Source organism: Nyctereutes procyonoides, unplaced genomic scaffold (genome assembly GCF_905146905.1).
Source record: "Nyctereutes procyonoides isolate TBG_1078 unplaced genomic scaffold, NYPRO_anot_genome, whole genome shotgun sequence".
In the NCBI taxonomy this organism is placed as follows: Eukaryota; Metazoa; Chordata; class Mammalia; order Carnivora; family Canidae; genus Nyctereutes; species Nyctereutes procyonoides.
In genome coordinates, this window is record NW_026575052.1 from 62,552,374 (window position 1) to 63,682,831 (window position 1,130,458).

Genomic DNA, 1,130,458 nt, shown 5'->3' on the forward strand with positions numbered 1-1,130,458 from the left:
CCACCTTTGTCCTCACTCCACAATGCCCTTCATTAAACGCGTGTGTAGAGGACAGTGTTCTAGATCTGAGAAGACTCTCATGCCATGAAATCAGTGGGTGGTGATTTCCAGAAGAGGGATGCAAAAAAGTCAGCAGACCCTGAGTTTAGAGCATTCCTTCTTGCTTGGGCAAAGAGCTAACTGAATGAAAGTAACTGAACACACTTAAATTAGACATCGGTGACCTTTATTAGGTGCAAAGTAGTATTCCTGACGACAGTAATAGGCCAGTGTTACATCTGTTCATCCATTAAAGCAACAGCCCCTCACCCAGAGCTAACCAGATACCATAAAGTTCCCTGTAAGTGCGTTGTGATCTTCATAACAAGTGACAGGAAACATTAGGACAGCTCATTAATAAAACATGTTCCATAGGCGTCTTGATTCCTTTTGGTTTCCTCTCAAAGAGCTCCAGCAGGCGGCTACTTCAAAGGTTGATCCTTCTTCCTTTCACCAGCCGGGCTCGATATCTAGACACCTCCTGGAAATAAAGCCAAATACAGTGAGTCCATGGAACACTGGGAATGTGTTCAGCATAAGACAAGGTAGATTTCTAGCATCTACCAATAGTTAAATAGAAAAATTCTCCACAATGATCCAATCAGTAAATAAACCATATTCTAAGACTCCCAATAATTTACTTGCCAGTACGATCTAATTTAGATTTTACTATCTAAAATTGTGTTGAACAGGGGTGCCAAGGTGCCCAGTGGTTGAGCATCTGCCTTTGTCTCAGGTAATAAACCTGGGATCTTGGGATGAAGTCCCTCATTAGGTTCCCCAAAGGGACCCTGCCTCTCTCTCTATGTCTCTGCCTCTCTGTCATGAATAAATAACAAAAATCTTTAAAATAAAATAAAGCAAAATAAAATAAAATCGCATTGAACAAACTGAGAGAGCCAGACGCCAGTCAGCCTGTGCCGATTGGTGCTCCTGTTGACTACGGGTGTCCTCAACAGGCTTAGCATGCTGTTTGGTCAAGAAGACCTGTATTCCTTGTCTGGCTCTCCTTTAGCCACTCGCTGCCTCATCTAGAGTGATCTGCTCCTCAGTGAAAATCAGGTCATGATTTGGTATTGGGTTGATTTGGTATTATTGCTTTGTTCTTAATCAAACAACTGAGACTTTTGATTCAACAAACTTTCTGGTTTCTTGTTTATTTTTGAGCAGACAGCAAGGTCTGGTGGAACGCTTAATTTCAGAATTCAACCTGACTCTGAAATGTAGCTCTGTCACCTGCATCACTTCTGGTAGCCTCTTGGACTTTTCATTTTCTCCTTAAGAGCGTGGAGGGCGGGGCACCTGGGTTGCTCAGTCAGTTAAGAGCCCAACTCATCTCAGGGTGGTGGGATGGACTCCGGGTTGGGGTCCTGGCTCAGTGGGGAATCTGCTGGAGATTCCCTCCCTCTCCTTCTGCCCGGACCCCCACCTCCTGCTCACGTTCTCTCTCTCTCTCTCTCTCTCTCTCTGTCTCAAATAATTGAAAGAAATACTGGAGGCAGTTCATTCATTTACAACCCTGACAAACTGCTAACACAACATATGCTTTTTTTTCTGCTGCAAGAATCAGTGTGTTGCCCGGAAGCCCCACTTGACAAAAGAGGATGCCTTCATAAAAGCGTTTTAAAAACTGGGCAAAGAGAGAAGGACAAGACTTCCCACCATCGGCAAATGTGAAATGAGAGCCTCTTCTGATATGGGGTAGATTCATAGGTTCTAAAGGGAGAAGGGGCCAAGGGGGAAGTAAGATTCTTCAGCTGGGAATGAGTTTCACAAGTTGATTCCCAGTGGCCCAGTAGCGTAGTGCTGGTGTGCGGTACTCTTCACAGTACTAGAGGGGCCGAGTTATCATTACATTCAGTCTACGTGGAGGTCCTGTCACCCCCTAGGAAACACATATATTGGTGATTCCTGCAAATTGGAACATAGGATCAGCTTCTTGGTTCGGAGGCTAAAATGTCTTTGTCTACCAGGCAAATATGTTTATTTCTTTGGCTTGACTGTAATTTGTCTGGGGATCAGCAGCAGCACTGAAGGCCCACTAGCTACATGCAACTACTTTACAAGTGTTGTGTATTAAGTAGCAAAGCATATGAAATAATGTCTCATGTCCCCTCTTGATAAGCATCAGTGGTTTCTGCCATCAGCTCCATGGAACCCCAGATGCTAACTGACCCACACAGAAACCTGCTTGAGAATTGCTTCTGGGACAGTTATTGGATCTGCATATATGTAAATACTCTGTTGTAGAGAAATTAAGGGAGGCCTATGGGTAACACCCCAAACCTTTAACTTTCCTTATGTGCATTCAGAAGGTGGCTTTTGTCGTTCACTTGCTCTCCTCCAGATCTGCTGTTTCCTTTCCTACCTGCCTGTTCTGGAACAGGATAGCCTACACAGCACAGGGCGGCCAAAAGACATAAAGAAGTCTGGGATGCTCAGGTGGCCCACGTGGGGGAAGCAAGTATTAGCTGAAATTCCAAGGTGATTATCAGCGGATCTCAGCAAGGCTTCTGCAAGGTGCTCTAAACAATGCACATTATACTTCCAAATTAAACCAGGTAGCTAGAGTGCCTTGGTGACTCAATTAAGGCTCTACCCCTTGTTCTCAAGGTCCTGGAATTATGTTTTGTTTTTTTTTTGGAATTATGTTTATCATCAGGCTCCCTGCTCAGAGTAGACTCTGCTTCACCCACCCCCCACATTCATACTCTCTCTCTCCCTCAAGTGAATAAATAATATCCTTTAAAAGTAAACCAGATATGAGAATTATCAAGTATCTGAAGGAGAAAAGAAGTTTAACGTGTCATCTCACCCAAACATACCTTCAGGCTGGTGTCTTTCGGAATTCCATATAATTTATGTCCAATCCCTACAATATCCCTCTCAGTGACATCTTGACTGGTGCCTTTCACATCGATGTAGTGGCAGTCAGCACTGGCGAAATGGCAGGAAATTGCCTGTACAGGGTGAAATGATTAATATTGGGGGAGAAAAAAATCTGTTAACAGCAACAACCAAACAGAAAGACTTCTTTTAGAACATCAGCTAGTTCACTAGCATTTGATTTCCAGAATGTTCCATCGTGTCTTGGATTAGTCTCTTTGGGGTTCAGTATCTTATCTCCCCCCAGGTACAGCTAAAGGCTGACTGAGAAATTCCAAGAGGTTTTAAGCTCCCTGGGATACCTGTTTTCAAAATGGGCAGACAACATAATGACAACAGTAAGAGGACTTTAAACTTTTTAACATGTGATTTATCTAGCAAGTGCATGTCCTCGAGTCCTAAACAGGAATGGGTTCCAGGGTTCTTCATCCTCTTCTTAGTCACAGAAGTTAGTTACTCAGCTGAGTTTGTGGTGCTTTGTTATTTTAATGTCTAAAGATCAAGAAAAAAAAAACCACACAAAATACCTTGCGAAGGAAAATAATATACACACCCACCCCTGTCAAATCAAAAGAACATTTGAAGTCCAATAGCATTCATATACGGCACTCATCTTGTTTCCTTCTGAAGGTAAGAGGAGGTTACTTGGTTCTCCCCATTCTTAAAAAGGTTATCAGCAGATAAACTTAAAAACTCACTTTCCTAGTCGCATGTTAGTTCTCTTGAGGTCACCTCACTTCTCAGAAGAGCTGCCTGCTTTGCTCACAACATGAAATTTCTAGACAGTGGAGTTATAAACTCCATTTCCCATGGAAGTCCCCACACACACCAAGGAGTAGTGACACCTGAGGCCAGAGGGGATGAGTACATTATATGTGTTTTTAAGTCTCTTTTGTAAGGGTCCATCTTTTCTCAAATAAAGTAGTTGAAAATTGCAAAGTTAGGATATTATCATTCACATTACTTGGTTTTCTTATTATTTACCTTTTAGTTTCATACAGGAATCACTTTACTATACTATATTTTCAGGTTTTGACATGAGATCTTTTGGTATGTAGTTATCCTACTCAGTTTATAATCCTGATCATATAGATAGTAATATAAGGGGATCCCTGGGTGGCTCAGCAGTTCCGCGCCCCCGCCTTCAGCCCAGGGCGTGATCCTGGAGACCTGGGATCAAGTCCCACATCAGGCTCCCTGCATGGAGCCTGCTTGTCCCTCTGCCTGTGTCTAAGCTTCTCTCTCTCTCTCTCTGTGTCTCTCATGAATAAATAAATAAAATCTTTCAAAAAAAAAGTAATATAATTTTCTAACTCATACAGACTTTCAGACTATTTGTCTTAGCATCCCGTTTTTACACACACATACACATAAAATTCCATTTTCATGTCAAGTTGAATTTTGACACCAAGAATACATGATAAAAGGCCCAAATTCATGAATCCCAAAGACATTCACATTATTTATGTCCTTGTGGCTGTACCCCTGATTGTAGAGTTCTGAGGGTCATGCTGGTGGGGAGTCTGATCTAAGAAACTAATTTTAAATATAAGTATTTAAAATTTTGGCATTAAAAAAATTTGGCATTGTGTTCATAACAGATATTTTTTGCACTGATTTTGATTTTCTAAATACTGCCTTAAACTATCATTTAACTTGATTGTTGAGGTTTTTTAGCACCATCCCCCGACCTCTGTTACATTTTCCCTGGAGGAGAGGGCTTTCTTGCCTCACCCTCATCCTGGCCCTGTTGATCTGGTGGAAATATGAATGAATAGAAGATGAAACCTGGTAGCTAACCCTGCACCTAGGGAGACAATGAGTGTGTTGATATGACAAACTGGCACGCTTCACTCAACCCCAAAAAACCCCAATATATCGTAATAAGAGCCATGTAGTGTGGGTAATGTCAGTCAACAGTACTGTCAGATCTGCTGAATATTTGAGAAGAGAGAAATCTGGGAATATGGGAAATTTTGTCAAATTTTAATATAAAATGAAATCAATAGATTTTTAATACATTCTGGGGATAAGGGGTAAAAATAAGGCTGGCTGCTAAATCTGATTTCTGGGCAGCCAAATCAATATCAAAGCTATTATAAACTGCCGTCATAAATGGTTCCTATATCCATTTCCCATTTTAAGATTTTAGTACATCAGCCATTGTTTCTGTCTCCAGAAGCACAAGCTGTGGGCTACCAAGTATGTTCTTTCTCTGAAGCAATTCTATGACTGTTCCTAATTCAGGATCAGTAGGATTGGGAACCTGAGGTCTCATGGCCTCCTACTGATAACTTAGCAAAAAAAGCATGAGGTATCAAATATATTTCCTGGTAAATAAACCAGAGCAAGAGCAGTTTATTTTTATTTTTTTTAAAGATTTATTTATTTATTTATTTATTTATTTATTTATTTATTTATTTATTTTTTGAGAGAGAAAGAGAGAGAGAGAGGTAGAGACACAGGCAGAGGGAGAAGCAGGCTCCATGCAGGGAGCCTGACGTGGGACTCGATCCCGGGACTCCAGGATCACACCCCGGGCTGCAGGCGGCGCTAAACCGCTGTGCCACCGGGGCTGCCCCCAGAGCAAGAGCAGTTTAGTTAAACATCACAAATCTCATAAAGTTTCACATATCTTGACATTTTTGCTTCTAACCTATTCGTCTTTGGAAAGCACAGTGATGTAATGCATACCTTGCGGTATCCTTGAGTTTTGTTCCAGCCAGATCCGTGGATGAGCAAAGGATGAAAGAAAACGGTGTCTCCCTTCTCCATCACAAGGTGCACGCGGGGGCTGTTTTCATCATAGTCCTGGATCCCATAGAACATTAAGTTCACGCCCCCCTAGAACACACAAGAGAACCCAACTCTGTATTTGAGGAACCCAATGACTAAAAATTTTATCAATGACTCATTAGGAAAAGCAAAGGTTTCCTAAGTTCTTCCAAGAGAAAAAGATAGATTCTTAAAAGGTACTGCAAATATACAAAAGCTTCTCAGATGTGTGGCTGTGAAAGTCACATTATGATATTAAAATCATGGATTTAGGGAGGCAAAGGAAGATGCTGAAATTTCTTCTTACCCTTCATAACTGAATTATAAATGAGGTCTAGATCAACGTTGCATTTTGTAGTTAACATGGAAGATCGCCTTTCAAGCCTGAATGTATAATCATCGTTTCCCAGGATGATATATTTTTGTAAAGATTTTACTTATTTATTCATGAGAGACACACAGAGAGAGGCAGAGACCCAGGCAGAGGGAGAAGCAGGCTCCATGCAGGGAGCCCGATGTGGGTCTCGATCCCGGGACCCCAGTGTCAGGCCCTCCCTAGTCCAAAGGCAGGCACTAAATCGCTGAGCCACCCAGGGATCCTCTCTTTCCCAGTATGATATTCTCCTCACCTAGAACTTTGCCTGAACCATTCTTCTATAACTCAAGAGTACCTCTAAGAAGCAAACTGTTCTCCCAAACCAGCAGAGAGTAAATCTCTATTTTTCTCAGCTCAGAAAGCACTGATGTCACATCCATAATTAAGAAGAAAAACTTTGGGGATCCCTCCATAGCCCAGCGGTTTAGCGACTGCCTTTGGCCCAAGGCGTGGTCCTGGAGTTCCAGGATCGAGTCCCACGTTGGGCTCCCTGCATGGAGCCTGCTTCTTCCTCTGCCTGTGTCTCTGCCTCTCTCTCTCTGTGCGTCTCTCATGAATAAATAAATTCTTTAAAGAAAAAAAAGGAAAACATTGTGTTTTTTAAAATAACTATTTCAAAATCAGTTATTGCATTGCATTAAGTAATGGTTATGGGGGGAGGACGGCATCACATTCCCCTTCCTGAGGCTATGCCACATTCTCCTGGGGAAAGGACTGCTTTCCTGCTGGACTTCATTGGGGCTTTGATCCAGTGTACTTCTCTCCTGGCCAGGGTGGATACATGATCTAAGCTAAGTCAATCTGACCTTCCTCTGTGGTCACTTTGGATCTGAGCAGAGGATGGAAGGCACTGGTTATAGTCAAAGTTCAGTTGCTCCCACCAGGTTCAGTTCCCACCTCCACTTTCCTGCTCATCAGAGCTAGCCAGCCTTTCCATGGACTCAGCAGGTACCTGCTACCCTCCAAAACACTCCCCTTGGCTTAAGTCAGCCACAGCCCACTTCTGTTGTCCGCACCAAACTTTCCCTAAACCTCAATTCAGTTGATGAATCTTATAGTTTCAGATTTTATATCAGAATCCAGACCCAAATATTTTCTTTGGCACTAATCTTCAGTGCAAGAATCTAACTAATTAAGACAGAAGGCCTGAAAGCCATATACTTCCTACAGATAACATCCATTGTTCCTGCCTTAACAACCCATGCTCTTCCCATTCTGACCATCATTGTGGGGTTTCAAGACCTTATTGTCTCATACCTAAAACACTTACCACCTCCTCTCTGGTTTCTCTGCCTCTGGACTCTCACCTCCAGTATATTTTTCTCTAGGCCTCTAGATTATCATTCTTGAAGAACGAATTTGATCTCACCATTCATGGGCTCAAAAGCTTTCTGTACTCTTCCAACATCACTAGCTCTATCCATACACCATGCAACAGTCATGCAATGGAATACTACTCATTCTTCCCCAGAGTCAAGTACTAACTTCATGTTATATAATGCATTCATGAAGGGTGCGTGACAAGTACTTGGCACTTGACATTGGATTGTGGTATTGCAAGTGTTTGTCTTACTTCTTCAATTAGGCTTGATAATCTCAGATCCTATACAGCACCTACCAAAGCTCCCTACACTGATCAGCTTTCTAACACTTCATGAAGGAAAAATGGTTATTTTACCTGACATCCTTGAATCGTCCCTGATTCTAATTCCAAATCCTATAACGATGTTTTATTAAGAAGGAAATGCCAAAAAAAAAAAAAAAAAAGAGAGAAGGAAATGCCATCTCAATGTTAAAGCTCTTTATGGACACTGATTGAAATCAAAACAAAAAGTATTCTGGCTCTCAGTCCCGTGCCCAAGATGGCTAAGAAAAGAACGAATAATGGTCGTGCCAAAAAAGACCGTGGCCACATGCAGCCTATCCGCTGCACCAACTGCGCCCGTTGTGTGCCCAAGGACAAGGTCATTAAGAAGTTCATTCTTCTGAACATAGTGGAGGCCGCTGCTGTCAGGGACATTTCTGAAGCAAGTGTCTTCAATGCCTGTGTGCTTCCCAAGCTGTATGTGAAATTACATTATTGCATGAGTTGTGCCATTCACTGCAGGTAGTCAGGAATCGCTCTTGTGAAGCATGGAAGGACCGAACACCCCCACCCCAATTTAGACCTGCAGGTGCTGTCCTACAACCTTCACCGAAGCCCACGTAAGGAGCTAAGTCCTTTTTTTTTTCAACATGTTAATTTTAGTGTGTGTGTGTGTGTTTAATATTTTATTTATTCATGAGAGAGGCAGAGACACAGGCAAAGGGAGAAGCAGACTCCCTGTGGGGGGTCCGATGTGGAACTCGATTCCAGGACCCCAGGGTCACGCCCTGATCCAAAGGGAGATGCTCAACCACTGAGCCACCAGGTGCCCCTGTGTGGCTCTGTTTTGAGTCCAAATCTGCTTCATTGTAATTTTCTGTATCCTTCTTGCCTCATTAAACCTCCATCCAAGCCTCTCTGTCCCCCAGCCTTACTCTCAAGGAGCTAGGTCCTTAACAACTGAAAAAAAAAAAGTGTTCTCCAGAAAAAAAATAAATGGCGATAATACTTTAAAATATATATATATATATTCTGGTTAAGATTTCTCCTCTAGGGGCGCCTGGATGGCTCAGTCAGTTGGGGGTCCAAGTCTTGATGCCAACTCCAGTCATGATCTCAGGGAGCGAAGTTCAAGCCACTTATCTGACTCAGCAGAGTCTGCTTGCCCCTTCCCCTTCCCCTCTATCTCTCCCCCACTCCTCTCCCACGTGCTTGTGCTCTTTCTCTCTCTCTCAAACAAATAAATAAAATCTTAAAAGAAAACAACGACATAAAAAGGTAAGCTTCCTCCTCTAACGAGACATACCTCCCAGTTTGGATAATCGTGTGGCTTCAGAGAGCCTTTGTGTGTGCCTGGAAGCACACACAGGCAGCCATTGTTCCTGTCGATGTGCTCCATGGCTGTCCAAGCACAGACAATTTTATTGCTGGGCCTGAAGGGGAAGTAGTGCAGATCCTGGTGCAAGGGATGGCGGGATGTCTTCTTGCCTGAAACAGAACCTGCTGTTAACACACACTTGCATCTCAGATTTCATCTCTTTTGCCTGCAAAACCTACAAAACCCAAAGAAGTGAAACAACATTACAGAAAATCAGTCCAGAGAGGTAAGCATCAAATTTGAATATCAAATCCACAGGGCGACTCCAGATCCTCTACTTTTTTTCTGGGTTCCTGGGAGCCGAGGACATACTGACACACAGCATTCACTAGCAATTCATACATGTCATGAATCCTTTTCTTTTTTCATGTCATGAATTCTATTGTGTTTTATTCCTTTGTAATTGTGGTTTGGGCATAGAACCTAGTATTCAAAAAAAAAAAAGTTTGAGTAATTGAAGAGAGTAACCAAATTGTTGGTTCGCAGTCAGCCTTCTAAGTGGCTGATACAAAAAATATCAGTTAACTAAATTAATAAAAGGTCTCCAAAAAGTACATCACAGAATGAGATGCACTTGGCGTACAATCACTATGGAGAGTCAGAGATCTCTCAGCCATTTTTATGTTTCTCCCTATTTTCCACTCTGAATCTGGTGCTCCCCCATCCCCAACCCGACGTCTCTAAACAAGACATCCAGAGTAGGAAAGATTTGGTGATGTTAATTAAGCTACAGGCCTGTCAAATAAAGTTCTCCTGGCTCTTTTTCTCCAGAAAAAGTGGGAAAGGATAAAGAATTTTGAAGGATCAGTTTATTACAGGTAGAGCAGAATTTCTCAGCCTGGCCCAAGAGCTGGGGATGGCTTCAAAAGTGCAGATTCCGGGGATCCCTGGGTGGATCAGTGGTTTGGCGCCTGCCCTCGTGCCCAGGGCGTGATCCTGGAGTCCCACTATCGAGTCCCACATCAGGCTCCCTGCATCTCCCTCTGCCTGTGTCTCTGTTTCTGTCTTTCTCTCTCTCTCTCTCTCTCTCTCTCTCTCTCTGTGTGTGTGTGTGTGTGTGTCTCTCATGAATAAATAAGTAAAATCTTTTTTAAAAAATGCAGATTCCTTGGTGCACCTGGTTGGCTCAGTCAGTTAGGCATCTGACTCTTGATTTCAGGTCAAGGCTTGATCTCAGGGTCGTGAGTTCAAGTCCTGCATTGGGCTTCACAAAATCTTTTTAAAGTACACATTCCTGGGTTTTAACTCGCAAATCACTTTCTTTGGTAATGAGATCTTAGGAGCTACATTTGAGCAAGCACAAGGAATTTTTAAAAGCAACCGTAGTTTGTGATTTATAAATATAGTTTTAATTTTGTTAGTAATAATAATGTCTTCAATCAGGAAAGCAGAATTCATGCTATCATAAGTGAGAATGGTTAACAAAGCTTAGAGGTAATGGTTATAATAATAGCAACTGATGGTATATGAACAGTCATGTTTATGAAATCACTTTTGAGAAGCAAGCCAGTCTTCTGAAAATCCAAGTAATAATTCTACAGTTAATATCTGAAATAACTGGGCAGCCCCAGTGGCTTAGCAGTTCAGTGCCGCCTTCAGCCCAGGGCCTGATCCTGGAGACCCGGGATCGAATATCACGTTGGGTTCCCTGCATAGAGCCTGCTTCTCTCTCTGCCTTTCTTAAAAAAAAAAAAAAAAAAAAAAAGATTTATTTATTTATTCATGATAGACACACACACACACAGACACACACAGAGAGAGAGAGAGAGAGGCAGAGACACAGGCAAAGGGAGAAGCAGGCTCCATGCAGGGAGCCCAACGTGGGACTCGATCCCGGGACTCCAGGATCACGCCCTGGGCCAAAGGCAGGCACCAAACCGCTGAGCCATCCAGGGATCCCTCTCTCTGCCTTTCTCTCTCTCTCATAAATAAATAAATAAAATCTTTAAAAAATATATCTGAAATAACTATTCTACTTCACTATTATGTGTGCTGTTTTGAGACATGAATAAAAGTATATAAATATTTATTTATCAAAGTTTAACAGTTGGGGATCCCTGGGTGGCTCAGCGGTTTAGCGCCTGCCTTTGGCCCAGGGCAGGGTCCTGGAGTCCCGGGATCGGGTCCCGCATCAGGTTCCCGGCATGGAGCCTGCTTCTCCCTCCTCCTGTGTCTCTGCCTCTCTCTCTATCTGTGTGTCTATCATGAATAAATAAATAAATCTTAAAAAAAAACAAAAACAAAACAAAGTTTAGCAGTTATACACATAGCTATAGTTGGAACGCTTGAAACTTCCTGGGTTTTTTTTTTCCTCTTTGAAATAAGAGCCCTTTACCGGAATCTGGTGGTTTGTTTATCAGCATTGTATGCATGGCCATAATATTGGGTCCAGTGAAGCACTCCACATATTTCAGAATCTAAGAGAAAAGAAGAAAAAAAGTTTCACAAGAAATCAAATAAATAGGCCCATGGTACAAAGTACAGTATTCTGTACAAGAGCCAGGATGTCAATAGTTATACAAAACACTTGGTAGAAGTTCCTGGGTGACTCAGCTGGTTAAGCATCCGACTCCTGATTTCAGCTCAGGTCATGATCCCAGGGTCATAGGATCATGGGCTAGGTTGGGCTAATTCAGTGGTGAGTCTACTTGTGTTTTTCTCCATCTGCCCCTCCCTACCAAGAATACATATTTTTAAAAAACTGTTGGTATGTCACAACATTGCAAACAAAGAATGAAAAAGTCAGCACTGGAAATTTGCAACACTCAATTAAACAGGCTCTTTCAAGCCAGTTGGAAACTGGATCACTTTTTCTTTTTTTTTTTCTTTTTTTTTTTTTTTTTTTTTTATAAATTAATTTTTATTGGTGTTCAATTTACCAACATACAGAATAACACCCAGTGCTCATCCCGTCAAGTGTCCCCCTCCGTGCCCGTCACCCATTCACCCCCACCCCCCGCCCTCCTCCCCTTCCACCACCCCTAGTTCATTTCCCAGAGTTAGAAGTCTTTATGTTCTGTGTCCCTTTCTGATATCTCCCACACATTTCTTCTCCCTTCCCTTATATTCCCCTTCACTATTATTCATATTCCCCAAATAATGAATCACTTTTTCTATGAGAATGGGATGAGTTTCTCTCAGCTTTCGACTGAGAAGGACAGGAATACCCTTCTTTCAACTGAAACTGTCCATAGATGCCCAGGGAGAGGACACCTTTCTCTTTCCCTCACGGAGATTCTTCATAAAATGGGACCGTCAGGGGCACCCGGCTGGCTCACAGATTGAGCGTCTACCTTCAGCTCAGGGTGTGATGATGGGGTCCTGGGATCAAATCCCCCATTGGGCTCCCTGCAAAGAATCTGCTTCTCCCTCAGCCTATGTCTCTGCCTCTGTGTGTGTGTGTGTGTGTGTGTGTGTGCGCATCATGAATAAATAAATAAAATCTTTAAAAAAAAAAAGAAAGAGAAAAAAATGAAGGGATGAGAGGCCCCAACACACGTGTAACTGCCATGCAGAGCCCAGGAGACAAAAGAACAGCAACAGGGGGATACTTCACACTCAGGCCACCTCCCTTTCCACAGCTCTTCACTGAGAGCTACAAACCAGACAGTGATAGAAAAGGACACGCAGCAGGGAGTGAGATGAGCAGGTCCCTCCTCCCATGGCGTCTATATTCTGTTGGAAGGATGTTAAATAATGACATGGGCACTGGTGCTTGACACCAAGGTGCAGTTACAGAGTATGAGGGAGCGGAGGCGAGGTGGGGAGGCTGAATTTGACCAAAGGTCTGGCAGCGGGTGTGCTCCCTCCTACATCTGAGTGCTTTCCTCCCTAGTGTAGGAAAGCACTCAGCTTTGCATGCCTACCACCTGCCAGGGGCTTTATGTGTCAGCCACTTAAGTCTCACAACAATCCCTGAAAAGTAATGCCCCCTGGAATTTTTTTTTTTAAAGATGTCATTCATTTATTCATGAGAGACACACACACACTCACACACAGAGGCAGAGACACAGGCAGAGGGAGAAGCAGGCTCCATGGAGCCCGATGCGGGACTCAATCCCTGGACCCTGGGACCACACCCTGGGCCGAAGGCGGTGCCAAACTGCCAAGCCACCTGGGCTGCTCTGCCCCCTGGAATTAATGATGCTTTAAAGAATCATTAGCTTGCAGAATTGCCCAAGTTGGCAGAGCCAATTGGAATGGATGATATTCCATCTCCAATTCTGTCTGACTCTAAAAATAAGGCCTCTTCTACTGCTTTCTCACTATTTTATCTTATGTATAAGGAATATTGGCAACTTGAGCATGAAACACTCAAAATGGTACCAAAATCCTAGGAGTTAGGCCTCATACTTGTTTTTTTTTATAAAGGGTATAACCTTTTAGGATTCCCTTAGGCAAGTATTTTCTTTTCCTGTTTTTTTGTTTGTTTGTTTTGTTTTTTTAAGATTTTATTTACAGAGAGAGGCAGAGACATAGGAAGAGGGAGGAGGAGCAGGCTCCATGCGGGGAGCCCAAAGCAGGTCTGATCCCGGGACTCCGGGACCGTGCCCTGAGCCAAAGGCAGACACTCAACTGCTGAGTCACCCAGGCATCACTTTTTTTAATATAATCTCTATCCCAACGTGGGGCTTGAGCTCACGACTCACATGCTCCACCCAGCCAGGCCAGCCCAGCATCTCCTACCAGTATTTTCTAAACTTCAGTGACTCAAGAGCCATTTTACCATTTCTAGCATTAGTGACAGAACTACCCAATATTAGCCAATAATTTCCCTAAATTAAATCATGTCTTATCCTGATTAATAATATTCCTGAAGTCATAGGTAAGATGCGCTGGTTACTTTTTCCAATACACATTGAAATAAATACCCAACTACTATATCATCCCCACCTCCTAAAAATCATTGCATGAACCAGCAGGTGCATGGTGCACATTTGAGAACAGTGGGAACCCTGGAGGCCTCATTGTGATTCATCTAACGCAAGTTGCCTCTAACTTCAAGCTTTTCTTCCCTGATCGATGCTCACAAGTTCCATTTCCATTGCAAGACTTGAGGTTGGGAAGAATAGATGATTCAGGGGCCATGTGCCCCTTTGTCCCCAACGCAAGAGGCTGGACATGATAAGTGGCCTGCCTGTACAGTCTTCTCTCATGAGGAAAATATTCTTTCTTTTTTTTTTATCATTTGTTTAAAGAATTTTTTAAATTTTAAGTAATCTCCACACACAACCGGGACACTAGGGTGACTCAGTGGTTGAGCCTCTGCCTTTGGCTCAGGGTGTGATCACAGTCCAGGTATCAGATCCGGCATCGGGCTCTGTGTGAGGAGTCTGCTTCTCCCTCTGCCTATGTCTCTGCCTCTCTCTCTATGTCTCTCATGAATAAATAAATAAAATCTTTAAAAAATAATAAAAATAAAACTAAAAGCATTTGAAATAAATGGTTCATAAACTGTGGTACATTGATACAATGGGATGCTATGCAGAAGTTTGCAAGTATGATATAGATATAGATAGACAAGTGATAATATGTAAGTCACATGGGAAGATGTCAGATCTATTATAAGTGGACAACACACAGTGACAACCAGTTTGTTCCCGTGTTACACAAAGGTGGGAACCCTGGAGGCTCATCATGATTAGGCTGTTAACCTAAAAACAAAGAAAACACAGAAAGGTTCTCCAACCTCAGGGAGAGTGCAGTATCTGAAGAGTTCCTTGTCTTCTTGGAAGTCTTGGACCTTTGAAATCATCCTTTCACTTGGAATATATTCTGATTTTGCAATGGACACATCTCTCATTATCATCATTTGTTCTGGTTTCACCTCCCCTCTGCAGATCCTTTCAAACTGGTCCCTAGGAAATGAAATCAGCAGATGATGTCATTACTGCAGGCTCCAGGCACCTGCCTGGCCAGTTCTGTGGAAAGATCCACAAAGACTGAGGAGATGGTGTCTTTGCACCAAGTTGACCTCCAGGCCAGGCTGAGCAGCTCTGAGCATAGGGAGGAGGAAATGGCCAGCTCACAAGCCCCTGCCTCCTCACTGTGAGGCCAGAATTCGCTGTGAGAACTCACATCTTCCTTAACCTAAGAAAACAGTGGGGAAAATCTGTGATTTGGTTGCATCTGAGTAACAATGGCAAATACTTCTCTCCTCCATTCCATGGACCAGGCCCGGTTGGAAGCACTCTGCGTCTTTTACCTTATTCAGTCCTCACAACAACACTAGGGCTCAGTACTATTATCCCCATTTTACAGATGAGAAATGAGAGGCGTGGAAAGTAAGTTGCACCAGGGCACACAACATTTAGTAGAAGGGCTAAGATTAAAGCCAGCCCTTTTTGTTCCCAACCACTTCCCAAGGAACCAGTCCCTGAAAACTATCTGAACATGCACACGCTACCCTTACCCATGTTCCCATTGCAAACATACAACATATTTCTGTAAAATAATGAAAGGTTACTGTACCTAAAGCGTTGAATGTCAGCATCAGACACCAAATTTTTAATGACAAGAAACCCATTTTCTTCATAAAATTTTCTCTGTTCTAGGCTTAGAACAGCATTATGCTGAGTATACCTAAAGAAAAGATAAATTTCAAAGAAGTCCAACCGAAAAATCACAACCCAACACTATGTATCAAGATCTTGTGAAATGTTTCTACTACTCATCCACCCAGCATTTGTATTTTTTATTTACTTTAAGAAAATAATTTGAGCATTAAAAAAAAAAAAAGTCAGGGATCCCTGTGTGGCTCAGCGGTTTGGCGCCTGCCTTTGGCCCAAGGCATGATCCTGGAGTCCTGGGATCCAGTCCCGCGTCAGGCTCCCAGCATGGAGCCTGCTTCTCCCTCTGCTTCTCCCTCTGCCTATGTCTCTGCTTCCCTCTGTGTGTCTATCATAAATAAATAAATAAATCTTAAAAAAAAAAAGTCGTGGGTTTTTTTTTTTTTAAGTTTGTTTATTTTTTTTAGTATTCTCTATACTCATCGTGGACTTCTAACTCATGACCCCGAGATCAGGAGTCACATGCTCTTCAAACTGAGCCAGCCAGTCACCCCAATCTGAACATTTATTTAAAAAACGTTTAGGGGCACCTGGGTGGCTCAGTGGTTGAGTATCTGTCTTTGTTTGGCTCAGGTCGTGATCCTGGGGTCCTGGGATCAAGTCCTGCATCAGGCGCCCTACAGAGAGTCTGCTTCTCCCTCTGCCTATGTCTCTGCTTCTCTCTCTGTGTCTCTCAAGAATAAATAAATACAACCTTTAAAAAAAAAAGGTTTAAATCCAAAACATTAACTACCGTCACAAAAAAAACAGAAGAATACTTAATTACTTATATCTATTCAATGGGATAGGTAGTACTCAGGCATTAAAGTGAAGAGCATATACCCTGGGGTGGCTTAGCCGGTTAAGTGCCAACTGGTAATTTCCCGTCAGGTCATGATCTCACGGGTCCTGAGATTGAGCCCCACGAGGTGCTACGGGCTCAGGGGGGAGTCTACTTGAGATTCTCTCCCTCTGTCCCTCCTCTCAGTCGCTATCCCTTGTGCTTTCTCTCTCTTAATTAAATAAATCTTTAAAAAAAAATGAAGAACTTAATAGCATGGACAGTGCTTATAATAGTATAGTTATATTTATGCAAAACCAAGACACACACTACTTGAAAAAAATGAAAAGAAATCATAAAAAACACATTATTTAAGTGATTGCCTTTATGTAGTGGAATTGTGGATGATTTTTTAAAATTCCTTTTATTTCTCTGATTTTCTAATTTGTTCTGTAAGGAATATGTATGGCTTTTTGGTGGGAAACAAATCCAATAGATTTTATATTTCAATTTTTATTTTATGGGATGCCTGGGTGGCTTAGTAGCTGAGCATCTGCCTTTGGCTTGGGGCGTGATCCTGGAGACGCTGGATTGAGTCCCGCATCGGGCTCCCTGCATGGAGCCAGCTTCTCCCTCTGCCTGTGTCTCTACCTCTGTCTCTCTCTCTGTGTCTCATGAATAAATAAATAAAAAATCTTTTTAAAAAATTAAAGTCAAGGTCTTCAACATTTTCCCTGGGTTTAATTAGAACAAGTCCTGGCAACAGAAGATTTCTATAATGAATATTTTTTTAATTTTATTTATTCTCTTTAGGGAGGGAGGAAGGGAGGACAGGTGGGACAGGGTGAGGAGCAGATGGAAAGGGGCAAGCAGACTCCCTGCTGAGCACAGAGCCCTCCATGGGGCTCCATCCCACCATCCTGAGACCATGACCTGAGCAGAAATCAAGAGTCAGACACTTAACCCACTGAGCCACCCAGGCGCCGCACCCCCTGTGTAATAAATTCACCAGGCAACATGATATGTTGTATTTTATATCCTAATTCCCACTAGAAAAAGCTGAATATATGTATATCATATGGTTTTTAATGACCATTAGATCTACTTACTGGAATTGTGGAGGATGGGAGCTGTTTGGAGACACAGCCCCCGAAGTGGGGTAAGCTACCTACGATATGAATTAAGGCAAATAAAATTAAATTTCAGAGTCAGCATTTTCTGGAACCCACAGTTGGCCCTGGATTAGCCCTCATCCGGGAAGACACGCAGAGCTGATGACAGGTATGCACCCTTGCTTCCATCATTTCATTTCACAAAATCCTGAGGAGGGGCTGGAAGCCCCAAGACCTTTATCAGCATTCCTGCTGCCCAGAGCAGGTGGCCTAGACCCCTGGGCTCAGTAACTGGTCCAAGGTCACCCAGCAGAGAATGGCTGAGCCCACACTTGAGCCATCACTGTCTCCTTCATAGATTTCCCTAGTTTATTCTATGTGACTATTCCTTCCACTAAACTGCTGAACAAATAAACATTGTAAGGTTCATGTCTAACAGTGAAGAGCAATGTACTCTTCAAAAGAGGTATTGAAGTTAGTGGCAGTCCAGACCAAAATAGGAGAAGGAGTATGGCTCGTTAAAAAATTAAACAAATAAAGAGTCTATTAGATCAACAGGCTCCACTCCAGAGCTGAGCTAGAAACAGGAATCAGATGCCTCATGGACTGAGCCACCCAGGGGCCCATGATATCAAATGTTAACAGTCGTACCAGATTGGACCCAGTTATCCCTAGTCCCAGTATGTTGGTGCTTCTCACTGTTGGGCATGTATCCGAAACAAGTGAAAACAGATGGCTGGGCCCCACTCCCAGGTGTTTGGAGTCCAGGGTCAGAGATGAGCCTGGAATCTGCCTTTCTAGCAAGTTTCCAGCTGCTGTTGACGGTGCCCGTCCCGGGAACACACTGCTTTAGTTGAATGGCTTCGGTCAAGGCTGTGCCTCTCCCCTGGCCTGGGTTTCTGCTTTCTGGCCCGTCGGATGAGATCTCATCATCAGCCTTGTGGGAGGGCGGCTGGACTCTCGTTTACCGCCGCATCGAGGCTTGGAACTCAGAGCAATCCTACAACAGCCAGTCTCATTTGTAGGAAAGATTTCAGGACCCTGCCCTCAGCAGGACAGAGACTAGTCCCGCGGCTGAAGGGAAAGTCGCGCGCAGCGTTTCCCGGGCTCCCCGAAGTGGCCCCCAGAGGGATCAGGAGACCCGGTTCTATCCGGCAGTTTGGTGTCCCTGTCCTGCAGCGACGTGTCCTGGATGCCACAGCAGTGGCGCCCACGGCGCCTGCGAGCTGCCCTTGCCCTCGTGAAGGCCGAGGCCGAGGCCGCGGAGAGCGCGGGCCCCTGGGCTTGGCGGGCGGCGGGGCGGCGGGCGGCGCACGCAGGTCCCGGGCGGGAGGGGAGCGCCGGGGCCGCGGCCAGAGCGGGCTCCCCCGCGGAGGGGGCCGGCCCGGCCCGAGGGTCCCGCTGCCGCCCGCCCGGCCGCCCCGGGCAGCTCCGCGCTTCGCCTTTCCCGGGCTCCGGGCGGCCGCGGCCAGAGGCCCGGGGAGCTGCGCGCACGCCGCCTGCTCTCCGCCCGCAGCGCAGGGCCCCGGGCCCGGGACGGCGCGGAGGCCGGGGGCTGGGGGCGCGCATCAGCCCCGGGGCCCGCACTGCCCGCGCCCTCCGGGCGGCCGGACGCCCCCTGCTGCCTGCCCCCCTGCCCCCCTGCCCCCCTGCCCCCCGCCCCGGGCGCCCGGAACAGGCGGGACCATCACGGGGACGCGGGCGCCGACCCAGGGGACCCTGGAGGCCACCGCCCCTGCAGCCCGAGCTCCCGCAGCCCAAAGGATACGCCGGCCCCGGCCGAGGGCTGGCCGAGGTGTCCCAGCACGACGCGCAGGCGGGCGGCTGCCTGGCACTGGTTCATGGCCCGGCAGGAGGCGGCTCAGCAGGGCCTCGGGCCTCGGCCTCGGTCCGGGCGGCGGGCGGAGCGACGAGCAGATGTAGGTCGGAGGAGGGCGTGGAGCTCCCGGAGTCTGCGTCGTGCGGAGATGCCCCGGGCCTCCTGGGTCCCGGCACTGGGCGCCCCGGGCGGAGAGGATGGATGCCCGCACACCCTGCTCCTCCGAGATCGCAGAGATCCTCACTGCCTCCCAGAGCAGGGCAAGTGCTTTCAAGGGCTTCTAACCCGGTGAAGGTCGCCCAGGGAGAAATGAGCCAACACATGACCCACGCTCCCAACTGGGACTTTCAGTCGGCTTAATCCCACGTGACGGTGCCCGTCCCTGTGCAGATGCTCTGACAATTCACATGGTCGTTCACCTGGACAAGTAACGTGCTGATCCAAAGAGGAATTTGGGGATCCAGTCTGAGGTAGCCGAAACATATTGGCTTCTCATTCAAGAAAAAGAAAATCCCTGAAGGAATGATTCTGTGAAGCTAGTGTGATCCACAGTCTAGTATTATTTTAAATTTTCTTTAAAAAATAGAAATGAAAGAAAATAGAAATGATTTTTCTTTTTTTTTTTTTTATTTTTATTTATTTATTTATTTATGATGGTCATCACAGAGAGAGAGAGAGGCAGAGACAAAGGCAGAGGGAGAAGCAGGCTCCATGCAGGGAGCCCGACGTGGGACTCGATCCCGGGTCTCCAGGATCGCGCCCTGGGCCAAAGGCGGGCGCCAAACCGCTGTGCCACCCAGGGATCCCTCTTTTTCTTTTTTTTTTAAGTTTGTTTTTTAAGTAACCTCTTCCCCCAACCTGGGAATCCAACTCAACACCACAACATCAATCTATGATCCACCATGTGCCCCTTTCTTCCTTTCCCTTCCCCCTTCCCCTTCCCCTTCCCTTTCTCTTCCCCTTCCATACTATTTTCCATAATGACTATAAGAACTAGAAATTGTTTCTGTAATATCTTTTCCATCCAGTCTCTGCAGATGATCGACATAGCATCTCATTGGTTCTTTTCTTCCTTATTTTTATCATTGTTTCGTTGTCTTAAAGAGGTACACCAGGAATGTCTCACTTTAGAAGCATGTTATCATTTGTTTAAAAAGATTTTACTTATTAATTTGAGAGAGAGAGAGAGAGAAAGCAGGGGGGAGGAGCAGAGGAGGAGGACAGGCGGCCTCTAAGCTGTGTGCAGAGCCTGAGATCATGACCTGCGCTGAAATCAAGATTCCGATGCTTTAAAATTAATTGATTGATTGATTAGCTTAAAAAGAAAAGATTCAGGGCAGCCTGGGTGGCTTAGTGCCACCTTGGGCCCCAGGTGTGATCCTGGAGGCCTGGGATCAAGTCCCACATCGGGCTCCCTGCATGGAGCCTGCTTCTCCCTCTGCCTGTGTCTCTGCCTCTCTGTGTGTGTGTCTCTCATGAATAAATAAATAAAATATTTAAAAAAAAAGATTCAGACACTTAACCAACTGAGCCACTCAGGCACCCCTAAACATGTTATGACTTCTTAACTGATGTCTTTTTAAAAAATTATTATTATTATTATTTTATTTTTACATGAGAGAGGTAGAGACCTAGGCAGAGGGAGATGCAGGCTCCTCACAGGGAGCCCAAGGTGGGACTCAAACCCTGGACCTCGGATCACACCCGGAGCTGAAGGCAGATGCTCAACCGCTGAGCCAGCCCGGTATCCCTCAAGTGCTGTCCCTATATAACGTGGTGAACTGCCATCCTCACGGAGAAAAGCAAGCCAGGACTCAGAATTGTTAGCTGCTGCCTATTTCATCTGAGGCAGGGTGGAGAATCGTCAGCATCCAGAGCAAGGCTTGCCTTCACCTCACCTTCGGGTTCTCTATTATTTTTACATGATTCCTCCTTACCCAGACTCTCAAATCTGATTGACAGCAATGTCCTGATCCTTCCCTCAGTAGCTCTTAACCTCATCTCTCGCAGATTGATCATCACAGGCGGGCCCCCAATCCTGAACTCGTTGATTGGATTGCCAAGGGTTTTCAGGAGAGGCACTTCTGTGTATCATAGTTAAAAATGAAGTATCTGGCCCTTGGCAGGTATAGGAAAGAGAATCTCCATCTTTCGGATTCCTAAAAGGTGCTGCTCCTGGACTGGGCCTGGGTGACTAGGTGAGTCCTTATTGCCGTCGTGTGGTGGAAAGTGGGTACTACTAGGAAGGAGAAAATGTAACGAGTTCAGGCCAAAGCAAATTATATGGGGGTCAAGACCCTTATCCACACAGGCCCTGAACCGTTACTGGCCTTCCAGACCATTGGGAAAGACAGTGAGATGAAACTACCTACACCTGTAGTTTTAATGTTCCCCCAAAATACCCCCGTTTTACAAGTGTGTGAAAATCCCTGCCCTCTCTACCCTAAGGTGTTTTACAATGGATCTGTTTAAGTTTATAGTTGTTATAAAAGATGAAGGAAATCTTTGAATGCTTCCAAGTATTATCTAACTTTTTAAAATCAGAGGATGCTGGGTTTAAAATTTTTCATTTAAGATCCCATGGGGAATTAGAACTATAATTTCTCCTTAGGTAACTTGATGAACGTTCCTAGTTTTTAAAAATAGCAATTTGGATTATTTGGAAATTCCCTAAGTAGGCATCTTTAATAACTGTGCTATTAAAATAAAAATGTTTTAGAACAATTGAAATAGAACACCATGAAACATAAGCATGATCGCAAGAATGATCATTTCTTTCTCCTTCAGCATTTGGTAATTATTCATTTCTTAGTAATGTTGGAGCAATGTGCTTGAGATTGAGTCCCACATCGGGCTTCCTGAGACGAGCCTGCTTCTCCCTCTGCCTGTGTCTCTGCTTCTCTCTCAGTGTCTCTCATGAATAAATAAATAAAATCTTGAAAAAAAAAGATTTATTAATAATGACCATATTTGACCAGCTAAGAAAAAAAATAGCATGATCTAAGAACCTTGAATTTAATTGCTCAAGAGTTGTGCACCCTTAAGACAATTTTTTTAAAGATTTTATTTTTAAGTAGTCTCCACACACACAGCTCAAAGTCACAACCCGGAGACCAAGCATTGCATGCTCCATCAACTGAGCCAACCAGGCACCCCAAATCAATTTCATGATATGAATGAGAAATTGCAATCAGTCCCAGATTCAAAAATGCCAATCCTTCTTGAGAAGAATAGATGATCATAGCCAGGTAATTTAGTACCAAGTTTTATTTTTTCTTTAATTTTTATTTATTTATGATAGTCACACAGAGAGAGAGAGAGAGAGGCAGAGACACAGGCAGAGGGAGAAGCAGGCTCGATGCACCGGGAGCCCGACGTGGGACTCGATCCCGGGTCTCCAGGATCTCGCCCTGGGCCAAAGGCAGGCGCCAAACCGCTGCGCCACCCAGGGATCCCTGAATAAAGTATTTTAAAAAAATCTTCAAATCTTGGGGCACCTGACTGGCTCAGTCAGAGGAGCATGCCACTCCTGATCTCAGGCTCATGAGCTGGAGCCCCACATGGGGCGGGGAGATTACTTAAATAATAGAACTTAGAAAACTCCTCAAATTTTATTAGCTAGGGTATGGACATACAATATCTAGGTTTTCAACATTCCGAGGATTAGCATTCAACAAAACTTAAGGTGAATGGACTGGACACAGGAGTATCTTCAAAAATTGTCTGTATTTCAGTGACTGAGTATACCAACGAAAACTATATTCGGGTTAACATGAATGGGGATATTTCTGATCTATGATTGGAAATTATGATAGGAAATTATGTCCAGGATCTATTAACTGAGAATAAACATGTTGCACAACCATATATATGACTATATATGAGAACACGCCAATTTTTTTTAAAGATCTATTTATTTTAGATTGAGAAAGACCGAGAGCACAAGCAGGGGGAGGGGCAGGGGGAGAAGGAGGAGAGAAGCCGACTTCCCACTGACTGGGGGAAGACTGACTCTAAAATCATGAGCTGAACCAAAATCAAGAGTCAGATGCCCAACCAGGCACCAGGGTGGCGTCCCTATGCCAGTTTTTTTTTTTTAAGTTCCACCTCTCATTTGGTATTTCTCTTAGTTTTGCTCCCTTCAATTATTTTATACTGTTAGTTCTTTCATCCTATAAAAAGTGCCACGAAAATACTATGGCTAGATTCAAGGCACTCTGATCACCTGAAATCATCTGATCACCTGTGGAGGTCCTGCTCCTGCTGTTTCAGTGTCACAATGTCTGCAATTCATTTATGAGAGTGGCTCTACCAAAACAACAAAGGAATGGCCGTGTGCATACATTATAGACGAGAGAAGGCAGGCGTTGTGGAATATCAACAACTTAACATTTCTAGAAGTATCCATTGTACTACTTTGTTAATTTTAAAATTTTTTCGAAGTAAAAGGTTGGGCATCAGAAATAAATGTCACCCGCATTTTAAGCACCCCACAAACGTAATGGAAGTGGAGTTACTAGATCGATTTGACTGGCTAAGGTGGATGATGGCTATTTAATTTTATGACTTTTAATTTTTTAAGATTTATTCATCTGTTTGAGAGAGACAGAGCTCTCGTGTACCCACACACAGGAGCAGGGAGGGGCAAAGGGAGAGAATCTTCAAAGAGACTCCCCACCTGATATATAGAGCCCAATGTGGGGCTCAACCCCATGACCCTGAGATCATGACCCAAACGGAAACCAAGAGCTGGATGCCCACCTGGCGGAGTGACCCAGGCACCCCTTTATAACTTTAAAAAATGTCCATGTTGGGCAGCCCCAGTGGCCCAGTGGTTTAGTGCCACCCTCAGGGGTGTGATCCTGGAGACCCGGGATCGAGTCCCATGTCGGGCTCCCTGCATGGAGCCTGCTTCTCCCTCTGCCTGTGCCTCTGCCTGTCTGTCTCTCTCATGAACAAATAAATAAAATCTTAAAAAAATGTCCATGTTAACGGTATTATTCTAATATTTGAGAAATCTTTATAGATGTATATCTGATTCCTTTGTTTCTTAACGTGCTAGAAATAGAATCTAGCGTTTTATTTAAAACTTAAACACGAGGGATCCCTGGGTGGCGCAGCGGTTTGGCGCCTGCCTTTGGCCCAGGGCGCGATCCTGGAGACCCTGGATCGAATCCCACGTCGGGCTCCTGGTGCTTGGAGCCTGCTTCTCTCTCTGCCGATCTCTCTCTCTCTCTCTCTCTGTCTCTCTCTCTCTGTGACTATCATAAATAAATAAAAAATTAAAAAAAAACTTAAACACGGTTCATGGATGGACCTAGAAGGTATTCTAAATCAGAGAAAGACATACCATATGATATCACTTGTATGTAGAATCTCTAACACAAAGAAAAAGCAGAAACAGACTCATAAATACAGAGGACTGACAGTTGCCAGAGGGGAGAGTGGAGAGGCGAGGGGCAAAGTGGGTGAAAGGGAGTGGGGGTAAGGCTTCTAGGGATGGACAAGGTAAGATACGGGGAGTACAGGGACAGGGTTTGACTGCTACAATTTTCTTAATTATCCAAAATGGACCAAAGCGGGGCCATGTTCTAGAAACCAACTGTATACAATTCTCTTTTAAGAACTAGGCAAAATACAAGACTTGATCATTAACTTACCGTTTCATAGATCTCCATGAACTTGTAGGTGCATATGCTTATGTTCTTGAAATACAGAATGAAAAATACATTGGCTGTTCTGCAACCACATCATTAGTAGAGTGAATTTTCTATTTCCTTCCACCAAGTGTTGGCAGGCTTCATTATATGCAGTCCTCCCAACCATGAAACTCCCTCCACAGGCAACAGGACTTGGAAGGGCAATCAGATACCATCTGAAACCAATCTGAAAACATCCCGTGTGTATGGAGTCAGAGATCAAATATTTAAGAACTTAAAAATAGGAAATACAGGGCAGCCCGGATGGCTCAGTGGTTTAGCGCCACCTTCGGCCCAGGGCGTGATCCTGGAGTCCCGGGATTGAGTCCCATGTCGGGCTCCCTGCATGGAGTCAGCTTCTCCCCCTGCCTGTGTCTCTGCCTCTGTCTCTCATGAATAAATAAAATCTAAAAAAAAAAAAAAAAAAAAGGAAATACAGGAGACCCTACAGAGAATAGTCCAAGACCTATTCACCCAATGTTCACTCACCTATCCAAAGCAACTGGCAGGTGTGGATTCCAGCACCTCTTGAACCTGTCTAGATATCCAGGAGTACCCTGTCCCACTGATGGCTTCACTTGATGAAGGCCAAGTAAAACCATGGGTCACTGGGTTGAGCCATGTTTAGGTTTAAGACATGGAGACTCAACCAAAGGCAAAAATGGTATTTCCATGCTCCACATTCAAGAATTGGCTTTTGAAACTGTTGGTTTACCTTGTGGACACTGGCATGTTCAACAGTTGCATTGTTCATATGAAGACTTCTAATAAGGAAGGTACAAATTACTGTTGAAAAGTATATTATCTATGCAACCAATACCTCATCTAGGGCAAAAGGGTGCTCTGAGTGTAGGGAATGAGAAGCTCAAGGAGGTAGGTTGGGGGAAATCTAGACCTCACTCTACGTACGCACATACATGTACACACAACACAGGTACGTATCTGAAGCGTCATTATCTATGCTTGCTTTATTACTTCTGAAAATAAAGAAAAGCATCGCAGTGGTAGTAGAGTATAGCTCTTCTGGTCTCTCTTTACAGAATAAAACTGTAAAACTTAGATATCGGTTATAACTCTTTGAAAGGCAACGCTAAATTCAGACCGAAACTGCTGGCTCAAACATCTCAGATCAGAACTTAAAACACTCGCATTTATTCATCATAAGGCATGCAGAACTTGGAGACTACAACGTACTAAGTTATTTCAAAAATATTTAGCCAAAAAGTACATATTGCTTACACAATATTTCAGTTTCTCTTCCTAGACAGAATTACAGTAAAAGCTTCAACACAGCCTGTGCAAATATAACAAGCTGAGCCTTGATATTCCTTGATAGGTAATTCCTGTTGCCCAAAGGAAGAACCTACCTCACCAGGGCCCTGCCCTTTCAGGGTGCAGTAAAAATGCCGTGCATTTTAACAAGCTGTATTTTTGGATGCACTACATCATAGGATTTAAGGAAAACAACTCAACTCACTATACCAAGGTCAATGTGAAGTTTTAAAATGCTATCAGGAAGCCAAATAATTGTCTATTTATTAACTATTCACCAAATTGGAAGATCTCCTACACAGATTTTGCTAAGAGGTCAAATATTCAATCACTTGATTCTTCAAGGAACTCTCCAAATTCTTGGGTGTGGGTGCGTGTTTGCTGGGCCCAGAGGTCACTGAACAGAGTGGTCCTGCCAGAGCAACTCCGCTTTCCTTCCCTCCTTTGCCTCTCCTGGCCCTCTGGGACACTCCTCAGATCTGTGGTCCCAACTTCAGTGCACGGAGCCACCTGGGATGCTGGTGGAAGACAGACTCCCTGGGCCACCCAGAACTCGGACCCTGCGGGTCTGTGGCAAGACCTGAGACCGTGCCCGTAACAAGCACCCCCAGGTGATCTGGAATGCTCTCTGGGAAACCCTGCTTTAAAGACCAGTTCTTCCTCCTCGGGATTACATGAATCACACAGAACTGCATGTACCCAACATTTTACAAAAACCAATCTTCACGAAGATGATTTCCTCAGGGACATCATCTGCTTAGCTCCCTGCCTCTCAGGAGACCTGCCATCGAAGAAGCCACCAGCATTCAAGACATGATGGACATTCAAAAGAATTCAGATTTAGTCATCACCAGTATACCAAAAAAAAAAAAAAAAAAAAAAAAAGCCCAACAGTATGTTCACCTTACTCAGAGGTTTCCAACACATTTTATTTTGTAGAGCACTGGTTTGTCGCTTTTGAGGACCAACATGTGTATAAATCCCTATAAAATGTCCAATTACTGTCAGTTCCGTAGCAGCCTGTCGGGTCCCGCACAGCGTACTTATGGCTTGAGTTCCAATCCCACTTGCAGAAAGGCTGCCCTCTGGCTCCTCGTGGAGGGTGCATCCAAGCCGAGCCTCTTCTGGGGCTTCATCTCCAAGGGGCGCTTCCTTTGGGGAGGACAGGCAGGCTCTGATGTCCAGGCTTTGGTGCCTGGAGGCAGGAGGCGTTGGGAGGCTCGTGGGCCGGGTACTGTTTCTCTCAGGCGGACACTCGAGGAGTAGCGCTTGTGCTTAATGACCACAGTCCCTCTCGCTTTTGTGGGTTACAACAGAAGGAAGCCTCTGTTCTTAAGTAACATGGATAAACACCTTTTTAGATCGCCTATTTGTTCTAGAACTACAAAATTTAATTCAAGAAAATATAGGTCCCATGAAAGACTTAAAAGTTTTATAAAACTAAAATCTAGTTTTCCCCAATAAATTGTACTTTTAGCCAAAACCCTCCCAACGCTTCTAAAATAATACTAAAGGGGGCATCTGATTATACAAGAGCAATAAAAAAAATTAAATATTTATTTGAATAACAAGTTTAAGTTCGAACTGTGATGTTGGCAATGCGGATTTTTAACACAGATCACAAAAAGCGTGCACAAAGTACTGGCGCCAAGGACAAAATAATGCTAAAAATTCGGCTAAATAACTGCTGATTTTAAGAAAACAAAAGGCCTGAAATCACTATACAAAATATAAAATGTATTAAACACTACCATCCACAGAACAGTCTTTATTATTGATTATATTTAAAAATTATTTGTGTAGTTAATTATATATTGAATTGTAAATGAGTATCATACATGAACCCCCTTCCGGAAGGCCAATTCCTTGTCTTACTATAGAACATCTAATTACATGGCAAAAAGTATCCTTTCTTGCTGTCGATAAAGGAAACAGTTAAATGGTATTATTGTAAATATTAGGAAGCCTACCAAAAAAGAAATTAAATTTCTTTTTTGTCTTCCAAGTGCTTTCCATGCAGAGTTAAGCACTTGCCTTGTTTAACTGAATGCTCTCCTGGGAAAGTGTCCTGGGTCAGAAGAGATGCTCTCGAATTGAGAAGACTGGGCTTTACAAAGCAAAGGCTGGAAGGAACCATATGACCCTCTCACTATGGGGATATCACTGTGTCACTTACCACTTCCATCTTTCCAGAATATCATCCAAGACACTTAAAAAAAGACCAGACTGATAATGATAAATACGCACGAAATGAACAGACACCAACTGCTCTCTGACACCACAACCGGTAATGTCTGTGCCACGGGGGAGCACCTTTAGAAAGAGCCTACGCGGCAAGAGATAAGTGTCTAAAGATTCAAAATGAATCAACAGTATTGGATAACAATATAATTCTCAACTCAGAAGCTGCCTCAAGATTAGGTGCATCTTCAGTTAATGTAACAGGAAAAAAAGGCAATGGATTTTATTTTATTAATTGCATCCACTCACAAATCGACCTAAGGTCACCAGATGTGTAGACACAATGAGATTTTTGTTGTCGTGTATCGTCTTTAATTGAAATGATGAAAAAAGAAATAGCTCTATTTGAAAACAAAACCAGATAGCTACTTGGGTCTAGATTAAGAGGTGGCACCCGGGGTGGGGTTCACGTTCTGAGTGGCCACCTGCGGTGCAACTTCGATGATCCGGGGCTTGTCTATGATTCTGGCAGTGCGGTTGCCTTTCTCCACGATCCCAATAATCCATGCCTGGTGGCCCTCCCCATATTTGGGAGACTTGATCTCTGCACAGAACCGGGCGGCTTGCTCTCGTGGTAAACAGATGAGGAGGCCTCCTGACAAAGGGAAAAACAGAGAGAAAGGATCACGGTCGGCAGTGATGCCATGCCAGCAGTTCCCTTTGCCACCAGTTTTTCAGGGCATGTCCGCCCAGGCAGTCGATTGGCCCACTGGCCCACAACCCATTTCTGTCTCTACACAGGGACTGCCCTCTCCCATCCACTAACATCCCACAGATGTTATGTCTGGCAATTATTGACTTTGGTTGAACTACTACATTAAAGAACACATACAACCAACTTTCAAGTGTGGGAATGACCAGGCTGCGAAACACTGAAAACTGTGCAGGAGTGAGGTGTCCTAATAATATATGTGCTAGTTGGGCAGCCCCAGTGGCGCAGCGGTGTAGGCCACCTGCAGTCCGGGGTGTGATCCTGGAGACCCGGGATCGGCCTTCCTACATGGAGCCTGCTTCTCCCTCTGCCTGTGTCTCTGCCTCTCTCTCGCTCTCTCTGAATGAATAAATAAATCTTTTAATATATATATATATATATATATATATATATATATACGTTCTGAGTGGCCTAGTTTCCCATATTCTCCCTCCGTCCTGTCCTATCGCCAAACAAATGCTGAGTTGGAGGTCACTGGATCACACACAGACTGGCGGGAGTCAGGTGACCCACAGCACCCAGGGGAGCTATGGACATTGGTGTTAAGAAGGCCAAGGTTTCTGGGAGCACTGACCTCACGCACAGTGTGTGTATGTATGTGTGTGTGTGTGTGTGTGTGTGTGTGTGTGTGTGTGTATATATGCTAGCTACTATCTTCTTGCTACACTGAAAGAAAAACAATTTTTTTAAAAGATTTCACTATTTGAGAGAGAGAGAGAGAGAGAGAAAGGAGAGCCACAGGGAGAAGCAGCACCCCCTCTTGTGCAAGGAGCTCAATGCGGGGCTTGATCCCAGGACCCTGGGATCATGACCTGAGCCTAAGGTAGATGCTTAACCGAATGAGCCACTCAGGCGCAGCTTCAATGAAAGAAATATTTAAACCGTAAGAGAATTTTTCCTGACTTGATTTTCTACATAGAATCCTCTTACACAAAAGACTTTTTGTATTCTTATTTTTTAACTTAAAAATTAAGATCATGAAGGAGTGTATGCCTCAATGGCTCTGTAATCTTCAAAACAGAAAAAGCTGAAACATGTTGGAAAAGCCTTCATCAAAAAAAAAAAAAAAAAAAAAAAAAGGAAAAGCCTTCATCATAACATCAGTAGCAAAGACAGAAAAGTGTATGGATTTCTAAGTAGAAATAACGCATCAGGAAAAAATACGTATTCATACTTTTTTTTTTTGTATTTATACTTTTACCAAAAAGTAAAAACTTCTCAATTTTGAATAAAGGAAACAAACAGGATTTGTTGTTAATACCTGTTAGTTCATTCAACCTGGATTCTAGGCCCACCACCTGGCAGGCACTGTTCTAGCCCTACACTGAACCAACACAGGAGTTGTCCTCTTGGAACCCTCTTTCTAAAAAATGGATTTGGTTTGTTGTTGTTACAGAGACAGGACACTGAAGAGTCCTCTACAGAGGCCCTGGGAGGCCTATTAGAGAACAGCGGCCCTTCTAGAGAGCTGGAGTGTGGGCAGGGCTCTGTGCTCCTCGCCTCTGGCTGCCTCCCAGAACCCCCTGGGGCACCGCTACAATTGCTGCTGACCAGACCCATCCCAGACTGGCTCAATCAGGATTCCTGGAGGTCAGGTCTTGGCACAGATATTTAAATCTCCAGATGATTTCACTCTGTGATCGGGGTTGGGAAATAAAGATGTTAGAAAAGAGAAATACAAAAGATCGAAAAAAGGGAGGCTATCCAGAGTGGAAGCCAAGAGTCCAGGTAAGGGGAACTCTGGAGACATAATATTCTATCTCATTCTTACAATGGCAATTTTGGACATTTTCTGCAAGGCAAATATATAGCATGATCAATGTACCCTAGAGGGATCACAGTTAATTCAAATGCTAAGTGTCCCATGAGTAAGGACTCATTTTTCCCATATTCTCCCTCCATCCTGTCGTATCGCCAAACAAATGCTGAGTTGGAGGTCGCTGGATCACACACAGACTGACAGGAGTCAGGTGACCCACAGCACCCAGGGGAGCTAAGGGCATTGGTGTTAAGAAGGCCAAGGTTTCTGGCAGCACTGACCTCACGCACAGTGGGGTCGTGCTCGTGTACTTGGCTTCTTCCTTGTCAGGTTAGCCTGGCTACTTTACTCCTCAGACCTGGGCCCAGGGTCCTCGTACCTGATGTCTCTGGGCAGGTCCCATGCATGAGGCCAAACATGTTTCCACAGGCCTTGCTCACAGCAGCCATCTTGGCCAGGACAGGGAGGTTGTGAATCACGAAGGACACCTCGTTCCTCTGCTGCTTGGCTAGGTTCTGCGCGTGCCCCAAAATCCCAAAGCCCGTGATGTCTGTGGCGGCGTGGGCATTGAACGTGTGCATGAGTCCCGCAGCTAAGAGAACACAGAGGAGCCATTTATTACCTAGTGACATAAGTGAAGATGGAGGAAAGAAACACCTTTCCTCAACTCAAAATTTTAAAATACACATTGTTCTCAGAATTCCCAATCTATCAAGGAGATGGCACACTGGAATAATGAAAATGTAATTTCTAAAAAAAAAAAACAAAAAAAAAACAAAAAAAAAAAAACAAAAACAAAAACCAGAATAACATTCTGAAAATTGATTTTTTTTTTTAAGATTTTATTTATTTATTCATGAGAGACAGAGACAGAGGCAGAGACACAGGCAGAGGGAGAAGCAGGCTCCCCATAGGGAGCCAGATGCAGAACTTGATCCCAAGACCCCAGGATCACACCTTGAGCCAAAGGGAGACGCTCAACTGCTGAGCCACCCAGGTGTCCCTGAAAGTTGATTTCTTACTCTACTGGAACCATTTAGAACGATCAGTAGCTTCAATCAATAGTACTTTTCCAGTAAAGTAGAAAAAAGTCTGTCCAGACGAATCACTATCTCAACACAAAGTAAACCGGTCTAAGTCATCCTAAAATCAAAGAACAAGGCTTTTTAATATGGACCTGAATTCAAGGCACTCTCAGTACAAGTGAACTGACTTGTTCTGCACAGGTTAAATTTTAACAACTACAAAAAAGTTCTCAGTGTAGTTTCAGGTTTGAAGAGAATTGAATGGGAAGAACAGGAGGTTCCTAATAACTCCGCCGCCCCTTCTCCTGCTATTAATATCCAGCATTAGGTGGTACATTTGTTACAAGTGATGAGCCATTACGGATACATTATAGGTAAGTGAAGTTCTTACTTTACATACACACTCAGTCTTGTTGTACAGTCTGTAGGCGGTTGAGGAGTGACAGGTATCCATCCCTAGAGTATCCTACACCCTGTTCGCTGCGCTAAAAGTCCTGTGCTCCCCCTTTCATCCCACCCCTCTCCCCAACTCCTGGCAACCACTGATCTTTTTACTGTCTCCACGGTATTGCCTCTTCTGGATTATCAGAATTGGAATCGTAGAGCATTTAATCTTGTCAGATTGGCTTCTTTCCCTCAAATATGCTTTTAAGTGTCCTCCGGGTCATTTATGGCTCAATAGCTCGTTTCTTTGTAGGACTGACTAATATTCCTTTGCCTGGGTGGACCTGTTTACTTATCCATTCACCTACTGAGAGACTTCTTGGTTGCTTCCAAGTCTTGGCAGATACAGATAAAGCTGTGAAGAGATCCGGGTACAAGTTTTTGGGTGGACAGAAGTTGTCACATTCAGTTTAGTAAATACCAAGGAGCATGACTGCTGGATCGTATTAGTATGTGTTTTATAAGGACTTTGTCCCAGTCTATGGCCTATCTCTTCATTCTTAGTGTCTTTCACAGAGCATTTTTTTTTTTAAATAAAGTCCAACTTGTCTAGTTTTCCTTTAATAGGTCATTGCTTTCCATATTGTATCTAAACAGTCATCAACAAACCCAAGGTCACCTAGTTCTCTCCAACATTACCTTCTAGGAATTGAACATTTAGGATCGCGATCCATTCTGAATTTTTGCCTGTGAATGTCCAGTTGTTCCAGCAACACTTACTGAAAGGACGATCCGTTCTCCACTGCATTGTTCTTGCTCTTTTGTCAAAGATCAAAGTGTATGTATGTGGGTACACTTTTGGACTATGTTGTGGTCCCACGGATACACGTATTATTCCTGTGGCAAGGACTGTAGCTTACACTGTTCTGAAGCTGGTAGTCAGTCCTCCAACGGCTCTCCTTCAACACAGTTGGCTGTTCTGGGTCTTTTGCCTCTACACTTAAACTCAAAACCTGCTTGTCAATATCCACAAAATCATGGGTTAGGATCCTGAACGGGACTGCCCTGAATCCATACATCAAGTTGGGAAGTACCAACATCTTGACAATATTGAGTCTTTCGACCTCTGTACCTGGAACTCTTCTCCATTTATTTACATTTTGACTTCTGTCATCGTGTTACAGTTTTCCTCATGTGGAGCATGGACATGCTTTGTTAGATTCATCCTGATGTATTTCATTTTGGGGAGGAGTGAAAGTCTAATTTTTAAAAAATTAAACACCTTGGGCAGCCTGGGTGGCTCAGCGGTTTAGTCAGACTACGTCATCTGTAAATATTTCAATATGGAACTCTAAAAGATAAAAATAACTTGTTAACCACAATACTACTATCATTCCAATGCAATTAATACTGTAACAGAGGTCTCTTAAACCTCTGAATTTTTAAGAGTTTCTCCTCCTTCTCCACTATGGGGCGTGCATTCGTTATAGAAACAGTCATCTTTTCTGTAAAAGTTCCTGTGTTCTGGATTTTGCCATCTTCCTTCATGGTGACAGGTCCATAGCTTGATGAGATAGATTCAAGTTGTTTTTCTGGCAAGAGTACTTCATTGGTGGGGACCAGGGCCACTTATCACTTCCACATGAACCTTTCACCTAATGGTTTTAGAAACCATGGATGCTTGTTGTTGAGGCTTGTTAAATCAAGCGGGCAGCAAAATGTCAAGCGTGTGATTCCATTATTCTTCGTGCATTTATTAGAAGGGACTATTCTAAGGAATTTTAAAAACAACTTATTTAGATTTCCTGAAATACAGTCTGTACAAGAGAGGTGAAATGTGTGATTGATTCCTAATTAATTTATTTTCAGAATACATTAGTGCTCTAGCAACCTCCAAAGGTAGCCAAAAAGTTTTAATTATCTTTATGGTCTCACTGATGGATACTTGGTATGCTTCATCTGGCTTCACTCTTCTTGATGTTCAAAACGTTCCTGCCCCATTTGGTGGGAGCCTCCTCAAGTTCTGGTGCTGTGACATTACCCATTCGTGGATACCTCTATTACCCTCTGGCATAGGAGGTCCCAGGCTTATCTTCTGTACTTCCTTTCACAGAGTTGGAATCACCCATTTCCCAAAGGAGACCTGGCACTTTTTCATGGGAAATGTTAATTTTCAGATCAGAATCTGGGCACCAGGAGTTCATTACTAGTGGGTTATTGCTGCTTCTACTATGCCTTTTTTTTTTTTTTAAAGATTTATTTATTCATGAAAGACACAGAGGAGAAAGAGAGAGGCAGAGACACAGGCAGAGGGAGAAGCAGGCTCCATGCAGGGAGCCCAATGTGGGACTCAAACCCGGGTCTCCAGGATCCACCCTGGGCTGAAGGCGGTGCTAAACCGCTGAGCCACCCAGGGATTCCCTACTATTTTCAACAGGCTTGGAAAAAAACATTTTTTTGGGGGGGGGGGAATCTTGAGTTCATACTAATAATTCCAAAGTAAAGACCGCAGTTATTAACTTGGCTTTTTTGGGCTTACTTTTTTTTTATTATTATTTTCTATTTATTTTTTACTTCTTTTTATTCTTAAAATCTTTGTTCCAAACTATATTAACTCACTTGCTTTATCATACTATCCCGATAATCTCACAAACACAAGCCCACTGAATACAATGAGATATCTTTGTGGGTTTTTGTCCTGAGGATACACATTGAAAATATCAGGTTTGGGATGCCTGGGTGGCTCAGCAGTTGAGCGTCTGCCTTCGGCACAAGGTGTGATCCTGGAGTCCCGGGATCGAGTCCCATATCAGGCTCCTCGCATGGAGCCTGCTTCTCCGGTCTCTGCTTCTCATTGTGTCTCTGATGAGTAAGTAAATAAATTCAAGAAAGAAGAAAGAAAGAAGGAAAGAAAGGAAAGAAAGGAAAGAAAGGAAAGAAAGGAAAGAAAGGAAAGAAAGAAAGAAAGAAAGAAAGAAAGAAAGAAAGAAAGAAAGAAAGAAAGAAAGAAAGAAAGAAAGAAAGAATCAGGTTCAAAGTAATTTGAAATAATTCTTCCCCATGTGGTTTTGGCAGCTTTTTAAAATATTTGGTTTAGATTTGTGAGCTATACGATTTTCAATATAATTTTTTAACTACAGAAAACATTCATTTTGAAGGCAAACTTCAAAGAGAGGTCTACTTCCTCCCTAATTTCCTCTTACATGTAATTATTTTTATTAATGATTTTCCATGGTTTCTTTCTTTTTTTTTTAAGATTTTATTTATTTATTCATGATAGACACACAGAGAGAGAGAGCACCAGAGGCACAGGCAGAGGGAGAAGCAGGCTCCATGCAAGAAGCCTGATGTGGGACTTGATCCCCGGACTCCAGGATCAGGCCCTGGGCTGAAGGCAGGCACTAAACCACTGAGCCACCCATGGTTTCTTTTTAAAAGTATACAATACGTATTATTCACACATAAACACACAAAATGCAGCACATCGTATACGCGTTTCTGTCCCTTTTTTATTTGATCCTATCTTAGAGCATCTGGGAATAAAGACCTTGCATTCCTTTTTAGTGGCTATATAGCATTCCACAGTGTGCACGTACACTAGACACCTACTGACGGACATTTGGATTGTCTCCTTTTGCAGTTATAACCAGGGCTTTAATGCAGAATCTTGTATACATGCCATTTCCTATTTTGACAAGTGGAGCTTTAAGGCAGAGTCACAGAAGCGGGACTGTGAGGTCAAAATAAATGCACACGTAATTTTGCTAGATATGATCAAATACTCCTCCATAAGCTGCCACATTGTCATGACCAGCAGTATACAAAAGGACGCAGAATCTTACATGCTCAAACACAAGCAAACTGAAAATTCATACAAATAAAATTAAATCATTACAAGTCCCTTTCTTACTATGAAACGATTTTATTTGAAGAACCAAAAAAGGGGAAAGGACTCCTTAAACAGTGTGAGTGGCACAGGAGTAGAGAAACGCAAAGAAAAAGCCCTGGAGCTAAGTGATGAAGCATCTAAGGACAAAGTGTGACTTGGGATACAGCCAACGAAATATTCCTGGAATGCAAAAAACAAACCATGGAAAAATGTGAAATGTGATCACCCAAAAAACTATTCAGGAGTGGGCAAAAGACGAATTCTTATGTTACAGCTCTCTAGTGGACCATCCAGGCATTAAAAATTAAGTATACTAGGGCTATATAATGTGTAAAAAAGAATTCAGTCATATTAAGTGAATATAAGCAGATTCCAAATACAAATAAATGTATGATAATCACTAGTTGAAAACATGAATAATAAAACAACAGTAAACCACTAACCAATAACAGGAAAAAAATTCTGAAACAAAACAAATATACTCTAAAAGAAGCTGTTTTGGGTGGTAAAACTGGATAAAGTTTCTTCTCTTTTTTCATTTCATTTCATTTTATATTTTTTTATCTGAGAGAGAGCACAAGCAGGAGGAATAGCAAAGGGAGAGGGAGAAGCAGACTCCCCGCTGAGCAGGGAGCCCTACAACAAAGGGCACCATCCCATCATCCTGGGATGGACCCTGGGATTCTGACCTGAGCCAAAGGCAGATGCTTAACTGGCTGAGTCACCTGGGTGCCCCAAGCTTCCTTCAAGCTTCCTTCTTAATTATTTAATAGGACTGATAATTTCTACATACATAAGAACGCCAAAAAAAAAAAAGGAGGGAGTAGAAGATGTTTGAACTATATCAAGTAATTACCTTGGCATGCAATGCTGCTTTCTAGAAGATGAACTATGGTTCTTGAACTTCCCGGCTTCATTTTAACCTGCCTTTGAAACTTCGTGTCATACTAAAGTATTTGCTCAATTATCATATAGACTGTGGAACAGCCTCAATTTCTTACTTAGCTGTTCAGAAAGAACAGACTGTGATACTTCAAAGCGTTGTAAACAGCAGTTTTCAAATCCCAGGTTCCCACTGACATGCTGTGTGACCCTGAGCAAGTTACTTCTCTGTGAACTGAGGATAGCAGGTACCTTCAAGGCTGTCCTAAGAATTAAACAGGAAAGCAGGTTGAGTTCCTATCAAGGTAATTACCAGATAATTGGTAGCCACTATTTTATTATTAGTATTTTTTATCCGTATTAAGAAGCTAGACAAGGGGATGCCTGGGTGGCTCAGTGGTTGAGCAACTGCCTTTAGCTTGGGTTGTGATCCCAGGGTCCTGGGATCGAGTCCTGCATCGGGCTTCCCACAGGGAGCGTGCTTCTCTCTGCCTGTGTCTCTGCCTCTCTCTGTGTCTGTCATGAATAAACAAAATCTTTAAAAAACAAATAAAGCAAGACAAGAAATGAAATGTAAAGAAAAAATGATGATATAATGCCATTACTCATTTATGCACACAAACGTGGGAATTATAAATAAACAATGCACACACCTTGAATTGATATGTTAAAGACTTTTGAAAACACATTATACAAATTTCTTTCCCATTTTTATTGGGGCACAAAGGAATTCAATACTGCCTATTATCCCAGAAATGTAGGACTGGAAGGAACAGAAAGAAAATATAACCTCAACTCTGTGAGTTGAAACTGAATTCATGTATCTGTCCATATTCTCTGCTGCTTCTCTATGCCTGGCACCGTTGTCACTGTGAGGGAATCTACACCACAGGGAGAGCCACAGTGCCCTGGGACCCCAGGGACATAGCTGAAAGCGTGCTGTAGGAAGAGCGGTCATGACCTCACGACCTCATCTAACATGTTTCCCCTAATCCATAGTCTTCATTTTCTTTTTTGCAAGTCACATTTAAGACACAATTCTGACAGGAACACACAGTGTACCTGGACTCCCACTAGTGACTGAGGGCCCCAAGCCAGGCACCAATAGAAGAGGGTCTCCCGCACTGGCCGAATCTGGCCCCTGGCCTGTTTCTCCAGCCAAGAGTGTGGGTTTTTTTGGTTTGTTTTTAACATGTTTAACAAATTGGTGCCAGGGGACGGGGGGCAAGGCAGCCAAGACTGTATGTGGCCCGCAAAGCCTAAAATGTTTCCCATCTAGCCGATCCCTGCCAGAGATGAGCCCTCCTGCCCCGATACCTGTTCTGTTGAGCCTGGCCATGTTCATCATCGCCTCCTGGTACGCCAACTCTACATCTTCTTGGGTGACCACTAGCTTGATCTTATTCCATTTTTCAGGCTAGTAAGAGGAACAGAGATTAGGAGGAAAAGAGGGGGAAAAATGTGATTCATCTTCTAACCACTCAAAGAAAAAGAGCGTATTTTGGGGGGAGGGGTCATCTTCTGGGGGTTTCATTTATCTAATTTTGTACACAAAGTGAAGTTTTCTAACTTTCTCTTCCTGTGACTAATGTTTCAGGTGCCTCGTTAGACGCTGAACCATGCAATTTTTTCTATTTTCAACCCCCCCTCTTCTGCGGTCCTGGCCACATACTAGTTTCCTGGCCATGTAAACCCAGCAGGACGCAGGGCTGCAGCGTGCATGCAGTGAGGCTTCTCCCCACCTCCCCACCGCGGGGCACAGATCACACTGTCCTATGCTCTCATCTCCTCTCACAAGCTGAGGCTTGCATTTTCACACAATTATACTTTTACTTTTCTGCACTGAGCCATCTTGATGGATGTAAACAATTTGATTGCATGCACCCCGACAGCCCTGGGTGACTAGAGGAGGTCACAAAGGTCAGGAGAAAAGAGGTTTCCCTTTGTCCTCAGTCTGATTTTCAAAGACTCTAGCATCACGATATGGTCATCCAGGCATTTTTTTTTTAAATAATACCCAGGAACCTACCACCCAACGCAGTAACTCAAGTCCATCCACGTGCTTCCCCCTTAACCCACACCTCTCTGTATCTCCCCCAGAGCTAACAACTATTCTGAATTTTATACTCGTCCAACTCCTGCCATACAAGAGAGAATATTCTCATACACACAGATGCCAAAACAATATGCTCTTTGGTTGCTTCTGACCTTTATGAAAGGGTCTTATGCTGTTAGGTAATCTTTGTGCCTTGCTTTTTTCAATTCTGAGCATTAAAAAAAAAAAAAAAGAAAAGAAAAAGTAAAGGTGGTGTCAGGTTGGGGGTAGGGAGAAGGATCCCAAACTTCTCATCTTGGAGGCTCCTTTGTCAACCTGGCTAGGTTACTCAGACCCTGGCAGTTGCTTGGAGAGCCACTGTGGATTACTGGCCTGAAGGCCTTGCAATCTGATTTATCGGTGAGTCTACCTGTTGGGAAATCTCCCCTCATCACCAGATAGAAGGGAAAAATAACTCAAGGATGTGGCTTAGGGATTTTCTCTGCTCTGTTGTAACTTTTTTTTTTTAAGAGTTTATTTATTCATGAGAGACACAGGCAGAGGAAGAAGCAGGCTGCATGTGGGGAGCTCTATGTGGGACTCGATCCCGGGACCCCAGGATCACACCCTGGGCGGAAGGCAGGTGCTCAACTGCTGGGCCACCTAGGCGTCCCATCTACTCTCTGTATCAAGTAAGATGTATCTGGTTGATAAATAACAAAGTTGTTACTCCTTTTCGACTGTTTCTTAGTAATGGTGGTTCAGATGACAGTGGCAGAAATTAAAAGCACCAAGATATGTGAGACTAGGCCACAACTGTATTAATTATTGTATTGTTATGACAAGGAGAAAAACCCTAAATGAAGTGTGATCACAGCTCAGTGATAAAGTGACTCAGTATAAATATCCTTCATATTCTAGATGCTTTCTCCATGGGATAGTTATCAAAATGTTGCAGTTACTAAGTAGTTTAAAAAGACAACCAAAGAAAACCGCCAAAAACCTAGTGAATAAAAGAATTTAAAGTGTCAACAACCCTGCCCATATTTATACCCCCAAACACTACACTTTCCATATATTCTATGATTTTTTTTTTTTTAGTCATACTTAAGATATGAGCGCTAGAGCACTCAATATGTGGAACCTTGATTTAATAAAAGACGGGGACGCCTGAGTGGCTCAGCGGTTGAGCGCCTCCCTTCAGCCCAGGGAAGGATTCTGGGGTCCTGGGATCGAGTCCCAGGTCGGGCTCCCCACATGGAGCCTGCTTCTCCCTCTGCCTATGTCTCTGCCTCTCTCTGTGTGTGTCTCTCATGAATAAATAATTTTTTTTTTTTTTTTTTAAAGAAGAAGACAGACAATCTCTCTACAATTTCTGAAGGACATAGCTGATACGACCCTCCCTGGAAGCGGAACTAAAGGGGCTCATTTGTGAAAGACAGAGTGCAGATGTGTAGATGATCTAGATCTGGAATGTGTGCAAACAGGTGCAAGGGGAAGGGCTGACTTCTGGATGAGAAGCAGTGCTCGCTCTGGAGCAGACACATCTTCTCGAGCACGTGTACTCTGGCAGGAGCAGATGGAGATACTCAGCTGACCTGATGTGCAGAGCAAATGCCCTGCTCCCCAAACCCACCAACAAAAAAACTACCAGGGCTCGGAAAACATGCTGCCCCCCTGTCCACACCCAGTCCCCGGCAGGCAGCGCTTCACTCACAATGTCCAGCCACTGGTGCACAGCCACAGCCACCTGCGTCCCCAGGGGCTTCGTCAGCACTAGCACATCCCCCGGGACTGCGTTATCTGGCCTGAAGGAGAGAACAAGGCAGTAGACTCTAGTCAGTGTAATCAGGGATATAAACTCACTCTCAGAACCAGAAAGGCTGGTAAAAATGTACACATGTCTGCAAAACACATTTAGGCAAACCACCGCCAGGACAGCAGCAATGCTCAAAGAACTGAAGAGTCTGCCAATTACCTGCCGCCGCCCCCCCCCCCCCCCCCCCCAGTCCCCAAGAATGGAGGAAGAAGCAAATCACTTTGCCTTCAAAGGCAAAAGCCTTCTCGGGCCCTGGCTCAGCCCTGCTCCTGTGTAATTCTCAGTACCCACCCCCCTCTCCATGGCTCTGGGGCAACTGAGGTGGTTCCACCATCCTAGAGGAGGGAGAGACGCGGGGGGACGAGGCTCCAATCTGTGGGTCTAACGTTGTGGTGATTTCAGCAAAGTTCTCAAACTCAAACTGACCAACATTACGTTTCCTACCTGCCACCCAGACAGACTCCCTGGTTGCTATCTGTCTTAAAGACAAAAGGCCAACACTAAAACCACAAAGACCGATCCCCCTCCCCCCACCCATGCCAAATGCTCATACCACATCCTACTAGTTGCTCGTGGGGGTCTTCCCCGCCTGGGGTCAAACTGTCCACCTTGCCACTCCATCCTCCAACACTGACCCACATCGATTACAAAGCCAGGGGACCAGACTTACAATCAGTAACTAGCTCCTCAGCTCATCCTGTGACATCTGTATTCACTACCTTTGAAAAACGTTAATTTGGTTAACAGTATGTAGAAAACTGATTTTCCAAAAACTAGACCTGAAAACATATCTTTTTTTATTTATTTTATTTTATTTATTTATTTATTTTTTTAGATTTATTTATTTATTCATAGAGATGCAGAGGGAGAGAGAGAGAGGCAGAGACACAGGCAGAGGGAGAAGCAGGCTCCATGCAGGGAGCCCGACGTGGGACTGGATCCCGGGACTCCAGGATCACACCCTGGGCTGCAGGCGGTGCTAAACCGCAGCGCCACCGGGGCTGCCCTCTTTTTTTTTTTTTTTTAAAGATTTTATTTATTCATTTCATTTGAGAGAGAGAGCACGAGCAGGGGGGAGAGGGGAGCAGCAGGGAGCTCGATGTGGGGCTCTACCCCAGGATCCACCATTGCCTCCCCCTACCATCAAGTAAGATTTTATGTATGTATTTGAGAGAGAGAGGAGCACACAGAAGGAGAGACAGAAGCAGACTCTCTCCTGAGCAGGGAGCCTGACACGGAGCTCAATCCCAGGACCCTGGAATCATGACCTGAACTGCAGGTAGAGGCTTAACCTATTGAGCCACCCAAGCGCCCCCATAAATGTCTTTAATTCTGACTCAGCCACAACTTAACACCGGTATGTTCTTGCACCATCACAGGTCATGTGCCACCCACAAAAATTATCATCAAGTTACGTGCAATAAAACTACTACATTATTTTTAAGTTTATAGGCACTATTTAATGAAATATAACCACCTGTGGAGGCTCATTCATGTTTTACAAACTAAATATACATGCTGTTGTCCAAAAAAAAAAAAAATCTATTGAAGCTTGTTTTATTATTTTCTCCTCTCAAATTTTTGCAACTGCTAAGTTCTTTTTCTATTGAAAAGCTGAAATCTGTGAGGGAGATGGACTCCAGGATCTCTTGTCCTCTGTGTGGAGGTTTGAGAACTACCAACATAAAACATAGGAAAACAAAACTCTGATTTAAGTAAAATGCAAGACGTTTAACATGAAAGCTATCAGATAGCACCTCTAAAAGGAGTTCTCTCATCAATTAAAAAATGGGCAAAAGACATATATGAATATATGAAAAATAGGTTCAACTTTACTCACGAAGGAGTAAGGTTTAAAGCCAGCAGACAGACTGGCAAAGAACAAGAGGTCTGTTACCATGCTGTGTTGGTTAGGATGTCCCATTCACTATTGGCAGAGCCTCCATGAAGGGCAGTCTGGAGAGATCTATCATAATTACTCTACATATAGATTTGACTTAGCAATTCTATTTTGAAGAATTTCTTACCAAGAGTTACACATACCCACAATGATCTATGTATGTAGTTACACATTAAAGCACTATTTGTAATGTCAAAACTATTGAGTAATCTAAATATCAATAATAAATGGACTAAAAATTGGTAAAAGTAGTTGCCTCATCCAGGAAGGAAAACTGGTTATGAGGAATGAGGAAGGGACTCTGCATTGTAGATCTTTCTGTATTTTTTTAATACTGAATCATATGAACACTTTCTGTTAGTACTTATCCACAAAAACAAATAAACAAACAAACAAACAAAAAACCAGGGGCACCTGGGTGGCTCAGTCAGTTAAGCATCTCCCTTTGGCTTAGGTCATTATCCCAGGGTTCTGGGGTTCTGGGATTGGGTCCCGCATCAGGCACCCTGCTCAGCGGGGAGTCTACTTCTCCCTCTTCCTATACTCACGCTCTCTAAAAAATAAAATCTTAAAAAAAAAAAATAAAGGAAAACAAATGGAGTTTCTAGTTCCTTCAGAAAACAGAACATCTGGGATCCCTGGGTGGCGCAGCGGTTTGGCGCCTGCCTTTGGCCCAGGGCGCGATCCTGGAGACCCGGGATCGAATCCCACATCGGGCTCCCGGTGCATGGAGCCTGCTTCTCCCTCTGCCTGTGTCTCTGCCTCTCTCTCTCTCTCTCTCTCTCTCTGTGTGTGTGACTATCATAAATAAATAAAAATTAAAAAAAAAAAAAAAAGAAAACAGAACATCTTCTTAAGAAGACATCAAACATGTAAAGTTAATAACTTGTATTAAGAGAATCTTTCAAAAAAAAAAAAAAAAAGAGACTCCCAAAGATCTGGGAACTTAGAAAGTAAAGACATTCATGTTATTATCTACCAGGGAAATGCCAATTTCACACCTTATACCTACTAGGATGGCTATTACCAAACATGAAGAAACAGAACAAGTACTAGCAAGGATGTGGACGCTGCCATTCTACTATGTTGCTGTTTTTTTTTTTTTTTAAGATTATTTATTTATTCATGAGAGACTGGGGGGGGGTTTGGGGGGGTAAGCAGAGACACAGGCAGAGGGAGAAAGGGAGAAGCAGGCTCCACGCAGGGAGCCTGACATGGGACTTGATCCTGGGTCTCCAGGATCACAGCCTGGGCTGAAGGCAGCCCAAAACCACTGAGCCACTCAGGTTGCCCATGTTTTTTTTTTTTTTTTTTAAAGATTTTATTTATCAGAGACACAAAGAGAGAGGCAGAGACATAGAGGGCAGAGGGAGAAGCAGGCTCCTCACAGGACTTGATCCCAGGACCCCAGGATCACGCCCTGAGCCAAAGGCAGATGTTCAACCACTGAGCCACCTAGGTGTCCCAATGCTGCTGTTTCAAATGTAAAAATGGTGCCACTGCTTTGGGAACCAGTGTGATGGTTGCTCAAGATAAAGTTACCACACAACTCAATAATTCGTAGGTATATAACCATGGGAAATGGAATTTAGGTCCACAAAAACTTGCACACGTAAGTTCATAGCCGCACCATTTTAATAGGTGGAAACAACCCAAAGGTCCATCAACTGTGAACACACAGTGGTCTATCAATCATTTAGCCATAAAATGGCATGAAACACCAACATACACTCTAACATGGGGTCTGAAAACAGCATGCTAACTGAATGCCAGACACAAAATACTGATATATCATATGATTGATTCCATGCTCTCTCTCTCTAAAAAAAAAAACAAAATACAATAAAATGGGCAAATTCACAAGACAAAAAAGTAGGTTAGTGGTTTCCAGGGCATAAGGCAGTGGGTGGGGGAGGGAATTGGGAGTGACTGCTTATAAGTACAGGGTTTCTTTTTGAGGCGATCAAAATGTTCTGGAATTGGACAAGGATGATGGAGTGACAGTTGCACAACCTTGTGACTATCAACAGCCAGTGGAGTGTATATTTTAACAAGCTGAATTTCATGGGGGTCCTGGCATAGTCCGTTAAGTATCTGACTCTGGTTTTGGCTCAGGTCCTACATCAGGCTCTGTGTTCTCTGTGTGTCTGCTTGTCCCTCTCCTTCCCCCCGCAGTCTCCCCGCCTCAAATAAATAAATATTTTATTTTTTAAAGATTTATTTATTTGAGAGAGAGAGGAGCACACAGAGGGAGGGGGAGAAGCAGACTCCCTGCTGAGCAGGGCGCCTGATGCAGGGATCAATCCCAGGACCCTGGGGGATCATGACTTGAGCTGAAGGCAGACACTTAACCCACTGAGCCACCCAGGTGCCCCTCAAATAAATAAACATTTTTTTTAAAAAGTTGTATTTTATGATGATGTGAAATTGTGTTATATGAATTATACTTCGGGGGGGGAAATAACCTCACCTCAAAATTAAAAAACAAACAGGCATAAAGTACTACAAAACGGACCTTAAATATATTATGTATGCTAGTATCATGTGACATGGAAGAAGGCAGAATGGAGCACAGGTAACGTGGAGTGACAGTGAGGGGGATGGGTCTTCAGCTGGGGTGACTGTTCTAAAATCAACTCTGGTGATGGGCATGTAACTCTGTAAAAATACCAAAGACCATTGACAGGATGCGAATTTATATGTCAATAATTCTCTACCAAAAAATTAAAAAGAAAGGGAGAATCAGGCCAGGTGATGTGAAACAAAATCAACTTACATGATGAATTCATTGGGCTGGCAGACAGTAGTAGCCACTCCTCCTAGAACAATCCAGGGGTTTAACACCGTTTGGCCACCAGTCACAGACGTTCCTGCCTCCTCTGCTGCATCTTTAAAACCCTGTATAATTAGGGGCATCACTTTATCCCTCTCCTAGGGTTTAAAAGAACACAAATTAAAAGTCAACATAATTCAGTTCCACAACCTAGAGAAAAGGATCTACACTTATAATAAAATAATAAAAAATCTACACTTATAAGTGTATATAATAAAGCATTATATACACTTATAATCTACAACCCTTAAAGGGAGTCTTGAGGTTGACAGCCAGGGCAGAGAAAGAAGGAGGAACAGTTTACATTGTTGCCATTTTATCAGAAGCTGGAAGTCGCTCTAGGTTACAATGTGAATGAAGCCCAGACAACACAGAACTAAAAACTGGAATATGGCTGGACACCCAAGTGGGCCCTGAATCTGAAAGCCAGCTCTTGAAGTGGTCCTTAAGAATTCTAAGACTAGCTTTACATGCATCCACATGCCTCCTGCAGAGGCTGTAAGGGACCCAAGACCCAAGCACACTCTGTGGGAGCACAAAAGGGCCGGCGGAAAACTCATTTCTATGAGGCACAGTGAAACTCTTTCTGAGGCATGAGAACAGATACCTTTCAAAAACAATCTAAGGGGAAATCATCTCTGTCAAACGGCAGGTACCGGCAGCGAGGCCACGGACACTGCTGTGTGAGCACGTGAACACACTGACCTCCCTCCCCACCGCTGCACCGCCTCCAGCAGTGACCGAAGCAGCAGGCAGAGGCAGGCGCCCGCCCTGAATGCCCTAAGTGCCCTGGGCCTGCATCTGTAAGGCTGGGCCTGGACCACGGTGGGCCTGGGGGATGTGCTAGTACTGCGGCCTCGACTTTATTAAAGCAAACCAACGTACGTGTCTTGGCTTCAGTCTACCTGGAAGAGAGGAAGGGAAGCAGGTGGTAGAAACGAAAACAAGAGGCCAGACTCTCTATTTTAATTTATGGACAGCTGCCAAGAAATAAACGGGGAGCCCGACAGAGCAGGAGAGCCACGCAGCCCGGGTGCCTCACGTTACAGATAGGGGACAAAGGGCTACCCAGGCAAGTGATGCCATCAAGACAACAGACTACTTACCCTGTCAGTCATTTTATTACTGATCCCAAGGAGCATCAGCATATTGTCACATTCCGTGACCCCCATGGCGTAGAGGTCACTGAGGACGTTGGCACATGCTATCCTGCCCTGGAAGAGAGGGGAGGGGTGAGAAATGACAACTGGGGGACTTTCCGTGAGGGCCTACAGAGCACCTCCCAGGAGAACTCGGGGACTTTCCAGGGACATGGTCCCCGTTTTGTGTCCTTTTCTTAATCACTAGGCTACTCCTTCCCACTTTCTGACATTCCTGTGACCGCCTCTTCTTTTTTGTGCAGAACAAATAATTTCCGTGTTGCTTCCCATTTTAAATACCAGGAGAAGCCTGCAATTCATTTAGATGGGAAATGGGGATTGGGGGCAGATGCTGGGGCGGCAGGCTGGAGCAGATGGGTCTGCAATGGAAAGGTTGGAAAACAAGTGTCCTAAAGCAAACTTGGAAACAGTGACGTATCCTAAACAGACTCTAAAAATACGTTCACCTTGTTGGTTAGAGAGAAGACGTTTTTTATAACACAGGGACGGAGAAATTTTGGTAGTTTCTTTTCAAGGCTATAGAAGATAAACAGGAAAAACATCTTGCTTGAGAAACTAAAAAATAGAAGAGAAAAAACATCTAGGCCTGAAGTCAGACTGTTTTCTAAAGCACATAAAAAGCATGTCCAGTAAACTATTATTTAGTAAAGAACTTTAATTCAATAGAAATATGGTAACAGGGACGCCTGGGTGGCTTAGTAGTTGAGCGTCTGCCTTCAGCTCAGGGTGTGATCCTGGGTCGGGGAATTGAGTCCCACATCAGGCTCCCTTCGAGGAGCCTGCTTATCCTTCTGTCTCTGCCTCTCTCTTTCTGTCTCTCATAAACTTAAAAAAAAAAAAAAGGTAATAAAGATTTTTTTTTTTGAATCTCCTCTGGAGATATACAAGTTGTCGGGGGCACATGGCTGGCTCAGTGGATGGAGCAAGTGACTCTTGATCTTGAGGTTCTAAGTCGAGCCCCAGGTTGGGTATCGAGATTATTCAAAAATAAAATCTTAAAACAGGGACACCTGGGTAGCTGAGTCTGTTGAGCATCAGACTCTTGATTTCAAGAGTCATCATCATCATCATCATCAGGTGATGATCTCAGGGTCAAAAGATGGAGTTCCGTGTTGGGCTCTGTTTGTGCTGGACACAGAGCCTGCTTGAGATTCTCTCTCTCCCTCCCTCTGCCCTCCCCCAACCCTGATCCAATAAATAAATAAATAATAAATGTAAGTTGTCATTTCTAGACTGCAAAGGAGAAGATAACAAATTGTTCTTCTGACATAAGGATAATCAAGCTCCCAAGTGTGATCATTTCAGCAGCTGGCTCACTGTTCAAGGTTTTTTTTACGACTTCCTAGCAGACTGGCGGTGAGCTCAGAAGCATCAACAGCAGGGGTGACTGGGGTTTGGCAACTTGGAGGTGCCCACCACTGCTTGGGGCTGCAGCGATGTTCTATCCTCTCTGATGCTTTGAAGAGATGCTGGCTAAAGACTGAGCTCTGGAATTTGCCCCCTCTGCCCCCTGGGTGTAGCATGCCTCAGCCTCTCAGGAGTGCTGCTCCTGGGGATGGAACACAGGGACGTGCAGAGGCCAGATGGGTTTCTAGTCAAGTGTATGCCTGTCACTGGTGCCTGAGAAGAGACCTTCCTCCTCCCCGCACATAGCTGTCCCCATGCGTGTAGCTCAAGTCCAGTGCCCTGGCACACACGTCAGCCCATCTCCTAAGAGCAGGATGTCCCCGGTCACTTCGTCGGCTCTTCGTCTGGTAGGGCAGGGAGTTAAAGTCGGGTAGACGATGGGGTTGCTGGCATAACCATGCACTGAGCAAGTGGGAAATAGATTTGGCAGGCCACGATCAGTAGCTAGGAACTAAAATGCAGCAGTTCAAGTACATATTCCACACGGTGGCACCTAACACACTGAGGTGGGTAGTGACCAGAATTGGAATAAACCATCCAGAAGTTTTAACTGTGGTAAGAGGCTGAACTGTGTATTTCTGGAAGGAAACCTCTAGCATCAGTCCTGCTGCCTGAGATGTAGGCATGTGGAGCTTACCAGTGTCAGAGAACAAATGAAAGAAGACTATAAGCAAAAAAAATAAAAAATAAAAAAAATAAAAAAAAAAGAAGACTATAAGCATGTCACAAAAGACATGCTGAGGACACAACAGGTGTTCTCACAGACACACGCTCAGATACTAGGGCAGCAGGGGGCTTCCCACGCCTGCCTCAACTGCCTTCCACACACACGGAACCATACCAAGTGTAAGCGGGGCCAGACCCAAAGGCTGCAAGGGCAGTAGTGGGATGGGAACCACTGGCATGTAACAAAAGCCCCAACCCACGAGCAATTCCAGACGTACAAAACCCACCAGCGTCAAACTCACCATCATGTAAGGGTCATCAACGATGGGGTAAATGTAATCCGTGGTTTGAACCAAAGAAAGACCGCCATGCCTCAAAGGAATGACGCAAGTATCCATTCCAATGCCTGCAAAGATGAAAGTCATCAGCATCCAAAAATCAAAGGAAAAGCCCTTCATTTCATACCATCCGTGCTCCGGATAGGAACAGTCTTATGCACGACACGTATGGAACACTGCACCCTGCCAATAAAGCAATGTGTTTCCTATCAAGAAGCGTAACTGAAAATAAACGTGAAACATAACTAGCTTAAGATGGAAAGTGAGAATAAAATTTGTTAGTCATGAAGATTCAACTTCAATATGGTACAGTTTTTAAGCTTTACTGATGCCTCCAATGGAAATTGTTCCTTTGTATTAACATATCACGTGGCTGACACCACAGAAAATTTCTTTAAAGCTAAGAAAGCAACAACAGAACTTGAGTTGTCATATCTACAGTTACTTTTCGAGTAGATCTTTAGGCATTATTTTCCCCAACAGAAAATCTTTTTTTTTTTTTTAAAGATTTATTTATTTATTTATGATAGACATAGAGAGAGAGAGAGGCAGAGACACAGGAGAAGGGAGAAACAGGCTCCATGCCGGGAGCCCGACGTGGGACGCGATCCCGGGACTCCAGGATTGCGCCCTGGGCCAAACGCAGGCGCCAAACCACTGAGCCACCCAGGGATCCCTCCCAACAGAAAAATCTATAAAATCTTTTACACATATAAAAAATGTTATAATTACTTCTCTATTTTAGTCAAAAATGAAAACGACAAAGAGAGAGAAGTGGAGGAGGGGGGCCTGGCTGGCTCACTCAGAGGAGTGTGTGACTCTTGATCTCAGGGTTGGGAGTTCGAGCCCCATGTTAGGTATACCTTAAAACAGAAAGAAAGAAAAGAGAAAGACAAAATTGAAACAGGTATTCACCATTTCCAATCAAGCATGTACATACACCGTGGTGCCTACATGATCTGTTATATAGGTTCCCAAATGTGTTTAAGAGGAAACTTTAAAATTCCATTTTATTCCTCTTGTGGAAAACTTGTAAATGTCACCTTTATTAACTTACACTATAAAGAGGGAAAATATTTTGCTAAATAAGCCTGTAGGAAATATTTCAATTTACCTTTATTATTATTTTTTAAAGATTTTATTTATTCATGAGAGACACAGAGAGAAAGAGGCAGAGACACAGGCAGAGGGAGAAGCAGGCTCCATGCAGGGAGCCCAATGTGGGGACTCGAGTCCCGGGTCCTCAGGATCACACCCTGGGCCAAAGGCAGGTGCTAAACCACTGGGCCACCCAGGGATCCCGGAAATATTTCAATTTATTAAAAATTATTTCTAAATGCTTAGAAATATGGACAACAGATGATCTAATTAGAAATAATTCCCTTTTACTGAGTCCAGTTTAAAAGTAGCCCAAACTAAAAAAAAAAAAAAAAAAAAAAAAAAAGTAGCCCAAACTAAGCTACTAGAGGCAACATTTCTTTGGGAATCACCTGTAATGTAGTTATTTTCAAATTTAGACTGGCCTAAGTAAGTTGAATACTGAGCACTTTCCCTACACTTCTCTCGAAAGGATGCCCTCCAGTCCCCTTATGAGGATTTCAACTTCGCAGCCCAAGAGCTAAAGGCAGAGGAAAAAATCAAGATAAAATACCAAAGGAAGCAAGTCAATGGGACCTTCTTAATTCAGAATTCCAAATGCAACAAACAAATCAGTCATCCCTGAGTCACAGTGAAATGAATACTTGAGTACCTTTCATAGTCTGCTTGAGTAAAACTGCTATGGTACAACTAGCCTCAGCACCATAACGGCAAAATACCCACTAGAGGCCGAGTCATAAGGGCACCTTATTTTCCCAGCTTTTGATCCATTATTAGTATCACAAAACTAAAAATCGAGTTTAATAAAAAAAAAATAATAAGGGTGGCCCCGGTGGTGCAGCGGTTTAGCGCTGCCTGCAGCCTGGGATGTGATCCTGGAGTCCCGGGATCTAGTCCCATGTCGGGCTCCCTGCATGGAGCCTGCTTCTCCCTCTGCCTATGTCTCTGCGCCTCTCTCTGAATGAATGAATGAATGAATGAATGAATAAATCACAGACTTTGCAAAGGTGGGCTTATTTTCTGCTACTAGAGATGGCAAGGGAGGGTCCGGATGGCAGGTTTCACAGATTTGTGACAATGGAGCACACTGCCCAGGTCATGAGTGTTCATGTGCATTAAGTGGAAACACCTGTGATAAGTCATCTCAATGACTATGTGCACACCTCCCAGAAACTTCACCTGAAGGCTGTTTGAGCACTTAAGGGGAAAGAGGGCAAGAACCACAACTTTACTCATACTGAGTCTCTCTAAATTGATAATCCCAACAGGTCATTCTGAGAATGTTACTGTTTGCTTTAGGAAAGAGTGAAATGTAGTTTTCTTTGGGGTTTTCATGTGTAAACTACAGCACCATGGAAAGAGAGACTGAACATAGTTGCTGAATGTTAGCTTTAAATGTTTCTAATCGGGGCCCCTGGATGGCTCAGGTCATGATCTCAGGATCCTGGGATGGAGCCCCACCGTCTATCGCCATCACCCTTGCTCAGCAGGAAGTCTGCTTCTCCCTCTGCCCCTCCTCCCACTCAAGTTCTTACCCTCTTCTCCCCTCTCTCAAACAAATAAAATCTTAAAAAAAAAAAAAAGTTTTTAATCTGGTTACTCCTAAATTTGAATTAAATAAATTTGATTTGTGAAGGATTTAGTTTCTATTTATATGTATCAACAGAGCTTTTTAACTGATGACTCGAGCGTGTATACCAAAAAACCAACATTTCATCAGGAATATTTTAAGCAATTATGTGTTTAAGTGGGTTAAATATATTAGAATTAATTTCACCTGATGCTTTAAAAAAAAAAAAGATTAGGACATTTGAAAATACACGTATGGCTCACATGGTATTTCTTTGTGCTGCACCAGTCCACAGTGACTGGGGGAGAGAGGGCAGGGCATATCTGAGATGGGCCACTGGCCTTGAAAAACCAAAAGATCAAGTTGGGAGAGGGACTGTCCAGGGAGAGGGCAGGTGGTAACAGATGAAAATACCACAGGGTGGAAGAAGCCTCAAATACCAGACAGAGCAGTGTATTTAATTACGAGTGGGTGGTGGGAAATTTTCAGCAAGCCTGAAACCATCAAGAAAAAGAATCCACTAACATACCCCCACCGCCGGCAGTGATCAATACTTGATAGCTCTTTAGTCCCAGGCAAGAAATACTTAATTCTTTAGTAAGAATACATCTAATAAATCAGTACATTTAACAACTGTCATCATCTTACAATCCAGGAAAGCGGACACTCTTTTAGAAAAATAACTTAAAAACAGACACACTGGCATCCATCTATTATTACGTGTCTGTTTGGGTAAAGATACACGTGGTACATATACATACACAGATCATTTCTGGTACTTCCAAAACTTCCAAACAGTAAGTATTATCATTTCATTTTATAGACTGGGAAATTGGCTCAGATTAACACTTGGTGACTGTGCCAGAACATGAATCTAGATCTGATTCCCAAGCAAAGCTTTGGCTATCCAGATGTTACCACTTCTGGACAAGGTTTTCCTATTGTGCTTCCTTTTGCTGGTTAGCTGGGATCCAACCACCCTGGAGAATGCCATGAATGCTCAATTTTGTGAGTGCGCATTTTTCTGGCAAAGGGTCATGGCTTCCAATTACTTCTCAAAAGCCCTAGGAGACTAGGCTTCTTTGCTACAGTGTTCTCATAGCAAGCAACTTTCTCCTGCCTCTGCCCTTGCTGTGGACATCTGTCTCCTCCACCACTGCTAGGCTGTAGCTTACAGCCGCCCTGCTTCTCACTTCAAACATGTCGGACTTAGAAATCAGATGACAGACAGTCTGGTGGGCAGAGGAGTCAGCAAGCGTGGATTCCAGGTCCTGCTCACCAAATGACATGGGTTGCTCGGCCTTCCTGAGCATCACGGGGTGGAGGGAAGGAGTGACTGACCTGACTCATTCTCAAAGTGCTTAACAGTGCCTGGCATGCTCAGTGAGGTTGACAGGAAGTTCTAAAAAGAAATTACTACTGTATCCATAAGTTTTTTTTTTAAATTTATGATCTTTTTTTTTTTTTAAGATTTTATTTATTTATTTGAGAGAGTGACAGAACAAGCATGAACAAGGTGGTGAGGGGATGGGCAGAGGGAGAGGGAGAAGCAGACTCCCCTCTGAGCAGGGAGCTGATGCAGGGCTTGATCCCAGGATTCTGGGATCATGACCTGAGCCAAAGGCAGATGCTTAACCACCTGAGCCACCCAAGCGCCTGATCCATTTTTTTTTAAAAGATGTTTTTTTTTAATTTATTTGTTCATAGACACACACATGGTGGGGGGAGGGCAGAGACACAGGCAGAGGGAGAAGCAAGCTCCAAGCAGAGAGCCTGACGGGGGACTCGATCCAGGGTCTCCAGGATCACGCCCTAGGCTGCAGGCGGCGCTAAACCGCTGCACCACCGGGGCTGCCCTATCCATAAGTTTTTATTGCCATTTGTTTTTGCCCATTTGGCAGCTTCTTTCTCTTGACAAAGTTCTCTGACAGCTTTCTCATTAGTTCTTATTTCTTGACAAGCCAGTATCTAATCCAACTCATTCAGCTGGTATTTCTCCATGCTCCGGCATCAGCTAGATGAGGCTGGTTTCCAAACTGAACTCCTGGGAGTCAGCCCTGCAGACCCTTGGAGTGCATGCAGCTTCCTCTCTCCCAACCAAAGCAGCTCTGCTTTCGTTATTTTTATTTTTTAAAGATTTTATTTGACAGAGAGAGGGAGCAGCAGGCCCCCCACTGAGCAGAGAGCTGCTGTGGGACTCCAGCCCAGGACCCTGAGATAATGACCTGAGCTGAAGACAGACGCCTAACGGACTTAGCCACCCAGGTGCCCCATCAGCTCTGCTTTTATATTTGCTTTAAATATCAGAGAAGGAGTGTCCTGGGTTGTAAGACAGAACTGCACAATAAAATGGTGAAAAATGAAATGAAAACCTTATTTAAGAAAGCTGATCAGGTCACACAGCAGGACTACCAAACATTCAAACTCCTAGACTACACGCCAAACATTCAAAAGGCAAAGTGATCACCATCTCATGCCATGTCCTTAATGCACCAAACAAGGAGAGCTAATAAACAGTATCCTGGTAGCCCAGAATTTCTGAGCTCTGTGTTTGGGAAGAGGCAAACCATGGAAGCATCAGGTATTTAGTAAAGAAAAAAAATAAAATAAAATACACTCTCAATTCCAGATGATGTTCGGGGTCAGGCAGACTTAGTCCAGGCTTCTCCTTCCTCCCCACCGGAGCTCATCAAACAACGCATATTGCAGAAGAACCTCTGAGCTCCCCCGCAACCCAGTCACTGCCCTCACAGCACCACACAGTGACAGGGAAGCACCACCTCTCCTAAGGCGAAGGAAGAGAATGCAAGCACTTTAAGGAAAATTTTAAGACAGAGGCATCAAGGAGTTTCTGCTTAATCCTCAGCTAACTACAAAATTCAATTTAGCGAAAAACACTCTTACTGTAATAGAATTGTCTCAGTTGCACACTTACACTTTAAAAATGGCTAGAGCCCATTTCTTGATGCTTTCCAAGTACTTCCTCCAAATAAGTTACAATAATCAGATAGTTACTGTGGCTGTGCTCTTTGAATCCTCGTAGAAATGAGCCTTTTTAAAAAAGGCACCATGGGAGGATGGAAATTTGGCTTTTGACTCCTTGACTACAACTGCAGCCAAGATGCTCTTCCTTGGGGAAGTATAAAAGAAATAATGGTTCACATACCAAGCCTTGGCATAACTGCTCCCAGAAACTGCTCATCTTCTTGGAAGTGATTCTCTTGTAAGGATTCCAGCAATTTCTGCAGGACATCTTGGGGCACTTTGCAGCCGGTGCCCTTCAGTTCAGTGAATCTGGTTAGCCGGAAGCTCTTGTCCAATTCATAACTTTCCGGGTTAAAGGACTCCCGCGTAGACATGGTTCTTGGGAACACACACTTCACAGCTGGGCTCCTCCCCTCCCTCTCCTAGCCGGCTGGTTTCTTTACGGATCCACCTAGGTATCACCCAAACACAAAGACATCATTAAAAGAATCCTCACCAGTACTTGCTAAGCCTCAGGTGGATATACAGGACAGTGACAAGTAAGTGTGAAAAGAGCTGAAATCAACCGGACCCCAGGGATATGGCAGGGATCAGAGGCCACACAAGTTCCTCACGGTGATGCAAAAGCCGGAACGATCATTTTAAACATGGACTGTACCACCACAGACATCTTCTTCTACAGAAGATCTGACGTCTGTGTTGCTGTCACTGTGGCTCTGAGGGGACAGGACACCTCCCCTGAAGAAGGCACCATGGGCCAGCTGGCACAAGACACAAGGCCATTTTCAGCAGCAAGTCCCAAAGGTTCTTCTGGCGGCCAGCATTGTGAAAAAACTTCCAGTCACTTCATCTGTCAGCCTAGAAACACTATGGCTTTGAAATTAGAAGTCCCAGCTGAAGGGACTTTTCTGGAAAACCTTTTAATATCTTCTGCTGTCTCAAACAGAAAAATAAAATGCCCACCAGACACTCTGCAGGAAAAGGATGTTGATGGAAATGCATCTGATGGAATTCTTCATGATGCTCAATTCAACTTGAGAAAAGCAGGTTCTCACTTTGAGCCAAAAGCACAACATGATCCAAAACTAAGGAAGCCTCACTGAACAACACAAGTTGAAAAGTGGAAAGGCTGTTTAACGCAGCAAGATTAATCCTCTCCAAGAGAGCAGTGGAAAGTTCTCTTAATGTTTTAATGCAGTGCTCTTTCCTAGAAAGCAAACATCCCGCCCAACAAACCAGTACACACACATCACTGACAAAATATGCTTGCTCCTGCTCATTACGGTTTCACTGCAGAACTAAAATGAGAAATTAAACTGCACTTAAATCACTAGCAGTCATGGTACTTGATACTGTGGAAGTTTCTAGGGCGAACTCTTCTAAATCTGAAGCCTGGGAGGTTACACCAGAATCTTACATGTGCTCCCAGGGTTTACAAACCTCCAGAATGATATTTTATTGGGCATAGAATTACAAACACCCCAAGTTTTAGAGTCAGTTTCCCCTATAAAATTTATGATCAAGAACATAATTCCCATTTATATAGAGTTTCTGATCTCCTGGGAAAGACATCACTCATTTAAAATAAACCACACACACACACACACACACACACACACGCACATGCACAATAAACAAATAAAATAAATCTCACAAAGCCAGACTTTGGGCAGTAATCCAAATCGTCTTTACAAAAAAGCATGTTTGGGGTGAGCAATCATTTTGGCTTGAAACCTACAACCGTGCAGGAGTAAAGCTTCCAAGATTTCAAGAAAACAACCTGTCGGAAAGAAGGGTGTCAGGAGAGCAAAGCAAATTACCCAGAGGGGAATTCTGAAGCCATTTTAGAGTTAAGGAAGAGTCCAACAGCACTTTGACTTGGAAGAGTTTGGAACAAAACAGTCCTTTGCTCACAAAACGCCTCGCATTTAACACGCCTCACTCCTACGGGGTGGGGGGGGATCCAACTCACGAGGCATCCAGTTATTTTCCTACTTCCAACCCTAAACCACCGCCACCCTCCTCCAGAAAGAGGCGGGGAACTTGGGGAAGCTAACTTCCTTTTCAACCTAATTTCTACTTTCCCAGATTTTTAAGAGGGGGAGGAAAAAAAAAAAAGTCTAAGGACACCTTAAGTAAAAAAAAAAATAATAATAATGAATTAAAAATAAAAAAGCACTTAGGAGTTTTAAAATACTAAACGGAACGAGGGACACCCATCTCACACACACACACACACACACACACACACGAAATCTTGCAAAAGTTAGTTTTTGGAGGGTGAATGTGAGAAACCTGGGGGTCCGGGGGGAGATGCTTGGGGAAAGTCGTCATGAATGGAGAGGGGGGAGTCAGTCTGCCTAAGAGGGAGTGCACCGCCAGCCAGAGCCGCCTGTTGACACCTTTAAAACAAAGATATGAATATTTAAAGGCGGTTAACCCTTTCCTTCTCGGCCACCTGATTCTTTCCCCCCCCTGCAAAGGCGGGCGGAGCTCGGGAGCCCGGCGCGCGGGCCCGGTACCTACCTCCCTGGCCCCGGGCCCCCGGGCCCCCGGGCCCCCGGGCGCGCGGGCCCCGCACGCGAACAAAGGGCTGGGCTGCAGGCGGGCGCGCGGGGGCCGAGCGCGGTCCATGCGGCGGGCGCGCGGGGCCGCTCAGGGCGCGGGGGCCGCCCCGGAAGGCGCGCGGGGCCGCGGCTCTTTGTGCGGCGCCGCCGGCCCGGCCATGCCCGCCCTCCCGCTCTCCCGGCGGCGGGATCCCGGCCCGGGGCGCCCAGGGCCAGGCGGCGCCCGCGGGCCGGGGAGGGGGGGGGGGCGGGGAGGGCCCCGAGGTGCCGCGCGCCGCGCCCCGGGCACCGGCCTGGGCTCTCCCGCCGCGCGCGCGGGCCGCCGCGCAAAAATGTCGGCGGGCGAAAAAATTAACCCCTGCGTCGCCGCCGCCGCCCTCCCCCTCCACTCCTCCCCCGCCCTCTGCTCCCTCCCTCCTTCCCCGGCTCCGCGCGCGCGGCGGCGGCGGCGGCGGCGGCGGCGGCGGCGGCGCGGGCGGTGCTTCTTTTTTAAAGCGGCCCCACCAAGCCCTGGCTCGGCCCCTCTGCAGGCAGCGCTGGGGAGCGCCGGCCGTGCGCGGCTCCCGGCGGGCCCGGGCGGCCCGGAGGGGGATCCGCACGGCCGCCGCGGGCCCGCGGACGAATGTGCCCCTTTAAGCCTGGCGTCGCGCCCCCCCCTCCCCGAGCCGGGCGCTTACCGGTTCGCTTGGCGCCCTCCTCCTCCTCCCGAAAACGGGACTCCGGCGCTCCCACAATGCACCGGGCGCGGCCGGGCTCCCTTAAGCGTCGCCTGAATAAAAATGCCGCTCCCGGCGGCGGCGGCGGCGGCGGGGGGCGGCGGGGGGCGGCGGGGGGCGGGAGGGCCCGGGAGGGCCCGGGCCGCGCCTGGGCGCCGCGGGGGCTCGGCCTGCCTCGCCGGGCCCCTGCCGGGTACCGGGCCGCCGTGCGCCGCGCGCGCGAGGGGCCTTTAAGGGCCGCCTACCGCCCTTTAAGAGGCGGCGGGCCGCGGCCGGAGCGGCTCGGTGGCTGCGTGCGGCCCGGGAAGGGGGCGGGGGCGCTGTGCAGGCCCGAGCGCGGCAATGATTGGTCTCGGGGGAGGGGTGGGGGGTTGCAAACCCGAGCGGCGGTGGCATCCGTTGCAAGATGCAAAAAAAAAAAAAAAAAAAAAAAAGGATTGATTTCAAAAGTTGCGACTTGCATTGGCAGCAGCCTTTGGCGCCCGGGCCACCTACTTTCCCTGGACCCGCCGGAAGGGGCCGGGAATGCTTTTCCCCCAAAAGCTGGCCGGGCTCCACCGCGCTTGCACCCTGCGGGACGTTGTACCTGCTCCCCGGGCGCCGCCGTCGTGTCGCACTGGGAGACAATGACCGTGCAGACGGTTAGAGGAGGGGCAGGAGCAGAGCCAGAGCCGCCTCTGCTACGAGGAGAGATTTAAAAAAAAAAAAAAAAAAAAAAAAAAAGCACACAACCTACACGGCGCGCGGGGCTAATAGGGACTCCGGTCGGCTCTCTATTGTCTGGGCGGGCCCGGGAGCTAACGTGAGCCCCGGTGGGCCCGCAGACGTCCTCCTCCTGCAAAGTTTGCTGAACGCTCAGCGAGCCTGGCGGGGAGGGCGAGCTCAGGGGTCCTCGGTTACAAGTCCCAGAGAGCAGGGCAGCCCAAGAGTGCGCGGTTTGAATGAACGCTGCTCCGGGAGCTTCCGCCGGCCCAAGTGCTTTCTCCGGGTTTTCCACTCCCCGATGCGTCGCTGATGGAGGTACAGGCAGATGCTTCCCAACACCGAGTCCTGGAGGGCTTCCCTCAAAAGCAAGGGGCGTGCGGGAATGCCGACCAAACTTTTCTGGGGTGGTTGGGCATTTTCTCAATGGATCGGGGTGGGGGGCAGGAGCGACTTTGGTGTCCCCCCCACCCCCCAAAGGTGCTTCTGCTGCGCATCAGCGTGGCAGGCTGGGCAGATGCCCGCTCCTCGCTCTTACAAATTCCTGCTCCACGATTCCTCAGGGTTTTAATCTCGGTGAGGCTGCAGAAGTGATGTCACCTCGCAGGCTGGCTGATGCGGGCTTTTCCGCCCTTGTGTTTGCGTGTGTGTGTGTGTGTGTGTGTGTGTGTGTTTCTTTTCTAGCTACCTCTACAGTGCATTAGGAAAGAACATAGTAGCCTGGATTCTGTAACGTGAGTTGTTGGACTTTTGTAAGGATGGCACAAACGTGGGGTTTGGCAAACCTGGATCTGCCCCTGAATCACCTGGGAAGATGCCTCTACACACGGTCCCCAGGCAACCCTCCAGACCTCCCGAATCTGGGAAAGAGGACGCAGCGTCTTTATTCCTCGTGCCCTCTCTCTTTTGAGATTCGTTTTGTAAGTTGTTGTGGGGTTTTGGTTTTGTTTGCGAGGGTTTTTTTGGTTTGGTTTGGTTTAGCAAAAAAAAAAAAAAAAGAGTTTGGGGTTTCCAGGCTAGGTAAGTAGGGCCCTCCTGAAGATGATGTGTCATGCTGGGGAGTTTGGTATTGCTGCCGTCGTCTGCAGAGTTTTGTCAGATTTGTTTTTCACAAGGTGAGCTTGTAAGAAAGGCTGTACCACATCTGGGAGGATGCCCTCTCCCGGAGGGGAAAAAGAGGCCGAATCTCTAATTAGGAGGTCAAGCACGCAGTTGAGGGCATTTAGTGTGTGGTTGGAGGAAGAAGCATGAAGACGACCCCCAGATTTCTAGTTTTGGGGGGCTGGGTGGGTAGTAATGCTAACTGAATTAGAAACAATGGGAGGTCGGGGATCCCTGGGTGGCGCAGCGGTTTAGCGCCTGCCTTTGGCCCAGGGCGCGATCCTGGAGACCCGGGATCGAATCCCACGTCGGGCTCCGGGTGCTCCCGGTGCATGGAGCCTGCTTCTCCCTCTGCCTGTGTCTCTGCCTCTCTCTCTCTCTCTCTCTCTCTCTCTCTCTCTCTCTCTCTCTCTGTGACTATCATAAATAAATAAATAAATAATTAAAAAAAAAAAAGAAACTATGGGAGGTCAAACAAGTTTAGGGGTGAGTTCAGCTTTGGAGATGTTAAATTTCAGGCACCTGCCTGATCTTCTAGCCAGATTGCAATTGGTCAAACAGGAGCTGGCACCGAGGAGGGGGGGTCTGAGTTTGAGATGCAAATGTGGGGCCATCAGCATGTAAATAGCCTCGGAAAGTGGTGGGATTTACCGGGAAGGAGAGTTCTGGTTGAAAGTGAAGGAGACCTTGGACAGAGGCTGGCGAGGCTTTGCCAGTGGAATGGCAGGGCTAGCGGGAGGCTGCTCCCTGCAGAGTCTGTGGGAGGCCAGCATCCTCAAAACCTGCTCCTTCCTCCCCCAGCACCCCCCAGGCGCCCCACCCCCGGGTTGTGAGCTCTTCGCAGCTCCACAACAGCTAGAGCCAAATTCTTCTGGGCAGAGGCTGTAGACTCTTGGCTAAGCCGTGGATGCCTTCATTCATACGGACTCCGGCTCCAACCTTGGGGCCAGAGGATCCACTGGATCTCTCCACCCCCGTTCTTTGCCTTAAATGCATGCCTCTCTGTGCTTCCCCCGGTCGGCTTTTCTCCCACCAGCCTTCTTCCGAAGTCTTTGGCAATGGAGCCGTCTTCCCGGAGTTTTCAGGTCCTTACAGGCTCCAACTAAAAAATGGTTCTTCCGGCTTGCTTTACCTCGTGGACCCTTGTTTAAAATTACATATTTTCCAGCCCTGCTCCAAAGATTGTATTTAGCTGGCATAGTGGGTTGAATTGTGAGAAAGATCCGTTGCTTGACCAAACTTTAGTCAGGTTCCGGAAACTTCTAGGCCCATCTACATGCTTCCTTGTAAAATCCGGTTTTAAGCGAAATCCCACTCCCCCCACCATACCCCAGGTGATGTCTGAACACCCTGGCCTGCCTTTTTAGCAAGAATCCTGTTAGGTCAGTTTAGCCAGAATCGCCCCCACCCCTGTTATTTCCTCTTAGTAAATTCCACCCGGGGATCCCCACCCCTGCTCCTTGGCTATAAATTCCCTCTTGCCCATGCTCTAATCAGAGTTGAGCCTAAGCTCTCTCACCCCTCACTGCAAAATTCTCTTGCAATGGTCCTGAACATAGTCTGTCCTCACCTGTTCAACGCATGTCATAAACTCTTTTTTTCTAGAATAATTGTGTCCCCAGCCAGAGATATGTTCAAGTCCTAGCCCTCAGCACCTGTGAACATGGCCATATTTGGAAGAGTTTTTGCGAGTGTCATCAAGTTAAGAGGAGGTCATGGTAGATGAGGCTGAGCCCTAAATCCAATAATTTATGAGAACTGGGAGATTTCAGGGACTGAGACACAGGATTCCCAAGGATTGCTTCTGACCCCCAGAAGCAGGGAAGACCCTTCACAAGAGCCATCAGAGAGAGCATGGCCCTGCCAACACCTTGACCTGGACTTCTGGTCTCCAGAACTGGGAGAGGATACATTTCTGTATTCTGCATCACGCCGCCCAGCTTTGTGGTATTTGTCACCACAGCTGCAGGAAAGTAACAGAACCGGTTGGAGGTATATGTTGGGAGGAGTACTAAGAATCCATGCTTTTATTTATTTATTTTTTAATATTTGATTTATTTATTCATGAGAGACACCAAGAGAGAGGCAGAGACACAGGCAGTGGGAGAAGCAGGCCCCATGCAGGGAGCCCGATGTGGAACTTGATCCCAGGACCCTGGGATCATGCCCTGGGCCAAAGGCAGACACCAAACTGCTGAACCACCCAGGGAGCCCCAGAATCCATGCTTTTAATGGGCTCCTCTGGTGATGCTGATGCTGGGCGCGGGGGAGACACTGTCCTAAAGAATTCTGCTTTCTCAGACACCCAGAGGGACAGGAGGCAGCCTGTTCCACCTCCCACATTCTGCGAGCTTGAAAGCAGCCTCAGTGACATTACTTGCCTTCTGTCCTGACTCTCACTCAGGGTTTTCGCCTTCCAGCATCACCACTGGGGCAGTCACTCCCCTACGTTGCCTGAGTCCTGCCCGAGTCATGCCCGTTCAGAAGCGGTCTCTGATTTGTCATCGTGGCAGGTGGGAGGACTGTCTGGTCACGGCTAAGACCTGGTAGGTGATGGACACCTCAAGTCTAATAGATACCTCAAAGCTAAACCACTTCAGCCACCTGTTCTCATGTCTGCACTATAAACTGTCCCTTCCCTGGGAATATTAAGCACCAACATCCTACCTCTGATCCCGTAGTCCCCTCATTGCTGTACACCTGGCCACCTGCCCTTCCACTATATGGGAGTCACCGATCTCTCACAATGGCCCCTTCCCCTTCCATCTAGCCTGGAGCCTTCAGTACACCCCACAGCCTGGCCTCCCGCACTGCCCTTTGACCACATCCACCCTGAGACGGCCAGCCTTCTGTCCCTTCCCCCCACCATCTTCCCTATGCAGAGCTCAGAGATTGTGCCTTGAGGGGTATATGGTCTCCAATGCCCACTGGGCTTTCCCAACAGCTCAGAAGTCCTTAATTATGCTCTTGGGAATGTTCATTATTGTCCCCAAAAGTCTGTACCACACTGTACTGCCCTCAGAAGCAGATGCAGCTCAGAAGCAAAGGGATGCCCTCAGAGGAAACCCTCCAGCTTTCCCACCCTGCCGCCACCCTACCCCACCCCACCCCTCTGACCATCAGGGTCTCTGAGGGAGAACTATCTCTGTCCAAGGCTGGCCCCTCCCTGTGCACCAGCACCTCCCCTCCAACAGTAGCTAACTAACTGTGCACCCTGCCACATAGACCCTTTTATGAACACGGACCCCTAGAATTCCCCCAGCAGCCTTGTGAGCTAGGTACTATGATAGATTTTGCTTTCATGGGAGGAAGCTAGTGCTCAGATTGATTAACTTGCCCAAGATCACGACTTTACTTTAGATTTCTCTGAGGCATCAGATCTCGAGATGAGGATCTGGGGGAGGGGATCTTATTTGGGAGGTGCTCTCAGGAAGCACAAGGCAAGACGCGGGCAAAATGAGTCAGGGAAGGGAGAGCCCAAGAGAAGTGAGTGGGTCACCACCGTGGCCTCTGCCCTGTTGGCATCTAGCTGGGAAACTGTCAGGAACCCCTTTCTGGGAGGCAGACTAATGCCCCTGACCCCACAGCTGCCTGCGTCCCCATCCCTAGGACGGTGAACGTGTTTTGTTAAGGGTAAAGAGGAATTCGGGCAGCCCCTGTGGCTCGGGGTTTAGCGCTGCCTTCGGCCCAGGGTGTGATCCTGGGGTCCTAGGATTGAGTCCCACATCGGGCTCCCTGCATGGAGCCTGCTTCCCCCTCTGCCTGTGCCTCTGCCTCTCTTTGTCTATTACCTGAATAGATAAATAAAAAATCTTTTTAAAAAAAGGGTAAAGAGGAATTCAGGTGGTAGAGGGAACTATGTTTGACCTTAAGGAAGTTATCCTGGATTACCTGGGTGGCACAGTGTCATTACAGGGTGCTTAGATGTGGGAGAGAGAACCAAAAGAGGGACCCAGAGGCAAGGCAGTGTGACAAGGGTTCAGCCCAGTGTTGTCAGCTGTGAGGGAGGAAGAAGCCACAAAACGGGAATCAGGAGCCTCCGGCATCTAGCAAGGGCAAGGACACAGTGTGTCCTCTAGAGCCTCCAGAAAGGAATGCTCCCTGCAGGTAGATCCTTTGCCCTTTGCCCAGTGAGGTCCCTGTCAAACTCCCTCTCTTCCACACTGTTGGTGATCTGTATTTGCTGGAGGCTCATCACCTGCTGGTAGGAGCAGGGCCGTTCATGGAGTTCCTCTGAGGCCCCATCTCCCTGCTGGACTCACTGCTCCCTGTAAGGGGAGACCCTTTAAAATCTGCTTTCATTATGCCCTGGGTCCTGCCCCTCAGAAGCATGGGCCTTTGAACATACTTCTTAAACAAAATCTGTAACTTGGTGCTTGTTGATGAATTGCAAGCTGGCCTTGCAAATGGAGATATCTATCTTTCAGTTTATTTGAAAGAGGTCTGGTTTAACAAAAAAAAACAAAAACAAAAACAAAAACCCACAGAACTGTCCGATCACAAAAGTGTCTGTGCTCACAAAGTAGTAGTAGGTCCTGGGTCAGGGCAATGATAGAAAACAAATACACCCTCGAAATCACACCGCCTGCAGACTGGGAGGCTGAGACGTTTCTTCAGAGACTCTCATCCCTCACTGGCTAAGGCTTGTCCCTGGGGGCAGGGAGCCCCCAGTGCCTCCCCCACCCTGGACGGGAGGAGTCGCAGAATTTCCTCCTGGAAAAAGCAGCCCTGCTGTCAGGCGCAGGCTGGTGACCGAGGGGGCATGCTGTGCATGGCAGGATGCTGTCCTTGAAACTACAGGGGACCTCCAAGGTGGGCTGGCATCTACAGCCCCTGTCACAGCGCCCAGCAGTAAGTAGTCGAGCCAGGATTCAAAGTGGGGCTAAGTCTGGAGTCCATGTGCCTGGTCCTGAGGACCTCCCTACAGCATCTGAGGCCATGAAGCCCATATTCCTTCTCTTCTTAAAATTCTCTGGGTGGGTTCATGTTAGCTCTTCCCTCATTCTCCTCCTAACCTCTTTGGCTACTTCATCATCTTTTTTTTTTTTTTTAGTTTTTTTTTTTAATTTGTTTAAGTAATCTCTCCACCCAACGTGGGGCTCGAACTCACAACCCCGAGAGCAAGACTTGCATGCATTTTTGACTGAGCCAGCCAGTCATATTATTCTTTTTTGATGCCTCCCCTCCACCATCCTTTACTCCCATTCACACCCCATGCGATGTTCATCAGGTTTGTCCTGATGTCCTTCTCGTGCCATCTGTCCCCGCCTGCAGCCACCCGTCGTGGTGGAATTCTGAGCGCTTGGCATGTCTGGATTGAGAGGGCCTCTCGGTGTGTAAAAAAAAAAAAAAAAAAAAAAAAAAAAGAGTTCGAAGACCTAAAACGGGAAAAAGAGTGTAAAATATCTCAATGGTTTTTATATCAGTCTATTTTGAAATCTAATAATTCAGATATGCTGGATTATATAAAATATTAATTTCATATGTTACTTTCTACTTTTAACGTGGCCACTTGGCCACTGAAAGTGGTGTGGGGGGCTGACCAGGTGTTTCTTCTTTTTTTTAAAGATTTTATTTATTTATTTGTGTGAGAGAGAGGTAGAGACAGAGGCAGAGGCAGAGGCAGAGGAAGAAGTAGGCTCCCCACAAGGAGCCCAGTGTGGGACTCGATCCCAGGACCCCAGGATCATGCCCTGAGCTGAAGGCAGATGCTCAACCACTGAGCCACCCAGGCGTCCCTGACCAGGTGTTTCTCCTGGACAGAGCAGGTCTGGACTGAAGTAATCATTTCCTTCCGACCCCGACCCCCACCCCCACTCCCTTCACTATGTTATCGACTCTCCTCCTTATTTACAATCTTGGTGAATGGACAGCTATCCATGGCCGTTACCCCAGTGGCTCTCCTCAATCCCCCCTTCCTTTTCCAGCCTTCACTGTCTTCACTATCATCCAGCATTTTCACCTCCTTGGTGCTATATGCACCCAGCCCTCCCCTCCCTTCTGCTCCCATGGTCCTGTCTTGATTCATTTTCTTATCTCTCACTTTGACTATTACAGAAGTGTGCTAACTTATGGCCTCTTTGTTACAATTTTCACTTGTTTCCATTCAGTAAGTATGTAGTAGTAGTATTTAATGTTTTTAAATGTCATGAATACGTCACACAATGCATTTCATGGTGCACTTACTGTTCATTATGGGGGGTTTTATTGTGGTAAGATATATGTATAATATAAAATTTACTACTTAAACCATTTTTAAGTGTACAGTTCAACGACATTAACTACAGTCCTTCATGTTTTTCCAGTCAGAATTGTTTTCAGCATTTTAACTGCTATATAATATTCCACGATCCAATATGCAACATTTATTTTCTACCACTGGAGTGGTATTTATCAAAGGCAATCCTGACCATGTTCTTTCCCTGCCTAAAACCTCTAGGTGGTTTACACTACTTCTGGCTCTGTTTCTCCAAGGATGGTGCCCATTCAGGGGTGTGTGTGCATGATTTTAGGTGGTACATGCAAGAAACATTTTATTTTCATAATTATGTGTTTGTTTTAAGACACATTGGAAAGATATAACTAATATAAAACCTGTCATTTCGTGGGCATGATTCTTTAGAACAAAAAAAATGAGTCAAGGAGATTTTAGTTTTTATATTTGTATTTGTTACTTTAAATTTTATTTATTTATTTGAGAGGGAGAGAGAGAGAGAGACTCTCAAGCAGTCTCCATGGTGATTGTGGAATTCAACATGGGCTCGATCTCATGACCCTGAGATCATGACCTAAGCTGTAACCAAGAGTTGGATGCTCAACTGACTGAGCCACCCAGGCCCCCCTTTATTTATTTGAGAGAGAGAGAGAGAGAGAGAGCACAGGAAGGAAGGGGGGAGAGAGAATCTGACTCTGCTCTGAGCACAAAGCCCAACACGGGGCTCCATCCCATGGCCCTGAGATCCTGACCCCAGCCAAATTCTGACTCAGCCAACTGTGCGACTGAGGTACCTGAATCAAGAAAATTTTAAAGCCAACAGTGGCCCCTTTAAAGTGATAGCATTGTTCAAGGAAATGTCAGATACTTTTCAGACTCTTTTTTTTTAAGATTTTGTTTATTTATTAGAGACACAGAGAGAGAGAGACAGACAGACAGACAGACACAGGCAGAGGGAGAAGCAGGGAGCCCGACATGGGACTCATTCCGGGTCTCCAGGGTCAGGCCCTGGGCTGAAGGCAGCGCTAAACCGCTAAACTGCTGGGCCACCGGGTCTCGGTGCTCAGCGGGGAATCCGCATGTCCCTCTCCCTCTGCTCCTCCCCCTACTCATGCTTGTGCTCTCCCTCTTTCTCGAATGAATGAATGAATGAATGAATGAATAATAAATAAATAAAATCTTTAAAACAACCTGGGTCAGATAAGCGTCTTCTTAGGTCATGATCCTGAGGGCCTGGGATCCAGCCCTGCATGGGGATCCCTGCTCAACAGGGAGTCTGCCTCTCTCTCTCCCTCTTTCCTTCAGCCCCTCTCCGCTGCATATTCTCTCTCTCAAATAAATATATAAAATCTTTAATCAATCAAACAGAAGCTGTGTGCCGCCGGCCTTCTTCTTAGGGCTCTGCATGTATTTATTCATTCAGTCCTGTAACAACCCAATGAAGTAGGTACCATTATTTTTTTTAAGACTTTATTTATTTATTCATGAGAGACACACACACAGAGAGGCAGTTTTCAAAATTCTGCCTCTACACCCCCCAAAATGTAGCCACATTCCCTAAGATCCCACTAGGCCATGGTCGTTTCCCTGGCAAATACTGTTTCTCTCAAGCACAGAGGACTAATTCGGTGCTGTAAAGTGAAGATTTCATTGCACCCTGAGATTATCTAAGGCTACAAAATTATTGAGTTCTCCCTTTTTCTTATGCATGAAAGACAACACTTTGGGGTGGGGTGGGGTGGGGAATGGCTTATTTTTTTTTTATTGCATGGTCCACCCTTCTCTTTTCCTGTCTCCACTGCTTAAAATGAGTGAAGTTTTGCATCTAATTTCAAAAAATGCGTACACCACCCCCCTCCTAAATCTTGAGTCCCGGATGTACCCTCTTGATTGTTTATCCAGTTCTTCCCTCAAACATTCAATTCTCTCTTTTCAAAAATTTTATAAAGATTTCATTTATTTATTTGACAGAGAGAGAGCAAGCCACAGAGCACAAGTAGGAGGAGCAGCAGAGGGAGAAGCAGGCTTCCCCACTGAGCAGGGAGCCCCATGTGAGGTTCGATCCCCGGACCCTGAGATCATGACCCGAGCCAAAGGCAGACGCTTAACCCACTGAGCCACCCAGGCTCCCTCAATTCTCTCTTTTAAGAAAAGCTGCCCTGGGGACGCCTGGCTGGCTCAGTTGAAGCATGCCACTCTTGTTCTTGGGGTCATGAGTTCAAGCCCCGTGTTGGGTATAGAGATCTTTTAAGGAAAAAAAAAAAAAAAAGACCCTGCTCCTGCTTTCTTATCAGGTAACCTATCCCAACCACTTCTATCACATCCAGCCTCCTGTCCGGCAGGGATTCTGCAACATAAGGAAAGAAGAGTCTTGATTACCTGGGTTTGGGCACATCTCTTCCCATTTTTCTGCATCACATGTCACTGGCTCTCTTCTCTCCTCCGCTCAGGATCGTATTGTAATGAGTGATGGTTGTCAGAAGCCAGATTCTCCTGTGTATGTGCTGGGCGCAGGAGAGGAAGGGAGAGAGAGGAAGAGCGAGGTGGAGAAGGCCCGAGTGTGTGGATACACGTCCCAGGCTTCCTGTCTGTCTCCTATTCTCGGAATTGGTTCAATTCAAGTGGGGCCCAGAGCTAACTCCTAAATTAACCAGAAGTCACTGTTCCTCAAGCAGGAGAGCAGGCTATTCATTCACAGTCTTTGTTCACAATGCTCCATCCAAGGTAGACTTTTACCCTTTACCCCCAAATGCACCATCTTCCCTAATTATCTCCTCTGGCCAAAGGTCACTTGGGAAAATACTTACAAACTGAGTTCCTCCTACCCCGACCGTGACTGTCCTTACTGGACACTCTGTGTTTGCGACGTGCTGGGCATGTGCTCAGGAATGGACGTGGCCTTGGGGCCTCCAGACTTGAACTTAGGATCCAAGATGAGAAATAGCAAACAAATTGGACAGCCCGGGTGGCTCAGTGGCTTAGTGCCGCCTTCAGCCCAGAGCGTGATCCTGGGGTCCCGGGATCGAGTCCCGCGTCGGGCTCCCTGCATGGAGCCTGCTTCTCCCTCTGCCTGTGTCTCTGCCTCTCTGTGTCTCTCATAAATAAATAAATAAATAAAGTCTTTTAAAAAAATAGTAAAGAAATAATGGCAGAGGCAACTGTTGTTTTTATTTTAACTCCCTTCAGAGCAGCCACATCTGGAATATAGGGAGCGTGTCTGGTTTTGGATGGTGTTCAGGTTTGGCCCTCCTCCGCTCAAATTTCCTTCGTGGTATCCTGCTCTTTCACCAGAGGGAGTGGGAATGTTTCCGTTTTGATGCTTGGCAAGCGTCTGCCACACGTGGGTGGTTGTACTAGAAAAGCACTGAGGACCTTTTTGGCTTGGAGATTCTGTGATTCATTTGATGGGGAGGTGCACCCATGAGGTTTTGTTGGTGGTGATTTCCTCTGCTCAGTCTGGCTTCCCCTGGATCTGTACTTCTCGGAATATTGGTCGAATCCATTCACTTTTGTCCTTCTCCACTGATTCTTCGTAAATTCATGTTTCATTTGCCTAAATGACTTGCGGTGGTCTCTGGACTGGATCTTTGTTACCTTTCAAGATGCTCCCTCCTGTGGTGGTAGGAAGTGGGGCCTTTGGGAGGGCTTCAGTTTGGTTGAGATGAGGTCATGAAGGTGGGGCCCCATGATGTGATCAGTGCCCTTAGAAGAAGCAGAAGAGACCAGGGCCCTGGGAGGCTCAGCTGATTAGGCGTCTGGTCATGATCCCTGGGTCCTGGGATCGAGCCCCACATCGGACTCCCTACTGAGCCTGCTCCCTCTGTCTCTGCTGCTCCTCCTACTTGTGCTTTCGGGCTCTATCTCTGTTAAATAAATAAATAAACAAATAAATAAATTCTTAAAAAAACAACTAAACTAACTAAAAATAAAAGAAGGGAAAGAGACCAGAGCCCTCTTACTCTTTCTGCCTCGGAAAGACACAGCAAATGTCTACACCTGACAAGGGCGGCTTCTATCTGCTGGCATCTTGATGTTGCACTTCCCAGCCTCTAGAACTGGGAGAAAATGTTTGCTGTTTAAGCCCACAGTCTATGGTATTTTGTGAGAGCCGCTAAGTCTCTAGTCGCTTCCATTCTCTTGTCCCAACCCTGTAACACATCTCCCCAGTTCCATCCTATGGCACAGGTAATGCCACCCCCCAGCCTGAAAACCTAGAGGGCCCCCCCCCCCAACGCCTGGGGAAGCAGGCCTACATCTTTTAATGCAAGTAGCCCTGCTTGGCCAGTGGTGACGTCCTCATCAGCCCCACTGTTACCCTCAGTGTCAAGATGCTGAGACCCTGCTCAGCTAAGGAAGCCCTGCCTTTTGCAGCGCCTCGCTCTCCGAACTTCCTGGACATGTCCAAGGTGCTTATATGTCCCACAAAGCAAGCCCAGTTATTATGACTCATTGCTCAGTGCCAGATACTTATCCTCACTCTTTTTTTTTTTTAAAGATTTTATTTATTTATTCATGAGAGACACACAGAGAGAGAAGCAGAGACACAGGCAAAGGGAGAAGCAGGCTCCACCCAAGGAGCCCGATGTAGGACTCGATCTTGGGACTCCAGGATCACACCCTGGGCCAAAGGCAGGCGCCAAACCGCTGAGCCACCCAGGGATCCCCTCATCCTCACTCTTGAAATGGGGCAGGTGAATACCAGAGGCCTGCAGAAGTTGAGAGCATAGAGGCCAGGGTGTCTTCCGTTGCTTGAGCTTTAACTTGAAAGCTTAAAAATGCCAAAAATTCTAAATAGGAGTGGTATAATGGAAATGTATATATTTATCAAATTAATGCTTTTCACATACACAAAACCAATGCAATATAATGGTGCAAGTTGCAAGGTAATTACAAGATTTATTGAGGAAAAGTGAATCTTTTTAAAAAAAAAAAACATTTTATTTATTCATGAGAGACACAGAGAGAGAGGTAGAGACATAGGCAGAGGGAAAAGCAGGCTCCATGCATGAAGCCTGATGTGGGACTCGATCCCGGGACCCTGGGATCATGACCTGAGCCAAAGGCAGACGCTTGACTGCTGAGCCACCCAGGCATCCCAGAAAAGTAAATCTTTTCACTTATAAAAGGAAATATCAGAGTTTATGTTTTCTGAGCAAGAAGGATTTCTGTCTTTTTTTATTTTATTTTATTTTTAAGTAATCTCTATGCCCAGTGTGGATCTTGAACTCACAACCCAGAGATCAAGAGTTTCATGCTCTACCGACTGAGCCAGCCCAGGTACCCCAAGAAGGAGTTTTTTAAAATGAGACAAAAAAGCACATATTATAAAGAAAAATATCAGTAAGTTTGGCTATATTAATATTTAAAACATCTGTATAATAAAGAAAAAATACTTAAACCAAGTGAAAGACTAGTCACAGACTGGAAATAAATATTTGTAACTCGTAATCAACGAAGGAACACCTTCCAGAATATGTGAAGAACTCACACAAATCAATAAGGAAAAAAAATCTGACAGAAAAGAAATGATAAAGATCTGAATGCGGAATTCACAAAAGAGGACATCTAAGTTGCTAATACACAAGAAGATGTGCAACTTCACCAAGGAATCAGCAGAATGCAAATTAAAACAAGATACCCTTGTATAGCTACTAGATTGGCAAAAATTAGCAAGATCACGTGAGGTCAGGAATGTGGGGGACTTGGTGCTGTCTGATGCTGATGGCAGGAACAGAAATTAGTGAAGCCATTTTGGAGAGAATTGGATGCTCCGTAGTAAAGTGGGAAGGTGCATGTATCTTCTGACTCATTAAATCCTCTAGCGAGTGGGTATATGCACAAAGAGACCTATACAAGGGTATTTATAAGAACCAAAAATTGGGAATAATTTAAATTTCTATCTAAAGGGGGGTTCCTGACGGCCCAGTCGGTGGTTGAGCTGCTGACTCTTGGTTTCGACTTCAATCGTGATCTCAGGTCGTGAGATCAAGCCCCGCCTCGGGCTCCTCACTCAGCACAGTCTGCCTGAGTTTCTCGGTCCTTCTCCCTCTGCCCCTCCCCTCGTGCACTCTCTCTGTCTCTCTAAAATAAAAAATATAAAATATAAATATTTTTAAAAACTTCTGTCAAAATGGGGGTGGAAAAATAGATGTTGCATATTAGATCATGGAATATTATATAGCAGTTTAAATTATTAAAACAAAAAAACCAAAAAAATAAATTATTAAAACAATTCTAATGGGATCAACATAAATGAGTAGTTAATGCCATTGAACTGTATGCTTAAAAATAGTTTAAGAAGTAAATTTTAGGGATCCCTGGGTGGCGCAGCGGTTTGGCGCCTGCCTTTGGCCCAGGGCGCGATCCTGGAGACCCAGGATCGAATCCCACGTCGGGCTCCCGGTGCATGGAGCCTGCTTCTCCCTCTGCCTATGTCTCTGCCTCTCTCTCTCATTCTGTGTGACTATCATAAATAAAAAAAATTTAAAAAAAAGAAGTAAATTTTATGTTATGTATATTTTACCACAATAAAAAAAAACATAATGAACAGAACAAGTGCACCATGAAATGCATTGTGTGATGCATTCGTGACATTTAAAAACATCAACCACTACTACTACTACATGCTTACCGAGTATGTGTATGCATCATAAACACTTGAAGAAAGGATCATATCAGATCTAAGACAGGCTGGCTTCTGGGAGGGAGAGAGGAGGAGAAAGCCTGAGTTGGTGGCTACGCTTGGACTCTATACGCGACATTTTATTTCATTAAACAAATCTAAGGAAAGTCATGAAAATGTGTATACAAAATGAAGGTCTATTGCACTAGTCTCTGTATTGTTCTGTCTGAAGATAGAAGCAAATCCTCCCTCCCATGAACGCACATAAAATGGGGCTCTATCTATCCTGCTATCTGGCGGGGCAGTTGTTTATTAACAGATCTTATCTCTATATTTCTGAAAGGCCTTTTATGTCTCAGGCACTTTGCTGCGAGCTGGGTACTTCGTTTTGAACGGGCATTGGGTTCTACACTTAGCATTTTCCTCCGAGAGATGTTCTTGGACAATGGCTTTCAAAGGCTGGTCTCACCTGGAAAGTTATTGGAAATGCAAATTTGGGGGCTGCCCCCCAACTCAGGTGCTTCGGAGGTGGGGCCCAATAGTCTGTGCTTCAGTGAGCCCTCCAGGTGATTGTGGCGCTTGGGCACACTTGGAGAACCCTTGTTCTTCTAGAATGAAGAGGTTGCTGCCTGCTTTCACCCTCTCTGAGGCGAGGAGAACACCCAGGAGTTTCCCAGAAGTGCTACAGCTCCCATGGAAAAGTAGAATGCTGCTGGACACCTGGGTCCAGGGGCTTCTGTGCTCCACCAGCCCACAGACCCTCCCCGAACACCACCCCCAGCACCAGTCCCTGCCTGGCCAAAATATCCTACTAGCCTCCTTAGCTTGGCTTTTAAGACCCTCAGGAACCTGGCCCCATCTGCCCTTCTGTCTCCCCCAAAATCTCCTTTGTCTCTGGAAAGACAGCAGTCCTTCCTCATAGAAGATACTCGTGCTTTCCTGTCCCAGAGGCTTGTATTTTATTTTATTTGTATTTCTTCTTTCTGGAAGAGTTTCCACATGTGACAACTCCATCCCCACCCCCACCCCATCCCCACAGACATAGCTTATCATTTCAGATCAGTCTCAAATGCCATTTCCTCCTTCCCTAGCTGGAGGCAATTGCTTCTTCCTTTGTGTTCGCCTAGTAGAGGGTTTGATCAGCTTCTGTAACTGTCATTTATCTTTCACATTCTATCTGGTATTCCAGTTTAGGAATATGTCTTATTAGGTCAGAAAACCTTTGATTCAAACATCTTAGTCAAGTTGAAGCCTTTAATAATGCTGAGCATATTTTTAAATTCCAGTGATATAAATAAGTGTATCATTCAGAAATACCAAAGACATGGTCTGTCCTCAAATTGCTTGAGGTCTAGAGGGTGAGAGAGGCAACCTACAAATAAGGCTACAGAGCTAAGGACAGGCGGTGGGGTCGCAGGGAGGACAGAGAGGCTGAGTCAGCTTGGGAAGAGGTGCAGGGGTGGAGGTGGGCAGAGTCTGGGTAGGAGGGGATACCGGATGCTGTCAATGAGGACACGCTGAGACCAGGCACAGACCTCCTCCCCTATCCTGGGGTTGGGGGTGCCAGAAAGGCTTAGGGCCAAAGAAGAGAAATAAGTTCCATTTCACAGAGCCAGGGCAAGAGTATGTTTCTGTAAGAACAGAGCAATAAACAGCACCAAAATTAAGTACAGAGACGCCGTGACAAAAGGTCATCATTACTTGCAAGACTTACCTTGGGAAGCATGCAAGGTGCACGATCCTGAGCTCTGCTTTGCAGAGTCTCCCACGGAAACTGAAGGCACCTTCTAGAATTTAAATCTCGGTTGCTGTTTGAGCTTCTTCATCTGCATGAGTTAGAATTGTGCTTTTCAGTCTGGGGACTGCAGATATATATAAAAGATATTTTTTCCCCCTTTAGAAGGAGTCTATTAACGAAGCACTGAATTTCAGGTTTCCTACCTGTGGGTTGTGCAATGTCCCACTGTGGCCAGCAGGAGGCAGCACAACCTCATGTTCTGTGTCAGGATGCTCCTTGCTGGAGTGAGGTCGGCCCCTGGGGGGGGAGGAGGAGCTGCCTGTGTTCCCTTCTCTGTATCCTGAAAACGATAGGAATTAAGTCGTGGCCAGACATCCTCAAACATTCAGGGATGTGGGGGGTGCCGGGCCTTAGCCCTGCAATCTGAAAATCTCAAAGCTTTTTGCAAAGGAGTCTTGTTCTCATTTCTGCAAATGGAAACCGGTCTGTACTTCACAGTAGGCCTGCAATGTAAAGTTAAGGGAAGGGGCCTGGTGGGTCCCTCGCATGCAGATGTAACCAAACTAAACTAAGCATCTCAGCAAACTTCCACCTATTAGGAATGAAAAAGTGGAAAAGCACAAAAGAGAATAAATATATAACAAGAACAAGATGTTACGTGGGGAACGGTTTTGTGCTCGCCTATGGTTTGGATACCCTGCCTGCTACGGTCTCTTACAGATTCGTAATGCTCTTCAGTGTGCTCATAGCTCATAGTAGCTGTGTCCCGCAGAAACAGAATACGAGCCACAGATGCAGTTTTAGATTTTCTAGCAAGCCACGTTATAAAAGTAAAAAGAGGGGCGCCTGGGTGGCTCAGTCGATTGAGCATCCAACTCTTGATTTCAGCTCAGGTCATGATCTCTGGGTCCTGGGATCAAGCCCCACATTGGGCTTCATGCCTAGCATGGGGCCTGCTTGAGATTCTCTTTCTCTCTCTCTCTGTCTCTGCATCTTCCCCCCATGCTCTCTTTCTCTCTCTCTAAAAATCAATCAATCTTAATAAATATAAAAGAGGAAAAAGGAACAGATTAACTTTAATAATATATTTTATCGAACCCAATATACTCAAAATAGTATCATTTCAAAGCGTCACCAATATCTTAAAAATATAAGTGTCAGGCAGCCCAGGTGGCTCAGCGGTTTAGCACTGCCTTCAGCCCAGGGCCTGATCCTGGAGACCCAGGATCGAGTCCCACGTCGGGCTCCCTGCATGGGGCCTGCTTCTCCCTCTGCCTGTGTCTCTGCCTCTCTCTCTGTTTCTCGAATAAATAAAATCTTAAAAAAAATCTATCATCTATCTATCTATCTATCTATCTATCTATCTATCTATCTATCTATCTATCATCTATCTATCATCTTCATCTTTGACACGGGGAGTGTATTTCACACCGAGAGCACACCTCCCTGCGTGCGTACTAGGACTACGTCTTAGTCCCGGAGGCTTGGTGGCTGTGCGTGGCCGGGGGCTGCCGTGCTGGACATCTGGGGCTCAGAGGACCCAGGCCTAGAGGGAACCCCACGGAAAGCGGACATACCACCAGGAGGTTACAGGGAAAGGTGATGGAAAAAGAATCGAATACACATTCAGGTTAACTGAAAAGCCAAGATCTTGGAAGAGAGCCTGGAGGGGGTGGCGGGGGAGTGCTAAATGACAATGACTTAAACTAAGATGAGAGACCCTTGCCACTGCCCTTCTCATGATGCCCCAGGTGGAGACGGGCGGAGGCGCTCCGGTTGGAGGCCAGGAGGCAGGATAGTTTCCTATGTGTTTGCTGTTTTGGCTTCTAGCTTCTTCCTTCCTTCCTTTTTTATCTCTCTCTTTCTTTCTTTGTTTCTTTCTTAGTTTCTTTCTTTGTTTCTTTCTTTTTTAGATTTTATTTATTTATTAAAGGGGGGGACACACAGAGAGGCAGAGACACAGGCAGAGGGAGAAGCAGGCTCCCTGTGGGGACTCGATCCCGGGACCGCCCTGAGCCCAGGGCAGCCTCCCAGCCGCTGAGCCACCCAGGAGCCCCTGGCTTCTAGTTTCAGCTCCTGCCTCGCTGCTTCTGGGTGTCTACAGGTTGAGGCCGTGAGGCGTTGGGCGATCTTTTTTCCTTTGAATCTGCAAATCCTGTAGAGTATCAGCAACTACTCCTCAAGCTCTTCAGCACCAGATCATCGTGGCTCCCCATCTCATCCCAATTTTCTGGTTCCCAAACTTTTCGCTGTGTCCGCGTGCAGACACTCTTCACTCCCTGCCCCGATCGACCCCCACCTTTGTCTCACCTTTGGGCCGGATTCCCAGAGACAGAAAAAGTGACAGACCTGAAGTACTCGGTGTCCCCTCCCCCTCCACGACCTGCTCTGCTACTTGCTCTCAGGAGCCTCTGGAGAAACGCTTTAGGATCCCCCATACTGATGGGTGTGGTTCTTCAGCAGGTGCCACATAATTGCACCATGAACTCAAGTCAGCAGGGCTTCTCTAGAACTTTCTGTGCTGGCTCTGGTGGCTGTCGGGAGGATGATGGCCGTGGAACGAGCAGCCCAGGCCTTTTGCAGAATGCCCACACCTACCTCGGAGCCCAGCCAGAGGCTGTTTGCTTTTTCCCCTCAAGTACTTCGCTGGTTCCACGGTCTGTTAACAATCTAAGAGCCGAGTCCTCCTCTAGGGTTACTGAAGGGGCATCTTTTGTTAGGAAAGAAGGTGTGTCATTATTTTGCTCAGGTTCAGACACCTGATCCAAGCCAGCAGATCTCCCAAGGATGCTCCTTTTTTATTTTTATTATTAAAAAAAATTTTTTTTAGGATGCTCTTTTTTTAAAAAAAGAATTTTTTATTTATTTTATTTAGTATTATTATTTTTTACATTTTACTTATTTATCCATGAGAGACACACAGAGAGAGGCAGAGACACAGACAGAGGGAGAAGCAGGTGCCCTGCGGGGTCACTACCTGAGCCAAAGGCAGGTGCTCGACCAGCCACCCAGGTGACCCCCCCCAGGATGCTCCTTAAGTTACTTGCTGAGTTACTTCCTCGAGTGGGCAGCGCCCCGAAACCAAACCAGGCTCGGAGGAACCTGTTTCATGTAAACACGCACAGCTTCGCTCTGTCGTCTTGTGACTTGTGCGTAGATCCAGGGAACCGAGCGGGGACCACATGCTTTCGATAATTCTTTTGGCAAGTAAGCACTTCCTGAAGCCAGGATTTCTCATTATCCTTTCCCTTCCTTTGCTGTGGAGAAAAATACGTACATATTTTGTTGATTGCACTTTCTGAAAGTCACTTGTGTGTTTTTTGGTGTCTGAAACAACTTCCACAGCCAAGAGTGTTGCTGGGGTTACTTTCCCTCCTGTGGGTGAAGTTACTTTCTACCGTGGGAGCTGAAAAAATGACCTGCAGAGAAAAAGGGAGGGTAGGTAGGTCAGGGTGGGTGCCCCCCATGCTCCTGGGGCCGCCTGCCCGGGGCTCCCGGGGCCTGCTGTTCCAGCCTCACCCCTTCCTTCTCAGCTAGCTTTGCTCTCAGAAGCTGAAAAGGGTCATTTATGCCTTAGGTTTGGGGGTTGTTGTTTTTAGATATCATACATGTATCCTAAAAATTCAATTCTTTAAAGTGCTTTTTTTTTTATAAACAAGATTTTATTAATTTATTTGAGAGAAGGACGCCCTGGTGGCTCAGTGGTTGAGCATCTGCCTTCTGCCCAGGGCGTGATCCTGGAGACCCGGGATCGAGTCCCACATCGGGCTCCTACATGGAGCCTGCTTCTCCCTCTGCCTGTGTCTCTGCCCCGCTCTCTCTCTGTGTCTCTCATGAATAAATAAATGAAATCTTTAAAAAAAAATTTATTTGAGAGGGGGCAGGAGAGAGAGCACGAGCAGAGGGAGGGGCAGAGGGAGAAGGAGCCTGATGGGGGGCTGGATCCCAGGGCCCCCAGATCATGACCTGAGCCACCCAGGCACCCCTAAAGTGCTTTTTTAGTATATTGCAAGATTGTACCACCATCACCCCTATGTAGTTCCAGAATATTTTTGTCACCCCAGAAAGAAACCTCATACCCATTAGCTGTCACCCTCCTTGCTGCTGTGAGCATGTCTTTCTGTACATGTTGCTGCGTGGACCTACTTTTTCATCTCTCTTGGTTATACGGTTTGGGATGGAATTTCTGGGTCCTATGGTAACACCACGTTTAACTTTTTGAGGAACCTTTCTCCGAAGGGCCCGCTGCATTTTACATTTCCCCCAACAACGGAGGAGCAGGCTCCATTCTCTGCATCCTCACTCCCCACCCACACTGGTTATCATCTTTGGGCTGCGGGTGTCCTCAGCAGCAGGCAGTGGGCTCTCCGGGTTGTTATTTGCATTTCCATAGTAACTGATGCTGTTGAATGTCTTTTTATGTGTTTATTTCATTGCCTATCTTCTTGGGAGAAACATCTCTTCAAACCCCTTTGCTCAGTTCTCAGCTGGGTTATTTGCCTTCTCGGTGTTCAGAGTGATTTGTGTATTCTGAATATTAGACCCATATCAGGTATAAGATTTGCAAATACTTTTTCCCATCCCGTGAATTTTCTTTTTGCTTCCCCGATGGCTCCTTTGAAGCACACGAGTTTTAAATTTTGAGGAAGTCTGAATTATCTATTTTATTTGGTTGCCTATGTTTAGGATTATTTTTAAGCTACATCACCTCTTTCAGTGTACTTACCTTTTAGATCTTAGCTTTTTTTTTTTTTTTTTTAGATTTTGTTTATTTATCATGAGAGACATACAGAGAAAGGCAGAAACATAGGCAGAGGGATAAGCAGGCTCCCTGTGGGGGAACCAAGTCCCAGGACCCCAGGGTCACACCTTGGGCCAAAAGCAGATGCTCAACCACTGAGTCACCCAGACGTCCCATGACTCCCTCAAAACCTTAACTACTAACAGTCTATCGTTCATCGGAAGCCTTACCAATATCATACACAGTTGATCAATATGTATTTTGTATCCTATATGTGTTATATGCTATATTCTTACAATAAAGAAAGCTAGAGAACAGAAAGTGATATTAAGAAAATCGTAATCATAAGGGAGAGAAAATTTATATACTGCACTGTATGTACATATGTATGTATGTATGTATTTATTTTTAAAAGATTTTATTTATTTATTCATGAGGGACACAGAGAGAGACAGAGACACAGGCAGAGAGAGAAGCAGGCTCCATGCAGGGAGCCCCAAGTGGGACTCGATCCCGGGATTCCAGGATCACGCCCTGAGCCAAAGGCAGACGCTCAACCCCTGTGCCACCCAGGAGTCCCCATATGTATTTATTTTAAAAGATTTTATTTATTTATTTGAGAGAGAGAGAGAAAGAGCATGAGTGGGGTGGGGGGAAGGGTAGATGGAGAGGGTGAGGAAGCCGATGTAGGGCTCAATTCCAGGACCCTGAGATCATGACCTGAGCCCAAGGCAGATGTGTATCTATCTGATTGGGCCACCCAGGTGCCCCAAATATGTATTTACTCTCAGTAGTCTTCTGATTATTTTAAAAACACGCACACATAAAACACTTTTAAATGATACAGCAACACTTTCAAATTCTAAGCCACTTGGACCTATTAGAGAACTAACACAAAAATTACAGATCAAAATTAGAACCGGTTGTTAGCAGGGGACCAACGAGATAACTCTACACCGGGGAGACAAGGGCTGGTTAAGCTACCTGTGATCTCAAGTGAACTGAGTTGCAGTGTCTGGCATGTAGTAGGCGCTCAGTAAGTGGTTATTGAAGCCATGATCTCAAGGACTGAAACAATTATTCTCTCTCTCTCTTTTTTTTTTTTAAAGACTCCATTCATTTATTCACAAGAGACCTGGAGAGAGGCAGAGACACAGGTAGAGGGAGAAGCAGGCTCCATGCAGGGAGCCCGACGTGGGACCCCAGGATCGTGCCCTGGGCCGAAGGTAGGCCCTAAACCGCTGAGCCACCTAGGGATCCCCTGAAATAGTTATTCTCTTGGTAAAAATAGTGGAAAGGGAAAGCCCTGACATGGGGAAGCCAGGGTTCTAAGCTCAACTGTATGACCCTGACAGATATACACTCTCTGCTGCTCATCCCCCTCATCAGTAAGGTGTACAGGTATGGGTGTAGACCTCTAACTTAGGGCATGTGGATTGCTGGCCAAATGTGATCCATGCAACCTGGAGATTGGTTCTTGTTCCTTCTCTCTGGGCCTGTGTGTGTGTGTGTGTGTGTGTGTCTCTCTCTCTTTTTTAATATTTTATTTTTAAGTAATCTCTACACCCAATGTGGGGGTCACATTCAAGACCAAGATCCAGAGTTGCATGCTCCACCGACTGAACCAGCCAGGGACCCCTCTCTCTGTGTGTTTTAATCCAAGTAAAATTCATATAACATACAGCTAACCATTTTATTTTATTTTATTTTTATTTTTATTTTTAAAGATTTTATTTATTTACTCATGAAAGACACAGAGAGAGGGGCACAGACACAGGCAGAGGGAGAAGCAGGCTCCATGCAGGGAGCCCGACGTGGGACTCGATCCCGGGTCTCCAGGATCACGCCCTGGGGGCGCTAAACCACTGAGCCACCGGGCTGCCCCAGCTAACCATTTTAAAGTAAACAATTCAGTAGCATTCAGGACATTCTCAGTGCTGTGCATACACTACCTCTGTCTAATTCCAAAACATTTTTATCACCCCCAAAAGAAATTCCACCACCTAAATAAGCAGTCACTCCCCATTCCCCCCTCCCCCAGCCCCTGGGAACCATCCATCTGCTGACCCTCTCTATGGAGTCCCCTATTCTGAACGTTTCCTATAAGTGGAGTCATACAGTATGGGACCTTTTGTATCCGACTTCTTTTCACTTGGCATAATGTTTTGAGGGTCATCCATGTGGCGGGATGTTCTTCATTCCTTTTCATGGCTGAATAATGCTCTGCTGAGTTGCCCTGCTAATACATATATATTTTTAAGCAAAATTAAAATTCATTACTTACTTTTCCAGAAACAGAGAGACCAACTGTCTCTACTAGCCCTTCGCCATATTATGTAACCACAGCCCGTTGGGCAGAATGTTGCACTAACAGGATTGGACCTATTAGTCACTGTAGTCAAAGCCAACTCTAATTAATCAGATAATGGAAGCCGGTCCAGTTTAATTCCACTCAAATAACATCATGACATCTGGGCACTATCAGGGATTATTGGCAGAAGAGAATAGACAAATATGATTAAAGCCTCTGAATGGATTTGATTCCTGTCTGCGGCATGCCATGGACCACTGTCGTGAAGGGCCAACCTCCCTGCTGCCCTCATCAGTAGAACCCCCCCACGGCCGGCGTCACAGTGGGGAAAAATGCTCTGCTCTGGGGCCTTTCCAACTCCCAAAATACGTGATTCCGTGATTCCGTGGGTCCTTAGTTTACTTCTGCCCAGAAGTGCTCAGATTTCTGCATCTAGAGACATTTGGGGAAAACCTCCAGTGTATGTGACAAGTCAGCTGAACCGTCATCAGGAGCGCCCCCCCAGGGCAGTGAGGACGGGGTTTAGATTCAGAGGGACCCTTGAGACCTCACACAGGAAGTAGTCACAAAAGCTAGCTTGTGGTTGAACCCCCAGACATGGGCATCTGGAGAGCCAAGGTTATGGGTTCTGGATGCGGGGGTAAGAGTTGAGCTTCCTTTGGGTCTCTTATTTCATTTCATTTCTTTTTAAGATTTAATTTATTTATTTGGGGTGGCTGGGTGGCTCAATGGTTGAGTGTCTGCCTTGGGTTCAGGTTGTGATCCTGGGGTCCTGGGATCAAGTCCTGCATTGGGCTCCCCACAGGGAGTCTGTTTCTCCCTCTGCCTGTATGTCTGCCTCTCTCTGTGTGTCTCTCGTGAAAAAAATGAGAGACAGAGAGAGTGAGCATGAACAGTGAGCAGAGGGAGAGGGATAAACAGACTCCCTGCTGAGCAGGGAGCCCAACTCGGGGCTCCATCCCAGGACCCTAGGATCATGGCCTGAGGCCAAGGCAGACGCTTCACCAACTGAGCCACCCAGGTGCCCTCTTCTTCGGTTTCTTTTACTCTTTCTCAGGGGTAATGGGAGAAACCAAGGGACCCTCAGTAGGAAGGGAAGGAGCAGAGTAGATTTTTTTAAAGCAGTGGCAGCTACGTGAATGAAGTGCGAAGGGAAGAAAGTGGAGATGTAGAACTACACAAGGTAGTCGAATGGAGTCCTTTGGAGGTCAGGTCAGAGAAGCAAAGGGATGAACTCTCAAAGCCATGGTTTACTCAACTGAAAAATATGACTAATAATCAAAAAGCACTTCTCCCTTATAAGTGAAATCAAAGACTATCTGTCTTTCTTTATCTGGCTTATTTCACCTAGCATAATACCCTGTAAGTCTGTCCAAGTTGTCGCAAATGACAAGATTTTATTCTTTTCAGTGGCTGAGTGATACTCCATTATATATTTAGATATATGTATATATATGTCGCATCTTTATCCATTCATCTATCGATGAAAACTTGGGTTGATTTCATATCTGGGGTATTGTAAATAATGCTGCAGTAAACCAAAGAGAACCTATATCTTTCTGAATTAGTGTTTTCATTTTCTTGAGGTGGGCACCCAGCAGTAAAATTACTGGGTAGGATGGTACTTCTATCTCTAGGGTTTGTTTTTTTTTTAAGATTTTATTTATTTAAAAATAAATAAATAAATAAAATGTGTCTCTCATGTGACACGTGAAACACACAGAGAGAGAGGCAGAGATATAGGCTAAATAAATAAATAAATAAAATGTGTCTCTCATGTGACACATATGAGACACACACAGAGAGAGGCAGAGATAGAGGCAGAGGGAGAAACAGACTCCCTGGGGGGAGCCTGATGTGGGACTCAATCCCAGGACCCCAAGATCACGACCTGAGCCAAAGGCAGATGCTCAACCACTGAGCCACCCAGGTATCTTCAAGGTTTTGTTTTGTTTCTTTTTTTCCCCCCTTATGCTACATTTATTTATTTATTTATTTAGTAAACTCTACCCCTATTGTGGGGCTTGAACTCCCAACTCCAAGATTGAGAGTCCTACACACTACCAAGTGAGCCAGACCAGCACCTGAGCTATCTTTAGTTTTTTGAGGAAACTTCACATTGTTGATCCTGGTGGTCACGCCTATTTACATTCCCACCAAGAGTGTACGGTGGTTTCCTTTTCCCGACATCCTCTCCAACACTTGTTATTTCTTTTCTTTTTGATACTAGCTGTTGTGATGGCATGATACACTATTGTGGTGAGCATTCTATAATGTATATAATTGTTGAACCACTCTATTGTACACTTGAAACTAATTTAATATTACATGTTAATTATACTTCAATTAAAAAAAAAACAGGGGATCCCTGGGTGGCTCAGTTGTTTAGCGCCTGCCTTTGGCCCGGGGCGCGGTCCTAGAGTCCCAGGATCGAGTCCCGCATTGGGCTCCTGGCATGGGGCCTGCTTCTCCCTCTGCCTATGTCTCTGCCTCTCTCTCTCTCTGTGTCTATCATGAATGAATAAATAAAATCTTAAAAAAAAAACACTTCCCACTATAAGGTGCCAACAGAAAAATGTCAGCATTGGTTGCACATACTGGTGATGCCATTGAAGAATCAGGATGTCCCACTCCACAATATGCTACTTTGGAATAAGGACTATTTTGGACTGATGGCAATTGTGGATCAACAGATGCAGGAAGGGTTCTCTGGCCTCCCCTTATCTGCCTAAAAGCAGAGCATAAATTTCCTCTTGTACCAGGCAGAGGAGAGCAACTTAGCACTGGAGACGGAGAGCACTGAGATGAGTCTGCATAATCAGATGTTACTAAAGTAACACTTATCTTCCATCTGTTCCCCCATATATATCCTAGTCACTTCCCTATAATTTATCATCCTTTGAAGCCCAAACCCCCTTTCCTTTGTTAAAATGGTATATATGCCTCCAAGTCTAACCACCTCTTTGAGTTTTGCTTCTTTCTGTGAATTCCCATGAAAGAATATTAATAAATATTGTGTGCCTTTTCTCCTGTTAATATGTCTTTTGGTGGTTTAATTTGCAGGCCCTCATGAATGAACTTCAGAGTGTAGAAGAAGTTTTTCCTCCCTTATACCATGTACCTTACAACATGGATGGACAACCCTGAGGGGTGCTCCGCATTTTGCCACTGTGCCTCCTCACAGCTTGATTCAATGCCTCGGTATTGTAAGAATTGGCCAAAGCTATTTTTCTGATGGCTGTCCACTAGAATTGTTTAGTAAATACCTGTTGACTCATTGGCTGAGGACATGTTAACAGGAATTAGCAGGGAACAGCTTTCTTCTAAGGAGTTTTAGTCACAGACTCAGATTGCAAAAGGGAGTAGAAACAGGCAGATGGTGAGGTGGGGCTTGGAAGAACAGAAAACGTGTTTGCTGAGAAGTTTCCTGAAAATTGTCAGAAGCACAAATGGTAACTTTGTTAGTTTCTTTCATTTTCCGTAAGACGCAAGGAAGCTCACCAGTGTAAAAGAATCTTAATGCAAACTATTGACTGATTTGAAGAGTGGACTATCTGGTCCTTTAGAAAGGATGTATCTCATCAGAAAAATATTCCAAGGCAGGAATTTTGTGTAGCGAATGTAGATGACAAAGTCTCTTGACTGAAATCCCCAAAGACATGTGGGTGAAATTTTAGTTCCCAGAGTAAGTGTGTTATTAAGCCTCCAGAGAAGGACAGTACATGACACATCTTAAAAAATATTTGGGCATTGTATAGAGAAGATGAACCACTGCCTTGTTCACCTGAAACGAATGCAACACTGTGTGTCAACTCAACTAGAATAAGAAAACTTTGCTTTTTTTTTTGAAAGATTTTATTTATTTATTCATGAGAGACACACACAGAGAGAGAGGCAGAGACACAGGCAGAGGGAGAAGCAGGCTCCCTGCAGGGAGCCCAACGTGGGACTTGATCCCGGGACTCCAGGACCACGCCCTGGGCCGAAGGCAGCCGCTCAACCACGGAGGCACCCAGGTGCCCCAAGTAAGAAAAGCTTAAAGAGATATTTAGGGATCTTAGTGGGGGCCTCTGATTTAATATCTCAATTGCGCAGTACCAGGCAGGACAAGAAACAAATTGTGTTTTACGTCTTAAATGAGAAATAACATGGTTACCAAAGGTTGCTATTTTAGTGTGGCTCCGAAGCCACTGCGATGCCAGCAGGGAGATGCTGGGACCATCCTTCCCAAGGCGAGAGCAGAGCGAGGTTACCCGTCGCTGCAGAGCCTGAAGCTGACCAGGCCGGCCGTGCAGGCTGCGGAGGTCCGCGGCCCGGTGCTGAGATGCCACCTCTGACCACCTCTGACCATCTCGGAGATGGGCCCGTTTGCTCCGGGGTCAGACTAGAGGAGGAGCCCGTAGGGGGTCGTGTTCCCCCACCTCCCCGGCCTCCCCACCTCCCGAGGTGGCTCACACCACGGAGGACACAGTGCAGAAAGGAAAAAAAAAAAAAGAGCACTGGATCAGGAATACACACACACACGAATAGGAAAAGTTTGGTCAGCTGGAAAGGAAGGAGCAAAAGGGGGAGGGAAAAAAGAGAAAAATGCAGCGTGGCGCGTCCTTGTGGTCAGCGGCGAGAGTCGGGGCAAACTGGCTGTTCTTACTCGCCGTGCGCAGAAGTCGCGGCCAGGCCAAGGGCAGATAAAGGAATCCGAGGCCGGCGGCCAAAGACCGGAGGTCAGACTCCGGAGGAGTTCAGAAGTTCAGGAAAATAAAGCGGATTATCGCTGAAGGGTTCTGTGAACCAGAGAAGGTGGGACGACAGGAAGCCCTGGGCGTGGCCGGGGCGAGGGGGCGGGGCGGGGGCGGGAGAGGGGGAGATGGGCGGGGCAGAGAGGGGAGATTGGAGGGGCGGGCAGAGAGGGGAGGGGGGCGGGGCACAGGGGAAATGGGCGGGGCGGGTGGGGAGGGGCGGGGAAGAGGGATGATGGGCGGGGCAGAGAGGGGAGATAGGCGGGGCGGGTGGTGAGGGGGCGGGCAGAGAGGGGAGATGGGCGGGGCGGGGGGAGATGGGCGGGGCGGGGGGGGCGATGGGCTGGCTCACAGCCGGTCTGGGGTGCAGGGTGCTGGGAGCGAGGCAACCTCAGGTCCGCGGGTGGAGGTGGGCCGGCCTTGCTTCTCACAAAGCGCTTCATCAACCAAATTAGCTCCTTAAAAAAAAAGAAAAAAAAAGAGGTTGGAGAGGACGGTGGAGGACGATTTCCAGGCAGGCTCCATTTTCCTACTCTGGGAGAGCAAATTCTTTCTGCCATGGCCTTCCCGTGTGTGTTCCAAGTGTGTCAGTGCTCTATGTGTACGTGCATGCATGTGCACACGGTATGTATATGCAAGTGCATGTGCACATAAGTGTGTGTACACACACGCACACACACACTTCCGTTTTACATAAAACCGTGGCTGATGAGAGAAGGCGCTCAGAGCCGCATGGAACAAAGGAAGCCGCAGAGGTAGCTCTGCGCTCCTGGCAGCCCCCCACCCTGCAGGACCCCCCCCCCCCAGAGTCCAGGCGACTAGGAGATAGTGAAAAAGATGGAGAGGTAGTAAGTGGGGTGTGGGCAGGGCAAATCAGAGAGCCGAATTACTGCCCAGAACAGGAGACACAAATCAGCAGGAAAATATTGACGGCGAGGAAGAAAAAGGGAAATTTGTGTAAATGGTGAATGTGAAAGATCAAATGGAGACAAACACACAAGTTCAAGAATAAAATCTAAAGCAGAAGGCCAGGCAGGCCCTAATCAAAGCCTGAAGCAGGAAGGCCCGTGGAGGGAAGGGAAGAGAGTCACAATGCAGATAAAAATTAGGATAAATAAAAACGGATGAAAAGAATTTTGTAAAGATACAATTTTTAGTATGCTCAAGTTTCAAGGCTTTCTTAAGATGAAGCAGACGGGACACAATATTTAGACTTTTATTTTTTTAAAGATTTTATTTATTTATTCATGAGAGACACAGAGACAGAGAGGCAGAGACACAGGCAGAGGGAGAAGCAGGCTCCATGCACCAGGAGCCCAACGTGGGATTCCATCCCGGGTCTCCAGGATCGCGCCCTGGGCCAAAGGCAGCGCTAAACCGCTGAGTCGGGGATCCCTGGGTGGCGCAGCAGTTTGGCGCCTGCCTTTGGACCAGGGCGCGATCCTGGAGACCCGGAATCGAATCCCACGTCGGGCTCCCGGTGCATGGAGCCTGCTTCTCCCTCTGCCTATGTCTCTGCCTCTCTCTCTCTCTCTCTGTGACTATCATAAATCAATAAAAAAAAAAAATTTAAACCGCTGAGTCACCCGGGCTGCCCCAATATTTAGACTTTAAAGGCCGAGTTTAGAGCTTGAAAGGTAAGAAGGAAGACAAAGAATGTGTTTTTTGTTCAGCTAGACTTACTGTTGATTTAAGAAAATAATAATTTTCAATATTTGGTCATAAGGTTTTGAGGCATTCTTAGAAATTTGAAATGATAGCCAAAAGGGAATTCAGAGATAATTTTTAAAATATATATTTATTTATCCAAGAGGGAGAGAGAGCAAGCAAGACAGAGCAGGGGGGAAGAGGGAGAGGGGCACAGGGAGAGGAAGAAGCAGGCTCCCCACTGAGCAGGGAGCCGGATGTGGGGAGGGGGGGCAGGCTCCATCCCAGGACCTATTGTGCCCAAGATTGCGAATCCGAGAAACCACCAAGGAGGGGATCCCTGGGTGGCACAGCGGTTTAGCGCATGCCTTTGGCCCAGGGCGTGATCCTGGAGACCCGGGATCGAGTCCCACGTCAGGCTCCCGGTGCATGGAGCCTGCTTTTCCCTCTGCCTCTCTCTCTCTCTCTCTCTCTCTCTCTCTGACTATCATAAAAAAAAAAAAAAAACCACCAAGGAGCCGATACCGATGCAAGCGCATGAGGGTTTATTTGCAAGCTCCAGCTTGGGTCCAAGCATCCCGGACACAGCAGACCAGGGACTTGGACCCCGAAGTGGGTTACAGCTGGGTTTTTTATAGGCTGGTCTAGGGGATTTTCAGAAGGGGTGGAGGAATTTCAAGTTCTGTTTACATTATGATATGGGGCTTTCAAGGGCATTGAGCTCTGTTCTCATTCTAATATGGGACTTTCTACCACGGGGGTGGGCTCTGTTGTCTTTCTGATATAGGATTCCCTGCCAAGGACATTCTGCAGTTTTTCCTGTGAAGTTCAGCTCTTATTCACAGGGGCCAAAAATGGCTGTACTTGTGCTAATGCTAAACTTTAGGTGGAATGGCCTTAATTTTTCTCAGCCTCCACAGACCCCAGGATCATGACCTGAGCTGAAGGCAGATGCTTAACCGAGTGAGCCACCCAGGTGCCCCCAGAGATCATTTAAAAAAAAAAAAACCAGCAGTCTATATACTCTCTTTCCCTCAATCTCTCTTTCACATACACTCAGATATTCTTTCTCTGAAACATGTGCAGACATCATGATGCTTCGGTATGTTTTTCTGCCGAGTAAGGACATTCCCCTCCATGCCCACCAAACCACCATCCCCTAAGAAAACTGGTAATAATTCCATAGTAGCTAATGAGCCATCATATCAACAATGCCAAGAATAGTTTCAGTTGTTTTTCCTTTTTTTTTTGGTAAGAATCCAACCAAGGTCAGCCATCACATGTGCTTGCTTTGTCTCTTGGGAGTCTGTAGACCTTCTAGCCCAACCTTGTCATTTTGGCCATGAGAAACATTCTGTCGGGATAAGGTGATTTGGGCTCAAGGCCATTGCACAGCACGCACTCCATTTTACGTAAGCAAGATTTCGTGGTCAAGAGAGCTTTAAGTTTTAAAATCCTTTTAAAATGATGAGTATCAAAAGTGGCATCACAGCACAGGAATGACTACTCCTCCCAGCAGGACTGAGCCCTCTCACGTGTCACATAGTATAGGGACACTTGCATTCCGTAGTTCAGTGAATGCTTCTGCAAACCCCCGGGGTGACAGCATGGAGAGCTGTGGTCCCTGTCGGTCTCTGTCTGTCCCTGTCACATAGGAGAGGCTCAGCGCTCTTTGCCAGTCTGCCCGAGGCCTGGTGGCTGGTGGACAACCCGGGTGGAACCTCGCTGAGCTTCTCTCCCGCTTTTCTGCCTGGACCCTCGGAGCGCCCACCCATGCTGCTGCTTCTGAGTCTCTCAAGACCTTATCTGCGAACAACACGAGGTAAAATCTTCAGCCTTTGCCACTTAGGCCAATGCACGTTAACGGGAATCGGAGGCCACATTTTTACAATAAAGGGAGACTCTGGGACATTTTGTAACACTAAGAGGAGGGACAGATTATGCAAATGAGAAATGCTGTTTGTGTTGTCAAGTGAACCTACATTCAGAGTTGGACGAATAGAAGTGGATCTTCTTCTTCTTCTTCTTCTCTCTCTCTCTCTCTCTTTTTTTTTTTGTAAATTATATGAAGATGCCAGGAAGTTTAGGATCGATATTATGCTTTATGCTTTATTTACCTTTCCATTCCCAGGATTTAGTGCATCATTCAGAATATATGTAGATATTCAGATAATACTTTGTTTCAGCACATATTTCCTGAAGGCAGTCTGTGTGCCAGGTACTCTGCTGGCCCCCGTCCCCAGTAAGAAGCAGACACACAGGCTACTTCCGCTCTGATACACAGGTTAGATGATAGGGTAAGTACCTGGTGTCCTGGGCATGAAAGGGGATCACCTGATACAGGCTAGATAGAACAGGAAAGGCTTCCAGAAGGACATGTCATTTCGGTGGAGGTGGAAGGTTGAGTAGCAATTCAAGTGTGCTGAGCTGAATGTTTGGATTTTCTTGTAAGTAGCTTAAAACGACAGGGCAAAGTAAACCATTCACACAGACCTTTCTTGTTTGAATTGGCAAATGATATCCACAGTCCCTGAGCTGCAAGAAACTGGTGACAGCGGTAACCTGTGTGTAAGAGACTGAGTGACCAGGGCAGGCAGGTTCACCCTTTGCACCCCTTGAATTGTTTACTAATTTGTAAAAAAATATTTATTTATTTGGGAGAGAGAGAGAATGAGTAGTGGGGCTGCAGAGGGAGAGGGAGAAGCAGACTGCCCGCTGAGCAGGGAGCCCGACACAGGACTCGATCCCAGGACCCCGAGATCATGACCTGAGCCAAAGGCAGACGCTTAACTGACTGAGTTAGCCCACAGTGCCCACTAATTTTTTTGAGTAATTAAAGGTGAATGTATGTTCTCCATGTAAGGTCATGGCAGAGAAGAGCTGGGAAGGACATAAACGTATCATCCTTTAGTTTAGGAAAATTTGAGGATGCTGTGGTCTAAGGGAAGGAGCACTACTTCCCAATCTGCCACCACTCTGTGGGCTTCTTCAGAGTCCAAAGATGGAAGACTGTGCCAGGGAAGCTGTTGGAGGGAACGAATAAAAGTGAATGGATCCCCTCATAGTCTTGGCAGTGTTTAAAAGAAAACCTTTAGAAACAGAAATGGGGAGAAAGTCTGGGAACAGAAGAGGAGAAAAGAAGACTCTTGGGAGTATGATGGCAAATGCATCCTGAAGCAATTAATGAAAGTTTTTCCATCCTTAGATTTGTGGATTTTTTTAAAGATTTATTTATTCATTTAAGAGAGAGAGAGTATGCTCCTGGGTGAGGGGAGGGGCATAGTGAGAGGGGAAGAGAGAGAGAGAGAAAGAGACGCTCAAGCAGACTCCTGGCTGAGCTCCAAGCCGACACGGGGCTTGATCTAACAACTCTGAGATCATGACCTGAGCCGAAACCAAGAGTTGGACATTCAACCAACTGAGCCCCCAGGCTCCCCTCCATCCTTAGTTTTTTTTTTTTTTTTCCATCCTTAGTTTTAAATGGCAGTGGTGGTTCACAATGTGAATCAGAGAAAGAGGAGTTTTGATGAGGAAGTTTTGTAAAGGCGACATGTCTCATCTGTGTGCAAGAGGGTTTGCATTCCTGTCTCAGGGTGTCCAAATGTGAATTTTTTTTAATGGAGTTTTTTTTTAAAGATTTTATTTATTTATTCATGAGAGACAGAGAGAGAGAGGCAGAGACACAGGCAAAGGGAGAAGCAGGCTCCATGCAGGGAGCCTGACACGGGACTCGATCCCCAGTCCCCAGGATAATGCCCTGGGCTGAAGGCAGGCGTTAAACCGCTGAGCCACCCAGGGATCCCTTAATGAAGTGATTTTTTAAAAAAGAAATTTGAATAAGGGCAGTGCTTTAAAGAAAACATAAGACTTCTGTTAGTTTCAGTGCAAAATAAGAAGATGCTCTGTAGTGTCTGCAGGAAGGGCGTCCAGACCGAGTCAGAAGGGCTGGAGTTTGAATCCTGGCTCCACACTCAGTGGTGTTGGGACCTTGGGGATATTATTTAATTTCCTTACACTGCCGTGTGTTTATCAACAGCACAGGGGCGTAGCCCACATGACAGGATGGTTGTGCAGGCAACAGTGAAGTAGGAGCTCGCAGGCTGTCCCCCGTGTTACTTCCACGCGGCGGCGTGGCCAGAGTCCTAGGAGCAGGCCAGGGCAGCAGGCTGCTGCTGGTTCCAGAAAGGAGATGTGAGAAGTGCAGTCGAGGGGCACCTGGGTGGCTCAGTGGTTGAGCGTCTACCTGTAGCTCAGGGTATGATCCCCAGGTCCTGGGATTGAGTCCTGCATCAGACTCCCTGTGGGAGCTTGCTTCTCCTTCTTCCTGAGTCGCTCTCTCTCTCTCTCTTGCTGTCTCTCATAAATAAAATCTTTTTTTAATTTAAAAAAGTTTTTTAAAAAAATATTTTCTTTATTTATTCCTGAGAGACACACAGAGAGAAGCAGAGACACAGGCAGAGGGAGAAGCAGGCTCCCTGCCAGGAGCCGGATGCGGGACTCGATCCCAGGACCCTGGGATCATGACCTGAGCCGAAGGCAGACGCTCAACCTCTGAGCAGCCCCAGGCATCCCAATAAATAAAATCTTTAAAAAAAAATCCATCGGTGTACCTCTTTTTTTTTTTTTAAGATTTATTTATTCATAGTGGGGAGGGACGAGGGAGAGGGAGAAGGAAAGAGAAACCCGAGCAGACTCTGCGGTGAGCAGCGTCATTAACCGGAATATAATACTGATTTCAACTCCTACGCCATTCCCACATGCACTCCTGCTAAGCTGCAACCTTTTGCACTCTCTACTGGCTCTTGGGCCCTACACAAAACCTCAGGTTGCTTTATGATGATTAAGTTTCCTCTTATTGTTTGGGATGATTGTGAAAGGTCATGAAATTGTCAAAATGATCGCAGAGTCTCTTTCAGTGGATTGCTGGGTATCAGCTAGCAGGTTCGTCCAAGTTGCCTGATTTTACTGAGGTCTGTATCTCCCACTGTGTGTGTGTGTGTGTGTGTGTGTTTTAAAGATTTTATTTATTTCTTTGAGAGAGAAAGTGAGAATGAGAGAGAACACGAGTGGGGGGAGGGGCTGAGGAGGAGGGACAAGGGACTCCACACTGAGCAGGGAGCCCAAGACCCTGGGATCCCCACCTGAGCCAAAGGCAGATGCTTAACTGACTCAGCCAATCAGGTGCCCCAGAGCCCTGATTCTTCTTCTTCTTCTTCTTTTTTTTTTTTTAAGATCCTGAATAGCCAAAGCAATCTTTTTTTTTTTAAAGATTTTATTTATTTATTCATAAGAGACATAGAGGGAGGGGTAGACACACAGGCAGAGGGAGAAGCAGGTTCCCCACAAGGAGCCCGATGTGGGACTCCATCCTGGGACCCCAGGATCACAACCTGAGTCTAAGGCAGATGCTCAATCACTGAGCCACCCAGTGTCCCCAAAACCCCGATTCTTTTTTTAAAAATTTTTATTTATTTATGATAGTCACACAGGGAGAGAGAGAGAGGCAGAGACACAGGCAGAGGGAGAAGCAGGCTCCATGCACTGGGAACCCGACGTCGGATTTGATCCCAGGTCTCCAGGATCATGCCCTGGGCCAAAGGCAGGCGCCAAACCGCTGCGCCACCCAGGGATCCCCAAAAATCCTGATTCTTAAACACAATCTTTAACCCTGATTTTCTCATCCCTTCACAATTGGAGAGGCTCGAACAGGGTAGAAATGGAGACTAATCAAACGCTAAAGACCCTGTTTTATTTTAAATTTTATTTATGAGAGAGAGAGGCAGAGACACAGGGAGAAGCAGTCTCCATGCGGGGAGCCCGACGTGGGACTCGATCCCAGGTCTCCAGCATCAGGCCATGGGCCGAAGGCGGCGCTAAACCACTGAGCCACCCCGGCTGCCCAAGACCCTGTTTTAGATTGATGTGGGACTACCAGCCCATATCTCTAAGTAAAGTTGTTCAACCTGTTACTGATCCACTTAATCCTACCGACATGCCTCTACCTACAAACAAGCTGCCCACGAATCCGTTTGTTTGTAAGTTCAAAGTGATCAAGAGGGGTTAAAACTCCCTGTCCCCACATGCATTCCCACCAATGATGAGCAGAGGTCAGACGTTTATAACTTTCAAATCAGTCATAGATTTCTCCTTGCTCATTTACATCTTAATGAGTACCCTTTGCCAAGATAGATGAGTGTTACCTACACTGAAAATCCTTAATGATCTTGTTGGATAGGACCGAGCGGGAGAAATGTGCTGCTCTGGAGAAGGGGAACCGGGGGGTTGGTTAGTAGAAACAGAATGTGGCAGGTGAATCAAGTTAAGATCTGTAACAGGCCAGCAAGATGTAGTGGAGCGGGAAGGGGGGGCTGCAGTGACTGCATTTGTGGCCACATGACAGTGAGACACTAGGAATGCCATTGGACTGGATGGAGGAGAGGGTATGACGGACCCTGAGTGGTGTAGGTGCCCTTCTCCCTGGAAACCAGGCCCTTCCCACAAGATGTTCGATGACAAAGCAAGCACACGAATCCTGACCTACGAGACCCTATGTCTAGTGACTGCACCCCGGCAGAAGAAGAGGGGTTGGAGGGGGGCTTTGCAGCAGTCGGAGGATGAGGCGCTACATAGGAAAGATTGAGTTAGGAGAACAAGAGCCGACAAGGGAGGTCCTGGGGATTGGAGACCTTTGTGGGTCCTTGCAGATGGGTGTCTTCTCCCAGGCGCGGTTTGGGGCTGAGTATGTGATAAACCAGAAGGAAGCCCCCCCACCCATGCCTTACCATGGCCCCCGCTGCACTAGAGGCACATTGAGAACCACAGGAGAGGCGAGGCAACAAGTTTGGTAGGTGTGCAGGACATTCCTTAGCACTTGGTGTGTTCAGATCCACAGAAACTAATGACAGTGGCAGTGCGGTGGCTGCTTTACTGCAGTTCTGGAGGGTGAAGCCAGCGAGCCACCACTCTGGACCTGCTTTCTCTGCATCTGTGAAAGGTCTTCTGCTGAAAAGCTCCCACGAGATGTTTTAGCCCACGCTTCTCAACCTCCTCTCCAAGGATGAGAGACTATTTCATGTCTTGCTAAAGACTTGACCCGGTATGCTCAACACATTTTTTCTAATTTCCTGGGGTCACCGTAGAAAGGAATTAAATTAATCTTGCCTAACACAGTTGTACCTTGGAAAGACTAAGTTGTCATTGGTGTGTGGGATGTCTGGGGTGATGGGACAGAGAGGGGAGGAAGGAGCGTCAGGGAGACGGTGCTTGCGGTTATTGTACCATGGACAATGGCAGTTGACTGTGTAGGAGGTTAAGGAGATGGAGAGGTGGGGAAGGATGAGCTGAGTGAAGGCTTTCAGACAGCAACTAAAAGGTCATTGGAGACCTTGGGGTTGAGGGGGAAACTAGGTTACAGGGTTAAGGAAGGAGTGGATGGGTAGGAAATGGAGAAAACAGGTGTAAACTACTCTTTCAATCAGATCAGTGTGAAGAGAAGGCAAGAGGTAGGATGGGTAGGGGAGTGGGAAGGAGGGTCATTTTTAGGATTGGGTAGTTTTGGGACAGTCATAAAAAGAGAGGAAGCAATTAATGTATTTGGAAAGACTGAAGATATGAGCAGAGAGAAGACAAATGGTGGAGTGGAACCCTGGGGACGATGGAAAGGGTGCCATTAAGAGCATGAGCACCTCGATGAAGGTGCCCTGGGAAAACAGGAGGATGCTAGTTTCTGAGAATAAAGGTGACAGTTTGGATGGACAGTCAGGAAAATGTTGATGTAAAATGAAGGCATGTTGGAATAGGTCACTTCAGATGCTGATGCTGTCAAACAAATTTTAAACATTTATTTATTTATTCGAGAGAGGTGGGTAGTGAGAGCCCTCAAGCAGAGGGAGGAGCAGAGGGGGAGGGAGAGGGACAAGGAGACTCCACGCTGAGGATGGAGCCCAATGTGGGGCTCCATCCCAGGACTCCAAGATCATAACCTGAGTTGAAATCAAGAGTCAGACACTCAACCAACTGAGCTACCCAGTTGTCCCAATGCTGGCAAATTTTTTAGGGCAAGGCAAACTTAAGCATGAGGAATGGAGCGAGCTGGAGACTCAACCACTCACTCAGATGCCTTGATTTTGCACTTAACTCCTTAATGCCTTCATGTCCTTGACCTATTGTGTCCAGTCTGCTCAACCCTACCTCGGAGAGACAAATGCCCTGTCTTCGTGGACTCTACATTCAATTGACGTAGCTGGAGAATAAGCAGTGGTGTAGTAGTAATAATAATAATATTACAGGATGGTGAACTATACAGGGTAATAGAGTATAGAGGGTGTTAGAGAAGGGAGGGTGGCTATCTCAAAATGGCCAGATTACAGATGATTTGTGGGGTTTTTTTTTTTGTATTTTTCTCCATTTTCCAAATTATTTGCAGTAAACGCACACCCTACCCATTTAATTAGAAAAAAATAAAAGTGATGGGGAAGTGTTCTGTTAAGTTGCAATGACAGGTTTTAGACTCCTGTTCACTTTCTACCTAGTTCTTTTTTTGGCAAAAGTCTCTTTGGTTTGTTGTTTGCTGGTCCTCTGACTGCGAAGAGTGAACTTCATGGGAAAAGCAGGAGAGAAAGGGCGGGTGGATCTACGCCTTTCTCTTTCTTTACCTTAACCTGTAGGCAGACTGTGAGAAACCCAAGGCTGATCTTGGTAGTTCTTGGGATTGTGATTTGGCAGAGTGGGAAATCGTGCCTTGGGAAGCTGGGGTCCCACCTGGTTTACACTCTTCCTCGGTTATTATGTGTCTATCCTCACCATAAAGAAAGAGCACCTCTGGGATCATCCGAATCCACAGCCTCCACCACGGACCACTGTGGCCCAGCCTCAAGGCTCGGTGAGCATTGTGGTTGACAGCCCCCGCCAGCAGAGCCCTTGTACCCACCCAGTGCCACCACGGGAGGGACTTAGGCAGCCCCTGGGTCGGAGCTCAGGGAACTGAGCCCGGGGCACCTGTCTGTAACCTGCTTAGCAGTTAAGGAGTTCACAGAGCCAAGTCATGTGAAGATGGCAAGTGGATAAGAGGCCACGTTGGAATTCAGCATGGAGAATCTGAGGAATTGAAACCAGCTGTAGGCTGGTGTTTTAAGAGAAATACCATAATATGAGACGTTGGAGAGAGATGCTGGGCCAGAGAGTTGTAAAGTTCTGTGGGTTCTTGGAAGTTAATGCTATTAGATCTCAGCGTGTCACTTGTTGGGATGTAGACGTCCTCTGGGCATCCTGGTTCTTCCAATCTTTCAAGATACCCTTCAGCACATTATCTCCCCACCTGGTAGATTATCAAATAGAAAGCCTTTCATTCCCTGATTGGATAGGATATAAGGATGAAAATGTAAATTCTGTGCTGTGGATGCCGAGCTTACTGAGGCCTGGTTCTGGCCCTCTGGGGAACAGTGTGGTAGGAGGCAGGGTCCTGTGCCAGGAGAAGGGCAAGATGCGGGAGGCAGTGGATACAGGAATGTGGGCTCTAAATGCAGGTATAATTTCCACGAATTATACACTTCAAACATGAATGAATTTTTCTTTGGGATATCATTAACTGAATCCACTCCACAACCTGCCTTTTTCATACGAGGACTCACTCCACTGACTGATCCCATGCCGATCAAGCACGCAGTGGCCCCTCCTGCCGGCTATCGGTGCTAGACCCAAACTCTAGTGTTCTTTGCTGAGGAACTTTAAAAGTCATGTGGATCAGGGCTCAGTTGGTGAAGCATCTGCCTTCAGCTCAGGTCAGGATCTCAGGGTCTTGGGATCAAGCTCCTTATCAGACTCCCTGCTCAGCATGGAGTCTGCTTGTCCTTCCCTCTCTGTTCCTCCCCTGCTCATGCTCTCTCTCTCTCTTAAATAAATAAAATCTTTTAAAAAAGTCACATGGATCAACTACAAAGTGAATTAGTGTATCATGATTCGTGAACTATAATATAGGAATAAGGTCTTACGTCCCTGCATTTGTTTCCTGTTGCTGCTGTAACAAATAGCCCAAACTGCCACAAACCTGGTGGCTTCAAACAACACAGATTTGATCTCTTAGAGCCCTGGAGGTCAGAAGTCTGAAAGGAGTCTTAGGAGGCTGAAATCCAGATGTTTAGGCATGGCTGAACATGCCTTCCAGAAGCTGCGGAGGAGAATCTGTTTCTCCAGGCTGCCTGTATTCCTTGGCTTCTGGCCCCTTCCTCCACCACAGAACCTCTGTCCTCGCATCCCTTTTTTTCTGATTTTGACCCTCTTGTCTCCTCTCCTTTATCTGCATTGTCATTTAATATATGTAACATAAAATTGGTCATTTAGCCATTTTTTGAAGTGTATGATGCCATGGCATGAAGTACATTCACAGGGTAGTACGGCCACCACCATGATTTGTGAACCCTTCATCACACAAGTAGAATAACCCCCGTCCTTTCCTCCCCTCGGCAGATGGGGACTCCAAATCTACTTGCTGCCTCTATGAATTTGCCATTCTACACATTCCATGTAGATGGAGTCCTGCGGTATTTGTCTTTTGTGTTTGGTTATTTCACCTAGTGTAAGTTCTTCAAGAGTCATCCAAGTTGTAGTGTGTTCTAGAATGTCATTCCTTTTATGGCTGAATGATATTCCATTATATATGCATATATACATATGTATACATATGACATTTGTTTATCTGCTCATCTATTGATGGACCCTGGGTTATTTCCATGTTTTAGCTCTTATAATTAATGCCGCTATGAATACTGGAGTTGAAGTATCTATTTGAGTTCCTGCTTTTCATTCTTTTGGGTACATACCTAGGAGTGGAATTCTGGAATTATGTGAAAATTCTATGTTTAGATTTTTTTTTTTTTAAGTAGGCTCCACATCCAACATGGGGTTTGAATTCAGGATGCTGAGGTCAAGAGCCACGTGCTCCACAGACTGAACTAGTCGGGTGCCCCTATGCTTAGAGTTTTGAGGAGCTGCCCAACTGTTTTCCCTAGTAACTACGTCATTTAACATTCCCGCCAGCAATGTGCAGGGTTCTAATTCTTCCAATCCTTGCTTAACACTTGGTATTGTCTGCCTTTTTGATTCCAGTTACCCTAGTGGGCATGAAGTGATATCTCCTTGTGGTTGTGTATTTCCCTAATAACTAGTGATTAGATGCATCCTTTCATGTGTTTGTTGGACATCTGTATATCTTTTTTTAATAATAAATTTATTTTTTATTGGTGTTCAGTTTGCCGACACATCTGTATATCTTCTTTGGAGAAATGTCTATTCGAGTCTTTTGCCCCTGTGCTAATTGAGTTGTTCGTCTTTTTGTTGTTGAGTTGTAAGAGTTCTTTACATATTCTGGATACTAATCCCTTATCACACATTTGATTTGCAGATCATTTCTCTCATTCTTGGGTTGTCTTTTCACTCTTTTGATGGTGCCTTTGATGCACAGAAGTTTTGCCTCCCTCTTATAGGGATCCTTTTGATGGTAGATCTTGACGATAGGATGTGAACATCTTTGAGGGAGCCATTACTCTATCACAATTTCTTTCAAAAAATGTCTACAAGGTCAGAAGTTGTGAATGTATTTTTGCAAGAAGGTGAGAGCAAGCAGCTTTGAAAGAGAGCAACCTGTCTGGTGTGCAGCTTTCACTTAGGGCTTCTGCCCTGAATTCTCCACTTTGGCAGGATGCCCTGTGCTGGGTTACTTAGCTTCTCTGTTTGTCCTTAAAATGGGACTAAATGTCCTTCCTTCTTTCCTCCCAAGAGTTTTTAAGGGTAAGAGATAAATAGACTCAGTTTGGGAGTGTCTGTCCTGTGCATGAAACAGATGTCCCAAATATAAAAGGCATTTTAGGGAATATCAAAAACCAGGAGCACAGGGATGCACAAATATGCACCAACAAATACAGTTTCTGTTTGGGTCTGTATCAGAAAGAAAAATCACAGAGCTGTGAAGATTAATGAGACCATCTCTGAAAACCTTTAAGTCCTTCGTAAATGCCAGCATTTCTGTGCCTCTCCTCACCTTTTCCCTACTAACAGCTGTTTTGCCTCTTGATGCCCTGTATCTATCACAACACCCTGTAATTATGGGAAGTCCTAATTGTGCTTGGGTGGAAAGGTGGGCAGAGGATGAAGATAGCCCTGGCAAGAATGTAGGCCCAAGTGTTGGATTAGCATCAGGGGAGGGTCCAACAAATTTTACCCTGACCCACGAAGTCACAGACTTGGAAAGATGGCTGTTTCCCTGTGTTCCAAAAGCCTTAAAAGCAAATGTGTGCATGTTTGGACACAGTAAGTCCACTTATAGGAACGTAGCCAAGGGAAATGATCAGAAATGCAGGCAAGGGTGTATGCCAAAGATGAAAGGTGTTTGTCAGCGTTATTTGTAATTGTTAAAAACTGGAAACATTAAAAAAAAAAACAAAAACCCAAACTGGAAACAATCTAAATTTCCCATGACTGGAAATGTTTGAGTCAATTGTGGCATGAAACACCATGCAATATTATGCAACCATTCAGCATATCAACAGATCCTTTTTAATTATTATTAAAAAAAATTTTTTAAAGTAGACTCTACACCCATCATGCAGCCCAACAAGGGGCTTGAACTCATATCCTGAGATCAAGAGTCAGGCATCTCACTGACTGAGCCACCCAGGTGCCCCATCAATGGATCCTTTTTAATGGTGTTTGGAAAAGGGTATGATAAAACCTAACAGAAAAAAAGCAAGACTTTGATTTCAATGTAAAGGATACTCTCACCAATATGAAATATTGATGGATGGAATAATAACAGGAAGGGAACACAGCATGCTACCACGAGCCTTTTCTGCGTGGTGGGATTATGGATGACGGCCATCAACAATGCCCATGGAGGCTGGATTCCCTTGCTCACCGTCTTGCTCATTACTACAGGTGACAGTAACATGTGGGGTTGTTTTCTGATGTCTGCTTTGCTTGGGGATGGATCATAGAACCAAAGTATTTTATTTAATTTTTTTTAAAGATTTATTTATTTATGATAGACATAGAGAGAGGGGCAGAGACAGGAGGAGGGAGAAGCAGGCTCCATGCCGGGAATCTGACGTGGGACTTGATCCCGGGACTCCAGGATCGCGCCCTGGGCCAAAGGCAGGCGCTAAACCGCTGAGCCACCCAGGGATCCCTGAACCAAAGTATTTTTAAAAATCAGGAGAAAACCATAACTAACAAATACTGAGATTTGAACTACTGTAGGTGTCATTTTTGACATCTCATTTACAAGCAGTGAAAGAAGAAATGAAGATAATAAGACAATAGTTTCTCTACCTTCCTTGCTAAAAATTAAACTATTTCCAATAAGTCAAACAAAGTGTTATTTTTTTTAAAGATTTTGTTTATTTATTCATGAGAGACAGAGAGGCAGAGACACAAGCAGAGGGAGAAGCAGGCTCCATTCAGGGAGCCTGAAGCAGGACTCGATCTTGGGACCCCGGGATCATGATCTGAGCTAAAAGCAGATGCTCAACCGCTGAGCCACCCAGGTGCCCCAAACAAAGTGTTATTGATCAAACTTGTGCTAATGCTGCAGGCTGCAGAGTCTCCAAGGTCATTACCTACCGCGTCATGGGCTGGATTGTGTCCCTCACCCCAGATTCATATATTGATATTCTAACCCCCAATTCCTTAGAATATGACTGTCTTTGGAGATAGGCCTTCATAGAGTTGACTTAGGGGCACGGGTGAAGTTGAAGTCAGTTAAGCCTTCAACTCTTGATTTCAGCTCAGGTCACGAACCTGGGGGTCCCGGAATCAAGCCCTGCACCTGGCTCCACACTCAGCAGGGAGTCTGCTTGAGATTCCCTCTCTCCCGGGGCGCCTGGGTGGCTCAGTGGTTGAGCATCTGCTTTTAGCTCAGATCATGATCCCGGGGTCCTGGGATCGAGTCCACATCAGGCTCCTTGCAGGGAGCCTGCTTCTCCCTCTGCCTGTGTCTCTGCCTCTCTCACTGTGTCAGTCATGAATAAATAAAATGTTTTTTAAAAATTAAAAAAGAGAGATTCTCTTTCTCCCTCTCCTCCTGCCTGTCTGTACATGTGCTCTGCTCTCTCTCCCTCTCAAGTGAATAAGTCTTAAAAAAAATAAGGAGGTGATTTAGGTAAAATCAGGTCATTTGAGTGGATCTGGTGTCCTCATAGGAAGAAATGAGGACACAGACACTGCTATGGATCGAATGTTTGTGTCCTCTGAAAATATGTTAAATCCTAACCCCCAAGATATTGCAATTAGGAGGTGGCATCGAGAACGCCTGGGTGGCTCAGCAGTTGAGCGTCTGCCTTCAGCCTAGGGCATGATCCTGGAGTCCCGGGATTGAGTCCCACATCAGGCTCCCTGCATGGAGCCTGCTTCTCCCTCTGCCTGTGTCTCTGCCTCTCTCTCTGTGTCTCTCATGAATAAATAAATAAAATCTTAAAAAAAATAAAATAAAATCTTAAAAAAAAAAAAAAGGAGGTGGTGTTGTGCCCAAGATTGTGAATCCGAGAAACCACCAAGGAGCTGACACCGATGCAAGCACACGACGGTTTAGTAGCAAGCTCAAGCTTGGGTCCACGTATACTCAACACAGCGGAGCAGGGACTTGGACCCTGAGGTGGGTTCCAGCTTAGTTTTATGGGCTGGTCTAGGGGACCTTCAGAAGGGGTGGAGGAATTTCTCAAGTTCTGTTTACATTCTGATATGGGGCCTTCAAGGGCATTGAGCTCTGTTCTCATTCTAATATGGGACTTTCTACCATGGGCATGGGCTCTGTTGTCTTTCTGATATAGGATTCCCTGGCAAGGACATTCTGCAGTTTTTCCTGTGAAGTTCAGCTCTTATTTACAGGGGCCTAAGATGGCTGTACTTGTGCTAATGCTAAACTTGAGGTGGAATGGCCTTGATTTTTCTCGGCCTCCACAGTGACACCTTTGGGAGGTGAGTAGGTCATGGTGCCGTCACACATGGGATTGGTGCCCTTGTAGGAGAGACCCCAGAGAGCTCCGTTGCCACTGCCACCGTGTGAGGTGCCAGAGAGCCAGGAGGTGGGCCCTCACCAGTCACCAAATCTGCCGGTGTCTCGATCTGGGCCTTCCAGCCTCTCTGGAACTGTGAGAAGACCATTTCTGTGGTGTAGGCTCTCCAGTCTGTGCTACGTTGCTATGGAAGCTCTAGCAAACCATGTAATACACACATTGAAATGTGTGCATGTCCATTTTTGCAGATCCCGAACACCTCAGGGCAGAGGTTGTTATGGGGTAGTTCGAGGTAGGAAGAAGGGTGCGGCCGGGGTGCGCGGTGGGTGAAGGTATGCGCCTAAAGCCCTATGCTTAGGGACAGTGAAGCAAGAAGGTGCGGCCTGGTTTTGAAACTAGAACTTGGGCTGCCCTCCTTGGATTTCCTTCTGCGGGGCTCCGGTTCCCATTCCCCTGACCAGGGTCACCCACCTCACTCACTGAGAGAGGCCTCGCACTCACCCGCCCAGAACATCCGCCCCAGCTCCGTAACCGGGGCCACAGGCCTTCCCACCACAGAAGGGAAGGGGGCCCCAAAGGTAGGGTCAATGGTAATGTCCAAAGCAATGGTGATTGATCCTGTTGGATTCGGACTTGGGGACAAGGCGGGTGGGGTTAACCCCCACAGGGGGTCAGGAGAGAGTCTGGCTTCTTGGTGCTGGGGGTGCCTGACCCTGGCTGGGCCTACCCCCTGCTCCCAGGTCATTCACAATGAGCGGTTCTGCTGCCTTCTGCCCTCCCGACACCCCTCAGGCCTCTTGGCCCTTTCCTTGAGCAAGGGAAGGGTTTTGCATCCTTGTCGCCAGGCCGTGTTTCTCATCCACTCAGACCCAGCCTGCCCTGAGCCAGAGGTGGCCTGTGGATCCCTGACGGCTTGGGATGTGTTTCTGAGCGAGGGAATTCTGGTCTCTAAATGGGATCCACATGAGTGCTTTGCACCTTCCCATCTGCCAGCCGGGCTCTCGCTTCGCTTCGTAAATAAGAACCTCTGGCCTCCTTGGTCCCCCCACAGCATTGTCCCAGCTGCGGGCCTAGAGTTTCCATGGCTTTGGCATGACTTCGGGCTGAGAAGTTTAATTGATAACACAGCAGAGCGACCCAAAAATAGCACAGTAACCACTTCTCTTGAATACCAAGGAACGGCGAGCCTCCCCCTGCCCGCCCCCGCCCTGGTCCACCTGTTCTGGGGTTGGGGTGCTGCCCCTCCCGGCCCCGTGGGCCGGCGGTGGGCCATCCTGACTTCTCACACCCAGCAGGACACCCCCCTGGGAGTACTTCCAGGGGATGTCTCTGATCATAGAGCAATTTTTGCAAAGGTGATGAAATGATTTGTCACCCATAATTGTACCCTCCCTGCCTTCGGTGGTGGACTTCTCATGTCTCTGCAGCCCAGCCCTGTGCTGGGAGGTCACGTCCAAATACAGTGGAAGGCCAGGACCTGGCTGCTTGTGAGCTATCAATTCAGCCTTCAATTTACAATTTTTCTCTTTGTTTCTTTTTATTGTGAAATGTGTTCTTCTAGTGCATGACATAATCTCTGTTGATAGGTAGTACAGTAGGTTTATTTATTTTTTTTAATTTTTTTTAAAGATTTTATTTTATTTATTCATAGAGAGAGAGAGAGAGAGAGAGAGAGGCAGAGACACAGGTAGAGGGAGAAGCAGGAACCACACAGAGAGCCTGACGTGGGACTCGATCCCGGGTCTCCAGGATCATGCCCTGGGCTGCAGGCGGTGCTAAACCGCTGCGCCACCGGGGCTGCCCTTTTTTTTTTTTTTTTTTTTTTTAAGTAGTAGGTTTAAAAGAATGTTCGTGGCAGGAGTGGTGGTGGTGGTGGTGGTGGTGCACCTGGGTGGCTCAGTCGGTTAAGCGGCCAACTCTTGATTCCAGCACAGGTCGCGGTCTTGGGGTCCTGGGATCGAGCCTCGCATTGGGCTCCTTGCTCAGTGGGGAGTCAGCTTGAGGATTCTCTCTCTCCCTTTCCCCCGCCCCCTTCCCCAACTCACACACACACACACACACACACACACACACACACACACACACACTTGGGCTCTCTTTCTCTAAAATAAATAAAGAAGTCTTTAAAAAAAAAGAAAAGAAAAGAAATGTTTGAGCTCTGGTACCAGACTCCCTGCCTCCAAATCTGAGCCCGGCCAGTTGGCAGCTGTGTGAGCGTAGGCCTGTTACTTAATGACTCTGGTCATTGGTTTTCTTGGTTGTAAAATGAGGTTGATAATATTGTACCTACTTTCTTTTCTTTTTCTTTTTTTTTATTGTTCTCTGTATTTATGAGTGTTTATCAATCTGCCTGTTGTCGTTTTTGTTTTTAAATTCCACATAAAGGGATCCCTGGGTGGCGCAGCGGTTTGGCGCCTGCCTTTGGCCCAGGGCGCGATCCTGGAGACCAGGGATCGAATCCCACGTCGGGCTCCTGGTGCGTGGAGCCTGCTTCTCTCTCTGCCTGTGTCTCTGCCTCTCTCTCTCTCTCTCACTGTGTGCCTATCATAGATAAATAAAATTAAAAAAAATAAAAAATAAATAAAAAAAATAAATTCCACATAAAAGTGAAATCAAATAGTATTTGTTTTTCTTTGACATATTTCACTCAGCATAGTACCCTCTAGGTCCAGCCATTTTGTCACAAATGGCAAGATTGTTTTTTTGTTTTGTTTTGTTTTAAGATTTTATTTATTTATTCATGAGAGACACAGAAAGAGAGGCAGAGACACAGGCAGAGGGAGAAGCAGGCTTCATGTAGGGAGCCCGACGTGGGACTCGATCCCGGGACCCCAGGATCACGCCCTGAGCCAAAGGCAGATGCACTTAACCAGTGAGCCACCCAGGCGTCCCGGCAAGGTTCTTTCTATGGCTGAGTAATATCCCATTGTGTATACACACGTCTTTATCCATTTATCTGTCGATGGGCACTTGGGTTGCTTCCGTATCTTGGCTGCTGTAAATAATACTGCAACAATCACACGCTCACCAACAGTGCACGAGGGTTCCCTTTTCTCACCAACACTTGTTATTTCTTGTCTTTTTGGTACTACTCATTCTGACAGGTGTGAAGTGATACCTCATTGTGGTTTTGATTTGCATTTCCCTCATGATGGGTGATGTTCAGCATCTTTTCATGTGTCTGCTGGCCAGCTGGATATCTTTTTTTTCTTAAAGACTTTATTTATTTATTCAAGACAGACACACACAGAGAGAGAGGCAGAGACACAGGCAGAGACACAGGCAGAGGGAGAAGCAGGCTCCATGCAGGGAGCCCGACGTGGGACTCGATCCCAGGTCCCCAGGATCACACCCCGGGCCGAAGGCGGGGCCAAACCGCTGAGCCATCAGGGCTGCCCCCATCTGGATATCTTATTTGGAAAAATGTCTATTCAAATCCACAGCACATTTTCAATTTTGATTTTTAAATGTATTTATTTTTAAACATGTTCATTTATTTTAGAGAGAAAGAGGGGGGAAGGGTAGAGGGAGAAAATCTCAAGCAGACTCTGTGCTGAGTGTGGAGCCTGCCTGCCACAGGGCTCAATCTCATGACCTCGAGATCATGACCTGAGCTGAAACCAAGAGTAGGACGCTTAACTGACTGAGGCACCCAGGTACTCCTACTGCCCATTTTTTAATCAGTTGTTTGATTTTTGGTGTTGAATTGTATTAGTTCTTTATATTTTGAATGCTAACCCCTTACCGGCTATATCATTTGCAAATATCTTTGCCCATTCACTAGGTTGCCTTTTGGTTTTGTTAATGATTTCCTTTGCTGTGCAAAAGCTTTTTATTTCAGTGTATTCCCAGTGGTATATTTTTTGCTTTTGTTTCTCTTGCCTGAGGAGACAGATCCATAAATATGTTGCTAAGGCTGATGTCCAAGAGATGACTGCCTATATGTAGTGTCTACTTTTAAGATTATTATGGGCATTGGGGCGCCTGGGTGGCTCTGTTGGTTGAGTGTCTGACTTTGGCTCTGGTCATGATCTCAGGGTCCTGTGGTCGAGCATCTTGTTGGGCTTGGAGCTCCAGGCTCAGTGGGGAGCCTGCTTCTCCTTCCCCCTCTGTCTCCACTCCCCCCACCCTGCCAGCTCAAGCTCTCTCTCTCAAATAAATGAATAAAATCATTTTATTTTACTTATTTTTAAAAAAGAATTTATTTACTTATTAATGAGAGACAGAGAGGCAGAGACACAGGCAGAGGGAGAAGCAGGCTCCTTGCAGGGAGCCCGACGTGGGACTCGATCCAGGACCCAGGATCATGCCCCGAGCAGATGCTCAAACACTGAGCCATCCAGGCGCCCCGAATAAAATCATTTTTAAAAAGATTGTTATGAGGGTTATATGAGTTTTAAACAATGAAAGGACTTAGAATAGTGCTGGGCATATAGGAAGCACTCAATAAATAATAGTACATAAGTTCTTTTTTATTGTGATGAAATACACAGAATATAAAATTTACCATTTTAAACATTTGTAAGTGTACAGTTCAGTGGCATTACGTGCATTCACACTGTCATGCAGCCACCACAACCATCCATCTCCTGAACTTTTTCATCTTCCCAAATGGAATCTCTGTCCCATTAAATACTAACTTCCCATTCCTCCTTCTCTCCAGCCTCTGGTAACTACCATCCTATGAATTCGACTATTGTAGGTTCCTGTCCTGTTGTGACTGGCTCATTTTGCTTAGCCTAATGTCTTCTCAGTTCACCCATGTTGTAGCAAGTGCCAGAATTTCCTTCCTTTTTTTTTTTTAAAAGATTTTATTTATTCATTTGAGAGAGAGCGAGAGAGCGAGAGCGAGCTCATGAGAAACCATGTGCATGGCAAGGGGATGGACAGAGGGGAAGGAGAGGTGGGCCGATTCCCAACCCAGGGCTCAATCCCAGGACTCTGAGATCATGACCTGAGCCGAAGACAGCTGCTTAACCAACTGAGCCACCCAGGTGCCCCAATTTCTTTCCTTTTTAAGGCCAAATGAGATCCCATTGTATACATATAGACCACATTTTGTTTATCCATTCAGCTATTGATGGACACTTGGATTGTTTCCACCTTTTGGCTGCTGTGAGCGATGCTGCTGTATACACAGGTGTACAAACATCTGTTTGAGTTCCTACTCTGACTTCCCTTGGGTGTATACCCAGAATCATTGAATCATGTGGTAGTTCTGGGCTTAATTTTTATGAGGGCCCACCATGCTGTTTTTCATAGCAGTTGCACCATCATTCTCGTTTCCTATATACCACGGGCTGACAAATTCCAGCTTTATGCCTACAGCTTTATGACTTGCCTGAGCTGTAGAAAGATACACACAATCACCTACTTGATCTTGTCAGTGAGATGTCTCACAGGCATCTTGAGATTCAGCAAGTCCCAGGTGGAACCTTTGACCCCAACCCCTCCTCTTCCCTATTTTGGTAGTAATGAAGCCTCCAGGTGCTCAAGCTGGAAACCTTCAAGTAGGGCCAGCTTCATGATTTGCCAGACCCGGTGCAAAATGAAGATGTGGAGCTCCAGTGAGGCAGGAAGCCCATTCCCTCTTCCCACAGGTCTGTTGCCCCCTCCCACAGTGGGTGGGCCACCTGGCCGGGCTAGCAGCCTCCAGTCCGGGTTGTGCTCAGTATCTGGATCCAGCGTGGCAGAGAGCCCTCCACCGAGGTCACTACCAGCCCAAGGTTGGGATGGCTCTTGCACTGGTCAAGTGCCCGTGTAGCTGGCTCCTCCTTCAGTGAATCCTCGATTCCTGTTGCCCTCACCCTCCACATTCACTGTGCACCAGGACCTGTAAGTTCTACCTCTAAAATAAATCTCAGCCCTCTGCTTCTCTGTCTCTGCTGCCATGACCCACATCCAAGCCACCACTTCTTCTATCAACCCCCCCAGCTGGTCTCCTTTACTCACATTGGCCCCTGCCACCACATTCCACATAAGAGCCAGAGTAATTACTTCCACAAATAAATTGGTCCATGTTTACTGTCCAGTTTTAGAACATCCATGGGCTCCTCCGCATACTTAGAACAAGATGGCAACTCCTTGTCATGGCATACAAGGGCTCATACTGCCTGCTTCTACCTACTTCCTTGGCTTACTTCATAGCTCTGTTCTCTCTTCTGTTCTTCTCCAGGCATGGTGTCCTGCTTTCTACACCTTGAAGATGCCAAACCTGTGATGGCCTCAGGCCAGGGTTTCTCAACCTTAGCACCCTTGACAATTTGGAAAATTCTTTGCATGAGGGTTTGTCCTATGCAAACTGTAGGATGTTTACTTGCATCCCTGGCCTCTAACTACTAGAGGTAGAAGCTTTGCTCCCTACCACCGTGTTGTGACTACCCAAAAGTCTAGACATGGCCAAATGTTCCCTGGAGGTGGGGGTCGGGGGACAAACTCCATATAATTTTGAGAACACTTCCTTGTAGCCTTGGGGCCCTATTTTGTCTCTCTTTGTAGATCATTGCCCCCAGTGCTTTCTTGCCCTTCAGGTATCAATTTAATGTCACCTTCTTAAAGAGGCCTCCTTTGATCAACCAATGTAAAATGGCCACTCAGTCACTCTCTGGTTTAAGTTACTTTGTAAACACCCACCAGGCTCTGATAGCTCTTTGGGGCAGTTATTTCCATGGTTTTGTTGGGTGCTATTTCCCTAACACCTAGAATGGAACCCGCCACAGAGTGGGTGCTCTGTACATACTTGCCGAATGAATGAATGAATTCACTTCACTTTAAATCTGCTCTCTTACTTGTGCCTGTGTACTTATTAGGTCATTTTCATGTTTTTCTAGTTCTTCCTCTGCTTTCCCTTTTTAAAATTAGAATGTAGTCAACAGCCAGTGTAATATTAGGTTCAGGTGTGCAGGATAGTGATTTGACGCTTCCATGCGACACCCGGGGCTCATGATGGTAAGCATACGCTGCATCCCCATCACCTGTTTCGCCCATCCCTCCCTTCTGGTAACGCTGGTTTGTCTCCGTTGTCCTTTGTTTGTCTTGTTTCTTAAATCCCACTTGAGAGTGAAATCATATAGTATTTGTCTTTCTCTGACTTATTTTGCTTACCATAATACTCTTGCTCCATCCATGTCATTGCAAATGGCAAGATTTCCTTCCTTTTTTTTTTTTTTAAGATTTTTAAGACTTATTTCTTCATGAGAGACACAAAGAGAGAGGCAGAGACACAGGCAGAGGGAGAAGCAGGCTCCTCACGGGGGAGCCTGATGCAGGACTTGATCCCAGGATCACCACCTGAGCCCAAGGCAAATGCTCAACCACTGAGCCACCCAAGCATCCCTGGAGAAATTTTTTTTTAATGTGAATTAAATTACCTTTATTTTTTAAGAACAGTTTTAGATTTATAGAGAAATTATCAAGACAGTACAGAGAGTCCCAGATATTTCATATCCAGTTCCCCCTATAATTTACATCACCAATGACTGTGGTACATTTGTCACATGTAGTGAACCAATATTGATATATTATTATTAACTAAAGTACATACTTAATTCATATTTCCTTAGTTTGTACCTAATGTTCTTTTTCTCTCTCAGGAGCCCATCTAGGATATCACATTTATTTTTATTTACTTATTTAACTTTTTGGTAACTATTTTATTTATTTTGGAGAGAGAGAATGATTAAGGGGAGGGGCAGAGGGAGAAGGAGAAGCAGATTCCCTGCTGAGCAGGGAGCCTGATGCGGGGCTCAGTCCCAGGACCCCACGATCATGACCTGAGCCAAAGGCAGATGCTCAACTGACTGAACCATCCAGGCTTCCCTCACATCACATTTAGTTGTCATATCTCCTTTAGGCTCCTCTTGGTTGTGAATATTTATTGGATTTTTCTTGTTTTTGATAACCTTGACAGTATTGAGGACTACTGGCCAGTTATATTGTAGGATGCATCTCTACTAGAATTTTTCTCATGGTTAGACTGCAGTTTATGGTGTCTGGGAGGAAGACCGCAGGGGTAAAGGGCCACATTCACCACATCGCATCAAGGGTACATACTTTCAACATGACTTATCATCGCCAATATTGACCTTGGTTACTTGGCGGGTGTAGTTCTTGTCAGGTTTCTCTGGTGTGGTGATACTTCCTTCCTTCTTTCCCTTTCCATACTCTAGTCTTTGGAACAAAGTCACTATGTGCAGCCCACATTAAAGGGAGGGAGGGCGCTTTGCCTCCCTGACAGTGTTGTTGCATTTTTTAAATTTATTTATTTGTTGTTATTGTTGTTGCCTTTTTATTTTTTTATTTTTAATTTTTTAAATTTTTTTTTTGTTGTTGTTGCCTTTTTAAAAATAGCTTTAGTGAGGTATAATTTACATACCAGAAAATTCACCTGTTTTAAGTGAACCGTTTGATGAGTTTTAGGAAATTTAAACAATTGTGCCTGAGGGGACTGGTCTTTGAGCTGGCATCCAACAGATGAGGAGAAGCTACGTAGGCAAAAGAAGGGAGAGATGATTCCAGGCAGAAGAATGTTCAAATCCCCCAAGGGAGCATGGAGCATTCGAGAAACTTGGGTCCACCCCAAATCACCCAGAGAGGGGACAACATGTCCCCAACCTTCATTTAATATGCTTCATAAATATTTTCTTCAAAACATTTAAAAGTCAACAGCCTTTTATTGCCTAAATATATAAACTTTAGTTCTTTGAAACACTTGTCTGTCTGGAATAGCTCAGCCCCTGACGGTTTATCTAAGGTTTTACTACAACAATAAGTAAATATTAGAGTAGTAAAATGCAGAATGGTCCCTGAGGAGAAGAAACTGTCATAAAATTTCCTTCCCTTTCAGGCCTTGTTTAAACAAGAATGTAAAGTGCAGGTACTATTTCCTTTCTGATAAGGCCTTGATTTATTTCCCTTTGGAACAAACCCACCACAACAAAATGAGAATGGGGAAGGCGATTCAGAGGGAGAGGAAGGGAAAGGAGCTATACCCTGCAATATATCCCCATACACCCTTAGGATGGAAAAAAACCCAGTTAGCAAAAACACTGCAAGGTTTTTTTCAAGTGTGAAGTAGCCAAGAGGCTCTCTCAGAACTTTTTTATTTTATTTTCATTTATTCATGAGAGACACAGAGAGAGGCAGAGACACAGGCAGAGGGAGAAGCAGGCTCCATGCAGGGAGCCCGACATGGGACTCAATCCCGGGTCTCCAGGATCACGCCCTGGGCTGAAGGCAGGTGCTAAACCACTGAGCCACCCAGGGATCCCCTCTCTCAGAACTTCTGAGGGTCACTGAAAAGTCCTGGTGTGTACGGGCTGCCTAGTAGTCAGGATAGGCAGGGAGCGCTGTGGAAACAAAAGGACCGTGTTCTTAGTGGCTTGTAGCCTAGGTCCCTGTTTGTTGGAGACCCAGTGGCTCTCCTGCAATAACTGCTTCAGGAGGCTAGGCTCCGTTTGTCTTGCCATAGTGTCATCTTAATCCTGTCCTCAACGTTTGCCATGGAAGAGGAAGAGTGAGTGTGGATGATGTCACAGGAGATATTATGGTGTGGAAATGGCATATATCACTCCTGCCCACAGCCCTTCGGTGAGAACCCGGTGACATAAGCACGTTGGGAAGTGTAGTTATCTTGTGTACGCAGGAGGGGGAAAATAAACTGGGGTTTGATGAATGCATAGTATTTGCTGCAAGCTCTTAAACTTTCTTTTTTTTTTCTTTTTTTTTTTTAAGATTTTATTTATTTATTCATGAGAGACACAGAGATCCTGGACCCCAGGATCATACCCTGAGTGGAAGGCAGATGCTGAACCACTGAACCACCCAGGTGGCCTGCTCTTAAACTTTTTTTATTTGATGTTTCTCAAATGGTAAAACAATATATGCTTGTTATAACAAGTAAAACACAAGTGTATAAAAGTGAAACTAAAAAAAAAAAAAGTGAAACTAATTGTCTCCTTACCTCCTGTAAACCCTCCCTTTTTCTTGTCTGTGCATCGCTTCTTGTCTGTGCATCCTGCCCCGTTTTCCTTGTTCCTATGACTGTATCCCACCTATGTGTGGGACTCGGGAGAAAGGAACTCTGGAAGACACTTCCGAACTGGAGTTTTCATGGTAATGCTTCTAGTTGCTAAGAAACACTCGAATGAATTCTTCATCCCAGAGGTACCTCATGCTGACAGAGTAAAGATAGACTTTTGCTGGAATTCAAAAGAGTGCTTTTGTTTATGTTTGTTTTGGCTTTTCTACAGTTTGTTGGCATTCACTCCTCCTCTGGGAAGGCTTTCCGGGTTCCACCTCTGAATGATGCCAGCAGCTGTGGCATCAGAGAAATCTGGGTTCAAATCCCAGCTCTGCCTCCTATAATCTCTGTGATTCTGGACAAGTAATACACTCCTGCAAGAATTATGGAAGCATTCTTGTTCATTTGGGGGATATAAATAATAGTGAAAGGGAATATAAGGGAAGGGAGAAGAAATGTGTGGGAAATATCAGAAAGGGAGACAGAACATAAAGACTCCTAACTCTGGGAAATGAACTAGGGGTGGTGGAAGGGGAGGAGGGCGGGGGGTGGGGGTGAATGGGTAACGGGCACTGAGGGGGGCACTTGACGGGATGAACACTGGGTGTTATTCTGTATGTTGGCAAATTAAACACCAATAAAAAATAAATTAATTATAAAAAAAAGAATTATGGAAGCAAAAAAAAAAAAAGAATTATGGAAGCATAACTACCTCATATTGGAAACAAATTTAGTACCTGTCACTTGGGGGTACTTTCACTACTACAAAGTATAAAGTCTACTCGTAAATCGTCCAGGTTACTGGACATCTGTGACATCTTAAGGCCCATAACTAGAGACCAAGGCAACTGGTATTTACAATGTGTGCAGGGGCGCCTGGATGGCTCAGTGGGTTAAGCATCTGCCTTTGTCTTGGGTCATGATCTCAGGATCCTTGGATTGAGTCCCATGTTGGGCTCCCTGCTCAGCGGAGAGTCTACTTCTCCCTCTCCCTCTGCCCCTCCCCTGCTCATGCTCTCTTTCTCAAATAAATCTTTAAAAATATATTTTTAAAATGTGTACAGTGTGACTGAGAAGCTGAAGTAATCCTCTAACAAAAACAAAGTACTATAAGATGGGGAAGAAAGGGAGAGAAAATATAGACTGGAAAATGTTAGTGGGCTGAAGAGGATTTGGAGTATTCATTTAGGAAGGAAAGAAGATGTGCAGGGAAATGAAGATCGGAAGATGTAGAAGTTATTAGAAACATGTTGAGACTGATCAGGCCATTTCGCTCCCAATTTTCCTCTTCATTAGTTATGCATAGCTCCCAACAACAGGGGCAGAGTCCTGCTGGGGCAGACCTTTTTTGTTAATGACCCAGTGGAACAAAAGGTTCCCTGGAACCTGGAGATGTTCCCAGAGGAAGGGGCTGGGTCTGCTCAGTGCTTTAAACATCGTCATCATTTTGCAGTTGAATGTAACAGGGAGCTCGATTAGGGGCAAGCATCCAATTTTGCCCATGTTGAGAGGGTGGTAGGAAGAAACACTGGCAACCACAGAATTAAAAACAGGAAGATCTTGTCAAAGAACTCCAAGGACAAAGGACAGGGAGCCAAACATGAAAACCTGAGTATCAATACAAATATCCAGAAGGAAAGATGTACAAAAGAAAAAAAAAAAACCCAAAGGTTCATCAGTAGGTGCCTGGAAAACCAGAAATCACTTTAGGTATTTCAAGGAAAGAGGGATTCATTAATTTTTTTTAAAAAAAGATTTTGTTTATTTGAGAGAGAGAGAGAGAGAGAGAGAGAGAACAGGTGGGTGTAGGGGCAGAGGTGTCTGTAGAGACAGACACTTCACTGATTAGGGAGTCGTGGGGTTCCCTGGGATCATGACCTGAGCCCAAGGCAGCCGCTTTACTGACTGAGCCACTCAGGTGCCCCCAAAGAGGGATTTGATACAGAGAATTAAGTCTTAAAGTTGTTGGATGGGCTGGGAGAGCAAAAGGGAGAAGGTATTGCTTCCCAGACTTCAGAAATTCAGGCAGCTGGGACCTATCCCAAGCACTTCAATTCTGGACATTGAACACCCTTTATCACCCAGTGTTTTGAGAACAGCTCTGTAGGGCCACCTGCATGGCTCAGCAGTTGAGCATCTGCTTTCTGCCCATGGCGTGATCCTGGGGTCCCGGGATGGAGTCCCACATCGGGCTCCCTGCAGGGAGCCTGTGTCTCCCTCTGCCTGTGTCTCTGCCTCTCTCTCTGCATCTCCCATGAATAAATAAATACAATCTTAAAAAAAAAAAAAAGAAAAAGAGCTCTATAGCCTTGGTTTAATCCCAAACCTTAATTTTGTGCAGTTCCCTGTGGGTGCTCAAGGCTACGACAATGATCATGCAGTAACAGACGGGCTATGAGAACTGATCCAGGGTGTTTAAAAACTTTGGCCTGCTAGCAGCCGTTCGCACAGATGGGCCGGTAAGATTCCCTCACTTGGTTTTGCCTTAATCTGATTCGGGTCAGGGGTGTGTTCATTCTGTGATTGGCTGACATTTGTGTAAATGAAGAGATTGTGTGGACTGCCTTTTCCTCTCAGGTGCCTTTCAGAACGAGAGTTCTGACAAGTTCCAGGAGCTGAGTCTAACGTACTTCACGGCCAGGCTGACAGCTGGGTGGGCGAACATTTTCATGGACTACTTGGGTTCCTGAGTGTTCGAAGGGAAGCAATTTGTGAGGAGCACTATGGGGACTTTTTGGCAAGGTATGGTGTGGGGAAGCCTTTGGTTCTAGGTGGTTCCCACGTAGGCATCTTTGTTGCATGCGGTTTTGCTGTGTAACTAACTGACCATAAGGCAATTTTCTTGAGATAGAAAAATAGCTGTTTGACTATTTGGTTTGACAATTTGTTGTTGTTGTTTTTTAATATTTTATTTATTTATTCATGAGAGACGGAGAGAGGCGGAGACACAGGCAGAGGGAGAAGCAGGCTCCTTGATGCAGGACTTGATCTCTGGACCTCGGGATCACACCCTGACCTAAAAGCAGAGACTCAACCGCTGAGCCACCCAGGCTTCCCAATTTATTGATTTCATCAACTGGTTTTATTTCTTCATTGACACAGTACTCCCATTTTTATTGTATATAAATCTTAGCCCTCATAATGCTCGTTACAGTGCTGCAAAGTTTTGAACCCACATTTCCCAAAGAACTTTGGACCGTTTATCAATGGACATGTGACAATATGCCAAGAACAAACAACAGTGTAGAGGCTTTCAAAATGCAGAGGCTTAAAAAAAATAAAAATAAATTTAAAAAAATGCAGAGGCTTTCACAATGCAATACAAAACTCAGGTGCAAATCATGCATCGTAGTATTTGGAAACCCAGACCTCTCTTAACAGAGAAAGACATTTTAGCAAAACAAGAAAAAGTAGCTGCCAAACCAGGAAATTAATTGACAAACAGAAGAGAGAGAGAGAGAGAGAGAGAGAGAGAGAGAATAATACTATGAAGGAAAGATTTTGAAGACAAGTGCTTAATACAATCCACAAAATCAAATCACTTATTTGTGCAGGGTGGGCATGAATCTACACACATGTGAAATGTATTCAAAGATTTTTGTTTTTGCAATGTAGTCTTTTTAATTTTGTTGTATGTTGTTCATGTTTCACTATGTGCTTTTTAAATGAAGGTCCCTCTTTGATTTTTTTTTTTGCTAGTTTGTCTTTTATGGCCGAGCAGGTGGCAAAAATGCTTGTGGGGAAGATGCTGGCAGTGACACCAGGGGACACTGCAGCCACCTGGAGCGCCGCAGCCTCGTCTCGCACCCCCGGGTCGTCCTCGGGCACCAGGGGACCCTTGGGCCTGTCCTGCCAGCGCCATCCCTCCCACACAGGCTGGAAGAGAGCAGCCCCTGGGGCCCACTCTTCTGTACCTGCCCACTGTCGCGTACACTGTGGGTGCTGTTACGGGGGACCCTAAACATCCCAGCTGATCTGCCATTGGTGGTGGCTCTGTTGGCAGAGCCTCTGGTGCCCATGGGGAAGTGCTAAGTCATCTGTTTTTCTGCTCTTCAGCCCTGCTTATTGCTCTGGAGCAGGCTTATTGGGGGCATTTCGAGAGCAATGTGTGTCCCTTCTTTGGCCTTCACCCTTCACGGAAGTTGGGAGATTATGCATCAAGCAATGAATGTAGCCACTGATCCTCTCCCAAAGAGCTCTCCAGTCTCCCTAAAGTAGGTTCAGGTTCCCCAGCCTGAGAAGTGTGTTTCAGACTTGGTGTGGTACCCAGCTTGGCCTGGAATCCCCCCCCACCTGGTGCAGCGGGCTGTTGGGTCCTCCCCCCAGCCTCTTCCTCTCCCATCCCACATTTAGTTCCCTCCTTTACATGGCACTGCTGCTAAAAGCTCAAAGCTCGTTCAGCAGGGAGCATCTTAGAGCAAGCAGTCTCCCAACACCTCCCCCCAACCCCAGCCCGCCCAAGGAGGGCCGCATTCTAGGCAGCTCCTTAGGGAGGATGTTCTGGAAGCCTACAATTACCTCTCCTGAGCGTGATGGCTGGGAGCGCTGAGACCCAAGAGTTCCTGCCAGCTGACGAAAGGCACGCGGCCTCCCCCTTGCGCTGTGATCTACAGTCTGCAATGCATCTCACATCTTAACACACAGTCATTTGCTCCTCGTGTTCTTGATGTTTCACAGATGACAAAATTGGAGCTCAGGGATTAGCGAATTTAGGCCTGGTCACATAGTAGGAAGTTGGGCGAGAAATCCACTCCAGTATCTTCAGACTTTGACTTCAAGACCCTTCTCCCTATGAAGCCACCATGAGTGTGAGTCTTTCGAGTGAATTTGTCCTTCCAAGATCAAAAAGATGAATTTGGGGCATGTGGGTGGCTCAGTTGGCTGAGCGTTGGACTCTTGATTTTGGCTCAGGTGGCGATCCCGGGGTCATGAGTTCAAGCCCAGCGTTGACTTCGCACTCAGTGCACAGTCTGATTGAAATTCTCTCTCCTCTGCCCCTCCCCCCATTTGCACGCCCTTTCTAAATCAATGAAATCTTTTTTTTTAAATCAATGAAATCTTTAAAAAAAAAGTGAATTTACCTTTCAGAGCCTGATGAGGAAGGGAAGGAAAAAATGAATAGAAAATGGAAAAAAAAAGAAGTATAAATATACATCGTACTCACCATGAGCCTCGTTTTTCCTGGGCCTTCATTTCATTGGCTTCACTTCCCTGAGAATATTCAGGGAGAGCTGTCAAACAGATGAGTTTGAACCGGTGTTCTCTTCCTTTACCTAAGCATTTTGCATCATTGCAGTAAAAGAAACTTGTTTATTTTAATGTGTAATGTATTCTTACCTCTCAGTGAAGATTGGGAGAAGGAGCAGTCTGGTGGGGAAAAAAATTACTCTAAGCCTGGGCCTTGGAGTACTACTTGCAGCTTGCCTTTACTGACTTTGACTTTGTTGTAGACGGTTTCAAGCACTGACATGTGGTGACCTGTAGTAATCCTATGAGATAAGTGCTATCACTGTTTTATTGTACAGATGGGGAAATGGGGGTTTAGAGAGATTAAGTAACTTTCCTGAGGTCACACAGCACGTCATTAGGGTAGTTAAGATTTGAACCCAGGCCATGGGACTCCTGAGCCCAAATTGTCAATGACTCCCCCATAGGGTCAGGATATTGCTCAGTCTCTGAGCCTCAGGATCCTCATTTGTAAAATGGGGATAAAGGCATCTTGCGCCAAGTGGTCAAATGAAAAAAGAGACTTAAAGCATCTGGCATGCAGTAGGTACTTATTAGATATTGGTTCTTATTATTACTGTGTTTGAAGCCTGCCCAGTGGTTCTTCTGAATTAAAACTGTGCTGTGGGACCCTGACAGCTTATAGGGAAATAAGTGATATTTGGGAAGTTGTTTAATTTCCCTGAACATGTGCCTCATTTGTAAAGTAGAGAGGATAATAATAATACTTATCTATTAGGGTTGTTGTGAGGATCAAATGAGAGCGTGTGAGCATGCCTGGCACATGGAACATGTTCAGTGAATGCTAGCTCTTATTATTTATTAAGGGTACATTTTTGAGGGACACCTTGAGTGTCTGCCTTTGGCTCAGGGCATGATTCTGGGGCCTGGGACCGAATCCCACATTGGGTTCCCTACAGGGAGCCTGCTTTTCCCCCCTGCCTATGTCTCTGCTTCTTTCCTTTTCTGTGTGTGTGTGTGTGTCTCATGAATAAATAAATCTTTTCTTTAAAGAAAGAAAGGGTACATTTTTGTAAAGGTGTGGAGGCCGAGAAAAATTAAGGCCATTCCACCTAAAGTTTAGCATTAGCACAAGTACAGCCATCTTAGGCCCCTGTGAATAAGAGCTGAACTTTACAGGAAAAACTGCAGAATGTGGAGATCCCTGGGTGGCTCAACGGTTTAGTGCCTGCCTTTGGCCCAGGGCGCGATCCTGAAGTCCCGGGATCGAGTCCCGCATCAGGCTCAGGCATGGAGCCTGCTTCTCCCTCTGCATGGGTCTCTGCCTCTCTCTCTCTTTCTGTCTATCGTGAATAAATAAATAAAATCTTAAAAAAAATACAAAACTGCAGAATGTCCTCAGCAGGGAATCCCATATCAGAAAGACAACAGAGCCCACCCCCGTGGTAGAAAGTCCCATATTAGAATGAGAACAGAGCTCAATGCCCTTGAAAGCCCCATATCAGAATGTAAACAGAACTTGAGAAATTCCTCCACCCCTTCTGAAAATCCCCTAGACCAGCCTATAAAAACCCAGCTGTAACCCACTTCGGGGTCCAAGTCCCTGCTCCACTGTGTCCGGTATACTTGGACCCAGGCTCGAGCTTGCAAATAAACCCACATGTGCTTGCATCGGTGTCGGCTCCTTGGTGGTTTCTCGGATTTGCAATCTTGGGCACAACAAAGGAAGGCTCTTGTGATGGTGGTGAGAAAGTGAAAGCATGGTATGGCAATGAAGGACCTCCATGGGGGTGCTGTTTCAGAATGTTTTCCAAAGATAGTGTCTTTTGATTATTTAAAAAAAATTATATATATATATATATACATATATATATATATATATACACACACATACGCACACACCTCTCTGCAAAATATGGTTGAGAGAAGAGAGGTTTGACTCTAAAATCCCCGGTGAAGGTAATGGAACATGGTGTAGTTTTATGCTCCAGTCTCCCAAACCAGCTTCATCCCTCTGATGCTAAAACTTAGGTATTTTCTCAGAGGAACAGGAGAAGGACTTAAAACATACAGGTTTTTTCCCTGTTGTGACATCCTGGGGCCCTATACCTCTAGTAGGTCGAGAATTGCCAGCCAAACTTTAAATCTCCAGGATTCAGGCCTCATCTGGGTTTGCCTGCGGGGCTGGTGGGGCAGATCCTAGTCCCAGCCCCAACCCTGAAGGGCAGTAGGTATGTCTGTATGTATTTTGAAGATTTTCTTTATTCCTTTTTAGAGGGGGGGGGCACTGAGTGCAGAGTCTCACGATGGGACCCATCTCATGACCCTGAGTTCATGACTGAACCAGAATCAAGAGTCGGATGCAAAGGATCCCTGGGTGGCTCAGCAGTTAAGTGTTGGCCCAGGGCCTGATCCTGGAGACCCAGGATTCAGTCAGATGCTCCACACCTGAGCCCCCCAGGCACCTCTAAAGGGCAGTTGTTAGCACAGCAAGGCCACACGTCATCCTCCTGGACAATCCCCAAGGAATTTAGGGTGCCCGGACACCCACACAGCGGCCCAACATTGGAGGGAGGAGGTGCTGATGCCTCAGGGCCCTCCTTCCCTGAGGGAGAGCGGGTATAAGCAGGTGGTGGCACCGCCGTGCTGGGCATTGGCAGGCAGCCCCTGCTCGACTGTAGCCACCTGAACGGGGGCTGGGGTGGCACCTCTGCTCCCAGGGAAGCAGAGCTGGAGAAAGTCCTGCGTGCCGCCTGGCTGTAAGAGGACACACAGATACCCATGGGACGTCCCAGAAAGGACGAGAGGCCCTGTGGTGGCTGGGTCACCCTACAGTGGTAGGCAGGGTCGGAGCCAGAGAACTCTTCGTGACCTCGATGTGAAATGTCTTGTCTAAGACCTGTCCACTGCCAGGGAGCAGAGTCCTCACCCTCCTGTCGAGTGGCCGCTCGGAGGCAGGGGAGCTTAAGGCCACCACGGAGCGGGTGTTAGAAGAGATGCTCCAGGGCTTCGAAGGCTCACCTCGTTGGTGCTCATCGTGTTTGGTTTGGCTCAAAAGAAGGGCATTCTTTCCGCCCAGTAAACCCCAGATCAAGGGCTTATAATCTAAAGTATGTGTGGCAAAGGTGGCGAGCCATCTGTCTTTCATTAGGTTTCTTAGGGCAGAGCCATGCCTGGCTCAGCTTTTTCTCACCCCCCAACCTCTCATCAGCCCCTAACATATGCTGTTTGTGGACTCTGATTGGACTGGGTGACAGGGCCAGCAATCCTCCTGGATGCCCTGTGTGAGGACTGAGCTAGGCCCCACCTAGCAGCCACCCAAGCATGCCAGGGAGGGGACGGAGGGCCTGGAGAAGAAAGGGAGACAAGTTTGCAGCAAGGGGGGAAACAAGAAAGGAGAGGGGGTGTGCTCAGGAATGCCGGGCGAGGAAGTGTGGTGGGTGACTGCTCGCCTCGTCCTAGCCAGGGACGCGAGGTAGATCACTGCTCCCTCTGCTCCCCTGGCCACGTAAGTCTGCCCTGTGAACAATGGCAGGGGGCCAATGTAACATAACTTGTGGGGAGGAAAACGCCCCGGAGACACTGTCACCTCCAGGGCTGATGCCGCAAAATCTCCTGAGCTTTGACACTGGATCTTGGACTTGATCTTTAGAAGGTCAGGGGGAGCAGGGGCGGCAGTGGGAAGGTGACGGCTCCTGACTTTTGCCATCCTTGTTGAGCACGGAGTGGATTCTGGATGCTGGGTAGTATCAGCAGGTCTGCAGTGGCCCAGATGGAACACCCTTAGTCTCTAGGATGTGACATGCCACCTAAATCTGAGGGGCTCTGTCCTCTTAGGGAGGGCTGGCTTCACCTAGAACCCCAGGCACAGAAGGGCCCTGCCTTGATTAATGCTCTGTTGCTGCCGTATTGAAATTCTTAATTTTTCTTATTTAATATACATGTATATTTTATAAGATTTTATTTTCATCTCCATCCCCAGTGTGAGGCTCAAACTCATGACCCCAAAATAAGGAGTCACAGGTTCCTCCAACTGAACCAGCCAGATGCCCCAATAATTTTCTATTGTAGGGGTACAGGGGGTGCTCAGTTGGTTAAGTGTCTGCCTTCAGCTCAGGGTCCTGGGATTGAGCCCCACGTTGGACTCCCTGCTCAGCGGGGAGCCTGCTTCTCCTTCTTCCTCTGTCCCTTCCCCTGATCATGCTCTTTGTCTCTCTCAAAAAAAATTAATCTTAAAAAATGTTTTTTTTCTATTGTGGCCAAATATGTATAACATAGTATTGTACCATAATTAAAAGTAAAACATATCATAAAATTTGACATTTTAAAAAAATTCCAGTATAATTAACATCCAGTGTTATGTCAGGTTCAGGTATTCCCTATAGTGATTCAACACTTCCATACATCACCTGCTACTCATCACAAGTGCCTTTCTTCATCCCCATCATCTGTTTCTTTTTTTTCTTTTTAAGATTTTATTTATTTATTCATAAGAGACAGAGGCAGAGACACAGGCAGAGGGAGAAGCAGGCTCCCTGCAGGGAGCCCAATGTGGGGACTCGAGTCCCGGGGCTCCAGGATCATGCCCTGGGCAGAAGGTGGCGCTAAACCGTTGAGCCCCCCGGGCTGCCCATCATCTGTTTCATCCATTGTCCCCTTCCACCTCTCCTCTGGCAACTCCAATTTGTTCTCTATAGTTAAGGGTCTCGTATTTTGTTTGTCTCTTTTTTCTTTGCTCATTTATTCTGGTTTTAAAATTCCATATATGAATGAAATCATATAGTCCTTGTCTTTCTCTGACTTATTTCACTTAGCATCATACTCTCTAGTTCCATCCATGCTGTTACAAATGGCAAGATTGCATTCTTTTTCATGGCTGAGTAATAGTCCATGAGATATGATAGATCCAACTTACTTGTTTATCCATTTATCTAATCATGCACACTTGAGTAGTAAAATTTGCCATTTTATTAACTAATTATTTATTTTTAAGATTTTATTTATTCATTCATGAGAGACACAGAGAGAGAGAGGCACAGACACAGGCAGAGGGAGAAGCAGGCTCCATGCGGGGAGCCCGACGTGGGACTCGATTTAGGGTCTCCAGGATCAGGCCGTGGGCCAAAGGTGGTGCTAAATCGCTGAGCCACCCGGGCTGCCCAGCCATTTTATATTTTATTTTATTTTATTTTATTTTATTTTATTTTATTTTATTTTATTTTATTTATGAGAGACCCAGAGAGAGAGAGAGGCAGAGACACAGGCAGAGGGCGAAGCAGGCTCCACGCAGGGAGCCCGACATAGGACTTGATCCTGGGACTCCAGGATCACGACCTGGGCTGAAGGCAGGCCCTAAACTGCTGAGCCACCCGGGCGCCCCATCTCAGGGCTATTTTCAGAAGTTATCAAAATTGAATTACCCAAATTACCTCTCCTTTGGATGGCTCAGCATGTTACCAGCCCTCTCTAGCCAGAAATGAGCCACCATGACTATCCCAGAGCCTGTGGACAAACATGGTCTACTTGTCTGTTTATGTCACACTCTGGAAGGAGAATGGTTCATGTCAGGTCTTTAGCTTGAGAACTGAAGCCACCAGCTCCCGCTTCGCTTACTTACATCTGCAGCAATGTGCCTGCGACCAAGCAGTTCTCCCTAAACATGATTTAATTCCACTGTCTTTACCAATACGATTTTCCTATGACAGAAACACTTGCTGAAGATAAAAGTTGCAAATAACTATTGTTTTAAGAACTTACCAAAGCCCACTTAAAACTGCCTCACTTTGGGGCACCTGGGTAGCTCAGTGGTTGAGCATCTGCCTTTGACTCAGGTCGTGATCCCGGGGTCCTGGGATCGAGTCCCTCAGACTCCCAACAGGGAACCTGCTTCTCCCTCTGCCTATGTCTCTGCCTCTCTGTGTGTCTCTCATGAATAAATAAAATCTTAAAAAAAACCAAGTGCGTCACCTCAAAAAATAGCGGTAAATGACTATTAACCCACCTTGCTGTGCCCACAATCCTGAGCTTTTATATCATGAAACTTCATCAATCCTAACCCACTCCACACTGAAACTCTCACCATAAATGATGAATAACCTGACCTCACCAGCCCCACTTGGAGACACTGTTAAAACTGCCATCAAGAGGGCACCTGCCTGGCTCAGTTGATGGAGCATACTGCTCTTGATCTTGGGGTGGTACGTTTGAGCCCTACTTTGCGTGTAGAGATTACTTAAAAATAAAATCTTTAGGGCAGCCCGGGTGGCTCAGCGGTTTAGCACCGCCTTCAGCCCAGGGGCTAGCACCGCCTTCAGCCCAGGGGCTGATCCTGGAGACCCGGGATCGAGTCCCATGTCAGGCTCCCGGCATGGAGCCTGCTTCTCCTTCTGCCTGTGTCTCTGCCTCTCTCTCTCTCTCTCATGAATAAATAAAATCTTAAAAAAAATAAAATCTTAAAAAAACCCATCAAGGAGTGACCTCTCTTAATGTCAAGAGCTTTGCCTTATCAGCAGATTATCTTGGTATTATTTTATGAGAGACTGTTTGATAAAGTTCGGTTTTATCTTCACACTATGCATTTGCTCCAATCCTATTTTGGATATTTGATCCAATATCCATTCATCCATTGATGCGTTGAGTGCTTGCCATGTGTTAGGCACCATTGGATACTAGTTCCATGATGACTGGGACAGATACAGCTTTCATTTTTATAGAGCTCACTCTTTCCTTCACCCTCATGTCACATTCCTGCTGCTAGGGAGAGTGGAGACCAAGGACCATTTTCGACTTGAATTTATTTGAAAATGGAGCTTCTCCAGCAAAAAAGCTAGATCTCTGCTTTTTAAAATCTGGATGTCTTGATATCATTAAGGAAGAAAAGCTTTTCTTCTGTCCTCTTAGGTTCAGTGCCTGGGGGCCTGCAAATTTAACCAACAAAAAAAGACAGACAAACAGGAGAAAAGGCATACAAATTTTATTAATATCCTTCTTGCACAGGAGTTCACTGAAAAGAGGTGGTTAGATTTGACCTTGGGGCTTCTGTGTCATTTTTATCAAAGGAAAGGAGGTTTGGGTTTTAAGGAGGTGATTAAGATATGGATGGGAAAATGAAGGGTTTTTTTTTTTTAAGTAAAATCTATTAATGCAGACTCATCTTCATGATAAGAGTCCCTCTCTTCCTTTTTTTTTTTTTTTAAATTTTAGCTTTAAATTTTTTTTGAGTCCCTCTCTTTCTAGTGTGGGAGACAGGGACACCTTCACAAAGAGAAATTTATGTTCTGCTTTTAGGCAGAAAAGAGGAGGGAAGAGAACTCTTCCTGCATTTTGTTGATTCTCAGATGCCTTCAGCTTAAAATAATCCTTACGACAAGGTAGCATGTCTTGGAATGGAATATCTTGATCCCCTTCAACTTGATCTTTATTTATTATTATTTTTTTAAGATATATTTATTTGGGATGCCTGGGTGGCTCAGTGGTTGAGCATCTGCCTTCGGCTCAGGTCGTGATCCTGGGGTCCTGGGATCGAGTCCCGTATCGGGCTCCCTGGATGGAGCGTGCTTCTCCTTCTGCCTATGTTTCTGACTCTCTGTGTCTCTCTTGAATAAATAAATAAAATCTTTAAAAAAAAGAGATTTATTTATTTATTTGAGAGAGAGAGCAGGCTTGCGAGTAGGGGGAGAAATAGAAGGAGAGAATCTTCAAGCACTTCCTCCACTGAGTGCGGAACCCACTGTGGGGCTCGATTCCACGACCTGTGAGATCAGGACCTGAGCCCAAACCACGAGTCTGACACTCTACCGACTGAGCCACCCAGGCGCCCCCAACTAGATCTTTAGATGGCCAGGCAGCAAGATGTACTTAGAATGAGTTGTCACTCATAATGATTACTGATCACTGCTGTGCTTCCTCACCTCCCAGGCACTCCTTGCCCTCCGGTGCTGCCCCATGCCACTGCTGCAGGGACAGAGCCCAGGGCTTGGCAGCCACAAGGTGGCCCAAGCCTCCCTAACATATCTGCTTTGAAGCCCAGTGTCCAGTTGGTGAAATGACCCCCAGGAGGCACAGAGGAGCCCCCAGAGAGATATTTCCAGGTTATGTGATGGGTCTGGTAAGTAAGGGACCCTATCAGAGGGCTTGGCCAAGAGATATGACCTGCCAAACCGGTTTGTCAACCAGCTCCAGCCACTTTGGGGTGACCGTTGTGCTTTTGGATGAACACAAATCTGAATGCTCAATTATCTCAATGTTTGGTTTTCTTTTAACTTAAGAAGGGTTTGCACTTTTCTTCCCATTTTATCTATTTTGCAGCTGGTTCTTAGATACGCTGTAGCCCAGTCTGTTTATTTTGTGAGCTTCAGAAGCCCCCCTCCCCCATGGCTCCTTCCCCATGTGATTACATCTTTCCTTGGTTAATGGGGTTTTGACTGGCCTTTTGTATCATGCTAAGCCACAATGGGACAAGAATATTCTCCCCTTATTTTTATCAGGCGCTTTTATTTCCTGAGCTGTTTTTGTCAGTGCATGTTTCTGGTTTTGCTCCTCATCTGGAAAGGGGCCCGGGATTCAGGGATAAGATTAGATGCCCTGGTGTGTCAATGGGTCTTTAAAAGAAAGAAGCAAAAGTTGATCACATGCTGCAGCTCAGGGCCAATGCAGAGCTACCTCCCAAGAGGTCAATCAATTTCAATTAAGGAGATTAAAAGCCCTGAGCACAGAGAAGCCTGGTCATGGGTTTCTGAATGCCTTGCTCCTCCGCAGCCTAAAAGCAGGCAAGGGACCCCAGAAGCCCTGGATATTGTCCTCTGGGCCAATGTCAAGACAGCAGCGAGGGAGTGAATGCAAAAGCAGCAGCTAGCTGAGGGGGGCTCAGTGATCCTTCCCTGGGCCCTGCTGGCATCTGGGGCAGACTGACCGGTCACTGTCCTCACCCCAAGTATCCAGACCCAAATCTCTGGGCCAACCTGGCCCCGTCCAGGCTAACACCCGACACACTTCCCACGGGCAGAAGGACCCCGGGTTCTCATGGTCTGTCCCCCTCCGCGTCCACTGGGCGTCGCAGAGGCTCCGGGCCTGCTGCCTTCCTCCTCCCATTCCAGGTCCCCACTTCCCTAAGTGCCAGGGCATCCTAGAGCCCTCGCCACAGAGGGGGAAGGGCGGGGGCCAGAGCGGGGTGCCTGGCGGGAGAGAGGGGCTGCAGCACCACGTAGGAGCAGGATCGGGGCTGAGCCCGCCTCTGCCTCCAGCTCTGCACTGGCTCTGAGTTGGCCCTCGGCCGGGTCTCTTAAGACCAGCTGCCCCCAGGTTTCCACTTTGCTCCAGGTATCTAAGTGCGCCTCACTTCCCATGTTTGTTTGTTTATAGATTTTATTTATTTCTTCATGAGAGACACAGAAAGAGAGGCAGACACAGGCAGAGGGAGAAGCAGGCTCCATGTAGGGAGCCCGATCCAGGACTCGATCCCAGGACTCCAGGATCACAACCTGAGCTGAAGGCAGATGCTCAACCGCTGAGCCACCCGGGCACCCCACTTCCCATGTTTATGAAGATAAAAACTCCCATTGGCCTCGCAGGGCTTGCCAGGCTCACGGGAGGTGAAGTACACACACCATGCACCTGCACTAGCCACCCCCTGCAGGCCACTTTTCTGATGACAAGGGCCCTGGGCAGATACGGGAGGTGGGGGAAAATTATATTGAGCTCCGCAGATCTGCTGATTTTTGTTCAGAAACCGATGAATCAACAGTGCTGTGGGTGCTGGACGAACGTGCTTGCTGTGTAAGTCCGAGGCCGGGCACAGGGGTGGGGTGGAGGAATAGGAGAGCCAGGGGGGGCTGCGGGCTGTGGCCGGCCGGGTGGGAAGGGGGCTGATGGAGGAGCAGGGCTGCTGGCGGGCAGGAAAGAGAAGCCAAGTGCAGCTCCGTGCCCAGGAGTAGCTGCACAGACAAGGTCTAGCAAACTCCAGGAGGCCGAAGCCACCGCTCACCCCGTCACCCCGTCTCCCACTGCTGCTCAGTTTCTGGTTCTTTGCTGTGACCCGGCAGCCTGCAGAGGGCCCGCAGTGGAGGAGGGCGCCCTCCAGGCCGTGGGGCAGCTCCCCGCGGGGCGGCTTCTTCTCTAAAGGACGGAGGGGCCCCGTGGATGGCAACTGCACCAAGAAGTCAGGGGTCAGGGGCACCTGGGGGCTCAGCGGTTGAGCGTCTGCCTTTGGCTCAGGTTGTAATCCTGGGGTCCTGGGATTGAGTCCTGCGTCGGGCTCCCTGTGTGGAGCCTGCTTCTCCCTCTGCGTATGTCTCTGCCTCTTTCTCTGTGTCTCTCATGAATAAATAAAATCCTAAAAAAAAGAAGTATGAGGTCACAGCACCCCAAACCCTGTGGGGGGCCTGGTGCAGGGGGCTTCATGCCCAAGGTCACTTGGGTTCAGGGCAGGGCCATTTCCCGTTGTCCTTCTACTATACCTCCCAGCCTCCTGGGCCTGCTTTCATCCCTGACCTACTTCTCTCAAGATAATTGAGAAATGAATGACTGAGGCTACAGGCTTAGGCTTGTTGTGAAGGCTTGGGATGGCCATTCATCAACTGAGGCATCTGGGTCTTTTTTTCCAAAACAACAAGAAAAGTAAGTCATGTGCAGATTGATTGCATTATCTAAAAAATGGCATCTTTCTTGGTATAAATTTATTTTATTAATGTAGAAAGATGGAATTTACTATTCATATCAGAGAGGAGGAAACTCTTGCTGTATGGAGTTTTAAGGAAGCTTTATTTTTTTAAGATTTTATTTATTCATTCATGACAGAGAGAGAGACAGACAGACAGACAGAGGGAGAAGCAGGCTCCATGCAGGGAGCCCGACTCGGGACTCGATTCCAGGTCTCCAGGATGAGGCCCTGGGCCGAAGTTGGCGCTAAACCGCTGAGCCACCCGGGCTGGCCAAGGAAGCTTTAAATTGCTAAGGAAGGAGTAGGTGACCCTTGCCTCGAGGTGAAACCAGCTTTGCAGGAGGGGAGGGACTGAGAACCACCAGCTCTTCCTTCTTGAGGGAGAAACCTGTGGGGTGGCCACACACAAGGGGCATGAGGGTGTGGCGTGGCCGCCCCATCAGGCAACAGGAAAGAACTGGGGTATGATGTGTCCTGAGATTTGCCTTCATTTTTTTTTTAAGATTTTATTTATTTATTGGACAGAGAGAGAGAGAGCAGAGAGCACAAGCAGGGGGAGCAGCAGAGGGAGAGGGAGCCCAATGTGGGGCTCGATTCCAGGACCCTGGGATCCTGACCTGAGCTGAAGGCAGGTGCTTAATTGACTGAGCCACCCAGGCACCCCCGGGACCTGCCTTCTAACACAGTACAGGCAGGTCTGTGTCCCAGGGGGTTGGCTTTGTCATGCCAGAGGATGGGAACCCAGGCCAATTTTGATAAAGACCTGGGGGGAAGACAGGCCTCCAGTGGAGGGAGAGCAGACAGCAGGAGGTGGCCTGGGCCACAGCTCCTTGGGCTGTCAGGAGGGGAGCCTGGTCTCTGTCTGTTCAGGCCGTCACAACAGACACCGCAGACAGGGGTCCAACAACAGACATTGGCTGCTCAAGGTTCTGGAGGCTGCAAGCGTCAGGCGGATCAGAGTGCTGGCTGATGCGGTTCCTGGCGAGGGTCTCCCCGGCTTGCAGGCCACCTTCTTCCTGCAAGACCAAGAGCTCTCGTCTCTTCCTTTTTTAGGGACACGAATCCCATCTTGGGAACCCCCGACCTCCTGACTTCATCCAAAGCTAATTTGCTCCCAGGGGCCCTGCCTCCAAGTACCATCAAGATGAAGGTTGGGGCTTCGGGCTTTAAGGCCCAGTCTCTGCACTTCTCTATTATTATCTTTGTGTCTCCTCAGGTGGTCATGCTGAGCTGCTCAAACGGTCCATGGCAAAGCCGTGTGATGTGTGATGAGAAAGATGAAATTATTGTATAAAAAAGACATGAAGAGCATCCCTGGGTGGCGCAGCGGTTTAGCACCTGCCTTCGGCCCAGGGCGTGATCCTGGAGTCCCAGGATCGAGTCCCACAGCGGGCTCCTTGCATGGAGCCTGCTTCTCCCTCTGCCTCTCTCTCTCTCTCTGTGTGTGTGTGTGTGTCTCATGAATGAATAAATAAAATCTTTATTTTAAAATCTTTAAAAAAATAAAAAGACATGAAATACAAGCTCACATCTTTTTTTATTATGAGACTCCACTGACATAGCATTGCTGGTAAACTGGTATGGATGCTACCGAAGGCTCACTGTCACCTCTGTGTCCACCTCCTGGTGGAGAGGTCACCAAGCCACTCAGGAACCAGGCCCCCTGTGCAGGCCCCCCTGTGAGTGGTGCTGCCTAGAGCCCCATGGAAATCACTCTGTCAGCCCCACATCAGTGGGACTGTACCAATGACAGAGACAAAGACTCAAGTTGGGGTCCCAGTGAAGAAGCAGGACTCCTCCCCAGGGGACAGAGCAGCCTGCTTTGCAAGAACAGAGGGGATCCTCTTTCCCCAAAGCCCTGGATGTCAGAACAGAGGTGGCTTGGGTGGGCGAAACCTCTGGAAATCCCAACATGAGTGAGGATTTCTCAGGGGCAACTCTCCTGGCAAGAGAACTGGGGAGAGAGAGGTAGGATGTCAACTCAACCTCCGACAAGTTGACCACATTTCAAATATTTCATTAAGATTTGCTGACCAGGGGCGCCTGGCTGGTTCAGTAGGTGGAGCATGCGACTCTTGATCTGGGGGTTGTGAACTTGAGCTCTGAATTGGGTGTAGAGATTACTTAAAAATAAAATCTTAAAAAAAAAAAAATGCTAGGCACCTAGGTGGATCAGTGGTTGAGCACCTGCCTTTGGCTTAGGTAGTGATCCTGGGGTTCCGGGATCGAGTCCTGCATCGGGCTCCCCACAGGGAGCTTGCTTCTCCCTCTGCCCTCTCAATCTGTGTCTCTCATGAATAAAAAAATAAAACCTTTTTTTTTAAAAAATTGCTGACCAAAGAGGAGAGTGAAGCTGTGGGTTTAAACAGTCCCTCCCTGGTGTCTAAGCTAATCTGGGACTTGTAAGCACCCAACAGCAGGCATGTCTGTGCTTTCTGGGCTCTGGCACAGTAAACCCCACAGGCATGATCCTGGGATACTGGGCTGACTGTCAGGAGACCAGGGGTCTCTAATTCATCAACAGTAAAGTGGCAGCAACAGCCCTGGTATTAGTTGGCTCAGGATGCTCTAACCAAGCTCCGCAGGACGGGTGGTCGAAACAACAGAAATTTATTTTCTCACAGATCCTTCCCTCATGGCATCAGCAGGAACCAACCCTTGCCCATACCTTGATGTCAGATTTCTAACCACCAGAGCCATGAGAAAATAAATCCCGCCAGCTGTGAAATAAGGGCCAAGCCTGCGATCCCCCCTAGTCCAGCCTGATTGTAAGCAGATTGTGTCCCACGCCGCTGACTGTGTGACTTAGGTCATGTAATCTTTCCAGATTAAAATTTATTTATAAAGCACAGATAATAAAAATAACATCTACTTATCTCCCTAGGTGTTCCGAGGCTTTCGGTTATGGTTGCAGGGATGATGCATCACAAAACCAAACAAGGCAGTGCTTGGGACAGACGACCCAGGGGCAAATCACCCACCACAACAAAAAAAGACAAGCTCTCAAAGCAACAAGAGAAGACAAGACTCTAATGCCTTCCTAACAACGTTGCTTTATTGATGCGATGCAAGGAAAACTACATTAGATTCTATTGATTCTCTTTGAGATCTAATAATATGCTTTATTCAGATCTTATTCACATACCACTTCCTCCACAGTCTTTCTCAGGAGCTGAAATTGGCCGGTTACAAACAGAATTCGTTCTCCTGTCCTCTGAAATCACAGAAGTGGACGAGTTTCAGAACCCAAAGATAGCAAGCTTTCACTGGGAAACAAAGCAGAGCTGGGGGGGACAAATCTGCCCTCTAAACAAAATTGAAAGCACGCCTTACTTTGGATTTATTTGATTACAAAAGTCTTTCTCAAGGCTAATCAGTTTTGGAACCCGTTCCTATTGGCACCAATGAGCCAATAAAAAATCCAGGAGAGAAGACGAATCACAACAACTCAGGGAAACAAGGTTGTTCATTTTTTTTAAAAAAGCATTGAATTAATGTTTATGCCACTGAGTCAAATTATTTATACATATGCCATAGGTTTTGTAGCCCTAGAATTTGTTAGCATTCAGAGTATGATGAATTGTACTTGACTGACTTGTGAAAAATCATCTTGAGAGGTTTTTTTTTTTTTTCTTTCTTTTTTTTTCCCTCCAGTGGGAAAATATGTAGATGACACAAGGTGGCTTATTGAAACTGTTCTTCAGGTGTCTAGCCTGAAGGGAGAGGCAGGGTTTTAGATGTCACGGCGGATGGTTAAGAATTTCAGCTGTGGGGCAGCGTTAGAATGTTCATCAAGCCACTTCACTTCTGTGCCTCACGTTCTTCATCTCTCCTGTAGGTTCCAAACTCAGGGTTTTCTGTAAATATTCAAAAGGATAATACATGCAGGCGGTTCTACATGAGCCCTCCCAGGATTAGGAATCTAATAAATGCCAGCCCCTGTATCATTATTATTATAGAGAGTCTTTTCTTGTTGATATTTCATCCACAGAAAAATTACAGAAAGGATTAAATTTGTTGGGAAAAACAAAAAGAAAGTAGGTCTCGGGTCTCCCTCGCACATGTGCTCTGTCAGTTCTAAGAAGGAATGTTAGCGAGTGTTAGCAAGCCCGAGGAGACACCAGAACCCTCACGTGCTGCTGGTGGGGTGCTAAATGGTCAGAGCCTTTGGAAAACTGGGGGTTCTTTGCATTAAGCACAGAGTGGCTAAATGGCTCAGCAGCTGCACTCCTGGCTGTATATATACCCAAGGGAATCGCCAATATGGGTCTATGCAAAAAGTGTTTACAAATGTTCATTGCAGCATTATTCACGGTAGCCAAAAGGTGGAAACAGCTCAGGTATCTATCAGCTAATGAGTGGATAAAGAAAATGTGGTGGGGTATTATTTGGCAAAAAGGAGCAATGCTACACTGCAACGTGCTACAACAGGGAGATAAACCATAAGTACATTGTGCTAAGTCAAGGAAGCCAGGTGTCACAAAAGACACCCTTTGTATGATTCCATTTTTAAAAAAATGTTGACTTAGAAGTTTATTTTTACCACTTGCAAATTGTATTTTCTCTTCTGCTTTTTAAAGACAATTATGGGGGCAGCCGGGTGGCTCGGCGGTTCAGCGCTGCCTTAGGCCCAGGGCGTGATCCTGGAGACCCAGGATCGAGTCCCACGTCGGGCTCCCTGCATGGAGCCTGCTTCTCCCTCTGCCTGTGTCTCTGCCTCTTTCTGTGTGTCTGTCATGAATAAATAAATAACATCTTAAAAAAAAAAGACAATTATTTATTTTTAAAGCAATCTCTATGCCCTGTGTGGGGCTTGAATGCACAACCCCAAGATGAAGCATTGCATACTCTTTTTTTTTTTTAATTTTATGTATTTATTCATGAGAGACAGAGGCAGAGGGAGAAGCCCTCTGCCCACATTGCATGCTCTTAACGACTGAGCCTGCCAGGAGCCCCTCTTCTGATTATTTTAATATAATATTGTTAGTGTTGGGGTATAACATAGGAACTCACCCTCTGCATGCATTCTGGAATGATCACTTTGATAAGGCTAGTCCCTGTGGATGATTCCATTTCTGTGAAACACCCAGAATGGGCAAACCAGAGAGACCAGAAAGTAATCAGTGGTTGCCCAGGTTGGGTCAGGGAGCAGTAATGGGTATGACCGCTAACGGGTGCAGGGTTTCTGGAATTAGGTAGTGACGATGTTTGTTCAACTTTGTGAATATACTAAAAACTACTGAATTGTACTTGATATGGTTAGTTTTAGGGTCTATGAATTATTTCCGGGGAAAAAAATTGATGAATGTTTGATGTGCAAAGTAAGAAAAAAATTGCGGCATCCAGAGATAATCACTGCAAACGTTTTGATGTAGATCCTTCAGACTCCCGCAGATACTTAACAAATATTTAAAAAATAAAATAAAATGGGGTCATACAGCATGTACTGCCGACAGTTTTATTTTTATATTACTGTTCTATATTAGGAAATCGCCTCTGCATATCGGTGACTTCTACCCCTGGATGTCCCCGAATATCTGGCCTTTCCACATTTCTTGCTGTGTTCTTCTCTTCCCAAAGCTCTTCTTCAGGAGGACTTTTCAAACTATGCTGCACTCCTTGGGTCATCTGCTGCTTGCTGTCACAGCTTGCCCTGTGTTAGAAGGTATTTCATGAACACCTATGATTTCAACGGAATGGATTCCTAAATCCATATTTCTACCCTGACTTTTTATCCCCTATACCAGTCCTGCATCTCCAAATGCCTACTGGAAATTCCCACTCGGGTATTCATCACTGACATTATTGTAGGACAAAAATCGAACTCATTATACTTCTCAGTGCCACGGTCTGGCACGGTGCAAGATGAGCTGAATGCTGAAGCTTGAGAGTGGAGTTCATGCCCACACTTAACCTTTTTCATTCCAATCAGGCTTCTCGGAAGTTATGGAGACCTGCCCTGGCTAATTTAGACAGAATAAGGAATGCAGGGAGGGAGGGATGTGTGGTGAACCAGATGGGGAAGGGGGGCAGGATGCAGGGCATCCCAGAGTGGCCAGGCCTCTGCTGCGGCCTGGTGCAGATTTTTGCCCCTTTGCCTCAGGGGAGGTCGGACAAGGCCCCTTAGTGTTTCTCAAGAGTGAAAACAGGGGCTGGATATGGGATGGGACAGGGCAACGAAAAACACCCAAACACCTGTCCACTTTGCCTAGCCTGAAACTAGAGAGAGCCGGAGATCATCTCACCCCCTGCCCGGTGGGATTATAAGGACAACGGGGCTGGTATTTTGGAAGATGCCTCCTGCACCAGGAGCCCCTGCAGGGCTGTGAGGTTGGTCAGACCATAAAGGGAGGGTTTCCTTCCCACCCCTGTTCTGTTCCTGACCCTGTGTACCTCCGTGCCCCCTCAGTGTCCCCACATACCCATCAGCACCCCCTCCTCGCCTCGGTGACCCCTCCCCCTCAGCACCTCCGTATCCAAGCCATGGGGTTTTGTTCCTTATCCCTTCACCTTCCCCCCACCTCTCTCCCTCCATCACCACTGGCACCTTATTCAGCTGCAACAATGGAAGCCGGTCTTGCCCAAGCTTGATTGTACATTGGACTCACCTGGGGCGGTGATTCTGCATCAGAGGGCCTCCACAGGTGGCATCTGAGACCAATTCTTTTTTTTTTTAAAGATTTATTTGAGAGAGAGTGCGCCTGAGCAGCAGGTGGGGAGGGACAGAGGGAGAGAGAAACTTAAGCAGACTGTGCTGAGCGCAGAGCCTGATGCGGGGCTTAATCCCAGGACCCTGGGATCAGGACCTGAGCTGAAACCAAGAGTTGGCCTCTTTACCGACTGAGCCACTCAGGTGCCCCCGAGGCCGTATTCTTAAACAAGCTCCTAAGGAGAGCACGGCAGGAACATGCCTATGTCCAGGAATCTACAAACCGAGTTTCTCACGTGGAGCACTTGTCCCCAAAAAGGGGTTCCCTATGGAAGTAAGTCTGGGAAACGCTGCCTCCAACTCTCTCTTAAAGATTCAGAATTCAAGAGGTCCTGCAGGTAAGATACCTCCTGTGAGACTGTGCAAATGTGTAAGGCCGAGGCAATTGCAAAACCGTTCTATCCGGCGAAGCTGTGCTTTATGATAAGAGATACCTATTTGGTTTTGTTTCTGGTGCAAAATTCCCCAAACCCTTGGAATTTCTTAAACGATGAGAGCAGCGAAGGTGTTGTTTGTGACGTTAAGGAGGTGACTTGTGAACCTCACCCTAAGGTTAGGGCTGGTTGGCAGGAGAACCAGTCTTGTGCCTCCCCCACCCCCACTTTCGGTGAAGGGAGAGGAGCTGGTGATTGAGTTCAGTGGCCAGTGATTTAAGCAGTCAAACCTGTGTAATGAAGCCTCCGTGAAAACCCAAAAGGAGATAATTCAGAGAACTTTCAGGTTGAAAGTCTCAGGGAAGCTCCGCATGCCTTCCCCACACCTGGCCGTTCCTGCGATGGATCCTTTTATATAATAGATCGGTCATCTAGTAAGTAAAGTGATTCTGAGTTCTCTGAGCCACTCAAGCAAATTAATCGAATGTGAGGAGGGAGTCATGGGACCCTCTGATTTATAGCCGGGTCGTCAGAAGGACAGAGAACGAACGACCTGTGTTTGTGACTGGCATCTGAAGTGGGGGTGAGTGGGGAGGGGCAAGGAGCAGTCCATAGGGCTGAGCTCTTGCTCTGTGGAATCTGATGTTACGTCCGGATAGATGGTGTCAGGACTGATGAATTGTAGGACATGCAGCTGGTGTCCTGAGAACTGCGTGTTGAAGCACCTCATTGGAATTGGCACCAGAACCCGCTGGGTCCCCTTACATCTATTAAAATTCTACAGCGAGAATGTTCTGAGAAACACACACATTGGGAAAGCATGGCCTATACCATAAATGTTGATTCCAAGGATTTTGACCATTTGGCTCTAGGCTTCCTCCCCCATGTGTCTACATGTACTTCCAATGTTTGCCAGACTTGCGTTCTCCCACAAAACAGATTTGTGAGCTCCACGAATGCTGCCTTTTTTCACACCGAGCCTTCTGGTACTGGCCCCTTGGCTGGTGTGACTGCCACCCCTCCTCTGGCCCTGCACACATTCTCTTCCCCCTGAGACTCAGCTCGGGCCCCTCTTCCTTCACAAAGATTTCGAACAGCATCCCTACCCTTGGAATTCCTAATTTTGTGGATTGGAACCTCCTTTTGGCCAAAGACTGTGTGGTGCCTTGTGAAATCTGTTTCTACAGTTGGGAGCTTGTGGGTTTACATTTTGTCTCCTCACTGACACTTTGAAAGCGGTGACTGTATATAGGTTTTTACTTTTATTATTTCTTAAAAGATTTTATTAATTTATTTTAGAGGGAGAGAGAGAACACAAGCATGGGCAGAGGGAGAAACAGACTCCCCGCAAAGCAGGGAGCCTGATGCGGGACCCCGGGATCATGACCTGAGCCGGAGGCAGATGCTTAATTAACTGAGCCACCCAGGCACCCCATATAGGTTCTTTTCATCTCTTTTCCTGGTGGAGCTACAGTAGATGTACAGTCAACAGTTGTTGGTTTGCTTACTGTCTTTTGGGACTTGGTGGTTTTGATACCTTCTCAAGCTGGTGCTGCCGGACGTCCTGGCCCATGATGCTGGTGGCATCAGGTCATTCTGGAAGGCAGAGTGCTTGGGGGAACCAAGCACAGGGAGGGAAGGGAGGCCCATGGAGGTGAGTTTGGTGTTGGCCTCTGCTCTGTTCCCTGCCCTCTGGGGTTTTCAGTGCCAGCAGCCCAAATGCGAGTGAGCTTCACCTTCTACCCACAGCACTCTGACTCCATGGGGTGGGGGTCCCTGGAGATTATGGCATTTCCAGTTGCTTCTGTAATGCCACCCACTTCTCTCCAGGATGTAAAGGGCAGGGATGCTATCACAGGGAAAGCTTTGAATCTGCTCTATTCCATTAAGGGAGTGAATTCACACCTTGTTCTCACTGGTCACAAGTTACAGGTGATCCCCTCCACGGCTCCGGGGGGTGGGGGGCTGCTATACCTCCCAAGTGTTCTGGGCCCCTGGCTCCCAAACTTCAGTGTGTGTCAGGAGGACCTACAGGGTGTGAAAACACACCGGGCCCCACCCCAGGCTCCTGGGTCAGCTCTGGGAGATTCTTCAGCTCCACCAAGTTCCAGGTGACATTGGTGACTTCTTGGCCTGTTTCTAGCAGTATGTGGGGGATATTTCAAACAAAAATGCTTCAAGCAGAACACTTTTTTTTTTTAAAGATTTTATTAAAAAAAGATTTTATTTTTGTTCATTCATGAGAGACCCAGAGAGAGGCAGAGACACAGGCAGAGGGAGAAGCAGGCTCCTCAAGGGGAGCCGGATGCGGAACTCGATCCCGGGACCCTGGGATGGCACCCTGAGCTGAAGGCAGATGCTCAACCGCTGAGCCCCCCAGGTGCTCCTCTGGTTAGAACACTTCAGGTTTGCTCTAGAACAATCTCCAACACGGTGCCGCAGAGGTGCATCCTAAAGCGTAGGGGGTAGAAGCCCGGCCTCCAGAGAAGGCCTGCACCTGAATCCTTGCTTGGTCACGTTCCAGCTGTGTGACGACAAGGGATTTCAGCTCTTTGCAACTCCTCCTCCTCAGCTGTGGGCATGCGACTGGGGACATGATCCCAGACCCCCCACTGGAGACGAACTGCATTCCTATGGGTAAGACAGGTAAGATGTGGAGGGCAGCCCCTGGCTCACAGGAGGCCTCGTGAAGAGGGCTCTGGGCCGGCTCAGTGCTCTCCTGCAAACTGAGGTGTGCAAGGCCCGGGAAGGCACCTCCTACAAGCCCATCTGCCCGGGGTTCTTCTCTCACCAGAATGTGGGGAGTCAAGGCACACCCCTGGTTTCACATCTTGACTTAGGCCAGCCCTCTCGGTCCTGGGAGCTGAGGCAGAGTACCTTATTTGTCCCCGCCCGTTAAATGGGGACCACAGTCCCATCTCCTGCACTTGCACTACGCGCGAGCCAGACATCTGTAGGTGTGCAACGTTGCACAGACGAGTGAAGGTGTGCAGCATTGCACAGACAAGTGTAGGTGCAACATTGCACAGACGAGTAAGAGGCCAGTGAGCGAACAGACCCTCACGGCCCGAACTGTCTAGATTTTTGGCCTTGTTTGCTGCAGCAACCCCAGTCCGTGTTTTCTTTTTCTGAGGTAGTCACTCTGCAGATCCCAAAGGCCCTGACGGACGGTATTGTTTTTTGAACCGATGTGTCAAATGCACGTCTACCTCAGATGGGCTGCTGCTTGTCTTGCAGCTAATACATTTTTTATAAAGCATCATCTCCAGTTTCCCTTCAAGCTATGGAGAGGATATCCTCTTCCTGTTAGGCTGCGTAACGTGTTTTTGTTTTTTTTTTTTTTTTGCCCTTTCAAAGTAAAGCATGAACCTCCAGAGTCTTGTAAGTAGGTGCAATGTACATATTATTGGAGTAGCAAGGTGGTGTTTTCACTGGAGCTGAAATGTGACATTTCAATGTCACTGAAATGTGACATTTCAGAAGTCTGTATTACAAGAGGTTACACTGATATTTTCAGGTATTTCTAACAGTATCCAAGCGGCAGGTGTTACATAATCACAGATATGCAGACCACTGAGCCCTTTCTTCCTAGACCTATCTCTTTTACAAAATGCACTAGGTTGGCAGCAAAACATCATCTTTATCTTTTTAAAGCCGTAGGTGGCTGTTGGTATGTTTTTGGACATGCTGCAATTTGTGTATGTAGTCACAAGTACCATGAGTTCTAACTTTACGAAAAGAAATGTGTTTTGGAAATTAGAAGTACAATCAGGCCTAACATACTATCTAACAGTAAATATATCACGAATGTTTCTCCACACCATTAAATTTTCTTTATTATTATTATTTTTTAAGACTTTATTTTTTCTTTCATTCATTCATTCATTCATTCATTCATTCATTCATTCATGATAGACACACAAAGAGAGGCAGAGAGATAGACAGAGGGAGAGGGGGGAAACAGGCTCCTTGCAGGGAGCCTGATGCGGGACTCCATCTCTGGACCAGGATCATGCCCTCAGCTGAAGACAGGTGCTCAACCACTGAGCCACTCACGCGTTCTGAAATTTTCTACATTACTAGAAAAATCTTTAATTGCCTTTCTTTTTTTAAAAAAACATTTTTTATTTATTTATTTTATGAGAGACACAGGCAGAGAGAGAAGCAGGCTGCCCTGATTGCCCTTCTCATTGCAAAAGCAGCATGTCCTCTACAGAAATACTAATTTAGGGAAACAACAGGAAGAAACTTTTGAAGTACTTATAATCTCACCATCCAGAGATAACTATCATCAATGGCTTGGTGTATGTTTTCTGAGACTATTTTCTATGATTATTGTGCATTAAAAAAAAATCCTGCAGTACCTATTGTTCTGTGACCTGTTTTTTTTTCTTTTTCTTTTCAATTAATTGATTGTGGATCTCTGTGTATGCCACTAAAAATGGATGCCTAGTATCCCATTTTAAGGAGGTATTGGAATTTTTTTTTCTTTTTTCTTTTGGAATTTGAAGTGTTGTTGGATATTGTATATTGTTTTGTTTACTGGTTGGTTTTATTATTTTAACTATGTGTGATGAACACCCTGTGACTTTGTGGCTTGATCTTTGGGTAAATCTTTACTGCTTTCAGAAAAATTCCTGAATTTTTAGAATTGCTGGGTCAAAGGTTTTAAGCAAATTTGATTTACATTGCCTAACCACCCCCAGAAACACCGTACTAGTTGACATGCCTATCAGTGCTAAGTTCCTTTCTTTGCAAGAAACACTAGTGTTACTTTTCAATTTCTGCCAGTTGAAGGAATAAACAAGATATTTCATACTACTATTTTAATTTGTATTTCTTGGTTGGATTTTAGCACTTTAGTATTTGTTGGCCATTTGATTTATGATTGGGCTTGTACTAATAATTTTTTTTATTGTTTTAAATAAGTATACTCTCAAAGACCATTTATTCTGCAAACATTTTTCTCATTTCGTCATTTGCTATTAAATTTCATAAAATTTTGGGGCGCCGGACTGGCTCAATCAGTGGGGCATGAGACTCTTGATCTTGGGGTTGTAAGTTCGATCCCCATGTTGGGTGTAGAGATTACTTAAAATCTTTAAGGGGCGCCTGGGTGGTTTAGTGGGTTCCCCCCTGATGTTCACTAGGGTAGTGATCTCTGGCTCAGCACTCAGTGGGAAGTTTGCTTCTCTTTTCCTCTGACCCTCCCTGTGTTTGTGCTCTCCCTCTCTTTTTCTTTCTCTCTCAAATGGATGAATAAAATCTTAAAAAAAAAAATCTTAATTTTTTTTTGGTAAAATTTTGGAAGTAAAATTTTTTAATGAATTCATTTTTACTTGATATTTTCATGTTTGGGAAATTCTTTCCTCAAGCTTCTGTAAATATGAATTTAAAATTTCCTAGTGTTTTTGTTTTGCTTAAATCCTTGAAATACCTGGAATCAACTACCACATATAGAGTAAGGTAGGAGGGTCTAACTTTATTTGTAGTTTTCATGACTTCTCAATTGAGATAGAATTCACATCCATAAAAGTCACATACTATGTACTGAATGTTCATGGATAAGTCTTTATGTACACGTTTTTGGTTCTCTTGGGTCTATTCCTAGGAGTGTAACTGTTAGGTCTTATGGTAAGTCTACGTTTAACTTGTTCAGGAGCTGCCAATCTGTTTTCCAAAGAGCCTGCACCATTTTACATTTCCACCAGCAACGTGTAAGGTTCCAATTTCTCCACATTCCAACGCGACTCTGTTGTCATTTGATTCCAGCCTTTGTGGGTGTGAAGCGGTTTCTCGTGGTTTTGATTTGCATTTCCCTAATGACTGTGGTGTTGAGCATCTTTTCATATGCTTATCAGCTTATTGGCCATTTATATATCTTTGAAGAAAAAGTCTGTTGGAATCTCTTGCCCATTTTTAAATTGGGTTATCTTTTTATTTTTGAGTTGTAAAAGTTCTTTATATAGCCTAGATACAAATTCTTTATCAGATAGACGCTTTGCAAATCTGTTCATCCCTTCTGTGAGTTGTCTTTTGACTTTCTTTGAAGCACGAAAGTGTTTCATTTCTAGGATGTCCCGTTTATCTCTCTTTGTTCTGTCGCTTGTGCTTTTGGCGTCCTTATCTAAGAAACCATCGCCTGACCCAAGAGCGTGAAGATCTACCTCTCTGTTTCCTTCTACGAGTTTTATAGTTAACACTTTTACATTTAGGTCTGTGATCCATTTTGAGTGAATTTTGTTCTTACAAATGGCTAGCCAGTTGTCCTCAGTGCTGTTTCCCGAATCATTTTTCCTTTCCTGGCAATTAAAATGGCACTTGCCGGACTGACAACGAGTTGTCCCCAGTGTCCATTCTCCCACCCCTGGTAGTAAAAGAATACAAATTTTAGCTAGGCACATAGCCATGCAGCTGGAGATATATTTCCCAGCCCCTCCTTTGCTGTAGCAGAAGTGATATATGCAACCCCAAGATCATGTTTTCTTTTCTTTTTAATGTTTTATTTATTTATTCATGAGAATACACAGAGAGGAGAGAGAAAGAGAGAGGCAGAGACACAGGCAGAGGGAGAAGCAGGCTCCATGCAGGGAGCCCGACATGGGACTCAATCCCTGGACTCCAGGATCAGGCCCTGGGCCAAAGGTGGCACTAAACCGCTGAGCCACCCAGGCTTCCCAAGATCATGTTTTCATAAGGATATTTTTCCCTCCACTAAATTTTTCCTACCTTCCCAGAGTCTCAAATGTAGACTTAGGCTTGTGAGACAGCTTTGGCCACATGGATGTGGACATCCTCCTGGGGGTCGCAGAACAATAAGCTATGACTGAGTTTCTGGATGATCTCATGGAACAGGGCTACCTACCAACACTATATGGACCACCCATTCATATCCGGGCTATTAGGAGTTAGAAGGAAAAAAATCTGTATCCATTTGAACTACTTTATATTTAGGTCTCTTGTTATGGCAATACCTTTAGTACATGCTATATGTCTATATAGACAAGGTTTTCCTTAAATTCTCAGTCTATTTTATTGATCTATTCTTATACCCAAACCACAGCTTCGATTTCTGTAGTTTTTATAATATGTTTAAATGAGGGTATGAGGGGAGAAGAGTAAGTCTCACTCACAGTTTCTAAAGCATTTCTTGGCTCTTCTCCTGCATTCAATCTGCCCAATGAATTCAGACTAATTTTGTCAACTTACACCACCTCCTCCTCCCCACCTCCAAAGCCACTGGGTGCTTTCCAATCAGAAGTCGTTTCTTGGTCGTTGAGAGTTTGTTCAGTCTTCTAAAGTTATATGTTCTAATGCCAGCTTAGGCACGATCAAGGTGCATTTGGGCTCCCATTGCTTAATATGGGCAGGAGCCAGTGTCCAGAAGTCAGCCCAATGTTGAAATACACCCCCTCCACCATGACTGGTGAGCCAGTCTTATGAGCATTAAGTAAGGAGGTGAGCTGTGGTTATTGCTCCCAAGGAGCCCTGACATGATGGAGTGAGTAGGGCAGATGTACTTGAACAGCGCGTAGCACAAACCAGAGAAGCAAAGTCTTCACTGGGAGTCAAGGCTGCCCACAGCTGTAGGTCTGTGTCACAGGGAGAATCGGGAAGAGAAGCAGAAGGAGGTGGCATTGCTTCACACTGTGAACTATTTCCCCTGACCATGCGGTGTTATACACAAGGGGGCATGGGGTTACCACGGGGGCTGTTAACTGAGTCGCTTCATATTTCCAGTGGTTAGAAATACATCACTTTTGGAGGATCCTTAATTCCGTAATATACAGAGTAAGTGCCATCTATTATAATGTATTCTTTTTCTCCCCGTTGCTAGAGTCGAGCAGAAAGTAGTTTTTCTACCAGAATATGCAATTGGCCTACCACTTCATTGAACCAATTTAGGACGCTCAATTTCCTTTGGTAAAATTGATTTTCACTCCATATTCACATCAAGGGCCCTCCACTTTTTGAATCTGTGATGGCAGCGTGGTGGAGAGTATGAACAACTAGAAGTCAAGAGAGCCAGTCGCTGACCAGCTCCTCCATTTCACACGCTCACATCAGCTTCATTTTTGGAAAGTATTTTAAAGGAATTATCTAAAGTAGCTTAGTTTTATGACTTTAGGTTTAAAATGTCCCTCAATTTCACAGCATTAACAGATAAAAATGACAAAAAAAAAAAAACAACAAAAAACCCCACCCCAAACCCACGCAATTAAAAGGCCCTTAAGTATCAAGTCTCTTTGGACTATCTGTATGTGTAAAGCACAGCATCCTGCAGATTATCCCACCTGGGCTTCATTTCCAGACTGTTCTTTGGCTTTTTTTCAAAATGGCTCCTTCATATGCTTTTAATTTCACTGATAATAGAAATAAAAAACACATATATATTTGTATAGAGATACATATACATTTGTATATGTATATGAAACATATCTTTTATATATATGCATATACATATATATATTTTAGGAGGATGATCAGTTGCATACTGTTCAGGTTACAAAGTACAGATGGAGTTAATTTGTGTAAATTCAAAGTGTTGCTCTGAATCATCTGAGTTACCAAATTCTCATGGGCCACACCCAGCACGTCTCGTGGGGATCTACTGACACAATTTCTCCCTTGTTGATGAAGAGTGTCCATGCAGGGACAAAAGGAAGGGCACATGATCTAAGACTATGGGACAGAAGGAAGGAGAATGCAGTACCGACCCCTCATCTGTCACTGTCCACTCTGTCTCAGGGAGAGGATATTCTGAAAATGTCTTCACCAGGGCCTGGAACCCTAAAGGCTTACAGAGAAGGTCCCTGACCTCATGAGGCTTAGATGCCAGTGCAAAGTAGACAGTAAACCCACCACGTCGTTCAGCAAGACAGTGTCAGAGGGTGGTGGGTGACAAGAAGGAACTCAGCCCATGACCCGATGGGGACTGGTGGCTGCTTGTGAGCCACCGGTGAGGGCTCGCTCTCTGCTGAGTTTTTGTGGAGACTTGAATTATGCTGCATGAATGGTGCTTCAGGACTTGGTCGCCTCCAGTCTGGGGCAGAGCTCACCTCTTCTCCAGCTCAGGAACACACGGTGTCTTACGTGCTGGTGTTTCCTCACACTTTGTGACTGATGGGCTGGGTGGGCTCCATGCCACTCACGGGGACTTTGGCTCACTGCTCTACTGGCCGCTAGAGCAGCACTGGGCACGCCCAAGTGTTCACACGTGTGTTGAATGAATGGATGAATGAATGGAGTAACATCAGCACCTGAACCTGTCCATCGTTCTTCTCCCAATGGCTCCTCCCCAGGGAGCAAAATGGCAAGGAGGTTCCCCTGCCAGAGCCGGTCTCCTTCCTAGGGCTGCTCTTCCCTCTCGCCCCCAGCTAGGGAGACACGGAGTCCCGCTCCTTCTCTTTCTTATACTTGAGCACATGGGGTTGTGTGCTCATGGGAGCTCAATGTATCTCTTGCTATTCCAACAGCTTTCTTTTTTTTTTTTTTTTTTTTTAAAGATTTTATTTATTCAGGAGAGACGGAGGCAAAGACACAGGCAGAAGGAGAAGCAGGCTCCCTGTGGAGGGCCTGATACGGGCCTCGATTCCAGGACCCCAGGACCACACCCTGAGCCTAATGTAGCACTCAACCACTGAGCCACCCAGACACCCCTCCAACAGCTTAATTTTATTTTTTTTTAAAGATTTTATTTATTCACAAGAGACAGACAGAGGCAGAGAGAGAGAGGCAGGATCCCTACAGGAAGCCCAATGTGGGACTCGATCCTAGGACTCTGGGATCACGACCTGAGCCGAAGGCAGATGCTCAATCACGGAGACATCCAAGTGCCCCCCTCCAACAGCTTCTCAACAGGACTTCCTGCTTTAGGCCAGTGACACGTAAACGTGCAGGGGGGAGGGCATCCTAGGGTCTTGGGCCAAATAACATGATGTGGGCCCCCTTCCAGATAGTTCCATGGCCCAAGAGCTGCATGAAGCTCTAGGGGCATTGTGGCAGTTGGGGCAGGCTGGTGTCAGGCATCCAGGAGGTGCAGGTATGCGAGGGGCTCCAGCTGGGTGTTATTTTTGCAAGCACCTCACACTGTGCTTTCTCACCAGCAATCCAGCTGCTGGCTTCTGTGGCAGCTGCTCCCCACCCACCACCCCACGCCCACCGCTGCTGGCAGCTGCAGAGTAGCTCAGGGCCCTGTGAAGCGAGGACCCACAATCAGACCTCGAAGAGGCCAGGAGAGAACGGACAGACCGGCCTGGGGGTACTCCAGGCTTGGGGGCCTGGAGGGTTGGGAGGGTCGGGGGAGGGGGCGGGGCCCAGGGAGGAGTGGCGCCCTCCTACGTTCAGAGAGGAGAATAAAGCAATTATGTCTTACCAGCCACTTTGCATTAAAGAAGATTGATTTGTCCTTCTGATGTGTTGTTTCCATAGAAGCAGGGCTTAACCTTTTAAGTGAAGATTATAAAGCTACCTAATTCATTTAAAATTAGGCTTCAAGCCTATCAGTACTTAATGCTCAAGTGTTACAGTGGGACCGGCTCCTGCCATTCGTCTGACTGCCACGCAGAGACTGACTTTCTGTATTTGAAGACGCTCTTTCGGGTGGCAATCTAGTTTGTTTATTTTTAAAAATTAGCTTCCTGAGGAGATACGGCTTTCTGTGTAAGATCACCCGAGTATTAATAAATACCTTTTAATTAATGATTAGCACTGACTCCTCTTCATAAACACGGGAGGACTGGCACACAGGCACAGAACAGGCACGTTCAATTAAAGTAATTTATTGTGTTCTTCTGGAACGGACATAAAGAGCATCTTGGGAATTGATAGCACAACACAATGTTATACACCATTTCACAACTAGCCTTGTGTTGAAATTGTTTTAAAGAACATAGTCATTTTAAAAAATCTAAATATTTACATATTAATAAAACATATATACAGAAGATTGAGACATTATCCATAGATATGGAATACTTTTTTTTTTACTAAGAAAGCCTATAAAAAGGATTTCTGAATAAAGTCTGAACAGTAGTCACAGTAAACACAAATACAATTATAATGTACAAAATATGATTTCACTGTTGCAGTTCTGTGATATGTATTTCCAATTTGTGGATGCATTGCACGTACTCGTGAGTTGAGCAATCCCCACCCTTCCTCAAGTATTGAAAAATCCAAGCTGTCACCCAGTCTTGGAAGGAAGTGCTTTCGAAGGTTTGTGATGCATATTTAACAGATCTCGCAGTTGTAAGGTAAATATTTCTACCTTTTAGTAGCAACATACTCATCTTACTGTAATAGAGTTGAAAGGTCACTAATTAATCTTTTCCCTTCCCTTGAGAAATATTTCCTTCTCAGGGGCAGAAGACAAATTTTAAAACATACGTTGCAGAACAACAAAAGCCCTGGTTTGTAGGACTTCATCAGGCCGCCGGATGATGACCAATGGGACCAGTTTCAGGGAAGGGATTACTAACTGGCCTAAAAATGTAAAAGGCTAGTAACTATAGGATGTGATGGGAACACTTTCTCTGAACCTTCCCTGTAGCTTCAGAAATAAGACAAAAGATGCACAGATATGAGATGTAGCAGTCTAGCGGTTAGATTGATTCCACAAGCCACACCTAGAACCGGCTTTGTCACATTTCAGGGATGCCTATCTACTGTCTTCGGTTGATGAGCTGGTCTTCAGTGGAACACAGGATTGCCCCGGAGCTCCCCTCCCAGCTCAGGCTGAGACGTTCAGTGCGAGATGGCACAGGTACCTTGGACAGGGTGCCTCTACAAGAACTTTGAGCTCTAATCCTCCATGACTTGGTTAAAGTGCCAGGGAAGGGTGTGTAAAGGTCAGCACAACAGTATTTTCCCCCTCTGGTTTTGGCATTTCTACGGTCCCAATTTCTTTCCAGCCAATTTTTGGCCTTTGGGTCAAGTGCCCGAGATTTCATGGTAATTTGCTTTCTACAGTGAATAAGGGCTACGTGCAATGTTTCTAAGTAAAATGGTATTTTTAAGTTCACCATCTTTTTGGAGAAAGGAATCTGGAGGTAAATATTTCTGTAAAACAATACCCACATGGCAAGCTATCTCTTTAGTATAATCTCATATTTTCATATGTCGGTTTCATAGGAAGTGGAGGGCGAGTGTACTAGGAACCAAATAAAGTATATAATATTAAGTACGTTTGTGGCTGGTTGCCACACCATGCCAAAACCCTGGACCCCACAGTTTAAAACCATCTGTGGAAACAGTTGTTAGGTATCATATGGGTCACCGGTTACTTTGAGTTTCTCACCTTTTAATTATTTTGTCACTGGGTTGACACAATCTTTGTGAAAAGTTTTTCTTTCTCAAGAATTCGTAGATCCTTCGCACTTATTCAGTTACAAATGGCTATCTTTGGAGGAACTGATGTCACAAATGATTTTGTCTAATAGGACAGAGCTATCCTGTCTCCCACAACAACTTTTTCGTCTTCTAAGCCGCTGAAGGCCTAATTAATGCTGGCCTTCCCAACTGCTCCCTCAGTGCTGGAAAGAGCTATCCTCCTCTATACAGCATCTAAGCAGTGCACATTAAAATAAAAATGCTTCTAATCTCTGTAATGTTCACATTGAGCTTATGAAAAAAAAAAACAAAACTGCTTTTTAATGAACAATGAACGCAATGGTCATACGCTGGATTTTTAGAAGGTAATGAATGAGTCAACTCTAAAAACGATTTCTAAAGACCTCATACCAAACTGGAGGCTTGATGATCACATGTGACAAAGTCTATGAAAACTATTCAGATATGACAGGAAAGCTTCACAGAACACCCACACTTTGCAGTAACCTGAAACGCTACGTGGATCTCTGAGAGAATTCAAACAGCAGAGTTACATGTGCTAATGAACAATGTCACTACAAGGGGAGTCTAGGCAGTGAAATCTGGCTCTGTGTCTTCCGTGTTTCCTCTCCTGGTGTCAAATATATTACCTACAACAGAGACAAGACAATGAAGGGGGGCCACTTCTCTAGAAGAGAACTGCACACTTTTCTGGGACGGGGTTAGAAGCAAGTATGCTGGGTCGGTGGAGAACCTCGCTGATGAAGTATCTGTTTCGCATTTAAATCACTAATTTTTCGGCCAAGGCTTTAGTTGTGCTGAGTGAGCAATTTTGGCCACTGGAAATCTGTAATGATTATTTTTACAGGAAAGTCCATGACTGTGTGTTACTATTGGAGTTAGGTCCACATATTGTCCAGGAATAGAATATGGCTAAATAAAATACAGTTTACCTGTAAAAGAGAACATGATGCAGCTATTAAAATAATGTGTATGAAGACTTGTGGAAAGTGGAAAATGCTGGTTAGGTCAAAAAAAGAAAAAGAAAAAAAAACCCTTAGGAAACAAAATATTATGTATTTGACCTTCACTGTGTAAGTAAATAAAATAAATAGAAAAATCTGGGGGGGGGGGGAATACCCAGTAATAGTTGTCTCTGAGTGGTAACATTAATTTATAGTTTCTTCCTTTACTTTTGTTAATTGTTTAGAAGTTTGTAAAAGATTGCTGATGTATGACAAAAATGGCTAGGCCCCGGTGAGCTCTGTGCTACCTCCTTTCTAAATTTTAGAAAGCACTGTTTGATTTTACTTTCTCTGTCCTTTTTTTTTTCTACCCGGCACAGTGTTGCCCAGTCCTGGGTGGTTTCTCGGGGTTATCACAGTGCGCTGTCTGCACCCGCAGCTGCCTCACATGGGACCGGGGCTCCCCGAGGGTGGGCGTTTGTTCACAGAACCTGACAGTGCTGAATCCTGGGAGCTGCTCCAGCACGCTTACAGCTTACTGACAGGGTGGTGAGGGAAAAGAAATGAGGAAAATGTGTTCTTCCACTATAAAAGTGGCACACGTTGTGGTTAAAACCAGACAAGCAGAAGGTTGCTTCCATGTAGTGGACTGAGACACATATCCTTGGGCTGCTGCCTGCCTGTAACCCTGACTTGGTTGATTCTGGTTCATGGACACACTTAAAGGATTTACACCCTCTTCCTGCCCCTCCCCGGCACAGCAGAATTTGGAAGAAGGATAAAGACCTTCAAACGGTAATAAAGGGTGTTGCTCAATCTCTCAAAAGGAGCCACACGGTTGCCAGCTGAGATAAAAGAGATAAGGAAGGTCTGATGAGGGAGTCTCAAAGGCAGGGGTGAAGCGAGGTGTGCAGGAAAGGCACACTTCCCCTCTGGGGCGGTGTCCTGGGGCCCACTCGGGGAGGGAGGGTTGGTGTAGTGCTGTCTTCACAGATGCCGCCCCGACCCCAGATTTTACTTTAGAGGCAATTGAGACTTGCTAGTAGTCTAACCAAGACAATCTCATTTCAACACTGTGAAATTTAAGCACCAATCTGCCAACTTCTTTACCCCTTTGCTACAGGATCAACAGTATTATCTGTCGTGCTCTTTAGTGTGGGTAGTCTAGTGAAGACACCTGCAGGGTGGCCTACCACTACTGTCTCTGGCAGGACCTTGCGGCCTTGGGCAAGGTTTGAGAGAGGACTCCCAATGAGTGAGTTTCAACTGCAGAGGACTTCACGCAGACTTACAACAGGCATTCTAATTGTGAAGACACACGGTGGAATGGAATCCTAAAGGGATTAGTACATCCATCGACTCTTAGGGTCTTTTAAGAAACATGCAGAGGAAAGCTGGCTTTGGCTTAGATGTGAGAAAGCTATGCGGTATAAAGGCTGGAAGTTGAGAGGCCGGGGCTCTGGCTGGGCCACCAACCAGCTGTGAGACCTTGAGAAAGTCATTTAGTGTTTCTGGGCCTCAGGCTTTTTTACCTGTAAAATAAAAGGACTGGATAAAAAGAAGGGAAGGGACTAGATGATCTCTAACGTTCCTTCTTTTCTCAGATTCCTTGAAATTCTTTAGTTCCATGAGATGGTTCTATCAGCCTGTGTTCAACTCCCTCATCTGAAGCATCTCTCTGCCTCCATCTTCAGACAGGAAAATGCAAAGGTATCATTTCAAGGGGAATGTTTTTCAAATAAGGATAGCAGTACTGCTAATAATTATAAAGCCCAAAGCGTGTGGATGACCGTGAGGAAGGGGGCAGCTCATGGACCCCAGGGCAGCAAAGGCAGGGAGGAAAGCTGGAAGGCACAACCAAACAGCTGGGATTCTTCCAAACTGCCTCCTGAAATGCGCCATTTCATTACTGGTAGTAATATTTCATGCGTCTACTGGGAGTGGGCCAGGTGTGATAAGAACAAGGCTAATAGGAGTCGTCATGATGGACAAGGACAAGATGGGAAGGAACAGTAGAGATCATGCATTTCAATTATCTTAATTCATAAATGTGGAAACATAGACAAACAAGCATAGAACTCCCTCTCCTATAATGGCTGTACGCAGGAAGAACTTGATGTAAGCGGGCTGTTTTCGCGCTATGCGCCTCAGTTCATTTATTTGACCATCGATCTGTTGCCTAGCTACGTGGTGACCGGGAAAGCCCGTGCATCACTTACATGGGTGAGCTTTCTTGCGGTCCTGACCTGCGTCTATCCTACACCTGCAAACTCTGCTTTCCTTGCCATCCCTGGACAGGCGCTACCAGTGAATACCTGACCTGGAGGAGCTCCTACAAAGATCAGCTCCTCTTCTATTTGCCAGGGTTTTTTTTTTTTTTTAAAGATTTTATTTATTTATTCATGAGATACGAGAGAGAGAGAGAGAGAGAGAGAGAGAGAGAGAGAGAGAGAGAGAGAGAGAGAGAGGCAGAGGCAGAGACACAGGCAGAGGGAGAAGCAGGCTCCATGCAGGGAGCCCGACATGGGACTTGATCCCAGGACTCCAGGATCACGCCCTGGGCTGAAAGCGGTGCTAAACCGCTGAGCCACCCGGGCTGCCCTATTTGCGAGATTTTATGGAAAAACTTATCATCCCTACATCTGGAGTTGAGCTTTTTTCACTTAGAGGTTTTTTTTGGGGGGGGAGGTGTCTGAGGTTTGTGGGCAGAGAAGTCTCCAGGTAGTCTTTTGAGGGTGGTCATTAAAGAGTCCTGATCATCACATGGCTCAGGGATCGGACCCTGTCCCTGGGGCTCTCGGGTAGGAAACAACAGAGGCAGGAGGCCAAGGTCAGAGTCAAATACTACGAAGTCGGATGGCGGTCTGTGGCTTCGCACTGCAGCAGATGTTGCAGTGAAACGCTCTACTCGGCTGATCTGTTTCTAGGATGGGGAATGTGCACCCAGGCTAGAGGGACAGGCTTACTCTGTCACTCAGTTTTCACTGGGTGCCTGTTAAAGGAGGAGCAGTGACCTCCTGCCTCTCAAAACCCTTTCGGGAGAGACGGATGAGGACAGAATGTATGTCAATTTTTTCAAAAACCTGGTGGTCCTTTTTCTAGGAAGAAATATCATTTCATGTTAAAGTACTTTTAAGGTCTACGGGTTTTGGGAAGCATGATGTTGTGACACTAAGTTCTTAGGACTTGCTGCTCTGAGGCTCTTGAGGATATGAGACCATGTGAGAAAAATGGAGCTTTTCATACTCCATGTAAAAATATCTCTGAACACAGGGCCCTGAGAACCTCTGATTACAAGGGTCTGGGCCAGAAGCCATTTGCTCAAGCGTCTGCGTCTCTGACGTTTCAAACATTTTCAATGCAAATATTTTCATGCGCTGTATTTTCCAGCGGGTGATGAAAAGGTAAATGTGTTTTACCTGTTGGTGGTAGAGAAATGCTGTCCAGTCTTTCATCACCGTCAGCTACCTCTGCTGGTTACAAACATAAAACACAAATCTCATTAGTTTCAGGGAGCACATTCATTTCCCTGAATACAGTAATGCAATTTAAAAACTCCAGTAATGCATAATAGTTTCAACTTTCTTCCTCGTTGGTTCATGGTACAGATTTTAGTACCATTAGTTAAAGTATTTTTTTAAGATAATGATATAAAATCTTTTTTCCTGCATTAAGTTTTTTGGAGGTCTCTTATGAACCTTATTCTATCAATCGTTGATGATCTTAGTTCATTTTCCCTTGTTTGCATAGGCTTAAATATCCACCCAGAATCTGGGGGGTATTGTTTGAATATGATCATCGAAGGACAGACTTCGATGGACAGAATATGATCATCGAAGGACAGAATCCCTGTGGTAGAATTTTCCCTTGTCATCCCCAGAACCATCCCCGTGGGGGAGGCTTAGGAAATCCTGAGAACCGGCCTTTCTTTGGAGATGACTGAAATTCAGATCCTAGAGCTGCCTGTCTGAAATCGGCATCAATTCAGTCATAAAGGAAATCAGAAGGAGTAAGTGTATCTTCAAAAGATTCGTCTCTGTTTCAAAGTGCAAACCTTTGCTCACGCCTGATATGTTTTAATCTCCTTAAGGGTTTTGCAAAGGTAGGTCCTTCAGTCACAGAAAACCCTCCATTAAATACAAAAAAAGAAAGTGCTCGCATGTCTCCCGATAACTGATGGGCTTGCCACTCTCCCCAGCATGCTGGGAACAGGTCACCACGTTTCATCACGGCCACTTGGATAATTTCGCCTGTTGTTCCCTGGGCCCCGGGGCTAGTTCCCTCTCCCAGCCACCCTCCTGCTGCCTGCATCCGGGTGCGTGGGGCTGGTCCCACGGGGGCTGCCACGTGCCATCATCACGTTGTAATGCTGAGCCGGTGGGAAGCAAAAGTAATGCTGCACTCCTGTGTTTATTGCTGAGGCTTTCAACACAATCGGGGGCCGATAGGGCTAGAAACATTCAAAGACTTTCACTCTGGCTCATCCCCTAACACCTTGTCCTCAGATCGCTACACACTGGCGCTGGTGAAAGACCCATTGTCTGCTGACCTGCTGAATCCACCAGAGAGAAAATGCTGAGAGGAGACACAGTAGTTAAGACCAGTTTGGGGCAGAGAAGAATTTCTGCTCCTCTTCTCTAAAATGATGTTGTAGGTGAATATTTAATAACGAAACATTTGATTCAAGCGATAGGAAAAATGGTAAGATTAAAAATGTTAACATAGGCTTATAGACAAAATACAGGACATACTAAAATGCAAAGTGTTCCTCTCTGGATGAAAGGCTTATAGGCATTTAAACTTTTGTTCTTTGGGTTGTTTTTTTTTTTTTTTTAAAGATTTTATTTATTCGTGAGAGACACACAGAGAGAAGCAGACACATAGGCAGAGGGAGAAGCAGGCTCCCTGCAGGGAGCCTGATGTAGGACTGGATCCCAGGACCTGAGGATCATGCCCTGGGCCAAAGGTGGACGCTCAACCACTGAGCCACCCAGGTGTCCTTGTTCTTTGGGTTTTAAAAATTATTCTATATACTTAGAAAATAATGGGGGGGGGGGCGCGCATGGGTGGCTCATTTGGTGAAGTGTCTGCCTTCTGCTCAGGTCGTGATCTCAGGGTCCTGGGATCAAGTTCTACAGCAGGCGCCCTGCCCAGCAGGGAGTCTGCTTCTCTCTCACTCTCTGCTCCTCCCTCCCAGCTCGTGCTTGCTCTCTCTCAAATAAAAATCTTCAACTAATGAACAAATGTTATTTTTATGAAAGAAGACACTATTTTCTTCTAAATGGTCTGAGTGAATTTGAGGAGGGAGATGAACTATGTGGTAGTCCTTTCATTGTCTAGGATTTTAAAAAATTTTTAAAAAATTTTCAACATTATTAGCAATGAAAGCCACCACCATTTATTAACTATTTACCATTTACTGAGCACTTTACATATATCATCTAACTCTTAGAAAACCCTACAAGGTAGGGCTATTATTCTGGTCATTTTAACAAATGAAACCACCGAGACAGAGGTTAAGAGACTGAGGGAATATGGGGTGCCTGGCTGGCTCAGGAAGAGGGTATGGCTCTTGATCTTGGGGTTGTGGGTTCGAGCCCCATGCTGGGTGTAGAGATTGCTAGATAATATAACAAAACTTAAAAAAAAAGAGATTAAGGGAATGCAGCTAGTAAGTGACACTGTAAAGGCTGTGAGTCAGGTGCAAACCTGGGCTCTTAATCTCTTTGCTATGAATAGTCCAGATGTATTTCTCATGGTATCACTGTGAGCTAATTTTTAAAATCTTCTAGTTCATTGTATACTTCAGTCACTTTCCCTACATAAATACTTTCTCTTTAGTTATAACAAAACCCTTCCCTTTTTAATTTAGCCATTCTCACTTTTAAAAACCAGGCCTATACAATCCTGTGCTATAGTAAAAACAGAATGTTCACATCTGAAAAATATACAAATTATTGGATGCAAATGTGTGTGCTGGCTGCAGGAGCAGGACCAAGCGTCACGGGTGAAGAACACGGCTGTGCTCCTTAAATTTAATTATAACATCTGTCTGTAACAACGAGCTCCTAGTCCTTCTCAGGTGACAGTCAAGTTGTGAAATTTAGAAAAGATTGAGCAAGTCCAATAAAAATTTAATAGCAGTGACAGCTTTGCTCTTGGATCTCCCACAAATAAAAAACTGTGGTTTCAGCTCTGAGGAAATAGCCTAATGAAAATGATTAAAAATCCACACTAGCAAAGGAATCATTCCAGTTACAGGAGAAAATTATTACATGTGATGAGAGTCCCCAGATGAATTTCTATGTGGATTCGCATAACCACCTTTCAGATCTGTGTGGGGCACTTCTCTTTCCTAGAGGCAGGGTGGGCTTCCGTAAGCAGCGAGCTGACTGGCTTGCGCAGTGGGGTCTGTACCTAATTCCAGGAATTGCACCAAATATGATAAATAAGGTTGAAGTTGTAGAATGTCTACGAGATGCTGTTTGTATTATTGTCTGGACTGGGAATACTCAAGACGAAAAAACGTGAGTGGGAGCAACGTTATTGACCCAGGCCACTCAGTTCCCATCAGCCTCAGGAAGGAAAGGCAAGTGGCTCTAGTGTCTATCTGCTAGGGTCCCACTTTGGTGCTGCTTAAGGAGAATGCGGCGAAAAGAGCATTTGACAAAACTGGAAGATAAAACCTTTCTGGCAGGTCACCGCTGATGCGCTGTCCTTTGGTCTAGTTTGGTTTGCAGGTCAGGGCTAGTTTTGTCCTCAAGCCATCTTCCCCCTTTCAGACGCAGGAACGAACCTGCCAGGAAGGCAGAGAAGTGCCCAAGGCGCCAATCACAAATATCTAGGCGGACCATATAAGCCCAGTGGTTAGATGTGAAAACACCCTAAATCAAATATGATGATGACTCTGGAACCGGGCAGCCAACATCCTGAGCTCGTGAGAGGCTCCCACAGGAGGGGAAGGGTAAGGGAGTGGCCTACACTTTGGATCCCACACTGCAGAAATGGGCAGGTGGGTGTGAACCAGGTGCGTCAGATGAATTACTAACACAAACGCTGGGACGGTTAAGAAGGGGTTTACTGGCCAGTCTGCGGGAAATCCAACCAGTAATGTGGAGGGAAGTCCCCACTGTGTGCATGTGTATTCTTTGGGGCGGGGGGGGGGGGGGAAGCAGGGAAGGGATTGGAGACCAGAACTCATAGTAATTGGTCTCAGCATCTGGCACTAGGGAAAAAAAAAAAGAGGTGTGCTTATGTATAAAAGATATGGTATGAGAAAATAAAAATTATCTTTTATTTATCAAACATAAATTTATATGAAGATCAACTTTTCCAACCAGCTTACAAATGGATTTCCCATCTTCCTCATTAAAAAATGAATGGTATGGAAACAATACGCTGAAGATGTTTCCACACTACCTTACAACAAAGAGACACAACTTAAACCAAATTTCCTATTTTAGTCATGCATCCCGCTTTCAGTGTTGGAAACACAATTCAACTGAGTAAATGCGAAGATCTAGTTGGCTTTGAAGTGATTCAGGAACCAGGCAGCGTCCCATCCAGCAAATAGAGGGGAGCTCCAAAGGGCTCCAGCAAAGTGTTAAGGTTTTAAGAGACAGGACGGGGAAGTCATAAACAGGAAAAAGCAGAATTGTGGGAAAGGCCACCTTCCCTTGGGGACAAGAGGGTCTTATTAGGTGGATTGCCTCCTCTTGCTCTGGGAGATGGAGAGGGTCCCGGCCAGAAAACTGCTGACTGATCAGTTAAGACTACGTTCCTGGGGGAGGCTGAAAGTACCATCAGATGAGGTACTGAGCCTGCTTGGTGATGTGGCCCGAGCACGAGAGACTCCACTTTGGGCCTGTGGTTCTCCTTTTAACACCAGCAAGGCTGTTTCTGTGTCTCTGAAAATAGCCTTCCACAACACACTCGATATATACTCAATACTCTACTTTTCATGTCTTCTACCTTCAAGGGTTTCTCTTCAAACTTAAACTTTTCAAGTCCCCCTGGGACTTGTAATCATTCTCCTCAAGCCAGAGGTGCATGTTCTGTAGCATGAAGCTGTCGTCTTCCTTCCACTGAGTTGTCTCTGCAGCTCCTGGATAAGTAGCGTCGGTACTCTGGATTTATACAGCTCTTGCCCCTCAAATTCCAAAGTTGCTCGGAGTAGTTCCCATATTTTCCCTTTCTGCCCCCGCCCCTCAGGAAGCAGGCAGCTTCTGTGGATTGTAGGCAGAGGGAGTGAAGTGCTAACCAACCTCCGGCCTAGAAGCTGGGGGCATCCTCGGGACCAAAGGGAAGCCAAGTTGCCGGTTCTTGGGGTACTCTGGCCTTTCGTTCTCTTCTGGGCTTATGGAGCATTAAAGTCAGGTCGGTCTCCCCTGCGGCAGATGTCAGAGTTCTCTCAGGCCTGACTATTCTACTTAGTGTCTTTGATCTGGGGGAGCTTGAACAATTTCCCCAATAGGTAAATAGAGTCCTGACATACCCAAACAGGTCAGACCACCAAGGCAGGACCAACCTAATACTTACTAACAAAAACACCATTCAGGCTTTAATAAGTGAAATCTGCTCTGGGAAATGAAACTGAGGAGACACGGCGCCCCACGTGGCATCAGTGTTCAGTAAGGGGTTATTTGCTGTGGACTCTATTGGGCAGTTGTCTTTTGATAACACCCGTCATTCAATTGTAAAAAAAAAAAACAAAAAAACAACTTTCCCTCCTCAGCTCTTTCCTGGAGCCTGACGTCTAAGGAGGCTGAGGTAATGAAAGGCGGCCTTTGTGAGGCCAGTCAGGCTGAGGCAGGAGACCTGTAGCCTAAGGAGGGGTGAGACACCCACCAGCCAGGAGTTAATCTTCCTCAGTGTTACTCAGTTAATCTACCTGAAGAGGGTGAGGTCACTGGGACTCCAGACTCACAGCCTATGTGGGAGGAAGGGAGACGAGGGGAAACGGAGGGGACTAAGGATGTAGGGGGCTGAGAAGGAAATGAGAGCCCCTCATTCCCAGGGACAGAGCTCAGGGATGCTGCCCCCTGGGTTCTGGGGGTCATGGAATGAGTACTTGAATGCTAAGTAAGGAACTGGTGGGAGAGTCTCCGGGGTCTCACATGACCAGGATCAGCTAAACAGTAAGACCTCTTCACTGTGGGTTATTGTCTCCTTTCCACTGACTGATCTGCTGGCTCACTCAACGAATATTCTCGCATGTCCACCACGTGCCACACACTTGGGATCGAAACACACTGCAGATGCAGACTCTGCTCCTGAAGATCTCATGGTCAGTGGGGGAGACACAGGAGTGCCATTATTCTGGGGGCAGAAGACCAAAGGGCCAGGGCCACCTCTGAAGGCTCCAGGAGGAAGTAACCTTTAAGATCTGTGACGAGGGGGCAGCCCCGGTGGCGCAGCGGTTTAGCGCCGCCTGCAGCCCAGGGTGTGATCCTGGAGACCGGGGATTGAGTCCCATATCGGGCTCCTTGCATGGAGCCTGCTTCTCCCTCTGCCTGTGTCTCTGCCTCTCTTTCTCTGTGTTTCTCATGAATAAATAAATAAATATTTTAAAAAAAAAAATCTGTGACGAGGGATCTTTGGGAGGCGTAGAGGTTTAGCGCCTGCCTTTGGCCCAGCGCGCGATCCTGGAGACCCGGGATCGAATCCTACATCGGGCTCCCGGTGCATGGAGCCTGCTTCTCCCTCTGCCTGTGTCTCTGCCTCTCTCTCTTTCTCTGTGACTATCATCAATAAATAAAAATTAAAAAAAAAATCTGTGACGAGAGGAGGTGCCGCCTCCCAGGCAGAGGGAAAGCATGTGTGTGAGAGCCCAGCACGTTTCAGGACAGGAGGGTGTCTGATGAGGCTCGATGCACAGGCCTAAGACTGGAGTAGGAGTAGGTGACTAGGATGGGCCATCTGTCAAGGGCCCTGGGTCCATGCTGAAGGGGCTTGTAGAAAGGATGGTATTTGGGGAAGACAGGAAGCTGGCGAAGTCTCTCATCAGGAGTGGGACATGATCAGATCTAATTCTCAGAGAATGAAGTCTAGGGTCTCAGGTACGGCCACATCTGGAGCTGCACACTGATGGGCCATCGATGGTCGGACAGTTCAGGTCCTGGGTGAGGCTGGAGAATAACAACAGCACCAAGAATGGAAAGCCAGCCACTGAGTTTCAGAGGCGGGCCCAGGAGGCAGCGGGAGACTTGGGAGGACAAGCAGACAGGGAAGCCCCAGAGCCCAAGGGAAGAGATCCCATGGAGTCAAAATCCACAAGCAGGTCAAGTAGAGTGTTAATGTCAACAGGAATCTGATCATCCGGGGGATACAGCAGGAGCTCCTGCCCTGGCGTGGGGCCACAGGGCAAAAGGCAACGGGTTCTGAAGTGGACAGGACGGGAAGCCAACCAAGGCAACGCAACCCCTTTGGGAGGAAGTCCGACCAACACCGTCCAGGAGAAAGAGCCAGCAGTGGTTTTAAGAACCAGCACGGATGGAGAAATAGCTGTGCTTTGTTCAGGGCTGGCAGAGAGAAGGAAGATAAAGGCATGACGCATCGGTTCTGTGAGTGGCAATACTGACACCGGCTGATTCTAACTCTGAAAACAGCCCTGAGGCAGGTATTAGCCTTGCTCTATAAATGGAGAGCCCGAGGCTCCTCGAAGGTCCCAGGAATTTGTAATCGGCAGATGGGAGCCAGAAGGTGAGGCCCATTCTTCCCAGCGCACCCCACTGTGTTCACGTGCAGTCACGGTCATTGGTATATGGAGAGAATGGAGGCAGAGAGATCGGAGAGACCCAGGGGCCGGGCAAGCAAATGATCTATTTATTATCCAAGCCTGAAAACCCTTCGCAGGCGAAGAGGGTGAGAGTTGTGCTAGGACAACAGGAGCAGAGGGCCCACGGGGCACGGTGGGCTGTGTGGGCCCTGACCCAGGACACAGGCTATGCTTCCTCGGCTGCACAGACGTTTTCATAAGGCACACCAGGTTCATTTATGAAGACACCTACGTATGACACAGGTCTGGAACCTCACAACAACCAGGACACAGGCTTTATCTTCCTGACCGCTTTGTGACACAGACACTGGGGACTGACTGGCCCAAGGGCCAGGGCTGGGGAAGAGCAGAGGAGAGACCTGAAGGCCAGGCCTTCTGGGCTCCACAACGACTTACTGCCCAAAGCAACAATACGTTTCTACCAACGACAGATGGCCAGACAGCCGTGGCCCACTGCTCTTTATAAAGAGTATCAATTAGGGCAGCCCCGGTGGCACGGCGGTTTAGCGCTGCCTGCAGCCCAGGATGTGGTCCTGGAGACTGGGGATCAGGTCCCACATCGGGTTCCCTGCATGGAGCCTGCTTCTCTCTCTGCCTGTGTGTCTGCCTCTCTCGCTCTCTGTGTTTCTCATGAATAAATAAATAAATCTTAAAAAAAAAAAGTATCAATTAGTATTAAAGGAAGCAAATGGAAAAAAAAAGGAAGATTTTAATTAAAAAAAAATTATCTAGTGCTAAATATTTTAGAGTCCTGATAGCTGCTTTACAGAAGAGGACCGGAGATGCACTGGGTCCCTTGCTCCCTGGTCTCGGGTATGGAGGCACTTCCCCAGCCCGTGCGGGGAGCTCTCCTCACTGGGGGCGGGGGTCCACCAGCTGATTCAGGCTCCTCACTGTGCCCAGGACACTGAGTTCACACAAGGGATGAGTCAGAGACCCAGGCCTGCGCGTGTGCGCTGCTGTCCTCCAGGCCTCCACACCAGCCCGCTGTGCCACGGTCAAGTCAGCCTCTGGAGCCCGTCTCTGAAACCTACGCTCTGCAGCTATGGAAGCACGTAGGCTCTTGGCAGACCAGGCATCCTGAGGTTTGATTGGAATTGTTTGTTTGCTTAAAAAAATGTCTGGAGGTTTGTGGCCTCCTAGAGATGATTATTCTTACATGATGACAGAAAACGGACTTCAGAGGAATTCCTTACTGGTAAATAGACCAACTGGCGTTGAGACCCCAAATGACCAAATCTAAATAGTCATAATTCAACTGGTATTCACTTACCTTGGTAACATCATCTCCGAACCACCAGAGCCAGATTTGAATAATATCTATGTGACTTCAAATCCCTTTGTCTATTCTATGCAGTTTTTCTGGTGGGAGGATTATTACTATTTATCTTTTTTTACCTCAAGCCACTGGTACTTTTTATAAAGTCATGCTGATCCAAACACACAAAAACCATTAGCAAATAGAAGCAGATCACAAAAGAGAGGTCCAGCTTTGCAGGTAAGATGCACAAGGCCACAAATGAGATTAGCAATCTTCTTTGTTTGTACTAGTAAGAATAAATGACCTGATGTAATTTTTACTACTTAATCTTCAGGTGAATTTCAAAACTCACTTGAGTAAGACTTTAAAATGCAAAACCACCGCACATTCTATAGAGCTTTTCCTTCAAAAGACAAAACAGTGAAGTGCCGTAGAGCAGAGAACTGTACTTTGTGACGTCTAAGAACTCAGTAAAGGGCTTCTCGTGATTATTTTCCTGCAGCTTATTCATACCTGAGCCTCTTTTTAACCTTCTTCTGGCCAGTTTGATCTGATCCTGTAGAATCTGTACCCAGTCTCTTGGGCCAGGAAGTTTATCCACATGGTTAGCAGTACAGTATTTTTCTGTGAAGACTGAAAGAGAATGTGAAATATTGTTAAGTACTTTAACAAATAAAGCATGCAGATCTGAAATAGGAATCTATCCTAAGAAGAAAAAAAAAGTGTATTTCTATAAGGCCGTAAGTTCCGCAGTGGGAACTTCAATGTCTTCAGTGTCTATACTACGTTCCTTGGGTAAAGATGGAGATTGGCAGGACCCAATCTCCCAGCTTACATACAGCGTATGGTGCTTCAAAATCCAACTGGCTATACAAAATAAGTAGTTCTGATGTAACCACTCTATTTGTTCTACATGCATGTATACATGTCTTATATGGGCAGAGGAGAATATGTTACCTATGGGACCACTGGCACCATGACAAAATTCAGCAAATGGATCGTTACTGTTGTTAAATCTGATCTCAGGCAAGATCACACAAAATGTAATGCAAGATTACACAAAAGGATGGCATTCTCATGGTGTTTCCCACTAACTCAATCAGCACTCAAATAATAATGCAGCTGTATCTTAATGCAAGTCCTGGTTGTACTTTGTCAGCCTCTGGTGTGCTGGGCTAGCACCTAGGAGAGCACCCAGCGAACTGTGGGGAGCGTTGCGGCAGGACAAGAGGGAGACAAGACGGTGGCCTTCTGAAAGCCACACAGCCATCCGCACGCTGCTGCGGACATTTGGGCTTCCCTCCACTTTGGAGCACTTTCACACCCCATCTGTGCAACCTGCTCTCCGTAAGGACAAGGCGTAGCATGCGGTCACCTCACGCTGCCTTCTTGGTATTTAAAATACTGGCAGTTTTAATGTTTTAAAGGTTTCTGTTAAAAAGAAATGACAAGGGAAAATGTTGACAGATTCAGCCGTACAAAACTGTAAAATTTCTATTGAATGAAAAAGGAACATCTCATCAGAATAAGAAAAGCTGGCTGTGCTCAATATGACTGAAATGGTTCAATAACTACCACCACAAAAAAAAAAAAGTTCAAATACAAGTGAAACTTCAAAAGTCTCCATAGATAAATAGACAAAGTGTATGTAGGAAAAACGGTCAGCTAATATATAAACCAAAGAATTGCAAAACACACTCTATGGCTACTAAATTAGAAAAACAATGTTAGAAAGCTAATCCTTAATACTGATAAGCTCGTGGGGACCTGGCACATTCAAACACTACCATTGGCATAAATGGCAAAACCCTTTTGGGGAATAAGGTGGTAAAATATGATGAGAGGCTTTTAAAACCTAATACCTGTGGCCTGAGCCTCTCACTCCCCGAAACTTATCCTAGGGAAATGATCTGAAAGGAGGAGGAAGGCCACATACAGAGGCAGTGGATCCAGTTGTGCAGGAAGCGATGGCCAGCAGCAGTGGGGAGGCTGGTTGTGAAGGGAGTGGGAGCTGGGGTGTCCCTGGAGGAAGCCACTGAGATCCTCTGAGTCAGGGCAGCGTGAGTGAAGGGGGCGGGGGTGACCAGACCACCAGACCGGTATCTAGAACTGGCATTTTTGGTGAATCCTATGACCTGGTAAACATGGGAGAAAGGGAACATTTGAGGGGAAAGGTGGGCTGTACTGGGTTTGGTTGGGGACATGCTGATCTGGGGTGTTTGTAAAAGCACCCCTGTGGGGACCACTGGCAGATATTTCGGCACAGAAACCTGTAGTTCAGGGAAGGGATCCAGGGAGAAGATCTGGGCCTGAGAGGTACATACCTATACGTGGTAGTCAGAACAGCAAGAAAAAAATGTTGGGCAATGAGAACATATGGGATGAACAGAGCACTGGGCCAGGCATGGAGCCAGAGGGAGCCCCAGCCAAAAGGAAAGGTGTGCACAGGATGGATGAAATCAGGAGACCTGGGAAGTGTGGTCTCGTAAAGACCAGTGAGTGGCACTAATGAAAAGAAAGGACAACAGTCTACTACGAGCAGAAGAGAGCGTCAGGCACACAGTTTGCAAAGTGTCACCCGGAGGTCCTCAAGGGAGTGGTGGGGTGGCCACAGAGGACATTCCCCAAAAACCGCATTCAGTGGGGTAAGGAAGAAAAGAGGGGTAAGATGGCAAGCTAGAGAGACATGAGCATGGTTTACAGGCTGAGGGAAGCAGCCAGCATTCTGAGGCAGGCAGGATCCAGGAGAAGGAGGGAAACAGTTACAGGAACCTCACCAGAGGGAGGTGGTGGGGTCTGGAAATGGGGGCTGCCCTTGAACAGGACCAAGACTTCCCCCTCTGAGCCCTGACAGAATGGGAGACAGGGTGGGTTTAGAAGGGGTCTATGTTGGAGCAATTGCCCCTAAGACCTCGGTGACCCAGTGGCCAGGGGTATAGAGAACATGGAAAAGATCTGGAATTGCTTCTAAGAGGAATAGGAAAGCAGCAGACGTTGGATGTGAGGCTGCTGAGCAGAAAAGACGCCTACATGCTTGTGGTGGCAACAGTCCTGCGGCACCCTGCAGCTCTGAGCTGGGAGTGGCGCCACTGGATGGTAGGCCTGGTCCAGGTTAGGATTCTGCTGGATGGTTCTGGCAGAAGGTCAGGGACATAAAGCACTTGCAGATGCCAGCTGGACTTAATTACCTCTGCTTTCTTCACTCCCCTTCTCCCTACCCACATATGGAAGGAAAGCAAAAGGCTCCTGTACTTGAAAAAAAAATCCATGGGGATCAGGGAATGGAGTATCAGTGGGGTTGGCAAGGATGTGCCATAGAGTAAGGGCAATTGAGAATATCACCCTGGAGTATAAAGCATCAGCGGTGGAGCCGTTCCATATGAGCATGCTAAGGCATGGTCACTGCGGATGAGGTCTGGACACGATGTGGCAAGGGGGTCAGGTGGATTTTTTGTGAGGACAGTGAAGTCACTCAAGGGGCCAGCAGAGGGAGAGGAAGGTGTGTAGCTGTGATAAGAGCCTTGATGGAAAGGGTCCACCCCAGCACCAGCCGAGCAGAGGAAGGGCGAGGACTAGGAAGCATAAGTCCTTACTTATGGGGACTTATGGGGAGAACTCAACCAGGCTTCCCAGTATGTGGCCTGTGGGCTGGGCAAGTAGGTGGTCTCTATGCGGAAGGGATGCAGACAGAGTGATATTCCTGGGCGTAGGTGTGCTCTTGAGTCCCCTACGTCAGATCACAGACCTCTTCAAGGGTCTTCATTTATCTTGTCTCCCTCAAAGCACCAACCACAGTGCCCTGTACTGAACAAGAAGTCAAAAATATTTAACAGACACGGGTTTGTTTCTAATGGCAGCAGGTATAATAGCTCATGAATTTAGGAAGTTTTAATTCATGGAATATAAAGAAACAAGTCTGTATTACATCCAAATGCCTACAGTAACATTTCCTAAGCAGAGAATTGCCAAAAGGTTCTCGAAGACCCATTTTTAACAAAGAGAAGAAAATAACTGTATTTAGCGCAGTTTATATGAAAATGTGTACCACAAAAATGACGGAATGTATCATCTTACCAGGAAAACATCTCCCTCCCTGTAATATTATTTGTATAATTAATTTCCACAGCAACCCCTCTTAAGATTATGAAATGCGTGTGTCCAAATTAGCACACACTAGAAAGTAGTGGTTCCGAATTACAAAGTCGATGTGGGTTATGCTAACATCAAAAGGACTCCCGGCAACCAAGCATGTCAATGACCAAGCATAGGAGAGCCAGAGGGAAGGCTCTGGAATGTCTTCTCCCAGTCGGTGAGGGACTTCCAAGCAGATCCTTCTAATCTAACCTTGGGCTTAAATATTTTCTCACCCACTAAAAAGGTGATGGTTTCTGGTTATTTATTTTCTCCTTTCAGTTACGATTTATCCGTTTACAATTAAGAAGAAGCCGGGGAAATCTCTGTCTTCTGGGTCTGTGTCTGAGACCTTTGAAGGAACAGCATTAGGCTTCTCGAAAAATACCTGTACCACCAAATATTTCCACTGGGTGTATTACTGAAGTTCTATTTCATGGATTACATTCTAACTTAAAAGAGACTTTTAACTTGGATCTATCTACTGAAGAGGAAATCCTCTTCTCTGTGACACGCGCAGATGAGGCCTTAGAACAAGGCCAAAAGATTGTCATTGTATTGATCCGAAAATGCTCAATATGCTATGTGAATAGAGGTATTGAGTAAGCAGAATATATTTTGCCGTCTGAATCTATAGCTAAAGGTCAAGCTATTATCCTGGTAACAGTTCCATTAGGAGTAATGATGTGAAAAGAGGCACTGCATTAATGCACTGGGTTTCCTACTATGTTAATGGTGGGTCATTAAGAATCATAGAACAATTTGCATTCATCCTTTGAAAGCAATAGGTACTAGAAAGAAATTTCCCTCTTTTTTTCTATTTTCGTATATTAAGGAGAAGCAAGGACTAATTTTAAACAAGTCCAAATAATCTGAGCAAGCGGATTAAAGGCAACAATTAAGCTATATAAAAGAGTTAAGGCATCTCTTGTGCTTAATATAATTTGAGGTCCCAAGGTACAAAGAGTATGTTAAGTCACCAGGGAAATGACAAATGTTCAATTTGATCTGTACATGAATCATGACTTTTCTCATATGCTTGTGTTCATTTGAACCATGCCCTTTAATTGTATATAAATAATGAATAAGCTGGAGGTGGCTGAGCAGAGCCTTCCCTGAGAAGTGCAGCATCTAATGTAATCATCAATGAGCAGGGGGCGTATAGTGTGTCTGAATGTGACACGCTGAGAACACGGGAATGGCCGTGCTCCCCAAACGGCTGTTCACACAGTGGTTTCTAGAGGGCCCTTCATTTGGATTTTTTTCTGGCTCCCTATGCTGGGAAAGGCAAAATATGGGGTGGATTGTTAGAGGAAGTCACTGGATCACACAGACACTTTGAGAATCAGGGGGAGATCTGCAGAGCTTTGGTTTTTCCATGGCACCTGCAGAGAAGGCTACGGCTGACCAGCGGAGAGCTCCACTTCTGATCTCGTGGAGCCCCACTTCTGATCTCGTGGTGCCGTTTTAAGTTAGGGTCAAACAGACACGTAGAAATCAAGGTGGACGGCAAGCAGAACTGCAGCTGGTCCTCCTGGGACTGGCCCCTCTCCCAAAGCATGAGAGGGGCCAGGGATGCGGGTGGGAAAAAGGGCTCTCTCTGGGGTAGGTCAGTAAGTAGGTTGGTGGGGTGTTGGGGCTGTGCCAAGGAGAGGGAACCCCGGGGGCCCAAGCCTGCAGTGGGAGTAGAGGGAAGTTTCCCTGTGGGCTGCTCCTGGGAGCAACCAGAAGACCACCAGCATCCTCCCCTGGCTCCCTCCTCCCTTTACTCTTTTAGAAACTATTATGTAGAACTTCCCATGTGCTAAATCTGTATCTATCTCATTTAATGGTTGCTGTAACCTGATGGTGCGGGATCCTGCATTATAGACAAAATCAAAAGACAGGCAGGTTAAATAACCAGGCCCAGACCACATGGCTAATAGGGATTATTTTCCACATAAGTTATATAATTTTTAATTTAAGGTTATATATGAGCACGTAGACTTTATAAAAGAATAATGATTGAATTCTAAATATAAGCGAATTGATAGTTAAATTAATGTTGTGAATGTTGTGAACACTGGGCTTACTTTCATCTACACAAAAGAGAAGCACAGGCAGGGGGACGTGAGGAAGGACGAGTCAGATAAGTTGGGTGTATGAGATCACCTGCCCTTCTAGATCATGTGGGGATGGTCGGCCTGCAGGAAGGGAGGGTGAAGGAAACTAGGTGTTGGGGAGGATGGGTGGATAGGCATTTTCAACTCTGAGACTGAGGGCTCTGGTCCACATCTGACATGGCTCTAGTAAAGAATATATTTTTCTCGAGGATAATAAAACTTCATTTCCCAAGTTCATGGGGACAACTGAAATCCATAAATTGTAGGCTTGATACCCATTCCAATAGTTTCTTAAGGTCAGGAGAGATATGGAAGTTAAGGTACCAGAAGAGAAAGGGAAAGAGCTAGAAGGGCTGGTGGATGCTGCAGGGTGTTCTGGTGCTCTAGATCTTGGGGCAGGTGCTACTGTTCTATGGATTGGATCTCAGCTGTGCAGCTTCAAAACTGGTTTTATCAGATCACCCAGGGGTTCATGCCTGAGAAACCAGCTCACAATAACTAAACCTACAAGGGACTGATCAATAAATCACGATGCAATTAATTAACATGTGTGGGAAGGATTATCTTTCTAGTATCTGAAATCTTTGATGTCATAACCCAGTACTCTCACTTCTTGGGACCAAGGTGCTGGAGTGAAAACTAACCGAAGGTTTGAGTTGAAGCAAAGGCAGTTGGATGGTGTGGGCTCAACACACCTAGCCAGGCTCAACAAGGATGCCAAAGTGCCGTCAGCTTGGCCACGGCAGTGATGGGCACTTGACCTAAGGGAAGCCAAGCCCCAGATAGCACAAAAGGATGAGCTTTTCAGAATAGCAAGCAATGAGAGAATGAGGGCTTGAGCAGTAGCTGCAAAACTGAGACCTCAGGGCGCGAGTAGCCCTGACACACCTTGCAAACCAGAATTGTGGAGGGCAGGGGGCAGAAACGAAGTGGAGGAAGCCAGCTGGTGAGGAAGATGAAGGCGATGTGTGGAGAGAAGAGGGGAGCCAGAGAGTATGACAAGTGTCTGGGGACTCCGTTCCCACAACATCTATTGTGCAGCCCCACAAAACAGCTTCCTCCTAAGGGAGTGTTAGGGACACTGTGCTTTGAGACCAAAAGAGCCTTCTTGAGAACATTTTATACACACTGAAGTAAAGCTGCCTCCTCCCCCCCCCTTTTTTTAAAGTGAGCTCCATGTCTAGCGTGGAGCCCAATACAGAACTTGAACCCATGACCCTGAGATCAAGACCTGAGCTGAAATCAAGAGTCAGACGCCCAGCCAGGGGCCCCAAGTAAAGGCTGATTCTTAATCCACCATCGGTTACACACAAATGACCACCAAACCCTATGATTACAATTACAAATTAGTTCACCAAGCAAATTCATAAGAATCTATACCTAGACTTATAATAAAGGAAACAGAGAATACCAAAGGCAAAGTGATCTTAAAAGCAGCCAGACGGAAAAGACAGATTAACTACAGAACAGACTGATGGCAAACCCACAACAGCAACCAAACTGCAAAGCCAGTGGGAGGTTTTCACATCGCTCTGCAAACACAATCCCCCAGTCTAGAGCAAAGTACTCCACTGGACTCCATGCCAGTCGATTGTGAGGGTGAAGTAAATGATCAAAACAGAGACTGAAATAACTCACCCCACGAACCCTCAGTCTTTACTGAGAATTACTACAGGTCACAGCTGAGGAAGAAGAGCAATGAAAGCAGAAGGGAAGTCTGGAGGGGGGAGGGAGAAGGGGAAGGAGAGCACAAGCCGTAAGATACTAAAAACTCCGGCAAAGCCAACCTGATAAAAACTGTAGCACTGGCTCAGAGGCAGACAAAAGGCCAAGTGTAAACAGGTAAAGTGCGACCTCAGTATAGGACCAAGGGGGAATGACGATTCATGTTTAAAAAAAAAAAAAAAAGGATGGTGCGAAAATGATTGATTGCCCAGAGAGAAAAACAAATTAAATTCTTCCCTCACATTTTAGGCAAAAGTAAATTCCAAGTGGATGAAAGATCTGAATATAAAAGGTAAAACTTTAAATCTTTGTTGGGGAAAAAATCAGGAATACCGTTATATAAGGGTGCCTGGGTGGCTCAGTGGTTGAGTGTCTTACTTAGGCTCAGGTTGTATCTCAGAGTCCTGGGCTCAAGTCCCACATCAGGCTCCCATTGGGGAGCCTGCTTCTCCCTCTGCCTATGTCTCTGCCTCTCTCTCTCTGTGTCTCTCACAGAGAATAAATAAAAAAAATAAATAAAATCTTAAAGGAGGGATCCCTGGGTGGCGCAGCGGTTTAGCGCCTGCCTTTGGCCCAGGGCGCGATCCTGGAGACCTGGGATCGAATCCCATGTCGGGCTCCTGGTGCATGGAGCCTGCTTCTCCCTCTGCCTATGTCTCTGCCTCTCTCTCTCTCTCTCTGTGTGTGTGTGTGACTATCATAAATTTAAAAAAATTAAAAAAAGTCTTAAAGGAATACCATTATATAATATAGTAGGGAGAATTTCTTGAAATGGGCAACCACCCCCCCCCCCGCCCCGTCAACCTCAAAACCAACCACAAAGCATAAAAGTAGTCTGTCTGGCTGTTAAATCTAAACTTTGGTGTGATAAAAGAGATCATATGCAAGGTTTTCACAGGCTAGAAAATAAGAGAACATTTGTAGCACATGCAACTGACAAAAGAATTCATCTAAGTCAACAATAATACAATGGCCTATTGGAGAGAGAGAAAGGATAGAAATTCACAGAGGAAAAGAACCAAATAGTTGTCAATATGGACAACTGTAACAGGGAATCCACCACTGAGGTGTCACTTGAGACCAATCAGACTGGAAAAATTAAAGTCTGTTAAAACCATGTGTTGGCAAAAATGAGGAAAAATAGGATTTCTTATTTGCCGCTGGTGGATATGTAAGTGATATGTCACATCAGAGAGCCATTCGGCAAGGCTTAATGAAGCTGAAGACGCTCACACCCTGTGGCTCGGTTCCATGGTGTGTCCCCTGGAGAAACTCATATATGAGCCCCAGGAAACACAAAGGTGACTGTTGCCACCAGTAATCGTGCACAAGAACCACTCTAACTGTCCCTTAATAGCAGACTGTGGAAAAATTGCTTTATTCATATGGTGGTTAGCAGTTAAAATAAATAAACAGGATTTATAATGTAAAAATATGGATAAATCTAGGGGGGAAAATGGATGGAAAGTTGCAGAAGTACAGGATGAGGCTCTGTATGTGGATTCATAAGTTTACAAGACAGTAGGACAGGTGATTTATGGACACACGCTTAAGCAATAATGTAGGAAAACATGAGAAAGAGTCACATCAGCTTCAGGTTACTCTGGAGTGAGCGGGAGAAAGAGAAAGGAGATGGGAGAAGGACATTTCAATTTTTTTTTTTTAAGGAGGAGGAGGGGCAGAGGGAGAGGAAGAGTCTTAGGCAGGCTCTATACCCAGCGCAGAGCCCCATGCAGGGCTCATTCTCACCACCTGAGCTGAAATCATGACCTGAGCTGAGATCAAGAGCAGGTGCTTAACCGACTAAGCCCCCCCCCCCCCCCCCAGGGCACCCTGAACATTCTGATTCTTAAAAAAAAAAAAAAAAGACCATGGGCATGAAGTCAATAAAACACCTGTTTTAAACCTCCATGGTAAGGTGGGGAGAAAACGAATCCATGCCATGCTCTCATCAGCCTACGAATCAATCAGTTTCTCCTACGATGTTGCTGGGATGACATCACTTCTGACTGGACCTCAAGTCCGCTCCTTACGCCCACTCTCTCGGGGGGGTGGGGTGCAGGTGAAGACTCAGTACTCTGTCTGCTGGGAGTAGGAGCTGGAATGTGTCATCCACCCCCCCCCCAGCTGAAATGTGACCGTCTCAGGCAAGGCACCCACCGCCTCCCCGAGTTCATCATCCAGTGGTTTTCAAAATAACAACATGTAGTAATGAGATTCTGCACTTGACAAGGGCAGGGGTCGCGGCTCCCTGGTGCACAGTGGCTGGCACGTGTCAGGCAGCAGTTCATGAAAGAATAACCCGAGAAACGTTTTTTTCTCTGGTCTGTGACTTAACCTGAAAGAACTAGAGAATTTCTTCAGTAAAGAGCTACAGGTCTTGAGGTCACACTAAGCCCTGAAGATCATTTAACTGTAAGGTTTAGCAAAGTTCATTGACTAATGCACCTAAAAATGAAATCTTTAAGTTATGAGCTAAGAAAATACAGTAAAGCAAACAAGAATGCATCCATTGATGAAATGAGAATATCCTCCTGGATTATCTATGCAGGAGACTGTGGGGCAGGCCCGCTGGTCAAGTAGGGTGAAAGGTGACCATAAGGACCATCAGGGCTGGAACTTTCAGCTCGTGGCTGTAATGAAAGGGGCCCTTGGTATCTGTAAGATTGATTCACAGTCATATTTCTTTAATTCTCTAGGTTTACTTCTGAGAATCTGGACTAAAGTTACCAAACCATAGAATTTCTGAACTGGGAGAGACTTCTAAAAATTAGCCAACACCCCTCCCCCACAAGAGAAGGTCGTCTTTCAAGACCTTAGTGGCAGAGGCAGAAGTTAAGTCTATACCCACAATGCTCCTTTCACTATCCCCAAACTGGTGGGACTTTGAGGTCTCAGCAATCTTGTTTAATCACAGCAATTCTCAAAGATTTGAGGCCAGAGCAGTCTGGTAGAAAAGAACAATATCCCTTGTCTTGCTTTTGCCACAATGGCATCTCTGTCTAAAAGAAAGTGCCTTTAGTGGTTTCTCAAATTAAGCAAAGTTAATTTTAAATTTACTTCGATTTAAGAGAGCCCTCAGCAGAGCTCATTTATGATACAACTTAGTGGGAGATATGATTAACACTTTCCTTTGGCTCGCTGCTACAACACATGTTTGTTTAACATGTTTGGTATATTTCAAGGGAATAAATTATATCTGTGAAATATTAAGGTCTGGATAATAACCAGTTTTGCTGTAATGGTGTTTTGCTATTTACTCCCTTTTCTGGGCAAAGAAAAATGTTTCAGAATCACAGATTTATGGAAATTCTACTTGGAAGGCATCTTGGAAATAGTGTAACTCACTTATCTTCTAGAGCAGAGCTGAGAGAATCATCAGTTCAAGAAGTCGGGCAAGTGGCATAAAGACCGCTCGCACACCAACGCTCCCTCTACTCAAGCTCTGCTGCACGGGGTGCTTCTAGATTTGTCTGCTCTGCATATAAATGATGAGAAAGTACTGATTTTTTCTCTCCCTTTTAAAGCCCGGGTTTTGTGCAATAGGAACTTTCGAAGTCATTCCCATGAGGTCCTGGGTTCATGTCCTGGCCAGTAAATCTGGAAGCTTTGTCCACGGTAGCACAGTAAGTTAGGGCATGTTCTGGAAGTTCAGGTACTGTCCTGTCCCTCACAGCCACCTATACTCAGAGATGGCAAAGGTAGTTAGGATGAGAGTGATGAGCTAGGAGGGCAGTGGTAGCAATAGAGCCTCACCTATGAGGATCAGTACATTTGCCACCATGCCTGCCACTGCTGGCCTATGGGTGCTGTGTGGTGGTGTGACATCAGGGTGATGACACTGGGTGTCAGGACAGGCCGATACCTCAGAGTTAGGCTTTTGTTTCCCGTTCTTTTTTAATGGTGACAGCCCCCCTCTAATTGAGATTGGCTTTAGGAGAATTTGGAGGCTCACATTTTGAGGCTGACAATATATAAGTTCTCTTTGATACTGTCGAGGCGCCATGTTGCCATGATGATGAGTACAAGGATGGATAAGCAAACTGAGGTATCCAGAAGTCCTGAGATGGCAAAAACCGAAACACTGGCACACTGAGCCTGCTTGTGGGTTGCATTATGGGGTTTATTTAAATCACAGTCCTGCAACACCATTATTAACATCTTAAAGATGATTACTCTCTGGTATGAATGAAAGCACGACATGCTACTCCTTCCATGCAGCATACGAGGGACACTGCTATGACACTGAACGGAAGTCAGAGCTCTCAGGGCCTCCATCATACAGGGCAGGTTTGATATTCGGGATCACCTTGATGCTTCTCACTCACAGGATTTCTACCAGCCCCGATTGCTGTGCACCACTTGATTTGTTTGTTGGCATTGTTTCTTCTCATCTTCAGACTTACATTCTGCCTCCACTGAGTTGTCACAGGGAAGCTGTGTAGTTATCCTGTTATTCATGCCCTGTGTGCATCCAATGTAGTGGGGCTGTGTTTGCATTTTTAAGAAACCACCTTTTTCAGTGAAGATACACTGACCGCATCGTTCCTTCCATCCTTCTTTCCTCCCTTCCTGTATTTATTCATCATTGATTATGTGAGTGGCACTGTGTCACATGCTGAGGAACACGCAAAGCAAATCTAGGATGTGATCTCTGGCCCACAGGGGCTTGCGGTCTTGCTGAGAAGACAAGATGTCCAAATGTAAATAGGATGGCCACATACCCTGATTTATCCAGGACGGTTCAAAGTGCCTGTTTTCCTGGTGAAATGGTTAAGACCACTATCTTCACTCTACTAAGTGTCATGGTTTGGGAAATAACTGATATTGTCACCTTCCACATAAACCATGAGTAGCAAAGCAAAGGGTTAAGGTAAACTACACAAAGGTAATGTGTGCTACAGGAATGCAGAGAAAGGAGAAATCCGTGTAGGCTGGGACATGGAAAGGAGAAATCCGTGTAGGCTGGGACACTGGGGAGAGTCCCCTTGTAGAGGCCATGAGACATGAGCTCAGCCATGACGGGTTAGATTTGTTTAGAGAGAGAGGGAAGAGCATTGTAGCCCTGGGATATAGCGTGACTCAAAGTCCACAATGAGAATGTGATGCCCGAGGAATAGTGTCCACACTGGGCTGGTTCACCTGGAAGGAACACTGGGACAGGTAGTTGCAAGGAGAGAGATTCCAGTAAGGTAGAGTCTGGAAGAGCCAGAGTTTGGACTTGATGTAACGGGCAGAGAAAGGTAGGGGAAATGTCAGGAAGTTTTATAAGGAAGTGTTATTTGGCCACATGCTAATACAGCAGGAACTCGAGTGGGAAATGCAGGGGAGGGAGGATATTTAGAGATTTTCCAGACCAGCAAGGACAAAGTGATGCCCAGCTGGATTAGGATGCTGTCACAGAAGCTAGAGACCAGTGACGAGGGAGCAGTGACCAAAGAACTGACAAGGCTGGGTTAGCAGGCAGGATTAGGGGCAAAGGCAAAAAGGCGCTAATGAAAATTCTGAGCTTTCAAACGTAAGAAGCAGAATGTTGATGCCTCTACCAACGGTGTGGTTGTGAGGGGGTGTTATGTCCGAAGCCCCAGGCCACCATTCAGGGCGTGTACTGTGGGCGTAAGAAGGACACACTTGACTCTTTCAAAAGAGGCCAGGCCCCAGGCCCTGCAATGAAGCTGGAATGTTCTGCATATCTTAGCCCTCACTGTCAATGATCTCATTTGCTCCTGGCTTCTGTGCACATTTCTCATTACGGTTGGCCCCCACTTAGTTGCACATGGCTAAGCTGATGGTATGGGTGGTGATGAAGAAGAGGTGTGGGAGGGGTCTGCTTAAAATAACGACCACTGGATTTGTTCTATGATCAAAGGTACAGGGTGGATGAGGGGAGGCGAAGGTTCAGAGAAACACCAGGAGCTGATCATGGAGAGGCATCAAAACCTAAGAGCCAGATGTGAGAAAGAAGAACACGGAAACAGTCAGTATAACGGGAGACGTGAGCATCGGGAGCAGCCCGTGGGAAGACAGGACTAGTTTCCAGAGGCAGCCTCTCTTCTAAGAGTGCTTTTAACAGGATAGACGCATGCTTGCTTTTAGACAAAGATGTCTTGAAGGCAGCCAAAATCGATGACCGCTTTCAGTTCAATTTTAAATGAAGGTCTATGGATTTTCAAGGGGTTTCCTTAATGGAAGCTGACATATACTCTTAGTTTTTTTGTGTGGGCTTACCATCAGTCCATAGTACTACAGGGACGAGAAGTATTCCATGATCATCTGCACGCGTGCCTTAAGGGCAGAAATTCAAGCGAGCATCAATTCCTGAGTCTCTCAGATTTTTGGGGCATAGCTTGTATGAGATAGTAACTGTTGATGGAACGGAATCAGACCATTTGTCAGATTACTGGTGCCCACGATAGGCCCAGGAGAAAAGGTACAAGGAATGTAATTTGACCAACTGTTGACTTCTTTTTTTTTTTTTTTTTTTTTAATTTATGATAGTCATACAGAGAGAGAGAGAAGCAGAGACACAGGCAGAGGGAGAAGCAGGCTCCATGCACCGGGAGCCTGACGTGGGATTTGATCCCGGGTCTCCAGGATCGCGCCCTGGGCCAAAGGCAGGCGCCAAACTGCTGCGCCACCCAGGGATCCCCAACTGTTGACTTCTTATACAATTCTGCTCCCCTACAATGGGAAAGAGAACAGGGGTGGGGCATTATTGCCTTATGATGCTGGTGAGCACCTTGGATCAGCCACATTACTGGGGGAGCCACACAAGAAAGGCGATGGGTCATGCAGAAGACACCGCTGTCTATTTCCAGGGCCATGGCTGGCCTGTATGGTGCCATGGTGCAAACCAGGAAGGCACCCCTTCCTCAGGACATTTTCCTTGCGTCTGCCAGAACACTGTCATAATAAATATACAAGTTAACAACATCAACAACGGGAAGGGTGCCCGTAACATTGTGCAATGCACAGTCACGCTGGAGTGGCCTGTTTGTGCTACAGAAACTTCTCTCTTTTGACAGGAGGCTGTTTTTTTCAACTTTAGCAGCAGTGTTAAAACGCAGGCTTTGTAAGAATTCAGTGACTGGGAGTTAGAGTTGAATCCTCGAGAGTTAGCCCACAACCGGCTCCTGCCCATTATGTGAGAGGCTGAATTAAAGAGCCACGAGAAGCCAAAACCTTCTTAACAAATCTCCCCACACTTCCACTTGCTCCTTATGTAGCAGGCAGATGGATCTTTAATTTGGAGGAAGGCGAGATTCCTTTTCTGAGCTTATGGAAGACCAGTGACAAAGCAGGGACAGGCTTCTGACTTGCTGTGGCCCAAACACCCCAAATTCTGATTCATCAGGTCTGGGATGAGGCCTTCGGAGGCTCAGGGAGAAAATTCAAGCAGCATGGCTCTGGCCAAAAACCCTTCGGGTATATTTCCCGGCATCTATATTCACAGGAATTTAAATAGTTTAAAGTAAACAGGTTGGTGAGGACTCAAGGCCCATCAACTTAGAGCAGACTTAAAACAGCTCTGGGGGCAAAAGGCTTCCACCCAAAGTTTTGTTTAATGTAAGCTGCATTAAACTTATCCTGTGGTTAACCTTTTCCGCCATTTTTCTTTGATATACTTCTCATTCTTCGAAGTCTAGTTCAGAGTCAGGGCTGTACATCCTCTGTGCTTTCTCCCCCTATTCACAAGTGGGTGCTTTGACATGTGTTTTGTCCTGTCCTGGAGCATGGTTCTGTGCTATGGCTCATTGTTTCCATGTCTGAAGCTCCACTGCACTGTACGTTCCTTAAGGTCAGAGGCCATGCCTTCTTCCTCTGTAAGTCACTGGTTCCTGGCTCCCAGTGGGTGGGCACTAACATTGATGGTATTCACAGAAATGTCATGCCTGTTGATGACTTCTGTGTTTGTGAGGACAATGGTAGTGTGAAGGTTTTGGGGTTCTCATGATTTCTTCAGTACTGGAGAAGCAGCATGGACCATGTCTTTGGTGTCAAAGTTGGGGCTACAAGTGTTCCAAACCTGCAATTGAGACTGGCTGCCAGCTTGCTAAGAATGGGGACCATGCTTTCTTCAAGCCTTTAGTGAGAAGGCCATATGGAAAACTCTACAGCATTTGTTTAGTGATCCAGATGTGAGAGTCGTGCTGAGGTCTGGAAGAGCCTTTCTGCCACCTTGGTAAACTAGGCAGTTATTTCAGGGAGGTCTTGGGGAGGCATGGGAGGCATGTATAAAACCAGGAACCTTGCATAATACAACAGATACAAGTAACTTTAACTTCAAGAGGTGCAAAGGATGAGAGCCTTCAACACATGCTATCTTCTCATTTGTTGCAGGAGAGTAGGGCAGCCTTCAGAGAAAGGGCTGTTCTTAAGGAACAGAGGAATGAGAGTTTCACAGGATGGCTGTTGTATGTTGGAATCAGCCATCAGCAGCAGGAGCTTGATGGCATGCATGGTTTCTCCAAAGGTGGTGTGAAACCACCTGTGTCAGGGTCCAAAATCAGATTTCTGGGACTACCCTATGCCTACTGAATCAGCTTCTGAGGATGGGACCCGGATATCTGAATTTTGAACCAATATCCCAGGTAATCCCGACATGAAACTGAAATATGGGACTCACTATGGAAAGGGTTGAACATACCAGGTTTTACACATAGACTGGCCAAGTTTCAGTATCACTTATCTGTCACTGGGCCTCCATAAAAAGTGAGAAAATACAAACAACACAACTACATGAGAGTTCCCGAGCCGAGAGACAGCTATGTATGTGAAGTAATTATAGAGTTGTTACATATTATTTTGCTGTTATATATTATGCAGTTTATCCTGTTTTAAGCTGATCTGTTATGTAAAAATATGAACAGAAAAATTAACATGATTATGCATCTTCCAAAAGGATTCTTGAATTAAAGCATTCATCAATTGGTTTCAATTGCCAAACAGTTCAGCTAGAATTTAATTTACAGACAGTCTCGTAAAATTACTTACATGCAGTGTGACTTCCAAGCTCTGTGTACTGGAGAGTCTCAGAAGTGTCTCTTTTTCTTAGGGAAGGGATGGCACTTCAGTTCTCCTCCCTAGCATGATGGGACCAATTATCACTAGCTTTAAGGAAAGACCTGCCCTTGAAGCTGCTGAGTAAACTGAGGTATAGCTGCTGCCTTTTATCCAGAAATTCTCTTTGAATATGCTTTGCATACACAGTAACCAACTGGTCGTTTTAAGTAGTTTGTATAGCCACCTTCCTACTGGAATTTATAAAAAATCCAAAAATGCTAAATTTTAAGATTGAAATTTAAGGTTGGGATATCTCTCTTCTTTCCTTTCAGATATCCCTCTCAGAAGGAAAGAATTGTGCTAGATAGTGGCTTGGGAGCCATACAAACCTGGAATCAAATCCTGGCTCTACCAGCTACTACATATTTATCCTTAAGTTACTTAATTTCTCAGAGCTTCGGTTTTTTTCTCCTGTAAATGAAGGTATCACTGACTCGGTGAGGGTGTTCAAACCCAAGCTCCTGGTCCGTCCTTGATCTTACAGAGAGTTCTTAGGATCCACAAAAGTGGCCATCAAAAAATAAATACTAAATTGGAGGTATATCCCATCCCAACCATACTAATTTATGTCTCTGTGAGATCAAATAAAAAATAGTCTGATGTGCAATAAAAATGCAAAATAAAGGTATTCTGAAAGAACTCGTATAGACCCTACAAGTCCCCAGAGTTATTGGGATAAAACGCAAGGTTTTTGGTGGCCAGCTTGGCAGAGCCTCTGAGATGGTGATGCTGACCATAGGTGGGCTTTCTAGTCTTGTGAGAGGCATATTAAGTTTCTGGAGGACCACCAACCAAGGAGTGTTCCCTCACAGGGAGGCTGTGACCCCCTGCAGGTGGGAACTGCTCTCCAGGGGAGTCACAGTTTGGGTTTATGTGTGTGTTTGTGTGTTGCACAGAGTCTACTGAGAGCAGTTGACTGGTCTTTCATTTGACAGGTGTACGCAATTTCCTTTGAATGCAAGAAGACTCGAGAATCCAGTACAGTTTGATAGTAATAAAACTTTCTCAACTAATCATCATGAAGCTGAATTTAAAGCCATAATCCAGGTTCTAAAAATTGCTTTATAGCAAATATATTTCCTGAAGAGCATCACTGGAGATCCGAGGAGTACAACAATATTTAGACAACTCTCACTAAGGCAAACTGTACTGTCTCCTGGCATATGATATCTAGATTTAGCTGGTCTCCAGCAGGTATAGCATGAAGCGAGAAGAGTGTACCTGGGTACTGACCTCCATTCTATGTTCTGGCCATGAAATCAATTCTGAATTAAATCCAAGATACTAAACTATCCTCAGCACTGGAATCTAAGGCTCTACTTAATAAGATTATAAGTTGCTTCTTTCTAGCATTAAACTCAAAGTGCTCAGGTGACTGTTTCTAATTAAAGATCCTTTCATCATCAATACTTTGTCCTATTTATAAATGAATTTTTAATGAATTACCACTAAGTGTTAACCACCATAAAACAGAAGAAAATATGTGAAAAGTGTGATCTTTACAAAGAGACTTATGTTTTAGTTTCAAGATACTGTCATGGGGAATATTAATTATCACTACAAAGAACCTTGTTAATAATCCCCCAATAAACTCCTCTTCAGCCTACCTCTGTTCTTACTTATAAGCATTTTTTAGATTTTCGTTCATCTTTTCCCGCCACTGCTGTTTTACCCAACCTAATCACTTCACTTGAAACAGAATGCAAAAAAAAAAAGAAAAAAGAAAAAAGAAAAAAAGAAACAGAACACAGCCCTTAGTGTTATTTTTAGTTCTAATGTTTTATAAAATCGACCAGTCTTTGTATATTCCTCGGTTGTAGAACTTTTGAAATGAATACGGTACTGATGCATTAAAGGATAGAGAAGAAAGACAGTATTTAAGATTTGTGAAATCTTGTCAAAATATGTGGCAGATACCAATAGTGACATGAGTAGCTCTGCCTCCATTATGTACAAAGAAACCATTTTATTTTTTCCCAGATCACTCCAATTCAAAAGACTTGGGTTAGGGAAGCAAACTTCCCTTTCTATCTCTACCAATAAATAGCAAGAAAAACTGGGGAGAGTTATATTATAAGACCTTCAATTACGAACTACTTTCAAGAACCACTTTCTATTATAATACGTGGGTTAATGAAAGTATGGTTATATATGTAAAGGAAAAAAGTATTAGGAAATTGAGAGAGTTGTAACCAAATTTATACTGAATTTTGGTTCCCCCCCCTTTTTTTTCTCTCATTGATATTTTATTAACTGGTAAATATTTACATTTTGATGTCAATTATTTCAAACTGGTTGGGAGAAGATATAAGGGTGGGTATTTAGTTCTTGTCAACTACTAAAGGCCAAAGTCAAGATAAAAAAGAAAAACCCATGTCTGTTCACTCACCCAACATGTATTGATGGAAACTCTACTATATGTAAAGCTTTTAGTGAAGCACAAAAAGAAGTAAAAAAATATTTAACACAGAGCTTGTCTTCGGGGTGCTCATGAGAAATTATCAGAATAAATCAGGTAAAAATATTGGCTGACCATTACAAACAGCATATTCTTCTAAGAATGATAAATCTGGTATCATCGTCATACTTTGAATAAAGATTCTAGGGGGAAAATATTGTAGGAATTATGGAGGCCTTTCAGCTTTCTATATATTCCTACGGTCTGGATTTTTTATAAGCGTATACTATTTTTATAATTAGGGGAAAAAATCTAGACCAAAGTATAAACATTTATGAATAAATACTACAAGGAAATAAGTGAATATATGATATTTGTTGACTTAAGTTGGTGCTTATGGTTGGGTTTCTATCTGTTTTAAAGTGTTTTGTTGTTTTAATAGAATTTCAATGCCAGACATAATTCAACAATAAAGGAAGTGTATGGAAAATTTAAGTTCTTTGATTTGAATAATCTGTATTGTGTGTTAGGAGTGGAAGCCTCGTTAACCATTTTTATTTCTAGCTAAAGAGTAGGGCTGTGAAGAAAATAAAGGCATATTCTCTAATTCTCTGTGTTATATACTTTTTCAAACTATCGTAGGATGTCCAGTCTCAACTGAAAATGGAAGAATAAACTCCTATCACTCTACTTGTAATGATATATTTCATTATCATCTATTATTAGGGTAACTCCTCTCCTATCATTAAAATGAAACATGGTCATTTACGGTTCCCTGATTTCCAAATACTTTCATACTGTTAATACATTGTCCTGAAAAAAAAAAAAGGAAATTAAAACAATTTCTGGCTACATTTCAATGTGTCTAAGAGCCTCAGCATGAAAAGCATCATCAGCCTTGACCTTCATGTTTCTAGAAGGCTCCAGCTACATCAAATTGCAATGGGACCCTTCTTGACTTCACTTGGTCTCACTTACATCACCGACCATTTTTCAAATTCAGTAATCTTGTTTTTACTGTCACTTCAGGCTGAATCATTCTTTTCAGAAATGACACAGATTGTAGTATCTCTGCAGCTTTTCTTATTTAATACAACTCAACTGTCACCTTAAGTGAAAAAATTCTGTTGGAGAATGAAAAATCTTCTGTTAGTGAAGGCTTAGATCCTTCTGGCCATGAACAAAGGGTGTTTGGTACTTGCTAACGTCATTTAAAAATCATGTTATTTTGTAAAGTTAATCGTGGGTTTTTCCAAGTATCCTTTAAGCACTATTAAATTCATTTATGCATTTTGCAAGCTAATGGGGAGCAGGAGTGGGGAGGGAAGGCTCTCCATGTCTAGTCCCAGGCCACAACCCCAGCCAGGCAGGAACGAGGCAGTGAAGAACATTCTTATCGGCAATTTTAGTATAAATTAAGGCCTGATCTCAAATTCCATTTTCGTGGTAGTTGTGTTTACATTGGAGAATTCATTTACGTTCTTTTTGAAAATAACACTTAAGTACTTCTATTACCCGAAATTACATTTGTCAGAGTCCTATGTAGGGACATTTTAAAGTTAACAAATAGGTCTAGGATGTGGAACTGGATATAAATGAACTCATATATGCATGTGTGGCTTTTGTAATGGAGCTCAGGTATGTGTTCACAGTGCTAACTGGGAGAGACTCACGGTTTTCTTTCCAGGTGACTGGCGTGACTCCATACACAAAACCAGAGGGAGCAGAGTAGGCCCGGAATAGGTGGACATGCGCAGGGCTTGGCTTCAAGTGGGCTCACTGACAATTAAAATGTCTTTATAAGCCAGGACCTAGGTAAAGCAGCTTCCGAACTTTGGAGAGGACTGTTTTCTTTTATTTTCCAAAAAGCATCCTAGCTTTATTCTTATTTATAACTAAAAACTGAAGTCAAAGTTGTTTTGATGAAGTTCTTAGAAATTACTAAGAGAGAAGGATACTTTCATCTTAAGAGACAATTAAGAAAAAACTTTTTGGGGATCCCTGGGTGGCGCAGCGGTTTGGCGCCTGCCTTTGGCCCAGGGCGCGATCCTGGAGACCCGGGATCGAATCCCACATCGGGCTCCCGGTGCATGGAGCCTGCTTCTCCCTCTCCCTCTGTCCCTCTCTCTCTCTCTCTCTCTGTGACTATCATAAATAAATAAAAATTAAAAAAACAAAAAAACAAAAACTTTTTGGTTCTGCAGCAAGACAAACTGGCTCTGAAATCATGATTTTAACAAGTCAACATCACCTTAAAATACCAAATCCTAGTGATATTTGGGGTGCTGAGTCTCAGAGCTCATATGCCCCAAAGCCACACCAGCTGGGTAAACTGCCAGGGGCAAATTAAATTAGCCTCTGGTTAGTTGACTGCAGTTTCAGCTGTATCTTTACGAACTGAAGGCAAAGCTCAACAAAGAACCCATAAAATGAAATGATGCAGACCAACCTTTTATTGCACCCACAATATTTTGGTCTAGTCCTTTCCGGTTGTCATTGAGTCCTCTTTTCCTCTTCCCATTGGGTAAGGAGTTAGCCAAAGTCTTGTCATCAAAAAATGCACACACCAGCTTTCTAAACAGAAGGCTTCCTGAGCGAGTGTAGTTTGACAATATAGAGTCCAGCTGTGATTTAGGCATGAACACATCAAAGCCTTCAGCAAGTTGCACTTCTGGCTACCAAAAGAACATAAATATTTCATTAAAAGCAACATTTGAAGCATTTGACTTTGGGCATATGCACAACAAAAAAACCATCACTAGCTACTGAAGTGTCTATATCCTACGAACAATGTGGTTTTGGCTCTGTGTGCTAGTATATGCAATTTATAAAACCAGTGACTAGTTGTTACAAAATAAGATGCTCTAATTCTAGCATTAAGTCTCTTTGAAAGCAACAGAGAAGAGTACCCTGAAAATATATTCTTGTCTTCAGAAACAGTCAAGAGAAGACAGATCATCACAAACTCATATAACTGTAGAGCTACAGGGGACTTGAGAGATTTCTGGGTGAAATACCCTTATTTTTTTAAATGAAGGAACTAAGGTCCAAAGAGATCATAACAAAATGACAAAAATAATCTGAATGTACTCAGTGCATTATGCTTTACTTTCTCCTACATTAAATAATTTCATTTCATTTGCCTAAACACGCAAATATGGGGCTACCCAGAGGCCTATGCTCTTTTTACGCTGCCAGTGGTTTTCAGTGGTGGGACTATATTTTTCTCCAGTGAAAACTTATGTAAACAAATACATAAAGTAAACAACGATGAGCAGGTGCCCCTGGCAGTTTCATTCTGCCTCTCACCCCTACTTTTGGAAGAAGAATCTGAAGCCATGTCCCAGATCACTACTGAAAAATCTACATACCAGTCATGCTGCTTCCCTGTCACGGATTTTCTGACTAGGATGCTGGAACAGAAGACCTATTAGGTGTCTTTCAACTCAGACTCTTAGTAGTAGGATATAAACTCAGATGGTAATAATTACTCTGTCAGCACTCCATGGATGCTTACAGCTTGTCTTTTCATCTGGCAACCTAGTGAATACTTGGATTTTCAAAACTTTTGCAAACGCCTTCCTTCCCATGGAGGTGGCCACGCATCCTGTCACTGGTATTTATGTGACATCCTTATATGGCTGCATTTATTATACTGTGTAATTATGTATTAGATTTTGGCCCTTCCTGACACCCACAACTCAGACTTTGTGTCTCTTGGGCCTGGCACATAGTAAGTACTCAATAAATTCTTGAGTAGCTAAAAGTTCATTAGTCATAATCTAAACTACTAAGTCATTTACTGTTGATTATAACATGATAACTCTGCAGGAGTAACTTTATTTTTTTAAATTTTTATTTACTTTTTAAAAAAGATTTTATTTATTCATGAGAAACACACAGAATACAGAGAGAGTAAGGGACATAGGCAGAGGGAGAAGCAGACTCCCCAAAGGGAGCCTGATGCAGGACTCAATACCAGAACCCCAGGATCACAACCTGAGACATAGGCAGATGCTCAACCACTGAGCAACCCAGGTGCCCCTAAAAGAGTAACTTTAATGAAGAAATGCAATTGGTAAACTTTTTTTTTATTGGTAAAGTTTCATAAGGAAAAAAGAAGAAAATCTCACATAAGTAAGATGTATTATAATAGCTTATTCTTAGATAATCGTACTTATCACTTTGCAAACCTGGTACGACTTTAGATTTTTAGAACCCTATTAGAAACAAGAGGATGTGGGATTAGGTTTTCTTCTGGAGAAGAGGAATTACTACTTTTGTTTGTCCTGGTGTTTCTCAAAATGCCTAGCACACTATGGTCAGAGGAAAGAGGGCATAAATGATTCAGATGATGTGGGCAGTTTGGGAGCTGCCCTTCCCAAAGGCAATTCTCAACTGGATTATCCACAAAGTCATCTCATGTCTCTGTTTCACTTTTCCTTTCAGCTTTTGGTCCCTGGATACTTGGGAAGTATCACTACACTAACAGTGCTGTCAGACTCGTTGCTGAGTTTTGGGTCCTGCTGCTGGTAAAGGGTGTGTAGGGGCATTGCTGGGAGCTGGGGGCTGTACCCCTGACTCCTGGAACAGAAGCTGGCTCACAGAGTGCTCAGTGCATGTTTGCTGAATGAGTTAATGTGGAAATATTAGACTGAGTGAATTTTATCAACATCATCTAAGATGAAGTTTTATTCATAACCAGAATTTTGCTGTGCCTATCTATGGCTGCATTTAGACCTTATTCTAAATGAACTGATCCCAGATTTTAGCTTAGTGTTCCTATACCATTTTTAATTTTTATTTTATTTCACTATTTATTATTTAAATGCAATTTGCCAACACATAGTGTAGCACCCAGTACTCATCATGTTCTTATGTCATTTGAAAGCCATTAAAAAAGGATTCCCAATTTACAGAAGCAGCTGCTTGTAGGTCTATGAAGGGCTCAGATGATACAGAAGCCCTTCAATTTTCAGGAGTCAAGAGGGGAAGACACCAACTGATCTCATTCATAGATCTCTGTTGAATTCTGATACCATCAAACAGGTGCTTAAGACTCAGCCACCTGACCTGAGATTCCCAGAACTTGCCTTTGGACTTACCCTATAGGGCTTGACCCTGGTTTGAGGAATACTGACCTCCTCTAGGTACTAGGCAAAAATGAGCCACCCCTTTCTTCACATACTCAGTCTTTTCTATGAACTGTGTTTCTAGCACTTTCCATGATGCATTTATTTGGTTGGGAGTTTGTTTCTCATGAGAACATGTGCTCTTTTGTATTCAGAGTGCCAAACGCCCTGTCATTGCCCAATAGATATTTGTCAGAATAAACAAAACACTATGTAAGAATTCATTTAAAATTCATTCATTCAAAAATAATATTGATTTAGAGACCTTTTAGCCCAACATGAAGGAAGTGTGCTTGAAAGCCTGCCAGGCCATGGTTCAGCGTACCAGACTTTTTGGGGCAGCACTTGTGCTAACTCAAGGAGCAGACTGCTTGGAGAACCTGACTTGGTCAAGACATATTTATTGTGTAACTCCACGTGCAAGGAGTTTCAAGTCAGGCTCACTAGATGAGATACATACACAAATATTACATAAAGTACAAAGTGATAAATGAGATGTGCCGGACGCGGAGCAGCATCTGGTGGGTGAGGGGGTGAGCGGGGCCGGGGAGGGGCAGGATAGTATTTTAGGAGGGCTGTCTGGCAGGGCTGAGGACACAGAGGCAGTTGCTGCTTCTAGAGCTTGCTGCCACTCCTGAAACTAAATATCTGGAGTTTTCCATGGAGCAAGGAGACTCCCCCTGGGATCATCTGGTCTTTTGATTTCTGAGACACTATCCTACTGCAGAAGCTGTCAGTGTTTCCCAGTCCACTACCTGCTGATGGACAGATCTTGTTATTTTGAAGTGTTCTTACCAGATCAAGGAACATGAACTCACCCAGTTATGAGCCTGGAGTCAGTTTTATTACTTGAGGTAGTAGCGGCAGCCAGGAGAGCAAGGGTGACTCATCTTTGCCTCCTTCCTGATCTTGAGGTCCTGTTAGGCAGATTTCTTAGCTCTTGTAAAGGGGCACTAATGCTGTGTCTACAAGGGACCCCAAAGCAACAAACCAATTCCTTAAAAAATGGGGTTGCTTTATTTTCTGAGACATGAAGAAAACTAATCTCAAATTTTTATTATGAAACCTTCTGATATCCTCCATTTTAGAGAGAAAATTGCAGTGTACTGTTATGTAGTGAGCACATATATTTAAAAATAGGTTAAAACTCCAATTGTACCATTGAATCTATTCCTTCTGTTAACTGGTGCTGGTTTATTTTATTTTATTTTTTCTGGTGCTGGTTTAAATGAGATCTCTGCTTATTAAGGATGCCTATGACAGAAACAACACTATTTCAAATGAGTATCATTTTACAAACAAGACTTTCTTTGACGGCATCACTGTCTGATATTTAAGCAAAGACAGATCGCTAATATACTGACAGGTTCTATTGTTTTCTGAGGGGTTGCGATCTTTAAAGGATGACACAAAATGTGGGGCGGAATTTACAACACTTAGAGTCATCATCTTAAAAGTTAAGAGTCTGAATTAGCTTTACAAATTTGGATTTTTATGATGTCTAGCCCTTTTTTTAAAAAATATTTATTTATTTATTTATCAGAGAGAGAAAGAGAGAGAGAGAGAGAGAGAGAGAGAGAGAGAGAGAGAGAGAGAGAGAGGCAGAGACACAGGAGGAGGGAGAAGCAGGCTCCATGCCGGGAGCCTGACGTGGGACTTGATCCCGGGACTCCAGGATCGCGTCCTGGGCCAAAGGCAGGCGCTAAACCGCTGAGCCACCCAGGGATCCCTCTGTCTTGCCCATTTTTGGTACTGCAGCTACTCAGCACCAGCGTGTATCAAATGTTGAATTTTCCTTATCCAGGGGTGTCATGTCTCACACCCAGTGAAGTTCTGGAGGCAAAAATCACGTGTAGTCATAATGACCCTTGAAAGTGTTTACGGACCCAGCCCTATTGGCAGTAACTCTCCTGCTTCTCTTTGCACTTCAGCTGAGGCCTTCCTTTGCTTAAGGTCAAGATCTAGTTCGTGTGGGGGAATCCTCTAATCAGGTAAATTAAAAGATTTCCCCTTCAGTCCCTATGAGTGAGCGTATCGTTTGATTCCCCTGTATGAAGTAAAATATGTAAAGCAATTTTAAAGAGATCATATCAAACACAGAGGAAACAATTCTGATAGAGGCTATTTTCCATAAGGTGTTAATCAATGCCAAATTATAGTAAAACATGCAAATAGCTAAATGTGGTCACTGGTTAAAAGAGTAAAAAGAATTGCATGAATATTCATATTGGACATTAACCTCAGATTTTCAATCACAAATTAATAAATTACACACAATAGTTGGTATACTCCAGTGGCTAGCTAGTTAAGTTTCAGACTGGCTCAAGGAAAAAAAAAAAACAAAAACATGGATGAAGAGGCAGGATTCTGTGGCCTAAAACTCCCTGATGTGGGACTGAAAACACATAACAGAATTTTTATTTTATTTTATTTTATTTTATTTATTATTTTTAATTTTTTCTCACATAACGGAATTTATAAGACTGTTTAAAGACTGTGAATTCAGTCTTTCCACTCCTAATACTTCCATATATGATGATCCTTTATTCTCATTTTGTATTTATTTTGCAGTATGTTAGAGGTTTTTCTAGGTTAATGGGCTTTATGAAAAGAAATTTAAAAAAACCCCTCATAACTGACTTTATTTGGCTCATATATGTGATCTGAATTCACTTTATTTTGCTCACAAATGTGATCTGCTTTTGTTTGGGAAACACTGAAATCATTTCCTATAACTCAGGTCTGCTCCAGGTAGATTTAGCAGGAACTACTATTACTATTTACTAAATGCAATGCCACAATAGCGGCCAGTGAGCTGGGTGCCCATGAGAATACACCACAACTGCAAGGCAGGCTTGCTTTAGCAGGTCTAGCTGAGCACAGAGAATCTCAGCGTCGATGGGGCAGAGGCTCCACCTTGGAGTCCATTATAAGGTGGATGCTCTGTAGTAAGTAAAAATGCTCGGGCAAAAGTTCTATCACAGTCTATATACCAGCACATATTTCAGGCTGAATTGGATAAAAATGATAAGAAGTTATTAAAGGGCCAATATGGATCTTTTATTTGGCAAAATATTGGTAGAACTAAGCATTTAACTTTAGAAAATACAATACGACTTGGCCCCTTGAACTTTCTCCATGCACTTGGATAACGAGGCACTCCAAAGTCTTCTGGAGATGTTTTTAGCTTTTTCCTTCCTCAAGTGGTAAATGAATGACTCTAAGCACTATGGCTTGATTGATGCTAAAGACATTTGAGGCCAAGTGTTTAAGACGTAAAATTTTAGCCACTGCCATCTAGCTTCTTCCGACCCTAACTCCAGTGAAACTGCTCCTCTGAGGTCCTGTCATTGACCCTCCAGGCCAAGGGCAAGTCCTGTTCTTTCAGGCTCCTCTGCGTTCTTCTGACTGTCATGACCAGGACTAGAGCTTAAGTCCTATCATATTGTTACGACTGCTTACATGTTTTCCTCCTCTGCTCCTTGTGGGTTAAGGACTATTTCATTCATTTAGGTACACCCTGGAAAATGGTGATGTAATTAATAGTTATTCACTATAGACCATATTCTAGGCCCAAGGCTAACACACATGAAGCAGATTTTCTAACTTCATCCTCACCCTGCCAAGGGAATATTTTATTATCCCCAGTTTGCAGATGCAGAAACTAAGGCTTGGAGAGGTCAGGTAACTTGTTTAAGATTATCCAGCTACTTAGTGACAAAGCAAGGATTTGAACCCAAGCAGTCTGCACTGAAATCTACACTCTCAAGCATATATGCTTTAAGTTCAGTGTGTCAATGAATAAACAGTCGCTTGCTTGACTGATGTGCTTTACTGGTTCCCAGTGGATTGTGTATTTATTGGGTTAAGAAAGTGTTAAGGAAACAGGTTCTGATTTTTGAAGCTACTTCTATTGAGAGCAGCAATATATTTTAAATTATTTTTTAGAAAAATGACTTAGTATAAACATCAATGAAATTATCCAGAATCCAATGAATTACCAGTTGATGGGTAGCCATAGATTTATCTTCTGATAACTTTTAAATCTATATAATCTAGGATTACTGGAAAATGTTCACAATAATTCCAATAAAGAGAAAAAAGTTTTCTACTATTAAAAATTATACATATGTGTATGTATATATATATATATATATATATATATGTAAATATATGTATGTATTTTGTTTTGTTTTTAAAAGTAGGCTCCATGTCCAGCATGGAGCCCAATGTGGGGCTCAAACTCATGACCCTGAGAAGCAAGACCTGAGCGGAGATCAGAGTTGGACACTCAGCCAACTGAGCCACCCAGGTGGCCCTCATAAATATATTTTTAAAAATTGATCTGAGTATTTCACCAAAGGCAAAAAACAAGCCAAACAAAAAGAAACAGTGATGAAACAAGCTTGGGCCACATATATCTACCCTGGAAGACACAACTTACTATATCCAACTAAGTAGGAAAAAACAATGACTGCAAAAAATTCATGGCTGCCTTGTCTGAGTACTGGCAGAGCATGGAGTTGTAAAAGAAAGAAGGAAATACTGTATTTAAATTTGAAATTTGGTTTTGGGTTTTGGGCTCCTGCTTTGGCTTCTGTGTAAATTAGGCTTGAATCGTATTTAATGTGCTAATTTAAAATGAGTCAAATAGTCCTGCCTCAAAGTAGAAACATTTCTGGCCACTCCCTTTTTATAAACACTATTTCTTCAAGTGTATTTGTTCATGCATATGTACACTTCAGTTATTTAACAAACATTTTTATTTGTCCCTATAAGGTACTTAGGACTGCTAAAGTTTAAAAAAGAACCAACATTTATTGAGTGTTTAAAATGTACCAGGAACTGCTCTAAGGGCTTCACACAGACTACCTCATTTAACTCTTCCAGTAGGCCAGTTCTAGGAGGTCAGCATTACTACTGTTCCCAATTTAAGGAGGGAAAACTGAGGTGAGGGGTTACCCGGCCGAGCTTCTTGCCCAGGAAGCCTGATTTCAGAGTCTGTGCCTTTTACCATGCACTTTTCTTTTAGAAACTTCCAAGTAAATGGAGTAAACTACCTTAGTCCAACCTTTCAGTTTTCCTCACATATTGATCATCCTGTGACTGGTTATTGAGTGTGGGTTGTGTTCAGGAACAGAGCTAGAAGGGGCACCTGAGTGTGGCACTCAGTGGGTAAGGACAACTACGGACCTGGCTGTGTACTTAAGCCCTTTATCCCACAGTGTCCTCATCTACGAGGACAGGAATGACACCTCTAAGAGTAGGGATGAAAGAGAAAAATTATTTTAGCGCAGGGTGGCACACAGTTACTACAATTATCATATAGCCCCTGCCCTGGAAGAAACTGGCATTCCTTGCTGGAAGGAGGGGAAATCTTCTAAAAAATTATGGACTAGTATAGAAAGTTCTATGAGAGTGAATTATGTTGGGAGCACCTGGGTGGCTCAGTTGAGCACCCAACTCCTGGTCTTGGCTCAGGTCGTGATCTCGGGGTCCTGGGATCGAGCCCTACGTTAGGCTCCTTGCTCAGTGGGGAGTCTGCTCAAGATTCTTTCTCCCTTTCTCTCTGCCCCTCCCCCAGTCTTGTGCATGCACCTGTGTGCACGCACCTGTGTGCACGCACTCTCTGATAAATAAATCTTAAAAAAATTATGTCAGAGCCCGGGTGGTGGGAGTATTGAGACAGGTAACGAGGAGAGAATGAGGAAATGGAGTTAAGCTGAAGAGAGGGTTCTAATTAAAGCTGAGCCCCAGACCTAAAGTTTCAAATGTTTATTTTGTATATTTTGTCACTTGCAGACTAATTCACATTTATTGAGTACCTGTTATGTGCCAGGCACTGTAGGAGGACAGTCTCACATATTCTCTACCATTTAGCATTTACAACACTGAGGGACAGTGCAGGTGGTTTTGAGGAGATCACGGTGTTTTTCTACATCTGAGTAGGGGTAACCATTATCACTCAGATGACAGGGGTCTGGGGTCTCCCTGAAAGGCCCTGCGTGGGGCCTATCTGTATTGGGGTGACACTAAAAGTCATGGTGCAAAACAGAGGACTTCATACACTGTGAATTAGAAAAAGTTAATGGGAATTTTTACACCTACCACAGCAATGAAAGTATAGGTTTTACATGTCTTTTTCTCATTGCTTCTAGCTCTTTCTCCTCCTCTCCAAACATCTAAGGACCATTTTGCGATACTAAATGTACTTGTGCTTCCCATCTGGACCTAAGGGCCTGCTTCTGCCCTTGTGTTCCCTACCTCAGTACCTGGTTTTCTAAAAGAGAAATGTGGGGGTTGCTTTCTACTGAGCCACCAAGTCCTCTGTGTGGGTACTTCCTAAATGCCTCCTTTCTCCTGCAGGCTCACTGCTCAAGTAGACTGTGACGTTCTTCTTCCTGGTCTCTTTGTCTCTACTCTCTTCTCTCCAACTTTCATTATCCATAAGGCAGTTCCACTTTTAAGACATAGGTATGATTACTCCTCTATTTGAGACTTACAATGGCTTCCTAGTGCCCACAAGATGATGGTCAAGGGCATCAGCATGGCATATTAGGGCTCTTACTACTTGGCCCCATTCTACCTTTACATCATCGTCCACTACCAGTGCCAGCCAGATAGCTGTTCAGGCAGCAATGGACCACTAGCCCAACCCTGCAACTTTGGACCTAATCCTCCCAATGCTGGGTACTTCCCAGGGCCCATCTTCAAATACACAAATACAGAATTCTCATCCATTTATATATATCCAATTATATTACATTTTCTCAGATCCATTTTAGAGAACAATTTCTACAAGATTATTACATATTTTCTGTTTTCTCCTCTGGACTTCCACCAAATTTTAAGAGGACTGTGGCTAAGAAATAATAAAGAATAGAAGAGTACCTAAATTTGGATGCCTTTGAACTGATGGTTCCATCACGTAAGGGAGTCAATCCACACATTCTTACCCCAACCCCTGCCCTGCCAGGGACCCTGAAAGCTGGTCTCATTATTTCCAACGAACACTATCTGTGGACCAAATTGCCTCATCTAACAATGGGATTCATTGCACAGACCTCTAGGTGTAGTTACAGTTTCTGTTGAACAGATGAATCAAACGGCCTATCAGCTGGATAATGTAAAGATAATTATCTCCATATACTTTCTGCTTTTAGAAGCATGTTATTCCTCAAAGATAATCAGCACCTGAGTTTTCATGGACAATTGTGAACGTGCTGTTTTAAATTTAACAGCTCTTGTTAGCAAATGTAATCATGAATAAAAAGAAATTTATTTTTATTTGGCATATGAACAAAATTAAAATGGTGATATTGGTAAAGATAAGAAAAATTCTATTATTAATGTACATAAGGCCTTTATCAGATCTTCTTCAATTTATCTCTGAAGTATATTTGGAGCCTAAAAATAAAGGAGAAAGTTCAGTTATCAGCATTAGAGCGACGCATTTAGATGATTTACACAATGGAAATGATTGCTCCTCATATATTAATGTCCATCAGAAATGAACTCTTAGAAAATTCAAGAAAAACATAAAAGTGTTAATGAAAACTGCTTAAGATGGAATGTACTTTGTGTTGTGGAATAATTCACCTTTGTTTCCAAATAGGTGATTGACTTGGGTTTTGAAACCAGGGCCTTAGTTCCAATAAGCATATGATATAATCAAATCAGCTGATTGGCCTGGGGTAGAACATTACACCATTAATGATTTTTTTAAAGTTAAGTTTTGAGTCTAGAAGGACTGCTTAATTTTAGCATGCGTTCAAAGATAAAAAACCAAAACAATAAAACCCTTTCATGTTGAGGGTTGGATAAAAGTTCAAATGACTTTCTAGTCTAAAAAAGTCACCTAACTTTATTAAAGACCCAATGTGGATACACGCTAGCAAACTGCCTTTCTGCAATCTGAAAGGGGACACACTTTTTTTAAATAGCAATTATTTTTTATTTAAAGTTTAAAAGGTAGGGCCAAACTCCAATCCCATATAGGCCCGTGGGTGTTCTCAGCAGGATTCTCATCCTATGCAAACTGATAATAATAGATCACTCACTCTTGTTTATTTTAAGAACTCTCCCAACCAGACGGGGTTCACATTAATGTACTTAGATAAAGATATTGTAAACAGAGTATGCAGTTGCAAAAATAGCACATTCTTAAGGACTTCAGTTTATGGTCATACAGCTATAAGATGGCAAGTCGGATGGATCTCTTAGATGTCATCCAACATCCAGGACTGCAACAACTTTCTAGCTATGATATTGAAATAGAAAAACCTTTGCAGAGCATTAACCTATCATTACAAAGAGTAAATGGCATGCACTGCAACCTAATTAGCAGTGTGGCTTGCATCTATAAAATAGAATTAGCACTACTGCTCTTTTTTTATTATTAGTTTGTGTTTCTAGAAAGGTGTGACCTTATCTGTAAGGTTCTGTTCATTTATGCCCATTTACAAAGGATTTAATTATGTTCTTTTAGCTCTCTACGCTGAGGAAATTGAAAACGGCCACTTCAGAATTAAAACTGTTAAAGAAATTAGTGAGCAGATTATTTACTCCATCACCCTTCTTTGCACAGGGATAAAGAATGGAAACACGTTCAAATAAATGAGGTTGAAGATTTTTGGAAGAGAACATTCTAGGTAAGGAAATTATTAATAGTCTTCCTTTCCTCTTTCCCATGGGTCTTTTGCAGTTTTAGTTTTCTTGGGCAGAACCAGTTAAGGGGAATGTGTATTATTAATACTATAAGATTCCTGAAAATCCCATCACCTTAGTGTGAGCAGCCAGAGAACATGGACTTACATCTGAGGCAGGCGACTCTAGGACGATGCCGAATCCCAGCACACGGCTCTCCCCAGAAGAGGGGTGCTCGGCCGTTGGGGGGCCAGGCTGCTCGGAGGCCCCTGCTGTCGTCTTCTCAGTTTCGAATGCGCCAGACTTTTGCTTCACAGTTAGAGGTTCAATGGTCTTTGAGGGCACTTTTTTCTTTTTATTTCTCTTGCGTGAGACAGCAGTTCGCTGGGAGCATATAAGGGAAATCGGGGGTTGTTGTCTGTTTTGGGTTCCAACTGTGAAGAGTGAACAAAAATAGGGTACAGGCACCTAAGTCTAACTTAGGAGAAACCATCGCCCGTCTATCTACATGTTCTACTAACTGAGACCGAAGCACGGTTCAGTCAAAGAAGCAGACCAGAGTCAATCTCCTGCAGGTCATCAAATGACGTCTTTGAAGCACTTTAGAGTTCTACACACAGAAAAGCACTGTCCTCGATGCTGCTAAATAATTACACTCACTGCTGCTGCTGGGTTCTGTGGAAGGCATTCTGAGCTGTAGGAAAACATCTGAGTGTGATTTTATAAGTCGCAGGACATTTTTATATAAATGGGAACTGAGAATTTAAGTTCAGGTCCAAGCTTTCTGGTAAGCCAAACTTAGGAATATTCTAATCATCCTTGGAGGGTAAATTGATCAGCTGCTAGCAATCTACAGGCACTAACATTGACTAAGAGTGAGCAATGATGATCATTTATTAAAGAATGAGTCTGGCATGACTCGTACGTTATGTAGGCAAAGCCGGCTAGTCCTTTATCAGGGCCAGTTCCTCCTTCCTTACAAACCACGTTATCCACACACAACCATCTCCACAGAACTACACTACTGGGTTCTGACCAGGCTGCCCTCCATACCTTGGTTTTAGGTAGTGGAAAAATAGGAATGATATAGTTCTTTGCAAGTCAGGAAGACCAGTAAAATCCAGAAACAGGTGGAATTCCAAAGATGAAAAGCACTGAACAAACACCAAGTACTAGTATTAAATATATACTTAAGGAAGCCAAAGATGGTAAGTATAGTTTTCACAGATGTACTCTGGCAAGTCATGTTTGTTAACCATTTAGAAATATTCTGATGGAAAGTGTAATAGAAAAACACGGCATCATTATTTAAATCTTCATGTAGCAATATGGCTTACTAAAAATGATCATGGGATATGCCTGCTTTTTTACAGAAATAAGCCAAATGAAAACTAAAGATCTTTAAATGCACATAAATATGGATCATTTCCCATCAGTTTGCAAATAAAGGATATTTATACTTTGAGCTTGGTATTTGCATCTTTAGACTGGCGAGAAATTTACAAGTAAGTATTAGAAACCGAACTACTTGGGGTGCCTGGCTGGCTATGTTGGAGAAGGAGCATGCAACTTTTGATCTTGGCATTGCACCCATGTTGGGTGCAGAGATTACTTAAAAAAATAAAAAAGGAAACAAACCACTTGTACTGCATAGGAGCACTGAAAAGGTATTTAACCACTTGTGTAGTTATTAGTTGAGTTCACTGGTGCTTGACCTTGGCTGCATGTTAGAATCACCCGGGAGCTTAAAAAAAAAAAAAAAAAAAAAAAAAAAAAAAAGTCCATGCCTCAGCCTTACCCCAGACTAACTGAATTGGAATTTGCAGGGGTGGTGTCCGGGGAACTGAGACTTTTTTTTTCTTTTTAAAGCTCAAGTGATTCCAGTGTGCAAGCTCAAGTGGAGAACTTTCCTCTGTTCTCTGGATTTTTACCCAAGGCTAGGTCTCCATGCCCAAAGTCAAATGGACAAGGAAAGCAATTATCAATGGTCTAGGACTCATGCCTCTCCAAGCCTTGCTATTCTAAATTAAAGGGAGAATGCATTTGGTTTAAAGAACACAGGCACTTTCAGAGTTTTTCTCCTGAGTTTGCAAGTCTAGACACAGCCATAGTCTCTGGCACCCAGATCTTATCGCTTCATTGTATTCCTTGTCTTCTCCCTAAGTAGAGGCGAAACTTTCTAAATATAATTTAAATCTACAGGTGTTATAGACAATAAGCCTTAAGTAAATCTACCCACACAATACAGATTCTTAAGTTTAAGGAAATTAAAGAAGAGTAATTTCTTCAGTTTATCCTTTCTGCTATCCTACCAGCTCTGGAATCATTTACTGCCCTAATCTGCAAAAGGTTCAGAAAAGAAAACATGGTGACAAAGTGGCATTTACTTAATAGATTCCAAAAGGGCTTCAGTCAAGGATTTAAATGGTTGCAATTTGTAGTTTGCCATTTCGGTAGTAAGGAGCTTAAGTAACAAAATAAATCATTACCATTTCATATGCATATTTTCTTAAGTGCTAACAAATTCTTCCTCTGAGAAAAGAACCCGTAAGTCATGAAGTAACCTTTCTTTCTCTGCTCCTTATTTAAGAGACAGTAACTTTTTCTAGGTCAATAAGAACATGGATTGTTGTTGTAGAACAAGATGAGTTAAATGCTTACTGGCCTGACCAAAATGCTTATCCTTTCCTTGGGCTTAGACCAAATTCAGCACATACAATTGGATGTTGCTTTTCAGAGGTTCTTTGGCTCACCTCACTTTCATGTGCTCTTGGGTGACGGGGGTGTCTAAGTAGTAAGCTTTTTATATCAAGCCACATCACTAAATATTACAATTTTACTAGAATTCACTAAATGGCACCAAGTACGATTTCTGAATGATGACCTTCCCAAATCTCTCTACAGTGCAAGGGTGGGGATGCTCACCGTCTATGATGGCTGTTTCTTACTCCAGGAGGAGGCTTCTCTCACCGGAGAAGGCTTTAATGAAATGCTTTCTTATTTTCTATACCTTGGGACCAAAAAGTTGCATTTCCCCTGCACTGGTGGAGATTAGGAACCACAGTCATTATCGTGGTGACCCAGACATCTATGAACCGCTCCTGGCCTTTAGAACAACACTAATGAAGTAGTTTCTGCCTGCCTCATGCTTTACAAGTTCATTTATGTTTACTAACTCCTGCTATTTTGAAAAGCAGCCTGTGAGTTAGATATTAATGCCAGCTACAGATGAGACATCTGAGAGCAGAGAAGTCACACAACCTCGTGAGGAGAACAGGGACTCTGACCCCAACCTGCAGACTCACTGCTCGTCTCCCCCACGACTTGACTGACATGAGCAAGAACAGAAGAGGTGTCGTGCAACTAAAGAGGACAAGACACGAGGCGTCTTCAAGCTTCTAGATCCTGAATATGAGGGAGACAAGCCCCAAGCAGGGCCTCAGAGGCAACACCTCATGTACCTATGCTCTTGAATGTCTTCACCAGGCCTGTCCATGTTCCCAAGAGGGCTTCCCGGCACCTCTATGACACTGCATGGCTTCCCCACTGTCACGCTGCACCCCAGAATGGACAGGGATGGATAGGCATTAGAAATCAGGGGACTGCACCCCCCACCTGGTCTCTGTACCTGCTTGAATTTGCATTAATTTCCGCATGGTCCTGAGTTCTTGGAGGATGGCCTGCAACGTTGACTGGCAGTTGCAAGTACAACAGTTTGATCCAACTGACGAATTCACCGCGGGAAGGTCTCCTAAGCATCAAAGAAAAGAATGGCACACTCCAAACGTCAACAACAAAGTTACAAAGAGGAAAAAGAAAAAAAAGGTATCTTGACAGGCTTTTACTTTCTCTTTTTTTTTTTTTAGATTTTATTTATTAATGAGACACCCACAGAAAGAGAGAGAGAGGGAGAGACACAGGCAGAGGGAGAAGCAGGCTCCATGCAGGGAGCCCGATGTGGGACTTGATCCTGGGCCTCCAGGTTCGCTCTGGGCTGAAGGCGGCACTAAACTGCTGAGCCACCCGGGCCACCCTCTTGACAGTCTTTTGAAACATGTGCAGTTATTATGCAACAGGGCCTAAGGAAAAGGTGCCCAATAACTGTTACCACCTGAATGTCAGGAGCTGACTTGGGCTAAGCATCCAGGCTTCTGCACAGCCCGGTGCGCAGCAGCTCACCCACCATGCGCCACCACGGCAGGCCTCCCCAGTGTCACACCAGTGCATCTCAGATGACGGCGCCATACAAATCCACTAGAGACATGTGCTACGTGGCACAAAAACACGAGCTCTGAGAACAGCCTTATAGAAACACCTGGTAGCTGCACGTTATAAAGTTTCACGATGAAAATCAAATGTGTCTGGATGCCTGGGTGGTTCAGTGGTTGAGTGTCTGCCTTTGGCTCAGGTTGTGATCCCAGGGCCTGGGATCGAGTCCAGCTTTGGGCTCCCTGCAGGGAGCCTGCTTCTCCCTCTGTCTCTCCCTGCCTCTCTCTTTGTGTCTCTCATGAATAAATAAATAAACTCTTTTAAAAAAAATCAAATGTGTCTATTAAAAATTACTTTTTCTAGTATTAGGCATGTTTCTCCAAATTAAGAAGTATCAACACATTAAAACATTTAGATCACTCTCTGGGGGCGGTATGTCTGTGGGGCAGGGAAGAGCTGGGAGAGCAGGGCGTATATGGGAGGAGATACTCGAACCTGTCACTTTGTGTTGGTGTCCTGGCTTTTCTTCAACTTTGTAAAGGAGATCCTCATACAGCTTTCTTCCATTCCCACAGCTTACCTTTCCCTCACTTTAATCTCTTTAACTCTGTTTAAATTCAGTATCTTTTCCTTAATAAAACTATCCTACTAAAGTAAACACAGATTGTCCCCTTGTCCTTGGAATACTATGGAACATTTGGAAGATCGCTCTTTCTGCAGCCTTCCCTCCAGCATCTGTGTCCAGCCTGGCAACTGTGAACTGGATTGCGCTGCTGTCACTTGGCATTTCTCACAGATCCAAGGGGAAATGCAAGTTCTAAGGCATTCGCCCAATTCTGTCTATTATAGATTAAATGTAATTTTAATTTCACAGTATGCATTATTTGTGGATAGTGTAAAAAAAAATTCACCACGCAAAATCATGAATGCTTCGAGTGGTGTATTTATCTACACTCAAAGTTGTAGCAAACTGATATAATGAATTTCTACCGAAAATATGCAAATAATAAGTGCAAAAATCTGTTTTCAAACCAATATGGGAGAATTTATGTTTCTAACTTTTAACATTAATAACATTTTCCCAAGTAAATCCACCATCCTTGTTGTTACTGGAAAACAGAATGCTGTTTGCTCAAAACTTCTTGATGTGGGGTGAACTAACTTCATACACATCTAAGGGTGTCCTATTTCTCTTGCCATTTCTTCCACGGCAGGTGAATTAGGAGGGCCTATATAGAATATTCCTAGTTACTATTCTTTTTTTTTCCTAGTTACTATTCTAAGTACTGTCTTTATCATTTTTAGAGGACAAAACCAACCCTTTCAGCTTGCTATAAATCATTTTCTAATGTTAAGGAGAACTTTTTTATTTTTATGGGGAGTCTTTAAAGAGCCACCTCCCCCTAATCTGGAAGCGTGCCAGCGCGTGAATGTGATCCTGGCTTATGCAATATTGAGAGAAACGGAAGACTCCTGTACATCTCTTGGGGTCCCTCCTGTCTCATCAGCAGCATCTCAGGATGGTTTTTCATGCCTCTGAATTGGTTCCTGCAAATTGTGTTAAAAAAAATATATATCTAAACAGTTCTCTCCTTCTTGAAGGAATAATGAATGGGAAAAGAAAATCCTTAACTTTCAAGGAAACCGAAAATGCAGTCTTACTTTCTCTTGTTCTCTTCCTGAAAAATATAGATCTGCACATCCATATACAATTTATGGAGCAACATCCAATGTTACTGGATGGTAAGTTAACACATCCAGAAAAAAAATTATCAATTTTTTACTTTAAGCTTAGAAGAAAATAATTTCCATTTGATCTTTTATTTTTTTTTCTGAACTAGGAATTCAAATTAAGGAAATTTTACTCTAAAGGAATAATTTTCAGCTCTAATGAAGCAAGACCTACAACTAGGATCATCTGGTGCAGTTGCTGGAATGTGAGGTAAAAGCAAAGGTGTCACCAGGATGCTGGGATGTGTGTCCCTCCCTTTAACCACAACTTGTGTGATAACGAAGAAAAGCAAAAAAATAAGAGGATGTATTGATGATACACAGAGAACCAGAAGCTCCTTTCAGTGACAAAGGGGAATTCCTTCTGCCCTAAAGTTCAGTCTCTTGTGACAAAAATATCTGTATGTTGGCATATGATAGCTTTCACTTTTTAAAGGGTTAAAATCTCTACTAAGAAATCATTACTTCTAATACAGAGCCTCAGTTTTGCTTCCCAATTCTGTTTTTTTTTTTTTTTAATACTCTGCATTTCTCAGCCGAGGCAGGTGACTAGGGGAGAGTTTAATGTATTGAACTCAAAAACCATGCTGGACATTTAGAAATACAACACATTCGGACACTCTCCCACCTATGAGCATTTTGTCTGATAACCGTACGTACCGTTGAAGCTGCCAGCAGTGTGGGGCTGACTCTGGAAGGTTCTAGAGCGGGTGCCATACTGCCCTGAGAACTGCCCACTGGGCGGTGGTAACTCATTCCACGCACCACGTGAAGATGGTTGGAGGCTCTGTGGTGCCTCGGAAGAGGAGTTCATACGCGGGGGCCAGACTGAATCCAAATCCTGGGGTTCTTCTTTTAATTTTTCTCCCTCTTTGCCCACACGCTGGTAGATCCTGCCAGTGCTGTCATTCAGTAATCTTCTCATTCCTGTGATTTGTTTTTTAATTTCCATGCTTTCATCTCCTAATGGAAACAGGGCCAAAGAGATGTGCATGGGCAGAACAAAACATAACCCGCCACCAAAAAACACACTCCTTTGTGTGGAAAAGATCCCTGAGTCCAGAATACAAGCTTTCAGAAAGTTAAGGAATCTTTAAAAATTAAAGGAGGAAAACTGGCTATGGTCTGAAGAAACCAATCATTTCCTTGTGTATCTCATTTTAACTTTCTTTCTGGCTACATTCTCTTAGGATAAATGAAATTTCCTGAGTGGCTTTCATCAGGAACACACTTCAAATTCCCTCTTTGGAAGCATTTTCTGAGTGAGGGCATTGTAAGAAAATGAGCTGAGACAGAAGACCCAGGATGGGACTACATGAAATCCTGTGCTTGGATCTGCTGCGGAGATTCACTTGGGATAAACGTGGAGGCCAGCTGGCCAGCTCACCAACCTGGCAGTAGGTGTGAGTACCAAAGGGGATGTGTGGCATTAGTTGGGACCTAGAGCTTTCTGAGGATGGGCAGTTGGCACAGCAGCAACACCATTAGCATGGGATGCACCCCAGTATGATGCCATGGGTGTCAGAAGTGACAGTGTAGGAGCAGAGAGACAGCCAAGGCAAGGGAGGAGAGGGCTTTGTCCTTCTCTGGCCTCAACTCACTGAGGGAGATGTCCCTGCAATGTCACTTCCCTGGACCTGCACTGGGAGTACTTAATAAATATCTTAAAGGTAGTTCTACATAAAGACTTCTAACTCTGGGAAATGAACTAGGGGTGGTGGAGGGGGAGGAGGGCGGGGGGTGGGGGTGAATGGGTGACGGGCACTGAGGGGTACACTTGACGGGATGAGCACTGGGTGTTATTCTGTATGTTGGTAAATTGAACACCAATAAAAATTAATTTATAAAAAAAAGGTAGTTCTAAAATTATATAGATATAAAATATTTTCCATAAATAATAACATTAGAGGATGCTATTTGGAGCTATTTTCAACATCCTATCTTTTTACACTACATCAAGCTGGTGTCTTCCTAAAGATTGGGAGAGGTGGATATTTCCCCTCCTCTAACCAATCACTCCATTAAATGCTTAAAATATAAACAATGATAAAAAGAAAAGGCCTATAGAAAGTATCAGAAAAAAAAAAGCTCCTGCAAATAAATACAGCACATTTAATATGATGATGTTTTAATGCACTTAGCATTGTATAAGCTAAATTTCTCTGTGGAATTGGTAACTGTATAATGAATCTAGGTATTTTGTGTTACCAAACTAGGTACTTAGCAAATTAATATATGGATACATTATTGTATATAAGGAAATTTTTATATACTATTTTTTTTAAAATTTTTATTTATTTATGATAGTCACACAGAGAGAGAGAGAGAGAGAGAGAGAGAGAGAGAGAGAGAGAGAGAGGCAGAGACACAGGCAGAGGGAGAAGCAGGCTCCATGCACCGGGAGCCCGACGTGGGATTCGATCCCGGGTCTCCAGGATCGCGCCCTGGGCCAAAGGCAGGCGCCAAACCGCTGCGCCACCCAGGGATCCCTTTATATACTATTTTGAAATAAGTATCTCCAATTTTTTAAAAAGGTAAAAACATATTAATTCTGCTTTTAATATCTAATATGGGTGAAGACAGATGACACACATTTCCAAATTTACAATATTGTTGTGTGCTGGTGTCTGCTTGAGAGGAGATGTATTTTCATTTGTGATGGAACTAGTTTTGTACTAAACACTTGTGAAAATGACAGCACAGAGACAGTAAGTGATATTCCAGATTTTCTGCGAATGAATGACTAAGCACAATTTAAATAATGCAGAGCCAGCAAAATTTATGACCTCCTCAGGATGTCTCCGGAACAGGGTGTGTCTGGAAGAGCTCCAGGAGGAATTCCGAAGGAAAGCTACGGGCAGATGCTGAGTTGGCTTCTGCACCCAGACACACACTTCCCCGGCTAGTGAAAAGCAAGGCCTGGGCAAGAAGCTGCTTTCCTGTGGGGTTTTTAATCGTCCATTTTCTAGATCAGGGAAGTACATCCAGGTCTGAAGCACACTGGTCTGGGCTGGCACCGCTGGCACTGCTGGTGGCCGCCACTCCCCGCCCTCCCGGCGCCCTGGCAGGAGCCGCACCAGCCCAGCCGCTTTCTGCCTGCCTCTCGAGCCAGTGCCAGCTTGCTCCTCCACGCGGACCCTGATGCATCGAGCAGAAGGGATGCTCTCTTTTCCGAGGTTCCACCTCTGCTCTGGAGGTTCCACTGTGATACAGTGCTGTCTACGAGGGTGGGGGGGGTAGGGGGAAGAAAGCAAATCCCTCGATTCTGCTAAAAGCAAGTTTGCTTTGTGCTTTGTCACGCACGACCTTTGTTCCTTAGTTCGGAGAACTACCAGAAAGATCGTACCACTTGAATTCCCCATACTTTCTCTGTCTGCGTGGAGGACCAGAAGCCTGTGCTGCAGGTCTGAGTCCACAGGAGGAGGGGAAAGTATAAGGGGGCTTCTGGTTCCGGGCTGTCCCAACAACGCTGACAGACATTGCTTCCAAAGGCAAAACAAAACTCAATCAATGACATGATCAGGAGCCGCTGGGGCCTGAGGAGGAAGGTACTGGTGGCAAAGGAGGATGCCAGGTGCCAAGGCACGCTGACGAGCATCACTCGGGAGACAGTGCACCGTCTACCTGCCTGCGAGAGATTTCCAAGGACAGGATAGAGAGAAGCTGCAGAAGTCGGTGAGAGGAAAGTCAAGGGGAAGGCTGAGGAGGGGCTGATCTCAGAAAGCTGCTCAGAGGAGACAGGCTGGGCATCCCCTGAGGACCAGCAGATGCAGGTCCACAAATGGTTTCGGGGCAACTGAATTGTCCTTCCTTTGGCCAAAGAAGCAGGGAGGGGCCCTGAAAATACCACCCAGGGAAGAGGTCCCAGAGCTCTGCTACACCTGCAGGTGACGATGGTCTTCAGCAGGGAGAGGGGAAATGTGGCTTTCTGTGTTGGGGGCAGATGGAGGAGAGGGTCAGAAACGAGACCTGGAGACCAAAAGCCAGGATGACAAAAGCAGCTGAGTGAACTGACATATACTGGGATGGACTGGGTGCTGAATCCAGGCAAGTAGGGTGAGCCAGTGAAGGTCCGGCCAGCAGATGCTGGTGTGGTCCAGTGACAGGCCTGTGGCGGACTCCCTTCCCAAGTGTGCTAACCTACTTCTCCCAGACTTCAGCTCCCCGAAGCATAAAATAAAGATCTGAACCAGGGGCACACAGAGCAGCTGAAGAGGGATGTGGGTTTTTCATAGTTACAAGATGTTAACAGAGTACTTGATGCCTCTGAAAGTCACAGGTATCTTTCTCAGAAAAAAAGTGGCTTATTCTGTCCACACAGTGGAACCCATTGTTTTTTGTTCTTTTTCTTTTTTTTTTTTTAAGGGGGCACAAGTTCTTTGACTTAAAAAGAAATGGTGAAAAGTATGTTAAGAGATTGAAATTGGAAGTATTAGTTGACTTCCATTTGTCTTTCCACTTGGGATCAGTCAACGTCTTCGTCATGTTTAATGCCAGCAGAAGGGAGCTCTCAGGGACCATGGGCTAGCTCCAGAAGTATGATTCTATAAGGAAACGTGTGCACGTTCCTGATTTCTTTCCAAAACTGTCTATGTCTTTACTTACACTGGACTCCAAGAGGCTGACTCTTTTTTAGGAAAGACAAACAAAAAGAAATCTTACTAAAAGGTGAAACAACCTTAATGGAAATCCTCTTGAGAGTTTGGACAAGGTCTAAAAAGTTGCGAGTTAAACCATATCTTTGGCTAAATTTCCAGACTCTATCAGATCACTTTTCTTTATATAAGCAATACACATAAATATATAATAATTATACATATGATGATTATGCATAGTAATACAAAGTCTTGCATCACAGAAGTAAGTGATCTTACTGATCTCTCTTAACTTGGCCAGGAGAGAAGAAAATGCTACACATGGTCTGGGATGATAAAAGAAAAAGATGGTAATGTACAAACATACAGGGAGAGATTGTGCATAAACATCTTATGTCTATCTCTGTCTTACTATGAAGATTCATGAAGAACAGTCATCATATCTTTGCCCTACAAATGTACTAATGTAAATATATGGTAGGTATTCCATAAAACCTTAAGTGAATGAAAGAAATGGCTTATCAAACTCAGAATGAATCTAATAGAATTAAATGCAATATAAAGTTGTAAGCAAATAATACATTAACAGAGTGGAGTGAAAAAGTAGCAGAAAGAAATAGTTCAACAAACATTTATCAAGCACTTTCTGAGCCTCAGATATATAAAGATCATCTGGTACAAATAAAAAGATAGCTCCTCTCCAAATCTCTCAACATTTTTTACCCACATCACTTTATATTGATTAGTTGTTCTGAAAAATGGTCCTGATTCTTCCTGGCCTGTTGACCCCTAACTCTATGAACTGTGTGCTCCAGGAATTCAGTGAGCAAACTGCTCTATTTGCAGACCTATCCTGATGATCCTGCTTTGCCTAAAGCCCCAGCACAAAAGCTGATCACCTCCAACTGGGGCTGGGGATGGTGGCTCCCTAAGACACCATGCTTCTGGCCCCAGGAGAAAGCTCCCTGTTCTCTGAGTTGATGCCTCAGAGCTCTACCCTCTTCCCCCTTCTTCCTGAACAGCAGTTGTGTGTGCCAGGAGTTCAAGCTCTCTAAGGGGAAAGACAGGTGATGAAGTTGGAACATATAGCGAGGTCATCCCATTAAGAGCCATACATGCCAGGCGAAGGAAGAATAATTTTACACTGGAGATACTGGGTTATTACTCTGGGTAATTTTAGATTCATTATCTCTTTCAATAGAAAGATAGTAAATAATCAGGTCTATCCTTTAGAGAAATAATTTTGGCAAAACTATGGTGAATGTGGCATGGGGAGAGAAAACCAGTTACAGTGTCATTGCTGAAGGCTGGCAGAAGGGCCATGACAGTCTGTGCCAGGACTGGGAGGAGGGAGGTGCGGGGGGTGTGGCTAGAGAGAGACACTTGAGAAGCTTCATCAAACAGACCTGGTGATGGGCTGGACGTGGGGATGGTGCGGGTGGTGAAGGAGGAGAACCAGTGAAAGATAATGCCAAGGTTTCTAATACCAGTCAGGGAATTTGGAGAAAAAGGTTGCTGTGGAGTGAGGTTATAATGAGCCTAGTTCTGACAAAGAAAATTCAGATAATAAGCAGGCAACTGGGAATGTAGCCATGTGCATGGCTGGTACATGAGGCTGACTCCAGAGCCATTCTGTTAGGAGTAGCTACCACCACTACCAATAGTAGCTGGCCCTCTGGACCAAGTAAGCCCCTGGGGTTCGCTAACAGTTCAGGCGATGGAGGGCACTGTGTACGGAGATGCCAGACTTCCTATCGATCTAGAGTGCAGAGAGGGCAAAAGCCCCCATTTCAATATGAAAAGCGCCATGAGCTCATCTGTCTCAAAGCTGGGAAAGTGGGTCACCCATTCCTTCTGGGCTCCCTACCCCTGGGGCGAGCAGCAGTCACCCCAGTCAGAAATGTGTCATTTCCAACGCCTGGCTCCCCGTGCCACTGACATCAAGTCCACTGCAGGACTGCCACACTTGGCAACATGCCTCAATGGGAGGACAGACAATCTTATTAAAGGACCAAGGGACGCTTCTGCCATATTCAGTACGGGCTGTCATTATACTATCATGTCCAGTTTTGTACAATTTTAAAGAGGCTGTTGAGGGTCTATAGGAGGTCATGAAAAGTCAACAGGATAGATTAAAGGGATGAGGACAGGCCACAGGAGTTGGGTGTTTCACTGAGAAAGAAATGGTTATTGAGTGACTTGTCTTCAACTATACTGTGGGTTGTTACGGGTACGATATTCTTTTAAATTTTTTTTTAATTTACTTATGATAGTCACAGAGAGAGAGAGAGGCAGAGACACAGGCAGAGGGAGAAGCAGGCTCCATGCACCGGGAGCCCGATGTGGGATTCGATCCCGGGTCTTCAGGATCGCGCCCTGGGCCAAAGACAGGCGCCAAACCGCTGCACCACCCAGGGATCCCCGGGTACGATATTCTTAATCAGCCAAGGAGAAATGGACTGAACTGTAGCTTCCAGGCAGGAGACTGGGCAACATATGGTCTTCAAAAGCTGACCCTTGCACTTGCAACTCATAAACACCAACAACACAGCAGAGACACATCTGAGAACATGTGCAGAAGGAGGGACGAGAATGCTTTTCTGTTTGGCATGATGAAAAAGTTCTGGAACTGGATAGTGGTGGTGGTTGTCCAACATTGTATATACTTAAGAAAGAGAAAGCTTTAAAACCCTTTGCATTTTTTAGGTAATAACATGTTAAATGAGAAAACAGTTGAGTGCATCAGTATGATATACTAAGATGACCCAGATTTATACTGAACAGTCCAACTATCTCCTCTCAAATACTAGTAGCAGCAGCATGGAGCCATGCTGTAGCAAAGACCCGCAGTCAGTCAAATGACAGCAGTGAGAAAGAGAACAGGGAGAGAGGACAGGGTCCTTCATGCCAATGCTACAGCCTTTCTTCCGCACACATTGCAACGGATGGGTCTCAGAGCACAGGAATGTGAAGCAGACTCTGTGCTGGGAAAGACCTGATGTTGACACCCTCATTCCAAGCCCATACTAACATGCAGATGCTACCAAGGTCCCACCTAGCCACCCTCAGGGCTGAGAGCCATATTTACAAGAGACATGCAAGACTGGGATTCTAGACCATTCTGCAAAAATGGTCTGCAAAGCATTAGAGATCCATGGTTTCCAAGTGACCCTTTTTCTTCAATGCAGCCTTAGGCGGAACCCTAATAAATAAAGCAGAGTAAAGCCTGTTGGAGAAAGCATGCCAGAACCCGCATTCCTGAAACAGTCCCTGGGGTGCATTCAGAAACTCTGAGGGCACCACACAGCACCATCTAAATGCCACTGAGATGGGAGGAGGTAAAGAGTATCTACAGAATCACTTAATTGGTTGAATCAAATACTATGATTAGGAGCATCTAAACTGCTTGTGTGCTGGCACGTGTGAGGAATCCTGTTATACTGAAAGTTATAGATGAAAAATAATTAAGCAGCTCAGGATATACATGGCATTTTCATTGAAAGGGCAACTACATTCCTTTCAAATCTACTTAGTGAATATCAGGTTCATTCATCCATTCAATAAATATTTATTGTACTACTACTAAATATGAGATACTGTGTGACTAAAAAAAAAAAAGGAAAGGAAAAGAGATATAAGCTCTAGTGGCTCCCATTCAGGAGAGTGCGGTCCAGCAGGGGAGATGTGTGAATGTATAATTTTAAAAATATGATGCTCTTCTACTGAATGGCAGGCTTGCCCAGTATAAGCCACCTGAATGAAGCCAGAGCGGGGAGGCTGGAGTTCTTTTTTATCTAAGGCTGAGCATGTGAAGCCAGGATGGGTACCCGGAGAGAATGCCATGGATCCTAGCTGGAAAATAGGCCTTCAGAGCAAAAAGAGCTTGAGATGGCTATCAGGGGCAAAGAGCAAAGACATATCAGGAAATGAAGCAAGGGCTAGTGATTCAAAGTGGGCCATCACCATTAGTACTCAGCTGTAAAAAAGGAAGAGGTCTTGCCATTTGCAACAACATGGATGCAACCAGAGAGTATCATGTTACATGAACTAAATCAGACGGAGAACGATGGATACCGTAGGCTTTCACTTATATGTGGAATCTAAAAAACAAAACGCACAAACAAAACTGAAACACACTCTTATTAAACACAGAGGGCTGGTGGTTGCCAGAGGAGAGAAGTAGGAGGATGAGCAAAATAAAGGAGATTAAGAGGACAAATGTCCAGTTGTAAAATAAGCCAAGGGGGTGAAAAGCATAACACAGGGAATCTAGGGAATCTAGTCAATAATATTGTAATAATGTTGTATGGAGACTACACTTACCATGGGGAGCATCGTGTAATGTATAGAATTGTCTGTCTGTTATGCTGTACACCTGAAACTACCGTAATGTTGTATGTTGACTATTTCAAAAAAAATAAAATCAACTGGACAGCTATAAAAAATGGGACTGTCATGCTGTTTCTCAAATGCATCCCTCAAAAAAACACCTACAAAGAAGACTAAACACCACCAAAAGAAGTTTGGGGGTTGGGGTGCCTGGGTGGCTCAGTCGGGTAAGCGTCTGTCTGCCTTCTCAGGTCATGAGCCCAGGGTCCTGGATCCAGCCCCATGTTGGGCTCCCTGCTCAGCGGGGAATCTGTTGCTCTCTTTCCCTCTGCTGCTCCCCTTGCTCATGCTCGCTCATGCTCTCAAATAAAATCTTTAAAAAGTTTGGGGGGCAAAGTCCTAAAAGGAGAAAAAGGAACTATTTTTTTTTCATGTCTTCATATTTTACCTTAAAAAATTAATGTCAATATTATACTTTGCTCTCCACCAACTGAGATGTGTAGATTCCTGTAATCCGTGGAATAACACTGGGCGCCAGTTACAAGTCTGCAGTTTAAATTGGACTGGCCAGTGAGAGGAGGAGCTGAGCTGTTACAGAAGGCAAACAGCTTAGCTTTTTAAGTTAGGCTTTTGAATGCCCCCAGCTACTTTCTAGGAGTACATCTCTAGCGTCCACAACCGAACAAACCAAGATATTGTATAATAAATGCCTCAGGACATGGCATAAATTACAAGTGTTCAGGAACTGATAAGGAAGAGATCATTTTAAACTGGGAAGATTATGGCCAGTGTCATGAAGATGGTGAGATGTGAGTTGGTCAACATAGACGGCTACAATTTCCACAGGCCCTTCTGGGAAGAGAAAGAAGGGAACGGTATTGAATAAAGACTGAACGCAGAGAAAAACAAAATGGGTAATGGTGAATAAGCTAACTTAGCTGGAGTTGAGGTACTGAGTGGGCAAAGTGAACAAAAGGACCTTGCTGCTTTTACTTTATCCTGTGAATGACCGGAAGTCAAAGTTTTTTCCATGAGACAGCAAAAGATAAAAAGCAGCTGGAACTCCCCAACCAGTTCAAAGAGTAGGTCTGCTTATCTATCTCTCAAATGTTCTTCTATCGTAGAAAACAAAGTTTTATTTTATACTAAATATAACGTGGCTTCCCAACTGAATGCTCCTTGGATGTGTAAATACAGCCATCATTAAGTGAGTAGGTCAGAAGCCACCACTTAAAGCAATGTTCAAGAATAACTGAGCCAGAGTTAAAATCCCAAATACAAGGGAGAGGTCTTCAATGAGGAAGATAAATACGAACAATAAAAAACTGGGTAAAAGGCACAGACAAGTAATTCACAAGGGAAATAGTTTAAATCCCTTACTCTTCAAAATTATTAATGTAATGAAAAATAATGTTAAACTCTATTAATTTGACAGAGATTGTAGACTCATGAAACCCATTTTTAGTGAGGGTGTAGGGCTACAGTCACTCTCATATGCTGTTGGGAGGGAACCTTTCTGGAAGGAAATTCAGCAATTCCACTTCCAAGAATTTATCCTACAGAAACATCTCAACAAGTACCCATAACACATATACAAGGATATTCACACTATGGCATCATTGTACTGTGAAACACTGGAAACAATCCAAACATTTATCGATGGAGCATTAGATATGTTAATCATGGCATGTCGGTGTAATGAAATTACCGGTATATGTTTATATACCTGTAAAGAATGAAATAGTATTTTTATAGTCATTTGGAGGTATGCACAAGACAAACTGTAAACTCATGACAGTTGACATCACAGTGACTTCATTTGCTATTTTATTCATTTATTTATTATTAAAGATTTTATTTATTTATTTGAGAGGGCACAAGCAAGGGTGAGGGAAGAGGCAGAGGGAGAAAAGAGCTGAGCAGGGAGCCTAATGATGCAGGGCGTGATCCCAGGACCCTGGGATCATGACCTGAGCCAAAGGCAGATGTACCACCAACTGAGCCATCCAGGTGCCCCGCTCATTCACTACTTTATAACCAGGGCCGACTGCCTGCCTCAAACTAGCTACTCAATTCTTGTGGAATCAACAGAGACTTGGTTAAGGAAAAAAGTTAGAAAACATTATACAGTCCGATCCCATTTTCCTTTCGTAGTAACACACACAAAAACAACTCTATGGTTAATGGTGGATGTTACTGGAGAGTGTGACGGGGACAAGATGTTTTCCTTTTTACTTTATACATTTTTTTTCACCTTATCACTTTTAACTTTAAAAATGATTTTGAAATGAATATGTATTATTTTTTCCTAAGAAAAAAAATGACCTAGAAGAGTTATGTATGATCTCCCTGTGGTATCCTGATGCTGAGTAGAGTGGCAGCTTTGGACATGAAAACATTTCATATAACGTCACCCAGGAAAGATAAACTTGGACAGGAACAAGTAACAGGTAGCTGGGGAGAGCACTGCAAACAAGTCAAGGAAGGAGGGTGCTGGGGTGGGGTCTACCTTGTATTTCTAGGTGTAAAGGCCTGAGATTCCTTTTTAATTTTTCTTAAGGTTGTGTGTGTGTGTGTGCATGTGTGTATGTATGTAAGCAATCTCTATCTAGCCCCACCTAGCGTGGGGCTTCAACTCAAGACCCTGAGATCAAGAGTCACATGCTCCTCCAACTGACCTAGCCAGGCGCCCCAACCCATGTTTTTTTGTTTTTTGTTTTTTTTTAAGTAATTTAGCAGTATGTAGGGGGGAAAGTGTTATAGTCACCATTTATACCAGGCACTCTAGCAAACTCTCTGCCAACTTTTAATCCTGATGACAAGCTAAGAGAATGTTCATGAATACATTTTACCCAGGAGATAACAGAGACTTTGAGATTGGAGATTTAAACCAGGTGGGTCAGGCTCTAAGGTCCATGAGCTACTCTACTGAGGTGCTCAAGGAATTGGGTGACTGGCAGAAAGGAGGCCATTCACAAAATAATCCAGCTATGTGGTATCCAGGAAGCAGTCAGGACACACACTGGGTGGTGTCTGAACCAGTTAGCACCTTAACCACCCAGTTATGTTAACATATATGGTGGAAACAAATCATTGTACCAAACCATCCATGGATTCCAACTTAGTTGTACTGTTTCTAACTTAAGAGTAATAAGGCTCAGATATTTCTTTTTAAATTGGCAGCACGGTTCACATGAATCCTGTTAGTTCTACAAAAGCCAAATATTAACACTTAGAAGACGTGCAACAAGAATTTATTTATGTTCATGATTCTGTGAAACATAGCAAAAGTCTTCGAATGCTGGCAATACACATAAGTTAAATATAACAAACTGTAGACTAAAAGCTGCTTTCATCTTCCTATAGTAGCATAACCAAAATCTTGCCTGCATTCAATAAGAGATAAAATGTTCGTAATTTACTGTCTGGAAAGAGACAATCCTTTTTCATTATAATTTGAAATGCTGATCCTCTGCTATGCTGTACAGAAAACTTCCAAAAGAATGCTAATACAGAGGTGCAAATCTCCCTAACTGAGCTGTTAATTTCCACATCTACATCATGGACCAGTTAAGTATGAATGTGATTAAGCAGTGGCTATAAGTGGCTATACTGCATTTCTTGAGCCATTTAAAATTTTAAAATATTCTAAGTGGTGTTGTACAGTTTCATCTTTAAGGTAAATAGTGCTACTGATGATGAGAAATGGATCGTATTCACAGCACCTTTTTCTTCCAAGGATTTCAGGGAATTCCACTAAGTCTGAATCCAAAAGTACCTGGAGAGCTGTAATCTTTCCTGAGTGAGACTAATGACAAATCTCCAGGGGGACGGCAATCACAGCTTAGGTCAGTGGGTTCCCAGCTTTTGAGACCATACTTCACAGGAAGAAATACATTTTTCATGAAGATTTCACACACTTTCTCTCTCACACACACACAATGCTCGTAACTAAAAAAAGATTCCTGAGTTTATCCTTCCTGCTTGCAATGCACTCTGACATTTTCTATTCTACTCTATCTTTGTTGTTATTAGTACTGTTATTGTTGTTAGCTCATGTGGGTGACCATCTGCTAAGCTGATTTCATGACCCACTTACAGGTCATAACAACTGGTGTGAAAAGCATTACCTTAAATGTTGAAGTTTTTCAGGATGCTGCCTGGGCAGCCTTCTCACTCCCCACACACTTTCTGGACCCCACCAATCCTCTCTCTGGCTCCAGGGACCATCTGTATATGAGGACTCCTGCCCCGATCCCACTTCCAGGCTCCAGTCCCACATATTCCAACTGCTCACTGGACAGCCCCATTTGCATATTTCAAAAGCAACCTTAAATCCATGTCCAAAACCGTATTTAATGCTGACTCTTCCTGAGCTTTACTAAATAGCACCAACCCAGCCATCCAAGCCAGAAACCTGGGACCTCTCTCTTGCCCCACCCTCCCACAGCCAATTAATCAGAGTCTACTTGTGTAGCTTCCAAATTACTTTTGAATCCTTCCATTTCTTTCCACCCCAGGTTCCCATTATCTCTTGACGGGGCCATTGCCAAAGCCTCCAGTGTAGCGCCCCTCCCGCCAATCCCTCTTCTACCCCGTAGCCAGTGTGATCTCCCAAACATGCAAACCTCATTACATGACACACCTCAGTGGAATGCCAACCACCTCATGATGGAGCTGGCTCTGTATCTGGCCTTCCTGGCCTATTTCTCCAATCTTAGCTCTTGCCACGTTCCCTCCCCTTCCCCCAGCCCCCAGATTCTAAACTGGTGGCTCTCAGGTCTGGCTGCACTTGAGGATCACCTGGACTACTTTTTAAAAATACCATGCCCAGACTTCACTTCACAACAATTACATACCAATCCAATTAGTGGCCGTCCTGGATAGCTGGAGGGCCCTCTGCCTTCAAGAGAAGGAAGTGCTGTCATTCCCTGGCCTTCACACAGCCCCACTTCTCCTTCATGTCTCAGCTGAAATGTCACCTCTTCAATGGTCATATCCCCTAATCCCCCAGGCCTGCTGAGGCACCCCCATTCTACGCTCCCAAAGAATCCTTCATCTCCCTATTGCAATCTAGTGAACTTTGAAATCTCTTAGCCTGGCACTGGTGGCTACTCCACAAATACCTACAAAATGAATACAAGAATAAGTGAATTCTAGTATCAGGTATGCTGAGAAGCTGCAGTTGAGTAAAGCTGAGAAAGAGAATGCTACTGACCAGTCAAGACATAAACCAACATCTGTGCTGTCCTAAAAAAGAGATTCTCATCTCCACAGAGTATGTAGGGTTGGCAAGCAGAGGCCATTTGGTGCTTCGATTTAATTCAATCAAGCTTTCTTATGAAAGCTTTTCCAAAAGAAAATACTTCATCCTCATTGTGTTCCTAGTTCATCAGAGGTGATAAATAGCGACTCATTTGTCCCATTTAACAAAGGGTAAGACGAAGTTACTTGCCCAGAATGACCAAAGCGGACCAGAGGAAGGCGAGTCAGATCTGGGCTGCACATGGCGTGTGTTGCTCAAGGCAGCTGGTGCTGGCTTCCAGAGCAGAGCTAAACAGCAGAACAACGAACGTACGGACAAAGCTCAGGCTAACATTCCTGCAGCAGCTCCTTTTCAACTGTATTTCAAACAATGCTTATTAAGGTGCCTATTAAAGTCTTGCTAGTAATTGAAAAAATTATATATGTGCAATGAGCATGAGTTAATGTTAGCAAAAGAACCTTAATTTTTGCATCTCCTGACTTCACTTTTAGCTTGTTACCTTAACCTTGCATTTTTGTGGGGTTCTTTACATTTTATACGGAGGTGTAAAGTCACATTTGAGATATAATTCCATTAGCCACACAAGCAACTTCATAAGGCTATTATGTTGCATCAACTTTTTCTGTAAAAATAAATTGTTAAGGATATTATTCCTGGAACAGAATAAATTCTTGGAATTACTGAGTAACTTATGTACCGTACCACTGTTCCAAGAACACATTACTTATTTTATCATGACAAAGTAAAGTTATTAATCTTCTGGCTTCCATTTCTACAATGAGAAATGCCTGTGAGATGCACAGACACCTGCACTACATTTCAGTTCAACTTTATATCATCCATAAACATCTCTGTTTTGGACACCTCATCCAAACAAAGGCTCACAGAATACTCTATGTAGCATTCGATTTTATGAAACTATAAAAGTTCCTTGCTGTTAATTATAGAGACAAATGTCTCATCACACATTTGGTTACCAGATAGCATAATTAGTTTTCTCCATTAACCTTTCAGATATAAAATTTGATTTCTAAGTAAAAAAACATTGTAAAACCCTTGCAATTCAAATGATACAGTATATTTGTACATGTTTGGGGGAAAAGGCAATAGTAAGAAAACAATTTTATGGATTCTTATTTGCAAAGATACTGATTGTCTGGAATACTGAAAGGAAATCTGTCTAAATTTCTTAATGATTTTAAAATATATGATTGAATATGCATATAATAAGCTGTCCTTTGTACAGAAAGGAGGCTCAGTAACCTGATCATGAATGGAATGTGCCCTTTGATCTCGCTCTGGGTACGGTGATGTGGCTGAGTAGGTCCACCCCGGCCCCTCATTTCTGCCCCCTTTACACGGGCAGCTGGGAGCCAGCCAGCAAGGAAGGGTGTGTAGTCTATAGCAATGCGATAGTGTTTCTCTGCTCAAAGCTAACTGACCCCACAACCTTGGCCTGCAGAGGACCACATGCCAGCTGACATGTGTAGGGGACATTTCTGATCATCACAATGATTCGGGGAAGGGGGTGCCCCTGACGTTTATCTACACTTATGCTGCCAACATTCAGTCCTCTTATAACACACGGGACAGTCCTGCACAAGAAAATCGTTCCATAGCAACAGACTGACCCACTCAGATCAGCTGAGAACGGCAGCAAATTGCATTTTTAACATGTCTTAAATATGGTACTCATTTGTTTATTTAAAAATAGTTATTGAGAAGCTACTCTATGTCAAGTATTGTGTCCTAGGAACACAGTCAACAGAGTCTTGCCCTGCAGGATTTCAAACTGAGATTGGAGCAATGAAGGCTTAGATAGACAAGGTGGCAGAGGCTACTCTAGGTAGAGCCCAGCAGAGCAGACGCCAGGCCCACTGGACTGCAGCACCCTGAGGGCCCTGCACAGCACGGTGTATGGGCAGGGTGGTGGGGGCCAGAGCCAGTACCCACACACAGGTATGGCAGTGCGTCCTCTTCCGGGGTTAAACTCTAAGAGAGGGCACTGCCATTAACCTAATCAAAAAGAAAAAAAGAAACATGAGATGAAAAATAAAGCTTCTGGGGTCAGTGTTGACAAATTTTACTCCTGGTATGTGAGGTCCAGTTAGCTACTAAGAAGGAAGTGTAAATTTTCACCCCTTGAAGCCAGGGTGGAACTTAGAAGTAAGAGTTGACTAATAATGTTTCAAAGTGGCTGATTCCCCCACTTTATTTTGAATTTAAAAGTGGATGTCTCACTGATTCTCTGAGCCTGTACTGATGCTTATTACGTGACCTGCATGCTGGGCAATGGGGATGCAGAGACGATCCTCGGGGAGTTTATACTCCAGTGGGGAAGAGAGAGAGAGAAAAAAGAGTAAATTGGCAACACCTTTGCTGTGATAGCACCATGCCACTGTGGAAGGAGAAGTGAGGGCAATCAGAGAAGACTGCCTGGAGGAAGTTACATCAATTTGGCATCTCTAGGGAAAAGAGAGAGCCAAGGAAAGAAGAGGGAGGATGGTCCAAGTGTGAAATTCCGAGCAGAAGAGGTGGCTGGTGCAGCCACCAGGGTGAGAAAGTGCCTAGCCTCAAAGGTGAGGACAGATTCCTCTGGCAGGAACGAAAGCCCTCTGGTATGGCTGACGCCTGGGAGGTGGACAGACAGTGTCAGCAATAAGCTCCAATGAGACAGGTGGCAGTTCATGTAGTGTCTTATTGGTCAGGCTTAGGAGTCTCAATGCTAACCTGAAAGTCGAGGCAGGGAGCAACCCAAGCGGCGCAGCCCTGGATAAACCCCTGCAGGTTTGGGCATCTGCTCCTTGCTGTGTGGGCCACCCCCTGCTACTGCGCACACACACACATTTGGGTGCATGTGATTCCAGGTAAGGTAACGTTCTCTCCAGTTATCTGTGACTTATAAGAATAACAGAGTTGCTTTGTAAATGTCCTAGATCTATTTTTAACTTGAAGATGCAAAACACACTGTTCCAAAATCTTTATCTTATAGATGGCCGTGTTATTTTTTTCTTCCCAAAGTGAAAATCCATATTCCCATGGGAACCAGAGAGGCTAAATTGTTAATACATCTCTTTAAAGTCTGTCCTTCTTGGAGGTGTGTTTTTTTCTCTTTTCTTTTTTAATGATTTGGTCATGATCAGGGTAGGGAGAGCAAACAATCACAACGCAACGCACATTTTACTCCCAGGGTGGTTCCTGAACTACACCAAGTCTGGATGAGAAACAGAAAGAGGCAACTTTTTCTCAGGACACGGGAGGGCTGTGGTGAGCTGGCACAGCATGTGCGCTCCCTCGCAGTGTGACATGCACCAAGGCCTGTTGTTGAATTCCTGGCTTTCAATTTTCCTGAAATTTAGGTATGAAAACTTGCGTCATGTGGAATCTGAGAAGTAGACAATGCCAAGATCAGTTGATAAACAGGTCAATCCTCTCTTAAGCACTCCTACCAGGCTGTACCTATGTTATAGCACAATACAGAGCCAGTGGAGCAAAGACTATTTTTTCAGTTTTGGATTTTCAACATGTCGCTGGCTTTCGAATGTGAGGTCCTCCCCTTTTTGGTCTTCTCAAGATTTGAGGGCAAAAAGAAAAAAAAAAAGATTTCAAGTTGTATCTCACAAATTGACATCAGAAATCCCAAATTTCTGTGCTAGTTTATTATTTTTTTAAAGATTTTATTTATTTATTCATAGACACAGAGAGAGAGGCAGAGACACAGGCAGAGGGAGAAGCAGGCTCCATGCAGGGAGCTCAATGTGGGACTCGATCCCGGGTCTCCAGGATCACACCCCAGGCTGCAGGTGGCACCAAACCCCTGTGCCACCGGGGCTGCCCCTCTGTGCTAGTTTAATATAACAGATTCTTCCAGTTAAATGTAGCTTATTTTAGTTTGGCTCACTAAATGTCTCCAAAATCTCAACAGAGTGGTATATTTTAAAAGCAACTCTTCAGGGGCGCCTGGGTGGCTTTGGTTAAGTGTCTGCCTTTGGCTCAGGTCATGATCCTGGGGTCCTAGGATGAAGCCCCATGTCGGGCTCCCCACTCAGTGGGATGTCTGCTTCTCCCTCCCTTTCTACTCCTCCCCCACTTGTGCTCTCTCTCTTTCTTTCGAATAAATAAAATCTTTTTTTTTTCGAATAAATAAAATCTTTTAAAAATCTTAAAAAAAATACAGCAACTCTTCAGAGGTCTATATGATAGTGTCCAACATATTCACGTACTTAGATATTTGAGTACCTATCATCTGGGTACCTGTTATGAATAAAACACTGTGCTGGGTGCTTCAAAGGATACAAAAAAGAATCCAGGTCACACTCGCTCTGTGATCTTAACAATTTATATGTTATATATGATATATATATAACATATATGATATGATCTCAATATATATGAGAGATGGTGCAAATAAACAACCACAATTCAGTGTAGTAATTGTTTGGGGGCTGTGGGGGTGCCTGCAACGGTAACTTGGAGTGCAATAAGCCATGCACAAAATAAGCAGATACTAGGTAGTGCATGGTAAGTGCCATAAAAGAGTGATGTTGTTATTTAGTCTAAAATGTTCAGAAGAACATTTAAATCCTATTTCAGAAGAAGGGACACAGGGATAATAAGAAAAATATGGTATTTCTTACTTTAAAAAAGTGTTTTGTCATATAGGATTTCCTTTATGTTGTAGGGGAACCTGCTGCAGAGGTTAGGGCCAACATCACCATTATATTATGAGAGAGAGAGAAAATCCCTTAAGAATTTTGTGCAAGGTGTTATTTACTGTTAACCCGAGATTCAAACCGAGGTCTTCTGACTTTAAACTTGACTTCTCTCTACTGTGCTATACAAACTGAGGAGGCCTCCAGGCCTCGGTAATGTTTGAGTTGGGCTTTAGAAACCAATAGGAGACAGGATTGTAATAGAAGGAGTCTGGAAATGGGGTGAGACATGGCAGTGCCTGGAGAGTACAGGCTGGCGAGATACACACGCGCGCGCGTGCGCGCGTGCACACACACACACACGGGCAGGGAAAGGTGCTCCAGAAAGGAATGCTAAGAGGCCAGGCTGACACAAGCAAATGTTTTAAGTAGGAAGAGGAGAGAAATAAGACTATAAAGGTGAGCTAGAAGCAGACAAGGAACAGCAAAGGGAGGAGGAGAGGGGGCCTGGCTTTCCCAGAGGCCGCAGGCACAGCAGAAGCAACGTGGCAGCCACGTCCACGGCCAGCGTCTCATCTGCAAGCTCTCTGACCTTGGGCAAACAGACATTTCCAAAGACCCACGTTTTTCATTTAAAAATGGAAATAACAATACTTCTCCAGTACAGGAAGTGCCGAGTGTACAGCAGATGTTCAACCAACTTTACTTCCTTTCTTCCCAGGTGGGTCCTAGGCTCTGCCCAGCCAAAGCTTCTGGCCACCCACCCCTCCCTTCTACCGCCAGTAGGCCCCCCTCGCACCTGGAGCCCCGCTCTGGCTCTGCGGGGAGAGGATGCGGAGTTACACGGCCCGCTCAGTCCATGTGGGCAGATCGGCAGGGACAGGACAGCAAGGCGGCCCTGACACGGTGAAAGAGTGCACAAGTGGACATCAAAAGACCTGATTTTAAAGCATGCTCAACGACTAATTACAGTGTGACCTTGTGCAAATCACTTTCACCTCCGAGCTAAGCTTCCTTCCTGTCTGTATAACAGATATAACACCCTGCCTCACGGCGTAGTTGTGATATTAGCTAAATGATTAATCCGAGTATGTGAGTATGCGACAGGTCTAACTGCCAACAGCTCCCGAACTTTAGGCAGAGTGCGGTATCTGAGGATGTCTGAGTCTGCATCTACGGTTACAGAAGCAATTTACACATGCGCTTATGTTCAAGGAAGCCATCAGCGTTCAACAGCCTCAGGAGGCTCTCTCAACTTTGACTTTGCTTGCAATTTTTTTTGAAGCCATTTGTGGACCTACAGGATAAGCAGGTCTACTTTCAGTGCTGTAGGAAACCTCAGAAACCATTCAGACCAGAAGTTTTTACACGGCGACGAGGGCACCCTAAAAGCCATGCAGAGGTGGAGTGTGCTGCACGGTGCCCTGGGGTAACGTGCAAAGTTCTTAGCACAGTGCCTGCCATGCAGCAAGCTCTCCCCAAATGACACCTACCATTACTGGCTGTGTTTCTAACCTCAAGAAACACTGAGGACCGGCTTGGACCTTTAATTTATTCGAGGTTGCTTCTCACTCATGGAACTTCAGCCACAGGTGAGGTGGAACATCGGGGCACCTCCTCCCTCTTGGGAAGAAACAGGAGCCAGGTGGGACCCAGGCCACCTGACTCCAGGGGAAGAGGACCGCCATTTAACACACGCACCTGCCCATTTCTCCAGGAAGGAGACCTACATTGTCGTGAGAGGCTAACTCCCTAGCCTGGAAAAGTGGGTAGAGATTACTGGAGTGTGTCATCTTTGAGGAGACTCTGGGGACCACGGTGGTGGCAGCTGGCATCAATAAAGCCACTGAGAAAGATTTAGAGATTCAGACACCTCAACCTTGCTCAACTGGCATGGTTACTATACCCTGTGCTTTGCCTGTTGAAAGCTGTATAACTGAACTGAGCATGTCAGAAGGAACTAGAACAGGGCCAGGGCCTGGCATGTAATTGGAGCTCAATAAATATTTATCGAATGAATAAATGAATGAGACTGAACACCTGAAAAAGACATGTTTCAAATTTATATATTGACAATCTAAAAACCCAACTTATAAAAAGAGATTTTATCAAATGCCTGTGTTACTGCTACAAGTAATGGATTCACCATCTCACTAAAATACTTTCCAAAAGTGCCTTGCCGCCAGATAAGGTCTCTTGGTGGTCCTTGAATTATCTGGCCCGACGTGGTAGATTGGGAAAGGTCCTTGGACAGGAGCCATGGGTTTACTCAAGATTCCACTATTTATGAGCAAAGTGTTTTACTCTGAGCCTCAGTCCTGTCCTCTAGGTAATGGGAATAAGAACATCTGCCCTAGTGACCTTATGGGAATACCCCCAAAACCACAGGATGACAGACATGAAAGCACTTCTTACAAGGGCGACCCTCATTTAACATCTGATTCGCATGACAATATGTCTCTGCTGTAGCTTATGGTCCCCTTCCCACCTGGAATCTTCTCCAATTCCCCTCGGCCTATCCAGATCCTCCCTAAGCTCGAGGTCTCGCCTTTCCAGAGCCCTCCACTTGACCCTGCATTCGGCCTTCCCTTCCAATACTGCTTTTGCTCATTGCCCTAATGGTTCATATTTGTCAATGAGTTATCGTTCACACAGAGGCGTGCAGCAGGGTGTTTCCAGCACAGGCGGAGGTGCCCTGGGATCCCAGTTACGGCACTTGCTACTTGAGAGGCCTCTGGCAGGCTACCAAACATCTAAGTCCCACATACAAAATGGGGATGATAATGACTTACCAATTTGCCACGAGGGCAGCCCTAGTGGCGCAGCGGTTTAGCACCGCCTGCAGCCTGGGGTGTGATCCTGGAGACCCGGGATCAAGTCCCACGTCAGGCTTCCTGTATGGAGCCTGCTTCTCCCTCTGCCTGTGTCTCTGCCCCTCTCTCCCTCTGTCTCTATGAATAAATAAAATCTTTAAAAAAAAAAAAACAAATTTGCCACGAGAAGCAAATGAGATGATTCACGTGAGGTCCTCAAGTCAACACTGTGCACACAGTGAGTGCCCAACAACCGTAGCTGTTCTGATTATTGAATGCTGTTCAGAACTGTGTTCTGAACTTGTCCTATGTCCCCAAGTAGATTTAATCATTGAGAACAAGGTCTCTGTCCTTTCCATTTCTTTGGTTACCTCCAACCCCACTCTCATTCCAGAGAAGTGCCGAGTGCATAGTATTTTCCAAAAAAAAATTGCGTTGATTAAAACAAATTGTTTTTTTTCCAAACAGTGCTCAAATTTTTATTGTAGCCCACCACAGCCATCCTGACAATGTCAATGTCCACAGGGCAAAGTAACCTCCTCTGGCCCTATTATCACATTAAAAAATGTGTGAGTAACTCCCAAAGCACTCAGCCAAGCCATTCACACGATTGAGCTATCCTACCATGTTGGATGTGCTACATTAGTCAACAGCCTAAAAATATTCCAGAGAAATAGATTTCATGTGGGAACTCTGCCAAAACCCGGAGCACTCACTCACTTTTCCGGAGACGTGAACTTTAATCTTATAGGTGGAGATAGCATTAAAGATAATACATATGTCTGAACACAGAAAATCCTATACAACATCCGTGTTTTAGGACCACATTACAGTTGAAACAGTTCTTCTCACATTTTGCTAAGAAACTCCCTTCGATGTCATAAGCCTCACAAAATTCTTCATCCTAGCAAGTTCCATTATGGATAGATTCTAGCAATTTATGAAACAACCACGGTTTAAATCTATGTTTTGAGAAGAGTACGTATAAAGTAAAAATGCCTGTTTTTAACATCATCAACAACCAAATTCTTAACTTCACATGTAACTATTCCCCATTGCTTTAGAAATTATGTTACTGTGATCATTTGCTCCTCCAGTTTTGTTTTTTTTTTTTAATTGACCTGGAGATAAAATAAAAATGTGCTTTGGGAACCACATCCCACCGTCCCCAGAATAAGCAAGATTGACAGGCACATGTCTGCACTGTTTGATCTTTTGTCTCTTGATGTCTGAGGCCTTCTTGTCTAGTAACTTGGAAAGCTTATTCTGACCTGGTCTTTTGGTGATGTTTTCTTACCTTCCTGGACTCGAGCTGGGGAAAATGAAAGGAGCAATGTGTGCCCCCTTCAAGAGTTTGCATTTTACTGAATTCTGAGCACTAACACCCTCCTGTTCTCCACCCCTCACCCCTGTCATACCCAGAATTACTCACTGTATAGCATCCTTACTGTTTTCCAAATACACAGGGGAACTGGCTGGAGGTGGGCGGGGGGGGGGGGGCGGGAGGGAGAGCGGGGAAGCTCGCTTTGTGGAGGAATAACCCAACCAAGGACACGATGTTCCATTTTTATGATAAATGTAAATTTTCTACTAATAGGCAAATTCCTCATTTCCAGTGACTAAGTTGAGTGGGACTTAGATACAGAATTCCAACCAATCAAGTTCAGGGAAATGAAAATACAGAATTCTAAGCGATTAAGGAACTGAAGAGAGTACAATCCAAGAATATCTTCCTTCTGGGTTGTAGCATTTCACTTGCCTATTAACTTCTCGGTGTTTAGCTCTCTTAGCCATAAACAGGTGCGAGGCATAGTTGCCAGCGCTGGTGACAGTCCGTGCTTGGATGGAAAGATCTATATGCCTTCAGTGGTGGCTCATGTAAGAAATGCTGATCCTTCCCTCCTATTTTACCTCAATCAAGTATTCGTCTGATTTCTCAGACCTTTGCAACCCACCCTTTCTCTGCCTCAAAGCCAAAGGGAGAGAGACCCCAGAGACAGATTACTTCACTATCTGGCTTTCATGTTGTTTGGAGCTGCGGTACTACACGCACACTGGGTCTGAGAAGCAATCTTACTTCCTTTGGCCCTCGATTCTCCCCAGAGAGCCAGCAGATCCGGCCCTTGCTTTTTATCACTCTTGGCCTCGAATGTCTCGCACTTTCTGCTCCCTTCTCGGTGCTCAGCCTCCTACCCCAGGGTGGTGTAGGTGGTCAGGATGGGCAAGGTTGAAGCCACACGCCACCATTCACTCTCTACTCCTACTTCTCCTGCTTTATGGGTACTTCCCTCTTGGTGGCAAAATCGATAAGTTGTTTACTTTTTGGTTCATGGTCTGGGAGTAACACACTGCACGTGCACGTGCAAGGTCCTTCATGATTGGCATCTGTATCAAGAACTGTGCTTGGAAAGAATGGCAAATGCTTCTGACTACTCACTTACTCAGCATGCAGCTACCCAAGTGGGATGGTCTCACAGACACTGCTTTTAGTCAGCTCGTCCCTGAGGTGAGCTTGGAAGGAGGATGGCAAGAGCAAAGCATGGTTCATCTCTCTGACCAAAAATACCGGGGTGAAGTGCATACAAGTCGAGTGTAGATTTAATTTAATTTTGTCATGGCAGGATTAGCAACCAGGCCACAGAGGTGAAGGGACATTATAATAAGACAGCATATTAATCCTCTATCCCACCCAAGGCAGAAGCAAAACCAAACAAATAGCAGCTTCCTGGAAATTGAATTTCTGTTATCCAGATGTCAAAGATGTAATACCCCAATTACACAAACTATTGCCAGTGAAGCATGCCAGCGAATATGCAATGTAAATGGGGTGAGCACAGAGCGACAAACCTGCACAGTCAGCATCTGGCTCTGGGAGTGAGTGATAATTAGCACTGTGTGTAGACACTAATAAACATTTATGTCTGAAATTACAACTTTTAGCAATGTTAATAGGGGATATATTGGCAATCTGTAAAATAAAAGGTCTTGAAAAGAATGTCATACATTAAGCAATGGCAGACATTTCCCGTTCTGGCACAATCTTTTTTTTTTTTCCTCTTTCCCTTCCCCCTAATTGCAAACGGCCACACTGTTTTGCTGAGAAATTAATTGACATAGGAACCTACCTAAATAAATGGGTTGTGTCTCTTTGGCCTCCCCATTAACATCGTTGCTGAATTCTGAGATCTTATATACCTCATGGTGATAATCTGGGATGAGAAAACAACCAAAAATTAAAATTCTAATGAGCTGCAAGATATGAAAAAACAAGACTAGACTCTCATTACATATAAGATGTATAATCTATACTTTAAACTATAAATTTCCAAGAACTCGGTTAATCACTGAATTTGTAGTCACTAATAATCTCTAAAACTTTGCTTACTCTGAGGAAGTATACAAACTTGAAATATTACTTTGACTTTAGAAAACAGCCTTGCTGATCACATGGTTTTCACAGTAAATTTGGCCCAGAGATGCCAATTACTAGGCCTCTTTGCTTTCAAATGACAAGTATGTTTATAAGGGAAAGAAAAACCTTGCCCAATCATAGGCCAGGGGACGATTCCAAAATTATCTCCACAACCCACTTCCATGAGTACAGTCTATCAATAGCATGCTTTCGGGTAACCTGATGCTCAGTTTTCTCAGTTTACCCAGAAAAATTCCAGCCTTTAAGCAGCTTACAGGAAAGCACACATGAAAATTACTGATTGGTTATTTCAAATATAGTATAGTCTAGATAAGAAAGCAAGATTCTCATCATTCACACAGTCTTTTTGCATTCAGCTACTGCACTTTAATATGCAATAGTTTATTTGCTAAAAATGCACCTGCAGAGCAGAGAGAAGAATCAGACCCATAATTCAAAGAAAAAAAAAAAGAGGAAAATGAAAAACTTGCTATGTCAGTCAAACTTTAAAATGCAGTACTTTACAAGCGTTTTTCTTCTCTACGGAGGCTACTGGGCTTGCCAATGGTCTATTTCTAAAAGGTAGGATCGTCTAGGAAGAAAATAGAGGTTCCTTCTTAACAGCTATTCCCCTTTTTGTGGCTTGAGACCTAACAGGTCAAGGTCTACAAAACTTCTCACTTTTCAGATAAAGTAGTAAGTTGTCTGAGAGGTCATAAATAAGAAAGCAGCCTACATTCCTGAATGAATCAATAGACCCACCGGCCAGTCACATACGGAGAGATTTTTAAAAGTACAAATGACTGAGCAATCCACACACAAAGAGAAGGAAGAGCCAAATATTTTGAATTTGTAAAAACTATTTCAGGCCTCTTTCATTAAACAGTATCCAAACTAAAACAGGGGAAACAGATCTGAGCCGATCTTGGAAATAAATGTCTATACAACCACCTTCAGACCAGCCAAGAGCAGACTTTACTGAATCTACATCACAGTTAGCTCAGCTTAGCCTGAAAAGCCCTATTACTTGGAAATCACCCTCCAATTTTCATCAGCTCGCAGGGGGCTTCTCCAGGTTCCTGCTCTCCCTCTACTCTGAGGCCAGTGCTAGATAGAACCACAGATGGAAAGGGGACAAATTCTGGGGTTTGGTTCTGACCTCAAGTTGATTCAAAGAAGATATTTAAACAAGGCGGTTCCAAAACTCGGTATCAGGACTTGTGACATGAGGATGGGGGGGGGGGGGAGAAAGTCACCTGCCTGTAATTTAGGGTAACACAAAGCCATTTTAATAGCCCTATTTTAATGTCTGCTCTTATCTCAAGTTCTCATCGTCTTTGACAAAGTCCAATCAGGAAAAGAGAGACCTGACAAGTAACTGAACACAGGACAGGGCGAGATTCAGCTTTCCCCGGCCCTCCCTGTGAGAGACCCAAGCCCGAAGACGGCGGGCGGCATACACCTGTTAAGTCGTCAGGAACCGGCTGGAATCTTTCTTTCTTTCTTTTTTTTTTTTTTTTAATCGGGATACTTTTGTGACCGACAAGCGATCCCTTCCGAAACACCTTCCCACCCACCCCCCCACCCCCCACCCCCCGGAACGTATCTATAGCGAAGATGCCAGAGGTCAACCGCTCTCGTCTGGGCTCGTACACCTTCACCTAATGAGCTGCTTTCTGGTGCTTGAAAGAACCACCACCTTTTTTTTTTTTTTTTTTTTTTTTTGCTTTTGCTTCTGTTTTCGTGAGGAGGGTGTGTGTGTGTGTGTGTGTGTGTGAGGAGGACGGGGGGGAGGCCAGCCCCCAAGCCGAGGTCGGGACCGAGTGTGCACGGCCTGCGGGAGAGGCAGCGCGCGCCCCCCGCCCCCACCCGCACCCCCCACACCCCGGCCGCGGGACTGGAATACCAAAGAAGGCTCTCGGCTCCCCAAGTGTCATTGTTCGCTAATTTCCTGAGGTGCCCTCCGACTTGTTTACGCTGAATAACATCCTGCCTCCCCCCCACCCCCCTGCACAACTTTCCCCGCCGCGCGGCGTGTGCGCCCCCCCGCGCCGCCCCCGCGGGAGGGGACCCGGGGGTCCCGGAAGCGCCCCCGTCGTCCCCACACCGCGGCCCCCCCGCGGGCGCGGGGCGCGGGGCGCGGGGCGCGGGGCGCGGGCCGCGGGGGTGTTTACGCGGCGCCCAGTCCTCCCCGCGCGCCGCCCGCACGCCCCCCGCCCGGCCCGGCGGCCCGCCGCTTACCTCGGCTCACCAGTTTGAAGCTCTGCGATTTCCTGCTCCTCTTCCTCTCGGAGAACTCCATGGTGCTGGCGGGAGGCGGGAGGCGGGCGGCGGGAGGCAGGGGCTGCGGCCGGGGGGCGGTGAGGCGGCTGAGGCGGCGGCTGAGGCGGCGGCTGAGGCGGCGGCGGCGGCGGCTCTTGTCACCCGGCAGCGGGAGCGCCAGGACCAAGGTCCGTGCCCTGGATCCGCAGGGGGAGGCGAGGGCGAGGGCAGAACCACCTCGAGCGCGCCCGGGGGCTGCGGCTCGCGGCGCCGGCGGCAGAAGTTGCCCCCGCCGCGCCGCGCCGCCGCCGCCGCCGCCGCCGCCCGGTCCCGTCAGCACGCCCCCCGGCCCCTTCGCTTGCCGGGTCCCCGGGCCGCCGCCGCCCGAGCCGAACTTTCCGCGGGGGAGCGAGTTGGGGGCGGGGAGGGCGCGGCGCGGCGCGGCGGGCCGGGTGCTGCGGGCGGGCCGGCCTGGGCGCTGCTCTGGACGCGGCGGCGGCGGCGGCGGCGGCGAGCGCGGCCCCGGGGACGCGGCGGGCGGGCCGAGGGCGGCGGCGGCGGCGGCGGCGGCGGCGGCGGCGGCGGCGGCGGCGGCGGCGGCGGCGGCGGCGGGGTGCGAGCCGGGTCGGGGCGCTGACCGCCCCCGCGGGAGGAGGGGCGCCGAGGAGGAGGCGGCGCCGCCGGGACCCCGGGGCCACCTGCTGGCGGAGCGCGGCCGCCGCCATCCCCGGGGGCCCGGGCCGCCGCCACCCACCGGCCTGGCCGCGCGGCGCCCCGCGGAGGAGCCGGAGGCCGCGGCGCAGCGCCCTCGGCCGGGCCGGCCTCCGCGCGGGGACTGCGGGGGTCGGGCCGGGGCGGCGGGCGGTGGGGGTGACCCGGGCGCCTCCGCCGCCGCCGCTGCTGCTGCTGCTGCTGGGGGGAGGGGGGGCCGGCTCCCGACCCCGAGCTCGCCTGCCTCTCGCCGCCGCTCCCCGGGGCCGGGCTTAGGGAGGCGTCGTGCCGGGTGTCGGGGGACCCTCGGCCAGCGCACTCCTTGCCTGGAGATCCGGGATGTCGGAGGGGCCGCGCTCAGCGGGCTTTATGCAAGTTTTTAGGGAACACGCACATGCACACACGCACATGCACACACGCACACGCACGCACACAACTTACCCCTCTCCGCGCTCTGCCAGGGAACGGAGAGATTGGAGAATTTACTGGTGAGGAGAGTGAGCTTCGAGTCTTCTTTACCTCAATACAAAAGGGGTTGTCGACAGATCCGGAGTTCTCTTCAAGGAGACAACTTGGAATGGGGGGCGGGGGGGCGGGGGGGCGTGGAGAGGGTGGAAGGAGTGAGCGACGCGGCGTCAGTCAGTGGGTGCTCGGTGGCTCTGCTGCGGACTCTTGGGGAAGAAATGGCCCGGGCAGGTGCAAGGGGGGACTCCGCCGCTGGTGTGCGAGAGCCAAAATAATTGACAGCGACAGAATGCTTTTATTACTTTTATATGATATTCTGCTCTGGGGAGCTGGGAGCACGCCATTCCCGGCTCACAACATCTTCAGGGTGGGAAGGGAAGAGCATTTTTACAGGGCCTGGGAATGGCAGCGCAGGACTGTAATGTGATAGGTTTCAAAGTACCTCACCGAAGCCCGTCGTCCCTAGACCTAAATACAAAGAGAGTAAAAGAGATGGGACAACCCATTCCACACGGTTGGCAAACTCGGGTTGGCCCCAGAAGAGCAGCCAGGAAGAAGGGAGAGGGGTATGTTGATAAATGGGATGCGTTTCACCCCGGATCTCACTAGGAGGAGGAGACAGCCCCTCTGTCTAATGGGGGATACACAGAACAGGACAGCTCTGGGGAAGAGGGAAGTTGGAAGCAGCTAGGGTACACACACACACCCAGGAAACAAAAAGCAAGGAACAAGCAAGTAATCCAATCACTGAAGCAGGGCCTGGCATATATATATATACACATACTGAGGTCTTAGGTGGTGTGCAGCGAATGAGGAAGCTGGTCCTACCTGGCCAGGTGCAAGGACAAATGTCCATTCACTTTACTTAAGCAAATCCTTAACCAAAAGATTCTTAACTTTTTTTGGTCATTGCCTCCTTGGAGATTATGTTCAAAGCTCAGGGTCCTTTTCCCAGAAAATATGTGAAGGACAAACAAAATTTTGTATGGTTCTGTTTTTGTTTTTTGTTTTGTTTTGTTTGGAGTAACTTAGACCCTTTGGAGCTCTAAAAGGTGGCAAAAAAAAAAAAAGATTAAAGTGATAAAAAGGGATTGAATCTTCTGTTACTACTACTATTAAATCTACTACTCTATTGGCCCCTCTTTCTCTTTCTTTCTTTAAAACCAAGCAGTAAACATCTGATGATGTTTTGAAGTTTCTAAAGAAACAAGCATACTATTTCGTTCCCTAGGCTGGGACCCTTTCTTCTTTGGGATGTCTATTTAAATGTTGTTCCAAAAGCCACAGGGTTGTGTACTATACTGGTTGAGGAGCATTTAGGATCGTTCCTGCCTTGGAGCATAAAATGAGATTTTATTATGCCTAAACTATGGTGAAATCATTGAAAGTGCCACACCAATAAGCAAATCCCTAGGGGAGAGATGAACAACTTTGCATTTTCAGTTAGGGTAGAAATATGAATTCTATGTGCTGAAGAAAATATTTTATATATAATTAAGAATGAAATATTTTGAAGTAACAATGTTTTTAAATAATATTCATCTTCCTTGATCCTTTTTTTCTGGCTCAACAAAGATGATCCACGAGTGAGTTGGTCTACAGAAGCTGTAGGTCAGACCTGTCCTATTAACACATAGAGAAAGTCAACAAATACTTATGTTTAAATTCTTCACATTGTGCAAATCATCATGTCTTTATTTATTTATTTTTATCATCATGTCTTTATATAACAAAATGTACCTATTCATAAATAGCCTTAAGTGAAGATTATCATGTTTAATAAAAGAGAGATTGCTTTAAGCAGTAGATCTCTGTGTTAGTTACTTGAGCTGCCCTAACTAAATACGGTAAAGTAGACTGGGTGGTTTAAATAATCAAAATTTATTTTCTCACAGTTGTGAATTCAACAAATCCCAGATGAAGGTCTGGCAGGGTCAGTTCTCTTTCTGGCTTGTAGATGGCTGCCTTCTCACAGTGTCCTCACATCAGGGAGAGAAAGAGTTTTGATCTTTTCTTCTTATGAGGACACTAATCCCATCAATCAGCACCCCATCCTCATGACCTCATCTAAACCTAATTACCTCCCAAATCCCCCACCTCCACATATCATATTGGGGGCTAGGGCTTGAACATATGAATTTGGGAGAACAACAATTCAATTCATAGCAGTATCACTTTTGGTTAATTGAATGTAGCTTTTGTGTTGGAGCATCCTGGAAAGTCATGTTGGAGATCTATTAAGTTCATTTCTCTGCCTCAACAGTACAAAGCCCAGAAAAGTTTTAGAACTGCAGGTTTACATATTATTAAAGCTCAGGGAAAACCAGTTAAATATTCTGTGACTTCGTGGGGGCCAAACATCATATGACCACTCTAAAACTCAGTTGATTGTAAAGATTCAATGTAGATTTTAATTGTTAACAAAGACAGGTAATTTGGCCAGAAAACATTTAAGCAGTCTTCACCCCAATTCTTAAAACTCTTTTGAAAACTCTGTCTGAGAAAAATAGCATTATAAAAAGTTCTATCTTTATTTAGATCCCTGCTGTCTAGTAGAAATACAATGCAAGCCATATGTAAAATTTATTTATTTAGTTATTTAAAGATTTTATTTATTCATGGGAGAGAGAGAGAGAGAGAGAGAGAGGCAGAGACACAGGCAGAGGGAGAAGCAGGCTCCATGCAGGGAACCTGACGTGGGACTCGATCCCGGGACTCCAGGATCAGGCCCTGGGCTGGAGGCAGTGCTAAACTGCTGAGCCACCCAGCTGCCCAAAATTTAAAGTTTTCTATTAGCACATTTAGAAAACCTAAAAATAAACAGATTAAACTCATTGTAGTATACCTTATCTAGGCGTACTTAGGTATATATTAGGTATATTTAGTTATTTAACCCAGTGTATTAAAAATATTATCATTTTGACATGTAATCAATATAAAATATTGAGATATTTTGCATTCTTTTTTGTATGAAATTTTGAAAATTGTGTGTGTGTTACACTTAGAGGGCACATCAGTTCAAATTAGCCAAATTTCAAGTGTTCAGTAGCCACATGTGGCTTGTGCTACCACATTGGACAGGTCTGATTTAGAGGAACCGTATGATTTGAACCATGTTGTTATATGAGTTGTTAGAGCTGGTTGCAATCTTGTTTGTTTGTTTTTAATATTTTATTTATTTACTCATGAGAGAGAGAGAGAGAGAGAGAGAGAGAGGCAGCGACACAGGCAGAGGGAGAAGCAGGCTCCAGGCAGGTGCCAAACCACTGAGCCACCCAGGGATCCCCAATCTTGTTTGTTTTATTAATAACTCAAAAAAGGAGGTAAGCAGGATTGTATATTTGGGCTTGAAATTTAATAAATCTTTGGTGGGAGTCTCTGGAATTGAGTATCCTGTTCTAGGCAGATTCTGGAATCTTTCAGGAAGATTTAACATTAGGAGAAACAACGTTTTGATTTAATGACAATTGCCCATCAGAGGGGTCATGGAAAGAATGGGCAGCTCTGCTTTAGGACCAATTATCAATTTATCGATTTGTTGCTGGCCTAACTCAGAGTTTCTCCTTGTTTACTTTATGGGTTTTAGTTACTGTATTTTATTTTTTTTTAAATTTTTATTTATTTATGATAGTGAGAGAGAGAGAGAGAGAGAGAGAGAGAGAGGCGCAGAGACATAGAGGGAGAAGCAGGCTCCATGCGCAGGGAGCCCGATGTGGGATTCGATCCTGGGTCTCCAGGATCGCGCCCTGGGCCAAAGGCAGGCGCCAAATCGCTGCGCCACTCAGGGATCCCTAGTTACTGTATTTTAAAAGAACAGAAGAAGTATTTCTAAGAGATTACTTAAGTGAAAATGATATCTTTGGAATGCTCTACAAATAGTACCTTCTATCAACAGAGGACTTCTCTTATAAAAGTACAAAGATATTTATATTTATATATTATCTGATTCTCTTAATTGCTATATGAAGTTGATAGATACTATTACTCCTATCTGGCAAATGAGGAAAACCCTAAAACTATTTTTTAATGGAACTTGGGAATGGTATACTGTTTTTCTATCTTAAACGTGATGCATTATCCTTGCTACATTTCTGTCCTTTCTTTAAAATAAATAAATAAATATTTATTTATTTATTTAAAGATTTATTTTTATTTATTTATGATAGAGAGAGAGAGAGAGGCAGAGACACAGGCAGAGGGAGAAACAGGCTCCATGCTGGGAGCCTAACGCGGAACTCGATCCTGGGACTCCAGGATGACGCCCTGGGCCAAAGGCAGGCACGAAACCGCTGAGCCACCCAGGGATCCCCTGAAATAAATATTTAGGGGCACCTGGGTGGCTCAGTGGTTGAGCATCTGCCTTTGGCTCAGGTCGTGATCCTGGGGTCCTGGGTTGGAGTCCCACCTCTGGCTCCCTATAGGGAGCCTGTTTCTCCCTCTGGGTATGTCTCTGCCTCTCTCTGTGTGTCTCTCATGAATTAATAAATAAAATATTTAAAAAATAAAATAAATATTTAATGTTCTTTTTTATTAAGTTCCAACATATAGGGCATCCCTAGGTGGCTCAGCGGTTTGGCGCCTGCCTTTGGCCCAGGGTGCGATCCTGGAGTCCCGGGATCGAGTCCCGCGTCAGGGTCCTGGCATGGAGCCCGCTTCTCCCTCTGCCTGTGTCTCTCCCTGTCTCTCTTTCTATGTCTATCGTGACTAAATAAATAAAATCTTTAAAGAAAAAAAAAGATCCAACATATATGATAAAGACTATAAATCTTAGGTATATACTTGCAGTCGATTTCTTTTACTTAGGTATCATCCATGTATACTCCTTCCCCCTAGATTAAGATATAGAACATTTCTGGCCCACCAGCAGGCTCCCCTGTGGTCCCTCCACCCAGATAACCCCCGAGGGAAACCACAGTTCTAACTTCTATGACCTTACCTCAATATGTGCCTGCTCTTGAACTTTATATGAATGGAATCATAGTGTATGCTGTTTTGTGTCAGACTTCTTTTGGCCAGCGTTCTATACGTGAGATTCATTCATGTTGGGTATAGTGGCAGTTCACTCTTTTCCACAGTTTTTTATCCATTCTATTTATGATGGATATTCTTGTACATTTTCTTTTTCTTAATTGAAGTATATTAATGTACTGTGACATTAGTTGTAGGCATATGGTATAATGATTTAACAGTTCTATATATTACTCAGTGCTCATCCAGATAAGTGTGCCCTTCATCCTTTTTATTTGTTTCACCCATTCCACCACCCTCACCTCTCCTCTGGCAACCACCAGTTTGTTCTCTGTTTTTAAGAGTCTGTTCTTTCGTCTTTTATTTTTCTGATTGTTTGGTTTTTTTAAAGTTCACATATGAATGAAATTGTGCAATACTTTTCTGACTGACTTACTTCACTTAGCATTATATCCTCTAGATCCATGCATGCTGTTGTACATGGCAAGGTATCTCTTTTTTATAGCTGGGTAATATTCCACGGTATGTTTTTACAACGTCTTTATCGTTTCATCTATGGATAGACATTTGGGTTGCTTCCATATCTTGGCTATTGTAAGTAATGTGGCAATAAACATTGGAGTGCACATGTCTTTTCAAATTAGAATTATCATTTTCTTTGGATGAGTACTTGGTAGTGGAATTATTGAATCATATGGTAATTCTCTTTTCAATTTTTTGAGCAACCTCCGTACAGTTTTCCATACCGTACTAATTTGCATTTACATCAACAGTTCACAAGGGTTCCTTTTTTATACATCCTCACCAACACTTGTTGTTTCTCTGTTTTTTTATTTCAGCCTTCCTGACAAGTGCGCGGATATCTCATTGTGGTTTCGATTCGTATTTCCCTGATGATGAATGATGATGAACATCTATTCATGTGTCTGTTGGCCATCTGGATGTCTTCTTTGCAAAAATGTTAAGTTCCTCTGCCCATTTTTAAATTGGATTATTATTTTTTTTGGTGCTGAGTTTTATAAATTCCTTATGTATTCTGAGTATTAACCCCTTACTGGATATATCACTTGCAGATATTTTCTTCTGTTCAGTAGGTTGCCTTTTCCCTTTGTAGATGATTTCCTTTGCTTTGCTGTGCAAAAGCTTTTTATTTTGGTATAGTACCAATAGTTTAATTTTGTTTTTGTTTTCCTTGCCTGAGGAGATATATCTAGAAAAATGTTGCTAAGCCAATTCCAGAAAGATTACTGCTTATGTTTTTTTCTAGGTTTATGGTCTCGGGTCTCACATTTAGATCTTTAATCCATGTAGAGTTTAGTGTGTGTGTGTGTGTGTGGAAGTGGTCCAGTTTCATTCTTTTATATGTAGCTGTCCAGTTTTCCCAGCACAATCTGTTGAAGAAACTGTCTTTTACAGTTACAGTTTTATTGTTGCTTCCTTTGTCATAGATTAATTGACCATGTAATGGTGGATTTATTTTTGGGCTTTTTTAATCTGTTCTGTTGATCTATGTGTCTATTTTTAGGCTAGTATCATACTCTTCCTATTATTGTAGCTTTGTAATAGATCTTGAAGTCGGGGATTGTAATCTTTCCAGTTTTGCCCTTCTTAAAATTGGCTTAGGCTATTTGAAATCTTTTGTGGTTCTCTGCAAGTTTTAGTATTATCTGTTCTAGATCTGTGAAAAATGCTATTGGTATTTTGATAGGGATTGCACTGAATCTGTAGATTGCTTTGGGTAATATGGACTTTTTAACAATATTAATTCTTCCAATCCGTGAGCATGGAATATCTTTGGATTTATTTGTGTTGTCTTTAGTTTCTTTCATCACTGTTTTGTAGTTTTCAGAGTACAGGTCTTCCCCCTCCTTGGTTAAGTTTATTCCTAGGTATTTTTTTCCTTTTGATGTAATTGTAAATGGAGTTATTTTCTTAATTTATCTTTCTGCTACTGTATTATTAGTGCATAGAAACACAATGTATTTTTGTATATTGGTTTTGTATCCTGCAACTTTACAGAATTCTTAATGAATTATGTAAGTTCCGTAACTATTTCTAATAGTTTTTTGGTGGGTTGCTCAGGGTTTTATATTATCATGTCATCTGCAAACAGTGACAATTTAACTTCTTCCTTATCAATTCAGATGCCTTTTTATTTCTTTTTCCTGTCTGATTGCTGTGGTTAGGACTCCCAGGACTATGTTGAATAAAAGTGCAGGGAATGGACATTCTTGTCTTGTTCTTGATCTTAAAGGAAAAGCTTTCAGCTGTTAACGTTGCATATGATTTTAGCTGTGGATTTTCCACATATGGCCTTTATTATGTTGAGGTAGGTTCTCTTGAAACCCACCTTTTAGAGAGAGAGTTTTTATCGTAAATGGATGTTGAAATTTGTCCAATGTTTTTTCCACATCTATTATGATGATCATATGATTTTTATCCTTCATTTTCTTAATGTGGTATGTCACGTTGATTGACTTGCAGATATTGAACCATCCCCAGGATAAATTCCACTCAAACATGGTGAATGATCCTTTTATTGTACTGTTGAATGTGGCTTGCTAATACTTTTTGTGGATTTTCGCATCTATGTTCATCAGGGATATTGATCTATAGTTTTCTTTTTCTTTTTTTGTAATGTCTTTGTCTGGGTTTTGGTATCAGGGTAATACAGGCCTTGTAGAATGTATTTGGACTTTCTTCCTCCTCCTTTTTTTTTTGGAATAGTTTGAAAAGAATAGATATTAACTCTTCTTTATTTGTTTATTTTTAAAAGATTTTATTTATTAATGAGAGACACAGAGAGAGAGGCAGAGACGTAGGCAGAGGGAGAAGCAGGCTCCCTGCATGGAGCCCGATGCGGGACTCAATTCCAGGACTGTGGGCTCATGCCCTGAGCTAAAGGGAGATGCTCAATCGCTGAGCCACCCAGCAGTCTCAGAAGGTTTTATTTTCTGTAACTTGTGTTTTCATTCTCAATGTTCTTAACATCCTTCATTTTATTTACTTCTTTTTAGAGAGAGCGAGCATGCACATATACGCAGGGTGAGGGAGGGACAGAGAGAGAGAATCTCAAGCAGCCTCTATGCTCAGGACAAGTCCATCACAGGGCCTGGTCTCACGCCTTTGAGATCCTGACCTGAGCCAAAATCAAGAGTTAGATGCTTAACTGACTGAGCCACCACAGTGCCTAGCATCCTTCATTCGAAAGAAATTAATTTTATGGAACTACTTATGTCATGCTTAGAAATTATTTTCTATGTGTATAAACTTTTCTTTTAAACTTGAATTTGTCAGTGTATCAATTTACTGAGGCTGTTGTAAGACATTACCACAAACTTGACTTAATAGAAATGTGGTCTCTCAGTTCTGGAGGCCAGAAGTTGGAAATTAGTATGCTGGGCTGTTGTCAAGGTATCAGCAGGGCTGTGTTCCCTACAGAGGCTCTAGAGGAGAATCTTCCTTTTCTCTTTCTGTACCTTTTTCTCTTCCAGCTTCTGGAGGCTACTTGTATTCCTTGGCTTGTAGCCACACATTCCCATCTTTGCCTCTGTCTTCACATCTTTTCCTCTGTGTGTGAAGTCTCTCTCTGCCTCTGTCTTCTGAGGACTCTTATGATGGCATTTAGGGGTCACCCTGATTATACAGGATAACTCCCTCTCTCCCTGTAATTTAATCACATCTGTGAAGTTCCCTTTATAAGGGTTATATTCAGGCTTCAAGGATTAGGACATGGATCTTTTGGAGATCCACTATTCACAATCTCACAGTCCACTTGACTCCAGAGTAACTAAATCTCAAGGCAAGATAGTGATTTTATTGTAAATAAAATTCTGGTTGGGAGTTGGAAGACTCGAGTCTAAGTCTTTGTGTAAAATTTCAGTATCTGTGGGCCTCAGTTTATCTATGGGAATAATAACATATGCCTTATCAATTCTACAGGGTTGTTTGGTGGTGAAATTCTGCATATAAAAGGGATTTGAAATATTAAGATTTAGGGTTGTATAGTATTAAGCCATGTCATACTTGAGGAGATGCAATTCAGCACTTCACTCCCGTATTGCACTTTTCATCTCTGCAGCCTCAGAGGTTCCAGGCTGTTGGGGGAGTTATCCTGGATTCTATCCCAAACATTGGAGACAGTGTAGCATCATGGTTTGGAGTGTCCCTCTGGTATCAGACATTTTGGGTTTGAAGCCCAGCTTGATTGCTTCCTAGTGGTACAGTCTTGGACTGTTTGGGATCTGAAATTATAGAGTACCCTTCCAATACTATATCCAGGGACAATTATAAAGAATTGTTAACTAGGAGAAGGAGGTTACCTACTTACAGAGTAAAAGACGGGTGCCAACCACTACCTCCTGGCTGAGCAGACGGGATAAATAAAGGAATTAAGGGGAGTCAGTCTTCTTGATAGAAGCTGTGGGTACCTCGGGAACATGCAGCCTGCTGGTGGGAAAAAGACTTTCCGGAAGGTAGAGCCAGCGCTGTGCTGCAGAAGCACAGTGTGGCCAAGGTGGAGCTGGGACTCCTCCAAGCTGCCTTGTGGTTTCTCACACTGAAGAACAAACATTGAGGTCTAGGGCCTGTAAAGGAGGGTCTTCCTGGGGCTGCAGTCTTGCAGTGTCCCTCTGGTGCCCTCTGTTGATATAATACTTGGCCAGTCCCAGCTCACAAACCCAGGCAAAGGAGGGTGAGTTTAGAGCTGAGAAAAGAAACATTGATAACTGGCAGTTACTTATTCTCTGAGGCTTTATGTTCTTCGTCTGGAAGCTGGGGATAAAAATCGTGCCCCCAAGTAGAACGATTATAAAAAGTCAATGAATTAATGTGCATAAGTGTTTAGAGCCGTGGCCAACACAGCCTAGGTCAGCCATTCCAGCTGGATGTCATTTATGCCTCATTCCAGGTCTGTGTCCTGAACTGATACGGAGAGAAAAATACGACACTGCCTCTGCCCTCAGGGAGCCTCATCTTTAGCACCTTTAATTAGATGGTCAGATTTAAGATACTTCCTAGTTTATACTGTAAGGAATAATACTATTTTGAAGCCTACCTTCAAGAATTTAAAAAACTTCTTCTTGTAGTAGAACAATTTTTTTTCTTTTTGGATCTAGTTCTTTTTAGCAAAGACATATGCATGCTATTTTTCTGTCTGTCTCTGTAAATGGAGAAATCAATGCCAAATAAGTGATTTCCTTTAACCAACACTTGACTGCCTGCTGTGGGTCATGCCATGTTCTAGGCACCAGGCATACAGAAGTAAACAAGACAAAACACAAAATTTCTGTCCTCATGGAGCTTAGATTCTAGGTCAGGGCTGGAAGAGACAGGCAATCAGCAAAATTAAAACGTAAACGTGGTATGTATTATGGTGAAAATTGAAACTGGGAACAAGGGTAATAAACTTGATTCATCTCAAGACTCACTACTTAAAAGGAATTGTGAGCATATGTGTTTTGGTGCTAGATCCCTGTCCATTCAGCAATGCTGCATCGGTCGTGGAAACCAGAAACCCCAGGATCCCCAGAAAGCCTGTGCTGGAAAAGTGTTCCTTTTCGCACAGAGGAATTTTGGTTAAATATGAGTTAGGTTATTTTTTTTTTAATCTTCTCTTCATACTATAAACATGTGCGCTTCTTCAGTCAATTCAGATTCATTGTACCAAATTTCACATATACTTTGTGGGCAATAAAATCTCCCTTAATTCTCTCTTGGCTGCCAGATTGTTGGTGGTGATGTCTGGTGAATTGCTAAGCCTAATCTTTTTCACCTGTATGTCTGAATGGCAACATCTCCTTAAATCCGAGTAGGACCTCTGTGTTAAATTCTTTTAAAAAAAAGATTCTTTCTCTTTTAAATATTCATGGAAATGGCTGATCTCCAACCTATGAAATGAAAGTAGAAGTTTTAGACTAATCTCTTCCATTTAATTCCCCCACTGCAGAGACTTTAGAAACAGGTCTGAAAATTATAGGAACCACAAATTTAAAAAGTGTTAGTTTGATATGTCTGAAATTAATGCTTTAATTTATTCACCACAGAATGTCTTCACACATCGCTGTTTTGTGTAATTTATACCATATACTGTCTACTCAAGTTAATGTGTGAAGCATGGTTAAATTATGCCTAAAAAGGAATATGAAAACTATCTACAATATGGTGACAGGAAAAGGGTCTAAGTAGGAGTAATGGGGCAAAATTTAAATAAGACAAATTGAAATAGAAGCTTCAGAAAAACTGTCAGGTGTCTACGATGTGCCTAACTGGAACACGCTCCCCAGAAAAGACTTTAAAACATTCAGAGAGGTCTACTGGGAAAGGGGCAGACAAAGTTCTAGAAAATATTTCTATAGGGAACACGTAATTGTACATGTGGCCTAAAAAATGGACTAGATAATCTAATAGGCTTTTGTGTGTCTCATATCTTCAGCTTCCAGTCTTTGGTTAATCATGTCAAAGAAGCTTTGGGATAAAGATCAAATGAACAATTGTAGGGAAAAAGGAGACATATCCTGCCAAAATGATTTCATCCGTTCCTTTCCCCAAAGTGTATAGCATGCTGACAGGACTGTCATTCATTTTCTTATGGCTAACTTAGTGCTGGTAAAGGGTGCCAAGCCTGTAGCTTGGGAGACTGCAGTCTGCCCTCCAGTCTCCTGACCTTGTGCTCAGTCTCGTTCTCAAGGCGTCCTAGAGAGGCAGGATGCTCTCTTTGTGATCTGGTTTTGTTTTGTTTTGTTTTGTTTTTTGAGATTAATAACACTAGTTAGTGTTTTTAGATGTTAGCAGTTTGGAGATTGTATTTGTCAATTCCTTGAAACTCCTACTTATGTGCAAAGCACTTGCTTCTAGGTTTTGGGCCATGTAGAAAATAAGAGTGTCTGGGAGACTGCTCCTGCCTTCGGTGAGTGTAGAGTTTGGCAAGCTGCTAAAATGAGAAAGGACTGCTGTCTTTCCATGGGCCATCACTTTTTTTAAAAAGATTTTATTTATTTATTTGAGAGAGAGAGATAGCCAGAGACAGCAGGGGTAGCAGGGAGGAGCAGAGAGAGAGGGAGAGGCAGGCTTCCCGCTGAGCAGGGAGTCTGATGTGGGGTGGGATCCCAAGATCCTGGGATCGTGACCTGAGCCAAAGGCAGACACTGCATGGACTGAGTCACCCTGGCTCCCCTAGGCTATCACTTCTAAAACACTGAATGCACAATGGGAAATGGAATTCAGGTAGGTGAGTGATTAGGTAGGGTCTGGGGAGAGGGAATGTGCAGGAAGAGGTAGCTAGGTTGGGTGGGTATAAGTTTATTTCCCTCCACGATGTTTTATGGCCTCATTTTTACTTTTCTATTAATCAGAGTTCTCCAGAGAAACAGAATAAGTAGGAAATAAAGATATAGATAGAGGTACAGATACAGAGATTCCTTTGAGGAATTGGCTTATTTGATTACAGGAGCTAAGGAGTCCCAGGATCTGACTGCGGAGATCTGGGAGGCAGTGGTGTAGTTCAGTCTGAGTCTGAAGGCCAGAGAAGCAGAGGAGCTGACGCTGTAATGGTCAGTCCAAGGGCAGGAGAGGATGGATGTCCCAGCCCAAGCAGGCAGGAAGGAAGCAAAAGGAGTGAATTCCTCTTTCCTCTGCCTTTTCGTTTTTGTCAGACTGCCAACAGATTGGTAATGCCCACCCCCTTGGAGAAGGCGACCTACGTTACCGGGGCCCCCGAGTCAACTGCTAACCTCATTTGGAAACACCTTCAAAGGCACATGCAGAAATAACAATGGATTTGAGCACCCATGTCCCCATCAGGTTGACACATAAAGTTAACCATCACAACTCCTAAGTTGTATTTCAGCAAAATCGCGTAAGTTTTGGACCTCATTAGAGGAGACAGAGCAGGACATCTCTTACCTGTTATCATCCATGCCTTCACTTAATGGTCATCTTGTTTTCACTCATATCCTGAGTGCCTCTCCTTGTTTTCCTGCTGCGTTCTCAGGGAAGGTCTGCTTTCCTGTCTGGATCTCCTCATTGACCCCCAGCCCCTGCAAGTCCCCTGTTAACCCAGGCCACAGGGAGTAGTTGCAGGCTTGGGAAGCCGTTCTACACGCACAACCACCACCACCCTGCCCCCCCTCCCAGCCGCTTCAGCCCCCAGAACCAGCACAGCTCCAGTCCACTCCGAAGACAGGGCCAACCAGGGGCTTCTCATTGCCTCTAGAGCATCCTGGGACACTGAATCTTTTTGCTTAAGAATGCTTGAAGGAGACCTATTTCTTTTGGGAGGAATGTTTTTAAAAAAGCAAAGCAGAACAAGTAAACTGGATGTTTGCTATAAAACTTAAGTGACCTAGTACATCTCCTGGTTTCATAAATTGATTATTAGTAATTAATAATCCATGTAAACATGTACATTTCTAGTAATGTTTGCTAATTTCATTGAAGTAGTTTATTATTACGTTTTAAATAAGATGTAAATAAGATTCCGTATTTGCTTTGAAAGTAATGATTAACCACTGTGAAACTACGAGGCAATAGTTTCAATCTCTGAAGAATTAGGCTCAGACTGCTTTTTTCTTTCCCTAAAGATTTTATTTATTTATTTAACAGAGAAAGAGCACAAGCAGGGGGAGCGGCAGGCAGAGGAAGTGGGAGAAGCAGACTCCCCGCTAAGCAGGGAGCCCTACACGGGGCTCCATCCCAGGACCCTGGAATCATGACCTGAGCTGAAGGCAGATGCTTAACTGACTGAGCCACCCAGGCGCCCCCTCCTTTTTCTTTTCTTATGAGGATGAGCAGGATCAGAGATAAGCAAGTGAGAATAAACCAGATTAGATTATGTTTGAGAATCTTCACTATATTAGCATTTTTTAAAGACAAAAACATCATGAGCTGTTGAGCACTTTTGCCAGTACATCCCCTTCACACCCAAAGTTTTCTAGGTCAGCATGGTTACATTTTACTGTAGTGCCTTTGATCTAGTTGTCTTCTCTGTTGGGCGATGCAGATTTCCTCCAGATTTTTATATGTTCCTACCAACAGTTTGCTTTGCAATTCCCATCTCCGTTTCCAGAAACTGAGAAGAGACTTTGAGCTCATCTGGACAGGTTGTGCTGACAAGTAAATTATCACATGACTACCACATCATATATGCTTTAAGGACAAGCTGACTTAGTCTCTATCTCTAGTACACCAATAAAACATTTCCAGCTACTTAAGCGTCTTATTACTACAGACTATCTCAGTCTGATCCTGCTGTTTTCAGAGACTGCTTCTTTCTCTCTTTCTTTCTTTCTTTCTTTCTTTCTTTCTTTCTTTCTTTCTTATATTCTGATGTTTTGGGTACATTTTTAGTGGGCAACTCAAGTGACAGTACATACCTAAGAATTCCCATTTTTAAGCCTAACATTCATTCCCGGTTGATATTCTCACTGATTGTCCTAAATTAGGGTTACCAGGTTTCTGGGGAAAATTCTAATAGGAATATCTAGTTAAATTTGAACTTCATTCACATAAAGAATGAATGCTTTTTTTTTTAAGTATAAGTATACCTCATGCAATATTTAGGAGATACTCTTACTAAGAAGTTATTTGTTCTCTATGTGAAATTCAGACTTAATTCAGTATATTTCTATTTTATGTCACAGCCTTATCATAAATGTGAATTTCTGCATTGCAGCTTCTACACCCTCCAATCCCCAGAACTTCTGGGGTTCAGAGTCCAAAGAGAGGGAAGGGGGGATGGGAACATAGGAGTGGATACTTGGCTTTCATTATCAGGTCTTTGGCAATTTCCAGGGCTTTAAACTCTTTAGAAAAGTGGTACTGAGATGTCAGGTAAAAGGAGAGGGACCCCAGGAATATGGTAGCCCCAGGGATGAAGTAGCTCCTCATGACACTGTTTACGAATCCATTTAAATCAATATCAATTTGTCCAGACCCCAGTAGGCCTGCAGCAATATATACCAGTGAATATGTGGTCCTTGAACTGTTCATCTTAGAGTCTATAGGCAGGTCATGTTGTACTTTACAGTGTCCTGGCAGTATATCTGGTCAAGGTTACTCATCATTTTATTGCTGTTTAGTGAAATGGAATACTACTTAGAAGATGTTGGTATGACAAGGAAAAAAAATCATATTTCAGGATTCACAGCCTCTCCTTCTCACCTTGAAAAAGAGAACTTCTTTTCATCGCACTGTGTCCCTGGTTCCAGGATTGCAGGGGACCAGGTTAATGCATGAGGAAGGGAATTAATACAACCAAGGCCAGTTCGATTGATCTCAGGAACAGCTCGATGAGGAAAGAACACATTGAGAAGATGAGAGTGGTAGGCAGTAAAGGAGCAGGGTGGTATGTGCGTGGAAGTGGGCATGAGAGAGAGAGGGAGGAAGGGGGATTTTGGAGGAATACGAAGGGTAAGAAGAAGGTCTGGAGGCAGTATTCCTGCCGGACTCCATGAAACATCAGAGAGGAGAAAGGATTGGAAGTTGTGCTCTGGGTGGGAAGACTCTTCCCCTCTTGGCATTTTTTGAGAAACTGTGGTTAATATTCTTTTTATCTAAAGACTCTTACTTTCACAGAGATTTCCTCTGAATGTGAATTAGCCTGAAATACACCTACATATAACCCAGTTTATGTCATTTACATGACATGGAGAGGGAAGAAAAAGCAGGGCAATAAGGATCCATTAAATTCTGAGGAAATAGTTGTTGGGCAACAGAACTGTAAAACTAGTACCTTGTTATTACATCATTATAACATTCCTTGGGAGGAGCTAAAACCTTTATTCCCAATAGGAACATTAAAAAATAGATCAATGTTGTCTATTCATGTCTTTATGACATTATGGATTTTCTCTCTACCTTCATCCCCTTTCCTCATGTGCTTAAGTACATGTGTGACATGACATATGTGTCACATATGACCATGAGAAAAATAAACTTATATTTTTGTCATGCAAGGTAGAACTTAACTCCAAAGTAGTTTCTTTTCTTCCATAGTTGTCAGCATGGATGCTGCAATCTTTGCATCCATGCATCATTTCCACACATTGCATTGTATTTGAACACTACGTTGTTCAAAAACATTGGGCTGTCCCTGTTTTGCATAACCTGCAGAGTCTGTGTCAGATTACTTTGATTCTCTTCAGTAATGGAAAATCTTCATCCTTAAGGATGCATTTGACTTTTGGAAATAGCCAAGAATACTTTGGAACACACTTAGATGGGTAAGGTACATGTTCATAATAGATAACATTTCTGGGGTGCCTGGGTGACTCGGTTAAGCATCTGACTCTTGGTTTTGGCTCAAGTCATGATCTCAGGTCGTGGGATCAAGACTTGTGTCGGGCTCCTTGTTCAGTGGGGAGTCTGCTTGAGATTCTCTCTCTCCCTCTGCCCCTCTTCCTGGCCCCTTCTGTGTGCATGCATGCGCCCCCTCTCTCTCTCACTCCATAAACTAAATCTTTATTTTTTATTATTTTTGTAAGATTTTATTTTATTTATTCATGGGAGGCACAGAGAGAGAGAGAGAGAGAGAGAGAGAGAGAGAGGCAGAGACACAGAAAGAGGGAGAAGCAGGCTCCATGCAGGGAGCCTGACATGGGACTCGATCCTGGGTCTCCAGGATCATGCTCCGGGCTGAAGGTGGTGCTAAACCACTGGGCCACCAGGGCTGCCCTAAAATAAATCTTTAAAAAAAGAACTTAAGAAAAAAGATGACACTTCTGGATAAAAACAACACAAAAATTGATGAAACTTTTTATATAGTTCATAAAGTAAAAGTAATTATAAAAATAAGGTGTTCTAAGTTATTTTTGAGCAATGGATTGGATTGAATGAAAGTATATAGTCTACTGAAAAACTATTTCAAAAGAACCATTTGTTTGGAACCCTGCATTTATTCACTCATCTGTACATTCAACATGAATTCAATAGACATGCCTTGAGGACCTACCCAATCTTTTTTTCTAAGATTTTATTTATTCATTCCATGAGAGACAGAGAGAGAGAGAGAGAGGCAGAGACACAGGCAGAGGGAGAAGCAGCCTCCATGCAGGGAGCCCGATGTGGGCTCAGTCCTAGGACTCTAGGACCATGCCCTGAGCCAAAGGCAGATGTTCAACTGCTGGGCCACCCAGGCGTCCCAAGGACCTACCCAATCTTAAACAGTAGCTCTGAGAATACCAACATTAAAAAAAAAAAAAAAAGAAAAACTTAGTTCTTGTCTTCAAAGAACTTCTAATTCTATAGAAAAATAGATATACAAACATAATTTTAGTATGCAGATCTTATCTGAAACCTTTGATGTGTATTAAAATTAAGACTATTTCACATTTTTACAAGGTAATAGAATGAGATTCCATCACTTTGGCTGCAGGACATTACCTAAAATTTTGTGCCTTAAAACAACAAAAACATTTGTCTTTCTCATGAATCTGCATTTGGGGCAAGGCTTGGCATCACCTTGTCTTTGCTCCACTCAGCCAAACAGCTGGGGGCACTTGAGTGCTCAGGAGAGGCATCATCTGAAGTATCACTCATTCTCATGTCTGGTAGTTGATGCTGGTTGGTGGTTGTTGGTGGGTGGTGGTTGAGACCTTGGCTGGGGTTGTGGTGTAGAACAGCTACAGGTGGCCTTACTATATAGCTGAGCTTCCTCACAACATGGTGGCTGAGTTCTAAAGGCAAGCATTTTAAGAGAGAAAGGAAAAGAGACAGAAGCCATGTCACCTTTCATGACCTAGCTGGGGAAGTCAAGCAATAAGTGATAGAAGTTCTAGAACTTGTGGGATGAGACATGCTGCAGTAGCCATTTTGGGAATGGTACATATACCAGTGGTGCATATACTGTGTGTTATGTACCATTACCAGTGAGGTCTGAGGCTTCACTATGCAATGAAACCCATTAATATTTCTGCAGCAAAATTAATGAATATTAATACAAAGTGGAATAAACTGAGATTATAAATATAAGTAGTTCAATTCATTCACCAAATAAGTTACCAAAAAATATTTCAGTTTTAACAGATTTTCTGGATTTCAGACTTTCTAGTAAGTAGTTTTTGAGCTGTAATAAGATTTATGTTGATGGAGGCTATAGGTATCTATAAGATAAGAACTCTTCTGGAAGGAGACTATAGAACTGGAGGAGTAAGAAATCTTCACAGAACAGGTAGCTGAAAGTGGATTATTTAAGAAAGATGTTCCAAACCAATGAAATTCCCAAGAGAATGGATGGACGTATGAGTGTGGAGAAAAGCAAGATTTAAAAAATACCTATAATATATACATGAGAGGGCAGTCCCGGTGGCGCAGCAGTTTAGCGCCGCCTGCAGCCCAGGGCCTGATCCTGGAGACCTGGGATCGAGTCCCACGTCCCGCTCCTGCATGGAGCCTGCTTCTCCTCTGCCTGTGTCTCTGCCTCTCTCTCTCTGTGTCTATCATAAATAAATAAATAAAATATTAAATATGTATATATATATATATATATATGAAAGTATTAGGGGCCAGATCATGAAGAGTCTTGGATCCCATATTACGAAATTTGGATTTTATCCTATGGAGACAATATGAAGCCAATTAGGAATTTTAAGGAGGAGAGGGATGTGATCATATTTGCCCTTTGGAATGATAATTTTGGTGACAAAGAGTAGATTGAGGGAGATGAGGATGGGGTTCACTCAGGAAGCTGTTCAGTAGGCAGCTAGAACTGATGATTGCCTGAAGTAAGAGCAGGCAAAAATTGTTGTGTTTAGCTGCTGTTTCCTTTTGTGCTAAGATCAGAGTTTTAAAAGTAGACTCCTCTCCAATATCTACCCTTTAGTCTCTGTCAAATGTCTTCAAATAGTTGGTTTTTAATATTCCCATCCAGACTATATCATTGTTATCTGTGGAAAGATTAGCCTGACAAAGCTACGCTACGGTTACTTGAAGTCAAATTTCCCCATATTACTATTGTGCTCCATACCGGAATCCCACCTAAATCCTGATCTATGTCAGTGTTGTAATTCATTTCCTTTGCATCATTGCTATGTTTAGGAAAGGATCTCACATTTTATCCAAGTATTTCATATATCTTCTTTACAATGTACAATAGCACAAGACATAGAATAAAAGCCAATGCACACTCTACCACATCTCATTACCCCCAGTCTTACTCTTTTAAGGCTACTACTTTAAGGCTACTACTCTTTTAAGGCTACTACTACTTAAGGCTACTACTTCAAATGGTTTGTTCTGGGATTTACCTCTATAATCTAAATAAGGTGCCATATCTACTGCAAGTAACAAAATAAGCCAATTGAAAATATCTTAAATAATGACACTTACTCTAGCAATAGGAAGTCCAGACTAGACAGGCTTCAGACACCATATTTGCTTCCATCTCAGCTGGTACCTTGTCATGATCATGAGATCACTGTTTCTGTTCTAAGAATCACATGAAAAAAATCCCTTGTAAGAAGAGGGGCCATTCTTCTTGTGAATCTTTGTTTTGTTTTGTTTTGTTTTGTTTTGTTAGTTTATCAGCAAATAATTTTTTTCCGGAACATCTGTACCTCCTTTTCCCTCCTGTGCCTTTGGCTAATTTGGGACATATGCCATGTTTGGATTATCTGTCATCAACTTGGCATCACCACCACCACCCCTTCTAAGGTCTCCTTTGCTTTGAAGAGAAGCCAGGAGCTACATTCTCCAGATTCCCCTTTGTTGTGTGGTCCCAGGCTAGAGTGTATTGATGAGAGGCATCCTTGAGCCAAAGTGATGGAGAGATTATTATTCTCCAGTCAGTTGCATCCAGAATTGTGAGCAGATGTGATATTCTTAGAAACTTCAAGGTGAATTTTCAAAATCACCTGCTTGAGTGGTTCAAGTTGAGAAGGTCAGTGGTGGTTTCTCTAGTCATTGCTCCCTTAAGGCTTTTTTGGGGGGATAAGCCACCAATTCCCTATATTAAAACCCTTTATAGCTAGACTGCGAAGAGTAGCTTCTGGTTTCCAGACTGATCTATGACCTTTCCTAAACATAGCAGTGATGCAAAGGAAATGAATTACAACACTGACATAGATCAGGATTTAGGTGGGATTCCGGTATGGAGCACAATAGTAATATGGGGAAATTTGACTTCAAATAATGGTAGTATAGCTCAGTCAAGCTAATCTTTCCACAGATAACAATGATATAGTCTGGATGGGAATATTAAAAACCAACTATTTGAAGACATTTGACAGAGACTAAAAGGTAGATATTGGAGAGGAGTCTACTTTTTAAAAGATTGTAACTATACCAATGTGATTTTTGAGTTTGTGGTTTTTGCTCAAAGTTGTTCACCAATTCATTTAGGAGTCTTAGAATGAAGCATTTGCTGAACACTGGTGTCAGAGTATAGAATTTAGGCCTGGAAGGATCTAGAGGGGGCATCCTAGGCGGGAGGGGGTCATAGAGGTGGTGAACCACAAATCTGCATATAAACTGTCCTCAAATTCTTGTCCAGCTGCTCAAATGTACATCAGTAGGAGAGACCACAGAGAGTATAGAGAAAAAATGTCCACTAGAAACTGAAGGAATTAAGTGGAGATTTCAGCTATCACCCAAAGCAGAGGAGACAGACTTAGGAGTTTGAGTCCAGCCAATTTAATTCCCTGCTAGAACAAAAATCACACTCTTCTGAGCAATATAATAGAATACAGAATTTTTACAATGTATAATTCCTAATGTCTAGTATACAATGAAAACATCAAATGTGTAAAAAAACAGGAAAATATGACCTATATGCAAGAGAGAAAAACCAAACCAAACCTTAGGTGGTACTTATTAGACAGAGACTTTAAAGCAGCTATTATAGGGACACCTGGGTGGCTCAGTGATTGAGCACCTGCCTTTGACCCAGGGTGTGATGCTGGATTCCCAGGATCCAGTCCCACATCGGGCTCCCTGCATGGAGCCTGTTCTCTTTCTGCCTCTAAAATCTTAAAAATAAATAAATAAATAAAGCAGCTATTATAAATATGCTCAAGGGATTATAGGAAAATATAGTCTTAATTAATGAACAGATGGAGAAATAGCATCCAAATAGAATGAAAAGATTCTGTTTTAGTCTATTTGGGCTGCTCTAACAAAAACACCCTGAGTGGCTTAAATAACAAACATTTATTTCTCACAGTTCTGGAAGCTGGGCAGCCCAAGATCAAGGCACCAACAGATTTGGTCTCTGGTGACATTCATGGTTCATTGATGGCTATCTTCTCACTGTGTTCTTACATGGCAGAAGGAATAAGGGAGCTCTCTGGGGCTTCTTTTACAAGGGCACTAATACTATTCATGAAGTGGAGTCTTCATTACCTTCAGAGGCTCCACCTCCTAATACCATCACATTAGGGTTAGGATTTTAACATGTGAATGGTGGCGGGAGAGACACAAACATTCAGTCTATAGCAGACTCAAAATTCTGGGTGAAAAGTATAGCAACTAAAATGAAAATTTTACTAGGTATGCTTAATGGCAGACTAGAGATTGCACTAGAATCAATGAATTTGAAAGCAGATAAATGGAAATTGTCCAAATTTGGAAAAGGGAAAAAAGAAGAAATATAAATAACTTTTCAGAGAGCTATAGTTTCTGAAATACAAGCAGTTTAATACATGTGATTGGAAAACTAGAAGGAGCCAAGAGAATAGGGAAGAAAAAATATTTGCAGAAATAATGGCAGAAAATTTAGCAATTTAATAAAAACACTAACGGATCCAAGGTCAGTGAGGCACAAGGAGAATAAATACGAAGAAAACCACACCAGGCATGTGACAGACTGTTGGAATCTAAAGATAAAGGAGCTGGGAGAAAATCAAGCCTATATGTTACTTAGAGAGAAACAGTAATGTAAAGAAGGCAGACTTCTCATGAGAAATGGGGGAGACCAGAAGTCTGTGCTACACACCCAGCTCACATCAGTGGAAAAACCCATTCCCCCAGTTGGGAGGAGTGCTACCAGCAACCTTCCATTTTCAGCCCCTTTCAGGGGGATTGTTTCAGCTGTAGAGCACTGACTCACTTAAGATCAAGCCTCTTTGTGGGATACCTATAGCCAGTGGTTGATCAGTGCAGGACCTGACCATCTTGGCCCAATGCAAGACAAATCTAAAGGGCCATTCTTGCTCCAAATCTCCCCCGGGCATCGGCGGAGGTTGCTGTAGGACATGCATCACAGCTCAATTTTTCCTTCTGACTACTCTTGCTTCCTTCTCCTTTCCACAGGTTTTGATATCAAGGAGACTCCTTAGTAAACATTCTGCTGGCTAAATTCCACCTCAGAGTCTACCTCCTAGGAAACCCAACCCATGACAACGATTGAATAACATTTTTAAGTACTGAAATAATGAAAGCTGTCAACCCAGCATTCTATATGCTACAAAATTATCTTTCAAAAATGAAGAAAAATAAAGATGTTTTCATATGGATAAAAGCTAAGAATTTGTGTGTTGTGCTCTAAGAAATGCTAAAGGGAATTCTTCAAGTGGAAGAGGAATGACACCAGGTGATAACTTGGATTCAGTGGAAGGAATAAAGAACACAGGAAATGGTAAATATTTGGGTTCACATGAAAAAACATACACATTTTCTTTTTTTTTTTAAGATTTTCTTTTTAAGTGATCTCTGTACTCCAAGTGGGTCTTGAACTCATAACCCGAGATCAAGAGTTGCATGCTTCACCAACTGAGCCAGCAAGGCACCCCATGTACATATTTTCTTAATTTCTTGAAAAAGCATTTGATTGCATGATGCAGCTTATAATATAGCATTGTGGGGTTTATAGTAGTTATGACAGATATGACAAAAATCTCACCCAACTTGGGAGAGTGGTAAATAACACTATGATATTAGAAGTTGCTAGCTTTTATGTGAAGTAGTACAGTAAACTCTTAAGTAGATTGTGGTAATTTGTGCTCACTTTGGCAGCACATAAACTAAGACCGTGGTAATTTAAAGATGTATATTGAAATCCTTGGAGTGACTACTAAAAATAACGCAAGATATACAGCTAAAAAGCCAATGGAGAAATCAAAATGGAATGCTAAAAGGATTCAAATAACCCCAAAAAGAAGAAAGGAAGAGAGGAAAAAAGAATGAAATGGACAGACACAAATAGACTGTATTATTAATGTATATTAATGATAATGGGAGCTAGGTTTCTTATTGTTAGAGAAGGGGATTACAGATGTAGAAACTAGAATGAACAAGTGGTATTGGAATTTACTTATATAAGTACATAAATATGGATATATTATTGTAGGTATACAAATATATACCTGTGTTTATGTCCACGAATATGCATGTGGATGTGGATATGCATAGATACCCATAGAGACACACAACCATATCATTTCTAGCTGTGACCACAGGCAAATTTTGAAAGCATCAACTATGAGCATATGTAGAGGCCCAATCTTGATTTCTGAGAACACTTCTCAGTGTAAAAGAACCAAGGCTTTTTGTTGAGTAACGACTGATTTGAGGACTGGGGGAGAAAAAGTACAAAAATGAACCTGGAACATTTTGTGCCCAAAAGTAAGGAAGTCCCTGAGGAATGATGGGGATCTGTCCAAATCCATAGAATCCAACTTGACTGGGCTTCCCACTGGTGAAATCTGGAAGCATATGACTTCAAAACAAATAATAGTAACAAAGTGTAAGCTGTTGAATAAAACAGGAATCCATGAGTCCACATTTGCTCTGAGTAAAGATGTGAATAAATTGAAAGTTAGGTGAAGGAACAGATATCTACATAGTCTTAAATTACCCCCTCATCAAGCACTTACTGATTACAAAGGGAAAAAGTAACTTGATAGTGGGAGAGGCTTGGCAGACACTATCTTAATCAAATGAGCCAAGGCAACATCCCTAGTAATGGGACAAATTGAAATCAGAACCACCTGCTAGTACGCAATGAGAACTGCGATAACGCCTGTCGAAGATTCATAAGCTGAGTCTAATCGTGAGGAAACAGCAGAGGACCCCAAATTGAAGGACATTATACAAAATAACTGTTCTGTAATCTTCAGAATTGTCAGGGTCATGAAAATCATGAAAAGACCAAGGAACTATTCTAGATAGAAGGAAACAAAAGAAACGTGACAAGTAAATGAAGCATATTATCCTGGACTGGCTCCCTTTGCTATTAAGATTGTTACGGAACAATTGATGAAACTTAAATGGGTAGAAGAATTAAGTAGTAATAATGTATTAATGTTAATTTCCTCACTTTGAGGATGGTGTTGCGATTATGCAGGAGAATATCCTTCTTTAGGAAATATACACCCAAGTATTTGAAAGTAAGGGCCATGATATTAGCAATTTCTCTCAAATGGTTTGGAAGGAAAAGTATCACACTGTACCTGCAGCTTTTCTAGAAGTTTGAGATTGTTTCAAAAACGAATATCCACGGGGATCCCGGAGTGGCTTAGCTGTTTAGCACCTGCCTTCAGCCCAGGGCGTGATCCTGGGGTCCTGGGATCGAGTCCCACGTCAGGGTCCCTGCATGGAGCCTGCTCCTCCCTCTGCCTGTGCCTCTGCCTGTGCCTGTGCCTCTGTCTGTCTGTCTCTCTCTCTCTCTCATGAATAAATAAAAATCTTAAAAAAAGGAATATCCACTTAGGAACAAAACCCACAAGATACTGTCAGAATGGTTACATTAAAAAAGATGATGGAAGTCTTGACGGTTCAAAGCAACCAGAACTCTTGTAAATTTCTGGTGTAATGTAAAATTACAAAATCACTTTGGAATAGATTTGGTAGTTTCTTATAAAGTTATCCCTTCCTTTGAGCCAGCAATCCCACTCCTAGGTATTTACCCAAGAGCAATGAAAATGTATGCTCACACAGATACTTGGGCAGGAATACTTGTGGGAGCTCTTTTCCTAATAACCAAGGTCCGGAACAAAATACCCATCAGTAGGAAAATGGATTTTAAAATTTTGATATAATCATACAATATAATATTATTCAGTAATCAAGATGTTCTATTTATAGATGTAAGAGTATGGGTAAATTTCATAGACATGCTGAGTGAACAAAGCTAGAGTACATATTGTTTGATTCCATTTATATGAAGTTTTAGAGGAGGCAGAGTTACTTTATGATGGAAGAAACGCAGAACAGTTAATGCTTCTAGTGGTGGTGGAATTGACTGGGAAGGGACACTAGGGATATTTTAGATGTTCTACATCTTGATGGAGTGTGGGTTACGCAATGTATCAATCTAAATTGTAGATTGTTGACATAGACAATCCTAAGGCATCTACAAAAAAAAGATGAGAATTTAGCAAGGTTGCAATATACAAATTTACTATACAAAAATTTTAATTTTATATACTAGCAGCAAAGAGTTGGAAATGAAAAAAATATCTCTTTTGAGACAGTACGCACACAAACAGTAGGGGAGGGGCGAGAATCTTAAACAGATTCCAAACTGAGCAAGGAGCTGATGTAGGACTTGATCCCATGACCCTGAGATCATGACCTGAGTTGAAATCAAGAGTCAGACGCTTAACTGACTGAGCCACCCACACACCCTGGAAATGAAAATTTTAAATTCCATTTACGGTAATGTGAGAATTTACAACATTTAGGAAGAATGTAGCAAAAGATACATAAGACTCCTATCCTGGAAACTACAAAATACCTTTGAGAAAAAAATAAAAAATGTCTCAAGAAATGGAGAGAGATACCGTGATGAATTGGAAGACCCAATATTGCCAGTATGTCACTTCTCCCCATATTGATTTCAGTCCCATCAGGCTTTTTTGTAGAAATTAAGTAGCCAATTGTTTTTAGGTAGTATTGCAAAGGATCTAAAATATTCAAAGCATTCTTGAAAAAGAGCAATATTAGAGGTGTTCCTCAATTGCTTAGTGATCATGGGCAGTCCTTTAACCTATAGAAATAAGATATTAAAAAACAATAATTAGAAGTTTAATGTGTATGAATAGGGCTGGTTGTCTTGTGGGCTTCACTGTAAGGTAATTGGCAGACACATAGTTGTTTTATTGGTTTTCCAATAAAATGCAAATGTCTCTGCACATTTTCTCCAGGAGGATAGGGGTAGGTGAGGGGTGGTGATTGGTGGCATAAGGTTAGGAGATGACAGTGGGAAAGGGACCTTGGATGATATCATTCACTATGCAGACTTTTCATGGAAAAATTTAAGTTTAACCCTACACTCTGGCCATGGACACTAAACATTATAGAGGAAGGCAGTGAAGAAATGTCCCTGAAATGAGTGTAGGGTTAAACTCCAAAAAGTGTAGTAAACCTCTCACTCTTTCTGTGGGCTGGTAAAGGAGTTTATGGAGTATGGGAGAGATTTTTTTTTATAGACATTTCAATCCAATTCTCACACCGACATTCTCTTATTTGGTGCTTCTAATGTCCAGGCCTTCTCAGGGTTCTTTTAGGTGAATTGGATTGCTTCTTGTTGGCATGCTATTGCCAACAAGTCTGGTTGGGTTTTTTTGGTTTTGTTTTGTTTTTTTGTTGTTGTTGTTTTTTTAGCTTTCTCCTGTCTTGCTAAGAAAATTTCCACTCCACCATCTGTTTTCCATTTTCCAAAATTTCATTGATAATACTGTTGTTTCCTTCCTTTTCCTTTTTTTTTTGTGGTTTTGCATTTTTAAATTCTTTACTATCATTTTTGTTTGGTTTCAGGAGTGAGCAGGTGAAAGTTCTTCTCTAATTTAGTCTTTAGCTTAATCTACCATGAAAAACTGGAAATCCTTCTGAGCTTTCCTAAAAGGTAGTGTGATTTGGAGCAATAGAGAGTGAAGGGGTGGGGGTGGGGGTATCACAATTGAAGAGAGATGCCACAGATGGAGAAAGGGGGCAAATACAAAAGATATCTAGATATCATTTTTAACCCAATCCTACTACTTTATATTATTGAATATATATAGCCCCAATTAACAGGAGTATCTAATCATTCTGCAATACAAAGAATGTAAACAATATTTTTCTGCACAAACACATGTGGATTATTATAAAATAATATATGTTTTAGTGCTGCTCAAAAATCAATTCTTCCTCAACAAAATATTAGCAAATCAAATCAAACAATGCATAAAAAAATTATACACCACAACCAAGTGGGATTTATTCCAGTTACACAAGACTAGTTCAACATTTGGAATCAATTAATGTAATCCATCACATCAACAGGCTAAAGAAGAATCATCTGCATATTGATAGATGCAGAAAACTTGACACTTATTCAAGGTAAAAACTCTCAAAAACTAGGAATGTAAGGAAACTTCCTTAACTTGATAAAGAACACTAAAAAAAACCTATTTAGCGGGGCACCTGAGTAGCTCAGTTGGTTAAGTGTCTGCCTTCGGCTCAGGTCACGATCCCAGGGTCCTGGAATCGAGTCCTGCATCAGGCTCCCTGCTCAGTGAGGAGTCTGCTTCTCCCTCTCCCTCTGCCCCTCATGCTGGCTTTCTCTCCTTTTCTCCCATAAATAAAAAAAAAATCTTAAAAAAAAACCCTACTTAACATCATACTTAATGATGAGAAACTAGGTACTTTCCCACTTGATTAGGAACATGACAAGAATGTACTTTCTTGCCACTCCTTTTTTTTAAGATTATTTATTTATTTATTTATTTATTTATTTATTTATTTATTTATTCATAGAGACACACACACAGAGAGAGAGAAAGAGAGAGAGAGAGAGAGAGAGGCAGAGACACAGGCAGAGGGAGAAGCAGGCTCCATGAAGGGAGCCCGACGTGGGACTCAATCCAAGGTCTCCAGGATCCCGCCCTAGGCTGCAGGTGGCGGTAAACCGCTGCACCCCTGGGGCTGCCCCTCTTTTTTTTTTAAGGTCTTATTTACTCATGAGAGACACAGAGAGAGAGAGGCAGAGACACAGGCAGAGAAAGAAGCAGGCTTCCCACAGGGAGCCCAATGTGGGACTTGATCCTGGGACTCTGGGATCATGCCCTGAGCCAAAGGCAGGTGCTAAACCGCAGAGCCGCCCAGGTGTCCCCTCTCTTGCCACTCCTATTCAACATCATACTTGAAGTCATATATGATGGAATAAGACAAGAAAAGGGGGTAAAGATGAACAGGTTGAGAAAGAGGATATAATGCAGTCTTTGTTGCAGATGACATGACTGTCTATGTAGAAAATCCCAATGAATCAATAACAACAAAAGAGAAAACACCTGAAAGTAAGTGGTTATAGCAAGTTTGCAGCATATAAGGTTAATATATAAAAGTCAATTGTCTTTTGTGTACCAGCAACAATCAAGAGGAATTTGAAATTAAAAACAATACCATATGCATTAGCACCAAAATTGAAATAGAGATCAAAGATTCAAGTTAATTGAGAGATGTCTATGCATATGGGTAGGAATACTCATTATGTCAAGATGTCAGTTCTTTCCAACTTGATCTATAGATTTAATGCAATCTTAATCCAAGAATAGAGAGCCCAGAAATAGATCCACACAAAGGTAGTCAAGTCATCTTAGACAAAGGAGCAAAAGGCAACTTAATAGAGAAACAATAGTCTTTTCACTAAATGGTACTTGAACAATTGGATACCCACATGCAAAAAATGAATCTATACACTTTCCACAAAAAAGTAACTCAGAATGAATTATAAACCTAAATATACAGAACTCCTAGAAGATAAAATAGAAAATCTAATTGACTTTGGTTTTGGTGATGACTTTTCATATAAAGCACCAAAATCATGATCTGTGAAAGAAAAATGAGGTTAGACTTCATTAAAATTAAAATGTCTTCTGCTCTGCAGTGGACACTGTTGAGAGGATGAAGTAAACCAAAAATTGAGAGGAAAATCTTTGCAAAATATATGTCTGATAAAGGAAGGACTGGTATCCAAATATATAAAGAACCCTTAAAACTCAATGGGAAAGCAACTCAATTTTTAAAAAAATATTTATTCATGAGCAACACACAGAGAGAGGCAGAGACACAGGCAGAGGGAGAAGCAGGCTCCCCATGGAGAGCCCAATGCGGGACTCAATCCCAGGACCCCAGGATCATGCCCTGAGCCGAAGGCGGACTCTCAACCACTGAGCAACCCAGGCGTCCCCAACTCAATGCTTTTTTTTCTTAAGATTTTATTTATTCATGAGAGACAGACAGAGAGAGAGAGAGAGAGAGAGGCAGAGACACAGGCAGAGGGAGAAGCAGGCACCATGCAGGGAGCCCGATGTGGGACTCAATCCAGGGACTCCAGGATCACACCCTGGGCCAAAGGCAGGAGCTAAACCTCTGAGCCACCCAGGGATCCCCTCAATGTTTTTTAATGGACAAAAGAGCTGAACAGGCACATCACCAAAGATATACAAATAATTATATAAAGAGGTATTCAACATTATATATCAAAAAGGAATGGAAAACTAAGACAACAAGAAGATACCACTCACTATACATTGCTAAACATCTGTAGGAATGGTCAAAGTCCAAAACACTGATAACACCAAATGCTATTATGTGGGGCAATAGGAACTTGTTCATTGTTGGTGGGAATACAAAATAATACAGTGAGTTTGGAAGACCATTTAGCAGTTTTTTTGCTTTTTGTTTTTATTTGGTTTATTATTATTATTTATTTTTTATAAAACCTAAACATGCTCTTACCATATGGTCCAGGAATCATGTTCCTTGGTATTTTCTCAAATGATCTGAAAATTTAACATTCACATGAAAATCTGCACACTAATGTTTATAATAGCTTTATTCATAATTACCAAAACTTGGAAGCAAACAGGATGTCTTTCAGTAAGTGAATGGATAAATAGACTGTGGTACATCCAGACAGTGGAATGTTATTCAACGATGAAAGAGTAATGAGCTATTAAGCCACGAAAAGACATGAAGGATACTTAACTGTATATTGCGAAGTGAAAGAAGCCAATCTGAAAAAGCCACATAGTGCAGGATTCTAACTATGTGACGTTCTTAGAAAGGCAAAACTATGGAGAAAATAGCATACGTTGTTTCTGGGGATCAGAAGGTGGAAGGGAAGAATGACTTAGGTAGAGCACAGGGATTCTTAGGACAGTGAAACTATGATACTGTAATGGTGTATACATGTCATTATACATTTGTCAAAACCCATAGAATGTACAACACAAAGTGTAAACCCTACTGTAAATTTGACTATAGACAATCATATCAATATTGGCTCATCAGTTCTGACAAATGCACTATACTAATGCAAGATGTTAATAATGGGGGAAATGGGGTAGAGGGATATCTGGGAACTCTGTACTTTCTGCTCATTTTTCTATAGATCTAAAACTACTCTAAAAAGAAAGAAAACCTATTATTTTGTACACACACTTTTTTTTAAAGATTTTATTTATTCATGAAAGACACACACACACACACAGAGAGAGAGAGAGAGGCGCAAAGACACAGGCAGAGGGAGAAGCAGGCTCCATGCAGGGAGCCCGATGCGGGACTTAATCTCGGGATTCCAGGATCATGCCCTGGGCTGAAGGCAGGTGCTAAACCGCTGAGCCACCCAGGGATCACATACACACATATTTTTTTAAGTAAACTACAGTCAATATGAGGCTTGAATTCACGACCCCGATCAAGACTTGTGTGTTCTATGGACTGAGCCAGCCTGGTACCCCAGTCTATTGTTTTAAAAAAATAAAGAGAAGATAGGCTATTTAAAAAGCCATGCATGAGGAGAGAGTTGGAGTGATGGAAGTGATGTTTACACATGTGTATATGTTAATCAAAACTTACTTAATCACACTTAAGATCTGTAACATTTAACTGCATGTAAATTTTCTCTCAATAAAAATCAACTGTGTATTATCTGTGCTTAATTTTGCTGTAGTCAACTAAATATATGATGCAACACTGAAAAACTTAAAGGAAGCAGGACTCAGCTATAAATAAGTGTTCTTGACCTTGAAGAGATGCTGCGGTGTTCTTGAGCGTCATGAATAGGTAGAGAATGGCTCTCTCAAATGTATTTCCTTGCACAGCTAGTCTTTCAGGTTAGCTAATTTGTAGAGGAAAAAATTCTAGCTCCAGGTTTCATTCCTCTGTGGATTTTTTTGCTGCCTCATTATATCTTTTATTTCAGATTTAGTCAGAAGGGAAATGCCACCTCAGGTTTGAGCCCACATATGACAGAAATCTTGGTAGAGAAGCATTTTTGTGAACTTGTTCTTGAAGGTAGTAGAAGTCTGTGTAAGCAGAGAAATTGGGATTCACAGCAGCAGGAGTGGCCATGATCTATTGGTGAATGATAGAGGCAAAGCTGACCTGACTCAGCAGGAGAAGAGTTGTATTCAGGATCCATGAGAAATGAGTACTTACATGTAAGGATGAGAACCTTGTGTTTGGTCCCATAATCTTGGAATAATTGGGAAAAGATACAGTTATCTTTCTCTTTCTTCCATACTCAGGATTTGAATGATGTGGACTCATTTCAGTGGCTGCCATGGTTAATTTTATATTGGCCAGGCTATGGCACCCAGTTGTTTGGTCAAACACCATTGTAGAGGTTGTTTGTTCAATGACACTAGTGTTCAAATTAGTAGAATTTTGAGTAAAACAGTTACCCTCTATAATGTTGTGGGCCTTATCCAATCAGATGAAAGTCTTAAGAGAAAATGGCTGAGATTCCCCAAAGAGGAAGAAATCCTACCTCCAAGCTGCCTTCGCATTAAGACTGCAACATCAGGGCACCTGGGTGGCTCAGTCAGTGGAGTATCTAACTCTTGATTTTGGCTCAGATCATGATCATACAGTTGTGGGATTAGGCACTGCTTGCTGCTTACAGCAAAAAATATGTATGTAAACTACAAAAAAATATGTAGTTTACTTCTCTGCTGTCCCTTATGTGGACCTAGTTTATACGACTGAGCTTCTCCCCTGGTTCCTTATTTGCGCTCTAGTAATCTGGTAGTTCTGGAACCATGCCATAAACCAAGACCAATTTTTTTAAAAATTTTTTTTATGATAGTCACAGAGAGAGAGAGAGAGAGAGAGAGGCAGAGACATAGGCAGAGGGAGAAGCAGGCTCCATGCACCGGGAGCCCGACGTGGGACTCGATCCCTGGTCTCCAGGATCACGCCCTGGGCCAAAGGCAGGCACCAAACCGCTGCGCCACCCAGGGATCCCAACCAAGACCAATTTGACTGGGCTCTGATCCCATCTAGTTTATGTTGGCTCCTGTGCCCCTGGGTATCTGACACTGCTCACCCTACTGTAAGTCTCGTTCAACCTGGATAAATTTATCTTGAACTTTAATTTTTGGTTCTGCTTGACTGTGTGTGTTACCACCCCTCAGTGACCATCAGTGCCATGTCTTTGATGGATAAGACCTCTTGGGTGGATCCAACTTGAACCGAACCCAAGTTTTTCTTGCTCTAGTGGAACTGACATTCATTTAGGAACCCACCCTCATTCCTGGGTTGGTATATTGTGAATCTAGTTCCACTGGCTCTAGTTTATTTCCTGGTTCCTGCTGGTTAGCCTTTGGGGGCCCAACACGCTTCACATTTTGGTCTGTAAGGGTTCTAATAGAGTAGGCTAGTCATACCACATATAATACAGGCAAATAAGAATATCTTAAGTAGGAAAATGACATGATAAAAGTGGTATTTTAGGATAACAATCTCTTAGTGTTATACAGGACAGATTGGAAGAAAGGGACTGGCTAGCATGTTAACCTATTAATTTGGAGATGTGATGCTTAAGATCAAGCCTAGACTAATAGTGAATATAACAAGAAAATCTTAACATTTTATGCCAGTAAAATACATTTGCATAAAGATGTTCGCTGCAGAATAATTTATAACAGCAAAAACTTGCAATGACCTAAATATCCAACAGCATAGGAATGATTTAAGTAAATTTTAGTTGTAGCCCACTTCATGAAATGCTGTATAGCCAACTAAATAAACTGTTAAGAAGGCCATTAATCAAAATGGAAAAGTGCCTATGATGTATATTAAGGGGGAAAAAAGCAGGATAGTCAAAATGCACACCGATGCAGCTGCTGTGGGAAACAATATGGAGGTTCCTCAAAAAATTAAGAATAGAATTACCATATGATCCAGTAATTCCACTACTAGGAGTTTACTCAAAGAATACCAAAACGCCAATTTGAAAAGATATATGTACCCTGTGTTTATTGCAGCATTATTAACAATAGCGAAATTGCAGAAGCAGCCCAAGTGTCCATTGATAGATGAACAGATAAAGAACATGTGGTGTATACACAATGGAATATTACTCAGCTCTAAAAAAGAATGAGATCTTGCCATTTGCAACAACATGGATGTATCTAGAGGGCATAATGCTAAGTGAAATAAGCGAGAGACAAATACCATATAATTTCACTCATGTGTGGAATTTAAGAAACAAACCAACAAAAGAGACAAACCAAAAAACAGACTTTTAAATGTTGTAGAACAAACTGATGGTTACCAGAGGGGAGGTGGGTGGGGGCATGAGGGAAATAGGTGAAAGGGATTAAAGAATACCCTTATCTTAATGAGCATTGAGTAATGTGCAGAATTGTTGAATCACTATATTGTATACCTGAAACTAAAAAACACTGTATGTAAATTATACTGTAATTAAAATTTTTAAAGGGTATAAATTATGTACATAATTATTACAAAGTCAGTAAATATGCATATAAAATATGTATATAAATTCTATGAAATGGTAACGATGGTGGTAGAGCTGGAATTATGTATGCTTTTTCTCTATTTTCCAAATTTCTATAACATGATCATATTAGTTTTAAAGATTCTATAATCCAGATTCCTATTGAGACTAATTCTTTCTCCCATTTAAATGATCATTTTAACAAATTTATTGGTGTTGTCATGTCTCCTATATCCTGGAATGAGTTTTGAGTGAGTATAAGTATAGCTATTTTGAGAAAGTCATCATTTCATTAGCAAAAGCAGATTTGGCCATTGATGAAAAATACAAAGAAGCAACAACAATAGAAACATCTTTTTCCAGGCACTCCAAGGAAGACCTACTTACTGAAAATCTCTGCATTGGATTTATATTGATTTCTAGCATAGCTGGGCTCTGGTGCTCTTCTGTACAACCAGGTGGCCATAATTTATACTCACTTTCTGTTCCCTTTTGGCTGTGATGGGAATTAGTGTTGAAATCAATAAGCCCTAACCATTGTCTCACTGACACGGTGTTCAGCTGTGATTTTTTGTCCTCCAATACTGTTCCTCATCTCTACTTTAAGGCAGTGCTAACTTATTTGGTAAGATCATAGACTCTGAACTAAGACAAATATGGGCTCATATTCTAGGACTTTTGCTCATAGCTGTATGACTGTGGGCAAGTTACATAATCCTCCCATGTCTTGTTTGCTCTGGGGATGATATTACTTACCTTTGGGGATTGGAGGGTAGTTGAAGTAAGGCAAAGGAAGAACTATTGATAGAGCTGTCATTCAGCTTTACCAAGTTGCTGCTGAGGGAGAAGGGCCCTGGGCCCTCAGTGGACCCTATAACCTCTACTTGCCCATTAGAGGAGATCAGGGCAGAGCTGTTCGCAAAGACCTTAAGTCATTTGACTCAATGGGCTCTGAAATATCATCTACATTAATGACTCTCCTGGGACATTTGGAAGCTGCCAGAATTTAGGGTCCAGATACTTTTATGCAGCTACAGGATTTATTAAGGACAGTAATTTCCAGAGGAAGTTGGAAAGTTGACACTCTTTGTATACCTTCATGGTGGCAAAGATGAACAGATAAGTGAGTAGTCCAGAAATAACCTCTGAATTTTTATGTAATAGCTCTTTTAACTCCTCCCCCCTGAATGCCCTTTTGTGGTATTTCTTGTTTTACCACCATCTCTTCCTGCTATTATCCTGAGCCTCTGTGAGCCCAGCTCCTGGTCACATCAATGTAGGAGCTCAGGCCACTCAGAAACACCTACAGGACACCCTCTAGCATCACAGGAGATGTTATAATACAAGGCCAGAGTCAGTAAGTACCAAATAGTAAGGGAAATGAGTCAGATGGGAGATGTCCTGGCCATCCTTCTACCACTCTCTTCATCTGTCCTTGTCTGAGAATCTGGGCCTCTTTGTAATGACAAAGTCCATAACTCTGGTTGCCTCCCATATTCAATTCCTCACTTCGTATGTTTCTACCTTAAATTTTAGCACCTGTTCTCTATTACCCCAAAGACTCACCCCAGCAATCTTATATGAGGCCCCAAACAAGTGATTGGTGAGGTTGATGTACCCACAACCTCCAAGAATAGTTTTAACTCTGGCCTGATGACAGGGACCGAGATTGAAGGATGCTCAAGGGGTACTCATACACAGCCCAGAGAGCAACTCCATTTCTGTCAAGAATACCCAGATGGGAAGCTCCAGGTCTATCCTGTCTGATGGGAGGGACCTCTTGGAAGAGATTAACTTGTCTTTGTATCTTTAAACTGGTCAGCTACCCCTAGCACATGAGTCTGATTCTCAAGGTAAATGAATTTCTGCTCTGATATATTGTGCACAGTTTAGAATGCCAAATATTTATTTCAGGATTACACTCTGCTTCAGGAAGATATTTCTAATGCCTTTGGCTCTTGATCCCTTGCCTCACCTCCTGTTTATGGGCATACACTTGTCCCTCTGATCTCATGCTTGGTGCTGTCCTTTGAGCATGGACTTGTATTTCTCTTTACAATGATTTTCATTTACCCTCAGGACTACCTTTGCTTCTACCTCTTTGAGTCAACAAGTATGCCTGGTTCAGCCTTGCCCTCATAACAGCTGACATTACCTCCTTATGGCAAATATTTTCACCCTAACCCTGTTAATAAGAACCACATATAAGAAACTAACATACCAGTCTACCATCTACCATAAGGACTACATAGCTCTAGAGAAATTTTCACCTCTTTTACCCCACAAAATTCCAGTCTACTACCACCCAGGGGAAAGGTTTATAGAGAGCAGAGTCAGAAACCATTCAAGTATGAACACTTTTAAGACTGACAGGGTACAGCAGAAAGAGGTGTGGAGTGCAATTAGGAAGCTGTAAATAATATTCATCTAACAGTCTTGCTCATGGACTCTGATCTCTGAACTTTGTTACCTGTGTTTCTTCTCTATTTCTATCTCTAACCTGTTTCCTCTTGGCTGGGTCCATGAACTTGCTGGCTCTTCTTTTTGACTTACCTCTTCCACATAGCATTTTGACAACAGCCCCTATTCTGTCCCCTGTCTTGTCCTCCATCATGCCTGTTGGGTGTGGAATGACCAGGTCCCCCTCTACCAACTGCTACCCTTTTCCTTGTTTTAAGGTCTAGCTCTAATTAACACCTCATCAAAACTGACCAAAGCATCCCACTCCTGAGCACCCCAGCTCCATACCCCTGGCAACAGATACCTTTGAATGGGGCTAATGCCTCCTATGGGGAATTTAGAAAGAAAGGTGGTTAAGTGATGGGGGAAGGGATTGAGCAAGGAGATAGTAGGAAGTGGGAAAGAGTGAAGCCAGGGAAGAGCCATGGCCGGAGAGGAAGAACTGTAAGGTCATTTAGGTAATATTTGGGAGATAAAACATTTGAAAGAATGAAGACAAATAGTCAATGAAATTCTCTGAGAACAAAATTAAATTATGTGGAGGTGAGAGGTGAACATAAGAAAAGAAAATGGGCATAATCAAGGGGAGATATGTGGTTGGAGTGAGCACTGGGAAGGTGAAATACAGGTTCTAAGGTGTTCCAAGGTGAGATGATAAGAGTGGGCAACTAAAACATTAAGCAGAGAATTCCTATGAAAGGGCACTGTCACGGTTCTTGTCCTCAAGAAAGGGTATTCTAAAAATTATTTATTTTTTAGTAATCTGTATACTCAAGGTGGGGCTCAAACTCACAACCCTGAGATCAAAAGTCATATGCTCTTCCAACTGACTAGGCAGGTGCCCCCAAGAGATAGATATTCTAAAAGATGGCTTGAATAAGTACAAAAATAACTATACAACAATGCAGACTATGAACCACACTCAGAAAAGTACAAATAAAGGGGAATGGCATACAGAAAAAAAGATGCCATGGTAGTCAGCACCCAGTGCTGTGCCTTGTATGGAGTCTATACTCAACAAAACCATTTCAGGAGAAAAGCTGACATTGGAAAGGGTACGTGCATGCTTTTGAAATTGCGTAGCTGATGTTTAATTCTCCACTAGTGATTTTTGACAATGGATGCACATAAGGATCCCCTGGGAAACTTTTTGAATGACCATTATTCAGACTCCACATTCAGAGATTCTGAATGTAGGGCTAGGGCTAGGCATTAGTATTTTTCTAAAGTTCCCAGATGATTCTAAAGGCCAGCCAGGATGAGAAGTGTTGGGTCCTTGTGTATATATTTTTTTCTTTTGAAAGACTAAGGAGCTTAAAATCCAAGGAGAGAAACACAAAGTTGAGAAATAAGAGGTATAGAGTCTAGATTTAGCACTAGTGCCCATTAATACATCTTGGATAATTTCTTTTCAGGGCTGCCTGGGTGGCTCAGTCAGTTGAGCATCCGCCTCTTGATTTCAGGTCAGGTCATGATCTCAAGATCATGAAATTGAGAAAGCCCAGTAGAGCGTTTGGGCACTGCTCAGCACCAAGTCTGCTTGTCACTCTCCTTCCCCTTTGTACCCCTCTTTGGGCTCACTCCTGCACTTTCTCTCTCTGTCTCTCTAAAATAAATAAATAAGTCTTAAAAAATTCTTTTCATCAGTACAGTAAAAAATGTTACATACACTCAGGGTAATATTTCATTTCTGTCCCTTGGGTCTCTCAGGAGTTTGGAGAATTAAACTTGGGGATTTTTTCAGTAGGAAGTTACTATGTAAATACATTTAATTACTATAATCAGTCAAAGGAAAATAATTTTTTTAATTTTTAAAATTTGAGGTATAATTGACATACAACATTAGTTTCTGGCATATCATGTTTTTTTTGGTAACAAAAATCTATTATGATTAAGAGTCCATCATAATAAATTTATGCATTTTGACATCTATCATCTCATTTGTTTCTGTCAAAATCTTTGCCATTTAAGTATTATCTCTATTTTGCAAATGCCTGACCTACAATCACACCTCCTTATGTGACAAAGACACTCTCTACTCTTTATTTTTCTTTCTTCAGTCTTAGTCATCTTTCTAAATCTTTGTTGATAGGGTATATTTTACAAAGAGTCAGTAGTATCATTTTTAATGTAAAGAATAAAAGCTATGGCCCTGTATGTTCAACCAGTTGCCTAAGTAGCAGGATGATGGAACAGAAATAAAATATATTAAGAAGGATTAGTAAATCAGGAGAATTTGGCATTTGCCACTGGCCATTGCTAAGGAGATTAAAAAGACACAAAGAACAGTAACAAACTACAGTAAACTATTCAGGTTTTAGCATCATAACTGCTAAGTAAATGTTAAAAGGTTGAATAAATGAATGGATGAATTTTAAAATATTTATGGAAGTGACTATAATGATACATAAATCATTGAATACTTATATATGCCAGACAGTATTTTTAGCCCTTTACATGTATTATCACTCCCTTTTTTTAAGATTTTGAATAATCTCTATGCTCAGTGTGGGGCTCAAACTCATAACCCCAAGATCCAGAGTCACATACTCCATTGACTGAGCCAGCGAGACGCTCCAGTGTTATCTCTTTTTAATCAACATCTAATTCTTTTAGGTTGGTATTATTATTATTCCTCATTTTAGAGATGAAGAAACTGAAGTCCAGAAAGATTAATTATAGTACAGAGGCTCTGTTGTCTAGTCCACTAGTAGCACAGTGGCAAGGTCATTAGTTACCAAATTTCATAATGCAATCAGCTGACTACTCTTCCTTGAGCAAGCTAGGCCCAAGTGCCTCTATTTATCTTTTCTCTTTGTGGTGCCACCTGCTGGAGATGGGACCTGCTCATTACCACCTTTCCCTACTACTGTCTCTTCTAGCCATTCAGTAGTGACTTCCTGTTCCAAAGTCTATCTGCACCACTTGCCAAGGTACCTCTTCAGCCTTAACTGGGGACAGGAATAGGTGGCAACAGGGCTGATAATTTTATACATAACATGGAGACTCTGTCCCAGGGCATGGATTCCAGTCCTCTGGACTCTGGAATCATCTCTCATCTTTGATGTCTTACCCTTGTCAGCCACAGCAAAAACCAGTACATCCTCTGGCCGGCTGTTCTGCAGCTTATTGACTCTGTCGAAGTCATCAATTCTAAGGTGCTCCATTAGGAAAAATTTACTACTAAGAAAAATAGACACACCCAATTGTTATTTTTATTTTTATTAATTTAGGGAGGGGGGCAGATGGAGAGAGAGAATCTTAAGCAGGCGCCATACCCAGGGCAGAGCCGGTTGCAGGGCTCGATCTCACAATGCTGAGATCATGACCTAAGCCAAAATCAAGAGTCAGACACTTAACTGACTAAGCTACCTGGGCGCCCCATAAACACATTCAATTATAATGGCATGATGTCACCAATTGAAAGATGCATCCCTGTTTCAAGAAGTTAAAATGTGTTAAAAAAAAAGAATCTTAAAATTGATGAAATATGGCATATAAATGTATTTTGATAGATTTTTCTAACACTTACGGGCTGTTCATAGCCAGCTTTTTTCATGACCACTGCTTCTGTCAACTTGCAATGTTTATCCCTCCCTTTTGGGTGCTGTGAACTGTAGCAGCTTTTGTCACAAATAGGCCTTCTCAAACACTGGTGAAGTGTGTATATTTTGGGGTGTGGTGGTTCATACAGGAGAAGAGAATGATAGAGCATGCTAAGGCATGGATGCCGTCACAGTGTGGAATGTATCAGATGATAGGGAGTTTAGGGAGGTTCTAGTGTGGAATGTATCAGATGATAGGAAGTTTAGGGAGGTTCTAGAAATGTTTCTTTTACCACTTTATGATATGTAATATTTCCATCCCCCCCCCAAAATTCCTCCTGCCCCTTTATATTCAATTGCCAGCCCGAATCCCAGCTCCTGGTATCACTAATTGCTTTGTATCGCTATAGTTTTAACTTTTTAAGGATTCATGTCCGTGGAAGGGCACCTGGGTGGCTCAGTTGGTTAAGCATCTGACTCTTGATCTCAGCTTGGGTCTTGATCTCAGGGTCATGAGTTCAAGCCCCACATTGGTGTCCATGCTGGGTGTGGGGCCTACTTAAAAAAAAAAAAGAATTGGGCGGGGGGTGGGGGTGATTGGGTGACAGGCACTGAGGGGGGCACTTGACGGGATGAGCACTGGGTGTTATTCTGTATGTTGGCAAATTGATTGAACACCAATAAAAAATAAATTTATTATTAAAAAAAAGAATTCATAAATAAAAAAAAAAAAAAAAAAGGGATCCCTGGGTGGCGCAGCGGTTTGGCGCCTGCCTTTGGCCCAGGGCGCGATCCTGGAGACCCCGGATCGAATCCCACATCGGGCTCCCGGTGCATGGAGCCTGCTTCTCCCTCTGCCTGTGTCTCTGCCTCTCTCTCTCTCTGTGACTATCATAAATAAATAAAAATTAAAAAAATAAAAAATAAAAAAAAAAAAAGAATTCATGTGCATGCAATACATGGTATTTTATGTCTGAGATATTTCCCTTAGCATCATGTTTTGAAACCTTTTCATGTTGCTTCCTGTCTTAGCTGTTAATTCCCTTTTATTGTAGGGTAGAACTCCTCTGGATGGATTGTACAACAATTTATTTATCCATTTATCAGTTGGCATACATTCAGGTTGTACCTCAACCCAACGGTGACACAATTTAGTCCTTCACCATCTAATATGGTATTAGCTGTGGGGTTTTTGTAAATGCCCTTTTTCCAAGTTTGCTTTCTTTTGCTGTGGGTGTTGGATTTTGTAAAATGCTTTTTTTCTTTGTCAATTAATATAGTCACATGCTTTTTCTTCTTTAGCCTATTGATACAGTGGATGACATTGGTTTCTGGATGTTGAACCACACCCTTGCATAGCACTTCGTTAAAGGATATAATTCTTTTCATACATGGCTGGATTCAACTTGCTAATGTTTTGGTAAGGAATTTTGTGTCTAAAGTTTTTGAAAGATGTGGGTTTGTTGTTCTGTACTATCTTTGTCTGGTTTTGGTATCAGGGGAAGGCTGGCCTCGCAAAATGAGTTGAGAGGCATCCCCTGCTTTTCCATTCTCTGAAAGAAACTGCCTAAAATTTGTGTTAATTCTCTTTTATATATTTGGTAACTTCTCCAGTGAATCTATTAGGGCCTGCAGATTTCTGTTAATATCCCACAGATTTTGATACCCTGTGCTCTAATTTTCATTCAGTTTAAAATACTTTCTAAGTTCCCTTGTGATGTCTTCTTTGATTCTAGGGGTTATTTATAAGGGTGTTTATTTTGCAGGATTTGGGGATTTTTCTAGATATCTTTCTGTTATGGATTACTAATTTGGTATGTTATCAGAAAACATACTGTGTATGGTTTTAATAACTTTAAATTTTAAAAATTTAAATTTATTGAGTCTTGTTTAATGTCCCAGAATATAGTCTGTCTTACTGCATATTCCAATGAACTTTAAAAGAGCATGTGTAGGGGATTCCTGGGTGGCTCAGTGGTTTAGCGCCTGCCTTTTGCCGGGGGCGTGATCCTGGGGTCCTGGGATTGAGTCCCGCATCAGGCTTCCTGCATGGAGCCTGCTTCTCCCTCTGCCTGTGTCTCTGCCTCTTTCTCTCTCTCTGTGTGTGTCTCTTATGAATAGATAAATAAAATATTTAAAATAAAATAAAATAGCATGAGTATAGTGGCACCTGGCTGTTTCACTAGAGCATGTGACTCTAGATCTTGGGGTTATGAGTTCAAGCCCCATGTTGGGTGTTGAGCTCACTCATTTTTTATTTAAAAAAATAAAAGAGCATGTATGCATTCTGAAATTCAGGGTAGAATGTTCTGTAAATTGTAATTAGCTCATGTGAGATGGATGGTGTTCAAGACTACTGTATTCTTACTGGTTTTCTGTACACTTATTCTATCGATTACTGATAGTACTGTATCGAAATCTCTACCTTTAATTGTGGACTTGTTTACTTCTCCTTTCAATTCTAACAATTTTTTCTTCATGTATTTTGATACTATGTTATTAAGTACCTACACATTTAGGATTGCATGTCCTCTTGTTACTTCAACACCTCAACACCTTAATACCCCTCTTTCTCCTTAATAATATTACTTATTCTAAAGTTTACTTTGTCTGATATTAATATAGCCACTCTCAATTTCTTTTTACTTATGGTGGCATGCATATCTTCTTTCCCATCCTTTTACCTTTAACTTATTTGTGTTTTTTTATTTAAATTAGGATTCTTGTGGGCATCATATTGTTAGGTATTATTTGTTGTTTTTTTTTAAGTCCACCTGATAATCTCTGCTTTTCAATTATACTGTTTAGGCAATTTATATTTAATGCAATTATTGATTTAAAGAGTTTGTTACCTTTCTTTGGAAGAGATTAAACAATTAGGAAAATTCTTTTATACTTTATCCACATGTGTAGCATTTCTGTACTATTCTTAGTCCTTTTGCATAACTTTTCTTCCATTTGAAAAACTTCAACCTTTCCTTCTTTTTTAAAGATTTATTTATTTATTGTAGAGAGGGGAGGAGGAGAGGGGGAGGGAGAGGGGCAAACAGAGTTGGCACTGAGCACAGAACCTCATGAGGGGCTTGATCTCAGGACCCTGAGATTGTGACCTGAGCTGAAACCAAGAGCCAGATGGCTAACTGACTGTGCCACCCAGGTGCCCCAAGAACTACATTTCTTGTAGCACAGGCTTGTTGATGAATTCTCTCAACATTTTTTGTCTGAAAAAAAAATCTTTAGTTTATTTCCATTTTTAATAGATATTTTTGCTGAGTGTAGAATTCTAGATTGATAGTTTTTTCCTGTGACATTAAAAATATCAGTCCTATGTCTTCTAGCTTGTGTCATTTCTAATAGGAACTTTAAAGTCATTCCTTCCTTTGCTCCCCTTTACATAATGACTTTTGGGGGCAGCTTTAAACATATACCTTTATCATCGTGATATTCTTAGTCCTTTTGACTATGGATTCACAAATATGGTTATGATGTGCTTTGGTGTAGTTTTCTGCTGGGTTCATGAGCTTTTTGGATCTGTGTGTTTTCTAGTTTAATCAAATTTGGAAAAAATTTGGGCATTGTTTCTTGAAATATCCTTCTCCTACCCTTCCTCTGACTTCCTGGGACTCCAAATACAGGTACCTTAAACTGCTTGGTATTGTTTCACTGGTCACTCATGCTATATTATTATTATTTCATTTCGTTTCAGATACTATGTTTTTCATCTCTAGAAGTTTCTTTTTTTTTTCATCTCTAGAAGTTTCTTTTTTTTAATATTTTTTTTATTTATTCATAGAGACAGAGAGATAGAGAGGCGCAGAGATACAGGCAGAGGCAGAAGCAGGCTCCATGTAGGGAGCCCGATGTGGGACTCGATGCAAGGTCGCCAGGATCACGACCTGGGCTGCAGGCGGCGCTAAACCGCTGCGCCACCGGGGCTGCCCCATCTCTAGAAGTTTCATTTGGGTCTTGTTTTCTTCTCATTCTCTCTTCATTATATTTGTGTTTTCCTCTGCATTCCTGAGTAACTGGAGCATATTTATAATAGCTGGTATAGAAGCTTTCCTATTTCATCATCTCTGTCGTTTCTAGGCTTATTTATACCGATTGACTTTTCTCCTGGTTATGGGTTATATTTTCTGCATGTCTGATAATTTTGTTTGGATTTCAGGACACTGAATTTTTATGTTTTTTGGTGCTGCATTTTGTTATATTCCTTCAAAAAATATTGGCCTTTTATCCAACAGGAAGTTAAGTTAGTTGGAATCATTTGATCCTTTTGAGGCTTGCTTTTCTGCTTTGTTAGGGTGAATCAAAGCAGTCTTCAGTAGCCCCACTCCTTGGGCGATTCCCTTCTGAAGAGTTCATCCTATGTCGGGAAAATGCCCATCTCTGTGTGAGCTCTGGGCTTTGCACGTCCCACTGCTTATGGTGGTTCTTTACTCAGTCTAGGGAATTTCATCCAAATATATGCAGATTAGGATTTGACCAGTGATTTGAAAGGTCTCCTCTGTAGGTCTCTTGAGGTCTTCCCTGAACACCTTTTTTTTTTCTAGTATCCTGCTCCTATAAATGTAGCTTCCTCAATCTGCCAACACTTTTACCTCAACTCAGTGAGATTTGGTGCTGTTTAGATTTTCTATACTGATGCTGTCTCCTGGAAGCTGCCTCTGTGAGTAATCCTGGGCTAGGACTCACCTCATTGGTTTTCCTTCTCTTAGGAATCATAACCCTGTGTGGCATGTTGTCCAATGTCTGAAAAATAGTTGTTTCATATATCTTGCCTGTTTTTCTAGTTGTTTATGGTGGGACAGCAGTTCTTGGCAGTTAGACCTTCAGGCCAAAAGCAACAATCCTCTATATTTTTTCACTATTTTCATGACTATTTTTGGAAATGTATACTTCCATATGATCTTCAAAATAATTACCTCCTATTACAAAACCCTGTGCCATAAAAATTACAAGTGAAACATGAAATAGTTGACATTTGTGCTGAATGTACAAAAGCAATAGCAAGTTTGCTGATGTGTTGTCAGGAATCAAAGCAGTGTCACTGAATTGCACAAGGAGTCATATTCTTCACCCCCTTGCAGTCACAAACACAAAAGCCAGTTTCATTTTAAAAATGTTCTTAATAAAAAAGTAAAAATTAACTTTACCAAATCTTGACACGAGTAGACACCTTTTTAATAATCTGCGTGATAAAATGGGAAGTACACATAAGCACTTCTGCTGTGTACTGAAGTATGATGGTTGGCTTCAGGAAAAGCACTGTAATTGTAATTGTTTGAATTGCAAGCTGAACTAGCTCTTTTTTCATGAGGCACTACTTTTATTTAAAATAATAACCAGCGGACAAATATGATTATTCAGATTTGGGTATTTGGCAGATGTTTTCCTGCAAATAAACAAAATTAGCCTGTCTCTTAGAGAAAACAACTGACAATATTTGTTGCTAGTGATAAAATATGCGCTTTCAGTGACAATTAGCATTTTACAATTAGTAAATTGTGTTTGCCACTATGAGCTTAATAGCTTCCCAATAATTAAAAGGCTTTTCTGATGAGATTCAGGGGGTGATACTAATGGAAGTGATTTTTAAAATATTGTGTAATAAAGTGTGTCAACATTTGGAAGATTCACATGGATCAGTGAACTAATATTTTTCAAATGATCAATGCATGATGTTACAACATGATGCACAAGTAAAAGATCCATTCAAAGTTCAAGACAGGCCAATGGATTTTAATGTAATGGAGTATGAAAAGTTTATCAATATGTTGGACACTTGGGTGGCTCAGTCAGTTAAGTGTGTGACCCTTGATTTCAGCTCAGGTCATGATCTCAGGGTCATGAGACTGAGCCCCAGGTCCAGCTCCACATTGAATATGGAGCCTGCTTAAGATTCTCTCTTTCCCTCTGCCTTTGCCTCTGCCCTACACTAATGTGCTCCCACTCTCACATCCTCATTCTCTATCTTTAAAAAAATAATTAATTAATTAAAAATTTATCGATGTGGTTTCAGATTGCAGCTTTTAGGAAACGACCACTTGTCATGTTTGGGTAGAGTATCAAAGAAGAATGTCCACAGTTATCTGATAAAGATATTCTTCTCGGGAGGCCTGACTGGCTGCAACTCTTAAACTGGGGTGTCGTGAGTTCAAGCTCCATGTTGGGTGTAGAGTCTACTTAAAAATATTCTCTTCTCTTTTCCAACTGCATATCTGTATGAGGCTAGACTTTCTTCATGTAGTTCAGACAAAATAACATATTACAACAGATTAAATGCAGAAGCAGATATGAGAATCTGTATTTTTTTCTTTTCTTCTCTTCTCTTTTTTTTTTTTACTTAGGCCTGACATTAAAGAGGTTTACAATAATGTAAAGAATGCCACTCTTCTTCCTAACTTCTTTGAAAATATTTTTTGCCAAATATATTATTTATATGGATATATAATATATTGTTATTTTTAAATATATTTTTAAAGATTTTATTTATTTATTCATGAGAGAGAGAGAGAGAGAGAGAGAGAGAGAGAGAGAGGCAGATACAGGTAGAGGGAGAAGCAGGCTCCATGCAGGGAGCCTGATGTGGGACTCTGTCCTGGGACTCCAGGATCACTCCCTGGGCCGAAAGCAGGCACTAAACCGATGGGCCACCCAGAGATCCCTAATTTATTGTTATTTTAAATTGAATTAATAATATGACATTTTTTCCTGTTTTAACTTCTAGGATGGTAAGTATTGATAGTTCTAACCCATATAAACAAAGCCTTTATGAAAAATTTTAAGAATTTTTAAGAATGGAAAGAGTCTCTGAGCCAGAAAGTTTGAATTATCTGTTCTTATCAAAACATTGGGACCTGGTGCTTTTTAATCACCTTTTCTTTCTCTCTGCTGTAATTGCTTATTTCAGTTTTAAACTTTTAGTTGAACAACTTTGGTAAGTTTTTGTTAGGAAATCATATCTTTTGGATCTAAATTCTAATTTATTGCCATTGCGTTGCAGGTAGTATCTTTCACATTTCCTTTAATGCTTTTTGTGCCCAAGGTTATCTCTCCTTTCTTATTCCTAATCTTAGATTTTTTTTCTCCCACTCTTTATTTCATTCAGTGCCCACAACACATTAATAAAACAGTACAAAAGTTTTGGGATGAAGGGAATACAAGGGGAGACGACAGCAGGCAAGAACTGTCCAGGAAGAAGGAAAGGGACTGATAGAGTGTGTGGGCTGTCCCTCCCTCTAGTTTGATCACTGCAAAAGTTCAAGACAGAGAGTGAGGATTGCTAGCCGATCTCTCTGCCTGGTCATCACAGGGCTCTTGACATTTGTAGATCCGCTAGGATGCAAGCCCTTCTCAAATTTTAGTGTCCTTAAATTCAATTTGCTTGTGTTACCAGATTTGTTTTGTTTTGTTTTTTATATAATTTTATTTTATTATTTTTTTAAGATTTCATTTATTTATTCATGAGAGGCCCAGAGAGAGAGAGAGAGAGAGAGAGGCAGAGACACAGGCAGAGGGAGAAGCAGGCTCCATGCAGGGAGCCCAATGTGGGACTTGATCTGGGGTCCCCAGGATCACACCCCAGGCTGCAGGCGGCACTAAACCACTGCGCCACCGGGGCTGCCCTGTTACCAGATTTGGATCAGGCTCTGGAGTAGCTGGCTAACTCTATTCAAAGAAAGGACTGATGGAAAAGCTAGAATGCCACTTTAATAGTTTCCTAACAAATGAACCAGATTCCTATGTCTACTGATCAATGCATTGCTTTTTTTTGCATGCAAATGTTTATGGTTTCCTAGAGACTGCTTTTGGAGATGCATCTGTGAGGGAATGAGGAAGGCAGAGTTTGGCAGAGGGAGTTGCAACTGAGATCTCCTGTGACCCTATGGAGAGCTCTGTGGTGAGAATGACCCTTTGAGATGCTCTAAGTTGAAGCAATGAGCTGGGCCTCGGAATCTCCACTTCAGTCGATCATTGGTTATGGACACCCTCTGAGAGGGCCTGTAACTGTGGCTGAGGCAGGTCCCTGCTGCCTGAGGCTTTGCCTAGTGAGGGATGTGGTTGTGCACCCCCTATTCCCAGAAGATGGGGGATGGGTCTTTTGGCTCTAAAGAGAGGTTCTGGGCAGAACCCCACAGCATTCACTACAAACACATTTGTTGTAAGATACATCCTGAACTTAGAAACATTAGAAGTGAAGAAAGTGCACCTTAAGATAAGAGTAGAATAAAAAAAAGATAAGAGTAGAAATATGGTCTAAGGATTCAGTAGTGTTTTTTGGTATAGAGATGCAAGCTGAACTCCAAGGATGAATCGAAATAGAGAATTAAAAATCCAAAGGGTCTCAGGAATTTTCTCCATTGTCTATCATTTTTGACTCTTTTTTGCAAATCTGTTTTACTCTTCCTTCTTGATATTCCAACTCTCTTTGCTGAAGAGTTTAGCAAAGCCCGCATGGGTAGTGGATGATTACCAGTACTTTGCTGGTGAATATGTAAAATTGGCTCTCTGACAGAAGAGAGGTGTGCACCTATATTCATGTAATTTTTACTGATATAAAGGATATGGAGGACACAATTGTAGGTAATAATGGACTATACAATACTCTTTTTTTTTTTATGATAGTCACAGAGAGAGAGAAAGAGAGAGAGAGACACAGGCAGAGGGAGAAGCAGGCTCCATGCACCAGGAGCCCGACGTGGGACTCGATCCCGGGGCCTCCAGGATCGTGCCCTGGGCCAAAGGCAGGCGCTAAACCGCTGCACCACCCAGGGATCCCTACAATACTCTTTATTGTAATTCCATATAGCCAGTTGATTCTCACAGGATTATTTAATTGATTTTTGCAGAACTCTTATGTCCTCAGTCAACCTGTAGTTATAAAGGATGAATGAGCCCCGCTCGGACATGAATGCTGGTTGATATTTCTGCTTAAATTAATGAATAAGACAAAAGTGAAATAACAAAGGTGCATGTTAGAACTTCATTTGTTTGTCATGTAGATGACTTCTTTATTCAATCAGATAATAGTTTCTCAAATCCTGGAAGAATATCTCCTCAAGTCTTTTTCTTCTTTACTTACTGTGCAACAGTTGTTTTTGATAGGAGAGAGATTTTGCTCCTCAGGGGACCTTTGGCAATACCCAGAGACATTTTTGGTTGTCACAATAATAGAAGGGGAGGGTGTTACTGGCATCTAACAGGTAAATAGATGCCAAACATCCCTCTCCCTAAAACTAATTATCTGGTCCAAGGTTGAGAAACTCTGATCTGTATTATTAATATTGTCTCCATAACACTTTAAAGTTTAGAAAATCAACAAGATAATAAATCAAGTCCAGATTTGTAGCATTTGCCAATTTCAGTGGTGTGAACATTCCCACTGTGGCTGATCTAAGGTACCAATATCACATCTTTAAGTGTGGAGTCGTTGAAAAATATGTAGTAGCACATGTTATATGGAATTTCTACCACAAAGATACAGCAGTTGTAACTAAATCCAAGAACATAAATTATAGTAAAATGTAGTAATATAATTAGTAATACATAAAAGGTTCTGTGTATCTATTACCTGTATTTATAATGTACTTATGTAAATAAACATTTAATTTTTAACAATGGCTATGCTTAACAGCTGACTCATAAAATTCTTAAAAGATTTAGCAGTTTGCTCTTGCAGGTCAGTATAGACTGGTCTGGCTCCAGCTTGGCACCAAAATGGCTACCCACTACTCTTGAATTCACATTTTATATTACCTGCACCTTAGAAAGACTGACCCAGTTCCAATGCCAGTTTTCTAAGGAATGGACTCTGGTTGGCCCAGATTGGGTCAGGTACCTGCAGGTTTGTGAATGTAGCTGGATCCAAAGGAAGCCTATTCCCGTCCATTAGGAAACTTCTGGAAGCATCTCTGTGAGTGGGAGTGCACCCTCAGAGGAGTCTGTAACAGCACTACAGAAACTGGCACATGCTTACTCCTCCATTCCTGTTTATCAAGACTCCATGCAGACCAAGTTTCTGACTCATCCACTGTTTCCTCCCCACAGAGGTTTCAAAATAATGTATTAGATCAGTGGTTCTCAAAGTGTGGTCCTTGGATCAAAAGCAGCTGCTTCACTTGGGGTCTTGTTCAAAAAGCAAATTATTGGGCATGATTCCAAACCTCCTCACTGAGATATTCTGGGGATGGAGGCCAGAAGTCAGGTTTCAAAAGGTCTTCCAGGTTATTCTGAGGCAAACTGAAGATTGAGGCCACTGTACTAGATTATCTAATTTAAACAAAGTTACATTCTGTTCTTTAGGACAGCAACAAAACAAACCCAGATCATCCTGATTAAATTAGGTATTTCTTCCAGTCTTCAGAAATGACAAATAATCTCCCTTTGGATGAGTTACTCTGGCGAGCAATAATCTCATCAATCTTATACTGATTTTTACTATTTCTTCTCTAGAAAATGACTGGTCTTTATTTCTGTGAATACTTTATTGTAACCTCATATATGCTATTAAGTCATATTTATCCGACATAATTTAACTTTTCAGGATCTGTTTCTTGATTCTCAAGAGTAGGGACTTCAATTTGGTTTAGGTCACAGAACCTAATGTAGGACAGAGCTCACAGAAGATACTTAAATGTTGGATGAATAATCATGAAGATTTACATAAATATTTTATGTCCAATCCTTTGCTTTCTTTTATTGTCATTATTTAAGTGTTATCATACATAATTTCTAAAGTAGTTACTCTGGGAAAATGTATAAGGAATTACAGTAATTAAAACAGAAAATGACAGCTTTCTGGATATTTTCTCCAAATTATAGAATTTGTATCAAGTTATGGTGTGAAGAAGAAAAGAATCGCCAGCAGTTACTCTTGAAAAGCCAATATTTTGATATGTTTCCTTCCATTTTTTCTAAGTTTATATGCTTTTCTAACCAAAAAGAGACCATATGCTGTTGTGCCCAAGATTGTGAATCCGAGAAACCACCATGGAGCCGACACCGATGCAAGCGCACGAAGGTTTATTAGCAAGCTCGAGCTTGGGTCCAAGTATACCCCACACAGCGGGGCAGGGACTTGGACCCCGAAGTGGGTTACAGCTGGGTTTTTTATAGGCTGGTCTAGAGGATTTTCAGAAGGGGTGGAGGAATTTCTCAAGTTCTGTTTACACTCTGATATGGGGCTTTCAGGGCATTGAGCTCTGTTCTCATTCTAATATGGGACTTTCTACCATGGGCGTGGGCTCTGTTGTCTTTCTGATATAGGATTCCCTGGCAAGGACATTCTGCAGTTTTTCCTGTGAAGTTCAGCTCTTATTTACAGGGGCCTAAGATGGCTGTACTTGTACTAATGCTAAACTTGAGGTAGAATGGCCTTGATTTTTCTCGGCCTCCCCAATGCTATATTTCTAGCTTCATTAGTTTGCTTTTTTACTAAGCACTATATCATGAGCATTCTCATATAATTGAATGTTTTCTGAAATATGGTTTTTAATGTTCCAGATTATTCTATCATATGTATGAACTATAAGTTGTTTAACCATTCCCCTATTTAAGATATTTGGGTCGGTAACAATATTTCACTTTTTAAATAACTACTGTGATGGAATGGCATGCATTTTAAAAAAACACTTTATTTATTTGTTTGTTTGTTTGTTTGTTTATTTAGAATGCATGAGCCAGGGGAGGGGTGGAGGGAGAAGTAGAGAGAGAATCTGAAGCAGACTCTCCTTTGAGTCTGGAATGGGGTGGATGGTGGCACTTGATCTCATGCTCTGAGATCATGACCTGAGCTGAAATCAAGAGCAAGATGCTCAGATGACTGAGCCATCCAGGTGCTCCAGGTTGCATATTTTGAAAATGAACACATTCTCTCTTAGAGTTAGGATGAGTTGGTTCTCTCCTCGTCGTCTTTTTTCCCTTCTGTATTGAAAAACTTGCTCATTAGTTTGCTTGTTCAAGTACACATCTCTCACTGTTCCATCTCAAGCCTTTATCAGGATTTAAAGCACATGTTTACATAAACATCAAAATCACTGAGAATCTGGCCTGTTTAAGGTAGCTAGTTTTTTTGTCTGGTTTACACTTACTGTAATCTCCCATTGGCCAGCTGTTCTTTGCTGTAAACTTCCATCATCCCTTGTCAGTCCTTCATTGAGGTTTGTATGTAATAAACTCTTATCTCTAAAACAGGAAGATCCTGGGGCACCTGGTGGCTCAGTGGGTTAAGGGCCCACCTTCGGCTCAGGTCATGATCTCAGGGTCCTGGGATCGAGCCCTATGTTGGGCTTCCGGCTCAATGAGGAGTCTTCCCTTCCCTCTGTCTGTGCTCTCTTTCTCTCAATTAAAATAAATTAAGTCTTGGGACTCTTGGGTGGCTCAGCAGTTGAGCACCTGCGTTCGGCCCAGTGTGTGATCCTGGAGTCCCAGGAGCGAGTCCCACATTGGGCTCCCTGCTTCCCTCTCTGCCTGTCTCTGCCTCTCTCTCTATGGCTCTCATGAATAAATAAATAAAATCTTAAAAAAAAATCTTAAAAAAACCCAGGAAGATGCTAATTAGTTATTTGCTTAGTGAATAATAAGTAACTCAGGAGACGGATAGCCATATAAGAGTGTTGCCATGTTTATTATTAGTTCAAGGACCTTTTCTTCATAAAATATTTTAAGCTTTCAAAAGCCCTAAAAATTAGCACAGCATTTTAGGTTAGAGGGCGAGTGAACTTCCTATGTTGACTTATTTTTGGTAAAAGTCAGATATCTTTTAGATGAAATGTGACCAACACACAAGCACACAGGTGCGTACAAAACTTTGTAAATTGATCAAACAGTTCTCTGCCACCTTTTATTTTGATAAATCATCTTACCCAGTATCAATTGACTGAACTAAATGATATTTCTTCCCTTTTTGAGGGGGGAAAACTAACATGTCAAATATTGTTCAGTTATGACTTATCTGGGATTTCAAAACCAGCTAAATGGCATAGAACCCAAGATAAAAGCTTTGAAAACAGTTCTCAGAGTCTTCTTAAAATCAAAATCTTAGATCTAATTTTTCTCCACAATTTAATTTTTTTCCCATGTGCCGGACTTACACACACACAATTTTTGATTACATCTCCAATCATGTCACTAGAAATCTTGATTGCTGAATGTATGACCATAAAAATTATCTCAATTAGTGTGGGATAAGTGTTCAATCATCACCAAGACCTGTTAGCAGCAGTTTAGAACTGAGGAGGAGAGACATTTACTTCTGAAACGAATTAAGTGGATGTAGTTGCTTAGCTTTACAGGAAATTTAACGGGTAACGGGCTGGCAGTGAACACTGCCCCTTTGTTCTGTACTTGGGAGCTAATAGTACCGTTCAGGGTTTTCCCACTTTAGTGACCTCATTCTGGCAAGCAGGTAAACTTCGGGAGCTCTGATGTGAAACGGTTTAATGAGAGAGGAGCTGGCCCTAATTAACATAATTGAAGTGTTCTTATGCGGAGGCTTCTGCTCCTGAACTAGCAGGTACCAGCAGGTGTAATGACTTCTCATGAAGAAATACAGCACGTCGACCTGCAGGGGCTTCAAGAGGCGCTCCTGTTCCAGCCTCCTGCGAAGGGCGGCTCTACTAGCGTGAGGCAGGCGCGCTGCCGGAGGGTGCCGCCAGGGGGCGCGCGTCCACAGCCGCTTCGCCAGCCGCAGGGGCCCCGGGGCGCTCCCTCCGCTCCTCTCGCTCACGTCGGCTTCCGCCGGAAGCGGCTACCGTCCGGCGTCGTCGGGGGTCCGAGCTTGGCGGGGGTGGGTCGGCGGCTCCGGGGGCCCGAGGGCGAAGCTCGGCGTGAGCCGGGCCTGCGACATGGACGTTCTGAAGTCGGAGATCCTCCGGAAGCGGCAGCTGGTGGAGGACAGGAACCTGTTGGTGGTGAGGATCCTTGGGGGTCGTGAGGCCGTGTGTAGGGGCGGGGGTGGGGTGGGGTGAAGGGCTCCGCGCGGGGATGGGGCTTGGTGGGAGCGGCCCCCGGACCCGCCTAGGACGCCTCCCTTGGGAGTCTCAGGGAGGCGCGGGATTGCAGCGAGCCCCGGGATTCTGGCAGATGCCCCCCCCCCCAGCTGCCCCTTTTGCACCCGCGCCCATCTGTCCGTATTCCGCGGACGGGCCCCGGTTCTGGTGGCTCACGTCTGTCGTTTTACTGAGGGTTTGTGCCCGGCTGGAAAAAAAAAAAATATCTGTGAAATCTGGGACTGCGTCCTGCTCTCGAAACCTGTCTGAGCTTTTATTTTGTCGTCGTCTTTGCCCCCCTCCGCCTCCGCCCCATCCCGCCCCCCGCCCCCCGCCCCTTCGCTGATGGGACGGCCGGCACCGTTCTGGACAAACAGCGGAGTGAGGAGAACGAGGAGAATTGCGTGATACAGAAACTTCCGTGAACTGGGTATTGAGGACCGCGTTGCATGGCGGTCCCTGAGACCAGCGGTTCTCAGGGCCTTGGGCCCCTGCAGCCCTGGACACTCTTCCCGATTATCGGGGATCACAGAGAGCTTTTCTCGATGTGTTCACGGATACTTGCCACGGTAGACGTCAAAGCTGGGCAGTCTGTCTCACGGAAGCTTAGCCGACCTTCAGGGTTGTGTTAGCTGCGGGGGTATCGCGGAGGGATCCGACCGTTACGGCCGTCGGGAAATGCAGACCACCGTGTGGGTTAGCGTGTGTCGCCAGCCAAGGTATTGAACTCTTTACTGTGTTCCCGAGGCGGTGCTTTTCCGTGCACGGGACTTGATCTTGTAACCGGAACTTTGTACCATTTAGCCTCCTTCACCTGTTACGCCCCCCCAACACCCTGTCTCTGTATTTATTAGCTTCTGCTTTGTTTGTCTTGCCTTTTTTGGATTCCATAGAGAAGTGAGATCATATGGTATCTCTTTCTCTGACTTTTTTTTTTTTAAGATTTTATTCATTTATCACACACACACACACACACACACACACACACACACACACACACACAGGCAGAGGGAGAAGCAGGCTCCATGCAGGGAGCCCGACGTGGGACCCCAGGATCGTGCCCTGGGCCGAAGGCAGGCCCTAAACCGCTGAGCCCCCCCCGGCTGCCCTCTCTTTCTCTGACCTAATGTCACTTTGTGTGGTGCACTCTAGCGGCATCCATGTCGTCCCAAATGGCGAGATTTCATTTCTTGATACTGTGACTGTATGATTTTATGTAGAATCTGATGATTTAAAGTCTTTATCTTTCTGCATCTTAGTGTCCATCGGTGGTTTTCAAATTTCTCACCGCCCCAGTCACCATGAGAAATGTTTAGTTTGCTCTGATGGGTATAACGGAAAAAAGTTTCATGAAACTGTTCTCAGTTTAACTACATGTGATTCTATCCTATGTTTTAATCCGTTCTGTTTGATTTTTAAAAATCCTGGTTGGGGGTCACTGTGTTGTTTTCATTACCTTGTCTGTAGTTGGAAAACACCTGTCTGTGCTACAGTGTTCCTCAGAAGAGCTGCCTCAGCTTAGTCCTTTCAAGTGAGGTTGCAGCTTTTTGTTTTTCTGAGAGTTGACATAGTACTTACTGTGAGTGCCTCCTTGTTAAATTGGGGAAGCTCCTAAAATAGCCTCCTGTCACCTGTCCTAAATGATCTGCCTGCTGTAACTACTTAGAAGTAAGTGTAGTCTCTTGCTTCATAACAATGCTTTGGAGTCCTGGTGTTGGTGAATCATGAGCTAACACGGAGCGTCATTATATGGAAAACCCAGTGCTTCAGAAACAGTGGAGCACAATTAGCAGTTTTCATTTATGTTGTACTCACGAGTATGGTCTTTGTGTAGAATTTTACCTTTTGTTTTTTCCCTCAATAATATTTACTGAATGTTTTCTATATGTTTCCATGTACACTACACTGTGCTACGGAGGATTAAAAAAAAAAGTCATGCTTGATCCTTTAAGGACTATGCATCCAGTTTCACAGAAAATAGAGAAGCCAACAGGCAAGATATTCCTCACCCTTTGTCCTGTTGAAATGGGACATGAGGTATCATTTAAGCTTGGGTCAAACCTTCCACTTGCTCACTGGATCTCAGCTTATCTCTTTTAGGATCATCAGGAACCTTATGTCCCGTATCTCCTCTCTTCCCTGTGCCTTCTGTCTACTGGCTTTTCTGGCTTTTCCCCTTCAGTCCTAGAACATACTGATGTCTCCTGTCTTTAACAAGGTTTTTTAAAAAGATTTTATTTATTTATTCATGAGAGCCACAGAGAGGCAGAGACACAGGCAGAGGAAGAAGCAGGCTCCCTCTGGGGAGCCTGATGTAGGACTCGATCACAGGAACCCACAGAACCCAGGATCACGACCTGAGCCAAAGGCAGACAATCAACCACTGAGCCACCCAAGTGCCCCAGGTTTGTTTTTTTTTTTTTTGTTTTTTTTTTTATAACCAGGATTCTTAAAATAAGTCTTAATTCCTCCACACTCCTTAACATGATGCACAAAGGTTCCTGCTCCTGCAACTGTACTGAATTGATTCTGATTAGGGATATCAGTGACCTCCATAGCATTTGACAGTCTTGACGAGTCTTCTTTCTGCATGTGCCCCTCTAATCTCCTCCTTTTTATGATATTGCTAAAAGGATCTTGAACTTGAAAAGGTCAAGGGTTAGTAATTTCTGTGCTGGTGAAAAACTGTGCCCATTATACTGTAGCACCAGAGTTGTTCTGGCTCTATTAAACCTTTTTCATTTTTTCAGTTCTTTGGACTTGGCTTTCTTCACTCTTTCTCATCCTTATTTTGTTTTATTTTATTTATATTATATTATATTATATTATATTATATTATATTATATTATATTATATTATATTATATCATATCATATCATATCATATCATATCATATCATATCATATCATATCATATCATTTATTCAGGAGAGACACAGAGAAAGAGGCAGAGACACAGGCAGAGGGAGAAGCAGGCTACATCCAGGAAGCCCGATGTGGGACTCAGTCCCGGGACTCCAGGATCACGCTCTGGGCCGAAGGCAGGCGCTAAACCGCTGAGCCACCCGGGCTGCCCTCTCATCCTTTTTTTTTGTAATAGTCTGTAATTTTCTTGAGCTTCTGTATTTCATGTTCAATGGGTAGCCTCTGAAAGTTTTCCTTTAGTGCGGTCAAAAAACAGTGTGGTGGAGACTTTGCTTTCCTGTTGATAGTGTATTTTGATATCTGCAGAGTAGAATTTTTGTCCTTTGTTTTACTTGGAAATTTTTCAACTGAAGAAAACTCAAAAAATTGTAGTAAGAAACTCACATGCCTACCATGTCGATTCTACAGTTAAACCTGTGTTAACATTTAACTATTTGTTTTATCATGATTTTTCTATCTGTCCATTCATTACTTTGTCTAACAATGCAGAAACTACTTCAGAGTAGTTTGAGCAGTCAGAACTTATTTAGGATTGGGGATAGTCTGTTTCAGTAGCTTCTCTACAGTTTGGTGAAGGGGCACTCACAAGGTAAGTATTATTTCAACTCTCACAGATTAACAATAAAAAGCTGCGGGATCCCTGGGTGGCTCAGCTGTTTGGTGTCTGCCTTCGGCCCAGGGCATGATCCTGGAGTCCCGGATCGGTCTCCCTGCATGGAGCCTGCTTCTCCTTCTGCCTGTGTGTGTGTGTGATGAATAAATACATAAAATCTTTAAAAAAAAAAAAAACCAAAAACAATAAAAAGCTGGGACACCCCCTGGAAATGACCAAAGGTGAGGCAGCTCCTCCAGAACCAAACAGATAATTTCTTTTTGGCTGCAGATGGGGTAATGAGAACAATTTAACAATCTTAATATATTTCAAGTTAAGTTGCAGACATTGGTACACTTTACCCCTAAACAACTTGCTGTGCATCATTAGTCACACTTCAGTGTTTGCTTATACTTCTTTTTATGTGTAAGCACAAATTTATATAGTAAGAAATACACAGATCAGTGAATTTTGACAAATACATATACCTGTGTAGGCCCATTCGTATCAGAATACAGAATGTTCCCTCGTTCCATTTCTCAGGCATTCCCTCTGCCTCCCACCCCCAGAAGCCACTACTGCTGGTTGGTTTTGCCTGCTGTAGAACTTCCACAGAAGTAGAGTCCTACTGGGCACTCTGCTGTGTTCCACTTTGTTTAGTCATAATGTTTTGAGTTGTATTCATGTTGCATGTATCAGTTGCTCTCCCCCCCACACACATAGTATTCCATTAAATAAATAGACCCAGTTTGGGAAATCATTCTTCTGAGGTTGGACACCATGGCTCTTCCCAGGATTTGACTCTTAAGATCAGAGCTGCCAGGAACTTCTCCAGAAGTGTCATGTTTTCATTTCTCTTCGGGAAATGCTGGGGAGTAGAACTGCTAGGTCATAGAGTACATACATGCTTTTATAAAAAGCCACCAAATGCTTCTCCAAAGTGCTTGGACCCTGTTACACCTCCAGCAGCAGAGTTCGTTCAGATGTCCTCCATTCCTGAGAGCAGTTGTGTTGTCAGTCTTTTTAATTTCAGCCATTTGGAGGATGTGTAGTGATACCGTGTTGTAGCTTTATTTATTTATTTTTAAAGGTTTTATTTAATTATTTATGAGAGAGAGAGAGGCAGAGACACAGACACAGAGACACAAGCAGAGACACAGGCAGGCTCCATGCAGGGAACCCTACATGGGACTGGATCCCAGGACTCCAGGATCACACGCTGGGCTGAAGGCAGGCGCTAAAGCGCTGAGCCACCCAGCGATCCCCCGGGTTGTGGTTTTAATTCTCATCTGCCTAATGATGATGATAGTGCTTTTCATGGTTTGTTTGTTTGTTTTACCATTTGTATCTCTCTTGGGTTTTTGGGGTTTTTTTGTTGGTTTTTTTTTTTTGTATCTCCTTTGTAAAGTATTAAAATTGCATATTTTTTAATTGGGTTGGGGTTTTTTCCTTGTGTTGAAAGAATTTTTCATAATAACATGGATGCTAGGCTTTGTCAGATATGTTTTGTGAATATTTTCTCCCAGACTATAGGTCTTCTACTCATTTTCTTTCTTTTTCTCTTCTCTTTTCCCTTTCCTTTTCTTTTTTTAAGATGTATTTATTTGAGAGAGAAAGAGCTAAGGGAGCAGAGGGAGAGAAGCAAACTGCCAGTGGGGAACCTGACACGGGGCTGCAGCTCACGACCTGAGCTGAAATCAAGAGTCGGACACTTAACCGACTGAGCTACCCAGGCTCCCCTCTGTTCATTTTCTTAATAGTGTTTATTGAAGAGCAAATCTTTGAATTTTGATAAAGCCCAACTTATCAGTTTGTTATGGTTATTATTTTGTGTGTCCTGTCTGGGAATATAAGAGAGTATAACTAGCTTGAGAAAAGGTTGGCAGTTCTTAAAAGTTAAACATACTCCTATATATAATCCAGTCACTCTGTTCCTAGGTGTTAATTCAAGAGGCTAAATAAAGTATTCTTATATCCTAAAAGCTTTATGTTTTTATTTAATAGAGAGTTCTGAACAATTTTGAATCCATATTTTGGTATGATGTGAGGTAGTGATGTGGCTTATTGCATTCCATGTGGATATCCAGTTGTTCCAGCACCATTTACTGAAAATAATTTTCCCTTTGGATTGTTTTGGTGTCTTTAGAAATTAAATAATTGTGTATGGTTCCATTCTGGGTGCTTACTCGTATTCTTGTAAGCTATTTAGTGATCGTTATGCCACTGCTGGACTGTCTTGATTTCTGTAGCATTATGTTGAGTCTCAAGGTCAGGGGAGGTAAATCCTATCACCACTACTGCTAGTTTTTTCTTTCTTTTTTTGTCCTCCTCTTCCCCTTTGTCCTCTTTATCTCTTGCTGTGATATTTTATTTTTAAACAGCCTAATTTATTGAGGTATAATTGACATACAGTAAACTACACATTTAAAATGTTCAGTCGGTGCATTTAGACATACATGTACACCTGTGCAACTTTCACCACAATGAAGAGAATGAACATCTCGTCCCAAAGTTGCCTTTTACCCTTTTGTAATCCCACCTTCCTGCTGCTGCCTGCATCCCACATCCACCCTATCCATGGGCAACCACTGATTGGCTTTCATTTGCATTTTCTAGAGTTATTTGAGTTACTTAGCGTGATGCCCTCAAGGTCCATCCATTTGTTGTAAATAGCAAGATTTCATTTTTTATGGCTGAATAATACTTGGTTTTCTGTGTGTGGTCTGTGTGTGAGAGAGAGAGAGAGAGAGAGAGAGAGAGATCTTTTAATCCATTCATCGATGGACAAGTTGTTTCCATATCTTTGCTATTGAAAATAATGCTGCTATGAACACGAGGGTGCAGACATCTTTTTGGTGTTTTCATTTTCCTTAGATAAATACACAGAAGTGCAATTGCTGAACATATTAAGTTTTTGAGGAACCTCCGCATTATTTTCCAAGGTGGCTGCACCAATTTACATTCCCACCAAGAATGCACAAGGGTTCCCTTTTCTCCACATCTTTGCCAGTGCTTTTATTTGTTGTCTTTTGATAATAGTATTCGGACAGGTGTGAGATGATATCTCCTGGTTTTGGTTTGCCTTTCCCTGATGATTAGTAATGTTGATCAGCATTTTTTCATGTGTCTGTTGGCTATCTGTAATCTTCAGAAAAATATCCGTTCAGACCTTCTGCTTATTTTTAAATTGGATTATTTGTTTTTATGCTATTGAGTTGTAGGAGTTCTTTATATATTTTGGATCTTACCCCTTATCAGATATGCAATTCACAATATCTTTTATTCAGTAGGTTGCCTTTTCATTTTGTTGATGATTTTGTTTGCTTTGGAGAAACTTCCTAGTTGATGTGGTTTCACTTATTTTTTCTTTTGTTGCCTTTGCTTTTGGAGTTAGATTCAAAAACTTGTCAAGACAGATGTCAAAGAGCTTACTGCCTATGTCTTCTAGGAATTTCATGGTTTCAGGTCTTATATTCAAATCTTTAATCAATTTTGAGTTAATTTCTGTGTATGGCTTAACATGGTAGTATAGTTAGTTCTTTTGCTTGTGGTAATCCAGCTCCATTTTTTAAGAGACTACCTTTTCCTTGCCTATTCTTGACTCCTTTTTTTAAATTAATGGATTATATGTGCATGGGTTTATTTCTGGATGCCCTATTCTTTTTTTTTTTTTTAAAGATGTATTTAGAGAACAAGCAAGTGGGGGGAGAGGGAGAGAAACTTTAGCAGAGTCACTGCTGTGTGCAGTCTGAAGCAGGGCTTGCTCTCACAACCAAGAGATGATGACCTGAGCTGAAATCAAGAGTCAGACACTTAACTGAGCCACCTAGGCACCCCTCTGGGCTCTCTATTCTGTTGCATTCATCCGTTTTTATGCCATTACCTTACTGCTTGTATTACTATAGCTTTATATCATAGTATGAGATGAGGGAGAGTGATACCTCCAGCTTTGTTTTTCTTTTTCAAAATTACTTTGTTATTGGGATTTTTGGTGGTTCCACATAAAACTTTGGATTGTTTTCTATTTTTGTAAAAACTACTAGTATAATTTTGATAGGGATTGGATTAAATTTATAGATTGCTTTGAGTGGTATGGACCTTTGCACAGTACGGGCATACCTTGGAGATACTGTGGTTTTGGTTCCAGATCACTGCAATAAAGTGAATCAGATGAGTTTTTTGGTTTCCCAGTGCATATCGAAGTTAAGTTTACACTATACTGTTTATTAAGTTTGCAGTACCATTATGTCTATAAAAATATAGCTTAATTTAGAAGTACTGCTATAAAATATGCTAACCAAAAAAAATAATAAATAAAATATGCTAACCATCATCTATGCTTCTAGTGAGTTATAATCACTGATCGGATACCGTAGCAAAAATAATAAAAGTGACAAAGTTTGAAATAATTGCTAGAATTAACAAAATAGGGCACAGGCACCAAGTAGGGCACAGGCACAAATGCTGTTGGAAAAACGGCACCAACAGACTTGCTCAAGGAGGGTTGCCACAAATCTTCATATTGTAAAAGTCGTAATTTCTGTGAATAAAACAACATAAGCCTGTACTAAATCTTCCCATCCATGAGCACAGAGTATCTTTACCTACCTCCTTCCTTTCTTTCTTTCTTTCTTTCTTTCTTTCTTTCTTTCTTTCTTTCTTTCTTTCTTTCTGATTTTATTTTATTTTTTTATTTTTATATTTTTTAAATTTTTTATTTATTTACGATAGTCACAGAGAGAGAGAGAGAGAGAGAGAGAGGCAGAGACACAGGCAGAGGGAGAAGCAGGCTCCATGCAGGGAGCCCAATTTGGGACTCGATCCCTGGTCTCCAGGATCATGCCCTGAGCTGAAGACAGATGCTCAACCACTGAGCCACCCAGGTGTCCCTCCATTTCTTTGTGTCTTCAGTTTCTTTCATCACTGTCTTAGAGTTTTCAGGGTATAGGTCTTTTACCTCCTTGGTTAAATTTATTCTTAGTACTTTATTCATTTTTATGCAATTGTAAATGGAATTATTTTCTTAATTTCTGTTTCTGATACTTTATTAGTACATAGAAACAAATTGTGTATGTTGATTTTTGTATCTTGTGGTTTTATTGAATTCATTTACTCTAAGAGTTTTATATGAGAGTCTTTAGGACTTTATACATATAATTCTGCAAATAATGACAGTTTTGCCTTTTCATAAATTTGGATTTTTCTTGTGTATTTGCTGTGGCTAGGACTTCCAATACTATGTTGAATAAAAGTCATGAGAATTGAGGGATATCCCTGGGTGACTCAGCAGTTTAGCGCCTGCCTGTGGCCCAGGGTATGATCCTGGAGTCTCAGGATCAAGTCCCACATCAGGCTCCCTGCATGGAGCCTGCTTCTCCCTCTGCCTGTGTCTCTGCCTCTCTCTCTCTCTCTCTGTGTGACTATCATAAATAAATAAAAAAAATTTTAAAAAATTAAAAAAGTCATGAGAATTGATATCTTTGATTTATTCCTGATCTTAGAGGAATAGCTTTCAGCTTTTCACCATTTATATTATCTGTGGACTTTTCATATTTGGCCTTTTTTTATGTTGGTATGTCCCTCTCTACTACTTTTTTGAGAGGTTTTATCATAAATGGATGCTGAATTTTGTCAGATACTTTTTCTGCATCTATTGAGATATTTTTTCTTTCTCCATTTGGTTAATGTGGTATATGTATCCCATTTATTTGCAGGTGTTGAATGATCTTTGCATCCCTGAATAAATTCCATTTGGTCGTGGTGTATGGTTCTCTTAATATATTGTTGAATTTGGTTTGTTAATACTTTGTTGAGGATTTTTGCATCTGTATTTATCAGGAATATTGGCCAGTAATTTTTATTTCTTTGTGGGATCCTTGTGTGGTTTTGGTATTTTGGTAATGCTGGCCTAATAAGATGTGTTTGAAGGGTTCCTTTCTCTTTTTTTTTTTTTTTTTTTTTGAAACTTTTGTGAAGGATTAGTATCACTTTGAATGGTTAGTAGAATTAACTGGTGGATCCATCTGGTCCTGGACTTGTGATTTTTGGGGGAGGTCTCTGATTACTGATTCAATCTCGTTACTAGTAATCAGTCAATTCAGATTTTGTATTTTTTGATGATTCAGAAGTTTCCAAGTTTCTAGAAATTTATCCTTTTCTTCTAGGTTGTCCGGTTTGTTGGCATATGATTGTTCATAATAGTTTCTTAGGATCTTTTTGTATTTCTGTGGTATCAGTTGTAGCATCTTTCATAATTTTTTTCCAGCACTGTCTTTTATTTGATAAAACTAGCTGAAAGTTTGTTGATTTATCTTCTCAAAAAAACCAACTCTTAGTTTCTTCGGTCTCTTTTTAGTATCAGTTTCATTTATTTTTGCACTAATATTTGTTAATTCCTTCTCTCTGCAAACTTTGGGATACATTTGTTCTTTTCCTAGTTCCTTGTGGTGTAAAGTTAGGTGGTTTGAGATTTTTTTTTTTGTTTCCTGAGGTAAGCATGTATTGATGTGAGCTTTCCCCATAGAACTGCTTTTGCCACATGCCATAAATTTTAGTAAGTTGTACTTCCGTTTTCATTTGTTTGAGTGTAATTTTTTTCTCCTTTGATTTCACTGACTCACTGGTTCAGTAACATGTTGTTTAATCTCCGCATATTTGTGAAATTTCCAATTTGCTTCTTGTAATTGATGTCTGGCTTCATACCATTATGACTGGAAAAGATGATTGGTGTGATTGCATCCTTTTTAAATTTATTAAGACTTGCTTTGTGACCTAATACATGATCTCTCCTGGAGAATGTTCCATGTGTATTTGAGAAGAATGTTTTGCTTTTGGATGGAATGTTCTTTATGTATCTGTTACATCCAGCTGGTCTAACGTGTCATTTAAGGCATCATTTCTTATGTTTTTTAAAGAGAGGGCATGCTCGAGAGAGTGTGTGATCAGGGAAGGGGTGGAGGGGGAGAGAGAGAGAATCCTAAGCAGGCTCCACACTCAGTGAGTGCGGCTTGATCACAAGACACTGAGATCGTGGCCTGAGCCGAAATCGCAAGTTAGATGCTTCATCAACTGATCCACCCAGACACCTCAAAGTGTCTTGCATTGCTTATTCAGGCTGTATGTTGGCTTTCCAGCATGTTTTTGTACAGCTCTTGATGTTTGTATCCAATTTATATAAACACTAAAAACCTTAACATGATTGAGGAAGGCTGATTGTAAATTAGTGAAATACTGATAGTCACAGTTGAATTTTTTTTAAATTTATTTATGATAGTCACAGAGAGAGAGAGAGGGGGGGGGCGAGAGGCAGAGAGGCAGAGACATAAGCAGAAGGAGAAGCAGGCTCCATGCACCGGGAGCCCGACGTGGGATACCGACGTGGGATACCATCCCGGGTCTCCAGGATCGCGCCCTGGGCCAAAGGCAGGCGCCAAACCGCTGCGCCACCGAGGGATCCCTGGTTGAATGTTTTAAATTTTGATTTTCCTTTATTAGTGTGGGCAGACATTTTAGGTGACGTGGTAGATAGGTTTCTGTACTTTAGACCTATGAATCTGTTTGATAATCTACAGAGTATAATTTGGATAGAGTCTAAGAATAACATTTGTGAAGCAGCATGTAGGAATTAGGTTCTGTCTTAAAAAGGAGAAGCACTTTTATGTATACTCTTTGCACGTTTTTAAAATCTGTCAGGGTAAAAGGGCCAATAAAATGTTAGGTGCTTTAGGAGAGAATCCAAAGAGATTTAAAGCATTCGTTCATACGCTGTCTTAAAATGTATGCCAACCACTTTTAGACTTTTGTGTATGTAAGTCTTTATTATGCATTCCATAGTTAATTCAACAAACTGAAAATTTTGAATATAGTTAGAAAGGAAATTTGTAAAATAAACAAGTTGTAAAATCTAATTGTGGCTGCATTCCTAGATAGCTCTTTAAATGTGGACAAGTTATCTAACCTGAGTTATTACCTATAAAGGGGCTGCTGTATCACTGAAGTTTAAGTTTTAATATTCTACAATTTTAATTATATAATAAATGGGGACACCTGAGTGGCTCAGCGGTTGAACATCTGCCTTCGGCTCAGGGTGTGATCCAGAGTCGCAGGATCGAGTCCCACATCAGGCTCCTTGTGTGGAGCCTGCTTCTCCTTCTGCCTATGTCTCCGCCTCTCTCTCTGTCTCTCTGTCTCTCATGAATAAATAAGTAAAATCTTTTAAAAAAATTATACCATAAATGTGTCCTCAGCACTTTATATTTCAAAGTGTATTTTCAGTGTACTTTATAAAATAATGTTTTATAGTTAGAGAAGTTTTATTTGCTCTTTTAAACTGCTTTTTTTCTAAATAGGTATATAAAGAGTGAAATATGGTGGATAACCTTTTGTTTTAGGCATCCTTTATTGTCATGAAATAAATGGTCATGTAGTACAAAGCAAAATATTTCTCATTATAATTCCAAAATGAAAAACAAATTTGAAAATGTCATTGTTAATAATTCATTCAGGGGCACCTGGGTGGCTCAGTTGGTTAAATGTCTGCCTTCGGCTCAGGTCATGATCTTAGGGTTCTGGGATCAGCCCTGTTTTGGGTTCCCTGCTTAGCGAGGAGTCTCCTGTTCTCTCTCTCCCTCTGCCCCTCACTCCTGTTAGTACGTGAGCCCGAGCCCGTGCATGTGCGCTCAAATAAATAAATAAAATCTTTAAAAAATTAAATAATTCAAATGATTCAAAATTCCAAATCTACTGAAGGAGGATACAATAAAGTTTCCTTCTAACACTTGTCTCCGGACTTCTGGATTCACCTCCACAGCAGCTAACATCTATGTGAAATCGATGTGGAAAAGAAGCAAGTAGGTGGATATTCTTTCTTTTTTAAATACATATAGTAGCATATAGATCCACTCTTCTGCACTTGCCTTTTTAAATTTATCAAAATATAAAAGCAGCTTAATTTTAAAGAACTTAAACAGAACTGAACAAAATTTTGAATTGAAACAGTAAAGAGAGGAACTGTAGTTACCAATATGGAAGATACTGGAAAATAAAATCATTAGGGAAAATAATGTCTTCTGTTCTGGTAAATTGAAAAATCGAAGTGAAGTAAATGATTAAAGGATCTAAAAAAATACAAGAAATAGGAAATCTGAACAAACCAGTAAGTGAGGAAGAAAGAAGAAAAGTTGTCTGACAGCCAAGAGTGTAGCTATTGCAGGAGGGAGTTAGCCTGGGAACCAAAGACTGCCTGAGGTCTGTCAGAAAGACTCTACATTTGCACCTTAGACATTGTTGATGGCCTCAGAGGAATAATAAGGGAGGCCAAGTTGTTGAGTGGCTGCAAAGAGAATTGGAAGTGAGGAAATGGAGACAAAACAGTTTCGTTCTGCTGTAAATGGCACTCAGCTCTGTACCTGGTGCAGAGGGAAGAATAATTAAGGTTGGAGAGTCTTAAGCGTACTTAAGTGGTGATGGCCAAGAGCCATTAGAGAGGGAGAAGGTGCCCATGCAAGAGAGAAGATGTATAATTGAGAAGTTCCTGAGGAAGGCAGGGTTGGGGGAGGGGACTTGAGATCTGGAGTGCAGCTGGAAGAGATTGGCATTAGGCAGGATGAGGATTTCCTCTTCCATTCTGAAATGAAGAGAGGATTGGTACAGAGCCAGGGAAGGACTGGTGCTGGGACGACTTGGCATTCAGTGGCTTCCCTTTTCTCTGTAACAGAGTGGCTTAGTCAGTTGCTGAGAGTGAGGGAGGGGGGGAATGAAGGGATAAGAGAGTGGAGATTGTGTACTGGTCATTGTAGAGAATAGGAGAGCAAACTGAGTGGATAAATACACCGGGATCAGTAGGCAATGTTGAGGCCCAAGCGGTTTCCCAACATCATGCAGCGCATGGGGTACCGGCATGGGGAGAGCCAACAAAGGGATTCTCCTAGGACCTTGGTTCTTACTTCTTGATTTCGAAACCCCTTTACATACTTAGTTGATGGCTTCAGAGAGCTTTTGTTTCTGTATGATGTGTTTATTGATAATTACTCTATGTTAGAAATTAAAAGTGGGAAATTTAGGGGCACGTGGGTGGCTCACAGGTCAGTTAAGGTTCACAGTTAGTTGACTCTTGATTTTGGCTTAGGTCATGAGATCATGACTTGGATGTGAAGCCTGCTTGAAATTCTTTCTCTCCCTCCCCCTCCCCAACCGCCCCCCTCGCACATGTGTGTGTTCGTCCTCTCAAAAAAATAAATAATAAGGCATTTAAAAATTAAAACTGGGAAGTTTAAAAATGCTTATATTCCATGTTGACTTCTGTTTCATACCACAATAAACTCATGTGTGCTAACATAAATGATGTTCTAATGAAAACTGTATTTTCTAAAAGAAAATTGCAAGAAGAATGACGTTTTACATTTTTGCAAATCTCTTTTTAATCCCTGGCATGTCAGAAGACAGTTGGATTCTCCTGTTTCTCCTTTCAGCCTGTTGCAATATGTTGTTTTTGTTCAAGTATATGAAGAAACATCATCTTCACACAGCTAGGTAGTTGGAAACGGTAGTATTTTAATAATAGCCTTTTTGGATAATTGTGGCTATTTTTTTATTGATACTATACCAAAACACAATTGGTAAATTTCTTAAAGATGAGAATATGGATTCTTGCCGTTATCAGTGAACTTCTTTTTCCTCAGGATTTTATTTTTAAGTAATCTCTACACACAGTGTGGGCCTTGAACTCAAAACCCCTTGATCAAGTCCCATGCTTCATCACCTGAGCCAGCCACGTCTTCCCCACCCCCTCCATCACTGAACTTTTTGTATGTTACAGTCTATTGATCTATTATGCTTCAGATTATTCTGATTTATTCTGCTCATAAGTCTTTTGCCTATGCATAATTTTGGAACTTGTTGACTCTGTACTGTCATAGTTTGTTGAGTCATGTAGATCTTCTGCATGCTGCTATGTTGCATTAGATGATATAAAAAAGTGACATTCCTTAATATCACCACTGATTCATCAGAAAAGCTTTTAAGTCTTGGGAAGCCATCAAGTTCACAGTGATGACTGCAAGTTTACCCCATTCTCATTTTTACTTGAGAGATGGAATTTTATCATTGGCAACAAATCCTTTTAGTGACAGACTTGCTTTGTTCAGTTTTGAGAAAAAGTCTGCCAAACAGGAGATAACTATCCTACTTTATTATGTAGCAGAACTACTTTATATGTTTTTGTGTTTTTTTTATTTTATATGTTTGATTTCATCATACCAAATATTAAAAGATGAAGCATACAATGAACTCTGAGACCTAAATAAATACTTACCTTTCCTTATGCTGAGGTTCCAGTGGTTTTCCTCACCATTGCTTTTGTATTGTCAGTGCCAGTGTGAGCACAGTGAAAAGGGCAGCCAGCACATGATCTCTTAGTATTATTATGATAATATGTCTGACCCTGTAGAGCCTCTGAAAAGGTCTCAGGGACCCCCAAAGGTCCATGAACCACATTTTGAGAAGCCATGTTGTAGACTAAGATTTTCTTAGGTGTATTCCATAGAATTGGGGCATGGTACATGAGAAAATGCTCTGCATCACTTGCCATCAGGGAAATACAAATCAAAACCACAATGAGATCCCACCTCACACCAGTGAGAATGGGGAAAATTAACAAGGCAGGAAACAACAAATGTTGGAGAGGATGCGGAGAAAAGGGAACACTCTTACACTGTTGGTGGGAATGTGAACTGGTGCAGCCACTCTGGAAAACTGTGTGGAGGTTCCTCAAAGAGTTAAAAATAGACCTGCCCTATGACCCAGCAATTGCTCTGTTAGGGATTTACCCCAAAGATTCAGATGCAATGAAACGCCGGGACACCTGCACCCCGATGTTTCTAGCAGCCATGTCCACAATAGCCAAACTGTGGAAGGAGCCTCGGTGTCCATCGAAAGATGAATGGATAAAGAAGATGTGGTTTATGTATACAATGGAATATTACTCAGCTATTAGAAACGACAAATACCCACCATTTGCTTCAACGTGGATGGAACTGGAGGGTATTATGCTGAGTGAAATAAGTCAGTCGGAGAAAGACAAACAGTGTATGTTCTCATTCATTTGGGGAATATGAATAATAGTGAAAGGGAATATAAGGGAAGGGAGAAGAAATGTGTGGGAAATATCAGAAAGGGACACAGAACATAAAGACTCCTAACTCTGGGAAACGAACTAGGGGTGGTGGAGGGGGAGGAGGGCGGGGGGTGGGAGTGAATGGGTGACGGGCACTGAGGGGGACACTTGACGGGATGAGCACTGGGTGTTATTCTGTATGTTGGTAAATTGAACACCAATAAAAATAAATTTATTAAAAAAAAAAAAGAATTGGGGCATGGTAGTAAAAGATGCCAGCACAAAAAAAAAAAAAAAAAAAAAAAAAAGATGCCAGCACAGACTCTGGCCTGGAGAGTCCTTTACTTTCTTCATGTATATCTGCTCTTTCTGAGAGGATACCAGTATACTTGTCAGCTTATTTATATGAAATATGACTGCTACATGCTGTGTAGCCAAAAGAAACAATTGGTGATGCTGGGATAGGATTTTGGGAATGAAGATCTGTAGCTTGCAATACTGGGCAGTTTAAAGGATTTCAGGTCCAGAGTTCTAGTTGTGTGTGAGGCTCAGTAAGTTGTGAGAATGTCCCCTGCCCTTTCTAACTTGCAAGTCTCTACATCTAAACTGGGATTAATATTATTTGCTCACAACTTTCTCAGGGTAGCTTTGATGTTGGGATGGTGCTGTCAGTTCCTTACTCCAGGGAATACTTCAACTTTATATCTGTAAAGCTGTGCTGAGTGTGTGATAGAGGAGTCAGTAAATGTTCATTGAATTAATGAACTAAAACAAAATTCTTTATTATGAGAATTTTAAACATATACAAAAAGAGAATTCTATAATGAACCCTCATCTCTTTCTGTCTTAACACTTGTAACTCTAGAAAGTAAGAACATGTTCTTTTTTACCAGATGTGATCATACCTAGCAAAATTATTTATCTCTAATACCATTAAATAGTCCTCTCATGTTCGTGTCCTCAGTTGAATTAAAATATATACATGCATGTTTTTACAGTTGGTTTGTTCAAATCCAATCCACACAGTCCACTCATTGCATTTATTTACTATGATTCTTGGTTTCTTTTAATCAAGAACATCTCCCCCTCCTCCCCTTTTTTATGCCATTAACTTTTTGGAAAAACTGGCTAGTTGGTAATGTACCAGTGTTTAATTGCTTCCCAGTGATGGTGTTTAGCTTATTTCCCTATTCCTTACATTTCTTATAAACTAGAAATGAGACCTACTATCAACAGATGAATGGATAAAGAAGATGTGTATACAGGCACATACATGCACACTGGAATATTACTGAGCCATTAAAAATAAGGAAATCTTGCCATTTGCAATAAAGTGGATGGAACTAGAGGGTATTATGCTAAGCCGCGAAATAAGTCCGTCAGAGAAAGACAAATACCATACAATTTCCTCGTGGAATTTAAGAAAACATGAACAGAGGGGAAGTGAAGGAAAAATAAAAACAGGGAGGCAAACCATAAGAGACTTGGCTATAGGGAAGAAACTGAGGGTCGCTGGAGGGGGAGGTGAGTGGGGAGATGGGGTAATAACCAAGTGATGAGAATTAAGGAGGGCATTTCATGTAATGAGCACTGGGTGTTATATATGCAAATCACTAGTCACTAAATTCTCCTGAAACTAGTGATGTGCTATATGTTAAATAAATAGAATTTAAATAAAAATTTTAAAAAACGTAATGAGACCTTGCAGCTCTTTGGCAAGAATACTTTGTAGATGCGCTGTATACTTCCTGTGTGTATCATGTAGGAGACACATAATGTTTTCCTGATGCCAGACTTGACTGCTGCCTTCAAGTGTGGCAGCATGAGTTGTCCATTGTTCATCATCAACCGTTCTTGTCATGATCTTATTAGCATCCATGATTATTGTCAGAGTGAATGAGCTTGGGAACTGTGAAGTGCTAAATATGTATGGAGGTATCTTGAGGTACAATTATAATTACTAATGAAGGAGAGCAGGAGCTTTATTTGAGCTGAATCATTAGTGGAATGATATCCAAGAGGCATAGCTGTAGACAGTAATGATGTCCAAATTAGGGACTAGATTTAACAATGAGAATAATGTATATGGTACAGAAAGAACGAACATTTGTTCCTCCTACAGATTTAGAGCTTGTCTCATAACATTGAATCCTATAAAACTAATAGCTTTAAACGATTTTTTTAATAAAGATTCTCAAACCATTTTGTGTCTAGATTAGGAATTAATGTGATTTTGAGACCTCATTAATACAAATACAGTTGATACAAAAAGATTCCAAATGACAAAAGGAATTTGGATACATCTTTGGAGCTCTCTGGGTAAGTGGAAGTTAAATGTCAGATACAGTTAACTATAATTTTTGTTTAGTTGTTTCTGTTGGGAGAAAATAGTGTTCTATTTTATGTGATTCATAATGAATCCACTTGTAGAAATTATCATTGAACCCAAACATTGGGAAATAAAATCAAAACAACGTGAACATTTGGAAAATATTGTTGGTTTCTTCTTGTTATGCCTGTTAAAATGATACTGTAAGACAAATATTTAATATTTATTTAACTTATTTTATTTAAATTCAGTTAGTTAACATATAGTTTATCATTAGTTCCCGATGTAGAATTCAGTAGTTCATCCGTTGCATATAACAACCAGTGCTGATAACGTCGTGTGCCCTCCTTAATGTCCATCACCCAGTTACTGCCACCCAATACTTCATATTTAGAGCAGGCTAGAGGACAGTGCCATGTTCGTGAAATCAGTATGATCTCTACAGAATCAAACTTGATCATGATTTTGAAAAACTGGAGTGTTTTTAGGTGGACTATGGAACATATTACCTGGGGACCTACTAATGTACTTTTTTCTTCAATAGGAAAATAAAAAGTATTTCAAGCGTAGTGAACTTGCGAAAAAAGAAGAGGAAGCCTATTTTGAAAGATGTGGCTACAAGGTATGAGTGCTTGCTTTTCTGTTTCATTGTACATTTCTGAGTTTACATTTTTACTGCTGTTAAAGTGACAAAATTATTGATCTCTGTTCAATTTATCAATATTATACATTAGCCTATAAATGAGAAGCCATCTGGAGAGGTATGAGCTTTTTTTCTTTTTTCTTTTTTTTAAATCTTGAATTCAGGAAAATCCATGCATGACTTTTGGCTTGGAATGGTTTGGCTTTTGTGGTCAGCATGAAGTGGCTTGAGATTAAAGCTTGATTTTTTTTTTTAATTTTAATTCCTGGATCTGATACTGCCTCATCTTCATCACCACCACCATTCCTCTCCCTACCTCTCCCAATAAAAGTCTGTTTTAAGAGGTTTCAATTATTTTATTCATTCAGCCACAGTGGTATTACTAGTGGTATTTCCCCTCTTCCACTTGAATATTTTAAACCATTACTTTTATTTGGCATTGCTAATAAATTCCTTTTGGTCCCAAGTACCTCTCTCTGCCTGAGATAGAATGCGATACAGTATTTATATGCTTTTGAGTAATAAGGTACCACATATCAGATGCTGCTTTGTCTACTGTTAGAAAATGTATAGAAATATTTGTTAGAAACAAATGAGTTGTCTGGAAGACTGTATATTTTAGAACCATGACTAAAAGTATCCTTGAGGTTACCCTGTTATTATCTTACTCAACTATTATCATGGTTGAACAATATATGGGGTTTTTATTGGGAGGGATTAAATGTTATGAGGTGAAGTTGAAATTATTTTAAAAGAAGACTGTATCTAGTTTGATAATTTTTGAAACAAAATTCAGAGGTTCTGTTGAATACTTTTTTGCCAGATTGTAAATTTGACATCAACTTTTTGCTTGTGAAACATGTATAATATGATAATCTTGTGCATGTAATGGGAGAATTCTAGAAATTATCTGGCATAGCATTTCTAGAAGCATGAGGAATGTATGTGCATTTGGTTTGGTTTTGTAGTGTTGGCAGAGGGCAAGTATTGGAAATGGAGTTTTATGTTTCTGATTTCTAAAATACAAAAGTTTGTATTTGTATTTTGATATTTTTTCATAAATATATTGATTTCATTTGCTTCCAGTTTAGGAAATTAAAACACAATTTATGTAAATAGCCGTCGAATAGCTACTCAGAAGAATTTTCATCTTTTGCTTGCCCATCGTTGTCTAACTTACACTTGATCTGGAATGAGAATCCTTGACTATGGGCTTAGTCTGCTGACTTGTTGCTTTCCCAGATCTCTAAATTTGAACCTTTTCAACTTTATGGTAAGGTAGGAAAATAACTTAAAACAGGGGCAGCTTTGCTTTGTTTAGATTGCTTCAGTGATATGTCAGTACTTTCTTGCTTAGATAGAAGCACTGAAGCAGAATAACTACAGTTAAAGATACTGCTTGTAACATTGAGTCCTGCTGACAAAATGTCTTAGATCTTTTCCTAAAAGTGATTAACTGGCATTCTATAATTAAAAATGTTTTTCATCCTGAGGTTTTTGGGGAAATACCCGTTTTTATGCTTAAAAAGAAAGCTCAGGGTTTTCTTTCTAAAATGTGTTTAATATTTCCTTCTTGGGGATCCCTGGGTGGTGCAGCGGTTTGGCGCCTGCCTTTGGCCCAGAGCGCAATCCTGGAGACCCGGGATCGAATCCCACGTCAGGTTCCCGGTGCATGGAGCCTGCTTCTCCCTCTGCCTGTGTCTCTGCCTCTCTCTCTCCCTCTGTGACTATCATAAATAAATAAAAAAAATTTTTAAAAAAGAGAAAATTTAAAAAATTAAAAAAAAATATTTCCTTCTTGGTAATAATGAAAATACAGCATGTATTACCTTTATTCCTTAATGAAATATAGTTACCATTTATGTGGATTGATGCTGATTTGGTTTGTGAACGTACAGTTTAGTTTTTTGTTTGTTTTTAAGATTTTATTTATTTATTCATGAGAGACACAGAGAGAGAGAGGCAGAGACACAGGCAGAAGGAGAAGCAGGCCCCATTGAAGGGAGCCTGATGTGGGACTTGATCCCTGGACTCCAGGATCAGGCCCTGGGCCAAAGGCAGGCGCTAAACCACTGAGCCACCCAGGAATCCCGAGTTTTTTACTTCAATTTTCTGTCAGCACTGGTAACACTGGTTAACATAACCTTTAGCCATTAACTACAGAATCAGAAATAATAGCATTTTAACCATGTAGTCTGTCTTTCTTTCTTTCTTTCTTTCTTTCTTTCTTTCTTTCTTTCTTTCTTTCTTTCCTTTCTTTCTTTTCTTTTCTTTCTTTCTTTCTTTCTTTCTTTCTTTCTTTCTTTCTTTCTTTCTTTCTTTCTTCTTTCTTTCTTTCTTTCTTTCTTTCTTTCTTTCTTTCTTTCTTTCTTTCTTTCTTTCTTTCTAAGATTTATGTATTTATTCATGAGAGACACAGAAAGAGAGGCAAAGACATAGAGGGAGAAGCAGGCTCCCTGCGGGGAACGCAGTGCAGGACTTGATCCCAGGACCCCGGGATCAGGACCTGAGCCAAAGGCAGACACTCAACCTCTGAGCCACCCAGGTGCCCCAACCATGTCGCCTTTCTTAATGGAATGTTTTTTCCTTCATGTTGGCCTTTTTTTTTTTTTTAGATCTTTTTTTTTTTAATTTTTATTTATTTATGATAGTCACAGAGAGAGAGAGAGAGAGAGAGAGAGAGAGGCAGAGACACAGGCAGAGGGAGAAGCAGGCTCCATGCACCGGGAGCCCGACGTGGGATTCAATCCCGGGTCTCCAGGATCGTGCCCTGGGCCAAAGGCAGGCACCAAACCGATGCACCACCCAGGGATCCCTCATGTTGGCCTTTTATGTGTTTTTTTTTTTTTTATCTTTTTTTGGCATTTTAGATTAGTCTCATGATCAGATGGGAAACCATGTTTCAGTATGTTTTTCCAGACCATGCACACCTTATACATTGCTGAACTTAATTTTCCTAAACTGTGAGCTGGGCAGCAGACTCAAGAAAACACATGGAGAGATTTTAATTTTCCCCCTGCAGGTCCTTTTCTATTGAAATGTGTACTCTGTGTCGCATGAGTAGAAAGGTTGCCATTGTCAGGTTGTGGTGCTGTTATTTCCCCCCCGGGGTCCATAGCTCAGTCTGGGGGCAAATTCTCCATACCTTTGGAGCGTTTCTACATGTCCAGCAGTGATTTTGGTGCACTTGGAATCCTGCCTTTCAAAAAGGAGGGCAGGATAAAGCAGGAGCCTGAGGCTTCACAGGTTTCTTGGAGAGCAGTTTTTTGGGTTTTTTTTTGTTTTTTGTTTTTTTTGTCTTCGTTTATAACCCACGGCTTATTGGATCATTTAAAACAGGATCAGAGAAGCCTGTAAGATGATTTTTTCAAAGAGAAGCAAGTTGATTGTTTTTAAGAAAATAAAATTCTTTATACTCTAGGGAGAAAGGACTCTGAGTTTCAGCCCTTTTAAAAGTTTTTGATTTTGTAAACCATTATATTTCTGTCATTTTTTAGTAGCAAGAATGCAGTCTCCTGTGTGCATGTTTGCTCCTGTGTCCCTGAAATGGAGAAGTTTGATGAGCTTTCAAAAGCATGTACATTTATTGGGACCTTTTTCCTTGGTGGTACATTTAGAAAACCTTCAATATTTAAAACATGTTTAATTTCCAAGACCAGTTAATGCACAGAATGATAAATATTAGCTGTATTATTATGTTTTAAAAGCTGAATAATAGGATTTCTTTTGGCTATTAATACAGATACAGCCAAAAGAAGAGGACCAGAAACCATTAACTTCTTCGAATCCAGTGCTAGAACTTGAACTGGCAGAGGAAAAGTTACCCATGACTCTTTCCAGGCAAGAGGTAAGTTTGTCTATGAGCATTCTATGAAAAAACCATCTCAAGAGCATTTATCTCCAGTTCTTTCCAGTAAGTTTTATGTCATTATTGCCTCTATAATATGTCTGGTTGAACTGAAATATTGAGCAGCTAGCCAGTTTTCTTCATGAGGTTCTGAATTAATCTCTGCTTTTCTTGATACCCTTAAACTTTTAAAAGAATATATTTTTCTAAAAAAAAAATATATATATATATGTATATATGTATATATTTTTCTAGGGATGCCTGGGTAGCTCAGCAATTGAGTGTCTGCCTTTGGCCTACGCCGTGATCCCCGCGTCCGGGAATGAGTCCTGCATTAGGCTCTCCGCAGGGAGCCTGCTTCTCCCTTGGCCTGTGCTCTCTGCCTCTCTCTGTGTTGTCCCTCATGAATAAGTAAAATATTTTAGAAATGTGTGTGTGTGTGTGTGTATATATACACACACACACACACACACATTTTTAAACCTTAAAAGGTAAACACATTGTTCTAAAATATATATTTGAAGAAATCATACTTATTTTTCAAAATTATTTTAAATATACATTTTGTAACTTTTAATATCTCTTTCTAGGTCAAAACAGAGATCTGTATAATTTTTATGACTATGTAATTTCCTGTAATTTTTTTTTAAATTTTTATTTATTTATGATAGTCACACGGGGGGAGGGGGAGAGAGAGAGAGAGAGAGAGAGAGAGAGAGAGAGAGAGAGAGAGGCAGAGACACAGGCAGAGGGAGAAGCAGGCTCCATGCACCGGGAGCCCAACGTGGGATTCGATCCCGGGTCTCCAGGATCGCGCCCTGGGCCAAAGACAGGCACCAAACCGCTGCGCCACCCAGGGATCCCTCCTGTTATATTTTAAAAACATTATTTTAAAAACCAGAGAGTAGTGATCGTTTTGATTGCTTCAGCATTTCCCTAATATAAATAAATCGTAGGTAAGATAAACATCTTTATACAGATGTCATTGCATGCATACTAATGTATGATTGTTCCTTTTGGACAAGTTGCGGGAACCATGATTCTGGAGTCTGGTGACTAAAGACTGTACATTTCTGTGGCTTGGGATACATATCATCACAGAGCTCTGTAGACCTATTGTACCAGTTTGTACTACAGTGCTTGTCTATACTCTGGTCAGTATCAACTGTTACTTTTCTTAAAAAGCCAAAACAAAAATTTAAAGATACTCATGTGACATAGAGAATGCAAACTATACAGAGGGTCACAAAACAAAAATGAACTTTGAACAAAAGGAAAGGGAGGAAAGGACAGAGGACTCTTAAGTGCTGTCCTGTGAAAATTAGAGGAAGGAATCTGAAATACCTAGCTTGAAGAGAAGAATATTAGACCTAAAAAAAAAAATCCATTGACAATAGCTGTAATCTTGAACAAGAATTTCGTATTCTTGAAGTTTCATAAAGTAGAAGATAAATTGGTAGAGTTTGGAGGGACGGAGTTTTTAGTTTATTCTGAGAAGTAAAACCTATCTGCCCCAAAATGGGATGGGTTGTTGCATGAAGAGATGTGGTCCCTGTCATTTGTTAGTTGGGCACCTGGTAGAGGTGTTTTGAGGTCATTTCAACATTGATGGGCCTTAGCACTGGATGACCTCTTAAGTTGCTTTTTGAATACCAAGCTTTGGGTAACTCAGTAGGAGTTCTACCAGTGGTTTCTGTGCTACTGTTTATGTTTCCAGAAAAAGTTCTTGTACTTACAAAAAATTTTTTTGAATCAACTTGATTTTTTGCTGTTACAATTTTTTTCTTTTTATGAAATGGATTTTGTTGTTGTTATATTATTTTTATCTTTATTATTCCCTGCTGTCTTGGAACTGGTGATTTAGTTGAGCAGACTGAGGCCAGGCCACTCCCTTAGCCATCTGAGGTATTTGGCTCCTCTCAGAAGGGCTTTCTGAAGCCCAGTCCCACTTGGAGAAGCCTCTGGTTTGTCTTTTATAGTCCAGGTGGTTAGACAGAAAGTCCTCAGAACTGAGATGATTGCTGACCTGTTTCCATTGGGAAGGCTCAGTGGACAGGATGGGCTGAGGGGATGAACGGAGTAGAGGGTAGGATTTTACCCCTGTATATACCCCTGTATATACATATACATTTGTACATGTATAGGAAGAATGTACAAAACATGCATGTGCAATATAATGGATGATTATTTAAAAACACCCATATAACCAATACCCAAGTCAAGAAATGGTATTATCAGCCCCTCAAAAGCCTGACACGTGCCCTGTCCTGATCACTTCTCTTCTGAGGGATGTTTGGTTTTAATGTAGTATTGCAGTGCTGACTCTAGGCTATGGTTAGTGAGTTATCAGCTTGACTCCAGACTTTATTTTTCTTCTGTATATAAAAGTTTTCCCTCCCTTCCGTCTTAATGTTTCTCTTAGGTATTCTGTTATTCAGATGGAGCCTTTGCTGAAACAGCCAAAGAACCTGGACATGTTAGGGTTTTTTAAGGTGTGACAATAACTCACTATATCCATTTTTGGAAAATTAAAAAACAAACCCAACTGACTTTTTCTATCTACATTTCAAAATAAGTATTTGGTCACCTAAAAGAGGAATTACTATTACTAAAAACAGGAGTTACTGTTATTATTATTTCTTCTTACAGGTTATCAGAAGATTGAGAGAAAGAGGAGAACCCATCAGACTATTTGGAGAAACTGATTATGATGCTTTTCAACGTTTAAGAAAAATCGAGATCCTCACACCAGAAGTTAACAAGGTAAGAAGTCAGAACAAAACTTGAGAAATACCACTGTACCAATAAACTAGAAGAGTATGGAGTTGGAGTAATTGCATTATTATAGGCAAAGATGGAAATATAAAGTTTGCCAGATTACCACTGCTGAATGTAAGTTTTCTTTAATTTTTTTTAGAAGGCACCTATTTTGGGGCACTTGGGTGGCTCAGTCAGTTAAGGGTCTGCCTTTGGCTCAGGTCATGATCCTGGGATTGAGCCCTGCATGGGCTCCCTGCTCCACAGGGAATCTGCTTCTCCCTCCCCCTGTTCTTGTGCTCTCTGTTTCACCCTTCCCCCACCCCCTCTCTCTCCCCAACTCTCAAATAAATAAATAACGTCTTAAAAAATAATAATAAAAAGCGCCTATGTTAAGCATACATATAGTTCAGCGCATTTTGACAAATCCACTGAGTATGTAACCACCACCCTTGGGAAGATAAAGAATGTTTTCATCACACAAGAAGGTGCCCAGTGCCCCTTCTTAGCTAGTCCTTTTCCTTTTGAATGCCTGTGCAAACACATTTCAAAATTCTTATCACTGTAGATTAATTTTGCTTGTTCTGCATTTCATATAAATGGAGTCATGAGAGTCTGTCTGGCTTCTTCTGCTGAGCTTATTTTCAAAATGCATTGTTTCTGCAGAAATCAGTAGTTCCTTTTTGCTGCTGCTGATAGTTGAATATACTACCATTTGTTTTCAACTTTGGGCTGTTATGAATAACACTGCTATGAACATTTGTAAATGTGTTCTATCTCTTAGTAAAAACCTAGAAATAGAATTGCTGAATAGTAAGAGTAAATGTATGCTTTAGTTTTTAAGAAATGCTGAATATTTCCAAATGTTATCAGCATTGTTATTTGAAGTCTTTTAAATTGTAACCATTCTTTTGTATGTGTAGTAGTACTTCATTGTGGTTCTCTTTACAGCTCTCTGTTCACTAAAGGTAATGAGCATCTTTTTTTTTTTTTCAAACTGTATCCAGCTTTATTAAAGATACTTTTCATAAACAATCATGGTATTTCAGGCAGGACATGGGCGGACGATCGTTAACAGTATACAACAACTTTCAAACTCCCTTCTTCAATGGACTACCAAAATCAGAAAGCCACTATAAAACCCAATGAAGTCTTCATGTGATGCTCTGAACAGGGAAAGTTTAGAGTGAGGGTTGACAGTTCACATTTAGCATGTTGTTTAACAACTTTTCACAAGCCGACCCTGACTTTCAGGAAATGAAATGAAAATGGCAGAATTATCAATCCGAAGATCCACAAGCTAAAAAAAGGAACTCTTTTGAGGGACGCCATCTCAGTGGTGACACCGTAAAGTCCAGATTGCCTGACATACTGGGAACCATTTCATGGGATCAGGTTCCAACAGGTCTCTGGGTTTAAGGGAGTCAAGTCTATGTTGAAGGCAGAGAGGGAGAAGAGGACATAAAAAAATGAATTTTAGTTTTTCCACACCACTAAGGTGGCTCATGTGTGTCAACATCAAGGAATCCCTCCTCCTGGGAGCCAAGAGGAAGTTTCTCAAAACCAGAAGGGGAAGGTGTTTTTCCCTCTTGTTATCAATCTAGCTTCGGAGATATTCTATTAGTGACATATGCCCTTCCCCCAAAACAACAATGAAGTGTTCCGTGTGCTAACAACATAGCTTAAAAAAAAAAAGTAAAACAAAATTCTGCATTTTTATAAAACTTGATAAAAAATAGTATTTCAAACTGTACAGTCACCAGAAGTACACAGTTATCAAAAATGCACACACTTCACTTGGCATCTCCAGCACCTTCAGCTTTCTGTGCCTGGTCTGTTTTGGCATCTCCATTTTCTGCAGGGTTATTTCCATCCTTGCCAGCATCAGCTTTCCCCTTTTTCCCTTTGGGTACCTTCTCTCCCTTCTTTGCAGGGGCCTTTTTAGGCTTGGGCTCTGGCTTTGGAGGAGCAGGTTTAGCATATAACCTTGCAGATCTTCTCTGTGGCTCATCCTTCACCTTGGCTTTATCTCCTTTAGCATCCCCTTCGGCCTTTCTCTTGGGCATGATGGCGACGGCAGCGGGACGTAAGTGCTGGACGCGGGGATGCGGCGGCACGCGGGCTTTGGCTGGTCCAGGGGTCGTTCTCGCCTCTTCTTCTTCACACTGCTCCAATGAGCATCTTTTCATAGACTTTATTGCCCATATATTTTTCTGGGCAGTGTGTGTTAAAATCTTTTGTTCATGTTTTAATTGGGTTGTTTGCCCTTTTACTTTTGAACTGTAGGAGTTCTTTCTATATTCTGAATACAAGTCCTTTGTCAGATATATAGCTATATGTTTGTGACGATTTTTTGATAGTCTTTGGCTTACCTGTTCTTTTCATGTTGTCTTCTGGTTGGGCAGACATTTTAAATTTTGATGAAGTCAATTTCTTTTTTATGGTTATTGCTTTTGGTGTTTTTTGTAAGAATTATTTCCCTATCCTAAGGTTTGGAAGAGATACTCTATTTTCTCTAAAAGCTTAAGAGTTCTAGTTTTTTAGGACTCTGATCTGGTCTTAAATAGCTCAGCATATGGTCTGGCTTGGTGAATATTCCATGGGCTCCTGAAAAGAAAGTCTTTTATATGTTGGGTAAATGTCAGCTATGGTAGTGTTCAGATCTTCCGTGGGCTTAGTAAGAGGCCTGAGAGACAGGTGTGGTGATCTATGGCTATGTAACAAACCACCCCAAAACTGAGTAGCTTCACACAATTTATAAAATATTTTTTGGTCCTCAGAGTTTGTAACAAACCACCCTGATACTTAGTAACTTAAGATAATTTATTATCTGTTACGGTTCTGTAGTTTGGGGGTAAACTGGGAAGTTTTTTTGCTTGGAGTCTTGCATGTGATTGCAGTTAGATGTGGACTGTGGCCAAGGTCCACTGAAGACTCCCTTGGACTGGCCTTCCAACTGCATAGTACCTTAGAGGTTTATCAATGTGACAGTGTATGTCAGAATCTCCTCTTTATTTTTTATTTATTTATTTTTAAAATTTCCTTCCTTTTTAAAGCTGAAAAATACTCTCTTGTATATATGGATCCCATTTTGTTGATCTTTTTAGCTTCAATGGACATTTGAGTTGTTTCTGCCTTTCAGCTATTGTGAATAATGCTGCTTTGAACACAGGTTTACAAATACTTGTTGGAGTCCCTGTTTTCACTTCTTTGATGTATACCCAGATGTAGAATTGGTGGATCATATAGTCATTCTCTCTTTTAAGCATAAATGAATTTCAAAAATGTTCTTCCATTGTAATGTTTACAGCAATTTTTAAAAAATTCTTCAGTCCTGTTTAAAACCATAACTTAAATTCTTAGTGGTTTTTGTAATGCTTCATTGTATCAACATTTACTTCTTTTCTATATCATAGTTCCTTTTTTTTATCAAGAGATAGTAATAAAATACTAATGTGAACTGTTAATATGTGATTCAATGTTTCTACTAGTCATGTTTTATTCCTTGAAAAATTTTCTAGCTATTAATTTATTACAACCTGCTGCATTTTAATCTTGCTCAAGCTTGTCCCAGATACCAAAGAGTTTCTTATTTGTAAATTTTTTAAAAATTGAGGTGTAATTGACATACTGCGTTAGTGATCTGATATTTGTGTATATTGTGAAATGCTTATCACAATAAGTGAAGTTAATATCTGTCACTATACATGGTTACAATTTTTTTTCTTGTGATCTTACTTTAAGATCTATCCTTACCAACTTTTAAGTAGGCCATACAGTATTAACAGTAGTCACCATCCTGTGTATCCCTGTGACTTCCTGTGACTTAGTTTATAATTGGAACAGACTATTTTAAAATAACTTAAGTGTGAATGCATTCTAAGCTCTACATATTTACTACTTTTGCACATCTTATGTTTTTGATGTCACATTTTACATATTTTTCTTGTGTATCCTTTAATTATTGTAATCAGTTATTTTTACTACATTTATCTTCTAAGTGATTAATCTACTACCTTTACTATATATTTACCTATTCCAGTGAGATTTATACTTTCATATGTTGTTACTAATTAGCACCCTTTTCAGCTTAAAAAAGGTCCCTTAACATTCTTTGTAAGGCTGGTTTAGTGGTGATGAAGTCGCTTAGTTTTGCTTGTCTGAGAGACTCTCTTCTCTCTCCTCCAATTCTGAATGATGACTTTGTGACATAGAGTATTCTTGGCTGGAAGATTTTTCTTGCAGCACTTTGAATATACTATGCACTACCCTCTTTTATCCTGCAAGATTTCTGCTGAAAAATCTGCTGATAGTCTTATGGGAGTGCCTTTGTACACAAGTGGCTTCTATTTTGTTACTTTTAATATTCACTCCTTGTCTTTACCTTTTGATATTTTAATTAGAATGTGTCTTGATGTGGGCACATGTAACTTTTTGAGGTGATTGCCATACATTTTCACAACAACTGCACTATTTTGTATTTCTAGCACTGAAGGAGTCCATTTCTCCATATCCTGGCTATCACTGCTTATTTTGATCGTAGCCATCCTTGATGGGTTTGAAGTGGTCTCTTACTGCGTGCATGCTTTTTTTTTGGTGTGTGTGTGTGTGTGTGTGTTTTAAGATTTTCTTCATTTGAGAGGGAGGAGGAGGAGCAGGGGGGAGGGACAGAGGGAGGAGAAGCAGGACCCCTGCTGAGCAGAGAGCTCAGTGATGCAGGGCCCAATCTCAGGACCCCAGGATCATGACCTGAGCCACCCAGGTGCCCTCTTATTGTGGTTTTGATTTGCATTTCCCTAATAACTGGTGATGTTAAGCATCTTTTCATTTGCTTATTGGCCTTTTACACGTGGTCCTCTATTCAAGACCTTTGCCCATTTTTAGTGAAGTTTGTTGTTATAACAGTTCTTTATATATTCTGTATATCAGTCGTTATCATATTAGTGACTTTTAAGTATTTTTCCCATTCCACAGGTTATCTTTTCACTCTTGGGTAGTATCTTTGCAGAAAAGTTCTTAATTTTGACGAAGCCCAACTTATCTATTTTTTGTTTTGTTTTGGGTTTTTTTTTTTTTTTTGCCTGTGCCTTGGTGTTGTGTCCAAGAAATGATGGCCAGATCCAGTATCATGAAGCTTTTCCCATGTGTAGTCTTCTGAGGGTTTTATTGTTTTAGCTCTTAAATGTACATCTTTGAGCCTTTTTGAGTTAGTTTTGTATGTGGTGTAAAGTATGGGTCCAGCTTTAAGGCTGCTTCTCTTTTTATCAAATGGACACAAACTGGATTTGAATAGAAAGTGGAATTTGCTGGTTTATTAGAAATCTAGGGGATCCCTGGGTGGCGCAGCAGTTTTAGCACCTGCCTTTGGCCCAGGGCGCGATCCTGGAGACCCAGGATCGAATCCCACATCGGGCTCCCGGTGAATGGAGCCTGCTTCTCCCTCTGCCTATGTCTCTGCCTCTCTCTCTCTCTCTCTCTCTCTCTGTGACTATCATAAATAAATAAAAATTAAAAAAAAAAATCTAGTGAAAGCCTAGGATGTAGATGAGACACCCGTTTCTTACTATTGACTTTGCTGAATGTTAAAGGAATTCAGAGTAGTTGTGGTGAGGTTAGACATTTTAAGTAAACTGGGAAAATGAGTTGAGGGCTCTGGTGGATCCCTGGTCACTTGCACTAGACCGAATTAGAAAATTCCAGCATTTAGGAATATTCTCATTTGGATCACACACATGCTTTGGTTTTCTGAACATAGTAGCTATTGTGTATACATTCTTTTAAATCTATTCATTATAATTTTGACTGGACAGTGATGATAGCTGCATAATAAATTGAAATCTTACTGGAGTCTCTAGTTTTTCTAAGCACTTAATTCCTTTATAGAAGAAAAAAATGAATTGTACTTATTAGTAGTGAAAAATCTTAAGGGGAACATCAGTGAAATTTCATAGTAGTTGTATTTTTTCTCCTTTCTCAGGGGTTGAGGAATGATCTGAAAGCAGCTCTGGATAAGATTGACCAGCAGTACCTCAATGAGCTTGTGGGGGGTCAGGAACCCGGAGAGGAAGACACACAGAATGACTTGAAAGTTCATGAAGAAAACACCACAATTGAAGAGTTAGAGGTAATCTCTATACCCACCTGATCTCCTTACCCCATCACATCTTTCATTCCCTGGGGCAGATGCTTGAGTTCACCAGATGGTTCAGTTTAGAGCACACTACTGTGATCTGTGGGCATTACCAAGGCCTTTTTTTTAATTTCATGTTTTTACTTATTCACTCCCTTTTTCCTCATTCTTCACTCATACTACCTTCCATCCTTCCCTCAAAAGTAATTATTCTGGTATGTTTGTGCGTCCTTTTATTTGTTGGTGATCTTGTAAAACCAGTAGTATTTTGTATGCTTGTGTTGTTAATAGACATAAATGATATTATGAAATTCTTCTTTCTTTTGTTTTTTTAATTTTATGTTTCTTTTGTCTGCTTGGCACTGTATCTAAGATTCATCCTTGATGCTTTTTGTATATCTGAACGTGCGGTCTTAACTGGTACATAGCATTTCATACTTTGTGGCATGCACTGCCTTTTACTCTCTATTCCCTTGTAGTGAGAGCTGGGCTGCTCCCAGCTCCTTATTGCCACGCACAACTTTGTTATGAACAATCTTGTACGTAACCCCTGCGGACTCAGAAGCCGGATGGCTGATTTATATGTATGTGACTTGTCCAAGTACTGTTATGTTGCTCTCTAGACTGGCTGTACCAGTCTACATCCCTGTCAGCCGTGCATGTGTGCCTTTTATTCCCACATCACTGCCAACAGTTGGCAGTATCTTGCTTTCTCATTTTGCCAGTGTGTTGAACATGGAGTGATACATGTAATCATAATTAAAAAACAGTGTTGTACTGTCTAAATATCTACCTCAAGCACAAATTAATGGCTTAGTTGAAAGCTTCTTCTTAAGAAAACCTAAACTGTTACTGTTATTTTTCTGTTTCTTTTCATTCCTGGCTGCACTGTCCATGAGATCACAATTGTTTTAATTGTGCTCCTCCTCCCACCTCACCAGCACCTATATGTGGACCCTAAATTTGACAAAAATAGTGTGAGCAACCACTTCGGGGCTTTTATTTTTCCTTTTTTTTTTTTTTTTTTTTTTAAGGATTTTATTTACTTATTCATGAAAGATACAGAGAGAGTCAGAGACAGGAGAAGCAGACTCCATGCAAGGAGCCCGATAAGGGCCTCGATCTGTAACCCCAGGATCATGCTCTGAGTCGAAGGCAGATGCTCAACTGCTGAGCCACCCAGGCATCCCATGGGCTTTCGTTTTTCTTAAATAGCCTTATTGAGATACTCACTTATTTGACAACTTACCCATTTAAAATATACAATTCACTGGTTTTTAGTATATTTGCAGGTTGATGCTCATCATCATGACCTAATTCTAGGACAGTTTTTTTCTCTTGAAATCTATCCATTAGTTCCCTAAGCCTCTGTTTTTTGTCTTTTGATTCATAGAAGATAATTTCTCTAAATCTTGATGACCAATTGGTGTTTTCTTATTTTTTTTAACTTATCTGGAAATTCTTTAGGGTTTTTTAAAAACAGAAACTAGTATATGTAATAAATATTCGTGTTCAGAATGGTGTTGAGAGTATTCAGCTGTTGCTCTTTACTAATGAACGGAAGCATTGTTTTTCTGTAGGCATTGGGTGAGTCTTTAGGAAAAGGCGATGATCATAAAGACATGGACATCATTACGAAGTTCCTTAAGGTATGTGATCTCAGAGTGGGAAAGGAGGGAGACATTTGAGTTGGTTCAGAACTGGTCTTTAATTTTTGGATGATGTAAGGATTAAGGACAGGATAGGGAATCCCTCAATAAGCATGCTTTGTGCATATACATGGTTCATGGTATTGCTGTGGACTGGTATATAGAGGTTACTCAAAGGAAACATATATTTACTTCACTGTAGCACTTTAAAACTGACTTGTTAATGTAAACATACAGAGAAGAATCACAGCAGTGGAATAAACAAGGAATGTGGGGAGTTGAAAAAAATTTTTAAAAAACCCTCCAGGAGGGAGTGCAGTGAGAGGAGAGTGTTCCAGAAGCTTTTATGAATGGTGATGACAGCGAGGAGAGGAAGGAGGTAGGGAGACCTTGGCAGTGGAAAAATGCAGACACATCAGCAACCTTTCAGAGACTGTTCATTTGCAGTTCTACAGATAGCTGCAGGTTCCTGCTCTGGTGAGCTCAGTCCATCTTTCTCAGCATTTCTTGCTTTACTTGGTTAGGTAGAGTGTGTGCAAATGCCAGATTCATTTTAGCATTTACTCACAAACCATGTGTGTTCAGGCCAAGAGATTTAAATGTAAGAAGTGCTTTCTACTTATTAACAGTTTGAATACAGCATATTAGTCATCAGGATCCTCAGTCTCTTGAGGATATGGCATGGAATTAGATAGGCTTAGGAACTAATATGAACTAGAATTTCCTCTCGGAGTGACAGCCTGTCCTTTATAGAGGCTACTTGTAGGTAATGCCACTAGGGGGGTATATGCTCTGCCAACTTCCCTGTTTACCTACTGATAGAATCCGTGCTCTTGATGCCTTTAAACCCTAGGGGCACCAGGGTAGTTTTCCAGGGCAGGGCGGAGGGGTTTCTTTTTTTTTTTTTTTTTAAGATTTTATTTATTTATTCATGATAGAGAGAGAGAGAGAGAGGGGCAGAGACACAGGCAGAGGGAGAAGCAGGCTCCATGCACCGGGAGCCCGACGTGGGACTCGATCCCGGGTCTCCAGGATCGCGCCCTGGGCCAAAGGCAGGCGCCAAACCACTGCGCCACCCAGGGATCCCTATAGTTTCTTTATTTCTGTTCTTTGTTTTCCTTCTTTCTCCTTTAGTCTGGTGCTTTAATGGTAGTATTTAATTGAATTATCATCTCTACTACAAAAATTGAAAGTCCAAATAGAGGCATACCCCATTTTATAGTGCTTGGTTTTATTGTGCTTTGCAGATAATGAAGTTTTCTTTGGTGTTTTTTTGTTGTTTTGGGTTTTTTGTTTTGTTGTTGTTGTTTTTCAAATTGATGGTTTGTGGCCATCACCTGTTGAACAGGTGTATCAGCACTTTTTTCAATAGCATTTGTTCACTTTGTGTCTCTCTGTTAAGTTTTCGTGATTCTTGCAATATTTCAAACCTTTTCATTATTACTGTGTTTGTGATGGTGAATTGTGATCACAGATTAGGACATGAAAACTCAGATGATGATGAACATGTTTTAGCAATCAAGTATTTTTTTAAGGGGAAGAGGGAGAGGAGGAGAGAGAATCTCAAGCAGGGGTTCCATGCCCAGCGCAGAGCTTGACACAGGGGCCTTCTCTCGTGACCCTGAGGTCGTGACCTGAGCTGAAATCCAGAGTCAGATGCTTAACTGACTGAGCTACCCAGGCAGGTGTTCCAACATAAAAGTATTTTTCAATTAACGTACATATATTGGTTTGTTGTGTTTTTTTTTTTTTTTGTTTTTAGACATAAAGCTATCATATACTTAATAGACTATATTATAGTATAAACATAACTTTAAATGCATTAGTAAACTAGAAAATTCATTTGATTCACTTTATTATGATACTTCATTAACACAGTGGTCTAGAACCAATCCTGTGGTATCTATGGGGTATGCCCCATATGTATTATAACAAATATGGTATTACAGTGAATAAATCTGGGTGGGTTGAATTTTAGTAGAAATACGAGTAAAAGTTTATTTCTGTTGAAAAATTACCTTTGGAATTTGATAGTTTTTGTTACGGGGAAATTGATTATCTTTGAGCTAGGAATATGTGTATATTCTACATATCTATGTAGAATAGGGAAGTTTGTGACTTGCCAAAGGCACTAAAAAACATACATGACAAAATAAGCAGGAATTGTTCATTAGTTAAATATTGATATTTTAATTAGAAAAAGAAATTTATTCTGAAGATAATATATTGTTCAGTATGTTAGAGAACTTTTAAACTTTTTGAACCACTGGGGGGCACTGTCGTCTAAATTTACCCATTCTTTCAACAGTTCCTCCTGGGTGTTTGGGCTAAAGAGTTGAATGCCAGAGAAGATTATGTGAAGCGCAGTGTACAGGGCAAACTGAACAGTGCTACTCAAAAACAGACTGAATCCTATCTCAGACCTCTTTTCAGAAAGCTACGGAAAAGGGTAAGTTTCCTTGAAAAATGCTTTTATTTAACTGAGTTTTTGAAAAACAGAGTATAAAAAATTAGAATAAATGCAGTCTGTAACCATACACAGCTTTCAAAAATATTTTTTTTTATTTTCCAGAATCTTCCTGCTGATATTAAAGAATCCATAACAGATATTATTAAATTCATGTTGCAGAGAGAATATGTGAAGGTACATTACCATGCTGTCCATCAGTATCACGATTATGAGATTATCTAGGTTGTGGTATATAATATGTTCATTTGATGTGGAAGTATTTTACACAGGAGCTTTAAAAATAAATGTGAAATGAATTAGTAAAAAAAAACAAACAAAAAAAACAAAAAACCTCAAACCTTTTATTTTCTAAATCATTGACAGCTTCATTATTAAGGCATTGAGAATAAACTTTCCTGACCACATTGGTTTTTTTAGTCATTTTTAAGGTAGGTGTAAAGATCTTCAGAGCATGAACTGGATATTGGCAATGTTCATTTCATGAATGGGATTGGATTTCAAAGATTGTTCAAGATTATGGCTTGGAACAAATTTTCCCATAGAAACAATGTTATGTAGATTAGTTTCCCAGGCCAGTTATAAAAGCCTACTTAATCCGTAATATAGCTAAACTATTGTACTAACGATACAATGGAATTTCACCACCCTTTATGCTTGTATGAGAAAATGTTCCAAGTAAGGTTGCCAGAATTTATCTCTCCTATTTCAGAACAGCAACAACAGCAGACCCCCTTGTTAGGGAAGACTTTTCCCTTTGCCTTTGGTGTCTTTAGTCCTGAATGGGCTCTAGGAGGTTGCAGCAGTGGGACGAGCTCCCGTGTCCCAGCACTCCTGGGTAGAGTTCAGAAAGGGGAGTGGAAGGCTGTCAGTTTGGTGCAGGGGAATGTAAAGAGAATGGCCTGCTGTACCAGTAGTGGGGCTTGGAAATGTGCCTGTGCGTCTGGCCCGTAAGCAGAGTCTGAAGAGGGAAGCTTCTAGTAGTAGTGGCTCTCAAGAGTATAGGACTAAGGAGCTGCAGTGCAGCTGTTCCACTGACCCTTCCAGAACAGTATATGGGGCTCTGCCAGAAAAGCAGGAGTGCCAGTGCTTATCCCTGTGCTCCTTTGAGTATCTGTACTTAAACAGAGGGTTAGCTGGCATTCCTGGGTTGACGGGAGCCTTGTGCTAATGAGGCTCAAGTAGTGATTTTACTTCCTCTGAGATCTAGTTAGCTTTGTCAGAGGAAATGTTTTTGTTTTACGCCATAAATTTTATTCTTGGGTAGTTTCTATTAGTTGCATGGTAACTTAGGAAAGACAGTTGCCTTGGAATAGGTAGATATGGTCACCATCTCACTGCAGAAAGATCAAGTCACTTGTCTACTAGCCAGCATGCCTTCCCTTTTGTTACTCTTTGCATTTTCATATTTGAGAAGCAAGTGAGTTTATTTTGTGTAAACTGCAGAAGAACCAAGAGACTTTAATAACCTATTTGGATAGCTTTCTCGAAAGATGTTTGGGGAAACTAAATATTGGAAATTTTATCAGTTAATATCCAGTGTTAAAATTGACACAAATCAGAATCTGTTATAAAAGTGTGTAATGTGCTCTTTTAAAATTAAGCTTTATAAAACCGAAGAGAGCAAATTCAAATTTGTCTTCAGGGTAGAAAATGATCTTCCAGGTAGCCTATTTGTAGTCCCTGATTTTTAAAATCAACTCTACATATCAATCACATAGGAATTTGATTTTTGAAATTAAAATCTCAAGACCTGACTGTATGAGCCTCTCCAAAGCTCTAGGGGTCTTTCAGAATTTACTTGAGTTCTCTTTTATTCTCCTTCTTTTCCCCTCATAGGTAGCCAGGGTTGGTTTAGAAAGAGAGCCATTTGTCTTGATTGGTTTCTGTTTTTTTACGTTTTGCAGCTTTTATTTTAAGGTTCTTGGCAGGTGAGGGGGGTAGAGGGGCCAAAGTGAAACGATCTCATCCTGTAACTATTCGACTCGAGGGTTAGTATTTAATCTCTGTTTACACATCTGCTGTGGACCCGGTGTGATAGTCCCAGCTCACAGAGCCCCTACTGCTTTCAGAGGCCTGCACTGCCGTGCGGGCAGTGGGTTTAGTCGGCAGTGGGTTTAGTCGCAGGTTGGATCGTGAAAAACCAGTTGGCCTCCATCTTGTACTTGTGACCACCTGTGGAGAAGACTGGGTCTAAAGGACACTGAACTAGAGTTTTTTTGTCAGTGCATCAGATTACCTACCTGGTAATTCCAGATCTGAAATGCATTAATTTCCAGCGCACAAAGGCTGCAAAGGAATGTTTGTCTTTTTACTCACAGGATTAGCTTTGGTTTCTGGTTTTCCACGTACATTTGTGGTCTGGGGCAGGGCAGTCTATCACCTCGTTATTTTAATTTCTTTTGTTTGATTAATGGGAATGGTAATACTTTCAACATGCTCAAGAGATGGATGAAAATTATGTCACAAAGCGCTGTGAAATATTTTACAAATTGGGACCAACCCAGTATTTTTTGCTTTTCTGATCTCCTGAACTTTCTTTTTTTAGGCTAATGATGCTTATCTTCAGATGGCCATTGGAAATGCCCCTTGGCCCATAGGTGTCACCATGGTTGGTATCCATGCCAGAACTGGTAGAGAAAAGATTTTTTCTAAGCATGTTGCACATGTTTTAAATGATGAAACACAGCGGAAATATATTCAGGTAAGCAACTGGGAGGGAAAGAAATTGCTCTGGAGGTTAACATTATACAAATCCCAAAGTGTCAATTTTGAGAGCAGAAGAATTAGAGCAAATTGGATATAGTATGCTAGGACACAAGTCCACTTTTTGTAAGCATGACTTCACGGAATTAAATAGAAACCTTGTAGTTTCATACATGTCACCAGACGGGGTGAGGTATTGTGCTTTAATTACTTTAGCATTGAAATAATGCTATTTCAGTTGGCTTTGGGAGTTTAGTGAAGAAGGACAAATTTAGACCATTGAGTAGTAAGTCTCATTTTGTTACTTTCCAGATAGATTTATTTAACATCTACTGGGCTAAAAAGAAGGTATGAATAATAAAAACCTGGCTTTAATCAACTGTTAATTAAACACTGTTAATTGTTTTTCAATAACATTTAATGACCCTTAAGGAAGGTCCAAAGATTTGGTTAATAGTTTATTTTCTTACTGTCCTTAGTGCCTTGCATAAACTCATTTGCATTGTTGTTGGGTAAAACTTTTCTCCTTAGTGGGGTGAAAAAAGTCAACTGTTATCCCACTCTTGCCAAATTGTCAAAAATCCCAGACTGTGTCTGTATAATGACTTGTGCCGGATGTTAATTCTAAAGTTTGAAGATGATACTTAGGAAGTTTACTTAAAATGTAAAATTTGCTTAAAACGCATAACATGCTTTCAGATTTTGTGCCAGAGAACAATTATTACCATATTCATGAATTATCTTGTTATGCGATTTCAATTCCAAGTGCTGAAGATTAACTTGTGTGTCATGCTTTATGCCTTATTCATATATATTAACATTTTCAAATAGGAGTTCAACTTGACTCCCTAATATGAATTGTAGAACTTACAGAGTTCAAATATACTTGTTGAGATTCAAAGGCCTTTCCATTTTTTAATAACCACCAGTGACTGTATTGGAGGCAAAAAGCTTTTATTTCGGTGGGGGGAGGGGAAAGTCGTTTGGTGTTAACAATAGAAAACGGTTTCCGGTGATTAAATTTGCTTTTTTATATGTATAAATTGTTTTAAAGACAGCTTTTTGTTTTGCAACAATGGCATGATTCCCACTTCCCCACAAACTTATTTTCTTCTCAAAAATATATCTAGCATTTTTAAAGATTTCTGGTTTACTTTTGGAAGCTATAGAATGACCTGCTCTTCTTCCATTGGTCTTCCTTTTTAATTGTTACCTTCCCATTAAAAAAAATAAGTGAATCCTCCTTTTTTCCCTAAGATGATTAGGGAAAATTGGTAAATATACTGTACGTTAGAAGGATGTTTGACTTAAGCCCAATAATTTTCTTGTGGACAGATGTTCATATGATAATACAGTCAGGTGGATTCATAGCTGGTTGAGTGCGGGATGCCACAGAGTACTGAATAATGGGTCCATGTCTATCTGGGTGGATGCTAGTGAGATGTCATGGGGTTCTTAGTCACCTCAATGCTGTCCTGTTAAACATTTTAATGACTAATTTGGTTGACTGTATGGAGAGGTTTATCACATTTACAGACAACAAGGGTAGGGTGTGTGTTAAGGTAGAAAAGACACTGGCATTCTAGAAGTTCTTGGCTGAAAGAAAAAAGATTCTAAAAAAAATATTTAGCAAGGATGAAAGGAAAAATTGAATCCAGTGGCCCTGTTGCTTGAGTATATAGTCTCAGCAATGCATATATGAGGAAGGATTAGGGAATTGAGTGGGCTATATGTGCAATAAAATTAATAGTATAATATGGCCGCTACAGGGTCTAATGAAAGCTTATGCTACATTATTAGACATCATAAATTTAGTGTAGGTTCCACAAGGTATAAGAACATAGTTCAGTGTTAGATACTCAGAATCTAGAACAGTACCTTAGTTAGTGGTGGGTGCTCAATAAATATTTGCTGATTGAATATTGTATAGGACAAGAAATGTGAAAATCTTATTCTTTCTGTCATCCTTGAAAGAAAGGATACTTTTGGTGGGGATCTGAGCAAGAGAGCTCTGGATAAGGGTGGAACTTTCTGGCAGAAACCAGCCAACTTTCTGGCAGAAGAACCAACTAAGGTATAGGAAGGCAGACGCTTTTTTTTTTTCCTCTAAGATTTTATTTATCCATTCATGAGACACACACACACACACACACAGACACAGGCAGAGGGAGAAGCAGGCTCCATGCAGGGAGCCCGATGGGGGACTCGATTCCAGGTTTCCAGGATCAGGGCTTGGGCCAGAGGCGGCACTAAACCACTGAGCCACCTGTGCTGCCCAGGAAGACACATTTTTAATCAGTGCAAGGAAACAATAGTTTTCTTTTTATTAAATGTTTATTTTTGGAATACAGATAGACTTACGAGAGGTTGCAAAAATAGGACAAAGAAGCTTTTTAACAGAAGTGCCCTGAGACCGGAGTAGGGGCGCTGGGAAGATATGAGGGAGCTCCCCAGCACTTGATATTTGCAAGCATCAGCTTAACTGTTGCCCTTTTTGGTCCTTGGGTAGCTTTCATTCTGCTCTGCTGTTTTCCTTTGCAGCCATTGATTAAACTTAAGGTTGTAAACTCACATGCCCATGACTATCAGTAGTGAGTGAGCTGAGCGTTAAGGAAACCCGACCCTCTGTGTTTTATTTTCCTGATTTTCATATTGGCCAAATTGAAGCAGTATTTCATTTTGTCTCAACTCTGTCATAATGGGACAGTGCAGGCTAGTGTGAAATGTCAGCTGATGTTTACCCTCAGTGGTGCCCGAGTCACTTCAGCTTGTTGTTCCCTTGGAGGAATATCTATCAGTGTTGCTCGATTTTCACTTTTGTAATACGCCAAAAATTTTAATTTTTTCTAAAAAATTGTATGCTTTTATTTTTAAAATAAGAGACACCAAATTAAATTAGCATTGTGTAAGAACAAATAAAATGCTGATTTTTTATGTTTTAAAATAAACCTATGGCTCTCAGCAGCTCAAGGCCAAAGAACACTGCCACTTCCATGTGAGAGTTTTATGAAATTCTTGGTGGTGGTGGATGGAGTAATTTGCCTTAGCAGTTTTGTCTTTTGAGTCTCCTCCTGTTACTTTAGGTGAGGTGGATTTGGACTAATCTTTATTTTATTTACTTATTTATTTAAAAGATTTTATTTATGTGACAGTGTGCACATACACAGGTAGACAAGAGCAGTAGACAGAGAGAAAGGGAGGAGACTCCTTGCTGAGCAAGGAGCTTGATGTGGGACTTTGTCCCAGCATCCCAGGATTGTGACCTGAGCCGAAGGCAGACAGTTGACCTACTGAGCCACCCAGGCTGCCTCTGGACTACTCATTAAAAAGAAACACTTTAAATATATTATTTGAAGTTGGAGTCAGGGGTTGACAAACTTTGTCTTAAAGGATCACGTAGAAAATACTTTGCGTTTCCCGGTGTCTGTTGCACGTCCTAGGCCCTGCAGCTGTAGTGTCGGAGCAGCTGGTGGCTGCGATCCAGGCAAACTCCACTTAGGCAGGAGGCCGGTGCCCATGGACCCGTTTGCTGACCCCTGGTAACCACCTACCCCACACATCTACCTCAAGATACTTGCTGAATAGGTAATTGTGGAAGTCCTTCACTAGGGTAACTATTTCTTTTTAAATGGCGATACCATAAACCTCAACAGTGTGCAAGGTGTACTAATCTTAATTGTACAACTCCGTGATTCTCCATATGCATCAGAATTTATCAAGATGGAAAACAACATCTAGATACAGAACATTTCTGGTGGCACCTCACAAGTTTGTTTATGCCTCTTCTTGGCCCAAGTCCTCTTGCCATCAAAAGTAACCACTCTTCTGACTTGTATAACTATAGGTTAATTTTACCTATTTTTGGACATCATTTAATGGAATCTTGGATGTATGGAATAATTCTTTATTTAGAAATCCTGAAAAAAAAAAAAAAAGAAAGAAATCCTGGTGAGGGGATGCCTGGGTGGTTCAGAGGTTGAGCATTTGCCTTTGGCTCAGGGTGTGATCCCGCAGTCCTGAGATCCAGTCCCACATAGGGCTCCTTGCATGGAGCTTGCTTCTCTCTCTGCCTCTACCTCTCTCTCTGTCTCTCATGAATAAACACATAGTCTTTAAAAAAAAAATCTAAAAATTAAAAAAAAACCTAGTGAGAAATATCTGTGTTAGGAAATATGGTCAAAAACAATTCAAGGGGCTTTTTTTTTTTATTTGTACCATGATTTCATCTTGGGGTTTTATGCAAACCTCTGTAGAATTTAAACTGAGAAAGTTGTTTGAACTGTTCTCTTGCTCACAAAAATTAAAACACACCGCAGGGAGAGTTTTTGTACCATGCAGATCAAAGGAGAGTTGTATAGTTTATCAGCTAGCCTCAAATCTGGGGTCAGATTTAAATTGGTATTAGTAACTTGAAGAACTTTGTTCTGCCAAATGCAGATGTAACCTTTGGCCCACATTTGGGTAAAGCTGCTTCTATACAGATTATAGGAAGCTCTTGGTTATTGAGAGACTTTATAATTCAGTCATTTAAAGACATGTACTGAAAAGGTTCACCTCTTGGGCGTTCTTTACTTGTCCTTAAAGACGAGAAGGAAGAAAAGCTGAAATGGACATCAAGTGGCTGTTTGCTCTGCAGGTCTCCTTCTGCACCTTGTTCTCTGGCTTTTATGCACAACTTTGACAGGCTTCCTTGCTTTTTGGCTTTGGATTGGAGTAGGCAGTTTGAAGGACAGGAAGACGTTTTGTAGGTGGGAGAAAAACAGATTTGGGGTGTTTATTTCCCTGGCCTTCTCCCTATGGAGTCCCTAGGGCACCTTCTACCTGAGTCCTGTAGCTTCTCTCAGGGGGCCATCTGCATACAGTTACCTTTTCTGGGCACCTGGAACCACTCCCCCTTCCTTGCCTGCTTCAGAGCAGGCTGGTTACCACTTCCCAGTATTGCAAGCCCTGGGGTACTGTACTGTCTCTTCTTGGTCCCGAGTCTTGCCCATGCCCTTGTAAAGTTCTTGGAATTGCTACCATCAAGTTTGTGTGTGTTCTTTGTTTCCTGCTGATAACATCCCTGATACATCTAGATTAATTAATATGTGTTCTGTGTTACAATACAGGTTTCTTTGGGGATTAGATGATTAAGGAGTAATACTCATTTGTAATAATTTTTCTTAAAGTTGTAACATTCTAAAAGGCAAATGTTGTTTTCAATAATATAAGTTAGTAAATTCCCTAGTAAAGACATCATCCCAGCATTTTCTGTCAGTTATTTCAATCCGTATTTCAGGTTTTGGCATATATACTAGCATTTGCCAAACTTATTTGTTCACGGAACATTTATAAATGTATAATATACCAATGTATTGCCCCAGATGGTAAAACAGACACTTTAATCACTGCACTGAGTGGTCACAACTTGATCCATACGTTGAGTATACAATCATGGTTAGCTTGTAAACATTCTCTAAGCACCAAATTATATGTCACACATGTGGGTCATGTTGCTTCATGCTGCCTCCTGGTATTCTTGGCTATGATCGACCAGTTCTTAAAGGCAGGTTATTGCGTGGTAGCATACTGTTTGCCTATTTAATACATTCTACTGTATTAAACGTTTAGAGAAAAATACCACTAGCATTTATCTATCACATACATCACCTTTTAATACCCTAGAAATCCAGTGTTCAGTGGAAACACATTTTGGGGCATGCTGGTGTAAGCAGTGCATGCTTCTTTCTCAGCTGGCATCGTAACTGATAACAGACATTTAACTTGGGTACTCAGTCTTCTGTTTTTCAACTATATGCTTGAGAAAAACAGATCACCCTACACTGGGAAAGCCTGCTAATCAAATAAAGGGACTCTTCCCCCAAATTGGTCATTTAGTATAAATTTTTACTAACTTAGCAAGCAGGCAAGTGCTGTTTTCAAAGTGGAATTCTCACTTGTGATTGTACTTTATTTGCTGTGAAACGATGAGCCTGTGAGCTAGAAATATGTTCTCTTAAAGAAGCATTCAGACAAGTGAAAAAATGAGTGCAGCTCTGCTTCTTGCTGTAAACCATAAAGGCAGACTGAGTTAGTCCCAAGTTATCAGTTTTGTTTAAGTTTCCATTAAGTTTTGCAGATACTGAGAATTTTTATACTTTTGATACTTGCAGTGGGACTTTTCATCATCCCAAGTAGTGAGATCCAGATGAGTTATTTAAAAGGTAGAATGAGTTATTTAGATGAATGCAATTTTAATTCTTGTGTGAAAAGAATTCCTTTAGACAGTTTTTGAAGCATTGGCCTTTTTCTGCCTAACTGTGTGTTAGTTGAAATTGTAGAAATTAACTTTTCACTCTTAAATGTGTGTTTTTTGAATGTCTTGTTTCAGGTCAAATGAGTATTCCTTCAGTCCGAAGTCAGGGTTAAATTTTAACTTATGTGTCTCATGTTAATTCATTCCTTTTCTAGACCTTTGGCAGCTCATGGACAGAATTTTAAATGGCTAGGTAGAAAATGGCACTCAGCTAATCTCTTACTCTTCACACTCTTGGACTGTGTCACTAGATGGATCTGTTCCATTTTCAAGACTTTGTTCTTACAGTGTAGACTAGTGACAGGTACAGAAATAATGTGATGCAATGTCTTTATACCTCAGTACAGAGATTACTTACGCACAACAAAATCATCCTCAAGTCCTGGTAACTAATGTGAGTTTATAAAAGAAAAGGCAAGTCTAGCTAAAGAATTGTGATTGTGGTTTGGTTTGGTTTTAAAAAGTTACTGTTTTCTGCAATAATAAATAAAATGCTAATTTTTAAATAAATACTGCTTTTTAAAAAAAATTATGTATTCATGAGAGACAGAAAGAGAGAGAGGCAGAGACATAGGCAGAGGGAGAAGCAGGCTCCTCACAGGAGCCCAATGTGGACTCGATCCTGGGATCTGAGACCTGAGCTGAAGGCAGCTGCCCAACCACTGAGCCACCCAGGTGTCCTAAAAATGCTAATTTTTTAGTGGATGCAGGTTGATGTAGTGGTTCATTGATTTATCTGGGTATAAGCAACTTTCATTATGCTGAATTTGTATCCTGTATCACGTGCTATAATATACCAAACTATCTGTATTTGATATTTTGATACTCTACTAGCATATTCTGTAATGCTTTCAATTAGATTTTTGGAAAATTATGGTGAAATACACATAAAATTTACCTTGTTCATCATTTTTAAGTGTACCATTCATCAGTGAACCTTTTATTTAAGTGCAGATATTTTCCTTGAAACATACTCATTAAAAATAATCAGTTTATGGGACGCCTGGGTGGCTCAACGGTTGAGCATCTGCCTTGGCTCAGGGCGTGATCCTGGAGTTCCAGGACCGAGTCCCACATTGGGCTCCCTGCATGGAGCCTGCTTCTCCCTCTGCCTGTGTCTCTGCCTCTCTCTCTGTGTCTCTCATGAATAAATAAATAAATCTTTAAAAAAGAATCAGTTTGGTTAACTTTGTGTGGGGAGGAGTCATTAAGGAGCCATTAATGTAAACTGTGTAGAATTTGGAAGAATCTAGATGTGGGGCTCCTGGGCACTTCTAAAAGGCCAGACTGGGGCTGATAACAAGGGAGTGGTTGAGAATTAGGATAAGTAGGCCAGAAGTTCCTTCTCCCTTTCCCAAGTGGGCCCTCTTGTCCTCCTACTCTAGCAGAAAGCTGACTTCCTAAGGGATTTGTCCTGTTCAGGAAGGGTGACCTGCCCTAGTAAAACAGGATATTTAATTGAGAGTCTGTGTATTGACAAATGAGACCTGTAGTTCCTGTTCTCCCCTGGTTCCTCTGATGTTGGAAGCTGGGCTTTTACCTTTCCACTCAAGAATTCAGAGGATTCAGGGACGCCTGGGTCAGTGGTTGAGTGCCTGCATTCAGCCCAGGATCAATTCCCGCATCTGGCTGTCTGCGTGGTGCCTGCTTCTCTCTCTGCTTGTGTCTCTGCTTCTCTCTCCTCCCTCTCTCTCTCTCTCTCTCTCTCATGAATAAATAAAATCTTTAAAACAAAACAAAACAGGATTCTTCTCTGTGAACTGACTCCAGAGAAAGGATCCACAGTTACTAACATTCAGAATTCCTCTAATGAAAAAACTAGCTTGCCTGCCATATTGTCTCCAGATGAAGTTCCACTGACAAGCCCTGCCCATTTAGGGAGTTTCCCTCAGCCCTTCAGTGCCTTGCTCGTAAATATGAACCTTCACCCAGTATCATCAGACCTTTACAGAAAATTTATAATGTGAAAGAGACCAAAATAAACACATAGAGAAAAATGAATTCAGACAAAGAGTTGTAGTAAAAGGAACAGAAAAAAAAAAAAAAACCCTTCAATTAAGGGACTAATATCCTTGGGTAAGGCTGCAACCGTGAAATAAGGACAGTTTGCTAAAAAGAAAAGTCAAAATTTGCTCTTAGAAATTAAATATTATAGCAGAAATCCAAAAGTTAAAAGAGACATCGGACTCCCTACATGGAGCCTGCTTCTCCCTCGGCCTATGTCTCTGCCTATCTCTCTCTCTCTGTCTCATGAATAAATGTTATAAGAGAGGGATAAGAGAATGAGGGAATCATTCTAGAAGACTGCACTATTCAGATACTCGGAAAAAGTGAACGGAGTGATTGGCGGGTAGAAAATAAGGAATTAATGCAGAAAAACTTCCCAGAGCTGAAGGATAGGAATGTTCTAGAATGAAAAGAGCTCAGTAAATATATAGTAAATGAACAGGAAAGCTCTCACATCAAGACCTAATGTAATGAAATATTGGAAGGCCAAAGATAAAAGACTTTATTTTTTTTTATAAATTAATTTTTATTGGTGTTCAATTTACCAACATACAGAATAACACCCAGTGCTCATCCCGTCAAGTGTCCCCCTCAGTGCCCGTCACCCATTCACCCCCACCCCCCGCCCTCCTCCCCCTCCACCACCCCTAGTTCATTTCCCAGAGTTAGAAGTCTTTATGTTTTGTCTCCCTTTCTGATATTTCTCACACATTTCTTCTCCCTTCCCTTATATTCCCTTTCACTATTATTCATATTCCCCAAATGAATGAGAACATACACTGTTTGTCCTTCTCCGGTTACTGTGGCCAAGTTCAAAAAGGGTGTTGCCTGAGTTCTCCTCTGGGATTTTGATGGAATCTTGTCTCACATTTAGATCTTTCATCTATTTTGAGTTTATCTTTGTGTATGGTGCAAGAGAGTGGTCCAGTTTCATTCTTCTGCATGTGGATGTCCAATTTTCCCAGCACCATTTATTGAAGAGACTGTCTTTCTTCCAGTGGATCGTCTTTCCTCCTTTATCGTATATTAGTTGACCATAAAGTTCAGGGTCCACTTCTGGGTTCTCTGTTCTGTTCCATTGATCTATATGTCTGTTTTTGTGCCAGTACCACACTGTCTTGATGAACACAGCTTTGTAGTACAACCTGAAATCTGGCATTGTGATGCCCCCAGATATGGTTTTCTTTTTTAAAATTCCCCTGGCTGTTTGGGGTCTTTTCTGATTCCACACAAATCTTAAAATAATTTGTTCTAAGTCTCTGAAGAAAGTCCATGGTATTTTGATAGGGATTGCATTATACGTGTAAATTGCCCTGGGTAACATTGACATTTTCACAATATTAATTCTGCCAATCCATGAGCATGGAATATTTTTCCATCTCTTTGTGTCTTCCTCAATTTCTTTCAGAAGTGTTCTATAGTTTTTAGGGTATATTTTGAGAACCATTTGAATGGTAAATGGTTCTCCAACCTTTTATTTTCAGGTTGTAGGTGTCCTTCTGTCTAAAATGAGTCTCTTGTAGACAGCAAATAGATGGGTCCTGCTTTTTTATCCAGTCTGAAACCCTGCGCCTTTTGATGGGGTCATTAAGCCCATTCACGTTCAGAGTTACTATTGACAGATATGAGTTTAGTGTCATCATGATATCTATTTAGTCCTTGTTTTTGTGGATTGTTCCACTGAACTTCTTAAAGGGGAATTTTAAGAGTCCCCCTTAAAATTTCTTGCAGAGCTGGTTTGGAGGTCACATATTCTTTCAGTTCCTGCCTGTCTTGGAAGCTCTTTATCTCTCCTTCCATTTTGAATGAGAGCCTTGCTGGATAAAGTATTCTTGGTTGCATGTTCTTCTCATTTAGGACCCTGAATATATCCTGCCAGCCCTTTCTGGCCTGCCAGGTCTCTGTGGAGAGGTCTGCTGTTACCCTAATATTCCTCCCCATGAAAGTCAGGGACTTCTTGTCTCTTGCTGCTTTAAGGATCTTCTCTTTATCTTTGGAATTTGCAAGCTTCACTATTAAATGTCGAGGTGTTGAACGGTTTTTATTGATTTTAGGGGGGGATCTCTCTATTTCCTGGATCTGAATGCCTGTTTCCCTTCCCAGATTGGGAAAGTTTTCAGCTAGGATTTGTTCAAATACATATTCTGGCCCTCTGTCCCTTTCGGCGCCCTCGGGAACCCCAATTAAACGTAGGTTTTTCTTCCTTAGACTGTCATTTATTTGCCTTAATCTGTCTTCATGGTCCTTTAATTGTTTGTCTCTTTTTTCCTCAGTTTCCCTCTTTGCCATTAACTTGTCTTCTATGTCACTCACTCGTTCTTCCACCTCGTTAACCCTCGTCGTTAGGACTTCTAGTTTGGATTGCATCTCATTCAATTGATTTTTAATTTCTGCCTGATTGGATCTAAATTCTGCAGTCATGAAGTCTCGTGAGTCCTTAATGCTTTTTTCTAGAGCCACCAGTACTGTAATAGTGCTTCTGAATTGGCTTTCTGACATTGAAGTGTAATCCAGATTTTGTAACTCTGTGGGAGAGAGGGCTGTTTCTGATTCTTTCTTTTGAGGTGAGGTTTTCCTTCTAGTCATTTTGCTCAGTGCAGAGTGGCCAAAAACAAGTTGTATTGGAACACGGGGGAGTATCACTGGTCCGTCCAGCTGGTCTTCTGGGGGAGGGGCCTGTTGTGCTGATTTTCAGGTGTTAGCACTTGGGGGAGCTGCTCTGCCCCTGCCTGCTGCGGGCTCAGCGGGGGTTGTTTACCCCGTCAGGCCCCAGGAGGAACAGCCGCAGTGGCTATGGCAACTCTGGAAGCCTGGATTCAGCCTCCGCAGGAACTACGGGGCTCGGGGCTCTCGGTTCTCCGTCCGCAGGGCCTGGAGGCTCCGGGGCGGGGCCGCTGATCTGCTCAGCTCGGGGCAGGAGCGTCCTTGCTGTCCTGGGCCCTCCCGGCCTCTGCCTGTCCCGGGGGAGGCCGGATCCTGGGCTGTGTCCCGGCGCCCTGTGCTCCGGGGCCTGCGCTGTTGGATTCGCGCTCCCGCCCTGCAGCTCCCTCCCTGGAGCCGCTCCGAGCCCTCCGAGCTGCTCCGGTCCCCCGTGCGCTGCAGCCCTTAGGGAGCTCGGAGCACTCTCCTGCGCTCGCAGGTGTCTGTTAGTGTCCCAGGGAGCCCGAGGGCATCCCCGCTCTCCTGGGTCCTGCTCTAACTCCCTGCGAGCCCCTTTCCGCCCGCCCGGGAAGGTTGGTGCAGCTCCTGCTTCTCCGGACGGGACGGGGCTCTCCTGTCCTGGGGACACTCGCCCCGGCCCTAGCCCGGCTCCTCGCGGGGCCCCTCCCCCTCGGAGGCCTTTTGTTTCTTTATTTCTTTTTCCCCGTCTTCCTACCTTGATAGAAGCGCGAACTCTTCTCACTGTAGCATTCCAGCTGGTCTCTCTTTACATCTCAGGCCGAATTCGTAGATTTTCAGGATGGTTTGAAGGTTATCTAGGTAATTTGGTGGGGACAGGCGATTTGGGGACCCTGCTCTTCCGCCATCTTGCCCCTCCTTCCAGATAAAAGACTTTAAATGCTTCTGGAGAAAAGAAAAAACAGATCATTTACAGAAACTCCAGAATTCAGATGCCATCGTACTTCTCATTAACAGTTCTGGAAGCTGGGAGACAGTGGATCAGTACCTGTGTCATAGCAAGGAAAAAAAATTTCAACTCCATTACATTCTTCTCTGAACTGTGTCAGTTAAGTGTGAATATAGGCTAAAGATATTTTCAGACAAGTCTCAAAATGTCTTAAAAATGTGACCTCTCACATCTTTGGAATCATTTCAGCTAACATTTCTTTTGTGCTCTCTGTGTGCTTCCCTTTAGCACTTTAGAGGAACAATATGAGGTTGATGGTATAATTTCTTTTGTCTTATAAGTGGAGAAACTGAGCCATGGAGAAGTTAGTTCCCAAGGTTACACTGCTAGGAAGTGGTGGAATTAGGATTTGAACCCGAGTAATCCTAACTCTACTATATTGTATTGCCTATACTTGAGGATGTGCTCTGCCACAGTGAGTGAGGGAAACCAAAAAGGTCCAGCAAACAAGATCCAGCACAGGAGTGGATCAAAAGGAGGTGCCAGGTTGGAGGGGAAGGGAGGCTCTAGGATAGTAGCAGTACAGAGAGATCTGTCCTGGAATTCATTTGTTCTAGGTCAGAACATGTAGAGGGCTCCAGGAGAAAAATGGAACAGATCTATGACCTGTTATGTTCAGTCATATTGAGAGGAGTCTACTGGTGGAGAGTAAATTGGTAGTATCTACATAAGCAAAAAGATGGGGAACAATACGAAAGGAAATATCATAATGTGCGGCTCTGCTACGAGTAATTGTGTAGACAGTATACAGTAAATCCTGCGTGTTGCATTCACTAGGAATTGTGATTGGGGAGGATAAGGAAAAGTGTTTAGGTATGTGTGCGCCTGTGAGGGGCCAGCGGGTGTGGTGTAAGAGGATTAAGCCTCCGCTTTCACAGTAGGAAGTCAGTACAGACTATTTTGAGACAAAAATAATCAAGCTCTGTCAATATTTAGAAAGATGGCAGTAAATAGAAGAAACAGATTTAAAGTGGTTGCCTCTGGGGGTAGTGGAATTTAGGGATTGGAAAGGGTGAGGCAGAAGAATATTATTTAAGTAATAATATAGGTAACTTTAAAAAACATGTATACACGAAACATGGCATTATTTTTCTATCTCAGCCCATAACCTGTGTGTCGGCAATCTTTGATGGTTCTACATTCAAAGTAAATCTGTGATCTGGTCCCTTCTCACCACTATTGCTGATGCCATGTGAGCTCAGCCACCAGCCTCTCTTACCTGGATTACTGCAGGTCTCCTGCCTGGACTCTGAGCTCTTATTCTTGCTCTTTACTTAAAAATAAAATTTTGGGCAGCCCGGGTGGCTCAGTGGTTTAGCGCCACCTTCAGCCCAGAGCGTGATCCTGGAGACCCGGGATCGAGTCCCACATCCGGCTCCCTGTATGGAGCCTGCTTCTCCCTCTGCCTGTGTCTCTGCCTCTCTCTCTCTCTCATAAAAATAAATAAATAAATACATACATACATACATACATAAATACATAAATCTTTAAAAAAGTAATAAAAATAAAATCTTAAAAAAAAAATCTCTACACCCAACATGGGGCTTGAACTTACAACCCAGGATGAAGAGTTGAATGCTCTTCTGATTGGGCCAGCCAGGTGCCCCATATCCTTGCCCCTCTTCAGTATCTTCACAGCATCAGAGCAATGCAGTTAAAATATGAATCAGAGGGATCCCTGGGTGCAGCGGTTTGGCGCCTACCTTTGGCTCAGGGCGCGATCCTGGAGACCCGGGATCGAATCCCATATCGGGCTCCCGGTGCATGGAGCCTGCTTCTCCCTCTGCCTATGTCTCTGCCTCTCTCTCTTTCATTCTGTGACTATCATAAATAAATAAATTTTAAAAAAGATCTAAATCATCTTTAAAAAAAATATGAATCAGATTATGATGCTCTCTTGCTTAGAGGTCTGCAATGGTTTCCTTTTACTTGGAGTAAAAGCCAAAATGCCCTTCTGGCCACTCCCCATATCCACACACCCCTTCCCTGCTGTATTTTTCTCCATAGCATTTATCATCTAACATTAGGTATTAAAGATACTCATTTTTCTTGTCTGTGTTCCCTCAGAATATAATCTCAATGAGTGTGAGAATTTTTTCTTTGTATTTCCTGTATTTTTAGCCTAGAACAGTACTTGGCACACTGTAGCCTCTGAATAAAGACTTCTTAAATAAATGTATTGCTTTCATGGAAATAAAAATTATGTTGAAAGGTAGCACCAGTTTTTAAGAAGCTATTTGCAATAAGCTAAGCTAAGCAAGTTCATTGTTTTACTGGTTTAAGCATCCTCAAGCAGTTTAAAACTGAAATCCCGAGGGATCTAATTGAAACGATTGGTATCCATTTGGAAAATAACCATATGCTGTCCTGACATTTCACCCCTTGAAAAATTGGTGCTGTGTACTATCAATCCTTTCTGCAAAAATGTATCATATAATGTTTTATGGTAACTATTTATGACTCAGGACTTGAATTTCACAACCTTTTGGCAGCTAAGATTTCAGACAGGATACTGGTATTTATTTTTAAATCCTAGAATCTGCTTAGTGAGGTTAAGTAAGCATCACAGATATCTCCTATAAGGAGCCGATAGCCAGGATTCCATTTCTTACAGGAAAAACTACGTCCAGCAGTCTGGACACTGGCTTGCCTTGTATGTGCTCGGGATCATTCTTGCCCTGTGTCGGTGGCTAAGGCTGCCCGCGTTTCCTTGGGGTGCTCTCTCTCAGCCCTCTCCCTTCTCACCTGTTGATTTGGAAAATTTAAGGTGCCACATTCATGCTATCACGTATATTTCCAGGGCTACAGATTACAGTCCTGTGTATAGATGATTAGAATTCACACCGGGAGAAGCTGGACTGTGAGAGGGAAGGGTCTTCATTCTGAACCAAGGACCTGATCAGCACAGGGGACGCCACATGAATGAAGAGCAAGGCAGGCAAATGATCTTTCTTGGCACTGCGTGCAGAGGTCATCTGGGAAGTCAGTTGAAACGTAACCTTCCTCCACATACCTAGTTCTTAAGTAGCATGATGTGGATGCTCTTTGAATCTTTGAAAAACTTGAAGTAAAATGTTTGAAAATCATGATTCTCAAGATGTTGAATATGTTAGATTCTAGTTCAGTATATATTTGAAGGGATTTTTATTTGTGTTGTCTAGTTACTACTGTGGCACCGAAGAGATTTTGCAGGGACTTTTTGTTGTCGTCGTTCTTGTTTTAAGAGCAGATGATATTTCATTGTATCATTTTGAGGAAAGATAATGAATCCTGGGAGAATCTTAATTAAGCAGGCAGTGTGCTGTGTACATTTTCATATTCAGTATCCGATACTCTGACCATAGTCAGCCTTTGGCTTGTGATAGGATTTCATTCTTCTTGTTACTGTGATAATTAGCTGGGTGACTTCAGTTTTTCCGTACCCAAGGTGAGAAACCTTAAAATAGTTTGTGCCAAATACTGCCTTGTGGGTCATTAAAATTAAGTGCCGCTATTCTTGGTGATGGTGATTTATATATAGATTGCAGTAAAGCATTGGGTAGAGCATCATCTTGTTTTGTTTACTGGTAGAAAAAAAAAGAGTTAATAGGCACAGCTCTTCCTGGAATTGTTCTGGAGAGATCTGTAGTGACGTGTTGCAGGTTTCTAGTTATGTCCCTCTCCTGTTGGTGAATTTGGATAATGACTTAGGGGTATGTTTGCTCAGTGGTGGATGAGAAAGCGCAGAGAGATAACTAAAAACTAAATGCCAACTAAGGATGTTGGAAGCTCACAGACTCCGAAGGATGAGCTGAAAGAGACCGAGTGAATTCTAATAGTGACAGTTCTTGTCAGCAGTTTAAAAAGTCACTACAAAGTTATAGATGGGTCAAGAACCGGCCAAACTGCAGAAGAGATAAAAAGCACTTGAAATTTGTGAGACCCAAATACATGTGTGATGTAGTTGCCTGAAAAGAACCAGAGTGTGGTAACGGATGCCAGAGGTACAGGACAGAGACAGCATAGGAGTCTGTCCACTGAGCTCTGAAGGATTAGCCGGGTGAGGTTTGCGATGCTGGATTATGTCCTTATGATTATATTAGAATGTTTTTTATCATGTATTATTTTGTAATACAAAAGAATACATGTAATATGTAAGTTATGAGATAAAAAAAAATCTATCTAAAGGCCTTACTCCCAGCTTAAGAACTAGGACATGCTGAAGATCATTGACAGTTTTCCTCCTCTACCCCAGAAATTCTGAATTTGTCATTGCTTTGCTTTTTCAAAAGTAATTTTACCATGCTAGGTTATTTATAAGCCATATATTTTGTTTTAAATTGTTTTTCAGTTTTATTAAAATGACATACTTACGTAGCCCTTGCCACTTTATTTTTTTACATTCAACGTTGTTTCTGAGATTTATGCACATCATTTATTCTCGTCCAGAATCCCTCATCAACAGAATTCCCCCATAGATCAGGGTGGATGATTTGCGTGGTTAATTCTTGAGAGGATGGTACATACATAGCACTTGCTAGATACATAGCTACTGTCTGGGTACCTAGCGTGGGTGTGTTAGCTGGGCCGTTTGGGCTCAACTCTCTACTGGAACCTGCTGGAGTTCTAGTTAATTCATTTTTATTGCTGTAAAACTTTCCATTTGTGAGCATACTAAAGCTTATTCATATATTCCCTCAGAACATTTGGGTTGTTGCCAGAACTTTTGTTATTGTTGGGGACGGTTTTGCTCTGTGCTCAGTGTATCCTGGGTGCACGTGAACAGACCCTTCTCTCCATGTGCGTCTATGTGAGTGGTGTCACTGGGGCTGCTGCATTTCAGGGGGGACATGGGCAAACCAGCATACAGATGGGCACTTCAGGACAGTGCAGCCATATCATAACCAGTCTTTGCTTTTCTTGTTTTCTTAGGGATTGAAGAGGTTAATGACCATTTGCCAGAAGCACTTTCCTACAGATCCATCAAAATGTGTGGAGTACAATGCACTGTGATATCTGTGTGTGGTGTCTAAGTAACAAGAAACTGCAGTGGACGTGGTACCGACTTCAGGAATCACCAGCAAGAGCGAGGGAAGAACAGTGCAGCCTCCTGTGGTTCCGTTCTCCCCATGCTACTCTCTCAGTTATAAGAAATGGTGTTGGCTCTCCTGTCACCTCTGGCTGCAAACTGATTTTTGTGTCATTTACTATAAATAGGCAAGAAATTAAGTTCTAAAGACTTCTCCTCGAATTTAAATGTGTAGACAACTGTCACAGAAGGGGGTCTAACGTGACCTCTTCCCTCTAGACCTGAGAGTTGGCAGTTAGATGATTAAAAAGGAACATTTAAGGATGGACTTAATTTTTTCTGTAAAATATGATAATTTTCACATTGTCTTTTATGTAGCATTTATAAAAAGTATTTTTATATATTTCAACAAAAATATGGAACCATTTAATGAAACTTTATAGTCCTTAAACGTTGCTGAACTTTTGCCATCTTGCAATAGAATTGGAATGTAAATGTTATTACTGTTAACTCAAGTGTTGTTTTTCTTGCATTTCAAGGCTTGCTTTTACCTTCTAAGGAGTGTAAATTTTAGTATCTGTCACCTCTTGGGACAGAAAGAATTAACAGGAAATTGAAGTTCAAAAAAGATGGTATGTTATGTCAATAGAAGTTTAAGTTAAGGAACCCCAATGCATCGAGGTTCAAGGTGAGATAGTGGATTGTCAAGCTAGCCAAGGACAGGGACGTTGTGATGCCACTGGTTCTTCCCTGACCAGGACTGCCTGCGAGTCTCCCCGTTGCCTGGCCTGTGCTGACTGCTCCTCCAGACTCAACGCCGCTGGGCAGAGGAGCAAGGTGCCAGGACTCTGGTCACTGCCCAAGACAGTAGGTCATGGGTCTGAGTTGGCACAGACAAGGACTTCTGAATTGCACACAGTGTCCTCCCCAGATACTGGTGATGAATTGCTGCACTCTGCAAGCTGAGAGGACTCAGTTAATAGAGGAAGGTGGGTGAATGGAGTGGACCTGCCCAGGTGAAGTGGGGTGTCGGACAGCAGTAAGGGGGGACTCCTGAGTCGGCACTGCCGAGCTGGAGATTTCCACTCTCCCCCCATGAGTGCATGACCCTGGGTGTCACCTACCCCATCTCAGCCTCATTTGCCCCATCTCCAAGTGGTCTTGAGGAACTGGAGTGTATACCTCAGCGTGCTGTTGTGGTGTTCAAGTCAAATAAAATGCTTACCACACCGCCTGGCAGTTAAGAGCTCAGTGAATATTGATCCTTGTGTCCTTGTTGCTAGAGTGTTGTCACAGTAGTGTTCCTGAACCCCGTGCTGAGGGGCAGTGTGTGTTCATGTCAGGGTAACACCAACAACAGGGTGCTGGCAGCAACAGCCGTTACTAAGCAGGGACTGTTTTGTGCCGACTGCCCCACTTGCAGCCAGTTTAGAGTTGAAAAGGTGAGAGGACGTAGTAGGAGCTAGAGTCAGCTGGGTCGTAGGTGGGGGTAGCTTCACACAGATTCACCATCCCCTACTGTGGCCCCTTTGGGGAGGGCTTGAAAGCCTCTTGCAGTTGGTCACTTGTGTATGGCTGTGCCGATCGGATCATTTCTGCTGGGTGTTTGCACAGGGTGGCCGAAGCCCACCCTCCTGAACTGAATCAGGCTCACTCCCTACCCGCCTTCACACTTTGGAAACCATTTCTTTTTTTCTTTATCCTTTTTAATTTATTCACAAGACACACAGAGAGAGGCAGAGACACAGGCAGAGTGAGAAGCAGGCTCCATGCAGGGAGCCCGATGTGGGACGCGATCCTGGGACTCCGGGATCACACCCTGGGCCGAAGGCAGTCGCTCAACCATTGAGCCACCCAGGCGCCCCTGGAAACCATTTTTTATGATTAAATTAGGGCTTAGGAGAACTTACTCCAGAGCAAATGAGAGATAGACTTTCATAAGACAGGATGATAGTCTAGACTCGAGTTATGTAGTCTTGTGTTGGACTGGTTGATACATAGCGTTGAATGAATACTCCCCAAATTGCTTTGTTCACAGACCGCAGCCTGGCAGTCCATTGATTTCGTGTCATCTTCCATTTGCTGTTAAATAACGCTCCACATAAAGAAGAAACGATCATGTGACACCTGTGCCTTCCAGAATGGATCTGTATGGATAGAACGTTTGGCGGGGTGGGTGGGGTGGGACGGTAACATTCCACAGTCTGTCAATGTCAACCATTTGGGGCTTGGGTAAATGGGAGCAGGTTCTTAGAAAAGTTTTCCGTTTCCCTGAAATTAAAGGTCTTCTGGTAACTATGAATATGCATGTGGCTAAATTGAAGAGTGACCTCTCGTGTTCTCCAAATCATGAAAATTTTAGTTCAGCAGATACTGCATGCTTGTGTTTTTTAGTTTTAGTTCTATTAATGGTTTTAGCTATTTTTAAAATAATAAAAGCATCCTTTAAAAATCACTCAGAGCCCTAAAGTAAACATTCTTCCCTTTCTGCTTTACTGCCAGCCGAGACTCCTGTCCAAGGGAGTTCTGTCTTTCTGGATTCAAATATAATGCAGTGCTGGTTTTCTCTCAGAGGTGATGCTGCATTTCCTGGGAGTGCTCTTGCCAACTGCAGAGACCAAGCAGCATATTTTAGCATTACAGCACAGAGTCTGTAACAACCTGGAAGCCGTGGCTGTTCTTTCAATCTTTGGGGGAAATTAGGAAAATAAAGTTGAGGCCAAAGATAATTGAGGGAGAGAGAATGAGGATGGTTTAGGTCTCCTGAGGAGGGTGGGGATGGTCTGGAGAGGCGCGAGCTGGGAAGGCAGCTGTCCCGAGTCACAGAACTCGGGATTTGCTCTGAGCTCAGTGAGAACTGGGAGGAATAGGAAATAGGATTGATAGCACCAGGGCTTCTTGGGGGGTAATACGTTCTTCCATCTGGTGATTTCCTGACCTGCCCTTACACTTCAGATTGCCCTGGGTTTTGACCTCAGTAAATACTCGAGAACTACAACTGTCTTTTTTTATTGGAAAGAAAGCAATTTATTCTGAAAGTGAACAGTTTAGAAAAGACCACGGTACAGAGTTTCATAGTCTTTGGTAGGTTTGAATTTGGGGATTCCTATCACTGGCCCCTTTTCAGCCACACCATCTCCCCCTTTTAATGCTTTAACACAGAAGGTGGTAGAGCTTAGAGGGGCAGCTTCAGTGAAAGGGGGGCATTAAGTAGCAGTATGGCGATTTCCTTTGAGGGTCTGGGAGATGGGCCTCCCCCAGTGCACTCCCGTGGAGCCCCTCGCAGCCCAACTTTATCCAGTAGAAATGTATGGTATGGGATCATATTGGGAGTCCGGAGCTGCAAGCACTTTCTCACGGCCTAGTTGTGTAAGAGTTTCCAGCTGTCCGGAGTGTGAAGAGCCAGCGCCAGTCCCCCGAGGGGTCATTGTGGGAACACTGTTATGGCAACTGGTTTTCATCACAGACCCCGTAGCTCCATTGGCTGAATTATGACCACACGCTAGTCCTTTAATGGTTAACAGTATATTCTGAAAATCTTTTGAAATTTAAAAATATGTTCTGGTGGTGTGGAATAACTAGGGGGGAAGCAGTGTGGCTGGCGGCGGCGGCCACGGTGTGAGCTGACCCCATTCAAGATTTTGGAGCCATGATCATTTTAAAAAATGAGTTGCTTTTTTTGTTTTTAAATACTTGCCAGAACAGTGTCTTCTGAAAGCTTTGATTACCTACTTACTCTTCCCCCGTTGTAAACTCTGAGATCCTCGGTGCGACTTGCTGGAACTACTAGGCCTTGCGTTGCCCGTGGACATTGCTCTCTTGAACCAGGCGGCTCCATCCCGTCAAGTCTCCTCCCCACCTTGAAGCACCAGCTCTGAAATCGTCCTCGGCCTTGCCTTACAGCATTCAGGCCGGACACCTGCTTTCACCGTGGAGAGCAGCTAAGAAGTTTCGAGCTGCTTGTCGAGTTTCGCGTTTCCTCGGAAATGTTCACTGAGCTTCCTCCCACGACGAGCAAGAGTCCTTTGTGCAGTCTGCTCTGCATGCCTCTTGGGATTCCCGGTTTGACAGCTTGCCGAAGCCAAACTGCCTTTCCCATCAGACTGCTCTTTAAGGCTTAGGAGCAGTTGCAGACTCGGTGTCACCATCTGAGCCTGGGCTACAGGTTCTGCCCTCTGGTGAAGCAGGAGTGTTAGAGCTGTTGCTTTTGAAACTTTGGGACCACAGCTCCAAGTAAGCAGTAACAAACACGTAATACATCCATAAACCACTGCAGCAGAAGCATTCCCAGCCTCTTCTCTTGTATCCCTTTAAAACATATGCTGGCTGTGACTGCAGGCTGGTGTACAACGCATTAGTGGGCTGTGACCAGTAGTTTGAAAACCATGAATCCATGATTGAAACTATCAATGATCAGTAGAGGTAAGGATGGAAATGGCCTGGAAGATGATTTCAGGGCAAAAGGACTCTACTTTTATTTTTTAATTTTTTATTTAAAGATTTTATTTATTAATGAGAGACAGAGAGAGGGAGAGAGTGAGAGTGGCAGAGGGAGAAGCAGGCTCCATGCAGGGAGCCTGACGTGGGACTTGACCCTGGGTCTCCAGGATCAGGCCCTGGGCTGAAGGCGGCGCTAAACCCCTCAGCCACCCGGGCTGCCCAAAAGGACTCTACTTTTAAAAAAGCTCTTTAGATACAGAGGTGCAGAGAGAACACTTGAGTGTTCAGTTTAGTGTGGAGTTTAGCAGATGATACAACCTTTCAAATGCTAAATACTTCCGAAGCAGTAATTCTGTCCACCAAGAGGAGCATAACCACAACCGCAGCATGTAGTTGGCAGTGTGGATAGGTGACCGCCTTATGCCGGCTGTCCTTGTATAAAGCAAGATGAAACGCGGCATAAAATAAATGAGAGGTGAGAGGTCGGGTTGAGGCAGAGAGGGATACGTAGAGACCAGTAACATGCGTCAAATATCTATTCAGGGTTTGCTCAGACCTTTAGAGATTACTTCCCAAGACTCAGGGAGAGCTTGGATCATGGTTCTCTTCATGTAAAACTTTAAGCAATAGTGTTAATAGCAAAATGGACAAATCAGAAGATACAGGTTTTTCAAAGTAACTAGCACCCAAGTCGGGAAAGATAGTGTTATTGACACCCCAGAAATCTCATACCCCCTTCTGGTCACAACCAGGGTCCCAATGTCTAATAGCACTAAAGAACAAAAAAACAAACTTTACTGCTATGAAATGTAGTAAATGTCGTACAGTTCATCCATTTAAACTGTGTAATGGAGTTAGGGTGTTCATAGTTGTGCCACCATCACCACGATCTCAGTTCAGAACATTGCCTCAGCCCCAAAAGAAATCAGTTCCCATTAGCAGTCACTAGTAGGCTCGCTTTGGCTGGTTTGTAATCTCACTTGTAAGCGGACTCTGATAATGTGCCTGACTTTTATGTTTGGTTTCTTCTGGTTTCTGATCCTCATGACGTGTGTGTAGTTGTGGTCACTCATTCTCATCACTACATCCCACGATTTATGTTTCACCATCGATAGACCTCTGAGTTGGTTCCAGTGATTGTATGAACGTTGTCTACACGTTCTTGGGTGAATATGAATCTCCGTAGGGCACACCCCACGGAGCGAAATGTCTGGGACATTGGGCTATACACAGACTCCGCTGTATTCGATTCTGTCCAGGAACTTTCCAAAGGGCTCATATAGTTGACACTCCCACAGGCAGGATTCGAGATTTCCACGTCCTGGCCCACAGGACATACCCTCTGTCATTTTTATTTTAGCCCTTGTGGGTGTAAATTGTATTATGCTGTGGCTTTAATTTGCATTTCCCTGCTGACAAAGGGTGCTCACCTTCATGTGCTTGCTGGCCGTTTGGATGTTCTCGTGTGGCTCGCCTCTGTGCTACGTTCCTTTTTATGCAAAGGGGAGAGAAACTTATTAACTAGCTCAGATATCGACATAATCCTTGTTACCTGTGCCAGGTCGCATAAACATCAGATCATGCGTCAGTCTTAAGGTAACTCCTCGTGCTGGTGTGGCTCAAGGACGTAGGATCTGAAAGAGCGGAAGTCCTGAGAGTTTTTGCATTTTCGCTACACTTTAGTTTTAATAGATTATTCTTGTATTGAAGACTTGGCAGTTTTCTCTTTGGTGTGTGAGTCTGTATGCCGTGTATATGTGTGGTGTAGACACTGCTAGTGGCTCGCCCTGTTTTCATTCTCTTCCTCTGCTCACAGAAGCTTAATAGTTCAGAGCTGCAGCGTGCAGTTAAAACTCCCTGCTCTCCTAGGACGCTTTGAAGTTAGGGTTGGTTATGTGACATGTTCTGCCAATAACCTGTGGAGAGAAGTCTGTTGGGTGGGACTTCTGAAAGCTCCTGCTGTTCTAAGAGCAAGAAATAGACTTCGCTGACGGACGGCTTCTGCCCTTTGTTCTTTTCTGGAAAGTGATTCTGAACTTCAGATGCTTTGCAGCCATCCTGCCGCCCTGACGGTGAGAGACACATGGTAAAGGTGGCAGGGCTGTTCTTGGGTGGTCTCGTGGAGTCACTGTATAAAGCTCGAGCTGCTTTGGTAGGGTCCTCCGGAGAAAGACCAATGGGAGCTGTATGTATGTACGTGTGTCTCTATAATATGAATGATGTAAATATATCAATATATGTTGAAATGTAGCGATTACATATGATTACATGAATATATGTGTATTATAAGGAATTGGGTCCTGTGATTACAGAGGCTGAGAAGCCCCATGATATGCTTGCTGTCTCTAAGCTAGAGACCCCAGAGAACTGATGGTAGAAATTCCAGTTGGAGTCCAAATGCTCGAGACCCAGGAAAGCCAATGGTCTAAATCCTACTCTGAAGGGAAGAAGATCAATAGCCTGGTTCAGCAGTCAGAGAGCGAGGGAGCGAGAGAGAGAGTGTGCATGCACATCTGGCACCCTATGTTCCAGTCATGTCGACACAACAAAATTAAACGTTGCAGCTGCCTTCCTCTGGGCCTCCTGTTTTAGGAGAGTACTATGGGGTCATTTCCCAGGTGTTCCCATATATGCCGCTGGATTCAGTCCCTAAGCAATATGTTCGTTACTCTGATTTCTTGGCTTTCAAAGTCCTTGAGACTTGTGGCGGGTGTGGGATGGTGCTCTGTGGGTGCGGCTGCCTGAGCCCGGGTAGGATGGGACCTGGCCTCGTCCTGCTGAGGTGTAAGTGCACGTAACTGTGTCTGAGGGAGGTCAGCAGATGCTGGCAGCAGGTCACTTCAGCTGCTGCAGAAAAGCCCTCCCTCAGGCTGATGGTCGAGGTAGTCGAAGACAGCCAGGTACTGGAGACCCAGAGGAGTGCCTCTGGCCAGCCGCGAAGATTCTATCTTCCGTCTATTAGACGGAAGCGTCTAGCTCTGGGCCCTCCCTGGGGTTTTCCCCTGATCTTCGTTAGAATAAGAAACGACTTTGGGAGGAAAAACTCCTAAATACCTGTTAGGGATGTAAGATGTACTTGAGAAGAGAGACGATCGTGACTTTGTCATTTTGGGGGAGGTAGGCTCTGACTTGCTATTCCTTCTGGGCCTGTGACTCCCCTTACACCTACGTGGGCCAACAAGATCCCCATGTCTTTTTGTCCTTTATGACATTTTTTTAATCTAAAAACTTTAGATGGGCTTGCTCGATGTAGCGGTAGCTCTGCCGGGCCCCTCTGACCTTAGATCCTCGGGTGGGCCCTTCCATGGACGGCCGTCTCTGGTAAAATCACGCATGTGGCCTTGGACTCTGGATCCTAAAGGCAGCCGGATGGGTGGCGCCTACACGAAGGGGAGGGGGACCCGGGTCGTCCTGCACCCCCAGGCTCGCATGCATCCCTGTGACATGGAGGTGTTTTCCCTGATGACCAGAGTCCCCACCCCCACCCCCCCGGGGCTGACAGGTCGTGGGGAAACCTGCCTTTGACCCGCTGCCTTGTCCCTAGGGCCTGGCCCTGCTGGCTCCCTCCTCGCTGCCTGCTCTGTCTGTCCATCTCTGGAGGACCTCCCGTCTGTCCCTGCAGTGGCTGCTACATCACTGCCTCCTCTGCTTTGCTTTTCCTCGTAGATCCCATTGTCACATCGCCATCACTCTTCCCCAAGACCTCCTTCTGCGGTCGTCACTCTCCTCTCCTGCCCCACCGAGCTACAAAACCAAGCTGCACCGTCTGTCAGTGTCCTCCAGGCCTGCCAGAGGGGCCTGATGGCAGCGAGCGCCCGGCTGCCCTCAGGACGCCCTGCTGACCCGGCCCTGCTGCCTCTCTTCACCTGGCTGCAGCCGTCCATGTGGGCTGGTGCCAGTCTGTGCAGCCGATCAGCTCTCCACTGCCCTGGAGGCGAGCAAAGCACAGCCTCCCCCGGGCCGACCCTGCTCCTTAGCACCGTGTCACGTGCTCTGTGACTGGCGTCCCCTCCCTGTACCCCCGATAGAACAGAAGTCTCTTCAGGACCAGGGAACCGCATCTCTTCAGTTTGCTGCAGATAGGAGGTGAGCGAGGGGAGGACTGGGTGATCGTCCAGTGGTGTTGGCAAGATGGCTGGATGGATGATCGGGGATCTTTGGCCTGAGCCTGGCCATTGCAGTTGCCTGTAGCTGAGCTGAGGGAAGGTGGTGGGAGCAGATTCGGAAGGGAGGGAGGGAGTGTCAGACGGGGGCTCTGGCCTGTCAGCGTGTTGGCCTCCAGTGGATGGACCCGTTCAGCGATGCAGGCTGAGGACAGGCATCTGGGCCCCGAGATGACCCTTCACACCATGAGGCCAGGGGCGGGCTACCGGAGTGTGGTGGACGGTGGAGGGGAGGAGCCCAAGGGCAGAGCTGGGACACACCGAGGGGGGTGAGAACAGCCGGGGAGGCTGGAAACGGGAACCCGACGGCCATGAGCAGGAAAACCAGGCGCTCCAGTGAAGGCCGCGAGGTGATCCGCTGTGTCGCGTTGCTGGTGAGTCTCGAGCTGAGCACAGAGTTAACCATCATACCTGGGCGTCCCCTTAACCTTGACAGCAGTGGTTTTGAAAAGCGTGGGAACGAAAGGGTGGCTGGAGTTTGCTAGAAAATGCATGACTGAATGAAAAACAAAAGGAACCTACTTGTGTGTAGGGATAGTTTCTGGAGAGAAATTTTTTTAAATATTTTATTCATAAGAAACAGGCAGAGGGAGAGGCAGGCTCCCCTCAGAGCAGGGATGAGGGACTTGATCCCAGGACCCCGGGATCACAACCAGGGCAGACACTCAACCACTGAGCCACCCGGGTGTCCCCAGAAATGGGCTTCTGATAAAAATCTTGATGCAGCTGTAAACACACAGGCTCTGTCGGCCTGGCACTGTGTGGACTCCTGCTCTTCGGAGGGACTGCAGCTGTGGGGGTCGGGGGGGGGGTACTGTGCAAGGGGAAGAGGGCGTAGCAGGTTCTTTCCTTTTCACAGCCACATCTGCCACCAGCCAGCTCCTGGACGTGGGTGGCAGTGACACGTTGTCGACACGCGGTGGTCTCTTCCCCTTTGGACGCACCTGAATCTTCTCCTTGCCTTTAACGTTGGCAGCTTTGTTTCCCCTCGCGTGGTAGTTGTGTGCCTGGGTCTCCTCTGTGTGAGCATGAGCTCTCGAAGACCCAGGACTCCTCCCCAGACTCACAGTGGGTGATGCTCCTCGGCCCCGCCAGTGGTCCCCGCCGCGCCGCGGAGAGGAGTTTGCGTGCGAGCTCTGGCTCTGGCTTCCTGGGAGGACGCGGCAGGAGGCCCGGGCTATTTTTAATGCTTCGTGGAACCGCTCTGTCAGCACTGGGTAAGGGCGGTGCGCGGCGTCCAGGTGGGGACAAGGGAAAGAAAGGTCTTCGTGTGCCAGCCCTGGACAGTCAGAGCTTCAGGAGGAGACTGGATTTATTTCCGGAGCTGTGACATGTTTAGACGTAGAAGCTTACGGAAGATCTCCGCCTGACGTGAGTGCTGATTACCTTGCGGTACCAAGCCGCGGCTTGCTTTCCTGAAAGGCTTCGGAAGCGCAGTGTCCTACAGGCTCGCTCCCGGCCTGCTCTGCGCTCTCTGGGCTGTCTCATCCTTGGCAGTGGTTAGGCTCGCTCAGCATGGCCGGTGCTTTGGCTCGGGCTCTCCGTGCAGTGGGTGCTCTCGGCCTCCAGACCTCAGGGTCCCGTAGTGAAGAGTTGCCTGTTGGGTCGGGCCTGGCTGCAGGTTGAGCAGGCCGGGGGCCGGTTTGTCGTTGAGCACGGGGCTGTCTGTGCCCGCGGGCCCCGCAGGCTGTTGCGCTGGCGATGCCACGCAGATGGTGGGTGCCTGGGTCCGGGCGCAGGCCAAGGAGCGGCGCTGGTGAAGAGCATCCCCTTCCTGCCATGTCCCTGCCGGGTGCAGAGCCCACGGATGGCCTCCAAAGCCCACGATCCCTCAGGGTTTCTTCTACCACGTACTGTTCCGTGGGCACAGGACCCACGCCTGGCATGAACCGCATACGGCGAACTACTGGGAATGGACAGAGACTGACCTCTAACCTCAGATCCCTTTTTGTGGCAGGAATACATGATTGAGGATGTATTATCTTGTATCATTAGCAAGGCCATCAGAGTAAGGGAGAGGTAGCCTCGACCACAGACTGAGCTCGTCTGTATCTCGCAAGCCAAAAGGGACACCAGCTTTCGACTGAGTGGAAAGAAAAAAAAGAGTTCCACAAGGCCACAGGCACCCGAATTAGAGTCCCAGAGTATTATCACTTAGAAACAAAATCTCCAAGAGGCAGCTGAGATCTTTTCATTTTGAAAATGCTTTAATAAGTGTTGACAACACTGTTTTGCAAAATGTAAAGGTACTATACAAATTCTTAATACAAAAAGAATAAATTAAAAGCAGACTTCTTTTTAATTCTGCAACTTTGTCTACAACATACATCCTTGTCATTGATTACAGTTGAACAGAATCCAGTAAAATCATTGTACATGCTCTACAGTCAGTTTCAGGAGCAACCTAATCCTTTCTCCCCGTTATTAAACTAGAGTCCATTTTACACAACGTGTAATAAACTATTGACATTAATGTATATGTCAGACTTTACACCTAGTTAACTAAGCAGTAACTGGTCATCTGATAGCACCTGGAGGGGGTTTGCTATGTTTAGAACTAACACTGAATGAAAACAAATTGGAATTTTAACAGTTTCAACACTCACCTGCATATAATAAAATAAAAAATCCACCTGTCTCACAACAAGGTCTGATGTAGACCCCCAGTAGTCTCCCACCAGTCTTTAGACTACACAGGCAACTTCCTACATGCATCCAAAGAATCCAGTGGGGCTTTCTATCAGACCAGGGGCTTCATATTCCCTCTCATTTTGTTTTAAAGAAGTACGGATCTGTGTAGAGCTCGCAAGTGCTTGTTTGCGGCAGCCCCCGTTCCCCACCACACTGATCAGGAGTCACGTTGGCCTCCAAGGACTAACATCTGTACGTGCTGTAGAGACTGAACGCAGCTCAACAGTAAAACCTGTTGTACTTCATTTCTGTCTTTGCTACCAGACTATCGTGGTGTTGGCCTGAACTCTAATTCCCCTCCTACTCCATTTCCTTCTGCCTCCTGAATCCAAAACCCAAGTGCTGAGGAAGTGTTCTCCTCTCCCATTCCCTGTAACCTGCCTGGGCCCAAAGCGTGATCCGATGGACTGCAGACCAGATTGGGAACTAAGGTGCAGGCTGGGTCCTGCAGCCACGTGACCTTGCCGCCTCCTGTTTCTCTGGCCTTTTCCTATTGCACACAGTTCAGTCTGATGACCCGTGTGTCTTGGCCTGAAGTATAATGTTGTGAATGGGCAAGTTGGGAAAAAACCTGTTGCTGTAGCTCTACCCACCCCCTCCATCCCCAGAATCAGTTAATAACATTAGAACCAGTTGTGTTTATCCTACAGGGTTAACCCAAGTGTTCTGTGAATATCCATCCCTTCCTCAAAGTGTGTCACCAATGCAGTGCACACAGGCCTGGGGGAACCAGGCCCTGAATTGTCCAGAGCGGTCCCAGGGTGCCGTGAGCCCTCAGCATGAGCCCACAGAGCTTTCCAAGCTGCAAGAGAAGGAGCATGGTTAAACTTTAGTGTCCATCTTACCTCCTGGTCTGGTAAAGTCTCATTGTCCTTGGACTACACATACATTAAAAACAAACAAAAAAAACAAACAAAAAAAAGGTTTTTCTTTTTATGCTAAAGCTAACTGCAGTTCTGCTTTCCCACAAAACTACCCACCCCAGCTCCTGTCCCTGGCTGTCAAATGCCTTTCCAATAGGAAGTCATTACAAGTGAGAAAAAAGATCCCTCCCCCCGCCCCCCACTTGCGCCAATAAGCACAGCGTACCACCTCCGTGGAGACCGTGTTTGTGCCATTTTGAATAACCCAACTAAGAGTGTGCGCTTGTTACGATTATAAAAGTATTTTTGAGGCCTTTGAAGATTGATGGCTTTCCAGTTGTGTCCTAAGCATAGCTCAAAACACATGTAAACGTGCAGCTCCCATACACCTCTTCCTTGCTCTCTGGGTTCTGCGGACGACTGCGGTACGTCCAGGTGGCTGCCGACGCCGGCGGCAGGTGGGCCCTCTGGGAGCTGGCGTGATCTTCAGCCCCGCTCCGCCTGCTTGCTAGTAGACACATGAGTAAACTCTTTCTACCTAAGGGCATAGTTGGGTTCTTGGAATAAGTGACACATTGGTAACCGGGTGCCGAGAGAAGTCGGGTCTGAGCTCTTTGTCACACAAGTGCTAACGAATAGAAAATGAGCCACGACAGTTAAACACTCGAATGGATCGCGATGTGCTTTTTCCCTTGGTTTCCCATAAAAAATAAAATCAAACACCTTGTGCAAAACAATAGGACACGCTTTTACTGCTTATTTTAATGAGAGAGAAGCGCTTTTGGCAATCCCCACCTTCCGTTTCCTACGGATCCCACAGGGCGAGCAGCTGAGCGCGGTGGGCATGGACACGGCCCCCGCGGACCGGGTGGCCGGCTCCTCCCGCAGGCCTGTCCTCCACGTCCGCACCTGGGGCCCCACGTCAGCCACGCCCGTGGACTCCCTCGACTGGCCCATCATACTGGGTTAGTTTTCCAGGCTCTGGCCTGAGAGAGAAGGTGGACCGTTAAGGGAGAGGGAGGAGGAGGGGAAACAATTTACAAATGGTTGACTTTCACTTGTGATGAGTAGTAGCGGTTGAGACTTTAAAAGATTTCATTGCAGAACGAATGTCTTCCTCTTGGCCCCTCGTATTTTTTTGTTTATTTTTAATTTTTTTTTTAATCTTTGGCAGCATAGAACTGATTGTGATCCTCGGATGCATCTCTGACACGGTAAGCTTCCTTTCTCCTTCTCCCCCTCCCCCGACAGCCACTCCCTCAGGGAATATTTCAAGTGTCAACTGCGTGTTCCCCACGCGGCGCATGCGCGAGGCGTCCTCTTCACCAGGTGCCTGGTGGGCCTGCGGGTGGCAGGCTGACCACCGCTTCGTCATCCTTCTGGATCACCCTGTACGGAAGTCCTCTTTCCTGTTCTCATGCCACTTGTCCACAGGAATTGGACGGCAGCTCCCTTCCCTGATGGTTCCCGGCCTGGGGGCTGTCACGGCAGGGGGAGGCCACCAAGGTGCCGTTGAGGATTGGTGCCTGGCTCTCCGTGGGTGGGAGCGCCAGGGGACACACAGTGGGACCGGAACCCTCCAGAATGTCTCCTCAGTCAGGTTTTTGAGGGTGAAAGGGACGCGGAGACGGGAGAAAGAAAGTGCTGAGGGCCAAAGCTGGTGCAGGGTGACAGTGCGTCTGGGTAAGGCAAATGAGAGGCAGTGAGGTGATCTCTGAATGGCGTTGAGGCGGTCAGGTCGAGGCCGGCTGGCTCACACGAGGGTCCCGGGCTTGGCTTTCTCCTGCCCGTACCACTGGACGTCGGCTAGTTCTGGATAGAGGGAGGCATCCAGGAAACAGCTGTCAGTGCAGCTCCTGCGGGGAACCAAGGGGAGGAGCTGGTTAGTGGAGGGGAGGCCAGGCGTCGGCCGAGGGCGGGACGGGCGCCTTTGCTGCCCAGGCCCGGGGCAGGGTGGTTGTCCTGTCCAGGGGGAGGCTGGCCCGCACCCGGGAAATCTAGGCCCCGGGAGGGCCCCATACTCTGGGCCCCGGGGAGGAGGGTGGCGGCGGCCCAGGTGCTTCCACGGCTGCTCTTTACAGAGACAGTGGCCCGGTCGGCCTCCAGGAGACCCCAGGCATCGCCCCCTTCCCCTGCGTGTTCTCTCTTAGAAGCACGTTCCAAATGTCACTTGAAACAGAGATGGTACTTTGAGGGGCGTTTAAAATTTGAGTCAGTGCTATTTATTTTAAATAACATGCGTTGTTTTCTGATCATAAAAGTGGATAGCGGGGTGCCAGCCCAGTGGCTCAGTCGGTGGAGCGTCCGCCTACGGCCCAGGGCGGGATCCCGGGCCCTGGGGTCAGCCCCACATCGGGCTCCCTGCTTGGCGGGAGCCTGCCCCTCCTCGGCCTGCCGCTTGTGCGCGCGCTCTCTGGGGGCTCTCCCCAAATCTTTACATTTTTGAACTAGAATGAAAACAAGAGACTTCTGAACATCCCTCAGGCACGCCTCACCATGGAGGCTGGGGAGAGGGAAAGCGGTGAGGACACAGACGTGCCGAAGCCAATAAGCACTACTAGGAACAGCAGCCCCTTTCTGAGCCCTGCCTGGCTGTTCCAGGCTAAAAGCAAAGGTGAGACTTCACCCCCATGGCCACAGGAAGGGGGTGGCATTCACCCGGCAGGTGTCAGGAGGCGGGCTGAGGAGATGAAGGCCCCCCCGCCGCCCCCCGCGCGCGCCTGGTGGCTGCCCTGGTGCTGGCTGGCTCCTGTCTGGGCTCTGGGCCCAAGCAGCAGGTGCAGCCTGGAGCGCCTGTGTCCCTAGCATAACTCCTCGTACCCTCTGCGCGCTGATCTGGCCTGATTCCTACCGGGATGAAACCGGGATGAAACCGGGGGCCCTGAGCCTCCTGGGGTTGAAGTGACACTGCCCTGAATGACAGGGCCTGTGCCTCGGGGTTGGCAGGTCTGTGTGTCTTTAATGCCCCAGAGCCGATGCCGCCTCGGGGTAGAGACGCCAACCCACAGGGGACATATGCTGTATTTTGAGGGACAGTCCTGCCCTAACTCCCCGCGGTCCTGGTGGTGCCCTCTGCCCCCCCGGGTGAACAGGTGACCCAGAGGGCCACTTAGAATCCTCAGGTCACAGTCCCTGGTTCACCCAACAGCAGAGGCCCAAGCAGCCTTCCCCCAAGGAGGATGTGTTACTTCCCGAGACTGTAGTTAGCAGAAGCAGGAAGCAGGGACAGACGAGAGACAACTAGCAAGCTCTGGCTGCGCTTCTGCCCCAACCACGAGACAGGCTCCATGCAGCAAAACTCATTCGTTTCTAAAAGAACAGCTGGATCCAAACTGTGTTTCTGGAAGTCGGAATAAATTAGGGTTACCTGCTCAGATGGCTAGCGCAGCTGTGGAGAGGACATTTAAGATTGTCATTCACCCAAGTTCCAAATAGCCTTCCCCCTCTTTTTTTCCTCCTGGTAGGAATGACCTCCTTGACATTCACACTTTAAAGAAATGGCCCACAGGATAGTTCCTGGAGGAGACCCACGGAGCATTTCCGTCTCAGACACACGGAAAGAAGGCAAGTTTCTCCAGGAAGGATTTGGTTTCCTAAATCCAGAGTTTTAAAAAATACAAAGCCTTTTGAGGTGAATAGGGGAGGTTTGGGCATTGGAATCCTGTTAGTGTTCCGTAAAGATGGTGTTTGCAAGACAGGGTCACTAGTTTTGAGTTCCTCAAGGAATTGGGATTGCAACTGGATTGAGTAAAAAGCCAGTAAGATCTTTAAGAAACAAAATTCAGCTGAGTAAATTTTAAACAGTTTGGTGGCAGTGGTGGGGACCCTTGGGGCTCCCAAGGAGACTTCAGACAGCTTCAGGAACACAGGCAGTGGTGCCTGAGGACCCCTTGCCGTCTCGTGGTCACCCCTTCTGAGTTAAGCTTCCTGATGCAGTGTTAACAAGGCCTCAGTCCTTGCTTGTGTGCAGTCTGAGGCCAGGGCTGGTAGGGCCAGCTGCAGCCCCAGTCCCAGCCCTTGGCTGGACCCCAGCACCCATTCGTTGGGGTGTGCTGGCTGCGTCCAGAGTGCCAGGGTGGGAACTGCTGGCTGGTGCACACTTCAGGCCTTCTCTGGGCCAGTCCAAATATCGTGTCTCAGGTCACTGCAGGTGAGGTGAGGGAGTGACACATGTGTTGGTACTAGAATCTCTGGAGCCAACGCTGCACAACTGGGAGACAGAGGTCAAGCACTTAAAAAAGCCACTAGAGCCCCGGTCACCTAACCCGACCCCCGAGCTGGGGCAGGTGGCTGATGGAATGGGTCAGATGGACAGCAGGTCACCCATCAACTTCAAGGACACTTCCATGCCACGAGGTGCACATGTGAACCACCCCAAGGTCCCCTGCCCGGCGGCACGGCCCCTGAGGACCTGCGTGTGCCACCTTCCGGCTTCTTTCTCCGTAGGAGCTGCGGCCCGGGAGTGGTAGGTCCCTGCCAAGACCGCAGGATCTCGGTAAACCAAGCTGGGATCACAGCAGCCGCCGGGAAGCAAAACCCAAGCATGCGAAGTGGAGGCTGGCGCGCACGCGGCCTCGGAAGAGGAACACACCTGCCCAGGGTCCCCTCAAGCCGGGCACTGGGGCCGTGGGCATTTTGTGCTGAATAGTTCTGGTCTCTCAGGCACATGGACCAGCGCTACTGAAGACAACCTAGAATCCCAGCAGTCATTATGAGGAATGTTCCAGTTAGACAAGTTCATTCAAGTGCACGTGGATGCAAGGGCTCCCAGACGAATGGGGTGCCCATTGTAATCGGCATGCAGAAACCTCTGGAAGCCTCCAAAATTCTGAAACTGCTTCATGTAAAGACTCATTGTAAAAAAGGTAATGAAAAGTGAAAGAAGCCGTACGTAAAACAGAAGACCGTCCGCCTGCTGCTCCCCTTTAACCTCCTTTACTCGGCCGTTAATCCTCCATCTGCGCGGTCTTTCCGCTCGCAAGAGACCCTACGACCACACACAGCGTGTCCATCAGAGGAGGGTCCCCACATGGGGCCCCCGCGGGGCCGACAGGACGCTGAGGGAGTCTCTTCTGCTACCAGTTATTTCTGGAAAAAGGGGCACCTGTCGGACTCCGGCAGCGCATGGGTTATACCGTGTACTTTAAACCCGACCCGCTCCGGAGCCCATGGACGGCAATCCTGGAAAAACCGGGAGAAGCCAGCAAAGGGCGAGGATCCTTACCAGCGTCCCTCTCCCGAATCTCTGCAGCCCACCCGAGAGGAAGGTAACATCGCACATCCCTTCCTTTCCACCTCCAGATCCATGGGTTTGATCCTCTCTCTCCCGGGGACCGCCGCTGGCCTCGTCTACTGTGTCCTGAGAGCCTGGTGACCGTGACGCTGGGGGCCCCGGTGTATGGCCAGGCAGAAATGTGGCTTGAACTCCATGTGTGCCTGGGCTCCCACGGCTTATCGCCAGTCCTCAGCCTTTGCTGTTGGTCCTCCCTGGGAGTGGCTCTGGTCTTGGGAGAGTGGCATTCCTTATACCCCTTCTGAGGGCACCTCTGGAGTCCTGACGATGTTCAACACTAGCGGGAATATTTACTATTGGAGCTCAAACCTGACAAGATAGCTGAAAGGATTAAGTAGCTTTATGATCAGAAGTTGGCCACCCTGGAAACACAAGTCATCTTCAGTGCCTGACAGCAACTCTTTGGGGGGCTCTCTCCCCCAAGCTGAAATGAAACTGTGGACCCAGAGGGAAAGAAAAACATTCTGAAGCCATTTGTGGAAGGATTTACCAGAATAAGCCAGAGACTAAGCTCTAGATCTAGAACATAGGATTCTTGATTTCCATCCTAGCTGAGGATCTCTCAGATACAAAGAAACTGAAGATAATGGAGTGGGCTGCAGGGTCAGCCTGTGCGGTCACTCCGGTTGGAACCCAACTGAAGAATTAACAGTGGGGGACCCTGTCTGAGAACAAATCAAGTCTCTATCAGAACAAACGTAGCTTTAGTACCAAGTCAGAGCCACCTGTCAATCTTACCACACCCCAAACCTTCCCTAACCATCTCAGAAGGCCTGCAGGTATTTTCAAAGATCTGGATTTAAGAAACAAAGCTCTTCTATGAGATGGATGATGGAAAATTTGTACTTGCAGGAATTTCCCTTAGAAGTCATCTTCAGGGAGGTAATTCTGCCAGAAGGGGAAAAAAAAAAAAAAAAAAAAAAAGGAGGGAAGGCTATTTGGAACTTAGGTGCATGAAAAATCTTAAATGTCTTCTCCACAACTGTGTTAGCCACCTAAGCAGGTAACTTTAATTTTTTCCAGTTTCCAGAAATGTAATTTGGATCCAGCTGTTCTTTTGTAAACTAGTCAGTTTTGCACGTTCATACTGGTCTCATGACTAAAACTTAAAATGAAAGCTGTGAGATCTCTATGTCTAGGCATGCATGTTGTAAATGGTGACATTTTTCTATCTCTGGATGGTGCTGCCAAAGTTAATTTGTAAAAGTTTTAATTAATTGGCTTATTAAGTTGACTTATTAAACTGTCACAAATACAGAAGCCACATATTTGTCAAATTCATATGATCTAGGATAATCCTAAGTAAAAGCTAGTTCAAGTTTGTAGGTTTAAAGTAGGAATGCCTTTGTTATCAGCATTAAATGTAACATAGAGATACAGCTTTTAGTGATTTGAATTCATGTTATCTCTGTTACCAAACTTGTTAGCAAGGAAGGTACTTTAATGTCTTGAGAAGTTTCATGATTAGCGTAAACGTAATTAAGTGAACAAATACGTATCGGTCATGGTCTCTGTTTCTCACTGGGTAGCAGCTTTCCTTGTCAACAAACCACTGCCAGTTTTGTATCGAAAAAATTATTTGAGAACACCATCAGGGTGACCCCCCCCCCCCCAGTTTTGTGCGGTCACCTTCCTGGCCCAGTAATCCCAGAGCGCGTACAGTCCTTCCTCTGTGGCAATATGCCTTATCATCTTCACTCCCCAGGACGAGAAGAAAGGACTAATGGTGTCATTAAAATTCCATTAGGAAACTTCTGGAATTTCTCTGGACCAAGATGCTGTGACTGGTCCTTTTGCATCTAGTGTCCTATCCTTTTGAAAAGTTTGCTCCCTACAGAATGGTAACTGGCAGATCCACGCATCTGCCTCCTTCCCTGTACTCTGACTCTCCAATTGTCCAATAAGACCTATTAAAATATTGCCACTTACTCTGTTGCCAGAAATATCTGACACAAGTTCAAGAAGCTTATGCTGAACAAGAATACACCTTGGGGGGATTCTTGGGTGGCTCAGCGGTTTAGCGCCTGCCTTTAGCCCAGGGTGGGATCCTGGAGTTCCAGGATCGAGTCCCACATTGGCTCCCTGCATGGAGCCTGCTTCTCCCTCTGCCTCTCTCTCATTCCCGCTCTGTCTCTCATGAATAAATAAATAAATAAAAAACAAAACAACACACCCTGACCTCCGAGTCCCTTCATGAGCCACGTCCTGGAGAATACTCACACTGCAGGAGATATCAGGTAAAGGACTCCCTCTCCCCTAGGTTGAAAGGAGCTTGCTGCTCACCAATTCCTGCATCTGCCCCTGGATTCATCTGTCCCGATTACAGACTCACGGGACCTGAAGGGAGCTGCGAAATCACTGGTGCTCTCAAACTTAAGATCTCTGGTGCCAGCAGCCGATGCATCGGATGGAGCCTGCTCTCCCAAGATGTCGGACCAGGCCTGTATCACTGGTTCTCCTTTACCATGAAATGATGGGCAAAAATTCATCAGACTCCTCCACTTCTGTGTTTTTCTTCCTCTTGTTTGCTCTTTCCTGTTGCTCCTTGACTTGGAAAGACTGTACCCTCCCCTGTACCTCCCAGGCAATTGCCAAGGGAGATAACCTCTCAGACTGCTGGATTTGCCTTTGAAAACTGATCTGTCCATGATGATGGAGGCCCCCCACCCCCTGCCCCACGACAGTTTATATAAACTTCTTTAAAGTCAGGCTTCCCAGCACCTTGTTTTTATCTTTCTCTGATGATACCTGTATCTGGCATTAGATACAGATACGTCTGCTCACCACTGTACATTGGCATCACCATGTTCTTATGATTATCTAAATCAGATCTACCCCTGATCACAAAGAATTTTCACCAGAAGCAGCACCTGCTTTTGCAAGGAATTTAGAGCCACTCTTTATTTCAAGGTTAGGAGATTGGCTTCCTGAATGTGCCTAAAACCTAACTGACTCTGGGCTTGAACAAGCAAATGTGACAATCTATACAAACGAGTCACTGTATTAACAGTGCTGAAGAGACTGTTAGGAATGCGTGGGTGGCTAAATCAGTTAAGCATGTCCTTTGGCTCAGGTCATGATGTCCAGGTCCTGGGATGAGCCCCACGATGGGCTCCCTGCTCAGCAGGGAGTCCACTTCTCCTTCTCCCTCTGCCCCTCCTCCCTGCTCATGCACTCTCTCTCTCAAATGAATACAATCTTTAAAACCAACAGAACAATGCTGTTTTAGCAGGAGTGGTCTGTGCCCCAATAGGATTCCTCTTTGTCCGGGGTGGTCATCACTCTCCTGGACCTACGAGTGCCCAGACTGGCATACATGCAGGCAATATCTCTTCGGTTCTCTCACTGTACCCCTAACTGTCCACAGCCAAACTGAGCCACCTCACTGCTCAACTCTCCTGAATTTACACTGTCAAGTTAGAGGAAACCGGGAAGCATTCACGATCCCTATTTCCCTGGTTAGGAGTGGGTGCAAATGAGGACAGGACCCCAAACTTCGCTTTAATCCATCAAGCCACTGCCAACTCTAATGCTCAGGCCAAAGCCACCCAGCATAACTCCCTAGATTCTCTACCTAGGATTGTCTTTGATCGTCAGCCAGCCCTTCAGCCTTAGCTGAACAGGACATATGCGTCATAATCAATCAACACTCAGACTTGGATTAACACTTCTGGGGACATCGAGGTTCCCATTGGTTACAACAGTTGGACACTGGAAGTCCAATCTGACTCATCTTGACATTTTGATTCATTCAGCTGATTCCCAAAAAGATTAGGTTTATGGCTTAAATCTACGCTACAATTGGGTCTTTCTATCCTGTCATTTTGTGGTGTGATTTTTTTAATTTTGTAAAAATAACAAACTTGAGAGCATTTCAAAGCCTTGGGGAAGCAAATGTCTCACATGTATACCCTTGACAAAGTCTCCTTGCCTTGACCTGCTGCTTTGACCTAGTGTTAGAAGTTGCTCAAGTGTGGCCTTTTGCTTGCTGCTCTTCCTGAAGCAGCTCTCACCCTGAAAAAGGGGTCCATTCATGGCATGGTGAAGAAAAAGAAACAATGTGAAGAACCTTCATCAAAAGGCGAAGTCCATGCAAAAAACACTTGGCAATGTGTACTGGGTGACTGCTGGATCAAAAAGGGGAAATGTAGAACCAAACTAAGATGGAATTATGTCAAGGACAAAACGGAGACCATCAATGCAGGTTCTTATAAGGAAACATAAGCTATCCTTACACAAATGACGCTCTTCCCATAAATCAGCAAAGGAAAGCCAATTCTATCCACGCCCTTCTGAACTTCCCTGACCCCTGCCAATACGCATGGTCTGGTTTTTGACGTTGCTGCTTGTTCAAATGGGGCCAATGAGATCCACTTTCCAGTTCCCTCCTCTGGGGCACAAGACACTTGAGGATGGTCTTCCTCGGCTCCAAGGGACTTGGACTCAAGGTAAAAAAAAAGGGAAAATAATGCCTAAACAACATGGTTGATCAGCAATGCTTTCTGCAAAAGATCTTCAGCAAGGGTGGAGAATGTGAAAGGATTTCAATCTAAAATGAAACCAGAGAATAGGAAATTAAAGAATCTCATGCATGTGCCCTCAGAACTCAGAGACTGATTTTCCATAAATGCCCGACTTACAGAAGACTGAGACTTACTGCCTAACCAGCGAACATATGCTTAGGATCTCCTCCTGTCCTCCAGCCCATGAATGTGTTTACACTCTGGCTAGACTTCTCCCTCTTTGCACTCTGCAAATCCAGGTGGCCCCAAGCCCTCAGCGCCCACCTGTAGCTTGCTACAGCCTGCATTTCCCAAACTGAATTTTTCCGCCATTCCCAAATAAACTCAATTTCCGGTAATTTGAGCTTGCCTCAGTGGGCCTCCTTATTGAGGTTGTTAGACATTATTGGGAACATTCCAGTTAGACAAGTTCATTCATTTAAGTGAACCTGAAAGCAAGGTTTGCCAAATGAAACTGGATGAACTACTTTTTTTCACTGGCATGTGGAAGGCTCCAGAAGGCTTCATGATTCCAAAATAGCTTCATTAAAACAGTCACTCCAAGAGGATAATGAAAAATGAAAGAAGAGGAAGCTAAAACCAAAGATGGTAAGACTGACATGGTCTTACTACTTGCCTTTAACCTCTTTTACTCTGAGTACTTATGATCTAACTAATCCTCTGAAGTGCCTTTCCACTCTGGAGAGACCACATGGTCGTAAGCAAAAGTCTGCCCTGTTACTGGCCCCAAAGGTGGGCCTGCACAGGAGCCCTACTCATAGTTGACAGGACTCTGAGGGGTTTTCTGGTCACCTGCTACTGGTTACTCCATGAAACAGCCAACAGAAAACTACAACTGAAATTCATGGAAAGCCTTGTCCAATTCTGGAAGATACCAGGGCTATATGCTCTACTTCAAGTGCCACTTGCTTAGGAGCCTACCGGAGAGGGCCCAGGAAAAGTGGCAGAAGCTGGCAAAGGAGAGTCGGCTTCCCTGATTTCTTAGGAATTGAGTCTTTTATAAGAACAGATGTGCAGCGATTCGAGTGGAAGCAATTCAGAGCCAGCCTAGCATTTTTACCAAGCCCCAAACTCTCCCATCTATCTCAATAGGCTTAGAGTTACCGTGAAATTCTGGCCTCAGGACAATAAAACTCCGTCTTGGAGGAACTTGTGCTTCCTCTGTGCCGTCGCGATGTAAGTGTTCTGTATGGTCTTCTCTAGGAACCCAGGTTATTCTTATCAAAAGGGAAAAGGGGCAGAAAAAAAGGGAAAAGGAGCCCGGGGAGTGGGGCTGGAAAGGTTATTTTGAAACTAAGCAAATGAAAAATCTTGTCTTCACAAACATGTGAAAAGTTTAAGCCATGTCAGCCTGTCATCTTAACCTTTTGCCAAAAGCACAATTTGGATCCAACCGTTCTTTTTTAAACTGGTGGGTTTTGCATTATTTCCCGGTCTCATAGCTAAAAAATTTAAAACAAAAGCTGTAAGGTCTTTGTTTCTATGATTTTGTACGTCTGTGCATGCAAGTTACACAGGTGTGAGCTTCTCTCCTCTGGAGGTATTACCAAAATTAATTTGTCAAGAGCTCCATTTAATTGGCTTAAAGACAAACAAGGGCTATACAAATTATGTGTACTCTCAGAATAATAAAGACCCAAATTTCTTTCAAGTTCATGGGATCTAATGTAATCTTAATAAAAGCTAATTTAAGTTGGTTAGTTTAAATAAAATAGGCATGTCTTTGGAGTTAACAGCATGAAATAGAATACTTCTTTCCTTCCTAGGTTAACTAAAAGTCATATAAGCTCATGTTCTGTTACAGAATTTGTCACCACAAAGATAATCTGATATCTAATGCTCATGAGACTGAGTAATCTAAAAATTGTTAACAAGATAATTAAATAGATAAAAGTGATAAAGGTTTATAAATGAACTTTTCAATAATTGTTATGCTTATGTTAGGTCTACGTAGAAAATAGTTTCCAAAATCTTTTTGGTAAGTTGAAACCTTAAAGCTACAGTTAAAGGATGGACTTTCCAATGGTATCTAGACAATTTCCAAATAAAATAATGAATTGTTAATTACTGAACACAGATTCATCCACTTCTCACTTCCTTTTACAGAGGGCCTAAAGATATTTGGGTCTCTTAGTAAATAAGTTCTGTGCCATGAGGAAGAATATACTTCTAGAAATCATGAAGTGTCTACATAAGTTTGTCAATCCACAGAAAGTTGGTGTAAACAGTTCACAGTTGCTTTTTAGTTTTTACTAGGAATGAGGAATTCTCATCCCTATGTGTAACTAAAATTAGAAATAATAAAAGGAAACAACTGTGGATGAAGAGTAGGCAAGGGAAATAAAATGACTGGTTCTTCCAGAATGAGGGAAAATAAATAAATAAGGAACAAAATCTGAATGGATCTAAAAAAATTTAAGCGGCTTGTGGGAAAGGGATCTTGGGAAGGGAATGTGATGTGTGGTCAAGCTGGCTAAGATGGGAATGGACTTATTTAAGTTTTTAAATGAGTTTTAATATCAAAAGTACACGGGTGCAAAAACAGAATTTGGTTTTCTGTTAAAAGGACAAAGTTTTCTTGGACTTTTGGTCTGCTTTTGATAAGCAATTATGAAGGATTCTTCACCTTTTAAGTCATCTGCCTGGACAGCAAAGATTTTGTGTCTTAGCAAAATAATTTACCATGCTTCCTGTGGTCTTTATCAAGAAAACTTGATCTTCTCAATATTAATAGACCCAACTATTTGTTCACGACTATTATTCGCCTTTGTCACTCTGGTTAGGTAGATAATTCTTTCATAAGGATCCGTGATCCTGTCTTCAAACCTGTTGATGTTTTGACAACTTCCCATAACCAACAATGGTGTCTTTCTGACCTGAAAGTAACTTTGAGATTTCCCTAGACTGTCCCTGGAAAATCTCCAAGGATTTGTCTTTCACCTTATAAAAGATGTTACACTAATTAGGTTTACTTGCTATGTTAAATTACATGGGAAGCTTTGTCAAATAAGTGATAAAAACGTTCTTAGAGTATTTGTATAGATGTTATTAATATAAATGGTCTTGAAACTGTATGAAGTTTCTAGAAATCTGGTATGTCCTGGTATAATGTTATTCCTAATTCTAGTTATTATCTTTAAATATTGCGTATCATAGAAGTAACCAAATATCCTTATCAATTCCATTATAATGAATGAACTCAGACCTGAACACTTTTATGTGTTTAGTCATTTACAGCCACTTGTTTGTTTTACTCTGATGATTTTACAAAACAGACTCATGGAAAACAACCCTACCAAGAACGCTCGACCCCTGACACTACTGCCAAATCATAAGGGGTTGAGCCCTGGGTGCACATTTTATGACTGAGAAAGCTCCATCTGACTTCTGGTCCAGTGCAAAAGCAGGAGGCCTCAAAATCAAATTGCCTAGGAAGAGACACGGGGGACATCCAGGTTGACAGCTTTTTCCCAAGGTGTGGGGTTTCCATTCCTCCTTCCCTCTCTGACCATCCTTCCCTAAGTCTTACTCCGTGAAGGTCTTTGATTCTTTTGTCCACCTCTTTCCTGGCCCGAGAAGACAATGCTCCTGTAGCTCTGCCTGTCTCAGGCTTCTGCCTGACTGCCAATGCTTCAGCTTCTCTGGGCCAAACCCGGCCCCTCTGTCTCAGGTCACAGTCCCTAGTGAAGAACCCCAGTCCCAGGCAACTTTGCATCCAAGGTCTGGCCAAAGAAAGGGACGCAAGGCAAGGGTAACCATATAAAACCTCCTGTGGGATCTACAGACTGAGTTTTACTGGCCTCCAAGGCTGCCCTCCTCTGAGCCCTAAGCCCATTCAGTTGGGAATGAGAAGGAAGCATTCATAATTCAAAGTTCACCTCCCTTGCAAGATCCTACACGCCCCCCAGATAGAAGTGCAAGCGAGGCTGCACTTGGGGACCTCTCCTTCACCCTCGCAGCTGGTGCAGAATCGACTGCTAGAGCAAGAGCTGCACCTCACAAGTTCTTAGGCTCCCTGCCAAAGTCGTTCTGATGATCGGAGAGCCCTCAGTTATCTTTGAGCGGAGGCTGTGCCGCGGCCAACAGCACTTGCTGCTCTTGGACAGATGCTTCTGGGGAAGCCGAGACTCCCCTACACATGATCGGTATGCAAGCCAGCTGGCTAAGAAAGGGACTCCTTCAGTGGGGTCTTGAACATATGTCTGGGTCCTGGGGACCATGGCTCTGAAGTACTCTCTAGACAGTGGGCGTTATTCTGCTCTAATAATGACTCAGTGATGCACGTTTTCCTCTCAAAAGCTTTAAACCACCCAGCAAAGGCTCTCTCTAAGAACAGAATTTGAGAAAAGGAACAAAGAGAAAGACCAACATGAAGAATGAACCTGTGAATACCAGGCAGAGATTCAGCAAAAAAACAAAAACAAAAACAAAACCACAGGAACTGTTAAAAACCAGAAAATAGGCCTGAAATGGAGTCATTGATGCTAAGACCCATTTCACCAAACTGAGATCTGACTTAATGAGTATCAGATCTTCCAGAAATGGAGTCTTAAACCCGTCAGTCACCTGGTCAGCCCGAGTTAGGTCATGGGCCTGATAGACCCCTGTCATGCCCTAAAGAAAAGTGACTTTGTCCCTTGTTCCTGCTCCCTTCTGCCTGTAAAAGTCTCATTAGCTCCTCTGAGCTCCCTTTGACCTGCCGGATTAGATGCTGCCCAATTCATGAATTGGTGAATAAAGCCAATAGTGTCTTTCAGATTTATTTCCTCAGTTGAATTTTGTTTTTTGAACACCATCTTCCTCTGGAAGGCTAAGCCCCTGTTTTCCTAATCCTTCATCAGCCAACTCGGGTGACTTTCAACAAAAACTGTTCCAGGTCTCTCACCTAATTTGTTCAGGATCTTGGCATACCCTACTTTTTAAGGGAGAAATCTGGCTCTTTCTCTATAGCAAAATGAAGCTTTTTGCTGTTTACCGAACACCTCTGCCTGTTGCTGCATCTTTTTGCCCCTGGAATGTCCTCTCCACACCCCTACCTGCCTCCTCAACCCCACGCCAGGCCGTGGAAGCCAGTTCTAGAGGTGTCTCCCTGAAGCCAGAGTCCTCCTACTCCCCTTGGGATGCTGTAAAGTTTCAGAGTAGTTAATACAGAAGTCCTGCACTTCTTTACTCTCCTTGTATGGCTCCTGTTCAATTTTTCAAGTTGCGGATTTGAACTTGAACTCTGGTCTCAAGCATGGTTCGGGGAACATAGCCAGGGTTCCATTTTTTGGCTGAGTAAGCTTACAACTTGTTTCCACTTCTGAATGGTATCCTTATCTTTTTAGCTGACTCTTGAAATGCTATTTAAATTTCATCTGCCAGTTAGATCCTGGTCCCCAGGAGCCACAACCAGACCAGGTGTTAAGCCCACTGTAGCAGTCCTTCGCAAATTTGAAGGTGCATTTGATTCACCCAGGGATCTCATTAAAATGCAGATTCAAATTCAGGAGGCCCAGGAGTCTGGCCTTCCAACAAGCTCCCAGGCGATGATGTTTGCAAAGCTCCTGCATGGACCACACTTTGAAAAGCAGGGCATTTGGCAGAGTATACGTCTGTCCCTGCTGGATAAAATCATGGGTGATCTTCAGGGGACTAGGTCAACTCGGTGTGCTTTAGGTGCTTTGAAATGTAAACTGCAGGATGCTCTTCTTTCCATGGACTAAACCATGGTCACTAAGCCAGTGTGTACGCAGAATCTGGAAAAGGCTAAAACATACTCTGAGGTCCTTTCTGGGGAACAGCATTGGGAATATCTACCATCTGATGTAAACACATACATATAAACAGAGCTCCACAGGTATCTAGAAATAAGACATAAAAGTAACAGCTCCCACACCATTCAGAAGTTTCCTTCTGGAAATTACGAAATGGGCAGGGGGCACACATGCAGCACGTCTGAGATCACACAAACTCATGAGCAGTGAAGGGGGGAGGGCTAGGAGAACCAAACATTCCCTTACGGTACCTCTATTCATCAGTGCTTTGGTGAGTTGGAGACTCAGACCCATCCATAATGGGTGAGTTTTCTGTTGCTTCTCTGAACAAAGGAAAGCAGAAGAAGGAAGAGAAGAGAGGTCATGTTAAAGAGAGGAACTGACACAGACATGATTAGTAGCTTATTAATAACGCTGGAGAGATCAGCTGACTACACCCAGGCGTTAGTGACAGAGCGTATCAGCATGCAGAACTTTCACCCCCACGAGTGACTCAAAGGCCTCCTCAGTTCTGTGAGGCAGGCAGGCTTTGGCACTTTTTACCCATTTCTCATTTCCTAATCGCAGAGAAGAGTTACCGGTTGTTAATGATCATTCACCTCCACCTGATAAAGGTTCGCTTCGAGGACCAAAATTGTCTCCAGTTTGTTCATAAACTGTCCTGAGCCCTGACTAGCTCTGTGGTCAAACGCAGGCTTCGAGGTCAGCTCAAGGGTGTGGGCATTTGAGGCGTGTTCACCAGTTTCAGGCCTGCTGTCAGGTGGTTGGATCAGGGGAGACCGGGCACGGTCCAGAAAATGGGGACGATCCAGACAGCCTGCCACCTGAAGGTCCTTCTTTGGGTGGAATGGTTTGTCCCCTGGGGGGTGCCATCTATACAGCCGACCAGGCCTTTTCTGAGTTCTTCTCAGTGAAACTCTGGGGCCCAAGGCCTGAAGTAGCTGCCGGACCACACAATATGGAGCTGGTGTGTGGCTGCTACGTAAGGAAGGGTTAGGATGGTCTAGAATAAGGACGCGTGGGGTGGGTAGCTGCTGCCCAAAAGACAGAGCAAGGAGTGGGAGTGGACAGGAGATCCCTGCACTTGGGACTGTGGGTTCTCCTGATTCAAAGGGAGTAGGAGGCAGCTGGGGGTATTGCTCCGGCCAGTCAGACTGGGGCAGGCTGCAGAATCCCCGGAGACCTTGTTCAAACCCACCTGCCCAGCCCCACCCCCGCGTTTCTCGCGCAGTAGGTCATGGCTGGGCCCCAGAGGCTGCATTTCTAACAAGATGGTCCTGCTGGGAGCAGGGCACAGATGCTCCTGCTGCTGGTCTGGGGACAGCACTCAAAGGATCACTTGCCTGGTGGAAAAAGACAAGACTGGACGATCAGAGAACGCAGCTTCTTCCAGCTGGATTTTCTGAGCCTCCTCTACAAAACCAAAGGGTCTGTGTATTGTCCCTGCGAGGTTGCAGTGAGGAGTACGTGAACTCATCCACGTTAGAAAAAGCTCCCAGCCTCTGGGTACACAGCAAGCAGTCAATAACCATTAGCACCCCTTCACTTCCGTCAAACGCTAAGGCCCCGTTAAAGCCTGGCTTAAAATCACCACAAATGAACAAAAACCAAAAGCTCTGTCAAGCACGGGAGCCTGAAATGTGGTCAGTGGAGCCAATCCGGGTCCTGTTGTTTGGCGATGATCCCACTCACACACAGCTGTCCCATTTCCCAGACATCCCCACTGGTGCTCCAGCAAACTGGGAAGTGAGTAAAGCTGGAATAAGGGACCCCTCGCTCCTTCACCCAATGGCCACTGACGGAACGTAACATCCATTTGGAGGTGACGTCCGAGGAGCAGAGGCAGGGATCGTGAGGACAGCAGCTGTCTCTGCTGGACTCCGGGAGCCAGAACATCCTAACTGTCCACGAGATCAGAATGCTCTAGGCCTGCCGCGAAAGCTATAAAAGGACCCGAATTTTGGTTTCGTCCTTCTGCTGTGGACCACTTCCTATGGTTCTCAGAGGACCTGCACCCAATCCCCTTTGTTTGGTGAGAACAAGCAGGTGGCCAGGACAGAGACGGGCTCTGAGCCTCCTGTCCTCTTCCCTCAGAAACATCCCGACTGCAGGACGGGACACGCCGAGGCGCTTGATGCCCGGATCCTCTCTCCCCTCTCCCTTCTCGCCTGGCCCTTTGAGGCGGCCTGATGGAATCTGAATCCACTCAAATGCTGCCTAGAACTGTGACCACGGAAGTGCAGTCTGACTTCGGGCACCCAGCTGCCCCCACGTTCCTGGGACCGCCGCCAGCGCTGAGCGAGAGCCAAGAGAACGGCCCGTCTAAAGGGACAGCGATGGAAAGCAACCACGTGGGTGGGAACCGTGTGCACACAGCTTCTTCGGGAAGGAGGCAGCTTCCCGAGAACACACACTCATGATGCTTCTGCTGATAAACCCTCCTGTCACTAGGATCTTATCCTTATTACATCCTTCCTAACAAGTAATGCTAAGGATCATTCTAGAGCCGGTAAGAGGAGGATGGAAGGCCTGAAAAGGGGACTCACCCAGTCTGCCAGGTTAGGATGTGGTGGGGACTGCTCGGGGGCGTCGCTCCAATTTCACTTGACGGTGTTGAGCTTCTCTGGCTTTGAGGTAAGGCAGCTGCAGAGAGGGTGACGCAGAAAAGACAGGGGTCAGACACAGGGCAGGTGAAGGAGCTGAGCTTCCTTCCAGAAATGCCGGTAGGACGCCGCAGCAGGGCCACAGCGGGGAGATACCCGTCCCTCCCCACCGCGTTTGGCCATTTCCATTTTCTCTCCCCAAAGCATGCAGCTCCACTCTGAGTCAAGCTGACCTGGGGATCCTCGGTCCCTGCTTTGCACTAGCAGGTGGCCAGAGGGGTGGCGACAGCTGCCACTGCGGCAGAGACTCTGAAGGCCCCCGAGCTCTGCGGGAGACCTGGGCGGGGCTGAGCCAGAGAGCCCCTTTTTCTGGACACCAGGGAGAGAGGCCTCCAGGCATCTTCAGATGTAGCCCTGGTGTCAAAAATCGTGCTATGAACAGAGAACTTCCAGAAAGGTGCTCAGTACTTGGTCTCTTTGTCATTTTAGGCTTATGATCGACCACCTGGGGACACTTCCAAAGGTGCAGGGCTTTTATGGAACAGCTCATCCAAAGCCGACTACTAGGGGTTTAACGATGTGGGTAGGATTTTTCTAGCTGGGAAAATTCAGTAGCAAGTAAAGCTGCTTGAATGCGTCCTCTGCTTTCCCGGGAAGGATCAGTAAACCTGAGAAACAGCTTCTTAAAATCTGTCCTCTCACGTGTTCCCAGAGAGTTGCTGAGCCTGTCGGTGAGGCCAATCTGTAGGCAGGGCTGCAACCGCGACAGAACAGAAGCACCCCCGCGCCCGCCGGCCAGCTGCGGCTCCTGACGCCGTGAGGGAGGCTCCTGCTCTTTGGTTCGGGTGATGCGTTCATCCGTTCCTTTCAAGGTCCCCCTGGGAAGTCCAGGGCACAATTCTCTGGGCTTATGAGACCGAGGAGGGACACGGAGAAGGCTCTAGGACCTCAAGTCCACGGTTGTCTCGTCGTGGTTGCCCAAATCACTTTTATTCTCATCCCTGGAACCTGTCATTTGGCCAGTGGGCCACAGTAAGGGAGTCGACGGGGACGAAAGGCAGGGGCCCAGAGGTCTGGTGCACCCGGGCACGGGCAGCCAGCCCGTCCTGCCTCTTTGTCCCATTCATTTCAGGTCCGTCCAGTTCCTCAGAGGTGAACCCCCTTTTCTGCCCTCCCCCCAGTCTTGACCTTCACCTAACTTTCTCCCGTCTCAGGTAAGGCCCTGACTCAGAGTTCCTTCTGTTTGCTACTCATGTTACTCTTGTATTTTACTGGGGGATCCCTGGGTGGCTCAGCGGTTTAGCGCCTGCCTTCGGCCCTGGGTGTGAACCTGGAGTCCCGGGATCGAGTCCCATGTTGGGCTCCCTGCATGGAGCCTGCTTCTCCCTCTGCCTGGGTCTCTGCCTCTCTGTGTGTGTGTCTCAAAAAAGATCATCTTACTGGGGTGCCTGAGTGGCTCGGTCAGTTAAGTATCTGCCTTTGGTGCAGGTCGTGGTCTCAGGGTCCTGGGACGGAGCCCTGCATCCGGCTCCCTGCTTCTCCCTCTCCCTCTCCCTCTGGCCCCTCCTCCCACGTATGCTCTCTTTCTCCCACATAAACAAAATCTTTAAAAGTAAAAAAAAAAAAAAAAAAACCAAAAAAAAACAATAAAAGTAATTTTACTACGTCTGCACATCCTCCCCTTCCTTTCCTACGGTCACGTCTGAGCTGCTGGCCTCTGGTTCCCCCTCCGTGCGCCTGCTGAGAGCCCTGCGGGTCACCTCTGTCACCACTGCTGTTTCCCAGAGAGGCACTGGAAAGGGGAAGTGGCTCCGGAGCAAAGGGCGGTGGTGTGCATGTTCACTCTCGCATCCCGGCGCCCGCTCACTACTCTTAGCACGCGTGAGGAGGTGACCCCCTTAACTGGGTCGGCAAAGTGTGAAGAGGCGGTGTCGGGGACCTGAAAGCACCCCCAGCACCCCCAGCACCCTGCACAGATGGCTCCCGTCCCCGCCCAACGTCACTGCAATGGGACCTTGGGGCAGCTGGGACCCCGCAGCCGCGCTCAGCCGCGCACCCCCGAGGGCCCCGCCGCCGCCCCGACCTGACCTCGCGGGCCGAGAGGGGGCGCCGGGGCCCGCGCTGCCCCGCCCGGGGGCTCCTGGGGCTCACCTGACGTGGCCTTGCACATCTGGGGCATGCGGGTGACCCTGCTGTGCGCCACGAAGGTGCTCTGGGAGGAGGTGCTGTACTGGGAGCCGCTGTCCGAGGACGTGGAGCTGGTGTGCGACAGGCGGCTGTGCTCGCGGTGCGCGGCGGCCGAGCGCTGGTACCACTGGCGCAGCTCGTCCGACACGGCGGCGCGGCCCTTGTCGTGCGCGGCCTCGCGGCCCAGCGACGGAGTCCGCAGGATCTGCGAGCGCGACGGCGTCAGGCGGCCCGGGTCGCCCTCGTCGCCGCCGCGCCAGCTCTCCCTGAACAGGCCGCCCGCCGTGTAGGAGCTGGACGTCTTGAACTGCGCCTTGACGCTGTAGTGGCCCTCCTGGTCGCTCTCCAGGCTGCGCACCACCACGGGCGTGGCGCCGCCCTCCACGTACAGCGGGTACTCCTTGATGCGGTACTGCGAGCTGGGCTGGCTCTGGCTGTGCAGGTACACGCCGCCCGGCGCGCGCGCCGCCAGGTTGGGCATGCTGCCCGAGTTCGCCGCCCCCAGCGCGCCCGCCGCCCGCTGCCGCTGCCGCTGCCGCGCGCGCGCCTTGGACGGCGAGTCCTCGGCCAGCGTGGAGTAGTTGGCGTTCATCTGCGCCGGGTAGTAGTGCTCGGAGCTCGAGTGGCTGGTGCAGGACGAGCAGTCGTCCATGGGGTCCGAGCCGTTGCTGCTACGAGTCCGTGGGGTGTAGAAGTCGGGGCTCCCCGTGTCGTTCTCCGAGCCCAGGAGCTTGCCCTGGGACTCCAAGCTGGAGCTCCGGTGCCTAAAGTGCAGGGCGAGGCTGTGCAGCCGCGTGGGGCTGAGGTCCACGGACCTGCGGGGAGACGGCGCGGGCGTGGGTGGGGGGGGGCCCGGGGAGCCCGCGCGCGGCCTGCTGTCGCCACCAGAACACAGGCGGGGGGCGGGGGCGGGGGCGGGGACCGCCTGGCCCGACCGCCAGGGGCCCGACAGAACACCGCACCCACGGAAGGGTGTCCCCGAAAACGCGCGCCAGTAGGGCCCCGGGGGGCTCGGCGATGGCGCATCCGCCCTGGGCCCAGGCTGTGATCCCGGGGTCCTGGGATCCCCGCGGGGAGGCCGCTTCTCCCTCTGCCTGTGTCTCTGCCTCTCTGGGTCTCTCATGAATTGATAAAAATCTTTAAAAAAAAAAAAAAAAAGGGATCCCTGGGTGGCGCAGCGGTTTGGCGCCTGCCTTTGCCCCAGGGCGCGATCCTGGAGACCCGGGATCGAATCCCACGTCGGGCTCCCGGTGTATGGAGCCTGCTTCTCCCTCTGCCTGTGTCTCTGCCTCTCTCTCTCTCTCTCTCTCTATCATAAATAAAAAAAAAAAAAAAAAAAAAAAAAAAGAAAGAAAGAAAAAACAGACACCAGTAGCCTGGCCTGTTTTTTAATGCTGGAAAGGGATTCTGGAGAACCACGAGAATCCCTATTCTGGTATTGTCTCAAAGCAGATGAAATGCTCCCCCCCCCCTTTTTTTTGTAGGTCATAAAAAACAGTCCCGCAGAGGGCACTTCACAGCATTCACCAAATACTATTATGAAACCCACATAAAATAGATTTCCATTCCCCTGAAACTCTAAAAAGGAAGGCGGCTAGAACACGAGTACTTCACAATGACTGATGCAACTACTTAGCAGCCCCCTGCTTCCTCTATAATCCCCCCCACCAGTCCCCACTCCAAACATCCACCCAGGTCATGGGGGCTGGGGACAGTGCTTAGACACCCGTGAAAGTCAGGGCAGCCGCCCTGGCCAAGGACCGGAGGAGGGGAATTCCTGCTGTCACTCATGGTAGAACAGAGTCCACAGACAGGGGCACCCCAGGACTCGGGCCTCAGTTTCCTCCCTGGTCCTACCTCCTCCTGGCCTCCGGGGAATAGGCCAAGTGCAGGCCTGCCTCTGACGCTCTCTGATCCTCCTGTTGCCTGATAACAGCCTCCGAACTTGCCACCCCATCCATTCTGGTCTCTGCTCAAATGTCCCTGATGCTTCCACCTAACAGAGTCTGTCTTTCCACAGTGTGGCCCCTGCCCTGTTCGTTTTTTTTTTTTTTCCTCTGTACTTATTACCGCTTGACATATATTGTTTTCTCATGACTCCCTCCACCAAAACACTCCGCTGACAGCTGGAGCGTGGTCGGCTTCGTCCATTGCTCTAGCCTGGTCGGTGGTACCTGGCACCTCAGAGCACTTGATAAGTATGTGTCACATGAAAGGGTGAAGGGGACAGCCTTGCCTGCAGAGCCCAATCTTATCCTATATAAATCCATGCTTTGAGCCAGTCCTGTGCAATCACAGTTTTTGATAAAACAGAATGACAGCTTTGGTGTGGCCTCTTTTCAGAAAATGAAGGTGTGATTCACAGCCTCACTTTTGCCTGTTCCTTTTGCCCTTCAATGGTTTCACACCTTGAGGCATTAAAAAATCCAGGATAAACTGAGGCACCGGTGGGAAGATACATGAGGACGACAAAGTGAAGATCTCCTGGTTCCAGAGGCCTCCCCGCTACCTGGCTGGCCCGGCCTGCCTTCTCCTTGGTTAGGAAAGCTCCCTCTGTGGGGGGGCGCCTGGCTGGCTCTGTCAGCACAGCACGCGGCTCTTATCCGCAGGGTTGTGAGTTCAAGCCCCACATTTGGTGTAGTGATTGCTTAAATACACAAACTTCCAACAAATCTTTAAAATTTAAAAAAAAAGGGTGGCCCCAGTGGCGCAGCGGCTTAGCGCCGCCTGCAGCCTGAGGTGTGATCCTGGAGACCCGGGATCGAGTCCCACATCGGGCTCCCTGCATGGAGCCTGCTTCTCCCTCTGCCTGTGTCTCTGCCTCTCTTTCTTTCTGTGTCTCTCATGAATAAATAAATAAAATCTTAAAAAAAAAAAACCACATAGAAATTATTAAATAAATAAATAAATAAAATTCTAAAAAAAAAGGGGTGGGGAGTTCACTCCATGCCTGCTGCCTCCAGAAGCCTGGGGGTTCTCCAGGCGTTTCTTGGCGCTCACCGGACATGAACACCCGGATAAGAACAGGTCTCACCTAACGTGGGCTTCCGCTGCCGGCTGGGGTTTCCATCCTGCTTCGATTTAACGGGAACCCACCCCACTAGCTCCCCAGTCCTTTGGCCCAGTCGGGGGCCTGGACGTCCGGTCCAGGGAGGGAGGTGGCCCAACGGCCTGGTGTGGGAGGACTCACCTCGTGGAATGAACGTAGTGGGGACTCCGGACCCGCAGGTCTGGTGTGGACGGCATGCTGGACTGGGAGTTCCAGTGCGGGAGGCTGCGGATGGGGCTGTTCTGCAGGGAGCTGCTGCCCCCTCCGGCTTCGGCGCAGCTCCCCGTGCTGGGAAAGCGTTTGTGGCTGCTGCAAACCAGAGGACACCGGGCTAGTCACCGCCGGACAAAACCGTCCCTCTTCCCAGGGGACAGCCCGCCTCTCCCTCGGGTTCCTACGGGGCTACTCAGCATCACCCCCGGAGCCTGGGTGGGGGCATGCCTGACCCCAGGGTGGCGGGAGACCACAGCCTCATCAGCCTGCCCCCAGCAGGCAGTGGGACCGTCCCGTGAAGCCCCTGCCCTCGACCACGGTTGGTTTCCGTTTTGCACCAACAAATATTTACGTGCCCTGCCAGCTATGCTTGACAGAGCGTAGCGAAAGGGAAGGAGAAAAACAGAGAAACAGGCCGGAAACCCACCACCCTCTCAGGCAGCAGCAGCCAGCCCCAAACCTGCTGAGGGGCGGGTGGGGGGGGCGGGGTCCCGAGCCACGCTGGGGCTCCTATGCGGGGTCTGTCCCTTGCCACTCAGGGTGGCGCTGCCCAGGCTTCCTCCCCAACTCCCGCATCATCGCACAGCAGCTCCCGGGCCCCCACGCCCCACCTGCGGCTGGGGGGCCGCGCCCTCGGGGTGGCTGTGAGCGGGGTGCGGGCGCCCTCCCGTGGGCCACCCCGGCTTGCTTGTCCTGTGACCTCGGGGGCCCTCGCCGACCTGGCTCACCTGGAATGGCCGTGGGAGGAACGTTTCTTGACCTTCTCGTAAGGCTCATCCAAGGAGGACTCGCTCCACATTTTGGGCTTTATGGGGGACTTGTCATAGTCGTTGCGGGGATAGTGCATCTGCCGGAGCCCCTCCAGGGACTGCGGAGGGGGGGGCCTGTTGTGTGACGGTGGCCGAGGAGGGAGTCCCTTGTGAGGAGACTGTAAGGGGGACAGTGTGCTGGTGACCTGAGAGTCTTCTGCACAGAGATGGAGAGAGACGAACTGAGCAAGGGTCCCCCCCACCGACGCAGACAGCCCCGCCCCGTCCCCCCACCCCTCACCCCTGCAGTCGGGCAGGTGCCCCTCCCCACCCCGGCCTGGGCCAGAGCGACGGCTTCCCGCTTGCCACGACAGGTGGAACCAGAACCAACCAAACCCCCGCCTCAAGCGGCCCTCGCTGGGGAGAGAAGGTTCCCTTCTGAGGAGCTACAGCTGGAGCCAACAGCAGAACGTGGTCCCTGTAACACTGTCACAGTGTCTCTCCGGAGACAGCGAGCGCCTAAGGTGCTCTGGGGACCTGCAGCTCCGGAGGACTGTTTCCTTCATTTCCATAACCCGGCGCCTAGGAGGCCGCTGGCCCCCAGCAGGTGCTCAACAAACACTCGTTAGAACAGGGGAAGCCAAGTGGACGTGCTGAGCGTAAGTATCTGTGGGGGGCCCCGGGTATGGACCTCTCTTTCCTCGCGCCTGTATTGGATCGTGCTCCCGAGATTCCCCCTGGACCAGCCCTAGGTTCTGCAGGAAGGAGCCAGGCTACACATACTGAGTGAAAGGAGCTTATTCCCTGGCTTGTGGGACCCACAGTCAGCCCGCCGGGTGCCGAGGGGAGTTCAGCGGTGGGGGGCGCAGAGGGGATGAAGGGGAGAGCCCAGGGCAGCTGGGGCAGTGGCTGGGGAGGAGGAGGAACAGAGTCGGGTTGCTGGGGCTGACCTGCTGCGCCCCCCCAAGATGAGCTGGGCAGCCCAGCTGATGGGGGGCCTTCATGCTGAGGAATGGGGCTTTGGTCTGAAGGGCCTAAGAAGACTTTGAAACTTCGGAGGCCCAGACGTGTCAGGATGAAAATCCTTTCTGAGGGCCAGCCACCTGGCAGGGGCTAGGGGAGGTCCACAGTGTGGAGAACCCGGTGGTGGGGCAGGCGGGGAGTGAGGGAGCAGGAGAGGGCAGGGGGAGGGAGGGAGAAAGAATTCAGGGTTCCTTGTGAAGGCGGACGGGGGAGCGTGAAGGGAAATACCTCACAGAAGCAAACCTCAAAACCTCCAACCACCTTCCACTTGGCCCCCAATCCATTTCCCACCAGGATTCTTCTCACGGCCTAATTCTCCATTCCACCTGCCCCCACCCCCACGGTAATCAGTGAAGGAAAGAGCCCCCCCCCCAACAAGGGGCAAGCCTGCAGGGGGCGTGGGGGTCTGGGGACTCAAGGCCAAGGAGGCGTCCTCTCAGCTGCCAACAATATGCACCTCCCCCAACTCTCCTCTTGGTCTTCTCTTCTCACTAAATCATTCTAGGTCCTGCCTTTGGAGAAACTGCCATCCCCAGAGCCCCAAACTGGGGCTGGATCTCCCATAGTCAAAATTCCTGGGGATGGCTGGGTGGCTCAGTGGTTGAGCATCTGCTTTCAGCTCAGGTCGCGATCCTGGGGTCCTGGGATCGAGTCCCGCATTGGGCTCCCCACGGGGAGCCTGCTTCTCCCTCTGCCTGTGTCTCTGCCTCTCTCTGTGTCTCTCGTGAATAAATAAGATCTTAAAAAAAAAAAAAAAACACCTCTCCCTATTCTTCTGCAGCCATGCTCCCTCCCCTCCCCACCCATGTAACCAAGCTGACAATGGAAATGTTACCACCTGATTGCTAAGAGCAAGGCCAAGGCCACCGGGTAAATACCCTGCCAGCCTCTCCCCACATCAATAGCCCCTATTATTAGCTTTGCCGCGATCATCCAGACTCTGGGTTGGGTAGACTGGTTTATGTTTTCTGTCTAAACAGCCACTTACCACTGCCCACACGAGGGTTCCCCAAAGGGCAAAAAAATTAACTGCCACTTAATATATTTCCATGTGATTAATGTCCTGGCCTCCCAAGTTTTGGCTTAAACCCACAGGAATGTTCTCAGAGATGGTCCTGTGCCTGGAATCCTTTCTACCCCCGTGTGAGGTGGTGGTGGCCTGGGGGAGGGTGCAGAGGTGTGGGAGATCGGTTCTGCTTTTCTCAGAATTTCCCAAGAAAATATACCAATAACTGCTGGGTTTTCAGAGGTCAATGGAAAATAGACAATTTCAAGGCCTGACCAGCAATCTAGAAGGACTAGATTCCCTTTGGTCTTTGCTATTTCTCAGGAAGACGGGGAGGCCCGGTGTTCCTCCCGCCACCCCCAGGCTTTCCTAGGAGGCTTCAATCTCTGACTTGTGATCCAACCAGAGTCCACGACTTTCCTCCAGAAACAACGGAGACTCAAAAGGAAACGGCGCATGGTGTTTAGTCACAGACGTGGTTGTGGCAACCACACCACACACCAGTGCTCACGGACGGTCACCTCAGCCCCTCCCCGTGGGCCGCTGGAAACACTCAGGTTCCGACAGACAGAAGCTGACGCCTGGGGCAAGGGGCTGGCGGGGCACCCGGCCCCCGCCTCGGCCTGCTCTTGCCTTTCCACCAGGCCGGCCCGACTGCGCACACCTTCATCCCTGTTCGGCCTGGGCCCGAGTTCTGAGTCAGGAAACGGACAACCTACCATCCTCTAGCACGAGTGCATCTGAGAGGGAACTGTCTTCACTGGCAATGTTTCCATCTGAGGAGGCAAAACGCAAAAGCCTATGAGTTTATTAGCACATCCCCCAGACACCGTCCAGCCTGTGACGATCATGCGTTTGGGACCATCCCACATCCTCCTCTTTCTGAGCGGAAAGAACGCATGAAATACAGTCAACAAGCCGCCTGGCATTTCTCTGGGGTCCCTGGGGTGGGGCGCTGGTCATCCCCGAGGCCTGATGCTGCACTGTGGCCCAGCGTCTGTGTCGGCACCCTTGTCTCACGGGGCCCTGCAGCGCTGAGGGGCTAGAAAGCCAGGATAAAGGCCGCCTGGCCCACTTCAGCCCATCAGCGTCCTGGCCCAATCTCGGCACGTTCCCACTGAACCAAAGGAACTGAACTGCTCTTTCTCTACATGCGAAACTAGGTGAGGAACTTGGCTTTGCTCTTATGGCAATAAACGTCCCCTCCATAAACTTCAGTCATTAGTAGTGAAAACAACCTGCTAAGTACAGCCTCTCTCTGCAAAGCTGGTTTTTATAGATACTGGTGAACCATGGGGACACACCCAAGAGGGAGTCAGGGGTCAAAATGATCCTTCCCCTTTAACATCTGGGGAAACTGAGGCCCAGCTAGGGTGGCATGGTTTGTCTGCAGTTGCTCTACTCTCCCGGTAAAATGAGCAAAAGGTGCCAGGTGTAAAGTTCCAAGTTTTATCTCAAGAGATAAGACGCCAAGGAACTAAGGAACTAAGAAGAACTGGGGTTATTCCTCTAATTCAAGTGTGGCAGAGACATTTTAGGGACGCCTGGGTGGCTCAGTGGTTGAGTATCTGCCTTTGGCTCAGGTCGTCATCCTGGGGTCCTGGGATCGAGTTCTATGTTGGGCTCCCTGCAGGTAGCCTGCCTCTCTCTGTGTCTCTCATGAATAAGTAAATAAAATCTTAAAAAAAATTCTTTCAAAAAAAATAAATAATAAAAAATAAAAAAATCTTTCAAGGAGGGAGCAGAATAAAGAAGGTATATTCTTGAGTAGTTAAAAAAAAAGGCTGCAAATCTGGATGGGACCACAGACTCTGGTGGCAGGGCTCACAGGACAGCTCTCACTGGGCGGGCTGGGGAGGCGGGCTCTTCTGTGGCTGACCAGGGGCTAGGGACCGGGGACAGGTGTGGCCCTGAGGGGCCTCTCCCAAACTTGGCTCTGGTGACCCTGCTGGAATGCTCCCGCAGAGCCAGGATGCCCCAACAGCCTTCGGGGGGCCACAGGGAGGTCCCAAAGGGGCAGCATGCAGATAGGAGTTGGCTGGCTGCAGTTCTGTTAGGAAGTAGGCGACAGAGCGACAAAGTCTTGGCCAAGGACAAAAGGGCAGGATGGGGAAAGACAGTTATTCCAAATTTTCTAGAGGGAAAGGATTTTTTAATGGTCTCTCTGGTTTGGTGGACTGTGAGCATGTAGGGGATGGAGAGCCTTAACTTTGGCATCTTGGAGTTTCCAGTACAGCGTGGCTTCTAGTATAGCGTGCCCACGTTTTAAGGTGGCACAATTATATTTCATGTATTATATGTATTTTGTATTTATTATATGTATTATATATTTTACATATGTATTTATGCATTATATAATTATATAGATTATCGTGGTAATGTATACACAACATAAATTTACCGTTTTAGCCACTGTCAGCTGTACTGGGCGTACTGACAGCCGTTCAGTGGCATTAAGGATTATTTGCATTGTTGCGCAGCCATCACCACCATCTGTCTCTGCAACTTTTCCATTTTTCCAATCAGAACCTGTACCCCTCAAATACTAACTTCCCACTCCGCCTCTCCTAACCCCTGGTAACTTCTATTCCACTTTTGACCTTCTTAGAGCAAAAGCGTTTTAAACATATAAACTACGAAAGAATACTTGACATACATTCTAAGGAGTTTGCTAAACAGGAAAAAAGGATTGTAACCGTTTGGGGAACTTGATGCTGTTGGAGGATTCGGGGCTATTTCCTTTTAGAGGTGTTTACCAAATACAATCGCCCAAATTCCTAACCCCTGCTGACCTGGCTCAGGGGTCTAGACAGAGTGGGGCGACCCAGTCCTCCCTGGCTTCAGCTTTGGGACAGGCGCCCTGGGAACTGGTGTGTCTGAGGACAGAGGCTCAGCGGGAGTGCCGGCTTGCAGTGGACCCCAGCCATCCGGATGCTGGGTGATCAGGTCCCCGGGGAAGGTCAGAGCCTGGCAACTCCAGCTCGACTGAGCTGGCATCTTAGCTCAGCCAAGTGCTGCTGAGGGTGGAGAAGCAGCCTAGAGCTCAGGGCTGCAGGCTCTCCCAGGGGGCAGTAAGTAGGGATCAGGACAGTTAAACCTGTAAAACCCCCCTTTGTGGACCTGTGCACCCCTTACTGCTCTCATTTGGTATCAGGCCTTATTAGCTTCACTTTACGAACTAAAAAATAAATAAAAAGCAGGCCCAGGGTGGCTAAGCAGCTTGCTCAGGTCCGCAGGGCACCAGCTTTGGACTTGCTCCCGGGGCCGGTGCTGGCCCCCAAGGCTCCTCCTGTATGTGTGGGGGGGCGGGTGCTGTCCCTGTGGGGGGGCGGGCTTAGCACTGACCAGCAATGATCAGGGAAGCCCTCTGCGTGGGTTTCTTCCCAGACTTGATGCGGTTCTCGTTGATGGCATTTTCAATCTCCTGCAGCTTCTTCAGTGCATTCAGATAAGAGGTTTTCCTTTGTTTCTTCAGTTTTTTGCTGACGTTGGGGTCACTGGCCAGGCGGCGGGCAGCCTCTGTAATCTGGGATTGAATGGCAAACTCTCGTTCCAGGCGTTCCAACTCGGCTTCCTGTGGGAGGGGGAGATGGGACTTACATTTAGGGGGATGCTAAGGGATGCACCGTCCTCCCCATCTCTGTCCCTGTCCCCAGGCGAGCATGCCCTGCTCTTTGGGAGACACACATACTAGGAACCCAGCACTCCCAGTACCTAGCCCCGACCCTGCCTGACCCTGCAATGGCCCTTTCCCTCAAATCTCTGGCGGCCAGGCCCTGGGTGCTCCCACTTTCAAGGTCCTTGGCCCCTGTTACGTTCAGGAGACGAGTGTTGGTCACTGTATGAGCAGCATCGTGGAGAAACAGAGCTCCCTGCTGTGGGCCAGAGGCAGGGTCACTTGGCTTCATCTCCTTGGTCTCCACAGCAAGGTTCATGAAGACCAAACCCCCGTGGAAATCAAGAGCCCCTCTGGTTGGTGTCTCCTTGCCATCTTGGGCAGAAGATGCACCGTCACTTCCAGAGCGGGCTTCTGTGGGTTTGGCAGCAGGCAGCTCACACGTGCGTGACACCCCACCCTCCCACACGTGCCCTCTGTCTCTTGTATTTTGAGCCCTTTGTGGTGGGACGTATCCCACTCACCAGGATCTCTTCTGGAAGCTTCTCTGCAAGCTCCCGCCATCCTCATGCCTGCCTTTCGCAGCAGCACTGGGCTGTGAGGCATGGATGCGGGGTTTGGAGGAGCCTGGCCCCCATTCCTGGATCTGCTTTACGGCATCTCTGTCCTCCCCTCGGCACCTCCCTGCAGCCCTGACCCTTACTTCAGCCCAAAGGAGCAGATGGGTAACATGCCCTCGCACAGTTTCGGTCCCAGGAGAAATGAGGCTGTGGCTGCTGGGACGGGCAGAGAAACTGGGGTGGGCCACAGGCTGCCCCTCTCTGCAGCTCCATCAGAGGTTCCTTTCCAGCACCAGCCCGGAGGCTAGCAAGGCCCGCAGGGGAGGCCACACCTACCCTCACCCTAGGTGACCCAGAGCCATGCAAAACCTGACAGGAATGGACCTAACCACGTGGGAGCCCATCACCACGTCGGTGGGAAGGGACAGATCTTCCCAGCTCATGGCCCGAAGAAAAGGCTTGCCTGGGGCAGCACGTCCCAGGTCGGGAGCCTCCACCAAGCACAGTACTCTTGGCCGGATTCATTTCTGTTTGAGCATCTCAGGCCTGAGGGGAACAGGGGCCCAGGAGGAGGGGCGGCGTGGAGATTACACAGAACTGCTTAGGAGATGATAAACTCCTTCCAGGTCCTTCGATCGCTGGCTGCACTCGTTCTCCAGAGGGAGGAGGACACCGAGATGGATTCCCGCCCGGGGTTGGGAAACAAACAAGCCACCAAGGACAAAGACTGGTCTGTGAGGCCTAACTGCCACGAGCAGCTGTTCCCGGCGCTTAGAGAGCCCTGGCCCGCGACCTGACCTGGCGTGGGAGCCCAGGACCATGGCTCGCTCCCTAGCCAGACAGGCACCAGGCCGCCGGAGGGCCTGGCTGTCCAGATGGCCGCCTGCTGTGTGGACAGGGAAGCCAAGTGTGTTCCCAGGAGAAACAGAGGCAGTGAGGGGGCTGGGGGTGGGGAGCCTGTCTCCACCCCCAGCCCCCACCAACATTTAGTGTCAAAGAGGATAAATGAGCAAGGCTTCAGGGGCTCCTCCAAATGCAGACAGATGACCTCAGGAAGGCCCAGCAGCTTGCTCTTCCTCTGGCAGCAATTTTAGCAGCAAGGTGAAGGGAAGGCCACTGAGGGCAGGCCCTACTGTCTTTCCCCCAGCCTGTGGCATCCCTGCACCTGCTGGCATGGCCTGAGTTTTCTTTCTCCTTTGGCTGTTTTCTTCCACGTCATGCTGGGGTCTAAGTAACAGAGAGCTGGGAAGCCATTAAAAATATAGGTACACAGGAGTGTTGTTGAGATGTTCTCCCAAGCTTAACGCAGCCCCTTGTGACAGGCCAATCGTGTTAGACAAGCAACTTCCATGGAAATCCAGATGCTTACGAACTCGAGCTAATGAATCCTACCAAGAGGAGCCCCATGCTGGCTGACCAGCCAACTTAAAAGGTAGAAGGGAGGATCCTGGGGAGGAAAGGGAAATGGTGTTTGGCATCGAGTAGAATGAAGACAACTGTTACAGAAAACCCTGGAAGCCCCAACATATGGGAGAAATATGGCTAATGTGAGAGAATCCAACAACAGCACACAGAAGGACACACCTCTCCTTTGGGCAGGATTTTCTGTTCATCCAGCTTGAAGGCTGTCCCAATTCTTCTTCGAACAATGGGTGGTTCCTCCCCTGGATCCAAGGGATATTCAACGGGCAGTTTGCCTGTCAGCTCCTGCATGTGTGCAACAGCATGAGGACAGAGATCAGGTTTCTGGGACGCATGCGTGCCCATGCAGGCGCTTCAAAGCACAGATGCAATGCACAGGTTTGAAATCGTCACCTTTAGCAACACGCCTAAGTGCTCCTGAAATGCAATTTCACTTCTCTCTTTTTAAAGATTTTATTTATTTATTCATGAGAGATGGAGGGAGAGGCAGAGGCGGAGGGAGAAGCAGGCTCTCTGCAGAGCAAGGAGCCTAATGCACATTTCCCAGGACCCTGGAATCATAACCTGAGCCAAAGGCAGACACTTAACCGACTGAGCCACCCAGGCGCCCCACATTTCTCTAAAACAGTATGAGAGCAGTCCTTTCTTTATGGAACAGATATGCTTCGAAGTTTCTCCCAAAGTGAATTTCTTTTGGGTGAATAAAATTATTGGCTTTCATCATAAAACCCAAGTCTCACCCATTGGTTAACATCCCCAGTGATCCCCTGTGCCTGCTATGTGCCAGGTGGGGCCACACAGCCAGGAAGGGGCAGAGCCAACATGACATCTCTGGTCTTCACAGTTTCTGTGCTCTTTTCACTGCATCAGATAGTCCTTCGCAAATATCTTTAAAATGCCCTTCAAGTGAGTGTTCTTAGGAGGAATGGTATCTAAACAGCAAAGCCAAGAAAGGTGCAAATTATATAAATTAGAAACTGAATATAAATAATTCGTCTGCTCAGACTAGGGGCAGGCTGAGCTTAAAAAATATTACATGTATACAAATCACACAGTTTCAGTAGAAACTGAAAATATAATCCATTTTATTGACAGGGCCATTAAAAAAGATGTTGCGTATTTTCAGCTCTCCAAAATCTAATTGTGTGAATATAATGACAGTGAATTTTGTTGATGGATCACTGCAGTGACTCCGATCCTGGCAGAGACTGAAGTCTGATCAGAACGCAGCCCAGTACGAGTGTCCGGTGGGTGAGAAAGCCCAGACATAGACTCCTAATGTTCACTCCCCTTCTAATAGGAGGAAGGATCTGAGGACGCCTGGGTGGCTCAGGGGCTGAGCGCCTCCCTTTGGCCCAGGGTGTGATCCTGGAGTCCCGGGATCGAGTCCCACATTGAGCCCCCTGCATGGAGCCTGCTTCTCCCTCTGCCTGTCTCTGTCTCTCTCTCTCTGTCTCTCATGAATAAATAAATACAATCTTTAAAAAAAAAAAACAACAAAAAATGAGGAAGGATCTGGCCTTTCCCCATGCTCTGTGTGCACACTGGAGTGTGTGTGCACTAAGATGGATGCATGCATTGAGTATGTAATGTGTATGCACTGGTGTGCATGCACGTATTGGGTATGGATATATGCACATGTGTGGTGTGTGTGTGTGAGAACGCGTGTGCACAAGTGCAACTGGCACGCGCAAGCACACCCACGCCTCCCTCTCCTGGGCCTCTTTCCTTCTGTGTTCAGGCCACCAGGAAATGAACTCTTGGGCTTGTTTTCCTCCCTAGTGTACGCATTTCAGAACCTGACGGCCAATTCTGGAGGATGAAACGCTCTGCAATTTTCTTCCCGGTTTTTAATAAAACCTGGTTCAAATGTCTCCAAAGTAGTTACGTGCTTATTCTGTAAGACTTTTATCCACGCCCCTAAAAGCTGGTCTATCAGTAACACCGCACACTGAGGATTTTATATTGTCAGGCCTCTCCTGTCTACTCCAAACCTACAGGAGGGCGCCGCACGTCCGTCCACACGACCACTGACTTGTAACTCTAAAGTGTCTGTGGTTTGGAAACAAACTACATTTAAAAAAAATGAGCCTACAGATTTTTCATCATCGGCTTGAAGGTATTTGAGTCCAGCCTGGATTCCCCATATTTCATCTGATTTCACAGGTAACCAGAGCTCTCAGGTGCCTGCTGCCTTCTGCTCCCGCCTTGCTCGCACCCTGCTGCGGCTCAGCTCCCTCTGCTGCAGTCGGGCTGCCCCATTCCCCCCCATTCCCGCCCACAAACAGCACTTCTTGATACTGAGCAGACCGTGCACCGCGTGGGTGCCCCAGAGAAAGAGCAGAACAGTCACCGAGAAAGTTCTCTCGCTCCTTCACTACAGGCTAGCGATGCGCCTGGCTGAGCAAGCACAGAAGCAATCTGCAGCCCCCCTGGGCCCACTTCCCTGAGAGAGGCTACTTCTTCCACTCAAGCTCGGTTTTCTGGTGCCGACACTCCAAGAAGTGGGAGCTTTGTTTTCCTTATTTTGCTTTTATTTTGCGAGAGACGGGGAGACCTTGATAATGCATGCTAACCTTGCCCTGACATGTTTCTCCAATTTTCTGATGCTGAGTCCCTGTTTAGGGATGTTTCCTTTGTGAACAACAAAACCAGGCTTTACAAATTATTAAATGCAGACACCCAAGCCCATATTTTTTCAATGCTTTCAGCATATTCTTCACGAAAAGGCTGCTAATGGTAGGAGTACTAAAGAGCACATCCCCTGGCCAGGCCAGCTGCTTTCCCAAGCTTTGCAGCGGATTCGTGCCCATGTGGGTCTGCTTTGCACAGGCTCCGGTTTAAATCAACCGAGAGCCTAATTAAGCCGAGTTGAAATGTAATGCGATCTCATTCTATAGCCCCTTGTTTCATTCTTCCTGGGGCAAGCCCTGGGGGCATGATGGGGGGGGAGAAGGGAGGGGTGGGGGACAGGGTAATCCACTCAACTCCGCCCCAGAACCTCTTTTGCTTCCCATTCTGAACTGTTTACCAACAGAGCTCTCTGTAATGCTATGCAGGGCACAGAGGGCTCCCAGCCCACCGCATCCGTGTGTGTACACCCCCCACGCAGGTCATGTGTGTTGCGTTAAAAAAATCAACTGTTCGAACATGCTAACAGTCACCGGATGAACAGGAGAAAGTAAGAAGTGACGTTCCAGCAACTGCAGACAGTGATGGGCCACAGCATCTGAATCCCAAGGAAACATGAGACTAGCGTATACAGGGGCTTGAGGAAGACTTGCTTTACATAAAATTTAAAAGACCACTAGGCTGTGACTTCATTAAAAAAAGGGGGGGGGCAGTGGGCAGTCCCGGTGGCTCAGTGGTTTAGTGCCCCCTTCAGCCCAGGGTGTGATCCTGGAAACCCGGGATAGGGTCCCACATCGGGCTCCCTGCATGGAGCCTGCTTCTCCCTCTGCCTGTGTCTCTGCCTCTCTCTCTCTCTGTGTCTGTCATGAATAAATAAATAAAAATCTTAAAAAAAATAAAAACTAAAAAGGGGGAAGACACACCAGATTATGAGTTGTGAGTTGTGAAGGGGATTAAATATCAAGCGAAATCTTGGTTTCCTTGAAGATCCTCACTGAAGCTTCTCCATAGGATGCCCCAAGACCAACGGGAAATATCCTCAAGAGAAACAAAAGCCACCATGATAATAAAATCAGACTCCGATTTTAGGAAGATGGTGGCAAGCCAGTATATCCAAGGAGGTGATCCTACAGGGAGAGACACTTTGCCATTACTACTTGTCATTTGGTCTCCAGTGGGGTCCCTTTGAGGATTTGGGTGGAGCCACTCTAACTGCTGTCCTTATGTTTCATTATGGTTCACTGCTGTTAACGACAGGGCACGCCAGAGGGATTGGAGTCTCCCCCTCTGCGCTTCATGAGAGGTCCTGTCTCTTGCTTAATGCTCTCTGTGTGAGCCCACCTTTGCTTTTCATAAATATGTGGTGACAGAGGGCAAAGGGCACCTGTGTGGCTCAGTGATTGAGCATCTGCCTTTGGCTCAGGGCATGAACCCAGGGTCCTGGGATGGAGTCCTGCATCAGGCTCTGTGCAGGGAGTCTGCTTCTCCCTCTCCCTAGGTCTCTGCCTCTCTCTCCGTGTCTCTCATGAATAAATAAATAAAATCTTAAAAAAAAGAGACAGAGAACCACACATACACACACACACACATACACGCGCACGTAAGTGAAATGTGAACTGCTTACAGCTTCTCGAAGACAGAGTTTCTTCAGTTCTTCCAGTCGCTGGCGGAGCGTTTCCTCCAGAGCTTCCTGCCTGGATTTCAAGGCAGCCAGCATATCTTTCTTGGCCGATTGAGAGCTATCAGATTCCTGAGAACCTGTCAATAAACAGTGGGGTTACTGGAGAAACAGATGGGGGACATATATCTGGGCCTCTGACAGCTTCACTGGAGCCCACACTTGGAGGTGGGACCTACCCAGGGATCCGGGGAGGGAGACACAAAGCAGGTGCTGCAGGGGCCCAGGCGCAAGGAGCGAATTCTTGGCACCTAGTGGAATTTATAGCTACTTGGAGGACTGGCAGGAAAATTTACATGCCCAAAAAAGAAGTTTCTCTTTCTTGATTATCTTAAGTTATGTGGCATACCTGTTTTGATTTCACTAGGGCATTGAAATAGGCTTTACACAATGAAGGGGAAAGTTAAATTCAAGTCAGTCATTTGAATACATAGCTTTAACTTTCTTTTTTCCACTTAAGAATGCTCATTTTTGGCTTACTTCAAAGATGACGCAGGCTTGTCATAAAAATTCTGAAAATGGAGACATGTAGAAAAATAGTCCACACGTTAAGTCCCCTAGAGATAACCACTGCTATGTATTTTCTCTTGACCTTTTTATCTAAGCACATATATTTTAAAAATAAAATTTGATTTTCATTATATATATTTTTAACTTCATATTGTATAATGAGCAAATATCCTCCTGATGAAAGTTATACACATTTTACCAGTCAGGGTGGAAATATCTGCATGATGATTCAAGCAGCAGACTGCTAGATATGAAATCTTGGTGGAAGGCAAACTGTGAACCAAACACAAAAGGAAAATAAGCTAGAATGCCAACTGGAGAAATTTAGGTTGGACTAAAAGAACACTTTCCGGGCTGCAGTGTTTGGATCCTGAAGTGGGTTTCCAGCAGTGAAGCTATTACACATTTTTATCTTGATAGGTTCTGACAAGGCCACTGATGCCATAGGAAAGGAGAAGCTGATTATTACTTTGCTTCTCATGCCCATGGACATGGATGGGTATTACCGGGTGTGCATTCAAGGGGTTCGGATGACGATGCCACTTACAACAGCAACAACCACCACCAAATACCTAGGGATTTTTCTAGTGAAAGATGTGTAAGATCTCTACAGTGAAAACTCTAATATCCTACTGAGAAACATTAAAACCCTAAAAAAAATAGAGAGGTATACCATGGTCATGGATTGGAAGCCTGACATTGTACAGATGTCCATTCTCCAGGAATTAAACAAGAGAATTGTTGCAATCTCAGGAAAAATTCCAGTGGGAACTGTATTTCTGTATGAAACATTTTGGGACAATTCAGTGATCACATGCCAGATGAGAACAATGCAATCAGAACTGCCAGACCCAGGGTGGGTGAGTGGTTGAGCATCTGCCTCTAGTTCAGGTTGTGATTCCAGAGTCCTGGGATGGAGTCCTGCATCAGGCTCACCTCAGGGAGCCTGCTTCTCCCTCTGCCTAGGTCTCTGCCTCTCTCTATGTGTCTCTCATGAATAAATAATCTTAAAAAAAAAAAAAAAGAACAAAAAAAGAACTGCCAGCCTCAAGTATTTTGTCTCTTCTGATGATAATGAAGCCATCCCAGAATCCTAAGGCTAGAAAGTCTTCTGTGCTTTTGCATCAAAAACCTCTGTTATACTCAAACCATCCCCCTAAATACACTATTCTTCTCCTTCAGTCTTTGAACAGTCTCTTGCCATGTAATTAGGTTTCTAGAACCCTAATACTCAATAAAGTCTCAACGGGTAAGCACATTTTGACTCCAACGTGGGCTTTTTACTTTTTCTCCCCCAGCCCATCTTAGCTTGAAATAGAGAGTATGTACCACTGCAGGAACATACCATCTTCATGCCTCTGCAATAGCTAATAAATATTACCTTGAACAAACACATAAAATGTCATCACTCATACACTTGGATGCTACAATTAAGCCATAGCTCATCTTGGTAAAGAAATCTAGTACGCATGAGTACCTATGTGTTATAAAACGTGCCTCCCAAACTTTTACTAATTTTTGTAGCTCTTCCCCAGATTTTGTCAAGCTCAGTTGCAGGATTCCAAATTCAATAGCAAACTCAAATAAAAGCTTGACTCTTACTAAGGCTCCCGTGACTTCATGGTTGTCAGACGTTAAGCCCGGATGGTGTTATAGTCATGCAACATATCACTGGCTCCCCTTCCCATGTGGCTCAGATTTCCTACTTCTGTAGGTCAGTTACCCTGTTCCTATCACCCCTTAACTATCTCTAGTTTACACCCATCTGAGGTCCCACAGCTCAATCACTTTGCATCAGGTTCTCTTAGCCACAGTCATCCAACAAAATGGAAGACACAGGAACACATAATGGGGTTCTCTCTGTCCTATCATCTAAAGCATTAATAATGATGTAACATAATGCGGGGAAGAAGTCAGACTTTAGATTTAAAAAACAGGCCTGGAGAAAACTGGACCTGAGAAGGAAGATTAAAGGATTTGTAGCTCAAGTGAAAAATCTATTGCTCTCCCTTTCATCCCTGCCTAACCTCTCAATAGAAAATGATGACTTATTGAGCCTAAGGATTCACTATGTTCCAGAATGGCAGATATCACAAGAACATTCAAGTCTGGGAGGCAAAGCACAAAGGTTTAGATGATCTGGCCTCCAAGCTTTAGTGCTGAATTATAAGGTTCATTAGTGCTACTTAAATTATTATTATTTATAATAATTAGTCTAACTACCAAACCCACATAAGACAGAGTGGGATGGCTCAAGAGGCCCTTTCTGCATCTGAAACCACGAATACTGGCTGGCTCCAGTTCATACCTTTATTCTGGAAATTGCCTCATGAGGAATGCAGTGCCAGGTACCAAGTTAAATTTTTACAAAGTACCTGAGTTGGCCTGGCCATGCAGATTTTTCATTTTTGTTTTTGTTTTTAGCAGTAACTGGATGGTGAGTAGAGGCAAAACAGTCTGGTTTTGATGAACTCTACACCACCCACTAGTTAGTTGTGTGGTTTTGGGCACATGATCTGTCTTCCTTAAACTGCTGTAAAGGCTAAATGAGATACAACACTTATCACTGTGCCTGGAATAGGTAAATGGTCAAGATCCACTGTAGATATAATAGGAGTGAAACACACACACATAGCAGAATTGGAAAGAAAGAGACCATTGATACCACCTCCTCCTTGCTGCTCAAGAAAAGACCTCACTCTGCAATTCAGTGTACAAAGGCAGTATTTTCAAACTGTTTCTTGAATGCCTGAGTTTGCAATTATTCTTTTGGAGCTGCTGTGCATGAGGGTTGGGGTTGGATCAAGGTCACAGAGATTCAGGGGTTCTGGCCCCCCCCCATCCTCAAGCTTAGGGCAGCTCTGCATTCACCTGTTTATGCATTTGAAAAGAGGTTCCCTAGTGCTTTTGATTTCCTTTCCAGGGCACTGGGGGAAGGGTTCTGAGGCTGGGGGGCCATTACTTGCAACCAGGCAAACATAGTGGCCACAAGAGGTGACCGAGTGCCCAGCAGCAGTGCTCTGCTACCAGATCCACAGAGAGAAGCTCAAGGGCATCAGGAGAATGAGCCCCAGGGGTATCATGAGAATGCCAAGGCGGCTTCCTACAGCCCCTGCAGGTGTGCTTGGGATCCCTGGACCATCGTGGCAGATACATGCAAGGGAGGCCAGCAAGAGGGCCTAGAATCAGGAGACACTGTTTCACAGTTACCCTGAAGTGACAAAGAATGACTCCAGGAAGAAAATCAGGGAAGGGCCTCAAGTTAACAGGAGTCTTACAAACTAAAGATCCGTGAATAAGAAATGATTCAGGATGGAGAAATCATTTCACATCAGCACCTGGACTTGGTGAAAGGTATAGAAGTTCATCGTTGCTCTGGTTTATCCATTTCTGGTTACTTGAACACACGCATGCCTTGGCACGTGCAAGACCACTGTGGGGTTGTAAGTTTAGTCTCTTGGAAATCGAAAAAGATGTAAATCTGCTACCTCTGAGAGGAACAGTGATGGACAGGGAAGGGACCTGAGTCTCTGTGATATATGTGCTATTGATCAGTATAAGACCTTGGGTCACAACTCTTGGAGCCATGATGTCCCTATGTGGAAAAAGACCAATTAACCAACCTCCAAGGTGCTCCCAAATCTGGAGGATGTATTAATAAACAGCTTACTTAGGTAGCTCCTTCTTGCCTCTGGCAACCCTTGCTGTTAACGTTACAAGTGTTACATACAGTGTAAGTTTCCCTCCTCTGTACCATCCCCACTTCCAGAAAAGACAAGCACCCTACCAACTCTGATCCTACCCCCAGTTACTGGGATAGTTTGCCTCAAGCTGGAAGGGAATGTCTAATTATCAACCAGGGCTGAAAGGATTTAACCTCTCCACCTTATCAACAGACCAAAGCACATGTGTGTAAGTTTGGATGCTAAAAAAAAAGAGGTTCAAAAAATTTTTTAAAAAGAGGTTCATCTGGGCTGTCTTTGGGATTAATGAAGCAGGAAGATGGATGGAAACTCTCTGCTGGATCAGAGGAGCAAGACTTCAAAACTTATACTCGACAAAACAGTAGCCAAGTGCTGCTTGGAAAGGACTGTCCACACATGATGAATCCGAGCAGAAGCCAAAGGGAAAACAGGGCTGATGTGAGCATTTTGGAAAGATATAAGTAATTCATTAATACTCGGATGTCTTTCGAAGTTTTACGCAGCACCACGTTTACAGGAGGAGTGGGGTGAATGTTCTTGGGAAAACATGCTGGCTCACAGCCTCCCGAGGCAGAAGTCTACAAACCAGTGGTTTAGAGTCAGCAGGTCTGGGCTTGTGTCCCGGCTCTGGGACGCACTAGCTGCAGGGATTTGGCAACAGGACACCACCTCTCTCGGCCTCTGATCCCTCCCCTCAAGTACAGGAATGAAAACAGGACTTCCTCAGAAGCTGGGGGAACTCATGACATCACGCCTCAGAGATGCCCGAAGAGAGTCAGAACCTGGTGAATGCTACATGCATGGGAAGCCGAAGTTTTTTGTACTCAACAGTGTGCCTGGCCTTTATGGGGGGTTGGCACCCCAATTCCAGGGAACCCATAAAGTAAAAGAGGAAGACTAGTGAGTGGGCAGACAAGACACATGGAAGCAGGTGGAAGGCTCACACGGCCATAGCCCTGTGCCCTCAGGATGCTTGGGAGGAAACAGCGGAAGTGAGTTTTCCTAGACTCCTGATAGGAGCTGCCCACATCCCAGTTCACGTAGTCTTCACGAAAACATTACCCTCGTTTTCACAGAAGAGGTCACTGGGACTCAGGGAGGCAGAGCTGGGATTCCAGTGGGGCGGCTCTGTGTGGTCTGTCCTGCACCCAGAACGGAAAGGGCATGACGGGAGCAGGAACTTTGTCTTGTCTGGGTTGCCGCTGGGTTGCCAGAGTGAAAAAACACGCGGTGTGTGATCGTGTCTGCCTTTCATGCCTCGACTCTCTGTCCACAGCCTGCGTGGATTACGATGCAGGGGGAAGGAAGGAGGAGGAGGAGCCGAGGGGTCCTTCAGATGAGCCAACAGAGCCTCTGTGAGCCAGGTGGGGTGGAGCAGACAGGTGACCAGACCTGGGCCTCACCCTCAGAGAGCCTGGGGGGTTGGGGTGGGTGCAAAGCTGCCTACCAGAAAGAGGCAGGAGATGAGCAGTGTCACCTGCACAAAGAGGGAGCAGCATACAACAGGGAGCCCCCACCTGCGGGTCACCTTGATGGTCACCTCTCGTCTGATGAGTGGAGGTGCTCCGGGCGTTTCACCGCCAGGAAGCAGAGCGTGGTCAGATTCACGCTCTAGGAAACCCTCCTGCTGCTTGCTTAGGAACCATCTGTTTGCCTGATGCCAGGTTTGAAAATAAAATCTTTCCCGTCTTGGGCAATTTTATTATTATGTGTCAATCTGGAATCCGAAGGGTTTTCTAGAAATAGGTCACTGATAATTTTGCGATTAATTTAGGTGGGGGAAGAGGAGAAAAAAAACCTGACCTCAGAGCAGACCTTTCCTGATCCATCAGGCCACAAGCCAGAGTTTCTGATCAATGTGCTCAAGGTCAGTAAGTCCCTTTCAGTGCGCATCTGGACATCTTTTGAGAGAACTACGGATCCTACGGTACCGGAGCTATAGGTGTTGCTGGCAGAGATGTACTGAAAACCTGCTGGGCTGCCTCTGGGGAAAAAGCCTCTTATTTCCTGGCTGGGAAACTCCAGACTTCACCCTGTGGGCAGCCGGGTGCCTGGGGCAGGATGTGGGTGGGCGAGGTGGGGGGGGGGGACACACCAGGGCCCCTCCAGCCGGTAAACACATGGGAAGAGCTCCTCATTCAGCTGTGATGGAGAATTTGTGCCAATTTTTCCAAAGACCCTGGGCAGCACCGGATATGAGTACGCATCCTATGAAGAGAATGTTGTCAGGAACTGTGGCTCATCTGTTTTTACACAGATGGAACACTGGTGACTAGCCCACTGATCTCAGAAGACAGAAGGGGTGCTTTCCTCTTTGAAAAGAGGGGAAATTTGAAACAAACAGTATCCCCAAAGAAGAAAGAAATCTGTTGTCCTAAAAGTAAGGGAAGGAAATGACAATCTGTTTCAGCCTTCAGGGAAAAACAACAACAAAAAAAAACCCCAAAAAAGCCCACCAGCAGCAGCATATTCCCAGCAGATCTGCAAAAGCTGTAAGGAAAAGTTCTGGCAGACGCCTCAGGAGTAAACAGGAGGGAAAAGTTTGAACTCTTTGTTATGATGAAGAGACATTTATTTCCCTTACAAATCCTCAATTATAAGTTCCTTACATAAAAGATGTCCTAAGAGACCCTGCGAAATAATGTCACATTGTAGATTTTGAGATAAACGTGTGATCTCAGGAGACCGTCTCCGAGAATTAAATGCGATTCTTAACATGAAAAATGCATGCCTGGACGACTTCTCATCAGGCACAGAAATTATAAAAATTAGATGGTTCACTTGAAAGAGTGGTGAAGTGGAGGCTCTGTGGAAAAGCAGCACCCCGAAGAGTGGGGAGGGGTCTCTGCAGGAGCTCTCCAGTGTGGCTGCTTCATTGCTCAGTTGGCGCTTTTGCCAATGGATGAAGAGGACAAATATCACTGGGGGCAGAGGATGAACAGTCGGTTACAAAAATTAGCAGCAGCATCTAGTAAAAATACAAAGTACAATCTCTAGTTGAAACTACCATTTTTGAGCAACTCATATGGATTCCCTTTCATTTACTGTGGAATGAGGAGGCTTTATCCTTCTAGCTCCCAGACTCTTAATTCCATTGTAGTATCAAGAGGGTTAGCTAAGGGGTGTCTGGATGGCTCACTGGTTGAGTGTCTGCCTTTGGCTCAGGTCATGACTGCAGGGTCCTGGGATCGAGTCCTGTATTAGGCTTCCCTCAGGGAGCTGGCTTCTCTCTCTGCCTACGTCTCTGCCTCCCTCTCTGTGTCTCTCGTGAATAAAGAGGGTTAGCTGATGGGAATCCCTCGGTGGCTCAGCAGTTGAGCATCTGCCTTCCGCTCAGGTCGTGATCTTGGGATCCGGGATCGAGTCCCACATCAGGCTCCCTGCAAGGAGCCTGCTTCTCCCTCTGCCTGTGTCTCTGCCTCTCTGTGTCTCTCATGAATAAATAAATAAATCTTTAAAAAAGAAACAAAAAACAAGAGGGCTAGCCAAAATGGGAAGAGAGCGATGCCTACAAGAATTCAACAGTGGTATTTATTTTTCGATGTTTAAAATTTCATCATTGGAGAGGAGGTCACTTAGGTTGTACATGGTTACTCTGTTCTGGTTCTCTTTACTAGGTAGAGCTATTCCTTTTTTTTTTTTTTTTTAGATTTTATTTATTTATTCATTAGAGAGAGGCAGAGACATAGGCAGAGGGAGAAGCAGGCTCCATGCAGGGAGCCCGATGTGGGACTTGATCCCAAGACTCCAGGATCATGCCCTGAGCCAAAGGCAGATGCTCAACCGCTGAACCACCCAGGCGTCCCGGTAGAGCTATTCCTTTAGCAGAAACAGATCACTGTAAATGTCTTAATTGGGCTCCCCCCCCATATGAGATCAGAGAGGGGCAACTGTTCCCCCTGTTCTTAGTTTTGACTCCAGCACAACCCACTCAAGCAAGCCCAGAAATAGCCATTCCACAGAAGGAGATTTCTCAGCCCTCACTGGTTACACCGTCCAGTATGAACACAAGAGGAGGCCCTGTCCCCTGGTTGAGCCTGCAGGGCTGTGCCCCCCTGCAAAGCACTGAGCTTATGACCAAGATTAAAGCCCCTGGAATCCTGCTCATCCCTAGACCCAAAAGGGGGGGGGGGGCTGGTAACAGGGATCTCTAAGAGGCTAGAGAGAGACACACCAGGGAGGAGATGGAGTAAGAGCAAGAAAGAAAGGAGAAAGATTGAAGTCTGGGCTTACATTTTTAAAGCCCAAACAACCCCCAAAACAATGCGATCGCTCCCAGCGCGAGGCAGCGTGTTTTGAGCCAAACACAGCCACGGCCATAATACAGCTGGCTGCGGCCGATCAGATCACCCCTCCGTGGGGACAGAGGTCAGAGAGCTGGCATCCTCATTGTTATATTGGTTATTAATAAACTTCCGAACAATGGAAGGAAGTGCCAGAGCTCAGAGAATGAGAATGCGTGAAAGGGTGAGTAATGGATGCGGACAGATCCAGGCGGAGCGCGGGCCCAGGCTCAGCACATGTTTCCCCCCACAACGGAAAGTGTCAGAGCCGGGGCACGACTGCAGACCGCAGGGTTTGGGGGTTTTTTTGTGTTTTAAACCAAAGATCCCTGGCCACATTCTTCGCAATCCTGCTGATCACAGTGATGACTCAATTGCTATCTCATTAATCACCCAGCCTCACTCCTATTTATAGGCACAACATGGCCCTTTGTTTTGTAGCCAATGGGTGGCTCACGCCCTTGCACTCCTAGTCAAGAAGCCAGCCTCAGTCCCCTGGTTTTGTCTCCGTAAGAGAGGACACACAGTACATTTTTTTTTTTTTTTGGTCTTGTTGGTTCACGCGACAAGCCACAGGGGCTTCGGAAGAGTAGGTTGTTTTCTAAGTTTACACTGTTTTCTTTAAATAGGCTGAGAGCAAAAGCAGGTCTCCCTTGGGCCCTACACTTCCACTGGCATCAGAATGGTTACACGAGGGATCCCTGGGTGACTCAGCAGTTTAGAGCCTGCCTTCGGCCCAGGGCGTGGTCCTGGGGTCCTGGGATCGAGTCTCGCATTGGGCTCCCTGCATAGAGCCTGCTTCTCCCTCTGCCTGTCTCTGCTCCTCTCTCTCGCTCTGTGTCTCTCATGGATAAATAAATAAAATCTTAAAAAAAAAAAAAAAGAATGGTTACACGATGGCAAAGCCTCCAGACAATGTTCGAGACAGTCCTACACTCCCTCCCACTTTCAGAGGAGCCAAGGAAAGGCCCTGTGGGCTCAGCTACCGGGACAAGGGCACTTGTTGTTTTGGGTTTTGTTTGGCTACTGCATTTTTTTTTTCTCCTCTCCAATTTTTTTTAGATTTCAAGAAATGGAGAAAGGGAAGGGAGGAACCAACCCTGTGAAGTCCCACAGAAAAAAGATTTCAGATGCTTTTGTTTGTTTGAACTCTGAAAACATCTTGAGTGGTTTAAATTCAGAGTTGTCCTGACTCTGTGTGGGCCCCTGCAAATTTGTCACCTGAAACACAGATCAGCAAGAGCAATGGAGAGAGGTGTAGACAAATTGGGAGGAAACGTGCAGGTTCTCCCAGGGCGTAGTGAAGAGAGGACCCTGCTTCCCACCTCTGCGGTGGGCAATCAGGGTGTTGAGGGCGCACCCGGCCATGCAAAGCTCTGAGGGGGCCGAGGCAGCGGCAGGCTTGTGGAGGGCAGGGCAGGTGGCTCCGTCGGCCTGCCTTGGCACCCGAGCTGCCTTGATGTCCCTTCTCCCAGGGAACTCTGGGAAAATCGTGCCATCTCTCCGCTGATGTGTTCTGGGGACAAGGTTTCTCACGTCCTTTCAAATCTGGCCACCAGGGCTCCTCCACAAATAGATTTGGGATGCAGATAGATTTCCTGCAGTCTGAATCACATTCAGTGCTGGAGCGGGTGGATTCCTTTTAGTCCAACACAGGCCTTACATCTTGGGCTCAGACAGTTCACTGGCTCTAAGGGAGTCCACTAGGACAGGGGCCTACAGGTCTGACACAGGAGGGTCCCCGGGATCACCACTGAAGAATTTAGGGAGCCAAGCTGTAAGTCTCAATAAATCATTTCAACTATGTGGATTGTTTCTTTTTGAAACACAAGCCCCTGGCACAGGGCATTAGTAAGTATAGACTTCCGACTTCTTTCATACATAGCAATGACACTGCTTTGTTTCTCTAGCAACTCATACCTCACATGCCAAGTACTGGGTGTCAGTAGTTTTAAAGGTATTTACATGCCTTTAGTTAAATAGGAAAACTGCCTTCAGAGTTACTAAGAGCCTGGAAATATTTTCTCTGTTGACATCAGTAAACACTATGAAACACTTTGAAGAAAGAGACTCTAACTTTTTAAAATGTTGTGTATACTAAACCAAGCAAGGTTTGGGAACCAGGAAAAGTGTTCACACCATAGCAATAATCTTACGTTGTCATATGGCTCAGCTACACCAAATCTAGGTATACACCAAGGTGAAAAAGTGGATGGAAGGCAGCAAGGGTGCACATTCTTTGCAAGAGGAGCCTGATTTGACAAGATTAGCCTTTCGAGGTCTGACGCCAGCGTACAGAGTGACACAGTACAACCCAAGGGAGACTACTGGTGATGGGTATGTGTGAGTTGGGCAAGGCCCAACACAGCATATGCCTCAGGAACACAGAAGAAGGTCCTTAGGATGTGGCATATGCAGGATTCTTAGTACTCATCTTCCAATTTTGATTTCAATAATCCTATGACACTGACTTTGGTTTTGGCAGTGATTTTCTGGATTTGACACCAAAATCAAAAGCACCCAAAGCAAAAATGAACAAGTGGAACTACATTAAACTAAGAAGCTTCTGCATAGTGAAGGAAACCATCAACAAAGCAAAAAAGGCAACCTACTGAATGGGGGAAGATACTTGCAAATCATCTATCTGATTAAGGAGTTAATATCAAAAACAAAAAACAAAAAACCAAACAAAAAAAAAAAACCTCATACATCTCAATAGCAAAAAACTCAAACAATCCAATGAAAAACTGGGCATAGGACCTTATTAGACATTTTCCCAAAGACATTCAAATGGCCAACAAACATGTGAAAAGGTGTTCAGCATCACTTATCATCAGGGAAATGCCAATCAAAACTACAATGAGATACAGTACCTGTCAAGATGGCTAGAATCAAAAACAGAAGAAATAACAAATATTGGTGAGGATGTAGAAAGGAACCCTTGTGAGCTGTTGGTGGGAATGCAAACTGGTGCAGCTACTCTAGGAGGGTCCTCAAAAAAATTAAGAATAAAACTACCATATGATCTAGCAATTCCACTTCTGGATACTTCCCTGGAGAGAATGAAAACGCTAATTCACAAAGATACACGTACCCCTCCATTCACTGCAGCATTACTTAAAACAGCCAAGGTATGAAAACCACCCACCAATAAATGGATAATGAAAATGTGGCATATACATAAATGGAATATTGTTCAGCCATAAAAATGAATGAAATATTGCTGTTTGGGAAAACACAGATGGAACCTGACAGCATTATGTTAAGTGAAATAAGTCAGATAAAGAAACAAATACCATATGTATGATCTCACTTATATGTGGAACTTAATACAAACCCCAAAACTGAAGCTCATAGATGCACAGAAGAGACTGGTGGTTGCCAGAGATGGGGGTGGGGGAAATTGATGAAGAGGTTCAAAATGTACTTATTTCCAGTTAAAAATAAGTCATACAAATGTAATGTTAAACATTTTAAAAATCATGTTTGGAGTATCTACTGGGTGCCAGACACTGGGCTAGAAGTAGAAAGAAGGATTTTCTTTTTTCTTAAGTAGGCTCTATGCCCAAAGCAGGGCTCAAACTCATGACCCTGAGATCAGGACCTGAGCTCAGTCCAATAGTCCAGATGCTCAACTGACTGAGGCGCCCAGGCGACCATGGAAAAAAAGTACTTTAAAATAAAGATTCATGTCTCAAAATGTTTTTAAAGAATATATATTAGACACCTTTTTTTCTTTTCCTTTTCCTTTCTTTTTTTTTTTAAGCATGAGGCAGTCGGTGAAGGAGAGAAACGAATTGACCAAATAGGATACTAAATCAGATGCATATTTTCAAATGAAAAGTAGAACATGGGAGTCTGGCAAGTGTACTAAAAAAAAGTGTTTAAAATCAGGGCTTTCCTGGAAAAGCAATACATCTGTGGGAGTGTATGACTAAGGAACTCTCAAGAAATGGTTAGGCAAGAGGACACCAAGGTACAAAAAGAACGCAGTGGGATATCAGCCAGCTATGGAGACATGTAAGCCAGCTAGATGTCCACATCTATGGACACTAGAAATCCCCTTTGTGAACTGATGGCCTATATTCTTTCCTTTTGGGGATCTCTCCCTCCATGGTCTTCCTAAGTCACGGGACGAAGGCCTCCCCAATGACCTCAGCCTCAGCATGGCTTCAGGCTCCAGCTTGCAGGGCTAGGCAGGGTTTAAGATGCTGCTGGGTCTGGTCATGGGGTGTGGCTCCTACTTCCCAGGCTCCTCCTCTCGCACAGTGGTACAGCAGACAGCAGGCAGGGAAAGAGCCCAGGGGGCCAGGGCCCACCACTGTCGCCCCTTTAGCTGCCTCCAGCCACTCCCAAACAGCTTAGCCTGGGGCCCTTGACATGAAGTCACCACAAATTTGAAAATTACTTTAATATCTCAGTATAAAGCTGCTTCATTTGATATTATAACATTATAATACTCTGTCTGTCAGGCTGGTGGCAGTCACACAGACGAACTGTTTCCTAATCTTAAAGATGCCTGGATCTCATTTGCTGATGACTGAGTGGTGCCCGTTCAAGGTCAGGAGGTGTGAGTGCACAATCCAGTGCACAATCTGGTCTGTGACTCTGTTAGGTTACTGGCGTGGTGCTCCAGAGGCTGACAGATATGAGGGGCCAGAGGAGATGGCCCAAAACACAGGTCTGGAACTGGGGATACCTGTGTTCTGTGTCCCTGAGCAACACCATCACCTCAGGCTTCTAGCTCTTTCTTAGCAGGAAGAGTGTGGCTCAAGGTGCTGTCCCCAGACTGGCTGCATCAGCATCTCTCAGGGACTTGTATATGCCAATTCTCAGGCTCACCCTAGAACCTGCAGTCAGACCCTCTGGGGCTGCAGTTCAACTATCTGTGTTTTGAGCTGCCCTCTGAATGGCTCTGATGCACCTGTAAGTTTAAGAACCCTCAGGTTACAAGAATTCACTGTCCTTTTGGATATAACCAGGCCATACTCAGAAAGTACCCAGACTTCCAAATGGATATGAAACCACAGCAGAGATGCACATCTCACTGAGCCTGAAGGATGAGCCGGGCTCATTTGTGGCTGGATGAGGAGGACTGTCAGCAGATAAATCCAAGCTTGAATAGGAGACTATGGGTTTTAACAAGAGTTGGAAGTGTCTAGAGTATAAATACAGGGTTTGGTTCTGGCTCTGCCCTCTGCCACTCAGCAGGGGATTGAGAGTGGCTATTAATTTGAGGCAGGGGTCTGGAGCTTTGTACAACATTCTCTTCGATACACAACAGCCCCATTCTTTAGGCTTTTACCATAAACCTCAGGACCTCAGAAATGATGATCATGCGGCTCTCTGTGCTGATGAAAAAAATCTGGAGAATCGAGGTGGCAAGGGGTTTATGGTAAATGCTATGGTGATGAAGGAGAGGTAGATCCAGGTTTTGTGGGGCATGAAGCTTATATTGGCGGCTTCATTTAAGGAAAAGAATGAAATTATTGCAATAGCCATGACACAGAAGCAATTTAAGTGTCCACTGACAAATGAATGGATAAAGTTAACGTGGCATATATACACAATGGAGTATTACTCAGCCATAGAAAGGAATGAGATCTTACCATTTATGACAACATGGACTTAGCAGGTACTATGCTAAGTAAAATAAGTCAGACAGAGAAACAAATACCATATGATTTCACTCAGATGTGGAATCTAAAAAAGAAACAAATAAACAAGCAAAAAGCAGAAACAGATCCATAAATACAGAGAACTGGTAGTTGACAGAGGGAGAGGGATGGAGCGACCAGTAAAACAGGTAAAGGCGAGTGGGAAGTCCAGGCTTCCAGAGATGGAACGATTAAGTCATAGGGATGAAACGTACAGCACAGGGAATATAGTCAACGATATTTTAACAGGGAGAGATGGCAGCTACATTTGCAGTGAGCACAGGAGACCAGAGGTGATGGATCACTACCTTGTACACCTGAAACTAATGTAACACTGTGTGTCAACTGCATTTCCAGGTAAAAAAAGAAAAGAACGCAAAACGTAGAACTTCCACAAAAACACATGGCATGTGAACACGTGTAGTCACTAGATGGTTGTAGAAAGACCCCCATGCCCGGGATCCCTGGGTGGCTCAGCAGTTTAGCACCGCCTTCCGCCCAGGGTGTGATCCTGGAGACCCGGGATCGAGTCCCACATCGGGCTCCCTGCATGGAGCCTGCTTCTCCCTCTGCCTGTGTCTCTGCTTCTCTCTCTCTCTCTGTCTCTCATGAATAAATAAATAAATAATCTTAAAAAAAAAAAAGACCCCAGTAAGCAACAGGATTTTGTTCTTATGACATCACTCTTCACTGCTAATTCTTGCTTATTTGTTTCTCTTTGGTAATGTTTTCGCTTCCATTCTTTTACAACCCCGGAAGCACCAGGTGAAAAGAAAATGAGAAGCTAGAAGAGAAACACAATAGGGAAGGTGCAACAAAGAGGAAGTGCAGTGAGGAGTGGAAGAATCTAGACAAAGCTGATGGAGGCAGGAGGCAAGATCCTCTGCATGGGCAGGATGCCTCTGTGAGTGAAGGAGCTCCTGTCCCCATCACCAGGGGTGGAAGCAGGAGGAGGACAGAAGGAAAGGCTGCATATGAAGGGCGGGGCCTTATAAACCTTAGGGTGCGGGGCCTCGGTAGGCCACAGGGGGCGGGGCCTCAGGAAACCCTACGGGGCGGAGCCTTAGCAAAACACAGGAGGCAGGGCCGCCAAAGATAGAGGGATGCTCCAACCCGTGCAGAACAAAGATGATGCTAGGGATTTAATATTCAGAGACAGCTTCCAGAATGCTAGAGCAGGAAAGAATTTTTTAAAAAAAGAAGAAGAAAGAGAAGATGACGTAGGGCAAACAAAGACTTCTTGCTTCCCTTTCAGGGCTCAGAGGCAAAGGTACGCTGAGCCCAAGAACAATCAGCCTTCAAAGGTGTGGCCGGAGGAGTAATCTGCAGCAGTTATACTCTCTAGCATTTCCAAACAATGATCCTCTCCCTCCCTCTTCCTGCGCTCCTCAAACCTCCGCCTCTTCCTGTCACTGCATCCCTACTCTGGACACCAGTCAGCCCAATCAGAGCCACCAGGGCCTCTCTCCTGCATCCAGGGACAAAATGAATTGCCCAGGGCTCCTAGAAACAAACTTGGAATCAGACCCTTGGACGCTCAGGTGTAAAAGGGCTCAACTCCTACACCGCGTTCCGTGACACAAGACTCTCCTTGCCAAAGGCCAAGAGTGTCTGTACCTTCTAAAGTCCCGAGGAGATACCCTGGGAATAGGATGCAGGTCTGCCCTGCACCACGCACCTGCCTTCAGGCCCTCCTTAGTGGAATTTTCCTTTAAGGACACACGAGTGAACCAACCACACCTTGTCCTTGGACTTGACATTCCAGACAGTGGCCATTGGCCATCGGCACTCAGCAGGCTCTGGAGGGTGCCTGAGGGGACGCATGCGGCCAACAGTCCTTCCCACACTAGCGGCTCTGCTGTGGCTTCTCCGCCCCCCACCCTTTGGCACTTCTGGCAGTTTTCTCAGATTCCTATTTGGCTCAAAACCTGGGTCTCACAAGCGGAGCCAGTTCCTGGCGAGCCTGCCAAGCTGCCTCCTCAGCAGCTGCCACTCTGTGACCTTCCCCAGAGCCACTCTGGGGTGGAAGCCATGCTCGAGCGACAGCCTCCCCCACTTTCTCCACAAAAGCCCTGCTCACCTGATGACAGGAGGCTCCCGCTGCTGCCACTGATGATCTTCCCTTTGCTCCCCATGTTGGCCAGCTTTGAGGTCTTCAGCGTGCCAGTCTCGGTTAGGTCAATGGCGATCTCACTCAGGCTTCGCGCGGCATGGATCTTAGACTAGAGTGGAAAAGATGACTAGGTTATGAAGTTCACCTCTGAGAGTGAATGGTCATCACCTGTGCACTCATGGTCCTGAAATTTAGCAAATGGACTCATTTCTGGCTTGCAGCACTTTTCGGTTTGTGGTTCCTTGGCCTCGTGCCTCATCACTGAAAATCCCTGCAGGAGGTATGGCTCTAGAGCTGACACCAGTGAAGCGTTTTCAAGCGACTCTACAGGCTGAGCCGTCCAGTGCCTAGAGCAGCGGTCTGGCAGACAGACCTGGTTGGAGTCCTGGTTTGGGGAAAGTCACTTGATCTCACTGAGACTCATTCCCAACTATAAAATGGGAAAAACACTACCTACCACTGATGGGTCTGTGAGGGTGGAAGGAAGTAAGGTGAAGGGCTCCCCTCTGATGCTCCCTGGTACACAGCTCCCAATAAATAGTGGTGATTATATTTTATGTTGAAAGAAGGAGGGAAAAAAATAATTTTCAGCTCTGTGAATGACATAAGAGGTACATGAAACAGATTTATGAGGTTCCTATAGATTCTGAGGTGACTTAAACCCCTTAGGTCATTAGGCCATGGGATGTTTAGAAGACTGGCAAGTGACTGTGCTCTATACATATAAGCAGCATGTCTACATGTGTAGACACCCCTAGACAACTGCTCATTTGGACACGTGGGCCTCACCAACAAATGCCCAACACGGTGTTGCTGCTTCTATTTCGATACCTAACTATATACTCCAAAGTCTTCAGAATATGGTTAATGCTCCACTCCGTTTATTCTTCATATTAATTGGCCTGCCTTGGCTCCTAGTAACATCAGGCTAGATTAACTGGAAAAGTACTCAGTTATCACAGTTATATTCCTAAAAGTAGTTTCTTAAAAAAAAAAAAAAGATTTTATTTATCTCTTAGAGAGCATAAGCAGGGGGAACAGCAGGCAGAGGGGAGAAGCAGACTCCCTGCTGAGCAGAGAGCCCTATGTAGGGCTTGATCCAGGACCCTGGGATCCTGACCTAGCTGAAGGCAGAGGCTAAACCAATGGAGCCACCCAGGTGCCCCAAATTGTTTGTTTTTCATAAGGCTAACCTTTGTTAGTTACTGCCCTTGGTAAATGAAAATGGGTTTGCATTTCCTACACGTGTTTGAGGTTTGCTTTTTTTTTTTTTTTTTTTGCCCCCTTCAGAAAATCCATTTTTGTGATCGCACTCAAGGCAACAGGCTTTACCCACAGTGCAAACTTAATGAAACAACTATAAATGCTAGTAGGATCCATCCATTTGCTGAGGTTTCTTTCTGTGGCCATCGGCTATAGCCCGTACACCAATGGAACGGGGTGATGTCCCAAACCGAGGTTTTCAGGCACTTAAAGTGTGTTCATCAATCATCCCCCACCCCCAGCCCTCTGTGTGAGACCAGGGCTGTCTGCCACACAGGAGAAGCTGGCAGAGGGCAGATAAGGGGGCCACGGCAGGGTGGCTAGACGCTGCCCCCCCCCTTATTTGACATGCTCTGCCCGGGTGCCCTGAGCTGTCCAGCAAAGGCTCTCTGAATCCCCATGGCCTCCCTTCCTCTGACCCCTACACTGATGAAGGACCATGTCTTTCCACAGATGAGTACTTTCCCCTAGTTATAAGGGAGTCTGAGGACTGAGGAAATGCAGAGTCTTGTTGCTTGTTTTGTTCTCCGTGTACCAACATCATCCCATTGGTCCTTTCTTGACCCATGTCTCTGTTCTGACATCAACTCTGAATGTCCCTGCACTGAGATCCAGGTCACCTTCCTTGGGTCAGGGCCTCTTTGCTCAGGACATAACCCTGGCCACCCCCCCAGGCAACATCAGGCTCAGGGTGGGGATTGGGGGGTGGGCAGAAGCAAGAAGTGCCCTTCATTTCACATCCACAGCGCATATCCACGGGGCACATCTGGTTGAGCTTTACCCTCTGAGCAAGCAGAGGGAGCACACTCATTACTTTCTGCAGCACTCCTCTTCACCAACGCCCACGTCTTAATAAAAGGAGCTGTCGCTTGCAGCTACTTAATGACTCATGGACACAGAACAAGTCAGCAATGGTGGGGAGGTACCCAGGCTTTGAAGTCAGAAAGATCTGGACTGGAATCTTGGCTTTCGCCAATTCACCACTGTTTGGCCATGATCTTCAACCTGTCGGATACTCAGATCCCTGTCTACAAAATGGAGCTCTTAAAACTACCACATGGTGAGGTTGGAATAAATTAGGTAATATATGTGAGGGCCACTGGAATTAAAATAGGAACAGGATTCAAATCAGGGCCTGGAAGTCAATGAGGTGAGATTGATGGCTCAACCTGGTATCTGGGGGATCTCATTAATCACACGGAAGACCTGTCCCCACCCCACCTTCATTCCTGCCACACATCCGTCTGAGAGGGACACTAGATTCTTAGAAGCTTTAGGAAATTACTAGCTTCTCTCCAAATGGAAATATGACAATGATCAAAAAGACCCAGCAGAGTGTCCAGTGCTAAGAGGAATGAGTACAGATGGGGGGATTCTTTTCTCACAAAGTCAAGTCTTTGGAACAGCCCCAAAATGGTTCCAACATTCTGAACATTGTGCTTTGAGGGTCTTGCCCTATGAAGTTTCATTACTGTTATATCTCATGGGCAAGGCTGCATCATTCCCTACCATGCTTTCGCTTTTCATCTAGATGGAATGAAGAACAGAAGACGGATTGGGGGGGATAAAAAGACTAAGAAAAAGGAAGATATCTGGACTGGAGGTCAACTCCAGAAGTCCCCACTCTGAGTTTAGAGGACAAGTGTCTAATGTTTACTCTCATCATTTGGTGCTTTCAAGTATTTTCCTCCCAAGTCTAGAAGACATGTCTTGGCTCTGCGCTTCAGCGGTTGCTGGGATCCAGCTGACATTTCTGATCATTGGGGTCAACAGATATAAGCTACCAGCTGTAGTTGGTGCCTGAACAGCCTCTCATTCTGTAGGAGTCACAGGAAACCAACTGATATGGGCTCTTTCTGTTCTGTCTTTGGTGATGGAAGGTGTGTGTGTGTGTGTGTGTGTGTGTGTGTGTGTGTGTGTGTGTGTATGTGTGAATGAGAGAGACAGAGAGAGAGGATGAATGTTCTTATGTGATTTGCAGAAGGATCCTGAGCGCCAAGGAAGAACGTGAGACTTCTCGGCCACCCACCCCTGCTGACTCAAACCACTAGACTGCACTTGTCTCTGGGACTGATAAGCATCACTTGGGAGGCCTGGGCTTTGCCGAAGCACTTCAGAGAAAGGAATGGTTGGCATGGGCCAACGCGGTAGGATGTGAAGCAACAGCTGGTATGCCAGCCAACACTGGTTGCTCAGAAATATTTTGCAGCTCGTCCCGGGCCTGTCTGCCATCACCCACCAGAGGTCATTCTGCCCACCAGCAACGGATCACCTCACCCTTGTACAAAGAACGACATTCCAGCAATGAAAGGTGTCGTAACATAATTCCTAAGGGGAATTTTATCATCTCTGATTTAATTTGGGAAACTTTGAGAGAATTTAACCTTTACACAAGTGTTGGCCAGCGAACGGTATGTTGGATTAATGATGATAATAAAAGATAGCACATTATCTCCTGAAGCAATTTCACACACACTGTGTCACTGGGCCAATCAATACTTTCTGAATTTCCTTCCTCGTTCTCTAATCAGGGAAGCAAACCAGGAGCAACAGAAAACTTAACCAGGAGCAACAGAAAACTTGCCCAGGGTCACAGAACTAGAAAGAGAGTTCCTGGATTTCAAGGTGGGAGACTTGCTCCTTGCCTGCCTCTGTGGGATGAGGAATTGGTTCCTGCGAGAAATGGAAGGGCTCTTGAGCCTCTGTGAGCATTCAAAGTATACTGAGGGAAGGTTCTCCCGCTCCTGGGTGGATGTGTATCTCCTCCCATCCCCCAGGGCTCACTGAGAAGGACAGCTGAAATTTCCCTACCTGGTTTGGCCTTTTAAAAGACATGTCTAAATGATGAATGAATGAATGAATGAATGACATGTCCTGTTAATAAATGATCTTTGATCATTAGTTTTTGAAATTTACTTGTTGCATCAGAGGGCTGATCTGTAAGCCTGGAGAATAAGGCTTCTCCAGCTACACAGTAAGACCATTTTCAAGAACGGGGGAGAAGAGTCCCGATAACTGGCCTCTTGAGTTACCCAGGAGACCCTCAATGCAAAGAATGAGCATGGGATCTGGGGGGGAGGGGGTTTGCCAGACCTCAAACAGCTAATGTACTAATCTCAGGGTGAAAGATACTTTGTTTTTTGTCCTTTCAAAACTGTGCAGTCAGGGTGTGAGGGGTCTGCCCACAAGAGGAATTGGCAGTGGGGTTCAGGAGGGCTGCCAAGGTCTCTACCCCTTACCGTCCCTTCTCAAACAATGCAGAGGATGGAATCGATGTTTTAAGGTTTGGGCTTCCAACTCCTGCAACCGGAGGGCAAAATGCTGACACCCACCCACGGTCTCAATCTAAAGCATGAGTCAAAAGGCTTTGGCCCTGTTTCTTTTGATGTAATCGGGCTTCAAATCCCTGTGCCAATGTCCATCATCACGAGGAAAGCCGTGGAATGCTCCCATTATGCCTAACAACAACACACAAACCTCCACTCTGTGCCCACTCACCCCAGAAAATGACCAAAAAAGGGGGTCAGGAAGAAGATTTAACAGAGGAGAAAAACGTGTTACAAAGAAGAAAGTGACAGCTACACGGGCAGGGGCTCAGATTTGAAACTGAGTTATGAGTTGAGAGATTGTTTCCTCTTCTCCTGTTTTCTTACTGTCTCTCTCCTTCCTCCCACTCCCCTTCCCAAGCCAGGGAGAGAGCGACTCATCCAGGCAGAAGAAGTGGCCAGGATCCAAGAGGGCACCGATCTGACGAATCTTGGCCCAGGAAAGCCGGGGTCTGGCCACCTCCTTGCCCCCCGAGAACTCACAGGATGGGACAAAAAGTCCCTATGGGCCACGGCCAGTCTCCCTCCACAGCTCTGTATCCCCTCCTGCCCGGAGCCAGCAGGATCCTTGGGAAGGTGCCGGACCCACCCTGATGGGGCTCCTCACCGGAGAGCTAATGAATGACACAGGCTCCTGGCGGGAAGGCAGGCAGCGGCTGCAGGAAGAGGGGGCTGAGTGTTGACATAAGCCGTGTGTGAACCAAGGAGACGTCATTCTCCCACCCGCCAGAAAATGCACCTGTGTGTCTGCACTTGGGCTGGGTCAAATCTCCCTTGGAGGATGACTGTTTACTAAGGCCCGAGGCTCCAGGTCTACTTTAGGGAAACAGGGTTGGGTGCCTGTGTGTGTGGGTTTTTTTTTTTTTTTTTTTAATGTTTCCAGTTCTGACTTTTAAAAAAAAATGGAGCTGGCAGTTGGAAAAGCCTGGAGCGCTTTCACAGCAATTATCCTAAACAGTTAGATGGTGTCTATTAATTGCAAACGGTTGCTTTTTCCTTTTTTTTTTCCCCTCAAAAAGAAAACAATATGCCACTGTTTAAACCGTAAAGGGCTTGACAGCCTGTTCCCAGGAGAGGTTCCTGAGGTTTGGAAGCATGCTCCGAATTCCTCAAAAGGGCCCTACCTGGCTAGGGTAAGTGGTTTGCGAGTCTGCATCCGTGGTTGGGCTGGGGCCCCTTGACCAAGTTGCATGGAACGTGCCTTCTGGAAGGGCCTGTCTCCTTCCTCCCTCCTAGCATTCTGAAAGGCCAGTGTGTACCTGCGCACATCCCAGGGCGAGGGCCGCGGCACCCCTCCCCCCCAATTCAATCCCCAATCCCTCAGCTAGGACACATGGGCTCTGGCGTGCCCTCGGGCAAGCCTGCGGCTTGGTGAAAGGTCTGCTCATTGCACAGTCCCTCCCAGTCCCCAGAAAAGGACTTACCTTACTCTGCTTTCTGTCCAGGTAGAATTGGTGTTGGCTAATGGCCATAGCCCAAATGGACTTGATCAAAGCAGGACATGCGTACCACGTATGCACTGCGATGCCACTGTGCCCAAACGTCCTCCTTGTCACTGAAGCCCTGGGACAGCAAGAATCACAAGGTTCAACCAGGTTTATGATGCGGGACTCCAGTGACTGGGTGACAGCTTTTGCTGAAAACGTCATGGGATCTAAAAGCCCTGGCATAGGGGATCCCTGGGTGGCGCAGCGGTTTGGCGCCTGCCTTTGGCCCAGGGCGCAATCCTGGAGACCCGGGATCGAATCCCACGTCGGGCTCCCGGTGCATGGAGCCTGCTTCTCCCTCTGCCTGTGTCTCTGCCTCTCTCTCTCTCTCTCTCTGTGACTATCATAAATAAAAAAATTAATAATAAAAAAAATAAAAGCCCTGGCATAAAGGGGACAGATGAACATGCATGCACTCATACGCATGCATACACACACATACACATACACACACTCTTAAGGAAACTTGCCAACATAAGTCATCTTTTTAATTGTTTAGTAAAGATTGTATATATTTTCTTTATCCATTCATCAGTCAATGGACATTTGGGCTCTTTCCACAATCTAGCTATTGTTGATAATGCTGCTATAAACATTGGGGTACATGGGCCCCTTCCAAATAGCATTTTTGTATCCTTTGGATAAACACCTAGTAGTGCAATTGCTGGGTCTATTTCTGACTTTTTGAGGAACCTCCACACTGCTTTCCACAGTGGCTGCACCAGTTTGCATTCCCTCAACAGCCCATTAGGGTTCCCCTTTCTCTACATTCTCACCAACACCTGTTGTTTCCTGAGTTGTTAATTTTAGCCATTCTGACAGGTGTGAGGTAGTATCTCATTGTGGTTTTGATTTGCATTTTCCTGATGATGAGTGATATTGAACCTCTTTTCATGTGTCTGTTGGCCATCTGGATGTCTGCTTTGGAAAAGTGCCTATTCACGTCTTCCGCCCATTTTTAAACTGGATTATTTGTTTATATTTCTTTATATATTTTGGATACTAACCCTTTAACTGACATGTCAGTTGCAAATATCTTCTCCCATTCCTTCAGTTGCCTTTTACTTTTGGTGATTAATTCCTTCACTGGGCAGAAGCTTTTTATTTTGAAGAGGTCCCAACAGTTCATTTTTACTTTTGCTTCCCCTGCCTCCTTATACAATGGAATATTACTTGGTGACCAAAAAGAATGAAATCTTGCCATTTCGCAACAACGTGGATGGAACCAGAGTGTATTATGCTAAGTGAAGTCAGAGAAAGACAAATATATGATTTCACTCATATGTGGAATTTAAGAAACAAAACAGGAGCAGAGGGGGAGGGAAGGAAAAAGAAGATAAAAACAGAGAGGGAAGCAAAGCATACAAAACTCTTAAAATAGAGAACAAACTGAGGGTTGCTGGAGGAGAGGAGGGGGAGGAGCTAAATAGGTGATGGGCCTTAAGGAGGGCACTTGGTGGGATGAGCACTGGGTTGTATGTGGGTGATGAATCACTGGATTCTGCTCCTGAAACCATGCTGCACTCAATATTAACTAATTTGAATTTAAATTAAAAAGTTATATATATTTAAGGTGTACAAGAGGAGTTGATATATACCCAGTGAAATGATTATTACTGTCAAGCTAATGAATGTATGTCATGTCTTCACATATCTGTATCATGAGAGCACCTGAGATCTACTCTCTTAGCCCATTTCCACTATTCAGAACAGGGTCATTAACTACAGTCCCCATAGCTCTGTAGGCTTATTCTACATAACTGGAACTTTGTACCTCTGACCAACATCCCCCCACCCCATTTCCTCTCTTCCCGGGCCCATATAACCACCTTTCTACCCTCTGCTTCTATATATTTGACTTTTTAGATTCCACATATGCGTGAGATTATGCAGCTTCCTCCCCCTCCCCCGTGTCTGGCTTATTTCTCTTAACATAATGTCCTCCATGTTCATCCACATTGTTGTAAGTGGCAGGATCACCTTCTTTCTTACGGCCGAGTAATATTCCCTTGTATATATACACAGCACAATTTCTTCATCTATTCATACCTCAATGAACACTTAGATCATTCCCATAACCTGGCTATCATGAATAATGCTATTCTTTGGATTTTCTGTCTCCTTGGGGTTCAGAATTGGTCCAAGCCTCTGCCTCGTCTGGGATAAGATGGGTCATTCTAGGTCACTGGACGGTCCTTTCTGAGCTTCAGATCCTGGCGTTGGGCCAAAACAAACTTGAGAAACAGGAAAAGCCTTTGACAAAGTCCTTTATTAAGCAGGCAATGCTGCCTATGGTGAAGGATAAGTAAATTCTGTTCTAATCACCACCACAGGCTGCAGCCTGCAGGAAACCTCGAGGGAACCCAGACTTCTTAAATTGCTCTAACTCACTGTTCCTTGAAAGAGTTGGTTATCAATTTCAAATTTGGTCGAAGGGCAGGTAGGGTATAAAGAATCCAGAGAGAGGCGGCAGAAAGGAGTCCAGCCAATCTTCCGCACCAACCCCACCTCCACACACACGTTTACAGGGTAGATAGGGTGTGGATCGGCCTGGGGTGCAGAGAGGCAATCAGACTGTAAAAATGAAAACTGGAAAGTGTGGGTCCCAACATAATTTGCCATATCCATGGTGTCGGGGGGGGGGGGAAGTGACATGATCATGCTTTCAGTGACGTGCATTCCATGGGATACGCAGGTAATTTTGCAAGTGAAATCTGAGGATGAGTGTTTGCACTGCATGTATATGTGTGCGGGGCAAGGTGCTGGGGTGGGGCCTGGGGTATCTGATGTGAACATCAGGAGAAAAAAGTGTTCTCTCAGGTTAAGATACCTAATTTGGAAGAAACCTGGGGTAGGCAGGCCTCCTGAATAACTTTTTTTATGGCATTTTTCCCTGGAGGAAAATCCAGAGCTGCTCCCATCATTTTACTTGGGGGCTAAAGACTGAACAGACGGTCTTCTTCAGACCCACATTCAGGGAGAAATTCATATCTGGTGGTTCATTAATGCTACTAATTCCAGGCAAGGTAGTCCTCACTTGGGTTAAAAGTTGGGAGGAAATGCCAGCTCATGAGACAGGAGAGTGCACAGTTGAAAATATTGGGAAGGAAGCCGACAAGAGTTAGGAGGAGCACCCCTGTAGCTCTGTAGAAGTGAAAAGAAAATGATCAGAACGCCCACATTGGCTTCGATACCAATGGCTGTTCCTGGGAATAAGCGTGATCCTTTCTCCCAGAAAAGCTGAATTAGAGAGGAAAAGTCACTGGAAGCGTGTTGGAGTAAAGCCTGAGAGTGGTAGGGGCCACATGCTCATGCTTTTCAGGGAAGGCAAGGGAGGAAGGGTTCAGGATGCCAGCCAGGTCTGGAAGGTTCTGCAGGAGCAGCACATCAGACACCCATGAGAGTCTTCTCCTGTGCTGTTATTCATTTCTCTCTTCTCTGCATCTTTCCCTTTAGGCTCTTCCCAGCTCACCAACTTCTCTGTTTTGCAAAACCTTAGAAATAGAGTATTTGCCAAGCCCAGAGAATCACAGAACCAACGTGGGTATTGAGCTGGAAGTGTGTGTAGAGGAGCACAGACCCGATGTCATCTTCTCTGTCCGTGCTGTGTCCCACCCATGGCCTCTTCAGGGCATGATCCTCTTCCTCACTTGCCATCCCATCACTTCGGTTCTGACTCCATTTCCTGCTGGGACCCCCCGCAAGGGGGAGTCAACCAGACTCATCTTCCCTGCTCCAAATAAACCTGGGAGGTGGTTAGTGTAAGGAGCACCCTATGACCCTGGGGAGAGCGCACTTACCTGGGTAGGAGGGTTGGGGGCAGAGCAAAGGCACCAGGCCAAGTAGCTAACCTGCAGCCATCCCCTCTGCTTGCCTGGGTGCACGTTTGGAAAAGGTGTCTTTAAAGCTGCAGCTGACTTGGGTTTCTGCCTCTGACATCAGGGCAGACACTTCCTGGGCCTCCCTCCTCACCTCCCTGCCCACCTGCCTCTAGGCTGGCAGAGGGCTGATTTCCTCGGGGAGGTGTGATCACATTCTGCGCTTGGCCTGCCTCGGGCGCCTCCCTTCCCGCTTCTCTCTTACATACCCAGACAAAGCCTTCATCCCCCCAAGGGCCTACCTTCAGCTTTAAATCCTAGTCAGGCTTTGAAATTCAGTTCAGAATCCCTCCCTCCCAGAAACTTCTCCTGACCAGCCTGGCTTCTGGTACCTTTGGTATTTATGGCCTGTGCCATCTGGCACTCAGTTCCCTGTGTTTTGTGTGTAGCCTGGGGTAATGCCTCTGAGCTCTGGAGCCAGACTCCCTGGGTTCAAATCCTGCTTGTACTGCTTGCCAGCTTTTTGAAACCCAGAGCAGGTGACTTTGTTTCTTTCATGCCTCAGTTTCCTGCTTGTAGGACAGGAACCTAGCAGCACCTGTTTCCTGGGGTTCCAGTGAGGACCCTATGAAATAATGTATCCCAAGTGTTTACAACAGTGCCTGCCCAGAGCAAATGCTCAATAAATAGCAAGTTCTTTCTGCCTTTCTCCTCAACTGTGCTAGAAGGCCAAAGGACCCGGTCTTCTCAGGACAAAGGACCTCTTTCTGTACCCAGAACACCTAAAATGAGCTAAAAACCCATGTATTAGTCATGTGTGGAGTTTGGACTCTTTCCTCTGTCTTGGGTCTTGGGAAAGTGAAGGGAAGTTAGTATTACATCATGGATACGGTGACAGACCCAAGAACATACACGCATGCGCGCGCACACACACACACCATTCAAGGATGTATCCAAGGTGTTTCTTGGAGTTAGCACAATTCCCAACCGAGGATTGTCTGTCTGGTCCTTACGCACAGCTCCTTAGATGATCCAACTCTCCGTTTACATTGTCAGGCAGCCCCTTTCTGCATCTGACTCACTGTGGCAATATTCGTTTCACTCTTTTCAAACATAGGTTTTGCCTCCCTTCAAATTTCTAAGTCTGATTCCATTCACCTGGAAAAGCCTGGCCGGAGCATTACTCTCAGCATCTGCCTCTCCCCAACTTGGCCTGCACAAATGGATCCCTGCTCTGCAGAGGCAGAGTCTCTAGACCGAGAGACCCTTTGCAGGACCCTGAGAAATGCTGGGCAAGCCTGACTCTGCTAATGTCACCGCCTTCATCTGATTGTGCAGACTGGATCTCTACAATGTTCTCCACCTGCTGGTGGTGCGGTGACTGTGGGGTGTGGGCCGAGCACTCTTCCCCTCCGCGGGAGTGGCTGTTTCACACAGATTACATGGTGGGGCAAAGTGGCATGTCACCCCTGCTGGGTTATCGCTGGTGGCAGGAGCAGAGACATTGCACAAGCTCAACCCTCTGACTGGGGGGCCAGCCTCTTGTTCTCTCTGAGCTCTCTGGGAGGCAAAGAGGTTTGTTTCGGGTGCTTGGAAGCCATGCGTGAGTGGAGCTGGGGCCATGCCTCTTTGGCAGGCCAAGGCTGGGGTCTCAATGGTGCCTAAACATCCTGTTTGCTTCTCTACAGAGTCTGACCTTCTCACGGTCTTCCTAGGGCCACCTTCTTGTAAGTTCATTTTGGACTTCTTGAAAGCAATTTATCCTTAGGTGTCAGGCCTGTGTTCAGGGAGTTTTGGTCCTGTTTCTGGGCTGCCTCTAAGTCTAAGACTGCTAGCAGACAAAGAGAGGAAAAGCAGCCGGTATGTGCAGCCCGAGAACCTTCCACGCAGGGCTCGCTGCATTCCAAACCGGGACCCTATTGTTTGGCATGTGACTTAGAGAACACTGGTTTTCACGCTGGTGCTCCCTGGGACACAGCGTGACGTGGGCAGAAAATGAAGTCTATTTCTTTCACATCCACCCACAACACTAACTAACACCCTAAAATTACAGCTCATGGAATCAAACAGTTCAACACAACTGCTTTAGGTATAGATTCCTTTTGATGCTGACTGTCCTCCCCGAAATATTCTCAGAAGCCCTGACAGGCCATCCTTCAGACTCTTCACTGGCAAAAGCTCCACTAAAAGGACTCAGACTACCACCCAGTTTCATTTGGTGTTTGTCACCAAGTGCCATCCATCTTCCCTAGAAATGCCCCGGCATACAAAGACAACACACATGGACACTGAACACGTGTAGCCAGATGAGATGATCACGGAATTGCCAATCCCTCTCATGCGTGTGCACACACACACACACACACACTCATGCACATATACCCACAAAGCACACTTGAACCCACCACATCCATCAACATACTTCGTTACAAAACAAAGCTTTGCCATCAGATTTGAATAGACTCCCCAAGGGCAACCAGCCTCTACCCCTCCTCTCCCTGCACCCCCCCTCCCCAAAATGGACAATGACAGCCAGAAAATAGTAATATAAATAATATGCCGGGTGGGCCAGACACTCCCAGAAGAAAAGGACTTTTCCAGCTTACCTGCGGGGGTCATGAACTTCCACGGAAAACTTCTTCTCTCTGAAATACAGGTTTTCCAACTGCCTCCATTGGAATATCTGGACAGAAAACAATGCGGTTCACGTTCAAAAGTGGTTGGCTCGCGGCTCTCTAGTCCTCTCTTTGCTGCTTAACTTCTCTAGCTGGCAGCTTCCTTATCAAAACAGACACCGCACAGTTGTTTGCAAGTCCTCCGCCTCTTGCTTGAGACACACACCCACACACACCACACACACACACACATGCACAAGCGCGCGCCGCTCTCCAATTCAAAGCCGGCAACGTGGGTGTGGATTTTCCTGCAGGTTTCTTAACGGGAACAAAACAAGTTCTTCTGGAGTCGGTCCCCTCCGCTCTGCCTTTGTTGCGTGCCCCACGGGGCTCCCCAGCTCCCGGCCGCTGCCCTCGGAGGCGCGGGGCGGGCGGGGTGCAGGGCAGCTCCCGGAGGGGCGCGGGAGCCGTGGGCGCCGAGCGGCGCTCAGCTTCCTCCCTCCAGTGCTGAAATGGGAAGGCGGTCAAATTCCCAGCCTCCCATCGGGACTCCACTTCCTGCCTACTAATGTGCAAGAGCTCGGGACTCGCCCCGGTGATTGGGCTCGGGAAGCTTCCCCGAGAAGGGCGGGGGCTGCTGGAACCCTATTTCAGGGTAGGCAACTCCAGATTACAGCCGGCCGAGCCCCTGCCTCCTGCAGCACAAAGCCCAGCCGGAGTCCGGCCGCAGGCGGGAGCTGCAGCCAGGGGCCTGCTGCCCTGGTGGGGGGGGGGGAGTAGAAATGAGGCCGCTTTGCAAAGTGGGAGGGAGAGAGTTCCTGCCACTGCCCCTTGAGTGCCCTCGGGCCTGGTGGGCACTCCTCCTCCCACCGGGGAGCCGGTTACCGAAGAAGCTGACTGCAAGGTCTGGGAGTGATTAGGGCAGCAGCTCTCTGGGAGGGGGTTCCTTTCATCGGAAGGGGGAAAAAAAGTTACTTAACCTTCTGGAAAATGTCAAAAGAGGTTAAAGTTACGTGCACACACGTTCATATTTCTATTATTTATGCTTACATTTGATGCAGAGCGCAGCCCCTTCTAGCCACCTAGAATCTGGGTCGATTTTGACCCAGGTAGGGTAAAACAGGAATCCTGTGCTTCTTCGGCCTGGGAGCTGCAGATTCTTTGCTCATGTGCTTTGTAGGGTCTCATCCTGGCCCCCGGGGTTCTCCCAGCTTGGGCTCCTGGCGCTCCCTGACCTACTCACATTTTCTCCTCCTTAAAGAGGTGACAGCAACGTCCCGGTGCCCCATCAGCCCTGCCCTCCCAGACCGAGACACGCCAGCTAGTCAGGGCTTGGCCAAAAGGACTCCACCCCTTTGTCAAACTGGACTAGAAGAAAAACTGTTTCCAGAATGCCTGCATTCTTTTCTTTTCAAGACCTGCTCTGCAGAATGTTACAATTATTTTGTCTGCCTAACAGGGAGGAGGACATTTACTACTTTCTACTCTTTGGTCCACAGCTCAGAGAACATTTCGCTCTGAAGCCCAAGGGAAGCTGTGCTTCTCTTTTTGCCTTTAGCGTCGGTTCCAAGCGGGTAGAGAGACATTCCAAGGAAGGCGAGTGACCCGAAGCCCTCCCTTGGCTCCCACTGCTTTGTGTGAGGTCACGGATGAAATGCCACCGGAGCAGAGCCCATCACTCAAGTCGCAGATCTGAGTCTCACGCTCCTATTGGATGCTCTGCTAAGCCGAATCCCTCAGTGAAACACCTTCAGCTCCTCTCTGACCACTCTTCTCCCCCGTTGTTGTTAGATATTTATAGACATTCCACCTGAACTTAGCCACAAACACAAAAGCGCCACAACTAACCACCGATCTCCTAAACTGGAGGTAGTATACAGGCCACAGTGCCCAGGCACAGCTGCCCTGGAGCCTGACCGCATCTGTGGGAGTACAGGGTGCCCTACATCCAAGTCCTCTCACCTTAGGCAAGTGACAGCATTTCCTTGAGCTTTCTAACATCTCACCTGGGCTTTTTGTTTGAAGCCCCCTCCCACTGGGTGGAGAATCCCAGAGCCCATGCTCAGAAGGGTCGGTTCCCTGGCCACCTCCTCCCTCCCACTCCTTGGAAAGCAGAAGGCAAGGGAAACCTCCCTCAAGGTGCTGCGGAGAGCCTCACCTCTGCCCACTCCAGGCTCCACTGCGGTCCTTTTGTCCTCCCGCTCCTGGCATTGACCCTGGTGGCGGGTTCCTAGTGTCTCTCTAGCATGCTACATGCTCGTAGACACTTTCCAACGAGGGGCAGAGCAGGGGCTTTCCCTCAGATCTAGTATAAGCAGGGAGTTTGTTTGCAAATCAAACATTAGGAAGGGAGGGTGGGAATGAGGTCAATGAACGGATAGGCTTTTAGGACAGAATTGCATTTGGGCATTAGCGGGGTCCTGGGACCCCAAGAGGTGGTGTTCATGCAGGAACACTAGCCTGGTCTTTTTCACCTCGTATAGGGGGGAATGGGAAGGGCTGGGGTCAGGGTACGAAGGCAGTTAAACATCGCTCCACCTCCCCTGACCTCTCTGTGCATCCAGGCAGCTGTTGGCCACGAGGACCTTTACCCCTTGTGGTAACTGCACTGTCTCTTCATGGAGAGCTAGGTATTTCTGCCCCCAGGCCCTGTACCCCACAGTTTAGAGGCCCAGCCTGCCAACCCCTCTACTCTGAGGCTGACAGAGTACAAGCAGAGTACAAGCTGACATCTTCCAAACGGATGATGCTCGACCTTGTATGCTCTTTGTAAACCGGGTGCACTGGGCTCTGATGTGCTGGTTTTGGAGGCGGTCCCAGCTCACCCAGCTGTCTTAACCCAGCTCCCAGCTAGCTAAATCTGTCAATGTGCTTTGTGAATCCACATAAAGACACATCACTCACACACTCACACACACACACACACACACACACGACCATCATTATAGTTCAGCTAGTTCTCTTATGATTTTGCATGACTTCTATGGCCAATGAGGCCCATGGAGCTAATTAAAAGCTAACATACCGGTTTATCAATAATCAAAGGATTTATTAATTAATACCTAGCAAATCAAGGCCTTTCTAATGCACCTGGGCATCTTTAAAGCTCTGCAAACATCTCTTCTTTGATCTCTTACCATCTCTCAAGAAGAATGAGTGGGAAATTATCTTCTTGGGGAAAATGAGGCCCAGAGAAATTAGGGGAAACTGGCTCAGGCCACACAGCATGTTGGTGAAGGAACCAGAAACGGGAGTCAAGGGCACTTGGCCCATTACTCTGTGCTCCTTTCCACCTGGGCCCACCAATTAGTGGGAACAGCTCTCACTCACTAATGGCTGGTTAACTTTATGAGTGGAATGATTTTTACAAATGAGCAACAATGTGACTGTAAGTAGGAAGCAAAGAATCAAGTCTTTCTAGCCCCACACAGAGGCTTTTCATTCTTGTACTACTACCTCCTTCACCTCTTAGAGTCCTGGGCTTCCCTGGCTTCCTCTAGAGCAAGGTCTCTGCATGTTGCGGCTGTCAGTCAGGGACTCACAACCACCAAGAACCAGGAGTGAGGACAGCCTTAATAGTTTGGGCTTGCCCCCAAAACAAATAGAGAATCACCACTGTGGGGACCGCGCCTGGTACTTGACTCGGATTTGCAGTTTTGACCAAGATGTGGGATTCCCGAGAGATCATGGGTTCTCTACTCCACTTTCCAATGTAGAAAGCAGGAGATGGAAGAGGTTTCTCCATGGAGAGCCAACAAGAGTGGCTCATAAATACTGCCTTTGAGCCCTCAGTGCAATGGGGTTCACTATAAACAATGAGCAGACCTGGCTACTGGATCCTATTAGCGAGTCTGCTGGATTCCCACATCCTGTGTATTGCAGAGGGTCAGGGCAGAAAACAGCTAATGTCACCGCCTCCAACCCCCCAAGCCCTGCTCTTTCTGAGTGGGGGAAGGCATGGCGGGGCCAAGTGCTTAGAGTGCTGGAACAGCACACGGGCTAGTGGGCAAGCTCTCAAAATGATGCGGACATAAAGGCCTGACAGGAAGCTTGCTTTCGTGGCTCTGATTCTTGACCAGGACTTCAGGGAGCCGGTCTTCCTCCTGTCCCCGAGGCTGAGTCACCAAGCCTCTTAATGACCTCTGAGTAACTTCCTGCTTCTAGTGGGGGTGGGGGGTGCCACTATTCAGAATCCCAGCAGCCATCTGCTCCAGCATCCCCCTTCCGCAGACACAGCAAGCTCAGTGGAGAGAGGTTAGGGGGCTGGCAGAGGTTGAATAAGTAACTGATGTCAGGACTCATCCTGTGACTGGGTTGTCCTGGGCTCTTCCTAACACACCAAGGAGACCTGATGATGAGTGAGAACGAAGTCGCCGCAAGCCGATGGGTAAGGACATGATCAGAAATGATCCCTTCTTCTAAGGCAGTGTCAAGATCCTGCATGCTTTCCAAACATTAGCAACGAGTTCTCTTATAAAAGGAATCAGACTCACAGCCAGGAATAATCCCCCAGCTCAGAACGAAACACACAAACTACAAAACTCGCTTCCTTGTTTCATTTCTGCTCTGTTCACCTTCTAGAAGCAGGGCTTGACACTCACAACACTTGGTGGGCTGACACATATGACAGGTTTCCTGTCTTTTTTATTTTATTTTTTTCAACAGCAGTTGCATAAGTATTCAATAGATGTTCCTCTATGCTAAAGAAGAAAGCCGAGGCTCTGGGATTTCAGGCCATGTCGAATACCTACCCCCTTTCCAATCTTTCAAGAACTGAGTGTCTACTCTGTGCCAACCCACGCTAATAGGAAAGGGGAAGGACAGGATGCCTAACGCATGTTTATATTCGTCAGCAGCTCACAATCTAGCTAAAAAGACAAGCCAGACAAAAAATAGACTGTACAGCAATGATATAGCAACTTCGTGATGGAGCTCAAAATCCTCAGGAGGGAATAAAGGGGAAAGGAGAAAAAAGGAGTGGGAAATATCAGTAAGGGAGACAGAATATGAAAGACTCCTAACTCTGGAAACGAACTAGGGGTAGTGGAAGGGGAGGAGGGTGGGGGGTGGGGGTGAATGGGTGATGGGCACTGAGGGGGGCACTTGACGGGATGAGCACTGGGTGTTATTCTATATGTTGGCAAATTGAACACCAATAAAAAATAAATTTACAAAAAAAAATCCTCAGGAGTTTGAATGTTAGACTCTTAAAACTCTACAGAGGCACCCCGTTACCTTATTAAGGTACTCTCATGCTCCTGCCTCAGATCATCAATATTCATGACCATCACTTATTCTCTACTGTTTCAGTGTATCGTTTTTAGGAGCAAGAACTCTGGCTTGGAAGTCAAGAGGCCTCGTGACAGTCCTGACTCTATGTCCCTCTACAGCTCAGCTGCCTTTACCGTAAAAGGAAGAGTGCATGTGTGCACGCGTGTGGGCATTCCCATATGCTATGCATGGGGTAAAGGTCAGTACAGTAAATCCAGGGTGTCATACTGCTACTCCTTGGAATTTAAAAATAAAGTTGCTTGTCTTCACCACCTCCTAGTTCTGGGAGACCGTACAGAATAGCACTGAATAAAAGCATGGTTTTCACAACCATACTGTCTACCGCTTCCTGGCTGTGTTCTGGCAATGTCATTTCTTTGGGTCTTATTTTTCTCATCTTTGAAATTCTATGACTAATAACCAGTTCTTTTCTTTTCACAGAGCTGTTGTATCAATTACTGGATATAAAATGCTTAAAACAGTGCCCAGGACACAGCACTCAAAAAATATTAGTGATCATCACGTTCTCTCCATTCCATCGTGGACACACCAGGATTATTTCTCATGTCAAAATAAAGCTCTGGATACCTATTAGCCTAAAGTACAGGTTATGTATTTTTTTTTTTTTAAAGAGATGGTGAAAATGGTGCCATGGGCATTTTTTTTTTAAGGATTTTATTAGAGACAAAGAGTAAAGAGCATGAGCAGGGGGCAGATGGAGAGGGGGAAGCAAACTCCCCGCTGAGCAGGGAGCCGGACATGGGGCTCCATCCCATGACCCCAGGATCACGTTCTGAGCTGAAGGGAGATGCTTAACCCACTGAGCCACCCAGGTGCCCCTGCCATGGGTATTCTAAAAACATGTTTTGAGTTCCTTGGAGTTTTCACAATTCAAGCGTAAGCCTAAGTGGGCTCTTGTTCCCTGCCCTTCAGCTGGTGTTTGCTATATTCCCTTTGGGCTTCTTGGTTCCAATTATTTTCCAGACGATTCAGGTCCACTGCAGTTTTGACCAGAGCCCATTTTGACCATTTACCTACTAAACTTATTATCTCAAAACATTCACCCTGGGAAGAAAGCACCCTGCCATAATCCAGCTCAAAATTACATGGAACAGGGCAGCCTGGGTGGCTCAGCAGTTTAGCGCTGCCTTTGGCCCAGAGCATGATCCTGGAGACCTGGGATCGATTCCCACATCGTGCTCCCTGCAGGGAACCTACTTTCTCCCTCTGCCGTGTCTCTGCCTGCCTCTCTCTCTCTCTCTCTCTCTCTCTCTGTCACTGATGAATAAACAAAATCTTTAAAAAAAATTACATGGAATGGGCTACACTGGGGAGCAAGTCAGGCCCCCCAAAACAGGGAAGCCGTGTTCACAGACCAGGAGCTTCCGAAGTGAACAGGAGGATGGCACTGAAGGAGGGCTCCCTGACCTCTATCTTCTTCTGAGAGGGCCACATACCCAGCAAGGAAAACAATGGCTAATTTTTCTCAGCAGCCAGACGTAATGGAATCAAGATGTCCCTCCGGCTGGCTGCCTACTCCTGTCAGACTCCACAAGCTCTACACTGATTTGGTTAATTCAGTGACAGATGCCCAGAGCGCCAGGCCTTGACCCTTTAATGGATGACCTCTTTTTAACCCATCAGGAACCTCTTAGCTTCCTTTGGCTTAAAAGTCATTACTTGGGGCAGAGAAAGAAGGTCAACAAGTACTTAACAGGCCCAGAGAAACAGGCCACTTCATTTTTCCCCATCGGACTATACTGCCTTTTATTTTTCTCTTTGGGTGGGGTGGGGGGAGCTCTATTACATTCTTGTGCGTACTCTGGTCTTCCGTATAGAAAGATCTTACCATAAGCTTTGGCAAATGTAAAAAACCTTCAAGAGAAGCTGAATGGGTTTTTCCCTTATCCTTGGTCTCCTGTTGCAATTTCTTCCCCTTAGAGTGTGCCCCTGGGGGATGCATCAGGGTTAGTGTTGAATGGAGAAGCTGGCCAGTGATTCATGATAACTGGGTATAGCTTTTTAAAACTTATTTTTGAGAGAGAGAGAGAGAGAAAACAAGTGCACAGGAGGCTGAGCTCGAAAATGAGTTGGGGGAGGCGGAGGCAGAGGGAGAAGCAGATTCCTCGCTGAGCAGGGAGCTCAGATGTGGGGCTCCATCCCAGGGCCCTGTGATCATGACCTGAGCTAAAGGCAGATGCTTAACCGACTCAGCCACCCAGTCGCCCTAGCTTTGTTTTTGTTTTTAAAGCAATGAGCTCTGTGGCCCAGTTTCGTGTAGCTCAACCTCTTTGAGTGCCAGCCTTCTTCTGGAAAACCTTCAAAGCTTGGCAGGGTGGTTGGGTTAAATAGGCAGTGGAGACCGAGGGGTGCACTTGGGACAATGAGCACCAAGCGATGTATGGAAGTGTTAAATCACTGTACTGTACACCTGAAACTACTATTACACTTTATGTTAACTAAAATGAAAATAAAACTTAAAAAAAAAAAAAAAAAAGCCCTTCAAGGCTAATCACACCTGCCCTGACTTACGTCAATGGGATGCTTTCACACAGGGATTTAATGAGACATCTGGCACATCTGGAGGGAAAAGGAGGAGCATTTTCACCTGCAATGGCAAAGACCTCTTTCTGGATTGCTGTGAAGGTTTTTGTTTTGATTGCTTCAGGGAAAATCTGTATTCTATTTTGGAGGAGGAGAGGCTGGTAGTCATCAGTCCTCTTATGCCTGGTGCTCTGTCCCAAGGTATGGCATCACAGTAACCCCGGATTCCACTGGTGAAGGCCATCGGAGTCCATGGAAGATGGGGACAGGATGGAAAAGAACGGGTTGGCAAGTGGCTCTCCATGGAAAGAAAGGTATACTTCCATAACTAAACCCGTTTAAGCTAAAAAAAAAAAAAAAAAAGCCGAAATGACAGTCCTCTACCTTAAAAAAATTTAGTAAGGCAGCAAAGGCTCTTTGGGAATAATTAAGAGCAGCTTGCGTGCATTTTAAAGCACCTAGTCCCTCAAGAGTTGGTTGATCCCACTGGGAAGGGTAAGGTCTTGCAGACCAGGGTTTTTGCAGGTTCCAGGAGGGAGGCCACCCGCCTGCCGCTGGGACCTCAGGTGTGAGCTCCAGGCTTTCCTGGCTGGAAGGGTCTCAGAGTGGGGTGGCCAGGCGGGCACTGGACCAGGGGTGGGCAGGCTGCTTTTCAAGTCAGGCTGCAGCTGAGGACACTTGTGCTCTTATGGACAGGACCGCAGCCAGGGGAGGCCGGAGACTGCCCCACTTCAGCCAGACTGTCTGCTGGAGGGGCTGGGGCTGGGCGGCCATCCCCACAGCTGGGGCCCTGCTGGACTTTGGGGAGTTCTCCCTCCGGCTCTTGCTGGAGCAGTTTTGTTGCTACACCAGTGTTCCTTCCCAGAAAGGGGGAGGAGCGGATGTTTCCTAGAGGTGAGGACTTCAACTCTAGGATTTCTGTCCTTCCAAAAGGACTGGTACTATTTAAAACTTTTTTTTTTTTTTTTTTTTTTTAAATCTCCTCTTCCTTAGATTCTGAAGTGGGCAGATCAGTTTGGGGAGCTGTGAGTTTAGAAGAGGTAGGGGGAGCCAAGGAGGAAAATCACACTTGGCCTCAGCAGCCTGCTCTAATCCAAGCTTTCTTACCGGACTCTTCCCACCCCCAGCCGGGCTAGTTCTGCCAGATATTCACGCGCGTACTTCTGCCCAGTCACCATCCTGTATCACAATGGTCTTTTACACACACACACACACACACACACACACACACACACACACACACCCCCGAAGGTCTTCTCTACCTGACAAGCCTCCTGAAGGTACTTTCTTGCACCCAGCACCACACCCAAGGTATGTCAGGCACTCAACAATGGTCTGTTGAGAGAGTGAAGAGCTTTATGAGGTATTATGGCAAAGCTCAGAGAGGCTAAGTCACTTTCTAAAAGTCACACAGGTGATAAATGATGGGAACTGGGATCTGAATCCTTATCTGTCTGCTCAAAATCCAGGCAAGGCCCACACAATGTTCTTCACAATGTGAAGAACCCCAGGGCTTGGACCTAGACATGTGATTGCAAGTAGATCTCTCAACTGTAAGGGATATGGCAACAGGGAAGTGGCAGTGAGGGCCACCCTGAGAGCCACAACCTAGGAACCGCAGCCCTTCCCCCTCTGGCAGCCCTGTCTGAGCTAAACTAGTTCACAGTCAACAGGCCCAAGCTGGAATTTGCCAGACTGGAGTGATTCCCACAACTCTTTCTGCCCACAAGCTGCCTAAAATCTGCTTGAGCCTCACTGTGAGGCTCAGCATGGGACCGGTTGCCCCCTCCCACAGGCACCCACATGGAGCCCCAAGGAGCCTGAGGGCCTCATGACACTGTTCTGGCTGTGCCAGCATTTGGTGTTCAACAGGCTCACACTTTCAGGAAGGTGAGGTTAGCCTGGGTTTCCCCTTAGAATCATGCTCATTAAAAAAAAAACCCCAAATCATACAGAGCTCCTTAAGTATCGCATGGCTCAGCAAAACAAGCTGTTAAGTTCTCTCCAAGAAAAGAAGGTTACAGGAGTCAACAAACAGGGTTTCCCAGCATAATGCTTCCTGCCCATGAAAGAAAAGGCATCCAGACTTGCCATCACTGCTCCATGGCCCACAGGATTCCTGCTATGCACTCCTGATGTCCAATTACCGTTAGCTTTTTGGGTCCTTTTGGTCCAAGAGACAAAAAAATAAAATTAAGGGATGGTCCAGATGGAAGGAATTTCTTATGCTTTTCTTCTTTCCATCAACAAACACAAGCTGTGAAAAGCTCTGGTGCCTCCCCCTCCTCCCTTCCTCTTGCTTATAAAGGGCTCAGGCTCAGTGTGGAATCTTCAAACCCTTCCTTACAGGAACTACATACATATCCTGATGTCGATGAGGCCACTGCACGCACGCACATGAAGACATCCCCACAACTGGCAGTAGGCACAACAAGCTAATACTTGGCTCTGCTTTTATTTATTGAGCAGCTATTTATGAAGCATCTACCATATATCAGGTGTGGTGCTAGGCAGCACACATATGGTACTGGGAAGAAAAAAAAAGAAAGATCTCTACATTTTTCTGAGGGGGGAGGTGGACAAATCAATAAAACTATGCAGCAAGGAAGTCAGAAAAAAACAGGTTCCAAGGACAAAGGCAATAGGACAGGGGTTGCCACTGTTAAGAAGGTGGTTGGGAATGCTCACTGGAGCCACAATGGAATCTTTTCAGAAGGAAACAGAGAGCAGAGATAAACCTTATGAGAAAGTGTGACAAATGCAAAGGCCCAAGGCACCACTTGTGCGTGTGTGTTTGCTACATTAATGCAGAAGGCAGGGAAGGAAACGTTAGAAGACAATGGAATATTCTTCAGCCATCAAGAGGAATGCAGTCCTAATTCATGCTAAAACATGGATGACCCTTGAAAACACTCTTCTAAGTGGAAAAAGCTGGACTCAAAGGACACAGATTCTAGGGTTCTACTCACATGAGATGTCTAGGAGAGGTGAATCCACACAGACAGAAGGCAGGTTCGGAGTGCCTCGGGCTTAGGGATGAAAGGGGAGTGACCAAGAGCTCCCTGTGGCTTTTCTACACTTTGGGCTGGGAAATCCTATATTGAGTCAATCACGAGAATCACAAGATGCTCTTTGGTTAACACTTCCTAAAGTTAACTACCTAAAAGGAGCCAGCAGTTTAAGATAAAGGTTCGCTGATCCCTGGAGGCATCCCCTCTCCCCATAAGAGGCACCCCCAAGCCCTGTCGGAGGGTTCTCCAACCAGGGCCCTCCTCTTGGACCTGCTGGTGGCCTCTGTGGATGACACCTGACCTCCCCCTGCCTGGCAGCTCTGGGCTGTCAGGGGGAAGGCATCTCGGAGCAGTGTTCTCTTCCCCTGTTGCATCACCTGTAGCCTTCACAGATTGGCTGGTGAGAAATCTGCTCAGTGAGCTGCATTTTATGGTTTTCCAAGCTGCACAGCTGCAAGCATAAAGTCAATGATGTACTTAAACAGATACATGTGTGCAGGCACGCAGGGGCAATTCCTTCAGATGGGGCTCCTAACACCTCCCGCAGCCAGGACTCGGTTTTGGTTTCCAGTGTAACAAGAGGCCTGGAGAGATGGGCATCCAGAGTCCCTCTGGCTCTTTGCCCCTCCCGATAAAAGGCAGGAATAGAACATTCGGCACAAGGAGGCTGAATCTGTTCTGGTCAGGGGGAGTCCACGGGCCACATCTGATGTTAGCATACACTTTCTAGAATGATGATAGGGACCGCTGAGGAGACTTGTAAAGCCCCATGGAGCCATCAAGAACACCTGCTGGCAATGCTAGAAAAGCCTGGGTGGTCGGATACTCCAGGATTTCACCGGCTGGGGCTCTGTGGAGTCACCCCACTTTTTGGGTCAACACAGTTTTGTGATGAGCTGTGCTCTCTGGGGGTGACAAGACCACAGCAGAACCATGGCTCAGGATATGGAAGTAGAAGCACTGGCTGAGGCTTTGAAACGATCTTTCTCATGAGAAGGACCCAGTGGTGGAAGCTAAGAGAAGGGTCAAGAGCAGTCTCAGTAGGCTAGCCTGAGTCCCGGTCTGCTGTGATAACCCTGGTTGGTCTGATGTCACGGTGCGATTGCTCACCAGTGTCCTCATTCATCATCTGAAGTGTCCTGGTCTTGATATTAAAATCCTATGGTCACCAAAATAAAAATACTCTGTGATCCCACTTAGATGAAGTTCCCAGAGTGGTCAAACTCATGGAAATGCAAAGTAGAAGAGGGGGTCCCAGGTGTTGGGAGGGTGGGTTGTTGTCAAAGGGGACAGACTTTCAGTCTTGCACGGCATGGAAGTTCTGGAGATTGGCTGACGACGTGGATATACTTAATACAATGAACTGGACAAGTAGAAAGGTTCCATTGATAAAGTCTATGTGTATTTTTATTACAATTAACAAATTAAAAAAAAATTAAAGCCTTACAGCTTAAATGACTCTGGTATTCCTCACCTTTAATTGGGGCATAAAATATTTAGGGACGCCTGGGTGGCTCAGTGGGTTAAGCATCTGTCTTCGGCTCAGGTTGGGATCCCAGAGTCCTAGGATCAAACCCCAAGTGGGCTCCCTGCTCAGTGGGGTGTCTGCGTCTCCCTCTGCCCCTGCTGTACTTGCATGTGCGCTCTCTCTCTCTCTCTCAAATAAATAAATAAAATCTAAAAAAAAAAAAAAAAAAGTCAAAACACCAAACAGAAAGGTGGAAACTGGGGGAGATGTCAGGGGTAGAGAGACGTGCTGTGAGCTTCCCCTACCTGGAAAGGGAAGTGGAGGGTGCCTTCTGCAAACCTACTGAAAGAGAGCTCACTAGGGTCAGCAGGAGAGCTTGATGGGTGCTTCCTGAAGTTTGGGCAACCAAAACCTCCTGCCTGGCTCCTTCCTGCTCAAGAAATCAAAACAATGAGAAGCACATTGGCCAGGTGAGGGGAAGAAGGGAGGAGATGTCACTTTAAGCCAGGCTTGGAGCTTTGGTTGTTGTTAGAAATGATTAGACACTCTAATTACTTAATGAAGTTAATTTTGCTACTCAAAGTGACCATGAGACTTTGTATTTATTATTTGGAAGTGATCAGACAAGTCCCAGGCCTGCCCCTGTTTTTATCTAGAGAAGAGCACATTTTTAACAAACAGTGTGAGATAAAAGAGATTTGCCTTTTGAGAGTCCCAGGTGATCAGTGTTCTTGTTAGACTAGTGAGGCCTTGGGTTTTAAGCTGGAGAAACCAAGTCTGTTCGTAAGTCACTATTGGCTCATGGTTCCTTTTGAAGTGGCTGGGGCTACTGGACACTCCTCTGTGGAGGTCTGGGATCCAACCACAGCGTTTGGTTTTGACTTGCTTCTTCATACTGCATCCAAGGCCAGTGGGGCTCCCCGAGTAGTGGGAATCTCTTTCTGTGACTTATTTAAAGATGGTCAATCTCCAGGGGGCTGCTGGCCGGTCTGGCTGGGTGTTTATTTGTGTGTTATAAATAGCCAGGGTTGTGTTTGACTCCTACTCTCCACACCATCAATGTGGGTGTTTATATGGCCTCCCTCGTGCTGTCACATGTGCCCGTCTGCGTCAGGACAAGAAGCCTGAGACCAGGCACTGCTGTGGGAAGTGGCTGAGCCCTGGGAGACCTCATGCTTCCCAAAAGGGACAGGTCCTTTCTAGCTTTATGATGAACTTGCCCCTTGTTTCATTCTCTTTAACTGTCTCTAGTCTCTTGATTCTCTTCACCTCAAGAGTCCCGATTGTCTATATTAGCTGCTTTGCCTATGAGGAATCAGTGGCCCAGAGAAGTGACTCGTCTTGCAGCACTGGAGCTAGAACTCAGATGTCTTGACCATCAGGCCAGCTATCTTCCTGCTACAAATAATGATAGGGGGTGGGAGCAAAAACGTGGCACACCCAAAAGATTATGCCAGGCCTGGAGGTTAACCCCCCCAAAACCAATCCCCCTGGGACCATTTGGGTGGGATCTTTAGGACGGAGTGCACCCATGTCCAAGGGGAACCTCCAAGCAGATCACCCCAGGAGAGATTTGGATCTGCCTCTCCTAAAGGAATCATCACATTCTCCTCCCTCTGTAGCCCTGCAGAGAAACTGCTCTCCTGTGACAGCTTCTTTTAAAGGACGATCCACCTGGATAGGGTGATGCTTTCATTTTCTGCTTATGGACATCATCTTCAAGAGTGACAGTCTGACACCGGCATGAGTGTTGTGGGACAGTTTCCATGAGAATGCAACAAGAGACAAGCTGCTGTCCTTGAAGCTTTGGATAAGTCAGGACTAGGCTCCCACATGGCCTTCACAGGGACTTGTGGGAACAGAGGGACTATGGGTTCCCAGATCCAATAACCCCCCAAAAAAAAAATTAGTCCTCTTAACAAAGAGATATTGTTTGCTCTTCGTGGCAGTTCTGTCTCTCAAGCTCAGTGTAAAAGAAACTAACAATATTTGCTATGTCAAGGGCAACATCATTTTGAGAGCGAAAATAAAACTCAGAGATGTAAACATTCAAGATGGGGAAAATCAGACTATGTCTCGTGGTGTAGAGTCTCCATTTCACAGACATAAAAAGAGAGGCACACAGGGTAAATAGGTCATCATGACTTTTCTGAATATGTTGGAAGTTGAGTTAACAGCACCAAAATTCCTCGTTGGTTGAGATTCTGAGATTTACTTTGGGCTGCTGGCTTACAAACTTTTTTTTTTTCTTTAAAGCATAACTACCCAAGGAGGGAGTTTGACTTTAACTTAGACTAGACTATCTTCACAATAACAAAGTAGCATCACAAAGTTCCACGTTAGCCATCTGTGGAGCAGTTGTCCTCATGCTGTACGGTGTATCCGAATCCCCTTGAGGGCTTGTGGAAACAGAGTGCCCAGGCCCACCTTCTTAGTATCTGAATCTGCACGGCTCAGGTGGGGACGTGGGGTGTGCACTTCTCACGTGTTCCTGGGTGGATGCTGCAGGCCCACGGCCACACTCTGAGAACCACGGCTGTGAAAGCTACAGCACCCTACTGATGCCTCTGCCTTTGGGACTGGAGGACTCATCCCCTCTTTGGGAATCGTCCTCCACGGTAGGGAGCCACCTTGCCCACGGTCGTGACCCCCTCCCTGTGGGTCACCTGCATTAGTGGTGGGTTGCCCCGGGGGATTAGGCTCAGCCCTTGGTCTCACAGTGATGGCTCCGATGGCCCCTTGTGAGCTATAGAGCTTGGTCCAAGATTGCATCATAGCTCGGCCTCCCTCTCTGCATGTTCCTGCTTCCTTCCCCTTCCCCTTTGGCCTTAATCCCAGGGTACTTTCTGCCTGTCAATCCGGTTCTGACGCTCCTCCCAGGGAGCCCAGGGATGTGCCACTTCTTGTAGGGAGAGTCTCTTAAATGTCACCTCCTTAGACAGACCACTCCTGACCATCCACCCTCTCCTTTACTCTTCCTTACCGACTTGCTGTCTTCCTAGAATTGCATACTCTTGACACCGTATGCAGTAGGCTGACTTCATGTTATCATCTGACCGTCTTCCCCACCGGGTTGTATGCTCTGTGAGAGCAGGGTCCTCTCTTGTTCCCTAGAGCAATGCCTGGCCCACCACGGGCAGTTCTCAAGTGGGGACTCTTTTACTGGAAGGGATTTCAAAGTCAACACCCTCTGCTGAAGTTCTAAAGCCCCAGCACAGTGCCTTCTGGTGACTGGTGTTCATGTACAGGAGGAGATTGGGATTCCCAACCCAGAGAGAGTTCAGCTATGCCTAGCATTGGTGCTCTGGGAACAGGACATCTCGTATTGATGTTTTGGGAAGGGTGCCTCAACTTCCTTAGAAGACAACTGCTTTTTCTCCCCTTTCTCTTGGGGAGTTCAGATGGCAGACTCTGGTAACTCTCTATGGCTCTCACTCCCACCCCCACCCCCCATTACCCCTCCGGCAGGCCCCTCTCGGTGACCTGTGGCCAGAGTCTGTCACCTACAGTCCCCTGCCCCCTCTGGGTCTGCTCCACATGGAGGGAGATCTGTGAACCAACAGGTGGCAACCGGAGGAGGTCCTCTGATCCAACACTGTGAAGGTACAAAGGCTGCAAAATGCTAAGAATGCTAAATGCATGAAGTAGGGTGTGGTGTCCAAGAGGGGACACAGTGGAATGAGGGAGGCACCCACCCAGGGCCTGCTGAGGCACAGGGCTCAGCAACCCGAAAATGAGTCAAGTGCATCCAAACAGAAGTTGAAACATAAGATGGGCAGTGCACTTAATGGATGCTTAATGCTGAATAATTGAAGCAGGCTAGCTCCCCTGGGAGTCAGTTCACAGTTAATGGAATATTTCCTGTAAATATTATTTTCTCTTCCTGTCTCATCATCAAAAATCTTTACTAATCTGAGGAGGTGACAGTAATGCATCAATTCCCTGAGCTAATGCCCCTGCTTCTGAAATACTCTCAGGAACTGTAGGAAGCTACACTGGCTGCTCAGGGACAGGGGCAGACCATTTACTCTGGTTCTTTCTTCTAATGTCTCAGAGGGGACCCCACAGTGCTCCTAATTGTGCATCTAAGTGTACATTAAAGTGCCCCTAATTGCATATCAAATAAATAAGTAAATGCTGTCTGCTGAATGCGTAACAAGGAGCCCATTGCCATTGCTCCCCAGTGGGCGGATTTCATCAGATGCGGGCTGGCCGATGGATTGCAGCCATAAGTGATGATGAGCAGATATTGAACATCCCTTGTGGGGTGGGCTCTGGAGCCATGTGTCTCGTGCTATTTGTCCTCTAATGCTTACAGTCCCAGATACAGCCCGCAGGACGGATTACTCACACCTTCCTGGCGCCCCATTCAGAAAGACTTTTCTCTTGTAATTTATGATGGTCTCTGATGGTTCCATGGCTGGGGTGCCTGTGGGTCTGAAGAGCGCAAACTACAGCAGCATGGCAGAGAAGCAGCTCTGTGTGGCACCAGGGCAGGGTGGGGAGCAGAGTCCTGAGTGTGGGACAGCCTGGTGTCCCATCACCTCTGGTCCTCATGCTTCTAGGAAGGGACAGATTGTCCCACACATGTGGCTTTCAGACTCTCTCAGCTTTGCTCTCAGGAGTGCAAAGTCCTCCTTAAAAATAGAGAACCCTCCCTATGTGATGGATTTCACCCGGCCTATTCTTCTCTGCCCCGTGTGACCCCAGTTCTGAGAGAGATAATAACCAATGACTCCTCAAGATCTATCATTTAATTTTCATTCAGATGTTCTCAAGGAGGAAAGAGGAAAAACACTTGCTCGTAGCAGCATGACTGCCTGACACCCATGGGACAGTGGATCCGCGGCACATTACCAATAACCCCTTTACACAGGGTTTACAGGCTGGCATCTAGCCTGTTTTTGGTGGCTTAGGTCTCTTTGCTTGGCTGTAAATGCAAACTAAGACGAAGCTTGAGATTGAGTGCAAGTGCCTAAATGCCAATCTGACCATGTTTCCTTATTCCCTGAGGCCAAGAGGACAGTAACTTCTGAAATCAAGAACCTCTTCCTCAGGCAGGCCCCCTTGCTATGCGTGCACACGCACATGTGCTAAAATGGACATGGAAGAGAGGAGAAGATGGGTAAGATCATCTCTGCAGCTGCAAGACTTTCTGACCACGGTAACCCTCCTTCCCCTCCTCTCACCAGCCCCAAAGCTACAAAGTCAGATGCACGGACCCTGCTGTTCCTGTATGTGCATGCCAGGTTCTCGACTGTGCCCACAAACTGTCAAACCAACATGTGGGAAGCTGAGATGGCCAGAGGGATATTTCCAAGGGTCACACTGTAATTTAGTTTGGACATCCTGGAGTTCAGGAGTGGGGAGGCAGGCACAGGGTGGGAGGGAACACACCCCTGGGGAAAAGGGAGAAGCAGAAGGGTCTCTGGAGAGGTGGTGGTGGGATATTTAAGAGCTTGTAGCAAATTTGGATACCTAGCCTTGGATACTGTTTGGGGTGCTCCCTGATTTTTTCAGAATCGCTCATAAATATAAGCAAGGGCCCATGTTCTGGGATACATGAATGTATTGTAGATTTCTATTAAAAAAAAAGATTTTATTTATTTGAGAGAGAGTGAGCGCAAGAAGAGTACAAGTCAGGGGAGGAGCAGAAGGAAAGGGAGAAGACTCCCTGCTGAGCAGGGAGCCCAATGTGGGGCTTCATCCCAGGACCCTGGGATCATGACCTGAGCTGAAGTCAGATGCTTAACTACTGGGACACCTGGGAGCCCCTGTAGATTTCTATTTTGATTTAATTTGATGCATGGATTTTTAAGTTTTTGGTGGGCTATTCTTCTGCACATTCAGTTCTAAAATACTTCTGGGGGCACCTGGGTGGCACAGGTGGTTGAGCCTCTAACCCTTGGCTTCGACTCAGGTGGTGATTTTGGGGTCCTGGGATCAAGCCCCGAGCTGAGTCGGGGGGGGGGGGTCTGTGCTCAGCAGGGAGTCTGCTGTAGGTTCCCCCCCTCTGCTCCTCCCCGCTGCTCACGTGTGCACTCTCTCTCTCAAAATAAACATCTTAAAAACAATTTTTAAAAACACCTCTGAAGTTGGCCTTGAGCTTCTGAGCATACACAAAAGCCAAAACACCGTTCTCAGGTGTCCTCACGTGTCTCGCTGCTCCTGACACGTGTGCCCTGAGGACCTTGACACGGCTCTTCTTCTGGCAAACAGCGGCAGCTTTATTTGGGGTTGTGCTTCTGTAAGCCGGAGCCCATTTGTTTTAGAAGGTTCAGGCAGCAGAGAGAAGCATGTGAGCAGGAGGGGAGGTCAATGTTCTCTCTCCACTCCACCTGTCACGTCCTCTGTGTTTTACTCCATGTCTCCAAAGCCACCAGGCCTTCAGAGTGACGATTAAGCAATTTAGGGTAGACTCTATGACCAGAATGGCGAAGTGCACCCAACCGTGAGCTAGGGGTCCTGCCCATTTCTGGACAGCGATCAGCTATCCATACCCCCACCCCCCCTTTTGGGGGGCTCATATGGAAACACTTGAGCGGCTTCTGAGTTCCCGGGCTGTGCTGCTGGTTTGCTGCTGCATAGCAGAGGATGCCCTCAGACCCCCGGAAGGAAAGGCAGCAGGCTCACCCTGTCACTGCCTCTACTTGGAGCTGGCTCTCAGGATCGTGCGCCAGGGACGGCTGCTGTAACTGGGGCCGAGTGTCAGGCAGGGCCTCTGCTGGGGCTGGAGGTACAGCTGCTGCTGCAGAAGCGCGTCCAGGTGCGCAGAGCTGGGGCCACTCCCGGTTCCCCGCCCCGTTGGGGCCCGTGGGTGGAGCCCGAGCGAGTAGCAGCAGAGTAGCCCCCCCACCCCCGCGCCCCACGAGCTGGCCCAGCCTCGGGGCACTGCGGCTTCCCCCTCCGCAGATGCAGATGCACTTGCGGAGCCTGGCTGGCCCTGCCGGGTTCGGAAAGGGAGCACAGATGGCCCCGCTGGTCCTAACTCCAGCTGCACGTGGGAAGTGACCGGCCCGAGACGGGGGGGGGGGGGGGGGGGGGGGGGGTGGGGGGGGTGGGGGGGGTGGGGGGGGGTGGGGGGGGGTGAGCTGGAGCCGGGTGGCTGTGGCACCTACACGTTCCAACAGTTTCACGCGAGTTTCCAATATTCAACGCAAATAAGAAGCGGCAGGGCCAGGGGTTTCAGGCACTTTATGCACAGTGATCTGCGTAAGGGCATTAGCGTGCGCCTCCTTGCACACACAGTTTGGGAGCCAGGAGTGCACCCTGCATTCCCAGCGACTCACAAAACAGATGGCTCCTTCCCAAAGGTCCTGATTTTGGGGGAGGGAAGAAGGAACAGGCTCCCTGCCGTGTTCCCGCCACTGGGCCTGCACCCTGGCTTGGGTTCATGTCTGGTTTTCCTGAAGGTCCCACCCCATGACGTCTCTGCAGGCACAGACACCCCTCAGGCTAATGAAACTCAGGCACCTCTCCCTCACAGACCTTGCAAAGGCCTGTTTTTGTTTTTGTTTTTTTTTTTAAAGATTTTATTTATTTATTCATGGGAGACAGAGAGAGAGGGGAGGGGGCAGAGACACAGGCAGAGGGAGAAGCAGGCTCCATGCAGGGAGCCCACCATGGGACTCGATCCGGGACTCCAGGATCACGCCCTGGGCTGAAGGCAGGTGCTAAACTGCTGAACCACCCAGGCATCCCGCAAAGGCCTGTTCTTATTTCACCTTCAGAATGTACATTAATTTCTTTTCTTTTCTTTTTTTTTTGTACATTAATTTCTTAAAGAGGGCTCCCCAAATTACATCGGGGTCAGGGCCGTGCCACCGGGTCCCCCTCTGTCCCACAGTCAATGTCATGGTGGGGAACCCAGCTGAAGTCTGCTCACAGCTACTGGAAATTCCTCTGGTGTGCCAAGTGTCTCCCCCTCCCCACTGTCTGTTCAGCTCTGGTTCAGTTATGCTTTGGAAATTCTTCACACCCTGGAGCTCCAACTGAATGCCCAGCTGCTTACCTGTCACAGCAACCCCGGTGTCCCATTACTCCTCAAACTGCTGGTTCTAAACTTCCCTGCTTTGCCTTCTCCTGTGTCCCATGCTAGGAGCCATTCCAGATTCCCCTGCTGCTCCGACTGCCACCCTGTCACCCCACACAACCGATCAACCTCACCTACCTCCAAACACTCCTGTGTCCCCTCTCCACACCTACTACTGACACCCTGCATCCCCGCCAGTTCTGGCCTATGACACTACTGTAATTATGTCCCGGTATGCAAGTTCTGTCCTCTATTTCTCCAGCTCATCCTCCACATGCTGCCAGAGGGATGCTTCCAGAACAGTGAGGCTCTGATGCAGCCCCTCGTCTGCTTCATGGTGGCTCTTGCTGCCTCGAAGATGAAACCCCCCTTCACAGAGCCTTGAGGCCCCAGCCTCATCAGCCTCCTCTGGCAGGCCTCTCTGCCCCTGTGTGTCAGCCTGGGGGCTGTGTGCTTCTGCACCCGGCATGCTGCTCTCCTTCATAGGGTTTCCACGCATGCCCACACGCCTGCCCACCCTGTTCCTCTGGCTCCCCCTTCGCTGCCTGCAAAATTTCATTCCTCCTCAGGCCTAGTTGTGGATTCTCCCTTAATTCTCCACCGACCCTCACACAGACCTCTCTTAGAGCCCTTGGGGACACTGATGCAATTATCATACACTTCACTCCTTGAGGGCCTGGCTGGGTCTTGGGGACATGACGTAGCTTATGTACTTTCTCACCCTCCGCTCTGCTTGGCACATAACAAATATGCAATAAATATTTTCCTGAATGCGCAACTGCACGGTCATTTTGGTGGCTTGGTTGCCCCTCGATTAGTAACAGGCTCAGGAATCTCAACTACTGGGGCGCCTGGGTGGCACAGTTGGTTTAAGTGTCTGCCTTCAGCTCAGGTCATGATCTCAGGGTCCTGGGATCCAGCCCTACATCAGGCTCCTGGCTCAGCGGGGAGTCTGCTTCTCCCTCAGCTCACACTGCCCCCCCCCAACCCAGTAACTACTTCCTTAGAGGCCACAGAAACATCAGTTATTTTACATAACAACACGGTCTGAGTACAGCCAATGCCCTGAATGAATATCCTGACCTTTTAACATTTTTATTTTGCTGACCTGGATGAGCTCAACAAATGAGAGTAAATCCCCTCAGTCAATGGCCAATTATCCACACCTTTGGCTTCGTGCTGTTCTGGATTCTGATGCCTGTCAGAGTCCTGCAGGAACAGTGACAGCTTACAGAGCTCCTGCCATGGGTCGCACCCTGCAGTTTTCTGTCTATGGGGTGCTATCTCATTAATTCATTCTGCAATCTTCCTTAGTACCTCAATTAGAGAAGCGAAGCCAGCTTAAACTTATTAATAAATGAAACTGAACGCTGATGAATACTGTTAGTATGTCTTTCTGACATCCAGAGGGAAAGCAGAATTCTACTGCTGCATTTTAACAAACTGCCCAGTGGCGACTATGCACGTCTGCCTTGGTCTTCTACCAATGCGGGCAGTCAGGCACTGGAGGGATTAGAACCAGGATTTTGTGAGAGGATCTAAGAGGGTTCTTGGGTCTTGTCAGCTGGAAAAAAGGCCAGGCAGGTTGCAAAGAGAGGAGACTGGATGTCAAAAGAAGGAGAGAGGGAAGGGATCATGCAAGAAAAAAAAAAAGCACAGAAACAAAGGTCATGTGGGCACATGGCAGAGGGAAAACTGGAAGAAAGAGACAGTGCGGAAGAAGCACAGACCCTGGGACTGAGAAAAACACAGAGGAGACAACGCAGGGTCTGATGAAGGTCTTGCAGCGTGTAAGTGGAACCTGGAGAGGATATAGTCACCGAACAATGTGTCCCTGGACAGCCAGGTCCCTGCTGAATTGTTCCCAAGGGAGAATGCCCCCCTCACTTGCTCAGGATCTTTTCTTTGAACCGAACTGACTTACTGATCAATGGGAGTGCAAATCCTCCCCAGCAAAGGGCCATTTCTCCCCTTATCATTTTAATAAAGAAGCTGGCTTTAGGGCTGATGTGAAGCTAAGGAGAGCCTTAGATCAGCTCAGATCTGTAGCCTGGATTTCCATCCTGTTCGTGGACAGAGAAGCCTGGAAAGCCATCCAGAATGACATAACGGACCAATATTGCTTTCTCTCTCCTAAAGCAACTGTGGTTTTGATAGACTTTTAATATGTATTTCAGGGCTCAAACTCCATTATTCTCTGCCAGAGGATCTGAATGACAGCTCTAGCCCAGAGATATTTTTCCATTATAATTTTTCAATTTGTTCTGGTCTGAAAAATGTGTGTAAATGAAAACAGAATTCGAGCACTGTGCTCCCCTTCAAACATTCTGTTTTGTGTTTGCGATGACACTGCAGACCCTGCTCTGCTTCCCTTTCTTTTTGGCAAATGACCTTATTTTTTCCAGATTTCTGACCACTTCTAATATGCCATAAAATATTTACCTGATTTGCAGGAATGCCTTGTATTCTTCTTTATTTTTCACCCTGTTTTGACCTACAATTTCTTCTTTTAGCTCCCCACCACCAAAACCAAAACCAACCCCCCCAAAAAAACTAAAGAAGCACACCAGAATGCTCTGGGAAAGCTCAGACTGGCCTCAGAGCTGAAGAGAGACATTCTCTCCCTTTTGCAAGTGGATGGAGCCCCCACCCTCCCCAGCCAGGAAATCGAGGAACAGGACAGTCTCTCAAAGCCCTTTTGCCCATCTGCTTTGGGAGAGCTGGGCCAGTCTCCTTATCTTAAATAATTATAACAGCTCAGATCTCCCGAGTGACCAGGAGAAAAAATATTTACCTGGAAACTCAGACTGGATTACCATGGAGTAATTTGTATACATTCAAATTAGCAGGTGACGGCTGAGCCCGGAGGCTGCACAATGTAACATTTCTACTCACTTCTCTCTGACAGCCAGATGCCCACAAAGGAGAGTCTGCTTACCTTCCTCGGCTTCACTTTATCGTGGTAGTCATACTGGAAGATTCCTTTGTAGCTCAGTCCCAGCCACCATGGTATCCCCTGCTTGTCCTAGGGCATGGAAAGGAGTATGGGTAAATCAGAGCCGGAGAACACATACAGGAACCTAGGGAAGGCCTCCTGGCTCTCGTGATGACAGAGGAAAATGCAAATCCCTTGAAATGGATGGAGTCCACCTCTCTACTTTCCACTATGGATGTGCCCTATCAGCAGATGATGCTCAGTTATGTGAACAGGTGCCATGGAACATGCCCTGGGATGGGGACCCAGCTCTGCTCCCAACCAGCAGCACACTGTGGTCCTTCCCCCTCTTTGAGTAAGTAGAGAATTCTTTGTCTCCTTCTAAGATTTCAGGTTTCACCACAACAGAAAAATCTGAGAGCATTCTAATGAAATGACCTTCTGAGCAGAGAAGGTATCATCAACTATCACAGCTTAGAAGGGACCATGGAGAAGGTGACTCCTCTAAAAATCTTTTTTTTAAGTTGGTGGTTTTTTAAAGAGAAGTCTGAGTGAGGTTCACAACAAAATGGAGAAGGAAGTACAGAGATTTCCCATACACTCCTGCCCCCGTACCTGCAGAGTCTCCCCCACTATCAACATCCCCACCAGAGGGGAACATTTGTTATAACTTGATGAACCTACATTGATCCATCATGATCACCCACAGTCCAGAGGTTACATTAGGGTTCATTCTTGGTGTGGAATACTCCATGAGAATGGACAAATGTACAATGATATGTATCCACCATTATAACATCAGACAGAGTAGTTTACTGTCCTGAAAATATGGTGTTCCACCTATTTACCCCTTCTTCTCCCTGTCCTAAGTTCTGGCCCATAGTTTTACCTCTTCCAGAATGTCATATAGTTGGAATCATATAGTATGTAGACTTTTCAGCTTGGCTTCTTTCACTCAATAACATGCATCTAAGATTCCTCCGATTTCAAAGACAAAGAAATCAAAGCAAAGGGTTGGTTCTGTTTACTCAGGGCCTACCCCATCCCTCCAGCAGGTCAATGGCAGTGCAGGGTGGGCAGATGCCACCATGTGGTCCTGCTCATTTTAAGAGATCCGCTGGACTGTGTGACTCCCGCTGTCACACAAAAGTAGCAAAATCGAAGCCTAAGTACCTTCTGAGATCTGAATTAGAAACACCAAGTCCCTCTCTTTATTCCTTCAACAGAGACCTCTTGCCACCAGATTGTAAACTGTGATCCGACATTCAGGTAGGAGGACTCTGAGCTGTTCATTAAAGCTCCTGGATGCTAGGAGCCAAGTGGGCATATGAAGCAGCCATTCCCTAGATTTGTCCTAGTTGCCACACCTATGAATAACCCAGTATAACCCATCGTAGATTCTTAACAACTCAAAACAGGCTTCATGCTTTTCAAATACTCATATGAGTTATTTCAATGTAAACACAATGATAAAGAAGACTGGCAAGAAAATACACTTTGAATTTTTAGAAAAGTTTCAGGGTATGTGATTTCCTACACATTTTTTTAAAGGTATAAATCCTCTGTCTCTGGAAAGCGCCTGTGTGTCCTGCAACAGTTTCAGAGAACAGCACAGGGGATTCAATACCACCGCAGCTTCGGGTTGACCAGGTAAGGGTGGTCACCACCCCACAGAACATGGCATCTGTGAAATCACGAGGCCACTGACTGGTGAGGCTGGATCTGGTTGGTTTGGGCTGGCTTGGCTTCCTGTGCTCTTTCTCCAAATAAGTAGGAGGGCAACTGCTTAAGCCTGGAGATTCCAAGAGCCAAACTTACTTCTGACACTCTGAAAATCACAGGGTCTGCTTCTGCTCTCACAAATGGCAGAAGAGCATGTTTCTCAAGTTGCATTGGAGGGCAGAAAGCATATTCATCAGAGGCCACCCTTTTGTCAAGCTCTGGGGCTGACAAAGAGATGGGACAACACAGGTTTATACAAGTAAAAGGCTGGATGAAGTCTCCGCTCAAAGATTTCCACTTTGTCTATATAGTCTGATATCTACCTTGATCGTCTTCCAACACCTAGGAGACTTTTGTGGGGGTAGCAAATTTCGTAAGCTCTATTTTAAGTATGAGCAATGGAGGTGAGATCAAATTATGAACAAACAGTGAATGAAAGCACCTAGTCCAGGCAAGTCCTTGTTCACTTTCTAGAATGCAGACCCCTTTGCCATATGGCCCCACAGAATATTTCCACAATGGAGAGACAGACTCACTGGCTGATTTCTATGAAATGCCTCTTGTAACAATGTCAGGAATACTGTTGGATCCTTACGTTTCTTTATGGTAACAAGACGGTGAAGTGGAAATGGACTCTAGGAAATGGACTCAGCTATGTGTGGAACCCTGGCAGCCAGTGCTGTGGATGTTCAACCCCATGTCACAGACTGTCCGATTTCCTCTTGGGGGTTGACTGCCCAATGAATTCACTGGGCACATGACAGCGTGTGGCCTCTCAGGTTGGGGTTCTCCTTTATGGATTCATCTCCCTCATGGGGATGGGAGGTGGCTCAAAAGGCCAGGTGACACTCCTGATAAGACCTCCAGCTTAAGCCTGAGAACTTCTGGGCAGGAATGGTGGTGACAGTTCTGTGAGTTTCATGAATGATGGTGAAGAGGGATTATGGCCTCCCTTGGTTGGAAGAGCTTTGGTAGGACATCAGGAAGGATTTAACAGTTTCAGGCTTTATGAGAGATCCTGAGCTGAGCTGCTGGGTCAGACTGGCATCCCTGAATATGCCTCATATTTGGGCTCCATGAATAGAGTTCTGACATTTGTTCCTATCATGGAAGTATACCTCAATGACCCAGTTCAATGCTCAGTAACATTTATTTAGTAAATATCTACTGAGCATCTTCAATGTGTCAGGTGCCACACTGGGTTCCAGGAATAAGTAACAGGATGCAACACACAGGCTTGGCCATCCGAAGGTTGCAGGTTAGTGGAAGACAGAGGCAATTGAACATGTACCAAGGACATGTAAAGTGTTGTGTAAGCTGCCACGAGCGACACAAAGATAAATGAAACATGGAGCATGTTCTAGCCCAAAGGAATTAAAAATACAGCTGGATGGAACCTTGTGGAAAGAAACTGGCCAAAGAGCAAGAGAATCTCAGGTTGGCTGGTGGAACCGTCTTGCATTCAGGAGGGTTTTCTGCACTTTTTGGCTGGACTTTAGGCAATGACTTAAACTCTGCATGTTGTGGTAAACTAAGGGAGGAAAAGTACCCTTTCTCATCACAGATAAGGGCACACCAGCACATCCTTGTCTATTATTTCAAGGAAGGGATCCCAGACATGGGCATTATGGATAAAATTAAAGAGAGTTTGGAATAGAGCCTGTGTTCCATTGGACTGAACATCACAATATTTAAAAAGACAAGATCTGTCTCCTTAAACAGCCATGTACTTAATCTGTCAGCCGCTAATGCCAGTCCTTCTCCAAAACTGCCTATGTGGCATCTGACCACCAAGAAAAACACTGCTGATTCTGCTTAAAGTTTTTGTTCTCTGCAATTCATTGCATTTAGATGGAATCTGCGGTCCTGACCTCCCAAGATTCTTCTGAGTATAAAAGGAAGTAGTGATTTATTGTACCCACTTTACATGAGGGAACGTGAGTTTTGAAGAGAAACTGCATCAAGTCCTCCCACAAGGGGGAAGCTCCAGAACCCCAACTTCCCCTAGGACACAGTCATCCTGACCAAGTCCTCCACCCTGCCCACTGCCAGTCCACCCACCAGATCTTCAGTAAGACTGAAAAGGAAAAAAGTGAGAGGTGCTTGTGGGTTTTTTTGGGTTTTGTTTTTAGGGCAGGCTTGGCACTTACCTTCACCGCATAATAGTGAACTCCGTAGGTCGGAAGAGACTCCACAATGCTCATGTAGCTGGGAAGACAGCACAGGTGTACGCACACAGAGACACACACACACACACACACAAGGGTGGTTATTCGGCAGAACTGGAATCATATACATATTTGTGTGTGCATGTGCATGACAAAGCTCTTGGGGGGATTACTGACTTGAAAATGAAACGGAACCATCCCCCCGTGGAGATATGTCCATCCAGCTGTTCAGAACTGAACAGCCCTGACACATGCCACATGCACACACACACACAGCCTCACGGGAGCTGGGAGGGGACCACTTACTTTACAATTGCTTGACCTCTGGTCTGGCCATTCAGTTTCTTATAGTGCTCAATTACTCGATCCTCGCTAGAATTATAAGACAAAGATTCTGTTACATATAGTCCCTGGGTCACCAGCCAGCACCCTGCTAATGGAGATACTTCCTCTGAGCCTGAGCAATCTTAAGAGAAGCTCCAAGGAGCTGATAGCTCTCGTAGAAATGATTTGCCCTGAGTGGCACTTCTGAACTCAGCCTAAGTGATGTGTCTCGGGCTACAGATTTCCTTGGGGTCGGCCCCTTGCAGGAAATGCTAGGAGGGGAGGGGAGGAAGCAGCAGTGAGCATGTGTCTCACTGGAGAGGGACACAGAATGAGGGGGGAGGAAAACCGCTGGCTGAACATCGGGGTGATGCTTTGGCTGGAACACCCACGTCTTCCTCACCCTCCTCATCTCCTGAACCCTGTGCGCACAGGACCTCACACAGGAGGGCAGGCGTTGACCTCAACAGAATGCCCAGGGCTTCCCTAGCATGAATTAGTGGTCAGGGTTGAGGGCTTCCAGTGAGGATGGGAAAGTTCTGGAATTTGGGCCTGGCTAACTCAAACCACGAGATAATCAGAGGCCCAGAGAAGCACTGGGAAACACCATGCCAGCTACTAGAAGTGAGATGAGAATTCCTTGATGTCTTGAAATCTTACTCCTAAAACAAGAGACTAGCTTGCGCCTTGGGGGGCACTGGCCAGCCAGCCAGACCCCGCTTTGACAGAGCAGGGGGCATGAAGGGACTCTGAGAAGTGACTCTGGTGCCCAGGGAGCTATGGCTGCTACCTTTGGAAGCACAGAACTAACCAGGAGAGCCAGAGGGGAAGCACATCCCACCTGCTGAGAAGTCAAGTCCGAAAGACTTGGACTCTGTGACCTGGTCATTATGTATTTATTTGGTATCTGAGATGATCTAAAGCCTTTCCTTGCCTTTTTTTTCCAAAGGAAAAAAAGGGGGCAGCCTGGGTAGCTCAGCGGTCTATCGCCACTTTGGCCCAGGACGTGATCCTGGAGACCCAGGATCGAGTCCCATGTTGGGCTCCCTATATGGAGCCTGCTTCTCCCTCTGCCTGTGTCTCTGTCTCTCTGTTTCTCATGAATAAATAAATAAAATCTTAAAAAAAAAATAAAGGAAAAAAAGAAAGGCCATTTCTAGAGGTAATGTCTCCTGTATGTTCACTAACTACTACTTGGGGGTAATTTATTGATTTTCCCAATTATTATCTTACTATTGAATGGCTCCCTCTTCATTTTAGTATTCTGAAATCTGGGGTATGTACGATCATCTGACTCTTCCCAAGCGAGCATCTTTACGCTCAGAACGGAAACTGGCTAGCCACAAGGAGCCCTTCTCTGGTTGGAGAGTCATTTGGGTGGGGTCTGAACACTTTGTGTTCAGAAAGGGGCAGATGCAGATCTATTTCTCCTCGGCTCCCAGGCAACCTGGGACACTCTGCACAGAGTGTGAGAAAGCCCTCTCCCGAGAGCATTCTCCAGGAGCATGCTGCCTGGGGATGGCCCCACCTCACCAGACCTTTGGAGATCTGTTGGGACATTTGCAGGGTTCCTCTTCTAGCTTGCATGTCTCCCACTCACATGCTTTGGCATGTTTCCTACCACAGGATCTAGCATTTTGTGAGGTCAACTCTTGGATCCAGGGGCAAGCAGCTCAGTGTGGATGTGAGCTGATGGGAGGGAGGATCCCTGGGCTGGGCTGGAGATAAAAATCAATGTTGTGCCGTAGCTGCGAACACACTGGAGGCTCAGACCAACACCCGTGTAAATCAGAAGCACCACAGGCAGCTGTTTCTCAGTGCCCGACAGCTGCAGGGCTCTGCTACCACCACGGCTCCCAGGACCTCCTGCTGCCCGGGGTCAACGGTGAGGCCACAATATCTAGCTTCTCCTTCTTCAGCTTTTCTTTTTCTTTCTTTCTTTCTTTCTTTCTTTCTTTCTTTCTTTCTTTCTTTCTTTCTTTCTTCTTTCTTTCTTTCTAAAGATTATTTATTTATTTATTTATTTATTTATTTATTTATTTATGATAGACACAGAGAGAGAGAAAGAGAGAGAGAGAGAGAGGCAGAGACACAGGAGGAAGGAGAAACAGGCTCCATGCTGGGAGCCCGACGTGGGACTCAATCCCAGGACTCCAGGATTGCACCCTGGGCTAAAGGTAGGCGCTAAACCTTTGAGCCACCCAGGGATCCCCTCTCCTTCTTCAGCTTCTCCCAAATCTTTGGGCCCAATCGAAACACCGTGGGCCCATCCTGTGATCACCTGCCATACTCACCGAGAAGCCATTCTGCCCCCATCTCTCCCCCCCACTTCCTCTGGAATTTACAGATGGGCTCAAGTGCACTGAGCTTTGCAGAGTTTCCCAGCGACCCCAGATCTGTGGCAGGGACTCAATGGAATAACTATAAAAAATGCACCAGCCAGAGCAAATAGAACTCTAAAACACTAACTGGAGGACACTGCGTCACACGAAGGGAAAAGACCGCGATTAAGGCTGACTAGTCTTCGCTAGTCTTTCAGTGAGATCATCTCTCTGCAGGCCAGGGGCCCAGGAAATGCATGGGGGATCAAGAGGAAACATGGGGATGGTGACATGGTTTCCTGTCTTAGAGGAGCCATCGCCAGCCGGGGGCAGTGATTCTGGAGTAAAGGTAGATGCCCCTGCATAGCTGGCATGGTTGCTGTGAGGGTGGGGGGTGTCCAGCATTTGCAAGCTAGGCCCTCGGGAGAATCCAGGTCAGGGCCCTCATACGGCTCTGTTCTGTGGCCCTGAACACATAATTCTAACCTCTGCCTCAGATGCCTGCCAATTGGGAAACCCCGAGGAGTAGAAGTCCAAGCTTGTTACACGCTGAGGGAAAAGCAGCAGAAAGGATTACTGCATGATTACTCAGCAGTCCTATGCACCTTTCACTACTTGCTAATTGCATTATGTGACTTCTTACTTCCGCTCTTAATTAGAGTCTGGATTCGGTTGGTATGGTTCATTCCATTTTATAGATGGGAAATTGAGGCAGCAGAGAAGTAAGTCAAGTAAGTCAAGCTTCCTGAGCTGTCATTACCCCATGTTCAGAAAGGTGGCTGGGATTCTAAAACCCACTGCTTTGCTCTCTAGGCTGTAATGCCTTTCCTGACTAGCGTGGATGGGCTGCCTAGGGCCTTTTCTGGCCTGAAGGCCATCTGCCTCGTCTGTGAAGGCCAGCGCGAGCAGGAGAGCCTCGAAGAACTGCAAATATGTGTCCTCCATTCAGGGATAATCAGGGCTGCGGGCAGCTCAATAGAGATTGTGAGGTCAGGGCCAGTGAAGATCTCCTCCACCAACAAGGGGTGAAGGTAAATCGCAGAGATGTGTGACGATACCAAGGCCAACAGAAGTCCATGAACATGCTTGGTCTGCCAGCTTTGTCTCCAGTCTCTGAAGCATGAGCAGCATTTATCCCTTCCTGAAATCTTTGCTTTTTTTTTTTTTTTTTTTAAAGAAAACCAAATAAGTAGATTAGGAGAGGAGGGTCAACTACAGCTAGCCAAGCACAGTGGAATAAGGTGATTTTTAGCAATAAGTCAACAGGATGGTCCATGCTGCTGGCTTGTCTGGGCTGTGGAGCTGGAGGGCACCCACTTCAGAAATAGCCCTCAGTTCTGCATCCTCTCTGTGAGCACGCACAGTGGCATGGGTGTCTCTGGGTCTAAAGGAGGCCCAGGGAAAGTGGTGGCCAGGTCACAGACACAGAGGGACACTCCGGCAAGATTATAGATGCAGATGAAGATGTTCATATTGACACAAGAGAAGATACAGCATTTCTGTATTAGTAATAACATGGGAGCATGGAGCAGACTGTGGAGAAAATGAAAGAGAAATCGAGATAGAGAGACAGAGACAGAGAGAAGGAAGGAGAGAGGGAGAGTTACAGAGGAGTTGGTAAGCACGAGGTGTAGGAAGTGTCTGGAAACAACTGAATGAGGAGATCACGGAGGGATGGTTTAGGCTAAAATAGCGACTTTGACCCCAGACAACCCAGCAACATCACAGCCCCTACCTGGCAAACACACCTGCTTTGTGTAGAAACTACTGGCTTCCAGAGTTATATTCTTATATCTCTAGCTCTTTCACCACTGGTTTCCTAAGAATGAGCAGCTGGGGGGATGGTAGGAGGACAGAGAAGATGAGGCCCAGGGAGCACAGGGAATTGGGGAGAGGCCAACAGGACCCCAGGAACACATGTTGGTGTTCACACATGCAGACAGGGTAGTTAGTCCCTGCAGGCTAAACAGATTCTGTTCCTGGGGGCTAGATTATAATTACACAAAGCCACTGTGGGGCGCCATCTATGTTAGCAAAGTATGAATGGCAAAAAAAAAAAAAAAAAAAAAAAAAAACAGGAAAAAAAAAAAGAAAAAGCTCAGTGAGAAGAGATTGGGTGGGGAGAGCATGTCAGCACCCTGGAGGGAGCTCTCTGCCCCAGGGTCCAGCTTCTCATTTCTGCTCCCGCTGCCCCATCCCATGGTCTCTTGAGGAGAAACTTCTTCTGGACTAGAGTTTAATCTGGCTCATGCCCTTCCGCATCACAACATGCCTTATCCCAGCCAAAGGGGTCTCCCAGAGCCACCTGAATGGCTGAGACCTAGCGTGCTGACTGCAGACGTGTCCAGATGAGATGAAATGCTTGCCATCCATACGTTTCATAAGGCATAACAAAGATGTGCTTAGAAGAGTCACATGCTACAATTTATCAAGATTGACCTGTCCTGCGATTTTTGTTTTATTATGATGATGATGATTTATTATAAAAGTGGCTAATGCTTGCCATAAAGAAGTCAGAAGGGACGCGGCACTGTCGCTTGTCAGGGGACAGTGGCCAGGGCCTGTGTGCACAGTGTTTGCACACACCACCCGGGAATGCAGGCCGTGCTCGACTGTGACCAGAACCATACTCCGGGACCCTTTCACATGCCTGTGCTATTCAGAATCAGTAATTTAGGGCCTGACAGATGAACGAGGGTACAATGTTACATGGAAGCCAAATGAGGAGATATGGAACATTGTGGGAAAATCAAAGAATCAATCTCTCTCTTCAGTGAAGAAGAAAAAAAAAACAAAACCCTGTAGTCCTCCCACATCTCAAAACCTCACACATCCTGTCATCAAATGACAAGGATTCCAGAACGAAACTTGAGCAGCACATGAAAGGGTCTCCAAGGAGGCAAAGCATCCAAAGTGAAATTTTAGAAGGTTTTCTTTTTTCTTTTTAAAGAAAGAAAATAGAAAAAGGAGGTCTCATGCAAACCGTGGCATCTAAATACACGCGGGAAGTGGTCTGACACAGGCCCAAGCCACTCCGACACGTTGGTCTAGCCTGCCCCTCGGCAGCCCCTAGCCCCCTGCACCCCGGGAGGGCTCGCTCCTGAGGGGTGTGCAGAGGGGGTGCAGCTTACCAGTAGGCCAGGGAAGGGTGCTCCTTCAGGGCTTGAGTGGGAAGTGCTGGCAGCTTCTTCAAGTCACTCCTCACCACCTCATTGCTGGAAGAGAGTAATGGGACAGAGATAATGCCCAGGAATGGCTCACCCTCTGTCTTAGACACCTGCACTACAGGATCCAACCCGACCCAGTGGCCTCAGCTGAGACCCCACATTTGTTCCCTTTTAATGAAAAGTGGGGGGAGGAGGAAGGGGTGCTCCCTTTAAATTTATGTATTTAATACAGAGGGAAGAGAACACACAAGGTGCAGAGCCCAGGGGCCCTCTCCCCAGGGGCACAGAATAGGGCAGAGGAGAGTGCTCACAGATAGCCTGAAAGCAGAGAGAGCCAGAGACCAAGTGTCCCTGAGCAGCATGAATCTGGGAGGAAAAGAGTCACCCGTATCCCGTGGGAGAAGCTCCCAGGGATTGGTCATGGGCTCAAAGGCCTGCAAGAAGGGGCAGCCCAGGGGATGCCTGGGTGGCTCAGCAGTTGAGCATCTGCCTTTGGCCCAGGGCGTGATCCTGGGGTCCTGGGATTGAGTCCCACGTTGGGCTCCCTGTAATGGAGCCTGCTTCTCCCTCTGCCTGTGTCTCTGCCTCTCATGAATACATAAATAAAATCTTAAAAAAAAAAAAAAAAAAAAAAGAATGGGCAGCCTGACTGCTGCTCCTTGAGAGCTGTTTCCCTTGCTGACACACAAGTCTGGTTTTCTTCGCTTGGATTGACCACATGCTGGAAACTGTTGTCTAAAATATGACAAATAAATAACCTTTGCTTTTGACAAGGCCTGGAAATGACTCTGAGAGTGGGAAGTGGATTATCTGGTACTAGTAGGAGGTCCTGGCACCAGAAATCCCTTTTTCCACAGACTCCCATGTTCTCAGGTTTGAAGAATACTTAAATACTCTCCTGGTTTTAGCCAGTGTTTTTCAGAGGCTTGATTCCTCTCTGCACACTCAATAGACCTGCATCCCCACTGGGTCAGGGTATTTGGTGTTTGCACCCACTCTTTACCTCCAGAGGCAATTACTGGCCTCTACCTTGGGATGGAGATTTTGCTATTTAGAGGGTATTTCCCTCTCCTGGTCCAGCAAGTGTCTCATGGCTCCTACTGGGCTGGCAGAGGCTCACCCCATGGATCCTGCCTTGGTCCTCGGTTCTTTTTTTTTAAGGTTTTATTTATTTATTCATAAGAGACACGACTGAGAGAGAGAGACAGAGACACAGGCAGAGGGATAAGCAGGCTCCATGCAGGGAACGTGATGCGGGGCTTGATCCCAGATCCCGGGATCACGACCTGAGCCAAAGGCAAGCAACCCAGCTGCTGAGCCACCCAGGCATCCCTATTTTACTTTTTAAAAAGATTTTATTTGGGGATCCCTGGGTGGCGCAGCGGTTTGGCGCCTGCCTTTGGCCCAGGGCGTGATCCTGGAGACCCGGGATCGAATCCCACGTCGGGCTCCCGGTGCATGGAGCCTGCTTCTCCCTCTGCCTGTGTCTCTGTCTCTCTCTCTCTCTCTCTGTGTGACTATCATAAATAAATTAAAAAAAAAGATTTTATTTACTTATTCATGAGACACACAGAGAGAGAGGCAGAGACACAGGCAGAGGGAAAAGCAGGCTCCCTACAAGTTGTCCAATGTGGGACTCAGTTCCAGGACCCCGGGATCATGCCTTGAGCCAAAGGCAGATGCTCAACCACTGAGCCCTCCAGGCCCCCCTGGTCCTCAGCTCTAACCAAAGCTATGGGAGCAGCTTCTGTGCTGCTCACACAGAACAAGGCAGATACTGGTCACTGGGATGCTGGGCAGTGATGTCAAAAGAGCAATGCGGTATGAGCTCAGTAGTAGTGGGTGCAGGGGAGGTAAGAGGAAATAAGGCCAAATGAAAGGCAGATTAGGCACAGAATGTTGAGAACCTTCACCCGCAGGCTCACAGAGTTCAAACTCTTCCAGGAGGCAGTGGTCAGCCACTGGAGGTCTTCGCACAGGTAAGCCACTTGCATTCAGGACAGGTCAATTCCCAAGTAGGGTTTGAAGTTTTTACTCACATGCCATTAAGGCATAGTTTAAGCAAATACTCAGTTCACCAAACACTGGAGAGCCCACAGTGATGGATTTCTGGGTCTTGCCTCTTCCCTGTTTAACTACAAGCACCCCGAGAACAGGGATCTGATTCACTGTAAATATTGAAAGGCACTCTTAAGGGACGGGCTTTGACTGGCTGAGGCTGTGGGAGAGGCAATTAAGCTGGAGTCTAGGTTTACCCACACTCATTACGTTCAAAGTATATTTGGGGAAGGAAGGAGCTAAAGGAGGAAGGGATTGTCTTACCCATGAAACACTAGTTTGTTGGCAAACAAGATTCCCCAATGACAATCCCAGGCTTGACTTCCCTGCTAGAGCCTGTAGTGTTCCTCTCGCTCCCCCCCCAGGGCAGGGTTACATAGACAAATATAACAAGAAATCACTAAGGCGTGAAGCCCGTCCAAATCCATTACATTCTGGAAGGGATCCATGGCTCTTAATCCTTCCCAAAGGACAACTATGCAGAAATGTTCTATTTGCCTTTCTGCTGTCTGTAAACATCTGCACTAACTTATAGGTGGTCAGCCCTGTGGAATGATCCGGCCTCGCGCCGTGGTTGCGTATCACAAAGTTGCCCTGATGGGAGACCTGGTCACTCCATCTCCGGAGGTGTGAGAAGCTAAAACCTAATGAATATGGTGGAAGTTCCCAGCTTCCTCTCCTGGGGTCTTCCACTTTCTCGGACATCTCCCCCAGAGTTCAGTGCACCTGATAAAGGTCAACTTAGAAGACACGCTAAAACAGTTCGTGTTTCATTTTTAGAAAAACGGTCTCTGGGAGAGTCATTTGCTGAACTGAGACTAAAACCGAAGTTTTCTTATTTTTAACATTAACCAGATTCTATGAAAAATAGAATCTTTTAGGTACTTATTAACGTTACCAGCAAAAACGTAGACTCCCAGTGCTACCCTGGTCCTTTGATTTAGGGTTTTTTGTTTTGTTTTGTTTTTTGTTTGTTGCCATGATGTGTCTCTCATCTACTGCCCATACCACTTATCAAACCTAGGAACTTTGAATGATCCACTAAGAAAATTTTCTGAGATTTCTAGCAATACATCAAACGGGGAATTTGCCACAAATAACAGCAACAGCAAATTTAACCAAGACACCATGAGGCAAAGGAAGCAAAAATCCTATTTGATAGGAGGATTAGCAAAATCCACATGGGTTTGTCTTCCTTTAGGAAAAACGAGGAGGGCAGCCTGGGTGGCTCAGTGGTTTGGTGCTGCCTTCAGCCCAGGGCGTGATCCTGGGGTCCTGGGATCGAGTCCCACGTCAGGCTCCCTGCAGGGAGCCTGCTTCTCCCTCTGTCTGTGTTTCTGCCTCTCTGTGTGTGTGTCTCTCATGAATAAATCAATAAAATCTTTTTAAAAAAAAAGGAAAAATGAGGAAATTCTTTTTCAGAAGATTCTCCTTGGGTGAAAGGCGATGTCCATAATTTGTGGTACAAATCTGGGGCAAAAAGAACATGCTTGGTGTGGGAGAATTATTCCTGCACCAGGGGTTTTGATGCACGTAGCACTAAAACACTATGGGGCACTAAACCCGGGATGGCAAACCAGTGTAACAGAGAGCACTGCCCTGTGACATCGAGAAAAGGCACCATGATGCTAGCGTCACACCAATGCCTCCACGTTTTGTGAGCCCATCACGAGGGTCCAGTTCTCCGGGGAGAGTATTACAGGTCCTCATGATTGGCAATTCCCAAATCTGAAAAGCTCTAAAAATGGACATTTCTTAACCCTCTTGGTGGCAAACCTAGACTTTGTCACACGAGGCAATGTTCGACCTTCCTCTGCTCCACTTGGTGCCAGGAGCCACGTTCTGGTGCAGGCACAGTACGAGACTGGACTCCAGGTGCTGCCCGGACCCTGACTCGGTGTTCAGGAATTCCCTGAGTCATCCGTCTAAAACCTACAAATTTCTGGATATGGAAGAACTGGGACTAAAGTTTCAGACATGCACTGTGGGTCTGTATGACTTTATTTTGGTACAACGAATCTAGAAAAATCAGAGATAGATTAATAAGGGAAGCTGTGTATTTGTTTCTCCTTTGGTGATCTTTAAAAACCGTGCAGGAGGGGGCGCCTGGATGGCTCAGTTGGTTAAGTGTCTGCCTTCAGCTCAGGTCATGATCCTGGGGTCCTGGGATTGAGCCCCAAGTCCGGCTCCCTGCTCAGTGGAGAGTCTGCTTCTCCCTCTCCCTATGCCTGTCTCCCCATCGCCACTCATGCTATTTCTCTCTCACGTAAATAAATAAAATTTAAAAATAAAAAAACTGGGGATCCCTGGGTGGCTCAGAGTTTTAGTGCCTGCCTTCAGCCCAGGGCGTGATCCTGGATTCCTGGGATCGAGTCCCATGTCGGGCTCCCTGCATGGAGCCTGCTTCTCCCCTGCCTGTGTCTCTGCTTCTCTCTCTGTGTGTCTCTCATGAATAAATAATAATAATAAAAAAATCTTAAAAAAAATAAAAATAAAAAAAACTGTGCAGAAAACCATTTTCCTTTCCTTTTCCTTTCTTCCTCTTTGTGAACCAAATTCAAGTTCAGGTTTAACAAAGAAGTTACTATTTGAGTGTATTTCTATACACTTGCATATCTCCTCCGATCACCTATGATTTTTAGGTGTGTAGGGAGGGCTCGCTCACAAAGCTGATAGATAGGATCTTCTCTGTAAAGCTTCTCCTGGCATCGTGTGACCATCTTCAGACAAAGGGAAACATCTGGGGGACCCCCTGAGACTTCTCCAGCATGAGATTCTAGATTCTGGGCATGGATCACAGAGAAACAGGTCACACTGTACAGAGGGGCAAAATTACATTTACGAATTATGTGCCTTTATTTCTGATGTTTAGTACCAATTTATCTAAATACAATTTTTTTTCCTGATTAGTGAGTTTGGTTTCCTAGGGTAATGCAAAACCTTCTGTGAGTTTCTTTTTCTTTTCTTTTCTTTTTTATTTTGTGAGTTTCTAACAGTTGTAAACTTATAACATTCAAAACCAGTCTTGAGGAATTTTTAGAAGTCTACAATTGAAGATAGTAATTTTACTCAACTAGCACAAAGAAGCAACTGATGAGTTTGCTACATCACCCTTTACAGTGAGAATCTTAATTTTGAAAGACTGACATAGTGGTAAAGCCGTGAGCTGTTCTGCTATTCACAAGGTCAAGAAATACGATATTGACATTACTTAGAGGCGGCATAAAAGAGACAGCTGTCATAATACAAAATCTCCTCCTTACTTTATAGCTAAATGATTCCCATAGGATTTGAAGACTATCATCCTGCAAAATACCCTATCTGAATACTTTTCTAGGCCCAGAAAAATGAATTACACACTTGAAAAGCTCAGTCAAATGGATGTTTGTGCATAAAACAAAGATTTCTGTAACAATTTATAACTTTTCCACTTGAACATTTTGTTTCAAATTTTCACAGATTCGGTTCCTTTCAAAAGGTCCTGCTGGTGTGAAAGATTCCAGCTGCTTCTCACTCAAAAGTCCTTTCTTAAATCACGGGGAAAACATCATACCCCTCCCCTCTCTCCCTTTTTGTGAATATACGAGAATTATATAAATTTATAAATTCTTCCCACAGAAACTCATCTTTGGGCTGACAGATGTGTTTCAAACTTAACAGATGACTTTTCTAGTAAGTTTCCAATAGGGACATTTGCAAATTGGGGGGTATTAAAGATACTATGAGGTTCTATCAGTTATATTCCAAATGTTGACTGTTCCAAACACCACTGTTTGAGTATTTCTTACTAATTATCTAAGGGTCTCAGCAAATCTATTTCACTTACTATATGATTACTGCCAGCTGTTTTCTTTCAAGAGGCCAATTAAAAAATTGCAGGAAAACATATGCCAAATGATCAAATGCTCTAATAATGATTTAAGGCCGAGCTTGCTTTGAGTTGTAGTAGTAAAACCACTTATGTAAATGCAAAGTAATGATATCAGTGGACTCGGAATGGTGATTTATAGACTGCTGCCCGAGATTAATCAACTTTCAACACTGGGCAAGAAAATAACATTGTCATCTTTTTAAAGATAGCAATCTACAGTAATGTTTATGTTACTAAAAAAGTCTTAGAAGAAAACCAGCTCTTTGTCTTCTTTTCCTGTTGATCTTCTAAAATTCTGCCTTCAACTTAGTACTGCCTAAAAGGCCTCCTCTAGACTGACAAAAAAGGCCCACAAACCTGGAATTTTCAGGTACCAGAAAGCCGAGCTTCATTTCCATTAATTCACAAATGCTCTTTGAAAAGGCAAAGGCAGAAAAGCTTTCAAACAAAGAACCAAAAAAAAATTCAAGAGGGTAATTTTTTTTTTTTTGGTCCCAGAAATTGCATTTTGTCTTTCCAGACTAGTAAACACAGGATTCCATGGTTCATGGGAGATAAAATATTAAAAAGCGTTAATTTTTTTTTTTTTTTTTTTTGCTTCTAACTGTTCCCCCAGAGCCCTAAGAACATGCAGTCTGTGAAAGTTAAAGGGAATCTTCCAGCACAAATAAATACTCCAAGACCTCTCCTGAAAGGGAGGGAAAGATCAATATCCTCTGTGGCCAAGGACTGCTCTTTAGTAGTATGCACTGAGTAATGCACTGCTCCATTTCAGAAAACATTATTATTTCTATTATTAGTATCTTATTATTTTAAGAAGTGGAATTAGACACCTGCAGGCTGATGATGGGAACGTGGTACAATTTCTTACCTACCACTGAACTCTGCTGGACCTGCATTTCACTTTGCACAGATGTCACATAAACTGACCCTTAAGTACTCAATTACAGCTTCACTTCTTTGCCTATGGCTGCTGTGTTTATTTTGGAACAGAGAGAGCCTGCAGATGGAGGTTCCCCTTCCACGGCCTCTTATGCACACGATGGGCTCTGCCGAACAGGTAAGCCAAATGTGGCCCACGGCCCTCTACCTGAAATGTTCTTAATACCTGTCTTTTCCAGGTGCTGTTTGCTTACTGGTTCTGATAAATCTTATGCTAGTAGAACCCTGTTTTAATGATTAGCATCAGTATATCTCCAGTCCGCTATAACAAAGGTATTTCCAGGTCCCAATAGACCGCCCAGTGTAACAGAGCTTTACTGAGCTCCAATAAATCTTGTTAACAAAAAATTGTATATAACAGATGTTTTTTACTAATCAATCCCTGCTAATGTTTGGATGGTTCTTTATATCAAAGGTAGCAGTGATCTGTGCATTTATTTGTGCTGTTTGGCATAAACCATTTTTTAATTAATTCACTGATTTGCCAAAATGTTTAAAATGATTTTTCTTTTCTTGTCTCATGGCACCCTTCTGGAAGTATCAAAGGGCTGGTGGAAAGTAAAATATGAGGTGATTCTGCAAATCAAGCTAGAGAGGTCAGGGTGCCTGGATGGCTCAGTCAGTTAAGCGTCATGATCTTGGGGTCCTGGGATCGAGCCCCATGTCAGGCTCCCTGCTCAGTGAGGAGTCTGCTTCTTCCTCTGCCCTCTGTCCCTCCTCCCTGCTTGTGCTCTCACCCTCTCTCTCAAACAAATAAATTTTTTTTTTTTTTTAAAGGAGAGACTGGCCGCTAGGGTTTTCAGTGAAGTTCCCCTAAAGTCCCCCTAGAGAAAAAAAGAAAAGCAAAAAAAAAAAAAAAAAAAAAAAAAAAAAAATCAAGTTTTTGCATACAATGTAGCAAGAAGTCTTCTGTTAAATTACATTAGAATGTAACTATGCAATCTGGACCTCCTATTCAGCTGATTCCACTGACCTTTTTAAGAAAGAGAATATTATTTTCCTATCATAACCAAGATTTTTTCTTTAATTTTTTTTATACAGGAAATGTCAGTATTTAGCACTCAAATCACTACACCATTTGTGATGCATAAAATATGTATACATTATGGAAAATGTGTGCTGGCTGATGAATGTTCAGGAGCAATTATCAAATAAGAACTTTCTGTTTTTAAACTGTGTTGATCTGGGGCGCCTGGGTGGTTCAGTGGTTGAGCAGAGTCTGCCTTTGGCTCAGGTCGGGATCCCGGGATCCTGGGATCAAGTCCCATATCAGGTTCCCCAGAGGGAGCCTGCTTCTTCCTCTGTCTATGTCTCTGCCTCTCTCTGTGTATTTCTCATGAATAAATAAATCTTAAAAAACAAAACAAAACAAAACAAACTATGTTGATCCTTCTCAACCTTATATTTGCCTACAGAGCTGTCATGGTTAGCAGTTCTTAGGCTTTCAATTGTTTTTAAACAGAAATGCCAACTCTAGATTTCCTGATTGTGGATGGACACTCATTTTTGTACACACAAAGACACCAGGAAGCGAAATACGATTACCATGCTGTGCTGAGGAAAATAATACAAGTGAGAAAATATTGTTTTTAGATAAGACTAGTTCCTAAACCTTTATTTTTTTTAAAGATTTTATTTACTTATTTGACAGAAAGAGAAAAAGTGTGTGCACATAAGCAGGAGGAACAGCAGAGGGAGAAACAGGTTTCCCACTGAGCAAGGAGCCTGACATAGGGCTCGATCCTGGGACCCTGAGATAATGACCTGAGCCAAAGGTAGATGCTTAACTGACTGAGCCACCCGGGCACCCCCTTCCAAAACCTTTAACGATACCTCACAAATCTGTCCACAATATGTTAGAATATGAACATTTATGACCATGGACAATGGTCTCTTCCTACCATGGACAATGCCTTGTATCTATCTAGACCCTGATCATTTTCTTTCAGCAACACTCAGCCCGACATCTCATGGCCAAGTCCAAGGAAACAGGAAGGTGAGCATTTCCATTCATTGGAAAGAAAAGGGAGTTATGTAAGAATAAGCCCTCAGGGGTCTGCTGGGCAAAATGAGTCCAAAAGAAGAAACAGAACAGCCTGTGAGGACCCTGAGAAAGAATAGCTTTGATTCCGGGTTGTCTGCATACAGTTCTCCTTCTACTCAAGTATATCAGCACTTTTGACTTCTCCCTTTTGTAAAAATAACCTTTTTCTTTTCGTAGTTCAAGGAAACTGCTCCTATAATTTGTAGACTTTTAATCCTCATTCCCCTTAAATATAATTCACATATATTCACTGACATGTAAATATATAAAATAATAGTACCTCCAGGCAAAATAGCCTTTTAGAGAGTTAGATTCAGGACCCTTCAGCTATGAAAGTGTTACTTTGTCTTTTGTGTGTGACAGTTATTTAAAAAGGTTCTCTAAGCCTCTAGATTCTAGAACATTCTAGACTTAAGCCCTGGACCATGCCTTATTTAAAAGGCTTCTGCAGGGGTGCCTGTGTGGCTCAGTCCATTCTTGATTAGGTGTTTAACTCATGATTTTGGCTCAGGTCAGGATTTCAGGGGTCTGGGATCGAGCCCTTGTGTGGGGCTCCACGCTCAGTGGGGAGTCTGCTTGGGATTCTCTCTCTCTCTCCCTCTGCCCCCCACCCCATTGCTCATGCTCTTTCTCTCTAATAAATAAATAAATCTTAAAAAAATATATAAAAGTCTCCTGCAGGGCAGCCCAGGTTGCTCAGTGGTTTAGCTCCACCTTCGGCCCAGGGCATGATCATGGAGACCCCAGATCGAGTCCCACGTCGGGCTCCCTACATGGAGCCTGCTTCTCCCTCTGCCTCATTCTCTTTCCTCTCTGTGTATTCTCATGAATAACTAAAAAAAAAAAAAAAAAAAAAAAAAGTCTCCTGCAGTGTTTTCTGTGTTCTACACTGACATCTCATTTTATTGATGCTGTACAGAAAAGCATATTATATTTAAAGGGTATGTATACAAGTCAAGGCCTTCTAATTATTATTTTTTAAAATATTTATTTATTTATGAGAGAGAGAGGGCAAAGAAAGAAGCAGGCTCCATGCTAGGAACCCAACGTAGGACTCAATGTGGGGTCTCCAGGATCACGCCCTGGGCTGAAGGCAGCGCTAAACTGCTGAGCCACCTGGGCTGCCCTAGGCCTTCTAGTGAAATACAACACAGGTTGTACAGTCCTGCATTAATTATTAATAGAGCAAAGATAACCCTAAAATACTAGATTATGAGAGTGGGACATCTAATAGGTCTAATGATCAGCCACCAAACCAAATATACTCAGTTTCATCGTTCTGGGGATTTCCCTGGGTATAGATGGGGAGAGGCAAAAACAAGGGACTTGGAACCTCTTCTCTGATTCCCAGACTCCAGGCTGCTGCTGCATGTGAACCTTGGGCCTGCTTCAGATGGGTGTTTTTCAGGGCGCTGCACTAATAGATCACCACCAACTTCACGATGGGAGTGCTAGGCTGGCAGATACACTGACCTTCTGGATAAGGTGCCTGACCCCTCCCTCCCCTGACAGCTATTTCTCTCCCCAGACAGCTGGAGACAAACAAACCAAGAGGCAGCAATTTGACAAATGAAGCTAAACCAGGATCCTTTGTTTCTTGGAAGCCCACAAGCTGGCATTCCACAAGCTCATGAGGGGGCTGTGAATTAGTGAGGCCAGGCCTGCACTTCCTCTTCCTTGGCAATCCCTGTGGCCATACATTCCCAGGATCCGTGGGGCCAGGCAACGCTGGTCCCAGTTCACATTCCATGCTGTCAGGGTGCTCTCAAAAATATTAAAAAAAAATATTTACAACAGAGTTCAGGGCTGGTGAAAGAAAAGGAGGGAAGAGTACCTTCGGAGAAAAATAGTGATTGTTCAACTATTTTTCATGAGACCAGAAACATTTGGTAAGTATATGAACCGGAACTTATCAAAACCCCCAGATTCGAATACCAAATGAAGGGCAGAAAAAAGTAATGATTATAAAAAAACCAACAAAATGAATATGGTTTCTACATCCTGAAAATGTTTCATTCGAGAAATTCAGTGGATGGTCATTGACCACCTACAATGCTTGAGGTCTCCAGCTAAGGCTGTAAGAGAGCCTTAGTTTAAAAAAAAAAAAAAAAAAAAAAAAAACTACCTCTGTTTTATAGCAAGAACTTGGGAAGTCTAAATAAAAGGGGCCTGGAGGTCTCCTTATGCAAATATTCAAACGAAGCTGAAGGGACTAATTTTAGCATCAGGGGAAAGCATGCTGCAAGTCACCAGCTAGCTCCAGCCCTCTACTTGTTTTTGTATGGCCTGTGAGCTGAGAATGCCTTTTACATTTGTAAATGGTTCAGGAGGGGGAAAAAAATCAAAAGAATAGTATTTTGTGATACAGGAAAATGTATACAGAATTCAAATTTCTAAGTCTATAAATAAAGTTTTATTGGCACACTGCTGCCCTCATTTATTTACCTACTGTGGCTGCTTTTGCATTTACAAAGAGAGAGCTGAGTAATGACTGTATGGCTTGCAAAACCCAAGATATTTACATTACAGATCAAATCCACCAAAAGCAAGAGAAAACACACAAGTTCCTTCAAAGAGTAAAGGCAGGATTTGTGTTTCTTTCTTTCTTTTTTAGAGATTTATTTGAAAGAGAGAGAGAACGGGAGAGAGAGGGAGTGAGCATGAGGGGGAAGAGGGTCAGAGGGAGAAGCAGACTTCCTGCTGAGTGGGAAGCCCCAAGGACGTGGGGACAACAGAGGACGGAGCTCTACCCCAGGACCCTGATGGTGGGGAACAGAGAGTTAACTAAGGACAAAGTAGAAGCTGATATCTCACAAAGGACACCCCCTGCTCCCCAGGGAGGGATATGTATGACATTCCTCAGGAAGTTCCCAGCTGTCTTAATGTTAATACCTTGTTAGAGGGAAAACAGTACTTGACAAAGTCCTTGAAACAGGCAAAGCGACCTTCCTCTACGGACTCAACTGCCTCAATGTTAACACTTTGCTAAGGGCAAAAGGGGATCTTAGCCCGACACCCAGGATCCTGTAAGTCTACTTTAACATATAAAAATTCCTTTAGAAATTTTCTTTCTCTCTAAACCCCCCAAGATACATGTCAGCAATCATCCCCCTAGTGTATAGCCTACTGATGCACATCTGAAGGGTCTCTTGATGCAAGTTTTATTAGATGGTAATAAGTGACCGTTTCCCAACAATAGTTAGTGCCCTCAAGGTCCTGGAAACCTTGCTTCCAAAATTCCTTAGAGAGTATACAATCCCCAAACCCCTCCCAACTTGAAAGTATAAATAATCAGCCATTCCTCACAAACCTCCCCCTCCCGGCAACAGCTCTTCCTGCCCACAGGTAATGTCCCCCTGTTTTAATAAAACCACCATTTTGCACCAAAGATGTCTCAAGAATTCTTTCTTGGTCTTTGGCTCTGGACCTCACCTAATATTCCAAAACTTCATCACTGAGATCATGACCTGAGCCCAAGGCAAATGCTTAATCTACTGAGCCATGCAGGTGTCCCCGTGTTTCCTTTTATTTTTTTAATTTATTTTTTTTCCCGTGTTTCCTTTTAATACCAATTTTGCCAATTCCCTATTGAGGAGCCGTAATGCGATGCCCTGACACTGTTTTCTTGTACATTTAGACCTTGATTCTACAACACAGGTTATCCCACATGTTTCTTGCAATAAAACAGAACGCCAGGAGTAATATCTGTCTTTGAGCAGACAGTCCTGTTGGTGGATGGCTATACCTCCCTACTTGGTAAGGGCTCGAGGAATGATCGTGAGAAAATGAGAGGCAATCCAACCAAGCTGGCTAGTGGGCGATGCCTCAGGAAATGAATGACAAGACTGAAGCTGGCAGTTCCACAGGTTTAATAAGCAGCACGCAGTGTCCCCAGTGGTTAAACATTTACATTCTATCCAACGTAGTATCTAGAGAAGGAAGAAACGTAGAAGTGGGGGACTGTAATAGTTTGATGAAGGAAAGCTAAAATGGGATAGCATTTTGTCCTCTGGAGGGGCAGGGGGCTGAAACAGAGACAACGAAAAAGATATGCACACCCCAGGGTTATCCGAAGCCCTATTCACACCAGAGTGGTGAGTTCCGGCTCCATGGACACACCTGGACAATCTAACAAACCTCCATACAGCTGCCAAGTGTGACACTGGGTACTACTCTCAGCTTTTTAGTGACCTGTAGGCTTCCCATTTAGTACATAATATCCTCCTTGCTATTACTAGGTTTCCTCTGCCTGATGTTATCTGTTTCAATTGACAAGTTGAGAGCTGGATCTCATCATTAATATAATTAAAGCACTGCCCTCCTATAAAGGATATGAAGAATAATTTCTTTTAACAGAGATGTGATAGAGCACATTGAGCAAAAAATAACAAAAAACAAAAACAGAAAAACCACAATGGCCCCAAAACCTTTTGGAAACTCACCTAGAAAAATCTCCCTTTGCTTCCTGTAGAAGAAAAAAGTCAACATCAGTGAAAGGCTCCAGTCCAGTGTGCCAGACTTTCCAGTACATTCTACCTACGGTCACGACAACTCCTCTACTGAGTCAGCTCAGCTTACTACTACTGTTGTCCTACCTGCTACAGGAAGACAATGAGGAAAGGACCAGGCATTTGCCCCTGAATATGAGACACTAAATTTTATTTTATTTTATTTTATTTTGAGACACTAAATTTTAAATTAAACTTTGGAAAGTCGTATACAAAAAAAGTGATCCATAATAACAAAACACAAGTTTCTCCCTCTAGACCCAGGTTTGCCTTTTTCTAGTTTAAAGATTCTGAATCTGAAGGTGGGTCTGCCTCTGTGTTGCATTATTTGTTTTGTCTTGTACCGTGGGCTCTTTCCCGGTTATACTACAGAGGGACCATGAAGAGCTTTAATGACTCTAGCATGATGCCTTGAATATAGTAGTTGTTCAATAAATCTTTGATGAAGAAATAAAATGAATGACCTTCTTTCGGTTCATCTTGTCAGTGTTACTAGTATGGTCACTGTTGCTAATTTTCACTAATAAGTCTTTCACACATAAGCTAAAGGTCTCTCATTATCTTTCCATGGGCTGTGAAATGATTCTCTTGCAATTAATTCTTCTATGGACTTGGCTTTCTCCAGAGTGAGGGGGGCACCAAAATGGAAGGAAATAGGGCCACTGAATATCTTAGTTTTCTTTTTCTTTTTTTTTTGATCTTAGTTTTCCAACTCAAACGATATATACATAATTTTCCTTTGCAGAGAGACACTGTCATATAATTTGGAAATATCAGAAGCTCCTGTTTACAGCCATGGTGTACTCCTTCCTGTTAGCTCTATAAATAAGATGACCAACAGGTAGTGCATAGGGCAGCTGGCTGTGCATGGTAAGACTTACTGCTATCTCTTCTGTGTCTGGCTCTGGGATCCACAGATGAGGGCAGAACAACCTACCTGTAAAATATAGGAGGCTAATTCAAACACCACTTCGCTGTCCACATCAATCAGCTCCTGAAAGGAAAAACCCACAAGGAAGGTAAGTTTGGTACTTAACAATGACTTCTTTATGACAACTCCTAAATAAAGGCCCGGTCTTCCTTTTCTGAGGTGACCCTCAGAATCTCAAATGCTCACAGGATATCTGTGGTCTGGATTACTTGGCCCCAAGTGCTCCCTGACATCCTGTTCTGGGCTTTTAGCCAGAAGGGACCCCAGCAGTCCTGGGCCTTCTCAGTCATCTCATCTCAAAGGCCTCATCTTTAAATCTTGTGACAGTAGGCAGCAGACCAGTCTTGGGCTTTTTACAAATTTATTAATCTGATTCATCAATGGAGTCAGGTTACTTGGTAACCAATTGTGTTTTCTTCATACACTACTTTAGAACCAGGAGTAAGGCTTTATAGGGAAAAAAAAGTTATAATGGGATTGTGACCCTTTAAATTAATATTAAATTTAATAAAAAAATAGTTTTTTTAAAAAGATTTTATTTATTTATGAGAGAGAGAGAGAGAGAGAGGCGCAGAGACACAAGCAGAGGGGGAAGTAGGCTCCACGTCGGAGAGCCTGATGTGGGACTTGATCCCGGGTCTGCAGGATCACACCCTGGGCTGAAGGCAGCACTAAACCACTGGGCCACCGGGGCTACCCCAAAAATACAGTTTCTCACTGCAATGGTCTCATGGCTTTCAAGCGCTTGACAGTTTGATGTAGCTATTAGCTACCATAGGGTCAGAGCAAATACAGGGCACTTCCATCATTGCAGAAAGTTCTACAGACTAGCACTACCACAGAGCTTAAGTTTAAAAATGCTTCCCATGAATGTCCTCGTGTCCCTTTGTGTGTGTACATGTTTGGTATATGGTACAAAATACTTAACACAACCACCACCTTCTTTACATATTTTAAGTGCATGACGTTGTATTGTCATATATTGTTCAGATCTTAAAAACAGAGGGAACTCTGGAGTCCATCAGCCCAGAAAAATAATAAACAAATTAATGTTATACTTGTGTTGTGAAACTTAAGTAGAAATGTCTGTTTTATTCTTTCTTTCTCTCTCCTTCATATCACTAGATGCTATAGTGAGTGATGGGACCACAGAACATTAGAGCTAAGCCAGGCTTCAACACCGGCTAGCCCAGCCCTCTGCTTTTATTGAGATCAGAAATCCAAAAATGTCAAGGGACTCTCCCCAAACCACAAGGCCTTAGTGGCAGTGAGGAGGCTGGAAACAATTGCCTCACCTCTTGTCTGGCAAGTGACCTCCCTGAGTGCATCTACTCCCCTAAGTCAGTAAGGACTTGGGGCTATCGCTTGACACTTGTTAGAATGGCTATTATCAAAAAGACAAGAAATTGCAAGTGTTGGAGAACATGTGGAGAATAGGGAACCCTTGTGCATGTTGGGGGGGGGTGTAAATTGGGGCAGCCTCTATGGAAAACAGAATAGAGGTTCCTCAAAAAATTAAAAATAGAACTAGCCTATGACCCAGCAATTCTACTTCTGCGTATTTGCCCAAAGGAAATGAAAGTACCAGCTTGAAAAGATATCTTTACCCCCATGTTCACTGCAGCAGTATTTATGATGGCCAAATTTTTGTAAACATGGGAACAACCTAAGTGTCCATCAATTGATGAATGGATAAGGAAAATATGGTGTCTGTGTATATATATATTCCATTCCACACAATGGAATATTATCCAGTCATAAAAAAGAACAAGATCCTGCCATTGGAAAAACATGAATAGATCTGGAAGGCATCATGCTAAATGAAACAAGACAGAGAAAGTATTACATGATGTCACTTGCATGTGGAGTCTGAAAGGAAGAAAATTCAAATACATAGATACAGAGAACAGACTGATGGTTGCCAGAGGCAGGGGGTGGGGGAAATGGGTGAAGGCGGTCAAATGTAAAAACGTCAGTTTATAAAACAAGTCCTGAGGATGTAATGTACAGCACAGTGACTATAGTTGTTACTATACTGTCTATCTGAAGGCTGCTAAGAAAGCTAGATCTCCGAAGTTCTCATCCCAAGACAAAAAAATATATATGTGGGGTGATGGATACTAATGAGACCTATGGTGGGGATCATTTCACAAGATACACAACTATTGGGTCACTATGTTATATACCTGAAACTGATATAATGTTATATGTCAATTATTTTTCGATTAAAAAAAATAAGGATTTGGTTTCAGCCAACCTGTTCTCAGAGCCATAACTATCACTGAAGTTAGCTAAAACCAGAGTTACTTTTCACTTGAATTATAAACCGAACTCTGATTCACGGATTTTCTAATTAATTTTTTTTTTTTTTTTTGTGGTCCTCAACGGGACCCTGGAATTCAAAACAACACACTCTAGCAAGCCTGTATCTTTTGAAAGAGGGATATCATTTGGGCCCTTTCAGGCCCAGTAATTTCAAAGGTGGATAATAATATTTGCTACTGAACCACCTCAGGAGTGTGGGCTAAGGGAACCAGGGAGAGCATATGGAAGAATCGGGCACAATAATTCTTTATGCGTAACCAGCTGAGAGAGCTTTATGGCCGCTGTAATTGATATAGACTGTCAGGGTTGGGATACAGAGGAATGCGTGGAATTGGCCTTTTGGGATTACCAGATCCCATCAGAATGTAAATCATTTAACAGTGTACAAATGATTTAACAGAAACACTGTCCAGGGTTCCCACAATGGACCATGAGGTTCCTTTCTATTCCCAACAACACCTTCCCGAGCACTCCCCCCGTCCCGGGATGTGTGTTCTCCTGTCAAACATTTACGCCTGTGTTGAGGCTAATGGTCGATGGTGGGCTAATCTTTAACATCCATGCAGAGGCCGACGTCGCGACCAACTCAAAACCAGCCATTGGGAACAACCCTTTTAAGTGCAAACATAGCTTTTAGTTCATTATTTGACCCATCCGCTAAATGAAAATGTACCTCTTGGGGGAAGCAGGGTAGGAAAGGCAGAGGAAGGTCTTTTACAATTTCATTTTACTTTATAAAGTTCCAGGAGAGATTGTCAGAAATGAATCTGGTGGTGAATGTCAACTGCAATGTGCCATTATTCAGAGTAAAGCTACTGAAAATGCACAATTAAATGCCTGACCTGATTTACTCCAGTTCTCCCTCACGGCACTCGTCCTCGGAGTGATTGGGCGCCCTCGCCCTTGAACTGGGGTGAGTTTTCACCTTCTCTGACCTTGACTGTCTCCCAGATATTAAAAAACAAGGTGGTGTCAAAACGTGGCAGGAAAGAGGAAAAAGGCTTAAAGACTGAAGTGGCTGAGACGGCGCACGTGCTTGCACAATGTGATGGAAGACAGCTGCATTATCACCCCTTACCACCTCTGCTCAGTACTGAGTTCAAGGATCACCGTGTTGTCCGTCCACAGAGGATGCAGCACGGACATCTAAATGGTGTGTGGAGGGATCCCTGGGTGGCTCAGCGGTTTGGCGCCTGCCTTTGGCCCAGGGCGCAATCCTGGAGTCCCGGGATCGAGTCCCACATTGGGCTCCCGGCATGGAGCCTGCTTCTCCCTCCTCCTGTGTCTCTGCCTCTCTCTCTCTCTCTCTCTCTCTATGTCTATCACAAATAAATAAATAAATCTTTAAAAAAATAAATCAATAAATGGTGTGTGGAAGAACCAATGCACGAACGTGGGAAGACACGGTCCTAACTGTGAAGAAGATGCGTTCCTACCTTTTGCAGTGTCTTCCCCGTTCCCCGACGTCTCCTGTTCCTAATGTGCTCCCGCTTTCACACTTGGCCCTCCTGGGGATTTAATCTTTAAAATCCACTGCAAGAGGGATCCCTGGGTGGCTCAGCGGTTTAGCACCTGCCTTCAGCCCAGGGCATGATCCCAGAGTCCCAGGATCGAGTCCCATGTCGGGCTCCCTGCATGGAGCCTGCTTCTCCCTCTGCCTGTGTCTCTGCCTCTCTCTCTCTGTGTTTATGAATAAACAAATAAAATCTTAAAAATAAAATAAAATAAAACCTTTAAAAAAAACGCCTACTCTCCCTTAACCTTATGTGACTGCTCCGGCAATCCAGAGGCGATATCGTTCACGTGTATCTGCTCAAGCAGAGAAAATGAGCTGAGTGAGACCACAAAGGGGGCATGCAAAGATCGAGCACTTTCCTGGGTTTTCCCTAGCTGAGGCCAACAGGGGATGGGGGAGCGGGAGAGGACCTGTCAGGGAAGAGCGGTTGGAGCTGCCCAACTGGCATGTCCCAGAGGCTGGGGTATGACATGCCTCGGTGGCCCTGATGCTCTCAGAGCCACTTGAGAGTCGAGCCTTTGGGGTGTTTTCTGAGCTCCAATCAATCCTGCTTGGGAATCCAGGGTGGTCTCCTGGGCATGCAGATGCCCTGGTACGAGGAAGGTGCTGGTAGAAGGGAATGTGAGGCCTTACGGTTATTATGGCCGTTTGGTGTGTACTCTGGGGCATCTGTTTTACTTACTACTGAACAGCGTGTTCGGCTTTCTCTGATCTTTTGAAAAGTGCCAGGGAAGGACAAAAACGTGACTGCCTGCAGGTGTGTGCCGGGTGCTCAGAGCCGGGGTGGGAGGATGGCCCCACTTCCTCCCCCTCAGCACGGTTTTATCCCAGGTGATTAACTAGCTGAAGGAAGAGGCCTGAGGTCATTTATCAGCAGTGTAACCGTTAATAATGTTCTTGGAAAGATTTCCGTCTGTGGGTCTCCAAGAGTTCCAAATGGCCCCACGAGGACCCGAGGCGGCAGGTGTCATGGACATGCTCCAAAGGAACCGAGAGCTGGAGGACCTCTTCAGGATCCCCTCGCTCGAGGGACTTGGTGGTGGTCCTCACACAACCCAGGATCTTTTTTTTTTTTAAAGATTTTATTTATTTATTCATGAGAGACACTGAAAGAGAGAGGCAGAGACACAGGCAGAGAGAGAAGCAGGCTCCCTGCAGACAGCCCGATGTGGGACTTGATCCTGGGACTCCAGGATCACACCCTGGGCCAAAGGCAGGCACTAAACCACTAAGCCACCCAGGGATCCCCCACAACCCAGGATCTTAATGAAAAACATTCCACCGAGGTCGGGAATGACAGAAATTCCAGCTTTCCACGGAAGATTAATAAGATAATTATAAGAGAAAACGTGATTAACAACCACATGGTAGGTTGATAAGGTTTCGGGGAGCATGATCTATACCAAGTCTGTCCAGAACAATCTGCAGGGCCGGCCTAAAGGTTTCCTCAATCAGCCCTCGCCAACCGCCGCCACCTCTCTTCTTATCACAAAATGTCTAAAGACCATGGTTTCTTGCCCTCCTCCCTAAGATCATTTCTACTCTCACTGGAGTGTTCCAGGTTCTCGTTCCCATCCCCCAACAGCTCTGGGGCACTGAATAAATCCCTGGATCTCCTCAAGTTTCATTTTCTTCATCAGGAGAAGGGGGATAATGATTTCTTTTCCAATTATTTTACCGTTGGTGAGGACACAGAGGGGTGATCTGGAAACCCCAGGACATACTACAAGTGTCCTGTCTGTAGCATTTATTTGGGCTCATGGGTGTTTATAATCTGATCTCCCCAGTGTTGCCTGTTCTTCAGCACTGTTGAGCATTTACAGGAATCGTCAGTAAGACATTTTTTTTTAAAAGGAGGGCAGCATTGTGTGCATGTGTGTGTCTACAAGTCTGTATCACCCCAGTGGTCCTGATGCCCACAACTGGCCTCACTCTGCCTGTGTAGGAGCCCCAGCTCATTGCACAACTCCGAATGGCTACATGAAGAGGCCCCGAGGCAAACAGGGGCCACGGGGTGGGACAGGACCAACATAGTCTGGCACAACCGTCTTCCTTCGGCCTTGGCCAGTTTTTCATCAGTCTAGTTACTTCACATTTGGCTGATGATCCACTGGGGTACGTGCCACTCCTGCTGGGCCATCATGCTCCCTCTGTGGCACAGCAATTCCTCCTGCTGCCTCTTTTTTACAGCCCGTATGACCCTGGGGAGTCTCTCTTTTAGAGGTCCGGGGCACCACTAAGATGATGAGCCCAAGTGAATTTCTTTCTAGAACTGAAAACGAAAGTCCCTCTCTGTCCGTGTTTTGTTCCACCCCCTGTCATATGAGCACACATGCTAGCCCTGTAATAATCAAACTAAGAGATAAAGACTAGGATTCTGTAAGTCTGAGATTAATATTTATTTTGGTTCCTTTGTCCTGTGGGGCCTGGTTGCAGGCTTTGTTTCTCTCATCTTCAGACAGACAATATGATCTGCTCATTAACAAAGCTCTTTGAAGCTCTTGGACAAAGACCATGGACTTCAATTTCAGTAAGAACTGATGGTGTTTAGCCCTACACAGCAAATGTGGCCCAAGGATGCTTATTTACATTTCAATAATATCTGAAGCTCCCAGACCAATGAGGACATCTCAGAAAGGAAGGTGGGGCAAGACCCCCCAGCCCATATAAAGCAGGAATTTTAAGCTTTTTCTTTTCTGACATGATCTGCTCTCACTGGGTACATGTAGGCACCAGGCTTGGTAATTTCATAGGAAATATGCAAACCTTTGGTCCCTGGGATTGGAAAGCAAGCAATTAAAAACAATTTCCTGGGCAGCCCCAGTGCCTTAGTAGTTTAGCGCCGCCTGCAGCCCGGGTGTAATCCTGGAGATCCGGGATCGAGTCCCACGTCGGGCTCCCTGCATGGAGCCTGCTTCTCCCTCTGCCTGTGTCTCTGCCTCGCTCTCTCTCTCTCTCTCTGTCTCTCATGAATAAATAAATAAAATCTTTAAAAAAATTAAAAAGACATTCACATTTTATGACCTAGCACCTGTGGTTTGCAAGACTTTCAAAAATCACTGCAGTCACTAATTTTTTTTTATAGCAATTCCCTTTATCAGGGTAGAGAAGACAGGATTCAGTCCCAGAGCCTGAAGGCAGGGCAAGAGCTGGGATCAGAATCCATACCCACCCAACAGCCCCATTGGGTATGATAAGCCCACTGCCTCTGGCAGGGCTGGCATATGGGCTTCTTCTGCTTCTTCTTCTTCTTCTTTTTAGATTTTATTCATGAGAGACACAGAGAGAGGCAGAGACATAGGCAGAGGGAGAAGCAGGCTCCTTCCAGGGAGCCTGATGCTGGACTTGATCCCAGGACCCTGGGATTATAACCTGAGCCAAAGGCATGTTCAACCACTGGGCCACCCAGGTGCCCCCATATGGGCTTCTTCAGTTGGCATGGGAAGCCACATCCAAAGAGAGAAGGCTTGGCAGGAGAGCTCTGCTTTCTTGTGTGATTTTCCAGGGAACACACAACATCAAGGGTGGACTTCCCATGAGAGCTTTATACAGAACAAGACACACATTTCTGAGTTATATGCATCCCCTGGTCATATATTTTCTTTCCTTCACTTACTGATAACCTCAGTGAGTCAAAACACCTCAGAAATGCTGTTGAGGATGTGGCTATGTGGGGTGTCAGGGCCCCCCATTCTGTATGTCCTCCTGTTTCACTTAAAGTTCACGACAGAACCCTGTTCTCTCACAACCGTATTCTAATCCTCAGCAACCTGGACTGTATTTTCCTGCTCTTTTTGTGCAAAACAGGGAAAAAGTATAAAGCAAGGGGATATAAGAGAGAAACCCATTGGATTATGAGTTTTGCCTCCTTGTGAAGAAAGAGTGTGGGGGCAGGAAGGTGGTGCTCCTAGGGGAAGATGCTTCTGGGGAAGATGACAAACAGACCAAAACAACATGAAACATCTTTCCTCACTTTTCTGCCATTGAAAAGATCAGAGGTTTGTTCTCTGGAGATGAACAGGAAGCTGGAATGAGGCCTGTCAAAAGCACCAGGATTAGAAAGGGAGTTTATACCCTAAGTGTGTTGGGCGGGGGGGTTCCCTCCCTAACCCTGGAAGTGGACAGGCCCAGATGGGAAGTGGAGGACCAGACAGGAAGAGGAAGACCAGACAGAAAGCAGAGGATGAGCACCGAGACAGGAAGTGGGAAGATTCTCCTCTGGAGACAATGAGGAGTCACGAGGAAGGACACCTAAACACTGCCATCCAAGCTTCCTACTGAAAGAACCAGCTTGCCATTGGATGGTTCCACAGGGACAACCCCCAGGGGACCACCCCCACTTGGGTGCCTTTCTCTTACTTGTGGTTAGACCAAGATCAACAGACAATTGAGGGAAATCTCTTCTATGAAAGACAAAAACCAAAATAAGTAGGAAATACACGGGGGTGGGGGTGGGGGGGAGAACTGGAAAGAAACAGAAAGGACACAGAACATGCATAACTGATATTGAAAACGATAAGAGAATGTTAAATTTAAAGGCAATAATAGGATAATAGACAAGACAATGGATATATGGAAAGAAAGATCAGATAATATGACGTCTCAGAAATTAAAAACATGATAGCAAAAGTTCAAAAGCCAACAGAGATTAAACATAATATTGATGAAATCTTCCAGAAAATAGAATAAAAAGACAGAGATGGAAAACAGGATACAAGGTATCAAAGCCAGAGGCTGTACCCAGCATCTAATTAACAGGAGTTCCACAAGGAGAGCGCAGAGAAAACAGGAGACACCACTTAAGAAATAACACAGAAAAATCTCCCAGAACTAGAATACCAATCTCCAGAATGAAGGTGCCTATCAAATACACAGTCTTATGGATTTACAGAGACCCTTGTCAAGGCATACCTCCCCCAAATTTTGGAGGAAGAGGAATAAAGAGGAAATCCTAAAAGATCCCACTGGTGGTGGTGGGAGAGGGGAAGAGGGTCCACATATAATATACAGTGCTGCAAACTTCTCCAGAGCAAACTGTGAAGCAACACCTTGGATATTTTGAGAGATGTCTTCATTCTGTATTTCCATATCATTCAAACTATTGATCAGATATAGAGGTAGAAGGATGACTTTTTCAGATAGGCAAGGACCCAAACACTGTCCTTCCCATATGCCCTTTCCCTGGATTTATTGGAGGATGTTCTCCAGTGAAACAATGGCATAAAATAAAACACAGGAAGACTTGGGACCCAGGAAACAGAGGACCCACTCCAGGCCTGGGGAAGGACGGCCAGGATGGGGAAAGGGGTCCCGTGCTGAGGACTGTGGATAAGGCCAGGTCCAGGCTGGAGTAGAGGGTGAAGGGTGGCTATGGGGAGATCCCAGGACAAACCACAAAGACCAAGCTGAAGAGAGGAATGGGTGAATTACCCGATGCATATGGAAATGGATATGGATGGGCTTGCATCTGGGAATGTGTAGAAGCTCTTGGGGAAAAAATGATGGGCACATAGAAAACAAACAGGTAACAGCAAGGCGATCATTACTTTTAGGTAAAATGAGTGGTTGTCTAAAAAGGGAAGCACAACCAGAGGATGCTGCTTGGATTCATCATAATAATGCAATGCTGGTGGCTGTGGCTTTTAACCAGAATTGGGCTTACCGCCATTTCTGGAAATGGGAAAGTGTGGAGACCTTAATCTCTGCCCAACTCAGCTGAAATTCAATAAATCTAAAATGGATATATCAAGGAATAATGCCTGGTGCCAACGTATTTGGAAATAGGCAAAAAACAAAAAAAAACCCTGCTAAAACTGTTGAAGGTGGTGGGACTTGGGGGTGGGTTTTTCATAATAAGTCTCTTAGAGGGCAGCCCTGGTGGCTCAGTGGTTTAGCGCCGCCTTGAGTCTAGGGTGTGATCCTGGAGACCCAGGATCGAGTCCTACATCGGGCTCCCTGCATGGAGCCTGCTTCTCCTTCTGCCTGTGTCTCTGCCTCTCTCTCTCCCTGTGCCTCTTATGAATAAATAAATAAAAGGCTTAATGTTTAAAAAAAAATAAGTCTCTTAGAACCATCTGAAGTCTCTTAGAACCATCTGACTTTAAACTGCATCATGTATTACTTTGATAAAAGTGTTAATTAATTTAGGGGTGCCTGCACTCAGTAGGTTAAGTGACCAACTCTTGATTTCAGCTCAGGTGATGATCTCAGGGTCGTGAGATCAAGCCCCATGTTGGGCTCTGTGCTGAGTGTGGAGCCTGCTTCGGATTCTTTCTCTCCCTGTCTCTGCCCTCCAACTCCTCCCCTCACCCACCTATGTACTCTGTCTCTCTCTCTCTAAAAAAAAGTATTAATGCTTTAAAAAGTAAATAGAACAGTGCCTGGAGGAAGCATGAGTAAACAGCTCATTTATCTGAACAATTCATATTCTGGTATACCGCATGGATGGCTCCCAGGGAAACAGGGAGGGAGCTGATATGAATCCTGCACTGGGTAAACCCAAGTCCCCATCTATCAGCATCAGGTCCAGGCGGTGTGTCTGGCATGGGCCTCTGGGCTCTCCAGGCCCCCGAAGTGCTGGCAGGGGCAAAACACAGAAACTCTCAGCCAAGACGAACGACTTGGGTCTGGATCCCAGTGAGCAGTACTTCCACTATAGGCGCTCCTAAAGCGTCCAGCACAGGTGCTAACCAACCACACTCATGCTTCATCTTCCCAAGAAGGTTGCAGGTTGGGTCTTTTAAAGATTTATTTGTACATTTTAGAGAGAGAGAGAGAGCGTGCACCAGCGAGCTGGGAGAGAATCTCAAGTGGACTCAGGGCTCAATCCCCCGAACCTGAGATGGTGACCTGTGCCAAAACCAAGAGTTGGATGCTTAACCCAGCACACCCCCAGGCACCCTGGTTGGGTCCTTTAATGTCTTTGTTTAACCAAAGAGGAAAATGAAGCTTGGCGACATCACAGGAGGTGTCCACATTCATTGCATTTATCACGCAGCAGAGCTAGGACAGGAGCTCCAACCTGAAACTCCCAATCAACTGTGCTACTGGGCCTCCCACCGTGTCTGCATATTTACAACTGTGCAAACTGGGCCGCATGGTCTGTTCAACCACTTTCAGTCCTGGGTCCTTGAGGAAGTCACTTAACCTCTCTGACATCAGTGTTTTTCTCGGTGAACTAATGATTCTGGCTCAACCTCCTCATTAGGCTCAAATAAGATAATATATGTGAAAGTTTTAAAGAAGCTTGAGGTGCCAATTTAGGCAGATGAAAATATTATTTTGGATGCTAGGAGGGAGACAGGTGGTCTTGTGACCCTGGTTGGTATCCTGTGTAAATTCAGGGAAGCCAACTCTAGTAGGGATCCCGAGAAGAGACGGTTCTGGATCAAGGACGGCGGCCAGGTCAGCAGGCAGGTTGATGCTGTGGGTGCCTTGCTCCTAAACGTGGCTGGCTCTGCACGCATCACCACCTCCACCCAGAGGACCTATAATATTTTATTCTGGGGATTTCTTCTTTTTTATTTTCTGTGACTCCGAGACTCTTCTGTGTTCAGAAGCACTGCAGCCATAAGTTCCAGCTGAGCACTTGTGCCTGGACTGGACTGAACAACCCTGAGTGAGACACTGTTTCTCTCCTTTTACCCCGGTGTCTGTACAAGCACGATTTGGGGTCACTTTTTCACTTGTGGATTGAGCTGATTCCCAGTCCTGCGGCTGGAGTTTCCAGACATTTGTTGCCCCAGCGTGCCACCTGGTGGACAACTTCCCGTTTTATTTCTCAACTTTCTCAAAGTGCCTTCACACGCATTAAAACCCCTGAGACTCCTGCAATCTGCGAGCTCTGTAAGGCTGGTATTATTTCCACGCTGTAATGAGAAAACACGCTTATAGACAGGAAGGAATTTGCAAGTTCCTGGAACTGCCTTTAGGGTCTTTTTCTTCCATTCAGCAAAAACCCAAAATACCGCAGTCTGAGTGGTCTGGGTTTGAGCCCAGTTTAAGTCCTAGCTCAGCAACTGTCACCAAGTGAGGTCCTCTCACAGAATTGAACTTGATCCCTATGAGGCCCTTCATCACTGCGGACATCTGCGTGTGGAGGGACTATTCTGTGCACAGAATGTGCTGAAGTACCTCTTTTTCAGAAGAAAAACTGATGGCTGAAGTCCCAATCCAACTCTTGGGTGTGGTTTGACGTTTGGTGGGCTTCTTGCAATGCCCCCCACTGAAGAGGGTTTAGTTAAACATGAAAATATAGGCAGTGGGACCTCCTCAGACTTCTTCCTTGGCCTCTGACCACTTTTACCACAGGGGCACTCAGCTCTGAAGTCCTCTGTGGTTGTGGGGGCCTCCTCCACTCCAGGGAGAGCCTGCCCTCTGGGGCTCAGAGCCACCTGGTGGTTGAGCTCCGTGACCTAGAGTCAGGTTGCCAGCTTTGGCTCCCACAGGCGCTGCCATTCAGAAGATGTGTGACGTTGGGTGAATCTAACTTCCCTGTGCCTTATCTTCCTTCACAGGGAAACCAGGGACAAAAAGTAGTATGCACCTCAAGTGTTGGGAAGGCTGAGCCATACAACCATACAATGTACAGAAAGCACTCAGCACCCAGCACTCAGCACCGAGCACACCACAGTGGGAATATGCTGTCCTTTTCTGCAGTCAGCCAACCTGAGGTGGTGCCCTGAAGGCTGCATTCATGGCACACAAGGGGCTGTAGCATGGGCGTCTACTTCAAATACATTTTCCCAGGGGATCCCTGGGTGGCTCAGCGGTTTAGCGCCTGCCTTTGGCTCAGGGCGTGATCCTGGAGTCCCGGGATTGAGTTCCACGTCGGGCTCCCTGCATGGAGCCTGCTTCTCCCTCTGCCTGTGTCTCTGCCTCTGTGTGTGTGTGTGTCTCTCATGAGTAAATAAATAAATTTTTTGAAATAAAAAAAAAATTTTCCCAGCAGATGACCTCAGCCCTGGTGGTGTTTGCCATCTGCTCTCCTCAGGGGAGGGGGGGTGTGTGTACTGGAAATGTGTGTGAGCATTTTTGGGTTAGCCAAAGAAAGGAAACACTACTAGAATATGGGGAAATGAGAAGTAGTACAAGGGACTGCCCCACTCAATTAAGAATTGTCCCTGAACAGACATTTCTCTAAAGAAGATGTACAAATGGCCAATAAGCATATGAAAAGATGCTTGGCATCACTAATCATTAGGGAAATGCAAATCAAAATCACAGTGAGACACTGCCTAACACTTAGTAGGATGGCTGTTATAAAAAGAAAACCCTACAAAATATCAAGTGTCGGAGAGATGTTGAGAAATTGGAACCTTTATGCACTGTTGGTGGGCATATTATATGGTGCAGTCACTGTGGAAAACAGAATGGCAGCTCTTCTAAAAATTAAGCATACAATTACCATATGATCCAGCAATTGTGCTTTTGGGTATACACCTGGGAAAACTGAAAGCATGGACTTGAAGAGATATTTATAGACCCATGTTCATAGGAGCATTATTCATAATAGCCAAAAGGTATAAGAAACCCAAGTATTCATTGATAGATGAATGGATCTACAAAATGTGGTCTCTCTATGTAGACCATCTCTCCATCATTCAATACAATTCCAATTAAGGTGGGGTTTTTTTGTTTGTTTTGCGTGTGTTTTTGTTTTGCCACATCTGACAATGCATTTCTAACATTTACCTGGGAATAAACCAAACAGACTTCTATAAATAAATAAAGGAACAAATAAATAAATGAATAAAGAGTTGACTCATCCTTAGGAGACCTATCTGCATGGACCTGTGCATCTGCCCTCCTGGTCCAGGTTTCTTTTTTGTTTCAGTTGCCAGGAGAAGGGGACCCTTATAATCAGGTAAATGCCCACCTCCAAGGAGCCAAAAGTCAGTGATGGGATCAGGAGGGGTCCCATTGTTAAGTGGGTAGTATTACTTTCAGGATGCTCTCATTTATTTAAAGCAATCCATTTATAAATTACATCTACTAATCAATAAAATCACATTGGGGCAACAACTTGGGATTTTCGGCTTTAAATGATACTTTCGGATCTCAGTGGAAAACTGAATGGGAAGAAAGAGTTCTTACCTTGTAGATACAGGACTTAGCATTCAGAAAGAAGAGCTCGATGGTAGCGTTGTCTTTTAGGTATGAGATGCTTTCTATATAGAACCTGAAAGAAAAACTGCAAATGAGCCACAAAAGCAACGACTGATCTTGCCAAAAATGAGCTGTTTTCTGAGCTACAGGATTTGACATAAGGACCAGAACTCCTCATCCTAAATGAAAAAGAAAAAGGTGTGATCAGCTGCTTTTTATATAGTTCCTTTTTGAAAGAAAGCAGTTTTTCAAGCCCTTTTCTAGGCCATTCGGACTGCCACAACCTTGACCTGAGCCAAAGAGCTGGGACTCCCACCAGCTTCCAAGAGGGGGTTAAACTCGACCATCTACTTTTCTTTTTCCTGACCTACTTTCCAATTTTTTATAATATTGTTTTTCATATCTTACTTTATTTTGGTACTAATCATTGTTGAATTAGCTGGATTTTTAAAAAGATTTTATTTATTTATTTGATAGAGAGAGAAGAGCATAAGCAGAGGGAAGGACTGAGAGAGGGAGAAGCAGACTCCCCACTGAGCAGGGAGCCTGAAGCTAGGCTCTATCCCAGGATCAGGACCTGAGCCAAAGGCAGGTCACTTAACCAACTTAATCCAGGCACCCATGACCTGAATTGAAGATTTTATATCTTAAAGATAATTTCTTCTGCTCAACTGAAGAACGGGGGCCCTAATTCTCTTTGAAATGGTTATGACATATCTTCCCAAAGGTGGTGAGGTGAGATTTGATTTCTGTGTATCCAGAGAGCTGTGGCAAGTGCTCTTAATGCTGTGATATTAATGCACATTAAGCCAAATGAGAATTGGATTTTTATCCAGATGGAGCTTATAGATTTTTTTTCATGATAAAACACGCTGAAATTATTTACGTTTACATTTAATGCACCTTTACACATCGACTTTGGAGTTTATTAAATTATGTAATTAGATTAGGCACTTGTGCTTGTCTAGGGACCAGCTGTGTTCAGGGAGAGGGTGATGGAATGCAGAGCCTTGCCAGGAAACAGGCCCTGAGAGGGTGTGGTACCTCCTGTGGGGCCACTGGATACCTGCCTCCTGGAAACTGGGGATACCTTGAGGGGGCGGCAGCAGGTACAATGGGAAGACAAGTGCTATGTTCTTCTAGAACAGCATTACAATATGACGGAAAGAATCCTGGGGAGGAAGTCAATAGACCAGTGATCTGGTCCCAGCTCTGTATGATTTAGGGCAAATTGCTTCATCTCGCTGGGCTTCTGGTTTCCAGACTGCAAAAGACTGTGGGACCCAGTCAGTGTTTCTCCACCTAAGAAGTCTACTGCTGTCCAGCACTGGAAACTCATTCAGATAAGAACAACAATAACAGTAGCAAAAACAACAAGCCAACATTGCACCAGGCTAGCAAAACATACCCATAGGCACGGATGAGCCCATGGCCTACTAGTTGTCTGCAGACTATTAATATCTTGTAATTTTTCCAGTGTGTGCAGACGCTGCCGTGATTAATATCATAGAGATTCATTTAAATTTGTGAGTGAATCCAGAGTGACTTCAGATACTAGCAGATATTTTCAATCAACAGATATTAATAAAATTACCACCACATGAGAGTCTACAAAATGTCTGGAAATTACACTATGGCCTTCACTCTTGCAAAACTTGCGGATGAGTAAGGATCCTTGGTGGACCTCTGCCACTCACATTCTCCCAGCAAGGAAAAAAAAAAAAAAAAGACCACCTACGTCCTGCTTTCAGAGTAGGTATTTCAGGTCATGGAGGCCTCCATAAAGAGTCTGCAGTAGTTCCCGAAGGATCTGCAAAGTGGCACAACTTCCACTTCTCTACTAGTGGAGACTTGAAATGCAGTAGCAAACTCTAGGTCTTTTTTTTTTTTTTTTAATATTTTACTTATTTATTCATGAGAGACACAGAGAGGCAGAGGGAGAAGCAGACACCCTGCGGGGAGCCTGATGTGGGACTCGATCCCAGAACCCCAGGATCACAACCTGAGCCACAGGCAGATGCTGGACCACTGAGTCACCCAGGTGTCCTGCAAAGCCTAGGTCTTAAAGCAAAGTAAGTTACATGTGACTTAATTTTTAAAAAATCCACATTTGTTGTGAAGGAATTTTGACCGGGGATAGTCAGGATAGCAGAATCAGAAGGAAGAAGGAAGGAGTTGGGGGGCAGCCTGGGTGGCCCAGCGGTTTAGCATTGCCTTCAGCCCAGGGCCTGATCCTGGAGACCCAGAATCGAGTCCCACGTCGGGCTCCTGGCATGGAGCCTGCTTCTCCCTCTGCCTGCGTCTCTGCCTCTCTCTCTCTCTCTGTGTCTGTCATAAATAAATAAATAAAATCTTAAAAAAAAAAAAAAAAGGAAGGGGGGGAGAGTGAGCGAGCGAGGAGGGAGGGAGGCCAACTTGCAGGTGCGGCCCCATTATAGAGTCGTCTTGCTTCGTACCTTTGCTCAAGCTCTTGCCCTCGTCCCAGAAACCACCATCCTCCACACCTCAAACCACTCTTGCTCCCTTGCCCTCACCCAGAAACACCATGTTTCCTGATCTCTGCTGACGGCCCAGGGAAGAGCTCCTCTCTCTAGGCTCTTCCTCTGTGTCCCGTACTTTTCTGTTCCCTGGGGCATCTTCTTCCTAGGTGATTAATGCCCCCTCGAGGGTGAGGCCAAATCCCATTCATTTTTTCTGTCTCTCCAGCACTAACACAGCGCCTGGCACACACGTGGGCATAGTTAAGGGTCTGGGAGCAAAAGGCTCTGGTTCTCAGCTTCACTTGTCCTCACTTGCCGCTGAGTGGAGCTCTCAGGATAGGCCAGTGAGGTGGGCAGGGAAGTCACTGCAGGAGAGGGAGGAGCTAAGTGACCCCTACTGTGTCCCCATGCCCTGAAATGCCCAGTGTGTGTGTGTGTGTGTGTGTGTGTGTGTGTGCCCTGCCCCCCTGCCCCTTGCTCACTGTCAACATGACAGGTTGCACAAACAAGCTGCTGATCATCACAAATCTTAAAGCCAGAACTACAGCAGAGGTTTCTGTGTGACTAAGAGAGTGACCTTAGTTCTGCAATAATCATTCAGAGTCTAAATCATCAGAGTCTAAATCTGTTGGGTCTGCTGTCCCGTCATTCTCAAAGCGATGCCTTGTGTCTTTATGGCATTTGTTTCAATTCCTGAGAGTGAAGGAGTGAAGACACCGGCCACCCCTGCCATGCATTTCTCCTCAATAGTATAAAAAGGAAACAGCACTCCCCCTTCTCTCTAGTAACGGACACTGGAAAGGACAGGGCAAGTTTTGTCCTCTGCGGCAGCATTCGTGTCCCCTGCCCACCCCCCCACCCCCGCCCCAGTTACAAGCTGGATCAGAGGCAGGAGGGTAGAGAAGAAAATAAATCACCTCCTCTTGACAGAAACTAGAAAGCAGCTTCCTGTGAACCTTTATCACCGAGAAACAGCCTGGAAAACCGTGTGAGCAGAGATGCCCGGGTGCCTCAGTGGCTGAGTGTCTGCCTTTGGCTCAGGTCATGATCCCCAGGTCCTGGGATCAAGTCCCACATCAGGCTCTCGCAGGGAGCCTGCTTCTCCCTCTGCCTGTGTCTCTGCCTCTTTCTGTGTGTCTCTCATAAATAAATAAAATCTTAAAAAAACAACAATAACAAAAAATCTGTGTGAGCTCCAGGGTGGTCATGTTATCATTCTGTAACCCTGTATTTAACTCATCCAGAACTTTCCATCAGCACCAGGAGACTTGAGAGTCAAAATGCCTGGAGGAAAACAGACCTTCGACATCTCGATCCACACACTGAGGCCCAGAGCGCAAAGTGCGGGAGCCCCAGAGAGAAGAAACTTCTGGGAAAGTGGGAAACATTGATGGTTTGGGTATAAAGTCAGGATTTTTTTTTTTTTTTAACCAGTTGTGTTCTTTTCGATTTTCATGAGAGCTCCTCGTTTTTATCAGCAGGTGGCGATGTTGCTTTTCCTTAATTCCCAGTGCACGGGTTATTGAGGGGTGGGGAGCAGTGCTTCCTCAAAGACCTGGTTCACAAAGAAATTCCGGGTCTCTGGGTAAACCTAAGGAACTGAATGCTTTCTTGTTGATTCACAGGGTCTGCACAGACAATTCCAAGTGTGGCTCCAGATTAACCAGGGGTTTCTGGTACTTTGACATCTGGGGCCTTGGTGGCTCTGGAGGGACGGCCCCTCCCAGGGTTGACCAGTTCCTTAGAGGTGTGAGCTTGCCCTTCATGTGCAGACAGGCCTATCTAGAGAGCTCACACACCCTTCCTGCTCCTTTGTGGGGCTCTCACACTCCAGGTCATTACCCTCCTGCCCTAATCACCCCAGAGCCAGGGCCAGACAACTCTGGACAGCCTCTATGCCCCATAGCCTGCTGAAATTATTCAAAGTAGTCAATCCTAAACCTGATTACTCTGCCTCACCCGTTCCTTCCTGTAGAAACCACAAAACAAAGGCTCTTCCCCACAATTCCCTCCCCTCCCTCTGCCTCCTGACCAACCCTGGGGAGTCCCTTCTGGCCTTGCCTGGTGTGGCGAGCCCTCTCTTCTCCTTTTGGGAACTGTAAATAGCAAACTAGTCTTTTCAATGGCCACCATCCCCTCATGTTTGTTGGGAGTACCCATACCTGAGTAAGAATAAAACTTAAGCTTTAAAACGGGTTCTTCAGCAGGACTTAGCAGGACTGGATCTGATAGCTTTTTTTTTTTTTTTTTTTTTTTTTTGAGTCAAAGGGCCAACCTGTGTTCTAGGACAACGGCAAATCTGGCTAAGTCTAAATCTGTTTCTTGAATACCATAAGCAATGTCACACCCAACCTGGCCCAGATGATGTGGACCTGAGGTATTTTATCAGACGGTCTGAAGAAGGAATAAATACGTGTGTGAGCACAAAGATAATCAAGAGGCTCTGAAGCCTGAAGGCAGTCTCGCCCCCTTTAACCCGTGGACACCTCTGGCTGCAGCAGCTTGAAGTGTCCAGCCACAGGACACCAGTCAGGTTTCCTTCTCTCAACTGCCCGCTCCTCCTCTTTCCTCTCACATCCACCCCTTGGCACTTGGGAATCACCGAATATTTACAGCAAGTGTTAATTAAATGGACCACTGATTTCATTCTATAATGAACACAAGTGTCGCATTTGGAATGCTGACTTTTAGTAGCAAAAAGAAGCGATGGTAATGAAAAGGCTATCTGGTACCGCTGTGAGTTTCTGGGGCCAAATATCTCTGATCTTTAGAATTTCAGCAGCTCTAAAATCTTAACTGGGGCACCCAATTGAGATCTAGCAAGTTCTGGTTAGCAGGCACCTCATTCTGGATCCCTGCCTTCAGTGTTACTATGGTGACCGCATAGAGCAACGGCTTGTCTTTGGCCAACCAGGAGAGACACCAATTGTCAGGCCATAAACTTGGCTGTAAAATCCCCTCTCCCAGATTAAAGCTTCCTGGGATCACCTCTCCTTTTGTTGTTTTAATTTTCCTGGTGCTCGCCTCAGTTTATTGTTGGTGAAACTCCATTTGAGGAGACAAATCTAATCTCTATTTTTTCTTCTACAAGCAGCGTAGATGGTCAGAGTTGCAGGGACACGTGGCTGAAGAAGGCACAATTGAAGGAACAGCCCAGGCGTGGAGGGAACCATTCTGAGCACAAACATGCTCCTACCGAAATAAAGAGACGTCCTTGCGTGTGCAGGGATATTTTTCTTATAATTTTTCTTGATGTATTACTTAAGCTTACCACCAGAGGGGCATTGTTCTATTGGGGGCACTGGTCTCATAGTCCTAAACAGCGATCTGCAAATGAATGTGATCTTGCTCCTACACTGATGCCTGGGCTGCATGTAAGGTTGGGGTGTGAGGGGTGATGGAGCAGCAGGAGGTGAGGCTGGCAGGTACACAGAAGTCAAATCATACAGGACATGCTAAGGATAACCACCGCAGGATGACAGGAAGCCAGGAAAATTCTGAGTAGGGGATCAGATGAGACTTCTGGAAAGATACTCAGTGGTAACTGAGAGGAGACTGCAAGGAGGCATGACCAGGAGAGGTTTAGGAAGGTCCTAATTACAGCCAAGGGGGTGTTTGTGGGGAGTCAGTGGTGCATATAAGACCGATTTAAGCACAAAAGGAACAGGAATTAGCGAATGAAGGAGGGCAAACAGGCAGTGGGGAGAGAGCAAGAGAGTCAAGGTTGACTCCCTAGTTTCTGGCTGGGTGTGTGGTGGTGCCAATCACCGAGATAAGGAGATGCCATGGGTCGAGGGGTAAGTTTGGGGGTCAGTGAGATGAAGATGCCATTGATTCAGGTAGAGGAGGGCAGAGAAGCACCCATGGAATCTGGGGCCTGCAGAGACCACCAGTGACCACGGTGGTGATGGGACAGCCACAAGCTGAGGAGCCGGTGGGATGTGAAGGGAGACAGGACTTATCCTTCCAGACCTTTGCTGTGGGCAGGGGTGGAAGCTTGGGGGCAGCAGCTAAAGGAGGATGTGGGTCAGAGAGGGTATTTTCTTCAGTCAGGGTAGGAGAGTCATGGTCGTGGAGGGGAGACATCCGTGGGGAAGCAGCAGTGTAAGACAGAGAAAGAGAGACGGCAGACTGCAGGCAGGCAGCTCTTGGAACGGGCTGGAACTGGGACACAGGTGGACCTGCTGGCCTCGGACATGTGCGTGCATGAGCGCGTGTGCACGGGCACACTGAGGGGGCTCAGGAGGCCACAAAGATGGGTGGGTTCGACCGAGGAAGGGAGTAGGAAGCTGAAGCTCCCTTGGGCCAGCTTTCCTTTTCTCTGCAAAATCATGAGCAATGTCACCTCCTCGGAGCAAAGGCGTAAGCTTCTGGTTTGGTGTTTATGGCAGGAGGAAGAGCCACAGTGGGCAGTGCGGCGGACCCTGAGCCACACACCCAGCAGAACTGGCTAGACACCCGCTGAGTGTGTGACATTGGTCATAAGCAATCATGCAGCAGCCTGCAGTTGTGTGATCCCCCTCCCCCGGCTCCGACCGCTCTCAGCAGCTCGGGGGTAGAAATAAAAGAAATATGTGACTGGACGGATCCTAACCTACATGTGTGTGCATGTGTGCAAGTGAGCATGCGTGTGTGTGTGTGCGCGTACATGCACCAGCGCGTCATGCCCGAATGTGCCCAGCAGCAATGGGAGGGGCGGTCCTGGGTCAAGGGTGGAGGTTGCAACCGTGCTTAACGGGGTTTGGGCTGAACCTGCAGAGGTGATGGCAGGCGGGCTGAGAGGGCCTCGGAATTTGGGGCAATAGATGCACAGGTGCACATCTTGCCTTGCTCCACTCACCGCTCTACCTTAGCTCCTGAAACAATGCCCACGGTGTGGTGAGAGCCGGTGGAGTATTTGTGCATCAGTAACTGAATCTGCTGCCAACGGCGAGTGTGCAGCACAGCGTCCCACGGGGGAAGCTCACTCTCACAGCCGGAACGAGAGTGCGTTTTGGCTCCAGGCTCCGCAGAGATAAAGCTCGGGGTGCCTATGGGACTGCAGAGTGTTCCTTACAGGAGGGGGCACAGCGCAGGGCAGGATGCCTTCCCACCGGTGTTCACCCTGGTCAGGAAACGGCAAGAGTGTCTCAAGTGGGGCTAACGATGCATCTCTCGGCTTCTGAAAACTCCTGCTTTGCCATCAGCCATGTCCCTTTCTCTGCCAATAGGGAGGTTCCAACCTGCCTCCAAGCTCTGCGACTATGGGATGTCTCTCCACCAATAGGGTGCTCTCCGCCGAGGCAACTCGGGGTTCAGTAGTGCTAGATCTGGAATGTCAGCCCTGGGAGGGCTGCTCTCCGTGCCCTCTCACCCGATGGGGGTGCATCTGTACCCAAGGCCATCTCTACAGGTGCACCCTCGCTCTGTAGCCGCAGCCAAGTGTGGACTGAGAGATGGACCAAAGTCACTGATCCTGACTCAGTGGCCTGTGGCCCTGCCAGAGTCTCTGATAAGCAATCACAGAGTTGCTTTTCACTTGTGGAGAGAGAAGCAGTGTGGTTGGGGATGGGGGTAGGGCGTGAAGTCTGGAGCCAGATCTTTTTTTTTTTTTTATTTTTATTATTTATTTATTCATGAGACACAGAGAGAGAGGCAGAGACACAAGCAGGCTCCCTTTTGGGAGCCCGAAGTGGGACTCGATCCCAGGATCCGAGGGATCACGACCTGAGCTGAATGAAGGCAGATGCTCAACCAGTGAGCCACCCAAGCGTCCCCCATCTCCCTCTCCTTAACCAGGAGTAACAACACCTTATTTAAGGCCTGTGAAGATTTATAATCATCCTGAATAATGGACAGGTGTTTAAAAATGGATAGATCTTTCCCTTGGACCTTGCTTCTTTTTAGGTGATTATTAAGACTCTGAACCCTCTGTGCTCGCTCCTGGTGATCTGAGGAGGAGGGAGGGGTCCTTTTTAGGCTAAAAACCATGGGTCAGTGAAGATGGATACTTAGTCCTCTGCCCCTGCCATTCTGAGGATATCCAGCAGTGGATACCAGCTTCAGGTGTCCCCTTCGAGGACGTGCTCGGAGGCTAAAGCAGAAATCTCTGAATTCAAATTCATGCTATTTAATATATTTGGGTCTTATTTTTCATAATCAGTTGAATGGAGGTAAGAATTTTGCCCTCATTCTCACAGACATTTTGAACATGCATTACAGCGAGAGACTATATAATTGAAAAATAATAAGCCATGCTGGGATGGCAGCCCAAATTTAGATCCCCAGTGATACAGGGTTAATATTTCCACTGGATGAATTCCTAAATCTTGCCTTAAGGCAGCCAGTCTTTTCCACGGTCTCTTACTGGGTGCTTTTATTCTCCTTTTCCACGAAGGCTAACGGTGCAGGTGTTATGGAGATGTCATCTGTAGGTGTTTAAACAAAAGGAGAAAGGCTACACGAGTGGCTGGAGAGTCAGACCACTTGCAGTCAAGCATGGGTACCGATGGCTGGGCTGGGGCTGCTCAGGTGGCTGCTCCCTTGTTGAGGAAGGACAGGGTGTGCACACAGGGACATTGCCCAGCTGGACAGGGGCTCCTCGATGGACTCTGGCATAGCCCATGATCAGAGTCTTTTATGAAGATGATTTATCCTAGCATTCCTTTGGAGGAAATAGCCTCTGGGCACCCCTAGAAAAGTACCAAGTTATAAGCTAGGAGTTCTTCCCAGGTACCAAGGTAAAAAAAAAAAAAAAAGCCCAATTCACCTACATGAGAGAATCTGCCTCCTCTCTTGGACAAAGCACTCTTGATGTTTTGCAACTGCACTGCCCAGCTAGTTGCAAAGTGGGGACTCAGGAGAGTGAGGTCTGGGAGCCAGGATCCTCTGTGATTGGTGCCCAGGTGACACCCACCCACCCATGGGACCTGGCTGCAATAGTTCAAGTGACAGATGATGAGGGGCGGGAGGATAGGGCAGAGGGTGGAAGCAGCAGCTGACAATCAATGCATCTAAGTATCTGGGGAAGAGGAAAGACTTCAAGGTTAAAGTCTATAGGACTGAATGGATAACAACATCACAGATTCCAGGGACTGCGGAAGGCCTGGGTGGGGGGTCAAGATGATGAGTCCGGCTACGGACCTGATGAGTTAGAAGCACTCAGAAGTGGCCTAGGAGTAAGTGGACAAAGAAACCCGAGCCTCTGCAGAAAGAGCAGCTTTCGCGATGAGCTTACAGAAGGAGCTTGGCGTTGTGGCCGTATTCTGCTAGGAGTCTGTCCCCAAATGTGGGCCTGGGAGAGTTTTTCCGGGGGAGTGTCCTGCGAGGTGCCTGCTGCAGCCAACTAGGAAAATGGGGGCCGGTTGGCAGAAGCCTTCATTCCTGGTTCTCTGTACTGAGAGCATGGGATCTACCTCTGTAGCTCTCTGAGTAGCTGGCATCACAGACAGAAGTCAGGAGTGACCTGGAATGGCCTCCATATCCTGTGACCAATGTGTCAACCAGGCAATCTCATGGTGCCCCAAGCTTTCTGCCAAGGCTCAGACTCTGAAATCCACCAGTAACTCAGCTCACAACCCTTGCAAAAACCAGCTAATATACCACCAGCCCAGTATTTTCTCTTTTTGACAACGTCAGTGAAAAGCAGCAGGAAGGAGGGGAGATCCTGGTGTACAGCAAGCGCATGGCAAATCCACCTTTGATTACAGGTTAAGGAAATGCTTCAATTCAACTGAGTCTTGCTTGATGCTGCGCCCCCCACCCCCACCCCGGTGGTATTGTTAACTCTCCATTATGTGGTTACTTTTCCATTTATCTGAGAAAATGGAGCCACCATTAAAGAGACTGTGACATCAAGATCACACCCATCAGTAATGGAAATGGCTAAGATTAGCTCTGAAAGGTTTGCAGCTCTTAAACAAATCAAAAGGGCATTAAATCTAAGTTTAAATTCGCTCCTCCGGTGGAGGCGGCGATACACATTCCTGCCTGGTAAATGGACCCTTTAATTCTTGTTTAGGCTCTCGGATGCCTTCCGTGGTATCAGGATGGCTACGTCTGAAACTGCATTTCTGACCATGCTCTTTAGGAAGAATTGGCCTGTGAATTGTTTGTGTCCTGCTCTTGAAATTGTTAATATATACTTTTTAAAAATTTTATTTGAGACAGAGAACATGTGCGTGTGTGAGTGTGTGCACGCACAAACATGAGTTTGGGGAAGGGGCAGAGGGAGAGGAAGAGGGAGAAGCAGACTCGCCACCTGAGCAGGGAGCCCGACCTGGGGCTCAATCTCAGGACCCCGGGATCATGGTATGAGCCAAAAACAGAAGCTCAACCACTGAGCCACCCAGGCACCACACTGTAAAATTTTAACATATTTTAAAAGAACAAGGTGTGTATTCGGTAGGAATACACACTCGGTTGGTGTCCAATGGAAGATGGAGCCCTTCAAGCCTAAATGTCCCTGCAATGGTATGCAATGAATGTTCTGCACAGAAACTGCCTGGTGGCTCCAAGGACAAGTGCTCTGGGAGCTGCTGGATCTGGATGCTCAGATCCTGGCATTGTCCCTGAACCTATAACACAAGCCCCTCTAACTTGCCAAAACCTTCTGCAAATTAAAGTGGTAAGTCCAGCTGGCTTTGTGAGATATTTGCAAATATTAACCGTGAGAAGCAAATTATATTCTCTGCAGTCACAAAATAAAACTTCTTATAATAGATTAGTAAACAGAAAATGCCCTTTGTTTCTGGTATTTTATTATGCCATATCTTCCCTTAGTGGGGAAGGCATTGATCTACGGTTTGCTGCTGCATTTCAGCTATTCCTATTTGGAATAAGTTAAAATAGGCAAGTTTCAAGAGACCAAGTGCCACTTATGGTAAAAGGAAAGAAGACACAGGGGCACCTGGGTGGCTCTGTTGGCTGAGCATCTGCCTTTGGCTCAAGTCATGATCCCAGGGTCCTGGGTAAGAGCCCAAGTCAAGCTCCCTGCTCAGCAGGGAGTCTGTTTCTCCCTCTTCCTCTGTCCCTCCCCCCTGACTTGTGTGCTAGCTTGATCTCTCAAATAAATAAATAAAATCTTAAGAAAAAGGAAAAGATACAGGTATTTGTGATATAGCTCTAAATGACTGCCACACAAGAAAATAGTAATCCAAGAGTTTTGTGTTACTGTAAGAGACTTAGTTTAGTTTGAGATATATGCCCCTCCCCTCAAAAAAGCAAAAAAAAAAAAAAAAAAAAAAAAAAGAGCTCTTATCTTCATTCCACACAAATATCCTAGTGCAAGAGCACAAACATGTGTATTCATGCATGCAGGGCAGGCCTTGGACACTCACACCCTATGCCCACATCTACTGGGAATGCAGCATGCATACAGTCGACTGTGACCTCTGTCATTGGCCAACGGACCACAACAAACTTGATTCCCCTTTCCTTTGTTACACTGTCCTTCCAGACTTTTCTTGACAAAGAAAAATATAAGAAGTAAAAGGAGGGACACCAGCTATACATACCTGACACAAAAGTATAAAACCACCGGTCCTGACTTTTTGGGGAAGTCATGTTCCAACACTCTTCGATCTAGCTGAAGCCAGTTTAAGTGTCCCCTGAGGAGAAGAGAGACAAATAGGTTAGGACTAGAGAAGTGTCCTGTGATGAAGGCGTGTGTACAGTAGAACATGCTGGATCACAGACCAATGTGGACCTATACCTCACTACGAAGTTCTCAATTTAAGAAACCTCAAGGAATTATCTGGAGGAAGACCGAATCAATGGCAGATACTGTGTGACATGGAGGAGGGGAGTGGCAATCAGAAGGTCTGGGGTTTGCAACCTGCTATCCATTTCCTAGACTGTGCTAAAATTTAAAAATTAAAATGAAATCCTACTGTCTCCTCGTGCTGAATTCCCTTACCACCACCCTCCTGACTGCCTTTTTTTCCTGAAGCACTCAAACCCACTTTCGAAATGTTAGCAATCTTCACAACATCTTGCCGGAAGCAGACAGGGTGAAAAGTGAACCACAGACAAGTTTCTTAAAAAATTAAACACACACCCACCACATGACCCAGCCGTGCTACTCCTAGGTATTACCTGAGAGAAATGAAAGCTACATTCATGCCAGGAGTTTTACACACAGATGTGCAGAGACACTTTACCTAAAATAGCTCAAAACTTGGAACAACCCAAATGTTTATTAATAGAGGAATGAACATGATAGAGTTTTGGAACAGAGTCCTAGGCCCCAATAAAGACAGTGAGCTATTGATACATATACCACCATGGATGAATCTCAGAGTAATTACGCTGAGTCAAAGAAGCCAAACAAAAGAGTGCAGACTGTAGGGTTCCATCTATATAAAACTCCAGAAGGTGCCAAGTGATCTATAGTGACAGAGGCAAATCCGTGGTTGCCTGGGGAGAGGGTGGGAGGAAGGGCTTTTAGTGAGACAAGAGGAAACTTTTGGGAGTGATGGATATATTCATTATCTCAATGGTAGTGATGGTTTCATGGGTGTAGACACACGTCAAAACTTATCAAACTGTACTCTTTAACATGTGTGTTTACGATATGTCAATTATACCTCGTCAAAGCTATTTTAAACAGTGAAACCCCAGAGACGTTGGATGATAAACAAATGGAGGGGCTTGTGCATTTCCTCCTTCCCTCTCTCCCTCCCTCTCTTATTTCTTTTTGTAAATATTAATAACCTTCTCTGAAAAAGGATCTGGAGGTGCAACAGTGAGCAAAACAGACACAATCCCTATTCCCCTTGGGCTTATATTCTTGTCGGGAGACAGACACTCAACCACTATTCCCACAATTAATTGCATAATTACTAATCAGATTGGTATTAGGACTTAACACTTAAGGTACAAGGACCATGAGTAATGAGAATATGTAAGGCCCTGACTGAGTTTGGGGCCCAAGAAGTACTGCCTGGTGTTTGAGATTTGAAGAAGAAGAATTAACTCAGCAAAAGAGCAAGGGAACCATGTTCCCAGCAGTGCAGCCAGCATGTGCAAAGGCCCTGAGGTAGGGAGAGATCTGGCATGTTGGAGTCATGTGAGTCGAAAGAGATGAGGCTGGAGAGGGCAGGGACCAGCTGTTAGGGCCTAGGAGGCTATGCTGATGACAGCGGTCTTTGCAGAGTGAGGCAGAGCCCTGGGACAAGTATGAGCAGAGGAATCTACCTTTTCCTGTCCTCTCCTGGCCCAATCACAGTCCACCAGCCTGGACAACTAAGCCCCATAATCACTTTTACTCAGGAAGCTCATGTTGAACTGACACAACTGGTAACACAAAGTCTCCTCAGGTGCCTGATGCTGTGTAACATGGTCATAATATATCCACTCGTGGGAAAAGCTGGCACTGGCTCTGTGGATAACATGAGACAAAAGTTGTCTGGCCATTGTATTAAAATGTTTGCTCCTCCGAAAAGATGCTTGTCTCCAACAAATGCAAGACAGAGAATGCACTAGAGGCTTCTGGCTCCACTTTAAGACTTCATTCAAGCTGCACCTTTTGCACAAAACCCTCTCTTTCCTTTTTTTTTTTTTTAAGATTCTATTTATTTATTCATGAGAGACACAGAGACAGAGAGAGAGAGGGGCAGAGATACAGGCCGAGGGAGAAGCAGGCTCCCCGCAAGGAGCCTGATGTAGGACTCGATCCTGGATCCTGGGATCACACCCTGAGCCGAAGGCAGATGCTCAACTGCTGAGCCACCCAGGCATCCCACAAAACCCTCTTTCAATGACGCCCACAGCTGTGGCTCTAAAGATGGCATGGGGATCTGCTTCTGAGGGAGCATCCACCTGAGGAACTCTGGCTCTTCTTCCTCCTCCTGGGGCTCTCAATCTAGAAAATCTTTTTTTTTTTCTATTAACTTTGCCTTTCATGTTTGGTTATTCTTCCCTAAATATAGTAAGGATAAAAAGATAATAACAACAAAAAAAGTTTTCTAAATAGGACGACCAGATCAACTTCTTCCAAAATGGTGGGATGAATTCCCATCCAACTAGAACACGGGATCTGGGAACAGCAAGCCTGGGTGCCAACTTGGTCTCTAGTCGTACCTGCAATGCTGCTAATGCCCCACAGGGTCACATTGTTTCAGATCTCTGTGCCTTAGCTCAGCTGCCCTCTCTGCCTAGAATGTCCTTCCCCTCCTGCATCACTGAGTGAGGTCTGACTCATCCTTCAGGACCAAGCTCTCCCATGTCTCCTCTAGAAAGCGTTCCTTGACCCATCTCCCCACACCACACACCAGCCTGGGCTGGGCTCCTCTCTGGCCCCTCACGGCGCCCACCCCTGGCACACCTGCTCCTGGACCTCCCACACTCCATAGAAGCCCCCCTGCGTATGCGTTCTATCTCCCCAATAGGCCTTTTACATCTGAAAGCAGAGATCTGCTCCATAAGGTCAGAGTATGTGTGTGATCAAGCGGAAGGTATTAATACAAACATTAGCCCTAATTATTGAAAAATAAGTTACAGCCACTCTCTTCCTGCCTCTGAAAATGTCCAAAATTTCCTAGAGCCTTCTCTTTAGGCTCAGCCTCCTGCAAACATGCCACGTGCGTGCTCTCTGCTAGGAGTCTGATCATGCCGTTTCCCCTAATTGGAATTGGTCTCTCCATCCTCATTATCTGAGCTCTAGCCTTTGTTCAAGGCTGAGTTCCAGTCTTTCAGGGAAGCCTTCCTTCATTGATTCGCTTTGGGTTTCTTTGAAACTTCTCCAGGCTTTTGTTTATGTCATCCTCAGAACGTGTGGCATATTCTCATACAATTAGTTATTTAAAGAATACAACCAAAAAAATAAATAAACAAATAAATAAAGAATACAACCTGTCTCCTCGACTAAGTTGTAAGTTTTCAACATTTAAAAAAAAAAAAAATGTCATCCCCGAACCTCACACCGTGCTTGACAAGTATTAGGTGCTCCTAAGGGCATGCTCACTGATGGGATGACTGCCATCAAAAGCCACAGATTTACGCCTGCATCTCATGTTATGAAAGTGACCAAGTGACAGCTCAGAGGTTAACGCTATTGAAAGAAGAGTTTAATGTTATTCAGAGTCCCCCCCATCAGTAAGAGGCACACCAAGCCAGGGGGGGCTACGGGGGGAAGCACCAGTGTTGGTTATGAGACAGACAAGGAATAAGGGGAAGGCAAAGGTCAGAGCCTCTGCTGGGGTCTCCACAGGAAAGGCAAGACAGGACAGTGGAAACAGCTCAGGGTTGGCTAGCTTTAATGACTCTGGTGGGTTCTGAGGCATAAGGGCTGTCCCCAGCCGTCTGGCATCCGGCCTTGAACTGATTAAGGGCAGCGGTCACCCTGGCTCCGTGTGTGAGAGCCCGACAGAGAAGGTGCCTCAGAGGAGGGCTCTGGGTCACAGGAGAGAGGCAAACAGCTTTGGCTCTTAGTCTGGCTTTGGAATTAATGGATGCCAAATAAACAGAGAATCTGAGAACTCTCCGAACAGCAATCCATCCAATGACAATGAAGATTGAAATTTTAATCTTTCGCCTGACAATAATTTGTGATAAGTAAAGGCTCTGGCAGGAATAATCTTTTCATGATCATCACAAGACAAATCCACAGCCCAGTACAATGGCCCAACATTACTGACCACACAGACTGTTGGAGATTTGACTTGGGCTCCCCCAGGGGGCATGATTCACTTGGTGAAGAACCTCCAAGTAGGGACACTGTGCACGAAGGGACACAGATATGGGCGTCACCTGAATGCCACTCTGTTGGGGGTGCTCACTGACCTTCTTCATCCATGTTAACAGAAGACAACTAGAGGAATAGATTCCCTCTCTAGAGAATTTCATTCCCACATTGAAATTTTTTTAAAGGTGGGTCCCTGGGTGGCTCATCAGTTAAGCGTCCAACTCTTGATTTCAGCTCAGGTCATGATCTCAGGGTTGTGAGATTGAGCCCCACATCGGGCTCTGTGCTCAGCATGGAGTCTGCTTGAGTTTCTCTCTCCTTCTACCCCTGCCCTGTGTCGCCTCAAATAAATAAATTAATCTTTAAATTTTTTTTTAAAAAAATCTTTAAAAGAATGACAGTGGGGCAGCCCCAGTGGCTCGGTGGTTTAGCGCCGCCTTCAGCCTAGGGCATGATCTTGGAGACCTGGGGTCAAGTCCCACGTCAGGCTTCCTGCATGGAGCTTGTTTCTCCCTCTGCCTGTGTCTCTGCCTCTCTCTCTCTCTCTTTGTGTCTCTCATGAATAAAATAAAATTTATTTAAAAAAAAAAGAATGACAGTGTAGTAATAAACTTTAACTAGAAATTCCTTGGTTCACAGCCATATATTGGTTTAGCATTTACAATGCAATGAAACAGACCGTGAGAAAATGATCAGGAAGCAGAGAGAACCAGGAGGAGGAGGCCAGAATCACCCCAAATTGAATAGCTAGGCCTCTGAGGAGAAATGAATTTCCTCTCTCCACAACCTCTGCTTGAACGCCTCACCACCTCAACTGGGGGAGGTGGAGGATGGCATGATGCACACGCTCTACCAACCACGGACAGGTGGACTTCCCATACCGGGAATCCTGAGACCCTCATGTGGAAGGAAGGGGGTCCCCCCATTTTGCATGCTTGCAAAAGTGTCTTCACTGCAGGCTGCTGCTCACAAAGGCAAAGACTAAAGGGACAAGTGACTCATCTGAAGTCTTTTATGATAACTGTCTGATATTTGGGTAAAAGCTAAGAGATGGACAGACATGTCAACTGGAAAGTCCAGTACCCTGGAGGCCACCACTTTTGGCTCATTAAAATATTGTCTGCTTGTTGTATGTGGCTCAAAGTCATGTCTGCTGCAGCCAACAGCATCAAGGATTCCTCACAGCACAGGACGCTTCTTTGCCTACATAACACCCCACAGTCTCTACACGAAGTCCCTACCCTCAAATACCTTTTTTTTCCCTTTAAGTTCGGGTGGGATGGGCAACAAATAGGTCAAAGGACCATTTTCTCTATTCAGTTTAACTAAGCGATGGCTGATAGCTCAGTTTTCATTATTCTCATTGATTTTTCATTTGAGGATTCACCTCGGTGCGTTTACCAGTAACAAAGCAAAAAATAAAACAATGCCCCAGCAGACACTGAGTTTATTTGTGTTACTGTCTGACTGATAACTATCTTTAAAGCTGAGCAAGATAACACTCATTTGGTTTATGGTGGCAATAGGTCAAACTGTTAGGTCAGTAAAAAATATGCAATTGCTTCCAGGCAACAGAAATTGGATGCATTTATTTAACAGATTGCTTTTAGCTTCTACATATAACACAAATAGATTTTTGGTTACAGCCCAGGCACCTTCAACAGAGATGGCCCTAAGGAGAGCTTTGTTTACAGAGAGCTACCGGAGGGTGGAGGTATGTGCTAAGTCCATCTGAGCTCACTGCCTCTTGGACCCCTGAGGGGGAGCAATATGCTGTGCCTTTTAGAGGTTTTTATTGTAGACAGGTTATTTCCTATGCAATGAGTTTCCAAAGAAAGCCAAGCAAGAGCATGAAATTCTTACAGGTGTCACTGGATGGGGTGGGGTGGGAGGCAGAGTGCTCTTCAAATGGAAGAATGTTTAGCTAGTTGATGTCCTTAGTTGGAAATACGTGGGCTCATCAGGGACAGCTCCTGCTAGAAACTCTCAAGCTAGAAACTCTCAAATAATGGCTTTCAAGTGTGTGAGTGTGTGTGTGTGTGTGTGTGTGTGTGCGTGTGCGTGCGTGTGTGAAAGAGACAGAGAGGGAGACAAAGATGAGTATTGAGGCAAACAGATGGCTGTTCAGCCCCACTGACTTTATGGCTTTAATTTTTTCTTTATGGAGGAATTTGCTCTACTATGTTCTCTTAAGGCTGTTCTGAATTTTCTTTTGTAGCACCTCCTACACTGTATCTGATTATTTACCTCCTAAACTCAAAATACAAGCCCTATAGGGGGTCAAGGCTAGTCATTTCTGTATTTCCAGAGCTTAACAGTGGATGCTAAATGAATGACTACATCAGCTTCACTTATGCACCATTGATCAATATTGTCAGTGTGATGACGGCTATCCATGTATAGACGCTGCTCCTGCCCTAAACAGTCTCCGTACTCAGGGAGAATTCACTGCTCACTGACTCCAGGATCTGAGCTCCACTGTACCATTCACACTGGGAATGAAAAAGTCAGGAGAAAGCATGGATTCCTAAGGCCTCTTCAGATTGCACCATTCTATTTCATTTGTCTCAGCTGAAAACAGAGTTCTGGAGCCCTTCTCTGGTCAGTAAATAGAAGGAACTGTGGTTTGCTATACGTCTGATGTCTACACAAGCTGTCTCCGAGGTAGCACTGAGTGCTGAATACTACATTCTCAGGAGCAGCAGTTACAACCCAGGCACAGAGGCCTTGGTACTGATTTTTCTCCCCAGTCTCCTGGTACAGAGCATTTAATGAATGGAAATCCCAAACTTATTTCTAAAATTACTTTCCCACAGCTGTATCTTCCTGTTGTTTCTTTTGCAAGTGAAAAAATTGCTTTTCTACTTTATTTTTAAGTTGTAGATAAGCTTGAGACTGCGAATGCTCACTAGCTAAATCCTTCTCAGAAGCCTCCACCAATGGTGGTCCTGCTTCTACTAGAGGGGAGCAGAGATCAAGGACACTGCATAGCAGAAAGGATTCTCCCCACCGTCCCAGCACTGAACTGATGCATTTCCAGTACAAGAAGGCATTTGGGACCGAAATTATTTGGATAACCCAGACTTTACAAACAGTACCAATCAATGATGCGATCAATGGAAACATAGCATGTTGTTAAAAAAAAAAATCCTTAATTGGTTCTTACATTAGGATTCTGGCTTCATGCTGTCTGTGAATCCTCTAAAATTTGAGCATAAATTATTATGTGCGTAAATTTTGGTGGAGGCGATGGAATGTAACTTGTTAACAAATTTCAAAGGGTTCTGTGATTAAATAAGAGGTTAAGAACTAGTCATTTTCTTAATTGGTATGTGAAAACACATTCTAACTGTACCTGGCTTTTAAAATATGCAATGATCGCTAAACAAGTTTCTTTCTCCCTCAGTTTTCTAAATACTTCGTAAAGGTTTTCATTACGTGAATACTCATTTACAGCTTCTGACACACAATTCTTAACATTTTTAATAGAAGATTCAGATTAAAATTTACATACACTATGAAAATCATTACTTCAATTTGGCATGTGTTTGACTATTTCTGTTAAATAGACTACGGTTATTTTTTAAATTTATTATTATTATTCTTAAAGATTATTTATTTTAGAGAGATGGGCGAGGGAAAGGGGCAGAGGGAGAGGGAGAGTGAGAGAGAGAATATCAAGCAGACTCCACGCTGAGAGCAGAGCCGGATGTGGAGTTCAATCCTATGACTGTGAGATCACAACGTGAGCTGAAACCAAGAGTCAGATGCTCAATGAACTATGCCACCCAGGTACCCCAATTTATTATTATTATTTTTAAATTTATTTATTTATTTGAGAGAGAGAGAGAGAGAGAGAGAGTGTGTGTGTGTGCAGGGAGGAAGGGCAGAAGGAGAGGGAGAGAGAGTCTTAAGCAGACCCCACACTGGGCACAGATCAGGACACATGGCTTGATCTCAGGACCCTGAGGTCAAAACCTGAGCTGAAACCAAGAGTTGGATACCTGTGCCACCCAGGTATCCCAATTATTTTTTTTAAGTAGACTCTATGCTCATTGTAGGATTTGAATTCATGAACCTGAGATCAAGAATCACAGGCTCTATCTACTGAGCCAGCCAGGTGCCCCTAGGATAAAAATTAGTTAGAGCTTTTGATGATAGGATCCTCTGCCAACAAATAAAAACCTAAAACTTAATTAAAAACACTTGGGGGATCCCTGGGTGGCGCAGCGGTTTGGCGCTTGCCTTTGGCCCAGGGCGCGATCCTGGAGACCCGGGATCGAATCCCACGTCAGGCTCCCGGTGCATGGAACCTGCTTCTCCCTCTGCCTATGTCTCTGCCTCTCTCTCTCTCTCTCACTGTGTGACTATCATAAATAAATAAAAAAAATTTAAAAAAAAAAATTAAAAACACTTGGGTGTGAAGAGTGTTTGCATTATGTCCAAACATATAGAACTGCACACATAAAATATGCACAGTTCTTTGTATAGCAATTATACCTCAAAAAAGCATTTTCCTTTAAAAAGAAACCCAAACAGAGGAAACAAAATGATGATGGAAAATAGACTGGGTAACTACAAACTGGACTTAATTGATTTAAATTACACTACCAGAGCCACGGGCTCTGAAAACAAAAAAACCAAAACAAAACTTGGGTGTTAAAACAGCCATGTATATATTTTGAAAATAAAATGTACAAATAACTTTCTTTAAATGATGGGAGCAAATGATTGGTAAGAGAAAATTTCAGTTATCCCATATGTGCTCATGGAAACACTAAATCTGCACTTCTGAGCTGGTTCCCACACATTAGGTTTCCTGACTCTCCTGGGAATAGAGAGAGTCCATAACTGTGCAGGTCCCTGGCATGTGTCATGACATAATTGGTCATGTCTGGCTCCAAATACTCAAAGCTGAGTGAACTCAGCTTCTCTTCTTGGATCTTTGGGAGGAAGCAGAAGAAATACATTCCAACTTTCCCCTCTCTCTCTAGAACAGGGTCTTTTTGAAATTTGGCTACACATTTACAATCCATCAGGAAGCTTTGAAAGATCTTGATGTTCAGGCCACAGCCAAATCAATTAAATCAGAATTTAGGGGGCAGGTCCCAGGCACTGGTATTTTATAAAGTGTCTTGGTGACGCCAGTATGTGGTCAAGACTGAGAACCATGACTCTAGCAAAACATTAATTATTTTAAGATCAAATTTATACTGTGCTCTTACTTAGCTGCAGAATGTTTAAAAGGCTGCCAAAATGTCACTGTTTGCATGGATCACCAGCATTCAGACCATTTACAGATGACTACTGATGTCTCTTTGTATTAGTTATTAAAAATAAAAGGGTGCTAAATGCAATTGGATCTTGGAACAGAAAAAAAGGCATTCATGAAAAAACTAGTAAAACTTAAAGTCTGTAGGTTAGTACCAATAATATCAGAGCATACTAGTTCCAATGCTAATCTCTCAGTTTTGAAAAATGTAACACACTCTGTAAATGATTAACAATTGAGGAAGCTGGGTGGAAGGTATATGGGAGCTTTGCTATTTTTGCCAACTCTTGTAAGTTTAATTATTTCAAAATAAAAAGTTAAAAAGCTAAATTAAAACAGGAAAAGGCAAAGCTAGTACTAATGCTGCAAAACTGCGGATTAGCCAACAATATTGAATACCGTTGGGCACAAAGTTGTGCCCTGTGGATCTGGGCACTTTATTAAAGAATACAACATTATGGCATGAGAAAAGCTTAGAGAAACTCCCAATTTCCTGTCTTTCTTCTGCTTTTATATAGCTCTTCTCCAGCTCCGTCCAGCTCCTACAAAATGTCATCAACAGCAATTAATATAAAAGGCCTTGCTGGCAATCTATGACCTTAAAGTCATCTATTCTACTACACAGAATCATAGTACTGTGATGGGATCTTGTACAATATTTTACAGCTCCTGAGCACTTTCCAAATGTTAGTCTTGTTTGATTTGCATTAGGAAATAGGCAAATCCACAGGGTATATCTTGGGCTGTAATAAGATGGAACTTTGATTTCATTTTAATAGAGGAGACACAGTGTAGCACCTGCATAAATCTCTCTTTCTCTCTCTCTCTCACACACACACACTACATCATAGTACATACACACAATTTGGACACACGGTTATTAAAAAATTCTATGTTAGTCCAGCAGTGCCCAGAATGAGGGCTGGAGGCACATATAACAAGGCTAAGTGCTCACTGACATATGACCACCAACCTAGGCCAGGTCCCAGCCACGGGTGCTACTTCATGATGGCAGCTGCCCTGCCCCCCTTTCCTACCAGGAAAAGGAGGAAAGTTCAGATTACCAACAAGGCCATCAGCCAACATCTGTTGGCCCCAGGTGTTGTCAGACCACGACTGACTACGCCCTGAGTCATAGCCATCTCTTTGTTTCTGCCCCCTTGTCCTGGTCCCTCAGGGACCCTGGTTCTTGATTTCCGCAGGTCCCTGACCCTAGCCAGTTCCCCATGAGTTAGGCCCACCTGGCAGCTGCAGCCCTCGCCCACTGAGCTCCTGCCAGCTGCCTGCTGCTCCTACGCTTGCTGGAAGGATCTCCCACCCAGAATGGGGTGAAGGGGATGGTGGTGGCCACACTTTCCCTCGACCCTGCTAGAGGATGGCTCACATCCCCCCACCCTCCCATGACTCCTCCCCACAGAGCCTGCCTCACCTCCAATTCCACCACTCAAGGTAGTAAGACGCTTTTTGGCAGCCTGGCCTCACACTCACATACTCAGGGAGGGGCACACTCATGCTTTCCTGGCCAGCCCAGAGAACCATAGGCTGGGTTTTGTTTTGTTGTTTTTAAGTAGGCTCCACACCAGCATGGAGCCCAATGTGGGGCTTGAACTAACAATCTTGGGATCAAGACCTGAGGTGGATCAAGAGTTGGATGCCTCACTGACTGAGTCACCCAGGCGCAGCTGCAGGCCATCTGATGGCACAAGGGTGCGGCCCTGTGCTTTCCCACTTTCCTTTCTGTACCGTGTGGTTGTGTGCTGTCCTCTCTCTCGGGACAAGGGTGACTTTCTACCTTACAATCCATTCCTTCTGGCCTATGCTGCTCCGGCAGGGATTTGCAACGTTCAGCCGGCCTATTTCTTCCTCATTGGCCTGGGACCACATGCTCATTCCTTGATTCTTGTGTATTAAAAAGGAAAGTCTAACCGGGACTAACAGAGAGTTCACAGATCTTTTACAAGAGTAAACATACTCGGGCAATGTGAACAATGGGATATGATTAATTGAAACTTCTGGTTTCCTTCTAATTAGTGGAACATACGAATAGCAATTTAGGAAGTTTAACAGTGATCCTCAGGCAAAGGGGAAGAAAGTATCTGTGCTTGTGAAAGTAGTTGCTCTCGATCTGTATTTGTTTTAAAGCATTTGCTTTATTACTACTCTGGCTCCTTCCCCCCAGAGTCCTCCAGCTTGCCCACTAGCCAGTTCCCCGTGAGTCAGGCCCACCTGGCAGCTGCAGCCCTCATCCACTGAGCTCCTCCCAGCTGCCTGTTGCTCCTATGCTTGCTGGATGGATCCTCCACCCTAGATTGGGGTGAAGGGGATAGTGGTGGCCACACTTTCCCTGGACCCTGCTTACCGGCCCTACCTGCAGGCACAGTGATCATTCTAGGCCTGGGCAACACTCCTGCTTTCCGTCCTGCTCACTTCTCTACATGCTCCAGGGCCAGAGGCCAACCTGGCTCCTCCTGGCTTTCTTGAGGACAATGTAACTCTGCTCCCCATGCCTGCAACCTGATTGCACTGTCGCTTGAAACACTGCTAATTTAGAGGGCAAACATTCCAGTTCATCCAAGACAGTCCTTGTTTCCATGCCATTTTACTACTCATACTGTCCTGATTCAAATAATAAATCAGATGGCCATCCTACTCACTTGTAGCTCCTGAGGCTAACGGGACAATGTGCAGATACCTCCAACTGCCCAATGTGGGTTCCTCCTGTCCTTGCATCTGAGCTTGTCCTGCCTCGATGGCACCATCTTGACTGACAGGTCATTGCCTCCCCTGTACTGTCTTGTCCAGCCACTAACCTAACCCCCCTTCTCTGTTAATATCCTAGGAAATCACCTCTGTCATTCTAAACATTTGGAGAGCAAGTGAGAGAGAGAACACAAAGGAAAAAAAACTGTGAAGCATTTCCTTTTCGCATCTCATCTAGGAATCTGTGCAGGTATTCAATGTACTCTTGATAATAGCGTATTAAGAAGGAAATTGAAATTTTAGTAAAGATATTCCTTACCTGTTTCGCAAAATGCCACTTTATAGAGCCAAATTGAAAACCATTGAAAACAAACGTACTTTTCATCACTTGAATGATATGAATTTTTGATTTTTATATTCTATGCCAGCCGAGACAGTGAAACTGAACAGACACTTTTCATTTTGAATTTATCATCAAATTCATTTCCTGTTATTGTTATCCTAACACTGGAGAGGAATATTTAATTTCCAGAAGTTTTCATTTAACTTTAATAGGAAATAAACTCACTTTAAAAAAAAAATAAACATTTTAGTTCTGAACGTGAAGCTGCTTGATTATAAGAACTAGTTAACCTAATAATTTTAAACTAGCATCATCCTAATTATATCCTTTGGCTGTTCCAGGCATGATCACAAGGTCTTTGAAATTCGGATCATGAACTTGGACTGACCCCGTACCACAGGACCCAAGTGGCCTGCAGCGGATTTCACTGTTGACAGTTTGGACAGTGCAATGTCAGGTTCTCCCTGCAGGGTGGGAGGGCCCGTGGCAGCACTTACGTTTCATCTGTGAAGGCTATTCCAAAGTATTCCTTTTCCTTCAGATTGAAGTGAGATGCCACGAGGTCCAGCAGCTCCTTGGCCAAAAGCTTGGGCTGGAGGAAGAGTAAGATGGAAAAGAGACAAATGAGTAGGGAGGACTTGTCCTAAGACATGTGATGGCAGGTTGATACAATTTTTTAAATGGGATATCTCAAAGCTCAAGTACATTAATGCAAATGATTTTTGTAAAACCCAAAGGAGTAGACAATGAGGATGCTGCCAAGCGAAAAAGCCAAGCACAGGGCCATCAATAGGCAGAGACCTTCTGCCTTGGTTTCCTAGTAGTTTGTTCTGAAACAGATGGTACCTGTTCTTTGGCAGGACTGTCAGGCCCTCTGGCTCTTCTTCCCCATACAGGAGAACATTTTACATTGCATCAACAGGAAGATTCCTTATTGAAATATATTTTTATGTATATACATGTAACATACGTTCACATAGTATTTGCTACATGTCAGGCCCTATTCTAAGTACTTTACAAATATCACCATCTCTGCCCCCCATTACAGCTCCATGAGGTGCTCCTGTTATTAACTCTGTCATATAAAAAAAAATAAAAAACAAAACTCTGTCGTATGGGGAGGAAATACACACCAGAGATCAAGCAAGTGTTGGGACTGGGATTTGAATCCTGGCTCCAGACTGCCCTTGACCACTTGATCCGCTCCATAATTTTGAATACAAACAATAAAAGTACCTCCTTCCAGGAATGTTAAAATTAAGGCCAAAGCAGCTTGGGAACAGAATTGAAGAATGAATTACAAATTCACCCTCTGGTTGGCTTTCCAAAGGAGAAGAACAGTCTTTATGTTAAGAGTGTTTTTTATCATAAACTCCTTTTTAAACATCTCTGCTAATCTAAAGGAGTGTGCCAGAGGTGTAGGCATGAAATCGCCACGGAGGTCTGTATTGTTAATACATCGTTCACCTTAGCCAAGCACAGGCGAGGTGGCCACAGAACACCAGCCTGTGAGGTGAGGGTGGAAGGAAAGGCCATCTGAGGGAGACTCGGGGCTAATGGGAGTAGTTATTTCTCAATCAGCTTCCAAGTCAAGTATCTGCAAATGCATTGTCCCTATGACAACTACTGTACTCCAACTGTACTCACTGGGTCTCCAAGCTCAGAGCAGAAACAAAGATTCCAGAAGAGAAAAAGTTGTGTATTTTCTGTGTGTGTACGTGTGTGCATTTATGCACATCGATATACCTTCCTGAGTATGTTTCCTATTCTAGTGGTTACTCTGATAGGGGAGTGGACAAGACATCTCAATCATGTTACGTGATACGTGGTAAATTGATTTCCCCTTTTTATTTTTATTTTTTAAAAAGATTTTATTCATTTATTAATGAGAGACACACAGAGAGGCAGAGACACAGGCAGAGGGAGAAGCAGGCTCTTCACAGGAACCCAATGCGGGACTCAATCCTGGGACTCTGGGATCATGCCCTGAGCCGAAGGCAGATGCTCAACCACTGAGCCACCTAAGTGGTAAGCCACCTTTTTAAAGAGTTATCAAAAAATTACTTATTTGAGAAAGAGTGAGCAAGACAGAGAGCACAAGCCAGTGGAAGAACAGAGGGAGAGGGAGAAGCAGTTGCCCCACTGAGCAGCGAGCCTGACGTGGGGCTAGATCCCAGGATCCTGGGATCATGACCTGAGCTGAAGGCAGACGCTTAACCAACTGAGCCACCCAGGCACTCTGACGAAATAAGTTTGATTTCTTATTTCACTTTCTGAGTATTGCTATGAGCTGTGCTGTGTCCCTCTCCAAATTTATATGTTGAAGCCCTAAACCCCATGTGGTGGCATTTGGAGATGGGACCTTCGGGAGGGGGAATTAGGGTTAGATGACGTCATTAGAGTGGGGTTGTCATGAATGGGTCAGTGACTTTATGAGAAGAGACAGAGAGATGGCCCATGTTCTCCCTCTCCACCATGTAAGGACACAGGGCCAAGGTGGCCATCTGCCAGCTGGGAAGAGGGCTCTCCTAAGAACCAAACCAGGTTGGTACCCTGGTCGTGAACTTCCAGCCTCCAGGACTGTGAGAAAATAATTGTCTGTTGTTCAAGCCCCCAGTCTGTGGTATTTTGTTGTGGCAGCCCCAACTAATTCAGGTACACTTCTCTTTAATTCAACAAGTATTTACTGACTGTCTAATATGTGCAGGTTACTAGCCATTACGGCAGGACCCAGAGAAAGGGGTGTCCTGTAGCATCTGCTGATAAGGAGAGCTTATCAGGGGCGCAGAGGATGAGCTAATACTCATTTTAAGAAGCTAAAGCAGAGAGTTTCCCTTTGCTATCTCGCTCCTGGGCTCACAGGGTGGCAATCTCTGGGCTTCCCTGACCATCGGTTTACCAATAAAAGCAACTGGAAATGACAGGACTGGATTTGAAGCCCAGGCTGAGTTTCCTCTCCCTGAAAGCTATGAATCAACAGGAGAATCTATCTTATAAATTAACACCATCTAAGATTCTATACTTCTGCTCATGCTAAAATATGAAACATGAATAAGTAATCCCTGTAACCAATAGGGCAATGGGGATTTTATAGAAGACCCTCCTTGGTAAATGGTAGACAACAACGCGGTGAGGTCACCGTGGCACCTGAGGATGTCACTGATAAATTACAAAGTAGATCAGAGGGAGGGGGTTCAGGCTGTGTTTGCTACAGGCTGCTACAGGCTCAGCACCACCTCCAGCCCCCGGAGGTCCCTGGCTGCCCACATACAGAGCATTTAATGCAGAGGTCATGACTGAATGTAAGGATGGTATGGCTGGTTTTAAATTGCAATGCACCATACTTTATCTGTCCAAATGATTGCCATTCCTTTCAAAGTAGTCAGAGTATTCCTATGACTCCTGCTCACATTTTTGATACTGGGTTGCCTTTGAAGCTCACATCACACTTATAAGAACATCTTCCCTGGTGACAAATCTTTTTGTCCTCAGAATGGATTTAATTGTTTTTCTTCTTTTTTTAAAAAAAGATTTTATTTACTTATTCATGAGAGACACACAGGGAGAGAGAGAGAGGCAGAGACACAGGCAGAGGGAGAAGCAGGCTCCATGCAGGGAGCCTGATGTGGGACTCGATCCTGGGTCTCCAGGATCACTCCCTGGGCCAAAGCAGGCGCTAAACCACTGAGCCACCCAGGGATCCCCTTTACTTGTTTTTCTAAGTGGCAAAAAGTCACTTTAAGTCAAGCGTAGTGAGCAGGATGGAGGTGGAGGAGGAGGTGGTCAAGCTGGTTTTATAAAACAAGGTGTGACTATTACATAATTATTGTGGGTTCTTCAGGCTTATGGTGAGCTTTCTGGCCCAAACTTCGAGTGACAGAAATAAGATTTCCTTCCCTTTAAGAGTAAATGTTAAAGCCAACGTCTCAGTGGGATTGATCAGAGACCCATAAACTTACCAAGGAAGGGGAAGAATTACTCTCAGGGCTGGTACAGTTTTTCTGTAACGTGATTAAGTACAGTAATCACAGTATGGAAGGGGGGGTGGTGAGTGGAAGGTGTGTGGGGGGAGAGGAATGGAGGGGAAGCAAATGGGGTCTTAGCCACGAAGCCCAAGACATGGGGGCCCAGCAGCAAGGCCTCGCACATGGCAGACGTGAGGGTACGGGGCTACTGTAGCTGCCCATAGGAAATGCTCGTCTATGTAACCCTCCTTCTAATGCCATGCCTTCTGAAGAAGCCACCGAGGCCCTGCTACGTCCTAGATGTGGTGCTACACACTCTCCTAGATGGTTGCCTTACCACCTAGAATAAGATTCTATTGTTCCTTCGCCAACAGAGATTTTGAGACTTGGAGATGGCAGGCAGGCTGTTCTCGGTCTGACAGCAAAGCCAGGATTCCAAACAAAGTCAGGCCGGACTCAAGGCCCATGCACGTCATTCCCCTGCCCCCCACCCCTCTGACCTTCCTTTCCAGGTGGAGGTCAAGGATCACGTGCCGGAGGGCCCCATCTGGGTGAGGGCTGTGTCGCTCACCAGATGCCGGGACACTGCGGTACTTTGAACTTGAGTAACGTTGAGCCTCCCCCCTGCCCCGCAAAGATGAAAAATCACGTTTCGGAGTCTGCAGAGCTTAAGAACTGACTCGACACGCTCAAGGAATCACTGGAGTGATGGGTACCCCACTCTGGGAGCCTCGTGGGGACGGACTTTTGGCTTCTCGGTGGTGACAGAGCCCTGTGATTGCGCCGTAACCACAACCCTGTCTACGGTAAGAAAATGAACGTTCTAGGTGACTCGTCAACTGGAGGCAACAGAGCAACAACAGCACCACCAGAATAAAGCACCACCAAATCACCACCAGTATGATCTCAAACTAACCTTTATAGGATTGTACTTAATTGAACGTGTCGTGTCCCCTTGGTAAAAAAAAACAAAAAAAGGCCCATTACTTGACACATGACACTTAGGATGGGTCACATGCACCACCCTCAATGAAGAAAAGTCTATATTCTACACAATTTACAAAGAGGGAAACAAAGGCACTGAAGGGGAAGCTAACAGATCCCAGAAGAGGCTGAGGTCACAGCTCCCGAATCTTATGTCCCTTGAAAAGCCACATTCTTTCTTCTGCTGTCACGGTGAGTGGCAACAGCCCAGCGGGTCACTGCCGAATCGCCGGGAGGGAGGGCTCTGCTCCCACTGGCCTGATGGATGTGTAGCATGAGCGGTGAAGCCACCGTGACGTGGGGGGTTGTTTGTCATCACAGCACAACCTCGCCTATCCTGATTGATTCAGGCACCGTATCAATTACTCTTTAATTCTCTGTATGGTTGGTTTAAAAACTACTTACGGCATCGGCTCTGTGATTTCCTGATCTTGCAAACAGAGACAATATCCCACCTTGACATGATAGTGATTAATGAACTACACTGTTCCGAACATTTCTTAAACTCATTTAGAGAAAGTTGCTGGGTAGGCAGAAAGCTTTATGCCATTATGTACTTTGAAGGGATGTTTACAGAATCCTGCTGATTACAGTCTGCTGGTTACTGGTGCTATAAACATTTGTGGGGCTTTGCAGGGGCCAGGCTGGGAGCCAGGCCAGAAAGGCAGCTGGTAGCCCACGCAAGGGCTACAGGACACACTGGACAAGCTGCGTGTGTCTCAGGTCAGAAGCTGCCTGTTCTGGGTCACCGGTGCTGTCCTGGCCGCATGAGGTCACTACATTTAAGACTGACTTTCTCCCAGCCTATAATTAACTATGCTCACTCAACAGCTTCTCCCCTTTCATGTTCCCTTCTCTTCTCAGGTTCTTTTTTCATTTGTCCTCCTAAGGTTTTATTTCTCCTTATATTTGACAAATAAAATCTCTTAATAAATGCCCCGCTCGAAATGTGCTGCCTGATGGGAGCTGCTCAAGATGCTAGCAGGATGGCCTTTGTGAGGCTAACAGAGCTTAGAAACCCGGGTTTTGGTCACACTCTTCAGGGGAAAGGGCAGAGTGGCTCTTTGGCACTGCAATGTGGCCCTACCACTCATATTTGAGGTCCCCAGGGCTCTGGACTACTTCAGTGGGAAATGTGCTCATACCCAGCACACACAGGCTTCCAGAATAGGCCTGGTCTGCCTTCCAAGGAGGGACATGATCAAAAGAGCACTTTTTAAGGACAGAGGGTTATGAAGTGCTCTAGGCATGTCCCCAAGGTGATGATCCTCCAGGTGATTCCTGTGAGGCGCCCTAGTAGAGCCCAGGGAGAGAAATTAGAGGACCAGCGGCCCCTCTCCAGTCTCCCACATGGTATTTTATCATCCCTCGCATATCATACAACCACTTTAAACTTCAAACGGCTACATCCCAGACAGATGTTCCTGGACAAACGGTACAGGGTACCTTGGGCCTCAGAGTCCTCATCCCTCAAATGACCAATTAGGTTCAGGTACTGGATTCCTGCCTTAAAACATCCACATATATGTCATCATGACATGACATGTCTTCCTCCCCCCAAAGTTCCCAACCTTCTCAAGGTCTATCCACCTATTCTCAAAAGCTTCACAACCATTCCACACACACACCCCCACCCTTACACCCCTTGATCTCTTAAACCTAGTTTCTTACATAATTTGGGGCAAATATCTAACCTTTCTGTGCCTCGGTCTTCTCAGCTGCAAAATGGAGGCGATAACTATACCCCCGTCTTAAGGCTGTTTTGAAGATGAAATGAATTAATACTGATCTGCACAAGGGGCTTAGATAGTGCCTGCCCCAAAGAAAGTATCTTCTGTGTTATGATTCCAGACCCTCATCACCTCACCTACGAATTATTGTAAGAACCTTCTACATGGTGTCATCTTCTAAAAGTCAGCCTGGTATTGCAGGCCAATCTTTGAATCCAGTTTACCTATGCAACCTCACTCGGACTAGTTCCCTATGAAAATACCCATTTCTGTTTGATCTTTTTGCATGGGCATAAAGGAAACACCAATTTCATTTTTACTTCTAAACTTTTGCTCACAGCCTCCCCTCTCTTCCCTCTTCTCATTTAAATCTGCCCTGTTTAAAGCCCACTTCTTCCAGGAAACCCTCTCTGGCCATGCCACCTACAAATGGTCTCTTTTTCCTCTGAATCTCTATAACATTTGCCACATGTACTTCAATCACCCTTAGCATGCATGTTCTTGCATTGTGGTGAATTTATTGTAATTTATTTATTTTATTTTTTAAAAAAAGACTTTATTTATACATTCATGAAAGACAGAGAGAGAGAGAGAGGCAGAGACACACACAGGCAGGGGAGAAGCAGGCTCCATGCAGGGAGTCTGATGTGGGACTCGATCCCTGGTCTCCAGGATCACACCCTGGACTGAAGGTGGCGCTGAACCGCTAAGCCACCTGGGCTGCCCAATTTATTGTAATTTAAAATGTTTTATTTTTTTAAAGATTTTATTTATTTATTCATGAGAGACAGAGAGAGAGAGGCAGAGACACAGGGCAGAGGGAGAAGCAGGCTCCTGCCTGATGCGGGACTTGATCCCAGGACCCCAGGATCATGACGTGAGCTGACAGCAGATGCTCAACTGCTGAGCCACCCAGGTGTCCCAATTTAAAAAAAAATTAAACAGGGGGGCTCCTGGATGGCCCAGCTGGTTAAGTGTCGGACTCTTGGTTTCAGCTCAGGTCATGATCTCCTGGGTGGTGAGATGGAGCCCCACTTTGGGCTCTGTGCTCAGCAGGGAGTCTGCCTGAAGATTCTCTCCTTTGGCACCCCCAAGGAGATGGTCTCTCTATCTCTCAAATAAATAAATCTTTAAAAAATTTTAAGTTGTGGCAAAATGCCCATAACATAGAATCTATTATCTTAGCAACTTTTAATGACACAATTCAATATTGTTAAGCATATTCACATTGTTGTACAACCAACCTCCAGAACATTTCCCCCTACAAAACAGAAACTGTACCCATGAAACAACTCCCCATGCCCCCTCTCCTGGCCCCTGGCAACCACCATTCTGCCTTCTATCCTTATGTATCTGACTATGTACCTCATATAAGTGCAATTACATAGTATTTGTCCTTTTGTGTCTGGTTTAGTTCACTTAGCATAATATCCTCAAGGTTCAGCAAGTCGTAGCAGGTGTCAAAATATCCTTCCTTCTTAAGGCTGAATAATACTCCATTGTATGGACAGACCACATCTTGCTTATCTATTCCTCTGTTGATGGACACTTTGGTTGCCTCCAAGTTTTGGCTATTGTCAATAATGTTGTATAGACACAGTGGATTTTTGATGACATGATTTGTTGCACCCTATAATGGGCTGAATGGTGGCCCCCAAAAGTTACGTCCACATCCTAACCCCTGGAATCTGTGAGTCTTACCCTATGTTACAGAAAATGTGATTACAATTCTTTTTTTTTTTTTTGTGATTATACAATTCTTGAGAGGAAGAGTTTATCCTGGATTATCAGGTGACCCTGGATAAATGAACCACATGGATCCTTATAGGACAGAGGCAGACGGATTTCTGTGGCAAAAGGCCATGCAAAGACAGGCAAACTTGAAGTGACGAAGCCACATGTCAAGGAAAGCTGGAGACTGCCAGCCGGTTGAAGAGGCAAGGAATGGATTTTCCCCTCAAGCTTCTGGAGGAAGCATAGCCCTGCCAGCAGCTTTATTTCAGCTCTGCCTTCCAGAACTGTGTGAGAATATGTTTCTGTAATTCTAAGCCACTGAGTTTGTGGGGATTTGTTACAGCAGCCTCAGCAAACAAATATACATGCTCAGACTGCAACCCCCAAGATCTGGGACCCCCTCCAGAGTCCCTGACATGGAGTCCCTAACAGCAGGAAACTCCACACTGGTTGGCTGGTTGGTTGAGGCAGGAGTAAACTGGGACCAAAGTTCTCTCTTTCCAGTACCATGGACTTTCTGGGCAAGGAAGCCATATAGGAAAGTCCAGGTGGGGAAGCCTCTGTCTCAGAGCTGACCTGAACTGGGGGGACTCTCCCCTCACACACCCCTTCCTGTCATCTGCGGTCCCCTTGGAGCATCTCACAGATTCTAAATCAAGGGAACTGCCACTCTTGAATTAATTGCATTAAAAAGAATTAAAACATTAAAGGGCTCCCATCTGTGCTTTGGGAGGAACCGAGGCCCCCCAGGCCTGAAGACTGACCTCTCCCTTCCCCTCTGCTCCCCTCCTTCCCCTCCCCTCCTCCCTAAGGCCTTTTCGGATAATTCACTTCTCATGCAGCACACAGGGACCGCTGGGCTGCCAGGGCTGACTCCACACCCACTGGCCGGGCACCCCGATGGCAATGCCAGCCCCAGGAAATGGTGATTCCCTGCCCTGCAGGGGTGGCCATGGCCGAAGAGCGGAAAGAAACGTGGTCAGCCTGCCCTTTCTATCCAAGTCCTCTGGAAACCTAGAGGAAGAGAGGGGTGCAGAATACAGGACACCTGAGCTCGCTGCCTCGCTGAAGCCCTGCCTGTCATTGTGTTCCTGAGCAGCTGGGAGCCCAGCCCCCCCCCCGCCCCTGGGGGCTCTGTAATAAGCAGGGCGAGCGCTTGTTGGCTGCCCATTATTCCTGGGGAGGGGGCACCAGTGATGGAGAGAAAGCATGAGGTCATCCTGCACGGGGACAAGGGTCTGGCGGCACTCCCCTTCCCAGTCACCCTCTTGATGCTCTGGCTGATTAGCTGGGGCGGCTGACTTCCTTCCTGCCCTCTGAGCACGGCCCAGGGTTCTGTAGCAGAGGCATAGGGGGGGCCACCTCGTTATGCAGGCTGATGGAAGAGCAACAGGATACCTGCCCGGGAGAGGGAGCAGGGGTCCTAAAGTTAAGCTGGTCCTGCCAGGGGAGCATCTCTCTATTCAGAGGTCCCCCTCCAGCCTGAACCCCAACCCATCAGAGGACACGAGACAAACACTGCTCCTCCAGCTTAGGAGCAGCCAGTGGCAGATCCTCTCCATAAAGCTGGCAGGGGACATGGCCACGACCAAAGGCTTCTGTCTACGGCTGTGGCCTCTGTCCCATAGCTGCTCAAGGTGCTTTACACAAACTGAGGAGTCAGTCCTCACCAGAAGCTCGGGAGGGAGATGCCAGGATCACCCCCACTTGATGGAGGAGGAAGCTGAGGCAGAGACAACAGTAACTGGCCAGATACGCACCACTAGTAACTAGCAGGTCTTAACCCTACAGCTGGTGAGTGCAGGTCACCCCAGGAGGCTGGATCATATAAAGAGCCAGAGAGAATATTTACCCAACTCATTAACTTAGAGGAGAGGAGAGGAAGGCTCAGGGGGTGGAGATCTTAGTTGCCGGCACAGGTAGGGCTGAGGTCCAAGCACCCACTGCAGCCCTTGGGCCCTTCTATGATTCCATGTCAGTAGGGACTGTGTGGGTTGTTTCAGAAAGGGCTGCAAAGTTCTGAAGCAGGAAGCACCCCAAAAATGACAGGAGGTGTCCTGGCAGGCAGAGGTGGTCATTTGCTTATGAACCATAACATACACTATGTTAAGGTTCAGGCTTCCTGGCCTCTCCTTGGCTTTCCCTCCTGCTGTTACTGCCTTCCCCTCCCCGAGGACTGTCTTTTTCTGCAGCACACCGCCCCCCACCCCTGCCCCGGATTCTGGGCTGCAAGCTTCACTTTTATTGCCTAACTTAATTTTTTTAAGATTTTATTTATTTATTCATGAAAGACAGAGAGAGGCAGAGGCAGAGGCAGAGGCAGAGGGAGGAGCAGGGAGCCTGATGCAGGACTCGATCCCAGGACACCAGAATCACGACCTGAGCCAAAGGCAGACACTTAACTGACTGAGCCATCCAGGTGCCCTCGCCTAATTTAATCTTCAAAACCGTAGTCTCTGGATGAGGACACAGGGGCTTACAAGTGTTAGTGTGCCCAAGGTCACAACCCCCCAAGGGCACAGGGCATATGCAGAGCTTGAGTCTGTGAGGGACTCCAAAGCTTTGGCTTTAAAGACTGGGTACAGATCCAGCAAGTAACAGTGCAGTCTGGAGGGGACTGAGCTGCTTTTTCCAAATGCAACAGAATTTTGCCAGATAATAAGTTCCTAAAGGGCAGGGATCAGGTTTTTACTAAATACTGGAGTCCTGCACCCTAGCACAGCACCCGGCACATAGTAGGTGTCCAATACAGCTTTCTCATCCATAGACTGAGATATGCTGGGAGCACCTGGGTGGCTCAGGGTTGAGTGTGCATGGTCCTGGGGTCCCAGGATCGAGTCCCGCATCGGGCTCCCCACAGAGAGCCTGCTTCTCCCCCTGCCCATGTCTCTGCCTCTCTCTGTATGTCTCTCATGGATAAATAAAATCTTAAAGAAAAAAAAAAAGATTGAGAGAGGCTAAAGGGCTGAAGGGGGCGCAGCTGACTGTTAAGCAGCCTAGCAGGGAAGCAGATCGCAGGAGGGGATGACCCCACACTTGGTCTCAAACAGGGACCCACTAGGCAGACCCAGCTAGATGGGACCAGATGCCACATGCTCAGATGTGACAGAGCCACGTTTCAACAGGATGCTGTGATACCTACTTTGGCAACACTACCTGTAACCCCAAGGAGGGATGCTTCATGTGCGTACTCCTAACCCCCATCTCAGTGCGGCTTTTTCTCCTACCCTGATTTCTTCCTGATGCCAACTAGGTCACAACTGGCTCCTTTAATGACTCTCCTCCCCCTCCCCCTGCCCCCCCCCAATCCCCTCTCCTGCCAACTGACTGTCATCTGCCTAGAGATGGAGACTCCCGGGAATAGCCGTCTTGGCTCCCCGGTTGGCCCTCCACAACCATGCACTTCCTCATATACCACTCTTTCTACGATACTATTTTCTCCCCTTGCTCTCTTCCTCTTATTTCCACATTTCGCTGAGAGAGACAGCCTGGTCTCAGGTTTAGAGAAGCTGGGGCTGATACCGTCTGGGAGGCTGAGTCTTTCTCATCCATGCATTTGAATGATGCCCAATGGGAAGGCTTTGACAGGCGTACATAATTATTGCTCCTCCAGAAATGCAAAGTGCTTCTGCCAGCCGGCTGGGGAGCCTGCTTTATTCAGGCTCTTGCCCCCTTGGGACTCTGGGCGGGCGGGCAGGTGTTCATTAGGGAGTGCCTGCTGATTAACATAGTAACCCCCAGACTCCAGCCCGCTCACGGCAATGTCACAAGGACTGTTCTTCCAGGGTGGCTCTCCTCAGCAGCCTCTCTGCATTCATGAAATGATAACTGTTTCACTGAGGTGAAAATACAAAAGAGACAAACAGTAGTCAACTTGGCTCTACCGCAGAGGGCCGTCAAGTCTGCAGTCCCAATTCTGAGATATTTCCAGCAAATGTGGGGATGCTGAAGTTGCTGGGAATTGAAGCTTCATCTTCCACAGGTATCACGTCTACCACTTGTATTTTTTCCTCCTTTAAAAAGAAGCCTACTCCACAACTCTGTTATGACCCTGCCTTGTCCTATAGTGAGTAATAAATCACGATTTTGGATGTGAACAGCCCATACATTCACTGGGAGGTGAAGTGAGTTTTCCAGGATCAAACTGGCAGATGCGTTAACTTTTCCAGTCGGCCAAATGGTACCAGGACCCAATTCAAACTTGAGGTCTTTATGACATTGCACACTGACCTACTCTCTTTGCTTGCTGCTCAGGGAAGGGTGGAGAAGAGTGATACTCAAGAGCCCAGTAAACTGGATCTGTGAAATTGGCTCTGTGTGGCACAGAGGCCACGAAGTCTTAGGCCAGCTTCAATCATTCCAATTTATGATTGCAAATAGCTAGGAGCTCTTAGGTGTGTCATTAGCGAAGACACTATATGGCCAGAGGACAGAGAGGAATAGTAAAGGTGGAGCCATTTGCAGGGATAGCTGGTTGATCTGCTGCCTTTGCAATGTAATGTAGAGAAGGCGCAGCACCTGCTGTCCGGAGCCCAGAGTGTGGCTGGGGTTCAAACAGTGTGACCTGCCCTCTTGTATGACGGTGGTGGGAGTGGGGAGTTTGCGAAGGGGGAAAATGTTAACGTTCCTTCATGAAATCGGGGGTAGTGGACTTGTGGTCAGACCACAGGGCTTGGAAACACAATTCTAGTCTATGTGATTGCTACTCAGCCTTTTGCTTTGAAACACTGAGACAACAGCCTCTGCCTCAGAGTAGCTGAGAGCATCCGCATGATGGTTTATAAAGTACCTGGTGCATGAAAGGCACTCAAGAAAAGCAGGTTCCCCTTTTCTCCTTTGATCAGTAACTGAATCCCCATAAACACCCCTGAACCTCTCATCACTTTGCCAAGGACCCACTCTGATCAGAATCTCAGTCCTCTTGATTGAACTGCCACACCCTTTATCTCTGGAACCCTGAATAAATCATCACCACGCAGTAAGGAGAACAGGAAGCAGACGACTTCCCTTGGAATTAAATTCATCTGGGTAGGTTTGCCCTAAGTAGCACACCTTCTCCGCTCCCAGCGTCCGCTCGTAATACCCGCCTCCATTCACAGTGGTACTTTACCTCTTCCCACCTGTCCCTGCATTAAAATGACATTTATCGGTCAGAAGAAAAGGCAGCCTCTCCCCGGCTCCAGTGAGATGCCCGGACACATGGCACTGGCTTTCCAGTGTTGGTCAGCATTTTAATTTGGAAATTTCCCAAGGCTCCTCCCTGCGGACCTTCCCCCCAACCCGGATGCTCCTGCAAACTGCTGGCAGGGATACACCTTGCTCTGCATGCTCTGCTGCTGATGTCATTTTCAATATGATTAAGAAGGCACTCCCCCTGGGGTAGGAGTGATGAAAAAGTGCAGGTACGGGTGTCCCAGGAGGCCAAGATCAACTTTGCTGAAAAATATTTATTCTTGAAGAGCAGTTTCATTAAAGTCAGACAAGCAGCAATGCCAAAGGCACCGCAGCACCCCGCCCCACCCCCCGTGCTAATTAAGTGGATGAGAACAGATGATATGCCGCAGGGCCCAAAGAAAAATTGTGCGTTCGTAATATCCTTGTTCTCAGATCAAAAATATTATTTTATTATTACCCCCCACACCACCCCCACCACCACTTCTAGGTTTGGAGGAGGCTCACGACGTTTTAAATGGCATAAGAAAGGGGGGTTAAGGACATATATAAGACAGAGGCCATGGAAGAGGGTTCTGGCCACCAGCACACTGGACTCGGTTACACAACAAGCTCCCGAGCAGGCTGAGGGGGCAGGCGAAGTTCACACACACTTCCCTGGAAGCACACCAGAGAAGAATTTGTCGTACGGCCCCGCACAGAAGGGCCGGCCAGCACGCAGCACGCCTTCCACCTAGTTTCCAGGAATCAAACAGACGCAACTCACGTGAAACGTTTCCCAGTTAAGCCCCTGACGAAGCCCAGGACAAGGCGGTGTGCACCATTTTTGCTGCCTGGAGCAGCTTTTATTTTTTATTTTTTTAATTTTTTTTTAAGATTTTATTTATGAGACACACACACACACACACACACACACACACACACACACACACAGGCAGAGACACAGGCAGAGGGAGAAGCAGGCTCCATGCAGGGAGCCCGACATGGGACTTGATCCCGGGTCCCCAGGATCACGCTCTGGGCCGAAGGCGGCGCTAAACCGCTGCACCACCTGGGCTGCCCCTGGAGCAGATTTTAAAGCAATTTCTCGAGACTGGATGGTATATTCTGGGAGAGGCCTTTGATATGGTCATAAGTGACTTTGGCCAGAAATTTTGGAGGCGATATTTTATTAGGTTTTAAACACATGCTCGTGTCAGACATTAGGAGTCTGGCATGGACATTTTGTCTTGATTCGAAAGCCAAGCCGCGTAAGAAATGCGCAGTCAGTCCCAATTCAGGCAACGCAAACAGCCTCCCATAGACGGAGAAGACGAGAGGAAGGAATCATTTTCAAAAGACCACGTTCAAAAAAGTGAAAGCAGGAGAACTGAGCCAAGTGCTCTTGGATCTGAGCAGGACGGATGGAGGCCGCTGGTGGTGGGCCAGGAGGCAGGGAAAGGCCTGGGTCTCCCCTTCCAGAGGCAGCGAAGGTCTCCATGCACAGCCCTCAGAGGGGGCCGGGGAGGCCCACGCAGCAGGAGGGTGGGTGCGAGGGCGGGAGGGAGGAGGTCTCTAAGCTCCCACCTGCTTCTGCTCTTTGCCGCCGCCGGGCTCTGCTCTGCACATCTGCTCCTGTGCCCTCCAGGCCCCTTGCTCTTTGTCTGCTGCCCGAACCACCTCTCCTTCGGGACCTTGCGTGGTGACCCCCACGCAGACAGCTGTCTTCATCTCACGCCCCCGACTCCGGCGGCCCCATGGCTGGCTCTACTTAGGGAGGTGTAGTGTGTCAGGTGCCTCTGCTGACATGCTTGCCCCACGACACTCCTCATTGTTCACATCTGTTTTTTTTTGTTTGTTTTTTGTTTTCCCAAGAATGAGCACCTTCTGGGAGTAGGAACAGTGTCGCACGCTTGCTGCTGTTATGCTTGGCCCAAATGGCCAGCGGTAATGGGCTCCGTGGATGGATGAAGAATCCATGAATGGATGAACAGTGAGGCAGGGAGACAGGAAGCCTTCATGGATACACACCCAGTTTTCCCTGGGTTCCATTCCCAGGTCATGGCCTCCTCAATCCTCACATGGGCCCTGGGTGAGCTTACCTCTTCTCCTGGTTCTAACACCCACTGAATTCAAGTGCATCCCAAAGTCAGGGCATCCCCAACTGCCTGGATCTCCACCAGTTCATTGGGACTCTTACAGAGAAGGTTTCGGCATAGGGGCCCATGAGCCCCCAAGCCTCACTAAGTGTTGCTGAGCAAATTCAGGGAGGTCTGGCAGTGGGAATAAAGAGAAGTCAGGATGACAGCGCTCATCCCAGGCTGCTTTTGTCACCTGCCTGTCTCTTCATGTCAAGATCATTTCATCAGGATAAAACAGAGGCCTGGCAGGGTCACCTGCAACATCTCACTTGAAGACTCTCAGCAGGATGATGCGTGTGCAGTGTGGGGGACCCTCTGACCCCTTCTGTCTGCGTCTAGCAATGGCTCATCTGGGGAACTGCCTGCGCACTGCTCCAGCCTGTCCTCGCATTCTCCTTTCCAGAGCATAGTCAATACACTTTACATTCATAATAGCGTGTCAGGCTGGAGAGAGAGAAATCCTCACAGGTTGTGACCCTGTGGCAGTGAGTGTCACTGGTTGCTAGGCAGGGTGTCCTTTGGGCAGGGAGCTGTCACTCTTGGACCCTCTTTCCTTCACTTCTAGGAGGGAAGGGTCAGACGATGGCCCTGGGGCCCCAGCACAAAGGAGATTTTGTTGTCTATGCTGCAGCCTTTCAAAGCCTCTCTGAAAGACTCCATCAAAGAAATCAAGGATTCGACCTGGCAGTAGCGTTAGAATGAGAAGGTGAAAGAAAACAATGCAAATATAACACATTTTCCTCCCAGAGCTTCTCTCTAAAGTCATGCTGTGGTAGGATGGGTCCTGGGCCCAGATCAGAGTTCCAGGCACTTGTTCCGACTCTGCTAAACATAGATTCTGCTTCTAAAAGCAGAGGGGTTGGGATATGCAATTAATTTCCCACTGCTTGATTTCACGTATTCCTGCCCCCTGCAGAATCAGCATGAAGCTCCAAATGAACACAACTCCAGCACCACCATCTAACACTTTATAAGATGCCAAAAGGAAAGTCTACCCTGCGGGTTCATGTTCAGGGTCATACGGAGTGTGAGCATGTGCACACACATGCATGCGCCTCAGTATCATGACTTCTGGCTTTTATTTTTATTTTTGAAAATATTTATTTAGAGAGCGTATGCACATGCACGCATGGGGCGGGGGAGGGGTAGAGGGAGAGGATCTTCAAGCAGATTCCCTGCTGAGTGTGGGGCCCCACACAGGGCTCAATCCCATGATCCTCTGAGATCATGACTTGACCTGAAACCAAGAGCGGGATGCCCAACCAACTGAGCCACCCAGGCACCCCAATGACTTCTGATTTTTATTTATTTATTTACATTTTTTATGACTTCTGATATTTATTTATTTATTTATTTATGATAGCCACAGAGAGAGAAAGAGAGAGAGGCAGAGACATAGGCAGAGGGAGAAGCAGGCTCCATGCACCGGCAGCCCGATGTGGGATTCGATCCCGGGTCTCCAGGATCGCGCCCTGGGCCAAAGGCAGGCGCCAAACCGCTGCGCCACCCAGGGATCCCTGACTTCTGATTTTTAAAAATTACTCCAGACCTATGTCCTTCCACCACATGACACTTCTCAGATGAACACAAAGGCATGAGAAAGGGGGGACCCTCCCTTTCAGTCTGCCAGGTTTTTAGACCAAACATGCCTTCTCTGATCCCCTAGTAGAGCTTCCCCGGATGAAACCGACCCCATGAGCTGCGAGCTGGAGTCCTGGGCATTGATCCAAGCCTTAAGGACCCAGGATCATCCAGGTTAATAAACAGGAGGGGCTAGGGGTCAGAAACCTGCACTGGAATTGTGGCTTGTGAACTGTTGTGGGATCATGGCCAAGTAGCTTAATTTCTCATAGCTTTAGCTTCTTTTCTGTGAAATGGGTTTAATACCGCTGACCTTACAAATATTGTGAAGATGAAATAAGACAGTATGTGCAAAATGTCATTCAGTTCTTGACACATGATCATGACGGAATGTCTATTAATTACCCCTCACACTTTCTCTTTGCGCTTCCCCTGCCACACCCCCAACTTCCATGGACACCCTCCTCTCAGACTGTTGTTTGGCTAAGACCTCCCCCAGGTTGTCATGACCAGGGAACAGGCTGGCATCCACTGGGGCTGAGGTGCACTGGATGGTCCTGGCGTCCGGGTGGACGCACACCTCTCCCAGAATTCATGAGGCCTGCTACTGCAAGACCTTCTTAGTGGAGCCCAAGAAAAGGCTCCTCTTGGTGCATAGCCTTCAAGACTTTCATTTCCTCAGTCAGGGAGTGTAGGGAAGAAAATAGAGCGAAGACCAAAACAAAATCCCGCCCTGACTTACATTCTAGTGCTTGTGAGGTGACAAGCAGACAGACAGGGAGACCGGATTTTCTCACTCTACTCCCTAGAGGGTGAGCCTGGACGCCGCATTCTCTCCCTGCACACTTCTCACTACTCCTTCAGCATCTCTTTGGAGGAACATCTCAGGCTCTCTTTTCAAACATCTTGTTCAAAATCCCCTCAGGGACTATCCAATGCACTCCCCAAATCTGTTTCCCAAACAGAACCTGGTGGTTTGTTCAGAGTCAGAAGTTCCAGAATGGGAAACAGGAGGTGTGGGCAGAAAAGTCACCTGGTATGTTGTCCAAAATTCTTGATTTCCAGCCTTGGCTGCACATGGGAGTTGCCTGGGAAGTTTAAAAAGCCAGAGGCACTTGAGCCCCAGTCTGAGAGTCTGATGGAATGGGTCTTAGGGGGGCCCAGGCACTGGCTGATTCTACTGTGCAGCCAGGATTGAGATTCTAAAGGAATTAAAAATGAGTTGTGGGGACATTTATCTGTGGTATCAGAATCTGACCTCTTAGAGTATATGGACTGTCTTCACATATATGTTTCCCTCATGCAATGTGGTGTTCACGGAGCACCCACTCTGTGCTGGGTGCAGGGCTTCGTGGTTGAGTGCCCTGATTCCAGGGCTACATGGCCTTGGCAAGTTCAACGAACCTCTCGGTAATTAATAGCACTTATTCATGCTCATGTTGTAAAGGTTAAAAGCCTAATAACAGGTAAGACCTTAGTGTCTGGAAAAAAAAAAAAAAAGAACAGTGTCTGGCATCTCATGAGGTCATTAGAAGAGCTCAGTGATAGACATGTCACTGCAGTTAATCCTAACAAGCCCATGCCGTGAGACAAGTACTATTTGTCACTGTTGTTCCTACAGCAAAGGTCCCAGGACTATCACAGGGTACCCGGGGCTTCAACCCAGGCACGCAGACTCTATACCCTATTCCTCCGCTGGGGAGTCTGTAACTCCCTGCTCCTGGTGCTGCTTGTGGGGAACACAATTAAGCAAAACCCCAAAACCTACCCATTAAATGTGACAAGAGGGATGAGGCTGCCATGAAAGCAGGCCAGGGGTGATTTAATAAAGCCTGGGCAGGGTGAATGACAACACACGAAAGAGGTGAGAGGCCCCACCAGGAGGGGCCCATCAGGGAAGAGAATGGGCCTCTGAGCGCTGCCACAAGTTAGATTTTGATTCTACAGGTTTAGGGGGGATAACATGACCAGATGCGACCACTGCAATTATGAGGAACTGAAGAAAAATGGGATTGCCCCAGAGACTGAGGCACCCTTGTCACGGATCACCCCATCACAGAGCAAGCAAGGGGCACAGTCCGAGCTTAAACTGGGGCTGAAAGACTGTTGAACCTCGTCTCACCCATGGCATGATACTGCTTCCTGTCAGTGGGGAAGGTTTAAGACACCTCTGCTCCCATTCCGAAGAGAGGCTGTAATTTAATGCCCTGTCAGGTACCTTAACTACCCTAGCATTCCATCTGGGAGACCAGGAGGTGGCATGGTAGGTATCCCATGGCCAAGGTCTGAGCTTTCAGCAGGGAGCAGAACATTCCAAAAAGCCAGAGGGCACTGCCCGGAACAGGACCCACCAGGAATCTTCTGTGCTTTCTGGAGGGACAGCGAATGGAGGAAGCAGAGGAGGCAGCGGTCTTCCCTGACGTCCCCCATTCTGGAAGCTCCTCCAGGCCACTCTCCTTTCCTGGGAGTTGGTTCAACCACAGGAGAGGCTGAGTTCTCTTCCGGATTTCCCCCTGTTCTCCAGGGAGCACCTTCCAGGCAGTGAGTTCACCTGGCCACTTGCAGGGGAGGATCTGGAGGAAAGATAGTCTGAACTCCAACCACGGGGCCCCAAAGCCTTGGGGAGTCACCACCTCCTCTTCTCCTTTTGAGTATCAAGTGGTCAGAGAATGTTAAGCAGGGTTATTACTCTTTAAGCCTATTAGTGCTTATGAAAGAGCATTTTACAGGTGGTGTTTAAGCGCCTCTTTCTCTCCCCTGAGGAGATGATGTGAAGTTCTAAGAGAATTAACACAGGCATTAAGAATTCCCTCCCTAAGAAGGTTCTGACTACCCCATTGCTTTCTAAGAAGGCTGTGACTTTTTTGTGTGTGCTAAAACATACCACAAAATTTACGATCTCAACCATTTTTAAGTGTTTATCTCATGAGTGTTGAGTGCATTCACACTACAAGTTGTACAAGCAACCTCCAGCGCTCTTTCCATTCAGGGACACTGTAACTCTGTACCCATTAAACAAGGTATCAAGCATATGACAGCTGGAGGAAAATTAAATCAGCCCTGTTTTAAAAATTGAGGGCTAAGGTCTGCAATAGGCATGTCTTTTTCCATCCCGTGAGCTTCAAGTTTTATCATTTATTCCTTTCCTACTGCCTCCTCCTTCACTTCAGTGTTTCAAACACGCAACATATTAAAAATGTAAGAAATAAAGATTCTCGATAAATGTGATGGTCCAGTTGTGCAGAAAACACACCAGTTCCCCCAAGAATCTGACCTTTGTTTGTAGCCCACCAACACTCTGGGAACAAGGGATTTTCCCCCAACCTTTTTTGGAAAGATTTAATTTAATTTATATATTTGAGAGGGGGTGAGAGCAAGAGAGCGGGAATACACAGAGGGAGAAGCAGATTCCCCGCTGAGCAGGGAGCCAATGTGGGGCTTGATCCCAGGACTCTGAGATCATGAGCTGAGCTGAAAGCAGACACCCAACCAACTGAGCCATCCAGGTGCCCCCAATGAGGGATTCCCTTATTTTATGTTGTTAAAACTGAATCTGAAAACTATGGAATTTTTTAAAATTTCCTTTTTTTTTTTTTTTTTTAACAGGATCAGTCCTAAGAAGCAATTCTTAGTGCCTTGAGACACCAAGTCAACATTTCCTCCTAGCCTGAACTGGGGACCAAGCGTCATAGATGTGTCACTCGAAGCAGCACCCGTGCTTCATGCATGTAGACTCTCTTTGTCTTTCAATTTTAATTGATGCAGGACTGGGCAAGAGGCCTGACTCTCAGTTTACCTTTACTTGTTTCTTTCCAAATAAATCACAACCCTGACAATTGAACAGCAAGTCAAGGGACCAAACTTAGAATCTTCATGGAAGGAGATGCCATGATATGTAACAGGAAGGGTACATGGCATGAGGTTAATTAAAACAGGTTATGGTACGTGACGTGGATGAAATTTGTTACGAAAACAACGGAATGCAAACAGAGCTCTATGGACTGTTGGTGTGTTTGCACTTGCTCCATGAAGGAGGATATCCATGCTCTTCAACATGGACTTAACGTTTTTATGCCTGGATTTCAAATAACTGCCTTCGTGTGTCAGAAGCACAAAAAGGTGGGTATGTTTGAAAGAACAGTTGCATAACTCAATATTTTAGTTACAGAACCTTGGGTAATTTTTACTTATTTCTTTTCTCTTGTCTGTACACCAGGATGACAGGAGAGAAGAAAGGTAGAGGGATCCATGGGCTGGCCTGGGAAATACAGCAGGACTAATTCTTGCTGTGACATGTGCTCTGGTGTCCACCCCCCAACACTCACCCCCGCCCTCACCATCTGTGCCCTCCCTTCAGCATTTATTTTAGGTTTGGTTCCTGTTGAAATGCCCCAATCCTAGGACTCTTCCTGCCCGTCTTCCTGACTTGGTGCCAATAAGGAAGTGAAACACTCCCCCCCGCCATCCTGACTACACCCTAGGACCCAGGTTACAAGTGGCCAATGGTTCACTCCTCACACTCAGAATCCCCGTAAGCTTTTCCAGGCCAAGGCAATGCTCCCTGTTGCATTCACTATCCAGAACACCGCAGCACTGAGTCTGGGGGTAAAGGCGTGGTGAAGTAAAACAAAAACAAAAACAAACATGTGCCTGCCTTTCCTTCACAGAGTTGCTAAAAAATTTTAACGTGGTTTCTAGAGAGCCCATGAGCACCCTGTGACAATCTGCTGCCCCAGCCATCTATGAACTGCACTGTGGGGTCTGGGCTCATCAAGAAGGGCTACTGAGTGCCCAGGGCTGCTGGGGAGAGGGGGAGGCAGGGGAGATGTGTGTGTTGGCTGTAGCTGCAGAATGAGCTGGGTTTTTTGATGCTTCCAAGGGTGTATACATGAGTCAAAACAATCAGATTGCACACTTTACGCTCATTTTGATATGTGTCAATTATGCCTCAATTAAGCTGTTCAAGATACTTAAAAATGCTGCTTTAAAAATTCCCAGTAAAAGGTATGCACAGCGAAAAGTCAGTCCCTCCCTCACCCCAACCTCCAAGCCCCCAATTCTAGGGATTTTTTTTCAGACAGATGCTCAGACACAAAAGTGGGCCCTGGGTGCTTACACGTCAAACCCAAAGTGGACACACACCAGGAGGAAGTCCTCCTCGCTGGTTCGAAAAATACCAACTGTTGAGGCAGCAGAGCTGCTTCTCTTAAGAAACCAGTCTCTGGACACAAATTCGTTTAGTCTTCCTTAAAATATAACTCTGCCTGCAGACATGAGCTCAATCCCCTGTCCTCTTCTCCAGGAAGAAAAATGGAGAGTTATCAAACCTCTTACCCCTGAGGCTCCTTTCAGCTCCTCCAAGTATTAATTTTTGAATAGTCAAAGGGTACCAGAATTTGAAAGCTTGACATTAAAAAGAAAACTTTTGAAAAGACTGACTTCAACCCCCAGGGCATACAGAAGACTAAATTGATGTGCCTGAAATTTCTGGTCTGGAGAACAGTCTTCAGGGTTACAAAGAACATCAGTAGAGAAAGGAATGGGAGGCTAGAGGAGGTGAACAGGGAACAGAGACAGGCCCAAGCTAGCGGATGACATACTTCCAGGAAGGCTATTAAGAGGGGGTGATTTACATGAGCTCCAGGGATAGCCAAATGGCTTTTTGAGCAGACAGGGTTAACATTTCTCTTCTTGACTACACAGACCTCACGCTTACCTTCTCAAAATCTTCTCTGCTCGTTTTTTTTTCCTTGTTCCCACTTTGCCAAAGGGACTCACAGACAATCACATCATCCCCGTGATGGCCGTGTGCGCAGAGCACCGACAGCCACCACCTTCTCGGACCAGGGAGGTGGGCTGCCGAGGGGGCCTGGGATGGAGGTCACCAGAACAAACTCGAAAGCAACATATGGTCTCTTTCTGGTCAAAATGCACTCATTCAGCACAGCAGCAAATGTAATGGCTGAGAGCAGCGCTCTGGTACCAGACAAACTTGGGTTTGAGCCCTGTTCCTTCACTCCTGGAGCTGTGTGACCTCCAGCAATTTACTTAACTCTTTGTGACTCAGTTTTCTCAACACAGGAATGGACATAAGAACAGGTGTTCCCAGAGTTGTCACAAAGAATCAGTAAAACTGGGATGCCTGGGTGGCTCAGTGGTTGAGCGTCTGCCTTTGGCTCAGGGTGTGATCCTTGGTCTGGGGATCGAGTCCCCCGTCGGGCTCCCTGCATGGAGCCTGCTTCTCCCTCTGCCTGTGTCTCTGCCTTTCTCTCTGTGTCTATCATGAATAAATAAATAAAATATTGGTAAAAACACACAACTGTATTTTGGAGTGTGTCTGGCATATAAATATTCTCAATTTTAATATGTTGTTATATACTTTTATACGTAGTCCATACTCTTTATATACTGTTATTATTTTTTTAATGTTTTATTTATTTGAGAGAGAGAGAAAGACCATGAACAGGGGGGAGGGGCAGATGGAGAGGGAGAAGCAGACACCCTGCTGAGCACAGAGCCTGACGTGGGCTCAATCTTAGGACCCTGAGGATCATGACCTGAGCCAAAGGCAGATGTCTAACTGACTAAGCCACCAAGGCATCCCTATTGTTATTATTTTAATTCAATGATTCAATGAACATCTAGAGTGTGCCTATGATGAGCTGGCACTACATGGCTCAGTAGAGAATTCAGTACAGAATTTTTCTTTAAGGAATGGACATCTTTTTTTTTTTTTTAAAGGAATGTTCCTTTTTTATGACATTTATCTGACATTTTAGTGGCACCATCTTCTTAAAAAGCTGAAAACATTTTTTTGGTCATTTCCTTGATCTTGATAGTTTCTGGGGAAGGATAAAAAGGAAGTATAGAAATCAACATTCCTTGTGGAGGAAAGTGAGGCCCAGAAAGGCTAAGCAGCTTTTTCAGAGCATATCAGCACCTGGTTGTGCTGAGAGGACAGGTGTCTTGGCATGGAGCAGGCATGGAGCATTTCCCAGAGTGTTAGACACAGAGTCCTGGGAAGACTGCCTAACCAAGTACCTTCATAGGAGGCCTCCTCAATGACTTTAAGAAGCAAATGTGCCCATATGTCAGATGGGAATGCACTGTAAAGCGGTTCTCAAACTTCTTTGACACAGAACCCTCTCCTCATGGAGAACCTTCTGGGCCTTATATTCCACGGAGCACATCTTTTGGAATGCTAGTTCAGGGAATGGTTTCCTCAAGAGGTAGGGTAGGCTTTGGACAGGACCAACCAAAATTAGAAATACAAGTTTAAACCAACCAAACTGCCTCCTTTCTCTCTCCCTTAATATGGTTACTGGCTGGAAAGAAATTTCTCCTGGAGCACACTGGGCTCAGCAAGGATCAAAGGCCCTGACACTTGGATTCTGAAATCCCAACTGGGCTCTGAATCACTGCTTCCCCGTATCACACACCAAGAATCCAAGAATTCCAGCCAAGATTCTTGACCTTGTCTAATGAAACTGTTGAGAGATTTCCGTAAATCAGAATGCCCGCAGTGGGAGAACGTGAATAAACTGCAAAGGATCAGAGGGTCATGTTTTAAAAAGCCACTGTGCTTTTTCCAACAGTTGGTCAAAATGAGCAACTTCTGATTTTTTCATATTCTTGGGTAATATTATTCCTTAATCTCACCCTATGTTGGCATAATACACATGTTCACCTGGTGCTCCCCCTCTGAATGTGTAACTCCACATTCACCAGTAAGAAATGTGTGAGTGTGGTACAATCATGACCTTCTGCTTTTCCCCTTTCCGATCCCCATCCCACTCCTCTTCCACTAGGTGTTCTGACAATCGATGTGACTCCGGTCACACAGAACCACCGGCCACCTCCTGTCCACTTCCTCACTCTCCATTCTGCTTCAAGTTCTGACCACACCAGAGCAGTTGGGAATCTGTCTCTGGCCTCCATAGTTACCCACCCAGGGAGCAGCTTTAAAGAGGATGGAAGAGGAAAGTGAGCTTAATGCCACTGGAAATCATCCTTTCCATGAAAGACAGGGCATAACTACTTCTCTGCTCATCCCACTCTTCAAAACTTCATGGGAAACATCTCTGAATTCCAAGGTACCATTGTGGTCTGACTTCTAAACTCTTCTCTTGCTACTGTGCTTCTTGCTTGTGTCGTTTCTTCTCTGAACTATTTTCTATGTATCTGACTACACTGGCATTAAATTCTTCACATTGTGAGCTCCCAGAAGATGGAGACAGTGCCTAATTTCCCTATTATACCTTCCAAAATACAGTCCGTTACCATGACACTGGATAAAGCCATATAATGATGAAACAGATAAACATAATGATTAACAAAACTTCCCAACTGGAAGAACCATTTCTCAAGACAATTTGAGGAGGTCACCAACTATTTCGTTATCCTTCTGGACAGAAGACTAAGGGATTTATATTTCTGAGGAAATACTTTTTAAATGATCCTTTTCGGTGGTAATCTCAGCCAACAGGCTTTTGCCCTAAAATGTCCACTGAGATAAATCTGAGTCTGTAGATGCAGTTGTAAAGTTCTAAGGTTTTCAGTGAGGTCTAAGGTAATTTAGCTTTGTGCATAATTAACATTCTCTTTTCTTTCTCCTTTACGTTTATAGAACACAAGGGTTTAATATTAAGATACCTGTGCTTTTCCAGATTGCTATGTCAAAGACAGCTGGCTCAATGCTCATCAAACTCAAGCCATCACAGCTTATAGCGTACAGTTTCCTGGCTCACTAGGGGAAGGAGGGGCAGGGAGCCATAGAAGCAATCACCCATGTTTTATGTTGATTGAGATCAGGAAGTAGCAGACATAACCACCAGAGCAATGGCTCAGGTCCCAGATGGCACGTGCTGAGCCAGCTCTGATTCCCTCTGGGAAATACCCAGTTGGAGAGCAACTGAGGCCTTCAGAGCCAGCAAGAGAGAACCAGTCTCTGAAACATTTGCTTCCCAGGTGAGAAGCCAGGGTCTCATCCCAGGCAGCACACCAGGGCATCCCTTTATAAATCATGGCAGGAGGCCTGCTGCATTCCCTCAGGATGGCTGTGGTGGGCAGCTTTACACACTACTGTTTTAATGCCTCACAACTGCCCTTTGAAGAAAGAATCATCATCTACTTCTACTTACTTAAAAAAAAAAATCTAGATTCCAAGGCTAAAAGAGGTCAAAATCACTGTTATGAACTGAATTGTCTCCCAAATTCATATGTTGAAGCCCTCACCCTAAATGGGACTGTATTTTAAAAGGTAATTAAGATTTAATGTGGTCATAAGGGTTGGGCCTTAATGCAATAGAATTTGGGTCCTTATAAGCAGAGGAAGGGACTCCCAAGGATACACTCACACAGAAAAAAGCCACATGAGGAGACACACGATGGTCATCTGCAAGCCAAGGAGAGACACCTCAGGGGAAACCAACCCTGCCTCCAGAGCTGGGAAGAAGGAACTTCCTGTTTCAACCACCAGTCTGTGGGTATTTTGTTATGACAGCCTCAGCAACTAAGAGTCATACAGTTAAAAAAAGTTGTCTGATGTCAAAGTTCATGCTTGGAGGCAGTAGAGATGCCATACCTTGTTTCAACAATCTCAGAACAAGTCTTCAGATGCCTCCCTCATTAACTCTTATTGTATAACACAGGATCTAACCCATTTTGATCCTGATTCCTGGAATGTAGCCTCTGTGTCCTTGGAATTTCCCCAGTAAGGGAGTGTCTTTGATAGTCACAAGCCCCTGGGTCACACCTAACTTCATGCTAATGAGATGACAGTGACCAATCATGTGATTAGAGGGCTGGGGCTCTGAGCTGCATGCTAGTAGTCTAACCCACAACCTCTGGAGACTGTTCCCAATCACAGGGCCAATGATTCAGTCAACTATGTTTATGTAACTGTTGGAGGGAATGTAAAGCCACTATAGAAAACAGCATGGAGGTGCCTCAAAAAATTAAAAACTGAACTACCATCTGATCTGGCAATCCCATTCCTGAGTACATATCCAAGGGAAATGAAAACAGGGTATTAAAGAGATATGCCATGTTTATGGCAGCAGTATTCACAACAGCTAAGACATGGAAACAACTTAAGTGTTGGCCAGTGGAAAAAGGAATAAAGAAGATGTGGTATACACACACACACACACACACACACACAATGGAATATTATTCAGTTTTGAAAAAGAAAGAAGTTCTACTATTTGAGACAATGTGGGTGGATCTTGAGGGCATTAGGCTAAGTGAAATGGGCCAGACGGAGAAAGACAAATTTGCAAATTCTCACTTTCACAGAGACTCTCAAATTCAGAGTCAAATTCACTAGCCAAATTCAAAGAAACAGAGAGTAGAATAGCAGTTAACAGGAGCTGGGAGGTGGGGGAACTGAAGAGATGTTGTTAAAGGGTACTGACTTGCCACTTATAAGATGAGTAAGTTCTGAGCACCTAATATATAATTATAATAAAATAATGAAATAATAAAATATTTTAAAAATAATAAATAAATAAATAAAAATATAATAAAAAAACACATGGTAATTATGTGACATGATAGAAGTGTTCGATAATACTACACTGGTAATCGTATTACAATATATAAGTGTATCAAATCAATATCTTGTATAACCTAGACTTACACAATATTACAGTCAATTATATTTCAGTAAAAAAAATGTATATAATGAAACCCTAATAAAATCTCTGTACATTGAGGCTTGGTGGAGCTTCCTGGTTGGTGAACACATTGATGCACCAGGAGGGTGATGTATCTCTGGGGAGAGGGCACGGAAGCTCTGCATTCAGGACCCTTCCAGATCTCACCTTTGTGTCTCTTCACTGGTGGGCCTGGGTTTGTATTCTTTATAATGAAACTGTATACCATAACTATCATGCTTTCTTGCATTTTGTGAGTCATTCTAGTGAATTATCAAACCGGGGTCACGAGAACTCCCAAGGTTTCAGCCTATTGGTCAGAAGTGCAGGAGACATGGGGATCCTTGAACTTGCAGCTGGCCTCTGCAGGGAGGGTCACCTCGTTGGGAATGTGTGCAGTCTGCACTGAGTCCCCGTGCTTACTGCCAGAACTGCAATGCAGTGTAGCACCCATCCACTCTCATCCACTCCCTTGGCACGTGGCACCGTATCGTCTTGTGATTTTGCAGCCAGAGGCTCTGCCAATTACAGACTGGCTATTATTAAACAGCTAAGCATGTGAAGACAGAGGTGTTGGGAGGCCAAGGGATAGCCAAACCCAAGGCTGGATGAATTTTAGGAATTCAAATGATTATCCCAAGAATAATCACTGCTGAGTCTGTGCCCCATTCCTATGTTCCTTTCTCACTGAGTATCATTTAGGCATACACTTGGACTCACTGAAAAATAGTTTGGTTGTTCCTTCGGTCACAAATAAACGAGGATAGAGATCAGAGATTGATGGAAGGAGAAGTTTTAATTTGATAGCTATTTCATGCATTTCTTCATCTGTCCAACAATGGTCAATGTTTTGGTGATACCAGTGACCATTCACTGGGCACCCATGACTCGAGTACTTGACTCCATTATCTGGATTTCTCATCACAGCCCTACAAGGCAGTTACTATAATTCCCATTTTAGCAATGAGAAAGCTGAGGTTCATAAAGGTAAGTATTTTAAAAAGAGCCAGGATTCAAACCTGGATCTGATTTTAGCCTAAGTGTGAGCTTTATCACATCAGTGGCTCCTAAGCCCCAGTATACCTGTACACAGGTCAGTGGTACAACAACAACAACAAAAAAATAAGATCAGTATATGTAAATTTTTCATAAATTTAAATGTATCTTATCTAAAAGACATTTTTATTCTGCTTTCCTATTCTTTTTCATGTTTTTGCTTTTATTACACAAATGAAGATAAAAGCAGGCTGCAATATTTCTTATTCCCCTTACTTGGCAAAAAGCAAACCTTCCAGCCCTACTTTCCCTTTATCTTTAAATTTTCTGGTCTCTTAAATGCCAAAAAGTCTGGAAACCACTGCATCACAGGGGCCCTAGCTCCAAGCCACAGAGGGAAGCTCCAGAACGGTAAGCCTCAATACGACTGCCTGAATGTGCTGGGAAAACACAGAAGCTCCAGAGGCTGAGTCTCCTGGATCACATTCTGGCTCTGTTTGGGATGGAGCCTGAGAAGTTGCATTTCTAACATGTTCTTGACTGATGCTAATGCTGTCAATCCAGGACTGCACTGTGAGAATCACTGAGTTAATCCAATCACACGAATCCTACCCCTCTTCTTCCCCTTGTCAGTGACTGGTCCATACAGGGCAATATGAACCAACTATGGTCTGGAGTGCAACAGGGATGTGAGAGATGGGGAAGGCAATCTGAGATTTTCTTCCCCTGTAAGAAAAAGAGTTAATGAGAGGAACGACTCCCTTTGCTGCTTTCCAACCTGTTACATGCAGATACGGCAGCCAGCCCATAAGCAGTCTAGCTACGGCTGGCAAGGACACAAGTCAAGGATTTTCCCTTGAACTGACTACATTTGATTTCACTGTGCTCAAAATGAAGCTGCACACGAAAATTATTATTTCTCTTCATGCTTATGAGTACAATTTGGTGAGGACACTGCCGCTGAACTTAGGGTTCTGTGACAGAGCTACACCCTAAGATTTATGCAGTGTGTGTGTGCACGCGCACACGCGCACGTGTGTTTCAGAGAGCCAACTGAATGCTGAAGGCATTCTGATATCACAGTGTTCACTGGTATAAATATCATTTTATTTAATCTCCAAAATGCAGGTGAGAAGGCAGTGGTTTCCCTGTACCCCCCTGGCTCTTGAGGATACATGGTAAAATGATATGGAGAACTGAGGTCATCTGCAGAAATCAGTTAAGTTCACACAGACCTTTGTAGGAATGCAATGATACTTTTTGTTATTTTATAAAATCATGAACCCTATTATAGGTTAGGAAGGCTGACAAAGGAGTTTTATAATACCAACATATGGCCCACTTTAATACTGTAACATGTCCTAGGCTCTATCAATAATGTCAAATGTTGGAATCATTGTCCGGATCTACCGCTACCCTCAAAAGACTCTGCTGGGCTTTTAAAATTGTCTTCCCTTAAAGAATAAAATTTTGATGGGTTTTGAACTGGCAGTAGGGCATTTCCGGAGCCATGAGGTTCTCCCGGGTTTCATCAAAGGCTGCTAGGATCCAGCAGGCTTGGTGAAACACGTGTTCTTCTGTGCCTCGCAAAGCTGCATTGAACACACCTAAATGCCCCAAACCATCCACCCTGCTGTGCACTACACAATCTGGCTAGCAGGCCGCAGCCTCTATAAAGGACACAACCCTTAATGGGAAACAAGAGTTAATAGGTGAACTTGAGAGCAGCTGAATTCATGAGTAACAGGCTGGGAAACCAATCACTAACTTTTCTACAAGGGAAAGAATTTGCCTTTCGTCCTACCTTCCCATACATCACAGCCAATATGATCCATCTGTATATAACTGTGGTCAGCATCACATGAACAGGAAGCAGTAAGGATGGGGTCACTCAGAAGGTACTAGGCTGCAACCATCAGAAACATTTTTTTTCTATTTTGTCTTGAAGAATGGTAAGTGATTGGCATACTTTGACACACTTGGAGGTCAAAACCCAATTCACTGATCTAGATGGTTATCTGCATGCCTGTACTCAAGTGATCTTGTCATGAGTTATGTATGACATTGGAAGGATTAGCATTGCTAACCAGTGTTTGTGAAAACATTAGGGGCTGATGTGTAGGGAAGCCTGGAAGGTGAAGCAGTGAAGATCTGCTTCATCACCGTTGTGTGAACTTATACGAAATCCACAAATATACCATAAAGCCTTGCACAGAGCCCTAACAAAGACAAAATTATTAAGAATAACACAGGAAATCTGAAGCATTTCCCCCAAAAGCTGATGTAGTATATATCCTCATTTTACAGATGAGGTAGCAAAGGCGCATGGCTTGTCCAGATTACTGCAGCTACTAAGTGGTCTGGCCTGGCACGCGATGCCTGGCCAAGACAGTGCCTATGAGGTGCCAGGACATCTGCTGAGCGCTTTACATGTTCTAATCTGTGAATCCTTTCCACAACACTAGGATACCAGTAGTGTCAGTTTACAGATAAAATTACAGCAGGAAGACTGGAGGTAGTTATTCTTCCCGGGTTACAGATAAAGAAACCAAAGTTCAAACAGGTGGTGTAATTGGCTAAGGTGACAGAACTACTGAGATTTAGAGTTAGTAATCCCCGGCCTTGGCCAATTTTGAATTTTGGTCAGGTTTTGAGGCCAGCCCGTCTGGCTCCAAAGCCTGTGCTCTCAGGACACTGAAGCTGCTCTTACTCTGGAGTCACATGGCCTGACTTTGAATCAGGTCTTTACTCTTCACTACTCTTCACTGGTTGTGCCACTCCAAAAAAGTTACTTAACTTCTCTGTGCTGAAATGTCTTCATCTGAAAAATGGGAAGTGACAGTGACCCACCTCTTCCAGACTTGTGAAGTGATCATCAGCTGATGGTATAGCATATCTGAAGCACTGAGAACACAGTCTGCTACAGAAAGAAGTGCTCAATTAGCTAATGTGATGATTAATCACAAAGCTATAAAGTTTGTTATAACATTCTAAAGATGGTTTATGTAATTAAAATTTGATTTACACTTAACTGTTCAGGAAAGCATTCATTTACATACAGCAAGGAATACTTATGTTTTCTGTCATCTGCTTTCGCTCTAGAATAGTGAGTTCCAAGCGCTGAGGGGACGTCTCTACAGAGACCCCTCAGGTGAATCGCTGTAAGAGGTGGTGGACAGCAGGTGGGATTCAGACCTCCTCCACCAACATGTACTAGACAGAGGGTTCGGCAAGGAAGAGAAGTTTGAAAACTACTGGTTTCAAGGACTACTGGGGGGTCACGTGGTTACTTCCATCCGTGACCATGAATATAACTTCCCACAGTCACAAAATGCCGGGTGCCAGCTCTGCTGGGCTGAGGCTGGGCACTATGACCCCCAAGGGCACACCCAGAGCAGGGCACTGAGGGGCAACACAACACTCTTCGCATCTTAAATATACCACTTTTGTAAGAAGGATGAGTCAAATGACGGAGGGACATGAGAGTCCAACAGTGGAATTCAAACAGAATGAATAGCCGATGATTTCTGTGCAGAGACATGTCACAAAGCCGTACTTCTGTGGGAGGATAATCTGGTTGTGTTGTGCAGGACCAACTGGAATGGCCAAAATGTGGGGTGACAGGGGTCAGCGAGGAGGCTGCTATAGGATCCCGAGCAAACAGCAGTGACAATGAGCAACCTGTGTTGGTAGTATCAAAGCCAGGTGGTGAATGCTGGCCTAAGGGTAATGGCAACTGGAGAAAGAAAGACTTGGCCACACCTCAAGGATAGGGATGGAGTGGAGGAGGAAGTGAGCACAGGAGTCTGTTCCTAAGCACACAAGTTCCTAAGCTTGGTTGCCTTGGAGACTGGTGGATTCACCTTCAAAGAAGGTGCAAGAAGAACATGATGTGAGGTGGCTGTGTGGAGAACGAGCTGCCACCCGAGAGGCCACTTCACATACCCAGCAGGCAGCTGAGGTGTGTGCCTCGGCTGTGGCGAATCTGGAAATCTTCCATGTTGCTTTGACAGCAAAATTGTTAGTTCTGTGCTGGGCTAGTGAGGGAACAGGAGAGCAGACAAAATGAAGGGCTATGGGGAAGGCTCACAGGGGTGCAAGAGTCAGAGAAAAATATACAGCAGCTGAGATTTCCTCAGTCTTCTCAATTCCCGGACACCTAACAACTCTGTAATTTCTCAGGAGAGGTGTCTTCCTCCCTCCTGCCATCTGTGGGCTGGGTGGAACCGGGAGCGGCAGAGCTGTGAGAATGAACACATCTGCCCTCCTTACAAGGGAGGACGGGGTGCAGTTGGTAGAGCTGCACCCAGGAGGGGGCTGTCCCAACCACAGGAGGTAGGGAAAGAGAACATGCAGCCCACTTCAGGAAGAGGAACCCCCAGCCCTGGATGTGTAAATCGTCTGAGGGCCTGAATACTGTCTCACCTCTACACATAACCTCTTGCCCCAAAGGGAGGCACCTAGATCGGCAGGGCACACTGGCAGACAGACAATAGAGATTTACCAAATGAGCAAGTATTTAAATTGAGCAATGTGCCAAAAACCAATCTGTGAGTTATGGATAAAAGACAAAAAACACCCAGATTTGCTAACTCCCAGATTCCTGTGACGCCATCCCTTCCAGATGGCCACTTTTCTCTCCAGTGCCATACTCTTCTTAGGGGTGTGTGCACATATGTGTGATTTTATGTGTCTTTCCCCTACAAACACAACTACTCCCGTTTTGCTGAACTGTACTGTGTGTTAAATTTTTTTAAAAGATTTTATTTATTTATTCATGAGACACACACACACACAGAGGCAGAGACACAGGCAGAGGGAGAAGCAGGCTCCATACAGGGATCCCCACGTGGGACTCGATCCCGGGTCCCCAGGATCACGTAATGGGTGCTAAACTGCTGAGCCACCCAGGCTGCCCTTAAATTTGTTTTTATCCGGCCCACCCCCCACCCCTGCTCCACCTTTCTTCTCCTCCGTGAGCAGAGAGATGAAAACTAAAAGCCCCTGGTTTACAGCCATCTCCCGAGGCTCCTTATCTGCCAATACTCCTACTGGCTACTTTGGAGAATACGTGGAAATGATTTTGTAAAGGGATCAAAGAAAAAAAAGCAACTCAGCAGTGACCCCAAAGCAAAAGCATGAAATCAACTCTCTGGAGGGTCATTCCTGGGAAGGCCAGGAGCTGCCCTGTCTCCCTCTCCCTTTCCTCCTTCTCTGTCCCATTTGGTGTGAACCATATGAAACTGTCCCTTCCGTAGGACAAAGTTGGCCCCAGAGCAGCCACTTCAAATGGTTCCAGCTAATACATCTTAAAACTGGTTAAAATTAGAGTCAAGGGAGAATGGGGGTGGGGTGGGGTGGAGGGAGTTCACAGGGAGGGTCAGGTGGGAGAGGGGAGGAAGGAAGGAAGGGGTTTTGCTCAGAACCAGAGCCTGGACCCCCCTCTAGCCGCAGCTGGCCTCCTCTCCTCACCCTGTGCCGGATGAGCTGTCTGGTCCAGGAGCTGTGTGCGCTTGTGTGTTGGGGGCGGGGGCCCCTGGATGATTGCATCAATCTGCTGGATCCTGACGCTCCTCCCTCCATCACTGCCCCACAGGGAGACTGAGATTCTCTTTTGTTCTCAACCAGAGCACAGCTCACCAACTGCTCCGCCACAGCCCTCGCTGGCGAAGGGAGATGTACAGGTCCCTCCCTCCTTGCCAAGGGGGAGCCTCGTTAGCTGCTTGTGTCACCCCAGGGTATGCTCTGTGGACTATTTCTCATTCCTCCAGGCCACTAAATGAACAGTCGATGACATGTAGTGCTAGCCTTGTGTTATCTGCCTCTAATCTACACCTGAACATTGATTTGCTTCATGCGCCTTCAAAATTTTAAATATTATCAGCCACCCCCAGGGGCTGGAAAGACATCTGTCTGGCTCATTGAGTGGAGGACCCGAGTTTGCAAAGAGGAGCCTAAGAAATGATGATGGCAATCATGGTGAAGTTTGAGGTCAGCCCAAAGCAGTGCTGCCTGACACCCTTCTGGCTCTGGTTTTATGAGGTGGCCTGGTGGCCTGGGAGGTCCCGGACAGAAGGTTCCTAACCCGAGTCCCTTAGTCTGCTTCCAGCTCCTACACATGACTCCCCACTCCTGGCTGACACTGTACCTCCTGGTGAATTCAGACCAGACAGGAGCAGATGGCAGACCTGGTTTACGCTTCAGTGGACAGGCCGGCAAAGCAGACCATCCTTCTCAGTTGGGCAGATAGGGAACCAACTCCAGTTTTTTCTTTTTTCTTGGCAACATGTGCTTTGGGGGAATTCCTGGTTTATTTGGTAGAAAATAATCCCTTGTAATTTTTTTTTTTTAACAGAACATCCTTAACCACAGACACAGCTGAGGATAGAGGGTGAGGGTGAGTGTGTATGTGGGGTGTGCACATGGAGAGAACCCAAGTCTGTTCATTTATTCTAGGTAGCACCTTTAGAGTGTCAGACTTTTTATAGTTTTTTTTTTAAGCCCATAATAGGCTAGAATATTTACTTTGCCCTCCATGCTGCCTGACTGGGGGCCCATAGCAACTTCCTGAACCTCTAAGCAGGAGTATCCCAGCAGCATGGTTCTCAAAGAAAAATGATCAGAAGGTTTAATCTGCTGTGGCTTGTTTCTTCCACATCTTATACCCTGAGGTTGACACCTGATGTGGAAATCCTTCACCACGTGTGTCACGTGTTCAGATCCTCACCAGACAGATTAGGAACTTAGATCAGAGAAATGAAATGACCTGGGTAAGCCCATCTTTGGTCAAGACTTGAGATGGGGGAGGGGGTTGAAGGCTTTAATTCCAGTTGTTTCTGCTGCTGTTGCTGGGGACCAGCATAGGGACCAGCATAGGGGCCATGTCCTGCGTATATGGTGCAATGAAAGGAGGTCAGGAAATAACCCATGTTCAAGCTGTATACACTACTACTACTATGTGACCTCCAGCAAGTTATCTGACCTTCCTGAGTTTCTGTTTCCTTATCTGAATTAGTGCCGGCTTTATATAGTCAACATAAAAATTAAATAAGACATGCCCCAGCGACTGCTATGAGGAACTATAAAATGTGGTCAATCTTGTGGAGGACATCCAGTATTAAATCTGGGTAATTTGACTGTGTCCACAATCTTTTCTCTTGTTCAAATTATCTTCTCTCTATCCTTTAGAGATAACTGTCCTACAGAAATACAATGTCAACCACAAATGTGAATCCAATATGAAATAAAAAATTTTAGTAGTCTAATTAAATCAGGTGTGATTAATTTCAATTAATCACATATTTTATTTCACCTAATATACCCCAAATAGTTCATCTTCAACATGGAATCAGCAATATAAAAGAATTAACAAGGTGTTTTTGTTTTCATACCAAACCTTCAGAATCTGGTATATATTTTACACTGACACCACGTGTCGGTTTGGATTGCCAATGTTTCAAACGCTGCCACTGCCGCTAAACCGTACAGCTTCAGATCTTTCCCGATGTTTCTGTCCCCCGCCTTTCTCAGAATTAGGGACACTGTAATGTACAACAATAACCCAGCTACTATCTCTCATTCTCTTGGAAAAAATGCTGAAGTTTGCTCCACTTCTCAGAATCACAGGACACTGTTCCTCTATTTTAACAGAAGTGGATGGTTATAAAAGTGCTGCCAACGGCCACTGAGAGACTGGGTCAGACTGAGAGGCACAACAGTCCAAGAATACTGGTGACATCACGGGACAGCTTCCTGAAGAAAACAAAAAGTGGGGTTCCTTGTGGCAGTTGTGGGGGTGGAGAGGATTCTGATTTGTAAAGCTCTATCATCTGAGGGAAGAGTTCCTGCCAGCAGAGCACAACATCTACTCATCTCCAGTGCTGGGGTAAAACCCTGAAACGTGTTGAAGGCACATGTCTGTTTTTCCTGTGCTGGCCTGTCTTCCTGTAAGAAAGGATGCCACATAATGTCATAAGCCTCAGAGGAACCAGGTGTGATTCCTAATAAGGAAGGGCCACACCTCAGCCATTCCAATCTAGTGAAAAATCTATTCTATTTTTAAGAAATTCAAGAGAAAGAGTCCAGGATCTTCCTTATACTGCTTCTAGGACTCCATCTATTGACCTTCACTGTCAGGAAATTATTCTTCGTCTTATTTAAATGATTCTCACTAAGGCTAAAAAGGACATTTCCCTTTCTTGGCTTTCAAAATATGCAGGAGAAAAATGGAGAAACTAATTTTAAAGGAATAACCATATGAAGATAAGACTTGAGAATTTTAGGGATCCCTGGATGGCGCAGCGGTTTAGCGCCTGCCTTTGGCCCAGGGCGCGATCCCGGAGCCTCGGGATCGAATCCCACGTCGGGCTCCCGGTGCATGGAGCCTGCTTCTCCCTCTGCCTGTGTCTCTGCCTCTCTCTCTCTGTGACTATCATAAATAAATAAAAAATAAAAATAAAAAAAAATAGTTCTTTTAAAAAAAAAGACTTGAGAATTTTACTTTAATACAAAACATTCACAACACTCTCTTAGCTGGCTACATAAGCATCAGGAGGAGGCTGACAGGCATACATAATGGCAGCCTCTCTCATTCTTTTTTTTTTTTTAAGATTTTATTTATTTATTCATGAGAGACAGTGAGAGGCAGAGACATAGGCAGAGGGAGAAGCAGGCTCCCTGCGGGGAACACAAAGTGGGACTCGATCCCAGGGCTCTGGGATCATGACCTGAGCCAAAGGCAGACGCTCAACCACTGAGCCACCCGGGTGCCCCCTCTCTCATTCTGATGCTGGCTTTTTTTTGAGTACATTTCTAATTGGTTGAAACAGTTTTGGGCAACAGGGCAAATAACACTGTCTCCTGTTTCTAGGTTGGATGGGAGGGATCTAGCTGGACACCTGCCACATAGAGACGACCAAGGTTGGAGGCTTGGTTTTGTTACTGAAAGTTCACATCATCATTCCCCTGCTGTCCTTAAGTGGAATTTAAGGATTAAAGGAGAACCTTCCAAATATTAAATCCTAGTATGTGTACTCTTGACCTTTGCCCTTACCCCTGTAAGGGTAATGTGGGATTTACTCAGGGCAATCAGGGATTTGGAAGCACAGATTCCTCTCAGTAATCTCAAAGGGCTTTGTAAGAAGCATTAACTGTTGAGATTATGGCCATTTTGCTCCATAACTCGAAGAAGGGAAACGCTAGTCACAGGGGCCAGGTCTCTGCCACCATAGGAAATGATCTGTTTGGGTGTCTGGTTACCAGAATCCATCTGGTGGGAGGGAGGGGGGAAGAATCCTTATTAGTTGCTAATTCCAAGACATCTCACTTTTCTTTTATGCTGCTGGAGTTTTATGAGATGTTGCCTTCGATGTATCTCTTACCTAGTGGCTGAAAAACTAGACCTCCCACTCCTGCTGCTATTTCTAATGTCAACCACTCTTGTGTAAACTCACTTGCTTCTCTGGGGGAAAGAAAACACCTCTTCCAATCCTGCCTCTCCATCTTACAAACCTGGTCAGGTAAACACCCACCCACCCCAACTCCGCAAACTCAGATCAGAAGACAGAGAAGGGGGGCAGCCCGGGTGGCTTAGCAGTTTAGCGCCGCCTTCAGCCCAGGGCGTGATCCTGGAGTCCCGGGATCAAGTCCCACATCGGACTCCCTTCGTGGAGCCTGCTTCTCCCTCTGCCTGTGTCTCTACCTCCCTCTCTGTGTGTCTCTCATGAATAAATAAATAAGATCTTTAAAAAAAAAAAAAAAAGACAGAGAAGGGCGCTTCTTCATCTAAAGCTCATCACAAATAGGCTGAAATACTTCACAGTGACAACAGCAAAACCTTCCGCACTTAATGTACTTTGATGACTAAAGTATAAATGAACCTGCAAGGTTGTCACTCTCTGGACTTACAGTATCAAAAAGACAAGTATGGGACCCAAATGTTCTATGAAAAACTAGCACTGGTCCAAATGAACTCAAGAGGGATTCCCTTTAAGAAAGGATTGTCAAAAGAACATAATCCTGGACAAGGGAACTTTGTAGAGGAGAAAGAAAAGTCATATTTAACTTGGTGTCCGGCCAATAGTTTTAACCTTGCTCCTCTGTATTTTGCTGAAGTCTGCTTTGTAATAATGCCGAAAGGAGTTCAGAAGTGTTCCTTTTTCTATCTATGGTTTTTTGTGCTAAACTAAATCCCCTGCCAAGCAATTGGTTCTATGACAAAAAGTCCTTAGGGGAAATAATACCAAGGCATTTTGGGATTAGCCTGTTCTTTCATTCCACAAGGATTTGTTTAGTGACATTTGTGCCAGGCATGGGGCTGGGTGCTGGGTATACACAGTGACCACAGCGTAGACCCAGCCCTCCAACCACTGGTGGCTCTGGGCAACAAGGTAAACAGGCAAGGACAGTGAGCTGTGACACTGAGTTGTGACAGTGCTGTGAAAGGGATGTGTGGGGGTGGGGGGACTCAGCTAAGAACCAGACTTGGGAGGAGCAGCAGGTAGAGCCAAGAGCTTGGGGAAAAAGCATCTTCTAGGCTGTGAACTGGAGGCTTGGCAGAAACCAGCCAGGCAAAGAGGTGCAAGCATAGGAAGCAGAGTTCTAGAAAGAGGGAGTAACATGTGACATGTGTTCCGAAGAGGGTGGGAAGAGTATGACTTCTCTTGCTTGGCTTAATTCGACATCTTCTGGATTGTGAAGGGCTGAGGATGACCCTTCCAAGCTATGAACAGAAGCAACTAAGTATCTTTTCTGTGATTCAAGTCCACCTTCCAATGCCCTGACTCACATCTTCCCCTGACACACCATACTTCACAGCCACTTGAGGTCTCATTTCCTGTTTCAGAGACTGGCTGCTTTCTAAGCCTCTAAGAGTTGATCTAAAAAAAAAAAAAGTATCGAAAAAACACTGGGGCACTCACCTATAAATTCTTCATGCTGATTCTTAACAACTGAAAGCTCCACTTTGTGATTTCGCTAACAGGAAAGATCTTGCTCACTTCACAGCTACTATCTACTGTCTCACCTCCCCCCCCCCAAATCCAAACCACAAGTTTGACTCTTAATAAGACCATAGGTCTTGGAACCTAGCCTAATAAGGTCATAATCCAAAACATGGGAGAACTCTGTATACAGGGATAAATTAATGACATTTACTGGTAATAGCAGAAAAACGGTAAAACAAAGAAACAAAAGCCTTAAATGTACCCAAATGGGTGAACGATTAGACAATAATGGTATATCCATTTCTGGAATTTATGCTGATATTAACAAAGATGAACTTAAAGTAACTTGGAAAATGCCAATAAAACGCAATGTTAGGAGGAAAAATAAAATACAATTACACATTACAATATAACCATGTAAGAAACAGAAGTATGAAAAACGCTGGAAAGAAATTTGCTGAAATGAAGCCAGCAGGTGAGTGAGTGCTGTGATTATGAGCTTTTCCCTACTTTCTCTGTTCCCTATGTTGCGTTTATAATTTAAATCTAATTTAAAGTATTAACTTCTTTAAGTTAGCAATTCGAACATTTTCAAATCCAAGGGAACATGAGATAAGAGTAGTTCTCTGTGAAAATCTTCCCATTGCAGCAGTATCATCCCTCTCCAGTGAATGAGGATGCAGGTGTCATTTCAACCTACTGATGAACTACAACTTCTTTGGCAAAGTGTTCTGGATAATGAGGAGCACTGCCCTAAGACTGTGATAGACATTTGAGCATTTCTAGCAAATACGGATATAAAAGTTGGAGTTGAACAACAGATTTGGAATTAAGGTTCTTTAAATCATGTTGGGTAGCTTCGTGATTCTTTAGGGCTCTAAGTAAAATGATTTCTTTCGAGCGCCAGCTGAACGAGACCAGGATCTCTGATTTCAGTCAGAATCAGACTCCTCTGACTCTGATGGGTGCTCAGTTTGGAGATGGACTGAATGATTTCCTGCTGTCCATGGACACATAGATGTTCAAGGGTGACACAATGTGGACACACGGGATGAGGGTTACTCAGCCCTCGGAGGGGAGACAGAGCCAAGAGACTGCCTCTCTTTCCCCACACCCATGAAAGATGACCCTGAAAACAGCAAATGGTTTTCCACCCCTCTCCAAGTAGCAAAGATGACCAAATCAGCTCCAGTTGCAGCAAGACGGATTTACGTTATATTATAGTGAACTCCTGCAAGTAGAAATCGCTAACGGCAGTCCGGGAATTTCCTTTTCTCGAGATTTGCAACAATAGGTTAGATATACATCTGGCCTTGAATGCCTTAGGCGTGGTGTACAAGAAACAGAATGATCAAAAATAGCACTCACACACAGAAATGCCATGGTGCGCCACGCTTCTCTATCTCTACCAGATACCAATTTAAAAAACATTTTATTCTTCCCCACCCATTGGCTGAATTGGGAGTCTAAACCGCACCAGCCTCAGAAGAAACTTAGAACATTGGCCAAAAGTCATTTACCTGTACTAGGAGTTCCAGCTTCCGGTCATCGAGAAGATGTACTTGACATCGACGGCCCTCCGTCATCTACAAAGAAAGACAAATGATGGTCACTGAGTCACTGAGGGTCTGGCAGCCTGACAAAGGGTGAGCGGGGCCCGTGCTGGACTCCGCCAGGCAAAACTTGCCCTGGGAGATGGAGCCAGACAATGCCAAGGAGTGGCAGGACTGGTTCATTCCTTCCTTCCTTCAGAAATACTTATGGAGCACTTCCTACGTGCCAGGCACTATTCTGGGAGCTGGGTGCACAGCGGCACATGAGACAAGGTTCCTGTCCGCAGGGAGCTTACATTCTTAAGGGGGAGATCTAAAATAAATTAGCAAACACATTCCTAACCTAACACCAGCTGGTGATAAGTGTTTCATGCTTTAATCATTCTTCCATTCAATAATTTTATCCCCACACATTAGGGACAGATTTCAGTATCTGGGCTCTGCCACCTTGTCCCCTTTACTGAGCACCCTGGAGCAGATGAGCACCCCTCTGGGAACTGCATCTGATTTCTGGGAACTCCTTTTCCTCAGAATTTCTGTGTTAATCGTTTATTACCTAGTCCCTCCAGTGTTTTCACCTGTGATAGAGGAACCCAGGAGCCAGTCACGGCTATACCTGACCCCTAACCCTTGCTCCTTTCCCTACTCACACTGCTGGTGACATTCGAGAAAGAGCACCCCGAAAGGCCTGGGGAGACCCACGTCAGGTCTTGGCTGCAAGGCTTTGGACAAGTGTCCCTTCATCTCTGCAGCCCCGTCTCATATACAAAAGGGAGTGGGCTGAGCCCAGGGAAGTGCTGCTGAAATGTTGAATCATTGGCTTTCTGGGAGGAAAAAGCCTTAATTCGTAGCATTTGCTAGTGCCCTGGCAATGCTCTCAAAGGAAATCCTTTAAAGAATGAGGCTTCTCATTGATGTCAGCTGGCCACCACTTTAACCAAAACTTGTCCTGCCACACTCCAGATACTTTCACTGGGTCTGATTTTAAGCTACCGTCCTGACAAACATATCTTCTACACATACTGTAGACTTAAATAAGCCCAGGGGCGTAGATGATAGTATAGTCAAATAATTAGGGAATTTTCTATCCGTTAGTGATGGGTTTTGAGTACTTATTACCTTTGTTTTTAATGTACTCTAAATTCATAGAATTTGATTTTAATAATGATGATGTTTTACCACTGGCACGCAGAATTCCCCAAGATGTACCAACTGGCTCTCACAACAGGGAAGAGCTGGCTCTAACCTCACCGTCTAGACCAGAAGACCCAGAAGCTTCCTTCTGGTCCACGTATTTTTCTATGACTCCAGAGGCCCCAATGAAACCACCTTTTTTGCCCAGCTGGCAGCCACTGCACGCAGCTCAAGGGGAGGGAAGCACATGAGCAGATCCTGGCCTCATCTCATTACAGCCACCGCAGTCCCTTCTCACGAGCACTTTCTCCAGGAATGACACAATAGGTAGCATCTTCTCTTCCTGTTCAACAGGGATTGCCCGCTAACTGTCAGCATGTCCAAAGCTGGCAGGGACTCCTGTGGGAAAATTCTTATTCCTTCCTCAGAAGGAGCCAACCCTTCCAACTACCAACGAGTCAGATTTCCCTAGTTCTGGGATCTTAACCAAAATAGCACACGTGCTTGGATGGAGCCAAAATAAAGTCTCTTGAATCTGAGTTATAAGAATGACCTAGCAGTCCTCAGCTCTGGAAAATGCACCAAGAGAAGTTTCACCTACTCACTGGCATTTCAACAGAGGTTAAAATAGAGTAAAAACCAAGGAAACCTTCACTCCAAGGGTCTGCCATTTTGCACATATATGCTGAAGCTGGTGGCCATGGACAAGAGATGGGTCTATGAAAACTCCAATTCATTCTTTGAACTCTTAACTCTGTTCACTGCCTTAAAAGGAGAATGGGCTCCAATCCCATTAGAATCCACCAACTTTGCACATAGGAGGCATCCTAGCTGACAGACTTAATTTTTAAAAATCCATCAGCTTCAAAAAATAAGTGGGCAGACATCATAATAAAAAGTTCCTGCTGTATGCTGGCAAATCAAACTTAAATAAAAACAAATGGTAAAAAAAAAAAAAAAAAAACAAAAAACTCCTGCACAGCAAAGGAAACCATCAACAAAATGAAAAGACAACTTACTAAATGGAAGACAATACTTTCCAATCATATATCTGAAAAAGGGTTAATAACTATTTTTTTTTCTTTTTAGATTTTATTTATTCATGAGAGTCAGAGAGAGAGGCAGAGACACAGGCAAAGGGAGAAGCAGACTCCATTCAGGGAGCCTGACATGGGACTCGATCCCGGGACTCCAGGATCACACCCTGGGCCAAAGGCAGTCAACCGCTGAGCCACTCAGGCGTCCCATAATTATTAATAAATATATAACGAATGCAGATGACTCAATAGCAAAGCCCCAAACGATCCTATTAAACAAAATGGGCAAAGAATCTGAATAGACACTTCCCCAAAGAAGACATACAGACAGCCAACAGACATATGAAAAGATGCTCGACATCACTCATCATCAGGCAAATTCAAATTAAAACTACAATGAAATATCAACCTCGCACGTGTTAGAATGCCTATTATGAAAAAGTCAAGCAATAACAAGCATTGATGAGGATGTGGAGTAAAGGGAACCCTCATGCACTGCTGGTGGGAATGTCCCATTACTGTAGCCGCTGTGGAAACCAGTAAGGAGGGTCCTCAAAAAATTAAAAGTGGAGCCACCATATGATCCAGGAATTCCAATTCTGGGTATTTACCCGAAGAAGAGGAGAACACTGATTCAAAAAGACAAATGTTGCCCCATTTTCACTGCAGCATTCTGTATGATTGGTAAGACACAGAAACCAAAGTGTCCATTGGTGGATAAACGGATAAAGAACAGGTGGTGTAGGTACACAGTGGAATATTATTCAGCTAAAGAAAGAAGAAAATCTTGCCAATGGTGACACCATGGATAGTGTCCTGAGGGCATGATGCTAAGTGAAATTAAGTCAGAGGAAGACATATAATCTCATGTGGAATCTAAATAAACAAAACACCAAATCCGTGGATACAGAGAACAGACTGGTAGTTGCCAGAGTTGGGGTGTGAGAGGAGTGAGGGAAATTGGTGAAACGAGTCCAAAGTGTAAAAGGTACAGATTTCCAGAAGTTCAGCTCTTAATCGTAAGAACCGAAAGTTAAGACAGTGGAAGTTCAAGGAAGAAAAGTGCTACGACCATCCAGCATACTATTATGAAATTCCTTTACAGACATTTATTAAAGGTTTCAGAAAATTCTCTGAAGGGTGGGGACGGAAGAGAATTTTTTAAAAAAAATGCTGCTGGCCCTTAGCATCTTTAGAACCCACAGTTTTAAGCTTCATTTAATCCTAAAAAGCTAAAGATATAAACACGTTCTTGACTTCCTTAACCACATTCAAATAAATCTGATAAAAACAAAGGGAAGTTGGTATCGCCAAGGCATTACTGTATCAAATGAAGTTTTATTTTTATTTTATTTTATTTTTTTTATCAAATGAAGTTTTAACTGCAATCATAAAGAGGTAGCATATCATTTTCTCAAAATATTTCAAAGCACACAAAGCATGACGTGACACCGAGTGCATAGCCATACCTAGAGTTTACTGTGAGGCTCTCATTTTCATCTGAAAAAGAAAATTCTCATTCCATTAAATAATCTCACCTTATCTGCTCAGCAGTTGAAGGAATAAACTATACACCAAGATGTTAAGATCTACTCAGAGTTTTCCAAGCTCATTCTTCTCTTAAAAAAAAAAAAAAAAGCCTCAATTTTCAGTTCTGGGGAATTTTTTAAATAAGCATGCTCCCTATTTTAAACAGGAGAATTTATAAGCTGCCTCTCTTTTGGAAGGCAAAACGTCCCTGAAAAAAGGCAGTCCAGAGAAGAGCGTCCAAACGGAAACTCAACTTTGAATCATCATGTTTTTGAAAGTACGCCTGTCTTTTGACGGTGCTGCTGGGTTTTTTTGTTTTTTTTTGTTTTTTTTTTTTTCTCAAAGGGGGGATGGTTTGTTGTTTCATATTGAAGGAAGACTGGAGTATCCTGTTCTCATCAGTTGAGAAAAGGTTTACCATTCTGGGTGTGTACGGGGACAGAGTGGACATCTGTAGCTTTGTCTGGCTTTCCACACATACTGAAATTTTCTTTTGAATACTAACAATTGTAAAATAATACTGCTTTGCTTGTTTTCATTTTCAGCTGCTCATGCACAATTGCAGCATTGGCATCCCCCTCAGAGGAAATCCTTTTGGAGAACAAGGCTTCTTGTAGATGTCAGCTGGCTACCACTCCAACAGAAATCGTCTTGCTACAATACAATTCTACACCAAGCACGGGCCTGCCAAATGCACTGTGATTCCAAAGGATACACAGAAAAGTATTATTTTGGAGGTGAGGTGTCCACCCCATTGATCCAACTTTGCTGTTAAGACACACAAGGAATCAGGAAGGTTATTCATAAACAGAGAAATGCATTTACGATACTAGCTTAAGTGAGCATAGCAGAATATGAAATGCTATATGTACTGTACTATAAAGGCGGCCAATAAAATTACCATGCATTTGGACAGGAATTGGGAGACAAAAATAAAATAGCTGATGTGCTAGGGGAGTAGGCTAATGGGTAGTTCCCTCCCATCCCATCCCATCACTTTTTTTTTTTCAGTTAAAAAAAAATTTAGAAAAAAGAAACTTTATCTCGAAAAATGAACGACAGTATTTGAGGTCAGCCATAGGAAAAGGATCTTGAGAAGCTTTGTTCCCAATGAATTTGTTTTAGATTGTCTATGGTTTTAACGTATCAAATCAAATCAATTAGTTTACGAACGAGAATTACAATTGTCACACAGGTCAGAATACTGGAGGTGGAAGGTCTGACATATTCTCCCCCTGCAGGTGGAATGAATGGGAAGCCAACTGCGATCAGAAGTTGCTCAGGGCGATGCCAGGGTGGTTCAGTGGTTGAGTGTCTGCGTTTGGCTCAGGGTGTGATCCAGGGATCTTGGGATCAAGTCCCATATCAGGTTCCCCCAGGGGAGCCTGCTTCTCCCTCTGCCTATGTCTCTGCCTCTCTCTGTGTCTCTCTCATGAATAAAGAAATAAAATCTTAAAAAAAAAAAAAAAAAAAGAAGAAGAGCACAGACCCTGAAAAGAGGGGAGATGTATAAATATCTCTGTCTGAGGGCATCCTTCCTTCTACAACATCCTGGTATATTCCTGCTGGTGCAAGGGACCACTGTCCAGATGCGGCCTCCAGGGCATTAGTAAAACAGAAACAGTAATTAACTAGCAATGACAAAGTCCCCCAAACGGTAGTTTTCAGATGCCTTCTGTGGAGCAGGGCAGGCTACCAAGTTCAGCACGTGCGAACACGTTTTATTAGGAACCTTTTGTCTTCACATTCAAAACTAAGTAAACGCCCATCTTCATATGCTTTGCATTACCATTCGGTTCTCTCCCTCTCGCTCCCTCCTGCTCTCTGAGCCACTGCCTGGATGTCGCCCCTCTCTTGCTTCTTGTCCTGTGCCAATTAAGTCACACACCAGGGTACACACACCTCGTTCCACGGCTGATAACATTTTCACTGGACTCTAATGCAGTGGGACAAACGACTATACGGGGTCACTGATTCTGAGCTCACAAATGCACAAGGCTTTCAAAAAAGTAAGACTAAAAGACATCTTATCAGCACATGTTACCATTACATTTCCTTTATACGGAGCTGGTTATCCCCGAGGCACGGGGGAGTGGGGTAAGGGCCGGGTGAGCATGGGGCCGGGAGGCAAGGTACATGGCCTGCAAATACGGCTTTGAACCTACTTTCCACATGTCCTCTTGGTTCATCTCCGTACAGTAAGTCACTGTGCTGTGACTCATATTCATCTTAGAGATGGTAACTTCCTGAGACAATAAAAGAAGAAATATCAAAGCCTCACTAGGACTGTATAAAGGGAACTATTGAAACTTCCAGAATGTGCTGTGTTTAGGAAAGTTATCACTACTCCCCACCCCACCCCAAACCTGGAATCCTATCCTTTAAAATTCTACCATCAAATAGAAATTTCAGATTTCCAAAGCATCCCAGCCACAGCCCAAACACAGAGACAAGCCTCCCCTCCTAGCCTGGTCCGTTAAACCACAGAGCATCCCAAGGCAGCCAGACGGGCGGATGTGCTACGGCAGCACCTCACAATCCGCCCTTTGACCTGGGCCGTTCCGTGGCTCACAAGGAAATTCCAGAAACATGACTACAACTTCCCAGTGCGACTCACTGTTGGAGCTTCTGCTCTCGGGGTCACCTCAGCATGTTACATTCCTTTCTCCACTTCAGTTTCCTCTCAGGCTAATGAAGGCCCAACGACCCAGCGAAGGTACCAGAAAGCCACAGGCTCACAAAGTCTCAAGAATCATAAAGCTATCACATCCAGGAGATATTTGAATGAGATACATTCACAGCAGCCTCCAGAAATTCAACTCACCGTGAATACACAGAAAGGCCTTCGGGCAAATTAAAATTTACTGAAAATATGCATCCATTTGCTGCTGCTCACACTTAGCCTGTACCATGGAAATGCCAGATAGAACAAATTAAATTATTATAATGTAATTTTATAATTTCGTAACAGGCATGGGGAGTCTCTGCCCATAATCTTTAGGTGTTTTGCCCACTTTTATTACAATTTACCCCCTATTCAAGCCTACCTTTTGTTGTCTTTAAGTGACATCATATTAAAACAACATGACAGGGGATGGAGACCCACGGTGCTAGACGTCAGAAGTCTGATTTAGAGAATGACCTTGTCCCTATTTTGCCCTATGTCCTCTGGCGAATTGTTTCACCTCTGTCTTGACCATGAGTCTCCTGGATTTAAAAGAAGGAAACACAGAGGCATGTCCTTGAGGCTCCTGGCTGCTGAATACAGTTGTAACTTATCAAACCCAGACGAAAGTGATTAAGTGAGTGACTCTGCTAGAAACAAATTCACATGGCAACTCGACGGATTATAAAAGTTGAAATAGCCCTGCATTCTTCAAAGCTCAACCTTCCACAATTGCATCTGGGAAGGTCACAAGCAGGGCCTGTGATCTTTGGAAAGCAGGTTTTGGGGCTGTGGATGCTCGGATGCTGCTTCTACCTTCAGTAAAAGGACCTGGGGCTTTCTCCCATCATGTAGGAACAGAAGTCGGGATGTCATGGGCACACTCAGGGCTTGGGGGCAGTGCAGGGCCGCTGCTCTGGCATGGAACTTTCTGGCCTGGAACCTGCCACCCAGAAGACCACTGCTGTGTGTGATGGAGCCACAAGTCCTGTAGCACAGTCCATCTCAATCCCTCCAGATGGAACTGCAGGGCAGAGGTCAGGGAATACTAACAATCTCTGGGCCTAAAGCTTAGAAGATGAGGAATGGGCCCAGACATTCATCATAGGCAGTGAGAACAGCCGGGAAGCTCCAGTGCACAGGAACTCTGACTCAGTGCCAAGTTGCGGACTGTGGAGGAGGGAGGAAGGAAGGGTACTCTTCCCATCTTCCAACAAGACATTGAAATTTGAGGACAAGCTTTTGATGCAGAGGTCAGACAGGTCCGTTGCAGATATGGAAAGAAAAGGTCCAGTCAATGCAACCCAGGGCCACAGTGGGACAGGCCAACAGTCTCCTCTGAGGCCAACCCCTCTGAGTCACCGGTCAGGAGCACACGGACACCAGGAGATCCGAATGCCCGGGCTCTGCATGCTGGCTCTATACCACGGACACTGACCTGGTGAGCAGAGCAGGAAGCTCACTTCGATGAGCTTATGTGCGGTGACATATCCAAGGCTCTGGAAGGCACAGGGCTTTCCGCATTTCCCTCCAACTAGCTGGACGCCTAGAGAGCGGTAACTGGATTGTGGCACTCGGGCTCTGCTAGACCACCTTCTGCAGACAGGCTTTCGTTCGTCTCCACGTGTGAACACTTCCTCACCCCGCTCACCACGCACCTGCGGCCTTCTGCAGCCCACACACTGGTTCTGCACCCGAGCCTCTGAAGACACAGAGAGACTGAATCCTCTCCACACCGGGCTGTTATTACTGCCATTCCTCTTATTATTTGGAGAAGGGCTGGGAAGGGACTACAGCCTACTCCTTATAGAGGAAAGGGAGCTGGGGGTCTGATGCCATCTAAATAGAAACCCACAGGAGGGCAGCCCGAGTGGCTTAGCAGTTTAGCGTCGCCTTCAGCCCGGGGTGTGATCCTGGAGTCCCGGGATCGAGTCCCATGTCAGGCTCCCTGCATGGAGCCTGCTTCTCCCTCTGCCTGTGTCTCTGCCTCTCTCTCTCTGTCTCTGTCTCTCATGAATAAATACATTTTAAAAATCTTAAAAAAAAAAAAAAAAAAGAAAGAAACCCACAGGAAACAGAAGCGGGGACTGAATAGAGCGGACTCCTGTGCAGGTCTGGACAGCAGGCCTCAGGGCGTAAGGGCCCGAGCAGGTGATGCCTGACAGGGTGGTTCTCTCTCCTTCACTGTGCATTGCTGCTACCAGCTATGAAAGGGGGACATTGGAATGTTTGATGATAACAAGCCCTCTGAGATCAGGCTTGCCTTGCCAGAGCAAGTTTTTCAAATGCTCTCCTCCTTTCCTGTCCCCTCGGCCATCCGGACTTCTAAATCCTATTCCTGTGAGGGCCACCCTCTGCCTTGCCTCTGGGCTTGGCTGAGCTGTGCCTCTGCCTGGAAACACTCTCTTCACTCATGTACTCCAAGGACCCTCCCTGCCTGTCTGCTCTTGGCCATGCACTGAGCCAGGTGCCAGGGACACAGTGGTGACCCAAAGAACCACGGTCCCCCTCCTCGGAGGCTGTCTTGAGGGAGAGATGAGCATTTACCTTTGTTCATTCTTCCACACCCAGCTCTGGTGATGCTCACACTTTCCCCCCGCCCACCCCCTCTCTCTGGCCACCAACGCAGGCCTGAGGCCAGGCACCGTGTGCTCCCTGCTGCCCTGCCCTGCCCGACCCCCTGGGACGCACAGAGGATGGGAGCCTGGCTCAGAGCCTGACTGTGTGGCTTTGTGTTTTATGCTGGCTTCACCATGAGCGAGTTGGGGGTGAACCTGTGCATATCACCTCACCAGCTTGGGTCACACTTCCCTAGACTAGATAACTGAGGCCATCACAGTGCCACCCCCGAGGGGCTGCTGGGAGGTACTGCAGGTAAAGAGTGTGGAACTCTGCTTGGTGCGAAGAAGGCTCTCAATTAATATTACCTTTAGAAGTTTCCAGTCAGGGATTTCGAGGCTCATCTGAGCAGGAGTGTCAGAAACATAGCAGACAGTATACCTCCCTCCCACCCGCAACCCAGGATGGTTTTCCATCCGCTCACACAAGATATTTTGCTCTGTGGCAGGGTGGGTAGGAGGCAGGTGTGGACAGGCTTCACTCGGGCGGCTGTCCCCTGCACTGAGCAAGTGCCAGGCCTTCACAGAGCAGGGCTCTGTAGGGCCCTGGGCACACATAGAGGGGGCACTTCATCCAGACAGGGTGTCTGGACAGCCAGTCCTTCTCCCCAGCAATAGCACCTCCCAGAGTCATCCTGTGCTAGCTGGCAATCACCAACAGAGAGCTGACATAAGGAACATGGAATAAGCCTAAGAAAGGGGGTTTGGGAAAGTCAGTGCATGACTCTTGGGTCAATGCTAGCTGGATGGCAAGCACTGCCAGGCCACAGTCTGCTATGTTAGTGCAAGAGATGAAAGCTCTTGCACCTGTCTCTTTGGGCAGGTTCGGGGTATTATTCCTACTCACACGCCGTTCACAGCAGAGGTGTCCATGCAGACATTCCTTAAAGGCGGCTGAGTGAGGTATAAACCCGGATGAAACAAAACATCAAAGAAGCAGCAAGAACCTACATATCCAGCTAATGTCCCACTGTGCCCCTTGACGACAGATGCGAGAAAATGACACACGTTCTCGGATGTGTGGAGTTCTGGCTCTAGTATCTTAGTGGCAGAGTCCTGGAGTAGAATGAGGATGCTTTTTCCAAAGGAAAAGGCAGACATCTACTCTTTCTTTGGCTTTGGGGATTGTACTTGGAATTTTTATAGTAGGAAAAGAGGATGGAGTGGTCAGACAAGGACCCCAGACACAAGGGAAAGTTTTTAAAAGTCCAGAAGGGAAAAAAAAAGGCTGCCTCAATGGACCCAAAAGAATATTGTTTTTATGAGAGAGACTTTACAAGTAAAAATTTCATAACAACAAAAATAAAACTGAACGAGAGAATGAGGAGTGAGGTATCCAAAGAACATGGAGTATTTGCACAGAGAACTCCCAAAGGAGATGAGATTTTTGGCATAACCTATGCAACACGTCAAGGGTGCACAGTGAGTTATATTCTGTACAAATACGACGAATACTTTTAGAGGGTCACAGGCTGACAGGACTGGGCTGGAAAACCAAAGGTGACATCTGAAATAAGCCAAGTTTAAGAACAATCAAAGAACCTTTAAAGATAGATTCAAAGCAAGACAAGTGAGAAGAGGAATGTTTTTGTTGTCTGGAGCCAATCCATCTTTGTTAAAAGACGAAACCCTGAACTACTCAGTTCTGGGTTGGTTTCAAATTCTTGAGCAAGAAGCGATACAGTGGGGCTAGCTAGTATGATAGAAACTAACTGCACCTCCTTCCTCCAGACAAATTCCTCATAGGGTTTATAAAGTTAGTATTAAAAATAGGTAATTACTTAGTAGGGCATTCTAAGCACAAAAGGGGCTGGGCCCAAAGGGGAAAATGTATACAGTGGACTACCTTAAAAACACTTCAATTAAAAAAAGCAATTTTACTTCACAAACACCCTAAGCAAAAAGAAAAAGCAACTGCAAATTTTGGGGGAAGGGTGATTAACAACCACAACAAAGGGTTAATGTGTTAAAAATAAAACTATTTTATTAGTAGATAATTACAAATTAATTCAAAGGTTACTAATACCCTACAGGAAATAAAATTATACTGCAAATGGCTAGAAAAGTTCCTATCCTTTTGTGGGGTCATTTCTCCTCTGGAGAAGAGATATATCTCTGTCTCCAGTCATCTAGAAAGTAATCGAGTGACCGACCCACCCTAATGAAATACAGAGAAGGCAGGTTAAAGGGTGATATATGACAATGTCCACCACCGTGTATGTTCATTCAGCAAGTGTTTATGGTACAGTATTATGTGCAGGGCATCTTATTAGATATATAATGATGAACATGATTTTTTTTTTATTAATTTTTTTTTTATTTTTTTACTTATGATAGTCAGAGAGAGAGAGTGAGAGAGAGAGGCAGAGACATAGGCAGAGGGAGAAGCAGGCTCCATGCACCGGGAGCCTGACGTGGGATTCGATCCCGGGTCTCCAGAATCGCGCCCTGGGCCAAAGGCAGGCGCCAAACCGCTGCGCCACCCAGGGATCCCGATGAACATGATTTTGTTCCTATATTTAATCAGCTTCTATATCCCACAGAGGAAATACCAAAGTTAATAGGCCATTACAGTGTAAACGGTGTGATGACGGGGAGGGCGTAGGATGTTCTGGGCAGAGGGTGGGAAGGACCGTAACTCACACCTGGAGGACTGGTCAACACTCAGATGAGGAAGTAGTACGTGAACAACAGGACACCTGGCAGAAGCAGCCTGACGAAAGAAGATCTGCGATGGGAGAGAACAGGCATGTTCTGGAAACGTAGACTATGCAGAAGAGGTGAGAACAGAGAGTGGTGGGTAGACCAGGAGCAGTGAGAAAACCAGGTAGAGAACCCTATTTAAGAAGACAAGAAGGGGATCCCTGGGTGGCTCAGCAGTTTAGTGCCTGCCTTCGGCCCAGGGCGTGATCCTGGAGTCCCAGGATCGAGTCCCACATTGGGGTCCCTGCATGGAGCCTGCTTCTCCCTCTCCCTCCCTCTCTCTCTCTCTCTCTCTGTGTCTCTCTCATGAATAAATAAAAAAAAAAAGATGACAAGAGATATCCATATATTCAATGGCCTGAGGGTGGTATAAGGTGAAATAGTAAGGAGCCAAGGAACATCATTTTCTTTTTTTTTTAAAGATTTTATTTATTTGGGATCCCTGGGTGGCACAGCGGTTTGGCGCCTGCCTTTGGCCCAGGGTGCGATCCTGGAGACCCGGGATAGAATCCCACGTCAGGCTCCCGGTGCATGGAGCCTGCTTCCCCCTCTGCCTATGTCTCTGCCTCTCTCTCTCTCCCTGTGTGACTATCATAAATAAATAAAAATTAAAAATAAAAAAATCTTTAAAAAAAGATTTTATTTATTTTTTAAAAAGATTTTATTCATTTATTAATGAGAGACACAGAGAGGCAGACATAGGCAGAAGGAGAGGCATGCTCCATGTAGGGAGCCCAATGTGGGACTCGATCTTGGGACTCCAGGATCACGCCCTGGGCCAAAGGCAGACACTCAACTGCTGAGCCACCCAGGCATCCCAGATTTTATTTATTTGTTTGAGAGAGAGACATAGAGGAGGAGTAGGGGGAGGAGCAGAGGCAGAAAGGGAAGCAGACTCCCCGCAGAGCAGGGAGCCCAATGTGGGGCTTGATCCCAGGACCCTAGGATCATGACCTGAGCCAGAGTTAGATGTTTAACTGACTGAGCCACCCAGGCACCCCTGAACATCGTTTTCAAGTCAATTTAATCCTAATTGATGTGGAAACGAGGGGAGTCTGGAAAGAGGGTACTAAGTGCAAGTGTTGAGGTTCAATGTCTAAAGAAAACTGTAAGGAAATACTAAATATAAGCTGTCTTTCTCCATATCTGTATTACCCTCAATGACTTATAACCAAACAAAGAAAGTGTGCTGACCAAATGTACAGTTGATGGGGAGGTTTAGATGGTAGCTTCAAAATTTAACAGCTGGGATCATATTATTTATAGTTTGGGATCCTATTCTTAGTTCACAGGCTGGAAGCATAACTTCCTGAATAATGGAATTAAGAAGCCTCCCACACTCCACCATAGTTAAACCATTTCTGGACATCTGTGTTCATTCTGGGCACCATACTTGACACAGGAAATGGAAGAAAGTGGAGTATGGCAAACAAGAATAATCAGATTGGGTAAAGATCTGGAAACTGTGTCTTCTCAGGGCTGACAGGAAAACCGCGTACCTGCCTAACCAGCAAAGGCTGCAGTGTTAGGGTAACCCTGCACAAGCTATTGTCCCTGCCAAGACACATCAATGAGAGAAAAGGGAGACAATGGTGGATTCCACAGAGATAACATATAAATTCAACTAGACATGCCTGGAAGTGGGGACTGGCTAATTTAATAATTTTAAAATCTGATGATTAAATTTAATACTTTAATGAAGAGAGAGAAGAACTGTGCTTTGGCGGGCAGAAATGGAATCAATGAGAGACGTTCCAGAAGACACATGTGAATTCAACAGAAGGGAGAACGTTTAAACAAGCATTATTGTTCAAAATGGAAAGGGCTGCCCCATCATCACTATATGTGATCAGAAAGGGGCCAGAAGGCCTTTAGCCAGGGACACTGTAAGAAAGGATTACTGAACTCCAGAGGAAGGCAGGATAGTCACACCCTAAGGTATGTTACGGATATATGTGCACAACTACAGACAAGAATTCAAAAAAAAAAAAAGTTCATTCTAATAGCTCATGTCTTTACTTATTTTTTAAAGATTTAAAAATCTTTAAAAATTATTTTTTTAAAAATAATTTTTTATTTAATTTTAAATTTATTTAATTTTATATTTTTAAAAAAATTTTTTTTAAAGATTTTTATTTATTCATTAGAGACACAGAGAGGCAGAGACACAGGCAGAGGGAGAAGCAGGCTCCCTGCAGGGGAGCCAGATGCAGGACTCGATCCCATGACCCAGGGATCACGACCTGAGCCAAAGGCAGACTCTCAATCACTGAGCCACCCAGGCGCCCCCATGTATTTATAATGCTCCTGTTACAATATTACATTTGATGAACCAAATGTTGGCAACATCCATTTCCTGCTTCAGAAGAGTTTTTTTAAAAAATCACACTGCACAGTGCTAGGCATGAACACATTATTCTACCTTTTTTCCCTACCCATTTCCTTTGTATAGATATGCAAGCAGACGTCCTCTATTCAAAATATGTCCTCTATTCAAAATACGTCCTCTATTCAAAATACGATGTAGAGTGGTTGGTTACAAGCGTATGTCACTGGATTGGTATTCATGTATTTAATAACCAAGGACCTCAATGACATTTCCTTGGTAACATGAATTTGCCTATTTTGCTCCAATGTCTAATTCAATCTGTCATTTTAAATTAAATTTTGTTTTCAATTTTTGCTTATATTGTGATTAGTGGGATGAGATCACACTACTACAACCATGGGTCTTATGAAGCAATGGGTTATCACATTTTTACTGAAAGCATTTGGTTGATGTTAAAATGATATTATATATCTATGATTGAAACAGAATCACATGACTATCATAACAGGCACTCAATACATATTTTTATATGAATTAACAAATATATATTCAAATAACGTATATCCTTATATGCCATTTCAAGGACAACTCCAAAATATAGGTACTATACAACTTAATTTTGCATTCAGTGAGATATGTTTTGCCTATTCTGTAGGAACATACCCCAAAACCCAGACTACAGAACACCTACATTCTTCATAAATACAGGACCACATGTCAAATGAGTAGCCCTGCTGTCAACCTGCCATCACTGGTAGCTGGGGCCTCTTGCCACATAGTTTGGGAATGGGTTTTCCTTCACATAAACAATCTCCTTTGTGTATAACTACAGAAAACTCACCATTATCCCTGGGGATGTAGGGGGCAGAAAAGAGTATTCAAGACCATCTGCAAGCTACTGAAAATCTATTCTTGGGTCTTTGGAATTCCTTCTTAGGTGACTCTTGAAACACAGTGGGAGAAAGCCACCTCTTCGGCATGGCCCACCTGCTTTCACAGAACCTGCATGGGATACAGAGTAGCCACTTGTGCCTGTGACATCTGAGTCCAGGGGCCTAGGGCTCAGATGCCAAGTCCTCCGGGTTCAGAAGGAAGCATTCCAGCCCAACAGCTGATCCTTTTGTGATGCATGCTTAAATCAGACCAAACTTCCAGTGGTATCCCAGCAAAGTGCATCTGGAGACCAAGATAACTCCATCCAGAAAGCCACCGTCCAGCTTCTAGAGATAGCAGCAAGCTCTCACCCTCCCTGGCCAAATGCCCCAATAAAAGAGGTGTCTGGAGAGCTTAGGAACCTGAAGTGCTTGCATTAAGGGAAGTTTTTGCAGCTATCTTTGACATCTGTATGGGGCAGTCAATCCAGGCTGCTGCCTGGATATTTACATAACAGAGCTCTCTGGAAAGGATTCTGCTGGAGAGGCCTGGCAGGGACTCTCCACACTTGCACAAGCTGGAGCTGCGCTGGCCGCTCCCTTCCTCTGTTCATCTTGTTGGAGGTTTCAACACTGGCTGGCTGCCCCATGAGCCACCCCAGACCCTCCTGGAGACCTGCTCATGGGGCTCATTCTGCTGCCATAGCACCCGGCACACGACGAGTTTCTAGAACTGTTCCATTTCTTCCTTAATACCACTTAAAAAGGAGGGGTGGGGGTAGGGGGCAAGAGGCTGGGAAAGGAAGGGAAATGGAGGGGGTGCAGAGGAGGAAGGGAGAGGATTCCAAAACCAAAGAGGGTCCCTCACCCATCCTTTCAACCCACGGTCCACAAGCCACCCCGTAGAAAAGTTGTCACAGGAAATAACAGTGTCTTGAAATGCACTGGCCGTTCGGCAAATGGTAGATCTAAAAATATCTGGGGTACATATCACCAGTGAGCGGTTCAGAAGTAAAGATGTTATGTTGTATCTGCTAGTCAAATAAAAAATTCTGATTGGATGGGACGCCTGGTGGCTCAGTGGTTGAGCATCTGCCTTTGGCTCAGGGTGTGATCCTACCATGGAGCCTGCTTCTCCCTCTGTCTGTGTCTCTGCTTCTCTCTGTGTGTCTATCATGAATAAATAAATAAAATCTTAAAAAAAATTCTGATTAGACACAGAACAACTTCTCAAAGCTTTCGATGAGAGGTAATTATTGTGTTGCGGACACACAGAAAATAAGGATGGAGCTGAGCCTGCTGTCCGGGCTGTCTCCACAGAAGGAGGAATGGGGGGTGTGTTTTTGCCTGCATCAGAACGGACAAAAGGATAGCAGGGTTCTTGATCTCTCCTCTTTCCTGATTTAACCAGTAGCACCGCCCTCAAATGGTCATTCCAAACCCTGTGGTCACCAAACTCAAGCGTCCTTTAGAAGAGCACAGGCCTTAGAAGAGGGGACTGTGTAGGGGATGCCAGGATGTTGCATCAGAACAAATTACAGGAGGCAGGGGTAGTGGCTACAGTTTAGATCTTTCCTACACCTGCCACAGAGCTTTAGACACACAAGAGTCTCGGGAAAGATCACTGATTGAAATTTTGGAGTTCCAAGTTCTTGATGGTAGTGATGGCTTCATGGCTGTGGACACATGCAGTTTCCTTGTATGCGTATCAATGACCTATCAACAAATCTGATTAAAGCATAAGGGTTAGAGTTATTCTTTTCATATATCAGAAAAGAGAAAGACCCTCAGGAGGATACAAAGAGCTCTACCTCAGGAGTACATAGAGCTCTTCATGTTCCAGGAATTGCTTCATTTTCTTCTTTCTTCCTTTCTTTTTTCTCTTTCTTTCTTTCTTTCTTTTTTTCTTCTTTCTCTTTCTCTCCCTCCGTCCCTCCGTCCCTCCCTCCCTCCCTCTCTTTCTTTCTTTTTTTCTGATTTTACTTATTTGAGAGAGAGAGAGCGCATGCAGGGGTGAGGCAGAGGGAGAAGCAGGCTCCCACTGAGCAGGGAGCATGACCCAGGGCTCGATCCCAGGACTCCAGGATCCTGACTGAGCTGAAGGCAGATGCTTAACCGACTGAGCCACCCAGCTGCCCCAGTTCATTTCTTTGTATCTTATATTCTTTTTACTTGAAGTTTGGTGCTTACAGTTTTTTCCCCAGATGTCATATTCAGGATTGAGGCCTGGAATCGTTAACACATCATCTCTAGGTGGCTGAGCCCTACTTTGCATCTTCACCTGGACTGCCTACCTTTCTCAGGCCTGTCTGTGATTCTGTACAAACCCGCTGCTCAACATCTGCATTTAGCTATCTGTTAAGATCTGAGACTCAGCATGTGCCAAACAGAACTGCTGACCTACCTTCTTCCTCAGCCACCTCCACCCACAGCTTTCCCTGCTCATAACAGCCACTCCATCACCACATTCTGTTCTTTAGGACCCAGTTGGGGATTTCCTTCTTCATCTCACATTGCACACCCAGCACACTAGAAAATCTTGGTTCTCTCTAAATTACCCAGACCCAGAACACTTCATCAATACTTAATCACTTGCCTGATTCTTACAACAGCCACCCATCTGGCACCTCCTGGCCTCACAATCTAGCCCTACACAGTACCCAAACCATCTCTGTGCAGCCCAAGTGGGGCCACGGTGCTCCCCAAACCCATACCCCCCAGCTGGACACCTTCAAGGCCCCACACAGACCCACCTCTATGCTCCCCCTACTCAGTCTGCCCTTCCACACTCCTTTCCTTACTATTCCCTCTGGGTCACTCTTCCCTCCCAGAGCCTTTGATGAGCTCCTTCATCTGCCTGGAATGTCTCCCTAGGCATTCATGTGGTTCACCTCTTCACATCCTTCAAAGCTCTGCTCAAGATATCACCTTTCCATGGGATCCCTGGGTGGCTCAGCAGTTTGGTGCCTCCCTTTGGCCCAAAGTGTGATCCTGGAGTCCCAGGATTGAGTCCCGCACTGGGCTCCCTGCATGGAGTCTGCTTCTCTGCCTCTGCCTGTCTCTTTCTCTCTCTCATGAATAAATAAATAAAATTTAAAAACATATCACCTTTCCATAGAGTCTTTTCTGATCCTGTATTTAAGATGGTAACCTTGCCAGACTTTCTGGCCTCTGCTTTCTTTTCCCTATAGCATTGGCCACCTTCTGGTATACCCTATACTTCACTACATTTGCTGTCCGCCTCTTCCTCTTGGACTTCAAGCTCCCTGGGGACAAGAATCTTGATCAGTTTTGCTCAAAGATACATTCCTGGGACGTATGCGGCACACCATTAGGTGTGTGTTGAATGACTGACCGAACGACTAGATGATAGGACTGGGATGCTCAGGTACTTTCTGCCGTCCTGCCAGCTGCGTTTTGCAAGAGCATCCCTCGTATAAAGGATGGCAGTTGTGCTGTACCATCCTTACTCCCTGGCCCTCTGACACAGGCACATCCAGAGAGAGATATCCCAGCTGAAAAGCAGAGAGAGAAGAGCTAGCAGAGGGGTAAAACCCCAGGCTTACGCAGGGAAAAACTCATTCTAGCCATTTGCACACAAGCAACGAAACGGGACATGGCGTGACGTAACAAATAATTACTCATTTATATTTCTGAGCACCCACCAAATGTCAGACATATTGGGTGCTGCAGAACCAAAGATAAATACGACACGGTCCTTCCTTAGAAAGGTGGGCGACACACATGAACGGGCCATTCCCATTCAGGAGATCAAAGCGGAGAGAGCCATCAGGATGCTTTGGGAGAATAAAGGAGGGAGAGGCGCTCTGTCTGGGGGAACAGCAGGAGGTAGCAGCTTGGAATTCAGCTGCTGTACAGGTGTCCCAGGCCCAGGAGGGATGGCAGGGGCCACTCAAGCCCAAGAACGAGCATTAGCAGGAGGCTGACATCCAGAAAAGGCCCAACGTGCTTGGGGAAAGGCGAGGGGGGGTGTGGCTGTGTGGGTGGGCCCAAGACAGCCACCCCTGCCCCTCCCCGCCCACACCTAAGAAAGTCAGGTGTGGGTCCTAACCTGCAGGTGACGGTTTCTTGAAGCGAGGCCTCTGGGAGGTGATTAGGTCAGGGAGTGCAGCCCTCGGTGGAGAGATCAGCGTCCAGGGAGCTCACTCATGCCTTCCGCCTCGTGAGGACGTGGCGTGGAGCGAGCCATCTGTGAACCAGGGAGCCGGCCGTCACCCGCCACGGAACCTGCAGGCGCCTTGCTCGGGCACGCAGCCTCCAGAACTGAGGCAACGTCTGTCACCTCTAAGCTCCCGGGCCCTTGGTGTCTCGGGGCGGCCCAGCCAGGCCGAGATGTGGGCTGCCCGGCTGCGGTGGGTCCCTCCGGTCCACGCCGAGTCCCGGGGGCCGCGGGAAGTGAAGGCGGGGGGGGGGGCAGCGAGAGCGTGGGGAGGCGGTGCCCGTGCTAAGGCGGTGACCTTACAGTCCCCCGTGAGCCCTGAGTGGGCACCTCACCCCGAAGGAACCTGGGAAGGAAACACAGGAGCAAAGCGCTGGAGGAACGTATGGCAAAGGCTTCGAGAACTTAGCCACCAGTACTGCAGCCAAGAGGAAGGGCCAGGCTACCAGTGACTCGTTTACCACAGGACGATGGGCCCTGATGGAGCGGAGCAGGAGCAGCAGCCAAACCACCACACGGGTACACGTGGTGGTAGGAAGGGAGGCTGGGCAGCACCTTGGCTCACCCCGGAATTCTGTCGGAGGGTGAGCCAGACTGAGAGAATATGGATAAAGAGCCACATGGAGAACTGGCCACTCCAAAGCAAGTGTGACAGGCGGCCCCCCTCGGGAGGGCCTGGGGAGAAGCGCAGGAGCCAATGCTGCGTGCTGTCCCCCTGGTCACCCCCGGGCCGCTGGGGAACCTGCAGGGCCGTGGCAGGGCCGTGGGCTTCCTATAGCTCCCGCCTGTCAGACAAGCACGCGTGCTCACACAATGCCTTTTCCCCCCCATTTCCAACGGAAAACCAAAGGCAAGAGTATAAAACTGTCCAGGCAAACTATTTCCATGCGTGTGTCCCTGAGGCTGCACCTAAAATATATCCTTGTCCTGGATAAGGCTATGACATTCTATAACTACGTCCCTTGTTTTTATATTTATTTAATGTTCTTATGCTGCAGCCTGTGTGCCTTCTGAATCTGCCTCCAGAAGATGGGCCGTCTCTCATTCTGATTTATTTAACACCCAGAAGGTTATTAAGAGCTTAAATAATTTCTGATGAATATTATGCAAATTGGTATGTTGGTTTCTCATGCTACAGAGAAACTCCCAGTTATTTTCAGGTGGGAGGTACAATGAGAAAATGCCCCCACAAGCATCGACTACACACAGATTCTAGGCTTGTTTCTGCCATTCAGTCTCTGCATTAATTACTTGAGTGAAACATAAAGAAGGTAAATAGAAGGTGAAAATTCTTCCTAATAATGGCAACGAATGGGAAATAATCAAAGAATGTGACACAGTGACTGGATTTTTGCCTTTGTTGTGAAGAAAAAGATGGCATTACCATCTTTTTGCAAGATAAGTATTCTTTTGCAAGATAAAATCCCTTTCTAATCATTTTTGAAAAGTGAAGTTTCCAAAACCTCTGATTTTCAGTGCCAAAGCAGAATCACCTCTCTTCTCTTCCTTCCCCACCTCCAACCCACACACAAACCCTATCAACCTCCCAGACTCAACGGAGTCTCACGGATGTGGAGGGATGCCGACCACTCTTAGTAAGCCTTTTCCGTCCTAAGAGGTGAGGATTGCTGGGGTGATGCCTTTACCTGCAGAAGTCTTTCTGGAAGGTCAGGTGACACTTATGTAGCATCAGAGCCAATGGCTGTTCCCCTTCTGCTACTTTCTCTTTACAAAATGTGTCTCAGGATCGTAGGTGAGGAGGTACCACTTACTCGAGTCATACCTCCACTTCCAGGGCCAGTGGCCTTCTCACACCCCACTGTGTGTTCTAAAGCCCCTGCAGTTAGCACTGCTGAACCCTCCAGTGATATATAAGCAAGTCATGCTGGGGTGGGTGTGGGGGCTGAGGGACAAGGATATGAAGACAACATCACTTATTCTAAAAAAGTCTCTCGGGGATCCCTGGGTGGCTCAGCGGTTTAGCGCCTGCCATTGGCTCAGGGCATGAGCCTGGAGTCCCGGGATGGAATCCTGCACTGGGCTCCCTGCATGGAGCCTGCTTCTCCCTCTGCCTGTGTCTCTGCCTGTTTCTCTCTCTGTGTCTCTCATGAATAAATAAATAAATAAAATCTTTTTTTTTTTTTTAAGTCTCTCATATTTGTGTCCTAGGTGTTTCACAGAGTGTGTCTCACTGGTTCCTTTGAATGTAACTTCTCTTGCCAATAAAAAAATGAAGTTTGGAGAGATTCAGTGATTCAATAACTCACCCAAAGCCCCATAGCTAGCAAGAGGCAGAACCGGTAATCAAACCCACACCAGATATGGCTCGGGTTCCACTCTGCCCACCATACTTCCATGCCCCATCTAAATCCTTGTCAGATGCTGGGGACTTTAGTCTTGGTGCTGTAACTGAGGCCCTGGCAAGGTCCCTGAACACCTGTAAGGCTCTCCTCAGCTGTTAAAAGGATCTATATACCCCCTTCCCATTCCTAGAACTCCATCTTTCTGAAATCTTTGACCTGGCTGATAATCCCCAAATCGGGTTTGCATGTGGCTCACAGTCCCCACTGAACATTCAGTGTGATATCAGCCCCTGCTCCTCTGCGGGGTTCAAGGCCTCTGCCTCCAGCCAAGACCTGCAGGCTACATCTGTGCTACTGGTCACTCTGTAGTTACTCTGTTACAAAACACTCAACCCTCCCAATAAAAGAGGATTCAGAAGGCAGGACACTGCTCTCATTTGTGTTCAGCTCCAATCTGGTTCTTGTCTCCCCCCACCCCTACCCGAGCCACAGAGAAATGAGTAGCTGATGCGTATTGGGGGTAGCCAGCGAGAGCAGAGGAACGGGGAAGCCAGCCCGGCATTCCTCAGCTCAGGCTGTAGGTATAACTGCCCAGCTCCAGATGGCTCCACACTATTTGGTTTCCTAGTTTGGGTTTGTCACTTCTATACACTTGTTCGCAGGCATGTGGTGAGAGCATAATTGTGCATTTTATGGTTATGAATGGCACAGCCTGGCAACTCTCCGATCATCATTTCCATTCGCTGTCATGCATTATCAATCTAATTCCCCATTACACGCCTTTTTTTTCATGCATTCTTCATACAGCAAGGACAAAGAAGGCAAAAGCCCTGCAAAGAAGACTGAATCATGAGAAGAACAGGCTCATCATGATGGAAACTGTGGAGCTGTAGGTTTAAGTTTGGGGGGACAGCTTTTGGCTAATTTGAAGTGAAAATTATTGTTAAAAGGTTTCGTGTTCTGCGTCCGTACCAAGACTTCCTGCCCTATGCCTGGCAAGGCCTGACCAACTCTGAAAGAGGGGCCGTGCCACAGGACAGACTAGGACAAGGTAGACACAGGATGACCCAACAGGATCCATTTTACTTTAGGCCACAGGGTGTCCTGAAGATGCCTAACTATATCCACGTGGGAGCATGGCATAATAAAGTCACTCCGGGATTTACTTACTCCAGCAGGATCCACTGAGTGCCCATCATGATCAGGGAGTCCAATGCAGTGAGCATTCAGTGAACCATGGACTGGCAAATAGTTGCTCTTACTAGAAGACCCATGGGATCGGAATCAGAGTTTGGGGGGAGGGTGTGCAGGTACAGATATTCTTGACCTTAGACAACTAGTTTCTTCTTATACTGCATTCTGGAATGGCCAGGGCTCCAACTTTAAAACAAAAACCAGAAACCACCACAGATGATGGAGATCTAGCCTCACAAGCTAGAGCCTAGATGCTGCATGTCTGAATCAGTTAACCAGGCCTGTACCTACTCACTCAGTTCCCACTGCGGCTACCAGCCTTGATTTTTATTTGGCTATTTTTCTTGATTCTTCTTTGGTAATAATAAGGCCACTGAGCTAAACCAGATCCCTTCTATTTTGCACATTCCTTCCAATAACCATGGTCTTGATTCTTGGCAGTAATTTCCATCTTCAAAGAGAAAAGTACTTCTTTTTTGGGGGAAAAAAATCCCTAATTTCCACCGATACAATTGTGAGCTGAACACATATACGCATACACACACACACACACACGCACCCAAATAAGCATTAATGCAATTCGCTAACTAGGAGCAAAAGCTCTGATCATCTTCTCTGAGAGGAAGAGAGGTGTAATGATCAATATTCTTAGGGTGATGCTTCTAGCGGTGGAACTGACTGCCATAAGTGTAAGAGTGTGTCCAAATTATTCCTTATACGAGAAAGACATGCTGATCGCCTGGGACACAGGAAAGGGTGGGAGCTGATAGATTTAGGGAAGGGGAGGAAATTGCTGTGGAGAGACTTTCTGATAAGCCAGTTTTATGCTGATTCAGAAAACTTCTTGGACGGCAAAGCAGTGAAACCAGCAGGCCTGTGTGTGCATTGGTGACCCTGAAGCTCAGAGCTCCAAGAGCTACTACTGTACCAGCTTTTTCAGATTAGATGTCTTGGGAGAAAAATAAAAAGGAAAAGACCAAGGTACCACAGTTCGAAAAGGGCTTCAATGAAAACAAGGTAAAATATGCAAATCCCATCACTTCCTAACAGTGGCCTCCTCCCCTGGATTCTTTACTGTCTTTACTGTCTCCACTCTTGCTTACTGCGTTAAGTTCAAGTATCTGTGTATCCCATGCAACTGAGGGAATGATCCCCATTACTCCGTTTCTCACTTCAACTCCAGTAACGTCTTTCGTTACTTTCATTACATTTCAGAAAGAAATGGACAGCAAAGAATCAGAAGCAGGAAGGTGCCATAAACAACCAGTGTCGTGGGGAGGTCATCAGGGAATATGAGCCTGAGGTGCCTTTGCTCAAGGGATGAGGGTTTTTGGGGACTTAAGTTTGAAAAAACATTGGAAGATCTTTATCCCAAGGCTTATGTTCCTGTGAGGTCTCAGAAACCATCTCTAACTGAGATGCTGAGATTTTCACTATGAATAAGCCTAAATCAATTTCTGCCAAAATTGTATTGACCCAGCAGGTGGAATCTAGAAAACAGAAGATGTGAACTGAAGTCATCACTGAATCCAGACTTCTCCATTCTGATACTGTGTAGAGAGTGGATTAAAACGGCCTCAAGAGTTCTTTAACCATGATCCTGTCTACTTCTCATTTTGACCTATTAAACTAGAAATTCTCCAGAGGCTGTACTATTCCTTCTTTTTTCTTAAAAAAAATAAGTATTTATGTATTCAAAATTGTCTAAGATCAAAACTTTATATTTGAAATCACTTGTTCATTGTGTTAGGTTAATCGCAACCCTTACAACAGATAGTATATGGCATGTGAGTAGAACTGTGTCTTACACACACACACACACCCAATAACGTGAACACAAGCGGTACACGTAGGCAGTAAAGTCAGGAGTGATCTCCTGCAGAAGGGGTCTTACTCCATCCCACACTGATTGAAGCACACTGGTACTGGCAGGTTCCCTCATACAAGATTTCCTGGACCTTCATCTCTCACTGCCTTTCCCACTGCAAACCCATCACATTTTTTCCCCTCAACTCATCAAGGTTGATTCTAGGGCCCCATCCTGACAAACGCTGGCAAACCCAGTAGTCTACAGAGCCTTCCCCCAGTTCCAGAACTCAAGCAAGGACTCACTCTTCTTGGCTTGTTCTCTGACCTCAGCCTGTAACTTTGCTGTTATAATAAAACTGAGCACTACTGGGGATCCCTGGGTGGCCCAGCGGTTTAGTGCCGCCTCCAGCCCAGGGTGTGATCCTGGAGTCTCGGGATCAAGTCCCACATCGGGCTCCCTGCATGGAGCCTGCTTCTCCCTCTGCCTGTGTCTCTGCCTCTCTCTCTCTCTGTGTGTCTCTCATGAACGAATGAATAAAATCTTAAAAAAAAAAAAAACTAAGCACTGTACACATCTGGGGTGCACTTCTCATGGATTATGAAATCAGCGACTCACAGAACCTCAAGGGGCCTCAGTTTCCCCAACGACAAGATAATGCTAATGGCACTAGCCACCTGCCAGGCTATCAGGGGACTTGGCAACAGCATCTGCAAATCACCAAGAGGCCCTATGCCATAAATAACAAGTCTTATTAATAAAATTAGTTCAAGACAAGTGCCAAAGAGAATACAGCAATGGCAGCGGCAGATCACACTTGGTCAGAACAAAAGAGGGTGGAGGGATTTTCTGATCCTCATTTCTAAGAACAGTGCTTCCCTTTAATACCAGAACACTTTAATCTTTCTCTTTTTTTCTTCTATAAGGTTACTCCTACCCGCACAACTTTGTACATCAGGCAAAACTTCATTCCAAGTTATCAGGAGGCAACATTCTATTCATCGGCAAGACAATATAGTATTGATTTCAGAGCAAGTCCAAATATTGTTTCCAATTACATTAACTGTGGCTATTTAACCTCTCAGGACCAAATGGATTCCAATCTATTTGCTGCATGACCATCATTCCCGTTGTGCCTTAAATAAATCCAGATTTCATTTGCAGCAGACTGGTTCCCTCGGCCAAAAGAAGTGGCTCAGCCCCTGATACTCTGGGTTGCAGGAGATAAGTGACACTTTGAGAATCAAAATTAGATTTCTGCTGATCTGACAGTCTGGCCTTCTGGCCTTATCCAAGTCAGACTCCAAAGAAATGGGGTCAAACGCTATGAATGAACACAAAGCGATGTAGACACCAGAAACAAAACAGTGAAATGCGTCCTCCCTTGTCCGCTATAATGTCCACACTTTGTTGCACATTTTCAAGATGGCACACACAGCTAGGTTCCAGTAAATACAAGGTATCGATTTTTGCATCCAATGCCTGAAGTACTTCCCCAGGGTTGGCAGTGGCTTCCCTGGATGAAGTCAGAAGTTTGCTCCTGGCTCTCTGGCTGGTGCTTTCCCACACCTGGCAATCACTCTGTTGGAAAAGAATGAGACTTAGGGGATGCTGAGCCAGAGGAGGTGTCTTAGCAGCTGCTCTAAACCCTGACTTAGACCAATCGGGTAAATGCAGACCAAGTCAGCCAGACCAGGTGTGTAAGGATAGGCCAGTAGCTACTCCAATACTGCCTAGGCTGTCACCACTGAGAAGCTCAGATTTAGAAACGTGCCTGCCTTAGGTGTTCTGTGAATCCCTCTCAGGAGAAGCTGTGCGGATTCAAACTGAAAGACGCCAGACTAGCGCTAGCAGCCTCTACTGGGATGTTCCATTCATAGGGGAGAAAGCCTCATCCATTCATGGTGGGGTCAGGGAGTCCTTTACCGGCATTGGATCGCCTGGCTCAGCAAGCTGAGCTTCCGGCAGACTGGCATGGCTGCATCATTCAGAATGAGTATGTCTATTAGGAAACCACCGCCAGAGCTATTATTAGAAGGGCCATCCCTCGGAAATTTTGCAGAATTTGCTTGAATCTACTGAGCAGTTACTCTGCTCGCAGGGGCGGCCCACGCAGCTTTCAAACTGCAGGACCGGTTAATCCTTTCGAGATGCAATAGGCACGAACGTCTGGGCTTGTGTCTGCAACGCAGAAGCATCGCGTTTGGTCATTTTTAAATGACCGCGTACCTAGGAAGGTTTCCTGCTGTTCTCCTCCCCCTTTTCTCCATGCATCAAACTTGCTGCAGCCATTTGGAATGTAAAAGAGCAATCTGTTTTAGCAGGATCACCTGCCTGCCTCCTGCCCCTCGGGCACCCACAGGACAGCACTCCCCTGTCACTTTCATAAAAATGGTTTTTCTCACAAAATAAAATGAAATAAAATCCCACCCAGGTCTGCTTTCAGCGATGCCCTCTCCTTTCTCCCTGGGAAAATTCAAGACAGCGTGAGGTTGAGATGCCGGAGAAAGTGTATGGGGGAGGGGGCGGGTAGCAGAAGGGAGTGTAGTAGGTGCCGCACGTGGGGTGTGCATCGAAAAAAAAAAAAGAAAGAAAAATGTCACATCCGCGACATTAAATACTCTACGCTTGCAGTCAAGAAGTGTCATGTCCCTTTCACCGGCCCAGCATGTAAAAGCGGGCACAGAAGTGCTGCATAACCAACCGCCTGCCAGCAGTCGCGGCCGGGAAACAAAGACACATTACCTTTTATTTGTTGCGCTTCGCTAGGAGCCGAGGAACTTCGGGTTTGCAGCGGCGGATCCCCCGAAACCGGCGTCCCATTCGCCCCGGGGCGCGCAGGCCCGCGGCCTAGCAGGCGGCATCCGCGCCCGGCGCCTCCGCCTCCGCCTCCGCCTCCGCCTCCGCCGCGGCGCCCGCAGCCGCCCCGCCGGGTCCCCGCGCGCCCCGCCCCGCCGCCGCCGCCGCCGCCGCCGCCGCCGCCGCCGCCGCCCGGCCCCCGCCCCGCCCCGCCCCGCCCCGCCGCCGCCGGTCCGCCGTCAGCCCATCGCCTGCTCGCGCGGCTCACGCCGAGCCTGGCCCCGAGCCAGGGCGCCCGCCGCCCCCGCCCCGCCCCGCCCCGCCCCTCCCGGCCCGCCGCGTGCTGCGGGGCGCCCTCCCGCCGCCCTCCCGCCGCCCCGCCCCGCGCCGCGCCCCGCCCCCGCCCCGCCCCCGCCCCGCCCCCGGACCCCCGCGCGCTGCAGGCGGGCAGCGGGCGCTGCGGCAGGCGCCGGGCAGCAGTGCGCGCCGCGGGAGCAGGGGGCGACCCGGGCCGGCCCAGCCGCGGGCTCCTCGCCGCCGCGCGCGCAGTCGGGGCCAAGTTAGGTCCCGCGAGCGGCCCGAGCCCGAGAGGCCGCGCGGGGCGGCGGGCGAGCGGAGGAGGAGGAGGAGGAGGAGGAGGAGGAGAAGGAGGAGGAGGAGCGGGGTCCTGGAACGGGGCATCCCCCGCGCCCCGCCCGCCGGACCCACCCCCACCCCGCGGCCGCAGACGCAGACGCAGCCCCCGCCCCTCGGGGCCGTCCAGTTGCTTGGGGTCTTTATCTCCCTCAACTCTGGACACGGGAGTTCTGCGAGGTAACCTAGTCCTGGGGCTATTGTCAAGGATTCGCAGCAGTGACGGGGAGAAGGAGACTCGCATTTCAAGAGGCCTGGGGGAGGGAGACTGGCTGACACGTTCTCTTTCCAAAAAGGAGAAACAAACTCAGAGTATCCCTACCAAGAACAATAACTCAATTCACGTTATGTGTCTAAATGTTTATTGCTTCGGCAGCTCAATTTGCCCTAGACACGTTCTTTTTTTTTTTTTTTCCACGAATTGTCAAAACATGGTTTGATAAAATAAAGGGAGAGGCAGACAGGAGCACCCGCTTATTCTGGGTGGGAAAGCCGGCTTGTCTCAGGGGTAAAATCTTTTCCTAGAGTTTACACATCGCTTGAAATCCCAACATCTCCCCATCCATCCATCCATCCATCCATCCATCCAACCATCCTTGGAGGGAGAGATGACTTCCCCTTTCACCACAGTTGAAGGATCTGTTAGATCTAGCACCGTTATTTCCCTGACACTGGCGGGAGCAAAGACTCAAAAATTCGTAATAAAAAGAAACACTGCAGTCTCTCTCGCCCTCTGACCCAAAATTAACTCTTTCTAGGTGCAGTTTGGGTATTTTTTCTCTAAAGATCTCTGGTGGAAATTTCTGGCAGTTGCGGAGGTCTCAGAGCCAACAGAAGGGAATCTGTATACGGTTAGCATTGGGGAAAGGGGAACAGACACCTGTAATAAGGATTATCTATTTTATTTCAACCTGTTGTCATCACAGACTCATGGCTGGGGACACTTGATTATCTGAATCTGAGTCACAGAAAGCTGGGTTTAAATGGGATGTTCCTGTACTTTGGGAGTCCCTGAAGGTCACTCTAATGCAAAGCCCGATTCTCTCATGATATAGTTGAGTCCCTCAGGAAGGCTATTTCTTTGGAAGAGCATTTCCAGCGCTGATCTGTTTTGACTGCATCAGCTACTGAAGGGGTGATAGTGCTCAGACCTTTCTCTTGGGGTACTTAGTTCCCATCCTTCGAAGAGTCATTAGGTTGCTTCTCCATCTACCTGCTGCTTTTCCACCTTGGCCAGTGGAACTGTTTATTTGTCCTGACCTGAACTTGTCGCATTGGCAAATCCTCTTTCCGGGTTCCCCATCTTTCTGAGCAGGCTTCCGTCCTCCCCCCCACCCCAAATGCCAGGAACAGGGCTACAGGGGTCTTTTATCTTTTTCCTTTCTCTCATTCCTTATACTCACACTATCACCAAGCCTGTCCTCATAGATGGCTCTGGAAAATTCGTCGAGAGCAGCCCCTTGCCTGACTTGATCCAACCATGCCTGGTGACGTTAGTCTTTGCTGAGTGAATAGCCCCAGTCTCAGCCTCAATGAGTCCCCCTTACCTTTCACTATGAGGTCCCCAGCAGCCTCCTAACTGGACTGTGGACTCGTCCCTCCAACACCTTGTCACACCAGCTCTGCTCATTCTCCTAGAACTCAGATCTGAGCATGGGACTTCTTTGCTTCAACCTGTTCAGGGCTTCTCTGGTTCTTCAGAATAAAGCCCACACTTCCTTAGATGGCCAGAATGTCCTGAGCACCAGGCCCTCCTGATCCATCCAGCCTTATCTCTTGCCACCTGATACCACCAGGGTCCATGTCACCCTGTACCCTCAGCTACAAAACCCTCTTCTAAGTCCCCTATATTCTCATCCCCTTGTCACCTAGCAGCAGGTGACTTCAGAAACAACTCCAATCATGTCATAATCCCTGTGACTAAGCATGGCTTCTCCTTGCTCCTGAAAGCATCTCCTCCATACCCATCACATGTTATTCTGCTTTGTTGCATGGGCCACATTTCTGCCTTTAAGAGACTCTTTCTGCTCCTGGCTTTTTTGCATCTCTTGTTCCTTCTGCCTGGAATACTCATCTGCCATCCCAGCCCCACTCTTTGTATAGCTGGATCCTTGTCTTCCTTCAGATTTTAGCTCAAACACTGCTGCCTCCTAGATAACCTTTCCTGATCAACACATGGAAAATCCTCCCACCCCCTCCTCACCAGATAGTCTTTGTATCATTATCCTGTATATTTCCTTTTAACACTTAACCACAATCTGTGTTCATAGCCCTGTGTTAAGTGCTCAGACTGCCTGGCCTTGAATCTTGCCTTGGCCACTTGCTAGCTGTGTAGCCTTAGGCAAGTTTCTTAACCTCTCTGGGCCTCAGTTTTCTCATCTTTGAAATGAGGATAGTAAGGTTGTTATGAGGATGAAATGAATCACTGTACGTAAAACACTTAGGAGAGGGCCTACCAGTATAAGCATAAGCCCTGGGAGGGCCTTTATGTGTTTTATTCTCACTCTGTCTTCGTGGCCTGGGCTAGTCCTGGCACAAGATCTCTTTACCCCCCCTATGCCTTATGTGTTTGGGGCACAGACTAAGAAAGGCTAAAAAAAAAAAAATAAGAAGAAGAAGAAGAAAGGCTAAAAATTTAGGGAAGAAAATTGTATTCGAAGAATTTAAGTGCCTAGAGAAATAGGCCATGGTAAAACTTGATGAATGAGATAAAATTCAAACTTAAATTATCTGGAAGTTAATGGACATATGAAGGAAATTTATCCTCTGTCTCACCAGTGGTGATCCTTGGAGTTGATGGATGGCAAGCCTTGCCAGTCGGAATTCTGTAATGGTTTGTTTTCCAAAGAGCAGCTGATTCCACCACCAAGAATTCAGGCAGTTACTTGCAAAGGCATAGAGAATCAAAGGATCTTTGCAAAGTGTCCGTCCATCGGCCAGCCCTAACATGCAGTCTTGATGAAAGAATATAGTGTTTCCATTTTCAGCCTGAGTTTAATACTTTTTGAAGAGCCTAATTCCGAAGAAAAGGAAAAGAAACGTGGCAGGCTGATTTCTGGACATTTGCCTCTGTGTTTCCTTTCCCTGCCTGAGAAGATTCAGAAAGGAGAAGGAGAACTACTTTTCCTTTGCCCTTCCACAGGGTGAGCAGGATTTTGAGACTTGAATGTCTGGGGTTCCCCTTGCCTCTTGCATAGAGTTTGGGGAATTTTATTTTGAAAAGGGCTGAACTCTCAAAGAGTGGAGAGGTGTTCTGAGGCTTGGAAATAGGGGATGGAGAGAGGCAGCAGCACCGCCAGAAGGAAAGGAGTAACATCTGTAATTGGAGAGGCCCTTACTCTGTGTAGTACCCCAAGAGGGCGCCAGACATCCAACAGGACAGTATGCAGACACTGGGTGTACTGGGGTACTAAGTTCTAAGAGGTGTCTCTTAGGCACAGCAAAGGATCTTGGGGTTTGGCCCCCCCCCCCAGGGATGGAGTCTTTGACTTTAAAATGCTCCTCGAGTTCTTGGGCACTGAGCATCTAGTGGCAACTATGCTAGATTGATAAACAAGAGACCCCTTTCTTAAGGTACAATGGGAGCTGGGGGAGGGGGAAGGAGGATGTAGTCAGATTTCCCTGGGTTTAGAGAAGTAGTTAGTGTGATGTTTTATACACCCAGAGTCGCAGAGCAAAAACTATACCTGCTACACTAGTGAAAAAAGTATCCGGTTCTTAACTCTGGGATCTGAAGTCACAGCTTTCCAAAACAAATTCTGGGCGGTAAATGGGCTATTGGCAGAAGGTTCCTCAGTTCAGGTCTTGGCCAGACCACCACTAGTGGTGAAGAAAATGGCCCATACTTCTGCCTTTGTGTCACTGCCTCGCTGAGGACAGATGCCAGTGTGGGCATAGGTCTGCGTCTGGGCCACATAATCTGTTCCAGTAACATGGAATAGCCCTGGACTCCCACCCAGAAGGTCCAGTGTCACCTTCAATGAGTCTCTTAACTCTTTGGTGCCCATTTCTTCACCTTTTAAACAATGAGCCTGATGATACTATCTATCTCCAGCCATACGAAGACTATGGGTTCAACACATACCAAAGATTTTCACAACCATACTACTCATGATGATATCTAACATTATTATGAATACGTCCTCTGTACCAGGCACAGTGCTCTGAACTTTCCAAACATTGATTATTTTCATCATCCCAAGATTCCTATGGGATGGAAACTATTTTTGTTCCCTTTCTACAGATGAGGCACTTGGGGCCTTGAAAAGGTCAAGTAACTCGCTAAGGTGATTCTGTTAATTGGATTTGAACCCAAAGTCATCCTTTTATGACTCCAAGCCCTCATCTTTCATGCTTGACTCCCACATCTATATATTAACAATCATGGTGAGCAAGGCTGCAAATTTACTTCATACATGGTCTTAATAATGGACTGATCACGGTTGGCCTTGGATGGTACATGGATGTGACCGAAACTTGAACTGAAACATTAGTTCCTAACTACGGGGACACACAGTTACATTCCATTTTGCCTCTTTCCCTTCCATACTCCAACCAGATTTTAAGGATATGGCAAGACCCCTCTGGGGCAGGTTGAAGTGCTTGAGATCTTAAGTGAACCCTGTTATATTTTTATACCCAATCCTTTTTTCTCCTCACTCTGCCCAATTCAAGGCCAATTCTGAACCACTTCGATCAAAAAGAAAGAATTCTATCTCCTTTCATGGCTTGACAGCAAGTACTTAAAACCCTGTTCCCTGGGGTACACGAAGATCATTTAATAGCTGTGTTTTGTTATTTTTTTCAAATAGCAATATCGTTTTTTTTAATAGCTATGTTTTATAATCTTGTTATGTTCTCATTACATTAGATTATTGCTTATTATTTTTTCCTGGTTGGGATTCATGGTTTTGACCGCCTCAACTCAGGGCAACAAAAACCCAGGGCAAGTCTTTCTGAAACACAGACAAGAATCAATCAAAACATGACAAGCTAATTAATGTAATTTGGAGCCCCCGGGAGCAGCTGTATTACAGTGAGTACCACCGCATGAAACTGGTGTACATTAGAAACATGCTCAAATGCATAGATTATTAGCTCTCTCACCCAACCCTTTCTATTTACTCAGAAATAGGTATTAATAACCATAGTCAACACTCGGCACTTACCAAGCACCAGAACTGATTATGTGCTTTACATATTACCTCATTTAATCTTCTCACCAGCCCTATGAGGTTGGTACTATTATTAACACCATTTAGGATGAAGGAAATTAAGGCACAGAGAGGTTTTATTTATTTAAGATTTTACTAATTTGGGAGGGAGGGAGAGAAGGAATGAGCAAGGGGAGAGGCAGAAGAGAATCTCCAACAGATTCCCCATTGAGCACAGAGTCCCATGCAGGATTTGATCCCAGGACCCTGAGATCATGACCTAAGCCGAAGTCAGACACTTAACAGACTGAGCCACCCAGGCACCCTGGCACAGGGAGGTTTTACAACTCACCTCAGGTCCTATCCCTGGTAAGTACACAACAGCCAGTTAGCAAACCCTGGCCACCTAACTTCAGAGTTGGTCTTATTAACACTCATCTTACCTGCCAATTTCAAGCATGTGATGGCTTTGCATTCCTTATAGTGCCTAGCACAATGTCTATCAGCTGGAACTCGATACCTATTATTTATTTGTTGGCCCGTTGCCTCATTGTAAATGAAGTTAAGACAGAAATATTTGTGAGATTGAATGGAAAAAAAATTCAGTAAGTATTCTGTTTCTAGTTGTAACTTCTCATAGTGTGGTGGCTTTATGTGCCGGTGGCATCAATCAATCAATCAATCTTGTAGGCAAGCAATAAGAAGATATTGAAATGATGAATCTGTGTGGGAGGAAGTGCCCCAGGATTCATGAGAACATGGACACCTGTGCCCCAGGGAGAAAAAGGTGTATCAGTTTCTTGGAGTTGACATGGGGTTGGAAGCTGTCATGTTTGTGACATGACAATTTATTCAGCTACCAAAACCAAATTTGACCTACCCCCAATTATTATGGCAAAGAATTGTCATAGTTCACATTATGAATTTGGTAAGTTCAGTGTAGCAAATTTCTAGAGTTCTCATACACCAAATAGGAAGCTGGTTCAGCTACCTGTTGAGATGGTGATTGGATACATACAATCAGAACTCCAATAGAGGGGCACCTGGGTGGCACAGTCAGGCATCTGACTCTTGCTTTTGGCTCAGGTAATGATCTCAAGGTTTTGATATGGAGCCCTGCGTCAGACTCAGAGCTCAACCAGAGTCTGCTGGAGATTCTCTTCTCCTCTCCCTCTACCCCTCCTGCTCATGCTCTCTTTCTCTCTTAAATAAATAAATAAATCTTAAAAAAAAAAACAAAACCCTCAGGGGCACCTGGGTGGCTCAGTCAGTTGGAGGTCTGCCTTTGGCTCAGGTCATGGTCCAAAGGTCCTAGGATTGAGTCCCATGTTGGGCTCCCTGCTCAGCAGAGAATCTGCTTCTCCTTCCTCTGTCTCTCCCCACTGCTCGTTCTTCTCTCTCTTTCTCTTTCTCTCTCTCTCTCTTTCTCAAATAAACAAATAAAATCTTAAAAAAAAAAAAAACCTCAAAAAGAGGTATCTGGCTGGAAAATAAAAAAGGTAGGGAAAGAGGGGGGTCTCTGGACCCAGTTCTAAGATGGTGGTTCTCAGACTTAAGCCAGCATCAGGAGCAACTGGAAGGCTGTCAAAACGATGCTGGGTCTCACCCCCCACCCCCCCACACACTTGATTTCTGATTCATAGTCTGAGTAGGAGGTTGGGAGGTATAATAATTTACATTTCTAACAAGTTCCTGTGTTGTTGATTCTGCTGGTCAGCTGAGTGGATACTACTCTTCCACTTTGACCTTGACTTTGCTCCAGGCACCCTGGCCTCCCTGCTATAGTCCCTACTCTTCAGGCTTTCTAGCCCCAGGGCCTTTGCACTTCCTTCTGCCTGGAATGTACTTCCCCAGATATCAGGAGAAGCAAGGCAGCATTTTTTTTTTCAGATCTCTGCTCAAATGTTACCTTATTAGTGAGATCTTTTTTTTTTTTTTAAGATTTTATTTATGGATTCATGAGAGACAGGCAGAGACACAGGCAGAGGGAGAAGCAGGCTCCATGCAGGGAGCCTAATATGGGACTCAATCCTGGCATCCCAGGACCATGCCCTGATCCAAAGGCAGACATTCAACTGCTGAGCCACCCAGGCATCCCAGTGAGATCTTTTCTTATGAGATCTTTTCTGACCATCTTTTTTTATTTTCCTTTTTAATACAGAGGAATGGGAGGAGGTTTTCCTTTCATAACTGTATTGCTCAATTCTTTAAATGCTCTAAATCCCAGTGATCTATGACCATCTTCCTTAAAAATGGCAATTCGTCCCACTTGCCCTCCTGCTACTACCCTTCACCCTAATGTCTTCCCTGTTTTATTCTCGATTGTCCTAATCACCTTCTAACATCTGTATACAACTTATTCACTTATGTGCTCTATTACCTGTCCCTCCCAGGAGAGCAAGGATTTATGTCTGTTTTGTTTATTACTGACTCTACTCAGCTAAAACAGTCCCTAGCACATATTAAACGTTCAATAAATATTCGTTGAAGGGATGACTCGATGAATGAATGAACATTGGCAGATGTAGAATTGTGGTTTATTATTTATTTATTTATTTTTAAAGATTTTATTTATTTATTTATTCATGAGAGACACAGAGAGAGGCAGAGACACAGACAGAGGGAGAAGCAGGCTCCACGCAGGGAACCCGACATGGGATTGGATCCTGGGTCTCCAGGATTAGGCCCTGGGCCCAAGGTGGTGCTAAACCGCTGAGCCACCCAGGCTGCCCAAGAATTATGGTTTAAAGAGTCTATTTCTGCCAGGGGCACCTGGATGGCTCAATTGGTTAAGCATCCGCCTTCGGCTTAGGTCATATCCCGTGGTCCTTGGATCAAGTCTCCCATCCAGCTCCCTGCTCAGCGGGGGTCTGCTTCTCCCTCTCCCTCTGTCCCTCCCCCCACTCAGGTACTCAAGTGTGTGCACATGCACATGCACTCTCTCCAATAAGTAAATAAAATCTTTAAAAATAAAAGAATGTAATTCTGATGGACACCCTTCCTATCTGGTCACCTCCCTATCAAAAATGAAATAGGAACATGTTGCTGCATTCTGAAAACATCTGCTCTTGCACCAGGGGTAAAACACCAGGGGTAAAGTGCCTGCCTTGGTATATATTCATCAGTAGGCACTGGCTGGGGCTGGGACATGGGAGGGCACATCCCTATCTTCCTTTTGCTTACCACTCTCTCCTGCCTGTGCAGCCCCTTCCCTGCTTGCCACCTCCCAGCAGGTGAGAAGCACATGCAGGTCCCCTGTCTTGCTCACACTGCACTTCTGCTCAGGAGGCCTCCCTCTTCTCCCTTCACCTACCCCCCCTTGCTCTTCACACTTTCCGGGAAGCGCTCGGGAGGCCCCCCTCCAGCGCTCCCAGAGAGCCCATGTATATCTGTAGAGTGTAGCACTTTATCATATGCGTTTCCACATATGCCTGCATTCGTCACTCCACTGGCAATTCCTCACAGGTAGAAATCATGGCAATGCTTTGTTTGTTTTAAGAACTGCATTGCATCCCAAGTCCTCAAAATGTATTAATCTGTACATGGTGTATTTAATTTTGCTTTATCACTTTCTTTTGGCCGAGCGTTGTGATAATTACTCAATAGATTTTTATAATTAAATCCATCTTGCTAATAAAAAAAACAGGAGAAGACCCTGTGATGGTTGAGAACAGCATTTGACCAGTGTTTATAAGCAATTCCATATAATTGTCTTAATAAAGGCGGCCTAAATTATGGCCAATCTGAAACTGTAAGTAGGCTCTGTCTCTCGTAAATGGGCTCGGGCCGCTCATGATGCTAACATGCCAACATCAAAGCCCAGCTTTTTTTGGAATGCCTGCAATATGTTCTAAAGATTCCTGTGTTTGTGGAGACCTAATCAAAATACGTAAGTAATCCAGCGGGGATAATTTCTATCTTAACATGGTTGTCCTTCCATCTCTCCTTTTCGTGTCTACCTAGTGATTAAATTGTTCTGGCATTGGCTTGCAGAAGCCTAAAGAACTCCCTTTATTTATATTCTTTCACCTTCTTGGGTGTGTTCTTGAGAAGATCTCCCTGGGTCTTTTCTCCTATTCTACTTTTAGTGCCTCAAAAATCCAAAACAGGGGCATCTGGGTGGCTAGATGGTTGAGTGTCTGCCTTTGGTTCAGGTCGTGATCCCAGAGTCCTGGGATCGAGTCCCACGTCAGGCTCCCTGCAGGGAGTCTGCTTCTCTGCCTCTCTCTGTGTCTCTCAGGAATAAATAAATAAAACCTTTAAGAAAAAATCCAAAACGAAGCAAATAAACAGTATGGTCTGAACAGCTGATCCTAAGTAGAGGCCAGGATGCCCGAGGCCAGTTTTGGTCTAGAGTTCTGTTAGAAGAGGGGCCATGCAGTGGAGGGAGAAGAGAGCATCTTTAGAATCTTCAGAGAATGGCCCCCTGTGTCCCTTACAAAGAAATTCCCTTGCAAACAGTTAACAGCTAAAATGGGCCTAGCTACTCATCATCAACACTGTCCTCATTGCTCATATTTACTGAGTGGTGCTGGGCACACCATGTGCATCCTCTACAATCCTCGAGGCAACACTACAGAGTGGGTATTATTAATTCCCATTGTGTAGAACCAGAAATTGAGGCTCAGAAACATTGAGTAACTTGCCAAAAGTCCACACCCAGAAAGGGGCACATTTCAATGGGTGTCTGTCTCCAAAGCCTCCAGTGTGTTCTGTCCACTGAGGCTTAATTTGGAGCCAAAACAGAAATCGGTCAGTGAAGGACTCCTAGGAAGAAGCGTCTTGGAACTGGTTTCTGGTGGAGTGGGTGGGTGGAGGGGGAGCTGGAGGAAGGAAAAGGAAACAGGAAGCACCAAAGAGAATATTCAGCTATGTGACAGTTTTGCTGATCACTGCCCGACACTGAACCTGCCCTTTAAAATCATTACCACCCAAGCACCCAAGCAGAGCTCTGCAGACCCATGGAGGTAGTCTCCATCCAATGATGGGCATAACTTGGTCACTGCTGGCCTCCAGTTTGCTAATCTTTTTTTTTTCTTAGGATTTATTTATTTATTTGAGACAGAGTGTGTACATAGATGGAGAAAGAGAAGCAGGTTCCCCACTGAGCAGGGAGCCTGATGTGGGACTTGATCCCAGGACCCTGAGACCATGACCTGAGCTGACGGCAGATGCTTAATCAACTGAGCCACCCAGGCACCCCCAGTTTGCTAATCTGACATAATTCTGGGTATATACTATTACAACAGTTATGTAAGGATTCTATTTTTACCATGATCCTTGTGGTTAGCCCAGGGCTTTGAACAGGTCAGCTGAGTCTTGGGGCAGGGCATTCCTTATCTGTCTACCTAGAAGGCTGGAACGAGGGTTAGGATCCACTTTCTTGCCCAAAGATGCCTAGAATCAACCGTTCTTGTGGTTTGGAGTGCAGACTACGGCACTGGACTGCCTAGTTTTCAACCACAAGTCAACAACTTACTAGTTGTGTCGCCTTAGGCGAACGAGTTCTAAACTTCTCTCAGGCTCCCACTCAGTAGGTTTGCTCTGAGGATTGTACTGCATTATGTATGTGGAGCTTTGGGCACGGAGCGTGTGTTTAATAAAACATATGCTATTAATATTCTTACTTGCATTATCTGCGTCATCTAAGAGCATGAAATCTGGCAGCTTTTGTGTCTGCATAATGCCCCTTTGCTCGGTATATTAGATGTTGATTCTTGGTTGAAGCCCTATACCTAAGTGTTGGGAGCTTTAATGAGATCCCAGGTGAGCTAAACCCTGTAAATAAATCATAGGAAATATCCTTGCCCCAAATAACTGTGTCCTGGATTCCCTTCCTTTCCTCTGAGTACACCGCATGCCCTCTCCTCGTAGAGAATGTTCACTCTGCTCATCTGTGATTAACTTTAGGGTGTAACTCAATGGATTTAAGTCCATTTATGGAGCCCACCACTTCATTCACCTGTTGAGGGTATACCGTGTGCTTTAAATGGATGCCCCTAGGAATGACCATCGGTCTCAGCACTTCTCTCTAAAGGGTGGCTCCATCTCATCTGCAGATGTGGGATACAGCATACCCACACCCACGTGTGAACTTCCATTTCCTTCTGACCACGCAGACCCTGGTCACCCTGGGTCACTCAGCAAGTTAGTGACGCAGAGCCTCCAAGATCATGTTCCATCTCTTAGGAGTCTAAATTCAATTTCCCTCTGGAGAGGGAAGTAGGAAATGAGCCTGATTTTCATATCTGTTCGATCTCCGGTTCAGTGGGAAATCCAAGGGGGGTTCCAGATTAAACAAAACAAAATGCTCTGACTGCTCCATCCTAGGATCCTTACAGTGCCTGCCCAGCTGTGGTCCTGCTCATTATTCACAGTCACGCGCTGAGGGCTACAGGCTTCTGTTAGCACCTCTGTTGGATGGATAAGGAAACAGGTGCTGAGGAGTTCCTCACCAGCCTCAGGGCTCCCCGTGAATTTGCGGGACATCCAGGATTAGAACAGACAGCTTCTCACACTAGGTCACGAGCGCTGCGCACCAGTATTTGCCACCTACTGACCCATATCTGCAGAGGATTGTTGCTAGATCAAATATTTACACACTCACCAGTTACTTCCTACTGTACTGAGTTCCTCATATTACAAAGTTACCTAAAATTCTTTTTCTTTAAATTTTGCTGTCCTTCCTCAAAAAGTATTTTGAATAAAACACATAAGCATTCAGAAAAGTGCAGAACATAGAGTAGTAAATAACTACCATGAAGATGGAGCATTTGGCCTTATTGGCTTTGTACTGCCTCTCTATTTTTTTTAATTGAGATATAATCGAAGTAGAACATTATGTAGGTTTGTGGTGTACCATGGACTGGTTTGCTACATTTACACTTTGCAGTTTGATTGCCACTCTAAAACCTCTATCATGTCACATAATTGTTATTTCTTTTCTGTGGTGAAAAGAATTAAGGTCCAGTTTCTTTGCAACTTCAGAGTTTATTATACAATATTGTGGATTGTAATCACTGTGCTGTGCATGAGATCTCCAGAACTCAGTTACTTACTAGTTGCAAGTTTGTGCCTTTAAACTACATTTTTCCCATTCTCTCACCTGTCGGACTCTGGTAACCACGCATCTATCTACTCTGGCTTTTATGAGTTTGTCTTCTTTGGATCCCACATATAAGAGACATCTTACAGTGTCTGTCTTTCTCTGTCTGGCTTATCTCACTCAACATAAAGCCCTCAAGATCTATATACATTTTTCTATATGTAGATTGACTATCTTACTGTGAGAGAGGGGGAGAGAGACAGAGAGATAGAGAACCATACCTCTCACCTCTAAATTTTTCTCTTTCACTCCCCAGAGGTGAAGGCTCTCCTGAAGTTGCTGTATAGCATTTTCATGATTGCTTTGTCCTTTGATTCACATGAATTGTAGTCATGAACAATGACTACAATTTGCTGTTTTGTGTGTTTTTAAACCTTACAGAGATGCAACCAAATAGATTTATCTTTTCACTATTTTTCATTCAACATGTTTTTGAGATTTATCAATATTGACACATTTAAATTTAGTCCATCCATTTGACTCCACTGTACAAATAGTGCACAAATTATTTATCTTTCTCTTACCGAGGAGCAAGGTATTTCTAAGTTTTCACTATTACAGTTGGCCAGACCTTTGCTCCTACTGTTTCCTCGGCCTGAAGTCTTCGCCTCCCAGTTACTCACTCATTTGACAGCATTCTTATGATGTTCACTTGATTTGCTTCTTCATTCCTGCAGGGTGTAACTCAGCTATCACTAGGATTGCCAGATAAAATACAGCATGTCCAGTTAAATTTGAATTTCAGGTCAACACACAAAACTATGTGTGTAGCCCCAAATATTGTAAGGGGCTTGCTTATTCATTTTCGTTGGTTTGTTTTTGTTTTTTGAGAGGGAGAACAGGCAGTGAGAGGCAGAGACAGAATCTTAAGCAGGTTCCACACCCAGCACGGAGCCCAGTGTGGGGCTTGATTTCAGGACCCAATCAACAGTCGGATGCTTATCTGATTGCACCACTCAGGTGTGCCGGGGGCAAACTTATTCTTTTTTTTTTTTTTTTTGGCAAACTTATTCTTAAAGAAAACTCACTGATTATCTGAAATTCAAGTTTAAGATGGTGTCTTATATTTCTCTTTGCTAGATCAAGCAGCCCTGATTGTCATGTTATCAATGAGGCTCTCCTTGTCTATCCTACTAAAGTTTTTAATACCCTCCCAATACTTCTTAGTCTCTTTATTTTTCTCCGTAACATTTATTACCAATTTACCTGCCATATATTTTCCTTACTTAGTTTGTTCATTTTATGTCATCCTCCTCTGGAACGTAAGCTCCCTGAAGGTAGAATTTCTGTTTGCTCTGTCCTCTGCTATATCTATAATATGTACGTGGGAAACAGTGTATGCCCGATAAATACTTGCTGGATGAATGAATAAATGAATAAAAACATGCAAAGATCATAGATGCCACCTTAGCATGTGTCTGAGGATTTCTCTGGGATAAACACTCAGAAATGGAATTGCTTTTTGCAGGGTGTGTTTCTTCACCAAGTATTGCCAATTTGCTCTTCAAAGTGATTGAACTAATTTTCATTTCCATCAGCCAAGTATAAAAGTCTCCATTTCCCCATATTTGCTTGCTTTCTTCCTCTCTCCCTTTCTCTTTGAAAATACAGTAATTTTAATTTTATAGCAATAGTTAAAACCTGAGTGAAAATATAAAATATCCACTAGTGAACTGCAGCTTGTGAATTCATAATTTAACAGTAATCATTAATCTGAAAGGTGTCAGATGTCTTTAGGTGCTTATTTAAAAGATGGCTTTGTTATTATGGATGTGAAAACAATCCTGAGCCATGGCACCTCTCATGGAAGAAAACAAACAAAAATTGCACCAACCCATTGCAAGGACACTGTAAAGGCCATTATACACATTTTGAAGGAAAACCACCTTACTATTATTACTTTTCAGCTAAAAAGTAGGAAATCTTGGCCTATAATCAGTACTAAGCAAAGCTGTGGATGTTTTTTCCTGCGAATGGTAAGGCCACTTCTATAAAAAGGAAGTTCTACAAATGAATGCAAAGAGTTGATGGGGAGCAATAAGCTCTTTGTAACACTAAGAGCTTGATGCTATGAAAACATTATGATGAGGGTAAAAGAAAGAATACACTCAGTCATCTTCACCAAAAGCCTGAGAGTCAGGAATTTAAGAGACTGATTACTGGACCAGAGACACTCTCAGCTCCCCATGTGCAAAAAGATGCATTTTTTGACATCTCCATATGCAGAAGCCTCAAAATGCTCCATGTTTTGGTAGCATCCCAGGGAATCCTCAGGGATTATACGTCCATAGCATGTAAAGCAGGTTGAGAAATGTTGCTCTTTCTACTCACATATGTATGGGCGTCCAGGTCCTCAAAATGCTAAGGCACCAAAGCAAAGAAGGGACACTCTCTGGACATGAAACTGACTGGTTTAGTTTTCCTTGCTCTTCCTTTAACACGGCTCAGCTTTCCCACATGAAGAGGCACAATTGAAATACTTCCCATTTTTGGTTTTCCTTTATTTTTCCTGATGATAAGTAATTTAAATTCTGGAAACGAACCCTTTCTATCATGGAAATGAATGCAAAATTTAAAGCAAATGTAAGATAAGCGATGAGGCTAAAAAGAAGCCTCCTTCCATAACCAGTGTTGTTGAGAACAGGGAGAAATTGGAACCCTTACGCACTGCTGGTGGGAATGTAAAATAGTGCAGCTGCTGCAGAAAACAGTTTGATGTATCCTCAAAATGTTAAATATAGAGTGACCATATGACCCACTCCTAGGTGTACATCCAAGAGAAATGAAAATATACATCACACAAAAACTTGTACATGAATGTTCATAGCAATGTTAGTCACAATAGGCTAAAATGGAAACAACCTAAGTGTCCCTCATCTGATAAACGGGTGAACAAGTGTGGTCTATCTGTACACTGGAATATTAGTCGGTCAGCCAAAGGAATTAAGGACTGGACAGGTACATGCAAAGGAATGAAACTGGACCACCTTTTCATGCCATATACAAAATAACTCAAAGTGGATTAAATTCCTAATGTGAGACCTGAGACCATAAAACTCCTAAAAGAAAACACAAACAATCATCTCTTGGACATCAGCCTTAGCAACACATTTACAGATGTGGTCCTCAGACAAGGGAAACAAAAGCAAAAATAAACCACTGGGACTACACCAAAATAAAGTTCTTGCACAATGAGAGAAAGCTAGCAACAAAACAAAAGGGCAGCCTACTGAATGGGAGAAGATATTTTCAAATGATCTATCTGATAAGGGGTTAACATCCAAAATACATAAAGAAGTTATACAACTCAACATCACAAAAACAAACAATCTGACTGTAAGATGGGCAGAAGATCTGAACACAAATTTTTTTTTTCAAAGAGGACATACAGATGGCCAGCAGGCATAGGAAATAATCCCCAACATCACTAAATTATCAGGGAAATGGAAATCAAAACCACAATGAGATATCACCTCACACCCGCCAGAATGGCTACTATCAAAAAGACAAGAAACAACAAGTGTGGGTTATCCACGGTTGTAAATTGGTGCAGCCATTATGGAAAACAGATTCCTCAAAAACCTAAAAACAAAAACACAATACTATCCAGTAATTCCATTACTATTTACCCAAAGAAAATGAAAATACTAATTCAAAAAGATATATGCCCCTGTGTTTATTGCAGCATTATTTACAATAGCCAAGCTATGGAAGAAACTAAAGTGTCCATCCATAGATGAATGGATAAAGAAGATGTGGTGTGTATACAATGGAATATTACTCATGCATAAAAAAAGAATGAGATCTTGGCATTTGAACAACATGGATGGACCTAGAGGGTATTATGCTAAATGAAATAAGTCAGACAGGGAAAGATGAACACCATGATTCCACTCATATATGGGATCTAAAAAAAACAAATGAACAAATAAACAAACATATATACACACAAAAGCTGAGCAGACTCTTAAATACAAACTGGTGGTTGTCAGAGGGCAGGTGGGTGTGGGGGGATGGGCGAAATAGGTAAAGAGATTAAGGAGCACAAACTTTGAGTTATAGAATACCTAAGTCACGGGGATGAAAAGTACAGCATAGGGCATAGAATCAATAATATTGTAATAACATTGTATGGTGACAGATGGTGACTACACTTGTCATGGTGAGCACTGAGTCCTATATAGAACTGTCGAATCAATATGTCATACATTGAAACTGATATAAAAAAAAGAAACTGATACAACATTGTATGTTAATCATACTTCAATAAAAAATTAAAGGGAAGACAAAAGAGCAAAAAATGGAATTAAGGACTGATACATGCATGATACAACATGGATGAATCTTGAACACATAATGCTAAATGAAAGAAATTGGTAACAACAGAAGACGTAGTATGATTCCATTTATATGAAAAGTTCAAAATAGACAAACCTACCTATAAAGAAAATAAATTACTGGTTGCCTAGGGTTAAGGGGATGGGATGATTGCAGGGCAGGGTGATAGTTAACGGGTACACGGTTTCTTTGTGGGAATGACAAAGATGTTCTAAAGTGGACGATGGTAATGGTTGGATTATTCTATGAATATTCTAAATATCACTGACTTGCACAATTTCATGGGTGAATCAAAAGGCATAGGAATTACTAGTGTCCAGCTTTCATTAGGGCCTCTGTACCCAGGCTCTGGTACACATCTTTGGTCTTCTCTGCCATTGGCACTGAAGGATTCTATTATCCTAAACAAAAAGTCTGGAGACAATCTTCTCAAGTACACAATCCCCATTTATTCATCTAACAGGCATTGACTGAGATCCTACAAGTCACATACTATTTTTAATACTGTATATATAGTGAGTGAACACGATAAATCCCCCCAAATTCTCTGTCTCTATGCACATGCAGCTGAATTTTGATGACAAACTCAGTGGAAGCCTCAAGTGTCATGTGGGGGACTCAAACGCGAGGGCAGATTTAGTACACAAAATAAATCCGTGTTCTTGACAAGGGTGTTCACAGGACCAGTGTATTCAGAACATAACTGAAGTGCTGTGTTCAGTTTCACGGGCTACGTTTTAAGAAGAATGCTTGCAAATTTAACAATGTCAACAATTAGGATGAACAATTAGGATGGGAAGCCCTCAAGGCCAACTTTACTGGTTGAGGAGATGAGGAAGGAATAGCTCCAGTGGAAGGGAGGGAGGTGGGAGGCAGCTCCCTGGAGAGCTGTCCTCAGGGGGGTCAGGAGCCTTGAGTGCTGGTGCCTGAAACCAGGACCACTACGTGGGGAGGGGGCAGGCTTTACAGTGACCCTCGGGAGGACTTGGAGCTGCTCATCCAGGGGAAGGCTTCCTTGTGAGGCGGCGGGCAGGTGTCCTGCCACAGGGAGTGTCCCTGCAGAGGGTGGGCACCACCTGTGAACATGAGTGGCTGGAACCCCTGCCCCTGGAGGGGAGTTGTTGGACGCCTGACGTCCCTCTGGCTCTCCAAGTCTGGGAGCAAACCCCACTAAGCGAGAGCTCCAGCTGGCTGCTTGGCTGAGGCACTGGGGGTTCCCAGCCCTGGCGATTTGTACTCGGAGAACAAACACAGCTTTGTCCAAATTCAAGCACCACCGAGGCATGGGCTTGAAGAAGTAAACGTTATCTGGAATGGTGCTGGCTGCAGGTGAATTAGAAATGCAAATGTCTCCAAAATAGAAGCGTGCTGGCACCCTCTCTGGCTGCCTGGCCCGGCTTGACCCATCCATCCGTGAGCCCTGGAGTCCTTGGGAAGTTGTATCCCGTCCTCCTGCTCCCGTGGGCTATTTCGGGAGGCCCGTCCCAGCTCTGCCATCTGAATCGCCTACTCCCATATGCTTGCTCACCCCTGTAGACTGCTGCCTCCGCTCCCGGGGCCGTACTCACTTCCCGAGGCTGCCTTCGCGCAGCCTAGGCCTCCCTGCTCCTTCAGCTCCACTTCTGCTCCTGGGGTCCAGCCCTTGCCTACACACCTCTGGAACTTGTGCATCACTGCTCAAGTCAAGGCCTTTATGCCCCGGAGGGAAGGGGCAGCGGGTGTGCAGAGGGCACTCACCAGCCCCGCAGTAGTGTCATTTGTTGACCATCTACTACGTGCCAGACACAGAACGGTTGATAGTTCGTTTGCTCCCAATAATGACATTTCAGAGCAGGTGTTATGCCCTTTTTATAGAAGAGGAGTCTGAAGCTCGGAGGCTATGTAACTTGCTCACTTCCTCCACAAGGTCAGAGCTAGAATCTGAGCCTCAATCTGCTTCCTGCTTCCCAGATCCACATTTTTCTCTAGTTTTGAGTTAGCACCGTTCTAAAACTATACCAGATTTTCAGCAACTATTTGGTGATTATTTCTTTTTTGTCCATTTGCTTATTTTTAGGGGAATGAAGAAAAATATTCCACTCATTTTCAAAAAACAAAACAAAACCAGGCCATGATCTTATGACTTTTTGCATAAACAGTGGCTGAACACATTTAACATGAAAGCTTTCCACTTGACAGATTTGCTTTGAGGTTTTATACTTGGATAATTCTAAGTAGGAAAAAAAAAATGGGTCTCTGTGGGTTTACTGAAGTTTTGGCTCTCAAAACTTAATTTATGAATGAAACTAAAAAAGTTTTCAGGGTAGCAGGGATGACTCGTACTTCCTGACACAGACTCTCATCACCAGGAACTGGCTTTAGTTTGATGACTAACAAGTCAGGTGATGGCCCAGAAGACAAACATTTATGTAGCACCAAATGTGGCAGGGACAGCGGCTCCTGGCTAATGCCTCATTCCAGATGAATAAGTATGGGGTGGTGGAGCGGGGTTTATGCACAGATTCTTGGGAGATCCCTCAGTTTTACCCACTTCTTTTCTCTCGTATAGCAATAGTCTTTACAGATTTCATTTAATAATAAACACATACTGCACTTTCATTCCAGACACCAAACCCAAAAACCATAAATGCCAAACTCCATGAAACAGCAACTCTGAGCAAAGTACAAGGCACCATGGCAAGTTTTCCCTATTCCCCCACTGGCAGGAGTAATGCAGGTAGACACTCTCTCCACATCACCGGGCAGTGGGGACAGGACTTCATGGCCAGTGCCAGACAGCGCCACTCCTTGGGCAGATGGCTAAGTTGCATAATCCTTCAGTTTTAGCATCAATAAAATGGGGACTCTGGAGACCTCACAGGGCTGCAAAGAGGATCAAGTGAGGTCCACCTGTGGGAGTCCATAGTGAACTCTACAGCAATGCAAAAAATGGTTACTATTACTTTAGTCAACAGACTTCCTCGGGTGGGGATGGGGGATTCAATTGATAAACTCTTAAAAAAGACATCTCTCTCTCTTTTTTAAAAAAAGATTTTATTTACTTATTTATTCATGAGAGACAGAGAGAGAGAGAGGCAGAGACACAGGCAGAGGGAGAAGCAGGCTCCGTGCAGGAAGCCTGACGTGGGACTCAATCCCAGGTCTCCAGGATCAGGCCCTGGGCTGGAGGCAACGCTAAACTGCTGAACCACCTGGGCTGCCCCCCGAAAAAAGAGATCTCTTATATGAAATTGCCCACTACAGGCTCTCTTCCCAATCACTGGTTTTTTCTCCTTTGTGCTTATCACTTCCTAACATGATCTATGTTTTCTGTATTTGCCCATTATCTGTTTCCCCATATTAGGTGACATGGTTTTTCATCTGTTCTGTTCTCTATTGTGTCCCAGAGCCTGGAACAGTGCCTGCTACATACTAGGCTCAGTACATTTTTGTTGAATGAATGAAGGTCAAGCGATATTTCTAGCCTAAATAACCCCCATGCTAGCCCCTGGCTCTGGCAGCTTGAATAAGCTGTCATAAAAATCATAGTTTTAGGAACTTGAGCTTTGGAAGAAGGATTTAGTCAGTAGTGTTTTACTCATCTTTGCATACATTTTTAAAAAAGATTTTATTTATTTATTCATGAGAGAGAGAGGCAGAGACACAGGCAGAGGGAGAAGCAGGCTCCATGGAGGGAGCCCAACATGTGGGTCCCCAGGATCATGCCCTGGGCTGAAGACAGGCGCTAAACAACTGAGCCACCAGGGCTGCCCTGCCCTGCATACGTTTTTGTTTTGTTTTGTTTTGTTTTTTGTTTTTTTGTTTTTTTTTAGCATCTACTGTGTGCAAAACTCTGGGGTAGGCAATGGAGGAACCATGCCGAGTGTGGGTCATAATCGAGAATATTATAAAAATAAAGCAAAATGGGCTTTGTAAAAAAAGTGATTTCAAATACATATTGAAACGACAATATGTCCCTCTAGTTCCCAATCATTCTATTTGATGTCTTCAAAGCCCATTTACAGACACTTTTTGCTTTTTAGTGGCACTTTCTAGATTTAAGAGGATTGTTTTTAATTCGCAGAGTGACATCTGCTTGGATGCTGAGGGGAAGATACTATATCCTCTGGTCTCTTCCACACTCACTTCTAAAATAGTTGCAATCACTGGGAGCTTGTGAGTTTAAAAGATAGCCCTAGTGAATGTAGTTGATGTGCAAAAAAAGTCCCTCAGCAGAAAAGGTTAGAAAGCAAATCCCTGTTCTCATGTGATGACTTTTAAATGAGCCAGTTGTCTGTGACTTGGTTTATTCTGCATTTGGGTATCGTTTTTACTCGGGAAGCTGTTCATTCATCATTGTACTAATGAGTTAATAAGTAACAAGACGCCCGTATTTTTCCAATTACGTGCCCCACTTTATTTCTGGGCAGTGACAGAAAGAACGGTTTGAAAGGAAGGGCCCAATAGGGAAAGAAAACTTAGAAACAGCTCAGAATGTTTGGAAATATATTTGTGGTACACCTATTTTAAAGAATAACACATTATCACTGGATTGAGGGTATAGGAAATGCTTCACTGTGACATATATACACAAAAAAAAAAAGCACTGGTAAATTTAAAAAGTCACAAGTCAATGTAAGAATATCTATTTTGGAACCCAAGTAATTTTTTTAAAAACTTTGGATTCAAATGATGCTCCTATGGGAACATCTAACCTGACATATGAAATGCAATGGAGACCGTAAAGGAAGCCAATGAAAACTGAAATTTTTCCCTGACAGTCCCACATCTGTCCTATCTCTCAGAAGAGGAGCAGGATCTGGAAAGCAGGAAAGTTCATGTCAGCTGAGAAAAGCCTTTAAGAGTAAAGCAATTATAGAATCGCACAAAAATCTTTATGAAACCAGTTCGGTGAAGAAAAAGAAAATCAGGCCTGTTAGCATTTCTCGAACACTCAGGCATTTTTGTGGTGGAAGCAAAGCTATGTAGCTATTGATTGAGTGATATCCTTTCTGTCCAAATGTTTAGGCTTTCTTATGACAATACTGCAACGCGGTCCTCAAGGCTACAGCGAGGTTCTTTTTTTTTACCAAACACCTGCAATTCCTCCCTCACATCCTGCCTGTCCTCACCTATTCCTGCCCGATTATTTAGACAACATTAAATTCTTTCATCCAAGATGTAGACTTTCAAGGTGATTATAGGATTTCTTTACAGGATGTAAGAACCTACAATATAATACATCCTTTGGTTGCATCCCAATTTGAGCCCATTCTCAGAACATGAATTTTAATATTGTAGATGTGTATTGAAAAAGCACCATATCTAAGTATTTCCTTGACATTAGTAGGAAGTCAGAAATTCAACCCTGGGTTTCTCCTGTGGGAGCATTCTGTTGTAGGCAAGTGCCCTTTATTATTATTCCAAAGGGTGTTTTTTTTTTACACACATTGTCTGTCTGGGCCTGGGAGTCAACTTTTATATTCAATGCATAGCTTTCTTTTCACCTTTTTAATCCCTCTGGGGCTTTTTAGAATGGGACCAGGTATGTACAGGTGCTCCAGTAGCAAAGTCAGAAAGAACATTTGATAAATTCTTTCTGTGTGTTGGACACTGGGCCAAGCACTTTATCTACCTCAGTTCACTGAATCTTTGGAACATCTCCATTTTACAGATGAGGAATGAAGTCAAAGAGCTAGTGAAAGCCAGAAGTGAAATTCAAACTCAGACAGTGTGGCTCTATTCCATATTGTTTCTCATGGCAACCTCTGCTTTCTCATCTGTTAAGAATTTAGGAATTTTATATGGTGACTGCTATGGACTGAATTATGTCCCCGCAGCCGCCTCATTCATACATTGATGCTCTAACCCTCAGGGGGGTGGTATTAGGAGGTGGGGTCTTTGGGAGGAGATTAGGTTTGGATGAGGTCATGAAGGTAGGACTCCCATGATGGGATTCGTGTCCCTATAAGAAGAGATACCCGGGACCAGAGCTCTCTCTACCATATGAGGACATAGTAGGAAGGCAACCATCTGTAAGCTAGGAAGAGAGTTCGTACTAACAAAATCTACCAGCTCCTTGATCTCGGACTATCTGGCCTCCAGAACTGTGAGAATAAATGTCTGTTGTTTAATCCACCCAGTTATAGTAACCCCCTGCCCCAACAGCCGCCTAAGACGGTGACAATCCATCTGTCTACCTCTGATGTTGGTGATATGTAGAGAACAAATAATTAAGGTATCATAAAAGTAAGCAGGTGGGCAATGGTCTTTGAGATCAACATCAATCCATGTATTATAACAGAGCATTTTTACAGAGCCAGAGAATTTGTTTGAGATTATGTGGTCCAACCTTTTACTTAATAAAAGAAAGTAAATCCCAGAGAGCTTAAGTGACTTGCTCCATGTCACACAGACGTTAGTACAAGGAATAGATAGACAGTTGTCTATTTTGTGAGGTTAGAGAAGATCATTTTCTATCTATAAGGTAAGTGGATTCTGCTTTGAAAATAAAAGGCTCTCATTCTCCTCCTATCTACACTTGAGATAGGAAGTATGATTCTGGGATGCCTGGGTGGCCCAGTGGTTGTCTGCCTTCGGCCCAGGGAGTGATCCTGGAGACCTGGGATCGAGTCCTACATCAGGCTCCCTGCATGAAACCTGCTTCTCCCTCTACCTGTGTCTCTGCCTCTCTCTTTCTCTGTGTCTCTCATGAATTAATAAATAAAATCTTAGGGAAAAAAAGGAAGTACGATTCCTGTTTTGTTATTCTAATGACAAGATCACACCACTTCTGACGAGAAAGAGCCAAAATATGAGATGCAATTAAAATCATATGATGCCAGTTAAACATTATTTAGAAACCAACAAGTTTAGTGTTTTTAAAATTTTTTTCCCTCTTTCTAGGACATAGTTGGTAGAAATGATTCATTACAATGAGACCTGTGACAGAAATGTTGACTATTTCTGTCATGTCTGTCTATTTACGACTTCTTCAAACTACAGTAATTGTCAGCAATAAATAGACTGTATTCAAAGAGCAGGACTAATTTGTTATTCAGTATTATAAACCAACTGCGAGTAGCTCATTCTCTGGTTAAATTATGCTCGTAAAAAAGTGAGAAAACAGGAGGAAAAAAAATGCACTCCATCTATAATGATAACCTATGGTAATCGCATATTTTCTCGAGAGAAATAACAGAGAATAAACCCTTAGACACAAAGTAAGTAGCATGGTGTAAGGCTAGAGCCAGAGGTCACGTGAGTGAAGATTTCCAGGGGCAAGTTTATAAAAAATGTTCACTTTTTGAAATTTGGAAGCATCCACACATGTTTCCTTGAAGGTGATATTTATCTGAATCAGGCCTTCCCTTTCACCTCAGGGGAGAGGAGATGTACATGTAAACACATGTAAACACATGTACATGGCATAAATACAGCGTACACGTAAATGCATGGCTTCCTTCTTCAGGTATCAGCCAAGCCCAAGGCCAAGCTAAAATCTGAAGGAACACAGAGCACCAGACAGGTGTGGACCTTTCTGCTTCCAAACTACTGGTATCACAGCTTCTGATTTAGGTTCTGCAGGATGGCCAGGCCCTTACGCTGATGAAAGAGTATTCTCCTGCTTGCACATGCACGTTCGTGCACACACACAAATACAGACACATACACACAGACGCAAATCCAAACCAGGTGTGTTAATACCACATCATGTACCCCATATTATGCTTTGGATCTGATCAGCAAATGTGCCAACCTGCTTAGACCATAAGAATGTACTTTTTTTTTTTAAGAGAGAAATTACTTATTTATTTGAGAGAGAGAGAAGGAGAGAGAGTAACAGTGGGTTTGGTGGGGGGAATGGTGGGAGGAACAGAGGGAAAGGGAAAAGCAGACTCCATGCTGAGGGCAGAGCCTGATGCGGGACTCAATCTCATGACCCTGAGATCATCACCTGAGCTGAGACCAAGAATCAAATGCTTCACCAATGGAGCCATCCAGTCGCCCCAGGAACGTCCTTTTTTGGAAAGCAGCTGGATCATGTGTATGCCTCACACTGAGATCAAGGTCTGCTAAAAGTCAGACTTTTTCCTGAACTGTAGTAAAGGTAGACCTTATCTATCTTAGATTTAAGCAGCTGGTTTTGAATATATTTCATATTATTGTGCTAATTAGTCCTGAACGATTATTAAAAGATGCACTGATTTCAAAGGCATTTTATTGAATCGCTGCCATGTGCCAGCCCTGTGGAATAGGGAGGTGAATGAGCACTGTCCTGTTTGCAATGCTCAGTGTTGAAGAGAAGAGAGCGAGAAAATGAACCTCACAAGTCACAGGGGCCACAGTGGAAGCGCACCCCCACGTTTATGGAGCATCACCATGGGGCAGGGTAAGTCTGGGGCTGAGCAGGAAAGGCTTCATGGCAGATGATGCTAGTCAGTTGGGTGATAAGAGTTCAGAAGAAATGTTTTTAGATCTTGATTCTGTTATTTTCTCTGCTTTGTATTAAATTTGCAAGTCTCATGAGCTTGCTTTCTGTTTGGGCCAGTCAGGAAATGACTGGAAAGCACTTGAGCTGTAGGGCCTGGCCTCTGCTAGCATCTCCTCCAGGCAGCCATCAGAGCAACTCTAAAATCATATGAGCCAAGTCACATCATTCCACAGTTCAAATCCCTCCAAGATTTCCCAGCTCCTGAGGAGTAAGAACCAAAGTGCATATGGCAGCCTAAATGCGATAAACAGGATTTGGAATACTTTCTCCCTACTCCGATGCATCTCCTCCTTTTCCCTCCATCCCAGTCACTGGACTGGCCATGGCCCTGCCTCCAGGCCATCACCCTCCATTCTCTCTGCCTCTCTTCCCCAAATATAGTCTCTTGGGTTTGTTTTTTTTTTTTTTAAGATTTTATTTATTTATTCATGAGAGACACACAAAGAAAGAGAGGCAGAGGCACAGGCAGAAGAAGCAGGCTCCCTCTGGGGAGCCTGATGCGGGAGTTGATCCCAGGACCCCTGGATCATGACCTGAGCCAAAGGCAGACACTCAACCACTGAGCCACCCAGGTGCCCCTATAGTCTCTTAGTGAATATAAGGACTTCTCTCCAAGAGGAGATTCTTGATGACCAGGTTTAATGAACACCCTTGCCCCAGCCTTCACTCTCCCTACACTACTTTCTTTTTCTTCATGACAGGACCCATCATCTGACATAGTACTGATTTATTTGCTGTCTCCTCTAGGCCTGCACAAAATGGAACTTGATGAGAGTGGCAAGGGCATGCTCTGCTCTTCGCTTTATCCCCCGTGTTTGAGGAGCATCTGGAACATAGCAGGTTGTCAATAGCCATTTGTTGAAAGAGTGACCTCATAGAGAATGCAGCTGGAGCATTTCTTCACTGAACATAGGCTGCCTGGTGACGTAACTGGTAGAGCTCTGCAGCCACTCGGAGAGATGGCTGGGGTGGCAGCATCTGACCTCATCACCAGTTGGGATTTAGAGTCAGTTACTGCACCAATGGATTTGACCACTGGGCTGGGAGAGAGAGAGAGAAGTACAGACATCCCACGAAGAATTTCTTCTAATGGCAATTTTTACATTCAGAAGCACTTGCATGTTTATTTTTGTACAAAAATTCAATCTCACTGATCTGATCACTTCCCACTCCTATTTATTCAGTCCATTTTCCTGGGAAAGTTCATTTGAACCAGAGGAAACATATCAGTGCTTTTCAGTTTTTAGCTTCTCTCTCTTTGTGAAAACACACTTTCAGTATAACACAATGAATTGTTGTGAAATGTTATTATTTATTTATTTAGTTAGTTATTTATTTATTTATTTATATAAAGTTTTCCTCTACCTCACACTACAAAGATTAGAAAACCATAGCGGAAGGAATACATTCAATTTTGACTGGTTTCTGCTTTTGTGTCTTGGGCATTAACTGGCAATGATATGAAGACATAGAACAGAGGAGGAAAAAAAAAAAAAAGAACAGAGGAGAAAGGGAGGCTGTATGTTGGGAAACATTTCTCAACCTGCCCTGACGGATCATGAGCACAGATCCCCAGAGAGCCAGTGAAAACCTTCTTGAGGTCAAGCGCAGCCAGACTGCTCTAGATACTTGAGATTTTACTGGAGGGAATAATGCTGTCTGGACCCCTTAAGACACAGGGAGAGGGAGGGGTGAGTGTGAGCTAACAGGCTGTTCCCTTTCGCACGGGGTATCGATGAATGCCAAGACAATACCCAAGCAAGTCCAGTCTGCGGGTGGAAAAAAGGTGACACAGCAGCAGTGCCAATAAGCAGCCAGCAATTTAGCAGCCAAAGGTAAAGATAGGAAAAGCCTGAATATTTGTAGTCTTCTTCTTCTTCTTCTTTACATTTTTATTCATTTATTTGAGAGAGGGAGAAGCAGGATCCCCACAGAGAAGGGAGCCTGACATGGGGCTCGATCCCAGGACCCTGAGATCATGACCTGAGCAGAGACAGATGCTCAACTGACTGAGCCACCCAGGGGCCCTTATTTGTAGGCTTGTTGAGGTTGTCTTTTCCCAACATTATCGTAAATCACAATATTTCCTTTGTGGTCCACCAACTGCTGTTGACAGAGTTCTGACTGCAGCAGTAGGAGGGGACGTCTATTACTCAGGGCCCACTGAGCATGCCTGTCTTCATGTGTCCTCTTCTACGTAAGCCATTTCCTCACATGGACAAATCAGCAGAATGTGCTCAGTGTCCGAACGCACAAGGACACAGAATGAAGAGAATAAAGATACCCAGAGGCACCACCGAGCACCTGATGCTTTTAGAAGAGAGAAATAAATAGCTGCCATAGGCTAACTCTGAGAATCTCGCTCTTTTTTTTCTTGCTTACTGGATCTCCCATCTTTCCAAAGAAGGTAGTAGCATGGTCAAATGATCCCAAGTGCAGAGTTCCACATTAATCTCTAAGATTTCTATCTAGACGTAAGCCCATTGGCACTGTTCTCCCCCCAACTTAGAAAATCATCCACTTGGAAAAACCGATTCTATGAGAATGGAATTGTCTTCTAGAAGCTGGAGATCTCAGTGCATTTGGGTTGCTAAACAGAATTCCAGACTTGGTGGCTTCCGAACAATAGAAATTTATTCTTCACAGTTCTGGGGCTGGAAGTCCAGAATCAGGGTGCCAGGATGGTTGAATTCTGGCGAGACCCCTCTTCCCGGCTGCAGACAGCCAACATCATTCTGTGTCCTTGCACAGCATAAGGGGCGAGGGAAATTTCTGGGGTCCCTTTTATGGGGGCATTAATTCACAAGGGCTCTCCCCTTCATGACATAACATCTCCTCCCAAAGGCCCAGCCTCTTAATACCATTGCTTTGGGGACTAGGTTTCAACATGCGAATTTGGGTGGGGGCTGGAGGTGGGGGGTGCAAACATCCAGATGGTTAACCCTAGCCTTACCCTAAACTCGTGTCAGCCCATGAATTTCTGCTTGAATTTTTATAACATTGTATACTGGTATCTGATTTTTCCCACACCACTCAAAAAGTAAAAATTTTGAATGTCAGTGGGGTTCTGTTGGTTTCTTCTTTTTACCTGGACACAAGTATTACAAGGAACAGCAAAATAAAGACAGCCAAGAGATATCCTCCACAGCAGGAAAGGATCAGGAAAAGTTCTTTCCATTCGGCTGTCTTCTTTTACAAGTGAAGCTAACATGATCATGACGCAGAGACTATAAATTCTATACATGTGGACAGACTGTCAGTACAAAAAAGAAGCCTGTAATCTCATAACAACATATGGAAAGTGAACACAATTTGATCTTTAAATTTTAAAATAGTTGGCAGTGCTTGAAATTCCAGAAACTTAAGTTCTTTGGAAACATGTAAATTAAGCTGGAGATCCTAAGAAATGAAATTCATTTTTTTCCCCTAGTCTCATTTTTAGAGTTCATTTTAAGAATTCGACTGAATTTATATTCAGGATTTAAAATTATAGCTCAATGATCTATTTTAAAAAGTAGAAGTTCAGCTGGAAGAAAAAGGATGGTTATTCTTAATCTATCTTGAGCTGCTTTCACAACTGAGTTTTTCTCTTGTACTTAAAATTCCTGAACTGTGAATTATAATCAATGAAAATCAAACTATTTGCACAACTGTTTGAATTGGCATTTATACCTTGAGCTGAGGCAAATGATCTAAATGCCCATTTTTTTTAACTTGTGGAATTAAAAAAATAAACACTCTTTCTAGAAGATGAGTAGTGTTTTTGTTTTGTTTTCTATTTTATTTTAGTGGCTCTAATCCATTTCTTTTTACATTCAGTGGTAAACAGGGATTATACATTCTCCTGAATAGCCTGCTCTGAAGATGTGTAGAAGTGTCATTGCACAGGTGGGGTCCCACGGGGATGATGCCCGACCCCTGTTCAGTCCACCCAGGGCTACAGGACCAGCTGAACACTCAGCCAGCCCCCAGGGGACCCCAGTCCTGGAGGTCTCCGCTTTCCCTTTCCCTTTTCCTCTTCCTTTCACCTTTTCAGAGACGTGCAACAGAATAATGAGAGGCAGGAGGCCTACTTGGAATCATGGTACATGGAATTTTTAATTTAGCCTCCAGTTTGTTCCAAACATGATTGTGCATTTGGTGGCATGTTGGAAATTGGTCCGAAAGTAACTGGACATGCTCGGGATCCTTTTCTTCTTGTGCCAAGCCATCTAGCTGCTCTCACGTTTTATTTCCTTATTATTCGTAGACGTGTTTGGCTGCACAGCAAGCTCCAAATTATTTGTGGGATGGCAGCCTGCAGCAATTTTTTATTTTTAAATTAGGTTACCACTTGATGTACAAAATGTCAATGTTCCGTAGTCATACAGCAATAGTGGCAGCCCATGCTTCACAATTTGTTTGGTCCATTCTCTTCCAGATGGATGACCAGCAGGCAGATGGTCTTTCGGACTTCTGCATGCATTCTCCAGGACAGGCTCCTGCCGAAGACCCTCCTCAGCTCCTGGAGGCCCTCGGGGGATGCCGGGGCTGGGCCTGCAGGCACCCTGGCATCAAGCCCGCCTGTGTCTATGGTCACCTGTTCACAGGAGTGATGCCCCGTCAAGGTTTTCAATGGCCAAGTCTGTCACGGAGAAGTATTGCCACTTCCAGAGTAAAGACAGTTTGTGAACATGAGAGCTGCAGTCTTTGGAGGGGGGAGCCCAAATCAAGTGATGTAACTGGTCCTGAACAAAGAGAGGGGAGAGGAAGAGAGCTCCCCAAAGCTGGGGGACATGGGTGCCAAGGCATTCATTCCCAAGTGAGGACTTATGCAAAATTTTTATGAACTTCCATAGTTAAATTCTCTGTAGGTAAAAATGGTGGGAAGATATAGGAAAGAGGCAAGATCTGGGGTGAGCCTCTGTGGGTGTGTCTTGGCCCCATGCTGCTTACTGGCTCCAGGATGGGGCAAATTAAGTTAAATGTCCTGTGCCTCAGACTGCTCATCTATTAAATGGGGACTGTGTCTACCTTGTAAGGTTGCCATGAGGATTAAATGAGATATTCCATGAGAACCAGACAGACCAGAGAGCCTGGTACTTAATAAGCTTGCAATACACATTGGCTGTCATGACTGTAATTATTACTATTCCATGACAGGACATACAGTGAGAATTCATCCTTCATTTCTCAAAAAAATACTTTGACTATCCGGGAAGAAGAGTTTCATAGGCTAATACAGCATCTCAAAGTTCGTAAGTAGACAGAGAAGACTTCACTAGTGCACAGAGCTATGTGTTTGTGGAGTGCTTGCAGCTAAAATTCCAGGAGGCTAAGTCAGGTGTTCCAGGGGCTACCTCCGTTACTTATTACAGCTTGCTTCAATCAAACACAGTTCGCTGGATTTGGTGGCTTGTGCAGCTCTGGCTAAGAGCTGTAATAAAGAGGTGATGAGTGGACAAGAGGGTAAGTTCCTGCCACTATCTGACTGCTCAGTTAAGTGTCTGATAATGCTGGTCTGTGCTAGATAAGCCATAGGGGTTTCCTGTCCTCTGTGAGCCTTCCAAGGAATGAGAAAGGAAGCCAGGTGGTGCCTGTGGAGGCTGGCAAAATGGCCTATGGATTGTTTTTCAACAAGGGACAGGTTTGTTCCTACTGTGCACAAGACGATTCTCTCTAATCTGCTATAAAATCCAGTCACGAGCAGAGGGAGTCACTACCAGACGTTTCCAGAAGGGCTAGGGGGGAAGAGACGGATAAGGGGATTTCAGCTTTAGGGAATAATGCCGTCTGAGCGAAAGAACACTTAAATAGAAACATAACAGTGCAGAGTTAATAATAAGGTAAATGGGCCCTTTAATTGCTGCAGAATCCCAGAGCAGTAGTTCTTTGCCCAGGTAAAACACTCCTGAGGAAACCTCAAATTTTCACCTTAGACCACAGGTGTGATGGAACCTAGTAGAGGTCAGTGGAGAGAAGGGGATAGAGATAATTCAGTTCGTTGATTAGTTGGCAGGAAAGGGGCTAACTCTGGAGAGGCCGGCGAGTCGCTCAGGCTGCAGAGCTAAATCACAGCCAAGGCAGGACTAGAATCCAGAGCACTTGGCCTCTCATTCTGGGCCTTTCATACAACCCCTTGTCTCCACGTGACCCTTTGGGACCGAATAGCTCCAGCCAAATGCGAGCCTCATCCCAGGACTGACCAAATCCCTTCTTCCTCCCCGCCTTTGTGCCTCATTACACCCTCAGGATCCTTTATGATGGCCTTAGTTACTGATGAATTCCCCTGTGTTCCTCACATTTCAGAGCTCAGACATCACCACATGGTTCCCTGGGAGTGTTGGTGGGACGCTTCCCTCCCTGAGCTTCTAAAACCCCCATCATCCCTCCATCACCACATATCTTGCACTTGATATAACTGCCCATGCTTGAGGCAGAAAACAATAAAAGCAGTTGCACAGAAACATAAAGATCTGGAATTAAGAAATAGTAAGACAAACTCTTGTGCGCTGTTGGTGCGGATATAAATTGGCACAGCCACTGTGAAAAACGGTACAGAGATGCTTCAAAAAATAAAAAATAGAATTACCCTATGATCCAGCAATTCCACTTCTAGGTATTTATTCAAAGAAAAGGAAAACACTATCTGGGAGAAAGATACCTATACTGCACGTTCCCTGAAGCATTATTTACAATAGCCAAGATGGGGACATGACCTAAGTGTGCATCGAAGCATGAATGGATAAAGAAAAGGTGGTGTGTATACACATACGATGGACTATTATTCAGCCATAAAAAGAAGGAAATCATTTGTGATAACGCGGATCGACTTGGAGGGCATTGTGCTAAGCGAAATAAGTCAGACGGAGAAAGACAAATGCTGATGACCTCCCTGGTATATGGCATCTAAAGAAAAATAAATAAATAAAATACCCGACTCCCAGATCCAGAGAACAGACTGGTGGTTGTCAGAGGCAGGGGTGGTGGTGGTGAAATGAGAAGAGGTGGGCAAGTGTCCACACTTCCAGTTATAACTAAGTCCTGGGGGTAGAATGTGCAGCATGGTGACCACAATCGATAATACTGTACTGTATATTTGAAAGTTGCTGCAAGTGCAAATCTTACAAGTTCTCATCCCAACAAAAAAAAGTTGTAATTACATGTGGCGAGGATGTTAACTAGACTTGTGGTGATTATTTTGCAATACATGCAGATTAGAGTCATTACATCGTACACCTAAACCTAACATTGTTATATGTGGATTATAGCTGCTTGTGAAAAGATATTTTAAAAAATTACATCTCAATTTAAAAAGAGGAGGCAAATGGCCTCTTTCCCCCATAGAATTGTAGAGAAGTGGTTCCTACCTCAAACTGTATTACCCATCTGGGAAATGCTTTTGTCGGGTTTCCCACCCACAAACTCTAAGATCTGTAAAAGCAGCAACCTGGTCCCTCTCCTGTTGCCCTTGGTACTCTTCCTGGGCACAAAGAAGGTGTTCAACAAAGTTTGTTAAATGAAAGGTGAATGAAGATTCATTATAATATTCATTATAATATTCATTGTAACTCCTAAAAATCAATCTCATCTTCCCTAGATCTCCCTTCTTCATGCTAATCATCTCCATTTTTTTCCTGCTTCTTAAGGTTTCCAGAATCTTCATCATCTGAAAGTCTCTTCTGGGCAAACTAAGGGTTCTTCAAGCTCTGCTGAGCTGGAGGCTCAGTGAGGCTACACTGTGCTCCAGACAGAGCAGCCGGCCAGTCGGATTCTTTTCTCCCATGAGCTGGTCCCTGTGTTTCTATGAACAAGACTTAAGATTGTGTTGGCTCCTGTAACCACTGGGCACCATTTTTGGCTCATCTTTAACATATACTCATCTAAGCCCACCATATATTCTTAGAAAAAAAATGTCCTGAAGAACTTACACTCTATCTGAAGACGTCAAGCTCAGCAACACATAAAGTGACTGGAATATACATTGCAATAGACACATGTGTGAATGCTGAAAAGGTAATTGATTTTATTCACTGTAATTAAAAAACAGTTTTTGACTACATTTAGAAGAGTGAAGGGCTTCTAAATTATACACATACTAGAAGTCATATTTGAAACATAACTGGGAGGCATAGGGACCAGATGTTCCCCTATTTTTTTAAAGTCAGATTTGTCCACATTTAAATTTTTCCCTCCCAGTTTTTCAGTGTGAGAAGTTTGGTTGTTCTCTGATGTTTTCATCAATCATAGCCAATGTATGCTATCTGTCTCCTGTATCCTTTTTCCTGGTGGCATTTGGGGCACGGATAGAGAGGACCAGGCATCCCCGAAGACCTGGGCAACAGATGAGGTGGCCAGGGAGGGGGAGGCAGGTGGTGAAACAGACGGAGAGGAAAAGCTCATTTCTGTGGACCATGAGGCAAGCCCAACCCTGGGAGTAACTGAGTAAAATATAGAAACACCACCAGTGTAACTGTGTGGGGGAATGCAGCATCCTTGACAGCTCGATAACTATTATGCAGGAAATAGCAACAGCCAGAATCATCCAAGGTTGTAAAGAAACATTAAAACTGCTATGAATGAAGATCTAAAAAGACGTGATCAAAAAAATCACTTCAGGATTTGGCAAGCACCTGTATGCGAGGTTAATTAAATTTTCACACTTTGGAAAAAAATATATGAGTTCTATGCCTAAAACTATTGATGATGACAGTATTGAGGGTGGTTGGAAATGTGGAAGGGGGCCTGAGGAGGGCTGGAAGGGATGCATTTATTTTATTATTTCTAAATCAAATGACTGCTAGAACAAGGAGCAGATTCTAGTAAGGCGCAGCAATCTAGTTTCTAATCGTGAGCCAGCAGAGCAGAGAGAACGATTCATTTCAAAATCGGGACATAAGAATTTGGAGAAAAGTCTGAATTCTTTCCCTCAACAAAGATCCAGAGATGTACCTTTATTCATTTAATTGCAGGATAAACAGGCTCGATTTTATAACTGGAAAAGCAAGTTTCTAAAAGAGTCCTTGCCATCCCACTTAAAAAAAAAAAGTCTTTTTTTTTTAATTGGAGAAGTTCTTTAATGTTCATTGATCAAAGGGCAGAGGAAAACCAATTTTGCGGGCAATCCCACTTGATCTGTGTTGGTAAATACAGCTTCCTCAGAGTATGTGCTCTTTCACTATATACTTGCTGACATAAAATGGTCAGTCGCTTTGTTGTCAGTGACTTGCAGAACATTTTTTATGTTGCATTAGCTTAGGATGTTAAATGGTAGTTGTGTTTTCTTCCAGACAGACTAGAAATGGACCACCAGCCAATGACCTTGTAAAAAATTTGTTACCAGGCAATGAGGAGGAATGTGTAAATTCAAGACTAGAACAGCACCCCTCATTCCAGAAGTGATACCAAATAATTGATGATATTCAAGAAAATCCGAGGATGATCCACATGCGGTGCTTTAGGTAGAATAGTTTTATATAAAACGTGTCCTATTTTGTAGAGACTGGGTAAGAGCAAGCTTATCATCTCTGATATTTATTTCTCAAGGGTGAAGCCGAGCAAAGCCCAGTTAGTACAGGAGCTCCTAGGAGCCCTCTGGTGAGCGCCCCCTACTGCCAGGAGCTGTGCCCGGATGGATCTTTCCACCGACCTTGTTGTTGATTCTCACACCAACCAGAGCCACTTAGCTGCTCTTACACTCCTTATAGACCAGAAACTGAGACTCAGGATGGTCTACCAAGTCCCTACAGATACGCCTCTTTGTGGTGAAAAAAACATGACTCGGACCCAAGCCTGTCTGCCCCTGACATCCATGTGCTTCTCATTGTAGCTGGGTGTCCCCACAAAGATGTTTCCCTTTTCTCAGCCCCCGGGATCCACCGTGGAAGATTTGTGTAAGTTAGGGGAAATGTGTTCACCCAAGAATTAGTTCTTCACATTCTTTCTCCTTTGTTCAAGCTGCTATGTCAGATACTGTAAACAAAATATACAGAAATGGATATCATTCCTATCTGGAAGGTGCTAGTACATGAATAACCATATGCCAGGTGTGCGCATCCAGGAAAGTGTCACAGAGGGATCAGCGTATGAACTTAGTGGAAAATCCAGAGCTTCTGGACTCCTTATTTCTGGGAGGACAGTAGTCATTAAAACCACTAAAGGGTGGTAGAATGGCAAAAATGGCCCAGAGCTGGAGTCTGAGGACCCAGTGGGGCTCCTTGGCCCAGGCTCTTCCTCACTTGGTAGACTGAAAATGACTCCTCATTGTAAATGCAGAGATGAGCCAGGGATGTGTGGAGTGCTTTGAGTCTTAAAGATCTAAGAGTCTATGTCCTACTTTGATTAAGAAAAATCTTTCTCATTTGGTTATGCTTTCATCACTTCCGCAGCACACTCATGTGTCAACTAAGCTTTTCCCCTTAAATGAATTGTTTGACATTTCTTTGTGCTGCATCTGATCCATTTAATAAACACTGGGGAGGTCTCTGTCACCAATGACTAGACAGGCACCGACAGCATTTTTGGAAGGGCTAGCTGAAGGAGACTTTGGTTCTCAGCCAGATGGGAAGACTCCTGACAACAAAAAGGGAGGTTGAAAAAGTCCTCCGGGGGTGACATTTTTGCAAACCTTTTAGTGAGTAACCCTCTTTGCTCTCTGGAAAGCATCAAATGCCATCCCCAGAAGCGACGTGTCTTCAGAGAGAGGAAAGAATAACACCCATTTTGATAATAGCAAATCTCAGGTGGGTTGTAAAGGAGCTCCTCCTGTGATTACAGAGGTGATTCCAGCAAGATCTGAAATCATTGACCCCGTAGAGAATGCAGAAAGGGAAGCAGAAAGGGTAGAGTTTAAATAATAGTAGATACACTGAGAAACGACTTCAGGTTCACTCTTTGAATGATTAAAGCCAAAACTACAACCTCTCCCCAGCACCCAGTGGCAAGCCTTTCAAGGTCCTACTTATATGTAGGGTATTGTTCCTTTACTTGTGGTCATGGACAAGGAGGGGTGTCTTTTAGGTTTATTTATTTATTTATTCATTTATTATTATTTTTTTTTATCTATGATAGTCACACAGAGAGAGAGAGAGAGGCAGAGACACAGGCAGAGGGAGAAGCAGGCTCCATGCACCGGGAGCCCGACGTGGGATTCCATCCCGGGTCTCCAGGATCGCGCCCTGGGCCAAAGGCAGGCGCCAAACTGCTGCGCCACCCAGGGATCCTGTCTTTTAGGTTTAGATCTGCTTGGAATTGAACAGCAAATTGTCAGGTTCTTTTACGCTCACACTGCTTTTTTGGTTAACTGTGGTAGTGATGTTCATTATCTTCTGGAGCCATACTCCAAGGCCCTTTGGGCATCGCTGCTCATAAATTAATATTTATGATGAAGATTAATAAAACTGAAATAAAAAAAGGGACTTAAAATTAAAATTTAAAAAGCTCTTCAATCCGTAAATCCATTTCCAGTGAAAGGGATGGAAGAACGGTTAGTATCACTCGTGGTCTGAAACATTTATCAGTAGGCAAATCTCTTAATTGTAACCATTATATTATGTTATGAATGATCCACTAATCTCTCAATTTCATTCTCCACTGTTTCTCATTTAAACATATTCTTTCTTCCCTTGTATGCCTAGTTTGTCAGTTAAAGAAGGATAAAAGCCTCTCGTGAAATAACTTACTCTTCCTTCGTATTCTTGTGTACTCACATGCTTTTCTATTTATGCTTTGTGGGAAATGGGAAAGAAACCAAACAAAAAGTCTGAAAACAGACTTTAAGGAAATTTCATTCTATTTACCCACTGCTACCTAAACCACCCACTACAGACAGCCTTCTAATTTAATTTTTAAAGATTTTCAGAGTGGCCCTGAATATATGTCATTAATAACTACCCTCAATATTCAAAAGGTTCTTGTGTTCAGAAATCACTCCTATTGAGGTTTTAATTAATGAGCTGCTTTTTGCTCTGTTCTTGGAAGGTCTCAATAAACCATGATAACATATTTGGATAGCACAAATTCAGGTTGTCTTGACCAAACTTCGTACCAGCCACAAAGGAGTTAACAGTGATTCTCAGCAAGGGGTGTATGGGGTGGGGGGCAGTCTTTGCCCCCACCTCCAACCCCTGGGGCCATTTGGCAACATCTGGAGACATTTTAATCTCTACAATTTGAGAAGGGCTACTGGCATCTGGCAGGTAGGGGCCCGAGGTGCTGCTAGACATCCTACAGGGCTCGGGACAGCCCCTGCAACAAAGAATGATCCAGACTGAAATGCCACTGTCACCAGGGTTGAGAAAGCCCGGGTTAGGAGGAAGCGGTGGCCACGTGAGAAAGCAAGCCCCCTGAAACAGCTGTGGGGAATTCGACCCCAGTATCAACTGTGTGGTTCCAATTGTTCAGAGTCTCATGGGATTAATCAATGTGGACTGAGATTAGGGAGAAATGCCACCCTGGAGATCATTTGAGGTTTTGAAAATTATTAGCCACATGATTTTAGTTATATTTTGGATTAATTTCACATTTTATCATGAGATTACCAACCCAATTTGCCTTTATTTTTCATCAGGTGAAAGCTGTAATTCATTATTTGGGAATTCTAATTTTTCAGGAAACATTTTGGCTTGGCCAGCTTAACCGTCAGGCTCTCGATATGCTTCCTCGGCATAATGAATGTGATTTATTTGTAATATAAACTTCTGGCTGGTTAGTCCCTGGCCCCGACTTTAGAAACTGCCACATTCTGGAGGAGCTGTACTTTCCCAACATTAATGTGAGAACTTGAATGTTTTTTTTTTCCCCTCCAGAAAAAAATGCCTATGTGTCAAATGTCAACAATATAAAAGTATTCCTAATTTCATAGCAGGCATGACTAAATATAGAATGGAACGAACTCCGTTTGACTTCGTGGAGCCAAAAACAACAAGCATAACCTACAGGGCTGCAAAGTGACTGTCTTGCCTGACAACTTCCAAACGTGCCACATGTCTTTTCAACAGGACGGCCACAAGGGAAGTCAATCTAAAGCCTATGTAAAATCAGATTTCCCATCCTGGCAGCTAAAAGGCTTTCCCATCTCATCACCTTTGTTGGAAACCAAGGCCCAATATCCTGACAGTGAGCTGAAGTACTTTGTAAACCGTACAGGGAAACACTTGTAAGACTCGTCAGTGTGTTAATCTCCAATGTGTAAAAAGCAAACAATGCAGCTCCTTGATTGAAATTAATATGGGAAAACAACTTGATACTTGCTCAAATCCTGTCCATCACAAGCCATTTGGCCGAATGAGTTAGAAAGAGAGAAATGTTACTACCACCCTGGTTTGGTTGGTGAAACTGAAGGAGTTTGTACACTAGCCTTCCTTCCCTGGAGAGTCTGACACTGTTTCACTCAGAGCAGTGTCAACTGAGGCCAAAGTCATGGGTTGACTCCTCCCATGGGCGGCCAACTTCTTCTAGTCTTATGACCAAAGCCCGCCTTCCTAGCCTTCCCTAGATGTCCATTTAAGAATAGACAAACTGCCGTAGTTGGAAGGCACTAGAACATGGGATCATTCCTACTGGGCCACTTCCAAGAAAGGCCATCGTACAGTGTGACATTGATTTCATAGTCAAAAGATAGGATTCTTTAAATTTAATATGGTGCCATATATGTCATCATTTCTTGTTCCATTAAAAAAAATTATGTACTTTTGTTAAAATTAGATTTCTGTGAAATGTCCATTTATTACCCTGGGAACATTTCTCTTTCTCAGTCTGGGTGCTTTGAGTCTGGAGGAGGAATGGCTCCATCTCTGCTTCTTTGCACTGCATTAACTCTTTTATCTAGTGGATTTGGAGGGATTGACGGATGGGAGGTGACGGGAGCAATGATGGGCAGAGAACACTGGCAGGATAAGGGTCTGATTGCTGTTCTGGGAAAACAGCATCCCGATGGGGCCTATCCATTTTGTCTCTCCAAGAGCCTGACCCTGTTACCTTATCCATAGACTTGTGGAAGGTTATAGCTCAGGAAAACTGGGCCAGAACAGGTAAGTGTGTCAATGATGACACAGCCAGTCAGTGGCCAGTTGGTCTTCTACTCTACAATGTCACTGAATACAAAGTGAGGAGGCAGGATGGACCCACAGTGGGGATGGAAAAAGAGACCAAAGACCTGAAATTCCAGTGTCTAAAAACCATGGGATGTGAAAAAGCCCAATTTTGTTGAACACAAAAGTGAGGATGGAAAAGAAAACATAGAGCTTTGCTTTCTCAAAACAATGGCACACTAAATAATATGAAGGCTCATTAAGCAAAACAAAATTCAACTAAAGGATGAAGTGAGAATTTCAGGTGGTAGACTCCTGACAGGTTACCTAGGGGAGATTTCCTGCTACCTAGAAGCTCAGGCTGGTGGAATTATAGCAAGGATGTGTGCTTGTCCTTTGGGGAAGGTCACCACAAGCTCATAACTGGCCCTGGAACAGAATGAGCCTTCTCCTGCTATACTGATAGAATCAGTGTTTCCCTGGCCTGGAACCTCTCTGTTTCCCAGAGGTTCCCACACGAGAACAAAGCGGCCCGCAATGGATGATGCCAGAAAAGTTCTGAAGTGTTTCAGAGCCATGACTCTAGCTCGCTGCTCGATGGGGCTTCCCTGGAGACGCTAGAACTTGTTCCAGGCCCATGAGAACCCTTGCACTCAAGATGGAGACCAGAGACGACACAGGAAGGGGCCGAGAAGGGCCCAGCATGCCCAGCATGCATCCTTAGCTCTTTGTTCAGGTGAGCTGCCAGTGGAGCCTGCAGAGCCAAAGGCAGGGCCTGGGATCTCCAGGTCAGCAGTGTGACCTCCTTTCTGGCTCGTCTTAAACTTTCATCACAGTATCTCTGTGATAGAGGAAACCTGTCCTTTCTGATGTGGGTGACCCTCTCTGAAAATGGTTCTGTGACAGGGTAAATGATTCAGAAAGTTTCTGATTCAGCTGCAAATGAAAGTGGGGAAGGCTCATTAAGGGCACTGATGAGTTGTCCCTTTCATTCCCGGAACTACCTTGACTTCTCCAATACTGTCGCTGCAATGCTGGGCCCTGTGCTCTTCATGGGAGGGCACACTCACGGAGGTGGAAATCTGTGAACAAAGGTAGCATTCTAGTCTGAAAGGCAAGGCCATCCTGAAAGCATCTGAAGAAGTCATGGAGCTATGGCTACCAACGCTCCACAAGGATGGCCGAGGGCTAGCCTGGATTTCTGTTATTAGAACAGTACTCGGGACATAGAGTGCTATGGACTGCTTGCTGTGCCCACACCCCACTTCATATGCTAATACCTAATTCCCAAGGTGATGGTATTTGGGGGTAATTAGGTCATGAGGCTGGAGACCTCCAGAATGGGATTAGTGCTCTTATGAAAGAGACCCCAGGGAGCTCCCATGAGACTTCCACCCTTGTGAGGATGCAGAAAGAAGTGTTCTATGAGCCAGGAAGGGGGCTTTCATCAGACATCAAATCTGCAGACACCTTGATCTGGGACTTCCTAGCTTCCAGAATTATGAGAAGTAAATTTCTATTGTTAGTGAGCTACTGAGGCTGTGGTATTTTGTTATAGCAGCCTGAAAGGACCAACACATGTGACTTGACATTTTCTGATCAAGACGCCTAGAAAAGATGTGAGTGAATTGTTTCACAGCAGTTTTACAAAGATGTCTGAATTTTGTGCAAAAACAGAAAGTCTTCTTCCCAGATGGTAAAGAAATGGTTAAGAAAACCGTGTCTTCTGCTTTTATCTTCTTTGAGAGAAACAAGATGTGTTGCGGTTTATGTCATAAAATGTCTGATCATATGGGGGGGTGGATTTCATGAATTATAAAATGCCGTTAAGTCACTCTAAAACTATGGGTTATATGTTTCATATGGAAAATTTCTATGCCATTTGCAAATAACTGCTCTTTTTTCACATGGCGAAACATCCAGGAGGATACAAAAGCCAACCTTAACTTTAAAAAATTTTAAAAGATATATCTTAAAAATATATGTCATATTTTTAAAGATTTATTTTTTTATTTGTGAGAGAGAGATTGAAAGAACGAGCAAGTGAGGACAGGGACAGAGTCTACTCCAGACACAGAATCTGGAGTAGACTCACGCTGAGCGCAGAGCACAAGAGGTGGGACTCAATCTCAGGACTCTGAGATCACCACCTGAGCCGAAACCAAGAGTCAGACGCTCAACTGACTTGAGCCACCCAGGCGCCCCAAAGCCAACCCTAACTTTTGACCGAAACAGTTAATTTGGTGAAAAGAGACCTAAAGCAAGAGTAATGTTTTATATACAGCTGTGAAGCCAACAATTTTCATTCTTTTCAGATAATAAAAATGCCTGACGTGGAAGTAGGTTGGCATTTATGGGTTAAATTGCTGTTGAAAGTCTGATTCAGAAGAGGCTGGAGCAGGGGGTCCCGCTATGGTGGGAAGAAAAGCACACTCCATATGGCAGGGAGAGGATCTGGTCATAAATAACTCGGGCCATACGTGAGAACACTCAAATGTTTCTTCCACCCCGAGACAACAGAATTAAAGAGCCGGAAAACCCAGAAGGGGCCATCTGTCCAGGACCTCCCTTCAGGCAGGTGAACACTGAAGCCATGACGGTGGCCTGTTTATTCTTGAGGATCTTTTATGCAATGGGGACCACACACCCGTTAGGGCCCGACAGAGCATGCATGACACTGTTTGGTCTGGTTCAGGTTTAAAGGTGTGTTCCCCGGTGGTAGACAGAAAATCCCTGTTGGTATGTTGGTAGCTGTTTTTGGAGACCAGAGCTGCCTCAGTACTGACTAGTGGCTTCTTTGTAAGACGGTGAGGGTTAATAAATGCATGTGGGCGCTGTGCCTTCTCTGCCCGGGCATGCAGCAACACTATCCTTCCAATGAACAACATTGACCATCTGAGTCTTTGCGAGACCCAGTCTGATGAGGACAGCCCTGGGGTGTGGATCTCATGGTGGGGAGGTCACCATTATCAGGTGGAGCCACAATTATGTGATGTCATGTGAGTGGGGCTCAGGGCTGGTCTTACCCTGGGTCCCCCTCCATGCCTCTCCACCTGCCATGGGGCAATGAGAGTGATGGAGAAATAAATACACCTGAGCTGGAGGGAGGCTGGGAAGGCACCACGGTGCCCTAACCCCAGACCTAGAACCAACACACAAGACACAGAGTGAAGTAGATGAGGGGGCAAAAGAAAGGCATTTCCCGGGTGAGTCTGGTGAAAATTGCCAAGTCCAGGTCTTAAATACTTTCTCTTCAGTACAATTTTTATGTTACCTTGGGAAGATGAGATCTGTGTGGTTAGTCCCCTTCTAAACATGACAGGTCCAGCTGCTTGGGTTGGCCCTAAGATTTTTGTTTTGTTTTGTTTTTAAGGCAATGGTGAATTTTAATACTTTCCTTTCTTTTCTTTCCCTCCTACAGGAGACCTGGGAAAGGAACTTAAAACCAGAATGCTATCAAATCCTTTATGAAACATTTGGGGCTAATTACCCTTGCTGGAAGTCTCCGGATTTTTTTTTCTTTGCCCCCCCCCCTTTCATTTTAATGGAACACAGTTCAAGTCTCATAAATGCTTAAATATGTAGTCGTAAAGTTTGAGATGTCTCACGGGCACTGCTGTCTGCAAATCTGCCAGGCAGGGCTCTGCAAAGGTTCAAATTTGAACTGGTTTCCGCCTCTCAAACAGAGCGTTATATAAACTGAGGGGAGACTTTCCATGCTGCATATGACGAGTCGTTCCATAAGGCTTTCTCGATTCTACACCCAGGGTCAGCCCTGGAAATCTTGCCACCACCCCCCGGCCCCTCTTCCATTTAAAGAGGGAGGAGAATCGAGCATTTGGCTGTTGTTTCTCCTCCTTATCCAGTTATCACCAGCAACTAGATCTTTCATTTCCTTGCTCATTACTCCAGGTTTCGAGAAAGAAGCCAGACCAGGCCAGGGGCAGATATTCCAGTTTCCCTTTTATCTGGCTGAAACCAAAGCCATAAATCACACATCCTCTAGGACTTGCCTTCCCCTCTCCTAGAGCAACATGCCAAGGTTTAGGGAGGTAAAACAAAACAAAACAAAAAAACAAACAAAACCCAGGATCTTGGTGAAGAAAAACTTTGCGTCTCACAACTATGAGTTAGGATGGAACAGTGCAAGGGAAAGGATGCTGTGGACTCCCCTAAGTCTGTCCCTGCTGAAGCCAGCACGCCTGGCCACAGCGGGGAGAATGCAGGAAGGATGGCCTGGGACGCCAGGGGCCAGGAATCTTTCCTGAACTTCAGGGCTACAAGAGCAAACTTTCCAAGGGGGCCCTTCCCTCAACACAAAGAACCGTATCTGATGGCTGGAGGACCTAAGCCTGGGACTGAGGAGCAGAGATGTGCCAGTTACCCAGAACCCCCTGCTCTATCATGCCAAGAGGCAGGGGGTTTCTCAGGAGAAGAAAGCATTTTTCTTCTCCCAGCAAAGACTCCAGGTGCTCCTGTGTAACGGTCACTTGTTTAGGTTCCTCCTATAATTTTCCTAATCACTCAGATGTGTCTTTTTGACTCACTGAGTACATTTTCATTTCTGTTGGGTCACTCTGTAAACCCTTGTGGCCGCTGACTCACTTTTGAGTGATGCTCTACTGTGGGAATAGAATTCAGACTTTTTTTCTAGTCTTTTCTTTCTTTTTTTTTTTTTAAAGATTTATTTATTTATTTGAGAGAGAGAGAGTGTGTGTGTGTGAGTGGGAGGAGAGGCAGAGGGAGAGGGAGAGAGAGTCTTCAGCAGACTCCCTGCTGAGCGTGGAGCCTGACACGGGGCTGCATCCCAGGACCCCGAGATCATGACCTGAACCAAAATCAAGAGTCAAACACACCAGCAATTGCATTGTTAGGGATTTACCCCAAAGATTCAGATGCAATGAAACGCCGGGACACCTGCACCCCGATGTTTCTAGCAGCCATGTCCACAATAGCCAAACTGTGGAAGGAGCCTCGGTGCCCATTGAAAGATGAACGGATAAAGAAGATGTGGTTTATGTATACAATGGAATATTACTCAGCCATCAGAAATGACGAATACCCACCATTTGCTTCAACGTGGATGGAACTGGAGGGTATTATGCTGAGTGAAGTAAGTCAATCGGAGAAGGACAAACAGGGTATATTCTCATTCATTTGGGGAATATGAATAATAGTGAAAGGGAATATAAGGGAAGGGAGAAGAAATGTGTGGGAGATATCAGAAAGGGAGACAGAACATGAAGACTCCTAACTCTGGGAAATGAACTAGGGGTGGTGGAGGGGGAGGAGGGCGGGGAGTGGGGGTGAATGGGTGACGGGCACTGAGGGAGACACTTGACGGGATGAGCACTGGGTGTTGTTCTGTATGTTGGTAAATTGAACACCAATAAAAATTAATTTATTAAAAAAAAAAAAAGAGTCAAACACATAACTGACGGAGCCACGCAGGCACCCCTCATTGTTTCTTTTATACCCTCCGACTTCCACTACTTTTCTATGACACCACTCTCCTGGTCCAGCAGTAAAAGTACTCAATTGGTTAAAAATCAGCACAGACAGGCCTGTGGTGATCATACATAAAGAGATACGTAAGCAAAACTATAGAGATAATAAACAGAATGTACAATGCCAAGAGTGAATGAACCCTTAGGTAAACTGTGGGCTTTGGGTGATTGTGATGTGTCATGTGGCTTGATCTTTGGTAACAAATGAACCATCTGGTGGGGATGCTGATGGGAAATGCTATATATGTAGGGGGTGGAGGTATATGGGGTATCTCTGTACCTTCCTCTCAATTTTGTGGTAAACCTAAAAGTGCTCTTAAAAAAATGAAAAAACCGGGATCCCTGGGTGGCGCAGCGGTTTGGCGCCTGCCTTTGGCTCAGGGCGCGATCCTGCAGACCCAGGATCGAATCCCACGTCGGGCTCCCGGTGCATGGAGCCTGCTTCTCCCTCTGCCTGTGTCTCTGCCTCTCTCTCCCTCTCTGTATGACTATCATAAATAAATAAAAAAATTTTTAAAAAATGAAAAAACCAAAACCTTTCAAAAATTGCATATAAGAGAACTAGCCAAGTAGACTACTTGCCAAATGACTGGTGTGTTTAGTCAATGTGTCTATCTTGACACTTGGGGTCTGTTTAGAATTTTCATAAATGCCTCACTGGCTAGTTTATCCTTCACGCCATGAAGAGTCAACAAGACTAACTCTGTACTGGCCTTTTCAAATAAGCCTGTGCATGTGCACTGATGTACAAAGTACTTATCAAAGTGTTCCAGAGCTCTCTCTTTATTTGTGTTTGTGTGACCGAATATCCTTCCCAAAGAATGGCCTCGTCATAGACCAATGCTGTACGGTTATGCTGTTAAAGTGTCATTCTTCAAACCCGTTCTGTACATTGGGAGCTTAGCCTATGATTCCACATAAAAAAAAGTGTTCTGCTGCCGAAATGCTTGGCCCTGAGAGAAGCAGATGGGAACCACTAAAGGTATTGATACGTTAGCAGATGGGGGACGTATCTTGTGATGGGTGAGACAAACACAGGCGAGGACAGTAGGATAAGGGTTGAAGAAGGAGTTCAGGGCAGTGAGTGGGCAGCTCAGAGGTAGAAGCCAGGGTGAAAAGGTCTGGACAAGACGGCAGGTGGTAGAGACGGGGAGATGGGACCAGCAGAATTGACAAGCCTATAGAAAGAGAGGACTCTTAAAAGTTAAGACACAAATAATTTATTTGATTGTTCAAACACCTTATGACATTCGCAATAGATGCAGCCCCTGAAGTCTGGCTATTTGCTGGGACTTAGGAATGGGAATTTGCTCATTTTTAGGACTCATTTTCTCTTTCGCTGAATTAAATACCATCCCAAGCCTGGAATCGAATGATCTTCCATCACTATGTAGCCACTGTTAAACACGTCTCACTTTCCAGATCAATTAACCTAGCAAGAGCAAGTCTGCCATGGAGCCTAGGGTAAAAGCTGTTGGGCCTGGTATGGGGCAGTTGATGAGAGGAGCTACTGTATGTTCTCAATAAGAGGCTTTCTGCTTGTATTTTCTAAATTTTAATTTTTTAAATACAGCTTTGCTTACTTCCACAGCAATTTCACTATCATGGGCATCAACGTACGACTTCAAGTTTTTTCTTTGTGAGCTCATCTGCCTGATTTGGAAAATACAGCATGGGTCCTAGGATCAAAAGGAACTCTGGGAATATCTCGTTTTTGCGGCTCCACATAATGAAAACCAGAATAGATATTGCCAAGACTTCGGAAAAGCTTCAAACATACTTAAATTTTTCTAAAGATCTTTTAGGACTTACAAAGCAATTTCACAAACTTGTGATCTTCACACCAACCGGATTAGACAGATTGTATGAATCGTATTTTGTAGATAAGGACACTGAGGCCCAGGGTGGGTGACAGTAAATAAGTGCTGCCAAGCTGATAACTAAGCCTAGCAGTGATATTGTGATTTATAATAAGAAATGTATATTTGGGGATGCCTGGTTGGCTCAGTGGTTGAGCATCTGCCTTTGGCTCAGGGCGTGATCCTGGAATCCAGGGATTGAGTCCACATCGGACTCCCTGCATGGAGCCTTCTTCTCCTGCTGTGTCTCTGCCTCTCTCTCTCTGTGTCTCTCATGAATAAATAAATAAATAAATCTAAAAAAATGAAATGTATATTTGGCTTTCACCCCTGTTCCTGGCACAGAGCTCCTAAAACTCTAAGCATTTCCTAAATGGAAAGAGTGGTAAAGGTGTCTTTTGTTATTCACAAAAAACCCCTTTCAATCATATCTGAGTTTATGTTAATGGAGTGACTTTTGGAAAGCCCCAGAGGTTGAAGGCACCTGCCAGGAGAGCCAATCGTGAAATTATAAGGGTAGGAACTTTCCACCCGCATCCCCTTCCCTCCAGGGATGGAGGAGAGGCTGGAGGTTGAATCAGTCTCCAATGGCCAATGATTTCATCAATCATGCCTGTGCAATGAAATCTCCATTTAAAAAAAAAAGTGACATTTTGAGAGCTTCAGGTTGGTGAACATGTGGAGATGTGGGGAGGATGACACTCAGAGAGCACGGAAACCCATGCCCTTCCCCACATACCTCGCCCTACGCATCTCTTCCATCTGGCTGTTCCCTGAATTATCTCCTCTTATAATAGGCCAGTGATCTAGTAAGTAAAATGTTTCCCTGAGTTCTGTGAGCTGCTCTAGAAAATTCATTGAACCTGAGGAGGGGGTCGTGGGATCTTTCGAGCTACAGCTGGTGGTCAGAAGCAAGAGGACAAGCTGGACATGTAGCTGGCATCTACAGTGCGGGGTGGAGGTCTTGTAGGACTGGGTCTTTAACCTGTGGGGTCTGGTACTATCTCCGGTAGACAATTGAGAAATGAGTTCAACTGTAGCTCAGCTGGTGGTGCAGAACTGCTTGGCGTGTCACACATCTGCTGTCAGAAGTGCAGCAGTGTGGTGGTGACTTCTGAGGGTTTGGGGTGTCCAGGGGGTGGGGAGGGACCCCAAGCACTTTCTGTTTATACTAGATTTTCTGACTCCAGGTTATACCCTCAACCACCGAGATTTCTCAGTGTTCTGTTTCAGAAGCGATGGTTATGGAGAGCAGACATCCACATCTGTGTGTCTGTCTCCGTGGAATGCATGAAATAAGATGCTGGTCATCCTCCCCATCATCGAGAGTCAGCCCTCCTCGTGACAGATCACAGTCTCTCAGACAACGTTTAACGAGCAGTGGTGCTGGTTTTCCAACGTGCAGACCGTTTCCCCAGGAAAATCTTCTGGGTTAATTCAGTGTGACCTTATCCTGTGTTGGGATAAGAATTCTCCTCCACCCACGGCTGGTCCGGGGTAGATGAAAAACATGCACACGCCCTGAAATCTTGTCCCAGATGAGTGGCTCTGGGGGATGCGGAATTCCCAGGCAGGCGGAGACAAAAGAGGAAGAGACCCTTGCCATAGATGTTCTGGCTGCATTGTACTGATGGTTCAGGGTGATGTTATTTCTGGCATCATTTTGATTAGTGATTCAAAGACTGGTTTTAACTTGGGGAGAGTCATGCCTCTTAACAGATTTCATTTCTGTTTTCTCTCCTTCGCTAAAATTCAGCTAATTTTGAGACTGTGTTTACCCAGTGCTGGAGGGGATAGAGAAACAAGTAAGATCTGGTCCTTCCACTTGAGAGGCCTACAGCAGGAGATGTAAGGCTTTATGTAAATAATGCCATTATAATGCAGGATGATAACACTGATAGGATTGCCAAATGAGGTAGGAAGTTAACGTTTCTCGGAAGAATCGACCTCTCCCAACATTCCTTTTTTTTTTTTTTTTTACTTTCCCAACATTCTTTCTTCCACTCTCCCCGCTGCTCATCACACTATCTAGCCATGCTGTTTTCTTTCTCTTCCTAGAGCATGCCATATTTGCTTCTGCCTCAGGACCTTTGCACCTGCTCTTTCCTCTGCCCTCTGTTCTTCCTCTACAACTTTGCTTGCCTCATTCTTTTTCAAAATTTAGGTATTGGCTCAGATGTCATTATGTCAGGAAGCCCCTCCTGATGACCTTATCTTGCTTATTTGTTTAGTTATTGTCCCTCTTGTCCAACAGAATGTGAGCTACCCATATCTATTTGGGAGTCATGAATAAACTATGTTGGTGAACAGTCTCAAAACATACTGAGATTCAAAGGGAGTAAAGTTAGCCCTTGAGCAGCATAGAGGTTAAGGGTGCCATTCTTCCACAGAGTCAAAAACCCGTGTATAACTTTTCACTCCCCCAAAATGTAACTACTAACAGCCTACTGTTGACTGGAAGCCTTACTGATAACATAAACAGTCAATTAACACAGATTTTGGGATGCCTGGGTGGCTCAGCGGTTGAGCGTTTGCCTTCAGCTCAGGGTGTGAGCCTGAGGTCCCGGGATCGAGTCCCACATCAGGCTCCCTACAGGAAGCCTGCTTCTCCTTCTGCCTGTGTCTCTGCCTCTCTGTGTCTCTCATGAATAAATAGGTAAATATTAAAAAAAACACATAGATTTTGTGTGTTGTATGTATTATATGCTGTATTCTTATAATGAAGTAAGCTAGAGAAAGGAAATGTTAAGAAATCATAAGATGGGCACCTGGGTGGCTCAGTGGTTTAGCATCTGCTTTTGGCTCAGGTCATGATCCCAGGGTCCTGGGACCGAGTCCTGCATCAGGCTCCACATAGGGAGCCTGCTTCTCCCTCTGCCTATGTCTCTGCCTTTCTCTGTGCGTCTCTTATTAATAAATAAATAAAATCTTAAAAGAAAATCATAAGAAAGAGAAAATACATTTAAAATACTGTACCGTATTTACTGAAAAAAAATCCACATGTAAGTGGACTTGTACAGTTCAAACTTGTGTTATTCAAGGGTTAACTGTATCCAGAGAGAAGAGAACAAGCCTGGGAATTGATCTTTGGCTTTATCCAATTTAGGTGGAATGAGGAGCAAAAGACACCAGCAGTAGGAACTGAGAAGGATGAGGAGGAGGGGAGCATAGAGAGAAGCCAAGGGTACTGGGTGCCTTCAAGCCAGAAGCTGATCCAAGCTACAGAGACATTGAAGAGGGTGGGAAACTGGCATTGGATGTGACAAGTGAATGGTCACCGTTGGCTTCTGAGGGAAGCAGGGGCAGTGGGGGCAGAGGCCCAGATGATGAGGGCTTATGGAGAGGATGGTGAGGATGTGGGTCTCCAAGAACAGCACCCTCCACCTGCTTGTTGGTAGGCAAGAAGGAGCGTTAGTGTGCCATCTTGGGACTGCAGCTTGAGAGAACCTGCGTTGGGAATAGATGGGAAGGTGTGAGTTTGAGTGCAGACCAAGAGGAAACCACAGACGGGAAACACGATGAAAGAAGCAGAGGGAGTTTTTGCAGGGAAGGCTGCTGGGAGATGCGAGAGAAGGAGAGGCAGAGGCCATGGAGGAAGGCTAGGGCCAGGCAGGGGGGCCAGGGTGTCATCCTAACCTACAGACAGAATGCTGAGGATGGCCACGAATTACGACCTAAAATTTTGCAGAGAAGTGGTAGGTGAGACTATCTGTTCCCTCTGCGTTTCCAATTTTTGGAGTTCTTTTCTTAAGACGTTCCTTCAGATTTTTCATCTTAAATTAGAAGTGCCTTGTTTTAGAGCCAATTAAATCTGGTTTTACAAACATCTCTGAGATGAAGGAAACGTGACTTCCCGCCCCCCCCCCCACAACATATATGGTTTTTTACGCCTTCTTTATGCCCTCAATTCAAAAAAAAAAATTCAGGTAATATATGCTCATTGTCAGAAGCAAAATTGGAAAACACAGAAAAGTGAAAGGAGGTTAAAATGTATCTCTATTTCTACTACCCAGAAATAACTGCTCCAATACAGCATGGTGACAAAAAGCATGAATTCTAGAAGCACCTGCCATGGTTCAAAACTGCCTCCATTGCTTCCTCCAGAGGGATAGTTGCAAATGACATCAACTCTAAAGTTTCAGTGTCTTTTCACATGAGACAGAGATGGTGGTAGCAGTCAATGCCCAGCGGGGCTGTGGCGAGGATTAGATTGGGTAATGTCTCCAGAACATATACCTCAAAAGTGTCCACTTTTATGATAATGGGGCATCTTCCAACACAAGTCTTTGAACATATAGATGTTCTGCCCCTTGTGAAATGGGAATTGCTTTGTCTGAATATTATGTATCCTGTTTTTGTTCCCACATACCGGTAACTTGGGAAGACCCTCCTGTAACATCTACAACATTTCCTGTTATCCTAAGGTGAGCGAGGGCAGGAATCCCACAGATCAAAAGAACTGCTTGTCGTCATGACCTGGCAGGATCAGCTGTTTTCACCCTCTGGAAAGCTGAAGAACTCTGCCTACCATAAGCACACAAGGAGGTCGCTTTACAGAGAATCATCACAGGGCAGCAGCCAGTCCTTATTCCTTCTTTACAGAAACAAAAGAGAAGCAAAAACGAAGGATCCGGCACTGCGTCAGGATGTCAGGGAAGAAACAGACTGAAATATGCCCCGTTTTCAGTTCTCCACCTGGTTTTTGCTGCTCCCCTTTGGTCAGGCTGTGTTTGCAAAGAAAATAAAGTAAGAGGAGGGTCCCCTTTCTAATCAGAGTCTCCCTACGGTGCTCAGTGGCATTGACGGTTCAAGGAGCAGGAGACAGACCCAGCATGAGCAACTCATCCCCAGCACTACTGCAGCCCTTCCAGACGCTGGCCTCACAGGCTCAGGGCAGCATTTCCCCATCCCCACCTGCTGGCAGCCGATGTGGTTGTCGGGGTCATGGGCAACGCTCCTCCAAGGCAGGACCTGGAGGATATTACTGACCTGCAGGCCTAGGTCCAACACCTTGGCTAAGCCCTCCCCAGAGAGTCCGAGTGAAATGCAGGGTCTGCACACAACCCTGGCTCTATCATTATCCTTTTAATTGGTGATACTTTAGATCATTGGTAGGCTAGAAAGCAATCAGCAATTGTCTTTAAAAGCAATTTGAATTTTCTTCTAATAAAGGACATGGATTTTAATTCTTTGAGCCACAGACACAATTTTCTTTAGTGGATGGGCCCCATTTATCAAATGCCACAGGACCTTAACAAAGCATACATCATATTCAATTGGGTGAGGTAGTCCTCCAACCTGGTTTTAATAATTCTGCTCTTAAATGCCATTTAATGGGTCATCGATCCATCGTCCTCCTAACCCAAGGTACTAAATTGTAAAAGCACAAAGAAGGATCTGGAGGCCGGTGAGGCCAAAGAGTCAGCAGGGGTGGAGAAAGTTCTCGCTGGCTCAAGGTCTCTCCGTTCTGCAGATGTGTGGTAATACTTGCCCGTGGGCTTTTGCACAGGGCTAGGAGCTACCTTTGTAGTCTGCAGTTGCAGCTTTTTCCTTAATTCAAAACACATGGTAATATCAGAGATGATGCTTGATCTGATGGCAGGCTGATTTGCCAACTTGAAGACAGTGCCCTGCCGGGGTCTACTTTGTTTTGGAATTTCTAGTGTATTAAGACCCTACGGAGAAACTGTGTTCCATATGTGGGGATACCCAGCCGTCCAGAAAAGCAGAGGCGAAGGAAAGGAGGGGGTTTGGTTAGTAGTCAGTGCTGGGAGGGGGAGGGCATTGTTCTAACACATAAAGTGGTATATATGAAGAACATTTCTATATTTTCCAGGCTCTCCCACTCTTGGTTTGAAATTGGTAATGCATGTAAAAAATATCGGGGTGTTTTTTGTTTTAAGCCTTTTCAAATTCCTCCCCTAAAGCTGCTGCAAAGGGTCTTCCCAGCGAGGATAGATTTCCAGGAGTGCTTAAATGGTGAATGAAGAATTGATAATGAAACTACTACCACTTACTGAGCACCTTGTGTGTGCTACATAATGTGCTGAGGGCTTTAGGTAGGATATCTTTTTCCTAAAACAATCACATAAGAAATTGGTTTTCATCCCCCATTTAGTAGAAAAGGAAACTGAGGCTCAGAACAACTAAATAGCTTGACAGGTTCATGCCACGGGTACACAATGGACCTGTATTTGGTGGAGACAGGTAATGTGAACCTGTATCAGTTCGATCTCCAAATCTCTCCTCATCTTAGGCACAGCATGATGCCAACCTAAAATTATTAGCTGCACCCCATGTTCCTTGCAGCATTATTTTTAAAATATTTATTTATTTATTTTAGAGAGAGAGAATGAGCATGGGTGGGAGGAGGGGCAGAAAGCGAGGAGGAAAGAGAGAAGCAGTCTCCCTGCTGTGTGCGGAGCCCAACGCAGGGCTCCATCTCATGACCCCAAGATCATGACCTAAGTGGAAATCAAGAGTCGGATGCTCAACCAACTGAGCCACCCAGGCGCCCCTCCTTGCAGCATTATTTACAATAGCCAAGGCATGGAAATTACCTGACTGTCCATCAGTGGATAGATGAATAAAGAGGTTGTAGTATATATACACAATGGAATATTATTCAACCATAAAAAAGAAGGAAATCTTGCCTTTTTTGACAACATGGATGGATGCTGAGAGCATCACGCTGAGTAACATGTCAGACACAGAAAGACAAATACTGTACTATCTCACTTATATGCAAAATCTAAAAACAAAACAAAAAGCAAACTCATAGCAAAAGCGATCAGACTTGTGGTTATCAGAGGCAGAGGGTAGGGGGTGGGCGAATTGGAGGAAGGTGGTCAAAAGGTACACACTTCCAGTTATAAAATAAATTAAGTCCTGGGGATTTAGTGTACAACCTGATGACTGCAGCTGACATTACTCTATGGCACATAGAAAAGTCGTTATGAGAAAAAAAATCCCAAGAGTTCTCACCAAGGGCAAAAACATTTCCTTCCTTCCTTCCCTCCTTCCTTCTGTCTTTCTTTCTTTCTATATGAGATAGATGTTAACCAAACTTATTATAGGAATCATCTCATAATATATGTAAGTCAAATCATGATGCTATATACCTTAGACTTATATAGTGCTTATGTCAATTATACCTCAATGCAACTGGAAAAAAATTAATTACTAGCTAGGAAAAAGAAAATAATTGTGAGTGCATGGCTTTGAATTTTTCCCACTGGCATAGAAAATTGTGAATTGATTTGGCAGTGAGTTTTAAGATGCAGATGAATTGACATGAATTTCTGACCAGCATGAGCAATTTGGAGAACAGCACAAAGTTGGATGAGAAAACAAAGCAAATGGACTACTCCCAAGTCTTGGCCTTCAGCAAATGCCTGGGAGGGGCAGAAAGCAAGAGATTTTGAGCATTTTTGAAAACTGAGGTTCACCATGAGTTCCACATTCAGTTCTGATCCTCCCTCCTGCCTCCACACTGGACACTTCCTCCAGGCCTCAGAACTGAGTGTCTGCTTGTCCAGAACATTCTTGTTAAATCACTGGCTTGGAAAGTTGTGAAAAGAGTCAGCAGACCCTGAACCAGAGGGTAACCCAAACAGTTTATAAATGACAAGACCAGCCCTCTCTGGCGGATGGCTCTGACTCTGCCCAGATGTCTGTGTGCAAAGGCAAGTCTGTCTTGAAGCTGAAAGATTAAACAAATAGGTGGGTACCTCCAACAGGCTATATACTGCCTGACTACTGATGTTTATGGATCTTACCACTTCTTTTTGCTCTGTATTTTATCTCAGGCAGAGTCCAAGGAAAAAGGAGGTAGTGTAAATCCTCCTTTGCCGGGAATGAAGTGTCTCATATGGAGAACCCGGCTGGGAATCGGGAATCCTTGATGTTATTTCTGGCTGCAACGTTAATTCACAGAGTTGAGCAAATCACAAATCATGAGCTTTTTTCTGCCTTTGGTTCCTCATTTTATTCCTTCCTATTTGTGTCCTTGTACCTCTTTGCCCCTTCTTCTCACTCCCACCCCTACCTTAAGCCACTTAGAAGGTTGATCATATATGGTAACCGTGGATACATTGTATGTTTCTTCCCCTTTGCTTGCACTGTTCTCCTATTTGGAAACCGTGTCCCAAACTACAGCCTGGATAAATCCTGTCTACTCTTCATCTTGGGCCTTGAACCCTGCCTGCTCTGAGCACCTCTGAAATACAGCAACATTTGTTGTCTGACCTTCTCATGGTCTCTTTTGGCTCCTGCCGGGCATAGCCAGTTACTTCTTCCCCACTTGCCTAATTTACCCCATTGCCTTAAAAGTTGCGGTAAATATCTTGTCCTCTTCTTTTATGTTTCTCCCTCAATATCTATCAGCACATCGACTGGCATGGAACTCAATAAATGTTGGTTGATTGAAATGTAAAACACTGTTAACACAGAGGCTACGTTTTTGTATTGAATGGTTATTGTCTACTGAACAATGCTAAGAGCTTTGCAATGCAATATCTTACTCATTACAACAATGTTTTGGGGTCTTGTTAATGCTCATTTTACAGTGGAGGGAACTGAAGTTCATTAACAAAGTAGTGATCCCACAAGTAGCAGGTACAAAGACTGAGATTTAGCCCTAGAGCTGTAGGTTCCATTATGCTTGCACTACCATGTCTTCTTGCCCAGGTCAAAAAATACTGGATTGATTACAACAACAATGGTACAAGGCAGGGGCATTTGCATTCATGATTCCTGCGGCTGGTGGTAGGAATAGTAAGTAGGCAGCTAAAACAGGAAGAGGAAGGAGATAATGTGGGGATTCCATGCAAAGAGCTTGGCAGGCAGCAGATTCTCAAGTGGGATCCCCATGTAGGCCACACTGCTGAGTGCTTCAAAACCTGAAGTTTGAACTTAAATACTGACTGGGCTTGAATCTTGGCCCTACAACTCACTAGCTGTCTGATCTTGAGTGAGTGACTTAAACCTTCCCTGTGCATATAATTGGACAATATGGTACCTCCCTCATTTCGTTGCCTTGAGGGTTCAATACACACATGAGAAGTGCACATACAAAGTAATGTCAGCTATTACCATCAAGAACCTCTAACTTAGACCAAAGCAATAGAATCTAGGGTTACAGGCAGAAGGTGGGTATTTCACAGGGATTTTTTTTTTTGGCGGGGGGGAAGAGCTCCTTTTTTATCCTTCAATTCCTAACACAACAAAGAAACTGCAGACAAGTAGTTTCAGAAGAGGGAGAAAGGCAACCCAAAGACTGTGTCTTGAGGATTTCCAGGCAGGCTGCTGCGGTGCTGACCCGAAACTCGTGATGGAGGTGAGGGACGGAGGTGGGCACCAGGAAGGACCCCCTGCTGCTACACACTTGACACTGTAGTATGTGAATTGGTGTTTTCTACAATCACCAAACACAGTGATGAAGAGCCGGTGCAAATCAGGCCTGTGATTGTCTTGTAGGAGCTAGGTGACCTTGGGCTGAGTGACCCACCCTCCACTTCTTATCTGTAAAATATAGTAATCATAATAGCTACCTCAGGGGATCCTTGGGAGAGTTAATGTATATGCAGAAGATTTGGAACCAGAGAAACACTTTTAATTTATTTTACTTTTTATAGTTAGAACCAGTCTAGACAAGTGGTTCCCTTGAGTGGTTGAGATGTAGCCTTGACAGAACAGAAGGGCTTATGCTACCTTAACAAGATTCCCCAGCACTCCAAGTATTTTATTCTACAAAGTGGATTAAATATGGGAATTTTATTAGACAGCGTGGCTGGAACTCTCAGAATCCCCTCTCAGCAACTCCCTCCCTGCAATGGTTATCTGATAATGTCTATCAAGATTCAGAAGCTGTGAATTATTTTTTTTTCTTTTAAGATTTGATATCATCAGGTGATCTGCTCTGAATATCCTGCAGAGAGCTTTCAGAGGAAGGCCAAGTTGTGTGGCAACGGCTGAGCCAATTTTTTCCAAGGGTTTACCTAAGGCTTCATGGGTGTGGGTGGTAAACTAAATATAGAATCAGTTGCTAAAAGGAGGCCAACCAACCTCATCCGTGTCCCCGATTCCCGACCCCAGCACACAGTGAGAGCTGGCGTTTCACGCTCTGTCTGCTGCCTTGCCTGGATCTGAGCCCTCCAAAGAGGTGTCAGCTGCAATTTGCCCCCCAGGGTGGAATATCAACAAGCACTTCCTCTTGCTCAGAAAATGCTTGGGGGTGCCCTGAGCTCTTGGCCAAGAGAGAAAACAAACGGCAGGTTATTTGGCCCAGACCAGAAGGCGCTGTGGAAAAGCCACAGAGGCCTCCCCAGAACAGGGAAATCACAGACAGAATGCTCCCTTAGGGAAACACAAACAAAGCTGCATGGTGTGGGAGACGCAGCCCCCCAGCCTGGATCCAGGCTCCTCAGGGAGGAGAGAACAGAGGGCCCTTCAGATTCCTAGGAACCACTACCCTGTGACTTTCATTCAGCTCTGAGTCCCCTGTGGCATCTGCTACCTAAAATGCCAAATTGTCTGCTTCTAAGCGTGGGTCACAGCTTGTTTATTTTCCAACAGAATTGTCTGTCAAATTTCCCCAAGAAACTTAAAAGGAAGCTCACAAATAACAGTCCTACACACATCTTGGAAATCGAGGGTTTTTTTTTTTCTCTTTCTTGGAGAAATCAAGAAATACTGTTTTGTATCTCCACTCATTTCTCAGATGAGATAATACAAAATGACTGGATATCTGCAAATTTGCTTTTATTTTGTAGCAAGTGAATACACTGATAATAATGGCTTGATATTTATCTAGCCCTTACTATTTATCAGGCATGGTCTAAGTATTTTATATATAACATCTCATTCCAGAGTTTTTATTTCCATTTTACAGAGGAGATTTGGTCTGAAAATTACACCTAATTCACTAACCCCAGGGGACATGCCCTGATCCTCTGATGGGTGGGCCAGCTGTCCATGCACCTGCTCTTCCCAGTGTCCCTGTTGGGGGTAGTCATGTGACTGTTCGGGCCAATGGGATATGAATAGAAGGGAAGACTGCCATTGCTTGGTCTGACACCTAAAAAAGTCTGATGGGTGCTTCCTTTCTCTGTCTTCTTTTGGTAAATGAATAAGTCACTTGGTCCCTATTAGAAGGCAAAGTCATAAAATTACCCTGAGTGATCCCATGGAAGGCTGTCTACCAACCAGAACACTGTTGGACTTACTATGAGTGAGAAATAAATTTCTGTCATGTCAAGTCACTTAGATTTCCAAAGTACCTGCTGCAGAAGCCCAAGTTACTTTAACTGATGTGCCCTATGATAAAAATGAATTGATTCTTAGTGGGACCTTATAGCAGAATGGGCAGATAGTTCTAACGCACATATTTTCTCTCAATCTACAGGGTGTGCCACCCTATTGAGGAAATTCTCCTCACTTAGAAAGATGATACGGACCACATACCCTGTTTCCATCTTCCAAAGGGAATCAGCATGACATGAAAATAATCAGATTGCACAATCATCATTTATTGGGAACCCATCTGGTGTGTGGATGAGCTCATCCCCTTGAGAAAAAAGAAAATTTACAGCTGAGGCTGGTTGGTGGGGCCTTCCCAAATAGTCCAGCTGGTTTTCAGAAGGTCCAGCGGTGGCTTAGGATGCTGCTAAGTCAAGAGCACCCAGTGACCACACTGGTCAAGCAGTATCATTATCGTAAATGATAGGAAACACATTACACCTAGTAAGTCAGGACAGGTGATAGAAGGCTTGACACATTCCGTTTTCTTGTTCTGAACGAGAACAACCGCAGCAACTCTGAATCATGTTATTCCTGCCCGTCTCCCTCCTACCTCTTAGCCTTGCTAACTCCCACTTGTCTTTAAGATCTCTGTTCATGGGTTGCGTCCTCAGGAACACTTCCCTGAACATCTAGGAACAGGCAAGTATTGGATCCTCTTACACGACCAGGTACCTTGTCCTCAAACATTGACTCATGAATGTAATTTCATGTGAGTTTGTATAATTATTATATCAGTGCCATTGCATGAATGAATGTCAGCTCTCCACCAGTGGCATCTAACCTCTATAAGTATATGGAATCATGTCTGGTTTTGTCCACCATCCCATCTCCAGAACATAGCTCATAGTAGGTGTTTGCTCATTATTTGTTGGATAGATGGGCAAACACATGAATGAATGAGTGAATCTGCACTTTTAATTAGTGAACTAGCTGAGGCAGACATAGGCCATACCCAGATTTACTGTAAAAGCTAGAAGTGTAACTTAGAATACTTGGCTGCAGCAGCTCGTTTTCCAAATGACTCTGTTGAAGAGACTACTCAGAATCCACTCAAATTTGCATAGCTGAGCAATGCCCCCAGAGCAAATGACTAGCATTGCTCCTGAAATCTTTGTCCACAGAAGGCCAACCACAAGCTTCCCGGAGCCTGGATGTGGTTCCCTTTACTTATAACACTCCCAGTGGTGTGGAGAATCAGAAAGAAAGGAAAGTACAGGTAAACTATAACAAAGATAGGCCTGGGGCACCTGGGTGGCTCGGTGGTTGAGCATCTGCCTTTGGCTTGGGTCATGATCCGGGGGTCCTGGGATCGAATCTATGTCTATGCCTCTGTCTCTGCCTCTCTCTCTCTGTCTTTCATCAACAAATAAATCAAATCATAAAAAAAAAAAAAGATAGGCCTGTGTAGTTCTCTTGAAGTTAAGAAGTGTGAAAAATTATATCTCCTATGATAATGGGAGATGGGATTTTGAAAAGACACCAGTTTGTGAAGAATGGGACATTTTGAGGATGTCAGGTAAAAACTCTTGATTTAGTTATCATTTTTTCACACGATGGCAGAGAAATTAGGGCCCCCATGGACTCCATCAGCTCCAACCCAGAGACACCCAAATGTACAATTTAAGTGAAACACTGGCTACTCCCTTTCCAATGGGATTACTATCCACTGACCCTACCTCTGGAGAATTGAGAAGCCCCTACTGTCCAAAGGAAGTCTGATATTGGTCCAAAGATAAAATTCTGAGTTGATTCTCACAGTGCTTTGGAAGTAGATTAGCATGTGTTGGGAGGGACCCACCCAAAGTGAGAGATGGCTGAGGTAGTAACTGACTGGAGGGCGGCTTTTAAACCTCCAAGGTACTACTTTCTTACTGGAACTGAGGAAAATGCCTTCCTGGAGGATGAAAACATACCACATGTGAGACTCAAAAAATATTTGACGAACAAAGTAAAAATTGAGTTCTTACATCGGTTGCAAACTCTGTCCACATCAAAGAAGAATGAGAAAATCCAAAAATGGGAGTTTCGCTCCCGGTCTGATTGCAGAGACGTGCTGCCGTGTCAATGTGGGAACAGACTGTTGCAAAAGGTAGGGTGTGTGACGTTCAAGCGCTGGGGGAAATGCAAACACATCATCCTTTACTGACAGGCACCAACCAGTGAGTGGCAGAAAAGGGTAAAACACACAAATGCACAGACTTGACAAAACTTAGAAAGACATATGATACTAGCTAATTGTTCTGGGTGCAAACCTCCTTTTTCCCCCCCTCTTTTACTCTGAACACATGTTATACATCACTGGAGAAAACGCTAAGCCCCACGCCATCTGTAGGCATTAAATAATACAAAGGGCACAGCCCTTTGAAAACATACATTGCCATAACGCAATGATGAAAGGGGAACAGCCAAAATAGCAAATTGAGAATCAAAGCCTAACTTTCCACATGTGGAAACGTTTGCTGGAATCATGGCAAAATCCACCGGTCCCAGATTGGTTGTATTAGTTGTTTCAGAAGATACGGATGGATCGGTGAAAAACCCAATCTCATTTTGGAGGACTTGCTCATTGTTAGGGCAACGCAGCCCTGACATCACTATAACTCATCATGCAGACAGCCGACAGAGTTGCACTTTCAGAATAGTTCCATCTCTAGAACCTCTCAGTTCAGAAACAGGTTTTCTACTAGGAAGAAAACACACACACCTTTCTCTTGGACAATTCACCCCATCCCAGGAGGGTAGGGCCAAGCTCATGGATCAGCTCACTTGCCCCAGTGTGGCTAGATCATTGCAGGCCTGGCTCTGTGGCATGAAGAGCTAGGGGCAGAGCACTGCGACGGAACTGGTACAAATGATTTAAAAAGGACTCTTCCCTGATTCCTGATACTCGGGTGGTCACGAGAGCCATGGGGCCCTGTTTCCTCCCAGAAGCAGCAGTGATGGGTGAACACAGATAATTTGAAAACCATGGAACAGACCACACTTCCTGGAGGAAGATGGGAATGTGCCCTGGGACATTTTTGCAGCCCTACTTTCTCTGATACAGCTTCCATCCTGAAGTCAGGGACCAGGTATGTCGCCCCTTTTGTGCTCTGTTCAGCAGGCATTAGAAAATAAAAAGCAGAAACAAAGTTGACAACTCTCATGAAGGGTGCAGTTTCTACAAATAGACCAAAAATAAAAAAGATAAATTTTTAAAAAAACTGATGACATCCAACTTAAAAAAACTATCACAATCTAAAACAGGCTCACATATGCCAAACATATGTGATCCCCATCTTTGGGGCCAGAAGCAATTTATGGCATGGCAATAATTCAGGTTATTGGTCTTATTTATTTTATTTTTCCTATAATTCATACTGCACAACCAAGGCAGGTTGGGGGGTGGCTGGAAGGGTACAGGGGTGCATTTATCACAAAGTTTAAACTTCAGGGCTCCTTACTTCTTGGGGTCTCTCCCAAGTCTCCAGGACAATTCCTGGCAATATGTGCAAATACTCATATTTGTAGAAGTGAGCTATTTTAATTGTCATCAGTTATGACTCATGGCTCTTTCTGTACTGCCCTCCCCTCTATTAAACTTTCCCTCTTGATGAGGTAGCTGGGGGCATTTTTGGAATTCAGCTAAGTGTAAAGTTGAGTTGAGGTACATGTAGTTTGAGTCTAGTGGGATATATGTATGTATGAGGCTCACAGTCATTTCCAGCTATGAAAAGGTGGAGGTGAGCTGTACCAGTGTAGAAATGGGTTCTAGCCAGCTTCCTCACCCCTAGGTGCTACAGACACCTGTGTCATCCACAACAGACCAGAGAGAGATTTTATGCAGATATTACTACATGTTATAGCACTTGGTTGTGGAGGTATGTGACCTCCATCCACACAGGAGAAATAAGGTTTAAAATGCGAAGAGCCAAAGGGTCCTGGGTGGCTCAGTGGGTTAAGCATCTGCCTTCAGCTCAGGTTACAATCCCAGGGTCCTAGGATGGCCCCTCATCAGGCTTCCTGGTCAGCGAGGAGCCGGCTTCTCCCTCTCCCACTCCCCCACTTGTGTTCTCTCTCTCTCTCTCAAGTAAATAAATTAAATCTTTTAAAAAATTAATAAAATGAAATGCTAAGAGCCAGAATCTAGTCTGTGGAGAAACCTTCCAACTATCAGACTGGTAAAATTATAAGTAGGAGTTTGTCAAGGAGTGGAAGGTTTTCCCTCTGTCAGTAGTATATATAATATACAACATACACAATCACAAAAGCACCCTACAATTTTCTTTTTTCTTATCAAAGGGAATAGAATGTAATTGAATTTCCCCAGAATTCCTGTGTTTAGAGGGCATGTACCTGTCTGTGCTTTTACTGTAAACAAGTATGTTCGGTAACAGATCATATGGAAATGAAGCCTGGCAGAAGGCTTTCCAAATTTGACAGCAATTCTAAAAATTTGCACACTATTTGCAACAACGTGTTGGGCCTCTGAAAGAAAGCTTTCTAGCTTAACAGTAATGAAGGGACACTTTTTGATCAGCCGTGCTAGCGGAAGAGAGTGATTGCCTAGGGAAGAAGAGATCACGGAGTAAGGCAGTCAAAAGATACAGGACAAAGAAGGGTAACAGCGATGTGTCAGGCAGTTAATTAACGGACACGTCATTTCTCTGGATTTCATGATGCTTATGGTGTTTGCTTTCTTACATTGGAATGGGCTGTGATTTTCCCTTCACACCTAAGTTTGCCTAATTTTAAGTTATTTTTCTTTTAAGTTATTTTTCTTTCAAAATGTCCCTACGCTGGATTATCGAATTATAGATTCTGTATCGATTGTAGGCTCTACAGTGAGGCCTAGTCCAAGAGAGCGATGTGAGAAAGAAGTGCTGAGCGCCAGCCACTGCAGAAAGGCAGATGTCCCTGTGGGGAAGAGCTGGCGCTCTGGGCAGCGCTGCCTCCCACCTGCCTGGAGAGTGATGGGGATCTGGGAACGAGGCAAGTTGCCCCAGGGGCTGCCATCCTGTTCTAGAGGGGTCACTCTGTGCTCACTGACCACCATACCTCTGTGGGAGCTTGTGTGATCATGTTCGTTCTTGTGACACGGAAAGCTGCTAACATTTATGGAGCGCTATGTGCGTGCCGAGCAATGGGCTGAAAATGAACTGAATTCTTTCTCATGATTATCTCATCCTTAGTTATAACCCTCACTTTTTAGGGGACATATAATGCTTTTTTTTGTCTTCCGTTAGTGGTTCTTTCTGATATTGTGGATCATATACAGATTGCCAGGCCCAATACTTAGATATTCTGAATCATTAGGTATAAGGTGGGGCTCATGAAATTAATATATGTATGAGTGTATTTTAAGGTGGCCCCTTGTGGTTCTGCCAACATCTGCTTAGTGTCTGACAGTAGACTGGGCCTCCTTCTGCTCAGGGACCCGCTGGCACATTAGAATCACCTGGAAAGCTTTAAAAACAGACCAATACCCAGACTCCACTTCTGATATCAATTATATCAGAATCTCTGAGAGTTGGGCCTGGGTATGGGGAGTTTTTAAACCTTCCTAGTTGAATCTGAAGTTCAGCCAGGATTGACAGCCATCACTTTAGCCAACAGAGAGACTGTAAACCATGAAACAACTGCTATGAAATAATAGGAAGAATATATATTGGTCCCTGTGCCTCCTTCCTGGCGCAGAGCTCCTAAAACCCTTTTAATTTTCCTAAGTGATAAAAGCACAGGGAACATCTTCTGTTCTACTATTTGGTGTTTGACCCTGGTTCCTGGAACAGAACTCCTAAATCCCTTGGAATTTCCTGGGTGGTAGCTGTGTTTTTTGTTCTAATGAGGCGACTCTGGCTGGGCTCCTGGATGGGGGCTGGGCACCAGAAAGCTATAATTAGAAGCTTGGAACTTTCAGCCCTACCCCTCCAACCTCCAGGAAGGGGAGAGGGAGTGTTAATAGAGTTAATGACTGATCATGTCTTCATGAAGAATCATCCCGAAAGTACTGGGTTCAGAGAGCTTCCAGTCTGGTGAACAAAGCTACCGGCCGGGAAGGTGGCACAACCCAAACTCCAAGGGGAACAGGAGCCCAGAATCCTCCCAGTCACCCCTGTGTATCTCTTCATCGGGCTCTTCATCCCAATCCTCTGTCATAGCCTTCATCACATAATACACTGGTAAACATAAGAAGCGTGTCCCTGAGTTCTGTGAGCTGTCCTAGCAATGACAGAACCCAAGAAGGGGGTCCGGGGACCATCTGATTTGTAGCCAAGTCAGACAGAAGTCAGGTGTAATCTGGGACTTACTACTTGTTACTGGCATCTCACGTGGGGGTGCAGCTCCTAACCTGGGGAGTCTGTGCTCTTGAGAGTCTGTGCCCTAATTGCTTGGTGTGGAAACCCCCCACACCTGGTGCCAGAAGTGTCATGAGTGTGGAAGCAGGGTGTGAATAAAGGAGAGCACCTAGACTTAACAAAATATATAGTAATGGCCATTAGTCACCTCATAAGGACACTCTCGATGAATTCTTCCCAAGATAAAAAAAAGTTAAGAGTATAGTATATATTTAAAAAAACCCAGCACGTCCCATTTGTACATGCTTTGGTATGCGTAGCACACTCACAAACGTGTCCTTCTTACTCAATCCGTGCACCACTTTGAACTATCACCCCTACTCTACAAGGGAGGAAGCAAAGGCTGTGAGAGAATACAAGATTTTCTGGTAAAGTCTTCCCCTAGCAACATTAGTTTCTCTCTGCTCTTACCTTGAGGATGTTATTAGTCAAAATGCAATTATTTGGTTTCTCGATTCTTCCCCAGGAGGCTGTGAGCTTTTGAGGATGAGCCAGTATTTTATTCTAAATGTCCCTTCAAATCAACTCTGCTTGCCAGCATGAGTGGGGGCTGGGAACAGGTAAAGCTGCCAACCTGGACCCCTGGGTCAGTGATTAGACTTGCCATCCTGGCTCCCTGCTCAGTGACTGCTTTCCCCTGGCACGTGTGGGCATTACCTGCTGGCTGTGGACAAGGCTGTGCAGGTCACAGGCATTGGCCCCGGGCTGACCAGCCTGGCTCAGCCACAGGCAGGCGGTGAATGAGCCCAATGTGCAATTAGCTTCTCACAGGGCTGGTGAATTGAGGTAAGGCTGAGCAGCAGCATTTTTTTTTTCCAGGCCTGGAGGCCAATAATTCAGTGTTCTCTTCAGGACACTCACAAAGTTAAGGGAAGTCCTGGAAAAAGCCCCCTGACTGGGGGCTAGCCCACCCTGCTTACTTGATGTAGAGCCTTGGTTTTTATATAACTTGATGAGACACAAGAGAAGACAAACAAGAGATAAAGTGGGAGATCCAGGTAGGGACCCGAGACCCCCAGACTCATGCACGATCACAGCAACAGCTAAGAAGAATTAGACCATTAGAATGGTCCTGATTATGGAATTATACCAAACGCCAACCAGAAGTACAGGAATAGCTTCCGATGGGCAGACCAACCACGTGACTACTTGACTCTCCCACCTGGGAGACTTTGTCCAGGATTCTTTCAGATTCACAACTCATCGTTTGGAAATACCGTATGCATTTTCCAGCCCACTGTCAAATCTGGGAAGACTGCTTTCAAGTTTCTTTTCTGATCTATTACAGACAGATTTGCTGTTTGTAGTAACACTCAAGGTATGTGCCCTTCAAACACAAGAGTTCTGGAAAAAGAGCTCTTTCCCAGAAACCACCTGAACCGTGTGCACCCCGTCTGCTGACGAGGTGATGAAGAAGCAGGAGTGGGAGCCCTGGCGGGCTGTGTCCCTCTGTGAAATCAACGCAGGGCTCTTGGGCACGTCTTCCAAGGAGATGTCCCTTCAGTGAGTCCAGACATTCCATGAGGAGAGGTCAGGGGAGGGGAGGCCACATGGCCCCGCACTGTTTAGCCATTACAGTTCATTAAGGGATTATATGCTGCCAAATTATGCCTAAAAGCACAAAGGCCAGCTGTATGTCCTTGGTTCCAAGCAGTGGGGTGAGCCAGCTAACCAAGACAGCAAAACCACTCAAGTTGACTTAATGAGGGAAACCATCAACGGAGGAAGAGCTAGTGACAGCCCCTTTGAGAGCAGTCCAGGGAAGAGCCCCCCCTTTAATGTTCTGCCTTCACACCCCTGGTCAGGTCTGGTCCTTTCTCTCAGTCTGAGCTGGGGCAGTCCCTGTGGCAAGTGGAGCCTGGGGGAATGCCACCAGTCTGGATGGATGGCTGGGGACAGCAGACCCTCTCATTTTCCCCTGCGAAGTGCCCTGCACCCCCAGCCAGTGGACTCAAAAGAAGGGCCAACCTCCTGCAGGCAATGTTCTCTCTTGAGAAGAAGAGGCCGTGTGTGGATGTCTGACTTCAGAGGCTGCCGGGGAAGCCACAAAGGGCAGCGAGGTGAGGACAGAGACTCAGCGCTGTTTCTCAGCATTCTTCCCTCCTTGTCTCCTGTGCATGGCCACGGCTCCTAACCAGCTGGCCACCGCCCCCCCCACCCCCCACCGACACGCGGACACACACATGCACATCTTTTGAGAAAACAGCATCTCTCATGTGAGAGGAACATGAGCTCACAGAAAAGGCATCCTTGTCTTTATAGCCAGAAACCTTTGCTTTAAATCACAGGGCTCTGTCCTTCACCAGCAGCGTGACTTTGAACGAATGATAGACTTCTCTGAGTTCCAATAACCTCATCTCAAAATAGTGACAAAAGCACCTACTTTATCTGGTTGCTCAAAGACTGAATTGCGTCCTGTGTACGAAGCACCTGTCGCGGTGCCTGGTACCTAGAAGATGATGTTTGATCACCATTAGCCGCTCCCCCATTATTACAACACTCATCAAAATACTAAACATGTGACAACAGCGTACACTGCTCCCCCATCATCCCGCACTGGTTTCTGATCTACAAAGAAACATAAGAAGAGCTTCAGTCCCACCTGGTAGACAGCCCTGGAGATGCACCATGGTTTCAGCATCAGCTGCAGGACCCGAAGGTGTCCCCCTCGGCACGTCCTCAGGACCCGGGAAGTCAGGCCCCACAGCAGACGGTCCCAGCTACATAGCAGGTCTTCCGAGCCAAGCAGCCCTGCAGCCATGCCAGCTCCAGGCCCCGCCTTTACCCCTCTGGTCCCAGGCCCCACATACAGGGCTGTGTTCTTTTAGTAACTCAAAGTTCAAATGTCACCAAGATTTAATCAGGCAAGAGAAAAATGCAGTCAAAATAACTCTGTTTCCTCTGTCCCACTCTCCTCTCCTACCTTCCCTCTACCCTCAACTAATCTGCAGGGACTGTTTTCCCTCAAGGATTAGCAAATAGCTCCTAAATCAAAATGCTTTCTCTCTGTCTCTGGGAACTAACCAGGGACAAGGTAAAAACAAGTCTCTCACCCTGCAGATAATTGCACAGCCCTCCCTGTCGGGGAACCGCTTTGGACACAGAACTGACTTTTGGGGCAGGTCAACCCCAAATTTAGGGAAGAGCATAAGCCCGGAGGTTATCACTGGGTTCTCGTGGTTTCAAGATTCCATCCAGGGTGAGAAGCAAAGGGGAAGGAGCTCTGGCTTCCCCTGCCAACATTCCCAAGGCATTCCATCTATCCTCTTAACTCTTTAAGACTTAGAGAAGCAAAGAGTTTCTGTGTGGTGAAGCAAAAATCTAACTTTATACCAACACTGGAGGGGTCGCTATTTCTGGGGGTGCTTTACCAAAGCTCAGGCATTTTCTTTGGAAATTTCCCAAGTTTACATTAGGATTAAAAGGGCTGTAAGAAAACTTATCTTTCAGATTTAATATCAACATCTGTGATTTTGGGGGAAAGCAGATAAAAGAGGTAAAGGCAACATATCTCATTTCTCCCCACTATGGGGCATTTTCTGCAAAAACTCTTGTGGCTCTATCACGTGTTAGATAAGCCCTATGAAGACCTCAACCCAAGGGAAGATATCCAGTTAAATGGGGTATAGCTATTTTCCATGTCTATTAAGTTTTTTGAGTTTTGATCATTTTTAAAGATTTATTTATTTATTTATTTGAGAGCGAGAGAGAGAGAGAGAGAGAGAGAGAGAGAGAGGGAGAATGAGCACTAGCAAGCATGGGGGAGGGGCAGAGGGCAAAGGAGAAAGAGAATCTCAATCAGACTCTGTGCTGAGCACAGAGCCCACTGCCCGGCTTGATCTCTCGACCCTGAGATCATGACCTGAGCTGAAACCAGGAGTTGGATGCTCAACCAATTGAGCCAGCCACCCAGGTGCCCCAGGTTTTGATCATTTTTAACCTTGTTTCAGAAGGGCATCTGCATCTGAATTCAATAGGTTGTTATATGCCAAAGAGGAAATAATGAGGTGCTATACTTAAAGTAGATAACACAGGGTGTGGCCGTAGCTGATTTTCGTTTTTTTGTGTGTGTGCACTTACCATGATCAGGCAAGTCAAGGACATGCCTACCCCTGATAATACAAAACTCTAGTGATGGTTTCCAATGTTGTGTTTCTCTAAACCATCTTCTCTTAATTCCTTTCCCTTTTTGCTATGGGTAAAGGCATTAATTAATTAATATGTGAAGATCATTTTCATTTAAACTCCTCTTTGATGAATTTTATCACCATGAGTAAGAGCTCTAGGGTAAAACATTATACATGATTTCATTCCTACATGTTATTCCTTTATTTCCACACACTCTGTCATACAAGGCGAGGGGATACTAAAGAATCTTGCTTTTCTACAAACACTCCATCACCAGAGGTTGTTTCATTAAGACAGAAGGAAGGAAGAAGGGAAGGAAGGAAGGAAGGAAGGAAGGAAGGAAGGAAGGAAGGAAGGAAGGAAGGAAGGAAGAATGAAAAGAAAACAAAAGAAAAATTTAAAACTAATAGTATGTGGAAAATGTTTGCTCCATTAACATTAGTTAACCACCTTGGAATTCTCAAGAAAAAACAAATGCAAGCTACATCATAGTCAGCTTTTGCCTGTGTCCCTGAGCTCATGTTCTCCATCCTCTGGGGATTTTGGCTGTGAACCAAGCTCTTATCCAAAGCGTGTAATTACGGAATAGATAGGGGCAGTTTTAAAGGCACTGTTTTACTCTATGATTCAACAATGTGACTTTAAAACAATTTTTAAAGTTAAATGTATATTTAGCTTATGGTCTGGGAATCTTTTAAGTATAAAGGTGCCATAATAAGCTTTTAACAACATTCCCGAATATAAACCTATTAGTTCCTGAGAACAGCAAGACTTACTCCAACTGACCTGAAATCTTTATCACTCATGGGGACAGAGACATCCTCTGTGGAGCTTGGTAGCTTCAGCAGATGTGCTGGTGGAGGACACTGCCCAGTGTCTTCAGCGTATCTGATTCTTTTTTTTTTTTTTTTTATGATAGTCACACAGTGAGAGAGAGAGAGGCAGAGACATAGGCAGAGGGAGAAGCAGGCTCCATGCACCGGGAGCCCGACGTGGGATTCGATCCCGGGTCTCCAGGATGGCGCCCTGGGCCAAAGGCAAGCGCCAAACCGCTGCGCCACCCAGGGATCCCCTGATTCTATTTTTTTTTAATTTTTTTTAATTTTTATTTATTTATGATAGTCACAGAGAGAGAGAGGCAGAGACACAGGCAGAGGGAGAAGCAGGCTCCATGCACCGGAAGCCCGATGTGGGATTCGATCCCGAGTCTCCAGGATCGCGCCCTGGGCCAAAGGCAGGCACCAAACCGCTGCGCCACCCAGGGATCCCCGCGTATCTGATTCTGCCCGAGATTTGAGGTCCATAACTCAGACTTTGATGGGGCAGCTTGCTCGACGGCATATGGGATGTTGTGCATGCAAACAGCACCACTGCCATCGACCATGAAGCCCGTGCTTTGAAAGGGGTTTAGAGTGCGCAGAGCAACGAGACACGGATGTGTGTGTGTATGTGTGTCCATACATGCGTGTCTGAGCACGTATGTCTATCTGCGGGTCTGAGTATGCGTGCCTTCGTGTGCATCTGGGGGATCACAGTGCAGAGGGTGGAGTGACCTGCTCAGACCACATGGACATTGTAATGGAACAGGGACATGATCTCAGGGCTCAGCAGGCAAAAGAAGGATCTACATTTGCCTTGCTGACTCCTCCCTCTCTAACCACGTTCTTTATTCTTTCTTTGAAAGTAATAGAAAATCAGGATTTTCTGGGCAGCTTACCACTTACACAATTGCTCACTAGACTTTAAAGAGTGATGAATCAGTGGCCCTGTGGGTGACTAAGTGGTGATGAACAGCATCTGAGATACCAGGAAGGCGCCCGTAAGAGCGATTACAGAGTCACCTCTCCTTTCAGGAGACTTATTGCTAACATTTGGGGTGAAAAGAGTCTGAGGATTGAGTCAGTTGGCAGGATTGGCCTTGTTGCTGAGTGTTGGCCCATTGTACCCCCTGGGGAACATCACAAGTGGGAACCGAAGTCTTGGTCCTGTGGTTCCATATTTGGGAAGGGACCGGGGCTGGAAACTCTAAGTCAGGGGCTGACCTGGGGAGATGGCAGGTGTGGCCAAGCCAGGAGCTCCCGCCCAGGGTGATGGCAGGAGAGGCAGTTGGGGTTTGCACGGCACACGGAGCCACCCCTCCCCTGCCAGCTGCTCCCCGCCTTGCACAGCTGTTCATCTTCCCTGTGTCTACCTCCGCCTCTGGGTTTTCTGTCCCTGCTCCCAGACTCTCGTTCACTGTATTTGTAAAGACAGAGGAATTCTTCTCAAAGCAATAAATGCCTTTGCCCGACTCTAGGGATGTTTTCAGACATAATTACCGCCTCGAGAAGGACTTGGAAAAGCTCTAAGTTGAAAGTAATATGCAGCGCAATTAGGAACGAAATTTGCAAACACATAAAGATACAGGAAATTGCGTGCACACGGAGAAGTATATTTATAGTAGCCCAAGAAATATATGCAGAAATGCATTCTAATGTAATCCATTTTAATTATTTAGTGATTAGTTACCCACCTATTTTAGAAAATGTCAGCCCTAAGACTGATGGAGAACTGTTATGGTCTCTGTCAGGTGAAAGTCAGCTGCTGAGAGGCACAAATACCATTTTAAAAAAAATTCTCTTGGATGCATTTTGTTATCTTTGACAGAATCTGAAGATAAAGGACAGTTGCTCCTATATCAAAGCTCTGTCCAGGGACCACGCCTGGGTGGCTCAGCTGGTTAAACATCTGTCTTCGGCTCAGGTCATGATCTCAGGGTCCCGGGATCGAGCCCAGCTTTGGGCTCCCTGCTCATCGGGGAGCCTGCCTCTCCCTCTCCCTCTAAACTCTCCCCTTCCCCCAAATAAATAAAATCTTAAAAGAAAAGAAAAGAAAAATAGAAAAGAAAAAGAAAAAGCCCAGTCCAGATATTTAAACCAGAATGAAGGCCTTGCTCCAACCAGATCTGTTCTCTTAGAAGGACAGGCATCGGGGGATCCCTGCGTGGCTCAGCGGTTCGGCGCCTGCCTTTGGCTCAGGGCACGATCCTGGGGTCCCGAGATCGAGTCCCGCTTCGGGCTCCCAGCATGGAGCCTGCTTCTCCCTCTACCTATGTCTCTGCCTCTCTCTCTCTCTCTGTGTCTATCATAAATAGATAAATCTTTTTTTAAAAAAAAAGAAGGACAGGCATCAATGGGTAACTCACTCCAAAGTGAACCTGAGAAGGTGCTGGAAAATAAATGAATCAACAACAGAGAGGGGAAGCAGGGGCTGTGTTCAGAAATACCCATCAACCCTATTTCCGGGTTTCATAGAAAGCAGATTCCTTTCGGTTTTTCTGTGCAGCAAACATTTCTGTGCCACATGTGGACCTTTTCAGTTCTCAGCTACTAACTCGCTTTTTAATTCTACATTCGCCTCCTGACTTCCAACAGAGGACTCAAACTTAGGCTTAAATTTATTGCACATTTTGTTCTTTCCTTGCATTGAATGCTCTTATGATTAAATCTCTATGTGTAACCAAAATGCTGGTCTGGGGTGGAGCTGGAAGCTTTATTCTTTAAGTGAAGGAGGCCCATACTTCTTTGTTAGTAATTCTTAAAAACAAAACAAAACGAAACAAAACCCAACACTTTATTGAGGTATAATTTATGGACCATGCACTCCAGCCATTTCAAGTGTACAACTCAATGGTTTTTTAGTATATTGACGGGCTCTACAACCATCACCACAATCTAAATTTAGAACATATTCATTACCCCAAAAAGAGAGCCTATACTTATGAGCTGGCACCACCACTCCACATTTTCTCACCCCTCCCCTGCCCCCAGCAACCACACATCTACTGTCTGCCTCCACCCATGTGCCTCTTCTGCAAATGTTATATAAATGTCATCTTTGCCATTGGCTTCACTCGCTCAAGCATAATGTTTTCAAGGTTCATTCATGTTGTAGCAGGTACCATACCTCATTTCTTTCTCTTGGTGAAAACAATCCCATCGTATGGATGGATCACATTTTATTTATCCGTTCACCCACTGGTGAGCATTTCCATCATTCCCACTCTTGTGCTCCAGCAGTGATGCTGCTATGGATATTAATGTACAAGTTTTTGTGTAGATGTATGTTTCTCAGTTCTCTTGGGTAGATGCCTGGGAATGGAACTGTGAGATCATGCGGTAACTCTATGCTTAAGCTTTTGAGGAACTTGCACAGTGTTTCCAACAGCAGCCACACCATCCTACATTCCCACCAGTGGGGTGTGAGGGCTCTCCTCTCCCCACATCCTCACCAACCATCTTAGCGCCTGTCTTTTTGATTAGAGCCATCCTGGTGGGTGTGAGGTGGTAGTGTTCTTGCTTTCCTAATCAAATTCTAGGACATGGCTTTGAGTAGAGGGGGTGTGGTAGCACGTGTGAAGGGTGCCTATCAGGGGCGACCTGCTGTTTCCCCTGGCTGAGCCCTGTCCTTGCTGCTGCACATGGATTCCGGGAAGACGGGATGGAGGGTGCTGGAAAGCCCAGCATTTCCTCCTCTGTCCTTGACTGCTCCCTCTGCCATGTCTTCCTTCCCATTCTGACCCTCTCACGCCCACCATCAGGGGGGCAAAAAGTTCAAACATTTTTGGACGTTCTCATTTGTCCCTTTATCGTCCTAGCACCAGCTCTTTGGGAAGAGGATATTTAGAAATAGCACTGGTATGGTTAAGTGAGTGGGTGAGGCGCAAAACCCAAACCCAAACAATCTTTTGAAATCCAGAGGCGTTTCAGGGCTGCTCGCTAACATATTTAATCCCATATTTGGGTCTGGAAGAGGTCCCAGCTCTGACAAAGAATCATCACTGCATCATCATCATTCCTCAACCTGAGAACCCCAGGGGCCCGTTTATATAAAAGCTAGGGAGCTCACTCTGTTCATTTGGGAGAATAATTTTTAAAAAACGCTTGGCTGTGTATATAAAAATATTTTGGATCCCTGGGAAAGTAGAAGAGAGGCAGAAGCTGCCCTCTGGCTTAAGCGCTTCCAAAGCAGCATGCCAAGAGCTATGTTTAGAAATACTTCCCCCACGCTCCACAAACCATTATACAAGTGGTCCTAGGGCCTTAAAAGTGATGTCATCCTATCAATTACCGTGGTTATGAAAGTAAGTTCTCATACATATGCCAGGCCCCAACAGAAATACAATCAGGCCGTCTGAATTCAATCAGTCGGGGCCCTGAATGAGAAATTAAATGCTCTCGGCTCCTCTTTTCTCCATCTCTTATTTGGTTTCCATGGAACTTAGTGGCCAATGATGATTTTTGAGCATATATTCTGCAAGCGTGTGTTTATGAGATCAGGGCCTTCTGTGAAAAAAAAAAATACGTTCTGTTTAGTTTAGGAGTCATGAACACTCGGAAGAACCATGGTTTGGGGCCTGTTGGGAGTGAAGTTCTAAGACTGGGGGTCCTATTCACAGAAAAAGGAGGTCTGGCTGCTTGAGAGCCACTTCCACCTCCTCTCACAGAGGAAGATGTGTTAATGCTTCTAGGAGAGTTGTTGACAGATCGTCAACACTGGCCCTCCACAAGGGAGCTAAGAAGATATTAGAAAACTTGTGTCTAGATGCTGGGAAAAGGTTTGAGGATAACTCAGTGAGGAGGAACTTAAGGTTTCTCCTCCAGAAGTGAAGGAAGACAAGTAGACCTGAGTAAGACATAAACCAGAATAAGGACACTCAGTTTTTACCTAGAGCTTAAATTCCTTTTAGCTCTTTACTCAACTGTGGGTATTACACTGTTTATAATATTGTGTTATTATAATATATTAGGAGGTTTTTAAGAAAATCTGTTACTCGTTTCCACTAAAGTCTATTTCTTCTCTAAAACTCCTTCCAATTTAGCAATCTTACTTAAAAAAAAAATCCTTAGTGTTTGAACTTAATAGAAATGTAATGCCTATGGAATGAATAAAAATGTGTATTTTAGGGGCCCTTGGGTGGTTCAGTGGTTGAGTGTCTGCCTTTGGCTCAGGGAGTGATCCTGGGGTCCTGGGATCGAGTCCTGCATCGGGCTCCCTGCGGGGAGTCTGCTTCTCCCTCTGCCTATGTCTCTGCCTCTCTCTGTGTGTCTCTCATGAATGAATAAATAAAATCTTTTTAAAAATGTGTATTTTATATAAAACCATAGGCTTGGGGCTTTTCATGTTGCTCCTGGGTACTATGCCTTCATAAAATCTACCCCAGGGTAACTTCAGTTCCCTAATGGGAAGTTCTGTTGTTCTTGTTTTGGCTTCTCAAAGAGCAGGCACATTAGGGTTAGCCCTCCATCCCCTTTCTTATTCAGTAATGAAGACATGACACACGATGACAAAGACAATGCAGGAGGCTTGATGAATGGGAATGGAATGGCCCTCTTAATGTAGGTAGGGTCAATGCAGCTCTGTGGGTCAGAGGCAATTTTGGTGAGCTAATGACTTTGGGAAGCCATTTTCAAGGCCACATTTTTCTCTTGCTTCCTTAGAATGCTTTTCTCAAGGGAGAAAAGGAAAGCAGAGATGTAAAAGATGTCTGGCCATCCCATGAACCCAGCTGGGGGACTATCTGCTGACTACCACTTTGTCTGACCCCAGGGCTCTGTATCATTAGTGTCACTGAGTCCAGAGGTCAGGACGTCAAATAGCCCAGAGTTATGCCTGAGTCTAAAGACCATATTCCAGCATAACTGTGGCAGAAAATCTATTCTGTTCTAGTCCATCCCATTTTCTAAAGTTTACAAAAGTTCTCTGATGGAAAAGCACCCCTAACAAATGACAACAAATCTCCAAAATGCACAAAACAAAACAAAAAGCAACCATGAGTTCTTTACTCGAGTTGGTCAATGGGGATTGGATTAGTCCGTCAGCTGGACTTTGGTATTACAAACTCCACGTGAGCCAAAAAGCAAATCCTTTGATATATATACAAATTAGGCCTGTTTTAGGATAAGTTTATTGATGTGGTGAGTTGCCTAGACTACCATGGAAGAACTTAATACTGTATTTTTTTCATTAAGATCTCTTTTTAAAAAAGATTTATTTATTTATTTGAGAGAGATCGAGAGTGAGAGGGAAAGAGTACACACATGAGAGCAGGGGAGAGACAGAAGGAAAGAGAGAAGCTCCAGCAGGCTCCCGCTGAGCACGGGGCCCGATATGGAGTTCCATCTCACGACACTGAGATCATGACCTGAGCTGAAATCCAGAGTGGGACATGTAAACAACAAGTCACCCAGGTGCCCCTTTCTCATTAAGATCTTTTATAGGTAAAGGTATTTATTTGGAGTGGTGCTTTTTGGGACCATTTAAGCTAACCTGACCGTAGATAGCAAGATCTCTCCGCAACCATGGCTGACTGAGGATAGTAGGGGTGGGTTAGGATTTATCAACAGAGCTTGGAAAACCAAGAACCTGTTGGTGTTGAGTAGAGGTCCGGGCACATTCTGGTTAGGAAATCAGGACAGTGGTCACAGACATCCAGAGTTATCCAGGTTTAAAGGTCAAGGTGAATGAATGAATGAATGAATGAATTTATTTTTAAAGATTTATTTATTTATTCATGAGAGACACAGACCGAGAGAGAGAGGCAGAGACGTAGGCAGAGGGAGAAGGAGGCTTCTCGCAGGGAGCCCGACGTGGAACTCCATCCCAGATGCCAGGATCACGACCCAAGCCAAAGGCAGGTGCCCAACCGCTGAACCACCCAGGCATCCCTGAATCAATGAATTTAAAACAGGCAATCAGAATGTCTGTCAATAGAGAATCCAGAGTTTGGGTCGGCCAGAAGGCAAGAAACTAGATGGGTAAGAGCAAACAGACCAAAAGATACATGGCAAGCCAGGGGTGGCCATGGCTGGATGGAAGCCTGAAGGAGAGCCAAGCAGGCTGAACCCAAAGCGCAGGTATGCAGGTGAAGCCCTGCCAGGTACTTGTATCAACCACTTAAAATTCCCTCTGGATCTCTTCTTATGTCCTGCCGTCTCTGACCATCTAAGTGAAATATTGACTGACCCCAAGGCTCAGCATGTCCCTGAATTTGCGGGAGGCCTTCTTCCTCCTTTCGCAGCCCTGCAATCGGTGAACCACGGAGACAACCGATGAAAAGAAAGAGAATGTCTTTTAACGACTCAAGAGAAGAAATGTAATTACGCCCGTGCAGGCCATGAAAGCATCTGAAAATCTATAAGGAAAACTACCTTAGACTTTACGGTTGGGTTTGTCATGAAAAATAGAATATAATGAATTTTTCTCCTTTTTTTCAAAAAGAAAAAAAGTCTCTGTGTCATATAATTTGAGGTAAATCTCCAGGAGAGAAGAAGGAAATTGGATCGGGGTATTGGTTATTTCCCCCTTCATGCAGAAACAAACGTGATGATTTAAGGTTCAGCTGGGAGGGGATGCGAAGGAGCTAAGCGCCTTCTGCTAGTGTCACTTAATAAACCCAGGACAACAGCCTCCCGTACCGCAGAGGGACCAGGCTTCTCATTAATTAAGCACTGGTAATAGGCAGGTCTGAGCTCCCCTTGGTGAGTTTGACCACAATTAAGTGGCCTGGGGCACTCTCTCTAGTGAGCCCTCCATCTCCTCCACCAAAATTCAGGACAGATTTCAAAATGTGAAAACCAGAGCAGCCCACGTGGTGGAGGTTTTGCAAAGCTGAACACGTGTTCAGAGCCCAGACCCAGGTTAAGAACCCCTTCCTCACTTCCAGTGGGTTGAATGGCAGCATTCCCGTGTCCCATTGCATACCCCCCAACCCTCCAGCTTTCCAACATTTACTGTTTTTTTTTTATCATGGTAAAATATATGTAACATAAAATTTACCATTTTGACTATTTTTTAGTGTACAGTTCAGTGGTGTTAAGTACATCAGAGTGTTTGCAAACATCATCACTGTCCATCTCCACAAGTCTTTTTCATCTTTTTTTTTTAAGATTTATTTATTTATTCATGACAAAGAGAGGTAGAGACACAGTCAGTAGGAGAAGCAGGCTCCATGCAAGGAGACTGGTGTGGGACTTGATCCCGCGACTCCAGGATCATGCCCTGAGTCGAAGGCAGACGCTCAACCACTGAGCCACCCAGGCATCCCAAGTCTTTTTCATCTTGCAAAATGAAATCCTGGTAATCATTAAACACTAACTCCCCATTCCTCCCACCCCCAGCCCCTGGCACCCACCATTCTACTTCCTGTCCTCGTGAATTTGGCTGCACTAGGTACCTCGTATGAGTGGAAGCGTACAGTATCTGTCCTTTTGTGTTGGACTTATTTCACTTAGCATAGTGTTCGAGGTTCATCCATGTTGTAGCAAGTGTCAGAGTTTGCATCCTTTTTAAGGCTGAATAATACTCCTCTGTATGGATGGACCACATTTTATCTATTCATCTGTCATTGGATATTAAGGTTGTTTCTACCTTGTGGCTGTTGTGCATGGTGCTGCTATGGACACGGGCAAACAAATGACCTGACTGAGCCTCTGCTTTTATGTCTCTTGGGTATCTACCCAGAGGTGGCATTGCTGGATCATATGATGATTCTATTTAATCTTTTGGGGGACTGCAATTCTACTCCATACTAATCTTTTCTATCTACTGCTTCTGCCCTGTCCAGTTCCTAGGCCTTTCTGGAGGCAGGCCAGGACTTTGCCCACAGAGGGACATACAACTGCCAACATCTAGTTGTTTGTCCCAGTGAATCCTGTTCATGAGTGGCCCTAGGGTAAACCTATGCTTCTTTGCACGCAGGAGCCTCGGCTAGCCCTAACCTTTGCTGTGTCTGCTGGATTTGCATCCTCATTCCCAGGCTGGACCTGGGCTCCAGCTCTGAAGTCTAGCTCAGGTATTTGGTGTTGAGGCATCCTGCAGGGCTCTCGTCATTCTCTCCTCCTGGACACACAGTGCTGGTCACTCTCCTTGTCATGCTCCGTGGGGCCTTAGCGGCAAGACAGGTAGGTTCCTCAGCTGAGGGGCAGGGAAGAGGGAAGGACGTTGGGAATGGCTGGTGCCCATTGAGCAAATCACACTGGTCCAGGGTGTTTGGGGGTGAGGGGCCAGAGGCTGCTTGAGGCTGTGGGCCCATATAAACTACCCTGCACACAGGCTAGTTGGTGTGAGTTAGGGTCAGGCATCAGGACGTGGGAAGCTACCAAAGATGAGTACCCCTTTGATTTGAAGAAGGGCCCCCAACTGGGAGCAGGATTAGGAAGAGCAAAGCAGAGCCTTAGAACTACAGCCCTAGGGCAGCCTGGATGGCTCAGCGGTTTAAGCCTGCCTTCCGTCCAGGGTGTGATCCTGGAGTCCCAGGATGGAGTCCCACGTTGGACTCCCTGCATGGAGCCTGCTCCTCCCTCTGCCTGTGTCTCTGCCCCTCTCTCTCTCCCTTTCTGTGTCTATCATGAATAATAATAATAAAAAAGAACTATAACCCTAGGGGCGCATGGCTGGCTCAGTGGTTGAACATCTGCCTTCAGCTCAGGTTGTGATCCTGGGGTCCTGGGATTAAGTCCCACATTGGGCTCCCTGCAGAGAGCCTGCTTCTCCCTCTGCCTAAGTCTTCGTGTTTTTCCTAGATGGATAGATACAATCTTTAAGGAAGACCAAAAAAAAAAAAAAAAAAAAAAAACCCACAAAAAAAGAACTATAGCCTAGCCAGTTCCAGCCTCTGTGAGAAGAAAGCAGACACAAGTCAGGGAAGGACATGAAGCCATTGGTTTGTCCTGGGATTAGGAAGAAACATCTACAACATGGGTATCTATAGGTCCCTGGCACACCCTAAGCCATTGTGTGCCAGGCTTCAGGGCCAACCAGCCCTGCCTGCTAATGCAGGTCAACTTCTGGAACTCTGCCAGTCTTGCTCAGTGCCATCTGAGGAGTGGAGTGCTGACAGTTTTCACACCTGCAGCCAGGAAGGGCTAGTGAGGTGGCTCTGACAGGTGCTGCTGATGGGCTCTCCCCACCCCCCATGGTGCCCAATGATGACAGTGAAACCACCTGTGGCTTTGTGGCTTTGGACATCTCTGTTGCCTGGCAGGGCAAGTTTGCAGGGCTTGCCCAGACCCTTGAACCACAGACTGCAGGCTCCCTTTCCTGGGCATTGGCATTTCAGCTCCCTCAGCACCCTCTCCTACCTTAGTATCTCCTTTGCCACAGGCTAACGGTTGTCCACCTTGGCTGCTCGTTAGAGTCATCAGGGAAGCTTTTACAAAATGTTTTTACTTGGGCTCCACCCTTAGGGATTCCAATTTTATCCATCTGGGGGAGGGACTTGGCGGTGCTATTTTTAAAATGCATGCCAGGGGTTCTAACGTGCAGCCAACGGAAAGAACCAGCACAGAGGTCTCTGTCCCGCAGACAAGTTCCTCTGAGTCTTGTGATGACCAGTTCTCACATTGTAGCCTGTATTAGAATCACCTGGAGGGCTTCTTAAAAACAGATCTCTGGGTGGGGGTGGGTGCCTGGGTGGCTCCGTCAGTTGTGCAACCGACTCTAGGTTTCTGCTCAAGTCATGATCTTATGGGTCATGAGACTGAGCCCTGAGTTGGGCTCAGTGGGGAGTCTGCTCGCAGATTCTTTCCCTTGTTCCTCCCCACCACTCACTTGTGCACTTGTTCTGTCTCTCAAATAAATAAATAAATAAATCTTAAAAAAAAAATCCACAGATCTCTGGGCCTCACCCCAGAGTTTTGACTTAGCAGATTGGGTGTAGGGCCTGGGCATCTGCATTTCCAACACAGTCCCTGGTAAGGCTGAGTCTCTGGCCCTGAGACCACACTTTGAGAGCCACTGATCTAGGCCCGCCATGGCCCTTAATTCTTACAGTTAGGGTGATTGAGAGAAATGGAAGGGGGCTGTGCAAGTCATGTGTTTACTGTTTATGGGTTGTCTTTTTCAACAGCCTCTTCACCTTGAGACTCAGCCTTGCGTTCACCTCCGAGTATCACGGGAAGGAACATTCTAGCGGAGTAGCTGGTCTGTGGTAGCAGCTCCTAAAAGACCTTTCCCGCATACACAGGATGGCAAATCAACACTTAAGGACCCTCCACCCAATGTTTCCTCACCCCCTTCCCTGAAAGAATAATTAAATAGTTGAAAGAAATGATTTGGTAAAAGGAATAGAATTTCTCCTCCCATCACGAAGACTGCATACTGACTTGGAAAGCCTAAGTATTAGTCACACGTGTTTATTTCTAAATTAAAATGGTTTCTCCATGATGCGATATTTCAGTCCTTGGGTTCCCCAAAGGCAGGAATGAAGCAGCCACATGGAGACCCTGAATCACTTACTCCTTTGTCCTTGTGTCTGGGAGGCCAGAACGTTCAGAGGTTACAATCCGGCACCAACAAAGAGCATTTAGACTCTTGTTTTAGAAATGAGTGACTCATCTTCGGGTCATTTTCTTGTCTATCTGCCCTCTCTCTCTCTCCACTCTCCCCTAACCGTGAGGAAAATGCAGGCGACACACTTGCTCCTCTTTATCTCAATACACAAAGAATACAAATGTTGCTGCTTGCAGAACCCGACTTCCTGTGAAGGAGGATATCCTACAATTTAATGGAGCAAGATTTCTAAGCAAAGCAGAAAGTCAAATGATTTCAGAGTTTGCTTCCCACCTACAATTAACGAGGCTACAGCTGTAAAGGAAGAGGGAAAAAAATTAAATCACTCCAAGGCAGGAGCAGTTGATATCATCTGTGGCTGAAAAATGAATACTTTTTTTTTTTCTTAAGGAACAAGTTTTAAGTTTCGCAGAAACAAAACATTTAGGATATATAGAAAACGAAAAAAATATCTATTCAGACAATAGACAAAGGCTGGTGGCTCAGGCCTACTTATTTTATTTCCTACTCATACAAAACAGAGAGGGGGGTGAAATAATCTCTTTCTGGCCTGAAGGCCATGATCTGCCTTCCATCTGTGCACAGGACTTTTTTAAAGGATGATCCACAACCCATAAACGTTCCTTTTTGGTCATTCAAGGGTTACAGGTTTTTTTGTTTTTTTGTTTTTTAAAGACCCGAGACTGCTTCAGGTCTGTAGGAATTCCAAATCTGGCAAATGTAAAAGTCTCCTAACCGGCCTCTTTGACCTTGGTAGGATGTCAAGGAGGGAGAGCCTGTTCACAGGGGATTATATTTTAAGTGTCCACAACATGCAAGGAAGGAATGCTTTTCAGAAAGGGATATCTCACTGTGTCATGTTCCTTCCTTTCTCTCTTACAACCTCCTGCACCAGGAAGGACCTCATTTCTTGTCGTGCACACTGGACACTCACCCTGTTCTTGCCTATGTGTTTGTATAAAATGGTCAAGGCAAAGATAACGGGTATAGGGGTAGTCAGAGAGATGGGTGATATCTATCAGTTAAGATACCTTAGAATCTTGCTCCACTAAGTGTTCTGCGTGGACACCGGTTTCAGCATCACCTGGAAGCTGGTCAGGAATGCAGATTCTCAGGCCCCGCCCCATGCCCCAGACCTAAAGAATCAGCATCTGCTTTTGACAAGATTCCTGGGTGATCCCTTGTACCCTGACATTTGAGGAGCCCTGCTTTAGAACATAACAACTTAGAACTGATTGGGGATCCCTGGGTGACGCAGCGGTTTGGCGCCTGCCTTTGGCCCAGGGCGTGATCCTGGAGACCCGGGATCGAATCCCACGTTGGGCTTCCGGTGCATGGAGCCTGCTTCTCCCTCTGCCTGTGTCTCTGCCTCTCTCTCTCTCTCTCTCTCTCTCTATCATAAATAAATAAAAATTAAAAAAAAAAAAGAACTGAAAACAGTTGTCTTTAGTGACTTTCAAGTCAGGGAAACCTCAGCCCACATGAAATCTCAGGTAGAAACATAAATATGTTGGAACTGTTCTGGGGCAGCAGGGCTGAGCTAGGGATCTAAGTCTCCCCAGCACCTTGGTGGCATCTCCAACCCCCACACGTCTGGCCCCACTTCTTTGGGGCAGCAAGGGTTCCCAGTGAGCATCCCCGGACACCTACTGGTTTAGAAAACACAGGCCATCCCTCAGGGTCTTCGGAACAACGTTCTAAGCCCTGGTATATTATGAGTGCTCAAGCAATATCAGATAATCACCAACTGATTTTTATTTATTTTTATTATTTTTTAAAGATTTTATTTATTTATTCATGAGAAACACAGAGACACAGGCAGAGGGAGAAGCAGGCTCCATGCAGGGAGCCCGACGTGGGACTCGATCCCCGGGTTTCCAGGATCAGGCCCTGGGCTGAAGGCGGCGCTAAATGGCTGAGCCACCCGGGCTGCCCAAACAACTGATTTTTAAAGCAAGAGTATGTACAGAAGCCGAGCTCAGAAAATTCCATAGGAGGACCTAGGAGGAGAAATCACGGAAGGCAGGGGGAGAGCATAGTTAATATGAGAGGAACATCAGAAAGATAGAGAAATGGAAGGGATTCATACAGTTAGAGTTGCCAGATAAAATATAGGACACCCAGTTAAATTTGAATTTTGGGTAAACTGCACAAGGCATACTTACACTAAACAACTATTTGTTGCAATTCAAACTCAGCAGAGCGTCCTGTATTTTCATTTGCACAACCTGATTGTCCTGGTTCCTCCCTCAAGGACACTTCTCAGCACCCTGGGCCCCCAGGAGTCTCACCGTAATTTAGATCCCAGGCAGATTCCCTCCACAGAGATCCCTGGAGTCAAACTGCCTGGGTTCAAATCCCAGAGCTGCCCCTGCTGCCTCCCTGACCCTAGGCCATGATTTCATCTCCCCCCTATCTTTTTTCCTCTTTTATAAAGCAGGGATGCACATCACCACCGGCTCATGGCGTAACTGAACTTTACACAGGTGTCTATCAAGTCTTCTGAGTCTCAGCAACTTTCTGTCCAGCATTGCCCATGGTCATTTTCTTGGAGACCTGAGATCAATGTGGAGAGGTTGGGGAGGGAGAGGAAGACACAGTGCCTGAAAAGCCATAGGAGGACGTGCTCTCCCCTCCTTCCCCAGGGGCCTGGCTGGCGTGTCTATCCGGTCAGTGCATTTCCTTCCTCCTGTTCCCAGAGGGCTGTGTCTGGGGATGTGTTGGGGAAGGAGGGAGGAAAATGTGTCACTTGATATTTGCTCCTTGACCCGGGCTGACCCAGCTAATTCACTACAGGATGGAAGGAAGCACACTCGGGAGGACTTCCTTTGCCAGAGCTTCTTGGCCTTCCATCTCAGCGATCAGCAAGCCAGATCTTGCTTCCTTGACATTTAGCTGAGCAAAGGGAGAACCCATAGCCTGGCAAAGTGGACAGGCCCTAGCCCAGTGACATCTTCTACCTCAAGGTCAAAAATTCTCAGAAAGCTTCTAGATCCCAGAGCCAGCACTTGGGAATGTTATTTCTTCCTCTCGAAGTAAACCTGACCCACCAGGGAAGCCTCATTGTCTCGAAGCTTTTATTATTATCTTTCTTCCCATGAACTGCAAGATCTGAGACTAAATTCCAGGAATGGACTGTTATTAAACATTAAACAAAACAAGAGGGCCAAGGTATCTGGAAGCAGGTGGGGCTCAAAGTCCCCCCGGAGGAGATCCTGGGCCAGGTTCTGAGGTAGATTCTGACTCTGAATCCCTAGTGGAATTGAACAATTATCCCGAAACTGCTATCTGAATGCTGTGGTTTCCCTAAAACAGCGTTCTTGGCTTTCCTATTCCTCTTGGCACTGACCCATCGCCTGCAGCAGCAAATCTTTCCCAGGAACCTATTGTTATTTGTGTATCTGATAGTTTACAGCCGAGCACACTGACAGCAACATTTAGAGAGAAAAAGAAAAAAGCAGGGGAGGGTGAAAAGGACAAAACGGAGGCTTCCAGCATCCTGGTGGGAACTATAAGCCAGAAACTGCCTCTTTTTTGGCCCACTGCACGGCGAGTTAGGACGCTACAGAAAAGTCATTGTCGGGGTAGCTGCAGCTTGTTGGGGAGGTGGGCATCAGACACAGGGATTCCAAATGGGAGCAGGCACCTTCTGACCCTCCACTGGGGTACCTGTCTATAGCGTAGTCTCTGTTCTCCCCAGGAACACCCCTTCAACAGCCACCAAAGTTGAAGCTGCGCAAAGTCACCACGTACATGCAACACACAATAGGGTGAAATGGAGTAGCTCTGTTTTGTCAGGGCTGAGCATTCCGAATGAATCCATTCCCATCTGGGAAAAAGAACTGCCTTGTTCAGAGCACAGTGTTCCCATGTCTCAGCTTACCTATGAGCATTTCTGATACACCTGTTGGGATCATTAGTTCTGCCAAGAGAAGGGAAGTAGCATACTTTGTTCTATTTTTTACTCTCAATGGACTGTGTTTCCATTGTGTTGGTTTCCCTTTCAGAAAGGAACACAAACAGGAGGGAAACTTACAGGATTCCATGCTGCTTGGCAGGGGTGAAAAATATAGGCATATAAATAAATACACAGAAAATGAGAGCAAACCAGGAAATGAAGGATAATAGAAATAGAAAAAAAGAGCTACTCAGAAGGGTGGGATCAATGTGAAAAGGCCGGGATCCCTGGGTGGTGCAGCGGTTTAGCGCCTGCCTTTGGCCCAGGGCGTGATCCTGGAGACCCGGGATCGAATCCCACGTCGGGCTCCCCGTGCATGGGGCCTGCTTCTCCCTCTGCCTATGTCCCTGTCTCTGCCTCTCTCTCTGTGTGACTATCATAGATAAATAAAAATTAAAAAAAAAAATGTGAAAAGGCCTATTCCTTAGCTGGCAGCAACGGTTAAAAAAAAAAAGGTAAAAATATCATACATGTACTACTTATCATATCCTAAAAGGAATTAATAAGGTGGAATTTATATAAAGGACACTGAAAAAAATAAGGAACAATATCTTTTTTTTTTTTTTTAAAAAAAAGATTTCTTTATTTGATAGGGAGAGAAGGAGAGAAACAGTGCAAGCAGGGGTAGGGGCACAGAGAGAGAGGAAGTTCTAAGAAGACCCGGCGCTCAGTGCAAAGCCCGATGTGGGGCTCGACCTCAGGACCCAAGGTTGTGACCGGATCTGAAACCATGAATCAGACGCTTACCTGACTGCACCATCCAGGCGCCCCAAGGAACAATATCTTTCACTGTCATTTTGAAAAAGCCTTGGAAGCATTTTCGTACATGTTTCTTTTGTTGGCTTTCTGATCAAGGTGGTCCCTTACTCACCCTCTCCCTGTGCTCAGACACGCTGCAGCTGTGTAAGTGCTTCATGTGGTTCCCCCAGACTCTTCCTCCTACCTTCTGCTTTGACTCTACCTCTCTCATTTCTCTGGTCTCTGTTTCATTCCAAATGTTTCCAGCTCTAACACGTTCAGACTCATGCCCCATTAACTTGTCTATGGGGCTTGTTTCAGAGATCACGGCCACTAGCAAACTCTTTTATCTGGCCTTGGTTTTATATTCTGTAACTCCTGCCTACTCCACTCCACTCCACGTCCTGTCCAAGACCCAGGTCAGCCAGCCAGATTCATGTCTAGAATGGGCTGCTGCTTGTCTAAAAAAAGGATCCTAAACATCAAGCCTCAATATATATGAATAAAATCTTAAAATATTATCGCAGGGAGTATATTGATATGTGATTATTTAATTTTGTAAAGATGTGGCATAATGGAATTAAAGTAATGAGCAGCTAACGAATGAATAGCTAAGGTGTACATCGATCTGCTTCTCCTGGGATTGGATGTCCCTAGGAAGCCTCGGGCTAAGTGCTAGGAGGCAATCAGTTTACAGTGGCCCTACTGGGAAGAGGCAGAAATAAAGCTATTCTGAGATGAAAATGAAAGAGACACATCTCTGCTGCGAAAATGGTAAGTGAGGGCTGCTATTCAGAAGGGACAGTTAGGAAGTGTGACTTGCATTGTCATCCAGCCAGATCACCCTTCCACCTGGTAGGATCAGGAGACTAGATGGGAAGAGCCAATGCTTTCGTTAGAAAGGGAGCTGTGGATCCGTTCAAGTTCTTGCTTAGGGACTTGGCCAAGACCCCAGAATTCCCTTCCATCTAGCATGAAAGAAATGATTTAGAACTAAAAGGTTTTAGTTCAGCTGTTACCAGTCAACCACCTTGATCATAAAAGAACCTCATTTTGGTTCTCATGTGGCCTCTGGTTTTGAGTAGGACCACACACCGCTGGTCTGTAAATATGAGTTAGCAGCAAACTATATGCCCCTGGGTGGTGGAACAATTGCTTCATTGGATGAAATTGTTAGGTATGGTTTTCTTTAACACTGGGGAACATCTGCTGAAAGCAGAAGAATGTGGCTGATGCTAAGCTGGCCTATCAGGCAAAGTAATTAGACTGTAGGTTCCGTTCCTCCCAAGTTCTGTTCTCTTTGCTAAGGTGATAAAACTATGCTCTAAGCCAAGAGGATGCTGTCTTCCAATTTCCTGTAGCTATAGGACATGCATTCAATTTATTTAAATGTATTTTAAAATTTGCATTTAACCTGTCAAAGGAGTTTTTTTTCCTTTTTATAAAAAATAAATTCTGATTTAGCAGTAGGATTATGATGCCAGCTGGAAGGCCTGAGGATCTATTCCAGGATTAGTATTTTTTGTATGGAGATGTCTTCTTTTTATGAAATTCAAGACTGGGGAGAGAGAATACATAGATATTTAGGTTGAGGTGGTACTCATTTTATTGTAGAAGTTGAAAACTGACATCTTATGGACCAAACGTAGCCCACAAATGTGCCTTGTTGGCATGCAAAGTGTTTTTTTTTTTTTTTTTGAGCTTGGATCAGTTGCCAGCATATAAAAATTGAGATATTCTCTGTCTCTGTCTCTGTCTCTTTCTCTCTCTCTCTCATACACACACACATTTTCCATTACTTAGAAGAAAACTGCACAAAGAGTTTTTTGGAAAAGTCAAAGGGCGAGACCAGCAGCCCTGTCTCCCCATGGCAGAGCTGAGCCGTCCTGGCCCCAGTACTGGGGGCAAGGGTGCCTCTCCTTGTTGTGCTACATTTATTTGACTGCCTGGCTCCTATAGGGTTTGAGTTATAAGGCCTGGATGGCACCTTATTTTACAGGACACCGAATGTGAATAGAGGCGTTCCAGGACTAACATGAAGGATTAGGTCCCAAGGGGACCGTAGGAAATAGATAAAAGCTCTTGAAAAGAACCACTTTCTGATTGGTGAGTCTCAGAAGGGACCAGAAAGTCTTGGCCTGCACATTATACATGTTTCTCTCATGCCACCTTAAGGCCATTTGACTGAAGGGAAAAGGAAGTCACCAAGTCTCAAAGATACTTCAATTTGCTGTTGGGCACGTCGGTTCAGTACTGTCCAGAGGGGAATCACAGAACACACAGCTACAAATAGAGGACAACTCAGATGCTCTGAGAACGGACTCCATGACTGAACCTAAAGCCACAGGATATTAATATTATCCCCCAGAGGTGACATTGAATGGGATGGCACATGGCCTGGGGAGCCTGGCTCTTACTCTTTGGGCCTTGGTCCCTGGGAGAGACTGCAGAGCTGCCATTGGAGGCAATCGTGTGAGTATGTTGCTCTGTGCTGCTCAGTTCAGTCAGTGTTTCTGGAGGATTTTTTTTTTCTTTTGTGGTTCTTCTCCCTAAAAGCTCAGCTACTTGAAAAACCAGAGCTGTTGCCCAGAAGGATGAGGGGTGCCATCTCCTTTCCCTGTCCTTATGTAGTGGGTTGACATTTAACAATAGAGGACCTAGGACTGGCAGCTGCATTGTTGCCTATATGGATGGACCTGGCCATGCAACACAGCCCTGCAAAAGTGAGGGTGTTACACGTATGCAGAAGAGTGTGCTCCAAGCACTAGCAACTGAACTTATCCACATTCAGGCCCACCACTTCCACTCCAGAAACAAAATAGGCTTATTCACCATCATCAGCCCAGAATTGTGGGAGGGACCCACAACATGTCTGCTGTTGAAACTGTTCTCTCACTAGTTCAAATTTGATGTGCCAGAGGTACCTGCTTACCTAGAAGAGGAAGATGGTGGGGGGAAGGGAAATCTAGAGGTTGTAACTGGGTGAACACTCTGATGGGATCTACCTCAAGGACTGCGTTCAAATCGTTGATGGCCGTTACTTTCCTTTGACCCGACTGGCAGAGAAGAGCATGATTTTCTTCTACAAGAGTGCCACGAAGACCCAGTAAAACAGTACCTGATGTCAAAGACATAATTTCTTCCATTGCAATTCAAATCCATTTGCTTTTACAGACCAGTTCTAAGGCCCTAAATTCAGAGTTCAAATTAGGACTTGCTCATTTGGGTCCTTCAGTGGCTGGCTCAACCCTCAACTAAACTTTCTAAATATATTCTGGGACTTGGCTGGGTTTACGAAGCCCTGACACATGATTACATATCAATCAGTTTTTAAAAAAATTTTCAGAGGCAAAGTAAAACAAAAGAAAAGAGGTTTTCTTCAGATAGATCTTAGGAAAGCTAAGACTTTGAGGTGGATTGCTAGCTTTTGACATAGGTGACCAACAAAAGATATTGAAATTTTTCATCTTCTTTCTTGCACTGTGGTGTCTTGTTTTGTTTTGTTTTGTTTTTGGCAGGACAAGCTGTAAGGACAACTGCAGTTCTACTTTTCTGATACAGTGGTTTAAGTGGGTGGGGTGAGGGGAGGGCAATGTCAAGTAGGAATACTGTAGGGACACCTGGGTAGCTCAGTGGTTGAGCATCTGCCTTTGGCTCAGGTCATTATCCCAGGGTCCTGGGATCAAGTCCCACATCGGGCTCCCTGTAGGGAGCCTGCTTCTCCCTCTGCCTATGTCTCTACCTCTCTCTGTGTGTCTCTCATGAATTAAAAACAAACAAACAAATAGAAAGGGAACACGGTATTTCTAGGGTGCCATCAGGAGGAAGATTCACTACTGGCCTTTGTTGCCATAAGCTTCACCTCGTTCTCCGTCACAGCCTCTATTTGCTGTGTCTGGGATTGACTCTGGTTGAGTAAAAATTGTCCCGAGACTATCAGGAGTCTCAGCTTTCCTGTCTGCATTATTTCCCCCTTCCTTTTTTTTTTTTTTTTAAAGATTTTATTTATTTATCCATGAGAGACACAGAAAGAGAGAGAGGCAGAGACATAGGCAGAGGTAGAAGCAGCCTCCATGCAGGGAGCCCGACGTGGGACTCGATCCTGGGTCTCCAGGATCATGCCCTGGGCCTAAGGCAGGAGCTAAACCGACGAGCCACCCAAAGATCCCTCTATTTCCCCCTTCCTATGCTGTGCTCTCTTCTCTACTTCCTCGGTGCCGATGCTTCTGGAAAACTATACTGCCGGTACTGTTTTTCAAACTTTAGTTCATGTTCTGTGCCCCAGAGGTTCAGATTCAGTATGTCTGGGGTGGAGACTATGCATCTGTGATTTAGAGAACACCCAGAAATTTTGATGCGTGCAGTTTGCACAAAAGCTTTTTGATAACAGTGCAGTAAGATGATTTTCTAGACCCTATCTTCCATGGCTATCAGCAGCACTGGACAACCCAACATTCCCTTCCGCAAATTTCTCCTCAATTCTCTTTCTACCTCACTGGCTGCTCCTTACTAGTCTTCTTTGCTGGTTCCTCCTCATGGAACTGACCTCTAAACTTTAGAGTGGCTTTGGGTCTAGTCCTCAGACATTTCCTTGTCCCCATTCACAAAACATTCCCCAGGTGGTATCTCCTGGTCATGTGGCCTTAAACACAATCTGGTGGTGGTGCCCTACTTTAACTATCAACTCTCTAGAAGAAGAAAAAAAAAAGCCATGATTTGTAATGTTTGGTAATTGGTATGGTGCATTTCTCCCACCATGACCCATCTGAAGCCATCCGTGTGTCACCACTGAGTGGGGAGTTGGGAAGACATCCGCACACTCAGCTTTTGAGAGCCTGGACAAGCCAGCTTCGGAGCACCTTCAACAATGTCCATGTTTACCAAGAAGCCCAGAACTCTCACCTGCACACAAAACTTACATTCTTAATGTCCTCCATTTGAATTTTAATCATCTCAAGGTCATCCCATCCAAATAGAGCTCTCAGCCTCCTCTGCCTCTGCTGTCACTTCTACCAGCCTCTTGGCAGCGTCTCCAATCTTAGGCTCAACCTCAGGCTACAGCTGCCTAGGGGTCAGTCTCGGCCCTTCCTCTCTCACTCATCGCCTGACCCATCCACTAATCCTGTCAACTCTACCCTCTAGATAAATCCAGAACCCATTCTTTTCTCACTTCTCAGCATCTCCAGAGTATCCTCTGGCCTAAACCATCATAATCTCTCATCATGGCGTAATGAGTCACCTTACTTCCATACATTTTTCTATCAGCCTTGTAGCCACAATGATTCCTTCAAAACATGTCAGCTGGAATTTCTGGGTGGCTCAGCGGTTTAGTGCCTGCCTTTGGCCCAGGGTGAGATCCTGGAGTCCCAGGATCAAGTCCCACATCGGGCTCCGGCATGGAGCCTGCTTCTCCCTCTGCCTGTGTCTCCACCTCTCTCTTTCTCTCTCTCTAATGAATAAATAAAATCTTAAAACAAACAAACAAACAAACAAACAAACATGTCAGCAGATGTCATCCTTCTGTCCCCAAACCACTGGTCTTCTGTCTCATTCAGAGTAAAATGCCCAAGTCCTTATCATGGTCCCCACAGCTCTCTGTCACCTGGCCTCCTAGCACTTTCCTGACTGCTCTTCCATTCCATGTACCCCATCCCCTCACTCTGCTCCAGCTCCTGTTACCTGTCCACCACCCCCCCAACCCCCCACCACACACACACCAACTAGTTTCAAGCCCATCAAGGATGCTCTGGCATTGTACTCCTTGTGTACTGGTGGTTTCTTCTGCAGGGCACATTCCTTCCCCAGAGGGCTCTACAGCTCATCCCCTTACTCCTGCACATCTCTTCTCAAATATCTTTACCAAGAGTCACATCATATAAAAATGTAGCACCTCCCATCTCTCCTCACTTTTTATGCTGCTCTATTTTTCCTTAGAGGCCTTAACATCACTTAAAAGACTTTGCTACATCCCTGGGTCTAGAATGCGTGCCTGGCATGTAGTAGTTATTAAATAAAAATCTGCGTAATTAATAAATAGTGTATTGGGTCCTAGGTATTACATTCCCTGGGGTATTTGTATTTTGAGATTGATTTGATTGAACTCAGACCACATTTTCCAGAAATGAAGTTTCCAGAAACTTCTAAGCCTTATTGGTTTTCCTGATTAATGTTCCAACAGAGGTATTAGAGGACCATTTGAAAGCATTATCCATGTGGAAATGTGACCTTGGCATTTTTGAGAAAAGTCAGTAAGCAATAGAGGAAAATGATCAGAGGCATATTTATTGACTATTTCAAAATACTCACATACAGATTCTGACTGGGAAGGAGGAGGGCTGCCCACACACTCAAAAGTGTTGTGTAGTGGAATTTCAGTGAGTTTTTCATGAGCAAATTCTCTACCAAGAAGAGCTAGCATCCTAAAATAAGTCACCTGCTGGGACTAACAATGATACAAATATTCATCTGCATAAGAAAGGCAGGCACTTTGCAACCCTACCTTTTGGGTGACAATTCTATTTGATTAAAGGTCTGAGTTTATGACCATGAAGACATTCTTTTTGCTCATCTGTTCACATTCATTCAATAAATATTTATTCGCCCAATATACATGCCAGGCACTGTTCTAGTTTCCAGAAAAACTGGTCAAGTCCTTTGAAGCAGTTAGTTACCAGAAAGGAACAGAAAAGGGACAAAAAATCCACAGATGTGGTTTATCCACTCCCAGCTTAGAAAACAAAGATCCGTGACCATAGTTTCTTCCATATTGTTTTATACACCTAAGATAATATTGTTCTCAGAGGTGCATTGATGAATCAATACAAACAAAAGCGGACTGTTTTTAACTGTGTGTCCAAAGAAACTCTTATGTTACACAGGTGGATAGTATTCACTCTGTGAGAGCAATTTATAAGAGATCTGTTTTCAAAACACCCATAGAAAGTGTTCAGAGATTACATGATTGATTTTGTGGACATAGCTGCGATATGGCAGGCTGAAAGCTCGGAATGGGGTTTTGTTCCTGCTCCAGTGGAGAAAAACTGCAGGGCTAGCTGGATTGGGTGTTTCTGATCTCAAACTGTCTGGAGGTCCTGCATAAAACTAGTTGCTGTGACTTCAGAATCTTCTGCTTAATTACCCAGAAAGCGGCCTCTGAGTGCTGAGCACTACATAAGATGTCCTAGAAATATGAACCCAATGCTCAGGGAGTTTAAATGATTTTTTTTTTCCTATTGAGAATGACACTTTTGACTAAAAATCCAACATAATCAACTCAATTATTTCCTTTTCATGTGAAGACACCAGAAAGCACAGTAGATAATTTAAATAATTTCCTAAAGCTCCACCTTGCCCAGATGGTCCATGTTGGCCGTAATCTTACCTCAGTGTGCAGCTCACACTAGAATTTCCTGGGACTTAAATAGCAATGCCTGGGTCCCTTCTCCAGAGATTCTGATACACACTGGTCAGGGAGACAGCCTGGACATTGGGATTTTTAAAAAGCTCCTCAGGGGCTTCCCATGTGAAACCAAGGTTGAGAAGTGCTGCTTTAGGATGAGTCATGGCATTGGGCCCACGACATCAGTGAGAGTCCTAAGAAACAGTCAGGACTTGGGGCCAAGGAGTCTATAGAGAGAAACCATCACTTGGTTCCATGCTCAGCTGGATAAATGCCATTGGGTGCCAGATGGGGAAGCTGGGGTGGGGGGGGAGGGGGGCTTACCATTTACCAATGGTCCTTACCATTTGAATAAGAGGTTTCCTTCCCTGCTTTCCACCCTAGCCCAAGGAATGAAAACTCTAGAGAGGGGTAACAATAGGGACAGCCTTTCCACTGTGCAATCTCATTCCAGCCAAGATGGGAAGTCACTGGTTTAAAACTTGACAGAAGCTCCTGTAAGAAATAAAGTCAATGTCAGTTCATCAAGTTTGGGTCACTTAAAATCGCACAGGGCTACCAATATGGGGGCGGCGGGGGGAGGGCTTTCAATGAGGCCTGTGAACCAGAGATCTGGGGTCCCTGATAGTCCGTGTTCTCCAGAGAGGGGTATATTTATAGCAGGAATAAAACCCTATGCAGGATGAGGGCGTTGGATAATAATATGTGTGAATACACTGATCTGTCTGAACAGTTTCTTGGCTGTCTGCTTTCAATGGTAATAAATATCCACTAAAAGCTGTCTGCTGTATGTGTTTCTGGTAAAGTCTCACACTTCCCTGCATGAATACATTCAGAATGTAAGCACCACACACTCGACTATAGAGACTCTGTTGTATTCTGAATTCTTAAGTTATGCAGCTTAGCAGCTGTGATAATGTAATGGTTTGCAAAATAATAGACTGGCAATACGTCAACCTGAAATAACACATCAAATAATGAATAATGTGGGTGCAAAAAGGTTTAATTTATACTGTGTTAAAAATACTGCTCCAGAAATATCACACCATTTCAGTCTTTCCAAGACAAAAAAAAAAAAATCCTTTCACTTAAATATTCAAATAATTGTGGTAAAAGAGAATGTTTTCTTGTTTCTTTTTTTCCTCCCCAATAAAAATGTCAAATTTACATTACTCTGTGAAGAGATATATAAGCTGAGTCTGGTCAGTTGTTCGCACACATGCTTCATTCTGCTTTAAGACACATGGCTTGGTCTTAGAGTTGAGAGCATTTGTATCCACAGTTTGTATTAACATATAAAAGTGAACACATTTCCCATCAGTGATAATTGGGCATGGAGTAATTTAATGTTAAAAAAAAAAGAAGTTGTTTCTATTTATGTCTTAATTCTGCTCTTCTTCTCAAACTTTCTCACTGAGGGAAGTTTATAAGAACTTTCAGATTTCTTTTATTTTCTCATCTAGGGAATATTTATCACACTCTTAACCAGAGACCAAGATATGTTCCCTGTCCTCAAGGAGCTTGTCATCATGTGGAGATTTGACTTGATAGAAACAGGATGGAAATAGGGGGATTCAATGAAGTGTGATCTGTGCTGCTGTAAGGAAAATGCAGAGGGCTAAGGGAACCCAAAGGAAAAGCACTCATTCAGACTGGAAGAGCGGGTAGGGTTTCTGAAAAGCCTTCCCAAGGGTGTTACTTTTAGGCTGAAAGGATGTGACTAGGAAGTTAAGGAGATAGAGGGAGGAGGCATTGTGTGTTCAGGCAGACTAAAGCATGTGCAAAGGCCCTGAGGCAAGGGAGAACATGGCAGTTTGAAGGAATCATAGACCTGTTCAGTGTGGTTGGAGTCTAGCATTCTCAAGGTAAAGTAGGGGGAGAGCTGAGGCTGGAGAGGGTAGCAGAGTCCTAATCATGAAGGCCTCTATTTACATTTAGGCATTTATCTAAGTACTCATCTTGAAGCAGAGGACCACTTAAGGGTTTTAAGTAGACAAGTGGACATGACCATGCCTATGTTTTAGAACGATCACATTGCTGCAACACAGAGCATGGACTTGGGGGAACAAGAATGGCAACTGTTTGAAAGTGAAAGATGATGGTGGCCTGAGCCAAGGGAAGGAAGGAGGCAGGGAGGTCGCCTGGGTTCTGCTCTGGGTGTTCAGGTAGCTAGTGGCCTGAAGGAGGAGCAGGACTATGAGTGAGGTGATCAATTCCATTTTGGACATGTTGAATTTGAGGCATTGTATCATTCAGGAGAACAAAGATGTCCAGCCCTTCCTGGGGTATGTGGGTCTGGATGCCAGAGAAGATACATTCTTAATAAATGCATGTCTGAAACAGCTCAGGCTGGGCCACAGAAAGATCCTTATTCTTGGGTTTTGGATCTATAAAGAAAGGTAATCTCCAACATGACACCATTTCCTCATAATGCAGGGTTACAGTAGTTTAATAAAAACATTACCCTTGCTCCAAGGCCACCCCCAGGAAAAAGGTCCACGTTTGCTCTTTCCTTAACTCATTTATATGTTGTGCTCTTACAGTCATTAGAATTTTTCATGAAGTTCATTTTTACCTCTGAAGTAACAACACCTGGCTTTGGGAGGAAGAGATCCAATAGAAGCATAGGGGCTTGAGTAAGTGTAGTTACTTGGCATTTGTATGCAGTAAATTTGAAACATTTTGTTTTCTATGTGTCTTACATAAAATTGGAAGTCCAAGGCAAATTATCACCAGGAAATGCTGTCTGTCTTGGCTTTACTGGGTAAAGATCCCTAAAGGACCTCTCCAGATGAGTGAAGTATGATCAAGAGTGTGTGTATATGTATGTTTATACAGACTATCAATTATTAAACATACAAGCCAAGTGCTCCTCCATTCAAAGATACAAAATTTAAAAATACCCCATAATTGATTGCTTTCTATATGTGAGGTGTTGTCTTAAAAATCCTTATATAAGTGACCTCTAATCTTAAAAACCACCCTCAATAGTGGATAGTACAGATGTACAACCTAAGAACTCTGAGGGCAGCCCCAGTAGCTCAATGGTTTAGCGCCACCTTCATCCAGGGGTGTGATCCTGGAGACCCGGGATTGAGTCCCATGTCAGGCTCCCTGCATGGAGCCTCCTTTTCCCTCTGCCTGTGTCTCTGTCTCTCTCTCTCTCTGTGTCTCTCATGAATAAATAAAATTTTTTTTTAAAAAAAGAAAGAACTCTGAGAAAGTCTGGCCACTCTGCCAAGATCACACAATTAGTAAAGGGCGAGGCTCTCAGTTTTGGGAACCCTGTGACTGCAAACCCTACCCTTTCCACCCCACTTTGCTGCTTTAGGTAGCACCTAAATTGTCTTCATTTCTTGTTTTGTAGCTAAATGAGTGCCCTGTTACGTCATTACTGTTCTGTTTATGTAAACCCGTATCCCTAACTTCTCCTGTCTTACCAAGCAAAGTATTTTATATTTTGTTGTTTTCCTTACCTTGCCTAACTCTGTGATGGGCTCGTGGCAGTCTGTGAAAATATGAACAAGAACTGAGCCTGGTCTCACAGCCTGAGTGTTTCTGAAATCAGGATTTGATAAAGGTCTAGATAGCATAGTTAAAAAGGTCTGTATCTTTTCTTTTTCTTTTTCTTTTTTTTTTAAGATTCTATTTATTTATTCATGAGAGAGGCAAAGACACAGGCAGAAGGAGAAGCAGACTCCCCACCGGGAGCCCGGTATGGGACTTGATCCCTGGACCCCAGGATCACTACCTGAACCGAAGGTAGACACTCAACTGATGAGCAACCCAGGCATCCAAAAAAAAGTGCATTTCTTTTCTTTCAACTCAACTGGCAGTTAGAAAACAGGAGCCACATGCACTCCTGGATGCCTGAGGGTACACAACCAGCACTAGAAATCATTAGCTATTCCTCTTGGTCAAGAGTCTTCTATATACCCTTTCATGAGAAGTCCTGGTGACAAGCTGGTTACATCCCTTTGCTCAGGGACAGGCTGCCGTGTGGAAGCTCCCCCAGGGACCAAAGGTGATGAAGCAGGACAGAAGATACTGGGTCCTTGGACATGGGTCCTGCTCTGTGGTTGACTATATGTCCCTGAACAGAAGATTAAAGATGAACACTACCTCCCTTGCCTTGGCTTCTCTCTTCCTACATGACAAGGGTGATAACCCCCATTCTCTATGTCTCACCAGCAACTCAGGATCATAACATGAATTAACGAATAAAAAAATTCATTGGAGTAAAGACAGTATGGACATGAGACCTGAAGATCATTATATATTGTGAGACAATGGAAATCACCCTGAATGGCTGCTGATGTCACTGGAAAAGGTGCTGTTGCTTTTAATTCAGGGAGTTCCAAGAAAAGAGTGCTGGTTCTCAGTTCCTGCCCTTAAAGCAGTTGCCATATCTCACCTTTCGTGTCCTCCTTTTACACAAATGTTTGACTCTGATTCTGAAAATTGTCGTCAAGTCGGCAACAGTATAAAATGCCCAGTTGGAATTGACACTTTCATCATAGGTTCCAATTAGTGTCATCCTCCCTTACAGTGGAGGGTGAGATGGGCGGCTCATAAGGAATGCAGGGGTGCTCTTCCTGTGAGCCATGGTGTCCCGGCCATATCGCTTCACCTCGAAAAACCGAGATGAATGGGATGTCTGGTGCTTCTCCTAAGAGGCCAGCAGCTTGCAGATCTAAGACCCGTGCAACACTGGTGTGTGTGCCCACGGGCAGAAAATAAGTCTGTGTGTTTTGAATGAAAGTATATGCCAGCACATGCGACAATGTTTTATGTATGACGCTGTAGACTGTCAGTCTTTCTTAAATTGGTAAGCAATGAATAAAAGAAATGGTAACTGCATACATCTGGATTTATTAAAAGCCCACAATCTATCAAACATCCATCTGGAGATTCTAATGGTTAAATAAAGGTTACTATGGATTTTTTTTGTGCCTATGCCCAGATAACTCTCCCCTTAGTATTGCCAGGTTCCACAACCCCAATGCATATAATTCATGTTTCTAAATGACTAGTTGTGAACAGAACACATTCTATAAACTTAGTTCCCATAAAGGCCAAAATATTTTCAACAAAACCTAAAATCATATTCAACATAAGCCTTTTAACATTTGCCGTAACTGTCAGTCCCATGCTCTAAAGCTATTGGATAGGAGGGAGCATGCGATGGGCACTTACTGCAGATTAGTTGATGGCTCTGATATTGAGCACAAGAGATATGTCTCAAAGACCTACATAGGAATTGGAGCCTTTTTTTTTTTTCCCATCAGTACTCAGATGGCAGAAAGAATGTCACTCATCACCAGTCAGGAAATCATGCCCATCTGGATTCTAGACAGACCCTCATGTTTTAAACCTTCAACTGTGCTTTCCTTAAATTTAAAAATCACCGAGTAGTCAGTTTACCAACCAGAAAAAGTTATTCAAATTCAACCCCATTCCCCTTAAGAAGATGCAGCAGGTTGCTTATCTGTCGAGACAGCTTTTGGTGAAGCTATTTGCCTTTATGGCTATTGGAACACACCTTCAACTACGATGTCTAAGTAGATTCCGCAGCTCACAGAGGGGACTGTCATGATTCAAACAGGGGCTTCTGGGTTTCTGAGACCTGCAAAGCATTCCACCCCAGTGGGGGTGTAGGCATTTTGTTCCCACATGAATGAGCCCAACATCCCAGGGAGGCAGCTAGCTCTGCATCCCCAAAAGTGCGTTAGTCACTCCATGGAAAGACAAACCCTTGTTATTTTACAGGATCATCTCTGCCTAAGGTTACCGCAAAGTAAGCATGTTTCAAAAATTAACAGAGTAATTTTGAGCCAAAATCTGTAGTAGTAAAAAAAAAAAAATCCAAAATGATCACAAGGTATGTGAAACAGCAACAACACAACAGGGGGATCTTGGGGGCATCATTTAAACCCACCAGGCATCAAAGCTCCTTAACATCGTCAGCGCCTTCTTTGAAGACACAGTCACCCCACAGAGGAAATTTGCAGCTGTGCTGCACGAATGCATCTGTTTGCAGCCCCTGCTTTTCTCTCCAGGCACTCACATCTTCCATCCCGATTCCCAAACACAGTCCCTACCCCAACCTCTCCCCTCCTAGCTCATCTCTCACAGCACCCCCACATGCGCAGCTGGCAAAAATTTGTTTCAAACATCTCATCATTACCCATTAAGAAGAAAAAAATATACACATGACATAGTACTCTACTGTCCCAGGAATTCGCATTTTTCAGGAAAACAGGGCTCCCCGAAGGGATGCTGCGTACAATGCAAACAAACATCTCCTTTCCTTTGGAGCAATCGCTCCATGCCAAACAAGCAGCCCGCCACGTCGCTTACCCTCTCCACGCTGCGTCTTCTCAGAGATCCATACGGAATTTTCAGTAAAAGTCTTTGAGATCTATTCGGAGCCACTGCAGCCTGAACCACCATGGTGTAGAGCCGCGTGTGTGCGTTCCTCTGTGTCTGTGTGTGTGTGTGTGTGTGTGTGTGTGTGTGTGCGCGCGTGTGTTCCCAGCAAAGTGCGAGACAAGGCTTCCTCAAAACTAAGTTATGGTCTCCTGGAGGTTTCCCAAATATCAAATAACTGAACGAGTTTTTTCTTTGGACCATATGAGTCAAGATGTGGTTCCTGGGGGGGGGGTTAGGGGGAGGCGGGGGCAGGGGGATGGCTTTAGCCGCCCCTGGTCTGTCCCTGCCTGTCAGTCCCTCGGCTGAGACGGCATGTCCCAGAAGTTGGCAAGCGACGCCTCTGGGGAGAGTGATCCAGAAATGTCAACTTTGCTTCTCGTGGCTACAGACAGTAACCAGGTCAGTTGTCTACTCAGAGCTCTACCAGTCCTATTATTCATCACATCACATGACTCCAGAGCCCCTGGGCCGTACAGTAGGTCACATGCTCACCTTTTAAAAAAGACTATTTGGAATATCACCATCTGGTGCGGAGATTAATGTGAAACCCTGCATTCTGATTTCTCCCTCTTCCGAACACGGGAAAAATATTTGCAGACCAGTGACATCACGCACTGGGGACTGGGAGGGACCGCTGCTCACGGTCATAAATTACACGGGTGACCCTGAGCATCGGATGCACATATCTGGTTTTTCTCTCCCTCTTTCCAATGCATAGCAAATAAATGTAGGAGTGCAGCTAATTATATATGTGAATGTAGTCCACAAAGATAGAGCGTGAGAGAAGGGGAAGAAAATGTTGGTGTCACATGGTTCAGATGCACCGAATATACCGGACAGACTCGCATTTGGCATCTCTTCATTTCAATGTTTGTGTTATAGAACATTTATTTTTACGTGTGCCGGTAAACATGAAGAAGTTTTGCTTGATTTTGCAAGGCTCTGATGAGGACTAAGTTCAGATGCATCCATCACGTTTGCCTATTCTTTTCTAATAAATAGTATGTGATTCCACATCAGACAATCTTCTGAGGGATGGTACACGTGGTCTAAAATTTTAACTTTTCTATAATATCTTGTAATTGATATATTCCTCCCCTATGTGCCCTCCCCCTCTAATCTGTTTATTTCTATAGCAGAGAAAATTATATAAAGGAAAAACAAGGGGCTTCTAGAATCGGAGTTTTCTTCTTTTTCATGTTTGTAATGTATTTCTACATCCACTGCTCTGGGTTTTAGGAAGGGGATGCCATTTCCGTTGTAGTAATCGTGCTTTGGTGTTAGCCTGATATCACTTTTATGCTTTGGGATCCGGCTTTTATTTACTCTCTGCAGACCAGTTTATTGCAAACCGTGGAAAAGAAAGTTCTGTTTATTCAAAGACTCCAATAGGAAGTGGGATGGGGTGCGAGGGAAAGAAGTGGAGGTTTGCTCTGCTGGAAAATGAACCAGGAAAGCCTCTCGGAAGGGGGGTGCTGGTGGGGGCTGGGTGGGAAGGATGGAAACGTGGGCCTGGTCACTCAGTGCAGACACACATTAAGAGGCAGTTAAAGAAAGCATCAAGTTGATGTGGGAAATTCCAAATATACAACAATCGGGCTTTGTTCGTAATTGGTTCCATATGTGCATCGGGGGAGCCAGTGAGAGGGTGAGAGAGAAGGCCAGCAACAAGGAGAGACGGGAAGTTGCTCAGCCTGACTTGCGGAGCGTCTCTGGCTAGGTGGCTGAGGTTTATATACCTTTTTTCCCTCTTTCTTGCTTCCTTTCTGCACTGCCTGGTTTCAAGCTATTTTGGGGTAGAAACAAATCTGGAATGATTCCCAACTATTTGACCAAATGCATAGAACTTCCTTGATAAAATCCCACTTGACCACGTAGCAGTTTTGAACAAAGGACAGGCACATTTTCAAAATACTGATCTGTCGAGTCCTGGGGCTTCTTCCTTCCAGAGCAGTTTGAGAGGGGGCGCTGGACCAGATCAGCTGAGAAGTCACTGTCTCTCTCCTGACCTGGGCCAGGGCAAAGCCCCTGGGAACTGAATTTATTTATATTAGACTAAATGCAACTTCCTGTTTCCCAGGGGTATTAAAGAGTGTTTCACTGAAGAGCTTAAGGCCTCATGGCATAGTTCAGATCATAAAGGACACTTTGATGAACTAAGTGCAAATAAAACAAAAACATATGCATTTGATTAAGGTTAAAATACATATAGAAGAGAATGTTAATGGAAACAAAAATAACCCTGAGTCAGACTCGCACACATTTAAGCCCCATATACTCTACCCCCCGGGAGGGTGAGGAGTGGGATCATTTCTCATATCAGCACCAGTGCCTTCTCCCAGCTAATGGGGAGGAGGAGGTTGGCTCTGGAGCCTTCCCCAGCCCCCACAGAGTAGCTGGCAGCCTCCTCAGACAGATCTGAAGGCTCTCTCGAAGGTCAGCTTGTCCAAAACTGTCCTTTTGATTGTTTTGCTGTGGGTGTTTAAGATTTACACATTTAAAATTAGTTATTGAGACTAAAGCATTTAATTTCAGAAGGCCATTGTTATAATACAAATGTGTTTCCCAGGAAGGGATATGCACTCATACCTTTGCAGATATGGCCAGTTTAGGAGAGGTGAGAGAAACTAACGTTCACTGAGAACCTAGCAGTTGCCAGGCAGCGGGCTAGAAGGTGACCCAAGGCTATCTCAATGGCAGAAATGAGCTTCATGGTCCATATTTTACAGGTGGCTCAGAAAGGTTTAATAATTTGGCCAAGGTAACACAGCTAGAACTGTCAGATCTAAGATGAAACCCAGGTCAAGGTGTTTGATTTCAGGGTCTGACCTGGTCCATTATACTCTCACATGATACAGAGGACTATATCAGATTACAGCAGGTTAGAAATCCAGAAAGGACATCTATCCATGAGACCTAACAGAGAAAGGGAAAAAGTCCCTGTCTTTGCAAGAGAGAGAATTTAAGTACAGGAAATGGCATCGGAAGGAGCAGTTCTAGAGTCTCTGAACTGCTGCTCTAATGTCCCCTGCTAAGAAGCATGAGTGACAGAAGAGAAAGAAGCCCACAGGAGCGGGGCAGGCAGCACAGTCCCTGGCCTGAGGGGTAAAGGGAGGAGCCAGATTACTAAGTGACTAGGGCCAGGGTCGCTTAGGAGAGGCTGGAACCCTGTGGACCCACTGGGTGAGACCCCATCACAGCCAGAGCCACGGGCCAAGGCCGAGTGCAGGGTGGTGGGGAGGGCCTCACTCCCCCCTTGCGACTCCCCTCCAGTCTCAGCATCCTCTGTGCACTGATGCCAGCCAGCTGACATGGAGCCCTGGAAACAGCCGTAGGGGTGGGGGAGCGAGAGAGAAGGAAGGATGCTGAGGGTAAATGCCCAGGATCAGCACTGTGACCAGAGACGTGGGAAGAAAGGACAGGGAGATGGTGAATAAGGAGTAGCTAAAAGAAAACAGAAAAGCCTAAGGGGAAAACCCTCGGAACAGAGTATTACTTAGAGCAAGCACGTTTTTGCCAGGATGGTTCCCCAGGCACCCAGGGCACAGTGTAGTGGCCCATGGAACAGATGGGGTGCTTGCTGCGGGGATGCAGTGTGAGCGAGCCCCCGGGAGATGGGGTGCAGAAGACCCACCTCTGCTCTTCAGCCTTGGAAGCGGCTGCTTTTGATGGCGCTTAAAGCAGAGCATTCAAGGCTGGTGGAGCCTTTGGTTTGTTGATTTTGAACACCTCCTTCCCATCTCAGTGAACATGTACATTCAAACTCCGGAGTGAACATGCATAGGCATCTATTGAACCATATTTCAGGAAAATCAATGGTCTTGATACACCAGATGTATCAAATCAAATGGGTGTTCGTGGTCACAAATAGCAGGAGGTGGAAGAGGGGGTGGCAGGGGTAAGGACCCAGCAGAGAGAAAGCATTTGACAACAGCAGAGCTAGTGGGAGGCAGCCGCAGGACAGGGGAGAGGCTGCCCGCTGAGTGTGTGTGCAAGGGGGCCACGGCTGTGGATGAGGCCAGGGACCATGCTGACGCATGCTCAGAAGCCAGGGGGAGAGTGTGGGGTGGGCATTCCTGATAGGATCCTGAGAACTGACACAGAAACGGGGACTGGTCACTGCAACCTCTTGTCCACACTGTGCCTGGCCTACCAGCCTCAAGTGTTCACCCCAACTGCAGCCCAGTGCCCGAAATGACCACTGGTGAGGCTCATCCCTTCAGCCCCCCGAAGTTCCTCATGTATGCCTATCTCACCTCAGACCTGTAATCACTGGTATTAGGTAAACTGATCTGGATGGCTTTATTTTGTTCATTTGCCAGAGAGAAGGGACCACAGGACAGAGAGGTGTGGGCCAGGTTTTGGGGGTAACAGGTCACACAGTATAGAGGGGTGCCATAATGAAGCTCCTGGCCAAAAGGCGGCCTGGGACCACTGTGAGCCAGGGATCAAGGGCAAAGGGCAGGGAGCCAAGCAGTGCTGGGTGGGTGAGTTGAAGCACCCTTCTGGAAAATAAGGACAGAATCATTTTGAGAGATGTTACCCTTGTCTTTTCTTGTTCTTTCTTTGGTAAAAGGTGAAATATGGCTTATGTTAAGGACACAGACACAAAACTGACGTATAAATGCCTCTTCTAACATCCATCTCAAGCCATTATTTGTTGAAAATTTAGCATCATGTTAAAAGAGGACTCTTGGTTTCAGTGGAAGTCTGAAGACCACAGGCATCAATCATTCCCTCTTTTTCCACATCTGCATGAAGTGTGCAAAGGAAAGTCTGAGACCAGATTTGAGGCCCCGTGGTGACCCGGCCTTGCAGACCATCAGCAAAGGAGTCAGAAGAACAAGGACGGTGGGAGCCTGCTGCTCCTCCAAGCCCCCTTGACACCTCAGGCCCAGTGAGGAGCTCTGAGGAGCCTGTTGGGAGGGGTTCAGTGAGCTTTTTAGGGGAAATGGGCTGGCAGAAGTGTGGATGGCAGCCAAGGGAAGGGAAGAGTGGTGTATGGGAAGTAACTTCAATCCCATCATCTTGGGTCAGATGTGGGTGCCTTAGAGAGGTGGTCTTGGCCTGTCTTAGATGCTCAGGGTGTTGTACAAAGGGCCAGGGAACCCAAGGAGAAAGGGGCCCGGGCTATGGGGCCCAGAGCAACAGGGGTTCTTAAATGACTGAGTAGAAGAAAGACCTCCCTTGTGCCAGGGGACTGCAGTGGGAAGGGAGCAGGGTCTTCAAAGAACCCACGAGGCACTCAGCTCCACTTGAACCAGAGCTGGGTTTAGATGCCATCAGTCCCATGGAGAAACCAGATGTGCTGCAGGCAGCCTGGTGAGTAGGGTCCGTGAAGAAGGACGTTGGAGAAGGAACCCCTGACGCACACCTGCCTTCCCCACGTACCCCTGAGCTGAGGGATGGAAGACAGGCTTTGAATGAAGCTTGCGGTGTTTAACTGTTGTCCTGTAAATGGGAGATGGGAAGATAAATGGGATGAGATTGAACCAGAGACACACACAAAGAACTCCTCAGCAATCTGGAACATTCCTGGAGTAGGGGTGAGGGAAGTTGGGAAGGGAAGCCCTGGATTTCTTTAAAGGCCCCATCACCGTTCCCATTAGCTCCTAACTCCGCTAACCTGGGTCATTCCTGTCCTGTTTTATCTAAGTAAGCTCTGACTGAGGTTATGCAAACAGAAATGCTGCCTGCATCCATAGTTTTATATTTGAAAAGTAGCTGGAACTTAGGCCGAACATGAAACCCAATACCCCCAAGGGCAGGAGCAAGATACCAAGCAACACAGTTATCATCAGACCTCACGTGCCCAAGGTCTGCGAGATTATTTGCATTTCCCCCAGGCAGGATAGTTGAGGGTTCTCTTGGTTTTCACAGAAGTTTGCACTAACTGAGTGCGTTGTTGGCATTGTCCATCTTTGGATGGGCTTTCCCTCCTTCTATGGCATTTGGAAGAAACTGTAGGTATGACTGTAGCTAGGATGCATAGGCAGATAAAATTTTCCTTCCTTTCCCTCCTTCCCTCCCCCCTTCTTTCCTCCTTTCCTTCCTTCAGTCCCTCTTTCCTTCCTTTCTCCCTTCTTTTCTTCCTTCCTCTCTCAAGCTTCTCTTGTCTACTTGGGTGACATTCTGGGCTTTATTTAATAGTTCTCCTCCATGACCAGCCAGGCAAAGAAAATAAAAGATGTTGGAACTGAATTCTTCAACTTGGCTCCTAATTATTGTTGCTGGTAGAGGTCTGGTGGACTGAGATGAGTCTACTACTCCCGGATATTACATTGTCTGTGCTCTACTTGTATGCCATACCAAGCTCTATTCTATGGGCCTTGCCTTTGTCTAAACCGATTTTTAAAATATCCTTTAAAAAAAAGTCCTTTTATTACACTGCACGATCCATTCAATAGTTATTTAATTCAGTGTCTAATAGAATAATGGTAACCCCCTGACATGGTGCAGTGTGTTGCAGACACTATTCTAAAAAGGCTTTTTAATATATTAATTCTTTAATTCTCATAACACCTTATCAAATAGGCATATCCCTTTTTCCTCGAGGAAGAAGGAGACACTGAGGCACGGAGAAATGATGTAATCTGCCCAGGGTCACACTGCGAGAGACTTTGGTGTCCATTAACTGCTGGACTCTGCTAGATGGCTGCTATGTATCTGGTGCTGGGCCGTGAATTGAGGATGTAAGGGAATTTCTGCTTTTTGGAAGGGTTTGTTTTTGTTCCTCCAACTTATTTCATCGTGGGATAAGGTATCTGTAGTAAAGCACAAGAACCTTATACCTGATTTATACCTGGAAGGTTCCTGAACAACTACCCAACAGGATGAAATGAAATTTGTCAAAGTTCTTTGTAAATGGTACACACACACATACACACACACTCATTTCTGCACACTATTTTCCTATTGTTGCCTCAGCATAAGAGCCTTCCTGGATTTCACCATCCATCTCTCTGCCTCTTCATACATATTCTCCCATAACATCCATCTGTATTCCTTAAAGGTCATCCAACTTAGCCATACCCACCCGGTGGTAAAGAGGCTTCTTCTTGGACCTTTGAAATCACTCTGTTCAGTAGTGTCATTGGAGTAACCAGGAGTAGAGAATTAGTTAGCCCAAAATAAGACCCCCATCCCCATCAACTCAACAATACACATCCCACTACCAAGGAAACCAGACCTTACATTCTTCCAGGGTAAGGAAAAAATTGTCACAACATTTGGGGCACGGAAACCTCATGTGTTAATCGGGGATCCCAGAACCTCATTCAATCTTTATGGCAATGATCAAGCAGTAGAGAATGTCAGGTATAAAATATTAATGGCCCGTGTGGAGGATTGGTCTATATTGTCTTAGGATTCCTTACTTCATGGACATCAAAATCCAGCTCATCAGCATGCTGGCAGGATTATTCAACTCTTTACCCAGAGAAGGAGGGAATGGGTAGAGATCCTGCTTGCAAGCAGCAGACAGATTTTATTCCTCCATATGAGGGTCCTTCACATCTGCCCTGGATGTGATTTGCCCCCATCAGAGCTCCACTCGCCCTGCCCAGCGTCAGGCTAAGTCAGCCAATCAATGGCTGCACCGTAGGATAATGGCTATTCTGCATGGTGGTAATGGCTTATTGCACGTGCTATTAGAAGTGATGTCATGTCCAGGTCTTGAGGAATCGATAAGATTGCCAGGATGCCTGTGTGATTAATCAGGTAATAAGCTGACCTGTGTGGGGCTAGCTATGTAGATTGGCTTTCGAGACCATTTTGCAAAGCTCTCTTTCATGGGCTATCCATCCATGTGGATGGATTTTGATAACTAGCATTGATTTGCCATTTTTATGAAGTGCAGTTTGCACAGGGTAAACTGTGTAATTGCACCCAGAATGACAAAATAAATAAGGTTCTTATCTATGGTATTGACGACCTAGGATTAGCTGAATATATATATAGTACACCTCCAAACAGAGTCAATGGATGTTGACTTTTGATTTTTACTAGGCTCAGCTCTCAAATTTCAGGTGTCTTAGATAAGCATTGGGTGGCAAATGATCAACTTTTAAATCTGCTTCTAATTTCCATGCTTCCTTTTTCCAGGGGGAGAGGTTTAATGTAATTTCCTTCAATAGGAGAATGATTGTCTTGGTTTAAATAATCTCTCCGGTGCTGCAAAGGAGGGTGGCTTTCTTTGGGGCCATCAGATTGCTTTCTGTCCTGTGCCCAGGATCATGTCACTCCCAGGGGCAAGTGCTCATTAGCCCAGGGGTCTCTGGGATAAGTCATGTGGCCTGTATTTTCCCGAGGTGAGGAAGGAAAGCACTTGATCTGTTAAAAAGATAAGTACTGAAAAATCTCACATCATGGGAATACGGTTTATCTTGAGTGTGCCTTAGAGGACTCCCAACATCCCATAAGTCAAAATGAGAAAGGGTCACCCATCAAATTGTAATCCATGGGTTACCCAATGAGACACCAGTGAGAATGGTGAAAATTAACAAGACAGGAAATAATAAATGTTGGAGAGGATGTGGAGAAAGGGGAACCTTCTTGCACTGTTGGTGGGAAAATGAACCGGTGCAGCCACTCTGGAAAACTGTGTGGAGGTTCCTCAAAGAGTTAAAAATAGAGCTATTTTATGACCCAGCAATTGCACTGCTGGGGATTTACCCCAAAGATACAGATGCAGTGAAAAGCTTGGACACCTGCACCTCAATGTTTCTAGCAGCCATGTCCACAATAGCTAAACTATGGAAGGAGCTTCGATGTCCATCGAAAGACAAATGGATAAAGAAGATGTGGTCTATATATACAATGGAATATTACTCAGCCATTAGAAATGACGAACACCCAACATTTACTTCTACATAGATGGAACTGGAGGGTATTATGCTAAGTGAAGTAAGTCAATCAGAGAAGGACAATCATTATATTGTTTCACTCATATGGGGAATATAAGAAATAGTGAAAGAGATTAAAGGGGAAAGGAGAGAAAATGGGTGGGAAAAATTAGAGAGGGTGACAAAACATGAGAGACTCCTAATTTTGGGAAACAAACAAGGGGTAGTGGAAGGGGAGGTGGGCGGGAGGATGGGGTGATTGGGTGACAGGCATTGAGGGGGCACATGACAGGATGAGCACTGGGTATTATACTATACGTTGGCAAACTGAACTTCAACAAATTTATATATATATATATATATATATACATATATATATATATACATATATATATACTATATATATATATATATATATGAGAGAGAGAGAGAGAGAGAGAGAAACGGTCATCTAGTAGAAGATCAAGCCAGAATGGGCAAAATATGTACAATGGACACATACTGAGATGTAAATGAGGATGCTTAGGGGACTGTTACTGTCTGCATGGGGTACTCCACTCCATTTGAATTTTTTTTTAAAGATTTTATTTATTTATTCATGAGAGACAGACAGAGAGAGAGAGAGGCAGAGACATAGGCAGTGGGAGAAGCAGTCTCCTTGAGGGGAGTCCAATGTGGAACTCCATCCTGGGACTCCCAGACCACATCTTGAGCTGAATCAACCACTGAGCCACCCAAGCATCCCCACTCTGTTTGAATTTTAAACTTTAAGTATGAATGCAGATAATAGACTTGTTGAGAAAATTAAGTGAGACAGTGGAATCACATGTGTAGGAATAAAGGCAGTAAGAAATGCCATTAGAGCCAGATTCTGACATGTATACTACAGAAAAATATATTTTAGGCCTTATTCTGTGAGCAACAGGGAATCATTACTAGTCACTTTTTGCAAGGAAGTGATAGCATCTAACCTGAATTTTTTGAGCTTGAGTAATAAAGGCTGAGTGTTAGAATGGAGAACCCAGGTGTATCAGAAACCAGGAGAGCAGCTGCAAGGTTACTGCAATTGTCCAAATGAGAGGTGATTATGCCCAGAGCTGGGGCAGTGGTGAAAGGCTGGATATAAGATGTTGGGGAACAGTAAATGGTAGAGGGAGGTGTACAGTGATCCTCTATCATGAGTAGAGAAGGATGGTCCTATTAGCCAAGTACCCAGGAGGAAGGGCAGGTTCGGGGAGAGGATAATGAGTACCTCTGGACATACAGAGCTCCCAGGGCCCATTTTGACCTGGAACTTAAGAGGGGAGTCAAGTCTGGAAATGCAGCTTTGGATTTCAACCACAGACAAGTAACCACTAGTCAAGTTACTAGTTAAGTGTGAAGGCAGACATTCAAGAAAGCAAAAATTTATTTCTCATGCATTTCTTCTCCGGAGTTTACTGGAAGAGTCTCCAGTAAAAGAAAGTTAAACCTACAAAGGCAGGGAGGGGGGGTGCTGGGGGATTTGAATTCTAAGAAAAAGAGAATGAATCCTAAGAGAGCTGAAAAGAGAGTTCTCAGAATTAAGAAGAGAGGAGCCCCAAGGACACAGTCATGCAAGGGACTTGGAGAGGAGCTGGCCCAGGGGATGTAGGAGCCGGGAGGGAGCCAGGAAGGAGGGAGTCTCAGTAACTGGGGGGAAAAATGCATGGATTGAGTATCTAATGAGTGTGCCAAATTGAGAGGAGATACAAAGCTCTACTAAAGTTCTTAGAAAAAAATGATTGATAGGTACACAGAATATCAAGCCCACAATGAAACCAGGCAATTACTACCACCTGGAAAAACATAAGGTTGTAAAATCCAGGATATGCAATCATAATATACACCATTTCTCCACTATAAACAGTATATTTCTAGTCATAATAAAACTGAATTTTGATTTAAACTGTGATATAGATATACTGGTAAAGATAGAGGGAGAGAGATAAGTGAGCCCTTATAGCGATGTGGAGTAAGGCTTTAAGTAAGTCAGAGCCTCAGCTTTTAAGGGAGGTCCCTGGGGAGAGGACGCAGCTCAGGAGAAAGGGTTGGAAGCCTGGCATTTTTCTTTAGAAGCCTTGTAGTACTCTTCAGCTTTCCAGTGTTATGAACATTGCCTTGGACATGTACTATTTTGCTAAAAATGAGAACTGTAAACAGAGGAGCAACAGAGCCAGCAGATGAGGGCTGGGAGCAGTGTGTGGCGTTCAAGGGTCACTGGTGGCCTTGAGAAAGGTGCACAGCGTGCTGACAACAGAAGCCAGACCGCAGGAGGGAGAGCTGGAGCCGCTGGGCCTCATTCTGAATGGGCAGATTTGAGTCTAGATATGGGGTCATTCAATCTGACAGGTAATGTTTCAGGAGCTCTGCTTGATTTTCTGTTTTCCTTTCCTTCAGTGTATGTTTCAGGGCTCTTAGTCTATGGATCTGCTATTGAGAAGCCTCTAAGCTATACCTGGAAAGGAAGAACTTTAAATCCTTTGAAACAAGAGGAGGACAAAAGGAAGCAGGACAAATACATCAGCAAGAACATTGCCGACAATTCTGGATAGTTCTGAAGAGCCATTCATGTACTTTCGGCTGGATCTTCTGTGCTCTTCACTTTAGTGTGATATAGTGTGTGTGCTTGCATGAATACACTCATGTACACACATATGTGTGTTATTTGCTCTCATGAACCCAGTGGCATTGCAGTGGCTACAGCAGCCCCAGAGTGGTGACAACTAATTATGAAACACCAGGTCTGATACGTTCCTTTTATTGCATCTTGCAGAAGCCTTGCATTCCCGCAAAATCCCCCAGTGGCCCTTGGTAATCCTGGAAAGGAAGTGTCAATCTGGAAACAGCTGTTCTTGAGATAGTGGGTTGACATCCTAATGAGCATGCTATGAGCAACAGAGGAAACCCAAGGCTAATGGGACTGTGATGCAAATATTTTTTCTAGACAATTAGACTTATACAAGAAAGCCTATATTCTCTAGCAAGGCTGAGAGGAGTCATTGACCTATAGTTGTCAAGTCCCCTAGCCCTGTGGGATGTTGGACATTTTCCTTGGCTCTCTCCTGGGAGATGGCTCTGGCAAGGGAGTCCAAAGTCACTTTTCTCAGAAGCCCCGCCAGGGAAACCCAGCTAGAGAGCAGAAGAAGCCAAGTACAGGTGTGTCCCCAGGGCTCCATGCCCGTGTAGGCTGCAGAGCTCAGGACCAGGTAGCTCCTGCATTTTGGGAGCAGGCAGGAAGAATGGCCCCAGATTGATGAAGTGAATGCTGTGCTTTGGCAGAACCAAAACCTCTGCTAATTCCAAGAAGAAGGTTGAGTAGGAGTAGAGAGAGAATGCTTAGGGGTAGAGAAACAGAAAGTGACTTATTGCAGTTCAGGGGTTGAAACCGATGCCTTTTCCAGGGAAAGGCAAAGGGAAAACGAGGACTAACTCATGACTACCTCCTTTGCAACAGGCATGGCCCTGGGCAGTTGCTCTAAATTACCTCTTTTAGATCTTCACTATGATCCTGTAAGCTGGGTAGCATTAGCTACACTTTATTGATAAGGAAATCAAAGCTCAGAGAGATTAAATGCTTGCTGACAGTCATGTGAGTAGGACGTTGTGCTGAACTGGGATGGAGACCCAAGCCCATGTGACTTTAAAGCCCATTTTCAATATTCTTTAGGGATGTGCACATGGAAACACATCAGAGCATTCTGTCCTCAACAAAGCCTGCCCTCAGAGGAAACTATTTTATGAAAGCCTAAACAATGGGGAAGGGAAGCCTTTCGGGGAGTGTCCTTGGGGGAGGAAAATACTCAACCTCAGCTGGCTCTACCTTTCCTTGTGGGGGAAGGGAAATGCCAATTCCATCCCCTCCACCTATCCTGTCTCACCTAAGGGAGAAAAGCACCCTGGGAAACTCTGGTGTAGTTCATATCCTAAGGGCACAGATTCACCAAAAGCTCAAGAACTAGCGTATGACTATACAATGCCTTTCCTCCTCCCATACCTTACTACCACATTCCTAAAGGCCTATTTCCCATAGCTCCTTTCATACAGTACATCATGTCCACTTTGAAATTACAAGGCATAATAAGAGGCAAAAAACACAGTTTGAAGAAACTGAACAAGCATCAGAATGAGTAAGACATGGCAGGATTGTTGGAATTATTAGACCAGGAACTAAAAACTTAACTAAGAGTTATATCCTAAGAGATTTAATGGAAAACGTTGGCAATATGGAAGAACAGATAGATGAATAAGGTAAACAGAAAGATGGAAATTCTAAGGATCAAAAAGAAACTCTAGAGATCAAGAATTATAAGAGAAGAGTGCCTTGACATGTTTATTAGTAGACTGGACACAGATGAAGAAAGAATTTCTGAGCTTGATGACATGCCAATAGAAACTCCTAAAATTGAAAAGGAAAAGGAAAAAAAGACTGAAAAAAGCAAAATAGAATACCCAAGTACTGCAAGACAACTATAAAATGTATAAATATGCATAATGGGAATAGAAGGAGAAGAAAGGAACAGGAGCAATATTTGAAGAAAAAGTGACTGAAAATTTCCCCAAGTTTACTGTCAAGCACAAAACCACAGATCCAGAAAGCTCAAAGAACACCAAACCAGATAAATGCCCCTCCCAAAACAAAAACAAAAACAATCCACAAAAATCCAAAACATAAAAACCCTCCATGATGCTTCTAGGCATATCATGGCCAAACTTCAAAAGATGGAAGATAAAGAAAAAGTTTTGAAAGAAACCAGGGGAAAAAACAACACCTTACCTATTATAAAGCAAAGGTAAGAATTATATTCAGTTTTCCCTCAGAAGCAAGTAGAAGGTACAGTGAAATATTTTTTTAAAAGTACACCAACCTGGGATTCTGTATGCTGGGAAATTATCCTTCAAAGTTGAAGGAAAAATAAAGATTTTATCAGACAAAAGAAAATTAAGGAAATTTGTTGCCAGGAGACCTGCCATGTGAGAAATGTTAAAACAAGTTCTTCAGAGAAAAGGAAAATTATATAGACTGGAAATTTGGATCTATGTAAAGAAAGGAAGAACATCAGAGAATGAATAAATGATAATAAAATAAAATTTTACTCATTCCTTTTTTTTAAGATTTTATTTATTTATTCATGAGAGATCGCTTCTCGGCCTTTTGGCTAAGATCAAGTGTATTTATTCATGAGAGACACAGAGAGAAAGAGAGGCAGAGACATGGGCAGAGGGAGAAGCAGGCTCCTCAAAGGGAGCCCGATGTGGGACTCGATCCTGGGTCTCTAGGGTCACGCCCTGGGCTGAAGGCAGCGCTAAACCGCTAAGCCACCGGACCACCCAATTTTACTCATTCTTAAGTGATGTAACAGTTAATATTTTGTTCAAAATTAGTAATAGTAACAATGTATTTGATTATGTATGTTCATGTACATATACATATACATACATGTATATGTAAGTATATATTAAGTATAAGTGTAAAAAAATGACAACAATGATACAGGGAACAGAGGGGAGGAAGAATTAGGAATATTTTGTGAGATAAGGTACTTGCACTTCCTATATGAGGTGGTATAGTGTTATTTGAAAGTGGACTTGGATTAGTTGTGAATGTATATTACAAACTCTAGGGAAACCACTAAAAAAGAAAAAAAATGTATAATTAATATACTAAGAAAGGAGAGATAATGGAATTATATAAAAGTACTCAATGAAAATCACAAAAGACAGAAAAGTGTAGAAGACAAAATAAGAACAGAGAACAAAGATAGCAAATAGGACATAGTAACAACTATAGTAAATGTTAATGTAACAATATCAACGGTCACTTTAAATGTCAATGATCTAAATAAACTATTAAAAGACAGAGATTGTCAGAGTGGATGAAAACACAGGACCCAACTACAGGTTTTCTATAAGAAATCCACAGACACATATAGATAGAAAGCAAAGAGATGGAGAAAGATATACCGTGGTAACAACACTAGTCAAAAGAAAGTGGGAGTAGCTATATTAATTTCAGACTCAGAAGACTTCAAGTAAAAGTACCAGGAATAAAACAGGCATTAAATAATGATAAATGGGTCAATTCTCCAAGAAGACATAACAATTCTTAACATATATGCCCCTAATAACAGAGTGTCAAAATATGTGAAGCAAAAACTGATTGAACTGCAAGAAGAAAAAGATAAATCCACTATTATAGGTGGACATGTCAATACCCCATTATCAGAAATGGATAGATCTAGCATGTATAAATTCAGTAAGGATATAGTTGAACTCCAAAACACCATCAATCAACTGGATAAGATATATGTCTATAGACTATTTCTCCCAACAACAGCAGAATACACATTCCTCTGAAGTTCATGTGGACCGTTCACCAAGATAAGCCATTTTCTTGGACATAAAACACACTTTAACAAATGTAAAAGATTAAAAAATCATACAATGTCTTCTCTCAGACCACAATGGAATTAAACTAGAAATCAATAACAAAAAAGAGGGCAGCCCCGGTGGCTTAGGTTTAGCGCCGCCTTCAGCCCAGGGCCTGATCCTGAAGACCGAGGATTGAGTCCCATGTCGGGCTCCCTGCATGGAGTTTGCTTCTCCCTCTGCCTGTGTCTCTGCCCCCGCTCCCCCCTCTGTGTGTGTGTGTCTCTCATGAATAAATAAATAAATAAAGTCTTAAAAAAAACAAAAAAGATACATAATATTTGGATATTAAACATTATAGTTCTATATAACACACAGATCAAAGAAAAAAAATCTAAAGAGAGGGGATACCTGGGTGGCTTAGTGCCTGCCTTCAGCCCAGGGCCTGATTCTGGAGTCCCGGGATTGAGTCCCACATCGGGCTCCCTTCATGGAGCCTGCTTCTCCCTCTGCCTGTTTCTCTGCCTCTCTCTCTCTCTCTCTCTCTGTATCTCTCATGGGTAAATAAATAAAATCTTAAAAAAAAAACTTAAAAAAAAAGAAAAAATCTACAGAGAAATTAAAAATTTTTGAACTAAATGAAACTGAAAATACAACTTATCAAGATTTATGGAGCACAGTGAAAAAAGTGCTTTGTGGGAAATTTATAGCATTGAATGCATAAATTAGAAAAGAAAGCAAGAAAGATCTAAAAATCAGTAATATAATAGCTTCCCATTAAGGAAAGTAGAAAAGAGAAGAGCAAATTAAATCTAAAGGAAATAGAAAAAAAAATTAGAGCAAAAATCAATAAAATTAAAAACAGGAAATCAATAGAGAAAATCAATCAAACCAAAAGCTGGTTCTTTGAAAAGATCAATAAAAGCAATAAGCATTTAGCCAGGATAAATTAAAAAAGAGAAGACACAAATTACTAACATCAGAAGTGAAAGAGGAGACATCCATTGAACATTAAAAGGATAATAAAGGAACACTATGGACAACTCTGTGCCCACAGATTTGATAACCTAGATGAAATGGATCCATTCTTTGAAAAACAATCTTCCAAAACTCACACAATAAGAAACAGAATCAATAACTGATAACCTTGCAAAACAGAAAGCACTAAGCCCAGATAGGTACACTAATAAATTCTATCAAACATTTATGGAAGGGGATCCTGGGTGGCTCAGTGGTTGACCATCTGCCTTTGGCTCAGGGCATGATCCTGGGATGGAGTCCCACATTGGGCTCCCTGCAGGGGGCCTGCTCCTCCCTCTGCCTATGTCTCTTCTTCTCTCTCTGTATCTCTCATCAATAAATAAATAAAGTTTAAAAAAAATTATGGAAGAAATTATATAAATCTTCTACAATATTTTCCAGAAGATAGAAGCAAATACTTCTTAATTAGTTTTATGAGGCCAGCATTACTCTAATATCAAAACCAGACAAACACCTTACTAGAAAACTACAGATTGACATATGTCATGAACACAGATTCAAGAATTCTCAACAAAATATTAGCAAATTGAGTGCAACAATGTATAAAAAGTATTATATACACCATGATCAACTGGGATTTATCCCAGGTATACAAGGCTGCTTCAACATTAAAAATTAACTAATGTAACAAAAATGCAATGTATAAAATGCTAAAGAAGAAAAATTACATAATCATATCAATAGATGCAGAGAAAACATTTGACAAAATCCAACTTCTGTTCAGGACAAAATCTCTCAATGAACTAGGAATAGAGGGGGATCTTTCCCAACTTGAGAAACAATACCCTCAAAAAGCCTTCAGATAACACTGTACTTTATGGTGGGAAACTTGAAGTTTTCCCACTAAGATCAGGAACAAGGCAATGTCTTTCTCATCACTGCTTTTCAATATCATAAGTCCTACCTAGTGCAATAAGACAAGAAAAAGAAATAAAATTGCAGACTGGGAAAGAACATAAAACATACAAAACTGTCTTTGTTCACAGATGATATGATTATTCATGAAGAAAAGCTGAAAGAAAAAATATTTCTGGAACTAATAAGTGATTATAGCAAGGTTACAGAATACAAGGTTAATATACAAAAGTTAATTGCTTTCTTATATACCAGCAATGAGCAAGTGGAACTGGAAATTAAAAATACATTCCCATTTACATTAGCACTCTCCAAAGAGAAACATTTAGGTATAGTTCTAATAAAATATGTACAAAATTTATATGAGGAAAATGAGACAACTTTGATGAAAGATACCAAAGAAGAACTAAATAATCAGAGAAATATTCCACGTCCACGGATAGGAAGACTTGATATTGTCTAAATGACAGGTTTCCCCAAATTGATCTATAGATTAACACAATCTCAATCAAAATGCCAGCGAGTTATTTTGCAGATATCAACAAACTGATTCTGAAATTTATATGGAGAGGCAAAAGATCCAGATTAATTGATTCAATATTGATGGAAAAAAAGTCGGAGAGCTGACACCATCCAACTTCAAGACTTACTAAAGCTACTTTAAGTAAGAGAGTATGGTATTGGTGTGAGAGTAGACAAATAGATCACTGAAACAGAATAGAGAGCCCAGAAATAGACCTACATAAATATAGTCATCTGATCTTTGGCAAAGGATCAAAGGTAGTACAATGGAGCAAAGACAATCTTTTCAACAAATGGTGCTGGAACAACTGAACATTCACATGCAAAAAAAAAAAAAAAGAATCTAGACACAGACTTTATACCCTTTACAAATATTAACACAAAATGGGGTGCAGACTTAAGTGTAAACTACAAAACTATAAAACTCCTAGAAGATAGTATAGCTATCTTGGATAGCTTGGATATGGTGATATCTTTTAAGATATAACACCAAGGCAAGATCCATGAAAGAAATGATTGATAAGGTGAGCTTCACTGAAATGAAAAACTGCTTTGGAAAAAACTGCCAAGCGAATGAGAAGAGCCATAGACTGGGAGAAAATATTTGTAAAAGATATACCTGACAAATGGCTGATATCCCAGATATACAAAGAACTCAAAACCCAACAAGAAGTAAATAAACAACCAGATGAAGAAGTGAACAAATGACCTTAACAGACACCTCACCAAAGAAGATATATAGCTGGAGAGCAGCCTGGGTGGCTCAGCAGTTTAGAGCTGCTGCCTTCAGCCCAGGGTGTGATCCTGGAGTCCTGGGATCGAGTCCCACGTCAGGCTCCTTGCATGGAGCCTGCTTCTCCCTCTGCCTGTGTCTCTGCTTCTCTCTCTCTCTCTGTGTCTCTCATGAGTAAATAAATAAAATCTTAAAAAAAACATATATAGATGGAAAGTAAACATGTAGAGTTGTTGAACATCATGAATCGTTAAGGAATTACAATTTAAGACAATAATGTGGTATCACTACACACTTGTTAGAATAGCCCAAATCCAAAACACTGAAAACACCAAATGATGGCAAGGATGTGGAGCTGCAGGAGCAGTGGTGGGAATGCAAAATGGCAATGACCAATTTGGAAAATAGTTTGGTATCTTGCAAAACTAAACATTTACCATACAATCCAGCAATTGAGCTCCTTGGTATTTACTTAAAAAAATTGAAATCTATGTCCACACAAAAACCTGCACATAGATGTTTATGATCGTTTACTCATAATTGCTAAAAGCATGGAAGCAACCAAGATGTTTTCAGTAGGCTAATGAATAAATAAACTTTGGCACATCTGAACAATGGCCTATTATCAAGCACTAAAAAGAAATATGAGCTATGAAGCTATGAAAAGACATGGAGGAAACTTACTTATTATTAAATGAAAGAAACCAATCTGAAAGGGCTACATACTGTATAAGTCTAATTACATGGTGTTCTGGCAAAGGCAAAATAATAAAGGAGACAGTAAAAAGATCAGTGGTCGCTAGACATTAGAGAGGGGGAAGGATGAAGAGGTAGAGAACAGTGGATTTTTAGGGCAGTGAGCCCATTTTACGTGATTCTATAACACAAATAGTGAACCCTAATGTAAACTACTGACTTTGAGTGATAATGATGTGTCGATATAGGCTCACTAATTACAGTAAATATATCATTCTAGTGTGGGATGTCCTTAGTGAGAGAGGCTGTGAGTGTGTGGGAATAGAAGTATATAGGAAATCTCTGTACTTTGCTCAATTTTGCTGTGAACCTGTAACTAGCCTAAAAATATTTTTTTTTAGTAATTAATAAAATAGAGTGTAAAGAGGTTGATCTGGAGATGATAAACTAGGATGAACTAGAGGAGAAATTGTGGATCCAGGAGAATAATGAGATAGTTGGTCCAAGTAGAGGGGTAACAAGGTCCTAAACTGGGGCGATGAAATTATAGGTTGTATTTACAGAAAAGGAGGGAAGTACGAGACTGCACTGACAGTGTATCTGGAAGTTCCCAAACAAGATGATAATGGTAAAAGTATTGGAAAATAGTTGGGGGGGGGGGAGGCGGAGGAGGGCAAATAAGGAGAGAAGAGGACTACATTAATGACTTTGTAGTATTTCTGTTTTTTAATTTTTTTTGAAGATCTTATTTATTTATTCATGAGAAAGAGAGAGAGAGAGAGAGAGAGACAGGCAGAGGGAGAAGTAGGCTCCATGTAGGGAGGCCGACGTGGGACTCGATCCCAGGTCTCCAGGATCAGGCCGTGGGCTGAAGGTGGTGCTAAACCGCTGAGCCCCCCCCCACCCCCCCGGGCTGCCCAACTTTGTAGTTTTTTTTTTTAACTTTGTAGTATTTAAATAAAACAACTTCCTAATTAATTTCCCTAAGGTGACCAAGCACACACCAACCCTTTGGTATGCCACAGACTACCCCTACACAAGACCCTAAGCCACCTACCACCAGCCACCACCAAGGCAGACCATGGTGGTTGGCCAGAGGGTATCAGCTTTCAAAGAAACTTCCCATCCTGCTGCTCAAGCTCTATGCTTAAGGCTATAGTGATGCGGGCCATGAACCTTCCACCACTGGAAACATCACTCTCCCTTCTTAACACATTCCTCCTGAATGCAAAACTTCTTGACCCTCCAGTCAGAATGAATGTGAGGTACTGGGATCCTGCAAACAGCCTGGAAGGGCGATTCCCTCTGGGAATCCTGCCAGTGTAATGTTGCCTCAATTAGATGACAGATTATAAATTAATAAAGGAAAAAAAAAAAAGCCCCAGACTCTAACGTCTGCCAAAACACACGATTCCCCGTAAGGTTCCTGAAAGGGACTTAGTGATGTATAGTCAAAGAGCCAACCCCCTACAGCCTTTTCCAGATTCGACGCAGACGGGCTAGTCCTCCAAATGTACCACCACCGCCTTTCCCAGGGGGGCGCCAGTTGTTGTTCTTGGAAGGAGAACACCGTTCTTTCAGCTGTATTACCCCCTGCATGCTTCACATAGTCTGTAGTTCCCTAAGCCCCCATCAATAATACAACACAGGCAGACCAGTCACCAACAGAAAACCCCGAGAAGAGAGTAAGAATGACTGTGGTTGGCCTGGGGCAGAAACGATGCTTAGGATGCTATGGATGCCAGGGGTTTTCAAAGATTGTGTTTCTAAAATCGTTGCAGGAACAGAAGTATCCTTATCAGCTGCTGCTTCTTTAAAAACCAGTCACTCAAACAGCCTCATCCCATAAAATTCCTGAGGAGGTACTGGTGACCCAATCCCTAGGAAAGTGGCCAGGATCCAGGGGCTGGTGATGTGTGCAGAGTGATATTCTCTTTCTACCCCACCCTCAGCGTTTTCCATAGGAAAAATACAGTATGTTGACCCACCCTCCCCTTTGTCTTCTGGAATGCTCACTTCACCTCACAAACAGATCTGAGTCTTCCAGAGAATACCTACTGAAGCTGCTTTTGTCTCTTTGGGCAAATGTTTTCTAGTTCTTCATCCCATTCATTCAGAGTCCTGGATACTTCTTATTCTTTGAAGCCATTTCTCTGCTATGTCATCTGTACAGACCAATCCGCACCACTCAGGCACTTGGCAACTTTATGGTTTTCTACCCCCCCCCCCACCAAGGCACATAAGCATAAATAAAGACAGCGTGTGAGAACTGGACAGTTGTGGAATAGAATCCTATTCAGTAATGGGGGCAGAGTCGTAAAGACTTGGGGGGTGGCAGAGGAGGCTCTATTATGCAGAATAAGTGAAAGCCTTTACTTACAAACACGTCCATGAGCAGGTGTTCCAGTGTCACTTCAAAGTCTTCCAATTTGGCAGCTAAAGTCATAATGAACGCCCCAGTTTGCGATGAGGCCCCACTGACAGCCCAAACCTGCAAGCTCCTCGGCTCAGAGAACACGACTGGTGTCAGATTTAGTCACAGGTGGGACTGGCACAGCGAGAAGCAGAATAGAACATCGCAGACTGACCTGATGGAGCTCGGTAGCCAGAAATCTTAAAGTGTTAAAGGAAAGAGCTAGATTGATGGCACTAGGGGACCAGACTGGAGGCAAAGTGATGTCACCAGGTGAAGAATCCAGCCCCTGCCTGCTCTTTACAGCTCTCTGGTCTGAGGCGCTCTGCAAAAATGCAGGAAACCCCAACAGTGGGCGAAAGAAAAAGCCCCAGAGAGATGGGGAGAGGCAGCAGGGAGAGAATGGAAGAAGCCGTCTGACTCTGATATTTATAGGGCCACATGTTTTTGACTCTAGCCCATTTCTCAGTTCATTTCTGACCTTTCATAATGGCCAAGCACACTGGAGTGTATTGTAGAGCGGGGGCAGTGGGTCCCACAGAAGTTGGCTGTGACCAATGCTAGGGCAATTCACACAGACACGCCATCAATAGTTCTTTGTAAAAAGCCCATCAGACCTTGTTCTGTACACGATGACAGAAAAGCACATAGTCTTGTGAAAAACAAGGAAACGAAAGTTGTGGGGGTACTAAATTTTTCCTCGGAATATTATTAGATCCTTACACTCACCCCCATCCTCTGTCCTCCCCACCCCCTCCTCTGCAAGAGTAGATAAACATCAAGGAAAAAATTTAATCTCGTGTGTCAACTCCTCAAGCTTCTGCCAGTAAAGAATATCCACTCTCTTGCGCAAATGTCATTTTTCCTTTTTGGTCTTCAAAATTTGACATTTTTTTCTTGCCTAAAAAAATTGTAAAATTGCAGTAAAATACCCATAACATAAAATCTACCATCTTCATTGCATTTTAAGTGTCAAGTTCAGTAGTGTTAAGTACATTCACATTGTTGTAGGCCCAATCTCCAGTCTTATCTTGCAAAACTGAAACTCTGTGCCCATTAACAAATCGCCACCACTCCCCCACCCCCGCCGCTCTTCCCAGCCCCTGGTACCCACCATTCCACTTTACATCTCTATGGATTTGACTACTCTCGCACCTCGTGTAAGTGAAATTATACAGTATTTTTTTTTTTTTACCAAGTTCTTTTGTGTCTGGCTTATTTCACTTAGCTTGTCTTCAAGATTCATCTATGTTATAGCATATGTCAGAATTTCCTTCCCTTATAAGGCTGAAATTTTATATCCTAAGAAAGACCCCTGCTTTGGACAATTTTTCAGGCCTGAGAAAATCTCTCAGGAACACTTGGCTGTCAAGTCTTTAGTGGCCATTCTTGCTGTGATGGTCCTAACTAAAACAGCCTTGGTCTACAAGCGAGTTCTGTCCTGTTCCCTAAACAATTTCCAAGCTGAATGATCCATGAAAAGTCTAGTCTCTGACTCCAAATAGGGTGTGACCACTTCACAGTCAATATTGATGCCGAAGAATAAGGTGCCCCACGTGAAGTTGAGGAAATCTAAAAAGTCTCTGTTCTGTGATAAAACTTCTCCCCTTCTCATCAGAGCTCTCTAAAGTGGAAACAGCTGAAACTCTCCAATTTAGTATCTTTCCATGAATTTTCATTTTCCCAAAGGAGATACAGACCCACTTAATTCAGCATTTAACATTTAAACAAAGCAACCATAAAGTAAAGGACAAAGAAAAAAAATTGATAAAAAGCATCATATTATTCCTAAAGCGGATTTGGAGTCTGTCAGAGTAGTTTAGCATGACAGTTGGTCATAAATTGTACATAAATGTTCTTTGAGTTGTGGTTTCGGTTCTGTTTTGGGGCCTCTGGTAGGGGAATTAGAATGGTTTCATGACAAGCATCTCTGTTTAGGCAAAGGCACCAAGGAGGGGTGGTGATGCTGTGATGAATGGCTCCAATACCCAAGAATGTACAGAAAATGTATTTTCTGGCTGGGTGAACTCATATTCACAGCACTTCCTATCAGCGAATGCGTTTGCCATGTCGGCAACTGGTGCAATGACTAGAGCAAACTATGTCAGCAATAGAGACTCAGCATTAAGCCAATTTCTTGCCTTGCAGTTGCCATGTTTTGTTGAAACTATGGCTGTCCAGAAGATACTCAAAAAGCCTTCTCTCACTAGGTAAGAAGAGAGCGTTGGGTGAACAAAAACTGGCCGTATGATCAGATTAATGGGGTCGAGGGGTGTGTACACAGATGCAGCTCTGTTCTCAGCTCCCAGCAATCTCAGGAGAGTTTTCAAAAGCAGGTTTTGAAACCCCCTCTCTTTAGGAACTAAATTTGGACCAAATATTTCAAATGTCTGGAATTTTGCAAAAAGTATACTTTTTTCTTTCACTAATTTTCTTCCTGGGATGGACAAAGAATCGACCAATGGAGAACAGTTAATATTTTTCATTTAAGGCAGGGAGTCTCCCAGCCCCAACAGTGAGTTTACATGGCCTTAAGGAGCCGGCAGTGACTTCTGCAGAATACAAACAGCAAACTTCAGGTGCAAGAAATTGTGCATAATTTGAGCCCTGTGAGTGGTTAGTCTTCTTGAACTAGGGCTCTGAGGAGGATGTGTTAAGAATATCCTACTTTTAGAAACAAAACGACTTTCACAGTTTCTAAAGGGGAGAAATTGACCAGAAGGGAGTTAGCAAGAAGAGAAGGAAATTGGTAGTGGGTTGTGCATGTCACCCATAAGAGACATTTACTATGAGTTCTATGTTAGTGGATGATATGAGCCATGTGGAGTAAGTGGGTACGCTGGAGGCAGCAAGACCACACCAGTCTTAAGGCAGGGAAACTGCCGCTTCAGTAGTATCAGGCATTTAATCGAAGCTTCTGGGCCCCCTGAGAAGGATCTGACATGCCTCACCATGCTGGGGCTCCCCAGTGAGAACAATGAGTCAGCAATACACCTGATACAGGAGGTAAATGCTAGAATTTGTTCTGCAACTTGAATTGTAACACTGATGTGTACGGTTTTAAATTTTGAGTTTCTTCCCGTTTAAATCTTGGATGACCATCTTTTTCTACCTTGTCTATGAAGAATCCCTCCAGCAGACTCAACATTTTGGTGATAGAACTCAATAAAAGGAAAATCTTTGGAAAGTGGAGATTTGGCTGGATTCCCTTTATAGCCATCCAGACAGTCTCCCTCAGTCTCCCCAGGGGAGTTGTGGGCAAACCAACCTTCTAGAAAGTGCCATGTTTTCTGCAGCCCTGAAAATGAATTGGCTGCTTCAAAAGCATGAGTCTTCATTGTTGTCTCTACTTAATTTTATTATTGGTAAAAATATAAAATCACACTAAGATATTTTTCATTGAAAAGCATGAGTCTTTATGGAGGTAAGGTCTGTGGTTCAACTAGATCACAATCCAGTTCATAGCAAAGACTTTCTATTAAGTAGGATGATGAGCAAGCCCAAGGCAGTAGGCAATTGAATAGGCAAAACTGTTTTCCTGGAAAGGTCTCTCTCTCCACCCTAGAGCAGTGGCTTTCTATTCAGTAAAACCATTTATTTAAAGGTCAGGTACAAAGCAGTGGATCAGACCACCATCGGGTCAATCAGAATAGGTCATTGAGATAACCTAGCAACCATTTTAGTGTCTTGACTGGTGAATCTAAGCAGAAATTTGATCCAAAGGTGAAATAATTACTGAGATTTTTAAAAAAGCAAAATCACTGACTTTTATTTTGATCACTCAATTATGTCCCACAGACCCAGTTTATAGTACAAAAAAATCCCCTAACAATATGTTGTGAAAGCAACTAATATTAGCGTCCTATTGATGAACTTGTCTGTCAAGCTTCTGCCTCACCTTAAAACCAGAAAGGGAGGATTTTTATTAAAGGAATCCTGCTTGTTTAAGCAAACCAGGCTGATGGCCCTACAGACAGCTGCCTGTCTGGGTCTAATCATAAGGGCTCGTCTGTCTGCCCTAGCCATCTCTCAGACGACAGTCACGGTAATTTAAAGGTTCGTGTCTATAGGGCCCCTGGTAGGCTGGCACAGCAGTGGATCAGGGCCATGGTATCAACAGCCATGCTCTCCGTGTCTGCTCGTCCTTCCTGTAACACAACCAACCTTGTCTTCCCTGCTCACAGTGCCTTTTCAATTTTGCCTCTCTGACAAGTACAAAGGCTCTATTCCTCTCTAGCTGTCCCCTGCCCCACTCTGCCTGTCTCTCCCACCCGCAGCCCCTGCCCAGTCACAAGGATGAATTTGAAGACTTTCAAAACTAACAGGCAGTGAAATTCGTGTCAGGCACACGCAGCAGTGCCCTGGGCTCATGATGGAGAGAAACACATAATAACTTGCCTGATCTCTCAATCTTGCCACCTGTCACGTGCTCTTCTACTTGGAGTGAAAGAGGCTTGTGGGGGTTCTGAAGCCAGCACCAGTGGGGCACGCTGGGGATAGGCCAAGAGCAAGCACCTCAGCTCCACCACCTGTGTTTTCTAAGCCACCCCACTTTCCAGAGTTCAAATGCAGGGTTTGGAAACACAGATCCTTACCACAGTCTCCCAAATCTTCTACGGGTGTTTTTGATGACTCTTTCTCATCTGTAAAAGTTGCACGGGATTTAAAGATTTCTGTGCCTTCCAGGGTTGCTTGGTGAGTAAACGTGATAAAGGTAAAGTGCTTGGAGCTAGTCCAAAATAAGAAGCTATGCACACAGGAACTACGTGGTGGTAACCAGTGGCTGGGGACTGAATGTTTATGCACCCCCCAAAACTCACAGGTAGGAAACCTAATCCCCAATGTGATGGTATTTCTAGGTGGAACCTCTGGGAGGTGATGAGGTCATGAAAGGGGGAGCCCTCATGAATGTAGTTAGTGCCTTTATACAAAAGGTCTCAGGGAGCTCCCTCACCCCCTCCTTCTGCCATGTGAGGTCATAGCTAGAAGATGGTTGCTTATGAACCAAATGATAAGACTATGAATCAGGCAGTGAGTCGCTACTAGACACCGAATGGGCCAGCACTTGATCTTGGACTTTCCAACCTTCAGAAATAGGAGAAGCAAATTTCTGTTGCTTGTAAGCCACTAGTTTATGGTGTATTGTTATAGCAGCCTGAACAGACTAAAACACTACTGTTACCTATGTTCCTCTTTGGGGACCTTTGAGTGACAAGTTGGCTCAGTTATGTCATGGCCCAAATGAGAGAGTCTACCTGTGGTAAAAGAACACTCCAGGGAGAACCACCATCCATTTTAAGTCACTCTGACTTGGATTGGGTTACCTGTCCCCAGAACCCTTCCTCATCTTGCTTAGAATGATCAATGACTCTTAATCCTTTCAGAGTCGATGGGCGTGTGTTATAATGAATCTTTTATAATGTCCCTTACTGTCTTCAAGTGAAATCATGGATAATACAACTTGTGTACACATATTACTTTAAAAATATCAACACAACCCTCTGCTATGCAAATAAGCAATAAAGTGAAAGTAATCTATAATGAAAGAATATATATCAGTTTACATAAATGTCTTTGTATATTGCAAGTAGACCAGAAAACATGGTGAACTGGTCACTTAATCACTGTGAAATCAGCCTGCCTCCCCCACCCATCCTCTCTCATCTGTTATTGGGGGACAGCCTCCCTGGGCTTGACCAGTAGTAAAAGGAGAGCAGAGAATCTGAAATGGAAGGAAATATGGCTGTTTGTGTTTGGGCAGAATTGAATATGGTGTTTGAAACCCATGGACATTCAGACCTGTCTTAGTCACTTGGTAGCCTATTGCTCCAGACCAAATCAAGAGTGATTTGAGAGGCTGTAATAATTACCAGACAGGCCTGGAATGCACCTGAATATCTACTCATCTCCAGTATATTCTTGAGATACTATGTCCTTGAACAGCAAGAACTATCTAGTATAACTTGAACATTTTTCCATTTGGACTCTACAGTCTTCCACTAACGACAGGCCAGGAGGCTATGGCACTTGATCTTGATTTCTCATTTTGACTCTTTCCAGGTGCTCATCAAAATACCAATGTTGTATTATGCATGCACTAGCCTTACTCGTCAGGCTACAGAGGAGATAGCCAGGCACAGTCAGTCATTGGTGGCAGGCTGGCATCACATGAGTGAGGCTCTCTAAGAGTTCATGGGTGATCAAAATCCTAGCTGATGCTCCCACTCTTCCTCTGGCAGGGCCCTTCATTTTCCATACGTGACCTCCAGAACTTCGAAGAGTATTCTGGGTACAGATGGCTAAAGAATTACAGTGGGAAGATCGCTTGACTTTTAACCCTTGTGTGATTGATATGATCCCATCACAAAGAAAAATGAAGCTTCCACTAAAGAACAAGATAAATATATTTGATAGAGGTACTCTGAAGGGGTACAGATCCTGGGCTTTGGATGGCCTCTACCCCCATCTCACAGCCCTAATCAATGAGAAAAACCTAAGCTTCAGGTACAATTCACAGAGAGTTAACCCAGATGGAAGAGGGATATGAAATGTGTTGAACGTATCTCACAATGGCAGTACTGCTTTGGAGGCCAGGCCTTAACATCATTACTCAGGCTGTTCTTTGAAGGCAAGAGGGCTCATCTCATCATAGGTTCTCCGACATTTCCACAACAACTACAGTTCCTGGGGTGATTTAATAGTAAGGAGATGAGCTTGCTAAGGCAGGTGCATGGAGGAGCTCTTCATTGATCCTTCTGAGTCTTAAAATGGAGGCCAAAGCATTCAGGTGTCTTAGAGTTCTGCCTCTCTTCTGAATCCCATGTCATGCCACACTGCATGCTGATCAGAGTACAGTGTCATCTTTTCCAAAATACGGTAAGAGGAAAAACTCATTGGTCACATAAGATAACAGAGCATTAAAGTGTGAAAACTTTAGTAGCGGATGCTCTATTGAGTGTATTATTAATTACAATACATAACTATGAAAGTTTCTACTTGCTATGTGCCTTGTCCCAAGTTATTAGGGCTGTGTCCATAATTAATATTGTTTCTCTCACTTTTTACACAAGAACGTTTGGCTTAAGATAGAAAGCAAATGACCCAAAAGCTTATTCCATGGGATTACTTTACAAACAGCTAGGATATGCTATAACTTGGTCTGCATGTGGCTACTGCTGGGCTGGCTGGTTGGGCCTGGAAGTCACAGGCACTGTGAGGACAGGGCAGTGTGCACTTCTCTCCACACAGGGAGGCTGTCCCAGGGCAGCAGAGGCAGCAGCGATGCTGGGGTCCCCAGTCTGTGACTTTAGGATCTCAGCCTCTGAGATTCAGTTTCCTGAATTGGAACTTCTCAATTCAGTTTCCTTATGGGTCTAATTCCAGGCAGAGATTAGACAAAGGTTTCTAGATGTTGGGCATTACGGCACATTACAATTTGCATATCAAGTTCAATATTGGGGGGACCACACTAGGATTGCCAATATGCTAAGTTGGGGCATTAAAAAAATATAAACCAGTAACAAAAATGACTCAATTATCACCTGCCATCACCATGATTTTATTCAAGAAAAGACATCTCAACACACAGCAAAAATGGAAGAGATATCTCAAATTTTAAGGTGGAAGGAAGTCAGCTGGACGGTCAAGTCCCTCTGTTGTCTGTATATATTTTTTGCCATGTTACAAGGACTTTATTTCAGGCCTCTGTGGATCAGGGAGTGGGGCCTGGAACCAGATGATGAGAGTGTCCTCAGCCATAATTCAGCTCTGTCACTTTGTGGTTTCATCTCTAATTTTCAGTACATCCTCATTGCTACTACAACAGACTGAAGATGCAGGAGTGAGCTGATGGGCGAATCACTGGAGACAGACCCGTGTTTACCCCTCGCCAGCTCTCTTAGCACTGAGAACATCAGCAAGGCCTAGAGGAAAGCCTAAATAAACACTCTGCCTTCAGCCTGAGAGGTGAAGTTCTGGAACGGGAGTTACAGGCCTCATCATGATGAAGATTCTTCTCTAAGCAAGTGCCTGAGAGGGAGCAACCTGATTTTTGTCCACAAGACCAAAGCCTTCTCTCTTGAAATTTGTTTTGTTACTGGTTTGGAATAGGTAGTATATGCAGATTATATAAAATTAAAAATTAATAGGAGAGTACAGATAAAAAGTCTCTTTTATTCCTCTGACTTAAAGCCACCCAGTTCCTAGTAGGGACAACCTCCTTTACTACTTCTGGAGATGTTCTAATCAGATTCAGGCATAAAATATTACCATTTCTGGATGTGATATGTACATATAATATATATTACAATTGTTTACAACTGTAAATAGTACTTCATTGTCTGGAAGATTTCATTTAACCTATTCCCTATTGATGGGTAGTTGCATGGTTGCTAAGGCAACACAAAAATAGATTTTGCCCAGGTGCCAAAATATTTTTAAAGTAGGCTTCTAGAAGCGGAATTGCTGGCTCAAAAAATGTTGTACATTTTAAAAATATTGATATTGTAAATTTTGTTCTCTATAGAGTTTGTACCAATTTATACTCCCACAAAATAGAGTCCCCAATTCCCAATACCCTCTGCTATAGTGTGTGATAGCAAGCTTTTGAATGTTGGGCGATGTGATATGAAAATGGCATCATATTTTACTTCAAATTAAAATCTCCTTTAATAAGTGAAATATTGTTCACAAAAATTCCCTAATACTAATTCCATTTTTTAAAAATATATTTTTTTAAAGATTTTATTTATTTATTCATGAGAGACACAGGCAGAGGGAGGAGCAGGCCCCCTGCAGGAGCCTGATGTGGGACTCGATCCTGGGACTCTAGACCATGCCCTGGGCCGAAGGCAGCTGCCCAACCCCTGAGCCACCCAGGCGTCCCACTAATTCCCTTTTAAAGGCTACACTGATCTAAATGGGTCCAGCTGTGTCTCATAAACATTCCAATAATGGGCATATACTAATGATTAGCAACAAGATGTTAGACCCATCTACCCACTGAAGTCCACATTTAAAGGCAATTTAAGAGAATATTAATGGTTCCCTTATGCATCTCTGTATTACATAGCACAAAACACACCTGTTAGGATGAATGAAAATTAAAACCACACTAAGCAAGAACAAAGGGTAATTCATCCAAATACTCCACTTTGTAAAATTTCCCTTCGGCCTTGAGATGAGATATCAAAGCAATGAAAAGGTTGAATCTTGACAGACTTTGGACCATGACACGTGATCAAATTGGGACTGTATGAAATTGATAACACTTGTCAGCTACTCAATTTTGAATCTACCAGACTCAGAAGCTAATCTCACGGAGGATCAGCAGTGTGGGCAATAAAGGTCCTCAGCATTTCCATTGTGTGCCAAGATATATGAGCATCAACACTTCTAAGTATGGTTACAGGTTCCCTATGACTGTGCTAAGCAGACCTGTTACCCATGACTTTTATCAGCAAGGCTGATCCTACTGCCTCACGACATTTATGATGGGCCTCTACTTTATTTTGCTGCTAATCTCTGCTTAGGTTTCCACTTATTCTCAAGGTCACAGCTGTGTTTGGAAAAATGATAATAAATATTGACCTTCAGGATACTATTTCTTGGGCATTTTTGAAAGGGACAGGGTAGACACTGTGAATATCTTGGACATGTAATAAATCATTACAGAACAGCAGCCAACAAACTAAATAATTAATTTCATTCATTTAACTTAATTTAAACATATTAAATATTTACCGAGCTTGTTTTCTATCAAATTTGCATTGAGGCTGTAGTGATTTTGCCATATGCTACCAGCCCTAAGCTATTAATCCTGTGGCTGGAAATGCTTAGATTCATGAATTGTTAGGTCATTTTATAGGACATGACCTGTACTTAGACCATTTACTTCTACTGTTGTTTGGTAATATCCTTTTTGCTCACAATGGGGTAGATGTTGTATATCCTGCTGATGAAGCAGGTCCTTCACATCTAAAAAAACTTCATTCCTAATTTCTAAGTAAGATGTTATTGCTTTCTTGCTCATCTATCATCTATTACCTATCTATGTACCTACCTACCACCCATCTAATCTTCATTCTGCACCAGGCTCTATCTTAAATGCCTTATAAAATGAACTTATTTAATTCTCACAGAAGCCCAATTAGGTGGTTATCCCATTCCACCCCATTTCACGGATGGGGAAACTCAGGAACAGAAGGGTTAAGTTGCTCGGTCACAGTCACACAGCCAGTTCAATGGTGTGGTCTGAACACGAGCTCAAGTCTCCGGACTCCAGAATCTGTGATTCAACCATACATGGGGCCTGTGTGTGTAGGACATTCTAGTTTTGCAAGCAATCACTTGTCCCCTGTCACTGAGGGAAAATCCTTCTTCTGTTGGACGAAACAGAGAGAGCTCTCGTGAGGAAGCAGAGCTGGTTAAAGAGTGTGTGTGATAGTGGTGGTGGTGGGGGTTTACTGGAAAATATCTGGTATCCATTTACAAGATACTCTTTATAGCATCTCCATTGTGTCATGGAGAGATTCAATAATGGTACCAAAGGAATTCAGTTGAAGTGAATGTTGGAGCAAAGAACATAGAGTGATGTAATTCTTGAAGTTGGGGGAGGAGTAAAATGTTCGTCTGGGACTGGAGATGAGGGAACAGGCCCCTGGGGCCTTGGCCTCAGTTGCCCTGTCTGCCTAGGACCAGTGTGGATCCGGATCAAGTGGCTCAGGTCCAGACATTCTATTATCCATCTCCTGTGCTCTTGCTTCCACCCCTGGTTAAGAGGACTGTGGACTCCTCAGACGCCACAGATTAATTCAGGCATCTCTGTTTTGCTCTCTGCCAGTGCGTTCTTCACAGGCACGGAGGTCTGCAGGAGATGGCGTTCAGCCCTGTGGTGGGTACAGTGGTTCCACACTCCTCATGCAGGTGTTGGCTTTAACGAGGTGTTGATGGGAAAGTGGTTGAGACAGAAATGCGTGGAGTGTGAGAAAAGGGAATGGCAAGATATCTTACCAACACGCCTGTATAAATAGACTTCTCTGGGCTTCGGAGAAGCATGTGCCAGGCCTTCAGAGTGGAATAACTGTTTTGCTTCCTCTTAATTAAAGGAATTATATGACTCCCTTGTGAGAAAGCAAAATGACTTATTTTATCATAATTAAGCTTTTAAAACAGCAACTTGCAGTACTTTGAAAAAGTCATGGAGTATATGGAGTTACACTCGATTCCTTTTTTTTGTTTTGTTTTGTTTTGTTTTCATGCTGAAATTGGGCAATTAGAACACTTCTTCTTTCTCCAAATGGAACAGAGCTCTTTCTGTCCTTCAAATTTTTCAGAGCTGCTCCTTAAGCCTAACAGCTTCCTTAAGACGTTTTTCTAAAAGCCTTTCTTACGACGATCTTCAAAAAGCCTTGCTCTGCTGCAGCATTTCCAAAATTTCAACATTTTATTTACATATTAACTTTCCATCCTTAAAATCCAGACTAATTGAAAGTTCTTCTGTTTATCGATTAGTTTTCTGCACCTGAAGGGAAACACACCTTAAGCTTCATACCCCAGTTATTTTGTTATACAAGACTTAAAATTAGAAACATTTGCAAGTAAGTTCCATATCTAGGCAGACTCCCAAAAGAAATGTGTCCATATGAGCACTAAAAGATATGCCCAGGGATTTTCATAGTAGCATTATTCATAATTGTTCCAAAATGAAAACAATTCAAATGCCCATCATAAGTAGAAGAGAAAAATACATAGTATTTTCATACTAAATGATTGTGTAATGGAATAAAATACATCAATAAAAATGAATGAACCTCAGTTGCGTTGATGAATATGGGTATAATCTTAGGAATATATTTTTGAGTGATAGAAGCTAGATACAAAGGGTATGTATAGTGTGGTTATATTTACATAAAGCTCAAAAACACAGAAAATCTTGGGGCACCTGGGTGGCTCAGTGGTTGAGCATCTGCCTTTGGCTCAGGTCGCGGTCCCGGGGTTCTGGGATAGAGTCCTGAATCGGGGTCCCTGCAGGGAGTCTGCTTCTCTCCTGCCTATGTCTCTGCTTCCCTCTTTCTGTGTCTCTCATGAATAAATAAAATCTTAAAAAAAAAAAAAAACACACTGAAAATCTTAAAGGTGTAGAGATAGGACACGACTTAGACAACATTTTTAAAAAGGATACTTTTACTTGCAACATGTTATGATGTTATCTGTCTACTTATTGAAAAGAATGTTTTCTTAATCAAAAATCTTGAAAGTATAATACTGAAGTTACTGAGGACTGAATACAAATCTATTTCTGAGGGATTTTTCTCTTTATGGGTCATTTCCACCATATATTCTATGTTATTTTGAATGTCCTGTGTGGGTACAAAAGTAATACCCCAAGGAATTGTCCTAGAATGTATGTTTACATTTATCGGAGGGCCAAATCACAAGCTTTACCCACAAGACCATGTTTTCCTTCCCCTTTCCACCTCTGTTCTTGCCCACTGGCCTCCTGAATTCTCTCCCTGCCTTTCCCATCCCCCTCTTCCTCTCTGACATGTGACTGAGCTGTTCTCCCCAGTTCTTTTTTTTTTTTTAGATTTTATTTATTTATTCATTCATAGAGATGCAGAGAGAGAGAGAGTAGCAGAGAGCACAGGCAGAGGGAGAAGCAGGCTCCATGCAGAGAGCCTGACGTGGGACTCAATCCCAGGTCTCCAGGATCAGGCCCTGGGCTGCCGGCGGCGCTAAACCGCTGCGCCACCAGGGCTGCCCTGTTCTCCCCAGTTCTAGCTTCTGCCTTCCCCCTGCATCCTCTCACAGCAGTCTGGGATTTTATCCACTCCCTTGATAATTCCTCTGGCTCCTTGGGCTACCTCATTTCTAAATGTGCACTCCCTGCTTTGACTCCTGTCCAGCACCCTGGCCTCTGTGGCCCAGTTGCCTGGACAGCCACACACAGCTACATCTTTTGTCAAAATTACTCAATAAAACACAAAATCAAAATAATTTCTCACTATACTAGTTAAGGCTTTCTACTTGGTGATCTGGGTTGGTGGCACCACCACTCATCCAGGTGGCTAGTCTCCCCATCTCGGGTCACCTTTAACTCCCTTCCTCCCCATTTCCAACTGGTCACCCATGTAAACTTGTAAACTGACTCTGCCTTTGACATTCCCTCTCCTCTCTGTCCCCAGGGTTGTTATCATCTTGGACCTCCATCATTTTATCGGCTGCTTTGGGCTCCGCAACTGATCTCTCTGTTGCAAGGTTCTCCTCATGCTAATTCTTACTTTTGGCTACTTGACTGGGTTGAATAGTGTCCCCCCTCAAATTCATGGTCCACCAGGAACCCATGCACGTGAACTCATTTGGAAAGAGTCATTGCAGACATTAGTCAAGTTAAGATGAGATCATCCCGTCTTAGGGCGAACCTTCAATCCGATACCATTGGTGTCCTTATCAGAAGAGGCAAATTTGACAGGGAGACATTGGCACACACAGAATACCATGTGAAGACACGCACAGAGATCAGAGTAGAGTGTCTCCAAGCCAAGGAATGCCAAACACTGTCAGCAACCAGCAGAAGCTACAAGAAAGCCACACAGCGGGTTTTCCCTGAGAGCCTTCAGAGGGAGTGTGGCCCTGCTGATGCCTTGATTTCATATCTCCAGCTTCCACAACTGTGACAGAATAAATCTGTGTTGTTTTAAGTCACCCAGTTACACACTTTGTCATGGCAGTATTGGTAAAGAAATAAAGCCACCACCAAAGTCTTCACGAAACACTGCTTTTATCCTCAATCCTTCTCTGTTCCGGGACTTTCAATGTCCCCCTCTTGTCTACTAGATTAATTTCAGTGATGCCTTTACCAGCTAGGCATTATGCTCTGGTCTCTGCTCCTATGACTTCATGTGAGTTCTGCTACAGCCTAACACATCCCTATGCTTCATCTCTACCCAGCATTCACCTGCCTTTCCACTCCATGTTACACGCCTGACAAGGCTTCTCCCCTTGATGTCTTCCTGCTGAAATTGTGCCACTTTCTCAAGGTGCTCAAAGGCCAGTGTCTTCATAGAGTATTCCTCAGTTCAGCGGGGTGTGTGTATTCCTTCTTTTTAACACCCACAGTCAGCACCACTATTGTCCACTGATTGCTGTTTTTTGGCCTGTCTTATGGTGATTTCTATATTTGAAACAAATTTACTAGGATATGTGTTTGGCATAAATATAGATAAGTGCTATTTTACTAAGTTTGGATCACTGAAACATACTTCAAGTTTACTAACCAAATCCTGTAGGCCTCTAGACCTTTTGGGCCACCAGCTCTGATGTGTCCTGGCATACACACAAATTATGATTCACTTTTGTCAACACGTGTTGAAATAACTGAAATATTTGCTTAAGACACGATTGACTTTTACAATCTCTACTGCTGTATAATGACTGCAGTGGTTGGGAACTGTGACACTTTCTTCTGTATAAAACGCTGGGGTGAAAACTTAATGGAATAATAGGAACTACTTTTTCTGTTCTGCTAAAGCAGTGTTTACAACATATATTTATTTATTTAATTAATTTATTTATTGATTTATTGCACTTGAGCAGGGAGAGGGGCAGAGGGAAAAAGAGAATTTCAGGCAGACTCCCTCCTGAGCACAGAGCTCAACATGGGGCTCAATCTCTAGACCCCAAGATCATGACCTGAGCCAAGGTCAAGAGTTAGATGCTCAACTGACTGAGACAGCCAGGCACTCCTTCAACATATTATTAAAAAGACACAGGGCAACATGCAAAGCTGTTCTGTAACTCTTTTTTGAAAAATTCTTTTTCCCAGATCAACTGAGCCCAAAGGGCTTAATATTACCATATTTTAAGAAAACGAAAGGCAGAATTTTTCTAATACTTGTTAATGCCAAGGTAGAGGTCATTTTCAGCTTTACTGGTATCTCCGGTGATTTTATCCCTGGCTCCAGGCTTTCTGATTCCTGACTCAAGAGAGGAAATCATTTCTGCTTGCTCAGGGCGATGATCAAGGCCCTGGCCTTGGTGCCGTCAGCTAGAATGCTTTGATGAGCAAGGTTTCAGTATCCTGCGTGGCTTTGGTCTGAAGCAGCCTAAACACTGGGGAAAGGAATGATTTTGTGGCTGCTCTAATAAGGGAAATCCAAACTGATCCACATGTGGAGATATCAAATCCCACTGAGTGGTAACTGCCACTATGGTGCAGCATGTTCACCAGGGCTGGTTGCCAGGGATTATCCAGAGAAGGAAAAGAGCAAGGTCTTTATAAACTATGGAGCTGCATCCTGGGACCATGCTACCAATATTCCTTCTGATTTGGGCTTCCATTTCCAACATCACTCTCAGACTATTGTGGAACAATCCTCCATGAAACATAGTGATGTCTTCATCTAAACAGAATTTTGATGACTTGTGTCAAAATTTTAATTCCATTAAATAGACCCAAAGTGTGAGGAATAGATTCTTCATGGTGGAAATATGTCATTGCAAATTGCTTTGTTTCAACTTCTTTATCTTTGCAATTTAATTTTGTTCTTGTTGTTGTCCTTGCCTGGGAGAATCGATGTGAAGAACAGCTTCTGATTCTGATGTGCTTTGGTGGTACCAGACCAGTAGCTCACAGCGAAGCCCCCAAACAATACCACTGTCTTGAAGGTCCAGGTGAAAAGTTCTTCATATGCCCGCCTACCAGCATGTAGTCTATAGGGATTTTCTGTTCTCTTCTTGTTCCCTGATGGGAATGGAATGAGAATGTTTACCCTCAAGGAGCTCTGTAAGAATTGGCCTTTGTGGAGATTTCTGGAGTGGCAGCTAAGTGGGTCTAACAGGAGGCAAAAGGTCCAGGCCTGGAGCACTGCAGACCACACCGGAAGGGGGCCCAGACTTAGACCCCATCCATCCCATTCATCTAAGACAAAGCAGCAGAATGTCTTCTGAAGCCCCAGACTGAGGTGACTAATCTGGTATTGGCTTTGCAAACAGTTGGGAGTGAAAGAGCATCTTATAGTTGGAGTTGCACCATAACCATGGCCTGTGTCTAAGATTGACTGCTAGATGGTTTTGGAGAATCTCCTTTTAAAAACTTCCAATTCAAGATTGATCATCTTTACTGGGATTTTTACCTTGAGAACGCCTTGCTTCAAAGACTGTAAATAAAATGTATGTAAATATATGTGCAGGAAGGAAAAAGAAGCCACTGTGTTCATTTCAGTTTTTCAAACTGGAGCACAGTTTGAAACCAAAACTTTGGTTATTTTAGAGGCCAGTCAAAGGGGTTGATGTGAGCTCTGTACCATCTTTAACCTATGCAGTCTTAAATCAGCTGATTATCAGTGAATGGGGAAGCTAACTTCAGCATTCCTGTCTACTCTCCTGGCTGTGCTCTGAAAACCTAAAGAAGAACCCCATTGTACTAGTGCTGAATAACACAGAAAGCAAAACTGACTATAACATGAAACATGAAATGTTAGGAATGAAAAGTACTTTCCATCTTAGAAATTTCCCCTTTGAGGAATTTCCACATCTAAAAAGTATGGGAGAACATGACTCTGGGGGTTTATTTATTTTTTTTTAAGGATTTTATTTATTTGTATGAGGGAGAGAGAGAGAGAGAATGAGAGTGCACACAAACAGGGGGAGCAGCAGAGGAAGAAGCAGGTTCCCCTGCTGAGCAGGGAGCCCAATGCAGGACTCAGTCCCAGAACCCTGGGATCAGGACCTGAGCCGAAGGTGGATGCCTAACTGACTTAGCCACCCAGGTGCCCTGACTCTGGGGTTAATACCAGTGAGTGGCAAGGTAGCAGCATGGAATAGAGGCTTTGGAGTTACGCAGAGCAGAGTTAGAATCATGGCATCGCTGTTTCCCCACTGTGGACCCTGTGGTAGACCACTGAAGTCAACCCTCAGCTTTCTTCTCCAGTGGGGACAATAGTACCCACCTCACAGAGCTGTTCTGACCACTTAATGAAAAATATAAAAGGCATTTAGCACACAGCTTACCACATTGTCCCTCTGTAAACGACTGACATCATTTCTGTGTTCTTCCTCAGTGGGATCCCGAGATAATGGGGGGGGGGGGAGTAGAGATCTCATGGAAGAAGAGGAAGTTAGGGGAAATCCAGGAAGGGGGTGGGGTGGACACAAGGCTGTAGCCAGTGGCCTTGGATTAGGCTGAAGAATGAACCAGCCTACCATGATATTAAGAGGATGGCTGCCACTGTCCTCAAAGCCAGCTTCGTACTCAGGAGGGTCCCTGTGAATACTCAAGGCCCATCCAAACTGCTGGAACTGGAATGGATTTGGATGGTGAAGCACCAATTTAGGGAAGTGTGGCCAGTGAGCTGTGAGACTGCCTTATTCATTGCATTTGCTCCTTAATAGCACAGTCCCTCAATTTTGTGTGACTGATTTTTTTTTTTTTGTAAACTACCCACTTATTACATTATGGCAGAGTCTTATAGTAATAAAAACAGTAGTAATTTTTCTTAACAGAACGGGAGTCTCTCCCATTGTTACTAAAACAAAAATATTTCTTTCCTGTTGGGCCTGGGTTAATAGCCGGACCCCAACACCTGACCTTGACTGCCAACCTGCTTGGACCTACTGACTTTTGTCCCACATTTTTCCTTAGCTTCTTCCCAGCTTCTCTCTTAACTCAGGCAATGGACAGTATGGGCATAATATCCCATGATGGGAATTCAAACTACTCCTCAAGCAATAATGACTGCCAGACTCTGGTGGTCCAGACAACCCAGACCAGCTTGAGCTCAACTCCCAACTCACGCCTGCAGAGATGGGCCATGGAGTGACAACAGTTACCTTTACCTCATTAAAACACTTAAATCTCTGCCCAAGGAGGAGCACAAGCCTCATTTACATCACATACAACATATTGTATAGGTATGTTTCCTTAAGGCATGCTAGTGACTTTAGGCCTGTCCCCATATATGATGCAAGTCTTCCCTATCTAAATATTCATCCTAATCCTAAATAGAAGGAATCATGGCTTTGAAAGTCAATCCCCATGATCTCCTTATTTGCTACAAATCAAGTTTCTTTTGTGACAACTCACCTGCTATAGTTTCTATCTTTGACTCACTAAGGAGTGAACTTATATTATTTTGGTACTCACGTTACTTGGTTATTTCAGAGATTTCCATTCACTGACTATACTCCAGTTCCTACAGTTTGTTCAGAAATGTGATAGGAGCTGACCTGAACAACAAAATCACTTCCTGGTGGAATGTTGGAGAGAACTGCCTTCTTCAAAAAGCTGGGTAGTCATGACTACCAGAGTTTTCATTAAGAAACAACCTGGAGCTCACAGGATCACCTGAAAAGGTGAGAAGCAGTCTCTCTGGGAAAGAAATGTTGGTTTTGTCCAGTGCTGCATTCCTGGTTCACTGATGGACTGGTTTAATTTGTATCCGAGACCTTTCTTATACTTTCTTCAAGTAAAGAAGTTTAAAGCTAGTAAACAGAGCAATTAAGCTCATTAGAATTCCAAATGTACAGTAGGGAAGTTTGGGGTGAGGAGGTACTTGTTCGTATAAATAAGCAATTTATGGAGAAGTGTAGAGTTTCATACATGATAGAGTCTTCAAAATAAGTTGGGGACAGGAAGTTGGAGAAATGTGCTGGCAAGCATTCTAGAACTTTCAGAACCAAAGGTGCACTCTGGCCTTTTAAAACTACGATCCCCCAGTGTGGCTGTTGGTACATTAAGAAAGAGGTCAGCCAAAATCTTGTCCTTCCACTCCTCATAATTCACAATGGTCTCAATCTTTTTTCCTCTCAAATTTCCTCAGGGGCTGTTGGATTTTTTTTTTTTAAGTTGAGACTCGTTGTGTGATGGTTTTGTTAAATATGAGGAAGTACTTTGCTTTTGTGTGTTGGCTCTGTTTGCACAGTTGTCTTTCCACATGCTTGGCATACCTCCATGTAGCCCAGATTCTCATGCCAATAATTTACTGAGCACCTACTATGTGGAAACAAAAAGTCATGGTTTGAGCATAGGCTTTGTCTTCATAGCCTACAAACTGCCTTGGATCAGGCACTTCCTTAACTTTTCTCAGTTTTCTCATCTGTAAAATGGGACTCAAGGTATTCATCCCAAAGGGTTGTGAAGATTGGATGAGTTAATAAGGTAAAGCACTCGGAACCTGTATCAAAGGCACATTTGGCAGAAACTGCTTTTAGGTACTGAACTGTTCCCTGGTGCCCAGCACTGCTGTCCTGAAAGTTTTGCATGAATTAACTTATTTAATTCTCATGAAGGCCTATGGGGTAGGTTCCATTATTATCCTCTTTTGTGGATGATGAAGGCTTACAGAAGTTAAGTGATGCTTGGGTTATTAGAAAGACTACTTCTGTTAAGAAATCATCAAAGAGGGATGCCTGGGTGGCTCAGCGTTTGAGCATCTGTCTTTGGCTCAGGGCATGATCCCGAGGTCCAGGATGGAGTCCTGCAAGGCTCTCCCTCTGCCTGTGTCTCTGCCTCTCTCTGTGTCTCTCATGAATAAATAAATAAAATCTTTTAAAAAAAGGGAAATAATTAAAGAGTAATCAGAAATGCAAGAAAATATAAATTAGCATTGTTGTATAATTAAAAAATGAATATTTGGTTTTAGTCCTTTCTTCCTGGCACAGAGCTTCTAAAACCTTTAGAATTTACTCTTTCATACACTAATGAGATGATCCACTGGGGAGGCAGGGTTACATAGCTAAAGGGTGGGGCTGGTCCCTAGAAATATCAAGCCACTATTAAAGAGCTGGGACTTTAAGCCCCACCCCCTGACCTTTGGAGATGTCAGAAGGGCTGGAGATTGAGTTCAATGATGAAGGCCAATGACTTAATCAATCATGTCTACATAATGAAACCTTGCTAAACCACTAAACAACAGGGTTCAGTGAGCTTCTGGATTGGTGAACAGATCAAGGTGCTGGGGGAGGGGTGGCGCACCCAAGAGAGGAAGTAGAAGCTCTGCACTCTCCCCTCCCCAAACCTCACCCTATGCATCTCTTGCATCTGACTGTTCTTGAGTTATAGCCTTTATAATAGACCAGTAAGTATAGCAAAGTATTTTCTGACTTCTGTGAGTTATTCCAGCAAATTACTGAACTCGAGGAGGGCATCATATGACCTGTTTATTTACAGCCAGTTGGACAAAGTATGGGAAGTCTGAGACCTGTGATTGGCATCTGAAGTGAGGGCCATCTCTGGGACTTGTGGGATCTGACACTAAGTCCAGATAGTTAGTGGTAGAATTGAATTGTTGGACACATAGCTGATGTTTTAGAATCGAGAATTGACAAGTATTGGTCTGACCCAAATCTCTTGCCTCTAAATGTCTTCTCTTTTTCTCTTTTTGAACTGAATCTTCATCTCTTTCACTTTGGAAGGATTCTCCTTGCTGAACATTTCACACCCATCCTTATCTCTGCATTTCCATGACCAGGTCATGTGGTCCTGCTCAATGGCCACATTATTTCAACTGTCTTCCATGTTCGTGTGGGGATTAGACTCATCTGAGCATATTTGGGAGGATCCATGGCATAGCCACACCAGGGGTCCCTGAAGAGGTACATGTAGCCTCCTGCAAATAACTCTAGAGGAGAGCACCATGTCCTGCAAGAGAAGACACTGTGTCCTGTGTTGGGAGGGTGGGCTGAATGTGAGAATAGCAAGTCTGCTACTCAGTGTGCTCTAGTGCCTCCATCCCAAGGACTCTTGCTTGGGACCTCGAGAGGGAGGCTGGAAATCAAAGAGTCAGAACTTAAAGGGCTTCCCTCAAACCTCTCTGGTTGACACCAGCCTGGGGAACAGCCCAACAGGCTTTGTCATTGGTGAGGGGGAGGGTTGACACTGTGGGAGGGGAGTGGCATCTCAGCTTTCAGTGGATGCATGGATGGTGTGGGTTTGCACAGCGCAATGACAGCTTAATGGAGCCTCAGTGGCATTGGCAATAAAATCTCTCCAGGGAGAGGGCCCAGAGCAGGGTTGGAAGAAAATCAATGCCTGAAAGTTACTGAGAGAAACATTTCACTTGCACACTGTGCTGGTTGACTAGTATCCCTCTACCAAATTCATGTCTTCAGGGCCTCAGAACAAAAGCTTTTTTGGAAATATGATTGTTATAGATGTAAGATGAGGTCATGCTAAGTTGAAGCCATAACTCAACATGGCCGGTACCCTTGTAAAAAAGAGAAAAAGAGGCTCAGAGACAGACACACGGAGAGGAACAGCCCATGTGATGATGATGATGGTTGAGACTGGAGAGATGCATCTATAAGCCAAGGAAAACCAAGGATTGCTGGCAACCACGAGGGGCTCAGAAGGAGGCATGGCACAGACTCTCCCTATGAGCCTCCAGAAGGAAACAACCCTGCTGACAGCTTGGATTTGAACTTCCAAAGGCCCCAGAACTGTGACAGAAACAGGTGTGTTGCTTCAAGTCACCAAGTCCACGGTGATTTGTCATGACAGCATTTGGAAACTAATGCACACAGCTTAGACCTCTTCCTGAGCACTCCCAGAGTGCATGGGGAAATGTTTTGAAGGATTCCTGCAGAGATGGTGGAGCCAGAACCTCATAAACACTGTTTTTTGATTCTCTGATTTCTGTTTTCTCTCTCAAGCTAGTAACAGCTATGAGGGAAACGAGGTCATGGAACTGTGTCTCTCTCCACGGTGACGTGTTAATGGAGACTCCTGACCACTGATCCATGATGGTAGAGTATGGCTGATTAGCTGCAATGAAGGAGAACCAGATCACTGGTGAGTCATTCTGGACCTGCTAAGTAATGCCTTGTAAAATGTGAAGGTCTTGGGGTCAGAGTATGCAGGAAACATCTTGCACAGCCTGAAAATCATGTAAATCATATAGCTTTGTTATCAGCAGAGCCTAGCCCTGCACATCTACCCAGGCTGGAAATTGGAATGCTCTTCTTTTCCACCTCCCTTTTGTCCCTAGAATTCTACTTCAAATGTACCTCTCCCACGATCCTTAGCTTACTATCCTCATCCACGGCAGGCAACTTCTTTCTTCTGTGTTGCCTGAGTGCCTTAGATTCTTGTAGTTGCTGTAACAAAAATACCGTAGACTAGGTGGCTTAAAACAACAGGAAATTATTTCTTACAGTTCTGGAGATGGCAAAGTCCAAGATGAGGGTGCCAGGATGACTGAGATCTCTTCCAGAGTACAGACATAGACTTCTCCTTATTCCCTCACATGACAGAGAGCAGAGAGGCCAGTGCCCTTATGACTCTTGAGGGCACCAATCCTATTCATAAGGGCCGCACCCTCATGACCTCATTTAATCTCAATTCTCTCCCAAAGTCCCTACCTCCTAATATCATCACATTCCAGTGTAGAGTTTCAGCATATGAGTTTGGGGGGCATAGTTTTCAGTCTATGACACTGAGTACTTTTAGTTGTTGATTTTTGACTCCCACAGCCTAGGACTCACCCGCCTTTGAATTCTAAACAAGGTTACTTGCTTTTTATACCCAGATTATTATGGTATCAGTCTGCCTCCATCAAAAAGACCCCTGCTGTTTCTGAGCACTTCCTGAAGCCTTGTCTTCAGTTTGTACTGGGCAAATAGCTCTGGTTCCTTGGCTTCGGCCCTTCCATCAACTGCAATGCTCCTGCCATCGCCTCTGTTCCTGGCAGCCCTGGAGAAATTGTCTTTCCTTATGTGGACACTGCTACCCCAATTTCAATTTTGAGACAGGTGACACTGTTCTTTTTTCCCTGTATAACTCTGTCCTAAGAATGGACACTAGCCTTGCTCTAATTTCCCAAACCACACTGAGACAAAGCTGAAACTTTGATAAGGTCTTATTGAAGATTCAGCAATAACTCAAAGAAAAATTAAAAATGCTCTGTGTAAGTATAGACCCATCCTAGAGTTTGCTACACAGCCAGCGCCTGGAGAGTTTTCCATGGATGAGGAAGGCTGTCTAGGTCTCTCCAGGCTTCATTTTCAGGGAAAACTGGCTTCTTGGATCCCGTGAGAGGGACTAATTCCCTCTATCACCATCTCAAGTCCACTTGGCTGGGTCTTCACTTTCTGCCTCTTCCCAGGAAGATAGGTAGTGAGGGCACCGATTCACTCCAGGGAAAAACTCACCCCCAGCCACATAGTATCATCTGGTCTTTTGTCCCTAGCAACTCAACCATACTCACTTTGTTAATAAATTAATACGTCAATGCTTCATTTTCTTCCAAGGAAGATGCAAGAAGCTTATGTTATCAAGTTGCATTATGAATATGCATTAATGGATCTGTTCTTTCCAGATGCAATGTTAATGTTCATGTCTGTATGAGATCTGTGTTCCCATCTAGACAATAAGATTCTCAGTAATAGAGAGTAAGGGTTGTATTCCCTTTCTTTTGACTTTCCTATACTCTCCATCCCTATGCTGTTCTAGCTACACCCCCCCACACACACACACTCAAGACCTAAAATCATGGATCATGTATATACAGTAGGCCCTCAATGATCACCAGATTGTTTGCTTTGTCACAAAGCTTCTGAAACAGCAACTGAAGAATTAAAAAGACAATAAATAATGCCTGCTTTCATTCTGAAGATATTTACCCTTTTCAGTTTTTACATGCTAAATTCATTAGCCATTTCAAATGGAAAAAAAATTAAAAGTATTTTTTCTCAGTATTTCTATAGTACCAGTCTCTGTCCCAATTACCATTTCTCTGGACCCCTGCTGTGTGCATGGTGTCACTAATTCACTATTGGCTTTCTAAGCTGCTATTCACACATCTTCCACCCTATCCAAACCCACATTCCCTGGGAGACCTCCCCACCATCTGCTCCCGTTCATTCATGCACAAATACTTAGGCATTTCAAATGCAAGCTAAGCTCTTTGCTGCTTCTTTGTCTCTTCTCTAGTGAGAGAAAAGAGCTTGTATTCTTGATTTCTTGCTTTCTGCCCCTCATACAATCAAAAGAGAAAGAAAAGATATCGCTTATGGAATATTTTGAAAAACAGTCAACTGTTCCCAACATTTCCCCGGTAGCAAGTGAGGTTTTTATGGTTATATTCATCCCTGCTAGGTCTAGCAGATGATGTTTTGTCACAAAACCTTGAAGCCTTAAGTGGACTGATACATCTCTACCTCTTTGGGCTTGTCATATTTAGGAAACAGGAGACAATAAAAATGTAAGAATCTTCTTCAGTCAGCTTTAGGGGAAGAGGCTTCAAAGAGCTTTGTAATTAAGGCATTTAGGTCAGTGGAAGTTATGCAATATAATATTGTTAATACAGACCCTGGATTCTTATTTTAAAAAAATTATTTGGTAGAGAGAGAGAAAGAGAGAGCACACACACACTCAGGGAAGGCAGAGGGAGAAAGAGAGAGAGAATCCCAAGCAGACTCTCTGCACAGCACAGAGCCAGATGCAGGGCTCAAACTCCCTACCTGGAGACACCATGACCTGAGCCAAAATCAAGAGTTGGATGCTTACCCAAGACTTAACCAACTGAGTCACCTGGGTGCCCCCAAACCCTAGGCTCTTAAGTTATTTTTTTTCTCAAATAAGGCAACACAAGCAGAGAACACATTGGTGCTTTACTTTTCAAATTCCAATAAGTACAGTGAAGTTCTTAATTAAATGAAAGCAATAAAAGAGAGGGTTCCCCCCCTCCTTGGCACCATCTGAATATAGTATCTTCTTCACACATCATCTTCACTTTTCAGTGGGATTTATGAGAATATGTCATGTTGACAAATACAAGAAAATAATAAATGCCAGGTTCTGTGGCTGTTTCGTATTATGGCTTTAATTTGAGAAATTTCAAGGAAAGGGAGACATGAGTCAAAGAAGACAAATAACAATGCATGTTACAGCCAAGTTTGAAACCAAAGGACCCCTTTCCCATCCACTGTGTTTATTTATACTTTTGCTCTCATTTGATGTATCAGAGTCTCTTAGAATCAAACTCAGTTTTCTTGACTGTGTCGGTGAATGTTATTAAAAAAATAAACTCACCCAGAAATAAGAGAGTAATTTTGATCACAGAAATAATATCTAGTTACAGATAAAATAATCTGTTCACCTTCACCTAGGTCTTAAGTTAAGCTCAGCATAAATGGTATTTTCGGTTCCACTGATGGGTGATAGTAAAGACAAACAGGCTTGGTTGAGGGAGGTGGTGGGGGTAGTGTAGGCTCCTCTTTCCAAATATACTCCATCCCCAAATGCTAGCTTCTCCTTTTCTCAATCCTCAGGGATGAGAAAGAGAAAGGATTTGGCTATTTTCATACTGAATTCATAGAATTCATCAGTTTAGGCTCAATCTGAAGTTTCAATTTACCTACTTTTTGCTTTTTTTTTAAAGGACAAGTTGCAGCTGCGTAAATGCAGTTTGAAATACACACTTTTGAAATCTTCATTTCTCGTCTTAAGAATCTTTTCCCTACTTCTCTTTTAGGTACATTGTCTAATCTGGATCAATAAAACACTGGCAGAAAATAGGAGAGTCTGATAGAGAAAAAATGCAAAGAGTATCTTTTTTTAACATCTAGGTTACTCTTCATATCCAGGACTTCCCATTTTCTTTAGTATAATTGAAGCTGGAGAAAAAAAAATTGATTACATTTCACAAAAAGGATAAATACAGACATTTATTGTTGACCAAGAACCTATTGTGATCCCAGAAGGAGATGGCCTGGTTAAAATGACACGGGCCTCCCAGCATAGCAGTCTTCAAGGACAGCATGTAGCCCTTTGGTGAAGCAACATGTCACAGAGCTCCCTGAATTTGCAGTCTCCAGAGAGTGGACTGGCTGTGCATGTTTACACACACCCACCAGCTACACCACAGATCCAAATGCAATGCACAGCACTCAGAGGCCACATGTGGAGTTTTAGATAGCCATAATTATGTATAATGCCTACCCTTGGTTTAGAAGGTGGGTGGGAGCAGGGAAAAAATGCCCCGGTCAAACTAAAAATGTTTCTTGTAGTCAAGGCAGTAATAATGGATCTGGATATAATTGAGGAGAAAGCAAAAACCAAAATTCAATGCATGTGTTCTTTCTGATAATTTTGGTTAAAAAACAATGGAAAAGCAAAGAGCTTATTTCAAATCATAACAGGATTGAAAGAGAGAGCAAACCTGGTCTAAATCTTTTTTTTTTCCTAAAGATTTTATTTATTCATTTGAGAGGGAGAAAGTACAAAGGCAGACAGAGAGGGAGAAGCAGACTCCTTGCTGAGCAGAGAGCCTGACAAAGGGCTCAATACAAGGACTCCAGGATCATGACCTGAGCCAAAGGCAGATGCTTAACCGACTGAGCTACCCAGGTGCCCCAAATCTGGTTTAAATCTAATTATGTTTTATGAAAGTCATTATGGAGTCTAATGTTTGTACATAGATGAATCTATGTAGCTAACATTAGCTATTGTTTCTTCTAGAGTTCCAGTGCTGTTCCTCCAAAACAAAGAAAAATGTAGATGCGAGCGGTGAAATTTCTTGGAAACTACTGCTCTGCTTATTCAGTTAGGTGGTTCAATAATGGAAGGTCAACCTAAGCACCCCAGAATCATTTTCCATCCTCATTTAGTCCTACTGTCAGGATATGAAATTGTCTGGAATCAAGTGAAGATATTCCCTGGGTAATAAAAATAGCTTTTATGTATTTTGTGCTTACTGTGTGTCAGATGTTACTCTAAGCACTTTACACATATCAATTTATTTAATAATTACAGTAACCCCATGAAGGAGGTGTTATCATTACTATCCCTATCTCACAGATGAAAAAACTGAGGTATGGCGAGTAATTAACCCACCTGGTAAGTGTTGGGAGAAGGATTCTAACCCCATGTGCTGTGTTTCCAGAGTGTGTACTCTTAACGCTATGATGCCCTACCTCCAGGTTTAAGAAATAGCTGGCATTTATTATGCTCTTCTTCTGTGCCAGACTCTGAGTATTTTACATGAATTCACTCATTTAATAATTATATCAATTCTATGAAATAGGTACAATTATTAGTACCCTATTTTGCACAAGAGAGAACTGAAGCAGAGTGGGGCTAAGTATTGCATTCGAGGTCATATGAGGTTGCAGCTTTTTCTAAGAGGACAACTTGGGAATCAAACCAATCGCTCTTGGTCCAGTACCTGTGCTTTTTACTAACAGGCATGTGTGTGATTAAAGACAAATGTTATGTCTAATTCATCTCTGTTGCTACTTTCATCCATAAGCAAGGTGCTTTCAACATTAAAAAAAACAGTAAATATTTGTTGAATGCCTCATTTTAAAAACTGGTGTACACAAATAATTTACATATATGGGAATTAGTATCTTATAAAGATGGCATTCTCCAATTAGTGGGGAGAAGATGAATTATTTAATTAATGTTTGCTGCGACAGATGGCTAGCCACTTAAAAGAAGAAATATTTCTTTAAAAACACACAGGTGAATGTGTTTTGATCTTTGAGTTGGCATGGACTTTTAAACTTACTAATGAAGCTAGAAACCATGAAGGGAAATGTAATAAATTTGACTACCTAAAAATTAAAAATTCTGTATGGCAAAATTCAGTGTAAATAATGTTAATAGGCAGATAGCCAATTAGTGGAAAAATCAGCAGCATCTAGGGTCCTAATATACAAGACTTACTTTTCCTAATGTACCCAAAGCACTTACAAACCAATAAGAAAAAATTTTGAACAAAGGATACAATCAGGCAGTTTTATTAAAGAGCCAAAAACAGCCAATAGATATTTGAAAAGATATTCAGTAAGTAGATAAATTAATATAAAAACAAGGTATCTTTTTATGTATTATCAGATTGACAAAAGGTGGAAAAATAGGCACTGATAGTAAAAATATAGTGGATACAATTGTTCTGGAGATCTCCTCATCCCTAGACTTTTCTTAGCTAACACATTAGGTGTCCAGCCAATTCTGGCTAAGGGATACAAAAGGGAATTTGCTAGCAGATTCTGAGATTCTGTCCTTGTGATAAAAAGAGAATTGGAGGAAATGCCCCTTTTCTTCATACAGGTATTGCCATGTGATGTCCGGAATTCTGACACCATTTTGTACCCATGAGGGATAGGTTTGAGGACTGGACAATACACCGAAGATACCAGATGAATAGGATGGGAAAAATCTAGTATTTGGTGATATTACTGAGTAGCTAACTAAACTCTAGAATGTCCCAACTTCTAAACTTCTTGTTATGTAACATACTCAATTCCTTACGTTTTTTTTTTTAATTTTTAAAGCATTCTATTTATTTATTCATAGAGACACACAGAGAGAGAGAGAGATGTAGAGACACAGGCAGAGGGAGAAGCAGGCTCCACACAGGGAGCCCAATGTGGGACTTGATCCCGGGTCTCCAGGATCACGCCCTGGACTGAAGGTGGTGCTAAACCCCACTGAGCCACCACGGCTGCCCAATTCCTTACATTTTTATTTCATTAATCAGAACTCCTATTTGTAACTGAAGGAGTCCTGACAAAATGAGTCAAACATGTATATGCTTCGAATCCAAAGGAAATTTCTAGAGCTTCATCTCAAGGAGATAACTAGACAAGTTAAAAGGAGGTGTATATGACATAGTATAAGCAATGAAGAACTCAGAAGCAATTTAAATGCCTTCAAAGAGAAATTGGTTAAATACACAATTAAATCACTTTTATGCAGCAAAAAAAATTATGATGCAGATCTATATTGACAAAAAATGTTATTTGAGACATTGTTCAGAGGGGAAATCAGCTTACAAAAGAACATACATCAGTAAAATGTCATTTGTGCAAGATTATGTGTATCTAATTAAAGAGATGTGTAGAAGGATATCCACCAAAGTGATGGTAAAGGTAGTTGTTAAGCCACAGATGAGCACAGAGGACTCTTCCAGAAACATAGGGAGTGTCTGATAGACAATGCTCCTGGTAAAGTGAGTGGATTTAAAGTCTTTTTTAAACTAATGGCAAGGGTTGTCTCTAAGATGAGGATAAGAAAGAACAAGGCATTGTAGCCAGGAACTTCAAATTTCTGGTCTCACTGGCAATATTTCCTCTTGTGAGATGGTGTATCCATCTGAGCTGGTGTCCTCTGTTTCTGTTTGGATGTCTTCAGCAGCAAATCATAGAATTCTCAACTTCAACCAGCTGGAAATGATTATCTCGCCTAACTCACGTCCTGAGTTGGAGTGGATTTGTGGTATGATTGACTCATTGAATATCATGAATTCCTACTGCTGCACTTGAACTAACTGCTTAGGATAAGGATAGCATTGCCCTAGCCCAACTAGGTTTTCCAACAGAACTGAAGTTTCCCTGAGTGGTGGGTAGCTGAACAAAATGTTAAGAAAAAAGGATAGGTATATGGGTTATGGGTGGGAGCTGTACTGTGTACACTAACTCACCACACTGGTCCTTATTTTATCACCTCAACTTCCTTGTTTTTTTTTTTTAAGATTTTATTTATTTATTCATGAGAGACACATAGAGAGAGGCAGAGACACAGGCAGAGGAAGAAGCAGGCTCCATGAGGAGAGCCTGGTGCGGACTCGATCCCAGGACCCTGGGATCACAACCTCAGCTAAAAGCAGACATTCCACCACTGAGCCACCCAGGTGCCCCTCCAACTTCCTTATTTTAATCTCCAGTGGTTTTGTCTACAGGGATATAATGTGCTCCTCATTCAGACACTGCATGTTTCCTGTTTGTTTGAAAGCGCTTCTCATGATATCTTTCATTATAAAACTTACATCTTAGTTATTATTTAATGAAGCACTTACCACATGCCAGATAGTATTTTAAGAGTCCCACACATAGGAAGGAGAGAATGTACTTATTTTGCAAATGTACTTATTTTTGAACTTATTTTCCCATACCAAGAAATCAATCTAAAAGTATAAAGATGCATTAAAATTAATAGCACCTTGGGGCCCACCTCAGTCTCCTGGGTGCTATGATTACTGTGTGTCCATATCTCCAGTCTGAATTACTCTGGAAATTGACAAGAGTCAATCCTTGACTCTTCAAAGCAGAGGCAAGATCCAGATGCTTCTTCTAGCTTTAGTCCTCATTTGCCTCATCAAAATGAGCCAGACTTCGCTAAGCTATTTATACTTATTAGTTATCATTCTCTCAACAACACCATTAAGTTTATTTTATTACTTGGGAGATTTCACAGATATGGAAACAGGCTCAGAAAGTTCAAATAACATTTCTGAAATGAAAGATAAAAGCCAAAGTCCTTTCCATCATACTCCCTTTTCTCTTAAAAAAAAAAAAAACTTACATTATATGTTTTAATTGCATATCCTTAATTTAGTGAACCACTCCTCATTGTTCTTTTGAAACTCGCCAGGTTTCAACCAAATGCTGGGCATGTATTTATATCTTAATAACTATCTGGCCATTATTCAGTCAAATTAGGATAGAATGGGGATCACTGCTTTAAAGCACACACTCTTGTGTGTGAATCTAGCTGACTTCCAGCTGGTATGCATTCTCCTGATGGTGCATTCTAAACTACTTAGAATTTCCTAGCTGTCTCAGTATAAAAGACACTGTAGTCAAAACATGAGAATTAAGTCTGCTTGCTATATATGTGTCATTGAAAAAGTGCCCCACAGGTTTTTAGCTCACTAAAAAATTAAGAATCAGAAATAAAAATTTTACAGCTTCCCCAAGACTTCCCAAAGTCTTGGGGGACACGAATGGTTAAAGAACTTAAGAATAGCAGCATATCAACCAGGGATTTGAAAAATCAAGTCATGTTCTTTCTGATACTTAAGTCAATACCAAGGGTAAAGATTTTGCAATCAGAAGCTCACTAGCAATCTTGCTGGGAAGTGCTCAACAATGGAATGCCACTTAATCCCCCCAGCTGGATGGGAGCTGTGGCCCAACAGTACCAAGTGTGTCGTCCTCATAAAATATGACTCAGAAGCATTCACAGAGCTGAGATATTGAAGTCCAAAAATAGCTTTTTTTTTTTTTTACTTTGGTGTTTTCCCTAACTACGCTTCACTGAAAGAATGCATGTGGTCACAGTTCCACTTTCCCTTTCATAGTGCTTTTAAATTACATGCCGTTATGGCCACTTCCAGTCGTCTCAGAAATGCTTCTTATTGTAAAACAGTGCCCTGTGAAGGCTGCTGTCTGAGTATCTAATTCCTGCATCCAACATTGCTATGGCCACCAGAGGGGAAGGCTTTTTTTTGGCCTTCGGGAAAACAATAAATGCTTATTCTCAGGAAATTATAATTTCTTCTGCCTGAACTTTTAAAGGCATTTTGCTGGTACCTATTACTGTTGCGCTCTGATAAGCTTCAGGAAACAGAATATTATGCTTATTTTTAACGTTAGGGAATGGGTTACTCATTGACATAGCAGTAGAGGAAATTTTAGAATGCAAGACTGCAGTGATAATAACATATTATAATAAAGGCACCATATATTTACTGGATGCCATACTGGTTTTAAGCATTTTCATAGCACTACCTAATTTGAGTGGTAGAGTATGCTGCCCATGTTGTAAACCCATGTTGTTGGCTCATAGGATCCTTGTTCACACTCATCATTGATGTTTTATTCTACCAGTAACAGAGGGAAGCAGATGGAGAATAGTGGCCTTGTCTCCTTCAGCTGAATTTTGTTTTTCTAGTTCACATTTGAAGTGGCATCGGAGTAGAGGCCTCTGCTGCAGCCTCTCTAATTTCTGACTGAAATACCTAAGTCACAGAAAATAAGAACTCACTGAAGTACCTGAAACTGAAACATCAAGAAACAGAATCTAGGAGAAATTACCACTATTAGAAAGGTTGTTGGAATTAAAAGAAAATAAACCGTAATCTAGCCATGTTTAATTTTATGAAATGAAGAAAGCCTACCCCCATGAATAAAGATAGGGACATATCATTCCTCCTTCTTTGTATGTCTCCCTGGCTCAGACTCAGGGCTTGAATAAAGCATGTAAAGAGTTATAGTTCTCTCTCTCTCTCTCTCTTTTAAGATTTTATTTATTTATTCATGAAAGACACAGAGAGAAAGAGGCAGAGACACAGGCAGAGGGAGAAGCAGGCTCCATGCAGGGAGCCGGATGCGGGATTCGATCCTAGGTCTCCATGATCATGCCCTGGGCCAAAAGTGGCACTAAATCATTGAGCCCCCCGGGCCGCCCTCTCTCTCTCTTTTTAAAGATCTTTCCTTTCCTTTCTTTTTCTTTCTTTCTTTTTCTTCCTTCCGTCCTCCCCCCTTTCTTTCTTTCTTTCTTTCTTTCTTTCTTTCTTTCTTTCTTTCTTTTTTTGAAAATTTTTTTAAATTTTTATTTATTTATGATAGTCACAGAGAGAGAGAGAGAGAGGCGCAGAGACATAGGCAGAGGGAGAAGCAGGCTCCATGCACCGGGAGCCCGATGTGGGATTCAATCCTGGGTCTCCAGGATCGCGCCCTGGGCCAAAGGCAGGTGCCAAACCGCTGCGCCACACCCAGGGATCCCTCTTTCTTTCTTTCTTTCTTTCTTTCTTTCTTTCTTTCTTTCTTTCTTTCTTTCTTTCTTTCTTTCTTTCTTTCCTTCTCCCTTTCAAGCACGTGTGCACCCAAGTGGAGGGAGGAGCAGAAGGAGAGGGACAGAGAGAATCTCAAGCAGACTCCACTAAACATGGAACTCGACACAGGCCTCGATCTCATGACCCCAAGATCTTGACCTGAGCCAAAATCAAGAGTCAGCTGCTTAATCAACTGAGCTACCCAGGCACCTCTACAGTAGTCTTTTCTACATGGAATAATTTAGAGGTGACCAGAGCTCTAGCCCCTAATCGACCCTAACATAATTATCCTGGCATAAGCATTCTGTAGCTTCTGGGAAACAACAAAGGAGGAAATGTGAAGTGGGAGGAAGGCAGGACATGTGTGTATGTGTTGGGGGAAGTTGTGATGGGGATAGAGACTGGTGGTGGTGGTTCTGTGTCTTCTGGGAGGTACAGCCTTTGGATGTGAAGTATAACATGTGGAGGCTGGTAGAGATACATAACAGGGAGAGAATTTTATGAAATACTGCACTGATTCAGAGTTGCAGAAACCTGACCAGCTGAGGAAGAGACACACCTTGGTACAGGAGAGCCACACTAGGAATTGAATGGGATGTCTTGCACTTCAAACTACTTCTCTTATTGAAGATCTGAATGGGGGACTGGCCTCCCCACAAGGATGGTTGAGCCAAAGCGTCTTCTGATGAAAATGACTGGGGAGCCCACCTGTGTGCTCAAGCTATGGTAGGTGCATGTCTATTTTCTCAGTGCCTTAAGATCAGGAACCTGGCTGATTGTAGCCCAGGTAGGCACTTGATATTTGTTAAAGAAACCAGACAATGCTGAGTCTGGATAGAGAGGAGTAAGGAGGATAAAAATTACATATATGTGTGTGTGAGAAGCGGAGAGAGAACTATACAAAAAGCACACAGAAGTACAACAGGGAGCAACCACGATTTGAGGGATTCAGAGGCAGAGACTATATCTTGTGTGCTATATACACTGAATTCATGGGCAAAAAGGCTCACAGAAAACTAAGAAAGTCAAAGTATATTGGTGAAGGACACAGAATCCACAATGACAACAAAAGTTATGAAGCTTTATGTAGTAAACCACCTAACATAAAAATACATAAGGCAAAAAATACAAAGAGAAATAGGGAGAAACAGGACTGTTATTGGCACAAGAGACTTAAAGCACATCTTTCAGCCCATGACTGACCAAATAGACAAAATAAAATAATACTATGGAAGAATGTCAATGATCATAGAGCTGTACCAATAGATGTATATCTAACTCTCTGTCCTCCAAAGAATAAACCTCCTTCTCAGGAGCCCATACAAAAACCTGTGATATAGTAAGTCACATAGAAAATTTCAGTAAATCTCTCATTGAAGTTAATACGTTTTTAAACAAAACCAGTATAGGGTAAAAAAGGAAAAATTAAAACTCTATATAAAACAAATCTGAAAGAAAAAAGTTAAATTTGGGAAAATCAGCCTTATTTATGATAGCAGAAATAGGAAATAATAAAAATGTATCAATTCCCTGGCTTGCTGCCTTATTACTAACACCAGCATGAATATACACCCATACAAATATACATAAACAGAGTCATCTCATTACTAGTAATAATAGTAGCAGGGCCAAGGCCAATTCTACATATCAAAAATAATAACTAATATAACAAGATTTAACTTGTGCTGGGTAAGTGTCCTTCCATTACAAGTATGTTCTCCAACCAGGTGTTATTTAATCTGAAATTCTACCATTAGAAGTTCACTTTAGGGGATCCCTGGGTGGCTCAGTGGTTTGACCCTGTCTTCAGCCCAGGCCATGATCCTGGAGTCCCAGGATCGAGTCCCACGTCGGGCTCCCTGCATGGAGCCTGCTTCTCCCTCTGCCTGTGTCTCTGCCTCTCTCTCTCTCTCTCTCTCTCTCTGTCTCTCATGAATAAATAAATAAAATCTTTTTAAAAAAGAAGTTTTTTAATACATTAAGCAATATACTTTCTAGAATCATCTTTTGGAGACTAAAGATGCCTGAGAGGAGTACTGAATGAAGTCATTAACACATCAGCAGGAATTCCAGGTATTATAAAGTGCACCTTTTCCAGACTCAGGCCCTGGGGAGGAATGAAGATTCTGCTGGTGTCAATGGAAGGAACAGCGTGTCATTTCACTGATGGTTCCTCTAGATTGTGATTATACTAAATACCTGAGGGGAATGTTTGGGAGAGTGAATCGGCTATGATAAAAAACAAATAATATATAACATATCTCCAATATTTATTTGTTTTCTGTGATTTTATCATTCAAATGTGGTACAGAGAAATCTAGTTCAATAAAGCTTTGATTCTAGTACATTTATAATTATATATATTTATATATACGCTAGTATATTTACTATACCTTGTTTATTATACTGAAATCTGACTTTGGGCTGTGCTAAATAGCTATACTTGGACTTATTAATCTTGGGATCTAAAAAAAAAAACCTTGGGATCTAAAAAAGTTTATGGAGGGTGGTGGGAGGAGAGTTGTCTTTTCTTTACCATTGAAAATGATTACATACAAAACAATAATACCTTACATTTGATATCACTTCCATATGTGTGATATGCATTCTCACACATGCATTATCAGAGCCTGCTGGGTAGCAACTAAACTCAAGATTTTCACATATTAGGATGTTAATTTTGTTAGGATTAAATGGAATTGTTTCCTGAGCCCCTGTCTTACCCTTCCTCCCCTCCCTATATCCTCCCCCCAGGGCAAAGCGAATTGAAGGAAGCTATCTTATTTACTCAATTCTCTCTCTTAAAAAATATCCTGAATGATTTGTGAGTATATTATCCTCTCATGTCAAAGTAGTAGGCTTTTATTCTCTGTCTACTGTCACTGTTTCCAGTTACTCTCTTCCCTTCCCCCATCCCTCACTCCCAATCCCTACTCCTGCCTCCAGGGTAGTAAAGGAGTAGATTTGCTGATTTCCTTTTCTGCATCTTTGGGGAAATGTCATTTGCTCATTATGTTATATTCTCAGGGTTAGCTAGCTTGGCTAAATCAATGTTGAACTTAGGTCATATGAATTTTATTCCTTGGTCTGCCACTAATTCATATGGTAATAGACTGGAAGTTATTGAACTGCTATGCCTTAGTATGCACAGCTATAAAATTAAGATAAGATTGTAAAAACTACTGGCATGGCATGTTTAATTCAAATGACTGATCTCTATTAGTGCGATGGGTTCTCTGGGGCACAAGTACTTAGTTTAGAGATGACTCCCTGAAGTTCTCTGCAAAAGCTTGTGTGCGTATCCGTGTTTTCTTGGGAGAGGGTTCTTGAGTTCCTTCAGGATTCAGAGAAGCCTGTGTGCCCTGGAGCCTCTAGGGCAGCTGCTTATAAACACTGGTCTCATGATGAATTGACTGGGACTCATGAAGAATTTTCATTGGTCCATGATGAAATGTGAAAAAAAAATTTTTTTGTTTTGTTTGTTTCACAGTAAAGGGGTTTCCACATAGCTAAATGTATTCAACTTTAAAAACTGCATTTCATTTTTAAAGTATATATTTTCCAATTTTTTCGGTGTTTAACTTACTGTTATGATAGTGTTAATGTAGGGTAGACCCCCATCCTCCTGCCCAGTGGCTTCCCTTGGCAAAATTTAAGTTAGCTTCAAAAAACTTTTTAATATGTTCATGGCCCGTGAAACTGAGTATTTGGGAATTACAGCTTTTATGGAGGATTCTCCTGAACCTTTATTTCCCTTCTAACTTTGGTTGTCTATCTTTGGCTATTTTGAGAATAATATTAATCAAGTGTCATTGGTTTATCTCTACAGCCAGCCTATTCAATACCAATCAATAGTTGTCAGCTTTGAAGAACAAACAGATCTTCACCTTAGGTGTTATTGAAGGGATGGCTCACATACACATTGCAGTACATTTCGACTTTTCTTCCCTCAGATGTCATGTTGAGCAGAACTGCTCAGCTTCTTTCCCTGAGCCCTTGCACTGCCAGCTTCCCCCTGCCTTCTCTACCCCCTTCTGAGCATGGTGCCATGTCCCATCCCTTGCTCCTCCCTGGGGACCCTCCAACTTGGCCAGATCCCCATAGGGTATGATCCAGCAGCTACTCTACCTCCTTTTCACCGCCTCCTTCCCCATGCAGTCTTCCTTGAATTTTGGAAGATAAAGTCCTCCATCTTGTAATAGAAGTTATAGTTCAAAGAACTGAGGCTTGAAAATGACAACTATAAACTACATTCTTTGTCCTTAATCCTTCATTTTATTTGTCCCCCCCCCCAGTCTCTTTTTTCTACCATATTTTCTTAGCTGTATAGAAGGACAGCTCACTGGAGAAGAATTGGATGAAAGTAAAACATCTGGTCAAGGAGGGTAAGCCTTGAAGAGAGGCAGAGAAGTGGAGAGCTGGTCTTCAGTCCTAGTAAGAATGGACCTGATAACAGAGCGCTATCTGTTCGGGGCTTCAGAAGCCCTGGACAATTCATCTACTCTGGGTCTTTGAAGAGCTTTGAGACTGTTATCCATGTTGTAGTGCTATATCTGGGTTCATTCACTTATTCAACAAATGTCTATTGGATGGATGCTATGCACTAGACAGTATGCTAGGCATTTGGCATGCCACAATGAACAAATGCAGACATGGCTTCTGCAAACATGGGCAGCTCAGACTGACACTGAATCAGCAGGATTAGGGAGAAGGGTATGTTTCAAGATCAATGAGTTGACAGATGCATTGCCCAAGGAAGTTTCTTTAGCTTCTTAAAAGGAAATACAAGGATTTTAGACCAAGATTGATGCATCTAATCAAAGGGAATTGAAGGGTTGCAAGACAAGATCCATACCAGTGAGTCTTTTGTAATTATTCTCTAGAAAAAGGCATAAACTGAGGTCACTGATGTACCAGAGCATATACTCCTTTCTAAGAAAAGAACCCAGATCCCTGAATACTTGTGTCTTTCTCATTTTCTTGATTTGCCTTTCTGCTGTTCCATGTGGCCACCCACCTGCGACAACACTTAGGCCTCAGATTCTCAGAAACCAGTCAAGAGCAAATATAAATCCATGGCTGACTCAGTGCCCCCTAAAACACTTGCTCTCCATGCCATATGTGGATGTTTACACCTGAAATTCCACCTATCGGACACTAACAACTTCCCCCATAAAATAAAAATTCTTTTCAGAAGGTCTGAGTCAACTGACTATTCATTCTCTACAATGAATGTTTAATAAGGCTGCTTTCTTCAGGATATCTAGTGGAGATCAGCTGAGCAATGAGAGTTAGATGGGCCAAGTAGATAAGAAGAGGCAATGCAATTTGGAGTCAAGGAGACACTGGGCTGAGTGGACACAAGTGGGGTCTTGGGAAGTCAGAAGTTTTTATTTCTCCAGGATAATGTCCAGTGAGAGAGATACCAGGAAGAATGAGCCAAATATAATAACTGTGGCTATGCAATTTTTGGCATAATATAGGATTCACATAACCCTAACTCTTCCAAGTTGTAAGCATTCTTTGGAAAGAAAACCCTAACATGTTTTTAGGATTTAAATTCTGTGAGTTGAAGTCAACTGGTCTTCTAAAATCTAGTGAATTCTGTGCTTTAGTGGCATTACCCCAACCTGCAGTCATCCGCATTTGCTGTCCAAATCTGTGAAGCTCTAATTTTTAGCAAGATGTGAAGTAGGCATTTGATAGCAATAGAAGCAGCACCACAACCATCACCACAAAGGATCATTTATCAGTTATTTTGGGAAAGGGGAGGATTTTATTTTATTTTTTTTTAGAAGAGAGGAAACTATGCTAATAAGTCTTTTGTCTGCACTCATTCCTCACTGAGATCCCATATCAGTGTGTCCCAGTTTGCTACATATTTACCCTTAAAGGAAAATGAGGTGAGATGGAGATATCTGAGTCATATAAGTAATAAAACATGCTTCTGGAAAATAGCTTTTCTACCCTTCCCTAACCCTACACCTCCCAGTCATGAGACTTGTTTCTTCAATGCAGTCTTGGTAAAGTATAACTAGGGATACTGATTACTAGGAAAATATATACATATGTTTATAATTTCTATGAAGGGAAAGAGAAAAAGAGCTAAGGAAAAATGATTAAAGAAAAATAGCACAGTATTAGAAAAAGATAAAAGAAACAAAAACAAGGCTTGCTGTATGAGGATACTCTATTACCTGCATCCATACCAGCTTCCCAGACTGAAACTCATGGTGCCCCCAACTCTTAGCTCAGATGTTGGTGCTAGGCATTATCTTCTAGTCAAATGCCTTTCCTGGGGATCTTGATGATTGGTATACTTCTTATAAGTCCTTTAGTAGGCTGGGAAGGGAATGACATGAATGCTGGCTGCAAGGAGATTGAGGAGATAAAGTTTGAAAGTATCTTGGTACAAAAGGAGATGTTCTAAGTGTGGAAAACTAGATCCATTGGGTTCTCTGCAAGAAATTTAACATTCTTCAGGTTCCCAGGAGATTTACTTGACTTGCCCATCATTTTTGGATGGTTGGTTTTGTGGTTGGGTATATTCAAAGTTTGAATATTTGAATATACCCTTCAAAACAAATATGTAACTGGGACCTGAGGTCAGATATTACATGGCTGGTATGCATGATGGGAAAGATCTTGCATGAAAGCTAATGTGGCAATGTGTTGGCTTGGCCAAGGGCTGCTGTAGGGGGAGGGAGTGGAGTGAGGGGCAGTTTGGGGAAGAGTAAGCTATCTTCATGGGTTTTTCATGATGCTGTGAGGATCACCCAAATGGTCAAGTTGAAGTCCCTGAAAACTCAGGTGTTGGCAGACTAAAAGTTGCCGTGTACCAGTTGGGTCATCGGAAGTTCCTTTTACATTTTGTGTAGTTAGTACCATGGCAACAACCAAGTACTTAGATGGTTAACAGAATGTAGTCAAGGTGAGTTGTGAGGGTGCAGATTATAGAATAGGGTCTCATGGGCAGAGCAAAACAGGGAACAGTGAAAGGAGGTGGGGCAGGCATATGCCTTAAGGGTATACCTACTGCTCCTAGATCTAGGTTCTGTGCTCCAATCTTCCCTTATCAGATTCAGGCACTACAAGTGTTTAAGACCTGATCTTCAACAAAATGGATTATTAGCTGTCTCATGGCTGAAATGTTAGATATATACAGATGAGAAGAAAAAAAAAACCAGCAACCAAAACCAATAGTTGAGAAGACATCACAGCCATTGTGAAAGCTATAGAGTACTATGCAGAATAACAGCATTTCTGTGCCCCTGGAAAGTAATGCTTTCAGAGTCCATGCCCCATGAACACATAGAAGAGGAAGTGTTCATCAAGCAGTGTGTTGGATTGATCTGCACACAGATTTGGTAGAGGAGATTACCCAGAATTAGGTGATAGTCTACATATTCCATAGAATATAGTCAGAGAAAGATGCCCTTAATAATTGGTAACTGGTGCCAACTTCTAGCTACTATTTCATTGCCAGGAAAAGGTTCTTCAAGGTCATCAGCACTGACTAGATATGGCTTATTTAAAATGACACTCACATTTGCATGCAAACAATAAATGGTCTACATCTCTCATGGTTTCTCCTCTCCAGTAAGTACTTTTAGCCTCGCAAAATCTTGATCATATGGTTATTTTACTATACTGGGGGAAAGGAGAGGCAAGAAGGGGAGGAAACATTATTTCCTTTGTACCTAATCAGTCCAGGAACATATTAAATGCATTATTTCCATTATCAGGTTGAACAACACTATGCCTTACTTATTATTAATTCTATTTTCCAAATCAAGAAACCAAGCCCTAAAGAGTTTATTTTCCCAGCTGCTAAGAACAGAGATAATACTGGAACCCGTGTCTATCTGCTTCCAATGCCATTCCTTCTCCTAGTATACCGTGTTGCTTCTCTTAACCGATAGTGGAAAAGTATATTTTAGCCCAACATGGGCTGAAATATTTTATCTATGAATGAATGAAGTTTCACCTGGTATGTATGATGCAAAATTCCTAAATATTGGGTATATATACTTGTACATGTGTATGTGTGTATTAGTAGTATGTGTATTTATACACACTGTTTAATGGGATGTATAACATCTATGTATATTCTATATGATATATATTCTATTAAATAAATTATATATATATACTATGTTTCATTAATTATATGTTCCATTAAATAACAAGCCTGCATTAACGATGCTTTCATATTGTTACAAAGACAGAGAGTGGGACTTCTCCAAGTTATAGGAAAAGGCTGTGTGTGTCTGTGTCTGTTTGTTGATAAATGTATTTTGGGCAGACTTTGGCCTAAGACTTGTTTTCCTTGTCATGCACCACCTATCATTAATCACAAGAAGGTACTCACACTTAGAAGAATCTGACCTTAGCTAGATGGCTACCTGGTCTTGAGTGCATCTGCCACTCTTGGGCCCCATGACCATGAGGCCAGCCCACCCAGCATGGGTCAGGTCCAGCAGCTGTGTCATGAAGACCTGTATATGAATCCCTACCAGTCTTTACCAGGTTCCCTGCATGCTTACTAAGGACCCGGAACTTTTTGAGCATGGCCAAGGAATGAAACGTCCTTAGGTCTGCTTTGGTTTTTGCAGGGCTGAGGTAAAGCATTTTAAGAAGCTAAAAGGTAGATGGTTGTTAAAACACATCACTGAATAGCCAAACTGTGGAAGGAGCCTTGGTGTCCATTGAAAGATGAATGGATAAAGAAGATGTGGTTTATGTATACAATGGAATATTACTCAGCCATCAGAAATGACGAATACCCACCATTTGCATCAACATGGATGGAACTGGAGGGGATTATGCTGAGTAAAGTAAGTCAATCAGAGATGGATAAACATTATATGGTTTCATTCATTCAGGGAATATAAAATATAGTGAAAGGGAATAAAGGGAAATGAGAGAAAGTTAGTGAAAATATCAGTGAGGGTGACAGCACATGGGAGACTCCTATCCTGGGAAACGAACAAGGGGTAGTGGAAGGGGAGATGGGCAGGGGGTTGGGGTGACTGGGTGACAGGCACTGAGGGGGGCACTTGATGGGATGAGCACTGGGTGTTATGCTGGCAAATCGAACTCCAGTAAAAAAATATACAAAAAAAATAAAGATTATATTAAAAATAAAAATAAAACATATCACTGTTTGTTTTGTGGGGACAAAGTATCAACATGGGTAAAATCCACTAACTTGCCTTTTCCTTCACTTGTCTGTATATTCCCTCTCATAATTAATGATTTAATTACTTTCTTCATGTGTCCATTCCACACACACTCCCTGTACGTGAGAGCTTACCCTGGAATGCAAAGCTGAATGAGGTGTGGGGCTTGTCGCCTCCCTGAGCACTCAAGGAAGGGAGCTGAGGGGAGATGCAGGGGCTGGGCAAGGAGATGTGCACCACACAGCCAGTGCAGAGAGGAAGGGAGTGTCCAGGGCTTGTGGGGAGTTCCCTGCATGGAGCCTCTTACACAGAGCCTGGGTCTAGGGGCATCTCGCAGTTTCCATGAAGGCCAGCTCAGTGTCACTCAAACACTCGAGGAAGCCAGGAGATGCCAGGGACCCCAGCTTCCACCATGCACGGTACCTAGGTAGGTACTGTAATGGACTGAAAATGCTCCTGGGACTAGGGCGATCCATGAGACAAGAAATAGAGGCTGGAAGAGTTGTCCTCTGGTCCCCAAACAGTTGTTCCTCTTCAAACTCCTCTCGCTTACTGGGATGTAAGATTTGAACATGGCAAGCTGGAAGGCAAGCCTTCCTCTGCGGTGGCATGACTGCGCCACTTCTGACCTGTGACCTTTTCATTCATCACAAGGCTAAGGACAGTAATAATAGTAATAATAATAGTAAAAATGATGTCTAGTCCAGCAAACTCTCTGATTATTATGAGGCTCAGAGGGGAGAATGCATGTCAAGGTGTTTCGTAAAGTGTGCCCTAAGAATTTGCAGTGATGATGATTTGTATTGGCAAAATGTCCACTTCTGCATCCCCTTCTATCTGAATGGAAAGCCTTTTCCTCACCCTGCTATTAGGAGGTCATGCATGTCAATGCACAGAGGTCTTTTGCAACATGGAGTTTGATGTTGCACCTTGTGGGGAGTGATCCATTTGGAGCAACCTCCTCTTAAGATTTGATGAATGCATTAATTCTTAGAAGCAAACACAAGGCAAAACTGACCTGTTTGCACTAAGGTTTTATGTCTAATGTTCAGAGGATTTTAAAATTAAATATGGGATGCCCGGGTGGCTGAGAGGTTGAGTGTTTGCCTTTGTCTCTGGGAGTGATCCTGGGTCCTGGGATCCAGCTCCCCCAAGGGAGCCTGCTTCTCCCTTTGCCTGTGTCTCTGCCTCTCTCTCCATGTCTGTCATGAATTAAAAAAAAAAAACCCTGACTTAAAATAATTAAATTAAATAAAATAATAGTTTTCAGGGGTGCCTGGGTGGCTCAGTTGGTTAAATGTCTGCCTTTGGCTCTGGTCATGATCCTGGAGTCCTGGGACCAGCCTTGCCTGGGCTTCCCCGCTCAGTGGTGAGTCTGCTTCTCCCTCTGCCTCTGCTCCTTCTTTACTTGTGCTCACTCTCACTCTTGCTCACTCTCTCAAATAAATAAATAAATAAAATCTTTAAATAATAGGTTTCATCTTCTAAAATACTCAGAAATAGTCCCACTCTCATAGAGCCTCAATATCTTGCATATTCCTGTTGTTTGTTGCTAGGTATTACAAGTATCATGTGGCGTGTATGCCTGCATCTGCGTACTCACCCACATATGATCAGGGAATAGGGGAGGGAAGGGAAAAGATGGAGGGGAAGAGGTCATATAAAATGAACCCAGTTGTGCAAAATATAACACGATGGTGACAGCCCCAATCCACCTGATGATCACTCTGGCTTCAAGGATTAATGACCCTTGTCATTAGATTTCAGAGACAGACAGCATCTCATTGCAGGGGACCATTTCCTTGAATGGATAATATTAACAAGTAGCAGCCAGAGGTTCATCTTCTGTCTGCTTTGCTGGACCGTAAGGGGACAACAGCCCTGCCTATAGCATTCTTAGGTTGTTTTTTTGAATCCCAAAGGGTAGAAAGGATCCTGAGGATAACTGCTTTTTCTCATCTCCATGCAAGACTGCCTTCAAGCCAAACCAAATGGGGTGGGAACAACCTTCAAGGCTTTAATACCTGGCTCTGAGGAAGTCTCCTTACTATGTGTCAAATCTTATAGGTATCTTACATTTAGACAGGGCCAGAGGCGATGGGACTCATTCTGAGTGGCACAAGTTAGAAAGCTGCCTTTCCTTCCTCCCCAGAGGATATACAGGCTGTGCCTTGGGTGACCAAAGGCCAGAGTGGAGACTGACTCAATGTTTATTGAGCACTTATTATATGCAAGGGGCTCTTTGAGACACGCCACATTTTATAGTGTTTGACATCTATAGTGTTTTCTTATGACATTTATAGTGTTTGACATCTATAGTGTTTTCTCATGTGGTGGTGGCTGTGACCCCTATCTCATGGATGAAGAAAATGATGCTCGAAGAAGTGATGTGAGCTACCCAAAGTCCAAAGACAGTAAAAGCCAAACTCAAGTCTTCTGGCTCCAAGCCCACGTTTCCTGTTCTACAACACCAACCTCGTGCTACCCTAAGCTGTCATCCCTCTCTGCGGAGACGGGCACATCTGTGTCAGGCACTCCCAGCTGGCTGCTTGTATTCAGGTTCCATGTTCTGGATGATTCCTAAGAATTCCTCACAGGAACAAGGAAATAAGACTACTCCTTGGTCTTGAAGAATTTCCCTTAGAGACAGAAACAGTTCAGGGTTTGGTCATCTTGGAGCACTAAGGCAGGGCCCCAAGATGCCTCACCTTTCTTCTCATGGACTCCCGAGGTCAAGCACCTAATGTGGCAGAGCAGTTAAGCATAGATCCTCATGGGTGGTTCAAATCCCACCTCTGCTACTCACTACCTTTGCATGTCTACTTTCTGTGCTTCACTTGCCCTGTCTACACATTGGTGATAATCACAGCAAACACCTTGTAAGGTCAACACGAAGGTCAAGCCCACAACACTACAGAAAGCACTTATGATAGGGGCCCATAGCAGATAAGCATTCAATAAATGTTAGGCATATTTCTATCCCCAAAATGTTAGGGAAAGTAAATGAGATACAAATGAAAGTGTTTTCTAATATTACCATGAATGAAAATCATGGTTCTTGATGCCTTTCTTTTTTTTTAAACATCCAGCACTAATTTTCAGCTAATCAAGCCTGGACAGTAATGGTATTTAATGAAATGGGTGAAATACACAGTGCTTTTAGACAACAAATTTACTGGCCAGAGGGTAAACGAGCTGTGTTGACTTGATTCTGGGCATCCTTCAATGCCTCAAACACCTCTGACACTCAGCAAGACTGTGTGGTCTCAGTGTTGGGTAACTGGAGTACTCCCTCCTCCTTCCCCTGCACCTGCAGTGTCCAAACAATCTGCTTTCTCTGCTACTTTCATGCTTTTCAATTTGTTCCTTGTGTACCAGTTGAAGGCTTTTATGATGTCCTACATCCCCTTCTCTTTTCCTCCGTATTTTTGCAGCCTCTGAACACTGGAACTGGCTACTATGCATGGATTAGTCTAGAAGGGCACCCCCCCTACACATACACACCTGTAATGTCCTAAGCCCCCCAGCTCCTCACACCCTCTTTCATCCAACTGGACTTGTGGGGAACGGCGATTTGACTGGCAGGGAGTGTCCTTCCTTGGTGCCTTGCTCTTCCCTTGTGCCATGTTGGTGCCAGGGCCGAGATGAAGGGTCCCTCCTGGGCTGGCAGTTGTTGGCCAACACTGCTGGACCAGATGACCTTCCAGGTTCTGGCTTGCAGTTATTAAGAGGCACTGGAAGCCAGTTACACAAGCCCTCATTTTGCAAGGGAAGGAGACTGAAGCCTGAGCAGTGGGGGAAGGGTGGGTAGGTCCAGCTAGCAGGAGGTTGATCTGGGAAAGGACCTGGGGTGGTCAGGGGCCAGGAGGGATCCCTTTATGCCTCTTCTGCTGTCCTCCTCACCATTTGTCAGGCTTGGCTTAGTCATCAGAATTAGGGACTGACCTCAAGGAGAAAGAGGCACTTCATTTGAAGTGGGGAGAGCGCTGCTGGGCGCCTAAGCTGGCTCAGATGCAGGTGGGGATCCAGGACGGTCTTATCTCTGCCTGGGGAGATAGCAAGTGTCATCGTAACGAAATCACAGCTCTCTGCCGCTTTTATAGAATGATTACTCGTTTTACAATAATGGCCCATAAATTAATAAATGCCATTAAGTTTATGGGCTTCTCCTAGTCAGAGTTCTTTTTAGCTGTCAATTTAATTTTTAATAAACTCTCCATGACTTATAAAACCACTGTAGTCAATGTTTGGTCTGTGCTGAAGTGACATTTCTGATATTGACTTTTTTCTGCACGTGTGTGTGCGCTGAAATCTGAAGGTCCAGTAACAAAAGTGAAATGAGGCCACGAGACAGTCATCAGCTTACTGCCTCAGGCGACTGGAATCAGGTTGCTGTACCTCCCTGCTGGGGCCTGGGCACTTGCCTAGCTGGTTACCTCAGGTGAAAGAGTACACAGGAAAGCCCCCTCCATTTGAGATCCTCGGAAGCAGAACTGGGTGGGAACCACTGCTCACCAGCAAGTGATTTCTTATCTAAAAATAATACCAGCTCTGCAGATCCTCGAGGGAGTGACTGGGGACAAAATAAGCAAAAGTTCAGCAGCAAGCTCTAGGTCATGGAGAATGTAAAAGTGTAATAATATGATGATAATAATTATATACTGAGTGTCTTCTAGACATTCATTATTGTTTTTGATCCCGACAGTGCTCTCAGGAGGCTACATCATTCTCCTTGGGCTTAGAGCAGATGGGCAACCTGTTTGAGGAGACACAGCTAGCTTAGCAAGGCAGATTCAGACTTCCAATGCTGGTCATCTGGCTCCACTCATGGTATTGCCAAGCCCTGGACTACTAAACATGTAATTTTTATTAATGTGTATCTGTTTTACTTCAAACCATACATTTTTAAAAATATTTATTTATTTATTTTTACTTTTTTTTTTTAATTTATGATAGTCACACAGAGAGAGAGAGAGAGAGGCAGAGACTCAGGCAGAGGGAGAAGCAGGCTCCATGCACCGGGAGCCTGACGTGGGATTCGATCCCGGGTCTCCAGGATCACGCCCTGGGCCAAAGGCAGGCGCTAAACCGCTGCGCCACCCAGGGATCCCTAAATTTTTATTTATTTATGATAGTCACACACACTCACACACGAGAGAGAGAGAGAGAGAGAGAGAGAGAGAGAGAGGCAGAGACACAGGCAGAGGGAGAAGCAGGCTCCATGCACCGGGAGCCCGACATGGGACTCGATCCCGGGTCTCCTGGATCGCGCCCTGGGCCAAAGGCAGGCGCTAAACTGCTGCGCCACCCAGGGATCCCCCAAACCATACATTTTAAAGATTTTCTACTAACTGTTAAAAACACAGATACAACTTATCACAGTTTTATTCATATTCCAGGCATGGATTCTGCAAAAGATGTGCAATCTCTATTGACAGTCAAGGTAAGAGGCTTCCAAAGGAAGTCAACTTTTCTTTCCCAAGAGTGACTAGAAGCTTTACAGACTTGGAGGGTAGGAGATGATGAGTAGATGGTGGGGATTCTGGTAACAGCCTATTCAAGGAGGGCCTAGAATTCCTAATGGCATTTGGAATGGATTTCCCATGAGCTATTAAATTGGAAGAGATTAGAGAGTCTTCAGAATCCAACATCCTTATTTTACAGAACAAGTTTGTAGCTCAAGGAGTTTATGGTACTGTGTCCTCTGTTACCAGCTAGGTGGTAACAGAACTAGGTTAGTTACATTACCTTGGGTGCTCCTTCCTCCATGCTATGCTATCTCTTGGGCTGAATGGTACACCCAGTGGCCCACTGCTCTGGCATTTCACTGTGGCCCAAGCTGCAGAGAGGTGGGCTGAAGCCAGGTGAGGAGGATACATCTGAAACTCAAGTGTATTTGATTTAGTAACTGGTCATTACGAGCACTGTTAAAATGGAAACAGTAGCTATGTAGCCCATAAGCTAACTCTTCAAGTCATCTCTCCCAGGGCATTTTCAGACCTAGTACTGATCATGACAGGTAGTCCCTAATTTGGGTAGGTTTGATTGTAAATTTATTATAGTGACCTGCAGAGATCTGACAAAGATTAAAACGGATTTTTCAAGAATGTTCACTATTTTATCCCCAGCACCTAGCGGGGTATCTTATACATAGTATTACTGATAAATACTTGTTGAACAAGATAGATTTTAATATCTCAATTTATTGAAATGGTGGTTCTCAGAACCTAAATCCTGTAAGTTGTTCTGCAACACACAGGTCTATCTAAGAGGTAAGAGAAAAATTCGAAGTTAGCTGTGTTTGCCTGCAAAGTATCCATCCCACCCGCTGTGCAACCCGAAGCTCTAAGGTGGCTTTCACATATTCGTGGGCTGAGTATATATAAGAACCAGCTGGTGTGGGATCCCTGGGTGGCGCAGCAGTTTGGCGCCTGCCTTTGGCCCAGGGCGCGATCCTGGAGACCCAGGATCGAATCCCATGTCAGGCTCCCGGTGTATGGAGCCTGCTTCTCTCTCTGCCTATGTCTCTGCCTCTCTCTCTCTGTGACTATCATAAATAAATAAAAAAATTAAAAAAAAAAAAGAAGCAGCTGGTGTGCAGAATCCTGGAACCTTCCCTAGGAACTGTGATTCCAAGGACCCTTGTCATAGCATCGTAGGTAATTTTGCGGTAGATAGACCCTGGGCCATACATACAATGCTGTTCGAAAGATTGTTAATAGAGGCTGGTATTTTTGAACCCTTACTCTGTCCCTGGAAAAGTTATTTAACTCCTTCCTTTTAGCAACCATATGAAATAGGCTCTATTATATCACTGCATTTTAGAGATTAGGAAAAAAGAACCCTGAAGTCCAGAAAGATGAGGTGACTAGTACTGCTCACTGAGTAAGTAAGGCATGGAGCCAACCGTCATGCTGCAGAGCATTTGTTTACTTTTTAAAAAAATATTTTTATTTATTTATTTGAGAGAAAGAGAGCGAGAGCGAGAGAGTGAGCGTGAGCAGGTGGAGGGGCAGAGGGAGAAGAAGACTTCCCGCTGAGAAGGGAGCCTGATGCAGGGCTCCATCCCAGGACTCTGGGATCATGACCTGAGCCACCCAAGCACCTTGAGAGCGCTTGTTTTCAGCCATCAGGCTCTGCAAAGGGGTGGGTAAGGAGGGATAGTGGAGTGTGATGGGCTGTGACGGTCTCAATTCAATTCTGTCTTAGTCTAAAAAGAACTGGGTTCCCAGTTGCCTCTCCATGGGGGAAAGGCTGACAAAGGCAGCCCCTTTGTCAAAGGAAGCCCAGAGGTGACTTCAGTCTAGGGACATACCAGAGGGCAGAGGTAAGATGGTTAAGTGACAGAAGACACTAAGGCCAGCGTCTAAGCGTCACTAAGGTAATTAAGGACAGCGTCTTTAACTACCCACATTGCTGCTACCATTTCATGCCTACCAATGGATGAGGAGACATTTCAAGTAGATTCTTTTCTTAGCCACAATTTGTTTATGGTAGAAAAGCAGCCAGTTAATTGATAAAAAAAAAAAAAACACCAAAAACCTAGGATGAGCTCATACTATCACATCAATAACTTTATTAAGTACCTCCTATGCACCTTTGCCCAGCTGAAACCCAGCTGAAAACTTTGGCTGTTAAGAAGCAGATGATCACATTTCTAAAGAAATATTTCCATGATTCAAGCACTAGAGTTAATAAAGACTCATTTATGAGCAGTTATGTCCAGAGAAAAGTAGTACAGGGGGACATGCAAGACCTCATGGACTTGCAGACAGTGCATACGCAGTGTGCTCCAACAACATCAAAATTGTTCCATAAAATATCTGGAGCCCTGACTGCTGCTTATGTTGTCATGGGAGAAAGTAAAAAAGGCACAGGCGCAGTAAGTTTTTTAGGTGTTCCATTGCATTAATCATATTTTTTATTTTCTATATTTTATGATGTTTTGACATCTTGGTGCCCTGAGGACACGAGGACGGATTGTTTCCCCCAGGGTGAGCTAATTCTTAGACATAGCAAACGATTTGCCTGCAGGCACACCTTGGTACTCGAACCGACCAGTTCTGAGTCCATACTGGACCCACTTCTTTTTATCAGGCTCCTGCAGGCCAGGACACTATCCTCCTACCCCAAATCAGCCCAGGGCTAGGGCTAGGTAAAGGACAATTGGGGACCACCTCTATAGCCCAGAGCCCATCCAAATACTCCAAGTGTCCAATCCCAAGCCTGCTTGGCTGTTTATCCTGACTTGTCTGTTCTTTTCTGTGAAAAACCATGATAAGGGCTTTGGCCCATGCTTTCTCCTGGCCTCTTCTGCCTCCTGGCCCACCTTGGTGCTTCCCTGGGTGGCCCTGCATGGAGTGCAATTCTCCCTCCTCTTGGGAACTGTGAGTCACAAACTCTCTTTGCAATGACACAGATATCTCCTGATGTTGGCCTTACTGAAGCTGAATGAAAACAAAATGCCAAGTACATTTCGAGACATCTTATTAAAAGCAAGAATAAATTGTCGTCATGTTTACTAAGGGAATCACTCTCCCATCTGCTTGTGCAAGAAGTGTTCGCCACATGCTCTGAAAACCTTCTCATGAGGCAGGTGACCTCATGCCATGATAGGCCCGTGGTTAAGTGTATGGATGCTGGAGACAGAAAAGTGGTTGGATTTAAACTCCTATTTACTGGCTGTGTGACTCGGGGCATGTTACTATCTTTCTGTTCTCTCAACGGTAAATGCTAATGTGAACATCACCTCCTAGGGTGTGGGGGTTACCTGGGATGGGGTACACGGGGAACCCAGGAAGCTATGTGGATTCCAGTTAGTGCTAAATGAAGGGTAGTTTTTAGCAGATCTTATTTTCTCTAATCAACGCTCCTGGTACAATTTCTTGACCACCTCTGGGCGAGGCTCTGATGCTTTGCAGGGAGTACGCTCTCTTATCATAAATTCTTTCTGCAGCAGAGAGATTGCACAAGTCTCAGAAGCTCCTGTTTAGAGAGCTTGCCTTTCAACCCAGTGCGCCTGGGTATGCTGGGAAAAAAAAGACTGTCTCACACACGGGGCACCGCAACACAGCGGCGAGCGCTCATCCTGCAGAACGGGGTGGGAACTTGTGGGTGGCTATCTTCCCGTCTATTCATTTGCACTCATTGTCCTGTGAAAACCTCCTCTCAGAGAAATTGGTGCAGTCATGATTTTGGGGATGGATCACTGCCTGGTCCCAAATGTGATTTGGGAACTTGGATGGATTTGCATTAGCTGTTCATTTCAGCAAGAGGAATTATCAATTCAATCCACAGCTTTGAGAATCTGCACCTTTTTCAGACTGTGGCAGGCATGCATGGACTCTGGCATTTTGATTAGCATTGAAACCAATTTTTGTCTTTTTTGCAAAATCCTCTGCTTTCAACTCGAACGTGATTGCCAGTAATCCTTTTATATCTCAGTCTTTCAAGAGTCCTCCATCATATTTAAAGGCATGTGTTTCCATTCTAGATTTACATTTCTCTAGTAAAATACATACACTTTGTGTAAGTGCAAAATTAACAGAAGTGATATACTTTTCTATTTAACTCCTTAGATGTAAAAGTAATTAGGTAGCTTGCGGATTGGGGTATACTGATTAATTTAATTATCTGTTTAACTAAAGGCTAGACAGAAAGCTCATTTTGGTTGCTATCACTTTAACAACAACAACAAAAAAATCTTTCAAATGTACGAGGCTGCTTTTCTGCCTTAGTGGACTGAACATTTGATTAATCTTTGATATTCAGCCTGTGATGGTGCTCCAGATTCACATAATATGAACATCAAGTCTGCTAACCCAAAAATTGGAATAAATTTTTATGTATTCTAAATAAAGTTTAGAAAAACTTATTTTAAAAAAATTCTTCATAGTTTACTTCTAAATGATTTATAGCATCCCTTCTAGAAGTGGAAAACAGGGCTATTTCCCACTAATAAAATTAGGGATAATCCGTTTCTTTTAAAAGGTATTTTATCATAAATTGCCCCCTTTCAGTTGAAGGGGAAATGGCTATTTCCAACATTAACGGACTTACCATTCCTTCAGGGTCCTATTTTGGACAAGGTTTGCGGCCCTCCTTGACTCCAGACAAAGCCTAGCTTGACAATCTTTTATATGTAAATCCCCTATGAGTTTATTTATATGTGTATTTTCTTGGAATTATGAGTGGTCACCGTGGCATAAAAAACATCCTTGAGTGGACTGACTCTTGGTCTTCTGTCTGACTCCAGAAGATTCCTAGCCCTGTGTCTACCACTACCCAGCAGGAACTGGATAAGTGATTTCACTGCCCTCTACCTCAGCTTCCTGATTTCTTGGGTGTAGCTTGAGGTCTTCCCACTCCAGAATGCTGGAAGTACATGCTACATTATACTAGCGGGGTGTGTGTGTGTGTGTGTGTGTGTGTGTGTGTGTGTGTGTGATGGTCAACCATTCTGATTAGCCCAGAACTGAGAAGCATTCCCAGGACTTAGAACTTTTAGTGGGACCACTGGGGACGTCCTTGTGCCATCTGAGAGTGTGATGTGTTACTAATGGCCTTTGACTTGAGGGGCTGAGGCGAGGAAGAAAAGAGATTATATCGGTGAAGTACTAGCATATGACCTGGCAATACTGTTACTATTATTGTCTTTCTCAAGTGTTTCCACAATTTGATTCTCATATTCACAGCAATTCTGCGTGTGAGGCAGAAGCTCTGTCTTGAGAAGGCATAATGACTTCATCAGTGCCGTGGGTCTTGGTGAAATCCATGGAGAAAAGCAAACCTTCTGAGTTGAAGGGTTGGATCAAGCACCAACCCTGGTCCACCTGTCTCCTTTTACCTCTTTGGGAAAAAGGAATTAAAGGCTATTTCAGATGGGTGCCCTAGTCCTAGCTTAGAAGACGGCTGTAATTTAAACAGCCTATCTGCAGCATAGATTTCAAAGTAATTTACAATCAATAATTAATCTAAACAACAGCGCTGTGTGTGCCACATTGTTAAACAGAAGAGGAAACAGAAAGGAGTCTAAGCAAATTCCTGCAGGGGTTTCTGCTGGATAGTGAATAAATGGCTAACTGGGGATTGTCTATCATTCACATGAGGGAGAATTGGATTCTTTTGCTTTCATAAAGTTGCCTTGGTATCTGGAAGGATAATTGTAAAGTAGAACCCAAAACAAACACGTTTAAACTAAACACAGCCGGATGTTCAGGACATTACCTCCCACCTACTCACACATCTCTCTAAACCCAGAGCTCAAATCCATCTATTTTGCCATGATTAGCCCTAAACCTTATGCAAGCTGTGGCTAAGTCCCCACTCACTTGTCTCCCCAAAGCAAGGCTAATTACAACAGACCTTTTTGTATGTATTTCTGTTGGACCCCATGTCCTACATCCACCCAACTATCTTCCTGTTTATCTCTCCATCTACTCATCTCTTTATGTATCTATGACAAAATAATCACCATCATCCATCTGTCTATCTGCCTCTCTACATGTTTATTGATCCACCTATCAATCTTGACTACCTGTCATCTATATATCTACTCCTCATTGACCCTTGATAAACGTGATGGCTCTTGGATGTTGGGGGAAGGAAAGGGTCACACTTACACGTTGGAGTCCCCTCCACTGATTTTCAGCACGTGCACAAGTGTCCTGTGTAATGGGGGCAGGTCTGTCCTGACAAGCCTCCAGGAGTTGAGGTAGTCTTTGGAAAATTTTGTTGGAAGGAAAGTTCACAAAGAACTTCCACACAGGGGATCCCTGGGTGGCGCAGCGGTTTGGCGCCTGCCTTTGGCCCAGGGCGCGATCCTGGAGACCCGGGATCGAATCCCACATCGGGCTCCCGGTGCGTGGAGCCTGCTTCTCCCTCTGCCTGTGTCTCTGCCTCTCTCTCTTTCTCTCTGTGACTATCATAAATAAATAAATAAAAATTAAAAAAAAAAAGAACTTCCACACAATTTCCTCTCATCAGGCCTTCCCTTCTTAGCTTCACGTCTTCTTTCATATGACAGTTCTTTGAATATTTGAAGATATTTACCTGCCTAGACTTTTATTATCTGGTTGGCCACCCCTGGTGCTTTCATTGCCCTCTGACCTAAGTACATGTTCCTGATTGCCTGTGCTTCTCCCGGAGGGCAGCACCAGGAGCCACTCATGACTCCAGAGATGGCTGAGTGAGCTTGGACTTGGATAACACTGCTACTTGTAGAGTTTTAAAAACTTACAGTTATAGTTGTGGAGCAAGCTAAAGTCTATATTATGTTTTCGGTAGTTTCAACTGTGCATTGACTCAAGGAGAGAGTATTGTTGGCTGAGTCCCCCGTGCCTTTTCCCCAGCTTCCTGCACACTCGGGATGGTTAGTTTTTCTCTCTCTCGTGCTTACCCACTACTCTAGCTTCTGTGATGCCTTTGGATGCTCATCTGCCATCCACAGATTTCCCCATCCTACCGGCTCTGAGTCATCCACCCAATGGTAGATGTCTACCTGACTGAGGAGTGGTCCTATGAGTGAGCTAATCACCATGAAAGCTGCTGCTGAAACCAGCTCATGTAAAAGCATAGAGTGGAGCGGCGCTGTTTCCAGCATGCCCAGTAGTAGCTGGGGCATAAGAAGCATGATGCTCACTGGGCAAAAGAGAGACTCACAGAGAATTTGCTGTGTGCATAGTTCCAGGTGGGCACTCTATCCTCACGTCAACCCTGTGAAATGGGCACTATTATCCCCTCTGTGGCAGAAACCTCTGCTGGTGCCCACGCCCAGCCTCTGTGGGCTTTGCTGCTAACAGCTGTCACCTGCTGCCTGCCTCAGACTGCTGGAACTGTTCTGCCAAAGAGAGGGAGCCAGAGGTGCACGAAAATTCAAGTCTGTTCCACCACCCTTGCAATGACCTAACAGCTGAGAGGGTACAGAGCCTGGATCCCTTTCCTCAAGTGGGGGTGAACTCAGAGATGCAATTTATACTTCAGAGCTCCCCGGGAGGATTAGGCTGAAGCTAGGACTTCACCTGAAGTCCAACCCGTCATCAGCTCCTTCACCCACCTATCCTGCTTACCCTCCTCCTTTCCTGGTTTTCTGGGGAGCACTTCCTGAGTTAATCACTTTCACTGGGATCCTTGGTTCAGGGTCTGCTTCTAGGAGGACGAACAGAGACACTCGGTTTTGCACATGAGGAAATGGAGGTACGTGAAAGCTGAGGCAAGGTGCAACTCACACAGCTGGGACGCGGGGAAAGCAAGGGACCTGGGCCCAGAAGTGAGCTGGCAGTGGTGGTCTGATGAGGAGCCTCCACTGTTAACTTGTCTGGAAAGGGCAAGACGCAGGCAGCAGTGGGCCGGGAGATGTTGGGAATGGCCTGTAGGATGAGTCTCATTTATGAGGGAGCCAGTGGGGCTCTTCCAGCAACTCTGGTCACCACCACTTCAAAGCCTCTTTCTTGGAAAAACCCCAGCACTTGAAGTCCATTTACTCCCCCAGCTGGTTTTACTGTCACAAAGTTTCCCAACTCTACCTCTTTTCCCACAGGCCCCTGGCAGTGGCTCTCTGGAGGTTCTGTGTCTACGGGGAGAGAACAGTGAGCAGTGTGATGGCCTCTGGCGGACATCCCACTCGTTATTCATTCTTCCCCTGGGTCGGACCAGCCCACAGGCCCCACGCGTGCACATATCAGCCCAGTTCCCAGAGAGCATGGGCGCTCCCACTCTGAACTGTCACCTCTTACGGGGAAAACAAAGATCCTCTCCCCCAACCTTCCACCCAGGATGCTGGGAACAGGGCCAGCCCCATTTCATGTTTTTAAGAAGTTTCCAAACATGCTCATTTTGGTGGCAGCTTTTGTGGTGATTATCTCGTTAGGGACCTGGCCTCAAAACACCTTATTTATGGTGGATTGAAAAAAATTTACCCTCTCATGCTTTACAAAGAAAAAAAACAGGCTATACTTTTACTGGAAATTTTTCACATGTGGGAAAATATCTACTTGGCCTCTTGAGAGATACCATCACCAGCAGTTTGGATTTATGGGAGGGGACTGGCCCAGCTCCACAGACCAGGAGCTCACAGGTGGTACAGATGTCTAGGTAATTTCCAGACCTTGTTTTCTTTCATCCATTCTCTTCAGAGGAGTCCAGGATTAAACCTCACGAGCCAACAAGCTACTGACTGTAGTATAAATTGCACAGATTTTTCATGAAACTGAAATAAATCTTGCTCTATCTTGACAGAGTGGGGTTGGCATTCTCTAGGAGTGGGAGGAGCAGTTGAAATGGCTCTAGAATGGATGGTGGAATTGTGGTCTATAACCCCAAACAGCAAGCATGAATAGTAAAACTCGGCCATAGGCACAGACGGCTGCTCGGAGGGTATTTATAGTAGGTCCTAGAAACCACTGTAAAGGAAAAGTCTCCTGAGTAATAAGCTCTTCCAGGTAGCACTCCACCTAGAAGACATTCTAGGCTCCTGTCTGAAGCCCTGGAGGGCTCTAGGTCCACCACCACCTGGGAGAGAGTATCTGCTATGTTCACAGAGTGCACAAAATTCATATCTCAGGTGCTTTGTGCTGCACAGATGTGCCAGGAATTGGAAACAGGAAGGAAGTGGTAAGATTATCAGGAGCATAACTAGAGAATGTTGTGCTGCACACTGCAGACTTGCAGAAAGAGAGCCTGAGGACACCATGGTCAGCATGATAAAGGGCATCAGGGGCAGCCGGGGTGGCTCAGGAGTTTAGCTCCTGCCTTCAGCCCAGGGCGTGATCCTGGAGACCCGGGATCAAGTCCCACATCAGGCTCCCTGCATGGAGCCTGCTTCTCCCTCTGCCTGTGTCTCTCTGCCTCTCTCTCTCTCTCGGTGTCTCTCATGAATAAATAAATAAAATCTTTTTTTTTAAAAGGGGGCATCAGGAAGGGGCTACTTTGCAGGGACCTGAGCAAGAAGTGGGCAGGAAAGGTAAAATTGGGTCAAGGAGGGGGGTGGTCAGGGTCTGAATCAGGATACACCTGTGCAAAGGTCTTTACCAACTGCCCAGGAAGTAGGTGATTAGTTAATGGTGGAATCATACTCTGGTTAGACCTGGGTACTATTTGTTGCAGTGGGCTTTTCTTCTGCATTTCTAACTTTATGACCTGCATCAAGTGCTCTTTACAGCATGGTTCAGTATCTTTGCAATAAATCTTTTTGTCATTGTTTTAAATTCTTGTGCTTCAGGTGTTTCTAAAGAGAAGTACCCAAATTAAGTACCAATCAGCAAGGAAGTCACCACCCCAGGTTCTGACACCACAGACTAGCAAAACATGAAATGACACCAAAAGTATCAGAACTTTGAGGCATGCACAAGAGTTTCAAAAATGAGGAAAGAAGTTTAGGCTCCTAAAAGTCTTCTTAAAAGGATTCCCTTGTATGCCTAATTTCTTTTTTTTTTAAGAGGCTGTTATTTTTATTTTTTTTTAAGATTTTATTTATTTATTCATGACAGACACACACATACAGAGAGAGAGAGAGAGAGAGAGAGGCAGAGGTACAGGCAGAGGGAGAAGCAGGCCCTGTGCAGGGAGCCTGATGTGGGACTTCATCCCGGGTCTCCAGGATCATGCCCTGGGCTGAAGGCAGGTGCTAAACCGCTGAGCCACCCGGGGATCCCGTATGCCTAATTTCTTAAGTAATTTTCTTTTAAAATTGCATTACAAGCAATCATCAGTGTGTGTGTGTGTGTGTGTGTGTGTGTGTTTCTGTGTGTGTACAGGAGAAAAGGTATCTCGCATACAGTTTTTTAAAAAATAGTGCTGTAATGCAATTTTAGAGAAAACAGCTGCATGAAAATATTGCATGTGCAGGGAAAAAATTTTTTTCTAAAAAGCATATTTTCCTGAACTAATTTTTCCAATCCTACTTTCCCTAGATCTACCTCGTTCCAGTGGGAGAAACAAAGAGAGGCTTGGCATTTACTTATTTGCTTTCCAGCTGCTATCTCACTAAGACTTAAAATGTGTATCTTTAAGTCCCCTTCTGGAATTGCCACTGTTATTAACACCCCACACACTACTCATTTACAAGATAATTAACACAAGACCGGGAGCACAGCTTTTCTAGAAGGGACAACTGTCCACTACACACGGAAACTTAGCCTCAGATCACTTCATTTCAGGCAAGGGACAGCTTGTCTTCTGCTCGCCACCACCTGGAGATCTCTTGATCACCTACATGATTAAAGCTAAGGCAGGGTGATTTTACAGTCCTGACACATTCATCTCTCTTACAGCAAGTCAATCAGGCAGCACCTGAGTGGTCCTGGGTTTCACACCCCAAGCCAGCCAGTTCCCTCATGTCTGCTCGGTGTTGTACGTGCTGTTGGGGCAGTGGACTGTACAGACCCAGGAAGACAGGGACTAGCTGAATATTCGGCACTGTGATTTTTTTTTCTCATGTTCAATAAAGGTGGCTCCTGTCCATGGACACTATGGAAAAAGTTTTACCCGAGACCAAGACAGGACACTTTGAGGACCTCGGGTACAGCCAGCCACTGCCTAGGTTACTGTGACAGGACTTGGTGGCGGGGGGTAGTGTATGGCCCTGGAGAGCATCTTCCTACAAAGGTGGGCAGGGTAGGAACAGGCTCTGCTGCAGCCTTGGGAGAAGGTACTGAAGCAGAACACAAATCTGCAGGCAGGTGGTGGCTCTCTGGTGGCAGGGACCATGCCTTATGTCCACTGCATCTCTTGTCCCCAGCTTGGAGCCTCACTCACAATATGAGTCTTTGAGTGCAAGCATAGCAAAGCTAGAGTTTTTCATGATGATCCTCATTCAAGGGGCTCAGTGTGGAATTGTGTGGCTCCCAGACAGCTCAGTGGAGGATATTCTTGGGGAAGCTAACAATATTCATCGATCAGAGGCATGCAGTTGGCATGGGGGAGAGAGTCTGTCATCAGACAGTGGGGTCCTGGGACCAGGCTGGGCTAGAAAGGTAGCACTTCATCTTGAAGGGTATCTGGCAAGAGCAAGGGAGGACTAGAGGGGGTTAACTGGTTACAGGATTACCAGGACAGGGGGGTAGGTCTAGAGAATGGCAGAGACCTGGAGTGTTGGAGAAGCCCAGCCATGAGAGCCAGAGTTCGAGATCAGGGTTAGAACAGCAACATGACTGATGCAGCAATGCTGCTGTGTCCAAGGATGTGCACTGGAAATAGAGCTCCCGTCACCACTTCCGTTAAGGTCCTGGGGCCAGGGCTGGAATAGCGCTGTGGATGGGGAGCCAGTGGGGTAGGGGGCCAACCTGATGATGTGACAGCGCCTACACTCCTGATCCCTGTGAGGTCAATTCTCAGCTACACAAGACTCAGCAGTTTACAGAAAACAGTCGTTTTGGTTGATTTATGACTGTTTTCTTCCCCTCTGAACAAAGTGCATTTAGGTTAAAAACCAGGCAGCATATAAATAAACTAATTGACAGTGTATGTACTCAGATTTTAGTGTCCTTTCATAAATTTGAAGTTTTAGAGTCTTCCCAAAGCCGAGGCAGTGTAGATTCCAGGCTTCACCTACTTAGAAAACTGACCCTGAGTTTAACAGGGTGGAAGGACTGTCCTTCTTGACTGAGAAGGGAGATGACCGTTCTATGGAGAAATTAATCCAAGAACAATGACTCTTAAATCCTTGAAGTCATCATGAGGGACACACATTCACATATGCACCCACTTGTGCACACACACTCACAAACGTGCACACACACACGCAAAGCTGTGTCTGAATGAGTAGGGCCTGGTTGTAACCACTATTTTCTGCAAAGGAAATATGCTTAAGGGCAATAATAAAATGTCTCTGGTTTCGACAATATTACGAATACCACCAGGATAGAAATGATCAGCAGAGCACTCAGAAGAGGTTTGACAATATATCCTGCATTTCATCATTTAGTGAAAATGAGGTGTTCCCCTTAAGCCGCAGTCGGTCTTCTATTAGGAATATGTATCAGAGGCCACAGTTCAAGGAAGGATTTTTTTAAATTCGCCATTTGATATCCTGGAACATTCAACTGCACTTACCTCTGAAAGCCTTTCCAGAGCAGCCCTCTTTCCCTCCTGTTCACTGCCACCTAGTGAACTTACTTGGGAAAGAAACTATCCCTGCAAAGGAAATGTTTTTTACAAGGCAACGGCTTTATGGGGGTGACTTTGATTGCAGATTTGAATGTGTCTGGGAGTAGGGAGGTGGAAGCTCTTGCCAAAGGGCCGTGGCTGAGATGATGAAGTCAACCTGCTGGAGCAGAACACATAAACGAACTGTCCAGTGGAGGCTTCTGAGAAGCGCAGATTGAAGCTAGCAAGCCGTGACAACACAGGGCTTCTGATCACGACATTGTGGCTCGATAGGATCAGTCTGTTCCTTTGACTGCCCCTTGGTTGAACGCAAATGCAGGGCGACACGTCCCACCCCGTGCAGATGCTAGGTGCTTGGTATAGAGAAAGGGTGTTTGGCTGTCTGTGCAGAAGCTCCAGTGTGCATGTGAGGCATTAAAACTACGTTAACGAGGCCCCCTGGGGGGACGATCATAGAAGTGGAGGAAATGTAATTAGAATGGAAATGTAATAATGTGCAGCTTTCCTACATCCTCAACTCTGTCTTTGGCCAGGCTTCCCTCACTGTGAACACAAAGGCTGGAATCTCGTAAATCGAGACCAGGCTAGGGTAACCTTCTAATCCTCATACCCAGGGCCACTTGACACTTCCTCCATCGCTCCACACACAAAACCGCATGAGAGAGGGGGCAGGGGTGCTGAATTAGTGCCGCATGGCCCTCTCTGGCCATCCTGGAAATATGTTTTCTGATTCTGAATCTACCTTGTTCTCTATTTGATAGCTGTCAGCCCTTCCCAGTGTCTCTGCACAAGCTGTAGAAGTGGTTTGCTCAGGCCCAGGGAGTGATACCTGTGCTGGGCCCTGGAAAGAAACACTGAAGATGTGCAGTGGCTACTGCCATTGGAGCGTGTGTGTGTCTGTGTGCGTGCATGTGCATGCTTGTGTATGTGTGTGCATGCATGTTTGTGGACAGTAAGGGGCTGATGAAATTAGTCCTTTACTGTCTTACTGCACACTGTCTCTGAAGGGTGAGTTCTAATGCCTATGATAGTTGAGAAGACGGTAAGGCTGTTTGGCTCAGAAACTAGGAAAAAGACCCCAGTCTTTGTAAGAATCAAATGATACCAAAATGAAACTCCAAGATTTCTTCGCTCACTCAGATCACTGACCATTCACCTCACGAGGTTTCTTTCCTAGGCATCCTCCAGAGAAGATTTTTTTTCTCCCTAGGAACTAGTTCACATTTTAGAGATTTTTCCTATAACCAAGTGATTGCTGGGAGCCCTAACTTTCACACTCAGAAGAGATTTGTCCCACTGAAAAACTGGTGATATCATTTGGCGCGTGGCCATTCACTGATTTGAAGCTATTTGTATTGTAATTTACAGTTGTCAATTGAACCAGAATGCTTGCACTATCCGTGGGGACATAAGCTATTAATAAAACAATGTCTAAAGAGCCTAAGCATATCGCGGGAGATCACTCAGGTTGAATTATTTTACATACGCACTTCTAAACATAATTTCAACGTTAGCACTTTGCAGTCTATGGGCCCATGTTGTTCACTGGATCCATTTCTCCAAATCATTGTTCCTATCCCACATGGTGGCTCAAATCCTTACTCATTGGGAAGTAATGAAACAAAGACCACATGTGTAGGTGGTAGCCCATATATGGTATGGCATATGATTAAGCCTAGCTAACGTGCTTTCCAAACAATAACCAACTTTTCCAGAGCCTAATGATACTGGGCCTCTTTCAGAGGCTGGTGGTCTGACCATAGAGCAAGCTCAAAGTGCACTGATGTGAAATGGGATAGGAAATGGTCAGAGCACTAGCTCCCTGCAGATCAAAAAACCCCAAGAGAACAAAGATTTGGGGAGTAAAAGTTAACTCCTATAGAACACTATAGCACTGCTTTGAATTTGGATCATCTGTGCCCAATTGAGAGAGGCTGTAAAAATAACCCTCACCAGCCTGTTCTTGGGGAAAAATAGTGCCAAGCTTTAATTAGCTCTTTCCCTAGCAGCAATTACGTAGAGGGATTCTGTGATCTCCAAATCCCACTAGATGAAGGGAGTTGACTTAACAGAAATCTGGGCAACTCTGGGAAAAATTACTTTTTAACCAAACTTTGCAAATAAATAAGTGCTTAAATATTAGATATTTCCCTCCAAAGTCACAAAAGATAATTCACTTAAAGACAGTAAGTTTTAAGCAACTAATTTTGTGTGGGACTCACTCTGACCACGAGGAGAGGCAGATCTGGACTTTGCTATCTAGAAGTTGGGGACCCAGGAGGGACACACAGGTCTGAGCCAAATAGGAAATGAAACAGAAACATAATAGCAACACATGATTTACCCCTCATCCAGTGGGGTTCATTAGGAACACAGGTTGTTTAGCTGTGTTGCATCTTATTTTTTTATTTTTTGAAAGATTTTATTTATTTATTTGAGAGAAAAAGAGCAAAAGCAGGGGGAGCGGCAGGGGAGACACACACACACACACACACACACACACACACACACACACACACACACACACGCAGGCTCCCCACAGCAGGGAGCCTGATGTGGGGCTCTATCCCAGGACTCTGGGATCATAACCTGAGCCTAAGGCAGATGCTTTACCGACTGAGTCACCCAGGCATCCCAGATTTTATTTTTTCACTAAAGGACAAAAATGTGTTTATTTGTGGAAGACACCATGGTACCCTCCACAGATTCTTTACACTACTGATCCATAAGAAACGTTAGAAATTTTAGGTTGTTTTTTTTTTTTTTGACACTCAGTTTAATTTAAAACAGGCACAAGTGCAAACAATTCAAAGTTTCTAGGGAAGATGCTTTTTTAAAACTCTGACCCTTTAAAAAAGTCTTTGCAATTTTTTTTTTTTTGGCCCCAAAGCAGGCCATTCGGGAGGAATCTAAAAATATTATCTAGATAGGGTCCTGACACCTGGGGTTCTTCCTTGGATTCCCTGACTCACAACATCCCTGAAGGTGTGGAGGGAAGGGGACAAGGACACAGGGGTCTGAAGAGGCAGCTAGGGCAGATGGTTTGCACAAAGGGAGGGTCCATTTCTTGACAGGCTGGGACCCCATGAGGTGGTTCACCTCCCCCAGACCAAGATTTTGAAAAGGACAGGTCCTCGATGACCTGCCTATTGAGATTTTTGAAAATTTTTAATTTTTTTAAATGAGGTCATAATGAAATTTCAAATACTCTATTCTGATTCTCTGCAGACTTTCGTTCTCTGGTTGACAGGGAGGACTAAGGCAGTAAGGAATATTAATAATTTACTATAATAACAGTGAAGTAGCTCCTATGTATTAAGCACTAACTATGTGCTAGGTAACTAGATTATAATTCCTCTTACTATTCATCTTTTTAATCCTCCTTTTCATAATACCCTTTAAGATAATATCATTACAAAAAAAAGATAATATCATTACAATGGATTGAACGTTTGTGTACCCCCCAAATTCATAGATTTGAAATCCTAACCCCTCAGTGTGATGGTATTAGGAGGTGAGACCTTTGGGAAGTAATCAGGTCATGGGGATGGAATCCTTATGAATGTGATTAGTGACCTTATACAAGGGATCCCAAAGAGTGTTCATGCTCTCTTTCTGCCATGAAAAGATAAAACGAGAAGTTGGCATCCCGTAACGTGGATGAAGGCTCTCACCAGAACCCAACCATGCTAATACCCTGATCTTAGACCTCCAGCCCCCAGGACTATGAGAAGCGTTTGTTGTTTATATGCCATCCAGTCTAAGGTATTTTGTTACAGCAGCTCAAACTATCTAAGACAAGCATTATCTCTGTTTTACAAAGGAAGAAATTTAATGTCTGAGGTCGAGCAATTCATATATGATAGAACTGAGATTCACACTTTGAACTATCTGCTCCCAAAGTCAGTTCCCCCAACTGTTATAGTTATGGATATGTTAAACCTTAGATATTTAATATTTAGTTCCATGTATAACATTTCTTTTCTATTTCCATATTCCTAGCCCAGGAAACCCTCAGTGGACTATTGTGATAGTTGTTAAACTGGTCACCTTTGACTCCTGACTCCTGTCTCTGCTCCAGTAAATCCATCCCCCATAAGCTGCCATTAGAGTCATGTCATTCTCCCCAATATTCAAAAGTTCTCCATGGCTACCTTCACTTGACTGATAAAGTGAATACTTCTGAATATGATGCTCAAGGATCCCATGATCCAGCCTCATGTCCTATTTATCTCTCCTATCAATTTGAACACCTTTGTTCAATGTTCAAGAAGACCAGGACTTTTGTTCACACTCTGGCCTTAGTCTGGCTTGCCTTCCGCTGGGCAGTGTGGCATAGTAGGCATTAATATGAGCTCTGAGTTGATTGACTTGGGTTAGGACCCCAAGTCTGCCACCTACCAGCTGTGTGATCTTGGACTAGTTACATAACTTCTCTAAACCTTATTTCCTTTATCTGAAAACATGCCTTGTTGAGTGCATCAAATAGAATAGCAGATATGTTGTCTTCTGCATAGTGTCTTGCACACAGTATTCAGTAAATGGAAGTTATTTTTATTTTCCTTGGGAAGTTCCCTGGCCTTTCTTAGACTTGTGTGTCAGGGGATACCTAGACATACAGGGCTTGCTCTATCTCATCTGAGCTTCATACTCCGTTCATGTCAGATTTAGGCCTGACTTTTGGCTTAAGGCCCAAACCCACATCTATAGTTCAGCTTTCCCTTGGTCTTCCAAATGTACCCAGTAAAATAGTCTTTATAGTCTGAATTCACAGGCCAGAATCAAGAGAAAGATGAGAGGTATAAGAGGGTAAAAATCAGAAAGTTGCATAATAATTGTGACCAAACTGGCTAATATTTATTCAACAGTATGTGCCAGGCCCTGTGTTAGGTGATGTAGGTGTATATACCTAACAAATCTTCAAAAAATGAGTGTAATATTTATGATTCCTCTTTTGTAGATAGCAGATGTTAAAGGTCAGAGAAATTAGGTAACTTTTAGGTGACAGCCTGATTTGAACCATGGCAGCCTGGCTTTAGGGAAAGCACATTCTCCCTCCATCCACTCTCTGGCTCTCCCTTCAATTCCCTGTCCCTGTCATTCATGCAGAGTATTCTACTCTTGGATAGAGCACAGACCTCTGGTTCTCATTCCAAATGTCAGCCCTCAGTGGCTCATCCAGTCCTTGCTTTACAGTCAGCTCAACAAAGTCAGTTGCTTGGGCTGTCCTATCACTTATTGTCACCCTCATTCCCACTGTCATCTAGATTCACCTGAACTCATGAATTTAAAACCACTGAATGCATGTGGTAAGGGAAGCATTTCATTTTCTATCACTTTTTTATTTGAAGTAGCAGCCATGCTGGGGCTTCAAAAAATTCATTAGAAACATTCAGGGGTAGCCAGAGTTCCTATACCAGGACACTTGGTAGAAATACTGAGGACAATTCTCTGTTGCACACATTTTCCCATTGTTCTGTCATTATCTGCAAGGACAGGCTGGGCCTGGGTTCTGGGAAATCCAGTTAGGGAGGTTTTGGGATGAGACTTTTTTTGGGGGGTGGGGTGGGGGAATGAGGCATTTTAAGAAGACTATCCTACCATGTATTTTTACTCCTAAAAATCAGAATAAATTAAATAACTCAACCTTTCTATATGTAGTTACCATCTAAGATCTGGGACATTTGGTTTTATGTACTTAGTGGATCTCAGGATCAGCCACACACTTAAATCAACATGAGAAAATCTAAATCTCTTTAAGAACCTGAAGCTAAAATTTTTGAAGATTCTTTTCTGCTGGAAATGTGGCATATAATATTTTGGGGGTTGATAGGATTTTAAGTGGATTTAATTCCCCCTCCCCCCACATTTCCTACACTTTCCAGGTTTTCTAATAATCAGAAAAAAGATAAATGTGTAAGGGGAAATCAGTCATTTGTTTACTGTTATTGAACTCTGAACCAGAAGTGTGGCGTGTTGGATATAGTTGTGACTCTGCCCCTTGGGGCCATGTAACTTTGGGCAAGTCTTCAAGCATCTCAGAGCCTTTTGGATCTTCCTGGTGTGTGGGCTGAATGGTGCGGTGGAGTTTAGACTCTTGACCCCAAATCCCAGAGGTTCCCGCAAGAGTCTCTGGCTTTCCTTCTCCCTCCCCCAACCCCCTGATATCCAGCGAGGTTTCTACCAAAACTGCGCTGCTACATCTGCTCTATGTGTTACATGGTAAGAATTCCCATACTTCCCATTACTGTTAAAAAATATTCCACTTATAACAAAAACATCTGAAAACCTCTGGGCTAGGTGAGCTCAGGGAAGTTAGATAGCTTCTCACTTGTGATTTTATAATCCTTTTGTCCATACTAGATATCTCATGCAGGCTACAGGATTGCCCAGAATTTCCTTTATCCTTCTTGGGAGGCAACAAAACCAGTGGAACTGACCTGCTATCATTAATTTTGCTAAAACACACCCTAAGTTTTTTCTTAAAAGTTACTTCCTGTACAGTTAGTCTTGTGAGAAGGTAAAAGAGGGCCTATGCAATCTGCTACTCAAAAGATCCTCAGATACCATTGGCTGATATTCCAATGAAACCCATTTACACCTTATTACAACTTAGGTGTGAATTGGTTTTAACAGATCTTTTTGAGACGGGGGAAGGGAAGAAAAACTGACGGAGAATTGAGGGGAGAGCACATCAGGTAAAGGGCAAAGTGGTGAAGAAAGGGGATGAGAGGACACCAGCGATGAATTTTATCTACTTTGCATCCTATTCATATCTGGCCTGGTCGGTATGGCCTCCTTCCCTTTGGCTTGAGAACTTCTATCTGTAAGACTTAAGACTGACCTCTAGGGTTTGTAGAACACAACACACTGTCTCCGGGGAACGGTGCTCACAAACTACTGACAGAGAAAAGCACAGAAATATATTCTCTTCCTCTTCTCTTCTTCATCAAAGTTATCTAAGTTAAAGTGTTGTCTACGGCCATACCGCCCTGAATGCGCCCCATCTCGTCTAAGTTAAGGTTTATCTATCTCCCACCAGATATTTAATGACCATCATCTCTCAACTATTTCTAGAACCTGAAGGAGAAAATCAAGCTGCTTTTACTGGGTTTGAGTCCTGTCCATGTACTGCCATGCTTTTAGAAAATAGAAGATGTAGCTTTCCTCCCAATTAAGCATATTTGGAAAAAAAAATGCAAGATGCAAAAGAGCTCAGAAAAAGTGTTAGGAAAAGAACACAAGTGGGGCAGCCCACTGAGTGGAAGATTCTTTGATGAGTGACAGCCTAAAGGTCCAGCACTAGCAGTAAGGCTTCAGTAATAAACATTCACAGCATGTAGCTTAATCTCTTTAAGAGAAAGACTGAATCATGCCCTGCTCATTTCGTATTAACCAAGCTTTTGATTACATAGGTATGTTGGGGCACCCTGACCAGGGATTATCAAGACTCAGTTGAACCTCACATAATGCTTAAGACATTGGCCTCCCATATTATGATCCACAGTTTTAAAAGCCATGGAAATTAAGAGACTTTATACAGAACAGAATACCTCAGGGGAGATTTCTCTCAGCTACTTTGACTTTTCTAAGTTTTCTAAATTTCACGTATAATAGCAAACACCTAAACTTCAAAGGCTTATTCCACTGGATTTGGCTTCTAGTACAATATTATTGTTGAGCCTTAAAAAGAGAAAAGAAAAAAGTCTTGCAGAAATGTATTCTTGAAGAGAGCAGGGCTTGGGTGTTCCCATTTGGCATGTAGCCCTTAAATAGATCTGACAGCTCAATTTTCCAATATGATATGCAGGAAATATGAAATTAGCTCCCAATTATATCCGGTACAGTGATTATGTGCATGGGAGGTTTCACGCAGGGCAACTTGTCACAGCTACTTCCTGAAGCTTTATTTTTTATAATTCTAAACCCATAGAAAATCAAGAGCATTTTTTAAAAGTTGGGGTGGGGGGCATGATAATGATTTGCTTTTTGTTCTATTTGGGTGTCTTTTATATCTGCTTTCATAACACTCACTTCTCCCTTACACAGGTGACTTGGACAACAGCAGGTTCCACTGCAAAAGTGATGGAAAAAGCCCCAACACACTTTGTCCTCTTTCCCACGTAACAAACATGCACTTTAATCAGATTGGCAATGAACCCAATTAAATGGGTATATAAATGCACCTTCACGCAGGTACGTTCTGTGGCTATGCTTTGCCTAGTGGGATGCTAATGAAAGTCTTCTTAGATAAGTTTCTCCCTCTTCACACTTACTGCAGTTTGGAATACAGAGGTGATGCTCCAATCTCCAAGAGCCATCTGGGACCATGAGGTGATATGTATGGTAAGGATGATAGAACCCTAAAATACAAGAGGCCAGGTCCCTGATGACCATGGAGCCTCCATGCCAGTCCTGGATCACCAACACGCAGATGGATTTTTCACAAGAGAGAAAATAAAGATCTATCCTGTTTGGGCCACTACTAGTAATCCTGGTAAGCTTTAGTTTTTCTATTATATGCAGCTGAATGTCAACCTAATTGATATAATTCATGTCTTTCAAATATCAGGTTCCAATTAGTATGCAATAGCTAAATTAAGGCAGCACGTCTGGTGGGGGTGCGGGTTGCCTTACCATGTCTGCCCATTCTATGGGCCAGAATTTTTATTGGCATAGTTAGAAGACAACCAGGTGTTTATTTTCCTCCCTCCTGAGTCCCTCTCCCTTCCTTCCTTCCTTCCTTCCTTCCTTCCTTCCTTCCTTCCTTCCTTCCTTCCTTCCTCCCTCCCTTCCTTTCCTTCTTTCCTTCCTCTCTTCCTTCCCCCCTTCTTCCCTCCCTCCCTCCTTTCCTTCCTATATTCCCTCTTCTCTCTTTCTCTCTCCCTCCCATCTTTCCTTTCTTCCTTCCTCCTTTCCTCCCTGTCTCTGCCCAGGCCCCAAGTTTGTGCAGTAACCCCAGCTGGCCTGTACAGAAAAGTGAGGGGAGACGTCAAGCCAAGAGACTTTCCCTGACCACTCCTGTGCCTACAGGCCAGTCCCAATACTCAGAATGATGAGGCTGGAGGGTGTGAAACTGCCAGAAGCCAGCCACTGTTGACCTGTGAAGCTGGCAATTCCATGTAGCTCAGTATTCTGAACTCTGTACTGTCTGCTTCTCTCCTGTAAGGGGTTACAAACAAAATCATCTCACACAATACTATCAGAAGAGTGATCTTTAAAAGACTCTGAGTTGCACATGCTGCAGGAGCCGGGCTGAGAACATTGTCCTCAGATGGCATCTTGGGAGGGGACAATGAAGGGCTCTCAGGGTTCAATGGACCTGACCTCAGAGATATCAAGCCCTTCTGCGTAACATCTGGGCATGGGCTGCCCTCTCTATGGGGGGTCCTCCTCTTGCTCCAGATATTCACACAGCTGAACTCCTCTCCTTCTCACAGTCTCAGCTTGAATGTCCTGTTTACCTCAACTAAACCTGACCCATAAGAAATGGGTTATATTAAGAGCTAAGACTGTTCTTAAGAGAGTTTTTACAGTTACTTATTTTCTTTGGGCCTTCTTTTAAAACAACTTTTTCCAGCTTTACTGAGATACTATTGATATATAACATTGTGTAAATTTCAGATATACAGTGGGATGATTTGATACACGTATGTATTGCAAAATGTTTATCCCAATAAGGCTAATTAATATATCATTTACAACATATATTTCCTGTTTTGTAGTTATAGTGAGAACATAGAAGCTCTACTCTGATTGCAACTGTCAAGTGTATGTTATACACTGTTCACTATAGCCACCATGCTGTACATGAGATCACTGGAACTTATTCATCTTATAACTGAAATTTTGTGCCCTACAATATCTCCCTACCCCACCCCAAGACTCTGGGAACAACTTTCTACTCTGTTTCTATGAATTTGATGTATTTAGACTCTCTATATAAGGGAAGTCCTAGAGTATTTGTCTTTCTCTGACTTATTTCACTTACATAATTCCCTGAACTTTGGTTCATATCATCACAAATGGCAAAAATCTCCTTTTTCTCACTGCTGAATAATATTCCGTTGTATATATATCCACAACTTCTTTATCCATTCATCTATCAGTGGCCACTTAGGCTGTTTCCATGTCTTGGCTATTGTGATTAAAGTTGCAGTGAAGGCAGCCTGGGTGGCTCAGTGGTTTAGTGCCACCTTCAGCCTAGGGTGTGATCTGGAGAGCTGGGATCAAGTCCCACATCGGGCTCCCTGCATGGAGTCTGCTTCTCCCTCTGCCTGTGTCTCTGCCTCTCAATCTCTCTCTCTCTCTTTCATGAATAAATAAAATCTTAAAAAAAAATGCTACAGGGAACATGAGGGTGCAGATAACTCTTTGAGATAGTGATGTCACCTTCTTCAGAGATGTACCAAGAAGTGCAATTGCTGGGTCAAATGATACGTAGTTCTATTTTTAATTTTTTGAAGAAATTCCATACTATTTTCTGTAGTGGTGGCACTAATTTACATTCCCACCAAGTGTAGGATAACTTCAAGCTCCACAGCTTCCAGAATAGTAGGCATTCATGTACTTTTTGAATTGAATAGCAAACATGGGATAAGAAAATGCTGGTTAAGTAAAAGCATCTGATAAAAAGCCTTGGAGGCCATCGCCATGGGTGAGATATTATACCCTACACAGTCTGAAAAGGACTCTTTCATTGGTTCTCTCATATAGTCAATTCTCTAGCAGAGCATAATGTCCAGTTGGGTTCACTGTATTACTGAGGTTACAAAGAAAGTGAAAGACCTGTAAAGAGGAGGAGAACTTAACAAAAGGATGGAAAATTAGTATTATAAAGAAAGGCAAACAGAATTATACTTGTCTCTTCTAAAGTAAAAGTAGGAGGTATCCCATTAGTGTTTTCAAGTTCACTTAAATTTGAATATATTCTATTGCTGAAAAACAAAACACACAATCAGATCTGTTTCCCTTTGTGTCTAAGCTGCCAGGAAAACTTGTAGCAAAATTCTTTGACACTTGGCATAAGCTGCTCAAGATAGATGCATAAAGTCTTCTCCATTTTTAATTTTTACAAATGGTCTCTTCTCTATTCCTAAATGTTTAACCTATGAGCCACTGAAAATCTCATCAAAAGTAGATGTGGTAAGCCTTTCACAAAGATGGCACTGAGGTTTGTAGTTGTTTGGATGGTTAAAAAAAAAAAAAAAAGGATGGAACCGAGGCAAAGAAGCATAACCCCTACACCTCTCAAAGCCAAAACCAAAGCAAAGGCTTTGAAGGCCAAAGAAAGTGGTGCTAAAAGGTGTCCACAGTCACACACACACAAAATACCCACGTCACCAACATTCTGATGATCTAAGACACTACATCTCCTAAGGTAGCCCAAATACCCTTGAAAGAGTGCCCCCAGGAGAAACAAGCTGATCATTATGCCATTATCAAGCTCCCCCTGGCTGCCAAGTCAACCATGAAGAAAATAGAAGACAACAACACCCTTGTGTTCATTGTGGATGTCAAGGCCAACAAGCACCAGATCAAACAGGCTGCAAAGAAACTCTATGACATTGATGTGGCCAAGGTCAACACCCCGTTCAGGCCTGATGGAGAGAAGAAGGCATATGTTCTACTGGCTCCTGACCACAATGCTTTGGATGTTGCCAACAAAATTGGGGACCATCTAAACTGAGTCAAACTCCCTAAACCTAAATATAATTTTTTTCACTATTAAAAAAAAGTAGATGTAGTAAAAAAAAAAGATAAAAACAAAAACAACTATGTACACACAAACACTGCTTTCAAATGTTTAAGCATAAGGATTTTATGAGAAGGCTGCTAAGATCTTTCAGTCTAGTTAGAAGAACTAGATTAACTAAAGTAAGGAGAAATTGGTTTCTAAAAAGAATAGAAAGAATTCACTTGAAAGAAAGAAAATATGTCTCTTGCCCATGATCAAATATGGAAGCAAGGTGCTGAAGGTGTCAGTGACATTCTTGTCTTTGAAAACAGCAAATGTGAGAGATTTTATAAACTGTACAGTGGTCTGTAAGGTTTTCCTCTTTTTTAATACCCAAGAAGAGAGAACAGAAATACACATAAATTCTGGACAACTGAAATGTGCATCTATTTTTTAAAAGGCAAGACTGGAAGACTTTCCAAGGAGGGGCTCATCAGTTACCTGGACCATATTCAAGAAGATTTATCATTTGTTTTGAAAAATACCTGTGAATCTCTTTGTTATGCTGAAAATCAATACGTAGTAATTTTTTTTGCCATTGCTGCAGTGATTTTAATCTTCCAGACACACGTCTTAGAATTCTCATGAGCAGTTCATTTTTTCTTTTCAATGGTTAAATTTTCTGAAAACTATGGTAAAATACACATAACATAAATTTGTTATCTTAACTATTTTTAAACATACAGTTCAGTAGTGTTAAGTTCATTCACATTGTTGTGCAACCAATCTCTGGAACTACTTTTATCTTGAAAAACTGAAACTGTACACATTCAACACCAACTCCCCATTTTTCCCTCTTGCAACCTCCCTGGCAGCCACCATTCCATTTTCTGTCTCTGAGTCTGACTACTCTAGGAACTTCACATAAATGGAATCATATAGTATTTGTCTTTTTGTGACTGCCTTATTTCACTTAGCATAATGTCCTCCAGGTACAGAGGCAATATTTTAACTCTTATTTATTTCTGCTTTATAAAAATCACAGGCCTCTATCCCATGAGTTTCCTTGAGGCATGAGTCCATTGAGAATAATGAGAGAATATACCAAGCTGTGATCTGCCTCATGATTTTGTTGCTGCCACAGGGTAATTATTAAATGCACACATGTCCATCTCAGGATTACCTGTGCCTTACATAGGCTTTCCTCCAAGACAAGAGTTACTTTTAAAGCACTGCTGCATCTTCCCTGGATGGATTCCTAAGCTTGAAATGCTATGGTTAAACTTACTATGGGAAATATCAGAGTACAAAAATCATTAAGCCTGAATTTTAATAAAATCAATCCATTAATTAATTAGATCATCTGCAGAAGAAATGTTTACTGAGCATACCTACCACAGGCAAAGCATTATGTCTGGAACCCAAAAGAATAAGGCATGATCCTTGCACTGAGAAATTGGAAATCTTACTGAAATTTAAGTAAACACAATTTAAAAAATAAAGTATATGCTATAGACTGAATGTTCACTGCTGCCCAAAATTCATACACTAAATCCTAACCTTATGGTAATGGTATTTGGAGGTGGGCCTCTGGAGGTATTTGTCATGAAAGTGGAACTCTCATGAATGGGAATTGTAACCTTGTAAGAGATCCCAAAGAGATACCCTGCCCCTTCAGCTATTCGGAGACACAGCAAAAAAATGGATGTGTATGAACCAGGAAGCAGCTCATCACCAGACACCAAATCTGCTGGCTCCATGATCTTGGACTTTCAGCCTCTAGAATTGTGAGGAATAACTTTCTGTTGTTTATAAGCCACCTAGTTGATTGTATTATTTTTTAGGAGCCTGAATCGACAAAGTTTATAGTAATAGCATAAGAGATTGTCACAGGAATCTTGGCTAACTTACAAACTGATGACTAAAAATGAAGTACAATGTGCTTTAGGGAAGGAGGACATCCTGCAGGCAGGTAGAGTTGAAAGCAGGGCTCACACACAGCCCCTAATGCACTATTGGTGTTCAATGATTACTGAAGGCAAGAAGGAAGGTTAGGATTTGAAAAGGCAAAGAGAATGGCGTAAGAGATTTGTGGCCTAAGGAATGGTATAAGCAAATGGTTGGTGTGGGAAAATTCATGAAAGATTTGAGAAACACTATAAACAGACTGGTTTTTCTGAAGGAAGGGGACAGCCAGGGAGGTGCCTAAAGATGAAGGTCAGATTTGAGAATGTGGGCCTATGGGGGAGGGCTTGGAGCAGCCGAATCTGTTTTTGAATTTAATTATCTAAGTAATTAGGAGCTATGAAGATGGGTGAACAGGAATAACATGATTAATGTGGCATTTTAGCAGAATTAATCTGGCAGGTGGGTGCGATGAATTAGTGCAGAGAAGACAGTGGAAGACAGAGCAGTTAAGAACTCTTTGCTGTGGTCAAGATGTAGTCATGTCTGTTTCCTCTCAGTCCATTTCAAAAGAATGAGATGGTCTTGAAGAGATAACACTGGCTCTCCCGGGACCTCACCATCTTTACTTGGTTAGACTTACAGTAGGGAATGACTAAACTTTATTTCCTTTCAATTCAAAAGGACACCCCAGGGGCGCCTGGGTGGCTCAGCAGTTGAGCATCTGCCTCTGGCTCAGGGCAGTCCCAGGATCAAATCCCTCATCGGGCTCCCCATAGGGAGGCTGCTTCTCCCCCTCCGCCTGTATCTCTGCCTCTCTCTGTGTGTCTCTCATGAATAAATAAAACAAATCTTTAAAAAGAAACCAAAAGGACACCCCATTTTATGCTTCCATCTCCACCTTCACTCAATGGGTGTAATTATTATAATTGAGGGGACATACAAAGGGGTTGTTGAGTGTGTGCTAATTATGGAATGCACATCAAAAGGGCAGCTGTGAAGGAGGCAGAGGGCCATGGGGAGTGGAGGCAGTGGGGGAGAGAAGCTTGTGCATCCATACAGGTTTGTGCTTAAAATCCCTTTTAATGACACTTATTTTCTGCATACTTTCAGGGAAAACTAGCTCAAAGACTGCTGTAAGGTGCATTGATTTTCATTTCATTGGTCATTATTGTTATTGAATAAAATAATCCTTTAAAAATATGTTCCTTAAAAAAAATACAACTACACATAATGAACTCATTTTCAGAATCATGTGTTGCCTGTTTATTCAAATTATCCAAATCAAAGGCTAATTAGTAAGGCCCTAATTAGAAATGCACACATATTTGTATATATGTATATATATACTAGTTTTTCTTCTTTTTCAGCAGGTTTCTATTGAAGAGATCACCCTTCTTTCTTACTGGAATAGTCTGGAAATCAAATCACCTTGACTTCTGGGGTGAAGAAGATCTGTTTTTCTGTACCATATACCACCCCCAATTCATCCTACCTCCAAGGACACTGATGGCTATTGTAGGTTGGTCAGACTCCAGAGCATGGATTGGGCAATAGTCTCAGGGGATGGTACTTTCAAAGGGATGGCATGCTTGGGTATGGCTTCCTTGGGAAATGCCATCTGGTTCCCATGGCTTCTCTGAAAGTTAACCACTGCCCATTGCCTACTGTGTGCCCCAACAAAGATTTGGGGAGGATGGCTTGGGCAAGCTCTCCTCAGCCTTGGGAAGATTTGTTCTCTGTCCCCCCTTCATTCTTTTCTTCAGCTCTTCTTTCAGTAGGTGAGCTCTGGTCTGCTATAAGCCAGGTCCTACTCTCTGAGATGGAGGTCAGGCTTTGAGAGCATTATCTAGGCTGGCTTCAGTCTGACACCACTCACAGCAGCTTGCCTTGAGTATGAGAGTCCTCTGAGACATTTAACTGAGCTTATTGGAGCTCTGCAGTGAAACCACCCAAGTGGTAGTGAGATATTTCCTCTTTGAACCTTGATTCTTTGTACTTATGTTTTCCCAGAGACACTTGTTTGGAGATGTGGTTGGGTAGATCGGAGTGCCCTGGCCAAATACTATCTTGACCTTAACCCAGTTGCTTCTAACTTTTCCAAATACTATATTATCCTAGATACACCCAAACCTTACTTTTCAGAGGTCACTTCCCTGGTCACACACTTGCAGGGACTAGTGTTAAGGAGCCCTAGAAAGACCCAACAAAAGAAGGTTAAGTCTGTGCTCCAAAGCCTATATCTAAAGGGTGGCTCTTCAAGTCCTCACTCGGAATCAATTTAGTCTTATTTTTAAACACAATTCTAAAAAACTCATTTTGTTTCCTTAGTTCTTACCCATTTATAACCTGTTATTTAGGAGAAACAGACCCACAAAGAGTGAAAAGGATGACCGCTGATAATGTGGGAACAGCCAGAAGAATGTTTCCAAGCAGGAACAATAGTCATATAACTATCAAATAAAAGAAAGGATGACCACAGACATCTGTGGGTCAACCAGAATTTTTGAGAAATATAAGAGGTAAGAGAGCAGGGAGGGAAATCTGAGTATATAGAGTTAAACCTCCTTCAGAGAGTTTCTGAATCCCACAGATCCACTTGGAGGTATACTGGCTCACCAATGCCCCCTTCAAGCTGCCAAGGCTAGCACAGGATCTGTGATGGTCATCTGCACACTGGATGCTTTAGGACAAGCTCTGAGTGGACGTGTCAGAAAGTATGAAAAAACTATGGAAGAAGAATGAATAGGTGCAGAGTCACATAATAAATAATCACCTACCTATCTGGGACAGCCTTGACAAGTACTTAACTAATACACTCACCCACCCAGCAAACATCTTAGACCACCTTGTACATTCCAGGAATTGTATAGTATTCTAGGGATACAGTGTGAGAGCCTGTCTCCTGGGAGCTTATAGTCTAGAGCGGCTCCATCTGGTAATCCAGGGCGTAGTTCATACTTAAAGCACCTTACATCAGATGAAGCACTTTGAAGTGTACAGCAGCCACATGTGCAAGTGGCTACTGCACTGCACCATGCACACAGGTCCAGGCATAGTTGGCTACTTGTCCATCACTGCATATGCAAAGGTCTCAATCTGTCTTTGGTTGGGCTTTTTGTAGTTTATTTTGCAGCCCTCATAAAATCACAAACTACATAGGAAAAAATCATTAAAAATTACATAATTAGATATACTATGACAAGTCTTCTGGTTTTCTACCATAAATTAAAGTATTGCTTATATGACTGTTCTCTCCTCTACCTCATTCACAGAAATCACTATAAAATCCATTTAGCTCCCCATAACTCCATTCCATTGTCTGTCAGCATCTCTGGCTGTACCGTATTCTCTTTAAAAAAAATAAAAATAAAAATAAAAAAGGAAATACCTTGCCCATGATAGAAACTCAATAAATATCTTTGAGTGAAAGACTGAAAAAATACTTTGTGAATATTATCCACTTATCAATTTCAAAACATCAGGAAAACAGCACCAATATTCAGAAACACCTTAGATCTCAGAGCATTAGTTGTTTTTTCTCCCCAGACTAGCACCACTTTTGTGTATGGAAGGGGAGGGGTTGTTTATGAAAATTTCATGCCCTGCCTCATTGCTCTGTCCTATTAGGAACCAGAGCTGACATAGGAAAGCAGGGACATGTTTCACCCCGGAAATGTGTGCAGCATCTGCTAGGAAGACCTGAACACTGTCACGACAGCTTGTTTTTCACCTCAGATTCAAGGGAAGAATGCACACTGTGGGTGGTTTTTGCATGTTCATTCCTCTTAAGATCAAATTGGACCCACTGGAACTGATGGGCTGAACAGACCTAATCAAGTGTTAGACCTTTTCTGTTTGCTATCTCAGCTGAAAGTGGATGTTGAGAATTACCCCAACAATGGGATCTACCAAGCTCTGATGTTGCAAGCAAAGAAGCCCTAGTGGCAGAAAGAGAACCTTAGATGGCAGGACTGTAAGGCAGAAAGAAGCCGTGGGGTCCCTGAACTCAGTTTCCTCACCGTGCCAAGGCCCCAATTACTGCAGCTTTGCAAACAAGCAATAAACAAAGGCCATTTCATAAAAACATTTGCCCAGCTCACCCTCCCTCCATAAACGTTAGAGTGAACTCAGACCAGCACCTGGCACAATTTATAGCCACCCGCCATCAATTACTCCTGGTCTTTAGCAGATAGGTAATGGCTCTTGGCCAGGCAGACCTAAGGCATCTCAGGAAGATGGATGTTACTAACTTGCTCTTACATTAGATCTGACTTCATGCCAAGGTTTACTTGGGCTCCCTTTCTCATTCCGGTTTTGGTTAAGAGCACGGCTCTGTGGCCACCAGGAGAACGCACCTGGTAGATCCCCTACAGCCAAGAGCACAGTGATGGAGGGCTGTCTGCTGTGTGTTGAAATTCATTGTTGTGCTTGCCCTGGGGCCTCACAGTACACAGATTTCTCCCCACCAGTGGTTGAGTACAGCACAGGTACTAACATAGACCCCTGGCTGCATGATGCCAGACTCTCTCATTGTCAGTTGAGGCTCCAGTACTCCCGATGGCTTAAGTACTTGGCATGTCTCCACGCAGCTTAGGGATGCTTCCACCCAAACCTGTCTGTTTGGGCTGCTATAACAGATTGACAACGGCAATTTATGTCTCCCAGTTTTGGGGGCTGAAAGTCTGAGATCAGGGTGCTAGCAAGGCTGGGTGAGGAGTCTCTTCTGGTTCGCAGACTTCTTATAGTCCTACATGGTGGAAGGGGTTAGGAGGTCACTCTGGAGCCTCATTTATAAGGCACTAATCCTATATATTGAGGCTCCACCCTCACAACTCAATTACCTCCCAAAGGATCCACCTCCTACTGTCTTCACCTTAGGGGTTAGAATGTTAGCATATGAATTCTGGAGGTGGGTCAGGACACAAACATTCAGACCCTAGAGTGCCCTTTCCTTCTCTCAAGGTCAAGCTTACACTGTCTTTGAAGAAGGGTTCTCCTAGCCTCTCCCAGTTTTTTTCCAATCTCCTTTAATGTGGGCAATTCCCCTAATAAAATCCTTGCTGTGTAACCTGGTCCTGGTGCCTGCTTCTTGCAAGACCTAAGACTCACACAGGCTCCTTTCCAGTCACCTAAGAAAATTCATGAGTCCATTATAAGGCAGGGCCTGAATAGGACCTTGCACACAGAAGGCACTCAAGTCACACTGGCTAAATGAATGAGTGAATGAGAGACTCTTACACTCTTACACTCAAGTAGCCCTAGCTCTGAAGATGAATCTTTTTATGACATTGTGCAAGTTACAGTCTGCTGACTTCCCTATCATTAGGGCCACAGCCTCCACACCTAAAGAGGCAGAGGTCCCATTTTCTGAAGGTGATGGGGGACTTCCTCAAAAGTCATGGGGGCTACAGTGATTCTGGGTCTCTCAGACTCTAATTTAGAATTTTAACATCCCACTCTGTTGAGCTGCATGTTGTTAAGCATCAGGCAATGAGCACTTCCTTTCTAACCAGTGGGACCAGAAAAGGAGGCCTCAGCAAGAGGCCAACATTGCCAGGTAAAGGCTGAAGATAACTCCAAGTTAGATAGGCTGGTTACCCTGGGGAAGGGAGGATAGAAGGAGAGACTAGAAGGAGAGTTTGAGGAGGTGGCTCCTCAACATCTCAACATGAATCATGTGAGCATCTACTGAAGCAGTAGAGGCCTTGACTCACCCTTGTAAAGTATCATTGTGACGCACAGGGGCACAGTAGGATAACCAGAAAGTCTAGGGCAGCCACAGTATGTTTCCTTGGCTGTGGATGTGAGACCTGCCTAGCACCTGGGGTGAGGCACAAATGTCCTAAATTTAATTCAAGTAATTAATGGTGAGGGCAGAGCCTGAGAGATGAGGCCACAAGGAGGGATGGTGAAATTGCCTCAGCACTTCAATGCGAACACCTACTACACCATCATCTCTGGATCTAGAGCCCTGGAATCTGAATTTGAATGTGCATCCAAGAACTTACTGGCCCTAAATGTAGTCTACGTGACCACTGTTAAAGACACCACAGTTGGTGATCGCCAACTGTAGTGAGAGATAAGGCCCGTTTTGGGCGGCAAACCATAAAGGAGGAGAGATTAGAGGCAGAAATTTAACTGAAAGAACTTCCATTGTGAGTCAAATAGAATCAAAACCCCTGGGCCCTTCTCCCATTGAATGCCCAGAGTGTCAGAGGCCACCAGCCCCTGTTAGCAGGGAGGTAGGAAGGAGGACAGCAGATGTTTACAAGCAAAGACTTCGGGGAAGTGGCAAGAGGGTTGGACAATGGACTCATTGTCAGAGTCTGACAGTGTTAACTGCCTGTTATGAATCATGGTATAGACCGCCCCAGTGTTGATATATTTAAGCTTCATTTCATCCCACAGAGACATGAAAGAGAAATAGCCCAACAACTAACCTCCTTTCCATTTGGGGCATGCACACCAGATGAGTCTCGGTGGGCAGGAGGTAACTTCCCACCATAAAGGCTCAAAACATATGGCGCTCACTGGACTTCCCAATCTCCTCATTGTAGGGTGTGGGCAGGGGGCCTGGGCACACACATTGACCTTAGACCTGGAATCAGGAGCTGCTGTCAAGGAGTCCTGGGCACCAAGAGGCAACCCAGTGGCAGCAGCACTAGGAGAGTATAGGGCCCTGGGGCAGTCACCCTGGCAAGGATATCTGGTATCTGGGGTCAGCATCTCTGGAGTGTGAGCTGCAGCATCTCGGCTTGGTGTGGAGACAGTAGGATCCTCAGGGGACCCATTTGGTGCTGGGATTTGGAGCTTCTTTCCTGGCCACATAACTCTTAAAAATCAGCAGTTGTCCGGCTGGGTACTCTGGAAATTCTGTAACCTCCTGAGTGACCTCATTTTTAACTGATTTCCTTCTTGCATAATCAGCCAAATGTGCTTCTGCAAGTAAGGAACTAGGAACCCCAGCCGACTAAAGTAGCCTTTTGTTGCAAGACGCCTTGGTTTCCAGCTGAGCCTGCAGCTCAGGGAGGTGGCCGTGAGAGTGCCAAGGGATGCAGGAGTGGCCTGCCAGCAGCCAGACAAGCCAGGTGAGTGCTGTGACGGACATGGCAGAGGATGACTCATTCTCACTCCTGCTGACACCAGGGCTACAGGCTTCTGTGGGACCATCTTCCAGACAGGAAGGAAAGGTCAGAAGAGAAACAATGATCCTTTCAAACAAGACTTGGTCCTGCGGTACAAGTACCCGGTGTGTCAGCAAGGGTAGAGCTTTGTGTCCCTTGGGTGGGATTCCAACTCCAGGGAACTCCCTGACTGGTACATGCGCTGTGGGGCAATTTTCAGGGCCCACAGTGGAGAGGAGGTGGGATGTAGCCCACTTCCTGACATGCAGCTTTTACAGTCCCTTGCCCAAAATGTTCATCAGGGATAGACGCTGGGCCGGTGACAGTGATGTGTGCTGTGATATATTGGCAGCGTTTTTGAAGCAGATCCAGGAGCAGTGGTGAGGCTACTCCAACGCTAAGCTTCAAATCAACCTGTCTCTTTTACATTTGGAACATCTTGTGATTAATGGGGGGCTGCAGCCCAACAAATGAGAGGAGGTGACATCGTGTGGGCTGCTCTCTGTCCTGATTAAATTATTAGTCACTCCTTAATTATGAAGGACAGAGTTTTGTCTCCTGTCCCACAGACCTTCTAGAGGACCTATTTTGGGCTGACGGTTTGGTGGAGATATGGTTTCTGGCTTTTCAGAAAACCCAGCATCACTCAAGGCTGGAAGGAGGCGTGAAATCTGCATATCCCTCTTTAAGTAATGAGTTCCCCAGGGCAAGGCAGGTGACAGCTGTTCCAGGAATACAAAATGTGGGGTAATTTAAGGAAGCCTGCACCTCCGTTCTTGCAGAGTTTTAAAGGGCATCGTAGTGAGGAGGCTCATTGTAGGGCACGTGTCGTCTTCTGGGAGACTGTGGCCTGAGGGTGCCATGCAGGTGTGCAGGCAAAACTATCTAGTATGGGCCAGACCATGGGTCCACCCACTTCCCCCCCATCTCCCAGGAGACAGACTACGAGGCCAATGTGCATCATATTCCTTCCCATCCCCCATCATTCCCTGATACTACTGATCAGCCGAGCGACATCTCCGACTCCCCAAACAAGTCCCCCTGCCATTCCCACACGCTGTCTGTTCTGCAGTCTTGAGTCCTCAAACTTTACGCTCTGCCTTGTTTATTCGTCTCCTATGTCTAACGGCAGGTCACTGTTATTTCCTCTAGGAAGCCTTCCCTGACGTCCCTGCCTGGCGCCTGTACCTTGTCCTGTGTTCCCAGAGCTCTCCTGCTTAGTCATACCCATAGTTTCCAGTCCCTGGGCTGCTCACCTACCCTTCTGGATGTTGGGCTCTTTGTGAAGAGGAACACTTTTACTCACCTTGTTACCCCAAGTCCCCCCACACATCATCAGGCATGAACAAATGTTCGTTGAATGGAGAAAAGAATGAATGGGCGAATACAAGAACTTAATTCATTATTCAGTATTATCCAGAATGAATAAATGAATGGTTGAGCGCTAAAAGTTTTCGGAGACTGCTGGCTGTCCACTAAATGTTTTCCTGAGTGCGCAGCTCGGCCACATTTTCCAGCTTCCCTTGCAGGTGGGAATGACTGCAAGGAAGGAAGGGGTAGGGGGTGAGGGACATCACTTCAGGTTTGTTGGGGGAGCAAAATCAGACCCTCCCCACTGGTCTGATTTTGCATGACTGAGAAGAGCTGTGACATTAGGTCATGGAGACGGAATTTATTTATCACAGCGGCTATTGCCACCTTAACACACATCAGCCTCTTACCCAAGGACTAGGTCTCCTGGCTGATGTCCCTTCATGTGACACTGGGGGAAGTCACTTTCCTCTCTCCCCTGGCTTGGAAGTAGTGGGATTGGAGAGCAGTTTCGTGGGTGTTATCTTACTCTGCTAAGCCTAGGTCAGTGCTTCTCAACTTTTAATCACATGTAAATCATCTGGGGCCTTAATCAAAACACAGGTTCTGATTCAGTAGATCAGGATGGGCCTGAGATTCTGCAGCTCTAATAAGCCCGCAAAGTGGCGCCAATGTCATCTGTTCCCAGGCCACACTGTGAGGACCAAGAATTTAAGAAACAGGGTTCAGCTGCTATCACGTGGTTCCTGAAGAGAATATCACCTATAGGTATGACAGGGCAAGGCCAGCTTCTTGGGGCCTTCATTCCGGGTATTCTGGGGTGAAGAGGAGACTCTGCATTTCCAACAAGTTCTAAGGTGATGCTCATGCAGCAGTTCCAGGGACCACGTGCTGAGAGCCACTAGCTTCATGGCTAAAAGCATGCACCTGGGAGCCATCCCTGCTGGCTTTGAAACCTGGCTCTGCCACTCATTTGCTGTGCAAACCTGAGCACTACCTTAATGCATGGCAAGTGTGTTCCAGGCACAGAATGGCTCAGAGGTAGCTGCTGCTGTTACACGATTAGAGTGTGCAAGTGCGGGCTTCAGAGGGAGAGAGACTTGGGTTCTAATCCTCACACAGCTACCTACCAGCTCTGTCCCTGGCCCAATAACATCTCTAAGCTTCATGATCTCCATTTCCTGAATGGGAATAACCACACTTGCTTCACAGCGACACCAGGGGCATTAAATGAAAAAATGCACAGGAGGCATAACACGAGTCCACAGTAGCTGCTGCTGCGACGAGTGACAAGGCCCCCGACCCGAGGCGGGTTGAGGTGCACTCTGGCCCTGCCCCACCGAGCGGGTGGTCTGCCGGGGCTCCTCTGCTGCCAGGTTCTGACCTGCCCAGCAGCCGTGGGTTCGCAGGGCCTGTCGGCGGGCACCACTGTGAGCACAGGCTTGCCCCATGCCCTCGCTCTGCTCCAGCTTTCCTTCCTGCCAGCATCTTTGGGTTTCCACATGAATCTTTCAGCGGCTGTGTCCAATTCCATTTCTGCTAACAGCTGAGAGGAATAACTATGGAAAACTCAGCCCAAACCCCCAGGACCGGAGAGCTCCTGTCCTCTCCTAACATACGGAAACAAGATGTCCCTGGAAAAGCCAGCCTCCTCTGCAAGTCTCTAGGGCCACCTTCCTGGGCTCTCCCCTGTGACTCCTCTATCTTTATTTCTGGTTGTGAAGGGACCCTGGGCTGGGCCTGCTTTCTCCGTAGCATTCCTCAGTACAGCCTTTCTTCAGTGGAAAAGGCTTCTGTGTGCTAGAAATCCCGTTTACCTTCCAGAAGCTTCAAGAACAGTGATGTACTTTGGCTCCTGGCCTACGAGAGAGGTCACTGGGCTGTTTGGAGCTGAAGTTTAAGTTTAAAATATCCATTGTTGCTACCACACCTGTGTACCGTGTCCTCTCTTCCTCATGCTCAGTGTTCACTGAGGTTTGCTTGTGTTAGGCTGCCCCTCTGCCTTTCAGACTGGCCATTTTATTTGCAACTCACCATACAATCCATTTACTCTTCCAGTGTGCCTTAGGAGGACGCGGAGGGTTCTATACAATGCTACACAGAGACGGGGGTTTAGGGCAGATATTTGACCAGAAGACCACCAACCCACAGCAGTATCCCCCTGCAACCTGGACAGTACTAGTCTGGACTTTGAATCAATGGAACTGTTTCCTAAGCAGATACCACCACAGATCTCCCCACCCAAGAGACTCCAGGGCCTCTTTACTCAAGCAGAGTGGTATGGTTTAGCCAGATCCAACTCAAGAGACACAAATTTAAGTTCCAACTTCTCTGCAAATTCCTTTTGTGACTTTAGATGAGACAATGATTACATATCTAGTGCTGAACACCTGCTCTGTACCAGATACCATGGTTGTTGCTTGATCTGTGGTTCTCACAACAGCCTTGCAAGGTAGGCATTAATATCTCCATTTCACAGACTAGAAAACTGAGGGTCAGAGGGAGTGAAATTGCTAATGGGTAGTAAGCAATGAAGCCAGGATTTGAACCCAACAGGACTCTATCCAATACTGGCACGTTCTTTTCCTGGCTCCATTTTCCCCACCTGTAAAAAGAAAGGCAAGTGTGCAGAGGGTGTGAATTTTCTGTCTCCCTTTGGGTGTGTCCTTCCCTGGTGGTCAAAGCAGGAGCCATGAGCCCCTGAATACAATTATAGGCCTTATGAGGAAAAGGAGAGAGAGAAAGGGAAGAAGTGCTGTTTGTTCTGTAACATCAGTTTTTCAGTGCAGGGGAGCATGAAGCCCTATGTAGGGCTGTTTCCAGCTTTCCTTTTACAAATGAGGTTGAAGAAAGTAAAGTTAATGAAGCAACACAGCTACGATGGGGAATGCAGCAGGAAGTAATCAAGCCCAGGACTGGGGGACGGTTGCCATGACATTCCAAAGCATGCACCATGATCACCATCTAGGAATAGTCCCTCCCTTGATTGATGGCCAGTTGCCTCTCTTTTCTTGTAAGCAAATGTGATAACAATATTAAGCAATTACAAGTAATGTCCCCCAGCTGCTTCTTCACTGCCTCTGAAATACTATTTTAGATTTTCCCAAATAATTGGAAACCTACTAACAAGGATGGGGAGGGGGCGCAGCATAGGCCTCTACCTTTCAAAGACAAAAGGGTAACAAACCCCCTCCTTGTAGGACATTCAAAGGTGCCATCACCCTGCCAAATAGCCTGAGGCTTGCAAAGGTCCAACTGCGTCTTGAAGAAGCCTGCTGGATGAACTCTGTAAACCTGCCACCCCGGGGGCCATGATCAGGAGCAAGGGTTGCTGATGACAGGATCCCATAAGAAGGGCAAGGGCAGCCCTGCTATAGGGAGGAGACCCACGTGTACTATAGGAGCCTCTGGAAGTCAAGCTGATGCCAGGAGAGTGTCAGAAAGGCTTCCCTGAAGAGGTGGCACTTGAGCTAAGACCAGGAAGGTAAAGAAGCAAGGGGTGGAAACTGACCCAGGAGGGTGGCCTATGAGTGGAGAGAAGGGAAACCTTAGGGTCTTGAATTTACTGTTGAGCTGCTGCGTATACCAGTGATGGCTCTTGTCTAGCCTCTGGACTCCTTATTTTGTGAGGCTTTTTGTTTAAGCTCATTTTGAGTTGGGATCTATTGCAACCAAAAGCAAAATAAGAGACACTGAGCCCACCATCCTGCAAGGTAGAGAGGAGGCCTCACCACACTTTGGGGAAGCTAAAGACACAGAAGGGTTTTCAAGCACCCAGATAAGAGGCCCTAGAAAGGGAGTTTGAGGATGGCTTCCACAGCCAGACCTTCCAGGTTCATTTCCTTACTTTATGACTGCATAGTCTCTGTGCCTTGGTTTCTCATCTGTAAAATGGGACAATGATAGTATTTGCCTGTCTCCAAGACCCTCCACAGTTGGACCAACTGCCTACCTTTTCAGCCTTTACGCAGAACCCACTTTCCTGTGATCTCCCAGTTGGATCACTTAGGATTCCCTCAACCTGCTAATTTTTTTCTCTTCCCTGTCTTTGCTCAAGACATTTTCTCTCCCCAGAATAACGTTTTTACCTCCTACTGAAATCCAACCTATTCTCCAAAAACGGATTCAAATTCCACTTCCAAAAGCCTTCCTCAATTACCCCTAGCCATCTCTACTTCCTCTAGGCTCACTTTTCTACACAGGGCCATTTTTCCCGTTGCTTCTCATCTCTCGCTTTCTTGTGTGGTTATAGGCATGTGTGAGTCTTCCCTCTACTTAAATGTGATGTTGTTGAGGGCAAGTGCCATTACTGTATCCCCTCAAATCCTAGGCACTCACATCTGATGCAAATGTTGGTATGTTTTCCCCATGAAAATAAAATAAATTTGCTGCTTTGCACATGGCTTTGCATATTGTAGCCAAGCAAATTCAGGATCTATGGTTTTTTGCCTCCCAACTCCTTGTTGCAACCATTACTACAGATGAGTCCTCTGCTTTGTGATGAGAAAATGCAGTGGTGGCTCTGCAGATGGGAAAGCACTACATGCACATTAATTGCTACCATCATCGTCAACACTACCTCTGTGGCTGCCACCATCACCACTTCAGGCCTGACACTACCCCCTGGTGTGACCCAGTGCCTCTTTAGCCTCATTTCTCACCTGCCCTACATGCCTCATCACTGGATTGTGAGAATCAGCTAAGATCAGACGTGAAAAAGTGGTGCATGAATGAAAGCTACACTGCTCCTTTTCTAGCTGAGAAAATAAGCTTTAACAGCAAGTCTGCATAGTGACAGTGTAGGTGTTCCCACCAAATACCCAGGTTCCTCCTTCCCTTGTCTGTCCTCTGCAAACCTGCACCTTGCCTGATAGGGATGGACTTTCTACTGATAGCAGCCACATCCCACAAGCCTTCAATCCCTCTCTCTCTTTTTCCATTCCTGCTAATGGTAGTGAAGCATCTTATTATAGTATATCTAGTTAATAATTCAAAGAACCAAAGTATAGAGACATTTTTTCTTTGATCATTTGATTTAAATCAGAAAAAAAAAACCCAAATAAAAACAGTTCCTCTGAGAACGGCAGGGTTGCTTACTAATTAAAAATCACCACTGGTTTACAACATGTCATTATTATTCTTGGATGTATGTGAACTATAGATGCAATTTAGACCCAGAAATTTAAAAACTAGCTTGAGGGCACAGTGAGGGTCAATGCCAGATTGGAATTAGCACTCAGGACAGAAGGCTGACTTTAGATAGTGCCCTGCTAGGAAGGAGGTCCCCAGCGGGCCCATCTGCTGGGCAGGATGCCAGGCCCTAGAAACAGAGGCATCTGCACACTGCCAGCCTAGGAAGGAGGGTCATTTCTAACACGTCTGTCGGTGGAGCCACGTGCGGATTGCCCTAGCTAGTCAATCCTGTGTACTACTGCTGAGCTGACCTAGTCCTGTTAGCTCATCTTTCAGTGCTCCTGGGAAATATCTGAAATACAAGACAGGAAGTCTTACCCTTGGGTGATATTAACAGCTTTAATTAACATTAAACAACAGGAAGTCAGTGGTTGATATTTGAAGTTGGCAAACCTCTTTGCCCACATGCTGCCAAATCTCCCATCTTACGGCACCTGGTAGCGGGCTTTCTGTGGCTGACGCTTTGGAGAGACTTTCTGTCTGGCTCCTTCCATGTTGTAGCACGCCATCTCGGTTCTCACGGCTCTGGAGAAGTGGGGTGAGGGTTGTCCTCACTGCCAGCCTCCCTGGGCTGTGCTCCAACCACTGCACTCAGGCTGTTCAGTGCTCGTGGGCCTACCTTGTTTGCTCTCCAGCTCAAGGTTCCTTCTTCCCTGAGCCCTGGTGACAATGACAACCACACAGAGGCACATGTCCTTCTGCTGTCACAAACTTGCCTTTCTGTCCCGCCCCCCAGATGCCTCCCATTTTTGTTTTTATTATATTCAGAGACCTTCTGGCCTCCACTAAACCAGAGCCCTCTCTCTGTGACACTTGCCACAGTCACAGTTTTATTTTTCCTCTTTTGGGCTTGTTGCAATGTTTGGCCTCCGAGCAGTTCCAGGTGATACTGTCAGGTGTGGTCTAACACATGACTCGTACCATAGATTCTCATTCCCATTAGAAAAGCTGTATGATGATCACATGTCTAAATATTGTATATAAGCTGCACGGCTTAGGCAGAGGCATTGCTACCTATCTGCAGGTACACATTTGTAAGTATGTGTGTATTTATCTGAAATAGGAAATAAGGCTTTATACATTTATCTTAAAACTCCTAATTTCTGGCTCCCAGCAGGCCCTGGAGTCTATTCTGGCTTGGGATCAAGCCCCCACAATTTCTAAATTCTCCAATGGGGCATTCAACTCATTGCCAGGTCAAAGCTTGAGCTCTTGTCCAAGTGTGATGTACCAAAGTGGGATCTAGCCTCTTTGGTCTGTAGGCCTGAAAGTGCAGGACTGCCAATCCTTCAGAGAAGGTCAGCTGCACCAGAGAGTGTTAAATTCTCATGTGCCATGTCCTCCTATAATTGGCCCTGTTACACCATAAGCACCTAACTGCAGTCTCTGTAATATGGAAGTTACCCACGCAATACCCCAAATTATACTTTTGCTAGAACAAAGGAAACGATGAATTGCAGAGTCCACAAATTTCTCCTCTAATTATGCCACACCCAGAATCCCAGGGCTGGCAAAGTCACCAGAGAGAAGAGAGGCTCAGGGGCTGTGGTCACACTGACAGATCTGAAGAGTGGGTGGAAGCTGGAAGGGGGGAAGGAGAGCTGACCTCTGGCTGTTAAGCCAGTTTAAGACCCACGGTCCCACCCCCCCAGACACCCTGCTGCCTCCTCTACGGTGTCTTTCCTGGGTCATGCTGGCTCCATACTCAGCCTTGGGTTTGCAATTCAGTTAAGTGTGACTATTCGAGAGGACACAGAGCCAAAGCATAAACAAAACAGACAGCGTAACTTAGTTAAGTGTCTGTGGCTCAGCTGTGGGGCCGTTCTGGCTCCTGTAACAAATGTCTAAGGCTTTCATCCGAAGTTTCTGATCCGTTGTTGGTCCATTACAAGAAATTTGGCATAGATGAAAATATACTACAAAATCTTGGCACAGGAGATAGAAGCAAACCACATGGTGCATCACGAGATGTCTGGGATCCTTTGCTACACATTACTGACCCACGAGGGCTCACTCTTCCTCCTCTGCAAGGTCTGCAAAATGATACCAGGGCTGGGAGCAGGGCCATTGAAACCATGGACCTCTGTTGTGTCCCTTTCTCCATGGCAATGACCTCTTCACACCTGGTCAAAACACCCTGTCTCCGTTCTCCCGTCTGAAGACCCCTGCCTCGCTGGCAGCGACCCTCTGGTCTGCAGGCACACAGGCAATTTCCAATTTCTTATCCCTGACCAATGGGGCATAAAACTCAAACAAACAGTCACAGGAGTTCCCAGAGAGCCACGCATTTCAAGTCATCGACCAAACAGACCGAGAAATATTGAGGGAAAAGGAGAACAGAGCCAGTGGGCCGTGGATAGCAGAGCCGGCCAAGGGCTCACAGGAACGGACGGCAGGCAGTGTTCACGTCTTCACGACTCTGGCTGTGCTCACACTGTTGCCAGCTGCACTGGGCCCTGTCTACTCTGAGCCTCCCCACGAGCACTTGGGAAATTGGTGAGGCTCTCCTCATGGAGAGGAGGGAAGACAAAAACAGCTGGAAGATAAAGGCTGGTGCTTGGGGCTGAGTGTCTGCATCCCCCTCAAGTTCATATGGTGAAACCCTAGTTGCCAATGTGATGATATTTGGAGATGTGGTCTTTGGGAGCTGGTTAGGGTAAGATACGGTCATGGGAGGAGGACCCCTGTGATGGGATTAACGTCCTTATAAAAAGTGGAAGAGATGCAAAACTCCACCTCATCTTCCTCCCTGCCCAGCAGTTCCTTCTTTGCGTGCAGGGAAGGCCCTGTGAGGACCGAATGAGAAGGCAGCTCTCTGCAAACCATGAAGAGGACCCTCACCAGACACTCGTTCTGCCCACACCTTGATCACGGACCCCAGCCTCAGGAATGGTGAGAAGTAAATGTTATTGTTTAAACTTCTCTGTCTATGATTTTGTCTGTGTCAATTTTTTGGTACCAGCCTGAGCTAAGACAGCCTGGTTTTTGAGTCTTTCCTACCGTCCTCCATTCCTCTCTTCTAAAGCCTTCCATTAGATATGGAAATTTTGCTTGCACATGGCAGGTGAGCGGGTAGTGGCTGCCAGGTGAGCCATGAGGAGCAGGACACACCATGGCCTTTGTGGGGCCCAGTCATAGGCCCCACCATGAGAGGGCCCACGTCTGGGAAGCCACAGGTGAGGTGCCTCCCCAGCCCAGTCCTGCTCTCCGCAAATCACACTATAGTTGGAGGAAAACTGGTTCTATTCTGTGTCAGGCACAGTGTGGCCTCGCTGTCACCTACTGAACAGGAGTTGAGCTCCTATCAAGTTGCTAGTAGATTCAACAATGGCACAAGTATTTCCTTGGACCAGTAGAGGTCTAAAGACAGGGCAGGCACCCTTGTTATCTATTTTATCCTATTTTATCCTCATGTCCATGATCAGTGAGATCAGAATACATGGGGGGATAAATCAGTGAAATTTGAGTAAATTCTTTCTTAACTAACTTTAGAAGATTGGGTTCAAGATTTTGGCTGTGGAAGGAGCAAGCAGCACTGCTGACAAAAGTGATTCATTTCAACATATGGTAGAGTCAACAGATGTTGAATTAGCAGGAAAAGATGATGTCTTCCTAAAGGGTCCTTGGGACACTGCTATTTGGGGTCAATCAAATACCAGTTTCTGAAAGTCTATAGGCTTTAAGTATAAAGCCAGCATATGAAAATTAAGTAAACGATAGAACAGTTTGATTTTAGGTGACAGAACAATGTTTGAGCATATAAAAATGAGATGGGCACTTGGCCATATGTTTTCAAAGCATTCGTGGGTCTCTCATACCCGGGCAGCACAGTCTCTAGATGCTTGACTCTCTCAACAAGAAAGAGGGCCATGGCCAAACAGGGAGAGTCTCACGGCCATGGCTAAGCCACTTCATCTTGGGCTTCTTTTTACCATTTTTCCTTCGTCTTTTTTTCTTTGTTCCTTTTCTGTTGTAAGACGTGTTTTGTAAGTATCTTGAAATCTTTGGGGATGAGACTTGGAAAGCATGAATAGATGGATGGATGGACAAGAAGGCTGGACAGGAGGCTGAATGAAGTAGAGGTCATGCTAGAGACTTAGGCAGTGAGGGGAAGAATACGTACTACCCCTGCCTGGCTGTTGCAAGGGAGATACAGAAAAATTAGGAGGTTAACTGAGGTTGAGGACTCAACTGAGGGGAGGGACACATGGTCACAAACCCTAGGGTGGCAGTGCCCAGAACATGATGCCCTCATCAATTACATAAAAGGGAAATAAAAAAGATTTTGAGGACCTATTTTTCTTTTAGGACTAGAGGCTACACAGGTAATCTGCCACTCTATTTCCATGGATATTTGTTTTTACAAAATAAGAAAACAAGCATTCTGTATATCAGCAGTTTTAAAGCGAAAATTAGACTTTCAGATCCACCTTTTCAAATTCTCAGAGGTATAGGGTCAAGAGATGAATTCCAAATGCACAAGTCATTCTGAATATACCATGGGTCCTCCCCCCACCCCACTCCCTCACTCCTCAACCCTGATTCCCTAGTCATCAAGGTCAGCCCTGACCCTCTCACTGCCCCTTCTAGCCAGGCTACTCAAGGCTTTCCTATCACCTCATTGTTAATTAATCCCTAGGAAATGGTGGGTTTCTAGCCTTCATAATTAGCACCATGCATTTTTCAGGAGTGTGACAGCAGGAGAAAATCAGGCACTGCCAAGTGAAGCAATGTTGAATCTCAGCTAAATTCTTGGGGATGCACAGGTCTTGTCCACCTCCCTGCCAGGTAACAGGTCATGATTAGTGTCACTCCCCTTCCCCCTCAACTATCTGTACTTGCCCATTATTGCAGCTCAACAAGAGCTATGTCATAAGGTGAAGCCACCGAGGGTCTTGCTATTCTGATCTCCCCAAAGCCAGCATGCACGGACGAATTTTCATAAGGTGGCTCCTGCAGGGAGGGTCTCGCAACTTCAGCTTTGTTTCTCTTGCACTGGAATGGAACAAGTATAATTTGGACCTTAAGTCATTAAAAATCAATCATCTTCCTCTGTGGGAATAACTCCCCCTCCCCAGTGGAAGGACGCGTTCGGACTCTGAAATAAGATTTGCAGTCTACATGCAGGAACACTGAGCTGTTTGAGCTAGGCTTTTAATTCTGCCTGGAAACATGTGGGTTTTGAAGTGATGAAAAGTGACAAAAAGGTGTTGGATTTGACTGAACGGAAGCTTTGAGTTGGTTTGGTGCCTTTCTCTCTTTCTTCCTCTCTCGGTGAAACTCCCACCCTTTGAATTTTGCCTGGCGACTGGAGAGCTAGAAGCACATGCTGATTCTGACATCAAGAAGTTGTTTGCCTAATATGAGTGAAGTGATTGAAGTTGAGTAGAGATGAATAGAGAGGCATGATAAAAATTCATACTGCGTAGCCCAGGAAAACCTGCTTTCACTGAATATAAACACCTCTGAGATGTGGTTCCCTGTTCCTTGCCTGTCTTTGCCCCTAGCTTCCTAGCCTAGCCTTGATCATCCCTCTTCTCATTAGCTGCCAATTGCTTATGTATTTTTTCTACCTCTGAATATGCAGTGATGTTCCACTGGCCTCTCTCTCCATTCTCTAATTTAATTTTAATTCTGTCTGAACACATTTTCATACCTGTCTCTTTTCCTTCTCTTAGAAGATGGAATTATTTAAGCCCCAAGTCCTTTGTCTCTGGGAAGCACTTTGGGGCTGGGCACACCAAAATACTTTGAAGAGAGCTGCTCTGCACTCTGCACTCGTAAGCAAGCATGGGCAAGCTCTTCACAATAAGAAGCAGATGGTTCTGTACAAAGACCACCTCAGCATTCTAGCAGGTAAGCCAAGAGACTAAAAGGTGTCAAACATTCGTTTGAAGGGAATGGAAAGCGAGTCACCAAGTTTCAACTAGCTCTGCATTCTGAAGGAATCAAGAACAAGCTTGTTCATTCATTTGCAAAGTTTTATTGATCACTTTCTCCGTGCCTAGCTCAGTGTTTGGTGTTGAAAACACCAAAGTGAGCAAGATGTCTTTGTCTTTGGTCTCCAGAATTTTACAATACAGTAGGTAGGACAGAGTGGCTGAATACAACTGTATCTAGTGGAAAAGAATCTTTATAGCTTTTTAAGGGGCTCATTTGCTCTCTAACATAATTACCTATTTCTAGTAATGCAGTAAATGTTTGATGACAATAGTAGCAAAATAAATAAGTTAATTTGCTTTCCTAACTTCCTAATGGTGGCTGAGAGAATGAACCAGTAGAAAATTGGAGGCCTAGTAATTTCAACCTACCTACAAGTCCATGATATTCAGCTAGTACAACCACTAAGGCTATCCTGGTCGTTAAAATACTGACTCATTTCCCAAGTCATGACCTTGAGCTCCTTAGCCTGGACTGTCATAGTGTCTATGTGTCCTCACAGCCTGGAATGTCGAGCCACTCTGCCCCTTCTCCAGGATGTCTGAACCTCCCTATAATATAGATGGTTAGGGTCCTGGGATCTGGCTCCAACAGTATGAGCACCAATCATTCTGAGTGGCAAGTATCTATGTCTTATTGGTTGTCAGACATTCTTGTAATCATTTTATATATTATTATACACAAAGAGCAGAAACAGAAAGACATATATATGCCAAATAAAGCCAATGGCTGTTTGGAAATTGGCACCTGAAGTACAGCTGTAACAATAGTAGGAAGTCAGATATACAAAGGCCATGAAATAAGCAGCATCTTAAGAGTATAACTTGTTTCATAGTATATGTGTTTGAGTCAACTATCATTCTGTTTCTTAAATGGCACATACTAAAGGTCACTGAAGTCATGGACTAAGCAATATCCTTATCTTTACTGACCAAGAAAGTTAATAAATTCTATCAAAAACATTTTTCTTATAAGACATATTGTCATTCTTGTCTTCTTGGCCATCAGAGTTGGTTCAGCCCTTCTGGAAACCCTTCAAATACTAATTTCTATGACTCTCCTATACAAGCTTTAATTCCCTTTCTTCACTCCTTGTATATGTTCACATATGGCTAAAAAAAATCAAAGAGCCCCTATGACTGAAAGATAGGTTTTAACAAATATATTGCTTATTTTCCTTATTAGTTTATATGCTTATTATAAACTAATAAATTTTATGCTTGTATATTTTGAAGGATGCCTAAATCCAAAGTTTCAAATTAGCATAAAGAAATTTTTGACAGGGATTTCAGAATCTACCATATGTCAGTGAATGTTTTGAGCACTTTGGACATGTTACTTAATACCCACTATAACCTGTTGAGATGGGCATTAACTGCCCATTATTATTTATGAAGATCTGAGAGATTACATTTTATATTTCCTCTATACTTGACCTTTGAAGCCAGGCATCAACTCCTTCTCCTTGAAAATCTTTCTTTTCTTCTCTTCCTTGGCACCACCCCTGGTTCTTCTCCTCTTCAAGCATTCATTCTGAGTTCCTTTTTTTTTTTTTTAAAGATTTTATTAATTCATTGGAGAGAGAGACAGAGAGCACAAGAAGGGGGGAAAGGGGCAGATGGAGAGGGAGAAGCAGACTCTCTCCTGAGTAGGGAGTCCACCTCAGGGTTCAATCCCAGGACCCCGGAATCATGACCTGAGCCAAAGGCAGACCCTTAACTGACTGAGCCACACAGGTGTCCCAAATTCCTTTTCATGTGTGTTCTCCTGAAATGCTAGTGGTCCTAGAGTTTTCTCCTTAGACTTTACCTCACTGTGGGTTTATCATCCCCTTGTGTGTTGATATATGTTCCCTTGAACATTTATGGGAATGAGAAGGAATGGCCATCACTTCATCACCCTCATTATATATAAATATATAATCAGGTCATTGTCCTGCTCAACATCCTTTAATTCCTCCATTTTCCATAGTATAAGGCCTGAGCTCCTCAGGGCAGTAGGTAGTTTGTCACTATCCTCTCAGAGCAGAGGCCCAGCGCTGCTGAGGTCTAGCTTGGGGTGTGGTGTCACTGGGGACTGGATCAGACAAAATGACAGGCACTGGCCTGCACTTGCCCCAGGACAGCAGAGCCTCAGTCACAATGGGCAAGGGGAGAGGCTGTGGCAGACTGTCCCAAAGAAGCATCTGTCCCAAGGGGCTTGACTGCAGAGTACAAGCACTGACAAGAGGACACATTCTATGGAGAGAGAAAATTTCAAAGAGATGGAATATGGGCATGTTTTCTGAGCTTAAGAAGCAGTGATGATCTGACATATTCCTCTTCCAGGAATGAGTAGAGAAGGAGCCTTGAACAGTGTCCCTCAGAAGACACAAGAGAAAGTGCAGATATTTAATGAGCACTCAGTAAGTGCCAAGTGTTGCATGAACCACTTGAAGGACTGCACTGAAATATCACGCCAGCTGCAAGGCAAGCATTTTTATCATTTATCACCATTTTATAAGTAAGAAAAAGAGGACCAGAGAGCAGGGCACCCGAGCCCCTTCACTGTAGGACCCTGTACTACCTATTCAGTCTTATCTCCCATTTCTTCCCATAAAATTAACCATCCCAGTGTTCTCCCTCAGGGCATTCATCACCCAAACATTTACTCACCGCTCTGCCTTTGCCCAGTCTGTGATGGTAAATTTTATGTGTCAACTTGACTGATCCGTGCCCAGATATTTGGTCAAACATTATTTGTGTCTGTGAGAGTGTTTTTAGATAATTAACATTAAAATTGGTAGGCAGAGTAGGGCAGATTGCTCTTTCTTTCTTTTTTTTAATAAATTTATTTTTTATTGGTGTTCAATTTGCCAACATATAGAATAACACCCAATGCTCATCCCATCAAGTGCCCCACTCAGTGCCCGTCACCCAGTCACCCCCAACCCCCGCCCACCTCCCCTTCCACCACCCCTAGTTCGTTTCCCAGTTAGGAGTCTCTCATGTTCTGTCTCCCTTTCTGATATTTCCCACTCATTTTTTCTCCTTTCTCCTTTATTCCCTTTCACTATTTTTTATATTCCCCAAATGAATGAGATCATATAATGTTTGTCCTTCTCTGATTGACTTCTTTCACTCAGCACTTTCTAATGTGGATGGGCCTCATCCAAGGGCCTGAATAGAACAAAGGGCTGACCTTCCCTGGAGCCTGAAGGATTTCTTTCTGGTTGACATCCTTTAGGTTGGGACATCAGGTTTTCCCCTGCCTTTGGACTACAACTGAAGCACTGACTATTCCCAGATCTCAAGCCTTCCACCAGCCTCTGGACTAGAACTTATAGCACTGCTTCTCCTGGTTCTCAGGCACTGAGACTTGGGCTGGAAGCAAACCATTGGCTTTCCCACATCTCCAGCTTGCTGACTCACCCGGTAGATCTTGGGACTTGTCAGCCTCCAAATGAGCCAATTCCTTATAATAAATCTCTCTCTGTATATATTTACATATATGTATATATTTATTATATACACGTAGGCATGATATATATATATATATATGCATAAATGTATAGATATATATGTGGAGTACACACACACACACACACACACACATCCTATTGATTCTGTTTCCCTGGAGAACCCTAACACATGAGCTGTTCCTTTTGCTCATAACCCCTTCCTCCACACCTCTATCTTCATCCTATCTACCTAGTGAAATCCCCTTTCTCCTTTAAGGAATACTTCACAGCTTGCCTTTCTTAGGAAACCTCCCTTGTTGTCCTCCCCACCACAGGCAAAGTCAATTCCTTCCTTTCTCTACACGTCCACATCGCGTTTTCTTGCTTCTACTTTCTTGTCTCCAGTGATTTTCACTGTGTGGTCTTTCTGGTTTCGAGTTTGGTCCATGTGTGTGACCCACATTATTATCAGCTTCTTGTGTCTCTGGATTCTCTGATGCCTGGTACAGTGACTGAGTTGAATAAAGATTGGTTGACTGAAAAAATCTCACTTCCCTTGAAACATCACAAGGGAACATCACAATGCGTATTTTCGGTAATAGGCTATATTGTCATGAAGGAAGGTCCATTGCAAAAAGCAGAGCTGGAGTGACTGCTTTTACTATCGTTAATATGTGATAAAAGCTCTATTACACATGAAGACAGTACAAGAAATTAAAAAAGTATTTCTTCACAAAGGTGCTACTAAAAGATTTTTTTTTGTCAGAAAGTTCCAGCTTCCTCATCTTTTGCCCCTTGAGGAGGCATCATCTCTGTCATGCAATAATGGTTATTCAAGATGTGTGCATCATTTATATACATGTTCTGGTGACATTTTCTAAATTGTTGAGCACAGGCTTCCTAAGTAAAGTGTACTTTCTGCTATTAAAGGAAACTGTCAAGCAATTTAAGCAGAAAATGTGACCTAGTAAAATGCTGACCCTTCAGAAGCTGTAATCTCATGGTGACTGCTTCTCAGAGTACAAATACTGTCAAAAACCCATCATGTGCCCTAAGAGAATTGAAAGAAGCAGAAACACTAAGAAATGCATCCTTAACTGGAAATCTGGCTCTAGGACATGGATTTGAAGAGTTTGGATAATAAGCTCCCCCAAACCAGTCTTTGAATTATTACTAGCATCAAGGTCTTTCCAAACCTGCCAAGAGACCTTGGGAGATAATATAATCCAACAGCCACCTTTACAGATGAGGGAAACTGAGAACAGTCAGAAGTCCATAAAGCCGGAGAGTATTTCAATGGATAGAATAACGACCCAAGTATTATAGATATCTGAGTTTGAATCTTCCTGCCATATCTAACTGCCAAGGTGATGTTGTTGGTGTAATAAAAATGGTGCCCAAAGATAGAATGAATATATGTCTTTTTCAGTAAGGGAGGACAAAGAATGAGCGTTTAAAAGAACTGGAATAAAATGCCCAAACTGAAAAGAGGCTAAAATGTGGGGGAACATAAGTGAGTGGAAGAGGAGACCCCAACATGCCCTTGGGGAGGACTCAAAGTTACACCCTCCTGAAGTCCTCCTCACTTGTTAGCTGATTTTCAAAACTTCCTCCTTGGAAGTTCTTTCATTTGACTTGAGGTTGTGTGAAAATGCAAATCAGCACTGCTCCTGGGAGGTTTAGCACAATCAGCTGCCTTCTTTTGGAGAAAAGAGTTAGGGACTCCCCTGGGAACTGGCTCTGAGGCAGGAAGGTGAGGAGGGGGGAAGGAAAACAGGTGTCTAATAACTCAGAGAATTTTCTTATTTCTCTTGTTCCTGTCTTTTCTTTCTAATTTATTGTGTTCAGGTGTATCTTTTAAATAGTATGATAATTATCTTTGCATCATACACAATTTACATTTCTCAAATTGAAAAGCACGGAAACCCTGATGAGTTTCTGCTTTAAACCACCTCACTGGCAGTAAATGTGTCTGAAGAAACAGTATCTTTCTATCTGCCGGCGGCAGCATTATCGTATGTTTGGTATCGTCTCAGTGCAATTTGTGTCACTCAAAGGGTCCTATTGTGCTGCGGTGCCATGGGAGAAATTGTTCCAATGGTAGAAGGGCCATCTTTGAGCCTGAAAGAGGGGGAAAGGTGACCAAGCCATGAGTGGAACAGGTTATAGCTTCAGAAAGAAAAAAACCTAGACTTTCCTGTTCTGTTTGGCCCCAGGGCTAGGTGGTGCAGAATGAGGAATGGGTTGGTGAAATGGCAAAGGAGATGGAGTCCAAGGGGTGGGCATGGCTGGAATTAGACATAGATACGGAAACCAACACAGATGCTCTGCTTGACTACAGTGTAGTCAAGGCTCCTCTAGGCTTCCACATACAGGGTCCATCCTCATGTCCTCAATGGGCCTGCAACTCCCAGTTGTGGCATGAATCTGGTCAAGCCAGTTTACACAGAATCCCTATCCTTCAAATCTGATCAAATTCCTCATCCCTCTCCACCCCCAGGTGATGTCTGATGACCCTGGCCCCCTACGCCTTTGCCTCCTCTTAGTAATTTCCCACTCACTGACACTCACCCTGCTCTTTGGCTATCATTTTCCACTTGCCCACATGGTGTTCAGAAAGGAAGCCCTACCTCTCTTTCCCCCTATTGCCTTAGGTCCTGATAAAAATGTGTATTACTGCTCTAACTACTGTCCAGCTCTAGTTTTCTTTGGCAAGACAAACTTTTGGAACTAAAGGTTCCTTTGAAACCATCCAGTGTTGTTCATTTTACTGAGGCCTGGAGAAACTGCTGGTGGTTGGTTAGATTTTGGTGGCAGAGAAGGGAAAGGAACCCAAGGTCACTGCAAGGTTCATTTCCAGGGTGACTTGGAGAACACTGTTACCAAGAACAGATAGAAGTTTACACTGAAACAGAAAGACAGCAAATATGTGTGTATGAGGACAACTGGAAGAACTATAAAGAGCACATAGGCAAAGAGGTTGACAACCACAGAGCAGAACTGCTCAGTAGGCAAGAAAGCCACAGGAAAGTAGAATCCTAATCCTAATTCTACTGCTGATTTACTGAGTTGCTTTGGAAGAGTCACTTAATTAACCTCCCCCAGATCCAAGTCATCACTCTCTTCTTCAGATCAAGATAACGTATACAATTAACTACTGCTCATGAATTTAGAAAAATGGGTTCTATGCATAGGTCACTGAGGGACTCTGTCTTGAACCCTATGACTGGTTCTAAGTACCGCTCTGAGGGGCTGTCCCTCAGGTTCAGCAGGAGGGTCCCAGCACTAATGACATCCACTGCCCTGTACTGGACCCTCCTTTACATAGACAAATGATTAACACATTAGGACAAGGATATTCTTCAGATACAATTACTAGTTTAGTAGTTTACTAGTTTAGTAACTGTATCTGCAGGATTTGTATTTACTATCACTATGTGTGGAAAATGAGGCACAGATTGGTTAAGTAACATATCCAGGCTCACAAAGCTGATGGTTGGTAGACCTAGGACTTGAAATTATGTTGCCTGGGCCCAGAGACAGGCTCTCAGTCTCTCACTGTACTGCCTAAGAAACAGAAAACTAATCCAAAACATTGGGGATTGTGTTCACCTTCCTTACAGGCAAGGATGTAAGGTGTCTGATGCAGGATTAGCAGCATTTTCATTTTGGAAGAAGAATGGGCTTATTCTGTACTGACCTAATAAAATAGGATGAGTGGATTATGGGCACGTGAGGCAGATTTCAGAGGAATCTTAGAACATTTTCCTAAGAATATAATCTAGAAATAAGATAATCGTCTCAAATGGCTTGGTGGGGGATCCCTGGGTGGCGCAGCGGTTCGGCGCCTGCCTTTGGCCCAGGGCGCGATCCTGGAGACTCGGGATCGAATCCCACATCGGGCTCCCGGTGCATGGAGCCTGCTTCTCCCTCTGCCTATGTCTCTGCCTCTCTCTCTCTCTCTGTGACTATCATAAATAAATAAATTTAAAAAAAAAGGAAGCTCCATATGAGGAATTTCCTTTAAAAAAAAATCATCAAATGGCTTGGTGGTTAAGAGTTTTGTTATCTGTGGGCATGACCTCCAGCAAATCACTTAACATCTTTGTGTCCCCTTCTCAGGAATATGGCAAGTAGCAGGACCTGTCTGAGAGCTACTGTAAGGATTGCGTTGATATTGAGAATTTAAAGGATGGCTCCCAGAAATTCCTCCATCACTATTAGTTCTTATCTTTTTTACCATCCCTCCACTATGTTGACCTTGGCAGCTAGGCAATTACATGATAGCAATGATATAGGAGGAAAAAAATTCCTACTAAGTGTGAAAGGTAGTCGGGAGGCACATTTTTCCCTAAGATCTGTGAGTCCAGTAACATCACAATACAATGTAGTTCAATGCTACACAACACAATGCAACACATAGCAAAACCACATCTAGCATGGGATGAACACTCTGTGTGGTATAGCTGTTGACTTCTATCATGGCTATTATCAATATATGATGGGGTCACTGATACTTATGAGAATCCTGAAGATATAGGGAATAGCTAGCCCACATCGACTGGTTCTTAACCTCTCAGAATCCTTACTAATACCATTTATGACACAATAAGACACTACATTAGATGGGATCTAGTTCCTAGCTACTGGCTCACATGCCAGACTTTCCGTGATGCTAATGTCAGCATCTAGCTACGTCTTAAACATCTTTCCTGAAGCACCTAGCACTAGCTGGGCACATGGTAGGTTCCTAGTAAAAATAAGTTGATTGATGAGGTAAAAACAAATGTTGCAGTTCTGTGATCAGTTGGGGCAAAAGACAGGGTAATAATGTTAATGCGGAATCACGGTAAATACAATCATGTATTTACTTGAATTCCTTTTCAGGTTTACAATTTCCGTTTTCATTTCATAAGCAAAATACACATTGTTATTGTAAGCTGCTTCAACTTCTTTCAGGTATAAATTATAAATAAAAGAAAGTGCCAGACAGGCCAGTTCACTGAAAGATGGTCTGGATTTTGCAGATTTAGGAGGCCTAGGACTTAGTATCTTTTGGAAAAGATGTAGATTTATCTTTTCTCATGCAAATCCATGGCTGAAGAATAACTTATGAGCCAAAGTAGGTGAAAGTCTACAGTGCAGGTAAGAGGTGAGATGGTCTAGAGCCAACCCTAGGGGGCCTTCATTATGTCCCTAAGGTGAATCATTTGGCTGTAGATGTTGATGCCAAAGCCCAACTCCAGACCTGAGATGCCATTAGAGCATTGCTAAGACTGTGGGCTCTTCACTTACATTATCTGAGTTCACATTCTGGCTCCTCCACTTACTATATAATCTTAGGACTATTACTTAGTGTTTCTGTGTCTTGGTTTTTTTGTCTGTTAAGGGGTGGATGGTCTAAATAATTCCTTCCTCAAAGTATTTAAGTTCTCAGAACCCTGCCTGGGACAGTGTATGCTCTCAATAATATTGGCTGTTATCATTCCCTAAGAGGTACACCCTATATAAATGTGTATTATGCTATTAGTACAATGTTACAGAGAAGGTGTTGGAGAAACTCAGATACACCCTGCATTTGATGAGTGCACATGCCCTGTTTATCATTCTGGCGTCCACAAGATGTAGTCAGATGTTGAAAGGAAATAAAATATTTTAACTACCCCTCTTCAGTTCCAGACTAATGAGCTCCAGGAAGTTTACATGTCATGATTGTTTTTTTAAAAATATTTATTTATTTATTTATTTATTTATTTATTTATTTATAGACACACACAGAGAGAGGGAGAGGGAGAAGCAGCCTCCATGCAGGGAGCCCGATGTGGGACTTGATCCCGGGTCTCCAGGATCACACCCCAGGCTGCAGGCGGCACCAAACCGCTGCGCCACCGGGGCTGCCCTGCACGATTGTTTTATAGAAATTACCATCTTTCAACACAGTTGACCAAAGCTCATGGTCATGAGTGGACCATGGCCTCAACCAGGAGGTCTCCTTTGCAATTAGTGAATGAACAAAGATGATCTCAAAGAGATTAAAAATCAAGAGGAAACTTTTTTTTTAAAGAAATAATGAAAATAACCTTTTTCTTCCCGGTTTCTGTAAGGACTTACAGATCCAGGAAATGTTTAACTTTAAGAACTGGGTCAAGATCTTTCAGTGTTAATGTGTTTTTTACATTATTAGAGGTTTACACTAAGATTTTACTTCTCGCATACATAACCATATGCAAATACACACTTGTAATTACAAATGAGCTATAATATGGGATCACATATATATCACTGAAAATAAACCTAATTCAGACACTGAAGCACAGAAATGACAAAATATTGATAAGGATGATTCTAGGAACCAATAAACATCATGAGCAAGTCAAAAGACAAGTTCTTAAAACTTACCAAGCTGTACTTGTTTATAGTTAAAATGTGCTCTTTCTCATACCATTGCTTTCACAGAAAACTCACATCATAGAAGAATTTCAACTGAAAAATGAGTACAATGTTCAGCAGGCAACTAGATGCCTCCCATAAGATGTTTAGTATTTCAATATTAGTTATATTAGAGGTATAAAGATATCCAGTGGGTTTGATCTCAATGTCTCTTAAATATTCCCTCCTTTACCTTAAATATGGAGTGAGCTCCAGTTTCTACCCTCAGGAAGAGTGGAAGAAGGAGACATGCACAGATGGTTAACTTATATGCTTCCAGTCCCCAAGTAACATCCTAATCTACCCAGCTCTCTTTCATTTAGGTCCTAGGTGCATAGTGTTGACAATAAAAAGAAGTACATGAAGCAGCACAGACTTTTAACATGTTTAATACATGGCCTCCACTGGTAAAAAACCAATGCCCATGATTTGATGATAGAGAGTAAAGTAGTTTCAGCTTCATTGTCAGAGCATAATTAGATTGGTGTTTTCATTTGCACTGCACAGCTGAAGTAGACATGATGTTATTACTTCATTTGTACATTGCTTAATTTTTTGCATGTCAATGGGGCAAGATTCTATTCCTGTCCAGCCAATGCACCTGTTTTTATTTCTTTCACCTACTCCTGCTTTGACCTCATCAACAGCTCCAAAAGATTTCACTAAGAATATAGTATTTTCCTTATTAATTAAAGACTCGGGGGAGCTCAGCCAATGATTTATTTTTTCCTTTCCCCATGCATAGTCACCCTCATACTTCTCACTTCCCCTCTCACGATTCAGAGAATCTATGGCACTCCATCACAGGTGGTTTCCTAGGAGACACGCTCACAGCCAGGAGACCAAACTACATATCTACATTTTCCTCCCCACCTCTCCCAATAAGCTTTAGCGCATGAAACAAGGTGAAAATACATCAGCACTTTTAAAAATTACTCTACAAATTACCGATTTCATACTCATTCATGGAAAAAAATGTAATTGCAGACTATGGGATTTTCTAGACAAATCTCAATTTAGAGTCATACCCAATATCCTAAGTATTGGATGTGTCATATGTGCAGGGATTTTACATCCTGCTGAGAGGCTAAGACAGAGGTGACTGCAATGCCTTGACTTCCCAGTCCTAAACTCCATGAGGTAGCTCTGGTAGTTTATTTGCTGGTATACCCCTTGTGTCCACTGCAGAAAGAATATCTGATTGAAGGAACAGAACATTCTGCAGTGAGCACAGCCTTCCACCCCCAGGGTGGATTTCTTAGAAATGCTGTGGGTTAATTTTTGGAGGTGTTTAATTAAATTCTTCTCCCATATTTTTCTATTTTGCTTTAGAAAAGTGGCAGACCCTGTGCCCCTTACTTAAGGAGAGTTTCCAACCCAGACCAAAGGCAGAAGTTGCTCACAGGACACTTTCTACCCCAGCTCTAGTTTCCTAAAACCAAGCTCATTGAATAGATGTTGCCAGGATTCCCAGGGGAAGATGAGATGGAGTGGGACTTTGAGTAGTGTGAAGGGAAGGCTATGCAATGCATTTATGCTGTCTCTCAATACACTAGAATTTCTCAGAAAATAAATAATTATGTAGCTAAACCAAGATGTATTCATGTACTTGCATTAGGGAAGTCTAAATATAGTATCTGGCTCACATCTTGGTGGCACCCAACCAAGGGGACACCTGAGGACAAATGCCCTCCTTCTGGATCCCCTTTGTTAAGTACCTGCAGTTAAGAATGGAGAGAAGATGGACTCTCGAAGTCTGGGATGGAGATAGGTGAGGTTGTTTCATGTTCCATGAGCAGCAGATATCTTTACCTTACTCTCTGACAGAGCCCCAGGAAGGAGACGCTATCTAAGGGAAAAATGTTAGCCAGGGGCTCCTGGAAATGCTGGACCTTGGGCCCTAAGGGTCCAGGCTGTGGCAGAGTCCTGGGCCCCACACAGGAGGGAAAGCAGAGTGCTACCTAACTTCCTCCATGCAGGCTTGACAGTGAGCCATCAGTGGTGTCATGATGGACAGGAATGGAGAGGTCTTTACCCATTTTCCATGCACCATATAAAAGCAACAAGATTAAAATCCCCGCCCAACCAGACGGATAAAGACTTGGATTCAAATTAATTCCATTTAAGAAAATAGAGAAATAGACATTCTTATACACATGTGTTTGTATATAGACTAAGATTCATATGTGCTACATAGATACTAACTTTTGTATGTCTCCTGAAAGACTTCTGTGATGAAGCCAGAAAATAGGGATGGTATATACCACATATGAGTGCTGCTACTCACCTTCTGCACTCATGACAGACATTATTAATCAAGTCATCATACTTTTCATTGTAAATTAAATAAAAATATAAAAATATTACATTAAATATATATGTATGTATGTGCATATAAGGATATAGATATCTCCAATAAAATTAAAATTACCTATATACACTCAGATAGAGTCACAGGAACTTCTACATGAGGCTCCAGACAGCCATAGAAACCAATCAATCAGAACTGATATAAAATAGGAATCCTATTTGCCTTTCCTTGCATAGGGTGAGCCAATGCCAGTATGTAGAAGGTAATCATTCATAAAGATCATTCCCAGTCAGTCATCTGAAAGGAGTGGAGGGTCATTAGACAAGAAAACAGAACTTGGGAGGCATGCCTTCATGTTCTTATTTTTATCCCCTCCCCCGGGCTCTATGTCAAAGGGAAGGTACATTCCCAGGCTTGTTGGCTACTGGCTTGCTCAATGGGAAGTGATGAAAGAAGGCTGAGGGAAGACACCTTTCTCCTTACTTCCTGTAGTGCTGCATCCCCTTTGGGCTATCTCTTCCTGCATGAGCTTGGCCCTTACCAAGAAGCCCCTACTGTGTTGCTAACACCTGACAGATGGCTCAGGTTGGTATTTTCTGGTAACCTCCCCTCCTGTGTCCCAGTGGCTTTCTAGCAGGTGGTGGGTTCCGGATGGCATTTTACCATCCCATGCTGGGCTTCTTAGTTCTCCCAGGACCTGGGTAACCAATTTCTGTCTGAAACAATCTGTGTTTGAGATTCTTGACTGGAGCCTGACTGAAGCAGGAAATGACCCCATACAGGCTGGGCAGGCATGTTCTCTCTGGACTTCAAGTTCTAGGATATGAATTTTGAGAGCTTTTATCAGCTTTGTAGGAACTGCAGGGAATAAAGAAAGGGGCAAACAGTAGATGCAGGAGGACAAGAAGCTCGAGATGGAGAAATCACCCCTCCTGATAGAGATTACCATTGCAAATCCTCTGCTTCCCTCTGATATCACTGAGACTTTAGAAAATCATATGGGAATGTTCCAGCTGGGTCTCAGCTATACGGAGAGGTTTGATTTCACTTCAGAAATGTGTGCACCCCTTTTAAACACAACCTACTCCCAGGCTTCTAGTGCTGGCTGAACTGATTTCCATTGTAACTTTAGTTACTTAAATGTGTAAAGCCAGAAGAATATTTATGCTTAAACTGTTACATAACTATAAAATCAAATTTGTAAATTAAATATAGAAATCGATAAAATCCAAATGAACACAAGTGATTTAACCTGACGATGATGATTATGATGGTATGTGTATGTGTATTTTTTTAACTGAAACTAATTACTTGAATATGTTTCTTTTTTTAAGGTTTTATTTATTCACTCATGAGAGACACAGAGAGAGGCAGAGACACAGGCAGAGGGAGAAGCATGCTCCCTGCAGGGAGCCCGATGTGGGACTCGATCCCTGGACCCTGGGATCACACCCTGGCTGAGGGCAGACACTCAACCACTGAGCCACCCAGGGATCCCTTGAATATGTTTCTAACTCCCATACGGCAGGTTCCTTAGAGTATGGTATGCCTATATTACCATGTACTGGATAAGGGGTCAATTCTCCTACCATTTTCTTGCTGCTCAAAACTCTGCACAACATTTAATAATACAAGGTGATGCCCTTGGCCTACATTTGATAGAACCACATCATTTTATTACTAAGTAAATCTTTGCTCTTTCTTCATTATCCTGAAAGAAGTATGGGGCACAGTGCAATCATGGGCCAGTGCTCAGCCATGAGGTGGTCATCAGATAGTGCATACTCCTCTCCTGCTCCTTGTGTCTTGAAGATTATTGTGTTAAAACACAAAATTAAACTTCTTATAGAGGCCCCCCTGAGAAACAGGAATATTTCTAGGAAATAGGAACATTTCCCCTAAGGCCAGCGTAGTAGTGGTAGCTATAATAATGAACAATCCACAGGGAAGATGGACCTCAAGGAAAGGGAAGGGAAGCTCAAAGGATTAGCTCCTATCCCTTTCCACATGGAGATTCTCCTTCCCTTGGCAACCTTAAAGGATGTGGGCTTGGTTTTACTAACAGTCTAACGGTTTTCCTTATAGTTTTATGAAGTTTGCATAAGGAAAATAAAATCAAGTGATCCCTGGTCAGACCATATTGATGGATGCCATATATTCAATTTTTAAAAAGATTTTATTAATTTATTTGACAGAGAGAAAGACCACAGAGCACAAGCAGTAGGAGCAGCAGAGGGAGAGGGAGAAACAGACTCCCCTGTGAGTAGGGAGCCCAGTGACATGGGGCTCCATCCCAGGACCCTGGGATCATGACCTGAACTGAAGGCAGACGCCTAGTTGACTGAGCGGCCCAGGCACCCTGATGCCATATATTAATTAATTAATACATTAATTAATGACACGCATCAATGGCATATAGATAATGCAATGAGCATTGGGGAAGGATTTGTGATATTGGAATGATACTGAAAATACATGTTTGAGTGAAATGATAGTGAATAGATGTTTCGGAGCAAAGTAATCAAATTCTCTCTTACTTTCATTCTCAGGATGCGATACAGCAAGTATAACAAATGTTCTGTACATAGACAGGAACACTTACATTGCCTATTTTCTGGCATCCTTAATTGTGTGTAGATACACATGCCACAGAACGCAGTGGAGACAGAGGTGTAGCATAGGGAAATAAAACATGTTTTAATAGTCATTGTCCTTGGAGAGCAATTTGGTCAATGTTAGGATGCTCATATCTCACAGTCCAGCAATCCCTCTCCCAGGTGCAGACACTTGGGAAATGTGTATAAGAGGAGACATGTATCAGAATGGACATGGCAATGTTGTTTGTAATGATTGAAAAGAGAGAGAGAGATGTTTACCCACAAGAGGACAGATATATGACTGATGGTATATTAATGCAACTGTGGTGCCCGAGCAATTCCTTCAGGAGGGAAAAATGAATGAACTACAACTATGCACATACATGCTGGTGACCTGCCCCCCTACAAACTGTTGAGTGAAAAGAACAAGTTGCAGAACATCCATACACTTAGAGTGCATACATTTAGGCACCAAATTACTGTAATAAAAATATAAATAACAGCATGAGATGATAAATACCAAATTCAGGATAGATACTACTTCTGGGAGGGGAGTGAAGGAGATGATTGAGGGAGGTACACAGGGGCTCCAACTCTATCAGCAGTTTCATTTCTTAAGCTGAGTGATACATATATAGGTCTGTACTCTGTGTGTGTTTCTGTGTACCTGAAATAAGTCATGATAAAACATTTTTACAAATCAGTCATCTTCCATAAAATGCAACTCTGCTTGGAAAATACCTTAATGGAAATCTTTGAAACTTCCATAGACTCCTAGACATGCCTGGAACAGAGCTTGTAAACCTGAGCACAAGCCTTGCCTGATGAGCTCATTGGGTTTCTCCATCAAAAGGCTTATTTACCCTCTTGTGATTCTATCAAGACTCCCTACATGAAAACATTAGTCCGTAAGGTAAAAGAAACTCTACAGCAATCTGGATAAGTGTTTTTCTTAAAGGAAATGTGCCCATGTTAAAGTAGGTGGTTTTATTGTTCATGGTGGTTCATTTGTTTGATAGAGAAAAAGCTCCCAGGAGCAGAGCAAAGGAACACATATATTTTCACTGATAGAACTTGCTACCTTTGGGCGCCTTGGGGTTCAAGGTCTGAAAGTTATAGCAAAGGTCTAAACAGAATCTAAAATCAAGTTGAAAAACACTCCCCTATGGTTCTTAAAAGAGGTGCCATACTTCAGACTAATCTCATAAGGGGGCTTACAGTAATTGTTCGAGCACTATGGGACATGGATCTTGCATAGAGTCTTTGAGTCTTCTCCATGGCTCCTTGCTTATCTCTGCATCCAAAGAGAACCTAAAACCTACTGCCATCTGGCTCATCCTTCATTCTTCTTCCTGATGAACTTTATCACCTGTATATCATATCAGAATACCAAAAACCACAAGATGGATTGGGGAGGCATTTGGATTAGTGAAAGGAGTAAATGTGGGATTTGTGGTCAAACAAGAGTTCAGATCCCAGCTCTATACCTTTAATGGCTGTGGAACTTTCTTGGAAAAGCTACCTATATTGAGCCTCAGTTTTCTCAGCTCTAAAATGGGGAGGAAGGGAGCCTGGGTGGCTCAGGTAATCAAGCATGTGCCTTTGGCTCAGGTCATGATCTCAGGGTCCTGGGATTGAGCCTGACATTAGACTCCCTGCTCAGTGGGGAGTCTGCTTCTCCCTCTGCCCTTCCTCTCTGCTTGTGATCTCTCTCTCATTCTCACTCTCAAATATTTTTTTAAATATATAAAAAATAAAAATAAATAAGTAAAATAAAATGGGGATGAAAACACCTAACTCACGTGCCAATTATAGTGGCTGGAACTCAGCAGATGACATCATCATCCCCTTCATTCTGGAGCCCAGTCAACACCAGTGTCCACATAGCTCCTGCTACAGGAGAGCCCTGCCACTCTGCCTGAGATGAAGGCCACCTGGTCCTATGCAATCAGCATTTACACATCTATAGGTGAATATTTACTTTCTATGGTAAGGCACATACAGAACATGAAGCAGATAACAGAGTTAGCAGGAATGAGCTAACTCTGCATTTAGCCAAACTTCTCATCTATTTGAGACAAGCCATAGGGCTTAATCCTTAGATGATGGTTTTGTCTTTTCAAAAGCCATCTGTTGAACACTTGTGTGAATGACCTGTGTAGCAGGTGTGATGCGTGTACAAGAGGTAATGGACATGGCAGTGGAGACATGGGAAAAAGACATAAGCCTGCCCCTCAAATCAAGGAAGGATTTATGGAAGAAGTGACATTTGAGTCAACTCTGGGACTATGGAATTTCCAGGTGAACAAGAGTGGAATCTAGGCATGAGACTCAGCATGTCAAAGGCATGGAGGCCTGGCAAGCCATGGGTATTTAATGAAGCATCAGTAATACTAGAGCATAACATTCCAGAAGGCGGTGGTAGCAGCAGAGACTGAATCAGTAGGCAGGGACTACTCACAAAGGACCTGAGTGCCACACTGAGGGCAGAATTTTATTTTCCATAGGCAATGGGATATGGGAGCAGCTAGAGGAAAATTTGGAAAGAAAACTTACATGATTAGATTAAATGGACCAGAAGCCCAGCTAGGAGCCTAAGAATCCAGTCAGAAGATGGCCACTTGCACCAGCACTGTGACCCTGTGGATGAAGAGGAAGGAAGACACACAAGATAGAGTGGACATGGAAAATGATGAGATATGAAAAGTAAGGGAAGAGGAGAGGGGTGCAAATTCTGGATGGGCCTGGATAGAGAGGTCTGTCACTCAGTGAGATAAGGGACACACAGAGAGAGTAGCGGCTTCAGGGGGCATAACAAGGGGTCAAACATGTCTCTGGGATATATCCAGGAGGGGATGAAAACAACAACAACGAAAGTAACACAACGACTTGGGTGTGTATCCATGAAACCTGAGAGTGGTATAGACCAGGGGCAGATTTTCTGGAGGCCTCACATAACACCAGTCAGCAAGGCAAGAACTTGGACCCAGTTATCTGGGGAGGGTGGAGGGAGATGCTCCCTCAGCTGAGCATACCTTCACACAGAGTGCCTTGGTATCTGCAGCAATGAGCTTAAAAAAACCCCACTGGAATGCAATTAAAAAATAGAGAAAGATCTGAAACAACACGTGGAATGGAAGAGAAGGAGACAGAAATTCAAGATCAGTGTTAAATTGACTGGGAAGAAAGTGTGGAAAACAATCAAGTGAACTGCTTGGACCTTCTGTGTCCCCTGTGTCCACACGTGCCCCCTGACCTGACCCTACGTCCCTCCCGCACAATGGGAACACTGAGCTAATTCATTCTTTGTGTGTGATCATCAGCTCTCACTACAGAGGTCAAAGCTCTCTGGGCATTCATCCGACCAAATATGCTCCTACCAGAGGTCCCAAGCTGTGCCAAAATCCTGACGACAGAAAAGCACTGGGAGGGAAGACTACATGGTCAAAAGAGGCTATTAGGAGAGCAATTGCAACTTACCAGTATTAGACGAATCCCAGCTTTATGGGTTCTTTGCTTGTACCAATAAATCAGGTAAAGCTGGCCTGTCTGACACAGTAGCCAACTAACCGTGTGTGTCTACTAAGCACTTGAAATGTAGCCAGTTCGGACTGAGATGTACTATAAGCACAAAATGCACACTGGACTTTGAAGACAGTATGAAACAAAGAGAATGTAAAAATATCTCATTCATAGTTTTTATATCGATTACATGAGGAGATGATCATGATGGACATATATGGCTACATAAAATACATTATTAAAATTACTTATACCTGTGTCTTTTAATTTTTTAACCTGGCTACCAGAAAATTTTATATGTGGCTCCATTGTCGTTTGAATTATATTTCTATTGGCCAGCACTGAGTTAGAGAGTTTAAATATCCTTCATTCCTCAGCATATACTATGCATATGCTCAGGAACATACTATGCTTCCTTGTCTTATTTATCCCCAAATTGAAAACAAAGCAACTTTGAGTAAATGTTAATATCTTTTTGATCTACACAGGACAGACATGCCCAAGAGCTCTGCCCCAGAGGTCCCAATGATTTACTCCACCTACGAAGTAAAGACTTGCTTCATAGCTTGTACGGTAATACCTAAATCGTGCTCTGTTCCTATCACATACGGTGGCATTGGAATCAACCTCAGAAGCATCTGTTTTGCAAGTGAATGACAGCCACACACACACACACACAGACACACACACAACCATGTGTGCATGGGTGCATGCAGGTACCCTAAATATTCATCTTTCACCAAGAATCTGTACAGAGACTAAATAATAGTAGAAAGTACAGGTTCCTGCTTGAGGTGATTCTAGTTCTCAATGCTAATTGTTGAAGTGAGGACTTTGGTCTTTGTATAATTTCATAGTTTCCTATACTGTTTTCTAAACTGGTTTACCTGGTGTTAAATAGAGTGTTTTACTTTGAAATCTTGGGAGAAATGACTACATTTAGGTTTCTTCATTTAGGAAATTTGTCCAGGTTCACGCTCTTTGTGTAAAATAAAGGAAATCTTCCAAGACTAAATAGGATCCTCCTTCAGGCACTTTTATTCCTTTGAAGACACTCGGTTATTACCATTAACGTAATTCCCTTTGAATATCAATGCAAAGTTAATTTACCCAATTGCTATCATCTTCTTGTATTAAAAGCATCACAGTTAGTGAAAAGGAATGTGGCCTTTGGAAAAATCATTTTCTCCTGCTCCTAGAGGGTGCACTCTGACTTGTTTTCAAGGGAAAGCGATTGGGTTGCTTTGTCTTGTTTGCGGACCCTTCAACACTTCTTCTTTTGTTTGTACAATGTTGACAGAAGGAAATGTTTATTGCCTGACACTCGATATGAGCACTTAATAAATCCTCACTGGATGAATAAGTAAATGACACAGAAGAAAGGCTGGACGACTTTTTTCTTCCCAATAGCTTTGCTGCTCAGAGTTCTCTTCCTCCCCAGCTTGGGATGTAGCAAACAGATCTGACCAGAACATGGACAGAATTACCACAAATGAATCACCTCTCCAATGTTTTATACATCAGAAATCCTCCAAAATCCTCATGTCACCCCCTCACCTCCCTCAGTTACATTAGGCTTTACCCACCACATTCCTATTCCAGTTTAATTATACAGCATGAGGTCAGTGGCTTAGGGACTCTCATCTGCCTTCTTTTTACCAACTGGATATCTCCCCCTGCCAGTGCAGCTTGGCCTCTTAGCCCCTGGGACTAGCTATCCAGGGCCCAGCTGCTAAAGCTAGTGGCCCATGTACCTTCTCATTCCACAGGGCATCCAGACGGCTCCCATAGTGACTTCATAAAATCTTTTGGGCCAACAGGATTTATGTTGGCACATGACAGAAAGGGCTTTAAACCAACCATGGCTTTGAAAGGCCAACAGTTACCAAGCTGCCACTTGTGGTCTGTTCCTGGCTCTTTTATCTTCCTTCTGGGGCGTGGAGCAAACCTTGGGCCCTGAATTTGCCCAGACCTAGTCTTCGAGGGCCTCAATTCATGGGAAACAGAAGAACTATTTCATCTGGGGAGGCCCAGAAGGGGCCTCCCTGTGTTGCTGCCTGTCCCCAGTCCTCCTCGCCCTGGTAGACTGAAACTAAGGTAGTGAAGATCGCATGAGATGATAAGTGCTCAACTTTACAAGATCCAAGCACAAAAGAGATTGTTGTTTTACTAAGATGTCAGTTAAGAGATGATAAAACCAAGGACGAATGGAGGAAAGTGATTTTCTTGAGGTCCTAGAGAGGAACCATTTAGCTTACGCTGAGTCTACAGTCCTTCCTTCTAAACAACCTACCTACCATAATTACTTGTCATGAAAGCCTTTATTATAATGAGAGCTGATTCGTACTACAGAGGCATCTATTTTATTCTGAGCTCTCTGAGTTGTACCTTGCCATACGAGGACCCCACTTCACAGGGATCTTGCAGGGGGAGGAACTCTTTCTGCATCTCAGCTAACCGCATCATCTTGAAAATAGATTGCCTGCTTTCCCTACTTGTACTCATGACAATGTCAACTCATTCCAAACATTTGTTACGAAACTGGTATTTCTACATATATCCATTTATATATTTGCTCATACATTCACACTAGTAAGAGCTAACATTTGTTATGATGTACCAAGACCTTTTAGGCATTAACATATTTACTTCTTATAGCAACCTTGGATATAGGTCCTATTATTTTTTAAGATTTATTTATTTACTTTAGAAAGAATTCTCATTGAGAGAGAGTAAGAGAGAGGGCAAGTGGGGGGAGGGGCAGAGGGAGAGAATCTCCAGCAGACTCTCTGCTGAGCACAGAGGCCCGAACCCACAACCCTGAGACCATGACCTGAGTTGAAATCGAGAGACAGATCCTTAACTGACTGAGCCACCCTATAGGTCCTATTATTGTATGCATTTACATATGACGAAACTGAGATTCTGGAGAGCAGCACCCCAGGAAGCGGCAGAGCTAAATTTTTGAGCCCAGGCAGTCTCTTAGGATAAGCTGTGGTGCCTTACACATCTCCTTTCCACATTAACCCAATGCATTGTTTTGTGCTCCTTCCCTTCCTCTTCACAGTTCACATCTGCCTTGAAAGGGGTTGTCTGAAAATGAATAAAGTTGTTTCCTGTTTGCACACAACTGAGTTCAATGGTTCAATAAATGCATTACAGTAGCTCTTTGTAAAGGAATGTGATGCATGCCTCATAAACAAACCTATTTCTGGTTTTATTGGCTTTATGGTAAAAATCATGGCATCATAAAAACATGGAATGTCTTAAAGGCTCCTGGTTTCACAAGGTGGATCATCCCTACCTGTCTCAGAGGCCTCCAGATTAGAAACCATATCAACCTTTCTCAGGAAAACATTTTGATGTCAAGAAACAGTGTGATGAATTCAATCTAAACCTGTCATGCTTCAGCTCCTACAGGTCTCCTCTTATTTAAGCCTCCATTAAGATAAAGGATAGCCTGTCATTAGCTGGTGAATAATCTTGTGGATATTTAATGTGTTTGAAAGTAATTGTCAAGCCCTTCTTAGCCTTCCCTGCTCAGGCTTACCATTCTTTAGTACCTAATGATTCCTAGTTCACAAAGCTCCTTAAAAGGGAGACTCCAGTGTTTTATCAGAATCCACGTATCAAATAGGTGGAACACAATGGATCATTTCAGGCACTACTCTCCATGGAGTCCTGGCCAAGTTTCAAACAGATTTAGCATAATTCTAAATGACTGTAAGGGTTTCATGTACTCTATGATAATTAGCCAGAGAACCTTTGACTGTACTCTTTCGATTCTTTCTTTTGCTTATCTACATTGTCTGTAATTTTAGATTTTTTGCGCCTTATAACTGTATCTAATGTGCTCCCCAAATTGCAGTGCGGTGAAGGAGGATAATTCTTGAACTAACTCAAGCCACGTGTGGCACTTACCATGGAAACACAAGAGCTGAACTCACAGGACACAATTCTGATGTTCATTTCAAATGCTCATTCTTCTCTCAGCCTTCAGTTCCCTGTAAATGTCCCTTTCATAAATGGATAATCCTTTCAGAAGACTGCCTTTAGAAAACAACTTTATGCCACAAATCTGAAGTCATTCCTTTGAGAAAGTAATTGAAGTGCAATAAAGAAAGTCATGACAGCTTTGTGGCCACAGTAAGGGAGGTTCAGACAGATAATAAGCATCTTCTCTGGGGAGTTAGCTAATTGTAAATGGAGAACAGATATTAAAGACAATAGTATCACACTATCCTAACTAAAAAAGCTTACCTAGCACACAAAATAGTTACTGAATTGTCAAGTTAAATTTTGGAAAAGTCAATACTCCAGTCTTTTTAGAGAGGTTAATTTAGGTCCACTCGCCATTTACTGTGCAAGCATTTAATAAATAAACAAACAAACATCTGTAACCCTGATATAAAGATGAATCTCTAGTTCCTCAAAAAATTAAAAATAGAATTCTCAAAAGACCAGGAATTCCACTTTTGGGCACTTATCTGAAGGAAATGAAATCACCAACAAAGATATCTGAGCCCCCATATTCACTGCAGCATTACTTACAATACCCAAGTGTCCATTGACAGATGAATAGATAAAGAAATTGTGTTTATATACAACAGAATATTATTCAGCTATAAAAAAGAAGACTCTAGCATTTACAACAACATGGATGGACCTTAAGGGCATTATGCTAAGTGGAAGAAGTCAGACAGAGAAAGACAAATGCTGCATGATCTCACTTAGATGTGGAATCTAACAAATGAAAACCAGACAAGAAAACCAAATATAATAAAAGAGATCAGATTTATGGTTGCCAGAGGCAAGGATGGGGGTGAGGAAATTGGAGGAAGGTGGTCAAAAGGTACAAACTTCCAGTTATAAGATCAGTTAAGTCCATCAGTGCGGATGGAAGGTACAGCATGGCGAGCATAGCTAACACTGCTGTATGGTATATTCGAAAGTTGCTAAGAGAGTAAATCCTAAAAGTTCTGATCATCACAAGGAAAGAGATTTTTTTTTTGTAACTGTAAGAAGAGGAGGATGTTAAATAAACTTATGTGGCTTTGTATATTTTGGCCTTATACGGTGCCTAATGTCAATTATATCCAAATAAAACCAAAAGAGAAAAAGATGGACGACTAACCAAGCCAGCTTCCCCTCCCTGCCCCCACTCCCCTCCCTCCTTCTCCTGTCTCCTTTCCTGTTCTCTCTCTTTTTTCTCCCCCTTCCTTTTTCATTCTTTTCTGATGCTGCTGGGGTGGATCCAGAACACACTCCATACAGAGTACAGACTTGTCTTGATTGCACGTGGCCTTAGCCAGGTGCTCACTGCAAATTCTGTGGCAGGCATTGGCAAGCAGGAATCACTAGAAGCTGAAAATGAGGGGGGGCGGGTTCTTGCCAGCCTCGTTCACTAGAGGCAATGCACAGAGGATTAAAGAGAATTAAAGGTTGGTGGATTAAAAATTGAATCAGAAAAGGACACATTTTTAAAAGTACATAAAGATGATTAATTATAAAATTCTTTCCTTTGCCCTCACAGGAGAAACGACTCAAACAGCATCTCTCTTTTTTCCTTTTTTCTTTCCCCCTGCCTCTGCAAACATCATTTGTTATGGTTAGAATCCTGAGGCCTGTGTCTTGGCCTGCCAGGAGGCCAGTCAGAAGTATATCCATCAGCCTAGAGACTCTCTAGATTGCATTATATATAAAAGAAAGAATAAGTAGTGTGCCCAAGTGAATCCAGCCAAGAGCCAAGAGCTGTGCTAAGCCCGTGTATCACTGACAACACACTGCCTGTGACATGGGGAGGCCAGCTGCCGCCCTGTCTGCCTCTAGGTACATCAAGTGTGGCCACCACCCAGGAGACAGAGTGTGCTCAGGTGCCCCCTTTGCAACTGCCTTAATTTTCACACTCGTGAACATTTTGCCCACCCTGTTTTGCCACTTCCAGTTAATCTCATGCATATTTATGTGCCAATTATGCAAATCCCCAGATAAAAATGCATTAAGCACCCATGATTTAGACTGGTTAAGTCTATTACATGGCATAATGAAATTACTGCATGATGTCCAATTTACCTCAACACTTGCTTTAAACTGTCAGTAAGTTATTAAGTAACCATAACACACCAAAATTTAGCTCTAGGAGGCTTTCTTTGTCCAACCCATCATGAGACCATGAAATCAGAAACTTCAAGCCGAATCCTTACTAAAGGAGGAGAATATTCTAGAATAGGCTTAATGAGGCATAATGTGGGATAAAGTTTAAAAATGACAACACATTGTCACTGATATAAGTCTTCGGGTAAATTTTTAAAAATCACTGGGTAATTTCAACACAGACACAGCAATTTAGGTAATAAAGCTGAGTCTCACCAATGGGATCTCATTTCTTAATCAGGTCCTGTTCCCTGAGTATGATTATACTATAGGTTGCCAAATTAAATGTAATTTGAATCTTCAATGTGGAAATATAAGTTTCCAGCAACAGAAATAAAGAGATTAAAGAATCCACAGAAGCAACTCAACACACGTTGACACACATATACCCTGAAATCTAAAACCTAAAGGGTTTGAATGAGAGTCTGTTTCTTATGAGATTTTATGTTTGAGCTTTGGTGGAACCCAAACTCCCATAGGTTTGATGTTCAATAAATGGTATGATGGTTAAGGAACAAGCCATGCTGTGAATTAAATGATAAATATAATATATGAGCGGTCTGACCCCCTGACATCTATTTCTCCCCTACTACAGCATGCCATTTTAATCGGCCCACCATGTGATTTATGCAGCGCCTGGGTCCTGATCCATTTGCATAGGGAACTCCCCTCCAAGTCTATGAGAATTGTACTCGTAAGGTTATGAGCTCAGATCCACTGATCCGATGGAAGCCCGAAGAGTGCACGATACCAGGATAGCGTGTCTGAGGCAGCAATTTCAAAAGCTAGCCAAATAAACAGATTACAATGCCATCCCCTAAGGCATTCATACACCACCCTGTTAATAAAAGGTGCCATTTGCCATTTTCTTTGCAGTGGTATAAGATAGATGAACTGGTAACTGCTGTTTCCACAGCCCCTTGGATTGAGATTGCTGCCTGTAAGCATCCCGACTTCAGCTACATACTCTGTGAGAGCAAACAGGTCATAGAGGGGATCTCTCAGGAGATCAGACAGACAGACAGCCAAAGAGCTGGAATTAGAACCTCTGGTAACAAACATCTCTTGGGGTGATCCTTCTGGTGAATGACTATCAGAAGACAGGGAGATCGGGAATTCTCCCAAAGGATAGGATGCTTTCATGCTTTGACCCTAGTTCCAACCGTCTCTTAAAACATTGTGGTCATGCTCATTAACTAGCAAGAAAAAAATGTTCAACAAAAGAGTCTGTTTGTGTTGGAATCACTGAGTAGAGCATCAAAGAGATGAGGTAAATCAAAGGCTTACTCTATTGGCTTTAACTATGCTGTGTAGTTACAGAGGCAATTTCCCCCTGATTTTTTTTTTGGAAATTTCTAAATAAAGAAAGTACTATTTCTAGTATTATTTAGAACTTTTGGAGTCATATGTGCATGCAGCAAATACCAAATAGACTCCCCATCATCTGAGCTTTTAGTGGAAAGCCCCAGCTCCAAGTCATCCCTTTCTCAAGTGAAAAAGCAAACTCCAGCCAAGGAGAACAAGTTCGTTCCCAGAGCCTCTGGGAGACTGTAAGCAGTTCCCTGGGAGCGACTCTAAATGTTTCAGGACCAAGTTCAAGATGTCAGGCGAGTCTGGCGCTCTGGACTCTTTTCTCCAGGTCTGGGATCTCTCTGAGAACACACTGGTTTCCAGAATGCATTAACCTACTTTCCACAGAGGATTCCCTGACCCTCTTGCTCTGAAGAAGAGGAGGAGGAAAGAGGATATATTTCAAGCAGGAGCTGGGCATGCTCTGCTTTAAACGCGTTACTCCTCCTGCTAAACAGCGATGCAGCCAGAGAAATCGGTACTTCCTGCAACGAACAGCTCCAAGGGTTGCAACAGCCTCCAAGAAGAATGATTGGAAATCCTGCTAAAATATGGCTGTCTAATCAAGCGAGAGGAGAACTCATTTACTAGGATTCCCATTGTCCACACTGACAGATGGTTCTCTCCCCGCACCCCGCCCCGCTTTCCCCTTGCACAGCTCGCGCTGCCTTTGAGGCTAGCCTATTCTCTGGCAGATCCAGTTGCCTTCGCCAGCCTTAGTTCTGAAACAAGACAAAAGCTCCGCGAGCCTCCCCTCCCGTTCACAGAGGCTCGGGGCACCTCCGCTGCGGGCTCTGCGCGTCCGAGCAGAATCAAAAGAAATCGAGGTCCCCTCTCCTTACCTTCGTCCTCATTGGAGACAGGAGCCCTTCCATTTTGGTGGAATCCTCATGCCAGGTCCCCTCCTCTCCAAGTTACCCAGTCTGCGGGCTCTCCTTAAGCATCCCGCGGGAAGAGAGCCACGCGGGGAGCCCCCGCGTGTCCCCGCGCCCGGGCGGCGCCGCCTCGGTCCCCCGGTCTAACTTGAATCTCCAGCGCCTGCAAAGCGCTGATCCTGGAGAAGCCCGCTCCCTTCCTCGCCCTCTTCCCTCTCCTGCTTCTCTCTCTCCCGAGCTCTCTCCTCCCTCCTTTGCCTCCCTCTCTTTCCATCATCTGCCTAGAGCTCCCCGTGTACCGTGCTCACTTGACAAATGATCCCTGTCTTGGGTACCGCATTTGAGCCAAGAAAAGTGATCTGAACCAAACCACAGGGGCGGCTCGCCCAGGAAAGGAGGAGAGGCGGGCTGAGCTGTGCTGGGGCATCCCCAGCTCCCGGCTCTCGGCTCCCGGGGTTCAGCTGTGCAGTTGCTCTCTCCGGAGCTGACTGCTGAAGGCACTGCTAGAGCGACCCATTCATTGCTCGGTTAAGACACAGGACCCCGAGAGCGGTGGCTCCAGTTGCCACCATTACTCAGCTGTTTTTCTGGTCTGTGTTGGGAAAACTGAAAAAGAAATCTCACCTCTCAGATATTTCTAAATACTCATTTGTTTAGCCCAGTTGTTGACACAGCATCTGGAGAGTGGAGTGGATTTTATTTTATTTCTCTGTCTGACCAGATGTTTAGAAGTACATAAGCAGAGTCTTTTCTTAGGAAAAGTTTCAAAACTGATTTATAGGCTCAGTTCCTAACAGCTGAGCATAAAATAGCGTGTGTTCTGTCTAGGACTCCAGATAAACCAGGATTGACTGTTTCATTCAGCATTGCCGGTCACTTGTAAAAAGTGGACAGTAAGGAAATATTGCAAAGACTTGGGTCACACGGCATTATGAAGTTGAGAAGAAAAGAAAAGATTTTTTTTTAAATTTTTATTTATTTATGATAGTCACACACAGAGAGAGAGAGAGAGAGAGAGAGAGAGAGGCAGAGACACAGGCAGAGGGAGAAGCAGGCTCATGCACCGGGAGCCCGATGTGGGATTCAATCCCGGGTCTCCAGGATCGTGCCCTGGGCCAAAGGCAGGCGCTAAACCGCTGCGCCACCCAGGGACTCAAAAAAAAAAAAAAAAAAAAAAAAGGTTTTATGGAACTTCCTTACACTTGAGGAATTCTCTATGTGGAAATAATTCAATATCCCTACTTCAGCTGGTGAGTCCTGTAGCTAAGAACATCTGTTCCATTACAAAGGTGTTCTACATTATATACATGACACACACACAATATGCGAATTCATCAATGATATTTAAGGCTGACATCCTGTGTCCCCGGATCCTTGCATGGAACTTGTCCCTCTCTATCTGCTCCATTTACGCCTGACTCCCAAGACCTCTTCAAGGTGGGCAATCTACACCTGTCCTCCAGATGGTGTCACAGGATGGCCCAATTCTTAACCCTTGATTAACTCAAGCTTTCTCTAGTTCATACAACTGCATTCTAAAGAACTTCCGATTCTACACCAACTACATTACCCTGATTCATCTCCTTGGCTAGTTCCTAGTTTTCGGTTCTTAACCTTTTTCTCCTATACCTTAGGTGCGTATCTGCAATCTCGTCCTCACTTTACCAGCTGCTTACCTCCTTTGACCAGACTCTTAACACGCTGACAAATTCTCAATGGCTCCGACATATTGAGTGCAACACTCTGCCCTTATGTAAAAGGTCTCTGCCATTTCTGGGGGGCCTCTGGACCTCATTACCAGCTTAACCATTACATTTTCTTATTCAGTGTCCTAGTGTTTGGGGGTCCCGCAATTGTTTCTTTTCTTTATCCAGTCATTCACTAAATAGATATGATGCACCTCCTAAGTGTGCCAGGACATTTCAGTTTCAGGTGACACAGTGGAGAATAGAGAAAGCCTTTGTTCCCATGCCCTTAGACCTGCTACAGAATTTAACCAATTCATCAAGCTCTTCCATCTGTCATCTCATTTTTTATTTCAACCTCTACCCTTGTTATTGTGTTTCTCTACAGGGCTGTAAACCCTACCAAGAGATTTCCCTTCCACTATAGCTTTGCTCTCTTTTGACCCTTCCCCTAAGTGGGTATCCATTATTAACTTTCTCTGAGGTGATTAAAAACTAATTTATTCATGAAAATCCCATTTCTTGACCTCTGTCTTTAATTTTATTTTCTCTTCTCTTGCTCAGCCCTCCCTCTATCCTTTCAAAGGATATTTATTTTGGGGGTAGGGAAGGAAATCATCTTGTGTTTTCAAGGTATCATTCCTCTTCTGCCCCACTTACTAGCCCTGGACATTTAGACAGGCTTGCTACCCTGGCAACTGTGGAGACATCACTCATCCCAAGTGCCATGTTCAGCTTTCATCTTGTTGGACTATTCCTGATTTGAGCAAGATATAGCTGTTATTTGCTTTTTACTTTTGGCAACTCTTCCCTGGGCCATTCTGTTCTAGTCTTTGTCCCTTCCTAATCCCAGAGACATTCTCACCAAAATTACCAATCAGGATCACTCCTCTAGAGTTTTCTCCTTGCTCTTTTTTTGTCTTTGGCACAACAGACCACCCCCTGCCTCTTGTCACTCTGACCCTGAATTTTAGTTATAGTGGTAGAACAGAGTGGGATGGTGTCGGTTAAAAAAAATTAGACAGGTTTAAGACCATTTGGCTTCTGATGAATTCCAAACATAGTTCCTAGAACTAGAACCGCCTTCCTGAGCTAGAGGAAGAGCCTTTAGCAAAGAATTTTGAATATCCTATATCTTCATACCACATAAGGAAAGTGTAGCTTTTCTGGTTGTTTCAATTCCAGTCTACTTAGCCCCCAGAGTCATGTTTTCACCATGTTTTTATAGTGGTCTGTGAGACATCTGACTAAACCAAAGCCCTGGGAATCAACAGGACCCAGAACCATATTAGGATCTTGAAATTATGCTGATGGTGATGATAAAGATGAAGATGACAACAGTTGTTAAACACTTACCTTGTACGAGGCATGCACTAAGAGATTTTCAGGGATTAGCTCTCTCCTATGAGGGAGATATCATCCTTATTGCTATTTTGCAGAAGATTTGGCTAATTTGCACACAATGGACCTACATTTAGCTCAGGGTGGCCACTACTAGTGAGAACACCCTTTTCTTCTCACCTCTTCCACCAACATATAAAGAGTTAAATGCATATTTAATGACCTGATCTTTATTAGTCAGGAACTTCAAACGAAGCATTTGAAAGTATTATTTTAGACCATTATGTTAACATTTATTACCTCTTTCACTTATGGTACCTCATTCACCCATGTGCATTGACCATCTATCTCTTATCTATGTAAGACACTTATCAAACATAAGTCTTGTGTTATTTAAACAGTTATTTATAAAATGGGAACATGCCAGTTATTATTATCATTTCCAGGTCCTTTAACTACTGATCATTCCATCTTTTACAGCTAAAGTAGTTAGATTTATTTAGTGATGGAAGAGGGCAGGAGGGGAGGTGGTAGTGGTGGGTGGGCTTAGGAAATACTCTAACCTACTCAACAGATGTGTTATGTCAGCGAACAATAATTATCAGATCATTAGGCGTTCTAACACTGTTGAGAATGATCTATGTTGCCAAAATATTCAGAAGTAGGAACACTCATTCACATTTCTATATACCAAATTTCTTTATATTGGGGTGCTCTCTGCTTGCAACTTCATGTTTCAAGAGAGTCCCTTCAGCTTCACAAAGGGCAGAATTTACAATCTGGGATTAACTCAGCCTTGGAAGAAAAAGTCAATGAATATCAAATATATAGAAACTGGTGAAATATCAATTAAGTTTGCACCACGGGGGAAGGGAGTCTTAGCTGCAATCCAACTCAACAAATTTCCACTGCGTGGTGGGGGCTTCTGGCCTACAGAGGGAATGGCCCTTTACCAAGCAACCTCTCTTAGCAAATCCCCTTGTCCTTTGAGCCATTCTTCTTCCCCATTTTGACGTTAAAAAAAAAAAAGAAGAAGAAGAATGAATGGGTGAACTTCATAATAAACCTCTCTAGACCAGGAGCATTTGGAATTGTCATAAAGGCCATTAGATAGGGCATGGTCAGAGGCTCAGATTTCCCATCTCTCTTGCCTGGAAACACTGACCCTTTCTTCCTCACATCTCATCATCCTCAAGGTTAATTTCTTTAGGCCCCATGTAGTCTCTGGGGACCACAGCCAGTTGCACAATTAAGGTTCATTATCTGAGGATTGGGTTGTCTTGCTTCATAAACGGTTTTCGATTCATTAAGGTAAGAGGATTGTGACCCGACAACCACTTAGGTCTTTTCCCCTGTGACTCATGACTCTTTATTTCCTATTGGGAAACATCCTCATTAAGACTTAGGTTTTGGGGTGATAAAGGACTGAAAAGACCTTATTCCTGGTTTGATTACAGGTATCTTGGGCAACACTAAGGGAGTTACTTATCTAAGGCAATAAATCTCCACCTCTTCTCCATCTCCCCTGCCTTTGTCCCTCATCCTAGGCCATACGTATTTGTTTTCCTTTATAATGTAACTATCAAAACATATCACAGAGAACGTTTTCACTTACTATGTGCTAAACTAAAGCATTCAATCAAAATTGTGATCCAATTTCCCAATGCTTGAATTTTTTGTATCTGTGTATTGATAAGCATTCTATAAATTATTACAAAACAAATTACATAGTCCCTGACATTCTTTCAAAGGGTTCTCACATGTGTTATCTTTTTAAAACCTCATAACAATCTTGTTAGGTGTAGCAGGTATTAATTTCCATTTTGTGAGGGTAGGGAGGTGAATAGGAAGAAAGTAACATTTACTGAACACCTAACTTTGTTCCAGCCTTGAGCTAAGTACTTCAAAGTGCCATCTCATTTCATTTTCAAAGGTATATTATTGTTTTAGTGGAGAAGGGCAGAAAGAGAGGGAGAGAGAGAGAACCTCAAGTAGGATCCATGCCCCAGCACAGAGCCCAATGCAAGGCTCGACCCCATGACCCCGAGATCATGACCTGAGCCAAAATCAAGAGTCAGACACTTAACCGACTGAGCCACCCAGGTGTCCCTCAAAGATATATTATAATTATTATTATTACCATTTAAAAGCTGGGAAATCTGAGATTGAGAGAATTAAGTGTTGTGGTAGATTGTCTCAGTTTTTTTACCCATGCTGTTATCCAGGCCATTTGCTACTCAGACTTGGTCACACTCTCTCACTTTTGCTGGGTATGGCTATGTGACTTCTCTTGGCTGACGAAATGGATGTTAACAAATATGGTACCAGCAGAAGGTTAAAAATGTCCCCAGTAGGACACAGCCCAGCTAGTCTGCTGATCCCAGGAGGAAGATGAGAGAAGATCCAACATACAGACTTGTGAGCAAGCTCTGTCAACATCAGCTGAGCCCAATATACATCAGTGAAACTCTGCAAACTTGTAAACACCCAAGGTCTACCACGGCATGGTACCAGGCACTATGTTTATTATGCAGCTACTGTATACAGTAACTAATCCTAAACAGTAACACGGAAACCAAAACTCTACAGGCAGGACTTAGAACTTCAAAGATATCAAGTTTTTCCTAGTTTTCTACAGCTCTGAGAACAAGTCATGTAGAGTGATGGAAATACTTTATGATTATTCAAGTATTTTCCAGAGCTCTGGATCAGAATCTGAACTTCTAGACACACAGACTAGCACTTTCATGTTACTAAACACCAAATGTAAGACATACAGCATATCATTCCCTGTTTCTTCCTCCCTTATTTTCATTTGAAAATTGTGGAAGAGTAGGGGAAAGAGCAGTGTTAGGTTCTGTGTCTTGGTTGATCAGTCATCTTGCCTTTATGATCTTTCAGAAGATTCTCTGTCCCAATTTCTAAAGAACAGTGATTGCCTAAAGTTATCAGCAATCAGTACAGCAGTTAATTGGATTCTAGCCCTAGGAGACTTCCTTCAGCAGCTCTTGCCTTTCTGAGAAAGAACCATACAGTGGGAAGAATAAAACTGCTTTTTTGTATCATTGTGCACGCTTGAGCTGGAAATGGTTCTCTACCTACCCCTGTGTTTTATGAAAAAGTATAAAGAACAGAGTGACATTACTTTGAGAAGTGTTTGAAAAGAGATATTTACATTTCTTTCTTTTCTTTAAGGATTTTGGTTTAAGTGCTTTTGTTAAGAGGGAAGCAACCAACAGCTGCCCTGGCCTCAGATCATTACACAAATGTTTGCTTAGAAGACCTCTGGGAGCAGAGATAAGGAAAAAGCTGAGAGGAGCATCCAGGTGGAAGCGCTGAGGAAGCTGCTGGCACTTTCCTTCCTTCCAATCCCCATAGAGCAGGAAGCACTTGGATGCTCCTCTAATCCTCTCCACCCACCTCCCCTCAAAGAGGGCATTCAGTTAGCAATTTTAAGGCGTCCTGTTTCTGTTATGGTACTTACTTCAAAGCTCCAAATAAGGCAGTAAGGTGCTGAAGGGTATTATGAAGGGGAAATATTTTTTAATATCTCCCTTAAAGTGTTCAGGAAGGTCACACTTCAGACAAGTCACTTTCAAAAGCTGGCCTGCAATTGGTTATTAAAACCTGCACTTGGATGAGACAAAAATGACAGTGATCAACAGAGACAGGAGTCCAAGTATTTCTGCTTCTGAGACTTCTTGGAACTCTCAAGCTGTGCAAACAGATCAAGAACTTTTCTCTCTAATGGGCCCCTCCTGCCATCTGGTGGGAGGCGGGGCGCGGGGTGGGGGTTGGAGATGTGGGGGTGGGGTGGTGGGGGGTGGTGGTGGTGGTGGTGGTGAAAGAGACCCTTCCACCCCCCACCACCCCCCGAATCTTACATCCCCAAAGCACATCATTAACCAGTGAGCTCATCTCAGTTTGGCACCAGGATGCTGTGGGGTTCTTAGAAGCCACATATATGTGTTAAGAAATGTCTCAGTCCATTCAGGCTGCTATAACAGAAATACAATACACTGGGTGGCTTATAAACAACACATACTTATTTCTCGTAGTTTTGGAGGCTTGAAAGTCCAAGATCAAGGTGCCAAGAGATTCAGTGTTCTGGTGAAGATCTACTTTCAGGTCCATAGACAGCTCCCTTCTCCCTATGTTCTTACGGGGTGGAAGGGGTAAGGGAGCTCTTTGGGGCCTCTTTTTTAAGGACACCAATCCCATCATGTGGGCTCCACCCTTATGACCTAAACACCTCTCAAAGGCCCATCTCTTAATACCATCACACAGAGGATCAGGTTTCAAAATACAAATTTTCGGGGGACATAGACATTCAACCTATAGAAAGAACCTACTGTATGTCAGGCCCAGGCAGAGGCTCTGCTTTGAGGTTACCAAGGTAATGAAAGCAGGCTGTGGCTCTTAGAGAATTCCAAGGACTGGAGATGAAAATCCCCTAAACAATTTGGGGAAGGAAAACTAACACAGAGTTGGATGACTAAAGTGGAACAAAGGTGAAAGGAAGTACTTCTTCACTTGGCATTGTGGATTAAAGCTTTCTTGAGGGAAGAAGTCACTATGTTGGGGTTTAGGGCAGTTAAGATGTTAAGATGTTAGGATGGGCATGGAGAAATGTGGGACTGAAGAGTGGATTTCAGGCAGAGAGAAACACAGGCAAAGGCAATCTAGAGGCAGAAAGTAACATGAGGTTTGAGGACAGAGGTAAGAACACTGAGGCAGGCAGAGTGCTGAGAATGATCTCCAGGTTATGTGACCTCAGATGTGATTTTTCTTAATTTAAAACTTAATTTACACCTTTCCTTATTTGAAAAAGTCTACACACCATGCACAAATAATAGGTATAGTTCACTTTATACTGTCAGTGTTCTTATGAAAAGTTGCATATTAATTTATTAAACTTCTGCAGGAAATTCTTTTCTATTTTGAATTCTCATTCTTTTAGGTTATTTAATAATACAAGTTGGAGTGTGCATACCTGAGCAGTACTTGCTTGTCTCTTTAATTAACAGTAGGGGGATTACTTAATAGTGGAATTATGTTGGGAATGTGACCTTTCAAACAACAAACGTGCCTCAATGTGCATTATTTTCATAGCTCTGGGAGTTTTTCAAATCAATCCTGCATCTAAAATTTCATTGGCCAGTTCTGACCTGAGGCACAAAGGAAAAAAATTGCTTGACTCAATTTCTTACTGTGTCAAAATCATGAAGCTATTGATAGATATTGATAGGCCTCTTTTATCCAAAAACCTAGCAACACACTGTTTTGCAAACTATATCTTAACCTTGATATCTAAGTATGTGCTTTAGAAATGAAACTGTGTTTTTTCACAAATGGACAAAGAGCCACCAGTGCCTTAGGTCACAAAGTCATTGGCATTTGGATCAATCAGACATGAGGAATATTGCTGCCTCAATTCTAACAAAACACGATTTTTCTGATTCAGAACCTCTGTCTGAACCTAAGAAACCAAATGTTGAATGTGAACAGTATTGACATAAACGTAATGGCAATTAATCACAAGAACCAAGAGAAATGATGAAGTATGGAACACAGCTGCAGAAAAAAAGATTTTACTTGAAAACTTTGCTATGGTTTCTGAGCATGGTCATGGAATGATCACCCAGCCATAGTCAGGGGAAAGGAAATGGACCAGATCATCAAAACTCTTCTATCTGAACTCATTTTCTCTATCTAGCTTACTGAATGATCTTGATAGTCTTCCTACTTCTCATGGCCAACTCTCTAGTCTATTAAATGTAAATTGGGAAAATCTCACATGTTCCAAAACCTTCCTGCAAAAAACGGTATTTTCTTTCCAATTTAAGTGAATTTATTTGCTTGACAAAGATTGGAGTTCTCTGTGCAAGGCACCGCGCCCATCTCCCAAGGGGCACTCTAAATATTCACAGAAGCACATGCCCAGACTCAGCAAGACACAACTTCTTTTTTACCTCTCAATGAAATAAACAACTCCTGAAGCTTCTTTCCAAAGAAGCTCCGATATGTGGCACACAGGCTATGTGTCAGACTTGAAAGGAGAGAAGTTTGGGGAACAGAACCACATTTCTTTTTTCTTTTCTTTTCTTTTCTTTTTTTTTTTTTGAAAGGAAATGCTGGATTTCCTAGCTGTAGCCTCATGCATGGATGGCCAGGATGCAACTCTGTGGGCACAATAGAGCATAAACAAACATGACCACTAAAGTAGTGTTGGGTGTCTCCCTTTCATGTCTGAATATGTTTAGATAGTTACATAACTAGAGAGCTTGGAATGAAAGAAAACAATGCCCAGGAGAGAGGAATGCTTTGAATCTGGGTCGCTGGACCTGAATTTCACTTACTTTTTCTATGTTAAACTAACCTGGGGCCATCGCACACTGACCTTCCTTTGCCAGAGTCTGTGTCTGGACAGGTTTTTCCTAGGCATATAGCTCAGAAAGAACATTCCATCCACCTTTTCCTAGTATGTGTATGTTATGGTGTAACCCAGAGCCACTGTGTGGTCTAATCTGCATGTCTGCTTTAAGAAGCCTAGAAGATGTCATTTATGTGAAGCTCTTGCTTCCTGGGAGACGCTCAAAGAGTTTTAGAGATGGATTCTTCTCATTTAGTCCTAGACATCCGCATGAAAGATATTTGTGACTTAACAACATCTGTAGGGTGTTCTTGGGGAAAGAGGTACCACCCTAAGTGAAAGGAGAGGTACTGAAGATCAGAATATTGCAACAGAGGCAGATTCCAAAATCCTGGCAAGTCCTGCCACTGTGTGCAGTCTTCCCAATCCTCTTGAGGACTTAGGATAAGTCCACCAAAGCAGAACTAGATCACTAAAACCTCATAGGCTTATTGTGGCAAGAAAAAAAAAAAGCTCAATGTAGGGAGAAGGAATATCACCCATGGGTAAGAAACTGAGGATAGCAGTTAGCATTATAGGTGAGGCTGATAGTAGTAGCCATGGCATTGATGTGCTAGCACATATTCGTAATGCTCTTGCTAGAAGAGGTGACAGGGTGGCCTTGGTGGTGGCAGGGTAGGAACCCGAATCGGACCTGAATACGAGTGGCAGCAGCAGGAGTTAGCAGCCATGCGGAGTATCTCTGGTAGTCACATTACAGCAAGGCATAGGGGAGTGGCATCTACAGCAGTTCTAGAGGGAGATGATGATGGCAACGGTAGAGAAGGGTGGTACTAGTCAAAACAACAGGGAAGTGTCATCCAGACTAGTCTTGGAAGGCGTGGGCTGAGCTGAGCTAGACTCAGCAGAAGCGGGAGTGGCCAGGTTCTGCCACAGGGTGAGTCAGACTGGTAACAGCACTGAGGCACAGAGAGCCTTAGCAATGGCTACAAAGCAGCAGCAGGTGAAAGTAAAGCCAGAGTGGAGTTACCTGGGTCACTGGTGATGACAGGAGTGGAGCCAGAGGACTGGCCACACAGAATCACGGTCACTGGAGTGATAGGCTATGTAGGGGTGTGGGCTGGGACCCACGTGATCAGGTAAAGGAAACATGATGGTCTGAAAACCCTGCTGCTCTTTTATTCAATGTCACCCACGTGTGACCCACAGGAATAGACTGCACATCTTCTTCCTTCTTAATTATCTTCATCGCCTCCTACGAGAGGAGAGGGTTACTCAGCCTCTGAGGCTGCAACTGTCGGGTTGAGTGTAGGATTTGGGGCCAGAGGATTCAGAAATGGGGCGGTGGCCTTTCAACTGGTCGAGGTGGCCCTGGATATAAGTTTTGCTCTCAAAGAATAATTTACAATAAAGAAACAGCTTATATTCTATAAATACAATATGCTACCTCTCAAAGGCATTATAAATAGCTTAACTCCATGCTATAAAAGCATAGGATGTTAGAGTGGAAGTCTATATCAAGTCTATTTTCCAGATAAGTAAATTGAGTCCCAGGGAGGTCAGTGAATCTCCTAAGATTACACAAGTCCTCAGAAAGAATCCAATATTCTTTTTCACCAATATACTATTATATGTCTTTTGTACATAAAGGCATTTTTTTTTTAGCTGAGCTTATAAATGTTGATGCAATGATTTAGAAACTCTCCATGGACATTGCTTTGACCTGTATCCAACCATCCCTCCTCTCATAGTCGGTGCATGTAGGGAAAAGGCCAGCCAGGTGTAGTGGGCAGAAGTGATGGATAGGACTTGGGCCCGGCCCTGGGAAATAGTCAAGGAACACTTGCTTAATGACATATTTGGGTTTTAGCAATAGACAATTTGGCTTTTATTTGAGTCCATAGTTTGCTAGAGAAAAAGTAAGATAAAACAAAGAAAGATGGAACTAAGTAAAACATATGACTCACACTCCCCTAGGGCACTGGCCAGAAAATGAAAGCCAGGTGTGATTCTGACCCTGTAAGGAGGCAGAAGGTAGATTCCATGGTGGCCAATCTCTCTACATGCACTGTACGGCTATGGGCTCCCCAGTTGCCCATGAGGAAGGTGAGGTGTGTTTCCCATAATGTGATTTCTTGTGTCTAATACTTTCTAGGATACCCCCACATGTTTGTAGTCCCTTCCAATTTTATACATCCCAAACTCAACTTACACCTTCTTTCTCCCAAATGAGCTCCCTCTCCAGACTTTACAAATGCTGTCATCAACAGTAACAATTCTTCTGGCCAGCTTTATCCACTTTCTTGCCTTCTGCCTCCCCTTCTGTGCCAAGGTCCCACAACCTGAGGCCTGGACTGTCAGTGGTCTTTTGGTTGCTTTCACCAGTGTTTCTTTCTTAAATTGTACAATTGGGCACACACCATTCTCTACTAAGAAGTGTACAATAGCCCCCTAGTATACAAAAGTAAAGTACAAACTCCTTAATTTGGCTTTCAGAATCATCTGACATCCTTTCTCCTATTTACCTCTCCTCCTGCCAAACTCATTTGATCAGTCCCACTTGGAGGCCACCATTCCCACCTTCTCACTTTTACTCCCTTATCAAGAATCTCCCCCTTAGAATATGAATAATAGTGAAAGGGAATATAAGGGAAGGGAGAAGAAATGTGTGGGAAATATCAGAAAGGGAGACAGAACATAAAGACTCCTAACTCTGGGAAATGAACTAGGGGTGGTGGAGGGGGAGGAGGGCGGGGGGTGGGGGTGACTGGGTGACGGGCACTGAGGGGGACACTTGACGGGATGAGCACTGGGTGTTATTTTGTATGTTGGTAAATTGAACACCAATAAAAATTAATTTATTAAAAAAAAAGAATCTCCCCCTTACTCAATAAGATCAAGCAAAGGGCCCACTGCCCATAATATCATAAGTACTTCATAAATATTTTTTCTATTTATTTGTTCATCAGAGAGATATAGAGAGAGGCAGAGACACAGGCAGAGAGAGGAGCAGGCTCTATCCAGGGAGCCCAATGTGGGACTCGATCTTGGGTCTCCAGGATCATGCCCTGGGCCAAAGGGAGACACCCAACCACTGAGCCACCCAGGCATCCTATTACTTCATAAAAATTAAGTGCCCCCTTCAAAATCCACATCCACTCCTCTCCCTGCAGGAAGCTTCTCCTCAGCAACCCCGCCCACTTCTTCTCTGTAATGTCTATTGGGTATCTAGTTTAAGTTACCTTTGGTGTTATCTTGTAACCTTCAACTCTATTGTAACCCTCAAGACAGGCTGTCACTATGCATTTCTGCATTTCTGTCACTATGCACAGTGTCCTGTAGACAGTAAGAGCTTAATACCTGATGATGATACTGTAGCATCGCCAGAATGTGGCCCTTAGCTCCAAACATGCTTACATCTTACATCACTGGGTTACCTTTTAACTCCCACACAGCAAAATTCCAGAAATGGAAGAATTTCAGATGAAGAAAGGGATAAGAAGAAGAAAGTGAACAAGTATTTATTGACTACCTTCTTATACAAGGTTCCATTTTTTGCTCTTTAATAAACATCCTCTCATATAAAGAAAAAATAATATAAAACAGTGAATTGATTCAGCCAGGATAACAAATGTTACTGTCATCATTTGGAACTAGAACCCATAAACTTCTGACTCCCACTGAAAAACAGCTAATGTCAAGGTTAGTTTAGGTGGTTCTTAACTCAACCTGATGCTCATTAATGAGTGTGATGGTGAAAGCATTGGGAACCTAAGTCTGCCTCAGTAAGAAAACACCTACCAATTTAATGAGAGCTCAGGAGAGATTTCTGTCTTACTGTGCTTGCAAGCTTCATGGTGCTCTCCCTGAGTCTAAGTTAAGCCAAGTACCCCTTGATACTTCTCATACATGAACCTAGGGCAGCTGGGATTCTCTGGATATGTACAACAGCTTCCAAACATTTTTGACAAAACTTGTCTAAATGTTTTATAGATATTACCCTTTGAGTAAGAAAAGGGTCATCACTCTGGTCATTACTCCCTTTTAATAGATGGTCAAAACGAGGTACAAGTCATTAGAGTGACTCGCCTAATCTTTCATGACACAATAGTACGCTCTGGCTCTCGCAGGCTAGTCAGCTGCTCGTCATAGGCTGAAAATGGTGCACTGTTCATGGCTAATGACCACCATTGTCATTATATTGGTGGCAACTTCTAAGACAATTGGGTGGCACAAGTAGAAGGGGTCATCCGCTTAAGGGAATTTTATCCAGATGGATATGCAATTCGTGGAACAATAATACTGTTGACATAGAGCAGCGGCTCATCAAGGCAAAACTGACCCCCAGCAGAAGTGTCAACTTGGAGAAAAAAGATTATTATAAGCTGGCTCTTGTTTATAAGGCTCAGGACCAACAGGAATAGAAGTCCTTCGTGGAGGCCCCTGGTCTCTGTGTCACTCATTAGGAAATACAACCAACTGCTTCTCTATGCTTCCTATGCAGCAGTGCATCAGGCATCATGTGACTACACAGAACAAAAAGTAGCATCAGGCTGTTGCTATGGAAACCTCAGAACCATCTGAATTGCTATGGCATCATAAAAGCAAAATTCCAATCATCAGTCTTTAACTATAGGGCTGTTGAAATCTATCTCATATTTTTAGAATGTGTGACATTTAACACACTGATGAGTATTTCCAGCTTCAGAATACATTCCCTGCTTTCATATTTAGATGGGATTTTTCAGTTCAACTGGCTGGATTTTTTTTTTCTTCTTCTGGTAAGTGTACTGTCTTCTTACAAGTGATTGCAGCTCTTTATATACTTATTTCCTAGATGTTGCTTAATTCGTGCCTCTTATTTTCTCTTTATTCTATAATTAAAATTATTTTCTCACTGGCTGCCTATCTCTGCTTCCTCCAGACTCTCTCTCCCTAGTTGTATGTTTCATATCCCCAGTCGACACATCATCCAGGTCTTTATCCCCACTGGTTTTAACTGATCACATTTTAAGCCTTAGCTGCTAATAATGAACAGTTCTGAGCCCCAGCCAAAGGTGCATAGCTGCTCCCCTGGTGATTCTTTATCTCTCAAGTCACCATTCCCTTATCATTCAAGGTGATCCCCATTTACTGACTGTTCCAGGCTTTGTATAAAATCTTTTTCTGGATCTCGAATAATAGGTATGTCATTTCCACTTTCCCCTGGGAGAACTGCTGACAGGATTTTGTTTAACTCTGTATACTCCACATTTTGGGTGTAAGTGTCTACACGCACACACATGCCCACAAATATGTTGTTTATCTTGTTTGAAAGATGTTAAAAGAGATTGATCGGCTGTTAGAGATAACAACTCTTATAACCTAGTTAGCTTAGAAGAAAGAAAAAGGGGAATTGTGAATATAGAGCCAGAAAATACAAATTCTGCTCAAGGAAAGCTGTTAAGGTAGTACACTGTTGTGTGGTAAGTGTCCTTCACATCCTTTTTGTTCATCCGGCACCAGCCTCTTCAAAGCTTTTGGTCTATGTAAGAGCATTCTCCTTTGAACCCCTTTCCTTACAAGAGTTTCAGGATCTCTTAAGGTTATTTATTTTCTTCTCCTCTTTAAACCTCTCCAAAGAAGTGCCTTCTCGATCTCTCCACAGCATTAAACAATAACTTCCTGCACACTGGTAAGCATGGCATTACTAAGGTGTGACTTTCATCAGTGAATTTCCAGGAACTGACATCTCTGCCACTGCATTACTGAATTTAAAAGCATAATTCCTAGAAAGAGCGTTTAAGCATTTTTTGAGTCAACTCTTTCTTCCAGGGGTCACAAGAATCTTCCAGAGCATGATTTATTTATTTACTAGTATAATCACCCCCCCCCAATATGCTGCAGTTGTCAGGATTGTGTACAGAGCAATGTGAACTAAACATATTTGCACACAGAGCAATGCCACAAAGAGAGATAAATAACAACAACCTGATTTGCTGATTCCAACATCAAGGACCGCACTGTTGTCCTCGTCAATATCTAGGTCAAGTTAAATACTATGTTCAGAAATTCCACTCTGGGCCAACCATGGCTAATCGTGTTTGGTGTCTGAATAAGATTTCTGGCAATCATGACCTGGTGAAGAACATGCTCTTGCTTCAGATGATTTTTAAACACATTTTTAGTGTGTATAAACCAATGAACCATACTCTATCTTGGTTTATCCTGATACAAGGAATCAATCAGTCAATCAGTCAATTAAGAATAATGCATGCAGGGATGTGTCTTGCATTAATAACTATGCTATGGAGGCAACGAGAGAGTCTTTGCTGATACTGTTGCTTAAATGTTTAGGGTCTGCCGACCCTGTATTATCAATCAGACACTAAACTCCCAAGAAACAAAACTGGCACCCTACCTTGCCCTTTAACCTGGACAGTGTCTTATCATATACCAACTGTGCAGTAACAACTTAGGGAGTGAATGGAGAACTATAGGAATGCATGCAGAACCAGAGCCAGGTGAGTCTTCAGAAAGCTCACAAATCTGTTGGATAGGAAAGAAACTAGAAGCTATAATTAATAAAAGATGGTCTATGACACTGGAGGCAAGATGCTGTAACAGACACCAGAAGTTCTATAAGAATGTAGAGGGCAATAAATAAATAAATAAATAATAATAATAATTAATTAAAAAAAAAAAGAATGTAGAGGGCAAGTTAAAGAGAAGAATGCTTGGTGGAAGACTTTATGACTCCTAGGAGATGTGGGGTGGATTTTCCAAATAGGCAGAATCAGAGATGCAGGGGCAGAGACCAAACAGTGAAAGAGTGGATGACCTCAAAGAGCAATCTATGCAGGGCAAGAGTGACAGAAGGTTCTTGCTTAGATACCACTCAATGTGGGGACTGTTTGTCAGAAATTGTCACTTCGATCTCTATGCGTTAAGGTTGCCACTTCCATAATAATTCAAGTGCTTCTTTAAACCTGAGGTTCTATTAAGGCAAGAAGATTCATAGAAAAAAACTGAATACCATGGAATGAGCAACAGAAGCCTTTTTAATCAATTATCGTAAACATAGCACATCAGCAATAAACTAAAAATTACACATACATGTACATATACATCTGCATATATACACATAGGAAATGATACATCGGTGTAGTCAGTTAGATTGCTACTTAGAGTTCTTTTTTTTATAATTTTTTGTCTTTCTGATAACCTTATGTGTGTGTGTGTTTTTAAGATTTTATTTATTTATTCATGAGAGACAGATAGAGACAGAGAGAGAAAGAGACGCAGAGACACAGGCAGAGGGAGAAGCAGGCTCCATGCAGGAGCCTGATGTGGGACTTGATCCCGGGACTCCAGGATCATGCCCTAGGCTGAAGGCAGGCGCTAAACTGCTGAGCCACCCAGGGATCCCTACTTACGAGTTTTTTGAACAAACATGTCTGCTTAGAAATATTGCTATGAAGTTCTACAGTCAACTCCAGCCTCCTCTTACCAAGCCACTAGCACACTTCTCAGTTTGGTGAGACTGAGGGATGTGTATTGCCCCTTTCCAAGACCTCTTTGTTCTTCTTCCCAGACAGTTTCTGTTGTGACCACTGAACACATGGATATCCGCTCCTTCCTATGTCCCATACTTATCTGAAAGGTACCCTGTGTAAAAATGGATATACACATGCCATGGAAATTACCATTCTTTCTCTAATTCCTTTTTAAAAAAGGAATTTTTATGAGTCAGATTTTATGACTAGCTATATATGTTGGTGAAGGTACAAAAATACAAAATAAAGACCCTGGGTAGGTTCATGCCTTTCATCATGCACTTTGTAAAATGATCTGCTGCTGCCTGCTGATGCCCAGGGATGATTCCTGACCTCTATTGTCATGCAAAGATTTGTGTGTGTATGTGTGTGTGTGCATGTGAGCATGTGTGTATGTGTTGGGGGGGGATGGACCTTCACAAACATCCTCTCTCATTATTCAAAAAGGAACATTTACTCCCATTTCACACTCACCCATCCTCCTGCTCAACCCGCTGTGCATCACCTCCATCCCTGCCAAGTGCCCTAATCTCACCGTTTGCTGTTAGACTGATCCATGATCACTTAGGTATGTGCAGAATGCTGTACCTTAGCATTTGGATTTTCTTCTTTTTATTGAAGTGAAATTCACATAATATAAAAGAAACCATTTTAATGTGAACAACTCAGTGGTATTTAGTACATTCATAATGTTGGGGAACCACCGCTGTTCTCTAGTTCGGTGTTCTGTCTCTAAAGATTCGCTAATCGTGGCATTTCATATGAATGGGACCATATAACATGTGACCGCTTTTCATCTAGCTTCTTTTGCTTAGCATAAAGTTTTTGAAATGCATCCATGTTATAGCATCATCAGTGCTTTATTCTTTTTTATTAATGATTTCCATTATATGTATGTACTATAATCTGTTTATCCAATCTGCAGTTGACATGTGGGCTGTTTTCTGCCTTTTAGCTACTATCAATAGTGTTGCTATAAACACACATGTACATGTATTTGTTTGAATATCTGATTGAAGTTTTGAGGCATATATAGGAGTGGAATTGCAGGGTCACAGGGTAATTACATGTTTAACTTTTTGAGGAACCACCCAATTACTTCCCATGACAATCGCACCAATAGCCACATGTTGGAAAATAATGAGAGCCCTAGGAAATCTTAGGTAGATTTCTAAAGCTACTCTCTGATCCATTCTGTCCCCCCGGCATGTGCCTGGGGGACAGAACCAGCTGTGTGTGCTTCCTGAGAGGAAAGACAAGTTTCATCTTCCCTAGTAAAACAAGCACCCATAGGCAGACGCCATGAGTAGGTAAGAGGAGAAATACAAGAGGTCAGTGAATGTGTGGCAAAGTCAATCAAAGCTTTAAGAATGGCCTTCCCTTTGATGTACAGAAATTATCCTGAGGAAGTTATCTAAGATGGTATAAATACTGACATACAGGGAAAGTATTATGGAATTATTTTCATAGTGAAACTTTAAATGTCCAACCTGTGAGAATATTCAATTATGTCAAGGTACATCCAACCAACTTTTATTTTATTTATTTTTATTTTATTTTATATTTTAAAAAGATTTTACTTATTTATTCATAGACAGAGAGAGAGGCAGAGACACAGGCAGAGGGAGAAGCAGGCCCCGTGCAGGGAGCCCGATGTGGGACTCGATCCCGGGTCTCCAGGATCACACCCCAGGCTGCAGTGGTGCCAAACCACTGCACCACCGGGGCTGCCTATTTATTTACTTTTAAATATTTTATTTATTTGTTCATGAGAGTCACAGAGAGAGAAGCAGAGACACAGGCCGAGGAAGAAGCAGCCTCCATGCAGGGAGCCCAACATGGGACTCGATCACACCCTGGACTGAAGGCGGCACTAAACCGTTGAGCCACCCAGGCTCCCCCCAACCAACTTATAAACACTATTTTATCTGAGAAAGTACTCATGATAGAATATTAATTGCAGCGACAGTTAATCACAACTACTTATTATGATGTCAGGTTATAAAGATGATGTTATAGACTTATACACAAACACATGTGTGTGTCTGTGTGTGAGTGGATGTGTCTGCATCCATATGTGTCTGAAAAACAGAAGGAAGTATGCCAAAATATTTACAATCGGATCCTCCGTGATTGTTTTTCTTCATTTTTATATTTATCTCCATTTTCCAGATTCCCTGCCACGAAATTCTAGGACAAAAACAAACAAACAATAAAGCACAGAGATGATGCCATCATATTCATTGCTTCTTCAGTAATCTATCGGTCTATACCCTCCTTCATTCTTCATCAAGCACATACTGAGCTCTTTCTCTTCTAACACAGCTGGACTGGGCAATGTGGGGGGGATGGTAAAACACAAAAACAAAAACAAACTAGGAGCGATCTTATTTTTAGGAACTTTTAATTTCTGACATGTCAAGAGGATGACATTTCTGAAACCCTGTATTTCATGATCCCCTCTCTCCTCTCCTTAAAATTTAAAAGCTTCTTTTCATTCTCAGCAAACATTGTTCTATTTATATTTTAAATGTCCTTTGAAAAATGCCTCATCTGATCTTGCAGATACTGTTCCATGAAAATGATGACCCACATCTGGTTTTGCAGAGGAATGCCCCCACTCCACTTTAGATTGGTCATATCATGACACAATCATCTCTCTGATCACTTACATTTTTCCTTCTTTCCTTAAAAGTGAGATAATGATTCTTATTCTCAGGACAGGTTTAAAAAGAACAATGAGAATTATTATTAATAGTATCTGTTATTTACTTCTTTATATAGAAAATAATCTAACATACTCCCTTGACATTCCTTTTTATGTAGGCTAGATGTCCTAATTTTTATTTTTGCTTGGGCTGAAGAGCCCAGAGGGGTTAAGGATATTGCCTATTGTAATCTAGTAAATTAGAAATGGAGCAAGAACAGGAAACCAAATCTCTAAAATCTGGCCCAGCATTTCAGTGAAATTTAAAAAGAAAAACATACCTAGGAGAGAAGCCTATCTGCATCAGATAGTAAATCTTTCTCACAAAAGCAAAATGCCTCCCCTGTGATTCCTTGCATGAAAAATCAGTTACCATCAGGAAATAGCAGAGGGACTCAGAGCTGCAGTTATAGATTGGAACCTACCTGTAAAAATTATTTCCCCAAGGTTCTCCATTTATTCTGTTCTCTCCTCAGATAATAAATAAACTTGCTCAGTTTTGCACATCAAGTCTGACTCCTCTTGCTGCGAGAACTCCAGGTGTCCCCTCTTATAGGCAGCGTCAAGCTGGGTCCAATCCATTGCACAAATGCCAGCGACAGAGGTGGTAATATTCGCGACTGAAAGGACCAGAGTGAAACTGGCTCCTTTTCTGAGGGGGTATCCAATTATAAACATAAAAGTAGCAACTCCTTGAATGAGGTGCATCCTCCACCATGTGTACATCCCAGAAGAAGTTACACAGAGGAAGGTGGAGATTGTCTGCTCTGTCCTGGTTTCTTGTGCCTACACTGTACAAAACAAACTAAGAACCTGGACCAAGTCGTTCTTTGCAACATTGAAATTTTTCATTCTGCATATTCAGAGAGCAGTTTTTTTGTCTATTAGCTTTGTGTGAGAGGTCAGTAAAGGCAGAGATTCAATGAAGACTTTCCCAAGGAAGGCAAGTCAGTCAAAAAGGCCAGGAACTGCAGAAACATATTCTGATTCTAATGTGAAAAGACTTACAGCAAAGGGGTGACTGGGTGGCTCAGTCGGTTGAGCGTCAGCCTCTTGATTTAGGCTCAGGTCATGATCTCAGGGTCTTAAGTCCTGTGTAGGGCTCTGTGCTAGGTGTGGGGCTTGTTTAGAATTCTCTATCTCCCTCTCCCTCCACCCTCCCCTCACCACATGTGCACACACACACTCTCTCTCTAGAATAAAAAAAAAAAGCCTGCCAGCATGTCAACAACTGTGCACGCACACACACATAGAGGCACATGCACATGCCTAAGGGAAATATGACAATCTCATCAGTAGAAACTTGGGATACTGGGGTCAACTGAAACCAGGAATTCACATCAACTCAAACTTGATCTATTCAAACTATGACTTCCCTTCCAAGGACTGATCCCAGAGTCTGCCCTTCAGCCATGAACCAACAGCTCAAGCTTCACCAGTTCCAGATATGTTGTAAAACATTAAAATGTGCCCATTATCAAATAACTTTGGGGTGTATGACAACCATGAGAGTTTCAAATCAAAGCCTAAAATTCAATTTAAATCAAAATCTGAAGGCTCTATTTTTATAAAAGGACAAAAAAAATCAAGCACAAAACAAAATAATATCTTGTAAGTACATCATAGATATGGAGAGACGTCGACCTCAGGGGGGTTGGAAAGTATGCATCACAGCAGAGTCTATAGTGTACTTCTATTTATCTTTATTTGATGTCTAATTAGACATGCCTTTCTTAATGTAAGTTGGTGACCCAAAGAAATTTCTCAATAAATGTTAACTATTACTGTGCTTACTGGTGCTACCAATGATAACTTGAATTCAGATAAAGTGGTAGGCAATTCCCTTCCATCCTCTGTGTCCAGCTTTAGTTCCCTAAATGGGGTGGACAACATTCTTGTCCAGGGGAGGGATGATGTAGAACGGGCACCAAGGCCAGGCAGCAAAGGCAGACAACTCTGCCTAGGGTGGGGTGATGCAACCCCAGGAGTTTGCCAGCCCAGTCTTCATGAATCGGAAACCAACCAGTTGGGAGATCCTAGCATTGTTACTAGTGTCATTAATGTCTCAGCCCATCACAACACCCAGAATAGTCCCTATGGATATTTAAGTCAGCTCAGAAAGCTGCCACCAGGTGGTGCCATATCAAGACTGGGACAGGAAGTCCAGCTAAGAAACTCCCTGCTGTCTGGTTGCTCACATGTTGAATTCATTATCCTCACAAATAAGGAACTTCATATTTTACACAATCGACAAACTGGGAGTTATTGTGTTATGGCTGTTGTGTTATGATGACTTTTAAGGGTGAAAGGACACTATAATAATGGAGCAAAAAATAAACCGAAATTATTCAGGGCAAGTAGGATACATAGTCACCCTAGTTATGGCAAGGTTTACACTATTATTTTTTTTTATTATGACTACTATTATCTTTATGCCATTATATTGCTTTATTTTTATATTTTATTTTTATTTTTTTTTGCAGTGAGAGAAGGAGCAAGTGATGTTGAGTACGACAGACAAAGTTAGTGGTACCCCACAGGGCCCATACCTGTCTAGGACCATGATACTGCATTGAAGTTATTTGTAATACATATGAACTTTGCTGCCTCAAATGCCAACTTCCTGCTAATGCCTGAGTGTCTACAGCTTACTAACCCTGGAAAATGAGCGGATCATGTATGTGAGCCTTGGGAAACAAGGAGCCCCAAACCATCTCAAAGAGAAAAGGCCTTTTTCACTACCCAGCACATGCTGTGCCAGCTCAAACTTGTTTCCTGATATTTCTACTCTGGCTCCTTGGTGAATCTGGAGTCTGTAAGACACAATATGCCATCGTGGTTGCTTCCTGATACTCACTCTCAGTCCACCAAAATACATCCTTGTAGGAAATGTGCCTGCAGAGCTTCCTGGGGTCACCAGACCTTCCAAGTACTCCTCAGAGTGTAAGAGGAAGCAGCAGGTACCAGTGGAGAGTGGCTACCTGGACATGTGGAAGATCCTTTTCCTTGGGATTCCTCCAAGAGCGGATCTCTGCCAGGACCAGATGAGCATGGAGTCTTGGGGTGAGGGAGATATAGGCATTAATGTCAGGTGGCCTCCCTGGGAGCTGAAAGCTGATGAGGTCTGGGATGCTGAGGCACTGCCATGCCATCACTACGAGGCAGTGGGACAGGTGAAAGTCAAACCAGGCCGCCCGGACCTCTGATGTGCCATGGCTGCTGGGAAAGTTCTCTTTGTCAGACCAGATGAGAGCAAGGCCTGACGGAGGGGCCCACACAGGTTCATTAAGATCCAGCCAAAGGGGAGAGGAGATGCTCAAGGTTCTTAGTGATCAAGGGACTCAATGACAAGGACAGTGAGGCTTCTGGGGAGCAAGCCAGTTTCACAGGGGACTTTGTAAATTCCCCACATCCTTGATTTTTGTGATTTTGTTTCCTCCCATTTCCCCCATACCCTTCTTCTCTGATTTTGCCATAATTTTATCTTAGCACAAGTACATTTTGTTGGACAAGTCAGTAACTCATCATTACTTTGGGATCTCACTGACATTACAGGCACTGATTAATATGTTTCTTCCCTCTTTCTGCTGTACGCTATCCTGGAGTTTCCTACAAAACGTGGACTCTGCATCTAGACAGATCTAACTGAACTTAAATTCCAGCTCCATGATTTTATGAGTGGTGAGGATGTTCAGTTTCTAACCTCATGAAGTCTGAGGTCTAAGAGTGCCTGCCTTATGGGCCTGTGGGAAACGTAAATGAAAACCTGCCCTGGAAACACTTAGTACAGGGCCCGTCATTCATTCTTTAAATGCCAAATAAGTGGTAGTTAGTATTCTTTCATTATCCCTGTTGTTTTATGTGAACGCTAATATGTATTAGGTTTTTAATCATCTAACTTATTTTTGGTGAGAAACGTTTAAGTTTTACTCTCTTAGCAAATCTCAATGATATAACCGAGTCTTATCAACAACAGTCATCCTGCTTTACATGGGCTATTCAGACCTTATTCATCATTTTAAAAAAAGGTTTATTGATTGATTTGAGAGAGACAGAGAGAGAGAGAGAGTCAGTGCACGGGGAGGGGCAGAGTGAGAGGGAGAGAAGCAGGCTCCACAAAGTGTGGAGCCAGATGTGGGACTCCATCTCACAACCCTGAGATTAAGACTTGAGCTAAAATCAAGAGTCGGAAGCTTAAGTGACTGAGCCACCCAGGTGCCCCCAGACCTTATTCATCTTCAAACTGAGACTCTGTCCCCTTTTACTACTATTCCCGCCACCCCCTGACAACCACTTTTCTACCTTGTTTCTATGGGTTTGACTCATATGTGTTTTTCTTTTTTGGTTCCACATATAAATGACATCATGTAGTATTTGTCTTTGTCTGGCTTATTTCACTAATTTGCTTATTAGTTACACATTTCTCTATTCTTGTATTTTCATTTGTTTTAATTTACTCTTATTGCCACTTTAATTTCAATCTTCACCTTTCATTTTTTAATTTTTTCCTGATGTGAAGAAAAAATATTCCTTTTAAAAAGATCTTATTTAAAGATTTTATTTATTTATTTTAATTTTTTTGATTTTTATTTATTTATGATAGTCACACACACACACACACACACACACACAGAGGCAGAGACAGAGGCAGAGGGAGAAGCAGGCTCCATGCACCGGGAGCCCGATGTGGGATTCGATCCCGGGTCTCCAGGATCGTGCCCTGGGCCAAAGGCAGGCGCCAAACCGCTGCGCCACCCAGGGATCCCTAAAGATTTTATTTAGTTAGTTAGAGAGTGAGTGGGGCCATGGGGGTGAGAGTGGTAGAAGGAAAGGGAGAAAGAATCTCAAGTAGACTCTACACTGAGCAAAAAGCCCGATGCAGGGCTCCATCTCACAACCTTGAGATCATGACCTGATCCAAAATCAAGAGTTGGATGCTTAACTGACTGAGCCACCCAGGTGCCCCAAAAGGTATTTTTGACAAAAAAAAAAAAAAAAAAAAAAAAACAGAAAACAAAAAAAACCACACCTATATTGTGTAAACTCTTCCCACCATCTAGAGGAGAGAATGATCATTTTTATTGGCAGGGCAATGGTGAAGGGGTGCAAGATTAGAGCAGGTAACACAGTGTTGTTCATTTTAAAAAGGAGGAGGCAGCTCTAGAAGGGGTCCAGGGAGAAGAGACTGGTGGAGGGAAAGAGATTTCGCGGGCATTCTGAGTGGAAGGGAATCGCACAGTGCTGCCCAGTCTGCAATGTAATCACCTCTCAGACACCTCCACAGAACGTTCAATATGATCTGTATGGTTCATCATGCCAGTAATTAATCTCTCATTTCTCAGTTTCAAATCCACCCTTCCAGATACTTCCTCCTGCTGCCTGGGCAGCTATCCAGGTCACCAAGACCCTCCACTTCTCTCTGAGGCTCTGCACACCTGGGAAATCAGAGAAAACCTGCAAAGCTGGAGAGGTAGTGGGGCTCCTTTCTTCCTGTCTGCCTCTTGTTCTGTCTACATCCCTGCAGTCCAGCTGCCTCCACCTGCCAGAGTATTAGGGTCCAGCAACAGCAGCAGCTGAATCCACTTTGCAGATTTTCCAGCACCGACAGAATGAGCCTCATGATGATGAGCTCAAAGACACCAATGCCCCCTCCTTAGAGATGGAGGTCCAAGCCCACAGACCCCCTCCTTCCTGCTAGCACCCAGGGCCCCCTCTTCAGAGGTCTGAGTTTCAGCTCCATGCCTCCAAGCTTCTCAGACTAATGGTCCCAGCTCGTCCCTTGGCTCCCCTATCCCAGGAACGGTAACTGTGTCCTGCAACGGCCACCTCTTTGATCTCTTTGTTTCTTTCCCCCTCTTTGCCCTCCAAGTCACCCAGTTAATGATTCTTTATGTCAAGTTCTCACTGTTCAAATAACTGACATGGGTTCCATCCCCTAACTGGACCTCGACTGATACACCTTCTGATGTATAAAAAGTGCATTTTCTTCTTGGGAGGATGGCAAACAATTCTGAGTATGGCTTTGGCGTTGGCTGGGGGGATGAAATCATCTCGTCTCAGAAAGTGACAGCCATGTTTGAGTTATCCTTGTGTTGCCTGCCCCTTCAATTACCTTTTGTTTCCATGATCTTAGAATCTACTTTTCATTATGTCCAACAAAAAGCGTGGTCTGAGAGAAGAAAGCTCCTGACCAAACCGAGGAAACTGCTGCTCCACTCTGCAGATGATACTGGAGCCACCCTGAGAAATGGGGGTGCTCCTGGTCAAGACCTCCCTGCAGCTGTGAGTCTCTCCATACAGGTGCCATGTGGCATTATTGCAGTAGGCTTGCTCCCCGACACCTCACACTAACCACTCCATGTAGGAGGACCTCCATGTTTTTGAAATCCACAGATGGGACACATGGATGGCTCAGTGGTTGAGCATCTGTCTTCGGCTCAGGGTGTGATCCCAAGGGTCCTGGGACCAAGTCCCCACAGGGAGCCTGCTTCTTCCTCTGCCCATGTCTCTGCCACTCTGTGTCTCTCATGAATAAATAAATGCATAAAATCTTTGGGGAAAAAAGAAAGAAAGAAAGAAAGAAATCCACAGAGAGCCATTGGATTTTGGAAATCAAGTCAATGGTGTACTGCAAGACAGTGGTGGACGGGAGTGTGCAACCAGTGTGCAGCAGTGTCCTGTCTGTGCCAGGACTGACTTTGGCCAAGAAGCAGAAAGTGGTGATGCCCTGGGGATACTGAAGACAGGAAAGTTGCTCTGAGGTGTCTATACAATGATGGCTGTCCTCACCCCAAGCACCTGGTTCTGACTGAATAGTCACCATGTGGCTCATGACTGGGTGTTTCTAACTTGTGCTATCACACACATGGCAGGAGGCATCCAATGAACATCTGACTCAAAATAATAGTAGATTCTGGAAAGCATCTAGATCCTAGAAAGTAGGCAGTGATGTTATTAATCAACAATAACACTGCCAAATGGCTTCTGCCACTGATCACACACAGAACAGATATTAACTCTGCTAATTTACTTCCATTTCCTTACAGTCCTGTTTGGGTTTTGAATCAGTTAAGTGCTTCCCACAGACGTCACATGCCTTGTGTGTCATCTTGCCATTTGGCTCTGTTCCACCATTATTAGAAATCTTTGCCATTTTCCCCTTTCTTCTGTTTATGCATTTACAGGAGGAGTAGCGGATGGAAGAGGTCTTTCTAGGCAATGGGAAATTAGTGTTATACTTTGGATAGCCAACTTTCTCATTCAACCAGGTGCCTTTACTTTGAGAAATTACTGGAAAGAAGAAAGGGAGGCTCCTTTAAAAATGTCACTAAGTCCATCCAGAAATAATGATTAATTAGGAGAATGAGGCTCTTTGAAAGAGTGGAAACTATGCAGGCTAAACAATCTTCTGTCAAGGTGAGCTGCCAGAGTCAGGGTTCACCCTTTCTCCCCACCTGTAAAATGAGTGAACGAGGCCCCATTTCACCCAGGAAAAAGAGAAAACCCATTTGGGGCCCTTGGGTTCCTTTTGCAGCGCCTTCTTTTTTTCTTCATAAGGTTTCATTTTTTATTTTTCTATGTGGGCACATCATAGAAGCTGTCATACTTGATCAGCGCCTGGAGAGAAAGATGAAAACGTCACGCTCACATCTGTGGAGCTGGGATGAGCAGGGAGAAATCGAGAAGATTAAGCAGAGAGCTTTCATGCCCGAGATAACCCAGCTGTGTGAAAAATCAAGTCTATTGAACACGAAAGCACTGAACCACCAAAATAACTGCTTTAACCAGGAAGGAAGGGAATAAATGCCCCAGCAAAGCACAGACAGTGACGCAGACTCGGCCGCATTTCAAACAAATTCATGACTCTCTCTCCACCCCTGAGGCGCCTCTGCCTCTGTCCTTCTACTAAAGTTCTGCTCACTCCTTCTTTTTTGAATAAACAGTAACACCTTACTTCTGTGAGGCTGTATAAATTGCAAACCTTCTAAACCAGGATTTGGGCTTTCAACATTGTTAGCCATAAAACTAAAAAGCTTTTTATCATCTGTAACCTCCCTGCTACCCAATGCGGCAGCCAACAGCCATAGGTGACCATTTACATTAATTAGGATGGGGCCGGTGGGGGCTCTGTTGGTTAAGTGATCAACTCTTGATTTTGGCTCAGGTCATTATCTCATGGTCGTGATATCGAGCCCTGTGTTGGGCTCCACACCTAGTGTCAAGCCTGCCTGGGATTCTCTCTCTCCCTCTGCTTCTCCTCACCCCTCGCTCATGCTCTCTCTAAAAACAAATATATATTAATCAGTATAAAATAAATGTAAAGATCCAATTGCTCAGATGCACCAGCCCATTTCAAGTACTTGACAGCCACGTGTGACTCGTGGCTACTGGACTGGCCAGCGTCCAGACAACATTTCCGTCACTGAAGAAAGTTCTTTAGGAAATGAAAGGATGATAGGGCTCCATTTCCAGAATGCAATTATTTATATTCCTATGATCCTATGAGCTCTCTGACACTCTGAGCATCTGCTCTACCCAGGACTGCTGATATTCCTATGGATGGCGGGATCAGACGCCAGGAATTCCTCAGGGCTTGGGTGACTCAGGTTATTCAGAAACTGTGTTCAGTCTTGCAGGCTATGAGGCCTCTGCTTCATGTGGGAAGCAAAAAGAAATTTCTCTTCCTAATCTTTAAAGCAGCTTCCCACAATCCCTGTGATGGCTAATTGTGTCATCCCTGGCTAGACCATGGGGCGCCCTGACTAAACATTATTTCTGGGTGTGTCTGCGAGGGTGTTTCCAAATGAGATTGGCATTCGAATTGGTGAAGCCAGTAAAGCAGGTGACCCTCCCCAAAGTCAGTGGGCTTCATCCAATCCATCGAGGGCCTGAAGAGAACAAAAGGTGGAGGAAAGAAGAATTCACCCTGCCTCCTGAATGAGCTGGGACATCTTCTCTCACTCTCTCCTCCCTTGAACAGGGAGTTACACTATTAGCTCCTCTGGTTTCAGGCCTTTGCACTCGGACTGAATTATCCCACTGGCTTTTTGGGTCTCCAGCTTGCAGCTGCAGATCCTGAGATAATCACATGAGCCAATTCCAACCCCAGACATGTAACATAGGCAAGTGTCTCAACTGGAAAGAGCCTACATCCCTGGCATAAGCACCAGCTAGACCTGCCCTACGACCCAGCAATTGCACTGTTGGGGATTTACCCCAAAGATTCGGATGCAATGAAACGCCGGGACACCTGCACCCCGATGTTTATAGCAGCAATGTCCACATTAGCCAAACTGTGGAAGGAGCCTCGGTGTCCATCGAAAGATGAATGGATAAAGAAGATGTGGTCTATGTATACAATGGAATATTCCTCAGCCATTAGAAACGACAAATACCCACCATTTGCTTCAACGTGGATGCAACTGGAGGGTATTATGCTGAGTGAAATAAGTCAATCGGAGAAGGACAAACATTGTATGTTCTCATTCATTTGGGTAATATAAATAATAGTGAAAGGGAATAGAAGGGAAGGGAGAAGAAATGGGTAGGAAATATCAGAAAGGGAGACAGAACACGAAGACTCCTAACTCTGAGAAACGAACTAGGGGTGGTGGAAGGGGAAGAGGGTGGGGGGTGGGGGTGAATGGGTGACGGGCACTGAGGGGGGCACTTGACGGGATGAGCACTGGGTGTTATTCTGTATGTTGGCAAATTGAACACCAACAAAAAATAAATTTATTATTAAAAAAAATAAGCACCAGCTAATGCTTAGTGGTTGGAGGGTTCACACTTCCAGTCTTTGAAATGCAACAAAGGCTATGCCAAGGATAAATAGAGTAAGAGTAAAGAGTGAGTTTGGGGGGGGGCACCAGCCTCCAGGGCAGTTCCCTGGGGAACAGCAGGGTGTCACTTCTGGTCTAGTCTGGATTGCTTGGATCCACTGTGCGATTATTAACAATGCAAATGACTAACCCCAGAACTTGTCATTTCTTGAAACTCTTATTTCTTGCCATGTCTTTCAGTATAATCAGGAGGGAGTGGCTTCAGACAGATAAAAGCTGGCTCTTGGCTGGTTTTCCCAAAAGCCAGCCCTTGTGTCAGTGATCACTCTGCTTCTCCATTTGATGTACGGCATGTCCAGCTACTGCTAACAGAAGCCCAGAAATTGGCTGGTTGTTTGATTATTCTCAAGGCTAAATATTCAGAATGACCTAACAGACTCATACATAAACACACGAGTTCTCATAACCTTCTCAACATGAAAGTTCACATTTTTTCTTCCCATCCCAGCAACAAACTGACAACCGGCCAGCACTTAAATTAGGGGAAAAAATTAAAAGAAGAATCTATCACTTGTGTTTAAAAAAAAAGAAAGATTGCAGCTGTCTCCTCAATACCAGAGGCCTGTGTTTTGTATTTTAATATATATTCAACAACTGTATGCTTGGTTGCCCCCTGTAACCCCTATTTCTCTTTGCTCTCTTATTTGTAAGCCCAAATGTTTCATATTAAAAAGCTATTTTAAACCCAATCTTTAAAAGAGGAAATAAAACTTTTTTTTAATTGCATAAAACAGTGGAGGTTACAGTCAACAGACTCATGCTGCACTGATAGGAATCCAAAATGGTCCAATATTTCTAGGAAGCAACTTCATCCAGAGCAATCAATGGCTTTAAAATCACTCATGACCTTTGACCTGGTACGTCTATTTTTGGGGAACTAAAGAACCAATCGGACATCCCAGGAAGATTTATGTACAGGGATGTTCAGCACAGTGTTATTTATAAATGCTGAAAGCTGGAGAAGGGACCAGAAAATATCCAAGAGAGACATGGCTTTATGAACAATATATTTACACTTAGGAATGTGATGCAACCATTAAAGACCATACTTTCTTTTTTATTTTTAAGATTAATTAATTATTTATTTATTTGAGAGAGAGAGAACATGAGTAGGGGAAGGAGGGAAAGGCAGAGGGAGAAGCAGGCTCCTCGGTGAGCAGGGAGCCTAATGTGGGGCTCACTCCCAAGACCCTGAGATCATGACCTGAGCAGAAGGCAGACGCTTAACCAACTGAGCCACCCAGATGCCCCAAAGATCATGCTTTCAATAAATACTTCATATCATGAAAGCTGTTCATGTTATTATGTTAAGTGTCAAAAGCATAATATAAACCTAAACCTGTATATGAGATTTGAACTCAGTAGAGACTGAATCCCAGTCTCCTTACCCATAAATTCTGTTAATTATGATACCCCTCCCCCCCACTTTAGGTTTTTCTGTAAGGTTTCAATGAACCAGTCCTATAAATTCTAGCACAGTGTTTAACACTGGCAGGAGAACCGTGTGTGTTAGCTATTGTCCTCATATGTGACAAAACGCACATACACACACATTCACATTTACACACATGCGAGAGAGGGAGAGAGAGAGAGAGAGAGAGAGAGACAAGTTAGTAATACACAAAGTATCAGTAGACAATGAGACTACTAGTGGGTTTCATTTGCTTCCTTTTTTATTTACACTGTTTGCATTTCAGTGTTACAAAATGAGCATATGTTACTTTTGTAATCTGAAGAAGATAGTCTGAACCTCGCTGTAATAAAATGAAATGCTTGTTTAAACACAACTTGCTGCATTGGAGAGGTCACAGGTAAGGGTTCTGGTCATAGCTACTGAAGGAATAAAATGTGATTGGGCCACCCATGGCTCTTGGCTACCCTGGGTCTCTGATGAAGAATGTCACCTCCATAATAGGGAATTGCATTAACATGCTCACAGACCCTCCCACATACCCTTTCATGTTCACACTCATTCATCCTCATTCTATCTACTATGAGGGTGCTAGTTAATCCCAACGGCCTCACAGCCTACAGCTCGTTCTGATACATCCTGTCTGGGGGACAAAGAAGGTGTCTCTGTGACCCCCTCAGTTGTCTCTCCCACTTCTCCCACCCTGGTCTCTGTCTTCCCAGTGGGACCACCGGGCCTACAGTCTGGGAATGTGGAGGCCAGAACAACCCTTAATCATTCCTGAATCCAGAATATTCCTTTTACACGTAGGAAACCAAGGCTCAGAACACAGGGAAACTGCCAACTTGATGTTAAAACACTAAGTCCTCCCAAGGTAGATGGAAAAGAGCCACTGGCTTGACTGTCCCACCCTCTGCTGCAGCACCTTCTCCAGGAGCCCCAGACCCTTCCCCCCCATATCAAGGAACTAGGAAGCCTAGAAGAGGACCTTAGGACCCTGTGACATGACCAGGAGCATGGGCGTCTGCTCCCATAACCAATGCCTACACTGGAGGCTGAACCCCACTCTCCCTCCCTCATCATGGGGCAGGTGATTCTGGGCCATCTGCAGGGAATGGCCCTGTGACTATAGTCAATCACCACCTGTGGCCTCAGGCTCTCACTTTAGAAGTAGGGATGCCACCATATAACCTACCAGCCCTCAATGGTAAAAATTTAAGATCTTCTTAAAGGAAACAAAAATGAGGCAAAAACAAATGACTTAATATATGAGGCCACATGAACAATTCTTTAGCTGAAAAACCATGTGGAATGTCAGTCTATGGGTTCTACTTCTTCCCATTCAGGAAGGAGATGCACTGGGACATCCTCCTCTCCACTGCTCAGTAAGGCTGCAGAAAGCAAAGTTATTTATCTCCATGTGGACATCCCTCCATATATGGGAGATCATTATAAATTACTTGTATCTTTTGTGTCCATACTTCCATAGTAGGACTTTACTGAATGCAAGATGAAGAACAGCTTGGATGAACATAGTGGCAAATGGACTAAATGTCCAGATCCCAGGCTTATAGGTTGTATACAGGGATAGTAGTAGAGGAGGGGCTCTTCTGGCTGAGCTGTGTAATTTTTACTAAAGTTACTACTTGTTAGTCTGAGTAAGAGCAGGGGCTCTAAACCCAGACCTCCTGGACTTTGATTCTGCTTTTACTAGTTGGGACTGTGTGACCTTGTGCAAGTTACTTAATCTCTCTGTGCCTGTTTCTTTATGTATTAAATGGGGATAATAATACCACCTACATTAAAGGATTGTGATAAGGATTAAGGGCTTATAAGATATCCCAGGGCTTGGGATCCTTGGGTGGTTCACCAGTTTAGCACCTGACTTCAGCCCAGGGTGTGATCCTGGGGTCCCAGGATGGAGTCCCACATTGGGCTCCCTGCATGGAGCCTGCTTCTCCCTCTGCCTATGTCTCTGCCTCTCTCTATCTGTCTCTCATGAATAAATAAATAAAATCTTAAAAAAAAAAGAAAAGAAAAAAGAAATCCCAGGGCATAGTAAGGACCTAATAAATTTTTTATGTTTAATATTATTAGTTTATGTTTTCCTATAACAATACTTGTCTCTGATGTGGTAGCATGTCCTACCCAGAAAAGGCATGGGTTGGGACTCTGGCCTCTTTTTATCCATATTCTTCTGTCCTGTCCTCTGTTCCCAGATTCTTGGAAGATCCATGTCGGTGAGACGGTGAGAAGTAATGGGTACCAACAAGTTGCATTTCCCCCACCTTCCCTGTCCTGAAGTCTTCAATATTTAACAGGAATCTCTTGATACTCTGGAGGGGGTGATTCTTTCATGGAAGTTCAGTGAATGGGTGGTAATAGGAGAAGAAGTGAGGAAGGAGGCACTTCTTGTATAAGCACAAAGTGCTCAGTTTCCAACCTCACAGGTAATTACATTAAAGGCAAATTATTTGATCCAAGCATAACAGTAAAGAGTCATCAATCACAAAGAAAGAGAGCAGGAGAAGAAAAAGGGATCAGAGAACTACACAAACAACCAGAAAACAGTTAACAGAAGAGCAATAAGTACATACCTATGGATAATTACTTTAAATGTAAATGGTCTACATATACCAATCAAAAGACACAGAGTGACTGAATGGATTAAAAGAACAAGACCCATCTATATGCTGCTTACAGGAGACCTAATGACACACACAGACTGAAAGCGAAGGGATGTAAAAGATATTCCATGCAAAAGGAAGCAAAAAAAAAAAAAAAGCTGAAGCAGCAATTCTTGTTGTATCAGACAAAATAGACTTTAAAACAAAGCATGTGAGGCACCTGGGTGGCTCAGTGATTGTCTGCCTTTGGCTCTGGTCATGATCCCAGAGTCCTGGGATGGAGTCCCACATCAGGCTCCCTGCATGGAGCCTACTTCTCCCTCCTGCTATCTCTGCTTCTCTCTCTGTTTCTCTCATGAATAAATAAGTAAAATCTTAAAAAAAAATAACCATAAAGAATGTAACATGAGACAAATGACATTATGTAATCATAAAGATATCAGTAAGAATTGGATTATATATATAAGTATTATATAATACATGTTATACTAATAGTATATTAGTAATTATTATTATATAATATATTGACAGAATATAGAAATACAAGAAAAAATAGAAGATCATAAAGATATGGATGCTAAACAGCATGCTACTAAACAATCAATGAGCCAATAAAGAAATCAAAGAAGAAATAAAAAATACATGCAGATAAATGAAAATGAAAACATAATGGTCCAAAATCTCTGGGATGTGAGAAAAGCAGTTCTAAGAGGGGAAGTTATAGTGATATAGACCTACTTCAAGAAACAAGAAAAGTCTCAAATAAACAATCTCATCTTCTACCTGAAGTAACTAAGAAAAGAAGAAACAAAGCCTAAAGTCAGTAGAAGAAAGGAAATAATAAAGATTAGAGCAGAAATAAGTAAGATATAGTTAAAAAGGCAATATGAAAGATCGATGAAACCAATAGCTAGTTCTTTGAAAAGGTACCAAAATTGATAAGACTTTAGCCAGACTCATCAAAGAAAAAAAGAAAGAGGACTCAAATAAACAAATAAAATCAGAAATGAAAGGAAAGAAGTGCCAACTGACACCACAGAAATATAAAATATTATAAGAGAATACTATAAAAGCTACATACAAATTAGACAACTAGAAGAATTGGGCAAATTTCTAGAAACATAAAATCTTCCAAAACTGAATTAGGAAGAAGTAGAAAATCTGAACAGATCACTTACTGGTAACAAAACTGAACTCCTAATCAAAAAACTCCTAATGAACAAAAGTCTAGGGCTAGATGAATTCATAGGTGAATTCTGCCAAACATTTAAAGAAGAGTTAATACCTATTCGCCTCAAATTATCCCCCAAAATAGAAGAGGATGGAAAGCTTTTAAAGTCATTCTACAAGGTCAGGTTTACCCTGATACCAAAACCAGACAAAGACACTACAAGAAACCTCAACAACATATTAGTAAACAAAATTCAAAAAACAATAAAGGGATCATTTACCATGTCCAAGTGGGATTTATTCCAGAGATAGAATGATGGTTCAATATCTGCAAATCAATCAGTGATCCACCACATTAACAAAATGAAGGCTAAAAACCATGTGATCATCTCAATAGATGCAGAAAAAGCATTTGACAAGATTCAACATCCACTCGTGATAAAAAAAAAATCTGAACAAATTGAGTTTAGAGGGAACACAGCTCAACATAATATAGGCCATATATGACAAACCCACAGCTAACACCATCCTTGACCAGGAATAAGACAAGGATGTCCACTCTTACCACTTTTATTCAATGTGGTACTAGAAGTCCTAGCCAGAAGTATCAGACAAGGAAGGAAGGAAAGGAGGGAGGGAGAGAGAGAGGGAGGGAAGGAGGGAGGGAGGGAAAGGAAGAAACAGAAGAGTGGAAGGGAAGGGAAGGGAATGGAAGGGAATGGAGAGGGGGAAGGAAGGAAGGAAGGAAGGAAGGAAGGAAGGAAGGAAGGAAGGAAGGAAGGAAGGAAGGAAGAAAAGGCATGCAAATTGGTAAGAAAAAGTAAAAGTAACACTACTTGCAGATGACATGTTACCATATATAGAAAACTCTAAAGTCTCCACCAAAAACTATTAGAACTAATAAAGAATTCAGTAAAGTTGCAGGATGCAAAAGTAATGCACAGAAATCTGTTGCATTTCTATATACAAGAACAAAATAACAGAAGGAGAAATTAAGAAAACAATCTCATTTACAATTGCATCAAAAAGAGTAAACCACCTAGGAATGAATATATTCAACCAAGGAGAAAGACCTGTACTCTGAAAACTATAAAATATTGAGGAAAGAAACTGAAGATGATACAAACAAATGGAAAAATATATCATGATCATGGGCTGGGAGAATGAATATTGTTAAAATGTCCATACCATCCAAAGCAATCTACTGTAAAACAATCTCTATTAAAATACTGGTACTGTTTTTTACAGAACTGGAACGAATAATGCAAAAATTTGCAAAGAATCACAAAAAACCCTGAATAACCAAAGTAATCTTGAGAGAAAAGAACAAAGCTGGAAGTATTACATTCCCATATTTCACGATATACTACTATATTCCACACACACAATGGAATATTACCTAGCCATAAAGAAGAATGATATCTTGCCATTTGCGACAATATGGATGGACCTAGAGGGTATTATACTAAGTGAAATAAATCAGACAGAAAAAGACAAATATTTTATGATTTCACATATATGTGGAATCTAAAAAACAAAACAAACAACAGAAACAGAATAATAAATACAGAAAATAAACTAGTAGTTCCCAGAGCACTGGGTCAGGGAGATGAGTGGCATAGGTGAAGGGGATTAAGAGGAACAAATTTCCAGTTATAAAATAAGTCACAGGATGAAAAGTATAGCATAGATAATATAGTCAATAATATTGTAATAATGTTGTATAGTGACAGATGGTAACTACCCTTATCATGGTGAGTATAGTATAATGTATAGAATTGTTGATCACTACGTTGAACACCTGAAACTAAGGGTACATTATTTGGAAAAAGAGTCTGCAGATATAATTTAGTTTAACATTTTGAAAGAAGATCATCCTGGGTTAGGGTAGACCCTGAATCCCATGACAAATGTCCTCTTAAGAGAAGAGTAAGGAGGTGACACACAGAGGAGGAAGCCATGTGAAGGCAGTCAGAGATTGGGGTGATGTGGTCCCAAGCCAAGGAGAACATGGAACCACAGAAGCTGGGAAGAGGCAAGAAAGGATTCGCTCCTTGAACATCCAAGAGGAACCAGCTTGCACATATCTTGGTTCTGAATGGGATCAAACTATGCTGCTCCAAAATATACCACTTTGGGATACAAACCATTTTGAGCTGGAGGTAACTGAGAAATCCCAGATGGAGAAAAAGCTCTGTATTCTCCCCCACTTTCTACAGAAAAGGAGGGTATAAACTTCCCTTTGTGGAGGTGTCCTCCCTTCCTCTCTCCTGTACCAGGAATAGGAGACAACTCTTATCACTGAAGATGGCACTGACATAAATCTGCACATAGGCCCTATAAATAAATAATCCTTATCTTCCATTAGTTTCCTTCCATATATTTACTTTCTCACAGTTTACTCCCCCTGAAAATCCTAGACACTTTGTCCTGTCTTTTCTCCACAAATTCATCATTCTGTGTTAAAACAATATATAAGCTTTCAGGCCTAACCACTTTATGGGTTTTCATTTCCTTTTCTGTGAGACCCTTGTGTTCATATAAAAATTAAATATTAACATCAAATAAAAGTATTACGCCTCTTCTCCTGTTAATCTGCCTTTTGTTATAGTAACTATTATAACTTGCGGGGCTCCAGGTCTAAATCTAAGGGGGTAGAAGACAAAGTTTTTCCTCCCCTACCATTTCATACTCTGGCCTCCTGAACTGTGACAGAATAAATTTCTGTTATTTTAAGACGCCAAGCTCATGAAAATCTGTTCTTGCCCTAGCAAACTAATACAACATGTCTTGGATGAAATTCGAGACATCCTAAGCTTAGATCCCTGAACATGCCATGGGATGTCCCACCTCCTCATTATTTGCTCATATTCAACAGTATTGTCCTTAATACCATTTACTGAGCATCTACTATGTGCCAGCCTTTGTTCTGTGGTAGGTCTAGAAAAATGCAGACGGTGAAGTCAGGGTCCCAGCTCCTCAGCAGGTCTGTACATCCCTAACTGCACAGACAGCACTTATGTTGGGTCTTGAACCATCATTATTTATATTTTAAGGGAAGTTTTATGATACAGGGGAAAGATAACGGGACTGTTAGCTTAGAAGCACTGGATGCCTATTCCAGTCACATTTCTCTGGTTCATCAGTGAAATAAATTAATGTGTAATATGTGAGAACATGAATAATATCAATAGCTAATTTTCATCAAGAGCTAATATTGTGCCTAATCAATTCTGAGTACTTTGGACATTTAATCCTTCTAGTAACCCTGCTGCAGGTCCTGTCATAAAGCTCACTGGTCAGATGAGAACACTGAAGTGTGGAGAAGTAATATAACTCGGAGTTCCAGAACAAGTACTCAGAGCAGTTAGATCTGAGTGGTAGATTAGAGATTTGAATTCAAACAGTCGGAGTGGGAGCCTCTGCTCTTAATGACTACGTTCTTAGTTACTGCGTTATGATAGCTCTTTAGGGGATCAATCTCCATTTCTCAGGCAAGGAAGCCAAGGTTCACAGATATTTCTACAGAGCTGCAGTAATAATCAGATCAAATTGTGCATATTGCTTGTAAAGGGCCACTTGCTATTACTCTTATATCCTCCTTCTGTCCCTTGCCATGGTAAGTTCTGCAGAGGCAAAGATTGTATTTTTCTTATCCTGGGACCCCCTGAAGCTTCACCAACTCTCCCCGAGAGAGCAAATGACAACTGAGTATCTGCTCTGGGCCAAACTGGATCATAATGAATTTCCATGTTCCCCAAACCACAAAGTGTTTAAAGCTGGGATTTAACATTGAAGCATGAACCACAAGAATGAGTCAAATTAAATGAATGAAAAACTGTCAGGCATTACAACATATTATAATCCAATTTCCTAGTGGAAGTTGTAGACAGGCTGCCATGAGAGGGATTTAAATATAGAGCACCTAAAAGCCCCAACTTTTATATCTCAATGATGCCTCAGCATGGGGAAACAGGCTGCTGGATTTTCCTCATCTCTCTCTAGTGGAAACCCATGTGGTGTAATGAAGCAGAATCAAACTCCAAAATGACACCTGGAGTATAAATAGACATCCCCTTCGATGCTTCCAGACAGGAAGTCTTTGTTTGGGTTGAACAAGTGCCCCAGGAGAGCTCCAAATTGGCCCTCCTCCTGCAGATGGAGAAAGGGGGTGGGCCCTTCTCCCCACCTCATCACCTCATCTCCCCTTTCCTAGGAGATCCCCACCCACAAGGGCTGCTCAGCAGCATCCACACGGAAATTCAGAGGCACTGAGGTCTTTGAATTAACAGCACAGGAAGGAAAGCCTTTGGGAGAATATTAATTATAAGAGACAGCATGTCATTACCCTTTTGCCTTTCTAGACCTCCTGCTTCTAGTGAAAGATGGACCGGCTCCAGCTGTCCTTGTAGCTTCACCTAAATGCCCCCTGTGCCCACACTGCCACCTTATCAGAAAAGAAGGGGAATGTATCAGATGTCTACTCTGACATCCTAGCATCCAGTGATCTTATTTCTCCCTTAATGGAAGGACAGATCTGCACTCCTGATACTGAAAATCACTTAGTCTCTGTGATGCCAACCGCAAGCTCAGCCAGATCTTCTACTCTGGACACTGGACACCAGGAAAAGAAATTCCAAATATATGTGTCCTTAAAGCACATGAAGACGTTAGATGCTCTGAAGCCAGAGTAGGAGAGGACAATGACTGCTGGTGATTTTGTGATAGATACCGAGCATGGGCATCATGGGGAGCTGTTTTTTAGAGAAGGTATTTCAAAATCTGAAAACGGTAACAGTCTTAATGCTCTTGGAATAAATGGCACAGTGCTTTATGGTCGCCGAAGGAGAGATGCCAGAAGGGCTTTGCTCATGAATGCATTTTTCACAATGTCCCAGATACATGCCTTTGACTTTGTTGCCTCAAGGAAGAAAGTGGAATTGATTTCTCCCAAGACCTCGGAGTCCTCAGAGGGATTGCTCAGGGCCAACTGAGGGCTAGCTGCAGACTTCCACGATGGATTAGGATCCTAATGGTTAAAACGGTGACCCATTATTTCATACTTACTGCTACAGACTCAGTGTTTGCTTATCCCGACCCTCAACCCCAAATTCATATTGAAACATAATCCCCAAGATGATGATATTAGGAGGTGGAACTTTTGGGGACAGTGATTACATCATGAGGATGGAGCCCTGATGATGGGATCAGTGCCCTTATAAAAGAGACCCCACAGAGCTCCCTCTTCCCTTTAGCTGTGACAGGACCCAAGAAGACAGCTGTCTATGGACCAGCCACTGAATCTACTGGTGCCTTGATTTTTTTTTAAAGACGTTATTTATGAGAGATACATATATAGAGAGAGGCAGAGACATAGGCAGAGAGAGAAGCAGACTCCATGCAAGAAGCCGGATGTGGAACTCGATCCCAGGACCACATGATCATGCCCTGGGCCGAAGGCAGATGCTCAACCACTGAACCACCCAGGCATCCCTGGTGCCTTGATCTTGGTCTTGCCAGCCTTCAGAACTGTGACAAATAAATGCTGTGTAAGCTGCCCTGGAGTCGTGGTATTTCTGTTACAGCATCTGGAATGGACTAAGACCCTATACTATACTATAGCACACTTACTATAGACCAGGTGCTCTGATAATTGCTTTATAAATACGACCTCATTTAATGTTCACGGCAACCCTGTGAGGTAGGTGCTACCATTATCTTTGAGCTCAGAGAGGTTAAGTAACTTATCTAAGGTCACATAGACTGTAAGCAGTAGAGCCAGGACTCAAGCCGTAGTCAAGGTTTTAGTAATGCCAAGGATTCCTGACGTGCCCATCCTTGAAATGAAGTCCTATTGATTTGACCTGATTTTCCCTGAGGGTTGTTCTGGGCTCAGGTGGTCTGTTACTCAAACAGAAACATACCCAGGGAAAGTGACCCAGAGGCAGTCAAAGCGCCCCAACACACCATTTCGTGTTCTCTGCCTGTATAAATCCTGCCTTATGTCTTTCCCTCTGGGATGTGGTCATCAGAACCTATGGGAATGGCACCTGCTAGAGAGGTACAATGTCCAACCTGTAGAGTTCTACCTGAGAGGCCCTGAATTTGGGTTTTCAAAGCCTAATTCAAATCCCACGTCTGCTATGAAGCACTCCCTGATTGCCCTTTGGAGATGATGGCAGGCAGTCATGGTCCTTAGAGGCCTGGGCTGGGAGTTAGGGGACCCTACTTTCCATCCTGCATAATAACGTACATGCTGAGTCACCCTAGACAAGTTATTTAACCTTTCTGGACCTTCGTTTTTCTTTTACCCTGCAAAATAAGGGAATGGGACTAGGTGAGTCTAAATTTCCGACTAGCTCTAAAACTTTATAACCTGTCACTTTTGAACTCGAAATATTTATAACTTAGTGCTTAATATACATTATTTTGTACAGCATTATTATTTCTATATATCTCTTTCTATCATATTTCTCTAAAAAGCATGTTTTTGGAGGCAGGATATATCTAGATTCTCAGTCAATATTTCATTGAGTTTTGATGTTCAGAGTTCCATTGTCCACCGATAACCTTATATTTGACATATTTCCCATATGCTTACAAGTCTACCATCACTGCACCATATGGACAGAACCAAAGTTATAGCATTCTGGGGAAAATCAAAAGGAAGGAAGCCAACCATGATTTTTAAAATCTTCTCTGTATTATGCCTAAGTGTAAACAAAGAATTATCTAAGTAATAGCCCCTTGTTCGTTTACACTTTAATATCATAATTTGTAAGATCAAATCACACCAATAAAGCTAACAGGCATGTAATGAAAAATGCAACATCCCAATATTTGCAGTTTATTATTGTGGCTGAATTAGAGCAAGCATGAGAATATGGACCATTTAATTAAATTAATGATAGAATAATGTGAAGTTATGCCCACAGCTGGACTATTGACATGGCATGAGAACAGCCAGTTAAGTAGAAAAAAGGTAAAAAAAAAAAAAAAAAAAAAAAAAAGTAGGAAAAAGGTAGATGTCATCAACTCTAGAAGCCATTGTCTTGATGTTAATAGAAAATCCAGGGAAAATAAATACATTGTGGGGGCTCAAAAGTTATTTTAAATTCCATGTGTACATTTAAGTGAAAAACAAGCCAGGCCCTAAAATAATTAAAGCCATCAATATGAACTACTCAGATTTGAAAGGGACCAATATTTCTTACTCATAAAAAATGAAATAACATGCAATTTGGTTTCTTTGCCGTCTGCTACTTGAATTGCAGAGTATTGTTTAAAAGTTAATTTAACACCAGAATATAATTATTAAGACTATAGAATGCCTAATTTTAGCCACTGCATTAAAGAATGATTTTCTTTTTTTATGGTAATTTTTTAACTTTATAAACTAAAAGTCATAAAAGTGATTTTCGACCTTTTTTTTTTTTTTGGCTTTTCCTCTTACAGAAAAAGAACATTAGGTAGAAAGAAAAGAAAATTTAATAAAACTGAGTATAATAATACAAATTATAATAATACAATTCCCCACAGAATACTCCAGCAAGGTGTTCAGCTGTTTCTCCCACTCACATTGAAAGCTTTTCTTAGAGATTCTATTTGAAGAGCTTGGGTGGAAAGCTTGAAAGAATAGTACAAACATGTGAGCGAAAGTCTGTATTAACGAATCAGTCGGTAAATTCACCAAGCTTTACCAAAGAACAAGGAAAGCCTCCTGTGAAATTAACTATTTCACACTTTTTAAGGGTTTAGTCATGGGAGTCCCTGTTGCTACTTTTCATGCCTCCTGGCTGCTTTGCAGCCTCAGCTAGAAAGCCTTACTATCCTGAGAAGATCATTCCATTTTCTTCTTAGAAGAAAAAAACGCTTTGCTTTGTTTTCCTTTTTAAATCTTGATTTGGGGTGCCTGGGTGGCTCCCTCGGTTAAGCATCTGCCTTCAGCTCAGATCACAATCCCAGAGTCCTGGGATCTAATGCTCAGCTTTGCATTGGGCTCCCTGCTCAGTGGGAGCCTGCTTCTCCCTCTCCCTCTGCCTGCCACTCCCCCTGCTTGTGCACTCTCTCTGTCAAATAAATAAGTAAAATTTAAAAAAAAAGTAAAATCCTGTTTTGCTAACATTGCAATACACATTGGGAAAAGAAGTTCAACCATGCTTTCTTTTTTTTTTTTTTTTTCAACCATGCTTTCTGACAGTGACATGTAAGGCTGTGTTTGCTGCTTTTGGACATGAACTTTTACGTTTGGGTTTAGGAAATCCTGCTCGCTTTGCATACACCATGGTGATTCAAAACTCCCTCCAGGATCCTGAGATTTGCTGAGAAAGTATTCACCAATCCTTACCATTCACGATGGAATCAACTTCTTTTTTTTTTAAAGGTTTATTTATTTATTCATGAGAGACACAGTAAGAGAGGCAGAGACATAGGCAGAGGGAGAAGGAGGCTCCTCCCCTGTGGGGAGCCGGATGCAGGACTTGATCCAGGACCCCGGGATCATGACCTGAGCCAAAAGCAGACGCTCAACCACTGAGCCACTCAGGTGCCCCTGGAATCAACTTCTAATGTAATTAAACTCAGTTTGATTTTCTCTCCTCTCTTCCTAAACACTCCAACATTTTAGGGTTTCTTTCTGGTTTCTTCAGTCTTCTCAAGATATATTTCACTCCCAATTCCAAGTAGGGATACTACCTGCATTTGCTCAAAAGTAAAATGGACTTGTTTTTTTTCTTTTAAATATCTTTGGTTATGAGAAGAGGATGCTTCAAGTTTTTAAAAGAGGATGCAAATTGTCAATCTTGCATCAACCATCTACTCACCAACAAGCACTCCATGGTGAGATCATGAGATCCCAGAGACCGGGACAAGATCCTTAAACACTTGGCATCCAGAACCTTCTTCTTTATTTTTCCCCCTTTCCCAATTTCCCATCTTCCCTTTAGTTCTTTCACATAAATTTCCTAAGTGTCTGCAATGTGCTTGAAACATTACTGTCAAATGCAATAGTCCCAAAAACCAATCTGTAGAGGACTGGGTGGCTCCCACTCAGGACTCCCCAGCAGGACTGACAGGTGGTGGCCTGCCTGAGGGTGCCTGGTCCCAGCAGCACTGGGGCTGAACTCCAGCTAGCCTTCTGTGGTCCTGGCCCTCTCTCCTGGGACAGGGCTCCTTCCACCTGCAGGAAGGACCACCTTTCAAAAATTCTCAAAAAGTGCTTTATAGACATGCACATTTTCCTCCAAAATAGTCATCATTTATCTCTACTGTTTCCACTTTTGCAATCTACATCCAATCATTTCCCAATTCCATGATGATTCAGTTTGTTGAGACTGGTGTGAAACACAGTTGGAGATTTTCCTAAAGATTATATACACTGATTTCCTTTTTATTCACATGCACATTCACACCAGCAGAGAATTTAATTGATTATCAAACTAATTATTTTTCACCAGTAAGCACAGTTGCTTAAATGTTCATTAACTGCTCTAGATTAGAACTCAAAGCTGCAGAGACATCTTTAGGGTTAACCCACTGGATTTTGGTCATCATTATAAGCATCATCCCCACCAAATGTCACAATTCTTTACATTTGTATAAGATTTTACAGTTTACCAAGTTCTTCTGTATATAGAATCTCATGCAATCTCATGCAATTCACCTAAATTGTGGTAGGTCATATAGCTGGATTAGATGGATCTTAGCCATGGAGTTACTCACTATGGAAATGAGGATAAGAAATGGGGCCAGGAAAATAAGAGGTGAGATGGAGCCAAAGAGAAAGCAAGAGAGACACCTGAGTGGCTCAGTGGTTAGCCATCTACCTTTGGCTCAGGGCAGGATCAACTCCCACTTCGGGCTCCCTGCATGGAGCCTGCTTTTCCCTCTGCCTGTATCTCTGCCTCTCTCTGTGTCTCTCATGAATAAATAAATAAAATCTTAAAAAAAAAAAAGCAAGAGAAAACCAGACATACAGGATTCAGACTTTGCGACGAAGATAACTAGAAACAGGGGTGCCAAGCTGGCTCATCAGTAGAGCATGTAACTCTTAGTCTTGGGGTTGTGAGTTCAAGCCCCACATTGGGCATAGAATTACTTTAAAAAAGAAGGATCTAGAAACACAGTAACAAAGACATCTCAAAAGGCAGTGTTTCTGTTTTACTTTGCATTGTCTGAGCACTAAGGTGAGTTCTTTTTTATGACCATGGGTACCCTGAGTCTCTGGATGCCCTTTGTCAGGGTCAGCTAGTCTTCACTGTTCAAGGACACCCCTCTGCCCTCTGCCTGATGGTTTTGATGAGGACTTAAATGTCCTGGAACATATATAACCCCAAAAGATATGCATGAAATTAGCTATTCCACCACATTCCACAAATTTTTACTGAGCACATACTACACACCGGTACAGTCTAATCTTTCCATAAATTTGCAAAGTAAGTATTATTCTTCTTATTTGTATTTAGACATTACTATTCCTATTCATGGAGAAAACTGTGGCCCAGAGATGGTAAGATGTCTGAGATCACAGTACTAGGTAGTGGCCGTCCTGGGATTCCATTAAGTCTCAGGCTACAAACTTTGCTCTTCTTACTGAGTTGCACCACCCATGGAATCCCGACTGCCTCCAATAACTGTTTTTTTTTTTTTTTGTTTCATTTTGTTTTTCAAGACCCAAGGAGCAAACTGCTAAGCCAAATGGGATAATCAGACAGGAGCTCTGGAAACTTCAGAAGTGCTGAAGGAAGTGGGCAGGTGTTGCTGTGGCTCCCCCCAGGCCAGACTCATTTTGGGGATGACACCTGACTGTGAGAGGAGGAAATTCAGTTTGTGTCAGGGCCTGAATTTCTAAGATTAATCACATTGGTCCTTCCTAAAATGCAAGTGATTGCAGTTGAGAGAGATAAAAGTATTTTCAAATCCCCCTAATGTCTAGACAAGAGATGAAGTGTAGGGATTCCTAGAATAAGTTTTTATATGACTGGCTAAGAACCTCATCACAGACACCATCTGTGAAGCAAGAGTCTGGTTTTTAAGCCAGGCTAGCTACAGTCCTTGATGATCACCTGGCCCTGAAAATACTGGATCTTGGTTCTCCTTTGCTGTTATTCCAGAACGTCTATGGTAGTGATTCACATCAGTTTGCTCTTGTTCTCCTAAGTGCCCAAACTCTCTACCATCAGCCAACAACCACTTACCATCCTTATCCACAGAAGCCCCCGACACCAGGTCCAGGTCGATACAAATTAACTCCATCAAATCAAGCCTCAAAAGGCTCTGCTTATGAGGTCAAATTCTAGAAAATAATTTTGACTTGTACTGTTGACAATATTACAAATATTAGTAGCCATGCTATTCAAAAATAAAATCAGTCGCTAACATGAACTCTTATAACTTCACTGTGGGGAGGACAATGTGAGTGTGACTTTCAGTGAAGTGACATTCACAATGAGTTATGCACCCTCAAAAGTCCAACTTTTTGCCAATACCTGATTGTTTTTTAAATGTGTAGGGTATATATATGGCCTGAAAGTCTTCTCATTGCTGCACCCTGAAATCTCACCAATTAGAGAAAATTTATTTAGCTTAAAAGCATTCTGGTTCTATAGTAAGTGACATTTAAACTCACTTAAATCAATGAGGAAGTGGGAATGTCAGAACCCGAGAGCTTTCCACACAAGACCAGTCAGATGGGGGGTCCTGAGTGAGTGGTTTGGCAGCCCTGGCACACAGGAAGCAAGCATTGGGGTGGGCTGACTTGCACGGGGTTTCTGGAGCTCTGAGGCAGACAGACACACCTGGTGGTGGCAGGGAGCAAGAACCCCAGCACGTGGACTGGAGCGAGGAGCAGGACAGCTGCAGAAACACATCCTATAAAATAAGAGATCATGTGGCTAATGGTGGCAAGGCTCAGGCATGGGGGAAGCAAGGTGCTGACCCAGGTTCCTGGATGGGACAGAGCAAAGGTGAGGCTGGTCCCATGCAGCGGTGCTGCCCTACTGACCTATGGGGCCTTATATCCTCTTGACTAGCTGAACATGGCTGTGGGAGCGCGGCTCAGGGCCTGCCCTGCACAGTCAGGGCTCACTGCTTCCATGCATGGGCTTGGGGGGTTTCCCAGAGCGGAGCCAAGCAGGGAGTTTTGGTGGTGATGGAGGCCTAATTTCGAAGTCTGGAGAACTGCAGAGGAGGAAGGCTGGGAAGTTGGCCAGAATGACACAGAGAAAGCGCTGTGTGGGGTGGGCACAGCCGTCTGATGCAAGTGTGCCAGGGCAGGCCCTGGATGGCATCATCATCGGGGAGATGTCTCTCAACACCCTCCTTTCTTTAAAACCAAGTCTGTCTGCTGTAGCTCTAAAGTCATTCATCCTTAAGAAGGCGAGTGGAAATACTGTATCTGTCTTTCTTAATTTGTGGAGTTTTGATGTCAGTGGTGTTATTTCCAAGCCCCTCTATAATACTGCAGGTGGCACAGGTGGCTATCAAGTTGTGAGGCCCAGGTTCCCTTTTCAAGATAACAGGCGGCTTAGAAATGACGGTTGCTTCTCTCCAAGGTCGGTAATTAACTTCTCGTGGGTTTTGCTGTCCCTACTTCCTAAGAGAGAGGATGGTTGTTCACTTGCCCACTAGCATATACAAACCATATGTGCCCAATGTCTCAATTTTAGTTCATCAGCGAGGTATGAAATTATTTTTAAATGACGTATCTTTCGATATTCAAATGAGAATCAATCTGGCAAGGAAAATTACATGATGCTAATTATTCTTTGTGCATATAAATCAGCTGTGAAATCATTCGAAACTCCTGTGTGTTTGGGTTCTTTACTAGCAGTGCAGAATAATTATCAACAAAGCTCGGTACGCTGCACTTAGCAAAAGGTCTCATTATTCAGTGCGAGCACAGCTTTGCTGAGCGCTCCCTGGCACACAAAATACCTAGCTCAGCTTGTGCCCACCACGAAGCACACCTAAAAAGGTATGTGATGGCTATCCAGTTCCCAGATAATCAGGAGCATCTTTGGAGAGCAGAAGATAGGAGATCTGATTTGATTCGAGGGAGAGGGGCAAACTAAGTCATCTGTAAGAGCGGATATTCTAAATCAAGAGTAGGAACAGATACTTAAAAATTAGAAGCTACTTCTTGTAATGACATTCAAAATGTGATTCTTATCACGTGTGACCCCTTCCTATTCCACTTGCACTCCTCCCCACTCCCTCAACCATTATAGAATTAGATTACGACGTTGAAATAGATAAGCCAGGAATGAAAGGGGTAAGTCACTGGAGTGAAAGCATCTTGAGCAGACAGACGTTATTTATTATTTTCTTATTGCTTTTACGTGGCACTTCTGGCTCCTGGTGATTGCAATAGGGCTTCAAAATTAATAAACTGGTGGGAGCCACTGGTCTGGTGATTTTTACTTCCTCTGAGATGAAGACCTTGTGGCCCACATTTCCCAGGGGAGCAAGCACAACTGCTCAGAATGGTCAGCATCAGGTCCGCTCCTGAGTACCACCTTTTCTCCGTTGGTATGAGGGATACCTGGGTCGCCGGTGTGGGGAGCTAAGAGAACCTTCCTCCGTCTTTTCTCTAAACCTAGGCTGGAGACCAAATCCATGTTTAGCTCTGGGAAGAGCTGTTCCCTTGGAGGCAGCAGATTTCACTGCCATCGGCTCCAGTGCATTTTCTTTGGGAATCTTGAAAAGAACCGAATGTGAGATATCGTCAGAGGCAGTTTTGGCCAGGAAGGGATACCCTGGCAACTCTCCATCTCCCTGTTGTTGAACCCTCCTCTTAAACCCCACAGGCATCTGTGGCACAGACTCCCTCCCCACCATTAACTCATTCCTGCTAAGGGGCTAGCTGAGAAGATTTTAGGGGACTCCTCTCTAAAACTGATTATTTACAGCAGGGCCATGGCCCTGCATCCCCTCAAATTGCTCCCTTTGAAAAGCTGGTGTTGCACTCAGGTGACATTCACTATCCATTGTTCGGTTCAAGGAGGGATTCCTATCCAGCACATTCCAGCTCTGCTCCCTCTGATAGAATTAGCCCCTCTCGTTTAAATCCAAGCCTCCCTAAAAGTGTGCAGAAAGCCAACTCCACAGAAATAGCAGTGTCTCATGAACCAAGGTCCTTGTTTCTAAAAGTGTGGCACACACTTACAGACCTGCCCCACCCTCCAATGGGCTTCTCTACACATCCTTTTCTTCTGCAACATCTGTGGCTCTCTGAGAACACCTGCCACTGTGTGGCTGCTACTTGCATATATGTGTCTGTCCCCACCCCTAGAACATCAGGGGCCCTTTAGGAGCCAAACTGTGTTTTATTTCTATTGATTTGTCTTTCCTCACCTATATCCTTGCTCAGACCAAGAAGGAGGATTTGGGGGGTCTGGCCAATTTAAAGACCAGAGAATACATTTAGGAGGAAACATTTTTGACTGGCACCAAGGAAAATGGCACCTTGACTAAATTTTGAAATCTTTTTCCTGTGAAGAGCTTCATCTTGCAAGCAAGCCTATATGGATAAAAATCCCAACTGTCAGGTTTGCCCGTCTAGGGCCCCACCCAGAACACCAACAGAAACAGCAAAAGATGAAAGAGAACAAGTATAAAAGAGACTCGTTTATCTCCATAGAACATATGACTTTTGATAACAGATTATGTTAAAAGGAGAAGCCCTATTAATTTAATTTCACTGACCTGGAGCTATGGGGAGAGAGAAGCTCAAAGTTTTGTCAACTTTACTTGCAAGTCCAACTTGCATTTGATGAAAAACAGCCCCAGAAGGAAACATTATTTACCTATTCAAAGTAAAAGGAAAATATTCAAAGGGTCTCAAAGAAATGACAACCCTCAAATAAATGTGCACTGCCTTCTCCCCATTGTGATACTGTGTCATCTGAATTATAAAAAGTCTCAGTAGCAGAAGTGCCCCCATAGTAAGAGAGCCACCTGACTCCAGAGAAGCTTGGCATTCTTGTTAGAATGAGTAGGAAAACGGAAACATTATATATAAAACAGCTGAATTAATAATATTTTACAAATTGACATCTACAGAAATTTGCTGAAAGACATTTCTCCTGAAATAATCATTTCCAAAATCACTGTTTTGAAAATATTATATCCATCCCTACTTAAAAAATTTTATTTTAGGGATCCCTGGGTGGCGCAGCGGTTTGGCGCCTGCCTTTGGCCCAGGGCGCGATCCTGGAGACCCGGGATCGAATCCCACATCGGGCTCCCGGTGCATGGAGCCTGCTTCTCCCTCTGCCTGTGTCTCTGACTCTCTCTCTCTCTCTCTCTCTCTCTGTGACTATCATAAATAAATAAATAAAATTATTTTATTTTTATTTTTCCTACTTAAAAATTTTAAATGAGAGCCATGGCAAAATCTCTTGTCCAACACCCATCCCCACCCCCACAGCTAAGAATATAGAATTGAGGAGAAACCTTAAAATCAACACATGACGGGTGAAAGCAGAGAGACACGAAGTCATTTCAAAGAAAGTGAATGGGTCCTAGGGCAGCAGGATCAGCCTTTAATCTGATTGGAGACATTCATATTCCAAAGACAAACTGTTTTCCTTAAAATGGAGTGGATCGTCTATGGAAGCAAGGAAAGTTGCAGAGTGGAAAATTGGCAGCGCCTCTCAAGTACTGTTCAGGGTGGGGGGCAGCCAGATGATGGCTGATGGGGATGGATGGGCTACAGTCCACAGTCAGATTGGCAATCCCTTCTTGCTCATGGGAGCCACTACATCAAGTGATTGGAGCCTGATCTCATAACTAATTCAAATCATTAAACTAACCCTCTTGTTCTGATTCCATGCGTACCAAACAACCTTCTGATAATTTGTTTCCCTCTGTAGCAATTTTGTAAATGATAGAAGAGGTTGGTTAGGCAGACAGCGTATCTGTTCCACCTGCCAGTTCTATTTATTATAAATTAATAATTTGGTATCTGGGTGCTACACAGTGTCTCTCTAAGCTTTGTGAGCTTGAGTCAGAATTTCTGAGTCTGTTCTGGGACCACCTCAAAGGGGAAACTCCTTGACCCCAGGGGTAGCCAAGACTGGCCCTCTGGGCGGCTGCCATTCTATTTGATATCCCGACCTGGCTGCGAACTCCTTTCATGCTAATTCCTACAAGCAAATATTTTAAAACAACATATAACAAACAGCCTTTTTCACCTACTTGGTGTGTGAGGGAAGTGTCCAGTATGAAGGTCATAGTAGCGCTTACTTTCACTTCACCTCACCTCACGTGTTCCCCCTGATGTCCACCCCCCTGGCACCAGTTCCTCCCTACATACAATGACTCTTGAATCTGGAACTCCAGCTCTGCTGTCTCTCCTGACCCTTGACCCAACGGCCAGGTGGACCTCCTGACGTGGAGATCACACAAGTACCCCAAAGTCAACATGTCAAAACTGAGTCACACTATTCCCCACAATGGGCTTTTCTGCTCCTTTGCTTTTGTTTAAAACCATTTCCTGAAAAGTACCCACATATTCAAGCTTCAAACCTGAGTAGCCATCTGAATTAGTTGCCTAGGGCTGCTTCAACACGTAGTACATACCAGGTGGCTTCAACAACAGAAAAGTATTGGGTCAAAGCTCTGGAGGCTCTGAGTCCAAGACCAAGGTTTTGGCAGAGCTGGTACCTGCTGAGGATTCTGAGGGAATTAACCGTCTGTTCCCTGTATCTTCACATGGTCTTTCTTCTAAGTCTGTGTCTAAATTTTCCCCGTGTATCTGGACACCGTGGGTCAGGATTTCAACCTATGAATTTTGGGGGAAGAAAATCCTAACTCTCTCCCCGCACATTAAAGCTCTTACCAAGTCCTGCTGACCCTAAGCATTTGTCCATCACTGTCAGGGCTCTCTTCTAGGTCTCCTGGTTTGTTTTACTGCCCTCCTGCTCCTCGCACCCAGAACTCTAATCCACTCTGCACACCTAGACTGAGAGGTCTTTCTCTAAAGCACTTGCTATTACTGCCTTTGAAGCCTTCATTGGTGTCTCCCTTACACTCATTAAAATTCCCTATCAGAGTTTTTAAGGGCTCTTAAGGTCTGGGACCACTTATCCAGCTTCATTGCCAGACTACATCCCACACAGGGCTACACATCCAGCAAGACTGATCCACCTTCCCTTCAAATTACTCTCCTGGTTTCTGAACATACTCTCCCCTCAGCCTAGAACACTTTGCTTCTCCATTCACCACTTTAACTTCTGCACATCCTTGAACTCTCTGCTTGGGTATTACACTAAGGCTGTGTGAAGTGTCATCCTTGTGTATTCTCTTGACATCCTTTCTTCACTCATCATAAAATACTGAAACAGTCCACGAATTCATCTACATTCTGCACAGACTGTGAGCCTCATGATGAGGGACTCTGCCTACTTGGCACACAGTTGCATCCCTGGAGTGCCTAGCACAGGTTTCTGGCTCGTAGCAGGTAGTAAAGAGCATTGCTAGATATTTGTCGAAAATAATAACTTTCTGGTTTTTTGCTAACAAGGCTTTCTGACTAGAAATTTTAATCAAATCAAATTTTAATCGAATCAATTTAGATTCAAAGTAGATAATAATGTTGGAAGATTTCAACTGTGTTTTCAGTTGCAAACCTCCAGGGCTAGGAATTCAAATCTATTTATATACTGACAGACAGTACACATGACAATATGTTCACACGAGTGCAATGACCACATGTCTCCATTTGACTGGAACCACCCGGTCTAAGCCTATTGTTCCAGTGTAATTATTAGTAACATTCCTGTTCACTCTCACAAATACACTGCTTTGGGTGATTAATTATGTGGTCACCTACTCCTAAGCCAGTTTACAAATGTTTCGTTTTGTAGATGAAAATAGTGTGTTCCTAACTCTGCTTTCTAAAGGGAAAGTAAATAGCTATGGTCCAAAATACAGAATGAGATTTGTTTGAGAAAATGGGGTTTAAGAACAAAAGGATGATAGTAGCTGAGGTTTGTAAGATGCAGACTTCTGCCGTAAAGCAAACAATGGAACAAGTCTGAGTGAACCTGTGATCAAGCCAACAGGGAATTCACGTGTCAGGAGTAATGCAGTTAAAGCAGAGTAGGTCTCAGATCCATATGAACCACTAATTCTGAGGGTTTTTAATTTTGGGGGGGTTTTGTTTTGTTTTTGTTTTTAGTCATTGAGAAATACATCCAATTTATATCTTACATTTAAATAAATTATGACCAAAGCCTCACAGATAAAAAGCAGAAATCTGGACAGGGATGTAGGTCTATTTTCTAGAACTCCCTCATCACATTGCTTGAGACTGGTTTGTGATTCAGTTTCAAGTGCTGACTATGCCAGAGCATCAGTTTAGCCACCGTGTAGCATGAGCATGAAAGTATCCCCCCTAGCCTAATACAGGCACTGCTAGGATTATCTGTTCATGTGGATTTTCCTTGTCTTTATCCTCCTTCATATTACCAATATTGGGAGAATGGTTTAATGATAAAAATGAACCTTTTTTTTTTTTAAGGAGAGGAAGGTAGACCAGATTCACTTCCAGGATAAGATTACCTTGTCATCTTTTGACTAACATGGTTCAAAAAAATTTTTTTAAAGATTCTATTTATTTATTTATTCGAGAGAGAGAGAGAGAGAGAGAGAGAGAGAGGCAGAGACACAGGCAGAAGGCGAAGCAGGCTCCACGCAGGGAGCTCAACGTGGGACTCGATCCTGGGTCTCCAAGATCACGCCCTGGGCCGAAGGCAGCACTAAACCACTGAGCCACCCAGGCTGCCCCATAGTTCAAATTTTAAAAGCATATTCAGAAAAGTAAATCTAATAGAGGTAATATAAGGCAAAGACTCACTGAATAAGCATTAACTAACAAGAGGTTTAAATATGTTAACTTAAGGCCAAGTTAGTGACATCAGTGAATGTGGGTGGGGGTGTGGAATGAACGTGTCTATGTCACCATTTAAACTTGTGCTTTTCAAACTCCTGCACTTCTTTAAGTGGTGCCATTTTTTAAAACTAAAATCAGGTATGGGGCAGCCCGGGTGGCTCAGTGGTTTAGTGCCACCTTCAGCCCAGGGCATGATCCTGGAGACCTGGAATCGAGTTCCACGTCGGGCTCCCTTCATGGAGCCTGCTTCTCCCTCCACCTGTGTCTCTGTCTCTCTCTCTGTGTGTCTCTCATGAATAAATAAATAAATCTTAAGTAAAATAAAATAAAATCAGGTATGGAAATATAGCAACCAGAGAACCGTATATACTCTTGTAAAATGCACTCAAATATCCTGTGTTTTTCTTAAGGCCAACTACACAAGGTTGTCATAGTAAATCTTAATACACACATTTTTATTTCAAAAAAAACCCAAGTGATTTAATATCAATGGGTTCTATATAAAACATAAAACTAAGATTCTGACTCCCTGGAGCTCCCACATTGAAACAGAACTGAACGCTCTTACAATCTAGCTAGACTGTCCTCTCTACATGGGGTCATTCTGCCCCAAATCAAAACTTGAATTGTCCTATGAACCACAAAAGTTGAGTTCATGCCCTTTGAGAATTGGTGGAAAATCCAATTTGCTTCATTCCACCCCTGTCTACAGAGACAGGCTGATCTAATAATTGTCAGATAGGTTTCAGATCTCAAGTGCTCAGAGAGTTTCTTGTAAATACAGTCACTGCCTGACTTTCCAATGCCAGCATTGTATACCCATCCCTGAATAAACCACAAGCAAACATACAGAGCTTTCCTTTACAATCTACATAAGGTCCATTACAGTCGCTCAGTTGATAAATTAGAAATGTGGGACCCTCTTCTTCTAGGAATCATGGACAAAAACACCTAATGTAGGGATTCTTCTGCCTGTTTGTTCACTGAGAAATGGTTAAGTATTGGATATTACAGACTGGGGTATAAAGCTCATCAACTAAAGCTGTCCCTGAGCAAATTTCCTTAGCTGCTCTATGACTCAGTCTCTCTGAGTTCCTAATGAAACAGGAATAAAAATTGGATATAAATCAAAAAGGTCAGGTTGTTAGAGGTGGGCGGCTTTGACCCAAGAGCGTTGGCAGCTCCAGTGTGTACAGAATGTTTCCTCTTAACTCCCTTTCTCCATTGGCAGAACTGGCTGTGGGCTCTCGATGTTACCATGGAGGATCATAGCCCACCCAGATCAGGTGACAACTAATGATGGTGGCTTTCCTAGGAGCATCTGCAGTAACTGCAAGTACTGGTCTCCTGTGGAAGAGGGCCCTTGCAGAATCTTCACCATCTGTAAACAACCTAAAGAATGAACTTGGTGATAAAAGGAAGAATAAAGATGAAGGGGAGGTTTGTAACCATGAAAAAAGGGCTGCAGGTGTTTGTCTTGAGCCTCATCAGGAAGAGGAAAAGAAGAAACATTTTGGATTCAGAGGCAGAAAAGTGATGGAATATGAGAATAGGATTCGAGTGTATTCCACACCAGACAAAATCATCCAATATTTTGTCACCTTGAAAGTAATCAATGAACCTGGTGAATCTGAAGTGTTTATGACTCCACAAGATTTTGTGTGATCCATAGCACGCAATGAAAAACAACCAGAAAACTTGGGTCTAGATCAATATACAATAAAATGCTTTGATGGAAAGAAAACTGCCCAGGAACGAGAAAAATTTGCTGATGAAGGCAGTATATTCTATACTCTTGGAGAATGTGGACTCATGTCCTTTTTGGGCTACATTTTCCTTACAACTGTTCTTTCTACTCCTCAGAAAAATTTTGAAGTTGCCTTCAAGACGTTTGACTTGAATGGATATGGAGAAGTAGACATGGAGGAGTTTGAGTAGGTTCACAGCATCATTCGCTCCCAAACCAGTACGGGTATGCGTCACAGAGATCGTCCTACTACTGGTAATACTCTAAAGTCTGGCTTGTGTTCAGCCCTCACAACCTACTCCTTTGGAGCTGATCTTAAGGGGTAGCTGACAATCAAAAACTTCCTTGAATTTCAGGGTAAACTTCAGCATGATGTTCTGAAATTAGAGTTCGAACACCATGACCCTGTGGATAGGAAAATTACTGAGAGGCAGTTCGGTGGCATGCTGCTGGCCTACATGGACTGCAGTCTAAGAAGTTGACTGCCATGCAGAAGCAGCTCAAGAAGCACTTCAAAGAGGGAAAGGGTCTGACATTTCAGGAAGTGGATGACTTCTTTACTTTCCTAAAGAATATTAATGATGTAGACACTGCATTAAGCTTTTAGCATATGGCGGGCCATCTCTTGATAAAGTGACCATGCAGCAGGTGGCCAGGACAACAGCTAAAGTGGAACTCTCCAACCATGTGTGTGATGTGGTGTTTGCGCTCTTTGACTGCGATGGCAATGGGGAGCTGAGCAATAAGGAATTTGTTTCCATCATGAAGCAGCAGCTGATGAGAGGCCTAGAGAAGCCCAGAGTCATGGGCTTCACCCGCCTCATGCAGGCCATATGGAAATGTGCACAGAAAACTGCCTGGGACTTCGCTTTGCCTAAACAGTAACCCAGAACTGTGAGAGGGACCACTGCCTTCACCCAGAGCACCCTGACCCCTTGAGCAGAGCCTTGGCACAACTTTCCAGCTGCTGCTTTTGGAAGTAGCGCTCCCTTCCTCTTGGGAATGATCTCAGGATTCAACCAGTTTCCCCTCTCCACCCTTCCCCTGGCAAAGTGTTTTTGCTCAGCTCTCTTTCTGCCCATTGATTATCCCCTTAGGTTCTCAAAAACGTGAACAAGTCCTAAAAGTTCAGGCTTCTGGCAGGTTCATCAGCACCATGCATTCAAGTTACCCTGTGGATGAAGAATGCAGGGAACCATACCTGCCAACCCTGGGAAACAGTTCTTGAGTCATTTTTGCTGTGGATTTACATTAAGAACATTATTTACTTTTCCTCCTGCTGGTGTTTTTAAGCCACAAGTTGGGAAGACCTCTGAAAAGCAGAAGGAAGCCCGTGACGAATAGTCATGAGGAAGACCCGGGCAGCCTGGACCAGAGAAAGGATCCATGTCGGTCCCCAGGATGGCTCCGAGGCCTGCTCCAGGCAGGTGATTTGGGGCAAGATTTGGAATTTCAAGCAGCTGCATCATGGCTCTTGGGTTCCCTAGGAGGACGCTGCCACAACTCGGTGCCTAATGAGCAGCGGTGATTAAGTCTGTGTTCCCTGCAAGTGCCACTTCCCCTTCAGGAGTGGGTCTCTGAAGCTGAGGCCTGGCTCAGAGCCTGTCTACCCTCTGTCTTAAGCACTTGTAAAATATCACTTTAATTAGAACAGTTTACAATAAACTCTCCTCACCCCCGCAAAAAAAAAAAAAATCACAAAGATCCTGGCATCTGGTAGGGGCTCAATAAATATTAATTATTATTATTATTGTTTTCTTGTGGCTACTATTATTGCTGCTTATAAGAGTTGTCACTGGCACTCCTAATCCTATATAATAATTTTGAGTTGTATAGATAGACCAGTAGAGTAGTGAAAAAAACAACACAGATTTTATGATAAGCCACATCTATATTCTAAACTAGTTCTGGGGGATCCCTGGGTGGCGCAGCGGTTTGGCGCCTGCCTTTGGCCCAGGGCGCGATCCTGGAGACCCGGGATCGAATCCCACATCGGGCTCCCGGTGCATGGAGCCTGCTTCTCCCTCTGCCTGTGTCTCTGCCTCTCTCTCTTTCTCTCTCTGTGACTATCATAAATAAATAAATAAATAATTTAAAAAAAAATAAACTAGTTCTGACACATAATAGTTATGCAACCAACCCTCTGCCACTTTCTTAACCTTTCTGATACTTGGTTTCCTTATCCGTAAAATGGGTATAATACCAATAGTTGTGAATTAAAGGTAATGTATAGAAAAGCAATTGGGCCAATGAGAGTAAACACTCATTAAACGTTTGCTATTGATGTTATTACTTCTACTTCCAAAAAGGCATAAAAATATATGTCCTCAAAACCATCTGATTTCATGGCATTGTCCTCATATACAACACAATTATCACGGGCATTTTTGTCACCCATCAGTTCAGGATAGTATGTAAGAGCTTTGCAAATTCACAAGAGTAAGAACGGAATAGAAAAGAATAAAAACAGCAGGAGACCCACTGACTTTGCTTCCTTAGGAAAGATTGCGCTCAGCACAGGGAGAGGCAGAGGCAGCTGCATAATAGGCCTCACAGTCATGCAGTTGATTGGTTTTTGCAATATGGAGAGCTAGAGTCAGAATCAGAATCCATTTCAGGTTTTAATTCAACATTTAAAGGCTGGAAAGATGCTTTTCTAAGTAAGTCTGAAATAATAAATCAACATGACACATGGAAAAGATTCTAAATAGGCAATGGGTTGCCATTGCTGAGAATTCAAACATCTCCTCTTTGCTGTTATGCCAAGATGCAGAGAAGAGAAAGAAATCCCAAGCTGATGGCATAGAAAGCTACTGTATTCCCTCCTGAGACTGAGCACAGAGCATTACGTGCTCTCACCATGCTCAGGAGCAGACAAGCAGATAAATGAAATGCATCTTTCTTGTAGAAACCCGTGATAGAGCATCTCTGAAGATAAGCATCTAGTATATTGATTGCCTATTTGCTAGGACTTCAGAGAAAGGGAAAAAATTCAGCAGTGGTTGAATCAAACTATTGCAACCCTATGTTTCTGGGTGGGTTTGTATTTGACCCTGGTGAAAAGCCTGTAAGTTTTGAGGCAGCTTATCCCCCCGATCAGAACATCAGAGACTGGTTGTATTTTACCTCTGTGTTCACATAAAATTCTTATCAACAATTTCCTCCTGTCTCCTGGTCCTCTAGAGCCCTCAGAGCAATCTCAGGGTTAATGTGAATTAGGCACGAGGGGATTCCTCACAGGCAGCAATGAGCCCATCTCACACAAGGCTGTTCAGACTTACTGCCCGGAAAGAGCCACAGGGGACTGGGCTCGGGCATTCTGGAGGCACATCCCATGCCAAAAGCAGATCTAGTGTGGCTATGGCCTGTGAACGTGAGCTGTGCACCATAGTCAAAAGTGCCCTCATTTTGTTCTAGAAACAGAACTCAATAACTGAATCTTGATGTTAAAGACCACTTTCTTTCTTAAGATGGCCGGAACTTTGAGCCCAGAGAAACTGGGGAAATGTCTCTGTGCTGGGCATTCACATTTTCTTTTATGATCAAATTCTGCAGCCTTCATTATCCCACACCTGCTAACATCCCTCATCACTCTATGTTAGATATCATTTCTGTGTCTCCGGCAGAACCCATGGGTTACAGGGAATTTTCAGCATCTTGCCCAACCAGCTCCAAGCTTAGGCTATGATGCATTTTATTTACTTTTATCAACTTCCTTGTGAAGCTCTGGTTATTTATTTTATTTGCTATTATAGAAACACATGCAGGAATGGAAGGTATAACTCCCTTCCCCTTAGCAGTCATCCACCCGTGGTAGTGCTCACTACAATAACATTTTCTGGGTCTATGTGGCTTCCGCTTTGGTGGGAGGGATTTCTGGGCAACATAAGCAGTCTTTGGCAGGAACCCCATCTTCCCATACACGCCCATCTCTACATTGTTATGAAGTGCTTTACTTGACAGTTACTTCCTTTACCACACTATCGTACACCTTCCAGACCATTGTCAACACCTGCACATTTATTGCTTCAGTGGGGTTTTGTTATTGAACGTTGGTTATGCCCGTAAACACATGTATTACAGGATCAGCCACTGCCAAGTGTGCCATAGGTCAGCCCTACCAACCACTCTCTAATCAGCCTGAGACTGCTGTGTAATTCCAGAGATCACAGAAATGAATGGAGAATCCTGGACTACAGGGGGATATCTTCTGTCCTGGGGACTATGTGCTACGTTTGCCATCTGGTAGGTAAAGGCAATAATTCGGGTGACTATAATAAGCACAGACTAAGCAAGGACTGTAGTCCTTGTTCCAAACTATATTCACTCTTCTTCTAAGAATCAGGCCACAAAGCTAACCTTTCACATTAAAGATACAACAGCTCATGACAAAAAGGAGAGCATCTAAGTCTCACCGAGAACTCAATAGAGCCAGATAGAAGGTGAAACAGAAGGAATGCCATCTAGTCTTATGTGTGACCATCTTCCATGGAGTCCTGCTGAGTCTTTCTTTCATATTCTTCAGGTTTTCTAGAAGGAATGCTCTTCTTGCCTTCAATCTGATGGTGATGAAGGGCAAAGGAGAATCCTTCTCTTTAGTCCCATTCCATTCTGCAGCCTCACTCCTGCCTATAGATCTTTAGGGGAACATTTTTCCTGGCAGAACATCTACCAGTAGAAGTGAACTCAATTTCTCAGCAGCATAGATGAGAGATCCTGGTTGTCATCCAAGGGAGCAAAATGTGGCACATGCTATAAAAGGGAGGAGTTGGCAAGAGAGGGCAAGGACATGTTTGGGAGGTCTCCCAAGAAGATTTTATTGTCAGTATGTAGCAGGGAGATATGGCTGAGCAGAGAGCTGAAAACATAGGAGATTTGGAAACAAAAGAATAAAGGAGTAGGAACTAGTGGAGTCTGGGGCAGACTTCTTCATCCAACTGCCCACCCCTGGGCCAGCCTGCTGTCAAAGAGATGGGCAAGGTAAGAGTCCAGAGCCCTAGGGAGTAGGAGAGGGAGAGGGGTGAAGTAGAGGGCCACAACCACAGCCAGATGGACAGAGGGCAGAGACCTTCTACAAGGAGTGGCTGGAGACCACGGAGGAACACTGGAGTCCATGGCTTAGGTCCTAGCCAGGGATGTACCTACCTAAGAACTGCTTACAGGAGGGTAATTACTTTCTGGGTTTCCTTCCAGTTTAGGTGACTGACAGTCCCAATTTGTCCTGGATGCAGGGATACCCTAGAAGGTGGGACTCTCCAGGCAAACTGGGATGAGGTGGTCACGCTGCTGTCATTCCTAGGCTGGATCTATAATGGAAATTCCAAGTGGAAATAAAGCAACTAAGCAATGGAAGGGAGAAGGAGAGAGGCAGAGGACAGCCATCGCCCCACCTCTGGCAGTGGCCAGGGTATTGTGATGAGATAGAACCAATGTAGATGTGGAATGCTTCAGAGACCTCTATTCAGGAGCAAATGCAGGGGAGGCTGAGGAAACACCATGCATGCTGGTCCTGGCAGCCATTTTCATAGCACCGTCTCCCACAGTAGCAGAGCTACTATGTCTGGCTTGTGGTTGGCAACTAACCCCCAGGAACTGAGGTTACTGTCCCAGGGAACACCTTGGCCTCCTTCCACACTGGCGAGGAGCCCTGAGTTCTGAGGGGGCCTCCCCTGCTAAGCAGAGTTGTCACAGTAGGCAGAATGCAGCAGCAGTAGCAGCCTATTGCTGAATGCTGGAGGGCCTGGCTGAGCCACCTTCCTGCACCAGCTACACTCTCTAGATTACCACACCCAGCCTGTGCTCTGAACAGCATGAGCATGCTGATGTTACTCAATTTCTTAAAAAAGATTTTATTTATTTGAGAGAGGGAGAGAGAGAACAAGCAGGGAAAGTGTCAGAGGTAGAGGAAAAAGCAGGTTCCCCATGGAGCAGGGAACCTGATGTGGGGCTCGATCCCATGACCCTGAGATCATGACTTAGCCACAGGCAGATGCTTAACCTACTGAGCCACTGAGGTACACCCCTCACAATTTTTTTTTTATCTATCCCAGATCTCTCTCCTAAGCTGGACTCATCCATCCAGCTGTGTGAACAACTGCCACTTGGATATCTAACAGGCATCTTATACCAATACAGAGCTCTTTACTGGATACCCTCCTCATTCTTCTAAACCTGCTTCTCTGTCTTGGTAAGGAAAATAAAGAATGACCACAGGGAATTACAAGTCCCAAGTATTACCAAAACATTCATTTCTGAAGCCCACCATGAGGTAGGGTTGTTTGTTTTATTTATTTATTATTTATTTATTTATTTATTTTGAAATAATGGTTTCACCTTCTTCCTTTTTATTTATTTATTTATTTATTTATTTATTTATTTATTTTTTAAAATTTTTATTTATTTATGATAGTCACAAGGGGGGGGGGAGCAGAGACATAGGCAGAGGGAGAAGCAGGCTCCATGAACTGGGAGCCCAACGTGGGATTCGATCCCGGGTCTCCAGGATCGCGCCCTGGGCCAAAGGCAGGCGCCAAACCGCTGCGCCACCCAGGGATCCCCAGGGTTCCCCGGGTTGTTTGTTTTAAATTTTATTTTATTATGGTAAGAACACTCGATATGTGATTTACCTGCTAATCATATTTTTAAATGTATGATACATAGTTGTTGACTACAGGTACAACGTTGTACAGATCTCTAGAACTTTTTTATCTTAATTGACTGAAACTATGCTGGTTGTTAGTAACTCATCATTTCTCCCATTTCCCCAGCAACTGACAACCACCATTCTACCACTGATGCTATGATTTTGACTATTTTAGATACCTTATTTAAGTGGAATTATGCAGCATTTATCTTTCTGTGATTGGCTTATTTCACTTAGCATTAACATCCTCAAAGTTCATCCTTGTTGCTGCACATGGCAAAATGACCTTCCTTTTTAAGGCTGAATAATATGCCATTGTACGTATATACTGTATTTTCTCTATCCATTCCTCTGTCAACGGACATTTAGATTGTTTCTACATCTTGGATATTGTGAATAGTGCTGCAATGAATATAGGAATTGAGATATAAGCCATTTAGAACTTGGAGCCTTTACGGGCTTTTGTGATACACACCGATCCTGATTTGATATCAAGTGCATCAATGACCCCCTCTCATCTTTCTTGTTCCTTGGTATCTAATAGGGCAGGAAAGATCAACAGGCATCGTTCTGTCATTGGTAGTACTCATCACATGTACAACATTTAGATGAGCTACAAATGGGAAAGTAACGAGAAAGCATCCGTGTGTGTTACATCACTGCAGAGATTGGCTGCTACACTGTAATTGCACTGAGTATGATTTACCCTAAAGGAAATCTGTAAAAAAGATTTAGACGCTAAGTACAGAGTCACGATATTTCCAAATTTAAATCTTCAGATATTTTTAGAAGATGGGTATGACATATCCACCAACATTCCCCAAGATTCTCTCATTTTCATAATGCTAATTGAGCCTTTCACACTAAATAAAGAAAACTATCCCTTCCACTAAGTGAAATCAGATGGAGCGGGAACTTACTTTTTAAAGTTTACTACATAGCACATTGATAGGTTGTTGATGGTGTTTGTTTCATATATTGACAAAGTTTCAATAGGTAGTGTTTACACCACAGATCAAACCCTTCAGGAGGAGCACAATTTAGGGCTTCTCTAGCCTTCAGGAAAGGCTGAAGCTCCCCATTTTGAACTTGAATAAAGGAACTCTAATGCCCAAGCAGAAATAAATGACATATTCCTCTATTAGAAAAATATCCCACCCAATGGTTTTTGCTTTCCGGTAATTTGGTAACAGTAGTATTTAATTACTAACAAGGTTAAGGTGATTCAGACCAGCTCTATTCGTTCTCCAAAATCACAACTGTGCTGTGATGAAAGGAGTCTTGTAGAATGTCTCCCAAAACCGTCCTCTTAGGGACCAGAAGAAGCTGGGGCATCTGTCCACTGACTCCCACTACTATTGGGTGAGGGTTGCCTCCAAGGGAGTTAACTTTCCTACTTCAAGGTCAGGAGGCTTCAGGAGAAATCCTAGAGGATGAAACAGAGAGAAACCAAGGTTCTGTGCTTACAAGGCATTTATGGGCACATGGAGGCACTGTCCCCATGGCTGCATTGAAGCCAAATGGGGCACAGGGATATGACATGGGCAAAACAAGCATTCCCACAGTAAGTCAAGACTCTTAGAATGTGAGATTTGGGGGCAGAAGACATGCACTAGACCTTAGAGTTCCTACGTTGACTTGTTAAATCAGGGACAAGTCACAGATTCTGAGGATCAATTTCTCTCTGAAGAGAGAGAGGAAGGGAAGAGTCCCGGCCTTCTTTGTGTCATTGAGCTGTTGCTAGGATCAAATAGGATAATGTGAGGAGCTACGAAGTGTTGGGCAAATGCTATTCATTTTGTTGACCACTTATGGTTCCTTCTGGGAATCCATTATTAACTCTGGGTCTGTGAGCATCGAACACCATGAGGCTGCTAAGGTTATTGCTTGAAGGTCCCCCTTGGGGATCCCTGGATGGCTTAGTGGTTTGGCACCTGCCTTTGGCCCAGGACGTGATCCTGGAGTCCCGGGATCGAGTCCTGCATCGGGCTCCCTGCATGGAGCCTGCTTCTCCCTCTGCCTGTGTCTCTGCCTCTCTCTCTCTCTCTGTGTGTCTCTCATGAATAAATAAAATAAAATCTTGAAAAAAAAAAATGAAGGTCCCCCTGACAGCTTCTCCTACCAGTGGGGCAGATGTGGCCTTGGTTTCATCTGCTCTAGGAGGATTCACCCCCTTCTCCAGTCCTGCATTCCAGGATTCTGCAGTAGGTCTGTGCCAGTGACAAGACCCTTCACCAGCCTTTCAGCTGAGTGTCTCTAATGGGATAGGCAAGCAGCAAGCACCACTCCCCACATGCAAATAACACTCACCACTCCCTTCTAGACTTCTGCCTTAAGATCTTCTTTCCCACCAATTTACAGCAAAAATAAGGCATGAACTACCCTTTAATCTACTGCAAGCAGGGATCCCTGGGTGGCTTAGCGGTTTGGTGCCTGCCTTTGGCCCGGGGCGTGATCCTGGAGTCCCGGGATCGAGTCCCGCATCGGGCTCCTGGCATGGAGCCTGCTTCTCCCTCTGCCTGTGTCTCTGCCTCTCTCTCTCTCTCTGTCTCTCACGAATAAATAAATAAAAGCTTAAAAAAAAAAAAAAGAGGAAGGTTTAAAAAAAAAATCTACTGCAAGCTTACCAGGGCTCAGGCTTTATACTGAATGCCTTACAATACTATGTGTCCTCTAACCTTGTTTATATATCATATGCATGTTATATATAATTATTATTCTAAATTTATGGGAGAAATAGGAGCTCATCTAGATTTAAAAACTTGTCCAAAATGGTTCAGCAGTAAGAAGTGGAAACAGTAAATGAATCCAGGCTGGATCCCAGAGCCAGACACCGTGTGATAGCCCATCCAAAAGTCAGATCATCACCCACTTTGTTTCTTCCTTGGGGAAATAATAACATACTCTCACCCATCACTTCTCCAAAGGACCTTTCAAATATCTCTTTCTTTTTCCCGCTTTCTTTTTTTTTTTTGGGCAAAATGTACTTTTTTTTCGTTGATCTATTTCTGCTCTTCTCTCGTGGTGACCTATAAAAATGTCTTCTAAAATGCGATTCTAGTACTGAGAACACAGGAAGGCAGGTACAACATTTCACCCTGAAGCTACTGTCATTTTAATTATCTGGCACATTCATGGAAAAGTGTCCTGGAGATGCTTCCTTTTCTTTTTGTTTGTGGTAACATAGCTGGATCACTTAAGAGTTGAAGCCCCCAAAGCAGAGATACTATTTGATCATGTAACACTATAGCATTAATAAATTTATGAACCACCTTAATTTGCTCTAATTAAAATGGCTTTTTAATTGGTTTTAAAAAAAAGTCTTGTTGAGAATTGCTCCTTTAAAACTGATAAAGTAGGGTGGAGTCAGGCAGATTTCTATCCATCTACAATCTACTCAAACCACTTGAATCCCAGCCCAGCTGCTGAGATTGCACAGAAAGGCCACACAGAGAACAGGAGGAGAAAAGATGCTGCTCCAAGCATTTGCTCAACTCAAAGAGTGTTGTGATTTTTGGAAACACCCACTTGGGCTCTGACTGCATTGAGCTAATCTGTTCAATGAACAGTAGTGACATTTTGTGCTACAATAAATGTAACATCTTCAAAAGAGTAACTAATCTGGCAGTAGGGGCCCTTTGCACCTCAGAAAGTTAATTACATCATGAAATATTTGATGATCTATAAATCAAATCATGTACTGATTTGGAGAATGTTCCAAATATATCCTCACTTGGGCTGTACATCGATAATGTATGGTAGGATGTTGATTGTTACCAGAATTATAATCCCAATACTGATAGAGCAATGACATCTTCATTATTTCTTGCCCGCTCTCCCTCCCCATCCCTTCCAAGCCTCCCCGCACAGAGGCAGGATGGTTACACGGTAAATCTAATACTGTCATGTAAGTGAAATACTGGGTTGGAAGTTACAGTCAAAAAACACACAGGCAGGAATGAGACACCAGCTGCATGACAGCTATGTATGATTTCCTAGACCATTTCCAAATGCTTTCCTTCCTGTGTGTGTGTATGACATTTCTATCATGTGGTACACTCAATATCTGTGTCAGGCCTTTCCCTAAACAAGACTGCTGGTGTATGATGATAAATAGTGCCATGATCAGCAGTGATTCCCACCCCTCCACATGCTGGCAAAGGTCGCCTAGCAACTGTTGTTAGGGGCAACACCAGCATGTTTAGTTTAAGGCAGTGCAACAGGACAGCTTTGGTCTCCTGAGGGAGGTTCAAGTTTATGCCCTGGAGATTAGGGCCCTGTCATAAATCCATACCAGTTATAACTCCCCTTGTGCTTGCATAAGGTTTAACCATTATTAGTAAATTTGCCAATTTAACAAGATCAAAACGGTCATTCTGAGCATATCACACCTTCCACATAGGCAGTGGAAGAGGGTTAGTATCTGATTTTTACAACCAGGTAACAGCTTGGCTTCATTCCCTTCCCTGCTTAATATTCACAATGCTGACTTCAAAATGGTTTCCAAACTGTGAAGCCTGGCATAAAAATAAAAAGTAAAAAAAGAAGAAGAAAGTCCTTTATTAAGCCCCTGCTGGGATGCTTTTCTCTTTAATGCATTTCAAAAAGAAAAAAAAAGGAACAATTTTGCATTCAGATGCACGTCTGTGTTTGTGGATTACACCACCCCCTACTGATTGATCCTCCTAATGGCTCAGCATTTTGCAAATGAAGAAGCAGTTACTCCAGTTCCATTGGCTGTTAATTCCGTCTACATAGATGTCTGCTGGTCTAATGAGCATAGAATATCTTCCACCAAAATCCATACTTTAAAAGTATATGATAAAAAAAATAAAAGTATATGATAAAAGAACCCTAAGAAATTGCCTATCTTAAAAGTAGCCTATAATACAACAGGCAGATAATACAAAATTTAATTTTATGTCACCATATTTATAAAATAGCCAGACCCCATTCAGAGAAAACAAGAATGTATATCAAACAAATTCTACTGTGACCCGAGTTCTTTATATTAAGAAACTCAATAGAGACTCAGTTGGAACAATCTGAACCTATTATTTGAAATAGCTACTAGAACCTTTTTGCTACTACCAGCATTTTTTGCATAACCTTGTATTTAGGCAAGGCTGATTATTCAACAATAATTAAGATTCCTATTTAACATAAAAGAGATTTCAATTATGAATTTATTTTTAATTCTTGGTGTTTTTTTAAAGTCTTCCATTCCTAAGAGCAGAAATACAAAAATTGCAATGGTTTGAAGGACACTATGAGTTCAGACACTCATGTTCAGAGTTTATATAATTTACATTCAAATTACCTTATTAGCCAGTAGTGATTATAATCCCCTCCTACAGAGTAGTGGAGGGGATTTGTTTTCTCATTCTAAAAAAAGCCAACAAAGAATTAAAATAGAGGTGGTATGAGGAAGAGAAATTGCAAAACTAAAAGAACACAACTGTCACTTGCATGTATGTGCCTCTCTGCCTGTTAGAATGGGAAGATGGGTTCCTGAGGACTCTGAGACCACCCACGTAGGGCTTTCTGGGTGATTTAGGAAGCAAGACCATAGTTAGAAAGTCTTTTGTTTTCCTAAGCTTGCATCATCACCCAACTGCTTTTCTTGGAATGCTAATAAGCACACAGGTAGGAGGGGATTACTGGGTGCCCAAGACAATGCTAAAGAAGAGCCTGACTGGGATCCCTGGGTGGCGCAGCGGTTTAGCGCCTGCCTTTGGCCCAGGGTGCGATCCTGGAGACCGGAGACCAGAGACCGGAGATCGAATCCCACGGTCGGGCTCCCGGTGCATGGAGCCTGCTTCTCCCTCTGCCTATGTCTCTGCCTCTCTCTCTCTCTGTGTGTGACTATCATAAATAAATAAAAATTAAAAAAAAAAAAGAGCCTGACTTGTAGAAGTATCTGAGAGAACCCTGGAGAACTTGTTTTATCTGTTCTCTTCTCATTGTACTTCTAAAGTCATTGTACTTCTCCTCACAGGCTAAAGGCAGAATCTTAGGAAAGTAAAACTCCCTCAGGTTTGGGAACTAAGAGATGTGGGAAAAATACACCATTTCAAAAGTGAAAGGGATAGATAATACTGAGAAAATGGGGAGGAACTCCCCTGATGAGTATTTATTATCATTTGAAGTCAAGGAGAGTGGATTAGGGATTGGAGACCAAGTGTAGATTTCACTATAGTGCCTAAGTGTTTTTATTCCAATTTAACAGCATGTAATCAGACATATCTAGCAAACCTAAAAAAGTCAGACACTAACCAAACATCAAGTACATTCCTAAAATTAATTTTACTCCCACAAATCTCTAAGGGGCTGTTTCTATATTAGCTTCTGCAAATATTTCTTACATGTCATTGCTAAGGATGTTGGAGAAATTCAGTGATAGCCCATAGGTATAGGTAGTATATTAATAGTAATAAAAAATGACAAAAGTCCAGTAAAGACATACAAAGGATAACTTTCATTTCACATGTTCTTTGTAAAGATTTAAAGTATAGCCTCAGCCTCCAGCCCATGACCTCTGAACAAAATTACAAAGTAAAACAAGGATAAGGAGGCAATAAATGCCAAATTAAGTCATGATAGATGGGATGAAAGAGGGGACCCTGTCCTCTGTACAATAATGTGAAACAAGCAACTAATGTTCCCAAGCTCTTCATGGGAAGGCCAGCCAGGGAGCAGAGAGTAAAGGGACATTGTTGGTCAGGAGATAAAGTGGCACAGGTGCTGTGGCAAAGAATATTGCAGCTACTTTAAAAATTAAAAACAGAATTACCATAAGCTCCAGCAATTCCACTCTTGGATATACACCCAAAAGAATTGAAAGCAAGGACCCAAGCACATACAACATGAAATTACAAGCATCATTCCTTCTGACCATGCCAGCTCTCAGGGGAGCTTGTCATAAGGGGTCCTGGTCCATAAGGAGCTATTGTCATCTCAATTTTTATTATTTTGTTAGTACTGGAAAAGTCCTATCCCAGTAATGCCTTCTTGTGTCACAGACTAGTGAGTCTGTGACTGGAGGCATCTCACGTTCTTGTGGGAAACCAAAGACACTGCTCTCACTAAAGCATTCTTACTGCCTGTAAAAACAAACAAACAAAACAACAACAAAAAACAACAAAAAAACAACAAACAACCAAAAAAAAAAAAACCCACAAAGTAAGGCTTTATTTTCTTAGACCATCTTTGGGAGTGAACTTTTCTGGCCTTTATAAGGGCTGCATCTTTTGCACCTTCTTTTGGGACACTCATATCTGTGGTTAAACTATAAAAGGCTTATTGGATTGAGTCACTATTGAGATTATATTACTCATCAATGGACAGATGATGGATCCTTTGAATTGGCAATATTTAAAAGAAAAAAAATTAGAGAGCTCTCATGCTAAACAATTGTCCTATTGGTACTTATGGAAACATCAAGTTAAAAAGTAGACACAAAGGAATATAATGGCTAGCTTTAGGGACTCGGTTAACAAGATGAAAGGACAGAAATTAGACTTAGAACAAAACGCTAAAATCCACATCCAACATAAACTGCTCTTCTCAAAATCTGAACCCATCTGCCTATTTTAATTTCCCATGCCCTATGAGATTTATACAGAACACTCTAGGCTAATCTCTAGGCTCAAAGTATACAGTTAACTCATGTGTTCAAAGTTAGGAAGTGAATTTAGCAGAACTACCCAAGACAGGTGGTAGGGCTCTTTTTACTATTCTTTATACCTCTCTTCCAACTTCCCAGGGCTCTGTAATCAGGCTCTGCCAGCCTCAGGCCTTCTGATACGATGTCTTTTGCAGATGTAACTTAGATCCCCACTGCAAGGAATGCATGTCTCCCAGATAGCAGCAGATATTGTAAATTATAGGGTCCTTTTACTTCCACTTTCAGAATATCCTACCAAATGTAGAGAAGAGTTAAAAAAGATTAGTGGCCATTTGCAACCCCACTCAGAGGGACCTAGACTGGCTGTTAAGGGGTGTTCTTCCCACCTATGCAAATACAGTAGTTATCAGGTAAGCCAGATGCTCACCACCCCCTCTCCCCCCAAAAAAACACCTCACAGAGAAAACAGATGGCCATAATTTCTCCCAGGCCCTCATACAAATGACTAGGAAATAGCTCAGCAGAGGTTGATGTTCAGGGACCAACAGAAGCAATGGCAAGAGGATTCCTCCTTAGAGTGAATTGGTCCAAGGTAGGAATGTACACTCAGAAAGAAGACTTTTGTTAAACATTTCATACATACTTTAAAGACATAATGTATTAAATCTTAAGGTTCTAGAACATTAAAAAAATCTTTCGATTTCCATCATTGTTGGAAATCTTCCCAAGATAAAGAAGCAAATTAAAGAAAATGTAGTTTGATGGGCAGCCTTTTGATATCATTCAATCTACAGCTCAATAGTAGGGGGACATAGAAACGACCGATTTCTACAAAACCAGAAATTGACTCTAGAAGCAATTCAAATCCCATCTATCTTCACCAATCCCCTAATCTCTATAATACCTATTCATCTGAAAATGCTTATCAATATCGGGATACTTAGAATTGTCCTGAACTTAAGAAAGAGGAAACATTTAAATTATAGCTCCAATAATAGGCAAATATTCCCCCAGAAAACTTTATCTTGGAGAAAACTTGATACTTTCTCAATCAAGAAAAGTTGATACTTTTAATGCAGATTTTCAAACTCTCCTCCTCGAGCCATTCTTTGAAATACAAACTTTGGAGAAATGATTTCCATCAGGAGGAAAAGAAGGGATAGTATTTGGAAACTGGGCTTTGGCCATCTGAATAGGTGAACTTATTCCAACTGCCAAGACAAAATTTGGATCTAACTGTTCTTTTGTAAACTGGTGAATTTTATACTGTTGTGTCTGAGTCTGGTTAAAATTTTAAGACAGCGGCTACAGGAGTCTCTGTTTGCCTCAGTCTCTATGTTTACGTGTGTCTATATATGTATGTTGTAGATATGTGATATTTTTCTACCTCCAGCCAACACTGCCAAAAATAATTTGTAAAAGAACTCTATTTAACTGGATTAAACACAAACAAGTACTTATGTAAGAATTGGGTGTTCTAAAATTCACAGAAATATAAAAACTAACCTAAGTGGGTCCCTAGAACATCTCAAAAGATTTGTTCTTTCTCCTTATAACAATAAAATGTTACAATAATTAGACTTATTTGGTATGTTAAATCACATAGCAAGCATTGTCAAATAAGTGATGATAAGCCTTAAGTTATATTGTATGGGTAAGTGTTATTAATAAGATTATATTAAAAAATTGTAGAAAGAAAAAAAATTGTAGAAAGGTTCTAGAAATCTGGTATGTCCTGGTATAGTATTATCACCTGTAATTCCAGTAATTATCTTGAAATGTTGTACACATCATAGAAATAACCAATTCCTTGTCAACCATTTTATAATGGATTCTCATCAGATCTTTAACCACAGCCATTTTTAAGTCTTTTGGTACTTAGTTATTGCTTTACTCTGACGCTTCTGCAAAAGCACTCCCTTTTCAGTAAATGTCAGGAAAGAACTCTGAGTACTGGTTTCTGATCACTTTAAGATCATATCATTGAACTAGGTAAAAATTTATGAAGCTCCTATAAAAAAAACTGGGTTCATAAAGCTGTTTACAAAAGATCAAGATCAACAAGAATTAATTAAATGGGACCAAATGAACTATGATGACTGTTATTTTTATGACTTTTTCTTCGAAACGTTGTTGGTTCTCAAATGTTTTGCTTTTCCAGATTTAAGGAAAATTTCTTCTCTTTTTTCTAAAGCTAATTATGACTTACAATTTGGTAAAGTGTACTTATGTGAACAAAGATGAAACAGTTTTTCTCCCTACCCGATCCCTCCAGAATTTGGAAACTCTTAATGAGTGTGTATTCTTATTTTAATACATTTATTTGCATAAGTTCAGTAAAAATTTGTTCTTCTGGTAATAGGACACAACTGGAAATACCAGTTAAATTGTCATTGTTGTAATATGACTGGAATGTCATATTTGATAATGATGTGCATAAAATCAGATATGCCGGACAGCTTTAAGGAACTAAGATTGACTTTTAGAGCCAATGAAGTCTGTTAGAAAAAAGCCTAGTACCTTCCTCATAGGATTCCTATCAGCCTAATTAGGTGAGTAGGGACCTGAAGAAAAAAAGAATTCACCAAAATCTGTAGGTACTACAGGGAAAGTTTGATGGCAAATCCTTGGCTTGATTCCTAGCCTCAAGAGGCTTTTAAAAGTTCAATTTGTGATTCCTTATGAAAAGCTCCAGCAAAGCACATTTAAAGGAGCCTATATGCTCGGGGAGCCTGGGTGATTCAGTCAGTTAAGTGTCCAACTCTTGGTTTTAACTCATGTCACGATCTCAAGGTCCTGAGATTGAGCCCTAAGTTGGGCTCCACATTCAACATAGAGTCTGCTTGTCCCTTTCCCTGTGCTCCTCCCCAAGTTTAAGCTCACTCGCTTGCTAATAATAAATAAATAAATAAATAATAATAGATTCTTTTAAACAAGAGCCTATATGATCAATCACTATTCTTGCTGCACTGACATAAATAATCAGGCCAAATTTACTGAAATGAGGCTTACTTTGTAAACAAATTAGTTTTAATTCTGCTACCTCTGGTAGGAATTGATGAGGGAACAGTAAGTTAGCTAAGGACAAAGCACAAGCTAACACCCCACAAATGAAACCCCCCCGCCCCCGCAGGTGAGATATGTGTGACATTCGTCAGACACTCACCAAACCTTACCTATATTCCAAAACTACATCAGGAATGAGGGTGTGATTGTGGAGAGAGAAAAAACTACATTTCAACGGCAACTATAATACGTACTTGTGGATAGTAGATTCAAGGTCTGTTAATTGTCTTTGAGGTTTTGCCATTTACCTGTAAACTGGACTTGATCCTAAATTTTTCTAGTTTCCTCATCTGGCTACACATCTCCAAACTAACACTTCCAATTTTCTCTCATTACTAGAATCCCTGACAGCTAAAACTACTTTTTTTGCCTCAGCCCTTGCAAACTGAAGCTTGATGACTAGATAACAAATTTCAGAGAAATCTGAAGCCACCATTACTCTTTTCAGCCAATCTTCTGCAGGCCTGCTCCTGTATGGGCCACTCAGAAACCTCACTGGTGTCCCCAGTGACATCACGAGAGATGCTCAAACTGCAAACCAGGAAAATCTGTCAGATTTGCCTGCCCTCACGCCATCTCAAGATGCTTCAAGCCTGACACCCAAAAATCTCAACTGGCAGCTCTTGGGACTCAAGACTCTGTTTTTCTTTTGTTTCTATAGAAATGTCTCTTATTAAGTACCTGATTGCTTGCACAATACAGGCCTAACTCTGAGAGCCCAACTGCATCACTGTTTCCTGAAATAAGAGACAGAACTGTTTAACTGGCCTGAATGAACACTTCTCAAGACTGAGACTGGTTTAATAAGATATGGAGCAATAGATCAACTTAAAATTCTGGACTGTGAAATTTCTTATTTGAAACTTCAAAGATGGGACTGAAGGGGAGAAGTTTGTCACCCCCAAACGTGCCACTTTAGCATGAAGACTATTGGAGCTAAGGGCAATTAAACCCCAGTAGATTCAAGAAAAGCTCTTTTCCTTCCCCTCATGCCTAAATTTACATTACAAAGGTGGCCTGTACCAGGAAGAGAATTTTTTACCAGGGTTACCTAAGAACCTCATCTGCACAACAAGGGCATCCTTGGACTGTCAAACATCTTCTCTACCTTCCTGGGAAAGGCCTCCCTCCCCTTTGAGTCCCCAGGTCCCTACCTGTTTTCCTGGCTCAGACTGTTATTATACAAGCCCCACCAAGCTGCCCTTTGGGTCTCATATTTTTATTGGTTTCCCATATGTACAAAGCTTTTCTGCTGTTACTCTGTCTTACGTCAATTTGGTTATTAGACCAGCCAAAGAACCTAAAATTGAAAAAGGAAAAAATTTTCCTTCCCTACAAGATGGATGGTGGTGATGATTACACAACAGTGTGAATGTAATGTAATGCCACTAATTACCTAAAAATGGTTAAAATGGTAAATTGCATGTTATGAGCATTTTACTACAATTTTTTAAAAAGGGGGAAAGGAAAAATCACTACTGAGACTGCAGTCTAAGTCTAATCAGGTCAATGACAAAAAGTAGTGTGGCCCTCAGCTGTACATTTCAAATAAAAATAACTGTCTCTGAACTTTATCCCCTGCCTGAGACACACAAACACAGACAAAATTCCACATGTGCATAAAGTCTTGTTTTCTACATAAGGTCAAAATGTCTTCTTTTTATAAATGAATCTACATAGCTCCATCACGACAGCTCAGAGAATAATAATTGACTTCGGGATATTCATAGATAATTTTCCCCAAGTGTGAGGGGGCAAGAGGACATTGGACTAAATCAATTAGTACACTTAATTAGGATTAATTAAGTCTTGCTTGAAAGAGAGCAAATGAAACAAAATACAATCACTTTCAGAAAAGGCAGGATGGGTCATAAGAATGTTGGTATCATTTACTAAGCGCCTACTCTAATGAAATGTCATTACTGCTTCCACCAGCTATGCTTGGCTTCCACCACGCAGGCATTGGAAGGTGTGCACATCGTGGCAGATTAGGTAGAGTTATGTCGTAGGTCCAGTTAATGAGCTATAAGGAGAAGTTACATGTGTCACTTCCAAAACAAAGCGTTGAATTGCTAGTGCAAGATTCTCCAGAGATCTCTGGTGACCAACAGAGCTTGTGATGGTCGCTCTCCTGTCAGAGTGAGAGGTCATGGGTAAACACACTACCAGAGATGAAATATTTGCAGTTATAAACCATTAAAAGGGGGAGTAATTTGCTACTGCAGTTTATTTAGCCTCTCCTATTTTTGCTACAAAACAAAACACACAACCTGACACTGAACTCAGCATCTTACATTATATAATCTAAAATCCTACAGTGAGGGATGCCTGGGTGGCTCAGTGGTTGAGTGTCTGCCTTCGGCTCAGGGCATGATCCCAGAGTTCTGGGATCAAGTCCCACATCAGGCTCCTGCAGGGAGCCTGCTTCTCCCTCTGCCCATGTCTCTGCCTCTCTCTGTGTCTCTCATGAATAAATAAAGAAATCAATCTTTAAAAATAAATAAATAAAGATAAAATCCTACAATAACCTTGCAAGGAGATAATGTATACCCATTTTTTCAGGTGAAGCAACTGAGGCTAAAATATCACACTCAGAAAGGCAGACTTATGATTTAAACTCCTAAACTTGCTTTCCTTCACTATAACCCAATGTTCCTTCAACATTCATGTCTCATTTGACCATTGAGTCATTTTCTGTCACCTCTAAATGGCTACCATGTTCTTTTTCCTCAAGATAAAAAAGATGTTTCTCTGCTTCAACTTATTAACATCTAAATAAGTACCACCTTGCCAAAAGAACAATCTTTGGTAGGCAGAGACCTTCTGAGCTCTATGTCCCTTACCTATAGAATCTTATACAAAAGGCTCAACATCCTAGTAACCCATGTGTAAGATGAGGACAATAATAACCTCTGTGCTCAGTCTCATGACAAGTTTGTCACAGACGATGCACAACAAGAGTTTAGCTTGGGTCCTGAGGAGGAAGTTAAGTCATGAGCCTTTCTTAGGCTCCTAGAGTCAGGAGTGGTGGTGCTGGAGGAGGGTGGGAGGCGGAGGCATGGAGGCAAATCAGCCGAGGGACAAGAGCTTGGGCACTAGAGTCAGGCCTCTGGTTCATGAACCAAGTACCACCTCTGAGCATGGGCAGGGTGTCTTTCTTCTCTGGTTTTCTCACGTGTGAAATGGGGACAAAAGTAATACCTACCCCAAGGGACTGCTGTATGGAGAAAATTAGTTCCTACATATAAAACAGCCAGGGAGAAAGGTAGAGAAGAACACCTGAGTCAGTACTTTTGGCATTAGAAGAGAGGTAAGTGCTTTCCAGAAGCTGTTTGAACTCTGCTAAGGGCTGAATTATCTCCCCTCACTAAGTTCATATACCATAGATATCATAGTTCTAAACCCCAGTACCTCAGAATGTGACTCTATTTGGAAACGGGGTCTTTTCTGAGTAATTAAGTTAAATGAGGTCATTAGGGTAGGCTGCAATCCAATACAACTGGGACAGGAAGACAAAAGAAAAGACTAGGACAGACACAGACGGAAGACCATACGAAGACACAGGGAGAAGATGGTTGTCTATAAGCCAAGGAGAGACAACTTAGAAGAAATCAACCCTGCCAACACCTTGCTCAGACTTCTGGCTACTGAAACTGTGAAAAAAATAAATTTCTATCCTTTAACCCACCCCCATCCCCACGCTGTGGTTCTCTGTTTTGGCAATCCTTGCAAACCAAACAGGCCCTGCTGGTTGCCATGGTCAGAGCAACTCTGAAACTCTCTTTACATACTGATTCTGGACAGCCAAAGCTGGCTTTGCCCTGAAGCTTAAAGAGGACACAGCAGAAGGTCAGCCTCAGAGAAACCCTCATCTGCTTTTGCTGTGCTCATCCTGTGAACTGAGCCAAAGTTGGGGGGCTTCAAGACTCTCCCAGGAGCTTCTGCAGATCAGCTCCCCAATCCCCAAGGTCCAGGAATACCTCCTGGAGAAACTGTTGACCAGTGCTTGGTTTTCTGTTAAGTCGCCAAAGTTTTCTCAGGTCTAATCAGAGATGTAGGTCTTTAATTTAGGGGTGTTACAGAAAAATGGAGGCAAAGTCAATTTATCAAGAAGAAACTTTATATCACAGCCTAACACAAACCTAATGATAGTACTATTAAGAAAATACTTTTCAAGCACACACCTGGGCCTAAGAAGTGCTGGTTCAGACACACACACACACACACACACACACACACACACATACACACACTTTATCCCACTGAGCCCTAAGTAATTTACTTTGACAAAACACCAAGTCCACTAGACAAAAATGTTTAGCACCATTCCCAAAGGACAATATGGTATCAAACATCAAGAAAGGGAGGTAAGGGCCTTTTTTAGGGCAATAGAGCAGAGAGACAATGTGGAGACAGCGAAGATTATAGGAAACGTAGCAGGAAAAGAGGAGGGCATCAGCTGTGGAAGGGAGACAGCTGCAGTCACAGGCACGTAAGCACAATTGGAGGAACTGGGTAGCCTTTAGAAGGATGTGCGACCCTAGAAACTTCGATGGAAGGTTTTCCACATGGTCTGACGGTGATGGCACTTCTCCACTTCGATTTGCCTGTAGCTCCATCAATGTGTGCACCAATGTGAGCTGGAGTGTGATATAAACAGCCGATGGCCTCTGGCATCCACAAACAGAAACTGCCAGCTACATGAAGGTTCTAGTGACCCAAGGAGACCAGACAGAGACTGGATGACCATTCTCTGGTGGAAGCCAGTTTGCTACCTACACAGCTAGACAGAGCTCCAAACAACACTCAGTTATCTCCCCAAAGGTCCCCACTGCTAAGCACTTGCTCCTGAAGAACTGGAATCAAGCCTCAGGTCCCTGGAATACAGATATTTACACAGTGCCCAAAACAATAGCAAATTGAAAATTCAGCTCATAGTGCCTCTCAAAAGAAATAAGATCACATTAAAATTCTTGCCATTTCCTTTTTCTGTCAAACTAGCTGCTTAATATGCAGATAGCCTTCTCCTACCCTTCCTCTCTCCCTCCCTTTTACTCTCTCTCTCCTCTCTCTGTCTCACTGGTATCAATGACACATTTATTCTCCTCCTTTCAGAGCACCTTGTGAAATCAGTCCCATTTAAAGAGATTCAAATAAAGGCAAGGACACGGAGTAGAAGGCTTCATGGAGCACCAGAATGATAGAGTCTCACCCTTGCACTGAAGCCCAACTTCCACTCCACACTTTTATTTGTTGTGAGGGAACAGAATAGCTTGGTTGTAATTTTTAAAAGGCTTCCAAGCATCGTGCGAGACTCAGAAAGCTCTCTTGGGTTTTCACACGCAATATCATTTTCATGAATTAAAAATAATTTTTGTGGGATGCCTGGGTGGTTCAGTGGTTAAGCCACTGCTTTTGGCTCAGGCTGTGATCCTGGAGTCCCAGGATCGAGTTCCACATCAGGCTTCCTGCATGGAGCCTGGTTCTCCCTCTGCCTATGTCTCTGTCTCTCTGTGTGTGTCTCTCATGAATGAATAAATAAAACCTTTTAAAAATTAAAATTGAAAATTATTTTTGCAAACAGGCAACTGTACAGGGCACATGGTAAAACCCTATCCTAAACCAAATGATAAAGTAGGTAAAATTTGCCTCCTGCTCCTTCCACTCCCCCCCTTATGGGTGCTCACCCAGAGTTCATGTCTGCTGTCTGACCCCCCACATAACATGAGCTAGCATTAGCTGAGCATGTGCTACGTGCCAGGCAGAGGGTCAAGCACCTCATGAAGATCACATTTATATTCTCACACATTACGAGTTAGATAACCAATATAACTGCCCAGGTATAAGAAGACCCACCTTACCCAATGAAAAGACTCTCTGAATACCACTTTTTATCCAATTAACTATATAAACTCTTAGATGGAGAGCTAAAGTAAATAAGACTTATAAAATTTTATTTATTTATTATTCAGTTGCACATACATATTTAACACGATACACTATTTAAATTATACATTAATATAGAAATACTGCTTTTTTTCCGGGCTTACAGATCATTATACAATTTTATTCACCAATGTGTTCTTTTTCTCTAGAGCCAAATTTGGAGTCACTCAATTCATCTTTTCCAGGACACATCATCTTCATTTCCATCTTGGTTGTTTGAGATGCAGCACACTGTCACTGGAAATTTTATCCCAAGCCACAAATACCCACTGATATAACACTGGGACAGTTGTTCCGTTTATTCAAACTACAGGTGTATATTGATGAGCTGCGCAATGTAACAATTTACCACAATGCCTTTTAAAGGAATCCTCAGAAGGTCTGTTTATAATGGATCCAGTATTTACATTCTGGGGGTCACATTCCCAGAAACAATTGCTAAATCTGTGCTCAAATCACTTGCCTCCTTTCTGTTTACTGATTCTGTCTGGAAGCTTCTGCAAGCATCCCAAACCAGCACTGACTGAACTCATTTCAGACCAATGTATTTTCTGTAAACAACACCATGGTTTTTTTCCAGTTTAAGTAAACAAGACAGCATCCCCAAATTTAAGACTCTTTGTAAGGATTCCAATATTTGGATATGCCTTCTTTTCTCAGGGGTGATTTTGGTAAAAGCCCTTGTACCTATGCTCCAATTTATAAGACATCATTAACCCCATTTTACAGACCATGAAATTGAGGTTCAGAAGTTGAAGTAACTTTGCTAAGATCAAAGATCTAGTGCTTAAATAACAGGTGGTTAGGACTGCAGGCCAGGAGGTCATATGCCAACGGCACTGTCCATAGTCTCCCAGTGTGGCCCCTGAACTCATGTCCACTTTTTACAACCAATTTCCTTTCCTGAAGTTCCCTGCTGCTCTCAGAACCTGTACCAATCCTCACTCCTGCCTCTGACCCCATCACTTCACTTACAGGAGTTTAACTGAAGGAAATACTCAGGTACACAATGATTTAGCCTCAGGATATTCATGATAGCATTATTTTTAAGGGAAAACATTTGAAAACACACTAAACATCCACAATGAAGGATGTGTCAAACTATATGCTCACAGTGGAATGCTAAGCAGCCATGTTTAACCTTCATGAAATATTAAGTGGGAAAAATGAGAAGTTATATAATAGGATTGTAGTTTCATTTTTTTTAACAGTATATTTACATCAAAGAAGACTGAAAGGAAGAACAACGTGTTAACTTAGTTAATCCCTGAGAGATGGAATTAAAGGAGATGGTTATTTTCTTATTTGTACTTTTCTGTTTTCCCTCTTCCAAAAAATTATGCCTCTTCCAAAAGGAGAAGTCCAACAGGCTGCAATGTGCCTCCTGGAATGACAGGAGAAATACCTGAGTGAAAATGGTGTCTTATTTCATAAACTGTGGCCTATACTACTTTCACAAAGGTATTGCCCTGCAAAAGGATTTTCCAATTAAGGGAAAAGATTAAGGTTGTAATCCTGAGAAGTTATCCAGTCCAAAATCTGCTTGGTCTCTCTATTACAACTGCACAGGTATAATAGCCTGTCTTACAGAGTCAACTAAGCGTACAAACCACTTGGCCATATGTCAGACCCTCTGCTATGGCCAAAAATCAAGTGAGCTCTCCTAGAGAATTAGCTAGTGTTCTTTTAACCCAGTCCCTGGCCCAGGGTTGTACTAGGTGGGAAGTAACAGATTTAACAAAAATGGCACATTCCCTACCTTTGGAGAGTCCACTAATCTAGCAAAGACATGCTGATGAAGACATGGACACAGTGAGCCAAACAGAAATGGGCACTCTCTGGGGGAGGCCCAACAGTCACAGCCGGTCACTTGCTGCTTTCTGGGAGTAATGTCCAGTACCTGGAGAGCTAATGGGACTGGATTGAAAATAGGTAATAGGAGTCCAGTTTTTATTCATTGCCAGGTAGAAGCAAGGCTGTCTCTTAGAAAATTACCATTCCATAACCCTGGTGTGTTAAAATAAACTGGCCTCTTTCAAGAGATCATAATGCCCAATGAGAACAACAAAAAAAAATGTACACAACTAATATGTAAACTCTGGTAGGCAGCATCAAAGATGGCCATGAATGATACTCATTTTTTGATATTTACTCCCTATTATAATCCCCTCTCTTTAGGAGTAGGGTGGGCTTATTGATTTGTTTTTTAATGAACAGAATACAGAGGAAGTGATGGCATACCAGTTCTGAGACCCAATTATAAGAAATTTGTAGCTTCTATCTTGAGTATCCTCTTTCTCTCTCTCTCTTCTCTCTCTCTCTCTCTCTCTCTCTCTCTCTCTCTCTCTCTCTCTCTTATGTTCTCTATCTCCTTATTCTGGGGAAATCCAACTGTCATATCACAAGAAGATTTATTAAGGTCCACGTGGTAAGGGACCCAGGCCTGCCAACAACCAAGCGAGTGAGCTTGAAAGCAAATATCTCCCAATTGAGCCTTCAGATGAGAGCACAGCTCCAGGCAACAGCTGCAGCCTCTTGAGAGATCCTGAACTAGAGGCACCCAGATCAGATTCACCTAGACTCCTAACCAACAGAAATTGTGAGATATTACATGTCTATTGTTTTAAGTCACTAAATGTGGAGGCAATGTGTTATAAGGATTAGCTATCTACATAACTAATACAGATTCCAAATAGAAACTTTCAAAAAGAGGTTCCAGGTGGTATTAATGAGACCTGATTCACTTAGTCCTTACATGGACTCTGGATTCATATTCCTGGGAGTTCACAACCAACTCTACCATTTACTAGCATATAACTACAGTCAAATTATTTAACTTCACTGTTCCTAGTTTCCTGGTATGAAATGGGAATTATAAGATCACCTAGCTCATATGTTAAAATATCAAATGAGTGTGTGTGTGTATGTGTGTGTCTTGCAACGGTGCCTAAAAATGAGTAAGTGCATATACATGCTTGTTATTATGACTATTAGCATATGATAATAAAAAATGAGACATGAGTATATATACCCTGTATTTTTAAAATTTTATTGTTCATAATTTATTTTTAAATTCAGATTTAGGTTAAAATTTCAAAAATAGAAAAAATAATAATCCTATGCTCTTCTAGATTCCTCTGACGTTAACATTTTGTTCTATTTGTTTTATCCTTCTCTTTCTCTTATATTTTTTCAGACTGATTTTGTGTCTTTTCAAAAAACAAGAAATTTTATTACATAACCACAGGAAATCATCAAAATGAGAAATGAACATTGAAGCAACATTATCATCTATTCTACAGATCTTCAGATTGTTTTTTTGTCTACTGTCCCAATAATGCCCTCTACAGCAAAAGATCCAAGATCATATGCTGTATTCAGTTGTCATGCTTCTTTAGTCTCTATAATCTATAACAGTTTCTCTTTTTTGTGTATTTTATAGATACTTATATTTTTGAGGAATACAGGCCAGTTATATCAGAGAATATTCTTCGGTTTGAGTTTGTCTAATATTTCCTCGTAATGAGATTCAAGTTGCACCTTCTGGTAGGAATACTCCGTAAGTGATGCTGAGTTGTCAGTGCATGATATCAGGTGGCACATGCTGTTGATCACTGCCATTTCTGGTAATGTTAGCTTTGATCATTGATTACATGTCTGCCATGTAACTCTAATGTTACAATTTTACTCTTTTTAATAAAAAGTAGCTTGTGGAGGATAAAATTTGAGACTATGTAAACATCCTGTATTCCTTGAACTTCCATCCACAATGCTAAAACCAATTACCACTATCCTGGTCAGCAAATGGTGTTTTTCTAATTCCATATCTTATTTTACATTTATTAGTTGACATTATACTAGAAGGAAAACACTTTCCCTCCTTCCTCATTTATTTATTTATTCATTCATTTATATCAGTGTTGACTCATGGATTCTTACCTTGGTAATCTTTTACTATCTATAATTTTTATTAAAACCAAATATAAATCTAAATTTATAAACTGTAAGTCATATGGATACTTTTGACAGCATTTATGGACCCAGAAAAGATATATCCATTTCTAAAACACACAGGTATATTTTCTTTTATTAGAGCAGAGATTTTGCTCATGTGAAGAATTTTTCATTGTCTTTGTCTATGTTCTGGTCAAGGTTAGTACCCCTGAAGACTGAGAAACTGGGTTGGCATTATTATTAATCATTCCTGCAAAACATGACAGCAAGGAGCATTCAAGATAAATAGTGGGCATCTTTCCTAAGACTTCAAGAAACCTGGTTCTACCCCAATATCTTATCAGCAATTTGGCAAAGAATTCCAACATGACTATACCTTTTCACACAGATTTTTGTACAAGTATAGTGAACATAGAGAATGGACTGAATTCATATGGTCCAAAATGGGAAAACAAATTTTTTTTGAAAACCACTTCCTTTAAGCAAATTCTAATTTCTCCTTCCCAGCCCTGAACAGATCTGCAGCTTTGCCCATCCTTTCTGGTGTCAGAAGAACCTCACTAAGGCTCCCAAAGTCAAGTTCCAATAGGAATAAGCACTTCAATCTCTCGTTTAATTTAAAGCTTCTTTCTTTTCCTAGCTCAGAATAAACACATGAACAGCCTTGACCTGCAAAAGAGGAAATAGAACTTAATCTGTTTCACTCTTTCTTCATCTGGTCTTTTTCTTATCACTCTGCTCATTGTTTTGGCTGCTCCCTGTAGGATGGAAGGGTGCGAAGCTGGGTGAGTGAGCAAGATCTTTCTTGACTAGTAATGTAATTTAGCTATGTGTCCTCTGTAGGGGAGCTGCCAAAAGCCAACTCTTTCTCTTTCTCTCACCGGTGCTTTTCCGGGTCTGTGTGAGACAGCCCATTTGAGACACTTCTCTCCTAAAGCGATGCACTTTCTCCTTAACCTCTAATGACGAGGCTCCTCTGTTGGCTTCTGTAACACCTGACTCAAGAAAAGACTGAGTGTCTTTGCCCCTAACTGCTAGAGAAACGATTTTCCACTGGTCAGCCTTTCATTGACCTCCAATTGGAGTTTTACCATTCGAATTTGTTCCAGGAAAATCCATGCAACAATATGATACTTTCCTCCTATCTTTACTCTGGGGAACCGAAGTCAATTTCTTCCAGAAACTCCTCATATACACCCTGGGGTGCACCTGTGGGTCTCCCCAGTTCACAATGCATTTAAGGATAATGAGGTGTCACCTTCTTCTCCTGGAAGATAATCCCACTCTTTACAAGTGCCTCTCTGGAAATACCCTTCATTTGGTCTGGAGAAGGACATCCTTCTCAGGAGGGAAAACAATGGACACCCTGACAACTCTCTCCAAAGAAATCCTGATTCCGGAAACCACAAATGCTGGAGAGGATGTGGAGAAAAGGGAACCCTCTTGGGGTTCCCTGCACTGTTGGTGGGAATGTGAACTGGTGCAGCCACTCTGGAAAACTGTGTGGAGGTTCCTCAAAGAGTTAAAAATCGATCTGCCCTATGACCCAGCAATTGCACTGCTGGGGATTTACCCCAAAGATACAGATGCAATGAAACGCTGGGACACCTGCACCCCGATGTTTCTAGCAGCAATGTCCACAATAGCCAAACTGTGGAAGGAGCCTCGGTGTCCATCGAAAGATGAATGGATAAAGAAGATGTGGTCTATGTATACAATGGAATATTCCTCAGCCATTAGAAATGACAAATACCCACCATTTGCTTCGACGTGGATGGAACTGGAGGGTATTATGCTGAGTGAAGTAAGTCAGTCGGAGAGGGACAAACATTATATGGTCTCATTCATTTGGGGAATATAAAAAATAGTGAAAGGGAATAAAGGAGAAAGGAGAGAAAATGAGTGGGAAATATCAGTGAGGGTCACAGCACATAGGAGACTCCTAACTTTGGGAAACAAACTAGGGGTGGTGGAAGGGGAGGTGGGTGGGGGTGGAAGTGACTGGGTGACGGGCACTGAGGGGGGCACTTGATGGGATGAGTACTGGGTGTTATTCTATATGTTGGCAAATTGAACACCATAAAAATAAATTTATAAAAAAAAAAAAGAAATCCTGACTCTTTCACCATCTCAATTCTGCCTTCTTGTAAACATAGGCTTGAAGTGGGATCAGGCTAGGATAGAAGCACCAGTTTCAGTCCCTTGTTCTCCTGTAGACATGTCGAGCGTTTTTAGGATATGAGGGTTCTTGTCAACTTCTTTGTCTGACACTTGCTATGAAATAAATGCTTTGTGATTTGTATTCTTCCACAATGCTGAATAAATTTTATAAGGATGATAGTGCCTAGGTTTCAAAAGGAAGGGCAGGTGGGTGAGGAAGGGCTTGTACAAATGTTTCAGAAAACTCTCCTTTTTCTATGAAGGCTAGCATGCTAGTTTTCAAAGTCTTACTACATTTGCCCCCAAACTTCTTAATTTCCTATTAAGAACAGCATCTGGTTTGTAGCCCAAGAAGTAAGATCCACCAGCTTTCCACTGAAATACCTATGTGTAGGAGAAGAACTTGAGAACTTACAACCATTTCAGAATTAGAAGTGGCTATCAATTTGTTGCTAAAATCTAGAAAAGATTTTTATTATCTGCAAAGCATATGGTAGTGTTAGCAAATGAACTAAGCCATCCTCCCAAAATTGGGAGGAAAACCATTTCTGCTTCTTTCATTGTCTCCTCTGTTAATAAAGCTGAAATAATCTGAAAGCTGAACAGTCTCCTCTACCTTCTAATTGCTACTTTCTAAGGTAGCCATAATTCTGCCCTTACCAGCTCTCCTCCATGTAACTGGATAGAGCAATTCTTAGGAAAATGGATCAGGCATAGAAACTGGTATTGGGATATTGTATTGAAGTATGATGTCCAAAAGGAGATGCAGGCCAGGACACAAGAGCCCTTGGAGTACTGCTTACTGGAAATTGTACATTTTAATGCACCAGGATGTTGAGAAACTCAGGGAAGAAAGCAGCAAAGGCAAGAGGCAATCAGACCAGCAGAATAACGCTCTCCAAACATCGGGAGAGTGTTCTCCTCTGCCTTCAAATTGCAGATCTGAAAAGGAGATTAATCCAGTCATCAGAAAATAGTCATCAAAGGGGCCAAAAGAAAAAAAAAAGAATTTAAATTTGGAGGCCAAAAGGGGAAACTGATTAGGAAAATATAATAGGGAAAATAAAGACCTCATACATAGTAGATAGTAGAAGGCAGTAAGTAAAAAATACCCAGGAATGATGCTAATAAGAAATGTGTACTAGAAACCCACACAATGAAGCTTTAATGAAAAATGGAAAGGATCTACATATAATAAAGCATACTTCTCCATGGCATGACTAAAATTGAAAAAGTGAAGAGTTCTCCAAAAATTATGCTTTGGTATAATACTAGTCCAGTAGAAACTGCAATGGACTTTAAAAATTTTTGAACAAGTAATTTTGAAGTTTATCATGAAGAATAAGCAGGAAAAATCAAAATGATAGGAGATCTTCCCTAATAATTATTAAAGCCAATTATAACATTATGCTTAGCACTAGTACAAATCTCAAAAAAAATAATAGAACAAAGTCATCCCATATATATGCTTATAAAACCTTAAAGGAAGCAACAGAGAGGGTATGAGATTAATTTTTCCACAAGTAGAAAGTGGCTATTTTTTAAGTATATGTGATCACATATACACATTTACATGAAATTTTATAACTATCTTTAGAATTTAAAACATAAAATAAATACTAAGAAGGGAAAGAAGAAAATTGGTTATTAGGGGAAAAAAACCTTGCACCTATATGGTGCAACCATATACCATATTCCAAAATTTACTCTAGATTTTAAGGTTAAGTTGTTTAACAAACTAGAATAAAACAGAGGTTAATATTTCAACCAATATCAAGATAAGCAAGGAGTTTTGAAGTGTAATGCAATGAGCCAAATTACAGAGTCTAAGTCATATATATGGTCAAATGATCTTCAGCAAAAGTACCCAAGTAATTTGGTATGGAGTTAAAGTCAAGTCTACCCAGAACCTCAGAATGTAACTTTATTTGGAAATAGGGCCTTTGAAAATGCAATTATGTTGAGTTCATATGGAATAGAATAGCTCCTAACTCCAATAAGGTATCCTTTTACAATGGGGAAAAGGAAATCTTCAGTGGACAAAAGGAAACCTTTTCAACAGATGGTACTAAAAATACTAGATATCTTAGTGGAAAAATAAACAAAACCTGATGCTTACTTCATACTATACACAAAAATTAACTCAAATGGATCATGTTCTGTGATACATTTATAATAAAACATAGATGAAAATTGTAATCACCTTGGGTTTGTAAAAAATTTCTACATAGGACACAAAAAGCACAGGTTGTTAAAAAAGAAATCAATTTGATTTCATCAAAACTTAAAACTTACACTCTTCAAAAAACATGTTACAAAATAATAGGCAGCTACACACTGGGGAGAAAATATTCGAGAAACATGTATGACAAAGGGATTTTATCTGAAATATATAAGGACTCTCAAAATTCAATAATAGACAAAAAATACACAAATAACCTTAACAGAAATTTCACCAAGGAAGATATAAGAATGCCAACAAACACATGAAAAGATGTTGCACATCATTAATTATTAGGAAAAAGTAAATTAAAATTACAATGAGGTATCACCACATTGTCACTAGAATTGCTAAATTTAAAAGGCTGTCCATACCAAGGGGTAGTAGTGACAGTGAGCAACTGGAACTCTCCTACATTGCTGGTAGGAATGTAAAGTATTACAATCACTTTGGAAAACATCTGGCAGTTTCTTAAAAAGTTATACCTACACCCACCATGTAACTCAGTCATTCTGTACCAAGGTATTTACTTAAGAGAAATGAAAAATATATGTAAAGCCTGAACAGAAATGTTCATTATTTGTACATTAAAATGAACATTATAAATGTTCATTAGCTTTATATGTAACATCTACAAACAGGAAAAAAATCCACATGTCTGTCAATGGTTGAAAAAAAACAAATTGTGGTATAACCAATCATATAATGAAATACTACTAAGCAATAAAAAGAAATGAAAAATTGATACATGCAACAGCATAGATCAAATAATTATCCTGAGTCCAAGAGGCTAGGGGGAAAAGTTATATTATATGACTTCATTTTTACCAAATTCTAGATAGTTCAAACTAAGATATAGTGATAGCAGATCAGAGGTTACTGGGGACAGGAAGAAGGAATTGAGAGAGGAATTGCAAGGGCACAAGGAAATTCCTAGTAATGATCGATATGTCTGTTAACTTGACCATGGTGATGGTATACTTTACCATGCAGTTTATTGTACATTAATTATACTTTAGAAACTCTTTGAAAAAGAATGGAACTATAAAAAAAGTAAAAGGCAAAGAATAAGGAGAAATATTTTCAAGAACAATGACATATAATTGTGAATGTACCAAGCACATAAAGCATATAAATCAATAAGAATAGATAAATGATGGCAACCCGAGTGGCTCAGTGGTTTAGCGCCCCCTTCAGCCCAGGGCCTGGTCCTGGAGACCCGGGATCGAGTCCCACATCGGGCTCCCGGTGCATGGAGCCTGCTTCTCCCTCTGCCTGTGTCTCTGCCTCTCTCTCTCTCTCTGTGTCTCTCATAAATAAATAAATAAATCTTTAAAAAATCGATAAATGAATTAAAAAGCCAAGAGTGTAAACAAACCACTCACAACTGAAAAATATGCAAATTTTCAATAATTATATTAATAGCAAATAATTTTTATTTTTTATTGTTTATTTTTTTAAAGATTTTCTTTATTTATTCATGAGAGAGGCACAGAGAGAGAGAGAAAGGCACAGACACAGGCAGAGGGAGAAGCAGGCTCCACACAGGGAGCCTGACGTGGGACTCGATCCTGGGTCTCCAGGATCACACCCTGGGCCGAAGGCAGGCGCCAAACCACTGAGCCACCTGGGCTGCCCAATAGCAAATAATTTTTAAAACAATTATTTACCTGCCAATTCTCATTTATAAAAATGGCATTTTTTTTTTAGGCTTAATGATTAATGCTGATGTTGATACACTGGAGTGAGCATACATATTCCAGCAATCAAAATGTAATTGGGAAAATTTTTCAAAAAAGCCATTTTTGAATATCATTAAAGTCTTCATATTTCTAGGTATTGCAACCTGAGTCATTTTAATTTTTCCCTTTATAATTTCCTGTGTGCATTTTTAATAGCAAGCACAAATTTTTTAATCAGAGAAAATATTTATTTGTAAAGTGGAAAATATTTGAATTAGTTTCATTTTGAAAACATACATGCACAAAGAGTAGATTGTACCTTCCAGGTCTCGCTGCCTATTGACTGCTCATTTCCCATGGTCATTGTCACCATGGAGTCACTGTCACCATGGGATGTCTCTTACACATGGCTCATAAAATGGAACCATGATGATAACAACAGTGCCCCACTAGCATCTCCAAGCCACAGGATTCTAGCCTATTCCATCATATATGAATATATGCATTCCACCATATATGCATTTCTAAAACCACTCAGATTCTTGTCAGGAGTCTCAAGTCCCCGAGGATATTAATACTAGCTTCTCAAGAAAAAAGTAATCTCTAAGGATCTTTATGTCCATGTATGTGGGGAAAAAATAATCCATGTTTTGTTCTCTTGGCAGCTAACCTAGATTTAAAGGACAGGTTATCACTAACCTCATACAGAAAGAACACAGTGGAATGAGTGAAGGGGAGGTAAGACATAGTAGACCGCAGCAGATCATGGAAAGTCCCAGACCGGTCTGCCATAATCCAACTTCCAACTATTGGTCTCTCTCCTTCCTGTACTGTGTGGACTCCTATTTGCTGTCAGAGTAATCCAAATTTTGAATGGAGATCTTTTTATCCTTGAGTGAACTAATAAAGGAGTTTAAGTCCCTACAAACCAGACCTAGCAGAAGGAGACCATCCAGTCTGCAAATATTGACACCAAACAGAGACTATGTCAATGGGTCAAGCTACAGAACAGCTGCAACAACACAGACAAGGTATGAAATGTGCTCTTGAGCTCAGAGTTCACACACTAATCCAATCCAAGGATTATCAGTTGTCCTAAATACTCATTAAATCACAAGTAAAGAGTGTTTTCTTTCAAAGCCTGACATCTCAATGACTGTGTTGAATCATTTTTTAAGATTAGAACTGAAGCCAGAATGATTACCATTCAAGGCACAGGCTGGTCTTGACTACTTCAAATTGGCCACCGCTGGCTACCTCCAATCCACTGGAGGATGGAGGTGAAAAACATTCACAGCCATGCTCACAGTTTTCACCTTTGTTCTTGAGAAAAACACCCAGCAATAAATAACAAAACATGGATTTTTGTCAAAGCAAACTATTTTCTTGACCATAGAAAATGTATTACAAATTTTTTAAGCAAATATGGGTGACAATTTAGACAATTCCCCAAGTAGAAAGAAAGTCATTCAGAATGCTGGATTCCAAGTGGAGCTCTGGAGTCAAGTCTGGCTCTGCCATTAACTTTTTGGGGTATCTCATTCAGCTCTTTATGCTTCATTTCTCACTGGTAAATAAGCGTGTTGAGGTGGATAATCTCTAAAAGCATTATGCCTAAACACTAGGTTAGAATTCTAATACAAGACGGCATCTGGTCAACAGACATGTGGTATTGAAAGGCTACAGCCTGGTCTTGAGCCATAAAAGTGGTCCATGATCTTTTTGTTCTACTTAGCATCCAATCTTTCCTTCCTTGGGGCAATATGCCTTATAACCAGCCTTGGAAGTAGAGGAATCATGATTTAAGGGGGAATCCAAACACACTGGTTAAACATTTGGAAATACTATCCCAATTATAATTGCTTATAAGCTTGTTTATGGATTCCTTACACATGATGGGCTAAAAACACACTTGGTGAATTAATGAATGAACAAATAAAATGCAAAATGATATAAAAGGAAAGATTCACGTTGGAACTAAAAAGTGAAGAAGAAAATGTGGTACCACTGGACAAGGTACGAAGCAAAGAACGGCCAGAATTTGATGACAGTAGCATGACATCTGTTCCCCATCAGTGTGTGTACTGGTTAGGAACTGGGATCTAAAAGCAGACTACTAGTTTGAGCTCTCACTGCATCATCTCTTAGCTGGGTAACCATTGGAAAATGATGCTCTCAGCTTTAGCTCCATCATATGTAGAATGGGTACTAACAATTTAACCTGACAGGGTCACTGTGAAGATTAAATATCACCACTGCCTGGCACTTAAAAGACTATCTGGTATAAACTAAGAGGTCAGTAAATGGTGGTTGTTACCATGGCCAGTCTCTTGGATTGAGTCTGAGTGTGCATGGTCAGGAAAAGGAGAGCTAGAGTAAGTTTTCGGGAGAGACTGAATGGAGTCTGGGTGAGAGACTGAGCCAGGAATGGGCCCAAGTATTCAAGAAAAGCTTTATAAAATGCGAGGCACACCAGAAGAGAAGTGGTTTCTGTGTAGGAAGCATCCATTCTCTCCAGGTCTACAGAGAAACTAACCATGCTATAGACCGAAAAGTGGAAGCCTGAGAGATACCCAGGAATAATGGCCTTAGTATTAATAATAGTGTGCATTTGTTGAGCACTTGTTGCCTGTCAGGCCTGATTTTAGTTATATGGACTGACAGACTTAAGCATGGAGATTCACCTTCCCATGAAGGGCAAGAGCAGGATGAGGCTCCCAGCAGCTCTGAGGTCAGCAGCCATAGGTGTGTGGGAGCAGGGAGGGATTGATAAGTTTGCAAGACCATGGGAGGCACTTCTCTGAGGAAACTCCTGTGACATCTGGGAGGCATGATCAAGGGGAGCTAATTCCAGCTATGTGAGCTAATTCAAGCTGGTGAAGGCTCATCAAAAAAAAAAAAAAATACTTACTAATCTGAGGCTAGTACATGCCATGTTAATTGGAGCATTCACCCAAATTGTCAAAAAGAGTGGATTTATCTTCATGGCTCTAGCATTTGCCAACACATGGGCCACATTCAATTTCTCTAAGGGAACCTGAGACCATGTCATAACCACATGAAGTCTTCACCCACATCTGACTCTAAACACCACCTCTGCATTTCTGTTTGGCATGTAGGTTCTTAATTATTTTTGTATATTTAACAAATACATGTGCTGATCTATGCTGACTGTGTATCATGTAGTTTGAAATGTTTTGTAACTGCTAACCTAGTTAATCTTTACAGACAATCCTATGGGGTAGGTACTATTCCAATGCCCATTTTACAGACTGGAAAAGTGAGGTAAAGAAGTCAAGTAGAAAAAACTATAGCCTGCATGTAGGATCAGAGACAAGGGTATGGATTCAAGCACAGATACTCTCATTTCCAAGTACATATCCTTTGCTCTGCCACTGTGGCCTCCCACATCTCAGGGGGTGGGGAGGAGATGCTTCTTTTAAAATATTATTCTCTATCTAGTAGTTTCACTTTTAGAAGGAAAGGAAAACAAAAAGAAACAAAATGGTCTGGAAGCTCAGAGGGAAGAGACAACCCCAAGGCACCATTAAGTACCTGACTGACATTCAGTCACTTTAGAGCACATCCTTTTCCAGTGATTACTCTTCCCTGATCACTGGCCTAGAAAGTGATGAGACACTGCATCTGAGACACTGGCATGTACCCAGAGTAGATTTTGCTGGAAAACTGACTATCACACTGTGTTCCTCTTATCTCCCCATCCAGGTGGTTCCAAACAGAAAACTGACCTCCTGGCCAAGGCCCTCATGTCCCTTTCGAGGATTCAAATCAAAGTTATCACTTCCATAACTGAAACAGCTGTCAGAGAAGCAGCTTCCCAACAGCTGGCTTTTCTAGATCTTTTCCCTTCCAGGGAGCATGCCATCGCAATGCCACCCTGTCCCCTTTCAACCCAGTGCACTTCAGCCCCACAGGGGGGAGGCGGCAAGTACTAGGCAACAAGAGAAGCCCTGAGCTCTGCCCCAGCACTTCAACAGTTAGTTGTGTGGCCTTGGGTAAATCATTTAATATCTCTGCCCCTTTAGTTGTCCATCTAAAACCTGAGGTAAAGAACTAGGAAGGACTTTTTTTTTTTAAAGATTCTATTTATTTATTTGAGAGAGAGAGAGAGAGTCAGAGAGTACTGTGAGAGAGAGCACAGAGGGAAGAGGGAGAAGCAGGCTCCCCATTGAGCAGGGAGCCCCACGTAAGACTTGATCCCAGGGCCCTGGGATTATGATCTGAACCAAAGGCAAATATTTAACCAACTGAGCACCCAGGCGCCCCAAAGAAGGATCTTTTTTTCCAACATTTTGTAGACAGTAAAGATCTTTTACTACCCAGTTTACTAGGTTCTTTTGTGCCCATTTGTTTGCTCACCAATCCAGCTGCTGAGAGGTAGTCATTCATACTCTTTCCCCTGACACCTTCATCTCCCCCCCCCGTCCCATTCTCTGCTTTCTCTCTCTCTCTCTCTCTCTCTCTCCCCCCTCTTTTTATCATTCTTCAACATACCTCCTTTACCTCTACACAATTTCAAAACTTCAAGAGTAGTCTTTGATTCATAAGTGGAAAGACTTTCAGGGAAAATCTATCTTCATGTGGCAGGGCCACAAAACACAGACAGATGTCCATGGCTTTCACTGAATTTCTCCATGAAAACTGGGTCATGAAATTGCTTTCCACTACTTAACCTATGCCGGTTATCTCTTTTCCTGGCCCCCACCACTAAGTAGCCCTGGACAGTTACTGAATTCTGGTTCTGTAAAATGGGGTTGAAATACCTACAGTTATCAAGTTGTGTTAGAATTTCAATGCTTGGTACAGTGTAAATTGTTGGTCCTTATTATGTGTAAATATATATATATATATACATATATATATTTTAAAGATTTTATTTATCTATTAATGAGAGACTCAGAGACAGGCAGAGACATAGGCAGAGGGAGAAACATGTCCCACAGGGAGCCTGAAGTGGGACTCGATCCCAGGACCCCAGGAACATGACCTGAGCCAAAGGCAGATGCTCAACCCCTGAGCCACCCAGGCGCCCCTATTATGTGTAAATATTTGTAATGATATTTTGTATAATGAGCTTATCCAGAAGGCTCTGGAATGGCAGTATGTATAGGGCTGTCAGCATGGTCAGACAGGCATAAAGTAGCAGGAGTGGAGTGCTTTTCTTCAGAGAGCTAAACTGCACTCATCTCAATCTCCTCAGACCCTTGCCAGAGCTCATGATTTACAATTACACAAAAGGCTCCTGGGTGGTGAGCAGCCAAAGGAATTTGGAATGAGCTTCTTCTCTTTCTCTGAGGGGTTCAGAGACAAATGATCATGTTCCAATGATGGGGAAAACATTCAGCACATCACAAACCCAATAGTGATCGTCTTGGGTCTCAGACCACTGTGGTATTTAATAAGGAACTCAGGTGTGCTAAGTATTGTGGTGAAGAGTGCCCTATCCTAAAGAACATTCTCTTCTACAAGTTAATTAAACAAGTCAGCATACTGAATAAGCTTTCTAATTCATCAGGAAAACTGGAGGGCAAGCCATAAAAGAAATAAACCACAAATCTAGTGTGTGCTGTTCCCATTCTGTCAGTCAGGGCAAGCAAGAGGGGTAAATAAACCAGCATAGTATTCCTCTGGCCTGGATCCCTGTCCCATCCTTGCTCAGAAATTTCCTTGCAGGATAAATGGCCTAGAGGAGACTGTGTGCTCTTTCCTAATGGCAGCATTAAAGGAGATAGAGCCATAAAGTTTGGATCAATTTGATTTGAGAAAGCAGGACACTGATGTCCACTCTTATGAGCTGGCATGGCAGCCCAATGGCCCAGCTTGGTTCCCTCCCCTCCAGCCCCATCAGAGCAAAGCTGCTCCTTGGCAGAGGCAAGGCCCCTGCACAGAAACAAAGCACATGGCCTTGACATCAGCCAGTTCAGGAGGAGACGAAGGCAGGCCACATAAATCACTCATGAAGCCAAAGGACAGGCTTGCTAATAATCACCTAACATTTCCACCTTCTTCCTTTGTTTCACAAACTTTTTTTTAAAGATTTTATTTATTTATTATGAGAGACAGACAGAAAGAGAGAGAGAGAGGCAGAGACATGGGCAGAGGGAGAAGCAGGCTCCCCACAAGGAGCCTGATGCGGGACTCAATACCAGGACCCCAGGATCACGACCTGAGCCAAAAGCAGATGCTCAGCTGCTGAGCCACCCAGGCATTCCATGTTTCACAAACTTAAAAAAAAATTTTAAACAAGTGGATTCATTCCATTTGTTTTGGAACCTCAAAATATCCAGGTTGTTCACAGCAAATCCCCTTTACCCTTCACCAGAATGTCATCCCTGCTTCCAGTGGTCTCTGAGTTTCCTCAACCTGTTCTTATACCACATGCCACGTGCTCACTGCCCAGAAGGATGCTGCTGGGACTGACCTGGAAGTGCCACTGTCAATGGTAGGATCTTTGGATGCCAGAGCCAGCTACATTCCTGAGTTCTATGTGGGCAGAATGGGGATAAGTGCAAGGAAGCCCTTAGAGTTATCAAAAGAGCTAATATGACACTTAATTTCCATTGTGACTCATGGTTACCCTTGAAAAGTGCTAGAGCCTGCATATTTGTGCCCCCACAGATTCATATGTTAAGATCTAACCCCCAAAGTGATGGTATTAGGAGGTTCAGCCTTTGGGAGCTGCTTAAATAATGAAGGTGGAGCCTTCATGAATAAGGCACTACTCTTATTGTTCATTCACTAATATGAACTAGTGCCCTATTCATAAAAGAGACCCCAGGGAACCCCCTCAGCACTTTTGCCATGTAAGGACACAGTGAGAAGATGCCATCTATGCATCTGAAAGTAGGCCCTCGCCAGACAAATCTGCTAGCATCTTGATGTTGGACTTTCCAGGCTCCAGAACTATGAGAAATAAATGTCTCTTGTTTATAAGCCACCCAATCTATGGTACTTTGCTATTCAGCAGCCTGAACAGACTAAGACAATAAGCAAATCTCAAATCTAATTAAGATACTCCAGCAGCAAGGTCAGTTGTCAGGGAAGACAACCCAGAGAAGGTTTGTGGGGATAGACTAGAGCTGGGGGAAAAAGCCGTCAGTAGACATCAAAAGGAAGCAACTGGTCACATCAGCACCAGGCACTTCTCTCCGAGCGAGCATCATGCTAACCACAAAGAGCTGCTGCATTAATTACATGTCTCCTTGCTAAAGATTCACTCCTGGAATACCTACAAAAACTAATGAGCACAATCACTGCACCTCTCAAGAACTTTTCACCTGCCAAGCACTTTACAAGATTAGCTCATTAATCTGCATTGCCCTCCTGTGAAGCTGGTAATTATTATTATGCCCAGTTCAGAGATGGGGTGACTGAGCAGAGACTAAGCTACTGCCTGGCGCCTCTAGGCACACTGCAGCCATTCCTGTTCTGCACAGTGAAGCACAGTGTTTTGAGCTACAGTATCCCTGTCTTTCCCCTTGGCCCAGCCTCCCATTGATGGGAGTATCCCTGAACGGGGTAGATAATACATGGGCTGGATCTTCAGGTCATGTAATTATTGATCAATTCCCCTATAAAATAGTCCTTACCCAAAAGAAGTTACTCTCTTAGAGTGGAGATATTGCTAGACTCTTGCAAATGGCCAATTCATATTTTTTATTTATTTATTCACAAGAGACACACAGAGAGAGGCAGAGACAGGCAGAGGAAGAAGCAGGCTCCCCGTGGGGTGCCCAATGAGGGACTCGATCCCAGGATCACACCTGAGCTGAAAACAGACACTAAACCACTGAGCTACCCAGGTGCCTCCCAATTCATATTTAAAACAATGACTTATTAATCAAATCAACAGATATTTCCTGAATACCTTCTATATTTCAAACATGACACCACACACTGCACTCAATGCTTAGTTTTAAAAATAATGTGGATGTCCCTTCAATTTTACTGTAATATTACTTAACCAAATTCAGGGGATTCCTATTGAATTAGAATACCTGTTTCATATTTCCCATCCTCAACTTTTGTGTTCTCTTAATTTTGTTGACACAAAGAAGGAACTAATCACTTGATATTGTAATCTAACAACATTATCCCAAGCGTTGGATCCCAAGCGTTTTGCCCATTAATGGCTCTCAAGTTACTCTGTAGCCAATTCTGCCGTTGGAGGAAGTAGGTGTCCCTCCTCTTGGTTGCCAGACTATAGCAAGCACCCCTTAGGGGGTAGAAAACCTCCAGTGAACCACTGTGCAACTTTCCAGGATGTCCGTTCTGATCAAAGATTCAGTAGGTAGACGCTAAGTAAATTACCTGGTAAGTAATTTAAAATATTGATTTCCTAATAAAACAAGCAAGGTCATATTATGGAGTAAAACTCAAGCACAAGACCTTAAACAAATATCAAGCTCATGGCCCGCCTTCAGCTGGCTCAGTGCCTTGATGTGCTCAGGGGATACAGTCGGAGGGGTGCTGTGGGTCTATACTACCATGTCATGTCTATGTCCAATTTTGGGGTGATCTGAGTCAGCACTAGAGGGAATCTTGTTAAGGCTCAGGGTCAGATTTAGAGGTCCATTGATCAAAGGTGCTGATTAATGTAGCTATCATTGCCTGTGGCATCAACCATGGGTGTCAAGCTTCTGGGGAGCAGAGATCAGATGGATATATGTCAGGAAGAAAACAGACAGGTACATTACAGGAAGGCCATCTAGGTATATCTTGTGGGAGCTGGAGTGCTGCTCCTGATACCAGGCCTTTCCTAAACCAGTGTGATGATGCTTGTGAAAGCATGTGGCTAAGAATCCAGAATCTGATCAGATGGGTCTGGTTCCAGTCCTGGTACCATCACCTATTACTTGGATGAGACCCTTAACGTCTGTAGGCCCTCAATTTCTTTATCTCTAAAACAGACTGAGCAGTCATGTTTCATGAGATGGCAAGGATTAAACGAAATAATCCACACAGGGCAGCTCTGGTGGCTCCGCCTTCAGCCCAGGGCCTAATCCTGGAGACCCAGGATCCCTGCATGGAGCCTGCTTCTCCCTCTGCCTGTGTCTCTGCCTCTGTGTGTGTGTGTGTGTGTGTGTCTCTCATGAATGAATAAGTAGAATCTTAAAAAAAAAAAAAAAGAAAGAAAAGAATCCACACAAAATGCTCTGTGTGCCAGATACATAATATTAAAATAGCCATAAACTGTTACGATTTCTAAATTATAAAGTGCTAAACAATTATAACAAATTATATTAATTTTCATTATTACTTCCCTTTAAAAAATTTCTTATTCAGTGCTCTTAGTTTAAGGTTATGCCTGATTAAAAATGAACAGATATTTTATCCTTATGTGTGTAGGACCACGGTAATTTCCTTTTTTAAATTTAAATTCAATTAAAATATAGTGTATTATTAGTTTCAGGCATAGAGTTTAGTTCATCAGTTGCATATAAGACCCAGTGTTCATCCCATCACTTGCCTTCCTTAATGCCCATCACTCAGTTACCCCATCCCCACACTGAACTCCCCTCCAGCAACCCTCAGTTTGTTTCCTATAAAAGAATCACTTATGGTTCGTCTCTCTCTGATTTCATCTTATATTATTATTTCCCTTCCTTCCCCTAGATTCCATGGGATTTGGATTTATACTATATTCAGAAAAACCTATTACTTACTAGAGTGAAATTTTTATTTATTTATTTATTTATTTATTTATTTATTTATTTATTTATTTATTTTTAAGATTTTATTTATTTATTCATGAGAGACACAGAGATACAGAGGCAGAGACACAGAGAGAGAAGCAGGTTCCATGCAGGAAACCTGATGTGGGACTCGATCCCAGGACCCCAGGATCACACCCTGAGCCAAAGGCAGATGCTCAACCGCTGAGCCACCCAGGCATCCGTAGAGTGAAAAATTTAAAAACAAACTTTGGAACAAGGATCCAAATACATGAAATAGCAGAAGCCAGAAATAATACAAGTATATTTTAAAGATTCAGCCCTATCTTGGGGAGAAGAGCAAAACCGATTATCCCTATAGTGATTTCTGATAATCTCACTGGCATTAAGACTGAGTGACCCATTAGCAATGCAACAAAGATATAGTGCTGTTTGTAAGGGATAGGATGTAGCTATGGAATTCTAGGAAGTACAGGTATTTCATATCTGCATATCAAAATCCCAAATCAATCCCCTTCAGGTAGATTGGAAATGTGACTTCACCTGTGTGTGGTGTTAGTTGCCAGAGCAGCCAAGAAGAAAGAGAATCATTCATTATAAGTCCTGCACGGTGCTGCCCCAGCAGTCTCTACTCATGTTGAGGTGAAGACTTCACCTCTACCTGCCCAAAAGCCACTATAACAACAGTTTGTTGAGTTGTGCTATGTCTATCTCTCATTTTTTCAACAGAAGTTATTTATGATGAATAAAGGCCTTTTAACATATAATAACTGAATAAATGATCAAGATGTCAATGGGGAGGACAGAAGCAGTTGGTGTGAGGGGGATGTGAAGAGGAGGTTATGATATACTCCGAAAATACAGAAGTATGCAGCATATCTTGACGTCTCACCCCCAACCTCTACTGCAGCTGAGGTCTTAAAACTTGCAAGCAAAGAAGATAAGCTTCAGACAGCCAATATAAATACTGCTGGGTCACTGGAACCAGGGAGTTGAATCAGCTGCAGGCTTTGAGCTGGTTTCTTGACACTACTGACTGACATTTGGGGTTAATTCTTTGTGCTAAAGGGGCAGTCCTGTGCATTGTAGCATGTTTAGCAGCACCCCTGTCTCTAATGAGTAGATGTCAATAATACCTTCCCCAGGGCTGTGACAAGCAAAAATCTCTCCAGACATTGCCAAAAGTCTGCTGGGGGTGGGGTGGGTGGGTGGTGGTTTGGACAAAATAGCCCCCAATTGAAAACCACTGCTTATCATCTCTCAAAAGAGTTTCTCTCAAAATCAGATAAAGATTGGGGAGGGGCCTTAAGACTATTAATAATATTTTCTGGTACAGTGCCATTGGACTATTGAATTAAATTATCCCATTTCTGCTTCATTTGATGCTTAGAACTCCGTGTGTGTGTGTGTGTGCACGCACGCGCATGTGTATTTAAGGATATGCAGGGCTGTTTTACACAAATATGCAGAAAATCAAAGCAGAAAAAGCTGTTTGAAAAAAGTTCCCCAAAAGATTAATGACATAAATAGAATACATTCATATAAGAAAAAAATGAGGAAGAAAAAATCATTTTCATACTTGAAGGTACCCATTAGTTGAACTGCCTTTATTTTCTTTCTTATCATGAAGAGACTCCAAGAAATGTAATTGCAAATACTGTCAAAAGTTAATTACATGATTATAAATTATATCCTTTTACTACTCTCTGGGGAACACTAAGAATTTTAGGGTGAATAGATATATATAAATGTTCATGTTGTAGTCAATATACAATTTATATCATCGAGCTAGTATTAAATATAATGAATTCCCACACTGTGTCATGAAAGTAATCAAGAACGCAACTATTTCTTCTTTGGAATTCCTAAGAAGCATTTAAGTTTTAGTGCTGCTAGTGCTGTGCATTGACAAAACATGTTTTATTTGAGAGACTCGATGCCTGGGGCAGGCAGATAGATGTAGTTAACAGAGTCGGATCAAAGGCACACAGAGTAGACATAATTGACTAGAATTCTACAAAGCAAGTCTATGACTAAAGAGAGAAAGAAAGGTTGAAAAAGGTAAGAGGTTAAGACCTTAGGATTTTTAAAATTATTATTTTATGTATTACATGTCTCTTTCAGACAAATGCACCTCTGTGTGCTTTGTGGTTCTTGCGAACACAAGTCTGAAGGTTTAAAAGAAGGAAGAGAAGAAGGAAAACTCAAGGGTCTTTATAGATTGTCTCATTTAATCCTTGTAATATGCCTGGGAAGTATGTTTTTGACCCATTTTAAATGAGGAAACTGGAGGCCCAGTAACTTGTCCAATGTCAAATGATAAAACAAAGATGCCACAGGTCAAGCTCAGCTCTATCAGGTTTCAAGGTCCCCTTCTTACTCATAAGCCACTTAAAGTAACCTCTCTAGCCAAATATCTCTTTTCATTATGAGAATGGTCTACCCTTCTCATTTTCTTTCAGTGTCTGCAATCAGCCAATGAGGAATTCATTTAAGTTAACAAATAACCTCTTCTAAAGCTCCAAATAATCTAGGTTAAATTTTGTTTTGTTTTGAAGATTTTATTTATTTATTCATGAGAGACATAGAGAGAGGCAGAGACACAGGCAGAGGGAGAAGCAGGCTCCCTCCAGGGAGCCTGATGCGGAACTCGATCCCAGAACCCTGGGATCAGGACCTGAGCCAAAGGCAGATGCTCAACCACTGAGCTGCTCAAGTGCCCTGTAGGTAAAATGTTTATAAATCATGTATATGTCGGTATAAATAAATAGGAACAGATTAACACATTTTTAGAATTTAGACTTAAACTAGGCTCTTAAATTTATTAACTATGTATCTTATGGAGAGTCAAATGCTTTATGACTTAATAGTCATTTGTGACCTAACCTAGACATCTAATCACCATGTGGGATCATTTTATACAAAATGATGCATTCTGGATTATTGATTTAATAATAATGCAATCTAAATAACTGGTTTACTAACGTTAGAATACAATCTAACATTAAATAGAGGATCCTTGTATTTTAAGGGTCTGACTCAGTGGGATAATATGTGTGGGCTTCATAATTTATAAAATAATACTCCACCTATGTTGTCACAATTCTGATAGGAATATCAAATGAGATAACATATGTCAAAGTGCTTTGGAAAATGATCAGAAGGATACCAATACTACTAATACTGTTACTTAAATGTGCACGTCTGTTTCCAGCTAAAAGCAGAAAAAATAATTACGGTGCTACATGTATGTTTTGATTTGTTTGGTTTAGGGCTTTAAAATACAACTTTAAATTCATGGCATAGCTTTAAATTAAGAAAAAAATGACACTTGTCAATCAAAATGGCATGCAGCGAAGAGCAGTTTCTCCCAATGTTACAGGCTACTCGTACTGCCCACGATATGCACAACAGATCACAGAACATGAATTCTTTTTGTGGATGTCTTCATCTAATCAATGAACACCTCGGACTCTCTTCATCCATAATGCTTCAGCCCTGGATCTATTTATTTTCTACAAATGGGCCTAAACATTGCAAATGTAATATATTGTAAGGATCCCTCAATGCATTTAGTTTTTCATTCATCTTCATAAAGAAGTATATAGCAACGAAATTGCTATAGTTCTTCATGTGCTACCTACCTGCCAAGGGCTCCAACAAACTAGTGAAGATTAACTAATATTTGGAGACAATCACTTAAAGTCTGAAATATTTGATGCATTATGAAATCTACACGCTATTCCGATGGAAATGCAAAGCTTGGTGGTTCTTTATTTGCAATTCACGTGCATACACAAGATAAAGGAAATGTTCTGTCCAAGCTAAGCCAACAGCCAATAGAAGCCTGTCAGCATTTCCTGCAATGTCAAACCATCCAGGGAGTCAAGGCTAATGTTTCAGATTCTATACACTTTGTGCTCATCTTCAGTTTATAAATGCTCTAAATCAAACAGCGATTGCATTTAAAAATAGTCCCATATTTAAAGCAACCATTTAACAGTTGTCCACTAAGCATATCCCTTGGGATAACAGGACAGGCAGTAACAAAACTAAGGTTTGATTAAGGGAATTAGGGAACATGAGAGGAGAAACCTCAGATAACCTTCTGTTCTCTTTGTGTTTAGATGGTTGCATACTGAGTCCTGAAGTCATACCACAATAGCTCCACGGCTGCTACTGGTTGAGCAAGGCCATGGATGGGTGGTGGTTCTTCCTAAAGGAGAGAAGGGCAAGTGAGCAGTGCCACTAATGCCACATTAATTGCCATCTCAATAAAGAATCTGTTTGAAATAGCAACCACATCGTAGTTTAGCTGGAGTAGAGACTGGCTGCTTTATGAGCAGATTTAATATCTTCCACAGTTGTATTGGTTTCCTACCGCTGCTGTAACAAATTACCACAAACCCAGTGGCTTCCAAAACCCAAATTTATTATCTTACAGTTCTGTAGGTCAGAAGTCTGTCATGGGTGTCACCAGGCTAAAGTCAAGGTGTTGGCAGGGCTGTGTTCCTTTGTGGAGGCTCTAGGTGAGAATCTGTTTCCTTGCCTTTCCCAGTTTCTAGAGACTTCCAGTTTCTTGGCTCATGACCCCTTTCCTTCGTGCTCACAGAAAGAAGCATCTTCCTGACCCACTTCTGTTGTCACATCTTCTCAGACATGGGAAAAGTTTTCCATTTCTAAGGATTACTGCAATTAGATTGGATCCACGTGGATAATATAGGATACTCTCCCTATCTCAAGGTCCTTAACCTTCATCATATTTGCAGATGGAAGGTAACATATTAATAGATACTGGGGATTAGGACAAGGATATCTTTGGGGGGCTATTAACCTGCCCAGTAAAATGGTCCATTATCTAAAGATTCCCAAATCCTTTACTCACCCATCCCCTTTAATGAGAAATCCCTCCCACCCAGTACAGTAAGCAATTTTGCTTGCTGCATATTAACCCTGAGAATTATTATTATTATTATTATTATTATTATTATTAATCATTTATATAGAAAATTCTCAAAGGGTTCTCCTGACAACTATTAGAATATAGCTATGCTTAATTACAACTTTCTTCTTCAAAGTAACATCTTACAATATTGGTTTGGGGATATTTTTGCATTACATTATTTTTTTTTTAATTTTTATTTATTTATGATAGTCACAGAGAGAGAGAGAGAGGCAGAGACACAGGCAGAGGGAGAAGCAGGCTCCATGCACCGGGAGCCCGACGTGGGATTCGATCCCGGGTCTCCAGGATCGCGCCCTGGGCCAAAGGCAGGCGCCAAACCGCTGCGCCACCCAGGGATCCCCACATTATTATTTTATTTAATGATCAGCACGTGTAAAAAATTTAAGTTGAGAGGGCAGTGAGGCATTTTCCTGATTTTTGTCTTACATGATCTGCATTTTTGAAAATGTTCTTTAAAAGTGATTAACTGAGGTAAAATTAACCTGTTCTGCTCTGTAAACTGCAAAGTGGCCAACATCATGGCATTAAGATAACCAGTGGAATTCTTAAGACTGTTCTTTAGTAACTAGCTTAATTAGCACAGTTATAATTAATTTTAATAATAATTAAATGTATTTAATAATTAAAATCTTATTTGTTATTTTACCCAAAAGGCTTGGAAGAAAAGTCATAAAGAGACCTATTAAATTGATCAGGTTAGAATAAGCTATGCTAGGGGAGCCTGGGTAGCTCAGTCAGTTAAGCATCTGACTCTTGATTTAGGCTCAGGTATGATCTTCGGGTTGTGGGATCGAGCCCCAAATGAGGCTCCACGCTGGGCATGGAGCCTGCTTAAGATTATTTTTCTCCCTCTTCCTCTGCCCCTCCCCCACTTTTTTTTTTTTTTTAAAGAATAAGCTATGCCATGGCAACCAATAAAACTTGACATTTCCGGCAACCCAGGTGGCTCAGTGGTTTAGCGCCGCTGCCTTCAGCCCAGGTGTGATCCTGGAGAACAAGGATCAAGTCCTGGAGACCTGGATCGAGTCCCGTGTTGGGCTCCCTGCATGGAGCCTGCTTCTCCCTCTGCTTGTGTTTGTGCCTCTCTCTGTGTGTCTCTCATGAATAAATAAATAAAATCTTTAAAAACAAACAAACAAACAAAACCTTGACATCTCAAAAAACTCTAATAAAACAAACATTTATTTTTTTCTCATGCAGAGCCCAGTACGGTTCAGGAACTTTATCCCATCATGTGGGTAACTACGTCATAAGGAAAGTAGGGTTGCCGAGGTTGTTATAGGCAGGAAGAAAGAGATGGAGAAACCATACCTGCTTTTAATTCCCCCGGCTACAAAGTAACACGTGTCCCTTCTTCTCACAAGCCATTGGCCAGAAATAGTCATATGACTCTGACTGGCTCTCAGAGGATGCTGGAAACAGAGGGAGGGCTTGGGTTCTCTGATCAGAGCTAATTGTCTTTGCCACTCTATCACCTTCATCCTTTCACAGACTTCTTTTGTCTTATTATGAAACGTGAACAAATGGAAGTAGTAGTAAAAGTGATCTGTAGCTAAACAACCAAGCCACAATCTACCCTAACACTGCCATTAGTATTCTACCATTTTGCAGCTCTAGAATTTTCTAAAGGTAGGATCGTTTTCTGTATCTAAGACAGAGTCTCTCAAGGTTATCTAATAGGATAATTTCCATTAAAGCCATGGCAATTTCCATGACTGACAGTTTAAAGCCACTTCATTTGTCTTTCCCTGAATGATTTACTTTTATGATGGTCAATAATGTTGACTCACTCAAAGCTTATACCACAAAGGGGCCTGAATGCCACTTTCCTAGGTGTTTGAAGTTAATATTTTAATCAATTTAACTTGCAAATATTTTACTCAAATAGACATCTCAGGCTCTGAAACACCTTCCAGTTGCTTTTACAAAACATACCTCTCCTGGCGGCAGTGAAATAACCAATTCTGATTCTTGGTTCTGAAGTAACCAATTCTCTAATTCACTTTAGAGAACTATGATTTGGAGTTATGCAGCCAGATGCAGAAATTCCAGTTCTCTAGGTTAAAGACTCCCCATTATCCTATTGATCTATGTACAAAATTTCAACCTTTGTCTCTTAGTTATAACACTTGTTTCCTACGGAATCATTTTTGCAAATGAAAAAATAGGTGATATAAAATTTATCAGCTCACATAATCTGACTTTGAGTGAATGAATTTAGTAGTCTTTCCTGCTTACATTTTTTAAAGAGTTATTTATCCATTTTTTTAGAGAAAGAAACAGTGAGAGAATGTGTGTGTGCTCAAACAAGGGAAGGGGCACAGAGAGCAGAATCTCAAGCAGATTTCACCCTGAGTACAGAGCTTGACGTAGGGCTCCATCCCACGACCCTGAGCCAAAACCAAGAGTCGGGTATTTAACTGACTGAGTCACTCAGGTGTCCCTTCCCTGCTCACATTTTTAAGTTAAAACAGAGTCTAGATTAAAGGTAAAAGTGAATGCCTATCTTTTCACTGTCCCTTCCAAATCCAAACACTAAACACAGATGTGGCAAGAGGTAGGTTGCAACCTCATCTCTACACACCTTTGACCCAGAGCTCTGGGTGGTCAGAGTCAACTCCAGAAAGGGTTCTATGTCTTCTGGATAAATGGGAATGGGGACTCTGGGTCCTTTGACAATATCTCTGGATTCAAGGTTCAGACTGTCTCATAGAAAAGTTGAGATTTATTCAGTTATTCAATAAATACTGTAGATCCCTTAGTAGTGCCCTTACATTGTGCTGAAATCTATCCTACAACAATGGACAAGTAAGACATCATCCTGACCTTTCGACATTAGAGTCCAGTGAGAAAGATGCTGAGGGAGATGGAGAAAGGAAGAAACAAACTCCAGTAAAATAACTATGAATAATGCTGATTGCCATAGGGAAAACAAACAGGGTATTGTTTTGCAGAAAATACCAGAGGGAAGTCCTGTGCATAAATGGAGAGTACCCCCTGAAGAGTGGTAGGGACAGAGGGCTGGTGTCCTACTCTAGACACAAAGCCAGGGTACAGTCAGCTGGCCCATCAGCGTAGACCAGAGCAGCCACATGTGTGAGCAGTTTACTACTAGAGGGGACAACAGAACTTGAGGACCACCTTTCTGCCCCATCTCCTGCCAGATTATGATCACCATCATTTCTTGACAACCGACCTCAGCTCTATGCACTTTACATGGGTGAATTCATTTTACAGATAAGGGAATGGTGCCAAGTAGTTCTACCCTATCTCTCGGAAGGGTGGTTCTGACTTCCTGGGTGCCCGGCTCTCTGCGTCATCCCAGGCACATGGAGACTATCAAGGAAACCTCTTGTGGATCACTGACCTCCGAGACTTATAATCAGGTCGTAGCAACTAGATTAAATGACATATAGTTAATAGTGATTGCCAAAGCCTCAGTCTCTCCCAATAGGACTGAAGATAATAAAATCGGGATCCCTGGGTGGCGCAGCAGTTTGGCGCCTGCCTTTGGCCCAGGGCGCGATCCTGGAGACCCGGGATCGAATCCCACGTCGGGCTCCTGGTGCATGGAGCCTGCTTCTCCCTCTGCCTGTGTCTCTGCCTCTCTCTCTCTCACTGTGTGCCTATCATAAATAAATAAAAATTAAAAAAATAAAGATAATAAAATCCACTTAAATTTTATAAAGGAGAGTAACAAAAGGCACAATGTAATATGGCATCAATGGATAAAGTACGTTGGAAGTGTTGGAAGTATGTACAGCAATACTGCCTTTCTTTTTAGGCAAAATATTCAAACACAACTTGTATTTTCATAAGCAGCCAAATGGTTGTTGGCTATCTGAATATGTTGAGCCTATGCAAAGACGTCAAGCAATACAAAGATGGGGAATATAGAAAGGAAGAAAGAAAGAGAGAAAGAGAAAGAAAGAAAAAAGAAAGAAAAGAAAGAAAGAAAGAAAGAAAGAAAGAAAGAAAGAAAGAAAGAAAGAAAGAAAGAAAGAAAGATGGACCCAAGAGGCAAGAATCAAGCCAATGTGTACTTTCAGGTGATATTTTTAAAGTTGTTTTAGTGTGTTCTGAAGTTTTTGCATTTCTTATAGACAACCAGGCTGCCATTAGATGATAAAGTTGGTTAAGTGCAAATATCTTGTTATTTAAATAAATTGTCTTCCCATCAAGAGTCCATCCTCAGTCTTGAAAAATACAAAATGGCAGACTACATCAAGAGACTTTGGCTCTGGCCTTGGTCCTGATGATGTCTGGCACTGGCCAAGTCATACAACCTCTAAGGGATATTTTCCCCTACCAGAAAACAGTATTTTATATTAGTTAACCTGTAAGGACCCTTTGAGCTCTAGTCTTCATGCCTCAGTGTCACAAGTATCAAACACTGCTTGAACCAGTGGCCATCTGAGGATGCTATGTGCCCTGAGATCTGGGAAACAGTGGAACAGAAGTTAAATGTGGCCACCTTTACAATCTGGCCCAGTTTGACTCAGCTTGGACACTTCCTCTGTAGAGCCTTCCCAAGACCCCCCAAAGAGTCACTTGGCACAAACCTTGCCTTCATCTTTTGCCTTCCTCCCTACCCCATGAGAAGCCCATTCAAGGAGAGAGAGAGAGTCCTTCAGAATCTCTTAATAAGAAGGCCCCAGCCATCTGGTCCTTTCAGCTCAGGAACTCCGTGTCCCCATTTTCAAAGTCTGGCTTGCCACTTTGGCCCTCTGCCTCTGGTTCCCATTCCTGACCAGGGAAGTCTGAAGTTGTATAAAATTGTGTGAGGAAAGCTGCCCTGTGTCATGGGGCCCCATAGGCAGGGGAAAGAGGCAAGAATTGCACATTGCTGGAGCAAGACAGGGTTTTATTTTTTTTTTCTGTTTGTTTGCTTCTCTATGGTTTTAAGCCTTGACCTTCCTTCTGACATGGTCAGCAGTGTGTCTGTCCCCTCCATTTGTCCTGTTATAGTTCCCTCACTTGTGCTACAGCACCATATGCTGCCTATCAAGACCAGTTGAGATCCCCAGGAGGCTTGGCAGTCATCAGGAAGGAAGGTTAGAATCTGAATCTGAGTGCTGGGGAAGAAGAAATAAATGAGGTAAATGAGGAAGCAGGCCCTACCCACATGCTGTCATCATATTCTCCATCTGGTCCCCTTTCTAGGCTCTCCTCCCCAAATGCTGAACTTCCTACTGAGGACACTCTGGGTTGAATCTTAAGTTCTTTGCCTGCCAGGGAAGGGAGCTCCAACCCAGCAGGGCCCAAGGATAGGAAAGCTCAGGCTTTCTCTGACTTCTCAAGGTCATTTCCTTACAGTGGCCTGATCTCAGCACCGTGAACACTGCCATTTGGTTGTATACTTGGCAGTTTAAAGTCAACACCAACGGAGCATATCATGTCTTGCCAGTTCTGGAAGGGCACCCAGTTACCCCAGTACATGTTCCTCAGCAAACACCTGACCATCTGACCATTCAGCCTCCACCAATGGGGCCCTCTGCCATAATGTCAATTGCTTTTTGTGATATTCTCTGTACAAAGAGGGACCTCTTTGACATGCTGGGGCCCTACATTTCAAATGAGTTATGAGACTCTAAGAGTTTGAACTTTGGGATCTGCTAAGCAGAGGTCTACCTTCTTGGGTTGCCATTCTCAGGTCACTTAGAAACTGAGTTTAAGGGATGAAGATTAAAAGCTGTCTTTGTAGGGACTTAACCAATGAAAGCCAAACTAACTTATTTTTTTTAATTTTTTTGAATTTTATTTATTTATTTATTTATTTATTTATATTTATTTATGATAGTCACAGAGAGAGAGAGAGAGAGAGGCAGAGACACAGGCAGAGGGAGAAGCAGGCTCCATGCACCCGGAGCCCGATATGGGATTTGATCCTGGGTCTCCAGGATCGCGCCCTGGGCCAAAGGCAGGCGCTAAACCGCTGCGCCACCCAGGGATCCCCCAAACTAACTTATTTATAGATTTCCTTTTCCACTTTAGGCTGTTCCTCTAACTTACAAATAACTTCCCACATCAAGATTTAATTTCCCCACCACACTACTACCCCCTGCCCCGCCACATCCAAGTAGACCTCCACACTCCCCAGTGGGTAGGTGAGGCTCAGCTCTGAATATGGCTTCAAGCAACTAATACTCTTACCCCCAGTATTTTGAAAACACTTATTGAAGGTCACCATAACTCAACATGAAAATTCAACAATCTCCCCACATTCACAGAATTCTATATTTTAGCCACTCCTCTAAATATTTATTCATAGAACCTTTTGTTGAAATAAATAAGTAAAGCCAGACTCCATTTGCTTAGAAATAAAAATGAAGGCCCAATGAAATGACACACATCACGAGGTTCTTTGGATAAGATGGGAAAAGAATCCTGCCACCCTGGCCTGGAGTGTTTCCCAGCTGACCATGCAAAAGAGGCTGAGCAGTGGTTACAACTCCGGGAGTTTCGTGGCTGGCCAAATAATGCCATAAATTCCATCCTGTCTGACAAATGTTATGGGAGACTGGCAGCTAGAAGAATGGGAGGACAATCTTTATTTTCTGCTTTGCATTTGATTTTGTGTTCTTGGGATGAAATGCATGGATTTCTTTTCCTCAGCTAATCACAGCTGTGCTACTATATAACTCTTGCTTTTTCCTTTAGTCTTCAGTGTCCTTGGTTCATCATGGCAGGCTCAGAGCCATTTCAGGGTGCGCTGACCACCTGGTTTGGGCTCCACTGCAGTATACCTGCTGGCATTGCTCTGTGGGTATGTAGAAAGTGGGAGAAAGATTTCATCTCTTTGATGAAATAGTTCATCAAAGTGAACTATTTCCCTGAGGAAGTAGGATTGTTCAACTTTTATAAGACTTAGGCAAAGGATCTGAATTTACTACCTATAATATTATTTCTTCATACTTCTTTCAAGAGAGACAGTGACTCACCTAATCAGATAGAATTCTCTCCATTGGGATTTAGAATCACAGGATCACGAAGTTCCACACTTGGAGTGGGAGCTCAGATGGTGATTTGGATGATAATAATGGGTGCCTACCCTTTGCTAGAGTTTACATGCATTATCTCATTTCATCCTCACAACAATGTCACTCCAGAGAGTCTGTTATTTTCTCCATTTTGAAGAAGCTCTGGGTAGAAAACAAAGTGACTTTTCCAAGCTGACATAATCTTCTAATCCAGCTCTAACTCAAGCCTGCACTCATAACCACTGTATATTCTTGCCAACTAGTACATGTTCCTCACTTTACAAATGAAGAAACTGAGACCGAAAGAGGGGCTGTTTTTTATTTTTTTTTGGGGGGGGGCTGTTTTTTAAAATCACCATGTTAATTAGTGGTAGAGTGAGTACATCATCCCAGGGTTCCTGAAAACTCTGCCTACCTTGAGCTGAATATGGCCCACTCAGGACACAATTGGTCATTTACTTTTTAATAACAATACTGGGGATCCCTGGGTGGCTCAGCGGTTTAGTGCCGCCTTCAGCCCAGGGCCTGATCCTGGAGACCCGGGATCAAGTCCCATATCGGGCTCCCTGCATGGAGCCTGCTTCTCCCTCTGCCTGTGTCTCTGCTTCTCTCTCTCTCTCTCTCTCTCTCTCTGTCTCTCAGGAATAAATAAATAAAATCTTAAAAAAAAAAAAAAAAGAACAATACTACCAGGGGTTGAGAGTGCAATGGGTTGGTGGAGCAAAGCAGGCAGGGGTAAGGAGGGAGCTGTCCACCTTCCCTAGAACCTTAGCTTGGTGGAAAAGATCATGGAGACCACTTCCTGCTGGGTTGACCTTATTCCTCCCTGACCTTAGTCATACACATGAAATTCCTTCCACCAAAGTCAAATCCACTACATAAGTGATTTCCATGCATAAAAAACAATCTAAATTTATATAAATCAATTTTTTAATATTAAATACAATAATCATTCCTAAACGACTCCATTGACAAATAGCTTTAGTTTGGGTTATAAAAGTAACTAATTAGATCCATTCTTCCTTTCTGTCGTCCCAGACTTTGCTCCCAGAGAGGTATTTTAAAATATCTTGGACTATATGTCAAGATTCCGAAAGTCCCCAGGTATGTGAATTTTGGAAAAAAGTTTACAGGCAATCATGTCTCATTTGAGAAGCATTGAGTTAAAAATTAAAAGTTGTAGACTTTCTGATAACCAATCCAATCTATTTTTTAAATTTTTCTTTTTCTTTTGGTATGAATTGTGTCCCTTCAAATTCATAGGTTGAAGTCCTAGCCCCCTTCCCTGTTGCCCTCAGAATGTGACTGTATTTGAAGATTAGGTCTTTAAGGAGGTGGTTGAGTTTCAATGACATCATCATTAAGGTAGGCCCTATTTTAGTAGGACTAGTGTCCTTTTATGAAGAAGAGATTAACACAGAGGGAAGCCCTTGAGAAGAAACAAGGGGAAGACAGTCATCTGCATGCCAAGGAAAGAATCCTGAGAAGAATGAACCCTGTCAACATTTTGGTTTTGGATCTCCAGCCTCCAGAATGGTAAGAAAATGAATTTCTGTTGTTTAAGTGCCACTCAGTCCAAGGCACCTTATTATGACAGCACAAATACAACTGTGGTAAAATACACACAACATAAAATTGTCCATTTTAGTCATTTTTAAGTGTTCAGTTCAGTGGCATTAAGTACATTCACATTGTTGTACAAGCATCACCATCACCAATCTCCAGAAATTTTTCCTCTTCCCCATTTGAAATACTGTTCCTATGAAACACTAACTCCCTTTTCTAATCTACTCTTAACTATATGTGATGAGACAGTCCAAGCCAGCACACCCTCTTCACACTCGATTCCCATGCAGAACGGTAAACTCGCACAGGGAAATACAAGAACAGGTTAGTCAATAAATTAAAGGAAATATGTGTGAGGATATTTATTAGGCACTGGCAAGTGTCCTTTTTAAAGGTATTGGTGCTTGATCCAGACCCTGATCCCAAGAAGCTCATGGCCTGCTTAGTCAACTCTCCTGCTTACAGACAAGATAAACTAGCAATTGTGATTCATCTATCCTTCCAGAAGGCTCAGTAGTCTGCAGGCAAGTACTCTAATAAAATGAGTAATTGTCTTTGCTTAACCACGAGAAAACAGCAACAATTCACACATTAGATAAAGGTAGAGGAGACAGGGAAGTAAATACTTTCTAATACAGCCCTGTCACAGGCTTCCAGAAAGGTCCTCTTTGGTTCCTTGCAGCGTTAGATAGAGTTAAATCGAAGTAACCACAATCCAAGAAAGTATGAGAAGTTTCCAGGACAAAGTGCAGAAATGAACTACATAGAGAAAGAGAGAAACGACAGAGTTCAGACTAGAGGTCACATATGAACCTTATAAATGAGAAAACATACTTTTGATGAGAACACATCTGAAAAGGGATATGTACGAGTTTGTTCACCATTTGATCAATCATTCAGTGGTGCTAAGAATTTGAAATCAGGGTCCTCCAAGCAAAAATTTATATTCAGGACTTCCTCCCTTCCATCTACTGCTCTCAGACAGACCTTATTACACAGACCAGCGGGTCGTCCTCTCCTTCCCTTCCCTTCCTTAGGTTGTTGAGCTGGAGACACTGTCTGTCTTAACCACAACCAGAAAAAGTGGTTTCTTGGGGTTTGGCCTAACATCAAAGTACGTCTCCAGAAGACAATGTGGAAGCTAACATCCAAATATCATTGCCACTCGACACTTACTGCTGTGTTTTTAAAAGATGTCATCATCTCTTGTGAATTTCAGTTGTGAGCCTAAACTCAAACCCACAAATTTGAAGGGATTATCACACAGTAGCCTCAACAAAGAGCAGTACCGCGAAACGTCATTCACAAGCTTCTCCAACCATCACTCTCAGATGAATCTCCCAACCTCAGATTTGGATTCCTAGTAAGGGCTGAATTTAACTTCAAAAGATTTCAGAATTCTAATGGCTTCCAATCAAGATGACTTCTGCCAAATTTTGCAACTGTTAAAGCAGCAGAGCACAAATTAGTAATAGCCAAAAAGTTGATTGTTGAAAGGAAATAAGGCTAGATATAAAAGAAATTACATAATATATCTAACTATTGATTTACAGTATTGCTTTACCCTACGTATTCCTAATATCCGTGATAAAGATGAAAGGACTGAAAAAAATTTTTTAAACCAAATAGACAGACTAGAAAAAAAAAAAAAGAATCCAAGAAGGGAAGGTTTTGGAATTGGTCCCATGCATGGGTTTTGAAACCCTTAAGTGTTTCTCTTGTGTTCACATCTGCTTCCTCCCCACCTCATTATCACAGGGATTCTTTTGATTGTGTGTAATGCTGACCTTCATTTACTTATTTATGATACATGTTCTTTCAACAACTTTATTTTGCAAATCTTCCTTATTGGAGCTCTAATTTGAAAACATGCAAGTGCATGCTGTGGAATCAGACAGAACCATGATCAGTTCTGGGCAAGTTTCTTACCCTCTGTAATAATAAGTAAAAATAGCCATACTTCATTGAGCACTGGGCCAAGGCCAATTAATCCCTCTATAACCCTTTGATAAATATACAATTATTATTTCCAATTCTCTGATGAAGAAACTGATATTTGGGGGGGGGTGGAGTTAAGGAACTTGCACAAGGTCAAACAAATAGCTAGTATGGAGGTCCTATCTAAACAGTCCAACTATATTCCTTGACCTGAGTCCCACTTACCTCAACTGTAAAATATAGGCAAAAACACTCAGCTCATAGAATTGTTGTAAAACCTAAATGAGATTATATATGTAACCAATTCCATAGAGGCTGGCACAAAGTAGGTACTCAATAAATATTAAGTTGCTTAAATTGTACACCTTCCTAAGGTGACCAAAATTGTCACAATACGTATCACCCTCAAATGAACTCTACTTACGTGAACCTAATGTGGGCATGCCAGATAACAATTTTAGGTAGTGATTGTGGTAACTGGAATTGATAGCATCAAAAAACCAATGATAATGTACTGTTGCAGAGTTAAATATGTTAGGATCTCTCCGCAATAAAATACATGTAGTGACTGCAAAGTTTGTACGGTGCTATTTGCACTTATGTAGTACTTATTCTATGTGCTTGTGTGATGGTAATTTATCTCCAGTGCTTATATTCCTCCCTTCTCTTCCTGGAAAACTCCTACTCATCCTTCAAGGCCCATCTCAAATGCTCTTTTCTTCTGGAACCTTCTCTTCCACCCACAGAAGGGAACTGCTTTCCCCTCTGTACTACTCCAGAACCCCACTAGATGGTACTCTAGAGCAGGGACTACATCTTAAGAAACATTTAATACCAAGGTCCAACAAGGGAAACTGATAATACAAAAGGTGCACAATAACTGTTTATTTAATGAAGGAATACTTCGTACTGATTTTAAATTCCAATAACCTGAATACCTGAGGTAGTACAAAACAGGTTCAAAATGTAAGCACTGCAAAATCTAACATTCATTAGACTTTCCACTTTAGAATAACAGCTGCTACTCTACAGTATAGCTACAGTAAAGGGTCAGATGGTAATAGTGAGCAAGGCGTACTATAGACCCTCAAAGCGAATCCACCCAGCAGGGCTCCCCCAACTCATCCACCTTTCCACATTCACACTGTTGAGCCTAATTCTCGTCTTTACAAAGCCCTCTCTAGAGTTCAGAGTTGCAGTGGGGAATCCAAGCAATATACTTTAGCAGCTGCCACTTTTCTAGACATGAGAAAGGATATATGAACAGCAAGGTTCAATGGGAGCACCTGAAGAAAACACTGGAGGCCTTGAGGTGGGCTCTCCCTTTACCCTGAATGTAGTTTCACAGGGTTTTACTAGTGAGACAAGGCCCACCCATGGTGGCATATGGGTGAGTGATATTGGGACTGATACTCCCATTTCCGCCTTAGTGTAGTGGAAAGAGGTTAGTTTCAGAGTGATGCTAGTCTGTCCCCTCCCTCTACCACATGCTGTCTTTGAGACCATAAGCAACTTACTCAACTTATCTGGCCATCTGTCAAATAGGATAATACACCTCAAGGCTGTCAGGAGGATTACAGAAAGTACTTCACATCAAGGACCTGTTGTAGGACATAGCACCAGGTATGTTCAATAAATAGTAAAGTTCTCTTGCTCTCCTTCCTCCGACACCAGCTTTCTCTCTAAAGTCATCTAACTCTTGCCTCATGATTCAAGATCATGAATCAGTGCCAGCTGATTGGCAATCAGTCAATCAGTCTCCATTTGCCTCAAGAACTAGTAAACTAATCAAATGATAGTGATGATGTTTTTTTTGGTCTGAATATTTTGGGTTTAGAAGTAGTAGTTTCCTACAAATTTAATTTAACCCCCCACACACACACACAAAATGGCAGATCCATGAAAGGACTTCAGAGTTCCAAAATAAAGCAGTGCACACCAGCATGGGGAGTATCAGAATTCTCCTCATGCGTCAGGGTGCTAATTTAAGATAAAAAATTGTCCGTCTGTATTTTGCTTTTCAAAGCATTGGCACTCTCCTCGAAGTCCCAGTTCTCCTTGGACTCAATACACGGACTTGTATTTGGCTGGCTGAGAAAAGGAACTATAAACACTCAATTCTCCTCTCATTCTCTCAACATTGTAAAATGGTCAAAAAGAGAAAGAGAGGATTTTACAGCTTTGGACTCTCTTCTCACTCAACTATTTCCTTAAATGAAATCATGGGCAGGACTCCTGTGTTCTTTAGCAATATTGTCAAATCCCCAGGCTGAATGAACCTCAGAAGCTCAGACTCTTGCCATTACAAGTTTTGTGCTCAAGTTTTGCATTATTCATATTCCTACTGCTTTCTCTTAAGTAATAGCTTGAGAAAAAAAATGTGCCAGGGAAACCAAAATTTTTATGGTGAGGAAAGAACTACGTTCTTTTGAAGAGAAATACAACTCTCCACTCCCCGGTGAGGCTGTGTGTCTAACGGCATCCAGAAGTCAAGCAGCTGCATATTCCAGCACAAAGCCAGGAGCATGCCTGCTTCAAAGCCACAAGTCACTTCCATTGTTACAAATGGGTCGTTTGGAGGCCACAATCCATCCCCAGTATGGGGAATATAGACAGCTCTTGATCTGCTCTGAGTATAGTAAGTCTGAAGAATGAACCCTTCAAAAAAATCAGTTTGGTTCAGAAGCTGGGATGATGCCAAAGGCGGTGGTGGGAAAGACCCAGACCCTTGGGAAGACTCCCAAGAATTGCTGAGGGACAAAAATCTGGTTGCTCATACTGCTGGGGACAGTGAAAGATTTGAAATAGTGGAGGTCTCATGACCTCCTGTTAAGGAACAGGAACAGCACATTTTCATTCTGACAAAGAGTTTAGTTCAAGTTGCCCTCAGGGTTCTCTCCTGTAATGGCCAATCTTTAACAAAATTGCAAAGCAGGTGAAGTTTATCTTCACCTACAAGTAGCCCAGTCTTTAATCTCACTGTCATCTCATCGTTTGATGTGTCTCCTTTGCCACCCATTCATGCCACCAGATGGCCATCAGCAAGCAACACCACCCCTGGTGAGCAGCATACTGGTCATCATGATGTCCCTCTTCTGTGATTCCATAGAAAGTGTGTGTGTGTGTGTGTGTGTGTGTGTGTGTGTAGACACTGATCCCACTGCTATCGCTGTAGCTTTCTTGTGTATATTGCACCAGCAAATGAAGTCCTTAAAGGAGAAGGCTCTGTTTCCTTCCTTTTTATAACCCCTGATCTTAGCATTGTTTAAGGCACGTAGTAGTTACTGAATACAATTTTTAAAAACAATTGAATAAACTGGTAAGATACTAGTTGATAACATCTTCAGTAAATTTTCTCTCAGACATAAAAACATTTTTAAAGAGACCACAAAGGATCACAAAACCTTTGGGATCCAAAGAGTGAGCTATTGGTCAATGGAAGCAGGATGTCCTACCAAACCCCTTCTTAGGCCCAATTCTACTGGTGGCCACCACCAACTCTTATAAATAAGATAGTCACTGTCTTAAAGTTATTTGTCCTCTCTCTAATGAGGAAACAAGGTCCCTCTACACACCTGCCCTCATCCCTCTCTTTCTACATACCACCCACCCTGATGAGGCAGTGTTCTCAACCTTCTTAAGGCTTTCCACTCTGCCAGTTCTCAAGGTTTCCTTTGCAAGGCCCTAGCAACTTGGAAGAATGGCAGATGGAAGAATGTTTGAGATAAACAGGATATTACAGTGGTAATTCTTTAAAATCAGAAATGATAGAATAACTCTTATCCAAGTAGCTCAAAATGCCTCAAAAACTAACCTCCCTAGACTCCCATGGCGAAGTTAAGTGTTTATCTTCCATTTTCAGGGGTAATGGATTCTTGAGATGAAATTACTTTCTCTAGTGAAAAAGTGGGGATGAAAAGACTGTTCCTGAGAAAAGAGTTTTATGCCAATCCACCTCCTTCATCAATCTTCTCATCTACACTATTACAGAAATGTATGACCTGCAGTATTTAAACAAGTAGTTAAGAACAGGGGCCTTCATAACAAAGTTCAAAGTCCAACTTCACAAAGTGAAACAGTAGGATCCCATTATTCCCAAAAGGGAATCACAAAATTTTATTTTATTTTATTTTATTTTATTTTAATTTTTTTTAATTTATTTATTTATGATAGTCACACACACACACACACAGAGAGAGAGAGAGAGAGAGAGAGAGAGAGAGGCAGAGACACAGGCAGAGGGAGAAGCAGGCTCCATGCACCGGGAGCCCGATATGGGATTCTATCCCGGGTCTCCAGGATCGTGCCCTGAGCCAAAGGCAGGCACCAAACCACTGCGCCACCCAGGGATCCCACAAAATTTTATTTTAAAGTCAGTCTCCAGCCATAATATATCTTGTAATGTATTAATGTGGTTTGTCTAGAGTTGGGGGGAAAAAGGGAGAGGGGCTAGCTCTGTCTAAATTACAAGTTTGCATATAAGGGGGATTAAGTAGTTTTACACTGGGAACTTAGACTTTCCAATGGTCTAAGCAAGCCATCACCTTGTATTATTAGTAATACCCCAATAAACTGAGAAAGGGCAACATTTGTGGTATGGAAGGAGGACAGTCCTGGATGGTTCGTTCCATCCTGTAAGATGTTGGGCACGTTACTCAACTTCTTTTAAACTCAGTTTTCTCATCTATAAAATGGGAATGATAACTACTCCCAGGGTCGTGGGTTCCAAAATTTGTAAAATATATGAAAAATTCCTAGTACAATGCCTGGCACATAGGAATACAATAAAAGGTATCTATTACTACTAGTGGAATTGAGTTTTAATTTCATAGCAATTAATTGAGGCTTCAGGAATGTGCAATTTATCCACAGCAACTTGGGAAGAGAAATAAAATTAGAAAACCTGGATTGTGATCTTTTACACTCAACCTTTACTTCCTCTGAGTGAGGCTTAGAGAGAAGGAAGATGCAAGTTAGTAATTTTCTTGATCTTTTCAACTTGTATCTAGATAGTAAGAATGAAGAATATGGATGCTTTTTTCCTGGATATAGATTTAGAGTAATGGTAATCATAAAAATACAATGGATTGTAAGATATACAAACTACATCTATTGTAACACCATCTATAATTTTTAATGAAGTCTCTAACATTTTACAATGAGAAAACTGAAAACGAGAAGGAAACTACTGTCTATTCAGTTAAAATCTGCTGGCTGACAACATCATTAAGATATGGCCTTTATAATAAAAAAAAAAAGTAAGCAAGAGACAGACTTAAAAATATAAGTTCTCTGACTCAGGGTTTGGATCTTTCTACTACTCTGCAATGTATGAAAAAGGATGACCATCATGTGTCCTTGGTTGTATGCCAGGAATGTAAGGTTAGCTTAAAAGATTAATGTAATTCATACCATTAACAACTTAAAGAATAAACACTATCTGATCATTTCTGTAGATACAAAATAATAATAATTCAATAATACTTGACATTTACTCATGATAAGAATAGAATTAGCAAATATAGAACAGAAAAGAATTTCATTTCCCTAACATCCTAATAAAGTATATCTATACAAAAATCTTTAGGAAATAATACATTTAATGGTGAAATGTTAAAAAATACTCTGTTACACTATTTAGAGCAGGAGAAAATTAAGAATTCCCACTATAGCTACTCCTATTGGAAGTCCTAGTTAATACAGTAAGATTATATATATATATATATGTATATATATATACACATATAAGAATTGAATAAAAAACACCAAACTTTTCATCATTTACCACTGATACAAAACTCAAAAGAATCTATGGATACATGATTAATAAGTGATTAATAATGATTAATAAAATATTAAGTTACATATATATTAAATTTTATAATTTTAAAATGTTAAGTGTTAAAGCTACCATCACAATAGTTATATACATATACCTATTTCTCAGGAATAAATCTAAATACCTACAGGTGCTTCATAAAGAAAATGAGGTTTTTTTTTTGTTTTTTGTTTTTTTTACTCTTAATTCCCTTTACCTATTTCACCCACCTCCCCATCCACCTCCCCTCTGGCAATCATCAGATTGTTCTCTGTAGTTAAGAGTCTGTTTTTTTCTTTTTCTTTTTTCTTTGTTCATTGTATTTTGTTTCTTAAATTCCATATATGAGTGAAATCATACAGTATTTGTCTTTCTCTGTCTTACTTCACTTAGCATTATAGCCTCTAGGTCCATCCGAAAATGAGAAATTTTTAATGAAAGACTTCAGAGACTTAAATAAATGGAGACCTAAATAATTCATGGATAAAAAGACTTGAGTAGTAAAAATATTAATTTTCTCCAAATTGACCCAAGTGTTCAATGTAGTACTATTGAGAATACCAAAAGGAATATTTTATGGAACTGGATAAGCTGGATTCTACAGTTTATGTGGAAACCTAAAGGGCTAGGAATAACCAAGATGCTTCAGAAGAACAACTTGGAAAGAGGACTTGTCTTTCAGAAATCACATTTTTTATAAAGATACAGTAATCAGTAAGATATTGGCACTGGCTCTGAGAAATAGGCCAACTGAACAGAACAGAATACTCAGAAATATGTCCAAGTGTATATGGAGATTTATCACAAGGGCACAGAAAACACATGGAGAAAGGATATACAATTAAATAAATGATGCAGGAACATCATCATACCACATGAAAAAAGGCAAATTGCATACTTTCCTTACATGCTACACAAAAAGTCCCTGGTAGATTATATTAAACTCCATAGGGAAAATGATAAAGATTTTAGAAGAAACAAGACCTCCAGGTATAATTCCATAAACAACACATCAATGTGTATGTAATATATAAAAGATTGATAAATTTGACTACATTACAATCAAGAATTTCTGTTCACTAAAAGCTATTATCTGAAGAAGAGTGAAAATATAAGCCACCAAATGGAGATATAACACTTAAAATTGACAAAGGAGAAGTATTATGAGCATGTAACAAACTGGCAAAAGGTAGTAAGAAAAAGACAAGCAATTGATAGAAAATGTGCAAAAGACACCAGGAAGTTTACAGAAGAGAAAATAACAACAGTCCAATGAATAAAAATACCCTATTTCACTAACAATAAGACAACAAAAATCACGTCACACTTAGATTATCATTTCACACTATTGGGTTGGTAATTCTAAATTCTGATGAAGATACACGGAAAAAAAGGTAATGCTTGTCTACTGCCGGTTAGAGCTTAAATTAGTATAACCTCATTGGAAGCATTTTGCATTACATATGTTGTGTTCATCCTGAGCCCCAGCAATTTCATTCCTTGATACGAACCCTGCAGAAACTCTTGCAAGTATACATCAGGAAACTTATTCAAGAACGTTCATCCAGCAGTGTCATACTAGCAAAAATCCAGAAAAAACTTAGCTCTTCAACAACAGTTCAATGAATAAACTGTGGCATGTTCAGAATTGAGCACTGCATCAATGTGAAGGAAACTCATGTTGATAAATTAAAGAAGGAAGTCAAAATGGAATACATACAGGATCATTCTGTTTATATACAATTCAAAATAAGCAAAAATGAATGTATTGTTTGGGAAGAGCTACACAGCACAACCAAGAAAAGCAATGGAATGAGTAACATAAGATGCAGGCAGGTTGATATGTCCAAGTGGGGTTGAGAGGGTGCAGTCAAGGAGGGGCACCCAGCACTGCTAAGGGCTGCTATTTTGTTCCCTACACAGACTGGTAGATACATTGATGTTTATTTTATTCTTCTTTAAAGTAGACATACCTTCTATCTAGTCTTTTATATGTGTTATCTCATTCCTACTTTTTAATGAAAGGAATAGGCATGCCTTGGTTTAAGCCATCAGTGATGCTAAAAATCAGGGCTTTGAAGACCAGATGTCCAAATGGCATAGTAGGGACTAATAAAAAAAAGGACCAGTAAACAAACATATTAGGTGTCCTATACATCCTCTAGATAAAATAATAAGGCCATGCTGATGGCTTTGCAGTAAATGCAATATCTCTGCAAAGTACTGCAATCCATAGTTCACTGACCCTCAATATAGGCATGATTACCACGCTCCTTTCATGCATGGCGGAAACTGGCCCCAAATTCAGGCAGATTCAAAAGGACAAATCCAGTGAAATGGAGGCTTTTAGTGTCTTTCAACGAAAAAAAAAAAAAGAAAGTCTAATAAAGACATAAAGGTTTTTTCTCTACAACAGTGAACACATTCTGCATCACGTTAACCTGCTGACACTATTTGTAATGGCATAGAAAGGTCACCAAAGCCTAAATCTTCCCAGCAAGATTCTCCCCACAATCTTCTCAAAAACATAAGCTTTATTAAATATCAGCTCTCATCTTATTTCCAAAAAGGCCATCCAAAGGTTACTGTGGGCTCAGGTGTGCCAAGCACAGCTATTATTGTGGCCTTCATTTGCATAGCATCTGCCCTCTAAATCATTCAGTGCCTCACATTCATTTTCTATCAACCCTGGCAACACAGGGATGGGAGAAGGCAGGGTTCCCTGCTTTCTGTAAATGGGGAAATAGAGTCACACACACAGTATTTTTAGTCATGAGATTATTCTCTCTCTCCTCAAAGTAGTAATTCCAAGGAGGCCCTATAAACTCAGGCTTTGGGACAAAATGATGTGGTGCAGAAGAGATGAGGAGAAGCCAACATCAACATGACATGACCCTTCTAGGACACCCCTGGGGCTGAGCCCCATTAGGCATGTGGCAAAGCCGCCCCAGGATTGCACACTTGCCTCTGAGTGATGCCCTGGTTTACTAGAAGAATTTATTCTAGTTGCGGAAACACCTAACTTCCACTGAAGCTCTAACTCGCTGGGAAGCTCTGATTTTTCTAGAAAGTCAAGTGATTAAAAAACATAAGAGGAAAATGCAAGCTGATTTTGATTCTGTTTTGTTTTTGGGGTGCAGAGAATAGGCCCATTGTAGTGTCTCTGACCTCATGTGTTACTCAAACTTTCCACTTTCCTGCTGCTTTAGCCTTTTCATGCGTCCCAATCCAAGACCAAGGAATGTGCTGCACCCAGCTCACATTCTGTGCTCTGTCCATCGGAGTCACATATCACAGGCACTGTCCAAACTCTGCTACCCTTTGCCAGTGGGGCAGGGGTGAGAGGAGAGGCAAGGGCATATAAAATGTGGCTTCCATAGTGGCCATGAATGGACAGCCCTCCCTTGGAGTTTGGGAGAGGGAGATTGTGGGCAGGGATACAGAAATTTTTGTTTAATTCATGTTTTATAAAGAAGCTTTGGTCTATGAATATAATGGAATATTACTCAGCCATTAGAAAGGACAAATACCCACCACTTGCTTTAACGTGGATGGAACTGGAAGGTATTATGCTAAGTGAAGTAAGTCAATCAGAGAAGGACAAACATTATATGGTCTCATTCAATCGGGGAATATAAAAAATAGTGAAAGGGAATAAAGGGGAATGGAGAGAAAATGGGTGGGAAATACCAGAGAGGGTGACAGAACATGGGAGACTCCTAACTCTGGGAAATGAACAAGGGGTAGTGGAAAGGGAGGTGAGCGGGGAATGTGGTGACTGGGCGACGGGCACTGAGGGGGCACTTGGGATGAGCACTGGGTGTTATGCTATATGTTGGCAAATAGAACTCCAATAAAAAGTATATATACAAAAAAAATTTCATTCAACATACTGCTGTTCTAGCCAGTGCAAAGGCAAATAATAATAATAAAGAATAAAGATTAAAAAGGAAGAAAAAAATAATTCATGTTTTAAAGAATAAAATTTACTGCTCAATGTGAAAAGCCTCTGCATATGTTAAAATGTACATAAATTCAATATAGTAAACTTTCAAAAAGCTCTATTATCTCAAAAATAATTTCAGAAAATGGGATATGACAGTTTAACCTGGGTCAAAATAAACAACATGAAATAATAGTTGTGGAAATGCAGTGGCATGTTCCAGTTCTCTTTGCCTAAGCACTTCATTAAGAATTGTTTTCCCCAATTACTATTTCTACTTTTAAACTACTTAACAAGGAGTATCTTTATGAGAGAAAATGCAAAGCTGAATCACCTGGCGTAGCAGCGGGACTCCTGCAATCCTACCTCCCCTCCTGTTCCCAACAGAAGAAAAACGGTGCCAGGAGGGAGTGGGTGATGTATACGAAGTCATAAACATTTGGCAGATGAGAGTATTTCCTGTGAAGGCCTTTAGCCAAAGCAACAAAATCCTGGCCTGACCTGACAAGGCTACTCACAGGCAGGAACATGCAGATGGAAAAACAGGAGCCAGGGCTCAAGAGAAAGAGCTAAGACTTGACCTCCTGCTCTGAGACGTGGGGTGCAAGGTGCCCTTTGACCTGCAGTGGGAACTCTCTGCTCTCCCACATTCCACTTGCCATTGCTTAGAAAGGCTTCCCTGCCCTTGACCCATCAGGCCTATGGCTCTGTCCACTCAGAGGTCATATTTCTCATCGCCATACCTTTGTTATCAGTCTCCATCTGCCCTCGGGCTTTAGCGAGATCATCTCCTCACTCAAATGCTCTCAGACCAACAAAATGGGTAAGTACCTCCGGCTGCTTATTAATAGAAAATGCTAATGTGGAAACTAAATGAGAAGAGAGACCAAGTGCTTCATGCCAAAAGGGGATTAATGATGTATTCCTGTTTACCTTCTCATTTACTTTCATTTCATTTACCTTTCTCATTACTTTCTAGAGAGGTACTACCATAAATTATAACCCGCCTGCCCCATTCCCTCAGTCTGTGCCATGGCAGACATTGCTGGTCGATCACAGAGTTCTCTCTGGCCCAGATAACTTCACAGCACTTCCCATCACAGTGCTGCAGGCATCCAGGAACAAGGCAACAGAAACAGCCCACAAGATAAAACCTATTTATTATCTCCCATTTAACTCTACCAACCACAGTTCTGCCAGGCACAAAGAACCCCAGCCTTCCATACGCTCTTTTCAGATGTTCTTTCTCTAATTTTTTTTTTCTTAGAAAGGTAAATAAGATGTAAAGACTATGTATATCAGGACACCTACGTGGCTCAGTCACCTAAGCAGCTGCCTTCGGCTCAGGTCACAATCCTGGGGTCCTGGGATCCAGCCCCGCATTGGGCTCCCTGCTCAGCAGGGAGCTGCTTCTCTCTCTCCTCCCAGCTCGTGCCTTCTCTGTCGCTATCTCTGTCTCTCTCTCAAATAAATAAATAATATCTTTTAAAAAAAAAAAGAATACGCATATCTCTTAGATCTCCATTTTAAGAAATTACACTCAGCAGAAGTAAAGGCACTACAAAGTGTCGAGGTGTTATAGAGCACCATGAGGGAGAAAGGTCACTTTATCATATGCTCTGTTGAGCCCTACCACTTCCACCTTCCATCCTTATCCCTGCAGCTCTAATCATATCACTGCATCCAGCAGGGCAGGATTAAAGCCCAGGAGGGAGGCTGACCCAGAAGTGGTTGAATGGTGATGTGAAGTGGAAGGATTTGTATTAGGCTCTGAAATGTTGAAAAGCTAAGAGCTTAGTATTACTTCTGCACAAACTAGCAAATGGCGTTCTCTCTCTGGTTTCTTCATCTGTAAAATAAGGGAAATAAACTAGATCAGGAACTGATATAGCCCAAGGACCAATCCAACCCAACACCTGTTTTTGTAAAGTTTTATCAGAACACAGCCATATTCACTCATTTACATATTATCTGATTGTTTTCACACCACTGGGGCAGAGTGGAGTTGCTACAACAGTAACTTTATGTTCCACAAAGCTGTAAACATGTTAGGTTTTATGGGATGTAATATTTCTGTTTGGTTCATTTTTTATATTTTCTATTTCTTTATTCAACTTCTCATTTTATTTCATGCATTGTTTTCCTGATTTCATGTAGTTGTGTTTCTTTTGACCCTGAGTAATAAGTGGACAGGGACAGATAGGTTTAGGGATTAAAGGCCCACCCCTTTACTAGATCATAACTCCTGGCTCAAGTGCCTATGTGCATCAGAGAAATACCATTAATCAGTGAAATTCACCAGATTTAAGGAAAACCACTGGAGACACTTGTGACCCTGGCATTAACTATTCTCTGGGGTCCTGAGATCCAGCCCTGCATCGGGCTCCCTGATTGGCAGGATTGGGTTTTAGCTGGCTTTATAGGGAAAAGCACTTTATAAAGAGGGAGCGCCAGTCCAACAAAGGCCTGTGGATGGAAGAACATGACAGGGAGGAGCAGTTGGGAACAAAGTGCTGGGGGTGAGAACATTCAGATGAGGCTTGCAGGCAAGGTGGGACCATACTGAGAGGAGCTGCAGTTGCCAGACTAAGCAATGGGGAGCCTCTGGGTTATTCAAATGATAAAATGGTGTTTTTGAGATTAGTATTATGGTGGCATTATCAAAGCTATTTGGAAAAAGGGGGGTTTACTCTAGGATAACCTGCTGTTCCCATTGGTTCAGGCCTGGGGACTTTCCTGGGTCCTCAGACTTTTGGTGCTTAAATTGGGACGGTACTGGGAAAATAGACATTGTTCAGTCTTCTAGAGAAAGATAAGGAGGCTTGTCTGGAGGCTCTGCCTATAGTTCAAATACAAGGTGATGAGACTTCTAAACTAAGAAATCTAATCCATTCTGTTCCTGGCAATTTGCATGGAAAGAAATGGCTTCCTCTTTTTTGCTTATATCTTGCTCCAGGTGCATTCTAACTAGGATCTTCTGGCAGCAAATTCTTATCCTGAAGGACTACACAGACTTAGTGGCAGGAATGTGGGCATATGGCTTGCCAGTGGAGGAGCAACTGTGTGTGGAGCTATAAGGAAGAGGAAAGAGAGCTTGCCACTGCTAATAATAATAAAGTCTTCCACTGAGGGAGCATTTGCTATGGCGCAGTACTTCACTTAATATTTATGACAACCCATACAAACTCGATATTATTTTCATCTCATCTTGCAACTGAGGAAGCTGAAGAGGTGGTTTATCTGGTGTCACACAGCTATTAAGGGTGGGTGCCAGAATTCAAATTGAGAGTCATCCTAACCCCTACTCCTGAAGCACATCTTACCTCCCACACCCTAGTCATCACCTCCTCTGTCCTTTTGTGGGGTCCTAGTCATAACCACCAATGCCCACCTCCTGGGAATGAAATGAACTGCATCAGACAAGACTTGTCAACTGCCAGAAAAGAGCCAGTGGCCTGAAGGGAATTCAGAGGAGAACCACATGAATAATTAAGGACTGAGAAAGATTGATCTGTCAGGAAAGGTTAGAAGAATTCAATATGTATAGTTTGGCTAAGCTGAAACTGAAGTTGGAGTCTCCTCTCTATGGAGAGGCTGTGGGCAGGGAGGAGCAAGTAAGCAAAGTCATTATTAAATAGATGGGCTTTCTGCCCCCTATAGCACAAGGAAGGAGCTGAGAGGAAGACATGAGAAACTGGAAGCACAAGGAGAAGGTTCTAGAGTGATTTTCCAAGGAAGAATTTTGCCCCAGCACTCAGAGAGGCACCTGGTCTACCACCCATGCTGTACATATAGCCCAGAGACAACTCCTTGACAAGTGTCAGTGCAAGTATAAAAAGCTCAGTAGCTCTGTTTTCTTTTTTTCCAAATGGAATGCATTTCCTTAGCAAAGTATTATATTCAAGATCTTTCTCCTGTCTTTTCAGCCTCCAGGTTTTCCCCCCTGGAATTGAACTGCGTTATTCTAACTACCATCAATTTTCAATGACTCACGAGAAAGCAGGCTTGGAAACATGAAGGGCTAACATAAGCATCCACCTTGCCAGGGCCGGTGCCAAGCACTGCATAAAACCTCAGTCCTTTACTTACTTTCCAAGGTCACATTAAGTGGTGAGCCAGTCTGAGAGGTTTTCTTTCTTTCTTTTTTTTTTTTTTTAAACTCAGCCTCAAACTATACGTATTTGTTTTTTAGGTCATTTTATGAGCCCAGCACTGTGCCAAAAGCTGGCCCGGTACTGGTGTGCAAGGCAGGCTTAGGTCCTGGCCTCATGGGATATACAATCCAATGAGAAAGACAGACGTTAATGGGATACTTGCTCAAGCCATTGATGACAAATGGTATGAAATACTATAAAGGAAAAGAATGTGGTCTAAAATGAAAGGACAGCTCAGTCTGAGGAGAAAGAAAGTCTTCTCTGAAGAAAAAGGGAATCTGAGACCTGGATATTAGGTAGATGCTGAGGTGCCATGTGGTGAAGAATTACCCTTACCCAAAAAGAGGTCTCTCTTTTGCCCTCGGCTACTAGGAAGTGATATCCAGGCCCCTGGACTGTCATGCTTGATAGCAGTGCCTTTGTTTGCCTGTGGGCTTTGGCCACTGGACAGTCAAGCAATATGACTATGATGTGGGCTTTGGGACACACTGTGTTAGTTCTACCTCTAGAAGCATTGGAAACTAAAGGTCAGCCATGGGAAATATGTGATTGAGCCCCAGTATAATCTGAATGTCAACGGCTCATGTGATCTTCCCTGGCTGGCAATACTCTGTGCATATTGTCAAACATCTATACCAAGACTGAGACTAGAAAGGACAACAGAATATGATCCAGCAATCCCACTTCTGGATATATTGCCAAATGTATTGAAATCAGGATCTTGTAGATATTGACACCACCATGTTTATGGCAGCATTAGTCACAGTAACCAAGATACGAAAACAACCTAAATGTCCATTAATGAATGAATGGATAAAGAAGATGTGAGATATACTTATACATGCACACAGGAATATCATTCAGCCATGAGAAAGAAGGAACTTCTACCATTTATGACAACTGGGATGAATCTTGAGGGCTTTATGCTAAGTGAGATAAGTTAGAGAAAGACAAATACTCTATGATATAACTTGTATGTGGAATAATAATAATAAGAAGAAGCCTCAGAGAAACAGAAGAGGATGGTGGTTACCAGGGGTTGGGGGGTAGGAGAAATGAAGAGATGTTGGTTAAAGGGTACAGCATAGTGATTATAGCTAATAAAATTGTATTATAGACTTGAAACTTGCTAAGAGACTATATCTCATATATTCTCACCACAAAAAAATAGAAATATAATTATGCAAAAGGACTGAAGTGTTAGCTAATACTCTGGTGGTCATCATTTTGCAATACATTAAGAGGTATCAAATCGACACCTAGTACATACTGAACTTATACAATGCTATATATGTCAATTAGCTTTCGATAAACCTGGGTGTGTGTATGGAGACAAGAACAATGGAAGCTTCACATCTGGTACCTTTCTTGGCTTCTGCCCTATGTGCTTCTTCCCCTTGGCTGGTTTTCATCTGTATCCTTTCACTGTAGTAAGCCAGAACTCTAAGTAAAAGAGATTACAGTGAATTCTGTGAGTCCTACTAAAGAATTGTTGAAACTGAGTGTGGTTTGGGGAACACTTTGAACTTGCAATTCCTGTCAGAATTGGGAGGGCCGTCATAAAGACTGTCCCTCTCCTGGGGCCAAGAGAAAAAGTCCCCTAGGCAGTGAAACGAACATCTCCTGTTTTACTTTTAGCATGGGGTCACTTTGCTTTTATTTTTTATTTTTTTTTTAATTTTTATTTATTTATGATAGTCACAGAGAGAGAGAGAGAGGCAGAGACATAGGCAGAGGGAGAAGCAGGCTCCGTGCACTGGGAGCCCGACGTGGGACTCGATCCCGGGTCTCCAGGATCGCGCCCTGGGCCAAAGGCAGGCGCCAAACTGCTGTGCCACCCAGGGATCCCTCACTTTGCTTTTAATAGCCCTAATTGTCTTCTGTATGTACCCCCAAGCCTCACTCTTACTCAACTGACTTAATGCTGACTACTATAAAAAATACTCAGTGCCTAGTGAATTCTATCATTTTTTGAAAACATTTTTCTTCCTTCTACAATCTCAAGACTTATTAATACAACCACACTCGATGTACAGTTCTTATTTTGCTATAAGAAACCATTTTCATGTTTTCCGAGTTGACATACAGTTATTTTGCTATAAGAAAACATTTTCATGTTTTCTGTCATAATGGTAGGCTTTACAAATGCTAAATTCACAATGGCAGAAAAGATTTATAGGCAGTAAAATCAATAAGGTAATTTAAAAGTGGGGAATTGGGGATCCCTGGGTGGCTCAGCGGTTTGGGGCCTGCCTTCGGCCCAGCGTATGATCCTGGAGTCCCAGGATCGAGTCCCACATCAGGCTTCCTACATGGGGCCTGCTTCTCCTGTGTGTGTGTGTGTGTGTGTGTGTGTGTGTGTCTTTCATGAATAAATAAAATCTTTAAAAAAAATAAAAATAAAAGTGGGGAATTGAGCCAATTATTTAAAAATGGCAACTAGAAATTGCCTAGAGAAGTAAGAGATAGAATCCTGAATGATTGGGTGTAGGTTGAAAGAACTTGGTGAGCAGCAAAAGGAGGGCACCAACTATCTCAGGGATGCTAGTTAGGAAAGGCTTAAGAGAGGAAAGTAATTCCCAAATTACTTTACAAATGTGGAGAAACAGCAGTGAAATGGCTGCTTCAAAGGCCAAGTGGCTGTAGAACAGACCTCACCGAGGAGGAAAACTTTGACTTTTACTCAGTGCATCAGGTAATCTATCTTCTTAAGTCCCCTTCATGGATTCTCATCCTTTCCAACCTTCTTAAATACTGGTTTCCCTCTAAGATTCTTCTGACTCCTCGTTTGCCTGAAGCCTGTTCTAGGACAATGACAGATCTTGACCACCAGAGGCTGACTTAGCTGGCTTGGGGGTGGGGAGAAACGGGGTAGGGGGTTGGGGTGGGGATACACTGTAAACAAAGACACAAAAAACAAACATATGTTATGCAGAGTCAGCCTAGACTGAGTGAATGAGCCACGTAGTAAAACCTGCCTGCATGTAATGTATTCACTGAGATCTTCTCACTTTGTATTAAAGGACTTTTATTCAAAGAGAGCATAATGGTTAAGAAGATGGGCTCTGGAGTCAGTCTCTAGATTCCAACTCTGCCATGGACCGCCCTGAACAAAGTACTGCACTACATTGTACCTCCAGTGTATAATGGAAATAATAATAGGGGCCTGCCCTATAGGGTTTTTATGAGGCTTAAATTAGTTAACACATTCGGACTTCTTAGCATAATCACTATTTAATAAATGGTTAAACAATTACTATGTTGTACCCCGTGGCAACACAATTAGAATTTCAGAGTACTGGCAATTTTTAAAAATCCTTCTCTAACCACATGATTCTAATGGGCAACCAAAGTCAAGAACCACTGCTCTAGAGTCTACCTAACTACTTCTCAAATTTTACTGTGCACAGGGATCAACAGGGGTTCTGGTTGAAATGATGATTCCTATTCAGTAGGTCAGAGTGAGACTCCGGGTTCTACGTTTCTACTAAGCTCCCAGGTGATGATGTTGTTGTTGGTCAGTGGACTGTGGATGCCAGGATCTAGCAACACAGGCAGTGCCTGGAGAGAAACCCAAAGTGGGTGCATAGTAATTGCAACTTGGCTACTGGGCCCTTGGACTGGGAAGTATGCCTTGACCCTAAGCCCTACTGGACAAGAAGGAAGCAGCACTGAAGTCCATCATGTGCTTCTCAGGATGGTCAGGACTCTGGAACGGGTCTGAGGTTGTACACATGGGCAATTAGTGAATTCAGCTGTGCAGGGCTGGAGCAGCAGAGAGAGCTGAGTAAGCAGCATTTGTAGTTAGAATGAAGAGATCTAAGACTTAAAAGTAAAAAGGCAGAGGAACTAGGTTTATAGCATTCACCATTTTTTTCTCCCCTCTCCCATGACAATCATCATTCTATGAATTTGACTATTCAAGGTACTTGCACAGAGGTGGAATAATACAATACTTGTCTTTTTGTGACTGGCTTATTTCACATAGCATAATGTCCTCAAGGTTTATCCATGTTGTAGCATGTGTCAGAGTTCCTTACTTTTTAAAGCTGAATAGTATTCCATTTTATGTTTAGGCTACACTTTGTTTGCCCATTCTTCTGTCAATAACACTTCTGTTGCCTCCACCTCTTGGCTATTGTGAATAATGCTGCTGTGAACATGAGTGTACAAGTATCACCTGGAGACCCTCTTTCAATTCTTTTGGGTATATATCTACAAATGGAATTGGTGGATCATATGGTTAGTCTATTTTTAGTTTTTTGAGGAACCATCATATTGTTTTCCACAGCAGCTGCACCATTTTACGTTCCCATCAACAGTGCAGAAAGATTCCAATGTTTTCCTTTCTTGCCAACCCTTGTTATTTTCTTTTAATAGTAGCCATTCTAATGAATGTGAAGTCATATCTCATTGTGGTTTTGACTTGCATTTCCTTAATGATTAGTGATGTTGACAGCAGCAGTTTTAATAAAAATGGATAATATCATCTCAGCATTTATAGGCAGCATCTCATCATTTACTACTCACATGGGTGAGTCCTAGCTTCCAGCTAGGCTGAAGACTACATCAATTAAGAAGACATGACATTTTTCTCCTGCGGCCTCAAGAGCATGTTGAGTCCAGCTAAGCCAGAGTGGCTGCTCTGTTCATTGATACTATGGTAGTCACTCTCTGTGTCCCACCACACCTTCTCCTCAATCAGTACCTACTTAAAAACTCTGCCTAAGGGCTTTTGCTCCTGGGAGTAGAAGAATCCTCTTAAGCCATGGAGCATATTATTGAAAGTGCTGAAGAATGAAGGACTCCAGAACAGCCCTCCACTGATGATGAATGGAGAACTGTTAGATCAATACCCCAGATGCCTCTCCTAGTTTGGGGATAACTCTGAAGTGCCTCCACACTACTTCCAAGAGTTTCCCGTTGAGTGGCAGATGCTCATCATGGAAACTGGTTTAACAATACCTCATTTTCCGGCTGTCTTTCTTTCTCTGCCTTACTTCCCCACTTCCCTACAAGTATTTCCTCAAATCACCTCCTAAATAAATAAATAAAAACAACTGGTACTCCAATCCTTGCCTCAGGGTCTGTTTCTGGGGGAACTCAAATCAATAAAGGCAATAGTGTATTTCCTTCAGCTACAAATACTTGTGAACAGCACATGGCTAGTCTTGGTTGGAATGAAAAAAAAAAAAACTAGCTAAAGATTGTTAGGTTTGTGAAAATGCTCAAGAGAGTCTCTTCCTTTTCTTTAACCAATCTACCAGGTTCCGGATTTTTTGCATTTCTCCACAACGTGCATGTGTCTAAAGGAGATTCATATGTCCCATACACTTATCTCTAATAATAAAATACCTCAAGGTAGCACACTACACTGGAAATTGATGAAAAGGTAACAAAGCAGTTTACATATTTAAGTAGCATAGCTTGTACCTTTTCCTATTACAAATATTTGAGAACTCCCATACATTGTATGTATTAGAACTCCTATATGTCTTATGCCAAGGAAACATCTTCATAGAGTTTAATTCTAGTAATAAGCTAATATATTTAGTAATCATGGAATCCCAAATGCCAGATGCTCTCTCTGCTGGGTTCTCCTTGGTGGTTAGCTGTACCTTCATAAATATCTGGTTCATAACTGTTACACAGAGAATGAGACTATGGAAAACAACTGTTATATGAGAAACATAAAAGTTTTTCCCGAAGGGAATTATGTGCATGTTTTAAAGCAGAAGAGTGAAAATTAAAATTAGCCAAGTTCAAAATGAAAAAGAGGGAAAGGAGACAGGAAATGTCTGTGCCTGACCCTGAACAGTCATCAGTGCTATCCCTGTGGGAAAGTAAACGTTTACCCAAGAGAAACCCAGTAGCGGCTCTAAGCAGGAGACAGAAATAGTAACTAGTTAATGCTTCTAACGTAGCAAACAGCTGAGCAAACTGAGATGACATCGGAAAGATCCAAAGTTCCCTTCCAAGGTTATGGCCATTATAATAGCAGACAATTGTAACAGCCAACTCATTCCAAATTTCAGGATGGGGGTATGCAGGGACAGAGGTATCTGCTCATTTTCTCCATGGAAAAGCATTAAGGGAATCTGTTCTGACATTTTTATTTTTTATTTATTTATTTATGAGAGAGAGAGAGAGAGGCAGAGACACAGGAGGGAGAAGCAGGCTCTGTGCCAGAAGCCCAACGTGGGACTCGATCCTGGGACTCCAGGATCACGCCCTGGGCTAAAGGCAGGTACTAAACCACTGAGCCACCCAGGGATCCCCTGTTCTGATATTTTTAATATAAATCCATAATTTGAAACTATGCTCCTAGACAGGAATGCACATGATACAAAAAAGAAGCAATAGAGAGGTTAACAACTCCATAATCATTCAGTAGATCTCTTTGGTACAGTGGTTAAAATTTTTATTTTCAATTTCTCCAACTTGTAAAAGATAAGATGATTTGTCCATTATTCAAAGGCCATGATTTTACTTTATACACGTGAGACTCTGAACCCAAAGCAACTTCAGGGTATATATGTGGGGGCAGAGGAGGGGAGCCAGGGAGAATGACCAACAACATTTATCAAAATCATAACCCTTTAGAGAAAAAAATATTCGTTTCTAGTAAGGCCCAACTCCTATGACTAATGTAGGAGCCAGGAAAAAACAAATACCTTAAATGTGATCATGTTGGTAAAAGGCAAAATGCTTTTGCTATTTACAAATTCACTGACACTTATTAGCCATTAACATGGTTTATTAATTTTCTTTGATTCTTAGTTTCTGACTTCTGATATTTCTCTTTGATAAAAATATTTGCATCTATTTGTCACTAGAAACAAAATACTCTTTACTAAAGCTGCTAATTTAAAACCAACAATGAATTAGAGACAATTACACAAAGAAGAAAAAATCAACACATCAGGAAGGGACTGTGCCTTGCATGGCTATGTTCACCAGGTGTCATGTACTCATGCTTATGACCCCCCAAATTTATATGTCAAGGCCCTAACCTGCGAAGTGACTATGTTTGAAGATGGGGCTTTCATGGAAGTAATCAAGATGAAATGAGATTGTAAGGGTAGGACCCTATCTGATGGGATTAGTATATTTACAGGAAAAGGAGAAGCCAAGAGCCCTCTTGCTCTCTCCCAGCCATGGAGAACAACACAGTGAGAAGGCACCATCTGCAAACCAAGGCAAGAGTTCTCACCAGAAACTGAACTGTCTGGCACCTTCATCTTGGACTTCTAGCCTCCAGAACTGTGAGCAATAAATTTCTATTTGTTAAGCAGCCCCCCGCATTTGTGATATTTTGTTATGACAGCCTGAACTGACTAATACACCAATAAAAAAAAAAGGCCCCAAGAAGAAATCACTCTGCCCAAAAATGAGTCATGAAAAGAAAAAGAGCATAAGACACCTTCCACTTTTTCTGTCTTGAGGTTGTCACTAGTGTCATTTACACAGTGCTTTTGGAATCTATCTTGAAGAGCAAATGCCAGACCTCTGTTTCTTCTCCTTTTAACTCCACACCTTCCAGAGCCAGAACTACAAACCTACCCTTTCTCCCTCCTGTGGGGGTGACAAAACACCTCCCTCATCTGCTACATTCTGTGCCAGTAACTGCAAAAGAAAACCCAATGGGAAGAAACGAAAGTGATTCCTTCCTAGAGTGACAACTTGTGTGCCAGAGATCACTGACTTCACTGAGGTTCTTTCAGAAATGAGGAGTAAATGTGAGAGAAATTTAGCAACACACATTTGCCTTCCCAACATCTGTTTGCCTTTTAGTTCCCTAACTAGAGAACACAGGAATTTGTCTTAATAGGGCCTTAAGTTAGGGGCATACTGTTGGGGAGAAAGACGTATTTCCCTTCATCTTGGGACCAACTCGATTCTGGTTCCTAGTTCTTTACTGACTCCCAATTCCTCACTTCTCTTCTAAGCAGGATTCATGACAAGTCACAGGTTAAAGTCGTGGCAAAACCTGTGTTAGAAAGTATCTAAGATGCATCCAACACAGTATCTCTTTGCCAGATGGACAGACTTTGACACAAATAATAAAGGGAAAGGGTGATTTTTCAGTGCTCTGAAGCTCAGTCTTTCAAACAAAGGGGAACCTGCTCAATGAAATTTCATTTTCTAATCATTTAGCCACGGTTAAATGCAGCTATTTTTGAAGAGCATTTCAAAGTCTATTGATGGACAAATTGTACTATTGATTGGTACCAACTGTAAACTCAAAGTTTCTCATCCAAATCCCTTTAATTGGACTTGAGTGTCACTCTTTTCAATGACTTTAGGAAGACAAGGGAGAGAAATGTGCCAAGGATAACTCACACAAAGAAAATTTACATCCTGTCTTTGTTTCTCTGGCATAGATACTGAGTAGCATTTTTTTTTTCTTAAGGAAAGTAGTGAGAATGTGAACAGCAGTCTGGATTTTTCTTGTTCTGTTACCATAATTAGAAAGTAGGATAAAATTATGCAGGAGCAGATTGAGAAGGAAATGTAGCTCAGCTTTTATATGAAATAGCTACCTCTTTTTAAAATTCAAAGGTTCTCTTTCTCTGCATGTATCTTTCATCTTTGAGTAGGGATTGTACTTCTTTTAAGTCGATTTTCAGGTTGAACAACAAGTAGACTCTGAAAAGGTTCAAGGGTTGATGGGAAGTGTGTTCATGACCATCGCCACCTTTGGCATGTAATACTCCCTGATACCTTGGTGTCATTCTCAGGGAGACAGGCAAAAGACCATCACCCCATAATTACATGATACTGATAAGATCATTTTGGGGTTAAAGAAACCAGATAAATTGGTTTCACATTAATTGATAATGTGACCTATCAAATCGCCCTTAAATCAATCACCCTATAAGATATCATCTCACAGCTAATATTGGGAAGAACTATGAAAATTACTCAGCAGATGTCCATTTTTCCTGTACTTGAGGAGCTACTCAAGAGATTCAGTAGTATTTTCTCTCTGACACCTGCCTTTCCTTCCATTCCCTTCTTCCTTAAAAACAAAACAAAACAAACAAACAAACAAAAACTGCTTTATACCACCAGCCTATATACAAACCACAATCAGTTCATAGATAAGCATGTTAGGGTACAGAGAATTTCTCAATGTATGTGATTCTTGGGTTACTTGCAACAGAATCATCTGGAATGGTTTTTAAAAATGTCTCATTTATGGAGCCACACCAGACCCAGAGAATCAGAATATCAGAGGTAAAGGCCCTGAAACTGGAATTTTAAACAAACTCCCAATGATGTTCTTGGGTTGTCTAAAGTTCTGTGAACCTCCAAGGCAGATCAAAGTCAACATTAGAGTTTCTGTAGGCAGGCATTCCCACATCTACCCACCCTGGCCCTTCTTTCTGGTTCCATACCCAACAGAGTCACGTAGCTTTCACTGCTCAGGTAACTTAAGTCTTCCAGAATTCCTGCGATAATTTCCCCACTGCTTGGCTCACTACCACCTCCTCATTCCAATAAAACCTCCCTGTCTCAAGAATCCAGAACAAAATCCCAGCCCTGAATGCAAAGCCTGATTTCTGGCCTGATTTGCTACCTTTTCCTGCACTCCAACTATCTAAACTCCCAGAATGACACGTTACTCCTTCAATGCCAGTGACATCTTCCTTTTGTTCTTGCTTATCTCTTTATTGGATGTCGCCCCTCACCCCTTTTCTTCAACCCTACAAGGAATGGATCCCCCAGCAAGCCAGGATCTGTTTCTTCTTTGAATCTCTGCAGCATTTTGTTGATACTGGTCTTGGACTCTCACCTAATTTGGCCTTGTCCTTTGTTGCTTTAAGTACTCAACCTGCCCACACTGTACCTCCTTGAATGAAGAAGATCTCTTATCAGCTTTTTCCTCCCCTCTAGCGTGGGTCTGAACAATAGACCACCCCCTCCCCCCCACTAATACTTACTGGATTGTTTAACAGACTCATCCCTCACCCTCTATGTGATTACCAAGACCTGTGGTTACTGGCTTTGAAATTCCTGAGTTCCATTCATGCTATCCATGCCCACCAGTGCACTACTACCACTGGCCTTTGGTAGCCATGAGCCTGAAATACGGCCTGGGGCTCCCCACTTACTGCCCCAACTCCAATCTCCTCCTCCCATCACTTTGAGTATCTGTCCAGGTCCTGGAAACAGCTGTCTCATCCTTTCTAGGCTTGACAAAATTAAATAAATTCACAAAGCTCTGGGACATAAGAAAGACAATATTTTATCCATGGGACACTAAGAAGGGTCCACCTCAAATTCAAACTGCTGAGTATGAGAGCCCAAGGCATGAGCCCTTTTGGTTCCACAGAGCTATTCTGCATACACTACACATCTTCTTTCCTCCAAACACTCCTTCTGGTATATCATACTCATTTCCATTATTTCCTTTTTTTTTCCTAAAGATTTTATTTATTTATTTATTTATTTATTTATTTATTTATTTATTTATTTATGAGAGATACAGAGAGAGGCAGAGACATAGGCAAAGGGAGGAGAAGGAGGCTCTATGCAGGAGCCTGATGTGGGACTCAATCCCAAAACTCCAGGATCACGTCCTGAGCTGAAGGCAGATGCTCAACCACTGAGCCACCCAGGTGTCCTCTTTCCATTATTTTCTATATCATTCCTACCAAGCATGGCCTTTTGTTATGTGGCCCGTACCCTATCCACCCAACCTTGCTTCAGGCATCTCCCACACAGGCTCTCTCCCCCTTAGCCAGCCCTTACTCAGTTCCATTTGTTTGCGCCAAGCATACCTTGCTGCCCAGTGCTCTTCCATTTCTCCTTCCTGCCCCTCAATATCAAACTAAAACTCATATGTCTCTTAGAGTCCTTGACAGCTCTTATACTAGGAGCTTTGTTTTGCCAAGCATGAATAGGTAAATTATACAGCTTAGCCCTTAGATATTCCTAATTTAGCCTTTAACCATTAATTTTAACCAAGTTTTATATGTTGATTTCTCAATCTGATTATAAAGTCAATGGAGGTAGGGACCGTGTCTTATCATTTTTCTTGTAAGGTACACCTCAGTGTTAAATCATTATCAGAACTCAACATATATTAATGGGTTGAATTCCCAATCCAAGATATCTGCTTAGTAAATGTGTAAGGTTGTTTCTTTGTGCTTTCTGTTAAAATCCACGTAATATGTGAGAAGTGCAATAAACCATTTTCTCAGTGGAAGTGGAAAAAGAGGGGGGAGCAATCTGAGGAAGGGAATGAAATTTGGGTATAATTCTTGGGATATAAAATTAAAAGGCCATCTGCCTTTGAGATGCAGCAGATGTGTAATTGATATTCACTGCTCATTTGCCACTTGAATTTTGCAGACATTTAATGCTGTAATTGTTTATACAGTAAGATTCTAAATACCCTTTAGAGAATAGTTTACTTTTCCTATAATCCTTCTATTCCCTACCAGCAGATACGAATTGGTTCTTATAGTCCTAGAGCTTTGAAAGTAGAATTTTTAAAAACAAATTTACATAGTGGCCTTTTGAAGATAATAGTATGACAATATCTATAAAAATTTTAAGTGGCATACCCTTGATTCAGCCCTCTCTACCCAGGAATATATTCTGTGGTACACTCAAACCATCTGCACAAAGATGGATGGACATGAATGTTCACTGCAGGACTTTTATAAATACAGAATACTGAAGATAGCCTAATGTTCACTAATAAGAGACTGACTAAATAATTATGAGTCATTCATACAATATAATATTAGACAACCTTTAAAAACAATGAGGTAGCACTACATAGATTGACAAGGAAAGATGGTGCATATATGTACAGAAGGATACACAACAATCTAAAGGATTAAGGGACTAGGGTGGCAGGCAGTTATTTATGTATATGTATATAAAGTGTAAAAGTATCTTTATTTTTAAAAACCAGCCAAAAAATCAATCTGCAAATAAAGTGGTGTTAGTAGTTGAAAGGATTCAGAACTAAGAATCAAATGGTTAGATATCTATCAAAGCTTTGAAAATATCTTCATCATATTGCCTGTTTGCCCAATCATAATTGAGATTCTAATATTTATTAAAAAGACACAATGCTTATTCCTTTTCTCCTTCCTCCCCTGTTGTTCACCAGATTCCATTTCATAACTGTCATCCTCAGATCTTGACTAGTTGGCCTGAATGGTGTTTCAGAGGCTGTTGTCAGCAGTGACAACAGGGGTGAAGTGGGTTTAGGTTTTGCAGTAGTCACTCTTATACAGAAGCCACTTTCATAGAATGACAGGTATTTTAAATATTTTTATATCCCCCTAAAAACCTCATATACCAAATGAAATACTCACCTAGTCTATTCTCTTTACAAACTTGTCTATGTCCACATTTACCTTTAGTAGATACCTTTTGATTTGCTACACAGCAGCCATTACCCTTAGCTTCCTTCTCTACCTATAAAAGCCTAAAAATGCCAGGTTACTTTCTTCCCTAGCCTCCCTTACAGTTAGAGTGGTCTTGTGTGTTTTTCAGGGTTCTTTATTGCAGACAAGACCCACTCTAATTACCATAAGTAGAAAGGGATTTATTACAGAGTATTAGGTAGTTTAAGAATATATGAAAACCAGGGCAGCCTGGGTGGCTCAGTGGTTTAGTGCCACCTTTGGCCCAGGGCCTGATCCTGGAGACCCAGGATTGAGTCCTGTGTCAGGCTCCCTGCATGGAGCCTGCTTCTCCCTCTGCCTCTCTCTCTCTCTCTCTCTCTGTCTCTCATGAATAAATAAAATCTTTATTTTTTATTCTTTAAAAAAAATAATATATGAAAACCAGATAACCAAGGTCATTCCCCACAGACCAAGATGAATGCCAAAGCATACCCTGTATCATTATGGCAGAGACTCCATAGCATCACTGAGCCATCACCTCTGACCCTAGAGACTGAACACCAGAATCACCTCCACAGAAGTTGGTCCCAAGGGACCTAACACTTAGCCACCTTGCTTTCAAGGATATTTGATCCGCAACTCCTGCTTCCAGCCATTCACTTCACTTTTCCTGGTCTGGCGCCAGTAAGCTTGCTTGGTGAAAGCCAGGTCATATGCAGGGAGGTTGGGAAATGCCTTTTTTCGATCCCCAGCCTCTACAGTTTAGGAGACTTTCTAGAGAGGGATTTGGGAGGGGGCTGAGTGAACCAATGTGCTACACATCACAGAAGTAACTCTGTTCTGGCCAATTAAAAATAATGAGATGCATTCTGGGGAGCTTCTGGGAGAAATTTTCCTCCTTGATAGAAATAAAAAGACACAAGAGAACTTTCTTTACTGCTCTTCTTTTTGCTTTTGGACACAAGAATAAAGGATGTGAAGCTCAGAGCTGCAATAGTCATCTTGGAGCCAGGGGTCGGGTGGGGGGGGGAAGCATTGCTAGCATTCCCTCCCACCCTCTTATATTGCTCACTTTTCAATATCTCTGAGTCTTTTTCCTTGAAGCTATAACAATGCTCAAGCTTTCCCCATCTCTGGAATACACTCCTTGTTTCTTCCCACTCCTCGGGTTACTATCCGATGTCTCTTCTCCCGATTTCCTATATTTTCCTGTGTTTACTTGCTCACCTCCTATTCACTTGCATCCTGGCTCCCGATTTTTATCATGTTTATGAAGCATCTCACCATGAGACCACTGGTGCCATCCTGACTGCCAAGTCTGATACGTATTTTTCAGTTTTTCACTTCCTTAATTTTTCTGATGTGCTTGATAGTCATAATTATCACTGTTCTTTTTTGAAATTCTCTACTCTCTTATCATCTAAGATAGTATACATTTCTGGATCTCCTTCCAACTCTCTTTCCTTCTTTGCCTCTTTTGTGGGTTTTCCTTCCACTCCCTACCTTTCCACTGCCTCATTCATGATTCTGGTTTCACCTGATCTGTACTCCCCAGGTGGTTTTCATCCTCACGTTGTTCTGTTGTCTGCATACTAATGACTCTAAATATGTATGTTGAGTCCAGAAATCTTCCCCAACTTTACACACATACATTCAACCATGGCTAACACCCACCACTAGAATGTCTTGCAGGCCCCTGAGATGAACCTGTCCAAAATGAAGGTGTCATTACTCCATTTAAACCTCTATCTTCCCCTGTGATCACCACCTGCTTCCTTACCCAAAATCAAGATCTGAGGTCAGTCTTGACTCTTCCCCTATCTCATATATTCAATCAAAATCCAATCAGCTGCTGATTTCACCCCATAATTTTTTACTCATATTCCTACAGCAGTTTTCTACACATCATTGGCATAGTGATCTGTACAACTGCAGCATGATTATTTCATTCTCTTGCCCCAAAGCGTTCAGATGTCTTCTGGTATCTGCAGGATATGGTTCAAGCTCCTCGGCAGAGTACAGCCCTTCCTTATCTCTCTAACCTTGTCCTCTGCTTGTCCCTGCCTTGGATTTTAGTGCCAGCACTTCTTAATTCCTTGACTTGTCTGAAATGAATCATGCGACCATATGATCATTTATATTTATCAATACTTTTAACTCTGCCTGAAGCCCTTCCTTTACTTTATCACTTGGTCTGTACCTTCAAGCTCAGATACCACTTTTTAGATGCCTTTACTCACTCAGCAAATGTTTACTGAGCATTTATTATGTGCCAGGCACTGAGCTAGGAGCTAAAGAATCAATGGTAAATGAGATACGCTTCCTGCTCTAAAGAAACTTATAGTCTACGTACTGGATTCCCTCACCCTCCAATTCTGCTGAGTGCGTTGAGTGCTCCAGTTATGGATACTGTAGGTTGTCCATGCAACAACAACACTCACCTTCTCCCACCCCTTTTATATGAGGTAGTAAGAACTGACCCCATCCCAAGCTTTAGCAGTAGATTCTGATACATGAACCCAACCATGGGGATTCCATGCCTCTTGGCTAGTAACTAGTTCAGAATCTCATGCTTAAGCCAATCAGTGCTTGGCTTTCCTCTGGAGAAGGCAGATGACCTGAGTTGGCCCACTCAAAAAGAAAGGAAGAATTCACTGTTCCTATTTTAGAAAAGACATTTCTTCTCCCCTCCAAACTTGAATAAAGAAGCATACTGAGCAGTCACTGTTGGGAGCCATCCCGTGACTAGCCTGAAGATAAAGCTCACAGACAAGAGCAGAGCCCAAAGATTTAAGGGGGTTGGAGGTGAGAGTAGGATCAGAGGTGGTCCTAGAATTGGCCTCACCTCTGGACTTAATATATGAACTAAAGAATTTCCCTATTCTAAGTCCTGTTTGAACAGGCATTTATTTTACTTATTAATGGGAGTCATTATAAACAATCTACCTCTGTCTCCCACTTGAATAGCTCATCCCAGGCATTCCCACTGGCCCACCATTAGTTCAAGCCCATGTTATTGTTGGCCTGGATGACTCCCATATCTTCTTTGAATAGATTCTCCACATTACCTCCACAGTGATATTTCTATATCTCAACATTGATCATGTCACTTCCAGCTTCACATCATTAACACCTATTGCATCTATTACAAACTGCCTATTATTTATTCAGAAAACAGTTTGGTTTGCCCCTAGGCAGGATTCTGACCTCTTATCCTCCATTCCTTTTTACCTTTGCCATTCAAAAATGTTACGTAGTTGTTGGAACATGCAACTCTCTCATTTGCATTTGTATATGCTCTTCCCTGTGCCTGGAACTCCCCACCACCATCGTCCACCTATCCACTTCTAATTCTTTAAAACTTAACTGAAACATCAGTGCCATCCATGTAGAGGTTATTGCTCTGTGCTCTTGTACTCTATAGCACATTGACAGTTTCTTTGTAATAACATTTATCTCACTGTGTTGGAATTGTTTGTTTATTGGCCTTTCCAAATAAACTCTAACTTCTTGAAAGCAGGGACAAGGTGGTATTTACACATACGTCTATATATCCTCAATATGCTTACTATACTGTTTCTCTGATTGCAACCCTCCATAAATGACTTTTTTAAAAAGAAGAGAAGGAGATGGGAGGAGGGGAGAGAAAGGGAGGAAAGCTTCAAATTTGTCCTGCCCCTGATGCTTCTTGCCTTTGGAGTGTGTATTAAAAAGGCTGCCTTGTTCAGTAATCATGGGGAATGGGGAGGAAACAAATAGTTCCTGATACAGGTAATGTTCATGTTCCCAATTGTAGCAGCATATGGCAGTAGTTGTAATGGCCTAACATAAAGCATTCCCAGACAATATTAATGACCAACTAGGTTAATGACTGAAGACTAAGCCTCGGGCCATGAACACATTCTCCTTGTCATTAATCCCTGGAAAATGACCTCAGCTGTGTTCATTACAGCTCAATTATGCTCACACTCCTCATGAGGAAAGAAAGCATTTCATTCCTAATACCAAGCTATGTCCCTTCTTTTACTTTGACACATGAGCAATAAAAATACAAAACAAATTATGAGCCCAAACACTAAGCATGGAAGGGAAGCAACACTACTAGTTTATTAGCTCCCTATCATCAGTGGGAACTAAACCAGAGAAGCTTGGAGGTCCAGAGGAGGCAGATCAGACCATTCCTGATTCACAACTTCTCTGGGTGTTCTTTGAAGGCATAACAGAGAAATACTAAATGTGTTACTCCTTAGATGTTTCAGATTTGGACAAAAATCTAAAAACTCAAAGGTAACTTTTTGCCAGTAGGCAAAAAAATAAAAAATGAGATTCTTCTGATACCAACTATCAATAGTTATAGAATGCTTTCTCTGAGCAAAGTTCCATAGCCAAGTTGTGAGGGATTCGAAAAGAAAAAGTCCCTCAAAGACCATGAAATTAAATTACACAGAATGAACACCTACTGTGGTGGTTTTAAACACATCATGAAATATGTTAATACCTTTCACTAAGAGGTGGAGTCTATAACCTCTCCTTTCCAATCTAGCCTTAGTGACTTGTTTGTAACAAAGAAAACGGAGCAGAAGCAAGTCTGTGTGACCTCTGAAGCTAGTTCACAAAAGGTCATACAGCTCTGCCTTATTAGTTCAGATACTCAGTTTTGGGTCCTGAGCTACCACATAAGCAGTCCGGCTACCTTGAAGCAGCCATGTTGTGAGGAAGCCCAGGTCATGCCGAGTTTTCCTACATAAGTGCTGTGGTCCAGCAGACAGCAACATCCCGCACCAGCCACACGATTGGAGATACCTCCAGGAGATTTGACTCCAGCTGTTGAGTCATCGCAGACTTTCACTCTTCCCATGTGATGCTCCAGACATTATAGAGCAAAGACAAGCCTATCCACTGGCATCTGTTAGCAGTCCTGACCCACAGAATTGGTGAATCTAACAAAATGGTTGTCTTAAGTCACAGAGTGTGGAGTAGTTTCTATGCAGTGATTAGTAGTGAGTGGAACACACACACACACAATAGATACAGCTAGCTGCACTGTGGTGTTTGGTAATAGGTACCATATGCACATTCCCAGCCCAGCTGTGTCCTACAGGAACCCGGGAGGAAGTACAGTGATCTAATGAAACTGCATTTGACCTGCATCTAGAAGAAAAAAAAAAAAAAAAAAGCTCTGAGGCTTCTTCAATTAGGCCTATGGTACATTTAATGTAAGGAAAATTAACAAAATTAAGGTAACATTGACGTTTACAAATGTGGCATGTATCACAAGTATGAACTCTTTCTGACCATGGCTTCTAGAACTCCCCTTGCACAGGTGTGGCCTTATGTTCTTTTCTCTCTATAGTCTTTCTTTAGGATTCCTGTGCTTCTAGTCTCATTCCCATTATCTGCTCCTCTAATCTAATCACTGACCTGAATGACCACTATCCCAACTGCCCATCAACCATCTCTGCTGGGAAATCTCATTCTTTCCTCAGTGCCTTTAACACAGTGGTCCTACAGTAACTCCAACCCTTTTATCTGCAAATCGTATTTCCCACCCTGATGGTGTTCCTGTCACCACTCCCAGTAGCTCTGAGATCAACACTCTGTAGTCTAGACTGACTCTTCCCTGTGTATGGGCCCCATCGTCAATCCATCATATGGTCTTGATGATGCTGCCTTCAGAATATCCCTTGGATGCATCCACTTTCCTCTTTTCCCACAGCCACTATGATGCTGCCCGTTCACCCCCCAACCTGAGTTCATGCATTTGACCCTCCTGTCTCCCCAGAGCGCCCTGTATACCACCACCAGATTAAATTTCCCAACTCCCACACTGGCTAAGTCAGTCCCCATCCAAGAATGCAGAAAGGTTCCAACCCAAGTACTCACGGGACCACTTGCAATGTCTTCTCTCATCTGGTCCCAACTTGCTCTATCAGATCTCCTCCTCCTCCACAGTGCAAATCCTCTCCTACCAAAGCCTCCTCCTCCCGCCCCACCTCTGCCTTCATCTGATCCCTACCATACTGGTTCATAATCATTTGCTCCTCAATTTCCCTCATCACTCTGTTCCTTTTCCCAGAAAGACACTCTTCCCCTTCCCTCCTGCATCAAAAATAAATACACCCCAATCTCACCTCTAAGAATATATCCAAAGGAAATGAACACAGGATCCCTAAGACATATCTATATCCTCATGTTCACCGCAGCATTACTCACAATAGCAAAGACACTGGCCAACCACGACAACCTAAGACACTGGCTAACCAAGACTATCTAACTGTCCTTCTATGGATGAATGGCTAAAGCAGGTATCTCTCTCTCTCTCTCTCTCTCTCTCTCTCTCTCTCTCTCACACACACACACACACACACACACACACACATATACACACACATACACACACACTGGAGTATTATTTAGCCACAAGAAAGAAGGAAATTCTGCCACTTGTGACAACATCAACGGATATTGAGGGCATTTTCCTAAGTGAAAAAAGTCAGAGAGACAAAGACAAAATACTGTACATTTATATGTGGAATCTTAAAAAGTGAAACATACAGAAAACAGAGAGTAGAATGGCAGTTACCAGGAACTGAGAGTGGGGCAAAAGGGAAAATACTGACCAAAGGTATAAACGTGCAGTTAGAAGATGAGTAAGCCCTGGGATCTAATCTACAGCATGGTGACTAGAGTTAATGACACTGTATTATACACTTGAAAGCTGCCGAGAGAGTAAATCTTAGATTTTCTTCGCACAAAAAAGAAATGGTAAATACGTGCCTGATGGAGGTGTTAGCTAACACTAAGCTGGTAATCATATTGCAGTATATCAGTGTAACAAATCAACACACTGTCCACCTTACATTTACACAATGCGTATGTCAGTCATATCAATAGACGGGAATAAACTGTTCCCTTCAAATGGCTCCATGTCCTTTTCCCCCACAGAACCTGCCATAACTAGATCTCTAGGTTCCCCTCCTTTAACCCTCCCAGACCAGTCCTCTGAACTCCTTCCCACAGTCTTGGTACCATACCCTATAAGGGGGGGTGGGGGCACTGTCCCTCTCATAAGGTCATGACGTGTTACCTCCACCTTTCCTGTAGGTGTGTTTCTTTTGTGGTATGTAAGCTCTGGAGAGAGACTCATGTGTCTTAGCTTGGTCCTGGGCTAAAATGCCAGACGTGATCAAGCAATACTTTAATTTATCAAATATACTTTATACGGTGCCAGGTGCTGGGACCCAATAAATGCCTTCAGGCCCAATGGCTTCTACCTTAATTGGAATGCCCTGCTCACAATTTTCAGTACTGTCTCCTTCTTCCAGTCATCATTTAGCTGCCTCAGAGAAGGCTCCCTTGATCACCCACTCTAGAGCTGTCACCCAAGCATCGTCTCCCCATCATCATTTATAATTTGCTCTAAAGCAGTTACTATTCCCTGTTATTTCTATGTGTTTTTAATGTACTTATTTCTTATCTCTACCCAGGTAAGCTCAAAGACACCAAAAATCTTGTCTGTCTTGTTCACTTTACTGTATCCTTCACGTTAAAACTGTCCAGAAGATACTAGGTGTTCAATAAATATTTGTTGAATAAATGGATAAGAAAGACTCTATATTGTTGATGTGCTCATATTCTATTAAGGAAAACAGACAATAAAAGTCAAATGTCATACACAGCGTTATCAATAAGTGAAATGATAGAAAATATAAATATAAATGAAATGAAGGAAAAAGTGAGGAGAGTAAAAAGAATAATAATCCAGGGAGTGGAAAGAGCACATTCAAAAGTGCACAGTCTTGAACCAGCATGGTGTTTCTGGGGGGCAGGAACTCCCATGGTGTGTCTGAGGGGAGGAAGCTTCCACGGTGTTTCTGGGGGCAGAAATAAGCACAGTGTTTCTAGGGGGCAGGAACCAGCTTGGTATTTCTGGGGGGCTAGATTCAGCTTGGTGTTTCTGAGGAGCAGTAGCAGCCCAACACTGCTAAGGCACCAATTCTGAGGGCTGGTAAGAGATATAGCAAGCATGAGGTTGGACAGGGAGGCGGAGGTCAGAGCTTGAAGTGACTAATGTGCTTGTTAAAAAGCTTGATCACTTTGTAGTGCACACAGATATCATTATAATTTTGTACATCTGAAACTTACATACTATTATAAACCAATTTTACCTCAATTAAAACTAAAAAGCTTGAGCTTTATCCCATGTATAATCGAGTATAATCAGAGGATTTTAGACTTTCATTTTAGAAGAAAATGGATCTAATTAGTAGAGAAATCAGAATTTCATTTTATAAATATCACTCTGGAAAATGTACAGAGGATAGATATAGTGAAAAGAAAGTAGAAGCAGAAGTCAGGTGCAAGAGATTGTAAACTTGAACTAGGCAGGGAGAGGGGCATGAGGGGGGGAGGGGCCAGATTACAGAGAAGCAAGGGAGCAGAAGCAACAGAACCTGGAGATAACTGGATAATGTGGATGAGGAAGAAAAAGTCAACATCCCAGTGAATTCTGGGATGACAGACAAAATGGTACTACCACCAATGAAAGAAGTGTAAACCAGTAAGAAGGTCACAATTCCTCTTTGGAGTGAACTGAGTTTAAGACATCTATGGGACAAGCAGAAGGATAAATTTGGATTAGTAGTCATGAGAAACTTGGGGGCAAGGCCTAAGCCAAAGGCATGATTAGGGAGTCATGAGTGTACAGATGAGAGTTATAACCATGGGCATGCATGACATTGCTTGGAGAGTGGAACTGGATCTGCTGCTCAGGAAATTGCTTCTTCAGGTCTGGATTGAGAGACTAACATTTCAATATCCAAGGCTATAAAGAGCACTCATTACTAGGAAACATCAGTTGCAGGCCAATGTTACCTTCATATTGGAATTTAGTCTTCTTACACTGTATATACCCCATGGTTTTAGTCAAGCATGTTTCCGGAACCTTTGATTATGTCCAGGCTAAATACCATATGTTCCATTTAACTTTGTATTTTGGCATAGAATTCAACGAGATAGCGCTACCTGCACCAGTAACACATGCTCTCCAAATGACTACTAAACTTTGCAAAGCAGCCATACAATTAATTTTTAGGAGAGATGCACTAATAGCCACCCGATCATGTACAGCAGTCTGGATGGCATGCATTTTGCATGCCAGAGAGAACATATTGCCTCCCATATTTTAGTCATCTTCCCTCAGAGGGTAAGAAAATTTTGTTAGTCAAGAAAGGAGTGCAAATTTAAATCTGCTCATGATTGGAACAGTTCACCTGATCCTAGGAGCATCTGTTTTTCTAAAACAACTGGCTGGCTGTCCAAAGTGGTCACTGACTGTTCAGAAACTGGGATGCAGAGAGGCTTGGGGAACTTCTTTTAGATCAACTCTGGCTCATGCAGGAGTCTAATAAGATGAGCTTAGGTAGATGGTACTTTCACATCATTTTGACATAAAGCAAACAATTACAAATACTTACCATGTATTTACTTTGATCTAGGAACAGTGCTAAGTACTCTACCTGCATATCTCATTGAATTATCCAAATCTTACATGGTAGCTATTATTAACCCACTTCACAGATGGTGAGACTTTTTAAATCTAGCATAAACTAGATAATTGGGCTTTTCCATTTATATTTATTTGGAGGGAAACTGGGCTTTTCCATTTATACTTATTTTTAGGGTTTACTGATGCTTTATCCCCTCTGACCAGTTTTATAGGAGCCCTAAATGGCACACAAGTTGTAACACTGTAATGAACATCTATTGTTTTTACCTTGCTAGTATCCCTTTCTCCTTCCAGGTAAAAGAGCTCTTTTTCTTCTGGAACCTGGCCTTCCCACTCCCTGTTGATTCAGGTGGAATTATTAGCCAACTGACCCAATTCCTTTTTCCCAACAGATCTAGAAATAGAAGCCAACCTGCTTGGTCAGAGAATCCATCCCTGGACTCAACGATTGGCCAGGGGCAAAACCTATTATCTAACAGGGCCAAACAGATGTTAAGAAATGACTTTATAGGAGATCCCTGGTGGCTCAGTGGTTTAGCCCCTGCCTTCAGCCTAGGGTGTGATCCTGGAGTCCCGGGATTGAGTCCCACGTTGGGCTCCCTGCAGGGAGCCTGCTTCTCCCTCTGCCTGTGTCTCTGCCTCTCTCTCTCTCTCTCTCTCTCTCTCTCTTTCTCTGTCTCTGTCTCTCATGAATAAATAAATAAATAAAATCTTTAAAAAAAAAGAAATGACTTTATAAGGAAAGTCCCGCTCATTTATCTGGGCCCATTAGATCTAAGGACAAGTAATCCTGGAGCTGTAGAGGAAAGAATCTGCTAGAGCCTAAAGTTAACACAGAATGAAGTGGAATTAAGACATGGAAAGAGGCAGAAAAACAGGGTCCAGATTCTGTCACCCAAAAATCCACAGCCCAGCTTCTCCTGAAACTACTTAATTCCTGGGACTTCCAATTTACATTAGTCAATACATTTCCACTCTTTATTAACGCTGGTGTGAGTTGATCTCTGTCACTTAAAATCAGAAAGACATAAAATGAAATAAAAATACACTCACCAAAAAAATTAAGAGAGGGAGTATGACTCATTGATTTTAAATTTCACCCTCTGAGACAGATAAATTTGTACATTAAATACTAACAACAAATATTATTAATATCAAGATTTCAGACATATCCATTAGGAAAATGCACTTTAGAAGGTGGATAATTGAATTTAAGAAGGATTTTAACTACTGAATTAGATATAACAATTACACATTTTTCAGAGATGTTCTGACAATCAACCAACTCTAAATAAATGAGAAAGATAAATGATACTAAGAACCCATCCCACTATAGATGTGAACATCCAGGACCCCTGGCTGGACCCTAAACTTAGATGGTTCCACTCTGTGCACAGTACTTTAGGTGGCTATATTCTGCATTAACACATAATTATTATTCTTTGAATTTTCATAAATGTGGTCAATATTACATTTTCAAATGTATGAGCTAACTATAATGGAAACCATCACAATTAGCCAACCTGCTTGGTCAGAGAACCCATCCCTGGACCCAGTGGTTGGCTGGGGGCAAAACCTTTTAGATCTTGGGCAAGCCATTTAGTATTTCTGGATCTCAGTTTGACCATATAATAGAAAGATACAGTACTCGTCCTGACAGCAGGCATAAAAGCACTTTGAAAAATATAAGGATTATTATTATTAATTCAAGAGAAAGTTTCCTCAAAACAGACTCTAATTTTATCCTATGCCTTTTGCTTTTTGCCATCTGGAGAAAATCTGTGGTCTTACTAGAAAGTCTGAATAGAGACCTGTCACAGGTCAAATTTAGAAGAAAATGAGGTTATAGTAATAGACCTAGGACATTGGTCACACTCCTAACCTGCTTTTCCGACCATGTAAGCCTTTGTTATCTCTAGGAACTTTCTCCAAACCAGTACACCTTCCGTCTCCTGACATCGTCTGGACTCTATCCTAATTTATAAACTCACCTCAACTCAGATTCACGTTCATCTATCCCTCAACATGTTACTTAAACTTGAATCAGTTCCTCCCACTCTGATAGGCACTGCACCCCAGGACTGACTTGGTTCTTATGTGGCACTGCAGTTCTTATGTGATTTTCTGAAGTTGTCCTATAAATTCCTGGTCACAATTTCCACATCTCTACTTTGTCTTTCCAATTAGTCTTTAAGTTCACAAAAGCTAATGACTGCCATGTATTCTTCCTACACAGAGTGGATACTCAGCAAGTATTTGTTGGTTAATTAAAAAAGAAAATTTCCAAATAAGGAAAATATGTGAGGAAAGAAGAATCCATAATAAAGTGAAATGAAAAGAAACTAGAGAGATAAAGTTTTCCAAGAGCAGGTTATGAACTGGAATCTATTCAAAACAGACCAGAGAGCTAATATATTCAAGAGAATCCCAGAAATCTGAAATCAAATTTTTAGCAATGGAAGGAATCTTCAAGATAATCTAATTCACATCCTTCATTCACTGAGAATAATTACTCACTAATTTCTCTGACTTATGAATGGAAGCTTTTACATATTTAATTTTCCTATTATAAAACTTGACTCCTGGCAAGTTTCTTAGAATCCAAGGGAATGGAACCTTGGAAACATGGGAATTTTCTTATAGATATAAAAATATTTCTTTTTCCTAGAATGAAACCAGATGTCTTGAGCCAGGCATATGGTATCACCTTTTATTTTAAGTTGCAACATGGAAAAGAATAAAGATAAATAAGAAGACAATACTACTTACCTAAAATGTGAAAAGTGCAGAGTGGTTCAGAGGTGAAGCCCCCAAGAGACACTAAATCCAAAGTGTTAGAAGATCCTGGTGGTCAAGTTCTTGAGCTTTGACATGGTATCAAAGAAAGCCCTGACTTGAAAGTCAAAGCACCCTGATTTTGAAACTGCCCCATCAATTTCAGTTGTGTGACCACTGACAGTTTCTCAGATTCTAATTATCAAAAAATTTTGTCTTAAAACCAGGACTGTTGAAGGGATTAAGTGAGATAATATATGTAAAGAAACTCTGTTGGTAGAAAAGCATAATTTGTATTATTGCCTAGCTAGCTAACTTACATTAAAATATTTTAAGCTAGCTGTCTGAGCTTTCAGAATCTAAGAGCCAAAATATCCTAATACTGCCTCTGTAGCCTCTTCATTAAATATCTCTAGCTGTCATTAGAGAAATGATCAATAAATCTCTGGCTAGATCTACCACATTCCAATCCTTAAAGGGTTCCCTAAACTCTTGTGATTTCAGCAAACGACACATAGCCAAGAGCTTCCTGCTCTATAATTAGTCACATCAGGCTAGAGACTCCCAACAATGTGGTGAACACAATAGTCTTTTCTTGCTTCCCAAGATTTCTGCAGAGATGGAGGAGGTAGGCTTTTCAATGGCCTGTGAGGTGGTCTTCACCACCAGCACCTGTCCTTTCTCTGAGTCCACCCTGCCTTGGTTATTTGAGGAGACCTTTGTCTTGCATGGATGATCATCATCTCCCTGAATTAACTCTTCACTGAAAGAATCAGTGAAATCCACCCACCTCAAAACAGTCAGCACATGCTTACTACCCAGGACCCTTATATATGCCCCAAACCCTGCGCCAGCTTAGAAAGTCATCTTAGGTACTTTCCAAAAGTCACCTGCTCTGGTCCAACAGAATAAATTAGGCTCCCATGGGGTAGGACTCCAGACAGCAGAGTGTGAACAAACCCAAATGATTACCTCTTCATGCAAATAATATCAAACACTTCTTTCGACATAAAAGCCATATGGGTGGGAACAAATTCCACCATCTAAAAGCATCACTGTCCATATTGTAGGGTATAAATAAGACATAATGCTGAATAAAGCATTAGAGTTGCCTCTTGAGGACCTCTGTTCTAGACACCATTCCTGGAAGTCTTAAATTATGTTTAACAGGATTAAAGGGACCCTACAGATGAGCATGACCTCCTCAGTAAGCAAATAACACAACTAAAGCACAGTGAAAGGAAGCAACATACCCTGGAGCACCGGAGTGGCATAGCTAGACAGCACAGGGCTCTCCAATTTTAGATCTGTTGCCACTTGCATAACCAAATTAATGTGTTCTGTCCTGAATCATCTAGAGTCTACAGTGAATATAATCTCTGGCTGCCTCCTTACTCAAAAGCAAGAGGTGTGGTCAATTGCTCTCCCTTAGTTCCCTGCAGCTCAATGACTCTACAGGATAAAATGGCAGAATTGCAATCAAGACACCCAGTATGGACCTCTCCCCAAACAGGGTGTTTATGACTCTTGCTCTGGCCCTTATACTATGCTACTTTCCTCAGTCAGCAGGCATTCCATAAATACTGAGGACTAATTGGTTGATTGATTAGCTAATAAACAATAATGTTTACGACTTCCTTCCTGAATTCACAGCCAAAGCAACTGCTAAGTGTCCTCTTTTCCTCCTTTCTCCCTTATTGACTTGCTTATACGTTTTGAGACTCATCAACGGCTATAGGTTGGGAAGCAATTATTTTGAGGTTTACTCTCAAAAATAAAAAAAGCAACCAAGTCCATAGGAGAAAATTCCTCTAAACCAGTCATGAAACAGAAAAATGCACAGACTGTGATTATACATGGTGTCCCAAGGTTATCTAATTTAACAGTCCCTCATGGTGTAAAGAGCTATTTCCTCCCAGCTTCTAAAAGAGACATACTTGCAATTCTTTAATCTGGGCAAGAGGGGAGCACTAGGGATAGATCTGAGGGCAGAGGCTGCTGACACACAGAGGATCAAGTGTGAGCTGTAGACACCTCCAGGAAAGCAACCATAATATTTGGGAACACAAGGAATAAAAGAACCTGAATGTGCATGTGGCAGGAGTAGCTGGACCAGGATGCCAAACTGCATTCTGTTTGGGTACCAAGGATTTATCCTTATGGCTCCCAGTAAAACAGACACACACTTGAATGCTCAGAAGCATCAAGGAGGAATAGAACCGAAATCTGGGGGCAAACAGGTCCAGCTCTCCCTAAAGCTAATTTTTAATAACACATTTCTTCTCTATATTAATATAATGCAAGATTTCTATTAGATAATATTAGATCATATGCATACCTGAATATGAGCATATGTGCCTTTTTTTTTTGCAAATGACTCATTCTCAGTTTCTTGGAGTCTCTTGGTCCTCATAGATACTGTCACTGCATCTCCTGCCACAGTCAGAAATACTCAGACCCTCACCATCCACATACGTGACCACAGGTACACAATGGAGGATAAAGTATCATTAGACAATACAATTATGAGGAAGGGAGATGGGTCAAGGATAATTTCTCCAGAAAACAACTTTAATTCTTGTGGATACTTCTCTCCCAGCAGAATCAGAAGTCAGCAGAAGCCCAAGAGATGTCAGGCATTTCAAATGGCTGTGTGGCCTAAATGACATTTGGGGTAACAAAGAAGCCATGATATCTATCCTTCTTAACTTGACCCAGCTCATCATTCTGGAGGCAGACTCCCCACTGGCTCTTCTTCCAAGTGCTCTTAATAAACTCATCAGGCCTCACAAAGCTGCATTTCCCCTTCTCAGTCAGAAAACACAGATCAATATACACAGCAGAAGCACTTATGCCTGTTCGTAAAACCTCCTGTGTAACTGTGAGAACATTCACACACCAAGCCCCTACTTCTGTCAGCATTACCCTGGCATATGGGCTGCTCAGTGAGAAGGGGAGCAACAGGACAGTAAAAGCAAACTCTGAATCTAGAGTCTAGCAGAAAGTCAATCAGGTTAAAACAAGGTGACATCAGTGTCCCTGTTTGCTTAGATAGGCTAAGAGTGGAGGCCTTCTTAACATGATGGGAATCACAGAGAAGCTTCCAGTAGGTCAGTGGTCCACACACTGGCAAGTGCCTGGACAAGGCCTACCAGTGTCTCCCCAGCAATCACAGTTGGGAGGTGAGCTCTACAGTCCCAGTGTTACACAAGGCCACAAACTACCTCCTCAGCTGCTTCTATGGGGAAATCTGAATAGTCATGGGGGGGGGGCACCTTAGAAAGAAGATCCTATTCAATTGCTCCGTGGGCAAAATATTCCACAGTTGCTATGAGAAGATATAAAAACAAACAAACACGATCACCTTAATTTCAATGCAAAAGGCAGCAGGGAAAGGATGCTGAGAAGCCAGGGGGAGGCGTTGGTGGGAATCTATTTCCAGGGGCTCTTAGCACCTGTTTGCAAGCACATCTCTCAAAATAGCATTAAGCAACAAGTTTCTAAAATGGCAAATCTAATGCTTCTTTTCCCTGAGAGTGCTTCGTCATGGCTGATACTCTCAACCAAGAAATCATTTCAAACAAACCTGCGGGATAAAGCAGGGCGATTTTTAGCATGTCTGCAGCTACTGCAGCAGCGCACCGTGCGGAGCAGGCGGGCGAGCCTGGAACTGGGCGCTGCCTGGGCCCCACCTCCTCCCGGAGCACTCACCATCAGCAGGCTTAGAGCAGAGTCGGGCACCAGCTGCACGGCCATGGTCTCCGATTCCCATGCACAGTCAGTTCGCCTGGGCCCTGGCTGACTGCGAGGCATCCACAAACACCTACAGCAAACCAGCCAGAAATCCAGACTCAGGGTGCAGAAGACTCATGATGAAGAGAGGCCACATTTCATGTGGGGTGGGGTGGGGGTGGGGGGACGGTCAGGCGGATGTTGGGAAGAAGGGGTGGGAACAGTGCTTAGGGATGAAAAAAAAAGAATGAAAATAGGAAGCTGCAGGTTATTTAAAGGTGAGCCCTCCCTAGCTTCACTAAAGCTGCATGAGCACAGAAACCACATCTAACAAATATAAAAGCTGGGAACGCAGAATTTTTTAACTGATACCTTAGCCTAGGCAGCAACTCTTTTTTTAACTGACAATTAAAATAAAACATTCCCTGTTGCAGATAAATTAACCAACCCAAACACCACCACTACCACCCCCCACTCCCTACCCCACCCCCATCTCTCAGCAATTCTGCTGCATAAACATGCTGAATGTCACAACCTACCGCTTGCAATCTGGTCAGTGTCTTCTTTTCCTGCAGAAAGGTGTGTCCCTTTTGCAAAATCAAGTATCTGGGAGTGACGGAGCCGAGCCTGACCAAAAGCATCAGGCAGTCACTGGAGATCAGCAAATGCCCTCATCATAACCGAGTAATAAGTCAGTTATGAAATGACCCCTTCTACTATCCTTAAATCTACTTTTCCTCTCCAAGTAGACTGGCCAGCTCAGTTCCCCGTGGGGCTAACATACTTACAGGGAACATGTAATTACACTGCCTGTTCTGTTAGCGTTCCGATCTCCCAGCCTGTACCACATGTACGCAGCAGACAGGCACCCTCTACCTCTCTCCCTCCCTTCCTCCCGCCCTTCCTCCCTCCCTTCCTTTCCCTCCCATCTCTCCACCAGGCTGCCTGTTAGGAATTTTGAAGGAGCCTCTCTAGATCAGGGAGGTACAGGAGGCTAATGTGTAGCAAGAGGCACTGCTTAAGACAAAAAAGCAAATTAGCCTTGAAAATCATATCATGCAGCATTTTCCTTGGAAGATGTCAATGGCAAAAGAAAAAAAGAAAAAAAGGAAAGAAGGAAGCTTGCCCAGTCTTGTTATATAATGAGTGGCTGAAAAGGCTTCTCACAGTCAAAGATTTAAGAAAATTAAACACTTTTTATTTATGAGCACCACCAAGCTTCTATCTTCTTTTGGAGCACAATTATTCAACTACACATGGCGATTACTAACACTTCTGATAACAGTTTTCATGTTCTCTTTCAATTTCTTCCTTTACTCACCTGCTGTAATGACTCCAAAAATTCCTTGAAATTAATTGGACAGTGTGAAATGTAAGAACACAAACCAACTTTCTAAATAAGAAACTCAGGGAGGAAATTAATCACCTTTACATGTTCCCATGGACAAGTATAACTATTGTCCCTCTATCATTCATATTTTAAAAGCATTTATTTGATTATCACAAAGTAAGTGCTCAAAAATATTCACTGAATGAAAGAAAAGATTCCTCTCTTGTTGTTTATCCTGTGGCCCAATGAGATTGAACCTTTGTTCTATGTTGTCTGATTGGATTCTAATGCCCTTGAACTCAGGAACCTCTGAGAATCTTCTACTATCAGGAGATTCACAGCATGACCTCAGTCCTCTCAATGTGTCCTTGAAACTGAGCTGTCAGAAAATTCTAGACTTGCTGGTGGGTTTCTCAAAAGAATTTTTGATTATTATTATAATTTATTATTTGACCACAATAATTTTTTAATTTTTTTATTGGAGTTCAATTTGCCAACATATGGCATATCACCCAGTGTTCATCCCATCAAGTGTGACCATAAAAATTTAAAGAACATATCCACAGTGTTACCTTAACCTTGAACATAGCTTTCTAAATGTATTCACCTGATAAGTGCTGAGTGCCTACTGTGTGCAGTACTCTATGATAAGCTTCATAGAAGATGTAAAACTAAATTATGGCCCTTCCCCTCAAGGAGCTTTTTTTTGACAAATGCAGTAATAACCAACAACTGTCTATGATTCAAGACAGTATGTGATAAATGCTAGAAAGTGACCTAAAAACAAATAGTTGGACTGCACAGAGTAGAGAAAATTTACTTTTGGCTTCAAGAACATGGTGGTTGTTAAGCAGAAACTTGAAGAATATGCAGAATGTCTTTTTTATGACTTGTGTTTTATAATTCTATATGGACCACGAGGTTGTAAAACACAGAAAGCACAAGGAGAAATTAATATTGTACTCCTGCTGCTGGTGGGGTGGGCAGGGGACAGTGCCTACAGAGGGCCCAGCAGAACAGTTCCAGGCATGCAAGAGTGCAGGACATGCTCAAGTTGGACAGGCAGGCCTGAGAGATAGATTTTTAAAGATCTTATTTATTTATTCATGAGATACACATAGAGAGGGGCAGAGACATAGGCAGGGAGAGAAGCAGGCTCCTTATGGGAGCCTGATGCAGAACTCCATCCCAGGACCCTGAGATCACACCCTGAGAGATTTTATATTGACTACTGGTGTGGAGCCTCAGCACACCTGCCTTGCTTTCTCTGTGCTTTGCTGAACCTTTGTCCAGATTCTTTAGAAAAAAAAGAGCCTGCAGTAGATCTCATGTGTGAAGACATTACTGGGAGGTGCCATCTCAGGGAGATAAGAGTGAAGAAGTTGGGAAGGAGGGGCAGGGAAGGGATGAGAGCAGGTACAAAGTAGTGCCTACTAAACTACTCACAATACAGCTGCTCAGTCATGAGGAAAGGCTTCCAGACAGGCATGGAACTCTATTCCCTGGAACAGTCCATCAGGGGGAGAGAGGGAATTGCTTGCCTGTTCCTATCAGCTGAATCTTGCTGGGCAGATTGACCCCATAGGGCATGAACTCCCTTGCACTGCAGAGTTATGTCATACCAGCTGCTGGCACAACATACCAGAAGAGAAACAGCAGAAAGGCATGACATCTGAAGCCAGAAATGGAAAGGGATGCCACAGACGTTGTGGGTCAGTAAGACAGGAGCTCAACAGTGAGGCTGCTGAGGCTCTGTCCCCAGCGCATGTTATGAAAATTGTCCCAAGCTCAGTCCACACTCTGGAGAAGTCTGGGACGTCTGGTAGTGCCAGGAGCTGAAATTACAGTGATAGCTCTTAGAGTCCCACCAAGAAAACAGCTAAATCCCAGGAGCTAGTCAGTGGGATGGAGGGGAAGGTGGGTAGATGAACTGAGTCTGGAGTCCGGTGCAAGCATGTATGTTTACAGACATAACTCACAACATCAAAAGTTACAGCCTGTATGAAATAATCCCTCATTTTTCCACTTGGGTATTCATATTTGCTTTGTTTGTACAACTTCTAAGTTGCTGGGTTTTTATAACAGTTATTTACTTTCCTTTATTATCTCCTACTAGAAAGCGAACAACCCGACATCAGAATTAGGTATCATTTGTCTCTGTTCACTCCTGTAGCTCCAAGCATCAAGCTCAAAGAGTAGTGGGTACTCAGTCATATCAAGTTGGGCACTAATGAAGGTGCTAAAATGTTAAGTACAAAGAGAAAGAGGTAAGGACTGGGAGTGCACAAGGTGAACACAAGGAGTTTGTGAGGAAAGGTAACAGGCTGACAGAGAAGGAGGGACCCCAGAATTCCAGTGACAATGGTGGTTCCACAAAGGTGCCTAGAGCTTTTAGTAGAGTTACAGACACTGAAGGCAAAGTGGAGAGGGAGGCAAGCCATGAGAGGCTCTTAACTCTAGGGAACAAGCTGAGGGTCGTTGGAAGAGAGGTTGGCAGAGAGGGTGGCCTAACTGGGTGATGGACATGAAGGAGAGCACGTGATGGGATGAGCACTGTGTGTTATATACAACTGATGAATCACTAAATTCTACCCCTGAAACTAATAATATAGTATATGTTAATCAAATTCTATTTAAATAAAAAATATTTTAAAAGAAGTCAAAGTACAAAGGATTATGGAGCAGTTTGTGAGAAAAAGGAGTTAATTAGTAAAAATAGACTCTCACATTAAAAATCAAAAGCAATGAGACAGGAGCCCTCTAGTTCTTTTCAGAACCTCATCCAAGAACAATCCAGATCATAAAAAGAGGCATGTGGGACAGCAAGCAATCCTTTCCTCCAAGGAACTAAATTCCATCTTTGGCTAGTGTTATCTCCCAAGAAAGACACATTAATTCCTTTCAGTGTAACTTCTCAACTGAAGGATGGTTCAATGTCACAGCTATCAAAAGTCATTACCAAAAAAAAAATTCATTAAAAATTTCTGTATTTAGTGTGAAGCTGTTGTGAAGACACTGATCACTGTATCACTCATTGTTGCCTCTATGAATTGCCCCATGTGAGAAATTTCTCTCAGAATTCAGTACCAGGAAGATGTCTGTCTCTCCTGAGGTAGCGTGTGTGATGGATGGCGTTATCCTCAGAACGCCTGTTGTGCCATTTTATTCTTGGGAACCAAAATGCCTATTCTGTCATTTACTCTGTGCCCCGGGGCAAGTACCGTAAGGTAGAGGTAAAATCAAACACACCTTTTCCTTAGGTTGTGCACAGTAGGCACTCAATAACTATTATTCCCTAGAAATCTCCTTCTCATTCTGATAATGAACATAACAGAACTGATCACAGTTGTCACATTTGGCTGCCAGGATACCCACAGCAGACATTATCATAGTTGGCATTATTACTTCCTCGGTTTTTCTCAACCTTGTTTTCCCTTCTAATTCATAATGTATTAGTCTTATTTAGTAGGCCTTTTTGTCAGTGAGCCATCTGAAATTCTTTTTTGGAAAGAGGTAGAACATAAATCATTCTTAATGTATAAACGGCTCTCAAATAAATTTGGCACACTGTGAAACACTTTGCAGCTACTAAAATGGCAATTATGAAAACTATTTAGAAAATATGGAAACTGTCTGAACTACAGGGTTTATTTGACCATAAAATGATACATATACTTTAATTACAACCATGTAAATATTTGTACTTAAGAAAACATGAAGAAACTTTTGCTTTCAGCCAAGATGGAATAACAGGGACAACATTTATACTAACTGAAAAAAGCAAAAAATGGGCAAAATATATGAACCAATACTTTTCAGGACACTGGACACAGGACAACAAAGGACAATGATAAGACTTAAAATAACCCAGATTATTGAATTCAGAGTGTTTCCAGGGCACAGAACAGAGAGGGAAACCCAGGTGCAGTCAAGTAGATTCCTTAAATTGAAGAGCAGGACCAAGAGGGGAGACCAGGAGGGGTAGAATTCACAGGGCAGGACACCAGAGAGGACAGTGGTGCATAGAGAGAACCTCAGAGATCTTCCCTTTGAACATTTAGTTGAACTAATCACCACATGCACAAGAAGAAACTATCTGAAGTTGTGGAAAGAACCACCTAAAATAATTAAAAAGATAGGTGACTGGTGCTCACACAGAGGCCGGTTTAGTACCTGTTCACACCAGCCAGGCCAGAAGGCCACTCAGATTCATGGTGCATTAGATAGGATGCTCAAAAGGTTCTTGCCTCGGGCATGAGGAATAATTAGCACTAGATGGATCACTCCCCTGAGTCTGCCTAACAAATTTGAAAAGCAAGACCTGAAAGAATCAAACTGTTTCCAAATAATTGTGTCCAAAAACAATGTTAAAGAATATTTATAGATATATAAAAATATCAGCATTCAACAAGGTAAAATTTATAGTGTCTGGCATCTAATAAAAATTATCACATATGGAAAGAAGCAGGAAAACATGACCACTAAATAGAAGAAAAATCAAGCAAAATAATCCAGAGCTAACAGATTTTAGAATTAGCAGAAAAGAACATTAAAACAGTAATTTTATATACTGTAATTTTACATAGCATGTTCAAAAGTTAAGTAGAGATATGAAAGATATAAAAAAGAACCAACCTGAACTTCCAGAGATTAAAAATTACAATGTCAAAAGTTAAAAGGAGGGGTGCCTAGGTGGCTCAGTTGGTTAAGCATTTGCCTTCCACTCAGGTAATGATCTCAGGGTCTTGGGATCAAACCCCATGTCAGGCTCCCTGTTCAGTGGGAGTCTGCTTCTCCATCTAACTCTGACCCTCCCCTTTCCCCACACTCCTGCTCTCTCTCCCCTTCTCTGTCAAATTTTTTAAAAAATTAATTAAAAAAATAAAAAGAAAAAAAAACACATTTGTTGGGATTAATGGAGATTAGACACTATATAAGAAAAACTTAGTGAACTTGAAAACATAAAAACTATTCCAGACAAAACACAGAGATTTTAATGTTTTTATAAACAAAAACAAAAGTGTGTGCAGTGGAACAACTTTTAGGAACCTAGTGTACAAGTAATTTGTAATCCCTGAAGAAAGAGCCACACTATGTTTGAAGACATAAGGCTGAGATTTCCTCCAAATTACACACTGAAAAAATTCTAAGCATAAGGAAGACTACACCAAGGCACATCCTAATCAAATTGCTCAATATCAGTGATAAAGAGAATATTCTGAGAACAACCAGAGGGAAATAAATATATAACACACACTGAGGGACAAAGATAAGGATGACAACAGATTTCTTGTTGGAATTAACATAAGCAAGAAGACAGTACAGCAACATCCTTAAAAAATTTAAAGGAAAAAATTATCATCAATTTAGGATTCCAAATCCAACAAAAATATTTTTCAGAAATAAAAGCAAGAGGAAGACTTTTTCAGATATATAAAGCAAATAGAAGGCAAACAGATTGGAAAGGAAGAAAAACTTCCCACAAAGAAAACTCAGGCCCACAGGGTTTCAGTTGTGAGTTCTAGTAAATATTTAAGGAAGAAATAATACTGAGTCTCCATAAATTCTTTGAGAAAATTGGAGAGGAAGAAATGTTTCAGAACTCATTTTATGAAGCCAGGATAAATATCAGACAAAGAGTATAAGAAAACTATAGATCATTGTACCCATGGATAAAAATGCAGACATTCTAAACAAACTTCTAGAAAATAAAAACCAACAATATATAAAAAGATAACACATCATGACCAACCAGGACTTAGGAATACAAGGTTGGTTTAACATCCTAAAAACAACCAGTGGAATTTACCATATTAACAAATGAAAAAAAGAAAAACCACACAATTAGCTCAATAGACTCACAAAAAGCAATTAACAAAATTCAAGATCTATTCCTGATTTCCAAAAAATTTCAACAATTAGGAATAGAAGAGAACTTTCTCAACCTAATAAAGAGCATCCACAACAAATTACAGCTATTACCATACTTAATGTAGAAGACTGAATACTTTCCCCCCAAGATCAGGAATAGGGCAAAGATGTCTACTCTTGGGACCGCTCTTCAACATTATATGGGAGACAGAGCAATAGGACCAAGGGGAAAAAAAAGTCTAGTCAGATCAGAAAAGAAAAAGTAAAATTATTTTTAGTCACAGACAACATGATTTTTCACGTAGAAAATCTGTCAGAATCTACAAAAAAGCTACTAGAATAAGAAAGTTTAGTAAAGTTGAAGGATACAACATCAACATTAAAAAATCTACTGTATTACTCTACATGCCAACAACCAATAGTAGGTGATTTAAATTAAAAGTACAATTAACAATAGCAATAGACTATATGAAATGCTTAGGGACAAATGTGACAAAGATGTAAAAGATCTGTGCACTGAAAAGGACAAAACATTGCTGACAGTCAGTACAGACTTAAATGGAGAGACAGATTTGCCTCATGGATCAGAAAACTCAGTGTTATTGAGATGTCCATTCTTACCAAAATGATTCAGAGATTGAACAGAATCCCAATCAATATCCCATCTGGTTTTTATTGCAGAAACTGGCAAGCTGATTCTAAATTGATATGGAAATGCAAAGGACATAGAATAGCCAAAACATTTCAGAAAAGAAAAATAGCATTGGAGAACTAACTCAGCCTACCTTAAAGATTTATTAGAAACTTATAGTAGTAAAAACAGTGTAGTATTGACATAATGAAAGGCGAACAGTCCAACAAAGCTAAAAAAAGAATCCAGAAAGAGATCTATACGTATATAGACAATAGATCTTTGACAAAGGTACAAAGGCAATCCACTGGAGAAAAGATAGCCTTTTTAAGAAATGGTGGAATAAGGACGCGTGGGTGGTTCAGTGGTTGAACGTCTGCCTTTGGCTCAGGGCGAGATCCTGGGACTCCAGGATCAAGTCCAACATCAGGCACCCTGCATGGAGCCTGCTTCTCCTTCGGCCTGTGTCTCTGCCTCTCTCTCTCTCTCTCTCTCTCTCTCTCTCTGTGTGTGTCTCTCATGAATAAATAAATAAAATCTTTTTTAAAAATGGTGGAATAATAGGATATGCATATGCAAAATAATGAACTTCAATCCATTCCTTGCAACATACACAAAATTTAACTTAAAATATATCATAGACTCAATCAAAACCTAAAACTGTAAGATCAGTAGATAAAAACATGGAAGAGAAAATTCTTGTGACTTTGGGTAAAGCAAAAATGTCTTAGATGTGGCACCAAAATCACAGTTAATAAAAGATCAATAAATTGTGCTTCATCATAATTAAGACTTCTGCTATTTGGAAAACACCATTAAAAGGACAGAAATGCAACTCATAGAATGATAACAAACATTTGCAAAGCATATGTTTGGTACAGGTATTGGATTGGGAACATATAAAAAGCTTCCTAATATTCAATATTAAGATAACAATGGAACAAAAAGTATACAAAATATTTGAATAAGCACTTCACAGAATATATATGTATGACAAATATGAATATGAAAAGGTGCCTGACATCATCAGTCTTTAGGAAAATGCACGTTAGAGGCACCTGGCTGGCTTAGGGGTAAGAACATGTGACTCTTGATCTCGGGGTCATGAGTTCAAGCCCCATGTTGGGTATTGAGATTACTTATATAAACAAAGCTTTAAAAAAAGGAAAATGCAAGTTAAAATCATAATAAGACAACGTAACACACCTATTACATGGCAACGATTAAAAAAACTGACCTTACCAAGTATTAAGCAGCATGTGATGATCTGGTAAGAATGTAAAATATACCCTACTCTGGAAAACAGTTTGGCAGTTTCTTATAAAGTTAAACATATATCTATCTTATGATCCAGCCATCTTAGGAGATATGAAAACCTATGTTCATGCAAAGACTTGTACATGAATGTTAATGGCAGCTTTATTTGTAATAGCCCAAACTTGGAAATTGGAATGTCCGTCAGCGGGTGAATGTCTGAACAAACTGGATAGCCATATGATGAAATCCTATTCAGCAATTAAAAATGAAGAAGGTACTGATACATACTACAACATGGATGAACCTCAAGAACACTATGCTAAGTAGAAGCCAGATACAAAAACCACATATTTTTTATTCCATTTATATGCAACATCCAAAAAAAGCAAACCAGTCAAGTCAGAAAGTACATTAGTGATTGCCTATAACACAGTGGCTGCAAATGAGCACAAGGGTTTTTCTGAGGGATGAAGTTATTCTAGAACTGGATGGTGGTGATGGTTGCGCAATTCTGCAAACTTATGAAAACTAATTGAAGTGTACACTTAAATGGGTAAATCATATTATATGTCAGTTATACCTATAAAATGCTGTTTGTTTTTTAAAGAAGGAATGATCTAATGACACAGGCAACAACATGGATGAATCTCAAAATCATTAAATTGAATCAAAGAGGAAGGAGGAAGGGATTACCACAAGGGGATGAAGAGACTTGGGGGGTGATGAGTATGCCCATTTTCTTCATCATGGTGGTGGTTTCATGGAAGTATAAATATGTCAAAACTTACCAAACTATGTGCTTTAAATATGTGCAGGTTATGGTATGTCCATTTTATGTCAATAAAGCTGTTTTTTAAGGAACACAGATGGTATGATAATTACCAAAAAAATTAAATTAGAAGGTGGGATTGCATGATTTTTCCGTTTCAAATTTTTGACTTGTCTTTACATCATATTTTCAATAATTAAAATAATAATGTTTATAGAAATCTTTTATTACCTAAATAAGGAGAAAAGTACAGACTGAGGAGCTAGTAGAGTCAGAAGATGCTGGTGCTTGTTGCTGGTGAAAGCAGAAGAGCTCAGGTGTATCTTAAGGCATGTAAAAAGAAGCCAGACAGATGAAAAGACAAAAAGATACTATAAACACCAAAGGAGTGGAAAGAGAACAGAATCCAGGGAAAGGGTTTATTTCTTCATGTGGAAGAGGGGAGCTTATTCTCATAAGATTAAAAAAAAACCACGTAAAAATGCAAAGAAATGTTTAAAAAGCATGGAGAAGCAGAAATGGATATTTTAGTCTGCCAAGGAGGACCTGATGCACCGCCTTTTAAGGGTCTTGATCTTGTAGATGTTCCTCATGTTTCCATCCCTCTCTTCCCTTTCGCCACTAACAACAAGCCCTGGCAAGTGCTGCTTGCCCCACTCCAGCTCCTCCCCAACACCAGGCCCCTCTTTCTGAGCAGTCACCAACCATGCATGCACAGGGTTACAGAGGTGATGTGTGCCCCACACAAGTCCTGCGATAGGCCAGGCTTCCCTGGGTGCTTGCTCTCCCTGATGCCATTTCAGAGCCCCAGCCCACAGTCAGGACCTTCTGACCACAGCCCAGACCCAGCTCAATCACGGGTCTCCCCCTGTTCCTCTGCAGCAGAACAGTGGTTGGTGGCTCCACCCCTAGCCTCCCCAGAGGGTCCCCCGCCCACTAAGGGTTAGAGATGTCTCTCACTTACAGACCCAGTCTTCTCAGCTATAAACCAGAGCCAGTTGTCTGCTGGAATCCTATATCAACCCCAGGGGACCTGTTCCCCAAAGACTTCCTCTGCCACATTCTTGCTGAGGTAGCTGGATCCATATGATCAGCTTGTGCCTTAGCCCCTGCCCAGCATTCCAGTTCCACAAGAGATTCCAATTCTGTCCCCAAACCCTAGTCACATGCCGCCCATGCAACAAAGCAGCCTGGGTCACCTTCCCCAGCCCCACCCATAGCCAGGATTCCTCCACTCCAGGGGCCCACAGATGAAGGTGCTTTCAACCACCCCAGTTCCAAAATGAAACAAACAACACTGCCTAAGGAATTCAAAGCATAAGAAATGGGCAAATGAGTATATTTCTTATAACATCCTAACACCTTCAATAAATCTATTAACACACGCAGATGTTTATACTCATTCCTTTTTACACAAATTATATTCTAAATTCCTTCACTACCCTTCTCAATAGCATCTCCTACCTTTAACCATAGGTAGATTTTATCCAATATTTGGATCATGATCAAAAATTTTGTGCTCTGGCTCTTTTTCCCTATAATCCTTTCCTGATAATATTTTTTCTAATTTCCCATCTCAGATTCACAGTAAACAGCCTTGCATAAAATTACTCAAAATTCTCCTTCATCACTCTCCAATTGTTGACCATTTATTTGGTTTCTAGTTATTGTTCACCACCATGAGTACAGTACTATAGTGCATCTTTATATAGTTAACATTTATTTTCTTTTAAATTATTTTTGTACAAAAACCTCTTCCATAATGAGATTCCTAGAATTAACCAAAAAAACACGAATGCTCCCTAAAACATTGCCCTATTGAAGAACTGAACTCATTTACACTGTCCTCTCTTTGAGTGAGGCACCTTTTCTTTAAAATTTATCTGTATGTCCCCTGATTTGGGCTATTTTTTTAAGATTTTATTTTTAAAACAATCTCTACACCCAACATAGGACTAGAACTCACAACTCAGAGATGAAGAATTCCATGCTCTACTGATTTAGCCAGTCAGGCACCTGATTGGAATCAATTTAATGTGTGTGTACACAAATATAAATATATATGTATACACCCATATATATATATATCCATTTGAGATTTGGTGCTAATTTTAGAGTTTTGGTGCTGAGACTTTATCAGCTCTTTATATATTCCATATATTACATTTCTATGTTGTATTAGTGTGTTTTTAAAATATCAGTAACTCTAAAGAACATTTAATAACACCACACATGTGATACTTGGACTTCCTGCAAGTACTTAAAATAAAAAATATTTTATTTTGCTACTATTTTATTTGTAATTTATTTTAATTATAAATATATTTGAATTTTATTTAAATGCCTTTGCCCATCTTTTCTTCATAACTTCTCTAACAATCTAAAATGGTTTCCCTCTTCGGTTAAATAAACAAACTATCTTTTTGTGTATGATTTAGTTTTCTACTTTAATTTCTTGAGGTAAATTTGGTTTTTGCCTTATTGAAATAAAGTTATTCTAGTAGCATGTATAAAATAATGTTCTCTGTAATTCTATTATACTCATTTGCCATATATTATATTTTTATATGTACTTAAAATTATTTATGCATGCTCTATTTTATTTCAATGGTTTACATTTCTCCTTCTAATCCAGCATTACACTGGCTCAGTTGTTTTTTTTCTTTAAACAGTCTGTTTTGGGAGATAATTATTACTCCTTCATTAATGCTTTAATATTATTATCTATCTTTCCCAGTATTCTGTAGAATCAATTATTTTGAATTCTATATAATGCCAATGACATCATTGGTATCTTAATTGGAATTGTGTTAAAATTGCAAATTAAACTAGAAACAATTGCCACGTCAATTCATTATCCCTATCCAGGAGTAGGACATATTTCTCTAAGAATTCAGGCCTTTTTTCACCATTAAAATTTTGTAGATTTTTTTTGATAGGTGTTATATATGCTCACATAAGTTTAATTAACATATAATTCAATTTTGTGGCTATCATAAGTTGGCAGTCTTTTATTATTATATTTGTGGCTAGAAAATAAAGGTATTTGAGTATAGGACTGATTTGTATTATTCTATCTTTTGGCCAGCAGTTTTTTCCCCACTGTTCTATTATCTCTATTAGCTTCTGGTTGATTACTTTAGCTCTGGTAGGTATATAATCATAATTTTCTAATCAGGTTCCTTTTAAAGCTCATTTCTTTTTTTGTACTTTATTATGTGGACAAGAAAATATAAACCTCTACAAAATAGTCCCTGTGGAAGCCTCTCCATCCTTCCTGCTGCTCTTAATGAAAGGAAACTCACATCCACACTTGACTGATCAGCAAAATCTGCTGTCTCTACTTTCAAGATACTTCCAGAATTCCACCGCTTCCCACCATCTCTGTCTGCTTCACCACCTTGCTCTCAGCCACCATCCTCTCTCACGTGGATTCTTGTAACGGCCTCCCAATCACAATCCAAAAGAGCAGCCAGAGTGATTTCTGAGAATTTACATCAGAAATTCTAACACTTCTGCTCAAAACTCTCCAAAGTCCTAACAGTTTCTTATAAGGTTCTATATGGTCTCCCTCCTCCACTCACCTAACCTATTCTCCTTATTAACTTTTTTGCAGTAATAATAGGCTCTACTATTCCTTAAACATATCAGATATGCTCCCGCCTCAGGATTTTTGCATTTGCTTCTGTGGATGCCTGAAGAGCTCTTCCCTGGGCATTTGCTTGTCTCACTCCTTCACATCTTCCACATGTTTGCTCAAATTTCAGATCATCAAGGAGGCCTCTCCTGACTCCTCTTTAAAAAATACATCCTCTTCCCCTGTGCTCCCTAAATCTTTCCTGCTTCATTTTTCTCCACTGCACTTTTCACTATCTGACATTGTATATGTGTTATTTTTCATCTCTCTACCCGTCTCCTTCCTACTCCACCCCCCACCACCACTAAACTAAAAGATTCAGAGTGTGAGGATTTCTCCCTGCTTTGCTCATTACTGTATCCTCAGCATTAGAAAGTAGATGCTCAACAAGTAATTGTACTGAGTAAAAGCACACCTGATGTTTTGCATCTAGTTGGAGATAAATCACTCTGAATATATCTAAATTCAGTATCATTTTTACCTATAATAAGTGGACCCTTTTATCATATTTTAGAAGAACACTGTCTTTATTTTTCATAGCTTTGATTAGGAACTGGTGCTGAATTTTATTAAACACTTCATTAGACAGGTGTAACTTTATATAGCATGCCATTCTTCAGGGGGTTAATGCATTTCAGTAAACATTTCTCCTTGAATGATTGAATGAAATTAATCTCTAGGGATATTCCTAAAAATATTGGATATATTGTTCAACTGGGCTTACTGCCTTTTCATGGATACAGGCCAATGGTTTATCCACGAGAGAGCAAAGAAGAGGAAATTCTAATGATTTAGTCAGAATGAAAAATAACCAAGATAAAGTGAAAATGCTTTGCTGACATATTTCAACTTGACTCCTGTGAATAGGTCTCATTTGTTTGTGTACAGAACATTGATTAATGACTGTCTGGGTAAGTTGATGGGAGTTCCAGTTATCAACAACTAGTTTTATGCAGACAATGTTTCCCTCATATGACATAGTCCAAGAGTTATAATTTCTTTTAACCTCCTTGATTTTAACCTCCTCTTTTACCAACATCTGGCAGTTTCCTTATTCCCAACTATTTCCTACAAATAGCTCCACAAGTAAGAAGTAGAATGTAGATGCCAATTCCAACATACGTATCTGTGATATTAGCACAGAAAAAGTGTTCAAAGGTTTTTTAAAGATTTTATTTATTTATTTATTTATTTATTTATTTATTTAAGAGAAAGAGAGAGGGAGCACGAGGGGGGAGGAGCAGAGGGAGCCCAACACAGGGCTCCATCACAGGACCTTGGGATCATCAAAAGCAGATGCTTAACTGACAGAGCACCCAGTTGCCCCAAAGTGTCCAAAGTGTTTTAATGAATAAATTATATTAACCTTTGCCTTCAGTGGTAAAAATCTGGTGTTTACTATAGAAAAAAATATTGTAGAATTCAGAATGCTTAGAAATATTTTTGAGCTATTTTTAAACTTACAAATATTTAAAAGTCAAATGAAATCTTAACCTGGTCAGAAATTCAAATATTTTGTCAATTCTAGGTGATTCCAGTTTATTCCATGTCCATTCAGTCTCTCACTACCCAAAATTAACATTATGGCCATAATTTGTTTCGGGTAAAAGCTGTGTTCCCGGCAGGTGGCACAAAAATAAATTTATCATCCTTCAAATATGCAATGGAAAATTGCCATTTAAAAGAGTTCTATGCCCAGCACAGGAATACATCAACAAAACAAAAATGCAAACCTATTGAATGGGAAAAGATATTTGCAAATGATGTGTCTGATAAGGGGTTAATATCCAAAAAAATATAAAGAATGTATACAAATCAACACCAAAACACCCAAATAATCCAATTAAAAACAGGCAGAAGACCTGAATAGACATCTCTCTGGAGAAGAAATACAGATGGCAACAAGGGACACGAAAAATGCTCAACATCACTCATCAGGGAAATGCAAATCAAAACTACAATCACCTTACACCTGTCAGAATGGCTAAGATAAAAAACACAGAAAGTAAGTGTTGGCAAGAATGTAGAGCAAAAGGAACCCTTCTGCAACGTTGCTGAGAATACAAACTAGTGAAGCCACTGTGGAAAACAGTATGAAGTTTCCTCAAAAAATTAAAGATAAATAAAAATCATATGATCCGGTAATTCCACTATAAGAAAATGAAAATAGAAATATAAGAAGATAAGTACACCCTTATGTTTATTATAGCATTGTTTACAATAGCCAAAATATGGAAGCAATACAAGTGTCCATTGACACACACACACACACACACACACACTCTGGAATATAACTTAGCCACAAAAATAGAATGAAACCTTGCCATTTGCAACAACATGGATGGACTTAGAAGGTGTAATGCTAAGTGAAATAAGTCAGTCAGAGAAACACAAATATCCTATGATTTCACTCATATGTAGAATTTCAGAAACAAAACAAACAAGAAAAAAGACAACCCAAAAAAACAGACTCTTAGGTACAGAAGACAAACTGTTGATTTCTGGAAGGGAGGTGGGTTAGGGAAATGGATGAAATAGGTGAAGGGGATTAAGAGTACACTTAACTAGATGAGCACTGAGTAATGTATAGAATTGTCAAATCATTATATCAGACACCTGAAATCACTATAACACTTGTGTGTTAATTATACATACATACATACATGCATACATACTTACATACATAAATAAAACTATCTAACAAACACTACATCAGCCAAGTGATCAAAGCCAATTCAAATGGCACTTTATTTCTCTGGTCTTCCTCTCAAAAACCTATATAACTCAAGTGCACTCATGACAAAAGCACTAGAAAATCCCAAATGAGGGATATTTTATAAAATACTTGACCAGTGCTCCTTAAAATTGTTAAAGCCTTTGAAAACAAGGAAAGTCTTAAAAAAATACTGTCACAGTCAAGAGGAGCCTAAGGAGACATGATAACCAAATGTAATGTGGTACCCTGGATGGGAGCCTAAAACAGAAAAGGGACATTATGTAAAAATGAAGGGACTCTCAAGAAGTATGGACCTTAGTTAAAACTATGTATCAAGGGGAATCCCTGAGTGGCTCAGTGGTTTAGCACCTGCCTTTGGCCCAGGGCATGATCCTGGAGTCTCAGGATTGAGTCCCACATCAGGCTCCCTGCATGGAGCCTGCTTCTCCCTCTGCCTGTGTCTCTGCCTCTCTCTCTCTCTCTTTCTCTCTCTGTTTCTCATGAATAAGTAAATAAAATCTTTAAAAAAATATGTATCAATATTGATTTTGGCAACTCTACTGTACTAATGTAAGGTATCAATAATAGGGGAAGCTGTGTACGAACTAAAAGAGAATTCTCTGTACTATCTTCTCAATTTTTCTGTAAATCTAAAATTGTTCTAAAATTTTAAAGTTTATTTTACTTTCTTTAAAGATTTACTCATTTGAGGGAGAAAGAGTACATGCATGGGTGCTCATGCTCAGGTGAGTGGGGAGAGGGGCAGAGAGAAAGAATCTTTTAGCAGACTCCCCACTGAGCACGGAACACGAAGGAGCAGGAGTGGGAACAAACCTGATGCAGGGCTCAATCCCAAGACCTATAAAATCATGAGCTGAGCCAAAACCAAAAGTTGGATGCTCAATTAACTGAACTACCCAGGCATTCTGAAATTTATTTTAAAAATTAGAATTATTTTTTGTTTAAGATTTTATTTATTCATGATAGACATAGAGAGAGACAGAGAGACAGAGAGGCAGAGACACAGGCAGAGGGAGAGGCAGGCTCCATGCCGGGAGCCCAACGCAGTACTCCATCCCGGGACTCCAGGATCACGCCCTGGGCCAAAGGCAGGCGCTGAACCGCTGAGCCACCCAGAGATCCCCCTAAAAATTAGAATTGTGAACATGGCTAAAACTTGGTCAAATACATTGATTATTACTGTGATTTATTTTCATAACAGATGCTGAAAAAAGTTCCAAAACTATATGTAAAAATTCAAATGAGTTATTTTACTCTAAGTGGTGATATCGATTCTGGTATTCTTTTCCTCCTGGATTCTGCGAAGAGATCAAAGTAATTTTTGGCTTGAATTATCTAGATGATTATCTTAATATTCCATATTGCTTATATTTATAAGGTAGCCTATATTTATAAAAATCCAAACAAATAAGACAGCAACACTGGTTCTGAGTAATGGAATGGTCAATAATGAGCAGATATGGATCACACTTAAAAAAATAGAATGCTAAATATTTCTTCAAAACTGATGATCCCTTTGTAAAATATATGATCCTCAGATTTTTCTCTTTATAAATCTTGATTTTTGTACAGTATATTTACTTAAAACAATGCATACTTCTATAAACAACAAACTATACAGTATATCTAGTCGTATGAAACCAAATATCACCCTAGGGAACAGGTATCAGCCAGCCTTATAATAGCCACAAAGGACACAGAGCTCTGCTCCTAAGTGCCCAACTGCAAACAGGGCAGCAGCCAGAATGACAAATTCCTGCAACTTGACAACAAATGATCAAGCCTTTCCCATGGGAACTAACAGGGTTGAGCCTATCAGGTCAACAAGCTGAAGAGAAACAACCCACAGCATGAAGTTAGCACTCTTTACTCCTCACCCTGAGTTAATGTCAAGACAGAAAACTCAAGCAAAGAGCTGGAAGCAAAGAAAATTTTGAATTCATAAACTCAGCATTACTATGAAGTTAAATAGACAAATCCCTAAACTGTGTTTTCCGTGTCTGTATCTTTCAGGGTTGACTTCCAGCATTTCCTCACAGGAAAAGTGAAACCAAACATTCCCTAGCGATGTGTTTTAATGTAAAAGAGAGAGCAAAGGGGTTTGGGAGTGAACCTTGGGAGTTACTTCCAAAGATCTAGCTTCTATGATCACAAGCAAACCACTGCTGACTTGCTCTTTAATATTTACATTTTAAATATTTACTAGTGTAAAAAGATAGCAACATTAGCTTTTCAGAAGAACATACTAAATATGATACTTCTATGAAGGTTCTCAAGAAGAAATTTACTTAAGAATACTGAAAATATCAAGAGGGAAACTAGGTAATAAATTCACTGTATGCATTATAGGGGAATTTTCTATTCCAGAATATTTTTAAAAACAAAATTATTCAATGGGGGCACCTGGGTGGTACAGTAGGTTAAGAGTCTGACTCTTGGTTTTGGCTCAGGTCATGATCATACGGTCCAGGGATCAAGCTCTGCATTGGGCTCCATGCTTACCATGGAGTATGCTTAGAACTCTCTTCTCCCTATGCTCCTCCACTCCCACTCTCTCTCTCTCTCAAATAAATAATAAATAAGTTCTTAGAAAACCACAAATTATTCAAGTAATATAGAAATCAGAGGGAAATTAACCTAAAAATATAAATAATCCAAGAGAAAAAAATACAATGTAGCTCTCCTCCTTCTCTCCTAAAGCATCACACAGTCTTAGGAAATAGTTGCCATTAAGTGCTTTACTTCCATGTTTCTCACTTGTTTTTCATCACCTAATTTCTGTCTTAGTAATGATTTTTCCCAGGGTTGCATATGGCCAGGTCCAGTGCTAATATGGAATTTAGGTACTGTGTTTTTTACTTGAGAAATAGTCAAACCAGCTGCTGGCAGCCAGCACCTCATTCCTTGCTTGGTTGCTAACCAGAGGAGCCTCAGGCCTCACACCTGCCCTCAGGCAAGAACAAAAGACAGTTAAGGAGAGAACTGGAAGGCAATGGGGATATCTTCAAGGCCTATTTTTGCTAGAAGAAGAGCTTAAAAGAATAATTAAACAATATCCAATAAACAAACTCCCCCTCTCTCTGTTAGGCTTCCCAGATGGAAACATAAATGCAACCTAATTAGACTCTAAAAACTGCAGAGAATATTTAACATAAAATAATTAACATCAAATGCCCAAAAGGTCAATATCTAGATGGTAAATATCAGACTCCTCTAGCCAATTATTGTGAAATGGTCTTAATCATGCAGTTAGTTTAAATATTAATGGTCCTATACACCATTTGTTCACATAGAATGAGAGAAAATACATAAACGTTGAGAATTCTACTTTAATTAGTAGAGGTTTGTCCATTTAGTTAGTAGCTGCTGTTAGGGATAGGTGCTAAGTGTGTGAATGGATTTGATTAAGATAAAGATGAATTTTTTATAATATCTATCCATCTCTCTTATTTTCCATCAAAATGACCACATAAGTCTTATTATATCCCAACGATCTGCTCATTAGGGCCCTATACAGTCATTCCCAGGTTCACACACTTTCTAAAAAAGATTAGTCTTTCTTTTAGAACCTGCAAAGGAATAGCACCGCCAAGATTCCAAAGTCTGTTCCAAAGATTTCATTTACATACTGGGTTGTGCCCCTGCCGCTTCCTGGGAACACCATGGCCCCTCTGCAAGGCGAGAGAAGCGAAGAGCTCTGGGCAAGGGCATGTGCCAGTCAGGTGGTTTACTGGCTCACTGCCCAGGGTAAGTCCCTTGTCATAGCTTTCAATGGGAGGCAGGAGCCAGTACTGCTGAGTCATCAATCCTGGCAGTACTGTGGAAATTTAAATAGCATCCTTTTTGCTGCTGCAGTAGTTAGTGCTGTGCTTCAGATACCTTCTTATTCCCAGAATCCAAATGCAACTCCTTAACCCAAAGATAAAAAGAAACAGTGGCCTGAAGTCCCAGAACTACTGATGGCCTAGTAGACTTTGGGCAAGGCACTTATAAGAATTGTAATATAACTGATTTTTCCTTTTTGTTGGTATGGATTCCTATAGTGACAGGGATATTCCAGGGCACATACAGTGGGCAGCAATGAAAGTAGCTGGAGTATCTTCAATGGGGTTGGAACCAACGACCTGAAAGAAAAGCTATCTGTAATGCTGCTAACTTTCCCAGGTTCTTAGGGGGTCAGTGCACTGACATTTTAGAAGACAGACAAATTTAAGAGGCAGGGGCAGCAAGAAGAAATCCTCATCCTGAATTCACAAAGGTGCTGAAAGGAAGGAACGGGGTCCCTGGAGCAAAAGGGAAGCAGTGAAGCAAGATGCCAACTCAGTAAGTCAGATTGCCTACTGACACATCTACTTCTGCGCTCAGACGGCTCACAAAACAGGGATGTTCCGTAAAAATCCATCTGAGAAGGCCAGCTTTCAAACGTCAGGGAATGTGTTCACAATAAGTTTATATTCCATTTGTGATTTTTGTAAAACAATCCTAAGCAAAGTCTGCTGAAGAGCACCGTGTCCCCAGTGCTTTGGTGACTCTCTAACCCTTAGATTCCATTCTTTGGCAAGTTCCTCTGCAGGTGCTCAGCATCAGGCAGTCACACTGATCCGCATCAGGACCCCTGAAGATGTACTTTCCCTAGGAACACCTCACTCCTTCCCTGAGCTCCCTCCTTCACCACCGTGTTTTCATCCTCTTGGAGCACACATCCTGTTTTCCCATGCATAATTTTTTTATTAACATGCCTATGGGGCACACCAAGCTGTATATATTCTGGCAGAACCAAGTCTTCTCCATCTTTATGTTCTCCTACAGTTCCCTGAAAATGTTCAGGCTCAATAATGGTTCGCAAAATTAATAAACACATGAAAAAATGGACAACACATAACTCAAAAGAATCATTTCTAATAGAATTTCAATCTCTGTGACACCTGAGTGTAGTAAAGAAGAACTTCTTGTACCTAGACTTCTTTTCCTGGGGGCCTCATGAACTTCTGCAGACATGCATAAATTTATAAGCATCCTTTGAAATATACTTGAGGGACATAAACCACAAAGAAACTGAAATTGCTCTTTGCTTCCTGGCACATACAACATAAACATGACTAATTTTCTCTCTCTTTTACATTGAAAGTTGACATTTTATGATTCAAAACCATAAATCACAATACACTATTCTTTGTCTTCTCCCAATACAAACTCAAATTTTCAGCAATTCAGGAAATTTCTCGATTTTCCAGGCTACCATACTACTAATTTCCTTATGACAATAAGCTTTTTTAATTTAATTTTATTTTTTTAAATAATAAATTTATTTTTCATTGGTGTTCAATTTGCCAACATACAGAATAACACCCAGTGCTCATCCCGTCAAGTGCCCTCCTCAGTGCCCGTCACCCATTCACCCCCACCCCCCACCCTCTTCCCCTTCCACCACCCCTAGTTCGTTTCTCAGAGTTAGGAGTCTTTATGTTCTGTCTCCCTTTCTGATATTTCCTACCCATTTCTTCTCCCTTCCCTTAATGTCCACAATAGCCAAACTGTGGAAGGAGCCTCGGTGTCCATCGAAAGATGAATCGATAAAGAAGATGTGGTTTATGTATACAATGGAATATTACTCAGCCATTAGAAATGACAAATACCCACCATTTGCTTTAACGTAGATGGAACTGGAGGGTATTATGCTGAGTGAAATAAATCAATCGGAGAAGGACAAACATTATGTGTTCTCATTCATTTGGACAATAAGCTTTTTTTAGATCAACTTTGCTTACCTTTGGCCTTGCACCCTTTTATACTCTCATTATTCTTGTGTCAATATAGAGTCTTAATTTGTTACTGTTAGTTATTATAGATAGTGGTTTCATTTCCTTTTCTTCAAAAAACAAATTAGGGAAAATTATTCCTGTTTGTCTAAACGCTAATAAATGCAAACTGGCATATTCAATGGAAGGAAAAGTTTTGTCTTCCATTTGCTTCTTCTTCTTACATATAAATGGGTCCTTGTTCAAAATTAAGTTTTAATACATGAACATATTCTCTGTTTATGTAAACACAGAGATAACAAAGAGATTGATAGATAATAGACAAACAAATACACAAATGGAAGAAAGGGTGAACATGTATTTGAATTTATATTCTATATTCGTATTACGTAAAGACAAAATTCCCATTAAGCTTGGAAATGTTCTTATAAGTGGGGAGATACGACATAGGCATGAAAAACAATGGAAGAACAATAAGTTTACCAAAGAGAGATCACCTAGCCAGAAAGAGATGCTTACATAAAGGGTTCAGAAGCAACTATAATGAGCTCTGTAGCCAGATAAATGAATGATGACAAACAGGCACTACGAGGGGAGTCAGAGAAAAACAGCGAGTTTCCATCTTTTCATGTTGACTAAAATCATTAAAGTTCAGTGCTAGTGAGTTAGTAGGAATTCACTTATTGTAGATATTATTTCATTCATTTTTCTAGCAATTTTAAGAGAAATACTGTTTATATACAATAGCATGTATTCAATTATGAATATAGTTCACTTGCATACAGAGAAACCCCTTATAGTTTAGTAGTAAGTTATATTCATGATAATTAAATATGGAGAGGCAAGGAAGGAAGGAGAAAGAAAGAGAGAGAGAACAGATCCCATAGACACATACTATAGGTTTAGATATATTCTGTCAAAAGATATTGAAAGAAATATTACAGGATAAACAGAGAAATTAACTATTTTTTGTACTGTTTTAGTTTTGTACTGAAGTTTTCTCACAATAGAATGGTGAATTTTTCCACCACAACTCCCCCATTAAAGAAGACAGTCCATGGTGTTTGAACCCTAAGAATCAAGACTCATCCTGCTTACAAGGAGTTAACAGACTTAGTTTTTTTAAATGTAGGCAAAGAGAAGAGAGCTCTGAGGACTGGAAGAGAAGGAGCTGGCCCAGCCCAATCTCAATTTCCCAAGAAAGGAAGGAGGGAAAGAGGAAGCCCAAAAGGATAGCACTCTGCATAAGTGTGGAAACATGCCCTCTGTTCCCAGGAAGCTCCCTGGAGGCAGGATGGCAGGGAGGCTGGACACTAAAGCCACAGTGTTATCAGCTGCAGTAAGGTCCTCCATGACTAAGCCTGCAATTGGGGAAAGACCTCTGTGAGGAGCTCCCTGCAGCTCTCCCAGTGCAGCTGGCTGGAGATAAGGGCAGCAAAGGCACCATGTAGCAGATGTAGCATGGCAACAATGGTGTAGCTATCAGTGTGCTTTGATTGTAAGCAACAAAAGCAACACCAGTGATTAAAAAAGAATAAAGGGTAGCTCACACAATTAAAGGGAAAACTGAAAAACTAGGTCTCTAAAAGGATAGAAATCAAGGCAATTCAAGATGTCTAGATAACCAGCAATGTCCATTCTCCATGGGACTACTACTGGGATGTTTTCATTCCACCCATTTTCTGTTCAGATGTTGAGTACTTGGCTCTAATTTAAACTCCCAGAAAATTGAGTGTACTTGGCATAATGGTTCCATGCCTCCCCTTTGGCCAAGGAAAAGCAGACTGGTTAGTTGACAAACCCACCATGCAGTATACAACTGATGGGGAGTCATTTCCCAAATAAACATGATAGGTCGTTTGCTAAAAGAAGGGAGCATGCTGGAAAAACTACAGGTGTCCACAATGGCTAGGACCCTATGAGCCAAGGAAAAAGCCTCTTCCACTTGTTGCCATAGCTATGTAGAGCCAGGATTTTTATATGACCCAGTGCCATACAGAGGAGCCTCCTAATGATTGATGTTTGCTTTGTGATCTGCTGAAATAATGGCATATTGAGCCAGTTTTATCTCTATTTAGAAAAATAGAGCAATGAGACAACTCTTGGGCCCAAACATAGTAGGGTAAATTCATTCCTCCTACAGCTGCTGGTGATCTGTTCTCCACATTCACTTTATACCCTTGATACCCCAGGAGGTTAACCTATGTAGGCTGCATATGGCTTCCCTTGCATTCTGGTTTCTGGCTGGGTTGGGTCAATGAAGGGTAAGAGGTTACAGGAAAGGAGGAATATGAGGCAAGGGTATTTTTCACCAATTCCTCCCTCCTAGGTGGTCAGGGAGTGGCTGCATTCCTGAACTGAAGGTCACAACTCTGGACTGATCTCTGGTCATGCAGTCCCCTTCTTACAACAACCAGGGTCTCAGAATGGTGCCTTCTCCTTGTCCCTTTGGAGGCCCAAATAGCTCCAACTCCCCAAAGGATACTTTGCCATCCCTTGTTCCTACCCCTTCACCATCACCACCCCCAACTTTATAAAAAGTCCATTTAACTAACCCTCTGCAATTATTCCATTGGACTCTTCCATCTGTTTCCTGCAGGACTCTGATCGATATACATCGTAAAAACAAATTCAAGTGAAGGAATCAGGAAAGCAAGTGTGACTTGTCAGGAAAGCCAGTGTGATTCAGTCAGTTACAGCCTGTTGTCAAATGCAAGTGCCAGGGCCTCCTTTTCCCAAGATGAAATACGATCTGAGCAGCTGCAACAGCAAATTTATATCTAGCAGAGAGCTTAGAAAAGGTAAGAGTGAAGCTTTCTGTGCAGTTTGTTCTTACAAGGGCAGGGGGCCAAAAGTCACAAGAGCCCATGGAAACCCACCTCTATACCGCACACAAATGCAGGGTCAGCTCATCTGCCACTGTCCCCCTTAAAGAGAAGGTGAAAGACGGCAGCTGGGTTTGGGCGCAACCACAAGCTCATACTCCTCCCTCGCCAGACCACATAAATACTATTGCCAGAGACCATCCCTAACACCATTGGTTGCTGTGGCTGTGCTAGGGTGATGTGAAAGGTCCATGCCCCAGTCACCATAGTGGGAGACAGTGGCCAGACCACACACATTACATATGTGTGAGTGTGTACCAATGCCAACTAGCAGCATGTGTTGTTGATCCTACTTCATAAGCGCCCAACAGTCAGCTGCACCAGAGGAGAGAAAAACGCGTTGCTGATCAGAGGTAGATCTGGAGGCAGAATGCCATGTGGTGCTATTGTTAGAATTGCAGCCAGTCCCAAGAATAGAACTGGGATAACAAAAGTGAGAGCAAAGGGAAGCAAGCCCTGGATGTTCCAAGAGTTACCTTCTGCCTCTAATATGTTGAGAAGACAGACAGAGCAATGGTCTGGTAGTTTCTCCTATGGATTGGAAAATAGCTACTAGAATCTATTAGAGCTTTTGAAACCAGAATGCTAATGTCATCTTCACAAATGGCAGGAAAGGGTTAAGGAGTCAAAACCCAAGACTAGCAGAGGGCAAGGAGTAAGAGATAGGTGATATTTAATAATGCAGCAAAAGAAGAAACTACACACAAATTCTGAGACGAAGAAGTCTCTCTAAATTGACCTGGAAGGTTTCCTCTTCCTGACCCCAGCCATAGCAGTGGAGAAATGTCCTCTTACCTTTAATAGATGCCTCAAGCTGGCTCACTCAACATTCATTCCTGCTTCTATTGTGGGCCTTCCCTCACTGCAGACTCAAATGTCAAAAACTGCACTTCTCAGACTCTCCTGCATCCAGGTAAAGGAGGTTTGGACCTCAAAATATCTTTCTGGGGCACATAATGTAACCCACATCAGTCCTTTTTCCTTTGGAAGAGAGGATTGCAGCTCACTCTAAAATCTTGCTGTAGTGATGGATATGTAGTTTGGTGGTTGCTGAGTTAAACAAAAAACATTTCAACTTCCATAATGTAACCCACATCAGTCCTTTCTTCCTTTGGAAGGGAGGACTGCAGCTCACTCCAAAACCTTACCACAGTAATGGCTATGTAGTTGGGTGGATGCTGAGTGAACTGAAAAACATTTCAACTTTCACTCAGTAGAATGTGTCTTGTGTCTCAACTTATCCTTTTGCTGCCTTTGAAGCAACTCAGACCTTCTAAGGCCCCTATGGTATGCCAGAACTCTACACTGATAACTAAAAATACAATACTGACAGAATATAAAGAAAAATTGAATGAATCAAGGGGCTTGCTATGTTCATGAACTATAGGACATGATATTATAAAAATCAATTTTTTCCCTAATGAATCTATAGATTTAATGGAATTCCAGACGAAATCCCAGAATTTTCCTTTCCTTTTTTTTTTTTTTTTCAGAAATAGACAAGTGGATCCTAAAACCGTCATGTAAATACAAAAGGCCGGAAAGTATAAAAGCAATCTTGAAGAAGGTGGAAAAAGCTGCACAACTTCCCCCCTTGGACATTAAAACCTATTACACACTACAGTAAATTAACATAAGAATAAAGAGACACAAGAATAGAAAAACTAACCAATGGAACAGAAAGTCCAGATGGAGCCTTATATATACAGTCCCATGTAAGCATTCTCAGGCAAAGATTTCTTAAATGAGACACAAAAGATACTGAACTTAAAAGGAAAATCAATAAATTAGACTGTATTAAAGTTAAGAAATTCTACTCATCAAGAGTCACCATTAAGAGAGTAAAAAGATAATTTACAAAGAAAAGTTATTTTCCATACATATATCTGTCAAATGATTCATATCCAGAATATATAAGGGATTTTTACTAATCAATAAGAAAAAGACAGATAACCTGATAGAAAAACTGGCAAAGACTGGATCCCAATGCTTCAAAGAAGAGAAAATCCATATGGCTGGAAATGTACTGAAAGTGTTCACATTTACTAGTCTTCAGGGAAATGTAAGTGAAAGCTACATTGTGAGTCACTACATACCCACCAGAATGGCTAAAAAAGGACAGGCAATATCAAGTATTGACAAAATTTATGAGCAAGGGGAACCCTTACATACTGCTCAATACGATGTAAATTCATACAATTAGTTTGGAAAACCATTTCAGTGTCTAGTAAAGTTGAACATCCATAAACACTTACTTCTGGGAGTCCGGTAATACTCTGGACCTTAGTCTAGGTGTTGACTTCAGGGAAATTCATGAGCTGCATACTTTCCTATGTGTACTTTTCTTTACAAATATTCTCCCCCAAAAAGTTTTATTTTTTTTCTTCCATAGCTCTCTTGAACACTGTGAAGCAAAGGCCCATAAACTTGGAGGACTTACCTGAATGGTCATGAATGAGGACCTTGGAGCCTAGAGCAACTTCCTTAGGTGTCCCAATTTGGGTGTCCCAAGAGGCAGACCCTGAGTCAGGGATATCTAGGAAGTAGACCCACAAAACACCGATAAAAGAATAGAGAGGTGATACAGAGGAGGGGAGGAAGCCAATAAAGGGCCCATTATTAAAACAGTTGTAAAAGCAACCAGAGCTCAGTCCCAGAGAGTACTCTGGGAGACAGTGAAGGGCAAGAGAGTCAGCGTTTTCTCACTAACTCCCCATCTGTCATTGGTTCATAGATGTTCCCCAGCCCGTTAACTCTGCAGCATTTCTGGCTTTCCCTGAAAGAAGGCTGAGTGCATCTCCAGGACCAGGAAGAAGTGTTCAGGCAGATTCTGTAAGCAGCCTTTATTGTATAGAGAGGAATGCCAAGGGATACAGGTACTTCACGAGGAGTGTCTGCTTCAGTCTGGCATTTACATCACTCAGATCCACTCAAACCATGTGCTCAGTCTGCTGTATCGTTAAGATGGGGGCCACTCAATTAAAAATAAGAAAGAGTTTCAGTGTGAATGTTAGTGAGACAAGATGCAACCTCATCGCAGTTGGTCACAAAACTAATTGATTTTCATCTTCTCCCTGCTCCACCACCCGTTCTAGATTCCTCTCATCCTTGGGCAACATTTCTGCTGCCCAGTTTACTTGCAGGGGTTGGGGTTGGGGGCAACCCAGGCCTTCATCCCTAAAGGGATCTGAGCCCCTGGGCACCATGCCCTTGTCAGGCTATGGTTATCACTATTGTCTATTTATAGTAATCACCGATCATGGAAGCACCAAGAAATGCCTGGTGAATTCCCTGGGTTCTAGACATATCTTTTCCTATCCCATTATGTAGGAGCAACCCTATCTCCTTGAGATAATCAGGGTCAATTAGCACTAGTACAGTAACTCCTTTGCCTGCTGGACTTCTGGCAGGAGAAGCCCAGAATAACCAGGAGATGGCCATACCTTCAGATTTAGTAGTATCTTTTCCAGGTACACCCTAGAAGAAGAGGCCCTCACTCCCAAAAGAACCTGAAGTTGTAGGGATAGAAAGGGAATTCCCCAGTGGATCACTAAGATCGACAACAACAGAGGGGCTGATTCTACATCCACTCTTGATTCTATTTTTTGAAGTCACAACAACACATAACAGTCATTGATTCAAAGTACATATTGCATCTTGAAGGAGAGCACCTTCAACTCTCAGGGTGCCATCTCCAAGCTAGCACCTTAGCTGCCACTTGAAAGGACCATACCAAAATGTGGGCTGGCAATCTCTGGCCAATTCAGTAGTATAGCAGGACCAGTGGATCCTGGGTCACTTCCTTTGCATTAAAACTGGTCCCTTGTTCTAAGGTTACTCAAGACCCCAAGACAATACATCAGATACCAGGGAAGCCCTTTGAGAAATGCAATGTCTGAGGCACCACAGGAGGCAAATGCAGACACATATCTAGAATATATGTCCACAGCAATCCAGAAGAATTGATGAGTGTATTTTGCAAAAATATTAATGTTATAAAGAACAAAACAGACTGTGGAAACATTCTAGGTAAAGAAGACTAAAGGGACATGACAATAAATGATACACTTGATCTTAGGATTCTATACCAGAGGGGGCATAAACTATAAAGGCCAATATTGGAATAATTAAGAAAACTGGAATACTAATGGTAGAGTAGATACAAGGACAGAATATGTGTCAAATCTACTGAGGTTAACCATACAGTTTTGAAGAGAATATTTTTATTCTTAGCAAATAAATATTGAAGTATTTAAGGGTACATGGCAGTGATATAGGCAACCTACTCTCAGGTGATTCAGGCAAAAAATAACATTATGAATAGAGAGTAGAGGGTAGGGGCAAAAAGAGGCAGAGAGCAAATGATGAAGCAAATGGCAACAAACAAGAGGTGAATCTGAGTCCAGAATATACAGGTGCTCTCTGCACTTTTTCTTGCATCTATTCTGTAAGTTCAAAATTATTTCCAAATGAGAGATGAATTAGATCCTACTTGAATTTAGCAAACAAATGCTCACAGAAAACTTACTACGCTCCAAGCCTGGGAGATACAAGTGTAACAGAGACCTAGCTACTGTCTTTCAGGAGCCTCCGTCTGGTGCAGAGGGAGCAACAGCCAGAGTTGGAAGAGTTTGTCTCAATCTTGCATTCATTAGGACCAAAATTCTGCCTTAATTCATAGCAATAGACATGATCCCTCTCCCATTTTATCAACCCATTCTCACTAGCTTAACCTCTTGAATTGTCCCTATAACACCTTATTACATGCGGTCAATAGCACCTCCCACATGCCAGAATCCTGTCTACCCCAAACAACTGGGCTCAGCACATAGGAGCCAAGCTTGTGGCCCCGACTTGAGAACCACAGTCCATTACAGCCTCTGCTGCCCACCTGACTTCCAGGCTAAGCAGAAACTAGAGAGCTGAAAGCAAGGGCAGGTGATTCACCTGGACATCTGAGGCCTCCAGAGGAGAAGCTGTCTGCAGGAAGACTGACCTCCCCCATTTGGATCTCTGAGCTGGCTCCTTACTGTGCTTCCCTAGCTTCCCTGGGGCCCAGTTATAAGAAAAAGAAATGCTCAGATCTCCCACTCAATTCATTTGATTCTTAAAGGAAACCACCTTGCTTTAAATCCAGACTGTTGGATTTGTGTTTATTGTGGTCATTACCAAGAGGTTACTGGAAGCTGAATAAATCAACACAAGGTGCTATCTCCACCTCTATCTTGGAGCGGTGTTTTACAAACCAATTCTAATTACATGCCCTGTCATGCCTTAAAGAATGAGGCCTTTTTCTCCATGGAGTCTCAGCAAGTGATGTGACTGGGTGTGAAACTTGAAATAGGCATTTGTCAAAAAGGATCATTTGCTTTAAAACAGGGTTTGCCACAATGATGCTGTGGGAACTGAGCTTCCCTCTAGGACTTAAATCATAATTCACTTTGCAGACAGCATGTTTAGTCTAACATACTTTAATCTTTCCTAAAGTAGAGGTAGGCCTCAGCACTGGTCCCCCCATCTGTAGGTTGGATTCAAAGCCATCTGGATCTTGAAGGTGCTCATCATGGCCAGTGGAGCCTGAACTCTGCAGATTTCACTATCACCTGGTACATTTTTCTGAAGAGGATAATATTCTGGACCATCCCATTTGGTATAACACATCATGATACTTCCCTACTGTCAAAATTTTAGAGCTCTGTTTCCTCACCTGCCACCCATATCTTCACTCTTTGACATCAAGGTACATCTGTTATTAAAAGGGAAATATAAGCATACTCATTGTGTGTACCATGAAAACATGTTCCTCCTTTTAATCCAAAACCTACTTAAACTTTGCCAAAATTCATAATTATCAGGGGTTATAATTTCTCTTTGTCATTCTTCTGCTCCCACTACCCCAAATCACAAGTGAAGATAAGGACCTGATGTGATGGTTAATTTTACATGTGAATTTGGCTAGGCTGAAGGCTACCTAGATAATTGGTAGAATATTATTTCTGGGTGTGCCTACGAAGGTTGTTTCCAGAAGAGATTAACATTTGGATTGGTAGGCCAAGTAAAGATAACTCCTCCCAATGCAAGTGGGCATCATTCAATCCATTGAGGGTTTGAATGGAACAAACAGGCAGAGGAAGGACAAACTTCTTGAGCTGGGATGTTCATCTTCTGCTCTTGGACACTGGAGCTCCTGGTTCTCAGCCTTGGGACTCTGGGACTTACACCTGTGCCGCCCCCCCGCCCCCCACTTCTTGTTCTCAGGCCTTGGGCCTTGAACAGGGAATTATACCATTGGCTCCCCTGGTTCTCCAGCTTACAGATGCAGATTGTGGGACTGTTCAGCCTCTGCGATTATGAGAGCCAATTCCCATAATAAATCTCTCTATAAAGAAATCTCTATATATTCTCTTGGTTCTGTTTCTCTGGAGAACCCTAATATACCTAGGCAGCCCCGAGTATTGTATGTTGAATGTTGTGCTTTCAGTGACAGCTGGTTCTTGCTGCTCTTCAGTCAAGTTCCACTCAGGCTGTGACAGGACACAAGCATGGCTGCAGAACAGCAATCCCCACCACAGTGACTGTCACAGAGCTGCTGCTTCTGGTTCCACGACGACTTTGGCTGGAGAGCTGCCATATCCCAGATGATGTCAGAGCACGTTCTTAAACACATCCTTTTATACTCCATGGTAGGGGCACCTGGGTGGCTCCTGTCATGATCTCAGGGTCCTGGGATATTGAGCCCCAATTAGGGCTCCCTGCTCAGCTGGGAGCCTGCTTCTCTCTCTGCCCTTCTTCCCTACTCATGCCCTTGTGTTCTCTCTCTCAAATAACTAAATAAAAACTTTAAAACATATAAAAATAAACTATGGTATCAACCCACATTCCTTTTTTTAATATGTATATTTTTTTATTGGAGATCGATTTGCCAACATATAACACCCAGTGCTCATCCCGTCAAGTGCCCTCCTCAGTGCCCATCACCCAGTTACCCCATCACCCTGCCCACCTCCCCTTCCACTACCCCTTGATCGTTTCCCAGAGTTAGGAGTCTTTCATGTTTTGTCACCCTCTCTAATTTTTCCCACTCATTTTCTCTCCTTTCCCCTATAATCCCTTTCACTATTTTTTATATTCCCCGTATGAAGCCATATAATGATTGTCCTTCTCTGACTGACTTACTTCACTCAGCACAATGCCCTCCAGTTCCATTCACGTTGAAGCCAATGGTGGGTATTTGTCGTTTCTAATGCCTGAGTAATATTCCATTGTATACATAGACCTCAGCTTCTTTACCCATTCATCTTTCACTGGACACCGAGGCTCCTTCCACAGTTTGGCTATTGTGGACTTTGCTGCTATAAACATTGTCAACCCACACTCCTAAACATTTCATTTCATTGCAGGACCTATCTGCACACCCTAAAAATAACTAAGGGACCCTGAGAACTTTTGTTTATATGTATCATACCTATCAATATTTTCTATAATAGAACTTAAAACTGAGAAATATTTAAAAATAGCTACTTGTTAATTTAAAATATTAATGAAAATTTTCATTATCCAAATGACTATATTTTTCAATCCAAAAATATGTTTTATTTAATATTTATTTAATATTTTAGTTTTATTTATTATTCAGTTTTATTATAGTTTCCCATTTTTTGCAAAAACTCTTAAATGTCTGGATTAAAAGAAAACAGCTAAGTTCTGTTTGCTTCTGCATTCTATCAGTTGCCATACCACCCATTACATATCTTCTAGAAAACCCACCATACACTCATGGCAGAATGATAGCAAAAAAGGCAAATATGTCCTAGTATCATTGTAAAGAATAATTTTGTCTAGAGAACAGGTACTAAAAGTTCCTGGATTGGTGCAAGGACTCATCAGCTAACTGGGGTAACGTGCCTTCTACATAGTAATGTAATACTAGTTATTATCATTATACCTGTTTTATAGATGAAAAAACTAAGAAAGGTTGAACAATTTGCTGAGGGTCACAATGATAGAGAGTAAGTCATATAATAGAAAATGGATCATAATAAAAATACCAAAGTAATTTCATCAGAATTTGAATCCAAGTCTTAACCATATGGGATACTAGATATTTTCCATCCCTGCTCTTTTTCTCCATCATCAGGTACTAACATGAAGTCAAGAGAAGGGAGCTAAGGTTGAATGTTCTTTAAAAGAACATCCCTTAGAAAGAAGGGTGAGGGGATCCCTGGGTGGCTCAGCGGTTAAGTGCCTGCCTTCAGCCCAGGATGTGATTCTGGAGTCCCAGGATCGAGTCCCACGTCGGGCTCCCAGCGTGGAGCCTACTTCTCCCTCTGCCTGTGTCTCTGCCTCTCTCTCTCTCTCTCTCTCTCTCTGGCTCTCATGAATAAATAAATAAAACCTTAAAAAAAGTTCTTAAAAAAAAAAAGGAAGGGTGAATTGTTAATACATCATCTAATGTAACTAAGGGACCATGACCAATGTATTAATGTGTCATCTGAAGATCCACTTCCCCACCAAGGCTGGTACTGCACATCAGCCTTAGGATGCTCCAACTGTAAAAGATCTTCTATGAGCTAACACTACACCCAGATGTAACAGATAAGTCAGCAGAAACCCGTGGAAACTACTGGAACATCAGATTTCCCCTCGTGTGGCTTCCAAATGAGACACTTTGAAAAATTAGTTGCGCAAACTTTCTACTTATTTGCTCCTCCTTCAACACCCAGTAGCTTCCCAAGGGGCGACCAAGAGCCCTGAAGCAACCAGAAGCTGCAGCAGGGCTGGTGTGGCTCTTGGCATGCTGAGAGCATAACACAAGGGAATCCTCCTTCCTTTAGGCAGCCATAGATGACTTCTGATGCCCTCTGGATATGTTCATCCCCTCAGGTTCCATCACTCTCCTGGTTCCTCTCTCACTCTCCTGGCTTTTCTTTCTAGTCCTCTTCATGGAAATTCACAGAATTTTAACCTTAGATCTGATGATCCCAAGTTGCCACCTGTGGCCTCAACCTCCCTGTGAGCTTCAGATATGTGTCCCCAGGGGAGCACTGAACATTTTTCCTCATCTCTTCCACATGTACCCTGGTTGTGACCAAAATAGTTCTCTCATTAACTAGGCAGTTATCAAGGTATGAGGGATTTTAATCTTCCCATTCTGTCCAAATGCCTTTGACGATCTTCTAATTGAAGACTTTCTCACTCGCGTGAACTGTCACAGTAGCCTTCTAACTGGCCCCCTGCCTCTGATCACTTCCTTACTTAATGAATTCCTCATGAGTTCCTACTAATGGCCAGGCACAGGCCCAGTGGACAAAAGCTTATACTCTTGCCCTCTTTCAGTTCACCATCTACACTGCAAGTGGAGTGGTCTACTCTAAGGCCTTTTCTGCCTGAGGTAGTGTAGGAAACTTGTCACGTGTATGGGTTTTGGAGGCAAATCCCTGCTGTTCTGATCACTGACTGCATAAACCATAGCAGGTGGACTTATTAGTACTTTGGTTTCCTCCTTTGTAAAATAAGAGGACAGTAATTCCTAACTCATGAAGTTATTTCCAGAATTAAATCTGGAAGCAGTACATTATAGAACACATAGTGAGTACTCACTAAATGGCCATTATTATTATTACTGGCTACTTAAAACCCTTAAAGAGCATACCATCACCAACAGAAAGTATTCTGAACTCCCTAGAATGGCATTCCAGGCTTGCCCTCCCCCCTCCATGCCCTCAGCCTCGTCACATCCCTCTATGCCACAATCACAGTGCCCACCCGACCCTGTTGCTCTCGTAAACCAATCTCTCTTCTTAGAATGCTTATCTCACCTTTGTCTTGTATGTCCTCTCTTCCCTCAGTGCTCTTCCTATGTGGCACTGAGCCTGAATGCACAGGTACCGCTGCAATGCGGTGAAAAAGACGACATGTGTCTAAATTGTCTGGCTGGTAAAGAGATGCTGCCCCAGGACCACCAAGTGCCCCCACCTCAACCACCTTAAGTTCCCTCACCCCACGCGGCTCCTTAGCTGGAGTGGGGTTGGACAGTGGTGAGGGAGGTGACTGCCCTGATAACAATTCTGGCACTCAGGGGAGCAAATGTCCTCAAACTTCTAGGCAGGGACCCCTAGGGCCCCCAAGGACACAGCTACCAACTTCTAGCCACTGCGTCCACTTCACCTGTCCAATGAGGGAACTGTGGCCTCCATGGGACACCCTACGGGTTAATGCATGCTTGGACCAGCATCCCCATCCCCAAATCCCCAGGATTGGTGCTATCCAATCACTTAGCAGGTCACACTAAAGTTGCCTGTTTGCCTTCTTCCTGTAACCAAACTGGAGGCAGGGTCAAGATAAGGAAGTAGTTTAATCCACCTGCATACCCCAGCACCAAGCTCATACTGGCACATCAGCAGCACTGGTCAAAACAATGAATTCCCTGTGAGTTGGCCAAGCTCTCTTCCTCCATTTAGGTAACTGAGAGTCAGCTGCATAGACTCCAGAGGCAGATCAGAAAAGGGAGCGTGCAGATATAAGGTCACATGGTGCTGCTCATAGCTCCAGCTCCTGCCCTCCCTTTCTGAGGATAGAACACCCTTCCCGACAGCTGCTTCCCGTCAACTGAGCCCTCAACATGCCACCCACACAGCCAGGCCACCAAACGGAACAGGCCCAGCACCACATCATTAATCCTAAAAAGAAATAAAAGCCATCCTCTGGTGCTGAGCTTTCTCCTTCCCATCCAATTTAAATAATACTGTCTCCAGGCTTGTTGGCATATTCCATTTTAATGCAGTCCAGTCCCCTATTTTAGGGATAGATAGAGGTATCTGCTATTTTCAAATTAGCCTCCAGTGCTTGTCATTAAGTCATCAAATCTTTCCCTGCCAAAACTCGGATACCTTTAATGTTGAAATATTTCCTGTTTTATTATCTCCAGTAAACAGCCAATTTCCCCTCAACAGAATTAGTGTCCAGTCAGGGATCTGCCCTCCAGCCCAGCTAGCCAGCTGTGCTCCTTCCTCCTTCACGACGCTCTGCCCTAATGCCTTACCAAGAGTGGAGGCCCCCATTCCTGACCAGCTTTGATGTTCACAACTGCGGCTCCCTGTGAGCAACCTGCAACTGCCCATGGAATATTCAGGGAGACTGTCATACACAAGCTGACTGCTATTCATCAGGCTTCTGTTATTTGCAGGGGAGGGAAAAGTGCTTTGGTGCCAGACAGAACAGAGTTCAAATCCTATCCTTGCTGTTTACCGCCTCTGTGACCTCAGGCAAGTTGCTTATCCTCTCTGAATTCCAAAAATTTCTGCAAAAATTTAGTTAATTGTACCCACCTCACGGACTTTTTGGTGTAAAGATTATACAAGATAACCTACCTATAAAGTGCCTGGTACATAATAGGCCTGAGATAAATACTAGTTCCCCTTCCATTGCTTCTCAACTAGAGAGGCATTAACTGGTATAACCAACATACTACTGAGAAGGTTAGACTCTTACTCAAATTGAGAGTCTCTGGTACATGCTGCTTAGTTAACAGGTGACACAGATGAGGCCTAGACACCAACCCCCTCCTAAGAATTTGTGGCCATGCAAACTCTCCCCCTCCTTCTTGACTATACAGTGACCTAGTTCCTCCTTAGAGTTGAAAACCTTCACATCCACCAGAGAGATTCTGCTTGAGGCCTGCCACATATGGTTGCACAGGCTGTGCACTGCACAATTAAGGAAGTGCATTCATACAAAAACTAAGTAAATAGCACCTCTGGAATCTTGATACATGGATTCCCCGGGCTTTTCTAAGAGGAGAGGGATACACCTTCTTTTCTTAGATAGAGCTAAAAAGGGACAGATAGTTCACACTGGCAGCCAGGTGTGATGCTGCAGAGCTGACTAGAATGCTGGCCTCAGAAAACAAAGTGGAAAGTGAGTGGCTTCTGATAGCTACTCAGCCAGGAAAGGGCCAGATTGTAATCACCCAGTTAGTAAGCAGTTATGAAAATTCTACTCTGAAACACCATGATAGACCTTTGCAGTAATGGATCCTAATTTTTTCACACCTCCCTGTCTCTATGCCTTCAGGCATCTCCTCTCACATTCGCTCTGGGGTTGGCCCTGGGACTTGCTTTGGATAACAGGACAGTAGAAAACTGTGACAGAAGCAAAGACTAGAGAATGCTAATCCTCTCTGTAATTCTCAGGCCCTTGCAACCAGTGTGTTAGCAAGCCCAGGCCAGCCTGCCGAGGATTAGACACCAATGGAAAGGGACTCCAGTCAGCCAGGGATCCAAGGTAGGGTTGTGACAAACCAGCCCTCCCCAGCTGGCCCTCTGACTGACCACAAAAATGTGCGTGAGCCCAGGTGAGATTGGCAGAGCCCAGGCTAGACCAGAATTGCCCAACTGAGCCCAATTGTAAGCTGAGTACAAGATGCCAACTTGCAAAATGATGAATTCCATAAATAGTTATTACTTTAAGTCAATATGCTTTAAGGAAGTTTGTTATGCAGCAAAAGCTAACTGATGCAGGTACATGGGAGGCTTTGCAGAGGAGTCCTGGGACTGATAAGAAAGAAATTACAGAGCCCATAATCCAGGTGAGGAAAAAGACTTGTGCATACAAAGAAGCACATTGGATTATAGTTAATAGTCAAATGAGGTTAAGCACTCGGGGAGGGAAAACTTAAATTGTCCCTGAGAGATATCACTTACTCAACCCAGCACTCACCCATGTGTCTTACAGGGCCAGACGCTACACTGAGGGCAAACTTTGTGTACAGCACTGTCCCATCACCACATCTTCTACTGTAACCCCCATTTGCAGATGAGGTTAAATAACTTGCCCAAACTCACAGGAACAAAGTGCAGAGCCAGAATTTGAATCCAGGCAGTCTCATTTCAGAATCCCAGTCTTCACCAATAGTTGTCCTAACTTCAGGGGCAGCTCATGCAAAAACCCTCTAGGGCCATTCTTGTACTCTGTCAGCTTCCAGACACGTCCATATAGGAGCAGCTCTGTAATTACATCACGAATACTTTATACTCATCTCATTCTTCCTGCCAATGAGAACAAATGCTGAAGGGATCATTTTTCCTATTTACTGCACCAATTCTGGGGATGGCAGGTAAGGAGTGACACAGAATGGGAGCCCAGTGCCTGATGGCGATAGAGGGAGAAGGGCAGGGGCTGGTGGAGGGCGGGGGGTAGAGGGGAGAGAGGGCCTCCTATCTCCTCCTGCAATGCTTCTGTCATCCAGGAAGCCAAACAGGAAAAAGGTAGTAGAGCATAGATATCAGAGGTAAGGGGCAAGTGCTGTGAGGCAGAAAACAAGGAAAATGAAATAATACTAAAATATCTCCTTTATAAATTTCTGAACAACTAGCAAAATTATTTCACATGTATTATCTTTAATCTGAGAACATAACTAGATCTGATTTCTACTTCTGTCTGTGCTCTGTGAAAAATACAATTTTACATCTCTATACCTATAAATAGAGAGGATAAACATACTTTCCTCACATGACTTTGGGATGAGAGCTTTGTGCATATTGATGAGCCTATGCTTGAAATATGCTTAGAGATTCTCAAAAAATGCAAGAGCACTTAAAATGTACTGGGCAGTTACCAAGCACCAGAATTGTGCTAATTGCTCTTCCTACATTTTGTCAGTTGATTCTCTTAACAGGGCTATAAAGAACAGACTACCAGTTTCCTCATTTTAAAGATGGGAAATTGGGACTTACTAAGAACAAGTAACTTATCTGACCTCACACAGCTGGTTACTTTCAGCCACTCTGTAATACTGACTTGATTTAAACACATAATATCAAGCTTGAAGGAGAAGGTTTTCAATGATTCCGAAAACATGTACCAAACAGGAAGGATAAGGAGATGTTCATTCAAACACAGTGTGTAGACTAGAAATAGTCAAAGGCTAGAGTCGAGATTCCTAGCTTCAGACAGAGATAGTCAAAGGAAGTTAGATATTGGGAAACACAGTCTCAAACCACCAAGGATAATACATAGTGAAGATTTAAAATCCAGGTTAGGGGTGCCTGTGTGGCTCAGTCAGTTAAGCATCTATCTGCCTTTGGCTCAGATCACGATCCCAGGGTCCTGGGATTGAGCCCCACATCGGGCTCCCTGCTCAGTGAAGAGTCTGCTTCTCCCTCTCCCTCTGCCCGTACCCCCGTCCATGCTCATCCTCTCTGTCTCAAATAAATAAAACCTTAAAAAAAAAATAAAATCCACGTTAACTGGTATTGGATTTAGCATCATGAAACAGAAAACCCTTGTAGTGACTTAAACTAGGTCATAAATTTACTTCTTTCTTACATAAACATAGACACTTAAGTCTCTTTGCTCTACTCATTTCTACATGTGTTTTCCGTCAGGTCTAACTTGGATGCTGTAGCTCTAGCTGTTGTATTTGCATTCCAGCCATCAGGAAGAAGAAAAGGTCAAGTAAAAGGCACACCCCTTCCCTTATAATAGAGTACTTCCTGGAAGTTCCACATATCACTTCCACTTACATCCCTTTATCCAGGACTTAGTCACGTGGCCACACCCATGCACAAAAGTAGCTAGGTAATATCGTCTGTTCCAAGAGACCATATGCTAAGCAAAAAATGGAAGTGAATAAAGGGAGAAAGGATATTCATAGCACAAGAAGCACCATTTGTCACAGAAAGACATATGAGGACATTTACGATTGGGCCACTTCTCCCCTGTCTTTGAGATCGCACGAACCCCACACCAACAGCTAGCTACTGCATCTCTGAGCATCAGAGCATCCAGTACTTTCCTCTCCTATGGGCTCCAAGTACAATGTGTTGTCACCAGATATTTACTCACCTGCCTCCTCCAGCACACATACCTCCAGGGTAGCTCCTAGGTCTTCACTTCTCCCTCTGGAGCCCCCTGACCCAGCCCCTGCCAGACACGCTGGTGTCCAAAATTTATATGACTTTCAGAACTCTTTACACCTCGGTATGCCATTGTCAAAAGTCAAGCTATTAGCCACTAGGGCCTAGATATAGTTGGATGTATCTTCCTTAGTTCAAAAAAACACTTGTGTGTGTGGGGGGGGGGGGGAGAGAATACATTTGCATGACTCTAATATCAAAACTCTAATAAAGAAAATACACTGAGGGATCCCTGGGTGGCGCAGCGGTTTGGCGCCTGCCTTTGGCCCAGGGTGCGATCCTGGAGACCTGGGATCGAATCCCACGTCGGGCTCCCGGTGCATGGAGCCTGCTTCTCCCTCTGCCTGTGTCTCTGCCTCTCTCTCTCTCTCCCTGTGTGACTATCATAAATAAATAAAAATTTAAAAAAAAAAGAAAAAAAGAAATACACTGAGGTGTCTTGCACTATGTCTTCTATCTACTCCATTCATTTCCTCCCCCAAAGGGACCATTTTTATTAATTTCCTTTCTACCTCCCAGTGTTTCTTTATGCATATGCAAGCAAATATGAATACTTGCTTATTTTTCCTCCATTTCTCACACAAGTATAGCACCGTTCCACTTCTCTCTCTCTTCCACTGAATAACATAAGCTAGCCATCATTATGTGTCAGTAAAAAGAGCACATCCTGGCTCCTTTTTTTATTTTCTTTCCCCTGGCTCCTGTTTAAGTGGCATAGGCTCCCACTGTGTGGGTGTGGCACTGAAGATGTTATTTCATATACAGCGAAGTAAACCTATAAAATAATTTCCAAACGTGAAAAGTCTGCATGAAAGGGCAAATGAATTTGCCATTTGTGTAGCTAATGTGGTATAGCATTCCTAAATTAAAAAAAAATAATAAAGAAAACCAGCTAAACCTGAAGTAAGTCATCTTCTATGCATTTTAAAAAAATATTTTCTAAGTAAATAGACCATAAAGATAGCTGGGAAATTATGTCATTGTCAGTGGACTGTTATGTCACATTCACAGTGGACCACAGGAAGCACCAGTTGTGAAAAATCACTCTGGCTTTGCTCTTTTTTACAAACACTGTGCATCTGAACCCAGTGATTTTCTTGGCATTTACAAAAAGGCCATTTCTGACTGGGGTTTGTACCACTGCAAAGCTTATAATGGAGCTATAGACAAAATGACAAATTCCCCACATTGGAGGCACTTTCTTGGAAGCAAGCAATGCAGACACACATGCCACTCTGGGACTCTGAAAACATCACAGCATATCAAATTGCTGGATGTCTGTGGTTTCCTGTCCATGGGTGGGAAAGGACAGGAGCTATCTCTCTGGACCTCAGCAAATGGGCTGCAGCTAGGTTGTAGCCCATATCCATCTGCATCCACCCAAGAGATGCCCTTTTGTGAGTTTCTTCTGTGAGTTCAGAGTTCCTGCCCCCTGTCAATACAAGCACAGAGACTACCAGCTCAAACACCCTCTTGACAAAACTGGTCTTTAGGGAGTGTGTACATTTAGGAGCATGTCCAAGTTCACAAAAAGACCAGAGCTGATCATGTGCCGAGATCCAGAAAGATGAAAGGAGAGTCAGGGCCTCCAACCCTGCCACCAACAAGCCTTAAACCCAAAAGCTTGAGGGCCATGGCCTTCATGAGCAAAAACAAGCAACGCTGTCCTCTCCCACTTCTTCCACCATCCTGTTCTAGTTGGTTTGTATTCAACATCAAGGCCAGATGACAGTCACTTTCAAAATATTTTATTTCCATAGTGACCTAATGGTTGGTATTTTATCACAAAATAATGTAGATTATATCATAAAATATATTTAGAAATAAAAATGTTTATATTTATATATATAAATATGTAAGTATACCTATATATGGTCTATACACTCATATATGTGTGTGTGTATATGTATATATGTGTGTATATATACTGTGTGTGTGCGCACATGTGCCTTTGATGCTAATCACTGCATGATCTTTCTAGAAAGTGCAAGACTATAACATAAACTCTCTCTCTAGTCCTAGGTACATTTTCCCTTCAGAGCATAGAGTTGTAGTAAAGAGGAGGAAGAGGAGGTGAGTGGCAAAATGATAACAGCTATTAATATGACTGTGAAGCCCAAGATGATGTTGGTAAAGGAAGTACCAATAAGTAGTTCAAAGTCTTCCGCTGGACTAGAAGAATCCAAAACTTTGGAGATCCAAAGTTCTCAGTTCCAGTTCTTTCTTCCTGTCTTGGCAGCCCTGAGATCTGTGGAGGAGTATCTCTGTGACACAGCCTGTTTCCTGTGCTGATAATGAGAGGGTTATGCTAGATGCAATCTGGCATCATAGTGTCCATATCTCATCAAAGCTGGAGCAGCCTGCCCTCCTAGGCAATGTAGGAACATGGAAGGGGCAAACACAAGCAGATGATTCTATGTACTCTGATGGTATTCCAAATGAAAGTTGCCTGAAGCCGAGAACACCAAAGCATCCAACTTGCCTTCCTTGGAGACTTCCATGATTTGAGCCAAATTAACAGTCAAATCTGAACTGTTGTTTAAATGAACACGGGGCAGTGGTTCTCTGGAACCCACTCTAAGTCAGAATGTGCTGTCTGCTCAGATGCTTGTTTAAATTTTTTTTTTTTTAATGATAGTCACACAGAGAGAGAGAGAGGCAGAGACACAGGCAGAGGGAGAAGCAGGCTCCATGCACCGGGAGCCCGATGTGGGATTTGATCCCAGGTCTCCAGGATCGCGCCCTGGGCCAAAGGCAGGCGCCAAACCGCTGCGCCACCCAGGGATCCCTCTGATGCTTGTTTAAAGAAAGGATGGCATTGGTGGTAAAACCCTGTATCTGTTTCACAATACAGATAAGCAGCCATAGCTCCTACCCCAATCATTGTTACTGAACTATCTACATTCATCTAACCTGTGGCCCAGGGAGACTATTTGAAATATAACAAAATATGTAAGTTGAGCCATTCTTCAGGCAAGGGGTGCCAGAGCTATATTTTGGCACATTTTAGTCCGGGTCACCAACTGTCCCTGGTTGCTAACCCACTGCTCTGTCTCAGCACCCCCTGTGACTTGCTGTGTAGCAGCATATGATCTACTCCTTCCAGAAGTTCTCTCCTGTCGGGCCTTTTCATGTGCTGTATTCCCTAGACTCCCTTTCTACCTGAATGGCCCGCTCCTCCATCTGTTTGGTGGGATCTTCCTCTCTCGAAGCCTCTCCGTGTGAGCTATTATTTCCCAATCCTATAGTCTGAATGAAGCCATCTACATATGGAGGCCCTCAAATTCCTATCCCACACCTGGCTTCTGGGCAATAGGCTCACAGCCCAACTTTGTCTCTTGAATGTCTCTGCCTGGAGAGCCAAGGGGCCTCTCAGACTCCAGATGTTCTACATGTGTATCGTTATTCACACTTTACCCAGATGTTCCATTGTAGTCGATGATGCCACCCTCCACCCGTTCAACTTCAGGGGTATTCCTGGATACCTCTTTACCCCAAACTGCACACTGAATTGAGCAACAAGCCCTGTCCGCTCTGCCTCAACCTCATGCATCCTTCCCTATGCTTGTGGCTACCCCCCGAATGCAAGCCACCAATGTATCTGCTCTGAACAACTGCCTCTGCCTCCCACCTGAGCTCCCTGCTCAGATTCCTACCTTCCTTCAATTGATCCATCCCCTCAGCAGGACAGCGATGTTTTAACAGTGCAAACCAGGTCTCTCTTCTGTTGAACCCTTTCAGTGGCCCCTAACATTCGCAAGCATGTTAGCGGCGCTGCCATCTGGAGCCCACCTCTTCTGCTGCCCCTTATATGTTCCTGTTTCTAGCCTTGCTCTAGCATAAAACCTCTCAGGCCCTCCAGATTTCCAGTGTCCTCTGTTTGAGCATCTGTTCCACTGGGTCTTGACTAGCAGACCCCAGCTCATCCTTCCAGGCTCAGGATCACCATATCAGACCGAAGGCCTGTTCTGGCCACCCCCACTGACACACTATATCATGTTGCCCTGTTAAATCACTCTCTTCACTGCACTTCACACCAGCAAGTTATCCTGCCTGTTTGTTATTTGTTGGTTGCCTGCCTCCTTTGCCAAGTGTCTACCCCATCAGGGGTTTTGTTTCCTGTGTTCACAGTTCTATCTCCAGAACCTAGCACACTGCCTGCCACATGCTAGGTGCTCAATAAATGTTTGTTGAGTGATTAAGTGATGTCAGGTACCTTAAAAAAAAAAAAAAGCTGGGTCTTCCTTTGTTCTTCATCCTCACACTATATAGAGGGCATTTCTCTCAGTAAATTTTCCTAGTATCTCATTAAATGGTGCTTCTTACTCGTGTGGTGAAGATAAATGGACAGTTTACTCTTGAGTGTACATTATAATAGAGCCATTAGTGGTTATTAATCACATACCACTGAACCCCCTTTACAGCCCCAGGCAGCCTAATGGAGAGCATCCGTCACACCCCGAAGGGCATTCCCACTTCACATCACGAAGTGGAAAATGTGAAATGAGTCTACCCAACAAGTCACATGTACAAGCCCCACAAAACAGAAATAATCCGAACACGGTCTCCATTCTTGGAGCCTTGACCCAGGCAGCTATGGAGTGGCTCCTAGTGGCTCCGTGGGGACATGGCATGTGCTCCCACCTTACAGTTTGGGACTCTTACTCCACTCCTTGCCTCCTGCCCTCTGAGAGGCCCTGGTTACCGCATAAGGTTCCCAGTAGCCACTCTCACCCACTCACATGTGCTGTCTGGTATTTTCATTTCTCTCCAGTTTTCTCACTGCTGCTTCAGTACAGGCTCTCCTGGGCCCTCACCCGGCTGTCCATATTGCCTCTGGTACTTCACCCATGTGCATCCAGAAGGACCTTCCCAAAGGACAAATGAGGCCTCTTCCCCCACCTCAGGTCAGTTTCATCTGCTTCACACGTGATATTTGAGGACAAGTCTATATTTCAATCACCATTCTACCCAAGAGTCTTGCCCAGGGCCTGGCAAGAAGTACACCTCAGTAAAAACTGTACTGAGTACATGGGCAGCAGCTCTGTGGAGTGCACCAGCACAAGTTTCCCTGCAACCCAGCTGGAGTCCTTCAGTTACGTAAAGCCTGTGCCCACGCATGAGAGATCCCGGCTCTATGCTCAGGTAGGAAACACCGTTTCCTTGTGCTTTGCAAATCATCACTCCTCGGTCTGCTCTCAAGATGAAAGACACCAGACCCACTGGTGGGTTCATCAACTCTATACCAGGTAAACCCTTTCAATATGCTGTTGTAACTCCAAGAAAAGTATTTGCATTTTCAATAAAAACCTGCTGCATCTGTGTGTGTATCTTGGGAGACTATCATCCTGGCATGACCAGCATCAGAAGAGGTAGACTCTTCTATGAGTGCACCACAGAGGGACCTGAGCTCCCCTCCCTTGCCTTCTTGAGCCCATGCAGCCAGATCCCTGTCCCAGCACTCCACGTGAGGAGTCATTGCCCATCAGGTTACTACTTAGAAGAAGGGAAAGATAGCAGAAATGCTCTGCACAAGAAAGTGGGGTACATCTGAGAATGTTGCATTGAGCAGAACAGTAAGGAACCCCAAAACGAGAGAAAGGAAGGAGAGCTAGGAAAGGAAGAGCCTCAAGGAGTGAAGAGAATTCTGAGAAAACAGCAGTAAGCAAGACTTGGCCAATGGGCAACTTCCTTGAGGAGGAAATGATTTTTAAGCAGTCATGTTGACAGTGCAACCACGCCTTCTGCGTTGTACTATAATCCCATGCTGTGATCCCAAATACAAAAGCAAGAATGGGCAGCCCAATGTTAGATGCACATGGGAATGCACAGGCCCAGGACCACAGCAAGGCAAGCTTGGTTAGCAAGCAAAACAGAAGCCACGGAAACAACAGCCAGGAAACACAGCTTTGTTCTGTGAACCTGTGAAAAAATACTTTTACTAACAAGCAAAAAGACATTGCATTAAAAAACTTATTTTCTGGGGCACCTGGGTGGCTCTGTTGTTTAAGCATCCGACTCTTGGCTTCAGCTCAGGTCATGGTCTCAGGGTCCTGAAGATCAGGATCTGTGCTCAGTGCAGAATCCGTTTGAGATCCTCTTTCTCCCTCCCCTTTCTCTCTAAAATAAACTCTTTTTAAAAAAGAAATTTATTTTCTAAAATTAACTTCCAGAAACTTTTCTGTTGGAAATTATTTCAGGGAGAATGAAGTATCTCACTGCTACCTGGAAGATCCCAGCTATCCTGGATGCAGGGAAGCAGCCTGGATTTCCAGTCCAGGTGCACAGGTGTCTATAAGGATTTCTGGACACCACATTCTGTCCCTCTCTTAACCCTGTAGTTTCCAAGGAAACAGGACTGAGTCTGTCTCCTCCTTAGCCCAGGCTGATGTTAATTTGTTTACACACAGCCCTGCATTGCTTTGAGCCCATCAAAACCCTGGGTTATTTGAATTTTAGCTAAATCCTACCATTTCCCCAACTCCCGTTATAACCTCGCAGCTTCCTTTGTTTAATGAGATCCTCTGGGGTTCCCCTGGAAGACTCCCCTATGTTGTAACAAGTCAGCAAATCTCACTGATCTACACATTAATGATCTGGTGATCTTTGGCTTTATTATTTCTGACATTCCAGGGAAAGCAATCCCTAAATGTACACAGGAATATTGTGGAAGGTGAGAAACTCCCTCAGTACAACAGAAAGAAAAGTCTTATTATACGTGATAGTAATACTGCATTACAATGTAACAGGAGGTTTTGGAATCTGACAGTCCTGGCTGAGATCTCAGTTCCCCTGCTTACTAGCAGGACATTGCTCAATTTGTCTAATTTCTACTATTTTTATTCTGGGGTGTCTTGAGGATTTAATGAGATAATGCATGAGAAATGTGTATTACAGTCCCTGTCTTATATTAACTACTCAATAATGGTAACTCTTGCTACCTGTAAACTAGGTACAGATATGAATATGAAATGGAAAAAAAATCATGAAAAAAAATCAGCTCTTTTGAAGTTGTAGGATTCAGGTGATTTTCTTTTATATTCTCTTTTGTTTTCCTTTTACTGTTACATTTCCAATCTCTCCCAGGTACACAGCTAAACAACAGGCCTGCTCCTTCAGCAGATTTCCCCATCTCAGTTAATGGCAACTCTGTTGCTCCCACTGCTTGAGCCAAAACACCTGAAGTCATGTGCCATTCTCTCTCCTGCCTCACATCTAAATAAATAATCCTATTGGCTCTTTCTTCAAAATGCCACCACTCATCCCCACCTTGGCCTCCAACCTTCTGACCCAGTCGACCATCACCATTGCCTTAGTTGCTGAAACTGCATCCTAAGTGGTCTTCCTGCTTCCCCCATCACTCCCCTACTGAGCATGCTCCACTCAGCAACCAGGAAGAGCCTTTTAATATATAAATCCTACTGCTCCCCTCATCTGCTCAAACCCTCCAATGACATACACCTCACTACAATCTTTACAGTGGCTTACCCATTCCTACACAATCTGGTCCTGGTTACTTCTGTGAATTTTTCTCCACGCCAGCCACAATAACTTCTTTGCTATTCCTTGAAATGTTGAGGGTGCTCTACCTCAGGGCGTTTGCACTTACTGTTCCTTCTTACTCCAGATTTCCCTATGGCTCACTCCCTCACTTCCTTCAAATCTATGCCCAAATGCCACTTTCTCAGAGATGCCTCCCTGAACACTGTAAATACACACGCACGCACGCGCGCGCACACACACACAGAGCAAATTCCCCCCTCCCACTGCACCCTACCTCCCATACTCTTTTTTCCCCTCATAGCACCTACTGCCATTAGACATACAACATATTTAAATTTCTCTTTATCTCTTCTCCCTACCATTAGAAAAAAAGGTTCCAAAAAAAAAAGAAAAAGAAAACAAGGTTCCACTTCATTAGGGGTTTTGTTTTGTTCACTACTGTGTCTCCAGCATATAAAGCAAAGTTAACATAAAATAGATGTTCAATTAATATTTTTAATGAGATGTATGCAGGAAATCAAGGTTTTAATGGGTGTTAATTAATTGCCATGCACTCCTGAGTAATGGAGATAATATTTTTCTTTTTGATCACACAAAACAATAGAAAGAATGATTTCCTCCCAGACATATCAGGGCCAGGGACTTTCCTACTGCTGCTTCTGAAGACTCCCCAGAGGTCATGGATTCACATGTCTGTGTTCACATGCACACACACTCTTGCATACTGCAGGCCAAAGACAAAAAGCTCACTAAAGAAGGTAGGCAGTCTATTGCCATGCCACACCAAACAGCAGCGGCAATTACTTCTAATTTAAGAGCTCTAAATCAGCTTGCTCAATGACCCCAAAGAGCTTTGCTTAGTGTCTTCGTGTGGTGACTCTCAAAAAGCAGGCCCAGATCAGCAGCAGCAGCAGCAGCAGCAGCAGCATCTCCTGGGAAAATGTCAGAAATGTGAGGTGAGCCCACTAAAACAGAAGTTTTGGGGGGATCAGGCCCAGCACTCTATAGTTTAACAGGCCCTCCAGGTGATTCCAATGCACTCAAGTTTGAGAACTGCTGCCTTAGTGGATAAACAGGAGCTTATGAGAAGAACAAAACATGCAAAAGACAGGTAAAATTGTCAAGTGCCATGTTAAGTCTAATATTGAGTCCTGACTTGAATGTATCAGGCTGTATAAAACTGCAGTAACATTGGGAGGTGAGGGGAACTGGCTCTCAGGAGAGCAGAAATCCTATTGTTTCTCCATCACTGATCTCTTACTCTGATCCAGCTGTTCCTGTCAGGATGGTGTGAAATGAATTCACAATGTCATCAGCTTCCCAAGGAACAGGTGTCTCTGCCATCTCACAGCAACCACTATCACTGCCTGCACTAATTGGGCTGCCCTTGTCAGGTCCTTTAAGAATCAAAGGGACTAAATGAGCCCTGGAAATTAAATCACTTTTCATAGGCTCAGAACTGTCTCAGCCCCACCCCCTACTCCAACCAATTTCAGTTTCAGTGTATGGGAAATATGGGACACCATGGGAGCAGCATGAAAATATAGGCCATTGCTGAAGTTTGTGGGAGGAAAAACAGAACCCAGGCTTTCTGCCCTAGTTACACTACATTTTTAGCTCATAGTGAACAAGGACTCTTTTGGTTAATGACGTCATCAATATCCACCCACACTGCTTCTGGACCCAGGAGCCAATGTTGCTGAAGAATGCCACGCAATTGCCCAGAAAAAGGCACAGGTTCTTCCTAAAATGTCACTCCCTTGTCTGATCTCTAGGATGCCTTTCTACTGCACTTAGAATAAAATCCTAAACTCCTCAACAACATAACAACCCAATTCAAAAATCAGCAAGGGGGGATCCCTGGGTAGCGCAGCGGTTTAGCATCTGCCTTTGGCCCAGGGCACGATCCTGGAGACCCGGGATCAAATCCCACGTCGGGCTCCTGGTGCATGGAGCCTGCTTCTCCCTCTGCCTATGTCTCTGCCTCTCTCTCTCATTCTGTGTGACTATCATAAATAAATAAAAAATTTAAAAAAAAATCAGCAAGGGATTTGAATAGACATTTCTCCAGAGAATATATACAAATGGCCAATATGCATGTGAAAAGATGCTCAACATCACTAATCATTAGAGAGATGCAAATCAGAACCACAGTCTGATACCACCCCACATCCACTACTATGGTTATTATTTTTTTTAAATCCAGAACATTGTAATTTTTGGTAAGAATGTTGACAAATTGGACCCTCTGTAAATTGCTGGTGAGAATATAAAATGGTACAGCCATTGAGGAAAATAGTGTGGTGTTTCTTCAAAAAATTAAACACAGAATTACCATATGATCTACCAATTCTTCTTAATATATATTCAAAGTAATTGAAAGCAGGGACCCAAACACATATTTGTACACCAGCGTTCAAAGTAGCATTATACAAAATAGCAGAAAGGTAGAAACAACTTAATTGTCCATTACAGGTTAGAGAAATGGATAAACAAAATGTGCTATATGTATGTAATAGAATATTAATCTTAAAAAGGAATGAAATTCTGATACATGTTACACCATAGATTAATGGTGAAGACATTGAGCTGAGTGTAATAAGCCAGACACAAAAGGACAAATACTGCATGATTTCTCTTATTCAAGTTTCCTAAAGTAGTCACATCCATAGATAAAGAAAGTAAACTAGTAGTTGCCAGAACGTGGAAGGATGGGGAATGGGGAGTTAATGTTTAACAGATATACAGTTTGTTTGGGAAGATGAAAGAGTTCTGGAGTGGACAGTGGTAATGGCTGCACAACAATGTCAATGTACTTAATGCCACCAACCATATACTTAAAAATGGTTAAAATGATAAATTTGATGTTATGTATATTTTACCACAATAAAAAATTTAAAAACTCCAAACTCCTCTCCTAATTGGACCTCTACCCATTTCTTCACCACTCTCTCATATTGCCTCATCTCTGCTACCCATGCTTCAGCCACCCCATTCTTATTTCAGGTCCTCAGACATGCCAACCTCTTTCTTGCCTCAGAGCCTTTGCATATATCTTTTCCTCATCAAGAACATTCTTCTCGCTATTCTTTGCAGATATAAGTACTTTTAAACCTTTGAATCTATGACAAAAGCTAGCTATATATACAGCAAGCTGCTTCAATCTTCCTCTCGGGTACGGGGCTAGACCTCATTTCCCAGCCTTCCTTGTAGTTCGATGTGTCACATGACAGTGGGCACAAATAGCATGCATCACTTATGGGCTCATTATCTCCTATAACAAAACGACAATGCAGAAGAGCACAGTGACCTGTGAAAGCTGTGTTGAAAACTGAGGAGCCAACAGATGGAAGGGGCCAGGGTTTCTGAATAACTGCATGGAAAGGAGCCACCTGCTGATAAAATAATTTGGATTTTATATGAGTGATTTAAAAAAAAAACTTGTTTTAGAGCCTTTATATATTTTGCAGTGCTCCTCTTATGATTAAAACACTAATCTTTAATACAAATCTCATAGGTATTCTCTGCCCTACCAATGACAAAAATCTTTACCCCTCCATCATTCTCTGTGTCACCATGTTGTTTCTTTTCCTCTTTTCATACTTTGTAACTTATTTACTCATTTTAACATACTAATTTTGGTATGTCTGTCCCACTAGAATGCAAATTGTGTCTTGTTTGTTACTCTATTTCCCACCGCCTAATACAAACTTAATAACACATCCTGCATAAATGAATAAAGGTCTCAATTCCAGCACAGGTATCAGTGGCACTTGTCCATTTAGTTAGGCTCTCCACTGCACTCCTGCCATTTTATGTCTTCATCAGTCCTCTCCTTGATGGTCCCTCAGCTTTTAAAACTTACACACATTCATGGTGGACCCTTTCATACATGGTTCCATAATGCTGCAAAGGATGTCACAGCTGTTTGTCCCCCTCACACTGAACTTGTCCGGGGTGTATTTGCATTCCTAGTGTGTAGCATGTAGTAGGCAGTCAAACGAATTGAGTGAGCAAGTGAATCTGTCAAGAAAAGGATATGAAACTGATCCTATCTTAAGGCAGAGGCACAACACAGAATGCAGCATTTGCAAAGTTTGGCCTGCTCCTTGTCTAGACAAGTTTCATGAGTCACCACACCTAAGGGATGGAGCATGGTCTGGAAAAGCCATGGTAGGGGGAGCAGGAGACATGGGCTCAGAGCCCACTCAGTCTCACTGTACACTCTCTGGCAACTCACCTTATCTCTCCTAGACTCAAATCTCTTATCTGTAAAAAGTGAGATTTGGGCTAAACAGTATTGAAGACTTTTAATTTTAAAATGACATTATTTAAATCTGGGAAGCCAAAGAAGAAATAGAGAACAATGCTCTATCTGTATAAATTTAGAAGCCACTAACCACAGGTAGTAATGGCGTGTCTGAAATGTGGCTGGTCCAGATTAAAAGATGCTGTAAGTATGAAATGTACACTGAATTGCAATGTTTACAATTTTATATTGATTACAGGTAGAAATGATAACATTTTATATGTAAATTTAATATACTATTAAGACTATTTGTACCCACCTTTTTGTATTTCTTTAAACATCATTACTAGAAATCTTAAAATTATGCATGTGACTTGTTTTGTGGACCACACCATTCTGTGACATCATTAGTACTGTAATCCAGCTATGGAATCCAAACTAAGTACATAAATCACTGCTTCTATATCCTTCCTTGAGTTTTTCAAATTCATTGTCAAATAAATCCAAAAGAGGTTCACCAAAGTATAATTATCTATGAGACTTCATCCTAAGTGCGTGCCCATGTAGACACTAAGAAATTTTGTTTCATAACTAGTTTGTGTTAAGTGGATACTATTAGTGAGAAAGAAAACACCTAAAGCAATGGAGAAAACTGTAAGGCTGACACGGTTCTGATGGAGACTGTGAATGACCCATCTTTTCTAGATACGGGATAGCTCTACTTCCTCCCATAAGTCTCAGATGTAATATCTGTGTTACAGGAAAGGCAGGAAGAGTATCCACTCTTTGTTTCACTCATTTCAGAAATGACCAAATTCTGAGCTGAGATGGTGGCTGGGGCCAGGTAGATCTAGGGGAAACAGCGATGAGAAGTATGGGGGAAAGTAAATGTCCCTTAAGACAGGAGACATTTGAGAGAGGCAGAGAGGGACCACAGAGAGAGACCAGAAGAGAGATTGTGGAGGTGGCTTGTAAGGATCAGCAGCTTCAGCATCACCTGGGAACTTGATGGAAATACAAATTCTTGGGCCCATGCCAAGTGGTTGATATGGAAGCACTTTATCTCCTTTCTGAGACTTTTCCCTCTTCACAGAGAATGGAGAAATGCTTTTCTGGGCCTGGGGTTTCTGAGGAGTTGACCTCAAAGCTTTCTGTGGTGGATCCCCAAGCCAGTTACTACCACAGGTTCTCCTCCACATCAGCCCCCTTCCACCACCCCCATCCCATAGGACAGCCAGAATTTCCTGAAGGAATGGAGGAGAAAGACCCTCTGCTGGCTGCCTGGCACCATAACTGTGATCAATGTCTTCCTCCTGCTTCTCTACCTAGCCTGCTCCCTCCCCAGGGACTTGGTCCCCTCCCCACAAAAGGCTGACATGGGGAATATTAATCTAACACTTTCCAAATGAGTTGCTCAGGCACTGAAAACACGATGTAAATATGTATCTGGATGTGTTATAGTTTCCTGGTCTCAGTAACCAATCACCAAAGGTGACATGGATGGAAAGCACCACCCAGCCAAATTGAGTTTTAATAATGACAAGCATTGTTTTAATTCCCAGTCAAGCCCTTAATAGAAGTGGAACTGAAATGTAACACAAATGGAGAGGTAAAGCCCTTCATAACAGAAAGTTACCTCCTCTGAGAAGTGCCCCCCTCTCAATCAGGCCCCCTAGTCTTGATCTTTCCATTCACTCTTTTTAACAACACTCTCCACAATAGTAAATTATGTGTGTATGTGTATTTCCTTGTTTAATATAGGTTTCTCCCACTCAACCATAGCTTCTTAGGAGCAAAAACCCTTGTCTGTATTTTTGCTTCTATATCCCCAAGGTGCCTGGTACATATCGGGCACTCAGTAAATATCTGCTAAAGGAGAAAACATCCAGAAGTTCTCTATAATTACAAAATAGGTAGAAGACTTAGTTCTCCATTTTTATGAAAAGAAAACTGGAACTGTAGAAGTGCTATGGCCAGAGCAGCAGACAACCAAAAGAAAGGGCCAGGGTTCTGAAAGCTTTGTACTCATCTTGTCCACAGTATCTCAAGACATGGGCCAAAAAGCTTGTGAGTGGAAATCTGGGCCAAACCCCCACTCAGCAAGAAAGGGAAAGGAAGCCCCCTAAGTATAATCAGCTCATAATCAAAAAGAATGGAGAGAAAAGCTCCAAACGTTGATTTTTTTTAAAAGCCAATGTTTATGGTGAAATTTTCCAAAGGCAAATTAAGAACAAAGTCCTAAACTAGGTCTAAATTGGGCCAATTCACAACGGAGACTCCTAGGTATTTATTTGATCATATTTTCCATAGCTGCTTGAACAGCTCTTGCCTATCACTTCTCGGTCTACCCAGTATTATGATCTGAAACCCATTTACTGCACTTTCCAGTGACCATGTTGACACCACACAGTTAATCTGCAGGAACCCTCATCCTGAGGATGGGTGACTATCCAACGGTGACTTCTACCACTAATCTACCATTAATCTCTATTTCTACCAAAAATTTCTCACCTTAAGATACTAGAGGAATGGGCATAATAAGACAAATGTCAGGAAACCCTCAGCAAGCAGCTTATTTGCTCTTCAGATCTACAATTTTGTCCTGCTGGCAACATTAGTAGGCCACTTCTCTTGTCCTAAATAAATAAATAAGCTTTGCAGAGATGAACAGATGGAGGAAAATTTCAAAGCAGCATGTGGGCGTTTCAGGCTCAAATCCCATTAACAGATAGCAGGATTTATAACAGCAGCTCCCACACAGAGCTTTGGAAATTTTAAACTTGTGTGTAATAGATTGGGCTCCTCCTCCCCCAAATTATCTGCATTGAATTCAGAGACATGATGTTTCTTCATTAGGGTTGAACCTCTTTCTTCAAGCTAAAGAATTCACACTGCCACTCAAGAAGTACACATTAGGAGCAGAAGGGTGGGAAAGGGGTCCACGGGTGGACAGCACCAGCACCAACTGCTTCTTTGTTCTTTCTTTCCCAGAGTTGCTGTACAATTTCTGGAGGAGAGGGGGTTTGACTGTGTACACTGGAACCTTGACTCAAAGGAACCCAAAGCACATAGTTGCCATGTATCAACAACAACAAGAAAATACAGACCCAAATTAACATCAAAACACTGAGGCACCATCTAGTACTCTCCCTTGCAAAAGTATCAACACAGTTTTAAGTATAAGACTGCTGACAATACTGACTCTGTCTTTAGCCCTCCATCTTGTCCTCCCCTCTACCATACAAAAGACTCCACTTTAGACAACTAGTAGAGATGCTCTGGCGCACAGATGATCTACCCCTTGACCAGATGATCTACCCCCTGACCTCACCACCATGGCCCTCCTCCATAAAAGGTGGGGATTAAGGTCTGGACTGGGCAGAGAGTAGCTGAGTAGTATGACCTGAATCAACTGTCTGCCCATCTCTGTCAATAAGTTACCCTGAATAAAACTTTGTGTAAGTGACATGAAGAGGCTTGTTTTATTTTTCAGTATTAAAGTGCCTTCTCAGTCTGAAGGATACATTACTGACCTTCCTCTCCCTTCTAACAGTTAAGAAATCACATAGTGAGAAAAACAAGGGGATCACTCCAGAACAATCAGAAAAGAACTCCAGTGGGCACTCGGAAGTATATGGAAGAGACTTGAGGATCCCTCGTTGTGATGGGAAGGATGTGTGGGCTGTATTCAGAGAGGGAGCTGTTGAGCAAAAGCTGTTGTTAATAAAACTCATATTTACTTCATGTCCCCTGTCAGACTGCTGTGGGAGCAGAAACCTGAGTCATCCTATGACAGAATTCTACTGTCAGAAGGAAGGTTCTTCATTAATTCAATGACTGTCTTGAAACTTAGGATACTCAGGGATAAAATCCATTATGCCCATGACTCAAAGCTGAAGTAAGATTCCTTCTGGCCCATGACCTGGGCACAGGCCTCATAGTTTCATGTGCATCCCATGGAACCACTGGCTCCCTGAAATGCAGAGACAAGTGAAATAGTTTAATGACCAATCCATGTGACTACTAGGGCATGGTAACAGAGTTGGGATTACAGGTACATCTGAAAACCCACTAAAAATAGTATCTATGCTACTTAACAATATGCAGATGCTTCTATCCTATTTCAGCTTAACTTTCCTCAAGGAAACCTTCCCAACTTCCCTGACTCAGGTCTCCCTGTTAAATATTCCCAGATCACCCAGTTTTCCCGTATGGCATTTCACCTACCTATAATCATGCATTTAACTAGCTGCCATTATGTGCTTAATGTCTTGTCTTTCCTGCAAGACAATGAACTCTGTAAGAGTGTAAAACATGTCTATTTTTCTCACTATTTTGTCTCTAGAGCTTAAAAAGTATGTGTTAACCCACTCTGGACTAATAGCCAAGAATAACACGGCATTATTTCTTAAATAAGGAATTGAATGAATAAATGAATAAATCAACTGATAGCATTTCATAAAAGGGGGGTGATGATTTATGATATTTCTTCAAATAGGGGAGCATTTAGTGTAAAGAGATATAGCACAAACCCCTGGCTATAGACCATGAGATCCAAAAAATGTTAACAGAATTTAGTTGTTTGGTTCGGTCACTGACCTTAACAAGTTTCAATGAGAAACCTCCATGAACAGTGATGAGTCAAAATCTCAACTTGATGTTTGTCAAATGTGTATTTCTCCAATTTGGTACATCTTCAGCAGCTCACTGTCTTGATATGTTTTGCTGAACTGAATTCATCAGGAGAATTAAGATACCAACTTCTAGTAATGATCACTTGTGGGTTCAGGAAGCTTCATGAATATTAGTCAAGAATTCAGAATAAGCACTGTACTGTGTAAATGACTTTGAATCCCGAGGACCATATGAGTCCTGGAAGGAATTCACTCCACACCAGCATATATATACACACTATTTACTAGGCTATGTTTATGCTAAAAAGTCTATGACATGGTAGCTCTAAGGATGTTAGCCGATTATGTGAATGCCCTATATTCATTACATAACCTTGGTTTCCTGCTTTAATTTAGGTAAAATCAGAGTTCCTGTTGGATGCAGACAGACAATTGATTTATCCACACATATTAAATTCACGGAGTTCCATGAAGCTATTGTGTCTAATATAAGAGTAAGTACATGCCTTTCCTCAGTCTCCCACGTCTACTGACCAGCAGTCATAAAACCAGGTGTCCGTATCTTGGGTTCTGATGACAGAATGTATCCTATAAGTACAGTATTCTCATGTAGGCTTAAGAACAAGATTTGACAGGGCTCTTAAACCGTGTAAACTTCCCTGGGTTCTCCTATCATCCAGCGGAGGAGAGTACCCCCAAGAAACACGAGACTTCCCGCTTATCTTAGGGAGAGGTGGTAGCTGTGAAATAATGTGCATTTATGTTTGTGGAAATAAACAAGATGTTATTTTACTTATTTAGTTGACTTTCTAGGAGGAAATTCTGGATTTAAGGAGGTCGATTCTTAAATATTTTTCTGACCAGCAAGAGAACTTAACTAGTTTATGTAACTGTGGTCAGTGAAGCCATAGACAAAAATTTAGTTATTAGCAAGTAAATGAAATTTCCTATGACAGAGTTTATAAGTTTAAAGAAACAAATAAAGTTTCCTTTAATGACTATCTTTAAACATTGAGGTTTACACAGACTGATGATTTTCGGTTCCAACCTTGGGTGATAATTATCCAAAAATAAATAATCTCTGAAGGAGAAGCCAGATTTCATCTAAAGAATTCTATGCCCGTTATTTACCAAATTTTAGGAAGAACCATCCTTATATCTACAAGAATCAGAGCATGTGAAAATTTAAAGAAAAATACAAGGTTTTTTCCCATGGCTGAGGGTCATTGGTCCATTGTATTTTATGAACCACCAAATATAAGTATCACTTAATTCAATCTTTCATATCTTGCTGAAATATAGAATTGCTTAGCCCTGCACTTTGGATTCTTGAACCAGTTTTGTCAACAAAGTTTATTCCATTTCAAGTTTTGACCCCATCAAAGCCACCATAACCTTATTTCATATTCTTACAACCTTAGTTCTTTTTCTTCTAGCTTTAACCAAGACTCAATAGGGTAATTTTAAGTTCTAGCCAATTTTCACAGGCTAGTTTTAATTTAATTCGAGGAAATAATGGAGACATTATAGTATTTACAGCCTAAGGGCTATAGAACAGTTCACACCTGCTATTTTAAATATAGGTGCAACATTGTATTTTCCATTAATTAACCTACTGTAGTATGATTTTGTGGAAAAGTCTTGTTCGACCTTATGTGGCATCAGGAGAGCTGAGAAAGGGGACTAAGTATCCAGCAATGGTCTATGAAATGCTTTGTTGGGGGGGGAGGGGGGTGGTAAGGAAAGGGAAAATATATTAAAATGTATCAGGCTGTTTTTTACACCCAGAAAAAAATTATATAAGAAAGGAACCCTGGAACCCACTCAACCTACTGCTACATTTTAAATGATGTGCTGGATGACTCCCTGTCTCTCTCTCCAGGAGAGCAGGATTCTAACCATCATATTCCATCAAGATGTCCTAATTTCCCACCATTCTGTTCTTTCACAGTGCCAAGCCTAGCAATATATGTGAAGTTAGCCTCATTCTCTTTACCCTCTCTTACTGACAGGCCCTCTCCCAATTCCTCACATCACTCAGATGCATAGTGCCCTCATTTTCCCTCTTTCATTCTTCCAACAAAATCTAATCTTAGGAAGTAATCTGATAAACTCATGCTCATTTAGGTAGACATATCTTAAAACAGACGAATTGGCCATCCCTTCCAGGAGCCCTCACTCCTCAATAAAAGAACATGCTTAAGTCAAAAGAACAATCCTCTGCTGGTCAAACTTCAGGACTCCTTGACCTGGTGGCCATGAATGGATATCTTGGTGACCCTGACATTACGCTTCAGGAGGCGCCATACTCTATCCTCATGTTGACTTGTCTGGTATCCATTTCCCTCATTAACCCAACTCACAGTTTTATTAGTTATCTCAGCTTTGAAATTCCCTCTAAGATTCCAAACACTCCAAGTTCTGATGTCATAGAAGGACAGCAAGAAAAGTCAGCTTTCAAAGTTTCTTGGATTCAAATCATGGCATAATCAGTCCCAGAACTCATGGCATCAAGGGTTCCCTCTCATTCTGGAGAAGAGTAGAAAGAGAGCATGGGCCTAGGGAAACTATAAAAAGAGCAGTGTCAAGGTCTCCCAAAATGTGGTTGTCATCTTAAAGGCCAGGGGCCAAGAAATTTAAGAAATCACTTGAAAGAAAAAAAACAAAAAAGAAATCACTTGAGTGCTTAAATCTGCATCAATAGGACAGATAAAAATGGCTGCTATGACCACAAGCAGCAGGCTTAAATCTGACCCATCTGCTGGGCACTTCATCCTAATCACCAGCTATTCAGTGGCTGGCTGTCTACCACCACACTCAAGCAATGATGTGCCAGGCCCACAGCTGCACAGCTGATAATGTCATGCCAGGAGCTGGTCAGCCACCTCCCTTGCTGTGGAGCATACAGCAGGCTGAGAGAGGCTAGTGGCAAGGCTGGCCAGCCAGGTATGTCTAATATTGCTGCCTTGGATGGACCTCACCTTTCTTTCTTCTCTACCCATTGGGTTTGGGCTATAAAAGAAATGAAGATACAAATCCAAATGATGCAAAAACCAGAGAATTTAGCACAGTTTCATATGCAATCCAAAAACTGGACTTTCCTATAGGATCATCCTGAAGGAGCTTGGATTTGAAAACTCCTGCAGGGACCCTAGTAAAACTTTTGGCTTCTTTTTATGAAAACAGTTAACTGAAACTTCTTTTCTTTCTGTAAGATATATAAGCAGAGGTTGCTTTGTTTGTAGTAGCTGGCACCAGGTAAGCAAGTGAAAGGAAATTAGTAATGAAACACACTGAGTCCATTTTCTCTTAAAACTTTAAAACAGACCATCCTTGTGGGTGTATTCTGGGCATAACTTCACTTAACCAACTATTGTTATGAGCCATATGAGAAATAAAAGTGACCCCTCACCCTCAGATGTCACTTACTTTACTTTATGATTATCAAAGGAGAATTTCTGAATGACGCTCCAGTTATTTATCAGCACCTAACACGGGAAGGCATTTTACCAGGGCAGTACACTCCCACGTGCTACTCATCTGATCTCAGCTAGCTTATGGTGAAGGCAGGGGAGATAAGTTTAAGCCCTACCACACAGTGAGACAATAAGTGCCCTGTGGTTTACTCAAAATCACAGTTACCAATTTATGCGAGTGGGTTTATAATTCAGGCTATCTTACTCTCTCTCCAGAACAATCCATCACACCAAACTGGCTTCCCCCAAGAACTTTTCAGTCTAGCTGAAAGGAAGATAAATGCAGAAAAATAACTAAGGCAAATCCTTAAAATAAAATATGCCTCATGAGTAATACAGTTAATAAAAGTTGAAGGAAGTCAGAAGAAGCAAAGCTGGTAGAAAGCTGGAATCGTGCAGAAGAATTCACAAGGGACACAGAACAAGAGTCGGGACTTGAAAATAATGTAGAATAAGTATAGTTGGAGAGGGGCTGTAGGGAATTCTGGTGTACAAGAATATAATGAGAGTTATTTCCAGGTGGTAAGGAACCACTTGACCAGTCTGGTGATAGGGACAATTTATAGGAGAATCATGTGAAAAGAGTAACACAAAGTCAGATAAAGGCCTTGTAGAAAATGAGGAGTCACAAAGAGTTTTGAACAGGAAAAAGTCTATAGAGACATTCTGACATATTGAAAGTCCCATTATCCTTGTGTGGAAACCCCACGATTCTATGGTATATGAAACAAAATCAGGAACAGAGGAGACTGAAGTATGGACAGCACCTAGACATTTCCTAGTTGAGTCTAGGTTGTGAAGTAAGGTGGAAGCAGTGCAAAGGAAATGGGATGGGTGAGGTGCACTGAGAAGCAGTAGTCATCTGGGTTATGGTATTGGGGTAATGCTGTCCTTGTCAAAGGAGTTTGGAAGCATTCTCTCCCTTTCTTTTGGGAAGAGTTTCAGAAGAATAGGCATTAAATCTTTGTTGAATGTTTAGTAGAATTCACCAGTGAAGCTATTGGGACCTGGACTTTTATTTCTTGGGGGTTTTTAATTACTGATTCAATCTCCTTACTAATTAGTCCATTTAGATTTTCTACAATAATCTCCCCTTCTCCATGGCTTTACTGTCCACAGTTTTAGTTACCTGCAGTCACACATTCCAGAAGCAGATAATCCTTCTTCTGATATCAAAAGGTCAGTAGTAGCTTAACGCCATGTCACAATGCCTATGTCCTTCACTTCACTGCATCTCATCTTGTAGGCATTTTATCATCTTACATCATTAGAAGAAAAGTGAGTACAATACCAAATATTCAAAAAAGATTTAATGCTTATTATTCTCAAGCTCTTCCAAAACGTGTGTGAGAGAGAGAATGCTTCTAAACTCATTTTACAAGGATAGCATTACCCTGATATTAAAACCAAATACAGATATTACGGAAAAAGAAAATTATAGGACAATGTCCCTGATGAATATAGATGCAAATATCCTTAACAAAATATTAGCAAACTGAATTCAACAATACTTTAAAAAGACTTTTAAATTCCCACAAGGATTGAGTGGGATTTATTCCTGGGACACAAGGGTAGTTTAATGTCCACAAATCAATCAACATGATATGCCACATTAAAAATGAAAAACAAAAATCATATTATCTCAATAGATGCAAAAAAAAAACATTTGCCAAAAAATCAACATTAATTTTTGGTAAAAACTCTTTTTTTTTTAATTACTTATGATAGTCACAGACAGAGAGAGAGAGAGAGAGGCAGAGACATAGGCAGAGGGAGAAGCAGGCTCCATGCACCGGGAGCCCGACGTGGGATTCGATCCCGGGTCTCCAGGATCGCGCCCCGGGCCAAAGACAGGCGCCAAACCGCTGCGCCACCCAGGGATCCCAATTTTTGGTAAAAACTCTTAACAAGATGGGTATGGCGGGAACATAATTCAGTATATAAAGGTTAATTAAATGCACAGATAACATCATAATCAATAGTGAAAAGCTAAAATCTTTTTCTCTAAGGTCAGATAAGAAAAGGATGCCCACTGTCTCTACTTTTATTCAGCACAGTATTAGAAGACCTAGTCACAGAAATTAAGCAAGAAAAAGAAGTAAAAGGCATCCAAATTGGAAAGAAATAAAACTTTTCACTATTTGCAGATGACGTATACTATACATAGAAAATCCTAAAGACTCCACACACAAAAAAATGGTTAAAATAAATGAATTCAGTGAAGTTCCACAATACAAAATTAATACACATAATTCTGTTTCATTTCTATACACTAGTAACGAATTATCAGAAAGATAAATCAAGAAAACATCTATAATTGCATCAAAAATAATAAAATACTGGGTCCCTGCGTGGCTCAGTGGTTTAGCGCCTGCCTTTGGCCCAGGGCATGACCCGGGAGTCCCGGGACTGAGTCCCACATCGGGCTCCCTGCATGGAGCCTGCTTCTCCCTCTGCCTGTGTCTCTGCCTCTCTCTCTTTCTCTTTCTCTCTCTCATAAATAAATAAAATATTTTTAAAAAAGAATAAAACACTTAGGAAGAAAGTTAGCCAAGGCGAAAAACCTGTACCCTGAAAACTATTAGGACACTGATGAAAGAAATTGAAGACAACACAAATAAGTTGAAAGATAGTCTATGCTCATAGATTTGGAGAATATTGTTAAAATGTCCATATTACCCAAAACAATCTATAGATTCAATGCAATTCCTATAAAAATGCCAATGACGTTTTTCTCAGAGCTAAAACAAGTAATTCCAAAATCTTTATGGATCCACAGAAGACCGTGTATACCAAAGCAAACTTGAGAAAGAACAAGGCTTGAGGTATCATGCTCCTGCATTTCAAACTGCACTACAAAGCTATAGTAATCAAAACAGTATGTTATTGGCATTAAACCAGACACACAAATCAACAGAAGAGAGAGCCCCCAAATAAACCAATGAATATATGGTCATTTAATTTATAACAAAGCAGCCAAGAATATACAATGGTAAAAAGACAGTCTTCTTCAATGAATGGTGTTGGGAAAACTGAACAGCCACATGCAAAAGAATGAAACTGGACCACTGTCTTACACCATGTGCAAAAATGAACTCAAAACAGATAAACACTTGAATGTAAGACCTGAAGCCATAAAAATCCTAGAAAAAATATAGGTGGTAAGCTACTTGACATCAGTCTTAGCAATGCTTTTTTGGATCTGACTCCAAAAGCAGAGGTAACAAAAGCAAAAATAAACAAATGGGACTACATCAAATTAAAAAACTTCTGCACAGGGAAGGAACACACTAACAAAATGAAAAGGCAACCTACTGAATAGGAAAACACATCTGCAAATCATATATTGGTTAAGAGGTTAATATTAAAAATATAAAGAGTTCATACAACTCAATAACAGAAAACAACAGTCCAATTTAAAATGGACAGAAAGGATCTAAGTAGCTTTTTTTCCCAAGATGACATACAGTTGGCCAACAGGCACATGAAAAGATATTCAACATCACTCATCCTCAGGGAAACACAAATCAAAAGAAAATGAGATATCACCTCACACCTGTCACAGTGGCTATTATCAAAGATACCAAATAGCAAGTATCGGCAAGGATGTGAAGAAAAGAGAATCCTTGTGAATGAGGTTGGTGGGAATGTAAATTGGTGTAGCCACAGTGGAAAACAGTACAGAGGTTCCTAAAAAAAAATTAAAAATAGAACTACCATATGATCCAGCAGTTCCACTTCTGGGTATCTATCTAAAGAAAATGAAAACACTAATTGGACCTGATATATGGACCCCTCTGTTCATTGCACATTATTGACAATTGCCAAGATATGGAAACAACCTGTGTCCATCAACAAATGAACAGATAAAAAGATGTGACACATACACACATGCACACTCACACACAATGGAATACTACTCCGTCATAAAAAAGAATGAAATCTTGCCATTTGTGACAACATGGATGGACCTTAAAGGTATTATGCTAAGTGAAATAAGTCACGTAGAAAGACAAATACCATATGTTTTCCCTTATATGTGGAATCTAAAAAATAAAACAACCAAAACAAAACAAAACCTAGTTCTACTGAAAGCAGATGGGTTGCCAGAAGGGAGGAAGGCTGCAGAGGCAGGGGGGTGGGCTAGGAAATGGGTGAAGGGGATCAAGAAGTACAATATTCCAGGTATAAAATAAAGAAGTCATGGGATATAACGTATAGAACGTGGAGAACAGTCAGTAATATTGTATTGACTTTGTATGGTGATAGATGGTAACTAGACTTATTGATCTGATCATTTTATAGCATATACAAAGGTCAAATCACTATGCTGTATACAGCTGAAACTAAGATACTAATGTGTGCTAATTATTAAAAAGTAGGTGTTTTGTCCTCAACTTGCTATTCCTGTGTTCAAATGATTTAATTTACTCCCATCGTTTTAAATACTACAATGGATGCTGCACTATGTTGAATAGCATCCTCCAAATTTCATGTCCTTCCCAGAACTTCAGAATGTGAGCTTATTTGGAAATAGAATCTTTGTAGATGTAATCAGTTAGGATGTGATCATATGCAGTTGGGGCAGAGTGACTTAAATCCTATATGGTGTCCTTCTAAGACAAGGATAAGAAGCAAAGACACAGATATAGAAGAGAAGGCCCTGAGAGGGAGATTTGAAGGGATGAGTCTATAAGATGAGAGACACCTAGGACTGTAGAAAAACTACAGAAGCTAGCACAAAGACATGGAGGAGGTTCTCTCTAGAGCTTTCAGTAGGAACTAACCCTGAAGATACCTTGATTTTAGGCTTCTAGCCTCCAGAACCATGAGAGAATAAATTTCAGTCATTTTAAGTCACCCAGGTTATGGCTGTTTGTTACAGCAGCTGTAAGACCTAATGAAGATGCTGGTAAGTCACAAAGCTATGTCAGCACCATAGCCTTCTCTCCACACCCCAAACTCTTGTTTCCAACTCATGTTTGTTTTCACCTGGCTCCTCCAACCTGACTGTCCAACATGTGGACACATCCTGCAGAAATCAGGAATTTCCATTAAAATATGTTCTTTCCTATATTCTTCACTGATTCAGTGCCATCACCATCCTTCTTGTCACCCAGGCCGGAGATATGGAAGGCAATTTTTATGACTCATTTTCCCTCACAATATTTAGTAGCTAAATTTAGGTCTTCTCATCTTTTGACTGAGTTTCTATAAAATCCCCCTTAACTGCCTCCTGCTTCCATTTCTTCTCCTTTCAATAGCCAGGATTGTCTTGTAGAAAGCAAATCTGACTCTACATTGCTTATAATACTCAGGAACCCTCAAGAATATCCTATAGAATAAATGTCATGTTCTATACTTAACACAGCAAGGCTCTCCACAATCTGCCCTTACCTACTTCTGTGGATGCTGCAGGTACTTCCTGTCACACTCTCTGTGCTCTAAAACCCCTGTATTGGCCCCTGGTCCCCATATTTGTTGACTTGCCTCTGTGGCTTTGTTCATGCATTGGTCCCCCATGCCTGGTAAGCCCTTCCCCTCTTCCTATCTCCTCTTCCATGGCACCTTTTGTGTTCAACTTGACTTCTTCACTGAGATTTGACTCACTGTCACTTCCTTCAGGAAGCCTGAATGGACACACCACTCAACCTTCTTTTTCCAATACCTTATCCCACTCCCTCCCTATACTTATAATACTCTGAAAACAGCTCAAGCTTTAGATTGATTATATCGTTTTATAATTTTTTAAATTTCATGTTTGCTCCATAAGGACAGAAACAGTGTCCCTTTTCATCTTTCTATCTCTGACATGTGCCACATAGTAGAGCTGGAGACATAGTATGCCCTCAATTCATGTTTGCTGAATGAATAAATGAGGCCCAACTTATTTACCAGTCACAATACATGTTTAATTTTGATTAGTCAAATGAAGTCTTTCTACATCATCTCTCTCTTTCTACCATTTTCCACCCCTTTAGGTACCAGAGACTATGGTGGGTTAGTACAAAGTTCAATCAAAGCCAAGTCTATGGGTTTAACACCTTTCAGCTCTTTTCCATTTCCAATGTCCAGTGTCACCCCAACAATTGCCAGCTGAGGCAAACTGAATAGTGGTCCCCAAAAAGGTATGTCCATGTTCTAAAATTATGAATATAAATATGACCTTATTTGGAAAGGGTATTTTTTGCATATATATATATAATTAAGTTAAGCATAAAATCTCAGATGAAATAAGTCCTCAATTATCCAGGTGGGTCCTAAATCCAATGACAAATGTTTTTATAAGAGATACATAGAGGGGCAGCCCCGGGTGGCTCTGCGGTTTAGCGCCGCCTTCAGCCCAGGGCCTGATCCTGGAGACTCGGTCGGGATCGAGTCCCACATCGGGCTCCCTTCATGGAGCCTGCTTCTCCCTCTCCCTGTGTCTCTACCTCCCGCCCCCTCTGTATCTCTCATTAATAAATAAATTTTTAAAAATCTTTAAAAAAAAGAGAGAGAGTCAGATAAAGGACAGTTACATGGAGAAGAGAAGGCTATGTGAAGATGAGAGAGTTTAGAGTGATGTGGGAACAAACCAAGGAATTCTTAGAATGACAAAAAAAACTGGGAAAATGTTGAGTTAATAATAAAAATAAGTTATTTTTATTAGTGTAACAAAACAGGACAGTTTATAGCTATTGAGCTCTTATCAAGTACCAGCCACTGTTCTAATCATCTCACATCTAAGATCCATTTAGTCTTCTTGACAATCCTGTGAGGTAGCTACGGATATTCTCTCCATTATACAGACAAGCAAACTGAGCTCAGAATGGTTCACTCACTTGCCCTCAGGTTCTCACATGAACGAGCAGCAGAGCGCACTGGGCCACATCTTTGCATAAAGCATAAAGAAATGCAGAGGAGAGAACATTCTCTCTGAATTGGGAGGGCCTGTCTGGTTCTCATCTCACATGTCCTTGGGCAGGTTTCCCAGTCTCTCTGAGCTGGACCAAAGCTCTGGCCCATCTCCCTGATTCTGACATTCTGGGGTCTCCCAAATCTGTTCTAGTTCTGAAACGTTATGATTTGCAAACCAGGTTTTTCCTATTAACAGTGATTTGCTTTTACATTTGCACAATGCCCTCCTGCCAGAACCTGGACACCTGGTCTGCTTTGCCACTCAGGGAAAATAACCAGAAATGCAAAAGAATTAGCAATTCTCCAAGCCATACGGAGGGGAAGGGAGAGACGCACTTCATATTTTAAAATGTCCTTCTTCCCTGCAGCCAGGCCTCACTGACAAAGCAGGCCCTAGGATTGCCAGGAAACCAAGCTGCCTCTCATTCTTATATTTAAATTTAATTTAACCGTAGCATTACCCTGCATGTCAACAGTTCAGGACAAATTGATAGATTCTAGTTTAACTATTTAGCTGTGCCAGTGGTAATACGTTCAATCATGCATTAAATTAAAAATGACACTTGGAAATATGTATATCCTGGACTTCAGTTCTGTGTACCAAATAGGAAAAGATTTAAAATGCTGTCTAGTAGAGGATTACCACTGAAGAAGCATGAATCTCATTACTAGGGGCTGCATGGAACACATTTGCAAAGCTCTGTTTTAAAGGCTGTCTGATGGTAGCAGCTTGGTTATCTGGCTGGCTAAACATGCCATTTCCTTCCCATAAGAGAAAACTCAGCAGCTGCCAAAGCAAAGATGTTGTCAGTGTCCCCCACCTCCTCATACCCACCTTGGTTCCTGGGCAGCCAACCATGGCTCATGTGTCACCTGCCCCAGCTATCTTCTCCTCCCACGCCTGCAGTCCTACCCTTCACAGACATAAGCAAATTCATCCACAAACATACAGAACCAGAAGATAATAGCGGTTACCATTTATTAAGCACCTTCTATGTGCGAGTCAGTTTGCTAAGCTCCTCTTTATGTCATTTAATAGCACAACAAAGCACCTTGTTTGGACGTATATAAAAACTGATGCTCGGAAAGTAAATAAGCACATTCATCAAGGTCTCGCAATGGTTAATGGCAACACCAGAATTCCGATTCTATCTATTCTAATTCCAATGCCCAGACTCTTAACCATGGACAGCACTGCTCTTTAAACCATCACTCCTAAAAATGCCCAAACAAGCTTCCATTCACATTTTGTACCCATTCATGAGCCCAAATGAGCTTAGGGTACATTCAAGGCAGGAATTACAGAGCAAAGAGCATGAGCTTGGGATTCTCTCCCTCCCTGTGCTATGCCTTTCTCCTCTGGAGGTGGCAAGTCCTACACTCCTAGGCTTTGGACTCTTTATGGGTAAGGATCAGACTTGTTTGTCCCATCTACCCAATGCTCTACCATATGCCCAGCAAAGAGCAGGTGCACATGACCATTTTTTTGAGCTACACTGAACTGGGCACTGGGGAAAAAAAGGAAGAGAAGAAGTAGGGACACCACCAAGGCAAATAGGAGAAGACAGGCAGGGGACCTGCCTATCAAGGGACCACAATCATCAGAAATTTAATGGCATCAGAGAAAAAAAGCACATCATTTTCCCTTTCCAGTAATAAAAAAGCACTTTCCCTAAGAGGCAAAGTAACTGTTACCAGAAAGATGGCAGCCTCCAAATTCTTTCATTTTCCCAAAGTTCATTCTTTACTCTAAATCACAAACATACACACACAAAAAGCAAGCCTAACAACAAATTTTCTCAATGTAAAGTACAATCCTGAGTCAACAAGTAGGCAAAAGAGAGTATGGAGAACAAAGGTAAGGACAAATGATCTAAAATCCAACTTTAGTTGTTGCAGGGTCATTGAATTATTCAATTTTGTCTTCCTGTTTCTCCACATGGACACGCTATTGTCATAATGGCAAAATACAAATAAACCTTACTGCTTCATAAAAAGTTCAATCACATAACCCAATTAAGCCCACTGTTGCTGAAACAATCTTATCTTCTAGGAAACGAACACAAATCAAGTCGAAGACTTTTCCTGTCACCCAACTCCACTTCTGTGCATTTGTCTCCTATTATCTACGCTCTACCCTACTTTCATCTCCTAATGACAGACTGGCAATTTCTGTTCCAAACAGAAGCCATGCAGCCACCCAGTTTTGCATTTATTTAGCACACACCCTACTGAGAAATGTCCATTAGTGGGAGCTTTACCATGACCTAACCTTGCACAGTTCTGGGTTGAGCTGGCATTGGCTGTGAAGGGACAGCCGCAGGATGAGCCTGAAATTAACCTGATTGCAGCAGTTGGCTTCTGAGTGTGTTTGCATCTGCTGTCTTAATGGACTGTGAGGGCTGCCAGGTCGTCTTCCAGAACCTGCTGTCAATGTCGAAGGACACAGGCAGGCAGCCCAACAGGAGTTTGGATGCTCAGCAGCTATTCTTGGTTGGTTATCCCATTCTGTCAGGCACATCTATCTGGGAGGCTTTGACTTCTTTTTATTTTAAAAATAAAGGAACTATTAAACATGGGCTGAGTCTGTTCAATTAGAACAAAATTAAACATTTCATCAGCTTTGTTTCCTGGGGCTCATTTTAGTATCCTATCCTTTGTGTCTTATCTCTCCACAGAAGGAATTACAGAGCTCAGGCAAAGCATACTCATGAGAGCACTTGACCACAAACAGGGCTACTGACCAATCAAATTGAAATTGCACAGTTTGGGCTTCTTAGAGGCATAGCTATTATTATTATTTTTTAAATAGCTATTGTTCATTGAATAGTAACTACATTCCAAGCTTCATGATAAATACCTTAAGTAGCCCTAGCATTGTCCCCATATTACAGATGAGAACATTGGGGTAAGCAGAGGCCATGGAACTTTGCCAGGGTCACAGAGCTAGCAATGGAGGAACAAGCTTGAATTTAAATAGGTTGTTTGAGTCCATTCATGGTCCATCCTGGCTGGCTCCTTGAAGGGAAACAGGTTCTACTCTCAGGAATCAAATGAAGTAGAAGAAGGTCTGGAGAGCTAGGTGCTATTGTGAAGTTCATCCTGCTGCTCCACTAACTTCCATTCTTTTCAACATTAGAATCCTGTTGTACTTTTCCAAAATATACATGATCATCACTCTATTCTTAGCACACACTGAACAAGGCAAAAAGCTACTATAAATTTAATAATGTTTATAAACAAATTTGTATCTTATTTCTTACAATAAAATCCATAAATCTCACATATGTACATGAATCATTATTACCCAGGCAACACACAATGTTTAGGGCACATAAGGATTCTTGGATCTCTTAAGCTAATTTAGAAAGCCACAGCCAGCATTGATTTCTAACATTGCTCCTTGTCTCATGGGTGTCCAAAATAGATGGTGTAAGGATAGAGATTCATTCTGGCTTAAAAATAACTCAACAACAATAACAAAGGACAACATTTAAATGCTTAAATAAAGGGGTAATTTAAGGAGACACTGAATTTACCACCAATGTTCTCTTTTTAGGGTCGGGCACAAAGTCAGCCTACAGGATGATTAGAGGTCTTGGGCTAGGAGAGGAAGTATCCCTTAAGAGAGAGTTTCTAAGCCTTAAAAAAAAGGGACACTATGTCTGAAATGAACTGCTTCCCTCACCAGGACAAAATGCCCAGGACTGCCCACTGACTGCCTGGGGTCAATCTAGATGCTGTTCTATTGCTTTGTTGTGCTGTCTCTTGCTGGAATATCAGGATCTGGTCTAGCATATTTGACAGGTCACCCTCATTTTGTCACCACCCTCAGGAAGAAGATACCAAGTCAATATATCCCTTCTTTTGGATTCAACCTGCCATGGATCAGATCTAGTAAAAAGCAAAGAAGATTCTTTCAAATTGTTATAATTCTTTTGATGGAATGGCTTTACTTTCTCAGTTTCTCAGTCTCAGATGGCTGCAGAGAAGTTAGGTAACCTGCCACCACATGGCTGCCTGACCACAAAGACACAAGATCTGGTGGCCTTCCCTCTGCTAAATATTTTGAGTTCCCTTATTTTAAGATGATGTTTAAGTAACTCCTGACATCAAAAGAATCACTATCTTCCAAGCAGTCCCTGACTTACAAGGAGGCTCTCAAAGGAAGAATGTCCCTTTGTTGGATATATGTTTATTCTGAAATCAATATGGGCAAGAGAGTTCATTCTGAATTTATTTGATTAAAGGTCTAGAATTTAATTCCATATTACTGCCAATGCCACTTATCCTAGGGAGAGGAAGCTAACAAAGGATTACTTATGTGCGTAATATGACAGGTGTCCCTGTGCAAACTCTATCCAGTCATGCATCTATGTTCAGACAGGGTTTATTCTATGGGGTCTGATACTCCAATCGACAAATCATGTGCTAAACCGAAGAACCTTATCTGCTAAGTAGACACTTGGGAAAGCATTTCGGGCCCTATTGCTTCTCATCTCCAATTCTCACAGAGAAGAAGTACAACTCAGATTCTGAATTCTCCCTTAGCAATGTAACTCAAATCCTAATCAGTTGTAGACCTGCCATGCACTCATTTATGGAGGTCTTCTGAGCAAGACCTTGGGATGATCATAGGAAGGACCCTGATTCTGGTTGACTCTAAGAAATGTTTTTCTCCTGAGGGGTTTTGCAGCAGGCCTTGACTTCTTAATCTTCACAAACTCTCTGTGGGATTGAGAATAACAACATTCTTATATCTGTTTTTTGCCTTGGAGGATCTGAGAGATTTTAAGTCCCCTGAGTTGAAACAATCCCGTCAGCAAAGCCATATCTAAGTCTGGCATTTTGTCACTCACCGTCTCTGCTGAACATCCCATGGGGCAGAAGGGAGAGATTTGTGATTGGGCCCCAAATGGAAAGAACTGAGAAGTGATTCTAAACTAAAAGGCTGTTTAGGACAAGAGGAAAGAGGTCAGAGCATGGGGTCAGCCCACTAGACATAACTGGGTATGGGATATGAGCTATCGACACTTGCTTAACTTAAGCAGCCTCCCCAAGTTTTGATTACCTTGCCCGTAAATGAGATTCAATGACATCAGCACTAGAAAGCTGTTATGAGGATTACACACATTAAATACATTAAGCCTGGAACCAATGGGCTTTTGTCCTCCTACATGGATCTACTTTAGGGTAGAGTTAGTGTCCTGTCACTCTGTCTTAACAATCCTTACGTAGCCTTGTCCCTCAGTATATAAGTGTGAATTGGGGTTACAGTGGAAGAAGAATAACCATATGGGAATTTCAATCCTTGTTCTTCTCTCAAATGTTTAAGGTAGGTCAAAAAATTAGTCCGTGCAAACTCTTAAATGGCTACCACATCTCCCAGGATCCACTCTGTCTTTCACCTAAGCCAAGTCCACCCATCCTGGCCCCATCTCAACCTCCGGTTCCCTTGTTCCTCCATGGCTTTTGTCCTTTTCTCCTCCAGAAAAAGCAGGGTTGGAGAAGGTCAGAGAGCTATGAACTCCCATACATTAATAACATTCAAACCACCTTATCGAATTAAAACAAGATTCTTTATTTCCTCAAATATCATCTTGGTATATACAGTTTTTAAATTTCCCAGGAGTTTATATAAAACATGTTATATGGCCCATAAATTGTGATATTAGCCCTTGGATGGCATGAGAAACTTCGTAATTTTTTCCTGGCCTTCAAAATCATAACTAGCATCATTGCCAACACAGTACATTTTACAACCCTCTCTGGGTTTTTTTCATTCCAATTCTTATTTATATTTTAACAGTTATTTGACCAAGGACTCCTTTTCCTTCTTAACTGAAAACATATTTTCTACTCTTCATATAACCATACTGAACTTATTAAAACAAACATATTTATTATTAAACATACTTATATCACAGGGAATAAGCCTAAAGACTAAAAATATCACAGAAAGTTTAGATTTATTCATTATATTAACTGACAAGGGAGATGATGACAACAGTTGGTCCTAGGTGTGTGTAAACAGCACCCCCCATTTTTTTTTAAATAAAAACCAGTAACCTACTATTTTTAAATTATAAAATTAGATAGAAGAAAAGTGTTGACCTGAATTTTCTTGAGTCCAGACCCTCTCATTTGACCTCTTCTACCTATTGTTTCCATATTGTGGTTATTTCTTTGATTTCTCCCCTCACACCACTCCTATGAACGCTTCTCACTTTCCTGCCCTTCACCCCATCCAAGGTCTTCAACCCATCTTACTTCCTGTGGGTGACAATCTTTTTTGTCTACTCCTTCGGTCTTGTCCCCTCAAGGGACCCCTATGTCCCTCACTTATTGGTTTACACATTTGTACATCTGTGAAACCACCACCATATGGAGATAAAGGACATACTCATTACCCCTCAAGTCTCCTGGTACTCCATGGTAATCCCTTCCTCCTGCTCCTTTGACTCAGTTTAATGATTTTGAGATTCATGTTGTTGCCCATGTCATTAGTTTATTCCTTCTCTTTAAAGAAACCCCCAGCTCCCTCACTTATCCTTATGAGAATTTAGGTAAAACAGGCAGTTAAAAACAAAAATATAAACACTAGCTGCATTTCACCTAAAATTCTTTGCTTAAAACACCAAAGATCTAAGTGGAGATGTGCCTAAGCAAAAAATCCATTCCTCCAATGACCTGTGATTTGAAGCAAGACAGTTACTGTTTGAGTTAAAATGAAGACAAAGAGGGATTAAGCCATGCTCAAGAATTTGTCACTGCCAGAATTCCTGGTGTCAGCCAGGAGGGTGGAGAACAAGCAATGAAGGATGTAGAGTCTCAGGCTCTGGTTTGCCCTAGCTTTGTCCTTGATTTGTTGTGTCACTTTACAGGCAGCAGTTTATCTCACTGATTTAGATCATCTTAAGTACCACTGCATTTGTTATTCTCATTTTGTTTCTCTCCTGCCATTTGGCAAAAATGGTACAACCATCCCACCTTCCGCTGAGCCACCTTCAGCAGGGAAACCACTGGAAGTGAGTAGCAATCAGAACATCTCCTTACCAGCAACAGTAATTAGCCACAGAATCACATGGTTGCTAGCCTGTGTCAGAAAAACACAGATGTCCTTGTTAATAAAATCACGAAAAACAACCAAAGATTTTTCTCTGAGACACCGGATTACGGACAAATAAAAATATATTCTTGTTTATTTGAATTTTCTAATTCAAAATAAATTATAAATAATTTTATAACAGTTTTTATAGTATCTAAAATTTTTAGATAACAGAAGTTTGTGGGTTTTTCATCACTAACCTATTCTAAACTATGTTATTTTAAGTAAATTAATAACTTGATTATTACACCTATTGACAGGTGAACTGCTACTGGCTTCTGAATCTCCCTCAGACATCTAGTAGGTATGTTCTGATTACTACAGAACTCAGACAGAATCGCAGTTTTTAATCAAGAGCATTCAGAATGCCTGTTTGTTCCCTTTGCTACAACTAAGAAAGGCTGTGAATAATCCCCAGCAAAGGTTCCCTCTGTCTGGGTAATTTCAGTGTTGAGCAGACATTTGAGATGCAATGGCTTCCTTCTGATTTTTCCTAAACCACCTGACTTACTCAAAGAGCAACGATTTTCTAAGATTCCAGCCCTACCATTGAAAAACTTTTGTTTAGAAATTTTAAAAATTATTTTAGTTTTTAAAAATCAGGCTTGCAGGGGCGCCTGGGTGGCTCAGTCAGTTGAGCATCTGACTCTTGATTTTGGCTCAGGTCGTGATCTCATGGGTCTTAGGATCCTAGGAGCAGGTCTCTTAGGCAGGGAGTCTGCCCTTCTCCCCATGCATGTGCATGTGCCCTCTTGCACACTCCCTTAAAAAATTAAATAATTCTTTTAAAAAATTATTTTAAATCATACTTGCAATCAAAACAAATGTTAAATTCAAAATGCGTGTAACAGATAGTCATCTTAGATTTTATCACAATGTACATGTGGACCCAAAAATGTTACAACAAATGGAATTTATAGGAACAGTTACCAGAAAAGGCTGTTTTCTGTTTTTTCACTCCTGTTAGATTTCAGTGTGTTTCTTTTGCCACATCAAGATTCAGACCACTGAGGAGACTGCTGATTACCTACAAAGGTGTATCAGGGGTCATAACCGTACCTACGTCATAGGATCATGGTGAGGATTGCGTACTTATATATACAAGAACTCAGAATAATAAGGACACCTGGGGTGGCTCAGCGGTTGAGCGTCTGCCTTCAGTTCAGGCTGTGATCCTGGGTCCTGGAATCGAGTCCCACATCAGGCTCCCTGCGAGGAGCCTGCTTCTCCCTTAGCCTATGTCTTTGCCTCTTTCTGTACCTCTCATGAATAAATAAAATGTAAAATGTTTTTTTTAAAAAAAAGGGCTCATAAAAATGATCAACACCTACTAGGCACTGCCTGAGAGATCGTTATTGTCTTGTTGGAGCCACAAAACTCTATGAAACTCATGTCTCTATAGTTCAACAGCCCCTACTCACACTCCCACCTCAGGCATAAGCCTTAGAAATATATGTTACAGAGAAGTTGGTTTACTCTACCCCCAGAGTCATCTGGCCTTGGCTTATTCTTCCAACTAGATACTTATTGAGGGCAGTCCAAACCAGTTTAAATCCCAGTCTTATCACTTTATATTCAGAACCCAATTCATCTGTTAGAGGAGGACACTACCTGCCCTACGAGACTATTTTGAGTGTCTGAGTCAACATGTGCAAAGATTACAGTGCAATGCTTGGTATCTCACAGGCACTTCATAACTGGCAAATAGAGCATTATTGCCATTATGATTTCTAAAGCTAAAGAATACACCTAGTTTAACAGGAGTTCTTTTGTCTTCCTGATTCCCTGTCCTTGATCTTGCCGTGGAGAGACAATGAGAAAAGGCTCTGAGAACATTCCTATTCTTCCCTAGAGAAACAGCCAGTGAGAATTCCTCTTTGAAACAGGTAAAGCTCTGTAGGAATATGAAGTATGTGTGGTGCCTTTAGTTTTCCTGTTTGAGTCCTGGCAGATTCAGAAGAACCTTGAGGAGTGCCCTTGGAGAATGAACAGCTCACTAAATGTGACAGTGCCATCTCACCATAGTGGGGGAATCAAAACAAACACCCAGGTACAAGCTGTGCTGTGGGTATTACTCCACATTCCTCAAACCAAAACCACCACTCCATGCTAAACCCAGAATAACTTGAAGTCTAGCAAAATAAATTGTACCAGTTGAAGTGTCTTGGGAAGTTAGTTTCTAGAGAATTGCCAGCTTACCTTGTGGGGGCTTCATTTGACTTAAATATTTGATTTATGAATAGTCAATGTTATTGACCATGTCACTGCCCATAAACACTTCCACTTAATAAAACAGTGGCCTATTAGCCTGCTAGTTCAATAAACAAGCACTGAAGGGGAGCCGTATTTGTGGGCACAACTAACACGAGGCAGCCAGACTCCCCTGGCCCCATGAGCAATATCCCAAAAAGGGTAAAGATTTCACTTTGGATCTATGGATGCCTCATTTGACTTTGCATAAAGAAATAAATGTGTGATTGAATTCTTAGTTCCTCTAAATAACAGTGAACATTTGAAAGCTTCAAGAACACTGCTGAAAATGCTACCAAGTATATATACACATATGTAAAGAGAGCATATTCATCTTATGGTCTACTCAACATCCCAGCAGCATGCCAAATATTACAATAAAAGTAATTCATTCATGTGGTGCTAGATTTGCTGCTCCTGTAAATAAAGCATGCCAAGTACAGAACACATTGGAAAGAAAGCCTTTTGTGATACAATAATATTCAGTCCACATCAAGGAAATTAGGGGTTCCTTAAGTGGTAATCTCAGCATGAGGTCAAGGTCTGCATGTGTCCACTCCCTCTAAAAATTTACTGAGATCTCACATTGCACAAAAAGAGGTAACTTTGGACCATCAACATAATGAAAGTCTCCCTTGCTCTGGTAGATTTCTACACTCCCATTCCTTCCACTATAACCAAACTGAAACCAAGGAATTCATTCTCATTTTAAGCACATACCACAAAGATCAGAGTTTAATAACTTCTCTTCCTGTCTCTGAACAGATTGTGAATTCAGCTTGCAATATAAGAGCACATTAAAAATTCTAAGATTCTGGGTAGTCCGGGTGGCTCAGCGGTTTAGAGCCTCCTTCAGTCCAGGGTGTGATCCTGGAGACCCAGGATCAAGTCCCACGTCAGGCTTCCTGCATGGAGCCTGCTTCTCCCTCTGCCTGTGTCTCTGCCTCTCTCTCTCTCTGTCTCTCATGAATAAATAAATAAAATCTTAAAAAAAAATTCTAAGACTCTGACATTCCTCACTGAGGCTGGTTTCTAAAACTCACAACAGCACACAAACAGAAACTTGATTCTGCTTCACTCAGCATGGGGTCCTGCAGATTTAGCAAATGACACGGTCAGAACCCACCAGTCACAGGGCACTTACTACCCATGGTGGTAAATCCTGGTTCTGTTCTTCTATTCAGATATCTCCTCAAGCCCCTGAGTCTGTATGGATACCTAGGAGGGTTGGAAAGAGGCTAGGAGGGACCAGATTTTGTGAACATATCCTGCAGTGGGCTAGGCTAGGATAGCTCCAGTTAGCTGGGTTCCCATCCTAGGGCAAAATTAGCATAATTAACATCTAAGTGTCACAGAGAAAACCTGGTAACCTGGAAGCCATTGAGATATACAGGAGACTCAGAACTTCTGAGTATTTCGTTTCATTTTGCTAAATACTTACAAATTTTATTAACTATGACATTGTTTATGAATTGATCCAATATTCTTGGGGTAACAATAATCACTGTTTTGTATGAATTATCATTTAAACACATAAGTAATTTTTACCCTAACTTGGTTTTTGAGGTATTGCATGGCTGTTATTCGTGAAAAAAACTGAGAGGAGGGGCACCTGGGTTGCTCAGTCAGTTAAGTGTCTGCCTTAGGCTCAGGTCATGATCTCAGGGTCCTGGGATCAAGCCCCCCATTGAGCTCTCTGCCTACCAGAAAGCCTGCTTCTCCCTCTCCCTCTGCTGCTCCCCCTGCTTGTTCTCTTCTCTCTCTCTCTCTCTCTCTCAAATCAAAAAATAAAATATTTTTCAAAACTGAGAAGAAAATTATAATGCATATGTCCTATAATACAAAACTTATATAACAGGAGGAAGAGGAATATATATATATATATATATATATATATATATATATATATATAACGACATCTATAAACTTCCATTCTGTCATAAGAAATAAAGATTCCTAAAATTTCTTAGAAAGTGATCTTTTTACATTTAGCTATGCCATACTTTATTAAAACATAAATGAAATCTTCCAGTAATTGGAATATTGCTCCTTTGACTTTTGAATGGATAGTAAATGAAAACAAGGCTCAAATCAGGGATTTACTTTATAACACTTATTCTATGCCATCCAGAGGTACATCATATGCATTCTACATATACCGAACTGTCAATTCTATAAGATGGTCTTCAAATATTAAATAATTGTTAGAACAAACCCCTCTGACTTCCAGAATATCCAATAATTTTATGACACCTTGCCAGAGGATTTTAATTAACCATGACCTTCATGACCAAAGAAGGCCATGAGTACTTGTGTGCCTCAGTTATGATCCACTGAGCTCCACAGACAGATCTAGAGAGGAATAATTTTATAAATGTCCAGTTCAATAGATGTCCTACAGTTTAATCGACCTGAAGACAGAAACTTATCAATGGATAACCAATAAAAGCCAATCAACCCAGAGACAGAAACTCATCATCAGATACTAAAACTAGTAGGCAAAAGTCTGATGAGAAACAACACATTTATATAAGTCTCGTGGTATCTCCCAGACATTATTCACTACAAAGGGAGCAAAAGTAACATCACAAGTGAGAGACCTCACTTTATTTTTTTTAAAGGTGGGGTTTTTTTTAATTTTTTTTAAATTTTTATTTTATTTATGATAGTCACACAGAGAGAGAGAGAGGCAGAGACACAGGCAGAGGGAGAAGCAGGCTCCATGCACCGGGAGCCCGATGCGGGATTCGATCCTGGGTCTCCAGGATCGCGCCCTGGGCCAAAGGCAGGCGCCAAACCGCTGCGCCACCCAGGGATCCCCGAGACCTCACTTTTAACAAGTGAGCAAAACAACCATCTCCAACATTGGGACAAACAGACATGTGCCTCCTGATACAGGGCAAAGAGAGAGACACAACACTTCTGTGCTATTCCTGCCAAAATGCAGCACCTGAATCTAGTTATGAAGACAGAAACAAGCCAAATAGACATTCTAAAAAATAAATGACCTCTACTTTTCAAGAATGTCATGATCAAGAAGACTAAGGAGGATCAAGAAACTAAAGACAAACAAGCTATGACAAATAAACGCAATCTGTGTCCTCAGATCATCGGATCCTAGGCTAGGGGATAAAATGGCTATAAAGAACATTATGATCACCAGTGAAAAACTTGAGCATGTTTGGACTATGAACTAAGTAATAGCATCATATAAATAGTAAATTTCCTGATTTTGATAATATATTATCACGTAACAGAATATTCGTGCTTTAAGGGAACATACTAAAGTATTTAGGGATGAAAGAGGATGGTGTTTCTAACTTCCATATAATTTTTTTAAAGATTTATTTATTTATTTATTTATTTATTTATTTATTTATTTATTTATTAATGATAGACATAGAGAGAGAGAGAGAGAGACAGAGACACAGGAGGAGGGAGAAGCAGGCTCCATGCCGGGAGCCCGATGTGGGACTCGATCCCAGGACTCCAGGATCATGCCCTGGGCCAAAGGCAGGTGCCAAACCGCTGAGCCACCCAGGGATCCCCAACTTCCATATAATTTTTTAAAATGCACATGTGCATGCTTGGAGAGAGAGAGAGAGAGGCAAAGAGGGAATAGGGAAATTAAAACAACTGGTGATTCTGGGCAAAGGGTATTGAGAAATTCCTTGTCCCAGTCTTAAAACTTTTCTCTAAGTTTAAAATGTTATCAAAATAGTATCAAGGAAGAAGTCACAGCTAGAAAAAATTAATCCACAAATATTTATTTGTGTTGCAGTATGTCTGCTGGGTGGAATTTTGAAATTTGTCTAACCTGCTCTATCTCCTTTAGAGGATATTACACATCATCTTGGAGATGTGTAGAATCACCGAGTGGCCATGCTTAAGCGATCTCAATATAGGGTAACACTTCTGGCTCCTCCTGAAGGCAGGATAGACTAAACACTTCCTGGAGGAAAGGACCAAGAATTGTCCCAGAGAGGTTACAAAACATCAAACATTTCATTATTCAGATCATATGTCCCATTTAAATGCATTTGGAAAATCCCCTTAAAACAATAAGGCAGCACATATCTCTATAATGTGAATCCCTTCCTAAGCTGCCATCATATAATTTGTAAAGATAGCTCACAGCAAGATATCTCTGCAGTAGCATTCACATTTTTTCAAATGCAGAGATATAATATGCTTTTCCCAAAGCTAAAAGGAGCACAGCTAAAATCCTCATCTTCAAATTCATTCACTCATTTATCCAATCAGCACTGTATAATCACTTACTGAGCGGTCAGTAGACAAAGGCTCTTGAAACTCTCTTTCCCATTACCTGGCACTGAAGATACATTTACAGGCTCTCTGATAGACATGTCAGACTCACAAATCCCCATCATACTTCCTGATTTCCACACCACCCTTCCAACCCCACTCCTCCTATCTTTCCCATCTCAGAAAATGTCAGTGTCATTTTCTAGTTGCTCAGGCTGAAACCTTGAAGACAGTCTTGACTCCTCTCTTCTTCTACCACACAGAACTTAAGCCAAGAACAAATTCCCTCTGTTCTACCTTGAAAACATATCCCAAATCTGATCATTTCACACCTCCTCTACTGCCAGCTCTCAGAACTGAGCACCAGCAAATCCTATCTGGATTATTAAAATAGCATTTACCTGTTCTTCCAGCTTTTGCCCTTGACCCCCCACATTCCGTACTCATACAAAGGACAGATTGATCTGTTTTAAAAAGAAGGTCCATGCTGGTGTCAGCTAGGGCTACCATAACAAAGTACCACCATCTATATGGCTTAAACAACAGGAATTTATTTCTCACAGTTCTGGAGGCTGTAAGTACAAGTGCAAGGTGTGAGCAGGAGGGGTTTCCCCTGAAGCCTCTCTCCTTGGCTTGTAGATGGCCATCTTCTCCCTGTGTCTTCACATCATCTTCTCTCTGTGTGTATCTGTCTCCTAATCTCCTCTTGTAAGGATACTAGTCACATTGAACTACAGTCCATCCATATATATAACTTGATTCTACCAAAAGTAACTCTTTAAAGGCCCTAGCTCTAAATACAGCCACATTCTGAGGTATTGGAGGGCTAGGACTTCAACAAATGAATTTCAGGAGGACAAAACTCAGCCTGTAAGAACCAGATTTCACACTCCAGTTGAAGTCTCCAGTGGTCTCTGACTACTCAGCACAAAAGCCAAAGTTCCCAGCATGATCTACAAGTCCTATAGGATCTGATCCCAAGACTGAGCTGATCTCATCTTTGCTCACTCCACTCCTTCCCCAATGGCCTTCTTGCTGTTCCTACAACATGCCAAGCTCATCCCACCTCAAGCACATCCCACCTCAGCAGCATGGCTGCTCCTCCTGCTTGGATCTGTCTTTGCCCAGATATCCACAGGATCTTTACCTTATTTCCTCCAGGTCTCTGCACCAATGTCACTTTATACAGGTGAGGCCCTCCCTAACCAATCTAAATATAATAGCAAATAATTCCCAATATGTCCTACCTCTCCCCTGATTTATTATTTCCATAGCCCTTACCACCATCTGACATCATTTACATTTACTCATTTATTTGCTTAAAATCTCTTCTTCCACTCAAATGCAAGTTTCTCCAGGCAGCAATCAGTCCAGTATGTTGACCACTACCCTAGCACCTAGAATACTGCCAGACTCAGAGTAGGCATTTAGTAAATATTTGTTGTGAAATTGAATAAATTAATTTATTTTACTGTCTTGCACCAGGTTTTGGAGAAATATAAAAATAATTAGCATACTTCTACCTTCAAGTAGAAGAGCTTATAGTCTTCAGTATTAATAATTCATTTATTAGTTACTGGTTTTTTTTATAAAAAAAAGGAATAAAGAGGAAAAAAATAAATTCTCTTTAGTTTTATAAAGTGACTAAAGAATATTTTCTAGCTTATGCATTTTCTTGAGACATCTAATAAGTTCCGTGACGGCATGTACTTCTTTATTATAAAGTTTGCGAGCCATAGAGAAGACATTTTAAAAATAATTACTCCCAGTAAATAGTATAATTGTCCCTCTCTATAGAACTAAATTTGCCACAAAACATGTCACTGCTCTAAGGGTATTTTTAGGTTTCCTTTTTTTAGACCATAAATATATACAACCCAAATGGCATCTGCCCACTCTTGTTAATTCTCCCTGGATAATTTCTATTTATACCATTGGTTCCAAAGTTTAATCTTTCTAAAGTGATCTCCATGGGCCCAAAGGGAATTGTCTGAAAGACCCTAATAGGTTATATCACTTCATTTAAGGGTATTTAGTGACGGCAAAGGCTGAAAGTCTGAAGTGGAAAGAAAACCTGTAATTCTACGCCTAATTACCGTGATTAAGTAAAAGCTCTGACATTTGATTTGCTACTTGTATTTGGTTCTCTTGCTGTTCTTCCACCATTCTCAGTCGTAGTGCTGGGAAGGCACTCTGCAGTAATGAGCTGAACTCCTGGCCTGACAAAAGCCATTCTCTTGGCCACACACTCTACATGGGGCTAAAGTAATCTTCCCACTTGTCAGGACACTTCAGCCCCCAAGCTGCTACTTCGAAGCCTTTTGCTTGCCTCTCTGTTCAGCTAACTCCCTTCTCTGGGCTTCAGCAGCACTTAGCTCAGACCTGAACACTAGCATTAATCATTTTATCAGTCAGGTAAGGCTGAGTTGTGCTACAGTAATAATCAACTCTGAAAATCATTGTTATTGTATAAGCAGAGGCTTTTTACCTCTCAAGCAAGGCCTACTCAGGTAATAGTGAGTTGGGTACTGGTCCTCCATGCAAACTCAGTGATCCTGGCTAAGAAATGGTTAGTCACTTTGGTCCTGCCTAACTGCGGGAGTGTGTGCGCCCAGGAGAAGAGCTTAAGATATGGATGAGCATTACAAGTCTGACTATAGTTAATTTTTATGTACTCCAATCAAGGTAAGTGTCTCCAATAATAAACTGTGAGCATCTTAGTTGGAGGAATCATCATTATTTGGAGGAATCATCATTATTCATCTCACTGCTATCTCCCCAGTTCTGAAAAACTGTACCTAGAAGGTTCTCAATAAATATTGAATAAATTAATAAGTAATTTGTACTAATTGAGATCAACTGCCTGGGACTGAGGAAGAGTCTAGCCTCTCCAAAAGTACATGGCCAACCAATATCAGAAAGAAATCAAGGTTTGTTAGGAAAATGAAGGAGAAAAAGTAGCTGTTAAGGAAGCATGGGTATTAGCACTAGATTGTTATTCCCTGGAAAGGATGTGTATCTTCACATCTCTGATCCCCTTCTCATCCCTCTTTCTCCCTATCATAGAATGCCTAGGCCAACTGGTATTTCCTTTGTGAAATATTCCCAGATCCCTTTAGATAATTCACTACTCCCTTCTGTGTTCTCCCATTATACCTAGATTATACTTAAAAAAAAAATACTGACACTTAGGATAATAAACTTTGCATTTGGATTTAAAGATTAGAGTTGAAAAAAATAAAAGGACACTCTAGTTGCATATGTGAATCTATTAGACTGTGGTTTCTTGAGAGCAAGGACCTTATTTGATTCTCTTGATTAAGATAGTGCATTGTAAACATTTCATCACCCATTCTTCATTCAACAAATACTACCTGGTTCCAAATATGTGCCAGACAGTGAAGAAGACAATTAACATTTCTAGAAATGAATTAAATCCTAAGTAGAGTTCCATTCACTCAGAGCCCTTTTATCATTTTTACATAGTATACAATGCTACATGATAGTTATATCATTAATATAATAGTGTCATAATTGTGAATTTAGTATCTTGTCCAGATGCCTACTGCACTCTTGATTCTTAAAAGAGTGAAACAGAGACCCTCATGTGAAATATTTCCCTGATTTAAAAAAAAAAAAAGGAAATACCTCCCTGATAATATCTCATATTCATTTCCCAGGGGATTAGGTTGCCACCGCCTGAATTTTATGGAAGTTTTTATTGGCCAACCTGACCTTTTGGATATGGACTTGCACTGGTTACAAGATGCAGAAATTGGACTCCCTGTTGTCGTGCATTTATTTGCTCCATACATCCTCATAACTCAAGACGAAATGTTTGTGGTGTTTTTAAGATGATCCTTAATCTTTTCAATGGTCACATAAAATTGTTCTTGTGCACACTGGGCTTTCATTTTATTTCTTTTTAAGGCATTGATAGAGAAAAATGTGAATGCTTTCAAACAGTTTCTATTTTTTGTACAGTATACAAGTTGGGTGTCGAAATATACACTGCATTTCCTCCCTATGGATTTAATAGCACAGAGCCGCACTCTACCATAAACCATCCATTCTCCCTTCAGACCAGGCCCCGAAACTCCTATTAAAGTTAATGGAGACAATTATGCCCACAAACCAAAGGGAAAATAAACCCCTTCATTTGTAAATTAGCCTGATTCCAGTAGATTTTCTATGTGAAACCAAGAAAGAATAACATGAAAACATGTCAATCATGACCCTCTATTTAATTGTCTGAAATAAACGTTCATCTGGGAAGTCTCCCATTCCCTGCAGGAAGTAAAAAAGAGACAGCAAACTCAAGAGATATCTGGGACATTAGTCTGTGAACCTGTCTACTATTTCCTTCCTAAATCTCTTTGGTAAACAGTAAATGACTGTTGATTGGTTTTGGAGATTCCATAAATCCATATAGATCAAGTCCTACTTTCTACAAGCCATTTCCTATGGATATAGATTGGTTTGCTTTCACTTGCACCAACTGTTTATTAGAAAGAATGAAAGTGGACATCTTTTTCAAGATTGTTTTTATAAAAATGAAGTGTGTTTCCCCTTTCCAAAAATAACTGTATCTAAATTCAGCTCTAACTTACAGAAGTCATAAGCTGACTCCCTACAAAAGAACTGAGATATCCAAGAGCACTGGCCTGGAATAGTACCTGTAATTAATAGTGACCTTCAAAGTGTCTTTCTTTCTGGGAAATACACTCAGCAAGCTTTTAATCATCATTTAGATATGGGGACTGTAGAGAGACTTCTGATACAACAGTCCATGACTTATCTACTTGCATCCCACCAACAACACACAAGTAATTCCACTGCTAGGTATTTACCCAAAGAAAATGAACACACTAATTTGAAAAGATACATGCACCCGTATGTTTTTTGCAGCATTATTTACAACAGCCAAGATATTGAAACAACCCAAGTGTCCATCCAAAGATGAATGGATAAAAAATATGTAATATACACACACACATACACACACACAATGGAATATTACTCAGCCATAAAAAATGAGACTTTACCATTTGCAATAACATGGGTGAACAGAGGGTATAATGCTAAGTGAAATAAGTCAGTCAGAGAAAGACAAATACCATATAGTTCCACTCATATGTGGCATTTAAGAAACAGAACAAACAAGGGAAAAGAAAGAAAAAAACAGACTCAAATACAAAGAACTGGTGGTTGCCAGAGGGAAGGTAGGTGGGGGAATGGGTAAAATAGATAAAGGGGATTAGGAGCATACTTATCCAGATGAGCACTGAGTAACATATAAAATTGTTGAATCATTATACACTTGAAACTAATACAACACTGTTAATTATACTTTTCAATTAAAAAAAAGAGATTCACCTGCCCATTTTGCCCTTAGAGTACAACTGATATATTTCAAAAATGAGATGAGCTGTGGAGATCTATTTCCACCTACAGACAGCTGTTGTTCATGCATTTCTCCTGGGACATTCCATCTTCACCTTCCTACAACAGGCCTTGGTCCCTCTCCTTCTATAGCACAGTAACTCAGGGCATAATTCACAGATCAGTGCATTTTATTCCATCTGGACACTCTGCCTTCATCCAGATGTGATGCCCCAAGTTGGTAAAGGTGCTACAGCCACAGCTGTTTAGTCTGACAGCCAGAGTTCCCAACAGGTCAACTAAGAAAGTTGCATCCTACTGTTCTCATGGTTCTATTCATTACACTTCAAAAAAAGAAAAAAAGTTTTAAAAAGTTCAAACTGTATATTAAAGCTATAAAAGATAAATTGATATATGTAACATCTTTCAGAAATATTCACAATTAGAATAAAATTTAAGAGGAAAAAGGCTCAAAACACAGTAAGAATGAGGGCACCTGGCTGGCTCAGTTGGTGGAGCATACGGCTCTTGATATCTGGATTGTGAGTTTGAGTCCTACATTGGGTGTCAAGATTACTTTAAAAAATAAAATCTTAAAAAATAATACAGTAAAAATGATCACAGCATTATTTATAATAATGAGAAATGGTTTCTGTCATTTTCACCAGTGCTGCCCAGTGCCTATGTAAAGCTCATTATAGTTATTAAATATTTGTTAAATTAATGAATGGCAAATAAATTATGGTATATTCTACTTTAAAACTTTAATTTCTTTTAGATAAGATGTATGCTGGCAGTCAGATGGTAAGTTCCTTAGTAGGGATAAAGTATAAGCTGGGAACGAGTATCTTGGCAGATGCTGGAGGTATTGATCTGGGTAGTGGTTATAGGTAGATGCACGCACTATTTATGTACAAAAATTCATCCAGATGAACACTTCAGATTAGTATTACACTCTACTACATCTATAATCCTCAATTTTTAAAAAGTAAATGATTACAGCATGATGCTTCTGATCCATGTGAAAATCTGCTTTGTTCTTTTGTCTACTTTTATTTTGAGGAGAATCCTTTATTCTTGAACCTATTTATCAGTTTGATTAGTATTTATATATTTGTCCTATTTTTTACTATTTCTTGCTTAAATGATTGAGAATTCCCAGACAACTGTTTGAATTTGTTTTGCTTTTCTGGGGATTAAAAAAAAACAAAAAAACAAAAAACAGTTTGAAGCTTCAAAATAAAAACCTAGAAGAACATAAAAAGTACATAAATTCTCAAGCAATAGAGATTTTTTTAAACCAATACAAAGTTGGGACACCTGGTGGCTCAGTGGTTGAGTGTCTGCCTTTGGCTCAAGTCCTGATAGTGGGGTCCTGGGATGGTGTCTCACATGGGACTCCCTGCAGGGCGCCTGCTCCTCCCTCTGCCTGTGTCTCTGCCTCTCTCTTTGTGTCTCTCATGAATAAATAAATAAATAAAATCTTTAAAAAAAATACAAAGTTGGTCATCAACCAGTGTTTTTGGAATCTTAATTAATTAAGGAAACATCAAACATAATGTGGAAACAATGTCTCCAGTTTGCAATACTGATTTGCTCTTTTTTCAAGCAACTTTCCACTCTACCTAGAGAGCATCTAACTAGCTCACACCATAGGCATTAAGAGAAAGAGAGCCCATTAGTCATGTGACTTTAAACTGATTTCTTAGCCCCTTACTAGGTTTCAATTTGCTCTTAAAAAAATAAAAAAATAAAAAAAACAGGGGATCCCTGGGTGGCTCAGCGGTTTAGCGCCTGCCTTTGGCCCAGGGCGCGATCCTGGAGTCCCCGGAGTCCCCGGAGTCCCCGGAGTCCCCGGATCGAGTCCCGTGTCAGGCTCCTGGCACGGAGCCTGCTTCTCCCTCTGCCTGTGTCTCTGCCTCTCTCTCTATCTCTTTCTATCGTGAATAAATAAATAAATAAATCTTAAAAAAAAAACAGGTATTACTATTAGGTCTTTAAGGTCACAATCAACTCTATGTTTTAATGAAAGAAGAATTTTAGTTACGTCAGAAGCACTTCTAATGTCTTCAGTTTGATTTAAGGAAATAATAACTACAAAAATAGACTTTTAAATTTCTTGTCTACGTAAATATGGTTTTGCTTTTATTCCCAATTCAGTGACGGCAGTGATTGCTGTCTCATGATGAACATTCAACAAATATTAGTTAGAAGCAAAGAACGTTCTTGTTTTTTTTACAACATGCCAAATTGAGTAAATGTCGCTGGCTCTCAATAAATATTAATTAATGTCCTTGGAGCTATTAAAATTAATATTTCCATTGCCCTAGAGTTTATGCATCACTACAAAATTTGTGGCTCATCTCCATTTTAAGAGTCTGCATTATCTCTAGTTTTCTTGGAGTTTATGATTAGACCACCCTTGACATTATAAGTTAAATATTAATGTTTCGCCCAGGCTAGGTGAAAACCAGAAAAATTCAAAACGAAGACTAAAACTCAGCTCTGAACCTGCTTTATGATCATAAAGGCCACAAATAAATGAAGCACATCAGGTTAAGTTTCTCTACTATGCTAATTTGCTAGGATTAGTTTAGTTGCTTTAGCAGAATAATGAGCTCAAGATAATGCCTTAACCTGAAGCTGGAATTTACTAATATTGACTAAGTATCACCATGAACTACACGGACTTATGTTGCTGAACCAGACACCCATCAGCACTTCCCCATCACTAGCCCTTCCTTAAAGAATCTGTCTCACCACAACTCAGAAGATGCCACTCCATTGGGGAAGGCAGGACCTCATCTATAGCCACTGGCTCCCCCACCAAAGGCACATGGAACTGAGAAATAGAGTTTGAATCAGTCAGACGGTATTGGAGCTGAAGTTCATGTAAAGTTAGACTCACATGACATGCAAAAGTTAAAAGTTAGCAAAGTTATTATCTTAGTTTGTCTGGGCTTCTACCACAGAATATCATAGGCTGAGTAGCTTATAAACAACAGAAACTCATTTCTCACAGTTCTGGAAGCTAGAAGCCTAAGATGAAGATGCCAGCAGATTTGGTGTCTGGCAAGAGCCACTGGTTCATAGACAGCCTTCTTATGTCACATGGTGGAACGGGTGGGGGAGTTTTCTAATCCCATGCAAGGGTATCATCCTCAAGACCTCATTACTTCTCAATACCTAATCATCTAATATCCTTGCATTGGAGGTTAAGGGTCAATGCATGAATTTTGTGAGGATACATTCAGTCAATTGCAGCTATGGAGAGCAGAAACTAGGAGACTGTCTGAAAAAGCAGGTTAACCAAGTAGGGAGCATAGGAAATGCAGAGAAAAGATGGGAGTGGACCCAGAAAGAACAGGATGGAAACAATAGACACCAAATGGCTTCCTAGGTCCTGTAACACACTGCTATAAATCTAGCCATTGAGTTTTAAAGAATTACCTGTAATCTTATCCAATGCCCCCACTTAGGTTTGCCATGAAAAAAGTCATAAATAGGAGTGTTTACAACCTCATGATCTCTCTCTCACACCCACACACATTCATACACATTCTGGCACATGTAACTAGTACAGAACTAAGGAAGATAGAAAAACTAGACGTGGTTTATATTAGGAAAGAAGAGGGCTGCTCAGCATAGGGGACAAGAGTGGAGAAATACTCAGGAAAAACTGTTTGGGTAAGACGTTGATATGTTGAGAGAATAAAATAAAATTGAGATTGAATGAGATATTTGGAAAGATTTTTACAAAGCTCTGCTATCTGTTTAAATGCAGTACTACTTTGGAACTCTGCAAGCTGTTTTATTTCCCAAGGCTTTCTAAGGAAATAGACTTGCATTCCTCTCTTAAGGAGATCCTACTCTGAGCCAGGACACAAGGAGGCCCAGTTTTACTTGAGTTATAGCAAACCCCACTCTTTTTCATAGGTCAGTGTTTTTCAACAGTTTCTCACAGCAATTTCAATAGAACAATGCTTTACCGTTCAAGACCATCTTGCAGACTGCAGGATGCTTAGCATCACTGGCTCCTAGCAACTAAATGACAGAGTACCCACAGTCACTGTGACAACTAAAAGTGACCTTTACATATTTCCAGATGGTCCCAGGGTAAAGAAAGAAGGCCACTGGTGGCTAAGCCATTGATCTAGACCTTGATACACTGGTTTCCATTCATTGCATTGAAACAATTCCTGATGAAGATGGTAGCTAATAAGTATGAATAGTGGACTCATTTTAATTCCTCCCTAAAGCATTCCACTCAATAATACACACTATCTATCTCAGAAAGCAAACTTTCTGGGTGATGACAACACCAATCAACAGGCAGACAGTAGAGCTGAGCTTCAATAAAGGGCCTCAGTAACAAGATAGGAAACAACAAATGCTGGTGAGGATGTGGAGAAAGACTGCACCTCTTCCAGACTGGTGCAGCCACTCTGGAAAACAGTGTGGAGGGTCCTCAACAAGTTAAAAATAGAGCTACCCTACGACCCAGCAACTGCACTCCTGAGTATTTATCCCAAAGATACAGATGGAGTAAAACATTGGGACACCTGCACCCCAATGTTCACGGCAGCAATGTCCACAATAGCCAAACTGTGGAAGAAGCCACGATGTCCTTCGACAGATGAATGGATAAAGAAGAGGTGGTCTATATACACCACAGAATATTACTCAGCCATCAGAAAGGATGAATATCCACCATTTACATCAACATAGATGGAACTGGAGGGGATGATGCTGAATGAAATAAGTCACTCAGAGAAAGACAATTATGATATGGTCTCACTCATCTGTGGAATATAAGAAGTAATGAAAGAGACTATATGGGGGGTTAGGAACTAAGTGGGGAAAAATCAGAGAGAGGAAGACAAACTATGAGAGACTCCCGACTCTGGGGAAAAAACAAAGGGCTGTGGAAGAGCAGGAGGCTGGGGGGATGGGGTAACTGGGTGACGAGCACTAAGGAGGGCATGTGATGAGATGAGCACTGGGTGTTCTATATGCTGGCAAAGTGAATTTAAATAAAATGAAAAGAAAAGAAATGAAGCCTCAGACTGGGGATGGGGGCCAGGAGAAGCGACTCTGGAAGCTCAAGACCACAAAAAGACGAAGGATGAACATGCTTTTGTACAGGATCCTGGAATGCCAAGGTTCCCAGCACCCTGGAAACCTGACATCCCGATACCTCGCTGCCTGAGGCACTCATTACAAGATGCAAGAAGGGCGACACCTGAGAGGTTCAGTGGTTGAGCATCTGCCTTTGGCTCAGGTCATGATTCTGGGGTCCTGGGATCGAGTCCTGCATCCGGCTCCCCGCAGGGAGCCTGCTTCTCCCTCTGCCTATGTCTCCACCTCTCTCTGTGCATCTCTCAGGAATAAATAAATAAATAAAATCTTTAAAAAAAGAATAAGAAAATGCTAGAAGAACTGTGGTCTGGAGAGAAACAGAGCACAGAAACAAAGAATTATACACTCCTTTTTCCCACTTCTGGCAAGGATCTCTTGCCTATCTTCAGGCATCGGCCTGAGGGGCAGGCATCTAATTTTTTTTTTTTTTGGTATTTTTTTTTATTGGAGTCCGATTTGCCAACAGCAAAAGAAACAGTCAACAAAACTAAAAAGACAACCTCCAGAATGGGAGAAGATATTTGCAAATGACCTATCAGATGAAGGGCTGGTGTCCAAGATCTATGAAGAACTTATCAGGGATCCCTGGGTGGCGCAGCGGTTTGGCGCCTGCCTTTGGCCCAGGGCGCGATCCTGGAGACCCAGGATCGAATCCCACGTCAGGCTCCCGGTGCATGGAGCCTGCTTCTCCCTCTGCCTGTGTCTCTGCCTCTCTTTCTCTCTCTCTCTCTCTCTCTGTGACTATCATAAATAAATAAATAAAAAATTTTAAAAAAAGAACTTATCAAACTCAACAGCAAAGAAACAAACAATCCAGTCATGAAATGGGCAGAAGACATGAACAGAAATCTCACAGAGGAAGACATTGACATGGCATCTAATTTTACACAGCTACTAACCGACCTACTAAATAGCTCTCCAAAGACGGCAAGCCAGTGCCATCTTTGTGCCTCTCCCTCCCGGGATCAGCCCTGGAACCCCTAAATTCAATTTGCCAGCATAGAGTAGAACACCCAGTGCTCATCTCATCCCTTGCCCTCCTATTTGCCCCTGTGGCCCAGAGGACAGCTCTAGAACCCCCAGCTCTGGTGGCCCATAGGACTTACACTGGGATGATACATATTCGTAAAAAATAAAAAATAAGCTGCTGCTTAAGGGTCTGGCGTCCATTCAGCATAAATCCAGGTGCTGAGATCCTCCCCTGGGAGGACGCCCATTCCCGGGAGCCACTGAAAGGGCAGTAGGCTGCTCGGACAATCATCACGAAAGCTGGTGAGACAACCACGGGCCAGCGCAGGGTAGAAAGACAAGGTTCATCCCTCCCGGGAGGCCACTCTCTCAAGAAAGAGTCAATCAAAATGAAGAGACAGAAAAATGGGTTCTGAACAAACGCACAAGACACAAACTTGGAAAAAGACCATCATGAAACCATCCATCACGGTCTATCCTCTTCTTTGACCCATTCTCCACAGCTTTCATCCCCACTCCATACACAAGGTTCACTCATCTGCTTGTCTAGGTGGAAGGCAGTGTCCCCACTAGGATCAACTCCACGAGGGCAAGAACCTATGGTCTGTCTTCTTACCCAGTGCCCGGAAGAGTACTTGAGACTAGTAAGCACCTAATAAATATTTACTGAATGAATGAATGAATGAATGAATGAATTTAAGAGAAATTCAGATATATAATTCAGATATACATATATATAATAAATTCATAGCAAGATATTAAGGAAAGCTGATGGTGTTTAAGGTAGCTTCTTCATTCTTGGAGGTTGACACCAGGGAAAACAGACATTATTCTATCCAATGGGTCGACAGCTGCAGGTGCCCAGGCTGGCTTTGACCACAAGGAAGAACCCAGGCCTCACCTCCAGCGGCATCAAGGAGTTCACTAGAGCAGTGCTGCCCCCATCTGGTAGCTTCTGACAGCACCAATCGAGGGAAAACGGGAGTCCCCGCGTTCCTTCACTTAGGGTTTCTGGAGTTCTAGATTCTCCCTGACACTAGCCCCCCCCCCCCCTTAAAGGTTTTATTTATTTATTTGAGAGAGAGGGAAAGAGCACAAGCAGAGGGGAGGGGCAGAGAGAGGAGCCGACTCTGTGCTGAGCAGGGAGCCCAACAACAAAGGGCACCATCCCAGGACCCTGGGATCTTGACCTGAGCCAAAGGCAGCCACTACCCAACTGAGCCCCCCAGGCATCCCTGGCTGATGCTGTATTCTAGAGACATGATAATGAATGAGTCAGACCCAGTCCCTGCCTTCCCAGTGTCTTCAGTCACAGAAACAAGGAGGCAGCCTTGGAGAGGAGGCTGATAAGAAAAGAGTGTGTGTAGAATCTGGGAAGGAGAATTGAGAAAAGGAGAGAATTATCTGGCCCAGAGAGGATAAAGACTCAGAGAGCTCTCCCCTAACAGAAGTTAATCTTCTCTGTTTCTTCCCCTCCCCCCTCCTCTTTTTTCTTAACTGTGGTAAATCTACATAGCATAAAATTTATTATTTTAACCCATTTTAGGTGTACAGGTCAGTGGCATTAGGTACATTCACATTGTGCCACCATCACCACCATCCATCTCCAGAACTTTTTTTTTTTATCTTCCCAAATGTAACTCTGTACTCATTAAACAACTGCGTTTCTCCCTCCCTGGCCACCGGCCACCACCATTCTACTTTCCATCTCTGTAAATTTGCCTGCTCGAGGTACTTCATATGAGTGGAAGCACTATGTGTCTGTTTGTGACTGGCTTATTTCACTTAGCACAATGTCCACAAGGTTCATCCGTACCACAGCATATATCAGAAGTTCATCACTTTTGCAGGCTGAATAATATTCAATTGTAGGTATTTACCACATTTTGCTTATCTACTCATCCATCGATGGATACTTGGGTACTTCTACTTTTTGGCTCTTGTGAATAATGCTGCTGTGAACATGGGTATACAAATATCTTTCACTTTTGGTATTTATGCTGTTCCTTGTTTTTAAGGCATATGACATAGGTTCACATTCAATACCTGTGATGAGTTCTACTGGCAGGTATATCAGTCACACACTGAACTTGGAGTTAATCCATCCCATTCACATGGTAGTGATGTTTCACTCATATAGTGCATTAATTTAACATAATTAAGGATCACTGCAGGTTGCAGGAGACTCTTTTTCTCTTAATCTAGAGATTAGAGATTGTGCTATTTTATCATGCTGCCATCTCAGTTGACAAGATCACTGCTTGGAGGCAGGGATGGGGGGTGATACAGGGAGAAGAAAAAGGTATCATTCTTGACTGTCCAAGCCCAGAGGTGACACAGTCCACTGGTCAGAACTAATCATGTGGCCCATGTTAACTGCAAAATCATCTAAGAAACATAAAGGAACTGATGAAATACTCAGTAGGCACTGAGCACAAGTAGGTGGGCTTGGCTCATCATCACTACATCACAGACACCCATTCAAAGAGAAAATGAACAGAAAGAGCCTTATTAAGCATGCTTCCATGGCATAGAACTTCCTGGTACTCCAGTCTAAAACCAGATCATCTCTAGAATTGCCTCTAACACCACCAAAATGAACCCTAGTCATGTAAAAATTACTTTAATTGATGTGTTCACCAGAATGGCATTTTGAAAAGATCCAAAGCTAAAGATGGCAAACAACCAACTCCAGTCACTTGGTGGGTGAACACAACACTACACTGAGGAGGGGCCATTGGCAGTGGATGGGACAGCCAGGCCCAATGGCAATGTCTGCCATGGGCAGAAGGAGGGAGAGTGGGACTATGCATGCCAGCAGTGATATATCCCTCCCCTAACTCCTTGGTCACTGTTGCACTGCCCTCTGAATCACAAACCCAAATGATCATATTTGAGAGACAAAGGTCACATTTAGATGATGTAAAGTTTATCTTAAGATTAACAAAACCAGTAAGAGTGTAAGGGGAGGACATCCAGGTGAGCTCTTAACAGTCCTATAAGTCTTTTCTGAATTTTAAAAACTTCTACTTGAAAAATAAATGAAGAGGCTGAGAATGGAATGGAGCCAAAAGATTGTGAAATAAATCTCATCGCCAGAGCCACATTAATTACATGATATTATATGTATGGTACCAGTGACCATCTTGGTACAAAGTGATTAGGCTGATTCAGACATGAGTGGACATGTATCAGAAAAAAATAATTGGGCCTGTTGAAAAACAAAATATATTTCCAAACCCTCAATCTCTTCTCTACTGAACTTTCCTATAAATAACTATGAATTCAAGTAATTATGTTCCATTAATAATTGTAACATTTTCCAAGACTTTTATAGGGGCTTAGTCAACAGACCACCTTTGACCTGCTTATAGTGGTCTGCAGCATGGAGAGATTTTTTTTCTTTAAGGATTTATTTTTTTAAGATTGTATTTATTTTTTCATGAAAGACACAGAGAGAGGGGCAGAGACATAAGCAGAGTGAGAAGCCAGCTCCCCGTAGGGAGCCTGATGCAGGACTCGATCCGAGGATCTCAGGATCACGACCTGAGCCAAAAGTAGAGACATCAACCACTGAGCCACCCAAGCGTCCCAGGATTTCTTTTGTTAATTGGGATGAGGCAAAAGGGGAATTAAGGTAGGTGGTGAATCATAGCTTTCATCCTTGGGGAGAAGCCATGGCTTCCAGAAATGTCCAGCATCCATCCCCAATGATAGTCATTCAACAAATTTTCTTGAGTACCCACCAAGCTGATGGAACACATCAAAGATCAAACAGACAAAGGGCTCTGTTCTCCTGGAGCTTCCATCCTGGAGGAAATTCTAAAGTATTATTTTAGACACTCTTTGATTATTTGGCCTACTTCTGTTAGCAGAAAATTTTCCCTTAGTGTTAAGGATTGCAAACAAGTTTTAAAATTTTTTCTGGCACTCGCTTAGAAATTATCAATAGAAGTCCATCTGTGCTTCCACTGTTGTATTGAAACCATTGTATTCATACCAGAAATATAGAGTGGGAGAGTTTTCCATGGTAAGGAATTATGCTAAGAAGTATGAGGGGTTACAAACATATGCGAGTCATATCTGCAAACTTACCCTTTAGTGGTCACATCCACACCATGGTTTCAAAGGAAAATACTGGCATCTCTATGTTACTATGGCTGGACAACATCATACTATCTATGGCACCTCCACTAAATTGCATAGAATGTGCTTGTGGTCCAGATATGTGCACCATGGGGACCAAAATGGGAATCAAAAGGCAAATGGCAGTCTTGGTGGCACTTTAGATGGAGGATTATCTAAGTCTAGTCCTGAGAATCAAGGTCCTAGAAGAATGAAAACCCACCCAAGGCCACCCACAATCCAGGGGCAGAAATGATATGCACACTGCCTGTCATCTAAACATCAGAGACCAAATATTAATCTATTTAGATCTACCATTGAGAACTCATTCTATGACAGAAGGCAATCTTGAAGGAGGTGACAGGGTTATCTTGATTTACATGAAGTACAAGTCAGCCAGAGCTGAAGAGGGTGGCCACATTTTTGTGGTTAAGTGACAGAGTTTGTGCTGGAAGTGAAAGCACAAACTTAAAACCAACTGGCCAACTGAAAACACTTACCACATTTTGAGTTCCAAATCATATTCTACAATTTCTTGTTTTCAGTTATGTGGAAAATCTTTGATTTTCCATTTTTTCTATTTTGAAGTTTTAATTTTAATTCCAGTTTGTTAATATACAGTGTTATATTAGTTTCAGGTGCACAATATAGTGACTCGACACTTCCATACAACATCTGGTGCCCATCACAAGTTCACTCCTTCATCCCCGTCACTTTTTTCACCCATCCACTCTGGTGACCATCAGTTTGTTCTCTAATTAAGAGTCTGTCTCTTGGTTTCTCTCTCTCTCTTTCATTTTTTTCTTTTTGTTTATTTGTTTGGTTTCTTAAATTCCACATGAGAGAAATTATATGGTATTTGTCTTTCTCTAACTGACTTATTTCACTTAGCATTGTACTCTCTAGCTCTATCCACGTTGTTGTAAATGGCAAGATTTTATTATTTTTATTGCTAACTAATACTCCATTGCACATAAACACCACATCTTCACCATCCATTCATCACTTGAGGGACACTTGGGCTGCTTCCATATCTTGGCTATTACAAATAATGCTATAAACACTGGGATGCGTGTATCCCTCTGAATTAGGGTTCTTGTATTCTTTGGATAAATATCCAGTCATGTGATTCCTGGGTCATAAGATTCTATTTTCAACTTTTTGAGGAAACTCCATGCTGTTTTCCAAAGTGGCTGTGCCAGTTTGATTCCCACCAAAGTGAAAGAGGTTTCCTTGTTCTCCACATCTCAATTTATATTTTTTATTTTAGCAAAAAGGAATTAAGAAAATATCTATGAACTTCTGAGATTTTTCTAGACCTCAAAGGGCCTTTAAGAATATTATCTTGTAGAATTAGGAATAAATGATTCAGAAACATGGATTGAATTTATTATTTTTTAAAGATTTTGTTTATTTGAGAAAGGGAGAGTGCTCGTGAGCACGAGCTGGGGGGGGAGGGGAGGGGAGGAGGAACAGAAGGAGCAGGAGAAGCAGATTCTGCTGAGCAGGGAGCCCAACTCGGGTCTCTACCCCAGGACCCTGGCATCATGACCTGAGCTGAAGGCAGACATTTAATAGACTGAGCTGCCAAGGTGTCTCTGAATTTACTTTAATATAACCATTGAACACAAAGTACATTAAAATACTTAGCTATACTCTGTGCTCTAGGGTAGCCTAAATGTCTGGAAGAAGTATGGCAATATGAGCAACACTGGGCTACCTCCTGCATCACCCCACTTTCCCACGCATTTCTATTTATTTTTGCCTTTCATGCTGCCTGGAACACACACTACACTTCAGGTACATTGTAAAGAATAATAGCCAACAGTTTGAAGGACCCCCATTTCCTTTCCCTGGAAGAATTGGGATTCCCTCAAGATGCTGTGTTCAGCAAATATGAACAAATACTGCAAAAATCCACTGTGTTCTCAGCCCCATTGAGACAGTATGTTTTAGTGTTTCATCCAAATCCAGCTTTCTGCTAATGGAGAAACATATTGGGGCAGTTGATGACAGGACCAGCTCTAGTATCTGAGGAGCTCAGAGTAAAATGAACATGTGGGTCCCTTGTTCAATAAGCATGAAGAGTTTCAAGATGGGAAAACAGAACATTAAAAGAAATATGGGGAGTGTGGCCATGAAGCCAGCCTTGTATGGTAATGCACTGAGACATTTTCTCCCATAACATCTCTTTATTACAAATAAAAACAAGATGCTTTTATTACACATTATCACAGAATATTCAATGTGAACTCAGATTAAAAATGAAGTATGACATGGGATTATGATTTAAGGGTTTGGATTTCCCAAGCACTGTTAACTAAAATCAAGTGATGGGACCAGATATCATCAAAGATTTCAAATGGCATCACAGAAAGACTGAAGAGAACTTAAGTTGTAGATGAAACCAACTGGGTTCTAATTAGCAAAAAGGAAAGCAGTTCTGGGAGAGGTTATGGTCCTTGAGGACATCGTGCTTTTCCTTTAGGGGCTCTGAGAAAAGCCATTAATGCAAAGAAAGGAATTTTCTTTAAAATTGATGGCACCATTTTATAACAACACCAAGGAGGATTCTAAAAGAATGCTGAATGGGGATCCCTGGGTAGCTCAGCAGTTTGGCGCTTGCCTTCAACTCAGGGCGTCATCCTGGAGACCTGGGGTTGAGTCTCACGTCAGGGTCCCTGCATGGAGCCTGCTTCTCCCTCTGCCTGTATCTCTGCCTCTCTGTCTCTGTCTCTGTCTCTCATGAGTAAATAAATAAAATCTTAAAAAATAAAAAGATAAAAGAATGCTGAATAGCTCTGGGATGTTTAACATGTGGGCAAGTCTCTGCATTTGCAATTTTTAATTTTATCAAGTTCCTTATGACATGCCATGTACAGACTATTTTTTAAAGACTATTACTAAAGATCTCTACTTCCTCCCTCGTCATTTCCAGAGAGGAATAAACACACAAGGTAACAACTTGGGTACAGAGAAGTTACATTATAACAATCCCTTGTAAGATTAGTCTCCAAGAATCATAGAACCTAAATGCAGATACTGCCCATAAGCATGTCTTTAAAAATAGTCTGTACATGGCATATGGTTAAGTATTTGTTGTTTTTTAAAAAACATTTTTTATTCTATTGGTAAAAATGTGAGCAATGATGTACAGCATGAAATTTAAGCTCCTTGGTTATTTCAATTGCTCCATTTATTAGGAACCTATTATATCTTTTCTATAAGATTGGTCATAACACGAAAAACATTTTCTAAGTTCAGTAGTTTTCAGCTTCTCATTAGTCTTTTTTTGTTTGTTTGCCTGTGGTTTCTATTAAGACTTGCTTTTAGAAGAAAAAAGAGACAAAACAGAATCTGTTTTACATTCTTTTTTATTTATGTATTTATTTTTTTATTTATGATAGTCACAGAGAGAGAGAGAGGCAGAGACACAGGCAGAGGGAGAAGCAGGCTCCATGCAGGGAGCCCGATGTGGGACTCGATCCCGGTGTCTCCAGGATCGCGCCCTGGGCCAAAGGCAGGGGCCAAACCGCTGCGCCACCCAGGGATCCCCTGTTTTACATTCTTTACACACAGCTTTCTCTCATTTTTAAAAGAGAGCTGATTCTTTTTTTTTTTTAGCTAAGCAGTATGAGGTCAGTTGCTAAGGATTCCATTCTACCACATGTTTTATCTTATTTATTTGTGAAGATGGATGAACCTGTTTTTATGTGTATATCAAAAATTATCAAAAAAATAGGTAACCAGTGCTTCACCTATTGTGGATAATAAATAATAAATCAATAAGCAAACTAGAAAAATTCAATATGCCAAAGACTAGGCTTTAGATAAAATGTTGCTTTAATTCCATTCAACAAACATTTATTAATCTGTAAGTCACCTTTACCAAGGTAGGTACTATAGATCCAAAGATGAATTGCACTCAACCTTGGCCTTGTACTACTTTGCTATAAGTAATTATAGGCATAAAATAGCCAAACACTGCAGGGTGAATGTAGTATTAGAAAGAAAGAAGTCTGTGCTGCCATAGCAGACCCAATGACTTAATAAGCCTTTTGTTTCAAATCTACACCATTTCATAAATAGTAGAGCAGTGTATAACAATACAAGGACTTTATTCCCTTCATATACTCCACTAGGGGACACTTTCTAGCAGACTGGAAAGTATTTCAAACAACATAATCTACACTTGTCAGATCGAGTGAACAAAGGCCATCTGAGGACACATTTATTTTCCTTGACTTTCTTCCCAGTGATTTTTTTCAATTCCTTGCAAATTTTCAAGATCTGGTAGCTGGTGGCTGAGCTCAGAGCAATAGCAATGAATTAGGCCAAGTCTGGCTGCAAGCATCACAGGGACATCCTACTTAGACTGAAGCCATCCCATTAAGCCTCTAAGTTAGACACGGTAGTGCCAAGTCCGGGAAATTGAGGACATCAATGAATTCCTACAAAGAAAAAATTAAGTTGGAAGTAAATGCTCTGGTCTGAGCTAATCTTCATTACTTTATATTTTAATAAAGTTGGGGGGACATAAACGGAGACTTTCTTTATCGCCACAGAATCTACTGCATTTGAAGGTATGTTGGCAAAGGTATGCAGGGTGGAATAGGGGAGAAGGGCTGTGGGTGGGGAGTGTGGGCATGTGGCTGTGGGCATGTGTGCCGGTGGGGTGTGTATGGGGGTGTGCACCTGCTTCTTTGGGAAAGGAAGGAGCACAGTGAGGCCGAGGGAGAGCAGTGATCTGTGGACCTGCAGTAACGAGGTGAAAAGATGGGAAGGTTGAAAGATAGAGTGTGCAGACTGTTTAGTTGTACTGCTTCATGCTCAATGCCTCTGCTGCATCCTGACTTTGGCCTTGCTCACTTGCATGCCCATAGAGCAGCCCCAGGGTGGACATTGGTCTGCACAGGTTTAAGTAGAGTGAATGGAGCAGAAAGCATATGATTTGGTATCTTAGTCAGCTTACACTGTCATGACAAATCCCACAGAAGGGGTGGCTCAAACACAGAAATCTATTTCTCACAGTTCTGGAGGCTGGAAAGTCCAAGATCAAGAGGCCAGCATATGCAGCTCATGGAGAGGGCTCTCATCTGGGCTTGTAGACAGCCACTTTCTCACTGTGTCCTCACCTGACCCTTTCTCAATGCTAACCCACTGTGGGTCTCCACCCTCATGATCTCATCTAATCCTAACACCACTCAAAGGCCCTACCTCCAAAAACCATTACATTGTGCGGTAGGGCTTCAACATGTGAATTTGGGAGGAACATGTATATTCAGCCGGTAACAGTTGGCTTCTTCCTATCACTGTATTTCTCCATCATCCTCAGACACTTGGAGCTTTCTGATTACCTAGACTTACTTGGAAACCTGATGTCTATAAAGTACTAGCGTTCCCCTGACCATTTGTAGAACACTTTCAATGACCAGAAAAAGAAACCAACTAGAACCAATTTAAACTAAAAAAATCTTACAATTTTGTCAACTATACCTAATAAAGCTAAAAAAAATTATTGACCACTATTAAAATAAATAAAACTAAGTATCCTCACTTTTTTTGTTTTTTCCTTGAATTTCATTTATTTATTATTTAAATTATTTTATTTATTTTTCATTTTTTTTATTTATTTTTTATTTCTTTATTTTTTTTCTTATGTTATTTACTTTTTAATTAGGTACTCACAATCAAAATTGTCTTTTTACTGTTTGTGTTTAGTTAACTTTGAAATTAAATTGTAACTACAAGCAAAAGTTAGTTGCCTAGGGAATAAAAATTATATATTCAGTTTAAAAGAAATAAAAGAATACTTGTCTTAAAATGCAAGATTGTTATATAGTCTTTGCCATGCACTTACATTATAAAAAATTTAATTTCAAAAGTGAAAATTGCTTGTGCTGTTTAAGCTTTAAGGATTGGAAAGTTTAAGTGCAATATCAGAGCTCCTTAAAGAAAAAGCAAATTGATTTAGGATATGTCTCCTCTGCAAGAGGGAATTTAGATTTACAATTAGCATGAAAATCATGTATCAGTCTTCTGCAGGAGATTCTTCAGCATACCTGTCTCAAAATCCCAGCAGGCTGAATCTAAAACTCAACTTCATAAAAAAAAAAACACACACACACACACACACACACCTCAAAATCAATCAAAGACCAAAATGTAGGAGCTCAAAGCATAAAACTTCCTGAAGAAAACAAAGGAAAAAAACTATTTGTGAACTTAGGTTTAAAGAAAAGATTTCTCAGGACAGAAACATAAACCATCAAAAAGAAAAAAAAAATAAAAGAGGTTTTTAAAAATTTTAAGTAGGCTCCACACCCAACTTGGGGCTTGAATTCACAACCCTGAGATCAAGAGTCACATGCTTTACCAACTGAGTCAGCCAGGTTCCTGGATAAATAAAAATTTTAAATGTTTGCTCTTTGAAAGACACTGTTAGAAAATAAAAAGGCAAGTCACATCCTGGGAAAAAATAAATGCAAAATATATATCTGACAAAGAACTTTCAATGGAATATATATATATATACACACATATATATGTGTGTGTGTATTTATAATACAAGAAAATCAACTAGTAAAAATAATACAGGCAAATGATTTGAACAAATACTTCACAGCCTTAAGAATGGCAAACAGCCCATAAAAGAAAATGTTCAACATCCCTAGTGATTGAGGAAATGCAAATGAAAACACCAGAAGATACTACAACATGGCCATAAGAATGGCAAAAATTTAAAAGACCAACAATATGTTTATTCACGAGTATGCAGAGAAACAGGAATGCTCATTCTTTGTTGGTGAGAATTCACATTACACAACCACTTTGGAAAACATGTTGACAAGTTATAATCAAGCTGAATATATACTATCATACCACCCAGAAAACCTCCTTCTAGCTATTTACCTAAAACAATGATGATACATTCCACAATCTTGTACATTATATTATTAGCTACCTCATTCACAATAGCCCCCTCAGACTGGAGACAACCCAGACACCCATCAAAGTGTTAATGAACAAACAAATAGTGATGTATCCATACAACAAAATCCTGCTCAGCAATGAAAAGGAATGAAATAGTGATCTATAGGACAACATGGAGGAAACTTAAGAGCATGATGCAAAGTACAAATAACTCAAACACTCAAGATTATATTACTCCATTTAGTTATAGAAAAAATACAGAGACAGCAAATCAGCAGTTGCCAGAGGCTAGGGGAGAGGGGAGGGTTTGAGTACAAAGAACCATGGAAGAACTTTTTGGGGTGATAGAAACATTTCATATCTTGATTGTGGTGGTAGTTAATGATTGTATACATTTGCCAAGACTCATCTAACTGTATGCTTAAAATGGGTGAGTTTTATTATAAGTAAATTACAGTTCAATAAAGCTGATTGCACACACACACACACAAACAAAATTGTACAAACAAAAGTGAAAACATATACATTATGTTATTTAGAAAGATTGCCCATGGGAAAGGGAGGAAAATGAGATTAGGAAGAAAAAAAAAGGGAAGAAAAAGAGAAAGACATGGAGGGAGGAAGAGAGAGGTAGACAAGAGAGGAGCTTGCATGAACTAATAATAATAATGTACCATGAACTGAGGCATTTGATGATTAACCTCACCCTTTGTACCTGAGTATGAATGGGAGAGAAGTATGTAAACCAACAGAATATAAAAGAAAACCCAGATACGATATTGCAGACCATGGGGACAAAATGGATTATTCAAAAATGGGGGTGGAACACCTGTTATCCATTTAGGGAATAACATTTGACCTATTCTTCACGACATACACAAAAATCAACCCTTCATTGAACAGGGAACTAACTGTACTGAAAACATTTCTGCAGCTTTGGGTGGGGAAGGCATTCTGAGACCATATACAAAAAGAACAAGTCATAAAGGAAACACAGACAATTTTGACATTATACTTAGAATGATCTCTTTATCAAACAACCATCTAAAGATATTAAACATCAAGCCACAAGCCAGAGGAGATGCAACATACGTAACCAGCAAACAATCAGTGCCCAGGAGCTAGAAAGAACTGATACAATATTTACACAGAGACACAAAAAAATAGGAATATTTTCCCAGAACATTTTCTCACAAATGACCAGTGGTTGAGAATGAAAAAATACTGGACTTTAATACTAATGGAGGAAATGTAAATTAAAACAACATGAGTATCAACACCCCTCAGAAAGGAAAACATTTTTAAAGTTACAAAATATCAAGTGTTGGCAGGTTTGCAAAGCAACAGAAACTTTTATATAATCCTAGGGTGTAAACTGCTACATTTTGTAAAGCAACTTGACGTTATCTGGTAAAGTTGAAGACGTACAGGCTGCATGAGCCTGCAATTCTACTCTAGGAAATCTACTCTAGAGAAACTCTTGCAGGCAGCCCCGGTGGTGCAGTGGTTTAGCACCGCCTGCAGCCCAGGATGTGATCCTGGAGACCCTGGATTGAGTCCCACGTCGGGCTCCCTCCATGGAGCCTGCTTCTCCCTCTGCCTGTGTCTCTGCCTCTCTCTCTCTGTCTCTATAAATAAATAAATAAATAAATAAATAAATAAATAAATAAATAAATAAATAAAATCTTTAGAGAAACTCTTGCACTGGAGCACAGGGAGCAGCCTCGGGGATATTCATAATAGCATTGTGCGTGATGTAAAAAAAAAAACAAAAAACAAAAAAAAACAAAGAAGAATTAATGTCCTTCCATAGGAAAATGGATAATTTTTTTAAGAATGCATGTATGCACCATAAAATGCAAAACAAAAAGTCACAGAAGAATAAAAGCAGGAGGATACTATTCATAAAATGATCAAAAATACAAACAAAGCCATCTAGTCTAAGGATTCATATTTAGGTAATAAAATTATAGTAAAAAGCAAGGGATTGATGAACACCAACAATAAAATAGTGTATTGCTGGGGGGCTAACGGAGAGGACTATGATCATAAAGTTCTTATAATATTCTTAAACTAGGATGATGAGTACACGGTTATTAATCATCCTTCCTATCTTAAACATAGATACATAAAATCATTTTATGTCTAAAACTATATCATAATAATTTATAAATTGGCAAACAAAAAAATTCATAAATGAAGGAGGAAATAAATAGCCAAAGGAATAAATAGCCAAAAAGTTTTGCTTCTGTACAGAGTATACCTTCAGAACATTTTGCTACAAAGGGCTATGGGACTGGGGCTTTTTCTGTAGACTACTTTTCATTGCTCATGATCTCAACCTTTGCTTCAGAGCTACCAGCTGCAGTCGGGAGAAAAGCCCAGTATCTCCCCCTTGTTGACATTTTCTTTTAATCAAAATATATATTTTACGTCTCCTTATAAGAACAGACACTGTTTGGGTGCTCCTTTGGGTTGGAAAAGCAGTTTATTTCTCAATGGTAAACAGATTTGTCAGCCATCCCGACAGCACAAAATGTCAGGGTGCCCGTGTGGAAAAGGAAGAGGCGAAGGGGAGATTGCTGCAATATTTATTTGATGATCCTGTTTAATTATTGATATGTTGAAGCCCCAAATGTATACGGGCTTCTTTTTCAATAATGTGTGCTATAGAAAAAAAATACGTCCTTGTAGCCTACCCTGTCATTACACAGAAACTATCCATTTAGACGTGCTCTGTGCTCTTTCTTCCAGTAACAGCAATCACTATTTTGCTACAACCATGAGAAAAAGGAAATGTATACCTAATGACATAGTGTATATAAATTATTTTGAATACATAAAGGGATAGCTATGTAAGCTATTACCAATTATTAATATCCCTATCCCCTGGGGGAAAATAAGCCAAGCGGAACCAAAGCAAGTGAGCTGCCATAGGTTGGACCTTGCCTCAGGGTTAGAAAATCACATACAAGTCTCCTTCCAAATCTGAAGCTGAGCAAGTAATTTTTATAAAAATAAATAAGTAAAATAAACCCCAGAACGCTTTGCGCAGTAAAGTCTGGCAAAGTGTTAATAAATCCAACAGAAGTTGAGTGATGTTGGCTGGAGCATGGGGGATTTGGGGACAGCTAGGTCAGCCCCTGCCCTGACAAGGGGACCGATTGTCATGCCCGAAACCCTGGTGGACTGAAGACTCCTCCTGACCTTGCAGGTTGCTGAAAGTGAGGGAGAGGCTTAAGTCGGGGGATTTCCTAGCAGTCAGATTCCCAAATGCTATGATGCTTTGTTGTCGCTTTGCCCAAGGTCGAGTGGCTGAATCAGGGCACAGTCCAATGTCCTGAGTGCCTAGAACGGTGCCTGGCACATATCAAGCACTCAGTGATCACCTATCACAAATAAACAAGTGAATGGATGAGCACCATGGGAGCAGCAGTACCGAATCCACTCCCCAATGTGGCGGGTAAGCCCTGGCCCCTCACATGGCCAATCTGCAGTGCTAAAAATGCACCATGAACATCAGAGCAGGACGCCCCAGATGTCCCTTCGCACTGTGGTGTTGAAGCAGGTGTGCTGCCATTTGAGGATGCTTTCCTTTGAGGATGCTGGATGTGTTCATTCCTTGTGTTACCTTATGGCCAGCTACTTTCTCCTGCATAGTTAGCTTTGAGTGATGGCTCCCAGAGCCTTGGGAGGTGAGGAGGGAAGTGGGGAGACAGAGGCTACTGGCCCACGGCCCCCATTGGCTTGCTGGGGATGAGCAAAGGTCCTTCTGCTCCACAAATGGACTAGGTCAGTGAGGCTGAGCGTGGGGGCAGGGATGTGTGGCAGTTGCTGGCTTTAAAGCCTGTTGCTGACAAAGAAATCTAGTCACGACCTGGGTGGGAGAAGGGACGGTGGAGGAAGCAGTGCTGGAAAGGGAGAGAGGTTCAGGAGGATGAGATGAGAGGGGCGATCAAAGCAAGAGGAGGGCATCTGTCTCCTTTTGATCATGCTGAAGACACCATCTGGGCGGTGGTTCAAACGCTGAGTTAGGAAAGGATGTTGACATCTTTTAAGTTAGTTCCGGCCCAGGAAGCTGCCTCATTGTGAAATTCATGTCTCTGCTGCCTTTAAATTCACTACTTGTGCTGGTTGCCTTCCCCCCACCTTGAATCTTAACACTCTACCTCCAACACACACATGCGCACATATCACGTAAGCACACATACACATGTGCACACACATACTCACACAGAGACATATAATGCAAACATGCATCAACACAGACACAGACACAAATAAACATAACACGTAACACAAATATACATCCATGCACACCTGTAACGCATACACATGCAAACACATATACACATGCATGCATATGTACTCACATAAATGCACATACACACAAATATGCACACACATACACATGAATATACATACACAGATGTACAGATAAGCATGCATAAATACACACAGGTACACCTACATGTACCCACATGCATGGACACACAGGTACACACATACAGAGACACACACAAATATGCACATACACACACACTGCAATATTTAATGCTCAAACAATCACACTTCATTCCAGTAAAGGAAACAGGAAAGACAGCCAACTGCAGAGGAGTTTCTGGATCTGATGCCCCAACCACATGAATAGAAATGGGTCCCTTTGATTCAGCTGAGACCTCCCTGGAAGAGCTGTGTGGGAAATCTTTTTCAGGAAAGAATAATTCTTTGTGATCCTCCAAATGGAGCAGTCCTCCTGTCCAGCTCGACCAGGGGAGTCTCCCCCTCTGACTAGGAGGATCCAACCCACTCAGCGTAACAACTACAAAGGAGCTCCTTAGAGTCACATGTCCAGGGCTTGTGACATTAGCTTCCTTGCACCCTCTTCCAGGTTGAGAGAGGTCCACTAACAGATCTCCAGTCTCCACAGTCAATTGTGGTTATTCATAGTGGGTATGTTCTATAAAGTGACCTGACCTCTGAATTAGTGAATACTAACATTGCTTCTAGGGGAAGCATGTGTGTGTGTGTGTGTGTGTGTGTGTGTGTGTGTGTGTGTGTATCATATAGATTATAATCTTACATCCCAAACACAATTTGTCCTGGTTGATTATATTTTCTGTGATTTACAAAAGAGAAAACAAGGTTCTGAGTGTCAAATGAGTTGCCTGAGGCAGCCCCACTCACAGGAGCCAGAGTTGGGATTCAAATCCTATTGACTGGCCCCAGGAGCCCTTGACCTACCCTGCCCGCTTCCAGCCATGTCCATCCTCTAGTCGTCTCTGGATGAGGCTGAAATAAGAACCTTGTTTGACTCAAGCTGAGAATATATCCATAGGGCAATTCGAATATCTCATCACTCCATGCATATCTGTGAAGACCCACAAGTATTGATTTTAGCATTACAAATACATTTTTAGCAAGTGGGCAAATTGGCAAATACAGAATCCATGAATAATGAGGAAGAATGTACTTGTATATAGGGTTTCCACATCTGAAGAAAGAATTCTGCTGTAAAAATTGTTGGAAAACCAGTGATGTACAACATCCCTCATTTTATATGGGATTCAGTTATGTGAGCAAATCCAGTCACTGGTAGACCTTTCTGGAGGACTCTATATCCAGTGGGACAGGGGGCTTGAGTGGCGAAGAATGGGAATGTAGATGCCCCCATTGACAATTGCAGTTCTAAATGGGGAAGTTGCCCAAGACCCCACAGCTATCAGTGGCCGAGCTAGGACAGGCAGTCTGGACCCTCAGGAACCAGCCTAGTGTGTTCCCCGCTACTCTGAGCTACTTCTACATCATGAAGCGAAAGACAAGTGAACTTGAAGTCAAGGCACTAACTACCTTGGATATTAAGGACTAAAGCCTCAGCCTGGAGCATGGGAGACATGTAACACGGTGGTGAGGACGGTGGGCATCCACACAAGTCCTCCAGCTACCGACTCTCCTTGCTCCAGTGAAGGCTTAAGAGGTAACCTGAACAGAACACAATTGTGTGCAGAGGGCTTGTCAAAAGGGAACCACAGGGATGCAGGCAAACATCTGGAACTCCTCTTTCTGGTGTTCCTCCTTCACATTAGAGACACTCTTTGGAAGCCTCTGGGAATGGAGCAAGCAAGACAGCTACTAAGAGAAAGCAAGGATCCCAGTGTTCTACTAAAGGGTGCCAGTCACATGGACTGTGGCCTCATTCAGATTTAGAAAAACAAAGGAAAGAAGCTGAGAGCCATGTCTAGGAGACAGGCTCCAGGAGGGACAGTGCCGAGGTCAGCTCTTGCCCAGGGAGAGCACGGAGTTGTGTCCTTTCTGCAAGGGCTTCTTCCTTCTAACAGATAACAGAGTGACTCCTTCCTCTTGGAAATACAGCTGAAGGAGAAAGAGAAGGCAAGGGATTTCTGAGCAAAGAAGTGACATTAGCTTCCTGGGGTTGCTGGGGTTGAGTGGAATTATGGGGACATTAGTGAGTAGCTGAAATGTTGCCTCAGAGCATAGAGTCGTCCAACATACCCCAAATAAATGAGGGGAGAGAAAACTCTAGCCATCAGCAGGCCTGGGCCTGGGAGCATGCCCCTGACAAGTTCTCCTCACTTTGCGGATTGAAGTTGCCAACAGCCCTGCTCAGGGTAGGGAATCTGAGGGGCAGGGGGAGGTTTGCCCACAGAACAATTCTTTCTCCACTGCTCATGCTCCTCTGAGCTCAGGCAGGGCTCAAACATTCTTCACTTCAAGTGGCCCTTCCTGAGCTGGTTCCTTCCCCAAGGAACAGTGAAGAACTGAAAGTTTCTGTTCCCTCAAATTCATATGTTGAAGCTCTAACTCCCCGGGGCATGGTATTTAGAAATGGTGTCTTTGGGAGAAATAAGTTTAGATGTGGTCATGAGGGTGAGGCCCCCATGCCTTATAAGAAGAAGATTCCCTCTCTCCTTACACACAGAAAAGTCATGTGAGCGTGCAGCAAGATGGTGACAATCTACAAGCCAAGAAGCAGGCCTCTCCAAGTACCAAGTCCGCCTACACATTGATCTTGATTGTCCAGCTTCCAGAACCATGAGAAATAACTGTTGTTTAAGCCTCCCAGTCTGAGGTGTTTTGCTATAACAGCCTGAGTTGACCAAGATGGGGACCTCTCTGCCATCTGGAAGCCAAGGATTCTCCCTATAAGGCATAGTCCAATAGATGCACTCAAAATATATATCTTAAGGTTATATATATATTTATATATATATAAATATATATATAAATATATATCTTAAGGTTATATATATATATATTTCAAAAAATATATATATATATTATATATAAATATATATCTTAAGGTTATATATATATATCAAAATATATATCTTAAGGTTATATATATATTTATATATATATAAATATATATATAAATATATATCTTAAGGTTATATATATATTTATATATATATAAATATATATTTATATATATATAAATCCAGCAGTGTTTAATAAAACATTCCTTTAAGTATCATACCTTCAGTTCTAGCACCACCCAAGGCACATGTGCACATGTGACAAATATTTGTTGAATGAATGTGATAAAAAGGCATTTAATGTTACCAGTTCTAAGACACGATACTTGGTATTTATCATCATTAGCTCCAAAACTAGATCCCAAGTGAGTGTAGAAAAATCAAATAATATGTTCACTGTCGATTTGATGACTGCCATTATCAAATTTGATATTCCCCAAATTTGAAACCTCTTAGGATTCTCCGCACATCCCATATCAATACATGGCAGCTCAGAGAGAAGGAAACCCAGAGGCTATGCCTCACCTGTGACGGAAAGGTAAAGTACCCAGAGGACCCCTGCTATGAAAATTACATTTTAATCTTCATTGCATAATTAATTCAGAGTCAATTATTTCTCTGTCCAGAAGAGTGAACGCATTCTTCGAAACCCTACGGTGGAAAAGCATTCATGACATGCCCTTTTATTTCTAACAAAAGATAATTTGCACATGCTCTTTCCTTGGGAGCATATCGTTTAAACTAGAATAAGCTTCCTTGAAGAAAAAAAAAAACATTAAAAAGGAAATGAAAGAAAGAAAATTAATGAGACATTCAGAAAAAAAAAAAATCATCAGAAAATTTCCCGATCCATGCCAGAATGATCCTATCCCTGGGAACTACGCTCATTGTGATCCTATCCCTGGGAACTATGCTCGTTGTATCATCATTGTATTGTATCCCCCTCATCTGTCACTACTGAAAATTTAGAAGACTTAATAAAAATCACTTATCAGACGCGCATAGCAATCACCATAGGCTGAGTTGCCATGTGAACTCTGTGAGTCTCAAATGGGGGACAATCCACTAAGGCCCCAGAAGCCACGTTGGTTTATTCATGGCCCAGGTCTCTTAAAGCGAAGGTAGTATTTCCTTTACATGATTATGGTCAACTGCCTTCAGTGCCATATTTATTCAGTCTGCAGTGCCCGGCTATGAAAGAGAACTGCCTACAGAATATATTTCCTTCCTATTCCAATGTCCGAAATGTTAGAAGAAAATGACTGGCTTTGTGCATGTGAAATGTTGGCATGAAGTGAAAAATGAATATGTGATTGTTGTAATTTTGCTTTTGCAAAACTACACCACTAAGGCAAACCTACATCCCGACTCCACATTGCCCAGCAAGGCAAAGAGTAAGAAGCAGCAAATGATTATCCTCAAAGCAACAAGGAACCATAATACTAAAACGCCATGTAGTTATGCTCATTCATACTTTTCAGACTGTTTTCCCATCCCACCCCCACTACCCAGACCCAGCTACCGCCTGCCTCCCCTGGGCTGTCACGGTAAGCTCTCACGGACTACCCCACTCCCTATCAGGATCCAAATTAGGTGCAGCAGGGGCTCACCTGCAAAGTGCAAGGGTGCAAAATATACTGAAAAATGCAGGACTTGGGATAAATTCTAGTTCAGTGCAACAGTTTTTAAAAACCTAATTTAACGCAAATGTATTCATAACTAACAAAATACCAAAATTATAAAGAAAGACATGGTGCAACAGTGCCATGCCAAGTCACACTGGAGCCTGGGGCAGAAGGAAAATTGTGCACTTCTATCCACAGGTTTTTAGGGAAAATGTTAATAGTGACTTTTTAAAAAACATTAAAGTAGTTGAAAATACTGAAAAATTGAAAAAGTAGATGAATTAAAACTTATTATGTTATTTTAAGTTCAAGTATTTTGCTTATACCCCAAACAGAATTTATTATAATTAGAAAAAAAGGAATTTATTATAACTTCATATCCCTGGATATAACAAAAGTAATCAGTAGTATTTTCAAAATCTACTTCTTTGTTCATCTTCTTTTCAGCTGGGAGTTTTAAGTGACAACCAATGGGAGAAAGTGACTTTTAAAGTGTGTTGGTAAATGTTAAATTTTACAAAAGGCGTCAATAAATGTCTTTCCCAATATTTCAACCTAAAATAATCATGTGAGTTTCAACACACCTACTTTCCCATTTCTAAATATTTTTCAACGACTATAATGTCCTGGAAAATTAACCGTTAAAAAATATATTAAAACATGCAAACCAGAGCAATGTTTTCTCTTTGGCCTCAGGCCTCAGTATGGCTCAGCACGGCACCACTGGATCCTGTCTTTATTTAAAAGTTGGATACATTGCTCATCATGGCTTTTTTTTTTTTTGCATTAATTTTAAATTTTAAAAATAGTGCATCAAAAATATCATTTATGCTTAAAACCTCACAGTAGTTTCCCTCCGTACTTTGAATGAAATTCAGACTCCCTACAGGGATGACAGAGCTCGCACAAGTGAGGCCCTGAGTGACCTGGCTCCTGTCCTCCCCAACCCTACTTCTGTCCTCCTATTACTGTCCGGATACATTCCCACTGCTCTGCACACAGGTTCTCTGCCTCAAAACCCGAGCACATGACTTCCCCTACCTGGGGACTTTCTCCCCTTCCTTCACATGGTTACATCCTGCTTATCCTTTTAATTCACATATAAATGTCCTGTCCTCACAGAGGGTTTCCACATCCATCTTGTCTAAAGCAACCCCCACACACACATGTTTATTTTATGTGTCAACCTGGCTAGGCTATGATGCCCAGTTCTTCGGCCCAACACCAGTCTAGATATTGCCGTGAGGATAATTTTTAGATATGATTAACCATTAACTTTAAGTAAAGCAAATTGCTCTCCATGGTGTGGTGGGCCTCATCTAATCAGTTGAAGGCCTTAAGAGCAAAGACTGGGTTCTCCAGAATAGAAAGACTTCTGTCTCAAGACTTCATGTGACATAGGAATCCTGCCTGAGTTTCCAGCCTTCTGCCTTGCTCTGTGGATTCTGGATTTGCTAGCCTCTATAATTCCATGACCTAATTCCTTAAAATCTCTTTTTCAATAGCATATATATTACATATCTATATCCATATCTAACATATATATGGAAGATGTATATGTTCTCTCTCCCCCTCTCCACTTCCTCCATATATATATATAACATATATATATATAGAATATCTCTATAAACACAAATATATTTTAATATATTAAATATATATATGTATAAATTCTGTTTCTCTAGAGAACCCTCACTAATAGACCCACCTGTTCATGTTTCTTGGGTTTTTCCCAGGACTTACATATTTCCTAAGCATGTAATTAAGGTATTTCAGCTGTGTATTTGTTAGTTTCCTTGATGTTTCCATGTTTTCTCTCCCCTGGGAGACTGTAAGCTCCCTTTGAACAAGAACTGTGTCTGTCCTGTCCAGCTCTGAATTCCCAGCTCCCTGCTCAGTGCCTAACACAGTGAAGCAGGAAGAATGCTGGTACCACAGGCCTGGGCTCCAGAGACAGGCTCCTTCCCTAGGGTGGGAAGGAGAGATGAGTAAGAAAAGGAAGCCCTGTGGCTCCAGGTAACTTATAAAAACAGTGTTTGGGCACTAGAAGGGGCCAGTTCCCAGAACCCAGAGAATCAAGGAGAGGCAGGGTTTGAACAAGAAAAGAATATAGCCATTAGGATGAGCAGGGAAAGTCACTGGATGCTGATCCCCAGAAAGCTGGAGCAACCAAGCTACTAGAATGATCTCCCAACTGGTGTCCCTGCCACTGCTCTTGCCCACTGGTGCCTTCTCCAGCCACCAGCCACAGTGAGCTGGTTTACACACTGGATCCTATCACTCCCCTGTCTAAGGCCCTCCCGAGCCTCACTATCCTTAATATTACAATTCAGATTCCTTATTGTGGATTCCTCAGAGCACTATGTCACCCGACCCCATAAGCCTGTCTCTCAGCTCACCGCTCTCATCTTGCTCCAGCCCCACCAGCTCCCAGCAGGGCCTCTCCTCTCCAGACATGGTCCTGCCTCAGGTCCTCACCTAGAACACTCCCCCTGGAGACATACCCACAGGCTCCATCCTATGCAGTGTGCCCCACACCACAAACTGCCTGCCTGTCAGGCACTTGCCACCAGCCAGGAAACAATGTGCCAGGCGGCATGGGGAGGCAAGTTCTGACAGGCGTCACATAGCTCCCCAGACATCACCACGCCAGCCTTCCCCAGCGTGGCCAGGCCTCTCCAGCCAGCCCTGCATGCTCCCAGCTTCCACTCGGTCATCTTTGGGCAGATACATGTTACAGAAAAGGAAGCAGAGCAAAAAATGCAATTGCTCTCACTTTCACTTTCTTCTTTTCATAACCATTGACAGCCTGATATTTCATCCAGCCCAAGTGAGAGGAGGAGCCAGGTTGTGCCTACCCTAGAACTGTGAGCAGCTCTGTACTCTGGGGCCCTAACATTTGTAAAGCTTGTGAAACCATGGCTAAGATATCACCAGGGTGGTTTTCTGGGAAATGTGCTGTGCTTCCCCCTGGGATGTAGAGCAACAAAGAGACTGGGGGTGACATCATTCCTTTCCTGAGAGGATGCTTATTTTCTCTATCACTCTGAAGGTCAGACTTGGCTGTTGGGCATGGCGGAGAATAAAGCCACGGTATTTTGAGGATCTGGAACACATCCGAACAGAGATCAACCAGGGAGATGGCTGGCTTTGATAACGGGAGCTGTGGCTTTGGCCTCACACTTTCTGTTTTAGCTTTCCTGGGTTGTTATCTGGTGCTCTTTCCTAAATAAATAGGAGGATGGAAAAGGATCCAAGCCCCACCAGCAATCCCCACCACCACTTAACGCAGATCTGACGAAGACGTAAGCATCCAGACTTCGCCATCAGGAATGGCACTTCACTGGGTTTAATTTTAAGGCAGGAAAAAAAGCAACAATAATGATAAAACTTGAAATTCAAAATGAAAGAAGATAAGTTATTTCAGGTAGATAATGAAATGGATGATCTGTCTTGGTGCTGGGTTGATGGTGGGGCCATTGGCTTGTTGCAGTGTCCTCCCCAGCACCTGGGAACTCAGAAGAGAGAGAGGGACCCATCTGCACCAATGCCCTGCCAGCTCTGCTCCTGGCCCTGTGAGAGGACAGGGAGTTGATGAGACGGTGAATAACTACTGGGCTGGGACCTGGGAGAGGACAGAGGTCCAGGGACATCCAGCTGGCACTTAGCACTGATTTCCCCCAGAAGTATTTGCCAATTTCTACAGCCATTGCTGAAAGACTGAGCACTGTGTCTGACAGAGAGAAAGGACTAGGGTCTAGACTCCAACAATGAGGATGTCCTGGTGAAGGCTCTTTCTTTGGTTAGGGTTATAGAGAGCTCCATCCTAGAGTAGGATAACACGGAGGTACTGGTGGCCCTTGGAGGCATCTGAATGGTCTTAATCCCTGAAATTGTACCAAGGAAATCTCAGATGGTCGTGCCCCCTCCCACCCCCTTCTTACTGGCAAAGGAAGATACAATCACTGTTGACCTCATAAGTATTTCTGCATAGAATTTTGTAAGTTCACAATCAAAAATAACCCAGCACATGAACTGATAAGACTACATGAATAAAAATGAGCATAAATAACAACAACAACAAAAAGACACAGACCTATAGGACTCTAGACATTACAGTTACCAGACACAGACTTTATGGTAACAATTCTCAAGGGGACAAATAAGGCTGAGAATTTCAACAGAGAATGTGAAACTATTTGAAAGGACATTAAAATTATAGAATAAAAACTTTAATAACTGGGACATCTGGGTGGCTCAGTGGTTGAGCATCTGTCTTCAGCTCAGGGGGTGATCCCGGAATCAAGTTCCGCATCAGGCTCCCTGCAGGAAGCCTGCTTCTCCCTCCGCATATGTCTCTGCCTCTCTCTCTGTGTCTCTCATGAATAAATAAATAAAATCTTTTAAAAAATAAATAAAAACTTCAATAACTGAAATTAAAAACTCAAAGAATGGGATTAAGAGCAGATTAGATAGGTGGAGGAAGAATGAACAAAAACATGCAGCTAACAAGAAAAGATCCAGGATGAACCACAGAGACATAAGGATTAAAAACTATAGAAGAAAAGAGTAGGAAACATAGAATGCTGGGTAAAGGTCCAGCAGTATATCTGGAGTCTCAGAATGAGACTGGAAAAAACTGGAGGGAAGAAATACTTGGGTAAAACTAAGAAAAGATATGAAGTCAAAAATTCAAGCCCTACAAATTCCAAACGAGAGGAAGAAAGGAAGAGAGGAAGAGAGAAAGGAAGAAAAAAAAAGAAAAAGAAAATGGTCGTCTGGGTACATATTAGTAAAACTACCTTTAAAACATATATAAAAATTGAAACCTTAAAATTAGCCTTAAAAGAAAAACAAGTTATCTTCAAAGGAGCAACAGTTAGATCAGTACAAAAAAAGAAATGAAAGACAGAAAGCAAAGGAATGAAAGAAGTGACTATTATGCCCCGCTGAAGGATCCTCCAAAAAGGTGAGATAAAGACATTTTCGTGCAAACAGAAGCAGAGAACTGATCGCTCGCACTGCAAAAAATACTAGAAGAGTTCTTCAGGAAAAAGAAAAAATGATCCCAGATAAAGTTCACTGTTACAGGAAAAAATGAAGCTCACTGAAAAGGGTAAATCTGTAGGTAAGTATGAGGAACTTTTGACTATTTACATACCCCCCCAAAAGTTTTGTGGGTTATAAAATAGAGAATTAAAATAAAATGATCACCTGTAAATGGGAAAGTGTTATAAGGACTTTGTCTTATCCAAAGAGGGCTAAAAGCACCAGATATTAATTAGGCTTCGAGAAGTCATGGATTATGCTGTAAAACCTTCGATAACCACCAAAATCAGAATAAAAAAGATGAAACAAAGAATGTCACTGTTCACGCTAATAATAGCAGGAAGCTTTCTAAGCACCTTCCCTAAGGAATTTTTCCAAAACCCAAGCAAAGGTCAATGTACAAACTTGTTCACTGAAGTGCTTATGATGAACGTTGGAATCAAATTTTTAGTGATAGAAGAATCTCTGTGATGGACGATGACACAGCCATTTAACATGATGCCCTCAAATAATGTTTAATGGCGTTGAGGAGATGCTGTGCACATGATAATAAGTGAAAAGAGCAGAAATAAGCATTGTCAATGGAGCACGACCAAATTTAGTTTTTAGAGTACATATATGTGTGCAGAGAAGACATCATTAAAAAGTAAACAAAGTATAGCTATCATCCCTGGTGGTGAAATTAAGTGATTTTTACTTTCTTCTTATTTTTTAAAAAAATATTTCATTTATTTATTTTATTTGAGAGAGAAAGAGAAGAGAGAGAGAGAGAGAGAGAGAGAGAAAGGAGGGGGAGGGGCAGAGGGAGGGAAAATGAATCTTAAGCAGACTCTAGGCAGAGTGCAGAGCCTAATGCGGGGCTCGGTATCATGACCCTGAGATCATGACCTGAGTGGAAATCAAGAGTTAGATGCTCAAAAAAAAAAAAGAGTTAGATGCTCAATCGACTGAGCCACCCAGGCACCCCCACTTTCTTATTATTTTTGCTGATTTTCTACCATAAGTGTATGTTACTTTTATAATCAGTAAAAAGTTCTTAAGCAATAAACTAATTGTTTTCTTTTAAAAATAAAAGGTGTTAATTTGGTGGGGACAGGTGATTTGGGAAATATCAGAAAGGGAGACAGAACATAAAGACTCCTAACTCTGGGAAACGAACTAGGGGTGGTGGAAGGGGAGGAGGGCGGGGGTTGGGGGTGAATGGGTGACGGGCACGGAGGCGGGCACTTGACGGGATGAGCACTGGGTGTTATTCTGTATGTTGGTAAATTGAACAACAATAAAAAATAAATTTATTTTAAAAAAATAAAATAAGTAAATAAATATTTCACACATAAAAAAATAAAAAAATAAAAGGTGTTAGGATACTTCTTTCTCTTAGACAAAAGGAACTCGAGCAGGATGTCTGAAAGTAATAGGGCTTTCTCATTTCATTTTTTTTAAATCCTTTTGAATAAATTAGGAGTATCCAGTATTATGACTATAGCTTTTACCCAGGTAGGTCTATTTACATATATATTTAATCAATTTTGTACATTTACTCAAAGCCTCAACCACCCTTTATACTATTTTTTGTTTGTTTCTTATATTATAGATGAACACAGAAAAAAATAAAATAGTTATTTATTGGTATATTGGGATTCCGGATGCTTATTTTCCCAAATCCCTGTTACTGCTATTATAACATGGCTCATGAGATTTTTTTTTTTTTTAATCTCTGCTAAGTTGAGCTGGTTCCATGGTAACCTCTGGAAAGGTGAAGTGCTGTCTTCCCTAAGGTCCCATCAATCATGCTCACAGGGAGAGATCTTGGAACTGCGAGCATGACTCACTGGGACCAGCCATCTGTGACCTGGACCAGTGTCCTTCATGGCTCGTGAAAACCAACAGTATGACATGAAGTCATCCTGGAAGAAGACAGACAGCATGTGCTCAAACCCTGGAATGGGGCCCAAACTTGAGAAGGGATAAGTCTGGGTGTCAATGTGTTCTCCGTTTTCAGTCTCTACTTCAAGTTCGTATCCAGGGCAGGTCATTGATGATTATAAGAAAGATGCAGGGTTCAGAATTTTTTTTCTCAATTTCCCTATTCATAATTTAAAAAAAGAAGACCATTATCCGAAGTTAGATATGCAAATAAAATTGACTTAAAAGCAATAAGAATCAACCACTTTACATCATTAAGCCAGGCATGGAGAATGGCTAAAATTAACAGGACAGGAAACAACAAATGCTGGCGAGAATGTGGAAAAAGGGGAACCCTCTTGCACTATTGGTGGGAACACAAGCTGGTGTAGCCACTCTGGAAAACAGTGTGGAGTGTCCTCAAGAAGTTAAAAATAGAGCTACCCTATGACCCAGCAATAGCACTACTGGGTATTTACCCCAAAGATACAGATGGAGTGAAATACCGGGACAGCCACATCCCAATGTTCACAGCAGCAATGTCCACAATAGCTTAACTGTGGGAGGAGCCACGATGTCCTTTGACAGATGAATGGATAAAGAAGCTGTGGTCTATGTATACAATGGAATATTCCTCAGCCATCAGAAATGACGAATACCCACCATTTGCTTCGACGTGGATGGAACTGGAGGGTATGATGCTGAGTGAAATAAGTCAATTGGAGAAAGACAGTTATATGGTTTCACTCATATGTGGAATATAAGAAATAGTGAAAGGGATCATTAGGGAAAGGAGGGAAACTGAGTGGGGAAAAATTAGAGAGGAAGACAGACCATGAGACTTCTGACTCTGGGAAACAAATAAAGGGTTGCTGAAGAGGAGGTGGGTGTGGGGATGGGGTGACTGGGTGACGGGCACTAAGGAGGGCATGTGATGAGATAAGTACTGGGTGTTGTACTATATGCTGGCAAATTGAATTTACATAAATTATATATATAAAAGAAAATTTTAAGTGATTTTTTTAAAAAAGCAATAAAAATCAGAATAGGCCAAGCAGACATTCTGTCCTCACACTTTCTGAGAACTGGCCACAGGAACATCGTACACATGATTGCTCATGGTGGTTTTCCTAGGACACAGCACTCCTAACGGAACCAGTTGGAGATCAAGGAGAATGGGTGGGGTCAGCTACCTGTCAGACAGCAATAACGGCCAGGGTCAAGGTCTCACGCAAAAGATCGAGCAGGCCCTGCGAGCCCCCTGGAAGAAGTGCCACGGCTCATTTCTCTACCTTCCAAGACGGGATTCATGGGTAGCCATGAAAACCGTTGCAAAAGAGCTACCAATATTTCATTAAAAAGAAAATGTAAGACAGGTCCCAGCTTGAGCTTCAGCTGCAATTTATGTTTGTTGAACTTGTATGGTGAACCTGGAGGACAGACTCATTATTTACATGGGAAACTAAGGCGTCTCCTGGGAGAGAGTTCATTGTAAGTGGGGGAGAAGGAGCCAGGCATGGAGAGCCAGGGATGCAGGAGGGCCACAGTGGCTTTTACTTGGGTCTGAGGGAGAAGGAAGGCTACATGTAAAACCAGACAGGCTTTTTCATTAATATATTTGCACAACTTTCTGGTGCATGCACCACAGATTACAGGCACGCATGCCTATGCATAGTCGCACACAGCATAGAGTAACAAGGAGAGAGGTGTTGCCCTGTCTTGCCATAGCTCACCACACAGCTTTGGCACCGGGAGGGTCCCAGGAATTAGGGGCAGTGATGATGGCAGAGGAAGACCCAAAGCCCAGCAAAAATAGTACGACATCTGATGTGCCCAGGGGGACACTGTGTGCCCAGTACATGGACAGTATCCAAAGAGCAGACTTATCCAAGGGTAAGTGAGGCGTGCCCCAGGGAGAGCCTGAGATGTGAGGGGAGAAGCCTATACTAAAACAGAGGTCAGTGAGGGAGCAGAGGGATGAGGGGGCATTGGTAGGAGACAATAAAATTTGAGTTATGACTCGTAATGTGACCCCATTAGACACACAGGCTGGTGAAGCCCAGGGAAACACAGGCGACAAGACTGTATCTGAGGCTGTAATTATCAGCCCATTTATTTTCACTGGTGACAGGGACAGAAGCACAGTAATTGGGAGGAAAGTCGTGCAAAGACTCAGACAAATTGTGCCCCACTCTCTTCCATATTTTATAGGGAACGCTAACAACCAGATGAACTCTGGAACAGACTACGGCTCGTTACTTCTGACAGGTTGTGCCAGAAACATGTATCGCCAAGTGATTCATCACCATTTATACCTAGATCATAAATCTTTATTTTCCAAAAGCTGTGCTTTGGAATCGGGGCAGACCATAGTGTTTATTCTTTTTTGTTGGCAGTTGGAAGAAAAGCCTATTGACGTCCTTCCTATGGATTTTATCGTTTCTCTGAGAACCATTTTGCACACTTTCTTGGGACTTGTTTTCCACTCGACTCAAAAAATATATAGTTGCTGTAATCATGAAAATGTTTTTTCACCAGTTGGTTTTCAAGTACTTCTGGGGTGACTGTGTTGGCCTGACCCCCACTAAACTATAGTGCGTTGGTTCATCTATTATACAGAGTTAGAAACTGTGCCCAAGCCTGAAATAAACTTTCTAAAATTGCTAGAGAAGTGGAATTGCTATTTTTAAAACCTTATTTTTTAAAGAAATCATTTTAAGACCATAAATTATAATAAGACCATAAAGGGAAAGAAATGAACTTTGGCTTATCACTTACCAGGCCCTTCATAGAAATAAGCCTCGTTTAATCCTCATGAAAACCTTGCCAAGTGGCCATTGCCCCAGCACCAGGGTCTTTTCTCCATAGTTGGAGACCTCTGGGGCCCTAGGGTAATTTAAAGATTGAAATCAATCTGGCCCCCAGTGTTCCATGGTGATTTTGTTGATATGATGTCAGCTGGACATCATGGAAACTGTGCCAAGTATATCTACATCCATATGGATGTCAGACCAAGACTTCTTCATGAAAAAGCATTCTAGAACCATTCCCCAACACACATACACACACATATACATACCCTACCACCACCACCCCTCACTCCCAAATCGCTGGCAAAACCTTGTCAATTTTAATTCTAAACATTTTTCAAATCTCTCCTTTCTCTCTGTTGCCATGACCATAACTCATGATTCCCTGAACTCTCCCAACAATCTATCCTCCTTTCACCTCTGAGTGTTAGGCGCATCTTCTCTCCTGTGGGAGCCAGCCTGCACGATGGCTTTCCAGTGATGCAGACCTCCCACTATTCACAGACCCTTCCCATGCTGAATTAGAGCTGGTCCCATGTGACCCATTGAATAAAGGACAACTAATGATGACTTCTAAGATTGAATTGTAAAAAGCCTTGTAGCTTCTTCTGCCTCATTTTCTTGGATCCTGGACCCAGCATGAAGTAAGAAGTCCGCCACCCTGAAGCAGCCAGTGAAGGAAAGGACACTTAGGGAGAGAGCCAATGAAGAGAGAGATGCCTGGATGGCCACGGCTACCCCAGCCATCCCTCCTGATGCCCAGAATGTTGGAGAGCACAATGAGTTGTCTCTGCTGACCTCTGTCCAAACGATAGATGCATGACCGTCCCCTCACATTCACAAGTTGAAGTCCCAAATTCCAGGACCTCAGAATGTGCCTGTATTTGGAGATAGTGCCTTTAAAGAGGTAAGTTAACAGGAGGCCGTTAGGGGGCGCCCTGATCCATGGGGGAGGAGATTAGGACACAGGCAAGTAGGGGAAGACCATGTGAGGACGCAGGGAAGAGACGGCCATTGAAGAGCCATAGAGAGGGGCCTCGGAAGATACCAACCCCGCCTACACCTTGGTCCTTGAACCTTGAAAAAATAAATGTATTTGTTGAAGTCGCCAGCCTGTGGTCCCTTGTTATGGCAGCTTAGCATATCAATACTGTGGTGATAAATGAATAGTTTTGCTCTAAGCTACTAAAGTTTTTGGTGTAATTTGCAACACAGCAATTTATAACCAGAATACTCCAATGTCTCAGAAATACTTATTTTTAAATTCCTGGCACAGTAGAAGCTCCACATCTTCCAAAGAAATGCATTCCATACAGAAAAAGATTGTAATGTTTCGCAACTGACATTCTTCTTGCTGAAGCCTAACTGCCCTCCACCAAGGGGCGAGCTCGGGGGGCTTCTCCGGCACCTGCAGAACACAGGGGCTGCGCAGCTTAGAAGCAGGGGACGTGGGGAGGAAGGATCTTGCCTTGGGATTCCAGCCTTCCAGGCTGCTGTCAAATGGAGAAGCTAATTGCCAGGCTATAAAAATGACTATTAGGCCCATCAATGTGCTATCATCGACTAGCATCATGACAATGGCAGGATTAGGGGAAACAAATGTGCTTTACAGCCTCCCAGCTGAAACTCTGCAAAAGGTTAATTGGATTGCATTTCAGAGTCTGTGCACCTCAGAGGAGGTTGTGCATGTTCATAACCAAACAAGGTACAAGATGCTGGGAAAATCCGCTCTGGATACACACTTGCACACTGCCTCTCCCTACATAAATCAGAAGGCCACTGTCAGGTTTGGAGCTCTTTCCCCAAAGTTTCATGCCATTAGTGAGTCACAGGTGTTCCTGCTCATTGATTTGGAAATCACAGAGGCCTCTGAGTTGTGTCTCTGGGGGAGGGAAATAAAAACCGTAAGGAGTCAGCAAAAGAATTTCCTGAGTTATTTCACTACTGTAGGAGGGCTGAGAGTTGCCAACAACATGTGAAACACATTAATTCCTACCAGTTTGCGGCCGGGTCACAGCCAGCTAAGAGGCTCTGCCAAACCCCAAGCAGAGTTCCAGGGTGGCAAACTAACGTGTCTGTAACCTGACACATGGCCTTTGAAACTGAGGCGTCAGAAATGTCTGTAGCGTCATTCCCAACGGGAGGAGGCGGCCACTGGGGCATCACCCCCACCTCCCCGCTTTGTGAACTCCCGGCAAAGGGCGTTTGGCCTTAGGTTCTAAAACCCACTTCCAGGGCCTCGGCATTCCCTGGGTGTAGCCCATCCTGAAAGTAGTCAGGAACCACCTTGGAGCAAACCCGGGCACTGGAGGCGTACGGGCACCCCTTGGAGATGCCGCGGGTGCCCTGCCAGACCACTGCCACAAAGCAAGTATTGCAATGAAGTTTGATGAATTTTTTGGTTTCCCAGTGCACATAAAAGTTATGTTGACACTATACTGTAGTTTACTAATTGTGCAATAGCATTGTGTCTAAAAGAACAATGTGCGTACGTTAATTTTAAAGATATTTTATGGTGCACCTGGGTGGCTCAGGCGGTGAAGCATCTGTCTTCGGCTCAGGTCATGATCCTGGGGTCCTGGGGTTGAGCCCCATTGGGCTCCCTGCTTAGTGGGGGGTCTGCTTCTCTTTCTGCCCACCTCCTGCTCGTGTGCTCTCTCTCTCTCTCAAATAAATAAATAAATAAATAAATAAATAAATAAATAAAATCTTTTTTATTTTATTTTATTTTATTTTGTTTAATAAAATCTTTTTTAAAAATATGTTCTATTGTTAAAAAATGTTAACCATCATCTACGCTTTCAGCCAGTGATTAGTAATTACTAATTACAGATCACCATAACAAGTGTAATAACGAAAAAGTTTTAAATACTGTGAGAATTCCTAAAATGCGACATACAGACACAAATTGAGCAAATGCTGTTGGAAAGATGGCACGAATAAACTCACTCAATGTGGGGTTGCCACGAACCTTCAGTTAGTAAAAAAAAAAAAAAAAAAAAAAAAAGACAGTATCTGTGTCAGAGAGCAAGATATCTGTCCCCTCCAAGGTCATTCTAGCTGGACTAAGAATCAAATTGGCATGGGACAGATTAGCAGGAGAAGATCAAATTTCACAGCATACGGGGAACCCGCACAGGTGTGGGAATTCCAAAGACAGCCAGGCAAAATGAGGTATCTGTGTCATCCTGAACTAAGGAGAAGAGGGTAGGGGTCTGGGACTTCAGAGGAAAGAAGTGTGACTCACAGGAAGATGCTTGCTGGCCCACACTCAGAAACCATGGGACGAAGACAGGGTTCTGACTGAACACACTTTGCTAGGTTCCTGTCATAATGTAGTTCTCTATGGTGACAGCCCCCTTCCTGGAGCAGGTCCACTATGTAAATTCTTTTTAGGCAGTTGTAGGGGAGGCAAAGAGCTTTTCCTGAATCTATTGGGGTTTGACTGCTTTGTAACTCAAAATAATGTTCCTGCCAAAGTGGTCCATCTTCAGGGGGCACTGCGCTTGCCCCTACCTATATCTGCAAAGGGCAATAAAATGAGTTTCGCCTGGATGTAGAATTGCATTGATAAGTTGTATAATTGTCTACCACTTCCAATCCCATCTCATCTGGTTGAAATTTCCTCTGCTATACACATTTTGTGCCAAACCCAAAGCCATTGGATTTGGTAAATCTTTAAGAGTTTAACTACTGGAAGCAGTTAGGTTAGTGATGGGATAGTCCCTGGTCTTGAGGGGGGAAGGCCTGAGCTCAGGGGGCACTGAACATAGAACCAGAAAACCAAGGATCCAAGAATGGAGACTGAAATCACTCTTAATACCCCAAGGACAACCAGGGTCCCGGCCCTGGGCTTTGAGCTGGTCAGTCTCCAGCTAGAGATAGGAGTTCATAAGGCTGAGAGGATATCCCCCAACATCAACAACCAGATATCAGATCACCTCCCACTTCTAGAGCCCAGAATTCCGTGATCAGATTGCCCAGAGCCTGCATGCAGGGCTGCCCTAACCTCCTCCCCTGTCCTGCGCTCTGCCCATGTGCGTCACAGGGACATACAGTGCCAAGGCGCAGGTGCCTACAGCGGAGGGGGTGGGGGACCCTTGTGATACAGAGAAGGGGGGGAAGCCCTTTCCTGGGCCTGCAGTGTTGGAGATCATACAAAATGAGTTCTGAAAAGGCTACATTTGCTTTAGCCACAAGGAGCTTACAGGAAACTCTTCACCTTTTGCCTCCTCTTCTTCACAACTCTATCAGTGCCGTGACGAAAAGCTGAAACTTAATTTTCTTATGTGCTTGAAAGTCAGCTTTCTATTATTTTGTAACAGAAGTTAAAATGTGTTTCTCATTTCAAAGCAGTGTTTACCCTTTCCATGGGTTCCTCTACTGATTTCTGGTTATGAGCTATTGATCCCAATGGAAAGAATAACGTGCCCACCTAGAGCCACCCCCACCCCCCACATTACTTCTGGCTGCATGTGAAAAATGAAGGTTCTCTGCGGGTGAGCGGAGCCTTGACCCTTGAGGTGTGAAGCCATCCTGGAGAAGGCACAGCCTGAGCTCTGAAACCCTGGTACTTGAGTCTATTCCCATTTCCTTCATGTGTGAGAGCTAGCTTAGATATTGGGACCCACAAAAGGGAGCCCCCCCATTTCCTGCGCCCTGCCAGTGGCCTGGCCCAGGTCACAAACACATAAAGCCAAGGCAGCTTGCACTTATGGGAAACACCTGTCAAGGAACGAGAAGTGCACCAGTCTTAATCCTCCGCCTGGCCTTCAGCTAGCTCATCTTACTGTAGAAAACAGAACCTACTAGCCAGTCATGTCCTGTCTCCATGCTGCCTTTTCTAACACTTTATAAAACTTTTTCTTGCCCAGAATCCCTCATCCCTGGGTTGTTTTCCTTCAAATAAAGGACATCAAACTCCTTACTAATTGTTTTAGTTTTGTCATTGGACAGTTTTGGTGACAAGATGGGACCCAGAAACAGCTGCTGAAGATCCCAGGGACCGCTCCTAGGTCCAGGTGATGGTACCTACAAAGCCCTTGTGATTCTCTGCCTTTTAGGCTGCTCTCTGGGATCTCTTAGGAGCTTCTCTCGGATCAAACTCTATTTTGTATTCTGAGCTCCTTGAGTTTGTCTTAATCCTTCTAACTCCAGATTTTCCAGGAGAAACTTAGTGAACTCACAGGATTTGGGTTTGTGTCGAAGCTCATCTACAAGGTAAGTGCCTTCAGGGGTCCTGACAGATCTCAGAAACTGGGCACCAGCAGCCAGAAACAGTAAATCTAGTTGAATTAGGAGGATTATTTCAACAAGGAAAATAATGGGTACCCCTCAGTCTAAGAAAATAAGATGGCAGCTATCAGAAGACTCCCAGAGCCTTGAGGTAAGTCCACAGCATAGACTGCTGGGGATTTGGAGAAATAAATTTAGAGAAGAAACTTGGATTTCTTTGACCACATCAAAATCTAAGTAGGCCTAAATCAGGACTATTAATAGCCATTAGGACTCTACCACTATAAAGAAATCTCATGAAGGACATCATAGATCTGTTGCTCATGGGAGTCTGAGAGCCAAAGCTACAAAATTGATGGGCATGGGTCAAGCACTTAAAAGCTGTTAGAGTGCTCACGACCTAACTCCTGCGCTAGGATAAATTGCTCATGAAATGGGTTAGATTGACAGTAGGTCATCTGCCAATTCTCAAGAAAATCTCTGTGCAAAAAAAGTATACTGTAAAACGCCACAAAATCTCTAACTCAGGGGCATATTCCCTTACATATTAATTTGGCTCCAAGAGACCTAAGTCTTGGCTAAAGAAATGAGATCCCCAAGTTTCAAAGAATTAAACGTGCCACCTTTGAATACAACTTCTTGTTTTAGTCTAAGAACTGTGGTCCTGGAAGCTATAGATGTCTACAAAAATGGCAAAATCTTATTAAAACAACCTAGAATTACAATGGCTATTACAGGAAATATTCCAACTAGACAAGATTATTCATTTAAGAGGTGCACTTGAAACCTATTAAATGAGAGAAAATATTTGCAAGTTACATATCTGATAAGGGTTAATATCCAAAATACATTTTAAAAATCATACAATTCAATATCAAAAAAAAACCCAACCAAACAATCCCATTTAAAAATAGGCAGAGGATCTGAATAGACATTATTCCAAAAAAAGACATCCAGATGGACAGCAGGCACTTGAAAAGATGCTCAAAATCACTTATCATCAAAGAAAAGCAAATCAAAACCATAATAAGATATCACCCCATACCTATTAGAATGGATATTATCAAAAAGACAAGAAATAAGTGTTGGCAAGGATGGAAAGAAAAGGAAACCCCTGTGCATTGTTGGTGGGAATGTAAATTGGTGCATCCACATGGAAAACAGTACGGAGGTGCCTTGAAAATTAAAAATAGAATTTCCATATGATCCAGCAATTTCCCTTCTGGATATTTATCCAAAGAAAATAAAACCACTAAGTCAAAAAGATATATGCACCCCCCCATGTTCATTGCGGCATTATTTATGATAGCCAAGACATGGAAATAGCTTAAGTGTCCATCAGTGGATAAATGAGTAAAGAAGATGTAGTAGATATACACAATATTTTGAATATTATATAATATATATAATTTATTATTCAATATACATATTGAATATTTTTAGCCGTAAAATGAGAATGAAATTTTGCCATTTGTGACATGAATGGACCTTGAAGGCATTATGCTGATATAAGTCAGACAAAGACAAATCCCATATGATCTCACTTACATGTAGAATCTTTAAAAAAAGAAAGAAGACCAAGCTCGTAAATGCAGAGAATGGATTGGTGGTTGTCAGACAAGGACCAGTGGTGAAATGGATGAAGGGGGTCAAAAGATACAAACTTCCAGTTATAAAGTGAGTGATGGGCATGTAGTGTGCAGCGTGGCAGCTATAGTTAATAATACTTCGCTGCCTATTTGAAAGCTCCTAAGAGAGTAGATCTTAAAAGTGCTCATTACAAAAAAAAAATGTAACTATGTGTGGTGACAGATGCTAACTAGACTTATTGTGGTGATCATTTTGCAGTGTATACAAATATTGAATCATGTTGTATCCCCCAAATTAATGAATATTATATGTCAATTATACCTCAATTTTAAAAGGGAGGGGTGGTTATGCTTGTGGCAACAAAGACATTCTGGCCCTGCTGGTCCCAGTGGGTTGCAATCAAAATATTGCTCATTTTGTTGTTTGTTTCCTACTTTATGTACTGACTCATTTCATGATAGTTTCTTAAAAATTTCCTCTTGCCATTTTTCAAACAAAGATGAAAGATAGGGATGCCTGAGTGGCTCAGCGGTGGAACGTCTGCCTTTGGCTCAGGGCATGATCCTGGGATTCAGGAATTGAGTCCCACATCGGGCTCCCTGCAGGGAGCCTGCTTCTCCCTCTGCCTGTGCCTCTGCCTCTCTCTGTGTCTCTCATGAATAAATAAATCAAGTCTTTAAAAACAAAAAACCAAAGATGAAAGATAAATATTTTGTGAGGCTTCTATTCTGCTTTCTTCTCCTGTCCTTTCTTCTCTACATTTGCCAAGTGAATTTGTTTACTTGTCTTCTGTTTTGACACTGACGTGGTCCAATTTCTCAGCAGTTTACATGCTCACTTTATTCACTAACAGGTTTTTCTACCTTTTCTTTTCAATAATACCATGTAAATTACCCTAACTTTTTCTCTTAAATAATCCTACTTAGTTTAGGGATGCTTTAAAATTAAGATAGAAAATTCCTTTATACTGGAGAGAGAGAGAGAGAGAGAGAGAGAGAGAGAGTTATTGAGAGAATGAATCAGAAAGTAGCCAGTGACTTAAAAAACTGATCCATCTTTTTGCTGAAAGTAGTAGAAACGTACTAAAGCAATAAGAATCTTGGTTCCACAATGAATCTACAAGCCAACCCACACAAATAGCTCTCAAGTCATTTTTGCTCAGTGCAGAGCAATTTCCTAGGAATCAGGAAACCCAGTTCTTAAATCACCTTAGTTCTAACCTTTTAAACCTTCTAACACAGTTGATTGTATGGATTTAGGGAATCCTTGAACTCTCCTGGGCTTCATTTCCTCTATCTATAAAAGGAGATGTTGGGTAGAGACTAAAATCCTTTCCAGTTGTAAAATGCTAAATTAGGTCTTTACAGTATTTTTCATGACCTGAAATTTGACCTTGATTATCCTAATCTTTAATTTGATGGAAGAATGTAAAATTTTGGTGTTATTAGTTTTGTATGGGAGGGATGGCTCCTTGAGTTAAGTATTGTGAAAAAAAGTCATTGTTCCCAAATCAATGAACAGAATGGGGTACCTATTCTAATTGGCACACAAAAGCCTCTAAAAGGCTCCAAAATGCCAAAATAGCTTCATTGAAATGCTCATTGCAAAAAGCTATGAAAAATTAAAGACACAAGAGGTACCTAAAACAAAAGACCATAAGGCTGGCATGAGCCCCGCTACTCCCCTTTATCTTCCTTTATATGAGTACTCAGGGACTACTAATCCTCTATCTGTACTGTCTTCTCTGAAAAGACCTCAGGACTGTAAACAAAAGTCTGCCAAGTTAGTAGTCTTTCAGACACCTCATATCCGCCCCCTTTTTTTTTTTCCCCAAGAGTTGGACACTTAACCGGCTGAGCCACCAGGCGCCCCTGATCCCTTTACTTGTAAAGTGGGAGTGATGACGCTACCACACAATGTTTGCAATGTCTAGTGAGCAGCACAATGCCTGGCGTGTTGAAACGAGACAGCGCATATTTTGAGTGTCCTTTAGGATGAACACGGAGCTTCATCCACATGCTGTAACCTAAGACCATCTGGTCTCATGGGATAGTGCCTGATTATCTGCCCAGGAAAGAACCAGCCTTCATACGTGTCTCCTTCCAGATCAGTTTTGCTTCCTCTCCATTGATATGCAGAATGAGTCCCCAGCACACCTGGGGTTCCCGCTTTCCCCTCTCGGCCCCCACACAGTAACTAATAAAAAGCACCTCTTTTCTCCTTGGCTGTGTTCAAATATATATATGAGCTCCTCCCAGACTGATGGGACTCCAAAGGATTCTCTTGTAACTGCTACCAGATATTCCCTTAAACGCCAAGGGGAAATTAAAATTAATGGAAAACCTTACCAAATTCTGGTAGATATGAGGGCTACACTCTCTGCTTTAAACCCCACTTGCTTCAGACCTTGTCGGTGAGATCCTAGGAAAACTGGAAGCAATGGGCACAGGGTGAGAATCCTCACCAGAATTAGCTCTCCCAAACCTCTGCTGTGCCCAAAGAGGAAGGTAAAATTTCATGTCCCTTCCTTTCCAAACCTAGACCCATTGATTATTGATCTTTTCTCTCCCAGAGACAACTGTTGCCTTCTCGTGTGTCTCAAATGGTGTCCTGAGAACTTGGCTGGGCAAAATCAGGTTGGGGGCTCTAAAAATATGGCCAGACAGAAATGTGGGCCACATCCCATTTTGCAGCCAGATAGGGCCAAACAGAAATGTGGGTTGCACTCCATTTGTAGCTGGTGTCCTTTCAACTTTTGCCAGTTCTCAAGGAAACTGTCTAAATATTTCTTTCTTCAGGTGATCTTTGGCAGTGGCTCTGGATCCTGAGAGGGTACTATCTTTTGCACCCTCTGTGAGGATGCCTCTTGCATCCAAGGGGTTGTTCAATCTTGCCAGGAATATTGACTATTTGTCTTGGGTGAAACCTGACAAGATACTTGAAAGGATTTTTTAAGCAGCTCTGTGGTCAGAAATTGGCCAAATTGAAAGCTGATATTCAGAGCCTGATAGGAACTTTTTTCTATGTCTTCCTCCTCTAAGCTAAATGAAACTATGTACCCAGAAGGAAAGAAAAACATTCCAAAGACAAAGAGCTCTAAATCTAAAGCATAGGAATGTTTTGATTTCCATCTTACTTGAAAATCTTCTCCCTGATAGAAAGACATAAAGAAGCAAGCCAGAAAGAGAGCGTGGAATCCTAACCACTAGACCACCAGGGAAACAAACCAGAAAGGGGGGGTGGGGAGAAGCAAACTGAAGATAATGTAGTTGGATGGGCAGGTCAGCCTGGGAGGTCATTCAGGTTACAACCTAGGTCTAAGAAATTAAAAACAAGTGTCTTTTTCTTATAAATTGAGCCTTTACAGGAACAAAAATTCATCTCAAAAAGCAATTCAAAGCCCACCTATCCTCTTGACCAATTCTCTTGACTCCAAACTCTCCAATTCATCTATAAAGGTGTGGTTTGTAAAATTCTGAAGTTGGGAAACAAAATCCTTCTTGGAGGGACTTGCATTCTTTTCCTGACCATTTACAGTGTAAATGTTCTACTCAGTCTTCTCTGGGAACTAAGGGCCATCTCTTTGAAATGCAAACTTCAGGGAGGTAATTCTTTTTTTTTTTTTAAGATTTTATTTATTTATTCATGAGAGACAGAGAGAGAGAGAGAGGCAGAGACACAGGCAGAGGGAGAAGCAGGCTCCATGCAGGGAGCCTGATGTGGGACTCGATCCTGGGTCCCCAGGATCACACCCTGGGCTGAAGGCAGTGCTAAACCACTGAGCCACCCGGGCTGCCCCAGGGAGGTAATTCTTATGGGAAGGAAAAAAGAGAGAAAAAAAGAGAGAAAAAATTTGGAGACAAGGAAAATGAAAAATCTTTCCAAAGATGAAGGCATCTGAGCAGGTAAGCTTAATTTATTTCATCTGCTAGAAACACAGTTTGGATCCAACTATTCTTTTATAAGTTAGTGAGTTTTGCATTATCTTGAATGTCTAATGGCTAAAATTTTAAAACATAAGCTATCAGATCTGTTTTTATCTGTCTGTATACTATGTATGTCTATGTATGTGTGTTATAAGTATGGGCTTTTTCTTCTACCTTGGTACTGACAAAATTAATTTGTAAAGAATTCTATTTGATAAGTTTCAAAAAATTAAGCATTTATATAAATAAGCATACTCTCAGAAATTTAGAAACCAACATAAATGTTCAAGTTCTCATGATTTAGGGTAACCTTCAGGAAACAAAAGCTAGTTTGTCAGTTTAATTAAAACAGGCATGTCTTGGGGCTCCTGGGCAACTCAAGCCAGGTAAGCTCTGACTCTTGATCTCAGCTCAGGTCTTGATCTCCCAGTGGTGAGTTTAAGCCCTGCACTGGGCTCCACACTGGACCAAAGCCCAAAGACAAAAACTCTTGGTAGCTTTTTTGAACTATCAATATTAAATACAGTTCTGCACAAAACTTTCATTCTACCTAGGTTTTGCTACCAGTCAAATAAGCTCATGTTATCTCTGCTACAAAATTTGTTGGCAAGAAAGATACTTAAAATGTTTAGCCATTTAATGTCTCATGAGTAATCTAAACATAATTATTAAGAATAAGTAAATTAAATAGATATAAGTAAGATACAAGTTTATAAACTTTTCAACAATAATTATAGTCACGGCATATCTACTTAAAAAATATGGTAACTTGAAACCTTAAAGTCACATGGTCAAATGATGAATATTTGCTGAATATCTAGATCACTTTCTAAAAAGATAAAATACTGAAATATTAATTACTTAACATAGGTTTATCTACCTTTGGCTTCCTTTTCCAGAGGAATTAAAAATATTTGAGTCTACTCATAAACGTGTTTTGTGTCACAGTGAAAAATTCACTGCAAGGAAAAATATATTTCTAGAAATTATAATATGTATATAAATTGGCCAATCCACAGAACTGTAGTTTGACAGTTCGCAAGTTCTTACTTCTTGGTTTTCACTAGAAATTAATGATTCTAAGTGTTAAGAATTCTAGTCAATATAAATAATTTAAACTACTAGAAATAATAAAGTTAACAACTTTATGAAGAGAAAGTAGGATGTATTTTTGGTAAGAAAAGGTAAAAGGTATACATATGTGGTTTTTGTAAAGGGAAGGGAGAGTAATTTTGTGCTAAAGTAAAATTATTGATCCAGAATGAGAAAGGGAGGTGGGGAATAAGACAAACTTGAATGGATATAAAAAAAATGGTACCCCGAAGATTCAGATGCAATGAAACGCCGGGGCACCTGCACCCCGATGTTTCTAGCAGCCATGTCCACAATAGCCAAACTGTGGAAGGAGCCTCGGTGCCCATCGAAAGATGAATGGATAAAGAAGATGTGGTTTATGTATACAATGGAATATTACTCAGCCATTAGAAACAACAAATACCCACCATTTGCTTCAACGTGGATGGAACTGGAGGGTATTATGCTGAGTGAAGTAAGTCAATCGGAGAAGGACAAACAGTGTATGTTCTCACTCATTTGGGGAATATGAATAATAGTGAAGGGGAATATAAGGGAAGGGAGAAGAAATGTGTGGGAGATATCAGAAAGGGACACAGAACATAAAGACTTCTAACTCTGGGAAATGAACTAGGGGTGGTGGAAGGGGAGGAGGGCGGGGGGTGGGGGTGAATGGGTGACGGGCACGGAGGGGGACACTTGACGGGATGAGCACTGGGTGTTATTCTGTATGTTGGTAAATTGAACACCAATAAAAATTAATTTATAAAAAAAAATGGTAAAGTATTTATGAGAGCGGAATCTTGGGAAAGGAGTTTTAGGTGCAGTTAACCTGGCTAAGATTGGAATGGATTTAATTAAGTTCTTTAAAAAATGATTTTAATATAAAAAAGTACACTGGAACAAAATTGGAATTTGGTTTTCTCTCTGTTAAAAGAACAAAGTTTTCTTGGACTATTGATCTGTTCTTTATAAGAAATTGTGAAAGTTTTTTTTTTTTTTAACTTTTGAGTAATCCACTTGGACAGCAAAGATCTTGTGTCTTAACCAAAATAATTTACTATGCTTCCTGTTGTCTTTATCAGGTAGGATTACTTAGGAAAACCCAGTCTTCTTGATGTTAAAGGAGCTAAGTTCTGTTCATCACTTCTGTTTGCCTTTAACATCTCATCATCACTTTGGTGAAATAGATAATTAAGTATTATTTCCTATTTATCTGTGATCCTGGTTAGTCGAATGTTCAAACCTATAGCCATTTTGACAACATTTCCAAACCAAATTCTAAATGGAGTCTTCTGAACTCAAAGTAACTTTGAGATTTCCCAGAGAATCCCTGGAAAATCTCAAAGGATTTGTCTCTCATCTTGGAAAGGAGAGGCATTAAACTAATTAGGTTTATTTGGTATGCTGAATTATGTGGGTTGCATTGTCAAATAAGAAGTGATGATAAACCTTAGGTTACATGTATTTGGATACATATTACTAATATTGGAATTCCAAAAATTGGTTAAAGTCTAGAAATTTGTCCATACTCCCATTGTTCAATTATTATCCTAAATTATCGTATGTCACAGAAATAACTACATTTCCTTATCAAATGAACTCTCCTTAGATTTGCAACCATGGGCATTTTTAAGTCTTTTGTCATTTACAGACAGTTATTGCTTTACTATGATGCTTTTGCAAAAGTGAGATTCATGAAAAGAACACTTGCCAAGAACTCTTGAGCACAGACACCCTGGCCAAATTACAAGATGTTGAAATTTGGTGTATATTTCATAACTGAAGAAGGCTCCACATGATACTGTCCTGTACAAACACTGGTGACCTCAAAATCAAGCTTCCTGGGACAAGAATCCACTGATATCACAAAGTAGACTGCTGGTACCCAAGACATTAGAACTAGAATCCTGATCCCTTCCCCTCTCAACACAAAACCCCTTCCCGCCCCCCTTGGTATCTGCTTTGCCATTCTTTCTCTTTCTGCAGGTGGGGAAAATAATGTTATCATTCATATTTCTGGAGTTCATGGAAATGAATAAACCTATCTGATTGATGGGTTTGCCACCAAACCCCCCGGTGAGTTCATGATACTGGGCTCCTTTAGTATTGCCCGCTACAAATTTTCCTACAAACAATGCCTCTTTGCCTTGTGCTAGACGCTAAGCTCCCTCTCTATAGTGTCAGACTCTCTAACCCTGTCCCTGCAAGTCAATGCCCCTGCTTCCAATTAAAAACTCCAAACTTAAGAAACTTCCCATCCTGGCTCTGCCACAGAAAGAGAAATTGGTATAATATCATCTTGTGGTCTATAGACTCTTCAGTCTGACTTGCCTCCAGGGCTATAATCTTTCCTGTTCAGAGCCTTGGCTAGTTGCCATGTGTTCCACTATTCTAACAGCCTCCACCATGGGACATCACTTTTAGCAATGCCACTGTGCTCCTCCTGGGCTTTTCTTTATCTGTGGAGGGCTAGTATCCCCTCATTGATGGGCAGCTCCATGTTAAATAGATGGGAAATGGTTGGAAGCTGTGGTCTGTGCTACCTCAGCACACCTGACTGTCCATAACCAAACCTTCATGTTGGGCTACACTTCTCAACCTACATCACAGGCTCAAATGGGAATTGTCAGGAGGCATTCATGATTCAAAATTCACTTCTTTGGGCAGATCCCTACTACCCTGGCTTGGAGTAAGTATACATGAGGTTATGATTAGGAATCTCTTCTTAACTCTTGAAAGTTTTGCAGAATTTCCTGCTACAGCAGTAGGTGTCAAAAAAAAAAAAAAATCCCTACACTCTCTGACCAGAGTTGCTCCTGATAATAGGACAGCTTTTGACTATCTTTTAGCTGAGCAAAGAGATGTCTGTGCTGTGGCCAACATGACTTGCCACACTTACATTAACACTTCCGGGAAAGTTGAGAGTCAGCTAGATAAGATCACTGGACAAGCCATTTGGCTTACGAAAGCGACTCTTTCCACGGGCCTTTCTTTGATCTGTTTCATCTATGTTAGTCTGGGTTATGGGGATCGTGGCTTCCAACCATTCTCCAAATGTTGGATATTATCCTGCTTATAGTCATTCTAACAGTCTCCCTGGTACACTGTGTTCTCTCAAAAGCTTTAAATGCATATGTGCAGCCACTGGTGACCAGACAAATGGTCTCCCTTCACTCAGAATGCTAAAAACAAGATAAAAAAGAAAAAAGGCCAATGAAGGGACTGGGACCTTGATATCCTAATCTATGATTTCCAGTTGGAGACCCAACCTGATTCCAACACCAACAAAAAGCGATACCTTGAAACAGCTCTAGTATCATAGATTTTGATCAATACTCTCAAAGAGGGGAACTGAGATAAAGTTAATTCATATATTGGAACCCACAAAATGGAGGCTGCCCCAGTGGCCCGGACCACACCACAAATCTAAACCTAAATCAGCCTGGCTTACAGGAAACATCTGTCAAGGGAAGCTAACATATGCCAATCACAACCTTCCATCAGAGCTCCAGCTAGCTCATCTACCCTTGAAAACAGGACCTGCTAGCCTTCAAAGGACACCCCCGACCCACTAGTCTACCATGCCCTGTTTCCACGCTACCTCTTCTAACACTATAAAACTTGCTCTTCGCCAGAATCCCTCTGGAAGAGTGCTCTACTGCTTGTGGGGTATCATACCGTACTCCCCATCCAAGCTTTCCCTTGAATAAGGACATCCTACTCATTACCGAACTGCTCTAGTCTTGCTATTTGACATGCCACTAGGAGGGACAGGGGAACACCACTCCTTGCTTATTATATTCCACAGTGATAATTCAGTATGAAACTAGTAACCAAACCCAGATTGCCTCCCAGATGGGGATGAGATAAAAAGAGCTGAATAAAGTCACATGGGCTAATTCAAGAGCCAGATATAAATAGAATAAAATTAAACTGGGGCTAGAATTTGGGGGCAGAAAATAGTACTTTTCTTGTGGTTCTTCCAGAGCTTCGGCAATGCAGGCCTGATGTTTAAGATCTAATTTGTGATGCCGCAAAGAATTTACTGGTTCAAATTTCCTTTGCTCCTCACTTTTTGTTCCAAGCCAGAAGCCACTGAAGCTGGCGAAGATCCTGGGAAGGGCCATGGGATGATATGGAGAGAGGGGCCTCTAGTGTTGAGCTACTTTTCTGCCATCCAGCAGCACTCAATTCACTTACGTATGAATGTCTGTTTATCTATAATCATAATTCCGCTTCTCTGCGAAAGCCTGGGCTTAAAGTTTAAGTGTGTGTCTTTCACTTCCGGGATAACATTAAGAAATTTAATAATGGCAGAATTGAAGTCGTAATGCTCAACAGTAAGGAAAACCTTGAGTCAGCAAGCAATATCTGGTAAGGGCCTATTAAATCTTCAGGCCTGGGACAGTTGCTAAAAGCAATTTCCAGAAGTCTAAGATTTAAAAAGGCAACTAAAACATCAGGAGTAAATAAGTCTCAAATGAATAAGGAGGACACTGTCTATCTTTCATCTATACACACATCATAAAAGAATTTCTGTAGTAAATCCCATGTTCCAGGTACTCAACCAGGCTCCAAACTACAGTGATGGAAGACAAAGCGTCTATCCTCAGGGGTCCACAGGTAATCAGGGGAGGCCGACACATTACAACCAGGACTGAATACTATTCAAAACTGCAGCCCTTCTAGCTAAGGCTTCAAGGTGCCTAGGAGTGAGCAGGGCAAGGGAAAGGGGAAAAGATACTCCAGCCTCAGGAAGTGGAAGTCCTGAGCATGCTGGAGCTGAGAAAGCACAGGCTGTGCTAACATTAGCATCCCCATGGGATATGGTAGGAAGGCAGGTTGGCACCCAGGGGTGCACCTCGCTTCCCCGAGGTGACACCGATTGCCATTCGTTGATTTGGCAACGTGCTGAGCATCTTCTGTTATCAGGCAGTGGGTGTGCATGGAGGCCCCCAAGATGAGCGAGACATGGCCTGAACCCCTCAGACACTCAAGGTCTAGTGGGGGAAGGGGACAGGAAAGCCACCATCCACTAATCCACAAAATAAATGCAACCAGAGAGCTACACCAGGGCTCCTGCACAACAGAGGGAGTGAGTGGCTGGGTCTGAGCCAAGAACTCAGAGGATGTGGCATTTGGGTTGTGCCTTAAAGATGAATGGCAGTGGCCAAAGTGGACAAAGGCAGGGAGAGAGGAAGAGGGGGCCACGGTGGTGGAAGCCTGGTGTCTGCAAGGGCCACTACCAACCCTCCTATCTGATCAGAATCCAGCTCAGCAGTCTGGAGTCTCTCCTGAAAGCGAGTGAGAACTATGGGTTTATAGGAGGACCAAGGCAGAGGCCCCCAGACTTCTTCCTGGAGGAGGAAGGGGCAGGAAGTAACACGGTAAGATTCTCACTGTTTAAATAAAATCTGGAGATGGTAGGACAGATGGGTTGGGGTGGCACACAACAGTCCAGTTCGTGTTGATCACAATTATACACTGTTGAGAGATTCTTGAGTTTGATTCTGGGGGATTTGGCCAGAGAAGATCTCCAGTCCGTGTGGTTTGGGCTAAAATTTCTTCCCATTATTCTCCAGAATGCACAGCAATAGCAGTAATCATAGCACCACACTTGCTTATTGTACATTTCGAATATGCAAGGCCTGCCACTGAGAATCCTGCCTGGGAACTCTCATGACAGAGGCTCCCTATTTCACAGGTGAAGCAACTGAGGTTTCCGAAGCCGGGTAATGAGGTGAAGCTCATAAGGCTACCAGGCAGGAGCTCTTGGAGGTTTTTGGACTGCCAAGCCCACGTTCTTAACCATATACAGTCTTCTCTCTCTTTTTTTAACCATTAATCAAGGCCCCTGTTGCTAACGTACCCCTTATGCTAAAATTTATGCAACTGCGTTATTTTCCTCAGATATTGCTACTAGACACAGCAGGGAAGGATTCCAGCAATATCTTTGTTGCCAACATGTTAAATGTAGTCTGGAAAGCTTTAAATGCTAATGGTAGAATGTCACCTGTCTGAATGTGCTGAGCATAAACCAGGATAACATAAGAAGGCAACCTGAAGGCTGAACTGGAGGCAAACCTGTATTGTGGGATTCTTTCCATCCTCCCTGATTATATCCCATCAGTTAACACCACATCTGGTTCTGGCGCCAACCAGGGGCACTCAACCAAGAAGGAATTATGGAATGTTCCAGTAAGGGATGGGATTTTTCCTATAACAGCTTTCATCAAAATTTACCCTTTGAGCTAGTCTTATCCTATAACCTTCTCCGGCTCCAACATAGCAGCTGGCATCAGAGATCAAAAACATACCCTGAAAGTCATCCTGGGAGCCAGGGCAGACTTCAGCTCCTCAACATTAACCCCAAAAAGAAGGAATTCTGGGAGCGGCCAACAGGATGTTTATTACTTCTGTCCACTGGTACCAGCTTCCCCTCACAATTGGAAGCCTCTCGATGCCTGCTATCCATGTCCTGAAGTGCTGCTTTCAGAGCTGAAGCTGTCCAGAGCAATTCTGACAACAACAAAGCACATTGACTTGAGATCATTAAGAAGTCAATGGAAAAGTGAGAACCAGTTCTTGCCCTCCTTAATAAGTGTTCTGGATAGAAGATCTTATAATGAGGTCAGAGAGCAAAATTCTCTTATCATGAAATAAGATATCATGAATCTCTTATCAATTCTCTTATAATTCTAGTACTCCCCAACGAAACCAATTTCTTTATTCCTCTTCTCTGCCTCCTCTGCACCCTCCCTCCTTCTTCATAACAACTATTGTTCCTGGCTCATGCTCTCTCCTGGAGGACCTTTGGACCTACAGATTGCTAACAAGATGGTTGATCCCTGCCTTGGCCCGAGTGCAGCTCTGGAAGGCCAGCCTGCCCCATGCAGGATGCTCCGTCCTCCTCAGAACCTTCTTCCCCACCTTACCACTTCTTGGTACTTAAATTCTACATCTAGCAATTACTTTCCTCCTTGAGCAGCTGGTTTCCACTTGAACAGGCAGCTGGAGGTAGTCAAAGCATGACTTAAATAATCATTTACTATTGTAAAGCTCCTTTCATCCATAGGCTTACCATTAATCACACTGGAAAATAATAGAATGGTAAAGAGTGATTGCTGGTATTAATAAAATCATGTCAGCTGAGGACAGAACCAACCAGACATAGCCATTGGGAACTGCTATACCGCCTTATTATCTCTGAATGATTGTCCAGCTGGCAGATCCGAGCTACGTGCTCACAAACAAAAGGTTATACTCAGAGGGACACCGCACACGGGCAGCAGGGTTTAGGCTTCTGACATGGTTATGTCTCCAAGCTCTGTAACCCAGTGTCTCAGAGGCTGCTTTGTTAACTGGAAGGTCGATATATTACTATGCAATGAAATGCAAGATACATTTTTTTTTTTAATCCAGAGATGAAAACCTACCAAAACTATAAGGCAAGCTGTCGTGTGAATCTGACATTACAGAAGGGGAAGTGAGGGCTGTGGTTTGGCCAACCCAGCTGGACTGGTCGCCCCTCTCCATGATCACAGATCCTTAGAGTCACAAATATCAATAGTTATGTCTGTGTGCCAGGCACTGTTCTAGGAGCTGGGGATGGAGAAGTTGGCAAACTCCCTGCCCTTTTGGAGTTCATCCCTATTGAGAGGAAAGGCAAAAAGCAAACAGATAAATGCATAACACAATGTCAAGGAATGAGAAGTGCTAAGAAATAAAGCAAGGAAAGAGAGAGAGGGTAAAAAATAAAGCAAAGAAGGAGAGAGACGGCAAAGGTACTGAGGGACTGTCCCTCTGAGGAGGGGGCATCTGAGCAGAGAACAAGTGAAGAGGATACAAGCTATGTGAGCATCTGCGGGGGTGCCAGGCCAGCAGTGGGAAGAGGCCTGCAAAGGCCCGACGCACTCAAAGGAACGGGCTTCGTCTCTTAACAAACGTACTGTGCCATACGTGGTACACCCATGTGAGTGTTTTTACCCTCAAAGTGCTTTTACACTCATTTTAACAAGGAGGCCATTCTGCGATTGCAACTTGCATCTTCAGATTGCTACTCATATGCCTTTCCTCTCAAACTTCCACCAGAATCACCAAAGAACAGCTTCCTTCAGGGTGCACAGCTGGCCTGGGAAGGGAGGATTTGCCCCCCAGTTTCCCAACATCCAAGCAGGGGGTGGGAGGCAGTGAGCAAGACAGTGTGATCCCCGAGGAGCCTCGTGCCCCACAGCTTGGAGAGGAGGGAAAGGCGATGGATAAAGTCTTTGCTCCTGTGTCACTGCCTTCCCGATTTCCTGCCACTGGCAACACCCGGGGACCCCACCCCCACCCCAAGCCAACAGTCGGCCCGGAAGGCATGAAGCAGGTTCTGCAAACTCCCTTCCTTTGCAGCCCATGAGCTTCCTCGGATGAAGGGGACTGGCCCCCAGAGCCTCTCCTGCCGGCACCCACTCCACTCGAGGAGGCCCCAAAGTATGTCCTGGGCAGCCCCCTCCTCCTCCCTCACCACACCCAGAACCATCTGCCCCTGATGGGGGGGATCCCAGTGTTGATGAGCTAGGTGTCCTGCTCTCGCCAGCTCCATTTATGTTTTCTCTTTATATCTTCCCCAAATATAAAGAGAAAACCTTTCCTAACAGACTGGCTTCATTCAGTTTTTTCTTTGTTCTTTGCTGTCCTTTTTTTGAAGTTCTACGTTCTATTTTTATTCTACTAGCTTTACTTTAATTTTTAACTAACTCAATTAAACTACATTTTCCTAGCCACATCAATAATTAACTAGTATTTATAACCTCTCTCTTCTCCGAGTCAAGCCAGATGAGATATTCATAACTTCTTATAACCTACCCCCCTTCTCAATGGCCCCTGGCCTTTGGGCTTTGTTGGAATAATGTGGCATTCTAGTTTGAGGATTATAATTATTATCAGTAGGGCCTCTTTCATCCTTTTTCTTTTACTTCTAAGAGACTTTATTTTTTTATAGCAGTTCTAGGTTATAGGAAAATTGAGAGTTAAGTCTAGAGATTTCCCGTATACCTCCTGTCCCCCCACCCCCATGCACAGCCTCCCTCACTATCAACACCCCCCACCAGAGTGGAATCCACACTGACACATCTTTGGTTTACCTCCTAAACTTGGTGTTTCGTCCTCTATGGGTTTGGACAAATGTATCACGACATGGATCCACCATTGTAGTGTCCTGTGCAGTGGTTTCACTGCCCCCAAAATCCTCTGTGCTCTGCTTATTCGCCTCTCCTGACCCCATGCCAACATCTGGCAAATACTGACCCTTTACTGCCTCCATAGTTCACCTTTTCCAGAATGTGATATAGTTGGAATGATAAAGTAGGTGGCCTTTTCAGATGGCTTCCTTCACTTAGTAATACGCACATGAGTTTCCTCCGTGGCTTTTTCATGGTTTGATAGCTCACTTCCTTTTAGCGTTGCATAAGATTCCGCTGTGTGGATGTACCACAGTTTATGTATCCATTCACCTATTGAAAGTCGGAGGGTGCCATGAGAGAGCTCATGGGGTTTCTTTAGAAGGACATGGATCCCACACATGAGTACTCCCAATGGCCCCACCTGCTAACCCCATCACCTTGGGCTTTAGAATTCCAATATATGAACCTGGGGGGTTATCAATATTCTGATCACAACAGTATTAGACCTTACAACCACATTGACAGTACTTATTTAAATGTAACTTCAAGCATTAATTATTTCACTGCTCACTGTAGTATTTCTTTCCTTTTGTCGAGTTTATTCACAAATACTGAGCGAGTGCCTAGTACGTGCCCTGCATGGAGATCTAGCGGTAACCAGGGGACAAAGTCTCAGTCTTTGGCAGAGCTTACTCCCCAGTGACGGCTCTAAATTATTTTGTGTTTGGCTGGAGTACAGCCTTCAGTAAATTTTCCTTTAGAGTTGCTCTTCTCAGAACAGTCGTCCCCTGGAAGGAAGCTCCTCCACGTGTTGGCTCAAATGCCACCTTCTCAGTGAGCACATCCACATCTCCACCATTGAAAACTGCACCTCCTCCCAGCATCCCCCCCCCCCGTTGTGTTCTCCTGCACGACACATCTGACACTCAAAATAGCTTATTTCAGCTAAGGCAGAATTAATTTTAAGGAACATCGTTATGTCATGTGCCACGAAGACTTGCCAGTGAGTCATGGCCTTAACGTGAGGTCAAATCTCTCCAGTTTCCTTTAGTAATTCAGAGGTTTTACGAGACTTTTCCTGCCTTTCTGCTGAATTCCTTGGCATGTGATAGTCAATCTTTCTGCACATATAGCTCACTAGTAAGACATGACACAGCTTGCTTCTTCTCACTTGGGGGTACCCTCCTTTCTTATGGTGTCAAAACACCGCTGGTCGTTTATTAGGAAATACAAAATTGTGGTCCATCTTCCAGGAATGGATATTTGCTTCTTGGTTTCCACACTTTTCTGGGTACATGATAACTTTTTGTTTTAATACTAAGTCATCATAGGATCTTTATGAAGACAGACTAAATGGTGAATTAAGTCCTACACATACCAACAATGTGGGGAACTGAACAGAAGTAGCAACAATGTGAACGGCTTGCAGATTCATAGGCACTGACAAATAGTTCTAGCCAACAGAAATTCAAACATGCCAGTGATTGTGGAAGGCATCTCAACTTCAGAGTTGCTGAAGTAAAACACTGTTCTTCCCAGAATCAACAAACACAAAATCCAAGAATTTACTGGTTTTGTCTGGGACATGCCCCCTCTGCTAGTTTGCAAGCTCTGTAAAGACCAGGACTTTGTCTACTGATGCATCACAAATGCCTAGAACAGAACCTGGCCCACAGCAGGCACTCACATGTTCCTTAAGTGGATGCATAAAAGAAGCAGGATTCAAGGCTAGAGTTGCTCACCTGGCACGCCACAGCCTCCCACAGTATGCATGCTCCATGCCACTTCCCTCAGGCGTGAATGCACTTGCAGGGCTACATTCACTGTAGTGGGCTCCCTGAACCTCTAGCTGGCTAGAAGCCATTTTTCTGATAACAGGGCCACATGCCTGGCACATGTCTTCCAAAAGATGACAGATGATTTTCTAGGCTAAGGTAGAGTTTTTATCAAATGCTTATAGAGTCAAGATTCAGATGATTCAGGCACAACACTCTTGTCTTTATGAATCAAAACAGGAGCATGAGATGGGGTGCCAGGCTGGGTTTGTGGAATGAATGACTGTTGATCACAGGGTCATGAGTTCAAGCCCCACCCTGGGTGTGGAGCCTACTTAAATAAAAAACACGAGCATGAAGGAAGAAGGAGAGCAGAGAAGAAGGCTCACTTTCTATACACTCTAGGAAGTTTGCTCACAGATGCAATTGGATCTTGGCCTCATGGGTGCTGTGGAGCAGCACAGGTATTGATTCCTGGGCACTTGGATGTTTGAGAAGCTGAAGAGGTTCTCAGGCAGCCCAAGAAGAGCTATGGCCTTCAGCAGGAGGCACGAGCCAGGCCCTTCACTTGTGCTCCTGAAGAGAGAATCTGTGCTTGGCTGCCTCAGACCCGGGCCTGGGAGGCCAGCAGACTAATTTCAGAGAACATGCAGCTAAACAAAAAGACCAAATATATATATATCTATATCTATCTATATATCTATATATATATATAATTTTATTTATAAATTTTATATATATATAATTTAAATATATATATTTTTAAATATATAAATCATATATATGTTATATATATATATATATATATCACTGACAACACATTGCCTTAAATTCTGATTCTCATGTTTTTATCTTATGGAAATCTGTGGTTGAAAACATGAGGAGTGACCTCTATAGATAAGTGCTTTTTTTTTAAACTCATAGTAACAGGGATTTGTTTTTACAACCCTCAAGGGGAAGTTTTGTGACTTTAATATACTCTTCAGGCCTAATGCAAGGTTCTGGAGCCTAATAGGACAGGCTATCTCTTTTAAATAACTTGATGAGCCATCCCGCTTCACCCAGTATATTTACATTACATTTACATTTCATTCAATAAACCCATTTTATGGGAAAAGATATGCGCTGTGCTATTCCGCATTCACCAGCACAACTCTACTTTTCACTTCTGATACAAACAGAATCTTGAGAATTTAAGATCTTAATACCATAAACTCAAGCCTAGGGGGTTTATGGCCTTCCTGCTTGATGCAATGGAAAAGTGTTACTTTTTTTCACTCAAAATTCACAGAATAACATGCTGGAAAACAAGTCTCTTGATGCAGTGATCCTAAAAGTGTGGCCTGGACAAAACACTAATCAAAGCCTGGATGCTCGGCCTAATGTGTATGTCACTCGGCATGACCCAACAAGTCCCTTCTCGCTGCCATGTGAGGCATGGGAGCTCCAGCACTGCATGATCCATGCCCAGTGTCGGGGCAGGGGGTGGGGTGGGAAATAACTGATAATTATTTGTTACTTACAAATAATTTGTTAGTAACAGTTTCTTACTAGAATGAATTTAAATTTTACTGATTCGATAGTTATTAATTTCCTCACATGGCGCTCTTTTCAAAGAAGTACATTCATCCTATAAAATAATGGTGAAGCCCTTTATGCATGGAAATGATTGAATTAAGACATTGCTGCATGGATTATATCTCCCCAAATGGTATACACTGAGGGCCCTTCGCCAAATTGCCAGTAGGAGCATCCAAAGTGCGCCCTCAAAGAACAAAGGGGGTTCCGACTTTGGATGGCCACATGCTCCAGTGCCTCAGAGACCTCGTAGGCAGAAAAGTCTCCTGAGCGCTTACCTGAGACATGGAGATAGAAGTGAGGGCCAAAATGAATTACAACGGATAAAGTGAACATAGTGACCAATTACTGGGCATGGCCCTCCTCCCCTTCACTTCTGTTTGTTTCATTTTTATAGGGAACAGTTGTTTCAAGGGAATTCTAAATGAAATTTCAGATAAGGAGATGCTAGCACTCTCTCTCAGCCTCATGATAGGGGGCCAGTAAAAGGAGATGAAGATGAGGGGGGTCTTAGGTTTGCAATGACAAGCACAGAAGGCCAATATACATCCTACAGATTCATTACAAATGTTGCCAGTGCTACCAGTTTTAAAAAATAGATGAAGTAAATCTCACCTAAATCCCTTTGCTGCAATATTAGGGCACCGTCACTGTCCCCCCTTTACTCCTTGGAACAGTAGAATTGTATTTCTGCCGCTGCGTACTAGCAGTTGCCAGAACCCACTGGGAGTGCTGGTGGATAGGCAAGAGATGATTGCAGAGCAGTGGAGAGGGTCTGGCTCTGGGATGAAACTGGAGATCCTTTCTTTCGGAACCATTGTTTGGTGAAAGCTTCCTGGTTTCATAAGACTTCACTGAAAATTCACCGTTTAGAGGCACCTGACTGGCTCCATCAGTTAAGCATCCGACTCTTGATTTTGGCTCAGGGTCATGAGATCAAGCCCCATGTCAGGCTCCGCACTGAGCATGGAGCCCGCTTGAGATCCAGTCTCTCCCTCTGCCCCTCCCCCCACACCTCTAAAAAAAAAGAATATTTGCCTTTAAAAAATTTAATTTGAAATATTTTGTACTATAGAAGAGTGTATAAAACATATGCCGACACTATAAATAATGATAAAGCAAACATATACAAACAACCATGATCCAAGTTTTGAAGTAGAGCATCAGAATAACTTAGAAAGTTCTTGGCATTCCTCTCCTTGATGCATCTTTCTTCCTAAACCCAGAGGTATGTGAAGTAACTACATCATAATTTTTCTAAGAATCCTTTCATTCCCTTTTTAAGTTTTACCACATTTTAGGGCATAACTAGTCATGAGATTTTGCTGCACAGTAGTCTCATTTTGCCTCTGTCTGTACTTTATATGAAAGGAGTCAAAGTATATGCATTCTTTTGTGAAAAATTTCCTTTGCTTAACGTCGTCTGTGAAGTTCATGCCTGTTGATGAAAGTGGTTGTAGTTCACTTATTTCTATTGCTGTACTGAATTCCATCTTACGATTATATCATAATTTATTCACCTAATGGCAATAAACATCAGCATGCATTCACTTGGGGGTTATGAACATTCTTGTATTTGGCTCCTTGTACATGTGTAGAATAGTTTCTCATTGATACATATGGGGCAGGGGAAACTATAAAACACCTCCAATATTTCCCACCCTATTCTCTGGGACATAACTTTCAGGAGGTAGTACACTCCTGATTATGTTAAGTTACATAGTGAAAGAGATTCTGCATATGTAATTAAGGTTCCTAATCAATTGTCTGAGTCAATCAAAAGGCAGATCATCCCAGGGTGCCTAATCTAATCGAATGAACCTTTAAAGGGCTTAAAGCAGGGCAGCCCTGGTGGCTCAGCGGTTTAGTGCAGCCTTCAGTCCAGGGCCTGATCCTGGAGACCAAGATCCAGTTCCACATCGGGCTCCCTGCATGGAGCCTGCTTCTGTCTCTGCCTCTGTGTGTGTGTGTGTGTGTGTGTGTGTGTGTGTGTGTGTGTGTGTCTCATGAATAAATTTAAAAAATCTTTAAAAAAGGATTGAAAACAGTTTTCTCTGTGTGCTGAAGAAGTCAGAAAATTCAAAGCAGGAGAAGGACATGGCACAGTCTTGCTGGACAAAGGGAGGGCTCCAGGTCCTCCCCACCACTGGCAGCAAACGAGAGACAAGACCTCAGTGTTACAACCACAGGGAATTGCATCTTGCCAACGACCTCATTGAGCTTGGAAGCGGATTCCTCCCCAAGCCTCCAGACAAGAGCCCAGCTAACACCTTGACTTTGAACTTGAGAGAGCTTTAAGCAGAGAGCCCAGTCCAGCCTATCAGACTTCTGACCTATAGAGCTGTGAGCTAACAAGTGTGATATTTTAAGCTGCTGTATTTGCGGTGGTTTTTGTTACACAGCACTAGAAAATTAATACAGCATCTACACCAGGGAACTTCTTAGGTCCTGGAGTGTGCGCACCTGCTCAGTGTTACAAAGTGATGCTGGCTGTTTTCCAAAATGTTGCCACAGTATTCACCCTCACCCCAGTGTATAGTAGTTCTAGTTGCTCCATATTCCTGCCAAAACAGGATATTTTCAGTCCTTTAAAATTCCAAATGTAGTGTGCATGTAATGGCATTACACTATGGTTTTAATTTGCATTTAACAATCACTAATGAAGCTGGCCGTCCTTCATATGCTTTCTGGCCATTGAATTACCCTTTAAAAAAAAAGATTCATGTATTTACTCATGAAAGACAGAGAGAGAGAAAGGCAGAGACATAGGCAGAGGGAGAAGCAGACTCCCTGCAGGGAGCCCGATGCAGGACTTGATCCCAAATCTCGGGATCACACCCTGAGCCGAAGGCAGCCGCTCAGCCGCTGAGCCATCCAGGGGTACCGAATTATCCTTCTTTTGTGCAATATTTGACCACATCTTGAATGCAATTCTCTGTTGAGTTCCTCATCTTTTTTAAAAAATGATTTTATTTATTTATTTGAGAGAGAGAGAGTGAGAGAGTGGGGAGGAGAGGTTGAAGCAAGCTCGCCACTCAGCAGGGGGCCTGACTTGGGGCTCTATCCCAGGACCCTGGGGTCATGACCTGAGCTGAAGGCAGATGCTCAACCAACTGAGCCACCCAGGTGCCCTGAGTTCTGTCTTTTCTCATTCATTGATAAGATCTCCCTATATACTCTGGATGTGAGCCCTTCTTTACAATTTTTATAATACCTTCCTTAAGATTTTTGTCTTAAGAAATGCATCACTATTCCCAAGCCCTGAAAATGTTCTTTCATAAATGCTACAACTTCTCCTTTCATATTTAGGTTCTTTAATCCACCTGGAATTGATTTTTGTGTATGGTATGATGTAGAATCCAATTTCATTTTTCCCACATGGATAAATGATTGTTTCAGCAACATTTATTAAAATGTCAATCCTTCTCCTTCCAAATTTGTAATATCAGCGATGTTGTATAACCAATGACAATATCTGTGCCGCTCTGGTTTTTGGACCTATTGTGTTCTCATGTTCAGTTTTTTTTTATTTCTATATCATACCATACAATCTTAATTATTACATCACTTTTGAACAATGCAGGGATTAGAGACATGGTCAAACTCCATGCATAATTTCTGCCACCAAAATGTAACTATTAACAGCCGACTGTTGCCTAGAAGACTTACTGATCATGTAATCAGTCAATTCACACATATTTTGTATGGCATATGTATTATATACTGTACATTTATAATAAAGCCAACTAGAGAAAAGAAAATGCCATTAAGAAAATCATAAGGAAGAGAAAACACATTTATAGTTCTGTACTGTATTTATAAAAAAAAAACAAAATCCACAAATAACTGAACCTGTGCTGTTCAAACCCGTGTTGTTCAAGAGTCACTTGTTCGGCTTATACTATGTCTTGATATCTGATAGGGTTATTAGCCATCTCGGGCTGATCTCTTCTCCTTGGTTGTACTTGGCCCTTCATACTTCCATATAAATTTAGAATCTGCTTAGTAATTATACAAACACACACATATGTGCATGTGCACACACACACACACACAAACCTATTGAGACTGCTCTGAGAATATAAATCAATTTGAAAAGAATATCTTCTAATCCATGAGTATAGTATATTTCTCCACTTATTTGACTTCTTTCCTATTTTTCAATAAATATTTAAAATTTTTAAAATGTTTTTGCTACTCGAGGGGTGCTTGACTCTTGATCTCAGGGTTGTGAGTTCAAGCCTCATGTTGGGTGCAGAAATTAATATATACACTCTTCTAAATAGCAACTTTTAAAAATTAACAAATTTTATTTTTTAGAATAGCTTTAGGTTCACAGCAAAAATAAATAATAGCTCTTTCATTTAATTTTCTAAATTTTTCTTGCCAGTATATTAAAATGCAATATTTTTGTATATTAATATTACATCCACAATTCTGACAACTTTTTATTAAATCTAATAAGTTTTTCATTGATTCTTTTGGATTTCCCATATATACAATGACTCCTCTATGTAATAATTGTTTTATTTCTTCTTTTATAATTCTTATACTTTTATTTATTTTTCTTGCCTTACTGTACTTTTTAAGACTTCCAGAACAATGATGACTAAAGATTGTGACAGTCCTTTGATTATTACTTATCTCAATAGCAATAATTTCATATTTTCACCATTAACAATGATCTCTGTGGCCAGATTTTTGTTTGGTTTGGTTAATATATATTTATCATGTTAAGAAAATTCTCTAAGATTGCAAAGGATTTTTTTTAAAAATCATGAATGATGTGGAATTTTATTAAATATTTTTCTATACAGTGAAATCATGATTTCTCTCCCTTGTTGCAATAATTTAGCAAATTACATTAACTAAAATAAAAGTTAAACCAGCCTTGCATTCCCCCAAGAAACAGACTTGGTTCTGACATCTTACCCTTTTGAACGTTGCTGGAGTTAGTTTGCCAGTACGCTGTATGAAATTTTTTGCATCCATGATTATAAGTAATACTGGCCAATAATTTTCCTACTTGCCTTTGTTAGGTTATTGACATTTTGGAAGTCTCACAAATTGAGTTCCTCTTTTGCTGTGCCTTGGAAGAGTTTCTGTAAAATTGGAATTATTTTTTTCATAACTATCTGGTAAAACTTGCCATGGAAGCTGTGTACGGACTTTTAAGATTTTTTTGATCACTGTTCAGTATTTTCAAAGCATGTAAATATGACTGAAGAGTATTTGGGTCTTTTAATAAGGTATTCCCCCCCCATTCCAAATTATTTCATATAAAGCAATTACTCTTAGCAACCAGAAGCATGGGCAGAAGGAGGCCATGAGCTTGCTTGTCTTTGAGTCTAGAACTGTTAATACAGGAAGGTCAGAGGAGTGGGGAGTCGTCACCACCGGACAAGGGTGACAACGGAAGAAGGAGGAAGACATTCTTTCTTAGAGAACAAGAGACCTAGTTTCTGATGTCACAGATTATCACTATCTGGTTGTCACTCCCGAAGAAAAAAGATTCCAGGTTTCATCTACCTAATTCATTTCCCAGAAAGATAAAACAGGCCACTGTGAGGGAGCCATCCCTCTTAACTTACCTGTGGCAACACGGCGCTCCACTATGCGTCCCTGCATTCATTAGATTTTTAAATTGCATGAGCAATTCACATTCATATTTCTCTGCAATGCCCACAATTTTCCAATAAGTTAGACCAGCTCTAATTTATAGGCAAGGAAATTGATTTCCCAAATCAATTAAGAAACTGAGTAATGAGGCTTCAGAGCCAAGATCTGAATCTAAGAACCCTAGGACTGGAAGGACTCTCAGAAATAATTTCGAGGCTCCTTTGTTCTGCTGAGAAGGTTAATGTCATTCTGCCTCAGTAGAGGCAGAGCCCCAGCCAGAACCAAGGACTGTGCCAAGGCCAGGGCCCTTCCATTTCCTGGCAAGGTTTTCCCGCAGTTGGAGTCACTTCACTGGAGCCTCTTGAATCTCTGCAGGGAAGGTCAGGCTTGATTTTTTTTTTTTAACTTTTTTTTTTTTTTTTTTACTTATTTTATTTGAGAGAGAAAGAGAGTGAGGGAGGGGCAGAGGGAGAGGGAGTGAGAATCTCCAGCAAACTCCATGCTGAGTACGGAGCCCAAGGCGAAGCTCCATCTCAGTCTCATGACCCTGAGATCATGACCTGAGCTGAAACCAAGAGTCACGGACTAAGCACCCAGGCGCCCTCAGGCTTGCTTTCGTATAAAGTCTGTAGAGGGACAGTTTCAAATCCCTTCCTCAGAATATTTCCCCATGTAGTAACCCCTGGTTAAAGAGGTAGAAGTAATCCCTAGCTGGCATAGAAAGTGGGCTAAAATAAAAAAAGAATACGCTCAGAAACAAATGAATATTTTATATTCTAAATTCATTTGCATCTTCAAATCATTTTCAAATCATCTTCAAATCAAAGACATTTTCAAATCATCTGCTGACTTATGTTCTATGGTATTTTATAGTTTCCAGAGCGCTTTCTTCTTGTGCTGTTCACTTACTCCAATTCAGCAAAACTTCCTTTAGTTCAGACCGTCTGCAAGACTGTCTTCAAAGTGTCTACGAGACGCTTGCCCTGTGCCAAGGGAAGCAGACACAGGCACAACCTCTACCATGCACCGTGGAGCCTGACACATGCGCCACCCCTCTAGGGCTTAGGAGCAGCCTGGAGGTTGGGATACCTGAGCCGGCTGAGCAGTCAGGGCGATGGAAGGCAAGCGCTCCAGGTGGGAGGGGACAGGGGCCCAGGGGCAGAAGCGGGAAGCAGCCCTGGTGCGACACCTTGGCTAAGGGCATGGGCTCTACTGTCAGCCAGACCTGGGTTTTGGTGGCTGCAAGACCTCTGATACGTTCTTTCCCTGCTCTCTGCCTCAGTTTCCCCACAGGTGAACAAGAGACAATAACAAGGTTGCTGTGTACGTTAGTGGATAAAACACTTAGCAGAAGTAAAGGTCACCTGCTGGTATTCCAGAAAGCCGCCAACAGCCTGATGAAGCCAGCCAGCTTGACTGGAGCCCTAGCCCCCATGGTGGGAACACTGGTCTTGATTATACAGTGGTTCCCCCCTTATATGCGGTTGTGCTTTCTGCAGCTTCAAGTACCCCTGAAGGGTCCAAAAGCAGGTGACCTCCCTTCTGACATGGCCACAAGGCCAACAGCAGTCGCCTGGCACCTACCTGGTCACAGCGCCTACCGCACTCATCTCCCCTCATGCCATCGCGTGGGCATTTGGGCATCTCACGAGTCACAAGAAGAAGGGTGAGTAGGGCACAATGGGGCATTTTGGGAGAGACCCCATTCATGTAACTTTTATTATAGTTATAACTGCATTAGCTAGTAATCGCTTACTGTGCCTGATTTATGAATTAAACTTTACAACAGGTCTGTATGTAGAGGGAAAGACACCATGGATGGTTCGGTGCTGTCGCGGTCTGAGGCACCCCGGAGAGTCGGGGGTCGGGTCCCCCGCGGGTAGGGCCGCTACTGCATTGCCAGGGGGAGACGCGTGAGCCAGGCGGTTATGCGCTCAGGTTCACGATTCACGGGTGAACTAGGACCAGGAAAGGGGGGCGCGGGGAGCAGAGAATGAAGGCAGCCTTCCTGCGCTCGGTGAGCAACGGGCGGGGGTGCTCACTGGGGACCTGCGGGCCGCCCCACAGGGAGGCCGGGCTGGGGCGGGGCGCCCAGGAGCAGCGAACTGGGCGGGGGCCTGGTGCACACCGGGTCGCCCGAGGCCAAGAACAAAGATCAGGATTCTAACAAAAAATTCTAAGTCCAACAGAGATAATAATAATAATAATAAATAATAATAATGATTAATAATAATAATTGCAATTCTAATGAAAAAGTGCGACAAGTGCTGCTGATGCACACCAGGTGGCAGCATCTCGCATGTTTCCAGGCCAGGGAGGGCAGCAAGCGCAGGCTCCTCTCAGGGGCCGCGTAGACTGAAGCAAGGGCTTGAATTTCGTTTATTTAAGCTTCTCCACCGCTCTGCACCCTAGACAAAAACACCCTAGCAAAGAGGAGCTAATCCGAGTTGCAGAAGCCCAACGTCACCAACCTTCCTACCAACCCCGGGCAGGGCGAGCAGTTTCCCTGGGCTGCCCTGCGGCTCCAGGAGCCCCCCGGGGAAGCCTGGACCCCCACGAGCCTGTAAGTGAGGGGTTCTTCTGAGTGAAGAAGGTGTGGCCAGGAGGATGGAGCAGCATCACCACCTGCCGCCTTCCTCCCACCCGACTTACCGTGGAGCTGGGAGGCCCCCAGCAGGGCAGCGGGGGTCAGGCCACCCTGTTCCCTGGGCTACCTCCCTCCAGGACCTGCCATTTCATGCCAGGTATTTACTGAGCGCCTGCTGTGCCCCAGGCGTTATGCCCCAAACACCAGCCCCCCACTCCCACGTGTCTTCACCTCCAACACCATCCACCTCCACTCACACTGCTGTTCCAGATTCTTTGGGGCTCTTGTGTGGCTTCCCCAAACCTGACCCCGCATGGCCTGGCCCTGTCTCCACCCTTCCCAAACCATGAGGGATTGTGCAGACTGCTTCCAGTACTTGCCAGTGCATCAAGAGGTCTCCGCTATGCAGTAAAGCGTAAATGTGTTGTGTCTCCTCACATAAGGACATGTTGGAACTTAGATCTTAACTGTTCCGCTTTTTTTTTTTCTTCAATAGGATCCATGCTCAGTGTGGAGCCCAACATGGGGTTTGACCTCATGACCCTGAGATCAAGACCTGAGCTGAGATCAAGAGTCGGATGCTTAACTGACTGAGCCACCCAGGTGCCCCTGAACTGTTTGGGATTTTAAAGGTTAATGCTAGTGGCTTTTAGAAGAGGAATCTGGGATGGGTAGGTTATGGCTTGACATCCTACCATGTGGTGGAGGGTCTTGTCTGGAAGGCCCCCTGGCCTGGGGCATTCATTCTGTGGGCAACAGTCCTGTAACCATTCTGCCCCACACAGATCCCTGCTGACTGAGCCTGTGCTTGCTCAGACCTCAGAGACACAGCATAGAGATCCCAGCATGAAGGACAGCAACAATAATTATTAATGTTTATCAAGTGCTCTGCATGGATTAACTCCTGTCACGCTTGCAACAGCACAATGACGCATGTATATTCATTATCCCCATTTTTCAGATGAGGAAGTAGCAAGCCAGAGAATTTATTTTCCCAGGATCACAAAGCTAGAAAGTACGGTGGGGTTAAAATCTAAACCAGCACCTGCACTCCTAACCTTTATTGCCCCTTCAATGTCTTCCAAACTCCAAGGTGACATCCAATATAAATTCCATCAGGTCTTGGGTATGGACAGCAGCCCCTACCCCCTGGACACACACACACACACACACACACACACACACACACACACACAAGCACCCTTCTACTGAAGGCGGCCAGCCCCAAATACATCCTGGCTCCTGCTGTCAGCCAGTGAGAATTAGCCCAACAATTAGTGGCAGGCCAGGGAAAGGAAGCCACAGAGAATCAGGAATGGGCTGCTGCCTTTGGTTCGTGGCATTTTACTCTTATACAAATGTGTGTGAGCCTGTAATTGTGTTCGTGCAGGACACAGACAAGACCATGCTACTTCCTTGTGACACCTGAATCTGAACTTGCTTCATAGAAAAATCTCTATGTCCTTTTGTGGCTCCTATATTTTCCATATCCACTTGGTCAAGGTCAACATAGGGGAGGCTCCTTACATGTTGGGAATGCTTATTTACTGGCAGAGTCTCCAGAGGGTATAGGCTCAAGAATGGGGACCCTGTTCTAGTCATTGTTTTATCTTCATGCTGGCTGGCACCCACAGTGGGTACTCAATAAATGTTAGCTGACACAAAGTAAAGTGTGAGAACACAGTAGGAAGAAGAGAGAGTGGGCTCAGGAAAGAATGAGTCACCTCTGGATTCCTACCACCTGCTGCCTGGGCTGGCCACCACTCAAACCTGCCATTCCCTCATGGGGCTTCTCTGGGGCTCCCCAGGGAGGCCCCTCTCACTGCTCCCATCACAGAATAGGGGGTGGGGGTGTGTGAGCATGTGTATCACAGCCAAAAGCTACCAGGTATAAAATAAGATAGGAGGAAACAAACAGCAGTGCAGAAGAAGCCGGCACAGCTTGGATAAGTATGACATTGGCAAGATGCTTCCAGGTCTTGTGTAAGAAACATAAGCCATTATAGAAAATAAGGTAAAGGAATGTTGATTCATTAGAGCCTCGAGGTTCCAGGTTTGCAAACAAAAAAACAAAAAACAAAAAACCTCACCTGGCTAAGTAAGTTATGATCAGCAGTTACCGTATCTCTTTGGTATTGCTATGTTGAAAGGAGAGTCAGGAAAGAGAGTGGGAAAGACAATGAGTTGTATTGAGAAACAGGAGAGGAGACTTATTTTTGATGACTAATAGCATCTCAATAAGGGTAAACAAATGGCTTACATTTGAGTTTATCCAAGTCTTGATTATAGATCCAATCCCTTTGTCTGAAAAATACAATGTGGAAGAGCAGGGGCAATCATTGCATTCCACCTTGTACCTGTCAGATTATCCAGGGCCTTCTAGACTGTCCCGAGTTTCTAGTTAGCTCGATTGTTGGCATGACCCACCCCGTGGACTCGCTCAAACTTTCTGGGCTCCTGTTTCTTTGGGGGGGCTTCAGAGCACTCATTGCAGCTGTCATTTCTATTCATTTGTGTGATTCTTTGAAAAATAGTTGCCTCATCACTAGATTTCCAGCTCCAAAGAGGCGGGGCCTGAGCGTGGTTTTGTTCAGCCTTGTGTCCCCAGCACCGAGCATTGTGATAAATGTGGACCACCAACCCCGACAGGAAACACCTGCTTCGCCAGAGCCCCATTCACTTCTGTGTCCCCCCCCCCACCCCTGCCACTTCAGGACCAGGGGCCAGCCTGCCCCGCGGTGGTTACCAAGTATGCCACAGGAAACCCCACAGTGCCTCAGATTTCATGCAGAGAGCAAACCTCAACTCACCCACAGCCTAACCTCGAGCACCCCAGGAAGGTCTGCAGAAAGCCACCAGGACCCAGGTTACCTGGCACTACCGTCAGGAGTGGGGGAGGCTGTGGGCTGATCGCCATCCCCCCCCCCCCATCTCTCTCCCGTTGCTGGTACTCACAAAAAACAGGGGTTTCAAACTGTCTGGTCTTAGTTTTGGAAGAGGAGTCTGTGAGGCAGAGAGGAAGCTCAAGGATGAATAAGATTCACGTTTAATTTAAAACACGTTTATCTGTTCTTTTTCACAGCCTCCCTTGGAGAACATTTATGTGACCATCTAATGCAGCAATAAAGCCATTTGGTTTAGCGTGTTTACTCCTTTTCTTAATTTGCTCCTATGGTTCGCATCTTGTAGGTGTTGATGTGGCATTTAATTTAATGCGTGTTATTATTTATTACATCTCAGGCAATGCCTTATCTCTGAACAAGATTATAAACTGCCCCAGGGTTGGAACCAGCTCCTAGCAAGGTATCTGGTAAATGTTATTTGGTAAGTAATTTTAGCTGATTGATCTGGCTGCTTATCTTTGGGAAACATGGAAATCATTAAGGAAGGAAAGAAGAATGAGAAGAAAGAGAACACACAGGAACAGCTGTCTCCAGATAACAAGAGCTCTAACTCAGCAAATTAAAGCCAACTTGCAGTAGCCAGAGAATCGCCTTTGCTCATTGGAGTTTACACAGTTCTCGTTAAGGCCCTGGGGTGGCCATTAGCTCCAGAGAGCCTACCTACGAAGCCCGATAGTGGCTCACAGTTCCTTGTGTAAGATTCTGGACTCTTGCTTAGCAGCAGATGTTTTAATCATGCTGCTTCCCTCCTTGTTGGCACTTGGCTGACACAGGTGCAATGGTTTCCCAGAATCTCTCGAATGGCCATCTACAAATGACCAAGGAGGTCCCCAGGAGCGTGCACCTCAAGTCTCGATGATGAGGTCAGAACAGGTAACACTGCCATTTATGTTCTTTCTGGTGAGTTCCATTCTCAGCCCACCTCTATCCCACCTCTGCCTACTGGGCCTCCATACAAGGCCAGACATCATCATTCTTCCATCCTTGGCAGGCTCCTTTGCCCAAGTTTAAATCTTAAGCAGCATCCAGGAGCAGAAAGAGAAAGGAAAGTGTTCTGAGTAATATGATGAAGGCTCCATCTGGAATCAAGGAAGAAGGTGAACAGAAGTTTCACCATCATCCGAGAGCGAATGTGTGCCAGGAAGACCTTGATGGGTCAACCAAGAGTTCCCCCAAGGCCCTGTGTGCACCTTGTGCCAGAACTTCATTACCAAACCGCATTTCCTCACATTGCAGGAATCCTGGCCTCATCCAATAAAAATAATAGGAGGAAAAATGTAGTTAATCTTGGAACCACATTACCTTAAATCCCGGTGGCAGGGCAAAAATGTAAAGGGCAGAGTTGTTTTCATGGCAAAGCCTAGAGCTGATCCCTCACAGGGAGCCCTGGCTCACGTCTCTGTTCCGTCCTTACCGGGACGGAAGCCTAAGCTTCTCTTTATTCCTTACCTGGACCCTTTTTCTCTTGGACTCTCCATCAATTACAGGTCTGCTTAAAATAATTGGATTCCTGACAGTTTCTTACAACAGATTCACTTTTACTCTGCTATTTTGGAACACTAAAATCATTGTGCTGTGAGTTCTCAGCACACCTGCGCTCTGCATGTGCACAATCACGAAAGGAATAGCATGGAGATCCTTGGGTGGCTCAGTGGTTTAGCACTTGCCTTCGGCTCAGGGCGTGATCCTGGAGTCCTGGGATCGAGTTCCGCATCGGGCTTCCTGGATGGAGCCTGCTTCTCCCTCTGCCTGTGTCTCTGCCTCTCTCTTTTTCTGTGTCTCTCATGAATAAATAAATAAAATCTTAAAAAAAAAAAAAACAGGAAAGGAATAACGTTTAAACTGGAAGAGATAATTTTGTATGAAGCAGACATTTTCCAACTTTTTTCTTTGCTTTTTAATACCCTTTTTTTAAAGATTTATTTATTTTGCAGAGAGAGAGAGAGAGAGAGAGAGAGAGAACGAGCAGGAGGGGCAGAAGGAGAGGGAGAGAGAATCCCAAGCAGATTCTGTGCTGAGCAGGGAACTCAGTGCAGGGCTCGATCTCATGACCCTGAATCACGACAGGAGCCGAAATCAAGAGTTAGACACTCAACTGATTGCACCACCCAGGCACTCCTGCTACTTATGGCTATTTATTTATTTATTTATTTGAGTTCAATTTGCCAACATATAGCATAACACCCAGTGCTCATCCCATCAAGTGACTTATGGCCTTTTAAATAGTCATTGATGAACACATTCTTATTGCACAAAAATATACATGGCAGCACCCTTTTATTTCTGGCCACAATTCCCTCCCTTTCCCCACTGTTGACATGATCAATAAACTCCCGGTCCTATCGGTAAGCATTTATATGGCTATATATATATATTTTTTTAATTTTTTTCATGTCAATGAGATTATACTTTGTGTCGTTCCTCAGCTTGCTGTTTTGTATAACAGGATAGTTACAGTCTTATTTCTATATATGTAGCATGATATAATAGGTCCATAATAGCAAATAGGGATGTATTATTATACTTAATTTAGTAAGCTACTATTGTATAGTTGGGTTGTTCTCCTGAGAAATGACCAACAACCTTTGTGTGTATAGATATTCCTGAAGGCCAAATTCCTAGAGCTGTAATTGTGTGTCACATGATATGTATGTGTTAAAAAGCTTTACTGATGTATTACATAACCATAAAAGTTTAGGTGGGTATTACTATATTTATATTAATGATCATTAGCATAAAGTGTTGTGCCACCAGCACCACGATTTTATTTTAAATCATTTCCATCACCCCCAAAAAGGCACTTTATGCCCATTTGCAGTGGCTCCCCAACCCATCATACCTGCCCCCTGCCCTAGACAACCACTACTGTACTTCCTTTCTCTCTTCTGGACATTGGATATAAATGTAACCATACACTATGTGGTCCTTGGTATTTGCCTTTTTTTTTACTTAGCATGATGTTTTTGAGGTTTATCCATGTATCAGTATTTCGCTCCTTTTTATTGCTCAGTAATATTCCACTGTAGGGATACAACAACCTGTTGCTTATCCACCAAATGGCTGATAGACATTTGGGTCATTTCTACTTTTTAGCCACTATGAATAATGTTGCTGCAAACATGTGTGCAAGACTTTGTTTTGGGGGTATATACTTAGAAGCAGAATTGCTGAGTCATAATAGATCTATGTTTGACATCCTAAAAACTCCCAGGCTTTTCCAAAGTGGCTGTACCATGTTATATTCTCACCAGTCTCCTATCAATAGCTCTTTGTCTTTTTGACCATCTTCATTCCAGAGGGTGTGAAGGTGTGTGTGTCTCAAAGTTGGGTTTACCAACTTGCACTCCCACCAAAGGTGTCTATGTAATAGTACCTATTTCTCCACATCCTCACCAATAATAGCTATTATCAATCTATTTAAGTTTTGCTTTGTGAATATGTGCGTAAGAATACCTCATCTTAATTTGCCTTTTGCTGATACTAGTGACATTGAGCATCTCTCCACATATTGATGGGCCATTTGTATTTCTCCTTCTGCAAACTGCCTGTTACATATGTTCTTTTTTATTGGATTAATAGAGACATTTTATGATGTAGACATGTATGTAAGATGTATGCAATGTAGGTATTATTCATTTGCTGCTATACATGTAGATCTTACTTTCCTTTTGACCTTTAAAAAATTTTTTGTGCAAAAACATTTAATTTTCACCAGTTCTATCTGCCAGTTTTCTTCATTATAGATTTTGAATTAGATGTTTTGTTTAGGAAAGCCCCTCCTGTTCCCAGGATTATAAAAATATTCCATTATACTTTCTTCTAATACTTCTATAGTTTTATTTTTATGTGAACACTTTAATTTGGCAGTCAGTTTCACACATGGTGTTAGGTAGAGGAATATGTATTTGGTTAGATCCAGTGGCCCCAAAACTTTTCACTGAATTGTACACCCTTTCCTAACTGATGTGAAATAAAATTCTGCCTCAATCATAAAGTAACTTCAATATATAAATGAGTCTCTTTCTGGGCTTTCTATTCCATTCCATTGAGTGTCTACTCTGGGCCAGTATCAGCCCAATTAAATTACTGTTGCTTACAAGTGTGTTTTAATACCTAGGCAGGCAGGTCCCCTTTCATAATTTTTTTTAAGATTTTATTTATTTAATATTTATTTAAACATTTTATTTGAGAGAGAGAGAGAGCAGGAATGAGCATGAATGGTGGGGAGGGGCAGAGTGAAAGGAGAAACAGACTCTCCGCTAAGCAGAGTAAGCCTGATGTGGGGCTCAATCCTCCAACCCTGACATCAGGACTTGAGCAGAAGGCAGATGTTTAACCGACTGCTGACCACCCAGGTGTGCCCACCCCCCTCTCTTCATAATTCTTACATTAAAGGAAAAGATCTCTGTAAATCTAAGTGTAATGAAAAAGTTTCTGGTTCAATGAGACTCATGCTGTAAGAAACATAGGACAGAACCACCTAAAGGATTAAAATGGAAAACCCAAGGTGATTTCACATCCTGTAGCTCTAACACTACTAAACATGAAGGAGCACTTTTGTCCACTAACTCCCCTCTGCACCCCTCATGCCAGACAGTGATCCCCATTTCCATTCTCCATCAAGAGGAACCAGGACTCCTTGAAAGGCACATATATGTTTTAGGTCAGGAAAAAAAAAATTAGGATGGTCTGAAACATCCTATTGTTGTAACAAAGTAAGGATGCTTTCCTGCTAGGATCAGTAATTCATAAAACTCCGGAAACACAGGAGTAACCTTGGGGCTTCCACTAGCCAAGTTATAAAATTCTGACCATCCAAGAAAAAGAGATGGAAATGGTTAAGAAGCTGAATCTACAAAAGGCCAGATTCGTGATACCCAAAAGAGAAAAATGAATTTTAATACAAAATAAGAATGGAGGGATCCCTGGGTGGCTCAGTGGTTTGGCGTCTTGCCTTCGGCTCAGGGCATGATCCCGGGGTCCTGGGATCGAGTTGCACATCGGGCTCCCTGCACAGAGCCTGCTTCTCCTTCTGCCTGTGTCTGCCTCTGTCTCTCATAAATAATAAAATAAAATCTTTAAAAACAGGACAAAAATAAGGATGGACACACTTAAGGAATTATTTCTACATGAGTATTTTGTTCTAAGAATACATATTTTCATAAAGCAAGGGCATGTGCTTATTTCTAGCTATCTATACAAGAAACAAGAAAAAGTAGCACAAGAAGAAGGAATACTGATCATCATCAGTGGTCACATCACATATATGGAACAAATAGAAACAGAGTCACTGATTAGACCCAGTAACAAATTGAAATGGACATGACAGCATGCCCAAGATAATAGGCAGATATGTCTCAAAGAATTTGCCTCACAGACCTAATGATTCTTTAGACAAAATCTCAACATGATTCTACTAATTAAACTCAATATAATCCTACTGAGCCTACATGATATTGATAAGGCGCATCTAATTTTCAATAATGCTAATAGACAAGATCAATGTATCCTAAAGGCAGGACAAGTTATGCAATGCTGGCCATGCAAGGGTAAAGAATACTTCATTTCTGGTGAAGACACCAAGTTCCAAAAATTTAAAGTAATATATATGTTAAGATAGTAAAAAATCCCATGACAAAGCAAGTAAGAATTAATTATAAAAAGACTTAATCCACAGCTCATGGTTGAATCAACTTGCACTATGTGGCCAGGCTCCGTGCCCTTAGATGACGTTCTCGGCCTGAGGAATTCCTTTTCTTTTAGGCTTGGTGTAAGATTCCTACAAGCCCAGGCAATAGAGTGAGTTATGACTAAATCCCTAGGAAGATAGGAAAGTAAATACAGCCATAAAAGTAGGAAAGCATTTCTAAAGTAACACATTTTTTAACATAAAGCTCAAAAGTTGACTTATAAAATAGATTTATGTAAGTTAGTTTTAATAATGTGTTAACCATTGTATTCAAGTATAATGGCTTTGTGTCGACCTGACCTAGCCACAGGGTACCCAGAGTGAACATAATTTCTAGGTGTGTCCATGAGAGTGTTTCCAGAGGAGACTGGCATTTGGATCAGTGGGTTCAGTCAGTAAGCTGCTCTCCCCAGGATGGGAGGTGCCTCAACCAATCCGCGGATGGCCTGCCTGAACAGAAAAGGGAAAGGAAAGGAATTTCACTCCCTTTCTCGCTCTCTGCCTGACTTCTGAGCTGGAACTGGGGTCTTCTCCTGTCCTCAGACTGGGAGTCACACCTTCAGACTCCAGCTTAATCACACCACTGGCTGGATCTCCCGGGTCTCCAGGATGCAGACAGCAGTTGGTGTGACCTCTCAGCCTCCATCATTGTGTAAGCCAATTCCTCATAAGCCTATCTAGCCAGCTACCTACCTACGTATCAATCAATCGATCAATCAATCCAATCTTTCACTAAACCCTAATTTCTCCTTGGTTCTGTTTCTCTAGAGAACCGACCTGACAGGACAAGTGTGGTTCATATACTGTTTGAGTTTTTGAAAGGTAAAAAATAACCAGGCATACTAAATCTGCAGCTTAAGAGGTTTGAGATGATTTAACTAGTTTAAATTCACAATAAATGCTTAAATGTCCAAGGAAAACATGTTTCTTTCTTTCCTTCCTTAATAATCCAGTCACAAAGCCACCAGGCAGGGCCAGAGTGGGGATGGCACTGAGCAAAGGCAGGAGGCAGGTTACTTACTGTGAAAAGGAGGAGGCTTTCAATGCTAGAGAAAGGAGCCACATTTATGGAAACTGGAAAGTGAGAAAGTACTACTAGGTTAGACTTGAGAGTATTAATATGAACTCATGATTTTCAACTAGAGATATAAACCTATCAATGCAAATGTGCAGAAAGATACTTACACTGACACATACAAACATATTCCCTAACCTTGAGGGGTCTGGGAGCCTCAACATCCCAGCAGCAATCAGCACACTCTTTCTTAGTAAATAACCAAGGGTCCTTATTACCAGACTCTAGCTGGCCATTACCACCTTGCTAGGACATCTAGGAACAAGTGGGAAGACATTCAAAACATCCCTAGTTCATCATCATCAGACTGCATCTTCTCAAGAGCAAACAGAAAGGAAGAAATTGTAATTGTGAGGCTACCTCATGAAGATTTTATTTACCCTAAGACCTTAGAAAGAAAACACTTCACTTCTCATTATACTAGTAAATGTAAGCCTGGCAGTTTTAGTCTAAGAGTTTTTCCCTGCACTTGGCATTTTAAATGTTATCAAAGACTTTAATTGCCCTCTCTTTTCAAATCTAGGAGTATTACTCTAAGTAACAAACAAGCACAGCGTGGCTCGGAGCCACAGCCTCAGAACTGCCCCCCTGGGGAAACTGGCTGCTTGCAGCCCAAGAATGCA

The 1,130,458-nt window shown here is 43.6% G+C and overlaps 6 protein-coding genes, 1 long non-coding RNA gene and 2 pseudogenes across 31 annotated transcripts; 4 read left to right on the plus strand and 5 right to left on the minus strand.

Annotated features, from left to right (window-relative positions):
* Positions 1 to 209: 209 nt before the first annotated feature.
* LOC129513588 (phytanoyl-CoA dioxygenase, peroxisomal-like) lies at positions 210 to 19,602 on the minus strand. Of its 2 annotated transcripts, XM_055331740.1 has the most exons (9): positions 19,249 to 19,602; positions 17,478 to 17,536; positions 15,511 to 15,621; positions 14,729 to 14,897; positions 11,375 to 11,456; positions 8,968 to 9,149; positions 5,620 to 5,769; positions 2,865 to 2,999; positions 210 to 520 (listed from the first exon to the last, which is right to left on the minus strand). In XM_055331740.1, exons 1-9 carry the CDS (start codon positions 19,321 to 19,323, stop codon positions 467 to 469), a joined length of 1,017 nt encoding a protein of 338 aa, XP_055187715.1. In that variant the 5' UTR covers positions 19,324 to 19,602; the 3' UTR covers positions 210 to 466. The 2 variants fall into 2 exon arrangements, with proteins under 2 accessions (XP_055187715.1, XP_055187716.1); XM_055331741.1 differs by lacking the exons at positions 17,478 to 17,536; positions 19,249 to 19,602 and adding an exon at positions 16,762 to 16,767.
* Positions 6,846 to 8,587, plus strand: LOC129513590 (40S ribosomal protein S26-like; annotated as a pseudogene).
* A 7,562-nt stretch (positions 19,603 to 27,164) lies between the features above and the next one.
* On the minus strand, positions 27,165 to 58,357 carry SEPHS1 (selenophosphate synthetase 1). 4 transcript variants are annotated; one of them, XM_055332191.1, is made up of 10 exons: positions 57,500 to 57,606; positions 57,269 to 57,375; positions 55,155 to 55,424; positions 49,285 to 49,388; positions 46,856 to 46,963; positions 45,693 to 45,847; positions 40,915 to 41,005; positions 38,480 to 38,579; positions 31,362 to 31,574; positions 27,165 to 29,106 (listed from the first exon to the last, which is right to left on the minus strand). In XM_055332191.1, the coding sequence occupies exons 3-10, from the start codon at positions 55,345 to 55,347 to the stop codon at positions 28,892 to 28,894; spliced, it is 1,179 nt and encodes a 392-aa protein (XP_055188166.1). In that variant the 5' UTR covers positions 55,348 to 55,424; positions 57,269 to 57,375; positions 57,500 to 57,606; the 3' UTR covers positions 27,165 to 28,891. The 4 variants fall into 4 exon arrangements, with proteins under 4 accessions (XP_055188166.1, XP_055188165.1, XP_055188164.1 ...); XM_055332190.1 differs by lacking the exons at positions 57,269 to 57,375; positions 57,500 to 57,606 and adding an exon at positions 58,218 to 58,357; XM_055332189.1 differs by lacking the exon at positions 57,269 to 57,375 and having other exon boundaries at positions 57,500 to 57,617.
* A 647-nt stretch (positions 58,358 to 59,004) lies between these two features.
* On the plus strand, positions 59,005 to 84,908 carry LOC129514204 (uncharacterized). The gene is made up of 3 exons (XR_008665360.1): positions 59,005 to 59,276; positions 80,484 to 80,600; positions 84,749 to 84,908. It is a non-coding gene; the product is annotated as an uncharacterized LOC129514204 (long non-coding RNA).
* Positions 84,909 to 147,059: 62,151 nt separating this feature from the next.
* BEND7 (BEN domain containing 7) lies at positions 147,060 to 228,276 on the minus strand. Of its 10 annotated transcripts, none has more exons than XM_055332164.1 (9): positions 227,797 to 228,276; positions 225,269 to 225,352; positions 201,149 to 201,451; positions 198,177 to 198,299; positions 194,717 to 194,982; positions 183,220 to 183,445; positions 161,865 to 161,984; positions 152,733 to 152,783; positions 147,060 to 148,998 (listed from the first exon to the last, which is right to left on the minus strand). In XM_055332164.1, the coding sequence occupies exons 1-9, from the start codon at positions 227,855 to 227,857 to the stop codon at positions 148,937 to 148,939; spliced, it is 1,296 nt and encodes a 431-aa protein (XP_055188139.1). In that variant the 5' UTR covers positions 227,858 to 228,276; the 3' UTR covers positions 147,060 to 148,936. The 10 variants fall into 10 exon arrangements, with proteins under 10 accessions (XP_055188139.1, XP_055188141.1, XP_055188143.1 ...); XM_055332166.1 differs by having other exon boundaries at positions 147,060 to 149,301; XM_055332168.1 differs by having other exon boundaries at positions 147,060 to 150,845.
* Positions 228,277 to 282,328: 54,052 nt separating this feature from the next.
* On the plus strand, positions 282,329 to 340,166 carry PRPF18 (pre-mRNA processing factor 18). Of its 5 annotated transcripts, XR_008665270.1 has the most exons (12): positions 282,329 to 282,539; positions 301,119 to 301,196; positions 301,309 to 301,335; positions 304,960 to 305,064; positions 307,714 to 307,827; positions 313,799 to 313,945; positions 315,532 to 315,600; positions 317,909 to 318,049; positions 318,173 to 318,244; positions 320,616 to 320,771; positions 337,615 to 338,700; positions 339,750 to 340,166. XR_008665270.1 is itself a non-coding variant. In XM_055331826.1 (11 exons), exons 1-11 carry the CDS (start codon positions 282,474 to 282,476, stop codon positions 337,693 to 337,695), a joined length of 1,056 nt encoding a protein of 351 aa, XP_055187801.1. In that variant the 5' UTR covers positions 282,329 to 282,473; the 3' UTR covers positions 337,696 to 340,166. The 5 variants fall into 5 exon arrangements, 4 of the variants coding, with proteins under 4 accessions (XP_055187801.1, XP_055187802.1, XP_055187803.1 ...); XM_055331826.1 differs by having other exon boundaries at positions 337,615 to 340,166; XM_055331827.1 differs by lacking the exon at positions 301,309 to 301,335 and having other exon boundaries at positions 282,356 to 282,539; positions 337,615 to 340,166.
* Positions 309,518 to 309,912, minus strand: LOC129513638 (non-histone chromosomal protein HMG-17-like). Its single transcript, XM_055331831.1, has one exon. The coding sequence runs from the start codon at positions 309,885 to 309,887 to the stop codon at positions 309,615 to 309,617; it is 273 nt and encodes a 90-aa protein (XP_055187806.1). The 5' UTR covers positions 309,888 to 309,912; the 3' UTR covers positions 309,518 to 309,614.
* Positions 340,167 to 350,610: 10,444 nt separating the features above from the next.
* On the minus strand, positions 350,611 to 966,846 carry FRMD4A (FERM domain containing 4A). 8 transcript variants are annotated; one of them, XM_055331818.1, is made up of 24 exons: positions 966,763 to 966,846; positions 966,203 to 966,314; positions 542,077 to 542,142; positions 501,174 to 501,268; positions 488,193 to 488,285; positions 476,207 to 476,291; positions 462,277 to 462,333; positions 461,274 to 461,296; positions 447,881 to 447,964; positions 442,411 to 442,476; positions 442,087 to 442,144; positions 438,218 to 438,304; positions 414,945 to 415,021; positions 408,458 to 408,596; positions 402,412 to 402,553; positions 386,124 to 386,257; positions 382,031 to 382,153; positions 379,616 to 379,844; positions 376,990 to 377,046; positions 374,221 to 374,458; positions 373,421 to 373,588; positions 370,195 to 371,045; positions 367,987 to 368,083; positions 350,611 to 351,724 (listed from the first exon to the last, which is right to left on the minus strand). In XM_055331818.1, the coding sequence occupies exons 2-24, from the start codon at positions 966,302 to 966,304 to the stop codon at positions 351,622 to 351,624; spliced, it is 3,174 nt and encodes a 1,057-aa protein (XP_055187793.1). In that variant the 5' UTR covers positions 966,305 to 966,314; positions 966,763 to 966,846; the 3' UTR covers positions 350,611 to 351,621. The 8 variants fall into 8 exon arrangements, with proteins under 8 accessions (XP_055187793.1, XP_055187797.1, XP_055187795.1 ...); XM_055331822.1 differs by lacking the exons at positions 966,203 to 966,314; positions 966,763 to 966,846 and adding an exon at positions 810,110 to 810,580; XM_055331820.1 differs by lacking the exons at positions 966,203 to 966,314; positions 966,763 to 966,846 and adding an exon at positions 690,439 to 690,519.
* On the plus strand, positions 864,926 to 866,369 carry LOC129513636 (calcium uptake protein 1, mitochondrial-like; annotated as a pseudogene).
* Positions 966,847 to 1,130,458: the final 163,612 nt, after the last annotated feature.

Bases quoted from the DNA above. Each gene is read 5' to 3' on its own strand.
- BEND7 (XM_055332161.1), bottom strand. From the start codon at position 227,857: ATGGAGTTCTCCGAGAGGAAGAGGAGCAGGAAATCGCAGAGCTTCAAA. The intron at 198,300-201,148 runs GTACGTACGGTT...TTTGATGCTTAG, and splicing joins CACTGCTGGCAGCTTCAACG to GAGACCTTCCCGCGGTGAAT. The intron at 152,787-161,864 runs GTATGAATAAGC...GTTTGTAACCAG, and splicing joins AAGGTTAAAAAGAGGCTCAG to CAGAGGTAGCTGACGGTGAT.
- LOC129513638 (XM_055331831.1), bottom strand. From the start codon at position 309,887: ATGCCCAAGAGAAAGGCCGAAGGGGATGCTAAAGGAGATAAAGCCAAG.
- LOC129513588 (XM_055331740.1), bottom strand. From the start codon at position 19,323: ATGAACCAGTGCCAGGCAGCCGCCCGCCTGCGCGTCGTGCTGGGACAC. The intron at 11,457-14,728 runs GTTGGAGAACCT...CTTTTCTCTTAG, and splicing joins GATACTGCACTCTCCCTGAG to ATTCTGAAATATGTGGAGTG. The intron at 5,770-8,967 runs GTATGTCTCGTT...TGTGTGTTCTAG, and splicing joins ACGATTATCCAAACTGGGAG to GGGGGCGTGAACTTAATGTT.
- SEPHS1 (XM_055332190.1), bottom strand. From the start codon at position 55,347: ATGTCTACGCGGGAGTCCTTTAACCCGGAAAGTTATGAATTGGACAAG. The intron at 41,006-45,692 runs GTAAGTTGATTT...TCTCTCCTTCAG, and splicing joins CAGCCCAATGAATTCATCAT to GCCAGATAACGCAGTCCCGG. The intron at 31,575-38,479 runs GTATCGGGGCAG...GTGTTCTCTTAG, and splicing joins GGCCAGGCTCAACAGAACAG to CTGCGGGACTCATGCACACG.
- PRPF18 (XM_055331826.1), top strand. From the start codon at position 282,474: ATGGACGTTCTGAAGTCGGAGATCCTCCGGAAGCGGCAGCTGGTGGAG. The intron at 313,946-315,531 runs GTAATCTCTATA...GTTTTTCTGTAG, and splicing joins CCACAATTGAAGAGTTAGAG to GCATTGGGTGAGTCTTTAGG. The intron at 318,050-318,172 runs GTAAGTTTCCTT...TTTATTTTCCAG, and splicing joins TCAGAAAGCTACGGAAAAGG to AATCTTCCTGCTGATATTAA.
- FRMD4A (XM_055331817.1), bottom strand. From the start codon at position 636,757: ATGGCTGCAGGGCTGCTTGGCTCGGAAGACCTGCTATGTAGCTGGGAC. The intron at 542,143-636,598 runs GTGGGACTGAAG...CTTTCTTTGTAG, and splicing joins TCTCCAGGGCTGTCTACCAG to ATGACGGAGGGCCGTCGATG. The intron at 461,297-462,276 runs GTAGGTTGTTCT...TTTCTTCTACAG, and splicing joins TAGCCTCCTATATTTTACAG to GAAGCAAAGGGAGATTTTTC.